The sequence below is a fragment of the Parasteatoda tepidariorum genome, chromosome 3, assembly GCF_982258835.1.
Source record: "Parasteatoda tepidariorum strain Cologne lab strain chromosome 3, Ptep-v5.0, whole genome shotgun sequence".
Classification (NCBI taxonomy): domain Eukaryota; kingdom Metazoa; phylum Arthropoda; class Arachnida; order Araneae; family Theridiidae; genus Parasteatoda; species Parasteatoda tepidariorum.
In genome coordinates, this window is record NC_141757.1 from 22,505,475 (window position 1) to 23,361,802 (window position 856,328).

General features: G+C 29.3%; 8 protein-coding genes and 1 long non-coding RNA gene across 23 annotated transcripts; 4 read left to right on the forward strand and 5 right to left on the reverse strand.

The window, feature by feature from the left end:
• Positions 1–205,847: 205,847 nt before the first annotated feature.
• LOC107437287 (tyrosine-protein phosphatase Lar) lies at positions 205,848–709,668 on the forward strand. 11 transcript variants are annotated; one of them, XM_071177243.2, is made up of 39 exons: positions 205,848–205,984; positions 278,925–278,955; positions 364,639–364,710; positions 410,238–410,350; positions 480,269–480,390; positions 580,704–580,742; positions 607,202–607,486; positions 620,811–620,993; positions 630,633–630,743; positions 632,080–632,358; positions 636,498–636,785; positions 639,105–639,125; positions 641,065–641,165; positions 642,186–642,381; positions 643,966–644,247; positions 647,048–647,356; positions 648,514–648,825; positions 651,500–651,697; positions 657,718–657,810; positions 658,732–658,918; positions 660,468–660,675; positions 662,410–662,596; positions 669,053–669,147; positions 670,199–670,415; positions 676,741–676,910; positions 679,964–680,146; positions 684,405–684,634; positions 686,426–686,654; positions 689,943–690,248; positions 694,816–694,929; positions 695,995–696,149; positions 697,826–698,111; positions 699,539–699,632; positions 701,313–701,389; positions 702,201–702,335; positions 703,534–703,659; positions 706,189–706,343; positions 707,328–707,463; positions 708,910–709,668. In XM_071177243.2, the coding sequence occupies exons 5-39, from the start codon at positions 480,318–480,320 to the stop codon at positions 708,976–708,978; spliced, it is 6,129 nt and encodes a 2,042-aa protein (XP_071033344.1). In that variant the 5' UTR covers positions 205,848–205,984; positions 278,925–278,955; positions 364,639–364,710; positions 410,238–410,350; positions 480,269–480,317; the 3' UTR covers positions 708,979–709,668. The 11 variants fall into 11 exon arrangements, with proteins under 11 accessions (XP_071033344.1, XP_071033349.1, XP_071033367.1 ...); XM_071177248.2 differs by having other exon boundaries at positions 632,080–632,352; XM_071177266.2 differs by lacking the exon at positions 647,048–647,356.
• LOC139425043 (uncharacterized) lies at positions 256,980–264,303 on the forward strand. Its single transcript, XM_087158951.1, has 2 exons — positions 256,980–259,476; positions 259,907–264,303. The coding sequence occupies exons 1-2, from the start codon at positions 257,746–257,748 to the stop codon at positions 261,344–261,346; spliced, it is 3,171 nt and encodes a 1,056-aa protein (XP_087015077.1). The 5' UTR covers positions 256,980–257,745; the 3' UTR covers positions 261,347–264,303.
• Positions 267,838–268,356, reverse strand: LOC147813467 (uncharacterized). The gene has a single exon (XM_087160041.1). It carries the CDS (start codon positions 268,354–268,356, stop codon positions 267,838–267,840), a length of 519 nt encoding a protein of 172 aa, XP_087016167.1.
• LOC147813468 (uncharacterized) lies at positions 267,932–270,078 on the reverse strand. The gene is made up of 2 exons (XM_087158952.1): positions 270,021–270,078; positions 267,932–269,926 (listed from the first exon to the last, which is right to left on the reverse strand). The coding sequence occupies exons 1-2, from the start codon at positions 270,054–270,056 to the stop codon at positions 269,021–269,023; spliced, it is 942 nt and encodes a 313-aa protein (XP_087015078.1). The 5' UTR covers positions 270,057–270,078; the 3' UTR covers positions 267,932–269,020.
• An 804-nt stretch (positions 709,669–710,472) lies between the features above and the next one.
• On the reverse strand, positions 710,473–727,682 carry LOC107437290 (GPN-loop GTPase 2). 2 transcript variants are annotated; one of them, XM_016049227.4, is made up of 6 exons: positions 727,561–727,682; positions 723,345–723,664; positions 719,695–719,857; positions 718,592–718,716; positions 714,877–714,975; positions 710,473–710,757 (listed from the first exon to the last, which is right to left on the reverse strand). In XM_016049227.4, coding segments are annotated over exons 1-6 (903 nt in total). In that variant the 5' UTR covers positions 727,562–727,682; the 3' UTR covers positions 710,473–710,562. The 2 variants fall into 2 exon arrangements, with proteins under 2 accessions (XP_015904713.2, XP_015904714.2); XM_016049228.4 differs by lacking the exon at positions 727,561–727,682 and adding an exon at positions 726,106–726,221.
• Positions 727,683–732,618: 4,936 nt separating this feature from the next.
• Positions 732,619–736,629, reverse strand: LOC147813469 (uncharacterized). Its single transcript, XR_015432455.1, has 3 exons — positions 736,310–736,629; positions 735,836–736,041; positions 732,619–733,550 (listed from the first exon to the last, which is right to left on the reverse strand). It is a non-coding gene; the product is annotated as an uncharacterized LOC147813469 (long non-coding RNA).
• A 6,556-nt stretch (positions 736,630–743,185) lies between these two features.
• On the forward strand, positions 743,186–747,413 carry RpL32 (Ribosomal protein L32). Of its 2 annotated transcripts, none has more exons than XM_043049693.3 (4): positions 743,186–743,397; positions 745,467–745,564; positions 746,994–747,146; positions 747,235–747,413. In XM_043049693.3, exons 2-4 carry the CDS (start codon positions 745,472–745,474, stop codon positions 747,391–747,393), a joined length of 405 nt encoding a protein of 134 aa, XP_042905627.1. In that variant the 5' UTR covers positions 743,186–743,397; positions 745,467–745,471; the 3' UTR covers positions 747,394–747,413. The 2 variants fall into 2 exon arrangements, with proteins under 2 accessions (XP_042905627.1, XP_015904712.1); XM_016049226.4 differs by having other exon boundaries at positions 743,186–743,264.
• A 2,776-nt stretch (positions 747,414–750,189) lies between these two features.
• Positions 750,190–776,669, reverse strand: Las (lipoyl synthase, mitochondrial). Its single transcript, XM_087158955.1, has 11 exons — positions 776,464–776,669; positions 770,337–770,509; positions 770,105–770,201; positions 762,942–763,022; positions 762,066–762,222; positions 761,411–761,468; positions 759,707–759,835; positions 757,530–757,675; positions 755,424–755,494; positions 752,746–752,857; positions 750,190–750,573 (listed from the first exon to the last, which is right to left on the reverse strand). The coding sequence occupies exons 1-11, from the start codon at positions 776,611–776,613 to the stop codon at positions 750,506–750,508; spliced, it is 1,242 nt and encodes a 413-aa protein (XP_087015081.1). The 5' UTR covers positions 776,614–776,669; the 3' UTR covers positions 750,190–750,505.
• LOC107438276 (uncharacterized) lies at positions 776,618–855,701 on the forward strand. Of its 3 annotated transcripts, XM_043049694.3 has the most exons (10): positions 776,618–776,776; positions 802,398–802,528; positions 816,270–816,476; positions 823,984–824,279; positions 827,372–827,429; positions 830,131–830,561; positions 833,072–833,935; positions 840,935–842,970; positions 846,492–847,697; positions 852,842–855,701. In XM_043049694.3, the coding sequence occupies exons 3-10, from the start codon at positions 816,299–816,301 to the stop codon at positions 853,449–853,451; spliced, it is 5,679 nt and encodes a 1,892-aa protein (XP_042905628.2). In that variant the 5' UTR covers positions 776,618–776,776; positions 802,398–802,528; positions 816,270–816,298; the 3' UTR covers positions 853,452–855,701. The 3 variants fall into 3 exon arrangements, with proteins under 3 accessions (XP_042905628.2, XP_087015079.1, XP_087015080.1); XM_087158953.1 differs by lacking the exons at positions 776,618–776,776; positions 802,398–802,528 and adding an exon at positions 812,263–812,368; XM_087158954.1 differs by lacking the exons at positions 776,618–776,776; positions 802,398–802,528; positions 816,270–816,476; positions 823,984–824,279; positions 827,372–827,429 and adding an exon at positions 827,851–827,899.
• The last annotated feature ends 627 nt before the right edge of the window (positions 855,702–856,328 follow it).

Below are 856,328 nucleotides of genomic sequence, written 5' to 3' on the forward strand. Positions count from 1 at the left end.
TCAACAATTACGGCTGCCAATTACGGAGAGTCCTAGCTATAGAAGACCTCTTGTAATGGATCTATGAGTAGAATAGGTTATTGGGTAAAATTTATATTTTTTGACGCAGCTAAGTTAACTGTTAACCGAGGTTAAAACTAAAAGGTAAATATTTTTCTCATAAAATGTCTCATTTTTACCCTGAATATAAACAAAATCTGGTTCTGAAGCGCGAGAAGTGTTTTTCACTTTTCTGAAAAGTGCATAAAGCAGAATTTGTTACGCAATAGAGCCTGCTAAACCTACTTTCTTCGGTATGAAGATTACCTTACTTACGAGGCAAACCGAAACAGTTTAGAGGCTCCGCCTTGTGTATTATATCTAGCTTTAGTACTCTTGAGTTGAAACTGAGCACTTGAAGGGCATTTAAAGATATGTTTTGATGTGAGCGATTGGATTTCAGAGCAGTTTTTGCACTGCAAGATCTTGCTTCATCAGGATGGATCTTTATGCACATATAATGGTGAGTTTATAGTGGATCTTGCTATTGTGGGTCTTTTGATTCTGGAGCAGCCGAAGTCTTTGAGTTATATTTAAAAAAAATTGAGCAAATGTCTATATCGGGCTACTGCATTTGCATCAACAAGTTGGATGGTCGTACAGGTTAACTATGGACTCTTGCTTCTATGGTTGAAGAATCAGCACATCCCAAATTCGATATTTACATGTGCATACAAGATTATCATACAAGGTTTGTCATATATCTAGAACAATCGAACGAAGAACAAGAACTCTGACTGTTTTAGAGCGCTATGAAACTAAAGTATGAGGATTTGTTAAAACTAAAATCTGGGTTTTATATATATGTTGGTTTAAATTGTAGTTTAAATATCATGTTTCAAAAGTGAACTGGTTGAAACAAATAATTTTGAGATCATCAAACCTGCTTCTGTTCTTATAAAAAAAATTGAGAAGTACATTTCCTTTCAACAAAATGAATTTCTGAAAATTATTTATGAACAAAGATAAAGTATAATACTTACATCATTAAATTATGGAATGGTAAAATATTTATATTTAAGATCATTGTAAAATAAATATAAGTTTTCTAATGATTGGGCAAAAAATATCACAGCATCAGAAGCAATAAACTCAAAAAAGTATTCTCTAAGTTCTGGAACCGTATATAAATATTTATATTTAAGATCATTGTAAAAAAATTACTAGATTTCTAATGATTGTGAAAAAAATTGTTCTCTAAGTTATTTAATGGTATCAAAATGTTTATATTTAAGATCATTGTAAAAGAATTACTAGTTTTCTAATGAATGTGATAAAAATATCACAGTATAACAAACAGTAAACTCAAAAAAGTATTCTTTAAGTTCTGCAACGGCATCTAAATGTTTATATTAAAGATCATTGTAAAAGAATTACTAGATTTCTAATGATAGTGAGAAAAAATATCACAGCTTCACAAGCAGTAAACATAGCTTCACTCAAAAAGTATTCTCTCCAGAGAATAATAATACATAAAATTTCTATTCAATCTCCTTATTTTTTTTTCAATTCTGAAAGAAAAAGCTCATAATCTTTACAGGAAAATTCACTTTTTTCCTCCAAATAAAAAAAAAGAAGAATCTGCTGTGGAAGAAAGTGTAAAAATTCTCTTTCTTACAAAGGGAGACAAATGTTCAAACGTCGAAAGAAAGAAGTGGTACAAGAGTTACAACTCCGGGAGCCATTCCGCTGATTCGAGGAAAGGATTCCTTTTTTTCCTGTTTTTATCTTTTTTCTCTCGAGTCTAGATCACTTTTTTCTCGACTCTAACACACTCCCCAGAACATTCTGGAAACCCTACTCATTGGTATCATAGAATTTCCAAACAGATCAGCAGTTTGGCTCTTAGAAAGATTAGATGTGTTTTTATATTGAGTTGGACTTCAGATAGTTCATCTTAGTAACCTCAAAAAAAAGTTTTGCAATTAGTTTCTGAGTTTAAAAATAGTTTCCTGAAAGTTGGCTGCTTGAAAATATGTTCCGAAACTACAGTATATAGTATATAATATATAATATATAGCATATAGTATTTACTTCTTAAAATTTTTAATACATATAGATCCTTTTTATCCATTAGAAGTTAAGAATTAAGCTTTTATGAGAAAACGTAGGGTAAACTAACCAGTGAAGGAACACTTTAGCTTCGATTGCCTTTTAAAAAAATCATATTAATTTCAAAATTCGTAATTTTAGTTAAATGACAGTGTCAACATATTTGCTACTAATTGCAAATTATGTAAAAATATTGTGGAGAACTTACGTAATATTGCTTCAAAGTTTTGGAGGTTCAAATAACAAGTAGTAAGAATACCAAGTGAAGGAACAGCTCTTACCAGGAACACAAAATTTCCCAGTAAAGGATTACTTAATTTTAGTGCTCTTTATGAATTTATATGCCATAAAGATATCTAAAAACAAGCCTATTCTTGAAATTATAACATACAAATACTTGGAAAATGTTAACTTTTTTTTGTAATCATGAATTGAAAAGTAAAGTGTCAACATATTAACACATACTGTTCATTCACTGGGAAATCCAGGCCCAGTAAAGAAGCATGCCTGTTCCTTCACTGGTTAGAAGATGTTTTTTGTATTTTTAATATACTTTTGATGCAAAACATCACTAAAGGTACAAGAAAATTAAAGTTTATCTTTTATTTTCATTAACATAGAAAAAACCCAGTAGAGGAACATTTGTTCCTTCACTGGTTTTTTATCGTTTGGTGATTCAGTGAATAAACACCCCCTTATCTCAGTACTTGATTATGCTATGATGCTTAAAAAGTAAAACGTAACTTCAATAACTATATTTTGAATTCTTATTTTCACAGGAAGAAAAATAAAACTATTACATGCACTTAATTCCACTTCAAACATATAAATACAAACACTCACTTTATATTTTTTTCAAAGAAACAAGGTGTTGCAGAGATAATAACAAATTTTAAAAATTTTCCAGAGACGTCTATGTTACCAGGTAATCCAAAACATTGCTATATGATTTCCTATTGTTTGGCACTTAGCTAATGTTACCAATCAATCTAAAGAAAAAGTTTCAAATTCTTATTTTTAATCAATATATATGAAATGTTCCTTCACTGGTTGGTTTACCCTACGTCAGAATAGATAACTTTAGGTTCAAAAAACAGTAAATAAATTCTATGGGGAAATTTTATTTTGTCATTTGCGTAGATGTCTAAGCATTTTAGTAAGAAAGAAGAAAAAATATCTTTTTAAGCCTAATTCTCAATTGTATTTTTCAGACATATATTTAAAGAAATTGAATTTTATAAGTATGTGTTTAAAATGAAATTTTTAAAAATTAATAATAAATTCTAATGCACATTGGGTTTAATCTTTTCCTTAGAAAACCTTAGGAAATGTTTCAAACTTTTCAGAAAAACAGGATTTTGTATCCAGATGATTATTTGAACGATCATTTTCATCAGACACTCACAAAAACATGTTCAACAGCCTTTTGTGTTATGTCCCCATAGCACAAAAGGCCAAAGGCAACGGGAACAAGTACTCCGTGAGAGTCCTAGATGTGGGCGCTTATATTATATTTCTTACTATGTATAAAAATTTATTTCGCAGTTCTTCATTGTTGTCTGTGTATTTTTATTGGCTGAAAAATCACATAGTAGGATCCAGTTTTCCCACATTAATTTTCTTATTGATTTGGTTGTCATCAGTATAAAATTGGTATAAGTCGCAACAGTATTGTTTTCCTATAAATATTTTTGCATTCCTAATTTATAGGTATTTATCTGTACTGTTATTATTATGCTTCTGATTTTGTTTCTAAATTAAGAGTTTAGAGGATTTTTTTCATTATTATTGTTACAATAATGTAACTCTACCTGACATTTTAAGATGAAGTTATTTTAATCAGTGTCTGATCTATTTTTTTTTTAAATTTTTTATTCACAATCAGTCTTCCCGATGAGCAGACGTAGTGCGTTCTCCAGAAGTGGTATCCCCTCTTTCAGGACCACCACAATGGGAGAGATACCGTTGGCTATGTTAATTTGGACGTCTAGTTTCTGCCACACTAGATGGCAGCACCGAGACTCTATTTGGATGCTAAAGTGCATTAGGAATTTAATTTTACCGGTAATGCCAAGAGCCAATAAGGCACTCCAGGGATCTTTTACATGCCGCATAATCATACGACATGGCCGCTGAGGATTTTCTGCATCCCGAAAATCCAGTGTCTGGGTAGGGGATCGAACCCGCAGACTTGAGCTCAGAAGACCGACGACAAACCAATCTCGGTCTGATCTAATTAACCGTTTTACAATTATTATGCTTTATCAGCAACAGCAGTTTTGTAGCATCAGTAATCTATCTAATACCTTCGCTAATCGTATAGGCATATTTAATTGTATATAGCTACATTTATTGCTATATCTTTTCGGCTCTTTAATGTACGTTGTTATGGAAAACTGCAGGTGTTTATTTTAAATCTTTAAAACTGTGAAACTTCTTCATACCTTAGACAAAGAGAGCTAGAGAGTTCGATTCCTATAATTCGTATAAACTGAGCGACAACAACTGGTTTAGTCTCATCTCAGGGAGTAGTCAAATCAGGGTAACTTTTTTTTAAAGAAACTATTTATTATTTAGAAATTAGATGCGATCCTTTTCTGGTCATAATCATTGTTGAGAACTTGATGAAAACTTCCTTCATCTAACAAATAGAGTTGTAAAATCAGTTCTGAAATTGATAGAGAGGCTGCCGTTTGTAAAATATCATTATACTATTATGCACTTTTAGATAATACAATTTAACAGGATTATTGAAATATTAGTTTAAATTTAATTAAATGTTGAAATTTTGTGTTGTTGTAATAAAAAATGTTGAAATTAAAAGTTGAAATTTTTTTAAAAAAAATTTATAGTTGCCTGTAATTTTAAATATCAGGAAATCAAAATTCCAGACATAACAAAATTTATTTGACAGTCTACAAGATATTTGAATAAAATCATAATTAATTAAGAATTCCAAGGCGTTCAACATAATTAAGATGGTTGGGATTGCATAAATTTATTTAAAATATGGAACAAAGACTTACAGCAAAAAGTTTCACTTACAATAAATGGTTAAATAGCTAAAACAAACCTGCTCTTAAAAAATTTAAAACAATTACATTGTTTTAAAAGCACAAGGCCTTTTACAAAAAGCACAAGCTCTTTTTAATGGCCTAAATGAAAACCTTTATTTTCGCTTAGGTTTCCTCCTTTGAATTACTAAGTAAACCAATTTATAAAATAAAAGTGTTAAAAAATACAATTTTATTCAGAAAAGAAGCCTCCTTTTCAATTTAGAATTTATCTAAGTAACTTTCAAAATGGCGATCAGTTAGAAGGAAAAGATTCTAATATGTTTGAGAACGTTAATTCGACCGATATCCTATCATAATAACTTATACTAGCCCGCCTGCAATGTCAAGATATCGTTTTAAATGATGGCCCCAAATCTGATACTTTACCTTCGGAAGGCTCGTAATTAACTGCCTTTCTAGTTTTCCACCCCCTCCACGAATCACAATCCCCCTTCCCCCCTAATTCTTCTTCCTTTCCTGGAATCCCTGATTGGGGAATTCGTATAATTAGTCATTCCTTTGAGCAGTTTCGGCTGCAATAAGTGAAAATTCCATCGCCAACTTGTGAGTCTTAACTTAGGGAGTAAGTAACAGAGTTAAGTGCTCGTTTTCTTAAAGAAAGGGGTGTTTTCTTCGATATTAATGAAAATTCGGGGCAAACCCCCCTCCTAAGCCTTAAAATATTGTCGAGTAATGTTAATGCCCTTTTGCTTGACGAATGGGATTCTCATGCAGATTTGAATGTTCGAGGCGGGAAAATAAACGTTAGGTCTGGGAATGTTCGGGGCAAATCGTTTTATGCTACATTAAGGTAATTTCTTTGGGTTTTTAGTTGTGATAAATTCCGTCTTTACGCTTTAACCTGGACGGACAGGTGACTGAGTGGTGGAAATTTATTGAGAAACCTAGATTTTGGAAAGAACAAATTGAAAGAAAATTGAGAATTTATTCCTAGAACGAAAAAATTTGTGGTTTTTGCTATTTGTCAATACTTAAATCAGACATAGTATATAATGAGTATTATTTTTCTAAGGAAACGACATAATTACAATTTAAATTTTGTTATTATTATAGAATTTTTTATATTTGTTGTCTTATGTAACGGATTTTATTACGATAATAATCTGTCTCTATGATAGATGCATATCCTGTGCAGTTATAATAGATAGTTTAAATTAGTTATTCGTCCTTATTAAAGTGACTGATTTTCCTTAAAAATTATCCTTACACAATTGTCCTTTTAAAAAGCGATTGTAGTATTAAATGACAATTATATTAAATGATAAAATTGTATCAAACACAATTGATAAAGTAATCTTTACTAATTTATCCATGGTAATAAGATAATACATCATAGTTTGTGTAATTTTAATAGATATCTTTCCATTAAGTTACTTCTGTATCATTTTGGTCGCACTTCAATTTTGAGAATAACATCATGCCTTGCATTTATTGTAATAAAGTTTCAACTAGTCTGTCTCGTTCACGCCTCAAATTTTAGAAGATCTTAATGCTTGTATTCTTTCTCAAATTATTATTTTTTCATTCTGTTTACACTTCAATCATAAATAGAGAGAACTTTGTATAGTCGTTGCAATAGGTATACGTTTTTTTAGTTATTCTTCACAAATTTTTCTCACATTTCAGTCAAAAAAAAAGGCTATCCTGCTTATAATGATTTTAAAAAAAATTTCAAGAAGATTCAATCGGTTTATTTCCTCACTGCAATAATGTTATAACACACCATAAGAAGAAAACATGTTGTATTGTATTTGGGTTAGTATTTATCTCTGATGCTGCTTATAAAAATGACAAGAGTAAGTTAATTAATGGACCATGGTTACTTAATTTTTAAACTTCGTATGGCTTTAGAAAAACGACAAGATTAAGGAACAGAAGGAGCCACGGAGATTTAACATGAATATCTTATCTAGTCAAATACTGCTGTCCATAATATGAGATACACATGATAAGTATCTTTTATGTTCTGAAAGGCTTGTCCTCTACATTAAAACGCTTTAATAGTGCAGTCAGTTAAGAAGTCGCTAAAACCACTGGTAGAGAGCAGGAAGTAGTGAGTTCGATCCTGAGCCTACGAAACAACCGGCGCGTATATGCAGCAAGGTCATGGCTGAAAGTTTCTCATTGACTATAATGTGGAAGTTTTGGGAGAGGGGTATCAGTTGAAGCGCTGTTCTGGCTCTAGCTCTGTTCTGACCAGGTTCAAAACTACGTGAAGTTCTTACCATGGTCTCAAAATATCGAGCCCTGAAAAACAGAGCTAGCCTCTACATTAGTAGTTTAGCGAAAGAAAAGATGAACCTGATCCTTCATTTCATGAATAACTTGGAAAAATTTTTGGACCAATGATGACTTTAAAAACCAACGTAACAGCTTCATTTAACATCATTGGTAAATACGTGAAATGCATTTTCTGGATTCCTGTTGAATTCCCGTAAATAAAAGAACTTCAAGACCAGACCAATAAACTGCTTTAAAGTCTAAATGTTCGTGGTGGCTCAGGAGATAGAGCATTCTCTTTCCAATAAGATGAACAGGGTTCGAATCCCAGAGATGGCTGGTCGATACGAATTCCGTACCCTGCTCGCACGCTGATCTAAAATATCTTTAGTGGTAGACAGATCATGGATTTGAGTCCCTTTACCGCCAGGCTAACCATGGGATGTTTTCGTGGTTTACCTCTCTATGTTATGTAAAGGCGAATTAGTTCCATCAAAAAGTCCTCTATGAAGGCAAATTTCTCCGAATACTTGATCCAGGAGTTCGCTTGTCTTTTGGATTGGGTTCAAAATTACAAGGCTGCGGAATTGAACAATAGTAGTCGTAAACCCAAAAATTGGGGGTCGACTATTCAACAACGGTTATAAAATTATAAAATAGCAATTATAATTTTATGCATCCATTCGTAAATACATTTCGGCCTTTACTCCTGATTTATCTATTTATCTAAGGTTTTTGCTGTATTTTTATCTCTTAGAATTAAAGATAAACGGGGCTATTTCTCAACATTATTGTCGGGAAGATTCTAGCATTTTGTAAATGGCCTATCGAATCCGCTTTTCGATAAATGTTGATACCGATGACGTGAGATGGATTTGATAGGATTTGAGACTACTTAATGGGCCTAAATGCCTTCACTTTCAGGTCAAAGCTATTGGGATTTAACCTGTTTTTATCTTGAACAGTGATTTTTCCATAGCGTTAAAGGTATTTGTAAAATTGCGTCGCTTTGTTGATCAAAATAGTATTATCACAAGTATATTTTACCGGCATTTCTGGCTATACTACTTAGACAAATCACTTAAACAACAAGGTGCTGCTATAGTTAACGATAAAAAAGAAGGAAATACTACTTGAAATATCTACATTTAAACACATATTTAATTAATTACGTACGCATTTATGATTTGTACTTTTGTCATATATCTATCTCATATACACATAATTCAAAATTGGTAGTATTCTTCTAGCTACAGATTTTAACTATCGTTAAATTTAAATTTTAAAGATTTAGTTAATTAGGTTTCATTCATTATACCATCTTACAGTTCATTAACTCTTTTGAGATGTGATATTATTTTAAAACATGAAAAAAACGTACATCTAATGTAAATGTAATGTAAAATGTAAAAAGTGTATTCTTGTATATCCCGAGTATTGTTTCCTCAATTTCTTTTTGCATCACTGGCTGTGGTCAGTGTGCGGGTGGGTGACCATTTGGATCTGTCTGCGTAGGCACCGAGGGTGTGCGGAATTGGTCCTCGTTAAACTGATCTACCGTAAAGTGCTCGACTTCGCGTGCAGGTCGTCGGGCTACCGAAGCGGGTGCGCCATCCCCACTGCAGAGGATCAAAATTGAGATGGCATATCTTCGGATCATCCTCAGGGATGTTTCCCAGACCGTCGCCAATAGCCCATTGTGCAGCTCTAGTGCGACGTAAATGAACTACAACAACAACAATTTCTTTTTCTTCCATTTCTGTCAAAAACTGATGATAGGACACTCTTCCTAGTTATTCAAGCATCCCTGGATGCAGTCAATGTGCCGGTGGGTGACCACTTTGATCCGTTTGAGAAGGAATTGAGCGCGTGCGGTATCCGTCCTCGTTAAACTACTCTGCCGTAAAGTGCTCGGCTACCAAACGGAATATCTCGTTGGGGTACCAAATATCGGGGAGACTTACCTTTGACATAATAGGACCGAAATTGTGATGGTATATCTTTGGATCATCCCAGGGTTGTTTCCCAGACCATCGCCAATAGCTCATTGTGTAGCTCTAGTACGTCTAAATAAAACAACTACAACACTTCCATTTCTGAATACTTCTCGAGTACTTCTTTTTGCCAGTTACTCGTTTCTTCCTGTAGTGTATTTTGTGGGGTCTTTTTATTCTTTTATTTATACTGATAACATGATACATTCTGAACCGTTTTCAAGAATAACTAAATTAATTTATATGTTAATTTCTTTGTCCTGAAAGCGGTAAATTAAAAACAATGAATTTTTCAATGTCAGCTCATATTCCACATATAAATTTTGATAAATTAAATTTTTATTTTTTATTTTTTTAATTTTTCTTGGTGCTTCAATTGTTATAAATCATTTATAAAATTTCCAAAACTATTTCCCTTGAAACCTTTTAAACATCGCAATAAAAACATTTGAGGTTAAACAATCAGTGATTTCAAAACAAAAAAAATAACAAAAAAACTTTCCAATTCTCCTTAAAATGAGATATATGAAACGAAAAGACATTAAAAAGCGTTTTATTTCAACCCCACAGAGAATACTCAGTAAATATTAAAGAAGTAAAAAACACAATAAACTGAAACAATGCAATAACGCTTTTACGTTTTAATGGATAAGAACAATAACTACTTCGTTATTCTTAAAAAACCGAAACTGAGAAAATATTTAAGACCCGCAAAACCTGATGTATTCGAGTAACAGATCGACCTCAAAGTACATAACTTCTATTTACAGGTGATATAGGTTCGAAGAGTCTCGGTGGATTCATCTTCTTTTCACTGAAAAGCATTTACTTTTTTTTTCCTATTCAACCATGAGCTACTTTAATATTTATTTTACAGAGCTCACCACTTTAACCGAAACATCGGGCGATAGTGATAAAACATTAAAGAAAAAAGATCACATCCAAACCAAACGATATTTTATTCGCAGACGATATGAAGAGGAAGCTTTCGTTGGCAAGCCGCCATCTTGGCTCATCGCCAATGCCACAAATTTATGGTAATTTTCGTTTTTATCCACCGTTTTGAATGCGAAAGGGATTTGACAATTAAGATTTCTAGTCAAAATAAAATTAATTCACTTTATGTCGAATTTTAAATTCGCAAAAGCGTGGGATGAATAATATACCAATTCTTAAGTTTGGGACAAAATAATTTGTAACATTTTTTACAGTTTATAAGAACTTTTAAAGATAATAAATTCCTATATTTTTGCATATAAATTGCTCATGAATAACAGCTTTATCTAATTTTAAGGAAGAAAAAACATGTTTTGATTATTCGAAACATAGAACTTTACAATTATGTATGTGGTTGTTTATATTACCTATGCTATGCATTGTAAAATCTACAATGTGTCAAAGTGTTGTTTAAAAAAAATAAAGAACATTAAAAGTACATATTAAGATTAAAAAATTTTAAGAGGTCATAAATAAATTAAACACATCTGAAATAATTAAATATAATAATACAGAAATTAAAGAGAAATTAGAAGTCGCAAATTTTTAGCTTTAACTTAAGTTGCTTATATTCAAACTAATAAAAATAATGAGATTTTTTTTTTAACAAGAATTAAATAGAAAGTTAAAGGAACTTTTTTGCAAAAAATATAAACGAAAAGTGAATAAAATGACATTATTGAGTCTTAATTATGTTCGAAATAAAAACAAAAAGTTAATAAAATTACAAACTGTTATTTTTTTTTGAAATTTCAGTTATAAAGGCAAAAAGTTATTTTCTATCATGTATAATTTAATTAACAGAAATTTATTTTTAAAGCATTACTTTATGCATTAATTCTAAGGTTTATCAATGTGCATCATATATGCAGCATCATATAAAACTGATTTTGTTTTTTTTTTCTTTTCAAATTAATTTTCTAATATCTTACATAAAATTTCCTTGGACTTGTTTCAACCAAGTTCCCTTGTTTACATTTTTCGCATGCTTCAAGCTGTCAAATTTAGTTTCGTATTTTGCTGATTTTTTTTCTTCAAGTTATTAAGTTTTTGAGTTTATTATTATCGTAATTATCTCATAACATTCTATATAGCGACTTATCTTTAAAATCAGAAACATTTGTGAAAAAGTAAAATTTGAATAAATAAAACCCATTCTACCAAAACCAAAATAAAACTATTTTAATGAAGTTCCTTCTATTCATTATTTTGAGCTAAAATTGCTGATGCATTTTTTTTGTTGTTTTTTTTCCGTATTTATAAAGAAATATTATACTTTTTATGTGTGATATTTTATGTTAATGACGACTTTTCTCAAAAATATTGTTTAATAATTTTATTAATTAATGTTTGTTTTTACCTTAAAAATCGAATAAATACTCCCACACAGGATCTTTGATGTATGATATATATTAAGAATTTTGTCATTTTATTAAACGCTTAATTGGGGATATATTATTAAAGACCATTTTGAAACAAAAGATGTAATTGCGCAACGGTGTTAGTTGTATTTCGCTAAAGTTTTTATACTTTTTTTTGTATTTATAAAGAAATATTATATTTTTTATGCGCAACATTTCATGTTAATATGATTACTTCTTTTCGAAAAAATATTGTTTTATAGTAGTTTTATTAATTAGTGTTTGGTTTTACAGTAAAAATAGAATAAATACACCCAAAATATGATTTTTGATGTAAGATAAACCGTTAGAATTTTGTCATTCTAATAAAAACTCATCTGGAAGTATATTATTAAAGAACATTGTGAAACAAAAAATTTAAATTTCTAAATTTTAGAACCTTTTCCTAGAATCTTGCATATTAATTATTATTACCAATGTAGAACTATGCAGAATAATTTAAACCATTCCTTTGATAGTCTTTGAAATAGTATTAGAATTCTTTTGTTGCCTTAATATTTACAGCTGTACGTATAGCACTCAAGAAAATAAACGGAGCACTAATAATTGGATTTTCTCGTACTAGGTCTCAATCGTAATAGTCAAGAAGGGGACCTCAAATATGCTAATTAATTAGTGCAGTCGATATTTTAAATTGCGAAAGTGGGCACAAACACGTACTCCCGTTGAATAAATATACCTCTTTTTCAACTAATTCGAATTTTTGTCCTCCATAATATAGGGGATTTTAAAATCACGAATTTTTTAAAATTCGATTGCTCAGGAATTATTCGACTGATATCGCTTAAATTTTGTATTTTGCCATAGAAAATAAAAAAGAAATGATGTCAAAAATTGTATACCTTACAATTCAAAATTTTTTCGATTATTATTATTGTTAAAATAAAAAATACTAAATACTTCACTGGAAGTTATTTTTTGCTTGAATAAATGAATTTTTTGGAATTTCACAATTATGTACAAAAATATTTCAACTCACTTCAAAATTTAAATTCTCAAAAAATAAAAGTAGCATAAAGGGGTCTAAATTTTGGACCGCTCTTTTGGTCAAACTATTGGGACCATATTTCCCAGATTGCGTTTATTCCCTATTTTTTGGGGATCAAAAATCTGAATCCGGAGAAAAAAGATATGCTTTTTTTTGAGAAAGTACGTTTTTGTATTTGATTTTGTTACTAAAAATATCGTATGCAGTATTTAATTAGCATATTTGAGGTCACCCTCTCGAACTATTAAGATTGATTTCTAGTATGTAAAAATCCGATGATCAGATCAAAAGTTATTCTGTGTGGTTCTTTTTTCGCGCACTAAACGTTTAATCTTCATATATTTGGCAGTTATTAAAACATAATGTATTTTGTGAGGTATGTGTTCCATAATTGGAAATGTCTATCACAGGATTAGGGTACATGGGGGATCAGGATTTATAGTGGATTAGAATATGGACGCATTTCCCACTTTTAAAGTACATAAGACTCACCATTTCAAAATTTTTAAATATGAATCTTCCTGAACAAAATCAACTTTCACTTGAAAAAAATTTAACCAAAATAAGTTAATTTGAAAGGAAAAACATTATCCTATCCTATGTTACAACGTAAAAATTTACGGTTAAGTTAGGAATAATTGATTAAATCATTATTAACTGATTTAATACCAGAAAGCAGTTTGGAATCTGACAATAAAGCCTCACTTAGCTAATTCTTGCTCCCGAAGTTTAGGAAGAAAAAAAACTAGAATATATATTGTTTAATTATAATTTTAATTAAGTCCAACTGCGTTTTCTTTCGCTTTTAAACATAGTTTAGTAAGTGACAAAATGAGGCTGAATAAAAGATAGATTTTCCACGTTAGTTAATTTTCATTATTTTATGGAGAAAAAAAAAGCACAAGAGATATTTTCCTTATAAAATTAAGAAAAAATAAAGTTTTATACAATTTTGTTTATTTGGCGTGATAGCATAAAATATTTTAACATTTTTTTCGTGGTATTTCTCTTTATAAGCATTCCACTTATGAATTTATTTACTTGAATAAACTTCAGTTTTTGGAGGAACGGAATAAATGTTGAAGGCTAGTAAATTAAATATTTGTCGCTGATTGTATTTGTTTATTTATATTTTTTTAAATACTTATTCGAATGTTGTTGAACTTGCTTAAACATTAAAAATTTTGTTTTTGTTCTTTTTTTATTTCATTTCAATTGCTTTTTCGCTTTAGCTTCATTTATCTCTTTCATTTTCTTAATAGCAGAAAGTTGTCTAAATTTTAATTGAAAAAGAAAACAATGAAAACAGATTTTGTTTGCTTGACTGTTTCAGAAGCAATTCTAACTTGTATTTACCACAGGTATATAACTCCAATTAAAATGTCAACAATCTCGAGTTATTTGGAAAGTGGTCGAAATTTCAACAAACAATATTGGTGATAAAATGGCGATCAAGAAACGATTTCAACTTGTTTTGATATCGAAAATTCAGGTTTTGAGGCAGCTAGAAAAATATGCTCTTTATAGTTGTTTCTATTTGGTAATGAAATGACGATCAGGAAACGAAGGCAACTTGTTTTGATATCGAAAATTCGGATTTTGATGCAGCTAGAAAAATATGTTCTTTGTAGTTGTTTCTATTTGGTAATGAAATGACGATCAGGAAACGAATGCAACTCGTTTTGATATCGAAAATTCGGATTTTGAAGTTATGAGGAAGCTAGAAAGCTATGTTCTTTATAGTTTCTATTTGGCAATAAAATGACGATCAGGAAACGATTGCAACTTGTTTTGATATCAAAAGTTCGAATTTTGAGGGAGCTAGAAAGCTATGTTCTTGATGGTTTCTATTTGGTAATAAAATGACGATCAGGAAACGATTGCAACTTGTTTTGATATCGAAAATTCGGATTTTGATGCAGCTAGAAAAATATGTTCTTTGTAGTTGTTTCTATTTGGTAATGAAATGACGATCAGGAAACGAATGCAACTCGTTTTGATATCGAAAATTCGGATTTTGAAGTTATGAGGAAGCTAGAAAGCTATGTTCTTGATAGTTTCTATTTGGCAATAAAATGACGATCAGGAAACGATTGCAACTTGTTTTGATATCAAATGTTCGAATTTTGAGGGAGCTAGAAAGCTATGTTCTTGATGGTTTCTATTTGGCAATAAAATGACGATCAGGAAACGATTGCAACTTGTTTTGATATCGAAAATTCGGATTTTGATGCAGCTAGAAAAATATGTTCTTTGTAGTTGTTTCTATTTGGTAATGAAATGACGATCAGGAAACGAATGCAACTCCTTTTGATATCGAAAATTCGGATTTTGAAGTTATGAGGAAGCTAGAAAGCTATGTTCTTGATAGTTTTTATTTGGCAACAAAATGACGATCAGGAAACGATTGCAACTTGTTTTGATATCAAAAGTTCGAATTTTGAGGGAGCTAGAAAGCTATGTTCTTGATGGTTTCTATTTGGTAATAAAATGACGATCAGGAAACGATTGCAACTTGTTTTGATATCGAAAATTCGGATTTTGATGCAGCTAGAAAAATATGTTCTTTGTAGTTGTTTCTATTTGGTAATGAAATGACGATCAGGAAACGAATGCAACTCGTTTTGATATCGAAAATTCGGATTTTGAAGTTATGAGGAAGCTAGAAAGCTATGTTCTTGATAGTTTCTATTTGGCAATAAAATGACGATCAGGAAACGATTGCAACTTGTTTTGATATCAAAAGTTCGAATTTTGAGGAAGCTAGAAAGCTATGTTCTTGATAGTTTCGATTTGGTAATAAAATGACGATCAGGAAACGATTGCAACTTGTTTTGATATCGAAAATTCGGATTTTGATGCAGCTAGAAAAATATGTTCTTTGTAGTTGTTTCTATTTGGTAATGAAATGACGATCAGGAAACGAATGCAACTCGTTTTGATATCGAAAATTCGGATTTTGAAGTTATGAGGAAGCTAGAAAGCTATATTCTTGATAGTTTCTATTTGGCAATAAAATGACGATCAGGAAACGATTGCAACTTGTTTTGATATCAAAAGTTCGAATTTTGAGGGAGCTAGAAAGCTATGTTCTTGATGGTTTCTATTTGGTAATAAATAACGAGCAAGAAACGATTTCAACTTGTTTTGTTATTGAGAATTAGGTATCTTACGAAACTAGAAATCTATGTCTCCGACAGTAAGATGAATGTTTACATAAATGAAAGTAACAACAATTTTTTAAAACGATACTTACATAGAATTTAAATATTTCATTCAAATTATCGCTAAAGTTTTAAATATTTTTACAAAATGAGTGAAGGGAGAGTAAAGAAATGAATAAAAACCTGTTCAATAGTGTTATAGATGTATACCGATGTAGTAAGGTCATTTTTCCCTTTGCTGGTGTTAAAGATACTCCAGAAAATTATACATTACAGAAAGATAACTTGGAAGGGTACATTTTGCAGCCTCTTTTTATAACCATAAATTATCATATATTTTAAAATTGATGCTGATAATTGGTGTGGGCAATGGCACAATCACGCCTTGGGCATAACAGTTAGCAAGAATATAGCCAGACACGAATTTCACAAAAAATATAGCTGTGTCGCATTTTCCGGGTTTTCATATTTGAAGTGACATAAATATCAAAGCTTTTATATTGATTATTGATTTAATATATTTGATTTTAAATGATTTTTAAAGTTGTTACACTGAAATAAACTTACCATTCAAAAAAGCCTAATATTCATTTGATGAAATTTTTAACTGCTGCTAAAATACACTGCTGGACAATTGCTAAGGACGGATAACACTATCATCCATAGCAACCACAAAATGAAAGGAAGCAAAATGTGGAAAATTAGAATAAGTGCGGGATATAGTAAGAAGAGGTATGTGTATGCAAATTTTTTTCCACGTCTGTTCATCACGTGATAGCGCTGATAAGAGCTTTAAAGGTTTTGACGCGTGTGGAGAGTTGTTGTTTCAAGTCAAAGTTTTACAGGAAGGATTTAGTTGACGAACTTGAAATTTTTGGCATGTCTTCCCGATATCACTTAGATGATTTTGAGCGTGGCCGAATCATTGGAAAGATCGAAGAAGGGCGAAAAATAACAGATGTTGCCTGGGAGTTCGACATCGCTCACAGCGTTGTTCCACGGCTGTGGAAATCATTTAAAACTACTGGAATGTGTAGTAGGCGGTACGGGGGAGGTCGTGTTAGAAGTACGACGGCTGCAGAAGACAGATACATCGTCCTATCTGCAAAAAGGAACAGACGCACCACAGCTCAGAAGGTGGCAAATCAGTTTCTGGCTGCCACAGGAAAGCAGATCTCCCAAAAACTGTTGCCAGACGTTTGAGGGGAGGAGGACTATACGCCCGCAGACCTGTTGTGTGTGTCCCATTGACCAGACAGCACCGTACTGCCCGTTTGCAGTGGTGTCGTGAGCGTCACAATTGGACTGAACAGGGCTGGGCATGCGTACTATTCTCAGATGAGAGTAGGTTCAGTCTGTCATCGGATTGTAGACGCCAACTGATCTGGCGCGAGAATGGTACTGGTTATCGTCCAGAAAATATCCAGGAAAGGGACCGATATCCGACATGCAGTGTCATGGTGTGGGCCGGTATCATGATCAATGGCCGCACGCGCCTACATATGGTTGCTAATGGGACTGCGACGGGCCAACGATACATTGATGAAGTTTTACTTCCTCATGCTCGTCTTTTCCGTGGTGTTGTCGGTGATAAATTTGTTTCTATGGACAACAACGCAACATGTCACCGAACACTCGCTGTTTAGGATTGTCTGGACAGCGAGGGTATTCAACGCCCCGTATGGCCATCACGTTCTCCAGATCTAAACCCCATTGAAAATGTTTGGGATACTTTGGGGAGGCAACTTGCTGGTCGAAACTATCCTCCGACAACCAAGAACACCCTCATCCGTGCACTGACTGAAGAATGGGATAAATTGCCTCAACAGCTGCTGGATAATGTTGTGCAAAGTATGATACGACGTGTAGAATGTTGCATCACACTCCACGGTGGACATATCCCGTACTGATACCTTTCCTCAAGTTGCCTGCTGACATTTAGACGCATTGTTCCATTTTTCCGTACGCAGTATCAAATGAACATTTTTTTTCTTTCAGATGTTTCATAGCTTTTGTACTTTCCAGAACAATGAATATTCTTTATTCTAATGTCTGAACAGAGTGGCAACTATATTTTATCCTACTAGGCCTCATGTCGCGCTTAATGTTATGCTACATTGCAATTTGTGATCCGTCCTTAGCAATTGTCCAGCAGTGTATATAATTGAAAAAAGAAAGGAAGAAGGAAGACTGAGAAGTAAAAATTTTTAGTTTAGTTTCAATTTAATATTAAAGAGAAGAAAAAATATCTTAGTGAGCGTAAAAGTAGGCAACTTTTGGAATGTCTTTATAAAAAGTTTACCGGGGTCAAATATGTCTAGTTTTCAGAAAAATGAGTCATCAATATTTTCATTATAAATAAAGTCGAAAACGGGTAATAAAAAACACTGAAATTGATCAATGCTTTAAAAATATGTTTAAAAAATACTGCTTGTAATTTTATGTATAAGTGCTTGTTTGTTTTTATCATAGTAACTTCATTAAGAACATATTTAGATAACATGATTACACTCTAATAAAATTGACTGTTAGATTATGGTCAGTAACAGAGAAGTGTTACTTACAGTCCCAGACAGTAAAAATAAATTTATGCCCATAAAGCCAACATGCCCATTAACATACATGCCTTCCCTTAAATTTTTTTTGTAAAATAAATGGCCATTAATCTCAAATTAATGCTATGTTCGCAAAAGTTATCTTCAATTCAGGAGTTGACATTGAGACTCAGGTGATGTGTTTTTGGAATGAAAGCGAACTAGGCGAAATAGTGTACCAGGTAAAATAGCGTAGTGCTGCCATCTGTCGCGGAGTGAGAGAGTTACGAGCCCGTTTTCAATGTAGAGAGAGTGCGAGTGAGATGTTCTTTGGTGCTATCTGGCATCGAATCCAAGATCTTTGTGTCCGTTGTGTGATTCTGCAACCTCATGGAGAGAGGTCTATCGCATACTGAATTGAGTTGAGAAGCCTTATATAACAGTCATATAAATTGACGGTGAACTCGATTAATTTTACTGAATTTCGTCACAATTACGGGCACTGACTGATCGTATAAATTAACGGCAAACTCTCTTAACTTTACGAAAATTTCATAGAGTGTTTGATATTAATTTTCGTTGTAAGATTGCATTGTATTGTTGAGATATCATTTGCTGTAGTTGTAAAATAATAACTAAATTTTTATTATTTTAGGTACTTAAATACGAATTGGATTAAGAAGTTTGTCTGAAAATTTGGACCTAAATCAGTGTTAGCAATAGGTAAGCAATTATTGAAATTTCTTAAAAGAATAAAGTAGGTTAATTTTTCCAGCTCTATCTAAATATTGGTTTCATTTATTGGTTACATACCTGGGTGCTTCTTTACAAAAAAATAATTTTAAAAATTTAGCATTTACAGTTAAAATTTGTGTGTATATAGAACTGTATTGGAACAGTGAAATCATTTAATAATTAATAAAAATAATTTTACTTTCTTAAGACTAAAAACAGTTTTAATACTAATTAAGGTTGTGTATCATGAATTTCATTCGCATGTTACGAAGAAAAGTTACAATTTACGAATCAGCTACTGACAAAATTTGAGAATTTTTAATTCATAAAATATCACAGTTTTTTTTTAGAATTTTTGATTCATAAAATATCACAATAATTTTTTTATTACTTATAAAATTATTAATATATTCTCAGAAATTGAAAAAAATTAGAGATTTTTTGTCCATAACATCAATGATGATTTTTAATTAATTTCAAGTCATCAATAATCAACAATGGTAAACTTTCCTCGATATTTTTTTTAAAATTATTAAGTTTGAAATTCCTAATCAACCTGCAAATGCAATCCGTAGAAAGAGTTCCTTAAAGTAATAAATTTATAAAAATAAATTTTAATTTAGATTTCAGATATAAATAATATCTTTTCTTTTGATTAATTCTTTTCATTTTTCCCGTTAAAATGTGGTTCAAAAAATACTTATAATTACATCTTTAATAGTTTTTAACTACAACAATTACTCTATTTGAGTATTAATAATTGCATCTTTCTTCATTCCAACAACAATAACAATTCTATTTAACACCATAAAATGGATATACGGGTTGAAAAAAAAATCTTTTAGTTAGTTTATAGTTAAAAAGGATCCAAACTATGCGAAACATAGAAATAATTTTCAATTTAGATGTCTGATATAAATAATTCTTTTCCTCTTTATTATTTCTTTTCCTTTTCCGTCTAAATATGTTTGCAGAAAACACTAATAATTGCATCTTTGCCCATTTCAAACTACAGCAATTACTCACTTTGACGAAAGAAAGCCACTCGTAAAGAGCTTTCTGAATTATTTCTCTTTTTCCTTTTCATTTTATTCACCGAAAACTTTAAACTGCCTTTTCCTTTCTAAACCGAAAGCGACGAGAAGTAATAAAGTACGTTCCATTTTAGCAGTTGTTGATGGTCATTTTGAAGTTAAAAGTATAATAATTAATGACCTTCTTTCCAAATGAATTATTCACAGGTTGGGTTGTGCTAGGAAATATTTTAATTCCAAAGTTAAGAACGAAGTTAGAGGTTCAGAGCTACTTAAAAAGATGTATTCGTTTGTGAATTTTTAATTAATTTAAGTACTGTTTCTCAACAAATATTTTATTATACAAGTCAAAACTAATGACTCTTTTTTTAGATTTCAGTATTTCAAGTAACTGTTTATTTTGAACAATTATGCACTTTTAAAGTTTAAAAATATTTTAAACATGGAATAACCGATTTAAGTCCGAAAGTAATGACACATTTTAAAGTACGTTCCTGTTACTTATAGTCATTTAGAATTTATTAACGAAAATTTTTGAAAGTTTAAAAATATTTAAACAAGTAATAATTGACGTATGTCCGATTTTAGCTGTCACATTGAATATTTGAAGAGTTAAGTGGATGAAAATTCTTCAAAACGTTAAGCATCAACATGAACCGAAAGCGTTGTCACGTACTAATTAAAATACGTTCCCGTTATTTATAGTCATTTTGAAGTTGCAAGTACAATAATCGATGACGTTCTTTCCGAATGAATTATTCATAGATTCGGTTGAAATGAAAAAAAAATTCAAATTAAGAACGGATTTGAAATTTTCAGAGCTACTTAAGAGACGATTTCATTTTAAAATTTTAAAGGATTTAAATACAGAAGTATTGTTTATCTAAAAATATTAGAAGGCACAGGTGTAAAAATGGGCAGACCTCACCATGTGGCTATGAAAGGTGCTACAAACTAGCGACTAGGACTGCTGACGATTTCAGCATTTTCTTACCTTAAGATGATTAATTTAAAAAAAAAAAAGTTTTGAAAAACTCAATCCCCTCTACCCGTTTGATTTCAATTTTTCAAATTCTCGTTTAGTGTTTTAAATTAAAAGTTTTGAAGCCTATTATTAGTTGTCGCCACCCACGTACAATGACTAGAACTACAAACTACTAATTTATATCATTTGCTTACAGAAAAAATTTGCTTACAGTAAAAGTTAGAGCAAGAAACATATCTGTTCAAAACTTTTGCTACCTATTATATATAATTACGCCTTTAGTTAACAGCCATGTTCATCATCAGTTAGGTTTAGATGGTAACCAAATAGCATTTTTTTGGGATTATACACGTAGTAATTGACTCGTATAAATAGACCTCTATATTATCTCCTGCCTTTACTTTGATTTTCAGCTCACTAATATTTTTTAAAAGAAAAGAATACGGGCTTATAATCATTTATCGTCATACTCAGAACCAACATCTACTCAGATATACAGTGGGCACTGCATACATTCGACAGAAAGATCCTCAAAGTCATCTTTGGAACAATTCAAGAAAGGGGATGCTAACTAACCAGATACAACTTCGAGCTCTACCAACTCTATAAGCAGCCCCAAATTGCACAAATAGTCCACCATAATAGGCTGAGATGGCTAAGCCATCTATGGAGAAACCCTGAAAATAGCGCCATGAGAATCGTCACTTTTAAGAACTCCGATTGTCCATATCCCAGAGGCAGACACTCTACTAGATGGCTCAACGACATCGAAAATGACCTGAAAACCCTAAAGATTGAAAATTGGAAGGGGAAAAATTGTCATGGATAGGAGGCGCTGTCATTTGTCAGCTGTTGAGGAAACCAAGGCCTGCAAGGGGCTGTTGCGCTGACAAAGAACACCTACAACAAACAAACAACCATTTTGATCCTTAACATTTGAAGGAGGCAATTTTCCAGAATACTTTTGAAAAAGAAGTGTCTCAAAAAGTATTCGAAAGTAATGTTTTAAACTCGAAAAAAAACATTACATTTCAATTGATAGGGTAATATTTTGAGTATTGTTGAATCTTTACTTGGTTATGAAATTTTCTGTATTGATAACCCGGATTGGCTTCTCAGATGATACAATTAATGTCGTAGAACCTTTTACTTTCCTTACCAATAGATCCATAACCCTCTAGAACTTGAAAGAGGAAACTGAACATTAAATCCACGAACTATAATCACATTTAGTTAAACTTGCTACGAAAACTTTGACAAAGGAGTATGTATGTGCAAGCAGAACCACAGAAATCATTTATCCGATTTTCAATTGTTATACATAATCCTATACTGTATGCTTCATTTATTAATAAAAATTTATAATTTAAATTAAAACTAGTTTTTTGACCAGAATTACTTTTGTGAATTTTGAAACAGCATATAATTTTCTTTTTAAACTGCCTATAATTTTTATTGAAGTATCATTGACTTATTACTGATCTTTTCTCTATCTTGTAAACATCACTTTGTTTTTGAAACATATCAGAATTCGATAACGATTAAAAATTAATTATACAACAATTTACATTTAGTGAATGTTTACCTTAATACACGCATTAAAAGTCCACCTAAATGCTCCCGATAAAAACATTTCACGAAATGCCAAAGCAATTTATAATCTAACTCTTGTTGCATGTTGTTCAGCTGCAGTTCCCACATGAAGTTTTATGCACTAATAATCTTTATTTGATGACCACATAAACTTCAATCCATGTCGCCAAGAAAACATTCCCTAAACTGCCCCATAACAAAACATAAATATTCCAAGAGCTTCAGAGTTGCTTCTCTTTTTAGATTAACTGAAATTGAAGTGCCTTTACTCTAGGACTTAATGCAGAAAGACAACTGCCATTCACTCCGACCCTTATTGTGACCTAGAACAAGGTAGCTATGGGTCTATTCTAGAATGTTTTAGATGCTCCCTGGGGCGAGATTAAGACAAGATCTCGGTGGAATGTAAGTTCGTAAAATTCCACGCTCCGTCACTTTTATTCTTCCCTTCCTCAGTCCAAAGAATAGTTAAAGTCTTGTTGGAACAAAAACTAGGATCGTTATGGTCCTCAACTATATCTTAGTTAATGTACCTGGTTAGTTTTAGATAAGGTTTTGCTTATTCTCAAAAAGATATATTGGGTTGAGAGAATAAATATTTTCTGTAAGTTTTGTGTAAGGAGGAGAAGTTTAGGTGCATCTGTGTTAAAGTTGGAGATTTAAAAGACATTTTTTTGAGTTGCATGTTTGATATAAAATTGATTAAATTAGTAGTCTAAATACCTAAAACCTGACAATACTTTAACAAAAATACTACCTAATACTTTTTAACAAATATCTAATTATGTATGTATAAACATTTTATGATGGCGTTGCAGGATCCAATAAAATTAATTTGAAAATCTTATTCTCCAATTGCATCAACTAACCAATTAGAAGTGGGAACGTTATTAAACCAGAAAATATTGACAGTTGAACCTTTCAGATAAGGTCTAAAAATCTCTACATGACTTAAAAGCAGAATGGTCTGATACATTTTTCCCTCGCTGTCGGTATCAAATTTTTAGTAGCTGGAAAATCACATGTTAGAATCCAGTTTTCCCATATTAATTTCTATATACTTTTGGTTGTATATAAAATAATTTCGTAAAATATTTTTTATATAATATCCTATTAAATATTTTTGTATCCTTGATTGAAAGGTATTTATCAGTAGTATTTATTCTTCTCATTTTACTCTTCGATTATTACGTTTTTGATTCTAATTGTTTTCTAAATTAAGTTAATTGGTGTCTTATTTTAATTAGTTAAATTAGTGACTAAATTTATTAACAACTATTATTTTTACAGCTATTTTTTTCGGTAAAAATTCCATTAATGTAGTACACAGGTGGACAAAATTAAAAGATGGAAGACATTTTTCCAAATATCTAAAAAAATACTGAATATAAATAAATGAAATTTGGTATGGATATAGCTTATTCCATGATAATAAAGTATGGAAAACAAAAATGAAAGTGCCATTCACTGGCAAGACCTATTGCCAATAAATCCAATGTAGTCTGAACTTTAGAATAAAAGATGACAATAAAAGTGAGGCTTGTACAGTGTGTGTTGCCTCTAGTATGGTGTATGGTCACCCCTGACAGATAGACAGCATGCACAACGAGTATGCATGCTGTTAATAAGGGAGTTAAGGAAGACTTGTGGAAGACCCTCCCATTCTTCCAGCAGAGAAATTTTTAACTCCAGAATGGTTCTGGGGGGAGGTAGGCGCATCGCAATAGCTCTCCCAAAAGCATCCCAAGCATGATCAATAGGATTCAGGTCAGGGGATTTGGCTGACCAATCCATTTGTTGAATATCCTTGCTCTTTCCAGATACTCATCATCCATGAGAGCCCTATGTGGTCACGCATTGTCGTCCATAACAATGAACACAGGGCAAACAGCGCCCCTGAAAAGACGCACATAGGGCTCTAGGACCTTCTGCCTGTACCTCTGGGCATTCACGGAACCATTGTTAAACACATGGAGCGGTGTGCGGGTATCTTGCATGTGCGAAAATTCTTTCCATCTCTTAATTTTGTCCACCAGTGTATTATAAATTACAGTTAAAGAAAATCCTCTTATGATTAAGAGATTCGATAAGATAATTGCACAATGTGATGAAATGCACGAATCGCATTTAATATATCAGCCAGTTTGGTAAGCGAAAATATTAAACTATGGTACGAAAATATTAAGCGAAATAGTTAACTATGGTAAGCACTCATTAAGTCTTCAACATTAAATTTTTTTAAAAATTGACTGCTAAGCAAAATTATTTTATGTTCATTAATAGATCTGAATAGAATCACCAAGCAAGTGTTATTTCATGGTAAGCGGGGGAAAGAGCGTAAGCAAAGCAGAATTATTTTTAGTACATATATTAATCCTAGTATAATAGTCTAGTATACGCCACGCAGTGGATTTGACGATGTTTGGGAAGTTGATGAAGTTTGCAATCTGTAGTGGTAGATTTGGCGAGAATTGTCATTTATGTTCATCTTTCCAAGTTATGTTTATTCATTTATGGTATATTTGCATTTTTTTTCACGACACGTCTATGTATTTGCCTTTTCAGGCCTACGCCAATTCGTTGTTGGCAACTATTTGAAGACAAGTATAAACACATCATTTCGGTGTTGCCACCATTTTTCAAAATCGTGCCAAGCGTAAACTATGATTTTGCCCATATATATTTTAAGTCAATAATTTTAACTTTCGTAGAAAAAACTATTTATTCCAAGAAACATACAGAATAGAAAATAAAATTATCATCGGGGTTGGTGTCTAGTAGTTCCCCTAGTCATGTAAAAAATATAGATATCCAAAAATATTTTTATTTCAGCTCTTGTTAAGAACGACTGTTCAAGTCGCATCGTAAGCAATAACTCCAATGGAATCCATATTAAAGAGCTCCTTAAATATTGACAATGATTCGAATGTCTAAAAAAGTACAATGCGCATTGTTTTCGACAAATCTTAAATAAAATAATAAAAAATAATAAATATTTAATAAAGTTAATTTTTGCATGGAATTTTCTTCGAATAAACGAAATTCATAATAGATCAAAAGTTATTTATTTTAGTCTGTTTTTTTGCGCACTGTACACACATACATTGCTCTGTACAAATTCAAAGATTTGTGTTATCCGTTAACAATGCCTTTAATATTAATCCTTTTTAATTAACATATGAACATAACATAAGAGCATAGCATATGAACATAACAAACATATGAACAATCTACAACCAAATTAGTTCTAGTATTGAATACAAGTAAAAAGTAAATCAAATTACCTTTCCTCATTATAACTTGAACAGTTATCCTTATTGACCATATTATTAATCAATTTATCAGTAATATGATGTATTTACGATACCACTCATTAACTTCAATGACCTGATTGATTTTTGATTTTTCAAAAAATACTTTTCAAGAAATATAACCCTTTAATAATTAAATGCAGGAATTTATTGCATTACACAATTTGACATACAGAACATATTTTTGTCTTAAAGTCTTACTTTATCCAAAATAACTACCTTTAGAAGCGTCAACTGCATGCTCTCGGACCATTTCCTAAATAAAATTCGCATTCAATGTTATTCCTATTGCGCTAAACATAGCTCCTATTGATATATTGTTTGCTTGTTTGAAACTCCAGTCTATGAGCTGCGATGGCTCAGGGGATAGAGCGTTCGCGTTCCAATGAGCCGAACCGGGTTCGAATCCCAGTCGATACGAATTCCGCATCCGGATTGCACCGACCACAGTGCTGACGTGAAATATCCTCAGTGGTAGACGGATCTTGGGTTAGAGTCCCCTTGTCGCTAGGCTAACCGTGGGAGGTTCTCGTGACCTTCCTCTTAATGTAACGTAAATGCGGGTTAGCTCCATCAAAAAAAGTCCTCCACGAAGGCAAATTTCTCCCAATACTTGATCCAGGAGCTCCCTTGTCTTCTGGATTGGGTTCAAAATTACAAGGCTACGTAGTTGAACTTTAGTAGTCGTAAACCCATAAAATTGGGTCGGCTGGTTATAAAATAAAATATTAAGTAAAACTCCAGTCCATATGATCTGATAGTAGTTTGAGAGGATGTCAGTCGCACTCTGCAAGGTCCAAATCATACATTACCCTCCCATGTATTTAGTTTTGATAAAATGCACAATGCTCTAAAGAATTTTTGTAGGAAAAGTAATTCAAAAAATACCCTTTAGAATTATTATTATTCTTTTTACCAAAGTTTGATAGAATAATGGCTTTTTTCTTACCTCAAATTCTTTTGAAATAATTTTTCTTTTCTGCATTCTCTTCAAAGTTTTGAACTTAATTGAAATATTTTTTGTTTAATTTTTAACAAACATTAAAAGTTCTGGCGTGTGTATAACGTTTAGAAAACGAGTGACAGCTTCATGTTCGTGGGGGAGCAACATCACCATTTAGAAAGAATTTCTCCTACATTCCAACTAGATGCTGAAAACTGGCTAAAAAAGATGAGAAGTTGTGTTGTTTTTCTCCTGCAAAACGACAGGGAGAGAGGGAAAAAAATAAACAAACAAAAAAGGAGTTAGGGGATGGCTTTGTTGGCAGCGCGATCAACATTCTTCTCTGTTTATCAATGTCATTCTCTTCTGAGAAACGGAATTCCAAGAAGAATTCCCGGAGCATTTTCGGGACAATCGAGACAATCAAGAGACAAAATAAAATGTAATTGAAAATTCAATTTCTTAAATTTATTTGAATTTCGAAGTTGAATGACGTAATAGTTTGTTCGGTTTTTATTCACATGCTAATGAATATTTGATTCGGCAAAATCATTGTTTGTGTTCATTATTTCCTTGATAAATACTGACAGTTTTTACTCTTTTAAATACATAGATAGTTCTAAAATCAGTAAAATGAAACATTTTTAATTTGTATATCATAAAATATTCTAATATTTTAAAAAATTTACGTTATTGTAAACTATTTTCTTTTAAAAAACGTATAAAGTTTTTATATTTATATGAAATAAAAAAAATATATTAATCGCGTACGATTTTATTAACTGCAATGAACAAATAAAAATACACGTTATGTCATGTTAAGGGCGCAAAATAGAAAACAAAACGCTTTAAGTTCTTTTTACTTAATGATTAAATTATTTTCATACTATAAATTATAAAAACTCATTTTCCAAAGATAATTTTATAAGCCTTATAAGCATGCATAAAATGTTTTAAGTAATATTACAGACAGATCAAAAATCTGGAGACAAAATAAATTATATTGTGATTAGGATTAAACTTTCAACCGCTATTTTAATTAGACTATAACAATTTTAGCAGAATGATGCTTGTTCTAGTTGATATTTTAAATGAAATTTTTTATAGAGTAAAAATTGAAAACAGCAAGATTTGAGCTCAACGTTTAATAAAATCTAAATAAAATACATTCAAAGCATAGATAAAGAGTTCCATCCGTCATTAAAATTAGGAAGAAAACGATCTTAATGGATTATATATATGTTACTGTGAATGCCAGAAATTGGTGGCTGTTGACTTCCACAGGTGCATGTTGACAATCACATAGTCGCTTTGGTAAATGTCTGAAATACTAGGTCTAGTAAAGTGCTACTGCCAAGTATACATTTAACCGGTACTCCGAACACTGATGTTTCTCCTAATCTATCCTCAGCAAATATTAAAATATCGAATACATATAACAATATAAACATTTAATGTAATTAATGATAGTATACATTTAACCGGTACTCCGGACACTGATGTTTCTCCTAATCTATCCTCAGCAAATATTTAAATATCGAATACGTATAATAATATTAACATTTAATATAATTAATAATAGTATACATTTAACCGGTACTCCGGACACTGATGTTTCTCCTAATCTATCCTCCGCAAATATTAAAATATCGAATACATATAATAATACTATTAACATTTAATGTAATTAATGATAGTACACATTTAACCGGTACTCCGGACACTGATGTTTCTCCTAATCTATCCTCAGCAAATATTAAAATATCGAATACATATAACAATATAAACATTTAATGTAATTAATGATAGTATACATTTAACCGGTACTCCGGACACTGATGTTTCTCCTAATCTATCCTCCGCAAATATTAAAATATCGAATACATATAATAATACTATTAACATTTAATGTAATTAATGATAGTACACATTTAACCGGTACTCCGGACACTGATGTTTCTCCTAATCTATCCTCAGCAAATATTAAAATATCGAATAAGTATAATAATATCAACGAATAAATTAATGTCAAATCGGATATAACAAATATTTCGGACATACACCAAAGCGACTATGTGATTGTTGACATTCACCGGTAAAAGTCGACATTCTCTTGATTTCGATCATTCACGGTAACATATACATTTTCATGTAGCTGAATTCAGTTCTGTTTTGGTAACAATTCGAATTCAGCACTAAAGATTACAAGTTCGACTTACCTCGTTCCTACCAATGCGGAACTCAGGAAAGAAGTACTTGAGGTTCTCAGTAAGGCGCCATCCAAACTGCAATGATTGACTTAGACATGTGTATGACCATATATGGCAGTACTTTTACTTTCGTTACTTGTACCGCCGGTACAAGTAAAAAGTACGTACTTTTACTTGTACTTCGTTACTTTTTAAATTTAGTACTTTTACTTGTACTTTCGTTACTTTTTTAGGGAAAAAGTAAAAGTATTTGTAACGGAAATATCGAATGAAATCGTTACTTTTTTCTAAAACTCGGAAAGCTCGGAAACTTTAAAAAAAAAAAAATATTAAATTTAAAAAAAAATAATTGTTTTTTTTTTAATTTATAAAATTAATGTGCAATATATATGCATTCACAGCTAACTTCGTGTTTAAATACCTTCTGTTTCAACTTATACTGCACATTCAATTATTTTTTACTAGCTCAAAGATCACAAAGCTATCTGAAACCCCGTGTTTGCTTTGTTTACGTTTGTGTTTTTAAAACGCGTTTCTAAAGAGTAAAACAATTTTAAATCAATGGTAATTTAAATAAATAAAAATAATAAACTTAAAATTAAAATTAATAGATGAAATTTCTTTCTCTTGCAAATCCATAAAAAGTATGATATTAAAATTATATTTGATTTTAAAATTATATTATACGATTATATTATAAAATTATATTATAATATTCTACCGAATTTAAAAATAAATTAATATCCATAACTTTCAAAATTAAAAATAATTAAATAAATAACAACAATTTTGCAAAAACATTAAAGAACATAAGAATATTTTTCAATAAAATTTAGGTTACTTTGAATTTTCGATTTCCTAGAAATGTACTTTTAAATCGTTACTTTTTTTGTTCAGTACTTGTACTTTTACTTGTACTTTTCACTCGTTACTTTTTTAAATAAGAACTTTTTACTTTTTACTCGTTACTTTTTTTTAATATACTTGTACTTCTACTCGTTACTTTTTAAAAGTAACGTTGCCATATATGTGTATGACTATTCCGCATGCGCGAATCGCATTGACGTGTGATCACTTAAGCGAAACGCAAGCAAACGAGAATGCTCCATAAGACTCACCAAGAAACCTCCAGAGGTTCAAGGATTCTTTCTGTTATTCGAAAGCAAGGAATATCCATAGGAAGAAGGCTAGCGGCCATTCACATAATGTAAACCTAAAGTTTGGTATGGTTCCTGTGTATAAAGGAGAAAAGAACATTTAGAGGCACGGCAGCTGAGGTTCTTATAGAGCGGGTTCCTTTCCCGCCAATCACTACTCGTGTTAGGAAGAAGAAAAGTTTTCACCATTTATAGTTGGTTTGTTCTGCATTTTTAAACTAATGATAAACAATACTGTACTATAATTTAAGATTAAGATTAATTGATACATTTATATCATCTGTGTTGATAACATTTGCTAACACATTTTGATATAGAAAGAAGGAATAAAATGGCGGTTGACAGCACAATAGAGTAGTCCAATAAAAGTTTCATAGGGGACATATATCCCGACTGTCACTTCCTATGCGCATGCGCTGGATCTATATACATTTGATGCTCTGCTAAATCTGAGTATGATGCCCACAATGTAAGTTTTTTTTTCTGTTATAGCATACAGTTCCCAGCTTCAGTTAAGTATTCGAAAAACTGGACTTCTTTCTATAATTTTTGTTCGATTCGTTGGTTGTAACAGTCCTTCGATATCCAAACTTAGTTTATCGATTAGTTCCATCACAGGATCATATATTCCAGATGACAGGAACCCTCATATTTTGGGGTTCCGGGGGAAAAATTATACAGAGAAAGTATTTAATTATTCCTATTTTAGTGGTACGCATACATATGCATTCGAGTGTGTTGATTGTAAACACTGCTTATAAGTTCTTGTCTACTTTAACATAAAGCCATAAGACTTTTAAATTATAAATTATATCGTCTCAAACTTGGTCTCTTTCGATTCAGACAGAAAACTAAATTGTAAACAAAACTCATTTGTCTATATTTAAATCCTTTTATTTCCCCCAGCCTATACAAGACCCAGACATGTGACGTAGTGCATCTTTATGACACTTACAAACAGGAGGTTACTGCGGAGGATATAAACTATTTGCAACTAGGAAGAAGACATTTTTGGAGGGGCAGCCTGGTTATTTATCTGTTATTACTTCTTCGTCAAAGGAAATTTCTTAACAATTACTTATGAAATTCAGACGATTTATCAAATTTGACATAAATAAAAATGAATTTGACGCTGAGTGCAATAATCTAATATATATAATTCTCTTACGTGGATCCCAAATTTGGGCTGTATTTCTTTTCCACCGGTGGCAACGTTTGCTTTGTTTTGTTTACGTTACTATTTCTCTTACACGGCGAATCGACCAATGATTGCAGCTAAAAATGTTACATGCCAAATCTAGCTGAGGTGAATCAACATATAGCGCTTTTAAAAACGGAAACTGAAATAACCAGCTGCGGCAATCTCATACTATTAAGCTAGGCAGAAGTGAGTAGTCTTTGTTGATAGATCTCTATTTTAGTATTTTGTCGAAAGTCTTTTTTTTTTCACGAATTTATGTATTACGAATTTATTTGACGATTTTTGATTTATATCACGAATTATACTATAGCACATTTCTAATAGGTTTAACGAATTATATGTTATTTATTCGAATTCAAATTTACTTTAATGACTTATTATTTACTAAAAAGATGTAATTTTTTTTTTAAAAAAATAGTTTTTATATGGATTTGAATGATTGTTTTGAATTCTTACAATTTTGTGTTTTTGCAATATTCCTAAGTTAGTAGCGAGCGAATCGTGCTCGATTTGCGAAGCGAAGCATATAAGATTGCGTAGCAATTTTGGGGGGTTGGCGAGCGTTAACGAGCAGGGGGCACAGCCCACTAGTTTTAAATAATTTTCTACAGTTACGTATCTTATTCATTGAATATAAAATTTTCTACTCATTAGTTTATAAAAACGTTTCCTTTGAAAGTTCAACAGATAATAATAATTATATCAATTGAAAAGCAGTGCAAAAAAAATTTCTATATTTTTAAAGACTATTTTATAATGCCACATAACCTTTTTTTTTTCAATAAAAGTTTTAAGAAAAAGAAAGATGCATTATTAAAGAAGAAAGCTCAACCACTTTGGTGATAAGGCTTGTAAAGGAAAGTATATTAATTTCAGAGACGGCGATTCTCGTTGAGTTAGAAAAGCATTTTAAATTACATGAGTGACATTTTCTTAGTTAATCTTTTGTTGAGCTGTCGTTGTCGTGAAAAGCTCTTATCAAACTATGCCCAAAGCCCCTCCAAGGGATCGGTTATAAATTACAGTTATGACTTACTGCATTTTTTCGGAACATTTTCTGACAGTTTCTTAAGTTCTTCATTCACCCAGCCCCCCTATTTTGTACGTTTTATGAGTTTTTATCCAATAATGTTTGATCGTCTTTGCTTTCCGTATAATACAAACCAGACAAATTTATTACACAATGCTTTCTTTAAAACATAATTTTGTATTTAACACTATAATAAAAAATATTCATAAATAATATTTTTCAATGCTTTTATTTAGTTAGTATACGTGAGCATTTTAATGGAAGTATAATTGAAAATCACACGACTTAAAATAAGCCGAATTTATATCCTCGATTCCCAAACTGAATTAACACACTTTTTCAAAATTCAAATAAAGCTTCCCTAACCTAACTTATCTAGGGTGAATACACCAGTTTATTGATTAGCCTGAGCAGAAGATTTTTTTTCTCTATCGCATGGATCAGCCTAATAATTTTCAGTTTTGCATTTATTTCCTAACTACCCCTTACTGCCTCGATAATTACAAAATATCGAAATTGAACTTTTTTTTAATTTTTCTTCATATCTGATTGGAAAATACATGGTCAGAATTCTATGGTTTTTACGTGGTAGAAACGTGTTATTCAGCATTACTGTCAATTAAGTTTAATACTCCTTATTTACCCCGATTGTAGCAAAGTATGGGAATGAAAATTTCTTTTCTTTTCATTTATTTATCTTATACGAGATATATGGTCCGAATTTTAGCTTTCTAACTGGGAAAGTAAATGAATTTGCCTTTTGTATATACAAATAAGGCTTTTTTATAATTGACTTAGTATCCCATAAGTTTGATAAAAAAAGCTATTAACTGTATTTTTGCTGTCTTGATTTTTATTGTGATGTTGGATCCATAAAACGGTTCGAAACTCAAATATCCTTACAAAAAATAGGGTGTTTTTGAGTTTGACAGATGTAAAAAATGCGCTGGAGGTACAAAATTAGGTTATGTTTTGCACCAAAAATAACCTCATTAATAAACCTCAACTTCAGCCTCATTTACACCTTACAAAATCAACCTCTTCTATAAATGAGAAAAAAAAAATTTAGTTTAGATCGGGTGAAATTATTCACACCTCAAATATACGTATTTGCTTGAAGTGTAGAAAAAATAATGCGTTCACCTCAAAAATAACCTCCCTAAGCTGGGTTGTTTAAAAGTAGATTTCCATCAAACTCAAAACAACCTCGAGTGTGAACAAAACAACTTCATACACCTTGATTACACACCTTGGGAGGTTGTTTTTGAAATCAACTTCGAATAAACCTCAAGTCCACCTTGACCTCGAATAAACCTCAAAAATACATTCAATTTCTATAAGGGATTCTTCTCCCATTGTGCACGCGTGAGTTGTTACTGGTCATATATTTCGATGCTGAAGTTTCTGTTGTTTCAGTGACACTATATAGAAAAGATCAACTGTTTCTGGAAAGCAATCATCTTGGTTAAGTCCATAGCTGTTTTTCGGGGTAAAACTGATAATAATTGCACAAAAAAGGAAACCATCACGAAATTTAAGGAGGAAAATTCATTAACATTAGAACCTCCGTCAGCGTCAATTGGACCTAGCCTATTTAATTTGTTTTCCTTTTCGCATTTTTACATGGATTTTAAAAATTCTTTGTGACACTTAATTATTTTTCATGGTGATTATACAGAAAAAGTTTTTGTGGTTCTTGGTTAATTAAGAGAAATTTTACGCTGTTTAACTAGAACGTCGGCTGGTGCTGTTTCGACACCAAGACAATTTACCATTATAATTAGCTGCCGTTCAACAGAAGATAGTTCACTAAGTAGATACCATTAGTAAAACAAACTTCCCCGAGTACAATCGCACATTTGTTTGAACTTGAATGCAGTGTTATTGGGTTCAGCTGAAATAAATCAACTATGCTAAAATTGTTGTGTCTAAGTGTTTTGTCGCATAGTATTAGCTTATCTGATCATACAGTAAATTTCCTTCGATTTTTGAACCAGTGCAGACACCCTGAAACGAAAAGCTCTAAGAAGCGCCGAAATTAAAGAGTGTAATGGAAATGCAACTAGAAAAATTTGTCCCTTGCATGAAAATGGTGTACGGAAAATGTACAGAATAAATAGAATATCACTGTACCCATTGCAAATGAGGTACGTACAAAACATTATGTATAAAAAAACGATTGACAACTTGAAAAACTTGCCTTCTCACAAAAATTATGATTTATTTTGTTATACTAATATTTATGAATTGTTTCATTGTTCATGTATTGCTTTATTTCATTTGAAAAGATTAAGTCATTTGTTTCGTTGTTTTCGTTTTATGATATAAAGGGTCATAATATATGATAATTACATGGAATAATATTAAAAAGTCTTAAAAACTAAACCCTGCTGAGCAGTAGTCTTGCAATTATTTAATTATTATAATTATTTTACATATTTTCTAACGACATCGGGGACGTTGAAGGAAAATCAAAATCCCGGATGTTCTAGCGTTAAACTGCCTGAGGAATTACCGCAAAACTCTTGTTTTTCAATGGATTCTTTCCTGCGTAGGAATCGTAAGAAACAAAAATGACTGAGAATTTAGCTAAATGAGGAAGGAACATTGACTCAACAAAACAATAAATCTGTTTCTCTTGAATAATTTAAAAGACAAGTTTTGGGCAAGAATTGTATGGATAACTTCAAATCTGAACAAGCAGTTTAATTGACAGATAAATTTATAATATCCTAGACAGTTGGAACATATTTTGTTGCAAATACCGTGAGGAAGCTGAGGCGAATTAGCGACAGACTGGTCACGACTGCGTGATAGAATATCTAAACAACATAGGTATCCTCTCATCAAATGTATGACAGATCTGTAATGTGGGTGTTATAAATTCTGAGCCTCTTCTTACGTGCTCATGTTTAGATAAAGCGTCTTGGAGATTTGATGAAATAGACTATACTGAAATTGCCAGAACTTATATGAACTCCTGAAGATCAAACTCTGTTCTGATATTTCATATCTATTACTGGCATTTCATAAACTATTACTTGAGATTGCATCTTTTGAACACAGATTTAGACCCCTCCTAAATAATGAAAAATAACTAAAAATATCAACAGGGAAATTATTAATTTTTTTTTATTTTCTAATGATCTGAGTGAAATTAGAATTTAAATGTTATAATATGTTTTGAATAATAAGAAGGATATTAAACTTATTAAATGAATGAAAGCATAGAGAGAATAAGTTTTTAAAAATAAAGCGCGAAAATGCTAATAGCGATTGCTGTTTTTAAAATAGCGTGAATACAAATCGCGATATTGAATTTCAAAAGCACCTAAATACGAATCGCTAAAGGGAATTTTTAAATAGCGTGAACATGAATCACAATATGTAACTTTTACATCATTTTAGTTCAAAATCAATATTTGATATTAAATCACTTGAATGTGCATTACGATATTGAATTTCAAAATCGAGTTTATAGAAACCGCGATATTAAATTTTTAAAGCAAGTGAATAGTAATAGCGAAGTGCTAATTATAAATCGCGCGAATACAAATCACGACTTATGTAATTTTTAAACAACGTGAACTAGAAACATGACGCGTAATTTTCAAATCACCGGGATACGAATTGCGATACTCTATATCTTAAATCGTGTGGGTATGAATCGCGATACTTCATTTCTAAAATCGACTAGAAAAGAATCGCAAAATGTAATTTCGATATCGCGTGAATACGAATCGTAATGTGCTACTTGTTTAAATGCGATCAGTGTGAGAACTCTGCAATCACATATGTGACTTGCATACAAGAATAATGATATCCTGTAACAACCGTCGATACTCGAAGCGTGTGACGACATATTCGTAACATCAGCGTGTGACGTCAGAATGAGCGGAGCGTGTGACGTCATACTCGCACGGCCAGAACTTGAACCACAGCAGTAAAAGTGTTTTTAATGTTAGACGTCAGAAATAACGATTAGGTGTAACTTTCTAGGTGTTTTATATTTATACATAGACATACAAATGTAGATCATATGCATAGGAAAACTTTTTGTTCATAAAGCATTAATTCGACCATCTAAAAAATTCATTACCAATTGATAAAAAAGCCATCTATTCTTTTTTTATTCTATTCATATGGGAATTATACATCTCACTGTATTAAAAAATTGATACTTATAAGAATTTCGTAACATAATACCTAATACCTGTCCGACAAACAAAGCTAAAGGCATCTTTTTCATATATTTTTTTACAAAATACCACAATTAATACAGAGTAATGTTATTCTTAAATAATAAAAATAAAACTTATTATGATTCGAAGTACAGAATCAATATAGATTCTGAATTTTAATAAAAAATAGAATATCCTATCTTCATATAAAATTAATAATAATAAAATAAAAAGGAAATAAGCTTCAACCTTCTTTTGCGGAAACAAATTCTTACATTACAACGAAAATAACATAGATTAACTGAGTTTTAGAAGGAAATAGGTTTTTCACCAAATCTCCAAGGAAATTTATCATAAATGAATAATTTAAAATTTAGAAGAAAAAGAATATCTTGAATTTTTTGTACCTCGCTTTTTATCTTACAAATCCTTAGGTAGGTTACATAAATGAATGTCTAACTCCTTGTAATTACACTGAGATGAAACATTGTTTCATTTCAGCTTAGTCTCGGCACATTATGATTTTAACACTAAGTAAACTATTTTAAGGGAACGTATAAAAGTTGAGAATCTAAAGAATAGGTAAAAGTTGTACTAAGTAATTAGAGTGACCTTCAAGCTGGAAAGTACTAGATTTAGAAAACAAAAGCGATTTATAAAGTAAGAAAATTAAAATATATATATTTTTAATTTTACTTAATTAAATTGAGTTGTTTTAAATTTCTTTCGAATGGTTATTTATGTAGAGTGCACAAAAAATAAACAGGCCACCATAACTTATGATCTATTGATCGGATCTTCTCTCGTTTTAGGACTCAATTTAATGGTTAAATGGTTCAATTTAATGGCTTCAAATATGCTAATTAATTCGTAAAGACAATATTTTAAGATTAAAAATCAGACACAAAAACGTATAAAATGAACGAACAAAAATGAATAAATAGACGTTTTTTAACGGATTTGGATTTATGACTTCAAAATACACAGGGTAACTTCAATTTAGGAGAAATAATAACAATAGTTTGGTCAGGAGAACAGTCTAAAGTTTGGACCCCTTAATGTCAATTTTACTTTTAGGGTATTTCGCTATCCCTTGAAAAATTTTGAAATTGAAATGCTTTTAAACGCAAGTATAAAATTTGTTTATCCAGAGACAATTCCATACAGAAAATAATTTTCAGTGAATATTTATTATTTTTTATTATTTTATTTAATGTGAATAAATGGGAATTGCAAGGTATACATTAATTGTACATAAATGTGAATTGTAAGGTCAAAAAATATGTGAATTGTAAGGTATACAATTTTTTACGTCATTAATATGAGCTATTGCTTAGCTTTTAAATATATAATGATATATTTTTCAGAAGCAATTGCCATAGATCAAAATTAAACGTCTGACAGTCCTACAACTTAAGTCTTGGTCTTTCAAAATGTATAATTCTCCGTGGAGCAAACTGATTTACGCTCTATATCACTACAAGAAAAAAGCAAATACAAAAGAATTATTCTCAGATATTCTCAAAAGTACAAAATGTCATACTTATTAAATATTTAATTTTTTTTTAAATAAACACTTTTGTCGGACATAAGCCACCAGGGATGGTTGAGAAACATGTTTTTACACATTTTCCCAAAACCGTGACTAAAGTAACATGTAAAGAGGATTAGCAAATATATCAAAATTCATCACGCATGATTCAGACTAAATAAATCATTTTTTGAAGAGTTTTTTATTCTATATTCCAACTCCTAAATATTTTAAAATTCATAATGCATTCTCGGTTCAGTGAGAATATGCACAATATATTCTTTATGTGCCGGGAGTACATTATGAATTTGAAAACATTTAGTTACTGGAATATATTTAGCTTTAAATCGATATCTTCATTCTTGTTTTGAGGTTCAAATGCATCAAATATACCATCAAACTGTTCTAAAAAACTTTTATTGCGCATCCTCACCCAATTTTTAGTGTAATTCTACTTAAGTTAATTAGGTCGATTAATTTTAAAAGTAATTCTGCAATATTTCTCTAAAGCTTCGTAGACTTAGAATTTAATATGTAAATGTTAATATACCGTCTCTTTCTCAGGCAGTGACATACAAAATAATCCACTCTTATTTGACATTACAGTTGATCTCTAAAAATTTGGAGAAATTTTTTTTTAGAAAAACTCTGTTTTTAATCTATCACTTTAAATTTTGAAGGAAAAAAAACTGTAATATAGTTTCAATTCGGCTAAATAATTCTTATGGTTCTTTTTATCTAAAATTTTGTTTCAAATGTTTTTGCCTCGCAGAGGATTAAAATACTCAAACCATTTGTTTTCAAACTTATCAACTGAATATTTACGAAAAAAATTGCTTCATTAAATACGTATTTAACAGTAACAAAAGCCATTTTCAACTTAATAAAGTGAAAACACTTTTCCCAACCTTTATATAGCAATATGGGGACTACCCCTACATTCTAATAGAGAATTGGGAAATGCTATAGCAACCGCCATGCCACGAGCAATATAGTTCACTTGTCAAGAGCGAAGCTCTTAGCAATATGTTTTAGCCCTCCTTTCTCAAACAGTCTGGAAGTTCTCAAATGCCTTGTTTTACAATAATTGCCTGCAAAACAGACATAGCCTATATCAAGGCTCAACTTTCCCTCTCAGGCTACGGCTCTAGATGACCATCCAATTGATGTGGAAGATGTAAAAGGAAGATGCACTACATAAATTGAATTCTCTGGCCAGGGGAAAAAGTTCGACTCCATTCTCATGCCGGAAACGATTAATCGTTCCTGTGAAGCGTGTTTGAATCGATATGCACTTCCTTTCTTTTTCATTCAAGGATCATTAGTAACGCAAAAGAGAAGCGAATCATATTTCAAACTGGTCACTCTATTTGAGTTTTCGTTTTAGATTAAGAGTTATGGTTGCATATGGGTTGTTATTTTGTGATTTATATCCAACATTTTTAAAATATGAAATTTGCTTTTGTACATTTTTTGCACGAATTGAACAACTATTCCAATAATGATGTATGGGTCCATGTATATGATTTTATAATTGTCTTTTATTTCTGTTGTTCGTTTCCTGTGCTTTTGATAAAGTAGACAGAAAGCTGAATGTTATTTAAAAGAAAACGTTTTACTTTTAATGCAAAAAAAATTTGTTTGTAACCATATTTTCCAACAATGGAAACTTTTGAATCACCAGTATTGTGTGGCATTATATTCTGAATTAAATTGTAAATTAATGTAGGAGTTATTATTATTATTATTATTTTATTTTCTTAATATGGTAGGAAGTCACAAATTCTATGCAACAGATTTATTCTCTAATTTAATTCGTTGCCTATTTTTGCTGAAAATATGTTTGAGTAACTTTTCTGCATTGGTATGTCTTTAAATTTCTAAATTTCCTAAATTATTTTAAATTAGTAGTGAATTCACCTTTATGAATTACAATCTCATTTAAAGTAATTAAATGCTTGTGAATTAGATGGATATCATTTGTTATATCCGATCAAATAGACTAGTAAAGCTGGTTTAAATTGGGTACCTGCAAGTGATGTCATCATAGGCAAATCGTGACATTTGTCGATTCAGAAACCAATCAAGTTCGACACACACACGTGTGACGTCGCTTACAGTTAATCCAATTAAATCTGATTTAAATAACATAGTTAGGCTTAATCACTTCACTTTTTCTCCAGCTGCAAATACCAAATTTAAAAAAAAAAAAGATTTCAGACTTAGTCATGTGATGTTGTATTAATTACCTTCGTCTGCATTAGAGGATGCATTTCAAAATTTATGATACTAAACGAATGTTCGACAAAATTTATAAAGCTTATAAATTCTAAAATTGTTTATCAGAGCCATTAGAAATAAAAAATGGTGTGCGACAGGGAGATTCTTTAGCCTGTCTCCTCTTTAATCTAGCATTAGAAAAGGTAATAAGAGATTCAAAAATCAATAACAGAGGAACTATATTTAATAAGTCAATACAATTGTTGGCTTTTGCTGACGATATAGGAATTATTGCTCGAACACCAAGAGCACTTGAAGAGGCCTTTATTTCTTTAGAGAAAGAGGCCCTGAAGATGGGTCTAAAAATAAATGAAAATAAAACTAAATATATGCCTTGTACTAAAACAGCCCACAGGAGTACCCATCTAAAAATTGGGGGACATTCATTCGAGGTAGTGGACAGCTTCACGTATTTAGGCTCTGAAATAAATAACAGGAACGATGTAACTGCAGAAATACGAAAGAGAATCACAGCAGCAAATAGGTGCCTTTATGGATTAAGAAAGTTTTTAAGATCAAATGTAATCAAGAGAAAAACAAAGCTGTTATTATTTAAAGGCCTCATTAGGTCAGTTTTAACATATGCTTGTGAAACATGGACATTGACTCGTGCAGATGAAGAAATGCTGAGCATATTTGAGAGAAAGATATTACGGTGCATTTTTGGAGGAATTAATAAAAACGGTCAGTGGTTAAGAAGATCAAATTTAGAACTCTATCGATCATATAATGAACCAGACATCATAAGATTCATTAAGGTCCAAAAGATAAAATGGGCAGGCCACTTAGTAAGAATGGAAGAAGACCGTATTGTGAAAAAGATTTTTGATGCCCGGCCGACAGGAACACGTAGAAGGGGCAGGCCAAATCTCAGATGGCTAGATACCCTGGAGAAAGATTTATCTATATTAAAAATAAAGAATTGGAAGTCCATTGCCAAAAGAAGGACAGCTTGGAAAAAACTACTGGAGAAGGCCAAGGCCCATCCTGGGCTGTCGAGCCAGTGAGGAAGGAAGGATAAATTCTAAATTTAGATTAAAACACAGAAATCAACATTACAACTATCAGATAGGATTGAAAAAGTTCCCTAAATTCTATAAAGTGATTTTAGTAAACTTCTAGATAAAAAACTTAAGCAAACAAAAACTTTTATCATTCGTTTACAATTATTTAGATTGAGGATTAAAACAGGAGATAAAAGGCATTCGAATCTCCTTCCTGTAAATAATTATTAAAAAAATGTTTTAGATGTTAAATTACGTTTATAAATTTCAGCATTAATACGATAGGAATTTTGTCAGAATACAATTTAGTTTACAGTTTTTCCCCTCTATATATTTTCTGACTTTTAAATATTTTGGATCCAAGCTGAGCTAAAATAAAGTTAACAACGATTAGTTGCATGCGAATTTCGTGATTAAAGATTATTATGCTAGGATTCCACTATTTCCCATAATCAATAATTAGAATCAAAAAACGTCATTAATAAAAGAACAATGGCGTGTTAATGACAGGAAGAGAAAATTTTATCTCAGCTTCTAGTAGTGAATGTACAGAGTAATTATGAACTGGTAGGAGGGAAAAGTTTTACCAAAATTTAAATAAAGAGCCACTCGATACTCAAGTGCTATTGGCTTTCTATTGTGAAGTTTCTAAACATCTCGCCAACTTAGAAATAAAATCTTTTATGCAATACAATGTCGAGAGTGCAATTAAGTTCCTTCTGTACTAACAAAAGGGAGGAAAAAAGAAATATATTAGGATTCTAGAATGTTTTTATAGGCTTCTGATTGGATGGTGGAAAATGTGCATTGTTGTTTGGCAATAATGTATTTGTTTTGGCGGTTAATATTGGCTAAGTACTAATTAACAATGAATTCATGACTTGGATTTAAGTGTGAAAATGTGAAATTAATTAAGCGTGGTATTTTGTATTGTCTTTCTTTACTGAATAAAACATTTCGTTAAAAATATATATTTTTGATATTGATATTTGCTGAGGCTATTAATGAGAAAATTGAACTAACTCAGTATAACAGTATTAATGACGAAATAAATAAATAAATAAGTAAAATAAAATAAAGAAATTAAATGAATAAATAAAATAAAAAATATTAAATAAAATAAATGAATCAAGAAAATAGAATAAATTAAATATATAAATAAAATAAATAAATAAAATAAATAAATAAAATAAATAAATAAAATAAATAAATAAAATAAATAAATAAAATAAATAAATAAAATAAATAAATAAAATAAATAAATAAAATAAATAAATAAATAAAATAAATAAATAAATAAATAAAATAAATAAATAAACTTCAATTGGGGAAATGCTGATAGAGATCTTACAAATTCACGTAAAGAAAAAGGATTACTTAAGCAAAAGATAGTAGTAGGGAACCGATTATCCGGAACTATCGGGACCATCGCTATTCCGGATAACTGATTTTTCCGGTTTTCTGAATCGCTACAAAAAGCCGTTTTTTTTATTGTCAAACTCAACTAAAAAAAATATATTTGGAAATAATCTTAAAAAGAAGAAAAAACGATGAAGTAATACACTAATGATTGTTTCCAAAATGAAAGTAAGGTAAACATCTTTCAAAAAAGAAAGAAAAATCTTGAAATCTTATGAAGAAAAAAACATTTTTTTTAAAAAAATGGCGGGAAGATTTATCGAATTTCGTTCCGGTTTTTTGGTTTTCCGGTTTTCTGATTTCCGGATAACAGGTTCTGTACTGTAGAATAAAACAGAAAATTGAGGTAAATGTTATTATTGTCAAAATTATAATGATATAAATTTTAAAATCGTCTTTGTAATCATAACTGTCGAATATTCCGGGTAAAACTATAATTTACCAGCACCTATGTGCATCATCCATAAAATCCATTTTACCGTAAAATATTGCACCTCAATTTTTACAGTATGATTTAATTATTAAAGTGATCCTTTGACTTTAAGGTGATTATTACTGTAAAAATGACGGTGTAATAGATTTCTTGTTCCGTAACATGTTCCGGTAAGAATGAATTTTACGGTAAATTTCATGCGGAATATTTTACACATGGTAATGCTTCCACTTGTCTTTCCTATTTAATAACAGTAGTCGATAGAGGTTCAAGCGATTATGTGTTTTCATAATTTAGCTTTTATTCTAATCGGTCAAATGTTATTTTAGTTATACAATTTTACAAAAGTCATGTATTTAAAGTTTAATTTCTCAAAAACTATTCGACCAATTTCGTTTTAATTTCGTAATTAGTCATTTAAAATTACATTCCTTAAAATGATGTATGAATCTGCGTACTTTACAAATAAACAAATTTCGAGTATTATTAAACAAAATTGTGAAAGATATTACATAAGTTTTAAAAGAATTATACTTTATATGGTATGAAAAATTCTATATTTGCGGACACAAATTTTTAGATTCACTTGAAAATCTTTCAAAATATAATGAAATATTCAAAAAGTAAAATTGACAATAAGGGGTTCGACCATTTTCTTGGTTGAAATATTGGGACAATATTTGACAAATTGCAGTTACTCACCACGTTTTCGGGGTCAAAATTCTGTATCTTTCTGAGAAATACTGTTTCATGTCTAATTCCATAACTTAAAATATCACGTGCACTAATTAATTTGCATATTTAAGGTTAAACCCCCGAACCATTAAGATTGAGTTCTTGTACATGAAGATCCGATCATTCGATCAAAAGTTATTCAGTTATTTTTCTGTTTTGCGCACAGTACATATAAGAGAGTGTTTGCTCATGTTTAAAAGTTATCATTTAAATTCCAGGAATGAATCTATCATTTTTTAATTTAAAAATTGTTGTTTATAACCAAACCAATGTATTTTCCATTGCTGTTTAAAACTAACATTTTTCAAGTTACAATCTTTTTCATGAATTTATTAATTTTTATCAAAGTAAACTACATAATTAACAATATGCTCATATTTTTTTTTAAAAAAAATACCTTCTTACAACTGTTTAATAATTGAATTTCTCTATAATTACATTAGTTTAATAATTATTTATTGCTCAAACTTACGAATTAAAAGATGTTTAATAAATAAATTATTGGCGCTGTACTAGTTCAATGTATTCGTATTTTTCTACTTATACAAGCTTTTCCATATTTGTTAGTAAGCTTTTCAATATATTCAAACTAATGAATTAAATATTTATGATATAGTTAATCTTAACCAATGAATGAAATATATATTTTTCCTTAATCTTCTTAATTATTATAGTTCTTTTTATAATATTAAACTGCTAAACTAAAATGCGAAATATTAATGCTAGAATTTTAAATATTAGTTTAATGAGCCTACAGTTTTTTATTTATGAAACTTTTAAATAGTTAAAATCGTTTGATCTTCTTTTTTCGAAATATGGTTTTCTACATCTATTTATTCTGTCTATTAGTAGTTTAATTTAAAATTAGAAAATTTCAATTTTTGTAGTTTACTTATGAGTAAGTTTCTAATTCATCAGATTTCAATTCATATAAATATATATCCATTAGTGAACTATATACAGGAGCGATAACTTATTCGGAAAAAATTAAAGCCCGGTAATAAGAACGTTTCAATTTTTTTCAATTTCAATTAAATTTTTCCTTTCCTTCTGTAAAAACCTGTTATTTTACAATCATTTTAAAATGAAAATTCGAACAGTGCAGTGGTTTGCAACATTTGTCGAATAATGTTGCCAGATACTATACTGGAAAGTGTTAAGTATATTATTTGCGACAATACATTTCAAATTTTATGTAATTTACTTATATGTAAATTCAATTAATTATAACTAAATAAGTTTCTTATTTTCCACATTAAGCGATTACAGTTTCAAAAAATTTCATTTTTCATAATTTTCCAGAAAATTTCGCATTCTCTCGTAAAACTGCAGAAAGATGATTTTTTTTCTTAATTTCCTTTCTTCCCCGTTAATATTCCCAGCTTCCTCTTTCCACATTTTTGAATTTTGAATACGCATTTTTCTAAGAAGGAAAATTTAATGAATCTAGATTGTGCTAGGGTTTTATTAAAAAAGAAACCCAGCATGCAATGAATAAGCTTCACTAAAACTTTCTTAACTGTTATTGTATCTTAAAATTTTTATTTCTTTCAAATGTTTTTTTTTTCAATTTAAATTGTCTCGTGATTCACAACATTTTAATTTTGTTTGCAGCACTCAAGGTTTTTTTTATTATTATTATTTATGTAAGTTCCAACTAATCTGCATTAAGATCTCTCTCTAGAATCCTAGAATAAAATGAATTAAATGAATTCAGAAAACTAACGGCGTGCTTTTTTACAGTTTTTGTTTTTTAAGTCTTGAACTACACGCCACAATATATTAGTTTTAGAACTAAGAAAAAGCAATATTGTTTACACAGTCTAACTAGCATTAGAAATGCAGAAAGCGCACTAAAATGTAGACATTTTTAGACTTCATGGCATTTGCAAAATTAATTTTTAATGCAGGTCTCCAATTTTTTCTAGCAGTAAACAAGGAGACAGTCGTATTTTTTCACTCCATTTTATTTAAACAAGTTTATTTTATTTTTATAGTAAAAGTGAAGTTTTGTAAAAATGTGTTAATTTTCAGGTGCTCAGCAATATTTCAACATATTTAGTATTGGAATCAAAACTGAAAGTTTTATTAATATAAAAATACCTATTCGAAGAATTAAACACAAATTTGAATCACATTTAAGATAGGAGGGGTATATATATATATATATATATATATATATATATACACTGGTTATCATAAATTAAGGAAAATTCACAAAAATCGCGATAACTCAAGAAATTACACATGGAATTTTATGAAACTTACCCACAATATACAACACATAGTAAGGTATTAAACAACATAAAAAGAAATTATCAGACATTAATAGTAGTATAGAAATTAGCACATGTATAAAATAAACAAATTGGAAGTATCGGTTTGCAATAGAAAAAGTACCTTTAATATGGAATATGATTGCCTCTAGAAGCAATACAGCACAAACAGCGATGTGTGATGCTTTCAATTATGCGGTCTATCAGTTCAATAGGAAGTGAGAGCCATTGCTCTTGTAAAGCAGTTGCAAGCGTGGCAAGGGTCTGAGGGGGCGGATTGATGGCAGATACACGCCTCCCTAGAGCATCCCAAACGTGCTCGATAGGATTCAAGTCCGGGGATCGAGCTGGCCACTCCATGCGAGTAATTGTTTCCTGTTGAAGATAATCATCAACAATGCGAGCTCTGTGTGGTCTTGCATTATCGTCCTGTAACAGGAAGCAATCACCAATTGCCCCGGCATATGGGCGCACATAAGCATCAAGGATGTTGTCTCGATAAACCTGAGCATTCACGGTTCCCCTTGGAAAGACATGGAGGTATGTGCGCCCTCCTAAGGATATGCCTCCCCAAACACAGACACTGCCTCTTCCGTATGCATCTCTTTCACGGATGTTTGATGGATGATAACGGGTCCCAGGTTCTCTCCATATCAAATAACGTCTACTGTCACTTTCTAGACTAAACCTGGACTCATCCGTAAAGAGAACAGGCCTCCATTGATCTGACGTCCAGTGGACACGTTGTCGGGCCCACTGCAAACGGTCTCTCCTATGGCGTGATGTGAGCGGCACGCAAATGGCTGGTCGTCTCGCATACAGACCACCTTCGTGGAGCCTTCTGCGCACAGTTGACGTTGACACCAACCTTCCGGTGGCTGCAGCAAGAGAGGATCTAAGATGTGTCGGAGTAGCGGTTCTATTCCTGCGTGCACTTAATGTCAAATATCGGTCATCGGCACTGGTCGTAACAGTTGGCCGTCCTTGACTGAACCTCCTAGATGCCGAATCTGTGGTTTGAAATTGCCTCCAAAGTCTATGAACCACAGATGGACTCACATTTAGCCATCTGGCCACTTCTGATTGACTCTGCCCTGCCTCTAGTCTCCCGATGGCTCTCCATCGTAGTTCTTCAGGCAAATGATGCCTAGAGGTCATTATTACGAATTGGCTATCTCAGATTTTCAATGTCGCAATCACAGTAAAATTTGTGTGCTTTCTCTCAAACTTGGACTTTTATGCTCCAGGCAGATGACGTAAGCCGAGTGCAGCGCCACTAATTTGCATATTGCAATTTTACTCAGCTACTCTTAGTGGACAACATATGCAAATTTTGCACGGTTTGGCTTACTTTTGAAAGAGTTATCGCTATTTTTGTGATTTTTCCTTAATTTATGATAACCAGTGTATATATATATATATATATATATATATATATATATATATATATATATATATATATATATATATATATATATATATATATATATATATATATGTATGTATATATATGTATATATATATATATGTATATATGTATATATATATATATATATATATATATATATATATATATATATATATATATATATATATATATATATATATATATATATATATATATATATATATATATTTCAACTATAAGTTTTTTGCGATATCGACACATATAAGGAATAATTTTTATCTTAGGATAATTATTCTTTATTCAGAAATATCGCATTTATAGCAATAGATGTGTCTTGATAACGACTATTGCTTTTACCATTCTTGTTTCCCTACAATTTAGTCTTTTTATTTTATTCATGTTTTTCATGTTAATTTCTGTTTATATATATATATATATATATATATATATATATATATATATATATATATATATATATGTATGTATATATACTTCATGAATTCTTCTACATATCACTGTTACTAAAGTGTGACTTATCATGCAACACGAAACTATACTGAGCGACAGTTATTTCTTTTGTATCTTAAAGTCTAAAATTGATGCCATAAAAGTTAAAAGTTATATTTAAATATATAGTCTTTAGGATATAAATATATATTCAATATCAATACGTATCCAGCATTTCTTATAACAGAATTAACTATTCTCATATTTCCTCTACTGTTCAACTTATCGCTTTTACTGAAGTGCAACTTATCACTTTTACTGAAGTGCAACTTATCACGCAACACTATAAGAAAATACTACTCCTGGTTTATTTTCCTTACAACAACTCACGTCAATTTTAAATGAAAGAAAAAAAAATACATCACCAAATAAAAAGACACTCCATGTCACCTATACAATGATCAAATTCCCAAACTACCTATTGGACCTCTGCTTTACTCTTAGATATTCTTTTACACGCTCAGAGGAATTTAAATGAGATCTTCAAGACCTTCTTCACAGTTTAAAATCGATTTAGAAAACAAACAGCCGCCTTATTCTCTGATCTGCGTGTTTCGATCTCTTTTAGTTTTTCTTTTGATCTCTTCAAAAATTTAATTTCAAAACTTCAATTCCGCCAACATTTTTTTTTTTTTACATTTTTTTTTATCTTTAGCAGAAAAATGATGTTCATTGATTTTGCATAACGGAATGAAATATTGTTTGTCTTTCTATGTTTTGTTTGGGAAATCTCGAGAAAAATTGTTACATTTATCAAAATGCTTTAAAGAAGCGTGTTTCTTTAGATGCATGGAATGTAAACGAGTCTGATTCGTAATTGAGATTTTTTTTAAACTTTAGTTTGAAGGATTGTGATGTGATTATTCTTAACTTAACGCACTGGTTTAATTTCAAAAATTACTGGTTGATTTTACCAAATTATTATCTATTATACTTGTATTTTAAGTTTTCACAAATCGAAGAAACAAAGACAATGTTTCGGACAAATTAGTATTTTTCTTATCTTTTTTTGTCTGAAATTCCATATATAGAAACTTATATGCTACTTATATACAAAGTTACATATAAAAAAACTTATATACAAAAAAACTTATATACAAAAAAACTTATATACAAAAAAACTTATATACAAAGATAATGGATTTAAAGCCACAACGTTTTGTACTATTATAATTAACAGAGCATACTGATAACTAACTTCATTCGCTGTTTTTATTTTGCGTGACTTAAACCTAGTTACCTATATTTGTATTTTAAGTTTTCGCACATCAATACAATAATGCTAAGTGTCGGTCGTGATAATTTTTAAGTTTATCTGTTATTGACAAATATTTAAGCAAAATGGATTTGATGCCACAATGTTTCGTACTATTATAATTAACAGAGTATACTGATTGAATCTGAACTGTTATTTATTGATTGTGCAGTTAATTAGCTAAGAATAATTTTAGTTTAGTTAAATTATTTTCCAACTAAATCATTGAAATAAGAATGAAACCACTAACTTAATAACATACTCAAAATCTTTTTTTTTCAACTCTTCACTAATTTAAACCATTTACTAAACCTCCTGCCAAATAAATCACGAAGAATCTAAACGTTTTAGTAAATCAATAAGTAATTATATCTCTAACTGAAGAATTTAATCATAAACTAAATTTCTAACTTGCATGACGAAACATTTTATTTAATCCCCAAGTCACGAAATCTTTAAATGGAACCTCTGAGGTCTTAATAATTAGCAAAATCTCTATTTAACACACACACACAAGCTAAACCACTAAATAAATCACGAACGGAATCATGAAGCCCCTAACTAAATCGTTAACCTGAATCAGCAAATCCCCAACTAAATATTTTACTAAAACATAAAATCCCTAACAAAGTTAATCTTTAACTTAACTAAGCTAACTAAACCTTTATTTGAATCATTAAATCACCAATAAACTTAATCTCTCGCATGAACATTAAAGCAGTACCAGTTATAAATCCTTTTCTCTTTTTCTTAAATTTCTATCGAACTATTCACTAATTTAAACCATTTAATAAATCATCGGCGAAATAAGTCACGAAAAAATTAAACGTTTTAATAAATCATATAGAAACTTAATTTCCAACTGAAAAATTTAATCATTAACTAAACTTCTAGCATAGTAACAGCAATATAAAATTTGATTGCTGTCTGAACAGTAATTTAATGTCACGATAGTTAATTAGTTAACAACAGCTTCAGTATAACTAAAACATTCGCAAGTTAAATCAATAAACTTAGAACTAACCTAATGGTCTCCTAACGCATTATGAGATTGAACCTCTATCTCAAAACCTGACCATCTAAACTACTAACTGAATCTTTAACTTAATCAATTACGAAACAATTTATTTAATCACCAATTCAGAAAATCTTTAACAGAGCAGTTAGAAGAATCTCTAATTAGAAATGATAAACCCCTAAATAAATCTCAAAAGGAATCATTAAATCAATCACTCAATCTTTAACTTGAATCATTCAATCCTCAACTAAATCGTTCACTGAATCATGAAATCGCAAACGAAATAAATCTTTGACTGAATCATTAATTCACCTAAACTAACTAAATCTTTATCTCTTTCATCAAATCACCAACTAACTAAATCTCTAATATAAACTTTAAATCACTAGAAGTTAAAAATCCTTTTCTTTTAATGCTATCCACCGTTTTTTTTAAAAAAAAAGAAAAAACTAAAAATACCACTAGTGTAATTTAATTAACTTCTTAAAATATTAGAGAAAAATTTATTAGCATTAAAATTTATTTTTAGTCACGTAAGTCTATCAATGCTAATCTCTTGTTTATTTTGCACTTTACCATTCTTTCATTAGTCGGGCTAATTATAAAATCCTTCTTTAACAAGGTCGGATGACTTAAAAAGATCTCATTCCCTTGACAAGCGTGAACTAGAATAAGCCAAGTCAGTAAATGGTGATTAAGATTTACCGCAAGAATGTAAATTAGGGGGAAAGACGTTGGTTCGTGTCACGACTTATGGCATGAAATTAACTCGAATTAATCCTCGATTGGAGAAGAGGAATGTTATTAATTTCCATAATCTGCCTGCCGAATATGTCTCGTTACTCAAAGGAATGTTTAAGCGTTCTCTCCTGATAAAGCCAGGGATTAGGGATATGATTAGTGAAGTGTCTGGATATAACAGGATTTGGAAGATGTAAACATGGATACCGTCTTTGGTTGGCGACACATTCGGCGAAGTGTCACCGTATTCGGTAAATCAAGAGTTGGAATTGTAGTTGTCTCCCTAAGAGGTAGAGGTAGCCATTTAAATATCAGAGAACTAATTGAATTCGAACTATTATTTCAAAGGAATTAATGTGTCGGCTTAACTTGATTGTAATTTTGCTCACATTTATTTATGTGATTTGTCATTTGCCTTCATGTTATTTGGACTTGTTTTCTATGATAGAAAATAATGACGAAATAGGGGACAAGCGTAATTTTTGCAACTCTTCTCTTTTGACAGTTCAGCAATCCTTGAACTGTGTTTCTTTAAGATCGACAATAATTTTGTCACACTTAGCTTTTGACGAAATGTAAACTATTAAATATTTGATGAAACTATTTAATCACTCGTATCAGATGTCACATGCTGAGAGTACAGCATGTTTGCTTCTGTTGTGTTCGTCAAATATTATAGAAAAATTTAATAAAGTTTTATAAAAGAAATAATAATTCATTTAGATTTATGCACATGAACAAATTTTAACGAACGTTTGCAACACTTTTTTATTTGATTTAAAACACGTTTACATTGCATGAATGATATACTGCATGCCTAACCAAAAAAACGCCACGCGTCACAGAGTCAGAGACGATTGCAGCTATGGGAATAAGAGACGCACTTTTCATATTTTATACTTCTTTGGCGAGATATTTTATCGAGATTTTGGCGAGATATTTGGCATGTACTTAATCCAGCATTTTAAATAGATCAATCGTTAAAGATAAAAAAGGAGAAGTACCAAATTTAACATAACTTTAATAACATTTTAACAACAGAATCAAAAGCATCCAGGATTGTAATCAAAAACGTAGGACATAAAAAAAAGTGCAAAACAAAGAGCCAAAAGACATAAAAACAAACTACTTTGCAATGGTATATATACGTTTCATCGGTTTGATGTCAGTTCAGTTAGTAACATTTGAGGCCTTGCAGTTTGTACACATAGAAGTTTACAGGCTCGTGTAACTTTAGTACTTGAACATAGTATGCTGATTACACAACACTTCTCTTACTGCCTCTAGCCAAAATATGACCAAAATGTTTACCATCATTCAAGATATTTTGGCTCAATCGCTGCGTAATATTATGATTAAACTGTGCCAAAATCTCTAAAAATAAAGCCAATTTACAAAGTTTCAAATGTCTAACAGTAAGATCTTAGATGTATTATAACAATATAAAATCACAGTATAATTTATATTATCTGAGAAAGCATCTACTTATTTATTAATATTTTGTTTCTAACATAAAATAGTTTTTTTTTCGTAAGTAGTATTAGTGCAGAAAAAAAACTGAACTTTTCGAATAAGTTTTAGAATTTTTTAACTTTAAAAAAAAATGGCGCAATCACAGTCTCTAATCCATGTCCAGAATAATAACATAAATCAAATCTCGGTGAATGGAACTTTTACGATGCCAAATCTCATGATGATAAAACCAACAAAAACACTGAAAAGTAATTTACGATGCCAACAACCAAGAAGAAGATTTCTACATTCATAAAAGACAAATACACTTTCGAAAAATCATCTCCTGCTTCGTGATAAAAATTTCTTTTTCCTCTGGGATAGTTTGGAATATATCAGAATACTTCGATGAAATACATTTCTCATTCCCATCAAAAACAACAGCAAAAAAAAAATCGGGAAAATATCAGACCACGTTTATCAGTTTCAGGATTATTGTTATCAGTTTCCATGACTACGGATCCAGGAAACTATAAGATGGGATAGAATGCAATTTTGGTTTTGGTTTTAGATTTCTTCAATTTCTTAATTCCCTTAACACCATATGTCGTTCTTGTAATGAAATTTTTTTATAAAAAAATTTTTATTCAATTTTAAAAGTTTTTTGAGTTAAATCAATCTATTCAGATCTTTAGAGATCGAAATTTTGTTTTGTGAAACATTTAGTGAATTCTGATGCAAAGAATTACTCAGATAATTGGTTATTTAACCTAGAATGATTTCATTATTTCAAAATATTTATTTATTATTGTCATATGGCTATAATATACCATTACGTGAATTTATAAGATGGGATAGAATAAAGCTTTTCTTTTGGTTTTATATTTCTCCATGTTCTTAATTCTCAGAACATCAATGTCGTTCTTGTTATAAAATTTAAAAGTAGGTAGGTATATTCAGTTTTATAAGTTTTTTTTATGAAAATCTATTTATTCAGATTTCAATAGAGAGATCAAAATTTTGTTTTGAGAAACATTTAGTGAATTCTGATGCAAATGAAATGAATGATATTCAGATAATTGGTTATTTAACCTAGAATGATTCATTATTTTAAAATATTTATTTATAACTGTCATATGGTTATAATATACCATTCCGTGGATTTATAAGATGAAATAGAATAAAGCTTTGCGTTTGGTTTTATATTTTTTCATGTTCTTAATTCTCAAAACACCAATGTCGTTCTTGTCATAAGATTTAAAAGTAGGTAGGTATATTCAGTTTTATAAGTTTTTTTTTATGAAAATCAATTTATTCAGATTTTGATAGAGAGATCGAAATTTTGTTTTGAGAAACATTTAGTGAGTTATGCAATAAAAACGTTTAGGTAATTGGTTATTTAACCTAGTATACATATGATATTTTAAAGTATTTAATTATAAAAGCTAAAAAACGCCTTATAGTAATGATAAACTAATCCGTGAAACTATGGGATTTGTGGGAATATAATTTTGCTCTTGGTTTTACATTTCTTCACGTTCTAAATTCCCTTCATACCAATGTTGTTCTTGTAATGTAAGAAAAAATTATAATTAGTTTTAAAAGTTTTTATAGTTTAGTCAATTTCCGCAGATCCTTAAAAAATATCGAAATTTTTTTTGGAGAAACTTTCAGTAAAGTTCTAATGTAATGAAAATGTTCAGATTATTGGTTATTTAACCTGGAATACATTTATTATTTCAAAAGATATAATTATAAATACCATATGGTAATGATAAACCGATCTGTAAAAGTATAAGAGGGGAACGAATTTGCACACTTTGCGAATTTGCAATTAAAAAAAAATAATAGAAATTTTAAATACTTTTTTAAAAAATTTTTTCTTTTTCTCTTTTCTTAATCTTTATTATTTTCCATGTTTTGTCAATATTTTAAACTTGTTTTATGAGTTAAATATATATATATATATATATATATATATATCCTCATCCTCAGTGTTTATGAGCGTAAAGTAAAATATCCATAAACAATTTTTTCTGTATGGTTTATTTAATAAATTGTTTTAGTATATTCTATGAAATGTGAATTCTCTTTCCGTTTGTAGTTCTGTAAAGTAGTAATGTTAATGTAATAATTAAAAATTTAGAAATTATAAAAATGCAAGAAGTTTTCATTCTGGAGATGATCAAATTTTTAGTCAAAATAACCAGTTTTTAGACTATTTATTTCAAATTAATTTTAAATAAAGTTGTTCACATAAAAAAGACTCAACTGCTTTACTTTAATACCCAGGTAATTTCAATTTAACTTCTCTATCAGATGAAACGTAGAACTTGATAAAGTTTAAGAACGGTAACTAAAAAAAGATCTCTAAAACTCAATATTTGCTTTTAATTAACCGTTTTAAAAAGAATTCTTTATCGTATTAAAGCTCTAACAATTAAACAAAAAATTATAATTTAACTTTTTCATCAATTCCTCAAAGTTTGTTCATATGATAAATCTGGCGAGTTAATTTATTTTTCAGCTAGCTCAAAAGTCATTAACGGATTTCAGTTTTTTTTAAAAACTCTTATCTCGCGTGACTTTGAGCGATTTAGAAGTCAGCCATTGATTCAAACCAAGTGAATGCTTTTCAGAAGTTTCCTATTTTAAACTTTTTGCTTTTGCTAAAAAAATTGCTAGTAAACTTTAGTTTTTAGAGGAATCTCTGAAGAATTTTTTTTCCTGAGATTTATGCTCTATATTTATTTCAAAATATAGCTGTGATATTTTTAAAACATACTCTGAACACAATTTTATTAATGGTTTCCGATGGAACAAAATATATCGTTAAAGTACAATTTGCTTGAATTCGTTAGCATTCTTTATTCTGCTGCTTGATGTTTTGCTTAATTAACATTTAGCCAATAAATGCTATTACCATTAATTATGCCATAGATAAAATTCTTACTTTCATTTATCACACAAGCATCACAATTTACTAACGAGACTAAGGTTGGAAATTATTTACCTTTAAGCATAGATCAGAACACGGGTTTTGAAAAAATATGAGTATGGTGGGTGAAAAAATCAGCATATCTCAAGATACGAGATTAAGGCAATTAGCGCTCTTTAATGCAAACTATGAAATGTAAGAATTATTATAGACTTTACCCAGGCTTTTACAAAATACAAAATAGCGAAAAAGCTCTAAACAAAGTAGAAATTTTGAGATATATATATATATATATATATATATATATATATATATATATATATATATATATATATATATATATATATATATATATATATATATATATATATATATATATATATATATATATATATATATATATATAATTTTTTTTTATTTCCAATGGCAGGGAATACAAACAATGACACAGAGGAACAATAAAAATAGAAAATAACAAAAGACCGAACTCATCTTCCCAAAAGCTCTCTCGCATGCCAATATCTTGCGATCTCCGATTCAAGTCCGTGGAGCCTCCTACAGCAATGGACGTGCTCTCTATTCATTGGTGCTCCAGAACCACACAGTTGACACTGAGGGTGGTCATATATATATATATATATATATATACAAGGAGTAATTTTAACACAAGATAATTATTCTTTATTTCAAATAGGGTATAAAACCTTGAGTACAAAACTAGACGGTTTTTTACCATTTACAACTAGCATGGTTTCAAACCCGTAAAAAAAAGGAAATTTAACTTGGCATTGGAGCTTAGTGTTCCGTTAGGTAATGAGCATTGGAGAGTGCAGGACACAAATTAGAAAGTGCAAAACTATGTGAACTTTTTATGTGTTAAAAGGAATAGAGGAAATATTGTAGTCTCAACGCTGGGACTCGAACCCCGTTCTGTTGGCCATGAGACTGACAGATTAGCCCTTTCGGCTATAAAATGTATAAGATTATACGTAACTTAGTTGCTTCATTAGGAGGGTTTAGTTGGTGCGGGCGAATAAACAGTTTTTCTCACAGTTATCAATATGAATGCTATGTTATTTATGGTTATTGGACTGTTTTGTTTGAATATGGTTATTTAACAATTTTTACCGGTTAATTATACAACTGTTATTTAACAATTTCTAATAGTATGTTTACTGAACTGATGTATTTTATCGAATATCAAAAAGGCTTTTTTAATACTATTCTAAACTCTTAAAATTATTTTTATGTGTATTCCTTTTAACTTATAACGTTAAACGGTACTCACAACAGGAAAATGCTATTTTAAGAAATTCAGAAAAAATTTGTTTTCCTTGAGAAATTGATGTGTTGTGCTAACCATGGGCTTACAGTCAAACCACCGGCTTTGTATCCTTTGATTTAAACGGAAATATAATACAAATCGCAACTGCTAAATTTTAAACGCGATTCATTCAAAAATTTATAATCTACATAGTGATCCTTGAAAAAAATTAATTTTTTTTTTTAATTGTAATAATTTTTTTTTTAATCTCAGAAAATCTAAACAACTTATGTAGAGAATCACAACTCCCAACTTTTTTTCCTTTTTTTTTTACTTTAACGTTGAATTATGCTATAGTTATCCAATTTTAAGATTAAATTGGAATAAAATATTTTACTTTGACTTAAACAAAAATTTAAAATTTGCTTTAATTCATTTTATAAAATTCCAGCGAAGAATATTTTTTGGATCATTTTATGTTTTACTTCTGTCGTTTAAACTCTTGATTTTTATACTTCCTTAAAAAAAAAAATCAAACTTTTTCTTCCCTCAAATTTGCAATAATCTTTTCGAGTATTTAAAATTTAAAAATTTTCCAAGCGTAATTTTTTCTAATTTTTTGTGTAGTTAAAAAAGAATTTAAAATAAGTTGACTTCAATGCCTTATCTAAGCGTCGCTCAAAACCCTCGCCTCTTCTGTGAAATAAGCAAACCCCAATCCCTTTTCCCCCTTTCAAAACTTGTGTAATATTTGAATGAATTTTTCAAAGTTCAAACATGAATAAACCAAATTTAAATAATTATATATTTCCTTATACCTTACATAAAATCAAGTTTTTAACAAGATTTATTTTAACTTTGTAATCTATGTTTGTTTTTTAATTTTAAAGCAAATTTCTTTTTTCAAAAGATATTTGACTTCATTTTTCGATTTTAATGAAAGTAATTTAAATAATAATGCATAGTTTGCGAGTCAATATAAATTTGTTGTAGTATTATATAGAAATATAAATCTATATTATATAATAGTCGTAATATTATATTGAACTATGTTGAATAATAATTTTTACATATGTTCTTGTTAAATTGTTTTAACTATATTTTTATTTTTATAGCTTTTTTTTTCCTCGAAACAGTTTACAAAAAGTAAATGTTATTCATAATTATTTAAAAAAAAGTTTTATCTAATGCATCAAAAATTATTAATTTTAATTTCATATTTTCATTTCACATAAACATCAAAATAAATGCAACTAATATAAATAATATTTTCTTACAGCTAATAATTTGAAAAATCCAGATATAAGAGAGGAATAATAATAATTAACAGTATGGAGAAAAACTAATTACACTCGCCTAAACGTTTCATGGTTTTTTATTAATAAAATTTAAAAACTGTAAATAGAGAAAAAAATGCAGGAAATATAAATAAAAAAAATTAAATAAAAAAAGAGCATTGAAAATTGAAAAATAAATTACTGTACAAACAGATAAAAAATAGCGTACATATTTTGTCTGCAACGCTTTTTGGAGCGATAAAATAGATCTTAAATCAAAATTAAAGATCAAAACGATGATTTTATATCCTTATTTATCGTCTGTATAAAAATAAATAATCATTTCGTTCAGATTTTACTATCGATTTTCTTTGATATATCAAAGCAAACAATATTTATCGATAAACCTTTTTTTTTTTGAATTAGCAAAATCTCGCACCTAAATCTGAATATGTATGGCAACCCTTTAGCTAGCAATTTAAACTTAAGAAAATAAGCTAAAATTTAAGAAAAGCTACTAAATAATAGCCTTTTAGTTTAATCAATGCTTCATGCTTCAAAGGATGAAATTTCTATTCAATATTTTAAAATAATGCAAATTATTTCTAATACCCGCCTCAAAATAAAAAGATTTTTCGTGTTTTAAATATGAAAAAAAAGAATAAATAAAAATAATGTAAGAAAAGTAAAAAAGGAAAAAAAAAGTCGCCAATTTAATGGATTTTAATGCCATTAAGAAAAAAGGATGAAAAAAGAACAAAAAAGATTTAAATAAATAAAAAACAGCAGAAAAGATTTAAATAAAAAAGAAAAACAGAATTATAGAAATAGTTTAATGGATTTGAGGGAATGTTCTAAACAATCCCCTTAAAAGGAAAATTCAAAAACATGTTATTTTAAGATTTAAAATAAAATCGTAAGTAAACACATTCGGGAATTTTGGTTACTTAAATCCTCTGAAATTCACAAAATGATCAAAATTGAGCACAATATATTTTTCCACTAGTCATAATAAAACTGAATCCCAACTCCATACAAATTTATTTTTGAATAGAGATGTAGTTACAATACACAATCATAATGAGGCTAATATTTCTTTTTTATTTTCCTGAAAGAAAGATGCAATCCAAAATGATGTTGTTGTCATAGTGAGGCAAGAGTGCGATTGTTCTTGTTTCCCAGTTGCGCCATCTATGGCCAAGAATTCAACTTCTGCCACGCTCTTACGTCACACCCGTTTACAGGGTCGACCCATTCATGCTTCCATTCATTCCTCCACAGACCGCAATTTGTTATAGGAATATGGAGGATTTAGTGAACCGACAAATTTTACGTGCTCCAGTCATTATTTATTACACGGGGAGTCTTCCACCGCCTGGGTTCGAACCCCCGTTCTCACGAACATGAGTCCAGTTCCCAACCAACCCGAGCACCGGAAATGATTAACACAAAAATGCAGGAACTAAAACAAAGAAAAAAAATCTTTATGAACTCAAGTATTTAAAAAAACTCCTTATTCTAATTCGTCCTGATGCTTTATGTTTCTTAGAAAATATTGATAATTGTAGAATATAAGCAATCCCAAAATAGTTCGCTTATAAACATGTAAAAGGGAGACAGATTTGTATGAAAATTCCTTATATGATTTTATTTGACATGAATTTTGGTTTAATTATATTTAAAATTTAATAGATGACAACAAAACTCAATTTAACACACTTTAGTGAACTTACTTTTTGAATTACTTTATTCATACGTTAGAAAAAAAGGACCAAACTCTACCTAACAAACATTAGTTAACTTACTTTTTTGAAAATAAGCCTAATGAATTGCCTTCATGGCTGCAAAAAAATCAACATCCAAAAAATTCACAAAATGATTGACACTAAGTCTAGTTTAATAAATGCCCAGTGCTTCAAAAGATGATATTGTTTTTTAATATTTGAAAATAAGGCAAATGATTTTTTAATACCCGTCTCAAAATGAAAAGAATTTTCGTGATTTAAAAAGAAAAGATAGAAAAAAAGACGCCATCTTAATGGATTTTGATGTCTTAAGAATAAAGGATACAAAAGATGTAGGGGAAAAAAAGACTGAATTATAGAAAAACTTTAATGGATTTGAGATAATGTTCTAAACAATCCCCATCGGCAAAAAAGCAAAAACATGTTATTTTAAGATTTGAAAAAAAAAACTAAGCATAAGTAAATATATTCAGGTTCAATACACTAAGCATTTTGGTTGTTCAAATCTATTCCAAATATGCAAAAAACATCAAACTAGGGCTAGTATCTTAATTTTTTTAACTCTTCTGTTATAAAAAAATTAAATCGAAACACTATCCAGATTTATCCTTGACTAATGATTTAGTAAATGTACGCGTTCCCTGTGGAGGTTAATATTTTCCCCGTTAATTGTTCGCGAAAAAGCAGCAATCCGAAAAGATGAAAAACGCTATGTATTGTGAATATTTTTTTACAGACGGAAAAAAAATTAATTGAAAGAATCCAGAAACAAAAATTAAAAACGTTAATAAGTTACTTTTTTTTTTAACTCGTTTATTTCGTTCTTCGCCTAAATCGGCAGTTGCTTATTAAAGTAATGAATACAAATTATAAAAAGTACATATATTATAGTCTCATTTATAATAAAGAAATACATTGTTTAGGAAGATGAGAATTTTACAAATGTATGATTTAGATTTCTGAGTAAATTATCAGTAATTGTGACAAAAAAACTTTTCTCATAATCTAACTATGCTCAATAAATTTGTTTAGATGTTTGTTTTTATCTTTTATTCGTATCGACGAGATTAAAACATAGTTTGGCATTGTTTTAATAATTGTTTACTTTTTGCTTTTGTAGATTTTTTTTATTTTTGTAGATTTAATAATAATATAATTTGTTAATTAAAATGAGAAATAATTACGTGATTTCAATTGTTTTCACATTTTTTTAATTTTTGTCTTAGAAATTTCGTTGACAAGTTATAATTTAATTTTTGTGTTTTTTTAATGAAAGTCTTTTGCTGTTTGATTACTTAATTTACAATCAAAGATAAAAATGTATTAGTTAATATGCAAAATTAAAGAAGAATATTGCGTCTTTAGTGTGAAATGAAAAAGAAATAAAATTTCTTGTATGTATGACAACAATAAATTAAGTTATAACTTCGAATATAAAAATGTTAAAAAAAAGAAGAAAAACTGCGTGGAAATACATGAAAACTATTAAAAACGAGAAAATTTTGAATCCGGGAATTATATTTGCCTAGATGAACTAGGGTAGTGTTCCTTAAAAAATAAAGTGGATATACTTGATTGCTTCCATCATTCTTTAGTCCCATGAAATATGATTTCTTAGGTATGAAGCTGTGATTTGTAACCGAAAACTAACATCAATTTTGAAGGATATATAACTATATCTTTACGAAAAGCATATTTTTTATGTCTATTTTCAGAGGAAATTAATAGCTAACTCGAGCAACAAAAAAAATATTTGTGACATTTGTACAATATACCGTAATTTGATCCGATTTTTTTTACAATGTAAGCTCTACGATTTCGTAACTAACTACACGAAATTAAGAATAATTCACAAGAGCAATGTCGTCAGCATTGCAAACAGGCCACCTTTACTTCCCAGACAGGCTGGGTAGCTATTGATCTGAAGCTGCGATGTCTTTAAGTCGCAACCGAGGATCGAGTCGCAGCCTTTTGCATTGACATCTCAGTGAACTGATATTAACTAATTTTCGAACAAAACTTTTTTGCATCACTTTTTTACAATTACCGGAACTAGAGTGCAAACTCGGGCCATCTTTATGGAAGAAAAGGAAAAAAACTTAAGCATAAAAATAAATTTATATTTTGAAAATCTATGAAATTTCAAGATCCTTGAACTTTTTTTTTACCTTTTTACTGTAATTTGATTCTTAAACTTTTTTTCCTTTTTCACCGTAATTTGATCCTGATTTTTTTGACAGTGTAGACTCCACGATTTCTTAACCAACCACACGAAATCGAAAATAATTCACAATTGCAATGTAGTCAGCATTGCTAACCGGCCACCTTAACTTCCCAGACAAGCTGATGCCGATTAACGTGAAGCTGTAGGGACTTCATGCCGTTCCCGAGGATCGAACCACAGATCTTCGCATTGACATCTCAGTAACATCACATCTCAGTAACATCACTCAGTGACATCACTTCCTGCTGTAAACTAATTTTCAAACAAAAACCTTTGAATCACATAGATACAATTACTGGAGAACTCTGCACATCTTAATTGAAGAAGAACGAGGAGTAGTTTCCACAAAATCAACTTATGCAAAATCATAAAAAAATATTTCAATGTTTTGGAATTCCTATGCAGTTTTAAGATCCTCGAATCAAACGAATCACCGTTTTAATAAATAGTTTCCAAAAAGTTTAAATCGCTACTGCCCTCCAAGCCGAAAAAAGTTCTTAAATCTTAAAGTATTTCATATCTTTATAAAGAGATTTGTGTGGAGGAAAGGATAATAAACTCCGTAAATGAAGAACCGTTATTGGCAGTGTGCAGCGATTATGTTTAATTACAGCCCTTCCACTATACCAGGGTATCGCAATTTAGTTCAGCAACAGTCCTCTTTAGCGTTATTAAAGAGGGAATTGCGAAAGGTTTTAATATACAGCCGTCATTATGCACATCAAACATATCATTAAAGGATCCAGGGACTTCCTCCGGTCTCGGCTTTCGCTGGTTCCGGTAAATAGTTTCACCCTATGCTTCTAAAAGCTTTCAACGCCCGTTCCTTGTTGACGAGAAAATAGAGGGACCATATCCATATATTAAGAATATTAAAGTTCTGTGAGGCTCTCTTTTTGGTCTATTCAGGTTTCGTTCTACTTATTCTGTAGATGGCACGAATTGTAGATTTTTTTTAAAAAAGATATTTAATATGGATTATCTTTATGGCAGCATTACACTGCAAAAAAAAAAGAAAGAAAACTCGGAAAATCGTTAACTAGTATTTGGTGCAAACTCGTTAACTAGTATTTGCACCAAAATTTGGTAAAGGACACACTTTGACGGTGATTGTAAACTGAACGATATTTGTTTACGACGCCATGTTTTCTTTACAACTCGGTCCCGGTGTATCGGGAAGATAAATGCAGGTTGATTCACGTTTCCACTTATTTAGGTTGGTAAATGTGTTTTCTTTATAACTCGGTCTCGGTGTATCGGGACGATAAATGTAGGTTGATTCACGTTTCCACTTACTTAGGTTGGTAAATGTGTTTTCTTTGTAACTCGGTCTCGGTGTATCGGGACGATAAATGCAGGTTGATTCACATTTCCACTTATTTAGGTTGGTGAATGTTTTATTTCCATTAAATAAAGTTAATTTCTTTTATGCCGCTTTTTTAATTTGGTTGGCGGTATAAAATGGTTTATATTTAGATTTTATTTTTACCTTTCCGTTATCATAAAGGTAATTATAAAGCAATTTCTTAAAACTTCTGTTTTCTTCAAATATTTCTGTACATTTAAATTAATTTAAAGAAAATCATTTGAAATAAAACTGTTATTTAAGTTGCACTCAAAATTTTTAACTTTTCAAAACATGATGTTCCTCTTTTTTCATAACTTTTACATATTCTCCTGTAAATGAATATTTCTTATTCCATCTTAGTTTCATAAAGGACACATAAGATGTTAAGACTTGCAAAATATTAACTTTTTAATGAACATAGTTTTTATATGAGCTGTAGATGAATAATTTTAAAAAAATAAAATTGATTCTACTTTATACATAAGTGGGAAAATGTTTAAATTTGAGTGTAAAAGGAGTGAAAATTAAAATATGCCATTTAGAGATAAAGAAAATTTACAAAACAACTGAATGCAGGAAATAAAGGAATCAAGGAAAAATATAATATATCTATATATCTTAATAGTCAAATATTAGTTACGACAGATGTCATGAGCCAAAACATACATTATTTTATGTTTCAAATGTAATATTCCAAAGTATTTCCTTAAGTTGACTTTCGCTGACGTCTTATATTGCTTTCTTTTCAAAATCTCTTGAAGTACTTGTGTTACATATACCTTACCTAATAAACTTTAAACATTCATTAAGTATTGGGAAAAAAAGTTATTTCCCTCTTAACTATCGTGAGGATGACTATTAAAAGATAAGTTTACTATCATTACGGTGATTGATTGATCAAAATCGAACTTTGTAAAACATTCTAAAGCTTGATAAACGAGTTTTCAGATGTTTTGGGTCACGAAATAGTTCCTGTTTTTAAAATTTATCCGAAGTTTTATCGGAAATATTTTTACAATTTATTTGAATAATTCATTTATAGTAAGCAAAATTCTTCGGGATGTCCAAGAAGTATAGAAGATGACTCAAAATCTCCAGGATTCTCAAAGTATATCGCAAGACTCGTCTCCGAGGAATCGTAGAAAATGTCTTCAACCATGTCAGACAATTGTCTGTTTGTCTTCGGCTTGCGCCTTTGGCGCTAGCCAATAAGATGGCACTCATAAAGCCTTTTTAGAGTGCTGGGGTTCGATATAAATTCTGACTGGCGACTAATCAATCCAGTGTGTATATTAAGTAAAGTGGATGTAAAATCTATCATAGCTTTAAGTGCTTTCTTTGCTTTGTTTCGGCGTGGAATTTTGGCGAAAAGGGTATCAGCGCAGGTGTTCATTTTTTTACCATGGCCACTGACCAAGGTAACTGATCTCTGAAAAAAAGATGATAGGAAATTGGGAAGGTGAAGCTCGTTTGCCATGCATGGTGCATGCATGGCCTTATGGTGCAAACCTTTAACCTAAAATAGAAGCCCTTTTAAGGGCACATGAGTGGGTCCTGCGCTGGTGTTCGAGCATCTGTTGTGAAAAAAATTATTGTTTTTACCTAGCACGTTATTTTACACATGATTTTTAATAAATGTGTTCAATTAATATTTGTCAAGTGACCTTTGCACACCTGCTACAAATTTCTGTTTTACCAACAGAGGGCTCTGTAATCAGTCTTAAATATTATGAAAATGAATCTCTTGTGTGGCAGGCAATGGATCGGAATGGAAGGCTTAAAAAGCTTAACAAACTCACATCCTACTGTTTTTTTATTTCAATTAAATTTGATTAATTATTATATTTGAGAGTTATTAATATTTTATTTTAATTTGGCCATTTTCTTATTGCACCATTTCTACACCGCAACAAGATATCTTCTACCTCTGCTTCAACTTTTCTTGATTTTTCTGGCAGCGAGTTGTAACTCTTAATCCTTACAATGTATTATAACTACTCCAAAAGTTTGTCCCAACATTTACGGCAAAAATTATACTTTGTATCTCCCAATTTGGCAAAATTATGATTCTTATGATTTAGACATTTTTTACTGTTTGTTATTAGATTATTTAAACGTTGGTAAAATCAATGAAAACTGATGTTTTCGTTAAAATTAAGGAATCTCCATCTCTTCTTGCCGAAACTGATTTTATCATGTGAGAGGGTACTTAAAGAAAAGCAAAAAAGAAAAAAAATACAGTTTATTCCCCTGTAAAGATTACAAACGTACGTGAACTCTTAAATGTAATTTTTTTTACAAGCTGCTGATACAAATACGAGATTTCCTCATCTCAGAATAAAACAACTCATTTCTCACTGACTAAAACGAAAATTTTATAGCTCATACGCGAATTTCAATTCCACAGTCTATCGAAATCGAAGATAATGCAGACCAAAATTGGACATTAACTATATGTTACGTACAGCCATCTATATGATATAGATTTTGAGAAGATATCCAATATCGTTTTATATTTACATAGTTTTTTTATAGATATTATATACATATCCAAAAAAAAACTGTTACATACAAGGAAACATGTAATATTATTTTTTAAAAAAACTTATTTTTGTGAGAAACTAGACGTATACCCTCCGCTTAGAAATGAAGCTTCAGGCAGTATATATTTATGACTTTTTATTCTTTATATTGTTCGGAATAAAATATTTCAAAGAATTGAAATTCTGCTGATACAGTTGGAACTTAATATTTCTGTTTCCACACGACACCCCTTCCCCTTGTTTTGTTCGCCGGGATTGTTTCATATATTTCCAAAGAAAGCCAAAAAATAATGCCCTTTTATCCCATTGTTGGTCAAGTAAAGAAATTTCTTTTGTGGAATAACAAATTGAATCGCCAATGAGTTGTACTCATGAAATATACAACGAAGTCTTAGCGGGATATTGGCGGTACTTACGGCTTTTTTCCTGCTGAAAATATACAGCTATTTATTGATAGACAAATAGTCGGGTTGTTTCGGCTATCACGTAACAGTTTAAAATCGTTTCTCGGTATCAATTGCAACCAGAAATAATTTTAAGTTTAGTTTCTTGTCGAATGAGTCGAATTTTTTCTCTTTTTTTCTTACTGTTTTGCTTCGAAAAAATTTTTTTTAATTGATCATCAATTAAAACTTATAACTTATCAAAAATATATTGATATGAATTATTCCGTTCGGTCACGGTATCAATTGCATCCAGGGGAAAAATTAAGTTTAGTTTTTTTATCGAATTCAACTTGTTTTTTTATTGTTTTGCTGTGAAAAAAATAAAAAAGTATATGGATTATAAGTTTAAATTGATCATTGATTATCTATATATATTGATTATTGATTATCAATTACTGATTATCAATTATTGATTATAAATAATTGATTATCAATGTTAGTTAACTATGAACCAAAATTTATTACTTATCAAAAAAGTATTCGTATGAACTGCTTTGTCTATTCTCTTTATCAATTGAATCAAAAATAGTTTTAAGTTTAGCTTCCTGTTGAAAGTAATATATTTTTCGTAATTTAAAAAAAAATGTTAAACGATTATAAATTAAAACTTATAACTTATCAAAAATGCATTAGTATGAATTTCTCCGCTCGTTCTGGGTATCAATTGCATCTGGAAAGCAAATTTTTAAGTTTAGATTTTTAGTTGAATCCAACATATTTGTTTTTTTTTTAAATTCAATTATTGAATGAATAATTCATACCAAGTTGCTTTCATAACGAATTGATATTCAATTGAATATTAATATGAGTATTCATATCAACTGAATATTCATATTCAATATGAATATCCATATTCAACATGAATATTCATATTCAACATGAATATTCATATTCAATGTGAATATCAATTTGATATGAAAGCAACTAGGTATGAATTATTCATTCTAGGTATGAACTTGGTATGAACTATTTTGCTCGTCATCAGAATCAGTTGCATCCAAATATGATTTTAAGTTTAGTTTTACGGTGAATAAAACACGTCGTTTATCGCTATATTTATTTTTTCGTTTGACACTAAAGAACTATGCTTTTGAAACAAAATTTATAACCTATGTAAAAATATGAACAAAATTATTAAACTATTTTAAGTATCTTCGTTTTGCTATAAAATTGGTGCGCATTATAATAGACATTATAGTACATTATGTTAAATATTTTAATTTTATTGCACAATTATGAAACTTCTCATTTAAAGAACACAAACGGAAACACCTTTTAAAACTTCTATCCCTTATATCACAACTTAAATTATAAGAAAACCTTGAATCAAACTTAACACATCATTTCCGAGTAGAGACAAATGCTAATTTAGAGATTATTATCGTTGATGACCATAAATTAACTTCTAATGAGCAAACTCTAAACCACCTATCAATTAAAAGATCATCATCTTAATGTATTAAATGATCTAAACTTTTCTCAGAAAAAAATGATTGATTTTAAACTGTGACACAAAAATAATCCAATAACCTTATTTTTGTTGATTATACGGGGAGAAAATGTTCCGGTCAAATTACTGTACTATAGAATAAAAACATTTCTAGTTTAAAAATAACATAATTCTGATAATAAAACAAAAATATACGGTATTTAAACCATTCATTTGGTAATTTATTCGTTTATGTGGTAACGGTTACCTGAAATTCTGATTTTCAGAATTATAGTTTTCATAACTACACATTAAGTAAAAAATACAAAACTGATCTTTATCAAATAAACCGTTTTTATACCATGTTCTAAGGTATCATGATGAAGCCATCACATTTACTATCGAAAAGTGTGGTTATAAAACCATATTTTATTGCTTAATTTACCAAATTACTTCAGTAAAAATTACCGAGCTTTTTGGCGTTCCCATTGAACCGGAAACACAGTAAATTTTACCATAAAATGAATATAAATTATTTTATATTTATTTTATGCTTTTAATAAAATGTATGAATACTACCAGAAGGTAGTAGGGGAGAGTGGGGTCAATTGTAACATTTTTTACTTAACTATTTTTAGCTAACAAAAAATCCAATATATAATTAGTATTAATTGACAGACGAGTAAAGTAGACTATCCTCTACTAGAAAAAAATACCTTATTTTAAATGTTATTATATTAGTTATTAACAATTTTTGACAGTCGTGCACTTGTTACAACAGTTCACAAATTCAACTAAAACATAGTTAATTATACTTATTATCATAGTTGTGATATATTTTTTTATTGATCAAAATAGTAGTGATATTTTAGGAGTAAAAATAATAATCAGCAGAGACCTAAAGGGTAAAACTTTTAACTTTAAGGGGTTAAAAATTTTAATTTATGCTGTAAAAGGTGACAAATAAAATAATGCACATGCAACATAATTTAAATGATATAGGAAACTGTTGGCGGTTCTTAAAGAGTTAAGTAATGGTTTGTAAACATAAGATTATTTATTTTCAGCTGTTACAATCGTCCATTTACTTATTGTTACAATCGTCCCCAAGACGCCATTTCAGCTTCATTTGTTAAAAGTTATGCTAGTTAATTAACAAAACTAATTTTTTTTTGAAATGTTAATTAAGGTGTCCACTTTCATATTCGGTTAATAATTTTTATTTGCTCAAACAAAATTACTTTGTTGCAATATAATATTCTAATACCAAAAAAAGTACTTACGTAGCGTGAAAATATCTTTTGTGACGTAACTCTTTCAAAAGTACATAAAAATGATTGCCACTAGGGGTGTACGTGTAGATTTATTTAATACGCCTTGTGCGCCACCTAGGAACCAAATCTAGAACCCGACACTCGAAATTTTTGCTCTGTTACAATCCCTGTTACAATTGACCCCATTACCTGTTACAATTGACCCCACTCTCCCCTATTGATATTTTTTTTATATCTTTATTGATGGTTTGATATCGTCGATAGAAAAGAATATTTTAAATTTTGAAATTCTAATAAATAATAATAAAAATTTTAAAAATATTGCAAAATATTAAATTTCAAATTTTTAATATTTGTCAAAAGTTGAGGAGGACAATTAGTTTAGGAATTCTTAACAACACAAATAATGCCAGAAATGCAAAAATCACTATAAAAGTTTTTTTTTTGAAAAAAAGAACTTATCTTTCCGAATTAAACATGCTATAAGACCCGATAAAATTTCATAAGCTTCGCTACTTGCATTACACTTTATCAATGAAAAGAAAATTTTATTTTGTGCCTTAAAAATACTCGTTTTCCAAAAATTACTTCATTTTTTTTGCACACTAATTGTTTACTAATTTTGAGATTCTTCAGCGTGTCTGGTCAAAAATTAACGACCTTCTCTGTTGCAGACTGTGAAAATAAAAGAATTGGTGCTATGAGAATTGATGAAGAATAGAATTATTTCCTGAAAAAAATTTGACTGTATCACTAGAATATTTTAAGCGTGAATAACATAAAATATTAAAAACGTTATATTTTTTAGCTGTTGTCCTATTTACAAGCAAAAATAATATGGCTATATTATAGATTCTGAATAGGGGAATTATTTACAGGCAATAAAAAATAGACACTTTTTCGATGATTGTTGAATTAGTTACAAAAAATAATACTAGACTACGTAATAGATTCTGTGCTGTTGGATTATTTGAAAGCAACAAAATATAGATAGTTTACGGATTTTGTGTTGTTGAAACATTCTCAACAAACAGATCTAATAGAAAATCCGCTGTTAAAAAAGAAATTTTTTAAAAAAAAACCATTAATAATTATAACATATAATTTAACTCGATGATTTTATATAGAATTTAATTACATTAGTTAGATATCCATTGTTTTAATCAGATTTTCGAAGAGTTTGTCCATTTGTTTTTATGAATAAATAAACATTACTGCAAAATTCCTTTAATTCTATTTACCTGATTAAAAGGTTTATTTACATAAATATTTTTAGAAGCATTAGAAATCCATGTAATTAATTTACTTATATTAAGCTTAAAATAATTTCTTTTGTTATATAAATCAACAACGCAGCTATTTTCTTTTTTTTCAATACCTAAATTCAAAAAAATCAAAATTAATATTATCGTCATGATTACAAAGCGAGATTAATTCCTCGGGGTAAATATTATTTAACATAAGTGTATAAATTTAAAGTTAAAGATAATTATATCGTCAATATATATTTAAAAAAATTTAATATTAAGAATAAATTTTTTTCCTAATAATGCAGAAATAAGTTAGTTATGAGAGATGAAAAATTAGATCCTTGTGGTATTCCATCAATTTGAATAAATATATGTTATCCATTGTAAAGATAATTATTTAAAACGCAAATATTAATTAGAATTTCTCAATAATCCAAATTGCAATTAAGGATATTTTTATAATCATAGTAAAGAAAATCTTTTAGCTTAGAAAGGGGAATGCCATTAAGGAGAACCTTAAAATCAGAAGTCGTAATAAAATTAAATTTATTTTGTTTAATAAATTATGAAACAGGTTGATTATTAATGCTGATAATACAAGAAAAACATTCTTTAATAATATTGTTAATTATTATTTTTAAGTAGTTAGAGAAAATGGTGCCTGGTTTAGCTAGATAAGTATTAAACTCCCTAGTGATTGTTCTAATAAGAATTTCATGAATTTTGGACTGATAATTAAGTATGGAAATTGCATATTATTAATTTTAGTTTTTAACCTCGCATATGTAGCTAAAATTTTTAATCATAACATTAATATTTAATTTACTAAGCTTAAACGTTTTACTATTTTTAACTCCTTATTTAGGAGCTCAACATAGAATATTTTACAAAAGATGGATTAATAATTGTTAGCTTTGTCTATGGGACTAATTACAAAATTTTTTTGAAGTTGCTTAATTGATAGATCAAATTTTTTGCATTGTTGCTGTTATTTATATTTTCCTTATCATTAAAAATAAAGTTTTTAAAGTAATAATAAGCAGCCCACGTCCTTCCGTCAACATACCTAAAAATAATTCATACCTAAAAGTTAACTTATATAATATATATATATATATAAATCAAGAAATGTTTATATTTCCATACTTTATCTCAAAATATAATCGACATTTCAATATAATGTAAGGGCTATTGTTATTTAATCAAAAAAAAATTTAAGTAGGGAAAATAAAATGTTTTATCTTTACTATTATATCTAAAATAATTTTTCTGTCTTAGAAACAGAAACGAGTAGAAACAGGAAAAAAATGCATTTTTCCAAATCAAAAGTGCATTCTATATGTAATAATATATTGTTTTTTTTTTTCATTTACATATCAAAGTATTATTTGTATGTTTATATTAATATAGTATTTAGGTATGTATATATAGTATGTTTATATTAATATAGTATTATTCAATTTCAAACGTTTATAAATATTTAAAAAAATATGAAACAATTCCAATGATGCAGCAAATATTTCTCTCTAATACTTTCATTAACATATTTTGTCTGTCCCAATCATTTTTATTCTTAAAGAAGAAAACAAAAATAGGCATCTTTACGTAACGCTTTCCGAAAACTTTATGGTGCAATCGATTTCGAATCATTATGTCTCATAATCCTGAAATCCATCACACCGCCGTTCCAGACTCCCTAGGGGAAAACCACTTCAAGCCTTTGTTTGGACATGAGGTAATAGCTATTTTCAGTTAACTAGTACTAACATTTATTACTAAAGTACACACTACAAAAAAAATACTCAAACCATAGAGTGTCGCCTGGACGCATGCGCAAAGACAACTTCAAAACAATAGCTTAAGATTCTCAATTTTATTGTTTTCTTTTGTCTGCTATTACTAGTCATAATTATTATATGCAAAATGTGATAATTAAATATATGTGATTGTTGACTGACGAATTTCAGTATATGATCTTTTTATTGATTTAGAAACTGAGTTACTCATGAACTAAATGGCTAATTCACTAATTTGTTTTTTCGACTTTTCATGGATTCACTGATTTGTTTTGACCTTCCTTTTACTAATTTATCGATTCACTATTTCTCCGTTTCGTTGGTGAGTCAATGTACTCGTTATCTAAATTACTGTTTTCTGATTAAGATACTGTTTGCTGATAGTGTTTACAGGATGATTTTCTAATTTACTTATCGGCTGATGGATTGATTTCCTGATTCGCTAGTTCTTTTATTTTAATTTATTGTTTCTGTAATTTTCTATACTTAACCTCATTTAAATTTTCCTTTATATCAGCGCTATAGCCAAAAATATTCATAAAATGTTTTTCCGAAAAAAGTCAATGATAATATGATTTTAAAATTAAGGTCTTAATTATAACCGTGTGTAACGCATTCATTTATTTGTTAATTCTCTTTTATATCTTCAGATATTCGTCAAATTGATTTACCTAGTTTCTGATTCACTGATTCAATTGTTTTCCCCTGTTTGATCGAATCACTATATGTCAATTCTCTAATTTGACTGCTGACTGACTCTCGATTCACTTACGCGTATTCATAGATTTATTAATTCCCTGACTTACTGACTATTAAACTCATTGAAAGACTTATTTACTTACCTTACCTTTATTACTTTCCTTATTATTATTTTTTCAAAATATTATGAATCAGTTGAGACAACGATTTCTGACGCGACCTTATGAATTTTTAAAATCACACCTAAAATAAAAGTAAATAAACATATACATGTGTGAAAGTTATATTACTCGATAAACATTAAAAGAAATGGTCGTCATAGTAAAATAAACAAAAATGAATAACTCAAGTTAGTAAATAAAGCTGGAAAAGTAGAGATATTTTTTTCTCAGATTAATATTGATTTAATCTAGAAAAGTTTAAGGATTAGAATAGGTCCAATATATATATATATATATATATATATATATATATATATATATATATATATATATATATATATATATATATATATATATATATATATATATATATATATATATATATATATATATATATATATATATATATATATATATATATATATATATATATATATATATATATATATATATATATATATATATATATATATGTAACATAAAGGGCTTCAATTAATCTTTTTATGTTAGTTTCTTTGCTATAAAACTTCATCCTAATTATTATTCTAATCGAAATACTTTCTCACAGTTTTAAAAGCCACATTCTGTTCTTAAATCTATTTTTGGCTCAAGTATGCATTTAATTAAAAGCAGGACATTTTCCCCTTTGCTCTGTGTGGGAAACGCTCGATCTATTTTATAAACCAATAGCACCTACTAAGAATCCCCTCTTTCCCTAAATTAAGACATTTTACGGATTTTACTTTGCAAGATTTTCCCTAACATATAACCAAGGAGCGCAACTTTTCATGCACTTTTTACACTTTTCTCATGACTGCACTGTCCAATAATTAATTAATAAATTTTGTACCCTCCTTCCCGACCTATGACCTGTTTTAATCCTTCCTCTCGGCAACGACGTTATATATATATATATATATATATATATATATATATATATATATATATATATATATATATATATATATATATATATATATATATATATATATATATATATATATATATATATATATATATATATATATATATATATATATATATATATATATATATATATATATATATACAGGGTGTCTCAGTTAAGCGTTTCAGAACTTCTAAGAGGGGTAGGGGGCATCCTGACGACTCGAAATCATATAGCAATGTGGGGTCGGAAATGCTTTCCTGAAGCAGTGACGTACACAGAAACACCATAAAGAAAAGAGACCGTAAGTGAAAAATCGTTTTAATAATACATTGAAAAAAGCATAAGGCACATGGGTCGAAGTAAGTGTTCGAAGTTTCTGCCACCGGCGACAATGCACACCTCACATCTCCGGTGCATGGACATCCGAACATTCTGCAATACTCCAGGCATATCTCGAATTTCCCCGGCAGCTACTGAGATTCTTGCAACCAGCTCCTCAGCATTGTCAACAGGGGTGTCATAAACCAGTGTTTTCATATGACCCCAGAAATAAATATCAAGACATGATAGGTCGGGTGACTGAGGAGGCCAACGCACTGGAAAGCTCGGTTGGAACTTTCGAACAACGCCATCTACCGCGTCAGGAAAGCATTTCCGACCCCGCATTGCTATATGATTTCGAGTCGTCAGGATGCCCCCTACCCCTCCTTGAAGTTCTGAAACGCTTAACTGAGACACCCTGTATATGTACATATGTATATATATAATGTCTCAAAAGAGTCTTCCTACATTAATTCTTAGCTTAAAATGGATTTATCTTATTAATTTCAAGACGTAAGGTAACGCTTTTTCACAAATAGTCATAAAAAAGAAGGTATATTTTAATTAAAATATTGTTTTCAGAAGATAATCTGGAATTATTCTTAGAAATATACTCACTAAGAAAATTCCCCAAAACTTCCTGCAGTCTTTTATGGTGTCATCTGTTATAACGAATCAAGATGGTCTAAATTTCCCTTTTGAATTCCTTTCGATTAAGTTAAGGAAAATCTTCCAATCAATTCCCTTTTCAGAATCCCTAAATAAAATGCAGGACTACCCAAATTTGCGAGGCTTTTTCATATATTCATTTCATTAATACTCTGTGCTCGATTCTCACATTTCTGCTGTGAAAAATCCCAACATGAACTTTGGAAACCATCAAAGTATGAAATAAACGCCATCTAAAGCCCTAATATATGCCTGTTTATTTGAAATAACTTTTTATCTTATAATTGATAGCCATATAATGACATTTTACAATCTATATCAAATAAACTGTTATTTTGTAATACATTCATTGAGGTGAAACTTTAAATAACTCGATACCGATCATTAAATTACTGATTACTTTTCCTTGAAAGCATTACATTTAAAATGGAGTAAAAATAGAAAATACATAGTTTTTGATAAAGAGCGATTAATATATTTAAGCACAAAGAAAAACGATACTGTAATAGGAATGTTTTATGTTTCAGAAATAAATATATCAAAATGTACAAAAGACAGCACTTAGATTATTATGCTGTTTAATTTAATAATAAAAAACAGTATCGAAAATTGCGAATAAAAGACATTTTAATTTAATATTCAAGGTAAAGAAACTTTTCATCTGAAATATTTTAAATTTAAAATAGTGGCATAGGGTTTTAATAATTTTGCAATAGTAGAATTTATCACCCCGCAACGGTACATTTCTTAGCGAAGTGATATTTTTTCGATCATTTATCAGTACTAAAAAAAAAAGCAAGCTGCAGCTAAGATAAAAATAAAAAAAAATGCATATAGCTATATAAATATACACATTCGCCATAGGCTCTACTACAGTGAATCAGAAAAAAATATATTACTATGAAAATGCAGATGATATATCAAAATATCGGGCGATAAAATAGAAAAGCGAGAGGGCTCGAAAATGAAGGGAAAAAAAAGGGTTTTCGGCGTATTTCTTTCGAAAATTCTATCTACTTCATACACCAACTGGAAGATGCTTTTTTGATGCTTCGCAGGGAAAAAATATTCGAAGCTAGAAGGGAAATTGGATGTGCCGTTAGAAATGTAGAAACTCACTGATAGTGAGACTTTACATTCAGAAAAATGTAGAGTTCGCTGGTGAAGGGAAATTTTTTTCCTACTGTATCAGGATATGGAAAACTCTTTAATAAAGTTGGACTACCTTTCATTTTTTACTCTTTCTTATAAAAATATTCAATCGTCTTGCTGAGTTTGTCAGGTACAAACACGGATAGATGTCCACAGAGCTTTGGTGACACCGAGCCTTGACATAAATCGATGAAAAGGCGAGAGATTGTATGCATTTTTAAATATTTTTGCTTTTCTTATGCATCAGAACGTAGAAAGAAAACGAACTACTCAGAATATCTCTTCTTCTAATGATCGGATCTTCACGATTTCACTCTAAATAATGCAAGACGGTGACTCCAAATAAGATAAAATATTAACTGTAAACGCATCAGATCAGAAAACCTTTAACCCGAAATTGCACTTTTTTCTAAATAAGCCTGTTATTTGTTTTAAAGTGTGCTTTTCAAGTACTTTTGTTTCTAATTATTTGACTTCTTAAAATGTGATTATTTATAAAATTAAAGGCTTGAGTTAGTTTCATGTATGAAGTTGTTACCGTGAATAAAGAGAATGTCGACTTTCACCGGCGAATGTCAGCAATCACATAGTCACTTCGGTATATGTCTGAAATATTTGTTATATTCATTTTGATATTAATTTATTCGTTGATATTATTATATTTATTCGATATTTTAATATCTGCTGCGGGTAGATTAGGGGGAACATCAGTGTTCGGAGTACCGGTTATATGCATACCGGGCAGTGGCACCTAACTTTAAAAAAATATACCGGGCGGTGCCACTGAACCTTAAAAAAGCGTTGATGTAGGGCATATCGGGCAAATGTGTACCTGACAGTGGCACTTCACTAGATCTAGTACGTATTTCGGACATACCAAAGCGACTATGTGATTGTCAACATTCACCAGTGGAAGTCAACAACCACCAATTTCGGTCATTCACAGTAACATAGTCACACTTCTAAATTTTCAAATTCCCTAAAATGCACCTGCAACTTAAAATACATTCGTTGTGTACTTAGTACTTTTACTTGTTGAATTCCAAAATTTTGGTACTTTTTACATGTACCTCATTTTTTTAAAGCTTATATTCAAGGCTGCATTAAATGCAAAAAGTGTTCAAATTAAAAATTGGGTAATAAAGTCATAATAAAGGCTTCCCTCGTTATCTTAGAGATATTTTAAGGATATCTTCTTGCGCTATCTTAGAAATATATGCTAGAAAATAATTTGCTATCAATTTTATTGCATACGATTATAGGATGCATAAGATTATATGATGAACTATGATAGCAAGTCATATTACAACTGTTTTATTTCTCAACCAGTTCTAATACAGTTAATTTTGCAATTCGTACCGTAATTTATTTACTAATCTGCCTTAGAATTTAAGTAATTAAAAGTGAACATGCGTACAACTTTTCTAAAATCTACAGTAAGTTAGTTTCATGCATGTAGTTACACTTTTATAAATTTTCAAAATCCCTAAAATGCCTGTGCAATTTAAAGTAACTTCGTTGCGTACTTAGTACTTTGACTTAACAAATTTTGAAAAATTTTGTACTCTTACATGCACCTCATTATTTTTAAAACTTATATTCAAGGCTGTATTAAACGCAAAAATTGCTCAAATTAAAAATTGAGAGAACTATCATAATAAAGACTTCACACGCTATCTTAGAGATATCTTAGAAATATCTCAGAGATATCGTCGTGCGTTATGTTAGAAATATATGCTAGAAAATTATTTGCTATCATTTTTATTGCATGTGATTATATGATGCATAAGATTATATGCTGAACTATGATTATAACACATCTATATAATACATCTGTGTTATAATATATCTGTGCAAATTCTTTTTATTTCTAACCTGTTCTAATACAATTGATTTCACAGTCCATACCATAATTTCGTTACTAATCTGCCTTAGAAATTAAGTAATTAAAAGTGAATATGCGCACAACTTTTCTAAAAGCTTAGAATTAGTTAGTAGTCACACTTTTATAAATTTTTAAATTCCCAAAAATGCATTTGCAATTTAAAGTAACTTCGTTGCGCACTTAGTACTTTTACTTAATAAAGTTTAAAAAATGTTTTTACTCTTACATGTACCTCATTATTTTTAAAACTTTTATTCAAGGCTGTATTAAACGAAAAAAGTGCTCAAATTAAAAATTGAGAGCGCTGTCATAATAAAGGTTTCACGCAATGCTTTATCTCAGAGATATATGTTTACTATAATTTTTATGGCATGTATGATATTCATAACTATGATATTGATAACTGCTAGTAAAATTGCATCTATGCAAATTCCTTTTATTTCACAACCCGTTCTAATACAGTTGATTTTGCAATCCATGCCATAATTTCTTTTCTAATCTCCCTTAAAATTTAGGTAATTAAAAGTGAATATGCATACAACTTTTCTAAACCAATTCTTTCGAAATTTAATCTCAAAACTTAAACTGAAAAGATTCTTTCAGCCCTGAGTAAATGTCTGAAATAGAAAATTTTCCAGCGCTTTCAATATAATTTAAGCCTTCATCTGTTCTTTCTGGAAAGCGTATTTACTGCGATAGTAAAAGAGCGTTATTTGCGTAGAAAATTCCAGAAATTACGCTCGGAAGCCATTAGCAAAAACATCATCTTCCTATTTTTTATTCTTCATTATACATTTTTACATCATCAAGAATATTCTAGAATGTTTTAAGCCATCTTGCTTATTTCTCCGAGATTTTGACCCCCGTTGTTAAAAGCTTTTCTGAAAGGTGGACCAAATAATATATTTTAATGGAAAAGGAACTCTTCAGCAAACATGTTCTTCTTTGTAGATATATAAGTAAGAATAGATTTTAATATAGTTAGCATTTTTTTTCGTCTAAAGACAATAGGTAAAGTTTTGTAATTTTGCTCATGCATTTAAGATTTCAGTAAATATTTGTCTTTAATTGATTTGCATCTGAATTTAAAACTTAATTTCAAGAAAAGTAGATTTTTTTTAAAAAAATAAAATAATGAATTTTATTAAAGCGTAGTGTTTTGATTTCTACACTAAGAAAAAAGTATATTCAGAACTACTGGAATATGGTATAAAATGTACAGTTTTTCTGGGTCTGAGAACACCAAAAAGCTATGTAATTTTTATTAAAGCTCCTTATTAATGATTATGGTACATACAATTGACAACAATATACGATACATACAATTAACAACAATAATATTTATATCTATTTCACATGCTGTTCATAAATAACATTGGTCAAACGTTCCTTTTTTGGAAATTTTAACATTTTGTATACCATTAAGTGTTTTTAGCTGGAAGTTTTAGAAGAACTTGAAGGAGGGTTGTTTTGTTCTATCGGAATTTATGTTTTGTATTTTCTTGTTCTGGTTAATTTATGTTGATGATCAGATCATAAAAACGAAAGTCAAGTTAAGAAAAATAAGTATGTTTTACACATCCTTCCTGTTCTTTTAATTAAAGTTCAATGGCCAAAAAAGCTACTCGTGACATATGTGTATGAGGAATGTTTCATAGCTTAAAGAACCGTTTTATGATTGATATGCCAAGTTTAAAAATGTGGAAATTTTGATCTCAAAGATGCACATTGTCCTGGCTGTTAGTAAAGTTCGATGAAGAGTGATTAAATTGACTTTTGCGTAGAAATATTCATCAAACGACGTGAGAACTGGTATTTATTTGGGCTGCTGAAAAATGGCTCGAGCTTAATTTTTAATCTGATTTTGTCTTATGCATATTCACTTTTAAATTAATCATTGGTACGATATGTAATTTTTTAAAAAAAGAAAAAAGAGATAGACTGTTTAATATAATTTTGGAGAAAAAATTTAAAGAAAAAGTATGTAGTTTTGATATAAAAACATGATTAAGCAAAAATTCTATTCTTTGTGTTCAAATCTCAACTCCTGCAATCTTTGTCTCAGCTTTCTTTATTCCTTCTTTTTAAACGCTCTACGTATAACTAACTCATACGGCTATATTCGGTTTCTTCCATTAAGAATAATAAAATATTACAGCCTTATAATTGCAACCTTTTTTATTAAAGCCTTTTTTATTGTATTGTTTACTCTTACGAAAATAATATTATAAAAACTTTTTAAAATCTTTCCAAATAATAGAAGGAACGTACCCCGCAAATACATATTATAGAACAAAAGAAAGCAAATAAATAAAATAACAAAGAAATAAAAAAAAATTTTAATTAAATATTACTCATGATATCTCTACATGCAAAACATACCTATTTATTTCATAGCACAATTATTTTCAACTAATAGAAAATTCCTCCGTGACATCTTAATTATTTTAAATGAAACCTTACTTCATTAAATGAAATCTTATTTGTTAGTTATTAATTGTGATTTAAATCTTTCACGATTTTTGATTATCAATTTTCTTTTTTTCGTTAAAGAAATAATATTAATGCCTTTTTAAAATGATAACAAATTAAAAGAAAGCAAAGAAAACGTTTCAATAGATTCAACAGAACAAAGATTTTGCAAAATAAAAAAAATAAAACAGAACAAAGAAAATATCTTAAAGGAAACGTATCACAAAGAAAACAACTAAAAAAATATTTAAAAAAAACACAAAATATTGCTTGATGAAAATGAATAGAACAACGAACGAAAGGAGTAAAATATAAAAGAACTAACAAAAGTAACACTAAGAGAAATAAAACAAAATAGCTGGATAGAGAAACAAAACAGAACACAGAAAATAGCTTACTTAAAAAATGGAACAAAGAAACGAACTTAAAAAGTAAACAAAATCCAGGAAATCGTTTGACGGAAAAATTGAACTGAACAAAGAACGAAAGTAGTAAAATATGAAAGAACAAACAAAAGTAACACAGACCAAGAAAATATCTCGATGGAAAATTAAAACAGAACACAGAAAACAGCTTAATAGAAAAAAGAACAAAGAAAAGGACTTAAAAATAAAAACCAAATAAAAGAAATCGTTTAATGGAAAAATTGAACAGAACAAGGAACGAAAGAAGTACAGTATAAAAGAACAAACAAAAGTAACACAGATCAAGAAAATAGCAAGATAGAAAAATAAAACAGAACAAAGAAAACAGCTCAATAGAAATAAAAAGATCAATGAAAAGAACTTAAAAAGTAAAATGAAATAAAGGAAATCGTTGAATGGAAAAATTGAACCGAACAAAGAACGAAAGAAGTAAAGTATAAAAGAACAAACAACTGTAACACAGGTCAAGAAAATAGCAAGATACACAAATAAAACAGAACAAAGAAAACAACTTAATAGAAAAAAAAGACAAAGGAAAGAAAGAAAATCGTTTAATGGAAAATGAAATAAATTAAAAAAAATTCTTAATGGAAAAGTTTTAAAAAAAATATTTATATATTTTATCGTTAAAATATTTTTAATATTTCCCACGAATAAATTGAAGTATTTCCAAAACCATATACTTGATGAATATTAAAATTAAACAGCTGGCGAATGTTTTTAAAAATTATATAAAAGAAATTGATATATTTATTAAAATGCTATAACAATAAAAGTTCTTTAAAACTTTTTATACTATTCCGAATAGAATTATTTCCAACAATTAATAACGAACTCAATATAAATAGAAGAGATTTTTTTTTAACTTTCTTTTCAACTATATTAATATGAATTCTAAAACTATTTACTACTTCAAACGACTTTTTAATTAAATAATTAGAAGGAAAAATTATATTTGTACAAAAAAGTATTAAACTCACAGTTGGTTTTGTTTAACATAATTAAATGAAGAAAAAAAACATAAATTTTTTGATTAATATAGTTTGAATTTTTTTTTTATTTTTCGTATTCTATGCCAAAAAAGAAAACTAGATAAATAAATAGGAATAAACATTTAATTTTTTATGAATAAGCTCATTTATTTTAAAACAAATTTTTGAACTCGTATTAGTAGCGATTATTTAAACCAAAATTGTTTTCTAAATTATTTTTATTTTCAAAAAATATAATTCTTACGAGCATTAAAATTAAATATTTATCCTTTTTATTCAACATAAACTTTTATCCTGTTTATTGAACTAATTTATAATTTCGTCTCTTGTTTTTTTTTTATAAAGTTTGTTTTGCAAACGTGGTTTGCCTTTTTTTTATTTGTCTTTTTAAATAAACAGTGGGTAGTACTTCTGGGTTACGTTTTCGTTGCATAAAAATATTTCAGAAATCTTTCAGGCATTTTCTTTTAATTTTTTTTTAATTGTTATCCACTTAAAATATAGATTAGTTGTGTTGTATATTTTGAAAGGCAGTACTGTGTATTGGTTTGTACCAATAAAATTATGATAATTCAATTCAGTTACAGAGATTAGAATTAGTATTAATTTGTAATAAATAGAGCCAAAAAATTGAGAGAAATTACAATTTAAGTTTACTATGTTTAAAAAAATATAGTAGGGCTCATTTTTTGTGTTCACCCTGATGTTGTCACAAAAACTATACGACCTAAAACTTGGAATTACTACTGAGTATAAGAAAAGTTTCTAAGGATTAAGATGAAATAACAAAATGAAAACTCATTAATTAGTTCGAGAATTAATATCTATCAAACTTGTTGTGAAAAATATATTACAAACCACAAGAATGCATGCAAATACAGTGTTAAATTTGGTGTGCTGAGCTGAAAGGGCCATATTCGTTTTTGAACTTAACACAGGTTTTGTTTGGTTTTTCGAAAATCTTATTCGTTTGAAAGTTAAAGCAATTTCAAGTGGGATTTTTTTTTTAAATTTTTCCTCAATTATTTTTGTTTTACGATACATCTTGATTTGCAGCTCATATCTATAACTCTCAGAACAATATTCTTTTATTTAATTTTGATGTATGCTTTAACGTGTATTGTTTTCAACCGGTAGCTGAAAGTGGAAGTAAAAATAAAACAGGTGAGTGTATAGAAAACGGCTCTGGGTTTTGTATATAAAAAAGTCAAGTACATATAACAGCGAGTGAAAACTGAATTCAAGATCAGCTGGTCCTTTTCTCAGTACAATCGTACTTAACCGGAAGTCAAATTCTATAAATAGTGATTATTTTTTTAACCCCTGTCAGGAATTTTAAGAATAAAATTTAGCGATGCTGACAAAACTAAGAAATAATTATGAAATAGTAAAATATGCGACGCTGATATCAAAATCATCACGTGTGATTTTTTTTTCACTTCTCACGGGAATTGCATAGCGGTCTGGATCTAAACTAGCAGAATTATCAATCAATTAGTTAGAAATTTTATTTAATGGAATTGGAAATCACTAAAGACAAATTAAATCATATTCATTTATAAATCCGCATTTAAAGTACGTCTACAACAAATTACAACCTCTTCAACCTAAAATCAGTCTCGTTCTGTTCTAAAAATTAAATCTATAAATTAAAGTTAAAATTTAAAAAAAAATCTTGCGGCATGTTTTTGATATCGGTGTTGTATGTTTCATTATTTCATAATTTTTCTTGCTTTTTTCAGCTTCATTAAATTCTATTCTTAAAAATCCTGTCAACCCTTTTGTTGTTACTAATTCCCATTTGGTCTGACTCAGTCAGACCAGATCAATAAATCCGTTGGCATTTAGGAAGTCCGAAACTAAAAGGGGAGAGGAATGAATGTCGTTCCAGTCCAGCCCTAAACAGTTCAAGATATGCTCAGGTGATGCCTGGTTTTGTTGGCATTTAGGGCAAAGAGGAAAGATCTTTTGATTGGCAGAAAATGTGAGACTTTTCAGGTGTCTACTGGCCAGTCGAGATTAGCAAGTGTTGCTCTGCCTGTCACCAGGAAGAGATAGAGAGAGTCCTGGTCTTTTTGCTTCATACCAGTAGTGAATAGGAGGAAGCAGCCATTTTTGTTTGTTCTGGGCCTTTTGCCTTGCGAAAAGTTCAAGGTATGTAAGCTCTGATGTGGAGGGGACTGGATGGTCTAGTCCCTTCTTTGCAAGAGTGTCAACCAACTCGCTTCCGTGGATATCGGCGTGGGACGGGATCCATTGAAAGTGGACTTCATGCTGCTGGGAAATGAGCTTTACTTTTTGCAAGATTCGAAAAACTGGTTTTATCTCCAAAGAGGGCCGAATTTTGGAGGTGTTGAATTGAACTACGGCTGTCGGATAGTATCCAAGCATTTCCAAAGTGCTCTTCACTCAAGTTTTTCTCTAGTCCCCTGTCGATTGCAATTAGTTCACTTCGAAAGATGGAACAAAATCGCCCGTCAACCCTTTTACATAATGAGTCTGTCCAAATTTTTAGACGCACTGGATGACCCTATGTAAAATCTTATTTATCAGGTGATACCGTACAGCTTTATTGTTTTTACATGACTTAAACCGATTTGCACTTATTTACGTTCGTGTATCAATTGGTAATTGGTATAGGTAATTGATATATAATGTAAATTTGACGATAGGACAAATTAGACGATATATTATATAAATACAGGATATTTATTATATCGGGTATTATATTAGCATATTATAACAATTAGACCAAATTATTAGACGCACTGTAGTTTCCTGAATAAAAACTCATTACATACATGTAATGAATTTTTATTCAGGAGACTTTTTATATACTTCCTATTTGTGTTTATCTTTTAACGTATTGCATTGCAATGTTAACCAATTGATACTCGAACGTATATAAATACAAATCGGTTTCAGCCGCGTAAGAACAATGTTAATCAGGTCATACTATATAGCTTTATTAAGATTTTACATGGAATCTTATAGAGCGTCTTATATTTTGGCCTAGGGACTGTAAATATTCTAAACTATTTAAGCCATAAAGTATTATTTAAAACTAGATGACTAAGTTTGCCTGAACGTTTCAAATTATGCTTTCTAGGTAGTTAATATATCATTAGCGATTTATAACTTTCTAAAACAAAATGCGGATAACAAAATAATGCGAAATATAATACTAAAATAATGTTTTTAAAAGTTCGCCCGCTCTACCTCCCTTTCCCCATTGCACTGATTTCATCCAAACAAACTCAAACCATACTTTCTCTTGTACGTTTCAAATTACCATTAAACCGAAAATTCGAACTTCCTGTATAGAATCGATTGCAACACATCCAACTGTAAACTGATATTCGTCTCTGTCATATGAAGGAGGGTGGGCGACCTGTATCAGCTGGTGAATAGCGCAATTTTACACACTCAGGGCACAACCCTTTGAGAACATTTCGTAGCAGCGCGTTCCATTAATCAGGAGTCATTCCCTTGTCCTCTACCCTTTCCTAACTATTTGTTCTGCATTAAGGAAATCCGAACTGTAGTTTGGTGATTGCAGTTTCTGGACAATTGCTTCCGTTTGCTATTTGAGATGGATGGATAGATTATTTTCTCTCTCTGCTTAGTCAGTCGGTCGTGTGTCAAAGTCAGTCCATTTGTACGAGGTTTTAATTTATGTCATTTTCGGTAAATGAGAGTTACTCCACTGTCTCGATGCTCCCTTGTGCCACTTTATTAGGAGGTGGCATTATCTGAAATTAAATTCGGTTTCTGTTACGTTATTGTATGGTTTATTTGTGATAATTGCTGAATATAATACAAAGAAAGAGTTTTAGTTTTGCATAAAACAAGTTTGTACTGCATCTTCCTTTGTACTATCCGATTTCTTGTGATTATTATTCTTAAAAATGAAAATTTATCATAATTTGGTGCATACATACATATTTTAAACAAGCTGCAACAAGCAGTATTATTTTTTTATCAAATATTGAATTATTTAATAGCTCATTAACGCTTAAAGAAGAAAAAATGCCTGATTTAATTTGCTGAAATATCCGAAAGCAAAAAATTTTCATTCATGGAAATTGAGGTTATTTTTTCTTTGCTTTTTTTTTCGTTCTTTAATATGAATATTTTTGGTGTTTTAGATATCGAAAAAAAATGATAATAATTTGCATACAATTTTTATTTTACTAATAATTTGCTAATTTTTCACAAATATCGAGATATTTCAGATATGTATTGTAGAAAATAAATACAAGCAAAAAAGTTTTATAGACATATACTTAACAAAACATTAGAAACTAATGAATATAGATAAAATTTGCTAATTAATGTATAAAAGTTTTCATTTATATATATTTATTAAAATATAAAAATAACTGAAAAATAGACTTATTGTGCTAAGAAAATTAGGAATATAGGCCGAATAGTCAAAAGAAAAACACCTTATTATTATTTTATCAATAATCTAAACATGTACTTACTTCTCTTATGTGGTATCATAAACTCCGGAATTTCTCTATCTGTTGGCAATACTATAGTTATCATTAATTATGTTAGGTTGTCTTAAGTAATAATTTAATTAATGTTGAATAGTTCTATACTTTAAGTATTTGTTTAGAAAAATTTTGTAGTTTTCTAGGAGAAAAACATAGCTACGAAGTAATCAATTAATACTGAACTAATTAATATATATATATATATATATATATATATATATATATATATATATATATATATATATATATATATATATATATATATATATATATATATATATATATATATATATATATATATATATATATATATATATATATATATATATATATATATATATATATATATATATATATATATATATATATGGTGTCTCAGTTAAACGTTTCAGAACTTCTAAGAGGGGTAGAGTGCATCCTGACGACTCGAAATCATATAGCAATGCGGGGTTGGAAATGCTTTCCAGAGGCGGTAGATGGCGTTGTACGAAAGTTCCAAGCTTTCCAGTGCGTTGGCCTCTTCGGTCACCCGACCTATCATATTTTGCTTTTTATTTCTGGGGTCACATGAAAACGCTGACTTATGGCACCCCTGTTGACAATGCTGAGGAGCTGGTTGTAAGAATTGCAGTAGCTGCCGGAGAAATTCGAGATATGCTTGGAGTATTGCTGAATGTTCGGATGTCCATGCACCGGAGATGTGAGGTGTGCATTGTAGCCGGTGGCTGAAACTTCGAACACTTACTTTGACCCATGTACCTTATACTTATTTCAATGTATTATTAAAACGATTTTTCACTTACGGTCTCTTTTCTTTATGGTGCTTCTGTGTATATCACCGCTTCGGGAAAGCATTTCCGACCCCTCGTTGCTTTATGATTTCGAGTCGTCAGGATGCACTCTACCACTCTTAGGAATTCTGAAACGCTTAACTGAGACACCCTATATATATATATATATAATAAATAAATACAAGAAAACACGAAGAGAGTTAAGAAAAACAATAAGTTTCATTTATTGCGCTTAAGCTGCAAGTTAAATAAATAAATAAACAAATAAAATTTCATCCTCTTTTTTTTTTCTTTTTTATATATATACATATATATATATAAAAAAATTTCATATGTCTGTAATTTTTCTTTGTTTTATTCTTCATTTTGAATATATATATATATATATATATATATATATATATATATATATATATATATATATATATATATATATATATATATATATATATATATATATATATATATATATATATATATATATATATATATATATATATATATATATAATACTCAAGTTACGGCTGTAGAGCTGCGGGAGAAAGTTGTACAGCACGTAATGGAGCATTAGAATGAATATATTTTTTTTTTATCTAATCTCATGGGAGAGATGGAAATAATTTTAATAATTTTTGCTTCCTACTTACTATGCTGAAATGTTACCAACTCATACTTATGGGAGATTGTGTGATTTAATGATTTCCAAATAGGTCTTTAGTAATCACTAAAACTCGGTACATTACGAACTTTGACAATATTAATTTTTTTGAAAATACTTAAAATTGAAATCTAAGTCACTTGCAATAGCTCAGGGATGAGAGAATTTGGTTGACATTTGTATATAACTAATTGAGGTGTTGGGATTGGAGGACTTGAAAGATTAGAATGATTAAATATGGAGTATTGCTGTACATTCGGCTTGATTACCATTCAAGTTTGTATATTGTGCAAGATTACTTTGAAAGGTGAGCAAGCTGGCTCATTAAAAAGACTCTTTCTGTATTAGCTATGGTGCATGTTAATGCAATCCAATTATTAGCATTGTTGACGAAATGATATATGTATTGCATGCAAGGCTGTTATGTGATTCATTTCTGTAACTCTGTACAGTGAAAATCAGGAGTAACTCTTACTGATCGCTTGATGATAATAGGTTAACTTATTACCAGTCAATCATTAAGAGAGCTTAATTGTTTGTGCAGCTTGAAATTCCAATAATCGAACTTGAGATACCAGATGCGAGTGTTTCGTATTTTTACTCAATATGTTTCTCGTTAATATCGACTAATATAGTATACAACTATAGACATTGTAAATAGCCTTTTTAATCATATTGAAATTAGGTAAATGTAGAACAGTTTTTGTCATAAATCCTTCAGAGGTATACACCTCACTGAGCCTGAAAATAACCCGAGGAACTTCTTTTTTGCTCTCATTCCCGTTGTTATTGTGTCTAGGTCTCACATTCTCGTTTGATTTTGTTTTTAACATTTAGCTTTGCACAGTTTAGCCGCATCCAGCTAGTGTGCCTTAAAACGATGAACTATGTTAATTAAAGTTAACAAGTTGTTGTTTTTTCCCTTCATGCGGCATGTAAAAGATCCTTGGAGTGCCTTATTAGCTCCTGGCATTTCCGGCAAAATTAAATTCCTAGTGCACTTTAGCATCCAAATAGAGTCTCGGATCTGCCATCTAGTGTGGCAGAAACTAGACGTCCAAATTAACATGGCCAACGGTATCTCACCCATTGTGGTGGTCTCTGAAAGAGTGGATACCACTTCTGGACAACGCACTTGGTCTGTTCATCGGAAAGACTGATTGTGCAGCTCATGGGAAATAAAATAAAAATGTTTTTTTCCAACAAACAATTGTGTTTTGGAATTATTAATGAGTAAAAATTATGAGCTCATAGAGAAAAAACATGCAAAAATTCTTTTTTCAATTTTCAAACTCCCATTTCAATTTTAATGTTAAAAGTAGCAATTATTTAGTACTTACAAATAATGTATGCAAAGACAGAATGACTGAAACACACAAATTTTGTTTAAATAATGTTTATTTTTTTCTTTAAAACACAACAAAAGCAGAAATGAAACACATAATCTATTTATAAAAATTTTGAATCAACCAGCTCTTTTAAGTGATTTTGATTTTGTACCTACGCAACAAATTGACTTTTGTAACTAATTAGTACAAATATTTATATCTTAACTTGCTCCTCTTTGATCAAATCTCAAGCAAACAATTTTTTTAAAATAAAAATTTCAAATCCTGACAACACTCATTAGGAATAAAAAATAAACACTCTCTAATTAATGTCTTTGTAAACAATCATAATCTCACTCCTTTTCCAAATTATTTCCCCGATTTCTCTCCAAAAAGTAACATCTTTTCCGAGAGACAAATGAATACATTAACAAATAATTAAGTCTTTTATCCCAAAACTCCATTGTTTACAACATTCAATTTAAAAGTGAATAGGAATCCGACCTCACTCTCATTAACCCTGATCAAACATTTTCCCATCCTGAAAATACATCCTAAGATCTTAATGATACCGCAATTTAAGTATTATCTCGCATTTATCTGCGTGGGAGAAATTAGCATATATCTTACAGTCGCATACAAAACAAAAATACATATTTTTTCCTGTAATTTTAGTTTCTTTTTCCCCGTTCGTCATTATTCCCGTTTTTCCGGAACATTTCCCAGATTTTTCCCTCAAAGGCAATTATTTTCCTGCTAATTGCATCATAAAAGAACGATTAAATATGCACCTCGTAATGAACTCATTTGCCCCTCCCCCCTTAACTGAAAAGAATGGGTAAAAACTTATGGGTTGGGGGTGGGGTAATGTTTATTGATGAGGATTGTTCAAGCGGAGTGAAATGCAGTTTACTATCTAGTTTGCCAGAATATTTCAGATATTTATGTAACAAAGCTCTTTTCATCTCAGAACGTCCTACATTTTAATTATGTAGTTTCCTACCAAAGCTAATGATCTGAAATTGCGGGTTTTAAAATTGGCGAGTAAAAGTTTGCAAAGTTTCGCGAGCGATTGAATAATTTTTAGGGAAGCGTTTATCAAAAATTATACTGGTCTGTTACGACACGAATTTATTGTTTGGAATAACTTTGGAATTAAAATTGTAAAGAGTTGGAATTTAGTAAGATTAGAATAATATTTGCTATACATTTCTATAGTTTTAAGTTGTCAGAAAACGCATCGATAAAAGCCAGTACCAGTTGTTCTATATACACCACAGTTTTTGTATTTTCAGTATTATTTAATCATCCTTATCGTAGTAAATATCAGACTATTCAATGGCGTAAAAAATAACTGTTCGTGACAGTTAAAATGCGCCAACAAATTGTAACATGTAAGCAATTACAGTCCACTGACCGTAATAACTGAAATGAGATTTTCCATCCGTATTTAAAGTTTTATGCAGTAAAAAAATACACGAATAAAAGCACGTTTTTCTTTTCGAGTTTAATTAATTCTAATGGGTTATGAAATACACCGAATATTTATCTAAACTATTAGTGAATTTATCATTTTTCTCGTTTTCTTGAGAAACAGGAAAACTACTCAATAATTACAAAGGGGTAAGTGACAACAAAATATATTATAACATGAGATATGCAGGACAAAAGGCTACTACAGCTACAACTACAACTACTTCAAAAAGCGTAAATGTCTCTTTTTTTAAACAAGATTTTTTACAGTTACGGTTACAATTTAATTGACAATAAACGCTGCCATCTATCGGTAGTTCAACAAGTATTTCCTTCCACAGCACGTACCCGTCGGTTATTTAAATTACTTTGAATCTTGTTGCATAAAACCTTTTTCTTCAACGTAATACATGGAATTTAATGTCGGAGTCAAAAATAAAATCACAGAAATTGTTTAATTTCGACTGTAGTGTGCAACAATAATGGTTAGAGCCTCCTACTACGAAGCCTGAGGTGCTTGGTTCGAATCCGGCCGGCAACCAATGATCATCTCTCTCACACATTTCCTTTTGAATATGTACATTTTGCTCAAAAATGAGTACATGCTGTTTCAATTTTTAATATATGGGTTTTTCAAATTCGACTATTTTTTTTTTATTTTGGAGCTATTGTGACACATTTTTGTTAAATTTTGAGAAGTCCCATTTTTACAGTGTAGCAATAAAAGCAGTTTGAATTAATTTGTTGTTAAATTTTTAGTTGTTAACTACGAAATGCAAACTAAGAGTAAGCTGTGCATAAAAAATTTCACTTAAAGTAGACCCATGGAATATCTGTATGAATATTGTGTAATCCAATAGCATAACACTTAGACAAACAGTAAAACTAAGAACAAAATCTAAGGCAAAGTAAATAGTAATAATATTTAGGCAAAGTAAATAATATTTTTTTAAGTACTTAGGCAAAGTAAATAAATTTTTTAAATTAGCAAAAAATCACATTTTTAAAAATGTGCTTTCATCATTCATTGCTATTTGCTTCCGTCATACTCTTAAATCACACCTGCCTGTAACAATTAACGAGCCTTAAATGAGTAATAATTCATTACTATGCAAGATAGGAGGTCCCTCACTCCAAAAATATCTAAAAAATATGTCTTTAATAAATTAGTTACGTGAATAACTCAGATGCAGTAAATAAAATTAAAGTAAAACCTTTTAAAAAAACAAGATTGCCGAAGAAATTATAGTAATAAACCAGGTAAAAGCACAGTAAAAAATTTCAAACTGCATGCAGTCCGAGTATGATTGTTTGGCAGAACAATTATTCAGAAAAAACATATTTCCTATCAATCAGATAACAAGCAAAACAATCAGATAACAGGCAAAACAGATATCATGTAAAAAATAGATACCATGCGAAAAATATATGAATTTAAATCTCTTAACTAGCAACGGATTCGACAGAAAGTTCCAAAACAAGAGACATTTGCAATATTGAGAAGCAAGGACCATTACAAACTCACAAATGGCTCAGCTTCAAATTAAATTATTTTCCTGTTTTTACGCGAGTTTCTCTTTCTCTTTTATTTGTTTTGTTTAGTTTCTTGATCCTACACTGAGAAAAAGAGTATCGTTAAAACTAACAAAATGTGATAAACTTTACTGTGTTTCTGGCTCTATGGGAACACCAAATATCTCGGCAATTTCTTAGTGGTAAAATTAACAATAAAAAATGGTTTTATCATGTGTAGTAAAGTTTGGTATAGATAGTAAAATTTGATAATTTCATAATGATACCCTTAAAAATCCTTTATTCTGTAAAATTTACTTTTCAGTTTTGTATTTTTCGCTAAATATGTGGTAATAAAAACTACAATTTTGAAAAATTACCAAATGAATGGTTTAAATATCGCATATTTTGGATTTATTAGCCAAAATTATGTTTTTTTTTCTCTCCAGAAATGACATTACTATATAGTACGGAAATTTTATCAAAAGAATTTTCACCGTGCATGTAGCGCTATGGTTTCTTTAAATTGTACACATTGATTTTCTAAGAAACCCTAATGATATCATTTATTTATAAAAAAGTTATCATCACAAAATGGATCAATTAAGTTATTTAAAATCACTAAAAATGTGCAAATACTTTTAAGTAGCTCATTTGTTTTTAAATTTATTTGATGAGAGTCTAAGTTTATTTATCTGAATGAACTAAAAAATAAGAAATGACTGATTTTTTTTTCATATTTACGACGTTTCCCGTAAAACTAAATGAAATATTATTAATTCAAAGACTATGAGAAGCATCACAGCTGAAAAAGGAATAAAATCACATCTTATCCAGCAAACGACATCTCCCGACAGCTGATTGGGTTATTAAAAGACGTCAGGCTAGACGTAACAAATACCGCTGCGTCTAAAAGGGTCCAATTATTTTGGTCTTATGACCAAACATGTCACTTTTTTAACACAAGCATCACCTATTTTTGAGATGACAAAATTGAGAGAATGAATCGTAAACAAACAAGAATTTTTAACAACGCGCATAAAAACGAATCAAAAGAAATTTAGTTTTTTTTTTTTTCAGTTGAATAATTGTTCCAATTAGAAACTTTATTTTTTTAAGTATTAATCTATTCATTTTCTATGCATCTTTGAAGAAATTATTTTCTTATGAAAAAAAGAAGAGCTAATGAGAAATTGTCATAGCATAGTAAGAACACCACATAAAACATAGGAATTGTTCCAATTCGAAATTTTATTTTTTTAACGTCATAATTATTTATTCATTTTCCATGCATTTTTTAAGATACTATTTTCTTATAAAATAAGGGCCAATAAGAACATGGCATAACATAGTAAGAGCATAGAAATTGTTCCAATTAGAAATTTTTTTTTTTTAAGTGTTTATTATTTATTTATTTTCCATGTCTCTTTTAAGAAATTATTTTCTTCTAAAAAGAGGGCTAGAAAGAACATGGCATAACATAGAAAGAACATGGCAGAGAACATAGGAATTGTTTCAAATAGAAATTTTATATTTTAAAGTATGAATTATTGATTCATTTTCCATGCATTTTTTAAAGAATTATTTTCTTGTAAAAAAGGGAAGGGTTGGTAAGAACATGAAGCTAGGTTGGGGAAATGGAATATTTCTGTCTTTCATCAATCAAAATTTCTAGGTAAAGTTTGTCGTATCAGCAAACTTTTTTAAGCTTTCATACACTACAAAAAATTCCTGATCAAATTACAGTAAAAAGTACCAGCACTCAGGATGCCGGTTTTTTTTACTACAAAATTCATTTTTACTGGTGCGTGTTATGAAACAAATAATCTGATATACTGTAATTTTTACAGTAATAATTACCTTGAAATCACTGAATCGCTCTAATTAAATAACTATTACTGTAAAAATCAAGATACAATATCATACGGTAAAACTGGATTTTACGGAAAATAGAATTTTACGGAAGATACACCCAAAGTGCCGATAATGGTTGAATGGGAATTCTTGTGGGTTCTTAGGAATATACCATCAGAACAATTTGAGTTTTTGCATGTTAGACCATCATAATCATAATCATAATCATCCATCATAAATCAGTCCGAATTCCTACATTGGGGCGGTGTTCATGATTGTTCTAATATTTGATTTCTAGGATACCATGTTGGAAATTCGTGTTGGTCCAACAAGAACAAACCATCAAAACAAGTTGATATTTAAACCATCAGTCAGAATTCCTACATTGAGGTGATGGTTATTTATGTTGGCTACCATCAAAAATGATTCATGATGGAATTATTGATGGCTACTATCATGATTTTGTTGGTCCATAAATGGAAAACCATAAAAAAAAATTGACTTGGGTACACTGAACTTTCAGAACGTGGCGAATTTTTAACACCAAAATTTCCATATCGAAATTTTCTACATCATATTTGGCAATGATGTATTGTCAATATATCTTCTCCTTGCACATAATTTTTTTTCTTGCCTGAATAGCATTTTTACCTTTTCGATAGTAAAAAAGAAAATATTCCGGAATTGTTGCTTCCCACTTTCCATATATGAAAGGACTCTAACTAAAAACTACTAGTTAGAATCAATCGAACTTTCCCTTAAGCAAGCTGGGCTGTATTAACTGTCAAAATACATAATGATTATGCAATTGAAAGTAACAAGTTGACTCTGAAAAACTACAATTATGCACTCTTTTGGGAAAAAAACAAAATTGTTTTCCAAAAAACTCAATGTATTATATAAATATAAGATGTGACTATTGTGTGGTGGTGTGCAGGAAAATATCCAACATTCATTATGTAACACATTTAATTAGAAAGAAACACAATTATCATGCATTCTTAGATAAAAACATTTAACATTTAACGTCTTTTTCTACCGAGGTTGGGTACAGAAGTAAAGATTAAGAAGATATATCTTCTCTGAGCACTTTCCAAAAACTGAAATATGAAAACATAAACCATTAGTAAAATAATAATTAGCTTCATAATAGAAAGGTATTATTAGAATTTAAATGGAAAATTATCAGAAGCCTTAAATTACAGTCAAAAATGTTATTTTGTATATATTCTCCTCGATATTTCAAAATAATAAACGTCCTTATTAAAATATCATGTACAAACCTTTGTAAGTTTATTAAATACCCGGTCATTCTTTTTTTAACCTGATAAATAACTGTATATCACATTTATATGAGGAAGATACTAATAGAAAAGAAAACATATTAGAAAATTTTTAAAAAAATTGAAAAGAATGCAGAAATATCAAATTAACAAACTGTGTTCACTGATTAAATTAATATTTAAATAACCACAACCACGCAGCGAGATAACTTTGATCTTAACCATCACGGTTACATCCGTAAAAACCACAGCAATATATATATATATATATATATATATATATATATATATATAAAATTATTACCATATACAATAGGAATTTTTGATTTAAAAAATCAGATTCCTTAAATTAAGTAATGTGCAAAAATCAGTCATTGATAAATACTGAACGTATTCATGTAAAGTTAACTCGTATTAAACAATGCATTTTTAGACTTATCAGCAACAAAAAAGAAGAAAACAAATTTGCAAACACTTTTATTTTATGTCTTGGTACGCCAGCATGAGGAGCAGTTTATCAACAAAGCTTTTCAATGAGCGGCATAAATTAAACCGGGAGAAAGATATTAAAACTTTACTCTCCATGTTGCAAATAGCATCTGGGAATAAAAAAAGTTGACACAGTCGTAAAATACAAAATATTTACCACACATTTATTTTAGAGCGGATTAATTTCTTCCTTTTTCCTCCGGTATTAAAATAAAATATATCTTCTCGCAAAGCCCCAACCATCCCATTTTATATGAAATATTACTTTTTCGGTCAATATGGTGGTTGTAAGAACATTTACTCATAAATAAATGCTTGTGTCTTCACAATCTTGTAGCCTTCCACCATTCAAGGCTGTCATTAGGTTTGAGGAGGAATTTCAGCATCTTTCCGAAGAAGCTCAAGAGAAGGATGCTTGAGAGGAGGGCTGGAGGAAATATTATTTCAATAAGCAGGCATCCTACACCCCCACGCTGCCTGTCTATTCATGTTACAATTTTCGTCTTTGGTTCTGAAATTACTTCTCTGAAGGGGTTGAAATCCTTGGGTGAATGGTTTTAGAAATCGTTTCTGGCAGAAAGCCAATTTGGTTGTTTGCCAGTTAATAGGTAACGAACGGATTAAGTCAAAACAGAAATGATGGGGGGTGGAACGGGGTGTGCAGTGGCAAATTTGAAAAGAGAGCTGTGATTTTCACTCGGATTAAGTAATATTTTATATTAATTGTAAAAGTCGCATGAGATTGAAAATTTGAAAAATGGGAATATTTTAACTGTTTTTCAGTTCACTTGATCGATATGCTTATTAGTGAGTGAAGTAGGAGTAGGTTTCTTAATAGTCAAAATTATTCGTCCTTTCAAATTTCGTCAAGATAATTTCGAATATTTTGACTACCCTTATGAGAAAAATAAAAAAAATGCATAAATAATTAAAGGCGCAGACCCTTTAACGTAGAATTTTTAATAAGCATATTTTTCATAATTTTGTATTAAGTTAGGTCAAAATAAATGAAAAAAATTATATTTAAAATTTAAATATTTTATAATTATGAAACACAACATAAAACACCGGCGTCTTTTTCTGCGCTAAAGATTAATTTCTTCAAGCACTGTTCACGTCCAAGCCGTAATTTTCAAAATTTGCACTTATTTAAAAGTTATTTAGATGCAAGAGAAACAATTCTTCATCGTTGAATTTTTTTTAATTTTCAAAATCAGTTATCGATAAATTTTTGAATATAAATGAAAAAAAATCAAACTACTTTTTTTTCGGATATTATATTTTAGCGCAAATATAAGTCCGATAACATAATAGATTTTTTAGTAATTATTTGACTCCTTTTTTTATAACTAAAAATACCTAAATGTATTTTCGCTTGCAATTAGAGCATCAAACCAAAATGTATAAAAGGGACACCGGCGTCCTATCTGTGTCCTATCTAGTTAAAAACAGCCTTACTGGTCAAAGAATATACTTTGTATTTTATGCACTCAAATTATTATATTGTTTGCAAATTGCCTCAACCAATAATTTTTCTGTTTAAAGAATACATGTCAGAAATTCAGGCTGATTAAATCTAAGTACTAATACATATTACATAGTCAAAATAATACTTTGTCATTTCTAAACATCTGTCTAATAGGAAGATGAATACATAGTAAATTTGCTTTAGACCTAAAACCATATTCCTCTTCACTAAACTGCAGATTATATAAATACGGGGAATTTACCATAGTTTGTATATATGCCGCAATGAGTTGAAGTGCACGTTAAATATGTAAACATTTGAATGCATACATAGATACAAATAGTTGATCTTACCTAATTCAGGGGAGTGGATTTAGTTTTGCTCTTATAAAGCTACAGTTTTTTAAATGACATTTTTGATTTATTTTTTGTCGAGTTTACAAACTTAAAGAGGTTATATGCAACAGGAGGTTACATAAATGATGCGACATATTTCTAGGCAGAATTTAGGACTCATCACCAGGATTAAAATTGGAGAGGACCCCATAGGGACACTTAACTATCAATACATGTTAAGAAACACACGAAAAAGTAGTTTGAAATGCGGAAGAACCCCTAGCTGCGCATGACGACATTTATGGGTATGAGATTAGTGGTGATGTGTCCTAACTCCTCAAGAAGTCCGTTACAACATTTATGCGACTCCCAGTTATAAATACAGTTTTTAAACTTCGTCATTTCGGAAAAAAATAGAATAAAAATAAAATAAAAATGTCATCAAAAAACTGTAGTTTGTAGAGAGAAATCGATCCCAAATTTAAAATCTGTAGTATGAAAGATTTGATAAAAAAAATCTCACGCAGCAGTAGAAAAAATGATGATTGGTTATCTTCTTTAAGTTAACTGAGGGCTCTTAGATTCACACGCGTCCAGGAGATTCTCATAACTTTTTATTTACTTATTTTTCATTTTAATTTTTTTTCATGCATGTTTATGAATTTATTTATTTTGTTTCCTAAGGTACGTAATGTCGTAAGTTTGGTTGTGATTATCGGCTAATGCATTTATGCCAAAAACCAAAAACACGTCAAAATGTTACTAAATGGTGTAAAATTACGTTCACTATCGAACATAAAATATTCAGTTCAAAATTATTTTTATACACTGAAAACTCGTGTGTGAAAGCTTTTCTACTTCCTTCCCATTTTCTTTTCAAATTGCAAAAAATTGCTAAGCGATTGCACAAAAGTTTAAAATCAATGAAAAGTCAATTTACACATTATTTTTAACATGATTATCAAACTTCTTATTTACATGTGTATTTTTATTCCATTCTTATTTACATGTTATGTTACTTACTTACTCTTATTTACATGTGTATTTCTTTATAATTTATTTGCCATCTTTGAAAATATGTCTCATTTAATTCCAAGAGCTGTAATGTAAAAAGTAATGTGCTGCCATCTACTTATTAGACAGAGAATTATTCTATTTAAGAAAATATGAAATTAAGCTAAACTTTTGACCACTGTGACTATATGATTTCTTTTACCACCATAATTTAATTATTTAAAAATTATTTTGTCCTGTTATATAAAATTGGCGATTATAAAATCTGATAAATTCCGCAAATTAGATAAAAAATGCTATATGATTACTGAGTTGAAATATTTAATAAGAATTTTTTTTCCAGGTATAATAGTTATTTGTAGAAAAGTGCAATGGATAAAAAATAACTTACGAGGTATGTTTATTTTTATTTATATAAATATTTATCTTGATGAAGTATGGCATTTCTCTGCTTAAAAACTATGATGTAGAGTTTCATGGAAATGGGTTAGTTACATCAAAGACTCTTGAAATATTCGGCTGTAGCAATACCACAAAAACAATACGAAATCCCATCCAAGCTTACAGATAGCATTTCAGGTTATATTCCAGCATTCTCTACTTTCAACGATTTAAAGAATGATTTCGTGATTCAAAATGATAGCAAAAAAATTGGAAAGCATCAAATTGAACATGCATTGTGAGAAGGTTATCATTATTTGCGGGGATGGGTGCATTAGATTTTGTTATTGCGTCTATAAAGCTTGATACTCAATCTAGTGATGGTTTTTAGAACAAAATACTTTTAAGCTACATAAAGGTCCCATTATTTTATATATACATATGATACTCCATCTAGTGATTTCTTTTGGAACTAAATACTTTTATCCTTGATAAAATATCATTATTTTATGATGCCCTTACCCCTTTTTTTTAATGAAACTCAATCTATGCTGTAGAGTTTCATGGAAATCGGTTAGTTACATCAAAGACTCTTGAAGTCTCTTAGTTTTTGATACAGGTTGCAATCAAAAATCAAATGTGATTATCGACTTTTGATTTTACTCTAGCAAAGGCAATAGATGAGTCCCTGCGTAATTTTACTTCTCTAACAGTTTCCACCAAAGACTCTTAAAAGCAACTGAGAATCTGTGAAACTACTTTTTTGAAATATCCTAATAGTTTTGTTAATTTTTACGAGTTATAAAATTCTTCTTCATTGCACTCATAATCTCAGATGTTACATTAATTTTTTAATATTTTCAGCTCATAAAAGCGTATCAAGAGGTTCCAGAAATATTCCATTTTGCTCCCAAAAAAGTAAAAATGTTCAAAGTTTTGTAAAAAGTAAAAATGTTCAAAGTTCAACAACCTTGAAAATACGTCTCATTTAATTCTGAGAGCTATAATTGAAAAAGTAATGTGCTGCCATCTACTTATTAGAGAGAGAACTAATCTATTTAAGAAAATATCAAATTAAGGTAAACTTTTGACCACTGCTACTTTATGATTCCTTTTACCACCATAATTCGATTATTTAAAAATTTTTATGCCCGGTAATATCAAATTGGCGAGTATATAATCTTTAAAAAGAAGAGCATAAAGTTTTCTTGAAAGTTAGTGATGCTCCGCAAATGTGATAAGAGATGCGATATGATTACATGGGTTTCGATCTAAGGTTTCTGAATTATGTTTCAGGACTGGTTCGGAAAAAAATATTCAATGTGGCTATTTCTTCTAGCGTTTATTTTACCTCCGATACAGTGGAAAAATTTCATTATTTATTATTAAAACGTAATTTTTTATGCCCTTTAATCAATAGCAAAATTGCTCTTGAAACCAAATTGAAAATCCTCCAAAAGCATAGTCTCAAAAATACGCCATGTATTTCAAATATGATATGTTTCTAAGAATACAAATTTAAAAACCTGTATATTAAAGAACATATAAAAATTGTAATTAACTTTTAGGGGATTAAAATTATTACTGGAGTATAAATCAAAATTATTCTACTATGTGTTACAATCGATTTTTTTTAAAACTTTTTCATCATTTCACGATATATTATTTCGTTGGAAATGAGCAACAAAAAAAAGTTGGTACTTATTTTAATGCAATAATTAAATGAAAATATACTATCTAATCCTATCTTTTTTTCCCCCTTCAAACAATGTCCCATCTTTCGGCGATTCTTATTGTTTCTCTTTATAAGGTGGTTGAAAGACAAACGCTGTTTTTTTTTCACTTTAATTCATTTTACTACTTAGCAAGTTTTTTAAATGGAAAAACTTCAATACAATACGGTTTTTGAAAGGAACATTATTATATTTTATTAAAAAAAATGTAAAATTACTACCTTTTTATTTTCCATTTCATTCAATCCCCCCTCCGTCTGCGTTCTTTTTACATCAATAACTTTTGTTTCGGTAAAAAGCAATTAAATTGGTTTTGCAAAGATTGATCGGTACGTAGATAATATATCAAAGAAAATATCTAAAGATTCGTTTTAATTTTCTTATTGCCTTTGTTTTTCATTTTTTACTTATTTTTTTATTTTTTATTTTTTTTTTCAATAAGAATCTAATATCTCCATAAATATTTCGCTGGAGTAAAATAAAAGGATTTAAAAGAATTTCTAATTAGAATTATTTTTATGGAATTTTATCCTTTTTTTCCCTTTGGTCCAGTACCCCGTACGGCTATTAAAAGGTAAGAAAAATCTGAGTAAGAATTGAATTCCGAAATAATTAGTTTTCTTCTATTGACATTTGCTAGAAGACATTTTTCTTTTATAATTTTTTTTTTTTTGAAAAATATATAAATATAATAAATTCTAGAACACATAATTTATTTTTTAGCACCTATAAATCTACACAGAACACTTTTTTTTTTAATTGCATCGCTTTAATCTTTTATTTTAATTTAATAAAGGATCTTAATTTTTTACGTCATGGTTTAAAAAAAAACAGTTTACACTTTTTAAATTCAAATAAACTTCTTTCTGTTGGATTAAACTTCTGTTGGATACAAACTTCTTTCTGTAAGAGTTTTTAAATTTTAAATATGCAATTTATTTGAAGAAACAAGCGTAAAAATAGCATAATCGGAAAAAAAGAACGCTACTCACTAGTCGAAAAATTGTCCAGTTTTCAGAAGAAAAAAGTATTTAATGCTTGGTTATTTTTTTCTAGGGCAACGCGTTTTCTTTTGTGAGAAAATTAAATTTTAAATCCTGCGAATTTTTGATTACTAAAATAAATCTTTGCCCAAAGTAGAAATTAAACATTGAATGGAATGCAAGGGAAAAAGCGTTTATGAACTCAAACAAATCGTTTCAATGTTGAATCCTGATGCGTGCATTTCTAACCACAAAATGATCCAAAATTGCTGCAATTTAAATAAAATGCTAAATTAAACCACGTTTGGAACATAACTGAACCTAAACATATTTGAGTGTAAATATAATTTGAAATTCTTTCAAATATCTTAACACTGTGATACGTTAAACTATATTATCCGGTAACTTTATTCTCTTTCAATTTTATTTTATGAGAACGTGGTTTAATTTGAATTAAAACAAGGCTTACTTAAAACCTTATTGAGATAGCAAAACATATGCACAATATTATGTTTCAAAGTTAAAATATTATGGTTAAAGACACTTATAAACAGAATGGTTCAAGGTACGGATATTATGGTTTAATTCTATTTTGGTTTATACGGATATTATGGTTTATAGTTCTCGAATGGTTATGGGGGGTTTATGGTATTCGAAAATCGAATGCTTTATTTTTTCTTTAAAGCTTAAGGACAATGCAGTTAGGGGGCAATGGATTTTTCAACTTTATCTGTCTTATAGAAATTAACAACCAAAAAATAGCGTCAATAAATAACCTAAATAATTTATACTGACATCGAAAAGAAATACTTTTATTGAATATAGAAAGCGAATTTTTTTACCATTTATTTTCTATCTATAACAAAATAGTTTAGATTATTTATTAAAGTCAGTAGAACTTAATAATAGAGCTGCTGCTGCTTTATTGATACTTTTCCTTCTACATTTGTCAATCATTACTGTCAAATGGTATTTGAGCAGAAGGAAGAATTAATGTTACTTAGTCCAATGATTAGAAGTCGGTACTTCCAAATATCCCTTTTTTCCGGAATCCTCTTTCTGCCCAGGGGGTCATCCTACTACTTAAGGAGCCTTGCTGACGAGCGGTCCTGCCAATTTCTTTACCTCGTTATGTCCCCTCAAGCTTTCCCGGGAGATTTGGCATTATTCCGCATCTAACGACTTCCAGCTCACTTTATCCAATTTGGATAGAAATCTATTTCTTACTTTTATTTCCGATCCTATGTTGTTTCATTTGTTTCCTGAAGAGGTTGCATTTGCTGAATCTCACCTTATACCGCTCTTCTTCTAACATAAGCTCTGCTACACTTATGATTAAGATTTAGAGCTAAATGCAGAAAAACGAAACAGAAGCATGTTTTTTTGCTATAATTTACATAAAAAATTTCTACTTTTGTTCACTTTTACGTATTTTATTGTTACACTATATTATCGGCTTTAAATGACTAATAATATAAGGAGACAAGAAATAGCTACACCGAGAAAAATGTATAATCAAATGTACCAGGATATGATAAAATTTGCTGTGTCTCTAGCCCTATGGGAGTACCAAAAAGCTCAGTGGTTTTCGCAGATGCACTTTGATAATGAGTTTGATAAAATTGATTATAAATCGTGTATTTTATAATTTCATTATAAACCGACCAGGTGGTCGAGTGGTTAGCGTTCCTGACTGCGGAGCCGACGGTTGCTGGTTCGAATCCTGATCAGGACATGAATGTTTCTTTCTCTCTGTGTTCTCTGTCCTTTCTCCTTTGCGTGTGATTGTGTGAATGTGACCCACCCTATAAACGGGTTTGTGGTTGTGAGACGTGGGTGACGCTGCTCCACCGCCGTGGCTTTGCCACAGGTGCCCACTGGGTAACGAGAAGAGAGTAGCAGTTCTGGCACTGTTGGCCAATGGGACAATACATCCCAGGTGCTCGCCATTTAAAAAAATAATAATAATAATAATTTCATTATATTCTTGGCCTTGAACGACTAATATTACAAGGAGATAAGAAATAGCTATCCTAGGAAAAAAAGTATCATCAAAGCTACCAAAATATGGTAAAATTTAGTACATATCCGGCTTTTTGGGAAGACTAAGAAGCTCGGTAGTTTTTGCCGAATCGTTGTGATAATGATTGATTAATGACTAATTATTAATGACTAATAATAATTAATGACTAATAATAATAAATGACTAATTATTATTAATAATTATTGACTAATAATAATTAATAACTAATAATAATTAATGACTAATAATATAAAGAGATAAGAAATAGCTACACTGAGAAAGTATGAACAAAGCTACAAACAGTCTACATGCTTATAGCTCTCCAAGAAGAAAAAAATCCCTCTGAAACGTTCTATTTATTTTTTTGCTTCATATTTGTATATTTTTGAAGAAAATGAAGTTTTCAATCAAGTATTATCTTACCACTTTAGTTTCTTGGGATTATTTATTTAATTGCATGTTATGCTAAAATATTTTGAACACTAATAATTTCAATTCAATTAATTTAAAGTTTCACTATAATCTTGCCAATCAACACAAACTTGCTGGATAATATTGCTGGTCAGAAATTCCCACAATTAATTTATTTTGATGAATTAAACAATGACGTTGCGTACGTAGAAATATTGTAGCATAAGTTTAGGCTGGGTGTTTCAGCTCTCCTAAACCTTGACAGGATATTTACGTGATTGAAACCAGATGGCTAAGTATTTCCCTGCTAATTAGAAATTATGTGGCTAAGTTAATAAATTTGTTACGTAAATTTATTGTAAGTAGTGTCATGTAACTATATGGTCTTATTTAAAAAAATGTTGCACACCATTTATTAAATGTAACAAAATTTTCGGGATTCTATTTAAGTAACGTGAACTTTTATATACTATAAACTATAACAACGTTACAGTTTATTGTTATAACATTTGTTAGTTTTGAAATTTACAAGTTTTAAATTTACTAAAATTCCAAATATTTCCCTTATTTAAAAAGAAGTATAAGAGAACAGAGTATTAAAATAATTTCATTATAATGATTTTTTTTAAAAAAAATTCTAATAGCAGGGACTGAACTTTTACGTTCTTCACATAGGAAGATGCCGGAAATGTTACTCATTTAAAGTTACCCAGTGGGCACCTGTGAACCTAAGTCACGGGGGCGAGCATTTTTTTAAAAAATAAAAATAGGAAAGCTTTGGATTTCATCTTTAATTTTTGAAATTAACTAAAAGAAAAACAAATTAAGGTTGTATTATTAAATAAATAGTTTCAAGAAACTGAAGCTGTAAGAAATTATCTGATTAAAAACTTCATTCCGTTCAAAAATATATATATAATAGAAATAACAGTCGACATGTATGGTGCTGGTTATCATAAATTAAGGAAAATTCACAAAAATCGCGATAACTCAAGAAATTACACATGGAATTTTATGAAACTTACCCACAATATACAACACATAGTAAGGTATTAAACAACATAAAAAGAAATTATCAGACATTAATAGTAGTATAGAAATTAGCACATGTATAAAATAAACAAATTGGAAGTATCGGTTTGCAATAGAAAAAGTACCTTTAATATGGAATATGATTGCCTCTAGAAGCAATACAGCACAAACAGCGATGTGTGATGCTTTCAATTATGCGGTCTATCAGTTCAATAGGAAGTGAGAGCCATTGCTCTTGTAAAGCAGTTGCAAGCGTGGCAAGGGTCTGAGGGGGCGGATTGATGGCAGATACACGCCTCCCTAGAGCATCCCAAACGTGCTCGATAGGATTCAAGTCCGGGGATCGAGCTGGCCACTCCATGCGAGTAATTGTTTCCTGTTGAAGATAATCATCAACAATGCGAGCTCTGTGTGGTCTTGCATTATCGTCCTGTAACAGGAAGCAATCACCAATTGCCCCGGCATATGGGCGCACATAAGCATCAAGGATGTTGTCTCGATAAACCTGAGCATTCACGGTTCCCCTTGGAAAGACATGGAGGTATGTGCGCCCTCCTAAGGATATGCCTCCCCAAACACAGACACTGCCTCTTCCGTATGCATCTCTTTCACGGATGTTTGATGGATGATAACGGGTCCCAGGTTCTCTCCATATCAAATAACGTCTACTGTCACTTTCTAGACTAAACCTGGACTCATCCGTAAAGAGAACAGGCCTCCATTGATCTGACGTCCAGTGGACATGTTGTCGGGCCCACTGCAAACGGTCTCTCCTATGGCGTGATGTGAGCGGCACGCAAATGGCTGGTCGTCTCGCATACAGACCACCTTCGTGGAGCCTTCTGCGCACAGTTGACGTTGACACCAACCTTCCGGTGGCTGCAGCAAGAGAGGATCTAAGATGTGTCGGAGTAGCGGTTCTATTCCTGCGTGCACTTAATGTCAAATATCGGTCATCGGCACTGGTCGTAACAGTTGGCCGTCCTTGACTGAACCTCCTAGATGCCGAATCTGTGGTTTGAAATTGCCTCCAAAGTCTATGAACCACAGATGGACTCACATTTAGCCATCTGGCCACTTCTGATTGACTCTGCCCTGCCTCTAGTCTCCCGATGGCTCTCCATCGTAGTTCTTCAGGCAAATGATGCCTAGAGGTCATTATTACGAATTGGCTATCTCAGATTTTCAATGTCGCAATCACAGTAAAATTTGTGTGCTTTCTCTCAAACTTGGACTTTTATGCTCCAGGCAGATGACGTAAGCCGAGTGCAGCGCCACTAATTTGCATATTGCAATTTTACTCAGCTACTCTTAGTGGACAACATATGCAAATTTTGCACGGTTTGGCTTACTTTTGAAAGAGTTATCGCTATTTTTGTGATTTTTCCTTAATTTATGATAACCAGTGTACTTCAAAAATAGGCGTCCATTTTCAAGAGTTGCCAGACATGAATTAGAAGAAACAAAAGTAATTTGGAATCAAAAACGTAAAGTAGACAAAGAAAAATGGAAAAATATAGAGGAAAAAAAAACTAGAAAACCCACAGCATCCGAAAGATAAGAAAAAGATGAGAAACAGATTAAGAAAAGATACAGTGGTTGAAAGGAGCTAATCATAATATTTTCCACCAAATATTTTGCTCTAAATATTTTTCACCAAATATTTTGCTCTAAATATTTTACACCACTTATTTTTCACCAAAAAAAGGAAACAATTCATAGGAAACCTTTTAAAAAATCTTCTATATAAAAGCCAAATTAAAAAATAATAATTAAATAAATTTTAACGCAAAACAAAGTATTTAAAAAATTCATGATAAAAATATTTTACATGTTATTATCAAAATATATAATGTTTTCTTATTTTATATATATGTTTAATAAGAGAAAAAATATAAAAGCAAGCAAATTTTTTTTTTTTTGGTTAAAAGAAAAATATGAATTTGGATGTGAAATTGCTCTTGAAATAAAATTCTACGAAGAAACGTCATAAAAATATTTTATATATGAGCCAGTTGATTCTTCTTCTTCTCATTGGCACGACAGCCCAGGATGGGCCTTGGCCTTCTCACCAAGCCTATGCCAAGACATTCTTCCCTTAGCCAGTTGATTACAAGAAAAATATTGGTTACAAGAAAAATATGAATTTGGTGCAAAATTGGACCTGAAATAAAATTCTTCTAAGCCAACTGAATAATTTAAAAAATCATGCCTATTTCCCTTTGCATCCGAAGTAAAATAATTTAAAAGGAACTTCATATTTGTTTTTACATATCATTAAAGTATACTTATAGAATCAAAATTATGATGCGTTTTTGGCAAATTTATATTCATACTGTGTTGTAATTCCAATAGATCAAAATAGTTTTAAAAAAATTAAAGCTTTCTCATCATCTGATTATAAGGTATTAAAATATTCATAAAAAGTAATAAAAGTCTTTAAATTAGAAATTCAATTCAATTCTTTAGCATCATTAGGGAATTTAATATGCATAATTCGTATATTAAAATATAAAACGATTTCTTTTTCTTCGTCGAAATAAATAAAGCAATTATATAATTTTTTCTATTTTCTGTTGAAATCTCATTTAGACAATTATTGCGAAAAGAGTCATCTTCAGAAACTTATGAACTATTTTCTTTTCTAATTTTTTTGGGCGCAAAAGTTCGCCAATTATTTTGAGGTACTTACTCCAAAATGAATGCATTCTCAAATTACTTTTTGTGAAGTAAACAACATAATTTACGCTGGTTTAAAAATGTATTTGTTTCTTATTCTTTAAATGGAATCCATTAAAATAGGTCATTTAAGTATTCATGAAAATAGTTCCTTTACAGATTTTGCGAGATTGTTTTGGTGGATGAATTATATTTCGTCTTTTATTTTGGAAATTTAAAGCTTATATTAAAGCATTTGCTATTAAAAATATTTCCACTAGTATTTTAAAGTCTAATATAAAAAACACATTACTTTTACATAAAGAAATAATTCGGATGATTATCATAATTTAAATAGTATAAAGGCATAATAGTATTAAAGCAGAAAGAATTTAGAATTATGAATAAAACTATTTCCGATTTTCACCCAATACAAAATGATAACGAATTATTAAAATAAATTGTTTGTAATGTCTTATCTAAATTAAAATAGTATAATAATTAAAATAGTATAAGGGTGGATTTTTAAAACAGAAGGTGTTTTTAATTATGAATGAAACTACTTCTGATTCTTGCCAAATACAAAATGATAACGAATAGTTAAAATAGGTTGTTTAAATCTTAGACAATGCGATTTCTTAAATTTAATTATTGAAAATTATATTTTAACATTGTTGTTGAATTGAAGTTCTTGCTCTATTGGTGTTTAAATCATATCTAATAGTAGTAGAATATACTCACATTAAAATGAAGGGTAATTTATTTTCTTATAACTACGATTTAGTTTTATTAATATTCATTTTCTTGATATCAGAATTAGGTAAACATTGAATTATTTCTGTACGCATTTTTAATACGTTTATAAAAAAGTCATTGTATTTTGTAACAGTACTTCTTAGTTTAATGCATTTAAATATAATAATTAACACCCAAGAAACTGAAATATGAAGACATACTTTTTAATGTAAAAACTCCATTTGCTTTTAAAGATTTAGGGGAAAAAGCCGATATGTTTGAGGCACGCGATCTTAAGAATAGCCAAAAGGGAATATAAAATAAATAAATAAATAAATATTTTAAAAAAATATGAAAATTACGATTTGAAAAGTTACCAACAATAAATGGAAAATAATACTAAGGGGAAAAAAACAAAACTGGAAAAAACGTGGTTACCGAGAGAAGCAAATCGAGACAGAATGCATTTCTGAGTTCTATGATGAGCAAGGGAAGAAATCATGTCGTTAACTTGGTGATCGAAATGGATTTTTGTTGTATCAAAATTATATTTATGCTCATGGTTTTGCACATTTTTTTTAGAATTTTGCCAAGTTCATAGTGATAATGATTTATCTGAAGATGTTCTGATTTTTTTTGAAGATTTGAAGATTTATTTGAAGATGATAATGATTTATTTGAAGATTTATTTGAAGATGATAATGATTTATTTGAATATTTGAAGATTTATTTGAAGATGATAATGATTTATTTGAAGACTTATTTGAAGATGATAATAATTTATTTGAAGTGCACAAAAACATTTCGTAGATTAAACTACGTTTTTTTTTAAAGAATATATACCAATTGTAAATTTTCGGAGATCCTTCATTGAAATATTTATTATTGCCTTGTTTATTTTTCACACCACTTACTTAAATTTCATCAACAGTTTCCATTCTATTAAATATTCACAGGCCCCAAAGTTCTTCCTCAAGTTGCCGGAACATAAAGAAATAAAGCACTCTCACGTAATGGAATAGAGTCTAGACAGAGTAGAACCGTGACCTTCGAGAATGAGAAGGCCTTACAACTCTTTCGTGACGTCACTGTACTTCGATCATTCCTCTCCGCTTGTCGCGAGCTTTTAACATGGGGAAAGATTTCCTAATATAATTATTTCTACTTTGTCTCTTCATATAATATTAGACACTCATTAAAATGCCGCAAAAATAGTTGGAAACAAGGACTGAAACCTTTTTTTTTTTCTCTTTAAATTTAATTAATAAAACTGTTAATAGAAAAATTTGAAAACTAAAAAATTCGTGATAATCAAAAAATATGTTATCCGTACAAATATATGAATCACAGTCCTTAAAAAAAAGGGATTTTTGGAGCTTAGATATCATTTTTGAATATTTTATTTGTGAACAGAATAAAAATTTCATATCAAATACTAAATAAAAAAAGAAACATGGTAAATCACAAAAAAGGAATATTTTATTACACAAAAAAGTAACAACAAACTTTTAATGCTTATTTTGACATTAGCGTAACAAATCAAGCATTAGCGTAACAAACTATCACAACAAATGAAAAAAAAATTAGATTCCATTTCTTACCTACTTAAAAATAAACATTGAAATATATTGTATATCATTATAAAAATCATTAGACAATGAGTGTTAAAAATTGCAATAAATGCTTAGAAAAATATATAAGAATTTCAATAATACAATTATTGAAGTACAATTAGGTTTTAAACTAAGAGTGATTAAAATTTTAATACAATTGTTGAAATATAATATGGATTTTAACATAACAATATTACTGAAGTGTATTTATAACAAATTTGATATTGCAGAGAAACAGTGATCAAACATTACAAAATAATTATTTTGTTTCATTATTTAATTATTTTAATTTTGTAGAGAGTTTAACGTTTTGTAGAAGTGTTTAATTTATTTTAGTTTATTTTTTATTTAATAAATTAAAGTAAAAATAAAAAAAAACTAATAAAAATGTATTTAATGATCTAAAATAATTTTCTTCTGGATAATAAAAATAAAAACCTAACAACTCAAAAGTTATGCATAATAATGTTTTAACTAAAAATTGACATGCAAAAAGTTGCTTATTGAAAATTTAGTGTTTATTATGTCTGAGGATTAACTAATGCTTAGTATTATTTATTCTTGCTTAATGTTTAAATTTTTCTCTTATTTCTCTTTACTTCAGCTAATAAAGCTGCGTTTTTTTTTTCTCCTTCAGTAAAGCATCATTTTTTGTTTTCGTGTAGTTGTTTAAAAATACATTAGTGGAAGACCAAACAACCATATCCAAAAATTTTTCCATATAATGTCCAGAGGGGCAAAATCCCTCATTTCCAAGCAAATCCTTTTCTACAAGATAATTTTTAGTTAAATTTTCAACAACATTTCGCTGATTAATTTGTTTGTTAAATTCGGCCTCATATTCAAAACATAACTTCTTTACAATAATATAATTTAACAAAACCGCATTTACCACATGTTTTTTTGGAAGTAAGAGGCTCCCTCTGTCAAGAGCTTGAGTGTAATTGTATTCTTTAGATATAGGTAGCTCTTTGTCAAATAAATGAATTTCTCTACAATCTAAACAGTTGGTTTTTTTTAAAGCACTAAAGGCACAATAACCTGCAACATACACAATAACAGGCAATTGAGTTTTTGCAGAGGATAGATCAGGTGGCATAATTTTTAAAGAGGAGAATATCTTATCATTTTGAAACTCTTCTGCAAAATGTTCATTGTGTAGCAACTCTGTGACTTGGACAAGACCAAATTATTTTGTGGGGATGTTTAAATACAAAAGGGACTTTAATCTAAGCTTTGCCTCACATTCAAATAACTGCCTAGTTGAGATATTGTATTGGCATCCAGCTAATTGTCGATAACAACTAAATCTACTTTCCAAATCATCGGTTTGAAATTTCCCAGGCATAATATATTTAAAATTCAATTCATTGACACAATAATCCATAAGTTGCAGAATACCTTCAGTACTTAATTTTAGAGCTCCATGCGTTTCTCTACTAAACATTCCTGTATCACATTTCATTGATTCCCAGGCGTCCAACCAGTCTAAAAATTTGTTTAAAAAGTTTATGCTTCTTTCGTTCTTATAGGAAAGGGGATATTGAAATTCATTTTTTAAGTGAAAACCTTTAGTTGGAGTTTTTACATTTACTATATTCCACCAGTTATTAATAATTTTTGTAAAATTGGCAGTATTTTCATAATGAACAATATTATGGTTTTTACCTAATTCAAGCAATCCTTGAGGGACAAATTCATTAAAAATCTGCAAAACTAACTTAACATTTTGTCTTTCAAAACTTGAAGGATTAAGAGATTTTATACTTAATTTAAAACCAAATTTTGCAAGGCTATTGAGTTCAATATCATAAAGCGTTTTTAATGCTGAAAATGATGCAGTGTAAAAATTGTGCCCTACGTCATTACCTGATTTTTCACTAAACATAGGATTAAAAAAAAACATTTATCGGGATTTTTTTGGTTAAGCCAATTATTGCGTATACATTTTAGCCGGTGCACAAAATCAATTAAGAAAAAAAGAGGTCTATTATTGTCAATGGGGTGAGGATAAACAAATTGCAGTTTAGGAGGATTAAAAAATAGGGACATAGCTTTTCTGTTTATGGAATTATTATCTGTTGTTACAGAAATAACAAAGAATCCTAACTCTTCTAATCCCAGTATTACTTTATTTAGAAATTCGTGGAGTATTTCCCCAGTTATTTTTTTTACGGGTAAGAACATGGATGAGGCATACCTTGTTTAAATTTTGTAATAATTAATTACATAAGAATGAGTTTCGATTACAAATATCCAAGTCAAAAGACTAGTACGCCTGACTAAAACAAACGAAGTAGAAAGTGTCACATGTCGCGGGGAATGATCGAAGTATGGTGACGTCACGAGGGGTTGATGACGCAGTTGGAAGGCCTTCTCATCTCGTAGGTCACGGTAGAACAGAGCCTTATAAAATCTTCCATAAACAAATGAATTCAAGCCACAAATTGTGTCTTAAGGGAAGATGGAACAAAAGATTGCCTTTAACGCAAATATTTAATGTCTGCAGTTTCCATTATTTTAGTACAATAGTCGTATATATTAAAATATGAAATATCTGCGGCTTGGGACTAACTATATTTTTCATTCTGGTAAAAAGTTTTTGACGTCGCTGGAAGTGTATCGCTGACTTTTTGCAGATGTTAAGACTTTTATACTGATTCATGGCACTCCCAAGAAATGTATCATAAGTTTCGTAAATAAAAACACTCCTTTTAGACTATTTAATAAAAGTACAAATAAATAAATTTGGTGGTTAGGAGTTTTAGGAAATTTTTGTAAATGTTTGTTAATTTATAAGAATAAAGAGATCACTGATAAATTTCAATTTTTTTTCATTTTTAGTTTTTAAGAGCATATATATATATATATATATATATATATATATATATATATATATATATATATATATATATATATTCGTGAACTGTATAAGACGTTTAAATGTATAGCATAAGCTAAGAATATCTACCATTGCACGTTGTGAACACGTTTTGTTCAATAAACGATGGAAAATACTTCTATTTGTAACGTTGATGTTCAAAAACCATGTGAAATATTTAGAATACATGATACATATAACTGTTAATTATTATAAATAGTTTTAGGGGTTAGTTCCCACAAAATGTCTACCGCGAAGGCAAATTTCTCCTAATACTTTATCCAGGAGTTCCCTTGTCTTCTGGATTGGGTTGAAAATTACAAGGCTACGGAGTAGAACTAATTGTCTTATGTCAACTTTTTTTTTAATTCATGATACTTTGTGCACATTTTTCTACCTCTACGCATTTTTCCAGTTTTGTTTTCTAAGTTCAATTGCAATTTTCTTATTTTATAAGCTTACTGAGCAAAACAAAATGCAACGAAAACCAAAACAGCGGTCGTGCCGCTTGCTAGTTTTCTTTTATTACCGAGAGAAAAAATATATAAAAAGACTGTATAATTTACTTAAATTTTAATTGAAATTTCACTATAGAATTGCATTATTATTTTACCAGTCTTATTTAAACTATTCTTGTAGGAAATAGGCAATTATCCTAATTAGTATTTGCTATTTAACTGTAACTCAATTAATAAAAAAAATAATAACTCATCTTTTCAGCAAGCACCTTAATTATCTTTCCGTTCTAAATTACTTGACGTTTACTTTGAAACCAGAAATTCAATTTAAACAGAATAGTTTTATCTATTCATATGTGAGACGGAAAACAGCATTCCGATCTAATACGAAATCCACCTTTGATTCGAGAAAAACGAATTATTCGTAACAGATATGCTGCCAGTGTTTAACTGCAACTGAGAAATATTAATTATATCTCAGATTCGAATAGGGTTTGTGGGCAGGGGTGTGAAACTAAAGCTCCAAAGTGACACCAGATAGATAGCCGCTGCCGAATGTCCAAATCTCGTCTGCGTTATCAGACGAATATACGCCCCAACCCCATCCTGCATTTATGCTCCTTCCTTTTCGACGTTTCCGCCCACCTCCAACCGGAAGTTAATTTCACGGGGATCGTTAAAGAACGGGAGACAAATTTCCTTTTATGATTTTAACACCTTTCCAATTTTGTATTCATTTCATCTATTGTGGAAAAATGAAAAAAATTAATATTTTTTTTTAAAAAAAAGAGCGAATTTAATTTTAATCACACAGCAATAAAATTGTTTCAATTGTATTTTTTAAAATATGTCTCAACGTTTGATGAAAAGAAGAAGAAAAATTCGGAATGACGTTTTTTTTGTTGTGAACATAATGGTGGTAAAGTAAATTTTTTTTTCTCCAATGCTCACCTGGAGAATGACCTAGGTCATACAGGTATCTGACGGGCAGATTTGCTGGCCACTCTTTCAGGGGCACCGTATTAGGTGGGCCAACGTTGCTCCCCCAGTAAGGACAGATAATACAGAGAAGAAAAGAACATCCATGCCTTGCCCGGGATTCGAACCCAGAACCTTTCTGATGCAAGGGCAGTTCCCCAACCCCTACACATTCCGGTCGGCTAGTAAAGTAAAGTAAAGTAAACCAGCTATATCCCGTTGTGGGTCAGGGGGTTCACAGCTTTACGATTTCATAACAAGCGGAATGATTCTAGTAAAGTAATCAGAAAATGCGGACAAGCCGCCTTTATGACACCCTAACTGAACTCCAGTTTTTCACACTGAGAGTTCAGTGATGTCATTAAGCCATTTCGGCTCATACAAAGGTGGTATAACTTAAAAAATAACATAGGTCGAATCGGTGTAATATAGGCATAGGGGCAAACACCGTAATGGGCAATGAAATGGGCAAACACCGTAATTATACTTGACATATTATTGATAAAAAATATTGAAAATATGCTACATATGCGCATATTAAAATAGGAAATCAGTAGAATGCAACAGATCGTTAAACTTTGTTAAAAAAAATAAAACTCCATTTATTTTATGAAATTTTATTAAACTTAGGTAAGGTATAGTTGATAGAGCAACTAAATGCTGAAAGTTTTTTTTTTTTTTTTGTGGAGATCAATGTCTAATTTTGATAGTAATTAAGGGTTTGTAGATTGTTAAGTAAGACGTAATATGTTCAAAAGTTTTTTTTAATTTCTAATGACAGATTAGAACGCAACTCTAGCCAGAAAAACAAATAATGAAATTAGAACAAGAAGCAAAAATAATAAGTAACAAAACTGAAACTACAGTAAATCTATAAATCATTCATCTTGTGCCGAGCTCTCCAGTCTTTCTCCCACAAGTGTCCCGAGTCCAGTGCAGGGCAATGACTCAAATGGTTCGCGTCCATTTCTTCACGAATGTTGCACAATTGGCAGAGAGGACTTGATACGATTTTTATACGATATAAATGCTTGGAGAGGCAAACGTGGCCAGGAGCGAGGCGAAAAGTAACAACAGATTTGTCCTTTTGCTATAACGGAATATTTGTGATTTCCTCGATCCATTTTTTGTCCTTATTTGCCTGCCTTTTATTACACAAAAAGTTCTCTCTAATGGATTTTTTTAATTAATCGCTTGGCTGTATAGAAAAAAATTGGTTTATTCGTTATTTAAGCAATTTTGGTTGCTTTCTTGCCAGGGAATCAGCTGTTTCATATTTCTGAAGTCCACGGCGTGCTGGAACCTACCTCCACCTCTTTGTGATTTTCAATTAAGGGTTCTGACGAATATTTAAAACATCTGTTGACACTGAATCCTTAGATGAAGCTATGGTCAGGAAGGAAGCTCTATTTATATTTTCAAAAGAACCGTTTAGAAGAAGGGCAGCTTTTGATATATTCAAAAGTACCGTTTCGAACACGCTGCAATCGGAGTGAGATAAGCAGTGCCTGTCTCGCCAAAAGGTGTTTCCATATCACTGTAACACACATTGCAGTGTGCTATTCACAAAAGCGAAAAAATATAAGCTCTCTCGACTCACTTGAAGTCGTTGGTGATCTCAAGAAATATCTTAAATAGAAGATCTAGAAATATTTTTCATAATAAAGAATTGAAAATATTAAATTCGCTTTTACGAAGTTAGATTCGTAAAATTGCTTTAATTTTGACCCAAATCTAATAAAACATCAACAGGTACAACAAATATATAAACACAATTAGCTGGTTATGACTGGTTGTTGTTTCTTTGCCGTCATTTTCGACTTACTGTAGGAAAAAAAAGAAGAAAGACTGATTCTAGATAGTCTAGATTCCAGTTTTTGTCATGGATAGGCAGCTTCTATAGAATGTGTGCTTTGATTTCCTGAAACAATCCTTGAAACATAAAAATTTAAAAGGACAGACTTCTCATTACTACATTATGAAAGAAATTGAAGCGCTCCTTAATATTCAACTTTCATTTTTATATTTCATGACTTCCAAATAAATTTTTATATCGTTCAAACTAGCATAATAAATTAAATAAATAATCACAAGAAACTGAAGCGGTATCATATTATTTGATTAAAATCCTCATTCAATTCAAAAATATATAAAATGGAGAAGAAAAAAACAGTCGACATGTTTCAAGCTCTCAAAAATAGGCGCCCATTTTCAAAACTTGCCTGACGGAAATAAAATGAAACAAAAGTCATTTGAAATAGAAAAAGTAAAGTTGCCAATGAAAAAAATAAAGGTGAGAAACAAAACTAAAAAACCCTCCGTAGCCGAGAAAGAAAAAAACTTAACGCATATTATTTTTATCTTTGCATAACTTTTTTTAAACTATTTTAGGCTTATATAATACATATTTTTATCCTTACTAAAAGAAATCAAATTTTTATACGTTTCCAATTATAAATTATGTTAGTTTTTTAATTACAAAAATGCACTTTTAAATTACATAATGTGTATTTTTGCTCTTACATATATTATACATTGATCTTTTTTTATTTTTAAATAATACATAGATTTTTTTAATATCTTTTTACTGCATTAGATGCCATACTTTAAAAATATACAAATATTAAAACAAGTAAATGACCCCTTTGGTTAATAAATGTAAGGTAAAGAAGTTAAATATCAAAAGAAAAAACGTTAGTTTTTAATAGCATTAACTACTTCATTTTATCCTCGTTTATTGTGTTTTCTAAATTACAATTTTTTTTTATTTTTTCGAACAGGCGGCTGGAATAATTTAGGGTTATATATTATTCTTTAAGGAGTTAAAATTAATAGCGTTTTAACTAGAATTCAGTTTCTTAGCTCGAAATTTATTTGCTTTATCGTAGCTTTTTAAAAATTAACTATACTTACTTGGAATTCCTGAGGTAGAATTTTTTTTTCTCTCAAAACTGAATCAAGTATTAATTATGATTCATATTTCTTTTCGGACTATCATCCATTTTCTATGAAGTGTTTTTTTTTCAGTTATTGTTCTCAAAATAAATAAAGAAAAATGTAAGCTGCTTCTTATGAAAGAAGCACTTTTCTTCTCATTGTTCTAAAAACAATTTATTGTTATTTAAAAGATTTACTATTTATTGATAAATTCATTATATGATAAATTTATGTACACTGAAATGCATGAAACAGCATTAATTTTTTTTAATGGTACTTTGTTTATATTTTCATTAATAAAAACTGCAGTTATAGAAGAAAATAAGGGTAGACTATACCTGAGGGTGCCCCCGCCAAGTTATGATCGCGATTGATCGCCAAGCTGGGTGATGTTGAAAACCAATCGTGATTCTGATTGGTTTAGATTTTAATCGTGATTCTGATTAGTTTAGAATTTAGCGTTGTTTTTAAATGAATTTTTAAATGTAATTTCAGAGATCCGTTAGTTTTACTTTGGATACCGGCTAGAAAGGTTATTTTTGCTTCTGGTACTAAAAATGAATACTGTCAATAAGATAAATCTTAAGTTTCTGTACGATTTTAATAGCAATGAAAAAAAAAAACAGTGATTGACTGGTGTATGAATGAAGGTTTAATTAGTAATAGATGTAAATGTCCTGTTTGTGGGTTACCACGGCGTGCCGGGCAAACAAGTATGGCGCCAGCATAAGTCGCCAATTTCGCCAAGAGGCACCCTCAAGTATATTTTTCCCGAAAATAAACATATTTCAGATTAATATATAAAGTTTTATTGGTTTACAGTTAACTAAAGTTCTAGTTGATTCATAAAATTATTCAAATTCACTTCAGTTCTTAATATTTCTCGGTAATGGATAAATAATTGTTTAAACTCATATTACTGGCAACGTTTGAAACCGAAATTCAAAATGTTTCTAACATAAGAAAATAATTTTTTTGAGTGTATTTAAGAATCAGCATCTAAGACTTTTAAATAGCTTCAACAATATTGCTAATTTTAAATTTTTTGAATAAAACAATTATTTAAATATAAGCCGTAAAATAAAACAACTGCTTGAAAAAAAATATCGATTTAACTTCATCGTGAAATAAATTCTGAGAACACTTCCATGCTTGTATTGTAATAAAACTTCTGGTTTGAAAAAAAAAACATAATCCTGGTATTAAAATTAAAAGTATCGGTTTTTAAACCATTTATTTGGTAATTTTTTTGTTCGTTATGGTAAATGTTACCAGAAAATCTGTTCTTTTTTCAAATTATAGTTCTTATTTCCACTCATTTAGGTACGAAACTAAACTAAAAAGTTAATTTAACAGGATAAATGATTTTTATGACATGATCCATGGTATTGTGATACAAATACCAAAAAGTTTTTCAGAACTGTCATTTATCATCGTACCATTCATTTGGTAATTTTAACCATTTGATGTCTGTGCCTATTACCAAGCAGAATAGTAATAGACTGTTACACTTCTATAGTTTATTTAAAATTGCAGTTTATTTAAATGAATAATGCGAGTTTCGTTGACGGTTAATTATTTATTTTCTTAAAATATTTATCAATCAGGAATTTGGTTGATGGTTCATTATTTATTTTCCTGATATATTTATCAATCAGGAGTTTGGTTGACGGTTCATTATTTATTTTCCTAATATATTAATCAATCAGGATTTTGGTTGACGGTTCATTATTTATTTTCCTAATATATTTATCAATCAGGAGTTTGGTTGACGGTTCATTATTTATTTTCCTGATATATTTATCAATCAGGAGTTTGGTTGACGGTTCATTATTTATTTTCCTAATATATTTTTTTCAATCAGGAGTTTGGTTGACGGTTCATTATTTATTTTCCTAATATATTTATCAATCAGGAGTTTGGTTGACGGATCATTATTTATTTTCCTGACATATTTATCAATCAGGAGTTTGGTTGACGGTTCATTATTTATTTTCCTAATATTTTTTTCAATCAGGAGTTTGGTTGACTGTTCATTATTTATTTTCCTAATATATTTATATATCAGGAGTTTGGTTGACGGTTCATTATTTATTTTCCTAATATATTTATCAATCAGGAGTTTTGTTAACGGTTCATTATTTATTTTCCTAATATATTTTTTTCAATCAGGAGTTTGGTTGACGGTTCATTATTTATTTTCCTAATACATTTATCAATCAGGAGTTTGGTTGACGGTTCATTATTTATTTTCCTAATATATTTATCTATCAGGAGTTTGGTTGACGGTTCATTATTTATTTTCCTGATATATTTATCAATCAGGAGTTTGGTTGACGGTTCATTATTTATTTTACTAACAAATATATCAATCAGGAGTTTGGTTGACGGTTCATTATTTATTTTCCTAATATATATTTTCCAGAAGACTAAGGAACTCCTCGATTAAGTTTTGGGAGATATTAACCTTCGTGGTGGACTTTTTGATAGAACTAACCTGTATTTGCTCTAAACGGAAAGGAAAAACCATGAAAACCTCCCACGGTTAGCTTGACGGCAAGGGGACTCTAAATCCGTATACCACTTAGAATATTTTACGTCACCACTGTTGGTCGTTGCGATCCATGTGAGGAATTGGTTCGAACCAGCCATTGCTGAGATTCAAACCCTGTTCTATGTCATTGGAAGACAAGCGCTTTAGGAATATTTTATCTGTGCAATTCGCCACCAAGCACAAGCTGATACTAAAAAATCTTCCTATATTACAGCAAAAATACCTAAACTGCTCACTGAAAACAGGAAATAGCACATTCTTTTTTAAACTATAGTAGTTTACAGACTTGCAGATTTTGTTTCAACTTATTTTTACAAATTTTTGTCTTTAAATCAGTTATTCTCAATTCAAATTATTTCAACTGGTACGTAAGATTATTAGACTTGTAATTAACCTTTTAAGCTAAAGCTTTGTTACGGGTTTGAGTATAGCATGCTACTTGAATTCATACCAGCATTTTAATGTTGGCAAACATTTCGTTTTGGTCCAAAAAAAATTTAATTAAAATAGACGATATATTATTATTTCATTTTTTAAAAAATGGATTTTATATTTCACTTTCTTTTAGCTAACAAAATTTTAAAAATTACATATTTGACTGCCTATTAAAAGTTATTTCGAGTCATTAACATGACTTTTATGACTTTTATTGGGTTCACATATCAAAATTTAGCTTAAAAGAAAAATAATATTATGAAATCATTTAGTATTGTTTCACAAAAGAGTTTAGATTTTTATCATGTTTGTGCTTATTTTAAATTATTGTACAGAATCAGAATCCTAACTTAAATTTTAGTTAAGTTACGAAAATTTGAAGAAAACTGTATCTAATATACTATTAAAATCTCATCTAAAAACGCAAAATTCTGATTATTAGTTTTAAAAAATTGCTCATGGTGTTTTTTTTAATATTTTGTGCGCTGTATGCATTCCTATTATAAATATAACCTAAAACCCAAAAAATCATATTTCATATTTTTATAAAATTCAGAATTTTTATCGAAGTCATAGTGCATTAAGATAAAAAGTATGAATTCGTTTACCGAACATTCATCAAATACTGTTTTTTTTTCTGCTATTCTTTAAAAAGAAACAAAATGGTGACTACAAAAACATATTTCCTCTTCTGTTCATCTTTTACTTTCAGATATGCTTTTACCTAATGCACTATCAGAATTCTAGCTATCTTCGAAAAAAAAGTGTTTTTGGAAGGAAAAATCTTTAAAAAGTAAGAGTAGCTTTTTTTGCGAAACCACAGGTCATTTATTCAACTTGTCTTAGTCACTTATTCCTTTTTTTTAAACAGTATGCTTATCTTTTCTAAAATTCTTAAAAAATGAACATTCTAAATTTAACTGAGCACTTCTTTTGTTTCAAAATACAACATTCTCTTTATTGCAAAAAAGCATTTGGTTTTCTTTAAATATTTTGAAACGACTTTTGATGAAGAATGGTAGTTTCATTATTGTGTAGAATTCACTTTAAAAATAATTTTGAAAGTGTTGAATAGGATGGACAAGAAAATGCAATGTTTGAAACATATATCTCTAATAGTCCATAAGTAGTATAAATCAATAAAACTTACAAATTTATGCGGAAGTTTCATTGAAATATTGATTGAAAAATTGCTGGGTGAATTTATATTTATAAATTTAGAAATAATAGTTCCTTTAATATTGCCAGACTATGAATTTCAAAGAACAAGGTTCGAGTAAGAAGAACGGTGAGTCAGAGATCATGAGTTCGAAAAACCACTGAAAGAGGGAGTTCGAACATTTAAAAATAATTTAAATACTGAATTTGCATAGTATTCGTTTTGAGTGTTACGTTTTCTATCCTGATTATGCAAATATTATTTTTTGATTGGATGATAAATATGCTTGAATATATATGACAAATCAAGATTAGATTTGGAGATTTTCATGGTTGTATAGATTGAATTTAATTACCTCATGTTATGGAGAGTAGAATACTCTCGAGGATTGTTTTCTTTTATGATGTTTAAGTTTAGTTATAATTTTTCTTGCTTAATAAAAATTCTTGTTAGTTCAAAGATGACTTTTTCATTATGCTTGCTAAGCATTTACCACAACGCACTAAACTCTGCCAGCAAATATTTCCATTACACCCTAAGAAATTTCAGTAAAATTAGGAGAAAGGGTTGTTAACCCTATTCAAAATTTGTGATGGTTTTCCATTGATGGACCAACAAAGTCTTGATGGTATCCATCAATAATTCTATCATGAACCATAATAGTTTTTGATGGTAACCAACATAAATAATCATCACCCTAATATAGGAATTCGGACTGATTTATAATCGTCCAACATTAAAAAAAAGAAAATTGTTTTCTTGTTATATTCCTGCTGAACCAACTGTAATTTCTATTAAACCATCATAAAAATGTATTGTTGTGCCATTATGAACCATCACTAATTTTCATCATAGTATCTTAGAAATCAAATGTTGGAACGATCATGAATAACCATCATCCCAATGTAGGAATTCGGACTGATTTATGATGGTCCAGCACAAAAATAAACCAAATTTGTATATTCTTAGAACCAACAAGAATTCCCATTGAACCGTCATGGAAATGTATTGTTGGAACCATCATGGATTGTTGATCCATGAGAATCAAACTTCTCTTGGTGGTTAACCATCATAGCACTAAAATAGCATTCTCCTTCATGGAATGATGGAAAGTTTATTGGCATATCGAAACCCATGAACGCTTAATGGAAAATGTTGAATGATGGTGACCATAAAATGATGTTGGGCACTCATGAATCGCAGTCAAACCAACATAAACCATCGACTTTTTTTGACGGAACCATCAAAAATTTTGACTTGGGAATTCATACGGCCAGCTCCTTTCTTTGTAAAAATGCCCAGTCTCTGTAATTACAAGAACTCCAGCGAAATTTTAGGAATAAAGTGTTAATTTATACGGTTATACTATAAGACTCTTATGCACAAATCGATAACATTCCACGCATAGTACAACTTTTTCATGGCAGCTACAACTTCAGACTACTGTCGCAATCGTTAAAACTTCAATCCCAGTTTAAGCCAAAGCGCATCTCGCTTCCATTTCCTCTACATTGTTGACTATAAACGGTGAACTTGTAACTCTCTGACTCCTCGATAGATGGCAGCACTAAATTACTATAACATATTCCATCGGTTATCTTGAATGATCACTCAAATTATTAAGGTCACAAATTACGTGAAAGCCCAAACTAGTGCCACTGTTTTCCAGCTAATCGTTAATGAACTGTTAGTTGATATATTTAGTAGAAGAAAAAATTGACGAGTAAACCTATATTTCCATGATCTTGGACAGTTTTAACAGATATGAAATTTATTTTTACGGTTAATGAATGGAATATTTTTATGATGATCATTGACTATCTATCTCTAATTTTTTTAAGAATATATTTTATTTATGGAATCATGAATTTATTTGGAATCATGAATTTATTTTTTACAGGTCAGGTTTCCCTATAAAATTTTTCTAGTGAAATGTATGGCCATTGACTGAAAATAATGTTATGCTTGATAAAGTTGTCTTTAACTCTGACGTTTCAGTTCAGTTCTTGACGTTACCTGAGCATCAGAAATTTTTTTTGTGAAATTAAAGCGAACCGTGGAATGAGGTGAAATTGTGTAGTGCTACCATTTATTAAGGAGTGAGAGAGTTGATGTTCGTTGTTACCTATTTAAAGAGAGTGTGAAAGAGTGCGAGTTGTTTGATGTTCACCATAGAAAAAGGCATACTCCTTCAAATTCAGTTTGGAAGTTACATGTAGACGACCTCGTAGATAAACGACCAATTCTACTAATTTTGAAATTCGTTACAATTGAGTACGTATAATTTAACGGACAACTGTTCGAATTTTACGAAAGGCTTTTAGAGTGCACCATAATAAAAGTTGGGTAATGCTCAGAGGTTTACAGTAGCTTTAATGGAACAATTATTTCCAACACTATTAATTGATTGCTTCAATCCAATAAATAAGCTTTTTAATAATAAAATGACCTACTAGCGTACGTAAGAAGCGTTTAATTTCCTTTCATTCTTGTGAGGATTCAAACTAGAAAGAAAAAAAGCTTTATTCTTTTCAATACTGCTCTTACTTTTCTTTTTTTTAAAGAAAGAAAAAAGAATTAGGAACACCCAATAGAAACTTTCGAATAATTTCTTGGGGCTCCCAGATGAAGGTTTTCTTCATCCCTGGGTATTCGACCAATATCGGTAATCGATGGAAACTAGTTGTCACACTCTCCCCTTAGCGTGGCTTTATTACATCTGAAGAACCCCCTCGAATAGGTAAGAGTCTATTCATAGACATCTTTCCTATTGAAGGAATAGTTTGTCCTCAAAATGTCCCTAAGATGGGATTCTTTTCCTTCTAAACCTAAAATTCAATCGTAGTAATGCTTTATAATTTTGTAAATGTTCGAAAGTTTGGAAAGATCGTGATAGTTTTAGATTGATAGCAGACCAGCAAACCATAGCACATTGAGAAAAAAAAGTGCTGTTAAAACTATCATATAAACTTTGTTAATTTTAAACGCTGGTTCATCAACAGAAACAAAAATTTGCAGTTACATCTTTATGCTTTCAGTTGCGTAATAAGGACAATTTTATTTAAATTTTGAAATCTCTGAGAATTGTATTAATTTATTTTATAATATATGTTTTCTATTCGCTTATTCTGTTAAGCCTAATTCGAATTCCTCGAATTCCTGCTCTACGCGTATATTTGATTTACAAACACTTCTGATTTACAGATTCTTTTCCTTCTACATCTAAACTTCAATCGTAGTAATGCTTTATAATTTTGAAAATGTTCGAAAGTTTGGAAAGATAGTGATAGTTTTAGATTGGTAGTAAATCATAGCACTTTGAGAAGAAAAGTGCTGTTAAAACTATCATATAATCTTTGTTAATTTTAAACGCTGTTCATCAACAGAAACAAAAATTTGCAGTTACATCTTTACGCTTTTAGTTGCGTAATAAGGACAATTTTACTTAAATTTTGAAATCTCTGAGAATTGTATTAATTGATTTTATAATATATGATTTCTATTCGCTTATTCTGTTAAGCCTAATTCGAATTCCTCGAATTTCTGCTCTACGCGTATATTTGATTTACAAACACTTCTGATTTACTGATTCTTTTCCTTCTACTTCTAAAATTCAATCGTGGTAATGCTTTATAATTTTGTAAATGTTCGAAAGTTTGGAAAAATCGTGATAGTTTTAGATTGATAGCAGACCAACAAACCATAGCACATTGAGAAAAAAAGTGCTGTTAAAACTATCATATAAACTTTGTTAATTTTAAACGCTGTTCATCAACAGAAACAAAAATTTGCAGTTACATCTTTATGCTTTTAGTTGCGTAATAAGGACACTTTTATTTAAATTTTGAAATATCTGAGAACTGTATTAATTGATTTTATAATATATTATTTCTTTTCGCTTATTCTGTTAAGCCTAATTAGAATTCCTCTAAAAATTCTCTCTGCTCTACGCGTATATTTGATTTACAATCACTTCTGATTTACAGATTCCTTTCCTTCTATACCTCAAATTCAATTGTAGTAAAGGTTTTATAATTATGTAAATGCTCGAAAGTTTGAAAAGATCGTGATAGTTTTAGATTGATAGCAAATCATAGCACACTGGGAAAGAAAGTGCTGTTGAAACTAACATAATCTTTGGTAATTTAAAATGCCGTTCATCATCAGAAACAAAAATTTGCAGTACACACGTGTATGAGTTTAGTTGCGCAATAAGGACACTCATATTTAAATTTTGAAATATCTGAGAACTGTGTTAATTAATTTTATAATATATGATTTCTATTTGCTTCCGTTCTGATAAGCCTAGCTCGAATTCTTTTAAAAATTCTCTCTGTCTGCGCGTATATATTATTTACAAACACTGATTTACTTATTCTTTTCCTTCTATACCTAAAATTCAATTGTAGTAATGTTTTATAATTATGTAAATGTTCGAAAGTTTGAAAAGATCGTGATAGTTTTAGATTGATAGCAAATCATAGCACATTGAAAAAAAAAGTGTTGTTAAAACTATCATATAAACTTTGTTAATTTTAAACGCCGCGTTCATCATCAGAAACCAAAATTTGCAGTCACGTGTGTATGTTTTTAGTTGCGTAATAAGGACACTTATATTCAAATTTTGGAATTTCTGAGAGCTGCATTAATTGATTTTATAACATATAATTTCGATTCGTTTCCGTTCTGTCAAGCCTAGTTCGAATTCCTCGGACGATTCTCTCTGTTCTGCGCTTATATTTGATTTACAAATTTATTTTATTTTAAGAATTAGTGTGTGTATTCATTTTAAATTTTCTAGTTCATTCTAAATCTTAGATACTATTTTTGGCAAGATAACTACAGTTTTGTACTTAAAAATTTATTTAATAAACCTTAACTCCAAAAATAGTCACAATCATGCATCAAATTTCTTACAGCGTATGAAATGAGTGAATTTTGGAGGTATATATTGACTTTAAAACCGTCGTTGAACAGCAGACTAAATTTGAATTTACGACTACCAATGTTCAACTCCGTAGCCACGTAATGTTGCACGCAATCCAGAAGCTTACAGAACTCCTGGATCAGTACCCTCAGAGATATAGATTTGTTATGGGAACTTGCAGAACTTTGTCACCCCGACAGATTTAACGTGCATCAGTCACCATTTAATACACAGGGATTCTTCTGCCGGCTGGGTTCAAACTCCCGTTCTCACGGACACGAGTCCAGCACCCCACCAACCAGACTATCCCTGCCAACATGTATAGATTGTATTAAATTGGAATATATTCGGAATTAGAATATATTTTAATATATAAAATTGAATATTTGGAACAAATTTATTATGTTCGTAGAGGACTGATCGTTCAGACACGGTTCCCAGCAGGTCATCGAAGTCAAGCATTACTATCCGTGGTCAACTTGTGTAGATGGTTGACCATTTTTATTAGCCTCTGATGTGACCGAGGGTGTTGATATTCGACTTCTCACACAGGTCATCGAGCTACCGAACCTCTGTAGAGGATCAAAATTGTGATGGCATGACTTCGAATCAACCTCAGGGATGCTTCCCAGACCACCGCTAATAGACCATTGTGCGAGCCGCGGTGGCTCAGAGAAGAGAACGTTCGCCTTCCAATGAGGTAAAGTGGGTTCGTATCCCTGCAATAGCTGGTCGATACGAATTCCACACCTGACTCGCATCGACCACAGTGCTGATGTAAAATATCCTCAGTGGGTGACGGATCATGGTTTAGAGACCCTTGCCGTCAGGTTATCCGTTGGTAGTTTTCGTGGTTCTCCTCCCCATGTAACGTAAAAGCGGGTTAGTTCCATCAAAAAGCCCTCCACGAAGGCAAATTTCTCCTAATACTCGATGCATAAGTTCCCTTGTCTTCTGGATTAGTTCAAAATTACAAGGCTCCGGGAGTGAACATTAGCTGTAGTAAACCCTAAATATGGTTGACTGTTCAACGATGGTTATAGAATAAAAATAGTCCATTGTCCTTTTCTAGTGCGGCGTAAAAAGATTACAAAAAACTGGTTATTTTTTAATAATATCTGCTATTACTTTTTTAAGAAAGGCATTTTTTTCAAGTTATCAGAAGATAAAAGATCAGAACAGTAATAGCTACCATAGTTACCTTACAAAAATACTGGAAAATAAGTAGTTATTTTCTTTTTTAATTTTTATAAATATAAAAACTTTAAAAATACAACTGATACTTCGATAATCAAATTCAAAGTTATCAAGTAATTCAAATCATCAAGATTATTACAAATTATTTCTATTGAAAATAAGCTAGTAATAGTGTGTTTTATAAATAGTTAAAGTTGTTTTCATAATCATAAAAATTATTTTCCACTTAGTTTTTAAAAGATAAGTAAAGTTATGATACATGAAAACATAAGATAAATGCGCCTTAGTTTGAATACAATTTTATAAGTATCTTAACAGCAATAGAAATTATTAAACTTTCTTATAGTACTTGCAAAATACCCGTCTTAAATTTATTTCCATTTTTCATCGGAACTCTGTATACTAAAAATACTGCAATCGATTTTAGAAATTTTAATGCAAGATGTTTTGATCAGATTACACGGGGAAATTTGCTGAACATAATATTAATGAAAACTTTCCATCTCCGTAAATTGTAAGAATTGTAATAATTTTAGACATAACCAAGTTTTCAAGAAGATATTATCGGATACGGTTTCCGGTACCAATTATTTATAATGAGATCTTGAAATGTAAGAGAATGGGACACAATTCGGCTGAAAATTGTCTCTTTCGGTGCTAGTTTATTCAAATAGCTTTGTCAAAAATCTTTAAATTATGAATTTTGAAAAGATATATACTTGTATTTAAATTGCGCACCGCATTTTTAAATTTTAATTTATGTACTTTTAAATTTCAAATGCATGTGAGCATTTATTGTGTTTATAAATAAATTGTTAAACCTAATACAGTCAAATCGCTATAACTCGAAGTACGATAACTCGAATATTCCTATAACTCGATTTTTTTATGAGGTCCCGACCCGTTTATCTTCAATTTCATGTTAATTATTCTCGATTACTCGAATTTTACTCCCTTTAACTCGATTTTTTTTAGATCTTTTAAAGCAAGAAAAAAAACTTACGAGCTGATATCTTGCCCCTTCCTTTGCAACACACACACACACAATGTCATTCGCACTCTTCATGGAGAAGCTAAAGCTGTCCCTCTTGAAGTATGTGAACAGTGGTTAAATGAAACGCTACCAAATTTACTTCAAGGATACAGTAAAAATGATGTTTTCAATATTGATGAAATCGGTTTATTTTTTAAATGTCTTCCAAATAAGACTATGATGTTTAACCCTTTCGCGCCGACTGTCACAAATACGTGACAGCATGAAACCGTATCAATCAGGGTAAAAAGATAAAACTGGTAATCAAAGTATTTCTTTAGCAGTTCATTTGTGGGCGGAGTTATAATTGTTTGATTTTTTTAATTCACCATTACTTTGTTCAAAATAAAACTATTTAGTTATACTTTGAATTAACATTGATTATATGTATGATTAAACTAACAATAATTAAAGTAAAAGCAAAGTAAGTCTGTTAAATTAGCAACGACTACATTTAAGTTACCGTTTTTTATTTAATTACAACTTGATTCTGATTTTGTACGAATGCTTTTCTGAATCACCCGTCCCCAAGGGGTTAAGGATGAAAACTGCTCAGGGGGTAAAATGAGCAAGGAACGTTTGACTGCCCTAGTTGGAGGAAATGCGTCTGGGACAGAAAAATTTCCCTTACTTGTTATCGGAAAATACCGAAATCCCCGATGTTTCAAGAATGTAAAAACGTATCCCTTGGATTACAAGTCTAACAAAAAGTTTTGAATGACATCAGTTTTATTTGAAGACTATGTAAGAAAATTGGATCGGAAATTCTTCGCTAAGAGAAGAAAAGTGATACTCTTTATGGATAAATGCACAGCGCATAGTGATCTACCTAATTTGAAAGCAGTAAATTCGCAGTTTCTCCCGCCAAACACAACAGCAAAGTTGCAGCCGATGGACCAGGGTATCATAAAGTGCTTCAAGCAGTCTTATCGTAAATGGCTTGTCAGAAAAATGATCTTAAATATTGTAAGAATTTAGAAAGTTTGTAATTAATAAGCATTAATTAAATAATCCGACGATATTTTGAAAGACCAAAACCGAAACTAACGGTAAGTTGAACTTCCGATATGTCGAAGTTTTTCGTCAGTCCTATCAGATTCGAGTTATCGCGAATTCACTGTATTTGTAATTCATTTTATAAAATTATTTTCACACAAAGTGAGAAATGACGAGATAAAGTAAAATAAGAAGGTAAAAGTAAATAAAAGAGGTATAGATTAGTTTTATTTTTCATGCAATGTGTTTGCTGTGCAAAATGATTAATGCTCGTGCAATAATTTTCCATGTAAAACAGCAAATTTTATGTCGAATACAGAATTTATGATAATTAAATAATCAAAAAATGTTTTTAAAAACTATAATATTTTTAAAATTGTCTTTGAAATACCAGAGTGGGGTCAATTTGAGGAATTACAAACAACCTTAACTACAGTATTCTTATAAAATGTTATTATTTTTGTCTTTCCTCGGTGCAGTTTCGGTGCTGATTTAAATGGTCGTATTATCGTATAAATAGGCCAGGATAACCTGGTTGGTGAAGCATTGGACCGATGAGTTCGATCTCCGCCGCTGGAAAACTCACATGTGTCAGGTGCACGTCAAATCTGTTGGGTTATTAAGTCTTCCATGTTCCCATAATAAATCATGCATCTGTGGGTACTGATTTGGAGATTAATCGTTCTCTGGGTTCAGGTCACAATTTAAATCTGTGGATTAATGAAAGGCTGCATGAATCGGTCCACTTTTTAAACGGGCTGTTACGGGAGTGTGGTTGAAGTCTTATTCTTGGCCATAGATGGCGCTACTAAAAAACAAGAAACGCACCCTCTGCCTTCAATTCGCTTGGTTTCACCAAGAAAGCTTGCTAGTAATATCTTGTACTAAGTGTTCCATTGGCTAACATTTAAACACATAAAAAATACTTTTGCAGGGCTTCTTGAGCTTTCTTATTGCATTAAGAAATATCAATTCATGAATATATGAATTGATATATGAATATATCAATTCATGTATCTCTACAAAGTTGCTTCCGTCAATAGTTAAAATTGTGATGCACCAGTCCAGGATATACTATTTTCCGTTTAAATATGATAAGGTATATGACATATAATGCAAAATATATTAAAATAAATTTGTTTTTATAACACTAAGCATAAAATGTATGTATTGTTTTTTTATTGACGTTTCTATTAGCAGAGGAAGTTTAATTCTGTCACTTTTCATAACAAGACATAATTTTGTTGATGTTTCGTTTTAAAGTTTTTAAGTAATTATGTTTTGTTCTAGTATTTTTTTACAATAACGTTTTGCTTGTTTACCTGTAATTTTCTTACTTTAATTAGATTGTATTCCTTATTTTCATTATTTTTCTTCAGTTACGTTACATTTTATTTTATTCATTTTCTTTAATGTTAATCTTTAGCTACAAAAATTTTCCATTCTACGTTTACGAGCTATTTTTGAGTAATATAACTATAGAACAATATCTTCTAATCTTTATTGCAGCACTTATTTATCGTTTACGGCATAACTAGTTCAATGAAATGTTTTCCCCACCGCAAACAATAATCAGATGAAAATAAACACATTATTAAAGAATGAACAATAACAAAGAGTCGATAATAAAGTAATTTAAATGCTGTTTTTCCAATTTTCTTTCTGGTGCATTTCAATTTCAAAAAGAACTGTGTTCATAATCAATGGAAAATATAATTAGAATAATTCCTTTTTTCGAACAAATTCTGCGTGTAAAGTTCCTAATGATGAAGTTGAACCCTAATTGATATTCGCAAATTTCAAGGAATAGTGAATTAAGTTGACTCTTGTATCTTTTTAATATGAGTTACAATGGAGGAAATCTCATTAAAAGACGCTGTAATAAATTAAAATTTTTGCTGCTCTCATTATTTTGTGACTAAACAGAAAAGTGTGAATTTTCAACTTTTTAATTAAATGAAAATGGTGTAGAAAAATGAACTTTAATAAAATAAGGAATTCAGACAGACAGTGCTTCTTCGTGTAGAAAGTCAAAGAATTAAATGAAAGTAAAAAAGAAAGATTCCGAATTCAATTAGGTTTTGGTGCATTGGGGTTAAGTTTATTACTTAAATGCTGCTAAAATTTGTAGACGTATTTGCTCGGCTAAAACGCAGATTAAATATTCAAAACGTTTTGTAACATATATGTAAAAAACATTAAAAAATAACATTACATGAAAGCGTTTGTTAGTTATTTTATGTTATTTTATAACCGTCGTTGAACAGCAAATCTAATCATGAGTTTACGACTACCAATGTTCAAGTTCGTAACATTGTAATTTTGAACCCAATCCTAAAGAAAAGGGAACTTCTGAATCAAGTATTGTCAGAAATTTTTCTTCATGGAGGTTTTTTTTATTGAACTTACCCGCATTCGCGTTACATAAGGAGAAAACCGACAAAAAACTCCCACGGTTATCTTGACTGCAAGGAGACTTTTTTTTTCTTTCCTCCAAGCCCTGAGCATGTACCTAGGTTATGAAAAACCCTTAACCATATAGCCCAGGACTAGTCCCACAAGTCCAGCTCCACTCCAGCCCAGGAACGGGTCCAGTCAGCGATATTAATTACTGCAAGGGGACTCCAACCCATGATCCGTGTACCACTGAGGATATTTTACATCAGCACTGTGGTCGGTGCGAGCTGGGTACGAAATTCGAATCAACCAGCCAATGCTGGGATTCCAACCCGGGTCACGTCATTTTGAGGTGAGCGCTGCATCCCCGATCCACCACGACTCAAAGAGTTTGGAGTTTTAAAAAAATTGAATCTTAAAACTTTCTGAGTTGAACAATCTAAGAATATCTTTCTAAGTTGAACTAAGTTTTAAGAAATTGCCCTTTTTTTATTTTATAATAAGCCCTTTTTTTAAAAAAAAAGTGCGCTTATTTTTATATTATAATACGCTTATTTTCGCTTAATAATACGATTTTATTTTATAACTACTTTATTTTGTAACCAAAAGAATTATTAAATTTGGTCCCCCATTCGTAAAATATTTTTAATTATGAAAAATTGAGTTTATACTTGTAAGATCTATTTAAAATCGAGAATATAATGGAATAATATTGGATAAAAAACCATTTTATTTTATTTTAATTTGCATTCACTTTTAAGTTTTCCATAAAAACAAACTCTTCTACAGTGCACTTTAACTGATGAAGGAACCGACTTTTAAAGTTAGATTTTATCAGCAGTGAATTTTTCACCAATTATTTTGTGAATTATTAGCTGAATACCCATTACTAATTTCTTTATTTGCTCAACGCTGAATATCCATAGCTGAATACCATTCATTAGCTGAATACCCACTTTTTTTTCAATTTGCATTCTCTTTTAAGTTTTCCATAAAAGCAAACTCTTCTATAATGCACTTTAACTGATGAAGGAACCGACTTTTGAACCTACATTTTGTCAGCATCGAATTCTTTACCGATAATTATTTTGAGAATTATTAGCTGAATAACAATTCTTTGTCTGGTGTGAAATAAATGTAAATAATCAATAAACTCACATTAATTAACAATTCGCAATCATGCAGGAAACCGAAAAACATATACTGAAACATTTGAAAAACTCCTAATTTTTATTCTTACTTTTTTATCTCTTACATGTAATATATAAAATTATGTATTAGTTTTAAAAAAAGAAAAACTAGAGCACTTTTGAATCTCAGCTGATAAGAATAAAGATTAATTAAACTTAGAGTCTTAATCGGAATCGAAAATATTCATGCAAATTTGTTATTGTTAAAATATACTATAAATACCCTTCTTAATTTTGTACTTTACTATTATTTTGTACCTTACTATTACTTTACTATTATTACAGTTGCCATTGGTTTCATATCATTTAGCTTTACACAAATATGTCTTGAAAGCATAGGTAGAATAAACACTAAGTTCCATACAGCTTTCAAAATACTAATTCAGAAATGAGGTCCTCATTTGGCATTTAAGTTGATTTTGCTTATGTGTACCAAACATAAATTATCAAAGATGAGTAATTATTAAACACTACGTAATAAATTCTCAGCGAAACTATTTTTTCATTAAATAGAGCATTACACATTTAAATTTTTAAATAATTTATAACAAACTAACTGTTTGCAGTTAATTTGAAACATTGCGTAGTGCTAACGCTAATTGCCCATTGCAATCAATCTTTCTACACTCAAGCACATACGATTGAGTTTTTGCTCCAAAAATGGATAATAAGTCGGCCTGCCTAATTCAGGGGCTCTAATAAGAAAGACATAAATGCAAGAACTCATTAACTCTTTTTCTTATTATTGTATAGATTGTGCAGGGAGCCATCGGAAGTCGGTGCGTACCCCCTTAACTGTCGAGTGCCGCAGTAGACTGATCGTAAAGACACGGTTCCCAGTGGAGCACCAAAGTCAAGCATCACTGGCTGCAGTCAGTAAGCGGGTGGGTAACCACTTTGATCAGTCTGTGTAGAGACCGAGGGAGGGTGCGAGGTATCGGTCCTCGTTAAACTGTTCTACCGTAAAGTGCTCGACTTCGCACGCAGGTCGTTTGGCTACCAAAGCAGGGGATCCATTACCCTCTGCAGAGAATCAAAATTGCTGTAGCATGTCTTCTTATCTTCAAAGATTTTTCCCAGACCGTCACCAATTGCCCACGGTGCAGCTCTAATGCGACGTAAATAAAGTACCTGACTACCTGTCTTAACTTTCAAATGACGGAACAGACTCACTGTCTCATAACTGAAAGATGAAAATAAATGCATTTTTGAAGTGGTCATATTCATTTGGAATTATAAACTAGTCATTTTGATTGCCACGCATAACTCAAATTTATGATCATACCATGAGATCCTGAAACCAAAACCTAATCACAATTATATCACTAAGTAAGAAAAACTGAAATATTTAGCTGACGAAAGCTCTAATGCAATTTACCACAACAAACAAAAGCAAATTGAAGTAAGTTGTTTGAGGGTAAATTAAACATTCCTCCTTGTGTATTTACTGAGAAATACCTTTTACCCAAAGAAAGTAATAAGAGTAATTCAGTGGAATCTTTAAGAAAAATCTGTTCTTTCTTCGCTTATCAGTCCCCCCACATTGATTTGAAGCAAAAAGAACAACCGAAAATCAGGATAGATATCGGAAAAGCAGGTTTTGCTTTCCCGAACTGGAGGATAATTAATGCAAGCCTGATTAAATTAAGCTTAATAAATAAGACCACGCATCAAAGAACAGAAGTCTCGATGCTGTCAATTTCTATTGTTTTGTTCTTACTGTGAGCCACAGAAACGACCGTTGCCATCCCAGTTAATGAAATAAAATCTGCCCCTCTTTTAGAAATCAGTGGGGTGTTTAATTGCGCCACTAAAAAAAAGATCAGCAACTGTTGCAGATAGAATATTGAGGATTAGTTTTTGTTTAATTAATTACTCATCTTGTATTATTGTTCGCTGGTGTAATTACTTGAATATTTTTGATGTGCATATTTTAAGTTCACTTTATGCTTAGTTTTAGTTTATTCAGCAATTGACTTACGGTTTGGTTTATGAAGTTCAGCAATTTATTCAACTCTTACGCAAAAACAAATATATAATAATTCAATTGCTAATTATTAAAATTGAGTGAGCATGTTTCGGTAAATACAATAGATATACAAAAATACTTTAAATAATATCAGCGAATATAACAACATTAATTATCAGGTAATTTTAACATTTCAAAATGGAATTAATTTCAGAAGCCAAACTGTTATTTGGAAAATTTATTGACGTATAACACCACACAAGTGAATATTAACACCTATAGACCAGTTGAGTGAAACTTGTAACGGGAATATATACTGGCAACTATTAATTCAAGTGGCGTATATGAAATTATAAGAACTTAGAAGATGCGAAAGGTGTTCATTATAGTTATAATAATGTTTGTATTTAATAACCGTCGTTGAAAAGCCGATTCAATTTTGAGTGTACGACGACCTATGTTCAAGTCCCTAGCCTTGTCATTGTGAACTCAATCAAGAAGACAAGGGAATTCCCGGGTCAAATATAGAAAGAAATTTGCCATCGTGGGAACTTTTAATGGAATTAACCCGCTTTTGCGTTACATTAAGAGGAAAACCATGAAAATCTCCCACAGTTAGCCTGATGGCATGGATACTCTAACGCATGATCCGTCTACCACTAAGGATATTTTACGTCAGCATTGTTGTAGGTGCGAGCTGGTTGCAGAATTCGTATCGACCGGTCCCCGCTGCGATTTGAGCCTGGGTTACCGCATTAGGATGCGAGTGCTCTATCACCACTTCGGATCCCTTATGATGATATGGAGTCCAAACTGGTTTTAATGTTGTAAATCAGGTTATCTCAAAAGTGATATAGTAAAAAGATAGAACCACCATGGCTCATGAGATAGAACGTTCGACTTCCAAAGCGGCGAACCGGGTTCAAATCCTAGTCGATACGAATTCCGCATTCGGCTTGCACCGACCACAGTGCTGACGTGAAATATCCTCAGTGGTAGACGGATCATGGGTTAGAGTCCCCTTGCCGTCAGACTAACTGTGGGAGGTTTTCGTGGATTTTCCTCTCCATGCAACGCAAATGCGGGTTAGTTCCATCATAAAGTTCTACACGAAGACGAACTTCTCCCAATACACGATCCAGGAGTTCCCTTGTCTTCTGCATTGCGTTCAAAATTACAAGGCTATGGACTTGAACGTTAGTTCGGTGGTTCAACGACGGTTATAAAATAAAATAAAATTGTAAAAAGTTAACATTTTTATATTTTTTCTCACTTAATACACTTAATGTCTATTTATTTAACATTTTTTTCGATAAACATTTCTGAAAATATATTTTAAGCGTTCTGATAACGGAGAATTTTTAAAATTTAACAGCAAAATCTCGTTGAAGTTAGGTTAAAATTTAATGGCAAGTAGGTGTTAATATTTTTTTTTGTCATTAATAAATGTTAGGAATGCAAACTGATAATGAAAATATATTTAATAACATTCAATAGTGAAGAAAAAAAGAAAAATAAGTGAAGAGCGATTATTGGAAATACATTTAAGCTTTTTTCAGCAATTAAACTGGTTTTGACGTATTCCTCAATAATGGTTTAACAGATTTTGATAGGGTTTTCCTTTTTTTCTTACTTGAGTGAAAGTGATGCTGACTACAAATGTGTTGATTTTTACTTATTTTTTGTCAACAATTCAAAATATAAATTTCACGAGTGTTCATTTCAGAACACCATCTCGATAGAATAACATTGATAATTAATGTTTAGTTAGTGGTAATATACTTCGTGGTAATACTAGAAAAAAATTGTATTTTTAAAATTCGATTTCTCAGGAACCATTCAAGCAATTTTACTCAAATTTTGAATTTTGATAAGTAAAATTGCATTTGCTATAAAATTGCATATCTTTCAATTCATTTTTTCTGACTATTAATAAATAAAATAATTAAAAAAAATAATAATTCATTAAAAGTTATATTTTGCATGGAATAATCTTTGGATAAGTGAATTTTATAATAGTGTGCAATAATTGTTCAATTAGATCAAAAAGTTCTCGAGATATGGGGAAATAACCAAAAGGTAAAATTAATATTCAGGGGTTCAAACTTTGGACCGCTTTCCTGCTCCTGATAGTTTTAAGAGTAGAATTTTTTTGAACTAACAGTCTTTGAGTCTTGGTTGCTCAGGGATGTGGCACTCACCTCCAACTGAGATGGCCCGGGTTAGAATCCCAGCAATGACTTGTCGGTTCAAATTTCGCCCCCGGCTGGCGCCAACCACAGTGCTGACGTAAAATATCCTAACTGGTGGATGGATCATGGGTTGGAGTCCCTATGCCGTAAAGATGACCGTGGCAGATTTTTGTGGGTTTCCTCCCCATGTAACGCAAATGCCGTCAAAAAACCGAATCCGTCAAAATCAAAAAGATATGTTTAATCAGAGAGAGTACGTTTTTGTATCTGATTTCGTAACTTAAAATATAATCTGCAGTAATTATCATATTTGAAGCCTCACCCTTGAACCATTGAGTCCTAAAACTTGAAAACAATGATCATTAGATAAAAAGATATTCGGGGTGGTTTATTTGTTTATTTGAGCTCCCTACAATATAGAATGCAAAAACAACGAGCTTTAGAGATGAGTTGTTTACTAGAGAATAAACTATAGATTTGATGTTGATTGAGTTGTTTATTTTTCAAGACAAAGACACACAAAACTCGATTTACGAATTTTGTTTTATTTCCATTGTACATTTTTAATTTTTTATTGTGGAAGAGGACAAATAATATGTAACTTAAAACGCTCAGTTAAGTTTCTCTGCCTTTCCGTATTACATATATTAAAATAAGTAACACTTATAGCATCTTTTCTAAATCTAAATATAGGAAATAATGCTTACGAAATTGCAATTATAAATACCCAAATCAAGTTGGAAGTGCGTTTGAAGCTCGGTTACCAAGGCTGTGATGTGATATTGCCCAGGAAACGGGAATAATTACAGCTCCAAAAGCAGCTATAGAACAACTCAGCTTAACTCCTCTGTGTGTGTCTACCAATTACTAAAGGGCACCATTTAATCTCCTGGATCGCAAGCGACAATTTGTTCAAAATGCTCTCTTTAGTGGAATTGAAATAAACGGAATTCGAATTATTAGTTGCTATGGAATAAGACTTTGCCTTTACTAAGTTTTGTTACGATATATTTAGTTACTGAAAGAATTCGAACGCAATAAAAGTAATTTTTAAATCTTTTCTTTCGAGAACAGTCAGTTTCCGTATTTTTTCGTTAGTGTTATACCAATAAAATCCAAAACCAATAATAGTTTTAAAGATTTACCGTTTTTCTGTAAAGTGTGAGTGTTTTAAATTGTAATGATTTGATTTTGATGGAGTGAAATATAGAGTTATTTAATAATATTTCAATTAAAAAAGTTATTTTTTGCTTAATTTTTTTTAAATAAAAATGTGCAAAAATTAGCACACGTGATTATATTTTAATATCGTTTGTGCATTTGGTGAGTGGTAACGCTTCAGTTCCTCCGTTCAGTTCTCATACTACAGTTCCATGGTTCGATACTCGAGCCGGGCAAGGTTGACTCAGCCTTTCATCCCTTAAGTAAGTCGATAAAATGATTATCAAGCATGCTTGGGGACTAAACACTGGCGGTTTCACGTTAGGCTGACCTCCCACCCGGAACAGCTGCTATTGCACCCCAGAGCCCAAGGTCAAGAAAACTGAGTTTGGAACAGTAGGCCTTGGCCCTTTATGGGCTGTCGTGCCACTGAGTTAAGTTTAGTTTGAGTATTTGATAGTAGTATCAATATCATTTTAATTTTTAACATTTTTTTGAAAATTAAAAAAAAGAAAATGCGTACAGCAATGTTTAGCTTAAAAATAATAACACAACTGCCTAAATTACGAGTGTTTCATTTTTTTATGTAATATTGGCTAATTTCTGAAGTTTTTTTTTTTTTGGAAAGTATCTTTGCAGGAAATAGATAAATAGAAAATAGAGAAGATTCATTCGAAGAATGAATCCTCTCTATTTTATTTGAATTTTTTTTTCACTATACTATTTTTAATCGTATTTCTTTTTAATATAATGGATCTGAGCCCAGGCTTTTTGTCTGCTCATTGGGTATATAAATGATTGAGTCCCAGAAACAACTTTCTCGTTCTGACTGTCTGTTTTCCTTGCCAGAATATAGACAAAACGAGTGAAAAGCTCAACCACTCAGGTACCAACCAAATATAATACTGGAGTATATTTTAGAAATATATTAAGCTATATTTTATTTACAGTAAAAAAATAAAATTTACATAAAAAGCATCGAAGTGTTTTTAAAATAGAATAATTGGGTGGATGAATTTAAACAATTTTGAAATATCATTTAAGTTTTCAATTATAAAATTTCAGAGCAAAATTTTTATAAAATATAGAAAACTAGATAATATAATATATTTTTGAACCTTAGAAACTCATGTTTCATTAAAAAATGAATAATTTGAATTAAAATTGTTTTGAAAATTATGTTCAGGAAAAATTATTTAGTTCTGTTTGTTTACATTATCTACATTTCCCTAATACTATCTTACCAACAAAATGTAATACAGGAGCTAATTTTTGAAATTTAAAAGTCAATCCAATAAAACTGTTGTTCACAGGCAATTTTATAAGTGGTGCGAATTTCACGATTTTGAAATCGTTTTTCACTTTTAAACTTTAGATGAAAATATAACTGAAATATTGTGCCAGTGTTAATATACTATCACAGATATTTATTTATAATTTTTATAGAATTAAACTTTTTTAACTCGATTCTGCACAAAATAATGAATCCTTTTCTCGACGCTAATCTTTACTCATCTGGTTATCGGGCAACTTAGATAATTGTGTCCCAGGAACAATTATCTGGCTCTGCTTGTCTGTTTCCATTATCTAGATCTCTGTCTTATTATCTTACCAACAAAATACAATGCTGGCTACTTATCTCCTCTATTCTGGCCCCTGCCTGAGTTTCTGACAACCTGTTTTAGCCATTACACTCTTCGAAGGATTAATAGAGTAAACTTGCGAAGGGAGTAAACAGAATTTCCAAGAAACTTTTGATCCCTGGGCGAATTAGGAAACTCTGAATAGGAGAGAATGTTCCATGGTATCTGCGATAAATTTAGTTAATATGATCTGATGTCAACAAATGGATGATGGTTTAAATGGTTGAGTTCAAGATAAAAAAATAAGTAATCATAATAAAATAAGTAATCATGATAAAACATTTGTTCTTATCAGATTTAACGAAAGTAATGAAACTTGGGAAAATTGATTTTTTATTGTATGTAAAATGAATAGTAGAATTGTAAACGTGAAAAAATTGATTTTTTTATGTAAAACTAACAGTAGAGTTATAAACGCTATATATATTAATTATAGATTATATATTAATTTTTTATAATATTAACAGTAAAATTGCAAATAAATAATCAAAACGCATGTTATATACGATTTAGTAAACACGAGAAAAGCACCCGTCCACACTGATAGCTCATTTCATGATTGCTAGGCAGTATATGTGGATAATTTTCATTAATAATTATTGTTTGTTATTTAATAATACTGCATTTTTGAAATCAAATTGCAGAAAAATAATCAAAAAGCATGTTACATACGGTCTAGAAAACACAAGAAAAGCACCCGTCCACACTGAGAGCTCATTTCATGATTGCCAGGCAGTATTGTGGATAATTTTCACTAATAATTATTGTTAATTATTTAATAATGCTGCATTTTTGAAATCATGCTTAATATAACAAATGTATTTGTAGTAACTTATTTTTGAAAAATGGAAATAAAAACCATGCATTGGTCATAAATCATTTCTCATTACATATACGATACTAATTGGAAGCATTCAATACGCTAAATAAAGTATAAAAAAAGAGATAAAACATATATACATGGTGATTTCGAACACCTGGGGTTACAAAATAAAAGAAGGCAAAAGGGGATTGAAAGTTGCGCAGAATACCATGGTCGAAAATATCAATATACGCAGTTAGTGGCAGTTTCATATTCTGATTACCTTTAACTAGCACTTTTATATATCTAAATTAACTTTTGAATAATGTGTTTTAATAATTATTATCGATAATTGTGTTTAAATAGCTGTTTTATTGCAACCTGATAATTTGACAAGTAACACCACTAGTTATCCAAGTTGAATGTCAGATCATTAAACTATAATAAAATAGCTACTTTTTAGTCTAAGGCAATTTTTAAAATTATTATTCAAGAACATAAAATTATGATAATTTAAATAAATGAAAGAACTATTTCAAAGATTCACGGTATAGAAGGTCATCATAAAGATATATTCTGGCCGTTGATTGCAGCGCAAATCTTAATCTTTATGGTTGCTTGCCGCTGACCAAGTCTTAATCCAGACAGAGAATGGTTGCTGATTTTATAATTTCCACTTCCTATTACTGTGTCTTGAAACAATTCCACCGTGTCCGCAAAGTTTCAAGTCTAATATGCAGTCTCTGTGATGGGTTTTGGATGATGACCATCTCTTCCTTTAAGGAACTTTAACCAAACGTTCTTTTGTTTACAGCTACTAGGAGGCCAGGGGTCTTTTGGATTCATAGACTAAGTTCTTCCTTCATATTTTCCCCAATGCTTGTTCTTTTTATGCTACATTGTAATTATTACTGTAGGTGTCTTTCAATCTTGTCATTAGAAATAATAAAATAGATGGTATGTAATGATGATAGATAAATAAAATAGTGATAATACATATATAAAAAATTTTAATAGACCTCCACTCAAAAAAAAACCAAAGATGAAATCGTCCAAGTTTTTAATATCAGTTCTCCATCATCTCATCAGTATTTCATTTTTAGCTTGTTGATGGTATTGCAATTATCAAAAGTAACCCAAACTAACTAGATGAAATTATCAATGACCTGTAAGAAGTTAAATTATAAGTGGAGCATAAAATGAAATTTTGAAAACAAAATTCACGTTTACTGCTCATTTAACAAAGATGAAAACAGAAATCAAAGGAGCATAAATTGAAGTCCTGATTTCTGTGTCAGTAGCAGATTCGTGCAGAACTCCAGAACTTACTTACTTCTTACTTTTCTTCTTCTTCTTACATCTTACTTTTTTGGAGCAGAACTGTACAAAAAAGGAAGAAAAGATATTTTCTCCGTTTAAGGAGAAAGAACTGAAAGCAACAGAAAAGATTTTGAAGTGTTTGAGGGAATTAGAAGAATTAGAAGTTTTAAATAACTGACAATGGATAGGTTTATTCCAAGGTTTAGTTTCTAATATATTTGACAACACTCGGTGCAATTTTATGATTTAAAAAAAATAATGCTTCAAGATTTTTTTCATTCGTATGCGTTTTTGAAGGGATTATCTACAACTGATTTTACAAACGAATTCAGAGTTTTTAATTGTAATGAAAAATTTTAAGAAAAGGTTGAAATTCTATTCAACAAACCTATTAGACAGTTTTATAATATAAAAATATCTTATTTTTCGATACCAATGAATTTTGTTTCCTGATCAAATTATAAAAACACACACTATAAAAATATTTTGCAAAAAAAAGCTTAACGTTTAAAAAAAATCCATTTTTTGAAGTAATTAAAAATAACTTAAGGAGTTTTTTAAATCAATTTAATAAACAATTTTTTACAGCATTAAGGACTTTACTGTTTTTAACTTTTTTTTTCTATTTCGAGGAAAAAATAACATGATTGTCATTATTTGAAACTAAGCTACATGATGATTATAAAGCCATAAACTTATACAAAAAAAGAAGAAAAAAATTAGAGACGATCAAAAAAGCGACCGTAAGCAATCCAGTACAATGAAACTGGAAAAGCTGTAGAAGAAAATCGGTAGTCAAGTCAGCAGATTATCATTTTTAAAATCTTCATCCTTCATCCTTATCCATCAACCAACCTTCCTTCAAATTCTTTCATCCAATCCTTCATCCAACAGATTGATAAAGGTTCAATATAGTAATCATGATATAATATTCGGGTATAAAGACATATATTTGAGTATCCTTTTGTTTTATTTTAATATTGACCTATTTATGTGAGCTACTTAAAAAATCCTAAAATAATATGCATAAATGATAGTTATATATATATATATATATATATATATATATATATATATATATATATATATATATATATATATATATATATAGGGTTATCCATAATTCCCTCTGTTTACTACAACTGGCTTCAGTGGTACATGTTACTGCCATCTACCGGCAACTGCTTAAATTAAAACTTGAATACTTTCGGAATAATTTCATATGTTCTTTTTTGCCATATTCGTATTCGTTTTATTACTATACCGCTTCGAAACCCCGGAGGGAATTATGAATAACCCTGTGTGTAAATATATATATATATATATATATATATATATATATATATATATATATATATATATATATTAACAAAATTTTTGCATGTTGTTATATTAAGAAAAATTAGCGTCATTAACTAAAGAGGACAGATGTTTTTTTATCATCATACATTACCTAGAAGTTTGAATCTTGGTATTTTTTGAAACTCCTCTCCCACTCTTTATATTTTCAATTATTTCAATTAAGGAGATAATAATCATCTTGAAAATTAACGCCACTTTTCGCCACGTACTTTCATTTCGCCCACGTAAAAGAGCCATTGAAGAATTATTAATTTCGAGTATTAGAAACTCGATTATAATAGTAAGTAAATTATTAACTATGATAATATGATTGTATTTTAAAATTTAATTGTTTTTCTGGGTATATGTATATAGTTGATTCTTAAATTCGGAAAAACTAATATTTTTGAGTTAAGCAACATTTTCGACAAAAGTTCTCTAAAGTATAATACTAATATAATTAAAATTGGAAGGATAATCTTTCAATTTACTTTAAATGCACAAAACTTATCTGTAAAATAATTTTATTTAGGTGAAGAATCGAATTATTTACGCATAAATCCATTACTAAAACCATTTTTACATTGTTAGAATTTTCATTCTAAAATTACGGAAAAATAACCAGCAGCAGTATATCCCTCCTATTAACCACAAAGTTTACGGGGGAGAAACTCTTTTTTTTCTTTTACGTTTTTTAACCATTTACAACTAGTATGGTTTCACAGCCCTAAAAAAGAAATTTAACTGGACACTGGAGCTAGGCTTTTCGTTAGGCAATGGGCAATGGAAAGTGCAGGTTTTAAATTGGGGAGTATGGGACAACTGAAACTCTTCACGCGTTGAAGGGAATGGGGGAAATATTGTGGTGTCAAAGCTGGGATTCGAACCCCAGTTCTGTCAGTCTGCGTATGCTATTCGGTCGGTGGGAAAAAATTCTGGTTGTTTAACCGTATTAGGTGAAAGCAGTTAATAAGCGATTTTCTCAAAGTTAACAGTTTGATTTTTATCTTATTTATAGTTATTTGTCTGTTTTGTTTGAATATGGTTAAATGACAGTTAAATCAATTGTCATTTAACCGTTTTCAGAAAGAAATTTCTAACAGTGCAGAGTTCTTGTGATTTTTCACCGATTGAACTTTCTGAAGTGTAAATTTTGCTTCTTCTCCTTTTTTGGTTAGTTACGTTAGATATTAGAGTTGCTCGGATATCCGCTATTTTTTCTCCACCTATTTTATCCAAAGTAACTGTTTATAAAATGTGCTGAAATCTACAAAAATAGCTTCAAGTTTATGTTTACAGCTTTATTGAAAATCTGATACAGCTTTAATTCCGCATCAATGTTATTAAAATATGATAAAAACTATACATTTTTTTCAAAAAAAAAACAACGAAGATTTTTAATAACTAATAAAAATTCAAATCAAAACCCGCTTTTTGCCCCGATTAACGAGAGAAGGTAAATTGGTTCAAGCTTGTTTCCTTGCGCGGATTGTTCTAAGAGGGTGAAGCAACTTTTACAGAAGAATTGCAAAGATTATTTCCAAAATCAATTCTTCTTCTTTTTGTGCTTATCACAACCACAAGAATGGGAACTTGACTCCCACAAAATATTAAGGAATACAAGTCAAATTTTATAATTGTGTTATTGCGTTGGAATATTTCTGAAATCAGTTGTATGAATCTTAATGCAGATTATTTTTCAAACAGAAGACGATATCTACAAACATTTTATTAAGAAGACGCTCTGTCTGCGAATTAGGATTTATTTCAAAGTACAAAGTACTTCCAAACGACGTTTTATAATTAGAAAAAAAACAGGAAAATAAAGTTTATTCCACACATATAAATATTTTAATATTACAAAAAGAACTTTGAAAAAACGCTCAACATCTACTCGGAAATAGTTTTAAATAACTTTAAGAAAAGCACTTTTAAATAACACTTCCATAATAATTAATTGTAACTAATATTTTATTTTAAATTGAAGTACTTCCAAAAAATGTCTAAAAAGAAACTACAAAATAACGCTTCATTTCAAAATAATTTATCCGAAAACAGCGTTGTATTTCTATAATAAACTACGTGAAATAACCTTTCATTTTCCAATAATAATAAAGAGTATTGCATTTTTAAGATATGCAATTCTATTTATTATTTTTGGAAATGACTTCATTAGGTCAATTTATAACACTTTTAAATAACACTTCCATAATAATTGTAAATAATATTTTATTTTAAATTGAAGTACTTCCAAAAAATGTCTAAAAGGAAACTATAAAGTAGCGCATCATTTCAAAATAATTTATCCGAAAACAGCGTTGTATTTCTATAATAAACTACATGAAATAACCTTTCATTTTATAATAATAATAAATAGAATTGCATTTTTAGGATATGCAATTCTATTTATTATTAGTATTGGAAATGACTTCATTAGGTCATTTTATAACAAAGTGTTCCTTTGAGGAACACTTTGTTTTGATGTAAAGTATCAGTGAATAAAATTAAATATTTATAATTGAAGTCTTCAAATGACATTTTATGATTAAGTACCAACAAATAACATTTTTGTGATAAAAAACCTTTCTAAACATTTACTTTTTTAACAATGTAACAACAAATAATATTTAATTTCTATATTCCACTCGCTTTCAATGAAATCTTTATTTTAGCACAAAATACCTGCAAATAAAATACTTTTTATTTTCAGCATTGTTTTATTCCACAGTAAGATACCTTCAAATATTGATTTATAGCTAGGTAAAATACCTGCAAACAACATCAAACAGACATTTTATAATTAAGTACCAACAAATAACATTTTTGTGATAAAAAAAACCTTTCTAAACATTTACTTTTTTAACAATGTAACAACAAATAATATTTAATTTCTATATTCCACTCGCTTTCAATTGAAACTTTATTTTAGCACAAAATACCTGCAAATAAAATACTTTTTATTTTCAACACTGTTTTACTTCACAGTAAGATACCTTCAAATATTGATTTATAGCTAAGTAAAATACCTGCAAACAACATCAACCCTCATATACGGTAGTTTAAATATTCAAGTATATCATTTTGCTTATTTTTAGGTAAACTATTTTCAGAAAAAAATAAAACTTTAAATGTCATTTCATTTTAAATAAATTACTTGAAACTTAAACAATATTTTTTTAGATATAATTTTTTGATTAATCGGTGGTGCACAGAAGGAAACGTGTTGCAGTTTTAAGTTGATTAAACAAAAGGTTTGTACTGAATTAAAATAGTACGTTAGAATATTTTATTTATTTAAGTCAACTTTAAAAAAATACTTCAAATTCGTATTAAGAGTGCGATTTTTTCTGAATTTCTACGGTTACATGAACATAACTTAATTGCAGTATTGAATTTATTGTAGCAGAAAACACAAATGTATAATTAAGTTTTGCATCTTTAAATGCAATTAAATGGGAGGTTTTTTTTTAAACAAAATTGTATGTAATTGAATCTGAATTCATTTGAAAAAGTTAATAATCATTCTAGTGATGATTGTGAAAATTAATGGACATTTAAAGAATAAATTTACTAATTACTACTTTTAAATAGATAGAAAGTAATCATTCAAATATAATTAAGCTCTTTTATAAAATAGCTAATTAAAGTTCTGAACGATTTTCGTGTCTTAGCTTTAAGAAAAAAAGTATTTTTCAAATCAAATTACACTCTGTATTTAGTGTTTATGCCTTTTCCTTTAGTTATACTATTTTAAATGGGAAATAAATATACGACACTTTCTAATTGTCACCTAATGATCAACTTACTAATCTGAAATGTGCAGAAATGTAATTAAATAAAAACTGAAACTGGTTTAGGTTTCAGAAGTAATTAAGCATAAACTATAAGTTCTCGTCTTTAAATGATACAAGGAAAAAAAGTATTATTCGCACTTTATTAATTTTCCAAAAAAAATGTTTCTTGCTTTTAATGTACAAAAATACTTTGAGAATAGTTTATAAACATATCTTTATTTTATAATATTTATGCATTCTTTTTACTAAAATATATTTATAAAAATTATTATCTTAGATCTATTTATATCTTAGATATATATATATGTCTTTGTATAAATATCTTCATCTCTTATATATTTATATAAATATCTTTATTTTTCATATCTTTATATAACTATCTTAATCCTTAAATATTTATGCAATCTAGTTACTAAAATATTTTTCTAAAGTTCTTTATCCTAATATCTTTATATCTTATATCTTTAAATAAATATCTATCTTTAAATATTTATGCATTCTCTTAACTAAAATATCTTCTTAAAATTTCTTATCTTCAATATCTTTATATCTTATATCTTTATGTCTTATATCTTTATGTCTTATATCTTTATATCTTATATCTTTATATCTTATATCTTTATATCTTATATCTTTATATCTTATATCTTTATATCTTATATCTTTATATCTTATATCTTATATCTTTATATCTTTATATCTTATATCTTTATATCTTATATCTTTATATCTTTATATCTTATATCTTTATATCTTATATCTTATATCTTATATCTTATATCTTTATATCTTATATCTTTATATCTTATATCTTTATATCTTATATCTTTATATCTTATATCTTTATATCTTATATCTTTATATCTTATATCTTTATATAAACATCTTAATCATTAAATATTTATGCAATCTATTTACTGAAATATCTGTATAAAAATTCCTTTATATATTTAATGTTATAGTCGTCGTTTAGATAACTACTTTAAACAATTTTTGCAAAAATTTTCCTTTCAGTTTTATATTTTGTATAATTTTTAACAGTTGTCTATACCTTTATTTTGAGTGAGAGACATAAAATTTTATCTTTATACATTTCGAATGATATTTGAAAATTAAAGCACTTAAAGTATTAATATTTAAAGGAATGTAGTATGATTTATATAAAAATATTTAAGTTTGATTAAATTAAACCTCAAATTTTCGTTTGATGCCACATTGTTAAAATGCTCTAAAATTAACATCATTATCATGTCTAGACATATAATCGAAATCGTGTGTTTTTTCTTTAAATTTGATGTTTGAAGAGGAAGCAAAGTGTCTTGTGAAATCAACTTAACTAATTAAATAATGTGACAAATGTTATTCAAAATGTAAATAATAGAAATTTAATGCTAATTTGATATTATTTCGAGTTTTTAAAAATCATTTTGGAATTTAAAATTAAGTATATCAAAATAAGCTTTATAGACTGAACACAATCGAGATAATAACGTAGAAGGAAACTATAAATTGGTAGGGATTAAAAAATTTAAATGTCTAAATAGTACTTTAAACAACATGCAAAATTGACTCCTCATTAGAAACACAAAGCAAGTAAAACAAAACTTAATATTCCATAATAAACACCCTTGATACATATTAAAATCCATGCATTTAAGTTTATGCGTTAGCGTTTAAATGAATATAAAACTAAAGCTCTACCGTAAATATTACAAATCACGACATAGAAGGTGGGACTGAAAACATCATAACTTGCTAGAATGCCGAGGAACTTTTCTTTGATATTAATTACAATTCAATAAATATTAACTGAATTTTAAGATTTACTTTCAAATTTGACTTTTATGTTTAGTTATATTCTTACTTCAGTTACGATTCTTCCTTCAAGGCACTACAGCCTGTTACAGGCCAAGGCTGTCCCAAGTAATATTTGGCATATGGTCCTATCAGCAGCAAGGCTCTCCCAGTTTCCCTTATTTACTAATGAAAGTCCTTCTGGCCCTAGTCAAGCCACCCGATTGGTGGTCTTCCTCGTTTTATGTTTTCCATGGGATTTGTAAAAGTGAGCTTTTGTATTAAATTTGTATTATCAGATCGAAATAGTGGTCCGAGCAATCGTAGTCTATTGCATTTTATGACTTTAACAACATCAGGTTTCTTGTACTTATAGGTAAGTTTCAAAATGAAACAAAAATCTCCATTTATTATTTTGATTGCCTGCACCAAATAGTTTTAAGATTTTTTCCGTTCAAAAGTCAATAATTCATTTCTATGTAACTTCGTAATTGCTCACCATTCCCTTCCATAAAGAAAAATGGGTTTTATGAATGTTAATTTTTGTTTTTGAACTTAAAAGTAGAAATTTCAGCTATGTATTAATCAATTTCAACACTTTAGTTGCCTAATTATTTAAAAGATATAGATAGAAAACTCTTATTTTTCTATTATATTAACTATGATATATTAATATGAGATCCGTTTTAATGTTCTTTATAAACTTTGATGTTCTTAAAAGATTTTTTTTCTTTTTTAACTTTTAACATCCAGTTATTAAAAATATTATTAATTAAAGATAAAGTATTCTATTGGTATCGTTGTATTAAAAGTTATCGTTCGATAAAATTTCGTCGTAGACTAGTTCATTCACAACTTATGTATGCATTGAAAACCTTCTGATTTTTCTTTTAAATTAACTATGATGTAACAACATTAAATCAGCTTTTAAGTTCCCTTATAAGCTTTTATGTTCTTAAAAGAATTTAATTTCTGTTTTAACTTTCAACATTCAGTAATTTATTAATCAAAAATGAAATATTCCATACATATCGTCATATTAAAAGTTATCTTTCGATAAAACCTTGTCGTGAATGAATTGGAATCTATGTTTGATTATAGACTAGTACTTCACAACTTTTATGTATGTATTGAAAACCTTCTGATTTTTCTCTCAAATTAACTATGTAGCACTATTAAATCCGCTTTGAAGTTCCCCTATAAGCTTTTATGTTCTTAAAAGAATTTCTTTTCTGTTTTAACTTTGAACATTCAGTGAACTGTTTATCAAAGATAAATTATTCCATACGCATTGTTATATTAAAAGTTATGTTTCGATAAAACCTTGTCGTGACTGAAGTAGTCTATGCGAGTTTATAGACTAGTTCATTCACGAATATGCATGCATTGAAAACCATCTGATTTTTCTTTTAAATTACCTATGTATCACTAATAAATCCACTTTGAAGTTCCCCTATAAGCTTTTATGTTCTTAAAAGAATTTCTTTTCTGTTTTAACTTTCAACGTTAAGTGAACTATTAACCAAAAGTAAAATATTCCATCCGTATCATCGTATTAAAAGTTATGTTTCGATAAAACCTTGTCGTGAATGAACTAGTCTATATGTGATTATAAACTACTTCATTCACGGCATATGTATGTATTGAAAACCTGATTTTTCTTTTAAATTAACTATGTATCAATTTTAAATCCGCTTTAAAGAGTTGCCCTTTATCCACCCTTATAAACTTTGATGTTCTTAAAAGAATACTTTTTTTGTTTTAACTTTCAACGTAAACTATTAATCAAAAATAAAATATTCCATCCGTATCGTCGTATTGAAAGTTATCTTTCGATAAAACCTTGTCGTAAACGAACTAGACTAGATGGACTTTGTGAGCAACAAAACACAAAACCATTCCACTTAAGGGATCGTATCTCCATAATCTCTTTTATATGAATCTTTCTCTCTCTTTTGGCGGATTTCGTGCAGGAAAAGGAGACATGTCAAAACTGAGCCAAAATATTGTTCTTTCGAGTAACAAGCACTTTACGAAATATGGACGAGCCAACCGAGCATTATTTCTATCTTGCGCTAAACCCCCTTGTCCCTTTTTTTTTTCATTATTGATTCTTTGTTCAGATCCCATATGTATCTCTCTACCCCTCGCGTGTTTAGATTCGCTTTCTTCCCGGGCAGAATCTTCGAAGTTTTGTAATAGTTTGTGTTCTTTTTCTTCCCTGGTTCCTCACGGAAGAATAAATATATGTCCATTTGGTGTGATTGCAACATATTTTAACTTTTCTTAACTGCAAGAGGGTGATGTTGGAACTTTTGCATTGTTTTGAAGACAAATAGGGTGGAGAGAATTTATTATTCTGAGATTAAACTACCCGGAGTGTAGTTTTAGTCATGTTGAGACGACATCTAAGAAATATGAGGTACATTTTCTTATTATGGATGAGAGACAGATTGCTTCATTGAGTTTGGAATTTTCATAGTTTTAAGGTTATAGCAGAAATTTATGGATATTAATAAACAACTTTTAATTAAGTTGGACTTTATCATTTTTTAAACAGTGAAGCATTTTTTAATAATAATTTGGACGTTTCCTTGCATTCTGGTTTATAATTGCAATTATTAAGTTGATATATATTTTTTTCGCAATATTGTTTTTAATTTTTTAAAACGAAACAACTTTTTTAACGAAAACAACTTTTCAGTTATTTTTGTTCACACTTGATCCATTTATTATTATTGGGGCAAGTGTGGAAAAGCTTATATGAAGTAGTTCTGAGTTAATTTAAAGTGTGAAATATGTGAGACTAGTGTGAAACAGCTTAAAAGCTTAATAAATAACCCATTTATTGCACATCAAAAGTTGTGACTGAAACATGAAGTAAGTTAATGATGCATCATTATTTTTTGGTAAAATCCGAAAATAAAATAGATTATTGTAAAAATCGAAAACAAAATACAAACTTATTTTTGTTATCATAAAAAAAACTTCGTTTTCAAATTGTTACTGAAGTATTCATAGAGTTATCATGCAACTACTCTCGGGATTTTGTACATTAGTATTTCCAAATCTGCAAATTCTCACTGAGAAAGTTGATCATAAAATTATGACGTTTTTCCCTCAATATATATTTCCACACAAGTCCTTGAAAACCCTATAGTGGAACCCAATCGTCGAAAAGTTACGACAATAGGTTTAGAACCAATGTGACGTAAGGTTATATCCATAGGCTCGGCAGCCACTTATCGTAAGGCTGAGACCATAGGTTTGGAACTCATGGGAAATAAGTTTTAAACAATGAGCTAGAGAGAAAAATGAAACTGTGCCACACACTCAGAAATAAAGTTCTCACTTTTAATAATCCCGCAATCATTAAGCAGTATTTCGTTCATTTTTGAGAATCGTTTTGTCACGAAATCATGTGGTTTGTAACGAAAGGCTAACTCTCAAATACATACCAAAAATATTTTCTCATCTCGAAACTTACCAAAGTGCATTGTGGGAGATTGTTAACTAGAATGACGAAACTAGAATGCAGACTAGACAATCGAAAATGAAGTGACGAATTAAGACACCCGGACTGTATGGTGATCAAAAAGATGATCTCGTACAAGGAAGATCCCGGGTTTGAATCCCGCTTCGGGCATGGGTGTAGTTTATCTCTCTCTTCTATCTGTTATTGTTGTGTTGTGTCACCTAAGTAGTACCCACGTTAAAGCCTATTGAAGAAGTTAAGTTACATTAGGCACTAAGACTTTTTTTTCCGAAAATTAAATAAAATAACGAAACAGACTTGACGAAATTCGTTTCCTCGAAGAAGTGACGATATTTATTTCGTCACTCCGATGAAATTTTAACTCGGAACATTCATTATACCAGGAAACGGTTTCGTCAAAAACGAAGATAGTTTTGTGATGTTTGAGTATTAAATTTTTACAGTGCATGTGCTGACAGGTTATATATGCATTTAAGGTTCTTAACGAAGCATTCTATTGTATTTTTCACTTAAGCTGGGGAATAAATTTTGTATGGATTATTTAAATTTCAACCAACCAGAAAATTTATACCCCATAAAAATACTAAGCTGAGCATGTGATCATATATTAAAGATGTTCACTTATTTTTCCAACCCTAAACTTTTTTTTTCTTTTCAAAAACTGTATTTCTTCTTTAGAATGTATTTCAAATGGGATGAAAAACTGAAGCAAATTGAGATATCAGAAAAAATGAAGCTATAAAAACGGAAAGGGACTATACATCATCAGATAGTATAATCATTCAGATTTAGGGAGGAATCAATTTTCACCCCTTGAATAAAATGGACTTTTTAAGGAAAGCGGTTGGACACTTGCCAAATTTTTTGTTATGTCTATTAAGAATCTTTTTCACTATTTTTATTAAATAATTTCCTTTTTTCCCTACTAAATAATTTCCGAACGTGGAATTGTTGAACAATATTTAAAACATTTTATCTAAGACTTTATTTAGAAACACAAAATAATCCTTTAATAGGTTTAAGTAATTAACATTCCAAAACTATATTATTTGCTAAAGATTTTACGATTTAAATAAAAACACGTTGGCTTAATGAGATTTCAAAAGCCAAGCTATTAAAATAATAGAATTAACTACATATTTGCTACACTTTGTTATTTTTTCAAAAACATATTATTAATAATGCATTATTTATGAACTTTGTGATTCATTATAAAACAAATGATACGTAACATATGTTTTCAAGCATATTTATACATATTTTACATTTTTTATGCATGTAATTATTTATCATGAATTAGTTACGAAACGCATTATAGGAATGAAAACATATTTTGCTACACATTGTTATTTTTTCAGAAACATATTATTAATAATGCATTAATGAACTTTGTTATTCATTATGAAACAAACGATACGTAACCTATGTTTTCATGCATATTTATACATATCTTCACATTTTTTATACGTATATTTATTTATCATGTATTAGTTGCGAAACTTTCAATTTATCTTTGAAAGTTTATGGAGATAAATAATGATCAAGTAGTAAGGTAATTCTGTTTTATCACTTACATTTCTTGATACGAGAGGTAAGACGGCTAGTTACACGAACTTTTAAATAATGATTCATTTATAAGAAAATATACATCCGTTATTCACAATAATTACTACGAGATCTAAGACATGAATAATTAGGTGGATTTTTAAATTATGATCAATAGCTGTAATGGAATTCGGTTTCATTGCTTTCATAATCTGTTACGCGAGGAAAAGCGTGACTAATTACGCACATTTTTAAATAATGATCAACCGCTGAGAGAATTCTGCTTCATTATTACATTACTTGCTACGAGATCTAAGACATGAATAATTAGGTGGATTTTTAAATTATGATCAATAGCTGTAATAGAATACGGCTTCATTGCTTTCATAATCTGTTACGCGAGGAAAAGCGTGACTAATTACGCACATTTTTAAATAATGATCAACAGCTAAGAGAATTCTGCTTTATTATTACATTACTTGCTACGAGATCTAAGACATGAATAATTAGGTGGATTTTTAAATTATGATCAATAGCTGTAGTAGAATACGGCTTCATTGCTTTCATAATCTGTTACGCGGGGAAAAGCGTGACTAATTACGCACATTTTTAAATAATGATCAACCGCTAAGAGAATTCTGTTTCATTATTACATTACTTGCTACGAGATCTAAGGCATGAATAATTAGGTGGATTTTTAAATTATGATCAATAGCTGAAAAGGAATTCTGTTTCATTGCTTACATTACTTGCTACGAGAGGTAAGACGTGACTAATCACACTAATTTTTGTTAAATAATGATCAACCACTAAGAAAATTCTGTTTCATTGCTTGCTACGAGAAGTAAGACGCTACTAATAATACGACTTTTTTAAATATTTTTTTTTAATTTTAAAATGTTTAATATTAGTCATATTTTCTTTCAATGTGTAATCGTCATATGCATTCTTTATGTTTCTGGAAAAAATTGGAAATTTAGAACAAAATTTCATTATTTCAGTTTCTAGTAAAATGAAAGAACAAAATACATATTATCTGAAATATCAATTTAGGTTTAATATTTTCCTGAGATGAATTTTTAAAATTTAAGCTTAAATCACTTTGTTAAGCTTAAAAAGAAAAGCTGAAACAAGACATTAACCACCAAACTAAAGTAATTATGCAGTATTTTTTTAAAAACTTCTCAGCTTCTTATTGGTTTCTTGAATTATAAGAGGTAAAAATATGATGACACTAAAAAATTTAAAAAAATAATTTTGCAGTTACTAACTCTTAATTTATCACTCTGATAGCACACCTAAAAATTCATTTAAAATACCTTAAGTTTTTTTAATGAAATAAAAAAGAATCATTGAATAAGTCCCAGCTCTTTTTTATTTTTTTCTGAGGATGTTAACAAATTTGAAAAAAAAATATTTTGAAAAATGTTCAGAACTCAAGAGATTCTATCATCAAATAAATACAATTTAAACCTGAAAGATTCCCAAAATAGAAACATCTTAAAAGCATTTCACGATAATCCTTCAACAAATATCGCAAACATTCCAAAAATCGCCGTGAGCCTCCATCGATATATCCCATCAAGATCATATTTTTAATTTCACGCCATCTCACGGTGAACGATCTCGCCAAACTCATCCTTGCTTATTGCTAATGCCCGTTGGGCGGACGGTGTCAATGTCTGGAGAGGAAATTGTCACCATTTTGATGAATGGCCCGTCCATCTTTCGCCAACCTCTACCTTTCCAGCCGCCAAGTTGTCAAAAACATTCACGACACCCAAGCGTGAATCTCTCTGCTGTAACCTCCCTCGATGCCCAATCCCCATGACAGATCGGGTTTCTAATTTTAGATACCTCCAAGGGTGACATTTCTTCCTAGTTTTCACGTGCCATCCTTTTCTGTTGACTTGTTGATGGAGGTATTTTTGACTGATGGATGGAATGTTCATTTAAGCAGAAATAAAAACATTTTTTTATTCCCTTAAGAAATAAATATCCGGAATTCAAGGGTTGGAGTAAATATATTTTTGGTGTCTTTTCGTGAGAATGAATCATTTTGCAACAAAGGACAATCAAAATTGGTTTAAAGTTGGTTTTTTTAAAATGCTTTTTAAGGAAAAATGCATGTCGAATACAGTAGACGATGTTAACACTAGAAAAACGGAAAATTAGCATATACCTATATTGCCCAAAAGCAGTCAAAATGACTGCATTGTGAATGCGTAAATAAATTTGTTTAAAATTAATTTTTAACATTTTTTGTATTATTTACAGTTTTACAATAGATTATTAGTAAATATTAACAATAAAAAAAAATTATATGTTGTACAAAAAGTCACAAAATTCTAAGAAATTTTGTCATTATATACATCATTGTTTTTTTAATTGAAATTAAAATCAGTCAAAATGACTTCCTTAGGCAATCTAGTGTTAAGTGTTAGTTTTAAAAACAATCGATTTTGCAATATTTTTGAGAAATATATATGGAGAACTTAGCGGAAAGAACAAGTTAAGTGTTATAAAAGTACGAGACTAATTATTTGTAATGAAATTATTTTTTAATAAAAGCAATGGCTGAAATCACGAACGGCAAATAAAATGGTTAATAAAATTTTATCATTTGTGTATATTCGAAATGAAGTTTTGGATCTTAGTGAACTTCAGCAACCTCAGTTTTACCCGGTGTCATCTTTGAATTTTTATCCTCTTAAGAGAAACTTTGATATACCTTAGAACATTTTTAATCCTAGGGGCACTTAGCATTGAAAAAGGGACATTTGAACTTTTAGTTGACTTTTTTAATTATTCTACTGATCTTATTTTAGTCTTATATGTTTTTAATGTAATTTTTCGAATTTTCACCATTTGATGTTTTACCTAACCTTACTCTTTATACGTTTTTACCTGTATTTTTGACACTTTTATTTTTGATTCATTTTACTCACTTAGGTGTTTTAAGCGCTTTTGACTTTTTTTTGTGAATTCTGGTTCATTTTGATCTCTTTGATCTTTTCGATATTGTGATTTTTTCTTACGTGTACTAATATTTTTTGGTTTTAATTTTACTTTACTGTAATTTTGTAGTGTTTAGTTCGCGTGACAACGGATCCAAACCCTTATCCGAAAACTCCTCCGGGGGTAGGTCGGTAACTATTAGTCTTATCATTTGTGGTTTTAAGCGTTGTTTTATTAAAATATATTTTTACAAACTTTTCGAAAAATAAATTATGTGAAGAACTTAGCGGAAAAACACATTATGTATCATTTATAAAAAATATATTTTGCACGTATTTCAATAAATAGTCACGTTATTTCAGGTAACGCGGACAGGGAGATTTGTGTTGACATCTGGCTAAAGTGAACATCTTAAATAACTTCTTTATTTATTGATCAAGTCTCCTCTGCGAGATATCATAAATTGGCAGCACTGGTGTGCACTTCCATGGGCAGTTAAATAAACACACTTTAGTAGAAATTTATAAAAATAGGATTCTTAGAGCGCTACATTAACTTTCAAATTTTTTCTCTACTTTTTATTTTGCCCATTTTATTTTCAGAATTACAACTGATGGAGCTAATATATTATGCATGATACTGCTTTTTACAAATTTCAAAATTAACTTTTGATCTGTATAGCTTCTAGTAATCAGCATTAGGCATAAACAAACATATATCCTCGTGTAGCTAATGCAGATACATAATGGTGGGGCTAGTGGATACTTTCATTCACAAGTCTTTTTTCATTCACAAGTTAGCAACTTTATTTTTCTCATTTTTAAATCGCATTGATATCAGATAGATTTAAATAAATTGAAACTTCTTGACAATACTGGTTCAATAAGAGTTGACGACGTTGTGCTAGACTATTTTTTTTATGTGAAAAACAGTTGCACTGTGGTGGTATTAAGCGAGGTGCACTGAATACAAGTGTACAATTTCTTTTCATTAATTACGATTTCAACGAAAGACAAATATATTGAGTGCTAATGAGTGCAGCTTTTATTACTTTCTCAGTAGCAATAACATCTGTCATAACCACTCTACTATTAGCCACCAACAAACTCATGTTTCATAGTCAAATGAAGTTGAACCTAATACCTCTCCATATTCCTTCCCTTTTTCTATTCGAACATCATTATTTATCTTAAATCAATACTCTATTGCCACTTGTATGAAATGCTAACTACATAGCTCAAGGTATTCCTTACTTGAAATATAAAAATAGAGCTCTTGAAGCGCCACGGTTCCAAAAATGGAACATTTGATTTGAAAACTAAGTTTTAGACCAAGCAATTTTAATATAAAATTTCGAATTTGATGCTTAACAGAGGTTCTTATTACCTCTTTAAAAACTTGAAAATATTGTAGTCGTGTCACAAAAATTGGAATTTTGGTAAATTATATTACAAGCGAAAGAAAAATTTGCAAATTATATCAAATTTCTAAAATTCATTAAAAATTAAATAACCATGCAAACAGAACCAAACTAAATACAAAAAAATACATCATGATATAATTTTTAAATGTATATGAAGTAATATTAATCCAAATTTAATCGATCATTAAATTCAAACTCAAAGTCCATGTTCTACTCGTATTAGCAGGTGAACGGTTAAATCCGTTCCCGTTTTTGGGAAGAATGTAGAGTACACTATAGGATTAAAACAATTTGATAAAAGAATAAAACCATCATTCTATTAATACCAATCAATCGATAAAAGCATTCAGGCCTCTATTCTATGTACTTTTTTCTAGGAAAGCAATGTTCGTTGAACATAAGGTCCACATTGAGAGCCCCCCGAATGCATATACCATGAATAATCACACCTAAAGTTATTAATTACATAGGACATAGTCGGTATGAGATTATCCGGAAGTGTTAGTTGTCAGGATATCATTTCACGTGGGCATCCATTCAGGGGATTTACAGCTCCTGTGACCGTATCCGAGTGTTATGTCGCAACCATTAATCAGCCGTTCAGTTTCCTCCGTGCCCATTCAGCAATATGTTCCAACGGCTTTTCAAGACTCTTCATTCATTTTGGCTTAATACTCCTCTGTTGGATATCCATTAGGTATCCTTTTTAAAGCATATTCACTTAAAGCTTTCATGGATGGAATGAAATTCATTTTTAATGTCGATTGCTTAATAAATCAACAGCGGATGAAAAATGGATTTATTTAAACTGATGGATGGAGGCTAGAGCTGGCACAAGGGTATAGTTGAATAGTTAGTTTCAAAAATGCTATTGACTGTTAGTGAAATATATTGATTTTTAGGCTTTGTTTATGAATGATATTCTTCAGTGTGTTTGAAAACTTAACTCCAGGAGGGAAAAAAAGTTAACGTATTTTGGGAGTCTTCTTTTTTACTGATTAAGAATCTTTTTCAGACGGTAAAGGGATATTATTTCTTTCAAACTGACCAACAGAGAATTATATGAATGCAATTCGTTTACCCATTCAGTTACTAACTGTAACTGATTGCTTTTTGTTTCATTTTATTAAACATGGTTTCCAAGTATTAAAATTCCAGGTAGTAAGCGGTTTTAAAGCTTTTTCAAAACAACTATAGTAACTTTGAAAAAATTTTAAAAATAATTGAAACCTTACAAATTCATAAGAACTAATAAAAAAAGATGCATTTATATGAATAAAATGAAATAAATATTATTCAAAGATCTTAATTAGTTACTTAAAACAAGGAAAAAAATTATGTTCATCAAATTTCCACATGAAGGGAGTAGAATTTTATTATTGTCGGAATGAGGGTCCTTGATTAAATTGCACAAAACTTTTCCAATTAAATTATTTAATTTATGGTTTGAGTTCTGTCATAAAAATCCCTTTATAATCTACTGAAGACTGATAATTGTATAAATAGTTGCAGTGACTGTTAAAGTTTGAAGCATGCTCTATAAATCTTTCAAACAATAAAATCTCTCTCCGTCAAGTTTATTCTTTAATAGATTATCATGGCTATTGATGCTAACATGATACATAGGTTGACATGGTGGAATTGAAATTCCATTTCTGTCTTATGAAGAGCATGCAAGCAGAAGTGGATTTGTTACATGATGCATAAGTTTACATGGAAGAATTAGAATCCTATATCTATTTGATGAAGACCATTCAGTCTGAAATGGATTTGTCCCATAATACATAAGTCAACATGGGGCAAGTAGAATTCCCATTTCTGTGTGATGAAGACCATTTACGCAGAAATGGATTTGTTACATGATACATAAGTTAACATGGTTGAAACAAAATCCCATTTCTGTGAAGACCATGCAGGCAGAAATGGATTTACCTGATTCATAAGTTTACATGAAAGAATCAGAATCCTATTTCTGTCTGATGAAGACAATGCACGCAGAAATAGATTTGTCACATGATACATAGGTTTTACATAAAAGAGTAAGAATCCCATTTCTGTCTCTTGAAAACCATTTACACAGGCATGGATTTGTCCCATGATACTTAAGTCAACATGGGCAAGTAGAATCCCATTTCTGTGTGATGAAGACCATTCACGCAGAAATGGATTTGCCCATGATACATAAGTTAACATGAAAAAATCAGAATCCCATTTATGAGTGATGAAGACCATTCAAACAGAAATGGATTTGTCCCTTGATACGTAGGTTAACATGGATAAAGTAGAATACCATTTCTGTTTGAAGAAGATCCTTAAGAAATGGTTGTGTCACGGGATAAATAAGTTACCATGAATTCTGCGTTCCATTTTCAATGAATAGGACTCTTCAGGCAGAAATAGGTGTGTTGCGTGATGCATAAGTTAACATGGATGTTAACTTATGCGACTTGGATATAATAACGTAACATGGATGAATGTCGAAATTTTGAAATAGCGATGTACAGACTCAAAATATCAATATTCTGCGATAGGCGGTGGTATTTTGTCTAACTCAGTTACTTTAATGTTGCTTAATTTTCTTAGCAAAAGAAAATTTACTTAAAAAGAATTACTTTATTATTAATAAGCAATTTTTAATTCGAAAAATTATCATTACCTATAATATAATTAAAATTACGTTATTACATTATAGTTTACGTTATTACATTACACGTTATAATTTTCAATACAATTTTCTATACTATCGTACTCTCGAATTTTAATGGTAGACATGGTAATCACTATATATCATGAATATACCTTTAAAATATTGTTCTAGCAATTTTTAAAAATATCGATATTTCTCGATATATTGCGCAGTCTTATTGGGCTCTAAAATACAATGGATGTACCATTTACTTGTACGAAGAACACAAAAGCACAGCTTCACAGAAAGCAAATTAAATAAATTGTTTAATTTTTCCCTTAAAAAATAAAAGTTACATTAAAAATTAATAGTTATTTCTATATTTACGACAATATTTATGAAACAATTTTGTAAATTCTTTGTATTAGATTTAAAGATGGGCCATTCTTTGCAATGAGCACACAAGCCTGTATATGTATATGTAAATATAAATAAAATAGAAATAAATAAGCTAAAAGTAAAATGCATACTTTACAATAAACTATTAAATTTCAACAGTATCGAGCAGTACTTACTCTAATTGTTCTCTAGAAAATAAAGAAAATTACAGAATTTACCAATCACCATTGTTTATATAATAATTATAATATTTGTTAACAAATTTTAGCTTTAAGAACCTTTTTTATAATAGACAGGCTACAGTAAAAAACGAAACAGCACAACTTGAACTATTATTTAAATTTCGAAGAGAAAAGCGAAACACCACAAAATTTAATTATCTACACAAATTTTCACTTAAAGAATAAATTTCATTTTAAATCATGCAACAACTTCAACGGCTAACTTACGATAAAATTTACATAACAATCTTTTATATTCATTCCATTTGATCCGAAGAAATAAATAACATTCATTACAATTAACTATTATGCTTCCAGAGTGTTAAATGTTAACTACTCACTCCTAATGCATCGAACATTTCCAGTCCAAAGCCTGGCTTACTTCTGCTTAACTGAAAATTCCACCAAAATTAATGCACTGGATATGCAAACAATGTAAATTGTAATCACATCTCTCATGTCGCTGGGATTCTTTCAACAAGTTTAATTAAATTTCATGTAAAATATTTCCCAGTGGAATATATCGCTCTAATTACATTAAACTACAATTTATACAAGTCCAAATAAAACCGGTAGAAATTTATAACCTTGTTAAGAGACATTATTTGTTGAACTTAGCTAATAAATCTACCAGCGTGAAAACACGATAATCAATTTATCAGATTCTTGCAGATGATCGATTGATTCCGAAAGGGTTCCTGTAGGGTATGGATACGTCTGAATTTCTATTGGTGGAGAGAGTAAAAATCAACACCATTTTCTATTCATTCGAAATGATCCATTGATGTTTGACACCAATGATTAAATTATAAAAGAAACTCAATATATTATTAGGAATGGAAACTAGTTAGCTTGTTAGAATAAAATTGATAGGTAGTGTTCTGTCTTGTGTCCGTGGTTAATTAAAATTGAACAATTTTATTATGATTCTGTTTTGTATAGATCTTATTTCGTATACAAATGAGTTAATTTAAATAATTAATTTATATTTTTCATTTTAAATCTATGTGATTGTAAATTTGAAGTTAAATTATTGGGAGATTTAATTTTAAAAGGAACAATGTTCTGAAAAAGGACATTTTTAATCAATAATTTTGTAAAATATTTGGTTTAATTATTTAAGAATATAGTGTAAATTTAATTCCTTAAAAATAAAGAATTTACTCAAATTACATTTATTCATGAATTATGTTTTCAAGAAAATAGTAAATTCATATCTATACCGCCTATGATAGCCAAACTTAGAACTTTCCCCTTGCACTTTAGCTCAAAAAAGGTTGCTCTTTATCTATGAAACTGTTCAAAAAACGTATCTATAAAGCCTTAAACCCTATGATTGTCAATTTTAGAACTTTCCTATTTTCACTTCTGTTTATAAAAAGCTGGTCTTTCTCTATGAAACTGTTTAAAAAACGTATCTATAAAGCCTTAAACCCTATGATCGTCAATTTTAGAACTTTCCTATTTTCACCTCTGTTTATAAAAAGCTGGTCTTTCTCTATGAAACTGTTTAAAAAACGTATCTATAAGGCCTTAAACCCTATGATTGCCAATTTTAGAACTTTTCCATTTTCACTTCTGTTTATAAAAAACTGGTCTTTCTCTATGAAACTGTTAAAAAAAGATGTATCGAATTCTGCAAAACTGTTTACAAGCCTATATTTTCCTATAAAAAAAACTATTAAAACCTGTTATTTTCTGTAAAATTGTTTAACCTTTTCGGGATGGACGAGTCTGAAATTTAGTCTTACGGTATCAGAATCAGGATAGTAAAAAATAAGAAGCGGTAGCTTAAGTTTGGGCATAGCTAATTTGGCAGACTTATTTTAACTTAAACTTCAAATCTAACGCATCCAATCCTTGTGTGTTAAAATTGTAACTGTGTAATTTTTAATTCGAACTAAGTAATTGTGAATTAAATAAAGTAAACGATTATTACCCCGCCCACAATTACACTGCGATAAAAATGGTTTGGTTACCAGTTTTATCTTTTTTTACCCTGAATATCGATACCCTGAGAATGCATATATCACTCGCCCGTCTGGCAGAGGTTAAGAAAAACTGGAATTTTTTATGTACTATTAGAAGGTTTCCTTTTAATGTAAAGAGATATCGCACAGTTTTTTTAAGGAAATATGACGCTTAAAGAAATATTCTGTTAGATTCATGAAGGTTATGTCTATGCCTAATGTCAGCTATAAGACAATATTAACTTTTACCGTCTAATTACCGTTCACTACACGTTGAAACGATTGGAAATAAACTTCATTGCAACACAGATGCAACAGATGATATTGTTGTATTCATTAGTTTGAATTCGATGAAATAAATCGAGATAATCTAAACATAAGATTAAGCTTATGTTTAGTGCATGCAGCTTAAATTTACTCATGTTGTCCCAAACATACTAATCTGTAATGTAAGCTTATGCTTAGTATTGTACTGACACAGTATTGTTTGAAGAAATTGATGTTTGATAAAGCTTACACTAAGTCAGATGCCAATTCATGGTTGGATATAGGCCAAAAGAGGTGTTGTTGCCGTTTTTAAATGGTTCGGAAATTTTTAAAATTAAGCTGTAAATCATGATTTTCTTTGTGTTAGATGTGATATAATCGGCGAAAGAAGCTTCTGGCTGTACACAATGAGTGGATTTACTTAATTATTAACATTATTTCTGAAGATATGAGCATTTCTTAATTTTAGATCCATGATGGAGGACATCGAAACCAAATTAGGCTTAGTTATTGATTTTACTAACTAGCTTAACAAGATTATAGTCGATTATTTGCCAAGTAATATTAATCTTTTTGCCAGATTGATTTGCGAAACTGGTCATAGCTTATTTAATACCAAGTAAGTTTCTATCATCTTCACTGATTGAACGAGAATATTGATCGTGGTCAATTATTTGCCAAGTAATTTCGATTTCCTTGACGGATTAATTTAATAAACTGATCATAGCCATAGCCAAGTAAGTTTCAATATTGATTGAACGAGAATGTTGATTGTGGTCAATTATTCACCAAGTAAATATCAATCATCTTATCAGATTGATTTGACAAACTGATCATGTAAACTGTTATGAAAGTCATATATGTTCTTACCTAAATGATACGTTCTTAGTAGTTATAATTTTTTTTTATGTTTCCATAAGAAGATTTACATAATCTGTCAATTGCATAAGGTAGATTTATAATATTTAACATCTATTCATATTGGTTTTGTTACACCTAGTTCGAATTCATATTAATATCTTGTCTGTGCTATGCGTATGTTTGATTGACAAACTAAGTTTATTTCAAGAAATATTGTATGCAAGCATCCTAAATTTTTCTTTCTTTGCATTGTATCGTAAAAGTAACATTAATGATTCCTATGCATGTCATATCTTATGGTAATTATAAATTTTAGTGTTACTGAATTGCAAAGATGGTGGCGGCTTCTTTACACCAAGTACTATAAAAGAAAATTCTAGGTGTTTATTATGCTAGGAACTATCCTTATTTTTGGTGTAGTGGAACACTTATCTGTTGTAAAGTCTGGTGTAAAGTATTTGCCACCATTTTTGGTGTTCAGATAGACGAAAATTTTTTACAGCGTAAAAAAATGCGCAGCTACTTTGCATTCTACATTTCTTTTTACTTTTAATTGCGCAACATTTTGGAATATAACGTAAATCTTAAAAGCTATTTTGTCACACCCTTAATAAAGAATAATTAGGACTATTGAAAAAATATTACATATATGGTTCGATTATTGTATGTATTAGATATTAGAGATTAAATGTTATTATTTTTATTCCATTACACAGCTACTGTACGACCCTTGTACTGTTCGAGAATAGGTCCCAAAAATGTCACAATCACTAAAATTCAAAATAATAGTTATTGTTTAGCCACTAGTGTTTATGACAACAGTGGAGATAGTGCATGGCTAGTTGTCTGGTAGTGGTTGCATGAATAGTTAATGTCAGTTCAAAAATGCTTCCGACCAATTTAAGGGGAGTCGGTAGGACATGCAACAGTTATGCTAAAACTGACCTCTTTCGATGCACCTTCTTTTCAGCTTCTAAACAAGATATTATTTTAGTTTCTTTCACAGAATATTTATGCATACATGTTTACACTGTAATAACTGTTAATACATATGTTTCGCAGAATTTTTTTTTTTAAAAAATTATGAACAAAAAACTTTTGATTTTCAAAAAGTTACATCATTTTTGAGCAAAAATCTTTTGTAACTCGAAAAGTATTCCTGTTAACGCTAAAACCATATCACAGCATACAACAGATATAATCTCAAATATCTCCAAAAATTTCAAAGCGATATCATAAGTAGGTTCTTAGAAAAGATGCATTGAAAAAAGTCCGTTTTAGCATAGTTGATTTATGCCTTAACGACTCCCCTTAAATGTCAAGATGCCGAAAAAGACTTTTCTCGTGACAATACATGTTGTAATTGGATTCTTATGGTCAAAGAATGTGCACAATGCAAACAAACACAGCATACAATCTGACGTAAATACCCTGGCACGTTGAATGTGGATATTGTCTGCTTACATGCAATGTCAGGCCCTATAGGGCACGCAGTACTCAAAGGCTATTGCAAAACTTCAGATGGAAGTCTGGAGTTTCCCCCATATAGCCCAAACTCGGCATCTAATGACTATTTCCTAGTACCATAATTGAAAGAAATTTTATTTAAAGCAAAACTTATATGAAAAGCTTACCCGGAGTTTTTCGTGTGACAGTTCTTTGCTCACTGAGCTATTAAGAACTATATATATGGGCAAAGACATAATTTCTAATGATATCAATTGACCAAACTGGTCCTAAGCTCCGATAAATTGCCTAAATTGATTAGGTAATTATGTAGAAAAGTAATTGACAATCAGCCTCTTATTTCTATTTTATGTTTTTTTTGTTCCGATAATAAATAGCCCTAATAATAAATAGCCCTAATAATTTTTTACCCTAATAAACTTTTCTTTCGAAATCACCCTTGTATATTGCAATTACCTTGTACATATATATAGCCTTATGTTATTTAATAAAATTCTTAAATCTAACAGTGAAAGAATATCTTTTTTCGCAATAAAAAACTATTTCCAGAGCTAAAATTACATATTGGTATTTAATTCCGCAACAAGATAATTATCCAGCAAAATATTTTTAAGAAAAACTACAGTATAATAGCAACATATAAATACTGTATTTCATATCTAACAGATCTGTTAACAGCGTGGTTATGTCCAATGTTAAACTAGTTATTGCGACCTTTAACCCTGTAAAATTTTAAAAATTGCCCATAAAGCCTTAAAACCAGTAAAAAGAAAGAGAATTTATGCCTGTTAAAAAACTTTGACGATTAAGAAAAAAAAATTAGATTTGATCAAAATCTTTGATTATTAATTGCAGCAAAAGTGACTGCAGGGCCCTTGCTAAGCATTCGCCACTTCCACAAAAGCGATAAAATCGTAAATTTGGCGAATAAAATTGTGTCTTGGTGAAAGTATTGGCGAATGATTTGTTTCATTGGAAAGAAAAATACACGTTTAACTCGATCCTCAAAATTACGTCAAAATGATTTTTTCTAAACAAATTAGTATTTTTTATTCGATTACAGTGATTTTCGTTAGATTCGCCGCATAACCGATTAAAATCGGGTCCAAATAATATAAACCTGAAAAAAACTACCGTAAAATAGTTTTCTATGTAAAAAAAATAGTCTTAAAAATTTTTTAAGATTTGAATTAGGCGAGGACTTTTGAAAATTGGTGAATAGTTTTGATATTTGATTAATAATTTCACATCCTTAGCCCGGGCCTTGTGAATGCATTTCCTGAAAAGATGGAAAGATACAAAAATTAACCATAGGTTACGATAATGCTTACAGATTATGTGTTTCTACAAAGACTGTAGTTATTTTTAATTGGCGCATTTAAAATGTGAACAGTTTTAGTTTAGATTTAGAAATTTGTTTTGTGTAAGGAAGTAAAGTTTTAAAATTAATTAAGTTTGCGGGTTTCAAATTTATAATTCTCTTTAGACTTGAGTAGTTTCTTTGTCTGAGTGTGTTAAATCAATTTATTTGTAACAATGCCAGAACAATATTCAATTGTAATGTATATTGAAATATTTTTTTAAAAAGTATTTTGGATTTTAGATAATTAAGTGCAGTTACGAATTTCCATAAAAACTTACACTGAATAATAAGTTTAAAAATGTTTAACTAGTAAGTTAGTTTACGGACAGAAAAAGAATACAGACTAAACCATATGATTCTGTACCTATACACTAGAACAGGGGTGGCGAACCTTTATACACCAACGTGCCATTTTTTTCTAAAAAATTGTTTAATGAGGTCACAGACGTGCCGTCAAATAATTTTGACTTCGTGATTATTGGGAAAATAATAATACTAAATACTATCAAATCAAAACTCTTTATTTAAAAAAAAATATACATTTTGCAATGTCGCAGTTATACGCGCGATTCTACTTAAAGTAGCATCAGTGTGACTTCTGTTGTTGTAGATTAGATGACAAATGACTTATATTAGGTTGTAAGATGTTAGTTTAAGCAGGACTGCTAATTGTTTTGCTAGTTATTTATAGTTAGCTTGTTTTTTTATTATTAATTGTTTTTTAGCATTAATTGCTAATTTTTTATTAATAATTGCTTATTATTTTGTTTGTTTTTGTGAATTTTAATTTAATGGTTAGATATGCTTCATAGTGTAATATCATTTGTGCTATAACAATTCATAGTGCAATAACAATTGTGATCGGTGGAGTGCCCAAAATATTGTGTCGCGTGCCATAAATGGCACGCGTGCCATTGGTTCGCCATCCCTGCACTAGAACAATGAACGATGCTAAATCTAATTATATTTGAAAATTACGAATGCATAAATAATGTTACTATTAAAGCTTTGAAATGAATAATGTTTCACTCATTAAAAAAAAAGCAAGGCAATGTATCCTTTTTAAATACGGCTGACGCTTTTTTACGAAAAATGAGGCACTGTTATTGTCTATTTAATCCCCGCAAAGAATAATTAAAAACTCCATACAAAATGCCATTTTTTATAGAAGATAGCTACGTTAAGAAGAAGAAAAAAAATCCCACGATTAATTTTCATAATCAGCATATTTTTTCGAATAATTAATGACAGTAACGTAATAAAACTGTAACATTCTCGTTAATCACCTTTTTGTCTTTTTATTCATCGTGTCTTCCAATCAGGGGAGTCGAGTTAGCTTGCTTAGAAAGCAGCCTCCAATCAGTCAACAGGAGCCATGTCTTTCCCTAGCCGTTAAAATGTATTGTTAAGAAAAGACGAAGTACGTTACGCGTTGGCGTCATTTATTAGTCGCCATTAAAACTATTCTTTTATAACTCCTGCGCGTCAGCGGGCACAAGAAAAGTCATTCATCAACTTTGATGAATTACTGGAGAGAGTTTATGACTCCAGAAGTAGGAGGAGAGGAATAGGAGTAAGTATTCTCCGCTCTCCCGAATTCGGGAGCAGTATATCTTACAGATGAGCCGGAAAACGAGTCGCCAGGTCCTTAAACTCCAGTTTATAATTTTCTGTGGCGAAACATTTTCATTTGGCACCCGAGGGAGATCCATAGGATCTTGGTTTAGAGTTTAAAGAGTTTCTGTCACATTATAAGAGTTTAATTTACTTTTTATGAACATAAAATGAGTGATAATGACTATATAAACGAGCTGAAAAAGGCAGTTTTTCGACGGTATTAATTTATTTTAATAATTTAGATTTAAGAATTTTTGGAGCATGTTGTTTTAATTAGTATTTCAGACGCACACATGGTCTTTTAACACAGCAAGCTAGTTTTTTTTAAAAGAAATCAGCAATATTAATACAACTTTTTACTTTGTCCAAATAACAGAATAGAAAGTTAAATGTTTATAGGATTAATGATGTTTATGAACCAGAAATGGAAATGCCAAATATATCAGTATTCCTTGATTTAGAGCTTACATAGTAAAAAAGTGACTTATAAAATATAAAAAGCACGTATTTAAATGGTTAAATATTGCAGTTAAAGATTAAGAAATATAAATTTTTGCAAAAACGCTGAATACACTACATTATTATTTTTAATCTATGTTATTATTTTCAAACTACATTATTATTTTTAGAATACTTGTGAGAGAGAATTAATTCTTCAGACACACACGTGATTTCATACTATAGCAGACTATTTATTTATTTTTTAAATCTATGAAAATATTCCAATTTCTTACTTTGTCAGAATAAAAGAAATAGAATGTTAAGTGTTTATAGATTTAATGATGTTAATGAACCAGAAATGAAAAAAAAAATGCCAAATATATCAGTATTCTTTGATTCAGAGTTTACATTGTAAAAAGTGACTTATAAAAGATAAAAAGCATCTTATTTAATTGGTTAAATAATGCAGTTAAAGTCTGAGAAATATAAATTTTTGAAAACACTTTGAATACATTGCATTATTATTTTTAATCTATATTGTTTTTTTTTTCAAACTACATTATTATTTATAGAATACTTGTATGAGAGAATTAAATGATGTGTGTAGCAAAAATTATGAAATGCTCGTTAATTTGCATAAAAATGCCGGAGCTGACCACCTGTCTAGGTGAAATCCATCAATCATCAATTAATTATATAGTAATCAATAGGAATTCGTTTCGATTGGAATTAGAATATGTATCGTCCAATAGGAATAGTTCAAACAACGAGTTGCCACCCACAGCAACAAAATTACGACATTTGATTTATTTATTAAAATCAAGGATGTAGCTCAGATTCTTGCTTGGACATCTCAATTTATGTGATTTATTATTTGAAAAACGCTATTAATGAAGTACTATTAAAACAAAAGTCATATATCCTAATATTATTTTAAGAAATATTTTAAAGCTGCTTTAAATATTAAACTACAGTTAACATATTTTTCTTATATGAGGTGAATAATATTTACCATTTTAAATTTTTTCCTATTATATGCATTTTATTTGCCACCTTTCTTAAAGGCTTAGAATTAAAAAGACATTCTAAACTAAACTATAATTACAAAAATAAAATAAAATACAATTTATATTTTAAAAACAGAACTTAGAAATAGGAAGCGATTTAACTCTAAATTAAATTTACAGATTTAGTTACAATACGAAGAAAGCTTAAAAATAAACTTCAACAAGAGAATATGACAAAGCCATGATTAATTTTTTCTTATTTTGTGTTTTTTATATGTCCTCCAACTTCACGACTACATCATTAAATGGAGACAGAATCATGTTTCCACCATTAAAAACCTCAATTTTTTTTTTTTTTTTAGAAATTTAATAATTTGATAAAGTAAGGCATCTATTCTTAATAAAATCTATTATAATTAACTTTATTTAATGATATAAAGTTTGAGAAAAAAAGTTTTAAAACTTACTTTAAATTATTAAAATTAATTAAATATTAAATTACTTTTTAAAAGACAACTTATAAGAAAACGAAAAATTCTTCTTCTTTCTTCCATAACTTTCTTTGTTATCTAATTACAAAATTTTCTTGTTGCAGCGAAATATTATTACAAGAATTTGTTATCATAGTGTTACAATTTATGAGAATGTATTTATGCATCAATATGTATAATTATTATGTAAAACCGTATATACGTAACAAATTACAGGGTGTTTAAAAAAATCATGGCCATAAGAAGAAGTCAAATCTGACTCATAAAAATAATCAAAAAATCAAATAGAAATCTGAAGCTGCTAGAAGTGATTGAAAATTATACATGCAAGGACAATAAACGAAAATAATTTTAATAATAATTATTGGTGTACTGAAAGTGCGGTATTGTATTCAAGTATTTTTATGCTAAATCAAACTAAATGAAATGGAAGTTTATGGACTAATTAATTTTGAATTTATGAGCGATTAGTTAGTCTATCTTTAATCGGATATTAAGATGGTCTAAGAACCAACTAGTAAAACTATCCCACTTTCCCCCGATCCCACTTTCCCACTTGGACCGGTTAGTATTAATTTACAAATGTAGGTTGTTGTTTTTTTTTTTTTTTTTTAACGGAAACTAACTTTCATGCATGTTTTTTGTGTTATTAAAACCATCAGTGCAAGCTTAGTACTTTCCAACTTCATCTGATGTTTCGTAAAAACCTGGTCAAGTAAGAATTAATGTCATCACATTATTTGACAACCTTAAGGCCTGGTTTCTTAGGACAGGACGCCGTCAGCTGGAAATCAGCGCTAGCCTCTGATTGGTCCATTTGTGAGTTTGATAGTATACGTCATCGAACGCTCATCTTGAACTACAATTGCCGTCCAACTCAACTGCAGTTGGATTACAACGTGACGCTAACCACAGAAGCAATGGCGGACAACATCCAACAGCACATTGAAATCAGCCAAGATTTTAATTTTGACATTAAACATAGCTTCTTCATTAAACATAGCACTCTTCATTTATCTCAGCTATAATTTGTTTTTATGGGACAAAGTCATTATTTGTTCTCTAAAACACTAGTCTACAATAACAAAGTCAATACAAATTCAAAATAAATATTTGTTTATGTTATTAACGCATGCGCATTGAGAGATAATGTCTGCGTTGGACCGATTGCTCACGCTGAGCTAACAAAAAAGTATTTTTTTGGCGTCAGCTCTTCGTCAACTTTCCGCTGACGCCCAGATAAGGCGCTTGTCCTAAGAAACCAGACCTTTAGTGAGAATATACGCGCTCTTGCCAATGATATTTAATTGCCAAACATAATCATTTACGCTTTTAGACAGGTTAAATGTTTTCCACCTAAAATATCATTTATTTTTTTAAAAAAAACAGCAAGTACACTTAAAGTAGCATTAATTCTTTCATTTATAACATAATGCTAACGTTTTGAAAAAAAGAAAGTATTTATCATCGCGAAAATCGGTTTTTGTGACACTGTGCGCCATTTAACAAAAGTCTTTTAAGCCATTACACAACTAAGTCTGGTTTTTATGCTTTTAATCACGAGCTAACTATGATCAGGTGGTTATGACATTTTTGTTTACTTTTTTTCCCACTAAGATTAATACGGGTCCCTATCAGTGCGCAGCAGTTTCGCGGTGAAATATATATATATATGTAATAACAGGGCTACAACCCTGTTATCAGTGTTGTCTTTAACTTGAAATAATTGCAGTCTTAAGCCATCAGACATTCTAAACAGGTTTATTTAAATGTAGGCTGGTATTGCTAACAGTTCACGTAATAACAGGGCTGTAAAAATCCTGTCGCTTGTAATAACAGGGATCCAACCCTGTTATCAGTGTTGTCTTTAGCTTGAAATAATTGCAGTCTTAAGCCATCAGACGTTCTAAACAGGTTTATTTAAATGTAGACTGGTATTGCTAACAGTTCACGTCCCCACTCCTGCAAAGGAGGGGGAGTGGACAAGACTCCGGGCAATCCCGGAACAGCTTATCCGGATCACATCATGATGAAAGGACACGCAAAACTATGCGTTCTTACGTTTTATACCAACATAGATTTGAGGTAAAAAGGCACATTTCGTACATTCCTTGTAACCTTACGCATTAAGGAAAATCATTTCTGCTTCCTTATATGGAATTGAAAAAGGGAACGATTCTAAAAATAACTCTTCCCTTGAAATATAAATCTATTTATATTTCAATGGTATGTTTTCAGCCTTGAATTCCCAAAATAGAATCTCTCTACGCTTATTCTTTAACAAAGACATTTTATGAAAACGAAAGAGTTTTAATTCTTTTATTAATACAAAAGTATTTAATTTTTGTATTACATATATATACGGTTAAAGTAATAAATCCGGTTATGATTAATAATGGGCAATGAAGTTTGGTCAATGTGATTAAACTGTTTATATAGCATTGGGATATGGGCTTCTTTGTAAATGTGTTACGGTTAAAGTGATAAAGTTGGTTATTATTAGTACTAATCGGTCCAAATTAATATTAACTGCTTCTTTTGGTCAAAGGGAGGAATAAAAATGGAAGATTTCCGTATCGTGATCTGGGGCTGAATAATCGCCTAGTTTTAGCAATTTCCGGGCAGCGGCCCACGAGAAATTAAAAAAAAGCATTATAGAAATGGACGAACTCGAAGGGTTATGCAATTTTTCTGGATCATTCGTAGCCATTCCCGGGGGGAAAAACCGGGGTTTTTTTCCCTTCATTTTAAATTTTTACAGTTTAAAAACTATTTGGCGCCTTTGCGATTGTAAGTAGCGTGGCAGATCACGATACGGAAATATCCTCCAATAAGAACGCGAAAGAATATTCACCAAACTTCACTGGTTATTATTAATAATATATTATTAATAATAACTGATTATTATTAATAATAACCGGTTAGTGTAAAAAATTCGCTTAAATTAATCCCTTTAACCAGCTTATTTGGTTATTATTAGTATTGAGCCGGTTAGTATTAATAATAACCGACTATTCACATCGACCGTGACATATGTACAATAAATATAATACACTCTTTTGTATTTATTTTGACTACATGTTTCTTATGTTGCATAAATGTTCGTAAACACGGAATATTTTGGTGATATCTAGTAAATAAGGTAAACATTAATCATCTGAATAAATTTCCTCATTAATTATTTACTTGAATTCAATTTTTCACGTTTATTGTAACTATATTCCAATTTTAAGACACCATTTCAAATTGAAAATAAATGGTTCAACAACTTTCCATTAAAGTTTATTCCCTATTAGAAATAACTTATTTATAAAACACCTTCGAAACAAGCAAGAATTATATGCAAAAAATAGCGCTTTGCACCTTTTTCTCCAAAAGTAGAAAAAAGAAGAATTCCGTACATTTTTCTTATTATTTCTTGGTTGCGTTTCGGAGTTGTTTTGTTTTTCTTGTTAACCGCTAAAAATATCCCCAAAATTCTCTACGTAAAAACATTTTCCCGTCATTTAGCCCTTAGGGACTGACACGTTGCTTGTTTTAACTCAGTAATGTCATGTATGCGGTTCTATATGTCCCTTGTCACGATTCCCTGAGGGGAAACTTATAAAGCAGCCACGTGGCTAACATTTTTTGCCCTTAAAAATTCCCCATTACTTACATAAACGGAAATTATTTTAATTAAATGTATTTCGATTTTTTTTATTAAGCGAAATTATCCTTTATAGTATTCTTTCTTTTTTTCTCCAGATAATTACATCTAAAGATTGCAATTAAGCTTTGATTTATACTTTATTTAATGCTTTACAAAATTAACTTCGCCCTACTTAAAATCTGATATCGGTTATCAATTTTAAATTTTTATTACTTAATTAATAACACTGGGCAGCAAATTTTTTGTTGCATTTATTCAAATACTTGATCTTGTCTAATTTGGATGGGGGAAAATTGTTTTCTTACTCAAGCTGCTGATTTTTTTCAATAGTATTTTTAGTCTTTCTATATTTTGCTGACATGCGTAACAGTTATGTGTAAAAGTCAGTCACATAAATGTTACTTTTTTATCTATGGGAGTTTACTTTTTTACTTTTTACTTACTTACTTTTTTATCTTTTTTATCTATACTTTTTTATCACATCATTAGGATCAAAATTTAATAAAAGTGTCGTCATACGCCTCTAGGGGTGCTTCCATGTTATGAACTGTTTCTTCGTGTGCTTCTGAACAGGTCATAATAGAGAAGGGCCCCTATCCGCGTACGACAAGAGATATCGATTGCGGGCTTGCAATCAGCATTGCAAAATTACCTAATATCTGTGGAAAAAATCTCACGCAGCAGAAAAATAAATCGTTCCTTAATATAATCATCAAAACCATAAGCCTATTACTTTATTTATTGGTCTAAATCATTATTATTGTCCTTTAAACTATATTTTTTCATTCTCCGATTACATTCTCTTAACATTGAATTTAGAGGACAAATGTTTTTTATAATTAGTTTTCATATCATTTGTTTTCCTGATCAATTTTGGTAAGTGATGTAGTGAATTTTTTTTTGTTTGGTTATGCTGAATAAAATGATTATAAATAATTTGTTCTTGAAATTTTTTCAAGATTTCTGAATTTCGCATGAAATGGGATTACACAGAAACACTATTTTTTAATTATGAATATTCAGATTTAAATCTGAAAATAACCATCCGCCACTTGCACGGTAAAGTCAGCATGTTTAACGAAATCATCATATTAGAAATAATCTATGGTTATAGAAAGTTAATTCAACAATAAAAATTATATGAATAAATTTTGTAATATATTTATATTATTTTTATTGTTGAATTAACTTTTTATAACCGTAGTTTATTTCTAATATGATTTTGTTTTCAAAAAATATAACCTAATACAAGAAAAAATTAAAAAGCAAAAATTGGATATTAAATAAATAGGACCTATCTGTATTGGTCGCCGACCTATTAGGTTTGAGGAAAAAGTGGTTACTAAGAGTCTATCGGCTACTGGCTACTAACTGAAAATTTAAATTTTCATGTCTATTGAGAGTCCTCTGAGTTCAATAATAATAAAACGAATAATAATAAAACATATCAGCACTATTCAAATTTAAAATTCGTCAAGTCAATGATCCTAATAATAAAATCAAAATCAAAATGGTAATGGTTAAAAATCTTAATGATAATGCGTTTTAATCTTTGAAATATGATAGATAATCATGTGTGTAATGGATTTAATTTCGTTTATTGCTTGATATTTTGATACATAAAGGAATAATACTAATAATATCTACAAAAAACTTTATATTAATCTTATAACCTATCTTTCTTTTTTAAAAAAAAAAATACGGTGACTTATGTTTAAGACTTTGAATTTTTTTTCAAGAATAAATACTAATCAAACGATGACTAATTTTCACACAAAAGTTTGATGTATAATAATTTTTTCAGTTCAGTATTAATACATTCGAATATTCTTAAAGGTTTTTCAAATCTCCAATAATTGGTGTGTTAAAGTCAAATTTTGAATTTAAAATCTTGTTTTCCTAAAATGTAAACTTGACTTTAAAATCTTACAATTTACGAGGACAGAGATTTTCGCGAGATTTAACTTTCAAATGTGTATTTACCTATTTAACAATTGAATTTTTTTTTAAATTCTGAAACTATTTCATGTGTAGGAAACTGGGCTAAATGCACTAACAATGTCGACTTTTAAAAATATTCCATAACGAATATTTTGTCTGTATCTGGAATGTAGGTAATAACAATCGTCATTTTTAGAAGAAGTCGCCATTTTTTATGCCAAAATGGAGCCTGAAAAAAAAATAGACATTCCTTTTAACGAAGCTTCAAAAAGTAAAGAGCAGGTCAGAAGGAAAAAAATATCTTAACTTCTCATTTTTCTCTCATTTTCCATTCTTTCTGCTTATAATCATCGACAACAGTCAAGCAGACGATAGTTTAAAATAAAATAAAATAAGAATAATGGCATCTTCACTTCAATTCCTTTTTCAAAAGATAACGTTTCTTGAATTATTCATGAATAAAAAAAAAGTTTTTAGTTTTGCTGTTGTTCTTTAAACTTTTCTTTTGGTTTTCTTCCCTTTTTATCCTTTTTATTCTGATTTTGAGATAAAAAGAAAGAAGATAGTAGGAAGATGAAAATTATTCTTTTGATCTCTCGCCCGTTGCCCTCGTTTATTGTTCATTACGTAATAAAATCGCGATTTTGAAAAAGGAGTAAAACGGCACACCAGGGAAATTAATCACTTTAATGAAGCAAATCTGCGCAAAATAAGGAAAGGCTGGAAGAATCTCCAGTTTTAGAAAGTAAACAATTTAAAGAAAGATAAACCGAGAAAATATTTTTTTTTTATTTCTTCATAAACCATCCGAAGTTTAGGAAGTTGGGAAAGTACTTTGAATTTTAATAAATTTTAGTAGAACTTCCCGAAGATTTCGTCACGAATGCGCATGAGTTTCGCGAATAGAAAATTACATGAAGTTTGTTTTTTTTTCTTAATGCCAATCAGCTGTATTTTTATGCGAACTCCGAGCAGAGTACTACTGATTTTGCAGATAAAATTAAAAAATATATATATTAAAAGTTCTTTTTTAAATTTAAGATAATGTGCTTTTAGAAGATAATGTTTTTCATTAATTATTATGAAATATTTTAATTATTTCATTGACGTACGCATAAAATTTTTGTTTTTGTTTCTGTACTTTTTATCCATTTTATTCTGATTTTGAGATAAAAAGAAAGAAGACAGTAAGAAGACGAATATTATTCTTTTGATACATCGTTCTATACTTGCTTATTGTTCATTATGAATTAAAATCGCGATTAAAAAAAAAAGAGTAAAACAGCGCACCAGGGAAATTAATCACTTTAATGAAGCAAATCTGCAAAAATGGGGAAAGGTTGAAAGAATCTCCGATTTTAGAAAGTAAACAATTTGAGGAAAGATAAACCGCGAGAATTTTTAATTTTTTCTTAAACCATTTACAGTTTAGAAAATTAGGAAAGCACTTTAAAATTAAGTTGAAATTTCCGTCTAGATTTGGTCACGAATGCTCAGTGTTAGTTGAACAGAAAATTGCAGGGAGTTTTAGGAGCTTTTTAAATGTTACATTGATATTTTCCTAAATGTAGATCAAAAATAAATCAAAACTGTAGTTTTCTTATACAAAAAATTCCTAAATAACAAAAAAAATTGGTTATTATTAAAATTTATAATATCGATAGAACAAATTTTCGTGTGAGTACAGATTATTTCGGTCCCTTGGAATTTACTAAAACGGGATTCGACGGTACATTACTTAAGATAATCTTGATTAAACAAGCTGACTACTTATCAGCTTATTACTTGTATTACTTTAACTTCTGTTAATAAACATTTGCCTTTTAAATTCATTCAATTCAGATCTGAACATTTAATTCTTGAAAAGAAAACGATTTTTAAAAAGAAACCGATTTTTAAAAAGAAAACGATTTTTAAAAAAGGAAAAGGATTTTTAAAAAGAAAACGATTTTTAAAAGGAAAACGATTTTTAAATAGGACATCAACAATTGGGACTCAAACCGATGCATTTGTTATCCGTGTACTTTGCCTCTAGTTTTATGATTAAAAAGTATTACAAAATATTGGGATACGTAGAACAAGACTTTATTTTCTTACTTTTACGCTTTATTTTCTCAATATATCCATTATATTCATTATTTCTTAAAATGATTTTTTAAACTTATATCTTACAGAAATTATAATACAACATCTGTAATTTCGGATGTCCTATTTACTCTTGAGGATATTGTTATGTGCTCAAGTTGAACTGAAATCAAATCAGAGCAGCCCATAACGATAACATAGGTATACTCATTATAGTATCCTTCCAATAAACACGGCATGTCTGAATACTCATCATTCCTCTAGATTGTTGTATACAGTAAATTGAATATTCAACCAAATCAAAATCTGAATTCAGTTTCAGCTTGCTCCATTATTAATCTCTCAGAGTGAATGGTTTAACTAAATGCTGATTAAACCGCCCTAATTTTATTCTTAAATATTCCTTAAAAAATTCAATTCAATAAGAATTGTGAATGCATAACACTAAGTTAACATAATCTTGAATTTAATTCTTCTCTTTTTCTACTATTTTAAATATGTTATTCTATATTTTACACTATTTTTCATGCTTTTTAATACTTTTAGATTTAATTCTATTCTATATTCTTCATTTTTAATATTTTATTCTATACTTTGCGCAATTTTTTATGTTTTTTTTCTCCATTTTATATATGAATTTTATTCTAAGTACTTCGATTCAATAAGAAGTGTTTATGAACAACATAAAGTAACCATAATCTTAAATTTTATTCTACTCTATATTCTACTAATTTAAGTATCTTACTTAAGATTATACACTATTTTTAATGCTTTTTATTAACTTTATATTTAAGTCTATTCTGTATTACTAAATTTTAAATATTTTATTCTATATTTTACCCACATTCCCATGAGTTTTTTTTTTATTTTACAGATGGGTTTTATTTTTTAGGTTTTATTTGTTAAGTTTTCTAACTTTTCCTTAAAATGTCTTACAAAAAATTTTCTGAAAGCGAACTAAAGAATAATATTTGTATCAAAAATATTTCAAAAATAAATATCTCTGTATTAAATTCTCAAAAATCTCATAAATATAAATTATTATTATAATAAGTATAAAAATAGGATACATTTTGCCATAGTTAAAACTAGTATTTCTTATCTTCGAAGTCAAATAGGGTAAAAAATGTCAGCCTCTAAGAAATAATGGGAATTTGATTACTCATCAATTTTCATTTTGCGTTCGAAAAGAAACAGAGAAAAGCTGTTCTATTTTCGATTTTTATTTCTAAATAAATTCTTCTTATACAATTCCTCGATAACTTTAAAAAAAATGTTCAAAAACATGTTACCCCCAAAACAAAATTAGTTAATCATTTTTATATTGTATATTATTTAGTGGTCTTTTTTTTATATTTTTCATTCATGTACTAAATCATTAAAAAATATTTTATACTGCTATTACCTTTTTTTTCTAAACCTTTAACATAATTTTTTTTGCATGCCCCCATACTTAATAATATCGTAGGTAAATATCTTTACATAGAAAATTATTTTAGATAAAATAGATTCTAGCGTATATATCTTAAAATACCATATTCTGTTATTTATTCAAGAGAATTAGAAGTCCAATCACAGTTAAGAGGAAACGAAAAGACGGTAAATGGAAGTGCAAAGAAATCATTAGAAAAGCGTTTTATTATAATAATCAGATTAAATTTTTGAAAAAGAATACGGAATGTGTCACTTATGAGAATTGATGAGTGGTGGGCTTGGCTTACTGGAAATATGATGGAAAGAACAGTTGCTAACATAAACTAATGCAACGTTTCAACAACCAATCAGGATAGAAATACCTTCTCTACGTCACTTGCCCATTGATACGTAACGTAACATTTTTAAATTATTAAGATAAACTTTTTTTTTGTGTGTGTGTGTGTGAAAATAGGATTTCTGTATAGGCAATAATGTGTTTCTGCGTATTATACTATCATCTAAGGAAGATCTTTAGAAAACCTGTTAAGAATTAAGAATCTCAGATAATATCAATATTATTGATATATATATATATATATATATATATATATATATATATATATATATATATATATATATATTTGCATTTTTTCGCATTTTCTGCATTTTTGGACATTTTTTGTCTTTTGGAGCATTTTTTTTAGATTTATAGGGCATTTTTCTTTAAATTTTGGGGCGTATTTTGCATTTTAATGCATTTTTTAAAGTTTTTTGTTAATTTTTTCCAATTTTTATTATCAATTTTCATTATTACACTGGCTTCCAAACAATGAAGAAAATCTATAGAATATTAACAGGTGAAGCAAAATCTTTTCAAATTGAAGAAGAATTTTCAGTAAGTGAGACCGTCTTTTTCAAGTGCGCACCTATAACATCAGTAGACGTTGAAAAAAGCTTCTGCAGGAATGAAAATTTACTTTCAGACAAGAGACTCTCGTTTACATTTCAAATTATCAAAAAACACTTAATAATCCAATGTAATTCTGATATTTAGTAATATTATGAGATGGAAGTTGTTATATCCATTAAAGTTTCTATACAAAATAAAAATATTTTGGTGTCAATATATTTTCCTTTTTTTGTTATTTTAGGATATAAAACAAATGTTTCAAACTTTAATGAACGCAGAACAAGTATTGCATTGCTTTATATTTTTTAAATGACTCATAATAGTTTTAAAGAGCAAAACATTTTTTAATTCAATATTTTTACTTTATTTAAGGCATTTTTTGAGCAATTTTTGGATTTTTAAGGGCATTTTTTGTCCTTTTTAAGGGCATTTTTTGCACTTTTTAAGGGCATTAGTTGAGATTTTTTAGGTCATCAAAATCCGGGCTCTAATAATAATATTTCAAAAATAATTTCAACAAAATTTTTTAGCAATAAATCAAATGTTCTAGCATGTATTTTGCTATTATTCAAAAGAAACAAATGTAAAACAGATCAATAAATAATGTATAAAACAGCTAGAAATTAAAATAAATTATTAACAGTTAAGAACTGGATAACAACAGCACCGAGGGTTTCCCATCTGGTCAATGCTTCAGAAGTTGAGCCCCTTAGACTGAGACTCAAACCCCACTGAAAAACCGATGAACGGCAAAGAAGTATGGGTTTCAAAACAAACTTTTATCTTAATTTTTTCACATCTTATTAATTTCCAACATATATTTATTAAGTATTTTCTTATTTAATCGTTAGTTCGCTTTCTATTCAATAGAGGGAAGCACAATATCATAGAATTTGAAATTATTTGTTATAACATTATGACGAATAAAAAAATGTGTTCAAGTGTTTTAATGCTCGTTCCAGAAAAAATGGACATTTCTAAATTTTCAGAAGTAGTTCAAAACATTTATGAATTTTATAACAAAAATATTTTGTACATTTCAAATGCTTTGAATGATACCTATTTTTTTTAAAGTTTTTTTTATAATTTGTGCCATGTAAGTCTGTGTTAGTTTAATCAATCTTTAACCAGTAAAACAATGTGTGTAGACAATCCTTAACTTTATGCTAATGTCGTGCTAAAGGAAATGACTTAAGTAAATCGTTCTTTTTAATTCGTTAGTTCTCTTTTTATTAAATAGATGGTAGCACAATACCATGGACGTCATAATAATTGAATTTATTTGTTATAACATTAGGAGTAAAAAAATTTATCAAGGGTTTTAATGCTCGTTCCAGAAAAAACGGACATTTCTAAATTTTCAGAAGTAATTCAAAACATTTATGAATTTTATGACAAAAATATTTTGTACTTTGCAAATGATTTGAATGATATCTATTGTTTTTAGTTATTGAATTAATGTGTACTGTGTAAGTTTGTGTTAGTTTAATCAATCTTTAAGTAAAACAATGTAGTTTGACAATGCTTTACTAAATGCTAATGCCGTACAAAAGGAAATTCGAACCTAATTTTTCCAGAAATATGTTGCTATCACAATAAAAGTTTTAAACTATAAATAGTGTCACATAAATAACAATAAATACCAAAAGTCCTAAGGTTCAATGAATGATTATTATTCGCTTTTCAAATATGCCTTTGTTCAATATCTTTTAAGCGGCATTGTGTTTCTTAAATTTATTTATCCAATTTCATTTGCAACCGTTGCCGTTCAATAAAATCTGCCAACCTTCATTAAAGTAGAAAAATAAAGAACTAAACAGTATCCAATGACAATGTGTTTCTGTTCGCTTTATACTTTGCTAAAAACCAATACTTTGTCTTCGGTCGCGAATATTTTGGAAAATAAAAGCTATTAACAATCCTTTGAAAGGGAAATTGGACGAAAAAAATGGCGACAACGAAAACCAAATTTAAAGAAAGAATGGAATTTTTTCTTGTGGTGTAAGCTTTTTTTTATTTTTTTCACTACCTCAGACCGAACACAGCTGCTACAAGAACCATTAAGACACGTTTTGGGACCAAACATCGTTCCCTTTATTTTTACGTGATTTATTGTGTTTTGGAATTGTTTGTTGTCGACGTTCAACTGTTTATTGTATCTTTTGCGCCAACGATATCTTGGCGCTGTTTTTCTATTATGCTACCATTTCCCAGTCATTAATTCAAAACTGCGTTGTAACCGAAGTTGTGATGCTTTTATAATGCAGATCCTTTTCTCCAACATGTGGAATTGTTTGTCTGAGGAAATAAATGTTTCATCAAAGAAAATTCGATTAGAGTTGATATGATAAGTTCTTTTCTCGCCAAAATTCATGAGCTTTTGTTGGGTTGGCAGAATAAAATATGCCAGATGTTTGCTGAAAGAAGGATTGGGAATTAATATAAAATAGAATAATATCGTGTTGGATATTGGGTATTATGTGTATTAAATAAAAGATAACTCGAAGGAAATAGAAATAGTTATGTTTTATTTTGGCACGATAGTAGTTTCGGTTAAACATTAGTAAAAAATAGTTTCAATTATTTTTTTTATCGATTATCAATTATTTTTTAGTAATTTTTTAACCAATTTTAACAATGAGATTTTTCTTTAATTATTTAAGTTTCAATTTTTTCCCCTTCAGTTTTTCAACGTACTCGTGATTTCGAAGCATTTTACGTGCTTTCTCTACATTGTTAATCGGAATCAACTTTTCGAATTTAACCGCCATCAACCGATGTTGATTTATTCATCCAATCAAGCATTTGTTTATTCATTTCTTCCTTTTATTTAATTTCTTTTTTTATTTCATTCCTTCACTTTATATATAGCCATCCATTTATTTCTTCTTCATTTTATTCATTCATTTTAATCATCTAATTCATATTAATTCATTTATTTCATTTCATACACTAAATTATTTTCTTACTCAGAAATGATGATTGTAGAAGAGTAGAATTAGCATGCTCCAAAAATTAGATTGCTCTCACATCGTAGAAAATTTTTTTTGCAAAAAAAAAAAAAAAAAAAAAAAAAAAAAAAAAAAAATTGAATAAAATTTCAGAAATCAATTAATTTCATTCTTTCTATTGTTCTATTTCATTCATTTTTTCTATTTCATTTCTTCTTTTATTTCATTCCTTCACTTTATCTATAGCAATCCATTTATTTCTTCTTTATTTTATTCATTCATTTTAATCATCTAATTCATATTATTTCATTCATTTCATTTCATACGCTAAACTATTTTCTTACTCAGAAGTGATGATTACAGAAGAGCAGAATTAGCATGCTCCAAAAATTAGATTGCTCTCACATCGTAGAAATATTTTTCGTAAGAAAAAAAATGCAATAAAATTTCAGAAAACAATTAATTTCATTCTTTCTACTGTTCTATTTCATTCATTCATTCTTTCTATTTCATTAATCTTATATCTCATTCCTTCATTTTATATTTAGCCATCTATTTATTTCTTCTTCATTTTATTCATTCATTTTAATCATCAAATTCATATTATTTTCCTTATTTCCTTCATTTCATTTCATACACTAAATTATTTTCTTACTCAGAAGTGATGATTACAGAAGAGCAGAATTAACATGCTCCAAAAATTAGATTGCTCTCACATCGTAGAAACTTTTTTTGTAAAAAAAAAAAAAAAAAAAAAAATGCAATAAAGTTTCAGAAAACAATTAATTTTATGCTTTCTATTGTTCTATTTCATTCATTCTTTCTATTTCATTTCTTCTTTTATTTCATTCCTTCATTTTATATATAGCCATCTATTTATTTCTTCTTCATTTTATTCATTCATTTTAATCATCAAATTCATATTATTTTCCTTATTTCCTTCATTTCATTTCATACACTAAATTATTTTCTTACTCAGAAGTGATGATTACAGAAGAGCAGAATTAACATGCGTCAAAAATTAGATTGCTCTCACATCGTAGAAACTTTTTTTGTAAAAAAAAAAAAAAAGAAAAAAGAAAAGAAATGCAATAAATTTTCAGAAAACAATTAATTTTATGCTTTCTATTGTTCTATTTCATTCATTCTTTCTATTTCATTTCTTCTTTTATTTCATTCCTTCATTTTATATATAGCCATCTATTTATTTCTTCTTCATTTTATTCATTCATTTTAATCATCAAATTCATATTATTTTCCTTATTTCCTTCATTTCATTTCATACACTAAATTATTTTCTTACTCAGAAGTGATGATTTCAGAAGAGCAGAATTAACATGCTCCAAAAATTAGATTGCTCTCACATCGTAGAAAATTTTTTTGTAAAAAAAAAAAGAAATGCAATAAAATTTCAGAAAGCAATTAATTTTATTCTTTCTATTGTTCTATTTCATTCATTCTTTCTATTTCATTTCTTCTTTTATTTCATTCCTTCATTTTATACATAGCCATCCATTTATTTCTTCTTCATTTTAATCATCTAATTCATATTATTTCATTCATTTCATTTCATAGGCTAAATTATTTTCTTTCTCAGAAGTGATGATTACAGGAGAGCAGAATTAGCATGGTTTAAAAATTAGATTGCTCTCACATCGTAGAAAAATTTTTCGTAAAAAAAAATGCTATAAAATTTCAGAAAACAATTAACAAGATGTAAATGCAAATCTCATTAAGCTCCCTCTTCCCCTTAGTTTTTCCCACGCAAAGCGCAAGGTTTCCTCGAATTACCTAGCCAGATTATAATCAAATTTTTCAAATAAAATTCCCCATTTCGAACAAGTACCCTAACACCTTTGATTCTCCTTACCTCTAAAATCATCACTCTGATGAATGTATTTAAAAACAATATCAATGTGAAGAAAACTCTGTAAGAAAACTCTGATTTTGTAACTTTTACTTTGTTGTTCAAATTGCATTTACCAAAGCAATGAATGGATTAAAGACTTCGGGAATAAAATGGTGCGAACTCACAATTCAGATTTTAGTGATAAACATAGTTTATTTGCATACATACCCCAGAAATGTGTGACTTCTTATGAAATTGAAACAGTATTGTGCTGTCGTTTCTCGGCAGAAATTATAGTGCCTCTGTTACCCTGAATGACTGAAATCAAGACAATGTCGACTTTCACCGGTGAATGTCAACAATCACATAGTCGCTTCGGTGAATGTCGGAAATATTTGCTATATCCGATTTGATATCAGCTTATCCGTAGATATTGTTATATTTATTTGATATTTTAAAATCTTCTGAAGATAGATTAGGAGAAACATTAGTATTCCGAGTAGTACCGGGAAAATGTATACCGGGCTGCGGCACTGAACCTTAAGAAAAATGCATCAGTGTAGGGTATACCTGGCAAATGCATACCGGACTTTGGCACTTATTTACACCTAGTATATATTTCGAACATTTACCAAATATTTATAGGTTAGAGTCCAACCTAAGATATAATTAAATCAATGATGATAACTTTGAACTCGGAAGATACTTTTGAAGAATCAATTGAACGCCTTTTGTATATCAACTACCATTAAAACTGTCTAAATAGAGATTTAGTATTTAGAAATAATTGTATAAAATATCAGAACTGTCTCGGAAATGAAAATTCTACTAAATCACCTAACAATATTTGATGATTAAACTCAAACCAAGATGTTAACTTATGAGCCAAATGATCCTTGAAATAATAATAAATCAATTACTTTTAAATCGTCCAAACGCCTTCCTTTTGGACCGCCTTCAAAACTTCCTAGATACTTACCATAGAAACAATGGTATAAATACATAGGTATATCTCTAAGTTGAAAGACCTAATAAACAACTTGACATCAGTTAAACGCAAAATTATATCCTAAGAAATAATTAAATTGATGATAATAACTTATAATTCATTTAATTAAGTTATAATAACTTATAATTCCTTTAATTAACTTATAATAACTTATAATTCCTTTAATTAACTTATAATAACTTATAATTCCTTTAATTAACTTATAATAACTTATAATTCCTTTAATTAACTTATAATAACTTATAATTCCTTTAATGATAATAACTTATAATGATATTGATAACTTTTAATAATAACTTATAACGATAATTTTTAAAGATAATAACTTGTAATTCCTTTAATTAACTTAATCACTAATAATTCTTTCACATTAAATATACCTTTAGAGAATCAATTCTTTTACAAGCCTCTAAAAATCTTTCGTATCGACCTTCATCAAAACTTCCTAGATACTTGCCATTTAGAAACAATGGTATAAATACATAGATATATATCTAAGTTGAAATATCTAATATATCACTTGACATCAGTCAAAAGCAAAATTCCGTCTTAAGAAATGAATAAATCCGTGATAATAGTTTATGATTCCTTAATTAACTAATAATAACTCATAATTCTTTTAATGATAATAACTTATAATGATAGTGATAACTTTTAATAATAACTTATAATGATAGTGATAACTTTTAATAATAACTTATAATGATAGTGATAACTTTTAATAATAACTTATAATGCTAACTTTTAATGATAATAACTTATATTTCCTTTAATTAACTTAATAACTTATAATTCTTTTAAATTAAATATACCTTTAGAGAATCAATTCCTTTACAAGCCTCTAGAAATCTTTCGTATCGACCGCCATCAAAACTTCCTAGATACTTGCCATTTAGAAACAATGGTATAAATACATAGATATATATGTCTATGTTGAAATATCTAATATAACACTTGGCATCAGTTAAACGCAAAATTCCGTCCTAAGAAATAAATAAATCCATGATAATAACTTATGATTAATTAATTAACTTATAATAACTTATAATTCTTTTAATGATAATAACTTATAATGATATTGATAACTTTTAATAATAACTTATAATGATATTGATAACTTTTAATAATAACTTATAATTATAACCTTTAATGATAATAACTTATGTTTCTTTTAATTAACTTAATAACTAATAATTCTTTTACATCAAATATACCTTTAGAGAATCAATTCCTTTACAATCCTCTAAAAATCTTTTTTATCGACCGCCATCAAAACTCTCTAAGTAGAGACTTAATGTTTAAAAATAATGGCATAAATACATAGAAACATCTCTAAGTTAAAATTTCTAACCAACTGCTCGACCTCAATTAAACGCTTACATTTACCAAAAGAAATAAAATCGATGATGATAACTTAGAGCGCAAAAGACTCTTTTAGAGAATCAATTTAATGCCTTTTCATATAGACAACCATCAAAACTCTCTAAATAGAGATTCACTTGAAATGAATTTCCTTTTGATACAAATATAAAAGTTGGAAATGGAATGAAAAATCGGTTCTTTAGACCGGACTTTGCTCTTCGGTTACTAGGCGTATAACATCTTGCTCCCGGACCTAGAGCCGATCCGGCAACCTTTTGCATGAGTAATGGAGTTATCCGCTATCGTCCCGAAACAGGCGCCCGGGATTTGCTCCTAAAATATCCTGAAATATTTCAGGATGTGATAAAGGAAGAGTAAACAGGATGTGCTTGATTGCTGGGTTATGTAGATGATGCCTTTCCTATATTCCTGCCTTTAAATGTTTAAGTCATGGCACATGAGTGGCACATGTGTCATGGGTGTGGAATGATGGATGAGAATATTAGGGATGGAGGGTGGAAAAGAAGGTGCACCTTTCCCTTCGATTAGGTGGAAGAAAATCTATTAAGTGCTTTCTTAAAGTTTTGAGGGAGATAACAAGAATTTTTACTCTTCTCAGAAGGTTGTTGAATAGATATCAATTTAGATCTTTGTGGCTTCAAAATTGAAATTGAAGTTTTAGGGAAATTGATTATTCATAGGAAGGTTTTGAGCATTTTTTTAGATGAAGATTTTTAGTATCCTGCTTATCTTATAACATAGGGGGTAAAAAATAAAGCAGATATTTTCATCCAGATATTAAATAAAAATATCTTGAACAGTTTACAATATTTTATATTCGGTAAATATCTAAATAAGGATTATTAAAAATAAAAGTTAGTATTATATAAGAATACAAAGTTTGTATTCTCTAAGATTATAAACTTTGACATAAATAGTTCTTTCACATGAATAGTTTAAATTTGATTTTGAAGAATTTGAGCAATATTTCATGAATTATTTCATATCATGTAAAATGTTTGGGATATCGATGCAAAAATAAGGCATAGATTTTGATATTGAATAATAATAACTTCTAAAAACTGCAATACTCTAGAATCTGTAAATAATAAAATCAGAAAGTTTATATTCTCTAAGAGCATTAATAGATTAAATCTAATTTTGAAGAGTTTAATCAATCCGTCATAAATTATGTCGTATCATGACAAAAAGCTTGATAAATTGATAGAAAAATAAAGCTCCATAATCAATATTGATATTGCGTATTAATTATAACTTCTAAAAACTGTGACCCTCTAGAATGGGTAAATAATTAAATCAGAAAGTTTATATTCTCTAAGAGCATCAATAGATTAAATCTGATTTCGTAGAATTAAATCCATCCTCCACTAATTATGTCATATCCAAAATGTTTGGGAAATCTATACTAAAATACAGCTTAAGCTTTAATAGGGAATAATAGTAATACGTAACTTCTTGAAACTGTACTACTCTAGATTTTGTAAATAATTCAATTAAAAAGTTTATATTCTCTAAGAGCAAGAATAGATTAAATCTGATTTTTAAAAGTCTGATCAAGCCTTCATGAATTCTGTCGTATCATGTCAAAATGTTTGGGAAATTGATTAAAAAATAAAGCGTAAGTTTTGATATTGCATAATAATAATAATTTCTAGTAGCTGTAATATTCTAGATTCTGTTAATAATTAAATCAGAAAGTTTATATTCTCTAAAAGCATGAGCAGATTAAATCTGATTTCCTAAAGTTTAAATATATTTTTCATTAATTCATATATTATGTTAAATATTATTTCATATATTATGTCAAAATGTGGGATTTATGTTAAATCGAATGAAAAAAAAATTCTTTAAGAAAATGGAATAAATATTCCAGCAATATATAAATCTGATTGAATAATAAAGGACTTCTTAAGAAAGGAAGGGATTTTTAAGAAAATGAACAATTTACTTCTTACTATGATTAGTTTGATTTTGAACCAAATAAGAACTTTCTTCATAAATTAAAGCATAGCATATAGAATTTAAAAAGGAATAAGGTCATATATTTTTAAAAGTATAAATAATATTTTTTAAAAAAACTGAAAAGGCCCAAGAATGATATTGTATTTTTGAAAATGTCAGTAAATATAATAAATAGTTAGCAAGTTTCAATTTTTAGATTGTTTTTACGAACTAAAATAATTTGATCTTTATTAATTAAACTCTAATTCTGAACAAAACTAAGAGTTCAAACGTTCCTTCACGTATGGCAAATATTAAAATTAAATCAAAAGAATGAAATTTATTTTAAGAAAGTTCACTCAAAGTTTAAAAGCAGTGAAATTTTGGAATTTTTGGAATATTCCGTAAATGCATAAATAAAGATAAATAATAAATGAGTACAGAGTTTACAAGTATGAATAGTGTCATTTTTAATATTTTAACTCCCATTTTGGAATTTATAAGAGTTTGAACGTTTTTTCATAAGAAAAATATCAAAATTAAACGAAAAGTGTGAAATGTAATTTAAGAAAGTTTTGTCAAAGTTAAAGATATATTCCGTAATTATTCCGTAAATGTATGTACAGGAAAAAATAATAAATGAATGCAGATTTTAGAAACCTGAATAGTTTGAGTTTTGTGAAGCTTACTCTCATTTTGAACTTTTATAAGAGTTTAAATGTTTCTTCATATGACAAATATAAAACTTTAAATTTAATTTTAACAAAAGATTAGAAGAAAGAGAAGAAAGAAAGAGAAATTTAATTTTAAAAAAAAGATTTCACTAAAAATTTTATCCAGTTTTTTAATAAAATTATTCGCAAATATATAAATTAAAATTTTAAATAGAAGATTTTTTTTTGGGCATTATCGATTTGATTTGTAATATGATATAATTCTGATTTTAACCAAATAGAAGTTTTAACATCGCTTTACTCTGCATAACAAATTATGTAAAAAAAAACTAATAAAATGCATGAAATTTATTACAAAATTACAAAACTAACTAAATTTTCATATAGGCATTTTATAATGGTTTCGAAATTTCACTTTAGACTTTTTTTGAAAAATTTAGTAAGCGCTTTTTAAAACTATTAGTAAAAATTTTAAAATTTGTTCTTTAAACTGTTAATTTTAAAACTGTTCACCTTTTTGGAATAAATCTACCAAAACAACGATTTTCTTAAAAAGACCCTCTTAAAATCTTAGATAAAGAAGTTAAAACAATTTGAAGTTAAGAGAATTTTATCTGTGTTACAAAACCTTTTTTTTAAACTTTATATATTATCTTATTTCGATAAACCCATACCTGATGAATGTTGTTTTTAGCAAAACAATAAAAAAAAACTTCAGAAAAGCTAAGAAAAACATTCGAAAGCAACAATGTTTTTCTTGTTTAACAAAATACTAAAACTCGAAAGAACAAATTTCGATATTCCATTGTTACAAACTTTTTTTTTATTGTCATATCGAGTTTCATTCTTTCCCTAAAAAAAGGGAAATAAGAATTGTACTAGTAATTTGAAAATAACTTAAAGCGTATTATTTCATTCTTAAATAATGTGGAATTTCAAAACAAAAGCTAAATATTTTTAAATATTTTAGTATGCTGAATATAAATATGTTAGTTTCAGATCATTCAATGCTTTCTCAATTACACATTCCAGAAAAAAAAAATTTGTTTAAAGCAGAAAACGAAAGTAAGGAAAAAATATTGCAGTAAAGTGTTTGTGGATAATAAAGACTTAAATAACAATGTAAGTAATTCAAATTACTGTATAAAGTACTAAAGCCCTTTGGGTGAATCATCCGTATAATCCATTTTACCGTAAAGTATTATGTTCTTAGCACAATATCCTTAATATGATATCCCTAATTATTTAATTAGAATGATTCAGTGATTTTAAGGTAATTATTACTGTAAAAATTGCTGTATATCGGATTTTGTGTTCCATGACATATTCCATTAAACCGTAAAATATTATACCGTAATTTTTACCGTAATATTTATTCAATGAAAGTGATTTCATGGTAATTATTACTGTAAAAACTACAGTATATCAGATTTTCTGTTAAACATATTTCAGTTAAAAGGGATTTTGTCGTGAAAAAATGCCGATAATTTTAACCATATTTTCAGCTGGAATTTTTTACAGTGTAACTATGAGGCAGCAGGTACAAAAACCCACTCTAAACTCATAACTCACTTTTTTTCGTCTTAGATAATTTTATCATTTAAACCGATTCATCAAATGTATTTCTAATTGAACGATCTTGCATAGATAACTTTATATAATAAACAAATCTTATAAAAACAATTTCAAAGAATAATTTTCACATAGCTTCTAATAATAATATTCTGTAGTACATCATTATTAGATTAGATATCACAATATTGAGTTGATACTAAAATTCTTTAATACTCGGAGCGATCGTTGGAATTCTTAGCTTCCAGTAAAATTGATGGAATCAATAGAATCAATATTGAACTAGCTGATTTCATAATATTTGTTTATTTTAAATGATACAGGATTCTCTGAAATTCACGTGAGTTCTAATTTTAATACAGAAAACGAGGTTTGCAAGTATAAATTGTTGATTTTTAATAGCTTGTGAAGTAAATTGAGCCGTACATAAGATTAAAAGAAGAGCTATGACTTTGTTTTCCCGTCCTCACAATTTGTTAAAATTTTCCATGATCTTTCTGGATAAATTTTGGAGATGGCTCAAGAGATAGAGTGATTGTCTTCCAGTGAGGTGAATCGGGTTCGAATCCCAGTGATGACTTGTCGATATGAATACGTAACGACGTAATATATCCTTACTGATAGAGGGATCAGGCCTCTTGCCTCCAGACTAACCATGGGAGGTTTTCGTAGTTTTCCTTTCCATGTCACTCAAATGCGGATTAGTTCCAACAAAAAGTCGTTCCACGAAGGCAATTTCTCCCAATTCTTGATCCAGGAGTTCCCATGTCTTCTGCGGTGGCTTCAAAATTGCAAGGCTACGCAGTTGAACATTAGAAGTCGTAAACCCAAAATTGGGTCTGCTGTTCAACGACGGTTATAAAATCCTTTGCAAAAAGCTGCGGTGACTCATGAGATAGAGAGTGCGCCTCCCAATGCGGTGACCCAGTTCCAATCCCAGTGGTGGATGGTTCGTACGACTTCTTTTCTGGTACGCACCGGCCATAGAGCTGAGACAAAATATCCTCGGTAGTAGACGGATCATGGGTTAGAGTCCCCTTGCCGCCAGACTATCCATGGGAGGTTTTCGTCTCCATATAACACAAATGCGGGTTAGTTTCATCAAAAATTCTCCCACGAAGATAAATCTGTCCCCATATTTGACCCAGGAATTAACCCTTGTCTTCTGGATTGGTTTCAAAATTACATGACTATAGAGCTGAACTTTGGTTGTCGTAAACTCAAATTTCTACTGGCTGTTCAACAATGGTTAAAAAATAAAAAATATAAAATAGTTTGCATGAATTTTAATACACCATTTCAGTAAGATATGCTTTCATCAATTGCAATTGCCAATTGTCATAAAATAAACAAACAGAACATACAGCAGTTCTCTAATCACCGCAATTGCTCATATACTTTTATGCAAATTTATTTTTCTCTTTTAATATTTTACCATACTATTGGATACAGAATAAATAGTTTTGTCACCAAAATCGTAAAGAAACTTCCTAATCAACTTGTATTTCGTTTAATATGTCTAGATTAATTCAATCGTTTGTAAAGAATCAGAATCTTATTTCGTATTTTTAATCCATTCCAGAAAGTGATTTGTCCGGCCTATGTAATTTCCTCATCAACCATTCTACAATGAATAGCCCTTCCTCATATATGTAATTATCTTTAATATTTCACTCACAAAAGGATGATTAAAATTTCAACTCCAGCGTTAGAAGCCATCATTTCAAGATCCATCTGACAAGGGCGCCATTTTCAAAAACACCTTTAGGGCTATTGTCCAAAACATTCCTTAATTTTGGTTTAAAGCTCTATCCTAAACGTTCTGGAATTAATTCCAGCTAGAACTTTTCCGCTCTGTGAGAAGTCGTTTTGGTAGCGGGTGTGGGGGTGAGTAGGGATTCATCATCATGCAAATAAGGCCTGTCGTGCTCCCCCTCCTCCTCCTCCTTTCCCATTTCATGTCACGTGTCACGTCAAGTTACGCCAGTTGAGGGGAAATTAAATTTAATGTATTTTGACAGCGAAAAGGGAAACAATTGAGAAAGATATAAATCTTCCCATTTTTTGACGCGAGTTGGTGGAGGGAAAAACTGGATTACGTTTCTCCAGTTTTGAGTAATTATGGTAAATAACCTTTTTAATGTTACAAATGTTTAACTGACTTATAAAATTGTTCGGAATGTATCTGAAAAGTTAGAATGTAGGGAAATTTGAAATGAGCTTGTTTTTGGTTTCCAAAAGCAGCTACTTTGGATTTGTTACATTTAGTTAGTTAAAGAGAGATTTTCGATTCCGTTTTGAAAAACAAAATTAAAAATAAAAATGTAACACAATATGTGTCTATAACTCTATGTTTTAAAATATTTTAAATGTTTTAGAATTAGAAAAAAATGTTTTAAAATTAGAAAAAAATGTTTTAAATCTTAAAAAAAACATGATTTTAAAAGAAACCACTGATTTGGCGAGATATTTCAAAGTTGTTAAAATTTCGTCTTTGCACATTTCTTATTTTTGCGGAAACAATTTAATGATGCTATAAATTTTCAAGCATTGAAAAAATTAGATTAAGTATTTTTTTTAGTAATTTTCACATTTTGTAGATTTTTTTTAAAACTGTTTTTCATGAATGTTGAATATTTTTTTTAAAAATTTTAAAGCACATTTTTTAAATATATTTACTATCTTAAGAAGTCGACCGGACTAAGCTACAAACCTAAAAGGAAACTACAAAATAACGCTTCATTTCAAACAATTTATCCGAAAATAGCGTTGTATTTCTATAATAAACTACATAAAATAAGTCTGTATATGGGGCAGGGAACTAGTCTTGCATCAGAAAGGTTCTCGGTTCAAATCCCGGGCAAGGCATGGATCTTCTTTCTTTCTCTGGACTATTTGTCCTTGGTGTGGGAGCAACGTTGGCCCACCTAATATGGTGCCAATGACAGAATGGCCAACAAATCTGACCTATAAATGCCTAGATTCACGAAATAATAACACAGGTTTGCATTGAAATTAAATAAAATTATCTAAAGAAGAATTTATAAGCCTTTTAAAACGTAAAAAATGTCTTAAATCTTAAAAAAAAAAATATTAGTGAGAAAAAAAACCCCACTGATTTGGCGGGATATTTCAAAACTGATAAAATTCATGCACATTTCAAGCTTTGCAGAAACAATTCAATGCAGCTAAAAAAATTTCTAGTAAAATTAGATTTCGCCATTTTCGTTATTTTTTAGTCATTTTCACACTTTGTAGATTTTTATTAAACCATTTTATTATGAGTGTTGAATAATTTTTCATTTTAAAGCCCATTTTGCATGTGAATTAATTTATTTCCTAATAAATTAATATAAATTTTGCATGGTATCTTGTTATTTAAAATATCTCTCATTAACAAGTGTTGGTGTTGAATAGAGATTTTCAAAATCTAAATAATTTGCGTTTGAATAGAAGGGTAACTTTAAATTTGGAGAATATTAAAAAAAACATTGTATATTTTAATTCAATTTTACAGATTGCATCAAAAACTTAACTAATTCCTATTTATCCTTTTCAGACATTTATTTACATTTCCTTTCATTCGTGAGTACATAACTATTCTAATTATTATCTAAATTTTTAATACATTTATAAAAGCATTCTACGATTTATTTATTTGTAAAAAAAATTAATTTAAAGCATGTTTTGAAAATTTTTAAGAACATTATTTATTTATTTATTTTTACTTGATAAAAAGTTTTTTTATACACTTTTGAAGGTGGTTTTTAAGGAATTATTAGGATACTAACATCTTCGCCCTGTAAAGTGGAAGCCATACCAGGGGAGAAACTTTTCATCGCAGATTCTCTTTCATCTTCATTGCTAATTTAATATTTAAAAGAAAGAAAGAAAAGCGTTCCGACAAACCTAAAGTAAGCCAAGAAGCTTCAATTGCAGAAAATTAAGAAAAATTGCTGAAAATTGAATAAAAATGGAAACAAATTATTCGAAAAGAACTTCTCCATTGCGTAATTTGAAGTATCGCCATTTGGATATTTAAAAAATTTATTTTCAGTATTTGAAACTTCATAGCTTAGTATAAGTTTGATAGGCTCACACATGGGATAGAGCGTTCGTTTTCCAATGAGGTGCAGCGGGTTCGAATCCCTGCAATGGCTGTTCGGTACGAATTCCACATCCGACTTGCACCGACCACAGTGCTGACGTGACATATTCTCCGTGGTAGACGGATCATGGGTTAGAGTCCCCTTGCCGTCACGCTAACCGTGGGAGGTTTTCCTCTCCACGTAACGCAAATCAGGGTTAGTTCCCTCAAAAAGTCCAACAAGAAGACAAATTTCTTCCAATACTTGATCTAGGAGTTCCCTTGTCTTCTGGATTGGGTTCAAAATTACAAGCCTACGGAATTGAACATTAGTAGTCGTAAACCCAACAAACTGGGTCGTCTGTTCACACACTCACACACACACAACGACGGTTATAAAAAACAAAATGAAATATACGAACCCACTTTTCCTATGGTTTAAATTTTAAATTAGTTATGAAGGGGAAAAGAAAATTAGCAATAAAGCATTTCTCCCGTAGTATGGCTCTTAACAATAATACAAAGTCCCTTTTGAACTGAATTGACAAAATGTTTGCATTTTATACAACTTAAGTGTGTGCCAATACTAGAAAATATCAAATTAATCAAAGAATGGATGCTTTTTTAGTTGTTTTTTACATCACTGCGAAATACTGAGTTTTTGCATCAGTAATCTGGCATGGGTTAAAAAAGAATGTATAAATAATGAAATGTCATAAATATGTTCACGCTGGTTTAATTTCCATAAAAAATCAACTTTCTTTTTATAAGATAAAAATACAAATGTACACGTTATCTCAATCATCATAGCTAAGATCTTATTGGAAAAGACGATTATATTTCTTTTATTCACAAACAAAAACCGGAAATAAATATTGTTTTTCGAAAAACCAATACTGGAAAAACTCATTCAAAACTTGTCAAATGCACTTTAATCAGATACAAATGCATTTTAGCTGAAAACTTCAATATTCATACGCTTTAAAAGGTGTTTTATTTTCCGTTTCAACCCGGGAGTGAGAAGAAAAATATCGATCGAACGTTCGAACGGAAATTTTACTCGTCCTTTTACTAAAAATGATAATGACAGCAACTCTCTGCATTAACTGTCAACAACAAATGTTTACACTATAAAAATTTTTCACAAAAGTCATAACTGTCACATATTTTCTATTTACAGACCCTTTGCTGTCGCAATATTCAAGCGAAAAAGAGAAAGAAAATAAGAGATATCTCTTTTAATATTTCCGAAAAAAAAATATAAAAGGAATATCTCTGTTTCTTCTTTCTATCCCTACTTTCCAGGAGCAGAAAATCTCCCTGAAATATGATGGAATTATTTTTTAAAAACTTACCATAATTTTTGCCAGATAACTGTCGTGGGAGACCGAAGCATGCTTTAACAAAATCGTTTGGTTCTTAAGACTGATAGGTAAATTTTATCATCATTATTATTACGATATAATTTAAAGTATGGTTAGAACATTGGTGTTCTGAACAGAACCTTTATCACTTTTACCACTACGGATTTTTTTTAAGCTCTTTGAAAAAAAAAGATATAGTTTGCGTACTTTAAAAACCGACGGAAAGGATTAAACTTTAGATTATGGGTTATTTTTAAAAATTTCGGTATCTTTTGGAGATTTTGAAAAGAAGAAGAAGTTTGCCTTATGTTACATATTATTTTTAAAAATGGCTAAAAAAATTCAGACTTTACGATGTAAAAAACTCCGGATACAATCATGGTAAAAAGTATTAGCATGCAGAGTGCCGGTACTTTTTAACATTTTTAGCGGAATATGATATAGACAAAAAGTCCGATATACCGCAATTTTTACAGTAATAATTACCGTAAAATCACTAAATCATTCTAATTAAATAATTAAGAATATTTTATTAAGGGTATAATTTTTTACGGTAAAAGGGATTTTACGTATGATGCGTCCCAACGTGCCGTTATTTTTTCCGGAATTTTTGTCAGAGTACTAGACTTTTTAAAAGTTTTTAATGCAGCTTTATTTATTTATTTTAACTATTGTTTTACTTTTTTATTTGATACGTTTTTATCCGAAAACGATGAAAATTATCACAAGTGATAACATAATTCTAATTATTTCTACTTATTCTAAACCGAGATAATAGTCCACCCACTTAAAATCTTCATTCTGAAATCACAGCAAATTAACCGGCATCAGTCGGTCTATCAAATTAACTATAAAATTTATGATAAGGCACATTTTTACCTTTACGGTTTTGAAACCGTTCACAACTAATACGGTTAAGAAACCATGAATATGAAACTATATGGTTTTGTAACCATTTAAGACTATCATAGTTTCTAAACCAAAAACGGACATTGGAGTTCTATGGTTGATCCGCCATTTATGCTTGATTGATAGCTTCCTATTTTTTTAGTGCAGAGTCATTGATTGAAGAACATTCGAAACTCTTCCTGTATTGAAGAGATGAAAGAAATATTGTAGTATCGACATGGGATTCGAACACCTATCCAGTCGGCTATGGGATTGACCGATTAGCCCTCTCAGATATAGTATGTACCCAGCTGCATGGAACAAAATGAATTTATAAGGTGGGACTAGTTTGCCGGCAAAGAATTCTAGGTGTTTAATCACATTAGGACAAAACAATCAATGAAAGTTTATTCTCACATTCAACAGTTTGGATATCATCTATTTATGGTTATTTGATTATTTTGGTAGAATATGGTAAAAGAACAATTAAATAAATTGCTATTTAACCATTTTTTACCAAAAACTTTCTATCAGTGTATAACTGTAATATTGTTAATTGTAAGTAAATTAAAACTATAATATTAATACTATAATTTTTAATAATTGAAATTATAATTTTAATATTATAATTAAAAGTATATATACATTTTATTTTTGGTTTGGTTTTTCACATTTATTGTATTTTCCATTTCTTCATTAGTAACTTTGCTTTTTCTCTTTTTTAATATGTGTTTTGCTTTCTTCGATCACGGGGGGGGGGGGGGGGACGCTTACTCTTGTGTGCGCTCGTCGAAACATATCGACTTTTGCACATTTTTAATTCATTAAGTAAATGATGTGTTTACATTATCAAGTATATGGCATTAATATTATACTACACATTACGTATTAGTGTAAATAAGTGTAAAGTACTGTTGAAAAGCTTTCCTTTCAGACGTTTGTGTACAAATGCCTCCTAATAGAGCCGGATAGCCTGGTTGGTAGGGCACTGGACCCATGTCCAAGAGGTCACGGATTCAATCTAAGTCGGCCAAAGACTAGTTAAATCTGTCGAAGAGGGATGCACGTTAAATCTGTCGAGTCACAAAGTCCTCCATGTTTCCATAACAAATCATACCTCTGGGGTGCTGATCTAGGAGTTTCCGTGTCTTCTAGAATGTTTCAAAATTATAAGACTTCGGAGTTGAACATTACTGGTCGTAAACCTAAAATTATGTCGGCTGTTCAACGACGGTTATAAAAAAAATGCCTTCTAATAATATGCGTGATGAATAATTATTATTGTAGTGATTTATTTCGCAAAAATTATTTCTAATACGAAAAAATATACCTCATTTGATGTTGTCATGTTATTAAAAGTTCGTTTTTCTTTCTATTTTTTAATGCGGAAAGAAAACAATAAAGTAGAAAAAAATACTTTTAAAACAATGAAGCAAAACGAAAATAATTAAAAACAAATAAATCGTTTCTTTTGAAGTTTCTAATTCAGAGCGTATAATTAAATAGGAAAGAAATAACGCCTGACATAGAAGTTTATTATTGAGATTATTATAAAATAAAGAAGAATGTTAATGTATAACTTTGAAATTTTAACATTTCTGCAAAAATAAATTTTCAATTTATGTGAGAGGAAGTATAATACTTTAAGTCGAAAATTTCATTAAATTTTAATCTCCGCAAACAGTTAGAAGAGAAAAATAACGCATTATTAATGTTCTGGTGGGACTTTTTATAAAAAGTTAGCAATTTTCGCTCAACACTTCGCTCTATTTTTCTTTCAGCGCGCACAGCAAAAATATTCATTAAAAAATAATTATTTTCATAGCTTTACTTTGAAATTTATTTGTATGAAATAGTCAGAATTTTTTAACTTTTATGAAAGCATTTAAATCACGAAGATATTTACGTTTTGAGAGTAACTCATTTGAATTTTAAATTTCTGCACGAGGTTTGGTTGTAAAAATAAGGGGGAAATAAGAATACTTATTAAACTGTGTAAATATACAGCTATAATATTTTTCTGGAAATTTTGCACTTCAGGTAATTTAATGGGACCTCTTCATGCGTGTCAAAAAGTGAGAAAAAATATTAAAAATGAAATTTCTTTAAAACTTATACCAGGTGGGTATTAAAAAAAAGAAAAAAAGATTTTTTTTTAAAAAAATCTAATGAAATATTTTAAATATTGATCTCTGAAGTGGATTAATAAACAACAAGATTTTGTTTATCAGCTATTTTTATTGTTCAGTTTAGAAATGATTAAATTATGACCCGACATATATTAAAAATATGTCACATTTATATAATTATATAATGATTAACTTAGATTGTTAATAAGGAATTTCATAAACTTAGATATCAGTCTAACTAAGATACAGATATCATACAGAAACTACGATACAGTATCACACCCAGAATATCGACGCTATAATTGACAGATCTAATAAATGAGAAAAATTGTTTTCTACTATGAAATTTTGCGAGTAATAATACTGTATCTGAATTTTTCCCAGTTATTCCGAAAATCATTTAAAAAATTTGAAAAAACAATTTTAAAAAAACTGAAAGGTATTGAAATGTATGATTCGCAGCGTAATGTTTAGGAAACTAAATATTCTTATGTTAAATTACAGAATCAGTCACTGAGTTTGCCTAGAGTGATGATTAAAAAAAAAAAGAAACTATGAAAATACGGGTTTTTTTACAAGTCGACTATTCCAAAAAATTATTGACGCGATTCACTATTAATTTGAATCTCAGATTGCATCACATTATTGCTGAAAAAAAAGTGGCTATTCTGAAACCATGCACTTAAATTTTTCACAGTTAACAGCGCCATCTGTACCTGTTTGTCGTTTTAGTTATCTAGATAGAAGGAAAAATATGTTTCTCCCAATTAAAAAAAGGAAAACGTTTAAATGTTAATTAATGCATACTTTAATTGAAATAGACAAAATTGAAAATTAAAATAGATATGAATATTAAAGTGTGAAAAAGCGTATAGTTTTGAATAATAAATTAAGAAACAGATTTAGATAAAGGAATACGTTTTCGACGTTGACAATGCCATCTACTGACGAACTTTGTAACTAAATCTAAAATTTAGAGAGGATAATACTATTGTTTCTGAAGCAAAACACATCCTCTGTCATTCTTCAGATACTTTATATCATCAAACGTATTATCATTTTTCAAACATAGAACAACGCAATTAGATCATAAATTTTATACATTTTAAATATAGTTTTAATAAAATCAATTATTAGATTTTTATTAAATTTGTAAAGCTTCCGAAATTTTTAAAGAAACTGTATTATTTAACCAACTACATATGTTAGCATAGAAACTTAAGAGCTGATTAAATTATTTGCTAGTTCACGAGTTCACCAACTTGCGCACTACATGATTCCTTCATAAACGAATAAGCAAATTCACTTACTCTCAGGATCTCAGTTACATTGAATTATTTACTTTGTTCCTAATTATTTTCTAAGTGATCCGATTCAATCTTCCATGGATCAAAGTTTCATTAAAAAAAATCAGTCATTTTAATGTTTGTAACTGGAAAATGTGGTCCCGATAATTAGGCCTAGACGGTTGAAGTTAGGACGCCTTCATGTTGTTTTTACTTCCTGCGTGTTTCACAATGTATCAAATAAATATACCACTATAAAGTAATTTAAAAGAAGATAATTGATAAAATAATTTTTAATAATTATTTATTATTTTCTAATATTTCATTTATAATTCGAAAAGTTTTTAAATTCTGATTATTGTAAGAAGATTCTGATTATTGTAAATTCTGATTATTGTAGAAGATTAATGTAAGAAGAATGTAATTTTGAATGGCAAAATGTAAAATTTGTAGGAAATCAGTCGAATAGTTCTCTGGAAGTCACATTTAAACTACACGATTCTTTAAAAGTTTGATATCTCAGGGACTATCGGACCGATTGCACTCAAATTTTGTATATAGCCATCAAATTCACTTTCTTGAAAATGATGTGAAACATTGTTTACCTTAAAATGAAATTATTTTTTTACTGTAATCAAATTATTAAAAAAATATTAAATTCTAATTAAAAACAACATTAAATAGTAATAAAAAATTATTTTTCGCATGGAATTATCTTCGGATAAACGATTTTTATAATTATGTGGGAAACGTTTTTGTTTAGCTTTATAAATCCTTGAAATATGGCGAAGTGCGCAAAAAGTAAAACTAACATTAAGCGGTACAAGCTTTCTACTGTTCTCCTTACCAAACTATTAGAACTATTATTTAGATTGTAGCTACCACTCCCTTATTTTGAGGGTTAAAAGTCCGAACCCGTGTAAAGAAAAAGTATGTTTATTCATAGAAATTACGTTTTTTTTTCCTTTCCCTTTTTTTTTAAAATTTTGCAACTAAAATATCGTTAGCTTTAGAGCTAATTAATTGACATATTTGAGGCCAGGCTTTCGAATCATGGAGATTTGAGTCTCGAAAATCCGAATTTCGTACGCGAAAATCCGAATTTTTAGATCAGAAATTATTTAGGTTTCTCCTTTTTTTTCCTTTCTTTTTTTTTTTAAATTTTCGCACTGTATACCTAAAACTATAGAGCACGATATGTTTCGAACATGGAGCTCGCGAAGATTTACATCAATCAGATTCGGGAAGTTATTCTGGGGAATATATTTTTTATTTTTGTTTTCTGTTGCAAGAGATTTTTTTTTACAAATTTCAAGTATTTTAACGTCATTGATTTCAAATCTACAAACGGTTTTTCTTTCCTAGCTATTTTTTTTCTTTCCAAACGATATTTTTAGTCAATTTTTGTCGAATTGTTAAAAACGGTAGAACAGATTAAAAACGTTAGATATAACAGAGGGTGGTACGATTAAATGGGAGAAAAGGCAAATGACCCTGAATAAAATTGCATAAGAACCCATCTCGGGAAATGTCACCATATGCTGCTAGGGGCGCTTTCCTATTATGTAATTTTTTTTTCTGTTTATCAACCGGTCATAGTAGGGGAGTGCGTCTTGCCACATACGATAACAATTTCGGCCAGGGATTCGTATGCCATTTTAATCCTGAATGATGTGGTCTAACCATCCTAGCAGTTTATTGCAACATTGATGCGAACCATTGATGCATTGATAATGTTTTTAAACTTGTATTATACGACGAAAAATAAATTGAAAATGTCATTTTTTTTTTTAAAAAAATGTAGTTTTAAGAGCGAAACTAGTTTTAAATCCCCCACTGAAAAAAATAATTAAAAAAAATAGTGCATAAGTTACAAAAAAATAACGATTACAGTTAATTCGTTACATGTAGCGCGACAATTCCGACCACTGAAATAATCTAAATTTTCACGAATATTTTGCGTTAAAAAATACCGCATTGAAGTTGGTTTTGTAACAGTCTAGGCTTAACCTACATGTTCACGAATATTTTGTGTTGAAAAATATCGCTTTAAAGTTGGTTTTGTAACAGTTTAGGCTAACCTAAACTGTTACAAAATCAACATTAAACCGTTATTTTTCAACACAAAATATTCGCGAACATTTAGGTTAGGTTGTTTGGTTTAGGTTAGGTTAATGTTATACCAACACAGCAAAACTAATTTTGCTATGTTGGGACAACACAGCTCTAAAAATGTGTATAAAAAGCGGTCATTAGAAAACACATGACTTATTATGTGTGTGTTTGATTTCTTGTTGTGAATTCCTAAGCAATGAATTTCCTGTAGGATATAAATCCTGAAAAATTAATAATTCCTGAATGATGAACTATTATGTTTCTTAACAATGTATTTTATTAAACAAAAACTTATACAATGTTATAAATATACTGAAATAGAAATAATAATTCTTTTTCGTTCATTATAGGTTATAACGTCTTTCCTGATGACATATCGATTGTTTCTAACTCAAAGAAAAATGTAGGTATGTTTTTATTATGACTTAAGTTTTGATACTTCACTCCTAAATGTCTTCCTCGAAATTCAGTTTATTTCTCACTTTATGTTTAATTATTCTCTTATTTTTATTTATTTATTTAAATCTGAATGCACTGCATCCATTCCCAAATAAAAGGAAAATTGTAAATATACCTCATATTAAAAATTAAATTATAAATAACCGCACAAAAGCTTCGAAAATTCCATCTGCAGTTTTCCATTCTTATTTTCCGTTCCCAACTTTTTCAATTGCCTCTATCAATCCTTCCAACCTTTATATAGTTCTTATATTGCTCACTAGAGGGCAGCAGAAACATAATTTTTTCTCTTTCTTGTTCATCGCAAGTGAGGCAGTGGTTGCAGACGAAAAGCGCCAAGTCTCAGTTCCTTATTTCAAACAAATCTTCGAATGAAACGAAACTCGGTTTCGAAAATCGAAACAGTGCGAGTTGTGATTTATCGTGCGTGAATCAATTTACAAAGTTTTTGAATATTTACATTTATTAACTGTGCTTTAGTGTTCCATACCGATTGGATTAAACTACTGGGATATACTTGGCCGATTAAATGGGGAAATAAAGGTAAACAAAACTTGTTTTTTATTCTTGCGCAAGCAGATTTCGCCGATATCGGTTTGAGGAAAGCCCGTCTTCTGACCGCACTTTGATCGGCTCACGGAATTTCACCTCTACCGTCAACTCAAAGGCATGTGTGATTGAGAAACAATCGGTTATCATTTAAAAATAAGTTTACTTTTGTTTACTCCCATTTCTTTATTTCGTTAAATTGTTATTTTGTTTTGCATGCCAACTGAAAGGAAAAAAATGAATTATAAAATATAATTGATTATTGAAAAACTAATAAAGATTAATGTAATGTTTTTTTTTTAAACTAGCAAAGTAAAAGCCAATTTATAAAAATTGATCCGTACATTTCATTCAAAAATATAAATATTAGTATAATATTAAGTTAATATAATATAAGTTGGAATTTTTAGTTTTATTTTAAAAATTAAGATAAAATAATAGTTATATTTTCTGCAATAAAGGCATGCATTTTTTTTGAATATGCAGGGGTCTGTCCAGGCCGAATTTACTACCTTTTAGCGGTACCTTCACAAATTCAACTTTAGGAAAAACGGTAGTTTACAAATTCAATTTTGGGATAAACGGTAGTTTCACAAAATACTTTTTCTTAAAATTTTATTTTTGTATCCCTTAAGAAGCAATAAATCCATATTTTTGTGTTGATTTTTTTAATATAATTTTTAATTTTTCACAAATTATGTCTAAATTTTCACAAAATAGGTACTTCTCAGAAAAACCTAGACAGACCCCCTGATATGTGTGCATAACATATATACCTAACATATATACATGTGCATATATACATAACACATTTGCAAAAAGCAGCACAGTTTTATTTTTTACTAAACCGAATTTTTAAGATAAGTATTTGATATTAAATTTTAAGTTCAATTTTTTCAAAATATATCAAAATGTTTTGTAAATTTTTAAATTAATAACTTTTCAACTTTAAACTAAATATCAAATGGGGCAATGTCTTTTACTTATTTGTTTAATCGTTAGTTTTATTTGTGCCAAAACAGGATTTGAAAAAAAAAAAAAAATCCGGGTATTTCGGGTTTTCAATCACTTTTGTTAATAAAAAAAAATTATCTAATATATTTAAAGTTTCTTTAGATAAATTAGAATACATTAATTAATTAAAATACATTGATAAATAACATTAAACAAAATTAATTTGACAAAAGTAACTGCTGTATAATTTTGATGTAATAATAATGTGATTCCTAGTCTTTTTGCTAGATTTTTAACAATAAAATAGCTTGTATATATTATGCGTGGATTAGTTTTAATCCGTGTTCTAGTTTCAAGTAATAAATTGAATAAATAATCCTAGGAAACATAAATAAAAGAAATGTGGAAATAGTGCTGAAGCTCGTAAACTTTTATCAAAAAGAATTCGTTTGTCATTAAAAGTATTTTTTATCCATTTGAATTAAAAATAATACCATAAAATTATAAATATTTTTTAATGACGTATTTTAGTTGCAAATTTTCGAAAAACAATTTATTTACGTAGTATACTAATCTGATTTTATAAAAGACATAAGAACTACTATTTATTAGTACTTTTAATACAGAACTACTGTTTATTAAAATACACGCATATTCTCGTTTTTAAAGAATGAGATATTTGCTTTTATAAAACACGTTTATTATCACGAGTGATTTTTTTTTAAATATTTTGTTTTAAGGAAAGCTGATTAAATATCATAAATCGGTTTTTATGAGTGACGTAAAAACGATTAGATGTAAGGAATTAATGTGAAAACGAAAGTTCAATTTTTTACTGTAATTTTCTGCAAAACTGAAGTATGTAACATCAGTAAACATACTTTGAATTTTAAAATAAAATTTTATCGCACGTATCATGTTTCATAAAAAAAAAATTTAATTTTAGGAAATTTTAAAAAATTGCAAATTTTTTTGGAAAAAAGTATTTGTATGAAATACTTAACGCAATATAATAGTAAACCAAATTTTCAAATATTTCGGCAGAGTTTTTTTGCGTCATGATATCCGTGTAGGCAACAAGATATATCTGTCCCTTCTGTTATATTGTGGAATTTTGTAAAACACCTATCAGGAAACTATACTAATAAACGATTTGTTGTATAATTGCTTCCTCTGTATATGTGTAATTTAATGTCAAACGTTTTAAGCATACGCATAGCATAGTAATAAACTAATTTCAATATAAGGATTTATTCTAACCAGAATTGTGTTTTTGCCGTCAAAAACTGGTTTTTGACAAGACAGTGGTAAAAACCGTGTTTTTACCGGTAAAAACCGTTAAAAACCTATTGTTTTCTATAATTTATGGCATATAGCGGACAATGTATTAGTTTCACTTAATTGCCTTTATAAATGAATGTTGTAAATGATTGCTATTGATTTTGCAACTATATACATGTATTCTTGTAGAAGGATATACATTCATACAGAAATATTGTAATATACTTATTGAAAATAGTGATACTTAACTTTTATCATTATAGCTTGATTTGCAAAGGATTAAAAATTTTGCACTTCTTAATTGTTAGAAATAAACAAACAAAACTTGGAACTATTAATAAATTCAAGAACTAAAAGGAAGGATTTAAAATTTGGCGTTTCTTAAATATTGGAAATAGGCTAAACAAAACTTTCAAAACTTGTAACTACTAACAAACTCTAAGTCAGGAATGACTTGACATTCTTCAGTAATGTAATATGCCAAACAAAATGATGCTTGGAAATGTTGAAAATTTTGTTTAGTATCCTAATATTTTACTTCAAATAGTATGATTTGATATAATCATGTTGGGAAAATGCAAAAATATGTTCTTAAATATCTTTCCACAACTTTTTTTCTAATTTTATTGCCCAAAAATGAATTAATTTTAATTCATAAGCAGTTAAACTCAATTTAAAATACAGCTTTTTCAAAACTATGGGTTTTTGACCGAGGGGTTTTTGACATGACGGTAAAAACCATGGTATAAACCGGTAAAAATCGTCATGTGTCAAAAACTTGCCAACCCTGATTCTAACAAATAAATGCTCAAATTATCAATATAACTAGCTAAAACTGTTCACTAATTGGCCGATCCTGTTCCACATAATTAGTTACGATAATAGTGTAAAAAGTCAAAAAGTTATCCTTTTGTAAGTAATAAGTCGGAGGCGTTGTTGATGTAAGTCTCACTCTGTCTCTTGTAAAAAATGTTTAAAAAAAAGAAAAAAAAAGAAAAGAAAACTTTGTTTTTACTTATGTTAAGCGATAGACAAAAGAAAGTAATTCATTTTTAAAAATTATTTCAAACTATTTACATAAGTTTGATGTCACAAGTTAAGACACATGAACACTGACTTGATGACTCGGATTCCCTAATTCAATCACCGGAATTAGTTCCCTGTTTGAAAAGTCACCCTTCACGAACTCTGTTTAAACACCGGTTCCACGATCCCGAACCATACAAATCATTAGTTTTATTTTGTTGCCACTTCTCCTTTAATCTTTGCATAAGTCTAATAAACACTGTTTGATTTTTTGTTGTTGTTTTAAATACTTGAGACGTTAATATTTGGCTTTGTAAAGTCGCTTTTGTCTCTTGCATCATTGAAATTTGCTTCCAATCTAATCTAATTGACATCAAGATTCATCATAGAAATCAGAATTAATCATATTGTTCAATCTGAAAATCTTTAACTGTTGGCAATACCGTCGATTTAAAATTTGAATTTTTTTTCTCCATATCATTTTGTTATAAAGTTGTTGAACTTAATAACGATTTCTTAAGCCGATCAAATAATCGGTTTATCGACTCTTATCGGTTATAGAGACCATGTGTTTACGATTGTTTTTTCGAATTGTCGTGAACACAAACATCGATCCCTATACCCGAAGTACGAATTTTAAGATAATAATGTGTTGGCAGAAAGTTCCAATACCTAACATTATATCGTGATAATTTTCCGATTTAACTAATTTATATTATTTTTTACTATCATCAATATTTTCATTATCCAAATAAAATTAGTCGTGATATTATAGAATTCGGTAATTTTAATCATTAATAATGATCGTGATATTATCGTATTCATTATTTGTTATTATAATTGATTGGGTTATCTTATTAGAACCCCAGCCCTACTACTTAGCAATTTATTTATCCACTGACTCATCTCATTTTGAAAACATTTCTTGGCAGATTTTAAAATGGAATTCTTGAACCCATGAGTTTAACTCTAACTTTATTATATAGATAATACAGCGCTAGTACTTAACAATTTACAAATAAAAGTTTTCTTACTTAGAAACTCAGATTTTTGTTTACATTTTAAGGAATGCTAGGGGCGCCCTCAGCTTGCCAACCTTGCAAAACGGCTCTCGCATTTCCTTTCTGATTGTTTTGCAATCAGAGTTCCAATTCGCCCGCTCCTTTGATACTTCTCTATTTTAAATTAGCTTTATATGAATGGTTGAACTCTTTTTAAAATGCAGTTCTTAAAATGAGCGACATTTATGTCTTGTGAAATCTTCAATTTATAAGTATTTCATTCAATTTGCTACTTAGAAATAACATTTAAAAAATTATGAATTTCTTGCAATTATGAAAATTGTAACCCATGCAATATGTTATGTCAGCGTTTAGAATCACAATAGTTTGAAAGTCTTTTATTCCAACAAAAACTAGTAAAATGTATTAATGGAAGAAAAATGGAAGAAATTTCTTTTTAAAAAAAGGGACAGCAGGCTGATATAATATATGCAGTAGTGTTTTATGTAAAAAAATATTTAATTATTTTTTTTTACTTCAATTGCCGGATAGGCTGCCCAAGTGGCAGAATCATGGCGACATTGTCTCAGAACTTTACAGAGTTTTTGATTTTTCGTTTGGGAAGAAAAAAATATTGGTTTACTGTTCCGCAGAAATTTACACGTAAAATTGGAATCGCACCTATAAATAATCACTTTTAAAAGCACTCAATTTATGCCGATATCATTAATCCATTTTGATTGTATTTTCGGCAGTTATTAAGATTGATTTTCACTTGGCGTTTAGATTTCCCGATATATTTCCAGGGGTCTGTTTAGAAGAAATTTGGGTCCGTTAACGGACCCTTCACAAAATATCTTTTCATAAAAACGAACCCTTCACAAAATGATTTTTCTTTTAATCGGACCCTTCACAAATTTGTTTATCTTCATTATTGTTTTGTTAATCGAATGAACCCTTCCCAGGGCAGAAAGATGGATGTAAACGAATTAAGTTTTGTCTTCGGCAGACGCTTCTTCCATAATTCGTACGAAATGAATATTCTGCGTTCAGCAGTATAGGCTAAATACCAAATATTTGTATGTTGCATCTCTAATTTAGAAGCAGCAATTGCTGTTTATTTTTGAAAATTTAATTTTTTTAATTATAATTTTACAGTGCCGAGCATAATCTTGTGCCTATTTACGATTTAAAAACTCCTTGAAAAAGTTTTTTGCAATTACCGAACCCTATTTGCACGAATTCATAAAAGCGGACCCTGGTTGAAAGAATGTGAGTAAGTTTTTCACAATTTCACGAAAACTGGACATTTCACAAAATGTCTGGACAGAACCCTAATTTCAGGCGATATGGGAAATTTGAATTCGCATTTAGTCATTTACTTTTCAAGGCAATGATACTATCCATTTTTTTTAGAAGTTTTTGCTTTTGATTTCTACGTAGTTTCTAAAACCCGACGACAAACCCGACAATTTATTACAACAATCAAATCTTGAAACGAAACGTGCATTTGAGTAACCCCTTTCTGAAGAGTCCGATTCGCGAGATTTCGTCGTCGAGCTGTTTTTCGATAATTACTGCTTCAGATTTCATAATATTTAATTATTTTTGTAATGTGATGATAATTTGCGAAATGCGATAGAGGAAATAATTAGTGCCCCCCCCCCCCCCCCGGAGAAAAAAAAAACGAACTGCTTGAATATCGCCCATAATATTAGAATAAAAAAATATTACATGATCAATTTTAAAAATGTATATATTGTTTTTTTTTTTCTTCTTGTTTCTGTTAACTCAGCGTTTTTGTTACCTTAAATTAGTAATATACATTTTTGTTGTTATTGGAAGTATATTGCAGTAAAGATATTATTGCTAGAGAGTTTGGGCGCAGGAAGTCCGAAAAAATTCTACAACAGAACTGGCCGTTTATTTTGGGTTGTAGTTCAACTGTTGAGGACCCTAATCCAAACTGTTAACTTAATTTGTGCTTTGCTTAATCAGCTAATGATCAATCACCGATGATAAACGCTGAATCTCCAAACGCTAAACCTGGAACACTGAAAACAAAACGGAACTTTTAACTAAAACAAGTAAATCTGCAACAAACTAGATAATGTTACAGTATTTTTTTACCAACTTTTTTCTCTCTTTACCTAGATTAGTGGAATAAGTATTGAAAGTGCTAAGAGAGTTGGAGAAAATATGAATGATATAGATTTTTTAGGCGATGAACTACTTTATTTGTATTTGTCTTTTAAACAGTTCCTTGGCGATTGTCCAATCTATCCATTTAGATAATTGCATAAAGTTTATTCTCTCTGATATAGAACTTTTTTTTCTCTTCTCTTTACTCTTTTGTAATGAAAACTATTGATTTTTGACTATAATTATGCAAACATTGGTCAAATTCTCAGGCTAAGGCTTTGATTGTGTCATGCAAGTGTTCTGAATTGGACATTGTGTTATTTTTTAAAATGTCACGGAGTCATATAATTCTTTTTATTCGACTTTCTAAGAATGCGATTTGAATGTGTCATAGATAGATATCATTATCTAAACGCGATGATATAAATATTTTTTGAATGAATTAATTTTTAATAAAAAAATACTCCATTTTTTTAAAAAGAAAACAAATTCCTCTAAAAACTTCGTAGAAATCGTAAAATGAATTTATTAATAGGCATTGCGCAAGTAGTGGAGATTTAGTACAAATCTAAACTTCAAGCTCTGCACAGTAAATATTTTTTTAACTAACTTATTATTATTTCTGGTGACGGGAATTGGCATAAATTATTACAGATGTATTCTATTTTTCTAAACTCACCTTATTAAAATATTCTTTTTTCCAATCAAAAGAGCCAAGTATGAGATTCCGTCATTGAATAAATATATTTCTAAAATAATCTGAAACCACTTGTTTATTTTGCTAAAAGTTGCGCTTTTTGAACTTATTTCTATAAAAGTAAACAATTTAGTTTATTTTGCTAATAGTTGCGCTTTTTAAACTTATTTCTGTAAAAGTAAATAATTTAATATCAACCGTAATTTAAATTTTAAAAAAAATTTATGTATTAAAAAGAAAATTTAATGTAGAAAACATACTTATTCTTTTAGGAGCCCGCAAAAAAACGACACATTATTATAAAAAAAACGCCAATGATGCATAATTAATTTGGGTAATTGGTACTACTGAAATTGTGTAAATAGATGCTGTTATATGTGGTACCAAGTATACAAATATAGGCATATAAGTACTGAATTAATACTTTTAAACGTACCTCTTTGAGGGTAAGTACCGGAGAAAATTGTTTGATTGTGGTAAATTTTGAATATAACTGGTAGCACTAGCGTCATGCCAAATGACAGTCAATGCAGATTATCTTCGTCGTTGTAACGAAATTTTTAAAATGTATTTTACTTAATCTAATAACGCAAAGTCACTGAAAGTACAACAAAAAATAATGAAGAAAAAAATAATTTGGAGTTATTTTTTTTTACCCTGTACTAGGGGTGTACAACCTATGGCCCGCAAGCGATATTATCGTGTTCAATGATTACCATTATTATAATACTCATGACATTATTGTATTAAGCAATTATCGTTGTTGATAATCATCACGAATTTATGGCTGTTAATAATGTTCATAATTATACAAATACCGTTATTGTATATTCCTATCCTGAAAATACTTGTTAAACTACCGTTATCGTAATATTTGAATAATATTGTTGATTTCTTCACGCATTGGCACCTCGCACAAAGCTGTCAGATTTATTATTGGTTTTAACTTCCGTATCTCTTTATGTACGACGACATAAAAAAACGCTAGTTCCTACTAATTTTCAGTAGCAAAAAGGAAAAGAAAAAAAGTTTCTAATAGAAATGTTGCGTGGGCACATTTAAACCTTGTCAAATCAAGGATTAAATCTTTCTATCTATTCAAAACTTCGCTACGGTCGCTAATCGCTTACTTTAAAGAAAAAAAAAGATTTAAAAAAAAAAAAACATGTTTGAAGTTTGGAAAAAAAATTTCTATAATCTGTAAAAAGAGGGAAAACAAGTCGGAAGCGTTAGTTGTAAGAAAGTGTTCTGTGACTTAAGTTCAAGAGTTCAAAATATTAACATTTTTCATCAAATTGGGTCGCTTCCAAAAAGTGGACGAACGATTTTTTCCACATTTTTTTTTTAGTTCGTGTTAGAAAAAAAAAAATAATTATCGGTGGTTTATCTAACCAGGATGCTCTGGTCCCTGCTCGCTCCGCTTGTCGCCACCCGTAATTGCTTATGATTCATCACTGTCTTTTCCCCCTCTCACATCAATATTTTCCTCAAAACACAGAATATTTTGATTTCAAAATATACATTGTAGTTTTATTTAGGGGCCTTTCAAAAAGTACGTACACAAAAATGGAGAAATCTCAGCTCACTCTCCCCCTTCGTACATTACCGTACATAAGGTCTTACTCTCCCCCCTTAGAGTACGTACATTTTATTAGTCTACCCCCCTTTTTCATAAAAATTGAAATAATTATGTTTTAAATAAAATTAAATATTTATTTAAGGAGTGTGTAGGAAAAAGTAAAATTTAAATTGGGTGTACGCTTATAATGTACGTACTTTGTATAATACCTCTCCCCCCTCCCCATCGTACAAAACCGTACAAAATAGCAAATCCCCTCCCCCCTTCGGGATGATGTACGTACTTTTTGAACGGTCCCTAAGATCATTTTATTTACACGTTAATCACAACGAAATAAAGGGCTACCCCTGGATTTGAAAAATAATTTTCTAAATTTTTGAATAATACTCTGCAATTTTTTTTTACTTCCAAGAACACAGAATGTGTAAATTCAATAAAAAGAAATAAATTGTTGAAAAATAATTATACTCTTATACTTACTTGTTAGTGAAACTTCATGTAACAATTCAAATAAGGAACGGTTCTTATCGCTCTTATAGTTTTCTTCTTTTTATTAAAGTGTACAGTAAATGTTAAGATTTGTATTTGGCAACATGTAATCTCTCTATCTTCTGCTAATTATTTTTGATTGACATCTACTCGTGTGCGAGTTTATAAAAGAAAAAAAATAAGTAAATATCTCATGAGGAAAAAATATTTTACAATAAATAATAAATCAATATTTAAAGTAAAATAACTAATACAAAACCACGAAAAAAAATTCAATTTAGAATAACCTTCGAACAAATTGGAATTTTATAAACAAAATTTGCACAAAGTTCACAAATAAAAAGAGCACTTTCAATACGTCAAATTTTAACTCAATAGTTGCATTTCAGCGGGTTACAACAAGTTTAACAAACCAAACAAGTTTAACAGTTAATAAATTCTCGAACTGACTGTCGAATCTTAAGTTTTTTATTCCCCTGTATTTCCTGTACTCTTCTCGATACATCTGCGTCTCGTAGATTTTGTGCAGCAAATCAAAGTGTAGCGTAAAGCAAAAAATAAAGCAATAGAAAGTTCGAAAAAAATCCTTAAAATTATACAACTTTGGAACAAATTAGAACTTTTCTAGAAAAAAAAAACACTGTCAGGGATATAATATTTATAATACGAAACTCTGCTTTTAGCTCTATCTCATTTCTTTTAGTTACGAAACGTTGCATTAATCTTCACAAACATGTGATTTCTTCTATCAAGTGTCTGTCCAGACATTTTGTAAAAGGTCCGTTTTTCGTGAAATTGTGAAAAAGTTACTCACATTCTTTCAACCAGGGTCCACTTTTATGAATTTGTCCAAATAGGGTCTGTTATTGAAAAAAAAAATTTCAAGGAGTTTTTAAATTGTAAAGACATACAAGTTTATGCTCAACACTGTAAAATCATAATTAAAAAAATTAAATTTAAAAAAAAAAAACAACAATTGCTGCTTCTAAATTAGAGATGCAACATACAAATATTTGGTATTTAGCCTATACTGCTGAACGCAGAATATTAATTTTGGACGAATAATGGAAGAATCGTCTGCCGAAGACAAAACTTAATTCGTTTACATCCATCTTTCTTGTTTTCTGCCCTGAAAAGGGTTTATTCGATTAACAAAATAATAATGAAGACAAACAAATTTGGGAAGGGTCCGATTAAAAGAAAAATCATTTTGTGAAGGGTCCGTTTTTAAGTTAAAATATTTTGTGAAGGGTCCGTTTTTATGAAAAGATATTTCGTGAAGGATCCGTTAACGGACCCAAATTTCTTCTAAACAGACCCCTGTACCAGATGTAACGTTCTTGCAATCTGCAATAAGTTAAAATGGGATATTTTTGTCCATTTTGGACATATATTCCCTACATGGGACATATGTCTCGTAAAGCTCGAAGGGGTTGAAGTGGTGTAACAGATTGTTTTTTTTTTTTCTTCGCTAATTTAGAATGCGTGAAGTAGTGATGGAAATTTTCAGCATAGTTAACCGGACTTGAAAAGTCTGATTCGCTATGAGAAATCCATACGAATTTAAATAATGTCAAGATAGCACTTTCTTCAAGTTCTGTATAAGATTTTCACTCTGAAGACTAAATTGTTGTGACTGACTTCTATTTAAATGTGTCTCTGGTTCAAAAATTAATTCAATTTCGAGAAATTTGAAGCTAACATTTCGTTAGAAGAGATTAAAAAAAAAACATAATTCTGGAATTAAAAATCAAAATATATGGTATTTGATCCATTCATTTCGTAATTTTTCGGTTCATATTCAGGAGTCTGTCCGGGCCAAATTTACTACCGTTTAGCGGTACCTTCACAAATTCAACTTTTAGAAAAATGGTAGTTTCACAAAATACTTTTTCTAAAAATTTAATTTTTGTATCCCGTAAGAAACGATAAATTCGTTCTTTTACAATATTTTTGTGTTGATTATTTAAAATATAATTTTTAGTTTTCACAAACTATGTCTAAATTTTTACAAAAAAAAGTTCCTCTCAGAAAAACCTAGACAGACCCCTGATATTGTAATAATTTATCGGAAAATTTGTTTTTTAAAATTATAGTTCTTATAACCATTTTAGAAAAAAATACAAAACCTAAAAATAAATTTAACTCAATAAATTTTTTTTATGCTATACTCTAAGGTATGATTAAATTACCACATTTTATCGCATATTATCAAACCATATTTTATTGCGAATTTAACTAAAATTATTACCAAAGTGCTTCGAGAAAAATTACCGAGATATTTGGTGTTAGAGCCAGGAGCATTATAAGTTTTACCAAATTCTAGTAGTTTTGACCATATTTTTTTCTCAGTTTAATTTTAAAATTTGGGTAGAATCAGGTTTGTTTTGTGATATCTTGGTTTTGGGATTGTGCGAAAATATTGTGCATTTTTTTTTCTAAAAAAATAAATAAAGAAACATATATTTCAAGGAGTTGAATTTTCCTAACTACGTGGTGTGTCTATTATTAAAACTAATTCTTGAATTCATGGTCCTCTTTTACTATAAAAAAATTTGTGAAAAATCCGTTTTTGTAATTAAGTAATTTGTGAAGGGCTCGTTAACGTTGCAATTATTCCCCAAATTTTCTCGTTAAAAACTATCTTTTCAAGAGAGGTAATTTTTTAACTTTAGCTAATGTCACTTGCATGGGCTAAAAAACAGACATTAAATTTGAAAATGTTTTAAAAAATGACCCAATAATTAAATCGTTAAAAAAAATATCGTATGACAGGGGTCTGTTTAGAAGAAATTTGGGTCCGTTAACGGACCCTTCACAAAATATCTGTTCATAAAAACGGACCCTTCACAAAATATTTTAACTTAAAAACGGACCCTTCACAAAATGATTTTTCTTTTAATCGGACCCTTCACAAATTTCTTATCTTCATTACTGTTTTGTTAATCGAATAAATCCTTTCCAGGAAGGGGGGGGGGAGAAAGACAGATGTAAACGAACTAAAGTTTGTCTTGGTAGACGCTTCTTCCTTTATTCGTCCGAAATGAATATTCTGCGTCCATCAGTATAGGCTAAATACCAAATATTTATATGTTGCATGGCTAATTTAGTAGCTGCAGTTGCTGTTTATTTTTTAAAATTTAATTTTTTTAATTATAATTTTACAGTTTTTAAGCATAATCCTGTATGTCTGTACAATTTAAAAAAATCCTTGAAAAAGTTTTCTTGCAATAACGGACCCTATTTGCACAAATTCACAGAAGCGGACCCTGGTTGAAAGAATATGACTTATTAACTAAGTTTATTTTATGTTCACAAATTACGAGTAATTTTTTCAAAATTTTACAAAAACGGACCTTTCACAAAATGTCTGTACAGACCCCTGTATGAATAATAGCTGTTTGTTCAACCAAGTAAAAAACGGCTTAAAATAACTGAAGGTATTTTAATGCGTTCGACTAACTATATTCTCATGAACTAATCTCTATATATTATAGGCCATTGACATTGTTGAATAAACTATCAATCATCTATTTGATATTAAACTTTCAACACGTTTGTCAGTCAGCAGCTGAAGTTCTTTTTTAAAAATAAGTAAAGAAATACGTGACAAAATAAGCAAGGCAGTATGGATCGATGCATTAAAATGAATCAATCTTTCTGAATCCAGTCCAATGTCCACTTAGTAAGCTTCGGCCTTTTGTTTGGATTCGATTCAAAATGAATCAATGTTTATCGACAACTCCCAAATCGTGACAGAGGAAGCCGTTGAAGTTGAAACCTGTCTCATTTTATCTGATTATTTCTGCTTCGTTCGGTTTCTATGATGCTATTGAATTATTGCAGCTATTATCTGAACTGCAACAAGTTGAAACTAACTTATTTGATATTCGTGACAGAATGGTAGTTTGAGTTTATTGAAAATCCAATTAAATTTATTCTCTTAACAGAATTATTTATGCATAATTCAGGCATCATATGTCAGTATTTTTTATTTAAATTTAGTAAACATCTTTAAATTTCTTAAAATCTTTTCATCATTCGTATAATTTATTGTACCTCAATTGCAACAAGTTGAAACTAACTTTTTTGTTATTCGTATTACAAATATACACTGAGTTTATTGAAAATGAAATTAAACTTGTTTTTAATTAACTTATTTATTTATACTTACTTATTTATTAAAGTTATTTACTTAAATTGTTTACTTTTATACTTATTATTTAAATTTATTTATTAAAACTTATTTATTTATAGAGAATTCATGGAAATCTTAGCATTTTTAAGAGCATAGTTCTGGCGTATATTTGCATTCTTTATTTTAATTTAATAATCATTTTTAGATTCTTAACATCTTTTCAATATTTGTATAAGTTATTGTACTACGATTGCAACAAGTTGAAACTAACTTTTTTGTTATTCGTTATGAGATCATGAAGTTATGAGCCATTTTTTTTATATTTAGATGGAATAATTAAAGAAAATGTTAAAGGAAAAAACAACCTGAATAAGTGAATCAGTGAATCAATGTGTTAGTGAATATATGAATCAGTAAATCAGTGAGTTGGTGAATATGTAATTTAGATGATGGGCGAATCAGTTGACCGAAGTATTAGGGAATCAGCAAGTCATAGAAATAAATAAATCTGCATGCTAATGAATCATTAATTCAGAAGGGAGGGGATTTTTTTAAATCAGCATATTAATGAATCATATAATCAAGGAGTAAGCGAATCAATAAAACTGTCAGATTATTAAATAAATTCGGTGACTGGGGGAATCAATAAATCGACGTATTGGTGAATCAGCAATTCAAAAAATAAGTGAATCAATTTATAAATAATAAAATTTTTCAGTTTCCAATTTTCTCGTACAGCAATCAACTACCACAACATATTCTTTATTTTTTAATTCCATATTTTTTCTTTTTTTTAAACTTTGGTCTGAAAAAGTAATTTATTTCACTTTTATAAATGCTGAAAAAATATCAATTCAAAAGAAAAAATAATAAACTCATCAATAGTTAAAAGAGAAGAAAATGTAAATATGTCTTACTATTTTTTTCTATCTAGCTAAATTATACACATACTTACATGGCGAACTAATTTAATTTTAAGATTCAAAATAAAAATTTTCTGACATTCGAAGCAATTGTAAAACATAAAATAAAAGTATTATCTACCCAACTAATTAAATGGAACCAGCTTGAAAATTAAGTAATATAAAAATAATCTTACAAAATTGTTGTTTAAAAAGATACTAAATTAAATTTATTAACAAAATATGAAATAAATTGAAAGTGAATTTATTTTTAGTTTCGTTTAAACAGAAAGTCAGTGTAAAACTAGTGGATAGTTTATTTTTATTGCAATAAATGCAATTTAGAGCGTCTTTTTTTAATTATAATTTGTATTTTTAGCACGATTTTAAAAATAATTTGCAAGGAAGGGGAAAATTGGAATATTTTTTCATAAGCAATACAACCAAAAAATATAATAAAAACTTAATTTTTCAAGAATATTAAAAATTAGAAAATAATTGTATTTTTGACATGCAAAAACAGAAAATCATTGGATCTATCACGATTTTGTAAGGCATGTTGGAATTTCTTGTTGAGAATAGAAACTAAACTGAATCACACTCCATTTTTCGTTCTAGGTTTGATTAAAATAATTTTTGTTTCTCCTTTTTAATTTACTCGAATTCTTGACGTAGTTTTCAAATTATAATTTTATTATTTTCTTTTCAGTTTTGTATCTGTAAGGTTCTGTCAAAGAGTAGTTGAAATAATGCATCTTGCGTTTTTATTTAGAGGTGCTGATAAAAAATAACTTTTATTTCGCTTTTAATTTGCAAAAGAACAAAAAAAATAGTTTTAAAATTATTTTCTTATTCTCTCTTTGATTTTGTGACTTAGTTTACATCAGATGCAATCGAAATGTTTCATTTTAATTTATGTAATTTATTCTTCCTTAAAATTTATTTGAAAACTGCAGTTTTAAATTTTTTAATTTATTGTTCTTTTGTTTTCGGTTTTGTGTCCATTAGTTTATGTCACAGAATAGTCGAAAGAATTCACTTTACGTTTTCCGTAGTAACTCTGATAAAAAATAATTTTTGTTTCGCCATTTTATTCAACTAAAAAAACGTAATTCTAAAATTATTTCATTATTCACAGCTTTTTAGTTTTACGACTATTAGTTTATGTAAAAATGAATCGAAATTATTCATTTTGCGTGTTTCGTTGCAGTTCTAATAAAAATAACTTGTTTTTCCCTATAAATTTATTTGAATGTCGTAGTTTTGACATTTTTATTTTATTATTCTCCTTTTAGGTTTGTGTCTATTAGTTTGTTTATACCAGAGAATAATCGAAATGATTCATCTTACTTTTTCCATAGTAGCTCTGATATGATATAAGTTTTGTTTCTCATTTTGCATTTACTTAAAACTATTTTTAAAAATATTCCATTATTCTCATCTTTTTAGTTTAGTGACTGTTAGTTTAGTGACTGTTAGTTTATGATGTAAACGAAATTGTTAATTTTACATTTTTCGTAGTAGCTCTGATATAAATAATTTCTGTCCCTCTTATATAAATATATTTGAAAAACGTAGTTTTGAAATTTTTATTTTAATAATATCTTTTTTTTAAAGTTTTGCGTCTATTAGTTTATGTGAGATGGTAGTCGAAATTATTAATCTTACGTTTTTTATAGGAGCTCTAATGTAAAAAAAATTCTGTTTCTCCTTTTTAATTTACTTAAAAAAAACCTAGCTTTAAAATATTTTTTGTTATCAAGTTATACCAATATGCTTTCAAAACAATATAAAAGCTTGTAAATTTAAACACGTTAGGCAGAAATTTAATTCGTGCTATTTTTTGTGCGATATATATTATAAAATTGTTAATAAAGAAGGTGATAGTTTCGTAGTCTTACTGGAATCCTAGACTTAACGACATGTTTCGATAAATAAGGATATTATTTGTTCTTGAAAAAGAAACTATATGACGTTGCAAGAGTATTGGATTTGATTGGACCACTAAAAATGACTCGTCTTATTCTGACAGGCCCTTAACAAATCAACTGCGAAATAAAGATTTTTTACTTTTGTTCCACTGTAGAAGAAAAACGTTTGCAAGAAACAATATTTTATTATTCTTTCATCAGTTTCGTTAAATGCGAACTAAAAGTCCCATATTTGTTACGATGTTTAAATATAATTTTTTATTCTTATTGCTTGTTAATTGATTTAGTTTTCCTCATTTCACACAATTTAAGAAAACAAGCAAAAAGAAAGCTGTGGGGCGTCGTTTCAAGACTTGACGATGTTGACTCCATAGGGTTAATGGTTTTTTCTTAACTTACAACAGTTTATACTCAGTTGAATAGGGTCAAAATATTTAATCACGATAATTGATATTTATCGAAAAAAATAACTATACATTATCTTTGCAATGGTCAGGAAAAATTCGAAATTAGCGTCTTTAGTTAGCACGGAGCTTTAGAAGAGATTTTATAGCTTTAAATGTTGAAAAAAGTTTTGATTGCAACATTTTTCTTTCATAGAAACGAAAAGGAATTAATAAAATAATATTAATATCACTCTTAAATTGATTATACATATAATTTTTCAGTTCTAAAATATTGAAATAATTTGATGTTAGTAATTAATAATTGAAATAATTTGTAGCAAAGAAATTAGATTTTCTTTCATATTTTTCAAAAATGCGTCAAAGTTAAAACTAGATTTTTGAAAAATATTTTGCCATGTTGCTGAAATATTTATTTAATTTACCCTGTTAATATAGTTCTAAATAAATCACACATTGGTGTTATAATTTCACTCGATTAGTAAATATGGAATTAAGAAAAGAAATAAAATTGCGTTGATAAACAATAGAGGATTAGTGTAGAACTTATTGAAACGTTATTAAGGATCAATAATCCAATTCCCTCTTATTTCCACGGTGTAGCCACTGCTGGCATATGGATCATATTTCCTTTCTAGAACATATTAAAGTATCAATATGAAACTTGTATATACTAAACGTAAAATAATATTAGCGCGCCATACATACTATTAAATTTACAACGTATTTAAAATATTAAATCTTCAAAATATTTAAGTATAGAATTATAGATACATTTAATCTATTGTATAAAATTAATATCATAAAATAAATTAACTTTGTTTTAAAAGGTACAAAATATTAAAGTTATCGTTCCACTAAAATAACGGAAATATTGTAATATTTGGAAACGTAAGCTTTTACGTACTACAAAATGTTATTTTTAGTGTACACAAAACAGTTATCTTTAGTTTTTATTTTAAAAATTCTTTTTATTCCAGAGGGTATCTTTAAACCGTGATAAATCTTACCTTTTCATCAACTACCGTTTAATTATACTTCTTCATTTTTCACACAACTTCACTTTAAACCATCGCCAACATCCATTATTTTTTATATTTTTCCTTTCCTCCCATTAAAAACCACTGATGCGTTCTAGTAGAATGACCCTCATATATATTTCAGTTTTTTGTTCAACCTATATATCAAAAAACTTTTTTTTATTGAAGAAAAACTGTTTTCATTTATTATTGCGTTCGAAAAATGCCACCAACACTTAGTTTCCTGAAGCAATAAAATTCATGACGCGTTAAAACCGTATTTTTTGTTCATTTCGTTTTATTTCTTCGCTAAAAATGTGAACAGACTTAAAATCACTTTGTATAAGTTTTAAGTAAGAAGCAATATTTTGATGTTAATGAGCTGTATTACTGCAGAATTTTCTCACTTGTTTAAACACCCTTTTCATTCTCGCTGTTTTAATGCGGTTTATCGCTACAAGCCTACATTGTATGGTTAAAAATAGCATTATTAGTTTTAGTTTTTCCTCCGAAACTGCTGGATCATGTTTAGTTATATGGTTTGGGATTTAATGTAACGTTTGTTGCAATTGGTAATAAAGTTTTGCTTAACGTTTATTAGAAATATTAAGGCAGAATTAATCGTTCGTAAATAATACTAATTTGTAAGGAAATGTTTTTCGTTATAAACTATATAATTATTTAAACAAATCTGAATGTTTCAAGAAAAGCATAAATTTTAAATATTAAAATAATAATTATTCTGGGTGATTTAGCAAATCGTTTAGAAACTGTGAGGGGAGGTGGGACCGAATCGTAAGAATTGAACATTGCAGGGCAACACATGGGCGGAAATATCATCGTACGCCGCTAGGGGTGACTTCTCCTAATGGACTGGCTGTTACTACACGTTTGAATCCGAGCCATTTTTTTTAAACAAAATCTATTTTATCCTTGACACAAGGGATAGAGCTTTTGCCTTCCAATGAGGTGAACCGAGTTCGAATCCCAGCGATGGCTGGTCAATACGAATTCCGCTCACGGCTCGTACCAACCACAGTGCAGACATTAAAATATCCTCAGTGGGAAACAGATCACGGGTTAGAGTTCCCTTGCCGTCACACTAACCGTGGGAGATTTTCGTGGTTTTTCTCTACATGTAACGCAAAAACGGGTTAGTTCCTTCAAATAGTCTTCCACGAAGACAAAATTTCTCCCAATAGTTCATTCAGGAGTTTCCTTGTCTTCTGGGTTGGGTTTAAAATTGCCTACGGAGTTGAACATAAGTAATCGTAAACCCAAATCTTCTGTAAATTTCAAAGCTACTAGGAGTTCAATATTGAACCTAGAATTGGGTCGGCTGTACAATGACAGTTATATTTTAATGTATCGTAATTTCATGTATTTGATTGATTACTGTTCAAAATTGCATTCAAAATCGTTGCATTCAAAATCGTAAATTAATTACTTGAACAAAGTTGTCAAGCTCGCCAATTTGCTATAACATTTATTAAACAAAAATAGAATTGAGAGAATCTCTGTTATCTAATGTATATAATTCTCCTACGGGGCTCCCAAATTTTGGCTGTATTTCTTTTCCGCTGGTGGCAACGTTTGCTTTGTTTTGTTTACGTTACTATTTCTCTTACATGGCGAATCGACCAATGATTGCCGCTAAAAATGTCACATGTCAAATCTAGCTGAGGTGGCTCAACATATAGCGCTTTTAGAACGAAAACTGAAATAACCAGAGAGCATCAGCTGTGGCAATCTCATACTATTAGACTAGGCAGAAGTGAGTAGTCTTTGTCGATAGATCTCTATTTTAGTATTTTGTCGAGAGCGCTTTTTTTCACGAATTTATATATTGCGAATTTATTTGACGATTTTTGATTTATGTCACGAATTATACTATAGCACCAGGGGTCTGTTTAGAAGAAATTTGGGTCCGTTAACGGACCCTTCACAAAATATTTTTTCATAAAAACGGACCCTTCACAAAATATTTTAACTTAAAAACGGACCCTTCACAAAATGATTTTTCTTTTAATCGGACCCTTCACAAATTTGTTTATCTTCATTATCATTTTGTTAATCGAATAAACCCTTTCCAGGGCAGAAAACAAGAAAGATGGATGTAAACGAAATTAAGTTTTGTCTTCGGCAGACGATTCTTCCATTATTCGTCCGAAATTAATATTCTGCGTTCAGCAGTATAGGCTAAATACCAAATATTTGTATGTTGCATCTCTAATTTAGAAGGAGCAATTGTTGTTTATTTTTTAAAATTTAATTTCTTTACAATTTAAAAACTCCTTGAAAATTTTTTTTTGCAATAACGGACCCTATTTGCACAAATTTATAAAAGCGGACCCTGGTTGAAAGAATGTGAGTAATTTTTTCACAATTTCTCGAAAAACGGACCTTTCACAAAATGTCTGGACAGACCCCTGAGCACATTTCTAATAGTTTTAACGAATTACATGTCGTTTATTTGAATTCAAATTTATTTTAATGTCTTAGTATTTACTAAAAAGATGTAATTTTTTTTTTAAAAAAAAGAAGTTTTTATATGGATTTGAATGATTGTTTTGAATTCTTAGAATTTTGTGCATTTGCAATGTACCCAAGTTAGTAGCGAGCGAAGCAAACCATATAAGATTGGGTAGCTATTTTCGGGGGTTGGCGAGCGTCAGCGAGCAGGGGGCGCAGCCCACTAGTTGTTTTTAATTTTTTTTCATCTAGTGCATTGGTATTGAAGCATAAAATTTTCTAATCAGCCCCATATTTTTGATCATAGATTTTAGTTCGACTATTTGTGTTCCTGCCTTATTTTTATTTACTCCTATTTATTTCATTCTGTCATATGATGAATGCTGCCATTTACAGCGAAAAGAAAAAATCTGCATAACTCCTTCATTGCGCCTCCTTTGCATATCTGCAAAGCTAAGTTTCAATTGGAAATTCTCTGCTGAATTAAACATTGAAAACTGCTGAAGAACTACTTTTCTTAGTAAGGGAGAAGAATTGACCACCAGTATGTGCTAGTTTCCAAGTTGAAGAAGCCGTTGTTTCCGTTAGTTTTGCGCCTATTGCCATTTCGTTAATAATGATAATTGCTGGTTCGTGATTTGTTGTTTAGTATTGCAAATTTAAGTTTCAATCATTTGTGCTACTTTTCAAGTTGAAGAACGCGTTGTTTCCCCGCGTTTAGCTTCGTTAGCTTAGCGCCTGTTACTATTTCGTTTAGAATCATAATTGCTGGTTGATGATTTGGTGTTCATTGTTGCAAAATTTGAAGTTTCAGTCATTTTATTCTTTTTATTCTAGGTTTCATTTAATTTTTGATGATTTTGTGTTCATTATTGCAAATATTCTATTCTTTACATTTATGCTGGATAGCCGTGAATTTATAACATTTTTTAATTTTTTTTATTTTATTTCCAATGAGCTGCACAATCGGTCTTGCCGATAAGCAGACCTAGTGCGTTCTCCAGAGGTGGTATCCACTCTTTCAGGACCACCACAATGGGTGAGATACCGTTGGTCATGTTAATTTGGACATCTAGTTTCTGCCACACTAGATGGCAGCACCGAGACTCTATTTGGATGCTAAAGTGCACTAGGAATTTAATTTTGCCGGAAATGCCAATAAGGCACTCCAGGGATCTTTTACATGCCGCATAATCATACGACATTGCCACTGAGGATTTTCTGCATCCCGAAAATCCGGTGTCTGCACCGGGGATCGAACCCGCAAACTTGGGCTCAGAAGGCCGACATTGTTTACGCATTTTGCAGAAATGCAAAGTAACAAAAAATGCCTCAAATTTTTTTAACTGATTTCCTCCCTTTTTTTCTTTGACAAATCCTGCAAATAAAAATAATTCTTATTTTCCACTTTTAAAAAGTGTGGATTTAAGGGTTAATAATGATTTTTCGTATTTATTGTTCTATTAGTTTAAATTTACTATTAATGAGTGTAATTCATATAAATATTCATTTTATTTAGCATCAAGATTTATTCAAATATAAAAAAATGGTGTAATATTTTTTTTTATTTCCAATGAGCTGCACAAAGTGCGCACACATGAGCAGACCTAGTGCTTTCTCCAGAAGTGGTATCCACTCTTTCAGTACCACCACAATGGGTGAGATACCGTAATATTAACCTATTTAAATTAAATGGACATTTATTTTACCGACACATGTCTCTATTTACACATGACGATTTTAAAGAATTAGCATCGAAGCATTTTATAAAACGAAAATAAAAACAATAACCAAACAATTAAAGTAAACTCCATAAGTTCTATTAAAAATTGTAAGCGAAAACGATAAATTCATCAATTTAACTAGCATTTAAGGTTTTTATCGTAACTGGCGCTGTTAACTGTAACCACTTGAGCGAGAGTGATGCTGTTCATCCGTTCGCGCTTTGAACTAAAAACATTGCTTCGTTTTTCGCTGTTCTTCAGCATTTGAGTGGATACTCTCTATATATTTCGCTATGATTAAAATTTAATCATCATCAACAAATCACTTATTAAGAAAAACAAAACTTGACTTAGTTACAGTCTTTTTCTCTTTGTAACTAGCAATGCCCTTATCAGATCCACAAATGAATAATTTTTAAAAGAGATTTACTGTGGCGTCATCACAACGCAATTCATAAAACAGTGTTTCTAGACCTGCTAGCACCAGAGCCCTCTAACTATAAATACTAAATAAAGGAAACAGGCAGCTGATACTGTAGATTTGACACTCTACAGTTTATAATTTAGTGTCTTCTTTTAGTGTCTTTTTGTTTGCCTCTATATATGGAAAAGCATTTATAGTGTAATTACTAGCAATAACACTTGTCCATATTTATTTTTCTAATTGTTTTCTTAAAGAAAAAAATATTCAAGCATTTTATGGAATTGAAATGAAACAAATATCCAAACGATTAAAAATAATTTCAATAACAAATTCATTTAAAAATAATAAAAAAAAAGAAAAGAAAACGATAATTGTCATCGCCTAACTAGTAGTTAAGTTTATTTTCGCTACGCGGCGCTGAACTCATTTGGTCTAAAAGTGTTTTCACCATCGCCTCTCTACCCTGCCACCATTATCTCACCATTTCCAGCTCTAGCATTAGACATTTAAATTATTTTGTAGGATCATATCTCATTTCTTAACTTAAGAGATTTCCCGGATCTGAAGACGTAACAAACGTAACAAAATTTCAATAAAAAAGTGAAAATTATTAGTTTTGTATAATAGTTCTGTAAAACTAATGAATAATTACAAAATATTTAAATAATTCTAAAAACATTTTAATATTTTTGAAACGTATCAAATACCCCATAATTTGAAAGAAAGTAAAAAAATTTTTCATCCGAATTACTGAGAATTGACTTAATATGATGCATACCTTAAACAATTATTTTATAAGTTATTGGATTTTTGATAACTTGTTATTCATAATTTAATACTGCCTTTAAATGAATAAAATATATTGGCAGTAATTACATATTCTTAAATACAATGCTACATCTTAACAAAATTCAATTATTTTAATATCTATCCACGACTAACTTCATCAATCTATAATGATTTTAATCAAATAACCGGTTTTGTTCAGATAAGAAAGGAATAAAGAATATTTTACATTTCAAATTCAATTACTGAAAACCGAAGTCTTTCTTTTTTTTTTTACAGAAAAAAAAACTAATCACGAAAAATATTCTTATTTTTCTTATGAAATAAAATAAAATGAGAAAGAAATCGTCTGCATTAAAGAAAAAAAATATCTCAATTTAATGCCGTCAAATAATTAAAACCCATTCGTAAAGTCGTTTTTGGTGTCTTTTTCCCTTAAAAGCATTTGGAGAGGGGATTATAAAAGTTATTTTTCCGAACCTTGAGTGAAAAGACATCAAAAAGACGTTTCCATTCAATTAAAATTAATGTTCGCTTTTCACAAACTTATGAAACGTCTGGAGAATCAGGCCTGTCTTTGCTTTACCAAAACCATTAGTGACTATATTCAATAAAGCAGAAATTAGAAAAGCCTGAAGCTATTTGGAAATCCTGCATTTTTGTGTAATCCTCGTCGAGAAGTTAGAATAAATCTTCCATTTATTAAGGGTTCTTTACTATTAGTCGAATCGTAACTGAAAGTCGAAGTTGAAGTGTGTGGCATTTTTGTTTCATTAATTTTCGAAATGCTTATGAACTCCATTTGGAATGTTTTCCATGCAGTGTTTTAAATTCGGAAATGTATTCATCTGTTCCGAGTTAAGATACTTTTTAGTAAACGTAGAATAAATAATAGCTTTGGAAGCAATTTTCCATTTATGCTAGTGTGTCTTTATTTTTCCATTAAATGGCTTTTGATGTATTTAAATTGATTTCGAATTTATTTTGAGCAAAAATTTAAAAAGTCAAAATATATTATTTAGAAATGAAATTGAAATTATGCACTAAAGATTTAGTAAGAGTCGGGTATATTTTCAAAACTATTATAAACTTCGATGCTGTAAAGTATAGACTTTATTTTTTAATTTTATTTTATTATATATATTTATTTGCCAGAAATAATAATTTAACTTTAATAATGAGCAGATCAATCCTACTCAAATTACTTATTATTATTATAAGTTTAAAATAAGTTTATACTAAATAAGTTTAAAATTGAAACGTCAATTGACACAGTGTTCTTTAAGTTCTAATATAACACTGTCTTAAACTGCTACAATAGTGTTGAGTTCTAATTTAACATTGTTGTCAATTAGTGCAGTTTTTTTCTAGTTTTAAGTTGATACTGTGTTTAATTAATGTATTCATGTTCGCTGTGTAAATTAACACTGTTGCCAATTGATATAATTCTTATGAAATTCTAAATTGGCGCTATTAATTTTATAATTTAAGAAGAAATACTGATTATGATTTAAACGGCGTTTTATTATCATTCAAAAACAAATGTTGAGAATATACAATAGGCATTTTACTACGACATGAAGAGAGATGAAAAGTTAATTTTAATTTTGAAGAGCTCTTGTAACTTCAAGCAGAAAAATTATTAAACCAATTCCTATTGCTGTAGTTTGAAATCATTTTGTTTATTTATGTACACGTTTTTTCTCTTTTTTATTTTGTTCATTACAAAGTTGCAATTTTACCTGGGTCTATTGGAAAATAAATGTGCTCACACAATGTTGTCGTACATTTTAAGTAAATGTTAAATGTTGTACAGTGCGCAAAATAAAAAATGAACCACCCTGAATAACTTTTGGTGTAACGATTCACGTTCTGGGACTCAATCTTATAGGTTTTCGGGGGTGACCTCTAATATGCTAATTAATTAATGCTGACGATATTTTAAGTTACGAAATCAGACAACAAAACATTCTTTCTCTGAATAATCTACTTTTTTTTTTGACGGATTCAGATTCCAGACCCTTAAAATATAAGGGGTAGCCGCTGGGAAATATGGTCCCCATAGTTCGATCACGATAGCGATCCAAAGTTTGGACTCTTTAATATTAGTTTTACTTTTTGCGTATTACACTACATCTCGATCTAATTGAAAATTTTTTACTTAAAATTATAGAATTCGTCCATCAAAAGATAATTCCATGTAAAATATAACTTTGAGTATATATTTATTATTTTATTTAAAAATAGTCTAAAAATTTTTGAAATGTAAAGTATATAATTTTTTACATCATTTGAAATGTTAAAATTCATATATGAGAGCAATCATTCGAAAAAACAAGTGTTGAAAAAAAAATCGCATTTTTAAAATTCGATTTCTCGAGAACAATTCAACCGATTTTGCTTAGATTTTGTAATTTGCCATTAATTTTGTTATTTTGCCAGTCTTTAGAATGATTGAATTATATGCCTTAAATTTTAATATATTTCCGACTATTATTAAATAAAATAATAAAAAATAGTAAATTCTCACTAAAAGGGGAATAATCTTTGGCTAAACGAATTTTATTATTGCATGCAAAAAAAAATTTTAAATCGCTAAAAATTTCCAGAGATATGGCGAATTGAACAAAAAATAAAATTAACAATAAGGAATCTAATTTTTGAACTGCTCTCCAGACCCAGCCCTGCTCCAGACCAACCTATTGGTACCATATTCCTAGATTGCGACTCACCCCCCTTGGGGGTCAGAAATCAAAATCCGTCTAAAAAAAGAGTAATAGAGAGAGTACGTTCTTGTGTCTGATTTCGTAAATTAAAATATCGTCTGCACTTATTAATTAGCATATTTGAGGTCACCCTCTCGAACCATTATGATTGAGTCCTGGAACGTAAAGATCTGATCATTAGATCAAAAGTTATTCAGAATGGTCCGTTTTTTTTCTTTTTTTGCGCAGTGTACACTCAAATAAATAAAATATAAATCGTCGTAACATTTTTTTGCGTTTTTTTAAAGGAATATAAACATTTTAATTGAAAAATATATTTAATTTTTGTTTTGAAAATAAAGTGATCCACGATTGTTACCTAAGTTTTCAGTTTTCGACGTCTGAACTCTGAATACTAAGTATAACAAACAATGAATATTCTGTGTTACCGATCAATGCTAGTTTATGGCATTGCTAAGAAAGGACATGCAATACTAGAACTCATGCATTATTATATCTGTATTTGTTTTAAATTGCCTCAGTAATTTTATACACTGTTGTCGCCCGAGCTACAAGATATGTGATAAAACTTAAATAACAACCATTTTGCTCAAATTTGGAATTGAAAACCTTCAGATTACATGTTTTAATTTAACTTTGATAGAACGATATATCAGTGTTGTATAACTTGGATATGAACTATTTTAGCTTAAATAGACTAATATTTTAGATTTGGGCACCATGTTTTAACCTTCAGATGGACTGGACCTACGTAGATATAAACCGCATTGTGTTTGATCTTGAATATGATCCAACATGTTGTAACTTTCATTTACATGTTAGGGTGTTACAGCTTTATGCTTGTTAAGGTGTTGTAACTTTAATTTGCATGTTCATTTTAACTGCTTAACTTTAAAGATTGTTGAAAATAAGATCTCGTTATGGTGTTTTTTGTTTTATTTTATAACCGTCGTAGTGAACAGCAGACAAAATCAATATTCAACCTCTTAGCCTTGTAATTTTGAACCTAATCCGGAAGGTAAGGGAATTCCTGGATCAAGTATTAAGAGAAATTTGCCTTCGTGGAGAACGTTTTGATAAAACTAAACCTCATTTGCTTTACATGGTAAGTAAAACCACGTAAACTTCCTATGGTTAGCCTGACGGCAAGGGGACTCTAACCCATGATCCGCCTACCAATGAAGATATTTTGCGTCCGCACAGTAATCAGTGTGAATCGGGTGCGGAATTTGTATGGAACAACCATCGCTGGGAATTGAACTCGGAACACCTCATGTGGAGGCGAGTGCTCTATCTTCTGAACCACCATGGCTCACATTATGGTGTAACTGTGATTTATATTGTAAAGTGTTATAAATTTGAGATACACATTAAGGTGTTTCAACCTTGAAATACAAATCAACTTAATGCCCAGCGAACTCACTAAATTATACACCTCGTTTCTTCTTTTTATCTTTAAATGTACGTAAATTGCTATACTTTACCTAAAAAGTGAATTCATTACATAAACTTTTGAAAGTGAAAAAAAGTAACATTTACTAGTGGTTGAAAATCTAATTAAGCTAAGGAATGTGCAAAACCTTATGGGGAGCAATTTATGGGTGCATTTTTTTTCCTACCAAGCAATTGCTCTTAAGATCACTGAACCCAATTAACTGTCTTTTTAAAAACAACACGTAATCTATTTAACTTTATATTTTTACCTTTTACTTTAGCCAGGAATGGCAACATTAAGTGTAGGTTGATTCTCTTCCATCTCTCAAACAAAGCCATCAAACTAATGGAACTCTTTCGACTTTTTCTACGGAATAAATGCCGACATTATTGCCCTTAATCTAAAAGCCGTTTTTATTCTATTAAGAGATAGAAAAACCCCTGTAGAGAGACGAATGAGTTATTGATTGTAGTGTTTCGCAAATGAGATTAGAGAAAGTAAATTTGGCATTCCGAACGGTTGCAAAAATGGCGGCTGACTGTCACACATCTCCGCCATTTGTTTGTTTTGTCAGGATATATAACAAGTCCGCTCGATTGAACGCTGACGGTTGAACTATTGTTATGTTTATTGAAAGTAAATATCATTTTTTTTTATTCAAGGTGTTTAATGATTTGGAAATTATGCGCGTCTAAAATGCAATCTTTTTCTTAATTCTGTCGACTTGAAAGAATTTTTTAACAATGATCGTCTGATGAAAATGAAATTTCCTACGGAATAAAGAAGGGAAAAAAAGTGCAATTTAAATTTGTTCTTTTTGTTTCACAGATGAGTATTTAGTTTAAATATCTCAGCAAATTTGACATGCATTTGAGTCTAAAGCATTTTGCTTATTGTAATTTTTTTGTGGTATCTTTTGTGCTAGATGCTTTTTCGACATTATTAGTAAATCATCCAACAGGCTAGATAGATGACAAGCCTTGAAAAATCTCAATTTTTGGCATGACATGCCGAGCGTATTAATCTGCATAATGCATGCCAAAACATTTATTTTGATTGTATATCAATGAAAACATATGAATATTCCTATTAATTGTCTGTCAAAAAGAAAGAGATTAACAACGTTACATCACAACTATTATTTGTATGCATGAAACAAAAGTGTTTTTTTTCTTAAACAAAGAAAAAAAATTTTATTAACAAGAATGTACTAAGCATTGTTGGAGTAAATGCAAATAATTGTTATTAAAAAACGAGTAATATTATCAAAATATTAAGAACCGTCAACAACACTTTAAAATTAAATTTTTTTCTTAATTTATGTATATATATTTATATGTATATATATAATTTGTGATAGATTAGTTAATGATTACATTTAAAAGAATGACATTTAAAAGAACTTTAAAGTAAATTGATTTCACCAAACACTTCAAAGTTTTCACCAAACCATAATTAAATATCAATATTAGTATAATGCGAAAACATAAACGTTATTAGATACGCTGTTTTCCCGAATAACAAGTATCCTTACCCTCTTATAATTCTAAGCATACTTAGAGCTCTGTTAGCCCTGAAACGGCAGACGATCAAATAGGAGGTTTAGCAGGCAGCGCTATTCATCTAGAGTGGTTCTATTTTTAACTACTTTGAGTACATTAAGTGGCTTCTTTACCTAATGTTCGAACTAAAAGAAACTGTTCTCAGCTGCATTTTCAAGCATTTTCTGTGCTTTCGCAAACCCGGCAGAGCTAATGACGCTTTTCTCTTTGTTCAATTAACGTGACCCCTACCCCTTTTCTCATTTTCTACGTTCTTGTGGAAACAATGATTTCTTGGAATGAAATTATATCAACAAGAGGCTTTAATGATTCTAATTTATTCTCAGCTTTAAAAACAAAAGAATTTTCTTCATTTTACTAGCTTTTGAGAAATTTATAGTTATCTTGGATGCTATATTTTGGAATTAAGAAATCTCAGAAAATTTCCTAAAACAAGAATTTATAGTTGAATTTAGAATGCAATTTTTAATAAAAATATTTTTATTATTTTTTATTTCAGTCAATTTGTGTTTTATTAAACTCACACAAACAGATAATTAGTAGTGAGGAACAAGTAACTTAATTTTTCTAAGTTTTAAGTTTAACTTTCATAACTTTTTTTAATAATTGGTCCTGATATTTTTATAAATTTAGATAGTTATGTTGGCAACAGTGATTGGCAAACGATTTTTTAAAATTTTATTTGCTTACTCATTTTCTCTGCCGTCATAGTAAATTATTTTTTTAAATTAAATTATATTAACATGAGTAAATTATTAGAATTTGTTGTACTATTCTTCTTGTATTTGTTTTAACAGAACGGGGTTATTTTATCAAAAAAATGAATATATTTCTTATGGTAAATGTTTAGTTTTGGGAAAGGATTCGAAGATTTCCTAAATTTAAATTTGCTGGGTTGTTTTAAAAAGTTATTTTTTGTCAACTAATTAGTATTTAAAATTTTTTAGTTTACGATTTTTAATTATCACTTTATAAATTTTCTTTATAATTTTTTAATAAACCATATCTTTTATTCTAATAAGTTTTAGAGTAAAAAATATTAAATTTAAGTTTAAATCGATTAATCGAAAACTTCAATTTCAGAATACGTCATCGAAAAATGGTATCTTATTCATTCCGTTTTTCATATCAGCATTTGATGTCACAGACACAGGAAGAATTTTTCAAAGAAAAACCAAATGTAAACAAACTTATGATTGTTCGCAACAGGTGTTCCATCAGTTCCTCAAAAAATAATCAGGAGATCAACTACAACCGACATTAACTTTTTCTTCTAATAATACCGAATGCAGTATAACTTTGCTCAGAAAGTTCATCGTCCTATCTTAACAACTGTTTTATTTTCTTTCTACTGCGTAGCACCCCACTGTTTAACTCTTAAACATCATAATTGCATTTTGAGACAGAAGGGGGTTACTCATCTGTTCTTTACTCTAGTTTTGTACTTTTTAAAGAGATTTATTCTTTTTTTCCATTTAAGATTGTTTGTCCTTTAATATTGAGGCGAAGGAAAAACTTTGTCTTTATTTTTACTGCAATAAATATGCAAAAACATAGCTACATTGCATATTTGTTTAGTGCTCAAAATAGATGAAAAATATAAATAAAACTAAGTAACTCCTCTTTAAAAATTAGTTCACACTATATACAAAAATTTGATTTCACAAGTCTAATACTATTTCACCTCATATTTATCCCACAGTGGACTGATTGTAAAGACACTGGTGGCCAGTAAGCGGGTGGGTGACCACTTTGATCAGCCTGCTTAGGAACCGAAGGTGCGCGGTATCTGTCCTTGTTAAACTGTTCTGTAGTAAAGTGTCATTTCCTCCTACATCAGAAGGCCTCCACATGGTATTTTATAAGTAGTTTGCGCAGATTATTTAAAGAGCAAACCAGTTGTGGGCATGAACTCATTTTCTGTTTTAAAAATAATTGAGAAAAATGCATCCTATATATTTGAGAATTGAATCTGTAGTTGTTGACAGGTAAATAAGACATAGCAATCATATTCATAAGTTTAAAAAAAATTTAGACATATATTTGCTACCATTTTTTAATTTTTAATTGATTTTCTATTAAATGGCTCTTTCGTAAACTGGTTTACCTTCATAGTGGTCTGGTCGGACTATTTATAAAAAACCGTGTGGAGGCTTTCAGTTAAAGGAGGCGTTGAAAGTGCTCAGCCTCACACGCAAGTCGCCAAGCTACCAAAGCTGGGGAGCCATTCCCACTGCAGATCATCAAAATCGCGACAGCATGTCTTCGGATCATCCTCATGGATATTTCCTAGCACGTCGCCAATAGCCAATTGTGCAGCTCTAGTGCAACGTAAATAAAGTACCTACCTACCTCTCTTCAAAAACCTTTTTTTTTTCAAAGGTGCCCCATGGTGGATTCAGATTCATCTCTTTGTAAATGCGTCTATATGTGTGTTTCATATCTTAATGATATTAAGTCCTCCAGTACAATTTTATGCTGCAGTCTTCATATCATCTGTAATTTCGGGTGATCAGCTTTTTTTTCCATGAAGTCTTTTGCTTTCCTGCAAAGAGAAAGAAAATAAATACTTTTAAAAAACTAGTTTCAGACATACATTTAAAAAGAACTTCTTCTATGTTTTTTTCTTCTTCATATTTATGCCTGTTCTGTTTAAAACGTATAATATCGGTTTTTAATTTTTAAACAAAATAGTTCATTAATAAAATAAGGTAATTAAAAATGAGGTATTTAAAATTTTTTTTAACTTGTTTTAACTCTATTGACTAAATGTATTAAATTTAAACATTTTTAATTGATTACACTAAAAGATTTGCTTTTTAATTAATTACATTACATTTCACTGTTGAGTAAAAAATTAGTATAACAGCAGGAATATAGTCTAGTTAAAGAATTAGTGAAGCATTATAGTTACATTAATGTTTTTAGAAGCTGGCTTTGTGTAATTTGAGTAACAGTGAAATAATAAATTAACAATGTTGAAGTTTAATTACACTTGTAAAAATGTCTACATGTAATTAGTTTAAAATGTGTTCAAAACAAGTTTTAAACATTTCTTAAAATTATATTTTTGCGCATTAAACTATCCATGTTTAATAAATATAATAAATGCTTTGTGTCAAAAACAGTTACATACAAAATCTCGCAGTTTGCAATGATCTTATAAAAATCAATTCAAAGATTTTTTCAAGTCGCGTAGTGTTAAATATTATCTCATTTTATCCTTTACTTCACTAAACAAGCCAAAACTCATTTTAAACAACCATTCCAAAGCCTCTGTTTATCATAATTCATCTGTATCTTTCTCTCAATCACCACATTTTCATCACGCAACAACTCAACTTCACTCAACGTCGGATTTAATCTCCGACCCAGAGGTTTGCTAAGTGCTCGTTCGGTGAGCACTAATTGTCGCTCTTTTCGCATCCAAACTAGAACGCATCTCAAATATTCATGGCGCATGAATTTTAAAGCAAGAGCAACTTTTCGATTCCCATTAAAAACGGTGTTTTAAGCAGAAATTGAGATTCGATACAAAGTTTATTGAAAATTGTTCGTTTGGAAACACCGAAAAGAACAGTTACCGCGGAACACGTAATAGCTACTCATTTGGCTGCCCTGATTAAGTTCCGAGGCATAGTGCTGATAAAGTTTGAGATGAAAAGTTGCATCCGATATTTTAGACATGCATATTTTATGCTTTCGGGGTTATATTATTGCTTTAAAAATTCTCCTGTTACTTTTCATCTGTTTTCGTTTTCTGAAAGTGTAATTTTGCTGATAATTCTTTAATTTAAAAATCGATAAACGTCGCGAATATTTAATCGATTTAAGAAAAGCTTTTCGTGGTTCGATCGGGTGCGAAGATATATTAGAATATTGCTTTTTCATTTATTTAGTCGCTTTTAAGGAAATTAGACATTGGTATTAAAGAAAATTATTTAAACGCTTGTTGCTTTATTCTATTTTATTATCGAAATGCGTCTTAATGTCAGACTTGTGTAAATTTTTTTGTAATTCTACCAAATTAAGTAAAGTAAAAATTAACGTAACAGACAATTATAAAATATTTCAAATAAATGATGTATTAATGTATTTTATATTCTTGCATTGCTAATGGCTCTAAAGAATTGCTTACATCGTTCTACGATTGTTATTGTTATGTATGGCACTAACACACATTATCAGGCTACAATATTTTGTGTAAGATTTCTATTTTTTTTTTAAATTTGTTTAACTAATTAAAAAATTTAAATTTATTTTCCTTTGATACATAAAATATTTTTTTATATTTCAAAAATCGATTGATATATCAATTTTATGTATCTAGGATATATAACTTCAATTTTTCAAATGTAGTTCTGTAAAAAAACTATCGAAATTCTACTGTAGTGTTTCGCAACTATTTTGTATTTGCCACCCGAATTTTAATCCCTCCATATACGATAATTTTCACATAAATCTTACTTAAATCGTAATATTATTTTCCATTTAATTCAATTTAATTTTACTAAGAGGCTAAGGCTAAACTATGACCATGATAACAAATCCTGAAATGTACTCAAAACTTTGTTTTGTACTGAAATTTATTGCAATTAATTTTAGCATTAATTTTTTTTTCCTTCAATTATAACCCGAGTTTTTTTTTGCAAACAGCTGAACCTAACAACGCATAATGTATATGTTACTGTAAATCAGTGTTTCCCAAAGTGTGGTACGCGTACCCCCAGGGGTACGGGAACAGTTTAGCGGGGGTACACGTTCTTATGCGACTTGCAATAAACGAAAATTTCAAAAACTTTCATTTAAAAACTTTCATTTAAAAACTTTCATTTAAAAACAAAGTTAGCCATGAAAATTTACGATTATGTATTTTTCTATAGGTTATTTTTTGCACAGTTGACAGTTAATAATTAGTGGTGTCAACAGCCAGTGTGTTTTTTAACTTTTGATGAACGTGTGATTTTTAACTTTTGTGCAATTTTTTTATAGTAAAAGTTTGTAATAAATTCTACTTATTTTAATTATTTTTATAAAATATAATTTTTATTCCTAACATAGAATATGGTTGGTATCTAAAAAACTTTGTACCAAAAAAAAAAGAAACTTATTTTAAAAAAATACATTTATTATTTTTTTTTTTAGTGGTACAAAGCGTCGCGAAAAATGTAGTAAGGGTACACCAAAATCATAAGTTTGGGAAACACTGCTGTAAATGATCGAAATAGGTGGTTGTTGACTTTCTCCGGTGAATGATGAGAATCACGTAGCCGCTTTGGTTAATGCCCGAAATATATACTAGATCTAGTTAAGTTTTACTGCCCGGTATATCATACACTAATGTTTTCTTTGTAGATAAAATGCCATTGCCCGGTATGCCCTACATAATGTTTTGATAATGGCAACTGCCCCGTATGCATTTAACCGGTACTCCGAACACTGATGTTTCTCCTTATCTATCCTCAGCAGATATTAAAATATCAACGAATAAATTAACACGTTGAATGCCATGGGGGTCACCGGTGACCGGCACTGAGTTTGTTTGTTGCGCTACGGGTGTCAGCGGTGACCAGCGAAGCCAAGATTATTAGAAACACATAATTCGAGTAAATTTTTAATGCTTTTTATTTTTTTATATTATCGTTACTAAAACGATTTGAAAAAATTAATATAATACATACTGAGAAAATCAATTTGGCCAGACGGACAAGCCATGTAAAATTAACGTGGCATTCAACGTGTTAATATCAAATCGGATATGACAAGTATTTTGGACATTCATTCACCGGTGAAAGTCGAGATTCACTTGATTTCCGTCATTCACGCGAACATAATGATCTACGTATGCATTTCTAATATGAATATCTAATTATGAATTTCTAATATCATATGAATTTCTAATATTAAATATATGAATTTCTAATATTAAATATATGAATTTCTAATATTAAATATATGAATTTCTAATATTAAATATATGAATTTCTAATATTAAATATATGAATTTCTAATATTAAATATATGAATTTCTAATATTAAACCTTGTTTCGGAAAAAAAACTTAGCTTTGCAAAAATATTCCAAGGAAGTCACTAATAAGTATTAATCTTAGTTTTATCAAAATATTCATAAGTTAGTTATTCAGTACAGTGTGTAGTACTGATAAAATTGTATTTATAAGTGTGTTATATAAATTTAAACGTGTACTTTAAGTCGGAATGTATTATATAACTCTTCTTCTATCAAATTAAATTATTTTTCGTAATATTTTTTCTAACTGATCTTCAGTTTTTCTTGATCTTCTCATCCCCTCGGCATTTAGTTTTTTTCACGCACTTTTTTTTAGCGCGCCCCACACGTTGAAAATCGCTGTTCAACTGTCAGCCTAGATGAAATATGTACTCTTCTCTAAAGTCAAAAAGAACTCGAATTTTATATGACTTACATGCCTTAAATGACTGCAGAAAGATTATAACTGTTCTTTACAGCCATTAGCAACGCAAGAGACATACATTAACGCATTTCTCCCCATTATGTAGTTTTATTAGTTAAAAGAAGATGTATTTTTAGATGTGAAAACAGCATAACTTAGGAAGAGTCAGATGTTCTCTCCCTTATATAGAATAGACAACTTTGATTTAGTTTTTCTGAGAAAAAAAAATGAATTGATTTTTTAGTTCGTTCATTTTGTTCTGTTGCACATTTTAACGTAGAATTGTTAGAGAATTTTTACACTTCATTTTTTATGCATAACATGAGATTTTAACTTTTAATAACAATGCTATAACAGCATGAAAATATTTTTGTTTTATTGTCAGTAGGTTCAGTCAGGCTATGTTTTTAAAAATGGTTAACTTGAAAATGTGTCATTTGAAGCTAATATTAAACAATAAAGAATCAATTAATGCTGCTTTTGGTTTTTCCTTTTCTCTTAGACATTTATATTTTAATTTACTCTTGAAATTGCTAAACAATTAGTGTTTCTGGTATATAGTGAAAGTAATTTTTCTATATTGCTTATTTTTTTATAAGATTTACAGCAATAATATTTTTTATATAGTTGCAAGTAAATGTATTTTTTATAAGATTTTAATCAATAGTTTTTTTTTATAGGGTTTCAAATAATAATATTTTTTATAAGGTTTAAAGATATAGTTTTCTTAAGGTGCATCCAAATTCTAGTTAGGGTTCGAGAAAATAGTTGGATGTCTTGCAAAGGATAAGTGTTAAAGAAATTGTAGTAATGACAAGCTGCAAAACGTGAAATTAAAAAAAAAAGTATAATAACTAATGAATAAATGGAAATATACGATTCAGTTTATTAGTTTAGAAAATTTTTTAATACTGATTAAAAACAAGAAGATTCTACCATTACAATTTTATTTTTTCAAGGATCATGAAAAAAATTTAAAATATATCTTGTCATTGTTCCTAATAAGTCCTTCAAATACATCTATATTTCTTTTTCAACTTTTATTTTATGTTTGCCAAAGTTAATGCATTTCTATTTCGTATAGATTATTTTAAATAATTTTTTTGAAAGAAATATCAACAATGGCTTATCCTATTTAACATAGATGATTTTTAAAGATTAAGTTACACCAGAGATTTGCGTTTCCAGTCTACTATCTTTGTGGCTTTTCTGATTTATGGCGTAACATTAAGTGAGGCCAAGACTTACTAGCTGAATACCTTCTCTTTTCGATGTAAAAAAAAGTGTAAAGAAACAATACGTAATTTTAAATAATCCTTATTCAATCTTGCAGAAACTGAAAAATTAAATAATTCATCTTTTCCCTATATAATACTTAATATTAATACTTTCCTGATATTAGTTGGAAATTTTTGTTGAGTATATAATGGAGTCTAGCTCTCAAAAATGACCTGAATCGCTGTCGAACATTTCAACTATGTGACTCCACAGTTCTAATAGCTCTGGTGAAAGCTCTGTCTAAACCCGCTGTCTAAAAATAAGTGTTCACTAGATCTCTTCAGTTTTCCGTTTAAAGTGTCACCTACTAACGAGGACGGAACTGCCCCAGATGGTTTGAGGACTTTAACAGAAATATGTAACTGGGAAATAAAAAGGGAAGAGAGAGGGGGTTGGGGGAGATAGAGGGTGGTTAAATATTGACACGCTTCATCCAAAATTTGCTTTGCTAAGTTCATTTTCTCACTATCTTATCATCACTTTCACTTCATATGCTGATAAGACTAACGGAATAGAATTCTGGGGTCGTTTCAGCCTTTTTAGGAAAGTGTTGTGGTTTGTATTACCATGGTAAATAAAAGGAAGAAGTTAAGAGCATTTTTTTTTTTTTTTGTAAAATTAAAGATATCTATTTTTTAGCTGTTAATGTAATATGTAATCTATTGAAAATATTATAATAATGTATTCTATTAAAAATATTAAATGTTTATCTATAACTGAAGTAGAAAACCCACATTTTTGCTTGCTTTACCGGACATGTGCCGGACGTTGCTGCTGAACTCTAATAAAATAGATGCAGGAATGAAATTTAAAAGACCTTATCCTAGATTGCATATTAGTTAAGACATATGTATGAATCTATAATTAATCCGTCAAAAAAAGCAACATAACACTACACGTTTTTTTTAAAGATACATCTGAAGTACAAATTTAAGTATTTTTTGACAAAAAAGCTATATGAAGTATTATAAACAATTTTGTCTGTTTTCTTAAATTCAAAAAAATGAGATATGAATAGGAATGCATTTTAAACTAAGTTAAGATGAAGGAAAAACCTCAAGCGTTTGAATTTGCTTCAACATTACAATTTCAAGTTATAAATTTTCTAATAATGGTAGGGTAATAAGATTGTAATTTCCTAATAAGGTTCGGATAAAATTCAATTTTGCAACTAGGTAAATAAAAAAGGTAGCTTAGTTTTATAAATTCTTTTTTATATGATTCAGTAGCATTTAAATTTTACCAAATGTAGTAAATTTTTTCTCCATCTTTGGCAACGTTATTCATTCTATGTGGTACCTTCGGTGAAAATTTGTAAAAATCTTTTGTATCTTTTGTAAAAATTTGCAAGGAGGGAGCGCATTATTATATACTTATTTTTTAAGAAAAGGGTAATTGAGTTATAAATCATTAGCGATATGCTAATGTAATACTTGGACTAAAATGGTGCATTAAAAAAAACTGAACAATCTACAAGAAAATGATGAAGTAAAAAATAAAAGTATAGTAAAACGAATAAGGTATTGAATGATTATAAAAAAATAAATAAAAACTGTAGGTTAGAATTTCTGATTTTTAATTAGAACAATAAAAACAAAAATATCGTTCAAATGATGAAATTCTCTTTTATTCGCAACTCAAGAAGTATTTATGGGATCTCTCTGGTCCCATATCTCAAAAATAAATTCACCCACTAATGCATAACAAAATTAAAAATTAAAAAAGGAATTCTAAAATTATTATCTAACAGCAGCGGTCGCCACAGCAACACATGTAATAACGACGCATGCGCGATGTTTAAAAATACTTTTAAACATAGTTGAAAAGTGTGACGAGGTTCAAATAAGTTGCGCATGCCATCAAACCCAAAACAAGATCCATTTTTCAATGGGTAATAAAACAATTATTGTGAAAAAATATTAAATTAAAATGGTTAGTTAAAAGAATGAAGTATCTACAAGAAAAATCATAAAAAGAAAAAACATTTTGTAAAAAAAATTAACTAAAATAGTTAAGCAAAAAAATTAAATATCATCAAAAAATTTGATATTACTAGTGAAGAGAATTTCTCAAGTATATTTTTGTTTCTTTCAAAAATGCACCTTTAAAACTACTTCCTGTTTTCATGTTTTATTTACAGCAAATAATTTAAATGATTTCACAAACAAATTTTGACATTAAATGAATTAAATATTTCAAAATATATGCAGAGCAAACATTAACTATAAATTTATTTACAATTAATATAAAGTAACATTTTCTTCATTAATCTTTGAGAATAAAAACTGATAAACGTTCATTTCCATGGCATCATTTACTCGAGGATCAGATAAGTTTTTTTATTTGTGGATTTTTATTCTACCTCAAGTCTCGAGAATACAAATAACAGCTTTTCTCACATTATCTAAAAACAAGAGAAACACTCAAAATGGCGCTGTTTTATCTCACGAAAATAAACGTTCTATCAGATCGAAAAATACAGCTTAGGCGTTGCTTACAGCTTTCATGCGTGATAACGCACTTTCCCTGTTGCATGGGTTTTATCTTATCGTTGTTACGGTTGCAGTTTGAAAGAAGGTTTTATACTGAACTCAAAAAGATTTTTTTTTATCCGGAGATACTGTGGAATATTCAAATGTAATTGGATATCTGGTTATATGAGGTTTTGATTTCAATTGTTTGCATTGTTAAGTATAGTGTTTTTTTAAAAAATAGAATGAATTTAAGAAAAATGTTTTGTATTTTTCGAACTACATTTACTCATTCTAGCATTTTATATTCTTAGTTGAAAGATGTTTAATAGACCAATTGAGAAATTTTGCTATTTACAAATGTCACCAGCATTTTGCATTGCGTCATGTCGATTGGAAAAATCAGCATTGATCTGCCTGACATTTTTAATCCTTTTGGAATTTTGACTTATTCAAAAATCTTCAAAAAAGACTAAATCACTTAGGCTAATCACAATAGATATTTAATAAAGATGTTTAAAATAAGTTTTCACTACTCTGGGCTTATAACAGACGGTCTGAAATAAATTAGCTTAATAAAACATTGACTGATAAATTGTCTAATAAGCCTAAAAGTATGTGGACTCATTGCAATACGCCTTAAAGTGTTAGACCTAGAGACTTTTCCAATTAGTCTGATGCAATGACATATGATAATGGTAGTTGTAGTTTTGAAAGAGCCGGCTAAGATACAAGTGAAAGCAACAGTAAAGCATTTGAAATCCAATAGAATATACTGCTATTATTGTAAGAAATTAGAATAAGTTATTACAAACACATACTTTTTTACCATTTTCAAGATAAACAAGTGTACAAAAACTCGCTAGTTATGAGTTGTCTTATAAGTTCTTTGTTTTAAAAATTATATTACAGTAATAAAAATTTCTTATATATCTTTATGTTCTAATTAGTATATAAACGCAAAACTATATGTGTTGTCTCCCTTTTTAATTCACCTATTTACCATATTTTAGCTCTTTTAAGCATTATCATATCTTATCTTACTTCTATGTTTTAATTAGTATATACATAACGCAGGACTATATGGGTTGTCACCCTTTTATGTTCACCTATTTACCATATTTTGGTTCTTTCAAACATTTTAATGAATACCAGTGTTGTGATGGCGATAACCATTGAGGTAGTTGGGCTCTTCAAAATGCTTAAGATATTAAGATATATTCTGTAAAAATTGAATTTTGATAAAGTTGTATAAAATTGATTTTTGATGCTCTTTTTTATATTCCATTTCGAGACAATTATAATCCATTGAAGTGTAGTTTTATCTATTGGAAATAAGCTTACAAATATGGAAGAAGAAAGTTAATATTTTATTTTGGAAGATTAATGTTAGAAAACTTAGCAAATAAATTATACTCGTGTTGAGAATTCTCACATGCTGACAAAAAATAACGCAATCTATAAAAAAAAATATTGTGTACCATTTTTTTCTGAAAGAGAAAAACTAAATATTAAAATTGCCTTTTAAGGAATGGACTAACGTTTTTTTGCAAATTACCTGCATAACATTATGTTAAAGAATTATGAGACAAACAAAAATATGCTTTAATAGATTTAACAGACAAAATTAATTTGCGAATTATATATTATAGTAAATGGCGAAAAAGTTCCATTTAGACAATTATATAGTTAGTGTAATTTTTAGTTATTTTTAATAGTATATATGGTAAGGTTATATATAGGGATTAAAAATAGAATTAAAAATAGAGTTATTTTACTTCGACTGGGCAAATCTAAGTTTTTGTTCTTACCATTCAAAATAAAGAAAAAAAGAAAGAAAGTAAGAAAGAAAAAGATATGTAAAAAATTAGGAGCATCATACTTTGTACTACATGCATTACATTTTAAATAACGTATTTTACTATATTTATACATACAAAAACAAATATATATAATTAACCTATTAAATGTAACTAAAAACCAAGAAGTGTTTAGATAGTTTTATCTATTATTTTTATACTATGTAAAAATATTCAGTTGTATATAACTGTAAAAAGCTGTAACATAATCGAATATTTTAAACTCATAAATATTAACTAAACAATCATGATATATCCGTTTCGTTGAGCCGTATTTATGTATTTATGCATAATTACTTCACATATCATTATTTTAGATACACAAACGACGAAAGGAAACCGGATACCTCATTTTCAACGTCCAAAACGACACGCGCGGATTATTTAAATAACATTCCATTAACTGTTGTGCAAATTCTGCCTCCAGTTATAACTGAACTTCAGTCTTAAAATAACCCATTACGTGTTTGAATCGTATCATTTGGCGAAAAAAACGAAAATTTTCATTTTGACTTACACCACACCCCGTTTGGGAAGCCATAGAGGGCACGGAATCCATTAGCATGAATTACATTGAAAGAGACTCGCGAATACAATTTTCGCCAAATAAATAAATAATAGAAATGTTCTCGTTTTTTGCCATTTTCACTTCTTTTTATGGACGTGTTAATCCATCCTCGCCAAAGCATTAACTTCTGGCAAATGAAAGGTATCAGAAATCTGTTGCCATCGAAAAGAACATATTCTGCCTTTCACCTGCCCAATAAAAATACGAAAAACGAGGAGGTTTTCGAGAAATTCGATACAGAGAAACGTTCGATAAACCTATCGGATGAACCTGTCATGTCATGGCATATTGTGTAAAACTGCTCTATTTTACTCCTGGAGCATTGTTACTTTCAGTTCGAATTCTGACAGAAAGCGGGAAAAGCCATTTTAATGTGTGGAACGTATTGAATTTTTTAATTTTTTTTCTTGTTCAGGAGGCTGATTTTTTCAGTATTAAACAGATGTTTATTTCTTGTATCGCATGCAAAAATGCAAACACTCTGAATGACTTATGATTTAATGATCGGATTTTCACATACTAAGACTTAAACTGAATAATTCTCTACCTAACCTGAAATATGTCATTTAATTACTGCAGACGATATTTTGTGATTCAAAATCAGACATAAGAACGTTTTTTCTTGAATTAATATTTTTTTAACAGTCAAATTTCAGTTTTTGACACTCAAAATAATTTTCAACTGCAATTTGCAAAAGAGCTCTCGAAAGTTTGGACCTAGTTAATGTTAATTTGTGGGTATTCCGCTAGTTCTCGAACTTAATAAGCGAAACGTTTATTCTTTACATATGATACAATTATAAGACCTACAGTCCATGTCCAAATTATTAGACGCACTATAAGACTCTATGTAAAATCTTAATTATCAGGTGATACTATACAGTTTTATTGTTTTTACGCGACAGAAACCGGTTTGCACTTGTTTACGTTTGTGCATCAATTGGTTAAATAAGTCGATATAAAACATAAATTTGACGATTGTATAATTTGGCCAGAGACTGTACATATCCAAAACAAATTCCATGCGAAAAATATTTGCTTAATAATTGTTTACAGTTAATAATATATTTAATTATCTAAAATTTATTTACTATTTTAAAACATTTTATATAATAACAATCGATACAATTTTGAGTTGAAATCTATGCAAAATTTTACTGGATTGTAGTGAATTTCATGTTTAATAAATAATTCCAATTATAGAATTACCTGCGTTGGCTGTTTTGTTGTCTTAGAAAAACAATCTTTTAAAACAAATCTAGTCCAAGAAATTTATATTAATGTGATATCAAAATATAATGCGAAATCCAAATATTTTATAATAATTTATGTATTTTAGGGCTCTTTTGGCAGTCTTTTTGGCGCCATTTTAAAAATGCGAGAAGAGAATTAATAACTAAGTCAGGCTTAATGTGTTTTCTGGATACAAATCAACGAATGCAGTTGTGACCCGATGGTAATTCTAGCTGATAATTGATTTTTGTTATCTGTAATCGAACTTGGCGCATAACTCTCAGTTCACCTTTCTGACATCGATACAGCAAAAACAAATTTTATTTCCAATACGTTTTATTCCAACAGACTGCTTTATCATATTGTCTTTCGTAAAACAATAACTAACACAATTCTTTGTTCCTGTTTTAACAAAGCAATTATTTTTGACATGAAAGGTTTTCAGCGATTTTTGGAAACTTGCCATTTCATTTGAATGGAACTGTAAATAAGTTTAAAATTTTAAATACGGAATTAAAGTTAATCACTATTCTTGAAAATATTAAATTAATCTATGTTAACTTAGGTAAATATCTCACATGATCAGATGGTCTTTTCTGTCGGTTAGCTGGTCTACCGAAATCAAAATTCATGATGGTCCCCTCAAATTATATTAATGGTTTATGTTGGTTTCAGTGCGATTCATGATGGTCCAACATTATTCGATGGTAACCATCATCCAACATTTTCCATTATGCTTTCATGGTTTTTGCCAGCAAACTTCCATCAGTCCATGATGGAAAATGCTACTTTAATGCTATGATGATTAACCATCAAGCGAAGTTTGATTCTCATGGACCAACAATCCATTATGAATCGTGATTGTCCATGATGGTTCCAACTATTCATTTCCATGATGGTATTTTTTTATGTTGCCCCATCATAAATCTGTTCGAATTCCTCCATTGGGATGATGGTTGTTCATGATCTTCCAACATTTGATTTCTAAAAAACTATGAGGGAAATTTCTGATGGTTTAACATGTACAAACCATCAAAATAAGTTGATATTCTTATGTCGAACCATCATATTTCAGTCCGAACTCCTACATTGGGGTGATGGTTACTTATGTTGGTTACTATCAAAAATATAATGGTTCATGATGGAATTATTGATGGTTGCCATCAATATTATGTTGGGCCATTAATGGAAAACCATGAAAAATTTTGACTTGGGTTGTAATAGCAAACATTGGAACATTTTTGAACTTCTTCACTTTATTAAATCGTCGATTGATGTATCATAAATTCCTAACTTTTTTTAGCTACCTTTTAAATGCAGGGTAAGACAAATAGAATGCACCAATTTCATTGATGTACTGTAATAAATGTATTCATAGCACATACATTCATTGCTAATCTACACAAGTTTTAAATAGTCGCCGTCCAATCACCGCAAAAGCAAAACTGGCAGAAAAACAACGCCACCTCAATATCACGTTACCAAAACCATGGATAATTTCCGCAGATAATATTCTCCTGTCTTGGCTACCATGGTCCCCACATCTCATCCCATGAAATTATTTCCAGCCCAATCGCGCGTATATTATTCCAGTTTCAACTGCACGATTGATTTGAAAAACTGTATCACAGCTGTGATCGCCTGCAGCGATTAAAACTTGAGACTTTATGTAGGCCATTTACCAAAAGGAACGGTTATTTAATATTTGCGAGGACTGAATTCGATACTTTCTTATATAACCTCTGCATGCATATATATTTTTAATGAATACTTTTATTAAACTTTAAGCAATAAACACATGAAATTTGGACATTCATTTTGACAACTTTTGTGCAAGACTTCCATTTGAAGTCTGGACACAAAACTCTTAATTTTGTAATTTTTTTAATTTAAAAAACCCCATTTATTTCTATTTCATAAACATTTTTTATACATATGCAAGCAGCATAACTTACATTTTTAATACATATTTTTTAGCAATATGTATAATTATGTCAAAAGCTAAAATTACGTTTGCTAATTATATGTCCTAAAAATATGGTACAACTGTCTAAAACATTAAAAAATTTTCAAACGTATTAAATCACTACTATGAATGAAAAAAAGAAACCTAGTACTGTGATAGGATTCCAAAAAACTAATTTATTATTGATTATAACTGTTTCAAAATAGCTACGAAATTTTTAAATATTTTTGAGAAGTAATAGTACCGAAAATGGAATTATTTATAGGAATTTTTTTTGTTGTTGCAAATGCACGCTTGCTTGTTGTATTAAAAAATGTCTCATTTAATGCATCAATCAATAATCGGTATCTATTTATAATGATCCAAATTATCGGAGATTATTGATTATCTTTACTCATTAATTATGAATACGTTTAGAACAATCGTATATCGACTTTTATCTGAAAGCCTTTAGATGTAAAAAAAACTGACTCAAAAATGCTAGAAAAGAGAAGGAAATTGAATGAAAAAAGCATTAAAAAAATAGAATAATGCAATTTGTGAAATCTAAGTGATGCGAACAGTAGTTTCAGATGGAACCTAATATCTAAAATCCACTTAAAAATAAAAAAAAAGGAAATATTTGATGCCATCTAAAAAAAAGAAACTATACTGCATTAACGAAATATGATAGAAAAATGGATGGAAAAAAACCTTCTAGAATTCATTGCGTGATGTTTCTAGATTCTAGAATAAATAAAGAAAAAAAATCTATTGCGGGTTCTTTTTAAAGATTGGATTGAATAATTTCGAATTTATAGATGCTAATATTACTGTCAAGTATTGTAAATGTAATGATGTTATTTTCGTTCATATGTATTTCCTTTATTGATTTGATTTAAGAAAAAAAAGTTATTAATGTTAAAAATTAGGATCAATTACATCTAAAGATTGCATTATGCAAAACGATTATCCTTAATTACAATGCTGTTTTTTATTGATGTTTTGTAATATCATCCTGCTAGACAGAATTGGTTCGTGACTTTTAAATTGTGTACTTGTAACTGATAAGGATACAATTAGACTAAAAAACCAGAAAAAAAGTAATTTAATTGGAAGTATTTATACAATGTATTAAATTTTATCTGCATTTAAAGTTTAGCAAAAGTTTTTCAAATATTTTATTTTAGTTTTATGTTTTTTTTAACTGCAACTTTATTTCCATACACAATCATTAAAAAAAATCATCAAATTTTGCACATCTGGCTAAAAACTACAGCTTTCTTTATTTCTCCCTGGTATTGAAATAAGACAGAGATTTTTTTTAAAAGTCACTAGTATTTTTTTTTCTTCAAAATTTAGCTGGAATTTAATGTCCCAACCAATCTGACCTTTTATCTTACATTTTTAAATATTTATTTGTACTGGTGTTTGAAGTATATTTAAGTCAAGTTTAGTAAGTTAAACTTCGATGCGAAAATTCTAACATATCTTTCGCGATCATGAGAAAAATCTACCGTATCAAATTCAATAAATTTTACTGTCATAGAGAAAAATCTTCTGTATCCATTTACCAAATTCAAACAATGTTGCGATTATATCATGGAGAAAAATCTTCCGCATCCGCGTACCAAAATTTAATAAATGTTGCGATCATAGAGAAAAATCTTCCGTATCCACGTACCAAAATTTAAAAAAAAGTAGCGATCATAGAGACAAATCTTCCGTATCCACGTACCAAAATTCAAAAAAATTAGCGATCATAGAGAAAAATCTTCCGTATCCACGTACCAAAATTTTAAAAAAAGTAGCGATCATAGAGACAAATCTTCCGTATCCACTTACCAAAATTCAAAAAAATTAGCGATCATAGAGAAAAATCTTCCGTATCCGCGTACCAAAATGCAAAAAAAATAGCGATCACAGAGAAAAATCTTCTGTATCCTCGTACCAAAATTCAATAAGTTTTGCTGTCATAGAGAAAAATCTTCCGTATCCACGTACCAAAATTCAATAAATGTTGCGATCATGGACAAAAATCTTCTGTATCCACGTACCATATTCAAAAAATGTTGCGATCATATAGAGAAAAATCTACCGTATCCACGTACCAAAATTCAATAAATGTTGCGAACAATAATAATTATTATTATTTAATAATTATTATAATAATTATTATTTACACTTATTTTAGTGAAGAAGAGGAAAAAAGTATGAAAATTAATAAAGTAAAAATAATTAACCAGCTGATTTTAAATGTTTTTATTTTAACCTAAATGTTTAATGCCTCACTTCTTCTAAAACACTCCGTGTTTTATGTATTGAACGATTTATGAAAAATGTATTGAAACTGTTATTAATTCAGAAAACCCACTCCTCTCCTCTGAGCATGACATCATCTGTGGAACTTTGACAACTTAAATAAATCAATAGAAAATCGATGCCATCATACATTATGCTTATAGACGGTAATAATATATAAACTTGATTATAACTGTCACTATAATCCGAATATTTATTATGTTCCCAAAAAATCTTTTTTAAAAGAAATAATATTAAAAAAAATAGTGCGTGGAGTCCCTCCACGCGGAAGAAGTTAAACTTCGCAACCTGCGACGTTAATTGTAGAAGAATCAGCAGTCGTAGAAGGATCACTAGTTCTATTCAACGACTCTTTTTCCTGCTCCGCTCTCTTCCGTGCTCTGTAATCACGGCAATATTGCGTGCAATTTTCCCTCGTGGACCTCTTGAACCAGTGGAAGTGCTTGTGGTTGCCTCACCTGGAAAATGTATTTGTATTAATAATGTATGTGAATGCGTCATAATGCAATTTCAAAAGAGAAAACCTAACAATCAATTGATATTCACAAGAGACGTACCTTGACATAACCTTAAATCCGTCGCATTGTCCGTGGGATTGTTTTCACTCATTTTTTACAATTGTTATCCACTAAATTTGAAAATAAAAAATACTACCCTATTAAATTATATGTGTATCAAAACAAACTAAAAAAATATTTATAGAAAAACAATACTTTTATTATTTTTATGCTAGTGAGAACCAAAACAATATGGAAATGAATGAGGAAAAACTGGATCCTACCACGTGATTTCCCGGCCAATAAAAATGTTGCGTTAAACGTTTAACGCAACCTTGTTGGAAGTCGCATAAGAAGTATAGCTTCAATAACTAATAGAGCATATAATGCATAATTTAAAAAAAAATAGACAATCCTCTTTTGAAGTTTACAAGAACGATTATGGACCTAGTGAGTTGAACAATCATCTGCTTTTCCTATATAAATTTTATTTTATAACCGGCTGTGAACAGCTGACCCGATTCTGAGTTTACGACTTTCAATGTTCAACTCCGTAGGGTTGTAATTTTGAACCCAAACCAGAAGACAAGGGAACTCCGGGATCAAGCATTGGGAATAATAGCCTAACATTTTGATGGACCTAACACGTAATTGCGTTACATGGTAAGGAATACCACGAAAAAACTCCACGGTTAGTCCGACGGTAAGGAGATTCTAACACGTGATCCGTCTACCACTGAGGATATTTTACATCAGCAGTGTGGTCGGTGCAAACCGGGAGCGGAATTCGTATCAACCAGCCACTGCTGGCGTTCGAACCTGAGTGACCTCATTGAAGACGAACGCTTTATCCCCTGAGCCCCCACGGCTCTTAAATAAATAAAAAAAATGTAGTATACAGTGCGAGCATGCCAAAGTTTCATCTTTAGGCCGGGATAGCCGCCTGGTTGGTAGGGCACTGGGCCCATGTCCAACAGTTCATGGGTTCGATCCTCTCCGGCCGAAGACTCCCCGTGACTGATGCACGTTAAATCTGTCGAGTCGCAAAGTCCTCCATGTTCCCATAACAAATCAATACCTCTGGGGGTACTGATCCTGGAGTTTCCTTGTCTTCTGGGTTGGTTGAAAATTACAAGGCTACGGAGTTGAACATTAGTAGTCGTAAACCCAAAAATTGGGTCGGCTGTTCAACGACGGATATAATATAAAATAGAAATAGTTTTATTATGTAGCCTTACTTAAAGAATCGTAACGCATCGCAATAGCCTATTAGTGTAGCTCCTGTAAGTTGTAAGAATTACTAAATTAATCAAAATAAAGCGATTGAAGTTTAGTAAAATTAAACTTTTGTATGCTTAAAATTAATGGTTAAAGTAATTAAAATGGATAAAATGAAGGTTTTTTATCAATAATTTTAATTAAAAAAAGCTTTTTAATAAAAGTTAATGGTTTTCTCACACACGCATTGCAAACTTTGAACAGTAAATTTTAGACATTACTCAAATAAATGAAGAAAAAAAAACTCTTAGAAAGATTTATCATCACATTCCATTTATTTGAACTTCGAATTATTTGTCTTCTTTCTTTTGTGTTCGAAGACACAAAAATCAAAATTAAAAGGTTTCTTCCTTTTATTTCTCTGATCGTTGTTTCATTTTCTTTATGATCCCCGATCTCTTGCTTTCACCCTAAAGAAGAACCTACTATCTCTTTGTTTCGGTTCTTCTTTTCACTGTAACTTTGACTGTCTTCTGAAGAGAACAATAAGTTATCGAGAACCGAGATTGGCGATCCTGTTTCAGATATACCTATTATTACGTACTGATTCCTGTGATAGATGGTTTGTTGTACTTACGATGCGTTGTACAAAATGGTTATCAATTTTCGCCAACGATTCGCCAACTTTCTACTGTTTAGTAGAATCATTTAAAAAACTGCAAGAAAAGATTGAAAAATGTTACGGAATTTATTTTAATGGAATTTCACTTAAGGTTTTTAGTTTGACGGGTTGGAGATTATATTCAGTACATATAATAAGAATATTTTTACGATTTTCTTTGTATTGTTTTTAGTTGTAGTGTTTGTATTGTCCAGACATTTTGTGAAAGGTTCGTTTTTGTAAAATTGTGAAAAAATTACTCGTAATTTGTGAATATAAAACAAACGTAAAGTCACATTCTTTCAACCAGGGTCCTGCTTTTGTGAATTTGTGGAAATAGGGTCCGGTTATTGCAAAAATACTTTTTCAAGGAGTTTTTAAATTGTACAGAGATACAAGATTATGCTCAGCACTGTAAAGTTATAATAAAAAAACTTAATTTTCAAAAATAAACAGCTATTGCTGCTACTAAATTAGAGATGCAACATACAAACATTTTTCATTTAGCCTATACTGTTCAATACAGAATATTCATTTTGGACGAATAAAGGAAGAAGCATCTGCCGAAGACAAAACTTAGTTCGTTTACATCTGTCTTTCTCTCCCCCCCCTGGGAAGGGTTAATTCAATTAACAAAACAATAATGAAGATGAACAAATTTGTGAAGGGTCTGATTAAAAGATAAATTATTTTGTGAAGGGTCTGTTTTTATGCAAAGATATTTTGTGAAGGATCCGTTAACGGACCCAAATTTCTTCTAAACAGACCCCTGTAGTTGTAATAATATTTTCTAGTTGTTAAAAATAATTTATCATTAATTGATTTATTAGAATTTGTTTGTTAATGTCGCACTAGCGCTGCGTTAATGAGCTTTAGATGTCACACAATGAGACATAATTAATTTTGCCGGGGGAAAAAACAAAAACAAAAAAGTCGATTAAACTCTTCCGTTGAAAGATGTATTTATAGTAAACCAGCTGAGAAATCTGAGAATTAACTTAATTTTGCGTTAACTAATGTTGAAGAGTTATACTTGGTGGTGTAAATGAAAACAATAACTGGAGAAAGAGATTTAACTTTGAACTGTACAAGATTTATAAACAATCTGGTATTATTAAATACATAAAAATGAATAGAATGAATTACATGGCCCACGTGATTCGAATGGTTGATGACAATTTATTTTAAATGATAAAGATGACATTGCCACATCTACTCTGACAATTTTTGAAAGCAAGTTTTAAAAAATATTAAAAAGAACGCTTATTGAAAAATTCCAAAGCTTGTTTTGCGAAAACTCCGTAAATTATATACAGTTTGACAGGCATTTTGTTTTTCTATTCTTAAAATTATTTTTTTTAAAAATCTAATTTTTTTGATTAATTATTAGCTGTTTACAATCATAATAAAAAAAGGAAACCAAACCTTTCCTCAAAGATTTAAGAATTGTTGATGAAATAAGTCAAATTATATGAACAGAAATTGATAAATGTTTACGATACTAAGTAGTAGGGTTTTAGGGCTTCTGCGCCAGGGGTCCGGGGGTCCCGCGGATGTACTCTTGAAGGGGGTTGGGGGGATCCATGTAGGGGGGCGTGGTCGAATGTGGGATCCGGGGGATTTTCGGGGATCCCGCGGGTGCACTCTTGAAGGGGGTTGGGGTGATCCATCAAATGTGACAGCTACTATAGTTGATGGTGTTTATTTTTGTAATTATTTTTTTTTAATCTTTATTTTTTAATTAATTTTTTTAATTAATTTTTTTTAATTATTGTTTTTAATCTTTATTTTTTAATTACTGTTTTCTGAGTTAATATTTTTTTTCTAATACGAGTGATATTTGAAAAATGACATAAAATGAAACCCGATGTCATACTATCAGGATTGAACATGAATCAGGTAATAATCAGTCTGTAAGATAAAACTTGAAAGCAAGATAAGACATGTTTCCGTAGGGTGATGTCATTTCTTCGATTCAATCAAAACAGGAATGCGTGACGTCATACAACCAGGATTCAACATGAATATGAAGTACGCGTCTTCAAGATAAGGCATGCATCACTTCTGTGTAGTCTAGAAAGATGAAGTATATTGAAATGCTTCGCTCACTTCTTGTTCGGTCTTGTTTCATTAGATCATTCTAGAATGTTCCATGGGGGGTGGAGTCAGAAAATCATGCCGTCATTTTCTGCCTATCAGAATAAATTTTACAGAACTAAAATAATGATATCATTTTTAACCAATCAGAACAAGCATTACATAGCCGTTCGCAATGCATTCTGGGTAGTCGACTACAGTTTAAAATCAGATGCGTTTGCCCAGAGACCTTATTCTGATTGTAGGATTACCTCTCTCAGGGCGCTTTTCTAAACTTAGTTTGTTCTCTCTTTGTTATTACGTTAGATATTTTGTTAATTTTTTATTTGTCATCGTTGTTAAAGTTTTGTTAGTTGTTTAACTTTTTATTTAAAAGTTTTGCTAGTTGTTACGGAGAAGTTTTTAGTTTAACTTTTTATTTAAAAGTTTCGTTAGTAGTTTTTTATTTTTTATTATTACTTGTAAATTTATCAAGTTTTAAGATGAGTCAAGAATTTAGTGCTTCTTTGCCTGTGAACGATGAAGTGCTTGCTATGTGTGATTTTGGACACCTTACCGGTAAAGATTTGGATAACATGTTGAGACAAGATCAAGCGGATGAAGGTAAAGTTCCATGCCCTGAATGTACGAAAAGCTTTACCACACGACGAAATATGCTGCGACATCAACGTTTCATACATGGGGATAAACCCCTCCAATGCCCGGACTGCTCAAAGACCTTCGCCAGAACGGATAAACTAAAATGTCATCTCAGTGTGCATAAACGGAGAGCTGTTGTTTCCACGTTCACTACTTCCAAGCAGCCTCGTCTAGATATTCTTACTGCAAATCAGAATACTGTTTCCAATAGGGTTCCTGCTCATTCATCAACGTCCCATGCTACTTCTCCAGATCCCGATCCTTCCACATCTGCCTTTAATGGGAGAGTGAAAAATATTCGTCTTCCCAATAATGACCGCATTAAAGACATGCGGACATTTCTAGAACTCAAGCGAGAAGATTTTGTAAGAATAGTATCTTCTCACCTCGTTAACTATGAACTGAAAGTGAATCTAAAATTTTTGTGTCGTTACCAAAAAGTAACTCAAAATGGTATTATCAGCGAAGTGAAAAATTTCAAAACAAAAAATGCAGTCATTACATCTTCCGCCGATCTAAATGAAGTCTATGGTGCAAAGGTGGAAAAAATTCTGGCAGAAGCTGATGATTTTGAAGGGAAAGAATCTGGATGGGCCCTTGAGGAAATCATCAATTTAGAGGTATGGTTAAATAAGTACAATCCACTTCGCGGTTCTTCTTACATTGATTTACCACCAGTAATAAAGCAAAAGCACGCTATCATCAACGTGCATAACACCGACAACCGATGCTTTATGTGGGCAGTACTCTCTGCTCTCTACCCCATACCAGATCGTTGTCTACATGCTTCGCGATGTCAGAAATATGAGCCTTATATCTCTACTCTGGACTTTACAGGAATAGAGTTTCCTGTGAAATTAAAAGATGTACCTAAATTCGAGAAGCTAAATGAACTTTCCATCAACGTGTACGGATTGACAGAAAATAATAATGTGTATCCTCTGGTCATCACGAAAGAAGAGAAGTCTCGTCACATTGACCTAATGTACCTCACCAATGCTTCATCCTCTCATTATGCCTGGATCAAGCACTTGTCTCGGCTGCTCTCTAGACAATACTCAAAGTACAAGGGAAAACATCTTATTTGCCGAAGGTGCTTACAATTTTTTACGACAGATGAAATTCTTCAGCGGCATAAACTAAGTTGTAATCAACATGAAGCTGTACGAGTTAAAATGCCTACGGATAAATGGCTTAGCTTCAAAAACGTCAAACATACTCAGTTGGTACCTTTCGTTATTTATGCGGACTTTGAATGTTTGACAAAACCTATTGACTCTTGTGAACCCAATCCAGATGTATCATACACAGAAATGTACCAGAAACACGAGCCCATTAGTTTCTGTTATTATGTTTGTTATATGGATGGACTTTACAAACCGCCTTTTGTTTACAGTGGTAGTGATGCAGCGAAAATTTTCATGGAAAAAATACGAGGTGAAGCTGAAGAAATTCAAAATTTGTACAAGAATCCAAAGCCAATGCTACCATTAACCATGGAACAACTCCAGCATTTTGATTCAGCATCCAATTGTTACTTGTGTGGAAAAGAATTTACTACGGAGAATTATAAGGTAAGTTATTGTATTTATTACTTTTAGACTATAAATTTTAAATCTCAGAGTTGAATTATCTCATTTATTACAAACGATAATTTTGTATTATTGGTACTCAAAAATCAGTGTCCGCAATTTACCTTTCTAACGATTTTTTTTTCTCCTAAGAATTCTTCATATTCATGTGATGATTAAAAAAGAAAATAGTACGAGTTTTCAAATTATTAAAACTAACTGTAAAAACTGATCTTTGTGAAAGAAATTTTCAGAATATCTCAGGAGTTTAAATTAGCTTCTTTTTAATTGATAGCTGCAAGAAATAAGATTTCACTAATCAATCAAAAAGAGGAAAGGAAATCACGTATTTCTTAAGATTGTGAAAAATGTAAAATTTAATGTTATGGATTAAAATTAGTATGCATATTAAAAATAGTTTTTATTGTTATAGGTTAAGGACCACTGTCATCTAACGCAGAAATTACGTGGAATAAGTTGTAATACATGCAATTTACAAGCTAGACTACCAAATTTCATTCCCGTCATTTTTCACAACTTATCCGGCTATGACAGTCATCTTTTTATCAAGGAACTAGGAAAAGATGAAGAAAATATTACCGTGATTCCAGAAAATACTGAAAAATTTATTTCTTTCTCTGAATGTGTATCAGGAAAAATCTACCTTCGGTTCATCGACTCATTTCGTTTCATGGCAAGCAGTTTGGACCAGCTGGCAAAAAACTTATCTCTTGATCAGTTTCATCATATTTATAAATTTTTCTCGTCCTCACAAGTACCTGTGTTACTCCGTAAAGGGGTATACCCATATGATTACATCAACCACCCAGACAAGTTTGAAGAAACCACCCTACCTCCCCGGGAAGCGTTCTACAATCGCCTGAACGAGGCCAACATTACTCTGGCGGACTATGAGCATGCTCAAAGCGTTTGGAAGGCTTTTAAAATGTCTTCTTTGGGAGAATATTCAGACCTCTATGTGAAGACTGATGTTTTACTTCTCGCGGACATATTTGAAAATTTCAGAGGAGTATGTATGGACCATTATAATTTAGATCCTGCTTGGTACTTTACGGCTCCAGGGCTCTCCTTTGATGCTATGCTTAAGAAAACTAACATTTCTATTGAGCTTCTTACTGACTATGACATGCATCTTTTTATAGAAAACGGAATCCGTGGAGGGATATCCCAATGTTCGCATCGATATGGAGTTGCAAATAACAAATATATGAAAACGTATGATTCATCATATCCCTCTAATTACTTACTCTACCTCGATGCAAATAACTTATATGGTTGGGCAATGTCCCAACCCTTACCTCTTCAGGATTTCAAATGGGTGGATCCAACTATGGATATTTTATCTGCTCCTGATGATGGTCCAGTTGGTTTCATCGTAGAGGCTGACTTACAGTACCCTAATCATATTCATGATAAACATTCTGACCTTCCTCTTGTACCGGAAACTAGGATACCACCTGGTTGCAAGGATAAAAGACTGCTGACAACACTTTATAATAAAGAAAAATATGTCCTTCATTATCGCAATTTAAAATTATATATCCAACAAGGCCTTATTTTGAAAAAGATTCACAGGGTTGTTCAATTCACGCAGTCTCCGTGGTTAAAAGAATATATTGATTTGAACACTAACCTTCGGAAAGCTGCCAAAAACGAATTTGAAAAATCGTTTTTTAAATTGATGAACAATGCCGTATTCGGCAAAACGATGGAAAATATACGAAAACGTGTAGATGTCAAGCTCTGCAGCTCTGAAAAAAAGGCAGAAAAACTAATTTTCGATGTAATTTTCAAGACCGGACCATTCTTACAGAACGCCTTATTGCCATACACATGGGACGGACTGAAATGATTTTTAATAAGCCCATTAGCATTGGAATGGCCATACTGGATATTTCAAAAATACTTATGTATAAGTTTCATTACATCAAAATGAAGCCCAAATATGGAGATCAAATTAAATTGTTGTACACAGACACTGACAGTTTCATTTATAACATCACCACTGAAGATGTATATGCAGATATGAAAGAGGATATAAATAGTTATGATACGAGTGATTATGCAGCAGATAATATTTACGGTCTTCCTTTAGTAAATAAAAAGATTTTAGGGGTTATGAAAGACGAAAATAAAGGACATATTATGACAGACTTCATCGGATTAAGATCTAAAATGTATGCTTTTAAAATAAATGAAAATGTTACTAAAAAGTTGAAAGGAGTTAAAAAGGCTACTATAGATAAAAAAATTGAGTTTGAGGACTATAAGAAATGTCTCTTTGAACATCAACAACTCCATACTACCATGAACACAATTCGCTCCAAGGACCATAATATTGCATCAATAACAGTAAACAAGTTAGCTTTATCACCTTATGATCAGAAACGTTATATTTTAGAGGACAGGATCAGCACCCTCCCATTCGGACACTATTCCTTGGAAGAGGAAACTTAGTAAATAAAAAGAAAAAAAAATCTGCATAGGAAGAAAAAAAAAAATGGAAAATGAAGAAAAATTGGCATAAACGAATGGACTTAAAAGTTTTAAGAAAGATTGAATGTAGATTTTAACGGCACATCTATGCTTTGCAATGAAGAGTGATTGAACTATTCAAGGAAATAGTGTTATAAACTATGACTGACAGGACTATAAATAGAAGTGAAAAAATTATATTATTTCATTCATCATGGATCTTTTGAAATTGAAGCATCCCTTTACAGCCGTCCTGGCAGGTCCAACTGGTAGTGGCAAAAGCTATTTCATCAAGAAAGTGATCGAAAACAAAATGTTGCAGCCTTTCCCAAAATCTATAGTGTGGTGTTATGGTGTTTATCAAAAACTGTACGATGAGATGCCTAATGTTATTTTTCATGAAGGACTTCCATCTGATTTGAATCAATATTCAAATGCATTAATTGTGATTGATGATCTCATGAGTGAATTGGGAAATGATCCTCAATTAACAAAACTATTTACAAAGTTTTCTCATCATAAATCTTTGAGTATCATCTTTGTGGTCCAGAACATTTTTCATAAAGGAAAGGAAATGAGAGAAATATCTCTAAATGCCCATTATCTTGTATTATTCAAGAATCGAAGAGATCAATCGCAAATTACACATTTAGGATGTCAATTGTACCCTCGAAAAGTTAAATTTTTTCAAGAATGTTATGCAGATGCCACATCAAAACCTTATGGTTATTTACTCATTGATTTAAAGTGTGATACCGAAGAATCCTTACGCATGCGTACTGGTATGTTTCCTGGAGATACTTATTATGTGTACCAACCTCGATAACTTCATTTTGACTACGAATTCTTAGCCAATAAGATGTCTGCCGTGGTAATTGACTTTGAAGGTTTTCCACTCCCATCAGGAAGCTACATCATCAAAGAACTCGCATTTCAAGCCGTAGAAGGTAGTTCTATCTCGGGATTATGCACCTTCAAACCACCGTACCCTTTCGAAGAACTATCAGCCCGTAAGAAAATGCAATACAATTGGATAACAAGAAATATTCATCGAATCGACTGGAATCAAGGACTGGAGCCTTACGCCAAACTTCGTACCATTCTAACATTTTTGTTTGATATGTTTTCACACATTTATGTGAAAGGACTCGAGAAAAAAAAGTTTTTGGAATTTCTATCTGGAAGAGTGTGCTATGATTTAAAAGATCTTGGCTGCCCTAAAATAGATGATTTAATGCCATCCTTTTCTTCCTGCCCCGCACATTCACCTGACTTTAAACATTGTGCCGTCGTCAAAGCAAAAGCATTTGCTCGTTTTCTCAAAGAAGAGTTATAAAAAGCTTCCACATCTGAGAAAAGAAATCATTTGAAAGCGAGATGTCTGCGTGTGATGTACGAACTTTAGAGCTCATAAAACTGATCTCGAAATCTAAACATTGCAAATCACTTATAAAAAAGTGTTCAAAGCGTGAGATTAAAACCCTGTGCGAGTGTGTTTTGAATGCTCTTTGTGGTAATATACCACTTACAAAAACTCAAAAAAGTCGTTTATCTCCTCACAAAGAAAGTTTAAGAAAACTTGTGAACAAGAAAACACCATTATACAAGAAGAAAAAAATTCTTATTCAAAAAGGAGAGGGATTCCTATCCATTTTACTGCCTGCAGCTATTTCTGTCATTAGTTCTTTAATTCATGGAGTATAGTAAGAAATTTGTGCTAGTTCCGGAAGATAGAATACAAGTAGCAGAACATCTATCCGAACTGGATCAACTAATGAAAAAAATTCTTCAGAACAAAAAGTTATCAGATGAAGAAAAAGTGACTTTGTATTTACAAGTGTTGCAAAAATATACACATTTTTCAATTCAGAAGCCTAATATAGAAGAATTTGAGTCACGTCAAACAGAAATTCCAACAACAGAACCAGCGAAAGAAGAACCCATACAAATAAAAAATGAAATAGAAGATCTGGGAGAAAGAATCCTTAGTGTAGTTCCAGCTCGATGGCAGGATAAAGCAACAGAAATGTTAAAGTTTTTGAAAGATCAAAAATCTCTCCTTTGGAATAATAAAGGTGAAATCATTTATAAAGATGTAACTGTTCCTGGAAGTAACATTGTAAATCTCCTCAATGACTTTTTAAGAAATCGGAAATCAGCCCCAGAAGGAAGACATGTATTTTTAAGTGCTTTGAGTGATGTTAAATTACCAAAACATTTGGATGTAAATAAAAAATTGTATAAAGAAAATAAAATTGTAAAAAAACGTGTAATGTATGCTCGCAGAAATGCATGGTTAAAACTTTGAAATAAATGCTATTTTATGTATTCAAATTTTCGTCTTTATTGATACTTTTTTCTTTCAGGTGTAAATATTTTAACTTACTAAAATTTACGGAAAAAGTTAAAAATAATAAATGTTTTTTTTTTTTTTTTTTTAAAGTAATAAATGTTTGGAAGAAAAAAAAAGTGTTAGAAATTTTTTTTTCTCTAATGCATTAAAAAATTTGGAAAAGAAACGAAAAAGTTTTTTCTTGCGTAGAAAAATAATTTTTCGCCAATAAAAAAAAATTTAAAAATAAACTTTACAAAATATTTTTATTCTAGAGTAAAAAAATTTTAAAAAATAACATTTGTAAAAAATATTTCTTCCTAAGCAGAAAATTTTTTAAAACAGTAATTTCTAAAAATAAAATAGTTTGGAAAGGAAAATTTCTGAAAAAAAAATTTTATGTAAAAAATAAATTTAGAAAATTAAATTTATAAAAAAAAATTGTGCAGAAACATTTTAAAAATTATTTTTTTCTCATTTAAATAATAATTTAAGCTATAAAAGTTTCAAGAAATTTTGTATAAATTTTCATAATAGAAACAAGAAAGACACAAATTATTTAGTTTAATTTCTTTTTATTTTTTAAAAACAAATCTTAAACCATATCGTTTCTTTACAAATTGAAACATCAGAAAATCATTGATATACAATCGATTTAAAATATAATACATAGAATAATCTTGACATCGCTTGAATAAAAAGTAAATACAATATTGTCCGCATACATTGGACGTAGGTGATTGAAAAACTTTGGAATTCCATCGTACATTTGAATAGGAAGAGGTATTCATATTATAAAATTCGGGAGGTCTTCCATACGAGTCATAAAATTCTAATTCCTTTTTATCATTCACGAATAATGCAAGCCAGTGAGATCCTGGTCGGGATGAGTCATCTGCATTCATGATAGCACATGTATTTTCTTGTAGATTAGGAATCTTATCTCTTGAATATACTCCTTGAAAGTAAGGCGATGTTATCTTCTCTCGAGATAAAATGTGAAATAATTGTAATCCATCCATTCTTTAATTTCCGAAATCGTACAAAATATTTCTTGACTTGTTAATTTCTATTAAATTTTCAAATTCGGCAAAAATGATTACACACACAGTCTGCTCTAATGATTTGCTGAATTTTAGTTCTAATCGTAAGTTGCTGTGTTTGATTAGATTTAAATGCTCTCCAGAACATAAATCGGGGGAGAGATCAAATCCGAACAAAGTATTTCCTTTCACGTATTCTTCTCTCGAAATAAATATTCCTTTATCTTGGCCCATTCGTTCCGTACCCACAAATAGAGTTTGATAGGCAAGAATGTATTGATTTTTGGCAAAATCTAGTTCCAATGGATTATGAGGTACAGGTTGTCCATCTACATACACTCCAATAAAATTTAAATCAAAGTGTTTAAAATCATAGGGAGATTTCGAAAATGTTCCATGAAAAGCTTCATTATCTACACAACCAATAATAACTTTTTTCGGCATAGGACCTGAAAATACGTTATCTTGGATAAAAGACATACTTCCCTTAGGAATCGAATACACTTTGCATTGCACTCGATTAATGGGGTATTTTGCACTTGTTTTCTCGAGTGCTTTAGCATGACCAAGTAACACTCCTGGATTCACACGAACTTTTCGGATAAACAAAGACACATGATCTAATACTACTTTAAATCCTTCAGATCCTTGTAAACAAAATTCTGGCTTACTTCGTATCAATTTTATTTTCACATCCACCAAATTGAGTAACAGACGCTCTTGGTGAAATAAATCGGAATGTATACATCCAATCATATCCACTGTAGCACTTTCTTTGATAAAAGCAGTTCTTTTCTTTAAGCCATCATCAGAATCTTTGTAAAATAATTCAGCTGTTAATTGAGAAGTTTTGCTATCGTATCCATGGTTGAGGAGAGTTTCTATGTAGGCTCGATAAGGATAAGTATTACTTGAATTGGATACAATACGATCATTCAATGAAATATCAACTTGAGAAAATAACGAATGAAGAAATAAATTCACAGGTCCAATAGTATCATCTTTAGTGATGAGAGTATTATCACTTTTTACAATTTTCGCTTTCACATACAATTGAGTTTGGCTGAGATCTATGTAATCTTCAGCACTTCCTGAAACGTGAAACTCTACAGGTGCATTATCAAACACATTAGAAAGAGGATGAAACTGTATCCACTGACCATCTTGAATAACAGTTTGAGTACTAGGTAAGTTAAACAACTCCAATTCAGATTTCACACATTCGGGAGAATCTTTCAATAAAAATGCCATTATGGATCAAAAATATCACGTCCACTCACTTTGCGAGCTTTTGATGAAATGATTCTTTTCTGCTTCTTACGCTTCCTTTTATACTGTCCTTTTCCCACCATCGATTGTACTTTATCAATAGCTTTTCGAGCTAAATTTTTTCCACTCTCTTTCGCTCTTGTTTTTACAGCTTCTTCCAAATTTTCGCCAGATAATACATCAGATGCAACACGGGTTCCAGTTTTTAAAACTTCTTTTCCAATAGTTTTACCACCTTTTACTAAAAAGGGTAGTGCTGCTCGAAATAATCGACGAAATATACCGCCAAGTCCATAGCCTTTTTGGAAATTAATACCTTTATAATAGGACAAACCCGAGCCAATTTGACTCGCATAATGTTCTTCGAATTTTTTAGTACAACAAACGTACGGTACACTCATCTTGACGTCTTCTCTTCAAATGAATGTTTCAAAAACGCATCGTACTATTTATAGTATTTGCTTCATGCGGAAATGTAAAACTATGATCACTTTACCACTTTCAAAAGGTACGAAATTACCTGAATTCAATCTAAGCTCCATTTGAATAGTTTGAAAGGAGTGCCTCATCAAAGGTAAGTATTGAGGTCTATCATAATACTGACTGATTGTTTCACCGTCATGTCCTTTTATTCGAACCATCCGCAGTAGAGGAGCTTGTGTATCTCCGACAATTTGGGGTGAAATAAGATCTGTGTACACATAGAAAACTGAAAAATTAGACCACGCGTCAGCCACAAATTCGCTTTTCTGGTTACCCGTAATCACTGCATCGCGTCGAAATCCTAACAATTCACCTAGCTTTTCTAAATAAAGACTGCAACCTTGAACGACGTTAATTTTTACTCGTTTCGTAGCTTTATTGTAACTTATTGTAAACCGGCTAGGATTTTTAGGTAAAGCAAGTTGTATAGCTGATACAATATCGAACATTGATTCATAACACCCCACATCAATTGTTTGCTTTACAGTCGATACGATATTACCATTACTTATCTTGTATTGAAAATAATTGTTACTTTCATTTACGTTCAGCCAAGAATGGGGATAGATGATTTCAGATAGGCCTACTTCCCATTCACCGTTTAGATTAACTGGTATCGGTAACTGCGTCTTAAAATGAGAGATTTTGTTGTTAGGAAAAAACTGCATGGAGCTATCAGAAGGTAACGTCACGTAGAAAGACATTTTCGAGAATGAGCCTTCAGAGGTTAAGTTTCACTATTTATACTTTTTGAATATCACTCACCCAGGCATTAAACTTTTCAGGATAGCCTAAAAATTTCACGAAATATTCTGTGCTTCCTCCCTTCCTTCTCTTTTTGATCACTTTTTCTACCGGATAGAAGCCAGAGTCTACTACCTTTTGCAATTCTTCTTTATAAAAAGTACCTTTGATCTCTTCACCTTGTAAGTCTTTTAATCTATAAACAACAGGAATTCGAGGAATAATTTCATGAATAGTGAATATTTCCCGACTCCAGTTGTGTTCGTATCCTTTTTCAAAATGACCTTTCAGTCTGCTGATTCGTACTGTATCTCCTAATTTAAAAACAGGTGGATTGCGTTTTAATGTCTTCAAATCTCCATACAAATTTTCCAAGACCTCACTGGTATTGCTTTTATTAACGGAAGCTGGTTCCATTTTAATACTGCTATGTCGAGTGTGATTGTAACTCCATATTAATTGATCAATCACATCGATGTAATTTTTAGTATTGAATTCTGTGAAATATTTCCACATTTTTGTTTTCAATGTTCTATTAAATCTTTCCACAATACTTGATTTCGTAGAATTATTTGTTGTAAAAAATTTAATCTGCATGCTTTTCAAATAATGTTGAACTGTTTTATTTTTGAACTCTGTTCCATCATCCGATTGAAGTAATTCAGGCTTTCGTTCCTTAAAAATAGATTCTAAGGCTACTTTTACATTTTTTCCCGTTTTATCTTTTAGCGGTATGGCCCAAGCATACTTTGCGAAAACGTCAATGCACGTTAATAAGTATTTATACCCTTTATTGAATTTAGAAAGAGATTGCATGTCGACTAAATCGACTTGAAATTGCCTGTTCATATCACTCATCAAAACACGATTCCGTTGAAATTTGCGTCTAACAGGTTTATGCAGTGTATAAGAATCTTTAAAAGAGAGCCACTTCTTAACGGTATTTGCATTCTCTTTTCCTTTGAGCGCACCATGTATTGCATCCGCACCCCCAAAACTAGCTGGATGTTTGGGATCTTTATAAAAGGATTCCATGTTAACAGTATGAAATGCAAAGTATAAATGAAGAATATTATTAGGGTTGGTTCCATTTATAGTGAAAAATAGTGAATGAATATTTATTTAATCTGGAAAATAATAACATATTGTTATATAATTTGGAAAATAATAACATATTTATTTAATCTGAACTAGTACAAAAATCATTTCTGGCTGTTTGAAGTATTTCAACAAGATCAATTGATTCTAGGAAATGAGCAGTTACAAAGTTTAATAAATTATTTTGTGTGACAGGATGAAGCGTTTTGTTTTTAACAGTATTATAAAATTTTTTAACAATTTCATTAGGTTTAAAGTTCATGGCAGCTTCAGAAAACATTGCTCGCGTGTTGGTTGAAAGTTCTAAATGACTTACTTCCATAGGATTCATTAAGTCTTTGTGTTGAGCGAGTAACATGTATATTTCAGTCCGTAAGAGGTGTCTTAAAGTTTCAACGATAGTTCCATCGTCTTCTGGTGCTGTCACTGGTACAGGGTGCTTTAAAATTTCTTCAAACATCTTTTTAAAGTCCAAATTACTGTATTTTAAATAATATAAATTGTCCATCAAAAATTCCCGAATTGAGAATATTTTTTCCCATTGCTCATCATTCAGGGTTATGCTAGTTGTGTAGGTGTTACCCTTTCGACAAGTAGAGACTTTTTTGAGCAGGATGGTTTCACCAAATTCAATGCATACAATATTTTGAAATTTATCTTTGTCTTGAATGCCAACACTTGTATTAGAATAGACAGTCACTGGATCGATGAGGTATGGTAAGTTGATGAAATATTCATAAAGGGGGTGGTCTTTTTTCTTTTCAGTTGACTTTTCTCTCAAAAATGAACTGTTCACCAAATGGATGAACTGGTAAGGCGTTAGAGTAATTCCTTCTTTCGATGGATAGTACTTTTCTCCATGTTTCTTATATCGTCTCACATTAACCAGAATTCGATCACGGTAAATAGTAGTGGAAATAAAGACATCTTCTACTAAAATAAACATATTGGAAGGAATACTGCTTTCGTGGAAAGATCCTTGATTGTTCTAAAAAAAAAAATCAAAAACATTTATTAGATTATAAAATACTACAGAAATATATGCATATTATAAAAAAAAAATAAAAATAAAAGATACTTACTTCGCTATGATCAGCTTTTCGCTTCATGTTAGCCATTCCTTCGTTACGAATATTTAAAAGGCACTAAACCAAATTATAAATGACGATTTGGGTAAGAACATATACTTTTATACTATTTTCTCTCATTTCTGATTGGTTCTTGAAATTCATGCGCTCATTGGTTGAAAAAGTAGTGATGTCATTGAAATACTCCTTTCTGATTGGTTGATCACAGAGCCTCTAGCGGTAAATTTTGAAACTAAATAAAAATGCAGCGCCTCTTGCGGAGAAAAACATTGCTGAATAATGCAAGATTATTCTTGATTTATCTTGAATCTACCTGTTATAACATGCATGTATGACGAAGAGGCTTGTAAAGCAACAAAACAACTAATTAAAAACAAGAATTAAAAATAAAGATTAAAAACAATAATTGAAATAAAAAATAATTTAAAAAGTAATTATTAAAAATTAAATTAAGAAATAATAATTAAAAATATTTCGTTACAAAATAAAGATTAAAAAATTAAATAAAAAAAATAAAAAACACCCTCAACTATAGTAGCTGTCACATTTGATGGATCCCCCCAACCCCCTTCAAGAGTACACCCGCGGGATCCCCGAAAATCCCCCGGATCCCGCATTTGACCACGCCCCCTACATGGATCCCCCCAACCCCCTTCAAGAGTACATCCGCGGGACCCCCGGACCCCTGGCGCAGAAGCCCTAAAACCCTACTACTATACTAGCAACAAACAGATTTACATTAAACTTGGAAACACCTATTTTGTAAGAAAGGAATAATTTAAATAATTCTTTAAGGGATGACGATCTCTTTTCGAAACATTCCCCTTATCTTAAATTAGAACATAAAATATACAATGTTCTGGAAGTTTCAGTTATCTTTTCTTCTGATCTTTAAAATCTTCCTTTTCCCAATCTTTAATATATTCAACAAGCGACGCACATCTTGAATGACAACTCATTACGACCGAAGATTCCGGTAGTTAATTTGTAGAGAGGGAATAGCAGCAGCAGGGAATGGGCTGTTATAACAAACTTGCCGCTAGCGTCGCTCGCAACGATAAGAGGCCCACTATAGCTGCATTTTCTACGAAGAATGAACGGATGGTGGACAATATGCAAAGCAAATCAGGAAATGGTTATTCGATATCTTGAGTTTTCGAGAAGATAGCAAGTCGTGCTCGTGAATACGACACTTTCAGGGTCGTTTGGGGATTGGCGGGAGGTCTGTTTAGAACATTCTGTTTCGTAACTGTATGTTTACTAAAGAAATGATATAGATACAGTAATTAATTTTAGAGTTCTTTTTTTTCCTGGATGAAAATGTAGGGCAGTAAGACATCTGTTCTAAAGTTTTAAAAAAGTTTTGGAAAAAACCCTGAAATAACAACTGTATAGAAATAGATTCTACTTATATATATGATGAAATTATTCTTATAAGAAGCTACCTTGTGTGTTATAGTTGATTCGGATTATTTTCGAAAATAATTGATTCGAAGTATTCAATATAATTTATTCGAATTATTCAATGTAATTGATTCGCATTATTCTCTGGATTTGAATAAATTGTTACTGATTCGATTAAATAGTTTCAAATACTTTCGTTTTGTATTATTGATTTGAATATGTTAAATCAAATGCTTTGATTTTGTACATCAATTTCAATTGGTTTGTTCAAATACATTGGTTCAATTATTGTAATGAGATGGTTTGAATACGTTAAAATTTTTTATTCATTATGAGGCTCAAACCGGTTAGTTTAAATACATTGGTTCTAATTACTGGCTCCGAAATTCGAATCATAGACTGTTGATTCTATTAATTGATTCAAATGTTTAAATTGACAGCTTAAATGCGTTTACTCATTCGATTTTTATTTGAGTTAGTCATAAATTATACTTCATATTGTAAAAGTACAGTATTTCTAACTAAGTTCGAGTTAAAAATAAAAAAAAACGTGAGAGCGATCCTAATCATTTTTAAGACAGTTTCTGGCACACCAATATAGTGTGAGTCGTAGTCTAGAAGGGGCCTGCGGCGACGAGGATGGACTAAGTACGCGAGTTCTCTAAAATTACAGAGTGGGCAAAACACTATTTCGTTGAATGTGCTCGTCAAGACAATCAGGGCCTTTTAATAGTCGAAAAGAAAACTAGAATAAATTAACAAAACCCATGAAACAAAAATAAACTACATCATAAGTAGTTTATTTTGTTTATTATCATCTCCAATTTCAGTATAAAAATCAGTCCATTTCTTGTACAGAAATGTCGGAATTCGTTTAACAAAGTTCCTCGTTAAATGTTTAAATGAAGAATTTACATTTATATTAATAATGGGAAACAATAACCTAAAATTAATGTTCACTGTGACATAACAAGAATAAAAAAAAGCTAAATGAATATATCTTATAAATTTATCATTCTTGTTGTCAAAATAAACCACCGGGTTGATGAACCAGTACAAGAATAACGTCTTTTGGAGAGAAATAAAAGAAACTAACTCGGAGTTGGTGATAAACGATGTAAAATTGAAACACAATTTATTCGCTTGATTTCGCCGACTTCCCTTTTATCAAATATTTATCACCCATTTTGACAACGGCAGTAATCCCTAAAGAATTCGATTTGTACATTCTAAACATTGCTTTGTTAATTGGGCTTTAAACGCCATTTTAGATCCGTTGGAATCCTGTCTAAGTGGTTTTGGAGGGAAAAATTGGCTTCTTTTCGCCAAAAGCGCTTGAAGAGCTTTTGGTAATTAACTTTTCTTTTGATACCGTTACGTACGTCACTTTCCCCCGATTGGGAATAAGGGATTCGGAAACATTTGTGTTTTTCCCTCTGGAGACGTACGATGGAACAAAAATTCCCTATGCAACTTCGGGATAGAAAAAAAAAAAGGAAAAACGGAGAACCAAATCGTCTCTTGATCGCTCCGTTGACCTAATTACTTTTGCCGGTCTTGGTTATTAGGATAATTGGAAAACTAGAGTTTCCGCAAAGCGGAGATGGTTTGGGGAATTTTCCCGGAAAACAGAGCTTTTGCATAATTTACCGGATTTGTAGACAGTGTAAATCAGGCTATCAACAACTGGTATGTCTGGGGGAAACTTATTTAGTCTAGTGTGGTTTTCATTAAGTAAGTTTTCAGGAAAATCATGAATTTTTAGTGTAGCTTTGGGAATAAAGAATGCCTTATTTGGGCTTTTAAAAACCGGTGGTATGGTGGTTTCTCTATGCGATGGTGGTCTATGGTTTGAATGTATGCTAGTTTTTCTGAATCATTAAATGTTATAATATAAATCATTTAGTTACCCATGAAGAAAATTAGCGTTATGATTTTTTATTTAAGTATTAACCAATATTTAATTAAGTTGCTGATTTCAAACTCTTAGTATAGATTAAAGAAATAATTCCCTAGTAAGTGAAGCCGAAATGTATACTTGATTAAAAGCGTTCCGTGAATCCGACAGGTCTGGCAAGTCCTGAGAATTTCCCCTTGTCTTCTGAATCGGATTCAAATTTAAAAAGTTACGGTGTTGAACTGTGATAGTCATAAACTCAGAATTGGGTCGACTGTTCAGAACTGGTTATAAAATAAAATAAAATATAAAGTATAACTCATGTTTGATATAAAGTAACTGAATTGTAATAAATGATAAACAATAATTTAAGTTCTTAGATAAGTAATTTTCAGAAAGATTTAATACCGTAAACCGGGGCGAGTCTAACCATCCAGGGGCGAGTCTACCCATTTTAGTTTTATTTAATTTTCACTACTTTAAATTGCAAATAAATTTTTTTTTACCGACTGAGGACTTAGTTCAGACTCTAAGGATGATGGCGCTGTAGTTGTTTGATCCGTTTTTATTTATTTGGTGTCTTTTTAACCGACCTGTTCAAACGTCTTTTGAGAGATTCGTATTGAAAATCAGCAAACTTTTAGCTGGTGCTCCGTAAGTATATTATTATTATTACTATTTTCACTTTGGTTAAGTGATAAACTTATCTAAGACTAAGATTACATTAATTTTATATGAAAAAAAACAAAAGGAATGTAAGTTTTGCTGTTGTGAACAAAAAGCCAGAATTCGCGGGGCGAGTCTACCCATTCGTATTTAGCTTTAATAAAGCATAATAATATAATTTAGAACTTTGTTTATATTAAAATTAAGTCATTTTAAATGAATTTGAGTATATTATTTTAATTCTGCATTGATAAATTTATCATTAATAAGAAAATTTATAGGTTAAATATAAATGTAAATATAAATTCATTTTACCTAATTTTTCAATTTTTATATTACAAAATTAACTTTTTTTATTTAATGCAAGTTAAATAAATTATTATTTATAAATTATTACCTCCCAAAAGAATGGGAAAAGGATTTTTCATGATTCCCAATGTTTGAATTTCGATTTTGTTAATAATCCTTAATTATTATTATTTATTAATTATTTAATTGTAAATTTATATTAATTTTAATTTATTTTTATCAACAATAATCAGAAAAAAAATTTATTTTATAATGTTAATGATTATAAAAACAAAACTTTGATCAAAATGTGATAATCGATCAAATACTCAATTTGTGTTATTTTATGAATAAAAAAATGGAATATATAATTAAGTTATGAATTTTTACTTCATAAATATCCTATATAGTAACTAAAATAACAATTTAATAGTAAAATTTGATTATTTACAATGTTAACATTCATTTTAGTAGAATGGGTAGACTCGCCCCATACGAGAGATTTGTCAGCAGTTCTATAAAAATATACAGTAACAGCGTAACTGTTAATATTTTCTAAAATCGATTTCACAACTTTAAAGAGGGATAAATAGCAATTCTGAAACACCTATTAAAAGCCTTTTTTCTTTATTATTTACAAAAGTTTGACCACTTGAAAGTTGACAAATTGAAAAAATGGGTAGACTCGCCCCGGTTTACGGTATCTAATGTATTTTATGTATTTATTGAGAAATGAAGTAACTGACAATGTTTAGTTTACAACATAAGTAAGCTTGTAAATTTGATATCCTGTAATGTTCTGTAATTTATTTACTTCATTAGTTATATGACTCGTGGCTCAGGCTAACCTGGCCTAGACTTACCGTGGCCTAGCCTAGACTGACAGTGGATCAGGCTACAGTTCACAGAATATTTAATTTACAACAAAAGTTAGCTTGTAAATTTGACATCCTATGAACTGTAATGTTTTGTTATTTCTTATTACAGAACATTATTACTAATATCGCTTGTTCTATATTCATTTCTTATTATGGCTTGTAGTTCTGGCTAACCAATATTAATGCTCATTTGATTTTCTGGCCGAAATATATACGTTGTAAGAATATTAAATTCAGTATGACTCAGTTTCGGAGAAATTATCAGATTTTATCTCGCAGAAACCACAGATTTCCTTTTGCCCCACATTTACAGACATTTTTTTATCTATATTTGTCATCTGTGGTTTTAAACACTTGTTTGAAGCTTCTGACATAAGGCTTTTAGGACGAAAGAAATACTCTTTTTTAATTCATAGTTTATTTTTCGCAAAAGGTTTTTTGAATTATAACTGAAAATTACAACGTTATCATTATTATTTATCATTTAATTTTTGCCATCAGTAATAGTGTCTATCTTTCCTCAAACTGAAAATTAAGTACTAACTCTGTTGAAAGATAACTTTTAGTACGACGTAGTAGTGATATTAACATTTCTAGAAAGGTTTGAAACAAGAGTTTTCAGCAAGTAAATACCCACTATGAGCTGTAACGACAAAGAATCTTTTCATTTCTTATTTAATAAAAGAAATAAATCTTTTTCACTTTTTTTGTTCTACGTTTTTGCTTGTAGATTACGTAGTAGTAAACTACGTAACGTTCATCTTAAATTTTATAAACTACATTTATTTGCTCTCTCCTAGTATGTAGAATATTATACTCTAATAGACTGAATATAATATATGGCAAAAACATAGCATTAATATAAGTTATTTTCTTATTTCTTTATTATCGGGTTCTGTTTTTAATTTTGAATCTTTTTTCGATTAGATAGTCCTTGTGTGTAGAATAATATGCCTACATATAATTTAATAACCTGAATATAATTATCATGCAAATATCATGCATAAAATTGATAATGTAAAAACTTCATTTGCCCAAAAATTACAAAAAGCGAAAAAGTCTGCATGTTTCTCCCATTCTCAAGATTGGACAGACAAAAACAAATCAGATTTGAAACCAAACAAACAAAAATACATACAACGTATTTTGCACTGCAATTTTGGCTACATTGGACAAGACATTTGCTCTTTAAAATTTAAATTGAAGAAACACTTATAGGTTCGTCATCAATGATTCTATAAATCATCTAGTGCTACTCATTTTTTGGAAACCTTGGGCATAAATTTAATTTCTGTAATGTCAGAAATCTTTCCACCCTTGTCATATTAGCTCATCTGGATACTCTGGAATATTTTGGTTTTCTTACGAATTCCGATTCTCTAGTTAACGACACTAGTTCCTCACCAAGTCTTCAAGGCGCTTTGGTATGCAGTCTGCTCTGATATGCCTGTCTCGGCTCCGGTGATTTTTCTAGTTTTGTATTTCGATTTTATTGATTTTCCATTTCTCTTTGGCAACCTGTAAGTTTTCCGTTTCAAATCCGTTTAGTTTCCCCATTCACATCTGACGAGTATTGAGAACGTCGCCAATTTTTGCGCGCTTGAAGCGTGTCGACTTTTACCACTTTTATAATTTTTAACTACCCATTGCTAACACTTTCCTTTGCGGAAAACGAACTGTTTTACTTCACCTTCTTTTATAATGTCATGCAGGCTGAAAGTGTTCGATGCAGCTTAGACCATTGCTGCCATTTACCTTTACTTTAAGCCAATTTACTTCATTCCCCAAAATCATCAGCCATTTCCTGCCCACGCCGATCTCTTTGATAATACCAACAACTTATCGTCTTTTGGATATGACGAAAACAAAAACATAGCATATGATAAACATGTCTGCAATATTATCCTACTCCAGATTTATGTAAGATCAAAATTTATGACTGAATCTACACTTTTCAATATACGGCGCAATTGCACGCAACTTTTTTTTGTAGTTTTATCTTTTTGGAACAATAGAAATAGACAATTGATTGACTGTACATTTTTACGACCAAATAATGATGAGCAAATGGACCCTAAAATACCAGAAAAGGTCTTTATTAGGTTTCTAAAGAAATATCGCCAAATAAGAGGCGTCTTTTTTTCAGCGCCATGGTCGATTTCATCTGTACTTAACGTCAAAAGTGTGGGAGATGGAACAAGGAATGTTGAGGATTTCTGAATAATAAATTGCTGAGGTCAAAGTGCCATGAAAAAGTAATTGTGCCACATAAAAATCTTCGAACCGCAGTTATTTTTTTGGGTTGTGAGTTATTTTATACTTTCTGGAAGTCGGTTGGTTTGTTTAAAATATTCTATTGTTGTCCTCAAGTGTTGTTCGTTTCCCTACTATATTTACTTCAAAGATTGACCGTCAAGAAGACGTTGACGTTACTTGTAGTATCGTTTGAATATTATTCGCACTAATATTGCTTGGCATTCTTTTTTTCATTCAGAAATATCTAAGAACGGAATTGTTATCTTTTCATCACATTTTGATGGTTAAGAAAAAAAAGTCTTTTCTGAAAAAAAGTTTTTTCCGAAGGATAATAGTCCCGTTTCTTTTCATGAAAGTTTCTGATCTTTTTAAGGAGGAATTTTTTTTTCTTTTATTTTCTTCTCTTTTTTGCCCCCCAAAAAAGTTTACGGTGAAGAGAAATTCCAGAAAGCTAAACCTTATACTTTAAAGAGAAATATGAGAATGATATAATATACCGCTAGAACTATTTTCAAACGAATGTTATATTTATAATGTTTTAATTCTTTGAGAGAGATAGTGGAATAAAGGCTGCCCATTCCTCTTTGACAATAAAATAAAGCATTAAACATTTAATAGTTTTACTAAAAAAGTAAGCTGTTCCACTTATTTTTTTACAATAACGTGAACCGGAACCCTGATGGCTAAGAGGATAGAGCTTTTTTTTTTTAATATTTGAATATTTATGAAGTAAATGAAGTTTTCATGGCTCAGGAGATAGAGCATTAGCCTTCCAATGAGGTAAACCGGGTTCGAATCTCAGCGATGGCTGGACGATACAAATCCGTATCCGGCTTACACCGACTGCAGTTTTGACGTGAAGTATCCTCAGTGGTAGACTGATCGTGGGTTAGAGTCCCCTTGCCGTCAGGCTAACCGTGGGAGGTTCTCGCGGTCTTCCTCTCCATGTAACGTAAATGCTGGTTAGTTCCCTGGGTTAGTTCCATAAAAAAAAGTCCTCCGCGAAGGCAAATATTTCCCAATACTTGATCCAGGAGTTCCCTTGTCTTCTGGATTGGGTTCAAAATTACAAGGCTACGGCGTTGAGCATTAGTAGTCGTATACCCAAAAATTGGGTTTGTTGATCAACGACGGTTATAAAATAAAATAAAATGTGATAAAACAATACAATCAATATCTAGTCTCTGTAATGCTGATAATTCCCTTAGTAAACTGATAGATTGATAGTTAGAGTAATAATTAATTGATAATAAATTGAAAGATCGGGCATGTTTCTAAAGAATCTGCAATAACAACAAATCAATAATAAATTTAATACTGAGTTGTTTGTATCAAGAAATTATTTTGACATGGATGCCTTGGTTAATATTAGGATATTGATTTTTGAAGAAATATCCTATTGAAATAAATATTTTGCCCATTTTTGATATATTTAAAAAAAAACATTTATTATATGTTTATAATTGAAATACTAAATAAATACTAATAGTGTATTCTTTTTTCTTTTAGGTTATAAATTACCTTTAACTCCTTCACAATGGTAAGTAGGTTTGAAAATTTCTAACACTTTTAGGGAGAATTCGTATTTTATTTTTATTTGAGATGTTTTTTTTCTTTGGTTGAAAAATCACAGTAAAAAAAACTTAGTGGAAAATATCTAAGTTTGTTACAGTAAAAAGTATTGGTACCCTGTCCACTGTATCCGTAAAATTCATTTTACAGTAAAACCTATTTTTACCGCAAAATTATGGACTATAATTTTTACAATAGTATACATTTAATTACAATGAAAAAGGTAATGTTACTGTGTAAAAATAACGGCGTATTTTTTGTTCCGTAAAATTTTACGGTAAAAATACCTCAGCACTCAGGGGACCAGTACTTTTTACCGTAATTTCATGCTGAAATTTTTGCAGCGAGGAATAATTTGTAAAAAAGGTTAAGAAGTTTCCAAACACTTTTTTAAATTAAGTTTTTTTTAAAAATTCATGGTATTTTTTCGCGATTTGTGTTTATTTCAAAAATATACGTATGAAAATAACACTCAATATAAAAAAATTAATTTTCTGTACAAGTTTTTATCTACACAACTTTCATATTAAAACATAAAATTACATATCCTTAAAAATTATCTTTTATAATTTTGTTGCTCTTAAGAATACTTGATAAAGAATTTGAGCATAAGTTAGAATAATATTAGTGAGACACTAAAACTTTGTAAGGCGATAATTACTTGACATTGTCTTGTTCTTTTTTTGTGATTTTGTTAAGTTCAAATACTTGTTGTTGCCATCGAATATCGACTGGAGTAGTTATACTTATTTAATATTTACTAAGCAATATAAATTCATGAAAGAAAAAACTTTGTTGTTCAATTTTAACCTTTTTACAGCGACACTAATTGGTTAATTTCGTTCTACAAAGCTCAGTTTTTTCACTAAATAATATGTAATTGAAATCGGTTTAACCGATGTTAAGTTTATTAAATTATTTCAAGTTTGAGTTTTCTCAATTCTTTTTCTATTTATTTTATTAAAAACAAGACCATTATTAACATATTTCAGAAACAAATTTATTCACTTTACAATTTTCTGGGTACGACTAAAGTTTTTGATCAATAAATTTTGAAAAATCAGTTGCTAATTAAAATTTTGAGCAGACGCTCACCCCTTTTTCATAGAATCATTAGCCAAGTCTTTAAACTCAATTTTTCTTAGATGCATCGATAAATTTAACCATTTACAAAACTCAGTTTGTAGTCAGAAAAATTGTAATTTTTACGTCGATGCGGAACTGCTTCATTAAGCATATTCGAAATTGAAGCGCATTTGAACTTATATCCAGAACTCATCTCGATTAAAACGCCCCGTCCAATTAAATTTGAATGCGTATTCTCCGCCTTTATTTTCAACTCCATCAACTTCACTTCACTTCTTCTGCTTTCATTGAATTACTGTTCAAGGCGTCCATTTAGAGAAAAGATTCTCACAAGAAGAAAGTGTGTAATGAGCTCTGTTTGGCAGATGATGACGTCATTAAGAGACATAGCGCCACCAAGCGTCTTCCTCTGCAAATTAGTTCCAATTATCTACATGAGATTTCGAATTCGGCGATGGCAGCAGCAGTTCTGAGTTAGTTTCCCCGTTTATTAACAGAAAACTTAATTCAGAAACCGACGAAGACTTGTAATTAGCTAGAGTTTCTCTAGTTGGCGTTGATGCTCACCGGGCCAGAGGAATTTGCGCCAGTATTTAGCGCCACTGGAATTCCTCATTTTGAACATCAGGGACTAAAGCAAAGGCTCATAACGAGCCAAGTGTTCGACAGGGGGTGTTGATTTCGAAACAGATGCCTGGTGATTCATGGTCTGGTGGGATTCAATATTTTAATTACTATCCTGAAATCTGAGCCGACAGTAGACGTAATTAATCACTATTTGAAGCCGTCCAGAGCATTGGTGGCTGTATCAAACACGGTTAGCTAAATTACTGGACTGTAATAAAATATTTATTGGTTGGGTTTAAAATTATGAAAAATTATTATGGTTGTATAGATCTTTAGAGAAGTGCGACCGAGATATACTTACTATGAACGAGCAATTTAAAAAATTATTCATACTTAAACAAAACTGCATTAGCTTTACTTTTCACACGTGCTCGATTTTATTTTCTCGGTTATAAAATAAATTCGGATAATTAAGGCAATAAATGGTATTCGGTATTGACGAAGGAAATGGGTTGTAAAAGATGTATATTAGAATTTCAGAAAAATTGGTTTAACTATAATATCGGTAAATTGAACATGGAGGTACTGAATTGATGCGAATTAACTGAGGTTTTAATAAGATGTTGAATTGACTCATGTTTCTGTCCAAGTTTAAGTATAATATTAGTAAAAAAAAGTACCATAATATGGTTCAATTTTGCACCATATTAGTATTGCAAAAAAAATCGAATGATTTTATGGTTCTACACCCTTTAAAATTAATTTTAAAAAGATTACTTCTAAGTTAATTAATGTTCTAAAAGTAATTTAAGCACCAGAAAAGTAAACAGTAATACAATCAAGTAATATAGGAATCACAGGGAAAAGTATTTATTTTTCAATTTAAATAAAATTTTCTCCCACCTAAATTCTTGTTAATTTTGATTCCATTTGTTGAGGCTGCTCGGATTTTTCATCTCATCCCAATTCAAACCAAATTTCAGGAAGTAATTTTATTCGAATAGACAATATGATTTATTGTACTCCGTTTCGATTTACGTCAAAGTACTTAACCGGCCTAAAGTAGACTGGATGTTTTTAAAAATTTATGACGTCAAAATCACGTGAGAGGCCATGCATTTTTCTCTCTCAAAATTCGGGATTTCATTTCAATTATTTTTCAGCATATAGCACTGCAGACACTAATAAATAAAAACTATCATTAACAAATAAATAAAAACTTGAATAATACAAACCGGAATCTTTTAATATGAAAATTACATTAGAATTTGTTTTTAATGTTAGGGTGTCGGGCTTAAAACAAATAACGGAACTGAAGAATAGAGACTTATACAAATGCTCGAATCGATTATCATTTAATCAGTGCTCGAACCTACAATTATAATCATTCTTATTACATGAGAACGACTGAATATAAATGCATCAAAATATAACGGAAAGAACGATTCAAATGAGATGTGCAGCGCCATCAGTTGGGAAATTTTAAAACTAAAACGAACATATGCTGCTACATAAATTTTTCTAGTTATAAATGTTTGAAAATCATCCGTCTAATTTTGGACAACCTGTATAAATACATAATACATAGCACTGAATATAATGGTTTGAATGATCTTTAATCAGAACTGATTTAAAGTGAAACCTGACTTAAACTATCGTCGCTTATTAAATAGATTTTTAAGACATTTTTAAGAATAGAATTTATTTAACAAAAAATATTTTTATATGCTTAAAACCATTCAAGATTTTCAAATAGACGTAATATTCTAAATATAATTTTGTATTCATAAACTGTTATTAAAAACAGCAATCATTAATTTGTTTATAATTTTTGCTAACAGTTTGTTAAATTGATGTTTTTGGAATAACTTTTATTTAAACAACTACAAGTGATTTTATTCATTGGAAAGAATTTGTAAAAATAATGATGTTGTAATTATTTCCTTCATTTTCCATCACTTATGGTAACGACTCAAAACTTAATTCCTGTCTTAAATAAATTACCAGTAGCAGACCAGACCAGACCATCGTACCACCCCCGTTAATACTTGACATTATAATATTTTTCGTTGTAAGCTCTATAATTGGAATTTATAATATATGTAAATATCTTTTGTAGTTGTATAAATAAAACAAAACATTTCAATCTTCAGTTAAAATATACTAAATCGTTTCCATAAAACATTAACAATAAATTCATAGATATTTATATTTTACACATTTCCTTGGCTATGTCATTAAACAATTAAATAATTTACTTTTGCTTGCTGAGAAATCGTTTTCATCAAAGGTACGCTGAGAAATAGTTTTCATAAAATATTAACAATAAATTTATAGATATTTATATTTTACACATTTCCTTTGCTATGTCATTAAACAATTAAATAATTTACTTTCGCTTGCTGAGAAATCGTTTTCATTAAAGGTACGCTGAGAAATCGTTTTCATAAAATATTAACAATAAATTTATATTTTACACATTTCCTTTGCTATGTCATTAAACAATTAAATAACTTACTTTCGCTTGCTGAGAAATCGTTTTCATAAAAGGTAGGTTGAGAAATCGTTTTCATAAAAGGTACGCTGAGAAATCGTTTTCTTAAAATATTAACAGTAAATTAATAGATATTTATATTTTACACATTTCCTTTGCTATATCATTAAACAATTAAATAATTTACTTTCGCTTGCTGAGAAATCGTTTTCTTAAAAGGTACACTGAGAAATAGTTTTCATAAAATATGAACAATAAATTTATAGATGTTTATATTTTACACATTTCCTTTGCTATGTCATTAAACAATTAAATAATTTACTTTCGCTTGCTGAGAAATCGTTTTCATAAAAGGTACGCTGAGAAATAGTTTTCATAAAATATGAACAATAAATTTATAGATGTTTATATTTTACACATTTCCTTTGCTATATCATTAAACAATTAAATAATTTACTTTCGCTTGTAAATCTAATTCAGTTTAAATCGTTAGGCTATTTTTATAAAACGTTTTCTCATTAGACCACACACTGAAATTAAACCCTGGGGCAAATTAACCCACCATCAGTCTGCACTAGATTCTATCAGAGCATTTCTTCATAACCTAGACAGCATAACCTTTAATAAAGAGCATCTAAATTGAATGTGATCCTAATTTCGATGGATGGGGTTGCAAAAAAAAAAAAAGTTCGTTCATAAAACCAGTCATACCCTTGCTGCTTAATTCTGGTATGCTGAGAATTACAGATTAAATTTCGGAACCTTGTCAATTGCATGGGTAGATTCAACCAACTGTTAAGATTACCCATTGCTTTTGAATAATGAAACCATTTTTTTTTCTCGTTGAAAAATGGGTGGTGGTAATGGCTCATGACGGTTGATTATATTATATTACTTACATGTTCTTCTTTAGATGTAATGTTTTCTTTTCGTTTTCTTTATTCTTTTTTATGAAGATTCGAAAATTAAACTTGTTAATATTTTGATTATTTTATTACGTCATATGCAGGACATGTTTCGTAAAGTGTTTCAAGCTTTGTGTTACGCTGTGTGCAATTTAATTGTAATCATTGGAATTTTAAGGTGGCTCATTTTAATATTCCACAGGTGATAATTATAAAATATTTTTTGCAAGATTAATTTTTTAAATAATAATTAATTTTAAAATAATACATTTAAAAATTAATTTCAATGATTCCTTCATTTAAAGTCACTTTTAAAAATCTATTTAGTACGTTTAGTGCAGTTGAGTTTAGTTCTTTAATATGACTGAGAGAATAAAAGATTTCCGAGAATTTAAGCATAATTAAATTTCGTGTCCTGGGTAAAAAATTACTTTCGTTAATGCAACAACTGCAGTAAGTTTGTGTGCAAGCATTGTCATATTTAAAGTTTTATTTTTCGCCTTGATCGCCAGGACTATAAATTGCGGAACTGACAATGCAATACCAGTATTATTTTACAAAACTTTATTGTTTTTGCACTTTTTACCTCTTGAATTTTGATGTTAATTTAAATATCTATGTTGTTCAATTCGGAGTCGGACTTTAAAGTGGTTTGAGTGAAGCACTGACAGACCAGGTCTAGAAAAAGTAGTCCAGGCGAAGTCTTCAACCTAAGGCAGAAGGCCTCGGCCCGCCCTGGGCCGTCGTTACAAATAAATCGCTCTTTCGAACACATGCTTATGAGTATTATATCAATTATTTGTCTTTTTATCAGTTTTCTGGCTTTAATATTATAGATATCTATGACCAATTTGATTCCTATTGTTCAGTTGGAAAAAAAAACGTAAGTTTTTTAAAGGCAAGATGTTGGTCGTATGCTTTCTTTCTATTGCTAATATTGTCAATGTTAAAATAATATTCCCAAAAACTGATTAAAAAAATTGATTTTTCGAAATATATTTTAATTTATATACCTAATTTATATATATAATATTATAATATATATAATATTATAATATATATAAATTTAAAGGGCTAATACTAAGTGTCGAAATTAATTGCTTTCATAATACCCTGAAAGTTTTTAAATACCCTGTATGCAGAATTTCATGTACCATAGTATAATATCATAGTATCCTTACCATAATGTTACTATACCGTATATTGCAGTACTATAATGTACGTGTACGATAAATATGTATTTGCGCAATTACAAATACCCTGTTTTTTTATTTAATTATATCATTTATACTTTTAAACTGGGACGAGAACAGCATACCTTGCTTATAACTTATTGTATTGGATTTTATAATCTGTTTATCAAAATTTCTGTTTTTTAAATCTTTGAACTAAATTATTCTATATTCCATTTACATATTTAGAAGCTTTATTTGGTGTAAAACCAAGTACTTATCCACCTAATGACACCAAAAGTAACATACCCGACCACAAATTGAATTTAAAGGGTCAGTTTAGTCACTTTATCTTTCCTATGGCTTGTGCGAACAATTAGTAAAATACATAAGAATAAAACATTCCATTACTTAAAAGCATTTTACTTGGAGCATAAAAAAACGCTATTGCGTGCTCAGACGAAAAAATTCCCAGCCTTTTTAATGTCCATTCAATGTTTTTCAGTTCCATGGTCACCTTTTTTTTATTTTATTTTCTTGGGTTCCTTTCGAATTTTCCCAAAGGTGTACCTGGATCTTGTCCAAGGGTCATAATTAATTCAATTCGTTGTCCACAGTTGAGGGTGGCACAAGGGGTGTGTAGAATCGGTAGGGGAGAAAAACTTTGATCATCGATCTGTTTTTGTCTTGAAGAGTAGTATTTTATTTTATTGTCTGTTGTTTGCCCTATAAAGAAGACAAATAGATTGTATGAATACAACAGCTTTTGTTTATTCTCGGAAGAGAGTCTGAAAATTATTCCTTTTATCAAATAATGCCTAACTTTTAGATTTATTATTATTATTTTTTTAATATCTAACACCCAAAAGGCTGTGCTATAAAGGCATCACATTTATGCTGTTTTTCTTAGATTTAAAAATTAAAATGTTTTGAAATAAAAAAATCGCTGTTCGTAATTTCGGGATGTATTGAGGCATAATACTGAGCAAATTTTCTGAGATCTTTACCTTTTCGCAGACTGAACTATATGATCGTTAAAAGTGATATTTTTATAATCGATTATGCTACATTGTGGCTGATTTTTATCAGAACACGGTTCAATTTAACACTTTCTTAAAGTTGCAGCAAGTTTGAACGATATTATGATTGAAATTACTGAATGTATGCTTCACCGTTGAACCATTTTTTCTTAGATTGTAGTAAGAAAAATTCTCAAGTTTCGAGTTATTTGTATAGTGTGCCGGAAAAAAAACCGGCCCTTCCTGAATAAATGTCGAGCTCGCTATATCACATGCTAGGACTCAAACTTGAAGTGTTTTGAAATATGCTAATTAATTAATACTGACGATATTTTAAGTTACGAAATCAGACACAAAAACGTACTTGAACAAACATACTTTTTTTCGACGTTTTCGGATTTCTTACACCCCTAAAGTATAGAGGGTAGCCGCATTCTTGGAATAGTCTTAATAATTTGGAAAGAAGAACGGCCCAAAGTTAACCCTTTAATGGTAATTTAAATTTTTGCGTATTTCGCCATCTCTCGAGAATTTTTTAAACAAATTATTTATTCTTTTCAGGCATCTGATTTAACTTATGGGACTATATTTCCTAAATAGCAGCTATCCCATATGCTTTGGGAATAAGAAATCCGTATTCGTCGATAAAAAAAATGCATATTTAATCAGATACTGTACTTTTTTGTGTCTGATTCTGTAACCTAAAAGTCTGCTCTGATTAGTTAGCATATTTGAAGTCAACCCCTCTAGCCATTAAGATTGCGTCCTAGAACGTGAAGATCCGATCATTAGATCAAAAGTTACTCAAGGTGGTAAGTTTTTTGCTCTCTGTATGGTGAAAATAGTATATAGTCAGAGATGCCAACTTGCTCCGGACAGGAAATTAATATTTTAAAGTGATAGTTTATCAAATGGTTATTCTTGGGTTAATAAATTCAACTTAGTAGATTTTTATCCACCACTATTTCCAAATAATTCGTAGGCTTATATAATTCACCACTTCATAGTAGTTATGTCATGCTATACCTGTTAAAAAGCAAGCAAAAATAGTCAAATATTTGCGAAATTTAGTTTGTAGTTATTTACCGTTTTTTCAATAATGTTGGCGTGTCCGGAGCAGTTGGCATCTCTGTATAGTTACAAAGATTTTTTTAATTTTTTTAAGATTTTCCAACACTTTTAGTTAGTGAATGATAATTTAAAAAGTAATTTATTTTCTAAACTCAAAAGTATTTTTTTCATGTTAACTATAATCAAACCTTATCAGTTTCTAAAATGTTTTCGCTCACTTTGATAACAGTCTTTCAAAATTATACGTTCACGCAGCTTCTCTTCGATAAAAATGTGAGCGATTTGATGTAGGAAAGGAAAAAAAAAGCGGAAATTTGGTAATTAAAAGTTTCCGCTTAACCGAATCGTAAAATGGTTGATTTACTGAAAACTTTTTTTTTCCCCACATCACTTTGGCAACAAATGCTCAGATATAATTCAAGGTAGCACCGTTTTTTTACTACCCCTTCCCTTATCAGATAATGGACACAACCAATTTTTTTTCTTCTTCTTCAATCATTACTTTGTTATCATCAGTAAGCTAATGTACCTATTTTAGAACAGAAAAAAAATCTCCGAAAAAGGTACGTCTGCATTAAATGAACTAGCAATATCTCTATATGTAATTCGGTGATAAATTGAGAATTGCAGCTTATATTCGGCCAGTTCGGAACAAAAAAATTAATCGCTATCGGCTGTTTTATACCTTAAAAGTAGTATATTCAGTGAACCACTTAGCTAGGAGATTTTTAAAAGTAGAAAAGTAACTGTTTTTTAGTGCTGCTCTATATCTGTGATACGAGATTTTATAGTTTCGGAAAGATAAAGGAAAAAAAAACTTATTTCTGATTCGTTTTTCAGGTTTTATTTTGGAAAGATTGGTAATAAAAGATTAGGAAATATTATCTTTATTTTAGAGATGGAATTAAAGCGAGTTTTTATTATCTGTTTTGAACTCTATATTCTGCTTGCTATATATTTTCGGAATAATTTACTAAATGAAATCGACTTATGTTTTTTTCCTCCTTACTGTAGTGTATGCGATGGATTTATTATCTGACTCTGTTGTTCAGATGGACGTTGTTTAACATTATATATGATATGGTGAAAGCAATATATAATTAAAAATAGGAAAGAAAAGAAATATCCGATTTTTATACGTTTACCGTTTATTCTTCTGTATTTTGTGATCAAATTTCTTCCATTTGATTTGGTAAGTTACGTTCCAAATCAAATGGAAGAATTGATTTGATATTTAATTTAGACGCAGTTCAGAATACACGTTTTAAAAATATGGACATATCTCGAAAAACGAGTTTATCGAAAATTAGTGCAACTTAGTATTAAAAAATAGACGTTTGAAATGGTACATTAAGAAAATGGCACATTTAGAAAATGGCACATTTAGAAAATGGCACATTTAAGAAAATGGGCATAGGAAATGTCCGTTTGAAAGGATAGTAATTTATGGTATACATGAATATTTAATTTTATTTTATCACTGTCTTTGAACAGCCAACCCATTTTTAAGTTTACGATTACTGATGTTCAACTCCGTAGCCTTGTAATTTTGAACCCAATCCAAAAGACGAGGGAACTTTTGGATCAAGTATAGGGAGAAATTTCCCTTCGTGGAGGACTTTTTGGTGGAACTAACTCGCATTTGCGTTACATAGAGAGGAAAACCAAGAAGACTTCCCACGGTTAGCCTGACAGAAAGGGGACTCTATCCCGTGATCCGTCTACTGGGGTATTTTACGTCATAACTGTAGTAGGTGTGAGACGGGTGAGAAGTAGTATACAGAAATAGTAAAAAATGGGAGATCAAAATGCGTTTTTACAAAATGGACATAGATTGAAATACGCATTTGAAAAAAAAATATTTCAAACTACGCCCGCTTAAAAAAAAAAAAAAAACACGTGACCTGAAGTGGAATGATCGTAAAATATGTTTGTGAGCGTAAAATATGGCAGTGAGCTGGTAGGAGACCACATTGATTAGCTTGCGAAAGGATTAAGGGTGTGCGGTATTGGCCTCTACTTAGTTATTAAAGTTAAGTTTTTTTCAAAAAATTAATCCCTTTAAAAAATAAAAGAATTTTTGATGTTATTGAAGTAGAAACGATAAAACTTTTCCCATAAAATAGTTTCGATCTAAATTTATATAAAAAGCAATTTGAAGCATAAATTTAGATTTATGTAAATATAAATCATTTCTCTGATTTTTTCCCTTTTTAAAAAAATGACGTTTTTTTAATACTTCAAATGATTACATAAATTACATTCCTATTTTCAGGAATTTTCTCTGAGCATTCACAACGCCTCTTTCGCTATTAAGCAAAAGTTTACAAGCCTAATCAATGATTTAAACACCCTAAAACAGTATTATGTTAAAGTAAGGATACACGATGAAGTACGATAACATTATGAATAAAAACCAACTTTCTTTCGTCCAACACTAAAATGGAATTTAACGTCTAATTAACCTCCTCAACGCCATCCTTTGGCGAGTTTACTAAGCCAACAAAAGTTCTGTAGCCAAGTCATTAGTTGTTCTCATAATAATAGCTTAATCAATGGTTTAAAAACCTAAAAAAAAGTATTTTTTTTAAGTTAGAATGCACGATGAAGTACGTTAACATGAATAAAAACCAGCTTTCCTTCTTCCAACACTAAAATTTAATTTAACGTCTAGCACACACTGAATTTAACGTTTAACTAACCTCAACATCATCCTTTGGCGAGCTTAATAAGCCAACAAAAGCTCTGTAGCCAAGTCATTAGTTGTTCTCATTATAATAGCCTAATCAATGGTTTAAAAACCTAAAAAAGAGCATTTTGTTTGAGTAGGGATACACGATGAAGTACGATAACATTATGAATAAAAACCAACTTTCTTTCTTCCAATTCTAAAATTGAATTTAACGTCTAGCACACACTGAATTTAATGTCTAACTAACCTCCTCAACATCATCCTTTGGCGAGCTTAATAAGCCAACAAAAGCTCTGTAGCCAAGTCATTAGTTGTTCTCATTATAATAGCCTGATCAATGGTTTGAAAACCTAAAAAAGAGCATTTTTTTAAAGTTACGATACACGATGAAGTACGATAACATTATGAATAAAAGCCAACTTTCTTTCGTCCATCACTAAAATTGAATTTAACGTCTAGCACACACTGAATTTAATGTCTAACTAACCTCCTCAACATCATCCTTTGGCGAGCTTAATAAGCCAACAAAAGCTCTGTAGCCAAGTCATTAGTTGTTCTCATTATAATAGCCTGATCAATGGTTTGAAAACCTAAAAAAGAGCATTTTTTTAAAGTTACAATACACGATGAAGTACGATAACATTATGAATAAAAGCCAACTTTCTTTCGTCCATCACTAAAATTGAATTTAACGTCTAGCACACACTGAATTTAATGTCTAACTAACCTCCTCAACATCATCCTTTGGCGAGCTTAATAAGCCAACAAAAGCTCTGTAGCCAAGTCATTAGTTGTTCTCATTATAATAGCCTGATCAATGGTTTGAAAACCTAAAAAAGAGCATTTTTTTAAAGTTACAATACACGATGAAGTACGATAACATTATGAATAAAAGCCAACTTTCTTTCGTCCATCACTAAAATTGAATTTAACGTCTAGCACACACTGAATTTAATGTCTAACTAACCTCCTCAACATCATCCTTTGGCGAGCTTAATAAGCCAACAAAAGCTCTGTAGCCAAGTCATTAGTTGTTCTCTTAATAATAGAACCGGCTTCCCATCTAATGAATCACAAATGATAGGCTTTTTGTTTTCAAATTAATTTATTACTTGCGCCGTAGGGCAGAAACCAGTTGGAATCAAGCGTACATTTCGGAACAAACGTAATAAAACGTTGCTCAATGGATTGATTGTACCTGGGCTATAGAAATTAAAATGAATGCACAAGGAAGCTCTTTATCTAGAAATATGAAGTTAGCGTAAAATATTAAAGTTTGAAAAAAAAGTAATTAATTGGCAATAAATTCGAAGAATGACTTGAAAAAAAAAAATGTTTTACTTTGACTTGAAAGAAATGTAAGCAGGTTTTGATGTTTAAGTATATCTGGCGGGCATGCTTACTGAAAAGAAGACTGCGAATTAGCTAAATAATTGATAGATTTCAATGCGTGGCGTATTGTTACTTTTTCTTTAGAAAAGATTTATGAATAATTGTTTCATATTTGCTTTTTGTTTTTTTTTTGAAAATTTTTATTGGGAAATATAAATAATAATAAAAAAAATTTATGACTTTAGAAACAATTAAGTGACAAAAATAATTGAAAGAGTTACTGTGAAAAAAGGGTAGCCCATAATTTCTTTCTTTCAGTTCTTTAAGGACATCGATAATGAGATACAGTTTCGAAAAAAAATTGTAAAAAGTATAATTTTTATTATTTTTTTTATTTCTAAATGAAAAAGATATTTTTTAGATAGTTTTATTTGCCTAGATATTTTTTTAATAGGTGACTTATAATAGTTCTCAGGGATAAGGCACATGTTTGTTGTTCCTTATGTAACATGAAAAAAGGTAACCTAATTTGTTCTAGTCCCAAGGAAAAGTACCACATCGTTTATGTGCATAGTTGATATTACATATTTCTAGAACAGCAATTAGTAATTTTTCGCTAATTGGGTACCAGGCGAAATTCCTTGCGTCAAATGTTTAATAGTTTCAACCGCGGCCTTCCCCGCTTTCTTGTTCCAGTGGGTCTAAAAAGCAGTATCTTTTTTATTGTTTATTCATCACTCATTCGAATCACGTGGACCATCCAATTCATTCTATTTATTTTTATGTATTTAATAATATCAGGTTGTTTATAAATCTCGTACAGTTCAAAGTTAAATCTCCTTCTCCAGTTATTGTTTTCATTTACACCACCAAGTATACTCTCCGCAAAATCTATCTCTCAAATATTGTGCTGCACTTTTCCTCCAGTTTTGTCATTGTCCAATCTTCAGAAGCGTATGTCAAGACTGGCCTGACAAGAGTTTTGTAGATTAAGAACTTTGTTCTTATCGAAAGAAACCTAGATTCAATAAAACTTCTCAGCCCATAGAGAGCCCTATTTGCCAGATAGAGCCGGTTTTTTTATTTCAGGAGCCCCATTCTGTTGTCAATAGTAATAATTGATCCTAAGTCAGTAAAACTACTTACTCCCTTTTTACGTATTTAGGAGATTATTATGAAGTATTTTTAAGTATGACCAAGAAGAATTTTTTTCAATATTTATTTATTTTATTATTCATTTTACTTGTGTGAATTAGCTTTAAAGAATATAAGCCCATCAGAATCAAACAAACACTTTACTGACGTATTTCTGGTGCATTAATGACGAAGCTAGCTTAATAATGGAACGATCGTTGAGTTTTCTTCCTAATCATTGCTAAACAAAGGAATTTTCAGAGTTGAAATTTGCTCTTAACACCACAGATGGTTCCTTTGTAAGAATTGTTTGAAAAAAAAGAGCAGTGCGATCAAAAACTAATCATACTTTTCCAGAGAGAATATCAAAACCTCACTGAAAGCCGTTGGATATAAAGGTGCATTCCGCTAAAAGCGGACTTTTTAGAATTGGATATTTAAGTTTTTTTGAAAATTGCAGTTGGGAGTCGATATTGAAATTTTAGACACTGCTTATTTTTACAAACGTAATACATAAATAGTATATTTTTAAAGAAAAATGAAATAAATTTTTGTTTTAATTTTTAAAAAAATTTAGCTTTAATTTAAATTAAAAATCTGTCATATAAACCTAGCTGTAATGTATTAATAACTAATGTACAGTTTGCAAACAATTTAATTAAAAAAAAAACGAATTACCTATAATAACTTTTGATCTAAAATGATCGGATTTTCCCGTTCTAGGGTCTCATAGTACTTGGTCGAATACTTCTTGAAAAATCGAATTTAAGGAAGTCAGCTGTTTAAAATTCGACTACTCGGGAACTATTCAACCGATTTCGTTCTAATATTGTATTTTGTCAAAGAAAATTACATTCTTTAAATAATTTATGTAAAATTCGTATGATTTATAATTCAAAATGTTTTCGATTATTATTAAGCTATAAAAAAATTATAAATAATTAATAAAATTATTTTTTGAGTGAATGCATATTGTTTTTGCATCTTTAGATAAGCGAATTTTATAATGGTGCAGAAAATTTATTCGATTTGTTTGAAAAAAATTTCGAGATTGGGGAAATAAGTAAAAAGTAAAATTAACATTAAGGGGTCAAAACTTTCACCCGCTCTACTGACCAAATTATTGGGACCATATTTCCCAGATTGCGACTACCCCCTATATTTTGGGGATCAGAAATCATAAGCCATCAAGAAAAGAAAGTATGTAAGTTGGAGAAAAAAGTATTTAAAAAAAATTTATAATATGTTTTCGTTTGCGATTTCTCAACTAGAAATATCATTTCACTAAATATTTGTAAATAAATAGAATATTTGAGGTCACTCTCTCATTAAAATTTATTTAGGGTGATTATTTTGTTTTCTTCCTTTTTTTTTTTTGCTTACTATACAATAAAAGAAGATTAATTCGCCTTCGAAATATGCTGTTTGTAATATTTGAGCAGTTTAAAGGTACAGTTTTTATTTTGAATAAAGATCATATAAAATATTTTGTTGCTTTAGAATTATATGGAAAGAATTTAATTTTCTTCGTGTTAATGAAGTGGTTTAATAAAAAAAATGCAAATTCCAATAAAAATTAGCTGTAAAACTTCTATGGATTTCAAAAAAGGAAAATTCCATTCAAAATTAACTGTAAAAGCTCCATGGATTTCAAAAAAGGAAAATTCCAATAAAAATTAACTGTAAAACTACTATGGATTTCAAAAAAGGAAAATTCCATTCAAAATTAGCTGCAAAAGTTCCATGGATTTCAAAAAAGGAAAATTCCATTCAAAATTAACTCTAAAAGTTCCATGCATTTCAAAAAAGGAAAATTCCATTAAAAATAAACTGTAAAAGTTCCTTGGATTTCAAAAAAAGAAAATTCCATTAAAAATTAACTGTAAAAGATCCATGGATTTCAAAAAAGCAAAATTCCATTAAAAATTAACTGTAAAACTACTATGGATTTCAAAAAAGGAAAATTCCATTCAAAATTAACTGTAAAACTACTATGGATTTCAAAAAAGGAAAATTCCATTCAAAATTAGCTGCAAAAGTTCCATGGATTTCAAAAAAGGAAATTTCCATTAAAAATTAACTGTAAAACTACTATGGATTTCAAAAAAGGAAAATTCCATTCAAAATTAACTGTAAAAGTTCCATGGATTTCAAAAAAGGAAAATTCCATTCAAAATTAACTGTAAAACTACTATGGATTTCAAAAAAGGAAAATTCCATTCAAAATTAACTGTAAAACTTCTATGGATTTCAAAAAAGGAAAATTCCATTCAGAATCAGCTGCAAAAGTTCCTTGGATTTCAAAAAAGGAAAATTCCATTAAAAATTAACTGTAAAACTACTATGGATTTTAAAAAAGGAAAATTCCATTCAAAATTAACTGTAAAAGTTCCATGGATTTCAAAAAAGTAAAATTCCATTAAAAATAAACTGTAAAACTACTATGGATTTCAAATACTGTATTCAGCTTTTGTAATTATAAAAAGAAAATTATATTTTAATTAAATTCATCTTTATGCATCTAACATCAGTAAAACTAAAAGGAAATATCGTGTATCGTCACAAATTAAACTCAAATTCTCTTAGATGTAGACTATTTTTATGAAATAAGAATATATATTTTTTGGTAAGGAAACTTAAGTAAAACTTTTTTTAATCGCATGTATTTAAATTGAAAAAAAAAACCTAAAATACTACTTTGAGTTTAAAATCATAAATAGCTTCTGAATTTTACAATAAAATTAATTTTCATATAACTATTTATTATCTGAAAGAGATAAAAGTTTTATCAGTCTGTTGAAATGCGTGTAATTTCAGCGAATCTATGTAAAAATACTTGAAACTTCAAACATTCTACTTCAAAAACAACAAATTCACAGCTTAAAAGCACTAACTATTTTAACCACATTTCTTAAATAATAAGAATTCTGTATACTAATAATTTTATACGATTGTTTTATTAATAACAAATACCAAAAATTAAAAGCAATGCAATGCAATCTGATAAATTTTAATGGGTTTCTTATTTAATAAGATTAGATGCAATTCGTAACTACTTAAAGAAAGTTCTTCTATTGTGATAATATTGTATCTTATAAATTGCATTTGAAGTTATATTTGATCAAAGAATGTATATTTTAGATTTTTGATGTCATGCATTTAAACAATAATCGGCTTAAATATTAATTTGTTCGAAACATAAACAGATTATAATTTAGAGTATTTCGACTAATTTTATATTTCAAAATTAATTTTATTTGTCCTTTTATTTATTTTGGAAATCTATATGAAAGCTAAGAATTCTATTTATGAAACAACGTTGTAAAATGCTAGGTTTAGAAAAAAAAGATAATTAAATTTCAAATGTAACAAAATTAAAATATATTATTTCAAGCTTAATTTGACATTTAAACTTGATATGATTCAATTAAAATAATAGGTTCTAAATGTAACAAAATAATTAAAGAGTATATTATGTCCCATCTTGATATATCTTTCTTGATATTTCTGCACTTGGAAGCACATCGCATTCAAACAAAACATCCTAGAATTTTAGTTCTTTTTCCATCGTAAAGTATAAGTAGTATTTTTTAGAAAACATTTTGAGAAACTCACTTTTTCGTCATCTTTTTGCCCCCATCTTATTCCACTCGCCAATACTAACAAAGCCTATTTTTAGGCAGATATGTGAGCTTCTTGTTCTCAAATAGCGCCATCTATGGCCAAGAACTAGACTTTTGCCACACACGTACGTCGCAGCCTTTTTTACAGGCAAGACACATTCACACACCATCCATCCGCCGTCCCCTAGAGGCATTTATTTGTTATGGGAACTTGGAGAACTTTGTGATCCCGACATATTTAGCATGCACCAGTCACCATTTTGTACACGAGTCTTCGGCCGGTGGGGTTCAAACTCACGGCCATGGGCCCAACGCCCTACCAACCAGGCTATTCCGGCCACAAATTTTTAAGGGCTCAGAATTACTGAAATATTATAAATTTCAAAACGAAAAAAATTTTGAATAAAATATTTAAAAAAAAAATTTAATTCAGAATATTTTTGTTAGCTTTAATTGCACTAAACAATATGAAATAAAATGATACAAACCTACAATATCTGATAACCTAATCGTAAAAATTTGGAAAATTGATTGTTGGTGCTATTTCCAGAATTTATTATAAAATTGTTTGATGTATATGAGTTAACTTTTTTTATGGAGTTTTAGAATTCTTTTTTCTGTTGCGTGCCATTGTTAGAACCTCTCTGTGCTAGAATATGGTACAGTTTGACCGCCTATGTTTTGAGCCAGTAGTTCCCAATGTTTATTAACTATGAAAAATTGATTGTTAGTACTAATCATTTAAATTCTATGTAATTTGTATCGTTAGGAGTGTATGAGTAGATTTTCTACGAATTTTCACCAAAATTTCTTTTTTTTTTTAATTAGTTCTCGCGTGGTTTAATTAGACTCCTCCTTGATAGACTGTGGCACTGACATTTGTGGCTTTTATTCAGAGATGAATGTGAAGCGTTTGAAAATGTTTAAAGCAAATATTGTTCCTTTAGAAATTTCTGTAAATGAGCTGCTATGGTTGATATTTACTGTATTTAATCATTTCCTACGTTTTTCATTAAATTATGTTGATAAATATGAAAAAGTTTCTATGAAAAAAAAAGACGTAGTCTTTTTTTTTTTTTTTGAACTGAAAAAAATAACTTACGTTTGAAAAAAAAACTGAAATTTGAGCTCACAGCATATATAAAAAAAAATATGTCATACATTATTGAAACTACAAGAACCACCAATGGAGTAACCCGCTGTTTCTTGGGTCAAAGGTTACGTCACTCAAAACGATCACGCTTTAAAGTTTCTTGGAGCAAGCTTTGACTCAATTTTATCGCCGTTTTCGCAGAAAATATTGTTACATTAGGCCATTATTTTAACACGGGCAGTCCTTTAAAAAGTTCCTTTTCTTTTCGCTTCGATGCCTAAATTCTACGTGAGGTATGTTTTGCTGAAATTTCGAGCAATAAATATATAGTCTGGGGCAAAATATAAATTTCTATCGGTGACAAAGTTACATCGAAAATTCCAAAAAGAACTCGCGTGTACAAGATTTAGATTGTTTCAGTGTAATATATATTTGAGGGAAAGAACATAAACGTGTTTGGTTTAAGTAAATCCAAAAAACATTGTTTTTTTTTTAGCTTTTATTTTATGGTTGAGTAACGAACAAGATATTGTTGAAATACGAGCAAAAAAATAAACTAAGTAAAACTTATACAGTTCGCAAGAAAATGGACCACCCGGAATAACTTTTGATCTAATGATCGAATCTTTATGTTCAAGTACGCAATCTTAATAGTTTGAGAGGGGGGTGACGTCAAATATGCTAATTAATTAGCGCAGACGATATTTCAAGTTACGAAATCAGAAAAAAAACGTACTTTCTCTGAATAAATTTCTCTCAGAAATTTTTATTCAGAGAAATTTCTATTTCTTTGAATATCTTTTTTTCGAACGATTCGGATTTTTTTTTTACTCTTGAAATATAGGAGGTAGCAGCAATCTGATCACAATTGTCTGATCAAGTGGTTTGGACCCCTTAATGTTAATTTTACTTTTAGTCTATTTCACCATATCTCGAGAACTTTTTAAGTGATTTGAAAATTTTTTGCATACAATTATAAAATTTGTTAATCGAAAGATAATTCCATGCAAAAAAATAACTTTTAGTAAATATTTGTTATTTTTTATTATTTTATTTAATAATAGTCGAAAAAATTTTGAACTTTAAGGTATTCAAATTTTAAATCATTTTAAAGTATGCAATTTTACATATTAAAAAAACAAAATGAAAAAATAAAACGAAAATAATTCTTTTATCCAGAAAATAATATTTTTTGAAAGAATCTAAAAGTCATATTTGTTTAAAATGAAACAAATAAAAAATCGAAATTGATTTTTATTTTTAGCGATTTACATGCCCTTGCAAAACAGTTGATAGATACGAAATTAAAACATTTTCCAAATATTTTTAAGTAGTCAACCTTAAACCAAATCTATCTTTTACAATGATTATTTTGTTTCTCAAGAAATTTTAACTTGGAAATATTCTGATTAAATTTTTCTATGTAATTCCTTTGCTCTTTGATTTCATTTCTAGTAAATTAGTTTCCCAAAACCCAAGTTTCGGTTATTAAAATGAATACTCGTATTACGTGGGAATGCATATTGAATTTTCATCGTATTTTGTATCATTATGAAGTAATATGTCTGAAAATAATTGATTTTTGAAATATGATGCCTGGTGTTAAATTAGAGAAGCAAATATTTCTTAAACCCACACACGTTATATTTCTAAAATAGTCCAATAAAAGAAATTTCATGTTATAAAAATAACTTTTGTGTAACTTCAAAGGAATGTAATATATTTAAAACTTGATACGTTTTATCTGAGAAAGAATTGAAAAACTCGCATGAAAAAAAGAATCGGACGTTCTTTCATGTTAAAAAACTAATGAATTTGTCTTTCTAAGAAAATACTAAACCGATTTTCAAAACGATTTGTTCCATTTTTTAATCATCGACTTTCTTCAAATTTTATATTACGATTTTTCTTTTGAAACGTTCGGTCTGTCACTTGTCGGCCAAGCATCTTCATCTCAGGCTGTATCACATTCAAGTCCGGTCAAAATACTATCCATTATGTAGAAGTGATATCCGCAAATTGAAGGCATTCTCTTTCGATGTTTGCTTGATGAGGACGGGTATTGTCAGCCATCAAAAACATGCTACGCCTGTAGCACCTTTAAACAAACGTGCATATTGTTCTAGAATGATGTCGATAAATTTGACCTGTCATGGTTCCGATTTGAAGATGCAGATAGATCTTTTCTAGTGCCCAGTATAATTTCAACCTGAAAGAGCAATCCTGTAACGTTATGGTGTCGTTCAATGATGGATCGGATACCTTGGTAATAACGTGTACTTTGGTGGAAACGGGTACCTGGTGTTCTTTATCTGAAAATCTGACGTGCATCAGACTGCAAGCTAAATATGTAATAGTGGGAAAACATCACACAGGCCGAATGAGGCAATGTCTACATTGCATGTTCTCTACTCCAGGCTAATTGCTGGCGAAAGTGAGTTGCTGTGAACGGAACACATCTGACAGGCTTGCGAGCTTATAGGCCAACATATGTCCATGAATGCAGCATATGTCTGAAGAGACAGATTGGATGCTGTGCTGCGTCTACTTCTTTTGGCAGTTGCTACTTCATTCGGTGTTGTAACTCGGGGTGACCTGTAGTGAAACGCCGACTGGCATTTCCATCTTCTTGGAATCTTTGGAAAAGCCTATAATGCGTTTCCGTTAACAGAACGTATCTGACAAGCTTGCGAGCATAGAGGCCAATATTTCCTTCGTTGTATGTGGCTGAAGAGACAGATTCAATGCTGCGTCTACTTCTTTTGGCAGTTGCTACTTCATTCGGTGTTGTAACTAGGGGCGACCTGTAGTGAAACGCCGACTGGCATTTCCATCTTCTTGGAATCTTTGGAAGAGCCTATAATGCGTTTCCGTTAACAGAACCTATCTGACAAGCTTGCGAGCATAGAGGCCAATAATTCCTTCGTTGTATGTGGCTGAAGAGACAGATTCAATGCTGCGTCTACTTCTTTTGGCAGTTGCTACTTCATTCGGTGTTGTAACTAGGGGCGACCTGTAGTGAAACGCCGACTGGCATTTCCATCTTCTTGGAATCTTTGGAAGAGCCTATAATGCGTTTCCGTTAACAGAACGTATCTGACAAGCTTGCGAGCATAGAGGCCAATATTTCCTTGGTTGTATGTGGCTGAAGAGACAGATTCAATGCTGCGTCTACTTCTTTTGGCAGTTGCTACTTCATTCGGTGTTGTAACTCAGGGCGACCTGTACTGTAAAAGCGACTCGGGACTACATGTACTGACATTTCCATCTTCTTGGAATCATTGGAAAAGCCGAAACGCCTAGAGATAGCACTTTGGACAATTCCAAACTATTATACGTAATCCTAATCATTTGCAAATGTAAATCAATATTACTTGCAATCGTAGATCATAATTACTTGCAATCGTAGATCATAATTATTTGCAATCGTAGATCATAATTACTTACAATCGCATTTCCTTAGCAGCCATATTTACAATTGCATTCACAAATGAGGATCCTTAATATTTCCTATTAAAACTGTTACTGACAAATTTGATTATTTACGTATTGTATCAAAGTTATAAGCAATTGATTGATTTATTTAATTGCAGTGATTTTACTGTTATTATTACTGTAAAAAATAAGCTCTACCTCATTTTTTGTTCCGTAACATGCTCCGGTAAAAATGAATTTTAGGGTAAAAATTATCGGCACTCTGCTAGTACTTTTCACCGTAATTTGATCAGGAATTTTTTACAGTATAATCGATTACATACTCTCCAACTCTGCAAGAGATCTCTTTAAACGCTTAGCCAATTAAACTAAAATAAGGGAATAATTTTATTAGATAATTAAGTAAAAAAAAATTCGTTTTTATCCAATATTATTTCTTTAAAAAAAATAAATCAGAAAAACTTCTACACAACCCCATGGAAGTAAGTATTTATTGAACAACTACTTTGTCAGACAGTTGGTTCGGAACAAAAGAAACTGCAACCGTGGAAGAAGCGGTCCTGGCACTTTGGTGAAAGAAACATGTTCCATAAATCCACATCAGGCCAGGAACAAATGTTTCTGATGACACAAATGTCATATCTGTCGTCATCACACATGCAGAGCGTCACCCTCTTTGTCATATCTACTCTTCATAAACTCTTTTTTCCCTATAAGGGAAAATAAAAAAGGAAAGGAGAAAGGATGAAAAATATTTGAGGGAATATTATTGGGAAATACTTGTTGATGATGGGTTTAAAAAATTTTTTTGAAGTTATTTTCTCTCGCCAGGTTATATTGAAATTTCCCCACAGCTTTTTTTTTTACTACTTATTTGGTTAATAAATAATTTTTTGGAAGTGAGTAAGAGTCAGATTAAGTGTTAAGTATTTTTCTCGTTGAAATTATACTCGAAGAAATGTACCGGGACATGTAAACTAATTTCAATAAATAACATACTGGTAATTCAACTTAATCCGACGACCGGCCTGTGTAGGGGGCAAGGAACTGTCCTTGCATCAGAAAGGTCCTGGGTTCGAATCCCGGGCAAGGCATGGATGTCTTTTCTCCTTTGTGTGTGAATGTGTGTAAATGTGACACGCCCTATAAACGGATTGTGGTTGTGTGAATGGCGTGGCAGAAGCTGAATTCCTGGCCATCGATGGCGCCACTGAAAAACAGGAACAATCGCACCCCCACTGCCTAAACAGGCATACGACCAAAAAAAACTTAATGTTTACTATAGCTAACAAATTAATGTTTACTTTATTAAAAGACTTCATTGGCTTCAAAATATAAGAAGATTGAACTGAAGGTTGACATGTTTAAAACATGTCGTTTAAAAAAAGGTGCCGAATCACAAGCCCTTGTGATTTTAAAGATAAAATAATAAATTGAATACAAAAAGTACAAAATAAATGTGAAAAACAAACCAAGAAAAGCTAGCCGATTTTTTTTTCATCTTTATTTATTTTTCTGTTTCTCTCTTGGCTATCACGGTGTTTCTTGTTTTGTTTTTCACTTTTATTTTCCATTTTTCGTTGGCAACTTTGATTTTCATATTTAAAATCATTTTAGTTTTTCCTCATTCACGCCTGGCGAGTCTTAAGAATGGGTGCCTGTTTTTTGAGCGCTTGAAACATGTCTACTTTTATTTCTATTTTCATATTTTTTAAGGCCAAAGACGTTTCTTAATCAATTATATCTTACCTTTACAGTTTCGTAGTTATATATTTAACATCATATTTAGCTTTCATATATTTATCTAATCTATACAATCCATTTATCCTGATCGCGTACAACTACATTTCTGGGTATGGATAAAATACCCTTTTATCCATTTAAATCCATTACTTTTATCCATTTAAATAAGTAAGTACTTAAAAGTCAGTATGGTTAAGATTACCTTGTACCAGAACATGTAAACTAAGTTGATTTAACAACACAATAATTATCGTAAAGTATGATAATATATTTGAAACAAATTATCTTGAAAAATAGAAGAAAAACAATAATTTTTTAACTTTTAAGAAGTAAAATTCGTCGGGGGATTCATGCAAGTCAATCTTTCAAACTGTTCAGGACAGCGAATTCATTTTCATGTAGGCAATAAGTCTTGTTTTTATTCATTGAGCTTTTATTCAAATAGAAATTCTGACCAATCAACACTAAAGATTAGTTTGATGTAAAAAAAATTCCCTTTGGGGATAAAAGTGAGAATTATCCCTCTATATTATCCCTAACCATTTAATTAATTTTTAATTCAATTTAATTTATGCTTTCAGTTTAAAAATATTTCCCCAAACCATACTAAGAGCGGCGAAAAGTACTGGAAGTTATTGATGAACTAATATAATGAAAGAATTAATGGAAGGTAAATAATTAAATTTTAAGCAAGTATGGAAACGCGTACATGGTTCATTAAGTAAGTGAACGCGTGCTAAGTAGGTTTTAAGTAATTAAGTGTTGAATAAATATGTATTAATATATTTTTTTATAAATTTGTAAAAATAGTCCTTTTTATAAAATATTGATAGATTTTTCTTAATATATTTGACTTTACTTCGGAATATAAGATACTTTGCTTTTGCATGCTATTATGGGTAAATAAATATTATAACGGCCACTGAGATATGCTTAATTCAATGTTTCTAAATATGTTAGTATTGCCCAATTTGCAATCACCATTATTACGTAATAATAAACAATTTTCGACAAAGCTGTGCTGTTATCGTTAAAGTATTTTCTGCTTAGTTTAATTTAGTTTTTATTTTAATTTAATTATATTTTGACGCTAAATATGCTTTACGACTTTGATAAGATACTTTAATTAATAACTACTTAAAAATTTGTGTTCTGTTATTTAATTATTAAATACATTGCGAAAATCTAATAAAATCCTAATAATTAGTGTATTTTTCATCAATGAAAACATGTATTTTATTTTATAATATGTCAGATTTCTTCTTACTGCTCTTAATTAGAAGAATTTGTTACTAACACTGGGAAACAAATTTTTATTGCAATTTTTGGTCTTGCCTAATTCAGGTGTGGGGATTTTAAATTTGAAGTTAGTTTTTTTCATAAAGCTACAGATTCTTTTTTAAAAAATAAAATTTTTAGTCTGTTTTTTGTAGAAATGTACAAGTTTAAAAATGTTGCAACTAACTTCTACGAAAATTAGAGCACATCATCAGGAATAAAATTGCATAGGAACTCATCCCTAGAAATGTTATTGTACATGATTAGGAGCACTTCCTTATTATGATCTGCAGAAGCACTCAAAGAAACCGTTCATAATATTGAAGCTCCACTAGCGGCGTATAACGACATTTCTAGACATGAGTTCTTGATGATGTGCTCAAACTTCCCCCAAAGTTTGTCGAAACATTTATGCGACCCCTGTTATATATAACGTTTTTAAACTTGTCCATTTCGACAAAAAGATAGAGCAAAAATGTCATTTAAAAAATGTAGCTTGAATTGATAAACAGATTGTAGATTTGAAATCGGTGACATAAAGCTATCCAATATCCGTTAAAAATTCTCACGCCGCTGAAAACAAAAAAAAAATTGTTCTCCATAGCAATTAATAACAATTGCATTCGTTATTAATTTGTTGACGACATTCCACTGTAAGAATAACGCAAAATTCGAATTTTACGCAAATTTTAAGACATCCTTTATTTTGATTGCTTAATATTTTTTTATAAATGTACGAGGCAATTTATTTTTATTTTGTATTGAATCCAATAAACTTTTATATAAAATAATAACTGAATTAACACTATCAAATTTAAAATCAATCGAGATATTTAATGTGTCGAATTCTCACCTGCTCTAAAATAACGCTAGACTTACAATTATGCAGCGAATTCCGTTCTATATACTTATCATAAGAACAATTAAAAGAGCACCACATCCACTGTTAGCACAACGGGTAATCCTATTTACATATATATTGGATAATTAAAGTAACATCACTATGTCCGGATTCTTTAGAAAATGACCGCCAAACTAAGCCAATTGGCTCCCATTCAGCTTTACTTTGCGTGTTCCAGATTTAATTGAGATAGAGTTCTCGGAATAACATTTGAATGGTACCAACACAGATTTCTGTGTATTCGTCTATGAAACTGCTGTATAAACGCAGAAACGGATTCCGTAATATCTATTTAATGAAGATATCATTCACCTTCCGGTTTAAAATCTATTGTGTCATCTGATATAATAACTTTTGAATTAATGAACTGGTTTACGGTAACAAATTTGAGTTTGCTGATTAAAATTTTAGTTTTAATATTAAATATATGGTTTTTTAAATGTAATTTAGATAATTTTATCGCACTTTTAAAACAGTCTTTGATTTCAAGTTTTAAATTAAAAATCTCTTAACTTTTTGTTCTTTTTTTTAATTTTTGGAGTTGTGAATTAACTATGCACTTGTAACTAATTAATGCATGTTAATTCATTCTTTAAAACGAAATTAGCGTTTTACCCTTTTTATCGTTTGTAAAATGTATGTAGTGTTTTTCTTATTTTTCTCGTTTTTTAAAAAGAAAATACTTATTCATTCCAGATTTTCTTGTTTTTTTCTTTCATTCTATGTTCTAAAAAATGACTCAGGTATTAGATACACTCAGGAAAAATGATACCGCAATAAAACATGCTCTACTATAAAAATGATAATAGATTTCAAAAGCAGCGAAACAGTTGTTTTTGTTTAACATCATTACTACTGAAATAGCGTATGTACTGATAAAACTGTTTTATTTGAATTCAATTTATAATGACTGTATTCGAATTCTTGCATAGTATTTCTTCCAATTTGAGAATACTTAAACTATTTTTAGTTTTAATTTACTAATTCCGTAGGTGAAACTGGGAAACAAGTGTAAAATCTCTATCCAAATTATGATTTATATTGTTTTTAACCCTTTGACGAAGAATTTTAATGAAGCATATTTTTCCTACTTTTTTTCAATATTTTGTATAAATTTAGGTCGAAATAATTGAAAAATATTATATTTAGAATTTTAATCATTTATGGTCATGAAATAATGATATACACATGCGTTCTTCGGCAAGTATGAACTTGCCGACTCACTTCGAATCAAAAATGTTTCAAATGTGCATTTATTTAGATCTAAGAGAAACAATAATTCTTCACTGAAATTTCTTTAATTTACAAAATCAATTATTGATAAATTTTTGCATATGTATGAAAAAGTAAATTATTCTAACTACTTTTTGGGGAATTTTTACATTTTAGAACAATAATAATTCCGATAATCTTACTGATTGTTTACTAACTATTAGACTGTTTTATATAATTACCAAAGTCGGCCAGTTGACTGAGTTGGTTAGCGTGCCTGACAGCTAAGCCAATGGCTGCGGGTTCGAATCCCGCACTGGGCATGGATGCTTCTCTCTATGTGTTGTCATTTGTTATGTGAATGTGGCCTTCCCTATGAACGGATATCAGTGGCAGTGTGGCTAATGTTGCTCGCCTCCGTGACTTAGGTTCACAGGCGCCCACTGGGTAACGTTAAACAAGCAACACTTCCGACATCTTCCCAGGTGAAAAACGTAAGAGTTCAGTACCTGCCATTAGAATATACACCAAAGAGCCATTACATTATGACCACCCTTCTAATAACATGCAGGACCACCTTTAGTCCTCAAAACTGCTAGTACCCGCCGTGGCATTGATTCCACAAGGTGCTGATAGGTAGTCTGAGGTATCTGGTACCAAGCCCTCCCAACTGGTCTTGCAATTCCCTCACATTGCGAAGGGGTAGCGTGGCAGCACGAATTTGGTTTTCCAAGTAGGACCACAAATGTTCTATTGGATTAAGGTCAGGTGAATTTGGGGGCCAAGACATGACTTGAAAGTCACTGGAATGTTCCTTGACGACTCGACCCTTATGACATGGTGCATTATCCTGTTGGTAAACACCATCCCCCGCAGGATAAACTGTTGCCATGAATGGGTGAACCTGGTGTGCAACTATGTTCAAGTAGCTTACAGACGTCCGGGATTGTTCTATGAGGATTATGGGTCCTAATGTGCCCCATGAAAACTTTGTTCCTGGGCGAGAAACCATGAAAACCTGGGCAAGCCCATTGATATAGATGGAGGGTGGTCATAATGTAATGGCTCTTCGGTGTATGTATATATATATATAATTACAAAATGCCAAAATATAGGTTTACTTGTAATATGAGCGTCAGAAAAAAATATGTGAAAGATATACATGTGTCTCACCTGCGCCAAAGGGTTAAATATAACAAAACAAATTTTTCTTACTCTTCGAATGTCAGTGTACCAAGTAGAAGCTATTAAAAAAATAATTATGTACTTACTGAAGTGGTATATTATATATATATATATTTTTCTCTTTTTCTGTTATATATTAAAGCGAAAATTTGAAGTTTGCATATTTTAAATTTCTTAATAACATGATGGATTCTCAATTATATTATGTAAATAAAAAAAATAAGACATTTTGTGAAGTAATCTATGAATATATAATAATAATACATCATGTAAGATAGTTTACAAATATTGAATAATATATAATGTAATATAGTTTATAAATATATAATGTAATATAGTTTATAAATATAGAATAATATATTATGTTAAACAAGCTGTAAATGTTGAATAATATATGCTGTAACATAATCTTAAAAAAATAATACATTCTTTAATTAACTCTATAAACGGTAAATTGTGTACTTTGTGATTTTATTTTGCTGTTACAAAAGCGTGCATATGCTTAGAAAATTGTAGCTCTAACTTTATTAATTAATTATTACCTTCCGAATTTTGTTTAGCAACAAAATTATCTAGTTAAGTACGTAAAAATCTATTATAATGTAATTAAAATTAAGCCTCCACAGTCTAGTAATAAATTGCTTATTTAGAGATAATTGAAAATGAACGATAATACCTCTTTGTGTTTGTTCTAAAATCAATCACCCTCATTTTGCAAACAAACCTTTCAAATGCATGCTCTACAATCTCATGAATATAGTAACAATAATATTTAACATGTCTTTGAGAATGATTTATATATCGCAATGGCAACAGCAGCGCTTTCGTTTCGATGCTAATCTGTTCATAGTTTTGCTTCTGAAAGGGACAGAACGGATTGCAAATCAGTTGCAATTCGTGTCGCAGGTCCTTTTAATTTCTTCCTTTACAACCTATTTCGGAATTTAATTATTTTGAGTTAGGTACTGCTTCAGCGCATTTTCTCAAACAAAATTGCTGATCTCTGCAGCATTTTAGATGAAGGCTGTGGAAATTAGCATCTCTGAATATTTATGGATCGCGAACGGAGTTGGAAATGCTGAGTCTCCGTTTAGGTTTTCGTCAACCCCCTTCAAAAACCATCTTCATTTTTTTCTTCTTCGTTCTGGAACATTTTTTATGTGTATTAATTTTAGTTTCTTTCAACGAAAGCAATTTTTCTTTTAAATATGTTCAATTTTTTCCAATTTTAATTTGGATGTTTTCAGAAGTATATAGAACATATTTCAAAACTTTGAAAATTGAATTAATTTCGTTTTTGGTCCGCCTAGAACCGCAGAAGCTTCAGCAGTATTTCTTGAGGCACAAAGCAGTACAAAGAATAATATTTTGGAGTTTAGGAGACTACATTTTGTGAGAAACGATAGTTTTATCTTCAAAAAAAATTTTTGTTTTTGCAGTGCTCTAATATACAAGGTGTCCAGTAATGACCACCTTTAATATAAATTTTTAGAGTCATTGAGGTAAAACACATGAGGTAAAAAAGTACGCACATCGGGTATTGCCTATTAGTATTTAAGACAAAATAATAAATGAAAAACGCTATTGAAATTCTGCGAATTATTACTGAAAATGTGAGATTGAAAACGTCAAAACCTGTTTGACTGCCGAAAAAAATTAAAAGATAAAAAAAAACACCTTCAAGTTTGACCCATTTAAGGCCAAGCATAAAAATGTGATATTTTCATTTAAATATTCTTAAATTACATACACTAAGTGGCAAAAAAGGTTCCGCTCATGAAGAATAATATTTTATTTAAGAAATATTATGGTGTGTATACGCACCAATTGTCAAATCACTGGACAAACCATACAGTTGAACACTGTTTTTTTGTGAAATTTGTCTTTTATTTTAATAACGCTTGCAAATTAAATTTGCAACTTTAATCCATCGAAATAATCAAAAAAAATATGATTAAACTTAAATGGAATAACTATACATTTTCAAAAACCATTTCCAAGGTAACAAGCTAGCTTAATTTAAAAATTTCTTCACAGAAAATGTACTAATATCTTATAGATGTCTCCAGAACCCTTAGCAATAGCAGAAAAATAAAATTAGTGAAATGTATACTTAGTAGTGTTAAAAAAATATATATATTTATTGAAATGGGGCGTTAACACACCTTTGGCCGAAAATTGGTTAATTGTTTCGATGTTTTGAAGCTACAGATTTCGAAAAAATTTATCTCACCTAAATATAAATTAACGTGACATTCTAAGGGACAACGAATAAAATTTATAGCTAATTAAATCACCCTAAGTAAAATGTCACTTAGAATATTTTTCACTCAGGTCTTTATTTTTTAAAAAAATGTTTGTATGAATGCAGATGAAAAACATACTACTTCTAATGCAAAGCAAAATATTAATTATTCATAGGAATTGTAAATGCCGGCTAATTAGGAAATCGACAGTTTGTCTTTATAATCATTTTATATCCACTTTCAAAGGATTTAGCGTTTTAAATTTTTATGCATTTCTATTAGCACTTAAATTGTTTGTTTTTTTAATTAGCTTTAAGCTGTATTTTACTAACGCTTTAATGTATTTTTAGTCACGAAAAAGAACTTTTGAAATTTGCAGATTGAAATGTAGATATGAAAATTTTAAAATTTCTGAAAAATAATCAAACATTTAAAAGAAAAACTAATCTTAGATCGTTTTTAAAATATAACATAGCTATAAATTTTTTAATTCGTTTTGTAACTGAAATCTATAGAAAATAAAAAAAAGATTGAAATGAATTTATCTGTTACACAGATTCCAACGTTTTTTGCATTTACTGGAAAATAAACTCAAGAAATTTTTTTTCAAATTGCTAGGAATCTAAAAAAAAAACTTTTTTTTAGCACTTTTAGGATAATTTCAATTGATCTCTCTAGAGCAATCTACCAATGAGCAGAGATCTACCAATTAATTGCTCCTGAAAATTTAAATATTACCAATTGATTTATTCTCCACTTTTGAATATTACCAATTGATTTGATCAGTATTTTTGGATATTATCAATTGATTTCTCTTGCACTTTATGGACATTGCAAGCTGATTTCTTTTGCGCTTTTGGACATTGCGAATTGATTTCTATTGACAGTTTCGGATATTACCAATTAAATTCTCTTGCACTTTTTGATATTACTAATTGAATTCTCTTGCACTTTTAGAAATTACCAATTGAAACGTTCTTTATTAAAAGTTCTAAGAAGCGCATTAAACCTTGAATTTTCTGCAACATTAATACTATGGCAAGTCGAACTAATCTTAAACTTGATTACACGGTACTATGTTTGAACTATGTTGGAAATATTATTCATTTAAACATCTTAATATGGTTGCAGAGAATTTGAATGATATTATGCTATATAACGTGACTGTGGACAAGGTAACGATATTACTAATCGGCATTGAACGATGTTGATAAGATTCGTGTTCAAAATTATTTTTAATCAAAATTATCAAACTAAGAATTAACTAAATCATTCGTTATAGCCACTATGATGGAAATTTTTTTTAACAGCTGCTATGGAAATTCAATAGCTTTTAGGAGCAGGTTACCACTAATTTCGAAACATCATTTCCAAAGAAAGTAATAAAGAAAGAACGAACAATTATTACTCGAATGTTATTTTCTATTAAAATATTTGCATTTTTTAAACTGGTTCTTAAATTATTCAGATTTTTTTTAAAAGTTACAACTTATGAAATAACAAAAATTGTTTAATTAAAAATAATAACTTTTGTTTTAAGGTTTTAAAATAAATTAAATTAATGAAAGATTTAAGAGAATTTAATTTTAAATTTAATAAATGAAATTTTACAGAAAAATTTAAACATAGTTAAAAGGAATTTCTGTATGAACAATTTGGGAAAAAAAATCTTTTTTAAACTGACTGCATTAAATTAGATGTGAAAAAATGGAACTATTTTGCGAAACACGAATAAGAATATTTTGAGAAAACTAATTTATCTTTTTATTTTGTATGAATCTTTATAAAAAACACGCTTTTCATAAGATTTTATCTTAAAACACGGAAAGCAATTTCTCTAAGAAAATATCATAAAAAATGTATAAAAAGCTAAGTAAAACTACAACTAGAACCAAAAAGGTTATATCTAAACAAGCAACATAAATGCTTTGCATTTAATCATTCCAAGAAAAGTTCTTTTTTATAATCTTAGAGGAAACTAGAGTTAATTACTGTTAATTTTTAATTGCAAAGCTGCTGAGTTGTTGAAAAAACAAGTTAATTAAACTGTTAGAAAGAATGAACTTCACCTTGTTGTGAAAAAAACGAATTGGATAAAGTTTATTCAAAATTTGAATATGTATTTTTGTGTTCGGTCATATCATTTAATATTTTTCGATTAAGTAAATGATTTTTCGAAAAATGATAATTTACGAGTAAATAAATTATAGTTATAGAAAAAAGGAAATGTAGAGAATCTATGATTGCATTTATACATTAAAAAAAATAAATCACACCTAGTCAGCTACACCATTTTTTAAATTCAGTCTTTTCAGCAAAAACACATTATTTAATTTTATTGATTTATTTATTTATTAAACTTTTTAAATGCTATAAGCATTTATTAATTGCTCATGCTTTTGTGACTAAAGGTATAGTTGGCATGTTTTAGCAATGCCTCAATAAGCAACGGAAAATATTCTTTATATCTTGTATAACATACATGAGTGTAATTACATTTTAGGTTTGAAAATTTCAATACTGATTTTAATTGGCTCTAGCTAATTCATCATTGTGACTAATTATACATTACGTCTTCTTTTCCTTTGACTCGTAAAGCTTGTCTTTTATTGCAAGGATTTTAACTAATTCACCATTGTAACTAATTCTACATTGGCGTCTTCTTTTCCTTTGGCTCGTAAAGCTTCTCTTATTGCAAGGATTTTAACTAATTCACCATTTTAACTGATTCTACATTACGTCTTCTTTTCCTTTGGCTCGTAAAGCTTCTCTTTTATTGCAAGGATTTTAACTAATTCACCATTTTAACTGATTCTACATCACGTCTTCTTCTCCTTTGGCTCGTAAAGCTTCTCTTTTATTGCAAGGATTTTAACTAATTCACCATTTTAACTGATTCTGCATTACGTCTTCTTTTCATTTGGCTCGTAAAGCTTGTCTTTTATTGCAAGGATTTTAACTAATTCACCATTTTAACTGATTCTACATCACGTCTTCTTCTCCTTTGGCTCGTAAAGCTTCTCTTATTGCAAGGATTTTAACTAATTCACCATTTTAACTGATTCTACATCACGTCTTCTTTTCCTTTGACTCGTAAAGCTTGTCTTTTATTGCAAGGATTTTAACTAATTCACCATTTTAACTGATTCTACATCACGTCTTCTTCTCCTTTGGCTCGTAAAGCTTCTCTTATTGCAAGGATTTTAACTAATTCACCATTTTAACTGATTCTACATTACGTCTTCTTTTCCTTTGGCTCGTAAAGCTTCTCTTTTATTGCAAGGATTTTAACTAATTCACCATTTTAACTGATTCTGCATTACGTCTTCTTTTCCTTTGACTCGTAAAGCTTGTCTTTTATTGCAAGGATTTTAACTAATTCACCATTGTAACTAATTCTACATTGGCGTCTTCTTTTCCTTTGGCTCGTAAAGCTTCTCTTATTGCAAGGATTTTAACTGATTCTACATTACGTCTTCTTTTCCTTTGGCTCGTAAAGCTTGTCTTTTATTGTAAGGATTTTAACTAATTCACCATTTTAACTGATTCTACATCACGTCTTCTTCTCCTTTGGCTCGTAAAGCTTCTCTTATTGCAAGGATTTTAACTAATTCACCATTTTAACTGATTCTACATTACGTCTTCTTTTCCTTTGGCTCGTAAAGCTTCTCTTTTATTGCAAGGATTTTAACTAATTCACCATTTTAACTGATTCTGCATTACGTCTTCTTTTCCTTTGACTCGTAAAGCTTGTCTTTTATTGCAAGGATTTTAACTAATTCACCATTGTAACTGATTCTACATTACGTCTTCTTTTCCTTTGGCTCATAAAGCTTCTCTTTTATTGCAAGGATTTTAATTGGATTTAACTAATCCATCATTGTAACTAATTCTTACATTACGTCTTCTTTTCCTCTAGTTCATAAAGCTTCTCTTTTGTTACAAGGTTTGAAAAAAATGTTTGAGGCGGTGTTTATAATATGTTTAGATAAATGAAGGGTACACCAGGTTTTTACTTAGATTCGCTAACCTCTTGTTTGACTTAACATTTTTAGTGTTAAGTAGCCATTAAATTTATGTTGGACAGGTTTTCGTTAAATGAATGAGTGTGTGATGAAATGAATGCCATCTGGCTAATAAAACCAGATTCCTAATTTTAGAATGGGCGATAAACCTTAAAGTTCAAAAATAAACACGAAGCAGCATCTCTTGTTATGTCCCAGTTTCTTGTTCACATGAAGTATGTTTTAGAACAGATCAATCTAAAGCAACAACTTTTTTTGCTGTTTTTTTCAGCTGGCATTCATAAATAAACAATGCATTTATCACTTTTTATTTCCTTTACAATCATTAGTGCCAATATTTTGAGGTTCAAAAGGTTCTAAGCAAGCTAAGACTCTATACATGGATTAATATAAGAGTCCTTTTTTACCTGAATTATTTTCGTGATGAATAAAATATTTATGCTAGATAAAAAAAAAAATTTATTTTCTTTTTACGAATTTTTTTATTGTTTCAAATTCCGCTTTTATAAATAAGTGAATTTAATTGTCATTAAAAATATTTTCGATTTTTTTTTCTTTACTAAATTATTCCCTAGACATAAAAAAAGTTAAATACAGTTTGCTTACATCACTAATGAACCTCTGAATGGTAATTTCTCTTAAAAAATTGTCTGTTAGTAAATGAGCAACTAAATGGCAATTTCTCTTGAGAAGATTGTCTGTTAGAAAATTAACCTCTGATTGTCAATTTCTCTTAAGATTGTCTATTAGTGAAAGATTCTCTGACTGGCAGTTTCTCTTAACAAGATTGTCTGTTAGCTAATGAGCTTCTGAATAGCAATGTTTCTTAAGAAAATTGTAAATTAGTGAAAGATCCTCTGAATAGCAATTTCTTTAAAGAAGATCTATTAGCACTTGAATCTCTGGATGATAATTTCTCTTAAGAACATTGTCTATCAGGAACCAGGGTGAGTTGCGAAGGCATAGGATTGATATTTTTTTTAATTTTATAACTGTCGTTGAATAGCCGACCTGATTTTTTGGATTTACGAGTACCAATGTTCAACTCCTTAGCCTTGCAAATTTTAAACCCAATCCAGAAGACAAGGGAACTATAGGATCAAGTATAGAGAGAAATTTGCCTTCGTGGAGGACTTTTGATGGAATTAATCTGTTACAGGGAAAGGAAAGACACGAAAATTTCCCACGTTTAACCTGACGTCTTGGGGACTCTAACCCATGATCCATCTACCACTGAAGATATTTTACGTCAGCACTGTGGTGCAATGCAAGCCGGATGTGGAATGTATCGATCCTGTTCACCTCATTGGGAGTCGAACGCGCTATCCCCTGAGCCATCGCGGCTCACTGGGCTGAGATTGTGTAGAAGTGGTGTTCTGACTCCAGTGATATCTTAGAGCCCGCCCAGTGTCAGAACGATGATCGGAGCAGTGAAGGCCGCCGTTGAGAAATATTAATCACATTTTTACCATTATGCTTTCGATTTGAAAATTATGCAATCTTTTCCTCAGTGATTCTGTTGGCTAACAGCGGAAGTATAGGCTGCAGTGGCAGTTATATTACTTATGTGAACTGAGTTTAACCATGTTATCGTACTTCATTAACTTGATCAGGGGTCTGTTTAGAAAAAATTTGGGTCCGTTAACGGACCCTTCATAAAATATCTTTTCATAAAAACAGACCCTTCACAAAATAATTTATCTTTTAATCGGACCTTTCACAAAGTTGTTTATCTTTATTGTTTTGTAAATGGAAAAAAAACCTTCCTAGGGGGCGGTAAAAAAGAAAGACAGATGTAAACGAACTAAGCTTTGTCTTCAGCAGACGCTTCTTCCTTTATTCGTCCGAAATTAATATTCTTCGTTCAGCAGTATAGGCTAAATACCAAATTTTTGTGTGTTGCATTTTTTATTATAATTTATACAAATTTTTTTTATTATAATTTTACAGTGTTTAGCATTATCTTGTGTCTATTTACAATTTAAAAACTCCTTGAAAAAGTTTTTTTGCAATTAACAAAACCCTATTTGCACAAATTAACAAAAGCAGGATCCTGGTTGAAAGAATGCGACTTAACGTTTATTTTATATTCTGAAATTACGAGTAATTTTTTCACAATTTTACGAAAACCGACTTTTCACAAAATGTCTGGATAGACCCCTGATGATAATCAAGTTTATGATGTTTATGAGCACCTCTCAACTTGAACTGCAGTATAGTTTAATTTAGAAACATATTAAGGATACTTCAAATTTGCACCCTATTATGATTTAAAGATGAACCGATTTTTCTGAAGTTGTAGATAAAATTAAAACTCCATAAAGTTAATGTAACCAACGCCACTACAATTTAATTAACATTCCCTCATGCGTTTATTATGTAGAACACTATAATATAAAGTATATTTAAATCATTAATAAACTAACCTACAGTCTTAACTAATTAAACTATTATATTGTTCTTAACTATGAGTGTGAAGAAACCTATTTTAAATATGTTTAAATTATGCTCTCAAAAAACACCCAATTTAATTTACAAAAGCACCATTATTTGCTTCATTTAATAGATATAGGTATTAAAAAAATATTAATTAATTAAACTAGATTCTAAGTTCAATATAGACTTTAATTATCAATTTTCTAAAGTGATTGCAAGACTTGTGTCCACATAGTTACATGGAAACGCTTAATTAGTAATTTCTAAGCAAAACTATTTCCTATCCTTTAGTTCAGAAGCATTCAATTATATTTTTAAAGCTGCCGAAATTAAATTAAAACACCTGATACCGTTACTTGTTATATTACCGTGAAAGTAAAGTATATATAATTAAGAAATCTCTTTCAGTTTTATACAGTCTGAAACAAAAATTCTAAAATTGCATTCAAGTGCTCAATTAAAGTAATTGTTTATTATTATATTTAATTAAATACCTCATCCCTATGCAAATGATATATAAAATTCCCTTTAAGAACTATGATTAATTTAACACTTTACTCGCTTTCAATATTAAATCTTCCACGAAATTTGTGAAACAATGAAACCTTGTGAAAAGAACGGCTAATCTTGGGTTTGGTGAAATGAAAGAATAAACAATATATTTTGAGTAACTGGATATAACGCCATTTTAATCAAATTATGACTGAAATATTCGAAGAAAGTTTACTCGCTTAGTTTACTCTTCCTTTTAAAACAATTATACGAACTGAAAACTGAAATAAAAAAATATTCTAACATACTTCATGAAAGGTAATACAAAATTCTTTTTCTGGAAAATGTAACTAATGCATTGGATTAAGTTGCCAGTCTTCCCCCGTTAGGAAAAGGCTATAATTTTATTAAGGTTTGCTTTTAAATCTTGTTTAATCTGGCAGTTAACATTATTAATCATTCAAAAGGTACTGGTTTTCTTTTAAAGTTAAAACCGGAAAGGTTTGTTTGGTTTTTATTTTGTTTGGGTTTGATTTATAAGGCTCTTTTATCTATTGATGAAGTTAATTTATTTAAAGCTAGTTTTGCTGTCTAGTTTGTAACGAAATTTTACCTCATATTATTTCGGCTTTGTGTGTTTCAAATTATATTATTGGTATTATTTTGCAATGAATTCTTGTAACATGAATTCAGAAATAGTTTGTTTAATTAGTTTAAAATCGCTATTTTGTAATTTTGAATTGCAGCTTGAATCGAAAACGTTGTTAGTTTTTGAGATTTTTAATTACTTTAAAACTACAATAATACCAATTTTTAAAGTTTTGAGAATACATTATTTTAAAATATTTTAAGACTACTTTAACATTGCGATTTGTCTACTTAAATATTATATTATTAAGTATGCTTTTTGACTACTTATATATTAATTTTAAAAACTTTTTGACTTCTTAGATATTATTTTAAAATGTGTTTAGAGAACTAATTTCAATATCTTTTTTAATACTTTTAGACCATTCTATCATCCTTTTTTTAAATGCTTGCAATTTAATTTAATATGATTATTTAATTCTTTTAGGGCACTTATTTCAATATAGTTTAATACATTTTTAAGCTACTTTAATATTATTTTTAAATGCTTCAAGACTACAGACTGTAGTATTTTTTAATAGTATTTTTAATTAACGTAATTTAATATTATTTTAATATTACGCATTTTGATATTATTCTTTAGTATTTTAGATCGGCAAATATTAAAAACATTCTTATAAACATAAATTTGTGTCAGAACAGTCTTACATACAATAAAAAGTTTTTGAAAATAACTAAAATAATATGTAATTTTAGCTCCGCACTCAAACATTACTACATTTTTCTTAACAGAAAATAGTTTCTTTCATCTACGTAACGGTTTTATATTGTTACACTACATTAAAATTTTGTTCTAAATTTTCTCTAGAATCAACTTTTCTTATGATACTGATAAATAGCATAGTTTCATATAATTAGAGCGATTACTTTTTCTCAAATAATTTCGGGTGATCTCATAGGTGTAACTAATAATGAATAAGTTAGATAGATAATGAGGTAAAGTAGTCATTGTGTAAGGCTTAACATATTTGAAATCACCCCTGACTTTAAACAAAAAAAAAAAAAAAAAAAAGAATAGCACTATTGCATTTCACAGTAATTCTGCTGTCTAAAATTTAATTCAAGTTCGAAAAATACTTCTATGAAATATTAAGTACTTTTTTAACACAGGTAATTCATACTGAAAAATAGTTTTTTTATTGTTTTATATATACAGGGTTATTCATAATTTCCTCCGGGGTTTCGAAGCGTTATAGTAAAAAAACGAAGACAAATATGGCAAAAAAGAACATATGAAATAATTCCGAAAGTATTCAAGTTTTAATTTAAGCAGTTGCCGGTAGATGGCAGTAACATGTACCACTGAAGCCAGTTGTAGTAAGCATAAGGTTGTAGTAAACAGAGGGAATTATGAATAACCCTATATAAATTGCGGAGATGGTAGTTACCGGCATTGTCAACCTTCATCTATGAAAAGGTACCTGCATCTGTGAATGTCTTATATACTAGTGAATTGGAATTATATTTTTGTAGTGGTAGATATGATGCATTATTTATTCATTTTAATTTTATTTCTTTTAGAAAATAGTGAAAAACTTATCTACTAGTTTCACAAGATAACTTCCTTTTAATTCGAGTCTTTTTATATCTTCTATATCGAAAGCCTTGTTTCATTGCATGCCTCAAAGCTTTAAGCATTATTAGTTTCCACGCAATATACATTTATTCATCGGTAATGAACTATTGTAAGAAATCAAATTCGATGTACGATATCGCAAGCCGCCTACAAATTGAGTTAATTCAGTTTTCGTTCTTTAAGAGTTCGTGCAGCGGATATTCGTGACTGTAAACGATATTGTTGGTCGCGCGTTGATGCATTGAATGATGCCTATAACGGAATAAAAACATGAGAACCCGTCCGTAAACCGGATATAGTATAGGGTGGGTTTAGTTTAATTTCAAATGAAGAAGAGTTCGCACATGATACCGGGGCTGCTTTGTTTGAGTTAAAAGACCACCTGTATGCTATAATTCAAAAAATACATTTTTTTATGTTCATTTCATAATAAAATCAAATAATTATATGGTGATGAATTGTGGGTATATTTTCATAGAATTGCATGGATGGGTGCATGTGAGACGATAGCCTGAAAACTTCCGAGTTTTTTTTTTTTTTTTTTGCTCTTACTCTACAAGGATCAGACCGAAACAGATCTATGTTTTTTTGCGTTAAACTTATAATTATTAAAAGTGAATATATATTCTTCTTAATGTATTCAGACTTAGTCAATTTGTGCGTGTAGTTTAAAAGATTTGGTCACAGCAAAAAGCAAGCATATTTTTGGAAATTGTTTTTCAAAGAATTAGTAAAATAAATAGTAATTCTGAAAAATGTCCTTTATTACATAGCAGATAAAATGTTAAAAAAAGATGTTTTTCTTAAGTGATGCAACATTAAATCGTTGTTGAAAATAATTTTTTCCGACGATGCTTTACTTTTTTAAAGGTATATGACCAACTGAACAGTACCTTTTAATTTTTTGGTAAAGATGAAAAACAAAATAGCTTTAATTATTGCATATATTTACAGAAATACGTGGGACTTTGTTATTCTGATTTTTTTAAAGTAAAGTCGCTCGTTTTTTTTTATTTTTTAATGAAATATTTTTTTAATAAACATTTTGTTTGGATTACTGCGATTATCTTAGGGTTTTTAATAAACCAATTTTTATTAAAATCGCCTTTTTTTTCTTCAAACGAAAACTATCTATGCATAAAAATACAATAGTACTTTGTACTTCTGCAAGTAATGTGATTTAAAATAAACCTTTTTAAATTTGAAATCAATTAACGCAAATTTCTTGGAATTATAAAGTTGATCATCCTGAAAAATGTGCTGCATAAAAATTCAAAATTTGAATTCTTAATTATTTCTTCCTGCTTAATAAAATTTAAAAAATTCAGTTTAAGGCATTTATGCACTTTTTAAACAAACAAAAAATCAAAATCTTCCTGAGCTTAGCCTTTAAACTAAGAATTATGATGTTTTAATATATTCAGACTTGAGTTATAGTTTATAAACAGTTTACAGTTAGTTTAAAAACCGCTCTAAATTGTGAGGCTTATGCCTCGTGTTTCTGGCGGAGAAAGTTTCTTTTTTTTTTTTTAAAGTGAAAAGTCTATCTAAAAGCTTCAATTTTTTTAGCAAAATAAATAAGTAGTTTTAAATCTAAGCATACATATTAACTCACAAACTTTCGCATGAAAATATTCCGTGAAAAATTTTATAACTCTGCAACTTCCGCTTAAAATATATAGTTTTTTTTTTTAACTACACAGCCGGGTAAAAGTGTAATAGCTTTCTAACTTAATATATTTTTTTCTAAAAAAAAAAATTAATAGTTTCCCAACTCTGGATCGTTTGTATAAAACCAGTATGTCTCTAACTATAAATTTTGCTTGAGGAAAAAAAAATGAAAAAAACTTAAATAAATCCTTTTTTCTTCGGTTTCAATGGTAGGAGTGGCTCTTTACGAACGCTATCATTTCTCTTTGGTCGAATTCCGTCACAAATCACCTATCGAAGCAGGTATACATTCGACCACAGCTCTAAATAAATAAATAAAAAATACGGGACTGTTCCGGAAATATTTTCTTATTTGTGTGTTGAAGGGGTGCCTGGTCATAAATTCAATTAGGAGAACTCATCACCATAAATCTTAAAAAGAATTATCGACTTTCCCGGAAATCGTCTTTTAACAAATTGGACGTGAAGATGGTGACGAAGAAGAGAAAGGCTTGTAATAAGTTAAATTAAACAATGTTACAGCTCCTGCTGATGCTTATTTATTCTTTTTCCCTGAGATAGAACGTGGGAAGTACGAGATAAATAGATTTTCTTTGGTGGTGTTTTTGTGTGTGGAACAGGGATTATTAGTTTTATGGTAGACGAAAGTAGTAACACTAAGATCAACATGCTATAAATGATTTTTCTAAAAATGTGGTGGTCTAATTTTAGTGTCATATTTTTATGTAGTCGTTTGTTCCTTTTTTATACATGGAAAAAAATTATTTAATTTTTTTCCCTACAATTTGCGGATCTATCTAGTGGTTGTGTCCGACATAAAACCGGGTTATTTAGTTGTGATTCGAAATTAGTTTTTTTTATGATTTGTTTTGGTTTTAGGTAAAGTGTACTATTTTCGTTTTAAAAATTATTGTGTCAGGAGGGAACTCATTGTTTTTAAACTGTGAACCTCAAAAGGTTTGAACCTAGAGCACTAGAATCACGAAAATTACAAGACCAAGTAAGAGTTACAAATTTAAAGCTTACTTAAAAAGTTGCGCTAAAATTGATACGTTATTTAAAAATATTTATGAACCATCTTATTTTTTATTTATTGATTGATATATTTTATTTTTTTATTTTATTTTTCTTATTATTTTTTATTTAATTTTTTTTTATTTTGTATATTTTATTTTATTTTTTTAAAAAATTTTATTATTTTTTTTATTTTTATTTTTTTAAACAATTTTTACTTTTTAAAAAAAATATTTTTAATTTTTTTAAAATTTTTATTTTATTTATTTATTTATTTGCATATCGTCTGTATAAGATGTATTATATAAACTAGGGTTTGTGATGAATGGTACCGATATTGTATATATTTTGATTTAGATGATATGCAAAAAAAAAAAAGATTAATAAATAAATAAAAAAATAACGAATTTTTATTTTTATTTAACCTATCAATTTTAGTGCACCTTTCAACTAAAGTACTAAATTTGTAACATTTAATTGATTTCGTAATTTCCGTGATATTAAAGTGTTTTACGTTAAAACCTTTGAGGTTTATAATTTGAAAGAATGAATTCTCTCTTGGTCCAATTATTTTTAAAACGTAAAAAGTACACTTTACCTATAAAGATATTGAAGAGCAGAATAAGTCCTATATTAAAAATAACCCTAGATGTAGAAGAAAAATGGCATAATAGAGACATTTAGCATCCGACAAGTTTATGTACTTACGTCCTGTGTGAGATCTGTTGAGAACTGAGATTGTGCTGTAACAACCAAGCTCGCGGAGACTTCAGACTCTGTGATATTACCAAACGGAACTATCACCCAGGAAGCATTTGGTTCATATTTAGAGAGATTCAGCACTTCCGCTTGGCGCATTCTGTTCGTTCATATATGTGTATTCTGCGCATTTTCTGTAGAGTCGCTCCGAAATGCTCTTGCTTGCTGCGCATATTTGGAGATGGTTTTGTAGGAACAACGCAGCTTATTTACTACATAACATTTAAGAATATTTACAATTTAATAGTTTGTTCATCATTGATGTAAATAAGCATGTATAGAATTTTTAGTAATTTTTTTTTATTGAATTGATTTTAAATTTTAACAGCAATGATCATTGTTATTGTTTCGACTGTAGCCCCAGTTATATTAAAAAATTAAATCTTACATTTAAAGGAAAGTCAAACTTTAAAATGATAAGTTATTTTTTCTTTCCTCGCGTAGTTACGTTCATTAACCTATTTAAAAAAAATTATAAATGATATAAAACAAATTTACTTTCTTCATGTACGCTGAAATATTTTTTTTTTCGGAAATAAAATATTAAACTTTATTTTTAAAGAAAAGATACCGTATGACTAAATCAAAGATTTTTTTGGATAATATATTTTTATTTTCCTACCTTACTATTTTATTGAATTTTTCTTATATTTTCCTTATTATTGTTTAATTAAACATATATATTTATTTTATTTATATAAGCTGGAATATTTACCTTCATCTGAAGTAATCTTATCAGTTTGAAGAAAGTTTTGTCCTTCAAAATTATTTATTTGAGGAAGGCGTTTACTTTATTACACTTAACAAAGAAAAGTGGATAAAGGCCACTTGAGCTTGTGTAAATGTCAGTTATAGAATTGTTGATTGCTAAAAATTTGAGACTGACTATCAAAGTAGTCGATGATTATCAGACAAAAACCAAAATATAAATCATAAATATTTATTTAGCTGTTCAAAACTATATATCTTAACTTTCTGAGTATGTCAAATGTAGAGAGGTTCATTTCCCATTGTTTTTTTTTCTTTCCTAAAAACATTTTAGGGATTGCTTTAAAAATAAAACGTACATTTTTATGTTTTCATTTTTCTAGATTTTTTGAACTAAACTATTAAAAATAATTAAATAAATTCAGAGGTCTGTCCAAACATTTTGCGAAAGGTCTGTTTTTCGTGAAATTGTGAAAAAATTACTCACATTCTTTCAACCAGGGTCCGCTTTTATGAATTTGTGCAAATAGGGTCTGGTTATTGCAAAAACTTTTTCAAGGAGTTTTTAAATTGTAAATAGATGCAAGATTATGCTCGGCACTGTAAAATTATAATTAAAAAAATTAAATTTTCGAAAATAACAGCGATTGCTGCTTCTAAATTAGAGATGCAACATACAAATATTTGGTATTTAGCCTATACTGCTGAACGCAGAATATTCATTTCGGACGAATAAAGGAAGAAGCGTCTGCCGAAGACAAAACTTAATTCGTTTACATCCATCTTTCTTGTTTTCTGCCCTGGGAAGGGTTTATTCGATTAATAAAATAATAATGAAAATAAACAAATTTGTGAAGGGTCCGATTAAAAGAAAAATCATTTTGTGAAGGGTTCGTTTTTAAGTTAAAATATTTTGTGAAGGGTCTGTTTTTACGAAAAGATATTTTGTGAAGGTCCGTTAACGGACCCAAATTTCTTCTAAACAGACCCCTGAAATTATTTTAAAGTAAACTCATGGTTGATTTACTTTAACTGGAGAAATAACTTATTCCATTTTTATTCAAATCTCTTAACCTTACTTTTATAACTGATGCTTAATAACCGATATACTTAACAGTTTAACGACTTGCATATCACTACCCTATATTTCGTTACTTGAGTTCTTAGTGAGTCTTTTATCTGGTTTATTTTACAATTTTACGGCTTGCACTTCATTTATTTGGTTTCTTTTAGGATTGGTTTCTTTTGGAATTTTAAGAAGAGTAAGAAATTGTTAGAAATATTTTACATTTTATCTGATTTTTTTAAAACAATTTTTCGGCTTGTATATTAACTTCCGTAGCAAGGATGGAAATTTTCTATTTTTTTAAAAAATTATATATTTAAATGCCATATCCAATTAAATAGTCAACACAATTAAATATTTCTAAATCCCGCAGAAGACACGGTTCCCACCAGATCACCGAAGTCAAGCATCACTGGCGGGGTGGTTGACATCAGTGAGGGGGTGGTTGACCACTTGGATCAATCTGCTTAGGGACCGAGGGTGTGCGCCTTATTGGTCCTCTTTAAATTGTTCTACCATAAATTGCCCGACTTCACGTGCCGAACGTCAGGCTACCGAAACGGGGATGCCATCTCCTCTACAGTGGATCAAAATTGTGATGGCATGTCTTCGGATTCTCAGGGATGTTTCCCAAACCGTCGCCAATAGGCCATTGTGCAGCTCTAGCGCGACGTAAATGAACTACTACTACTACAACAACTACAACAATAATTAATATTTCTAACGTTCATCAAAAACTAGGTTTGTTGTGAACATTGTGTCAAAATTTAAAGTCAATGGGTTGAAAATGGTACTAGTTACAGATACAACTATAGAGAAACATACTTTGCGTTTAAAGTTTTGTGATCAATAGTCGATAAAAATACGTAAAAGTTTGCAACTATAATGCATCCATACCAAGTCCAATAGATGCTTCTTCTTCATCATTTTCATCAGTCAGAAGTGCTGCTAGTCTAACCCTTTTTTCTTGTCTCCTCATAATGACGCCTCATATGTTTTTAGAGTAGTAGCCAAAATTCTGCGGTCACCTTTAATTTGAGCATTTTCTTTGATTGCTGGACGTACATTTATTTCTAATTGTTACAAAACTATCAATAGCACTTGCAACTTTCATTAAAAATTATTACAACTAAATAAGCTTCAATTTTCAACTATTAATAATGAAAGTGCTATTAATTATCAATTTAGAGTCTTGGTGCTGCCATCTAGTGTGGCAGAAACTAGATGTCCAAATTAACATGGCCTACGGTATCTCACTCTTTGTGGTGGTCCTGAAAGAGTGTATACCACTTCTGGAGAACGCACTAGGTCTGCTCATCGGGAAGACTGATTGTGCAGCTCATAGGAAATAAATAAGAACAAAATCTTTCTTACATATTTTTACAAAAACATACTTTTACAAAAACATATTTATAAAACATATTTACATATTTTTACATTTTACAAAAACATATTGATAGGAGTGAGAAAATCCATTAATCAACTGAGCACCCAAGTTCACTTTCTTAGACATGTTACAAATCGCCTTGCTTCGCATATTATGCTGCAATTTTTACATATTCACGTAAATAAATTCAATATTTATATTTTAAATTTTTTAGAAGATTAATTCAATATTTTATCTCATATAAGCTTATGAGGATAAACTACCAAAAAATGCAATTTTTTTCACTATTTTTTTATTTTTAATTTTGCTGCGTTGTTCCTCCTTAAGACATTACGTGAAAGTATTACACAACAAAAACACTATGGTAATATGTTTATCACATAATATCTATTTTAAACCAAAAAGTACTTAAAAAGAACCAAGTGTGTCTACAATGAACTTTGTAATTTACATGCTATGCAATCTATTACTTCCTATAACACTGAGACACGACACGAATATTACGGAAAAAAATCTATTCCTTATCATTTTATCCTCAAATTATAATTCCAACACAGTTCCATTTTTTTTTTCAAGTATCTCACCTTAACACAACCCTAACAGGCGTGTTTTTCGGTGGACAATCCACGGCATTTTAGATGCATCAAACGACAAATTTTATCTGCAAAAAAAACAAGAAAACGTGTCACATTCTCACGCTTGATACGCAAAAAAACTCATTAATGAGTCTTCTCATGCTTTTAGGGTAGTTGAATCGATTAAAGAGTTGGTGTGTGGTTGGTAAATTCTAACGCAGTAGCGAAATTTTTTATCATTGTTTTTATAAGATCGATGTGATAAGAGAGATATTAAAAGAAAAAACATAAATTTCCTTCATAGTAAGTTGTCAAGAACTGCTATAAAGAGAGAAATTTTTGCTAAAAGAAAATCTCTGGAAGATTTTGGTATGATACAGATGTTTGATGATATCTGCTATTATGTGGAGTCTGATATTATCTCGTGTACTTATATTAGAGTCGTCTATATTTATCGTTAGATAAGGTCAACCTCGATTAAGAAATTTTTTTATTATGATTTTTTATGATATATCTTGGTGTTTATTTAGTAACTTCTATAGGAACCATCTACAGTGTAAATGGTTCCTGTAGAAATTTTTTACTGAAGCGTTCCGATGTTCTGAAAACAGTTAGATGATTAAATGCGAATTTATTATGATTTTTGATCATATACCTTAGTGTTTATTTAGTAACTTCTATAGGAACCATCGACAGTGTAAATAGTTTCTGTCAAAGTTTTTTACTGACGCGTTCCGATGTTCTGCAAGCAGTTGGATTATTAAATGCGAATTTATTATGATTTTTGATGATATATCTTGGTGTTTGTAGATGGTTCCTGTAGAAGTTACTAAATAATGTAGATGGTTCCTGTAGAAGTTACTAAATAATGTAGATGGTTCCTATAGAAGTTACTAAATAATGTAGATGGTTCCTGTAGAAGTTTTTTATTGACGCATTCCGATGTTCTGCAAACAGTTGGATGATTAAATGCGAATTTATTATGATTCTTGATGATATATCTTGGTGTTTATTTAGTAACTTCTACAGGAACCATCTACAGTGTAAATGGTTTCTGTGGAAATTTTTTACTGACTCGTTCCGATGTTCTGAAAACAGTTGGATGATTAAATGCGAATTTATTATGATTTTTGATGATATATCTTGGTGTTTATTTACTATCTTCTATAGGAACCATCTACCGTGTAGATGGTTCCTATAGAAGTTTTTTGCTGACGCGTTTCCGATATTCTGAAAACAGTTGAATGAATAGGTGCGAACGAAGACATTCTACACCCACAAACAACTACTTTAAGAAATTTTGATTTGATAAAAGTTTGGTTTTATGTCGAGTAACTTCTATGGAAGCATTCTAAATAGATATTGATTGATAAAGATGTCTAAAGATTTAATAGATATTTTATGATTTATCCGGTAATATGTCGAGTAACTTCCGTAGGGGTATCCCATATTTATCATTAGGTATGAAAAACCCCGTAGAAGACATTAGTTTGATAAAAGAAATTGTGATTATGCATTTGGTATTAGATCGAATAACTTCTATAGTGGATATCCAATCAAAGTATGAAATTGATTTAAATAAATGTTAAGATAAAAAAAAAAATTATAAAAAAATTAGTCAAAATGGAAGAGCGCTAAACGCAGCTAAAACCTAACTTGTCTTATATAAACAATTGAAATAAAAAGTTAAAAACCAAAAAAATGCAAAACGAAATTTTAAAAATATGTCTGTATAGGCAGTGAAGGGCTGTTTTTGCTAACATACATATCTTTAAAATTTTGTTTTGCTTATTTTTGGTTTCTAACTCTTTATTTAAATTTTTTTTTAATGGTGGATACCAATATTTATCATTAGATTGAAATTTATAACACTATTTTTTGATAAAGGTATTTGATTATATATCGTGTTATATCGATTGACTTCTGTTAAGAGGCTGTCCTAATTCATGATCATGACTTTATTTTAATTGATTAATTTCTTGGGCTGTGATTTTGGATAAAGACTAAATAATATTTCTAACTAAAATAATTTTTAAAAAATGACAAACCCTAAAACTACTAATCCCGTAACGTATTGGTCTCTAGTTGATATTTCCCATCTTTATTAGATATCTATTAACTGTAACACCGCCCACTAAAGTGTTAGTGTAAGGCCTTAGTCACGGAAGTAATTTACCCACAATTGATAAATCAAAACCCATCTAGCAATTATGTTTTCAGTCAAATGCTTATCTTCGACTATGTCTTGGAGCCATTTCTGACTTACAGTGCGTGAATCGTAAGTAGAAATAGATTGCGTGAATCGTAAGTAGAAATAGATTGCGTGAATCTATGTGCTATGATTATGATGACCATCAGTTGTTGATTTGTAATTAAACGCCCCGTATTTCATTGTTCGTTGGGGAATAAACAAAATAATTGCGAGAATGTATCTTCAAAAAATTGTTTGTGCTCTTGCCAAATTCAGCTACATCTTAATTAAGAGTATGGTATTACTTCGCATTGTTTTCGTTTAACAGATTCGTTCGCCTTCCAATGAAATGAACCGGGTTCGAATCCCAGCGATGGCTGGTCGATGCGAATTCCCCAATCGGCTCGCACCAACGACAGTACTGACGTAAAATATACTCAGTGGTAGACAAATCATGGGTTAAAGTCATCTTCTCATCAGGCTAACCGTGGGAGGGTTTCGAGGTTTTCCTCTCCGTGTAAAGCAAATTCAGGTTACTCCTCAACGAAGGAAAATGTCTCCCTATATTTGATCCAGGAGTTTCCTTGTCTTCTGGATTGGGTTCAAATTTATAAGGATATGGAGTTTAACATTAGTAGTCGTAAACCAAAAAAAATTGGGTCGACTTCAACGACGGTTATAAAAATATATATTAAGAAGAAATCTATTAATATTGGTGTCACTTAATATAGTCACATAAAAATAATAGATTTACATTTTTAGTGAGTCATCATTTAAATAGGGACTCTATATATGATATAGAGTCAATCACTTATAGTTTTTCTACCCTAAGTTTTTCTTAAGTCTTTGATGGAAAGGTTAAAAAAAATATATGCAAATATTTTTTCGCCTAAAGTTAGTGCATTTATATGTATATCAATATTTGAATGGATTTATTTTTCATTGTAACAGAAATAGACTAAGAAAACAGTCGACTGATAAAATCCATTTAAGAGAATTTTATTTGTTAGCGTCCTATTATTTTACTGCATCAATAAAATATCGATTTGACTTAATTAACAATGTAATTATACTCTCAGTTCCAATAGGCGAATAAGTCGGTAACAGAAAAAAAAATTTTGTAACTTTATTTTTACCAAAATGTTATGTGTAACGATATTTCTAACAAAATATTCTGACAACTATTTTTTCAACATAACAATTGTGTGTTTTTTTGAGATGTTCGTGTCCAATAGAAGATAAGCCACGCGTTGTGCAACTTATGAATAAAACAGAACAATCTTAATAAAGCACAAAAATGAATATACTATAGTCTCGGTAATATAATCAAGAGCCACCCTAAGTGTAAGTAATTTTTTCGCATATTTTTTTTTTGTGCTTTGACTTTCAAAAAAGTTCTTGTTTATGAATCGTAAGTATAGTATGTCCATTTCTGTACCTTTTATTGTGCTTTATTCCCATTTCGTTGCCTTTTTTTCAATATATTTATGCTACTGTTTGATTTAACAACATAAGTAAAAGTATAGCCTACCTTAGACTCGATAGATTAATAAGATTTATTTGTATATCTGATATAAGATGAGATTAAGTAGTATCAGAATTAGAACCAGAATAATTTCCGATGGTTATTCTACCTTGAGATTCCCTCGCAGCGCTTCAATGGAAAAGTAAACGGAAAAAATATTCACGATTCTTTTTTTTTTCTCTCGTCAAATTGTAAAGTTGAAGTTTATCGATATGGATTTAATTTTAACGCATTGCAACACAAATGTTTCACCACGTCGTCTAACTAATTCCACTTAAGAGAATGTTTTCTTTCGCGTCCAATTATCCAATCACTTTTGGAACATTGGAATGCATCGGCAAAAATTGGAAGTACCTAATGAACAACGTAATTACTCGCTCTGTTTCAAAAAGCAGTAGGCCGATTCGAGAAAATCTGTTATTTTAACAAATTCTTTTCTGTAACTTTTTTCGTCTTCAAAATGTTCTGTGTGATTGGCATTTTTCATCAATATAGTCTGAGAAACTATTTTTCTAAACAGAATATTTTGTGTAATTGTAGTTTACTTGAAAATAATCTGTGTAACTTTTTTTTCAACAAAGCATTTTTTTAAACTATTTTTTTAGCAAAATATTTAGGCAACTGCCAAATTTAGATACATACTGAATGCAAATATAGCATAGCTTCGACTCGTTTTCACTGACTAATAAATAAAATTCTTACAATGTTACTGTGAATAACCGAAACAATATGGAAATGAATGAGGGAAAACTGGATCCTACCACGTGATTTCCCGGCCAATAAAAATGTAGCGTAAAAAAACGTTTAACGCAAACTTGTTGGAAGTCGCATAAGAAGTATCACTTCAAAAAAAAAATAATAATAAAAAAATTCAAAATAAAAAGTAATATTTTTAAAAACCACGTTTTAGTAGTGGAGAATAATAATTAAGAAAAAAATTGAAAAACGAAAAACGTGGGGAGCATGAAATACATAACAGTAATGTTATATTAGTGTGTGTATGTGTGCTCTTGAGAATATGTGTATGTATATCAGTAATTGTAATTGTATCTGAATGTGGATGTGGAATATGCTTTTGTATATGCATATGTATGTGGATGTATATGTGGCTGTGCATGTGTATGAGTAAGAAAATGTGTATATGTATGTGTATATGTTCTGTTATGTATTTCATGCGCCCCACGTTTTTCGTTTTTCAATTTTTTTCTTAATTATTATTCTCCACTACTAAAACGTGGTTTTTAAAAATATTACTTTATATTTTGAATTTTTTTATTTTGAACTTTTTTATTTTGAATTTTTTTATTTTAAACTATGATTTTTTTAATTTTTAATTTTTATTTTATATTTTTAAAAAATTATTATTTTTTAATTATTATTCTTCACTACAAAAAACGTGGTTTTTAAAAATATATATTTTTATTTAGATTATTTTTCTTAGTCAAGAGTAGTCAAGACTACTACAAGACCACTACTAAAGTAATAGAACTTTTATTTTAAATTAGGGATACAAAAATCTTTATAGAAAAACAATACCTTTACGACTTTCAATAGTTTTATGCTGATGACAACCAAAACAATCTGGAAATGAATGAGGAAAAACTGGATCCTACCACGTGATTTTTCAGCCAATAAAAATACTCCGACAATAAAAATCTTTTCACCTGACACGTAATAATTTGAAATAATGGAATCGACAACAAAAGACAATCTCGAAAATAATTTTTTTTTTAAATTTTAATTTTATTTTACTTTGCATGGCTTTTTTCTCTTCATTTTCATGCATTGTCATCCAATTCTGAACTGTGTGCTAAATTTGAAGTTTGTAGCTAGTCGGGAAGTTAGTTTAAAATCGATTACAAAATTCCACCCGGACAGACATACACGAAGGCAAGTTTATATAAACGTGGTAAAAAAGTGCTCATTACTCTTTTCTTTTACGAAAAATTGTAAAGTTGAATTTGAAAGTATATCTTTTATATTGATTCCATTTTAGCACATTGTAATACAAAACTTTTGCCTCCAACTAAATCCTTTAACGAGTATGTCTTCTCTCGCATCCAATCATTCAACTGCTTTCAAAACATCCGATTGCGTCAGCAAAAAAAATTTTTTTTTTTTTTTTTAGCTAAATATTTTGTATAACTTTACTTCAACAAAATATTTATGCAACAGCTAAATTTAGCTACTTTTTAAGTAAACATATAGCTCTGATAGCATTTTTTTTTGTCAGATAAAAAAAGTTTATTAAATTGTTTTGCAATGTTTAATATAAATTTATTGCTATTGGATTATATTTAACGCGCATTGTCACATCATAGTTTTATTTTAATTACCTACTAAACTAATTTTTGTTATTGAGTAGTTGAGTGTTTTGGTTGTTAGGTAGATTAACTTTTTATTTATTTGATTTCTATATCTGGTCTAGAGTAATTTCTATTTCATTCTGTATCTTCTGCGGTCTTCAATGGAAAAATCAACGAGAAAAAAAACTATCTGCAACTTGTACAGCTGAATTAATAAAATATATATATGTGTGTATGGATTCAATCTTAACGCATGAAATCGGTTTGCGAAAATATCCAATTATTCAACCACGTTTAGAACAATTGAATACATAAGTTAAAAATTGACGTACCTAATGAAAAACAAAATTATTTGCTTTGTTCCAAAGAGCAATAGGCTGATAATAGAAAACGTTTGTTTTTTTAATAAAATATTGAGTAACTTTTTTATCATAACGTTTTTATGCAACTGTTTTTTCAGCAAAACACTTAACCTGTTGACAAATTTAGTGACATAATAAGTACAAGTATGATACAGCTTGTACTTGTTTACGCAAATCTGATAAATAAAGTGGTTTAATAATGATTTACTATGTAAATAATGTTATAGTATATAAATAATGTTTTACTATAATAAATCTATTGATATTGGTGTTCAACATGCTAATAAATCATAATAAAACTGTTGATATTTTTGTTCAGTATGCGTTGTCGAATGAAAATAATAAATTTACGTTAGATAAAGCCCGCACCGATTTTGGTTGTTGCGTGGCCGTATCATATTTAGGTAGTTAAGTAACTTAACCATTTATTTATTAATTCTTTATAGGGTGCAGAATAATTACTGATGGCTTTCCTATATTGAGTTTCTATTGCAGTCTTTAATAGAAAAGTAATAAAAAAATTCCCAGCTATTTTTTTCTCGACAAATAGTGAAGTTGAATTTATAAGTACATCGATGTGTGCGTGTATTTCATTTGTAATACATTGTAACACAAACCTTTCACAATGAAATACGTTTACGAGAATGTCTTCTTTCGTCTATTTGTTCAACCACTTTTAAAACATCAAAACGCTTCAACGAAAAATTGACTTACCGGTTTGGAACTTGCTCCGCGCCAAAAAGAAGCCAGCCGATAAAATAAAATCGTTTTTTTTTTACTAGTATGTTGGTAACTTTAGTTTCAATACAATATATGTAATTGTAGTTCTCATTAAAATATCCTAACTATTAAAAAAAATATTTGTGTAAATATTTGTAAAAAAATATTTAGGCAACTGTCAAATTTCGATATATCTTGAATATGGCACAGCTTGGACTCGTTTTTGATACTGTAATAAGATAGCAATAATATTTTGCTGTACTATAAGCAAATCTGTTTGATATTGGTGTTCAACATGCATAGTAACGTGAAAAACGTAGATTTACTTTACGCCAATTTTGGCCGTTGGGTAGACTTTAGACTTATCTTGTTTAAGTAGTTACGTTGACTCGTCACTTATTTTTAGAGTCCATATTGAGCCCAGATTAGTTTCTGATAAATTTAGAGATGATTGTGATCCGGAATTCCGGATTTTTCAATCCAAGGTCCATAAGTTTCAAGAAATCGTCATTCACATTCATGTATAAAAACTCTTGTATATTTTATTTAAGAATATTAGAACTAGAATTTATACTTGGCATATCTTTCATTTGTAAATATTTTTTCTGGCAGAACAATAAATATGATTAGAGATAAAAATAAACTTATACATAATTATTCATTTAAATTATGCTGAATATAATTTATTTAGAATGTCATGTTGTGAAAATAACAATGATTTAACTTTACATGGCTGATTGTGCTCCGGAAAAAATCGCTAACAGGGATCCGGAAGTTTCCGGAGATCGAAGGTCCAGACGTTTCAAAAATTCATTGATCACATAAGTTTCCGGAAATCAAATTTTCAAAGGTTGAACTTAAAAACACAGTTTATTTTATTTGTTTGTAAGGGAGAGCCAGAGAGATACTTTAAAGGCTTATATTCATGATTAATATTAATTGTTTTTATCAGTAAATAGTTGTTATAATCATAAACTCAAGAAAGAAAGACATATTTGTAAATTTTAATTATTTCTCCAGGTTATCATGGGTATGTGTAAATGGTTTAGGTATGTGTAAAATTTTAAATATATTTTAAGTAAACTAAAAAATATTGAGAAAAAGGAAAAAAAGTCTAGTTTAAATTTTTTTCTGATTTCTCAATTTAAACCGTTTTTTTTGTTGTTTTTCTTTTTAACTCAAGAAATTTTCCGGAATTTTGACTTGGGCTCACAATCACTCCTGTAAAATTTCCTACTTTGAGTTCACATTGTTCAGTGCAGCATTCTTCAGTGAAAAATCTAAAAATAATAAAATAATAATCAATTTTTTTCTTTTCAAATTATCAATGTATAACTTATAAATATATCGATATTTTCTAAGGATTCCATTTTATTACATTGTAACACAAATCTTTCGCAATCCATTCTCGAGAAATATCTTCGTTCGCATCCAATTATTCAGCCACTTTCAGGACATCGGAATGTATCAGCGAAAAATCGACGTACCTAATGAACAATGTAATTATTCGCTCTGTTCCAAAAAGCAATGAGCCGATAAAAGAAAATCGGCTTTTTTTTTCCAATTTTCTTTCTGCTCAACTGACTGGTAATCAATATTGTTAAACCTTTTCATTTATTTATTTTATCGCAAGGGACAGAACACGGCTGAAGCAGTCGGGCTTGCGCTCTCTAGCTGAATAAATTAACGATCAGCATTCTGGAAACGTTTAAGCAAGTTCGAAGCTGCTAAAAATATTTTACCACTCATAAATCGTGACGGGCACAGTTAAGAACCTAAATATCTAATTTCCCTAAAGGCATGACGGGAAAGGAGGGAATTTTTTATTGAAAAAAAAAAATGGCGAGACAACTTGAACGAATCTTCGACCTCTGAACTGTGTTTAATTCTTGAAGAGCCGGTTTATTCTAACTAAATTTAACGCTTTTTTATTTTAAAAACCAAACATAGTTGTTGTACATAGCTAAAAAAAAAAGATATAACTCTTGTAAAGTCATGTTTTACCCCTGTTTATAAGTTATTTTCTAGCAAATATTTGAAGTTCTTTTTTATTCTTCAAAAATTTTACGCACTTATTCATTTTTTTTTCTCTTTATTTTTTTAAACTAAAAAAAAACTTAATCTACATGCTGCCAGTAACTTTCACAAAGTTATATTTTTAAAATCTTAATAAGTGGCAAAAGTTAGCAATTTCCATTCACTTTTCTGCATTTATTTATTTATTGTTTGTTTTGTTTTAGAATGCAGAGGTATCAATTTTAAGCCTTCTCTTTAACATAAAAGAATGCAAATGCTGCTTATGTTTCAAAATAAATAAACAATGTTACTATATGTTTAAAATATGACATAAATTACTAATTTCCTTTCAAAAATAAAAAGTATCTCTTATGGTATTTAATTTCATTAAAAAACAAATGTTTTTATTTTATTTTCTTAAAACCATTTTTATAATTTGCATGAAACTTTAAATAATTAAAAAAATTAATAGAAAATATTAATTAACTATTTAATTTATAATATAACAAAAAGTACATTTTTAGTGCAACATGCTAATTAAAAAATTAGCAAATTGACATTTATTAGTTAATGAGATATCGTGTAGCCTTAGGTGTTCAAAAAAGATGGTTTCAGTGTATTCGAATTTCAAGCATAGTGGTTTTTCCAGCCCATGTTATTTATTATATATTGATTCTGTCATCTAATGACTATTATCGGAGATGTAATTTTTGCTGATTTCAAAATTTTAACTACTTATTTCTGAGTCTGTATTTATTGAACTTATGGATATTAAATCGGGTTTTTTTCCCTAATTTCTTATTGAAAAGAACTTTTCAAGTAATAGTTAAAAATTTTTAAAAATTACTCTTTTAGGCAAACTACTTCATTAGTTTTTCTAAAAAACTTAATATTTAAAAACACTTCTTGCAGCATACCGTAAAGTATAGCACCCCGACAAGGCCCTGATAATGGTATACTGAAAAATCTGATAGTCGGCAGAATAGGCCCCTCAGGAGAGAAAGCCGCACTGGTACTGCCGGGCCGAGCTCCCGGCGAAGCCCCGACCATGGCATTTATTAATATCCAAAATACAAAAATATTACATTTAAACAACGGCATTATTACATTTAAATTACAACAGTTAGCATAAACAAAATACAGCAACACATTTATATCTAGCCGTGGTTTCTCAAATGATAGAGCGTTCGAGTTCCAGTGAGTTGTACCAGTTTCGAATCCCAGCGATGGCTGGTCGATACAAATTCCGCACCCGGCTCGCACCGATCACAATGCTGACTTGACTTAAAATATCCTCAGTGGTAAACGGATCATGGGTTACAGTCCCCTTGCTGTCAGGATGACCTTGGAAGGTTTTCGTGGTTTTCCACTTCATATAACGCAAATGCGGGTTAGTTCCATTAAAAAGTCCTCCACGAAGGCAAATTTCTCCCAATACTTGATCTAAGATTTCCCTTTTCTTCTGGATTGGGTTCAAAATTACAAGGCTACGTAGTTGAATATTAACAGTCGCAAACCCAAAAAATGGGTCTGCTGTTCAACGGCGCTTAAATTTTATAAAATTTTATAATATAAAATTTTATGCTTTTATAATATAAATATAAATTTTTATAATATAAAATTTTATAAAAAGGAAAAAAAAACTTTAAATTCATTGAACGTGAAAACAATCAAGGTTACATTAGTTTTAAGTGTCTGGAGTCTTAAAGTTTCTACAGTCTTTGTAAATTTCAAGCTCTAGTTCCTTCCCCTCCCCCCCCCCTTTTTTTTTTCTTTTTATGCATCACACCGTTAAATCCAATTCCGGCACCCTGAGTACAACATCTGTAAATTACATCCCCCCCCCTGATTACAGCATTTTTACTGTAATTTTTGCAGTAATATTTATTTAATGACAGTCATTAAATGATTTTACAGTAAATATTACTGTATAAAAATTACGGTATATCAGATTTTTTTTGTTCCTTAAAATGCCGCGGTAAAAAGTACCGGCACCTTGAGTGCTGGTACTTTTTACCTTTAGATGATTATTCTTTAGTCCTTTAAATGATTCAAAATCGTAAAACTTAATTTTTAAATAATTCGTTTAAGTACCGGCATCTTAAGTACTGGTACTTTTTACCCCTAAATTAAACCCGAATTTTTTACAGTTCAGCAACGATTATATAGTAATGGATTACTTACAGATTTTATATACTATTACGTACGGGACATTAAAGTGAAAAACTTGGTAATAAAATAAAAAAGCATAAAAAAAAGCAGTGTTTATATCCTGTAAACAATTTTATTTAGTTATATGCTTTATTAATGGCTATTTATTTTAAATTTATTTCTCTTAAAGAGTTTTTTGCGAAAAGTAAGGACATCTTCAAATAGTGATAAAGAAAATCAAATAAGCAACTATAAAATTTATTTCTACTCTTATGTTTATTTAAATGATTTATCTTTGAAGTTATACTTTTTAAAAAAAAATTTAATACCAAATAAACCCCTTTTTGTCAATCTATTGTTATTATATGATGTTGAAAAGTTCTTTTTTTTTTACATGATATTTCTTTGTATAAATATCCGACTAACATTTTTTAAGTTTCGACTTAAAAATTATTCGAGTGACTAATTCTCCAAAGCCTGCAAACTTTCTAAAATGCACTCAATTTTATTCGGCTTTTAATTTACAAAGCGATTCTTTAAACATTAAATAAATTTTATTCTTAATTTAAATAATCTGCAATTTAGATTAAAATGAAGTTTTTCTCAAATAAATTTATTGCATTTCTGTAGTTAGATATTAAAAGAATCTCTAAATGTTAAAGAGTGACGAGTTGAAAGACTCAGTATTCGAGTGCAAGTTAATTATGAAATTTTACAAAATATTTTTATACTGAATTTGTAAACAACCTAATGAATTTAAATATAACTTTATCGTCTTGAATCCCACGAGTTATTAAAATTCGTCAATTAATTTAAACAAAGTAAATTCAAAATTTACCCTATTATATAAAAATAGTAAATAGCTTCATCGTACTGTGAAATATTTACTGTTTTCATAAATATTAAAATATTAAAGTAACTGTGTGATTAAAATAATTTCTATTTGATGCGTGTATTTTATAGTGGCATTTCATTTATTTTTATGCCGTATTAGTTTAAAGTTATTAAAATATCGTTGCAATTTTGTCTCACAGGATTATTAAATTTCATGCCATTTCATGATTACCATACAAACAAAGCTAGTAAAATCTAGAAAATGTTAGTAACAGTTTTGAAACAATGTAACAAAGTTAGTGAACTTTTTTTTGCGAAAATAGTAAAAAATTTCATCGCAGTGTAGAGTGTTTCCGTTTTATATTAATAAAATATTGAAGCAATTTAGTAATAAATGATTAATTATAACTGATGCATGTGTCTTTTTTTTTGCATTGAATATATCTTTATTGAATTTATCTGACTGAATATATATTTATATTTTATTGATAAACGTTATCAAAATATCATTAAAAGCAAATTGTAATTTCATCTTAACAGATTACTTAATTTCATCGTATTGATAGTAATATTCGAACAAACACAGTAATTGTTAGCAATAAAATTAGCAACTTTTATACAAAAAAAAGTATAACGTTTCATTGCGGTTTAATGTATTTTTTTTATAAACAATAGAATATTAAAGTCTCTTTATGTTTAAAAATTAATTCTATTTGTAGTGAGAACTTTATTTTAATTTTTAATTTAACTTTATGTTTCATACCTTCATGTTGTTTCTTAAGATACTTGGACAAGCCAAGAACGCCAGCCGTTTGATTTTCCGAATTAAATCAAGAAGGTGTGCCTTTTTTTTTTTTTTTTTTTGACAAGAGAGCACCACAAGGGAGAAAGTACGTCTTAGCTCCAAATCTCCCGGATTACCTCCCGGGCCGGAAACCATTCGTGTGGCCAAGTCCATAATTTTGATATAGATCTGAAATGGAAGGAAATTTTCTCCAGATTTCTGTTCCCATGATACTGTTCTGCAACCGATCACAGAAATGTCTATTCCACAGCATTTTACGAGCACGACGTATAACGCCATGCATTCGGTTTTTTAGCGTAGTTGAGGATTGATCCCTGGCCCTCCGAAATAAAATGTCAGATTCTCGATCCACCAGGCTACTACGGCAGTATTCATTTATGTAATAAATTCCATTTAACTGTCACTAAAGACGCATTCCAATATGTTCGTAAGAAATTATTATTTTTTATCCCACTGTTTGTTATATACAAATGGTATTACTAAATTCGAATATAAAATTAGCAACGAATAAATTGAAATTATTTTACTTATAAAGCTTTAATTCTGTATTTTTATTTTCTAATATTGTATCCAGTGTTGAACACCTTATCCATTTTCGGGTTTACCACTAGTAGTGGCCAACTCCGTAGTCTTTAATTTTTTTCCCTACCCAGAGAACAAGGAAACACCTGGATCAAATATTTGGTCAAACTTTTTTATTTTGGTTAACTTAATATTTTTTTGGATCAGGAATTCGCAATCTTATTTTTTTATCAATCCGAAAAAAAATTTTGTCGTGTTTTTTAACTTAGTAAGCGTAGTCCGTCATTAATTATCGATATCCCTTGATTAGGTCAAAAGTTATTCAGAGTGAACATTGTTTGTTACATTAAGAAGAATTCATATTGTCCATTTCGACAAAAACGTGACTTGCTATTGTTTTGTCTCTACCCACTGATAGTCTGGTGGTACTGTCTAGTTACCACTAAAAAATCAGACAAAAAAATCTGATAAAACTGTCAAGATTCTTCAATTTGAATGAAAATATTTATTTGCTGACTACCACAAAGCAAACGATTTCGAAAATAATTGCGTTCTATTTTTTCACTTTTGCAAACAAAATCAATCAAAGTTAAAACTAGTTAATTCAAACTATTGGGTATCCAATTACATGTCATAAGATATTGAATTTAACCAAAACAAATCAAAAATATTTCCTGTCGTTTGCAAAAAAAGAACATCCAAAACGAACAAAAAGAAAAGGAGCCTTATTCGCGAAATAGAAGAGTCGCTGACATCAATCAAAGAAGTAGGGAGGTAACAAAAAATTCCATTTTATTTTTTCTCTTCTTTTTCCCCCTTTTCTGAAAGAAACTTGGCGAAAATTTCTACGATCATCTAGGGCTTCTTTTTATGGACGTGCTGAACAAAAACCCATCTCTAGATGTACAGAAAAAAACGCAGAAGACTGCCGAAGAAAAAAAAAATTTGGAGTATCACCAGGGGAATTGAAAGTTGTGTCCTCCCTCGCATGGATTAGCTAAGAGGCACCCCTCTTGTACTTTTTGGAGTGGGCCACGTGGTCTTTGTCCAGTTCGGAAGATAAGGGAGGGAGAAGATATCCATTTGACTAGCCCCACCCCAGCACCTATGTTCTTCTATTGTTAACTGTATCCATGAAAAGTAGATGGTTCCTGGCCCTGTCGTTGGAGTCGCCACTGTAGAAATGCTGGCGGTTTTATCGTCTTGCAAGCTTTAATCTATTTTGATCCGCCAAGTGCTGCAAGCTTTTTTCTTCTTATTATTTTTGTTATTATTAGCATGCATCTTAAGTCTTTGCGGCCCTTTTTATTGTAGAGCCCTGTTTACTTTCTTTGTTGTAAGTCCGATCAGATTGCGGGATTATTTCGGGGGCTTTATCCAAAATTTATTTGAGGAAAAAGATATTGCATTCCAAAATTCTGTTATTGATATTGTTTTTTTTTTGTTTTTTTTTTGTTTTTAAAGCAATTCTATAGCAGTTAATTATTAAATCTGCCTTAAAAAATATTAATGTTAAAGATTTGTTTTAACTGGTAGGAATATAAAAAAAAACCAGCAGGCTTTTAAACAAGCATTTATTTCAGTGTGATATAAATAATATTTTTAACAGAAAATTTATGGAATTAAACTTCTATGGAAATAAAATATAACGTATGTATATTATTGCGCATCAAGTGAAAGATAATTATAATTTCTTAATTAAACTAAAAATATCTTTTTCTAAAAATACATACCTTATTGTTGATATTATTTTTTTATCATTATTATATATAGAGAACTCATTGCTTTGTTATTTTATCATCATTTTAAATCTCGGAGATACTTGCATTTTTCCAACATATTGATATCCTTTTAATGATTAATAGTCTTATTTTTATATAAGTCTTATTAATAATAATATTTATATCTCTTCAATAGTATTGCTGATATTATTTTGTCTTATTTCTTTGTAAGGCTTATTGATCATTCTTCTTTATAATTAAGATATTTGTTTCTTTTGAACCGTATTATTGATATCCTTATAATAACATTTAACATAATAACATAAGAGGCTTTGATCTTTTTATTCAAATTCTAGACACATTTTTTCAACACTATTAAGTGACGTAATCTTAATAGTCATATTTAAAGTAGTCTGAATATTTGTATTTTTCCAATTGTATTGTTGATATCATTTTGTCGTATTTCTTTGTAAGACTTGTTGATTCTTCTTTATAATTAAGATATTTGTATATTTTCTAAAATATTTTTGATATCCTTATAATAACATTTTTCTTAATAACAACCTTATAATAAAGCTTTATTGTTCCCGTTGATCTTTTTATTCGAATTCTAGATACATTTTTAAACACTATATTGATATTCGTGTATTTTATTAGTTTTATTGATATTATTACAGTTACCTTTTTATAATATATATGTTATTGATCATATTTATAGGCCTAATAGGTGTGCAGTTTTATCTATATTAGAAACACCCTCTACTTTTAATTTATGCTCTACCTTCTCCTACGCCTTCAAAACTCCTCTCTTTTTCCACACTATTTCACAAGGGCATTTGACCATAGTTTTCTGGAAATTGGTCACCATCATCATCATTGTTGAAAACAATGGGAAACAACCAAAGCGAACTCTTCTTCTAGGAGGGTCAGTGGCCTTAAGATTCTAGCCATCATCTCACCCATCTTTTTTTTTTTTTTTGTTAGCTTTCAGCTTCTTTTTGCCAAGGACAGTAGGGTGATGATGTAAAATGTGAACATTTCGGAACCTGTTATTGACAGGAGCGGCTTTTTACTAACGAGAATAATTTTATTCTTTGTTTGCACGGGTAACGCGTTGATTGTTCTTTTGTATGTGACGCAATTACTGTGGTATATGAAGTGTGTACGCGGATTGACTTGTATTTTTCTTTGAGGATCATGAAATATTTTAAAGAAAAATCACTCTCGAATATAATTAGCTTGGGATCATACGCCGTGAAAAAACTAGAGTTTGTTAAATCTAATTGAAATTTCAGATGGATGAAAAGAGAAATTCAATTGTATTCCAACTTCTTATCGTGACTGTTGTATGTTGTAAGAAAATAATAAATAAAAGAACAAAGATACCTAGACTAAGGAATTTTATTAAAAAAATTTATCTCAAGATCAAATTTCCTATAATTATCAAAAATTACAAGAATATTAAATAATTTCTAAAGATTATTTTATGCGAATTAATTTTATAATGAACTAGTTTTTTTATTTTTTTTTAATTACGTACAAGAATAGAAATAAGTGTATATCGTCAAACGAACAAATGTGAAAAAAGGGAAATTGTGTGAAATTTCTTCATTACCTATGTCTGAAAGCACAACTAGCTATAATTTTTAGCGTAATTTAATTCGAAGTTTTTTTCACTGAGGAACACCTTGGTATCAAATTAACAGAAAGATCATAGCATCGGTAAAAGTTAATATTTCAAATCAGGGGTCTGTTTAGAAGAAATTTGGGTCCATTAACGGATCCTTCACAAAATAATTTATCTTTCAATCGGACCCTTCTCAAATTTGTTTATCTTCATTATTGTTTCGTTAATCGAATAAACCGTGCCCTCAGCCTTAAGCCAGGGAAAGGGGGGGGGAGAGAAAGACAGATGTAAACGAACTAGATTTTGTCTTCCGCAGACACTTCTTCCTTTATACGTCCGAAATGAATATTGTGCTTTCAACAGTATAGGCTAAACACCAAATATTTGTATGTTGCATCTCTAATTTAGTAGCAGCAATTGCTGTTTATTTTTTAAAATTTAATTTTTTTAATTATAATTTTACAGTGTTGAGCATAATCTTGTATGTCTTTACAATTTAAGAACTCCTTGAAAAAGTTTTTTTGCAAAAACGGACCCTATTTGCACACATTCACAAAAGCAGGACCCTGATTGAAAGAATGTGACTTAACGTTTATTTTATATTCACAAATTACAAATTATTAATTTTTTCACAATTTTACAAAAACGGTCCTTTCACGAAGTGTCTGGACTGACCCCTGGAAATTGATTCTTACAGCATTTTTCTCCCTTCGTTAATAACTTAACTGTTTTAAGAACACATATTCACATTAAGAACACATATTGCTTGCTTATTTAAAAATTAAAGTAATTATTCAATAAAAAAAGTTGAGTACTCAATACTAATTTCAAATTATATTTAACTAACCACCGTCTAGATTCTAGAAATTACTTACAGACCCATATTCTTGGTATCGCCCCCTAAAAGCCTTTAACGCCCACTGAGGGGATGGAGGTAGGTCTGATGCTGAGAAGTTAGGCTCTAAACGAAAGAGCTTAGATTCACTGTAAAACTTCCGTACAGAATTACGGTAAAAAATACCGGCACACCGAGAGCCGGTACTCTTACCGTAAAATCCATTTTCGCCCGAACAATCGCCGGAAAAAGATCTGATGTACCGTAATTTTCACTGTAATAATTACTTTAAAATCATTGAATCACTCTAATTAAATTAATATTGCTGTAAAAATTACGGTATAATATTTTAAGGTAAAAATGGAATTTACAGTACGGATGATGCACCCAAAGTGTCTGTACTTAATACCATCATTTGGTCCGGAATCATTTACAGTGTTCTTACCTAATTTTGATTAAGTGTGGCAGAAAAATCTGCCTTCCTCTAAAATTTGATTTATTCATTTAGATATGACCAATTTCTCAATAAGATGACGCAGCTATTATACATGCCACTGTGTATTATCGAAATTTGTGGTTGTTTACTTCCACCGGTGAATGTTTACAATTACATAGTCGCTTTGGTAAATGCCCGAAATACATACTAGGTGTAAATAAGTGCAGGGGTCTGTCCAGACATTTTGTGAAAGGTCCGTTTTTCGTGAAATTGTGAAAAAATTATTCACGTTCTTTCAACCAGGATGGTCCGGTTCTTGCAAAACACTTTTTCAAGGAGTTTCTAAATTGTAAATAGATACAAGATTATGCTCGGCACTGTAAGATTATAATAAAAAAATTAAATTTTCAAAAATGAACAGCAATTGCTGCTTCTAAATTAGAGATGCAACATACAAATATTTGGTATTTAGCCTATACTGCTGAACACCGAATATTCATTTCGGACGAATTATGGAAGAATCGTCTGCCGAAGACAAAACTTAATTCGTTTACATCCATCTTTCTTGTTTTCTGCCCTGGGAAGGGTTTATTCGATTAACAAAACAATAATAAAGATAAACAAATTTGTAAAGGGTCCGATTAAAAGAAAAATGATTTTGTGAAGGGTCCGTTTTTATGAAAAGATATTTTGTGAAGGGTCCGTTAACGGGCCCAAATTTCTTCTAAACAGACCCCTGAAGTGCCACTGCCTGGTATACATTTGTCCTGCATGCCCTACATCAATGTTTTATTAAGGTTCAGTGCCACTGCCTGGTATACATTTGTCCTGCATGTCCTACATCAATGTTTTATTAAGATTCAATGCCACTGCCTGGTATACATTTGTCCTGCATGCCCTACATCAATGTTTTATTAAGGTTCAGTGCCACTGCCCGGTATGTCCTACAGCAATGTTTTTCTAAGGTAAAGTACCACTGCCTCGTATGCATGTAACTGGTACTCCGAACACTAATGATTCTACTAATCTATCCTCAGCATATAATAAAATATCGAATAAATATAATAATATCAACGAATAAATTAATATCAAATCGGCACATAACAGATATTTCAAACATTCATCAAAGCGATGAGATTGTTGACATTCACCAGTGAATGTCGACATTCTTTTGATTTCGGTCATTCACGGTATCATATATATTAGAATCTAGAAATTAAATCTAGAATAGAATTTTCCCATTTTTCTCTGTTATAAAAGAAAATTATTCAACCGATTCTATACTTGACTTATTCTTGGAACACCCAACTAAGTGGGCGAGGCTACGCACGCTCTTCCTCTTTTTTATCGGAACATTTTTTTGAGGCACCCCCTTCAAATTATCCGTCCTTAGTTCTCAACCCTTCTTTTCTTCTTAAATGTCTTCTTTTCTTTTTTTACATCATCTTCAAATTGACAGCTATGGCTTTTCTTTTACAGCCACTGTTTAGTTTTCAGGTTTGCCTTAATTCCCAGTTGATCAGCTTATTCTTTTTTTGGCTACCTATCACTCTTTTTTTTTTTCATTCCAAAAATAATAGTAAGGCATTTGAGGCAACTAATTGGCATAATAAATGCCAAACATTCCTTTTTTTCCCCTCAACTATTATAGATTTGTCAAAACACTGACACGAATTAACTTTTTATTGATGGTCATAATTATAAATACGAAAAACGAACCTCTAATTTGCTGGTTAAACACTACCGTTTCAGCTCTTGTAGTATTTTTTTTAAGGATTTATGTAAATAAGCGGCTTACACTACGTATTTAAAATTATAAAAAAAAATTCTCTTTTTAAACTTAATTTTCTATATAATTTACCAGGTTTTTTTTTTTTCAAAATTGGTTTATAAAAACTTTGATTTCAATGGATCAAACGTAATTGACTAGAATTAATAATTAAAAAAATGATGAATGATGAAAGTCAACGTTAGGGAATTTAATATTTTTTTACGATGAGAAACTCTTAAGTGCGAAACTATTTTGAACTTTTTTAAAAGATTGATTTATACTGGTATTTAAACAATTGTAAACTTAAAAAACAAAACTATCACAAGCAACAATTTAGTTTTCAATATTATTTTTATTTCTTATCGTTATTATTGTTTTATTTCTTGTTGCTTATCAAATATTTTTCGTAATTATACACAGAGAAAGAAAAATATTGTCAAAATTACTAATTACTAAAATTACTAAAATTACTAATTAAGCTAAAATTTACCACATTTCTGGCTCTATGGGAACATCAATAAGTTTAATATTTTTTTTTTACCAAAACGCTTCGTAAAATTAACGATTTTGGTAAAATTAACAGCAAAATATGGCTTTATAATATGTGATCAAATTTGATAACTTGGATAAAATTTCTTAATTTTATCATGATACTTTAGAACAGTGTTTCCCAAAGTGTGGTACGCGTACCCCCAGGGGTACGGGTACAGGTAAACTGGGGTACTCGTTCTTATGCGAAATATCTTGCAACAAACGAAAATTTCAAAACATTTTATTTAAAAGCAAAGCTAGCCATGAAAATTTACGATTACGTATTTTACTATTGGCTTTTTTTTTGCAGAGTTAACAGTTAATAATTAGTGGAAACAACAGCCAGTTGTGATTTTTAACTTTTGCGCAATTTTTTTTTTTTATCACAGCAAAAACAATATCATCCATCTCACTGATGCAAATAAACTTATTAACAAAACTTTATACCAAAAAAAGAAAAATAAACATATTTTAAAAAATGCATTCATTTTTTTATTAGTGGTACACAGCGTTACGAAAAATTTAGAAAGGGTACATAAAAGTCATAAGTTTGGGAAACACTGCCTTAGCACATGGCATAAAAACCATTCATCGAGTTAAATTTACTCTTCAGTTTTATATTTTTTACTAAATGTATGGTTATAAAATCTATAATTTTGTTATTTTGCATTCTAAACTTAACGTTTTTAATCATAAAACCAAAATTTGTTTCATATTTATGTTTTTAAAAATAATTTAATTTCATTAATTGCGTTTCTGGTGGCTTCGCACTCTCGTGCCGCAGGTTCTGGGTTCAATCCTCGGTCCGGGCAAGGTTTACTCATATTTTTTATCCCTTATGTGGGTAGATAAAATGCGTACCAGGTATGCTTAGGGACTTAACACTGTGGACTCCGTGTTCAGCTGACCACCCAACCGAAATATCTGCAACACTGGTCAAGAAAACTTTGATGGGCACAGCAGGCCCTCTATGGGTTGTCGCGCCACTAAGTTTAGTTTAATTACGTTTTTAATTCAGAAATGAAACTTATTAGTAATGATTTTTTGATAAATTATAATAATTATTAGTTATGATAAATTTTAGGAAATCAAATCTAATTTTTTATTCAATTCCACAAAAAAAATAAATTTGGTAACAACTTTATACACTTTTGAAGTAAAAAAGAAAATCTTTCATGATACAAACTAATGAACAACATTCGAACCAAAAGCATCGTCTAATAATGTTTAATGCACGAAACAAAGATAGTTTTAATGTTATTAGAAAAATAAATCTAATAAAAATGAATGATGAGATATAATTTGCAATTATAAAAATCTTAGTAGCCAAACTTGGCGCAAATTAATCAAAATACGCAAAGTTGTGCAATCTAAGATAGCCTATCTACTTCATAGGTCAAAAGTGAGATTCCATAACAAAAAGACAACGCCCTGTTGCGAGTAAGATTTTTTTCTTCATCTTCTTCTTTAAGGCGGTCATCTATTTTAAGTTAGAACATCTTCATGTTTTGACAGAGAATAAAGGCTTAGCTGAACTGAAAGAAATATAATCCCAGTTTTTTTTTGGCGCGTGAGATCTAAATGAGAATAGTTAGAAGTGCCAGTTTATAAACGAGTTATTCGCTTGTCTTAATTATTGATGGTTCATCTATTTTAAGAAATAAATTGATTAAGTAAGTTGAAGTTCAACTTGATCAAGGTTGATAAAAACTTAATATATTAGAAATGTTACATTCGGATCTGTAAGAAGCTAAAATTAAACATAGTCCCATCTTTTTTGGAATGTAAGATCTATATGAGAATAGAAGTTCCAGTTTATAAACGAGTTTTTACAAATCCGCTTGTCTTAAATATTGACGATTTATCATTTTAAGAAATAAATTAAAAAAGAAAGTTTGGGTTCAAATTGTACACAATCAAAAAAGAATTTATATTAGGAATGTTAAATTCGCTTCTTTTAGAAGGCAAACTTAAGCATAGTCCCAGCTTTTTTGGCATGTAACATCTGAATGAGAACAGAAGTGCCAGTTTATAAACGATTTATTACAAATCCACTTGTCTTAAATATTAACAATTCATCTATTTTAAGAAATAAAGTAGGTTGAAGTTCAAATTGAACACAGTCAATAAAGGCAGGAATGTTAAATTCGATTCTTTAAGAAGACAAACTTAAGCTTAGTCCCAGCTTTTTTGGCATGTAACATCTGAATGAGAACAGAAGTGCCAGTTTATAAACGATTTATTACAAATCCACTTGTCTTAAATATTAACAATTCATCTATTTTAAGAAATAAAGTAAGTTGAAGTTCAAATTGAACACAGTCAATAAAGGCAGGAATGATAAATTCGATTATTTAAGATGGCAAAATTAAGTATTAATCATTGAACTTCACTCTTAGTTACAAAATAAATTAAACATAAATTATTAATATTATTCAAATATTGAAATGTAGTCCTAATTTTTTTGCTCCTATAAGATCTAAGTGAATATAATAGTGAAATCAAACTACTAGTTTGTTAATCAGTTTTTATATATCCGATTGTCTTAAATACTGATTAGTGAACAATCTTTAAGAAATAAGATCTTAATTAGAAACCAAATATGAATTAGAATAGTTAAAAGTGCCAGTTTATGAACGAGTTATTACTAATCTGTTCGTCATAGCCATTAATGATTCAATGCTTTTAAGAATAAAATTAAGCGAAGTTAAAATTCAACTTGAGCACAATCGATGAAGATTTTACATTAAGAAAGTTAAATTCGATTCCAAGTGGTTTGAAATCAAGCATTAACAACTTAACTGTAGGCTTAGTCGCAAAAGAATCGAATAAAATAGTTTGAATTATTTAGAATTGTATTACCTTAGAATTGTAATTCGAATTTAAATCGTTCTCAGAATATCTATTTTATAAGTTGAATGCTTAAAATAAGCACATCATTTGCTAAACCGATTAAATTCTCAAAACAAGTATCAATTTCAATGCGGATTAAGAAATTATATTTCAGAAAGGATCCTTTATTACGATATCATTAAAAATTTATTTACTGATGTTAATGCTTATTATTAAAGAACGTTTGTTTTTAATTTTTACAGATCAGAGTCAATATAAAATGTTTTTTAATTGAAATTTTAAAATATTTAAGGAATTAAGTTAATTCGATTAATGAAACATTTATAAAATGATCCTAGGCAATTTTTAATAAATATTAACTATGAAAAGCCTAATAACAGAAGTGACTTATATGTATTCACATCTTATATATATGTAAGAAATAAACATGTAAGACATTGAATATGTGTTTTTTTTTATCTTCCTAAGAAAAACTAAAAAATATATTTAACATGTTTTATATTTATCGGTCATTTTGCATTTAAGACAGGAAAACAATTCGTCGTTTTAATAAAATTTAATTTTATAAAACAATTATCTTTTATTTTTGTTCAGTGATCTATAAAAATATTTTTAATTCGAATTTCATGACATTTCCTTATTCTCAGTAAATTAAAGAAATCGAATAAAAAATGTGAGGTTCGGCTGTGTTTGTAACTTAAGTATATTTTAATTATTATTTATAAATTAATAGTTCTAAAAAGAAATCAATTTTGTAATATTTCGAAAAATAATTAATTCTGTTGATATATTTCTAAGACAAAAAAGGGAAACCTTAAATTGTTAACATGCATTACTAAAAGCAAAACTCAAGGAACGCCAATTCCTAATATTTTATCATTTTAAAATAAAAAGAAATATTGAAACTTGATAAACTTATAATTGATCTTTTATATTTTCAAAACATGTAATATTATACATGAAATGCATTCTTAACTGTACATTTTTTTTACGAACAGTAACGACATTGATAAAACAAAAAGTTTATTTTAGCACTGATGGAACGAGAATTCAATATTAACTTAAACAATATTAATAAAACACAAAAACTAGTTATATTATCGAAGATAGCATAGGCCGCTGGAATTTGACATATTTTGTCTTTTTGTATTATTTTGAAAAAAAAATTCTCCCGATTTTTTTATTAAATTATTACAGAAAAAATTCCTGTTATTTTGCTATATGAGGATTTAATCACCTTTTTATTCAAGCGTTAACTAAATATATTTATCCAAGAATTTAATGAATAAAAACGTTATCACATATTTGCTTTGGGTTGTTTTGTTTGTTTTTATTCTTGGCATACCTTATCAAAGATGTCAAAAATTAGACGATAAAAACGAAACCACACCTGTATTTTTGCTGCAATAAAAATAAACTGAATTTTTCATAAGCATAACCCCTCTTCCATCATTATTTATAATATTCCTTTCATTCATGTCATTTCACTTCAATTCATCTAACATTTCAGACGATAATGAAAAAAAAAAATCGTTTTTATAAAAACTTCTCTTGACGAGATGAGTTTAAGTTGCATAATTGGCTGTTCTTGGGATTGTACGTGTTGTTGTTATCGAGTTCATTTAACAGGTATATCATTAAGGAAGTATAAATAACAGGTATCTGGTTTTCCTTCTTTCATCTTAATTGATGAGATTTCAGGTAGGCAAACCTTTGGGTGCAACGCCCATGTGTATATAATTTAATTTATTTTTTATTATTTTCCTTTTGACTCAATTTGACGAGCCATTTTTGCTTGCGCTAATTTTTAAAACTACAAAAAAATCAGTTATTATAAAGGCAAATAACTATCTAGTATTATTGATTAGTTCTCTAATTTTGAATAATACTGCTTACTGATTGGTTGTTGAGTATAAGTATAAAAATTTTAATACTATTACGCGTAGTTATTCAAAATTATTACCTGAGAAAAAGATAGCTCTGAAATGAAAGTTCGAAAAAAAAAATTCGAAGAGGTTTCTCTTAGAGACGCATCTGTAATGTGTTCAGAATTTTTTAAGTATTGAAATCTTGATGTTTATAATATTTCAAAATTCGAAGATTCTCTTACTTTAAGTTTTAATTAGTTACAACTTGCTTAAGAATTGTACACATAAACATTTTTTGCTGCTTTTTCTTTAAAAAAACTTTTTTTTAAATCATATTTTGAATTTTTTGCGTTCTTATATTAAATAAAAGGCTTACAAAATTTTACAAATCTACTAAAATGGCATTTAAAAAATATTTTGCTTTTAAAAATTTTTAAGATTTATATTCGATATTTAAGATTTACATTCCATATTATTATTGATATTCCATGTTTCAAGCATAACTGAACATAATATTCTGTTAAATGAAAATTTTTTTAACATCATTTTTGTTAAAATAAACTTATTGATACTTATTGATAACCTTATAAACTGCTAGTTCAATTTGTTTCCTTCAACAAAAAAAATTTTAAAATTTCAAAAATAGACCTCCTATCCTCTACCCAGTTGTTATTAAACTCTGCTGCAAATTTATTGATACACTGTCCGCTGTTGCCAAGTTAAATTATGAACACCCTGTTGTTATCTTTGATAGGGAAAATGAGCAAAGACAAGGAAAATAAAAAATTTCAACTCAACAGAAGTAGTACACGATACAAAATAAAATTTTATTTCTAAATATTATTTTTAAATTATCTAATTATATCTAAATGATTTAATTGATCTTACATTATTTGTAAAAACCTAGAAAAATAATTTTTGTTATTATTATTTATCTGAAACTTTTATATGCTTTTTCATTCCCAGAGTTCAATTAAAATTGACCAATGTATATAAATTTGACAATACTCCATCATGACAAACGGATCATTTTCAAAGAATAGATATTGTTCCCCTTAATCTTCTTTTTGATAGGTAATTTTTAAAATATATTATTAGATGAATTCGATGAAAGCCTTTGTCTAAATATTCATTCAAACATATTCATTTATATAATTGTGATATGAATTGCAGAATTTTTTATATGTGTCAGTTTTTGACAGATAAAACCATTACGTTCAAACCTTTATTAAAAACCATAAGAATAACAGAATAAAGAATTATAATCATTCTAATAATTTTGTATGCCAGCATTCGCTTATTTAAAAAGACAAATATGAAACAAAGCAATTAAATTCTATTTTTTTCTATTTTACTATATTCAAATTTGCGTTTTTTTAAACAATTATTAGACAATTCTATGAACAAATTACTCACTTTTGTTTTTGACTTTATAAAAATGTCAAAGTATAAAAATGTAAAATTTAAAAAAAAAGTAATTGATTAAGTAATTATCAAAATTAAGTAATCATTGTACTTAAATTTTGATTTCATTCAGGTTTTGATTGAATAAAATACTTCAATGATCAAAGTTTTTAAATAAAATAAATCCTCTGAAGAATATTAAAGCAAGTATAGCTTTTTTTTTCTTCTGCTCAGAACTACAATATCTTTTATAATATAATAATTGTTTTTTATATATTTAAATTTTGGTGCACATTCGATTATTTGATTTATAGATTGAAAATTTAATAAATATTGCAAAAACTGCATGCCTTATAACCTCATTTTTGGCTTTTGAGCAATTTTTGACGGTTTTAACCAGTTTTTGACACTTGTCATGTCAAGAACTAGTTTAGTTCCAAAAACTCAAACCTGATATTGTGATTAGTTCTGAGCAAAAGAAAAAAATCTCTATTTACATAAATAATTTTATTTAGTCGATTTATTTTATTTGAAAACTTTCCTATTCTGAAGCAATTTATTCAATAGACTCAAAAATTTAGTAAATGATTACTTAATTTTCATTTTATTTAAATGGAAATATTTTTTGTTATAGTTAGTTACGGTTTTTTTTTTTTCCAGAAACCATCGTGCATACCAAAAAAACAATTTTTCTAAGAAAAAATAAATAAGTAAAATTAACTCTTATAATGATAAATTAAAACAGAGAAATATATACTAATTGCTCGCCAAAATATAATACTTGTGTGCAAATGTTTATAAAACGTTTTTTTTTAAAGGACGATTTTTATGAAATTTCGTCTACAAGAGTGCAGCTGCGTGAAGTGACCTCTTTTACAAAGCAAACATTTTTTTTTAAACTTTATTTATTTATTCGAAAGGGGAATTCAAATAACTTAAATAATGTTTCTCCTGTGAACATTTATATTGAAAAGCAAACAAAATTATTCAACAAATCTTTCCACTATCGTCTGACAAGGGAATAAATTTAAGGGAAAAATCCAATATTTAAGTGAATTTCGCGGAAACTAAATCTTTAAATTTATGGTCGATCGTTGTGATAAAAATCTAAACTCGGGGTTCCAAGTGCCCGCTTTGGATAAATCTTCCACTACGTTAAACAGATGCTGAAATTTGTTTTGTGCCCAAAACGTTCCATCCAGTTTCTCTTCATTTAACGGGTGGTGTTGGGTTCGACCTAACGGATTGGAAAAGAATACTTAATATTATTTGTATATACATTTCTGTTTTTTTAAAAATTCTACAAAACATTATGTTTATTCTACAAAAATATATATAAAGGCTCTAATTGATCGACTCTTAGAAAATGGAAGAAGCCCGCCTTTAATATGTATTCAGGGATCTGTCCAGACATTTTGTGAAAGGTCCTGTTTTTGTGAATTTGTGCAAATATGGTCCTATTATTGCAAAAATTGCTAAATACTTTCTCAAGTTTTTAAATTGTAAATAGATACAAGATTATGCTCAACAATTGCAACTGAATTAGAGATGCAACAAACAATTATTTGGTATTTAGCCTATACTGCTCAACGCAGAATATTCATTTTGGATGAATAATGAAACAAAATCTCTCGCATTTTTAATAATTTCAATTGACATATTTTAAATAACACAACTTAGTTTTGTATCACTTTTAATGTGTTACGCATTAAGTAAACTTAAATTTTCTTAATTTATAATATTTTATTTAAAAAATTGCCAGAAATTAATTTTTATTTACATAATATTCTATTAATTAATTTTATGAATAAATATAAATTGATCAATTATTTATTTACAAAAAAAATTATTATTTAATATCAATAAGAATGTGCACACGATGTTTTGTGAAAGTAGAAATATTTTCTTAGAATACTATATTTGGAATTTAAACTTAGGGAAACTTAGTTTGTCTCGAACCGTCTTCCCCCTCCCCCCCGGGAAGGGTTGAACTCCCCCTTTTTTTTAAAAAAAAAAAAGTGGGGGAGGGTAATATTTTGCCAGAAGCTGAGCTATGAAGTTAGTTGAAAATCTGGAAGAATAAATAAAATGAATTCTAAAAATAATTGAAGGAAACTAAAAAAAGTATAAGTATAAAAGAAATGAAATAAACAATACAGTAATTTGTTTTGTTATTATTTTAAGACTTCGTTTCAAAAACATATTTTAAATCTTTTAAAAAATTAAAAGTGAAAAAAGATGTAAACGCATTTGTTGTCTACGCTCGGTTTTGGTAATTATTACTGCTGCGGTTTTTGAAAAGAAATTCGATAGCTTGACAGCCATCTGTTATTAATTCCGCCGCAAATACCTACAACAAATTGATAAACTGGTATCCGTTTAGGAAAATTCTTTTTTTCTTCTTATTTATTTCTTTGGAACATCCAAAGGAAAAATCAGATTCAGCCAAATTATTATTCGTTATTTATATAATTATATTTTATTTTCTTGTTTTCTTTTTTTTCTTTCTCGAAACATGTTAGAACTTTTCGGCATTTCTAAGAGAATGTTTGAATCGATCAGTTTCAGCGGTTTTTTAAAAATATATTCGCATACCGTAATTAAAGGGAATGTTTTAAATTGTAAAAGTAAATGTTTTGAAAACTGTAATTATACTGTAAAAAATATAATTCTTTTTAGAAAAAGATTTCCTCAAAGTTTAGTTTTATGATGTTTTTATTTTTCTCTCTCTCTTTTTTTTCGACATTGTAAGCAAACGATAAAAGAAAATTAAGATTCAATTTTAAGATGGCTTTGCAGAATTTTAAAGGAACATTACTAAAATCATTGACTGATAAACCTGTTTTTTTATTAATAATTCTTTATGAAATAACAAAAGGGCTTATTTTTTTTATTAATAATGAATTGTATGCAGGTTAGCTATTTATGATCTAACCGATTTTGTTCTTCGACTGACTTTGAAAAAATATAATTTTCGTTTTTTTTCATACCATTTTATATCTTTTTGTCGAAAGGAAATCCAATTTTCACACACGATTTACGCTTACATTGGAACTATTACGTCAACTGCTTTGTATTTAGAGTAAACATTACGTTATTTTAACATCACGATAGTTATTTTGTAACATCATGTAATGGCTTTCGACTTTTAAAAGGAAGCGAAGAAAATAAGTCTTTTTTGATTTGAAATTAGACGATCCGTGGCTGATTGTTCGAATGTTCCGTATTGTGAGTTTTGAGAAGCATTTGACAGTTTCCACTTTTACATTGATATAAGAATTAAAGTATTGTTCAGTGAATCAATAAAAACTTTTAATGAAAATTTTCTTTTTTTTTTATAAAAACTTCTTAATGGTAGATGTTAGTTACAAAATAATAAAATACAGTGTACAAAAAAAAAGGACCTGACCTCTTAGAATAACTTCTGATTTAATGATCGGGTTCTTCATGTTAGAACCGAAGGACTCTATTCATAATGGGTCATGGGGTGACTTCAACAATATTTTAAGTTATGTGCACACGATATTTTAAGTTGCCAAATCAGACGCACTTTCTCAAGAAAATATACCTTTTTTTAAAGAATTCGGATTTCGACCCCAAATTATGGGGGATAGCCGCAATCTGGGAAATATGATTCAAATAGCATGGTCAGGAGGGCGTAGCAAAATTTTAACCCCTTAATGTCATTTTTTTAAGCGAATTGAAAATTTGTGCACATAATTATAAAATTTGTTTATCAAAAAGATTATTCCCTTCAAAAAATAACTTTTACTAAATATTTAGTATTTTTTTATTTTATTCAATAATAGTCGAAAAAATTTTGAATTGTAAGGTATATATTTTTTTTTTCTACATTTTTTGCGTCATTTCAAAGAATGTAATTTTACATGACGATATACAAAATTTGAGCGAAATCAGTTGAATATTTCTACAGAAATCGAATTTTAAATACACGACTTATTTTACCAAATAGAATTATTTTCTTTAAAATGATGTAAAAATTGTATATCTTGCAGTTCCAAATTTTTTCGTCCATTATTAAATAAAAGTTTGAGAAAAATAAATATTAACTAAAAGGTGTTTCTCGAATAGAATTATCTTTAGAAAAATGATTGTTTTAATTGTGTGTAGAAAAAATTCAATTCGCTTAAAAAGGTTCTCAAGTTATGGCGAAATACGCAAAAAATAAATTTAACATTCAGGGATCCAAACTGTTGACCAATTTCCTGACCAAACTATTGGAACCATATTTCCCAAATTGCGGCTATCCCCTATATTATAGGGATCATGAATCTCGTTTGTTTCTTCAAAGAACGTACGCATTTGTGTCTGATATCGTAACGTAAAATATCGTCTAAACTAATTAACATTTGCTCACTGTTTATTAATTTAAAATCTTTAGATTCTGTTGCATACTTTTAATTTTTATTTAAAACGTCAACGATAATTTTAAAAAGTTACTTGAGATTTTTAACTGTTATTTTATAACTTTTTGAAAATAATGTTATTTGTGGATATTAGCAGTTATTTAGTAACTAATAAGGATTATGATTCAAAATTTTACTTTCATTTTGTAGCATATTTTATGAAAAAAAATTAAATATACTCTATAAAATAACCAATTTACTCTGTAAAACAGCAATTTATAACTGAAGTAACTATATATATTTTCTTTTAAATCAAAATAAAACTGAAACATATGTAAATACTAGTTAGCAGTTTGTGATAACAGATAAAAATCGCTTTACTTTAAATGCAATTCAAGGAAATTATCAGATTTCTTCTTTGTTTGTAAAATGGCTTCGACCTCTTTTTATTGATACTTAATTTTTACAAAAACTATTTTTTTTATTACTTAAAAAAAAATAAATTACATTTTATGTAAAAATAGAAATATTTACAACCGGTTTATTTCAAAATATCATTTGCTGTACCAATACCTCCTAGAAAGGAATCAAGCCTCACGACGGGTTACTATAGGCGATGATGACGTAGTAGAGTTAGGCCCAGAGGGAAACCAGTCAGGGTAGCTATTTTTACGAAAAACTCCGAATCTGATCAAACGAGCCATTGGCGATATTCTCAAGTATTATAACCTGTGTCGGCATTCAGCCAATTGGCGAATATTTTTGATTTGAATTTGTAAACAACCGTGTGTGTTCTGGTGTCAACGTTCTTCGTAAAATTTATATTTATTCAACAAATGTTGTAAATGTCAGCATTAATTTAATTCTTAGTGTTATGGATAATTGCCAATGAGTGCTGTGTACCAAACTGCAGAGGATTTTACAAAGTTGATGGTACAAAAGCATTAAATTTTGGATTTCCCAATACGTAAGAAATGGCTTGCCGCCATGCCAAGAGATTTTGAAGTTGCAAAGAATTCTAAAGTGAGTAATATTTGTTCTTATTTTTAAAAATTTAATTATGCTTCTTTATTATATTTTTACTAAGAGTAAATTATTTTAAATTGTGGATAAATTATTTATAATAATTAAGTTGTTCTTATCAATCATATCGCAAACTATTGTAATATATAGTTATTTTTATAGAGTTTTATTTTATAAAAATATTAATAATTTTAGTATTTTATTAAATTTTTGCTCAAACTTTAAACATTTTTGTTTGACCATAATATATTGTAATTTATTTGATTATGAAATTTAAATCTATTAATTTTTCTACAAAAATCTATTAATTTTTCATACATGAATATAGTATGTACTATTTATTTTAAATGCACATTTAAATATTGTATTCATTTTGTTATAGGTATGTGAGATGCATTTCAAGGAAAATGACATTAGAAAAGAGATATTAAATGACATTAGAATTATTTTTAAATGCTACTGAAAGTTAAACATATATCAGTAAAATTTATGTTTACATTTTATTTATCATTTTTTGAATTTGCTATTTAATAAAATATTTATTATCTAAGGTTGCTTACTTTATTTTAGTTTATCAGTGTGACGGGTAAAAATTATACTTTTTTAAATGTTACTGAAAGTTTAACATATTTCAGTAAAATTTGTGTTTACATTTTATTTATCGTTTTTTGAATTTGCTATTTAATAAAATATTTGTTATCTAAGGTTGCTTACTTTATTTTAGTTTATCAGTGTGATGGTAAAAATTATACTTTTTTAAATGTTACTGAAAGTTTTAACATATTTCAGTAAAATTTGTGTTTACATTTTATTTATCGTTTTTTGAATTTGCTATTTAATAAAATATTTGTTATCTACGGTTGCTTACTTTATTTTAGTTTATCAGTGTGATGGTAAAAATTATACTTTTTTAAATGTTACTGAAAGTTTTAACATATTTCAGTAAAATTTGTGTTTACATTTTATTTATCGTTTTTTGAATTTGCTATTTAATAAAATATTTGTTATCTACGGTTGCTTACTTTATTTTAGTTTATCAGTGTGATGGTAAAAATTATACTTTTTTAAATGTTACTGAAAGTTTTAACATATTTCAGTAAAATTTGTGTTTACATTTTATTTATCGTTTTTTGAATTTGCTATTTAATAAAATATTTGTTATCTAAGGTTGCTTACTTTAATTTTAGTTTATCACTTCTAACAATCACACTTCCACAGGAAAAAAATACAAATTATAATCATGCTTTTGATATGTTTTTTTTTACTAGCTAAACCTTGTTTGAAGACTGCATTTGATTTTCTAAATTTTTTTAAGCTCATTTTATGTCATTGTTTATAAACAATTTCTATTTTATTTCGTATGCTCTAGTTCTAATAACATGCAAAACATAATCATTAAAATCCAAAATAATCATCTACTAAAAATGTAAGTATCATATTATAAAAATTAGACCCCTTTCTTAGTTTTATGTCAAAACTATAATAATAATAAATGTGTAAAATCCCTTTAAAAATATATTTCTTTGTTTTTAATCCATACATTTTATAACAAAAAGTTAGATAAAATTTTCCAATTTATAAAATAAAACTGATATTTAATGCTTAAAAATATATTTTTTTTCATTCACACAACAGTTATTTTTGTTAGAATTGATTTATTGTTAATCATTTCTGAAAACAAATAAATATATTAAGCATTTTTACACAATTTAAGAACATTTAATCTAGACAAAAAAAAAATAATAATAATTTGTAGAAAGTAAAAAATTAGTAGAAGAGTAACGAAAAAGTGTCGAGAAACAGAAGGGAAAAAGAGAAGCTTCGTCAGAAGTGATCAGCAAATCTGGGCCTAACTGTATGAGTCATCGTTTTCCGTCCTTCGGCTTTCTTCAATCTAGGAGGTATTGGCTGTACACGATCTTATCAGATTTTATCTTTTTTTTTTCTTCAGGAAATTTCAGACGATATTGTGAAAATGATCATCAAAGAAAAATTCATAGAGCATTTCCTGATAACTGTTTTCCTGCATATTGAAACCAGCTTTTGATTTTATAATTGTACTTTCCTTATCAAAGTAACATCAAAAATATTTTTTTGCAAGTTTAGTTCATTAATCGCATTATGTATGAATACTAGTTTTTCCAAAAGTGACATAAAAAACGAAGCCAGAACAATGCCTTGTTTATCTAAAAACAATGGGGAAATTATTTTATCTGGTAAAGTTATCACCTGTTTAGTTATGAGAGCATTGTTTGAAAGTTAAATTTCAAAAAAATATTTAAATATTTCAAATTTTGTCACGATAATACTTTTTCTAAATATTTTTCAACATGTAAGAATATGATTAATGATTTAAAACATGCTTTGTTAAATTTGAAATTGAATTTTATATAAGGAAAAAATATTAATTTTATTCTATAGGTTTTAAACAATCAAATCATTACCGTTTCCAATTTTGATAACATCTTTCTCTTTATTCCTGTGGAATTTTTTCTTTCAATTTAATTAATTTTTGTCTGTAATATTTGCCTTTTACATAATTGTGTTCTCTTGAATTATTTTAAATTATATGTACATATGCTTACTTTATTTACTTAGAATTATTTTTTATTTACTTATTTTGCCTATAACATTCCTTCATTTCGTTAAAGATCTTTTTTTATATTTAATATTTTGTGTGATCGCCCCACATAGCAATATTTAAAATTTTTCGAAAACAGTTAAGGTCATAGAAGTTGTAATTTTCCCTAAAATAATTCTTGAAATTTGCAAATATTATTTCAGTAAAAATATTAATAAATAAACATTTCATTTAACACAAAATTTAAGAAAATTAACGCAATTCAAAAAGTTGCAGATGTTTAGAACATATGAGCCACCTTCCCTAGCTACGCCATTTTGTTAAAATGAGTGATATTTCAAAATGAACCTTAAACATAAAATTGGTTAAAAATTTGGAAAATAAAAATATTCTAGTGGTTTTTCATCATGTTGTTTTCATTATTGTTTTTAAACGTCACAAAAATTCTTATAATAATAAGCTATGGAGACAGCGGATTATTTTTTTTATTTAGATATATTTAAAATAGAATTAGGCAAATTTAAATTTTAATGACTGAGCATCATTCGTTAAAAATTCAAAATATTTAGGGGGAAAATATTTAAAAATATATAACTTATGGCTGTTTTTCGATCAACATGCTATTTTTAAAACTGCTGTGAATTTGCAACTGTCAACAGCTACAATTTTGCGAAAATGAAAAGCGTTCGTGATTTAAATTTTTAATGTTTAAAAACTTACTCCCATGTTGCATTAGCTGGGATCATAAAAATTTGCAAAAACTGAGAATAAAGCAACGATTTTGATATTTCTCATCTAGGTGACAAAATGTGGCCCCACTGCCGATTTTTAAAAGAGGTTGAATAACTTTTAAAATGTTTAAGTTATTTGTTTATTTTAAACCCAGTTAATTCTTCACGGCAAGATTATTTACAAAGTTTAAAATCATTGCATTGCTTCAATTGACAGAGCTTCAAGACACGGCGTAATAAAATACGAATCAAAAGAGTATGTCAGTATTTCACGCATTAAAACCTAACATGTTAAGCATGCTAAAATAAATTAATATTTTGTTAAACTCTTAAAATTCGTGTTAAAAAAAGCTTTACCGTTGTGGTAAAATCACCATTATTAATGAGTAAGCATTCTATAGATATATTGCCAGATTGTTTAAAATCCCGGTTGTTCGTTCCGATCGAACGCTTACGAACATTACGTAGGAGGTGACTATCTGAGACGCCATCTCGTCTGCCTCTTTCAGAACAGAACACTTTTACTTTTCTTTACACCTGTCAATCATTTAACCTGCATTCTAGCAGACAGTGTGTCGCTTTGCATAGTGACCTTCACAGCGTCTGTCGCTTAAATGGCAACGAGGAAAATCCTTCGATTTGTTTATTCTGTTTCTGATGGATGCATTAGGCGAGATCGTTTGAGATGTCGTAATGATTCTAATTGGCGAGGAAAATTATGTTTATTATCGGCGATGAGTCAATGATACTGATAAAATCATGCCAGCCCAACTCATCGTCGATCGAAAGGAAACTTTATCAAGTTAACATTTCAGAAATATTACTGTACTTTCTGTCTTATTTTTAACTTATCCGGCATGTAATTGCAACGTTTTTGTGGTGTTTGATATCAAGATATTTTTTGGTGAGAAGTAATGTTACAGAAATGTGTTATTAGAGTTTGTAAATAAATTCATTTGAAGTCGATTTTGATACAATAGAAATGGTGTTAGAATCTGAATGAAATGATGAACTTGTCATAAGTGTAAAATTGTTGTACATAAGTATATAAAATTGTGAAACATAAGTATAAAATTTTCAATTTTTTTTCCTTTTTATTTGATGAAAAAGTGATTTGTGAACGAACCTTAATAATTTTATGGTATTTAATATTATAATAGATTGTTAAATTAATATAAGAGTTAATAATATAAGAGTTATAAAGAGTTAATATATTAATAGAGAGATAATATTTTGCGGATGGAATAGAAGTCATATATCATCATCATAGTTGGCCAGACCGCCCAATGTGAGCCAGTGCCTTCCTCTGAAGATTTCTCCATGACGAATAAAATAAAATAATGTTATGTGAATTTCATTTTAAAGAATATTGCGTAAATGAAATTAATGTTGCGTGGATAAAATGAAGAAAATTATTCATGTGAATGAAATGAAAGAATGTGTGTGTATATATTGAAATAATATATGTAAGTTCAATAAAAACTTTGTCACGTTAATGAAATAAAAGAAAATCATAGATTAAAATGTAACAGAATTATGTTGTCCAAAGAAAATCATTATCCGTAAATCATTATCCATAAAATGAAATAATATCTGTATCAAATGAACCATTGTTACGTAAATCAAGTTAACGATTTACATATGAATAAAATTTTAAAATAGAGTGCAGATAAGAGTAAAAAACTGTGATTTGAATGAAGTAAAATAGTATTATAAAAGATACTCAAAATAATATTTTATGAAGGAAATGAAGTAATTGGTAACAAGCAATACTAACAACAAGCTGACTAATATAACAAGCAAAACATAGTACGTAAATAAAATGAATGATTGTAATTTTTTATTTTCTATAGTTAATTAACCAATTTGAAAAGATATTTGTTGATATAAAATTCGAAATATGATAACATTTCGAAGCTCGCATATACAATCAAATTCTATTTAAAAATAAGTTTTAAAAAAAATATCACAACTTAGTAGTACGTAAATAAAATGAAAGATTGTAATGTTTTATTTTGTATAGTTAATTAACCAATTTGGAAAGATGTTTGTTGATATAAAAATATGAGAGCATTTCGAAGCTCGCATATACAATCATATTCTATTTAAAAATAAGTTTTAAAAAAATAATTAAGTATCATTTAATTTAATTCATGTTTTGTAAAATTAGTTTTGCAAGGAATGAAAAAATCTTGTAAAAATTGTTAGAAAAATCTTGTTTATTATTACTATCTCTTAATTACATTAGACAAACTTAGCTTTGTGTTACTTAGTTTCGATTGTTATTTGTTTGATTATTTTCTGATTTAGTGAAAGTTACAATTAAAACAGTTATTGTATTGAAAATCCAATATTAGCCATCCCAGTAGCTTTTTGTCCCATACGTTTATAACATTTGCATATTTAAAACAATTTTTTATTTATTTGAAAAACATGTTTTTATTATTCGTAAATATTATTGTTGTTTCCTAAATATTGCATCATAAATTCAATTAAAAATGAAAATTTAGCTATCTAATGAATTAATAAAAAATAAAATCTTTTAATAAAAAGTGGTAGCTTTTTGTCCCATACGTTTATTACAATGGCATATTTAAAACAATTTTTATTTATTTGAAAAACATGTTTTTATTATTCGTAAATATTATTGTTGTTTCTTAAATATTGCATCATAAATTCAATTAAAAATGAAAATTTAGCTATCTAATGAATTAATAAAAAATAAAATCTTTTAATAAAAAGTAGTAGCTTTTTGTCCCATACGCTTATTACAATGGCATATTTAAAACAATTTTTATTTATTTGAAAAACATGTTTTTATTATTCGTAAAAATTATTGTTGTTTCCTAAATATTGCATCATAAATTCAATTAAAAATGAAAATTTAGCTATCTAATGAATTAATAAAAAATAAATCTTTCAATAAAAAATAGTAGCTTTTTGTCCCATACGCTTATTACATTGGCATATTTAGAACTATTTTTTATGTATTTGAAAAACATGTTTTTATTATTCGTAAAAATTATTGTTGTTTCCTAAATATTGCATCATAAATTCAATTAAAAATGAAAATTTAGCTATCTAATGAATTAATAAAAAATAAAATCTTTCAATAAAAAATAGTAGCTTTTTGTCCCATACACTTATTACATTGGCATATTTAAAACAATTTTTTATTTATTTGAAAAACATGTTTTTATTATTCGTAAATATTATTGTTGTTTCGCAAATATTGCATCATAAATTCAATTAAAAATGAAAATTTAGCTATCTAATAAATTAATAAAAAATAAAAATGCCTCTTATAAATTTTTTTATGCAATTCTTTCGAAAGAGGATAGTTAGTTAAGCCATAATATAGCCTCCGAAGACTATATAATTATAGAAACAAATTGAGTAAACTCATTATTATTTCACCGCAGGTGTTTTCATTTAAGAAATTGTTAGGATAGGGAAAAGATAAACTTAGAAATATACCAAAACGTCGAAAATCTCTTATTTTTGCTATGATACGATGTCAAGGTAACTTTCACGTGACGCGACTCACATACTAAACATTCGACCTCACTTAGTGAAATCAGCTGAGCAGGTGATATTGATCTTACGAGTGACTTAGACGTATGTAGCGCCATCTAGAATCGAAAATGATAAACAAATAGTAGCGTTTGTCTTGAATTACCTAATTTTTCTTTAGTAATTTGATTAAAATATTTTGGTTCACATATAAAAATTGTATGATTTCTGATTTTGATGTTTGCATCGAATTTTTACTCAAAGATACAAAATTACTTGAGTGGTGCATTTTAAAACTAGTATTTATGTGAGGTAAAATTATTTATTGAATTTTTTGCCTCTGTATACCAGATTAATAATTTTTGTATTACTCAAAATTTTGTTGAAGTTTTAATTTGCAATTTTTTTTACAGGTTTGGAAATTCTAAGAAATTGTACATATCGATTTATTGAATACTCCACACATATCTATGTATTATGTACAGGTATGTATTTTTGAAATTTATTTTAAGTAAAATTATTAAAATAATTATTATTCAAAGTAATTAATTAAATAACAATATTTGCATCTTGACATTCTTTATTAATAGTAAAAAAAATGAAAAGATGAAGGTTGTAAGTGACATATCAGTGAATTATTTTTAATTAATTAGCAATGAAGTGAATTCGGAGAATCGGTAAGTTTTAAAGTTCTTAGTTTTGCAACAGGTAATGAAGATCATGCATTGCCTTTATTACTTAGCCGCACCTTTCCTTGGCAAAATTTACATATCTCTTAAAGCTCGTTTTTGTTTTGCTATTCGCATCATAGCGTTGACTCTTGACGCTTTAATTTTCTGGAGAAAGAGAGGCTTTCTAAAATTACTCTTCAATTTTTTTATGTGAAATGCAATTGGAACTTACTTTTGCTGCAAAAACACATCAAAGAAGTTAGTGCTCACATTCACAGGGATCTGCAAAATGCTCGAAATGAATTTTTCAATTAAGCTCTTTAATTTTAAAAGAAATTTTTCAGTTTAAAATATCGTCTGCATCAATTAATTAGCATATTTTAGGTCACCCTCTCAAACCATTCAGATTGAGTCCTAGAACGTGAAGATCCGATTATTAGATCAAAAGTTATTGAAGGTGGTCCGTTTCCCCCCCCCCTCCTCACTGTCCATTTAATTTTAAGTATTCAAGCTTAAAATTGAAAAAGAAACCGTATACTTGATAATATAACAGTACAATCATTTAATTTTTTTTATTTTCCCATTATAAAACTAAATAATAAAAAAAGAGTATTTGATAGTTTTTTAAATTGTTTTAAGCCTGAACTTTTATCAGGGTAATTGAAATTCTCGCAATTATTTAGAGCGATAGGAGAAGTTATTCTGTTACAATACAACAACATACTTCAATAACAGATCGAAAATTAATTTGTTATAATATTTTAATACTGAAATACTTTGTAATAATAATTATTCTAGAGGTAATCTGTTACTGAACTTTTACAATTGTAATAATTCGTTTTTACAGAAATGTGCTATAATAACTGTTAGGGAGTTAATTTTGTAATATTTTATAATGAACTACTTTCTTATAATAACTGTTGCTGTACTAATTAGAATAAACTGTTATTTAAGTATTTCAACGTGATACAATAATAGTTGGATAGTAATTTTCAATAAAATACTTTGTTATAACAATTATTCGAAAGTTAATTTTGTGCTATACTTACATAATTAAAGTAAATTGTTATATATATTAGTTTTAGATTTTAGTTGTTATAATAGTTTTATTAAAAAATATATTATTATAATAGTGATATAGCATTTTATCACACTCTTAAAAATTATTGTATCACTATTGTATATAGTTATTAACTTAAATGTGTTATAAGTCAATTTTTACATTTATTAAGTATACAACTAGATGATAATAATAGTATATAACTAAATTATTATACACTACTATATGTAACTAGCATATAATATTCTAGTATAGCATATAACTAGCATATTCTAGTTACAGATAATTTAGTTACATAACTATAATTATAGAGTAACAAGCAGGTTACTATCCTAAAAAATCATTATAAAAGTGCACTGGTTTCTATAAAATTCTTGTAAAAGGTGAATTTGTTACTATATTTGTCTAAACTCGTCATCAACTTAAAACAAAATTTAATTTCTAGAAAGTATGATAAAATTAAAAATATCATATATTTTATGAAAACTTTCAAATACACATCTTTCTGCGATTATAACGATGTCAAACGGAACAACATTAAAACTTGAAGCAGAAAATTTTTCCTGATATTAAAATGTAACATCATCTAAATTTCAAACCAATATCCCTTTATATTTCCTGAAACCGTCGTCTGCTAGCTTTCAACTCTCTTCATTCTCTTTACACCGATGATCCGAATAATCAACCGCGAATTCTGCTGGAGTATGTTCTCGAATCCTCAAACAGCCACCGAGACGTAAATAAAACACTTCGAACGAACAATTCTCTCTCTTCTTGAACGACAGGGGAGGTGGGGAGGGCAAGAATATAACAGATTTGCATCCCAAATCATTTCAAATATGTTCTAGTTTTGAATATCACTTTAGATGGGTATATTACGCGAGTATCTTAAGCTTGTTTCTGTTTTGCAATATTATCGTCTGCCTGAATAAAACTACTGGCAGACGATTTCTCATTCTCATGCAGTTTTAATAAATATTTTTATCGTGAGAAAACTTATTCTGTTGTTTAAAATTCCATTTTGTTTTTTAATGTACGGAGAAAATGTTCTTCGGAAATTTTTTATGGACATAAAAAAAAACGATTCATATTTCTCTAGTCAAAATATAATTTATTGTTTATTTATGAAATTACGATACATTTGAAAGAATTCATTTTTTGTTGTTCTATTATTTTGTAAATAATTTTCCTTTCGGATTGTATTGATAAAACTTCTTTTATTATTTCCTGGCTTTATTGTCGATTTAATAAATCATATTTTTATCATGAACTTTAACGAAGAATATTTTGGAATTTTCAAATTTGTTAGTCACTAAATGGCATTAAAAAAATAGAATATTCTGGCTAATGTATATGATATTCTAATGCAGTTGATATTCTAAAGTTATGCTACGCAGATCACTTAGTTCATAGAAGAAAAAAAATCTCAGTCTTTCGCGAAAGGGTAGGACAAGCGGAAAATATTTTTATTAAACACACTTTCAATTTTGAAATTAAAAAATTAAGAATTCATTTTTATATAAGTAATTGAAACTTGATGTGAATTTTTTTCTTCAAACCATTTCTGATTATAACAAGCGGAACTGCAATGTTTGAAACAGATACCCCCTATGCAATATATGATTTGCAATATACCTCGTACGCGAATGTAATTTAAATAATGAGACTTACGTTGAAGAAAATTTTCTCAATCGTACCACTTTTCACATTTAATTTTTAATCAGTCACAAATCCCTGACAATTACATTCGAAATATTTTAATAATTAAAATACAGTTATTCAGCTACTTGTGTTATTTTTTGGTAGTAGTATTTGTACAATAAGTACTGAAAATTATTTTCTTGGGGTCTGCAAGTGGTACAATTTAAGAAAACAATAGCCTTACCACCTGCTCCCTAAATCGTTCCAACCTTAAAAGTATTCAGAATTCAGAAAAGTATTCAGAAAGTTAATAAGTTGACTATGTGTGACCCAACAATAGTTTCATAGCATAATAAGAAATTCGATATTAAATTTTTTAACTGTTACATAAGTGTTAGAAAATTTAACTGTTGTAACGGTTAAATTATGTTAGTTAAAAAAAGTTAGTAATTAGTTAGTTATAAAAGTTAGATGTTTTAACATTTAACTTTTTGTAGAAATTGCCTCTTTTTTTTAAATCTAGTACAAATTTCGTTCATAGTTTTTAGAATTGGCGAAATTGGTTTGATTGAAGCATCGTAGAAGGTACTGGGACAGATCGGTTTATTAAATCACATTACACTATGACATCATAAATAAAATGAAAAAAAAAAACAAAAAACAAATATTTACTAAAATATATATTTTGCATAAAATTTTCTTTAGATAAACACGTTTTAAAATTTTGTGCACAAAATTTTTAAATTCGCTTAAAAACTTCTTGAGATATGGGGAAATACGCAAAAAGGAAAATTAATAGCAAGGAGTCCAAGCTTTGGACTTTTCTCCTAGCCAAATTGTTAGGGCTTTATTTCCCAAATTGGGAGTGCCCGCTACATTTTGGGAGTCAGAAATCCTAATCCATCGAAAAAATATATATTTTTATTAAGAGAAAGTATGTTTTTATGGCTGATTTTGTAACTTAAAATATCGTCTGCACTAATTATTTAGTATTTTTGTGGTCACCCCCTCGAACCATTAAGATTGCGTCTAGGACATGAAGATATTTAAGGTTGTTCTGTTTTATTCCTTCTATTACTTATATTTGCAGTTCGATATTACACCTCGTGTGCGAAAGTAGAAATACTTTTTTCAAGTAAATGGAAAATAAAGATTCGTGAAGTTCTTTAGACGTTATAGCTTTACCAATAAGATTTCTTTATATCAGCTATTCGATGTACCACCTTGTGTGAGAATGCAGTTTAAGCAGAAAGGCTTCTTCCATGTAAAGAAAAAAAAAGATTCTTAAAGTTCTTTAGAGTTTATATCTTTACCATTAAAACTTCTTTATAATAACTATTTGATATACCACCTCGTATGAGAAAGTAGTATAAACTTAGACTTCTTTCATGCAAATGGAAAATAAAGAATCGTGAAATATTTTAGAGTTTTACACAAGACTTTTTTTATCGTTTGACTACATAATAAGCCATGGCAGATTAAAATCTAGTTTTGCCTCAATTGTTTTTCACTAATTGTAACATTACATTAAAGTCAGTGGAAAAAAACAGTTTTACCAAGAAAACTTCTTTCAGTTAATTACGAGATATATCAAGTCATATCAGTTAATTGTTTTACCATAAAATACGTTTACCAGTTAACTGAACCGAACTATACATTTATTGAAGTCTTAGGGACTGTATTGTAAAGCCTTGAGGAGAACTCCTCCAGACTAAAAATATGGGGCTGATTTCTGCTATGGTAACAAACGAGAGCACATTTCTAATAGGGGTGCAATAGGGAAATGAAGGTGTCCATTGTTTAACTCACGCTGACCTATGTCAAGATCAAAACAAAACTCTTCACTTCACACCCCTCCTAACCCGCAAATACGCGAGACTGATGTCTGGAGGAGTTCTCCTGAAAGCCGCACTATACAGTTCCAACAAAACAACTTTGTCTAAGTACATATGAGCCACATTTGACTACACATGAACCAAGCCACATGATTGTGTTCACAAAATGCTTCTTTCTGTTCAGTAAATGAAATCTTTAACACAGAAAAAAAAGGTAAATAGTTTTAACGGGAAAGCTTATTACATCATCTTGCAATTACTAGTTTTGCCAAAATGTAACTAAATCATTACAATATCTCGTCCCTGTTAGTTAAAATTGTTCATTTACATGTTGTTACAAAATAATATGCAACTTGACCTGAACTTCTTGAAGTTTCACAGTCTTTGAAACTTGCATTTGTGAAATAAAGGCAAAGATTCGATGAATAAAACTGAAATCCCGTATGTCAAATACATTTCATGTTGCCCTCTTTTACTTATAAATAATTGCTAGTCTGTCCATAACCATTCTGTATAATTTCCGATTGTGTGCTAAAGAATGGAGGCTAGTCCGCCCATAAAATTTTTCTATTTATGGTAACAAGGATCTGACTTCAAGGACGTTTTAGGACTTCACGTGTTTGACCATTTTCAAGGTTTATACTGCCTATTCTTTTAACGTCATTGTGTGTCTTAACGCTCACAAATTTGTGCTTTTTTCTTCAAATAAAAGAGTAAGTGCACACCTGTATGTTTCGAACGTTTCGCGGACATTGAAGGTCGTTCTGTTTTGGAATATACGTGACAGCGAACGAGTTTTTTCTGCATCATAATCAAAACGAAAGAAGAAAAAAATTGACGAAAGAACAATTGCCGGAAAACTTAAAGATATGGGAATAAAAAGGGTTTCCACTCTCGATTCCACGTCATTCGATTGTTCTCAAAAAATGAGCGGGAAAAAAAATTTCAAACTGGAATGGGTTCAAACGATCTTTTGTTGATTACTGTAGTAGAAGTTCCTTTCGAATTTTTTAAACTCACATAAAGGGAAACATTCCGTTCAATAATCAAAACAAATAATGATAATATTTAAACGAATGTAGCTATTGTTATGGGAAATCCTGCGTGCATAAGCGAAGAATTGTTTTTTTGTTTTATTTTGTAGCCGAAATTGCTTGATTTAATAGTCTGTAATTTACCGTGATCTGTTAATTATAAAGCAACGTAGTCCGTCAAATTCCATTCTGCAAAAGAGACATACAAATTTGAATTACAGTTTTCCTCACTCTTAACGGCTTTTCAAATCTTCTATTGTTCATAAGCTTCTTTGTTTTCTGCCCTCTATATTTAAGCAAGAGTATCATCTGTGCAAGTTATAATTTTAACCAATAACTAGAGGAAAAGTAGCCATTTGAAAAAAAAAGATAAAACAACTAAGTCTGAAACAAATTAAACATTTAATTTAAAAAATATTTCCTCTCCTTTGTTTTTATTTTTATTATTATTATTTCTTGCTTAGATATTATTTTAGTGACTGATTTTTTTTAAATACCCGACAGCAGTCATTTGGGGGGGGGGCGAGTACTGCAGCTCCAGTCAAAGTAAACAAAGCTTTACAAAGTAGCCAACAAAATTAAAAAGCATCACGGACAGGGTTTTGAAGTCACAAATTAGATTTGAGCAGGACACGTAGGATTTAACCCAAAAATTGTCCCAAATAGTTAAAATACATTAAATTTTAGGTGTAACCAATATGCATGTCTCAGATATAAAAAATTAATAACCAACTTTTTTTGTTAGTAATATTTAATTTTGAATGATTATAAGAACAAAATATTTCTAATGAAAAATATTAATACTGATTGAAATCTCAACATGAATTATATTTTTTTAAGATTATAAGAAGTTATAAAATATACAATTTTAGCTCAATCGATATATCACATAAACTTTAATAAAAATTATAATTAAAATTTGTATTGAAAGTTTATAAGTTTTGAGTAATTAAATGAAAACCAGTTGTTTCGTTTTTTTTTTATTAATATATGTCGAAAATGAAATAACCAATTAATAATAACAATTCAACTAGTTTTCTTTTACTTTTTGCAAGTTATAGCATATTGTATAGTATTAATATACTTTAAAGTCTACATCACCATTTGATAAATATCTTATTTCGCATTAGAGTTTATTTCTAAATTCTGACGATTTTGTTTAAATGATTCTTTCACAAAATTTCGCTATGAATAGAAAAATTTTGTACTTCGTGGTAAAAATCATGATTTCAACGGTAGATTTTACAATTTTTTTCAAAATCTTGCTAAAGCTATACGTACTAAGAAAACTTATAAACGTATACTATGGATACCAGGGCTCGAAAAAACTCAGAAATTTTACCCGTCCCCGAGGACGGCTTGTCAAACAATGTACCCGTCCTCCTTTGAAACTAACCCGTCGCTTCTAAATAGATAAGAATATAATTTTCTCTTATTTATTACAAACATTTATATAAATTGCACAATGAATTAGTAGTTACTAGGATTGCATTATACAGTAATAAAAGAAATACTAGGTTACTAATAGTAAAACCTAGTATTTCTATTATGAAATAATTTATTTCTTTGATGAAGTAATTTAAATAACAAAGGTTAAGTTATCTGTCAATTATCATGTCAATTTATCCGATGGTGCTGCGTTTTTTAAATGAATCAAATATGACGTTGGCCAGTTCCACAATCAAGCCAATGATTTACAGAGGTTTCTGCACAGAAATCTGAAAGAGGTTTTCCATTTAGGTAGATATTCATAAAAGCGTTTAACGCTTCTTGTTTAAGACCAGTAAGTAATGCGTTTTTTTTTTTTTTTGCAAGTTCATTGCTGAAAAGCTCCTTTCAACCGCTGCAGTACTCCCAGACAGAGAAAACATCAAATCAGTATGCTGCTGTATTTCTAGATTAGAGGGTCATTTTAGAAGTGAGGCCCTAACTCTTGTGAGATAACAAAAATTGAAAATGTATCACGAACATTAACGGGAAAATGGCTGTCCGCGCGGACGCTGGATTCGAGAAATTTGTTGTCCACGGGGAATTTTTGACCGCCGAGGACGGGCGGTTTTTTGAGCCCTGATGGATACCCAGCTTACGGACCTAGGAAAGTCCGTCTCCTGCCTTCCAATCTTGGGATAGAACTACAATACATGCATATGAAATAAAACTTACTTTATTCCAGCTTCCTCAAGAAGCATTACGTTGTGGCTCTTTATTTAGTTCTTTATTTATTTTTTAAAAATTTTAAATAGAACTTTTAGATAAAATATGCATTTTTATTCTTATTTTATAACCATCGTTGAACAGCCGACCCAATTTTTGGGTTCGCGACTTCGAATGTTCAACTCCATAGTATTGTATTTTTGAACCCAATCCAGAAGACCAGGGAACTCCTGAATCAAGAATTGGGAGAAATTTGCCTTCATGGAGGACTTTTTGATGGAACTAATTAGCATTTGCGTTATATGGAGAGGAAGACCACGAGAACCTTCCGTGATTAGAACATATATTAATATTGAGCAATAAAAGAAAAACCTTTTTTTTTTTTTGAGTGGGATATTCGAAAAAAAATCCGACAGTTAATGGTAGAAACTGCAATAACTTTCGAACAAATTGGAAGTTCGAAAATGAAAATAAAATAAATGAATGAAGTAAAAACTATCTCAGTGTTAAATTCACGAACAAAATTACCCCTTTTAGTGTTTCAAATTTCAACTATATGTCGATGCATTTTTCTTGGTATCGGAGCGGAATGTTTTGTACTTTTGATCAGAGTAACATTTAATAATTCTTGTTAAAAATTAAATTCTTGTAATAGTTAGAATAAATAATTCTTATTCGAATAGTTGAAAAAATAATATTTCATCACGCTTTCTGTACACTTTTCTGTATACCTTTATATTTTTAAGTATCTACGACGTAAAGATTTCGCAGAATAAAACAAAATGTAACGCTAAGTTGAACACTCAAATCAGTGGATCTTCTGTTTCTTTTTTATTTTATTTTTTATATAGAGAGGAAAACATTATTTCACCAAAACATGTTCAACTCAAATGTATAATTCAATGATTTATTTAGAAATTAATAATGCAGATTAATAATGTTGTAAGAAACTATGAATTTTTTACAGAAAAAGTTAAAATCCCGCTATAATTTAAATGAAACAAAATATGCAAACTTTTATTTTTTTTTAAATTCTAGAATTTTATTAATTAAATTAATAAAAATTTAGTTTTTTGAAATAAAAACTGAAATCATTTTAGCCCTGAAAACAATTTTTCCTTTTTTGTAGCTTTTTTCCAAAAATGTATTTAATATAACGCTTTTACAAGCTTAACGTATCATAACCAGTGTCATAAACTAAGTATGATGCGAAAAATAAAAGTAAAAAAAAGATCACTTAGTTTTTCGAAGTCGTAGGTCGTGAAGTTAAAATGTCTATAAGAGATAAGAGAGAACTGTCTATAATGAAGATTACGATGGATTTGGCAATATTTGATTTTATATTTTCTCGCCAAGTTTGTACGAAAAAAGCAGTTTTAGTAGGTATCTGATCTTGTGATGATAAAAATTAATGTAAAAACATTGCCTGTTGTGCCAGTTTGTTTAATGTTCCGAACGAAGTTTAAAATAACCGGATAAATAATTGTTAGTAATGAAAGAATAATTAATATAAAGTATTTTACGTTATGACAATTTTTTTCAAGTTTCAAACGAAATAAAAAGTTTTAGATATCTGAATTTATAATGTAAAACATTTTATGTGAAAGTATTTTGTGTTATCGTTCCAAACGAAATATATGGTAATCAAACAGAAAGTTATTAGTCGCTAAATTAGTAATAAAAAATAGTTAATGTAAAAGCATTTAATTTTATGCCTTTTTTTTTTTCAATGTTCCAAAGGTTCCATTTCATAATGTGCTTGTTTAATGCTCCAAACGAAAAATAAAGTAAAAAAAGAAAAAGTTAAATTAAATTTTTTTCCTCCAAAATATCAGACCATTTTGTAAATCGGCAGATGCATGCAAATCAATTACCCAAAACTAAATCTTTGAAGAATTAGCGAAGCGTGAATTGTGCGGGCATAAGGGCTGACATTTGGTTTTCTCATTGTAAAACTGAAGAAGTGGCATCTGTCATTACGCTCTGACGCGCTTTCACCTAAACTCTTATCTATATGTATTGTGACAGCAGCGACATCTGTCTTTGAAAATGAAAAGAAAATGTCTCTGAAGAGATATTTTGCTGTCACTCATTTTAGCTTTTTAAATTTTATAGTTATTCAATGGAAATGTTAGTAAAAAGGGGAAAATAATTCTAGCGTGAAGATTGGCATTTTACTTTTGTAAATTGTCGGTGCTTTTCAACGAACATTGATTATGTTCTCACTAGTTTTAACGTTCATTTAAAATTCATACATCTTTAAGCATTGCTGGTATTTTAGAATATTATAAATTCAACTTAATTTGGGATTATCGTCTGATGTTTATTATTATAGTGTCTAAGGGTATGTTTTAACTTTCATTAAACTTCTTCTTTATGATTTAATTCTTATTTACTTCGTATAATGTATTTATTACCTTGATATAAATTTTATTAATGAACTAAATTTTATGTTTCATTTAATATTTTGTTTTTGTTTCTTCAGTGTTATAAAAATATTCAATACAATTAATTTTATTCTTTATTCTATAGTCATAATTTATTCTTATATTTATTTCATAAATTTATTCTCTTCACGCATTCTATCTCAGAAATATTGTAATCATTTGTAATTATCTCCTGTATATTGCAATTAAGAAGAATATCAACTTTAAATTAAATTAATCTGTTTTATCTTGGTTACACTTTCACAAATATGTTCATTAAAATCATTTTAAGACATAAATAATTGTATATGTTTTTTTTTTTTTTTTTAAAGAGTTTCAAATGAATGAGATTGAAATAAATTCTGATAGGAAGGAAAAAAAATATATTAAAATAAAGAACACAAATTTGTGTGGAATTTATTAGTCAATTTTATTCTTCGTTAAAAGAGAAATCAATTACTAAGTATAACTTAAATGTTTTAGAGGTTTAAAATATACGTGTTCTTTTATTGGCTCGAAACTGGTAATAAAATATTAATTTTAAATTTTCATATATTAACAAACTGATTTGTTGATTCACTGATTCGGTGATTGACTGACTCGCTCATTTATAAATTCACCAATACATCAAATCTCTGATACAGTTCAGTTCCTCTCATTTCTAATTTTTTTTTCATTCGTTATATTAAAATTCATATATTACAAACTGATTTGTATATTCACTAAATCACCGATTCAGTGACATGCTCTCTCACTTGATTCATTCATACGCCTCTTGATTGACCATGTAGGAATCATGTATTAGTTTCTTTTCTTCCTTAATTCACTGGCTATATCAAAAACCGTTTATTCGGATGCCATACAGCGGCAGGCAACTTAGAAAAAATACAAAATGTCACTAGCCTATGTCCTTTCTTTCTTTCTTTCTTTCTTTTTTTTTTTCTTTTTTTTTTTTTTTTTTTTTGTCCGATATGATTTTATAAACCAATAGAGTCTATAGGACTATAGATTCGTGAAGTATAATTCGAAACTAATAATTTTATTTCAAGCAATAATCTAGCTCAAATAACGTTGCTGAGGGAAGTCAGTACTAATTCTATAATCGTGCACAAAAGAAAGAAAAATAAAAGGTACAGCGCGTTTTATGAAATTTTTTGAATTAAATACTAATTAGAATTCACAGTATTTCATTAGTTACTATATAACTAAAGAATAATTATAAATCCGCAGTGGCTCACGGCATAGAGCGCTCGCCTTCCAATGAGGTGAACCGGGTTCGACTCCCAGCGATGACTGGTCGATTTGAATTCCGCTCCCGACTTGCACTGAAAACAGTGCTGACGTAAAATATACTCAGTGGTAGACGGATCATGGGTTACAGTCTCCTTGCCGTCAGGCTAATTGTGGGAGGTTCTCGTGGTTTTATTCTCCATGTAACGTAAATACCGTTTACTTTGGATTCAAAATTACAAGGCTGCGGAGTTGAACATCGCTGGTTGTAAACCTAAAATTAGATCGGCTGTTCAACGACAGTTATAAAATATAACATAATATTTATAAAAATAAGCATCAATTACATGACTTGAAATTTATGCAAGTAAAAACATTTTAACTTCTCTAAATTTAGGTTGATGAAGCAGATAAAATATTTTGTATTAGAAAGAATAGTGATCAAAATCTGTTATTTTGACATGAGGACCTGGACATGAATTAGCATTCTCAGTTGAAAACGCAGCATAATTTTTTTCGGTATACACGCAATGTAGTAGCTCCCTGTATTGTCTATTCAATTGTTATGAGCCATGTTTATGTAATTTATTTGTAGAATTTTTGTATAAAATAAAGAAAAAAAACTTAACCACTAGCTACGCTATAAAAATCTGTTGCAACACTCATGAGGAAGGTGGGACGAAAAAAAGCCTTTTAAGTCTTCTCTGTTGCTCTGATAATCTAAAAGGTTTTGATGATTTTAATCCTTCTTCAGTAGCTTTGATGGTGTTTTTGTTTTGATTGGAGTTTATGGTGACTTTCAACCAGACACTCTCTGTTAAACTATTAGAAAATATAACTGATAAATTTTTGCTTTAAAACAAAAACTACTAACATTAATATTGAATTCATGGGGTTTCACTTAAAAAGGGCTGTTAATTATTAATATTTAGAACCTCCCACAAATATATAGTTGCTTGCTAAAATTATAAAAATAAGAATAGAGGAAAAAATTCTTTTTTTTCAGATGATTCTTTCCCTGTAGTTAAAAAACATTTCAGAGTAACATAGATCTTTTGTGTTTTTAATGTATTTGAAGTAATTTAGTATCGTATGGATAAATATCATTATATTGAAATTTATTACAGCAATAATAAATTACCAATGCAATTTATTATTGCTTACTTTCTTAACTCTTAGAAAATTTGATAAACTTTTAGTTTTAATTCTCTTCTGAAGAATCCGAATAGAATCCGAATCCGAAGACATTCCGAAGATGTAAATTATCGAGCAGTAGGTAACAACTAGGTCTTTTATTTCTTTTCAAAATATATAAAAAATTAATTTAAAAAAATCAAGTAATCAAAAAAAGTAAGATTAGGCTCAAAAATGCAAAGAGTTAGATTTAAAAAAATTTCATCTTAGGATCGAATTAAAAAAACTACGTATTTCGTTGAAAATAAAGCTGGATTTACAGATTTTATGTTTTTGAAAAATATTCCTTATTTCAGGAAATATTTCTGGTTTTAGAAGAATTATTTTATATATTGCTTCAAGTCCAACAGATGGCAGCACCAAAGACATCAAAATCCTCTTTGCATAAATATATTTTGTTATAATTTTTAATATTTTCATCTTTGGAAATTATTCCAAACTCGGAATAGTGACTAAATCAAAATTGATTTTCTAGTGGTACTAAACTTGAAAAAAATAATTTTTTCTTGAAATTATATGAATACCGTATTCATGCTTAGTATTTTATTGTTGCTTAAAGAACTTTTAATTGTAAAGAATAAGCTTATAAAGTATTGTAGAAAGTTAAATTTTTAATATAAAGCAGAATTCATTTATTTCTTATCATCTAAAATTATTTTTTGTCTTAGTAATGGGGGGGGGGATTTTTAATTTTATTAACTTATGGTTATAAAAAATAAAAAAAAAGGCTTCAAGATTAGTTAATAACGAGTTCTACAGATGGCAGCACCACAAACATTCTATATCTTGTTATGAATAAATTCTATTACAATTTGGAATTGGAATATTAGTTTCTAAAATATATGTTAGAATAATTTATTGTGTAAATAACTAATTTGCAATAAGTAAGTTTTAATCAAATTTAATTGAAAATAAAAAGTATTGGTTCATTCGAAATGTATATGGGTCATTCTCACAAAAACAGTCATTTTCATGTCCCCAGTATATTTTATGTTTGTTTTACAGCTTAAGAAGAAAAAAAATTCAGGGAAAGTGTCCTTCGGAATGCAAGCTAACAAAAGAATAAAAATAAAATTATCAATTTTTATTTTTTATTTATTTCAGGTAATTAAAATATACCAATATGTCATTCCCTCACTTGTCCCCACTACTGATTTAAAAAAAGAGAAAAATTGTTTCTGAAATAAATTTTTTTTTTTTTACAAATTCGTGTTTTTTTATTTCAGAATACTGAAATATAGAATTCAGAAAATCAATTTTATATTTAATTTCTGATAAAAATATTAACACAGCACTATTTTAAACTTTGTCCCCATTGTTTCGCGTCATTCCCTCACAACAATGTTCTTATCACCTGCAATCTTCTTAGAATAAAAATATTTTAATAAAAACTTCAGAAGTTAACAACTGGCATCATAGAACAAAATTGCAGTATGTTTCCATCTTCAACTTAAAGAAGCTTTGCTGTGGAATAAATTTGAATGAATCAAACCAGGTAAAATTTTTTACATTTGTCATTCCCTCATGTCATTTTTTAGAGTAAAATAAAATACAACTTATATCGAGACAATACAACAATACAACGATATACAATACAAAATAACTGACAAACTACAAAATAACTAACAACAATATACAAAATACAACAATATCGAGAAAGTGGATAATTATATGTGTCTTTCTTGTATGAATATAATTGTATGTGATTGACTTCAGAAATAAATTAGGCCTAACTGTTATTTTTAAATTTTATTAAATTCGTCATTCCCTCACTAGTGTATAAAGTGAGGGAATGATTCAAGATGAGTATATTATCAAATTTTTTTTTGTTCAAGCGTGCCTGCCAATTTTATTTCCCAAACCTGTAAAAACTATTAAATATATAAGACTAAATTATAATAAATATTAGATATACTTAGTATGTTATCATTTTCAAACTTTAGGTAGATGTAACTTAGATAAAAACATGTATTAAAATAAAATATCATTCCCTCACTATTAGTGCCATTCCCTCACTTTTTAAATAGTGAAAATAATTAATTTACTTATTAATTAATTTGAAAAATATATTAAAAAATTAATAAATTAATTTATTAAATTAATTAATTTATTTATTAAATTAATTTATTAATTATTATAAATTAATTAATTATAAATTAATTATTTAAAAATTAATTAATTTAAATATTAAGTATAATTTATAGAATATATACTTTCTTTATAATGCCATTACATACTTCTATTAATATAAAAAGTTTCAGAGCTTTTTATTCACTTTACTTTTTTGGGATTTTATGAACTGAAAAATGACAGTTTTCGTGAGAATGACCCATATATATATTTATAGATTTCAAATAAAGAAATTTGGATGCTAAGCGTTGTTTGTAATAGAATTTAAATGACAATAAAAACAAAAATGTTCATACGATTAAAAATGTCTTCCTCAAATCAAAGAATTTTTATTATTAGCGTCTCTCTTATAACATATACTTACATCCCTTCTTATTGTAATTTAATAATGTGTTTATATTATGTTTCGTATAGTTGTTTTCGCTTTTAATAAGTTTATAGTCCTTTTCTTGAAGAATTACAGCTATTAACATAAAATTTTGGGCTTGAAAAAAAGCAATGAAAATATTTTTAGAATTATGACTGTATTTTTCATACAAACGCCTTTCTCGACGGTGTTACCTCGATTTTAAAAAATCTTCTTCAATGCTAAGGGTGATTGAGAGCTTGTTGGCATGGAATTTTAGCTTCCTAAACCCCTTAGAAAAAAAAGTTATAAAGCGTTTAATTGCATGATAGAAACCAACATTTTTCTATGATATTTCCCAACTCTTTTCCGCTTACCCCCACCCTACCTGAATGCGAAGAAATCTAATACTCTAAGTTAACTGACACAATTCAAATTAGCACCATTAAGTTGTTGACATTGCTGAAGTCAATTACAGACAAGGTATCTGTTATATAATCCTCATTAGTAAGTCATCGTCCTTTGTAAGTAACGACACTGTGAAACATATTCAAATGACGCCTAATGTGTTCCTGCAAGTCTTGGAGATTTTCGCCCTACCCTCAAAGGAAAGGCATTTAATTATTTTTAATGCACAATAACATAAAATACCTAATAAAATGCATTATATTCCATTAATCTCCATTTCACTCATTTTCAGTTATTTTTAGTTAAGTTTTGCATCGCAGAAACTTACATACTCGGTAATAGAATTGAATAATATACTAATTTAGAATTATTCTTTTCCTTTACCGAACAGTACTTTTGTCACATCTTGTGCAAAAGTGCCACAGCAGGGTATTTCACTACCCGTAAACTAAACCCAAACCGTGACGAACGGAACTTGTTCGGTCATAATCAATAAATCGGTGCTTGTTAGCATCTTTTTTTTTTTTTTTTATTTCTAATGGAAGATTATGAACAGTTACAGCAGCAAACAATAAAAAGAAAGAACACAGAGTACAACAAAAATTGCTGAAACAGAATTCATTAATCTAACATATCTCTAGCCTCCCAATAACGCTCGGCGAGAAAAGTCTTGCCCAGAGCGGGACAGTGGAGTAGATGTGCGGAATCCATGGCCTCTCCAGAACAGCACAGAGTGCATATCAGGGAAGGAACAATTTTGAGTCTATGAAGGCCGTCATGTCCGGTAGCTAGGCGGAATTCAGCCACTGCTCTACCCCTTGGGCCATTACTCTAATTTGGGATGGCATTCTTCCAGGACTTTTGGGAAACACCGTTCTTTTATTGATGGTTTGTTTACGAGATGCTAACAAACAAGATTATAGTTAGCATCTTGTTCGAAAAATTTTTAATTCATTTTGTGAAAGCAAGCGCAATGCTGAATCAGTTTAACCCCTTGATCAGTTTAACCCCTATACGAAGAAGTCTGGGAGACGTCATTTGTTTCTTATGTCAAAACAATAATTGACGTGTCTCAGACGTCTTCAACACAGAGATGTCAACTTGCTCCGGACAGCAAATAAATATTTTAAAGTGATAGTTTATCAATTGTGATTCTTGGTTTAATAAATTAAATTTAGTAGATTTTTATCCACCACTATTTCTAAACAATTCGTAGCCTTATATAATTCATCACTTTATAGTTGTTATGTCATGCTATACCTCTTAATAAAGCAAGCAGAAATAGTCAAATATTTTCAAAATTTAGTTTGAAGTTATTTACCGTTTCTTTTAATTATTTCGGCGTGTCCGGAGCAGTTGACATCTCTGCCAACATTCCGTTGCGAGTTGTTGCTTACAGTGCAATCGAAGATCATTTCTATATCAAGAAATAATATGTCAATAGGTTATAAAGGCAAAACTTAACCTTTTGAACCTTTTTCAAAAGAAGTACCCGCCACAGTAAATTTAAAACTAGGACACTCTCTGAACTAGGAATTGATTAAAAACAACATTATGGTAATAAAATTGAAAAGAAGTTCCGAAGAATCACTCTATTTCTACCTACCTAACGTTAATTTTTATTTATCAATGCCTGTACCACTATATCTGTGTATCCTATAAGGTACACGGAATATTTCCCTTATTTCTTGGGATAAGCGTACCACATATTTGAGATTTCGCAATAAGGAAAAGAGACACCTTTTTGCACTTTGACACATATATCAGTTGAGTACCTAATTGTTTCTTATATGATTGAATAAAAATTTCAGTGATAAAACAAATGTGTTTAATTTTTTTAAATTTTTTTGCTCAAAATTTTAAACTTGCGTAAAGACATCCTCTATTATTGTCCTAAAATGATATGATGATGTCAATAATATCAATTAATTAGACATTCAATAATTACATTGAGAATTATTGATTGCATTCAATAATTCTCTAAAACGTAAAATGCACAATGATTCAGCGAAGATAAATTCGCTTTATATTAAAGTTTTTATTATTTAATGTGAAACTGTTTGATTTTGTTTAAATAATCTGGTTATCTTTTGGTTAAAAGATTTTCTGAATTCAAATGTCTTCTGAACAATTAAAAAAAGTGTGTCTAGGTTAAAGATTTAGTATCAGTGTAATATAGATTCACTATAAAAGTTATTCCTTTTCATTTTTGTTAATTAGTACTATATTAAGTTTCAAATTGGACGAAAAAACCGTAGATCAACCTATGCCTTATTATTATCTACCTAATGCCTTATTATTATCAACCTAATGCCTTATGATATTGTTATCAACTTTGCGCCTTAAAATATTGTTAATATCAACTTAGCGCCTTGCAGCAAATTAGTATCCTAGTAACGAGGTTTAAAAGTGCCAACATTATAGTTAAAACTTTAATGCTATAGTTATAGTTAAAACTAAAAATGCGCCGTCAGAATGTTTCCAACAATTTATTATCTATAATAGCATATTACTCTATTATGACCATTTCATTTAGTAATTGCCATGTTAACGTCGTTTCGTTTTTATAGTTTGCGAAGACACGTAGTTACTGACACGCAGTAACAGTTTAATTTATAATATTATTGTTATCAACTTAATGCATTATTATATTGTTGTCAACTTAGCGCCTTTCAGAAAACTAGTATCCTAACAAGGTTTAAAAGTACCAACATTATGGTTGAAACTTGAATCTGTGTTCCTAAGAATGCGCATTTAGGATGTTTCCAACACTTTATTATCTGTAATAGTATAATACTAAATTATAACTGTTTCATTTAGTAATTGCCATGTTAATGTCGTTTCTATAGTTTGCGAAGACCTGTGGTAACAAAGTACCTAATTATTATCAACTTATTACCTTATAGTATTATTGTTATCAATTTAGCGCCTTATAATATTGTTGTTGTTATCTAACTTGCTCTAGTTTGAAAACTTTTAATCCTAACAAGATTTAAAAGTACCAATATTATGACTGAAACTTGAATCTATGTTTCTAAAGAATACACAATTTATTATCTGTAACATTATATTACTCAATTATGACCGTTTCATTTAGTAAATTGCCATGTTAATGTCGTTTCTATAGTTTGCGAAGACCTGCGGTAACAAAGTACCTAATTATTATCAACTTAATGCTTTATAATATTATTGTATTCAACTTAGCCTATTGTTGTTATCTACTTGCAGCAAACTGGTTTAACTACCTGACCGAGTTTAAAATATTTAATCGTAACAAGGTTCAAAAGTACCAACATTATGGCTGAAATTTGAATCTATGTTCCTAAGAATACACAATTTATTATCTGTAACAGTATATTACTCAATTATGACCGTTTCATTTAGTAAATTGCCATGTTAATGTCGTTTCATTTCTATAGTTTGCTACTACACGCGGTTACAAAGTACCTTACAAATTCCAATTGCACATACTAGCAACGCACCAATTCTATTCTCTCCATTCAAACACAGTACTTATTCAGAATAACAGAGAAATGTATCAAACTCAGAATAAAACCTCTTGTCGAGATCTGTAATATGTTGTTAATGGGACATTACTACATTAAACTAATTGCGAACGCGAGTAGGGGAAAACCGTTTTCTCCGCTTCGTTTTCAAATACCACGTGATTCGGTACATTATCTTATTACTTTAACCATTCATATGGTATTCGCTTTGATGTCCAAAATTATTACGGTTGATGAGGCATGTGAATGTGGAGAGGGGGGGTGCGGACGTGAGAGGATTTTTAAGTTGTCTTAGCATTTATGATGTCCCTATAGATGGCTTTATTGCGTGATGAGTAATATTGAAATGGCCGAAAAGATACATTGTAAGTTATGTTATGAAATTTTTTTATTGCTAAATTGGCGATCATTTATTAAATGCCCCTTGCTATATGGGTACACAGGATGATATGAATTTTTATTGCTTCATTTCGTGGTTATGTCGTATCGTATAGTTAGAACGGTAAAAATTAGTTTTCATTATTCCATTCATAAATATTAAATGAAGTTTGAGTAAAAAAAATCTTAATACGTTTGAATGCTAGTTGTATAAGATTTATGATCTTTACAATAATTTTAAATTATTAATTTTAAATTTATCTATGTTTGCTTTTTAAAAAATTGAAGAGGGAAAAAAATGTTTGATTACACAATAAATTAACATTGTTTGGATTTGTTTCAACTTCAGAAACAAGTCTTATTTTGTTTTGTAACCGACATTGAACTGCCGGCCGAATTCTGAGTTTGTTCAACTCCTTAACATTGTATTTTAGAACCCAACCTAGAAGACAAGAGAACTCCTGAATAATGCATTGGAACAAACTAGCCTTCTTAAAGGACTTTTTGATAGAACTAACTCGATTTTGCCTTACCACAGACGGTTAGTCCAACGGCAAGGGGATTCTAACCCATAATCCGTATACTACTGAGAATATTTTACATCAGCACAGCGGTCAGTGCGAGCCCGGAGCAGAATTCGCATCAACCATCCAGTGCTGGGATTCGAACCTGGGTAACCTCAATGTGAGGCGAACGCTATCCATCCCTTGTGAAATCACGGCTCAGTGAAACATGTTTATCTAAATTTAATAATTGTGAATTTGTAATCGAAAAACTATTATACGTAATAAATTCGTTTCTCGTTTTCGAGCTCTTAATTCTACTTCATGCTTTAGTCTTTTCAACAACACTTTTTTATTTGAGTTAATTGTTTCCAACCATATGGTATCTACAATTAACTGAAATAAATGTTCTTGTACATCAATGTCATCCACTTCTTGAAATTGAGAATGGCAAGAGCTTGGTGCAATTGCACTGGTTGATAGATGGATCATAAATCATGTGCTAGGCCACGTGATGTTCGAGACGAATCAAAAACAAGCATTTCATAGCTCATCAGTAAGTAAGTGGCCCTTCTATAGAATGCTTAAGCAATGTTTAAAATATTAATCATTTCATAGTTTGCCAACCGATTCTAAAACTTTTACGTACTGTCTAGTTATTCTTTGTTTGACTTGCCATCGAAGTTTTGACATTCTTTACATTAACTATATATTCTTTCAATGATTTGTCATGCAGTTTTAGTCTATATAATGCCTAATAAGTGTTCTTTCAGTTCTTTGCTACACAATTTTAGGCATTATCTGATCTTTGCTTATCTATACTTCGCTTGTAACCGAGCGTTTTCTGAGAATAGCTCAATATGTGTGATAATTATTGTAAAGTATTTGGAATTGAAACAGATTTCATGTAAATTAGTCTCTTGGAAACATTCTAACACGCTACTGAAGTTCAAAGGACCGTTTTTCTTCAACTTTGATCAGAAATTTCTTATAGCTATATCCTTTAGCCGATGGCTATATCAATATTAACTATAGCTATATTTGTTAGCTATATCTATATTATATTTATATTATTAGCTATAGCTATAAAGGTTAGCTATAGCATAACCTATAGCTATATCTATATCCTAGAGCTATATCTATATTATTAACTTTAGCTATATCCGTAACTATAGTTATAGCCTATAGCTATATCCATTTGCTATAGATATATCTATCAGCTATAGCTATATCCATTAGCTATAGATATATCTATTAGCTATAGCTATATCCATTAGCTATATATATATATATTAGCTATAGCTATATCCATTAGCTATAGCTATATCCCTTCCTTTTCACACTTTGATGTGTTGGATGTTATACTGCAGGTTATGATGGTTTATAATTGAAATACGGTATGAGGTTAAAAAAAACTTGAGGTTTTTTTCATTCAATTTCTCTATAGACACCATAATTTAATTACTATTATAAGGTTTAATGCAGGTTCATTGACGTAATTTCGTGAAGTTTAAAGAGTAATGTCTTAAAAAACTGCATAACAATGTCTAATTAGGATTTATTTTTTAAAAAATTTTTTAGATCAGGAAAATAATTGCTTGAGATCAAACACGATGCAATACTTTAACCATTAATGAAAGAATTGCCGGTAACAAATACAAAGCGTAATTGGATCTTTCCCAAACCAAATGGCAGTCACGTGTACAAAACACACCAATCATCTTCTCGCAGCAATCAACAATGGACAAATAAAAAGCGAGAGCCGATACGCTTCCTAATTTTAATCAAGTCATCCCCCCTCTACCCTTTCTCTCTGTCTTCTCGTGTATGGAGATTCGTCGTAATTAAAGAAGCATTAAACAGATTAGCGTGAAGTTTAGCATGATCCTTTACCTCACGTCGTTCACAGCGACCCCTGGTGACGAAGAACGGAAATACAAGTTTAGAAGTGTTCGGAAATCCTTAATAGGGTGGGGAGGAAATGTTTTGTGTTGAGTTTGGGTAGGGGGTCAACGGAAATTTTATCGAGTTGTCCATGGTTGGAGTTTGGGTAGGGGTGACGATCAATCCTTCATCAAGGCTAATCAAAGCCAGCAGACGAAATTAAATTGAGTCCTGAGCGTGCCGGCCTTTCAAGGGGATAGGAAGAGAATGAATTGGAACAAAAGATATAGGAAGGGGTTGTTGAGAGGGTGAGGAGTGAAATGACTAAATCGAATGAATTGCATTCAAAGACCGCTCGGCAAGTTGACGAATTCTCAGTCTCGTGGGAATTGCAGGACGTATGATTGTATTGTACTGTTCAGGTACTGCAATATACATTTTGTGAACCATGTATATTAATTACCCATCTTAATTTTTGATTGTTAGTGAACAAATATTTCGTTTCAGCTATAAATTTGATTCCCATTTATTACAATCTATTCTTTCATTGTAATATTCAAAACAAAAAGTAATAATAATAATATAGTTAGATTCGATAATATAAAAACTTACATTGCTTTAAGATTTAAAAAGGAAAAGAAGAAAAAGCTGGCATTATTTCGAGGGCTCAAAAATAGGCACTCATTCTCAAACTTTTTCTTTTGCTTTAAATTTGAAATCAGAGCCATTTGGGATTAGAGATTGGATCACTCCTGTAGGCTTAAAATTTGCTCGAACATCCAGTGTTGTTTTGCAGAAATTTACGTTCATGAGATTATTATTCTTTTGTAACGAGAGTGTGATCAGTAGTGTTCGTCACAAAACGGTTTTAAGCTTAAGGTTTTGTAGTGTCTTATTTAAATCCTATCAGATATCATTTTGTATTATCTACTACTACTAAGGCCTTACGGAACTCTCAATCTTTATTTACGGTGCTGAATATTTTTCTTGATTTTCACATAGTTTTACGAGATCGACTGCAAGTAGAGAGCTGCCCCTATTGATTTTACTTCCAAAGTATATTAATTTTAACACATCCTATGGCATGTTTTCCCCCAAAGGTTTTTTTTCCAGGGTTTTGCACAAGAGAAAAATGTGAAAATCCAATTAGATACCTTATTTATATATAAGGTTGTTTATTATTTAAGGACTTTGTTTATTTTATCGTGATTATTAAATGTTTCCTCAAAACAAATTTTGGTTTTTTTAATGTTTTTTAAATTTTTTTTCCATTGATGTATTGTTTTTGTTAGCAATATAATTGGAAAAGGTCTGGAAAGTTAAGGCTTAAAAATATCCTTAAGAATATCCTTAAGAAAAATTAAGAATACTCTAACTTGAGATAATTTGACTTCATTTTTTTACCTTTAATAATTTGACTTCTTTTTTTATGCCTTTAAAAATTTGACTTGATTCTTTATGGTTTTAAAAATTTTATTTTATAATTACATGTATGACAAAATGACTTTAGGTTAATGTGTGATTCAGGTCGTTCTTTTCAACAAACAAAATCATCTAAACTTATAAATCCTGCTTATATCTAAGAAAATATTTATTGAAAGCGAGTTGCATATGATAGATAAAGATTTTTTCAAAGATATTTGGAATAAAATTATGTTTCACTTGGTACCAATTAAGTAAATAAATGTTATTTTTTTTAATTTACAACAAACAATATGCGTTAAAAATACCTTTGGATTCTCATAGAAACTCTTGAGGTTGTAATATGAAGCTTCAAGTTTTAAATCCAGTTAGACTAACTATATTTTATTTTATCAAACATCCGAAGTAATAGAAATATACCATAACTTTTTATTTATAACATAAAAATGAAATAAAAAGTTATTGAAAAATCAATTTTCTTTTAAAATTAAATTTTAGTTTAAATAAATGATAAGATAAAATGTATAAATTTAACCATAGAATATTATACACTTATTGAATTCTTATTTTAACATACATTAGAAACATTTGTTCTGATCTTTTTTCACATATATACACGAAAAATATTTTGAATAACTTCGTATTAGGCGTCGTGCAATAAACCTTCAAAAATAAAGCAATTTTAAACTAAATAAATATCTCAAGTTACGATACCTTAATTTAAAAAATTAGATCTTTTTAATTACTTAACTAATTAAATTTTTTAATTCACCTGAAAGTTGTTAAAAATAAATCAAACATGTATTTTCAATTGTCAGCTTCATCCAGACCAAACCTTTAAAAGTGATTGTTGGCAGTATAAGTGTTAAATTAATTAAACACAATCATATTATAATGTATAAAAATAATTACTTGTAATGGGAGTAATACTATATAGATATATTTAAACGCAATGATGTAATACTACAATAAATACTGTCAGTTATAATGGCACTAATTTTGTTTAGAGTAGGAAATAACTTTTTCATAAAGTAATTTAACGAAATCAAACATTTTAAATTCCATTGGAACGTTTTTTTGAAAAATAGAATCATAACCAATTTAATTGTCTATGCGTCTCACAATCTACCTATAATTATTAATTGATTTAGTTTTAGAAGCAGAATCAGTTTAGTTACACGCTTTACAAGTCTAAATAAATTGTCTATGTGTTTTACAATCTATTTGTAACTTTTAATTGATTGAGTATTGAAGCAGAATTGGTCTAGTTACAACCTTTACAAGTCTCACTAAATTCTCTATGCGTCTCACAATCTACTTTTAACTATTAATTGATTGAGTATGGAAGCAGAATTGGTCTAGTTACAACCTTTACAAGTCTAACTAAATTGTCTAAGCATCTCACAATCTACTTGTAATTATTAATTGATTGACTTTTGGAAGCAGAATTGATTTAGTTACAACCCTTACAAGTCTTAACTAAATAGGCAACCTGTTTGTAATTCATTAAATTATTCGAACCCTGATGAACGTTATTTAGAATCAATAAGAATTTTTAAAAAAAATTCTAATTCGGAAATAATAAATTTATGGTAGCTGTTTGTAGGTATCTATTATCAATGATAAGAAAGTAACAATCAGCTGTGGCATCAGTTTTTGAAGCTATAAAATCTGTCAAAAATGTTTTAAAATCATTATTTTCTTGTCCCATGATATATCTTTTCACAACAGAATTTAAAAGATGAAAAATTCATTTCTCCACTAAATGTATTTGTAAAAAGCTGCAAAATACAATTAACGGAATTACATTGTAATTAATTTTATCTTTGAAGTAAAGAGGGCTCATTTTAATCGGTCCATTTTTCATTCCGATTCACCTGACAATTTTGACTCCCGTAAACACATGAGTTCAAATAAGTTATGACTTTAATGGAAATACCTCATTTTAAAATCAATTAAGTTTGTTTCGGTTATTTCAGTTTTTTTCGATTAACAAACCGAACAAGCTGACTTTGTTGCTGGATGCCATTTCATTTGGATGGAGCCCAAAAATTGTGAAACAGGGGAGGAATTATTCTAATTTATGAACCCTGACAGATATATTATCCCTAATTAGGAATCATTATCCACTGAGGCACGTTTTATTTTACGTAAAATTCGTGTTTAACCATAGTTATTTTTTTTTCTTTCTGAAATATATGAACGAACCATTTACCTGAAAATCTTTCTAATACACATCTTAAATTGTTATGACTAGCTTTGTATGTAAAGATAGAAAGGTCAATGTGTAACACGGAAAGGTTTAATTGGGAGACTTGGAACAACATATATGTAAGCTATACTATTACCAATGTTGGTATTTATAACTGTATTGCTCCAAGATGGAATAATCTCTGTGTTACACATAAAGATTTTATTGTTGATTTAAAACAATATAGTGAGTGATAAACCACTTTTTTTCTTAAGGTGACATCTTTTATCAATATATTACTCCAAGATAGAATAGTTTCTGTGTTACACATAAAGATTTTATTGTTGCCTTAGGACAATATAGTGAGTGATAAGCCAGTCTTTTTTCGATAGGTGACATTTTTTATCAACATATTGCTCCAAGATAGAATAATCTCTGTGTTACACATAAAGATTTTGTTTCCTTAGAACAACTTAGTGAGTGATAACCCACTCTTTTTCCTAAGTTGACATCTTTTATCAATATATTGATCGAAGATTGAATAGTCTCTGTGTTGCACATAAAGATTTTATTGATGATTTAAGACAATATGGTGAGTGATAAGCTACCTCTTTTTCCAAAGGGGACATCTTTTATCAATATATTGCTTCAAGATTGAATAGTCTCTGTGTTGCACATAAAGATTTTATTGATGGCTGAGGATAATGTAGTGAGTGATAACCCACTCTTTTTCGAAAGGTGAAATTTTTTAATCAACATATTGCTCCAAGATGGAATAGTCTCTGTGTTACACTCCTTTACATGGAGCGATTTTTGTGTAAGTCTTGGGGGCATCATGGTGATAAGCCACACTTTTTCCTAAGTGGCGAATCTTTAGCACTACACTGCTCCAAGCCGGAATAATCTCTGTGTTACACGGAAAGGTGTAATTGAAGGGTAGGGGAACTATAGTAATAAGCTCCACTTTTTCCAAATGTGACATTGTTACTGTTTTTCTCTAAAAAAATCTTTCATGGACAACTTGAAAATGTGGTTTATCACAAATATTGCTTCAAGCTCTTCAATTTTTTACTCTGTCGTATTGCAGGGCTCCCAACTGTTAGCCAAAATTTTTAAAGTGGTAGCAAAATTTGAACTATAAAATATATTTCTTGTTTTCAAAAATTGATCATTAAACTTTCTTGATCACTGCAAAGATTTAGAAACTTAATGCATAAATAGAAGTCTGATGTATGGCCGATGAATATTACCTAAATTGAAATGGTTGCGAAATTAGAAAAACTTGCAGTGTGCTACCGCTAGAATGTTTTTAGTGGACCTTGGAAAACCCTGATCGAAATTCTTAAATATATCGTAATGAAATGTGAAAATTTTTGTTTGAACGTTGTGATATAAATTTTGGCTGGTTTTACAGAAATTTATTTCAATATTTTGAAGAAAACTTTGGTATATTTTGAACAGTAACCCCGACGAACATTGACTAACTTACACGACTTTCAAATGCAGTAAATTTCTAAATCTTAGTCCATCGTAAGAGCAAACCTGCTAAATTTTTCACCTCTTAATTTTTTTTTTTTAAATATTTAAGTGTCACCTTAGTAAGTTGACCACGTTTGCGGTAACAATTGTATGATCTACTTAGGACAAAAATTCTATAAAGGGATCATGTAATTGTTTTGTCTAGTTTAGTACTAATTAACAACTCAAACTTGACCAGTTTTCAGAAGTTCTCAACTTTGGCTTTACAGTAGTAGCAAAATTTATGCTCAAACGTTTCATTACAAGTTTTGTAAATTTTATTTAAAAGTATTTTGTTTGACCTGCAAGGTTTATAATTAATTTAAAGATACATATAAAAGCTTTTTATTTTAATGTTGCGTTGTATATAGCTAATTATTTTTTTAATAAAACTATTATTTATTGTTTTACTACCGCATTTTTTACTACCACTTTTTTATTTTATTTTATAACCGTCATTGAACAGCCGATCCAATTTTTGGGTTTACAACTACTAATGTTCCTCTCCGTAGCCTTGAAATTTTGAACCCAATTCAGAAGACAAGGGAACTTCTGGATCAAGTTTTGGGAGAAATTTGCTTTCAAAGAGGACTTTTTTTTATGGAACTTAACCGCCTTTCCGCTACATGAAGAGGAAATCCATGAAAACCTCCCATGGTTATCCTGACGACAAGGGGACTCTAGCCCACGATCCGTCTACTGCTGAAGATATTTCACGTCTGCACTGTGGTCGTTGCAAGCCGGATGTGGAATTCGTATCGACTAGCCATGGCTGGGATTCGAACCCCTTCCGAAAATTCAAATTAAAAAAAAAATTTTTTTAAACGCCTTATAATGCTTGGAACTTTTCCTAAAATCGTCATTTGTTTACAAGGTGTGCAGTTTTTATCTATTTTATTTATTATTATTTTTTTTAAAAGGCGTGACCAATTTGTCTAACTTGGAAATAAGAACTAAAAGCATGATACTATCTTATGTATTTCAACATAGTATATTTCAAAAAATATCTAACCAGATGATCAAATTAAAAGAAAGTACTAAACGTAAATTTTATAAACTATACGTAAATTTTATAAACTGTAAAGAACTATAATGTTCGGTTATATTTTTTTAAATGCGTCATTTAATCATCTATAGCTTTAAGATTGGAATAATTTGATTTACCTATTCATTAGGGGAGAGTGGGGTCGATTGTAACATTTTTTACTTAACTATTTTTAACGAACAAAAAATCCAATATATTATTAGTATTAATTGACAGACGAGTAAAGTAGACTATCCTCTAATAGAAAAAAAAACAACCTAATTTTAAATGTTATTATATTAGTTATTAACAATTTTTGACAGTCGAGCACTTGTTACAATTGTCCCCACTTACGGGGTCAATTGTAACAGTTCATAAATTCAACTAAAACATAGTTAATTATACATATTATCATAGTTGTGATATATTTCTTTATTGATCAAAATAGTAGTGATATTTTAGGAGTAAAAATAATAATGAGCAGAGACCTAAAGGGTTAAGCTTTTAACTTTAAGGGGTTAAAAATTTTAATTTATGCTGCGAAAGGTGACAAATAAAATAATGCACATGCAACATAATATAAATGATATAGGAAACTATTGGTGGTTCTTAAAGAGTTAAGTAATGGTTTGTAAACATAAGATTATTTATTTTCAGCTGTTACAATCGTCCCTTTACTTATTGTTACAATTGTCCCCAAGACGCCATTTCAGCTTCATTTGTTAAAAACAATGCTAGTTAATTAGCAAAACTAATCTTTTTTTTTATTGAAATGTTAATTAAGGTGTCCACTTACATATTCGGTTGCTAATTTTTATTTGTTTAAACAAAATTACTTTGTTACAATATAATATTCTAATACCAAAAAAAGTACTTGCGTGGCGTGAAAATATCTTTTGTGATCTAACTCTTTCAAAAGTACATAAAAATGATTGCCATCAGGGGTGTACATGTAGATTTATTAAATACACCTTGTGCGCCACCTAGGAACCAAATCTAGAACCCGACACTCGAAATTTTTGCTCTGTTACAATCGTACCCTGTTACAATTGACCCCACTCTCCCCTATAATTTTCGATTAATGTGTCTTCACAGCACCAAAAATTACATAATACGTATTTTCAACTTTTTTTCTAAGCGTGTAATTAACAAATTCGGCAAGCAATGCAAGATTCGACGCAGTTAACAAACTGTTTTTAATTAAATCAATTTGTTGTTTGATTAAAAATAGTTATTTATCATATTAACAGAAAAATTTTGCATATAAATTACGTTTAGAAAATATTACTTATAATTTACAACTAATTTTCGAAGCGATTTAAAACAACTTGATCACTTTCATAAACTTATTCAAGCAACTTTCTTGTATGCATTTTAAGTTAATCCCTCAAGTTTTCAACTCTTGATTCAGCATTTTTGAATCTCTGAATTCACTTGAAAATTTAAATATTCTCCTCTAAAATCTGAAAGTTAAAAAACAAAAATATTCTTTAGTTCGATTTACGAACAAAACAAATTTATGCCGATTATCATTAAACAGGGGATTAAAGTTGGAATATTTCAACCCACTCAGGTAAGTTAAATGACAACTCCATCCGACCCCCATTCATCCGCAAAAGCCAAAAATGGCAAATAAAAAAAAAAGTCCCCCGAATCTCATAATATTTAATCTCTTTTTTGTTATATACCTCGTGACCAAGAGCTTTTACATTTTCTCCCCTCTCTTACATTAAGGCGCCCCCGAAAGCGAATCACCATGTCATGGCTTGTTAAGCATCGAAAGAGAAGACCTCCGCCTACATCCTGCCATCTAGCGGTCGTTTGATGAAGTCATAAATAATGCAATTAATTTAATATTCATGCACTTGGCGGTGGTGCCGCCGCCTAGGGGATTGCGTTCAAAGTACACCTTGCCGGTTATTAATATAGTCTTTTGTTACATACAATATGCTTTTCTAGTTAACTTTTTCCCCAATTTCTGTGAAAATGATAGCGATGAAGTTAAGCATTATGGAGATAAAAGCAGACGAAAATAGGACACCGCTGAAAATTCTGGCTAGATATAAATGTCTTCTCGCTTAATTAGATTTCCCTGAAAATGTGTTACTAAATTTACGCAATACCTGTTATTTTCGTCAAATTTGTATTGTCTCCGTAAGTAATCAGAATGCTATATTAATGATCAATGGAGAACACTATCTCCATATTTTCTGTAATGGATATATTTAATTAGCTTTTTGATATTATGGAACTTATAAGCAATAGATGAATCAGCTGTACGAAAAATGTCTTAATTTGCCTAATTTTTTCTAAAAACAGGTTAGATTGTTAAAGGATTTAATTATTAATAATCTAAAATGACGTCAATCTTTCGGCCAAGTAAATGTGTAGGTGTAGAAAAATCTCAGATTTACAAATAAATGGCTTCCCTTGATTTACTATAGCTGTACAGAACAATCTGTAATATGTAAATAAATGTACTGCTTTGCCTTATACAGTGTGTTCAATACAAATATGTATAGTAAAACAAGGTGTGCTCAATACAAATATGCATCGTAAAACAAGGTGTGTTCAATACAAATATGCATCGTAAAACAAGGTGTGTTCAATACAAATATGTATAGTAAATGCTATAGTCAAACAAGGGAAGCCAAATAAATGGCTTCCCTTGTTTTACTATAGTTGTACAGAACAATCTGTAATATATAAATAAATGTACTGCTTTGCCTTATACTTGTATGTAACAGTGTGTTCAATACAAATTACGCTAATACAGAAATTATAAGGCGAATCAAAATGAGAGTCTTAATTTGCCTTATAGGTGCTTTAATTATATATAATCTACTATACACAAATGTCTTTCTTTATCTTAATATCGCTGTATAGAACAAGCTATTATACAGAAGTGAGAGTCTTGATTTGTCCTTATGGAGGCCTTATGCACTTGATTTATGTTTGATTTCTGGCATTCTTATTTCTTTCCGTACAATAACCAATGATATTTTTGAAATTATTTCTTCCCTTTTGCACATTTCACTAATAAATTGTCATGAATAATTGTCCACGAAGCAAATGAAACGCCTTATTGGAATACAAGGTATGCATGTAAATAATATCTTTCGCTTCTCACTTGTAATCTCTAAGATAGAAGAGATATTTCTCACTTTAAATTAGAATACTTTCTAATTTCAGAAATTTTAATTACGATGTTTCCAAATAAATTTTGAATCCAAAAATATTTTACCAATCAAATGTAACATAATTCATTAAAATTTTCGGGTCAAAAACGCTTTTCACTTCATTTCTATAAAGAGCTCTACTTCGAGTTATTTCTAAACTCGAGGGAATGCAAACGATAACTTAAACTTTCTGAAGCCTGTGGAATTCTTGAGCTATAACACCTGTTGGAAAGACAAATCGGGCGCGTAATGTGGCTGAGAAGCCAACATATGTCACCCCCATTTGTCACCAGGTGTTGCAATTCTCATTTCATCCCCGTATTCTACACACCATTTCACACTTATTTTTTTTAAAGCCAAACGATTTCAGAGTATAGGGAGAAGCGCCATCTGTGAAGTTCGCAGTTCTCTGGCTTTCTTAGCTTTTAATGGTTTACGGTTTGGAATCGTTTTAGTTTGAATTATTTATTTATTTATGTATTATTTAGGAAGAAGGAGCTATGTTATGTAGTGATCCTACCTAACATTTATACATTGCATATTTTAAAATGTATTTTTTCGGTTTCGTATGTTTTGATAAAAGATATTCAAATGCAGTATTAAACATTTTTAAGTTGCAAACTTATCTTTTATAGCTTTTTTTTTTCAAATGAAATGTATGTTCAATTGAAATGTTCATACAACAAAAATGTAGCTTATTCTAGTTTTTTTTTCAAGCGAAAGAAAGATCATTTGAACATATTGTCCCTAGTATCATCCAAATCGTTTAAGCAGTATTTTTATTTATCCAATTAGTCATAATATCATCTAATAAGTTTGAGAATAATAAATAAAATAATCCAAGTATTTCTTAGTTCAATCAACCAATCTTTGCCAATTAATATAAACACGGTTTTTAGTACTAACTTTCCTAACTGAGTTACGTAAACTAGTTTAATAATTTTGTAAATACCATTTAAATCCAAACTTATCACATTCTTTAAATTAGTGATAAAAATTACTGATTTAATATTTTTGCTTTTTTTTTTTTATCTTCAGCACAAAGAGGTGTCAAATACATATTGTTAGTGGGATAATTTAATTTGTTGCAACAATGTGGCTTCATTGAAGTTTTATTGTTCTTTTTTTCAACCCATTATGTTTGAAGAAGTTTTAGTTTTATTTTTTAAACCCATTATGTTTGAGCAGAGTTCATGAAATCAACCAATTATTTCATAGAATCTATTAATCAAACATAAAAAATCAGTAATAGTTTACCAATTATCAATGATTTTGAAAATTGAGTTGCTTATCTTCAACTATGTCTTGGAGCCATTTCTGACTTTCAGTGCATGAATCGTTATTAGAAATAGAATGTATGAATCTATGTACTTATAATTATGATGACCATCAGTTATTGATCTGTAATTAAAAGGCCCCTATTTCGTTCTTCTTTGGGGAATAAACAAAACAATGTTTGTGATATTGCCAAATTTAGCTACATCTTAATTAAAAATATGGTTTTACATCGCATCGTTTTCCTTTAACTGATTTGTTCACCATTCAATGAGGTGAACCGGGTTCGAATACCAGCTATGGTTGATTGATACGAATTCTGCTCCCGGCTCGCAGCGATCGCGGTTCTGACATAAAATATCTCAATAGTAGACGGATAATGTGTTAGAATCCTTTTGCCGTTGGACTAACCAAGGGAGGTTTCCGTGGTTTTCTTCTCCATGTGACGCAAATGCGTGTTAGTTTAATCAAAATGTCCTCCGAGAAGGCTAGTTTGTCTTTACGCTTGATCCTGGATTGCCCTTGTCTTCTGGGTTGGGTTCAAAATTAAAGGTCTACTGAGTGGAACACTGATAGTCGTAAACTCAGAATTTGGTCTGCTATTCAACGCTGGTTATAAAGTAAAATAAAATAGGCATGTCGCGAATTAGGGATTAATCACATATTTAAATTTTTGCTTCCCGCTAAATATTGAAACTTTAAGCACTTTATCATGCCAGATTTTAATTTTTTAAATAGTCTTTATCCGTGTCAAATAATAACATTCTCAAACGCTTTGCACCAAACTCATCACGAAGATAAGATGATAGATATTAACTATTGCTTAACAAATATCTATATAAACATCGTGTATCGTTATCAATGTCCTAAATTGTAAAGTTACTCAAAGGTTAGAGTTAATCTGCTTCTCAATTTTAAAAAAAAGTAACACAAAGGAGAGTTTTTAACGTACGGGACCTGCTTCCTCTTGCAAACACTTCATCAAACGAAATTTTAATTTTTAAACCGTTTTTATTTCTGCCAAATAATATTTCTAAAACGCTTTATACTAAGCTCATCAAGAAAATAAGATGACAGATATTAACTATTGCTTAACAAATATCTATATAAACATCGTATATCGTTATCAATGTCCTAAATTGTAAAGTTACTCAAAGGTTAGAGTTAATCTGCTTCTCAATTTTAAAAAAAAGTAACACAAAGGAGAGTTTTTAACGTACGGGACCTGCTTCCTCTTGCAAACACTTCATCAAACGAAATTTTAATTTTTAAACCGTTTTTATTTCTGCCAAATAATATTTCTAAAACGCTTTATACTAAGCTCATCAAGAAAATAAGATGACAGATATTAACTATTGCTTAACAAATATCTATATAAACATCGTATATCGTTATCAATGTCCTAAATTGTAAAGTTACTCAAAGGTTAGAGTTAATCTGCATCTCAATTTTAAAAAAAAGTAACACAAAGGAGAGTTTTTAACGTACGGGACCTGCTTCCTCTTGCAAACACTTCATCAAACGAAATTTTAATTTTTAAACCGTTTTTATTTCTGCCAAATAATATTTCTAAAACGCTTTATACTAAGCTCATCAAGAAAATAAGATGACAGATATTAACTATTGCTTAACAAATATCTATATAAACATCGTATATCGTTATCAATGTCCTAAATTGTAAAGTTACTCAAAGGTTAGAGTAAATCTGCATCTCAATTTTAAAAAAAAGTAACACAAAGGAGAGTTTTTAACGTACGGGATATGTTTTCTACTGTAAACACTTCATCAAACGAAATTTTAATTTTTAAACCGTTTTTATTTCTGCCAAATAATATTTCTAAAACGCTTTATACTAAGCTCATCAAGAAAATAAGATGACAGATATTAACTATTGCTTAACAAATATCTATATAAACATCGTATATTGTTATCAATGTCCTAAAATGCAAAGTTACTCAAAGTTTAGAGTTAATCTGCTTCTCAATAAATAAAAAAAGTAACACAAAAGTGAGTTTTTAAAGTACGGGATATGTTTTCTACTGTAAACACTTCATCAAACGAAATTTTAATTTTTGAACCGTTTTTATTTCTGCCAAATAATAACATTTTAAAAACGCTTTATACCAAACTCATCAATAAGATTGGATGACAGGTATTAACTCTTGCATATCTAACCGACAAGAGATAAATAATCTAACGACGTTGGCTTGTTAATTATCATTATGTCAAGGTAGATAAGCAAAGACAAACCGCCCCGATTTGCAGACTCTTCAAAACGACGAAGAATGGACGACAGTTTTAAAAATTTTTAAAAGAGAACACTTAAACGAGAGTTTCTTTTCGGTCTGTGTCACGTGATTTCTTCCTATCCAATGTCATTAGCTCTCTTTTAAATTAATTAAGTCCTTCCTTTTTCCCCGAAGAAGTCTAGGGTCCTCCAGGATTTGAAGGACCACTTAACGTAAGCGAAGGGTTTGTGGTCTTTCGTGGAGGAACTTTCGAACAAAAGTGCTCTTTCGAAAGTTCTATTTTGAGTAGCCGTGATTAGGTTATTTTGTGTATGTCCGCTGGGTAAGTGTTTTGATGGAGGAGATTTTGGCGAGATTAAATGAAATTGCGATGGAATTTTTTCCCCTGGGGTATTAGTTAAATATACGATTAGAATATTTGTGGCTTATTCATATTTAGTTTAGAATCGTATAATAGAACAACATTAAAAGGAACAAGGTGTGAATAAATGGGGAAAAAAAAAACGACACTAGGGGAAATGGAAGGTATGCAGGCCTTTTCGTCAATCAAGTCTTGTTCTCCCGCCTGGGGAGAAAAAAAACTCTTTTCTTGACAGTGTGTTACTGTGAAAAACTCAAATTGACGATTGTCGGCATTCACTAGTAAATGTCAATAATCATATAGTTGCTTCGAAGAATGGGGGAGATTTCCGTATCGTGATCTGTGGCAGAATAATCGCCAAGTCTTCCGGGCAGTGGCCCGCGAGAAACTAAAAAAAAAAAAAGAAAAACATCACTGAAAGGGACCAACTTGAAAGGTATAACTCGTAGCCACCCCTGGGCAAACATCTACACGTTTTTTTTTAAAAAAAATTTGACAAGTTTAAAATCTATTTGGGACCTTGGCGATTGTAGTTGGCGCGACAGATCACGATGCGGAAATATCCTCGAAGAATGCTCGAAAATTTTGTTACATCTGATCTGATGTTAATTTATTCGAGGTTTTAATATTTATTTGAAAACAACAATATTTGTTTAAGATTGATTGGGCTGTACTATTAAACCTTAAAAAATTATCATCATAGAGAATTCTGAACAAGATTCTGCCGGGTTACTGTCCTTAAGTGTAGATAAATTTCAAAATAATCAATACCGGACAATGGCCTGCACATCTTTGGTGGTTTAATATTCCGGTTAATTTTATTATTAATAATTAATATTGGTGATAATTAATTCTAACTATGTCTTTTGATAAATGTGATAAAACGCACCGTCACATTGCATTTACCAGTATTCCCACATTTGATTTTTTTGAAGTTTAAAACCATTCCTCGGTGTCTAAAAAACTAATAAATTATATTTAGCAAATGTTTCTAACATTCACCCAAGAGTCTGTCTGATTTTCGACAATCTCCGTTGATTGTCGACTATCTTATTTTGTAATTCTCAATTCTCAAAAATTTTGACATTGGTTATTCTTACACCAAACCCCGAAATTGTATTCTCTGTAAATTTGAAATCTTTTGCATGCAGTTTTTTTACATGTATCTTAACTTTATATAAATTAAAAAAAATTATAGTCAGAAATGCGTTTGCTAAAATTATCAAATTAAATGAAAATTATAATAAAATTATTGTTATAATAATAATTATAATAATAATGATAATAACTCAATTAAATAATTGTATTAATAAAAAAATTTTTTTTGCAATTTTAGAGCATTTTAATATTTACTTAATTAGACTGTAATAGGAAATAACTTTAATACATTTTTTAATTCGTTTTTTTTTTCTTTAATAACTTTTTAGAACATTTTAAATTCGATTTGTTTAATACATATCATGTCAATGTATAAACTTTAGAACTAAACTCTTCGTTTATATATATATAAAAAAATATCTATCCTCTTTGTACTCTCAATTTTAAAATGAGAAGGGGAAAAAAATTGAATCAATTTTTCGTCCGTAAGAGAGAAGCCACATACACCCAACAATCTTTTGAATACAAAACAACTACACCAAATGGAAAGAAAAAAAAAGATGAAACCGTACAAACTTCGGCCGCAAGTGAATAAGTTTTGGCACGTTCGCCAATCAGATATGGACAGAGAGTTTTGGCGAGAAGAATAAAAATAAACAACTTTAGAAGAAATAAGAAAGAGGGGCTTAAGATCTCACTGTCTGTGGGGGGAGTCTATTGAGGTTAGGGATAAAAAAGCGCCTTGAAAGACTGGAGCAATCAAGTTTTTTTAGAAGTGAGTTATAAAAAAAAAATTCGAAAGAAAACGATAGAAGAAAATATCGTGTGATATTTATGGCTTTACTACAAGATTATCCGGATTAGAGTGTTTTTTTTCTTATCATTTGGAAATTTTTCTTCTTAGTTTATGAATTTTTATTGAAAATATTTATTTTGTTTTAAAATAAAATAAGAAAATGTATCTCATTTAATTACGATATATATGTTTGTATTTCGAATATTTATTATTTACCTGTTTTTTTTAAAATTTCTCATAAAATGTGGAAATAAAGTTATGGGTTGCAAAATACAGAGTATTTTCGGAACTAATGAGACTACTGTATTTTATTTCAGATATGGTACCCGCATTACATTTCTGGCTGTATTTTATTTTAGATATGTACCCGTATTACATTCCGAGTCTGTATCTTGAATATGCTGCTGTAGATTTAGCAATTTCACGTGCGCAATTTTATAGATAACCGAGATTGCTTTAGAAAAACAGCACGGTGCGTTCGTCATTATTTAACATAAAAGTGCCAAATAATGCTGATGTTCTAATCCGTATCTTTTTCATTTTGAACTCAATCCAGAAAACAGGAGAACTTCTACAGAACGTGCTAAACCTGTCTAATGTTCTAGTCCATTGCTTTCTAATTTTGCATGAGATTCAGGAAACAAGAGAATATCTGTAGAACGTGCTAAATCTATCTAATGTTCTATTCCGTATCTTTTTAATTTTGAACTCAATTCAGAAACCTATAGAACGTGCTAAACCTGTCTAATGTTCTAGTCCATTGCTTTCTAATTTTGCATGAGATTCAGGAAACAAGAGAATATCTGTAGAACGTGCTAAATCTATCTAATGTTCTATTCTGTATCTTTTTAATTTTGAACTCAATTCAGAAAACTATAGAACGTGCTAAACCTGTCCAATGTTCTAGTCCATTGCTTTCTAATTTTGCATAAGATTTAGGAAACAAGAGAATATCTGTAGAACGTGCTAAATCTATCTAATGTTCTATTCCGTAGCTTTTTAATTTTGAACTCAATTCAGGAAACAAGAAAACTTCTAGGTCAAGCAATGGGAGGTCAAGCTTTTGCAATGAAACTTCTTTTAGTGAAACTCGCACTTCTTTGCTTTAAAAGGAAATAGAAAACTATTATAAGCTTCATACTTGGACCAATGACTTAAGGGAATCACACCCATGATCATTTGCACTTGGATAATTTTAAACAGCAATATTGTCAGAGCAAACCGAGAGATGAATATGAATACACCATTTATTTGTGAGTTACAAAGCTGTATTTCTGCAAATGACTTAAGAAAGGAGAAGTCCAGCTCTCAGAATACGTAACTAACGCGGGGAACTGCTCGGTTTCGTATGAGATACCAGAAAAACAACTTACAGGTACTCAGATTTAACAGAGCATCATATGTACTAAAATCCAGTTCATGCGCATAAGAAGCAAAGTGACTGTCAGGAGGTACGTTACCTGTGAGCCGGTTGTATGGTTCACAGTATACCTGGACCAGGAGTATTTAACTTTACACTTATGGTTAGGTATCACTCGCACCGCCATTTTATTCTTTCCTTGTCAGAATGTGTCAGCAGATTTAATCAATATGAATAATATTATTAATGTATTCTCAAAGGAATATCTATATTAACAGTAAAGTACCGTTTATCAATAGTGTAAAATGCAGAACAAACCAATTATAAATAAGAAGAGAAAACATTTTTTCTCCCCAACCCCAGTAGTGGTTGGGAGGGGAGGAGGGTGGAAACCCGTTTCAGGAACTTCAACTGCGTGCCCCTAAATGGTGTTTTTACCTTTATACTCGTGGACCACACCAAACCTTGGAGGACTGGTTTACATTATGCCGACGGGAGCTAGCTTTCTTCCCCTATATATATTCTTTGTTTCTACTCTAGGAATGATTTGCGCATTAACTGTATTCCGCAGAACATGCACTTGTTCACGTGCAGAATTCTACGCCAAATCTGTCTAATGTACGCTTATTCCGTAAGTTTTCAATTTTGAACCACGTCCGTAATACAAGAGAGCTCCTTCTTTAAGTTAATGAATGGGACAAAGTAATTTCTTTGGAATACTCAAGCAAAGGTAGGGTAGCGATACTGATGAAAAAAAACCTATACTAAACCTGATGTTATGCAGACTATAACCCAGGATGCCTTTGCCACTTCAGTATTTTGATGCCTGCTCTGCTAGTCGAAAAAAAAATATACTAATGAACTACTCAGCTGCGAGATTCGAACTTGGGCCGTTTCTATGGGAACCGCCGATTAACTCCCCGAGGCTCTGGTCAGTAGGCTCAATGAGCATAAAGGCTCACCGTCATTCACTTTTATTCGACGCCACTTTGTTGCCAGGTGGCCTAGCGGTTGGTATGCTTGATTGCGAAACCAACGGCTGCGGGGGGTTCGAATCCCTCTCTGAGCATGGATGTTTCTCTCTGTTGCGTGTGATGTATGAATGTGGCTGTGATTTCTGTTGATCTAAGAATGGATCGTGGATGTAAAAACAAACATAAATATTACAAGCGAAAAAAAAAACCTATTACTCAGAATTGCTGCTTTTGTGTTGGTAATTTATTACAAAAAATTCAAACGAATTCTGCAAATACAAAATTTATAACCAATCTCAAAATTTTAACCGTAACCCTTACCTACTATTATTCATAAATATACAGAAAACAATTCTATGTAAAGCAGGCACTTTATAAAAATCTAAGAAAATGATATTCCTCCGGTATATAGAATGTTATTACATCACAACATCCCCTTCCATCGAATATTTTTCGAACCAAAAAAGAATAAACAAAATGAAGCGAAATAGAAAAACTTATTTTCACCTCACTAAAAACAAGATACAAAGACGAAGTCAGAAATTGAGGAAAAACATTAGCTTCCTAGACGGCGTGACCAAAAAACTCAATTTTGGAGAACCCCTACACCCCCTCACCTTGTCAACCCCTCTTGGAAAAGAGAATACCTGGGGGTTGACAAGAAAGGGGGCATTTGTCCCACTGGTAGGGGACAGGTCAGCAGAATATATACTCTGGCATGCATAGAGATTACACATTACCGCACAGGGCTTCATCGGCACGGAAAATGGGATCCAGACGAGAAGGGGGGGTTAGGTATGAGTCAGGGGGGGATGTCGTGATGACGTCACAGAGAATAAATTAGATTAAAGATGACTCTATCGATCATTTTCGGTTCGGCGATAGTAATGTATTTACGCCGGTTTCTCTTGAAGCAGGATCTCGTTATCTATTCAAAATGGATTTGCAAGATTTTTTGACTAAAAAAGGAAATTCTCTTCGTTTTGCTCCTCCTCCCTATTCCAGGATACGGAAAAAGGAATCAGGATTAGTATGTTTTCGTACTTTTTGATGTTCCGGAAGTAGGGAAAGGGGTTTTATTGCCGACAACTCAACTTTCTTTTTTTTTTCTTCGATGGTACGATTGGTCATTAGTAGAAAAGGAAGGGAAATCGAAAATCAAAAGATTTTTTTCCTTTGTCAATTTATTCTTTTTTTTATCTAAATGTATCAATTTAAGTTTTCAATATTATTATTAATAACTCTTAATTTTTTATTACAATTTTAACTAATAATTTATTGGTCGGTATAACCTCGGTGCCAGAACGCTGGACTGACTTTCCTGAAAACGCGTGTTCGAATTCAGCCGGCCAAAGACTCTCCGTGTAGTAAATAAAGACTGGTGCTCGTTAAATCTGTCGGGTTACAAAGTCCTCCATGTTCCCACCACAAATTATAACTCTGGGGGTATTGAATTGGAGATTGATCGTTTTCTAGTTCTGGTCAAAATTACGATGTGTGGATGAATGAATGGATGCTTGAATGGGTTCGTCCTATAAACAGGAGTCGCAGAGTCAAATTCTTATCCATAGATGGCGCCACTGGAAAACAAGAACAATCGTACCCCTTGTCTTAATGGCCACGACAACAACTGCTAATAATTTATTAAAAACTTTGGATATATGAAGGGCATATGTTCTCAAATTGCTCAAGAGAGCAATTTTAGTTCAAAACTTTAAAATTTTCATTTACGTTATTTCGTATACGTTATTTTGTATAAAAATCACGTGCTTATGAGTTAAAAATTGAAAGGAAAAATTCGAAATAAATCTTAAAGACCTTCAATAAAAACTCGTTTATATTTCTGGTTTCGTTTGCTGATACACACTGCTAATTTTCCGTTTCCAGTAAAGCTCTAGCTTAGTCTTGGTAGAGAGTTTAAGTAGTAGTTTAACAATGTTCGAGAGTTAGTAGTTAAACAATGTTAATGTCATTCTTTTAGCAAGTTAGTTTGGAAAACTAGTTGCAGTGCTCCAAAAATAAATGGAATAAAATTAAAATAAACGAACCACCCTAATAACTTTTGATCTAATGATCGGATCTTTACGTTCTAGGACTCAATCTTAATAGCTCGAGATGGTAACCTCAAACCAGCTAACTGATAATTGCAGACGATATTTTAAGTTAAAAAATCAGACACAAAAACGCTCTTTGTCTTTTGTCTTTTTTTCCCCGACAAACTCAATCCCCAAAATATATAGAGATTAGCCATCTGGTAGATGTGGTTCTTCCTATAGCTTTGTCAGGAGAAAGCTCCACATTTTGGACTCCTTAATATTTATTTTAATTTTTGTAAAGTTTGCTATATCTCGAGAACTTTTGAAGCGAATTGAAAAATTTGTGCACACAATTATAAAATTCGTTTATCCAAGTATAATGCAATGGAAAAAAAACCTTTTAGTAAATATTTATTATTTTATTATTATTTAATTTAATATTTAAGAATGGTCGAAAAAATTTTGAAGTGTAAGGTATAAATTTTTTGCATCATTTTAAAAAACATAAATTTACATGGCAAAATACAAAATTTGAGCAAAATCGGTTGTATAGTTCCTGATAAATTAAATTTCAAAAAAGTCAGATATTTAAAATTCGATTTCTCACGATTTATTCAACCGCTTTAGTTAAACAGTGGAACAAATCTTTTTCTTAATTTCAAGACAATAAATCTGGGTTTAGAAGTTGTTCGAAAAAAAACAATTTTTCCGGGTTCACTGGAAGAAACTGGGGAACCTGGAAAAACTGGACAAAGTAGAAGAAACTGTAAATGAGCAGTACAATTTTTTAGCAATAATTATTATAAAAATAGTTTAAATTTAAAGAAATTAAATTTGATATAGTTCCTGTATTAAAAACATTTATGGTAATTTGTTTTTTTCTTTAAAAAAGAAATCTTAACTATTTTCATATTATTTAGTTTAGTTTTACATAGAATTTATATATATATAACTTTAACTATTCTATTAGAATTTCATTATGAAATTTTAATAGTTTCATATATAATTTTAAAATTAGGTTTCATTGTGCGAAAAATATTGAAAGAAACCATAGTTGATTTAATTTCTTGAGAAATTCGTTATTTTTTCTCTCCCAATTGTTGGTTTTGAGTTTTAAATTTTTTAGAACAGATGCATTTAATAGCTTGGAAATTATTACTAGTACTTAAATTAGTTAGCAATTATAAACTGCTAAAAACTATTTTTATGTTTGACATTTCTTTTTAAAAGATATCTTAGTAAATGTTTTTCAGTTGATTGGAAGATAATTCTATGAAATTTCATTTCTACACGGTGTTTTTTTTTTTTTTTTTTTTTTCTTTTCTTCTTTTTTCCTCCAAAGTTTGTCTGCTGGCAAAGCAATTTTCCTGTGATGATTATTGTAATTTATTTTTAAAACACACGTCTTTTTATGTATGAAGAAAAAAGCACACCTTTGATTGTTCTTTGATAATTAAGAGCGACAAAATTAGACTAAAACCTTTGGTACCCACATTACAAAATTATGATGTTGTCATCTAGGCCATTATAAACCTTCTTTTTTCTTTCAGGAAGCTGTGTATTAACAATGTCAAGTATTTCGGACGGGTTAGTTCGATTAGCTTCTTATTAAAGTTAATTTATCTTTACATAATTACAACTCAGTTCTAAACTTGGAAGACGTTTTAGGTCAAAATAATAAATCAGTTTCAGACATGCAATAACTTAAATCAAAGTAATAATCGGTTCTAAACTTGCAGTAAGTTCTTAATCATAATAATGCTCTATTTTAAACTTGTAATAAGTACTAAATCAAAAGAATAATCGGTTCTAAACTTGCAATAAGTTCTAAATTATAGCTATAATCTATTCTAAACTAGTAATAAGCTCTGAATCAAAATAATAATCGGTTCTAAACTTGCAATAAATTCTAAATCATAATAATAATAATCTATTCTAAACTTGTAATAAGTTCTAAATTAAAATAATAATCAGTTCTAAACTTGTAATAAATTCAATAGATGGCACTGCTAAATACTACTTATTTAGTCATAACTGAGGGGATAAAAAGAAGAATGCTTCAAAATAACCACCATTTGCAACGTGACGTAATTTGAGTACAAAATTAACTATTTTTTATGCAAATGCTTTAGTTGTAATTGTCTGAAGTACAGCAAAAAGCTTTGTCTCGAAGTTCTTCCGATCAGCATCGCCATCTGTTGACCATCTTTATAACTAAATTTTGATTACTTTTTAGAATAATATTTTTTTTCTTTAGCAGAACGCTGCAAACTGATAATTTAATTTCCGTTTTTATAAGTATTTTTCGAATATTTCGGTCATTTTTAAAACATTTTAGCTCTTTATTTATAAGGATGTGCAGCTTTTGTGGTAGCTGATGAAATTCGAACGATTTTATATCATTATCAATTATCAAACACTCATGCAATGACTGCTATAAATTTTATCAGTTTAATTCAGTAAAAAGAAAACTTTTATTTTAAACTAAAAAAAAAAGATGTTTTAATATATAATAATAACATTATTCATCAATTTAGAAATAAATTATTTCGTAAATTTAATTTATTATTCAATCAGTACGTACGTCTACATAAAACTCCGTATCTGGTGCTCTAAACCAAATCAAAGCGTTTCCAAAAAAGAAATCATCGTTCCGTACATAACAGGATTTTTGTGGGGATAAAAAGGGAAAAAAACTAGCATTAAAGGCATAGAATAGGGAATAAAAGAACGAATCGAATTTCAATGTTCTTGAGATTTGTAATAAAATAATCGGCGGAAGTTATCCTTGTTGTGGAAAAATCGGAATGGAATATTCCTGGAAACATTCGGATATATATATTCGAAGGGTATTTTTTTTATCTGGTTTTGAAGGAAAACATATGAAGGAGAAATAAAAAAAAAAAGAATTCCTTACAAATCTTATTTCCCCTCGCTTAAACGCATATTCCAATTTGATGGTCATAAGTAGATATTTTACCTTAAGTGATATATGTAATTTTTATTTTTTGAAAATGAAATTTAAATCAATTTAGCGACATGCTGATAGTTACTAAACCTAATTTATTAATCTTGATTGAATAGTTTCTAGTGTAAGTTTTTATGGAAAATTTGAAAAAAAGTTTATATTTATCTTTATATTAGTATTAAGTTTATGTAAATGTACTTTGATTTGGTAAGTATTTGATACTGATTGGTTTAAGAAAAGTTAGTTATTTCGAATTCAATAGTGAATATTGTATATTTATATGTATATATTGAAAGAATCAGTTTTAATCCATACTTACTGTAGTAGAAGTCTTTCAGTTTTTAAAGGTTTGATATTAAACTTATAAAGAATCTAAATTATCTGTTGTTACTGAAGGTAAACAATTGAAGAGCTTTTTAAAAGATTGTTTAAAGGGACTTTTTTTAAAGCAATAAAGATTGCTCAGTAAAAGAAATATTTCAAGGCCCTTTAACAATATAATATTCATTTATTTATTTTGCAAAATAAATAAGTTTTAGGAGACTGTAGAGAATGAAGATACTAAGTGGCAGCCTATTTTATTTTGTTTTATAACCTGCTTTGAACAGCTGAGCCATTTTTATATTTACGGTTATCAATGTTCAATCTTGTAAGTTCAAACTTAACCAAAAAGACAAAGAAACTATTGTTTCAAGCATTGGAACGAATTAGCCTTCTTGGAGAACTTTTTTGATGGAACTATCCTGTATTTGCGTTACATGGAGTGGAAAATCACGAAAATTCCCACGATTATACCGACGGAAAAAGTATTTTAACCTGGAGATAAAAAATAAAAAAATATTTGCTGCTATTTGGATGCTAGAAAACACCAAAAGATTACTTCAATTTGAATTTCTATTGCTTTCCTAACTAATTTAATTGAAGATTATGGACAACCTTTAAAGGATGAATTTTTCTTATTTGTACAATAAAGAATTAAAATATGTTTAATAGTGTGTTGGTTGTCAAAACCTGCACACTATTAAACAATCGCTCAATTTGTTGTATCTATAAATTTCTCTAACTATAGCTAATCAAACTGCAATTTAAAAGTAAAAGACTTAATATTTTAGTTATCATCTTATACTGATTAATTTACATGCATTTTTCTTTAATCGACAGGTGTTAATATATCATATTTTTGAAAGAGTGGCTAACATGATATTAGTCAGCGAACAATGTGATTACTAGCACCTTTTCAACTTTGGTGTTTATGATAGACTTTTTGAATAAAGGTAAGTTTTTTTTATTTATTATTTTAACATTAACTAGTCTGACACCTTTTAAACTATTTATGATTTTAAACGTAAGTTAATTTTCTTTGTTTCCGTGACAAATAGTCGTTGACACAATTCGACGCGGGTAGAATTTGTCATAAGCGCAACTCGTCGCAGTGGCAATTTGTCATGGACGCATTTCGTAGCTGTGAAAATTAACCATAGGTGCAATTCATCTCGGCAACGATTCGTCATGGGAGCATTTCATTGTGGTAACAATTCGTCGTGGGCACAGTTCTTCGAGAGCACAATTCGTCATGGGAGCATTTCATTGTGGTAACAATTCGTCGTGGGCACAGTTCTTCGAGAGCACAATTCGTCATGGGAGCATTTCATTGTGGTAACAATTCGTCGTGGGCACAGTTCTTCGAGAGCACAATTCGTCATGGGAGCATTTCATTGTGGTAACAATTCGTCGTGGGCACAGTTCTTCGAGAGCACAATTCGTCATGGGAGCATTTCATTGTGGTAACAATTCGTCGTGGGCACAGTTCTTCGAGAGCATAATTCGTCATGGAAGCATTTCATTGTGGTAAGAATTCGTCGTGAGTACAGTTCTTCGAGAGCACAATTCGTCATGGAAGCATTTCATTGTGGTAAGAATTCGTCGTGAGTACAGTTCTTCGAGAGCACAATTCGTCATGGAAACATTTCATTGTGGCAAGAATTCGTCGTGGGCACAGTTCTTCGAGAGCACAATTCGTCATGGAAACATTTCATTGTGGTAAGAATTCGTCGTGGGCACAGTTCTTCGAGAGCACAATTCGTCATGGAAGCATTTCATTGTGGTAAGAATTCGTCGTGGGCACAATTCTTCGAGTGCACGATTCGTCATGGGCCCTACTCGTCGCGGGCACAATTTCTTGCGGTTTCGATTTAATGCATTAATATACGAAGAGAAAACTCTTGCTTTGTTTACAAAAGCTGACTAAGTATTTAATTTGTTGCTGTTCAAATATTACGAAAGTGCCGGAAAACCTGGTTGGTAGAGCACTAGGCCCATGTCTAAGAGGTCGTGGGTTCGAACCCCGCCGGCCAAAGACTCCTCGTGTAGTAAATGGTGACTGATGCACGTTAAATCTGTCGGGTCACAAAGTCCTCTATATTCCCGTAACAAATTATACCTCTGGGGGTACTGGATTGGAGATTAATTGTTTTCTAGTTCAGTACAAAATTACGTTCTGGGGATGAATGAATGGATGTATGAATGTCCGCCCTATAAATGGGTGTGGCAGAAGTCGAATTCTTGGCCATAGATGACGCCACTGGAAAACAAGAACAGTCTATATTCCCAGTACCTTAATAGCCTACGACAGCAACAACAGCAAAATGTATAGATTCGCTTCATTTTCTCTTAAAAATGTGCCTCCGACCATGTCAACCAAATCCAATAAAATATACTCATTTTCAAAAGCGTCCAACGTTTTTAATATACTCTATACTTAATTTGGATCTAATAGTTGTAATTGATGTTTCAGTAAAAGATTGTCTAATATTATTTTAATCTTCTCATTGAAATAATTAGACAATTTCTCATTTTACACGAAATTTATAACGTTCATTAAAAAGCTCACCATTATCATGAATTTCAGAGATATATTTTGACCATAATAAATTTTAAAAAAATATTTGTCTTGTGAACATCAATCAGTAAAGCGAAGAAATAAAAAAGATAAAGTAGGTCCTTTTTAAACTAACGGTTAATTTCGGCTGCTAATAAATCAATACCCATAATCGTCTATCAAAAAAAAAATTATTGCTCTCTTTCTAACGTAATATTTCAATCAAAAGTTGTACTTTAAATGACAATCTATATTCTTTAGTAATTGAAATAATACATTCAAGTATTTTAGATACTTAGTTTTTTCTTCTATTTTCACCCAATTTTGAATCTAATTTTAACCAGATATGTTGCACTTATTAAATTAGTTTATGGAAAGATATTTTAAGCTCAAAAAATCGACATTTTACTTCCTTATCTTTGCAAAATCATGTTTCGGTAAATGTGCCTTTAAAAAAAAAGTTGATACTTCATATGGTGTGGTTGTTTATTGACTGCAATAGAATCGACCATGCTTTTCTATCAAGTCCAGGGAGACTATTTATTTGTTAATGACAAAATAGAAAAATAGTCTGTAATGTCAAAAACCAGCGGAAAAAGTAAGAAATTAAAATAGTCTCACATTGCCCTGATATAGTGAATGACCAACCAGCAAATTTGGAAATTTAAATCTTTCACATTTTTAATTAGCGTGATCATGATTTAATTGTATTAATTGAAAACTTGTCTGTTCTTGTGCTGTTAGAGTGATATTATGGTGTCCACGATAAAGTGATTATTAGAAACGTTAGTACATTAAGCATTTTTTTTCTTGTAAAAAATATAATGACGAAATATATTTTTAATTTTGATGAAATTGTTTCTTCAAAGAAGTGTTTGCTCGGAGCATATACCAAGAAACAGTTTCGTCAAAAACGAAGAAAGTTTCGTGATAATTGAGTATTCAATTTTTATAGTGTAACGAGAACTACATTTTTACGTTAAGTTTTTAAGTAACTCTTGAAATGCTGAAAGCGAGAAAATCTATGTTAATAACGGATTAAAGATCCCGCTATTGCAACAAGTCCACAGGAAGCATTAAATAAATATTGTTATTGTTGACCACTCATCTACTATACACGCTCATTGACTTTCTATTAGAATCTTTGTTCATTTTAATCAATGACGTTAAAAGCTGTTGCATTTTGTTTGTTTTTTCCTTGTATCTTGCAAAAAATTTCTGTCATGTTTTACAATCTATGCACAAAAGTAGTCTTTTGTAGACATGTGTTTAAATTCAAAACATGCACTCAAAATGGCAAGGTTTTTTTTATTGCTAATTTGATATTGAAAGTTCGACAAGCTTGCTAAACGCCAGTTTCATCTGCTATTTCGAATTATCGCTATTACGAACTTTTAGTTTTATTATTCGCCTAAAAGTAGTCTTTTGTAGACATGTGTTTAAATTCAAAACATTTACTCAAAATAACAGGGTTTTTTTTTTATTGCTAATTTGATATTGAAATTTCGACAAGCTTGCTAAACGCCAGTTTCATCTGCTATTTCAAATTATCCCTATTACGAACTTTTAGTTTTATTATTCGCCTAAAAGTAGTCTTTTGTAGACATGCGTTTAAATTCAAAGCGTTTACTCAAAATAACAGGGTTTTTTTTTATAGCTAATTTGATATTGAAAGTTCGACAAGCTTGCTTAACGCCAGTTTCATTTGCTATTTCGAATTATCGCTATTACGAACTTTTAGTTTTATTATTCCCTGAAAAACATCAAGAGAATTGTTAACTACCGAGTCTTTAAAAAACAGCGTTAATCATTTATCTGAAAATAAAACTTTAAGAATAAAAAATATATAAAATTTTCAGTTTTCTTCATTTTGAAAGTTTTAGTTCTACCTAAATTTAAATGATTTGCTTTAAAAAATCCCTCGAATACGTAACGTTTTAAAAGAATTTAAAAATTCTTCTCCGTTCGAAAAGTAGCTTTTCCACTTCAAATATTCGCTGACCAACCAAAAAGTAAAAGAGCAGACGATCGTAAGCATTCTGTAGAAGTAAAGCGTCACGCAAACTCACAGATGGTGGGAAGGAGGGATGCTATGAAGTAGAAAGTCATCTTTGGGTCATCTTCTCAGTCCTATTCCATTCATCCCTCTTAGGAACTAGAATAAAATGCGGATGCGCGTTCCGCCAAAAGAGTGCGTTTTTAGTCGAAGAGGCGAAAATGTCTTCGTAATCGCCGTAACGATCCCCTGGGGATGGGGGGAGATGGGGTGTTGATGGAAAGATGCTGAGTGCAGAAACGTGTAACCTGGACTACGGGAAAAGTTCTTTCTATCCGCCTTTTCGCACTATCTGGGGTAAATTTTTCCCGATATGACGAATAGAACCACGCTATCTAGAAAAGATGGATTTCAGAATTTACATGCAAAATGTAACTTAATAGGTATTGTTTTATAGGTATATTTTATTAGAGGAAAACTCGTTTCGTAATGTTATTTATAGGTATATTTTACCTTTATATTTCCTAATAAAAATATTTAAAAGTAAGTCTACTTCCATAATGTAGATCTTTCTGACTGTAAAAATATCGTTTGCTGTCAGATGTATTCACGTTATATGTTAGTTAATAGTTATAATGTAATTTATACCGTAATACGTATCGTTTTATTTATTGTTTCATTTATTTATTTTTTTATTTCGTTTTTTTATATTTATTTCGTTTTTTGTATCATTCCTTATTAAACGCCATCATTATTATTGCGATAATATAATGCATGGTGCTTAGCGTTTTTAAGAAGTACTTAAAGGTGCTTATTTTCTATTTTGGTTTTTTAAAAGCCCTTAAAGGTGCTTTTTTCATGGGATGATTTTAAAAAGTGCTTAATTTTTCCTTTTCAAAAATGAGAGATTTTCTTTACCATGTCGATTTTCGGCACGTATTATGCAAAAGTGTGCTTTTCACATTGTTCTATTTAACATTTTCACAAATCATTCTACCACAATCTATTTCGGCTTACCGTTGGTCCATAGCGTATGAAAGCGTTGATAATTTTACATGTTTGATAAAATACTTGGGAGACAGCATGTGCGTCTACTGACTTGGGTTCTATGAATTGCTCTCTCATGTGCAACTCTGCTGCATTTTGCAAGATATTCCCAATTTCAGTCTTCATTTTCCAGCCTCTGATATCGATCCGAAAATTTTCTCTTGCTTTTTAAATGACTAATTTAATCAAGAAAAGAGTTCTTTGTCAGGAACTAGTTATTTATTCATGATCACGTGAAGTCTTTGTAAATTATTTTGCATTTTGTTAATGTATAGAGTGCTTAAAAATATTTTTTGAAATATTCAAACGATTAAATATGTCGAAGCTGTTCAGCTAAATACACTGGTATAAGAAATTAACAGAATTTGTAAGAACACTGTAAATTTATACGCTAAATTTATATGGTTATTTATGCGGTAAATTTACAAACAATTAAAACAATTGTAAATTTTACCATATTTTGGTAGTTTTGACCATACTTTTTTCTCTCTGTAATAATAAAAATTACTCAAATTTCAAAAGAATTTATAAAATTACTAAACTATTAAAAAAAAATAAAAGAGTGTTTAATTAAAACAGTTTTTGGTGTAATTTTTTTCACTCTCTTTAAATTAAATAAATGCCGACCAGTCTGTGTAGGGGGCAGGGAACTGTCCTTGCATCAGAAAGGTTCTGGGTTCGAATCCCGGGCAAGGCATGGATGTTTCTTTCCCTCTATCTGTGTTCTATGTCCTTTCTCCTTTGTGTGTGAATGTGACCCGCCCTATAAACGGGTTGTGGTAGTGTGACGTGGGCGACGCTGTTCCACCGCCGTGGCTTAGCCACAGGTGCCCACTGGGTAACGAAAAGAGAATTAGCAGCTCTGGCACTTTCTGTGGCCAATGGACAATAGCTCCAAGTGCCCGCCATTAAAAGAAAAAAAAATTAAATAAATTATTTTAGAACAACTTTTTAATTAAGATTTTTTTTTATTCGTCAAAATTTTTTAAACTCCTAGATCTTAGTTTGTCAGGAATCTCTAATGATGATTACTGCGAAACCAATTATTTGCGTAATACCTTATATTATTTCTAGTAAATGTATTCTCCAAACAAATTTGTTTTTTAAAATGTTTTATGAAAATGAAATAACTTTAGTGAAACTTATGTGCTTTGTCAAATTCAGCATATGAAAGTTAAGGGCAGAGTTTTATACAAATCCGATTATCTCTTCCCATTAAAAAAAAGTTTAACGAAAGTTTTAATAAAAGTTTTTGAAGTTTAACTACTACCAAGAGTTATCCTGAAATCCGTTTAACGTTTTGAGTTAGTTATGGATTGAAAAATAATTTTAATTAAATACCTAGAGATTTGAAAACTTATGATTTTTTTTACCTTTACATTTTTTTTACCTTTTTTTAGTTTTATAACATATTAGCAATAATAATCATAAAAAAAATTTAAAAATAATTATTCACTTTTTAAACAATAGTAATCAAAGTTTGAAATCTAAAATTATATTTATATTCATTCTTAATTTTGTACTGTTGACTAAAAACACTTTTTCCTAACAATTATTTATCACTTAGTAATTATTAAAGTAGCTTTAAATTAAAAAGCAGTAATCTTTAGCTTTAAAACTTAATCTTGGTGTTTTTGATAATTTTGTTTTTAAATAATACATTTTGAATAATATTTAATTTAGTTTGAGACAAGAACTAATTGAATTCTGTGTTTTATTTTTGAATTCTGTGTTTTATTTTTCTGTATTTTAAAAAAAGTTAGAATTAAATTCAATAATTAGATTTACTGATAATTCAGTACGTTCAATTAAAAAAGTCACATATTAAAATAGTTTTAAATTAAAAAGATGATTATAATTTTCATTTATTTTAAAAATTATCCTTGATGGTTTTAGTAGTTGTATTTTTTTGATTAATCGCATTAAATATTTTATTCAGTTTGAGACAAGACCCACTTAAATTTTGTCTTACATTTCTTTAAAAAAAAAATAGTCTAAGCTAAACGTGTTTCATCAAATTCATTGTGAACATAATAAACGAATTTTTGATCGAAGAACTAAATTTTAAATTAATTATAACTATTCATAAAATAACTCAACTTTAAAGTAACATTTTTCTTAAGTTTAAAGAACTCATTTTTTAAACGTTAAATCAAACTAATGCATGTAATGTTTGAAAGATTAAAGCTTTATTCAGTTTTTTTTAAATGTTAAAAGAAAAAAAATTGAAAAAGAACAAATAAATGGAATTCAAATGTGTCTAGGTTATTAAAATAGCGTTTGAAAATGTTCGTCATATACGAGTACTTCTCTTCATTTTAGTAAGATTCTTTCCAAGCGATTTCTTCTTTGCATTGAATATAATCGTCTGAATTTATTTTTTAAAATTTATTTGTCTTTTTTTTAACGATAAACTCTTTCAAAATGAGATGTTTTACTTTTTTTGTAATGTAGATTTTGATTAAATACAAAATAAGTGCAATGGGTAGAAAATGTTTTTGTATTTGAAAAATATTTTTTCAAAATATTACATTTCTAAGTCAAAAACATTTAATTAGAAGTTTACTGTTGCAATTATTCTGTTCGGCGTACGTGTTTATGTAGTTTCTAAACGCTCTACATTGTGTTTAATATTATTTTTTCGTTAAAAAAATTAAATAACATGTTAAGGTTTTATTTTTACTCAGAAAAGGTACTAAATAATAACTTAGGTTACCAAATTTATAATTTTTCCCATTCATTTCATTTTAAAAACCTTGATAGTTAATAAATTTTGTAAGTCGGTTTTAAGAGATGTTTATATATTCATTTATGGAAAAATATCTTTTATTCTTAAGTCATCAAACAATGGCAATAACAAGCACATTTAATTGTTTTGAGTCATTGAAATAATTGTACAGTGCGCGAAATGAAAAAGAAAAAAAAGAAAATGTTTTAATAACTTTAGTTTGAATGATTGGATTTTCACATTCTAATGTCAATCTTAATGAATTGATAGACTTAAACTTGTTTGTACTAACTAATTTGAACTGATATATATCAGTTATAAAATCAGACTCAAAACAGTATGCTTTTTCTGAATAAACGTATCTTTTTTACGACATATTTGAACTTTTGGTCCTGAAAGTATTGTTAGCAATTTGGAGAAATATAGAGCAGATAATTTAAATAAGCGAGTGGTTAAGAATTTGGATATATTAATCTTGTTGTTATTGTTTCTAATGTCATTTGCCTTACAGCAACAAGCCTGCTTGGTGAAATCAAACGAATTTAAAGCTGAGGGTGAGTTTCTTGTTGTTCTGTGGTGCCATCTATGGCCAAGAATACGACTTCAGTCGCACACACGTCACAGCCCATAGAGTGGACACATTCATACATCCATTTATTCATCCACAGATAGTAATTTTGACCTGAACCAGAGAACTGTCAATCTACAATTCAGTACCTCCAGAGGTATAATTTGTTGTGGTAACATGGAGAAATTTGTGACCCTACAAATTTAGCGGGGATCGAACTCACCTCTTGAACATGAGTCTGACGCCCTAGCAATCTGGCTAACCGGTCCTCCCCATTAATCTTAATTTCACTATTTGCGTATTTTACGATTGCCCTGGTACTGTTTAAGAGTATATATTAATTGTAATACAATTACGAAACTTATTTAGTCTACAACTTAAAAAAGTAATAAATTTTGAAAATTATTAATTTTATTTATTATTTAATAATTTTACTTCAATACTTTGTTATTTCTCCAAATATTTTTTTAATGAAATCCTACATTAAATCTTTTAGCAGAATAAAAAATAAGTTTAAATCAATGATTGGTATGTTTTCATGAAAATTGGAGGAAAAAAAAGTTTTTTTTCCATGGGATCCAATTGATATAAAATAATTTAACATCCATACTTTTTTAAATATTTCAAGATTATATATATTTTTTAAATTTCATATCTAGACTTTCTTTAAATTAATAGTTTATTAATTAGTATTAATAAATAATCATTTTCCTTAATGCATAATTTTGAAGCAAGTTCCTAAATGTTTTGTTTTCTTTAAACTTATCTTTCAGTACTATCTTAGGGTAAAATATTTTTGAAATGTTTTTATTTTTATTAAAAATGAATATTTTTTTAATTTTTAATATTAAATTAAATCACATTTCTTAGCAAAGTACAATACCTATGTATATAGATTTATTTCAATTAATTAGTTATTCAAGTATTTATTCAATATTATTAATAACTAATTATTAATTTATATAAATGATTAATTGGCGTAGCAATAATGTCTTGTTCTAGAATATAGCACTAAAAAAATTCTAATTTAAATGTTTCTATTAAAGATTACTTTCTAACAACTTTTATTTCCACCAAAATATGTTCTACCAAATTTTGAAACTCATAACGCAGATTCAAACAAAAGGAAACAAATATAAAAATAAGCGAGTATAATTATCTACAAAAATCAAGCATTTGCGACAGCATCTTTCTCAAAGAAATTTGATTGAATTGCAAAATCTACTCGAGCAATTGAAAGTGATTGAAAATTTCGAAATTGAAAGAAATCCTTTTATGATCAAAGGATATTGCAAAAAGAACAAGAAATCAAATCTCGATTTCGAAAGAATTTATTCTAAAAAGGCATTTGGGAATTTTCATATTAATTTTATAGGAGATCAGTATGAATTTTGTACGAGACATTTTTTTTTTTATTAAATTACGTTTTGAAAGTTCTTGCCTCTAAGTGTTAAAATATTGACAAACTTTGAATTCTTGGATTTTCATTATTTTTTATTAGAAATATGCTTGAATTGTTTATACTCAACTTAAATGAAATTCGTATTTCTTTTTTTTTTCATAACTGACAATACAAAATCACTTAGCTTCCAAAATAAGTTAATTTCATAGTAACTTTGAACAATATTTTTAAATTAACAATTAGACTATGATTTCAATAATGTTCAATTTCTCAAGCTATTTCCTCAGATAAGATTGAATTTTTTTTTAAATTAAAATTAGCTAGAAAAGACAAAAGTTAACTTAGTCCCAACCCTTTCACGCAAAATTTTTGTTAAACACGTTTTTCATTTTTTAAAAAAAATTGTGTTAATTTAGGTAAAAAAAATTAAAAATGTATTTAGCATTTTAATAATTTATAGTTATGAAATACAGCATGAAACACTGGTGTCTTTTTCTGAGTTAGATGTAACTTTCCAACAATAAATTTTCAAAATTGCTCTTTTTTGCAGTCATTTAGATATAAGAGAAACAGTTATTCAACAGTGAAATATCTTTAAGTTGAAAAATCAGTTATGAATACAGTTTTTTTAAAAATAAAGGAAAAATTATTTTCGAACTACTTTTTTGGATTTTATAATTTGGTACAAATATAATTCCGATAATCAAACAGATTTTTTCGTAACCATTAGACTGTTTTTACAGTTAAAAAATTCTAAAATATATTTTTGCTAGTAATAAGAGCACCAGAAAGAAGTATGTATGTATAAAAGTGGCATCGATGTCCCATGTGCGTCAAAGGGTTAAAATGAATTTTAAGAAACAATTACATTTTAATGCTTGTTAAAACAAAATTAGATTTTGATAATTAACAGTCTTAGTAAAAATAATAATAAGATAAGATAATTTTATAATAATATAAATACTGTGTTTGGATATCATGACCTGGATATGGAAAAATCATATAAAATGTTCTTGGTAAATAATAGATAAAAATGTTTGTGATTAATCAATCGATTCTTCAATTATTTAATAATTCATCCAATACAATAGCAGTCATTTTCTGTGATTTAATACACTTTTAGCTTCTTCATTAACTGTTATTTCTTTCATTTACTCCCACATGCATTTATTATTAATTTATGTTCTTATTTCTTCACTTAATATTTTTTTTCTGAATCTATTTTTCTCTACTTATTCAATTTTTCATTTTTTCCCCATTATTCTTTCGATTTAATTTTTCATCCACTCATTCCTTATTTTATTTTTTAACTCCATTTTTCATCTATTTACCCAATTTGTCTATTTTTGCTTGTTTATTCCAGAATACTTTATTTTTTTTGCTTCATATTTTTCTTTTATTTAAACATTTTAAATGCAAATGTTAATTCGGTTATTCATTTTTTCAATTATATTTCTTAATCATACATTCAATCTTTATCCATTTTTTTAATTTCTTCATTTATATTTTACACTCAATTATTCATCTTTTATTCCTTTTTAACTCTTTTATTTATTTTTAATCCAGTGTTTACATTCTTTAATTCATTTTTCATTAATTAATTCTTTCGCTCTGTTATTCATTAATTCTTCCATTCATACTTAACTGTGCCTCATTTTTTATTCATTGATACATTTATTATTATTTGCTCATTTTTTCATTTATTTTATTTTTTATTCCTCCAAGGTAACATTTAAACATAGGAACTCCAAATTGGCCAATTTATTTATCGTTTGAATAGCATATTTCAACGCTCTTTTTTAAATGAACAATTTTAAAATTTTGCTATGTGAGCAACTTTTATACATGGTGCGTAGCGTTTTTAAAAAGTGCTTAAAGGTGCTTATTTTCAATTTTCGTTTTTTAAGAGCCTTTAAAGGTGCTTTTTTCATTGGGTGTTTTTAAAAAAAAGTACTTAATTTTTTTCCGAAAAGGAGATTTTCTTTCTTTACCATGTCTATTTTCGCCATATTTTATGCAAAAGCGTGCTTTTCACATTGTTCTATTCAGCGTTTTCACAATTCATTCAACCACAATCCATTTCGGCGTACTGTCGGTGAATAGCGTATGAAAGCGCTAATCATTCTACAGTTTTGAAGAAATATTTGCGAGTTCGTATGTACGTCTACTGAGCTGGGTTCGTTGAGATTCTTGCTCTCTCATGTGCAATTCTGTCGCATTTTGCAAGATTTTCTCAATTACAGGCTTCATTTTCCACCCTCTGATATCAAACCGAAAAATCTCTTGATCATTTTACAATAGCTAATATAATCAAGAAAATAGTTCTTTGTCAGAAACTAGTTATTTTATCATGATCATGTATAAGTCTTTGAAAATTATTTTGCATTTTGTAAGCGTGTACAGTGCTTAAAAATATATTTTGAGTGCTTAAAAAGTACTTAAAAGGTGCTTATTTTTTGTTGAATGACTTGGCTAAACAGTTAACAATAGTTATTATTTTTTTTAAACGAAGCTAGGCACCGACGCACGAGCTAATTTTCATAATAAAACTTAAAAACTATTTTTACTTACAAAACATAAATTAAATAAACAATAATATTCCTTTTCTTATACCGTATTTTGTAAATGATTCTATAACACAAAACAAATATATTTTTTACTCAAACTTAAAAAGAAAAGCTCTCTTTCCAAAACAAATCTTCGTTTAGAATAAAAAGAACAGAGTCATTATTACTTCTAATGCAGTTAATAGCGTTAAATGCTTTGACCCCATCTAGCCAAGAAATGATGGATTACATATATAAATTTTCTTTTTTCTCTCCCCATTATTGCTTCTATTTGGCGTGCTATTCCTCACTGACCTTTGGCTAGTCTTGGAGGCCAATGTTTTGTTACAATCCGGAATAGCGCCAGTTGCCATGCCAACGTAGCGTGGGTCAACAGTTAAGCTCGAATTGGGGGCATTATGTGACGATGAAAGCAATACTAAAGAAGGGCATGGGGAGAATTTTAAGGATTTATTGGCGTATTTTTTTCCCTCCCCCTTTCAAATCTCTCGTCTGTTTAAGCTCTTCATTTCTTCCATCCCCCCTTCCTTTCTAATACAATATCTCTGAGTCTATTTGCTGTCCACCCTTCCCTCCACCCCGTATGCAATCCCTAATTCGATGTTTTATGAGAAATATAGTGCTTTTGACAATGTTCCGCGGTTACAGTTACTCGTAGGGGTGTAAATAAAGGTGTGGTGTCTCTGGGATAGCTTCTCCATAGCCAATAGAACTTTTCGAAGAAGAAAAAAGTTGCAATGAAAGTAATGTTTTGGCGCCTTTTATTTAATAGAATGTTTACACAGTGTTATAGTTTTGTTCTGAAAGGGAATTGTCTTTCGTTATTATCAGCAAAAAAAAATTTTTTTTGTTCATGAAACATTTACTACTCATTAACTTAGACCATGCAATATTTGAAGTTGTTTACAGTTGAGGGTAATTGTATGATGGGATCTAAATTATGTTTTTAATTTTAAAGAATATGTAAGTTAATAAGTAATAATTAAAATAAATAAGTAAATTTTTGTGAAATTTTGACTATTTTCTGACTGACGGATGCTCTAAATATTACATATTCTTCTTCAATATTTTTATTTCTCCTTCAACATTGCTTACATTATCATTGAAATGAGTGAACTAAGAAAAAATAGTACGTTTTATGCACCGATGAGCCATTACATTATGACCACCCTCCATCTATAACAATGTGCTCGCCCAGGTTTTCATGGTTTCTCGCACAGGAACAGTGTTTTCATGGGGCACATTAGGACCCATAATCCTCATAGAACAATCCCTGACGTCTGTAAGCTACTTGAACATAGTTGCAGACCAGGTTCACCCATTCATGGCAACAGTTTTTCCTGCGGGGGATGGTGTTTACCAACAGGATAATGCACCATGTCGTAAGGGTCGAATCGTCATGGATTGGTTGGAGGAACATTCCGGTGACTTACTTTGAGGTCATGTCTTGGCCCCCAAATTCACCTGACCTTTATCCAATAGAGCATTTGTGGTCCTACTTGGTAAACCAAATTCATGCTGCCACGCTACCCCCTCGCAATGTGAGGGAATTGCAGGACCAGTTGGTGAGCGCTTGGTACCAGATACCTAAGACTACCTTTCAGCACCTTGTGGAATCAATGCCACGGCGGGTGCTAGCAGTTTTGAGGGCTAAAGGTGGTCCTACATGTTATTAGCAGGGTGGTCATAATGTAATGACTCTACGGTGTATATACCTAATTATTCGTTGCACATTGTCTCATTATTATTACAACCCATATTATTCACACACATCGTATTATTTACTACATGCCACTTGGTTCGTTGTACTTCATTACATAATTCATCACATTATACAGCATCACATTATTCATTACGCATCACTTAATACATTATTGCATGATTCACAGTATTCACATCCATTATAGCTGTGTAACATCTCATTTTTCATCAATTACATCATAGCCTTATTCATTGTACCATATTACATTATTTTCTTTTTATGCATACATTTGTTTAATTCAGAACTTTATCACACCAACTAACCCACATAATGAAGCAACTTAGTTCCTTGCAGCTGAGTACATATTAAAGCCAAGAGCGCTAACATGTTAGTCGTCTAATCTGTCACTCTCACGACTGATAGGACAGGGGTTCAAGTCTCAGCGTTGACACCACACTATTTCCTTCAACACATGAAGAGTTTCTTGTGTCCTTCACTCTCCAATGTCCATTACCTAACGAAAAGCCTAGCTCCAATATCCAATTAAATTTCTTTTTTATGGTTTTAAACCGTGTAGCTCCATATTTATGGTTTTATAACCGTACTAGTTGTTAACGGTTTCAAAACCGTAAAAGTAAAAAATATTTATTTACCGTAAACTTTACGGTTAATTGAATGAACAGACTGCTGTCGGTTATTACACCGTAATTTTAGAATGGAAATTCTGACAGTGTAAAGAAAATTAAATCATAAATATTCTTCGCATTGTTTCAATAAATATTTGTATTTAAAAAATAATTATCTTTACGTTAAACGTCTGTAAAAAAATTCAGAATTTTGAATTAAATTTTAGATAAGTGGAAAGAGAAAAAAAATAGTACATGGATGTTTTCTAGATGAAATCAAAACTACCTAGATCCTTTAAACCTTTGACGCAGAAAAGACAACCGATGTTCCTTTTATATATTTTTTTCTGGCGCTCCATGTACAAGCAAATATATATTTTGGTATTTTCAATTATGAAAAACAATCTAAGAAAAGTCTAATTCGAAGAATAGTGAACGAAGAACTAAAAAATGACTGAACTGAACTAAAAATCACTGAAAATGACTGCTATGAGAAATTTCTAACAGTGTAGTAATTAATTGTTTGATTATATTTGGTTAGAATGTTCTAACTATTTAGTAAAATACGTAGCTTAAAACCAAATTTTTACAAATTCTGGAATAAATTTTTTTAAAACTAAATATTGTCGTTTTAGACACCGAATAATTATCAGATAAAAGCAAAATGCAGTTTAAAAAAAAGATTATTTAGTTGTATATATTTATTTTAAATTTTAACTAAAAAAAATTTTTTTTTTAATTTTTTCTAGACTTTTTAATGTGATTAAATTTGTTATTTTAAAAAAAAAATCGAACTAAGTAAAAATAAAATTTTTTGTAATGAACTGTAATGAATTCCGAATCACTTAAAACATTTTTAACATGCTTGCAAATTTCGAAGTATACTCCAATTTTTATTTTGTTTTGCTGAAAATTTTATTTCTTCCCCAGGCGAAAGTTTTTAGTGTTTTGTTGAGGGAAGAGTTTTTAATTTGGAAAGGAGTATCAGAAGTAATTACTGTATTATATATTGCGTTCTCCTGAAAGTTTCATGAAAAACAATTTCCTTAGAAAATTTCTTTTCACAAATATTTGTTCTTTTTAATATAATGTTCGAAGAAAAAAAGTTTTAATTAAAATGTTTTTTTTTGACGTACAATAATTTCATATTTCTTGTTATTCTGATAATTTCAAGGGAGTTTTTTTAAATATATTTTGATTGTAATCTAATGTTCGTTTGGTATAAAACTTTCCTACAGTGTTAAACTATTTTGGGTCAGTTAGTAAAAAAATTTTAGTAATTTTTTTGTAACAAATTGTTGGAAATATATGCTTTGTATTTCAGGTGCTAAAAGTTCTAAATCATTTATTTATCCACATTATTTTTAATTTTGCTATCTATAATTTGACAGACTATCTTAAATTTTGCTTGTTTTTGAATTGAAAAAATAACTATAGTAAAATAAAAATAGAAATAAAATAATAAGTGAAAAATAAAATTTAATTTTAAAACAAAAAGTTTGAGTTTTTAATAACATTTTTATAAATTTTATATTATTCAATATCCTGCTTTTTACGCTATTTTCATATTGTGACTCAAAATAAAGAATCCAATAATTCATAAGCATTTTTGTTTGTATTTGTTGAATTACAATTATGAAACTTTTATTTATTTTTAAAAATCTCTCTAAGAAATATAACAAACGATGAACTTTGAGATATTTTCGAGATTTATAAATCCGAATAAGTTCTTAAAATTTATGCATCCGAACAAGTACTTAAGATTGTTACATACGAATAAGTTCTTAAAATTGATACATCCGAATAAGTTCTTAAAATTGTTACATCCGAATAAGTTCTTAAAATTGTTACATCCGAATAAGTTCTTAAAATTTATACATCCGAATAAGTTCTTAAAATTGATACATCCGAATAAGTTCTTAAAATTGTCACATCCGAATAAGTTCTTAAAATTGATACATCCGTATAAGTTCTTAAAATTGTTACATCCGAATAAGTTCTTAAAATTGCTACATCCGAATAAGTTCTTAAAATTTATACATCCGAATAAGTTCTTAAAATTGTCACATCCGAATAAGTTTTTAAAATTGTTGCATCCGAATAAGTTCTTAAAATTTATACATCCGAATAAGTTCTTAAAATTGTCACATCCGAATAAGTTCTTAAAATTTATACATCCGAATAAGTTCTTAACATTGTCACATCCGAATAAGTTTTTAAAATTGTTACATCCGAATAAGTTCTTAAAATTGTTGTATCCGAATAAGTTCTTAAAATTGTTGTATCCGAATAAGTTCTTAAAATTGATGCATCCGAATAAGTTCTTAAAATTGTTAAATCCGAATAAGTTCACAAAATTACTAAATCAAAATATATAAGTATTTCGCAATAATAAGCTTGTATAGAATTAGTAGTAAATGGAATTAGTAATTAATCAAAAAAGTAATTAAATACCGCATGAGTTGAAACTAAAATTATACACTGAAATATATGTGCAATATCCTCTATTCAAAGAATTTTCGCACAGTAAAAAAAGAGCTTTCCAAAGAATTTTTTTTTTCGATTTTAAACATCATTACTTCACTCAAAAATTAAGACTTTATTTTTATTCCTGTCCTGTCCCAACCTATTTTACCCGATTAACCCTCTCCTTTTTTACCCCTAAATATCAAGATACGAGAAAGAACAGGAAATACCCTTACTCACTCCGGCAAAAAAGTTCTTTTTTCTTCTTTTTTATGAAAGTATCACATTGCGTGCTGTTGCGAACTTAGTAATTGCATAATTCTTCCTATTGCTCTGCATAAAATAATAATAAAAAAAAGAAGTTTAGCCAAATCAATAAATGAAGAGAAAATGAGAGCCAAATTTACAGTTATTTCTGCTGGACAAACCTCTGGCGATATCGCGATTTCGTGCTTTTCGCTTTTCCTCTGTAACTGACTTACAGTTATTATTACAATTTTTTTTCTTTGTATTTTTGTCTTCTTAACGTGCGGTGATCGTTTTTGGTGGCACTTATGCCCGGACGAAATTATTTCTTGCCCTAAGTGCCCGGGTGGACTTTGACGAAGTGCTTTGATCACGCGATTCTCAAACGTACTGATAAAATAAGGAAAAAAAAGTTTTTTTTTTCTTCCACAAAATATTGTCGTTTTTGACATTAATATGGTCGTACTACAATTGTCGTATTACTTTTACTCGCCAAGTATGCGTAAAGTCAGTATAGTTTAGTAAAAACTATACATGATCAGGGGTGTGCTTAGAAGAAATTTGGGTCCGTTAGCGGACTCTTCACAAAATACCTTTTCATAAAAACGGACCCTTCACAAAATATTTTAACTTAAAAAAGGACCCTTCACAAAATGATTTTTCTTTTAAACGAACCCTTCACAAATTTGTTTATCTTCATTATTGTTTTGTTAATCGAATAAATCCTTCCCAGGAAGGGGGGGGGGAGAAAGACAGTTGTAAACGAACTAAATTTTGTCTTCGGCAGACGTTTTTTCCTGTATTCGTCCGAAATGAATATTCTGCGTTCAGCAGTGTAGACTAAATACCAAATATTTGTATGTTGCATTGCTAATTTTGTAGCTGCAATTGCTGTTAATTTTTTAAAATTTAATTTTTTTAATTATAATTTTACAGTATTGAGCATAATCTTGTATGTCTTTGCAATTTAAAAACTCCTAGAAAAAGTTTTTTTGAATTAACGGACCCTATTTGCACAAATTCACAAAAGCGGACCCTGGTTGAAAGAATGTGACTTAGCGTTTATTTTATATTCACAAATTACAAGTAATTTTTTTACAATTTTACAAAAACGGACCTTTCACAAAATTTCTGGACAGACCCCTGATGATGAAATATTTAAGAAGGGGTGCGAAAAAAATTCCACTTAAAATGTAAGGTGCACAAAAAAAGGTCCACCCTGAATAACTATATAACTTTAATAACCTGAATAACTTTAATAGCTTTTGACCTAATGATTGGATCTTCACTTTTAAGAACTCAATCTTGTTCGAGTGGGTGACCTCAAATATACTAAATAGTTAATATCGACGTTGTTTTAAGTTACGAAATTAGACACAAAAACGTCCTTACTCTGAATAAACATACCTTTTTCTCTATGGCTTCGGATTTCTGTCAAAAAGTATAACTTCTCTCAAATATTTATTATTTTTTATTTAATAATAGTCGAAAAAATTCGAATTGTGAGGTATACAATTTTTATATCATTTTAACGAATGTAACGCTATCCCAAAACGCATGGATGTAACGCATGGAAGGATATAAAATTTGAGCGAAATCGGTCAAATAGTTCCTGAGAAATCAAAATTTCAAAATACGACTTTCTTAAGGTACATTTATTCAGAGAATGAATTTTTTTTGTCTGATTTCGTAACTTAAAATATTGTCTGTACTGATTAATTGGAATATTTGAAGTCACACTTGATGAACCATTAAAATTAAGTACTAGAACGTGAAGATTCTGATAATTAGATCACAAGTTATTCAGAGTGGTTCATTTATTTTTTGCGCATTGTAAACTAAAATAAAATCCAATAAAATTAGCAAATGACGTCGATTAAACGGTCTAACTTCTAAAATGTCTTGTAACAAAACGCACCACAGAACTATATATCTGATTTAATTTAGGTGATCGAATGCAAATTTTATTTGGTGAGGTACGACGATACAAAAATTCGGTTCCTTGGGGTATTCATCCACTTTTCCTTCGAGGTTAATATCTTCCTTACCTGTACTATGCATGATTCTTTATCGCCTTACGAGATCATCGCCAACAAAACCAATTATTTTTATTTTTTGAAATGCCGGATGCTATTTAGGCAAAGTATGAAATAATCGTCCTGATGAGGTTATTATGTAAATGATGTGCATGTTACTGTGAATGACCGAAATCGGTGGTTGTTGACTTTCACCGATGACTGTTGACAATCAAATTAGTCGCTTTGGTGAATGTCTGAAATATTTATTACATCCGATTTGAGATTAATTTATTCATGGATATAAATACATTTATTCGATATTTTAATACTTACTGACGATAGATTAGAACAAACATCAGTGTTTGGAGTATCGGGCAAATATATACCGGGCAATGGCACTTGACCTTAAAAAAACATCAGTGTAGGGTATACCCCGCAAATGTATACCGGGCAGTGGCACTTGACCTTAAAAAAACATCAGTGTAGGGTATACCAGGCAAATGTATACCGCGCAGTGGCACTGAACCTTAAAAAAACATCAGTGTAGGGTATAACGGGCAAATGTATACCGGGCAATGGCACTGAACCTTAAAAAAACATCAGTGTAGGATATACCGGACAAATGTATACCGGGCAATGGCACTTAACCAGACCTAGTATGACTAGACCTTTGGTAAATGTCCGAAATATATACTAGGTCTAGTGCCACTTTTGCTATAGCTTAAATATTTAAAAAAAAAATTAAACAAAGCGTTTGAAGCAATTTTAAACTGATAACGAAATTATTGCTTTAAGATTAAAAAAATAATTTTAAAAAAACTGCCCCAGCTAAGAGTAATTGAAGTAGTTGCTTTATACACCTCATGTGTGGAAATTTTTTTTTTTAAAAATTATCCAGGTGCATCTAAAAGTGGATGAATATCCGAAGACACCTAAAAACTCGCATTGTTACGTTTCTTAAGTAAATAAATTATACAGCAGATTATAACAGATTAATACATTTTTAAAGAACGTAGCAAGTGGAATATTTCGAGAGGATTCAGATGTTCTTTTTTTTATGTAAAAATGCATGTCGTTCTTTTTAAAAACTGTTAATCGATTTAAAGAAACTTTTTCCTTTATTTTAAATTAATTTTATTTTTTATATGTAAAAAAGATTGTAAGACTTTAAACCTTTATAAGAATATTGTTTTATCTATGTTTAAAATCTTTTTTAAATCACTCAGTTTTATATATTTTTTTTAAAAAATGTACTGAATTCTATTTATCTTGATATGATGTACATTTTAACGAAATGTTTTTTTACTGGTTTTTAGTTGTTAATTTATCTACGTTTAAAGTTTATTTTAGTGGCACTTTTCAGTATTTTTGTTTGAAATCTTCGAAATTAATTTTTTTCAATTTTTTAATGCTGTGCATTTTATTAAACGAATTTTTTTTCTCCAGAAAAGCTTTTCAGTCGATGATTTCTTATTCATGCATTAAGTTTTTTTTTTAACTGGTGAATTGGCTTTCAAAAACTTTTCGTTTTTGAAAGCCAACTCATTCATAAAAATAATAATAAAAAAGTATTTTTCTTTTAATTATTATTCACTTTTAAATTCTCTTCCAATATTAACTTTCAATATGTTTCTAAAATACTATTAAATCGACTTTCATAAAACTTTTTTCGCTCCTTCTGTTTCAATAAAAATTTAAACTTGATATTTTTAAAATGTTCAGCAATTTGTTTCCTTTGCAATTTATCTTAACTTTCTTGAGAAATTTCAAATTTCAACTAAAAGATAGAATTTTCGAAATTTCAAAAATCTCCCAAGTTAAAATATAATCGAAAGTTAAATATTAAATAAACAGGTTTAGAAAATTTGTTCAGTATTTTTTTTTTCAGTAGTTCAGTATTTTTTATCAGTATAGTCTTAACTATAATTGAACACTTGACTCGGCCTAACAATCATGAATATAAATATTGTATAAGGAATGAGGTAGTTTTCTATCAATAACGGAGTTTAATTTTAAAAAAAAGATTTGTGATAACATATCAATTTCCAAAAATTCAGACCAATGTAGAACGATAATATTTATCTACTTGGAAACATAATACGATACTTTGATATACCTAATACTTTGATAGTAATACTTTGATATACACTAATGAAAATGATAATACGAATACTTTGAAGCATAATACAATAATTTGATATATGTAGTTCCTTCACCAGGAGTTGGCACTTTGTTCCACCTCCTCGGACGAAGAGCTGGAGTAGAGGAAAAAAGTTTCCGCTTTAGAAATTGAGACAATCCTTAATGCGCGCCAAATGAAAACAGTGAATTATTTTTTAATCATTTACTTCGCTTTATCATCTGCTTTTATACCTTTCGTTACTCTAGCTAATTAAATATATTGCGGCAAAATGTCTCAAAAATGACAAACTATTCACTCATAAGAGAGAAATATCAAATTTATGAAACATTTAATGTTGAAAAACAGCACATAAAGATTGCGAAATAAATATTTTTATCACACGATCGCCAAATAGCAACCTTGTTCAGGCTTGTTCACATCCTTCTCCCAAAAATAGCGAAATAGTATCGTCGGATACCACGTGATGAAGGCGGAGCCAAGTGCCAACTCTTGGTGAACGAACTATACTATATCTTTGATACCAATACCTTGATAGTAATACTTTTAAGTACACTAATAAAAAAGATAATACGAATACTTTGAAGCATAATACGATACTTTGATCTATACATAATCTTTGATACCAATGCTTTGGTAATAATACTTTGATATGCATTAATAAAAATGATAATACGAATACTTTGAACCATAATACGATACAAATTTATTGCATCCTTAATAAGGTACTGCATTGCGCGACGTTTAACTTCCATTTGAGACATAGCATCGTGCAATTAAAAAGCACTATAATATGATTCAAATTAGCTTCTCATTAAGGTTGAGACAAATTTAAATGATATTAGCGTTCAAGACACTCCAAACTGTGTAACAGTGTATCTAAATTAATGAAAACATTCCAATTTACTTTGTTAAATTATTCCAATTGTGTAATTCAAATAAAGTAATTTAGTTTATTGAATTTTATTATCATAAACTGCTACAAAATATCGTTTTCCCGTAGAATTGTCATTCCATTCACAAGCTTCGGTAGGAATTTATTCAAAATATAAACTCCTTTCAACTACGCTCCGATTGGTGTGAAGGATGCTTCGGAGTCTGACAGCCCCTTATCATGAACGGAAAGCGGCATTTCCACGCACCTAATTGTCGGGCAAAACACATATTTACATAACGTCTCTTATCTCCCGGCCATCCTTCAAGTACGGCCCGATCTCGGGCCCGATTGCGGTTATATATCTTAATGTAAATGCTTCGCGTCCCTTTCCCAATCGATTTTCCCTATTCTGTTAGCGATAACGGTTGAGGCCGAAGCGTTTGTTTTCTCTCTTTTCACGTGATCACGTGACTTCTCGATCATTTGTTACAATAGAGGTATGATTTTGGATGGTTTTGGGGATGAGATGACTGATTCATCGCGGATAGTTCCTCCTCCTATTCAGTGGGACATAAAGAAGAAAAATGAAGAACGGTACCGTAAATACCGAATGGCATTCATCATCTCATCTTACTGGCTTAATCAAGACTGAAAAAAAGGCCTTTTTATTCCAGAAAGTTTTCTTAATAGTAATATTTCCATTAGTTATGATATCCCTAGTTAGTTGCGAAACTTGGTTTAATTAGCGTGTCAAATATTTTTGTAACTATCTTCCTTTTATCGTAAAACAATCCGTAATAAATTGTTTTTATATGTGAAGATCTGAGAACATAAAATTCTAAGTGTGTAGTGATTTTCAACTGATTGCATTTCATTGACAAGAGGAAGGAAATACATTCATTTATTTTTGGCCTCAAGCTTCCAATTGGTTAAATATATTAATTCCTAATTTCTCCCTAAATTGTTCGTGGATATCGTATAGTTAGATTTTTCTGCCTGAAGAAAGACTTTCTATTATAACTTGTCTACGATCCGCGATGACTCAGGGGATAGAGCGTTCGCCTTCCAAGGAGGCGAACCAGGTTCGAATCCCAGTCGATACGAATTCCGCATCCGGCTTCCACCGACCACAGTGCTGACGTGAAGTATCCTCAGTGGTAGACGGATCATGGGTTAGAGTACCCTCGCAGCAGACTAACCCTCAGAGGTTCTCGTGGTCTTCCTCTCCATGTAACGCAAATGCGGGTTAGCTCCATCGAAAAGTCCTCGACGAAGGCAAATTTCTCCCAATACTCGATTCAAGAGTTCTCTTGTCTTCTGGATTGGGTTCAAAATTACAAGGCTACGGAGTTGAACATTAGTAGTCGTAAACCCATAAAATTGGGTCGGCTGTTCAACGACGGTTATAAAGTGAAATATAACTTGTCTACTGGGCCGGGATAGCCTGGTTGGTAGGGCACTGGGCCCATATCCAAGAGATCGCGGGTTTGATCCCCACCAGTTGAAGGCTCCCCTTGTAGTAAACGGTGACTGATACACGTTAAATCTGTCAAGTCACAAAGTCCTCCATGTTCGCATAACAAATCATACCTCTGGGGGTACTTATCCAGGAGTTTCCTTGTCTTCTGGATTAGTTCAAAATTACGAGGCTACGGAGTTGATCATTAGTAGTCGTAAACCCAAAATTGGGTAGGCGGTTCAACGACGGTTATAAAATAAAAATATAACCTGTCTACTGTGTGCTTCCTACTGAGAGCTGTCAAAGTTTTAAAATTTAGAATAAAATATTTTCAGATATAGAAGGATAGGGTATACTTTTTTCTGTGTAGACTAAAGAGGAAAAAAAGGAATAAAGCAGAAATGCAAGAACAGAAAAGGACTATAGTTGTGTTTTCTAAACAAGAACCTTCCTCTGAGTCTAAACACAAAATGTAAGTAGAGAAGTAAAAAGACAAACACGTGCAAAGAAGTTTAACATTTAGGTTCTCGGGCACATCCAAATAAAGCAATCAATCTGTTAAAGTTCAAATTAAAAAGTTTGGTTTATTTCGAGATTAATTTCATCTTCAATTAATCCTCTTCAGAGGTAAACCGCATTCTAAATGTTTACATAACCTCACAATTTTAAGTACTTTTCGACCCATGAGAAACGAATTGCATTCATAATTTTCATTTTTACCATCATTAAAATTTTGAGCACTTTTTGACCTACGCGAAACAAATTGGATTCATATTAATTGCATTCGTATTTTCACTTTTTCGCCAAAAATTGTCATACAATATTTATATTTGCACAAAATCACAGCTGAGTACTTTTTAACCTATGACAAACAAAATTGTAGACTCATACAAACTGGCATTTTTACCAACATTTTTCATACAAAATTTATATTTACATTATACATAGCATAAAAATTCTAAGCACTTTTTGACCTATGAGAAACAAATTGCATTCATATTTTTTATTTTTACCATCATTTTACACATATTTCTATTTACGTAAGATAACAAATCTCAGCACCTTTTGACCCATTAGAAACAAATTGGATTCATACAAATATCATTCATAATTTTATTCTTACCATCATTTTTCATGCAATATTTATCTTTGTATAACATTACAATTTTAAGCACCTTTTAACCCATGAGAAATAAATTGGATTCATATAAATTGCATTCATATTTTAAATTTTTCACCAAACAATTTTATACAATATTTATATTTACATACAATCACAATTCTCAGCACGTTTAAAATCGAACAAAATTTTAAAATCAACAGAAACAAATCAAACTCATAATTGCAATAAACTTACCATCATTCTTCATTATGGATATTTACATTACAATTCTTAGCACCTTTCGACCTCTGAGCGACAAATTAGATTCACGCAAACTAGATTAATATTTTACATTTTTTTAACATTTTTCATACAAAATTTATATTTACATTACACATAAAGTAGCAATTCTAAGCACTTTTCGACCTCTGTGAAACAAATTGGATTCCTCTTGCTTTGCTCACAATAAATTTAATGTCATTAAGAATTCTCATCCCATATGACATTAAGCTCTCTCAAGCGCTCCGTTGAATTATATGATTCACATAAAATAAATGCTTTTAAGATGATGCCCTTTGTAAGTAAACAGATATAGATTTCAGTGCTCCTCGTTAGTAATGTATGCAAATATAAACAACTCTGGTACCCCAAGGGTTGTTAATTCTCCGTTACGCAAGCAAGTTTAAAATCTATTACGAGCTCTGATTGAAAATTCTTGTATGGAAAATATGCTTGATTATGAGTTAAATAAAGATCTTTGTAGAAACCAATTAAACCTCTATGCGAATGAATTTTTGGGATGGGTATCGTTTCGTTGGATTTAGCTTTGAATTATGGGAATGCGTTCGTTAAATATAGATTAGGGTATAATGTAATTAATTTAGTTTATTTTGTAAATAATTCGTGATATTTATTTACATGGGAGATTCAGTTTTGGAAAATGAATTTCTCAAAATTGAATTTCGAATTAAACTTACTTTGGTTATATTGTATTGGTTGTTATTTAATATTAAATGCGCACTAAACTTAGGCCACGTTTATTCATATAGGAAATTTTATGATTAAATTTTATGTGCGGTTTTAACGTTAAAACAATCTTCAGGATATAGCAATGTACATATTACATTAATATTTACATACATTTGTTTGCTTATATTTATTGTATTAGTATAAGGTTTTAATCAGATAGGTTTAATATGGTTTTGCTTAAATGAAATTAGTGAAAATTAACTTGGCCTTTAAAAATATATTACACTGTTAGAAATTTCTCGGACAAAATGGTTAAATAGTAATTTATTTAATTTTTATTTTACCGTATTAAGCAAACCAGTAAAATAACCACGAATAAAATGGTATTCAAACTGTTAACTGTGTGAAATCGTTTATTAACTGCTTTCCCAAATGTGGTTAAACAACCAGAATATTATAAAGCACCAACTAAGCCCAACTAATGAAGTCGCTTAGTTCCGTCCTGCTGGGTACATATTAAAGCCGAGAGGGCTAATCTGTAAATCTCAGGAGCAAGAGAGCGGAGGTTATAGTCCCAGCTTCGACACCACAATTTTACCTCCATTCCTTCCAACACCATTTCCTTCAACTTCATTCCCTTTCCAGTGTCCTACACTCCCAATTGTCCAATTTGTGACCCTGGACTATTAGAATACGATAGTCTTCACGCATAAATGGCAGCACCATAAAGCTTCTGAACACAAAAGAGTCTAGTATTTCCCGACTCTTACGATAGATGAAGCGACCAGATAAACTAAATAAACCACGTTTCCCATTTCATTTGATAAAACACAACTCTACTACAACCTAACTCCAAAGCACACTAACGAAAAGCTTATCTCTAATGTCCAGTTAAATTTATTTTTTGCGGTTTTGAAAGTATACTAGCTGTAAACGTTTTCAACTGTTTAATTGTTCTGTATCGTAAACGTTACGATTTATTGGATAGACAGACTGCTGCTGATTATTTTACCGTAATTTTAGAATGAACATTTCAACAGTGTAAATTGTCTAAATTTTATGGCTATATATACATAACTGAATAACATTTATAGAAATTTATAAGATTGGATTTTTATTGCATGCATAAATTAAGTTTATAAAGATCTTAAAAACTAGTTAAAGGTAATGAAAATTCATATAAGTTTAAGTCTATTAGAATTTAAAAGTTTTAATTATGTTTTCTTTTTATTTCAAAACTATAATGTGGTAGATTATTAATTCTTAATTTATTCTTTTATTATTATAGATAAATATTTCTTAATTATTAATCTTAACCGTTTAATTATTATTTCTCTGATTAAGAAATTTTAAAAATTTGATTGTGTTCCATTAAACTCACGTAATTGGAAATCTTATTGGGAAGAAATATTGAGTGACATTTTGAAAATAGTTAAAAACCCTTTTCAGTGGACGTGAACATGAATTGAAATCTTCATCTGTAGAACATACATTTATTTTCATAAGTTTAATTTTAGAACTTGCTTTTTCTAAGTTTCTGTTTTAAACAACAATCCATTTTGATAAGTTCAATATCACAAGATGTTTTCTTAAAAATAATGTAAATATTTTTTCCATGCTAAAAATAACTATTTTGAGATTATTAAAATGTCAACAAAGTGATATTTTAATTAATTTTAGTTTTTAAAGCTCTTTGATTGACTTCTTTAACTTAATTCTCTCCATTTCTCTTCGACAGAATTTTAATTATCATATGTTTGAATATTAAAAAACCCCCTTGCCATCTGCTTCATGATTAGTGTGGAAAATTGCTTTTTAAAATAAATATTTGTCTCTGATGTAGTTCTCACTTTGCAAGTTGTGTCTGCACAAGATTCCTATTTTCTTTTTAAATTTATGCTTTTTTTTTTATTTAGAAATCATCCAAGTTAAAATATCTTTATATTTTTATTTATGAACAACCGAAAAAAAAAAAGAAAGAACGCAATCAAGGTTCCTAAATGGCATTTAAATAATTCACTTTTGATTTACTTTGCTTATTGCGTTTACGCAAGATTCTGTATTTTTAAATTTATACATTTTTAATTTTAGAAATCTTTTAAATTAATATGTCTTCACATTTTTATTTATGAAATATCGTTTAAAAAAGAATTAAACGCAATCAAAATACCTAAATGACATTCAAATAATTCATATTTAAATGACTTGGTTTATTGCGTTTACGCAAGATTGCATATAAATTTTTTAAACAATATTTTTTTTTAATTTAGAAATTATTTAAGTTACCATACCTATATTCATATTTTTTATTTATTAACTATCAATAAAAAATGGAAAAACAAATGCAATTAAAGCTCCAATACGGAATTTAAATAATTCATATTTTATTCACTATGCTTATTGCGCATATGTAAGATTCCTAATTTTTTTAATTGATTTCTTTTTTTTTTAAATTTAGAATTAATTTAAGTTTATATATCTTCATAATTATTATTTATAAACTATCGATGAAAAAAGGAAAAAACACAATAAAGGCTCATAAATGACATTCAAATAATACATGTTTTATTTATTTTGATTATTGGTTTTACGCAATACTCCTTTTTTTTTTAATCTGATACTTCTTTTAAAAATTTATAAATTATATAAATTAATATATCTTCATATTTTTTCTATGTCTATGATTTTATATTTTCTACATGTACATATTTTTTATATTCTCAATGCTTATATTTTTTATGTGCCATAATATATCTCATAATTTACAAATCATTTCAGGTATAATATACCTTCATATTTTTATTTATGAAATATCAATATAAAAGAAAATAAAACGCAATCAAGGTACCTAAATGACATTCAAATTATTCATATTAAATTTACTTTGCTTATTGATTTTACCCAAGATTCCTTATTTTTTTTAAATTTATACTTTATTTTTAAATGTAGAAATCATTTTAGTAAGTAAGTCTTTATAGTTTAAGTTATTAACTATCGTAAACTTCATTCATTAACTTTAAATAAACTCATTTATTTAATTTCATGAACTAAATATATAACTTTAGTAACCAAAATAAATTATAGCGTCTAAATGAGACTCGAGTAATTTATATTTAATTTATTCTAAATGACGAAATATAATTCTTTTGGTGAAATTGAATTTTTATTAATATATTGCAATTTAATTTCGCATCAAAACGACAAACATCGTTTCAAATTACCTGCATGAATTATCTTTTTAAATATCGATACTTTTTTTCCTTTCATACTGTTTTATGATTTTTAATATTTCCGCTGTACATGCATTTTTTAAAATGATAAATGTGTAAAGTGTAATAAATTATCATAATTCAAAAGTTTACATTGTGGCTGATTTGAGCATTTAAATTAATTAGTTTGTCTTAAATCTACATTTTCAGAGATATCAGCAACAAGCAAAAGGTAGAAACTAAATTAGGAAGATTGTTTTTTGGCTTTTTCTACGTCACAAATGACACTAATTTAATACAAGTTAAACAACTCCAGATTTGAACAGTCATTACTCTTCTTACTGTTTTAGCGCGATAAAAATGGAATTCATTTATTTTCTGTCTAGTGTCAGTTTAGATTCACGTCCCGTAAAATGAAATCTTGTTTTGAACGCAAATTTACATTTCAGAGAGTTAGGTACAATGTTGCAGAGGTGAATTATAATGAACAAATTAGAGCAAAGAAAACCTTTTTTAAAACTATATTTTGAAGAATATTTTACAGAAACGTAGTTCATACAATGTTTAAAGTCTTTTATTTGTTAACTGTGATGTAAATTCATCTTATGAATACTTATCCTCGTATCTCAAAAAAAAAAGTTTTGAATAAGCATAAAGAATGTCTCTTATTTTTCCCATACTAACAAAGAGACAGTGAAGAATTTTTTAAACTAATTTTTGAATAAAATTAAGAGCAGCATAGTAAATGTTCAGAGTCTTTAGTTAGTTAACTGCATTGTAAATTAATCTTATAAATACTTAGTTTAAAAATTAAAGTTTTGCATGATACGAAATTTCGAAGATTATTAGATCTAATAATTTTTATTAGAATAACAACAATTCAGTATAAGTTTCTTTTTAACAACTCCACTAAGCCCTCCACTCCCTGATTGCCATAAAAACGCATTATTTCTAAAAAGACATTTTAAAATTTAGTAATTCAGAATTTGTAAAAATTAGAACTTTTGAGCTTTTTTTTAACTATTTTGATACCAAAATTTCGAAACAAAAATCTACGTTCTAATCAAAAGACTAATGAGTTTTTAAAAATTCATTTCATCATATCTCATAATTTGTGTTTTTAATCATATGTGTATATCTCATATGTGTCTAGTATCATATCTCATATGTGTTTTTAAAAATTCATTTTCATTTATATCTCATTATATTTTCATTTATATTTCATTTTTCATTTATATTACTTTTAGTTTTTCATTTATATCAGTTATGAATATCGACATAAGATTACAAGGTTGCAAAAAAGTAATTGTTCTGTTCTAAATATTTCTCGCCAATATAAATAACGCTGCGCAGTTAGAAAAATAAAATTTCTCAGAAAATATCAATCATCTCAATGAAATTTTGAAATCAAAATGCTAATTTGATGCATTTTAGAAATGGGCAAAATTTCATTTTGTTCCATTTAATAGTTTTGGAATTGTGAGAGAAATATGCTTGGCGTAGAATATCTGAAAACAGCGGAGACGGCGGCATTTGCTTTTTTTTTTAGCATATAAGCATTTTTTTTGAATATTTAAGGTCAGCAAAGTTTTAAAGTCTCTTTTTTGATCATTATGTTGCAATTTTTTTACAAATTTTTTCTAAAAAACATTTAGTTTGAGCATTTTAAGAATTTTTTTTTCACTGATAGACTAATTGTATAGCAGTTCTTAACAATAACAAAGCATCAAAATTAGAAACCGATATAATTATGACCACTATTGTTTTTGGCCTAATAAAAAATATAATGAGTTTAGTTAAAAAATTTATGTTCAATTTGTTTCAATTCAATAAGGTATAAAATTTTTTACATCATTTTAAAATATGTAATTTTACGTAACAAAATAAAATATTTTAGCCAAATTGGTCGAATAGTTCCTGAGAAATCGACTTTTAAAAAATTCATATATTTGAAACTCGATTGCTTAGAACTATTCGACCGATTTTGTTCGAAATCTGTATTTTGCCATTTAAATTTATGTACTTTAAAATGTTTTAAAAATTGTATTCTTAACAAATCAAAATTTTTTGATTATTATTTTTAAAAAATAATAAATATATTTTATTTTTTACATGGAATTGTCTTCGGACAAACGAATTTTATAACTGTGCGTCAAAATTTTTCAATTCACTTTACAAGTTCCCTAGACATAGCGACATATGTAAAAAATTAAATTGACATTAAAAGGTCCAAAGTTTGAACCCCTCTCCTGACCAAACTATTGGAACCATATTCCCCATACTGTGACTACCCCCTATATTTTGTGAGTCAGAAATCCGAATCCGTTGAAATTTTTTTTTGTTTATTTAGATAACGTACGTTTTTGTGTCTGATTTCGTAACTTAAAGCATCGTCTGCACTAAATTACCATATTTGAGATCACCTTCTGGAGCCATTAAGATTAAATTCTAGAACGTGAAAATCCAGTCATTAGATCAAAAGTTATCCAGGGTGGTTCGTCTTTTATTTTACTTAGAGTACCTTATACAAATCCCCACTCAGAACCGGTCCGCGCCAAATTCGGTGTCATACGTAATTCGGTGTAATTCGGCGAACCGAACTCTCTCCGAACACAGTTAGCGTGCAACTTTCCAAACAAGTAAATTTCCGTAGGATTTACAAAACGCAATTTTATTTCTGATTTGTACATCATTTATTAACTAAAACAGAGTATAATCGAATAAAAACGAATATATAATCGAAGTTGAAAGTAAATATAAATTGAAAACTAACGAAATAAACTTTAACTATGCCATTCATTATCAATTGTGCTTATAATTAAATTAAATGGCACTTAGAATAAAACTCTAATAAGAAATGAATTAACGAATTTACAAATTTATATATTAGAAAATTTATAGATATAATATACTTAATATTTTTATAATTTATTAGATATAAAACTTGAATTGAGCCGTGATTCGATTCTAACTAATATCCAATGACATTATAACTGTTTGTTAGGGTAACAATATAAAATTAAAGACCATTATAAGCTAACGATTATAGATTCAATTTATATTAATGATTTGTAAAACGCACTCATGAAATTTGATTTCCTAATAACACAGAATTCGATTATGATTTTGTAGTGTTATAGCACAACTACTATTAAATATTCTCTCGTGAAACTGTTTGTATACACTCCGTCATTATGTATTTATCGGATTTCCATAATACAGTTTCATTATATTTTTGAACAATTTGCTCTCGTCTGAAATTACATTTTATAATTTATTTAGAAAATGAATATCGGATACTGTTTTCATTCTGTTTCAAATATTATGCGATATTGAGATATATTAACGATTTAACATTTCATGCATTCAGTCATTTTACGTTTTCGGACATTGTACGTTATTTAGATAATTAGGTGTGTTATAGATTCTGTTATATACTAATGTTTATTTATATTAATTTAGAATAAAATAAGCTATTCAGCTTATAAGGAAGATTCCAAATCCCGATGCAATAATGAAAGCGTTATTTTTAAGAACCTTTTCTATAAATTTAAGTATACACAAATTTGATTTTTTTCTAGCTATAAGATTACTATGAATTTATTTGTTGAGCGCTTTTTTTTCACTTTAAAATTTGTTTAGAATAAATTTCTTAAATAACTGTTTGGCATAGTACAAGAATTTTCGAATAAAAAAGATAGTATCACATTTATATTCATGAAATATTATCTGAGCGAACATTTCGTTAAGTGACAAAATAACACTCGTCACTTTTTCGAGGAAATGAATTGCGTCAAAAGAAAATAAACATTTCGTCATCCTAGTTTCGGTCGTCTAGTTTTCATTCAAGTTAACAATTACCCATAATGTAGGGTGATGAGGTTCCGACTTAGAGGACGTTTTTGTCATATGTTTGAGAGTTCGTCATATGTCTGAGAGTTTTTTCGTCACAAATCACTTGATTTCATGACGAAATGGTTCATAAAATTAACGACATGCAGCTCAAGAATTGCTAAATCGTCAAAAGTGAGCGTTTTATTTATGAGAGTGCTAGACTAAGACTGCAGTAAGACTAAAAAATGAAACTTTGTTGAAATTGCAAATCCTGCAGTCTGCAAATTACCGGATTTTATATTTAACGTTTGACGTATATATAAAATTGCAATAGTTTTAAAGAAAGCATTTCTATTGTGCTGACACAGTTTTAGGATGAAATCGCCAAAAGAAACATTGTGAATAACAGAAAATAAAGATATTTGCAATGCATCTTAGAATAAAAATGAAAAATGTTTTGGAATTCCTGTTATATGTACTTTATTTAAAACTAAACGGGACAGTTTAAAAACGTGAAGGTAATTAACAAGGCCTTCGTGGAGGACTTCTTGATGGAACTAATCCGCATTTGCTTTATATGGAAATGAAAACCACTAAAACCTTCCGCGATTAACCCATGATCCGTTTACCACGGAGGATATTTTTCACGTTAGCACTGTGGTCGGTGCGAGCCGAGTGCGGAATTGAATTCCACCAGCTATCGCCGGAATCGAACCCAGGTCATATCACAGGGAGGCGAGCTCTCTATCCCCTGAGCCCCCCATGGATGGATCTGGATCAAGTATTAGGAGAAATGTTGCCTTCGTGGAGGATTTCTTTGATGGAACAAACCTGCCTCTACATGAAGAGGAAGACCTCCAATGGTTAGCCCGACGGCAAGGGAAGTCTAACCCATGATCCGTCTATCCCTAAAAATATTTTACGTCAGCACTGTGATCAGTGCGAGCCGGAGGTGGAATTCGTATCACACCTGCTCACCTCATTGGAAGGAGAATACTCTATCCCCTGAGCCACCATGACTCATTATATTATAAAATATTTATCTAATATCATGGAAAATTCATTCTCAGCATGCGAATCGTTGATCGGAAATGTTTTAAAAATTAACAGTTAAATCCGCTGTGTCTTAGAACATATTAACACACAGTTTTGTGCAGGACTGTTCAGAATTACGAATTATTATTCTTATCATGCATATAAGTATTCTGCTTTACTTAAATAGATTTTATTTCATTTATGTTATTTAGTTATTATACCCAACCTAAATAATACAATTAATACGCATAGTTCCAGGTTATTGTACCCAATATATATTGCTCGGTCATATTATCCATTATTTACTTACTAAATTAATATTCTCATACTTTATTTATCAACCGATAAAAAGAAAACTATATAACGAAATACTTCGAATATAAAAGCTCCTAGAGTATCTTACATAAGTTATCTTATTTAATGTAAGTAATGGTAAAAGGTTATAGACTATAAGAGAGTAAATAGCACTCTTCCTTGCTGACACTTCTGATGTAGTAAGGCTATAGACGAGAAGAAACCACTAATTCATCGCCATCTATCTCTCTTCCTTTAATAAATCTCGCCAAATCCCGCGAGATGTCATTAAAATACGAAGAGTGAGGCATCTTTCGTGCATCATCGATCACAATATTTGGGAAGCAGCACTCTACTTTTCTCGCCAATATCAAACAAGAATCTTTCTATTTTTTTTACAAGTCTTTTCTACACCAGTTTTATTTAATTCTTTTCTCGTCGTTTCCTTTTTTGGAACATTTCTTTTTTTTGCCTTTTTGCTCCTGCATTTCCTCGACTCTCAGTTACGGTTGTAAGTTCTGGAAGGGGAGTGAAGACGTGAAATGTCGCTTGGGGAAACCTGTTGACAAGGAGCGTGGCAAACGCATTAGTATGCGCCGAATAATCCACTTGTTTTGGTGGAAGTGTTGCCATTTTCATCTTGGGGAGTGTCGTACGCGGGTGCATATATCCACGTGAATGGGGGGATGCTATTCCTGGTTGGGGATGCAGGGATGTATGTTGTTGGCAACGAATCTGTCTTCCATTTTCTTCATACATAATACAGGTCTTATCGATCGTCAGGATACAATTGTGACATTTGTAGAAAGAACAATCTATGTTGCCAGTCAAGACAATGAGGGGAAAAAAGACCGGTGGAATATTTTCTATTTTCTTCATATTTCAAAAAATTGGGAAAGTTGTACCAGAAAATAAACATGGTATGCTCCAAAATAAAAAACTACATTGTAATTGTACAGCCTTTATGAAATATAACATTAAGGATACCAATTATTTTACTACGGTTCTATTTTCTTTATAGTCCTCAGATTTAAAGGTCACGTTTTCTCAATATCAAGAACTAGTTGCAATTTTCACCCTAGAATCATCATTTTGATAGAACGTAATTACTTTTCATAATTAATTGTGCTTTGTACTAAGCTTAGAATTCGGTTAGAAAAATCATATTTAGCTTAGAACTGCTAAGCTTAGAAAAATCATGATTATAAGCTGTGATTTTCAAAAAATGCGTACGCGGGTGCATATATCCACGTGAATGGGGGGATGCTATTCCTGGTTGGGGATGCAGGGATGTATGTTGTTGGCAACGAATCTGTCTTCCATTTTCTTCATACATAATACAGGTCTTATCGATCGTCAGGATACAATTGTGACATTTGTAGAAAGAACAATCTATGTTGCCAGTCAAGACAATGAGGGGAAAAAAGACCGGTGGAATATTTTCTATTTTCTTCATATTTCAAAAAATTGGGAAAGTTGTACCAGAAAATAAACATGGTATGCTCCAAAATAAAAAACTACATTGTAATTGTACAGCCTTTATGAAATATAACATTAAGGATACCAATTATTTTACTACGGTTCTATTTTCTTTATAGTCCTCAGATTTAAAGGTCACGTTTTCTCAATATCAAGAACTAGTTGCAATTTTCACCCTAGAATCATCATTTTGATAGAACGTAATTACTTTTCATAATTAATTGTGCTTTGTACTAAGCTTAGAATTCGGTTAGAAAAATCATATTTAGCTTAGAACTGCTAAGCTTAGAAAAATCATGATTATAAGCTGTGATTTTCAAAAATTTTGCATACTAAAGACTCAATTCGATTATTCGGAAGTATATAAATTGCACTAAAAATACAACTAAATCTAATGAATAACAATTACATAACAATAATGAATAACAATTAAATGTAATAAATTAAATTATTTATTTATTATTTTCGTTTCATTTAGTTATTGAAAGTTTTTAGATTGCTATATATGTACACATTTTGCTCAATGCATTTTTTATACCGGTGTCTGAAATTTTTAAGAATTCTATAGAAAAATTTTGTGAATTTTAAGGAAGTCGCGTGTGTATTTATTAATCTATAGCAAAACTTTAAGTCTTCTTTGAAACTATTAATTTTATTTACTATAATTCAATTAGAATTATATTATACTCTCTCAGAAAATTCAGTTCAATGTTGAACCATAATATCAAAACCTTAAACATGTTATGGCTCAGATTTGCTTCAATCTGAAGAAAATGTTGAACTTTTGTACAGGAATAAACTGTTTTCCTGTTTAATTTTAATTATAGCTCAGTGTAAACCAATTTAAGAAGGCTTAATTTATAGTATAATGTGTTTTAACGTGTCTACCCTTACAAAAATTTAAGGTATTTTTGAGGTTGTTTTGAGGTGCCAAGGTTAATTTGAGGTTTATTCGAAATTGATTTCAAAAGCAATCTTAAAAGATCCACCTCTCAAGATGTATAATCGAAGTGTATGAAATTGTTTTATTCAAACTTGAGGTTGATTGAAATCTACTTAAGAGCAACCTGCTTGGAGAGGTTGTTTTTGAGGTTATTTCCCCCGATCTTAACTGAAACTATTTCTGAGTTATATATAAGGTGTTTTTGTGAGATGTATATGAGGTTGTAATTGAGGTCTATTAATCAGGTTTATTCATCAGGTTTATTAATAGGGTTATTTTTGGTGCAAAACATAACCTAATTTTCTACCTCAGGTGTATTTTTTATATTGGTCAATTTCGAAACAACCTCAGAAATACCTTATTTTTTGTAAAGGTGCTTATCAAATTTAGAGCAAATTTAAATGATTTAAGGATAGAATGCACTCCAAAATTAATATCAGCGTATCATTTTTCTAAGAAAACATCATTGAAGTTTAATTTGAAATTGTATTACTAGTTCAAACGCTTTTCCTGTTTAGAGGGCTTTTTAACATCTTCCCATGATGCTCGTTATAAGAGAATAATTGAACTCGAACTTTTTTCTGGATTGTATGCATGTTTGTCAGATTTCTGGTTGGTTAAACTACTAAATATTATCCTTAAACATTAAAAGAAAATAAAGAGTTTTTTAGATACAATGTGCAATGTTTTTTTCGTTTAAAAAGATTTTTTTTTATTTAACAAAAACTAAAGCAATTTTTTTCGAATCTGTTTTTTAATTTGTGGAGCATAAATTTGCATTTTCCTGATGTAAAGTAAATTAAGAAAATTCCAAAAAATTTAATGTTTCTAAACCACTCTAATTTACTTGGGGAAGAAAAATCAATTTTATGAATTTTGAAAATATCTGAGAAATTTTTCTCACGGAAAGGTATATGAAGAAACAATTTTTAGTAAAATTACTGTACTGTATAGTTATGGCATTTCTGGTAAAATAAAAACATAATCCTGATAATAAAACCAAAATATGTAATATAATTTAGAAATTCTGTTTTTCAAGATTATTGTTCTTTTTACCAAAAACATTTAGTAAAGAAATACGAAACTAAACAGTAAATTAAACCGAATAAATTGTTTTTATGCCACACTCCAAGGAATCATTATGAAATTATCAAATTTTGTCATATTTAGCAACTTTTATCACTCATTATAACAATATAACTTATGGTTAATTTATTAAAAATCATTACCAGAGTGATTCGGTAAAAATTGTCGAGCTTTTCGGTGTTCCCATAGACTGAGAAACACAGTACTTTTAATCATACTCTGGCAGTTTTAACCATAAATGTTTTTCTCAATGTATTAAATTCATTCTATTTATTAACTTTAACTATTGCTTAGTTGATTATAAAATAAAGTGCAGCAATGTTTTTTTAAATTTTTTTTCATAAGTGTTTACTTATGGCAGATGTTTTGAATTTCTTGCCCCAAAACATAGTTTATTAACAACGCTTTCTACTTAAATATTTTTGTGGAATATAAAAACACTGAACCCTTTTCTCTTAAAAGAAGACAGATACTATCATAATACAATAAAAAATTCATGATTTTACCAAAACTCTATGGCTCTCTCATGATCATAGGTCATGTGTATACAAGCATGTTAAATCACATGTCACGTATTTTGATATGAAAAAAAATTGACAGGACACGTTCTATCCTTTAAAAGATACGAAAGATAAAAAATACGATTTCTGACATTTTATAAAATGTGAATTGCTCTCAGAAGTTTTATGTTACAAAAATTTTTAAGGAATATTTTATAACTATTAAGCGATCATTCATATACTTTTGGCTATTGAATTGATTAAATTGATGTGTTATTATAAGAATTTATAGGGGTGATTTTATTCCAACCCGGTACAATTATTAGATGTAATTATATTAAATATAGAATGTGTATGATATTTCTATCTTGTCATAAAAACAATATTTCAAATTTACATATGAAGAACATTTTGCATTGTCCTTCTTAACATATATTTTTAGAATCCTTGACAGAAAGAAACGAAAAAGTATGCGCATTAGGAATTTCAAATTAATATGGGAGTCGGAAAAAATTAAATGCGCTAGCAATATATAGCAAAACACTACTGAGGAAGGCAAGATTAAAAACATCAAAATATATTTGATAGCTGCGAAAATAGAGAGGAGTTGAAAGTTTAGTATCGAAAACATCTCTATTTTTCATCATTTAATATTAATATGTGATTCCTGATCTTAAAAAATATACTTCATTTGTAAAAGTATTCTAAAATTGTAAATAAAAGTCGATCATAACAGAAAACCCTGCATAAAATTTCTATATTTATTAACTTACAAAACCCTGCAATGATTTTGAGAACATTTGAGAAATTTTCCAGTACAGCTGCATATTAATGCAACTTCTGCAGAATATCTATACATTCAGAAAATAAGTTAATATCATAATTGTATTTCATTTAAACTTATATCAACTCCTGTGTTTCAACTCATGCACATTTTTCTCATATTTTCAACGATCCAGTTTGGTTAATTTTAGGCAATAACGTCCATTACCTGGTAATTCGAGTTAACCCAAACCAACCCATGAAATCCCAACTTAAATGACTGAGGAACTCTTGGTTATGGTATCAGGATAAATTTTCCATCTTTAAGCTAACCCACATTTTTTTTTAAATTCAGAGTAAGAAAGCTATAAACCTCCTATGGTTAGCTTAACAGAGCCATAACTATTATGCGTTTATCATTGTGGGTTGTTATTAAATAACAATTTGATTGGTGCAGACAGAAGCAGAATTGTTGAATAATATTATAGTCTACGGGATATGAACCCGGATTGCTTGAGTCGGAATTATAATTATATTTATAAATATAAGAAATAATTAAATGCTTGGGAATAACCATCAAATTACGGTGAAATTACCGTAAAATCCATTTTTACCAAAATATGTAACGGAGCACAAAATTGATGTACCGTAGTTTTTGCAGTAATATTTACCGTAAAACTACTTAATAATTTTAATTAAATAATATTACTGTTTTTAATTAAATAAATATTACTGTTAAATTAAATAAAAATTACGGTTTATTTACTTCGTTAAAAATGTATTTTGTGGACGAGAGCCCCCAAAATACCGGCACTTTATACTGTAATTTGATCCGAAATTTTTTACCGTGTATAGCTTAATTCTTTTACTGAAATAAAAATGCATAAAAACAAACACACATTAATAGACTAACCTATGAATTTAAGTAACTTAGTCATTCATTGATTAATTTAAATATGCATAGGGACGCGAGTAAAACACATTTCAAAATGCAATAAATGAAAGTAGGTAGTAAAATTAAAAAAAAAGTCTGATTGCATTGCAGCTTTTATGTGTAAATAAAGAGTTTAATTTAATTGTTTACTTATTTAATAGTAATGCATTATTTATTTTATGTATCTTATTCATTCAGTAAAGTGTAACTTTTGTGAAAGATTAGTTACTTTTGAACCACTTTCGAAAATTCATTGAAAGTTATTTTAAAACCCTTAACTGCTCTGTTTTATGCATTTAAGATTTATATTTATTCTTTATTTTTACTGCTGTTGACTTTTAAATTAGAAAAGTGCTGGTAATTGTCAATTTGGTATTTATTAGCGGTTGAGCAATTGTCAACTCTAATTTCGAAGAAGTGTGTGTATAATTCAGTTTTAATTACAGCATAACAAATTTTCACCGATTCAGCTGGTTTGAGATTATACATACTGTAAAGAGGTTCATCTAATATTAACATTCAAATTTGGATCACTGTGTAGTGAGTATTTGATTATGGTTTTGTAAATCGAGATTTGATTTTAACCCAAAAGCCTTGTTTCGTTCTCATCTATGTTTAACTCTCACATTGAATTATTTCCTACACAAATATAATATGCGTCAATTGTATAAAGATCTTTAAATTCCAATAGATGTTTGCAAGGCTTACGCTGTAGATATGCACTGAAAAAATATGAGGGCTAAAATTAAGTTATTGAGTTATTAAGTAATTGCAAGAGGAGTATCATTTGAATGGGAAATTTTGTCCTAGTTTTTTAAATTCTCTCTCTCCATATATATATATATATATATATATATATATATATATATATATATATATATATATATATATATATATATATATATATATATATATATATATATATATATATATATATATATATATATATATATATTCTGCTGAACACTAAATTAAAAATTAAACCGAATAAAAGGTTTATATGCCATGGTCTAAAGCAATGTTTCCCAAACTTATGACTTTTGAGTACCCTTTCTAAATTTTTCCACTACCACTAATAAAAAATGAATGCATTTTTTAATGTAAAAAATTGTACAGAAATTAGAAATCACAACTAGCTGCTGACACCACTAATTATTAACTGTTAACTCTGCAAAATATAGCCAATAGAAAAATACGTAATCGTAGAATTTTATGACTAGCTTTGTTTTTAAATAAAATTTTTGAAATTTTCGTTTGTTGCAAGATATTTCGCATAAGAACACGTACCCCCTCTAAAAGATTCCCGTACCCCTGGGGGTACGCGTACCACACTTTGGGAAACACTGGTCTAAAGTATGGTGATAAAATTACCTATTTTACCATATTTACCAAATTTTATCACATATTGTAAAACCTTATTTGATTGTAAAATTTACTAAAATCATTACCAAAACGCTTCGGTTAAAATTATAGAACTTTTTGGTATTCATAAGAGTAAATTTTACCATACTCTGGTAAAATTACTCTTATGAATACCTCGCTTCGGTTAAAATTATAGAACTTTTTGGTATTCATAAGAGTAAATTTTACCATACTCTGGTAGTTTTGATCGTACTTTTTCTCGCTATATAAATCATACTTTTCAAATGATGATACTTTTTTTCTCAGCATGAATCATGATTTTCAAACTTTTTTCTCAGAATACTTTTTTATCAGTATTTTTTCCACACTGCCAAATAAAACTTGCATTTATAAGTTAAACAAAAATAAAGTTTACTATGTATTACAATTAAAAATTGCCTATTTATGATCAGGAAAGAATGTATTAAAATCTGATGAAACAGCATAATTTCCATACATCTAAAAAAATTATTAGAAATTTATTTTTCTTGTTTAAAAATTCATCACGTTAGTTACCGAATCTTGTCACATAATTCATGCAGTAATCATTACTAAATTACCATTGTAGTTTACGAAAAGCAGAAACTTCGATAATTGCAGTTGTAAACATAAATTATTCCATTTCTATTTTGTCAACAAACTTTCAGATAATGCATTCCAAAATTTTTCGAAACTTATTCTAAATGAATTTCTATAAAAAAAAACAACTCCGAGTTACAATAAGCTTCACGTCTCTCTTAATATCCATCAACTCGTGATCTTTCATTTTCCAGTGCATATAAGCGAAAGCACTTTAGATTAGGGAAAAAGGGGGGATGCCCAGGGTATAAAAGAACCTGGGTTATCGTTTTAAAAGTGGAAGAAGGGTCGAACTCTTTTAATCCCCTAGAGATCGAAGCACTTCCGGCATATCCGGGGGAAAAAGAGATTCTTTTAGGTTCTTTGAAAACGTTGCTCAACCTTCTATTTGATAGATGACATTCTCTACTCCAAACTGCTAGTTGCGTGTCATCCAGTATAATTGATCATGAAAAGGACCATTTTGTTGCTTTTAGAAACATGTGTAAGAGTTTTAAATATATTTTTCAGTTTTAATTTGTAAAGTTTATTCATCATTTATATGAATAGAGTTTATTTAAGTTTGTTAAGTGTTTGCAAATGTGTTTGTGCATCGTACTTGGTTTAAACTAAAATTAAATAAATAGCTTGTCTTTTTTTTTTTAATAAATTTTCTCTTGTTTTATAATTCTTTTAAGATACAGTAAAACAAAATAATTGAGATCATTAATAAATAGTAGTACTTTGTCGCACTAGAGCTGAAAAATGAACTATTTTAACTTCGTTTTCATAACCGTCGTTGAACTGCCGACCCAACTTAGGGTTTACAACTACTAATGTTGAACTCTGTAACTTTGTAATTTTAAACTCAATTCAGAAGACAAGGGAACTTCTGGATCAAGTATTGGGGGAAATTTTTGCCCTCGTGGAGGACTTTGTGATCGAAGTGACACACATTTGCGTTGCATGGTGTGAAAAACCACGAAAACCTTCCACGGTTAGCCTGACGACAATGGGACTCTAACCCATGATCCGCCTATCACTGAGGTATTTTACGACAGCACTGTGGTCGGTGCGAGCCGGATGCGGAATTCGCATCGACCAGCCATCGTATGGATTCAAACCCGGTTCTTCTCAATGGAAGGCAAACTCTCTATCTCCTGAGCCACCACTTTCGCACAATGTGCTATTGGCGACTGTCTGGAAAACATGCCTGACGATAATCCGAAGACATGCCATTACAATTTTGATCCTTTGCGAAGGGACTGGCTCCCCGCTTTGGTAGTCCAGTGACCTGCGCGTGAAGTCGTGCACTTCACGGTAGAATAGTTTGTCGAGGACCAATACCTCACACCCTCGGTCCCTTCGCAGACTGATCAAAGTTGTTACCCACCCTTGCACTGACCACTACCAGTAATGCTTGACTTCGGTGATGTTCTACTGTAAACCGTGTTCTAGCGATCAGTCCACTGCGGGACTCGATTAATATAGTGTGGAATACTATAGAAAATTATAGAATAATAAAACATTAAAATTAATTCTATATCTATTTGAAAGATAAATATTTATTTTACTGTAAAATCCTTGGAACTGTTGCTATTGAGACCCTTGTATGAAATTGCAATATCTGCAAAAAAAGATCGGCTTACAACAAACCCCAAATAGTTTTATGTTTGTTTCAGCAAAATGATAAATTTTACCATTTCATTCCATAAGTTATTCCTTGTTGCCGTACATTATTCGAACCTATGTTTCAATATGAGCCTCTTAAGAAGATGCTATACCACGGAATAGACTTTTCATAACAAATTCCCTTTCGCTCTTTTAAGTCTTTAAACATTTAATGTATAGAAAAGATGATTTCAGGTTGAATTAGAATAATGTTTCAAATGCTGAAAAAAATTTTTTTTTCAAAATATCAAAATAAATTTAAATTATTGCGTTATAGCTTCTGTACTTCCTAATCCTGAGTAATATTGCACCATAATTTTTTTTGCATTTTTATATTTTTAAAATTTTTTTGTCAGCATTTGAAACTTTTCTGTTTACTCTAAGATTCTGTTTACTCTAAGATTAAGATAAGTAGTTTTAATACTTTAAATTATTTATGTAGGTTAAAGAGAATACGTAATGAATGCTGTTTCTTGCTGTATAGCGTATTCTAAACGCTTCATTATTTTAAGTGCATCTAAAAACGAGACAAATAGGTCTTTTATTCTAGCGCTTATTGATGAGCAGACATTGTACGTGATTTATGGTTTAAATTACCAACATTGTGGTTTTACCTTCGACCTATTTTTAATAGGCAATTCTTCTTGCTTACGGTGATACGCCATACTGAGTTTTAGAAATTCCTATGAAATCTTATTTCCGTTTAATCTCTGTGGAATCTCTTTCCTTTAAATATACTGTCTGCAATCGCAATGCTTGCTTAACTATACCAATACCTCTCTGATATAAATTCTGCTTTCCTTGTTTTTTTTTAATAACAATTTATTTTTAATTGATTTTTGAGCAATTTATTTTTAATTTTAATTACGCTTGATCTCAGCTTTATTCTATTTGTGTATAGTAAATTTCAAAATTCACCCTCAGAATTAAAACTCCCTTAACGATTCAGCACTCCTCGAGCTGTGTTTCGTTAGTTTCGAGAATCCTTTCGTCACAAATCACGTGATTTGTGATCAAATGCGAACTTTCAAATGTATGACGAAAATGTTTCCTCAACTCGAAACCTCATCGCAGTGCATTGTGAGAGAATGCTAACTGGAATGAAGACTAGGCGATCGAAACAAGAATAACGAAATAAGCCGACCTATGTGTATGATGATCAAGAAGCTGGCCTCATTCCAGGAAGATCCCGGGTTCAAATCCCGCTACAATCTGTTGGTGATCCACCGACATGGTGTCAACAAAGAAATAATCACCAATAGATGATTACACCCGTTAAACACCACGAGGTGTAAAAGTAATAGATTGACGAAATATGTCTTTACTTTTGAGGAAATTCATTTCCTTGAAGCACTTTGATGTAATGGTCACTTGGAGCATATACCAGGAAGCGGTTTCGTCAAAAACGAAGAAAGTTTCGAAGAAATTTGGGAAGAAGAAAACGACGAAATTTGAGTATCCATTTTTTACAAGAAAATAATAGAATTCGATTATAATATTTGAAGCAAAAATTTGATTTTATCAAGTTAAAAATAATTTTGAGTTTAAGAAATACATCATCACAGTCTAAACTTTTGTAAAAACCAAACAAAATCTTTCTCTTCTATTCTTAAAAATTTTCTAAGTATTTAATTTTATTTTATCATCATTGCTACACAGAAAATAGTTGTAAATTTAAGATATTATGTTGTTTTCTGTATCATCTTGTAATTGTGAACTTAAATAATAAAAAAAGTAAGATTCATGTTTAATAATCCGAGTTTTTTTAGTAGCTTAATTTTTAAATGAAATAAATTCACACTTGCCTTACGTTAGAAAAGTGAGATTTACTCTTTAGCCGTTTTTTGAACTTTGCCGTTTTTTGAAGCCGTTTTTTGAACGTGAACTTTCCAAACTTGCTAAAAGAATGATTTAATGTCGTGGTTCCTGTATTTAAAATGAAAAAGAAGAAAAAATTGTGTGCCTCGTATAACTCAAAAACTGTTTGGTTGGTTTATTTAGCACCATCAATCTGTTTAGCATTACGCATAGTTACTAGTTATGTAATATTAGTAATTAAATCAATAATCCTAAGAATCTGTGGCTTTAAGATATTACCTAATTAAAAACTTAATCCGCTTAAGAAATATATAAATGAGAAATTACAGTCGACATGCTTTAAGTGCTCAAAAACAGGCTCCAATTTTCAAGACTTGGCAGATGTGAATGAGAAGAAACAAAAATGATTGTAATGAAAACTTGATTTTATTTCTTCTCATTCACGTCTAACAAGTCTTGAAAATTGGAGCCTGTTTTTGAGCGCTTGAAACATGCAGAGTTTAATTTCCTGTTTATATATTTTTAAAGCGAATTAAGTTTTTAATCAGGTAGCATGTTTATTATATTACAGACAGATTGAACCAAAAAAGACTTTAACTGGGAAATGCACATTCTTTATCAGGCAAAATTAACTTGGTGACGTCACCAAAGTTATAGTTTGGAGACTTTATGACACCACGTGCTTATTTTGCTAATAATATCACTTTTAGAAGCGTGTTTTGATCAACCTAAATCACGTAAAATTAACGGTAATAAATTATCAAAAAATATGTTATTTAAAGTAGAAATTCATTGAAAAAAATTCTCGATTGTAGATGATTTAGACTAGAGTTTTTTAAATTGTGGATCGCAATCCCAACTTAGGTCACAGGACTTACAACAGTGGTAGCCAAAGATTTAGAAATTTTGATATTTTTTTAACTTATTGTAATAATTTTTAATAAATATTTTTACGCAATATATCTGGAAAATAAATAAAGATATTTGTGTGAGAAGATGTTTCTATCTGCTAACCACCATAAAATCTAAGTTCCGTTCAACTCTAAAAAGTATTGAAGAAATGCGTTTTCCTCTGTGCAATAATGTAATTTTAAATAAATAAAAAAAATACTAAAAACGAATATTTAAAAATACTATTGCATTAAATCGACTGAATTCCTTAATTTGCATAAAAAAAATCTATACCACCAAACGACGAACAAATTTTTAACATAATGATTATTATAACTCTCTAAATCATTTAGTAAAATAAGAAGATGCAATATCCTGTTTCCATTTGTCAAACGATGCTTAACTTTACATTAAATGAAGCAGAAATAAATATACTAAAACCACCTCTCATTTAAATATTAATATCATTTCGTCTCCACAATCAATCATGTTTAGAGCACAGTGACATTTTGTTTATGCAACTCTATTACTATTTTCTGCATAATATATTATTTAATTGTTTATGCATATCATTTTATCTTTATTTGGATATGTGTTTAAGCCTAATTGTTTTGCTTACGTGCGTTAAGAAATATTTTCGTAATATTTGTAAATATTATAATTATTTTTAATTTAAATTGAATTGAGCAAACAATGCTTCTTTATATGTAACTCAATGCTTGGTTTAATTATTTAAACATATTTTTTGGGAAATTATTTATTTTAATTTTTCTACTTTTATTAATAAATACCTTAAAGAATGTTTTTGAGATATTCAATAACTGTTAAGATAAATTGATAAAAAATAGAATTTATGATAAAATTTTTATAATAGTAATTGCTATAAAAAATTTGATATTTTTTGTATTATATATAGGTTACCATTAATATATAAAATGCCTCCATTCCATAAATACCTGGTATTTTAAGAAATATATTGAATATGAAAATGATTATATACTAACGGGTTCCATCCCCTGATAGCTGACGCCCCCTAAACCCCTAAAGATTGCTATCCAATCTTATAGAAGAAGCGAGCATAGAGGAGCGCTGCAAACCATGCTCGCTTCTCTGGCTACTAAGTTAAACCATTTGAAATACATTCTTGTGCGTAAAATCTTAAGAATTTGAATCAATTATTAAAATCTTAAAAACAAAATCCTACTTAAAAAATTAAAAATTTCAGTGAATAATAAGTTTTTAAAGTAAAAAATTTAAATTTAAATAAAATTTTTTAAATTGAAATAACAACGCTTTTTCTTTGTTTACACTTAAAAAACGTAAAAGTGTGACGAGTACTCATTTTTCAATGAATATCAATAAACAATGAATAAACTTATTATTCAACCTGCATAAGTATAAAAAAAGCATAATGTAGAACACTTAGTTTCATGTGAATTATTCATTTATAAACTCTTTAATCCTGTCCAAAATATAGCTTTTTTTTACAATTTTTTTAAATTGTTAATTTAAAATTTATATTTATTCTAGCTCATTATTCTGTATGATAATGACATTTCTGGTCAAAAAAGTTTTAATTCTGGTTAATAAAACCAAAATATACGGTATTTAAATGAGTATTTTGATAATTTCGCCGTTTATAGTGTAACGGTTTATTGAAAATTCTGGATTTTAAAGTGTTTTTTATTACTATTACAAATTTAGTAAAAAATACAGAACTGAAATGTCAACTTAAACAAATAACAAATTTTTATATCATGCTCTAAGGTATCATGATTAAATTACTACATTTACCAAATTTGATCACATAGTATATAACAAAAATTTGTTGCTAAATTTATCAAAATCATTAAATTAGCACTTCGCTAAAAATTACTGAGCTTTTGGGTATTCCCATACATCTAGATGATTTGGTAATTTGACCATACTTTTTTCAGTGTATCTTAGAATGTAGGATTAATACATTTTATTGTTTATTATTCTAACGTTTGCATAATGACTTTTTCTGAGCAATAAATTAAGTAGGTGTTAAATACTGTTAAAAAATATTGCCAGGCAGCTGTTATGAAATAATCACAAAATTCAATTAAAAATCTGCTTAAAACAGTTTTAACTATCATGATTATAGTATTTATTTTCGATCGTAAATTTTTGTTATAATATAAAAAAATTTTTTTTAGTCTTCAAGCTCTTTATTTGTCCAAAACTTACAGAATCAATTTAAATTCATGGCGGTACAATTTAGAAAGCTCGTGTTTTCTAAATAAAATTTTCCTTCATTTAAATAAATAAATAAACAAATCCCTAAACTGATAGAAAAATCAACAAAAAGAAAATATCACCTATTTCATTACATATTAATACTGAAGTAATAAAGCGTGTTAGCGGTATATTTGTTTAGAATAATTGCTGCTTCGTGTATCATTATAAATAATTCATATAAATTTAGATGGATAGCTTTATATGTTGATCACCGTTTTAAATAATGCAACTATCGGTATCGGATAGAAACGTTTTAGAATCTATTGCTTTTAATATCACCCTATTTAAAAGATTCCAATTATGCCATTAGTATAGTAAATTACATGACCGCTGACGTTTTCGATCTGTATTAATCAGTCAGTAATATTCGTCTGATATAAAAGTTCTATAATTTGATTTTAAAATATTTTAGGACCATTGACTAAACTGGGTGATATTAAATACTACCCAGTTTAAAAAAATAACAGGATTTTAGTTGCATAGATTTATATTTGTAGAGATTTATATATTAGCATAATTTTTACAATTGATACCAATAAATCTCGTGATAAAATCCAATAATAATCGTGATAAATCCGTGATAAAATCCAATAAATGTACCAATAAATCGGTAACATTCATCTCGCATTAACGTATTAGAATATGTTTATTTTACTATCACCTTATTTAAAGGAATTAAATGATATTATATACCCATACGCAAGCGCACGGTAAGAGAAAGATTTTATTAACTATCTAATAACTCTCGGAGAGTACCGCTTTTTCGCTTTATTGATTCGTCAAAACTTAGTAATCCCAAAAATGCAACAGATGGCTATCCAATGGTCGTCATTTCGGCATACACTGTTCTGGTCCTCATGTCATTTGTCATCAAGAAAAAGTATAAAAATCTCAAAATATTGATGATTGGTTATTATACGAAAATTTCTTATTTAACACTGATACTATGCCAGCTAAAAGTTATATTTTTTCATCAGTAAATTTATGATCTCATCTTTATAATTGATAATAAATATATAGTAATCTATTGCGATAATGTCCCAGTCAGCATTAGAAAAAAAAATTAACCTATTTCCACAGCCTTTTTAGCATAATTTGGCGTATCATTACAAATAAATTGTATAACGAGTTTTGTTAATATTATACTAAAAGAAAACAAAATTTTTTTAAAATTCTAAATAGATAAAACTTCTTCGAAAAAAACGCCCTAAGAAGCAGCAGAAAATTTTAAAAAAAGTAGCAATAAAGGAAACGAAGGAAATAAAAATAAAAATATGACCACCGAAGCCGACGTCTTCTGGGGGTACCGGCCCCTGTAGCCATTTAATATCCTTTTTGTTAATATTACTTATCTGTAAATTTTAATATTGTTTAATGTTAATATTAATCGTCATGATCAAAATTTGGCTTTATTTTTAAATATCTGGCATTATTTTAAATGTATGCATCCTTATTAATATATCATGTTTACTTAACGTTTTTACGATTTGTATTAAATTGACTGAAAATATATTAAATACCAATTAGACATCATTAGTTTTATTTCTGTTGAAATTAAATTAATTTGACCAATAATTAAATAAATTAAATCGAAAATCTAACTCAATAGGAACAAAAATAGAAAGAAAAAAAAAAGGTTTTACTTTAACATACGTTTTTGAAGTAAACTACATCATTTTGAAATTGAATTGATACGAATCCATTTTGCGTATTAATTGGAATAACTGCAGTGCAGACACTTGTTCATTCATTATTTACCTTATAGAAGTAATGAAAATTGTAATTAACTTTTTTTTTCGAGCTCAATAATAAAAATAAATTATAAATACGAACGACTAAGATTTTGTCATTTGAAATGGAATTAAGACTTCTTATAATTGAAATGAAATAACTCAATAACCGCGTTTCCTTCATAAAAATTCAGATGAATCTCAACTAAATAGACTTTTTCCTTCAAATGACGCAAAAACTAAAAAAACTGAGAAAACATATCAATTAGCGTTAACAAGACTAGGAGAAACCTCGAAATATCGACGATTTTCACCGTAAATTTCTTAATTAAGATCGGCGCTATGCCACCGACAAGACCTCAGTTTTCATAATTAAATGCCGGATCGATCTTCAGATATAATATATTGCGCTAAAGCCCTAGTTTGCATCAGAACAAAAAAAAATTCCACCCACTAAAGGTGCAAAGCTAAAAGACAAGTGTATAAATTATGCGATGTAGAAAATGGATATTATTTATTTATATTTTTCTTTTTCTGCCAATGGAAATGCCTTCTGACTTACTAAGAGGGCTCTTTTAATTATTGGGAAAGGTAAAAAGGGTGCTTACAGCTCTTTTTATCCAAGAGAGATAGGCTTAATAGTAAAATCGATTCTTTCCGATTTTTGTATAAGAAGAACAATGGTTTATTATGAATCAAACACTGTTTCGCCTGTAATTCCGTGTCGAATGGGATATTTTTTATGAAACATCCAAATTTCATTTAAGTCATTTCTGTACGTTTTTATTTTGGTAAATTTTAGGTTATCAGTTATATGTATGTTATATGATTTTCATCTAGAAATATGCAATTTTTACTCTCTTTGCATTTAAACATGCAATAACAATTTAATAAAGTTTATTTCATTATTAATTAAATAAATTATTTCAATATAATTTTATAGCTTTTTTTACACCCTTTTCTGTATAATATTTTAATTTAATGCATCATTTAATATTAAATATCGGGTGTGTATTGTAAATTATACATATTACAAATTTTAATTATAAGAAATGTTAATAATCATAATAAATCAAAAGTCCTCCAAGCCTTATAAATATTAATCCAAACTCAAAATACTATGGAACTTTATAGTCAAGACCTGTATCTTACAAGAATTATAGGCGAAACTAATTAGGCTTGAATATTTTAAAAATAAACTAACCAACATTTGATATGAAATTAAATTTGATAGAATCATTTTATTCATGGAAGTAAATTCATAGATAAATGAATTAAATAAATCGAATTAAAAAAATAATGTTACCAAACAATAAAGAATTAAATAAAAAAAATAAAGTTAAATAATAATAGAATTAAATAATAGGTTCTTAATTTATGTTTCACTAGACTCACACAATGGGCTATTGGCGATGATCTGGGTAATCCATAAGGATGATCCGAAGTCATGCCTTCACAATTTTGATCCTCTGCAGAGGGGATGGCTCCCACCACTTTGGTAGCCCTACGGCCTGCACGCGAGGTCTTGCTCTATACGGTAGAACAGTTTAACGAGGACCCATGCCGCTCACCCTCGGTTCCAACGCAGGTTGATCAAATTGGTCACCTACCCGCTTACGAATTAAATAATAATAGAATTAAATAAAAACAGAATTACGTTCCTTTCATTGCTTAAAAATGAAATAGGTGTGATTCATTAAAATTATTGAGATAAAATTTTAATTGATAAATCAACAGTTATTGTTTACAGTACAACAACAGTATTCATTAGTTATTAACTACTGTTCTTGAAAAGCGTTGTTGCACTTAATGGAAAAAAACATCGAAATTAATTTTTTCGTAGTTAAAACTATTTAGATTATTTTTTGGATTAAATTAGTTTATAATTTTTTGTTAAACGCATCAAGACCTTTCTAAATGAAAACTTGATCTCGAGAGTTACATGAACATGTTACACTGAGAGAGTTACATGTTACACTGTGAAGATGGATTGTGCTGAGGAAAAATTCTTCCTTTTTGTGCAAAAAATTGTTTTTTTTTTCTCCAGATCAGCTTTTATGGACATGAAATGTTCTTCTTTCCCCAGTGGTTTTCAAATGTGAGACACGCATCGCAAGTAGAAAAAAAAATATAGAAAAGTCCTAAATTAAAAATTTTGCCACTGGAAGGTAAAAACGTTATTGCAAATCTGATTATATTATTTATTATTCCTTACCGTTTGCTTTACATAATTCTTTCGCTGTTAGTCGACATAAAGATGTGTTTTTTTTTAATATTTCCCCCCTTCCAACCGCAAGTTAATCAATTTTTGAATTGAAATAGAATATTTAATTGACTAAAAGGTAAACAAAATTATTTTTAATAATTGCGTGCGATTCCTTTTTTCTTTTTGCAAAACCTCAACATCCGATTCTAATTTTTAGTAAAGAAAGACAAGCGTAAATATAAAATCAGTACTAAAAATACAAATAAGTTAAAACGACGAGTTTGTGATAAAAAAAAAAATTATTTCAAACATTTATTTCAGACAGAAAAATCAGTCAATCCTCCATATTTTTAAATTTTTTATTTTACTGAGAAAAAAAAAGCGCTTCAGAAATCTCATTACCTAATTAACTGGCGGCTCGCTTTTGTTTGCATAGAGTGCTCTCTGGTTCTCTTTTTCTTTACTCTCTGGAATCGAGAGTAGACTGTCTTCTCTTCACTTCACTTCGATTGAACCTCCGACTCAATTATTAATATTGAATTTTGTTAGATAGGCAGACGACCCTTTTTCTCGTCATTTTCTCTTTTCGCGGTGCAATAGAGAACAAACCAGCAGCATCGTCTGCGGAAACATTAATTATTGAAAGCGGTCAGGAAAAAGATCTTGAAGTATCTTCCCGGGGGGTTAAATGAGAAGAAAAAAAATGAGTTAGAGAGGACAAAAATTTTCCATTGCCCTATTCGTTTTCATTATCTGTTAGAAAACAGTGAAACGAAAGCATTTTAAGATATTTTTTAAGGGTTGAAAAATTTCTTTTGAAGCACAATTGTCAATGTCTTGTCTTTTTCCGCAGTAAAGTCTCAAGAGATTAGGGGTAGTGTTCTTACTAAAACTACATCAAGTTCAAATATTGAAGTTTGATAAACTATTTAGCTATGAATTTATAGATGTACATTCTACTACATCAGTCTGGAAATAATTGTTTTTTTATTTTATAACTTTTTAAAAAAAATATCCAAGTCATTAATGTTCATAAGTTTAAAACTTAAATATTATAATTGTATATATCAATATAATTGCCTAGATAAATCTCCAAAAAAGGGCTATGATTGTTTCTCCTTATTACCAACGGCAATTACTCAATTCCCTTGAAAAAAATAAATCATATAATAAATATAACATATTATTCCACAATGGCTCAAAGAATTAAGTACCAATATCATGTCCTGAGTTGGATGTAATACAGTTTTTGTCGTTTTTTCTTTCTATTTACAAAGAATGTAAGGTCGAATATTTCGATAAAATAAAACATAAATATATGTAGAATTGTAAACTGCTTGCGAAGCAATCCGAACGTAGTACCGGGGGTTGGCAAGCGATAGCGAACAGTGGGTTGTAAATTATCATATACTGGCTGACAGACCAATCATTGTTGCAATACTTTTAATATCTTAGCCTAATATGCCTGGCTTTCTGTTTGTCCAATTATAAATCAGACAGTTTTATAGAAATGGATACACTACAATCATCTTTTTATTTAGTTACAATATATATGCAATGATTTTTCTGGTCATTAGACTAACTCAAACATCAGACGAAGTTATATCATGTTATTCGTCAGTTATTGAAAATTCTCATCCTAAAAATAAATATTTGAGAAAAGTATTTTTCCATTCATAATTCTATTCTACTGCTTTTAAAACCGATATAGTTAAAGAATTTAATTTTTCTTCGATTTTTTCAAAACAAAAAGAAAAGTTGAAAAATAATTGGAATAAAAAAATACCAGCCGCATTTTCTTTCTTCTTCATTTGATTATTTTTAAAAGCTTTGAATTTAACATTTGTTCTAAATATTGTTTCGTATTTGCAACAATGTTTCATATTGATCGTTAATTGTTAAGACTTTAAAAAATCGTAAATCTTTCCAGATTTACAATAAACGAAGGAGATAAAAGAAAAAGCAGTTAAGCGAAAACAATGTTTTATTATTTCTTATTGTAATAATGTTCACAAATCATTAAAAAGTAAGTTAGAAATGTATTTCTCTCAAAGAGCTTCAGTTTAGAAATAAAAATTACTCTTTGTTACTCGAGTAGTATTTATGTTTGTCGAACAACCTATTAACTATATTTTATATGGTTATTTCTGATGATTTATGGTCGTAAGCAAGAATAAAAACTACCCAACTCGACAAAATGTATTATAAGGGCAATATTTCATGCAATTTTGATTCTGTAATTTCGAGTTTAAATCATCCGTCCAGAACATTGTCGAAATAAAATATGCTCATGGCTCTTTCTTTTGTTTTCGAAGCTCCCATGTGGCTTCCTGGTTATTCTTAACAGGATTTTTTTCCCTACAAAAGGAGTGTTCGTAGCCCCACCCCGCGCATTCTAACTCAACATAATAGCTAAAGCCTTCTATTTTCATGGTTCGCACGTCCCTAAATCGGAACTATCGCATTCATATTTCTCTAATGGACCAACGCCCGAATTCGAACTTCTGTTTCGTAGAATTCTCCCCACGTGAGCCTGCTTACTGTCAACACTGTGTAGAGTATTGTTTTGTAAAAGTGTGTAGGTTAATTACGTAAAACTTTTGAATAAAATATGTGTATTACGTTATATAATATTTATTTTCCTCTTCGGAATAAAATACTGCCGGAAATATTACGTTGTACAAAAAAAAGTAAGAACTACATTTATAAATATTTACAACAAATTTTATGATTCACGGCTTTACTAAGTGTTGTATGTAATTACTAATCATTTTTTCTGAAAAACGTTTAAACAAAATAAAGAGAGTAATTCTGTCTGATAAAATTAAAATTGATTGAAAAATCACAAATAGTAAAATTTTATTAAATTTTAAACGCGTTTCGGTGTCACGTACGTACGTTTTTATCAGCATTACAAATGAATACATTATATAATATTTATTTTCCTGTGTGAAATAAAGTAATGCCGGTAATATTACGTTGTACAAAAAAAAACTAAGAAATATATTTATAAATATTTATAACAAATGTTATGATTCACTGATTTATTAGGTTTTATTACTAATCATTTTTCTGAAAAATGTTTAAATAAAATAACGAGAGTAATTCTGCGAGATAAAATTGAAATTTATTAAAGAATCACAAAAGTAAATTTTAATTAAAAACTGAAACGCTTTTTTGGTGTCACGTAGGTACGTTTTTATCAGCAGTACAAATGGCTACAATATTTGTTTCGTTTTAAAGGGAAATATAGGTTGATTCGTTACCTTATTTAGGTACAGAAAACTTGCTCGTGATTATGGTTCAATTTATCCATCTTGTAGTTCAATGTTGAACTGGATTTTCTGAAAGATTTAGCGAACCATCGTTTTGTACACATAATCGAAACCAATAAGATTTTTTCGATTTTGTTATGTTTCGGTAAAATTTCGTAGTACAATACGTAGAAATTTCATACAATACATTTTTTAAGTATCCGTGAAATACGCGTAATACATATATTTTTCTTCTTTTTTTTGGTCTCCAGCTTTCTTCAAATACTCGTGGTTGATTAATGCTTAGGATCTTGGTAAAATCACGGCGATTTACTAGCTAAAGTTACTTGATTTTTGACAAAATATATATTACCTTTTTTTATAACTGGTTGTTAACTACGAAAAGCGTTTTGATTATAGAAACAAATTATTATCCTTGTTTTTACCATGCCGAAATTATCCCCTATATGTGACCCTTTAAGTTACGTTTGGTGTGCAATCTTTTTTACATGGTACAATTCATGAACAGCATCTTTTAAATGTATTCCAAGAATCTCGATTCTGAAGAAATTATTTAACTGCTTAAATTATTAACTACTTTAAGCATCATGAAATATATCTAATTTCAGGATCAGGCAAAGCTACATTCATAAAAAAAAAAAAACTTTTAAGCTGTTTTCAACCCCTCATATCTTCTTTTCTTCCTTCCATCCAAATATTCAGTAAATCAGTTAAAACAACTTATATGATCAGCTGAACTTTTGAGTTAAATGTTCTGAAAGTTTAAGATTTTTAAGAGAATAATATTAATCAAAATTACTCAACAGAAAAAATTTAAGATGTAATTTGTAAAACAATTTTTATCCCCACTTTCTCACAACTTTATAAACTCTTTGGAATTTCAAAACGCAACAGATTTAAGTTTGCTTTCCCATAGAGTAACTACTTTTTCTTCCTAGGGTAATAAATTAACCAAAATAATGAATTAACCCCGTTAGAATGATCATTTTGAAGGAGTTTAAATCATTGGAAAATCTACATTAACGATAGGTTGCAAAAGATAACTTCGTTTGAAGAAGAGGGGGGGGGGGACTATGAATGAATCCATCGGAAATTGCATATTTATTATGTGTTTGAGGGGATTCGTCAAAGTATGCATTGCAGGTCATTAAAAGCCAATGTTGTCACACGACGATCAATGTTTTGAGCACCTAATTCAAGGTTGCTTGTTTTAAGAGTCCCCTTCTTCTCTGGATCCACCCATAAAACCTATCTGTTTCTATGACAACGGATTGCCATCCTGATTGGACTAGGTTACGGCCCACACCCCTCGCAAGAACTCTGCTCTTTTCCTTTTGGCAAAATCTTCGCCAAAAGGAATGCCAATACTGAATCTTCCTTCGAATTTTTTTCTTTTTTAAATCCTCAAAATATGAAGAATATACAACTATTTTATATAATATTCAACGGTAAATGATACCCGAGACTCAGAAACATTTCGCAACAATTTATTTTCGATATATTTAAGACGATTTATTAATTTTCTAATGTATTAAGGACAAATTATGTAGTTTCTCGGTGACAGGGTCAACATTTTGTAAAACTTCATTCAACTTCAAATTAGCAGGAATTACAAGATGATACCAAATTACGATATGAATTATTTGCTGTGTACAATCTATCCCAAAAGACTCACTCATTTTCACCAACTTCAAGAATGTAAATGGGGTAAGTCCTAAGTTCCGAAATCATCAAAGAATATCCAATAGATGTCCCGTTATGAGACAGAACAATTAGCAATATTTGCAACTGAACGTAAAAGTCAACTCCTTTAAGGTGGCGATGATGTATGAGTTAACGTTCAATGATGAATGAGTTAACATTCAAACTGACTCTAAAATAATCCTAATTTAAAGTTACCCTTTATAGTTTCCATTGTAAACAACTATATAAACTCACAATAAAAACAACTCAATAATAAAATTTATAGGGAACAACTATTATGACACGCTATAAAGGCCGCTCTTCTATCTCCATTGAAAAATTTCTCTAAACATTCATATCTAGCATATCTCTATAATATCTCCATCTTAAAATTACTTTATTATAATATTCTGTAAAAATGGCTCAATAATAATCCATGCAGAATATCGCTCTAAATTAATATTCATTGATTAAGTATGTATTAGTATTGAAAGCGCCAGTGCAACAATATTATAGTTCGATATTATTTTAGTTAAGGGAAATATATCTGTGATGTTATTTATTTCCAGTTCTTGGATCCTACGGTAACAGTAACAAAATTTAACCGTCTGTGCAAAGAAAATTTTTTTAACAAAAATGCCTCGTAGTATGATCTAATCACAAGAGATTTATTTTTGCAAAAGTTGCTTCAAATATTTTGAAAGCTCGAGCGGTAAGTTTTATCTCATTTACAGTATGCAACTAAAACGGCCTAATCTCTGCCACTATACCAATGGTATTTTGTATTTATACCAACAGTATGGTATTCATATAAATTATAATTTATATTATTATTTGCATAATAACATCGGGAAATTAAGAACAAGAACGGTGCAGTTTAGATAGTTCGGTTCGTCCGGTGCTGTAGAAAATTTCTGAAAAGTTTTTTTTTTCTCCACGAACAACTCCTTCACTAATTATTTTTGTTATATTTACTCTAATTAAGGAAACATATCTTTCTCAGGTGTACAGACCCTGTTGAAAACTGTGCTTGAATTTCCTAGCTACGCTTTATTTTTTTAATTGCGTAACTTAAGAAGAACCAGTTTTTTATTCAGGAAAGCAACCGGCTGAGTATTAATCTCTATTCGGGAGAATAGAGATTAATACTCAGAGGGTTAGATATGTGTAAAGAAAAAAACAAAAAATGATTTTCTGATGTGCATTCACTTTCCATCGATAATATGTTTTTAAACAAGCCAATTGAGTGTCTGTTATATTTCTTGTAATATATACTTCTATTATACAATTCAAGTAACTTTTATCACCATAAAAAAAATATGCATAGCAGCACTAGGCAGTAAAATTATTACTGAAAAAGAAAATGAAGAATGTATGCATGTATGCTGCACTCATCTGTGTACATTTTTAGCTTTTAATATCGCCCGTTTGGTATGAAAGTTTAAACGGTTTTTAACTCTTCTAATTTTAATTTTTCGGAAGGAGTATGTTTTATTGTTTTTAAAAAATTTGATCTGCAAAACCTCTGATTTCCTCCATTATTATCTACATCACAATTTGTCAAATACGTTTTTAAATTAATATTGTGAAATCGATTGAAAAAACTGATAAAATTAATTTAATAAAATTAACTGGTAAATTAATTTATTACATATTTTTTTTCTTTTTAAATTGAGGAACTTTAGGACATAATGCAAAATACTAAAATCCTATTAATCTTTAGTTATCAATAAAATTTTTCTAACAGTTAAAATATTTTTTAAACATAATAATATATATAAGTATATATAATATGTAAGTATATGTAACTTATGTCTAAGAATGTATAAAAGTTAATGTTAATTTTTTCTTGACTTTATAAAATACTACTTTTAGACTTGCTTTAAAAGTAAAGGTCTGCATTTGTAATATGTGCTGTCATTGTTTGAAATTAGAGAGAATGAGAACTTAATAATTTTTGTTAAATTAATTTTGTAAACATACATTTTTAGATCCATGCTAAAGAGAAATAGTGAGGCACTAATTGTTGATATAATGTTTTTATATTTTTCAAAAGCTTTTTTTTATCGTTGTTGATGAGGAAGTAATTAAAATAATCATATCGGAAGCGGAATAGATTAAAAAAATAAGCACTTGCTTCCCCTGGCGTATTCATTTTATTCGACCTATTCATTTATATTTTATTTCTATGATATTTATCTTTTAATTCTCTTGTGTATATTTTTTAACTTATTTTGTTCTTTAAAAATATATAAAAGCAATATAAATATAATAAAATTTTTAGTGAAATAATACATTTATTTATTAATAACTAGCTGAATATCCGTTCTTCGTACGGGGCAAAAATTAAAGAAAGTAAATAAATATTTAATTGGCTTTCATCACCACTGCGAAATTAAGCGCAAAACTGAAAGTCATGTACCGACACAAGTAATAAAACTCATATAATTCCAAATTGATTTTTATTTATTCAGTGCACTTTCAGGGTCTTTTTGGTATTAGATTAACCAAAACACGTTTTTTGAAGTTCATTCTATAAAAATAAAAACTAACTGTTTTCCGTTTCATTTGTCATGATGCTATTGCACAAAATTTCGCACAATGAAGCAATTCTTCCCGATACTTTTCGCTTTTGGGGAACTGTAAGAAAATTTATAACTACAGAACAAATTCCGAGCCATGTTACACGAAAAATTCATATTCATTTGCTGGTTACTTAAAATGGGGCTCAATTTTACCATATTTTGGCACTTTCACTGGCGCCAAATATGAGTAGAAGGTTGCACCAAAAGTAGGTGTTTTGAAGAAACACCTATTTTCATTCTTTTTTTTTTTTTTATAAAAGCAGAAAAAGGTTGCACCATTATTAGGTGTTCTTAAAGTGCTCAAATGCTGGCCAAGGTTGCTGTTTACTGTAACAAATTAATTTACCGTAAGTTGGTTATTTTATGACATATCTCTAACCATTTTATACCGCCAACCAAATTTATAAAGTCGACACAAATGAAATGAACTTAAATTAAAGCACATGTAAGACATTCACCTGCCTAAATAAGTTGATACTTGAAACAACATTCATTAGTCGTCCCAATGCCCAGAGACCGAGTTTTAAAGAAAACATGGCATCGTAAACAACTATCGTTCAGTTAACTGCCAGTGTCAAATCATGGAAGTATTTTTCGATCTTACTTCACAATGCCCCGAGACCGAGTTTTAAAGAAAAACATGGCACAAATATCGTTCAGTTAACTGCCAGTGTCAAATCATGGAAGTATTTCTCGATCTTACTTCACAATGCCCTGAGACCGAGTTTTAAAGAAAGCATGGCATCGTAAACAAATATCGTTCAGTTAACTGCCAGTGTCAAATCATGGAAGTATTTTTCGATCTTACTTCACAATACCCCGAGACCGAGTTTTAAAGAAAACATGGTATCGTAAACAAATATCGTTCAGTTAACTGCCAGTGTTAAATCATGGAAGTATTTTTTGATCTTACTTCACAATACCCCGAGACCGAGTTTTAAAGAAAACATGGCATCGTAAACAAATATCGTTCTGTTAACTGCCAGTGTCAAATCATGGAAGTATTTCTCAATCTTGCTTCACAATGTACGGTGTAATTAAAATAAAATGATTTTTCATTTAGCTAAGCTTTAAGATAATGAGAAACTTTGCACCAAATGCTGGTTAAAGTTATACCGATTTTTTTTTTACAGTGTACTTTTTTGTACAGTGTATATTTGTTACCTATTTAAACATCATATATTACCACAATGCGCTTAATATATGTTCACAAAATTAATTATGCATGTTTGACGTCAATATTGTCAAATTCTCTCTAAAATTTGCTCTCTAGTGCATGAATAATTTCTTTTTTACGTTTCTACTATTAATTTTAAATTTTTTAATGGTCATAGAAAATGTCATTTTTTTAAAGTGTTTCGAAAGTGTATTCTTTTTTTAAAAAATAAACACTTAGTTTCAGATTATTGTCTAATAGAATTTATGATATTAAAATGAGTATAGTTAAAATAATTAGAATGGGCTTTTAACAGTTCTAAATACTACTTTTTTTTAATCTCATAGTTATTTCAAAGTAACCGTATACCATTTTGAAAATATAAATAAATATACATATTTATAAGCTGTCAGTAAAACTATATTTTAACATAATTATGATGACTTTTCTTTCAACAACTTTCAACATTTTTTCTTCAGTTTAGATGGGGAAAAATTCTATATCCGATTTGATGATGACAACGATGATTTTTTTTCTTAACAAGGGATGCCCCTCCTTTGTTCGATTCGCTCACTAACCCCCCCCCCTCTGATTGCGTGATATAATTATATAATTAAAAGGTATAATATCTAGACAAATTAATTAAAATTTTTCCTCATTAAAGTTATTTATAATTATGATTTGAATTACTGTGTGGACCCAAATCTTTTTGCTTGTTGCCCTTTTAAAAATATATATATATTGCTGAATTAATTATGGGCATTTAGATAATTAAAAAAAGTGTTTGTTTAAAAAATTACTTACGTGTCCAAAGCTTGCGATTCATAGTTATTTAAGAAAAGTACCGTTAAGTTATTTTAAATATGTTTTATTTTATTGAATGATGTAAATAAGATTAAATAGTTAAGCATACAATTCAAGGGCGTAGTAGGAAAAGGTAATAATCGATATTCGTAAAATGCTAAAAGATTAAAAAACATTTTATTTTCAGCTGTGAATGTGCAGCATTTGTTTCTAAAAAGTATTTAAATAAAGCTACATTTTCAAGGAAAAAATACATTTCTACGTTGTTAGGTTTTAAAGTAATGCTCAATATTCAACAAAATAATATATATCTCCGGTATTTATTTAACTCTCAATTAAATTCATCTGATTTTTTATTTAATTTCTTAGTATAAATTTAATATAATGTACTTTTAGAACTTTCTTTGGGCATAGCATTTAAAATATGCTTTTACGAAATATTCTCCTTAACAATTTGAATATCTGGCTTATTGTAAATTTTCTCTCTGCCATTAATTTCTTAAATATAAATTTTAAAAAATTATGCTACGCAAGTATCATAAATAGTACTAATATAAATAAATTCAAACTTTAGGGTAAACAAAGTGATAAAATCTGTTTCATAAATTACATAATAAATTTGAAAAAGATTTTTATTTCAATTTTCTAGGTATTTTGTACTAAACTAAAAGGAGTTTAAAAAATAAAATAATTCTTTTTTTATCCTAATTTAGGTAATAAATTCCATTATTATCTAAATTCGACATTGTTATGAAGGAATCATACTTTGTTAATATTATATTGTTGCCTACAACAGTTAATTTTTTATAATTACTAAAAATTATTCTCTTTACAGTTGTGTGCTTGCTATTAAATTTTAAGCATGCTGTTAATTACTACAGGTATAAATATTTTTGTAAGCATTACTGAAATAGTTATTGTAGCTAGAAAAAAGTCTTTTTGATTTAATTTTTTTAAATTTTAATTTTTGATAAAGCATAATTTACTGTCATCCTTATTATCCCTAAATTTTTTTTTGCGAAAGTGATTCTACACTGCGTAAAGAATGAAAAAATTGCGTTTTATTTTTTTTAAAATTCTTAAAATATATCGTTTTAATTTTAAATAATAGGTTGAAGAACTTTTCCAAATATCGACTATTGTTTTGGAGAATGTATATTTTGTCAACAGAAAAATATCATTCGAATATTGTTCTTCAAAATGATGATAACAAATATTAAGTAAATATTCAATTTTTTAGGTATAATAAAAAGGCTATTTTTTAGAAAACTCTTATGATTAATTTAGCCTAAATACTTCGATATAACAATGTACCAAATCTAGTCCACAATTATTCCTTTTAACTTTCTTCCACAATAAACTTTAAGTATATAATGCTGAATTAATTTAAACTCAAATAACTAATTTTTCCCTTTCTTAAGTAAGGAGTTTTGGTAAATGTTTCTTTTCTAGCAATTTTCTTTCAAAATGATAGCTTATGATTAACTAATGAATTCTTTTTATAATTAATTCTGAGCAAGCTGCCTTTGTATTTCCTCATTCAATTATGTATAACCTAATTAAAAACTAAAAATCTTCTCTAATTATTAATGTTTTATTTTCATAAAAATTTAGATTTTCGTCTTTAAAATAAGTAAATAGATTTTTTTAATTAATTTTAAGATTTTAAAACTGCATTTTCTTTATTCTTTGTATTCACATTTGTTGTTTTTGAAAATCACATTCTTTTGTAATAAACAAAATAATTTTAATGTTAATTTTTGTAAGCTGATGCATTGAATTAAGATATTATATTTTAATGTAATGTTATTACTCAAAAACTAAAAACAAAACAGGGACTTAAAAAAACATCCTATGCTAAATTATTTAAATTTTTCAATTGCATTTGCATTTTAAAAAATATTAGTTTCAAAGGTTAAATGAAAGTCATGTTTAAAGTGAATAAGTATCTTAAAAGGTCACCTCTAAAATATTTACAGCTAAATTTTTGGGAAATCTATTATTTTTTTATTCGAAGTACAAAATGTATATAGTATAAGCGTATAGTATAAGTGTATAAGTAAATAGCATCAGTATATACCATAAGTATATATTATAAGTATATATTATAAGTATATATTATAAGTATATATTATAAGTATATATTATAAGTATATACTATAAATATATATTATAAGCATATAGTGTTACTGATATTCACTCCAAAATAATTTTTAAGATTTCCTTTTTACAAATTAAATTTGTTATGTAAGCATTTACTTTTGTTTTTCAGATTAGTTTTGTCTATTTAAATATTATTAATATACTACTTTTTTATATGAATTTTGTAATATAAACATAGTATATTAATAATATTTTATCCATTTTATATTAATATCCACCTTGGAAAAGTAGAATTAGTTTGAGCTTTAGCGAGCTGAGTATACTTTTAGAAACAAATATCAAAAAAATTGATTATTTGTATTAAATATATCTATAAATTTTACGTGACAAATCTCAGATCTCTATTAATTTTAGATTTATTAATTGTTTTAAAAGATTTTAGAAAAAAAAACTATAAAATATTATGTTTACTTTCTTATACAATGTTTACTTTCTTTGTTTTAAATATTTACTGTGTACGTTTTTCACACAATGTATGTTTCACTAAGTTGTATCGATTTTACATGCCTTTTTCAATCAAAAATTTATAAAATTGAGAATATCTTTTAATACGCACGTCTATTTTGTACATAATACTTTAATATTATCCTTCCATTTTTATAACAATACCATATTTTTAGCTTCATAAATAATACAAATATTTTCCCTTCAGATCATAATTAATATCCCTTAAATCTGCAGATCATATTTTATATCGTTATAATTTACTCAAGTAATAACTAAGTAGAATAATCTTTCCTTTATTACCATGATAATAATAGTCAACTAAACTAAACTTGACTAACTGTAGTCATGAATAAATCATTAGTCTAGTCATGGTTAAACCATTTATTTCGGAATATACTGCAATTTATTTCCAGTCCATAAGTTTAAATGTTATTTTCAGTAAACGGAAGAATTAATAAATTATTAAAAATGCATTCTTTCATTATATTTTAGAATATTTATAAGTATTTATGAAACATTAATATATTATTTTATATAAAATATAACCATTTTGAAAGGAAAAGATTATTGATTTACTTTATTCGTGAAAAAGAAGCTACACATTTTTAATTATTATAAATATTTTTAGGCTTAACAAAGTAATTTAGACCTTTCTCTCAATATAAATCAATAATTGACATCAGTAATGATTTTAATTTTTATATAAAAATTATACAAATTAGTAAAGTTTTTAGATAAATTATCAGTTTTACAAAATGTTTACTTAGGAATAAAGGAATGTTTATTGTTCAAATGTTTAAGACAAATATTGGAACAAATTTACAATGTAATTACTAACTGTTTTACTCAATTGTCTATTCTAATCATGAATACAGTTTAATATTTGTTATGAATTTATTATTTGTTTATTCCTAGGTGTTAAAAATCAACTTTTTTTTTTTACAAATTCAAATTGCTATTTTTTAATTTTATGCGTTTTAATTTAATCTTGTACTAAAATTCAAACATATCATTTCAATAAGCAGATTTTTTAAAATTGTTCATTTTTAACTTCGTTTTTTTTTTTTTTTTTCTCAGTTTAACTTCATTCCTTTTTACATTTTTATAAATCTTTAGCTAAATATAATTTTTGTTGGCTAGGATATAATTTTGTAATTTTTATTTTTAAAAAATTTCTTTAATGCTGTAAATAATTTATGAAAAACATCAAGACACTGATCTTGAATTGTTTTTCTACTATATTAAAACAACTACCCATACCGTATTTTAATCATGATGTATAACAGTTACTCTTATAAGAAATCTATGTTTGTGGAAAATAAGAAGAGAGTCCTTCACGTATGTAAATATAAAAAATGCTGAAAATTTTATTTTGTTATACGTATATTAACTCAAAACTATAAAATTGAATATAATTAAGAAACTTATATATCATAGATAGTAGAATCGCTGCTAGAAGGGCAGAACGTTGTACGCTTAACAAAATGTAAAATTTTCTCTGTAGATTTTTTACCAGAAATTTCCCTAATACTTGTTTAATATTAAAAAAAAAATATGTATTAATTCTTTGAAATTAAGTAAAGTAAAAATAAAATAAAGCGAAAATAATCAGATTGTTTTATTTAAGAGAGAAAAATACCTTGCAAACAACAACTTCTATTTAAAAAAAAAAAGATGAACTAAATTTTTGGGATGAGTGAGCTATTTTGATTTCTCAAAAGATAATTACTAAATTGAGTATATAAAAATCATTATCTTAAATTTTACACTGATGGTAAATTTTATTTTGCCGGCCAGGTGGCCGAACGGTTAGCGTACCCGACTACAGCCAATGCTTACGAGTTCGAATCCCGCTCGGGGCATGGCTGTTTCTCTCTGTGTGTTGTCTTCTGTTGTGTGATGTGTGAATATGGCCCACCCTATGAAAGGGTGCCTTCGGCAGTGTGGCGTGAGTAATGTTGTTCGCCTTCGCGACTAATAAAAAATATATATAAATAACAAAATTTTTTATTTTTAAAACAAATCTCATTTATTACCATAACTTTTTGTTTTAATATACATAAATTATCTTAGAAATATTTTTAAACAAAAAGAAATATTTAAAAAATGTGTGGTGAAGAGTATTCACATTACCATTGTGATGGTGTGGTCTCTAAAAATAGTGCTTGGTGGCTTAATTATAGAGTATAATTAAATTACTTTTGAATATGCATAAATGCATAAACATTTGACGTATATATTTGAAAATAATTTTTAAAATGAAGTAAGGTAACATTCTAAGACATGCTTAGCAAGCTCTTAGAATGTTAATTTCTCTACCAAGTCTTTAAAAAAGGGATTATGAATGGAAAAGTTTATTTTTTAAATTGTTGCCTGTTTTCTGAAACTTTTTATGTTCCTAATTGATGAAAGTAAACAAAGTAACATTGTTTTTCTAAGCGTTTTGAAATCATATTTGAACATTTAAGAACTCATTTAGCGAGAAATTTGCAGAGATAAAGGTTATTTTAAGAATATAATCGAGTTAATAAGTAAATTAATTTTCTGAAAATACTTAGCTACAAACTTTTAAAAATCTAAATATGCTGTTATACTTTATATCTTTCTTTATCTGCTACTTGATTTTTGAAAAGAATAAAGAACATTTGCTTGATGTGAAAACAATCCTTTCAGGAGAATACTCACAATTCATGTGAAGGATATCTATGCCACGTTAGGTCAAAATGGGTTTCATAAATAAATTCAAATTCGCCCCAAAAAGCGTATGTTTCTTTCAGAAAAAGTAGATTTTTATGCCTAATTCCGTACTTTATTCCGTACTATCTAATAAAGTTTAATTCCGTTTTTAACGCTCGATAATTCGTATTTTTGTTCTTCGATATAGTTGCTGAAGGTATCTTTTGTAAATAATTAAAGTAAATATGTATGATTAAAGTTATATTAAACTTTATACGCACTCCATTCAACGGTCAGTGTTTTTAGAATTTACGTAGATTAGTTTAATTTGAAAGTGTGATGAAGTTCTTTTTTGTTCATGTTATGTGCTAATATTTGCAGACAGTTGAAAAATGAAAAGAGAATCAAATGAACGTACAATTAAATATGCAATACAACCTTATGCTTTTTAAATGCAAATCATCAAACTATAAATTGCTATACTTTTTTAAGTCATTCATTGTGTAAAGCTAAATCAGTTTCAACACAAAAGAAAAGCTAAATCAGTTACTGATTAGCTTTTTAAAGCTAAATCAGTTTCTACACTGATCAAATTATGGTAAAATGTACCGGAACCCAGGGAACTGGTACTTTTTACCATAAAGTTTCGTTTTACTTTAAATTGCAAAAAAATCTGATATACAGAAATTTTTACAGTTACATTTATTGTAAAATCACTTAATCACTGTAGTTAAATAATTATTGGTGTAAAATATACGGTATAAAATTTCACAGTAGAAATGGTTTAGTGTAATTTGGTATTATGAATTCGTATTGTCTTTAACCACATTATTTTTTGTATTGTTAATTTCATACACGAGGCTATTAGTACAAAAATAACTAAACGTTGTGTATGTTTACAGTGTTGAGTTTCAAGTAGCCACATTCCTAAGTGCAGATTATCTAACTCTAAACATCTTCCTTTTATATGTTTACGGTGTTGAGTTTTGAGTAGCTACATTCTTGCTTAATGCAGATTTTCTCGCTTTTAATATCTATATTTTATATGTTTACAGTGTTGAGTTTTGAGTAGCCCAATTCCTGCTTAATATTCTAGCTCTAAACATCTATATTTATTATCTTAAATTATTCATTGTATTCTTAAATTGATAAAATATTTTTTAATCTTCTAAAGTACTAACTAAAATTGTTGCATTAGCTTTTTCTTTCATTTATAATTAATTTATTATTCCATATTTTATGAATATATGTACTTTTATGAAGAAGTACAATAAAAATATGAATGTAAAACACATAAATATGAATAAATCCGCCAAATTTTCGAAAAAGGAGTAAATATTTGAGTTTATTATCAAACTGATGTTTTATATATCTTTTAACATTCTTTTCTTTTCGACTGAAACCTAAATGACATATGTATAATTTCATTCTTAATCAAACAGTTCAACTTTATTAAAACTCCAATGTGTTAGAGCTAAGTTTTCGATTGTGTTAGAGCAAAGCACTGACTGTGCACCTGACTATGAATTTCGGATTCACAAATGATTGTGAAAAACATAGTAAACGACGATTGCGTGTAAGAAAAAACCTATACAAGAATCTCAACCTATTCACAATAGTGAAAAAGTATCAAATAGTAGTTATTAGAAACATGAAATACCTAACGATAACTTTTATCCGTACTTAAATCCAAACGAGGTAATTTAAATTAGAATTAGTTTAGAATTTCTTATTTTATGAATAATTTACTATTTAAAAGAAAAAAACTTATCATACATACACTTAAATAAATATAAATATGAAAAATAATTGCACAAAATTTTCGGGAAAGAAGTAAATATTTAAGTTTATTATCAGGTAAATATTTTACTTCTCTTTTAATACTTTTCGCCCGAGACCTACATAACACACTTATAACTTCATTCTTAATCAAACAGTTCAGCTTTATTAAATCGCCAAACTCAGCAACGTGTTAGAGCGAAGCACCGGCTGTACACCTTACTACGAATTTCCTCCAATTCGAGGGGGTGGGCCGGCTGATCGCCTGCGCCAGAGCAAGCGCAGACGATTTTCTCAACGGGCCCGACCCCCGCGACACTCCAGCGCGAACTCGTCGCAGTGCTGCCGCCGATTAGGGGAACCGCGGCTGCCTTCGTTCTGGGTAGTCGCCCTTATACTCCCTACCCCCTTCTCAACTCATAGGATTAATACCAACTACTAGAAAAATATGTGGGGAATATATACGAAGAATATATCAGTTTTAAATCATTATAATTCGATTTTTATTCTGTGTGTGTCTGTTTTTTCGCACGATTTTGATGTGTAAAATCCACGTGATTTCCAAGAATTAAAGTCATATCCATTCCTACTAAACTGCTAAAATTTAGAAGCATATCTATCTGGAATGAAAAATAGAGTAGTTCTTGTTAAATTTTTAAACAGTTATTGTGTAAAAAAACATATCAAATGATAATTTTTAGAGGAAAAAATACAAGTGGAATTCGCAAACGATTGTGAGAAACATATCAAACGATTATTTTGTGAAAGAAAAATTCCATATAGAATTCTCAAACGATTCACGATGTGAAAGAAATATCAAAAGATAATTATCATGTAAATCAAACGATAGTTTTTATCCGGAACGAATATCAAACGAATGCATATTTTTCAACGGTTTTAAATAACCGGAATTAGAGTTTTCCTAAAAATATTTCTAAATATTCTACTCAAAGTTTTATGATGATAAGATTATATTTTGTTTCAAATGAATATGTTGTTCATTGTAAAGATAAATTAGTGTTAGCGGAATTTCTATCGAAATTAGTGCATTGTGCAACGAAAACGGAAGCTTTTGAATCTGTGATAAAGCGCTCAAACCAATTAAATGTGATCAAACGATACTTGAGAGAAATTATTACGATCATCATCACACAGATTGGAATATTTGTCCACGAATCATCACCAAACTGTATCCTTTGAATATAATTTTTTTATTTCAGGTTCTTCGTGTTATTCTTCTAGCTGTTTTACTCATCTAGTCGTTTGGAAATGCCTGTTTATCACCTGAAAATTCTTCTTTTCTTAATCATCTATGGATGTTTAAATGTGTGTCGAGCTGATGGTGAGTACATTTCGTTTTTGTTCATAAACTGTTTAATTTTTACTTCATATTAATATGGAAATTGCAGATTTGATTGTTAAAGTTATTTATATCAAAAAACATTACACTCACTCGACGCACTCAATAGTTGATATTAAGTTTGCAGCAAATTTATTTTTTAATGAACCTGAAAAGATCTTCACGAATGAAAATAAAATGTAATGAATTTTTTAAACTTTTAATTAGATTGATTTTCTTATTTCAACGTGGTTTAAAAAATATAAGAATTACATGCATTGAATTACAATACAAGAAGAGAGGTTGCTCTTAAAGAGGTTGTTGATTTTGTTAACATTACAATTTTTAAATTAAACCATCGTAAAAATTTTCAAGATTGAATTTACATTAAATGTAAAAAATCAGTAATATTTTTTCATTTATTAGCAATAAATTTTTTAAAAAGAGAAGCATTAAAGTAAGATAATTGTTCAGAAAAATTTACTTTTTACTAAAACATTTGAACATTACCTTTTGATTAAGATATTGTTAAATCGAAAATCAATTCAGAAACAAACGGCGTGTGAACGATTTGTGAAATAAAATTGATTTTAAAAAATGATGCTTGTTATATTACTTTTTATAAAAGTATTGAATAAGTGCAAAAAAATATTACATTTGTGGAAAAAAAACATTAACTTTTGAAAATATTACAATTTAGAAACTTTTAGTGGTTTTGTAAAAGCGTTATTTTTTGTTATGTTCAGTTTAAACAATTATAGTAATTTTTTATAAAGTGAAGTAAACGCAAAACATATTTAGTTTTGAGACATTCTATCACTTTATTATACTAATCCAAACCCAAAAATATCTGAACAGGAAATACATATTGTTATAAAATAGATTAAAAAGGAAATTGACTAGTTACAATTGCGATTTTTAAAATACTGTAACTTACAGATTTACTATTATTTTAATATGTTTACTTAGAATATTGTAATTTATAAAAAAAATATTTATTATGCTATTTGAAAGTGTGTCAACACTTCTTATAAAATGCGATTGATAATTAGTAATATCTACAATAGTAAAACAAATAATTTATTTTAATCCATTCATAATGAAACCTCAAAAATATCTTTTAAATAATATTGCTGAGAAAAAAAACTAAATTATAATTTAAACAAACTTAATTAAATAATTAATTAGTTCACACCTGCAGACTAATGTCTAAATCATACTTGAACTTCATCGAAGTGAATAAAGTCCAGTCTGTGTAATTTATTTCATACATTTAGAATGCTTTTTCTTATATATACAGTTAAATTAACCATTAATAAATCATCTTTAATAAATTATTGTAATTTATGAAAGTTAAAAACCTTCATTTCACGCTTTCAAGGACATGACATGATATAGCGGGAAAATAATCCTTGAATTCATGTTTCCCAGAAAGTTATATGATGTAGCGAGAATAAAAAAACATCAATTCATATGTTTCCCATAATATTACTTTTCTTGAATATACAGTTAAATTAACCTTTAATTAATCATCTTTCATAAATTATTGTATTGTATGAAAGTTAAAAGCTGAACACCTTCATTTCATGCTAGAACATAGCATGATGTAGCAGGAAAATAATCCTTGAATTCATGTTTCCCAGAAAATATATGATGTTGCGAGAATTTAAAAAAAAAACACCAATCCATGCTTCCCAGTATGTCTTGTAATAAAGCAGAATTGAAAAACTTCAATTCATATGTTTCCCATAATATTGCATGATATAGCAAGAATTGAATATTTTTAATTAATTCTCTTCCCAGTCACATTACAAGATATAATCAATAATAAATTCTCTCAATTCACGTTTCCCAGGATATGCATGATGAAGCGAGAATGCAGAACATTCAATTCATGCTTCCCAGATTATTATATATAGTTTCATAATTTAAAAATCCTCAATTTATTTGCTTCCCAGAATAATGCTAGAATTAAAAAATAATAGCTGGAATTAAAAATATCTCAAATAATAGTTTACAGCATATTACATGATCTAGACAGAACTGAGCATCTTCAATTCATATGCTTCCCAAGATATATGCTTATTCATATGCAATAATGCAGAGATCATATTCTTTCCAAGATCAGTATATATACTTCCCATTGAATAGCTAGAATTGAAAGTTTGTAAGTGGTGCTTTCAAATATATTGCTTTATATAGCAACTGTAAAGGATTAATTTAACACTAGATAGCCTAAGGAAGTCATTTTGACTGCTTTTAATTTCAATTTGAAAGCCATTGATGTATATAATGACACAATTTCTTAGCATTTTGTACAACATATAATTTTTTTACTGTTATTATTTACTAATAACTTGATATATAACTGTAAATAATATGAAAAATATTAAAAAATAATTTTAAACAAAATTCTTTACACGTTATTTATTCTTTTACAAGCCAGCCGTTTTGACTGCTTTTGCGCAATATAGGTATATGGGTGATTCTTTGGAAACATGAAAATTCGGAACAAAAAATTTCTTCAAATTCAAAGTCTTCAAAATATTCTAAAATTTTTTTTTGTGTATTTATTTAGTTACATTTATTAATATCTTACAGACAGCAGTGTAGTTTTTGACATTTTCTCAAGAAAAAAAAAATAAAATTGAAATTCACTAAATTTTGAATACCAGGAAAATGATATTATTAGCTTAGAAGTTTGAAATATAGTGATTTTAAGCTAATAGTAAGTGACTCAACTTAAACCTTTATGTTAGATTGACCATAAATTACTTAAATTAATTCTTTCATCCACTGTAGAAAGAATCAAAAAATCTTTTGTTGCTGATACGTACAGAATAAAATTGTGTATAATAATCAATCATTAAATAAATAAATAACTTTGATTACACCCAAGCACATTACAATCTTGTATAAACTTAGTATTAGGTTAATATTTGCTTTCCCTCTTTACAGTATACTGTTTATGAAATTTTATGGTAACACGTTAATGCCCTGTGATTCATAAGCCAGGAAAATGACAGCCAGGACAATGACAAATTTGCCATTTTCTGACATATAACTTAACTTCAATTTAACATTTTGACCTAAGACGTTTACATTCGGCAGAAAACAACAGGATTTCTTGAAATAACTCAAATAAATCTATGTAGTTCATGCTATTAATGATTTTAAGAAGACAGGAAAATGACAACATAAAAACCTACTCACCTTGAAAAATTGTTTGAAATAGATTTTGCACCAGAAAGTTGCTTCTTTATTCATGCAGTAAGACACGTTCAAATAGGATGGTATTCTAACCTATCTATCTCATCAAAAGTTATTTAACTTACAACCCTTATTTCATGCCACAAATATATTATACTAATCAAATTTATACTGCAATCGTATAATATCTTAAAATAGAGCAAACTCATACTCTTTTTATTAATTAGCCACTTAAAAATACATGGTTTTTTAATGATTTATATAGTCTTTTTCTAATTATGCTCCTTAATTTAAAATAATAGGGAAAAGAAAGTTAAATACAGTTGCTAGATAAAATTTTCTGAAAGTCTCGGAAAAACTCTTCATCTTGTTATGTATTTTTACTGATGGAAGCTCACCTATCCTAAAGCTTCTTCTATTAAGTGAAGTTCGTAAATTGTGTAATTTTCTGAAAACTGGTTGAATTATACTCGGAAGTGCTCGAAATTTTACAAAATCTGAAAATACTTTTATCTACAAATAACTGAAATGAGTTATTCGAAACACTTGATGTTTGGTGAATAGGATATCTTGTATGTGAAAGAGATATCTCTAATGTAAAAGAGATATCTCTAATGTAAAACCAATGAATTCAAATTGTAAATATATAACTATTTTTCCATAGTTGCTTATACTTAAAACAACTAGTAATTTGGTTTTTCTTTTTCTAGAAAGCATTTAAAGTAAAAATTAATCTGCGCACTACCATTCTTTGATCTAAATGCAAAAAGCAAATAAATTTTCTAAGCAAAATAAGCAATTTTCAAACTAAAACTTAATTGAAAAATAATGTTTTGGAAAAAAATGTTCCCTTTTAGATATATATTTTTCTTTTTTCATAAATGTAAAAGAAACTTGAATTATTAGTATTTCAAAATAAATAAATTATGTTTTTAAATCCTATTTGTTTTAAAACAAAATGAGAAATAAATCGCGAAAAATACGAACCCCCCCCCCCCCCAATTTTTTTTCTTTCAAAATAAAAAATAAAACTGGGATGATAAGAAAATAGTCAAGGAAAAAATTTTTAAAATATTTTTACGCATTTTGCATATTAATGTGTAAAATATGTTAACATTTATAAATTTGCCAAAGTAGTTTTTGAAACAAATTAGGATTCTATGAAATATAATTAAATATTGTAATTTATTTTAATTTCGTAAAATTAATCTGATAACAAAATTACTTTATTGCTGAAATTTAGTTTTAAAATCTTTTTATATTTAGTTTCTTTTTATTTAGATTCTTTAGATTATGGTAAAAAGAACTAGATTTTTTCCATGCATAGATTTTAGTTCCACATATTGTTTTTGTTAAGTTAATTCTTAATTTTGTTAAGTTCTTAATAAATTTTATTTTGTTAGGTTTCGTTAATGAATAATTAACTTTCGTTAATTATTCACTAACGAAAGCAGTTTTTTCACTAAAAAGAAATTTCGATTTAAAATGCGAGTAAAAGAACGCTATAATTTCAATCTTCAAATTGCATTTAAATAATATACCATGCAGTTTAAATTGTGAAAATTTAGTAAGACTCAATCATGTGTATATATATATTTAAACTGTTGAAATGAATTCATAAAATCTTTTTTAACGTTTTACATTCCAAATAAGATATAAATAATTCTTATAATTGATATTGGAATACATTTTCGTCCCAAGATTTTAATTAAATTTGCAGTTGCTGTAAATTTTAAATTACCTTAGTGCTTTAAAACTATATACACAACTTAAAAAGTTTTATTATACAATTGACAATGCAATTTTACTATTCAAAGCTCAGATATAGACTTTGAGAATTGGGTCGAAATGTAATTAAACGGCTTGTAGTCCAAAATAACTTATATTATACTACAGTTAATCATAGTTTATTTTAAATATACTGAAAATCTTGTTTGCACAAATTTTGATTGAATAGAAGGATTAGATCTGAATCTTTTAATGACGCTATCTGAAAGAATGCTTTATTATGCATTATGTTCTTAGGAATATAGCCAGAAATTTGTATACAGTAAAATTTGAAAGTGATTCTATAAGTTATGTTAATTTTACTTTTAATAGAAGAGTTATGTAAGAACTAATTAACTATTTTTTTAAAAATATTTAGCTAAAGAAGTTAATATTAAGTAAATTTTCATATTAAGCATGCCAAAAGATTTTTTCCACATTTTTTTAAATCTACATTAAAAAATTTACATTAATTTTAAAAAATCTATTAAATTTAAAAATTTTCATTTTTTTAAGGGTTTTTCAAAAAACTATTTTTGGAAGGAGGATAAAAAAGCAGTTTATGTGCCAAAATTTCAAACTTTAAGCTTTCTTAAATTTGTTATTTTGTATCACTTTAGATGCGCTGTTGGGTAATAATAATAAATATTTCTTTTAAAAATTCTTCTCTACATGAAGGAAAAAAGTCTGGTGAAATTACCGTACAGTTTGGTATGGACATTTTAGGGGAAAAAAGCCTTAGTTCTGGTTAATAAAATAAAAATGTACGAAATTTGAATCATTCATTTGACAATTTTTTTCCGTTCAAATGGCGAAATTTTTTCCGGAAATTCTAGTTTTTAAAATTATAGTTCTCGTTAACACACGTTCAGTAAAATAAAGAAAACTGAAGTGTAAACTTAACCGAATAACAAGTTCTTATGTCCTGCTCTAAAGAATCATGATAAAATTGCCAAACTTTACCACATTTACCGAATTTGATCATATATTAAATTAACCAAAATGTATTGTTAATTTTATCAAAATGATTTTTAAAAAAAAGCTCGTCAGTAAAAATAACTGAGCTTTTTGGTGTTCCCATAGAGCCAGAAGCCATTAATTGTTACCATATTCTGGTAGTTTCGACTATATTTTTTTTTCTAAGTGTTGTATTTAAATACTCAAAAATCAAATACACGTGGAAAAGTTTTATACCTTAGACTTCTTGTACTTAAGGTTAATGTAATTATTTGCATCACTTAGTAGTTTTGAATTCTGTAGAAGCTTTTATTAATAGTTGTGTAGGTGAAGATAGAAGCTTATTATAATAGTCAATTTTTCTTCTTCTAAAAACTACCAAGAGTCGTCTGCTGTGAAATGTTAATGAAACTATCATAATAGCTATGAATACCTATAATTGTGTATATGGTATACTTTATGCAATCTATTCAGGAACGTATTCAGAAAAAATTTGGGTCCGTTAACGGACCCTTCACAAAATAATTTATCTTTTAATTGGATCCTTCACAAATTTGTTTATCTTCATTATTGTTTTGTTAATCGAATAAACTCTTCCCGGGGGCGGGGGGAAGAAAGACGGTTCGAGACAAACTAAGTTTCTCTAAGTTTAAATTCCAAATGTAGTATTCTAAGAAAATATTTCTAATTTTGTAAACATCGTGCTCGCATTCTTATTAATATTCAATCTTACATATTTTTATGTAAATAAGTAATTGATCGATTTATATTTATTCATGAAATTAATTAATAGAATATTATGCAAATAAAAATTAATTTCTGGCAATTTTTTAAATAAAATATTATAAATTTAAGAATTGTTTAAGTTTACTGAATGCGTAACACATTAAAAGTGATACATTATTAAGTTGTGTTATTTAAAATTTGTTAGTTGAAATTATCAAAAATGTGAGTGATTTTGTTTTAATTATTCGTCCGAAATTAATATTCTGTGTTGAACAGTTTAGGCTAAATACCAAATATTTGATTGTTGCATATCTAATTTAGTCGAAGCAATTGTTGAACAGAATCTTGTATCTATTTACAATTTAAAAACTTCTTGAAAAGATTTTTAGCAATTTTTGCAGTAACAGGACCCTATTTGCACAAATTTAAAAAAGCAGGACCCTGGTTGAAAAGATGTGACTTAACGCTTATTTTATATTCACAAATTGTGAATAGTTTTTTCACAATTTTACAAAAACAGGACTTTTTACAAAATGTCTGAACAGACCAGACCCCTGGTTTTAATACAGTAGAACAGCTTAAATAATATAAAAGAAAGCAGAAATAAACGTACTTTAGCTTCGATTCTATCAACAAAGGCCTTAATTGGTATGTAAACACAAAATGACAGTAGAAAAGCAATCCAACAAACACGTTGCGATAAGAAAAAGTGGTTTAATCAGAAGGGGACTAGAAGCAAGCTTGGACAGGATGAGTAATAAGGGAGCTAAAAAAACAGGTGCAAGGATTGAAATCTTTTAAATTCTCACAATAATCCTAGTTTATAAATGAAATTAAAATATGTTTCCCAAACCTGGGAATAAATACGATACTCGAAAGATAGTTAACTAAATTACTAGAATTTCTCAAATTATGGAATGATTCTCATAAGTCTAAGTTGCAGTGTTGAATGATTTTAGCTGATGAAAACTTAAACCTAACATCAAAACCACTTTTCATGTTGGTCAATGAAAAAGCATTTAAAATATCCTAAATTTTGGGCTTATACTTAAAACCATATATTCTGGTAATGAAAAAATACGATATTTAAACTATTAAGTTGGTAATTTTTCTGTTCATATGGGTAATGAATTACTGGAAATTCTGATATTCAAAATTATCGCTCTCTTTACCGGAAATTTAGTGAATTGAAACAAACAAAGTTGAAAATCAAATTTAACTGAATTAATGGCTTTTTATGCCATGCTTAAGGTATTATGATAAAATTACGAAATTTTATTACATATTCAGGGGTCCGTCCAGACATTTTGTGAAAAGTCCTGTTTTTTTATAATTATGAAAAAACTACTCATAATTTGTGAATATAAAGTAAGCGTTAAGTCACATTCTTTCAACCAGGGTCCTGCTTTTGTGAATTTGTGCAAATAGGGTCCTGTTATTGCAAAAATTGCTAAAAACCTTTTCAAGAAGTTTTTAAATTATAAATAGATACAAGATTATGCTCAACAATTGCTGCCACTAAATTAGAAATTTAACATACAAATATTTGGTATTTAGCCTATACTGCTCAATGCAGAATATTCATTTCGGACGAATAATGGAAACAAAATCACTCACATTTTTAATAATTTCAATTGACATATTTTAAAAAGCACAACTTAGTTATGTATCCCCTTTAATGTGTTGGGTATTAAGTAAATTTTAACAATTCTTAAATTTATAATATTTTATTTAAAAATTGCCAGAAATGAATTTTTATTTACATAATACTCTATTAATTAATTTTATGAATGAATATAAATTGATCAATTATTTATTTACCAAAAAACAATATCATTTAATATCAATAAGAATGTGCACACGATGTTTGTAAAGGTAGAAATATTTTCTTAGAATACTACATTTGGAATTTAAAACTTAGGGAAACTTGGAAACATCTTTCTTCCCCCCCCCCCAGGAAGGGTTTATTCGATTGACAAAACAATAATGAAGATAAACAATTTTGTGAAGGGTCCGATTAAAGGATAAATTATTTTGTGAAGGGACCGTTTTTATGAAAAGATATTTTGTGAAGGATCCGTTAACGGATCCAAATTTCTTCGAAGCAGACCCCTGATATTATAAAACCCATATTTTATTGCTAATTTTACCAAAATCATTTCGAAAGCCCCTTTGATAAAAATTACCGAACTTTTTGTTGTAGTACTCTTAAAGCCAGAAGCATGGTAAATTTTATCATATTCTGGTAGTTTTTACCATATTTTTTTACTTGATGTACTTTTGCTAAACATATTTGCAATAGGGTCTTTAAGCTAGAGGTAATCGTTTTTTAAGGAATTGTATATAATTTATTATTCTGTTAACCAACTTCATACTCTATTTATATTTCTTTTGTTTATTACTCTCATTCCATCAACCTATTCCATGTAAACGAACTCTTAGAAATCATTATTCTTTTCATTATTATTATTATCATTAGAAATCATTATTCTAATTTGTTATTCTATTTACCAACATCGTGCTTTATTTATATTTTTTTGTTTATTACTCTCATTCCATCAACCTATTCCATGTAAGCGAATTCTTAGAAATCATTATTCTTTTCATTATTATTACTATTAGAAATCATTATTCTAATTTATTATTCTGTTTACCAACTTCGTGCTTTATTTATATTTTTTTGTTTATTACTCTCATTCCATCAACCTATTCCATGTAAACGAATTCTTAGAAATCATTTTTCTTTTCATTATTATTATTATTAGAAATCATTATTCTAATTTATTATTCTGTTTACCAACTTCGTGCTTTATTTATATTTTTTTGTTTATTACTCTCATTCCATCAACCTATTCTTTGTAAACGAATTCTTAGAAATCATTATTCTTTGTTTTGCTATAATTTTTTTACATTAAAACATTTATTAAATTTGGAAAAAATAAGCATGATGACTATTCACTAACTTATTTTATTCTTACCTTTTCATTTTATGCGCAATTGCGGAAAGAATAAACTAGAGCTCAGGAAAAACATAAATTTTCTGTGAAAATGAACAAAAAAATAAGATTTAAAAGGCAATGTAATTATCTTTTTTATAAACTAATCATTAAATGTGCTTCTAATTTAAGAAAAAAAGTCAGTTGCATTTGATATGTGAGAGAAGCAACATAATAGTTCGTTATAGTTTTTTAAATATTTGGATTCAAATTCAGTTTCTCGTTAATTTTTAAACTTAAAATCCAAGAACAATTTTTTGAACATTTCATTTTTTTAAATTTACTTTTGCCTTTATGCAAGGTATTTTTATAATTCAAAGCGCTTTTCTCTAAAACAAAATACTTTTTTATGCTATCTACGGTTAACATTAAAAATAACTGAAACTAAAATCAAAGCATTTCTCTTATATGAGTTCAATAAATTTACAAAATTGCAATATTTCTAAAAGTTTCAAATTTATTGCTTTTTCTTACATAATAGCTTATAAATTCATTTTAAAGAAGAATTTTTGTTTGTTTAACATGTTTTATTTTTAACATTATTTGCAAATTACCAAATGTAATATTGTTTCTAATTTAGAGAATTCCTTTTGTTAATTTTTTTTAAAGGAAAGTAATAATAAAAAAACTTCTTAATTAGTAACAAGCAGCTAATCTATTTCCACGAAATATTATTTAATAAATATTTCTACACTATTTAATTATTTTTTTTCTTATTCGTCTGTTGCTAATCCATGCACTTTCCATTCGAATTAAATATAGTTAGTTGATTAAAGTATTTTTATTTTATAGTTATTTTTTTTTTGTAATCTTTACTAATTTATTTCATATTCTAATTTGTTTCTTCCATCTCATCTTGCGTAAAATTATAATTTCGAAGCATCTCTTATTCAAATTTTACTTTTTTCTTATGTTTTTATTAGACTTAAACTAAAATGAGACACGTTGTTAATTTTTTTTTCTTTTAATACATAAACTTTTTCTTTTTTTGTGAGAAGTAACTTAAGTAAAAATTTATATTTTAGACTTTATTATTTATTCTGAGAATTAGTTTTAAGGGATTTATAATATTGTTTTTAATTCTCGAAAAATTTTTCAGAAATATTGTTTTATACTTTTTAAAGATTCAGAAAACTGTTTTGTTTCAATAAACTATTTGTACAAAACTTGTTTTTTTTCTTTAAAAATTTTTTTACACTATTTTCAGGAACACATTTTTATAAATATATTTGTCAAAAATATGTTTTTGAAAATATTGTCATAACTGTATTGTATAACAATACTGATTTAATTATAAAAATTTCCACTTAAATTGATTTTAAAATTTCTAGTTTTTTTCCAAAATTAAAGACTTGAATTAAAGACTTAAATTATATATGAAACTTTTTAATAAACCAAAAACATAACTATTGTTATTGCTTGCGTAACATAAATTCCTTCAAAAATATTTTTTTTTAAGAGTTTTGAAAAAGTTTTAAAAACATCATTTGTTCTACAAAACCTTAGGACTTTTAGGACATCTTTAATTAAAATAATGTAATGTTAGCTTTTGAAACATTTATTTACAATTTTCAAAACAATCATGACATAAATGTTTTATAAAATTTACTTTCTATAAAGCGTTTTTAATACGTTCTAAATGTAACAATTATCTAATGCCTTTTTTACATAAACACATTAATAAAATAAAATTTTCAGTGATATTGAAAAAATAGGGAAAATAAGCGTTAATATGAAACACTAGAAAGCTATCTACAAAACATTTATACTCGAAAGCTAGGAATATACTGGATAGCTATCTACATGGCAGATTTTTATTAAATTCTGCTAAGAGTTTGTAAAACAAATAAGTGTTGCGAACTTACAATTCTCTCTTACAAAAGCTTTAAATCCTAAAAGTTAAACTTTTAACAAACATTAAATTGCATCTAAACCACAGGAAGCTATTTACAAAATAAAAACCATCCAAGTTAAAAACTTTTTCAAACAGTTAAGTGTTGCCGACTTGCAATAGACTAAAAAATGTTTCTAAATGTAACAAATTAAGCATTCCTCTAGCTTTATGAATGTTCATAAAATGTTTCTAAATCTAAACATTTGAGCTTTTTATCGACCTACAAAACAAATATTTTTATTTAAACCAGTCATATTTAAAACCTTTGTAAAATAAATTAACTTTACTTATTTAAATTTGACACGAAGTGTCTCTAAATCTGAAACGTTTTACTCAAAAACATTTTAAACGTTCTTCAAACAGCATTAAACAGGCAAACGCTAGTTATCATATTTCTAAACCTGAAAATTTTAGCTTTCTACAAATTGCATTAAATTGCAACCAAACTGTGCCAAACTATTAACAAAACAAATAGATTTATTAAAACCAGCCCTGTTCAAAACTTTTGCAAAAACAATTAGCGTTGCTTACATACAATCGATCCTGAAATGTTTCCAAATATGAAGAGTTTAGCATTCCTCAAACTGCATCAAGTCGTACCAAACACTAGTTATCATAAAATGTTTCTAAATTTAAAATGTTTAACTTTCTACTGGCCTCCTTAAAATAGATAGAAATATAGGATATTTACAAAACAAACTAAAACCCGCCATGTTTAAAACATTTGTGAAATAAATTGATGTCTCTTACTTAAAGTCGACAGTAATATATTTTTATATCTTAAGATCTGTAATTTTTTTCAAACAGTATTCGTTACATATAAACAAACATCAGAAACCTTTCACAAAAAATACTCTTTTATTATAACTAAACCTACGGTACTTAAAAAAAAATTTAAAATAATCCAAAATTCCTTACTTCAGGAGGCTATGAAATATCCAAATCTGAAGAAATACATCGTTCAACAAATGTCATTTTAACCCACATTTCCAATAACCTCTTGATATATATTGGATACTATGATTCTTTCTTCTGGTGCAAAATATGAATTTCTGAGACCTTTATAGAACTCTTCATTGTTGTTCGTATAAAAGGGGGATATCTCATTTTAAAGAGTAAATAAAAACGGTTTTTAGCCTTTTTTTGAACTTTTTAAACGTTTCAAAATGCAGCAGATAAATATATTTGCAATGCATTTGAATCCACGCTGGATTTTGTTTGATGTTACCAAGTAGTTAACTTCTACAAGAATCGAAATCACATAAAAACTTGAGGCTTTCAAAAAAATATAAATTTAAAAAAATATTTAATAGAAAGAAATCAATACACATCAATAAAAAACAGCATTAGTTAGATAATAGTTATATTAATAATAATAATGCCTATTGTTTGATCATTTTATTCACTATTTCGTAATAAAATTTATTGTAAGAAATAATTAAAATACGCAAATAAAATTTATTCAGTGCGCAAGAAAAATAAACGAACTACCCTGAATAACTTTTGATGTAATGATCGGATCTTCACGTAAGGACTACTCCATCTTAATGGTTCGAATGCTAATTAATTAGTGCAGAGGATATTCTAGGTTACGAAATCAGTACTTTCTCAGAATAAACATACTTTTTGTCGACGGATTAAGATTTCTGAGCCTTAAAATATAGATAGCCGCAATCTCAAAAATATGGTCTCAATAATGGTATTTTTAATTCTGAAATTGTATCATTTAGTAATAAGATATGCTTTCAAATATTTTGCAGAAAGCATATTTGTTTGCTATATTCATGAATTTTACAAAGATCCAAAAAATAATTATTTTACCTTTGAATTTCAACAAAAATAAATTGTTTCTTTTCTTTAATTTAAATTTACTCTTACTGAAAAATATTTGCTAACATTTCTACAACCTGATTTTTATTTTTTTGATTTAAAAAGTATTTATGTATTCATCATATCCCTTACAAAAAATAATTTAGTTTAAAAATATTTGCTTAAAGTATGAGATCTTAAATCAGATTCACGAGATTTTTTAAAACTTTTTTGTATCAATTAATCGAAAAATTGAAATTTTTTTTTTTAATTTTGAACACATTTCTTGTTTTTTTTTAAAAATAAAAGCAAACTTAAGAACTCAGTAGAAAACTATCGTGAACAAAAGCTAAATATACTATGTTTTTAAATTCTGATTTTTATTTCTTAATTCTTATTTTCTTTTATTCTGCCTGAATAATTCGATATAAATAAATAAATAAATAAAAGTCCAGGTTTAAATTGCAAAAGTAAAAAATTCTTAAAAATGCTTATTTTAATAACATTTGACTTACCTCAGTTGTACTCAATTTTAAATTTTTAATTGAACCAGCCTACGCAATTTCGTATTGTATCAATTTTTTGTTAAGGTTTAAAAACACCGCCTACACTTTTTATATTTACAAACTAAACAACATACCACATTTGAGCACTAAAAATAGATTAAGTTTACGTTTTTAAAATTAGTTATTTTTGAAGGCAACTTGACATTTCTATAAGCAATGGTCAGTTTTTATATTTTTCTTCGTGTTGCATTACTGAACATTTTAATCTTTTGATTATTTACCTGCGTTTTTAAATTGTTTTAAAAACAAACCATTAATTTGTAGAATTATAAAAAATAATGTTAACCATGTAAAATATTTAAAACTTGTTTTTGAAAAAAATAATGAAAACAAATAATGAAAATGAAAACAAATTACAGAGCAAGTGACGTATACACACGTGATGTAAAAATATATAATAAATAAATATATTGCAAGCTAGTAGATGTTTTACTAACTTATATTTTTTTTTAAAAAAAAGCTTTTAATTTTACTCTCTTTAATGCAGTTTATTATTATTAACTAATTATGATGAAAAATAATCAAATTTTTATTCCTACGAACATTAAAAAATAGCATACGATTCGTATATTTTTATGATGAAAATTAAGCTATATATTTTTTTAAAAAACTAAGTAAAAAAAGTAACTAAAATAAAGTGTATTACGATTTTTTAATTATTGTTTTTTTTTTGTTTAATTTTTTTTTAAATCTTAATTCAAATTTTAGAAAAAATTAATCGTGTATTTTTTAAAACTCCTTTGTTCGTTTTTTTAAGTGAAATTCCTTCATTTTTAAAAGAAATCATTAATCTTAATAAAATTATCTTTTAATTTTGATAAAATACAAAATAACGATATTTCGCTTAACTTTATTTTGATTTGCTGAATAGTAAATTAAATTATAATCTTAAAAAAAATTTTTTTGTTAGAATGGGTTAAAAAAGTTTAATTTTGGAACGATTTAGTGCTTATAAGTTAACTATTAAAGTGAAATTAAAAACGGCATAATTACTTTAAATAAATTGGTGTCTTCCGCTCCTGCATCGTATTTAAAATTAATTAAAACGTGTAAATAGTTTAATGAAAGCTGTCGAGTAGTTCTAGAGAAATCAAAATTTCAATCATCCAAAACCTTTCAGCTAATTTCGTACAAATTCCGAAATTTGACAGTTAAAATTGTAAAAATAAACTTTTTATGCTTATAATTTGTGTAAAATTTGTATACCATAAAATTTTAATTTTCTCAACTATTAACTTATACTAATTTTCTAAACTTTAGTGAAACTATTGATTTACTTAAAAAGTTCGCGACATCTAGCTAAATATGCGAAAATTGAAATAACATTAAGGGGGCAAACTTTCGATTATTCTCTTAAATTTAAAACCTAACATTTTGGAATCATTTTTTCTAGATTAGGGTTATCCGCCATATTTTGAGGGTCGATTATCTTAATCCGTCGAGAAAAACATATTTATTCAATGTTTTTAAGTATGAATTTGCAGCTTGAAATATTGTCTGAAGTAATTGATTAGCATATTTAAAGTTCCTATCAAACCATCTTAGACATCTTATAAATCATTAACATTAGATTAAAATATATTCTGGCTGTTTATGTTTTTTTAACCCAGCAGAACAGCTAGTATTTAAAGAAAGTCTTTTTAGAATTTATCAAGAATATTAAAAGTTTATTCTCGTATACTTTTTTGAATAGGATTTTTACTAAGAAAATTTTTGCATTAGTTAATTTAGAAATTCTTAGTGAAATTTCATTTTTCGAAAATATTTGTTAAGTACCCGTATTATTCATTAGTATGTTTTGATTGCCCCGGACCAAACAACGAAACTTAAAACATAAGAAATGGTAGAAACTGCTTTTAAAAAATTTTAAGATTTTATCTTTATTATATTCGATGCGGAAAAGGTAATTTATGTACTGACTTTTTAAAAGAAAATATCTAGTTGGTTCGTTATATTTAAATAAATTTACTTTCATTAGTTTAACAAAAACGCTTAAACTTTCTATATATAAGTTTATATTGGTAAATTAAACATTAATTCTTATTCTTCAAATTTTACCTTAAGGTATGAATATTTCAAAAAGAGTTCATTTCAAACATATTCAACAAACGCTTCTGAACATTTCTTTACATATATTCATTATTCATTGTACAGGATATTATACTTGTATATTTCCTTTTCAAAAGCGTCTTGAAACTTTTCAAGTTCATTCAATAGTTAAATTCGAAATTTGTATTTTAATGATTTTATATATTTTTCGTATTGTGAGATACTTTTGAAATTATTTACGCAGAAATAAATTCTTTGCATTTCCTTACTTTTATGCCTTTGAAATTTATCTGAAATATATTGCAAAATATATTTCATGACACAATTTTCTACATCTTTGTGCGACTACAATTACAACAGGAGTGAAATTAAATTAAACGTCTTGGTGTAAGCTAAAAATTTCGAAATGAAAACATTTACTGACTATAATATAAGAAAAAGATATGCAATTAAATTTTTTTTTATTGTGAATTATTTTCAAACACCGACACTTAAACTATTCTATTTCTTTATTTTATATTCTTTCAACAATTCGAGTCCTATTCGTAGTTTTTTTTTTTTTAACTATTTTAAATGAGGGCGAAAAACGTTATAAATATTTATCATTTGAATGTGTTACTGATTATGTTTTATTACATTTTTACGTAACAGCTATTATTATTATTTTCGTCTTTAATGCTGTTTTAGTAAAATAAATTGTAATAAGAATATTTACGCGTTGTGACAAAGATGTTTCTGTTAACAAGTGCTAAAACTCTGTCAAAAGTTGCAGAAACATTCGTTTGATACAAATTCTTAATATACAGGGTTATACTAATCATGTGCATGTAATCAATGTTTAAAATATAAACAAAAATTGTTGGCATTGTGGGAAAAATCACGAAATGTTTTATTTAAAATATTTGATTATATTTTAAGAAACTTTTAACAAAATTATTTATGTTATCGCACTCAAAAATTAAATATATTGACAAGATGCTGATGAAATTTCAAATTAACAGAATCATTTTTAAGTCAGGTTAAAGAGCGGAGTGTTATAACAATCGTATTTAGAATATCAATTGTTTATCAAGTAGAAGTTGATAGTGGTTGGAATTAGTCAATTATTTTATTTCCGTTTCCTCACTCGAGAAATAATCGGAAATACAATACTCTAATTATAAAGAAATATTTGACAATATGTTTCTAAATTAAGACACTTTAATTATACGGACGTTTCATTTATTTATATATATATATATATATATAAATAAATGAAACGTCCGAACAATATATATATATATATATATATATGGGTCATTCTCACAAAAACAGTCATTTTCATGTCCCCAGTATATTTTATGTTTGTTTTACAGCTTACGAAGAAAAGAAATTCAGGGAAAGTGTCCTTCAGAATGCAAGCTAACAAAAGAATAAAAATAAAATTATCAATTTTTATTTTTTACTTATTTTAGGTAATTAAAATATACCAATATGTCATTCCCTCACTTGTCCCCACTGCTGATTTAAAAAAAGAAAAAAATTGTTTCTGAAATAAAATTTTATTTTTTACAAATTCGTGTTTTTTATTTCAGAATACTGAAATATAGAATTCAGAAAATCAATTTTAAATTTATTTTCTGATAAAAATATTAACACAGCACTATTTTAAACTTTGTCCCCAGTGTTTCGCGTCATTCCCTCACAACATTGTTCTTATCACCTGCAATCTTCTTAGAATAAAAATATTTTAATAAAAACTTCAGAAGTTAACAACTGGCATCATAGAACAAAATTGCAGTATGTTTACATCTTCAACTTAAAGAAGCTTTGCTGTGGAATAAACTTGAATGAATCAAACCAGGTAAAATTTTTTGCATTCGTCATTCCCTCATGTCATTTTTTAGAGTAAAATAAAATACAACTTCATCGAGAAAGTGGATAATTATATGTTGCTTTCTTGTATGAATATAATTGTATGCGATTGACTTCAGAAATTAATTAGGCCTAACTGTTATTTTTAAATTTTATTGAATTCGTCATTCCCTCACTAGTGTATAAAGTGAGGGAATGATTCAAGATGAGTATATTATCAAATTTTTTTTTGTTCAATCGTGCCAGCCAATTTTATTTCCAAAACCTGTAAAAACTATTAAATATATAAGACTAAATTATAATAAATATTAGATATACTCAGTATGTTATAATTTTCAAACTTTAGGTTGATGTAACTTAGATAAAAACATGCATTAAAATAAAATATCATTCCCTCACTATTAGTGTCATTTCCTCACTTTTTAAATAATGAAAATAATTAATTTACTTATTAATTAATTTGAAAAATAAATTAAAAAATTAATAAATTAATTTATTAAATTAATTAATTTATTTATTTAATTTATTTATTTATTAAATTAATTAATTATTAATTTTTATAAATTAATTAATTATAAATTAATTATTTAAAAAATTAATTAATTTAAATATTAAGCATAATTTATAGGATATATACATTCTTTATAATGCCATTGCATATTTCTATTAATATAAAAAGTTTCAGAGCTTTTTATTCACTTTACTTTTTTGGGATTTTATGAACTGAAAAATGACAGTTTTCGTGAGAATGACCCATATATATAATGTTTTCGTTAAATAGTATTTTTAAACAATTGTTTTCTTTAAGATATATTATCGTTTTATTTATCTAATCGTTGTCTTTAAACTGCCATTTACTTTTAATAACTTTCTTTGGAATAATCGTCTTAGCAAATCACTCTTAACTGATGTAAATAAAAAAATCCTTTAAATATATTTTTGAAAAAAAATTTCAACTTTTTTTTAAAAAAATTTCAACTTTTTTAAAAAAAATTTTCGTGCTGATTAAATTTTGTAATTATTATGAATGTTAGTGAATACATTTCGAAATATGATGTACGGGATGTAAAAAAATATTTTAAAACAAATATTCTCTATAGATATACACAATATGCTTTTAAACTTAATCTAGTTTTGTCAGTTTTTTTTTCCTATTATTGCTACTCCCAAACAAAATAGTTTCGGTTGTCAAAAATGGTGAATTTCAAAACGCAGTGTATTATCGCGAAATAAACAAATCTATGCATTCTTGAAAGAGGAGAAAGAAAACAAAACATGGAAAAGAGAGAATCGGATTTGATGAAAAATGACACAGAAAAGGATACAGATTTTTATCTTTTTCTTCATCTCCATCCTTTCTTCAAATTTCTCTCATGAAAATGCACTCGAAAAGAAAGACAAGAATATAAACTCACTTCAACTCCGAAAAATGTCACGGAAAACAGAAAAGGAGCCAAAAATGTTCGCCAAGCACAACTCTTGTGCTGATTAGCAAAGCGAACTAATGACTCTCTGATAATGATGTTAGAAAACAAGGGTTTTCTGATAACGGCTAATTAGCATTGTGCAGTCCGGTGATTTTTTTTATGTATTGTTATCTCCTTTTAAGACTATTATTTTTAGCTAATAATGCCTTCCGAGCCAATAAGCAAAATAAAATGAAAAGCTAAAAGAGTAAAAAATGGCGATATCGAGTTGACGTTGCCTCTTTTTTTAGTTCTTGTCACAGGCGGAGGGGGAAAAATTCCTTTTTTTTTTGTATCTGTTAGGTAATTCAACTTCATTTTTTAGTGAGAGACATGTTTATGAAAAAAGATTAGATTTAATGTGTACTTAATTCATGTTCTTTTAAATAAATGTAAAAAATTGTGTTCAAAGATAAAATTTTTAAAAAAGAAAATCGGAACGCATTTAAATTGTAATTTTTTTAGTGTTATTAAATTTCTTTTAAATCATGATCTCACAGAAGATAAATTGTAGATTAAATAGAATTTTCATGGCGTCTACAAAATTTTGATGCTACCTGCAAGAAAGTAATTAAGAATAATGTTTCAAAATTAAAAAATAAAAAAATAAAATAAATTGTTAGATTAGAGAAAAATTTAAAGAATTTTAAAAAAAATTGTCACTGAATTAATTGATAGATCACGTCACTACGTAGATACATTACTACATACAATTGATAGTTCACGTCACTACATTAATTGATAGATAAAAATAGATTCTCTTATTAATTAAGACGTAGAAATCTTTTATTCACAAAGAACCATAAAAAGTCAAGATACTAATTAAGAGATTATTTTCTGAAGTTTATGTGTAATAACTCTTAGAAAAGTACTTATTAAGAAAATCCCCAAAACTCCCTATCTTCTGAATGGTGTCATGTTTTTGAACAAATAAAAATCTCTAAATTTTCCCGTTTGAATGACGTTTGAATAAGTTGAGGATATTCTTACAACCAATTCCTATTTAGAATCCTACCTGGTTAAATAATGGGAGCCTTCGAAAATGCATAGCTTTTTCATATTTTCATGGCTAGATAAATCTGTGCCAAATCCCAACAAATCCTGCTATGGGGAACCATCATTATATAGCAAGGAAAAATATGAGTAACTGTAAGCTGCTAAATAAAATAAATTTGATATAAATTAACAAGATGCTTATTTATTTGAAATAGTCAGTCTTATCCTTTAAAGACATTTAATTATATATATATATATACATATATATATATATATATATATATATATATATATATATATATACACTGGTTATCATAAATTAAGGAAAATTCACAAAAATCGCGATAACTCAAGAAATTACACATGGAATTTTATGAAACTTACCCACAATATACAACACATAGTAAGGTATTAAACAACATAAAAAGAAATTATCAGACATTAATAGTAGTATAGAAATTAGCACATGTATAAAATAAACAAATTGGAAGTATCGGTTTGCAATAGAAAAAGTACCTTTAATATGGAATATGATTGCCTCTAGAAGCAATACAGCACAAACAGCGATGTGTGATGCTTTCAATTATGCGGTCTATCAGTTCAATAGGAAGTGAGAGCCATTGCTCTTGTAAAGCAGTTGCAAGCGTGGCAAGGGTCTGAGGGGGCGGATTGATGGCAGATACACGCCTCCCTAGAGCATCCCAAACGTGCTCGATAGGATTCAAGTCCGGGGATCGAGCTGGCCACTCCATGCGAGTAATTGTTTCCTGTTGAAGATAATCATCAACAATGCGAGCTCTGTGTGGTCTTGCATTATCGTCCTGTAACAGGAAGCAATCACCAATTGCCCCGGCATATGGGCGCACATAAGCATCAAGGATGTTGTCTCGATAAACCTGAGCATTCACGGTTCCCCTTGGAAAGACATGGAGGTATGTGCGCCCTCCTAAGGATATGCCTCCCCAAACACAGACACTGCCTCTTCCGTATGCATCTCTTTCACGGATGTTTGATGGATGATAACGGGTCCCAGGTTCTCTCCATATCAAATAACGTCTACTGTCACTTTCTAGACTAAACCTGGACTCATCCGTAAAGAGAACAGGCCTCCATTGATCTGACGTCCAGTGGACATGTTGTCGGGCCCACTGCAAACGGTCTCTCCTATGGCGTGATGTGAGCGGCACGCAAATGGCTGGTCGTCTCGCATACAGACCACCTTCGTGGAGCCTTCTGCGCACAGTTGACGTTGACACCAACCTTCCGGTGGCTGCAGCAAGAGAGGATCTAAGATGTGTCGGAGTAGCGGTTCTATTCCTGCGTGCACTTAATGTCAAATATCGGTCATCGGCACTGGTCGTAACAGTTGGCCGTCCTTGACTGAACCTCCTAGATGCCGAATCTGTGGTTTGAAATTGCCTCCAAAGTCTATGAACCACAGATGGACTCACATTTAGCCATCTGGCCACTTCTGATTGACTCTGCCCTGCCTCTAGTCTCCCGATGGCTCTCCATCGTAGTTCTTCAGGCAAATGATGCCTAGAGGTCATTATTACGAATTGGCTATCTCAGATTTTCAATGTCGCAATCACAGTAAAATTTGTGTGCTTTCTCTCAAACTTGGACTTTTATGCTCCAGGCAGATGACGTAAGCCGAGTGCAGCGCCACTAATTTGCATATTGCAATTTTACTCAGCTACTCTTAGTGGACAACATATGCAAATTTTGCACGGTTTGGCTTACTTTTGAAAGAGTTATCGCTATTTTTGTGATTTTTCCTTAATTTATGATAACCAGTGTATATATATATATATATATATATATATATATATATATATATATATATATATATATATATATATATATATACACTACGTAAGAGAAATAATGAATAAATGATAATTTTACAACAACAACAAAACTAAATCATTTAAATAACTGAAATCTTTTATTTATTTTAGTTCCTTAAAATACTTAACTGCTTTAAGAGAAATTCGAAATAACCGCATACATAAATTACTCAAGTTAAATATTTGAGCAACTAGTACTCAAAATTAAATAGTTAAATGAGCAGAATTTTTTAAATATTTCGATAAGGAAACGAAGTTTGTAGCTCAACACAAGGTTATAACCACTGGGTTGTCATTTATTGATTTTAGATTAAATGTTAATCTATTAAACATATTTAAACGGGTAACTGGAAACCATTTTTAATTTCATCTAATTTTTAAAAAAAATTAAATCTAAAATATATATATTTTTTTAAATTCGAAACAAATTTCCGTAAAATGGACCTTGTTCTATAGCTTTCCATTAAAAGCGGAATTTATTAGAAGATTATATTTTATGGAGTTTATATATGTTGCTCAAGTTAAATATTTGAGCAACTAGTACTCTTACTTAAATAGTTAAATGAGCAGAATTTTTTAAATATTTCGATAAGGAAACGAAGTTTGTAGCTCAACACAAGGTTATAACCACTGGGTTGTCATTTATTGATTTTAGATTAAATGTTAATCTATTAAACATATTTAAACGGGTAACTTGAAACCATTTTTAATTTCATCTAATTTTTTAAAAAAATTAAATCTAAAATATATATTTTTTTTAAAATTCGAAACAATTTTCCGTAAAATGGACCTTGTTCTATAGCTTTCCATTAAAAGCGGAATTTATTAGAAGATTATATTTTATAGAGTTTATATATGTTGCTCAAGTTAAATATTTGAGCAACTAGTACTCAAAATTAAATAGTTAAATGAGCAGAATTTTTTAAATATTTCGATAAGGAAACGAAGTTTGTAGCTCAACACAAGGTTATAACCACTGGGTTGTCATTTATTGATTTTAGATTAAATGTTAATCTATTAAACATATTTAATCGGGTAACTGGAAACCATTTTTAATTTCATCTAATTTTTAAAAAAAATTAAATCTAAAATATATATTTTTTTTAAAATTCGAAACAATTTTCCGTAAAATGGACCTTGTTCTATAGCTTTCCATTAAAAGCGGAATTTATTAGAAGATTATATTTTATAGAGTTTATATATGTTGCTCAAGTTAAATATTTGAGCAACTAGTACTCAAAATTAAATAGTTAAATGAGCAGAATTTTTTAAATATTTCGATAAGGAAACGAAGTTTGTAGCTCAACACAAGGTTATAACCACTGGGTTGTCATTTATTGATTTTAGATTAAATGTTAATCTATTAAACATATTTAAACGGGTAACTGGAAACCATTTTTAATTTCATCTAATTTTTTAAAAAAATTAAATCTAAAATATATATATTTTTTTAAATTCGAAACAAATTTCCGTAAAATGGACCTTGTTCTATAGCTTTCCATTAAAAGCGGAATTTATTAGAAGATTATATTTTATAGAGTTTATATATGTTGCTCAAGTTAAATATTTGAGCAACTAGTACTCAAAATTAAATAGTTAAATGAGCAGAATTTTTTAAATATTTCGATAAGGAAACGAAGTTTGTAGCTCAACACAAGGTTATAACCACTGGGTTGTCATTTATTGATTTTAGATTAAATGTTAATCTATTAAACATATTTAATCGGGTAACTGGAAACCATTTTTAATTTCATCTAATTTTTAAAAAAAATTAAATCTAAAATATATATTTTTTTTAAAATTCGAAACAATTTTCCGTAAAATGGACCTTGTTCTATAGCTTTCCATTAAAAGCGGAATTTATTAGAAGATTATATTTTATAGAGTTTATATATGTTGCTCAAGTTAAATATTTGAGCAACTAGTACTCAAAATTAAATAGTTAAATGAGCAGAATTTTTTAAATATTTCGATAAGGAAACGAAGTTTGTAGCTCAACACAAGGTTATAACCACTGGGTTGTCATTTATTGATTTTAGATTAAATGTTAATCTATTAAACATATTTAATCGGGTAACTGGAAACCATTTTTAATTTCATCTAATTTTTAAAAAAAATTAAATCTAAAATATATATTTTTTTTAAAATTCGAAACAATTTTCCGTAAAATGGACCTTGTTCTATAGCTTTCCATTAAAAGCGGAATTTATTAGAAGATTATATTTTATAGAGTTTATATATGTTGCTCAAGTTAAATATTTGAGCAACTAGTACTCAAAATTAAATAGTTAAATGAGCAGAATTTTTTAAATATTTCGATAAGGAAACGAAGTTTGTAGCTCAACACAAGGTTATAACCACTGGGTTGTCATTTATTGATTTTAGATTAAATGTTAATCTATTAAACATATTTAAACGGGTAACTGGAAACCATTTTTAATTTCATCTAATTTTTAAAAAAAATTAAATCTAAAATATATATATTTTTTTAAATTCGAAACAAATTTCCGTAAAATGGACCTTGTTCTATAGCTTTCCATTAAAAGCGGAATTTATTAGAAGATTATATTTTATGGAGTTTATATATGTTGCTCAAGTTAAATATTTGAGCAACTAGTACTCAAAATTAAATAGTTAAATGAGCAGAATTTTTTAAATATTTCGATAAGGAAACGAAGTTTGTAGCTCAACACAAGGTCATAACCACTGGGTTGTCATTGATTGATTTTAGATTAAATGTTAATCTATTAAACATATTTAAACGGGTAACTTGAAACCATTTTTAATTTCATCTAATTTTTAAAAAAAATTAATTCTAAAATATATATTTTTTTTAAAATTCGAAACAATTTTCCGTAAAATGGACCTTGTTCTATAGCTTTCCATTAAAAGCGGAATTTATTAGAAGATTATATTTTATAGAGTTTATATATGTTGCTCAAGTTAAATATTTGAGCAACTAGTACTCAAAATTAAATAGTTAAATGAGCAGAATTTTTTAAATATTTCGATAAGGAAACGAAGTTTGTAGCTCAACACAAGGTTATAACCACTGGGTTGTCATTTATTGATTTTAGATTAAATGTTAATCTATTAAACATATTTAAACGGGTAACTGGAAACCATTTTTAATTTCATCTAATTTTTAAAAAAAATTAAATCTAAAATATATATATTTTTTTAAATTCGAAACAAATTTCCGTAAAATGGACCTTGTTCTATAGCTTTCCATTAAAAGCGGAATTTATTAGAAGATTATATTTTATGGAGTTTATATATGTTGCTCAAGTTAAATATTTGAGCAACTAGTACTCTTACTTAAACAGTTAAATGAGCAGAATTTTTTAAATATTTCGATAAGGAAACGAAGTTTGTAGCTCAACACAAGGTCATAACCACTGGGTTGTCATTGATTGATTTTAGATTAAATGTTAATCTATTAAACATATTTAAACGGGTAACTTGAAACCATTTTTAATTTCATCTAATTTTTAAAAAAAATTAAATCTAAAATATATATTTTTTTTAAAATTCGAAACAATTTTCCGTAAAATGGACCTTGTTCTATAGCTTTCCATTAAAAGCGGAATTTATTAGAAGATTATATTTTATAGAGTTTATATATGTTGCTCAAGTTAAATATTTGAGCAACTAGTACTCAAAATTAAATAGTTAAATGAGCAGAATTTTTTAAATATTTCGATAAGGAAACGAAGTTTGTAGCTCAACACAAGGTTATAACCACTGGGTTGTCATTTATTGATTTTAGATTAAATGTTAATCTATTAAACATATTTAAACGGGTAACTGGAAACCATTTTTAATTTCATCTAATTTTTAAAAAAAATTAAATCTAAAATATATATTTTTTTTAAAATTCGAAACAATTTTCCGTAAAATGGACCTTGTTCTATAGCTTTCCATTAAAAGCGGAATTTATTAGAAGATTATATTTTATAGAGTTTATATATGTTGCTCAAGTTAAATATTTGAGCAACTAGTACTCAAAATTAAATAGTTAAATGAGCAGAATTTTTTAAATATTTCGATAAGGAAACGAAGTTTGTAGCTCAACACAAGGTTATAACCACTGGGTTGTCATTTATTGATTTTAGATTAAATGTTAATCTATTAAATGTTAATCTATTAAACATATTTAAACGGGTAACTGGAAACCATTTTTAATTTCATCTAATTTTTAAAAAAAATTAAATCTAAAATATATATATTTTTTTAAATTCGAAACAAATTTCCGTAAAATGGACCTTGTTCTATAGCTTTCCATTAAAAGCGGAATTTATTAGAAGATTATATTTTATAGAGTTTATATATGTTGCTCAAGTTAAATATTTGAGCAACTAGTACTCAAAATTAAATAGTTAAATGAGCAGAATTTTTTAAATATTTCGATAAGGAAACGAAGTTTGTAGCTCAACACAAGGTTATAACCACTGGGTTGTCATTTATTGATTTTAGATTAAATGTTAATCTATTAAACATATTTAAACGGGTAACTGGAAACCATTTTTAATTTCATCTAATTTTTAAAAAAAATTAAATCTAAAATATATATATTTTTTTAAATTCGAAACAAATTTCCGTAAAATGGACCTTGTTCTATAGCTTTCCATTAAAAGCGGAATTTATTAGAAGATTATATTTTATGGAGTTTATATATGTTGCTCAAGTTAAATATTTGAGCAACTAGTACTCTTACTTAAATAGTTAAATGAGCAGAATTTTTTAAATATTTCGATAAGGAAACGAAGTTTGTAGCTCAACACAAGGTCATAACCACTGGGTTGTCATTGATTGATTTTAGATTAAATGTTAATCTATTAAACATATTTAAACGGGTAACTTGAAACCATTTTTAATTTCATCTAATTTTTAAAAAAAATTAATTCTAAAATATATATTTTTTTTAAAATTCGAAACAATTTTCCGTAAAATGGACCTTGTTCTATAGCTTTCCATTAAAAGCGGAATTTATTAGAAGATTATATTTTATAGAGTTTATATATGTTGCTCAAGTTAAATATTTGAGCAACTAGTACTCAAAATTAAATAGTTAAATGAGCAGAATTTTTTAAATATTTCGATAAGGAAACGAAGTTTGTAGCTCAACACAAGGTTATAACCACTGGGTTGTCATTTATTGATTTTAGATTAAATGTTAATCTATTAAACATATTTAAACGGGTAACTGGAAACCATTTTTAATTTCATCTAATTTTTAAAAAAAATTAAATCTAAAATATATATATTTTTTTAAATTCGAAACAAATTTCCGTAAAATGGACCTTGTTCTATAGCTTTCCATTAAAAGCGGAATTTATTAGAAGATTATATTTTATGGAGTTTATATATGTTGCTCAAGTTAAATATTTGAGCAACTAGTACTCTTACTTAAATAGTTAAATGAGCAGAATTTTTTAAATATTTCGATAAGGAAACGAAGTTTGTAGCTCAACACAAGGTCATAACCACTGGGTTGTCATTGATTGATTTTAGATTAAATGTTAATCTATTAAACATATTTAAACGGGTAACTTGAAACCATTTTTAATTTCATCTAATTTTTAAAAAAAATTAAATCTAAAATATATATTTTTTTTAAAATTCGAAACAATTTTCCGTAAAATGGACCTTGTTCTATAGCTTTCCATTAAAAGCGGAATTTATTAGAAGATTATATTTTATAGAGTTTATATATGTTGCTCAAGTTAAATATTTGAGCAACTAGTACTCAAAATTAAATAGTTAAATGAGCAGAATTTTTTAAATATTTCGATAAGGAAACGAAGTTTGTAGCTCAACACAAGGTTATAACCACTGGGTTGTCATTTATTGATTTTAGATTAAATGTTAATCTATTAAACATATTTAAACGGGTAACTGGAAACCATTTTTAATTTCATCTAATTTTTAAAAAAAATTAAATCTAAAATATATATATTTTTTTAAATTCGAAACAAATTTCCGTAAAATGGACCTTGTTCTATAGCTTTCCATTAAAAGCGGAATTTATTAGAAGATTATATTTTATAGAGTTTATATATGTTGCTCAAGTTAAATATTTGAGCAACTAGTACTCAAAATTAAATAGTTAAATGAGCAGAATTTTTTAAATATTTCGATAAGGAAACGAAGTTTGTAGCTCAACACAAGGTTATAACCACTGGGTTGTCATTTATTGATTTTAGATTAAATGTTAATCTATTAAACATATTTAAACGGGTAACTGGAAACCATTTTTAATTTCATCTAATTTTTAAAAAAAATTAAATCTAAAATATATATATTTTTTTAAATTCGAAACAAATTTCCGTAAAATGGACCTTGTTCTATAGCTTTCCATTAAAAGCGGAATTTATTAGAAGATTATATTTTATGGAGTTTATATATGTTGCTCAAGTTAAATATTTGAGCAACTAGTACTCTTACTTAAATAGTTAAATGAGCAGAATTTTTTAAATATTTCGATAAGGAAACGAAGTTTGTAGCTCAACACAAGGTCATAACCACTGGGTTGTCATTGATTGATTTTATATTAAATGTTAATCTATTAAACATATTTAAACGGGTAACTTGAAACCATTTTTAATTTCATCTAATTTTTAAAAAAAATTAAATCTAAAATATATATTTTTTTTAAAATTCGAAACAATTTTCCGTAAAATGGACCTTGTTCTATAGCTTTCCATTAAAAGCGGAATTTATTAGAAGATTATATTTTATAGAGTTTATATATGTTGCTCAAGTTAAATATTTGAGCAACTAGTACTCAAAATTAAATAGTTAAATGAGCAGAATTTTTTAAATATTTCGATAAGGAAACAAAGTTTGTAGCTCAACACAAGGTTATAACCACTGGGTTGTCATTTATTGATTTTAGATTAAATGTTAATCTATTTAAACGGATAACTTGAAACCATTTTTAATTTCATCTAATTTTTAAAAAAAATTTAATCTAAAATATATTTTTTTTTAAATTCGAAACAAAGCAAAATAGACCTTGTGCTATAGCTTTCCATTAAAAGCGGAATTTATTAGAAGATAATATTTTATGGAGTTTAAAGATATTAAAATGCACGTCGCAACCCATTCGCTATGTCGAATTGTGACCTTTTCTCACAATTAGGGGAGAACTGTAAATCCGTTTCACTGCAACAGCATTCAGTCTGCCGTAAAAGAGATTTACAGTCCGTCTGCATCGATTCGAATTAACGAAAATTGTATTTCGATTCCTGTTAAAAGTTATTTGCTACGTTTTAGAATTGTAGCAAAATTTAAGTGAATTTTGAAGTGCATTTGTGGAAATTTAATTTTACGCCTTCTTTTTGAAGCTCTTTCCTCTACTGAATTAACGACTTTTCGAGAAAAATATGCTATTTTTTCACGATTGTAAGTTAGTAAAACTGTTTAGATGTTAGAACTATATGTTTGTTTTATCTATAATGAACTCTATCTAGTTTTGTAACGAAAGTTTAGAAACCTTTCAATTAATTGCGCTGATGCTGTTTTTAAAAATAAAAAGACTTTTGTTATAAATATGAATAATTGAAAAAATACTATACCACTGTATTGTTGGAATTCATAAAAATAGGCAAAAATCAAAAACTATTTATTGATTTCTCTCGCCAAAAGTTTAAAAAATCTCGCCAAATTAGCTTAATTTTTTTTTAAAAATCTTTTAATAATTATTTTTAGATCCATTTCATTCTTCTTTTTTCGGATAGTTCATTTATTCTGAAAAATAACAGCTTTACTTATAGTTTAAAGAATAGTTAAACAAGGGATAGTTTTAAAGGTATTGTTTCTGAAAAATTACAGATTTACTTATAGTTATGAATAGTATTACCTCTAGTTAAACTGTGGCATTTTAATTTTCATCACGAAAAGAAATTAAAAATCAAACTGAAATAATAAAATAAGTTAATTTTCAATTCTAGACTGAAAAATATTTTTTTGGTTGTAATTTAATTTTATTAAGAAGTTATCAAATTATTTTCATTTTTTCACGGTTTATTGCAAGTAGAACTATTCTGAATATATCTTGATTTAAATGAGTTTTAAGGAAATCTTACTCTTTTTCTCAAGAAATTGCTTTAATTATTTATCTACTCAATTATTGGTAATTCTCATCTTTCTTTTTGTTCTTTCATTGTTCATTCATTTACTTATTTTCATGTTTTTTAGCTATATTTATTTTTTTTAATGTCATTTCAACTATGTCATGACCATTTAATCCTTAAAGTTTTAATTAAACTTGGTTATCAGTTGCTTAAATTATTCAATTGGTTTTCTGTAAAACCTCCCACAAAAAATAAGTTCCGAACTATATTATAACTCGGATTATTAATCTATAAGAACCACATGATACTGAACTTTTTGCTTTACAAAACTTAGTTTCATAAATCTAGGAAACAATGGATCAACAGGATCTTTCAAATAGAATAATGAAACGGTTCTAAAACTTAATCCCCTTGGCATTAAGTACCATAATTTTATCTTGATTTATTCTTTCTATCATTTTATGCATTCATCCTACTAAAACCATTCATAGAAAAGAATAAAATTAGGAAAGAAATATGTATATATGTATTTATATATTTTCTCATTAATTTATTTGTTTCTGCTTGCAATTAATCGTTGAATTAATATAGAAATGAGAATAACAGTTATATCTTTGTTCATGCGTATAAATATCTCTTCATATTTCATACATTCGTTTATTTTACCTCTTCCTTCATTCATTTCTTTCTGTATCCAATTGTTTATTCCTTCATTGCCGTATGTAATAATTCATTTATTATCTAAATGCTAAAGTTATCTTTATGCTTATATCAAATCAAAGTAAACACAAATTAATAGGTTCATGAACGAGATGATCATTTTCATGCTTCTTGATTAACGTTTTTTGAAAGATTTTTGGTTGTTTTGATTGTTATACAGAACTGATTTTGTCACCATAAAAACAAGGAATTATCTTTATTTTATTCATTTTATTATAATTTATCTCTTATTTCATTTATTTTATTTTATCTGTTAATTTATTTTTCATTTTGTTCACCGTTTAACCAGCAAAATAGTTATTATTTTTATGTGGAATCATTTCTTTCATCTTATTGTTATTCAGAAGTGTTTTCGTAAGCAATGAATTGTCTTTTATTTATTCATTGTCTTGATAACTGTTCTCTTTCATGTGTTAATTTATTTTTTTATTTCGTTCATCGTTTAACGAACAAAACAATTTTTATATAAGTTTCGTTCATCTTATTGTTATTCATAAGGGCTAAAGCAATAAATTTTCTTTTATTTATTCATTGATTTGATAATTGTTCACTTCTATCAGCCAATCTTTTATTTTCATTCTTTCTCTCTTATCTGTTAATTTATTTTTCATTTCGTTCATCGTTTAACGAACAAAACAGCTTTTATTTTTATTTAGAATCATTTTGTTCATCTCATTATTAATCAGAAGTGCTCTCATAAGCAATGAATTGTCCTTTATTCATTCATTATTTTAATACATAATTGTTCATTTCTTTCAGCCATTCTTTCATTCTCTTAAATTAATTAATTTATTTCTCATTCGTTTAACGAACAAACAGTTTTTATTTTTATTAAGAATCATTTTGTTCATCTTATTATTAATTAGAAGTGCTCTCATAAGCAATGAATTGTCCGTCCTTTATTCATTCATTGTTTTGATAATTGTTCATTTCTTTCAGCCATTCTTTCATTCTCTTAAATTAATTAATTTATTTCTCATTCGTTTAACGAACAAAACAGTTTTTATTTTTTATTAAGAATCATTTTGTTCATCTTATTATTAATCAGAAGTGCTCTCATAAGCAATGAATTGTCCTTTATTCATTCATTGTTTTGATAATTGTTCATTTCTTTCAGCCATTCTTTCATTTTCTTAAATTAATTAATTTATTTCTCATTCGTTTAACTTATTGTGTATCACAATTTCTAGTTAAATTTCACAATTTTACTAAGCGGAATATTAATTAATTAGATTGAATGCTAAAAACTTTATAAGAAATTGCTAACTAAAATATAAGTGTAAAAATATATTTAACGAAAAGTACATAAAAAAGTACCATCAATTCCCGAGAATGAAAAAAAAATCAGCGAATCAAATACCCAGACATCATTAATCCACGCTCCATTCTGAAAATTTTTAGCGTCATTCAAGTATTGCTCCTCTACCCATTCTACTAGGGAATGACCTAAACAAGATATTGGATTTGCATCTGTGATTCTTTCCCCCCTACCCTTTCCGAACAACTATATCTCTTCCCCTCCCCGCATTCGCCTCCCAGATTGCGAAAGAATGCGACTACGATAAGATGACTTGTGCAGCACTCAATTCACTTCGTCTCATCACAAAATCGAACACCGACCCCTTTTCACACTCTCTCTGTTTTTGTTGAACCCCCGTTTTGCCTCTTCTTCATTATTATTTGTTCTTTCCGCATCAAGCTTGGTAAAGATAAGCACATGGAAATGAGTGCGAGGTGGCGGAGGAACCATAATGGTGTGGGGCGGGGATGTTGAATAATAAAAAGGGATTTTTTGGCGTGATCTTGCTGAACACAAAACCTGATGTTGTATTGTTCGACCTTTCAATAACACCCTGATCGTATTTCTATTCACCATGTTTATATGGAGTTCCCTTGTGGAAGACCTTTAACTGCTTGTTTCTGCATCTCGCACTCTCCTGCTTTTTATTCTTCTCTCACTTTTCTCTTAAGGAATAATTCTATTTGTTTATTATCTTCCTAATAATTCGGTTCATAAGATTTCAATGAAATCCCTGAGGTTTTAAGGAAAATGAAATGCTTTTTTTCTTTTTATAATATGCAAAGCTATGTTTTTATCAAAACTTATTTAAATTTGTGAATAAATTTTTTAAGATTTTGTTTTGTAGACTATTATCATTATTTAAATAGAAAATTAGCCATTTTTATATTTTTTATTTGCGACGAAATGAAATTGATAAAACCTTTTTTTTTTTGTGTTGTTTTATTTATTTGCGTACATAGAAAAGCACTTTTTGATTTTAAATATGGAATATTTTATATTACATATTTAAGTCTTATAAAATTAGCTGTATTTAGTATGTTTAAAGTTCCGTTGTCTGAAAAAGTTACGCGTTTGACTTAGTTTTGATTTATATTATCAGTATCGTAATTTTTTTTTCTCAATTTTATTTGTTTAAATCACTTATACATTGGTGTATTCTGATTCAACGGAATTTAAATATAACTTACAGTTTTTAATTACAGTAGATGCTAACTATATTTAATAATTATAGAAAATATTATCATATAAAACATACTAAAATAATTTATTGATTTATTTTATTTTTTTATTTATTTTATATATTTATTTACTTATTTTATTTTATTTTTTATCACATTTTCTGCTGCCATCTTATTTTTATTTTATTGCTATTATTTTATCTGCCTAATTAATAATTTGTGTTTATGATTATTGAGAATTCACGGTAAAACAAAATATTATGTTTTTATGAGGTAAAATTGTTAAAAAGAAGTGAAACGATTACTAATGGCAATTACCAATTCTATACTAGTCTCACCTGAACAAAAAATTTTATCATTTAACCATTATAAATTTCTGCTTAATAGCCAGACCAAGTTTTTTTTTTACCCAAAAATAATGTAAATTATTAAAAGTTTTTAAAGAATTGCCTTAAATGTTTCGTTTGAAAAGTTATGACATAAAAGAAGAAGAAAACAATATTTAAGACTAATTTGTGACACCTATGCTGTACCGTAATCTGCTCCTTGACACAACGTTATAACTTCAAAAATTATTTACTTTATTTTATAATATTTTTTATTTGATCTTTTGAAATCAATAGAAAGTTCACAGATTTTATTCAAAAAACGTAGTGAATGTGTTTCTGTAAAATTGTTTTACAGCTTATTAGATTACTTGATTTAATATGTAGAAATCGCTGTTAAACTGCCCTCCTTTAGTTTCATTAGTTTCTAAACAACATTTTTATTTGTTTGTTTCAACAACATTATTTTTTATTTGTTATGGTAAAAAATGAAAATGTCTGCTCTAAAATGATAGCCAAGTTTTAAAAAAGAAATTAAAAAAAAACTTTTTCTGTATCCTAATACGTATTTGTTTTCAGCAGTTTTAAAAGAAATTAACAATTTATTATCTGCTTGATTGATACAGATGCAAGTGGTTTTTTTATCATATTTTTTCTGTATGTTTGATTTGTATGAGTCATTTGTCATAAAAATAAAGGATCCACCAGGATCAAATAAATTACTACCTGACGGCAATTTTCGCCGAGTCTCTAGTACCCACGAATAAGTATCATTTCCCTCTCTAAAACTGGTTTGTACTTAATACCGAAGTTACCTGATATTTTAGCGATAAATATTTTTGGTGATAAACATATCTTATTTGGCAATACTAGACGTGCGTGTACAAAAAAATACTTAAACACTACTGCTTAAAAGTGTTTGCTTACTCTTAAATGCATTATCGCTCATAATTGTATTGTAAACTCAATATTTAAATAAATCTTAGTTTGCACATCCTACTTTAACTAGGAATAATTTAGAAGTAAATATAATAAAGCTTTATTGGCTGGCTGATAATTTATGGATATGGGTGATTCTCACGAAACATGACAATTCACTGTCCCTTGCTCCAAGATCAAATACTATAATACTAAAAGAACTTTTTTTTTTAAAAACTAATAAGTAGCATTGCTGTTTGCATTTTTGAATGACTTTGCACTAGCATTGACTGTTTTGTACACTTAAAAATTTTTATTGAATATCAAAATGTCATTTTCCTGGCATGTCCCAAACAATATTTCCAATAATAACTAGCTTCAAAACTTCCCATACATTTTTCAAAATCTAATTTTTTTTAATCTTATCCTATGTAAGCATTTCTAGAATATACGCAGAGGGTATTGTTTACTAAAACTCACCCATAAACGTGTTTATCAATTAACGCTTTCCTTGCTTGAGTTTATAACTTATAAACTTATTATCAAATCTAAATTCATTCTAATATTAATTTACCAAATGCTTATTAGTTAAAGTCAAAAAGCTCTTTTGAAGATTCCAGAAATTAGCTCGTGTAATCACTTTGAAAGGTTTCCCAGGGTTGAAGGCTTCAGAATCAATTGTTGGAATCCTTTTGTGTTCGGAGAAGAGCCCCCTCATCGGTGGCATTGTTCATTCGATAATGACATTCCATTTTACTCTTCTTTTTTTTTTTATCTTTGCACATCGAACTTCTCTTAACCCCCTCTTCCTTTTGCGACTTCAGGTCAAAATAGCTTCCCCTAAAGAAAATAGAACGATGGAAGCCTTATTATTCAATATTCCATTCTATCTATCTCTTTTCAAAATGAAACTAATGGGCACTCGCTTGGTGAGCATTAGCTAAGTCGTTCATTACAGTTCCCACCACCCCATCTCGCCAAAACTTCGATAAATAAACCGTAGTAGTCATTACTTTTCATTTGCACTCGCGCGTCTAGAGTGGTCTAACTAGAACAATAAGAATCTACGATCTGGACGTCAATCGACGCCAAATATGCTCGCCAACATGCAGAGGTAATTGTTATTTATATCATGTGTAACGGTTGTACCACCTCCCAAATCTCTTTTGCTGAGAATAGGTGTTGTAAAAGACCGCCAACTTTTCGAAAAGAGCCTTTCCGGCTTGACACTTTCATTAACTATGCCAAAGGGAGAAAATTGTGGCTTCTTCTTTATTGCATAATTTCTTTCATATTTTTTATGGTCTTATTCTTATGCATTATATTGAACTTTAGATTAACGATTTGAAAAAGAACTGTTTTTTAACTTTTTTAAGCATAGCATGATAATGTATTTCGCGAATTATTTTAAAGTGTCATTCTCTTAGCTTGTAAACCGGTTTTTAGAATGAATTCCCTTTCCCTAAATTTCGAATCAATTTTTAAATTGCAAAATTTAATGTTCTTAAAAGAGAAAAAAATTATTTATTTGCTTTTAATGATGTGTTTTTATATGTATTTGGATGTGAAGCATTTGAAGATGGAGTCATTTTTCATTAAAAACATTTTACAAGAGGACTGTATAAAGACTAGTCATTTATCGAAAATTCGAAAGCTAATGAATGTAATATTATTTTCTTAAGTGAAATTATTCGCATAATATTGAAAAATTGAAAAGAAAATTTTGCTTATAAATATTTTTTCACGTTATATATATATATATATATATATATATATATATATATATATATATATATATTACTATTCATGTAATAAAAGTTGATTAAGTAAAGCATTTTGTGCTTATTTTTAACATGTTTAAATTAAATAGATTATTAGTTACATTACCCCACCTGCCTACTTTTATAATTTTTCGATGGATGAAATAAAAAAAGATAAATTAATTAAACCACATTCTTTTAATTATTTGATAAAACACAACTCCACCACAACCTCACTCCATTGTCCTTCAACTAACGAAGAGCTTAGCTCCAATGACCAGTTAAATTTCTTTTTTAAGGTTTTGAAATCATACTAGTTGTAAAATATAAAAAATATAAAGGTAAAATATATTCTTTACTTTAAATGTAGCAGTTAATTAGATGGACAGGCTGCTGAGTATCATTTTACCGTAATTTTAGAATGAAAATTCTAACAGTGTAATTATATATACATGTTTAATTTATTTTTAAACAAGTCTTCAAAATTATGTGCAGTAGCGGTTAAAATTATTTTCAATTAAATTTTCCAGGAAATATATAGGCATAAATTTTAATACCACAAATTGAAGTAAGTTAATGACGAAGTAGGTAAGTTAATTAGTGTAGTAAATTAATGAAATGGATTAATTGGTCCTGAACATAATAGATTTTGTAGCACTTTTTAAAGATTTGTCATTTTATTATTTATGTTAAGAAAGAAACAATAATTTCCCTTGATTTCAAAAAATTATTGGTTTAAATTTAAAAGACTAAAATTAGATTCAATGACATGGAAAAATCCTATATGAAATAACCCTTAAACAAAATTGTTAATTTAAAAATAAATCATATTTCATTAATTATGTTTAAACAGTTATGTTTGAATTCTAATTTTGGATAAACCATTATTTTCTCAAATGTTCCTATTCGAGCCACATTTGTCTTTTAATCCATTTATTCTAAAATATCTCTGTAACATTAAGTATTTTTTACCCTATTTTTATCCATTCCATTTTCCTTAGATCACAATCTTAAAAACAAAACAAAATTACAAATGATCATAAATACATCAATGAAGTCAGACTGCAAAGATGACGGAACCAATGGTCAGGTCTCCACTGAATTTACTAACCATTAGACTTCTATGAGAAATGATCAAAAAAAAAAAATATTCCTTTTTTTCCCTTCCTTCTATTGCCGTATCATCACCATAAAAATAACTCCTAATGGCTACAAATGACGAAAAAGGAAAAACAGAACCTGTACTAGAAACGGCGGAACATGTCGATGTGCTCTGTACCCCTTTCTCTCCCCCTGTATCGCCGTAACCGTAACTGCCATAGCTCACGCAACGGAGTCCTCCCCCGCCATCCCCTGTCGTCGAATACGCGTCATTGCTTTTATGCGCTTTCAGGTTCACTCAGTGCGGGGTCTATTTAGAACTCGTTACCATATTCATTGATGAATCGACATTTGATTGATTATGGACCACTGAGAGGGGGGATTCCTCCCCAGCCCCCTTTTTATCTTTACCCTCCCCCCTCTGATGATATTTCATGGAAAGATGAACTTCCTTCTTTCATTGGGTATTTTTATGCCGTGTTATATTGTTTATTATATAATATTTAACTAGTGGGTTCCGCACCCACTACTTTTTCGCTGGCGTTCCCTGTCACCCAAAGATTGCTATGGAATCTTATATGGTGCGTAGCGTTTTTAAAAGGTGCTTAAAGATGCTTTTGTCATTGGGTGTTCATTAATAGTGCTTGATATTCCCTTTTCGAAAAAGAGATTTTTATTTTTACCATGTTAATTTTCGGCTCGTTTTCACATTGGTTTTCACATTGTTCTATTTATGTTTTCACAATTCATTCAACCACAATCCATTTTGGCCTATTGTCGATCCATAGCGTATGAAAGCGGCAATCCTTTTACACGTTTTATGAAATACTTGCGAGTCCGCATGTGTTTCTGCTGAGCTGAGTTCGATGAGATTCTAGCTCTGTCATGTGTGCTGCATTTTGCTAGATATTCTCAATTTCAGGCTTCATTTTCCACCCTCCTTTTTTCGAACCGAAAAGTCTCTCGATCTTTTTTTTTATGGTGGTTAATATAGTCAAGAAAAGAGTTCTTTGCCAGAAACTAGTTATTTTATCATGATCACATGAAGTCTTTGAAAATTATTTTGCTTTTTGTTAATGTATACAGAGCTTAAATATATTTTTAAGTGCTTGAGAAGTACTTAAAAGGTGCTTATTTTTTGTTCAAAGATTTGGCTACTGTATATGATTTGCTTTTCCAACCATGCTCGCTTCGCTAGCTAATAAATTAAATCCATCCCAGGCTACATGGCAAGAAAACCGTTAAAGAATTGATTGCTTTAGGAGACTTAGGGATTTTAACCATTTTATGATTAAGTTGTTGGGCCATGCGGGGCTACAGCATAGAAATCTATCAGCCATCGTCGGGATTTGAACTTGACTGGGTCCTCTCATTAGAAGAAAGTTCTACAATTCACTTAACCTTCTAGGCTCAAGTTATCCGTTATGAAAAAGTTACTAAATTATTCATTGTTATAAAAAAAATTTAATTAGAACGAACCATTTTATTTTTAAAATTTTATTCTAAAAAAAACTTGCTATTACGTTCTTCGACAAGTTTAATCCAATATCTACGAAATTTTGCCAGAGTTCATAATACGTTTCTACAAAAAACGCATTTTATTAAGTAAATAATTTACGTTCCAAGTTATAAATTAACTAATAACTTAAATACTTTGAATAAATAACTTACCCACAGTCCCTGGCCAACTTATTCGACGCACTATAAGATTCTATGTAAAATCTTAATCACCAGGTGATACTATGCAACTTTATTATTTTTACGCGGCTGAAACCGGTTTGCACTTGTTTATGTTCTTGCATCAATTGGTTAACATTGTAATGCAATACGTTAAAAATAAATACAATTTGGAAGTATATAAAGAATCTCCTGAATTAAAACCCATTTCATGTATGTCTAAGTATTAAAAAGTATTGGGTATAAACTCGTGCAAAACATGCAATTATTAAACCACTACAGTGCGTCTAATAACTTGGTCTATTTATTATAATATACTAATATAATACCTGATATAGTAAATATTCTATATTTATATAATATATCGTCTAATTTATCCAATCGTTGAATTTATGTTATATATCTAATTCAACCAATTGATATAAGAACGTAAACCAGTGCAAACCTGTCGTGTAAAAACAACTAAGCTGTATAGTATTGCCTGATAATTAAGATTTTACATAGAAACTTATAGTGTGTCGAATAATTTGGCCAGAGACTGTGTACAATTGTTTATTTCTTTGTCTTATTTATCACTTTTAAGGATACAAATAACTTATTTTGCGGAAAATATGTTGCCAATTTGCAACATCTGCTCTCGATTACAAAATCATTTTGAAAATACGCATTGTTGTAGCTTCAGCGCAACTCCAGATTCTATCGGGTAAAAGGACCCTATACCTTAAATAAAAAGAAATTTAGTCGGGCACCAAAACAATCCAGTCATCATTTTCACAGCCATATTCTAAAAAAAGAAAAGATTCTGATTAAAGAAAAATCGAAATGCATAAACTAGAGGTTATACATCGAAAGGTAGGCAAAGAGCCCTCGCTTTTTGAAGCAGAAAATTCGTTGGCCACTAATGAATGTATTCAATTACATGCATAGCCCCCCTGAATGTTGTGTTTGTGGGGCTGCCGGATAATTAGTAAGAGGATCCGGCTACGCTCGGGGAAACACTCTACAGTTCTTGCTGTTTATTATCGCATTATGCCCCCGCAGTTCACGTGAGCGATGAAAGGAGATCTGCCCTAATTGCATTTATGCAAAATGCTTCTGAATTACTCCGCGTGGTGCCTATAGGACTTCGGACAGTCCCGGACGCCGCAGGATCTTTTCATTGCCCTCCGCTTTTGAAAGATTTTCGCTTTCGTTCGCTTAAAGCTCGCTCTGGCTCTTTATTTAATTTAATTGTTTTCTATACGTTGATGCGATGTATTAGTTACTTTGCAATTACAACGAAACTAAAACACTTTACTTCAATTTATTACTTAGTATTTTAGTTCATACTCTTTGCAGGATCTGTAAATACCAGATTTTGTTAGTAATGTATTTACAGGAACTCTGGTTTGTTGAGGAATATTGGATTTGTGTGTCTTTTATTATTTATGGTGCTCTGGTTATATGAAGATTAAATGTTGGAGTTATCTTATTAAATTTGATAAAAAGAGGAGGCTGTTAATATGTGTATAACCGTTCTTCATAAAGATTTATATATTTCTCGCTGCTTTTACATTTTATATTAATTCATTTAAAATATTTTTCTTTCACTAAAACAATTCGAACATCTAATAAAGTGTTTTTTTTCCCTTTTACGCTAACGATACCAACATTTTTCTATACAATAAAACATGCGATTATGATATGTTTATTGTTAAATTGCTTTCATTTTAATAGATCAAAATTTAGTTTTTTCTCTTTTTTTGTTGTTAAGATTACATATTTTTATTTTATTTTTTAGTGTTTATTGATTTTAGTAGTATAAAATAAAATAACTTTTCTACTTTTAAATTAACTTTTAAAAATAAATTTTGCTATGCATTTGCGGATGTTTATTAATGAATTTCAATTCTTTATCATTCTAGACTCACAATACATTAAAATATGTTTACACTTGGATAACAGAATACTGGTTAAATTACCGTGCTTTGTGGTAATGACATTTCTGGTAACAAAAAAGGGCGATTATTCTGGTTAATAAAACCAAAATGTATTATATTTAAATCATTGATTTAATTATTTTTCCGTTCATGTGGTAACGGTTTACTGAAAATTCTGGTTTTCTAAATTATAGTTCTTATTGCCGCACATTTAGAGAAAAATACAAAACTGAAAAGTAAATTTAATTGAATAAATAGCCTTTTTATGCCATGTTCTATGGTATCGTGATTAAATTACCAAATTTTATTATATATTATAAAACTATATATTATTGTCAATTTTCCCAAACCCTTAGCAAAGCACTTTGGTAAAAGTTACCAAGTTTACTGGTGTTCATATAGAGCCTGAAATGCGGTAAATGTTGCAATATTCCATTAGTTTTACTTATTACTATTAGTTTTATTTTTTCAATTACTATTAGTTTTATTTTTTTCCAGTGTCTCAGAGGATTTTTTTTTGTCAGTTTTTCTTTTGCAGTTTTTTTTTTACTTGAAATAGGCTTAAAACTTAGGACTCATAGCACTGTATTTAAGTATGTTTGTAGCTCGTACTCATTTACATGGAAAATATTTAAGAGTTGTAACTGATTATATTGAACTATGTTTTTAGTATCTTTGTTGCATAACACTTATTTATTTTTAAATATTTTATAGTTTGCACGACATTGAAATGTATAAGCATGTTTCTAAAGAATACATAATATTTTTTCTCTTTTCTTACTTTAAATATTGAGATGATTATCTATTTTGGTGATAGCCCATAAATGCAGCAATCGGAAAAACTAAAACTAGTTACTAATTTTCTTAATAATGTAGGAAAATAGTAACTAGTTACTATCCCCCCCCTTCAGGAACGAAAAAGAATTATTTTTTCTTAATATTTTTCGTGTTTTTTTATATTAATTTAATATTTCTTTTATAATTATAGCGATTTTACTTTGAAACATATTTTCAAAATGATTGAAAAAATACTTATTTTGGAGTACAATTTGAAGTGGAACTTAAATGATTGAAAAACATTAAATATGTTTAAAATCATATGGAAACTATATAATAAGAATATGGAATTAATTTAACATCTAACATAGTAACGAAATTAACTGTACAAAAACAACTTCTTTTAATCCTCCTTCCATAAAAAATTTTTTTTCTAAAAATATCCAATATTTCATAATATCTTTGCTTAAATAAAACAAAGATACTATTTATTCTCCAGACTATTTTAATAAAATTTGCGAAAATGCTTTTTTTTTTTTCTTCTCTACAGAATTCACATTTCCGTTTTTTTTTAAAAAAAGTACATAAACCCATCAACTAAACAAAAATAAGTAAAAACGTGACTAAAGTTTGAAGAGAGAAGAAAAAAAAGTACTTTCGTACTTGTGTCTTTTCAGCCAGCTAATGACGTTTAAATGCTAAAATCCATAATGAGCTTGGACGTCAGAAAACTTCAATTAAAAACCTTGGCGAAAAAGCGAGTGTAAATAAGGGTGCAAAAATTGATTTAGCTTTTTCTCTATTTTTCTTTTCTTTTTGGCTCTTATTTGCATCGCCAGGCTCCGTTCCTCAGTGTGATAGCTTGGCATGCTATTAAGGGATCTTGGAATGATGGAAATTGCACCTAAGATAAGTTTCTTGGCAACTTTCGGTGACATTAGAGGCCTCCTAAAAGCTGATTAGGAAAAGGAAGACGAATTAAGTCTATTTGGGAAAAAGGACAATATTAAGATGAAAATGCTAACATTATGTGTAGGCGCTGTTCTCAATGAAATTGTGTCCTCTTCCAGCAAAGAAGGGAAAAAAATCATTAATTTTATTTTACTCTGGAGGAGAAATGTAAACATGTGTTAGTTGAAAAGAAAGTCTAAATGTAATTTATTTCTTTGTCAGAATAATGAAAGTGCTTTTAGATTTTCTGAAAGGATTTATTTATTATTATTATTATTTTTTTTTTTTTTTGCTTTTAAATATCTCGTCAATTTCAGAATAAGTTAAATTTTACTAGTTTGTAAACAAAATTCGTTTTTAAACTATTTCTTTACATTTCTTATTATTTATTCTTTTGAGAGATTGATAAAAGTAATACTATATTCCCAATGTTTGAAAATTTAAATAAGAATACGAATAGCTTCATATTTTGATTTAATCAGCAATTCGTATTGTTTAAATTTCTGTATTATCCACAACTTGAAATAGATTTTTGAAGTCTTCGTATCTTACGAGAAAAAATTGTTCACACCTTAGAATTGTTCCAACCTTCTAATAAATTTTGGTACAGTTTTTACATTTGAATCAATTCTGGAACTGGTCGTTGCCTCAAATGAAAAGTTTGGATAAAGTGTCCATACCATAATCCAAATCTTGGAAGTGTTCCTATCTGAAAATCATTTTTTTTACCTTTGAATCAATTTCAGAACTGGTCATTGCCTTAAATGAAAAGTTTAGATGAAGTGTTCATACCATGATCAAAATCTTCGTAATGTCCCTTTCTGAAAATCAATTGTTTACCTTTGAATCAATTCAGAAACTGGTCGTTGCCTCATTTGAAAAGTTTGGATGAAGTGTTCATACCTTGATCAAATTCTTGGAAATGTCCCGCTCTGAAAATCAGTTTTTTACCAATTCAGGAACTATTGATGTTTCTGAATCGATTTTAAACCTGTTCATTCCTTTTTTATCAATTTTGGAACTATTTGTACCATGAAACTACTCGTTCCTTAGTGTCATAACTTGACTTACTTTTACGCTATCTGTGCGCAATATAAATTGTACTTAATGTAGGGCTCTTAATAAATTCTAGTTATGTTTGATAGAGACCACATAAAGGCTGAAAATTAAAAAGCTAGTTATGAATTTCCAAAACGTAACTTTTTCATCCATTACTAGAATGACTTCTTATGATCGTGTTGTCAACACATTATCTGCAATTATCCACATTCGTTTTTATGTAACTTAAAGTTTTCATTCTTCAAAATCAAATTTTGAATCTGTACAAATTCGGAATCAAACTTTGAAACATTTAATACCTGTGAACCAATTTTTGAAATTATTATGGCGAGTCGGTAAGGTATATATCAGATCGAAAATGATAAAACCTTCTAAAAAGTTCATTTTTTTTTAAATTTCTGCCAAATATATGTATTAACAGTTATCACAGTGTAAACATGCACATTTAAATATTCTGTGGAGAAAAAAAAAACTGAGGCAAATTCATGTGTAGATGCTGTGAAAAGGTACATCGAAAAAAATCTGTTTTAGCATTATTAACATATGGCCTACCGACACCCCTTAATGTATATATTTGTATCAAATTTTAAAACTTCTCAATAAAATTATTATGAATATTAATAGCTTTGATTTGAAATCCAAAAGTTTTTATGTCAGAATCACGTTTTAGAACTTTTCAGATCTTAAATTCCAACTTTAAAGCTATTTCTATATTCCACACAAGCTCCATGTTTGTTTGTTTTTTCTACAAATATGTTTCAATAATTTTTTTCTTCAAATTAAGTTGCATAGTGTCTAAATTTTGCTGATTTGTCCAATTTGATTTTGCTTTAAATGATTAATCGAAACTTAAAACTTTTAAGAAAGCAGATACATTTTTAAATGAATCGTATCATTTAAAAAAATATTCTTAACAATCGTTAAAAAATTAATGATTCTATATAATGTAAGTTTAACATTAAAACTGAAAATTACATAAAATTTGAAACTAAAAAAGGTTAATACGAGTTCTTAAAATAATTAAATTTTTCAAAATAAGTGTATTAATGTCAAAATAATGATAGTTTTATTTTTGTATCATCGAAAGTTAATTTCCTAAAATATTAAATGCATTTTTCCAAGCTTTATTCCATTAAATAAGTGCCCCATTTTCTAAAATTAATTTCCCTTCCCACGACCTTAGACAAGCGGCCAATTCTAAAAACCGATAGATTCAATATAGGCGCTAATTATTTTCATGCAAAGCTCTTCGTAAGTGAAAGCTAAGCTCTTGTAACATTGGCAGTATTAAAAGCCTATGTGCCTTGAGCGCAGATTCTTGTCGTTCGTTAAAATTTTGAAAGATACTTGATTACTGAACAGCACAGGAACGAACATTTTCCGAGATAAGCCAGCATTTATTAGTTGGCGACGCTTTTGGCTTCGAGTAATCTTTAGTATTCCATTAATGAGTATTGATTGATGACAAAATGCTCTAAAGAGTTTAAAATATTGTTTTGTAATCGGATCTGTCGTTTTTAAATTTTCCACCACACGTTTCTTGGAGTATGTTTAATAAATTGTAAGCGTGTTATGGTAATTTTGTCAGCTCCTATTTGCTCGTTTATTTAAATATTTTGAATTTCATTTTGATATTGTATTACAGAGTCTCTTGGTAGATATAGAATAACTATTTTAAATATTTTATTCACCTGGTTTATATTAGGTTGTTAATTTCCATTATTAATCTTTTCTAACAATTTTCTACGAACTGATCTGGATTTTCATACTAAACTATTTCGTTGTAATATGATTTTATAATTATTAATTAATATTTTGATTTTCATCATTTTAATAATTTACAGTCTCTTCGAAGATATAGATTAAAAATTTTAAGTAATTAATTCACGTGGTTTATATTAAGTTGTTAATCAACATTTTGAATCTTTTCAAACAATGTTATGCGTACTGATCTGAACTTTTACAGTAAACTATTTCGTTGTAATATGATTATTTAACTTTTATTTATTTTGTATTTAATTTTCGTTTATATTTTAATTGTTAAAAGAATTGAAAATTCGAAGTTCTCTGCCAGTAGTATTTAAAAACGGTTTAGAAGATTAATACCTCAAAATAATTAGTATAATGTTTTCAAGTATTGTAGAAAAATTCAACATTCTTTAAAATAATCGATAGTTTTACAAAATCTAACTTCTTTCTTGTAAATAAATTCCATACAAAAAATTAAACATTATAAATATTCATTGTATTATATTCGTTGTAATTATAATTAATAGAAAAAATAAAAAATTAAATTTATGTAATATATTTAGAATAAAATAAAATTAATTTCATAATATTCAAATGCAAATTAAAAATTTTATAAATTTTAAAAGTAAATTGAAAAAATAAATTTTTATTTCTTTTGAAAAAAGAATGCTTTATTTATCATGCTTAAACTGTAATTCTTAAATTTGGCAACAAAAAAAAAAAGAAATATGTCTTTGCAGTACTTTCAGCACTTTTCAGTCCTTCGTAGTTAAATTGTTGTTAAAATATGGCGACAAAATTTTTACGAAGTTATTGACCAATTTTCATTTAACTTTAATTTCATTTTAAACAAATTATTCAAAAGGTATGTCCGTAAAAGTTAAAATGTGTCTATTCCTTTTAACTTAATAATCAGGCAGTAATTCATCTTGTTTTTTTTTTTTTTTTTTTTTTTTTTTTTTTTTTTTTTTTTATACTATTAATTTTTTGAGAAAGAGTCAAAAAATTTAAAATGGTATATGACAAAAAGAGCACATCTTTTAACAAATAGAAACGCCTTTAAACACTACGGTATCTTACAATAATGGGGGAGCACTTTTAGTTTTTGAAATTTTCTTGTATTCCTCAAGAAATACTTTAAGGATTATTTTGTTACTTTAGATGTAATTAGCTCATGCGAATTTTTATACTTAGCAATAACGTTTAAAACTTTTAGATGTTTCAAGAACCAATAATAAATTACGACAGAAAGCAATTATTTTTGATCACCCGATGCAAAACTTGAAGCAATAAGCTTTTAACTTAAACCGATTTTTTTGGTTGTTGTTTTCAATAACTGCATAAAACTTCATAAACCTACCTTGAATATTTATGGACATATAGACAAGTCAACAACCACCGATTTAGGTCATTCACAGTAACATATATGCTTATGAGTACCAAAATCAGATATCTCAATATTTATTTCGCGCTATATAAAGATTAACAAAAACCCAGAGTAGTTTTAACCTCCTGCTTTAAACATCTTTTAAGTATTAGAATATTTTTACAAAGGTTATTGGGGGAGGGGGGAGAACTGTTGTAGAAATGCATCAAAAGGGTGACAGTTATAAATATATCATGAGCCGCAATGGCTCAGGGGATAGAGCGTTCGCCTTCCAATGAGGAACTGGGGTTCGATCCCGGCGATGGCTGGCTGATACGAATTCCGCATCCGACTTGCAGCGACCACAGTGCTAACGTCAAATATCCTCAGTGGTAGACGGATCATGGGTTAGAGTCCCCTTGCCGTCTGGCTAACCGTGGGAGGTTCTCGTGGTCTCCCTCTCTATGTAACGCAAATGCGGGTTAGTTCCATCGGAAAGTCCTCCACGAAGGCAAGTTTCTCCCAATACTTGATCCAGGAGTTTCCTTGTCTTCTGGATTGGGTTCAAAATTACATGGCTGCGGAGTTGAACATTAGTAGTCGTAAACCCAAAAATTGGTTAGGCTGTTCAACGACGGTTATAAAAGAAGAAAAAAATATGACATCATTACATGTAAAGTGAGAAAATGCTACCCTTTACTTAATTTGTACATATTCAGTTATCAGTTCTTAAATGTAAATAATATTTAGTCTAAATGTTTGTTTAAATATTAAAATACGCTTTATAAAGATTTAAAAAAAAGTCGCATATGAAATCATATTTGCACATCGAATAACTTAGTTCCAATTTTCTTATGATTAAATTCGACGCAAGTTTACACTACTCCCGTAATCCTTTCCCCCAACAGAGAGTTACCAGCTTTATAAAATCGTTCTTTTCAGCCACCACCCCCTACACCTATACACCCGTAAAGAAACCTCTCTCAAACGGAAAAAAAAAATTATTCTGTTTGTTGTATCGTGAGTTGCTTCGTATGCCGTCTGTTTTTTACCCGCTGAGGGGTTCCCTAGGCCACCCAATTTAATCGGGATGATGGGTTTTTGAGGCCATCCCCGAACTTCCATTTGATGATGGAAATTCCCTCGAGGGAGGGGGTGACAGAGGGTATTCTCGCCTATTCTGGAACCACCTCCCTTCTCCCACATCTCTTTCAGCTCTGTCACACACGCAACAGTAATGAATAGACCAGGGAAGGATCTATCTCTTCTAAGGGAGTCATCTTTGCTTTCTGTTCTGTTTTTCCCTTAGATCTAGCTTGCAAGGCCCCCAGAGGAGTTTTTGTTCCAGATTTATTTTTTATTCGCTATTGTAGGAATGAGAAGTCAAACTGAAAGCTACAGTGATTTAAAAAAAGCATGAAGCATCGTAGTTATTTTGATACAAAGTTTCTATACGATTGCTGTGTCGAAATAGTGTATTTTTGTGGTAGTTTTATGTCCACATGTATGGAGCTGTGCTGTGTTCTGTCTGGCAAGAGAATTTGAAAATCGAAAACAGTATTTTTTTTTATAAAATTTAAAGCTTACGTTACCGTTAAATTAAGTTTTTTTTTTATTTCCAACTAGCCGCCTAAGGCGGCCAGCTGTCCGCCACGCTAAAGGTTTTCACAAATAAAGTTTTTAAAACATAGCAGGAAATCTGAAGATTAGTGGACAATTAAAGTGTTCCTGTCCTGCAATTTTGTCTTCATATCCAGTTCTGCTACAGACAAAAGTTAAACTTTTCTCCACTTTGATAAATGTAAACTAATGCGAACCTCATGGGTGAAAGCCCTTATATAGCAAGACGGAAAAGAGAAAAACCTGGGACGTAAAACATTTCATTCCAGCATTTTTTTCGAATAAAATGAAATATCTGTAACTATCAAGATTTCTTTTATAATTCTGGTATATATATAAAACTGCTTCTTTTCCAAGACAAAGTAGATATTGTTGAAAAATTTTAAAAAAGATTAAGTAAACTCCTCCCCAAAACTAGCTATAACTGAAATGGTTTCACTACCAGCCTTTCCTCTTTTCCGTCTCGCTTTCACCCCTGGCGAACCTTACAATTAAATTATTAATTCCTTCGTATATTATTGGTTTAAGTTGTCGAAAATTAATATTTCAATCGTAAGGTTCGCATTAGCATACATTTATAAGAGTGGAGAAAAGTATATGCATTTTTTAATAGTTTTTTAAATATGGCTCTTTGAAGACGAAAAAGCATAGCTTTTCTTACAAAATGACTGATAACTAAAAAACTAATCCAAATTTTTGAAAAAGAAAAAAAAAATACTTCTTTATTATGTCAAAACACAATTATGTGCCGAGTTTCGTGCCTGGGCGAGGCTTCTGGGGCGATATATTGTGATTACAGGCAGACAGACAAACAGACACACACACAGCCTCGTTTATTATTATGTATAGATGCCACATTTAAAGACAATTGAACATCAAAAAGATAACAATAAATCTAAAAATAAGAACGAGAAATCCAGTAGCTTTCCCAGATAGATTTCCGAGGGAGAGCAAGGCACCTAGACAGGTGAGACAAGTCCATTACCTCGTGGAAGTCACTCAATGTACAAAAGGGATCATGAGCCATATTGATGTGACATAGATGTTTTTTCAGGCAATCGTGGTCAGTTATCAGACGAAACATGGCGACAGATTGCATTCTAGGCCACTGAGGGACATTGATAATCTGTTTAAGCCATGGTTTATTGGAATTACGAAAATTAAAGTATAACAGTTGTTGACTACTACTATACTTCATACAGTGCCATTAGTTATTTAAACATTAAAAACTGAAACAAACCCATAGTCATTGTGTCCGTTTTTTTAACCAGAATTTTTCTCTATCTCCGTCGAAAAGGTTTTTATAACAAAGTTTGAAAATGTTGACACTTTAAGAAATTAAATTTTTAAAGAACAGTTGGTAATTTGCGTAACACATAAAATATTTCCAACAGTTCCATATTGAATGGGAGAAAGAGACATTTACCAACATTTACCAACAGGATAATGCACCATGTCATAAGGGTAGAATCGTTATGGATTGGTTCGAGGAACATTCTAGTGACTTTCAAGTCATGTCTTGGCTCCCAAATTCACCTGACCTTAATCCAATAGAGCATTTGTGGTCCTACTTGGAAAAACAAATTCGTGCTGCCACGATACCCCCTCGCAATGTGAGGGAATTGCAGGACCAGTTGGTGAGCGCTTGGTACCAAATACCTCAGATTACCTATCAGCACCTTGCTGAATCAATGCCACGGCGGATGTTAGCAGTTTTGAGGGCTAAAGGTGGTCCTACATGTTATTAGCAGGGTGGTCATAATGTAATGGCTCTTCGGTGTATAATTATTTTAAGCAATGAAATTTTCTTTCTCTCACCAAGACATAAATTCAACGCTTCAATTTCTACGTTTTGCTGTGATATCTAAGTTTTATGTATATTAGTAAAGGTGATAATTAGAAATAAAAATAATTCTTATGTTGCCATTAATTTCTTAGAAATTGCCATTGCCCCAAACTAATAAGTTTTAAATCCAGTTTATTATGTTTTACAGTACAATGTCCAGCGTTAAACCGTAAACCATAGCTGAGAATAAGCTCTATTCTCCTCTAATAGAACATTCGAATCATCAGTATAACAACTTTAGTTTTACCTGATAAGTCCATCACCCCTTTTTAACTATATCGGAGAGGCTCCCTGATAGCTGAAAAAGGGGAAGAAATAAATAAACTATAAAAAGGAAAGAAATTCCCTCCGAATAATTCGCGCCACTGAAGCGAGATGAACAAAAGGGGTTGTGGCGGGGGTTGATACGAAGGGTTGGGGGTGGACCAGGCCACAAGGAGATGATTAAGCCGATTACCGCAACAATCTTCTCCAGAAAATGATGAGGATCGTACATCCCTTTCCCCCCCCCCACCGTAAAAGGATCTAGGATCCATGGTTCGAATTCGATTTAGGAAGCGAGCTTCGGTGATTTCTGCGGAGTTGTGTTTCTGCGTTCGCACCCCCTTTTTGGCGAGTTCTTAATTGAGATAGGAGGAATGTAACATTAAATGGATTGTCTGGTCTATTACTCGGAGGTATGTGTGAGATTTGGGGTTTGTTGGCGCAAGAGTTCAGAAATAAAATACCGATTGGCGCTTTTATTGGCAAAAAAATTATTAAATGGGGTTGTTTTCGGTTTGCTGAAAATATTGCGTAAATAATAGGAATCTATGACCCTGTAATTTTTATTGTCCTTTCGTCTGTCATTCTTATTTATTTCCAGAGTTAGTTTTAACCTTATCATTACAGCTTCTTTATGTTTTTTTTTTTTTTTTTTTTTTTTTTTTTTTTTTTTTTTTTTTTTTTTTTTTTACTACAGGGTATGAAAAATGATCGCTATAAAATTTAACAAGCATTCAGTTTGTTTGATAATTATAACTTCAGTTTGCAAACTTGGTATCGCTATGAATAAAATTTAAACAAAAAGCGAGAAAAAATACAAATAAACGGACATACTATAGTTTCGGTCTCTGCAATGAAACACCTTTTGTGTCCGAACACAAAATGAAAGAGAAGAACGCGGAGATGTATAAGAAAACACAAACAAGATACAACAACAGGGGTCTGTTCAGAAGAAATTTGGGTTCGTTAACGGACCCTTCACAAAATATCTTTTCATAAAAACGGACCCTTCACAAAATGATTTTTCTTTTAATCGGACCCTTCACAACTTTGTTCATCTTCATTATTGTTTTGTTAATTGAAGTTGTCAGGGCAGAAAACGAAAAAGATGGATGTAAACGTATTAAATTTTGTCTTCGGCAGACGATTCTTCCATTATTCGTCCGAAATGAATATTCTGCGTTCAGCAGTATAGGCTAAATACCAAATATTTGTCTGTTGCATCTCTAAATTAGAAGCAGCAATTGCTGTTTATTTTTAAAAACTTAATTTTTTTTTAATTGTAATTTTACAGTGCTGAGCATAATCTTGTATCTATTTACAATTTAGAAACTCTTTGAAAAAGTTTTGTGCAATAACCGGACCGTATTTGCACAAATTCATAAAAACAGGACCCTGGTTGAAAGAATGTGAGTAATTTTTTCACAATTTTACGAAAACCGGACCTTTCACAAAATGTCTAGACAGACACCTGAGCAAGGAAAATCAAGATATGACTAACAGGATTGGAGAACTAAATAGAACTTTACAGTCAACAAGAATTTAGAAATAAGAGATAGAAGTTTATAGAGGAAGAACTTGAACAAGATTGTAACTTGTTTGTAATTTCTCTCTCACCTCCGTGTTTCTCTTTCATTGTAAGCTTTGACACTGAAAAAGGCTTTTCATAATGGTCCTGAAATACAATCGTATATATGCATTTGTGACATTATTCAAACTCTTTTTTTTCTGGTTGTCTTTTTCTTATCTCTTTCGTTGCGGCAGTCCGCTACAGAAAGATTTTATATTTTCTTAAGTGCCGTGTTTTATTTCAAAATATTCATAAAAATGGTGAATATTTAAACGAATTATAAAATGAATTTCTTATTTTGCCTTACTAATTATAAAATCTTTTATTTGAAATAATTGAAAAGATTTTTTTTCTTCAGAACTACACTGTAAAAATTCCGTATCAAGTTAACGGTAAAAAGTGCTGGCACCCTGAGTGCGGCATCGGTAAAATCCATTTTACCGTACAATTTCATACCATAATCTTTACAGTAATATTTATTCAGTTACAACGGTTCAATAAATATTATTGTAAAAATTACGGTAAGTCAGAATTTTTCCATAAAATTTTACAATAAAAATACCGACTCTCGGTCTGCCAGTACTTTTTTACAATAATTTTATCCAAAATTTTTACCATGCAATTTCTATTTATTTTGACAAATTTTTGCCATTTATCAGCAGATATGTTTGATAAATAGTATTTCTTAGATAAATATATTAATTATAATGTTTGAGATAAATATTTTAAAATTTAATACAGCCTTTTAGTGTTTTCTAAATTTTCATCCACTTAATTAATTAATTTTTAAGAAAATCCATTAGCCTTTTTTAATGTGGTTGAACGCCATTTGCTAATTATATACTTAATCATTAAAATTATTTGTATTTATTACATTTTTACGTTTATTAATGTCCCACGCATTGTATTAGTCTTTATTTTATGAGTAAGTTTAATTTTATTAATATCTTTTGATTTTATTCTAAGCTTTTTGGAATTTCTTAAAATTTTTAAGTTTTGTGAAGTCTTAAATTTTTTATCTTGAAATTAATAAATAAATCTTGAGACCATTTTAATTATATGTTGTAATTTAGTTTAAAATAATATCGTTATTAGTTTAAAAAAATATCTCCTCTAAATTAGCAAAATGGAATTTTAATAATTTAGAAAAGAAACAAAAAGAAAAACATGCATTTTCGTTCGGAAAATATAAATTATTCAGCATTTCATGCATAATTCATTAATGAAACTAAAGTTTTTTTTTAACAACATTGTGCGTATATAAAATTAGCGCATATTTCTTTAGCTTTTGGTTTAAAAAAAAATAATAAATTTGAATTTCTTAATTTTTCTTAACAAATTTTTGTGTTCCAATGATTTAGTTTATGATTTTAACTAAGATTACTTATGAATAACTATATAGCATTGTATTTAACTACTAAAAGCTTTTTTCGTTTTTAGCTAATAAAAAGTGTAAAATACGCCTCCGTTAAATTTTTAATATTGTTGATTTTATTTATGTATATATATATTTATTTATTTTTGAGTATTTTCATCTTCAAGCATTTTGGCACATGGACAAGCAATTGGATATTTTTAAGCAACGTCACGCGCGGGTCAGCCAATAAGGTTTGCAGGTATGCAATTAAATCTAATCCGAAGATTGGTTTAGCGTGATAATAAACCTAAGCCTTAAAACTGTAACCACAGTCAATCACGTGATTCGACACAACCATGTGATTAGTTACAAGTACCTGATTATCTGTACAAACCTGATTTATATGCAACTTTGAAGCCTAACTTGATGCCCCGACTTTTTTTTATGTTTTTTTATTTATTTTTTTTAAAGATTTTTTGTTATTGTACCAATCGTTTCTTGTCTAAGAGTGCGTTGTTACCCTTAATAAAGTTTTATTTTGAGATTTTCTCTGCTTAGATGGTGTTTTTGCCTTGAAACACTTTAACAAATGAGTGATATTTAGTTTTCTGATCTTGCGAACAATAATTATATTTTATTGACATCTGATTTTCATAATTTTTGGTGAATACAGAGCAGTTTTAATTTTTAGTTCTTTAATGCTAAAAGAGGATTGTTGCCATAAAACTTATTTACAGATGAGTAACAATTAGTTTTTTAAAGATAACAATAAATAATTATGCCGTTTCTGTTTCGAAATCTGTTTTCAAAATTTTCACGTTTTTATTTCTATGAAAATACAAAATTATTATAAATCAATACTTAACGTATGACTAACTGTTCAGCACAACTTAAACTATCACTTAAGACTACCTAACAAAATGAATATAAATAAATACTTAACGTATAACTAATTATTTAGCACTACTATAACTATTACTCAAGACTACCTGACAAAATGAATTATTATCGATGACTATAGTGTTGCCAATTTAGTTGGAGAAATACCCGCGTAGTTCGGTGCCACATAAAAATATATATACATATAGATTCTTATTAAATACGAAGCTAGAATAATAGATCAATAACCTTTTCAATTATTTTCTAGACAATTGATATTTAACTTTGTTATTAAATTGCTCGAAATCTATAACTTAGAGATAGAGTTTCCTAATTGGTTTCCACGGAATCCTAGGGTTCAAGCGAAACATATTAGAGGTTTCGCGAAAAATCGAAATGTCTCGGTACAATAGTTAATAATACAGTATAAAAGTACATTAGTTAATAGTTAATAATTTGTTTAAGAGATCATAAAAAATGGTCAAACTATTATTGACGTCAATGATGATTAATTAATTTCGGTTAATAGGTACTAATTTTATAAGCGTCGTTGAACAGCCGACCCAATTTTTGAGTTAACTACTTCAAATGTTGAACTCCGTAGCCTTGTAATTTTGAACTTAATCCAGAAGGGAACTCCTAGCTCCAGTATTGGGAGAAATTTGCCTTCGTGGAAGACTTTTTTTGATGGAACTTACCCGCATTTGCGTTACATGGTGAGGAAAATCATGAAAGCCTCCCAGGGTTTGCCTGAGGGCAAGGGGTCTCTAACCCACTATCCGTCTACCACTAAAGATATTTTACCTCAACACTGTGGTCGGTGTGAGTCGGGTGCGGAATTCCTATCGACTAGCCATCACTGAGATTCGAACCCGAGCACTCTATCCACTGAACTACCACGGCTCTAATAGGTACTAATTGAAATAAAAGAATATCTATGAACTAAACACAAAATTTATACAGTAAATGTACTTCTTCGTTGCTAGTGACCGTAAAATATCGCCTTACTATTATTAACACAAGTGATGCTTAATTTTGGTAATAGGCACACTAGCATCATGGTAATTGGTACAGTTTTAATTATACTCTTATTTAAATACAAAGTATTCTATAATTGTTTTGTGCTTACTCATTTTAAATTGTTTGAATGAATGACTTAGCTAATATTACAGTTATAATATTACATAAATATTAAAGAATGAATCAACAAAATTTCATTTCGTATAAATTTATATTATGTAAAAGATTATACAACTTCAGAAAAATACCATAAAAGATAATCAATTTTAGAAATAAACCTAAAAGAAATTGATGCTTAACATATTAATAAATAAAGAATGCATGAACATGTTTGGTTTCTTGCCTTCTTAGAATTTAATATTGCAAGGTAATCATAAAATTTTTTTAAAAAAATTGCAGCAGATCTGAATTGACTTACAATTAATTTATTTCTTTGGAGAGGGTTTAACCATAAAAAACACAAATCATTTTGAATTCTTTCAATTTAATTTGAGAAATATTTTTATATATTGATTCAGGTAGCGTACAATGACACTCCTTTATAAAAAAAATGCGATTAGAAACTTTTTGATTAAATTTTTATTCTTTATCGTGCAATAAGAAGTCTTCATCAAATAAAACCAATAAAAAAAAATTCTTAGTTTTTTTTAAATAAAATTTAAACAAATTGTAGCTCCGAAAACAAAATAACGTATATTAAACTGAAAGTTCGGAAATACAAAATTTTGGAAATTTGAAACAATTATTTAAACTGAAAGTTTTGAATCTCACTACAAATTTATAAATTAGTAGAAAATAGTGCACTCATGAAACATTAACTAAAATTAAATTTAAGAAGGGCCTCTATTATTAAGACTCGTTTTTTTTTTGTTGCTAATAATATATTATTTTTATAACTGCTGTGAGTTTGCAACTGTTACTCATGACTGTTTGGTCAAGTTTAGCCTATATCTATAGCCAGCACTGTCTACGATTATCTTGAAAATTGCACAAAACGTAAATTGGGAGAAAAGCCACAGTCTTGTGAAAATGAAAAACGTTTGTGGTGTAATTTTTTAATATTTAAAAACTTACTCCAATGCTGCATTACCTGGGGCTCATAAGAATTTGCAAAAACTAAGAATACGGAAGTGATTTTGATAATTTTCATGTAAGTGGAAAAATGTCGCCAATGTGGCGATTTTTGAAAACGTCTAATAACTTTTAAAGCATTTAAGTGATTTGTCTCTTCCAAAGCATAATTCTTCACTGCAAGATTATATTTATAGTTTAAAATCATCTCATTGTTTCAAATGTATGGCACTTTAACTATTGCTTTTTTTATTTTCCTTTGCGACAGCGCTTCGAAGAACAGTGTTGTAAAAATTTGCAAATAAAAGAAGTCTCCATCAAATAAAATCAACAAAAAATGTTCTTCATTTTTTAAAACAAAATTCGAACAAATTCTAGCTCCAAAGACAAAATAATGTATGTTTAATGGTTCTTTAAACTGAAAATTTTGGACCTCACTACAAATTCATAAATTAATAGAAAACTGTGCTCTCATAAAACATTAATTAGAATTAAATTCTAGAAGAGCCTCTATTGTTAGAAGAGGCGGCCTATTTGCTGCGACTCTTTCACAGCCGCGGAATAAATTCTAGATCAAAGAATAGACTAGCAAAAATGAAATGTTCCATCATGATTTTGCTATTCTATCAAATAATCTCCCTTTCCCCCACATCTATCTTGAGTTATATTGTCCGTAGCCAATTTCTATGTAACTTATCAGCTATTTGGGATAAATATCTCTTTGCCCTTTGTCATTGAAATTCTGTATTCGTTCGATGGGGTCACTTTCCATTTCTCATCAGGCGAAATGTCCTCTTCGATGCTCACCCCCCTACTTCCGGAAGTTTGGAAAAGAGGAAGCGGAGGCTTTGATTTCCTCTCCTGCTTCTATACCAAATTGATCCCGATCTCAAGTGGTTCGGGAAAATCTGGATCACCCCCTCTCCTTATTTTTTTTCTTTTCCTACATGCATTTCTGTCCGATTCCCTGAAGACGTTATTCGAATGTACCTATTCTATTTGTTCTCGATATCTGCAACCCCAGTCAAAAATATTTCTTTTTCTCTTTAAGAACGAAAAAACATTATATTGGCTTGGAGAGTTATATTTATTTTTAAGCTGCTTCTAATGTGTTTGATTTTTCGTACTTATTTTTTCCTTAGGCGAATTTTGTTTTAAAAATCAATATTTCATTTCTTTTGTTGTCATGGTTTAATTTTTCTTCAAAGGGAAAAAAAAACATTGACGCAAACAGTTTTCTTTATAAAATTACTTTTATAAACAAACAGTTAGTACCTAAAATAGCTGCTGTTAAAATAACTATTTAATACTTGCATTAACATTATAAATTATTATATAGTATTAACAAAAATATTACGTAATATAATATTATTATATAATATTAACAATATTATTAACATTATATTATAAATATGTTTAGTTAATATAAATAACTAAACATAAATAAATTAGACTAAATCAGAATATCAGGGCATTTAGATTAATAAACCATTTTTTTAAAAAGTGTTTCTCAATTAAAACATTTATTAATTTATTACTTAAATTCATACACTATCACTTTAAGATTTGCTATAAATGATAATCGGAACAAAATTTTTGGAGAAAAATGTGTACAAAGGAATTTTTCATCGAATTTGTCGCAGAAATTTATATACCTTCAAAAACTAACGTGATTTTCAATTGAAAAAAAGAACACTTTTTACGGAACTGTTCCTTTTCAGAGAGAAATTTACAACACAAATTGTGGAAACGTAACAGCAGTGTATTTTAGTTAAGAAAATGTCCACCTCTTATTACAATTGTTTGATATCAACCAATTTCTATGTCACCAATTCCATATCAGACAAACCAAAACGAAAAGCGAAGACCATAAGCCTGTTGTTTCTTATCCCACTTGGTTGAACGTATCATCTAAATCAAGTTCATGAACCCGTGCGATTTTAAATTAAGAAGAACTACTTCAGAACAGGAAAAGCAGTTGGCCTCTATCAACCCTTGTAACCCTTTTTCCAGCTTATGTAACAGCAGTGGAAGACAACTCAGATTACTGGACTGCTAAGGTGGTCGCAAGTATTCTCCATTGGATTCTTGTCTGCAAATCTGGCTTACCCATTAATCCAGTGAAGATCGTCATGATCCAGAAAATCGTCCATAAATTAGAAGCAACGGAATCCCTTAAAAAGCGAAGACAGAACTTAAGATATCTTCAGACCAGTATTAGCAGCTCTTTCAAAGACATTGGAGGTTGGGTGACAATCCAACATGATGCCATCCAAGACAACCAAATTTTCACTTCTGTAAGGGCTGATGTATCGAATATTAGTAAGCTGAAAGCGTGTACCTGGTTAATATCGTTACTTGGAAAGAATCAGGGAACCTGTACCTAATCTGTCTGAGAAATCGGCTATTATGTAAGGGGGAAATAAATGGTCTGGCATAGTATCATGTTGGATTGCCATCCCTCACTTGCTTTTGAGAGAGAACCAAACTTTCACTTCCATAAGGGCTGATGTATCGAATATTAGTAAGCTGAAAGCGTGTACCTGGTTAATATCGTTACTTGGAAAGAATCAGGGAACCTGTACCTAATCTGTCTGAGAAATCGGCTATTATGTAAGGAGGAAATAGATGGCCTGGCATAGTATCATGTTGGATTACCATCCCTCACTTGCTTTTGAGAGAGACACTGTTGGTTTTGATTTTATTTTAATGTACTGCAATTGGGAGTAAAATCATTTGTGTATGTAATACTTTTTTTTTTAATATTCACATGACAATTTTACTCATGAAACTGCGATGTGTGTTTTCTCTAAGAAAGGTTTGTTCTGCCAAATTAGAGGGGTTTTTTTCGTGAAATATGTTTGTTGTTTGGATTTATGTATCCTTTCTTGCATTCAGTAATGGACAAAATGAACTTTGTGATTTTCAGCAATATTTTGTTTCATTTATACTCAGATAGCAGGTTATACCTTAAATGTCGGTGACCAGTATAAGATGACTAACTGATGATTTATATGTGCCATATGTAAAAATACTATCTACAATTTATTAGTCTTTATCATAAACAAGTGCTTCTTATTAAATAATAACTTACGAATTTCAGAAAGACGTTGAATTCATATTAAATACCAATTAGCAACCTGACACGATAAAATATAATTATGCAAGATAAATAATAAAGAAATTCAATTTATTATTTACAATTTCGAGAAATTTATTGTTTCTGTAATTAAAATTATTAACAACTTCATTATTTAATATATTCTGTGGTTTGTTAGCTTTTATAGGGAATTAAAGAACTACCCTAAACTCAAAGTGTATACATGTAACAAAGTTATATTTATAGGTTTCTATCCCGTTTAAAATTAACTAAAATTCAATCTTTCCAGTTATATCATTAATCTAAGTTCTTACTCAAATGACTCTCCCGAATTTTCAATTGGGAATATCAAACTTGCCTCTTTAAAATTATACAGAACACGGATTTAATTTAACTATTTAGGGTGCAGTAATTGCTTTATTGTTCATTTGAAATTAATGCCTGTAAAGTTCAGCTTGCTTCGAAACTGCAAACCTTCTCTTACGTCTTGTTAATAGTAATTTAGACCGTTAGCAAGAGACGATGCAAGTAGTGAAAAAGAACTTAAGAATTTCGAGTCCTTAGTTAGCCGCTTGGGAATGACTTGGTTTCTGAAGTCGACTTTTCGTCGGAACAATCTCTTGCTTGGCGACAAAATTACCGACACTTGATTCCTGAAGTGTTTCTTGGGCTTAATTTGTTTGAGGAAAAAGTTAATTTCGCGAGCATCGTGGACAATCTAATTATTCGTCCGCTTCCTGGATTCTTCCTGGTTCCATCTACCTCCGGAGGAAGGTGGGAAATAGCTTAAAAATAGATTTCCTGGATGTCCTCTTCCCTATCTTTGATGTGGAGATAGATCGTTCTACGTAGGAGGATTAATAGAATTTTTTTTTCCCTTGATTATTCTTTGATGGATAAAGGTAAACTGCTGGAAGAGTTTTTATCTTGAGTAATTTAATAAAAAATAAAATAGGAAATCTTTATATTTGCAGAAAAAATTTCGCATAAGGTAGCGAAAATTTTGATTTTTATATTCTGAAGGAATATTTTCTACAATTTAAGCTTATGACAGAACCAGAATGGTGCAAAGAGTTGAGTTCCCGTCGTCTTCTAATGAATCAACCCAGATTTGTATTCGTATACTGCTCCCAGTTTTATTTTATTTTATTTCGTAACCAACGTTGAACAGCCCACCTTATTCTAAGTCTACAACTATCAAAGTTTATAACCGTAGCCTTATTCTTTTAAACCCAATCTAGAAGACAAGAGAACTCCTGGATTAAGCATTGGGACAAACTGGCCTTCGTGGAGGACTTTTTGATGGAACTACTCCACATTTTCATCGCAATAAAACCACGTAAGCCTCCCACGGTTTGCCCGACGGCAAGGGGATTTAAACCCATGATTCGTCTACCAATGAGGATATTTTACATTAGCACTGTGATCGGTGCCTGCCAGGAGCAGAATTCGTATCAACCAGCCACCACTGAGAACCTGGGTCATCACTGAGATTAAAATCTGGGTCATCGCTGAGATCCGAACCTGGTTTACAAGATGTACGCTCTATCCCTGAGCCGGCTCTCGATAAAGTAATGAAAAAAACTCATCTTAATAAAAAAAATTTAGTAAAACTAGTCCTCATTTAACATGTAAGATGGCTAGGAAAACCACAGTTAGCCCATCGTCAAGGAGATTATAATCCATAATCACTAGTGATATTTTACGTCAGCAACCAGTAGATAGCACTTTTGCAACCACTAGTAATTCTTTACGTCAGCACACTGATTGAAAGGGGTGAGCCGGAAGCAGTATACGAACCTACAATGCATCATTGGAATTCGAATCTGCGTCGTGCTATTGGGAGGCGATTGCCTCTATTCCCAGAGCAACTAGGAAACTGCTAGAAACATTTTATTTTTTTACGTTGAAAGATGATCCTTATCGGGTTTATGGTAATCAATGTTAAATTCTGTCATCCTCTAAGTTTGAAACCAGTTCAGAAGACAAAGAAACTCCTAGATCTTGAAGCGAACTCGCTTTATCTAGATTTCTATTTTTAAGTGAAACTAACTCATATTCGCGAACATGGAATAAAAATTTCATCTGTCACGTGATTAGCTCGAAGGCTAGAAAATTGTACACCCATTACTTGAGATATTTTAATTTTGAGCCGTGAGCCGTGGTAGCTCAAGGGAATAGAGATTTCGACTTCCAATGAGTTGACCCAGATAAAAATAAGAATTACTTTATCTTGGAATTTCCTTGTCTTTTAAGTTGAATTCTGGGAAAAACTACAGAACAGCGGAGATGAGCATTGATTGCTGAAAACTTAAATGCCTGTGAAAGAATTAAATATTTTTGACTAAATCATATTTATGGCAAGTCAAAGCAATAGCTAAAACAAATAGGCGTCTAATATAAACATTTCTGCCCCGCAAAATAGTTTGTTAATACATCCATTCTTTCAATTAAATAATAAATGCAAAGAGTAAAAGCGAAGTAAATTTTTGAATGAAAATTTTTATACAGTGTTTTAATCAAAAAATTGAAGAAAAAGACAAAAAGTTAAGCACAAGAAAATTAAAAAGGAAGAAAAAATGAAGTCATGAATAAATTAAAAACATGAAACTAAAATTGATGAAATTTTATGCTTAATTTTAATCGAATCTTTTCAATATTTTATTTATTTTTAGGGCACTGAGTCAGTTGAGTATATTCACATTCATTGTATTCTAAGCCTTTCGAATCACAACAGCAATAGAATAATAAATTAGAAAAATCGAATAAGCTGATTCTTCTCTCCAATACAAGTTGTTCCAATAGAACAAGTTCCGGTATCCCCCCCCACTTCATTAAAAATTAAATTGAATAAGGGAGCATCCCCTGTATCAGTGAAATAAAGCCTCCGAGAAATGACCGTTTTGAAGCGGACATTGAAGCTGTCGAACATCAGGGGGAGGGTGGAAGGAACATCGATTATGAAAACGATTTTTCTATTCGTTCCGCCTAGTGAGTAAACGTATTGGGTGCGGTCACGAGTTAAGCCTCGCCTTTGGCCAGAGGCCAATCTCCGAATTTCATTTTTAGAAACTGATATTTTTTTTCTCTCCGACAAGTTTTCAATGACCTGAACACCAATGATTAGCAATATGGTGTGACATTTCGGATTTGAATTAAAATTTGTTCTTTCTCTTGTTCTTTTCTTCTTTTCGTTTCTCAATGGTTGAATTTTCTAAAGCGTTTGGTAGTTCAGAATTTCTTTATAAACGCATATTTAATATTGTTTAGCTTCGTTTAATGCATTTTGCATTTATGTATCTCCTATCTAAGATTAAAGAGAAGGCTTAAAATAACTTTTGATTTAATGGTCAGAATGTAGCATGAGTAAAAAGAAACCAGATTTTCGGTTACTATCTTCTTGTTTAGTGCTACCAAAATTAAATTCGTGACTTAAGTGCTTATTTTAATTGTTATAAATAACTCGAATTCATACAAAAGGAAAAAAATTGTAGAACTAATTTGTCCTGAAAATCCAATTCCACGTCCTAAATGAAGAGAAAAGGTTCCTTACACTTGAAGCAATGCGATGATTTTAAACTATATATATTATCTTGCCGTGAAGAATTGTCTGAACTTTAGAACAGACAAATAACTTAAATATTTTAAAAGTTATTAAACTTTTTTCAAAATCGCCACTTTAGTGGCATTTTTTCACCTAAAGAAAAATTATCAAAAGCACTGCCTTATTCTCAGTTTTTGTAAATTTTTATGAGCCCCAGGTAATGCAGCATTGGAGTAATTTTATAAATATTTAAAAATTAAATTACTAACGCTTTTCATTTTCTCAAAACTGACTTTTCTCCCTATTGATGTTTTGTGCTATTTTCAAAATAAGCTTAAACAGCGCTGTCTTTAGATAGGCTAAAGTTGATCTAACAGTCCTGAGTAACAGTTGCAAAAGCACAGCAGTTATAAAAATACCATATTATTCGCAAAAAAAGCGTCAATTCTTATTACGACGGAGCCTTCGAATAACCACCTTAGGGTATCTGGTGAATCGCTGAGATATTAAATTTATCGAATTAAACCGTTCATGATTATTTAAAAAGCCTAAGGTTTAACCTCAAAACTCATCAAACCTCATTAACATCAAAATTAAAAAATCATCCATTTTAGAACAGTGCCACCACTCGAGGCGGGAAATGAATTGTCTGCAACAACGGTTAACGAAATTACTTCAGACAAAGAGGTAAAAAAATCCACCTGAATCAGATTTTTGCCTGCAAAGAACAAAACTTTCATGCGCGTGGGATCATGCTACTGCCAGGAAGATGACAAAAGGTATTAGACTAGAATAAATAATATATAATGCAAAAAGACATTTAATCACTATAAGAAAATTGCCTTTAATTTTCATGAAGGAAAAAAAAATAGTAGGAAATAGTATATTCTAAACTATAACATACAACCCCTGGCAAAATAATTAGACGCACTGTAAGACTAGAATCTTAATCTTGTGTAGAATCTTAATTATCTGGTGATACTATACAGATTTACGAAACTGAAACCAGTTTGCACTTGCTTACGTTCGTGTATCAATGGATTAAATTAGATGATATATTATATAAATTCGACGATTGGATAAATTATACGATATATAATATAAATTCGACGATTGGATAAATTATGCGATATATAATATAAATTCGACGATTGGATAAATTATACGATATAAATTCGACGATTGGATAAATTATACGATATAAATTCGACGATTGGATAAATTATACGATATAAATTCGACGATTGGATAAATTATACGATATAAATTCGACGATTGGATAAATTATACGATATAAATTCGACGATTGGATAAATTATACGATATAAATTCGACGATTGGATAAATTATACGATATAAATTCGACGATTGGATAAATTATACGATATAAATTCGATGATTGGATAAATTATACGATATATAATATAAATTCGACGATTGGATAAATTATACGATATAAATTCGACGATTGGATAAATTATACGATATATATTATATCGAGTATTATATTAGTATATTATAAAAATTAGACGAAATTATTCGAAGCAATGTAATTTTTTAATAATTACATGTTTTGCACGAGCTTATATGCAATACTTTAATATTTAAACATACATGTAATGGGTTTTTATTCAGGAGATTTTTCATATACCTCCTATTTGTATTTATTGTTAACGAATTACATTACAATGTTAACCAATTGATGCAGGAACGTAAGCAAGTGCAAACCGGTTTCGGTCGTATAAAAACAATAAAGCTGTATCAGGGTGCGTAGCGTTTTTAGAAAGTGCTTAAAGGTGCTTATTTTTTATTTACGTTTTTTAAAAACCCTTAAAGGTGCTTATTTTATTCGGGGTTTGTAAAAAGTGCTTAATTTTTTATCTTTTTAAAAAGGGATATTTTTTTTTTTGCCTTATCGATTGTCGTTTTAAATTACAAAAAAAGCATGATTTTCACAATTTTCTCTGCAATGTTTATCAGAAACTAGTTATTTCATCATGATTATCTAAAGTTTTTGAAAATGTTTTTGAATTTTATTAATTTAATGTTTATAAATTGAGAACTTTAAGCGATAGAGGAAAAAAAAATTATTATTGTACAGATCCTAATTATGAATTTTTCTCTCTTTTTTTGGGGAAAGTGATTAAAAATATTATTTGAGTGCTTAAAAGGTGCTTATTTTTTGCTTATTTCATCTGATAATTAAGATTTTACATAGAATCTTATAGTGCGTCTAATAATTTGGCCAATAAACTGAAAATCATAATTTTCTTTCATAAAAAAAATTTAAAGCAAGCAGCAAATTAAAAAATGTTTTGAATAATAATTTTATAAGCCACTTATAATTCTTTATGATAATAATAAAAAAAAAACACCTGTTACTGTAGAAGAAAAAAAAAATTACGTCCAATGGGGATATCGTAGAACGTGATGTGTTTGCGAAGTAAAAGAAATTGATTAGGTTGAGATGAATCAAATCTGTTCGCCTTCTCTCCTCCCACCTTATGATCAAATAATAGTATCCTCTGTGGGTAGAGTGGGGATTAAGAGGATTGAATAGAGATGGGGATCAGAGGAAGGATTTAGATACTTTGTCACTCCAAAGCCTCTAATGCTATGCCAATCCCCATCCCAAATACTCGTTACTGCTACCCGTTATTTCTTCCCCCTTTTTGATTGTTACGTTTTTCAGAAAACATTAGATGTATATCTGCCTTGCAATTCAAAAAACGACGTAAGTACTTCACGATTGATTCCGAGAAAAGTGGCTTGATTACCTTTGACCTTCTATTGCTAATTGCTATAAACGCTAAAATAAAATTTCAAAAAACTGATAAAACAAAATTTATTTTTGAAAAAAATTTTTTTGCTACTTATATGTAGCTTACTATACAAAGACACCAAATATATAAAATCTCACTTTTTGCCACTTACATAGCTTTTTTTTTTTTTTTTTTTTTTGACGGCAGTATTATGATGGTAACTTTTGCTCACGTGATTATGGCGTGATGTATATAGTATTAATACTTGAATTATATAAAGAAAACATCGTTTTTTATTTTATAGACTACAAATCTTACAATTATAATTTTGTCATTTTAAGAAGAATAAAAAAGTAATTTTCAAATTTGTAATAGTTTGATTAAATTTTATTTACTGATGTATATACCTTATAAATTATATAAATAAAATATTGAAATTATAAAGTAAAATATTTATTCTTTAAGTATATATTTAATAAATGAAATATTGAAATAATGTAATCAATTATGTAACTATTTTTAAAAATCGGTTATTGTTATTTTTGAATGATAAACATAACCCCTTTAAAAATAAATAGGGGAGAGTGGGGTCAATTGTAACATTTTCTACTTAACTATTTTTAACTAACAAAAAGTCCAATATGTTATTAGTATTAATTGACAGACGAGTAAAGTAAACTATCCTCTACTAGAAAAAAAAATCTTATTTTAAATGTTATTATATTAGTTATTAACAATTTTTGACAGTCGTGCACTTGTTGCAATTGTCCCCACTTACGGGGTCAATTGTAACAGTTCATAAATTCAACTAAAACATAGTTACTCTTTCAAAAGTACATAAAAATGGTTGCCAGCAGGGGTGTACTTGTAGATTTATTAAATACACTTTGTGCGCCACCAAGGAACCAAATCTAGAACCCGACACTCGAAATTTTTGCTCTGTTACAATCGTACCCTGTTACAATTGACCCCACTTTTCCTACTTAAATAAGTTCTTTATTAACAAAATAAATGTTAAGTAATTATGTTTCACTATTATAAGCATGTTTGGCTCATTTTATTGACCCACTGAAGAGATGAAAGGCTGAGTCAAACTTGCATGTTCGCGATTTTCCAATCCAGCGGCTTTTAACGACCCACTCTTCTGTTTGGCATTTTCTTAAATAAAAAATAAATAAAAACTTGATTATTTAAATCTTTTTAGTTTAGGTAACAAATCGTAAAAGAAAAAAAAATCTTCCATTATAATTGGACCAACTGCAGCCAGAAATTGAGTCGTTCAAGGTCACTGGATTGTAAATTAGCTGCCCAGTTCGAAGATAGTTTGTTTTTCTTTCGCATTCCTTTTTTTTAAATTATCTCACTTAAAAATAGTATAACTGTCTCTCATGTTTTTCTATAGTAATATTGATGATAAAAGTAGCATTACTGTCTCACTAAGTTTTTATAGTAGTAGTATAGTAGATGGAAGTAGTAATTCCGCCCCGCTAGCTTTTTATACCAATCGTGTTATTGTCTCTCAGCTTATTTATATAAATAGTAACTGTCTTTCTAGCTTTTTAGAGTTAATATGATAGTAGTATTACTGTCTCTCTGGCTATCTATAGTAAAAGTGATATTAGTATGACTGTCTCTCTTGGTTTTTCAGAGTAAAATTCATAGTAGCATTAATGCCTCTGTTTCTTTTTAGAGTAAATATGATAGTAGTAATACTATCTATTTTGCTTTTTAGAGTAAATATGATAGTAATGTTACTGTCTGTCTGCTTTTTTAGAGTAAATGTGATAATAGTAATACTGTCTCTCTTGTCTTTTTAGAGTAAATGTGATAGTAGTAATACTGTCTCTCTTACTTTTTAGAGTAAATGTGATAGTAATATTACTGTCTCTTTGCCTTTTTAGAGTAAATGTAATAGTAGTATTACTGTCTCTTTGCCTTTTTAGAGTAATAGTGACAGAAATAGTAATACTGTCTCCTTGCCTTTTTAGAATAAATGGTAGTGATATGGCTCTCTGCCTTTTTGAGAGTAAATGTGATAGTAGTCATTCTCGTGCATTTTAGAGTAAATGTGATAGTAGTATTACTGTCTCCCTGCCTTCTTAGAGTAAAAGCGATAGTAGCATATTACTATCTATCAGGCTTTTTATAGTAATAGTGTCAGAAATAGCATTACTATATTTTTGTCTTTTTTAATATTGTAGCAATAAAAGTTGCATTGCAGTTTCTTTAATTTTTGTAGTTATAGAGAGAGAGAGTTACTGCCTTGATGTTTTTTATTTTTTTAGTAGTAGTAGTACTGTCTCTATGGTTTCTTTTCTTATGCAACCAAGATAACAGTGAGATGAGTAATAATAGTGCCCCTCTGTCTTTTCACAAATAGGCAAATTTGGAAGATTATTCCGGATAAAAACTGGTTTTTTATGCAAAAAGTCATCCACCCTCGTGGCATGCGAGCAATCTAAACATTTTTGTTAGCTGATTAGGCTAACTTGGCGAGTATGTTTTAACGCTAAAAAATCGGTTTAATTTAAACAAAACAGTTTTAAATACACCATTTAATCTATATAACGTTGATAGTCTTTATATAACAGTTGTTTTTCTATAAAAAGCGTAATTAAAATTTATATATAGCTATATAAATTTCAACGCTAAAAATCGATTCAATTTAAATAAAACAGTTTTAAATGCACTATTTATTCTATATAATGTTGGTAGTCTTTTTATAGCAGTTGTTTTTCTTGTTAACGAAGTTAAATACTTTTGCAACATTAAAATTCAAATATTTACCTCGTACCCTAACATGTTAAACTGGCGTGATTTCAGACTCACGTGATTTTGGAACATTAATCGGTAAGCCAGTCAGCAGAGAACAAATTCTTATTCTAAACATATCCCTCCCTTACATTGGGATACTAGACAAACGAATGAATGTTACAATTGTATCTTTCTTAATTTTTAAGATAATATGAATAGTTTGCTATAATTTATTTTTTTAATTGACTACAAATACAAAACTACAAAACTGTCCAAAACATTTTCCCTCAAATCTCATTTTTCTAAACAGAAAAGCACTCGTTCATTTTGAATATAAATAAGCCTTGTTTATTTAATGTTGCATGATTTTAACCTTCCGCCTCGAACAATTGATTCGACAAGCAAGACATGTTTTTGTACTCTTATATAGCCCCAGGTTATGATTCATCGCCAACTTACCTTTATTTTTCTTCAACAAAAAAGTACCTGACGAATAAACAGCGCCAATAACAAAGCAAATGCAAATCAATCGCATTGTAAAACGCGTTGCATGACTTTTAAGAAACTTGTGTAAATCTGGTTGAAGAGTAGAGAGGGGGTGGGAACTAATACATCTGATTCTTTTATTCGATGTGGTAACACCACAACCTTCTGGCAGTTTATATTTTTATTGAATGCTTTTTGCGTTTTCTAACACTCCTTATCAAGATTTATTGTTATGAGTTTTATGTATTTTTTTTATTTTGGAAGTGCTGAAAACGGAAATTCGTGAATATCTTAACTCAGAATAGGGATTTACATGAATGAACATGTTTGTTCGACTGCGATTTCATTGGATTAGTTTATGGCATTGGATATTATGTATTTTTTCTTTTTTAAATTTATTACTAAATATTTGCATTTTAGTTTTAAAATTTTAAGATTATCAAGGAACTTATTGTTATGTTTATCAACTTGTGTTTTTATTGTCTGATTTAAAAAGAAAACTTTACGATGATATATCTGTTTGTTTTTTGTGTTTACTTTTACTTGCTAAAATCTTTTTGTAAATGCAAATTAGTGAATTAGTGACTCTAACGAACTTTTAGAATGGTGTATAATTGTTTATTTTATTTTTTAAAATTTCATTACTTTGTATCACCCCTTAGGAAAATTTGCCATAGAAAAGCCTATGGTAATCTATGGCAACCTATGGCTACCATAGAAATTTGTATGGCAAGATGCCATACGCCTATGGTTACCATAGAGATTTGTATGGCACAACCCCATAAGCCTATGGCTACCATAGAAATTTATATGGCAAGATACCATACGCCTATGGTTACCATAGAGATTTGTATGGCAAAACCCCAAAAGCCTATGTCTACAATAAAGATTTGTATGGCAGTATATCATAGACCAATGGTAACCATAAGGATTTGTATGGCACGTCACCATTGGCCTATGGCAACCACAGAAATTCGTATGGCAGTGTACCATAGGCCAATGGTAACCTTAAAGATTTGTATGGCAGTATACCATAGAGAAAAGCTGATTTAGATCTCCACCAACGAAACAACAACTTCTATGGAGTCCTCGAAAACATGTTCTAAAAGAAATAAATATCCATTATTTCACCCCGAAGTTAATTAAATTCAACATGTAGTCCCTCAAAGGATTCCTGGTGAGTCTTTTCCGGCCACTGGGTGGCCAATTTTCCAATTTTTGAGTGTTTGAAATCCGATGTTCTATTCTTTTAGGCTTAGCGTATCAGACCGCCATATTAACGTGTCATCCACTACAAATGGAATCTTTCTCTAACTTTGGCGACTTATTTTAATATTTTTTCGATCTCATTCTTGGTCAAAAACACTTTAATGCAAACGCTTATGCGATTATCTATCTGAATTTATTAAGTTTTTAATTTTCGGCTGTCTGGTACTTTTATTATCTGTATCTTTTTAAAATGTGTCGCAATGGGGTATAGGTTTTCGCTGTGTTAAATTTTGCTATTTGTTAGCGCTGACATAGTACATTTTAATTAATATCTTGCTGTTTATATTTTTATCTAAAATTTTTATATTTCTTTCTCCCAACTGTTTCTGATTAAACGACATCTTCCTTTTTATTTTATCCCCTCCTTCTGATTTTATATAAATTTTTAAAGTCACAACACTTTTCCATTATTAATGGTGTTCTATTCCCCATAGCAATTTGTAAACAATCTTCATGATGAAAAACGCAGTTAAGTGCTTATGATCAAGCCAGATCATCATTTCTTTAATAATTAATTTTTTTTAATTCTTTTAACTTGTTCGGTGATAATTAAATTTTATTGCTGTCATATATCAATATCAAAGTCAGCGTTTACATTCTCATTAGTTTTTTATTTTAATTCCACTTAGGTTCTTGCAATGCTTTTTTACATTATCTTACATACGTTAGGGTTTTATATTTCTATTTTGGGTTTAATTTTTGTTTGCCATTAAATTGTTTTTATCATGTCTCTGTGTTTTACAATCTTACAATTAATATTTCTTAACTATCCACATATATTTGTACAATGTTCTGTTTCATATTTATACATAGCTTAGGGTCATCACTTAACTAGATTTGCAGGATTACTGGTTGACAATTATTTTCTTCAATATTATCAACGGAACAGTCCCAGGCCAAATCATCTACTGCTGTTACCAAAAATGCTTTTAACAATTTAATCTCTCCTTAAGTTTACAACTTTTTCGTCATAGCGATGCCCTATACCCAATTAATTTTTATTTACTATCCCTGACCAAGTGTAAATAGCAATTATTAATTTTACCAATTTTAATCATGTCTTAAACATGTTTTGTACTTACCAATGTTTCGATATTGCGTTCTCTTTTCTAACTGTGCTTAACACAACTCAACATAAATTTTCTGAGTTTTATATCCCTCACTAGTAGGGGATCAACTAATTTAGCCTGTTTTCTATTCTTAGCTTTTCATAGTCCAATACCATCTTTTTTATCGATAAAATTTTGTTCAAATGCCACCACTGGCAGCACCGTTACATATTCGGCTTTTGTCCAGTTTGGTCTATTTTAAACTAATTTCGCTTCGACCACCGGCCCCACTCTTTATCTTTTGAGTTTTCATAGTATTTTATTGTTTTAGTAGACTGTTTAATTTTTAGCTTAGTATCACATATCAAAATTTAAAAAAATTTCATACTCGCTCCGACCATCGGACCATTATTTAAATTTGCTTTCTTTTAGGTTCCTCTAATATCTGACGCTCATCTAACTAATTATGATACCAATCAATCAAATTAACGTTTTTTATACTCGCTCCGACCTCCAGACTCACTTTCTATTTTCTTGTTTTTTACAGTTTTAACAAATATTGGTTGCCTGTACTCAATATATTTTGTTCCTAATCAACATAACCAATACTTTCCCCACTCGCTCCGGCGGCCGGACCCATTTTCTAATGGTTAGTACTAACCATATAAAATTTATTTGAATGAGAACAGCATTCAGAAAGGATTCTGCAAGTGATACAGGAGAAGTTTATCAAAGAATTTTTTCTTAAAAAAAGCTTTCTGGATATATATTCATTCTACAATTATTAAGTTTTGCATTTTTAATATACATTGCGAACGATTATTGTAAGTAACTATTTTTTGATGTATGATAAAATATCAACGAGAAATGTTGCTATAGCTGTATGGCAAAAGTGTACCATAGCCTATGGAAAAATATTTCGTCATAAGCTGTAGCAAATCTTAGTTTAATGGCAAAAATTTACCAGATAAAACAAAGCCATAGGATATTTCTATGGGGTTTTGCCTATGGTAAAATTTTGCCATACACTTTTGCCATATACGTATGGCAAAATTTTGCCACATAAAAAAATGCCATAGGATATTCCTATGGGGTTTTGCCTATGGCAAAATTTTGCCATACATGTATGGCAGAAATTTGCCATAGGATATTCCTATGGGGTTTTGCCTATGGTAAAATTTTGCCATAGGCAAAACCCCATAGGAATATCCTATGGCATTTTTTATGGCAAACCTATGGCAAATTTTCCTAAGGGACGTTGTCTAAGAATATAAGAGAAACACTTTTGAAGCTTTTCTTGAAAACTCATTTAGAGATAGATGTACCTAACGAAAAGCATTGAAAAAAACTCAGAAATTTTCTATAAATCATTTGAGTTGAGATTTTTTTTATTTAGTATTATGATTCTATAATAAGTAAATTTGGTTTATTTTTAACTAGCTGAATGTCTGTTCTTCGTGCAGATCGAAAAATAAAGTGATCAGTTAATCAGTGCTGACCAACACTACGAAATCATTAACAAAACCTAACGACAAAATGCTAACAAAATTAATACAATTAAAATAATTTATATTAATTACGGTATTTTGTCCTTACTGGTTGCTTTACGTTGTTAGATAACGAAAAACACGTTTAAAAAAATTAAATAATATTTAGTATGATTTAGCATTATGCATCTGCAAAAGTTCAGGGTTTTTTTTCAGTACTTATCCCGTTTGAAGGGCCGGGCTGTAAATAACGCATTTCTACTGTATCTATATTAAAACTGTACAGTATTGGTATAGTTTTGATAAGTACCAAATATGCTATTATAATACATTATACCTATTAAAACTACATCAATTACTATAGTACCAGTAACGCCTATTGCCAAAATTAATTATGCATCATTGGCGTATGGATATTTTTTAACGTTTTTTCTAAATGAATTAGCACCATTTCTCCAATTATTTCACTTTTTAGTAAACAGCTTTTTTTATTTCATTTACCACGCATTACCAAAATTAAATGAGCACTAGTTGCGTCAAAAATGATATAGCGATTTTTTACTTTTCTCTTAAATGAATAAATACCGTTTCTCCATAAGTTTTGCTCTTTAGTGCATAGCTTGTTTTTTTTTTTCTTTTTTTCTTTTTTTTTTTTAAATGTGGTTGATTTTAAATTATTTAGTTGTATAAATATAGATATAAATAACTTTAGAAATACTAATTTGGTGATGCAGTCTATCTGCTGTAATGAATAAAAAAATACTAAATATTTTAAAACGTGCAAAAGACTCTTTTTATTATTACTGAAAACATATACGCTACAAACATCACTGATGCTATCTCTTAAATATTTGAACAAACAGAATCCTCTGCAGTTTGATTTTAACCGATGCCTAGTTCTGAACTAGAGAAGAAATTATATTTTTCTAATATCTCTCCCAAACGATCGAATTAAAAAATTTTAGCAAATTTTAGGATTGGGAGCTAAAATTGACCATTTGGCCGACTGTCGAATTTTCAAAACGTCAGCATAAACGGTTATGGAGTTGTAAGACACACACAGACAAACGGACAATTCATTTTATTATAAATCACCTTTATAAAAAAAATTCATTATTCGCAAAAATTCAGCTATCAGCACCTTTATTATAAAAATTAATTTTATTAAAAAGGCGATAATTTAAATCACCTTTATATACTGTGAATTTTAAAAATATTTCACAAATTTCTAAAAAAAAATAGTTTTATATGTTTCCTTTTTATTACCTATTTGAAATTTCATTTATTTAGTTCTATATGTCTTAAAATGTATCGTTTTAAAATTGGAAGAAAAATGTAGAAAAAAAAGGATTATGGAGAAATAAAAGGCCTTTAAAGTTTAATTTGAGGAAAAAATAAAAATTCCCTTTCCCTTTGAGATAAAAACAATTTTTTTCATCATTTGAAAGAAAATGAATTAAATTGCTTTTCATAAAAAAATATTCGAAGAAACTAGTAATTATTTTTAGATTTCTGTGTCGTTAACTACGTCAAATTCACTACAAATCAATATCAAATCTTTTAAATCATTAGTTATAAAAGTCGAAACATTCTACAGAGCTAGTGTGCGAGCTTAGAAACAAATATTTTAATTATTCTTTAATTTTTTACAAATACTAAAATTGTCTGGGTATACAAAGCTATTTTAATAAATATTTTAAACTTTTTTTTTAATTTGATTTCTAAGGAAATCCTCTGGGATTTTTTTAAATTCCTAGAATAATTATTAAATCTTGTTTTTCAGTGTCATCTAATGGAACTCGTTTGAGGTTATCTAAATGTCTAAAATAGTTTTCGTACCTTTTTTTTGCCATTGTTTTTTCCCTTGCTTTAATCGTTTCGGGTATTCAAAATTTCTAAAATAGTTTTTACCAAAAAAAAAATTTTCGTTGTAAAGATATTGTTTGAAATCATATAATCTTTTTAAATAATTGCTGCATCTTATTTTCCATTGTTTTCATTGTTGTAATTTAACAGAAATAGTTTGGTATCACGGAAATGTCTAAACTGATTATTGAATTTTTCCATTCTTTTCATTGTTGTATGTAACTTTACAAAAATGGTTTGGTATCACGGAAATATCTAAAATAATTATTGAATGTTTCCATTGTTGTAATTTTACAGAAATAGTTTGGATCTACGTAATTGTCAAAGATAATTGTTGCTTCTTGTGTTCTATTATTTTAACTTCACAAACATAGTTTGATGCCATGTAAATGTCAAAATTAGCTTTTGTATCTGTTTTTTTACCATGCATATTTCTTTTCAGATATTGTTTGGGGTCATCTTAATTTCTAAAACAAATGTTTTAATTTTCCAAAAATCGCTTGGAATCATCGAAATATTTAAGAAGCTGTATCCAGTTTCTATTTTATTATCACTATGCAAAAACTGTTTTGATTAATCGAAGTGTCTAAAGTACTAAAAAATATGTAATTTGTTGTATCTTCTTTTTTTTTTTACAGAAATCATTTGCATGCACAATTTATGTAGAAGTAATAAATAATATATACATGTATAAAAACTATCGTTAGTTTTAAACGAAATCGCATAGAAAAAGGAATTTCTCGAATGAAATCAAAATTTGTTTATCTAAATTTCACCATTTCATTACGCTAATAGTCCCGCAGTGGACTGATCGTTAAGACACGGTTCCCAGCAGATCACCGAAGTCAAGCATCACTGGCTGCGGTCAGTGTGCGGGTGGGTGACCACTTGGATCAGTCTGCGTAGGGACCGAGGATGTGCGGTATTGGTCCTCGTTAAACTGTTCTACCGTAAAGTGCTAGACTTCGCGTGTAGGTCGTCGGGCTACCGAAGCGGGGGTGCCATCCCCTCTGCTGAGGATCTAAATTGTGATGGCATGTCTTCGGATCATCCTCAGGGATGTTTCCCAGACCGTCGCCAATAGCCCATTGTGCAGCTCTAGTGCGACGTAAATGAACAAATCAATCAATCTATCGTTACGCTAATATTTCATTTAATGTATAACGAACCGTGAAACCATGATAGCCATGAAAAAATTTTCTCGGAGGGAACAGAGAAAATTGCAATACCTTTCAAACAAATTAGATTTTCAAAAAAAAAATAAATAAAGGGAAAAACTCGTAAGTTTATAAACGAAAAATATCCACTAAGCATGTTAAATTTCAACTTTGTAATTGCATTCTTTCGAACTGTAGGGCTGCTCGCGTGGCATTTTTTGCTACAAGTTTAAAAATAATTATTCTCGAACTATCGATTGTTAAATTTTTTTTATTCTATTGTACTCCCTGTACGTCGCACTTTTAAAATTTCAAGATTTTAAATTTTGTTGTTTTTTTAACAGAGCGAAGTTGAAAACTCAAAAAAGCGGCGTTTGAGATTTTTTAACATACAGTTCCTGGCTAATTTATTCGACGCACTCTATGTAAAATCTTAATTATCAGGTGACTCTATGCAGCCTTATTGTTTTTACGCAGTTGAAACCGGTTTACACTTTTTTACGTTCGTGTATGACTTGATTAACATTATAATGCAATACGTTAAAAATAAATACAAATGGAAAGTATGCAAAAATTTTCTGAATAAAAACCTATTCCATGTATGTTTAAATATACAAGTATTGCATATAAACTCGTGCAAAACATGTAATTATTAAAACACTACAGTGCTTCTAATAATTTGGTCTAATTATTATAATATACTAATATAATACCTGATGTTATAAATATTCTATATTTAAGTAATATATCGTCTAATTCAGTGGTTACCAACTGGCGATCCACGGACCACGTCTGGCCCACGAAGCCTTTTTGTGGCCCGCGAACTAAAATATATTAGTTGTTATTTTTGCGGACAATTTTTTTAAAAAATCTTCATGGGTTTAAAATATTTTTCTTACGTTAAAAAAAGCCTAATTTCTTCGTTTCTGTGAAATTTAACTTACCAACGGTGCAAAAAAAATTTATTTCTCAGTTAAAAATCTTCGTATTTTGATTTGTAATTTAGTACTTTTGTTTTGTACAACTTGACAAAAATCTGACAGTAATATTTAATGTTCCTTCAAACATAAAAGAGTCTTACATAAAATTTTGATAAAGTTGCGGCCCGCCAATTGACTGATGCTTTTAAAAGCGACCCCCGGCCTCATGTAAGTTGATGTTGTTAATTTGCGTCGCACTAGAGCTGCACAATGGGCTATTGGCGACGATCTGAGAAACATCCCGGAGGATGATCCGAAGACATGCCATCACAATTTTGATCCTCTGCGGAGGGGATGGCACCCCCGCTTCGGTAGCCCGACGACCTGCGCTCGAAGTCGAGCACTTTACGGTAGCACAGTTTAACGAGGACCAATACCGCACTCCCTCGGTCCCTACGCAGACTGATCCAAGTGGTCACTCACCAGCACACTGACCGCAGCCAGTGATGCTTGACTTCGGTGATCTGCTGGGAACCTGTCTTAACGATCAGTCCACTGCGGGACTCATGTAAGTTGGAAACCCCTGGTCTAATTTATCCAATTGTCGAATTTATATTATCTATCATCTAATTTAACCAATTGATACACGAGCGTAAATAAGTGCAAAAGCAACAAGCGCGTAAAAACAATAAAGCTGTATAGTATCACCTGATAACTAAGATTTTACATAGAATCTTATAGTTCGTCTAATAATTTGACCACGGACTGTAGAAATATGTTAGATAAATTACTTTTTAATAAATCTCTTCTACATTACTCTTTATATTGCTGTATCTATTTCATTTTATTTCTAAACGTTAAAAAAATATATTTTATCTATCTTTCATAGCAAGTGCAAAGTAATTTCTTGAACTCTATGATACAAACAACACATAATATTTACTTTGACTTCAAATTTTTTTACCAAATTCGTATCAATTTATTTCGAAGGTTATATTAAAATACGCCCCTTGCGCCCTATCATCTAAATGCATTTACTTTTATATAGCTTTAAGCACGCAATACCCAGACAGGAAAAATTCTTCTTTAGACAAAAATACAATGTCTCTATTTGTACCTTCAATATCTATTTCATCTAAATGTAATTTGCTAAATATTTTACTTCGCTCTTCTATATAATAAAAAGCATCCTCGTTTAATACAAACTGCAAATAGTTTTTCATAGTCCATATTTTCTAATATAAACGATTTTTGACTTTATTATTATTGATCATATAAACAATCCGTTGCCTTGGGAACCAGATATAAATTGCTTTTTTCGGTTTCAAATGCATTTTTGGTGTTTAAAAGCTTTGTAATATAGGGTGCATTAAGAAATCAATCACTTTTTTAACATCCTCTGTTTACTTTCTTTAAGAGTGTCTTTGTCAATCAATTTGTCCAACCCAAAAACAGATCGAGGGACATTTCATAGACATCAAAGAATTTTAGAATTACGGCGAAATTTGTACATTAAAAAGTGTTATTGATGTTGGTGACAAATTAAAAGGCAATAATAGCTGCTGTCAAAATCATTAACGATTTCTATGGTAACTGTATATATTACAAAGAATAATATAGTAAACGCCTGTTGTGACGTTTCTAGCTTCAATATAATTAAATTCATGCTTATTATCTTCATTTTAAATTGCAGTTATCTATTGACGTATATTAAAGAACATTACGCATGAATTGATAATATATATATATATATATATATATATATATGAATATTATACATATTATACATATAAATATTATATATATATATATATATATATATATATATATATATATATATATATATATATATATATATATATATATATATATGAAACGAGGGCATATTTAACATATTTTTCTGCTTTAAAATTTTAACTCTTTTGAGAATTTCATGTAGGTTAAAAAAAATGTACCTTTTTAAGAAAAAAAAACTTAACAGTGCCGTATAAACGTTTTCCCAGTGTATCAACCCAAACGTTTGAACTGTGTATTAGTTTTTTTAAGAATGGTAGTCCATAAGTATCTAACATATTTGAAAACAATGATTCTATCTTAATTTACTTACATCTTAACCATTCTGTTTTATCTCAATCCAGTTAGTGGAAAACTGAAATTAGTTTTCTTTACTCAGGGAGTTCTATAATCACCGCTCTTAAGAAAATTTGAAATCTTTGCGGAAAATAAAATGAGTCGCCATCTTATATTTAGCTTAGCAATCTTATATTTAGTCTGTTTTAATTTGTCTTTTTTTTTTAATTTTCTTCATTATAAACTATGAATTTTATTTACATACTTTTTTGCTAGAATTATTTCCTCATACAATAAACCATCATATTTTAAGTGGGAAATGTGCGTCACGTGACTGATACGAATATTATAATACATATCTAATCGAAAGCATAGTGTGTCAGTATATGCATGGGAATATATGTTTGATTTAAAAAGTTCTCAGAAATCTAATAATAAATATTGTGTGTTTCTATTATAAAAAATTAATTAAAATCTTCCACTGTGCTTTTGAATAATTAACGTTTACCAGATCCTAGTTCAAACATTTTTACAGTAATTTATTTGAAAGAAAAAACACTATTTTAATAAAAGTAAAACGTTATAAAATATAAAATATATTATTAAATACAAAATCAGATAATACATAGAATTAGGTTGAACAGCTAAAGCGAGATAGTCATGAGTCACTAAAATTCACAATTGAAAAAAATAATAATTAAAAGATAGAAACTATGCGATTAAGCTTAGGAAAAGTTTTCTTGTTTTACATACCACATCAATTTAAGAACGTCAAAGCAGGAAAATATCAAAGCTACGTTAATTATTTTTCCACCATAATTATTTTGAGTTTCTTATATCCCGTGAGACTGGTTTCAAACGAAAGCATTTTGCAATCACTTTTTTTCATATTTGAAAGGTATAAAATATTATAAAAATTGTTATTATGGTCTTGTAATATACCCTTCAATTGAAGGACTTGAGGCAATGTAATGAAACTTTAAATTTCTCAGGAGAGAATTTTTATTAGAAAAAAAAAACTGCTTTCATTGAAATAATCTGTTGCTATGCTGCTATTTGATAAAAAAAATCTTTAAATTTAAATACCTATCTGGAAAATATACTAATGAACGATTTAATATGAAAAATGTCACCATTAGAAAATGTGCAACTTTTTCAATTCTCAGGAATAACACCAATAACTCAAGCAACAACTAATAGAATCAAGCTTATATCGATTATGATTTGTGTTATTTGTATATCTTATAAAAAAAATTATAATTGCTAAATGTTATATTTATGTTATTAATTTTTTTAATTAAACTTTAATTTAACCCTTAAAATATTGCATTTAAATTTCTTGAAGATTAAACAAGCTTATTTGTAGGTATTTAGGCAAGAATAAATTATTTGTTAGCATTTAAATATTAATGAATTTAGGAATTCTAAATAATTATCATCACTCGAAATCAATTCATTCCATTACATAATTTGTAATGAATAACGCTAAGTTTTCAATTTGAATAATTTTTCATTTAGATTTTTGTTCAATTATTCAAATGTAATAATAATTGTATTATGCAATATCATTTCGTTAAATTACAATTTGATGAAATTTAATATATTGCCTTTCAGAAGGAAGAATATTTTTTAACTTACAATTAATTTTTAACTTAATCAAAGGTTTGTGTTGTATGCATCGTTGATGATTATTTTATTATAAAAATATTTCATTCATACTCTGTATCTCTTTTACATGTAATAAGTATAATAAAGTATACAACAAAAACAAATTTTCGTCGAAACTAAAGTAAAATTTTATTGTTTCTAACTTTATAATTTACATATTATTATTTTATATAATTAGTGTTATATATTTATATTCCTTTCACCAATTTTCATTCTAATTTACTTCTCGATTCGAAATTTGCATTTTCGGATAGTGAACAGGTATTGTATGTTAATATAACACATTTATTTTAAACTAAATCATTTTAATCTGAGTTTGAAAGAAAAACTGATTTAGTAGCTCAGCCCACCTGGGTTTTTTTCCGAAATATTTTATATTATTCCCAAGTCTTTAATAAAATATAGCAGGATTCGCTTCGAACAATAGAATTAAATTTTAGTTAATTATTTATAACTTGTTTAGTTACAAAATTGTCATTCTCTAGGAGACTTTAAATTGCTACTCTTTTGTTTTTATTTCTGAACGAGAAACAGATAGTTACATAAAAAGATAAATCCACTTAATTAAAATATCTCAATTTTTTTTTATTGTGTTAACGCAGGCTTAGCTCCAGAATATATTGAAATAAAATTTAAAAAAATATATATTGAAATTAATTTCATTTTGTTTGGGGAAATAGCAGCTTACAATAAAAATTTTTTCACTGTTCAATTACTTTAAAATTCGTTAAATGTTTAGCCAGATTGTCTGATAATATTGTATAAAGTTAATTCCCAATAAGTGTTTTGGATGGAAAAACGTTTATGTAAAGCTCCATTATAAAAGTAAATACAATGTATTTGCTGTTTAATAATAATTTCAAAATGGATTAGTTATGTACCATTTTCAAAATGTTTTTCATAAAATTTTTTATTATGCTTATTTGTAAACTGTTACGTTATAAGATATTACAGGGTTACTTTGCAATAAAAGAATACCACTTTTAGTTTAAAGCCTTTGATTTGGAATAAAAATTAAAAATCTATTTATAATAATAGAAAACAATAATAATCAGAAAGAATGACTAATAAATATCACAAATTAATACCTTTAAATGCTAAAAAAAAAATATTTAACAAGTATTTGTTAAAAGCAATCTTACTAATTTTCCGACCTGTAGGAAAACAAAACATTGAGAGACAAAACATTTTTGGTATATACTGCATCGTTAAATTGCTAACATTTGCAATATATCGATTCAAAAATTATAAATTTTCTCAAGCATAATTGCATTTTAACCTGTTCAAATATTTGTGCAAATTTAGATAGTATCCTAGCGTAAAAAGGGGGAAATATCTATTAAGGTGTCTGGATATTTGTAGGGCCCGCATTTACCTGAGATTTGAGTTAACAATGCATGCATGACATAGTTAAGAAAAATCTCATGAATAATTCTAATTCAACTTTATATATCATTAATTCTTTTAGTATATACCCTTATAAATAAGCCACTTTATTAATAGAAAAAAAAGAATTTTTTTTTGCCTAACCGAATATTTAGCATGAATTTTAAGCTACGTATCGTAACATGCGTTTCAAGCTTCAAATCGTAGCATGCAGTTCAATCTACGTATCGTAGCATACATTTCAAGCTACGTATCAAGTTAAACCTGTCTTCAATCAGTTAATCTTCAATTCTTTGGAAGACTTGTCCAAAAGACAATAGTTTACAAATGTTATGCTTTTAAAGTGAAACGTATCTATCTAATACAATAAATGTTGAAAAAACCCACCTTGGAAAAAAGTGGGTTTAATCAAGCTGGTCTAGTTTGGTAAACCCTGATTTTTAAGGTTTAAATTTTGTAATTTTGTATCAAAGTTTAAAATTAAGTGAGATACTTTTTTAAATTAAACAATTTAGGGTAAAGCATCTATTAATTTTAGATCTTATAAAGAAAGTTGAAAGTTCTGATTGACTTAATCTTAAACATAGATTATTGCACAAAACTTTATTATTACTTTGAGTATGCTGATCCTATATTGAATTTTGATTGTTTAAATTTATCGGATGCAGTTTTATTGTTAAAAAAATTAAAATAGATAAGCTTGGACGGTGTATTGTTTCTAAATTTTTAAAGCAGTTGACTTGATGGCATTCAATTAGATTGTCAAAAATTGGAATAACTCGCAATTTATTATTTGATTTTGTGGAACACAATGGCAATTGTACTGCTCTTACAAATAAAAATAGAATTTGTTTTAATAATTTACGTACATTCATGAACTTTTCGTTTATTTTTTAGATTTAATTTCTCTTTCTTTTTTTATTTTATTTTTATTTTTTCAATAAAACATATTTATGAATTTTTGAAAGTGTTTTGAATTGAGTTTGAAATTTGCTTGAAACTATTTATGGGCTTGTATTGAGTTAAATTCTGTTTAATTAAATGTAACGCGTTAATACAATGTTCAATGTTTATTTAAGTATATTCTATGCTAAATATTTAAATTGTATTATATTAATTGCATAAATAATTCAAAGTATTGTTTAAATATTTTGTTTATGACTTTTTATTTAGGGATGTATATTTATGATTTTTATTTAAAAGAAGAAAAAAAAACGTTTCCATATTTTGCTCAGCGCGTATAACTTGTCTTTCGATGCCTTTAAATATAAAAGAAAAATTATCTTTTTTGTTTAGAAATATTTTTTTAATTTTATTTATTATCATTCTACAAAGCTTTTATGTTTTTCAAAACACTCAAATCTTCCAAAATCTATAAATCGAATCATTAAATAAATTTAATTTTTCTTTAAGAAATGCTGTTTTTTTGTCATTTTTCTATTATAAAAATATGTATTGCTTTATTTCATCCCTATGAAATGCAATTTATAGTGTTTAATTTTATAGCGTTTTTATTTTTATATTCTATGTATAACTTTTCCTAATTCCCTTTTTCAATTTCTTTAGATTGAAAAATAATCTTTCATATTCTAGAAAATAAATTTTTTTAACCAACCTATTTTCTTATTTTTATTTATTCTTCACAAAATAAGATTTAACGTGTTTAATATCTCGTATAATTTATTTATCTTCCAGAAATATTTGATAAATCCAACTTTTCTGAAAACATCCCGGCGAGCTGCTAATAACTACCGGAGGAAAATTTAATATTTTCCATCTTACGTCATTTACTCTGATAACATCTCTAATGCTGGTTTTCAATTTTTCAACAGAATTGTTTCGGTTAAAATTAAAGTGCGTTCGTTAAGTATGTTCTTTTGTTATCAATAACTTTATCGAAACTAATGAATCTAAACATAAATTCCTAATAAGATTTATTTTTGCGTATACCTTGGGTTGTCTGTTTTCTCAGTTTTGTCATATAATTGAGTTTAAATCGAGTTAAGTTGCATTTTTTTTCCTTCAAAAAAGAGCAATGTGTGGTTCGATTATTCTATTTTGTTAAATTAATATAGTTTTATTTTTTCTTTAAATTTTTTTATTCTATTATATCATAAAGTATTTTTTAACGAATATAAAAAGAATGTATAAATCATTAAGTACAGACAATATTAAAATTAAATTTGAATTCTCTTTTACGAACCGAATATTTTAAATTACTGAGATTTAATCTATAAGAAGACCTTATATTCAAATTTTGAATTTAGAAAGCTATAAATTTTAAACATATATTTATTTAAAAGTATTAAACGCATTGTTTCATCTTTGCGACATAAAAGTTTTTTTTCATTACAGTATGACGTCATTAACTATTTTTATTAACCCTTTCTAGTTTAAATAAAAACGGAAAATAAAATTCTGGTAAAATTACCGTATACTATGGTAAAAAAAACTAATTATGATAATAAAACCAAAATATACTGTATTAAAACGATTCATTTAGAAATTTTTCCGTTCAAATGATAACGTTTACCTAAAAGAACTATATATATTTTATTACCAATATTTAGCAGATAAAATACAAAACCGAAAAATAAATTTAACCGAATAAATAGTTTTTATGCCATGCTGTAAGATATCATGAAAAAATTACCAAATTTTATCCCATATTGTAAAACCATATTTTATTCTTAATTTTATCAAAATCATTACCAAAGCGCTTCAGTAAAAATTACCGAGAGTTTCGGTTTTCCCATAGAACCAGAAGTACTATAAATTTTAGCATATTCTGTTAGTTTTGACCACACTTTTTTCTCAGTGTGTATTTAACTTATTTGAAGATATTTTACTTTTTTAAAGATATTTTTCTGTGGGATAAAATATGACATATTTAATAGATTATAAAATTTTTAAAGGTGATCTATTGTTTAAATTCTAAATGTATAAGGTTAACACTCGCTTAAGTTCCATGATATTTTAATATTAAACGATTTTCTTTTTTTAAACAATATTTATTTTCATTAGAAATTGCATCATCTTAGATCTCAGTTGCAATATTCATCTACCGCAAACCATTTCATCATTCGCAATATAGTGTCAAATGTCGTCTAGTACGGAAGTCTTATTGTTTGGACTGAAAATAAAAAAAAAATCTTAAATAATTTGTTTTAACACTTAAGTAAGTTTTTTAATGACATGGAGAATTTCATTATTTATTTGTTAGTTTATTTTTTTAAAATTTAATTTAGATTTACTTCATCTTGAACACTGATGCACTCTTAAATTCTAATTACTCTGTCCATCTCTGTAATATTCTTATTACTCTTTGATTACTCTCTTTATCACGCTTATTACTCTCTTTAACACTCTTATCATTCTCTTTAACATTATTACTCTCTTTAACTCTCGTATTACTCTCTGATTATTTTCTTTAACACTCTTGTTACTCTCTTTAACACTCTTATTACTCTCTTTAACACTCTTATTACTCTTCGATTACTCTCTTTATCACGCTTATTACTTTCAGAAATGATATAGTAAATGACAGGGAATTATCTTTCTTCATTATATTTTATGTCATCGTCAGTTTTAGTTTCTAGCATTTTTTGATCTTTTCTTCAGTATTGTTTAAATTTGACGCAGTGAAACTGTTTCCGACTCTTGTACCATTGAACCCTACATTTCGTTAACCAACCAACAGATTCTTATTTAGAAGATTTTTTATCAAAAACGAATCTGGTAGATTTTATATTAAAACACGTTTTTATTCGAACCGCTCCTGATGAAATGTTTCCAAAAAGTTTTCGAAAGTCATTAAGGTTTCGACGTGCAAGTTTTTATTTATCTTTTTTTCATTTTGAAATTTAATTAAAGTATTAATCATAAAAACCCCTTACCCTTACAGATAGTTCTGAAAGGGGCAAACTTTCATGATAAATATTTTTTCCTGCAATATAAACCACTTAAATGATCTTAAGTTTATAATAAACTAAAGATTACTTATTAATACTCATATGTTCTAACTGTTAATAAGCTCAAATTATTGTAATTATTAACCTTTAATTATTAATTAGCTTGTGATTTTTCTTTTCAAATACTGATGACGCGTTATATGCTCATATTTTTATGTTAAATATTTTTACTGTTAATTTAATTTTTAATCGCTAATAATAACCTTATAGTAAGCTATGTTAGTAATATTAAAATATAATTGCTTTTACGCTAAAAATTTAATTATTTATAAGCTTAGTATCCTCTTCAAATGTCGATATATATGGCTGGTGATATTGACGTTGAATGTAGTACGACTTTGTATACTTTAGTTTAATGATAAATATTTTTCTTCTAATTGAAACTTTTAATCATTAATAATAACCTTCTAGTAAGCTATGTTAATAAGATTAAGCTATAATAGCTTACACCCTTAAGCTTTAAATATTTATAAGTTTAGTATCTTCTTCAAATGCCGATAGATATTAATGATAACATTGACATTGAATGAAATAGTATGACATTGTATGTTGCTATTTTTATGATAAATAACTTTTTTCCTAGTAGCAGAAACTCCTTAATCATTTTTAGGAAGTTTATGAGGAGTGTTATTCTCTAATAAGCTTATGCCATAACTGATAATAAGCCTATATTCTATAATTATTAATAAGCTTAAGTTACCGTTTTTTAAATTAGCAGATATGACTGACTAAGTTGACGTTACACATCTTTTTTTTAGATAAAGATATTTCCTTCAAATAATCATTATTTATTTGCTACACTAATTTAAATGTTAATTTTGTTTATAAAACAATTGTTAAAAGAACTGCAGAAGTTTCGAATTTCTTCTTCTTTATATATATATATAATTCTATCAAAAATATTTGCCAACTTTCCTACCAGAAAATATGAACTCTTACTTACAAATTTTGGATTCCAAATCTACTAAGAAATTGATCTGTTTGTTTTGATTTTTGAAAAAGGTCAAATTTTTTTAAAAAGAACTTTGATAAATGAGATAAATATTGGAAAGTGTGTTTTTTTCCCTTGACTTCTTATCGAACGCAATCTTTCGCTCCCTAAACGAGTTTAAAAGTATAAGGGGGGGGTGTAGGGAGTAAGTTTACCCACTCAGCCAATAACCAGTTGCAAGCCTCCCCCTTCATTTCCCTTAATGGCTTTTAAATCCGATTAAAAGTATGTTCCAGGAAAGGAATTAATGAATTTTTGTTCGACATTCTGGAATGAAGTTATCGAAGTATCGAGGAAGGAGTTTGATGATTCTGTTGCTGAAATTCCTTTGCGATTTCTTACCCTCTTTGATTTCGTCTTTTGAGTCCGAAGTTTGAAAGTATTCTATAAAGTTTACTTAACTCATTTTAAACAATTACATTGTTTCGAATATAACGTATTGGTTACCTTTGTTTTCGAAATTTTTCACTCATTATTTAAAATCTTAAATCAATGGTCCCAAGATTATCACATGTAACAAGTGGAAGTAATGCATTTTTATGCATTAATTAAATAGGAAATACGAATTGTCGTTAATACTATCAATGATGAGCTTGAGAAATAATGGATTGCTCGAAATTTATAAATAATTTGCAGGTCTTTAAATATACACGAGTCCCGCAGTGAACTGATCGTTAAGACACGGTTCCCAGCAGATCACCGAAGTCAAGCATCACTGGCTGCGGTCAGTGTGCGGGTGGGTGACCACTTGGATCAGTCTGCGTAGGGACCGAGGGTGTGCGGTATTGGTCCTCGCTAAACTGTGCTACCGTAAAGTGCTCGACTTCGCGCGCAGGTCGTCGGGCTACCGAAGCGAGGGTGCCATCCCCTCTGCAGAGGATCAAAATTGTGATGGCATGTCTTCGGATCATCCTCCGGGATGTTCCCCAGACTGTCGCCAATAGCCCATTGTGCAGCTCTAGTGCGACGTAAATTAACAACAACAACAATAAATATACACGAAGTTTCGTGTCTATCACCCTTGGAATATATTTTCAACTATAAATGTTTTGTGTTGGAAATTGATATTTGGGATAGGAAAAATCAAATTCGATATAAAAATGTAACAAATCACTAGCGAGGAAGGCGGGACTGAAAACCTGTTCGAATTGCCAGAAGAAACAGAGTAAGTTTTAAATTGGGTTTTAAGAAGCACTTTCAAGCTTTTATAAGGCAAACAATGTTTTAAATGTCACTATGCATATGTTATTTGTCAGATTTCGATTTTGTTTCTATAACTTGTGACCCTTACTTTATATATATATATATATATATATATATATATATATATATATATATATATATATATATATATATATATATATATATATATATATATATATATATATATATTAGGTTAGTTTTAAGATTACCTCGTGCTATAACATTTTCAGGGAAAGAAAAATTCGCATTAAACATTCTTGATTGCTCTCGTGTGAGATTCTTCAATCTTGATTGACTAAGAGCAATATAATAATAAGCCACATTTTAAAAATATTCAACAGAGCGTTATTGATTAATGGTGCCAGAAGATTTCCGTATCGATAGGTTTTGGCGACATCTCAATTGGCAGATAGCGCGAAAAACTTTTTTTTAAAATGTCACAGAACTTGAAAGGTTAACTTTTGAGTTTAAGTACAAAAAAACTTTGATGCCTTGAAAATATCTGACGGAAACGGGTTTCGATATGGAAGCATCTTTCAAAAATATCTCTATCTCCATGTAGAAAGCAAGATGTTTATGCTAATTGTGCTGTTATTTTAATGAAAATCTAGAAACTTATAAATACTTACCTGAAAACAATACTAAGAAATAGTTTGATGTAAAAATATCACCTTTAGAAAAAGTAGGGCTTAATACTATATTGATAAAAGCTCTTCCATTGTAATGGAAAAGAAAATGTCATTTTTTTTAACAGAAATTTTTTGTGTGAAGGAAAAAATGTTTTTACGGAATACTGCCTCTTTAAAGAAGTTAATAACTAAATATTCAAATTTTTAATTAATTAAAACTCATAATTGTCCATTGAAAAAAAAAGTTTCTTATTTACCTCAAGTGCCGTAAGGAACAGATTTAATTTTAATCCTTAACCTTCATCAATATTTAATTAGCTTCATCATTAGTTTTTACCTAAAATAGAGAAGAAAGCCCAGGGCCTGAAAAAACAAGTCCCGTAACAAATTTACTATCCAAGCGTTAATATGAAATGTTGCTGACTACCAGAGGAAGAGCCAAATGTCGCGCCATTTCCGCCCAATCCCACGCACTGAATTGATATTTAGCGGTCTTAAAAAGCATTATTTCATTTCGAAGGCAGAATATATGCGATGTTCCTTTGGCGTTTATTAAACTGGGGAAAGACATTCGGCAATATGTTTCCCTTCTGTCTTGAAAGGAGGCGCTAAAATAGCCTCAGGCAAAACATGAAAAACGGAAATGAAAACCCCTTCATCAAAGCAAATCCTGAAACTTTGTCTTTTTCTGAATCTTACGCCTCTTACTTTTTCCTTTGTTTGGAATGTATTGGCTACTATTTCAAATACTGCATTTTAGAATGTTTTCTGCAAACACAAGCTAAATTTGTTGTTTGAAATTTTATCAAGTATTTTGAAGAAAAAAAATTCTTAATTAATTTAAATAATTTCCCTTAACTTAAAACTTATGCATATACTGTAAAACTATTAATCTGATCATTATATCCTTAATGTATAATTTTATTTAATTTTTTTTTCATTTTATTTTTTTTTATATATACCGTTCCAAAATAAAGGAAAAAAAAATTCGAAAATATCATGTTACTAGATCATGTAAACTAATTCAGTAAATTACTCCCATTTTTCTTTGGATAGAAGCAAAAAGGGGCGTAAGTGGAGAATTAGCATAGTAATGACAATAATATCTCTTCATGTAATGGTGGATCAGGGAATAGGGCAATCGCCTCCTAATGACCCAGGTTCGAATCCCAGAACTGACTAGGCGATTTAAATTCTGTACCTGGCTCGCCCCAACTACCGCACTAACGTAAAATATTTTCATTGGTAGATGGATCTTGGGTTAGAGCATCTTGCCGTCAGATTAACCGTGGGAGGCTTCCGTGGTTTTTATCTCAATGTAACTCAAATACGGGTTAGTTCCATCAGCAGGGCTGATTGTGCTCCGGAAAAAATCCGGATTTCCGGATTTTTCGCTAACAGTGATCCGGCAGTTTTCGGAGATTGAAGGTCCCGACGCTTCAAAAAATCATTGATCACAGAAGTTTCCGGAAATCAAATTTTCAAAGGTGGAACTTAAAAACACAGATTATTTTATTTGTTTGTAAGGAAGAGCCAGAGGGATACTTTATAAGCTTATAATCATGATTAATATTTATTTTTTATCTGTAAATAGTTGTTATAATCGTAAACTCAAGAAAAAAAGACATATTTGTAAATTTTAATTACTTCTTCAGGTCATCATAGGTATGTGTAAATGGTATAGGTATGTGTAAAATTGTAAATATATTTTAAGTAAACTAAAAAATATTGAGAAAAAGGAAAAATAAACTTGTTTAAATTTTTTTCAATTTAAACTTTTTTTTAACTCAAGAAATTGTCCGGAATTTTGGCTTGGGCTCACAATTACCCCTGCATTAGTAAGTCTTCCACGCATTCAAATTGTATTGGAACGGCTGTTCCATGCCGTTTGTAAAATAAAATAAAATTGTATCTCTTTAATCGTTGATTCTATAAACACCTGTTAGTTCTCTAACTTGCTAACGTTTGTTCAAATAGTGTGAACGTATAATAAGTTTAGCATTAAAGAAGGAAGATTAAACAGTGACGAATGTAAATTTTGAATCTAATTTTCTGAAATTGAGTATTTACACAATATTACTTACTTTCTTTCTAACATGTTCTTTCAGAAAGGGAATCGAAAGTTTTGTGAAATACTTGCTTTTGAGGTATTGTTATATGCCATTACGAATTTTTTAGTTACCTGAAATTAAAAATTTTTTAACAATTTTTATTTTTAACAATTTAAAGTCATGGATAAAGATAGATTTGTCAAACAGGGCTGATTGTGCTCCGGAAAAAAACCGGATTTCAGGATTTTTCGCTAATTACGATCCGGAAGTTTCCGGAGATTGAAGGTTCAGACGCTTCAAAAAATCATTGATCACAAAAGTTTCCGGAAATCAAATTTTCAAAGGTGGAACTTAAAAATACAGTTTATTTTATTTGTTTGTAAGGGTGAGCCTACTTATAAAGCTTATATTCAAGATTAGTATTAATTTTTTATCAGTAAATAGTTATTATAATCATAAACTCAAGAAAGACATATTTGTAAATTTCAATTACTTCTCCAAGTCTTTTATAGGTATGTGTAAAATTTTAAATATATTTTAAGTAAACTAAGAAATATTGAGAAAAAGGAAAAAACCTTGTTTAAATTTTTTTTTTTAATTATTCGATTTAAACTTCTTTTTTTGCTTAAGAAATTTTCCGGAATTTTGACTTGGACTCACAATTACCCCTGGTCAAATGATTATTAAAAAAATTATCACAGCATCAGTCAGCGTTTTTAAACCTTTATCTTTGCAAATTGAATCAAATTTTTTAAATAACTACTATACAAAATAAATAAATACTGCTTTAAACTTAATCAGTGTCTTATTACACTTTTTCAGAGGATAAAAATTTAATTTTTAAAACCCGGAATAGCTATAAGTTGTATATTTAACTAGAATAGCAAACAAATAATTCATCATATTGAAATAATATCGAGTTTAAAAGAGTAAGTTTTGTAACATTAAAGCATCATATTTAACAAATATCTCCAATCGCAAATTTTAAAAACAATATATTTTAAACATAATAGCACTCTTTCTCTTCTTTTAATTATCAAAGATAATTTAGATTCATGAATTTGATTTGTAAGTATTTTAAAAACATTTAAAAAATGAAGTATTTTTTCTTGTTGAAAGAAATTTTTAAGTGATCGTTATCCCAGGGATGCCAACTTGCTCCGGTCAGCAAATATATATTTTAAAGTGGTAGTTTATCAATTGTGATTCTTTATTTAATAAATTCAATTTAGTAGATTTTTATCCACCACTATTTCTAAATAATTCGTAGGCTTATATAATTCACTGTATAGTTATTATGTCGTGCTATACCTTTTAAAAAGCAAACAAAAATAGTCAAATATTTGCAAAATTTACTTTGTAGTTATTTACCGTTTTTTTTAATTATTTTAGCGTGACCGGAGCAGTTGGCATCCATTCGTACTTTTGATTAAAATTGTAAAAATTAATCCTTATTAAAATAATCAAAATTTCATAGATATCCTTATCCTATTATATTGGGTTGGAGGGAAAGTTCTGTCGTCAATCAATAGTGATGTTTTGCAATCCATGTTGGAAAATAATCCACATTTAACAAGTCGACAAATTGCAGAAAAGTTTGGCATTCATCATACAACTGCTGGAGATCACATTAAATCTCTTGGGTTAGTGATAAAGCTAAGTGTTTGGGTTCCACATGAAATAACGGAAAAGAATTTATCTGATCGTGTAAGAATGTGTTCATCATATCTGATTAGAGACAATGTGGAGCCGTTTTTGGACAGGCTGGTTGCTGGAGATGAAAAGTGGAATCTTTACGAGAATATTAAGAGAAAAAAATCCTACTGCAAACCAGGAACATCATCAGCAACAGTTCCAAAACCAAGTATCCATCAGCGAAAAGTACTGCTTTGTTTGTGGTGGGACAGGGAAGGTCCAGTGTACTACGAGTTGCAGAAACGGGGAAAAACCATCAACGCGGTTCTGTACTGCAATCAGCTAAATAAATTAAAAGCAGCTATCAAAGAAAAAAGGCCAACATTAGCGTCCAGAAAAGAAATAGTGTTCCACCGCGATAATGCTCGCCCGCATACTGCAATGGTGACACTTCAAAAACTGAATGCGTTAGGATAGGAAATCCTTAGTTACCCACCGTATTCACCTGACATTGCACCATCAGATTGTTATCTGTTCAGATCTCTGCAAAATTTTCTAACGGGTAAAAAATTCAAGTCTTTTGTAAGTGTTTCTAAGGCAGTTGCTGACTATTTCAATTCTAAGGACGAGAACTTCTACAAAACAGGAATTCACAGGTTACGTGAAAGATGGCAACAGGTTGTAACAAATAACGAAGCATATAAAATTGATTAATATTAAACGCATATTTTTATAAATGAATTCGCATATTTTCTTTAAAATACGACAGAACTTTCCCTCCAACCCGATACTTAGGTATAAATTATACGCCTTATTGAAATAATACATTTCATAGATATCCTTAAAAGTTATACATCAGAAGTTACGCCTTATGGAAAAAATAGAGAATTTCATAGATATTCTTATTATTTAAGGTTTATGCATCAAAGATTGTACATCGTATTGAAATAATGCTGTATTTCATAGGTATCCTTGTCCAATAAAATTTATACATTCTATTTATTGGATAGTTTGATTTCTTTATTTCTAATAGTAATAATGATAAATCTTTTCTTTTATTATTTAATAAAAATAAATTGATATTTTTTCGATAAATATTTCCAACACATTATGTTTTCGTCTTTTAACAATATCTTCCCTGACTATTTCTATTGTAGCTTCAAAAACTAAATATCCTCCGATCTAAGAATCCGTTTTCTTTACGATCAAAATATGTTTGAGGAAGGGGGTATCACTTCAACAAAGAATAAACTCAACTAAAATAAGAATTTTATTCCAGTCTTATCCCAACGTGACTGTTGTACCTTTTTCTTCGACCACACGAATATCAAATAGCTTCCCTTTTATATTATTCCAAACAAAACTGCAGGGGTGGGTTATGTGGCCATTCTCATCCTTTTAAGCCACGTGTCATCTGACACCCAAACCACTTTTTTTTTTTACTTGGCGTGCCTATATCGGCCCGATTTCGAATCGATATCGGTTTCCCACGCTATGTGTGTTATAGAACTTCGGGGGGTGGGCCTAACCGACATTAGCGCTAAACGCTCAGCCGAGCTCGAAAGGCGTATTTGTTCCACTGGAGTTGAGATGAATTCAATATGTATGTTATTATCGAGGTCTTTCCGCTATATATCGAGCTGCTGAGGTTGGGATTTGGGATCATTGTGAAGGGATCATCGTGGTAGAATTCTAAACGTTGACTGACGTTCTATTTTCGATTTTTGTGTCATTTCGTTCGGGGAAGTTTTCGATACAAGTTTTTTTTTTTCTTCTTTAAGGTGATTGTGTCAACAACAAAGATTAGCCATTTTCTTAAATGATTTCATAAAAAAAATCTACGACTGCTTTGATGTTTGTGTTAAGAGGAATCTTTATTTATTTTTGATAAGTAGGCTTAAAGCTTTGACAGTTTAAATTATGAATTTAGATATAAGTTTAAATTTTAAAAATGGCAATGCAGTTAGTCTCTATAATATGTAAGGCTAGAAAGATGAATTATACTTGGTACATGAAGCAATAAAGAAAACGAAGGAAATAAAAATAGAAATATGACCACCGAAGCCGACGTCTTCTGGGGGTACCGGCCTCGGAAGCTATAGAACAAAGCTTTTTCTGTTGAGAGAGAGGACAAATGTCAAAATTAGTTCTCTCAGTACCCCGAAGGTTTTGTAGAAGTCCAGGAAAAAATACATGAAATACATAAAACCAAATCAGAAAAGAAATTCAAACAAAATCTTGAGAAAATAAAAATTCACATTAATATGATGATTAATATGATTTTTGGTTATTAGAGCTTAATTTATAAAAGGCTCAACATGGTTTGACTGTACCAAAGTTGCGATAACATAAGCCTTTGAATTATTTAGAAATAGTGGTAAGTAAAAACCCTATAAATGGAATTAACTAAACCAAGAATCAAGCATTAAAAGACTACCACTCAAAAATATTTATCCTCTGTCCGGAACAAGTTGGCAGCTCTGTTGCATACCTCTGTCAACTATGTTATTGTAATACGTTTTACTTTTACTTTATTTTGTAATTATTACTTAGCAGCAGGTTATCAATATAAAGGTTAAGAAAATTAAAAATCAAAATTCTGGAATTCTATAACTGAACAATAAACGTTTCATGTTTATAGCCTGTATGATATTATTGATAATATTTGGTTCAATTTAAATGATAATACCAGATAAGAAGGCTATCATTTAAAAAATATGAATGTATGTTATGAATAATCTAAGGTTAGAGTAAAGCATTACATTTGGTACAATTAGACCGATAATGTAAGATATGAGATATGTGTTAACATTTTAAAACAGTTCAAAGAATTAAGGGTATTATTATGGTGCAGCACGGAATAATAGAACGCTTTAGGCAGACCTCACACTAGGGAGGCCGGCCTTAAGATGCATACAGGTGCGAATTTCTATACTTTTACGTTAGGATGCGCAGAAGTGATGTGCGCATGCTAATGCAAAAGTATGGGAATCTGCCTCTTGTATATCATCTCAGCTTATCTCCTCAGTTTGTGGCCAGCCTAAGAGCAAAAACAATGTAGTTAACAACGAAAACTAGATTTTAAATTATCAGAATCTGCTAACTACATCATCAGTGCTCTAATGTTTTGCTGTTTTTTATTTTATATATTAATTTAGTACATCTATTAATCTTTTTATAAAAAAAAGGTATCAACATACAAGTTAAAAGCAAAAAGCCAAATGTTGAAATAAGTTTTTTTAAACAGTAAAAGCTGATCACTTTTGACCTCTAAAAAAGTTACTTAGCAATCTACCGATATTTTCAACGAAAGCAAAACAAAAATATTTCAAAAAATGAACTATGCATTTAACGGGCATTTTCTCTCATCCATGAGTGTGTAACATTTATTAGATGTGTGTTTCTCATTTCATAAGTTTCATTCTAGGAAAAAAGTGATAATATTAGCTAAAAAAGTACCAACAAGAGAATTAAAAAAAGAAAGTAGTAACTCAAAGCTTATTTTCAATTGTCTCATGTATAAGGTTGATTTGTAATAGTGTTTCAATCTAACATCCATTTGTATGCATAGAAAGCTACAAAAGAAACTTAAGTTCTTTTGTAGCTTTCTATGCATACAAATGGATGCATAGAAAGCTATGTGTGCATTATATGTTAAGTAAAACATAAAAAATTTGACGTTTTGAAGAGCATTTTACTTTTTCTGGTGCAAAACTGTTAAATTTATGCCAATAATTTATTTAGTTCTTAGTATATTCTAATTAAATATGACAATAAATGTTTATGACAAGTTATACTTTTTAAATTTCAGTTAGGAGGAATTTTTCTTCATATTTTTTATAATTGAAATCAATTATTTTATTTATTATATTTTTGTAATATCAAGCTTTCCGTTTTTCGTAATCATAAACATAAACGAAAAATTATTATCTCAATTAAAATACTTTTTTTATCTAGTGTATGTAAGTACATTTCATACGTAGAGTAGAAGTTATTTATGTAAAACCATCTACCAATATTATCATTTAAACCTCTCAAAGTAATATGATTATGTATATTATATGATGCTTTGCGCAATAAACAATGCGAAGAATATAAATAAGTATACATTATCTGTATACATTAACTGTGATCAAATCATATTGATATAAAAGCTATCTACAAAATATACAACTTAAAATATTCCAATGTTAAATTAATATAATTATAATTTACAATTTATAAAATTAAATATATAAATTAAACCATATAAAATAAATTTCACTAAATTAAATTAATATAAAATAAACAATATAAATTGAGTTAATATAAAATAAACCGTAAGAATTAAATTAATATAAATATACAAGATTAAATTTTTATCTAATTAATTGAAACAAAAGTAATATTTTTAATTTTAGTAAAAAAATATAATTTGAAAGTAATGAAAATTAAAAATGCTATTTATCTATATTCCTAGTTTATGAAACGAACTAATTTATTGTTTATTAAAAACGAAAGCACGAGTTAAAATATGATACTAATATATCTTTTTTATTCTATTTCATGTAACTATTGAACGAAAACAATGAAAATTAGTTTAACCACTTTTTTTCAATTGATAACCTTTCCTATCACCCCTTTAAAAAGTAAAAATTTTACTTACAAAATCATACAAATAAAAACGAAGTCTTTTTGGTAAAGCCATGTTTCGAAAAACTCTTTGCTACTTTGAAGATTATTCTTGATGTAACGAAATTCTTCACAAAAAATTATTTATTATTTAATCTACATACTACAATTTTCACACTTTTATGTGTTTTATTCAAATAAAATTATAACGTAAAATAAAAGTTTACTTTATTCATTATTTTAATATTTTTTTACTCTATTTATTTTAATAATCGTGTCTTTTTTCATAAAACTACTAAACTAATTTTTTTTTATTTCGTATATATTAACTCAAAAGTTATCGATGTTTATATTTATCAATTTTAAATCTGCAATTTTCATAACATTTTCTTTATTAGCATAATCTATTTATCCACTGTTATTAAATATTGTGTGCTTTTTTATTTCAGCTGCTATTTTCCTTAATTATAAATTTTCTGTTATAAATGCAGTAAATCATTATCATTTAAGAATTATATTTTTAAGGATTATTTATTTTGTCATATTCTTCTTTTATTATTTATGAAGGTAGACAATTGTACAAAAATACTATTTTCATTTTTTGTATCAAAAATATAAAAACAAAAGTGTATGTTGTTTCGATACATAATTTTTAATGTATTACTTTCAAATGAATATTTGTTCCATTGATGTATGTATAACTAAGAGTAAAGCCAATTGTATTAATAATAATTAAGTTAATGATTTTAGTTTTAAATTAGTATTTTTTTACTTATATTTTCATATTAGGTATTTTGTTGTTATATGCAATTTTGTTCTCAAATGGTTGAAACAGTTGTTTAAAGTTATTTTAATCCAAAGCTATGGGGATTCAAGCACAAATATTTTTTTTCTGTCATAACTTCTATAAAAATAATTTATTTAAGAAACGATAAAATAAGGATTTATAACACGATTTTTATTTAAAAAAGCGATTAAAGCTTTTAACTTAGTTATTTCTATGCACAATTTTAAAAAAAATATCTTTATCCATTATTCAAAATATATTATTTTTGAAAAAGATAATAATTTGATCTAGAACAAATTATTTCTGCATATATTTTAATTAATTACACAATTCCATAGCTTAAACTTTTTGTAAGCAAACGTGATATAAAACAAAATTAATCTTTCATTCGCGTTTAACTCAGAAAAATAAATAATATTGACTTACAGCTTTGGAATTAATTTTGAAAAAAATTAACTGATTCTGATCAGTTATTCAGTTACTGCAATTATAAAATTGTTGGAAACTTGTATTGAAACTCCGAATTATATCCATTAAAAATCAAAATATATTTGCATTTTATTACATTAAAGTCTATCTTGACAAATTTTAGCTTATATATCATATTTCCCTTTTCTCTATATTCTGAAAGTAATAATCAAAATAATGTTTAAAAAAGCGTAGTACTAAACTAAATATTCTACCTAACTGCATTAATACGAAACACGCTCTAATTAGCAAAAGTAATTAATACTAATTTAGCTGCGCTTATCATCTTGAATTAAATTAACACTTTGAAGTCGTATATTTTTATTTTATTTTTGTTTCCCTATTTTACATGTAATTTTTCTCGACTGCAATTTCTTTTCTTCATATTCCTTTTTTTTCTTTCTTTTTTTTTCATTTAAGCATTTTTTTCGTCACACATCTATCATTTCTTTTTTCCTCTTTTTTTACTTATTTTAATCAGTGAAAACGAAAAAATATAGTGCCAAACAACTAAGTGAAGGTTTAGTTCAGAAACTGTGAGTTTTTTGTATATAAAAAAATTAACTAATTAACAATAGTTCTTCGCTTTTAGTTAAAATGTAAGCAAAAATTTAGCTTGAAACTCCCAATATCGCAATATAATCAAGACAAATTAATCAAGTAAATAACGTATTTTTCTTCGTAAAAAAAGTATAAGGTCTACTTTAATTTTTTTACTAATTGGGATATATATGATAGAATATAGATAATATTGTCCAATAAAGAGAAACGGAAATAAAGAATAAATCATAAATGTGTAGATTTATTTCAATGCTGAATAGATGAAGTTTCCTTTCTCTGAAAGTAAAATGAAAAAAAGTATATTAACACTCTTTGCACTATTCGAAATTTCGTAATTTGGGCTTTCAAAATTTATGTTATTTGACTGACCAAATTTATAGCAGCAATTCGTTTATCTTGAAAAAAGACTTTATTAAGTTCTTACATTATTTTATTTTATAACTGGCGTTGTGAATAGCCGATTTCAATATGAGTTTAAGACTTTCAATATTAAACTCCATAGCCTTGTAATTTTAAACCCAATCCAGAAGACAAGGGAACTCCTGGATCAAGTATTAGGTAAAGTTTGCCTTAGTGGAAGACTTTTTTTTTAACCCGCATGGAGAGAAAAACCACAAAAGCCTTCCACGATTTGCCTGAGGGCAAGGGAACTCTAACCCATGATCCATCCTTCACTGAGGATATTTCAAGTCAGCACTTTGGTTGGTGCAAGCCAGGTGCAAAAGTCGTATCGACCGACCATCGCTGGAATTCGAACACGAGCAACCTCATTGAGAGGCAAGCACTCTGTCCCCTGAGCCACCAAAGAATTTTCATTTATCTTAATTAAAAATTTAATATTCAGTCCAATTTTAAGTCTAAATATGATTTTTTTTAATTGGTACTTATGAGTTTCAATGTTTCTAAAATAGCATTGTAATATATATATATCCTATATTATGTTTCTGGACGTTATGAAACGAGAAAAAATTTTGTATCATCATAACATATCATTAAAAGTTTGGTTTCCACAATATTTAAATGATATTTTCTGATTAAAAGAATATTTTTTTTCATTAATTAGTAATTTACGGTTTATAGTATCTCTGTTAAAGTCTCTGAAAAGAGTATTACCATTAAATATTACTGCAATTGGCTTTTCTCTTACTTGAAGTGTTTGAAATATTATAAACTACCCACTGTTACCACTGAGGTAAACACTCAAATAGATCTGTTCTCATCATTGCTGATGTGCTCTTACAGGGGACTACTCTCAGCGAGAATACGTCAAATTCCTGACCAGTAAGTAATCACGGTGATCACAATGTTAAATTTCCATTGATTTTGCTCCGGGAGAACGAGTATTTGTCCCAAGTAAACAACCGATACCTGTTATTCCAACCGAATAACGTTAGGACAAATATTGGGAGAACCTGCTACCTTGAATCTATTACCTAGAACGTAACGTTTTAATCCCGACTGGATTTGGTATTATACCGAATTGATTGCGTTGATTAAAACGGGATTGGCGACCTAGTTTGGGCGGAGGTTTTAATTTCGAGAACGTGGAAGGTTTCGTAATTATACTTCTTGAATCTACTTACTTGCTGCCGAATAAATCTTTCGGTATTCTTTGGTTTTCTGTAACAATACATTGTTCTAGGTGCCGACGCAGTTAATTGCTTTTCGGTGAGATGGAAAAGTTGAAAGTTCTAACTCATTTAATAGAGATTTTATAGGTTTTTGAATGTTAAACATTTATCTATAGATTAAAGTTGACACGTTAACTGCTTATAACTCAAAAAGTAGATAGTGGCTTTAACTAAACTAAACACGCGTTGTTCAATATGTGAAATGGTGAATGTGAATTGTGATATAGACACTGTGTTGAAGAGATAGCTGTGTAATTAGTTTGACAATTGGATTGGTGGATGAACATCTTGCTGTGATGGATGCGTGGGAATTAAGTTAATCCACTAAACAAATAACACATTTAATTAGATCAAAAATAAAATAAAGAAAAGTTACATCTTGCAGATTAATTTATTAGGCAGAGAAGTTATTAAAAAGAATAAGGTAGTAAAATTTGGCGAGCAAGCTAGAATGCTGATTTTGATTATTCGATCATGGTGTTGCCAGATCTGATTGTACAAATAACATGTTGCCAGTTCTGATCATAATATAGAAAAGTTAATTTAAAGTCCTGTACTGCCATCTGGCGACCAGATTCTATCGCCATCTGGTGAGATGTTGGTCCTCTACAGATAACTGGATAAGATATATTTGTGCGGGAAATATGTCGTTGAGGGAATTGTTACTCCAATGCTGTAGGACAACAGGCATTTATTTATCAAATTAGACCTATGTCTATTAGTGATTGAAATCTGATGCTTTTAGTTATTTTTAGAAATTATTATGAACCATTTTTATTTTTCCAAGAGTTTTTTTTAATCTACATTTTAATTCTGGCTGCTTGCACGGAAAATAAAAATAGAGCTCCATGTTCAAAGCGTTATTTTTTGTGTATTTTAAAACAAAATGAGATTGCTCAATTTAACTACGTTTGGTAAACTTTTTCGGTTTGATTCGAAACATTTTATGACTTTAAAGCCTTAATTATTTCATAATTTTTACTTATTGACCACACAATGTTACTATACCAAATTTCTAAAAACAATGCTTGATTATTTATCATCATAGATGGAGGATTTTTTATGTTAATGACTGAGGTATTAAATTTGTCAAACAAATAATTCCTATGAATAGCAATGAATCTGTTTACGAAATATGCCACATTTAAAATATTTAATAAACATTGGTGGATTAAAAACACATCTTTGCGTCTCAAAGCTGACAATAAAATGATGTGTTTTACCATTGACTTAATGATTTTGTGTCCGGATAAAAATGTGTTTAAAATGCCATCAAGTAAATTTTGTTAAAATGTAACTGAACATCGTACTTCATTTTTAAAAGTTCTTAATGACTGCTCTTTATGTGTTAAAAGAAGTTTTCAATGACCGCTTTTCAACTGTTAAAGAAAACCATAAACACCCTGATTCAACTGTTCTGGTAAGTCATTGACTGCGTGCTTAAACTGTTAAGCGAAATTAGTTATTACCACGTTTGAACCGTTAAACGAAGTTAGTTATTAATACGCTTGATTTGTTAAACGAAGTTAGTTATTACCATTCTTGAACTGTTATACGAAGTTCGTTTAACTATTCAAGCGTAGCAATAACTAACTTCGTTTAACAGTTCAAGAATGGTAATAACTAACTTCGTTTAACTATTCAAGCGTAGCAATAACTAAGTTAGTTATTACCATGCTTCAACTGTGAGACAAAGTCGTTAACTAAAGTTAAACAACTGTTCAAGGAAGTCATTAACAATCACACTTCAATTGTGAAAGCAAAGTCGTTAACTACCTTGAATCTACTCTTCAAGGAAATCATTAACTGCCACGCTGCAACAGTTAAACGCAGTCTGTAATCACTACACTTAACTGTGTAACGAACTCATTAACTACCATGAATCTACTGTTCAAAGAAGTTATCAACCATCCGCTGCAACTGTTAAACGCAGTCAGTAATCACCACGCTTCAATTATGAAACGAAATATTAATTACCATGAATTTACTGTTCAAGAAAGTCGTTAACCGTCACCCTGCAACTGTTAAACGCAGTCAGTAGTAATCACCCCACTTCAACTGTTAAACGAAATCATAGCTACCGCGAATCAACTGTTCAAGGAACTCACTGACCACCGCGCTTCAACAGTTGAAAACATAAAACTTCGCGCTTCCACTAATAAATTATTTATGTCTCTTATAGTTTCCATAAAGCTTTACAAAATTCTGATGCTTCTAAAAATATTTTTTTTTAATTTTAGCTTTAAGGATTTTCATAAGTTTCAATACTCTGAAATCAATCGATTATAATTTTTAATTTCTAAATTAATATGTGACATAATTCGTTTCGCAAATATAAAACCTTCGACTTTGAAAGAAAAAAAAAACATTTAATTAAACACAAGTACCGACTTTTCCACTTTTCACACACAGTTAAAGAGAATTAAACAAAGCGGACAATTAATTTTGCTTTCCCAAATAATTACAAGCACTCAAGTCACGCTGCAAATAAACCGATTATTTCAACAACATGCTTAAGAATTATAATGCGAGCCTATATGTCAACAGTCAAAAGAGACATTTTATTTAACCTAAGCTCTTTTCCACCGAAATCGAAATAGCTCAAGTTAAATCTTTGCATTGCCAAGAAGTTTCAACTGTCTAAACATCATTTTGAGACAAGTCAATTCTATTTTGAGAATTAATCATAACTGCAAGCGCTTGGTTCATTCTTGGAAATACAAACTTCAGTAGGTCGGGAGGGGAAAAGGAAAAATGTAACTCTTTTCCATAATGCCGCCCTGGTTAAATATTCAAAGAGAAAATCACCTCTCAGAAAATTCTCTTATTTAATATTATTTAATCTATTAATAGACGGAAAATTGAAATTTAATTATTTGTTTATCTCTAAGTTGGTTTGTTTTAGTCTTTTTAACCGATTGGAAAGTTTACCTAAGAATCGTTTCAATTCATTTTATGAAACGTAAGGGAAAATATTTTCAGTTAAGTACTCATTTATTAATTTAATTCAAGTTTCTTTTCTGTTAATTCTGTATCTGTTAAAGTTTCTGTATCTGTTAAATGTAACCAATTTAGTTTCATTACTATTTTTATTTTTTATCATTAATGCAGTTTGATTCTATTTTTCTGACGCTATAAATTTCTGTTTGGGTTTAAAAAAATTTCAATTATGCAGTTTAAATATGAATTCAGAACACTATAATTTTTTCTTTAAATTTATAATTGGGGTACACAATTTTCATCTGATAGAATTAAAACCTTTTTCTGACATCAAAGTTTTTTAAACAGTACAGATTATCATAAAAAAAATTCAGTAACACGGGACAAAAAATTACATGCTTTTAAAAAAAATTTTAAAAATCATTCATTTAATTAACTTTTGCTTTGAATTAATTTCTAAAATCTATTGAAAGTCATAAAAAGTGTAAATATACTTCCAAATATGATATGTAATAAAATGGTTAAAATTTCAAAGTTCATTTTTTAGGAAGAAAAAACGCACTTGTGAAAATAAAGCAAGTTAAAAGTCTTGATGTGCATATTAAAATCATCAACTATTAGATTTTGTGAAATACTGATATTGCTTTGTCAGAAGAAAAGGGTTATTTTATATTGATAAACTTTAAAAAAAAATTATAATATTGAAAAATTTTATTATAAAGAAATTATTTAATCCATGATTCATAGTTTTAATTTCATCATTCAGAAACGAATTTGCTTATAGTATTAAAATCTAAAAAGTTCTAATGTTCCGATTTTTCATGAACTTTTTTTCATAAAATTTAACGCTTCTAGGTTACCACTGAAACTTAATTCACTAAGCATATAGCGTGTTAGCTATAAAACTGTTTATAGCAATTTCCGTATTACTCATTTATAACACAAATTAAAGCTTATCTTTATCGTTGACACATTAAACAGTTCTTGGCTAATTAGACAATAAAATCATGATTAAAAAACGCGATTGTTTGTAGAGCTTAGTAGTGATTTTAAAACTTCTAATCACTTTTAGTATATTTTTAAATTTATTAATTTTAATTTTAATTATTATAGCGTGACTTTTCTGTGCAAAATTTTTTACATTTTTGAAAAGGAAAATTGAAGTTTATTTAGATGTTTTTTACTGTGTTAGGTATTTTTTGTAACAAAATCTTACATGCAGTCTTACACATTATTTTCTTACACTTTTTATACCAAAAAAAAAAAACGCGAAAGATGTATTATTCCTTATTTTTTACTGCAACCTAAAGCGACGCATATAAATGCTATCCAAATCTCTAGTAGAAACGAAGAAAATAACGAATTACATATTTTAGAATAACATGTTTTCCTTTATTAACTTCTGTAAGTTAAACATTATCTTTAGAAGGTCTCTAATTAATTCACTACGAAACAATATTTAGATTGATTATAGTACATGCAAACAAAAGTAAATTAAAAACGAAACAAAAAAAAATATATCGTCTTTAGATAGTGTTAAAAACTTTTAGGCAACTGAAAAGAAACCTACACCTACACTATTTTTTTTTCTCGTTTTACACTCATTTTTTCCCCTTCAGATCTTCAGTAGACAGGGTGCGTAGCGTTTGTAAAAAGTACTTAAAGGTGCTTTTGGGGGGATTTCGTTTTTAAAAGCTTTTAAAGGTGCTTTTTTCAGCTGGCGTTTTTAAAAAGTGCTTTTTTTCTGAATAATTTTTTTTCTTCCCTTCAGTGATATCTGGTGGATCCCATGCATTTCACGAAAAATGGGGAGTTAGCTGCGCTATCATTTACGCGGACTTCATGTCGTACCCACGTTATGACTTGCGCATGTGCGCACACTTGAAACCGAAACCCGAGTGCTCCAATTCGGATAGAGAATATCAGATCCTTATGAAATGTTTTTCTTTTTAATTTATTTTAATTTTATTCTTGTTTATTTTATTTTACTTCTAACACTTTTTTTGACGTAGGGGGTAAGGGTACTTTTGTTCTGAGTTCAGGGTCAAGTTTAAGTCACTCGGTGATGTGGGAAAGTACTGATTGTTTCGATTTACGCCCGTTTCTTTTTGGGTTTTTTTTAACGCTAAAACTGTTTATAAAAAGTTTTTGTTTTTCAATAATATCATTGATTGAATATGAATTTTTTGAGTGCTTGAAAATTTTTGTAAAGTGCTTGAAAAGTTTTTAAAAAGTGCTTATTTTTTATTCAAAGATTTGGCTACGCACCCTGAGTAGAGACTTAATTTACATTTCATGCTCCTATCCACTTCTAAAATAATATTTTCTCGAGAATTTCAGGCATTAAACATTTTCTCCATTCTCCAGAAAATAAAAATGCACTGTCTCAATATAAGAGGGGCAGATTGGAATCACAGCATCTTGCTCCAAAAGGAAACGTATAAAGCGGATTGCTCTTTTTACCCTACTGCAACCTAAATCGAGTCCTATAAATGTTTTTCGAATGTAATCAATATTCGATATCTATTAAATTCAGTCTTACTAATGCATCCAATAACAAATAGTAACGTAACAGCATAAATGTGTTTGAATAGCATTTTTGCCTTTGGACAATTCCATGAAAGTGTCAACTTTAAAGCGAAATTTTTTTTTTATGAATTGCATATTTTGATTTTAAAAATATGTTCAGAAATAACCTAAGTCTACTTATTCATGTTTCAGTTTTGATAATTTTAAGTTTTTTGAATCTAGCAGTATTCTAAAGTAATCACATGGCTAGCAAGTGAATTGTTCACATTTGTGATGAAATTGTTTTCTTGAAAAACACTTATAAAATAAAATAAATGTATCTTTCTTTTGCAATATTTTGATAAAATTATGCATATAGTATAAAATTTAAACATTTAAAACATAGTCTTTAAGTCATTTTAAGTTTAATATATAAAATAAAGGTAACTTTTTTTGTGTCATTCCATCACATGTTTTAGTATTTTTTTTTAAACTGCAACTAAATTTCAAAATGAAAATGTGTATATTTTGGAATATAAAGCAGATATGGCATAAGAATCAATGAGAGATTATAAAATTTTATGCATTTGATTATTAACTTCCAATAATTAATGTGACGGAATGACACATCCTCGGCGATAGAATGACAAAACGAGTCCTTGAAAAGCCTATTCAAAAATTAGAGAATTATTTATTTTTCAATTAATCTAATGGCTAAAACAACTGTTGAAAGACAGATAGAATATTGAAAAGGAACAAGATCCCCATAATACGATGGGAAAAAAAAGCCAGAGACAGAAAAGCAGATAAGAAGGCTTCCGCCACAAAAGCTGAACTTAAAAGCTTAGATGTTGTGCAGAGATTGTGTAAACAAAGAAAAAATCTAATTCTACCAACCTCTTCACATACAAATAATTTAAATTCCCCCTACAAATCTTGGTAAAGCCGTAAAAAAAGTTGTACACTTACTTCCGAAATCAACAATAAAGTTAAAAAAATTAATTCAGTCTTAATGTGAGAAGTATTTAACATTCAACTCAAAAGAAACTAAATTAAGCGAATGTCGATAAGCTGTTTATTTTGGTTAAGAAATTTAACTTTCAAGATGATGTTAGTTACAAGCCCCCAGGTGGTATGAAGGATTCAGTCATAATACAAACTCTGACAGAGTAACAAAGAGTGCACTAAAAGAGGCTTTTCATTTGTTTAAAGAAGCAGATAATGATGTAAAGTGTGTTTAAATTTTGTTAAGTGTATTTCATTAATACCTCACAACACATGCACCTATAAATACCACGTAAATGTGAGGTTGTTTTAAAAAGCCAAACAAGGCGTTGGATGCTTTAAAACGGCACCTAATATGCAAAAGAATTTTATGATTTCATAAAGTCGAAGCAACAAATTGTTGAAGTTTTGTTTTTATCCAGCTATTCTATTTAACCCTTTCGTGCCGACTGTCACAAATACGTGCCAGCATAAAACCGTATCAATCAGGGTAAAAAGATAAAACTGGTAATCAAAGTAATTCTTTAGCAGTTTATTTGTGGGCGGAGTTATAATTGTTTGATTTATTTAATTCACCATTACTTTGTTCAAAATAAAACTATTTAATTATACCTTGAATTAACATTGATTATATGTGTTATTAAACTAACAATAATTAAAGTAAAAGCAAAGCAAATCTGTCAAATTAGAAACGACTACATTTAAGTTGCCGTTTTTTATTTAATTACATCCTGATTCTGATTTTGTACGAATGCTTTTCTGAATCACCCGTCCCCAAGGGGTTAAGAGAGGGCAAAAGAGAATGACTTCAGCTGGTCACTTGTTACAGCAGCATTGCCAGAGACAAGAGACGTGCGCACTAGACGTTCATGTAGTTGAGAAGTGAATCATCAAAATTAGAATGTTTTCTAATTTTAACCAAAACCAAGTATATGATTTGAAAGAAGGCCACTGTTTTGAAGAGGAAAACATAACTGAGGAGACTCTTTAATCACTGTCCCATATTTCAGAAAAGGAACATTTATATGTGGCTCAAATTACTTTGATAGACCATTTAGATGTTAAAGTACTAAAAAGAAGACAGGACAAAAATTGATTTATGCATAAATTTCCTGAGAAAGAAGATAAGATGTGTAATTGGCAAGTTAGATATAAAACTCTTCAGACACAAGCTAATTTTCAAATTGTTGAAATTTTTACTAAATCTGTTTATCGGTTACATACACATTAATCCTGTTTATCTGTTACATTCTTTTTATCATTTACATATTAATAAAACATTTTTTAAATGAAAACTTTCTTCCACTAAACTTTTTGTCATTCTGTCACGGTCATTCCGTCACAACAAATAGATGCTAATAACTGCTAGCCAACCTGAGGTTAATTTTCCAAATTCAGATTTTACATTGCTTACACATTATACTAAAAGTAAAAAACAGTTCAGAAAAATAATAGCTGCAAAATTCACAGAAACTACCAGTTTTAAGCTGCATACCAAAAGCTTGGTTGCCAAAATGTCATTCCGTCACACAAATAAAAAGTTCGTAAAATTAAAAATAAAAAAGATAGAAAATCCTTTTTTTTTTAGTTTATGAATCGCATTATGCCAATAATAATGATATGCATGAGAAAAAACAATGTTTACTTGAAATTAGATGCATAGAAACTTAAATGAAATGGTATTTTTCAAGTCAAAATGTCATTCCGTCACATATGGAATTGCCCCTTTATTAACTTAGGTTAAGTTAAACAACATAAACAAAACTATTTTAAATCACTATAAAAAATATTTAGGTTGATTTTAGTGCATGCAAACAAAAAGCCTTAAATTATTTGATATCTCTGAAGTTAATAGTTCGAGACGATTAAGAAGAAATAGCAATCCTATAGCTATACTATTTCTTGTTTTACTCTTATTTTCTTCCTTTAGGTCTTTTGCCGAGATTAAATTTTTAATTAATCTAAAATAAAATTTTCACGAGAATTTCAGTCATTAAAAATAAAAGAGTAATGTCTGAAGTACTGTCTTGTTTTAAGGCGAGCAAATTTTTTTTCCTAGCATCTTTCACTAAATAAATGTATAAAGCGGAGGCGAAAATGCATAAATTCTCGAGTTCTGTATCTATAAATTTGAATCCTATAAATACCCATAATTATTTACATGAAGAAAATATACGAAATAAATATTTTTAGATTTTTGTTTTACTTTATTAAGTTACATCAGTTCAGCATTACCTTTAAAACACCTGTAGTTAAGCCATTACAAAAATTTCAAGTTTCGGAAAATGCATGTAAACAAAGTTCTTCCCTTTCTTAGATATCTTTGAGTAGCTCTAAAGGCTTTAAAACAACCTTTGCGAAGAAATACAGCCTCGACTATTTCTTGTTTTACTCGTTATTTTCTTCCCTTAGATCTTTAGCTGAGATTTAATTTTCATTTCCTATCCCTACACGCTTCCAAAGCAAGATTTCCACGAGAGTTTTGGGCATTAAAAATTTTCATCATTCTCCAGAAAATAAAAATAAAAGTAGTGTCTCAAGATAAGAGGAGCAGATTAGACGCACAGCATCTTGCACCAAAAAGAAAGGCGGATTGCCCCTTCTACCCTAGTGCAACCTAAATCGAGTCCTATAAATGCTTTTCCGTCGTAATTTCCGGACTAGTGGCAGGCGAATGCAGGTGTGGGGAGGGATTGATATGTAGGAATAGAGCCCTGTTTCTTTTGTGGACTCAGAGCCTACATCAGCAATGTACTGACCTTATCCACTCTAATAGGCAAGGTCTTATCGAATAGGCTTCCTCTTTTTCTTGTCACTGTAACCCTTTTTATCAGCAAAGTATGCCCATGTCACGAAGAATAACTTTATTTGTGAACCTTATTGGAGTCTTTTTCGATGAGGAAAGATAAGTTTAAATGGTGGCCTTTGTTCGAATTTCCTTTATGGAAGTGTTCTATAGCGATCCGCAATTTGTCTTACCGCATGCAGGATTGAAAGATGGGAAATTAATGAAGAGTGAATTAGAACGAAATTCAATGATTTTTTTTTCTCCCTTAAAGTGCCTAAGTTATGTTAATGCTACTGCTTTTAGAGTTTTGGTTATAATTATTTGGTTTTTATATGAAAACAAAAGCGTGGCTTATGGTTAGAAGGGAGTTTGGATGTTGTTAAGGGGAAATTTGAAATAACAAGTAAGTTGATTGTGTGCTTGCATGCACGTAGTTTTAATTGTAAAAAAATACCTTGTAAGATTTATTGTTAAAAGTTTCTAAGAAAAATGGTTAAATATCAATTTATTTAGTTGTTATTTTGCCATATTCAAACAAAACAGTCGAATAACCGTAAATAAAATGGTATTAAAACTGTTAACTGTAAGAAAAAAACGTTCATTAACTCCTTTCACCTAATACAGTTAAATAACCAGAATTTTATCGCAGCGATTAGGCCCACCTAATGTTCATGCTTACTTTCTTACAGCTGGGTGTATATTATAGCCAAGAGGGCTAATCTGTCAATCTCATAGCCGACAGAACGGGGGTTCAAGTCTCAGCGTTGACACCACAATATTCCCTTTCAGTATATGAAGAGTTTCCAGTGTCCTTCACTCTCCAATTTGTGACCCGTTAACTGACGAAAAAATCTAGCTCCAATGATCTGTCAAAGTTCTTTTTTTTTGGGGGGGGGGCTTAATCTTTTAAGAAGAACTTAAATATATGTCTTTTAATAAAGTATTATTAAAACATTTTAGGAGAACCATCTTATATTCTTGTAACCCAAATTGATTCCCTTTTAGTCTTAATTTATTTCCTTCTAACCATAAGTTATTTCCTTTTAATCCTAATTTTTTCCCTTATAATCCTGGTATTCTTCCTTATTATCCTAATAGTTTTTTTTTCTTTCAATCCTAATTTATTTCTATATAACCCTAATTTATTTCTGGATAATCATAATTTATTTCCTTATAATCCTAAAATATTTCCTTATAATCCTAATTTATTTCGTAAACTCTATAAGATTATGCTTTTCGTTCATTATGGACAAGAGTATCTTTCTAAGCATGTTCATTGCAGTATTTTTCGATTAGTTGGTTTTAATTGAGCATCGGATTGCAGAATAAAAATATCAAGTTTCATAAGAGCTACATGGAGAAAAAGATTCTGTTAAAACTACCGTACGGTATTGCAATGGCATTTCTAATAAATAAATAAAAAGAAATTTTAAAAAAAAATTTAATTAATTTTGGTTAACAAAACCAAAATATATGGTACTTAAACCATTAATTTGGTTTCCGTTCATATTGTAGTGGTTTACCAGAAATTCTGCTTTTCAATATTATAGTTCTTACTACCACACATTTAATAAACAAAAAAAAAACTTAAAAGTAAATTTAACCATTTAAATAGATTTTATGCCATCCTCTAAGGTGTCACAATAAAGCTACTAAATTTTACAGTATTCACCAAATTTTATCAAAAGTAAAATAAAACAAATTTTATTGTTAATTTTACCAAAATCAGTACCATAGTGCTTCGGTAACAATTACGGAGCGTTTTGGTGTTCCCATAAAGCCGGAAACACAATAAATTTTACCATATTCTGGCAGTTTGGACTACTTTTTCTCAGTGCATATAGTCAATTTGACATCTTATATCCTTCTTTTGTCATCATAAGGTTTATAAAAGCGTAGTAGTCGACATCGCTGAGATGATCTATTCAGTTTTGAATTATATTTCCTCCTAAGTTTTTTCCTCTAAAAAAAAGTTTTTAATTTCTTTTGACATTTAGTGTCCATTATTTTTCGGAAATTAAAATGTTTAGGAAAAACTATTAATACCATCTGAATATGACTATTTTAATTTTGTTAATACGTAGAAGTACTTTAATATTACGTAAAACTATTTTTTTTAAAAATATTTTTTAGGATTTTTCTTTAAAATAAATACAATAAACCCAATGCATTTATAATCCTCTTCTTTTGATCATTGAGAAGTATTTACTACATTGTGTAATTAACTTTTTTCACGGTAAACATCCCGTCTAGAACCACTAACTGATTAAAATGTTAATCATGTAAAATGAAAAAAGTATTCATTTTAAGAAAAAATCACACTGATATTTACTTTTTATTTTCCTCACCGCTTCACTATGCAATTTCGAATACAGCTTACCATATACTACACCAAATCGAGTTACATCTAATACCTAATCAATACTACATCACATGAAATGGGTTATCAGAATTAATCCTGGCGGCTTATGACACATCCCTCACAACGCGATTAGTATCATCACAATAGCATTCTGTTAATCACTTTGTCGAAATTTCGAACTAATGCTTTCGAGGGAGAGACATAACATTCATTAAAGATCCTTTATTAAAGTTCATTTTCATTACTTATTAGAATACTGTCAGCCATTTTGAATTACTCTTGACCAAGGAAGATATTACGTAATAACGTGGATTTGTATTCGGAATAGCGTGGAAAAGCTTCGTCTTAGTTGACATAAATCACACGAAAATGGGCCTTGTATTTGATACATCCTCTGCTTGTAGACTATTTAGTTTAGAGGTATTATAGCATGTACAGTAAAATCTAGCTTATCTGAAGTAATTTCTACCAAATCTGCTTCGGAAAATCGGAATTCTTGAATAATTACGGTTTATTGGCATAATCACCAAAATCCATATTTTAAATTTTTTCATACTTAAAAATTATGCTTTTGGTTATCGCATTTAATAAATATTAAAATTGTTATGGGTATTTAGTTGGGAAAAAATCACACGTGTACAAAATACTGCAGTAGTTACTACTTATATCCATGTATTATTTGTCTGTGCAAAGGTTTGTCCGAAATATTAAGTCCAAAAGATATTTCTTCCAGATTAACATGGTTTCCCGAAGTTCTGTCGCCAAGGAAAGTAAAAAATTTACAGTTTAAGTGCCTGACACCTGAAGCAAAATGAGAGTTTTAAATTTTATACATATTCTCATACTGTGACGAATTATCAGGGCTTTTAAACGGATGTATAATTTAAATAAGTTTAAAAGTTAATTAACTTTTTTAAAAATCGACACTTAGGCGATATTTTTCCTCCTAGAAGAAAATTATCAAAATCGCTGTCTTATTCTCAGTTTTTGCAAATTTTTATATCCCTAGATAATGCAGCATGAGAATAAGTTTTTAAATATTAAAAAATTAGACCACAAACACTTTTCATTTCCACAAAACTGTGACTTTCCTCCACATTGACATTTTGCGCCATTTTTGGAATAGGCTTTAGATAGGCTAAACTTGTCCTAACAGTCTTGAGTAACTGTTGCAAACTCACAACAGCAGTTATTAAAATAACATATTATCTGCAAAAAAAACATCATTTCATATGACGACGTAGCTTTCGAAAAACAACCTTAAGTCTATGCATTGATTTTGTTCCTTAGTGATTATGTTCACTGGAGATTTTTCCGCTTTGGATTATATCCTTGGGAAATTTCAACCTGTCTTGATTGTATTTGATATTTTCTAGATTATGTCCAAGGAAGACACTGTAGATTATATACATGCAAAATTTTGTCCCTTATTAATAACCTTTGCACGAGAATTCGTTGTCTTTTAGATTATATTTTCAGGAGATTTTGTTCCTTCTAGATTATGTCCACGTGATATTATGACTTTCTAAATTACGTAGACACGCGATTTCATCTTTTCTGGAATATGTTTACTAGAGTTTTCCTTTGTCTAACTTCCAGATAAGATCCTTCGAGATTTTCCACTTTGGATTATGTCCTTGCGAGATTTCAACCTGTCTTGATTATATTTGATATTTTCTAGATTATGTCCAAGGAAGACACTGTAGATTATATCCATGCAAAATTTTGTCCCTTATTAATAACCTTTGCACGAGAATTCGTTGTCTTTTAGATTATATTTTCAGGAGATTTTGTTCCTTCTAGATTATGTCCACGTGATATTATGACTTTCTAAATTACGTAGACACGCGATTTCATCTTTTCTGGAATATGTTTACTAGAGTTTTCCTTTGTCTAACTTCCAGATAAGATCCTTCGAGATTTTCCACTTTGGATTATGTCCTTGCGAGATTTCAACCTGTCTTGATTATATTTGATATTTTCTAGATTATGTCCAAGGAAGACACTGTAGATTATATACAAGCAAGATTTTATCCCTTACTAATAATCTCAGCTCAAAAATTCCTTGTCTTTTAGATTTTATTTTCAGGAGATTTTGTTCCTTCTAGATTATGTTCCCTCGCGATTTTTACCTTTTGGATTATGCCCATGCGAAATTTCGTCCTTTCCATATTATGTCCACATGATATTATGGTTTCCTGAATTATGAAGACGCGCGATTTTATCTCTTCTGGAATATGTCTACCAGAGTTTTTCTATGTCTACCTTCCAGTTAATGTTCCATTTTAGATTATTTCAGCGTGATACGTTGATTTTTATGCTTTATTTCTACGCGATATTTGAGTACCAGAAACTCTTGCTTAAAACTGTATAATAATTACCATTCTTTTCAATTCCTCCAAAGGTATAAAAATGATTTTAAATGTTTAAATACCTGAATAAAATGAGTTCATTTTATCATATGTAATTTAACTTGATTTCTGAAGAAAAAATCCAATTTTTTTTCTTCGTTTTACGTAATTCACCCATAGGGATTATTTTGATTTCATTCATCATTTAAAATACATTTTATCGAGAATCAGCTTTCAAAGTTTGTTCATAAATTAAGACATAAAGATTGAAAAGGAATTTTATTATAGTTGGTCACAGATAGAAATATTTTTCATTATTTACTAAAGAAAAATACAAAACAACTAATATAGCTGCTTTTATCTCTACACCTTTCAAAACAGGAAAAAAATATATTTTAAAGCAAATGGGTTTTCAAAGTTTTGTTCTCAAAAAAAAAATCTGGAGAAGCTAGCTTTAGATCTTGTAACTTCATTTATTTCACTCTTTTGGTGTACTTTAGACCATTGAAAATAAATAAACTTCGTATTTCCTGTACTCTCTCCTCCCCTGATTGAAAAAAAAGAATGATTTTATTTTCCTTTTTTTTTATTTGTATTTTTTTTCTCTTTCTTCAATTGAATTTCTTTGAAGGGTAGGGTTTTTAGGCAACATTTACATTGGAGTCAGTAAGAGAAGTTTCAGGACAAAAACGTGTAACTTCCCACACAACTTGAAAAAGATATTTTTACAAGAGTTTGTGTTCTAAAAATAAATCTATCTATACACAGACATTTACAGGATATAAAATGCATTCGAATGTAAGAACTGGTGTACTTATCTTCTTTTTTTTGCCTCTTATAAACATCTATAGTATCCTACAGTAACACGAGTAGTAATAGTGTGTGTGATTATTTTATTATAAAATTTTAACAAAAGTATACAAGTAAGTAGCGGTACCAATTACAAAATAGAAAAAAAAATGCGAAATAAAAAGTAAATTTTTAGTGACTGAAGATGGGGAAGATTAAAGAAAAAAAAAGGCGACTGTAAACGAAGATAAGTACACGAAAAGTAAAAAAAGAAGAGGTTAACGTTAAGAGGCTTCTACTCTCGCCATCTTGGATTTTAAGTTAAATTTTTAATTTGTGTTTTCTTGATATTATTTTGAAGTTAACTTTTGATGATATTATATTATTAGACTGCATAATACTTTTCAAAAAAGGTAGAAAATAAAAAAAGTCAATTTATTAGATTAGAAGAAATGGAGCTTGATGATTTTTTAGAACTTTTATGAAGTTTTTCTCAAAATTTAAAGCAGTAAAATTATGCGATATGTGTTTTGAGTAAGTATTTTAAAACTGCGTGTTTCTCAGTTTTCAGATTTTTTAAAATCTAATTTTATTACAGTTAAAACTGATGAAAGCCAATTTGGATGATGACGCTAAAAAAATATTTAAACTGTAATTGCATAAAAAGGAGATGTTTATCCAAAATATAAAAACAGTCAGCTGCATAAGGTTTAACTACCTATCAAAAACTGTTAATTGCCGGAATTGTATTGGCATAATTTTGTCAGAAAAATTAATAGAATATCTGAAATACTACACACTTTACTTTTCAAATTGTGATTGAATGGCAAACTTGTATTTTGCATGTACCGAAAGATATTGTTAAATAGAGTAAATATCCATCATCAGTTTAGTTCTAAAAATTAAATAAGGAGGGTTAAAAGCATATTTAGAATCCTCGTCTCAGACCCTTCGGCAGTTAAGTTCTATCGAAGGAGAGCAAGGGCCTCTTAAAGTTTATAATTGTTTAACAGAAACTTATAAGAATTTAACAGCGTCCAAAGTGAAATTTAAATTTTGTAGTATAATCTCGATCGTATTTGGCAGGCTTTAACGTATCCAGGATTTTGACGATTTGTTTAAACCGTTTGATCAAACCCTGATGCCAAAATTATGCATCAAATTTCTCGAATATGTATTTAATTTTTGTTATAAATTGTTGGTATGAAAAATTGGTTTTATTTTTGTATGCAAACAATTAATAAAACATTTGATATAATTTTGCTTGAGAACAAGTTGTCCTGAAAGCTTTTCTTTTTCAGTTTTTTTTTTTTTTTTTTAATATAATATGAACATAAAATTTGCTATAAATTTGCTTTCGACGCAGCTTACTAAACCTTTTGTTTTGTTTAGCATTGACCCGCATTCTAAGCGTAAAAAAACAGTTCTTGTTCTCGAAAAAGCCAATTCTGGTCACGATTTCTATATGTATCCTGCATAAAGTAATCCATGATTTTAGCACTAGCCCCAAACTCTATACTTTGAAGATGTATTATGCTAAGATATATATTGATATATTTGACTTCTGATTCTGATGAAATTTCAAATTTTATTTGTTGTTTTAATACATATATTCCTTTGCTTCAAACAAATACCTCTCATGAAAAATTCATGGGGGAAAGATTGGCTATGGTAGATGCATATGCATTTCTGAATTTGAAATGGGATTGAATCAGGCAGCAAGGAAAACGTGTCTAATCTCCACTTGGCTATGGTTTTCAATACTCATAAGATTTTCTTTTCTTGAAGCTTCTTACTCTAAGCACAAATGCTCTGACAAGAAAGCAGTAATGGAAATGCTGCCTTCGAAGAAAAAAAAACAGAATCTGCTGTAAAAAAAGTCTTCATTTTTATCTTTATATCCTATCAACTGCCTGCGGGCGAGAAAGAGAATCTAAATCCTTTCCAAAAAGCTGCCGTGAATTCTCTTTTGCTATCCTGATTGTAAAATCCTGTAAAACATCCATCCGCCATTTTGTAACGAAAATACGGAAGCTGTGAACTTCTCAACACCACCTCTGGGAAGAGAGCAGACGATAAATTTCCATTATGTTCAATGAAGACGAATGTTGCTTTTGAGGCGATTGAAAACGATGTCGAATTCTTTTACCAAACTCAGTCTACCATCCTACCCTAGATCATGATAAGAAAACCTATCCTAAAACCTCTTTTATCGCACTGTTCTTTCAATTTCGAACATTGCGCTACATTTAATTCTGTTGTTCGAGAGGGTTGTGGCCATTATTCATAATGAACTCATTTCGAAGTGAAATTAAATTTACGACATAGTGAGTTTATCTGTTTTATCGTCTGCGATTTTTTTTAAGGAAGAAAACTTTTTTAAACTGAAAAGCGGGAACAAACAAGTTAAAACTTAACTGCAAAGTTTTTACTGATGAACAATGAAGAAAATTGCTTTTTTGAAATTATTTTCATGTGTCTTTATTAAAAAAAAATACGCTGTCTGAACTGATGAAATAAATTACTCTACCCAAATTTATAACTTTGTGTAATAGAAAATATCGGTTTTAAGAATTGAAGACTACAAAATTGAAATTTAACGGCAAAAAAGTATGATTTTTTTTTATTCAAAGAATTTAATTATGACTTGTTCTATTTTTTTAAATTATATGTTTTTGAAATATTACTAATTACAGCAATAAATATCGACTTGAAAATACAGTTCATTTCTTTTAATTCTCAGTTTTGGTTTCTTTCTTTTAATTCTGTATAAACATAAAACTTACTGTATTTTTATTTCGCTAATTTTATTTTTTTTTATTTTTTTATATTTATTCTTTTATTATTATTAAATATATTGTTATAATTTATTTAAAACATGACCTAATGCCATTGACAATTAATTAAAAATTTAATTCGCTTCTGATTACACAAATTTGAAATAACCACCTATTTATAGCTTGTGAAAATGCACTTTACCCTGATTTGCCCCTCTCGACCATTGTGGTTTTTCTTGTTCTATTTTTTTTTCTCTCTTGGCTACTGTGGTTTTTCTTGTCTTGTTTCTGGCCTTTATTTTTCCATTTTTCGTTCTTATTTTAAGCATTATATTTCAAATCATTTTCGTTTCTTATCATTCACCTCTGGCTAGTCTTGAAAATGAGCTCTTATTTTCGAGCGCTTGTAAACGTGTCGACTGTTATTTTCAATTTGTGTATTCAAGAAGCGAATGAAGTTTTTAATTAAGTAATATGCTATGTTCTATTTGATTCTCCGAAATAATTAAATTGAAGAGACCGATATTCATTTAAATACCGATTAATAGATTAATTAAAACCCTATAGACAATTGAAACCCGGATATATATTCATCATCTTGAAAATGAAATTGATTAATTTTGGTAAAACTTTTGGCATTTCAAAACTCTTTAAGGTTGTGCATTGTTCTAAAACAATATAAAATGCAATTTAACATATTATTTATGTAAAATACGAATGCAGAATCCTTATAATGTGTATTTTTAGGTTTATATTCGTTCTAAACAAAACATTACAATAAATAAATAACACTCTAATCTTATTTAAACAAACTTAATAAGATATTCTTCGATTTTTCTAAGAAAATACTTGTATTACTTTAAAAATATATGCAAAATATTTACATAGATTTGAGTATTTTAACTTAAAATATCGTGTATTAAATTAATGCATAAACTCATTTATAAAAAATTTGTCACACACATTCAAATTTTCTGCTCTTTACAAAATTAAATTTACCGATACATAAAATACAAAACTGTACTGCATGTAATCATTTTAAAAGTTGCTGCATAAATATTTTTAAAACATTCAACTCCGTATCAAGCTAAATTCCGTATTAAGTCACTTAACTACATACATTTCCAAACATCTTTTTTTTATCGTAAACAACAAAATATTTATGTTAAAGCTACTTTTAAAAGCATGGAATTTAGCGAAATTAGTTATTCAAATTTCTCTCAATGTCATAAGATTTTTCCTCTTTTAATCTTAAAACACACAAAAAGAAATTCCGCATTCTTTTTCTTTGTATAATGCATCCAATCATGCCGCTCCCATCCAAATAACTTCGAAAAATTACCTGTTAAATATTATTCTCTCACTTTTATGAGAAATGGGTATTTTTTAATCTGGCAATGGAAGTAAAGTTCGTCATTAATAACTTCCTCGGATTGAGCGGTGAAAAAATTAACGTGTTCCTTTTATCCCTTCCATCGTCGCTGCTAAAAGCATATCTTATCCACTGGAGTATTCTTTTCCCATTATTTCCCCTTAACTTTCCATTTTAGTCGCTAGTAGAGATGAAGGTTCAGACACTTGGTTTCCCTGTTCGAAGTAAAATGGCGCAAATAAAAATGTTTCATTACTGTTGCCAACTAAGCTTTTATAATATTTGGAAACAAAAATATATATCGTTTTATAAAAACTATCGTTTTCTGAACTTGATTAGTTTCGTTTTGAAATTGTTTGACGATTTTAATTAGCTTCCTAATTAATTAAAATGCATAATTGATGAAATACTTTTTTTGTGTTGGTGGTTGAAGCTATTGATTTAAATTCGTTTCTACAAATCCTTTGAAAAAGTAATAAAGAGGTGTCAAAACATTCCATAGGTATTGCCAAATTATCTTTTAGTGTTTGGAAACAAAAGTTTAATATCGTTTTGAAAGAAAAAACTAACGTACGTTTTCGCGACTGGATATGGAAAAATTATCGTTTTAAAATCATCCGTTTACGTAACTTAAATCCATAGTTGATTTTAAAAAATATTTCGTTTACGAAACATTTTTCTATTTTAGAAGTTAGTAATACATAGTGACTTAAATTCGTCGATGCTTTGAGAATTTAAATATATTTGGAACCAACTATTTAAACTAAATTTGTTTTGTCAAAAGTGCATAGTTCGTACAGTTTGATATTTAAAAGTATGTTTTTGGAATAGTTTATAATTTATCTTAATCTTTTTTAAGTTATTTTTCGAAAAATATTGTGAAATATTGGTTTGTAATAAAAACAAAAAAGGATGTTTAGTTGTTGAAAAGTCTGTAAAATTGTTGAATACTAAATTTAATATGCATTTAACTTGCCAATGTTGTAAAAATTAGAATATGAAATTCTATTCAATAACTTCCTCGGATTGAGAAATGAAAAAATTAGCATGTGTTTTTTATCCCTACCATCGGCTGCTAAAAACGTATTTTATCTACTTAAGTATTCCTTTTAATTTAATTTCCTTTAATTTTCCGTTTTTGTTACTAGCAAAAATGTAGAATTAGAATATCTCGAATGTAGAAAAGTAGAATAGCACAAAGAATCAAAGCAGAAAAGCACGAAGAAATTTTTTTAATTTTTTTTTTTTTAACTAATCAACTTTTAATGATGGAAACTAAATGTTAAAATAGTTTTAAAAAAATCGTTTTATCAACATTATAGCCAAAAGTTTCGTTTTAAAATCGTCTGCTGATATAAATTAGTTTCTTAATTAATTAAAAATTATTTCAGGAATGGAATATTTTTCTCTTTAAAGGTGTTTTGATTATTGATTTAAATTCCTTCCGTAATTAGGATGATATTTAAAATCAAATAAATTAAATAAATTGTTTTCTCAAAAGTGAATAGTTTGTACAATTTGAAAAATAAAGTTATTTTTTTAAATTTTTCCTAATGTTACTTTGTCTTTTTTTTTATTTATTATTCGAAAAAATGTTTTGTTAAAGCATTTGCATGTAGCAAAGATTAAAATAATTATGTTGGATTCTTTGAATACCTGTAAAAGTATTAAATTCTGGAATCTACTTAATTTGGCAATGTTCTACAACATTGCCAAATTAGCTAGAATTTTGCTAAGAAGAGCATTCATGATTTCTAGCCTTTTTGGTTGGAAATATTCATCGCTATTTAAAATTATTGATGGAATTCAAAAAGTAGTGAGCTTTTATTTAAGTTAATAAATTTTGATTCACTACTTGTAGCAATTTATCGACCTGTAATCTATTGGTCCTGCAGCTTTGAGCCCTGAATCAAGCCTAATATATTAAAACTAATTTAAAATGTCTGCCATTTGGACAAATAAGTCAACTTAAAAAGAATTGAAGGGATTAAAAAATGTTAAGCTACACAAGAAACAACACGTTTTTATTGTTAAGAAAATTTGTAAGCATTTTTAAGTCATTCTCTGCTCGTGCAATTTCTTTTTTTTTTTCCTTCTTTTTTTGTGTGTGTGTTTAGAAATGGCCGCCCAGATAATGCAATGTAATGTCTTAGGACCTTTTGCTCTTTGTTTTTAATACTATAAAGCTTAGACCCATAACCAACCAAGGCTTAAAAATATGATATTGAGCTCCCTATTGTCCAAATTCAGCCACAAATTCACAAATTGATGCTTATGTGTCAACAAAATTGCAAAAGCTATTTACCCATTAGGATATTCCATTCATAACCCTATACAATACATAATAAATCAATAAAAAATATTCAAAATTTTTAATAAAAATAATTATGTATATTCCCACAAAATTACGTCTTGCGTGAATTTTCAGACACCCTTTACTTGTCGAGTTAATAATAGTCAAATATTAAAGATAATTTTAGAAATTTTTAGAAGTATAAATATTGAGTTTTAACAACCAAATGAGGGATAAACAACTTCAAGTTCTAGAAAACAAACGTCAAATTTGAAAACAAACTTCACCTAGAAACTAACTTTCAAATAAAATTGTTCTGACTTGTGGAAATGTTAGACATAAACTCAAAATTATTATTTACGATCATTTTAAATCATCCTAATAATACTAAATACATTATGTATAGACATAAAAATGATAATAACACTAGAAAATTACAAAGCGATCTTGCTATTTTTCTCAACAAAGAAAAAAAAGTTGTCGTGAAATTGCCTTCGAATTAATGCGATCTTAACATGCAAAACGATCGTGAGAGGTTAAGAACGGTGTTTTTTTTTTCATCCAATAAATCTTGAGAAATTTTCTGAATTATTTACTCATTTGCGTGAAGCGAATAATCATGTAATTATGTATAATTGCTGGTTATTATGAATAATTACTAATTGTGTCTAAGCAACTTTGACGAGTCATTTTATCAAGAACACTTTTTATGGTTTTAATGAAACCTGAATATATTTGCTGCAGTAAGTACAAAAAATAAAATATCTGTTACAGAACTATTATTTAAGCAATCACGTACAACCACCTTATAATGAGTATGCACAATTTCTGGTAAATGATTAATATACTTAATTCGGTATAGTGAAAAAAAAATACTTTTTTAATCCTTTCTGACGTCTCGTCCTAAAGTCTCGTTACACTTGTTCCAAAATAAAAATCCTCTAGAATTAAATCAATCCACTAGAAATGAATCAATAACTTCCTCTTAACATCCACCCTTTCATGGAAAGCCACTATTCTTTAAATAGTATAAAGCTAAAATACTTAATGAGGAAGTGCTGTCTACGGTCGTTGCTAAAATTTATTGTGATGCTAAACTTTTCATCTGAATTTTGTTGTATTAGAAATGGGTAAATTATATATTTTAATATGATTTGTTAGGCTTTATTTAAAACTTATTCAAGAAACTATTCTAGTGCGTAAATTTATAAAAAAAAAACTATTTAACGAACATTGTTATAAAGCTATACTGAATTAACTTATTTACTAAACGTTTTTAAAACTATTGTTATACATAAGTATCAGAGGCTTTGTATATTGCTGTAAATGCATATTAGTAGAATAAGTTGTGGAAGAGAATGTTGAAACCTTGCTTAAAAATTTTGTCAATGTCTGTATAGTTTTGAAGTTTATTAGAAACACAATTATACTAATTACAGTTTTGTGCTCTTCATTCATAGAAGAATAATTCCTCCTTTATGTTCTTTTTTTTATAATTAATTCTTTTAAATAGCATCAATAATAAAGTTTCTAGAGATATTCGCGTATAGGCTCTTCTATTAAAAATAACTTTCAAATCAGCACAAAATGTGCCACTTAAGTGTGTAATAGTACCATTAAAATTCTTTCAGGTTGCATTTAAGAATGTAAAAGTCACATTAAGCCAGCGACATGGTTCAGCGGGTATCCAGGCGTATAAGCTTTCTCTTGAAAAACTACCACCAAATCTCTAAAAAAAAGCCAATTAAGTGTGTGAAAATGGCTTTTTCCAAAATATATGCCTTCGAATAGAATCTGTGATGCTGTAATTGTTAATAGTTAATTCAATTCACTATTTAAAAAAATGGAAACACTACAGAGCAGTTGACGATATGTTTTCATAAAAATAAAAATAATTCTTAACCATTAACTGTAATCTGCCCGTAAAATAAGACTGTTAAAAAGTCAATTATTTTCTTCCTTCAGCTGCAAAATTTTAAAAAATGGTTTAAAACAATTTAAAAATAAAGTTATTGGAAAAATGACAAAAAACTAGTATAACGTAAAAAAAATCATCTTTTTTTAAGCTTTAAAATCATGGTTGCCCTTTTACAGATCGCCGCATATAATTATTTATTTGCCTTTAAATTTTATTTGAAAACCATTCTTAACTCATATAAACCACTTTGCACTAACTAAATACACCGATTAACTTTTTATTATAGTGTTTCCCAAATGGAACGTATTCCAAAAAGTAGAAAAGGATGAAAGTATATTAAATATTTATTTTAAAGTATACTTAGTTTAACCATATATCATTTGTCGAAGATGGATGAAGTTTTTCAAAAACTGTATTATTTTTATAATGCATTTGGAGATACAAGTATATAAGAAGTATAGATATTTAACATACTATGACATACTTTACTGTCAAAGTTTATTTAAAGAGAGAAAAATGAACCGTTAGTTAAAAATGAGTTTATGCTAAACACGAATTTTTCATGCAATATAAAGTTGCTTAACTATATATTCAAACTATATGTAAATGATGCGATTTATGGTTCATAGAAATTTTTCTGCTAGTTTCCGATTAATGACTTCGTTTCGCTGCTTGACTCGCACCACTGTTGCCATATTCCCAAAGCTCTATACCCAAACTTCCGACTCTCATTTTTATACCGGCTAAACTCACATGCATTAGACAAATCATGAATATTTGATGGTGCCGGGAAAAGATCTCTCCTCTCGAGTAAAGTTGAGATGTTTTTCGTGGTGCCTTTATGAAATGTCTCCTCCTCTTTTAATGGAAGTTGATTTTAAACATCCTTCAAAAATGTGAAAGAGAGCACTTCCCGTGTACTTTTGTTTGAATCATTTTTATCTCCGACTTATTTATCTTTTCCGTCCTTTCTGCCTTGTTAATGTGGCTCTCTATTGCCGAAAACTACTGTCGTTCTTTTTGAAAAGGTTTTTACAAGGTTGGAAAAAGGTTTTTCGGCCCTCGTTAAGTTATTTATCCGCTACCGCAAATATTTTCCATGCTCAAAATACAGCAAACGAGGAGCTTTTGAATTTAATATTGCACCATAAATTGACGAACAGCTGAAATAATTCAAAACTCTGTCCGAGTTATTTATAAGAATTTCACAACTTAAAAGTAAAACTACATTTTACAAGATTGCAAACAATCAAATATGGTTTAGGAAATTATGTATCATACATACTTGTTTGTTTTACTTTGCTTGAGACATTTTAAAAGAAGTGTATTACATAAGTTTATTTTTATATAATTATAATTTGTAAGTATAATTTTTAAATATCCTACTAAAATAACAAATATTGATGCGCTTTGAACTTTTATGGTATTTTTTATATTGAGCTGCTAGTATACTTTTAAATTCTGGAACTTTAAAAATTTTGAACTTTTCTTGCGTCCGAAAAATTCTTCCGACTGTCCGAATATTCTTTGCAAAATTTGTAATTTGATATTTTGTAATTCAATCCAACTTAATTTTCCTAAAATGTTCCTTTTTCATTTGATGCTCTCACCTTTTAATTCTATAAAAGACTCAAAGCTTATAACTTTATTTTTAAGCATTGAAATAAATACTAACAGTTTTTTATGCTTTATTGTTTGCAATAAAACTATGGTAAACAAATCTGATATTTTTATGTCCTTATTCTTGATGGTATAATCTTTATTTCGAGGCAGAATTCATTAAACATATATCATACATATAGCATGTTCCTTCATACCTTAATTTCCTCGGCTGCTTTTTTAATTTACTCATTCAAAAATGAAATTTTGTTAAATTATTATAAGAAGTCTAGTAATTTAGATAATTATTATTTTATATTACTTAAGTTTTATGTTAGAAAATATTTTCTAATTCAGTTAAATATTAATATACGTGAAGTAAAGTTTAATTTATTACCGACGTTGAACAGCTGATCCGTAGCGTATTAGTGGCTATAAGTGTTCGACTTCGAAGTCTTGTAATTTTGAATCCGATTCAGAAGACAAGGGAGCACCTGAATTATCCATTGAGAAAAATACAAAGCTCTTTTATGAAACCAAACTACTTCTGCATTGCATAGCGAGTAAAATTAAAAACTCTTCAATGGTTTATCTGACAAAAGGGGATTCTATACCATGACCCGTCAAATGCAAGACTAAAGCTGTATGCTAAACAATTAGCCTTTGCCGGGATATCAACCTGGGAGGCGAGCTCTGAGTCATCTCAACTCGCGTGACCTACATAACACTAAATTCGCATTCAGCAGTGAAAATTACAGATTACGTAATAGTGCATGTTCACATCTGTACAACATCTCTTTCTACGTATCTTAGAAACTATCCATGTATATTTTTTTTTAATATTATTTGAATTGCATTTAAATCTGAGTTAGAGCTGATCATAATGATCAGCTCTAACTCAGCTGATCATTACACCACATGAGGTGATCATTACACCACATGAGGTGATCATTACACCACATATGATCCAAGTTCACCAAAAAGACTACTATTTCTGGAAGTGAGGCGTTAAAAAAATCATGTGCATACGGTATGAAAGTTCGAACGCTAGTGCAATGAAATAAGACTCGCTGTCCCTTCCAATTGATCCTAAAAGATGTAAATTAAATTTTCGTGGAACTTACGATTCGCCGTTGTAATAAACAAATTTTGAGGGGGTTTTTGTTTCAATTTTTAGTTTTTTCTCGTTTACGAACCTAACTTTGAAACGCATTGTGTTATTTGTGCTGGTGGTGCAGCGTTATTAGATTATGTTTAGCACTTCCAGGGGGGTGAAGACTTCAATGGCTAATTAATGAATGATCTAAAGTCACCATTTGAAGCTTCATTTTTTGTTCTAGGTTTGGTGTTATTCATAATAATACCTCATTGTTTTTCAAAATATTTAAACAACTTTTACTTTGACAGACCCTCCGAGAATCGAGACGGCTCCCCAGAACCAGACTGTGCTCAACAACGGCGTGGCAAGCTTCGTCTGTGCGGCAGTTGGCAACCCCAAACCACAAATCGAATGGAGGAAGAATGGAAAGAGGGTCACCACCCAGAGGTACACAGTTCAAGAAATGCCCAATGGATCGGTGCTCAGGATAGACCCCGTCAAAGCTGGCAGAGACGATGCCACCTACGAATGTGTGGCAGAAAATGGAGTAGGAGAGCCAGAAAGGGCTCTTGCCACTCTAACTGTTTTGTCTGGTAAGTAGTGTCCTTGTAGCGAAAAAAAAACTGTTAAATTCCATTTTTTTTTTAAATTTTATTAATTCATGAATCATATGCAATAATTACTTAATTAGTCTTCTGTTTGCTTTAAGTTTCTATAATAAAGATTTCAACATCGCTTTAAATTCTAAGAACTTGTGATTCCAGTCAGCCGAATTGAAAATGGCTAGGATTTCCAAGTGCTTTGCCGAACTTGGAAATGTCCTCTTTTCAAAGCCTCAGCTTTTCTTTATTCACCTTATGTGGCTGCAGTTGCAACTTTTAGATTCCAGACAAGGCACGATTTTCTTCATGCCCATACATAAACCATTTTTTTTATAAATTCCGTACACTCCCGTACGTAAGATTTCAAGTAATTGCGTGCTTCTAGTGCGCATGCGTCAGTTCTGGTGAAGTGCCCATGCGCCCGTGAAAAAAATATACTTACGTAAGTGTTAAGTATAGTTAAATTAGATATAATTTTAAAATAGCGAAAATATATTTAGTTTCTTATGAAACTAGGGCAATTAGACAACAATAATGTTAAACAAAAACCAATAAATTTATTTTCCTATTGAATGAACTAATTGTAAGATCACATGATTAATTTCAATTTATTCATATATTTCTTCAAATTCGCATTCCACGTCCGTGTTTTTTGTTCGAAGGCAAGCTTATACAAAAAACAACATGTAACAGCTATAAACAGCTTGCTTGTAGCTTAAATCATGCCAGCGTAACGTAAAGATACGTGACATCTAAAATTAACGCGAGCATGCGCAGTTGCCTCACTCTTACGTACGGGAGTGCACGGCAGGTAACGTGAAAGTGCGAAATCTCCCTAATATCATGATTTAGCAACCAAATTAGGTTCGAAAAATACGCTTGACGTTGCTTTGCAGGTATTCAATTAAATCCGATCCGAAAATTTACTCAGAATGATAAAAATAAAATAAAAACTATTAGCTCTAACGCTAACACGTCATGCCCAACAACGTGATTTGGACCAACCATGTGATTTCAGCAGTATTCTTTTCAAGTTGCAAGTACTCGATTCTTGAATGAAACGATTTTAATTCCAGATATTTACGCAATCAAAAATGTCAGATACGATTGGGTATTAATTTGAAAACAACATTTTTGTAGAGTTTTTTTAAAAAAAGCCTTGTCTGTCTTATTATTCATTCATTTTACTCTAAAAAATAAAAATATATGTTTTAAAACACATTGTATGTAAGTTGTTGGACATTTGTTCGCTTATTTAAACAATTATTCCAAAATTCCCTTTCAAATATCGCTTTCAAGCATATCATTATATCACAACAAATATCTTTTCTATACATTTTATTATTGAAAGTCGTTTTAAAAAATAGCCTTTTATATTTCTTAATCGTCTCATTCATCTGAAACAAAATTAATCGTCTGCTATTTCACGAACAATATATACATAATACAACATATTATAAAAGTTAACGATGTGCAAACATTATAAATCCCTTTTATTTTTTTTTCTAATATGATAATGTCGTCGCCTTTAAAAAAATTAAAATACCTGCCTTTAAAAAAATCTTTATAAAACTGAAAGGAAACGACAAGGAGTGGAGACAAAAGAATTTTTTTTTTTACTTCTTATGCTACAGAAGACAGGATTATTCTCCGATTTAAAAGCATGTGATAGGCTGACTACGCGTCTCTCTTTAACACCAGCTCCAAGCACTCTGTTTACTTAGGTAATCCCAAATGGCAACCTTTAGCTCTGACTTTCGTAACCATAGAAACGCACGATCAATAATCCAGGTGCAAATTTGTATTGTAGAGACTTTTAGCTTAAACGCGTTCTTCCTCAATAGAATTGTTGAGAGCGTACGAAATATATATATAAAGCGAATATTTTATTTAGTTTTTTCAGTTTCCGATTTGTAAGACGAACAGGAAACGGGCGATTTCTAAAGCTTCTAAGCGTTGGCGTTTTAGTCCGTTTTAATGGGAGAAAAACCACGTTTAGCGAACGAGGACTAAATGCTTTTTGTTGCATTCTGTGTTATAATGATTGTTTATGCAAAACAGTGGAACATTTAGTAGTTCCACTTTGTGACGCCAAGTGAGCCGTTATAGTAACGTTGTTCATTCGTTAAAAAAACAGTTTGAGATGTATTTCTACAAATATTTAGTTGCTAATGGACAGGAATCTGCCTGTAGCTACATGTTAAATCTTTGAATGTACATGTGCATGCAAAAAGAATATGACATAATGAAATTAATTTATTTTATTTTTAAACAAACAAACATTTAAATTTTTGTTGCTGTTTGCAATACATGTCTATAAATAAAATTAAAATAATTAAAAAAATACATAATTAATAAGAAGAAGTTTAACGTGAAGTATTGAATTTAAAATAAAATTTAATAAAACTGTTGCCAGGTATTGGCTGTTTGGCTGTATTAGGGGCTTCGAAAAAGATACTTGCTCAAATTGTATCGGTTGTTTTTTCAAATTCAGTTACTGGTAATTTTTTGCTATGGAATCATTCTGAGTTTCGTAACAAAGGTTTTGCACCTTGTATTTCTCATGGTTTATTTTTTAATGAAAGAAACTTTATTTTCAATTAATATTTTCGAATCAATTATAGAATTCAATAGAATTCTAATTACATTGAAAAATTAGCGTTGTAATTTTCTTTACATGATAATTCAATAATATCCAGTGCTTTAAAACGCCTCATAAAAATGAATAAACATCGTAATAGTTCAAGAAAGAAAAACTTTTTTTTAATTATCAAAAAAAATTTAAGGAACACAATTCCATAAAAAATGGAATAAGTGGCGTATTGCAAAAATATTAATCCTCCCTACAGAAGAATACGAATCCAGAAAATGCCCCGTTTATACTTCAATTTCTCTAAGCTTTCAAAGATAGTCTAAATTACAGCATATGATAAGCAAATCAAAGATTAGTAATGCATTGCCGTTCAGCTAACTGTACATGATTTTTATAAATCTTTTCACCGCGTATAACGCAACCTTAATCTCAGAAAATCCTCACAAATCCTGTGCAAAACAAAATATGTACTGATACTTTAATCAAGAGTTCTGTTTCACTATACGTTAACAGTTATGTGATGTAACAAACTCAGAAAAATTGAAGTATAATTAAATATTACTATTGAAACAGAATTCATGAATCATAAAATAATATCCGCTGAGAATCAATCTCTTTACAATAAAAAGAAGATATGCCTTTTGCATCCTTTATCGAAATGGTTCACCATACCCAATGTCAGAAATTTAAAAAATTAAAACGTAACTCACACAAATACACAACTCTTACACAATTAGACACAGAACTCTAATAATAATAAATAATACTTGGACACTTAGACACAATAATCATATATTAAGGAAAAACTCTCATATAATTTTTTAAAAAATCAAATCGTAGGATTCGGAATTAAGATAATAATGCAAAATCGATGCCAGGACCAAATACTTAAATATTCAAGGAATAAGCCACAATATTCGTATTGACAACATTCAGTCAATAGGTCACAATATTGAGATTCACAATACACAGATTCTAAAGCACAACTCTCAGATAGTAAGACACAATATAGATAATAAAACACTATATTTAATACGTTGGACACAAGACATAGATAATAAGACATAATTTGCAGTTGATAAGATCTCAAGATAATGTAACACTTTTACATGTAGCACCTTTGCAACATTGTTATCAATTTATGGAACGAAATTCTTTCCGGATTTCTCAGCCAAAAACTTCTTTAAATTAAATTTTCGAGTATCATTAATCATTCATTTTTCAAATATGATTTCCAGAATTTTCAAAATAGTAATGCAGTTTGAACACATTTTACTACTTGCAAATTATAAAATTCAAATACGAAATATAAACAAATGCAATCAGTAATCAATAAATCAAATGCAAAATATAAAATTCAAATATAAAATCAAAAATTCAAATATAAGTTGTTGATATACCATATGTAAATTTTAATTCGGTGATTAAAATAAACTTTAAAAGAAGTGTGTGTTCGTCTTCTTCTACCGATCTTCCTTCCATGATTTAAGATAAAATCCTTTATGACAAAAAATGGATTGATTCTTAACAAATGGCAGGTACGAAAAAAGCTGTAACAGATACATTGGAACTATAAAGTGAAGTGACGATTAAAATTAAGATAACTAAGATATCAGGACAACATACTCAGATTACAAGACATGATACGTATTTAATACGACAAAATTCTCGGATAGTACGACGCAAAAAGTAGAACTAGATCAATTTCCAAATTATTTTTAAACTCAAGAGTATGGCGAAAATTAAACATTATTCAAATACAATATGAAGGATAGTAATGCAGTTTGAGCATATTTATTGTTCACACGTAATAAAACTTAATAAGTAGAAAGGAATAAAAATGCTGATTAGTAATAATAATATTTTTATCGCAATACCTACAGACCTTCCGTTTTAACTTCCAAAAATTAATGCAGATTTTTAAAAAAAAATTTTAACAGTATACAGAATGAAACGATAACGTGAAACGATGAAAAAAGGACATTGCTGAGATAACACAGGATACTCAGATTGTATGACCCAATGCTCTATTAATAAGACACAAAACAAATATAATAAAATTATGTACTGTATTAATAAGACACATGATATAGATAATAAAATTATGTACTCAATTAATAAGACACAAAACAAATATAATAAAATTATATACTATATTAATAAGACGCATGATATAGATAATAAAATTATATACTCAATTAATAAGACACAAGACATAGATAAAAAATTATATACTCAATTAATAAGACATAGATAATAAAATTATATAGATAATATACTCAATTGATAAGACATAATGCTAAGATAACAAGAAGCAGTACTCAGATAGAAAGACTGAACTAGATCCACTTTCAGATTATTTTTAAAACTCCTCTGCTGCCTTTTTATTAATGTAAAAAAATCATTCTGGACTTCGTTGAACAAATATAGAAATATGGCAAAAATTATAAATTTTTCCAAATACAATTTCAAGGTTAGTAATGCAGTTTGAACATGTTTTATTGCTCGTGCTTTATAAAAATCCATAAGTAAATGTATCATTTAAATCTCAACAACATCCTGATTCTATATTATACCCACAATAATATAAAATTCAATTCAGTGGTAAAAAAAGCATCCAAAAGTACATATTTATCCTACTGCCCACCTTCATTCTTAACTTCCAAAAACAAATAAAAGATTTTAAAAAAATAATTAAATAATAGACAAAAGCGAAACGGCAAAAAAAGAAGATTAAGAGATGTAGGACACAATATGCAATTGATAAGACACAATAACGCAATTCAATATGCAATATATAAGACACAATACGTAATTAGTGACACACAATACGCAATTTATAAAACAATACTCAAATAATAAGAAACAATACACAATTTAAAAGACACAATACATAAATGATAACACAGTACTTAATTTATAAGACATAATACGCAATTTATAAGACACACAATACGCAATTAATTTTACACAATACTCGGATGAAAAAAGTACAACATCTGATCAACTTCCAAAGAGTAATTTTTATCTCCTCTGCAACTTTGAACCAAATATAATTTAAATTTTTTTGAACCAAATCTAATTTCAATTTCTTTGAACCCAAAATATGAGCATAGTAAAAAGCATACATTTCTTAGTAATGGTATTCTGGATTTTTGAGAAGTGCAATATGGTTTGAGCATATCTTATTGCTCACACATAATAAAATTCCTTGGAACATATCATATACTATATATATATACCTAAGCCGTAGATATACCATAAAAATATCAGCGTCGCAATAAATCGGTATTACACCCGCAATAATATAAAATTCAATCCCGTGATAAATATAAGTTTCAAGAATATCCTCTACTACCAGATTTTTATTCTTAACTTCCAGAAACAAATAACAGATAAAAAAAAACAAAAAAAGAAATTTAACACTAGACAGAGTGGAACGATAAATTGAAGCGACGATAAAAGAAAATTCCTTCTTTCAGTAAATGAAAAAGACATATCAAAAATAAAAAAAAGGAAAGAGGAGCATCTATAAGCATCATGAAGAAAAATAGATGAAACAAATATGATCTCATATTCTCTCGAATATTTTTCATTCCGTATCTTTTTTTAAAAAAAATAACTCCATATTGCACTTGTTGCCATCTTAGATTCACAAATAACGCTCAGAAGAACACATAGAACAAATTCTTTCTACTTCAACCCCCTTAATGTTTCATTCTAACTGCCCCCCCCCCTCACATTGAGAGAGAAAAAGCAGAATCCCGGCATTTACATAACACCTCAGGAACAAAGTTTATTGAATTTCCAGTTTGCCCCTTTTTACGGTAAGTCGTTGCCGGGGTATCTCCACCCCTCACCCCCTTTATTCTAGATTGGTTTCCAAAACTTCACATCTCCAGGCGATTTTTGGAGTGATTCGAGTTTAATAAGGCGCAATTTGGTAGCGCCACTCCCTTGTTTAGCCCCGCTCCCTGCTACCAACTCCCCTAATTTTTTTTTTCACTGCAATACTCGCACTGAGTTTAATTGCTCCGTTAAAATATCTAGAAATGCTGTTTAGTTTACGAACAAATTCCCTGACGTTTATATTCCCCCATTCCCTGTTTTCATCACCTTTTCTCTAATTTAAGCTTTTCGAACAACATCGAAAAATTAAGCTTTTCGGAATAAAAGAAAATGCAAACAGATATTTTAAAATTAAGAATGGAAACGTGTCTGTTAATTAGAGCTGAACGATGTTGTGTGTGAATTAGATTTTACAGGTCGATTGATTAAAAGTAATTGCGAAAGGTGATTGCCTGACAACATTTAGTTAATCATCTGGGAGGTTTAAAGCGGTTCTAATTTCTTGTTCGATTAAATTTTTAAACGAAAAATGCTTTACTTCTATTGTTTGTGTTTCAAAGAGCTTAATTGAAATAACTTGTAACGTTGTTGAATTTATTAAAGAATTAAGCTATAAACATGCTGCTTGAATGACGAAACTTTCCTTTAAAATTTTTACCAAAAAATTTAAATCTAGTAATAAAGGATAAACACTATTTCAAAATTTCCAAAAAATCGTTTTTTTAAACTTTGTTTGACAGAAGACCGGAGCGATATATTGATGCATCACAAAATATCGATATTATTAAAACATCGTCCTTACAAAAGGTATTTTTACAATCGATTGTGAATATGTTTTCTTGCGATAAATGTTGAATATGCAATTATTATAGACAACCATAATACCATGATTGAGATAACGTCGCGAGTATTATTAATAACGATAATGCTAAATACGATGAATTTCTGACCCATTGTTGACAATATTAAATAACGAGTACTATAATGTAAATTTCCTCCCTCCCCCAAAATTCCTCAAAAACTAATAAAATATTTTAGGAATTTTGAATATATAGGAAAATATAGATATTTAATGATTGTTGTAAGGTAGCACCAAAATTCTAACGTAACTTATTTTGGCTAAGCTGCTAAAAATTATTTCAATTTTTATTTATAATTAAGCATCGGAAAATAAACATTAAAAATGAAGTGGTTGAAAAATTATATTTTCCAAATAATAAGTTAATAAACTTTTTTTTAATTATTTGTAAACTAGTTTTACCTTTTCAAAGATTTGCTTTATTTAACTCTCTGATTCTCACGATCATTGATTTACCTTTTTATTTCAATCTGATTCGTCCATTCACTGATTAGCCGATTCTTTAATCAGCGGGTTCACTAATATGCCTATTCACTGATTCATTCCTTAATTGATTTCACCTTTAATCCATTCCCACACTCAATCAATTACTCATTTATTTCTTCATTCATTCAATCGATTACACATTAAGTCTCATTTATTCATTCAGTCACTCATTTATTCATTCAGTCACTCATTTATTCATTTAGTCACTCATTTATTTATTCCGTCTCTCAATTAAATATTCAGTCACTCATTTAATTATTCAGTCACACATTTATTAATTAATGTACTCAATCTATTCATTCAATTAATTATTCATTCAATCAATAGTCCATTCAGTCACTCATTTAATCAGTCCTTCATTCAAAATATAACTAAATAAAACATAAAGTGTCATTGTAACGGGAAATTTTAGTTGATGCTCGCTAACTAAATAAAAATCGTTAAATATTAAAAGACTTCATATCAATAATCATTATATGGGAAAATATCATTTGGTAAACTAAAAAAAGGAACTGTCGTCATAGTAACGGAAAGTATTAACTAGTGCTCACTCTTTAAATAACATCTAAAATTAATATCCACTCTCCTCAGAGTGATACAGGTAAAATAACAAAAAATAAACATAAAATAAAATCATAGGAAAAGAATAAATTTCAGTTATGAAACTTAATAAGACTAAACATTTCAATAATAATTTTACGCCATTTGCATAAAAAAACATTTTGCCAAAACAATTGTAAGTTCCGAGTTGTAAAAATTACTAAGTATTAAAAATAATTCAAATATTTTTCTTAGGTACCTTTTTTGTATCACAAAATAAGTTTTTAAAAACGTATCTTTGTTCATTTGTATATATATTCATGAATTTTTAGAATACAATGTTCTGCAAGCGAATAAAAAAAAAATACCGTCTTTTATTCTAAAATACATTCTTAATTTTTTTTTATTTTTTGTTCTTAATTTACATCTTCCTTTGAATAAATTTTTTCACTCCTTTTTTTATACTTAAAAATAAAACTTGAGCTCCAAATCTGAAGCAACTCTTTGTTTTATTCTGAAACTTCAAACAAAGGTAATTAACTACATTATCACTGTTCGCTTAGTTTCTTAAATCTCGAACGCCTTATTTTATCTTTTGGCGTGTTTTCTTACTTCTTTTTTTATTCATTATTTTAAGTTCAATTTTATTACTTTATTTACTTTATTTTCTTTTTCTTTCTCGTCACCTGTAGTTTTATGCCATCCAAAATTAAGACCCTACTTAGAAAAGCACGCTATTAAATTCTCAGTTTAAAAGAGAACTATTTATTCGTAAAAAGTTTTTTTTTCCCACCGTCTTCACTTCGAATTTAACGACTAATGGGGTGCTTTTAAGCAATAAAAATTACATTTCAGCAAAGTTTTATATTTAAAGCTGTTTTAAAATTTTTACTATTTTACACCTATTCAATTTTCGTTTTTACCATTTTTTCTTCCCATTTTCAGATTAGAAAGTAATAATTATAGACTTTAAAATATTTTATAAAAATGTATAAAAAATTTCGATTAAGATTCTTTTTTTTATAATCTAGTGCACAAATAGTAAATTTTAATCAATGATATGCATACTCTAAGATCACAAGTTATTTTCGATAAATGTCAACATTTTAGCTTTAATTTTTAATTTACTTTAATTTTTAAAATCTAATTCGATAACTGTTGATCTCATGTTTTCAAAATCATTAGAAACCAATTTATTTTCTCTGAAGTTAGCATTATAGTTATGTTTTAGTATTTAAAAATTCATTCGTTTGAGTTTCTTGTACAAGAAGAGAAAACGTCTGATAAAATTACCATACTGTATCGTAAAGACTTTTCTGGTAAAAAGAAAAAAAACATAATTCTGACAGTTAAACCAATATATTTGGTATCTAAACCATACTTATGTTAACCGTTTTGTTCATATAGTAACGGTTTACCGGAACTTCTTGTTTTCAAAATTATAGTTCTTATTACCACGCATTTAGGCAAAAGATAAACCTGAGAAGTAAATTTAACCTAATAAATATGTTTCATGCCATGCTCTAAGGGAACATCATAAAATTACCACATTTACCAAATTATAACACATTTATAAAACAATATTTTATTATTAATTTTACCAAACTCTTATCCAAAACGCTTCGTTTAAAATTTAACGAAAGTATTCCCATAGATTCAGGAATACGGTGAATTTTACCATATTCCAGAAGCTTTGACCATACTTTTCTTCTCAGTGTATATTAACGTTATTTATACCTGTACGTTTTTATAAGTATTATAAACATTATTTAAAACGTTTCATTGAAAGTTGATAATTATTTTTCAACTATTTCGGCATTAACTTTTAACTTGCCAAAATTTTTTTAATCTGAATTTTGCTTAATCATTGCTTAATCTTTAGAAGCCAAATTATTTTACTGAAGTTAGCATTGTTTTTATTTTTAATGATTAAAATGCAAAAACAATTTATGATTAAAACTAAGGAAAAGCAAGTTATTAATAAAATATATTCTTAAATAAAATTAGTTTTTTAGACTTAAACATCTGCAAAAGATTAGTTTTTATGAAGAAAATTTAATGTTAATTACTTAGACTGGATTTAGACTAGATGAATAACATAGAAGGGCACTTTTCCAGCACGGTCTATGAAAAAAAGCTAATATTTTTCTTTTAAAGACTTAAAAACTGAAATAGAAAAATTTAAGACATGAATTGCATCCAGAATATATTAGAATATGGTTTTTTCAATGGAAATTCGTTCCTTTAAAGATAAAAGACGCAATGAGAAATAAGCTAATTTCTTTTTTTAATTATTTATTTGGAACATTTTTCTCCTTTTCTAATAACTAGTGTCTATATTGTAGAGTCTGAATATATAATTTATTCTGTAAAAAAAACTAAATATTTATTATTGAAGTACTACAAATTACCAGTGCTCTTTAATATAAAACATCATAAAATATTTATAATGAAATTATTTTTTTTAACTTGTGCCTATACTTTTAAGACAAAGTGTTGACATGATTACTATAAAATATTTTTTAAAAATTTATGAAAATATTTCATCAAATTTGTTTTATAAAATAATATATAGTTTTTTTTTAATAGAAAATTGCTTAAAATAGTTTAGAATAGATTCGATTAAAATAGTTTATAAAATCGATTAAAATGCAAAAATTGTGCACTTTAATCGATGAATTCCTGACTTCCAGAATATTAGCAATTTTTGGTAAGTTGAAGTATTTTTAAACTTATACGTTTTACTTAATTTTATAACCGTCGTTGAACAGCCGACCCAATTTTGAGTTTACGACTATCAATATTCAACTCCGTAACCTTGTATTTTCTAACCCAATCAAAAAGATAAGTAACTCCTGGATTAGAACAAATTAGCTTTCACGAAAAACTTTTTTGATGGAACTAATTCGTGACATGGGGAGGAAAACCACGAAAACCTCCAAAATTGTTAGAATGACGGTAAGGGGAAACTAACTTATGATCCGTCTACTACTTGAAATATTTTACTTCAGCACTGTGCCGAGTGCAGAATTCGTATCGACCATCCATCGTTGGGATACGAACCCGGGTTCTACTCATTCAAACGAAAACGAGCAATCTATCCCTTAAGCGAAACTTAGATATTGTAACAGTTAATAGCATGTTTTCGCATTTCTTGCAAGCTGATAAAGAATAGCGATATAAGACTCTTCTCTTACGTTCCGATGTCGACTCGCGGTGTGGAAGACGATGCTCGTTTCGTTATGTTGAAATGGCCTTGATTGGTGAGCTGTAGAATCAAGAGTTTTGCGAACACATATCCTTATATCGCATGTTCCTTTCCGCACCTCTTAGCTTTTTTTTTTCTTTGTCGCGACTTTTCTTGTAGATTATTTTCAGTGGGGCTAACTTCGTGATCGCCGATGTTTACTTGTTCTGAAGGCAATCTATTATTGAAAAGAATATATAAAGAAGAGTTTCTTCATTAATTAGATTAATTTTTTTTGTAAAAAATGTCTTCTTATTTTTAAATGTGAAAATTATCGGCAATCTAATTTAGGCGCCCATAAGGAATTGAATTTGTTAGGTTATTTTTTTATTTTATTTTAATTTATTAAAAACTTTTTGGATGAAACCTCTAATAATTTAATGAGTTTTTATTACTGATTTCAAATTTATTAATCTTGTTGATTTTATTTTTAGAAATAAAGTTAAAACAAAATTTATTTTTGTCATTTGGATTTGGACATAAGTCAATCAACTTTGTTTATACAAAAAAATTTGAAAGGTTTGCGTATTTTATTCATTTTTTAAAATCATTTAGCACTTCGTTTTATTAGAGAGTATAATAATTTTCTTTTAAAAATATTCTTTTCATATTATTTGTTAATTAGCTAAATATATTATCGAATATCAAAAATTTTTTTATTTTTAAGAAATTAAATCTTACTTTGTTTTTCGTTCATAATTCGGTCATTATTTAATTTAATTTAATTATTTATCTGAAATGATAAGGTCCCGCAGTGGACTGATCGTTAAGACACGGTTCCCTGCAGATCACCGAAGTCAAGCATCACTGGCTGCGGTCAGTGTGCGGGTGAGTGACCACTTGGATCAGTCTGCGTAGGGACCAAGGGTGTGCGGTATTGGTCCTCGTTAAAGTGTTCTACTGTAAAGTGCTCGACTTCGCGTGCAGGTCGTCGAGCTACCGAAGCGGGGGTGCCATCCCATCTGCAGAGGATCAAAATTGTGATGGCATGTCTTCGGATCATCCTCAGGGATGTTTCCCAGACCGTCGCCAATAGCCCATTGTGCAGCTCTAGTGTGACGTAAATGAACTATAATAACTGAAATGATAATAATAAAAAATAATGTTTTAAAAGCGTTTTTTTTTTCCTAAAATTTATTTAGCACTTTGTTTTAAACATACAAATAATTTTTAACGTTTTATTTAGAAATTGAACATTACGATCGAACTTAATAATTATGTAATTATTTATGCATAATAGTACAAAAAAATATTAATTTGTAAAAAACGCTTTAAAAAAATTTTTCAACACTTTGTTTTACGCGTATTATGAATTTCTAAACAAACATTTCAATAAATATTTTAAGTAAGATTTGTTCATTGTAGTCAATTTATTTAATATCTTTCTTAAGCAAAGCATATATATCTTCAAATTTATAAATTGATTTAAATCAATCTGAGTATGAAGTTTTGATAGAAATCTGACTTTCTTTGCCTTACAAGTAAATGAAATTCAAAAATACTATATCGCGATGCATCGCTATATCCTGATGCAAAACTGACGATGCATCACGATATATAATTTCTAATATCGCCCAGTCCTAGTTACTAATAATTTCCTGCTTGTTGCTTTTTAACGCTTTTTCGTCAATCCTTTTTTTTACTATATTTACTATTTAAATGGTATTTTGGAACTTATTGCTTATTGTTTGTATTCCCCTTTCAGTAATCACTAAAATTATTCTTAAAATTTTATTTGCAGAAGATCAAGTTCCGATCGGTTTCCCAAGATTCACCATACAACCTCAGATCCAGGGTGTAGAAAAAGGCCGCAATGCCCTTCTACCCTGCAGGGCTGAAGGCACCACCCCTATTACAATCAGGTGGTTAAAGAGTTACATCCCAGTGGATATGAGCGAACCTCGATACTCTCTTGTTCAAGGATGTAAGTAACATTTCAGACTCCTTTTAGTTATACAAAGTATAAATAAGTTTAGTAGTGTTAGATATACTGAAACCACTTGCTTAACTTTCAGACAGCTTCAACTATATTAAATAAATGCCAGTCGGATGGCCGAATGGTTAGCGAAGTCTGACTGCGAAGCCTGTGGCTGCTGGTTCGAATCCCGTTCAGATCATGGATGTTTCTCTCTGTGTGCTGTCTGGTGTTGTTGTGTGAATGTGGGTAATGTTGTTCACCTCCGTTCACACCATGTAACACTAAAGTAGCAACACCTTCGGCATCTTCCTATTCGAAGAAGTTCAGTGCTTGACGTTAAAAGAATATTAAACAAATAATCCCCAGAAACTGAAGCAGCAAGATATTACTTGCTTAAAAACTTCATTCGTTTCAAATATATACAAATTGGAAATAACGGTCGACATGTTTCAAGCGCTGAAAAATCATCAACTGTTTTCAAAATTTGCCAGATGTCAATTATAAGGGGACTCTAACCCATGATCCATCTGATAGGAAAAAGGTAGTGAATCTTACCTTGTGAAAGCGATGAGTACAATGAATGGCTGAAAATAAGTTCTTTGAAATTGATTAATTTGTGAATGAGTTAAACTAGCATCATTGAAGAATCATCTTTTTAAGCGATATAGAAATTTAATGATGCATTTTGACAAAACATTTTACTAGCAGTGAGGAAGGATAAGAATTCTCCCTCAGTTGACGATACACAAAGAGAAAGTGAAATCTGAAAAACGATGAGTTAATATACACATTATATATAACATTAGTATTCACTTAATATTCAGACCTTGAAAAGATACATGCGATGAGAGTCACATGACATAAAAGTTTCAGTTCTCAAAAACTACACTTCCTGGTTGCAAAATATAGCTTCAGAGATCATTTTATCTAACACCATCTACCACTGGGGATATTTTACGTCAGTACTACGGTCGGTGCGAGCCGGGTGCGGAAACTGAATCAACCAGCCATTGCCGGGATTCGAACCCGGTCTGCTCATTTGGAGGTGAGCGCTCTATCCCCAGAGCCACCACGACTCAAGTAGCATTTATTGTAATTTTTCTTCGCGATTTTCAGTTTATTGTCAATCGAAATTTCCATCATTTTGATTCTAGCTAGAGTACTTAAAATAGAAGAGAAGCTTGAATCTGGATAACTGAACAAGTTCCCGTAGTTTTTTATCTGCTACATGTGGAATTTAGCACGATATTATCGTGGATAGGAATTTATCATCAAACAAAACTATGACCGCTTTAAAATTTGCTGAAACTCTACAATTTTAATTGTAACTTAACGTTGAATGACTTTACAAACTTGAATCATTTTCTAATCACTTAAAACAGAATTTATCGTCATTTTAACAAAAAATTTAGTTTATCGGCAATTAAATTTCCGAACATTTTGGGCCTAGCTGGAGGACTTAAGATACACAGCAGTTACTCATGATTGATAGATCAACTTTAGCCTGCGTCCTTCAAGTTTATTCTAAAAATAGCTCAAAACGATAGTATGGAGAAAAGCCACAGTTTTGAGAAAATAAAAAACTTATATGGTCTAATTTTTTAATACTTTAAAATTTACTTTAATGCTGTATCATCTGGGCTCATAAAAATTTGCAAAAAAAGAGAAAAAAAAAGCATTGATTTTGATCTTTTTTATTTACGTGGAAAAATATCGCCAAATTGGCAATTTTTACAAAAGCTTAATAACTTTTAGAATATTTAATTTTTTAATCCGTTCTAAAACCCAGATAATTCTTCATGGCAAGATGCCATATATAGTTTAAAATTACATCTTTACTTCGAATTTAAGGCATTTAAACTGAGGGGATTTTTTGTTCTTGTTTTCCTTAGCGAAAGAACATCGAAAACCCATGTTAACAATGCTTGAAGCATAGGTTTGCCACAAATATAGCTGCGGCAAATATTGCCAATCAATTTTCGATTTTAAAACTTTTCTTAAGCTTTGTACATAAACTTGAATAGAAATATAGTTTAACCGAATTCCTCTATAAAAGTACTTCTACTAATTTACTTTATTTTTCCAACAATTAATATTTAATGACAGCGAAACATTACCAGAATCATGTTCATATTTTAAAACAAAATGAAAAGAACAAAATAAATTCAGAAAATTTATTTTCCTATAGTGAAAAGTAAAAAACTATTTATGCCCAAGTGATATGTTATTTGATTCATTAAATTAAATAATTCGTTAATAATTATTAATAGTTAATAATTAACATATGTTGATATAAAAATGTGTGTAAGTTAATTTAACAGTATCAATAAAAATCTCATAGAAATCTGCTTCAGGTTTATTAAATAGGATTAATCCGTAACAGGAATTTATGTTCGTAATACACTCAACTTCATTCTTCATTGCAGACTTAATGACTTTTCATTTTCGAACAAATCTCTCTATTTAATCCAACAACGAAATAAACGGGTTCAACTTTTAATCTATTCCGCATATTCTTGTTCATTAAAGTCTGCTTCTGTGAACAAGTAATTAACTTTTCTAAAAATTTCATATGAATACATAATCAACTTTCGTCGGGGATGGCGAATATTTGAAAATTTTTAGATAGACTGTAGGAATATTTTTCTAAAATGGCGACAGTGATAAAAATCGCCTTGACGGCCAAACTCCATTTAGAAAATTGTTACTTATGCGTCTTTTCCTGTCCAAAGTGAAAATGGCAGGTAACGGCCCGCTCCGGCTCCGCTCCGGTTTGATCCGCAATAAATCCACTTTATCCGGAAGACAACGTAGTGGGAGTAGGAGTTATTTAAAATTTATGCATTTGGCGGGAGATAAATTTACGGAGCTCGTTTTGGAACAGGTTGTGACGAACACAAAAGAGTACGCCAAAAGCATGGGTAAAATGGAATAATCTATTCAAGTTCACCACGTTAAATTCTTCATATTTCTCTTCGAGTTGCATCTTTATCAATTTCTTTTAAGAAATGAAACATTTTTCATTTTACGAACGACAAAAATGAAACAACTGTGTTTCGTATTTGTTCGTAATTTGAATATTGTTTACAACATGTCATTTCTCCTACTTTTTCCTGGAAAATATCGATTGTGTAATTATCTTTGCTTTTGAAAGCGGCATCTTGTGTCAATTGTCATTCTTTTGTGTTAGAGAATATTCTTTTTAGAAATGTAGAATGAGTTTTGTTTGTGAATATTTGATGTGTGTTTTATTTTGCATTCCCCAAGCTAAATATAGTGCCGCTGTATAAATTTGAGCATTTATTTTAAATAAATGTTTGTGGATATGTTTGGAAATATTTTGAATTTAAATTATTTTTATTGTTCAAGAAAATTTTTTGAAATATTAAAAATATTTCTATCGTAGGAATATTTTTTTCAAGCTTTGTCGCCACATAAAATAAAGTTTTTGAGCGAATACTATGCTACCTAAATTACAGCTGTTTTGATTATTTTACTGTTATTCACGACTACTGGATTAGGTTTTGTCTACCTTTAGTCAGCGCCCTCTATGAAAATAGTGTCAAAAAAAGCGTTAGTGGCCTAATCTTTTAATAGTTGAAGAGTTACCCGAGCACTTCCTTTTTGGGTCATAAAAATTAAAAATTATTGATTTAAATAATCTTTCTTTGATGAAAAATCTCCCTAATTGGTGCAATAAAAGAAGAAGAAGAAAATATTTTTTTAAATATTTAAGCTATTTACTTTAATGTTCTGACTATTCTTTTCAACCACATAGTTTATGTGGAGTCATGGTGGCTCATGTGATAGAGCATTTGCTTCCCTAGTAAGTTGACCCAGGTTCGAATCAAAGCGGTGGCTCGTAGATACGAATTCTCCTCTCGTCTCGCACCAACTACAGTGCTGACGTACATTTTCCTCAGTGGTAGACGGATCATGGGTTAGAATCCCCTTGCCATCAGGTTACCCGCAGGAGGTTTTCATTGTTTTCCTCTCTATGTAAGCAAATGCGGGTTAACTCCATCAAAAAAATCTCCCACGAAGGCTAGTTTGCCTCAATGCTTTGATCCAAGAGTTCCCTTGTCTTCTGGAATGGGCTAAAAATTACAAGTCTACGGAGTTGAACATTGTTAGTCTTAAACTCAGAATTGGGCCGGCTGTTCAACCCAGGGTTTCCGCTACGGTAGCTTTTTTCGCAAAATGCGAAAAGACCCCTCAAAAATGCCAAAATTCAACAAAGCATTTTCGCATTTTTGCTAAAGGATTTTACTAAATTCCATTAAAAAAAAAGCTTCCGCGAAAAACCATGACGCTAACATCCATGAAAAAAAACTTGATCAAACAAGAAGGAGAAAAAATCTAATTATCTTTCGCAAGAAGAACCATGACGCTAGCGTTCACGAAAAAAACGTGATCAAACGAGATGAAGCATAGCGATCAACAAAAATGGCTAGAATATACGAGTTTCACCGAGAAGAAAAGAAAAATAAACTAACCACAAGACTAACTAAACACATCTTAATGCAACGATGTAAAAACATGTCATTTAATGAATTACTTTTATTTTTATATACCAATGATGTGTCTGAACAGTACCCATTAATAACTTCTGTTATAGAGTATTGTGCAACAGTACCAATGCACACTGTTGACTGTGAAAGGGGCTTTAGCTGCCTTAATTTGATTAAAACTAATATTCGAAACAGGTTGTTAATCAACCATGTAAACAATTTGTTAATGATTAATATTGAGGGCCCTGAAAGTGCATTTAACTTTCAAGAAGCATTTGTAAAATGGGCAAACATGAAAGAAAGGAAGATTGTTAATTATTAACCAAAAAGTTTTGATAAATAATAAATGTGTGTTTTTTTTTTTTTTTTGTTATAGGTATTCTTTTTGATATTCTTGTACATTAAGCTATTCTTTGTCAGATAACTTACAGTACTTGTTTGATATAAAGTAATTCTATAAGCCTAATGGCATTTCAGCATTTTGCTAAAACTTTTTTTCAGATTTTAGCTTTTTTGCTAATGAATTTTTAGACTCAGCTTAAACCCTGGTTCAACCACGGTTATAAAATAATTATAAAAAAATTTGTAGTTTAAAAATAAAGCTTATCGAGTTTTAAGACACTAAAAGTAAGGCTTTTGCTTTGAATAAGCTGTGAAAATACCCTTAAATAGCTCTTACATATTTCTAAACTCGCTTTCTTTTTAAAATATATTACGTATAATCTGTCCCTTTTCTGGACCAAACGTTTGCACCAGTTAATATATTTTGACGTTATTCTAAGTTATTTTTAATTTTATTATTTATCGCTTGCGTTTTTCATTTAGTTAACATTATCCGCGCATGCGCAATATGGAAGGACTATTTTAAACGCCCACATCTTGCACCAGTTTTTACAATCTTTATTTCTAATTTTAAAAAGGACATTTCTGTTATTTATTAAAGCTTCGAAAATTATGTTTAATTTTATTAAATACTTTTTTAGATTTTTTTATATGGAGATTTTTTTTTTTTTTATTTCCAATGGCAAAAGAAAATGACAAACTCTTACAAAATCAGTGAACAACAAGTAAGAGAAAAAAGTCACTATCTCATTAATAGATGTCGAGCACTCCAGTAGCGCCTCACCTCAGAGTCCCCACGCAGAGCCGAGCATCTCAATAGATGGTTCCTGTCCATAAGTTCATTATTTGAGCATAACGGGCAATTTGGGTCAGCGAGAATGCCGATGTGGCAGAGGTGGTTCGCCAGGCAATCATGGCCCACCGCAAGTGTGAATTCTGCAACAGCTTTATTTCGGGGCTTATCGGCAATACCCTGTTCTAGGCTGTTCCCCCAACTTCTTGAAGAAATACGAGAAGTGAGCAGCGCTTTCCAGTTTTGTCTCATAAAATGTTTGACATAGAGTTTTGCCGAATGAAAGGATTTAAGAGTGCTTGGCTGTTGAATTATTTGAGTGCCTTTCTTAGCCAGCATATCGGCTGGTTCATTGCCGTAGATATCGCAATGTCCTGGGATCCATTGGAGTATTATTTATCGCCCTTCTATCCCCAAACTCTCCGGGAGAACCTGGCAATCCTGGATAGTCCTAGAGATAGGTATTTTACGAGATCTAATAGCTGTATTTCTAGAGATATAATAGGAAAACGAAAGGCAAAATAATTAGTTTTTATGAAAGTGTCTATATCTCCACGAATATTTAAATGTTTCCAAAACTTATCTATCTAGGTTTATAAAACTTTAAACAGTTATTGCATTTGCATATATTAACCAAATTAATCGAAGCAAATGACAAACTTATTGCTACATTTTCAGATATAATATGAAAAAACACTCTTTTTCTTCAGTAATTTATTGTCGATCTCTCAAACCTGTGAAAGCTTTGAACTTTCTTTATAACCATGAGAAATTGCATGATCCTAACACCTGTAAATTTATAAAATAATTCTCTAAGTATTTCTTAAAAAAATTTTAAAAAATGTCAAAAACTGAAAGTCTCCCATTGTTGTAGAGTAGTGTAACTATAGCTGTTATGCTAATCATTTCTTTTACCGTCATACATCCGTTTATAAACTGTCGATTCTGTTATTTTACAGTATTTAATATTTGGTATTCCAAAATATTTTTGTAAGTAGCTTATTCAAAAGTAAAACTTTTATTCTAAGCTAGGATAAAATTAGCTATTTTCGCTTATACAAATACATATTAAGATTTGAAGTTGATAACATTAAAATTTCCAACATTGCAGATTACGTTGTTTTATTCTAAAATCACATTTGACTACAAAATAAGTTATCGTCTGCGATTTTATTTGCAAATTGTATTCCTTTTCCGTCATTTTATCGTTTTAAGCTTTCAAGAACACAGCCGGGCTTAAGGATTTGCCTGCGGAGAAATTTTTCAAACAACTTCCATTTAACTCCCTCTGGCGGCCTCATTCGTACTTAAGAAACTCCATTAAATTTCTTTTGATGTATTTCTTCTTAACTTTGACAAATCGCCTCTTTCACTTTTTTGCACTCGCACTGTAAAAGGTGGGAAATGAAAAAAAAGGGTATAGGGGGTGGGGAATTCTGATTAGAGATGCGTTGTGTAGTGTGTGTTCTAGGGGGTGGTGTGGTGATGGCGTAGTTCCTCGTTTATCATCATTAGGGTCATTTCTAAAAGTGAAAAACCATCTTGCAAAAAGACTTTCGCGTGAAGAAAAAATTTTCAACGAGATAACACTTCTTTTACCCTCATCATTTCCTTGATTTTGTTATTCACGGCGCCATGTTTCATTTGAGACAGATGGATTTAAATTAGATTGGAAAATAAGAGTAAAAACTGAGCATTATTATATACATATCAAGGATATTTAAATCAATATAAAAATAAGCCAGTGGCGATTTTTATTGTGATCAAACGATAATGTAAAGAAGTAGCTTCCAAATTAATCTAATTTATACCCCATCGAAATATATAATGTGTAGCATTTATTAAGTATATAAATTTAAAAAGTAGCTTCCAAATTATCCAATTTATCATGTATTGAAATATTAATAAAAGTAATGTTTATCAAAATTGTGAAAATAAAGAATTGCTGTCCAATTTAGTTGTAATTATGTTCTATAAAAAAAATTCCAATATATGTAACGTTTATTAAAGTTTTAAAGTTATAAAATTTTAAGAAAAAGCTTCAAATTTGATCACTTTTTTAACAGGGTAATATTATCAACATGTAAAGTTTATCCAAGATGTGAAAGTAAAGAAATGGCGTTTATCTTATTTCAATTTATCACAAATCGAATTATAATTAATAAGTAAAGTTATTTGAAGTTGTGGATTGAATAAAATGTAACACTTTATTTATGTTTTAATGAGAAATGCATTTTATCTTATCGTAATTTGCAGAACTTGAAATATATCGTTGTAGAATAATTTTTTACCCAAAAACTGCCGTGATAGTGTTCTCTGAGAAATTTCTGTAATGTTCGAAAAGTTCGTCATTTATCTATACTGCCAGCTTCCTGCTTTAAAAAAAATAAATAAATAAATAATAAAATCCCGTAAATGTAATTGTAACGAACTCCGTGAAAAATAATAGAGTCGACCTTTAATTTATACGGTTATTATACACAACTTCTTAACTCTGTTCGGAGATATGCGCCCTTTTTCTTGGTGGTTAGAGCAACAGTCTACGGACTAAAAGGTCCCGAGTTCAAACTCAGTCTGCTCCAAAGAATCTCTCACTCTACATTGGTGACCACGAGCAACAAACACGCCTATCTCTCACTCCTCGACAGATGTCAGCACTACACTATTTCGTCTAGGTTCGTGGTTCGTCTTGATTTGGCAAGCAAATCGTCTTGAGTATCAAACAACGTCAACACTTAACTGAGATTAGCTTTTACAGCCGACCTGTCTTTTTACGGTCATGATAGTTTTACGGGAATGCATTTATTTTTTATTCATTGACTAGAATACTTATTGCTGGTTCCTGACCGTAATCTAACAATGAAATTTTATGAGAATGTATTAATACGATTCAGAAAACGATTTCAGAAATCTGCCATTTTAAGGATTATTTTCTAAGAAAAATGTGTTCTTTTCTTCACTTTATCATTTTTGAATGAAATTAAGCATTTTGCAGGATTCTGTTTGGATTCCAAGAAATAGAAATTCAATAAGAATAGAGATTCAATAAGAATAGAGATTCAATAGAAATAGATTTTAAGCTTTTCAATATATGAAGTAATTTTAATATGTTCCGTAATGTATTCAAAGAAGAAAAACGATGTTCAAGTTTTATTAACTACAACAAAAAGCCTCTTCTTTTTAATTTCTTCAGCTTGTATATTTAAAGAAATATTAATACGAACATTATGTTTTTCTCAATCTTTCTGTTATTTTGAAAATCAAAATGCTAGGGAAATAACAAAACAAATGATATAGTTGAACGATTAGAGAAATATTTTGTTTTTCTCCAATTTTTATACATCATATGACTGGAAAATAGTTCATATAAATATTTGAAGAAAAAAAAATGCTCAGATTGTTGGAGAAATAACTGTACTCATATTTTAATTATCTCAGTGTTTGTCTAGTTCTGATCTTTAAAGTTCGAATAGATAAAAAAAAATAACAAAATAAAAAAAATACAAAATAAAATTCGCCACTCAGTGTGTTGATACCCTAAGTACTTTTTACCGTAAAATCTGTTTTTACAATAAAATTTTACAGAACAGAAAATCTTATTTTCCATAATTTTAACAGTAATATTTACTTTAAAATCACTAAATCACTCTAATTGATTAAATATTACTGTAAAAATTGCGGTGTAAAATTTCTCGGTAAAAACGAATTTTATGGTAAAACTGATTTTAGGGATACCGCACACACTTTCTTACTGTAATTTGATTCGAAATGTTTGCATTGTACTTAAATTATCGCTTAAGGCAACCTAAAAAATGAATAATTTTTTAGACCTTAGTGTTGCCAATTTAAATGGAGAAATACCCGCGTTTTTGGTGTCACTTTCGAGAAATAAATATATAGATTACAAATCATATTTTTAACCAAAATTAATATAGTATGGAAAATAATTTGAACAAATGACAAATTATCTTTATAACTGTTTATTTGTGTGTTTTTCAGCCTCTCTACAGATCATAGAAGCCGAAGAAGATGATCAAGGTAGTTACGAATGTGTTGCTGACAATGCAAGAGGAACAGCCGTTTCAGGGCCTGCTACACTTTACGTAAGAGGTAATTGTCGTCGAGATTTAATAACAACATTTGTACTTTGATTTTAAAAAATTTAAACGGAATGCTTGGAATTTATTATTATTGAAATAATTTTCACCTTACATTTAATGTGAACAAGTTACTTTTGTTTTACCTGTAATGATGATACGTGGAGCTTAAAATGCGACAATTTGAAGTTAACTAATAACTTTTTTCAAATATCTTTATTTTTTTCTGATGTAATGATAATTAAATTCTAATAATCTAACATTATAATGTTCTCATTCGCACATTTAGCTTTAAGTAAAAAGCTTCCAAAAATCAATAAATTAAATTAATTATTAACTCAAATTCCTAAAGATATTAACTATATAGGATTGTGCTATTTACTTCATCATTTTTGTTTAAGATGTTGACAGCATATCTTTGTTTTTTCCTTGAGAAAATGGGATCATGCATGCACAAAGTGACTTAAACATAATTTTACCTAAAATAAAATTGAAAAAATAAAAGCTAAATTTTAAAAAAATTTGCCTTTGGAACTTCTTTCTCGCATTTAAAATGAAGAATTTTTGGCACAAAACACATCGAAACTTCATAAGCAAAAACGTGACTTAAGTCGTTTGCCGTTACTAATAGAAAGTCCTCCACGAAGGCAAATTTCTCCCAATGCTTGATCCAGGAGTTCCCTTGTCTTCTGGATTGGGTTCAAAATTACAAGGGTACGGAGTTGAACATTAGTAGTCGTAAACCCAAAAAAATTGGATTATAAAATACAAAACGGCGGTTATAAAATATATGAACTGGTGATATGATTTTTCAAATTTGCAGATATTTAGATCTAAGAGAAACAGCTATTCGTCATTAAAATTTCTTTAATTTACAAAATGAATCATTGATAAATTTTTGAATTTGAGTAAAATAAAATTCAAACTACATTTTTTGAATTTATTTTATTTTTTGCTACAAATATAATTCTGATAATCTAACATGTTTTTGAATTTGAGTAAAATAAAATTCAAGCTACATTTTTTGAATTTATTTTATTTTTTGCTACAAATATAATTCTGATAATCTAACATATTTTTGAATTTGAGTGAAATAAAATTCAAACTACATTTTTTGAATTTATTTTATTTTTTACTACAAATATAATTCTGATAATCTAACATATTTTTTTAGTAACTATTATACTGTTTTCTGTTTTGTTTTTTTGTAATTAAAAAACACCAAAATATATCTTTGCTTGTAATTAGAGCGTCAGAAAAATATATAAAATGGTCACCGGTGTCCCGTCTGCGTCAAAGAGTTAAAGAGATAAAAACTAATCTGCAATTTTTTTTGTTCTTTTTTATAGTTCGGAGAGTGCCTCCTTATTTTTCTATACCCCCTGAACCAGTATATGAGGTCATGCCGGGTTCGAACCTCAACATCACTTGTGTAGCTGTGGGGTCACCGATGCCCTATGTCAAGTGGAAAAAAGGAATGATGGATCTGACTTCTGAACATGATATACCAATTGGAAAAAACGTTCTACAATTGACTGATGTCCGAGACAGTGTTAACTACACATGTGTTGCGGTTTCTAAGTTAGGCAGTATAGATGCTGTCACCCAGGTCCTTGTACAAGGTACGGGTTAGTACACTATCATACTTTGAATGTGTGTATCAGTGGCTTTAGTATGCTTTCTATTTTGGCTGTAGTTTGGATAAATTAATTTTTGTGTATTTCGTTTGTGTTGATAAATATGTTAAAAATAACCTTCTTCTTTCAGATCTATTGCAGTAAAAAATTCCGACAGTTAAAACTGTTGCCCGGATTTTTCCCACTCGTCACATAATGTTCGCTTAAATAGTTGTTTAAAGTTTTATTCCACTATTTTAAGACCAAACACCTGATTCAGATGATTGCTAAATTGTCAAAAATGACGAAATACAGCTTGAGGATTGCTAAATTGTCAAAAATAACTATATTCAGCTAAAAGGTTGCTAAATTATCAAAATTAACGAAAAGAGCTCAAAGATTGCTAAATTGTGAAAAATAACGAAACACAGTTTAACGATTGCTAAATCGTCAAAAATAGCGAAATACAACTCGAGGAATGCTAAATTGCCAAAAATACCGAAGAACAGCGCTATGATTGCTATGTTGTCAAAAATAACGAAACAGGATTGCTAAATTGTCCAAAAACGACAAAATAAGTTTAAAGATAGCAAAATTATCAAAAATAATGAAATAAAACCTGAAGATAGTGAAAATGTCGAAAATAGGAGCTTCAATTCTGATAGTGATGTAACAAAATTTTTTAATAAAGATTATTTTTTTGTATAAGTATAATGGAAACTAACTGCAAAAACAAAGTCTATAATTTATTTCACTGAAATTGCAATACTTTCATCAATATTTCAATAATTACAACAACTAAAACACTGATACGCTTTTGCTCGCCAAAGTACCGTTATATTATATCTTTTTAGGTTGTTAACCACTAATCGTTTCCCGAATCAAATTCGATATACTATTTCTTTTAAATGAAACTGTTAGTAATGGAATAGTAAACTAGTTGGTCCTAAACTTTTTTTCGTAATTTTTGTGATTCGTTGCGTCCAGATTGATCGATTTTAATTCTCAATCTGATAATCAATATCTAATTATCGTATTTCTTTGTAGCATCATTAAGTGATGTAATAAGGCGTCTTATGCAATAATTTATTTATTAAAAATGTTTGTTTTAAATGCTAAATTAATTTATCTCCAAGAGTGATGCAACTTGTGTTTCGCCCTACAAATAATATACAAAATATATCATTGTTTGTTTTTTTCCTTAACAATGAAAGCATTAATTTTAATTGAATTCAGTAAATGTTTTCAACTAACTGTTATTACAAAATAACTTTTTTATGCATACTTAATTATTAACAATCATTTTAACACGAATTTATATCCAATTCAAAAAAGTAGAGTCAAGCATTTCGACAATACCCCATTGGGGGTTAGGAAAGTCATGGAGGTTAAAGTTCCATAACTTCGTGGCCAAAACACGATTGTGGTAATAATGTGAAGATCTCACATTATTGTATTGATATATTTTACTTTGACTATATTGATACAATATTAGAAAGCACTCCTTTTTGCGGATAGAATCGTGTGAGCTGATCAATAGATTACATCATTTTTTTCAGGGTTTTTATTGATATTTTTTTTAATTATATATTTTGTTATTTTATTTTGTTTTCATTATTCTGTAATTTGTTCCATGTTTTCTATATGTTTAGAACTATAGAATAGTGTGAGGAGCACTCACTTTTTTTTAGTGCTCCTCACACTATCGTATTAATATATTTTGCTTTGGCTATATTGATACAATAACAGAAAGCGCTTTTTTTTGTGGATATAATCGTGTGGGCTGATGAAAAGATTATATCTTTTTTTTCCGGTTTTTTTAAAAAATTTCATCCTTTTTTCTTTTTTTTTTTAAATCAGTTGTTTGTTGTTTTTTTTTTTCATTATTATCCCCCCTCCCCTTTTGCATATGTCTATGATTTTCCTTTGTTTTGTCTTCATTTTGAACTTATCTAATGAGTTCTGTTTATTTGCGGCTTATGCGCAATGAATGAAACTTATTGTTTTTCTTAACTTTCTTCGTGTTTTCTTGTATTTATTTATTTTGTTGTATATATATATATATATATATATATATATATATATATATATATATATATATCATGTCTAATCTATATGTTTTGAATTATTGAGCACTAAAATATAATATATTCTTATGCTTAACAATTTAAAAATCGTATAAAACTTTCATGACACACAAACCATATATAAAGATGACAAGTGAAAAAGTATTATTAGAATCTTTACGCTTCACTTAAGAACGACCAAATTGCACTCTGAAATTCGTAAAACTAAAATTAATTCCTAAATGTTCTGTTACTTATAATACAGTACCGCAGGAATATCCCTAGATATGCTTAATTTGCCATGCCTATTAAGTTTACATGCTATTTTCATATTTTTGCTAATGTCATGATTTCGGTCTATTAAACTTTGTTATATCACCCTAGCAACGCTGGTTAATCGTCACTATTACTATTGAACCGTGAAAGCATAATTAGTATCTGTTAAGCTTACCTATTAAATAATATTATTGTTAAAGTTTTTAGGGTTCTTAATCGAAAAATTAGTTTGGTAATTGTTATCAAAATGAGGATTTTTTTTATTATATTTTTTTTATTTTTTTATATTGTATCCAAAATACAAATATAACTGAATAGAAAAACGGTATTGGTGAACTATTACCTAAGATTAAATAGATTGCAGAAAAAAGATTAATTGATTTTGTATTTAAATAGGAATCTACTTGTTAGACCTTATAACAAAAATCCAACGTTTAGAGGAGAGAAAAAACTATCATGGTTTTAGAAAACTATCAACATTTAGAGAAGAAAAGCAATGTTTCAGTTGTTTTCAGTTCAGTACAGCAATGTTTCAGTTATTTTTCAACATAGCCACCACCAGAATTGAGACACTTGTCCTATCGTGGGATCAACTTTTGTATCCCTCTGTCATAGAACTCTGCTGCCTGTGAATGGAACTAGCGTGTGACAGACGTCTTCAGCTCTTTGTCGTTGCCAAAATGCTCATCGAAGGACACGAATTTCTTGAGGTGCAAGAAAACGTGAAAATCGCTGGGGGCAATATCAGGGCTGTAGGGTGGATGATCAAGCAACTCCGATCCAAATTCCGTCAAAACAGCTGCTGTGCGTCAGGCCGTATGTGGACAAGCATTGTCATGATGGAGCTCAACACCTGCATTTCACGACTCTTGTTTTGACTGGCACGTCACAATTTCCGCAGTGTTTCACAGTAACGGTGGACGTCTGTCACACGCTGGTTCCATTCACAGGCGGCAGAGTTCTACGACAGAGGGATACAAAAGTTGATCCCACGATACGACAAGTGTCTCAATTCTGGTGTTGGCTATGTTGAAAAATAGCTGAAACATTGCTGTACTTGACGCCAATAAATATGTTCCTGAAAGTGTGAGTTCTTTTTTTTAAAAAAATTCTGGAAACTTACTTTCTGGATGCGCTACAAGTTGACCTTTTTTCCGCTTTTATCTATGTAGAATTTTTTTTTAAACAAATTATTTGCTTTAATTTTCTTGGGATCATTCATTTCAGGTGCTAAATATATTTTTAAACAGCCTTTTGTATGATTAATAATAGTTAAAAGATTCAATTTATGTATTTAGCATTAAAATTATTTGTTCAACACCAAATTGTAAAAAAAAGAAGGCATATGTCTATAAAAAATGAAAGCTATAGTATATTGTCGTTTCCATATGACGGAGTGTAGTTCCTAGAACAGCTATTAATAATGATTTCCAATTCAAAACGTAGCATGTTACTTGAAAATAACTGGTACAAGAAATAGTTTCCATCCTTTTGTATGACTTATAAAAGTTAAGTTGAAAGTTAAGATTCAATGCATTTAGTATTAAAGCTATTTGTTCGACATAAAATTGTAAAGAAAAAAAAACATACATCAATAAAAAGTAGAGTTATGGCATACTATTGTTCAAATGTTCTGTTTTTTCAAATGTCCTGTCGTCACATACTTGCATTCCCATGTGACTTAGTGCAGTATTTGGAACAGTTATTGATAATGATTCTCAACTTAAACCGCAACATGTTACTTGAAAATAACAGGTATAAAAAATAGTTCCATTCTATTTTAATTGTTACTATCTATTTTAATTCCAGCTTTACCTCGACCACCGACAAGAGTACAGATCTCTGACGTAACAGCCACATCTGTACGCATATCATGGTCGTATGATATTGGCTCCGAGAATATCATCTACTACGTTATACAATATAAGCCAAAGCTAGCCAACCAAGACTACAGTGAGCTTAGTGGCATCAACACCATGTTCTATACAGTGCGAGACTTGACTCCGTATACAGAGTACGAATTTTACGTCATAGCCGTTAACGCCATTGGAAGAGGCAGTCCAAGTCAAGCTGCCGTTGTAACAACTGGAGAAACAGGTATGTGTTCATACTATCGTTTCTGTACACAATTTTTCTGAATTGGGAAATTGAAAAAATAGAAACCCATCAAGAGGATAAAAGAAAAACTCTACTTGGGGCTGTTTTTCGAATGCTCTGTCGTCGCAAAACGCGTTTTTGCGATTAATATGCTATTTTCATAACTATTTTCAGTTTACACTAGTCATTCATGACCGTTCGATCACGATTAGTCTTTCTTTAATCATCGCCCTCTATGCATATTCTACAAAATGTCAATATGAAGAAAGGCTGCAGCTATGTGAAAATGAAAAATTTTCGTAATATTTTTTATTCTTTTTAATGTTTAAAAAGTTTTTTTTAACCGATGAATTATCTAGATTCGTAAGAATTTTCAAAAATGGAGTATTATTCGTTGTTTTTTATAATTTTAATCTAAACTGATAAAAAATCGCCAAATCGGCAATTTTCGAAAAAATTTAATAACTTATAAAATATTCAAGTTATTTTTCCGTTTTACAAATAATTCTTTACCACATGACGTTAAATATTGTTTAAAAATATTGCTTCGTCTCAAGTGTTAATGTTAAACTATAACTTTTTTATTTATTTATCTATTTATTTATTTTATTTTGGTGAAAGAGCTTCGAAAAATAATGTTCATTAAGCAAGCGTTTATTTATTTATTGTTTGATTATTTATTTGTCGGTTAATAATGATCCTCCATAAAAAAAAATATTGCAGTTTCAAGATAAAATTAGTTTAATAGACAATACAGACGGTCATGGTTTAACATTATTTCTCATATTAATGGTGATCTAAAAAATTCGCGAAAAACAATGAGATAATCATTTGCTGATGTTCTACTTTAGTTTGATATATACAGGGTGTCTCGTAATAACCCACCTTTATACATACTTTTAGAATACTTGTTAAAAAATTAAAGAAGAAAACCTACACATATTAAGGTCCCCATTGAAACGAGGATATAACAAAAAGAATTTCGAAATCTAATGCATACTACTTAAGGCCTGGTTTCTTAGGACAGGACGCCGTCAGCTGGAAATCAGCGCTAACCTCTGATTTGTCCATTTGTGAGTTTGATAGTATGCGTTCGATGACGTATACTATCAAACTCACAAATGGACAAATCAGAGGTTAGCGCTGATTTCCAGCTGACGGCGTCCTGTCCTAAGAAACCAGGCCTTCGGTAAGAATAAGAATCAGGCATGGTCTGAAAATATCAAAACCTGTTATTTTGCCCAAATAAATAGAGAGAAGTTGAACATCGATTTATAGAAACATGTTTTAAGTCTCATTTGCTATCAAACTGCTATTTTTTCATCTCGTCTTTCCCATTAGTGTTTTGACAAATTCTTGCAGCCTTTTTTGCTTCATTTTTAACTATAATTCTAAAAATGTATATTATGAGAGTTGATAAAAGAATATTCCAATTTAAAAATAAATATCTATCATTTAAAAGTTTATTCTCTTCTTTAATATTTACATTAATATTTGTTTTCCAGGAAAATTGATGAAAATATTATAAATTTTCTAAAAAAAATTTTTAAAAAATAAGCTGGAGCTTATTTATAACTTGATTTATGTAAAAATATATATATATATATTTCTCTCTCTTAAAAATCTCAACACTATTTTTTCCCACTCACAAATAAATACTGCTTTGGGATTACTCAAAGTTAGTTTATTTGTATTTAGTAATAACTAAAAAATATTATTGTCTTAAACTCAATTTTTAAAAGCCTTCTCACAGTTAACTTTGTTAAGTTTTAAGTAGTGAAAAAAGTATGTTGCCCATTATTCGCATTATATTATCTTACAATAATATTTTAAAATTATAAAATTTTATTTTTAAAAAATTCTTACATCATTTAACTGCATTATTTTTTTCTTATAAAACGTGCGTCTGATATAAATTGTTACATAAAAAATATGTCCCGACTTTCTTATCCTTAACCGAAATATATTTTTTCAGCCATATATTTCGAATTATTCCTTTCTAAATCCTACATTCCTTTCATCTTTACCGCTTGAGAAAATTTAATTTTGTTTTTATTTGTATATGTTTACAACAAAGCTACCAATCTACAATTCACCAATGGTTGAATTGTTGCCACGTATCAATCTATAAAGTTTTCAATAGAATTTTTCTATCGATCAATAAAACTATCATAGATAAATCTCTTTTCACAAAAAAGATAATTCCTTTCTTTCATTTCTTGGTGGTATTCATTTATAATAGGGATTTTTCCTTTTTTTCCCCCTATCTTTCTTTCACTAAGCAATTGACGCAATTCCTTTTCTTCTTTCTTTCTCTAGTGGACTCCTCAGGATCTAACAGTAAGTGTTCTCTATTTAGTATGCTTTTTCCCTACTTTTCCCTATCACTTTTCCCTTTTTTTACTGTATTTGAAAATCACTAGAAATTAAAAAAAGAAAACTCAGTTATCATCAGAATTTTAAGATTGATTGTGTTTTTAAGTAGTAAAATTAATTCTAATACAAAAATTTTTATAATAGCTTTAGAGAAATTAATAAATATTTTTTACCATATAATTATTTAATACTTATGAGACTCGGTTGAACGGGTTAGCTAAAAATTGGGGGTGATTTAAGAAAAATCATTTAAAAAAAACTTAAGAAAGAATCTTACTGTGCTCTGGCAGACAGTTAATTTCTTTCAGAAAAGTTTTAAAATAAATCAACAGATGGCGCTGATGATTAGAAAAACTACAAAATAATTATTTCAAAGTAAAGCAACGACGTCTTGCAATCTGAGAACATAATTATCTAACACCTGTGGTAAAAATTACAGTTAGGATGATCCGACATGCAGCAGAAAACGTTGTTTTTTTTTTGGCAGCAGTGCCATCTGTGAATGAACTTCTTAACTAAATTTGAAACTTTTAAAGAATTAAAATCTGGTTTCTTAAATAGAAAATAGTAAAAGATTATTTCTCTAACGGTATAGTTATGGAAACTACATTTAATAATACAATATAGTTATAATATGTTATAAAACAATGAAATAACTATGTAGTTATAGCACAATATATGAATTTATTCATTTATCAATTTTCATGGTTTAAATCAAATTGAGTCCAAATCTTTAAACGCAGATTATTGGTCATTTTTTGAACAATCGGTACTTTTGTATAACCGAATCATGGTCACATTATATTCAGTGACATTCATTAAAATCTTACTAAAAAAAACAATAATTTTTATTTCTAATTTAATAAGTTTTAAGTAATAGTAAAGAAAAGTAAACCTTCAAATAACGAAACAGCGAAATAATAATTTTATTCATTTATGAAATCAAAAAATGTATTTGTTTACAGTTTACATACTTCGTTGTTAGAATCAAATTTAATCATCTGTAAAAGTCAAATGCAAAAATAAACAATTATATCTTAATGTGTATTTTGATTAGTTTAATAATAAATTTAAAGCAATTATATTATAAATACATTTTTTGTGCATTTCTGATTTATACTATTCATTTTCATAAACTTAATTTTTAGTAAAATTTCATGGTTAAAAAATGTGAAAATATCTCTAAAATAAATGTGTGCATCTTCTTGGCATGAAACATTTGTTTCTAACGAAAGTATATACGTTTTATTTTCATGAAAATAATTGTAGTAACTCTAAAAAATCGAGTGGTAACTCATAGATTGCGTTATTCACTTCATCTTCAGACATTGTAAGGGAAAGTTAGTGTTGCCATCTATTATCAGCAAAGGAAACTCATATTCTCTCTTACTGGAAAAAGAACTATCTGGTTTCAAATAATACAGACGTCATTTTATTGCTTACATAAAGATAACTATCTCAAAACACAGTGTAATCAAATGTCTTTAAGTGATTGTTATGAAATGGTATGGTCTTTTCCCCAAATTTGAAATTTATTTCTTTGTTGTTTTTTATCCCAAAATATGCTATGCAGTCATTAAAGTGCAGCTGTTTTAGATTCTAAAAGTAGTAAAAGTTAAGCTTGTTTTATATGTATCATAAGCTAAACTTCACTTTGTTTTAATCCCTTACATTAATTAGGGCTACTACAGTTGATTTAATTAGGTCTGCTAAATTAATTGAAATTATCAATAAAATAAACGCGTTTTAGAGTTGTCATGCTTTTCCACTAAGCTGTAGTTCTGCAGCATTTTGTAGTTTATTTTAACAACGGCGTTGAACTGCCGATCCATACCGAATTTGCACTTATATCTATTATCAACTCCATAGCCTTGTTGTTAATAATGTAATTTTTCTTCTACAGAACCAGGGAGTGCTCCCCGAAATGTTCAGGCGACTCCTCTTAGTTCAAGTACAGTCGTCATTCAATGGGATCCGCCAAAAGAACCAAATGGTCAAGTGACCGTAAGTCAACACAATTTTTTTTTTATTCAATAAAGGCAAACTATATGTTTCTTGTCTTTAAAAATTCTAATCAATAAAAATTCTAATCAATAAATAATTTAAATTGTTATGGCGAATGCACAATATTAATTTAATATTCAATAATGAATATATTTCAACATTTTTCACTACCGGCAAGGATTTCATTAATTGGTAAATTGCAATGTCTCATAATTTCGGCAAGAATTATAAATTAAGTTTTTTCATATTTCACTACTTGGACCAGAATGGGATACCTACTAGTGACGTAGTATGGATATATCGATTCTGATTGGTTGTTAAAACATGGCATTTGTTTACGTCAGTAACTTTTCTCTTCATTCTATTTCGAGTTAACCAAGCCCGTCAAGTATCAATTATCTTAAGTGACACATTCTATATTCTTTCACAAAGATTTCAATTCTTTCACAATATATTAGCACAAAGACAGACACGAAGTATTGTACAACATAAACTAAGTATGCTTCAATATTGCCCGGTACACAAAGCAAAAATATTTCACGATTACAATAAAATACGTAAACAAGTTATAAACCTAAGTTAAGTAAAAGACTTAGACAAGAAAAAATTATATTTTGACGAATTAGATGTGCGATACGGTTCTTTATTTAATTAATTCACGTTAATTAACATTCTAACTAATGTGCGGAAACTTAGCTCAACTTTAACACGCCATTTTGTTTACAAATGATCAGCTGACGTCATAGGTCGCATGTGTGGGTATCCATGATCTTCTTCTTGAAAGGCAATTACCCAATTATCAAAAAAAAATTATTTTATCTATTTTTAAATTGTATATCTTGCTTTTCTAATTTGAAACAAGTTTATTAAAATGTTTGGGGACAAAAATTATTTTCTACTTATTATTTTATTGTTAGTTTGTAATAAATCTTAAATATTTTTGCTACAAAAATATTAAATGAGTTCTAATAGTATTTAAGACTAAAACCAATTAAATGTTGTTGTTTTTTTCGATTTCAGGGTTATAAAGTTTACTATACCACCAACCCCCATGTTCCAGTTCAGGCATGGCAAAGTCAAATTGTAGATAACAACCAATTAACGACAATAAGCGATTTAATGACTGACGCAATCTATTCTATCCGAGTCCAGGCCTTCACCAGCAGAGGTCCCGGGCCACTATCGAATACGATACAAATGAAGACTCAGTTGGGTGGTAAGTAAAGTCTACAGCCTATGTGAAACTATTTTATACATCATAAAAATAGTGAACTCAAAAGCTCAAATTTACACACAATTTTTGAAAAATTACAGCTTTTCAAGCTTCGGGCAAATTTCTATATACTGAAAAACTTCGTTAAATATCAAGATCATACCTATTCATGAAATTTTATACACACTGTGTTAAAGTAAAAATATCTTACTTCTTGGCAAAGTTCCATATACAGTTAATTAAAGAACCAAAATCTTGGTTAAATTCTAAATACAGTCAATAAAATACCAAGATCTTACCTCTTGGTGAACATCTTTAAACAGTTCATTAAAATATATAAAGCTAGCTTTTTAATAAAATTTTATACACAGTGCGTTAAAGTATAACAAAATCTAACGTCGTGGTAGAGTACTATATGCATTTTGTTAAAGTACCAAGATCTAGTTAAAGTTTCATATATAGTTCAATAAAATACCAAGATCTTACCTCTTGGTAAAGGCCTACAAACAGTTCATTAAAGTAACAAAAACTTACTTTTTGATAAACTTTAACACATAGTGCCTTAAAACAACAAGTTCTTACGTCTTGGTAAAGTTCTATATACATTTTGTCAAAGTACCAAGATCTTGGTAAAGTTCCACATACTTTTGATCAAATTTTATACAGAATGCGTTAAAATAGCAAGATCTTACATCTTTGTAAAGTTCTATATACATTTTGAAGTACCAAAATCTTGGTAAAGTTCCATATAAAGTTCAATAAATTACCAAGATCTTGGTAAAAGCCTACGTACAGTTCATTAAAGTATCAAAATCTTACCTTTTGATAACAATCTATTCACATTCCCTCCAAATTCCGAGAACTTACCTGACAAAGTTCTAATCTATCGACTTGGTTCTGATACAGTTTGTTAGGATATCAAGGTCTTACTTTTCTAATAGAGCTCTTAATACACTAAGTATTAAAATCTTCACATTAGATTTATTCTATGAACAAGTTCGTAAAATCATGTGTTAACATTCGAAAAAGAAAAAAATAATTACAAGTCATGGGATTGTGTACCCTCGATTGAAAAGTGACTGATATATAAAATAATTTATAATATCTAGCCTATAAACTATACCGCTAATAAAGACTGTACAAAACGCTTGTGATTCTCATTTCTATTCTTTTCTTTTATTACTGAAAATTCAAAACTGATGGGCAAAGCAAGAGTAAATGCTAGCAATGGCAAATTTATGGATAAATTTAGTGAAAACTGCCTCAGTTTATGTTCTACTTCAGTTAAGGAAAAATTTTTGACCTATTGATACACTTTTTACCTAATTGATACGTTAAATATGTCTTAATTTTTATAAATAATTTAACATGAAATTGTTTAAGCGCAGTTTTTAAAAAAAAAATTTGCATGAATTAATACGGGTGTAAGGTATACAATTTCTTACATCATTTTAAAGTTTGAAAGTTCTCCTGTCATGTAAAATTTGAGCGAAATCGGTTGTAGAGTTCCTGAGAAATTTAAATATAAGACTTTTCTAAAATCACATACATCAGCGCCATGATAAAACCGATGTATTTCTTTTGCAGTACCTAGCCAACCAACCAATTTACGAGCTGTTCCAACATCAGCAACAACAGTACAGCTATCGTGGACAAGACCAACTCATACAGGCGAAAATATAATCGGGTATGAACTGTATTGGAACGATACTTTTAGCCAACATGAGTATCACAGGGAGATCGAATCAGAATCTTATACACTGGGAGAACTGTATCCTGATACTGAGTACTTCATATGGGTAGCGGCAAAATCGAAAAGAGGCGAAGGTGCTGCTACTCCACCTGTTAAAGTGCGTACAGAGCAGTATGGTACGTATGAATACCTAAAATGTTACTTTAAACTAAAATATTGGTTATCAGCTGGCGGTCCGTTGTGGCGTAACTTGCAGGGGGCAAGAGGGAACAGCTGCTCTCGAGCCTAAGAGCAAAGAATATACATAGGGGAAGAAGGCTAGCATCCATAACCCTAATGTAAACCGGTCCACCAATGCTAGGTGCGGTGACTGTGTAGGGGTACAGTAGCAGAAGTTTTGAAAACGGATTTTCACCCTCCTCTCTTCACAACCTCTACTCTAAGGAGCAGATACTCCCGTATCTACTCCCTAGAGTACTCCCTAATTCAAGGAGTACTCTCCTCTACTAGTAAGGGTGAAAAATTTCTCTTTTTATTTATTGTTGGTTTGTTCTGTATTTTTACACTCTATATAAACAATACCGTTCTATTAATATATTTGATAATATATCCATGTTGCAACATACGCAACCATACGTGTAGAGTTATCCAACAACCGTTTTACAGGTGAGGTACCTCTTGACTGTCACTTTGCATGCTATGCGCATGCGCTGGATCTTAATACATATGATGCTCTGCTAAATCTGAGTATTTTACTCTTCCTGTACAGTTGTTTTTCTGGTACAGCATACCGAACAGAGCAGTTTCCTGCGTTTGTTACGTATTCGAACAGCTGGATTTCTTTTCCTTTCTATGTTCTTTGCTTCGAGGGGTGCCAAATTCATGAAAAAATAATTATAAATGAGTTTAAATTTTTAGAATGAAATTTTTTTCTGTTTTAAATATCCTCAGTTTTCATTTTTCTAATTGCGGGTCTCCTAATTTTTTAATTAATTTAAATCGTCGCATTTTTTTTTTTTTTTTTTTTTTTTTTTTTTTGTTTATTTGCCGATCTGCGACTGGTTATTTTCAGATCAACTAAAAGTAAAATGTCTGGATAATGAAATAGTTGGAAACAATTCATCAGTATCTGGTACTCTTTTGTCCTCATTGGAGTTTAAAAAAAGGAATCATAATTGGAATATTAAATAATTTTTCCCAATTAACGTTTAAAAATCATACCATAGAACCTTTATTGTTGTCTTTTTCTCTAATTAGATAAAATCATTTGTGTCACGTGGGATTTACTGTCCTATTTTTAGAGATCTGAACCCAAACTCTGTACCGAATTCATGTATGTACACTAAATTAATAATCAATGAATCATAAATACAATTTACAATATATCAACTGAAAATCTTTTATTAGCTATACTTAGCTCAGTTATAGCCATACTAATTGCATGAAGAAAACCATCCAATCTAATCATTGTAAATATTCTCAATTAATAAGTCAATATTACAATGTTTTAAGATTGCGATGTTTTAATATTATTATACAGTTTGTTTTTAATAACATTTTGTTTGATGATATTAAAACAGTACATTCTTTAAATATCATTTTACAAAATGTTTTAATTATAATCTTACAATGAAGTATATTTTAGAGAATTTAGTTTATAATCGTAATATGATTATAAATTATGTCTTTTAAATTACTTTTTGTTTAATGATGTCAAAACAACGTAATGTTATAATATCATTATGCAAAATGTATAATGATATTACAAGCTTTAATATAATTATGCATATATTCAACTAAATGTAATCATTGACTTTCTAATTACTTTTATCAACGTTTCAAAGTAATCAAATTAAATTAATACAACTCTAATTTTAACCTTTTTTTAACTTAGATATTCTAAAAAAATAATAGCGCGTTTATTAATGTTAATTAAATGTATATTTGAGAACAAATAAATGAAACCTGAAACTACAAAGAATTTGTTTGTTTCAAATCATACATTTATTTATTAAATTTGTCGATAAAGCAAATCTTATTTGCATTAATAATGTCATCATGTTTTTATAAATCTTTTTAATGCCACTTTTAAAAGTAGAAGTTGGAGAAAAAAAAGTACTATTTTCGGTTTCTTTACACTTGAAGTATCAAAAGTAAAAAAATAACCTTTGTCGAATCAATTTTCTTAATTGCTTCAATTATTTCAAATTAATTCGAATTAAGAAAGAGAAGCGGTATCTTTTTATCTTGAACCAGCTTATTAGTTTCAAAAATAAAATCTTATTTACTCCTGTACTTATTTATAATTTATGCTTTTTATGTTAGAAAGCTTATTTTTCTTAGAATTATTATTTATTAAGTTTTTTGGGCACATTTTTATTGAGCTTTTAGTTTATACCATTTTATTTATTTGCTTTTTACTGTTATAATTTTATTAGTTTTATGGAACTATTGATTCATGAATCGAGTAAAAAAATTAACATTTTAAGTGTTCACTTTTTATTATAAAATTTTAGAAGGAGGTAAGATAAAAAAAAAATTTATGTGATAACAAAGCTTTATTTCCTAACAACCAAATGGTTGAAGAAACATTCAATGATCTGTACTTTGTGCTCAAAATTGAAAGTATTGTTTGATTAAATTTATTACATCCAAAGATCCAAAAGTCGGATGGACATGACGCCTAAAATCTGTCAATCTGAAACGAATAAAATAAACTACCTAAGCCAATTTATATTACGGAAATCGAAAAATAAAGATTATAAGAACGTACATTTCGTAATACGTTCGAAAATTAGTTTAGTAGACAACAATGTAACTTATACAGTTTTTTTCTCTTTTTCCGAGCAATTTCTGAATCGAAACCTTGTTCCTTTTCCAACAATGAATCAATAGTTCCATTAGGTGATTACTCCTATTAAATTTTTAGTTTATGATTTGCCTATTTTTGTTATGTTTATTCCTCTTACCTCTTAGCACCCACTGCCCCACCCCAAGAAGTGACCGGTGTCACGCTTAACTCACGCTCTCTGCGTATCTCTTGGGAACCCCCACCCGAAAGCCAACAAAATGGTCATTTGGCTTTCTATAAAGTCCTATACTTGGAGTCGAATAAGCCTCCGGATCCGGCCACTGCCGCTATCCGGCAAGTGGACGCCAAACAGACTTTTGTAGTTCTTGATAACCTGACAACGTGGACGGAATACAGAGTTTGGGTATTGGCGGCAACTGCAGCTGGTGAAGGACCTCTTTCTGAAGCCATTGTTTTAAAAACCGATGAAGCAGGTAAGTTATCTCTGAAGGGTTGGAAGAAAGTTAAATATAAATTTATTATAGTAAAACATATTATTTTGATTTATATGGAAAATAATAGAATTGATTGATTTATGGATCTAAAACTGAATTGTACAAAAAGCGTCAAATGACAATTACAAAAGTTTGTTTATATATAAAAAAATAGGTATATGATTTCACAATGGTATAGTTGTCACTACGCACAGTTAAAGTTCAAGTCCGCAAAGGTTCTTTACATTACATATAAATATATATACATATATATAATGTCGTTGTTGAGTGGAAGGATTAAAACAGGTCTTAGGCAGGGAAGGAGGGTACAAAGTTTATTTATTAATTATTAGACAGAGAACGCATATAAAAGTGGTCATGAAAAAGTTTTGCTCCTCGATATAAGTTAGGGAAAATCTTGCAAAGAAAATTCGTAAAATGTTTCATTTTAGGGAATAAGAGAAATCTTAGTAATTGTGATTGGTTTATTAAATAGGTCGCGCGATTCTCACAAAGAGCAAAGGGAAAAAATGTCTTACTTTTAATCAATGCATACTTGAGCCAAAAATAGATTAAGGGACAGGATGGGAATTTAAAAGTGTGAGAAAGTGTTTCGATTAGAATAATAAATTTAGAAAAGGATTTACAGAAAAGGAATAGCATAAAAAGATCATTTGAAGCTTTTTATGTTACATACATACATATATATATATATATATATATATATATATATATATATATATATATATATATATATATATATATATATATCCCAGGTAGCAGAGAACCATCAATTTTACTTCAAAAATACGTATATTTTACCTATCAATTTTACTGAGCATTCGTAATATTTAATATTTGCGTAAAACTGACACGTCGAATTATAGCAAAAAGTGGTTTTCCAAATCTGTAAAATTTTACGTAAACTAATTCGTTTCTTTTAAGAATATTTTACCAAGTACATTATGAGTACATTATTTTTACATTGCATCAAACTGTATGTAAGTTGAACTGTCAAATTACAGAAAAAAGTGGTTATCCAAAAACAAATTTGCGTAAATATATATTTATCAAAATTTACATGGTAAATTTAATTTTCGATAAATTTCAAAAATTAGAATACAAAATATAATATTACTTTTCCCTTATTATTTCAGTGCCAGGCATGCCGAGAGATGTTAAGGTTCGTGCCCTAAACAGTACAACAGTAGAGGTAAAATGGGAACCGCCTGCAAACAGAGACCGAAACGGACTTATCCGCGGCTATCAGATTCATGTTCAAGAAATGAATCGAGAGGGAGATCTTGTCAATGAACCCATGAGATTCGACGTTGCAGAAGAGGAGGCAGAAGGTTACAACATTACTGGTCTGCAACCTGCTACCAATTATTCCATTCAAGTAGCCGCTGTGACAAGAAAGGGAGACGGTACCAGAAGTAGAGCTACAACAGTTCAAACGCAAGGTGGAGGTAGGTCTTTCTCTTACTAAAAGTAGCGCAGCTCGGTCCTTGTTTTCTCAGACATCCCGGACATTTTCAGAATTGTGTTTCCGCTTTATCAATTTACGCTATCCCACTGTCCCTCTCACTCACCACTAGTATCAGAGTAATCACCCTGGTGGTTCCCTGTCCCTCCAGTGCACAGGGTGCGTAGCGTTTTTTAAAAGTCCATAAAGGTGCTTTTTTTCAGTGGGTGTGTTTAAAAAGTGTTTAATTTTCCCTTTTCTAAAGTAAGATTTTTCCTTTACCATGTTGATTTTCGCTACGAATTGTGCAGGAAGACACTTTTCACATTGTTCAATTCAACGTTTTCACAATTAATTCAACCCCAATCTATTTTGGCACATCGTCAGTCCGTAGCGTATGAAAACGCCATTCGATTTACATGATTCAAAAATTTTCACAATTGTCAAAAACAATGACAAAAGTTTTTTTTTTTTTACATGACGATTAAAACCAGATAAAACCGTCAATTGCCAAAAACTTTCCAACCCTACCTAATCAGGATATTTTTTAAAGCGCTTAAAAATATTATTTGAATGCTTGAAAAGTGCTTAAAAGGTGCTTATTTTTTGTTGAATAATTTGGCTACGCACCCTGAGTGCAGCAGACTATCATTTCTCGCTTTCGTAATGGTTATCTATGACATACAAAATGGTCAAATCTATGACATACAAAAACAAAGTAAAGGTTTTCCCTACATGTTCTAAGCCTGTCAAGCTACACCCTGCCGTATCGAAATAGATGTAGAAAATGTACCTCCCATGTCCAAATAGCTCTTAGATAGCAAATATTACGAGTGAGCATAAGTCATGTCAAAAATAGTATTTTATGCATTGAAACGCTGCAAATTTTGAACTACTCGATCTGTTGACTCGTATATAATTTAATTCAATTCAGTGTAACAATATATAGAAATCGATTTCTCACTTGTTTAGATCGATATATCAGATGATTAAATGTGTACAAATTTGTGCATAAAAACCTTATAGTTTCTAAACTTTTCGCCAAATCATCTTCGTGATTGATTTTATTAGATTTAAAACAAAAAAAAGAACACCCAGAAGCAATGCTTCACTTGAATGTTTAGAAGAAATTCAATATTCTCTCTCAAATCATCTCTGTTTCCCTCAACAACAAAAAACAGGGGAAGCTTACAGATGAGAGGAGTTTTCATGTTTCATTTATATGGACACAACAAAGCTTCCTGTAAAAAACATTGTGTGTGTTAATTTCTTCGAAGAAAAAGTCTTAATTTTATTGGACTAACAATGCTTTAAACAGTAAGAATTTGTTAGAAATTTTTTTTATGTTTGTGATGAAGTTGTAAGTTTAAGCAAACACTCTTCAGTCCTGAAGACTGCAATCAGTCTTGAGCAAAATTCAATGAACTGATTTTCCAGCCTCTAATAAATATTTATTTCCGACTTTTTTCCCGCATTAAATTATCATTTACATATTAACTTTTCCTTTAAAAACATAAAAAGATTATTTTATGTTAAAATAAATATTAATCTTCATGAAAACATAATTGTCTTTCATAATTATCGCAAAATGATTTTGTAATGGTGTCACATCACTAAAAAATAATAGGATTGACTGAATTTCAACATCTGCTTGAGTTTGTGTTTTTTCTGAAACGTTTTAAGATAGTGAACAAGGTTAAATTAAGATTATTTTTTAAAATATTAAATCGGTAGATTTTGGACAAAGTATTAATAATGAAGTGTAAAGTAAGTAGAAAAAAGAACTCCAAGAGAAAGTTTGTGGTGTAATTCAGCAAGTGGTGCAAAAAATTATACAAGGTTAGCTTTTTTTTTTTTTTTTGTAAAAAATAAAGACAAATTTATTTTTAGAAAAAATAATCAATCATAGGCATAATATGTGGACCATTCTCATAGAAAGTTAACAATAGTTTGCAGAAATGTTTTTAAAAGTAGCGCTAGACTCTGTAAAATGGTCAAAAAATAAGTTCAGTCTTAACATTTTTCTTGAGTGGCACCCATGGTTATAAAGCATAAAAATGCAAAAATAATTTTATATAAAAAACTAACTGGTATTAAAGCTCATTTTTCGAAAGTAAACTTTAATATATAGTATCGTGAATAAAACAACATAATTCTAAAAATGCACATTATTAAATTTAATTTATTCACGTGTCTTATGTATTGTGATTGCATTACAGAACATTTTAAACTTCTCTTATTAAAAATGAGCCTGATCATATGTTAAATCCTTTTAAAGCCTTATTTTTAATTTTAAGCTACTGGATGATTTTACCAGTTTTTGTGGAGTTTTAAACTTATCGAAATTTGAGCAAACATACAAGAAAGCTAAAGTACTTTAAAATTACCCTGGTCATTTTAAATAAGTAATACAAAGCAACAATAAGTTATCCAAAGCGCTAAAATGCAAAGCAATAATTTAAATAAAAAGGTTTTAATAATGTTTTTTAAAGTTGCCTTTTTACAAGCATAAAAATTAAGTAATCATTTTTCCCATAAAATCATCTTTTTTTTATTTTAGTTGTACAAAATAAAGTAATAAGTATAATAAAAGTAATAGTATGAGTTTTTCTAGTACAAAATGAAATTAAAATCGTTTTGCTTCTTTTTTTAAGAAAGAATTAACTGTTCTTTTTCAGTTCCAACAAAACCAGAGTTGACATTACAACTAATGAAAGAGGATCCTCAGCCTGTAGTCCAAGTACAATGGTCACGTCCAGCTCACACCTACGGTCAACTTTTGGGCTACAAATTGAAATACGGACGTACAGACGGAAAACATTATGAAGAAATGGATATTAACCCTTTGGAAGACCATACATCTGTTAGCAATTTAGGTATGATTTTGAGTCATTTAGTATAAATCAGGTGTATTGATCATGAAATCGGACTTTGCCGGGATTTTTTTCTAAATGCATTCGACGCTGACAAGCTTATGAACCAAACAATTGAGGAGGTTTATGATTTTGGTAAAATTAACAATAAAAAATAATTTTATAATGTGTGATTATATTTGGTAATTTTATAATATGTGATAAAATAACATAATGTGTATAATATCACCTATTATAGAAATAGTTTTATAATATGTTATAAGATAAATTTATAATATGTGTAATATTATCACATATTATAAAAATAATTTTATAATATGTGATAATATTTGGTAATTTTATCATGATACGTTTGAGCCTGGCATAAAAAATATTATTTCGGTTAAATTTACTTTTCAATTTTGTATTTATTACTAAATGCGTTGTAATAAGAACTGTGATTTTAAAAGCCTAAAATTTCCAGTAAACCGTTACCAAAAATTACCAAATGAATGATTTAAATATCGTATATTTTGGTTTTTATTACCAGAAGTGTGGTTTTTGTCACCAGAAACACTATTACCATGCCTAATTTTTCACCTGTATTTCTCTGGCATAAAACTTTATTATATTAATGAAGACAATAAATTAATTGTGTAACGATGTAATTGATTGTATAATAATAATTAATTTTAGATAAAAAGTCCATGCTTTTCAATTTGTTAAGTAGTGTTAAGAACGATTTTGAATGAATAAAAAAAAAAGGTGATAGATTGTCAATTTATGACTATTATAGGAAAAAAAGCTATGACTGATGATTTATCGGATGTCTGTTACGTCGTCATTAGAATCATCTTTAAAAAAATGTCTAAACTCGATTTTTGATGACGTTTGCAATTTTTACTCTTTTTTTTTTTAAAGCATTTTTGGAGATTTTAAGGACATTTTCTAAGATTTTAGGTTATGTCTCTTTTAGGGCATTTATTTTACATTTTGTGTCAGTATTTATTTTATAGAGTATATCCTTTTTTTAATTTTAGGATTTTTAATACTATTGGGTCATTTTTTATATGAAACTTTTTCTAACATTTTTGACTTTTACAATGTAACTCTCTATATCTGTTACTTCTTACTTTCTATGTCTTTATTTAACTTATAAATTAATCTTATGGGGAAATTACAACTCTATTTCCCTTATATACTGTATATTTTATACTATACTCTTTGTAAATATTATTGTCGTCATTTTCCACCTTCGTCGCCTTGGCAACGATGTGATAGACAGCATCATTGTAATTCCTTTGATCATTATAGTTTGTTCTCTTTCTTTCGTCTGTTCTACGCTATTTTAATCTGGGTTATAAGCTAATTCATTTTCACAAAATTTTACTAAATGGTTTGTACTTTAAGCTCTGCTACCATGAGTAACTCTGCTGTCAGGAGACAATAAAATATTGATTATCTACATTGTCTACAGCTACTTAAAAGAGTTGGTGCTAACTCAAACCGATTATTATTTTAAATGAACTGTTTTTAACTTCAAGCTTTTATGTTAAGATATTTAAAAGCTTTTATCATTAAATATCATGTCGTTTGTATATTTCTGTAACATAAGAGTATAAGCTTTTAAGCAGTAGCGTAGCCAAGTATCAACTTCTTGTTTCTTTTTCCAACTTCTTACTTAAACGTAATGGCATGGGAAAAAGCGAGCTTTACGGATAACTTGAAAGATTAGGAAATTTACATAACCTTGAAATATTGTATCACAAAGACTTATCCACTGATATGTAAATTTAGGAAAGTATTTTTTTCGAAAATGAACATCTCGATTTAATTAAAGAATTGTTTCTAACTAGAAGGCATTTTTTATGTTTTGAATATTAAATTTTTTCTCTTAGTTATGGCACATTTCTTAATTAATTGCATATTATCATCGTATACAGGGGTCTGTTTACAAGAACCCTTCACAAAATAACTTTTCATGAAAACGGACCATTCACAAAATATTTAGACTTAAAAACGGACCCTTCACAAAATAATGTATCTTTTAATCGGACCCTTCACAAATTTGTTTATCTTCATTATTGTTTTGTTAATCGAATAAACCCTTCCCAGGAAGGGGGGGAGAAAGACAGACCCCTGTATACGATGTAAACTGAAGACAGATGTAAACGAACTAAATTTTGTCTTCTGCAGACGCTTCTTCCTTTATTCGTCCGAAATGAATATTCTGCGTTCAGCAGTATAGGCTAAATACCAAATATTTATATGTTGCATCGCTAATTTAGTAGCTACAATTGCTGTTTATTTTTCAAAATTTAATTTTTTATTTATAATTTTGCAGTGTTGAGCATAATCTTGTATGTCTTTACAATTTAAAAACTCCTTGAAAACGTTTTTTTTTTTTTTGCAATAACGGACCCTATTTGCACAATTCACAAAAGCGGACCCTGGTTGAAAGAATGTGACTTAACGCTTATTTTATATTCACAAATTACGAGTAATTTTTTCACAATTTTACAAAAACGGACCCTTCCCAAAATGTCTGGACAGACCCCTGGTATAATAACTTTAGATGAAAATAATTCATGATACGGTGCTAATTTTAAATTTAAAAATACGATTAAATGCTTTAGCTTTATGTTAAAATATTTAATGCTTTCTCCTGTTCAATGATAGCTATCTTTATGCATGGAGAAGGAAAAAAAATTCTGGTAAAATTTCCGTACTGCATGGTAAAAACATTTCTGGTTTTAAAAAAACCTTAATTCTGGTTAATAAAACCAGAGTATACAGTATTTAAACCATTCGTTTTTGTAATTTTTCGGTTCATATGTAGTAGCGGTTTACTCGAAGTTTCAGTTCTTATTGTCACACATTTAAGTAAAAACTGAAAAGTAAATTTGACCAAATAAATTTTTTAAGCCATGATCTAAGAAACTAATGATAAAATGATCAAATTTACTGCATTTACGAAATTTTTTCACGTAATATAAAACCATATTTATAGTTAATTTTACTAGAATCATTACAAGGCAATACCGAGCTTATTCCTGAGGAAGTCAGATAAAACTCTTATTTTGAAAAAAAAATTGAATCAATTTAATTCCAAAAAAGGAACCGTGAAATTATTACTAAAAAAACTACAATTCGCGTATTTTTGCTAGTTTTTCATACTTTTTACCCTGAACAATGTTTAATGTCGCTAAATTTCTTTCATTGCAAAAAATAATAATTTATAAAATCTAAAAATGTTTAAACTTCATTAAAAAATAAGTTTTGTTAACAAAATGTTACGTAAGCATAGTAAACTGGTTGTAATATGCTTATTTATGCTGACATCTAAAATTACCAAATATATGCTTACTTATTATTTGACTTTACTTAAACCTCATCTTGTGCCTAGTGTTCACTTGTGTTCTTTATGTGTGCCTAGTATTCTTTTAAAAGAAAATATTGGAAAGAAATTCTTTATACTTTTCGGAGCTGAAGATTTTATACTTGGTTTCAATGTTCGTAGACTACCATATTTTTCATAATGTCACTTTTCAAATCATTGCAAAATGTATGGTCCCACATTAGTCTATTAAGTTAAATTTTATTAGAGAAACATATTGCAGTTATATTCCTTTTAAACTTTTGTTATCCGTAGAATTAAAGTAGGTATATTTAAAACTATTTTCTACTATCTTAAAGTACAGAAGTACTTAAGTTCAATAACTACTTTAATTCCTCGTTTTACAATCAATTTCAAATAACTATTTGTTAAAATATGAAACAATTGATAAAAAACATTTAAAAAAAACTATACGTATATATTAAAGTTACGAAGAAACAAATTACCAGAATAATTTCAACAAAATCTACTGAAAATATTTCGGGAAAACTCTGAATTTCTTTCGCTAAAAAAGGAAATTGAATAAATTAAGAAATCTGCAAAATATCAACAACAAAAAAGCAATATTTTCTCTGACATCAGTTTTTTTTTCTTAAAATATTTATTGTTTAAAGCATCATCTACAAATGACTATAATTTTTAAGCTTTCAAAAAAATCCGGTGTCTTATTGTTCAAATATGATTTGCATTTTTATTATTCGTTGTTTAATCCCATGAAAATCTTGCGATGATATTGTTCGGAGAATCTTTTGTTATGCTAATAAGATTATAAATCTCATCTTAATGTACAAAAAATCATTATTAGCATAATTAAATTTTTTTCTAGATAACTAAATAAAGCTGTGATGAATGAGTAAGAAGTTAATGGGTCTCACAAGTTCTTCTGTTTTATAATTAAATATTTTGTTTATACCTTCCATTTTCTTATTGTGATCGTCTATAATCTAAAACATTTTGCGGTTTTATAGAGAAAAAATTAGCAAATGTTGCTAATTTATAAAATTTTAATTACAGCGCTCAAATTTGTAAAGAATTTTGCTATAAAAAACTTTTTGTATATAAACTTCTATTTTATTGCCGCGAAAAACGAACTAAAACAACTGTGCAACGGCGTAAAGAGTTTATTCCTTTCTTAATTGTTAAAAATTATATCTAATCATATTCTTTCTAATCAGAAGAATAGCTTTTATTACAGCGCAATTCTGTAAAAATGCTGTAATAAATGAAAAAAAATTTATAAACTTCTATTTTACTGCCGCGAAAAACGTTTCTTTTGAAAACGAAAAATGAACGAAAACGACTGTGAAACGGAATAGAGAGTTTATTCCTTTCTTAATCAATATCTAATCATATTCTTTCTAATCGGATGAATAGCTTTTATTATAGCGCAATTCTGTGCAAATGTTGCAATAACTTTTTTTTTATATAAACTTCTATTTTATTGCCTCGAAAAACGTTTTATTTTAAAACAAAAACGACTGTGCCACGGAATAGAGAGTTTATTCCTTTCTTAATCAATATCTAATCATATTTTTTCTAATCCAAAGAATAGCTTTTATTATAGCGTAATTCTGTAAAAATGTTGAAATAAATATAATTATTTTATAAACTTCTATTTTATTGCCGCGAAAAACGTTTCTTTTGAAAACGAAAAATGAACGAAAGCGACAGTGCAACGGAATAGAGAGTTTATTCCTTTCTTAATCAATATCTAATCATATTCTTTCTAATCGGATGAATAGCTTTTATTACGAGTATAGCGCAATTCTGTAAAAATGTTGCAATAACTTTTTTTTTATAAACTTCTATTTTATTGCCTCGAAAAACGTTTTATTTGAAAACAAAAAACGAACAAAAACGACTGTGTGACGGAATAGAGCTTATTCCTTTCTTAATCAATATCTAATTATGTTCTTTCTAATCGAAAGAATAGCTTTTATTATAGCGTAATTCTGTAAAAATGTTGCAATAAATATAATTATTTTATAAACTTCTGTTTTATTGCCGCGAAAAACGTTTCTTTTGAAAACGAAAAAATTAGGATTAGAAATATGGCTTCGGTATTCTTTCATTAAGAAACATGACTTAAGAATTCTTTCAGATAGAAAATATGACTTATTCTTTTAAATCTAGTCGCTTTCTTTCAGATGGGAAATATGACTGATGTATTTATTCTTTCAGATAAGAAATATATCTTAAGTATATTCTTTGAAATATAAAACATTGCTTCGTATTCTTTCTGATGGAAAATATGACTTTTTCTGATTAAATCATATACTTTCAGATTAGAAATGTGGCTACAATAATCTTTCATACCTATTTGTTTTCTTTTTGATAGGAAGTGCGACTAAATAAGAAAAATTATTTGTCAGCTTTTATCATTTACTTAATTGAAATTTATAAACAAGACAAATTAAAGTTCTTACCTACAATTGAAAGTGTCTTTATACTATGCTGTCTAATTTTTAAATAAATCAAATGGAAGTTAAAAGAAGTTATCATGATAAAGATAATTTTTTTAACTTTCATAATAAAAAAAAAAGAAAAAAAAACAATGTTCCAAAATTTTTACGAAATTCCCCCTCGATTATCTAAATAGGTAAATGTTTTATTAATTGTATGTAATTTTTTTTTTCTTTCATTTTAGATCGGGGGACCAGATACGAATTCCGTTTATCTGGGAGAAATGCTCTAGGGTGGGGGCAAGAATTTGTTGCCTATTTTGACACCCCCGAAGGAGGTGAGTTGTTCAAATATACTTTCGTGCATTTATCTTCATTGTTCAAATCTGTTTTATCATTGAAATATCAATAATTTAATGTTTATTGCGAATAAATTATCAAAAAAATCTATTTTTCTTTAAAATAATATTATTGTCTGCAACAAACGGAGTACATTGTGCAAAAAAAAGCGAATCATCTTGAATAACTTTAGATCTAATGACATTTAATAATTTGATCTAATTTCGTGTATTTAAAATTCGATTTCTCAGGAATTATTCGACCATTTTGCTCAAATATTGTATTTTGAGATATAAAACGACATTCTTCAAAGATAATGTGAAAAATTGTACACCTTACAACTCGAAATTTTTTCGACTATTAAAATAATGATTTGAAATTAATTCGATTGAATTGCTGTAAAAATGCATATAGATTGCAATTCAAAAATTTAACAACCACTTAAAAATTAAGTAATAAACAACAGCTATCTTTTAATAATTGTATGCAAAAAATTTCTTGATTGTTTTATTACTTCTAGATGTATGCCAAATTATGCAAAATGTGAAATTAACATAAAAAGATCGATACTTTTGACCACTGTTATGTTTAAGCTATTGAGACTATATTTTTCAGGTGCTACCATCCTATTTTGAGGGTCTACAATATAAATCCATCCAAAAAAACGCGTATTTATAATAAAAAGATTAAAGACGTACAGATGTTTAATATTACACATCATAATAAATCTCGAACTAGAGTATAAAAAGAAAAATAACTGGAAATTTTTTTATATTTTTCTTTCATTTGATGATAATATAAATATCATCATAAAACTCATATCATAATAAAACTCATATCATAATACCCAACTCATATTTAAATTATTAGTTTCCTCCTTAAAATAATTAATTAATTCAAAAATATGTTTTATATTTCAGTCCCAACTGCTCCACCTCAGAATTTGAGCCATAATCTTCAGAGTCCAACTACAGTCGTCATAAGTTGGGATCCACCCTTAGCTCAATATAGAAATGGAAAAATTCTTTATTATGGTGTTGAGTTCCATAAAGCTCTGGAAATGAAAACACCGGAACGTAACACAACAGCTACACGACTCGTATATAGGTAAATATCGTTATTCCTTATTATTCTTTTTACCTATCCCCGAACAAGACAACATTTGATCGCAGAAAAGTGAAAATGGAAACATTTGAAAGAGTTAAAAATAAAAACTTTTTGAAGTGTCTCAGAAACTTATTTACAAATTTGTCTTCAAATAAAATAAAAAAATGCATCTAAAAAATGATTCAGAAACATTGCAGAAAAGTTAAGAGTTCCATTTGATTAAAAAAAAAGACTGTGCTGCCATCTATATTTTAGAGAAGATACTAATTGATTTAAGAGAAAAAGTTTCAATTATTATTGATTTAGGAGTAAGTTAAGCCTACATTAAACTTATGAATAAGCAGTTTAAAGGAACATTCCTTAGCGTAATTCACATCCACCAGAAGACAAACCCCTGTCTTCAAAATTTGACATCCTTTAAGCTACTTTTTTTTTATTCCAAATTTTAAGAAGTATGTATGATTGATAAAATAGAAATATATGACGCAAAACTATATTTGGTGATATAAATTCACTCAAAGCAGTCGAATATTTTAATTTTTGGCTTCAATTAAACTTTTTTGCTAAATTTTTACCGGTTACATATTTGTTTACAAAATATTCGATCGATTACAAAAATGCTTTTTTTTTTTTTTTTTAAGTTTTCTTATTGAAACCAAAATAATACATTGCATACATTCTTATTTTACTGTAAGCTCTTCTTATTTTTTAAATACTGCACATTGCTATTCATCTTTAAAAATTACCCTCGATAATTTAAGAAGAGCTAGCGGGAACAAAAAAATAATAAATGAAAACGATTAATAATAATATAAAAAACGAATTGCAAACTGCTAAATAATTTTTTCTTCTGTGAAAAATATTTTATCTGGTCATGAAATAAATAAATATTCCGATCTGCGAATTTAGTAATGGAAAAATTTGTGAATTTGCCTCAACATCTTATTCCTTAATTTACTTTATTTAGTTTTGCTTCTTTATTTTTGTGTCTGAAGTTTTCTCTAAATATTTAAGAAAACTATCCTTGAATTTTATTTTATTTTATGTATCTTAATATTCTCTATTTAACTTTCTTACTTATTCACTTAAAATTATATTGAATTAAAATATTTATGAATTCGATTCAACTTTTTATACCTTAAAATTCTCTATTAAATTTTTATCTTAATTTTTCAACAGTTGAATCTAATTAAAGAATATTTGTAATTCATTTCAACATTTTATGTCTTAATTTCCACTCTTGCGTTTTCGCTCTTAATTTTTCTCTTAAAACTGAATCTAATCCCAATCATTAATGAATTCGGTCCAACTTCTGTATACTTTAAATTTAGTTCGCCCTTTACAATGTTTAACTAAATGAGGAATCTGATTAAATCTATGGATCTATTATAGGAAGTAAGTTAAATAAAATTAATATTATTTGTAATTCAATTCAACTTAATGCCGTAATTTTCTATACTTCATTTCCTCTCTTAATTTTTATAGACTGAGTCAAATGACAAATATTTGTTAATTCGATTTCACTTGTTTTATAATTCCTTCAATTTAGTTCTTTAGATGAAAATACGGAGTATGCCTATCGTATTCGAGCCTACACTTCAAGAGGTCCTGGCCCGTACAGCAGAGAAGTACCCGTACATACACCGGGTGATGTTCCTACAGCTCCAACAAACGTACAGGCAATGGCCACATCTGAAACGACAGTAGAAGTGTGGTGGGATGAGGTGCCTTACTTTTTAGACATCCTAGGTTACAAGGTAAGTTTTAACAACAATCTATCAAGGATGCCTACTGCTCCGCTTTCTACGAAAGTTTTAATAAATTGGTAGCGAATTAAATTATAAAACTTTTAGAGTGAGGATAATTGCACTTCTTTTTCAGTGTCACCTCGAGAAAAATGCAATAAAGTTGCATTTCATACGATACTTCAAATCTTTTATATGTAGTGGTGGAAAATTACTTAAACGGAAAAATACTAAACTAAAAGTAACTTAAATTTCGTGACCACTAAAAAATATGTTTTTACAAAGTGAAGCAAGTTAGCATCTTTGCATTCTATTCAAAACCTTAGTTTGAAGTAAAATACATTGAGATTAAACAAAACAGTTATTGGATTCACACATTCTCATATGTCAGAAATTCTTTGGCTGTATTTCGTTAATTTTGAGAATAATTTCGTCACGTGATTTGTGACAAAACGCAAACTCTCAAATAAATGACGAAAATGTTTCCTCAGCTAGAAACGTCATCGTAGTGCATTGTGGGAGATTTTTTTTACTCGAATTACAAAACTAGAATGAAGACTAGACGATTGAAAATAAAGTGCGAAATATGCTGACCGGATTGTGTGATGGCCAAGGAGTTGGCCTCGTACCAGGAAGATTTCGGGTTCGAATCCCGCTTCGGGCATAGGTGCAATCTCTCTCTCTCTCTCTGTTTTATTTGTCTTTATTGTTGTTGCGGTGCGTTGATCCATATAACGTGATGCACACAATAATGTGATTATTAGAAAAATTAAAGTTAGCTTTAAAAGGTGAGAAGTTTGATTATTTGAGAGGCTTGTTTTTTTTTAAAATAATTCTAATTTAACTTTTAACTCTTAAAGTAAATCATTGATAGCGTAGTCTCTAGTGCACTCTGACTACAGCCTGAGGTTGTATCGTCAAAAACAGCTCTCTAAGTAAGAGCCTCACACAAAAAATTTGGAATACATTTTAATCTACTTATTTGTTTTGTTAAATTTTATTTATTGATATTTTTTCGTGTTTCCTTATTTGACCTTATCCGCATTTAGTGCAGATGTTTTCCCGGTCTCTGGGAGAGGTTTTTATGGTCTCTCCTAAAGGAAAAGGTTTTCTGCAACACAAAGCCTATGGAAAAAATTCCGTGCCTCCCAAAAGTGGTCGCAAGTAGAGATGGTTGTTACGTAGAGGTGGGCTCTACATAGAGGTGGTCTCTACATAGAGGTGGTCTCTACATAGAGGTAGTCTCTACATAGAGGTAGTCTCTACATAGAGGTGGTCTCTACATAGAGGTAGTCTCAACATAGAGGTGGTCGCTACATAGAGGTGGTCACTACATAGAGGTGGTCGTTACATAGAGGTGGTCTTTCCTGGAGGTTTTTCTGTAATTATATCAGTTAGAATAATTTAGAAAGACGCTAAATTTTATTCATCAATCCGTCTTTTCAAGGCGCCAACCGAAGTAACATTTCAACTTCAAGAAAATGACACTGACTAAAATTAAAATAATTTCCGAAAAATCATGCACCTTCGATAATCGTTTTGAAGTCAATGGAGGTAACCTCTAAGAACGACCAACCTCCATCAGCGGCCTTTTTTCTATGTAATTGAGAGTGGTCGCTCCCGATAAATTTCACTCTAATAATATTCAACTTTTTTGAAAGTTATTTCCTGTATAATCTTCATATCATATTTCATTCGACTATAGGATTATTTCAATTTATGTAAGTATATGTCATCCTTTCACAGGTCCTTTATAGTTTGACGACAATAGAGGATCTGGACAAATGGAATGAAAAGGAGGTTCCTCTGACTTGGTCAGCAGAGCTGACTGGGCTGGACACACACGCTATGTATGCTATCAGAGTGGCCGCTGCTACGAGACAAGGGCTTGGTCGACTGTCAGAACTCATCACTGTTCGAGTCACTCCTACAGGTGAGCCAAGATGATAGATTGTTTCTAAGTTTACAATATTTTTGTTCTCCATGTTCTTTATGTAACAAAACTCACATTTCTAAATTAATACTGCCGTAGTAACGGGATGGATTTCGTTAAGCTAGATTTTAAAACTATATTTTTGTACTGACAAAACCAAAAGCTTAAACGTATCTTTTAACCATAGAAAAATAACCATCTTAAATTCAAAATCATTTATTCTAAAATGCTAATTGGATTCGATAAATGTAAACTAAAAGTAGAAAATAATTTATAAATGCATGTTATACTTACAACTCTGAAATTTATGGATATGACTATACTAAAATATTAGATTCAAATAGAAAACCAAAAAACCGGAACGAAATTCGATAAATTTTCCCGCCATTTTTTAAAAATTTTTTTTTCTCCCTCATACAATTTTAGGATTTTTCTTTCTTTTTTGAAAGATGTTTACCTTACCATCATTTTGGAAATAATCATTAGTGTATTACTTCATCGTTTTTTCTTCTTTTTAAGATTATTTCCAACTATTTTTAATTTTTTTTAGTTGGGTTAAAACGGCTTTTTGTATCGATTCAGAAAACCGGAAAAATCAGTTATCCGGAATAGCGATGGTCCCGATCGTTCCGGATAATCGGTTCCCTACTGTACCTCATTTAGAAACGGTTTAAATTAAATTAACCTTTAGTTTCTTATATTATCTCTATGCAATTGTTCTTATTCCTGGATATTTTTATAATAATTATTATAACTTCCTAATCGATCTGCTGCCGTAATGAGTGTACATTTTAACTACATTTTTTTACGACAATTGTGAAAATGTAGATTAAAAGCGATAATTAGTAAACACTTTTTGTCTGCACTAGAAAAGAAGGAAACAAAATTTAAATTTTAATATTCAAAACCTGATTGGGTAGGTGTTAATTCACCCATTAACGATACACTTTAATTCTGTACTCGCTTTAAATACCTCCATATGTATTTAACCCTCAGAAAATTACAATATAAATGCAGCTGTTTAGAATAATCTCGGACGTAAAGTGTTGTCGCGTATTTATTTCCATCCAATCAGAAAACTAGACAGAGAACTAACTGTAAACATCTCTTTTCCAATTCACAGTCTGCTGAGCAAACGGCGTTGATTACATTGGCCCGGCGATTTCTTTTTTTATTTATTGCGAAACAGAACTTATTTTGATTTTCGCCAAGTTGCCACCTGCCGGCGATTGCAAAAGGAGAGAAGAACCTGAATCCAGCGATCAATAAATTGAATTTAATCTGTTTGAGTACATCTGTTAAAACATCGACCTTCTACAAATAGTCCTGGAAAAAATCCAGAAAATTCGTTTTAGGAAGTTGCTTTTACCATTTTTTTTCTTTTCTCTTATGGTAGTTTCATTCATATATCGACTTGGATATTCTAGAGTAATTGGATTTCTGACTAAAACGTGTTGTGTGAATCTCTTTCATATTTTCCTGACATATTGCAATGAGATAAAAGAGTCCAAAGAAATTGGCTGATAAATTTTGGTTATAGTTGGTTTAGTTTGTTTAGGTGGTATTTTTTTCCTTCATCTTTATATTTCATGTATTTAACTTTGATCTTTCAAAATCTTCATCGTTTATTTGAAAAAGTCGGCCAATGACATATACGAGGAACATTTATTTAAGGTAAAATGTATATTTTAACTGTCAAAAAGCAGGGCAATAAATGATCGCCAATAATTTAATTGATATACCTTTATTGAACTTGGCACTTATCAAGATGAAAAGAGCACTTATTCATGTGGGCTTGGTCATATAAAATAGGAGCAAATATGTTAAAATGTCAATGAAAGAGCAATAGGTCATAGAAATGTTATTAAAGATGAAGCAGGGTTTTAAAATATTGTAAGTGCTTGATGCTTTATACAGATTACTAAAAATAACATACATAACCGTAAAAGAGAAATTTAATAAAATAATACTGACTAGTTCATTAACTTGTATTTTTTTCCCATTTTGCAGGACATATAAATTATTATCAAAATAGATACTGGATGCTTCGATGTTTTGAAAAATATAACAGGAAACAGTCACAGTAATAAATAATCACGGAAAATAAGTCACATTATAATCGCAAAAAATCAAATAAATTTTCCTTCTTTTTTTTTTGCAACTTAGTAATGCGTTAAAATAGAATTTAATCTGTAAAAAAGGCTACAGTTCTTATCCATTGCCTCTTGACCTCCGAAAGATAGAATGCTTTTACTAAAATGTCAAAAGAATAGCAGTAGGTCTAAAAATATTATTAAAGAAGCGTAAACTAAACTCAGTGGCGCGACAGTCCATGGAGGGCCAGGGTCTACTGTACCCATCCCAGTTTTGTTGACCTTGGGCTCTGAGGTGAAAGAACAGATGTTCCGGTAGAGTGGTCAACCGAGCGCAGAATTCCCAGCATTTAGTCTCCAAGCATGCTTGGTGCTTATTTTATCGACCCACCGAAAGGCTGAGTCAACCTTGTCAGGACCGAGGATAGAGCCTCGGACCTATGAAACCGAGAGCGCGAATCACTAACACTCAGTCACTGGTCTCATACATAAAGATGATACCACCTTACCTCATGCATAAGGATGATACCATCTTACCTCATTCATAATCATGATACCACCTTACCTCATGCATAAGGATGATATCATCTTACCTCATCCATAAGTATGATGCCATCTTACCTCATGCATAAGGATGATACCACCTTACCTCATGCATAAGGATAAGCCACCGGGTCTCATATATAAGACATTAAAATTGCATTAGAACAATAAAATATCACAAAGTCTTGGGGATATTTGTTTAGATTTTTAGCAATACAACATAAAATACATTATAAAAAGATGAGAAGTACACATAACAGTATTTTTATATAATCTTCGGAAATGCTTTTGTCAAAATGAGTTCGGACCGAAATGTTATGGGGAAAAAATATAAATATTTAAATTGTTAGATAAAAAGAGTCTCTGATGCATATGACGTGCATATTCATTGTTTAAGTTTTTGCTTGTTATTTTTGATTAATTGTTTCATCCTCCTGTAATCAAACACAATTTGATGTTTTCAATTCCGCCTCTTCACTAGTGATTCGTAGACTTTTGATTGCGTTAGGTTTATATCGTAATTTGAGACCCTATCTATCATCGGGAGTATTTAGTTATTTAAAAATGTCCGAATTTATATTCCATTTACAGAGTTGAATCATTTTTTAGAATTATCCTCCATATTTGATAGACTACTAAACATACTTGCAATTTTTTTTTCATCAACCCGGGAACAGCTTTCCGGAGGGGGGGGACTTTTAGCACTACAACACTGCTCTTAGAAGAGTGATCTTTTTGTGTCGAACATATTATGAACATCTTTCGTAATTAAATATGTGTTTGCATTCCCCTTTTATGTCTGTGTCTTTTTATTAATCGTTTTAAACACTCATAATAAAATTACATTTGATGTCGCTTAACAATTAACACGTAATAGCAATAAATACCGATTAAAGCTAATTAAATTCCTAGAAAATAGCGTTATCAACGAAATAATATGCATGCATAACAAACACATAATACATTTGTTTTATTTTTTGTTTTTATTTAGATTAAATTCCTTAATAGCGTCAACTACTCGCCGTTTGCTTTTTTATCTTTATTTAATATATTTCAAAGGGATGTTTTTGAAGAAAAAAAGTTGCTAATTGAGTTCAGCTTCGAGATTCACATAAAACTCTATTATTCGATTAATATAGTCTAGACTAACTCTTTCAGAACTTTCGAAAGCGGAGGAGTTCGCGCTTTTTTAACATTAAATTATCCATTCTACCATTTTCAATCTATTATTTAAATGTCTCAAATGTGTTTCTAATCTGTATGTGTCTGTAATTCCAAAGCAAACAAATATTTTCAATGATCTATGTCGTTTATTCGAAACAATTTATCCAGATATATCTGTATCCGGTTATATATCTTAGTCTTTAAAATTACATTATTTATTCTAATATAAAACACTGTCGCCAGTTTAGAAAATGGGTTGACTAAGTTGAACATATTCAACTTTGAGTAAATCAAAGATCGACATCACTGTCTGCTAGAAAGCATTTTGAACTGTTTTGAAATAGCTATTGCACACTATTTCTTATTCTATTAGATTACACTGAAGAACGAATTTTTTGTTGCATCTTTACAAATACTTGATCTTGCTTAATTCGGGTGTAGGGATTTGAAAATTAGTTTTGCTCCTAAAGTTACAGATTTTTTAAATGACATTTTTAGTCTATTTTTTGACGAAATGTACAAGTTTAACAACGTTACATAGCTAGAAAGTCGCATAAATGTTAAAGGGTGTAGGGATAATGTTAAGGGGTGTAGGGATTTGAAAATTAGTTTTGCTCCTAAAGTTGCAGATTTTTTAAATGACATTTTTAGTCTATTTTTTGACGAAATGTACAAGTTTAACAACGTTACATAGCTAGAAGGTCGCATAAATGTTAAAGGGTGTAGGGATAATGTTAAGGGGTGTAGGGATTTGAAAATTAGTTTTGCTCCTAAAGTTACAGATTTTTTAAATGACATTTTTAGTCTATTTTTTGACGAAATGTACAAGTTTAACAACGTTACATAGCTAGAAGGTCGCATAAATGTTAAAGGGTGTAGGGATAATGTTAAGGGGTGTAGGGATTTGAAAATTAGTTTTGCTCCTAAAGCTACAGATTTTTAAATGACATTTTTAGTCTATTTTTTGACGAAATGTACAAGTTTAACAACGTTACATAGCTAGAAGGTCGCATAAATGTTAAAGGGTGTAGGGATAATGTTAAGGGGTGTAGGGATTTGAAAATTAGTTTTGCTCCTAAAGTTACAGATTTTTTAAATTACATTTTTAGTCTATTTTTTGACGAAATGTACAATTTTAACAACGTTACATAGCTAGAAGGTCGCATAAATGTTAAAGGGTGTAGGGATAATGTTAAGGGGTGTAGGGATTTGAAAATTAGTTTTGCTCCTAAAGCTACGGATTTTTTAAATGACATTTTTAGTCTATTTTTTGACGAAATGTACAAGTTTAACAACGTTACATAGCTAGAAGGTCGCATAAATGTTATGTATCCTCAGGGTTAAAATTGCATAGTTATCCATTCCCTCGGAAATGCGTCGCAAGTGGCTGCGGTCGCTTCTCTATTATGATCTCCTCAAAAGTACATGGAAAAACTGTACATAATAAGGAAGCACCCCTAGCGACGTATGACGACATTTTTAGGCGTAGGTTTCTATGCGGTTTTAATCTCGATGATATGCCTTAACTCCCCTTGATGTTTGTCGCTACATTTACCCAATCCTTGTTATATATAACGTTTTTAAACTTGTACATTTCGGCAAAAAGTAAAAATCTATTGCAGATTAGATAAAACGCTGGTGCCAATTTATTGAAACTGATTTACTAACGAATTCAACTTAAAGGAAATCAAAGATAGACATCACTGTCTGCAAGAAAACATTTAGAACAGTTTAAAAATAGCTGTTACTCATTGTATCCTATTCTTTTAGATTACACTGGGGTATAAATTTAAAGTTTTTGCGGCATTTATGCAAATGCTTGTACGTGCTTAATTCGGGTCTAGGGATTTCAAATTTTAAATTAGTTTTGCTAATAACACTACAGATTTTTTTAATGATACTTTTAGTCTTTTTTTTTGTCTAAATAAGATAAAAAACCGTTATCTATAACAAATGTAGGGTAAATATTGCGATAAACATCTAGGATAGTTACAACACATCATCAGAATTAAAATTGTGTAGTAACCCAATGCCCGAAAATTTCATCGCACGTGGCTAGCGGGTTCTGTTTTAAGATTTGTTGAGAAGCACATGGAGAAACAGATCTTAATATGGGAAGTGCCCCTAGCGACGTATGACGATATTTCCAGACATGGATTTCTATGCAGTTTAATCTTGATGTGCCCAAACATCCGTAGAAGTTTGTTGCAACATTTACGTGTTCCTCTGTTATATATAACGTTTTTAAACTTGTACATTTCACCAAAAATAGACTAAAAAGGTCGTTTAAAAAAACTGTCGCTTGGCGAGAAAAAGCGATTGCATATTCGAATCCCGAAATATTCTAGATTTGTTTTTAAAAAAATCTCGTGCAAGCAAAAAACATTGTTCCCCAGTGTTATTCTTTTTTTATTAAAATTTAAACCTTTTTCACAACGAAAAGGGTTTATGAAAGACTTTGCATATAGTTGTTTCATCAAAATTATATAGTAATAAAAAATAGTTTTTAGGAGTTGTACATTTAGTTTTTTAATAACTTTCGTTCAAAAATATTCTACGTAATTTCTCTATATAATATGTTTTATAGTGAAATTACATAATGTTTTATTTTTCATAATGTTTTATTTACTCATAATGTTTTATTTTTATTTCCTAGATGTTCCAATGCATCTTAGAGCTCAAGACGTAACAACGCATAGCATGTTACTGACATGGAAGCCACCAACTAAGCTTGATGCTGTTATGTATAAGGTAAGACTTTATTTATCATAGTTAAAAAAATTTAACAAAAATCCTAAAACTTAGTAGTACTTATACTTTTATCAAAAATGTAGACAAAACACAAAATTTTCTATATTTTTTACGCTGAACTTTCTATACCTCAATATTGCTATATGGAAGAATAATATGCGGGAACGAATATTTTGTAAAAACTTATGAAAAGCAAAATTCGAACAAAAAATTTGGATCTACCAGCCACCATTGAGATTCGAATGTGTATCATCTCATTGGGGAGCGAGGGCTCTAACACCTGATAGAGCAGCATCTTAATTTTTTATAACCGTCGTTTAACAGCCAACCCAAATTTTGAGTTACGACTACTAATGTTCAACTCCGTAGCCTTGTAATTTTGAACCCAATCCAGTTGACAAGGAACTCCAGGGTCAGGTGTTTTGCCTTCGTGTAGAACTTTTTGATGGAACTAACCGGCATTTGCGTTACATGAAAAGGAAAACTACGAAAACCTCCAACGATTATCCTAACGGCAATAGGACTTTAACCCATGATCCATCTACCATTGTGGTCTGTGCGAGCCGGGTGCAGTCATCGCTGGGATTCGAACCAGGGTTACCTCATTGGGAGGCGAGCGCTCTATCCCCAGCTACCACGACTCCTATTACCACCATTTTATTTCATTTTATAACTGTCGTTGAACAGACGACCCGATTTTTGGTTTACGACAACTAATTTTGTAATTTTGAACGCAATCCAGAAGACCTGAATCAAGTACTGAAAGGCATTTACCTTTGTAAAGGACTTTTTGGTGGAACTAACATTAGTTATACATGGAGAGGAAAACCTCCCACGGTTAGCCTGTCAACAAGGGGATTCTAACTCATGATCCGTCTACCGCTGTATATTTTACGTCATCAATGTGGTCGGTGCGAGCCGGTTTCGGAATTCAAATTGCCCAGTCATCGCTGGGATTCATACCCGGTTCCTGAGCCACCACATCTCTATGATCATCATTGATAACTTTACAGATATTATATATTAAATATATTTTATATATTTTTCGTAGATTTCGTATAGTGCTCATAAGGAATTCTATGACAGCCATGGCGTTCTTCAAGAACTCCCACTCCCAGCCAAGTCCGAACTCCAACCAGCTACCATTACAGAACTGAAAGTGGACAATCTCATGCCTTTCACCAGTTACCAAGTCAATATCACGGCCATTCCTCAAGATGAGAGCTTCCGACCACCTGCTAAGATCACTGTGACCACGGCCATGGCTGGTAAGTGACTCTACATTAGTCCATGAAAATTTTGTTAGCAACTGTTTTATTCTGAGCAAAAATTACTTAAACTCATTTGACCTTGGTTAGTATATCGATTTTCTTTTATTCCTCTTCATATTTTTCTAGTGTTCCATACCTTATTGTAAACAGAAAAGTAAATCTTGGTTTAAATTTTATTCTAAGAAAAAACACATTTAATACTTCCGTTTGAAACAGTGTAGTTTCAGTTTTAAAGTCTGTCTTAAATATGTTTTCGTCCAGATTCTCGACTTTGAAATTTCTTGCCATTAGTCTCGTAGTATAAATCCTGGTGTATCACCAAAACGTTTTCGAAGTCTTAAATAAACCTAGTCCATTTTTTTAAAAAAAAAAGCCTATTCTTTTCTTTATATATATACATGGGAAGATTTCATACTCATAAATCATCCCCTTCTCAAAGCGCTCATACAGAGAACCCAATATTTGCCTTTTTCCAAATCTATTGACAAACTGAGTAAATAAGAAAAATAACTCTTCTTTTCATGGATTTGGAGTTTTTCGTAATCCCTTTTTTTTATTAATTTTTTAAATAATACTGTGTGGATGTAATAAATTATTATCTTGTGCGTTTAAGTATTAGCAGGGGTCTGTCCAGACATTTTGTGAAATGTCCTGTTTTTATAAAATTGTGATAAACTGCTCATAGTTTGTGAATATAAAATAAGCGTTAAGTCGCATTCTTTCAACCAGGGTCCTCCTTTTGTGAATTTGTGCAAATGGGGTCCTGTTATTTCAAAAGTTGCTTAAACCCTTTTCAAGAAGTTTTTAAATTGTAAATAGATACAAGATTCTGCTCAACAGTTGCTTCTTCTAAATTAGAGATGCGATGCAACTTACAAATATTTGATATTTAGCCTGTACTGCTCAACGCAGAATATTCATTTCGGACAAATGATAGAAACAAAATCACTCACATTTTTAATAATTTCCATTGACATATTTTAAATAACACAACTTAGTTATGTATCACTTTTAATGTGTTTCGCATTAAGTAAACTTAAACAATTCTTAAATTTATAATATTTTATATAAAAAATTGCCAGAAATTAATTTTTATTCGCATAATATTCTATTAATTAATTTTGTGAATAAATATAAATTTATCAATTATGTATTTTAAAAAAATTATCATTTAATATCAATAAGAATGCGCACACGATATTTGTAAAAGTAGAAATATTTTCTTAGAATACTACATTTGGAATTTAAACTTAGAGAAACTTGGAAAACTCTCAAACCGTCTTTCTCCCCCCCCCCCCCGGGAAGGGTTTATTCCATTAACAAAACAATAATGAAGATAAAAAAATTTGTGAATGGTCCGTTTTTATGAAAAGATATTTTGTGAAGGGTCCGTTAACGGACCTAAATTTCTTCTAAACAGACCCCTGATTAGTTTTTTTAATTTTTGTTTTTCTAAGATGTTAAGCAGTGACACAGCTTTGTAGAAAGTGTTACGTTTAATATCTATGTCTTCAGAAAACTTTTTAGTTAATACAGTCTTGCTCATATCAACCCTTTGACATGAAATTTATAATAAGCATATTTTTCATACTTTTGTTCTCATTATCTTGCATTAATTTAGGTCAAAATAAATTTAAAATATAATATCCAGCATATTAATAGTCTGCGGTAATAAAATAAAGCATGAAATACAGATGCCATTTTCTGCATTAAGTGTAAAATCTCGCTTCTAAACAATAATTTTCGAATTTGCACTTTTTTACAATTATTTGGATCTAAGAGAAACAGTTATTCATCAGTGAAATTTCTTTAATTTACAAAATCAGTTATTGATATAGTTTTGTATATAAATGAAAAACAAATTCAAACAATTTTTTTTTTAATTTTTTATTTTAGTATAAATATAATCGGATAATCCAACAGATTTTGGTCAATAATACAAGACTGTTTTTTGTAATTAAGAAATGCAAAAATTTATTTCTACTTATAATTAGAGAGTTAAAAAAAATACATTAAAGGAACACCGGTGTCTCGGCCCATAAGATTAAGAAACGAATGTTTGAAGTTCATGGTGTTTCCGTAAAAATCATTTGAATCATTTTTTTTTTTAAATTTATCATTAAAATAATTTTGTAAAAATTCTCCGCTTTGGAATTTCGTGTTATCTCGACTGAGTTTGAAATCACAAAGCTCTTATTTTTCCGATCAAATCAAATTAGTTCGATCCATCAGAAAGTTATTTCTGTCCAAATTCTCGACTACGAATTTTCTTGTTATCTAAACAGAATTCAAATCTTCGAGGAAGTTTAAAATATACAACGCATGGATTTAAATATTTCTCAGTGTCAATGACATAAAACAAATCGACAAAAATAATCTGTCCCAAAGACATTTATTTGATTTTCAGATTATATAATGAACAGTTTGGTGTTTTGCTTAATAACGGAATTTAATTCCGACGCATTTCCAGACATCTAAAGGAATTTTTCTTGGATATGACACCTAAACAATTCCTTTAGTCTTTTTGTTCGTGTATATGACATTTAAGATCAAATTTATTATTCATGAAAGAATTCGTTATGAAATAAGTGTTTTATAAGACATATCTCTTTAGTCTGCACCATTTTTCTAAATTTGTGAGTACATGAAAAGAAAAATTGGTGGTTAACAAACTTGATTTCCTTAATATTCCAAGACAAACTTCAATCTAGAAGATAAAATACTGTACGTTAAAAACAACAGAAAAAGTCAGCTAGTTATAAAGGTAGAATAATACTAGTTATAAAGATAGATAGAATAATAGATAGAATATATTAATTTTATTTAGATACAATATATATTATTTAAAAAATATATATTATTTTTATTTTCGTTTTAGCTTAATAATCTTTGAACAATATTGGAATTTGAAAATAAGGAATTTTTATGTTGTTTATAGTAGCCACAACACTCAGGAAAAAAAATCTCTGACTTTTCCCTGATATTTCCAGAAAGATTTTATCGAATTTTCCTGATTTTTGTAATCGCGTGGCATAAATTTTATTACTAATTTTTCAGTAATGTCTTACTATTGTGCGAAAAATTTACATTGCAAAACACGTGTATCTGCTATTAGAATTGAAAATAAAAAAAAATTTTAATTAAAAATTATTAAAGACTCATTTCTCCGGCAAAAATATTGTACTTTTAGGTAACTCAAACTCTGAATCATTTTCTGTGATTTTTTTGGTTATTTTAAATAATTTTCCTGTTTTTTGTCTGATTTCCCTGCATCATCTGCCTGAGTTGGAAACATCTTCTTGACTTGTTTAGGGATTGGAAAGTGAGATAAAAGAAGCAAACAAGAAAAATGCTTATCGTTACATTCCCCTCTATAGATGGTTTTAAACATTGGTATATGTATTTATTTTGAAGTAGAAATTTCAAACTTATTACAAAAAGATGAATAAAAAAATCAGTCGAAGACAGAAAAAAGTTCATTATATCCAACTTCCTCACTTTTTTGGTTCACTATATCCACAAAAAATAACTTTATACGTGTATAGCAAGGCACGGGACCGAATATTTCGTTCACTATATCCGGGAGTTCATTATAAACCGTGTTCACTATAACGGGGTTTGACTGTATTTTAAACATATAAGAATTTTATGATATTGAATGCATAAATTTTATTCCTACTGTACTTGATCGATATGCCTTCTTTTTTTTGTTTTGTGTTTTTAAATTTTAATCGACTAAATAATCCCAAAATTAAACATGTATTTTATGTTATACATTTATATTTTGTTTACAAATTCAAAAACAAAGGAAAATTTATCTTAAAGCAAATCAAATAACTCATAAAAATAAACATGTAAAGCTAAATAAATACATTTTCACGAAATTATTTAAAATATATATATTTCTTTCAAAAAATTCTTTTACATATCTAAAAAATCATTGAAGTAAAATAATGTTGCATTAAAAGCAAAAAAAGAAATGAAAATAAAACTTTTCAATTCCTTGAATTTGTAACGTAACTCCTAAAAAAACTAATTAACTCAAATTTACTCTTTAGCAAATAATCCAAAAAATTGGAGCAAAAAAATTTAAAAACAATTACTTATGTTAACGAAATTTTTTTCATTATTAAATTTGCGGGATTAATTTTATATATCCACTAAAATAATTCTCTCTCTTATTAATTTATTTTCTCTTACTCTTTTAAGGGACAATTTTTTTGTTTTAAAAAATTTTATTTTTTGCAATCATTTGGGAATAGTGAAACAAAACTAAATTTTTATGTTTATAAGTGAAAAAATAAACGTGTTTTCACAGAATTGCAATAGCATTTTCTTTTTATTTAATTTATTATTTAAATATTTTAGCTCCCGAAAGAAATTGTTTAGCTAATTCGAATATATTTTTTTCATTTGGTTTTAACACCCACTTAATATTTATATTTACGTACGCTTATTTTACAATTTGTTCAAAAAACTTCATTTTTAGCATTTCTTCAATTTATTATAGAAAATATAAAGAAGTAATTCTCAAATTTCAGAATTACTTAAGACAATAATAATTTTCCTTTTAATTATAGTTTTATTTATAATAATTACTAAAACTGTAATTTTATTCCCTTTTAATTATAATTATAATTTTAATAACTATGATCTTTTAATTCAAAATATTTTAAAGATGTTCGATTAATTCATTCGATATTGAATCCCGCATAAGTAGAACTATGCGGGGAAGATTAGAATTATTTGTTCCTGATGAATATAGATGGCAGTACATAATTAAAATGTTTTTTTTTTATTCGGAAGTTAGTTTCATGTTTCATGTTAGTTTCATGTTTTTCGAACGATAACAGCAATAAGATTTAGGACATTTAAAAAGAAATAATTCTCTTGTAAAAGTAATAAAAATAACAGTTGATCTTGAGCAAACTCAACAGCACAATATGATGGGAATATTAAAGAAAGAAAAAAGTCCAATTGTAAAAGAAATAAAACTAACTTTTTTTGTTTAACAAACTTAATACAATAGGATTCGGACATATAAAAAAAATAGTTCTATTATAAAAGCAATAAAACTCACTTGATGTTTAATAAATTTAACAGTACAATAGGATACGAACATTTAAAAAGAAATAATTCGATTGTAAATGCAATAAAAATAACAGTTGGTCTTTAACAAACTCAACAGCACGATATGATGGGGGGTTTTTTTTAAAGCCCAATTGTAAAAGTAATATAACTAACGATTTATGTTTAACATACTTAATACAATAGGATGCGGACATTTAAAAAAAATAGTTACATTATAAAAGCAATAAAAATAACAATTGATGTTTAATAAACTTAACAATGCAATACGTTACGAATATTTAAAAAATAATAATCTATTGTAAATGCAATAAAAAAATTTATCTTAAACAAATTCAACACAATGAGATGGAAATAATTTTTTAAGAAAAAGGCCAATTGTAACAGCAATAAAACTAACAATTTATGTTTAACATGCTTAATACAATAGAATGCGGACATTTAAAAAAAAAAAATTCTATTATAAAAGCAATAAAACTAACAATTGATGTTTAATAAATTTAACAGTACAATAGGATACGGACATTTAAAAAGAAATAATTCTATTGTAAAAGCAATAAAAATTAACAGTCGGTCTTTAACAAACTCAACAACACAATATGATGGGTTTTTTTTTTAAAGTTCAATTGTAAAAGTAATATAACTAACTCTTTATACTTAAGAAACTTAATACAATGGGATGCGGGCATTTTTAAAAAAATAGTTAAAAGCAATAAAAATAACAGTTGATGTTTAATAAACTTAACAATACAATAGGTTACGGACATTTAAAAACAAACTCAACACAATATGATGGAAATGTTTTATAAAAAAAAGATCCAATTGTAAAAGCAATAAAGCTAACGACTTATGTTTAACATACTTAATACAATAGGATGCGGACATTTAAAAAAAAAAATAGTTACATTATAAAAGCAATAAAAATAACAGTTGATGTTTAGACTTAGCAATACAATAGGATGCGGACATTTAAAAAGAAGTAATTCTATTGTAAAAGCAATAAAAATAGCAGTCTGTCTTTAAAAAACTCAACAACACAATATGAGGTGAATATTTCAACAACAACAAAAAAGTCCAATTGTAAAAGCAATAGAAATAACGATTTACGTTTAACAAACTTAATACAATGGGAAGCGAACATTTAAAAAAAAATTTTATTGCAAAAGCAATAAAAGTAACAGTTGAAAAAAATCTTATTGTTTCTAATATGAGATTGAATTTCTTGAATGTTCAGCTCCCAAGCCAATGGTGAAGCCGGACTCTTACGGAGTACACAACAACATGGAGATCTCCGTTGTTCTACCTCAAGCATCTGAAGAGTACGGTCCCATCAGTCATTACTTCCTTGTCGTGGTTCCTGATCAATTTGCTTCAAAAGAACCTGATGACTTCTCCATAGAAGAGGTTCGTTTACTTTTAACTTCTTTTATGTTTCCAGAAGAACTCGTATAAAATAATGAGAAAAAGTTTACGTTCCATCGTGTAAACTCAGTAATTTATGTTTAAAACTAATTTTTCTTTTTAATAATAACGTTTCTCGATTTTACTTGAAGTTTCTCATTAATACAGGGTACCCCCCAAAGTCCGTATTCACCCTCTTAGCTTTAAAACGATTGTAGATATATTGTTGAAAGTGGTGCCTAGGTATAGTAAAGTGCCTACGAGATGCAGGCAGCGCTACCTGGTAGAAAACTGTGGTGTTAACGCTTCTATTTCTAAAACGATTCGCGTAATACGAGACGGAAAAAAGTTAACGAAAAAGTTGAACATCATCAATTAAGTACAAATAGACACCTTGTGGTCATTGATGCTAATAGAACGCTTTAAACGTGCCTTTTTTGTACTTTTTTACGGTGTGGCGTAATGAAACGATTCAGAAAAATCAACTATTTATCACAAAATACCTTTATTTTTTATATCAGAAATAAAGGTGTAGATAAGTAGAGGTCTAGGAGATAAAAAACGAACAATTGCTTCATTTAAGCATTTTTATTTTTAAAAACTTATGTTCACAAGGTGCTGTTGCTATTTATAATGCCACTCCCAACCCGCCAGCCCGCTTGGAGAAACCAAGCGAATTTAAGGCAATATGTGGGTTTCTTATTTTTCAGTGGCGCCATCTATGGCCATGAATACAACTTCAGAGACACACACGTCAGCCGGTTTATAGAGTGGACTCATTTATACATTCATTTATTCTTCCAGTGATCGTAATTTTGACCTGAACGATCAATTTCAAATTCAGTACCCTCAGAGGTTTTGATTTGTGTTTGAACATGGTGGACTTTGTGACCCGATAGATTTAATGTGCACCAGTCGCTATTTACTACACGGGGATTTTTCCGCCTGTGAGGATCGAACTAACTTCCTCTCTCACTTTACTCCCAAAGCCATGTACGTTTTTCTAGATAGAGAAGCAGAAAACGCAGTTTTCCTCCAGCTGGGAATGTAAGAGACCTTATCTTGTGGTGCATAACCATTTTACTATAGATGCAGTCACTCACCGTTTTCGTAACTTACTATAACTGCAGTTATTCATAAGTTGAAGAGAAATGATAAAGTTCTCACTGAGTGCCTGCTAGTCAATAATTTAAAATGCAATTGACAGTTGGTGTTTTTTTGTAGTTACAATTTTATTTAAAATATTTCCAAAGATGAGAATTGAAAATTACACTTTTTAAAACTGAACTTTTTTTTATAACCGTCGTTGAACAGCTGACCCAATTTTATGAGTTTACGACTACTAATGTTCAACTTCGTAGCCTTGTATCTCTGAACCCAATCCAGAAGACAAGGGAACTCCTGGATCGAGTATTGGGAGAAATTTGCCTACTTGGAGGACTTTTTGATGGAGCTAACCCGCATTTGCGTCCCATGGAGAGAAAGACCACGAGAACCTCCTACGGTTAGACTAACGGCAAGGGGACTCTAATCCATGATCCGCCTACTGCTGAGGATATTTCACTTCAGCACTGTGGTCTGTGCAAGCCGGATGCGGAATTCGTATCGACCAGCCATCACCGGAATCGAACCTCGGTTCACCTCATTGGAAGGCGAACGCTCTAACTCCTGAACCATCGCGGCAACTTTTAACATGATCTGATTAAAAAGATGAAATCTAAATATTTTAATAAATGTGAACTAGGTAGGTACTTTATTTAAGAGTCGCACAAGAGCTGCACAATGGGCTATTGGCGACAGTCTGGGAAACATCCCTGAGGATGATCCGAAGACATGCCTACATATTTTTTAACCCTCTGCAGGAGAGATCTCATTTTCGAAACCACTTCCTGTATTTAGTCATAGATCTGAAGGGGAGGGAAATTTTCTCCGGGTCCCTGCACCCATGGTACTGCTCATCGACCATCTTTAGGACTTCACTCGATTCCACAGATATTACGAGCAGTTATATCGCATCTGAACGGAGTCGTCGAAGATCGTAACTCCACCCCTCCGGACCGGAATTTAATTCTCTAACCGCAGCACTCATTCAGCCCTTAATAATTATGAAACTCTGAAGAAAAATTCCGCACTTCATTATAACTATAAATAAATGCACCAAAGCAACAAGGAAATGAATTTAAAAAAGCCCGTCGCAAGATTATATATACTTTTTCAAATAAAAATGAATTTAGGTCAGTTCAGGAAACAGTTCAGATTCAACACACAGGGTACGTAGCGTTTTTAAAAAGTGCTTAAAGGTGCTTATTTTCGATTTCCGTTTTTTAAAAGCCCTTAAAGGTGCTTTTTTCATTGGGTGTTTTTAAAAAGTGCTTAATTTTCCCTTTTTAAAAATGCGATTTTTCCTTTATGCTGATTTTCGCTTCGAATTATGCATAGAGACACGGTTCACATTGTTCTATTCAACGTTTTCACAATTAATAATTCAACCCCAATCTTTTTCGGCGTATTGTCAGTCCGTAGCGCATGAAAACGCCATTCCTTTTACATGATTCAAACTTTCATGATTTTTGACAATTGTCAAAAACAATGTAAAAAGGTTTCTTTTTTGACGTGACGGTTAAAACAAGATAAAACAGTCAATTGTCAAAAACTTTCCTACCCAGCCTAATTAATGATATTTTTTTAAATGCTTAAAAATATTTTTTGAGTGCTTAAAAGGTGCTTATTTTTTGTTGAATAATTTGGCTACACACCCTGTTGCAAGTTCGACTTATTCCACATTCTGACCAACACGGAACTTGGACTGAAGTTTCTCCGTAAGATTGACAGAAGAAAATACCACAAGGTTTGATGATTTCTTCTGTTTTTCATAAGGCCGTTGGTTGATTGTACTAATATCGTCTTGGGTACTCTAACCGAGTTCATTGATTCGTTCCACCACAACCGCAATTTGAGTAAATATTTAACTGTTTAAACATCGTATCACAGCTTTTTGAGCTCACACTTATGGTGACTGTTAGGCGTTGATTATTTCAAACTCATTGTATTTTCAGCTCACTGCCACCAGACCGGATGAGACAGGTCCATACGTAGCAGCGAAATTCTTACGGAGGAGCATGCCTGAAAAATTCAACCTTGGTGACGGTAAAATGCACTTGGGATTTGTGAATCGACACTTACTCCATGGAGTCAAGTACAGAGTTTTTGTTCGTGCTGTTGTCGATACACCGCACAAAGTATGTAACTAAAATCTTTCTTTCAAATTCGATTTCAATTCTTAACTAAAATAAAATTTGAATTCGTTCTCCGGAAAATTAGTTCCCTCAAGCACTGTTTACACTATTGCATTTACACGCGTCTCTTTAAATTTTACTTTATTATTAGAAAATCAATTTGTTTTAAAAAAAAGTGTTCGGAAAAAATAATTTTTAATATACATGAAATCTAGACTTAATATAATAATAGCATTTTTAATTCTCCAAGAAAAAGGTTGAATTCTTTGTGCTATATAGTCTAAAGCAAAACACAAACGTGAATAAAACGTGAGCACTTAAATTCACATACTATAGTTTAATCACGTCATTTTGACGTTTAAGACTGATGAAGGAACTGAAACTATAGTATGTCCATTTATGTATAATGCGTAAAAAAAAAAGAACACACTGAGTAATTTTTGATCTAATGATCGGATCTTCACGTTTTAGGTCTCTATCTTAATGGCTTGAGGGGGTGACCTCAGATATGCTAATTAATTAGTGCAGACGATATTTGAAGCAACGAAATCGGACACAAAAATGTACTTTCTCTCAATAAACATACTCTGTTTTCAACAGATTCGGATTTCTGCCCCCCGAAATATTAGGTTTAACCGCAATCTGGGAAATATGGTATCCATAGTTTGGTCAAGAGACCGATCTAAAGTTTGAATTCTTTAATGTTAATTTTACTTTTTGCGTATTTCACCATATCTCGAGACTTTTTTAAGCGAATTGAAAAATCCTTGTACACACTTATAAGATTCTTTTGTCCAAATATAATGCCATGCAGAAACTTAATTTTAGAAAATATTTATTATTTTATTAAATAATAGTCGAGCATATTTAGAATTGTGAGGTATGCAATTTTTTGCATCATTTTGAAGTATGTATTTTTACATGACAAAATAAAAATTTTGATGGAAATCGGTTGAATAGTTCCTGAAAAATCGAAGTTTCGAGAAGTCATATTTTTAAAATTCGATTTCTCAGGAACTATTCAACCAGTTTCGCTCAAATTTTGTATTTTGTTATGTAAAATTACATACTTATATACCTTACAATTCAAGATCGATTTTCTTATTAATTCATATGTTTTTCTTTTATAATACTCTTTAGACTATTGTGTGATACTGTTAATAGATTTATCATTTGTACTGTACGCAAAATGAAACAAAACGAGCACCATCAATAACTTTTAACTAATTATTGTTTTTTCAGGTTCTATGAATCAATTTAAAAAGTTTGAGATCCTAACCTTAAATATTTTGAGATCCTAACCTTAAATATTTTGAGATCCTAACCTTAAATATTTTGAGATCCTAACCTTATATATTTTGAGGTCCTAACCTTAAATATTTTGAGGTCCTAACCTTAAATATTTTGAGGTCCTAACCTTAAATATTTTGAGATCCTAACCTTAAATATTTTGAAATCCTAACCTTAAATATTTTGAGGTCCTAACCTTGAATATTTTGAAATCCTAACCTTATATATTTTGAGATCCTAACCTTATATATTTTGAGGTCCTAACCTTAAATATTTTGAGGTCCTAACCTTATATATTTTGAGGTCCTAACCTTAAATATTTTGAGATCCTAACCTTAAATATTTTGAAATCCTAACCTTGAATATTTTGAGGTCCTAACCTTGAATATTTTGAGGTCCTAACCTTATATATTTTGAGATCCTAACCTTATATATTTTGAGGTCCTAACCTTAAATATTTTGAGGTCCTAACCTTATATATTTTGAGGTCCTAACCTTAAATATTTTGAGATCCTAACCTTAAATATTTTGAAATCCTAACCTTAAATATTTTGTGGTCCTAACCTTAAATATTTTGAAATCCTAACCTTAAATATTTTGAGGTCCTAACCTTAAATATTTTGAGGTCCTAACCTTATATATTTTGAGGTCCTAACCTTATATATTTTGAGGTCCTAACCTTAAATATTTTGAGATCCTAACCTTAAATATTTTGTGGTCCTAACCTTAAATATTTTGAAATCCTAACCTTAAATATTTTGAGGTCCTAACCCTAAATATTTTGAGGTCCTAACCTTAAATATGCTAATTAATTTGTGTAGACGATATTTCAAGTCAGACACAAAAACATACTTTCTCTGAATAAACATACCTTTCCTCAACGGATTCCGATTTTTAATCCTCAAAATATGGGAGAATAGCCCCAATTTAGAAAATATGTCTCCAATTGTTTAAGCAGGAAAACGATCAAACGTTTTTATCCCTTTAATCTAAAATTTCCACTTTTGCGCATTTCGCCATATCTACAAAACTAATTAAATGAATCAAAACAATTTGTGCACTCGACTTTTAAACGATTATAATTCGAATGAAAATAAAATTATTTATATTCATTTTTTATATTATAATAAGCTAAAAAAAAGCTGAATTTTATAAGGTATAAAAATTTTTATACTAGATCGATCTTCATAGCTGTAAAGGACAAAATCCGAAATTTTTATTTTATTTTATGACAGTCGTTGAACAGCCGACCCAATTTTGGGTTTACGACTACTGATGTTCAACTCCGTAGCCTTATAATTTTGAACCAAACCAGAAGACAAGAAAATTCCTGGATCAGTACCCCAGAGGTATGGTGTGTGAGGGGAACATGGAGGACTTTGTGACTCGACAGATTTAACGTGCATTAGCCACCATTTACTACACGGGGAGTCTACAGGGTTTGAACCCACACCCTCTTGGACATGTGCCTATGGTCAATTAATTCTTCAATCAGTCAATTAATTCTTGAGTAAAAAAAATTTTAAATATGAACCATAATAACCAGAATTTACCAGAAAAGTGTTTCATGCTGTATTTCATAACCATAAATAATTAAAATGCTGATATAAAATATCGCCTGCACAAAACAATTAGCATATTTAAGATTAGGCAATCAAACCATTACTATCAGTAAAGTTAGATATGTGGAAAAACGGTCATTAAATCAAAAGTTTTCCATGGTGTTGGTTTTTTCGTACATGCAAGTAATCTTGATATCTGCTGTAAGATGTATGATAATTTTCGATAGTCAGGGGTCTGTTTAGAAGAAATTACGGACCCTTCACAAAATATCTTTTCAGAAAAACGGACCCTTCACAAAATATTTTAACTTAAAAACGGATCCTTCACAGAATTATTTTTCTTTTAATCGGACCCTTCACAAATTTGTTTATCTTCATTATTATGTTAATCGAATAAAACCTTCCCAGGGCCGAAAACAAGAAAGATGGATGTAAACTAATTAAGTTTTGTCTTCGGCAGACTTCTTCCATTATTCGTCCGAAATGAATATTCTGCGTTCAGCAGTATAGGCTAAATACCCAAATATTTGTATGTTGCATCTCTAATTTAGAAGCAGCAATTGCTGTTTATTTTTGAAAATTTAATTTTTTTATTATAATTTTACAGTGCCGAGCATAATCTATTTACAAATTAAAAGTCTATCTATTTACAAACTCCTTGAAAAAGTTTTTTGCAATAACCGGACCCTATTTGCACAAATTTATAAAAGCGGACCCTGGTCGAAAGAATGTGAGAAATTTTTTCACAATTTCACGAAAAACGGACCTTTCACGAAATATCTGGACAGACCCCTGATAGTGCTATCCTGATTAAGATGCTGTTTACGTACTATATGAAATAACGAAATTTTAAGAAAAACTGCAACAATTTTTTTACTTCATTAATATTTAGCTTCTCGTGGAAATTTATTGAAATTATCTTGAACTTAGTTAAAACTAGTTTATTGATTTAGTTGAGCTATCAGCAGAAAATTTGAAGAAAAATTCGGACTAGCGCTCAAATAATTAAATTTTAAATTGTTCATTTAATTAAAAGTCTAAATTTTATTTTATTTTAATATTTTTATTAAATTCAACTTTTTTTTAACTGAAATATATAAACAAAAACACTTATGTAAAGGGGAAAAAAACTTTTTTGTATATTTTGTAATCTTTTTCCTCAACACCCCTTTATACTCAACATGAGATCACCCACCCACTCGTCTTGGACGAATGCCCAAAAGAATCACCCCCTTTTAAAACCCTTGAATACCCTAGAAAAGCATTTGAGACAGAAGCATTTGTATTGTTGTATCGTTAATTCAATATCCTTATCCCAAAACACATTTTTCCCCCTTTCATCGATTTTTCACCATTTTTTTTCCCTACTCATATTATTACTCATATCCCTCGATATGTTTTCCTTTCAGAGTCTTTACACCAGCAGTCCATTCTCTGACAGTTTAAGTCTGGACATGGCTGCTGCGCCCGGACATCCGGTCGTGGTGGGCAGCGGTGGGATGTGGGACAAGACTGACCGACCGGACATTTCGGAGATAGACGGGAGTGCGGAGGAGGCCGGAGTGATCTGGATCGTGGCGCCTGTTCTGCTCCTCCTCATCATCATCACTTTCGTCGTCGTCTTAGTGCTCCTCAGGAGGTAACACGCTCCTCCTTTTATCTTGTAACTCCATCTCTGTGTTATCTTGTAACTCCATCACTGTTTTTATTGGTGTTATCTTGTAAAATTATTTTTTTTTCCCTGGTTAAAAAGTTACTAAATGAAAATGAATTTCAAGTCTGAAAATGTTTGGTGGATGTTGTTGTTTTATTTGATAGATCACGTACTTATTTTGGTGCTCATGATTTTTATCATCTTAACTATTATTTTTATGTGTCTTGTTGTGAAGGAAAGGTAATATATTTAAATAGCTTTTTTTATTTCTTCTTTTTGTTACATTTAAATATTAAAAGTGGATTTCGAAGTGTAAAGATTTTCAAAAGTTATTTTGTTAACATATGTTTCAAGCTTCAAAAAATTGTTTTGAATCTTAATATTCTTATGGATAATCCACTTAAATTTGATAAATCATGAACTTTTGCGATGCCAAATTATTGTTTCATACTTCGTGCTTATATAAAAGTTTTTTTAAAAAAAAATCTAGAATCATTTGTGTTGTAAAAATTCCATATTTTTAAATTGTTTAGTTTAAGTTAAGTCCCTTTGATGCAAATGAGATACAAGTGTCCCTTTTATATATTTTTTCCAGCAACTCAAGTTACAATTACAAGTATAAATATATTTTAGTATTTTTTAATTTTAAAAAACAGTCTAATAGTTACTAAAAAATATAATAGATTATCGGAATTATATTAGTATTAAGATATAAAATCCAAAAAAAGTAGTTTTATAATTTTTTTTATTCATATTCAAAGATTTATCAATAATTGATTTTGTAAATTAAAGAAATTTCAATAATGAATAATTGTTTTTCTTAGATCTAAATGACTGCAAACAAGTGCAAAAATTATTTGGAAGTTAGCCGTATTTAAAAGATTTTACATTTAATGCCGTTATTACATTTAATGCCGTTGTAATGCCATTTAACACTGTTGTTTCATGCTGTATTTTATAACCATAAATTATTAAAATGTTAAATGTTAATATTTTTTACTTATTTTGAGCTAAATTAATACGAAATAATGAAAATAATATGTTTAATAAAAATTCTGGGTCAAATTGATAACATATTTTTTATGTTCTTATTAATTTTTACCATCTTAACTATAATTTTTATGCATAGTTAGGAAAAAAAGATTATAATTTTGATAAATTATATTTTTTTCTTGCAAATTAGAAGAATTTAAAAACAGTAAAACAATTTTCAAAATCGCATTTATAATGCATGACTTAAATTTCAAATTGTTTTGTGTTGTCTTAATCATAATAAAAAGTATACTAATTAATATTAATTATTTTAATTATCTTTGCTTGATGAATCATGTATGATATTAAACTAAAGCTTGCAATTTATATTACTCTGTTATTATTGTCATATATCTCGCTTTTATGGGGGAAACAATTAACGTATGGAAATATGCGGAAAAAAAATTAGTTTATTGAACTTTTGAAAATTGATGAAAAAATTTTAACTATGTGGAGTTTTTTGGGAAACAAATTTAATTTTGTCTACATTTTTATTCAAGTGATTTTTCATTTTATTAATATGTCTATAAACATTGTTCAAAAACGAATAAAAAGAATTTATTTGGTAATCAATGGAAAACTTTGAGCTGAACTGAGATTTTACAAACTTTATCAGAAATAATTATTGCAATAACTTGATTTAATTTTTATTTGTCTGAAAAGTTTAGATACCCACTTATATCCATACCCGTTCCCTAAAACTTATAGAATATTCAAAGTTCCAATTTTCTTTCTCTCTGTCAGGCGGCGTCAACTTGCCAAACAACCTGCTGGTGAAACAACTATGAAACTGCTGATGAACGTTCAAGATCGAGAAATGGTTGCACATCCTACAGATCCCGTGGAAATTCGGCGAATGAATTATCAGACACCAGCCATGCTCAGTCATCCCCCTATACCTGTATCAGAATTAGCCAATCACATTGACCGATTGAAGACCAATGACAACATGCTCTTTTCTCAGGAATATGAAGTGAGAATACAAATTATTTAACTATCCCATACATATATGCTACAAATCCAGGGGTCTGTTTAGAAGAAATTTGGGTCCGTTAACAGACCCTTCACAAAATATCTTTCCATGAAAACGGACCCTTCACTAAATATTTTAACTTAAAAACAAACCCTTCACAAATTTGTTTATCTTAATTATTATTTTGTCAATCGAATAAACCCTTTCCAGGGCAGAAAACAAGAAAGATGGATGTAAACGAATTAAGTTTTGTCTTCGGCAGACGATTCTTCCATTATTCGTCCGAAATGAATATTCTGCGTTCAGCAGTATAGGCTAAATACCAAATATTTGTATGTTGCATCTCTAATTTAGAAGCAGCAATTGTTGTTTATTTTTTAAAATTTAATTTTTTTAATTATAATTTTACAGTGTTGAGCATTATCATGTATGTCTTTACAATTTAAAAACTCCTTGAAAAAGTTTTTTTTTTGCAATAACGGACCCTATTTGCACAAATTAATAAAAGCGGACCCTGATTGAAAAAATGTGAGTAATTTTTTCACAATTTCACGAAAAACGGACCTTTCACAAAATGTCTGGACAGACCCCTGAAATCTATATTAAATGTTATCCTATACATATCGATATCATGCTTATCAGCAACTATAATTTTATATTTATACCATGCATATATTATATTTATCCTATACAAATCGATATTATATTTATCCTATACATATCGATATTATATTTATCCTATGCATATCGATCCTAATGCATCGAAGGAAATGATCGCATATTAATTTATTATAATATGGGGAGATACCTGGAAAACGTAAAATCATTTAATGGTGAAATAGTAGTAGTATTTTATTTACACGCGCAAGAACTGCACTATGAGCTTTTGGCGACACTCTTAAGAAACATCGCGAAAGACATGTCATCACAATTTTGATTCTTTGTAGAGGGGATGGCTTCCCAGGTTTAATAGCCCCACGACCAACGCGTGAAGTCGATAACTTTACGGTAAAATTCTTTATCGAGGACGGATACCGTGCGCCCTTGGTCCCTCCGCAGTCTGATCAAAGTGGTCACCCATTCACTCATTGCTTGACTTCGACGATCTACTGTAAACCGTGCCTTACTGTGGAACTAATGATGAAATAGAATACTGACAGGATAGAGCGTTCGCCTTCCATTGAGGTGAACCGGGTTCGAATCCTAGCCATGGCTGGTCGATATGAATTCCGCACCAAACTCGCACCGACCACAGTGCTGACGTAAAATATCCCTCACCAGACTCACACCGACCACAATGCTGACGTAAAATATCCTCAGTGGTAGAGGGTTCATAGGTTAGAGTCCCCTATCCGTCAGGCTAACCGTGGAAGGTTTTCGTGGTTTTCCTCCCAGTGTAATGCAAATGCGGTTTAGTTCCATCGAAAAGTCCTCCACGGTGACAAAATTCGTCCAGTACTTGATCCAGCTGTTCCCTTGTCTTCTGGATTGGGTTAAAAATTACAAGGCTACAAAGTTGAACATTAATAGTCGTAAACCCAAAATTTGATCAGCTATTCAACTACCCTAATAATATAATAAAATAATGCTAATAATATAAAATGAAATAAAGTTGAAAAATAAAAAAGAACCGAACAGGTTTTACTTACAGATTTTTAGTGCACAATTGTTTGCAGTGTAACAAATAAAATCATTCCAAACTTTTAATATTATTTGAAAACATAGAAACTTTTTATAAAGCTATTTTATTGTTGATTTCCTTGCTTTATAAACCTTTTGGACAATTTTTCACATTCAAAAATAAAATGAATCAAAAAGGAGAAAATCTATATTAAAAAAAAGTTTTATTGGAAAACGCAATTGAAGTTCACATTTCTGAATGTGAATGTTCCCCACAGTAGAATTCTGTAGATTTTCCTATTACTTCCGAAACAGTCGGAACCTAATAAAGAAGATCTATGGTAGTTTGAGTGTGGTAATATTGATTGTTATGGCGAGGATTGCCGTGTCTTTCGTTGAATTAAGATCGTTATCGTCGGCCATAAATGTAAAGCATGGCATAGTTAAGCTTTATTTGCTGTTAGAAATGTAACAAGTTAACAGTGAGAATATTTTCGTTAGTTCGGGAAAAATAGCTCCGATTTCTTCACAGGTTATGTCTTGTTTGTGAAAATAGAAAGGTTTGTTAGAGATATTTTCAGAATAGATCATTTAATAAAAATCTTATTTTTAAGTTCAATAGTACTATTTATTTCACAAAAATTACTTTTCGAATTATAGTGTCGTAGCTGTAGTTTATTTACGTCGCGCTAGAGCTGCACGATGGGCTATTGGCGATGGTCTGGGAAACATCCCTGAGGTTGATCCGAAGACATGTCATTACAATTTTTATCTTCTACGGAGGGGATGACTCCCCGCTCTGGTAGCCCAACGACCTGCGCGCGAAGTCAAGCACTTTACTGTGAAACAGTATAACGAGGACCGATACGACACACCCTCGGTCACTTCACAGGCTGAATTAAATGGTCACCCACCTGCACACTAATAGCAGCCAGTAATACTATATTTCGGTGATCTACTGGGAACCGTACCTTAACGATCAGTCCTCTGCAAGACTGCATACCCTCCAACTGCTACGGAATTTCCGTAGTTTCAGAAATTTTCGTTCCAGACGGTAGCAAAATTAATGTCCTAATATTTAAAAAAAATTTATTTTAGCGTAACTTGTCCACTATTACTTATAAAAGTGCAGGCCATATGGCTAGATTCTTAAGTTCTGATAAAAGTTTTATGAGAGATCCATTTGCTTTAAAAATGTCTACTTTGGTTCGCTACCACTAGAAAGAATTATTTTCAAAATCCTCATAAGTTGGAGGGTATGAGACTGAATTATATTAACTGATAAAAACAAGCCAATAGAATAACAGTACATTTTTTTTTTACTTAATTAGTGATAAAATACACTGCTTAAAACGATTAAAGGATATTGCGGTTGTGGATTGATCATGAAGAATTGTTTGAATAATTGATACATTATCGACAGACGTAGTAGGCTATATGAGATCACCCTCAAGGATTTTTCCCAGACCGTCGCCAATAACCTATTGTGCAGCTCCAGTGTGACGAAAATAAACAACTACTCATTCATTCATCAGAGCTTTAATATGTGATATTTTGATTACTAGTTCAAAATTTGATACGTAGACTTTCAAGTGTACACGCGCTGTACAAATTCACTAATATTTTGCACATTATATAATATAACTATGTTTTGTTTTTTTTTTTCAGTCTATTGAGCCCGGACAGCAGTTTACATGGGAGAACTCCAATCTTGAGATCAACAAGCCAAAGAATCGTTACGCCAATGTCATTGCTTACGACCACAGTAGAGTCATACTGCAACCATTGGACGGAATACCTGGTTCAGACTACATTAACGCCAACTACTGCGATGGATATCGTAGACCGAAAGCTTACATTGCAACTCAGGGGCCTTTACCGGAAACATTTGGCGACTTCTGGCGAATGGTTTGGGAGCAAAGAAGTGCTACTATAGTCATGATGACTAAATTAGAAGAAAGAACTAGAATTAAAGTAAGACTTCCTAACTACTATTTATTGTAAAAGTTTACTTGAATGTTAACTTCCGTTTAAGTATTAACTATTGAATTTGGCTTTGAATTGCAAAGCGTATTCTTGTAATTAAGACGTCATTATTTTCATGACTCATACAGGTTGATTATGGAGATTCTAGACAATTATGCATATGCGATTACCAGCATTGTGGAATGTGTAACTACTGGAAACTCAAAGTCGATTATGAAACAAAAGGGAAAAAAATTTGAATAAAGACGTTAAACAACCTTCTCGAAAATGTTTATTTTCGAGTCACCGGAAGAGGCGTCATACTATCAAATTTTGCTAAGAATATTTAAAAAAAAAAATGGCCGGTGATTTTTAAGTAACACGGCAAATAAAAATGTACACTTCGTTGCTATGTTCCGGAAACTAGATACTTATTCACACTAAGTTTCACAATTCTTTCTAAAGTTTGTCAACAGATGGAGCGAGTAACATAGGATCTCTTTCTATTATAAAACGCTCTAAAAACCGCCAACACCAATGCCGTTTTAGATGTTAATGTTTTTTTTTTTTTTTTTTTTTTTTGTTACGCAAAAACTATGACTTAGAAACTTGAAACTACAAAGATGCGTAGAAAAATGCACAAGAAACACAAAAAAATAAACATTCGATTATTAGTTTAAAAATTATTAACCGTTAAACTTAAGCACCAGACGAGCCGCTCTACAGCCGCAAGTAGAAATGATTATATTTATTTAGGAACGATGAATAAATCTATTTATTTATGTATGATCATATTTATGTATCTCATAGTTTTTTTTTTTTTTTTTTTTCAAAATTCCAATTTGTTTCTGAAGTTGTTTTTATTTTAAGTGCTTTTTTTGCTTTAAGTTACATTTTGCTTTGCAGCACAAACCTATAAAACTTAAAATTACGGAGGTATGTGAAAAAAAAAAAGCAGTGGAAGTGCGATGAAATAAATAAAAAATTAAGATTCGACAATAAGTTTGGGAATTATTTATTGACTGTCTAACTTGAAAAGGGAAAAAAACATGTTTGGTCAATCTGTAGCCCGCTGAAATGCATCTACGGAGTCAAAATTTGACGTTCCGAAAGTGCATTTTTATTTGTAAACTTAACGCAAATTTTGTTTCGGAATTTCATTTTGTTCGAAAGTTATTGCAAATTTAAGTTATTTTTTGTTTTTTTCGAGATTTTTTTCTGCTTTTTTCCTTTAACTATTGACTATTAATCCATTGTTGAAGAAAAGTTTTCTCTCGCGATATCTTAATTTTATAAACATTCGCTCCTATATATGTCAATCAAAAGTAGTAAAAAGAAAGAGAGATTACGTATTGTCAGATGTAAATCTCAGCATTTGTAGTGAAAGTTTTAAAAGTAATAAAAACTTAATAAAGAGTGATATGAAACGTTTTCTATTTGAATTGTTATAAATTTCATCAACGTGTTAAATTACTTCTCGTTCATTTCGTATTAGGTTGCACATTTTGCGTTCTTTAAGTTAAACTTTTTTTTCGAGCTCAGATTATTAGTTTTCAAATACAGGTTCGTTATGATTAACACGTTAATAAAATGCTCTTACATTAAACTTCGAGCAACAATTGTGTATTTCTGAAACAAAATATTCTGTGCTTTTGTGGAAAATATTGACGTTTAACAGAAAAATAACAATGATGAATGAGAAACAATTACCGGGGTTGGTGAACTGAGCGAGTAGGGAAAAGAGCCTCCCAGTAATTATAAGCAATGTTTACAAAATGAAGACCATTTACGGCAACTACGTGGCACTGTCTAAAATCAAAACTGACAGAAACCTGCTTAAGTATTTCAGTTAATGGCCAACAGCAGATGATATTTTTTTATAGTTTTCAAGTCATTAACGCCATCTGTTGAGAAGCTTTGTATCTAATTTTGAAACTTGATAATAAAATCGCTGATCTCCTGAGCAGAAAGCAGTGAATCGTATATTTTAATCTCTTTCGATTACTTTACTAATTTTTCTCAAATTTTCAATGATTTTGGTGGCATCCCGTACTATACGTATTTTTTTTTTTAAAATCTATAAACCGCTTATCGTAATTCCTAATTTAGTTTTGATAACTTTTAGCACATATTTATTTTATCAACTATTGCTTCTTCAAGTAAAAATATTTTTAGTGTTGACACAGTTCAATTAGATAGCGTTTCTAAACTATATTTTTGCATAGAAAATATTTTTAAACCACCATAATATTAACGATAAATTCTTTTTTCGCCTTATATGTCATAGATATTCCATATTATTAACAATCTCTGTAAATTTAATAATAATAATAAAGAAGCAGGATTTCACTTTGTAAATTTTTGCTTGTTTATTTCGTCCCACAACTCTTAACTTTATTTAATGTATGAATGAAATAAAGTTTACTTTAGTTAAGGAAAAATCTGAATTTTAATTTAAAAGTTACTTAAAATTTAAATATGTAAACTTTATATGAATAGGGCACAACTCTCTACATAGAAATAAAATTGAATTAACCAAACTATCATGTTCATACAAGTCGTTTCTGTCTCATTTTAAAACTAGTACACATCCTATACTAACTAGTACCTAACTAGAAAAACACCTTGTTTTTAATGCAAAACAAAGAGATCCACAAATCAAAAACGATAAGGAAAAACAATATATCCATTTAAATCCAAGGCTCTGTTTCTCAACGCGAGCACTAAACCACTATTCGAATAAGTCTTTTACATGTTCTAAAATCTTAATTTCATGCACAATGAAATAAAACTTGCTTTCCAAAGGCTATTAATTCTTCGAGATAGAGGTTGGAATATTGATTTTCTCTAGTGATCTTCATGAATATTAATTTTCTATCGTGAACCTGCTTATGAATAAAATGTTTCTGATTTGGAGCAGACAAAAAACTTTTCCTAGATTTGTAAAACATATTTTTTTCTAAAAATACGTATTTATTTTGAAATATGTATACATTGTTATACGGAGGTAAAAACGAATGATTAAATGTTTGATTATTTATAAAATGAACAAGATTTTATGATTAATGTATTTATTGAATAGATCTCCTTGTAATTTAAATCTATAACTCATTTTCTTTTTAAATCTATAATAAATATGAATTTCAATATTATACAAAATATTTTAATTTTGTTTACAGATGGATTAATGTTATAAATTTTAACAATAATATAAACCTCGTAGATGCAAGTTATACTTCAAGACTACTTTCTAATTGTAATATTTTTTTTTTTGTGATTTTCTTATTTTGGTTGAGAAGGGGTAGAAATATGATTAATGCTTACGTAAAACACAAAATTCTTTTTTTTTTTTTTTTTTTTTTACATCCCATGGAGTTGTAAGAATGAATAAATTAAGAATAACAGTATTTAAATATTCTAATTCTTCAACCCCTCTTCCTAACATCTTAATTAGGTTTGTTGTTGTTGTTTCTAATGGTACTTGGTCACACGGGCAAGCCTGCTTGGTGAAACTGAGCAAATTTAAGGCAGAGTGAGCGTTTCTTGTTTTTCAGTGGCGCCATCTATGGCCAAGAATTCGACTTCTGCCACACCATACGTCGCACCCGTTTTATAGGCCGGACCCATTCATACATCCATTCATTCATCCACAGATCGTAATTTTGACCTGAATCAGAGAACGATCGATCTCCAATCCAGTACCCCCAGAGGTATTGATTTGTTATGGGAACATGGAGGACTTTTGCGACTCGACAGATTTAACGTGCATCAGTCACTTTACTACACGGGGAGTCTTCGACCGACGGGGTTCGAACCCACGAACTCTCGGACATGGGCCCAACGCCCTACCGACCAGGCTATCCCGGCACTTAATGAGGTTTAAACATTATTAACCAAATTTTTCAACCATCTAGCTGTTGCCCGTGCGAAAGCACTATGATTTCAATTTTAATTATATTCAAGAGATGTCCGAGATAAGGTCAAAGTTCTTTGTGTATTGAATATTAGTAATAATTTCAAATATGTCTGGCAGCTATTAAATCACACAAACCACCTTAAGGAAGAATTCGGGACATTTCAACATAGCAACAGCAGAATTATAATTATTTCCTGTTCTGTTGTGAAATAAAATAGAAAACTCATCCCAGTACTCCATCGCGTGTTTTACTACTGCCTTACGCACCTCTTTAACCATAACTTGAGTATTGTATAATGTATATAGATAATATGCTGTTGCTCGAAAACGGCAAGCTGGGTCATCAATAATCAGTGTAAACAAAGTTTTTATTTCTGTAAAAATACAAAATTATTCTAAATACTTAACGTATAACAAAGTATTCAACATTACTTTTCTTACAACCTAACAAATTGAATCTGAATAAACATTTAACGCACAACTGATTTTTTAACACTACTTAAATTATTACTTAAGACAAGCTAACAAAACAAATAACTATAGTTTTGTCAATTTATAAAGAAATACTCGAGTTTATGGCGGCTATATATTGAGATTATATGTAATTTTCAGTATTTTAAGTCTTTATTAATTAAGTCATAATTTTGGCTCTATTTTTAGTGCGATCAGTATTGGCCAAATCGAGGAACAGAAACTTATGGAGTGATGTATGTATCTTTTGCCGATATTGTCGAACTGGCAGGCTACTGCATCAGAACATTTTATCTACAGAGGGTAAGTTCGAACTTAAATTTTTATTGAAAATATACACAGCAACATAAAAATTGTCTTTATGAACAAGCGATCGTTCTCTATGATGCTCAAGAACATTTCTTCTCAGTCCATTTCTTAGCAATTGTTGCTAAGCAACGAATATTAATATTAGGCCATGGAAGATATCCAAAAATTATATTAAGAAATTCATGGTTCAGAGGAACATTTCGTGGTGCGTTGCCTTTGTATCTGTCATGCGGAGCTGTGTGTTGGTGTCCATGTCCATAAGAACAATTTTTCCAGCATAGCACTCGGAAGTAATGACGCATAGACGTTGTTAGCTGGTGTATATGGTGAATAAAAGTCCCATCAATAATTAAAATATATATTTTAGAGAATTAAAGAGAATTTTCATGAATTATCATCAAAGTTGAGAAAGGTAATATTAAGAGAGAGATTAATCTTTTGCAGATGCGTAACAAGTTAAAAAAATATTTTTTTATGGATGAAATTTAAAGAATTAGTGTGATTGCGTTTTTCAATACGGACCCCCTCAAAAGTTGAACGCCAGCGACTCTTATTCATTAACATTTTGATTTATTAGTGCAGCTTATCAGCTATGAATCTTAATTTCTTGCTACAGCCAACTATAGACAGTAAGAGACTACCTTGAGTCCTGCTTTGATTCTAGATAATCTTAGTCTTAAGTTCCTGCTGTAGCTAAGGACTATAGGCCAGGCTTACTTTCTTTCATTCCTGGTATAGCCTATTAATTCTATAGAGACTTATCTACTTGAATTCCTGCTTTATTAGGCAGTCTTACCTTTTTGAGTTCCTGCTGTAGCTAATTGATTCCAAAGAAGCTTATCTTCTTCAGTCCCTGTTGTAGCTTATAGACTATATGCAGTCTTATACCTTATTGAATTCCTGCTCTAGTAAATTAACTCTAGAGATATTTATCTCCTTCATTTCTTGCTGTAGATAATTGATTTGATTCTTAACATTTAATTGTATAATTTTTTTCTTCTTTCAAATTCCAGCTCTTGACCACTTGAGATAACTAAGTATTCTTTTTTGTTTCTTAAGGTTGGATTTCCTGAAAAACGAGAAGTCAGGCAGTTCCAGTTCACAGCCTGGCCGGATCACGGTGTTCCTGATCACCCCACCTCATTCCTTATGTTTCTGCGGAGAGTGCAAGCCATGAATCCCATGGATATGGGACCCATTATTGTTCACTGCAGGTAGGTGCAATCCCTATTTTTGTTTGATAAAAATTTAAATATTAAATGATCACAAAATTATTTTCTGGAAATATAATCCTGCAGAACTTCCTCTAAGATTATTCTGACGAAAGTTCTACTTCTTGTTAACTCTAACAACAATTTATTAGCTTTTATTACTGTTGGCCAGTCAATTTAGCCCCTTCAGGATCGGCGAAAGGAGACGGACACACTTCCCCATACTCGTACGCTCCGAGTTTATACGCACTAAAGAGTACGTGTACGTGGTAGTACGAAATGTAAGAGAACTATATTCAGGAATGAGAGTAGTCAGAAAGTAAAAGAGAGGAAATCCAAGAAAGAAAGAATATATATATATATCGATATTTGACGAAAAAAGTGCGATTTTAGCCATGTGATTATAAATCCCGATGATTAATTTTAAAATTGTATGAATATGAAACTCTATATCAAATTTTAAAAAATTCGAAAATACAAATCATGATGCGTAATTTTTAGATCACGTAAATACGAATCACAATGCATAATTTTTGAATCGCGTGAATACAAATCACAATGTCTAATTTTTAAAGCACGTATAATTACGAAAATCGACGTTTGATATTACAACCGCAATAGCGAATCACGACATTGGATTTTAAGCTCACATGAATACGAATCGCTACATAGAGTTTTAAAAGCGTATAAATACAAATCGCTATATTGGATTTTTAAATCTCGTAAATAAGAATCGCAATTTACGATATTTAAATCGGCTGAATAAGAATAGCAACGTTCAACTTTCAAATCCGGTAATTACGAAAATCGATGTTTGATAATAAAATCGCGATTTTAAAAATGCATAAATGCAAAACGCGATATTGGATTTTCAAATCTCGTAAATAAGAATCATAATGCACGATGTTTAAATAGCGTAAATAAGGATCGCAATGCGTAACTTTTAAATCAGGTAAACACGAAAATCGATGATTGATATTAAAATCGCGTGAATACCAATCGAGATATTTGCAGAGTCTGGACTTGGGATTTCTAAAAGGCTTGTTAGTATTGTTTTTGTTTAGACCTAATAAATAGAAATTTTCAAGATTCAACAACAGGGTCACGACGTCTGAATTGCGAAAATACGAGCTATCCGGCGGACGAATAAAAATACGGAAAATCTTATTTTCTGTGTGTAAAAGAGGAGAAAATAGCTAAAATAAGTAAAATTACGGAAGGGTTAGCAGCTAGGACATAGTTTGAATTTTCTGTTTATCTTCGAAAATCGTAAATAAATATAATTATTTTATTTCGAAGACTGAATTTTCAACAAAAAAAAATTCCTCATAAAATATTTTAACTAGTTCAAAAAACAATTTCCGCGGAAATAGCGGGAAAAATGGAAAAATCTGACAAAAAGCGGAAATCCGCGAATCCGCGGAAGAATCACATCCCTGTGTATTGAGATCACGTCTGTATGATCATAGGGTATTAGAGTTAGAAAGGCTCATTTTACATACACCGTTGGCCATGAAGAGAGAATTCCGCGGCCTTGAGGACCAAGCACAATTTTATAGACCCTGCACAATTTTATGAGTTTTTGCCAGTGGATATTATTTTAACTAAGCTATGGTATGAAATATGACCAAACTTTGTGTTATAAGTATTAATTCCGTTTAACCTCAATTTTGTTACAGTGCTGGCGTCGGCCGAACGGGTTGCTTCGTAGTGATAGACTCAATGCTGGAGAGGCTGAAGCACGAGACCACAGTGGACATCTACGGACACGTGACGTGTCTCAGAGCTCAGCGTAACTACATGGTTCAGACGGAGGACCAGTACGTCTTCACCCACGACTCCGTCCTGGAGGCTGTCATAGCGGGTGTCACAGAGGTCCCCGCTCGTAGCCTCTATACACATATACAACAGCTCCTGCAAGTCATCCACGGAGAAGGATGTACCGGTATGGAGCTTGAATTTAAAGTAAGTATGCGATAGAATTTATATTTTGAACTAGTTACGTCCATTACGATAGTGATAATTGGATGCTTGATGTTTTCATACTATAACATTATAAAACGCTGAAAGAGATATTACTTTTGCACATAAAATGTAGATACGTAACACTAATACGTAATACGCTAGTGGGGTAAGACCGGATAATTTGACTTTTTCTAGAAAAAAAATAATTTATTAAAAAATGTAGTAGATGTATTACTTTTCAGGGATGATATATTGTACACAATTAAACAATGAATATCTTGATTAAATCTGACAGTTTCTCAGCAGAACAGATTAGCTCCAATGGGACCTCGAATCTTGGCTACCTGGTCTTACCCTACTTCCCCCTATGTATAATCCCATTAAGTTGGCGCTGTCTCTTGCAAAGTTTACTTTTAAACCAATTAATTTAGCTCTCAACAACCAGAGTGCGTAGCGTTTTTAAAAAGTGCTTAAAGGTGCTTATTTTCGTTTTTTAAAAGCCCTTAAAAGTGCTTTTTTCATTGGGCGTTTTTAAAAAGTGCTTAGTTTTCCCTCTTTCAAAATGAGATTTTTCCTTTACGTGCTTTAGGTGCTTATTTTCATTATTTACGTGCTTTAGATGCTTATTTCGTTTCTTAAAAATGCTTTTTTTTATTGGGTTTTTTTAAAAAGTGCTTAGTTTTCCCTCTTTTAAAATGAGATTTTTCCTTTACCATGTTGATTTTCGCTACGAATTATGCAAAAAGACACAGTTCACATAGTTCTATTTAACGTTTTCACAATTAATTCAAACCCAATCAATCTATTTCGGCGTATTGTCAGTCCGTAGCGTATGAAAACGCAATTCGTTATACATGATTCAAAATTTCATGATTTTTGACAATTGTCAAAAACAATGTCAAAAAGCTTTTTTTTTTTTCTTTCGACATGACGGTTAAAACAAGATAATTGTCAAAAACTTTCCAACCTAGCCTAATTATATTTTTTTAAAGTGCTTAAAAATATTTTTTGAGTGCTTGAAAGGTGCTTATTTTTTGTTAAACAATTTGGCTACGCATCCTGACAACTTATTATATTCCTTTTTCAAGTTACTAAAATACAATACAAACATTTGCTCAAATAATCTTTTTAACAAAATCTTAACAAATCTTATGGAATCTTCTGTAGAAGTTATTAATGACATTCATTAATTTAATCATAATTTAATTCAATTTATTAATTTAATTCATTAATTTAATCATCATTAATTTTCTCACATAATTTAAATAAAAAAGTATACAGTTTCTAACATTTTCGCAAATAATTATCGATTACTATGCTGCTATTGCATATAAAACTCGTATTTTTAACCTTAGTGCTTATTAATAATGTTATATGTAATGTTGTTATTTTTTTACATGCTATTAACACTGTGTTAACTCTTACAGAAACTCAGCATAATTAATGGTAAATCTATAAAATTCGTGAGTGCCAATCTACCAGTTAACAAATTTAAAAACAGACTAATGAATATACTTCCATGTAAGTATCATTAATCACCTCTTTCTAAATGTTTAACTAATATTTTAATGTCGGCAAAATAACATAATCTATTAATATAATAATTCTGTATAAGTGGGCAAACAAGTTAAGCAGCATTTTAGTGAACTTGAAAAAAATCAGCAGTATAATCTTTATTTCATTAAATATGAAATTATTATTTTAAATAATTTGTTCGATATCAGCTGCTTCATTGAAAGAATAGACGAAATAAATTAATATCATATTCTTATAACCGACAATAACATGTTGTTGTTTTTTCAGAAGTCTCCTAAAAAAGTATATTTATATTAAATTAATAGCATCATCATAAGTAAAAGCATATTATAATAACATTATTCAACAAACTCTGAGCTGTATTTAAACCAGTTGAAAGAAGAAACTTTAAGAGAGTAAATGCAAGTAAGACCAGGGGACCTTATTAAGGAGGTCCTGATTAAAGACAATTGAGACAAACCATGGGGAAAGAACGGTTTATGTTCATAAAAGCTGATTCGAAGAAAAATTATTTGGCACGCGTAAAGGAAGAGTTTTTCCACAGTACCGGCCCATCTTTACAGTGTAATAACTCAAGGAAAACCGATTTTTCCTGTTATTGATTAGTCAAAATGCAACAATTGTCGACCCAATCGTCATTTCTGTGAAAAATAAAACTGTTCAACCGCCTTGGTCTTCAATTATTATCAGCAGTCCAGATAACTTGATTTGTATCGAAATTAGAAACAAAATTTAACAGCGTGCATACACTGAGTAGCCGCCTTATAATAACTAACTGACAGTCTTATGCAAATGATTTATTGCATCACAGAGATTCTGCTAAAAGGCTAAGTGTATGTTGAGCACGTTTATTTAGTGTGCATAATAGTCTGAATAAGGCATCATACTTAAACATCCCATACTGACCATCATCATCACCCAACCATGGCCAAGCACCTAGCCCCGTTTTTAGGGTTCTTATCTTTTATTGGGCATGGTAAGAATGCCACGCAATTTTGACTCAGACGACATGAACGGCGCATGAGCTGGTACCCTTCTCTCAGAATTGCCACACCACAACCAACTAGAGGACTTCTAGCAACAACAGATTTAGAGTGCACCTTGTTGCATATACTCGCCAGTTGTTTTATCAGCTATTGGAATCGAACTCACTACCTCCAGCTCTCCAACCAGCGGTGTGAGCGTTAACCGGCTGTGCCACAGGAGCGCTGACCAAGAACATCCTGTAATACTCATCATTTATTCCAATGGTGAAGGGTATATTCAGCAATATAATGCTTCTTGACATATTGTAAGGAACATGCTGGAGATTAATCCTACTGAGCATTTGTCGTACGAAGTTGAAAGAGTCGTCCCTCCAGAACTATCGAGTCTTTAAGTGCTTTTCCTCAAACATCGTCTCAGTAACAAAATCTATAAATCTAATCATACTAAACAAAATTTTAATCATTCAGGGAAATTTGTGCGAGTAAAAATTAAAAGATGTTAGCGGGCCCACGATTAGGAAAAACGCCGTTTTAAGTTTTTGATAGTTTAGTCCCTCCTATACAAGAACCAATGCGGCAGGATTTTTTATTTATAAAATCATTATTTTTCATTCATAAATTAATCTCGAATATCATGTCCATTGGATAAATAGACCTCTTTTTTTCATACTTGATGCAGATGAATCCACGCGAGTGTGCCTGCAGCCAATTAGAGGAGTAGATGGGTCAGACTATATCAATGCTAACTATATAGACGTAAGTATAAAAAATTAACCTACTATTTATTTCTATTTAATAACCGATTGAGCTTTTACGACACCTTAAAGACGTCCCTTCGCCTACTATTTTCCTCGCAGAAAAAAGACGAGAAAATGTATATTAAGGAGTAAATGTATATTAAGGAGTAATTGAATATTAAGGAAATTGTATATCAAGGAGTAACTTTTATACTAACTTTCCTAAATGCGAAACCCTCCATTTGAAAAATAGTATGTAATAATTTACTTTTCGTAAATTAGACTGATACGTTTTTCGTTTCGATTTATCCGATTTTTGTAAAAATTTCCTAATATTGAAACATTAATAAGTTTATTCTATGACTAGGTGGAAAAAATGTGACGAATGACGTAACATGCAGAAAATGCATGGGTGCATGACGTCATTCTGACGCAATTTATAAATCGAAGTTTTTATTGCCTGGTCTGAAAATATGTCAATATTTTTTAAGACAAAAAAAAATTTATCATTAAACAAACGTATACCCACGTGTTTCATAAATAAAAGAAGTGAAATTTATAAATAATCTTTCAATGCTAGAAAATTAAGTCATTGGAAGTTATTTATATGAATTAAAAAATTTTAATTCTCAAGCAAGCTGGGAAAATAGACACAATATTTGACTATACTGAATTCAATCTTGATAATTCACAGCGGTATATAACATATATTTTACTACAATGTGCATAAAGAAAAAAATATATGTTCTAGCCACTTAAAAAACTTTATTAAAATGTTTCAGTGATTAATACAGTTTTCAATGTGTAATGAAGTATTATTATTTTTGAAGGGATATCGTGATAAAAATGCTTATATAGCAACGCAGGGTCCCCTGGCGGAGACCACCGAAGACTTTTGGAGAATGCTGTGGGAACACAACTGCAACATTATAGTCATGCTAACCAAATTAAAAGAGCTTGGAAGGGTGAGTTTTTCTTTTTCAAATTCAATTTCGACTAAGAATAACAAGGATTTTTATCCCTAAGTTTTGAAGAAATATGAGGGGAAAAAAGCATTTTGTCACCCCCTTTCTTAATGGGAACCTTTCAAATTTTATGTATGAATTTTTGGAAGTTTTATACAATTTATTTCTTTTTTAGTTATCTAAAATTCCAATTCAAAAGGAATTTATTACACTTTTTTTTTTTCAAAATGGAGTAATTACACTGATTAATTTAAACAAGTGACATTTCAAGTAAAATCATAAATTTTTACATGATATGAATGAAGAACAGTCCCTGGGAGATAAATCTGCCCATGAAAAGTATTTTATCAACGCTTTGGAGTACAGGATAGATCCATTATAGGCGCGTTATCGGTAAAGGACACTGCTCTAACTAACACCAATTCAGTCCACCTCGTGATATCTCATGTCATGTTAATATTTAAAGATTATTAAATTTAAGGCCGCAAATTTGTTGAAATTTAAGGTAAATAACACTTAATGCTAATGTTTAATGTTGTTGAAGAAAAAAAGGTTGAAAATAGATTTTGATGCTATTTATTTTATTTTAAAAAAAGAATAAAACATGATTAAATTTATAAAATAAAGGGAGTTTAAAAGCTATGAATCATGTAATGCCCATAATGGCATCACAATTTTAAAATTCAGTAGTTACAGAAAGTTATAATCTTTTGGTTTATTTTTTTAAATAATACTTATTTTTCCTTACTTTTAAATAAAAAAAATAACCTAAAAACTACCAAAAACATAGACAAATTTAATTAATTTTGAGGAACAAAACACCACATTCACAAAAATGGGTTATGCCTAAAAAATAAATATGGCAAAGCACTTCAAAGTCTTATTTTAACTGCAATTTTTTTAAGCCTACTAGTAAATAAAAAACGCTATCATTAATTAGCAAAATAAAAAGTAACACAGAAACAAAAGTATAAACGTAATAAAACTTATTGCTTTCCTTTTTGTAAATCTACTACAAATGCTGTAAGAACACAAAATAAGAGAAGCACTGTTTCAAACAAATTACATCTTAAAATTCTGAAAATCTCAAATCCTTGAAAAACTTTTCTTTCCTGTAATAATGTAGAGGTAATGAGTATCCAATTTAAAACAGTACTTATTGACGTTTAGTTATAAAGAAAAGTACTTGTTTTTCCAGGAGAAGTGCCATCAGTACTGGCCAAATGAGAGATCTCAAAGGTACTTATACTATGTTGTAGATCCAATCACAGAATACAACATGCCTCAATACATACTGAGAGAATTTAAAGTAACAGATGCCAGGGTAAGTATATCCCTCATTTATTTATTCCTTGTTACTCAGTTAATCAACATTAATAGATCAATCTAGAAACTTTGAGGAAAAATATGTTAAGAAACATTTTAGTGAAGAATTTTAAAATATTACTAAATATTTTCTTCTGCAACGCTCTTTTATTAAAATGAACATAACCATTATAAAGCGAATAATTTCCATATTTAAATTTACCTAATTCAAACTTTCTTATCCAAAAATAGTTCAGTTTCAAAAATCAATGAACACCATCAACATTTTTTTTCTGTTTAAGTAATGACTTGCTATCATATATGGCAGTACTTTTACTTTCGATACTTGTACCGCCGGTACAAGTAAAAAGTACGTACTTTTACTTGTACTTCGTTACTTTTTAAATTTAGTACTTTTACTTGTACTTTCGTTACTTTTTTAGGAAAAAAGTACAAGTATTTGTAACGGAAATATCGAATGAAATCGTTACTTTTTTCTAAAACTCAATAAGCTTTCTAAAAAAAAAAATTTAAAAAAAAAATTTAAAAAATTTAAATTAGAAAAAAATGTTTACGTTTTCTTAATTTATAAAATTAATGTGCAATATATATGCATTCACACCTAACTTCGTGTTTAAATACCTTCTGTTTCAACTTATACTGCACATTCAATTATTTTTTACTAGCTCAAAGCTCACAAAGCTATCTGAAACCCCGTGTTTGCTTTGTTTAGGTTTGTGCTCTTAAAACGCTCTTCTAAAGAGTAAAACAATTTTAAATCAATGGTAATTTAAATAAATAAAAATAATAAACTAAAAATTAAAATCAATAGATAAAATTTCTTTTTCGTGCAAGTCCGTAAAAAGTTTGATATTAAAATTATATTTGATTTTAAAATTATATTATACGATTATATTATAAAATTACATTATAATATTCTTCCGAAATTAAAAATAAATTAAATTAATAATAAATTAAATTAAATATCCATAACTTTCAAAATTAAAAATAATTAAATAAATAACAATTTTGCAAAAACATTAAAGAGCATAAGAATATTATTCAATAAAATTTTTAAGTTACATTGAATTTTCGATTTCCTAGAAATGTACTTTTAAATCGTTACTTTTTTTGTTTAGTACTTGTACTTTTACTTGTACTTTTTACTCGTTACTTTTTAAAATAAGAACTTTTTACTCGTTACTTTTTTTAAAAATACTTGTACTTTTACTCGTTACTTTTTAAAAGTAACGTTGCCATATATGCTTGCTATAGATCAAGTGCAAACACAAATATCTATCGTCAATTTATAAAAAATTATTTATTTTGAAAAACAAAACTATTTACACTCAATACATTGTCTAAGCTCAAAGAGCTTAGCTAAAGCAATTATCAAATATTCAATAAAACTTAACAGCTTAGCAAATCGCTGCTACCATATTTTGAATTGATAATTAGAAATTGATTCGAACTGGTCAGAGCAACATACCAGTTATAAAAAAGAAACTAACAAAATATTAAAAGAGATAATAAAAAAAGTCCTTGATAAAATGCCATAAACTCACAGCATTGCCCTTTTGGCATGAACAATAGGACATTCAGACATTAAAGATAGAATAATAATTTACAGATAGAATAAAAAAAAAAAAGAATAATAGATGCTTGCAACAAAAATCATTACAGACACAATAGGAATTTTTACAAAAAATAAAAATTCCTGTTACAGTAGGGAACCGATTATCCGGAACGATCGGGACCATCGCTATTCCGGATAACTGATTTTTCCGGTTTTCTGAATCGCTACAAAGAGCCATTTTTTTTTATTGTTAAACCCAACTAAAAAAAAAATTTTAGAAATATTCTTAAAAAGAAAAAAAAATGATGAAGTAATACACTAATGATTATTTCCAAAATGATGGTAAGGTAAACATCTTTCAAAAAAGAAAGAAAAATCCTAAAATCTTATGAGGAAAAAAAAAATTTTTTATTTTAAATATTGCGGGAAAATTTATTGAATTTCGTTCCGGTTTTCTGATTTCCGGATAACGGGTTTTGTACTGTACAAGCAGAAATAACTTATGTTACTTATTTTTTACAGGAGGACAAAATAATTTTTGTAACAGTGATTATTTTCACTTAACTTACTTTTTATGTATGGAGCTTAACGAAATTTGTAACAGTTTTCACATTGTGTTGTGATTTAACAGTTGTGGTTCAAATTTAATCCTCATTAAGGCTATAGCAAAACTAATGGTGCAACTTCTTGTTTATTTACAATATTTTAAAGTGGATTAGTTTAGTATCAAAGCTAATAGTGAAAATGGAGAAATATACTTGACTATTAAAAACTTAACCTTAATGATGTTTTTGAATGAAATGTTTTGCCTTTAATCTGAGATTTACACTCTCGGTAACACTTTTCATTTCCATGTATGCTTCAAAATTCTTTCAATTATTTAAAATAAATCATTAAAAGTAAAATATCAGTTTGCCAATGCCACACTGTTTACAAAAATGTGTTTGGAAAAAAAACTTATTTCTCTTTCAGGATGGCCAATCTAGAACAATCAGACAATTTCATTTCACAGACTGGCCAGAACAAGGGGTGCCCAAATCTGGTGAAGGTTTCATAGAATTCATTGGTCAAGTACATAAAACAAAAGAACAGTTTGGTCAAGAAGGTCCCATCACAGTTCATTGCAGGTAAGAAGACAAATATGATATTTGGTATCTGTGTATTTTTTCACCCTGGTTTCAGAATTCTCATTAAGTGCTTAATTGAAAAAATTTATGTCTAAAATTTGTATAGTGTATCATCATAAAGAATCCACTTTATATTGATAATTTTCTCTTAAGTATTAAATAAAATCTCTAAATCATTTGGACTCAATCTATGGAAAAAAGCAGATCTCTTTATAAAAAAAGATAAATGATGGTAGCAACATTATTTAAGTTTTATAATATCAATCAAAATTTAAAAACTTTGAAATTGAATTGTTGTTATATAGATTTTTTTATGATCAAGTGGTAGCTGACAAAAGAAAAAGCTCTCTTAATTTAAGCCTAAATTTTCAACACTTAATTATTTCTAAACTGTTATCAGAAAAATTTTGAGGCCTTCTAATGTTTCAAACATGCTGAAAATAAATTATTTTTTGATTTTTCTGTCAGTGTGAAAATTTAAAAAAAAAAAAAAAAAAAAAGCTCATAGAATAACAATAGATAAATATAATCATTTTTTTAATATATATTGTATAGTCAGACTATAAACGAAAATAAATTTCATTTAAGTTTTCTGAGACTGAAGCCCTCTCTGCATATGGCAAAAGATAAATGCATTAAAATTTTACATATCAAAATCATTTTAGAACATTAAATACTAAATTGATATTGAAAATTATAGCAGCTTCTAAGTTAAGTCAAACAGCTGAGACAAGTTTTCCTACCAAAATAAGTTTAATACCATCTCTTGGTTATCACATAATATTGTATGCTATGCAACATTACAAAAGTTGCAAAATATCATAAAAATTATAATAAGCTATAACTAATTAGTATACTAACGCTGCTATAAATGAACTTAAATGTAAGAAACAGTAAAACTGCATCTTAGCTCGGTATCAGTTTATATAAACTGGATCCAACTTAAGTGCATCAATATGTATAATGTATAATGTTGTTTTTTAGCGCTGGCGTTGGTAGGAGTGGTGTCTTCATTACCCTCAGCATAGTCTTGGAGAGGATGCAGTTTGAAGGAGTAGTCGATATATTCCAATCTATCCGCATATTACGCACACAAAGGCCTGGCATGGTTCAGACAGAAGTAAGTTGAGCATTTTTAGTTTACTTATATCTAAAATCTAAAGAGAGTTGCAACAAGCAACTTTAATATTATTCGGAATAACATTTCAAAACAGAATGAAAGTAGAATGAGTAACTTACATTTGGCAAAGTCTTCTTCAAATCTCCTTTTTCTACTCAACGCCGAAATTACATAAGATGTATCGAGCTTAGTTTCAAAAACTAAAGCTTTATCAAAAAACTGTTTATCTGGCATAGATAAATTTAATTAAAGTGCCAAATATAGATTTATTTCGCAAAACATTCTGTTATTTAACAGAAACTTTCCTTATTATTGATACTCTGAATAGTTGTAAAGCAAGAAAAATTAATGCATACCAATAATTTTGAGATTCTGGTATATAAATATGTCAAAAACTCCATGTTAATTATCCTTTTTGGTTCCAGCCAGCCAATTCTATTCAACTAAACGGGTTATTCAATTAAAAGAGGAGTGCATTATTCAATTTTAAATACTGTTATTACAAAATTTTAATTTTAAATGGTATTTAATACATAGTATTATGTTTTAATATTAAACTCATTTTTACGATCCATAAACAATTATAATTTAAGTTATTAATATTAGTATAATAAATGATGAATGTCATTTAAAGTAATATAAATTTGAGTTAAAGGAGATTATACTATTAAAAAAAAATTTAATATAAATTGAAATCTCAGTCTAATTGATACAACATATAACTTTAAATTAATTAGTAAGCCACATCAAAAAATCCGAATTGGCAGCACCTGATTTTAATCTTTCTCATCCGATTTAAATTTGATTTTAATTTTTATACATTTTGAAAAGTTAAGGAGGGAAAATTTAAGACAGTGTGATTATTTTCTTATTAGAAGTATAATACAGAATACTCTCAATATCTCAAAAACATTTTCCACCTTGGCATTATATATCCACCTAATGTTAATTTGAATTCCTATGTCGTAGAGTTTCTTCTAAAACCTTGTTATGTCAAATTTGTTTCCAAATAGAAAATTAATTTTTTCGGAAAAATCACAATATACGTTAAATATGTTCTAAACCAATTATTTTCTATTTAATGCATAATTATCTTTGTCCTTACCTTTTAAAAATATCATTGTTGTATTTAGATTTATAGTCAACTAACATTACATACATATTTTATAGTAGTTATTCCTATATTTTATGACTCTACCTTTTAGAGTAAAATTTTAGAACATATTTAGCTCTGAACTAGTTATCTCGAAAACTCGCTCTCTCGAAAATCTCTAAGCGTCCCTTCAACTCTAAGATATTGAGAGTATACTGTAATAATAAACTAGAAAATTGTGGATTTGATGAAGAATCTTATCACTGTTATAAGCTAGAAAAGAAAAAAAAAAATTCTGTGAAAATTTCTTTCACTGTTATTAGTTAGTCATTAATTGCTTTTCTATTTTACAGGACCAATACCAGTTCTGTTACCGTGCTGCTCTGGAATACTTGGGTTCATTTGATAACTACGCCAATTGAAAATGAAGAAAAAAAATATGAACACTTGCCAAGGAACCGCACCCTTCCTCAATCTTCCATCTAATCACAAAACAGGGTAGCATGGTCACTCAAGTGGTCGCTGAAGAGGGGCAGCGTCGTGAAATTGCAATTTCTTCAGTTGGTCTCGGTGGCGATTCCAACGTGTTGCACAATCAGCTGTTCTTCTGAGTATATAATTCTTCGACCGAGGCTGCTTCTTCGTCAAAAAAGTCCCTCCAGAAAGACCGAAGCAGCGGCCTTTGCCAAGTTCCTTTTCGTTCGTTCGTCTCTAACATCAAAATATTCTAAAGCATGTGTTTTATTTTTCCTCTTCAGAACTTCGATACGATAAATTTGTGTAAAAAGTGCTATTGTTTTCACGACTTATAAATAAAAAAGAAAACTTCATAAATTATAAATCAATTTAGTGGTGCTCTTCTGATTCTGGGCCTTTTCCGGCCCACGCTGAAAAGAAACTATTATTAAGACTTACATATATCCGGTTGGTGATAAATATATATTGTTGTTTGAAGATATTTCTGTTCGTTTTATGAAGATTTAAATGTATGTGCATTTAAAGTGTTTGTTGGCACACAAAGAAATGTTTTCAGCTACTTTTTATTGATGTTTTTCAAAACACAGAGTGATTTTAAACTAGAGGACAATTCTAATTAAAGACTTTGCCATGTTTTTGTATTCAGTTTTATGTCTCTACACTCTGAACATAAGAAAAAAATGTTGATTTTGGAAATAAAATTTAAGATGACATTAAAGTCAATTGTAAAATAAAAAATGGTAAAATGGCTTTAAAGAATAATGAACCAGAATTGGCACCAATGGATAGGCAAATATCATTTGAACCATGCCAAAATCACAAGTCTTCGAACTTACACCTTTTTAATTTCATGGTTTTGGTGTGGTACTAATGATATGCCCAATCAATAGTGAAAACAGGTTTATCCCACCCACAGCATATTTTGACATTTTTAATCTTAAAAATAAACAAATTAGTACGATGAATGTTTTATGCATTTTAAAAAGAAATTTAAAGGCAGGTAAAAGGAACTCATAGAACTCAGAAAAAATTTATAAATTTGTTAGCTAAAATTTGGGGGGAAATGAAATCCAAAATAAGAAAAAATAAATATATGACAAGCATTGAAACACTAGAATAAAAAATCATAGCTTCCACCTTGTACAGCCATTGCAGAAATTTCTTAGTTGCAACATTTATACTTCAAAGTGTAAAACTTGGGCATTTTAAGTTTAAAAAAAATATTTTTCACAACAATATAAACTAATAATTCAAACACGTGTATATAAAATTAATTAATAAGACTGGTATAATTTTAATTGTAAGTAAAGTTGAATTTTTTTAAATTCCTCCTACTCTAAATATTACTTTACTACGATTTTGACAAATTTTTCCCAATGAAGGTACAAGTTGACAACTATGAAAATAGCACAGAAACAAAATTAGTTATTTCATACAAATACGAGTTATAAATAAACATTTATTCAAATTGATACTACAATATATTTACAAAATATTTGAATACACTACATAATATTTAAAAGAGCTCACTATCTTCCTTTAGACACAAAACCATCCATTGAAATGTATCGTTCTCTAATGTCTGCTACTTTGGCGTCCTCAAATTCTGCACTCATGGCACATGACAGCATGTTCTGAATATTTCTATCTTCTTCATTAATACCAAATAGGTAACCATTTGCCTTATCTGCGCCTTGAAGCACTTTGGACATGCATTCCTTCAGCTAATAATGGAAAAATTATATATTAATAAAAATGTCACAAAATTGTCAGTTAAGCATTGTTATTTAAGACGTTCTGTCAATTTATGATAACTCAAATCTAATAAGACTGATTAAAAAAAATTTGATCTATCAAAAATTCAACTTTTGTTAATTTCAGTTTTTTATTAGAAAATAATAGCAATAGTCTTATTGACAACAAATTCATAAACTCATATCACTAGATTTTTTTATTTTTGTCAGAATATTCAAGAGTTGACTTTTCAAACAACTAAAATTTAAAGAAAATACATATTGTCTTCTTATTCACATGAGAATAAAGACGAACATTCATTGATCATGAAATATCAACGCATTATAAATCATAACAGAGATATGAATAACTTTGTATCAATTTACCCCTTATAAAAGTATTTTTAATATGTTTTGCACAATTAATTTTGTATTTTCTTTCCTTGTATTTTCTCAACATATAATTAGTTCATTAAATTACATCCAGAAAGGAAAATTCAGAATATGAAAAGTTAAGATAATTTATTCTAGAGAGTATTTCAAAAAATATAACACAATGGAAAGTTTTAAAACATAGCATAAAGATACAAATTTAAAGATTCTAGAACATCACCTCTGTCGGATTCAATAGATATGGATCACACTTTGAAAAGGAATCTACTTCATCCTTATCTGCTGAGTCCCACAATAAAATCGTCTTCACCCCTACCCAAAGAATTTAAAATTCCACATTTATTAATACATCCTTTTTTAAGGGGGCACTTCATAACATCTATATTTGAGGACAAATGTTGTAACCCGGAAAGAACAACATCAAATATTTTTTATTTGTCTACTTAGACTTCATATTTTTATATCAGTTTTTTTTTTCAGCGGTCAACTTATACACACAACAAAACAAAAAATTTTGATCTCGTAATCAAAAAATAGGGAGTCTACCGTGATATACAGTTTATAGTTAAAGGTTATATCTTTCTTCTTCATTGCTGGATTTCTATCCACATCAATGATAAAATTAATTTTATCACAATTGTTAAGAGTTTTAAACTCATGCTAAGACATCTTTAGCCATTTACAATTTATCCATACTAATTCATATAGCAAAGGAAAAGAAACACAAGCTCATCCAGGACTTTAATGAGTTTCAAATGAATAAGATAAATTTGAATACATGCATCAACATTGAAACTTTTCATTTTCAATGCAGTATTGATGTAAACAAAATAGACAAAACACTAACACAAATAACAAGGACAAAAGAAAACAAGTTCACTTAATTCCCTCTGGTGTTATTCCTTTCTCCTAAGCTGTTACTCAACTTTTTTTAACTGCTTAAAACCATAGGGTGCCTCTTTTTTTTTTTAGAGTGAGAGATAGAGAAATGTAATACCCAACAAAAGTTGCCAATCTACGTAGACATTACAGATACAGTTTTTTCCAAATAAAATAATATCTTCTGTAAAAAGTATGGCCTTGAAATTTTGATTAACACAAAAAATTTCACAAATTTTGGTTTGGTTAGAATGGTCACATAATTTAGTTCGGAAATACTCCCTGCATTGAAAACTTATTTTTAATCCTTAAAATTCAAGTTAAATATATTTAAAGAGATATATGCCTCTTGTAAAAGTCTCCCAACTCGATTATATAATTCCTAACTCAATTATATAATCGTTAAAAAATTTTAACTAATTGTTTTAACTTAACTAATATTAGTGAAAATTTTGCTGTTTTTGATCAAAATTCTGAGACTATACTTCTCACAGAAGATATTTTTTGATTTGGAAAAAAATTTATATCAGTAACGTCCACGTTGATTGGTCACTTTTTCCGGGTATTTTGCTCTGAAAAAAAGTTGAATAACAAGGTACCCTAATGCTTAGTGAAAAATTACAGCATTGATTTGTTTTTTTGTTTTTTTTTAAACTTTCTTTCATCTTTAAAAGAGAAAGTAGTCTTTTAAAAGAAGTAAAAGACAAGTAATCAAGAATAGTTAACATAAAATTAAAAAATAAGAGGTTTGAAATCTCATACAAAATTAAGTTATTGTGTATCAAGTTACAGTAAATTGACTGTAATTTAATCAACATGAAGTGATAGTATTAAGCTTGCACACGGGTGTAAGACATGCATACCCGAACTTAAACTTTTCTATAATTAAAATAGGTAAATAAAACCATACAAATAAATATAAAACCAACAAACAATTAAACTGAGCTATTAACAGTAGTTATTATTTTGTGATAAGAAATACATGGTCAGAGTCTTATAACTCTTTCCCTCTCATTTAAAACGATTTCAGTATATTCTGATAAAGTTTGTGGACTTTGTATCTTGAATAGAATAAGGGTTTTAATATTTTTTCAAACAAATATCAGAATTGGCAGCTGTTTCAAAAGAAATTTGGGATGTCTAAATAAACTAAATAATTCAAAAGTAAATTGTTCCTACAGGGGAATTATATAACCAAGTGAATTAATCATTCGCATCAATGATAGGGAATGATTTAAATCAGTAGAGAGAAATTTTCTTATAAGGAATAATATTGGTAACTTTTAAAGCAAATGATTAAGAAAGTCATTAGTAATAGTTGAACTGCAGTAAAATAAATGCTAAGAAACTAAACTGTAAATGTTATTCTTTGACAAACGCACAATACTGAAAAACTTGAAAAAAATATTAAATGTAAATGTGATTTAAATAATTGGAAACTATGAAATAATTAACTTATAAAAAATTAATGACTTTTAAGAAAATAAAGTGGTCAAAAAAATTAGAGAAAAAGAAATGTAATTGAAATAAATAGTACAAACTTTCTATTATTAAGAACAATTTAACAATGATAGAACTTTAAAAATATATATATATAAGAAATATATTGTTCGTTCAAACTGAAAATTATGGAATAATTAATTTAAGAAAAGCATATAAGCAATTAAAATATTGATATTAATAAAAAAATGAATTTCATAAAAATTAGAAAAATTCAAAGAACAAGAAGTTTAAATTTGTATAAATAATTCTTTGATCAAATTCCATGATAGCATGCTGAATAAACTGAAGGAGATGAAATATAAATTCATTTAAAAGTATTTGTATTTATGAAATACGCATAAGAAATTCTCAATTTCAATTTGAATTCTCAATTTCAATTCTCAATTTCAATTTGAAATGGATAATGAAATTAAAGATGATAATAATAATGCTTTACATTGTACAACAACAGGGTAAAAAAATCAATGTGAATAAAGAAATACTGTAAATAAGAGCCCTGGTTATATGAATGAGTAAGCTTTTATCATTACAATTATATAAATTATATGCAAATCATTAAAAACAATGGTTCACTGAACCTTTTAGGACTTAAAAAAAAGAGGAAGGGTAAAAAGTCAGCATGATTTTATGATTACAATTATTAATTTCCAAATTCAAAAAATTTAATCAACAAGCTACACATTATACAAGAAATAGACTTATGACATATTTTCGTTAAACTAATAATAATATACATTTCAAAAAATTCTGTTAAACTGTTCTGTTAATTAAGTTTGTAAATTTCTGTTAAGTATACAAACAAAAAACTTTTAGACATAAAATTTTCTTTTACTGTCATAGTTTATTAATGTTTATACACACACATTTTAGCCATTTAAAATATTTCTTTAACACTATCTTAAGCTTGCAATAAAGTTCTTTTTCACAAGTTTAATGGGGGCTATGAATATGATCATTCAAATATTACATATTTTATTAAATAATATTAAGTTCAGCTGTGTCATCCCTGACTAATAATGATAAGATATTATAGCTGCTATAATCAAAAATAGTTTATTATGCCTGCATCTTTTTAATTCAAATCAAAACTATAAACAATATTAGCACGTGAGACTATTTTTTAATAAATTTATTTATTATTTTATTTTTAATTATTAATTTATTTTTATTTTGAAAGGAACAAAATCAAAAAATTCAGCAAATTGTATTTTCCATTTTTTCAAACAGAAAGTATAAAAATGATTAAATGATAGCACAAATAAAATTTTCAAAAATGCAGATAAAATTAACACTTACAAAAAAAAATTATAATCAGTAAATTTAAAATATACTCACTTTTATACTAAGAACATAAAAGGAAACTAGACTGTAATCTTCTACAAGTCCCATTAAAGCTTCATTCAATTTTTTATACCTTGCCAAAAATGGATCATCCTGTTCAAAATTTATAACTATTAAATATATATTAATAAAAATTCATTTTAAGTTATTTTTACAAGAAATCTGAAGTAAAGCTTTTCAAAAATAACAATTTATAATAAATTTATTTTGATACAAAATAAGATATTGTTGATATCTATTTAAATATCATATAATTACATAAACAGAAAAAGGGATCCATAATGCTGATATGCATCAATGATCACAACTTCAACAAATTATATTATTAGTTTTTAAAAAAAAATTAAATTATAAATCAAAGCAAGAAACTAAAAATCAAAATGATTTAATCAAAAATAACACAAAGCAATTTGGCTGCAATTCTTACAACAAATCTGATAAAGGAGACACATGCTAAATGAATTGTTTCAATATAACTTGTTGCATTATGATAAACTAAGATATAATGTAGACAACATAAATAAAATACAATGGACACAAAATTTTCTAAGTAATAAAATAACGAGAAACCATTTTTTTAAAATTGTTAGTGAGTTGGTTTTTGATGAATAACATATTTTCCTCTTAAGAAAAGAAAATGTTTTTGATGAATAGAATTTCCTCATAGGAAATACGATGTTTTTGGTGAATAACACTATGATTTCACTGATAGAAATAAAGTGTTTTTGGTGAAAAAAGCTGTGATTTACCCATAGCAAATAAGATGATTTTATTGAATAATACTGTAATTTTTTCATAGGAAATAAAATGTTTTTGGTGAATAGTATCCTCATTTCCCTTAGAAAATAAAATGTTTCAGTGCATTGTAATATTATAATATTTAAGTTCTGAAAACTGTTATAAAAACAATCACGAAATTATATTTAATAGTAGTTGGATCATAGCAAACGAAATCATTCCAAATATTAATTTTATTTATAGAGAATATAATATAATTCACAAACAGAAATTTTTAAAATAAAATTTCAAATTTAGCATAATAATCACATGAAAAAATGTAAAAGATATGACTGAAGATAGTTCACATGCCGAGAAATCAGACATTTTTATAGGGTTTAATTAGAGAATGGAGAGAAAAAATTAAGATAACTACACATTTAATAAATAAGTTCATCCAATTATGAAAATCCGCAATAAAAAAAATCCACAATAAAAAAAATCTGTAAAACAAAAATCTACAACTCTTGCTTAGAATTTAAACTAACACTTAGAAGTTAAATCTTCAAAAAATGCTCTAATGATTTAAAATTTAGTTTTACAACAAAAAATATAAAATTAGTTATTTTTAAAAATTATTTCTTTTAATAAATAATAAAAACTGGATTTATAATGCTTGCGTTCTTGCATTAAAAAAAATCACACATTATGACAGTGAAAAGGATAATTTCATTTATTTAACATTTATACATTTATTTTATAAGCATTTAATAATTACTTATAAAATTAATGCAGTTGCTTCATTTCATATGCATTATATTATTATGCCTTAAGGTAGTAAATTTTAAAAATTATTTATTTATTTTTTTAAAAAAGTGAAAATGTGATTAAATGAATTATTTAAAATTCACAAATTCTAAAATACGCAAAGATTCTGATCCTAAGCTGAGTGATGTTTCAGAAAATCTAACCAATTTGATTCAAAATTATTCTTAAATTTTAATTGTTAATTAATTTGTTATTTTTTATTTAATTTTTATTATTTATTTGCTTATTATAACGGGTAAATTTTATAAATTGATACTATTTTTAAAAAGTAAAAAGGGGAGTACAAATTGTCTTAAATTTATTAGAAAGTCAGCAGTACAAAATTTTTATGTATACTTCCTAAAATAGTGGTCACTATCTTTCGAAATATGCCAATAGTTTTGACACAAAATGTTTATGACATCTGCAAAGAAAAAGACTATTCTGTTACTCGAGATTAACCTTCTACAATTTTTTTTTTTAATATTATGGAGATGTAAGTTCAAAATCAAGTACATGAATGTTACTGAAAGGAACACTTATAACAGAAGAAAATAACACCAATTTAATGAATAATAATGGGTTTTGTTTCCTATATTACAAATTACAGGTTATTTAAGAAAAATAAAACTATTTCTTAAAAATTGTGTGGAACATTTGAAAAATAACACAAATCAACATTAAATATATATACACGAGGGTTGTAAATTAAATAGTGGCAACTTAACCTTGAAACTCACTGAAGGACGGGCATGCGCAAATAGGATATGGGAGCGGTGAAGTGGCGCTGTTGTCGATGTGTAGAGTGCAAAAAACAGTCGATCTGCTTAGAAGGGTAGTTGTTGTGCGGCATTAAAGCGAGGCGTTTCGTTTCCATCGCTCTAAAGCATGTTTTCAAAAGGTGATCATCGTTCGTGGCTTAAAATCGAGATTGCCCGTGCAAAAATGCAACAGAATGCTATCGAGGATTAGTGGAAGCCTGCGGCGCAAATGCTTTACCGCATAGGCAGGGGTGCCACTCTAAAAAAATTTCAAGACTGAACTTATTTTTTGACCAAATAATACTGTCTAGCGTTGTTTACTTTTAGAAATTTATAGCTCACTGACACCAAAATTTACCTTTCCTTCATAATAGCCTACATATTAAATCAATCATTTGATTATTTTTTCTAAAAATTTTTGTTCTTTATTTCATGTGTTTTTAGCAAACAACAAAAATAACAGCTTACCTTGTATATTTGGGACCTGAAGTCATTCATATCTCTATTTTTCACTCCACAGTTACTTATTTTTTGTTCTAGCACTATAATTTCTCTCTTTTTTTACAAAAATAATATTGATTTAACTTTGCCCGGCATCACAATAGGTTCGGGTGGGGGAAGCAAACTCGAGCCGATTTAGATTCAGCAATAGTGCAAATTTAATTACACAAGTAGATGAAGTTCAATCAACCCCATTTGTCAAGACTTTAAGAATAAGAATTAGTGAAGCTGACAAAAAGACAAATAAAATTCCTGACATCATTACCATATCATATGTTTTCATTAAGATATATTATTTTTTAATTTGATCAAAAAATTTTTTACACTTCTAATGAAAAAAGAAATAAAATTTTATTGAATTGATAGAATTTATTGGTACATTGATTTTTCTCAAGACTGATTTCAGTCCCCAGGACTGAAGAGTGGCACCCATGCGCATAGGACAGTAGCACGGTGGGTTCAAGCATCTCGTCTCTTTTCGTAATTAAGCCTTTTGAAAACATACTCTAGAGCGATGGAAAAGAAACTCCTCACTTTAACGCCGCACAACAACTACCCTTCTAAGCAGATCGACTGCTTTTTGCACTCTACACATCGACAACAGCGCCACTTCACCGCTCCCATATCCTATTTGCGCATGCCCGTCCTTCTGTGAGTTTCATGGTTAAGTTGCCACTATTTAATTTACAACCCTCGTGTATATATATATATATATATATATATATATATACTATTGATAATTCATTGCCTACATTTAAACATCCACCACATCTGAATAATAAATTAGATAAAAAAAATAATACACATCAAAATATTTGATATTGTAACTCCTATTATCATATAAAATAAGGAAATTATGAAGTAGCTTATTTAATATTCAGGCAAATTTTTTTACAGCAAAAAATAACAAAAAGAAATATTACCGATAATAAACTAACTATTTCTTGAAGGTCCAACACATCTGTATAATAACTAAGATCAAAATGTAACTTTCCATGCTTCTCAATTAAATCAGCTTTAGACAAGACATTAATATGAGGAGTTCCCACTGAAATACAATCAATCAAACATTAATAAAAGTATTACTGAAATAATTAATGAAAAATTTGCTATTTTAATAACCTTAAAATGTAAAAAGTTTGCGTGTGTTGTGCAACAAATATATATATAAAGCAAGAAACTAATTATTTTCCATTATTTCTGATATTGTCTCAGGTTTCCAAAAAAAAATTTTTTTTTAATTAGGAAAAAGTTAAATCCATTAGTTTTCATTATTCTGATATAACGAAAGGTTAACATTACATAAAAAATTTGTATGTTCTGTACTCCCAATTTATCAAACACCAGAAAGTCTTCAGTTTTCACTACATCTGATATTATTTCATGCTTTGCAAAATTATTTTGTTTGTTAAATTCAGAAAATAGTTAGATCTTTCAGTTTGCATTATTCTGATATTTTCTCATGCTTCTCAAATTACTTTGTTAAATTCAAGAAAAGGTCAAAACCTTTCATTTCTGTTATTCTGATATTATTTCGCGCGTCCCAAATTATTTTGTTAAATTCAGGAAAAGGTTGAATTCTTTAATTTCCATTATTGTGATATTATTTCATGATTTGAGAAATTATTTCCTTTATTAAATTCAGAAAAAAGTGAAATACTTTAGTTTCCATTATCATAATATTATTTCATCTTTGTGCTTTCCATATTATTTTGTTTAATTCTGAAAAAGGATGAAATAAAGGTCTTTAATTTCTATTATTGTGAAATTATTTCATGCTTTCAAAACTATTCCTTTTGCTACATTCAGCAAAAAATGAAAAAAATTGTTTGCTAATAGAGTACACTTTAAAGCATTATAAGAATTGTATCAAACAAAAGACTCTTACTACTTAAATCCAGACTCTTGGTCAATATGGGATCGTCATAAGTGAATCTTATATTTAAAACCAACATATTCAAAATAAATTTCCTTAAGAAATTCTAAATTCGATACACTTTTATATTAAAAATCTTGATGAACTTACTTTTCAACATTGTGGCAAGAGACGTCAACAAAATTGCAACAAATTTGGATGGATCACAGCAATAATGAGAATCAACTAAATGCACAGAACAAAGTTGGAAACCAGATTTTGTTAACGCAGATACAATATTTTGTACAGAATCATGATGAGTGTACAGCTCCACCTGTACAAAATGAAATTAATTATTGTCGAAGATTATGTTACAGCTAGTTTAACAATACAAGAAATTTAGCTTTCAATTGAAAAATGAACATAATATTTGACATTCAAGAATTTTAGCTTTCATAATAAATATATAGAAAAAATAATATTTTATTTAGTTATAATTTAATTAGGGGTTGATGTGGTAAGAATAAAGATACCGGCATTTTAATGTTAAGAACACTGCAAAACTTATATTTATAGTAGGGCAACATACAGCAAACAGGCTATCAATATTACTTAACCTTTCGAGGCGGACGAGTCATACATGCATAATGAGGGTAAAAAAGATATAACTGGTAGCCAAACTATTTTTATAGCAGTTTATTTGTGGGCAGGGAAATGATAGTTTGCTTTATTTAATTAACCACTACTTAGTTCGTAAGAAAAATTGTATAGTTACACTTTTAACACACAAGGATTGGATGTGTTAGATTTAAAGTGAAAGCAAAAATAAGTCTGTCAAATTAGCCATGCCCAAACTTAAGCTATCGTTTTTTACTTTTTAACATCTTGATACTGATTCCTTACTAATACATTTATGACTCGCACGTTCCGAAAGGGTTAAAACTGCATGTAGTGAGTACACTCTGCATAAATGATAAGATTATCTGGGTTGTGGATTATTTAAAAAGGCCCAAAATAAAAAGGAAATTTGAAATAGAGAAATGTGCAGGAAGACCATATTCTTCATCAAAGATTGTATGAAAACTGACTAGAATTGATTATTTTCCATCTACGTTAAAATTATTGTTCAATTATATAGTAACTTGACATATCTGTAAAATTTTTAAAATTTTTCATCAACATTTGCATATATTTAATTACCTGCGCTATTCACTCATATAAAGACATGCCTTTCCTGAGCATTCTTCTAAATCAAGAGTCAACTTCTTATTAATTGCAGGCAAGATCTTATTCGAGCCTAAAGATTAGTTTTGCGAGAACACGGTTGACTATGCATCATGGTAAAGCATTTGTTCAGCAGCTTTATGACAATTAATAATTTGATTGACATACAGATTACCGCTTAATTGACATACAGATGGTAAAAACAAAACGTATAACAATTTTAAGTTGGATAATTGCTTTATGCACAGACTATTACCTGACCAGATAATAGATAACTTATGTAATGTTCTGAAATGCAACATTAAATTCAAACAGTGAGAGAAATACAATTGAAAACTAGTATAGACAAATGAGTAATAGATAAGACAATGTTAGTTACATAAAAAATGGAGATTTTCATGATAATAATAAGCATGATATTGGCTGACGTTGCAATTTTTTATAGAAATGTGAAAATTTATCATGGAATTTACAGTTTATGCATTCTACACAGTGTAAAATAAAATCCAGTAAAACCCTCCAGGTAAGACGACCTCTACGTAACAACCTATTTACCACCACTTTTGGAAAGCATGGAACTTTTTCCTTAGACATTACGTTGACGAAAACCTTTAAGACAGACAATCAAAATCTCTATGAGTGACCAGGCAAAACCTCTGCACCAAATGCGGAATGGTCAAATGAGGAAAAACAAAAAAATATCAATTAGTTGCATTCAGTTTACAGCCTCATGTTGCAGTCGTTGTTTAACTATTTAAAACAGTTCTATCATTCATGATTCGGAAATTTGTTTTTACACGGAATTAAATCAGTAGGGAAAATTTCTTTTTTCGCTAAATTTTATTCATTGATTCGATTTTCACGAGGCCAAAACAATTGGCATTTCTGTATGAAGAAAATAACACTAACTAAAATTAAAATCACTTGCGAAAAATCATGTTTAGCCTTTAGCATTTTGAAGTAAATGGAGGTAACCTAAGAGCCATTAACGACCATTTTACTGTGAAACAGAAAATGGTTGCTCCCGAGAGATTTCACTGCGCTAAAAAAATCTGTTGAACATAAAATCTATTACGTAACTAAAAAAACTACAGGTTATCAACATAATTAAGTTCAAATCTTAAAAAATTATCTTATAATAAAGTGTAAAAAATATTTTACTTCTACCAAATACTTTTTTTAATTAATACTTTACAATAAGACATGCAATTTTAATTCTAAAAGTACAAGCCAGATAAAAATTATTGCTTACCACCATTTCTTAAAAAAATATATAAATATTTTTAAAAATTCTCCTAATTTGATTAAAAACGTTTTGGACACATTTATTACAATGTAATAAATAATATTATCTTAAAATAATGTTCCCGTAAGGTGTCAATAGTTTCAATATCATCCATATATTATAAAATGCAATTAAAGTAAGAAAAATATCAGAAAATTATAATTTCAGAAATACCATCTGACAATTGCAGTCCTAGTGCATTAGTATTTAGTAATAGCAGTTGCTAGGTCAAAGTATTCTTCAAAGAGTTTGACCTAGCACTAAACTCTCTATTATTCTTGAGTCAAACTCTGTTACTTATTTTATCTGTTACTTATTAAATATTTAGGCGTCAATAGAGTAGAAATTTTGTGCTCTGATGTACAATAATAAAACCAATGACATTTTATTATTTATAATGTATTCTAAATTTCAAGTAATATCACAACTCAAAATGATGTTTCACATTATTTCCCTAACACACAACATAAAAATAATATAAATTTTATTGGGCTCTTTTCCATTTTGCACACACAAGCGATACTTCATGCTTAGCAAGTAACCACATTCATTTTAAAAATAAATAAAAAATTCTTCCTTGATGATGGTTACTTAAAAAAAATTAAAATAAATGAAATAACTGAATTTACCAGAGCCAGCAATAGCAAAAAGTAGCTTCTATTTGTATACATTATAATTATGTGGTACAGTAGGTAACCGATTATCCGGAACGATCGGAACCATCGCTATTCCGGATAATTGATTTTTCCTGCTTTCTGAATCGCTACAAAAAGCCGTTTTTTTATTGTTAAACCCAACTAAAAAAAAATAATATTTGGAAATAATCTTAAAAAGAAGAAAAAACGAAGTAATACACTAATGATTATTTCCGAAATGATAGTAAGGTAAACATCTTTCCAAAAAGAAAGAAAAATCTTATGAGGAAAAAAAAATATTTAAAAATGGCGGGAAAATTTATCGAATTTCGTTCCGGTTTTTCGGTTTTCCGGATAACGGGTTCTGTACTGTACTAACATTCCAAAGTAGCTATCAGGTGTCAGAAGTAATGCTAACAAAATTCAAATTAGTGCAATTTCCAGTTGTTTTTGCTTAATTCTATATAGAAATGGATCTAATATTAATCATGAATAAAATAGTTATTAAATAAAAAAAAACTATTATAAAAAAGTAACACTTAAGCATTACTTTTTCCAAATATTCATTGCAAGCAACAAAATTGCATAACTCTTGGTAATTATGGAAATAAACTTATTTTCAACAAATCAGTAAGAAAATTTACCAAATAAATAAATCCAAAATATATTTTTCTTACCTGACCAGGGCAATCAATAAGAAAATAGCAATCACTGAACTTCTTGAGTTCTTCTAAGAGCCAATCTACTTTCTTTTCAAGATATTCCATACAAAATATCAATCCACCATTGGGACCCAGTTTACTAAGCTCCATCACATTATCAACAGTAATTAAATGAGATACATCAATACTTGCTTCATAGGGCAAAACATCATTTCCAGGATCCAGGTTTACAATTGCTACTCTCCTTCCAATTCCTTTCAAAAACTCACTCATAGCATGGCAATAGGTTGTTTTACCAGAACCAGGAGGCCCTATCACCAGTTGTCCATATAACACTGCAAAATTTTATTTTAAAAGTTGTCAGCACATTTCTATACAGTGTTTAATCATTCTACAATATTCTTAATAATACATGAAGTACATACAGTGTTTGTTCTCCCTTTGCATTTTTAGAAGGGCAGTCCACCCTGCCTGCCAATTTGTTGCGCCCTCTTTGACCTTTTCGTAAAAATAAGCCACCATCCCTTAAAAACACTGCCTTTTTATTTAGATTCCAATTTTTAAAAAATTAATTCATTTTTTAAATAATTTCACACTGGTAAAATTATCTGCATTCATGGAATTAATTCTGATTACTTTTGTCAGGATTATTCTCAACTGGTTAAATTTTTATACGTTCCTATTTTTTCAGGAGGTATATTGAGGAATTATTTAAGTGATTTTAAATTTTAAAATTATTTTTTAATACTTTTTTTTTAAAAAAAGGCATTCTTAAATAGTTATTTTCTCACAATTTTCAGTTTAAATTATAGAGAAAAGCTCTCAAGTTGTTCATCATTAATCATTTCTTCTTTAGTTTACTTTTAAAAAAATATTTAAAAAATTGAGCAATTTTTTTTTTTTTTTTTTAAGTATGCCTTTAATTTTTTTTTTTTTTTTTGTAAACTACAAATTTTTCTCTTATTTTAATAATGAGTGAAACTTTTTGAAATATACACATAAAATAGTAATTTAAAAATTGTTGAGGATCAAATTCAGAGTTATTATATAATACAGAAGGGAACCGATTATCCGGAACGGTCGGGACCATCGCTATTCCGGATAACTGATTTTTCCGGTTTTCTGAATCTCTACAAAAAGCCGTTTTTTTTATTGTTAAACCCAACTAAAAAAAAAAAATTTGGAAATAATCTTGAAAATAAGAAAAAAACGATGAAGTAATACACTAATGATTATTTCCAAAATGATGGTAAGGTAAACATCTTTAAAAAAAGAAAGAAAAATCGTGAAATCTTGAAGAGGAAAAAAAAAAAAAATTTTAAATGGCGAGAAAATTTATCGAATTTCGTTCCGGTTTTTTGGTTTTCCGGTTTTCTGATTTCCGGATAACGGGTTCTGTACTGTATTACACATCTTGACAAATTATTACGGTGTGAAGTGAATACCCTTTCAAAACTCAAAACCCCTTTTTTTTGTAAAAGTGCCCTGCCCTTTTTTATTCCTAGGGAGAACTTTGATACATGACAGATTATGAGAAGAATTCTTAATCAATGAATTTGCTGTAAAATAAATTGTTGAACTTTAAATCTAAATCTATAATTTAAAAAAAAAAATGATATAACAAAATAATCAAAATTCTCTATGCATTTTCAATATGGATAATAGAAAAAATCTCCTTCAGTCACAAATATTTCTTAATGATCCTGGATAATTTTTTTTAGTCACCAAAAAAAGATTTCCCAAAATTTTTGAAAAATTTGAAAATTTCTTCCTAAACTTAAATTTTTAAAGATTTTTCTTGAATAGTTTTATAAAATATTTTTAATAAAAGAAGTTCCCTGAAACATACATTTTAAAAAAAAAAGACATTTAGAGATGTATGTGTAGATAATAACACCTTGCAATAAGAGAAGAAACAATTTGCTAATTTAATGAATATAAAAGAAACTGATAATTATAAAGAAGTAGATTGACGTCAATAGTGTAATAGTATTAGATTATTGGGTAGATTTAGAATTATTAACAGATTACGAATACAACAAAAAAGGAAAATGACAAAAAAGAAGTATTTGAGTATTTGTAAAATCAAAAGAAAAAACAAAGATTTTAACATTTGAAGCATACATATATTATGCAACTTGTAAAATATCACTAGATTTATTCTGTCTAAATTTCTATAACACAAAATTTTTGACATCTCAAAATTTGCAGTGTTTCTTTTCGAGTTCATGATATTGAGGTTTGACTGTAGTATTTAGGACTAAACGATACATTGATGCATCGGAAAACAACGATTCTATGCAATCATTGCTGATTCAATGTTTAGATTGGCAATTTTTTTAATCATCGGAAATCGGTATTCACTGAGTTATGCACGATATTTCCTGATGTATCATTCGTATTGGTGTCTATACACGCGATGTTGAGCATTGTTTCCGATAGTTCATCGATGTCTGCAAGCTCCAGGAAAGAGCATTTTCCTCCGTAAGTTTGCAGTGATAGCTGTGGCAATAATCATTATCTTTCCTCGTCTTTTTTACATCGTGAATCATCGTTTTGCTGACATAATGAATCCGACTTTGCTTGAGAATCAAAGCTTAGTTGAATCTCTTAGCTATGGAAGGGTTTTCTTTTGATTGTGTGAGCGCAAATCCTGTTTATATTTTCACAATCAATCCAGCCGTTTAGTGCTTTTAACCGCTATTTTGCAGATTACTTTAAACATTGAGAAATAATTATAAAAAATGCAAGATTTATTTAAAAAATTGCAACTTACTGGTTGCAAATTTAAGCAGTATTAAATATAAAACATTAATGTATCGATGCATTGCGATGCCAAAATCTTAACATTGCCCATTCCTCGTAGTAATATTTATATCAGTGGTAAACCTAAAGAGAAAGAAGTGATAATATAAAAATTTTACTTCATTTGTAAATAGTTATGGATTGTTCATCATGTAAATCTAATAAAAGTTGAAAAAAATATATAGGCTTTTGAGTTACTTCCAATTTATTTTCATGCTTAAGACTAGAATTAATGTCAATGTCCTACTTTTCAAGAGTTGTTCAATTTATTTAGAAAGATTAGAATTCCTTTAAAGTTCATTTTTCAGATGATTTTCCTAATAGTTAGAAAAAAACGTAAAATATTCTCATGAAAAAATAACAATACAAAAGATAGAACTCTTCATTTCATTTATTGTCAATGCTTCCTAGATTAAACTAAAAAAATTTGTAAGTTTATTATTTGTTCATATATTTTAGTTAAGTTTATAATTTGATATTTTTAGTTCCTTATTTCAAAATCTAATTAAATATTTATATAAAACTTTTAAAAAATTATATCATTGGGCAAAAACTGCAGTTCTAAACTTAATTTCAAAATTTCTAGAAATATTGAAAATCTTTATGCTTCCCCATTAAAACAAAATCTACAGAAGAATGTTTCAGAAGTTTACAAAAAAATTTTTCTGCTTATGTTAGGTTTTTCTGCTTAGGCTGCATACTTAAGTCTGTTCATATATCTAGGAAGTGCTCAATCCCTCTCAAGTAATACAATTTACTATTATAGACAGCAACATACCAGATCACTTTCATACAATCTAGTTCAATGCAGTTCTTGCAAAATCGATTATATCTACAGTAAAAACCTGTGAATCTCTATCATGGGCGTGCCGGCACACAATTTTCGAGAGAGAAAAAATTAAAATACACAGTAAAAACAGGTTTAAAATTTCACATTTGAAAATTAAATTTTTAAAAAAAATTATTCTTTTACAAAATATTACTGATTTATGACTTTTTAATGATGATTTAAGTATTTATGATTAGGATGATTATTCCTAATCCACACTAATAATTAAATTCGGCTTAAAACTATATCACACTTAAAGCATTTTAGCCAAATTATGTTACGTACATAAATTTTTTGAAAAACTGTCATTGAAACGCACTTTATATTGCTTGCATACATCATGAAATAGTTTTAAAAAATACCAAACTATGAACAAACAGTAGCAAATTGTGTGAGTTGTAGTTTAATATTCCCTAACAGTGCAATTTTTAAGTAAAATTATTAATTTAGCTCTATAATTCGGTGACAATTTAATTTCCAAAAAAATAACATAAAAACTAACTTATTGCATGAATGCCAAAAGTTTTAAAGATATGGGAGAAAAATAAAGGCAAAAAAAGGTTTTTGAGATAAATATTTGCATAAAATGTTACATACTTTTAACGAATTACTTCAACATTAACTATGAAAATATAACTCTCTTTATTACATCAAAATCAACAAAATTGAGGGATACAAAAAAGGCAGTGTCTATTACACCGACTATCGGTAAGATAGCCTCAGAGCTATCGCGCCGACGTTGACAACAGCGCCACTTTACAGAAACTAATTCATCGGTACAATAGCTATAAGTTATGCTTTTCTACCTGTGTATGTGAAATTGGTAATGGGTTGTCATTGTTTGATGGGTTGTCATTGTTTCACCAACAACAAAAAATTTAAAAATAAAAGAACATTATTTCTTTTTTCCTTAAAGCGTATAAAATTTTTCATAGAATTTTTAAAAACTAAATTATTTATTAACATTATATTGGATTTATTTAAATATATTAATTGTTTCTTTCGACTAATTTATATTTTAATTAATAATTTAAATAAAGTTTTTACTAAAGTACAAATAAAGGTGTCTTTTCCTACTTTTTTTTCTGGTGAAGTATATCTATTTTTTATTTATCATTTATTTCAAAGGGTACCAAAATTTTCGAAATTATTATTTTTCTTTTAATTTATAAATTTTTTGAGACAGTTTTAGGGGCGATAGCTATTACGGTTATTTAAATAAATTATATTAAACTTAATTGTCTGGTTGAAAAATATTTTTTAATAATAATATTTCATAATTATAATTTAAATTCAACTGTTTTTATAATAATAATAATACACTACATAAAGTGACAGAGGAATTAATGGTATACCATTAAAATATATGAAAATATGTTTTGCGATACAGCTTTTTATAATACATCTAGCATTTGAACATAATATATTAATATTAATAGTTATTTATTTTCGTAGAGAATTGTTGGGACTGCGAGAGAAAACATTTTGCCTTATAAATTATTAATGTTATTAACTTCATATTGATCAAATATATTTTATGTAATTTATTTTCGGTGGTTGACTTATAAATTAAATAAAGATTAAATAACTTTTTTCAATAAATTATGTATCCAATAACGAGGATTTAATGGCAAAAAAATTTAATTTTTGTCTTATTTAACTATCAAAAGTAATTAATTTTGCTTAGTCATTTAATTCCAAAATTCTTAGTGAATGACGGATTCCAATGACAAAATCCAACCCATCGTCCAAGAAAACCTCTCACTTGGTTTTATAATGCAAAAATGCAGAGTGGGAGCTCCATCCAAAGACAGATACTTTGAAACCGTGTTTTAGGAATCTATATCTACACTCAACATTTTGTCTTCAGATTAATGTTTTTAAATTTAAAATGATGGGGAAATCATTGGCAATATTTAAAGTGTGCATTCACATTTATAATGCTTGGGCCCAACATTCTTACTTACTTGCGTTAAAAATAGCTATTTTAGGCTCGATATATCTGTAATGAGTAGAGCAGCGAACACTTCACGTTAATGAAATATTACCTTTACAATTGTCAAAAAATACACTTTAGGCAGCTCCAGAATAACTTGAAGTGTTAAAATGAAGCACCTAAGGTTGTTGAACAAATAGTTCCATAGCTAGGTGTAAAGAATTATATTTCAGGTTGATAAGTAATAACCTAAGGTTGAAAAAGAAACACCTTAAAGTAGTAAATATCTACCTCCTCAAATGTAAGATGAAACACCTCAGGTTGTTACATATACCTCTGGAGGTATATTTGAGGTAAATTTTGAGATATTCATTTGAACCCTTTTCAACCTAATGACATATTTAAATATTAATTTCATTTTTACCTTTGAAAAATACCTCAATTTATCCTTAAGGGCACTCTAAATAACTTTTGATCTAATGATCAGAGACCTTCACGCTTAGGGCTCAATCTTAATGGTTTAAGAGATGGGTGACCACAAATATGCTAATTAATAAGAGTCGACGATATTTTAAGTTACGAAGAAGTCAGACAAAAAAAAAAGTACTTTCTCTGAATAAACATATACCATTTTTGGAAGGCTACAGACAGATTTACGAACCCCCTAAATATAGGAGGAAGCGGCAACAATTTATAGCCAGGAGAAGTTAATGTAATAAATCTTACTATTTTGTGTATTTCGCTACATCTCGAGAACTTTTAAAGCAAATTAGATAATTCTATGCAAAAAATTAATTTTTAGTGAACTTTCATTATTTTATTCAATAATGGTTGAAAAACTTTTTAAAAGTAGGTATACAATTCTTTGCACCCATTTTAAAAATTATAATTTTACAAGACAAAATTTGAGCGAAATCGATCGAATAGTTCCTGAGAGATCGAAGTTTAAATATCTAGCCCTTTTGAAATTCAATTTCTAAGAGACTATTCGACTGATTTCGCTCAAATTTTGTATTTTGCCATGTAAAATTATATTATTTAAAAACTGATGCAAAAAAACTTGATAACTTTTCAAAAGTTTTTTTTACCAAAATTGAATAAAATAATAAAAAATAATGAAAGTTTACTAAAAATTATTTTTGGATAAATGAATTTTATAAGTGTGTGAAAATTTTCTTCGATTCGCTTAAAAAATTTTGATGTAACACAATGCGTAAAATAAAATTAACATTAAGAGGTCCAAACTTTGGAGCACTTTCTTGACCGCCATATTTCATGGACTGCTGCTATACCCGTATATTTTGGGGTCTAGAAATCCAAATCCGTCAAAAATGGTATGCTTATTGGAAGAAAGTGCGATTTCTATTTAATTTTGGCACTTAAAATATCGTCTGTACTAAAATTAGCACATTTGATGTCACCATGGTGACCTCAAATGTGCTAATTTTAGTACAGACTTGCAAGTCCTAGACATCTTATCATCAAATCAAAAGTTATTCAGGGTGGTCCAGTTCGTTGTTTTTTTTCCTTTTGTTGCGCATTGTACATTCCAGGCTGAAAAACGATTGGAATGTATGTTACGATACATTTCAGGCCAAACATCCCTTTCTGCCATTAAAGGATAGTCAATTCGTTTTTACTATGGCAAAATATTTTCAGTTTAAAATAGCTTTGCTTCTAATCTTGATGGTTGAAGGCATATCAGTTTCAGGGACAGGGGCAATGTTTTAAAAGCGTACTTGTTTGTACAGTTAGATCGGATCATGATCAATTTCCAAGAATTTCTCTTTTGTGTTAAACTAAAACTACATATGTAACTAATGGATGAAGGGTCATATTACTTCCTAATTCAGTCAGGATGCAAAAAAAAAAAAAAGGTATGTTTTTTTTTCTTCCATAATTTTAGTCTATTTCAGATTTTTCCTTTTTTTTCAATATTTCTTAGTTTACTTAGAATATATTTAAAATTTTATACATACCTATGATGACCAGGAGAAGTAATTAAAATTTACAAATACAGTAAATCCTGTCTCTGTGCGGTCCTTATTTATGCGATTTTGGTTTTGTGCGATTTATTTTTATGCGGTATATGAATCTTAGCGGCGTTGGCGCCAGTTTAATTTTTCCTATCAATGTACATATACATGTTGTGGACGAACTCTGATTACGTGGTCTCTCCTTGACAACGATGTATCTGGACTTCGCGATGCTCTGTTCATTTATTTTAAACAATCTCTTGATAAGGCAGAGTCAGTTACGTACATACGAGGGTCAACTCTGAAATTTTTGAGATACAATTTGGTGTTTAAAGTTATACTTCATGAGGTTTACAAGCAATTGACCAGTCGACCGTCGTCATAAAACTGATCACCGATTTTATGGTACTAAGAAACAAATCAATTGAAATCCTATCTTCAAGCTATTGTTAACCAGTTCAGAAGATGCGCGTTTTGCTTACGACGAGTAGCAGCAAACTATTTAACGCATAATTTGAAAACTTCTCCATGTACATGGACAATGAAGAATTAATTATTTTTAAAATTTCTTTAGGTCTAATTTAATTGAAAGCATTCTCTCATAAATCATTGATGTATTGTTTTTAAGTCCAACTTTTTCTATGCGGTCCCTAAGCACCGCATAAATTTTTTTTTATTAGGTACTATATCGTACGAAGTTGTTTGTTATACGTAATAACTTATAATTTTTTTTGTATCATTTCTTTTATGCGGCCCCTATCCAACGCACAAAAAAAGGTTTTACTGTATGTTTTTCTTGAGTTTATGATTATAATATCCATTTACTAATAAAAAATAAATATTTATCAGGAATATAAGCTTATAAAGTATCTGGCTCTCCCTTACAAACAAATAAAATAAACTGTGTTTTTAAGTTTCGCCTTTGAAAATTTGATTTCCAGAAACTTCTGTGATCAATGATTTTTTGAAACGTCTGAACCTTCGATCTTAGGATCACTGTTAGCGAAAAATTCGGGATTTTTCCAGAGCGTAATCAGTCCTGCCTATTGACAAAACAAGTTACGATTACTTTTGGACCACTGAAAGCTAAATTTGTCACTTTACCACTTAAAAGAATTATTGTAAATAAACTTAGAATTTTTCTGCCTTACGGGTAGAAGTCTCAAATTTCAACTGAATTGCTATAGATCTGTGTCTGATGCGCAAAAAACTAAACATCTTCAAAGTTACAAAATAATCCTTTAAGTGTTTCTTGAGAAATTTAAAGCACTTGTTTTTTGAACCTGGGACATAGTATAAAATGTCCTTTCACTAACCTGGAGTAGACACAAAAATAAGTTAAAAAATAAAATTGTGTGAAGATAAACTGCTGGAATCTTAAGTAACTCAGATTTATTTGTATTGTCATTTAAGATTTAAAATTAATTAAATACGATTTAATTTTTTCAGTGCCCGTATCAAAGTAATACCATGTTTGGTACTATATATGTTTGATATTATACATATGTTGTGGAGGTTAAAATTTTTTAAGTTCCACTTATTTAAATTAAGAATCAAATATAAAAGATAATTTTCAAAGTAAAATCTTCATAAAACAGAGGAAGTTGATAAATAGGAATTTTATAATCAATATTTAAAGATTAAGTGTAGGAAAGAAAGGAGTTGATTTTTTAAAAATTTATTCTCGAAACATTTCTATAAATACAAAACCTTGTATATTATCAAAATTTCATCAAACACAAATGCAGGAAGAAACTAAACTTTTATTGGACAAAAATGTAGCAGATTTAAAAAACTAAATATAAATTTATACAATTAGGATTAGAAGCAAGCAATCACAAAGTTGAAAGAAACATATACTACATAAATTACAGTTAAAAGGAACATACTGAATGCAAATTTATTGAAAGTAAAGTACTATTCTCTCAAAATAGGTAACACCTATACCTAGAAACTTAATTATTTAACAACTTGGTGGGAAAATTTATGTCATTGAAGTCCATCAGAAATTAATAATGAAAGGTAAATGATGAGTTTTTATGTGGACATTTACTTGAAATTTGACAATGGTTAAACAAATATTTTTTTTTAAAAAAAAAAGCAATAAAAATTACTAATTAAGAAATAAAGTTTGTTTCAGAATCAAAAAAAATATAAAGTTGGCTTACACATGACAAATATCTATTCAAAATATATCTCACAGGAAGAAAATCAAAATAAGCTAAAAAAAAAAGTCTAAAAAGTTTAGATTTTGAACAATACTTTTGCTCTGGAGGCTGCAGAGGACCGACACAGGAATAGTGATACCACTGCGAATAAGAGTCGCACAAAATAGTATCACCATACCGCAATCTTGTTTGCATGAATAACATTCCCATGTCATCATTCTCGATTTTGTAAAATCACATTTTTAACCAATAGCCACCCATCAGAAGTAAAGAACAGCTTCACTTCATTAATTTCAACACATTCCATACAAGAAGAAAGCTTCTCTATACCACATTCTATAGCAGCTTCTTCTTCAAAATGCCTTTATTTATGGTCTTCGATAATGTCTCTTCATCTACAAAGCAGTTCATAAGCATATTTTTTTCCCTCCAAAACTGCTTTTCTTGTAAAAGGAGTGGGCCTATTACCTTTCTTCCTCTTCAAACCAACAACTTTTGTCGTTAAACCTAAAAATATACAATATTTTAAGAAAAAAAAAAGCTAGATAAAAGAAATCATTGCAGAAGATAAAAATTGCTAAAATAAAAATAAAGTAGTTTTTAAGGACGATGGGAACCCGGCATAAATAATAGAATTAATTCTTGGGCTATTTAATGAGTGATTTTTTTTTAAATATGCAAAACAAAACAAAAAAAAAAGGAAATTTTTTTTTAATTTTAGAAAGAATTTCTAAATTGTGTATTGTAATCTCATTTGCTAAATTGTGCAGTTAGAAAAGCTAAGGAAGGGAAAATAATAAATCTGACCAAATTGAAATTGTTTTAATGCAAGATTAATATACTTGTTCCTTTCACATTATTGTTGCATTTATATTTTATAATGTTAGAGTTAAAAATTGTGTCTTTAACAATAAAAAAGATTCAAATACAGTGGTACCTTGAGATACGAATGCCCTTACATACGAGTTATTTGAGATACGAGGAATGGCCTTGCAAGCCCTTCTCGTCCTCGACAATGCTCCCGTTCACCCACCGAGCCTCGAAGTCTATAGCCGAAAATTGTGCTGTCGGCTAAGTTCGTAGCTTTGAAGGATTCGAACTCGAAGTGCCAGCGGAGGAGGAGATTGTGCCTCTGAGAAAATCCATGGACCTGGTGATGGGTGAGCATTCGGGCGTACTGCAAGAAATTGGATTCGAGGAAGAACCAGAGGTGGAGGAGGTTATCTCTACAAATGAGATAAAAGAATTCTTGGGAATGTGGAAGAGAATTTCACAGTTCGTGGAAAAGAAACACCCTGAAAAAGTTGAAACTGGTAGTACATCGGAGCTATTTAATGAGACTTTCCTAACTCATTTCTCCAGCATTCTGAAAAGGAAGAAACAAACCTCCTTGGACAGTTTTTAAATCTGGCTAAAAAAGCAAAGACCAGTGAAGAGAAAAGCAGTGACTAAAATTAAGCATATAGTAGCATTTAAGTTGTGTGTAAGTTGCATTTAAGTAACCAAAATACAAATATGCATGTACACTTTATAAAAGCAGTTTTTTCTGCTTTACATTCTCTTTTATTATGTTTTTATACAGTATTTGTCATTTATAAATACATTTTTCTTATTCAAAAACACACAACAAAAACAATTGAGGGTAGCATTTTTGGGGATGGAACGGATTAATGGCATTTCAATGGGCAAAATTGCTTTGAGATACGAGCAAGGTTAGGGAATGAATTAAACTCGTATCCCGAGGTATCACTGTATATGTATTAGTGAGTTGGTGATGATGCGGTATTTAAACTCCTTTTAATTTTGTTATATGCATTTTATATTAACTTTTTGGATTTATTTCTATTTTTAAGCTTTTACAATACTATTTAAATAAAAATATTTACACAGTAAAACTTATAAAAAAAAGATCATTATCATAAAAAATACTATGTCATAATTTAAAGTGAATAAAGATATTTAAAGAAAGATGAATTATATTAAATGTCAGCACAAAATCACTATTTATGATAATAACACTCCGAATATATTCTTCCTCAATCGGAAACAAATTGTTTACTAATATAATACTATTATAAGGATCATGCATTAAATTATTAAAATAATTATATTGTTATAACAGTTTGCATAACTAAAGTCAATGTACTTGCTTTACTTACAAGTATTTCATTGAATTTATTTTTAGAACACAAACATTAAATTTGCCTCAAAACTTATTTTACTTGGCCAAAAACAAATTCAGAATTTGAATTTTCTATGTGTCTTTGCTTCTAACCATATTTTATGGATACATAAAATTTAAAGCAAGGACTGCATATGAAAATTTACTATGCTCTTATATATAACTAAAATACATTTGACATTATGGCAAGGTAAAAAAACAGGGGATATGATCTGGCGAATTATGACCTGGCGAAGCAACTACAATTGCCAAGGTGCCAAACAGATTTTAAACTTGCAAATTTTTTAAAAATTATATGTAGATAATAGCCTAGGGTCAACTACAAGTTATACCCTATGAGTCAGTCCCTTTCTATGACATTGCTTTTAGTTTCTCGCGGGTCACTGCCCGGAAGTTTCCTGGACTTTGCGATTACTCTGCCGCAGATCACGATACAGAAATCTCCATTAACAACAGTTTGAGCAACAACAATAAGTTCAAATAGATATTATAATATTCACACGTAAGTCAGTGTAAATCACTCTGAGTAACAAAATAATTTCTTAACTATACAAACAATATTATGATAGAAAATGGAGATAATTAGAGTAAATGTAGGAAAATTTTTTACCTATATGAAATGGAACAGAAATATAGACACTTAGAGATTCACATATTTTTGAACTTTCTCTTGGTGCTCAACAGGTATCAGGCTTTCTTTAGGCGAAGAACGGAACAAAGATTCGGAGAGGACATGGTCATGATCCTCATTCATTGATTTTATCTGCAAAAATTGTTTATCTGGAGACAGCAGCTGGACAATTTTGAGTAAAGGTTCTGGAAAATAAAATTTTTTTTAAACAAACTACGTCTAAAAAATTTATAAACTAAACTCTATAAGGGCTTGCAGACACAATATAAAATAATAGATAGCAGGTCAGAGAACATATAAAACAAGAGTGTTAAATTGTTCTTTACAAGGTGTATAGTGACTATTGACATGGTGACATCAGGAACGATGTTGCTAATCAATTAACACATTTTAAATAATTCATTTTAAATAACACATTTTAAAAATTAATTAAACAATACAAAATTTACTTACTTGGATTGGCGACTGTTATCTGTACATTTTTTTTAATGAATTCTTCCACCATGTGTATTTCAATTCCAGGGGAGCCTTATCAAATTTTTTAAATTTCTTTGAAGCATTTTGTAAAGTTTTCGCTTCTCTCTTCCAGAAGATTGTCCTTTTTTCTTTTTCAAATTCATGAATGGCTATTTGTTATTCTTCATATGAAGAAAATCAAGATGCTACAAAAATTGTAGCTGCCTTGACTACGATAAACAGAGCTAAATTATTTTTGAAAAAAAAATCGGAGAGTCACGTGGACAGATACGCTCTATGATTGGTTAAAAATTTGATCCGTAAGATAGCAAAATGAATTTTACTGCGCCGATAATCGGTGCAATAGACACTCCGTACAAAAAAACGTCAACATCAAAAACAAAATTGAGGGATGAAACTCTACGCATTAACCTAACTCTCTAGAATTAAAAATAAATGATTCCAAAAAATAGTGTCTTAACAACCGTTGCTAAGATATTTGTGGTACTGGTCCATACCCTCCAACTGCTACGGAATTTCCGTAGTTTCAGAAATCTTCTTTTCAGACGGTAGCAAAATTAATGTCTTAATATTTAAGAAAAATTAATTTTAGCGTAACTTGTCCACTATTACTTATAAAAGTGCAGGCCATATGGCTAGATTCTTAAGTTCTGATAACAGTTTTATGAGAGATCCATTTGCTTTAAAAATTTCTACTTTGGTTCGCTACCACTAGAAAGAATTATTTTCAAAATCTTCCAAAGTTGGAGGGTATGCTGGTAACCCATAAAAAAATCACATCACGCGCCATAGCGAAAAGGAAATTGCCAAGTCTTTTTTCAGCAAAAAAGAGCTAATTCTCCTAGTAAAAATACTTTATATCTCATTATTAAAATGATTTTAACTAATGTACTTGAAAAGTTTAAAGCAAGCCAATTTTTTTTACATGTGGGTTACCAGTTCAAGAATCGTAGGAATGCTATTCTTCTCTAATCCAGGCCGAGGTGTAAGTCTGATAAACAGCTGCGTAGGGACTGGCTGCGTAGGGACTAAGGAGGTGCCGAAGCTTTAACAACATTAACAGCTTTTTCTCCCTTACTCGTTAGAAAAAAAAGTTAAAATGCATTTATTTTCCTAAAATAAATTGTTGAAATATGTCTGATATACTGCAAAAACATAACCCAGCAAACTGTGTAGCAATGAGGAATTCTTTAACTTCTCTCTTTTTATCAATACTCATGACATCCTGCCCTGATAACGGTCACTCGTAAATACAGTGACCTATTGACTTACTTTTAACGTACAATCTTCAAGAAAATCCTTTGGTAGCAGGAGAACGCCGACTTGCCTTTAGTAATTTCAGCTCCCACAATGCTCTAAAAAAATATTTCTTTTCTTGTTAAAGTTAGTGCTTTTTCTGCAAAAAGATGGAAAGTTGCAAATTTGTTTCAACATTGGCCTATTCACAAAAAAAAAACATTGATACAAAATTTCGGAAAAAAATAAATAAGCGAAAGGTGGCTTCTGATTTGTGAGAAATGTTAGAAGAAGGAAATAGCATACTCTCCTAGAATTTCGTGCGGCTTAGTGCTTTTAAGGAAAGTATATTCCTCTGAAAGTTTTATTAGTTTTTCAAATTCTAAAAGAATATCAGTTAATGCAGGTTCAAGTTACTCTTTGCTTTATACTAAAAGCTGGTTACAAAATTTCTTACTTTCCTTCAGTTGAATAATGATTCTATAAATTTTCTTTTTCAAAATGTAATATTAATTTAAATGTTTTATAATGATTTTGTTTTCTGTCAATTTTATGAATCTATGATTTGTCTAGAATGCTTCAATTTTAGTTTTAAAAAAATTTCAAAAACAGAAAAACTGTTTTCTCTTTAATTAATATAAAATAATGGGAATTTGCTTGATTAGTATTGATATTTTTTCTTTCTAAAATCAGTTATAAATCTTGGTTCTTTTTTTCCTCCATTCTATTGCGTTTTCTATTATTTATTTATTTATTTTGTTCATTTTATTAAGTTTATTTATTTATTTTAATTATTTACTTCATCTAATTTATTCGCGCTCGACTTCGCGTGAAAGGTCGTCGGGCTACCAAAGCGGGGGTGCCATCCCGTCTGCAGAAGATCAAAATTGTGATGGCATGTCTTCGGATCATCCTCAGGGATGTTTCCCAGACCGTCGCCAATAGCCCATTGTGCAGCTACAGTCACTCGAATTCGAGTGACTGTATAGTGCGACGTAAATGAACAACAACGACAACATTTAATTTATTCATTTATTTATTTATTTATATATTTAATTTATTTATTTATAATTTTTCTGGTGCTTTAAAATATTTCTTATTTAAATTAAAATCATTAGTAAGCTTTTCTTTAAGTTTATCCACGAGTTGAAGCAGACTTAAAATTTTTTTTATATTTTGCCATTTCATTGATTTAATTTCGATCAGATTTCGAAATTTTACGTGTTTCTACATTGTTGTCACTTAGTTTTCCTTATTTGCAATTTTCTCAATATTAAACTTTCAATTATGTTAAATTGGAACAAAACGGAAAATTATAACGTTGCTCCTAATCTCTCTTCTCGATAAATTATTACCCTAAATGCATGATAATTTTTTTTAAAAAAAATAAAAGTTCAAAATATTACTCTTTCATTTTTTTATATTTTAAATCTCCGGGTTATATTTATATTTTACTTAGTTTATTGCGCATTATTCCTCATTTTCTTCAAATAGCAATAATTTAAGAATGTCTTAAATATTAACAAATTAAGAATTGCATCACTGTATTAAGCTTTTTTTTCCTAATGTCTGATAAAAATTTTGAGAAGCGTTTATCTAAAAAAATCGCTATAAGAGCGTTAGCCAATTGTTTTTTAAGCAATAAATTTACGTACATGTTTAATTAAGAAGTTTTAATGACTAATTTTCCCTTCTTATTTTTTCTTCTTTTTTTTTGTTAAGATAATAATGTCGTTTTTGCTACATTAAATTGCAAAATATATTTTAACAAGTTTTTTGTTTTAATCAGTGAGGTAAATATCCTCGTTATCAGTAGCCTTTAGCTGTATAGCCTGCAAAGTTTTAGTGCCAGACTCATAAAAATCAATTGTATTATTGAGTAAAATATCATAAGCAGGCATTTTGGAAATGTCATAGTGATCAAAATATATGAATATATGATGGTGTAAGGACCGGCAATGATGATGGATCCTACCTTATTCCTTAAATTTTACATGACCACACTGTGCAAAACAATCCCTGGAAAATAAATAATAAACAGGGTTAGGGAAAAAAATCCAGGAGAATTATTCTAAGGTGAATGGAATAAGAAACGTATTAATATTAATATTTATAGTACAGATGATATTGTAATAGAATTAAATAGCCCACGAATTATTTCGGTTCACAAAATGAAACCTACATTTATTTTTAAAAATTCAAATTAACTGCATGCTATATCTATTTCTAACACAATTTTTTTTTTATGATTTTAACTGCTGCTGTGAAATGGGGAAATTTCTTAAAATCCCTGACTTGGAACTTACATTTTAAAAACCTCGGACTCAATCCCATCACTGAATTTAAATTATTATGTATTTCTCAATTGACAGATGAGTATGTTAATTCAGAGAAATTACGTTTTGTTGTCTAATTCTATATTTTAATTAACAGTTAGTCCTAATTTAATAGCATATCTAAAGTCACCCCTTTCATCCATTATGATCGGCACTTGGTTCCTGAAAATCCGTTCATTCGAACAATAGTTATACAGATTTTTATAATTTTTTTTTTTTTTTGCACACTATACGATTGTGCTCTTTGCACAACTCTGAAAATAAACATTAGGAAAGTAGTTGACATATTTAAATGCAATTCACTTGCAAATATCGGTACTCAAAAATCAAATTGACCAAGCCAAAGTGGAATGGGTAACAAAATGAACAAAATTCAAAAGTAGTAATTTGAAAATCGAGTTAGTTAAATTAATAGTGAAAGAGCAGATAATTTTTGAAAATTGTAAATCTGGTAGGGTAGACTAGTATCAGGTTATGAATCTAGATAGGTTATGCAAATAGTTTTTGAGGCACCATAAATTAAAATATAAGTTCTGATATATTCGCAATTTTATATCTGTTGCAATGAGTTAGATACATTTCCTAAGCTTGTCTCACTTACCTTAATCATTTTGCACTATTTTCTTTTCTTCCTCCGTATTATTATTTCAGTCCTTCCTTCCTTCCTCAATGGCACGACAGCCCCGGGTGGGCCCTGGCCTTCTCAATCAACTTCCTCCAGGCCTGCCTTCGCCTGGCAGTTGTCTTCCAGTTTGAGACTTTTACGACTGAAAAGTCTCTTTCCACGCAGTCGGCCCATCTCAGCTTTGGTCGACCTCTGGGCCTTGATCCGATGGGCTGAGCCAAAAAGATTATGTTTGTCGAACGCTCTCTGTTCATTCGAATGATGTGATCAGCCCATTTTATTTCAGTCCAGTTATTATTATTTTATACATAGTATTCATTCATCTTAAGTATGGCTTTTGAAAAGTATTAATTTTCATTCATTGTTTGCCCAGGTCCCTTTAATTAGGAAAAGTAGACTCCAAAGAAATCCGTGGAACACAATCCGGGAAGTCCGGTTCTAAATTATTAATTTTACAGAAAAATGTCACGTCTGCATTTGTAGGAAAGATAATTTCCTACAAATTTCATATAAATTAATTTATACGATGAAAATATTTTGTTGAAACTCGTGCGTTTTTGGTTTATTTCTATTTGTTTGTAAAAAAACTTATAAAAGCTATATAATTATTTTATTCATTTCCCTATACTTACCAAATTCAAAGCAACAATTTTATTTTCTAATTATTAGTACTTTTTGTCAGCATTTTTCGCTTAGAAAAAGGTCTTGATAAACTTTTATATAGGTATGCTCAGTGGCTGGAAAAACTAAATTTCATTTAAAGGTAACTACCTCAACTTCTTTACTAAAATTGTAGTTAACTACAATTGCAAATTACTTTTTTTTTAAATATACTAACTGTAAAATGCTTAAATGTAGTTATTACTCAACTACCTTAAAACGACAATTTTTTTCTAGAAGAAATACTCTTGCTCAAAATGGGTAAATTTTAATATTTTTAGAAAAAATTCGTTAAAATAAATAGGTATATTTAAAAGCGAAAAAGTGTTACGAAATATCTACTCTTTTTTATATGCGCTACTTTATTATATTAGGCTATTTTTTAATGATTGGAGTATCCTTTCCTGTTTAAACAGCTTATGTCTGTCCTCCCTTTAAAGTAGAGTTAAAATACGATTATCATTAATACGTGGAAAAAAAACTTTTGTCTTCGAGCACTCCACATGATAAAATTAAGTTCCATAAAAAGTTTTATTATAGCTGCAACTGCTGAAAAACGCAGGTGAGTGGAGCTTCTTTCGAATTGGAATGCGTGAGTGTTAGCCTCCCATTCCCCAAAAAATAGCAACAAAAAAATATGTTATGTATTGTAGAAATTTATTTAAAAGAGAAAGAGTATCTTCATTACAACTATTTACTAATGTAAATATAATTTTCCTTTATAGATTAATTATGGTAATCACATGCATACCTAAGTATATAGCTACAAACACAAATAAAGCATTTCTTGATTTGTATAAAAAAATACAATTAATCACGAAATCCTTTTTTCCAATAAAATTTAAATATTATCACCTCAGCAAAAAATTTTATTATTTAATATATTAATATTATCACACTTGTTTTTGCTTGTAAAATTCCCTTGCACGAGTAAACTCCGTAAAGCACGATTGTAATCATTAAATGTAAAAAAAAAAAAAAAAAAAGTAGATCAATGTTCCGCTCAGAAAAACAGGAGTATGTTGACGTTTTCATCAAATAACAATCAAACAATCAAGGCCTTAATAAAATGTCTTATTTAGCAATAGATAACATTCTATAAAACAAATAATCTAATCAATCATTTAATAACTATGACTTTTTCATTTTTCTTTGCAGAAAGCTAAGTCGTGTTCATCCAACTTTGTGTATTCAACCTCTCTGATATGAAGGTCATTAGATTAAAAAGAAAAAAAGATGCTTTTCACAAAATTTACCCTCTCTTCAGATAATTTTTCAATATAAAAAGAATTAAAATAATTTTTTTTAAAAATATGCTTTTTTAAAAAATATATTTTTTAAAATATTAAAAATAATAAAACAATTCTTTGTTTCCATTCAGTGAATGGTATGCACCTCTTATTTTCAAAACTCATATTAAAAAATTTACTCCATAAATGTTACTCGGCATCAATTGTTTAATTACAATAATTAAGTTCGTTATTAAATTAACGTTAAATTATACAATAATTTATTATAAAAATTATTATTACTGAGTAAAATAACAGATAACGTTGCATACATCCAGAAACAATAAATTAATAAATTTCCTCATGTCGTCTAATGAAATTTTTTAGTGTGAATTTCTTTTTTGTTATAATAAAAATATTCGAGGGTTACACAAAACAAATTTGATCCGGGAAATCTCGTTTCCAAGTGATATCTATCAAGCCAAATACAGTAACCCTGAAAGCTAATGAACGATGCTTACGATGACAAAAATATCCAATCAAACTCGTCCTTGCTGTTGTATAAGAAAGTAGTGAGAATAAATGTTTCGAAAAAGAATAAAATGCTGTAAAAACCAATTCCTTAATTTTTAAAAATTTTCTTTTTTGAAGTATAGTTCTAATTTTTGCTCTCTTTTACTAAATAAATTTCGACTCCTTTTTATTATTTTTCATTAAATTAATATGTCATAACCGCGGAAACATCTCAACTCATACTTTTTAGGAAAAAGCTTGCCTTCGTCTTCAACGCGTTTTGCGTGCCATTATACATCTATAATATATATTTCATCAAATTTAAATAAAAGGTAAGTTTTATTGGAATATTAAATGTGTAATTGTTTCATTTATAAAGTTTTTACTTCACGTCCTCAATTCTAATCTAAGTTTTTAACAGATTTATGAATTTTTGACACGTGTTCCCGCATCGCAAATTAAACAGTATATATCTTAATTTGCATGATTTAACAATTTTCTTTTGTATTTATCTATGTATTTTGATTCATTTCTTGGTTTTATGTTAATTACTTAGTCCTTGTTTTTATTTGGTAAGAAATATATTAATTCTAGTGTTGTCTATCCACCGTGCATTTTTGCTAATAACGTAGTAACTAGATAGATAACGCAAGTAACTAGATAGATTCATTTAACTTAATGATATATATTGTACTCTCAAGATTTATTAATATTTTTAAAGTTAATTTCAGAATTTAAAAATGCACTATTTGCACACTGTTAAGCCTGCCTTAACATGGTGTTTTATAGCTTAATGGTCATTCAACCATTTCGTAAAAAATCGCAGATTAATACTTGTTTTAAACTCAAGGGATTAAATACCAGATTTAGTTAAGTAGCATATAGATTTTAGTAGCTACTGAATGTACAAATTTATCAATTATCTACTGCAATAATGAAATATCAATTAATTTGTCATAGGATTTTAATGTTTTTTAAGATTAGTATATTTTTATTCTTAATATTAGGAAAATGTGGCCAGTTTAATGGTTTGCTTCATTGAGATCTAGTAATCATATACATACATATTACTCTATGCTCTAAATTCAAGCATTTCAGTGGTATATCATAGCTTTCCATGTCTATTGATTTGTGGCCGGATAATTTGTCTTGCTAATTGTTTTCAATTAATGTATTGTTATCCATTTTGATCATATTTATATTTCTTTCAAAGATGAACCTTGTCAAAAGTCTTAAAAATGTTATGTCCTGATATTTTGTTCCTTTGAAGTTCCAATTAATGATTTCATAAGTTAATGATGTTTCATGGTTAAAACTACTGGGTTTTTGTATAGAAAGATTTTAAACGTAATGTGTTCTTGATAATATTAAAATATAACCTTTGAAGAATTTTGCCTTGAAAAGAAAAACTGTGTAGAAATTGATTTAGATTGCCTTTTAATGCAATGCATATTTATTTGTTATGTATAAAATAAGTAAATTAGGAAGAAGATTTGACGAATTGCTTTATTTACAAATGTTTGTTTACTTAACATTACTTATATTGTCATTTCAAAAGTTTAACATTTTTTAAAAAATAATAATCTTTGATTTTTCCATAATAGCTTGTTTAACCTAGTTGCGGCATATATTTTGAACTTATCACAAGAATAGTTTTATTATGCCTCGATCAAAGTTGAAAAGCTTATAGTTATATTTCAATTCCTTTTATTAAAAAAAAAAATTTGTGAAACATTGTGCACCTATTATAATTTCAAAAGTAAACTGCTTTTTATCATGAAAAATTATCAACGTTAAGCTTAGCTTGTTTCCAATATATATGCATTATTTCTTATACAATTTAAAATATCTTGAACCCCTTCTGTCTTGTTTTTTTTTTTACTGCAGAAAATTAACATATGTTCTATCCTAAATTCGAAAGTGCAAATTATTTTTGTCAGCGAACACATTTTGCTTGATCTCCACTTTTGTCTGCAATTAACCTAAGTTTTTTCTTAAATAAAATATACTGTGATTACATTTATTAACTTAACTCTAATGCTTTAACATGTTTAAGTTCAATGTCTGCTTAAAATAATTATTAAAATTAGATAAAAAAACTATTTTCAAGTTCTAATGAGAAAATAATATTAATGAATTGAAATAATTATAATGTTAATGGATAATTTTAACACTAATAAAGCGAAGTTAAAAAGCACAAAATAATTCTGATTTAAATTCAAGGCAAAATCTCACTTCGAGGCTAGTTGCACTTTATTCAGAAATAATAATGAGATTTTAAGAGATGTGTAAAAGTAAGAAGAGTCTAGCTCAGCTTCAATGATGCAACTTTTCTTATCGTCTCATAGTATGTGACGTCTACTATGGGGCACAAAGATTTCAACCGACGTGATGTCAACGGAAAAAGCATTAAGGCAAAAGAAATTTCTTAATTGTTTTTTTTTTTTTTTTTCAAATCATCTGAGAATAAAAATTTACTCTTATTTGTTACGGGTACATTTTTGTTTTGTTTATAATTCAAATTTTTTTTCCAGATAAAATGGCACTAAGACCATTAGTTAAGCATAAATGTGTGAAGAAAAGGCTAAAGAAGTTTAAACGTCATCAATCTGATCGATATGGAAAACTTAAAGTAAGTTTCTATCTTAATTAGGTTCTTGGAATTTGAATAAGGAAAAGGTGAAAGATGGTTAAATTAGGTTTAATTATGTCTGCGACTCAGCAATCTGATTTAAATCAAGCCAGGCTGTAAACTTGTCTTCTCTCTTCGTTCACCAGCTTGATCATACAATTGTATCTATTTTGTTCATATTTTAATGTTTTTATGAATGAATCAAGTACTTCGCAAGTTAACAGTTAGTTTTAAAACAAGGAATTCTGAATATTTCACGAGCAAGGCTCTGCTTAGTTTTTTTTTCCTCCAGTTATTGAATTTACATACAATTTATTTTTAATTACTGAAATAGCATGTTTGGTCTGGCATTCTAACTAAAACTAGTCCTTAATGCTGCAGATTAACATATAAAATTAAATTTGTTCCTGCCTCTTGTTGGAAGAGGCAAGAATTTTTGAATTTTCTTAAGCAAGAATATCCTGTTAGGGTTTTAGAATTTAGAGTAATTAAGAACTTTCTTTTTTTTATTGTAGAAAAAAAAATCACATCATACTTGTATATTATATGTAGTTTATTTATTATCCACAAATTATGTTAAGGTATACTCACCATATAATATTGTTCCTAGTTTTTATTTTAAGTTTTCTTAGAACTGTGATTCTGACGTAAAGCAAAAACCTTCACAATTTTTTAAGATTAAAAGTTTCTAAGGTAATATTTAAGTTAGAGAAAACAATACCAAGCAATATAAACGAAATGTAAATTTAGTTTTCAAAAAAATGATAAAATCCTCTATAAAAGCAAAGCTTTAACATTTTCTATAAAAAATTATAATTTTCATTCTCTTAAAACAAAAATATTTTTTCTAATGCACTGTAATCTACATTTATTCTGATATTAGTCACTGAATTTGGTAGTGTAATTCTTAAGAATAGATAAAAATTTTAAATTAAATTTAGAGAGCTTCATTTATGATTAAATTTTTTAAGAACTATTTTTAAAACAGAATTAAACATTCAGAATCATTTTTGGGAGACAATTTTGATTATTTAAAGAATTAAGTTCAAAGAATGCTTGTTTCATTTTAATTATTGAACAATTGCTAATGTAGCAAATTTATTATTTAAATTTATTCCCAATACATTATTTGATCTAAGTTGATAGTAATAAATTTTTGATATTAATTTGTGTACAATAAGTATTTAATTTTAAAAGCCAAGTTATCAAACAGTCCTATAAAACGATGCAACCTGGGCAATTATATTCAGCCTCATCAAAAGGGGGAAAGACAAAAAATAGTTCTTGAAAATATTTTGCATTGTGTTTTTTTCCCCATCATTCTACAGTTGTCCTATATTTGTTGTTTATTCATATTATTTTTTATTAACTTCTAAATATTTTCTATGCATAGTTGTGTTAAATAAATAAGCGTTCTAAATTCATTTAGCCTAACTGGAGAAAACCAAGAGGTATTGACAACAGAGTCCGTAGACGTTTTAAGGGACAGTGCTTAATGCCCAACATTGGTTATGGTAGCAACAAAAAGACCAAGCATATTTTACCTAATGGTTTCAAGAAAGTAGTTATTAATAACGTAAAGGTGAGAATTAATATTTTGTTCTATTCTTCTGTATTGAACTCTGTCATTAATTTTCATTTTTAATAAATTGTTGCTTTTTCTTGTTCAGGAACTTGAAATGTTAATGATGATGAACAAGAGGTATTGTGCTGAAATCTCTCACGCTGTATCGTCCAAGAAACGAAAAACTATTGTTGAAAGAGCCCAACAGTTGGCTGTTCGTGTTACAAATGCTAACGCTAGATTACGTTCAGAGGAAAATGAATAAATGTTTATAATAAAAAGGAACATATTTGTTAGGTGCTTTCTTTTTCATTATTGTTATACTTTTTCTTAATACTGTAAATCGAACTTTTCTGAAGTTCCAATAATTTAAACAGGGGTGATTGTGAGCCCAACTAAAAAATATTGTAAAGTATAAGTTTGCTTTTACTCTTATCGCATTTATTATTCTACCAGAAAAAATATTTACAAATGAAAGAGATGCCAAGCATAAATTCTAATATTTTTAGATGAAATATACTAGAATTTTTATACATTAATGTGATCGATTTCTTGAAACTTCCGTATTGTGGTTCGCAAAAAATCCGAATTTTTTCCCGAAGCACAATCGTCTCTGTTAAAATCAATTTAATGGAATCTTTCTTTTTAAAGTTCTGCGTTATGTTGTATTGTTACTCACGCACCCTCTAGTGAAATACATACTCCTGTAGTGTTGAAAAGTAAAGACAATATTTCAGGAAAAAAATCAAAACATTTTTGGTGCATTGTATACATGACTATTTTTAAAAAGAGGAAACTTAAAGCTAAAAAAGAAAGTTGGTATATTGCTTTGAGAATTTTCCATCTTTTTTTAAAAGGAAAAAAAAGCAGCTCTTTATACTTTTGAATAGAAAATGAAGATCAAAAATGATTTAAGCAATTAGTGCAGTTTAATGCATGCATCGCCACTGGTGTCTCGGAGTCTGGATTTTCTTAATGTTAAATATTTTTTAGTTTCTTACTGGTTTAATAAAAAAAAATTCTTTTTTAATACATTTTAGAAATTTGAATAAAATGAAGATTGATCCTACAGAATAAATGTATTGCAAAAAAATAACAAATTGCAATGTATCATCTGGAAATAATAAAAAAAAACTAAGAAATAAATTTTACTTAAAAAATGGACTTAACAATAAATGAAATTAATAAGAAATGTAATCAATGCTTTCACTTCAATTAAGAACTAACACCCTCAATATGCTAAGTCATTTGGCATCTTTTTTTAACAAGCAATTTAGTCTTGACCAAAAATAAGATTTTAGGTCTGATGAGTAATTAGTGGACAGTCTTTAAATTAAGCAATTGAAGAATTCTGAAGGTTTTGCATTCTTATATCTAAGTCAATAATTTTTAAGGTTGGTTTATTTCAAAACTAAAAGTTAGAAGCGTATCAAAGGTATGCCACCATAAATACGTGAATAACCCCTCAAATTTATTTTCACAACCTATTAAAATAAAACAGTATATAGTACTGAAAGCAATCTGAGAATAGAATGTATTTCATATTTTTAAATTTATACAAAAGTTAAGGCATTGGGAAATTTTTTTTACCACCCTCACTAGCTGCTTCTCTTAGGATCTGAAAAGAAATCTTATAGTAACAAGAAAAAAACCTCTTTAAGTGCTTCAATAATCATAGATCATATTAGGTACATTTGTTTTATGCTGAACCAAGACTTAGCCAATCTTTAAATTCCATCCAGTTTTAGAGGTCTCATTATATTGCCATATGGTGAAATACTGAAATTTTGATAGAATTGAGATTATGGAAGATGATAAATGCATATAAGATTGTTTTATTTTTTAGTTAAAAAGAAGTAAAAAAATTATAGTTCAAATAAAAAATGAATTTGAAAATTTTTTATTTATATTTTAATGGGAGAAGATAACACTAGTCTTCAATAATAAACTCATTTTGTGTTGTTACTATTAAAGCATAGCATGTAATCATAGAAGGGTGGATTAAAAATAGACAAACATGCTTACATAATATTTGAATGGACCCTAAATTCAGGATACTTAAGCACCCACAACCCTGCCTCAATTACCATGGCTTGTGACAGTCCAGTTGCATGGGGAAGTCTTGAGGGGTTGAGTAGAGATTTTAAGAGATGTTTCCTGTTTCAATGTCATTGCTTTTTTTTCACATAGTATATCGTGATTATATAAGAATTTTTTTTTTTGTATAATATGAATTTATTAATATCACTTTGAAATTTTAAATAGTTTTTTTATTTTTATATAATTTCCTATTGAAGAAAAGAGTAACAGAAAATAGCTGAAATGATGGAATAAATTAAATATACATTGCGTAACTGCTATGTGGCCCACAGCGGACTGCCTCAAGAATATTTTAGTTTTATATGTAACATAATAATAGTTAAAAACAAATATGATAATTCAAAAATTGTATAATACTATCCTTATAAAATAAAATAAAAAAATAGAACAGGATAAAAAATACCCTTAAATAAAATTTAGATTTTCTAGTAAACATCAGAACTTATTAGTTTTAAAATAATATTAAGTAACTTAGAGAATGTATTTTATTATTTTACAGAAATACAATAAAATCCTTTACCAAAGTATTATAATCTCTCTTTCTCGTTCTAAATTGGTAAATATACTCAAAGTGCTTATTAATGCTCAGACAATTAACAAGCATGCAATAATTATAAAAAGAAAAAAAAAGGGTGAACAATTTTCAATCAATAAGAAAACTGATCATTTTAGAAGGACTAATACATTTATTTTGAAATAATAAATAACTTGCAAGTGAAAACCAAAACACTCTTAATACAAATTTTTAAAAAAAAAAAATTCAATTTTTACAAATCAATAGCATTTTAATTTTCAATGTTCCTAAAAATCACTCCCTGCCCGAGGAGTCTCCCAACCCACACGTAGGTGCACCACATTTTACATGCAGAAAGGTAGACCCCCTGCTCGTGTCGTGCGATAGTTCGCACCCTTATTTCTAATAAAAGTTTCAATAGATTCTATGTAACTATGAAATGAAGTATTTGTCATCTTATAAAAATTTTTATTAGATTTTTCTGTTTGTTGTAAAAATAAATGAAGCTGCCAAGAAAGACAATCAATAGAAAGGCATTCAATAAACATTGAACAAATTTAAATCTTTACTTACTATGATAATAAAATATTAAACTATAAATCTACATAACATTGTATTTAATCCACCATCATTAATTTCCTTTTCTGGATTTAAATTTGTTAGATATAATTCATCAGTCACATTGCAACATAATTTAATGCTATAACAATAAAATATTAGAATTTACACATAACATTTACATATAGAATTTACAATATTTATATCACATCTTATTTAGTTCACCAGCTGTTAAATTCCTTTGCTGGATTAAATTCTTTAGATAAAATTCTCCTGAAAAAGAATAAAATATGAATTGAGTTTTTAAAATATATAGTTGATAAAGAAAAATACACAATTGTAACTATGATACAGTAAGTATAAAAAAAAAAATTATATTATTCAAAGCATTGACCATTGAACCATCATACATTTAAATTAAATAATTATTTGCCCTGTTTAGTAAACCATTTTAATCAAATATTCATTAAAATGGTATACTTTGATAATTTAAACCAGTAGATCATATTGCATCAAATCAGATCTACTCTACGGCTCTCTATCAAGGAAAATCTTGCTAAAGCTATACTGTTTCTTAGAAATTACAAATGCCAGTTTTTCTGTTTAATATTAATGAGCATAAATAATCTGCTATACAATAAATTTTTTTCTTCTGTAGCATCAATTACTTTTATATTTAAAAAAAAAAAGCTGTAACACATGTGTATGTTTACATACATATGAAGGGGTCAGTCTTAATAATAAAAAGTTTAAAATTCCAAGAGTCTGTCATTTTCCCTTCAGACTCCACAGCCCTGATAGTAACCACTTTAAAGTAAAGCTTAACCCATTTAATTTAAATTCAGAATAATTTAATACAAGAATTAAATAAAAAGAAATAGTTAAGATGTTCTTTTGAATTTATGCTGTTATCTGGTATGTATAAATGGGATGATGATCCACTTATTAGTCATCCTTTAGGATGACTTAAGTTATTTTAAGTCTGGTATGTTAACAGCTACGGCAAGAAAAATACTATGTATAGAACTCTTACTTTTTATCCATCTTTAAAAGATCAAAAACAATTTACAGTTAGTCAAAAATATTTTTACTAGTCTTAATAGAAAGCGGGGGGGGGGGGGGGGTTCCAAAAAAAAAAAAACCCTAGTAAGTGCTGAAGTCACCTTTCACATATTAACAAAAAAATTGGATCACAAACAGTTTCCTTTTTCACAAAACTCTAGATTTCTTTACATATTGATGTTGTGTGCCATGCTTACAATTATTCTAAAACGTAGTGGTTAAAAATAAATAAAACTTAACCAGATACTCATGATTAATTGTTACAAAACAACAGTCATAAAAATAGCTTTATTCTAATTCTTTTATTACTGGTGAAACAAATTCATTACAGATAATGAATGAGCACTCAATAAAGTCAAATCAATTTTTGCATATATTTATGAGTTCAAACGATGTGTAACTAAGAAATTCTATGTGAGGGAAATGGTTCGCAACATTTAAAAAGAAATGTAGCAAATTTCAGCAATTAATGAAATTAAAATGATGTAATTAAAAAAAAATTCTTGTATTGAATGGTAATTCAAATAAATACAAATTAATGTGATAAAGATTCTCACGTGAAATTAAGTAGGTTATCTAATAATTCACAGATGCAATGAGTTAGTTAACTGTAAATATTTCAATTTAATGATGTAAGTAAACTTATTTTAATAATTTTTGTCAGGTGTGCAAATTGAAAAACAGAAAACTTTTTTTTTTCTCATTAATTTTGACCCTAAACATAAGGGCATAGCTGCAATCTGGAAAATATGGTCCAAAATAGTTTAATAAAGAGACCAGATGAAAGTTTGACCATTTTAGGTTAATTTTTTGTGGGAATATTTCACCATATCTCTGAAACTGTTAAAAAGAGTCAAGAATGTTTTACTAACACTTGTTTCTCCAAAGATAATTCCACATAAAAAATAATTGTTAATATATATATTAAAAAACTTATTTTTCATTTGGAAAAATAAGTTATGTAATAATAAGCTTTTTTTTCTTCTTTTTTGTTTCACTTAGGTAACATAAATATAGCAAAATAAAGAAAAAATAAAATTGCCATTCAGGGAATCAGACTTTTGTCCGATCTAGGGATTAAACTATTGAAACCTTTTTTGCCAAATTATAGCTAGTCCTCTTTCTTAATTTCAGGGACAAAAATCCAAAAGCAAACTGAAAATTCACCTTTTTTGATAACTTAAAATATCATCTACAGTCATAAATTAACTTATTTAAGGTCAAACCATTAGGATTGCTTTAAGTACATGAAAATCTGAGCACTAAATTAAAAGTTATAAAGATGTTTTTATTTTGCACATAGCAGATCCAAAATAAAAAAATTTAATCACATTTTATGCAAATTAAAAATTTATTAATTTTCAACAGTTTTTTAGATGTTACCTGCTTTATATGAAGACCTCACTAATGGACCACTGGCAGTGTACTGAAATCCTAACTGATTTCCATACTCTTCCCAATACTTGAATTTTTCTGGAGTTACATACTCTTTTACCTTTAACAAGAAATTGAATTGCAAGTTGAGTAAAAAGATAATTTAGTTATTTGATATTAATACATTTGTTTAATGCAATGCAAAACTCCTAAAACATCCATCTTTTTCAAGAGTCGTACACCAGGGTAACTTAAAATCATTTACTATTTTTGACAGACTATCAAGTTCTCAAATGAGATATTGAAGGCAACAAAGTGGTGGTTCAGGGGATAGAGCATTCACATTCCAATGAGGTGTACAGAGTCCGAATCCCAGAGATGGCTGATCGATATAAATTCTGCATGTGGCTTGCACCAACCACAGTGCTGACGTAAAGTATCATCAGTGGTAGGTGGATCATGGGTTCTAGTACCTTATCCGTCAAGCTAACCATGGGTGGTTTGCCTCTTCAATGCAAATGTGGGTGAGAAACATTAAGAAGTCCTCCATGAAGGCAAATTTTTCCCAATACTTGATCCAGGAAGTTCGTTCGTCTTCTGGATTAGTTTCAAAATTACAAAGCTACAGAGTTGAGCATTAGTGTTCATAAACCCAAAATTGGGTCGCTATTCAACGACTGTATGAAAAATAAAGGCAATAATCTTCTTTGTTTTTTAGTTTAGGACAAAAGTATAAACACTTTGAAACAAAAATTTCTCAACTACACTCATAACAAATTCTTAAATTTAACAATAAAAAAGGTACTCAGTTGTAACAGTCAATAACTTATTAACACAAAAATTTAATAATAAAGTAACAACATACTGAGAATACTTTTTAAAGTAGTAACTTTGTCAACTGTGTCTTTTACCCAGATTATTTTTGAAATAGTCCAAAAATTTAAGCATTTGTAGGAAGAATGGTCTATGTCAGGGGTGGCCAACCTGCCAGTCTTTGAAGGATTATTTGTGGCTCTCGATAAATGTACTCGAGTTCCCTTTTAATTTTTGTGCTATTATATTTAAAAAAATTGTATCGTTCAGTATGTGTTTCAAAATGTCTTTTGAATTACTGAGAACAAATATTAAAAACTAAGTGCAACGTTTTTCAATTCAAGGTGAGTTTTCCATTTCCAATATAATTATGACACAAAAAGCATCTTAAGAATTAGAATTAATAGAGATGCAAGAAGATCAAGCTCTACAATTAAAATATAGGTCGATGTCGGTTACTGAATTTTGGAAATTTGTATCAGAAGTATTCTGAATTAAAAAAGGCTGTTCGTCAAATTATTTCAATATTCGGAACAATGTACTTATGTGAATCATTTTATTCCACTTTAAAAGTCGCGAAATCCAAACACCGATCAGTATTAACTAACCAGCATCTCAAAGAATTACTGAGAAGTGCTGTCAATAATTATTCACCAAATTTTAAAGAATTATCAAGAAAAGTAAAATAAATGTGTTTAATTTTTAATATTTAAATTCAATACACATATTTTGTACTTTTACTTATATGTTTTCAATAAATATAATTTATGTAAAAAAATATTTTTAATACCTTTTAAATACGTATTTAATTGCGGCTCGCGAAAAATTTCAAATTTCGAAAAATGGCTCGACTATCAAGGAGCTTGGCCACCCCTGGTCTATGTATTTAAAGAGGTAAATGTTTGGTATGAAATGAAATCGCATTTGATTAACACATCTAACGCTTCAAAGAACTTTTGACAAAGTAAATTTATTTTTGGAAACAAGAAAGTTTTATTTTATTCTCACAACTATTACATAAAAATCAGCAGAATTTGAATTTACACTTCAATCTTTTAAGAATCATTCTAAAGTATGCTTGGTAAGCAGAAAATTTTTTGACGCTTCAGTTCTGATTCCAGATGATAAGTTAAAGCTGCAGCTTTGCTAAGGCTCTGTCATTTTTATTATATATTTATGAGCCCTGTTGAGCTTCAAATTCTTAATTTGTAATTCTTATTTAAAAAAAAACATTAATTATTATTTAAAGAAACATATTTTAGCTATAAAAAGGAAAATTAATATCATGATTAGTATGTCTAAATGAGATATTCAAATGAAAATTAATACTCTATAATCGAATTTTGAAATCAAAATAAAATAAAATACATCACTCACACACAAATTATCTGTATAAACATTAAAAAAATCAATTAAAAGCATTAAAAACTTTTAATTTGTTTGTTTTAAGCTTGAAAAAATTTTAAAGACTGAAAAAAAAAATATTATTAAAAAACTTAACAAGAAATGGAGCATGGGGAAGTTTAGAGAACCAGCTCCGGGAAAACATAATTCCTGGTTTCTGTTGAAAATGTTCCAGAAAATTTTTAAGCAACACTTTTAAGTTGAGCAAGATCAATTAAAAATCGAATCACTTTTTTAATGAAGCATAAATAATTTATCAGTGATATAAAAACTAAATTATTATTTTGAACTTTAAGCAACAAAAGCATGAATTTAGAGAACAAAAATGCTTGTAATTAAATTTGACAACATTTTTCAAATTGTTCAGTTCAGAATAGTTTAGAGAACTGAAGGAAGAATTATAGCAGAATCAGAGGACTTTTGTGAATCAGTATATGTAAAAAGAAATATAGAATAATTTGAGAATTTACCTTTAAATGTGTTTTTGTTGGCTGCATATACTGTCCAAGAGTTAGGCAATCTACATTAGCTTCTCTGAGATCTGAAAATATATTTTTGTACAAATGTAAATTTTTTTTTAAACGTGTTTGTCTCGATTTAAGTTTAAAAGTATTGAAGAAATATACACATGTAACTTCAGATGACTTAACTTTAATTACTGTCTTGGGATGGGACTTTTAAAAATTCATGCATTTAATTAGTTTTTATTAAGCTTTTTAGTGCACTAGCTGAATTATTAATTAAGAATAATATTAACTATTAAAAGAAATCTAAATTGTAAATTGAAACAAAAAGAAAAACTGAAATAAAATCTTATTACTAATAACACTTTAATCTTTGAGAGTTTTCAAGAAAGGAGAAAGTATCCAAGTACATTTCTTAAACAATCAAGTCTCTCTTAGTAGCAAATAAACACTATGATTTGAACAATTTAAATCAGTGTTAGGATTTTATAGACTTGGCGAATAGAAAACTTGCAGACAATAATAAATTAATTTTAAATTTTTGTTATGTGGCTGAATATTCCTGCTATTGACTTTAAACCATTCTTTATTGATCCCATCAAAATAACAAAACTTCTGTACTGAAATCTTTGTATTGTAAAGCACAAAACAGTTTCTAGAATATTAGGAAACTAGATTTATTTTTTTTTCTAAAACGTTTACAAACACAGTATAACTATCAACAAAACACTAGGTGTTAAAAAAAGAAACTGAATTATTCAAATCAGCTATTTCAGCATGGATTAAGATATCATACTTCAAGGAGAATTTATCTATTTAAGCTTTGTAAAGAGCAGTGTTGGGTCTCCCTTTGGTTTAACAGACATTTCAATATATTAAAATAAATCTTATAATAAAGAATTAATGATAAACTCAATACATTTGAACATTAAAATTGCAAATTTGAAGGCTGTACACAAACTATGCACAGGTCCTCTTATTCAAATAAAGAGCCTGAAAAAATATTTTAGTGGCCTGAGACCCTGGGATAGAATAGAAAAGCTAAAGTTGGCAGGTCTGTAAAAAGTTGAGATAAAGCACTATTTTCATTTCCTATTGTTAATATATAAAATTTAAAGATAATTTGCTTACATTTATTAAAATGTGACCACTTCATTGTATTTCAAATTTTTATTCTTGAACATTTTTCCACATTTTAAATTTAATAAAATAGCTATTTTTCATAAATTTGGTCAATTATTTAGATCAGATCTTCATTGTCTGATTTAAGTTTGTACCAAATTTAATTATATAATTGAATTAGATTTTATGCTTCTTCACAATTTTATTTTAGTATGGTAAATAAAAGAAAATGAAGTTGTTAATCGTAAATTCATGATATATCCATTGCAATTTTGGATTCAATAAACTTTTGTAACTCCAGTTCTAAAACGGGTTTGCTTCTTTATACCAGTTTATAGCATAATTTTTTTTTAAAACTGCCTTAAAATAGTTGCCTTTTAAGTGTTTTATATCCAAAAAATTATGTGACATACTATAATTAATTCACACGTACACTTATTATTTTATTTTTAATTTCCTATCTTTTCATTTTATATTTTTTTGACACACAGGAAACAAATAAACATGCACGACAGGACATACAATACTATGTGTTTCAGAATTAGCAATATAATAATGATATATTTGACGGTCACATTTATAATGATTCTAGCTTAAAACAATATGAAATAAGCAAAAAAAAAATTTTTTATTTTGAGAGGAAAAAGACAACTGAATTTCTAATCATTAATTTAGAAATGTTTGAATTAGCAATAAATAAAAATTAAAATGCTATTATTAAAAAAAGATAGTCAAATACAATTAAACTTCCTCAAAAAATTTTTATTTCACTAACATATTTACTTTCTAGTAATAATAAAATTACAGAATAGAGATCTTAAAGGAAAAATTGTTAATTATAAGGAAATGCATTTAAAAAAAATATAATTATTACATTTAGTTTAATGTTTGAATAATTTAAGAATTAAATAATTTTAAACAGAGCAGGCTTTATTTTGCACAAGAAAATATATATACACAAACTATAATGAAATACTTCAAAGTTCATACCATTCATTGTTGCTTTAATCATGTCATCTGTTTCCCCAAATCCAAGCATTATGGATGTCTTTGTGATAATTAAAGGTTTGACTTTTTTGGCATGTTTAAGTACTTCTATGGATTGTTTATAATTAGCTCTAAAATCTCTTATGTACCTGCGGTTGCAAAAAATAATTTTAATACAAAATACATAAAATCAGTGTAAAAAAATAAATATAAGTAGGGATTGTCAGAGTCATTAAAGAAAAGATTTAAAGAAAAATTATTTCATATTTTAAGATAAAGAAAATATTTAAAAAAAACTTATATCTGCTGAAAAATATTCTGAAAATTGCTAACAAAACAGCATAAAAACATAATTACTTAATTAATATTTTAAAAATAGAGATAAGACTAAATTTAACAAAAACAATAATAACAATAAATAATTTAGTTCCAGAATCTTATTTCGGAAAAAACAACTCTACTATTTAATAAACATTTACATCCAAGTGCTAAAAATAAATTAGAAAAAGAAATATCAATCAGAAAAGAAATATCATCAATTATATTTAAAAAAGTGTATTTAAAAAGGAAATGACTGAACAAATTAATCAATACTAAAATAGAGCTTACTATATTAAACAAATAAATCTATATAACAATCTATTTTCTGTATGTTTTATATCATATGCAATCCTTTTAGCAAGAATGAAATTTTGAATATATTATTAGAAAAAGCTATAAACTTGTTATATCAGGGGTCTGCAATGAATATTTTTCATAAACAAAAATATTGATGTGAAAATTGAGAATTTTATATCGGAAAAAAACATAGAAAACTTAAATTATATTTAATGGTAAATAAAACTAAATATGTAATGATTATAAAATTTAATGTAGGAAAATTTCAATCATTTTAAGAGAACAAAATAATATAGGAATGATTCAAAAATATATAAACAATATAAAAGTTTTTTTTTATTTAAGAAATTAAAAGTGTTAAAAAAACATTTTACATTAAAAAAATTTTTTTAAAATCCTAAAAAAAAAAAATTTTATGCTTTTATTTTACAAAAAAGCAAAAAAAAAAACAAACATATGGTTGAGATGAATAAATGATAAGCAAAATTTTGACAGATATTTGAAGAAAATCTGTTAACATAACATATAGTTTAATATTAGGCACTGAATAACAAAAAAAATTTTAATAAGAGAAAATGAAAAAAATAGCAAATGAAAATTCAATTCATAAAAAACAGACAAAAATTTTATATATCTGACTACTGAAAAGGGACAGGAAAATTTTCATATTTAAAAATAAAGAAAATAATTGAAGATGCTTTTAAAAAATGAATACCAATATCAGTTAATAAATCATAGATAATTAAAATGAGATTGTTAATTTTTAAAAACAGAAGTGCAAATACAATTAAGCTAACATTCAAATATAACATATTCAGATAATTAAATTTAAAATAAACATCGAACAAAACTATTTACAGCAAAACATAGAAATCTTTCTAATTTTCTGTAATTTAATATTAAATTTAAGAAGTTTATGAGAGAGAAAATTAATAAATAAGATTGGGGTTTAAATATATTTAACAAATTTAATTAAATCTAATGCCCCAATTATGATGACCAAAAAACTTTTTGAGATAAGACTAATAAAACAAATAATTAGTATATGACATTTGTCAAGGAGTAAATTAAGAATCTCATACATTATAGGTTAGTAATAATTTATAATGTTAAGCCCTACTCCCTTCAGCAAAGAGAGTTACGGAGGTTAAGGCTACATAATCTCAAGACTAACCACATAATATGGCAAATTGGAAAAGACAACAATACACCAATACACATTGCTCCCCTTTACTTCCCAGTCAAGTTCGCAGGATCTGAAGTTAAGTAGGTTTTGATTTATAGAAATGAAATAATAGGTCTATGACAGATTCAGCTTGATTTTAACCCATAGAAAATACCACATTTTCTCCAATACAAAACAAATACTATGCTTTGACATGAAATGATATTTTTGTGTTAATTCTGCTCTGTCTAAAGGAACAAAAATAGGATGTTAATATATGTTACATTCAGGAAATGAAAATATTATTTCAGTAATTAAGAAATAATAAAAATAATATATATGTTTTTTTTTAAAATTAATATTACAATAAACTAAAGTAGTTGCAAAGTATTTATACTTTTGATAACGTTCAACTGTTTCAAGATTATGAGCATAAACATCTAAACCACTGAGAGCAACAACTTCTACAGCAGATAAATCACCAGCAAAATCAGGTGTTAAGCATTCAACAAGTAATTTGGGTTTCCTATAAGTAAAATTAATTACATGATTACTCAACTAGGATCAATACAGTCAGCATTTTTAAAAACGTAATTTAGTATTACACATTTGCGTGCAGTTTGATTTTTGAAAAATATCCTTCTATTTATATAAATTACTCATTAAAGATTTTTTAATCATCATAACAATCAGTTTTTGTCAGTTCAAACAAACAAAGAAGTTAACTTAAAAAACTAGAACAAATAAATGTCAGTACTATATTTCTTTCTATAGTTATTAACAAAACAATACCTTTGCTATAAATTACTGTACAAGTTCTAAAATAAATTCTAGGGAAAAAAAATGGCGGTGAAGAAAATGGACTCTTTTTAAGTACAAAGCTTTATTAAGAATTAATTCCTAGCAATACACTATTAAGCTCAAAATAAAGTATTATTTATAATGCATATTAGTATGTCTAAAAATTTCTAACAACACAGTTGTTAGTGTGAATGAAAGAAAGAAAAATTTCTATAAAAATGATTATATTTTCAATGAGGTAAAATAACAATTATATTAAGATGGTATGAAATACTGTTAATAAGGTTACATATTCTTTGTCTATAGAAACAGTAAAAACCAACTGGTGAACTAAATATTTTGAAAATCATTGAATAAATGTAATGCAGTTTGATAATAAGTTTAAGTGGCACGGATATTGATCTACCAGTTAATATTGACATCTATATAGGACAAATATTGAACAATAATAATGAACACTTTGATTATTAGGAAAGATTGATTTTGATTCTCTGAATCGGATTTCAATAAGAATCATTTCGATGATTAATACAATATTTAAGTAGTAGTTCACACACAACTTTTTATTAAAAAAACCACTTAAATCATAAATAATATTAAAAAAATTAACAGTAGAAAACAAATTTAAAAGCATGAATTATTCATCTAGGTAGTAAAAAATTGCATTGTTATAAAAATCATTCCTATGCAAAAATAACTTTTAATAGAAATAAGTTTTCATATAATAGTAGAACTCTAATTTAACCTCAGGCTTGAATAAAAAATCTCTCTTTACAACTCAGTCTCCTTTCCTATATCAATAACATAAAAAATACCCCTCTAACACTATTCCCCCAAAATACTGATGTTTCAGAAAATATAATTTTACATTAGGTCTGACTCACAAAAATTCTGACAGCATTTCAGAACAGAATGCCAAGCTTGATACTGGCTTTGTGGATCACTCAAAATGTGATAACGCTCTAATAGCTTGTGAGTGGGATAAAATTTCAATGGCTGAAATTATGGAATCTTGTAGTGATAAAGAAGACTGAATCATCAGATCAACCACCATTGTTCCATAAATTTTACTTTTCTATTAAATAAATTACATTCATATTGTATTTAGTTATTTAATAAAATATAAATAAACTTGTGTGCATTTAAATATAGATATATAAAGACGTTTCACTATTTACGACCTTTTTGTCCCGTCCAACGAGTATCAATCGATGTTCTACTGTATTTATTTCAATTGAATATTTTAATATAATTTGCTAAAGAGTGATAAAGTATAAAATTCTATAAAAAAAATTTGCACCTTCTTTTTAACTCCACAACAGTTTCTGCTATATGATTTGCACCTCCATCCGGAAGATCTAAAAATAAAAATATATAAAATAAATATATAAATCAGAATTGCAATGAGACAAAATTTCTCAATGATCAGAGTTATTTTAACCCTCTAAATAAAACTAATGCATTAATTCTATCAACACTTAACATAGAGATGCATGGCCTATCTTTGAAAGCAGGTAAACATTTAGGAAAAAAGATGATTTTTAAAGGGCACAATAAGTTTAATCAATTGTTAATAACATGAAGTTTTCTTCCAAATTAAAAAAAAGAGCACAGGAAATTATTTATAATACTTGCAAAGTATACAATTTAAAAATACATGAAGTTTTGCACACATTGTCTTCTTTAACGATATTTAACAGCAAGTTTTCATCTTTCTTTATGAAAAAATTAGTTAGCTTCATTATTAAAAATGAACTAGAGTTCTGAACAAACCTCAAACCTTTCATACACCTTTTACCGGACATAAAATTATTACTTCCCAGATGTTTGAAAATTTTAGAAATATAGAAATTATTATTAAAATTAATTTTATGATTAATGACTTTATAATCAATGTACTTCATATTTTTAATTATATAAAATAATTTTAAGCAAGAACAATAAAACACACTAACCATCTCTATCAACAGATGTGAGAACAACGTAATCCAAGTTCCAATCAGCAATAGCCTGAGCTGTATTCTTTGGTTCATCAGGATCCGGAGGTGGGGGCCTCCGGCTAGTTTTCACAGAACAGAATCGGCAACCTCGAGTACAGGTATCACCTAATAACTTCAAAATTTTTTCAATAACAAAATTATGAATATAGAAACTACAAAAGCGAGTTTTAACAATTAACAAATAATAAGCATAACAAACAAAGATAATAATGCAAAAGAAAAGTAAAATGAAAAGAGGATAAAAAAATATGCACACGTAAAAATAATTACATTAAAATCAATTTATTTTTTGTAATTGGTAAAAAAACTTTTGGATTAAATTTTAAAAATAAATATCTAATTCTTTTTCTTTAATAATAAAGAAGTTCAATTGTAATTCAGATAAATATTATAGTCAGGTTTTGATATTTACATTAAAAAGGAATTACATAATTTGCTAATACATTAAAATCAATTTATTTTTCGTAATTGATAAAAAAAAAACTTTTAAATCAAACTTTAAATATAAATATCTATTTCTTTTTCTTTAATAATTAAGAAGTTCAATTGTAATTCAGGTAAAATAGTCAGATTTTATTATTTAAATTAAAAAGGAATTATAAAATTTGCTAATAAAGAATTGTTTAAATTAGAATGTGAAAACACTTTTTTCTTCATTAATTAAATTTTTTGAAAATTAAAACAAAGTAAAAGACAACTATTGCAAATTAAAATTATTAATGCAAATTAAAATATAAGATAACTTTACATTTAATATACATAATTATGATAATTAACAGATTAATTTACATGAGTAATAATAACTTATTACATTTTTAACAATAAACTCACCATTATTGTTGCAGTAGCAGTTCCATATTCTCCTCCACCCCAGCATTCCCCTATATTAGGACATCTTGCTTCTTCACAAACCTAAAAATTTACACACTCATTCTGAGAATCAATTAAAGTAACATAAAAACATGAATTAACATTAATGAATCGATTAACATAATTAAAGAAATAACTAAACTACTAACTCAGTGGCGCGACAGCCCATTAAGAGGGCCAAGGCCGACTGTGCCCATTTCAGTTTTCTTGACCTTGGGCTCTGGGGTGCAGGAGCATATGTTCCGGTCAGGTGGTCAGCCGAACGCGGAACCCCCAGTGTTAGTTCCCAAGCATGCTTGGTACTCATTTTATCGACCCACTGAAGGGATGAAAGGCTGAGTCGGCCTTGCCCGGCCCAAGGATCGAACCAAGGACCTGTGGCACGACAGCGCGAAGCGCTACCGCTCAGCCACCGGGCGTCAATTAAAGAAATAAATCCCTCTTAATAATGCAAATGAAAAGCAGAATGAATATGTACACATAAATACAATAACACTAAAATCTATTAATTTATTTTTGTAATTAATAAAAACAAACTGAAAAAAAATTATGAGCAAGTGACTTTTTAACTATAAAACCATCAGCAAATGACCCATAGTAATTCAGACATAAAGAACAAGAAACAGAAAATAATAAACTATTAAATTAATAAAATTATGTGTATTACTTGCAATTTTTCTAATATGCTAAAAAATATAAAAAGCTAAAAATAATAAATAAAAGTGAAATATAATAATTTTATTATGAAAATAATGTAATAAATAATGAAATAAAGGTAACAAAGCACAAACTTTGGTTTCATTGTAAATGTACATTTCAAAAGTTTCATTCAGTTAGGTTAAAAAACAACTTGAAGCATTTGATTTTAAATAATTATGAGATAATAATAATGTCGATTTTGAATTGATTTATTTTTATCAAAAAAATTTATCAACTCAAAATTTATGAGTAGATATTTATATATATGAGTAGAATACGTAGAGATTTTGTAGAGGATTTCGACAAAACTTATCAAGAAATTTTTATCAACTTTTATGTGAGTCTTTGCATGCCATAATTAAAAGTCCACCATGCCACTCTATGACATACAAGCCGTGAGATGGCCATCCATGATTTAAAAGAAAAAAGTTTATTTTGTCATAAAAAAATCTAATCGAATTCAAATATGTTCTAATACCCGACAAAAGCAAAGTATTCTTGTAATGCTTAAACAATTACCTAATTAAAATATAAACTATGTACAGTCAGCAAAAAAAAAAAAAGATATCACCCTGAATAACATTCGTTCTAATGATCGGATTTTCACGAACTATGTGTCAGTCTTAATGGTTCCTGAGGGTGATCTCAAATATGCTAATTAATTAGTGCTAATATTAATTAAGTTGCGAAATCAGACACAAAAACGTACTTTCTCTGAATAAACATAAATTTTTTTTTACATATTTGGATTTTTCATCTTCAAATTATAGGGGTTAGCCGCAATCTGGAAAATGTGGTTCCCATAGTTTGGTCAGGAGAGCGATTCAAAGTTTGGACCCATTAATGTTAATTTCGCTTTTTGCGTTTTCAGTCATATTTTAAAAACTAATGAAGCAATTCAAAAAAAAATTGCACCCACTCATAAAACTCATTTACCCAAAGATAATTTCATGAAAAAAATAATTTCTAATAATTATTTATTATTTAATTAAAGTGAGAATGAAAAAAAGTTGAATTATAAGGTATGAATTTTTTATACCATTTTAATCGACATATTTTTCAATTGAAAAATCTTAAGTTTCAGCTGGTTTTATTTATTAGAAGATGAGAAAAATTAAAATTAATTATTTAAAAAAAAATAATTTGGCGACAATGAAGAAATGATTAAATGGGGCGATTAATATTAAAATGTGATAATCTAACGAGGAACTTAACTTATCAGGCATAGCGAAAATTTCATTCATATTTTTTTCGCTAATTCGTTTGCAAATCTTTTTATTTTTATTTTTTTTAAACTATAAAATACAACGTTTTTTTTTAATCATCTAAAATTCTATTTGCAATTATCTTATTGAATAAAATACATCTTATTGAATAAAAAACATTTTATTCAACGAATGTCGAGTTTTATAAAAGCATGCTTCTGATAGAATATGATTATACGAGATTATACTCGTACACCAGATTGTGCTTATTTAATGTGATTATTTTTTAGTTTTTTCTTCTCAATAATACAATTTCAATAATATACATACGTATGAATAGATTTGAAATAAAATATTTATCAATTTCTTGAATATATTTTTTATAAATATTAATAAAAATACGTAGTAAACAAAATTAAGCATATCTCACATCATCGCAAATTTCTCAACATCTTATATATCGTCTTAATGTTAGATGTAATTTATTAATCACCTGTCCGGAAGCATTTCGCAAAACTATTTTACCAACTATTTAATTAAATTTTAACATTTTTAAAAATCTTATTCTTTACCCTCCTACGTTTATTATTTCTTCATTAATATACTAATAAATTTTTTAGTACTTTAATTTAGGTTTTCTTTAAAGTGAAGTTCCTTTTTAAATTATAGTCAAGTTTTTATTAAAAGAATTATTGTCTGCTAGCTAAGAATAAAACCTTATTAAGAAATTAAAAACATTCCGCTGTTTACAATTATTTAATGCAAAACAGCTGATTATTTACCAAGCATACTATTTCTTTTGAGAAAAAAAATATATAAATATCTGATAGTTTTTCTTTTGTTTTGTTTCTTGTGACTTCATAGATTATCTAAAATAGTGTTGATGCTTTAGAAGTCACTACAAAGAGTATAAAGATACCGAACATAAAAAGCTGTCGAATATGTAGCCAAAATTTTTAAGCGTCTTAAAATATCTCAGTATCTTAAATGTTGTCCTAACATCTTAGTTGTGAAATTAAATTTTTTATTATCTGACAACGCGTGATTCACTAATTATTTCATTATATCTTTTACTCTTTCTTTATGATTACATGTAGATTTTTTTCCGGATAATATGCTAAACTATTTTGTTTAATTTTTTTCTTTAGCACGATTCCCAAGATATTATTGTAGTATAATTTGTTATCAGGAGAAATGCCTTTTTTGTTAAGCAGGAAATACTAAAAATTGAAATTTGTAAGAAGAATCCGAAGCCGTGCCAATTTTAGAACCATCTGATTTTTAAAAAAAATGCAATAAAAAATATGCAATTTCCAAACTTATTTTGGTTTTAAAAAAAAAAATTTCAAAAAACGTGGCAAGGAGGTTGACATACTTTTTACAGAAACTGTGAAAACCAATTTTTCCTATATTTCGTCAAAAGAGGATAAGAATGATATTACTCCAAGGGACTTACTCAACAATTTGGCTATTTCCAGAATGAAATCTGTTTGATCGAAACATATTTCCTTGAAAATTAAAACAAGAAAACAATTAATTTTATTATTTATCTAAGCTTATTCCATTTATTTAATGATAGCGGTATCAAGATTAAGCAATGGAAGCCCCGTTTACTATTATACTATAAATGCATTAAATCAGGTAGTTTGAATATTTTATTTTAAGAAAATTATTTAATAATTTTAAGCAAATAAGGGTGTAAAAATAAACTCGATCAAAATACTCGAAAGTACACCCTAAAATATATGTAGAATAAACTTTGGAATCGATATATAAGAAGCACCTTTTCAAACAACTTCGAGTAGGACGCAAACGCAAACTTTTTTGAAATTGTTGTCCTTGTAACTATTTAATTTCGATTCCTGGTGCTAGAGGACATTCCATTTTCACATTCGACTTTTGAAATTTAAGGCTTGCAGGAAAAAAAAAATTTACTGCACTGATTTTCTTACAAAGTAGTGAATTATTATTTTTTTCAATCTAAGAACCTATGCCCATAACTTATGTAAAACTTATTTTAATATCGAGTGAAATAATTTAATATGTTGTGTAATAGATAATCCCAAGAAACTGAATCGAAAATATAAAAACTTCATTGATTTAAAAAATAATAGATGATAAAAAAAATAGACATGTTTTGAGCGTCCAATAATAAAAGTCACAAGTTATTCAAGCTTGACAAGTTTTGAGAATGGGTGATTATATTTGAACCTTCGAAACATGTCGACTTTTACTTCCCTCTTCATATTTTTTGAGGCCAGGTGAGTTTTTATCATCAATTATACTGTTTTACATTTGGGTCTTGATCATTATTTTGATAACGATTTTACACTCGTTAAAGTAAACATAAGCATTTCTATATTTTAACAGGATTTATGTGGCCTTTAAAAACGTAATAGCATCAATATTGTAGAAGTTATATTTCACTTAAAAATTAAAATTTTGAGACCAGATAGTTTGAGTTAATGAAATTAAATATTTTATCTTTTAAGTTTTTGAGCCCCCATTTCAGTATCTTAAGGATCTTACGAGCTCTGTTTAAAAAGAGAGTATCAGATATATACATAAGAAAACAAAAATGATCATAGTAGCAGTATTTGGGGGTAAATGTAGCTTATCAGAATTGAAGAATATGCTGTGCGACATTATATGGTGAATTTGCGAACTTAAGTTTCAGAATGTATCGAAACATGAGGATGCTACTTGCTAATCATCTTCATCCAAAGAAAACCATGTAACCTAAATATCTAGCAGAATGAAGCGATTTTTGAACAATGAATCATACAATATGCAACATATTATTTCAATATCTTATTCTTAAACATAACATATTTCAATGTTTTTAAAATGCCACTAAACATTCAGCAATTCCTTGAGTTATAGAAAAAAGAAATATCGTAAATTATAGAAAACCTTGTGAATGTGTATTAGAATTACTATACAATCTACATTTTATTTTTCAAGCACTTTTTGTTTCTTCAAACTTTCTTGCTTAGGAGACTCGATTATATCTGTAAAAATGATTATCCCTAAAATTTTGTATACAGCTATAATAAGTTACGTCAATTTGATTTTAGTATGAAATCCTTGAATAAATATAGCAAAAACAACATATCTAAATAATATCAGATAAAAAGTTCATGTATTTAAATTCTAAAAACTTAGAAAATCATGAATAATTTATAAATCAATTCAAATTTTCTTTTCAAAGGAGATTAAAATAAATTTTTTCTTGCTTTTTGGTTTAAGCTAATTCAAAAGCTTAATTTTACTAGGTTGCCTAGCAACCTAGTAAAATTAAGCATTAAGCTTTTGAATTAGTCAATGGGTTATCTTAAAATATTCATTTGCGCTGGCGACTTCTTTTGGCGATTTTCTGGACTATCGCCAAATATATAAACCTTTATTGCTACCCATTTTACGACCCAATTTTTTTAAAATTTTGTCTACCCCCCCCCCTAATTCAAGTGTCTAGATTCCAAATATGTAAAAAAAAAAAATATATGTTTTATCAGAGAAAGTACGTTTTTGTGTCTGATTTCGTAACAAAATTAATAGTTAGCACTAATTAATTTGCATATTTGAGGTCACCCCAGGAACAATTAAGATTGACTTTTAGTTCGTGAAAATCCGATCATTAGAACGGAAGTTATTCAGGGTGATATCTTTTTTTTTTGCGGACTGTACATCAAATTAATAACATTGAATTCAATATTATAGTATTGAATTTGAATCTTTTTAAGAGCACATTTATAAAAAACTGTAAAAGAATTAGGAAAAAAGAATAGTAAAAGAGTAAATTTAAATAATACAGGTTTCAAAATAGGCCAAAGCAATCAGGACAGTATAATTGCCTGTATTTAAGTGTAAAAAAGGGCAAATTTTATAGCAAAAGATTAATAAAATATATTAATTGTAACTTCAGAATTACTCTGTTTAAAACAAACAGTTTTAACAGTTTCCAGCACAATGTTATCAATGCCCAACACCGAATATAATTTCTAATCAATGCAAAGAAAATTTTTAAAGTAATTTTGCATTAAAAAAAAAAAACTAGCATTAATCATATAATATTCCCTCATACTATTAATATATACTTAAAGTTTGTAATTGAGTTCAAGATTTTTTGAATTAAATAATTAATTATATAATTAAATCAGAGATGCCAACTGCTCCGGACACGACTAAATAATTAAAAAAAACGGTAAATAACTATCAACTAAATTTTGCAAATACTTGACTATTTTTGCTTGCTTTATAAATCGTATAGCATGACCTAAGTAATATAAAGTGGAGGATTATATAAGATTACGAATGATTTAGAAATAGTGGTGGATAAAAATCTACTAAATTGAATTTATTAAACCAAGAATCACAATTGATAAACTACCACTTTAAAATATATATTTGCTGCCCGGAGCAAGTTGGCATCTCTGTTAAATCAAAGATTTCCTTCCAAAAATGTTTAAACAATGAATCCTGTGTAAAAGGTGTTGTGTCTGAACCTCTTAAACTTTTATATAATTAGTAGATTGTTCCTCAACAGGAACAAACAGTTTTGTTTGAAAATAATTTTAGTGGATAATCCTTCAATTTCTCATGCAGAAATTCTATATGAAATGATTACTGTATTGTTGATGGACTCGATTTTTAAAATCATATGAAAGAGACGAATCAATAATTATGAAACTGTTCAAATCTATTCTATAATATTAAAGATGTTGGGTCAAAAATAAAAAATTTTATCAATCAAATCTATTTTTAAAAAATTTTCATTTTTATTCTTAGAAAATGGGATATTTTGAAAACACTTTATAATCAGGAATTTTTTTTTTATCAGGAGTATCAGGTAAACTATAAACTCTGAATAGTATTCATACAAAAATATACATCAATAATTATTTATTCTTATAATAATTTTTATTAAAAAAAATTATAATTTTTATAATCAGAGTAACTTTAATGCAAATATAATTTAAAATATATATATATACTATATATAATATTATTCCACTTATTTTTCTATTTTGTTGGTAAAATTAGCATACGTTAAAATATTAGTAGATATCTTTTGATTTCCTCATGAGGAAATATACTCTAATTATAAATTATGGCACATAATAAATTAGAAATTCTTGATTAATATTACAAAAAATCTGAAGATTAAAGAAATATACTATGTATAGATTTTTAAAAAAATAAATGTTAATGGTGTCTTACAGTATGTAAATTCAAATTTCTCAAAGTTTCTTTTAAATGATGATAGTTCTTGCCAACTGGAATTTTGCTTTTCACCCATGGAGGCAGTCTTAAACGGCTGTAAAATTAAAGATCTTTTATCAGTACAAAAATAGATTATAGTCAGTTTATAAACAATTTACAATATTAGTAAACTAGAATCTGCAAATAATAATAATAATCAATATGAAATATGTAAATAATTAGCCAGGACCTTTTTCTGTCCTCTTTCTGTAGCTTCAGCTCTCCTTTGTAGTTATCAAATGTAGATCCACGGGGTACAACTCCTGCAATGAAGTCCTGTAGATCAGGTCCACTCTCAACATCTTTGCCAGATGAAGAATAGGAATTAACATTGGATGGGGTTTTAGTACAAATGACTTTATTCTAAATGTTAAAAAATTTAATGTTACAATTCAGAATTGATGTGAAAAAATTGCAAATAAAAATTTTAAAAACATTTTTTTCTAAAAAAATTTTCTTTAATGAGAAAATACTTTAAATTAAACATAAAAAATTGTTTATGATTGTGCGGAGTTCTTCCTAGGAATAAGAAACGACAGGATGCACTGCCTCTCAAAAAAGGACACTATAAGTTTTAAAAGGGCACTTATTCAACACTGTGAAAAATTATCAAAATGTGTAATAACTGAATTTGATCTTCAAAAAATTTTTAAATAACCCTCTTATACTATTTTATGTGTATATTTCAAAAAATGATTATCTATTATTATAAGAATAATAGAAAAATTTAAATAAAATAAAGAAAAAAAGTTACTTATTTAAACAACTTTAAAAACTAAAAACATAAAAAATTTATTAATACTTCCTCCCGTAAGAAAAGAGATACTTATAAAAATTTAAGGAATTGAGAATAATCCTAACAAAGTAAACATTTGTAATAGTTATCAGAATTAAACCACACAGATAATTTTACCAGTAGAAATTATTTTAAAAGTGAATTATTTCTCAAAAATGAAATATGAATATATAGGCAATGTTTTTAAGGGACAGGTGGCTTATTTTTACAAAAAGGACAAAGAAGGTGCATTTATAGAGATCAAAGGGCAGACAGGATGAACCCCCCTTCTAAAAACGCTTAGGGAGAACAGTAGATTGATTTGTTACCTTAGTAGGTTGACCACAAACACTTGGGAAAAAAATTCCTTAACTTTTTCAGAGAGACTTTATCAAATTTAACTGATTTCTTTAACTGGCTGCATAAATTTTATTATAGGTTTTTCAATTATGCCTCATACATAAAATATACTGTTTATTCTGATGTATAAGTACAAGACAGAAAATATTTGGTATGTCGGGTGTATAAGTCAACCACTGAAGAAAATCAAATACGAAAATTTATACAGTTAAAAAATAAAAAAAATATTATTAAGGGTAATAATACAAGGGGCTGTAGATTTTTTTGATAATGAACCAGAACTTACATTTATATTTTATGAGAAATAAGATTTTAATTTATGTATAATAAATAAACCTATTTAATATAGTGTTTGTAAGCCATTAATTATACCATTTAATTATCGCTAGCAAATAAACAGTTTTTTCAATTATAAATTACTACTGAATACCATATTTTTGAGGTTATTTTAGAACCAAAAGACTTATTTACACATTTAACAAGCAAGACTGATTTCATAGAGAAGCAAAACTATCATAATTAGGGCCCTATAAATTATGCGAAGATGCGGAGGATGCGGAAACCCGCATAATTTACAATTTTCCGCGTAATTGCAGCATATCTGTATAATTTTTACTGTATAAGTCAACCACTGAAGAAAATCAAATACGAAAATTTATACAGTTAAAAAATAAAAAAAATATTATTAAGGGTAATAATACAAGGGGCTGTAGATTTTTTTGATAATGAACCAGAACTTACATTTATATTTTATGAGAAATAAGATTTTAATTTATGTATAATAAATAAACCTATTTAATATAGTGTTTGTAAGCCATTAATTATACCATTTAATTATCGCTAGCAAATAAACAGTTTTTTCAATTATAAATTACTACTGAATACCATATTTTTGAGGTTATTTTAGAACCAAAAGACTTATTTACACATTTAACAAGCAAGACTGATTTCATAGAGAAGCAAAACTATCATAATTAGGGCCCTATAAATTATGCGAAGATGCGGAGGATGCGGAAACCCGCATAATTTACAATTTTCCGCGTAATTGCAGCATATCTGTATAATTTTTACTTTTCAGCAAAATGTATTCGTTTACCAGATAAATTTCTCCTTAAGGGTTTTTTTTTCAATTGAAATATATCTTCTTTTTCAATTCCAAGAATCTTTTTGGTCAGGTGGTCAGTTCTTTCCAAGAATCTCCCCCCCCCCCGGCACATAGCTTCTTATCAGTCGCCATTATCTTCAATAGGAAGCTGGTTGAACAGCTTTCGCGGTGTATAGACAATAGAGGTCACCTCTATGGTATAGACCACAGAGCTAAAAAGTTGGGGAAGAATGACCCTCCCCCAAACTCCAGTCCCACCTCTTTTCTTTGTAGTTCCTGGAACTCCACAAGATATTGCTTGAGGGCCATGCATTCCGCTTTATTCATTCTTCGAGTATGCGTGCGAATCTTTTCATTTATTGATTTGAAATTAGTTTAACTCATTTCCACACAAATAGTCACTGTAAACATGTCTCTATCTAAAATTAAAAAAAATGCCATCCATATTTCTGCACAGGATAGATGTAAGCAATATCAGAGTATTTTTCACGCTTCGGATGGAATAATGTTCTGTACCTCGTGTAATATTGCCGTGGATCACACAAGAAAGTGTGTTATCGATAAGCATTTGGATAGTAATCGTCACATAACAAATAAAAGAAAAAATGAACAAGAGGACAGCGAAGTGCAGAAAAAAAAACAAGCAACCGTGTCATCAATGCTCAAGAGAAAAACCGAATGTGCTGAAATGCGCAATCTTTTAAACTTTGAAATTGTTGACGCATTTACGAGTGCTAATATTCCGATTGAAAAACTGGATCACCCCAAAATGAGAGATTTTCTGACGAAAAATATTTCGGGTGCAGGTGCTTTACCTTGTGCTAATTCTCTTCGCCAAAATTATTTACCAAAAGTATTTGAAGTAAAGAAGAATGAATTGAAAGAAATTCTTCGTACTACTGATTCACTCTGCATCGGCTTCGATGAAGGCAGTGATGATAAAGACAATTATGTTTTACATATTTTAGCTGTCCCGCAATTTACAGATACTGCAATGATGCATCCTTATCTTCTTGATAGCATTCATCTTGAAGCTGTACAATCGACTACAGTTTCTCAAGCCGTAGTGCAGTGCTTGACAAATATGGAGATTGATTTCAACAAAGTTTCAGCAATCTTAACAGATAACGCAACTTACATGACTCGGGCATACAAGGAAGTGTTGCGTACTCTACTGCCCAATTCAGTGCACATGACCTGCAATGCTCACATTCTTAATTTAGCTTCTGATCAGTGGCGTGAACATTTTTCAGAGGTTGACAAATTCACAGGAAACTTTAAGAAATTGTTCAAGCATTGTCCTGCAAGAAAGCGCCGCTATTTAAAGTTTTTAACGGATAACAATAAGAAAGCTAAACTTTGTCCAGTACCAATAAAGACACGGTGGAATTCTTGGTTTAAATCAGTGCAATATCATGCTGAATATTGTAATGTTTACATAGAATTTTTTAGCAGTGAAATAAACCTTACTCCTGACACTGCTTGTCTCAATCAGTGCAAAGTTTTGGTGGAAAGCAAGTACGTTTGCAAAGATTTTCAATTCATTGCAGAACACGCTCAGTTATTAATGGATACTCTTCTCTTTTTCGAAACATGTGGTGTATCTATTCATAAAGCTTACAATAAGATTTTTGATCTGCGGTCTAAACTTCGATGTAATTCTCAGGCATCATACTCACGAAAAGATTCGCGCAACGTATTTCTTCAAGAAGTGTTTCACAAAACAATTGCAAAGTTGAATACTTACTACTCTCCAGAACTAGACGTATTCAAAAAACGCGGGCCCAAGTTTAGTCAACCTGCATTAAACTTCATGAAAACTGCTCGAGTTTTCGATCCAGAACAAATAGTCAACCTCAATATTGAAGACGACGATGTATTCAAGAATATTCCAGGAATGAGTGGTCAAGATATAAAACTCGAGTATGCTGCTTACAAAGAATATGTAAAAGAATGTTCAAACCAGGACATAATTAGATTCTGGAATTCAGAGGTAGTCTCAGAGAGATTTCCAGAACTTACAAAAAAGGCAAGACAAGTGCTCTCAGTGCTTCCTAATTCAGTAGATTGTGAAAGAGCAGTATCCTGCTACGGCCAAATTTTTACAAAACAAAGACAGAGTTTGAAAGAAAACGCAGCTTCTGGACTAACTTCTCTCCATTTTAATAAACTTTAATAATTGTTCTGATGTAGAAAATGGATGTACAATGCATAAGAAGGTAATTTAGTTGAAATATTTACTGTATTCATTGAAATTTTTTTATTTATTAAAACAGGAAAGAAAGTTGAACTTTTTTAAGAGATTTTTTTTTCAGTTTCAATTGTTTTCTGGGTCATTCGCAACCGATATGCATAATTTTTAAAAGACACCGCATCCTTGCCGCATAATTTTTAAAAATCGCCGCATCCTAGCCGCATAATTTTTAAAAAATTTCCGCATAATTTATAGGGCCCTAATCATAATTTAATAATAATCACCAAAATATATTTTTTTTTAAAAATTAAATTCGAGACAGTGTCCAATAAAATATTAAAAATCAAAATGAAGGAGGTTCTATTAAATTTTCAATTAGATAGAATATTTAAGATATTATTTATGATTTATACATATTTAACTGTAAACGTCAACAATTTTGCAACATTTGATTTACATGCTACAAAAGGAACAAAAAATATAACGAAGAAGAATGCACAACACAATCAGGACAGAGCCTCTTCGCTTAAATGTTTATGTTTGCCGCTTAAATAAGGTAATCTCTTGAATAAGAACTGGTTCTATTAAATTATAAGTTCTGCTTTATTTACGTAGTTACTTTATTCACTTATTATTAGAAAGAAAAAACTTCTTTTCAGAATTTAGAGCCGGTTTTTGTTTATATTCAGAGCAAAACTGAGGCCTATATGATGAAAATATTTAAGTTTTGGCATAGTATAAAAATATACGTAATATGACATCCTAATACAGCATATACATCATATAAGTTGAATAAAATTTTTAGTCATGTTGAAGATCAAAAATATACCATTTTCAATCATGTCAATATACCATTTTCATTTATCATCATTAAGGCAATAAAAGAACAATACATTCTCTTATTCATATGATATCCAACACTTGTCATCTGCATATTTTAATTATTCATCCTTACATTACTAAAAAAATAACAATAAAAAACAATGTAGTTTATTTTGTTTACTTTGAAGTAATGCATAGATGTTAAACTGTATACAGTTGAGAAAAACGCTACATTATTTTTAATTGATTTAAAAAGATAGTAGATATATTTTTTTGTCCATACAGAATTTTTAGAAGTAAAAAATGAAACATGGCAAATTGTTTTAATCATTGATTTTTACATTAGGTAATTATCAAAGCACTCTAAAAAAAAGTATTTAAAATCAAAACTTAAATTTCTAACCTTGACAATAGAAAAAAATTTGCAAAAATAAATTAAAAATTGATAAGTAGGTTCTGGAAACTGACTTTTTTCAATACTATGATAATTTGTTTTAATTTTTTTGTATTTCTCCAGAAAAATTAAACTGTATTTTGATACATATAGTAAATTGTTTTAGCATGATTATTAAACTTCTTTTCTAAACAATACTCGAAATTTTATTTAAAAACAAAAATTTAACAGTGCATAAAAAAAAAAACTTATTAAATTTACAGATATTTTCGGCTAATAAAATTTATAAGTAAATGAAATTAAAAAGAAACAATGGCCAATATTAAAGTAATAATTACAATAAAATAACAAATCTATGTGATATTGATTCTTTCAGATGTACGAACTGAGTCATTAAAATTTGATAACAAAAACAAACATTTTCAAACGTATCTGTTAATACAAAAAAGAACATATGTAATAAACTAATTAATAATTGATACTAAACATATTATTATTTAATATCGCTAGTGTATTCTTCGCAAAAATAAGGATATTTCGCAAATTATATAACTTTTTAGGAAAAACGTAAACAAACATGCATGAAGAAAACTCACGACAATTTACAACATTATCAGAATCAACATTCATATAAATGATTTATTCCTTGTTTCACTCCAAAAATTACCTTCCAACTATTTTTTAGAATAAAATACTTTCGGCCGATTTCAATATGTAATGGTTTGCATTTTCTAATAGTAAACAACTGCCTTCTATAAATACTACAAAAGCTGACGGACATCGCCATGATTGCTTCATACACCAATGGTTGCGCCATCTACAGGAGAGTTTCGATTTCAATCACAAATTACATCGGGTCATGAGAGAGCAGACGAAAATTTCCGCAGAGGATTAAATTTCAAATTTTTTAAGAAGAAAGCACGAAGATACCTAAATTGTGTTCAATAGATCCAGAATTGATTAATATTAGACGTAAGCAGGTGAGTTAAATAAGAATAATTCTGATTCATGCATTGAAAATAACCTTGAAATTTGGCTTTCCTGTTAAGCCTGATGCTAGGCAGGGAAAGCATCGTATGCATTATCTAAAACGCCTTATCTTTTGTGGACATGCTTCAGGCTGGTGAATTACGCATCCGTATTGATAATGGATAGTTATTTGATAATTAACTGAGAGTTATTAAGTTAAACAGATTTTAGTAATGGATAATTTAGCAAATCAATGTTGCATTAAATATAACCATTGCTGCCATTTTAATTTAATAAACACATGAAATTTTTTTTTTTAAATATTTCCCATTTGCTACCGTTTTTTTGTTGTTGCTTTTTTATTCTTTAATCATATTTTAAAGGGCACAATATTTTGTAACTTTTAAAGGTTAACGAGATAAAAGTTTTCTTTTTATAAAACTTTTCCATTTTTTCAAAAATATATAATTTTTTTTTTTTTTTTTTTTGATACTTAGTGATATTTTTTAAAGATTAGAACAAAAAGAATTAATTTTCAATAGAATGAGTGTCAAAACTTCAAAAAAGTAAATGTAAAAGGAATTTTAAAATAACTTACCATTTAAATGGTGGATTAAAACCTGAATTTTTTTAATTATTTTTTTTTTAATATACAAGTAACGATTTAGGAAAGAAAGTGATAATACATATGTGTTTAACCCATCAATTTCCTATCACTAATTTTGCGATAATGGACGAAGAGCCTTTACGAAAAAGTGGTAATACATAAATGTTGAAACCATCTAGATATTTTCTTCTGTTACCCACCACTCTGGGTTTATAAAGGAGTTATAAATCGATTTCAGATTCAAATATAAATACTTTTATTATTAATATATTATGGTAGATAAAATAATATAGTTATATTATGGTAGATAATACTATAATAGTTCCGCAAAATAAAATATAAATACTTATATTTTAATGCTGTTATGTATAAGATACTTATAATACAATCTATAAATACTTATATTTGGGTCTTCAGTCAACGCGCAGTCCTGTTTTTATAACTAAAGTGGTAAATAAAAGAATGAAATATCCCCTTTTCTGTTTAGGCGTTTTTCCTACATGGACTACTTTTTGTGTCATAGCATTAATGGTTTAAAATCTTGAATTTGCCTATAGTTATTTTTTATTTATATATGGTGGTGACGAAAACCATTTTGAAATAAATTTATACATCCAAGAAATAAAAAAGGAGCAAAAATTTGATTACCACTTTAAATATAAAAATAACATTTTAGAATTTTTGGTTACAGCTCTTTGCAGTGGTTGCAATATTATGAAATTTTTAACTATTTAAAATTTTTTTTATTTATTTCATTATTATCCGTATCTTTGTACCAGTATATAGCTAACCCATAGCTAAAGCCCATAGCTACAGTCCATAGCTAAAAATTTATGTATATGCATACCCTCCAACTGCTACGGAATTTCCGTAGTTTCAGAAATCTTCTTTTCAGACGGTAGCAAAATTAATGTCTTAATATTAAAAAAAAAATTAATTTTAGCGTAACTTGTCCACTATTACTTATAAAAGTGCAGACCATATGGCTAGATTCTTAAGTTCTGATAAAAGTTTTATGAGAGATCCATTTGCTTTAAAAATTTCTACTTTGGTTCGCTACCACTAGAAAGAATTATTTTCAAAATCCTCATAAGTTGGAGGGTATGTATATGTATCACAACGGAAAACTGCAAAAACAGATAAATCTTTTTATTTGATCTTGCTTTCGAATAGAGTAAAATTTCCATGAGTATCAATTTTTTTTTTACTAGATATAACATAGATATATGATTGTTTACACTGGAAAGAAAGCAGCTATAAAAAGTTTATAATTTAGAATAGCAAGAACTATTTTTACCCCTCCCGAAAATTAGAAGTAAATGAAATATATTTACTACCAGTTTTTCTTTCTTGAATTAATTCCTAAATCCGCTGCCGAAAGCCAATCTAGCATTCGAATCACAATTGCAAAGCTAAATTTCAGATTTTTTGAAAAAACCATAAATTGTGACACAGCAGGATTCAACGAAATTTTTACTTTTGAAAACTTAAAAGAAGACATAAACCTCAGGCCGATGGCAGCTTACTTTTGTAGTGACGTAATTTTATTTAAAATTCAAAATATTTAAATTCCTTTTACTTCAATTGCATTCCAATTACCAGAAAGAACCACCCTAAAGATCACAATTCAAGACGAATGGGAAAAAGGCTGCTAACGGCCCCAGGCGCCTAGATAAATATTGATGATGATGAATCTAGCATTCGATATTTAATTAATATTTAAATTACCGCCTTTATTATGTTGTTGGTGAAGGAGGTTGTTGCCGGTAAATTGGTTATTTTTAGTGTTTGTAGATGGTAAAGACCCATACCCTCCAGCTTATCAAGATTTTGAAAATAATTCTTTCTAGTGGTAGCGAACCAAAGTAGAAATTTTTAAAGCAAATGGATCTCTCATAAAACTTTTATCAGAACTTAAGAATCTAGCCATATGGTCTGCACTTTTATAAGTAATAGTGGACAAGTTACGCTAAAATTAATTTTTTTTTTAATATTAAGACATTAATTTTGCTACCGTCTGAAAAGAAGATTTCTGAAACTACGGAAATTCCGTAGCAGTTGGAGGGTATGAAGACCTGCGACACCCTGTATGGTGTCGAAATTAGCAGTGAATAGCTTTTTAAAACGGTGTATTTCGTTTTTTCAATGTGTTCCATATATTTATTTAAATTATATATAATTGTGGGCAAAATCAACTTTATTAAACAAAGATAAAAATATATTAACATTTGCATACTTTTGCAAGTTTAGAACTTTCGCTGCCGGTTCATGCGAAAACCAAATTAATTTTGTTCCTTGTATACGTTGCCGTGAACCACCGATATCAAGAGAATGTTGACATTTACCAATGAATGTCAACAGTCACTTAGGTGAATGTCCGAAATATTTGTTATATTCGATTTCGTATTAATTTATTCATTAGTATTATCATATTTATTCGATATATTAATATCTGCTGAGAATAGATTAGGAGAAACTGCTTTCGGAGTACCAGGCAAATGTATACCAGGCTGTGGCACTGAACCTTAAAAAAACACCAATGGAGGGTATACCGGGAAGTGGTGCTTAACTAGACCGAGTATATATTTCGGACATTTACCAAAGCGACTTTGTGAATGTCAACATTCACCGGTGGAAGTCAACAACCACCAATTTCGGTCATTCACAGTAACATATACAAGTCATATTTTGCTAATGAAATTTGTGTTTTAAGTCAAAAATGCATCTTTTAAATGGTTTAAAAGCGGGTAAATATTTCTATACGTTTTATGCCATATATATTTACAAGACAAATGCGTATAAGCTTTACACAAAACGCATCACCCAACCGTGACCAAATACCTAGCCCTGTTTCTGTCGGCTATATCTTTTAACAGCCATAATACATGGTAGGAATACCATCTAATTTTAAACTCCATCGATAGCATTTTCTCTAAACTTCTACAGCCCAACCAACGAGGGAACTTTCAGTTTCGACAGATTTAACATGCACTTTGCTGCAATAACCCGTCGGTTGGTCAGTCGCTTGCCAAGATCGTACTCACGACCTCCAGCTCACCAATAGTGGAATGAGGGACACCTTTATCGACAGTGCCATCGTTAGCTTTATATAACAAAGACGCCAGCTTTTCCAAAACGATTTATTTTTATGTTTAAAATAGTTTCAAATGTATGTTTTGGTATTTTATTCTTAACCATTTTTCTGCTGGACTCTTAAATTGCACAAATTGAAAAAGTGCCTTCGTGATATGGTACCTGCTACCATTCAAACGTGGTAGCAGGTTTGCATTTAAACTAAATGGAAATTTTCTTCACCTCGCTACTAATTTTGTTAAAAAAATGCACCAACTGTTTCAGAAAAGATAAATAATTCACAAGATAATAATTTTATATAATTGATAGATTTTTGTTGATAGGAATATTCAGTTTTTCCAATTGTAAGTGCTAAGAATAAAATATTTTAGTTACCAGTCTGTAACATTTTCATAGAGAGACATATCTCAAAAATGGATCATCAGCATATATACGCAGAGATGTCTACTTGCACCGATCAGCGGATAAATATTTTAGAGTGATAGTCTTTTAATGTATGATTCTTGGTTTAGTAAATTCCATTTATAGGATTTTTACTCACTTCTAAATAATTCTAAATCATCTATCATATGCCACTATGTTACAATAAACACGTTGAATGCCACGCTAATTTTACATGATTCTCCCGTCTGACCAAACGGTAAATAACTACAAACTAAATTTGCAAATATTAAACATATTTTGCTAGTTTTTTAAAAGGTATGCATGACATATCTGTAAAAAGTGGTGAATTATATAAGCCTACGAATTGTTTAGAAATTGTGTGGATAAGAATCTACTAAATTGATTTTATTAAACCAAGAATTAATAAACAACCACTTGAAAATATTTATTCGCTGTCCAGAGCAAGTTGGCATCTCTGTGTATGTAAATAAAACTATTTTTGTGAGTTCTATATTGCATTAATTTCTTCAAACCATTTAAGTAACGATAATAATATTTAAAAATTTACTCGAATTATGTGTTTCTAATAATCTTGGCTTCGCCGGTCACCGGTGACCCCCGTGGCACTACGACAAACTCAGTGCCGGTCACCGGTGACTCCCATGGCATTCAACTTGTTAAACCTTAAACTGTGTTGGGAATTTTAAAAAGTTGGCAAAATTAGCCGAAAATCTACAAATTTTAGTTTGTAGTTTTTCTACCGTTAAAAAAAAAAAAAAAAAAAAAAAAAAAAAAAAAAAAAAACATTTTGTCGAATCCGGAGCAGCTGGAATCTTTGTAAACACTTAATTTGGTAGATTTTGAATCATCATTATAATCTAACAAATGTAATTAAAAATCAAAACAATTGTATTAGAAGCTTGATGTTTTTAAGTGCTGATAAAATTTAAATAAATTCCTGATTGCTACCGGGATGCCAACTGCTCCGCTTTCGACAGCAATTTTTTTTAAAAAATGGCAAAATTTGTGGATTAACTCACTCACTCTTTTCGCTCACTTCAATTTTCAATTCGCTCACTCTTTTAAAGTGTCACAATCTGAAAACTACATTATTGAAATTTCATTTTATATCATACTTTGACTTTTCGATATGTAGTGGTAGAAAAATTGATTAGAAGAAAAAATATTAAACTAAAAATAACTTAAATTTTGATAACACTAGAAAATATTTTTTTACGAAACAAAATATTTTAATTATTAAGTTGGCATCATTAATTTCACTACTACTAGGAAACACATTTATCTTAAATGGTGAAGTAGTATGAGCAAATAAAGAAATAAAGTGTTAATTTATTTCTATGAATTCAAGTGTTATTTTTATTTTATTTTTTTATTTGTTAGCTTTTGGCAAAAATTGATTTGAGTCTCAATTTTTTAACATGCTGGAAATCTTCTGGCTTTTGGCCTAATACTTTGGAAGAACACCAAGATTAAACAATATGGAAAACATAACCTTTTTAATTATTCATTTTCTGAGCTAGTTTTTCTATTTTTATTCTTACGAAAGTTTGAAATCCCGCTACACACGTAAGTCATTATTGTAGCTCGTGATTTGAGTTTCAATCAATGTATTAAAAAAGTATTTTTCTGTGAATTTCAGATACCAGTATCTCTGATCTCAGTTGAAATTTTATTCCTTTTAAGTGACATATAAAAAAATTCTCTGAGCATATTAATTAGAATTACATGAACAAATCTTTTAAATTAATTTTAAATTTACGGAAATATGTCGGCCGAAAGTCAGAATTATCTCTCCAACTTTGACGCGATAAGCACTTAATAAAAATTAACGTGATCCATGTATTAAAAACGCCTATATGAAGAAAAAAAATGGTTTTACCAAAGAAGAAAAAAGAACGAACCACCAGGGTACGTACCAGGGTGACGACCTGGTGACCCGAAGGGTGACCTCAAGTAAACTAATTAATTAATAAACTCGAAGGGTGACATCAAATAAACTACCGTCGATATTTTAAGTTACGGAATCAGACACAAAAACGTACTTTCTCTGAATAAACATTCCTGTTTTTCAACTGATTTGAATTTCTGAAACAATGTGGAAAACGTCAACCCCTACATTTCGTTCAAAATATAGGGGGTAACCACAATCTGGGTCCCGATAGGAAAGCGATCCAAAGTTTGGAATCCTTAATGTTAATTTTACTTTTTTCGAATTTCACCATATCTTAGAAACTTTTTAAGCAAATTGAAAAATTTTTGCTCAGAATTATAAAATTATTCATTTATCCAATGATAATTCCATGTAAAAAGAATTTTTTTAAAAAAATTATTTGATATTTTTTCGATATTTTATTTAATAATGATCAAAACAATTTTGAAAAGTAAAGATTTGCAATTTTAATCATTTTGAAAAATATAATTTTATGTAGGCAAATTACGAAGTTTGAATTAAATCGGTCGAATAGTTCAAGAAAAATCGAATTTTAAATTACTAAGTTATCAAAAGTTGTTCTAATTTTTCTTTAAATTTATCATATTTATATCCAGACAATGAATCATTATTTATTAGTCATTTAGTTTGTTTTTTTTTTTCAAAATATAAAACTGAAAAAATAAAAATAAAAATTTCTTTCTATAGCATTATATTGAATAAATTATGAAAAGGATATGCATTAATAAAAAATAAAAATAAAAAAGCATTTTCTCATCGAACTTTTCAAATTTAAATGCACTGAATTCGAACCTTTCCGAATTTAAAATAAAATTACCGAATTCGAAAGCGAAGAATCATGTTTCTCTGAAAACCATTTCCAACGATTTGTTACAGATCTTTTTGGAAAACTATAATTCGGGTTACTTTTTTTTTATTTTCAGCTTTTGAAACTATCAAAATCAAATTTGGAACTGGACCAGATGCCACTCCAGGCTTGCGAATTTAATGATTTGTCATAAATCCGATAATTTTAAGACTATATATATCATAAATGGATGATCGAAAAGAATTCCTTCTTCACATTTTTATATTATAACCGTTCTTAAACAGCAGATTCAAATTTGAGTTTACGTCTACCAATGTTCAATTCCGTAGCCTTGTAATTTTGAACCTAATCCAGAAGACAAGGGAACTCCTGGATTAAGTATTGGGAGAAATTTGCATTCGTGGAGAACTTTTTTGAGGGAACTAACCCGAATTTGCGTTAAATGGAGAGGAAAAGCACGAAAACCACCCACGGTTGACGGCAAGGGGACTTTAACCCATGATCCGTCTACCACTCAGGATATCTTACGTCAGCATGTGGTCGTTGTGAGCCGGTTGTGGAATTCGTATCTATCAGCCATCGCTGTGATTTGAAACTGGTTCACCTGGTTTTGAGAAGCGAATGCTTTATCCCCAAAGCCACCATGTCTGCCTTCTTCAAATTAAATATTACCGAAATATTTAAAAGTCTTTCTTTCGTTAGTACTCATATATTTCAGCTATTAATAAATTTTATTTATTTATTTAGGGTTCCCCTAAAAGATGCTCGATCATTTAGGGTTCCATTACTGTAAAATATTAGGAACTGTTGATTTACGAGTCTCATATGGGTCGTTCTATCTTAATTCCTATTATATTAATAATTATTCTATGTTAATAACTATTCTATATTAATAATAAATTCTCTTATTAATTTTAAGATGTAGAAATCGTACTTTCAAAAAAGAGCCAATTTAGAACCCCCTACCCTCCCCTGAGGTATAATTTGTTATGGAAACATGGAGGACTTTGTGATCCGACAGATTTACATACCTGCCAACTTTTACGCATTTGGTGTAAAATTTTATTTCGATATTTAAAATCATAGTAAAATGTATGCTTTCTATATACTCCTTGCATTTATAAACTTAATATATTATCTTTTTAACCACCACTATTTTTAAAAATATTTATCATATATATAAATATGTAATATTGTAGAGGTAATCCGTCAAAGACTTTTCAAAATACGGCTTATGTTTTTGCCTAAAATTGTAATTCAAATTCTGTTTAACCCCTTGGGGACGGGTGATTCAGAAAAGCATTTGTACAAAATCAGAATCAAGTTGCAATTAAATAAAAAGCGGTAACTTAAATGTTGTCGCTGCTAATTTGAAAGACTTACTTTGCTTTTTCTTTAATTATTGTTAGTTTAATCATATATATAATCAATGTTAGTTCAAAGTATAACTAAATAGTTTTATTTTGAACAAAGTAATGGTGAATTAAATAAATCAAACAATTATAACTCCGCCCACAAATAAACTGCTAAAGAATTACTTTGATTACCAGTTTTATCTTTTTATCCTGATTGATACAGTTTCATGCTGTCACGTATTTGTGACAGTCGGCGCGAAAGGGTTAACTACCACTGGGGAAATTCATCATCGAAAGGATTAAAAGTTACGGCACGGGGAGTCTACGGCCGGCTGGATTCGAACTCCCCTTCTCACGAGCGAGAGTCCAGCGCCCTGCCAACCAGGCTATCCCGTCCCTTCCAATTTATGTTGGATAATTAATTAGTTGTTTCGGATCCTATTTCCAGGGATGCCACTGCTGATTATAAATGCAAAAATTGGTAGAAACGTAATTAATTTTTGTTTATTTATTATATATCTAATTGTTCAATCGCAACTACCACTATTACGTACATTTCAAATTATTTATACTTAAGGCAAAAGTTACTTTGTCAAACTTCATATCAAATCCTTGCTATCACTTTCAATAGTATTAAAATTCCATACAAACTTACTCATTTAAATATCTTTCGATTAAATATTTGTCACCAATTTTTGCATATTTAGTCACCCTTTGCTGTCCTGCATTACAGAGTTCCGATGGGCTGATTTTTTTTTTATAAAGTGGTAGTAAAAGGGAAATACACATCGATGTTTTAAGTAAGGATGTAAATTTTTAATTTAAATTAAATGTATGGTTGCGAAAAATATCTCGCGACCTTTTTAAATGTAAGCTGAACTTAGACATTTTTCAGAAATCTTGAGAAACCCTAGAATTCGTCTGAACCTATATTAATTTGCACCAACACAGTTGCCACGGACGACTATTAATAATTGAAACTAGCAAACATTTTTTTAGCCTATTTATTTTTATTTGATTACTTTAGTGGACCGTTTCTGAATAAGTTTCTATTTTAAATATGAATAATTTGAATTATAAGTCATAGTGGTAGTTATGATTGAATAATTAAGGAAATATTAAATAAATAAAAGTGAATCGTGCTTCGACAACTTTAAAATAGAACTATTATTTCGTGAAGATTAAATTTTTGTAACGCTCTTATTATCGTTTGCGTGCGAAGTAGTGTCTGTTATTTCATAGCTTTGGGCTTTCTAGATTTTATTATCCATTTCAGTACACAGAAAAGAGACTTTTATAGTTTCTTCTTAATCTATCTAAATGCAGTGGTCTTAAGTTGCAAGTAGTTGTATCTTCTTTTTTCGTAGTTTGTTGTGTAATGTTCTCCTTTTTTTTTAAAAAAAAAAGAAAGAAAAGGAATAGTTTGTAGTGATTTTTGGCAACTACTTTTAACGTTATTTTAGTAAAGAAACAAAGTAACAAAAGAAACAAAACAAAGTAAAACACAACTAATTTTTCGAATCTGATGGGTACAAATCTTTCCTATTCCGTTAATTTATGTAGTGGAAATATTTTTGTAGCTAAGCGTGAACAAGAAATTGCGTATTTAGAGTCACGCGTAACTAATATTTAAGTTAGCCATTACGAATAATAAATAATTTATCCCTTTGGTCTCACTTTCACACGCGAAAGTACATTGAAGTTATTTCAATGGAAGGGAAGATACTTTCGACGTACTTAATTTCTTATAGGAAATAAACGAGCATTAAATACTCAATAAAATTGTAAGTATCAGATAATTTACAAGCATTTCTTAAATTAAGTATTCGTTATAGAGAAAAGCATACAAAGTTAAAGGTTAAATGAACAAATTTGAATAAAAAAAAAATTTCGAATAACTAACTAACTCATGTAAAAATGAATAAATATTTTTCTAATAATTCCTGATTTTGAAAATAGGTTTAAATTAAATACTCCAGCAAAGTTCGTATCGTTACAGTAATGATACTTTAACGATGCAAACTTTGCTGGAGTATTTAATTAACAATTTAATCTACAATAATTCCTGATTTTGAACATAGGTGTGAATTAAATACTCCAGCAAAGTTCGTATCGTTAAAGTAATGATACTTTACGATACGAACTTTGCTGGAGTATTTAATTTACTCCTATGTTCGAAATCAGGATTTATTATAGATTAAACACTCCAGCAAAGTAGTGATACTTTAACGAGACGAACTTTGCTGGAGTATTTAATTTACAATTTAATCTACAATAATTCCTAATTTTGAACATGGGTGTAAATTAAATACTCCAGAAAAGTTCGTATCGTTAAAGTATCATTACTTTAACGATACGAACTTTGTTGGAGTGTTTAATCTACAATAATTATTTATTTTGAACGTGGGTGAAAATTACTCCATTAAATATTACTCCATAAAATGACTCCATACTCCAGCAAAGTTCGTGTCGTTAAAGTATCACTGCTGGAATGTTTAATCTACGAACTTCGCTGGAGTGCTTAATCTATAGTAAATCCTGATTTTAAACATAGGTGTAAATTAAATACTCCAGCAAAATTCGTATCGTTAAAGTATCATTACTTTAACAATACGAACTTTGCTGGAGCATTTAATTTACAATTTAATCTACAATTATTCATGATTTTGAACATAGGTGTATATTAATTACTCCATCTAAGTTCGTATCATTTAAGTAGTGATACTTTATAACGAGACAAATTTTGCTGGAGTATTTAATTTGCATCTATGTTCAAAATCAGAAATTATTAAGAAATATTTATTCATGTTTACATGAGCCAGTCTAGCTACCACTCAGTTACATAAGTGGTAACTACAACTTTAAACTTGTTTGTAATCACTATATTTTTTAAAAAAAGTAGTAGTAGTTAACTACATCTTAACAAAGAAGTTGATTTAAAGGGCCGTAATGGCCTCAGACGCTCAGTTTCACTACAACAAACGAACGAACAAAGAAGTCAATTTGTGTAAACTACAAAAATAATGTACCACTAGCTCTATGCAAAAAGGTAGCTGAATTCTCATATTTCGAATCTGGATATTTTGCAGAAGCGACCGATCAGCCTGATTTGAAGGACATAACCTCTTCCCTCATTATTATAATTTTAATGATGACAAAGAACGCGATCCGCTTTCCAGGGCAATTTATAACAGCCCTCATTATGATTTTCTAGAACCCTTATTCATTCTGTCTTTGTTCTCTTTTTGGAAAATGTTCTATGCTACCTAAATAAGAATATACCCATACCGTTTAAAATTAGAATATGATATTTTTAAAACTTAAAATATGCTCAATTTAATAAATATTTTTTTAAAAATAATTTCTTTGAAGGACAAGTACCTTTATTTGGGGTTACTTGAGCCACTAAAGACATCTATCAATTCAAAATCATTAACTTAAGAGATTAATTTATTGTTTTGATAATTTGGTCTGCAGTTACAGTTTAGCTCTACTTTCTGAAAGTTTTCTGAAACAGACATGTTAAAATCGAAAAAATAAATGTGTTTTTGTCAATACATAAGTTCTTAAACTAATCAAGACATAATTTATTTTTGTCAATATATATACATATATATATATATATATATATATATATATATATATATATATATATATATATATATATATATATATATATATATATATATATATATATATATATATATATATATATATATGTATATATATATATAAGAAAAAATGTTGAATCAAATAATGAATATGTTAAAAAAAAGAGGAAAATTTTGGACATAAAACAATAAGAATGTAAACAAAGTGAATTTAAAGAAATATGGAATAAAATATGGACTAAAAATAAAGATTTGAATGGGGAAAATTTGAAAATAATCTTGAATTTTCTAATGGGGTGCAACATTGTCAGGTTCATGTTGACAGATTTGTGCAAATCCAAGATAATGAAGAAGAAAAAAGTTCCCAACTTCTGGACATTTTTACAAAAATATTTTCGTTTCCAAATTTTTCGCTATTGTCCTATCAAATATAAAAAATGAATGATAAATAACGTGAAATGAAAACAATACTCATGTCTTAACTTCAGAATGAACTCTTTCCTATAACTTGTATTTTCATACCTCATGTTTTTGAATATTGCATATTTAAAGAGCCTGTGGAAATTTACAATTTTAAATGAAAGTTTTATTGAAGAAGAGCATTTATTACTGAAAGACTATCCTCAAGAAACATAATCAAATTTAGAACTAAACTGACAGAAAGTCTGAAAACAATAAATTTTTTTTCAAAAAAAAAATATTTAATTGCGAAGTAGGTCAACAAAATTTTTCTGCAGCAAATTGTGTGTTAAATTAGAAATATTGTGTTAAATTCTTAGCTTGTTTACTAAAATTTGTATACTGATTGTATGTTAAGATTGCAAATACATAATAATTTTTTTTTTAATTTTTAGATGGTAAATAAATTTTTCGGGGAGGGGAGATGCAACCTAAAAGCTTCAACACGTATTTTTATGTTATTCCTTTATCTAAATATTTTTCTTAATTTATTATTCTAGACTAAACGCTCTTTCTCACACTGTAATATTCACATCCGGCCTTCTAATCTGTTTTTGGCATCAAGTCATGTATTAATTAACATTTTATAGTTTTCCCTTTACTAACCGTGAGAAAGACTTTATTTTCCCTCGACCTACCTGATAGACCAATTATAATTATCAATATTTCCCTTATCCCCTATAACAAACATTTTACGGATTTATTTTGCAAGATTTTCCCGTGTAAAAAGAGTTAAGGAAATAGGAGGTTTACTTAAGGTCTGGTTTCTTAGGACAAGCGCCTTATCTGGGCGTCAGCGGGACGTCAACGTCCCGCTGACGCCAACAAAATACTGGTTTGTTAGCTCAAGGCCTGCTTTCTTAGAACTAGCGCCTTATCTGGGCGTCAGCGGAAAGTTGACGTAGAGCTGACGCCAAAAAAATACTTTTTTGTTAGCTCACCGTGAGCAGTCGGTCCAACGCAGACATTATCTCTCATTGCGCATGCGTTAATAACGTAAACAAATATTTATTTTGAATTTGTATTGATTTTGTTATTGTCGACCAGTGTTTTAGAGAATAAATAATGACTTTGTCCAAGAAAAAACAAATTATAGCTGAGCTAAATGAAGAGTGCTATGTTTAATGAAGAAGCTATGCTTAATGTCAAAATCTTGGCTGATTTCAATGTGCTGTAGGATGTTGTCCGCCATTGCTTATGTGGTTAACGTCACGTTGTAATCCAACTGCAGTTGAGTTGGACGGCAATTGTAGTTCAAGATGAGCATTCGATGACGTATACTATCAAACTCACAAATGGACCAATCAGAGGTTAGCGCTGATTTCCAGCTGACGGCGTCCTGTCCTAAGAAACCAGGCCTTTACACTAACTTCAAAAACATAATTAAAAATAAATTAATACTCAAAATTTCGGTGTAACGATTAGATAGCATACACTTTTAATTGGTTACAACTTGTGAAAAGAAATAAAAGCATTTTTTTAAAAACTTGTTTCAATTTATAAAATGATTATTTTAAGGGATTTTTTCAAATATTTATTTTTTTTAATAAAAAATACTATTTTTTCCTTTGTACTGTAACTAGTTATTTCATCAGGAAAGCATATGGCATGTCACAAACGTTTTTTCCTAAAATGTCAAGAAATATAAGGTATACACAAGAAAAAAATAATCCAATTCTTAGTCAAACCTTTCAAAAAATAATTCTTTTCTATCTTTATTTCTGTTTCATATTTTTTTTTAAATGCCAAACATTTTTTTTCGCACAAAATTCACTTTGTTCAACTACTGTTAGTGTGTTTTACTTTCCAATAATCTTTTATCGGAAAAGTTTATTAAATTACAAAGAGCTTTTCTTACAAAGATCAATTTATTAAAAGAGAAACCTTTCAAACATCGTTGTTATGTTTGTTCCTTACGTTTGTTAAAGGATAAGAAAATTCTACATTCATATATTTTTGTTAAAAAGTATGTAAAAATTAACTTTCGATTTTGCACTTTTTTCAAATTAATGTTCTGACTTATTAAATAAATTATATTAATCCTTATTAAAATAAAATGTATTTTTTTCGGCCTTAATATCTACAAAAAGCAGAAGTTCAAAATTAAAACTTCAGATATAGTTTTCAAAAATACGACCTTTAAAACATAGTTTATTCACTTAATTCCTTTCTTTGTTCTATTTTTAAGCATTATTTTCAAATTAAATGAGATTTGTGGTAATACTCTATGAGTTAATTTTCGTGGAATTTGTTTTAAATGAAATATATTTTGTTTTTTGAAAGCAAAAGTTCAAAATTAAAACTTCAAATATAGTTTTCAAAAATACGATCTTCAAAACATAGTTTATACACTTAATTCCTTTCTTTGTTCTATTTTTAAGCATTATTTTTAAAATTAAATGAGATTTGTGGTAATACTTTATGAGTTAATTTTAGTGGAATTTGTTTTAAATAAAATATATTTTGTTTTTTGTCTTCGAACAGCAGACCTTCATAATTCCCTCCACCTGTAAACGCCATTTTTCTTTACTACAACTGACTTCAGTGGTCCATGTTACTGCCATCTACCGGCAACTGCTTAAATTAAAACTTGAATACTTTCGGAATAATTAAATGTTCTTTTTTGCCATATTCGTCTTCGTTTTTTTACTATGACGCTTCGAAACCCCGCAGGGACCCAATATATATATATATATATATATATATATATATATATATAATATAGAGAGAGAATTTTAGAATTAATAAATGCAATTGGACAAAAACAGCAGATGGACGAAATGATCAGTACCTAAAATATAAAAACTCTTTAAAAGTATTAAAAAATTAATAATATCAGAAAATTGTATTATATTCTTCACAATAATGAGACAAAAGAAAAATATCGTTTCGTTAAATAAAGAACTTATTTTAAAACTTATAGTAACTAAAAATATCTTTAAAAAAATTTAAGTTTATAGTTATTGTATAGTTATTTTATAATCTATTACTTGTAATTAAATATAACTTTTACTTTAATACAAATACCAGTACAATTCTAGAAAGTACAATTTCCCAAAAAGTACTAATTCTCGATAATTTTTAGTTTGCAGCAGTAAAATTAGAATGATAAATATATGAATTATTCAAGCGTAACATGACAAAAGTCAAAAGTTCTAATTTTGTATAATTTATTGAAGTTTTTTTTCTCTTCAGTTTTTAGTATTTTTGTTATTTGAGCAAAAAATATGGTAAAGTAACTCCAGTAAAAAAAAATGTTTTTTTGATACATTTTTGAGTATGCATTCTAAGAGAATAAAATTAAAGATGCACTCTCAAAAGAAAGAATCTAAATGAACGAAAATTCGAATCTTCCGAAATCCAGTAAGTTCGTTTTGATTTTCTGTAAGAGTGACATATTCTAAGAGAAAAAAAGAACTTTGTCTTACCAGAAAGGCTTTTAATACTAGAAAGGCTTTTAACAGACATGGTACGCCACTGAATAAAATGCATAGGAATAAAATAAAATAAATCGTTCGTAAAATACTTTATTTTAAATTAATTGAAGAACTATTTAAAAGTCTTTCAGGAAATAGGATGGAAGAAACATCTGAATCAATTTCGTTTTCCCAGTATAGAAAGTGAAAAAAGTTTAACGTAAATGCACGTGATAAGTAAATCTTATTTTAAAGCTTCACGACATAGTTGTTTTTTTTTTTTTTTTTTTTTTTTTTTTTTTACTAAAAGTTAGCAGTAGTATGAAAAAAATGGATTTAAGTAAAAAAATAAAATGATTTTTGGAAGAAGAAAATAGCATACTTGCCAACTTTTACGCATTCGTCGTAAAATTTTATTTTCATATTTAAAGTGGTAGTAAATATATACTATTTTCTCTTTTATAAACTTAATTTTTAAATGATTTTGAGTACCACTATTCTTAAAAAAATTAAGCATCTATATATATATATATTTCTCTTGCACGTCGACAAAAAAAAAGCCTCATTACAACTCCCCGAATGGCAACGCTAGAAAATCGACCAATGATTGCCGCTAAAAATGTCACATGCCAAATCTAGCTAAGGTGGCTCAACATATAGCGCTTTTAAGAACGGAAACTGAAATAACTATTCAGCTGCGGTAATCTCATACTATTAAGCTAGGCAGAAGTGAGTAGTCTTTATCGATAGATCTCTATTTTAATATTTCGTCGAAAGCGCTTTTTTTCACGAATTTATATATTACGAATTTATTTGACGATTTTTGATTCATATCACGAATTTATTTGTTTTATTATTGTTATTAGTTATTCATTGAAAAATGAGTCTCAGTCAATGAGTCTTTATTTGAATTCAAATTCATTTTAATGACTTAGTATTTACTAAAAAGATGTAATTTTTTTTTTTAAAAAGTTGTTATATGGATTTGAATGATTGTTTTGAATTCTTAGAATTTTGTGCATTTGCAATGTACCTAAGTTAGTAGCGAGCGAAGAGAGCTTGGTTTGCAGAGCAAACCATATAAGATTGCGTAGCAATTTTCGGGGGTTGGCGAGCGTTAGCGAGCAGGGGGCGCAGCCCACTAGTATATATTAATATGCGTTACTATCATAGTTGTCAGCTTGAGCTTTTTTTAAATACAACGTATTTTTTTTGCTTAAAATTGAAATTTTAATTCCATTTTAATACCGCTAGGAAAAATCATAATGAAAGGGATTAAAAGTTGGCAGGTGTGAAAAGTGAAATATTAAGCAATTTTTTAAAAGCTTGACAAAGTTTTATGAAATTCTTAATAATTTTAATCATTACCATCATATGTAGAACGACAGCCCTGGATGGACCCAAGCCTTCTGCTAAAGATTTTTTCCAATGTAACCATTATTAGACCTGAGTCTTTTATCCCTATCACTTTAACTCTGATTTCTCTTGCTTAAATTTTAATTTGTAACACCTAATGCTTGTTATTTAAATTCATGCCCTTATCTAATTTGGATTTTTTTTAAATTGACCCTACAATTACTTTAATTATCCATATTTGAGTATAAGTTAATTTTTGATCTTTTATTTAGTTTTTCTTTTAAATTGAAATTAGATTTAATGGCACAATTTAAATAGTAAAATTTTTATGACACAAGTACCTTAAGTGGTTAAACTACGCCAAACTTAAACGATGTACTCACAATTACCAAATTAAGGTACCTTCTATGAGCTTCATGATAAGACGTTATGTCAAAATACTGCTATGAATTGAAGTTTTTACAAAGACTTATGATAAAACGTGAAAAGTAAGCTGATTTCTGTTTCATAAATGGTAAAAACATTTTAACATTCTATTTTGTAAGTAAAAAATTAGTTCAAGAGTTAAATTTTGTAGATAAATAAGCATAATTTTGATATTCCAGAAATTAATTCCGATATTTTTCTTAAACCTAAGAGATCAAGTTAAAAATAAAAAATACTGAAAAGTGAATTATTATTTTGTTTGTATTCGAAAAAATTATTTTAATTCTGTATGTTACTCAGCAAGCAATGAAATACAAGATCTTGAATTAATCTAAGAAGTATCTTTTAAACAATTAGTCGTTCAAATAAATATGAAATTTCATTGATTAATTAATTTCATTTTAAAGAAAAAAAACAACAAAACAAAAGTACCACTTTTAATAAAAAATCTAAAATTATATTTGTTTATCTTTTCCAAAAATTTTCGATTTCAACCTTTTCCAGATTCTAAGTTGAAATAAATGCCACTATTTATTGGCATGTATTTGAAAAATCACACTTAGACTTTAAAATTTACTGTGGTAGCCTGGCTAACGGTAAAAGACGAGATGGTAGGGCATGTAACTTAATTTAATTAGAATGAGACAATAATTGTTATTTTATCTCAAAGCTTAAGATTTTTTATTGCACCGTCTAATTTAGCTTTAAGAAAAGCTATTCTCAATTTGATTTTTTTTTGTAGTTACAACGTCTGATAATGAACAATATGCCATACTTAATTTAAATTTCGAATTTATTTTTCGTAACTAAATGGAGAGGTTGAGTTTTTGATCAAAGGATTCTATATCCACTCCAATATTTTAACTATGAGCCGTGGTGGTTCAGGGAATTGAGGGTTCGCCTTCCAATAAGTTGAATCGGGTTCGAAACCCAGAGATGGCTGATCGATGCAAATCCGCATCCGACTTGCATCGACCACAGCGCTGACGTGAAATATCCTCAGTGGTAAACAGATCAAAGGTTGGAGTCCCTTTTGGGTCAGGCTAACCATAGGAGGTTTTAGTGGTTTTCCTGTCCATGTAACGTAAATGGGAGTTAGTTCCATCAAAAAGTCCACAACGAAGGCTAATTTCTCCCAATACTTGATACAGGAGTTCCCTTGTCATCTGGATTGGGCTCAAAATTACAAGGCTACGGAGTTGAACATTATAAGTCTTAACCCTAAATATTGGGTCAGCAGCTCACAATGACGGTTTTAAAATGATATAAAATAGAATAATCTATTTTAACCCTTTGCACTTCACTCCAAGCACATTAGAGTGCTGTTTGAGTTAATAAAATCACAAATCCTAGTCCTAGTGTTTTGATTTCATTGGGCACCTGGGCCGCGAAGCGACCCCTATCCCATTCTTCTGGAATTTTAAAACTGTTTTGGTTGAGCATTGAGGTAAGCAGGTAGTGGAGTTGCTTTTATGAATGTTTCAAGCACTTTGCTTGAATCACTAAAAGGAATCAAAAAATAAAATGAGCAGCTTGCTCTAAACTGTATTTGTTTGACTTTGGAGTTGTTCAGAATTGTATCAGCATGAGGAAACGTTATTTTCAGAAAGGTTGATGAAATTATTTGTTTTGATAGTTATGATATGAGGCGTCGGAGGTGAAATGTGCAGCTATTGGTCTGTAGTTTTTATCTTTGATATAATTTTCAAATTTAAAGATTTCATTAAAATTTGCTGTTTTACATTCTATGACTTTATCGAAAAAAATCTGCGTTTAGCTTGTATATATGCTGTGATAGAGTTGGTATTTTGAGGTCTGCATGTATATTGGTATTCCGGATGAGCCATCTTATCTTGCACAGGTTATTTTTCTAAGGATCTTGTTTTGGCATTGGTTTAATTTCTTCAGTAGATGTTGAGGTATCGTTGTCCAGGCAGGTGAGGCATAGGTAAGTATTGGGCGGATCATTGCTGAAAATCACAAACGTGATTACAATATTTTTATATAATTTTTAGAATTCTTAAAGTTAAGTGGTTAACACATACATTTTTCTCATACACATATTAGAGTAGGGACTATTGATGAAGGACTATGAATCATGTATTGCTCTATCAGTAATTTTTTTTCCATAACAGTCTGGACAGATGGGAAAAAAACAAGGAAAGCGATTTGGAGAAAACTGAACAAGTAATTCCGAGTATTGGAGAACGATACGAGGTAGAAGGCGTTAATCTAATTTTTTTAAAAAAAAATGCCGAGCGGTCAACGTGCCTGACTGTGAAGTCAATGGTTGCGGGCTCGAATCCCGCTCCGTCATGGGTGTTACTCTCTGTGTATTGTTCTCTATTGTGTGATATGTGAATGTGGCCCACCCTATGAACGGGTATCTGTGGCCGTGTGTCGTGGGTAATGTTGCTCGCCTCCGTTACTTTAAGTTCACAGGTGCCCACTGGGTAACGTTAAATGAACAACACTTCCGGCACCTTCTGAGATGAAGAACGAAAGTTCAGTGCCTGTCGTAATATATATATATATATATATATATATATATATATATATATATATATATATATATATATATATATATATATATATATATATATATATATATATATATATATATATATACAACTAAAATAAAGAATTTTAAGTTATAAAATTGGGGTATGAAACATGAGACAAGACTTCAGAGAAAAGAATGAGTAAAACGAAAGAACTACGTTACCAGTTTCGAGGTTAGGCGGGTGATAGCGAGCAGGGGGTGGTTCCCTAGTCACTTAAAGTTAAAATTGTTTTGTTTGTTTATTTTTTATGTCTGTTACAAAATTAATTTTTGCTGTATTTTGTTTTTTTCTGCAAGACATAATAGACATTATAAATAAAATCCTTTCCAATTTATACGACACAAAATGCAATATTACTTTAAGCGTATTTTCTTGAATGGCTCAGTTCTAATCGAAAGAATTTTTGTAGCCGATTGTTATTTTAATGAGGCAAAATATATATTCATCCAAGAAAGAGATTTTAATGAGAATAAAGATTATTTTCCCATTCGACCATTTCACTATGGCATATTTTGTATCGATTTCTTTTACTCCAGAAAGTACTTTCTTATTTAAATCATTTTCTTTCTTTTTGTGTCAAATCTTTTCAAGATAAATTTCTTTGTTTATTCGTAGGCTTTTATTTTTAGCGCATTATTTTTAATTATGACGAAGTTGCATCTATTTTTATCGTCGTGAGTTCTGTTTGATTCATATCTCGAGTACATTTCAAAATTAAAGTTTCTTTGTTTGTATAAGTTATTTTGTATTGTTAATTTATTTACTTTATAAAGATTCAACAAAAGCTCGAATATATAGTTGCATACCTGCCAACTTTTATTATCTGCCAGGATAATTTTCACTAGTGGTAGTAATGTGAAAAGCAAATTATATATATATACAAATAATAAAATAATATGAAAATAAAATATTAATGGAAAAAAGCATAAGTCTTCCTTAGGACGCATATTTTGTTATAATTTATCTAGTGTATGTTTTGAACATTTACCAAAGCGACTATGTGATTGGGTGGTTTTCGTGATTTCGACTGTTATATAAAATAAGCAATATAGGTTATATTATAAGCAATACTTTCCACCTATAAAAATCCAGGCCTGCCAGCTACTACGCTATTTGCAAAATATTTTATGGAGTGGTAGTAATTTAAAAACCAAAGTTTTTAGACTTTTTTGGTAATTTTGCCAATGTTTTAAAAGCCTCTCTACGAAAGAATTGGTCTTGTCTTGTCTTGATAATGGAGCTGGGCCCCTATCCCATCTATGTCGTTAGCCCAGTTGGTAGCACTGTGAATGTTATATGTGAATGAGAAACTAAAATTTATTTTCAAAAATAAAATTTGTTGCTTATTTCTTATAATAAAGTGCTAAAATTTTAGTATCGTTTAAATGAAGCTAAAATACAATTTCAAACCATGTATAAAATCATGTTAAAAGAAATCTTCAATGTAAAATGTATTATTAACATCATTTTTGTTACAAATTTGCTCGTATTTTCGTTCCCGAATTGTGTTATTTTATTTGAAAGACCTAAGACCTTTTTATTCTGGTTGATGCAGCATTTTCCAAAGGATATATTACCTAACAATTGTTAGATTGATGGGAAGCTCCGAATTGCTTACCTAGAAGATCTTTGGAAATACCAATGTTATTTTTCGTTTCATATATTTCATTGATCCAGTTTAAAAAATTGGCGTACGTATATGTACGTGATTCTTCTTTATTTTATTACTCTTTGATTTATTTTGTTATTTCCCTTCAAACTGTATCATCTTTTTTTTAATTTCATTGTATTGATTTTTTTCCTGCATTAGGAAATTTCTATAAATAAACATTTCCTGGTTCTAACTAAATTTCTTTTAAAAGGAAATCGTTCGATAAAGCTTTCCTTTTCTAAAAAAACGTATTTTTAATGATGTTATTCCATTTTTTAAATTCCTTTGAGAAATTTGATTCCAAAAGAAAAGAGATTTGTTCGCAAACAGCAACGCAAGATGGATAAAAAAAATTGAAGGACTTATTAAAGAAAAAGATGGTGAATTTCTCCATTTTTTTTCTTCAATTTCTTTAAGAAATAAAAAAATGACACAATAGAGATTGCCACAAAATGTTATTTAAGAGAAAGTATTGTTTAGGTTTGAAACTTTGACTTTCATTGAAAAGAAGAAAAAGAAAGATAGCTAAAAATGCATAACGAAACAGGGTGGTTGCAGTTTGGAAAAATTTAAAAGATAAAGGAAACACGGATGTTTTAGAAGAAAACATCGTGTTTCCTTCTTGAGAACCCAAAAATTATTTGTAAATTAAATATTTATGTTAGTACAGTCCAAGAAATTTCTTGAAAATGAATTAAAATAAAAACCTCTAAAATTTTGAACAGTCTCATGAAACATTTGTCACCACTTTTTAAATTTTTCCTGTCTGTGCGGCCTCCCTACTAGCCACTATATGTTTTTGCATTAGTTCGATATGTAGCTCTCATTGTAGCTCTCATCGCTAATCATTGTAGCTCTTAAGCCAAGGCTGCCAACTACTGCACTTTTTGTAAAATATTTCACAGAGTGGTAGATAATTAAAGACTAAAGATTCCTAAATTTTCGATAATTTTGCCAACATTTTGAAAGCCTCACCACAAAAGAGCTGCCTTCCTGCAAAACTCTTCTGGATTTGTCAGAAGATTGCATTTTTGCAATTAACTACATTCCGCATTCATACTTGACTTTTGTTAGCCAAATTCATACTTGACTTTTGTTTTAATAATTTTGATATTAAATGATTATAACTATCGTTATAACTACGATATATTATAACTACGTTTAAATAATTTAAACATGCATGTTAAAGATTTACTACACATCGTTGGTTAATTCAAGTAGCCGACAAAAAATAAATTTAAAAAAAACAATTTATAGTGTAAATTCCAATTTTACTTTACCTTAAATAAAAGCTTCTTTGAAAAATCGTAGAAGTTGCCAGCTTCAGCAAAATGACAATTCATAAACTTATGAATCATATACATGAGGTGGTGTGTGGAAAATAATTTAAAATCAACTTTACAAAGAAAATATATTGTCTCAAAAGACAGTGAAAGTTGGTTGCCTCGTTAATCCATTAATGCCGGACCATAAATATTGCTATAATGTATCAAGTAGATAAACGAAAAAAGTTGAAGATGGAACTAATTGTCATTTATCTGAAATGAACTATCTCAAAAGTGCGAGAGAATTTATAATTATAATAACATTGTTAAGGACTCACAATAATTCTGTATCACTTGTGTTGCAAGCAATGGGGCAAGTTTTAGGGCTTATTGGAAAGCCCTAAAACTATCGTACCATCATATTGTTGTTTTATTGTTTACAATTATTAAATTTCTTTGTTATCAAATATGTTTTTTTTTTAATTTTATGCACCAATTCGCCACTGAATCAATCTGCAACATGTGGATCTGTCTATGTAAAAACTCTAATACTTATGTATATCGAAACATTTTATTTTTACATTTCTTTATCGTGTTGGGAACAAAGAACTGAAATATCAAATGAGTGAGCAGTTTTAAGCATGAACACTTAAATGTACATGTTTACAAATTTTCACAATGAAAATTAGTTTCTTGCGTGAACAACGAAACCTGGTACAAGCTGAACAAAGGTTGATCAAAATAGTGGAATCACTTCTATACTTAACACTATGTAAACGTTATTTCTTTTAGCAGCAATTGTTCTGGAAGGCTTTGCCACGACTGTTGACACGATTTGAAAGATCATACTTGAAACTTTTAGAAATGATGCCCTTTTTACCCAATCAAATTTGGGTCGACCAAAATGAACGTAGGAAGCTAAAAGCCAATTTCCTTTCTCTATTCCACTATAATAAAAAAAAGCATTCACATCTAAACTTCGCAATCCTATGGAATGGTTTCAAAATTGCTGGCATAAAAGCTAAAAAGAACTTATTAACTTCCATTGCTCATTTTGGTCAATCCGAACTTTGCATGGGAAAAAAGGGTATTTGCATGCATGCAAAATTAGATTAGAAAAGATAAGTAATTAACCCCTTAACGCACATATTTTTTGAGAAAAAAAACGGCCCAAAAAATCTTTTTTTTATGTAAAAAAACACATTTAAGAACATTGTCTTTTCTCTTGGTGGACAATTTTGATATACTGCGCTTTTGTTCCGTGGAAAAAGGTTATATTCAGAGATGCCAACTGCTCCAGACAAATCCAAAATAATTAAAAATAACGATAAATAACTAAAAAGTAAATTTTGCAAATATTTGACTATTTTTGCTTGCTTTTTAAAAAATATATCATGTAGCATGACATTAGCAGAGATGCCAACTTACTCCGGACAGCAAATATATATTTTAAAGTGATAGTTTATCAATTGTGATTCTTGGTTTAACAAATTCAATTTAGTAGATTTTTATCCACCACTATTTCTAAGTAATTCGTAGTCTTATATAATTCCCCACTGTATGGTACTTATGTCATGCTGTAACTTTTAAAAAGTAAGCAAAAATAATCAAATATTTGCAAAATATACTTTGTATTTATTTACCGTTTTTTTAATTATTTTGGCGTGTCCGGAGCAGTTGGCATCTCTGCATTAGTTCCGTGATGTGGTGAATTATAGATGCCTACGAATTATTTAGATATAGTGGTGGATAAAAATTTACTAAATTGAATTTATTAAACCAAGAATCACAATTGATAAACTACCACTTTAAAATATATAGTTGTTGGCAGGAGCAAGTTGGTATCTCTGTATATTTCATTCTTAAATAAATAAGTGTTATATAGCTTACAATCCTATGTAAATGATATATATCAATAAAACGATTTTTTTTTTCTTAGCTCTCACATTGTTATTTTCAATTCCCGATTATATTCTAGTGTGAAAAATTATAGCAGCATACAACGCCGCTCGAATTATCTCACTACTCGAGTGAGCACAGTTTGACCTGATTAGCGCGCTCGAATTAACTCGAGCGCACAAGTAAAGGGGTTAATGAGCGAGTGAAGCGAGCAATTTAAAAGGAGCTGCGAAAGTAGTTCTGAGGACTGGAGAACAGGGAGTTTAGCCATTTAGTTTGTTAATTTATTTATTTTTGTTTTTAGTTTTTTTTTGTGGGGGAGGTAAAGTTGGGAAGACACGCACTATTTATCAAGGACATCATATTTGTTTTCGTGTGTCTAGAAAAAAAGGGAAGAAAATTTAAATAATAGGGAATTTATCTGAAAAATTGTTTATTTAGTTAAAAAAATGTATTAAAGTATTTAGTTGTTCATTTAATCATCGATTATTTAAGATTGTTACTTTAATCAAAAATTATGTGAGATTGTTACTTTATTCAAAGTTTTTTAAAATGTTAACTTAATGTCATTTCTTTTGTATAATTGTTGATTTATTAAAGAAATTGCATTGTTAATTTAATAAAAAAAAACGTGTACAGATTTTAATTTAATAAAAAATTTATATCATTGTTGATTTATTCAAAAGTATAACTAAAATGTTTTGTTTCATTTGAAAACTGACGTAGGTTGTACAAACTTATTACTTACTTTATTATGTATTTGTAGTATATCTATGTGAACTCAAACACTGAAGAGAGTTGTCTGCGTGAGGCAAATGATGACTTTGGTAACAATTGAAGAAGGGAGAAATCAAGTGATTACTCCATGGCTCTTAAAAATACATGGATATAAGAAAGGTGAGTTTCACATTCAGTTTATATTAAAATTGAAGACTATGACGAACTGAAATTTTTCATCGTTTATTCGTGAGTTTTGATTGTAAACTTTTAGGCAATATCGTCAAAATAGATAACTTTTTAACTATTTCAGTTTACAAACTAAATTTTTTATTGAATAATTTCAAGGAAATTTTATTTTCAGGAGGAGAAAAGAAAGTTAATTTCGAGTTTATTGATGGTAACGAGCATTAGCAAAAGTTTCGTGACATTTTACATTTCCTCTTGCTCACAAACGTATGTTGTGCAGTCGTAGTAACATAAAAAGTTCTAAGTTAACGTAAACGTGAAAGAATAAGACATTTAGATTTTCAGGGAGCCTCCTGACCTTTCACGTAAGTACAAGTTACATAAAGCATTGGAGAGGTTAGCACAAAACAACCTCGGTCCTCTACAGAGGTTGCACAAAGCCTAGGTACGGGAGCGCACATTATACTTCTTGAAGTGCAAAATCTCTCTATTTTACACTTTTCCATAGCAAAACACACGTTCACGTACGAAGATTCTGAACTGCGCAGTAATAGCAAAATAACCTCGGCTGTGTACCTCAACGCTACAGAGTCTAGCTTTTTTTTCTTCTTTTTTTCTTTCTTGTCTATTTACCCTCATGCGACGCTCCACAAGATGCTTCTTCTCCATCTTTTTCAGCAGTCAAGTACAAGTCTAGCCTTTTTTCTTGTCTATTTACCCTCATACGACGGTCTGTAAGATGCTTCTTCACCATCTTTTTCAGCAGTCAAGTACAAGTCTAGCCTTTTTTTCTTGTCTATTTACCCTCATACGACGGTCTGTAAGATGCTTCTTCTCCATCTTTTTCAGCAGTCAAGTACAAATCTAGCCTTTTTTCTTGTCTATTTACCCTCATGCGACGCTCCATAAGATGCTTCTTCTCCATCTTTTTCAGCAGTCAAGTACAAGTCTAGCCTTTTTTCTTGTCTATTTACCCTAATGCCACGCTGCATAAGATGCTTCTTCTCCATCTTTTTCAGCAGTCAAGTACAAGTCTAGCCTTTTTTCTTGTCTATTTACCCTAATGCGACGCTCCATAAGATGCTTCTTCTCCATCTTTTTCAGCAGTCAAGTACTAGTCTAGCCTTTTTTCTTGTCTATTTACCCTCATGCGACTCTCCATAAGATGCTTCTTCTCCATCTTTTTCAGCAGTCAAGTACTAGTCTAGCCTTTTTTCTTGTCTATTTACCCTCATACGACGGTCTGTAAGATGCTTCTTCACCATCTTTTTCAGCAGTCAAGTACAAGTCTAGCCTTTTTTTCTTGTCTATTTACCCTCATACGACGGTCTGTAAGATGCTTCTTCTCCATCTTTTTCAGCAGTCAAGTACAAATCTAGCCTTTTTTCTTGTCTATTTACCCTCATGCGACGCTCCATAAGATGCTTCTTCTCCATCTTTTTCAGCAGTCAAGTACTAGTCTAGCCTTTTTTCTTGTCTATTTACCCTCATGCGACTCTCCATAAGATGCTTCTTCTCCATCTTTTTCAGCAGTCAAGTACTAGTCTAGCCTTTTTTCTTGTCTATTTACCCTCATACGACGGTCTGTAAGATGCTTCTTCACCATCTTTTTCAGCAGTCAAGTACAAGTCTAACCTTTTTTTCTTGTCTATTTACCCTCATACGACGGTCTGTAAGATGCTTCTTCTCCATCTTTTTCAGCAGTCAAGTACAAGTCTAGCCTTTTTTTCTTGTCTATTTACCCTCATACGACGGTCTGTAAGATGCTTCTTCACCATCTTTTTCAGCAGTCAAGTACAAGTCTAGCCTTTTTTTCTTGTCTATTTACCCTCATACGACGGTCTGTAAGATGCTTCTTCACCATCTTTTTCAGCAGTCAAGTACAAGTCTAGCCTTTTTTTCTTGTCTATTTACCCTCATACGACGGTCTGTAAGATGCTTCTTCTCCATCTTTTTCAGCAGTCAAGTACAAATCTAGCCTTTTTTCTTGTCTATTTACCCTCATGCGACGCTCCATAAGATGCTTCTTCTCCATCTTTTTCAGCAGTCAAGTACTAGTCTAGCCTTTTTTCTTGTCTATTTACCCTCATGCGACTCTCCATAAGATGCTTCTTCTCCATCTTTTTCAGCAGTCAAGTACTAGTCTAGCCTTTTTTCTTGTCTATTTACCCTCATACGACGGTCTGTAAGATGCTTCTTCACCATCTTTTTCAGCAGTCAAGTACAAGTCTAGCCTTTTTTTCTTGTCTATTTACCCTCATACGACGGTCTGTAAGATGCTTCTTCACCATCTTTTTCAGCAGTCAAGTACAAGTCTAGCCTTTTTTTCTTGTCTATTTACCCTCATACGACGGTCTGTAAGATGCTTCTTCTCCATCTTTTTCAGCAGTCAAGTACAAATCTAGCCTTTTTTCTTGTCTATTTACCCTCATGCGACGCTCCATAAGATGCTTCTTCTCCATCTTTTTCAGCAGTCAAGTACTAGTCTAGCCTTTTTTCTTGTCTATTTACCCTCATGCGACTCTCCATAAGATGCTTCTTCTCCATCTTTTTCAGCAGTCAAGTACTAGTCTAGCCTTTTTTCTTGTCTATTTACCCTCATACGACGGTCTGTAAGATGCTTCTTCACCATCTTTTTCAGCAGTCAAGTACAAGTCTAGCCTTTTTTTCTTGTCTATTTACCCTCATACGACGGTCTGTAAGATGCTTCTTCTCCATCTTTTTCAGCAGTCAAGTACAAGTCTAGCCTTTTTTTCTTGTCTATTTACCCTCATACGACGGTCTGTAAGATGCTTCTTCACCATCTTTTTCAGCAGTCAAGTACAAGTCTAGCCTTTTTTTCTTGTCTATTTACCCTCATACGACGGTCTGTAAGATGCTTCTTCACCATCTTTTTCAGCAGTCAAGTACAAGTCTAGCCTTTTTTTCTTGTCTATTTACCCTCATACGACGGTCTGTAAGATGCTTCTTCTCCATCTTTTTCAGCAGTCAAGTACAAATCTAGCCTTTTTTCTTGTCTATTTACCCTCATGCGACGCTCCATAAGATGCTTCTTCTCCATCTTTTTCAGCAGTCAAGTACTAGTCTAGCCTTTTTTCTTGTCTATTTACCCTCATGCGACTCTCCATAAGATGCTTCTTCTCCATCTTTTTCAGCAGTCAAGTACTAGTCTAGCCTTTTTTCTTGTCTATTTACCCTCATACGACGGTCTGTAAGATGCTTCTTCACCATCTTTTTCAGCAGTCAAGTACAAGTCTAGCCTTTTTTTCTTGTCTATTTACCCTCATACGACGGTCTGTAAGATGCTTCTTCTCCATCTTTTTCAGCAGTCAAGTACAAATCTAGCCTTTTTTCTTGTCTATTTACCCTCATGCGACGCTCCATAAGATGCTTCTTCTCCATCTTTTTCAGCAGTCAAGTACTAGTCTAGCCTTTTTTCTTGTCTATTTACCCTCATGCGACTCTCCATAAGATGCTTCTTCTCCATCTTTTTCAGCAGTCAAGTACTAGTCTAGCCTTTTTTCTTGTCTATTTACCCTCATACGACGGTCTGTAAGATGCTTCTTCACCATCTTTTTCAGCAGTCAAGTACAAGTCTAGCCTTTTTTTCTTGTCTATTTACCCTCATACGACGGTCTGTAAGATGCTTCTTCTCCATCTTTTTCAGCAGTCAAGTACAAGTCTAGCCTTTTTTTCTTGTCTATTTACCCTCATACGACGGTCTGTAAGATGCTTCTTCACCATCTTTTTCAGCAGTCAAGTACAAGTCTAGCCTTTTTTTCTTGTCTATTTACCCTCATACGACGGTCTGTAAGATGCTTCTTCACCATCTTTTTCAGCAGTCAAGTACAAGTCTAGCCTTTTTTTCTTGTCTATTTACCCTCATACGACGGTCTGTAAGATGCTTCTTCTCCATCTTTTTCAGCAGTCAAGTACAAATCTAGCCTTTTTTCTTGTCTATTTACCCTCATGCGACGCTCCATAAGATGCTTCTTCTCCATCTTTTTCAGCAGTCAAGTACTAGTCTAGCCTTTTTTCTTGTCTATTTACCCTCATGCGACTCTCCATAAGATGCTTCTTCTCCATCTTTTTCAGCAGTCAAGTACTAGTCTAGCCTTTTTTCTTGTCTATTTACCCTCATACGACGGTCTGTAAGATGCTTCTTCACCATCTTTTTCAGCAGTCAAGTACAAGTCTAGCCTTTTTTTCTTGTCTATTTACCCTCATACGACGGTCTGTAAGATGCTTCTTCACCATCTTTTTCAGCAGTCAAGTACAAGTCTAGCCTTTTTTTCTTGTCTATTTACCCTCATACGACGGTCTGTAAGATGCTTCTTCTCCATCTTTTTCAGCAGTCAAGTACAAATCTAGCCTTTTTTCTTGTCTATTTACCCTCATGCGACGCTCCATAAGATGCTTCTTCTCCATCTTTTTCAGCAGTCAAGTACTAGTCTAGCCTTTTTTCTTGTCTATTTACCCTCATGCGACTCTCCATAAGATGCTTCTTCTCCATCTTTTTCAGCAGTCAAGTACTAGTCTAGCCTTTTTTCTTGTCTATTTACCCTCATACGACGGTCTGTAAGATGCTTCTTCACCATCTTTTTCAGCAGTCAAGTACAAGTCTAGCCTTTTTTTCTTGTCTATTTACCCTCATACGACGGTCTGTAAGATGCTTCTTCTCCATCTTTTTCAGCAGTCAAGTACAAGTCTAGCCTTTTTTTCTTGTCTATTTACCCTCATACGACGGTCTGTAAGATGCTTCTTCACCATCTTTTTCAGCAGTCAAGTACAAGTCTAGCCTTTTTTTCTTGTCTATTTACCCTCATACGACGGTCTGTAAGATGCTTCTTCACCATCTTTTTCAGCAGTCAAGTACAAGTCTAGCCTTTTTTTCTTGTCTATTTACCCTCATACGACGGTCTGTAAGATGCTTCTTCTCCATCTTTTTCAGCAGTCAAGTACAAATCTAGCCTTTTTTCTTGTCTATTTACCCTCATGCGACGCTCCATAAGATGCTTCTTCTCCATCTTTTTCAGCAGTCAAGTACTAGTCTAGCCTTTTTTCTTGTCTATTTACCCTCATGCGACTCTCCATAAGATGCTTCTTCTCCATCTTTTTCAGCAGTCAAGTACTAGTCTAGCCTTTTTTCTTGTCTATTTACCCTCATACGACGGTCTGTAAGATGCTTCTTCACCATCTTTTTCAGCAGTCAAGTACAAGTCTAGCCTTTTTTTCTTGTCTATTTACCCTCATACGACGGTCTGTAAGATGCTTCTTCTCCATCTTTTTCAGCAGTCAAGTACAAATCTAGCCTTTTTTCTTGTCTATTTACCCTCATGCGACGCTCCATAAGATGCTTCTTCTCCATCTTTTTCAGCAGTCAAGTACTAGTCTAGCCTTTTTTCTTGTCTATTTACCCTCATGCGACTCTCCATAAGATGCTTCTTCTCCATCTTTTTCAGCAGTCAAGTACTAGTCTAGCCTTTTTTCTTGTCTATTTACCCTCATACGACGGTCTGTAAGATGCTTCTTCACCATCTTTTTCAGCAGTCAAGTACAAGTCTAGCCTTTTTTTCTTGTCTATTTACCCTCATACGACGGTCTGTAAGATGCTTCTTCTCCATCTTTTTCAGCAGTCAAGTACAAGTCTAGCCTTTTTTTCTTGTCTATTTACCCTCATACGACGGTCTGTAAGATGCTTCTTCACCATCTTTTTCAGCAGTCAAGTACAAGTCTAGCCTTTTTTTCTTGTCTATTTACCCTCATACGACGGTCTGTAAGATGCTTCTTCACCATCTTTTTCAGCAGTCAAATACAAGTCTAGCCTTTTTTCTTGTCTATTTACCCTCATACGACGGTCTGTAAGATGCTTCTTCACCATCTTTTTCAGCAGTCAAGTACAAGTCTAGCCTTTTTTTCTTGTCTATTTACCCTCATACGACGGTCTGTAAGATGCTTCTTCACCATCTTTTTCAGCAGTCAAGTACAAGTCTAGCCTTTTTTTCTTGTCTATTTACCCTCATACGACGGTCTGTAAGATGCTTCTTCTCCATCTTTTTCAGCAGTCAAGTACAAATCTAGCCTTTTTTCTTGTCTATTTACCCTCATGCGACGCTCCATAAGATGCTTCTTCTCCATCTTTTTCAGCAGTCAAGTACTAGTCTAGCCTTTTTTCTTGTCTATTTACCCTCATGCGACTCTCCATAAGATGCTTCTTCTCCATCTTTTTCAGCAGTCAAGTACTAGTCTAGCCTTTTTTCTTGTCTATTTACCCTCATACGACGGTCTGTAAGATGCTTCTTCACCATCTTTTTCAGCAGTCAAGTACAAGTCTAGCCTTTTTTTCTTGTCTATTTACCCTCATACGACGGTCTGTAAGATGCTTCTTCTCCATCTTTTTCAGCAGTCAAGTACAAATCTAGCCTTTTTTCTTGTCTATTTACCCTCATGCGACGCTCCATAAGATGCTTCTTCTCCATCTTTTTCAGCAGTCAAGTACAAGTCTAGCCTTTTTTCTTGTCTATTTACCCTAATGCCACGCTGCATAAGATGCTTCTTCTCCATCTTTTTCAGCAGTCAAGTACAAGTCTAGCCTTTTTTCTTGTCTATTTACCCTAATGCGACGCTCCATAAGATGCTTCTTCTCCATCTTTTTCAGCAGTCAAGTACTAGTCTAGCCTTTTTTCTTGTCTATTTACCCTCATGCGACTCTCCATAAGATGCTTCTTCTCCATCTTTTTCAGCAGTCAAGTACTAGTCTAGCCTTTTTTCTTGTCTATTTACCCTCATGCGACTCTCCACAAGATGCTTCTTCACCATCTTTTTCAGCAGTCAAGTACAAGTCTAGCCTTTTTTCTTGTCTATTTACCCTTATGCGACGCTCTATAAGATGCTTCTTCTCCATCTTTTTCAGCAGTCAAGTACAAGTCTAGCCTTTTTACTTGTCTATTTACCATCATGCGACGCCTCATATTTTTTTAGAGTTCCAGCCAAAATTCTGCGGTCATCTTTATTTTGAGCTTATTTTTTGGCTACTGGGCGTATTTTTTGGCTACTTATTACTAATTAATGTCTTAATTTTCCTAATCCAAATAATACAGTAACTGTCAATAACCCCTTGCAACCTTTTTTAAAAAAATTACAGCTAAATAAGTTGCGATTTTAACTATTTATCGTACATTGAAGGTACTGTTAATTATTTTTTTTTACATAACTTAGACAAATTATTTCAATAAAATAGTTAAAATGATAGTACTTAACTTAAATGTTTTGATGGGAGTGAGAAAATCCATTTACCAACTTAGCCGACAAAAAGTTCACGGGATCATACATGCAGGGATCATACATGCAACAATGCGGTCAGTTGTAACTTATACCCTTTTCCCATAAATCAATTCAATATTTTGATACAATAATCATAAAAGTATTAACTGACAAAAAACGCAATACATTTTTTTCTAATTTTTCTTTTAAATTTTACTGTGTTGTCCCCCCTTAAATTTAATATTCTATTCTATAATTCTTACAAATTCAATTTTATAGCATAAGTATAAGTTAGGTCTTTTCAAAAGAAAAAGAAATTAATAATGCCTGATGTAGATTCAACTTATTTTACGCTTTTTTATAAGATTTAAACTTTAAAAAAAATATAGAGTGCTTTGACACGTGACACGTATTAGACTTGACAGACTAGCTAAAATAATCCTTTTATTTGCGTTACGCTTTTTTATTTTAGACAAAATGTTTTTTAAGCTGTCTTTCTTCATTTACTGTCTACCTAAGTCTAGACAAATCTTTAAAAACACAACGACTTTTTCATGAAATATTTTTTTTAGCGTATAAAGAATGAATACATAGATATTTATCTTCCAAAACTAATTCCTCTTACTTCAATAACAAGCTTTTCCTTCTCTCAGGGGTATACTAAGAATGGAGGGCTTATTATATCTGACAGGTTAGTGCTACCTTTCAATATACACTCATTGTGTTTATAAATTTCAACTTTTATTTGAATGTAATTCAATACATTCAAAACTACAATCGTTCAATTTTGTAACTATTGCCGATGTTTACTATGAAAATCATAATCAGTGAATATAGATTCTCACATTGTCGATTTGGTGAATGTCTGTATTCGCTTTGTTGTTTTGGTGAATGTTGATATTCACATACTCGGTGAACGACATTCGCATAATTGTTTTGGTAAACGTTCGAAAATATTCATTTAGATTCATTATTTCTACTTTATATCATCAAATATAGGCATTCATCATGCATATTGTGAATGTTGAGTAAATTAATTTTGTTAAATATCATAATTTTCACTTATACCAGCAAGTTCAGAATACACTGATGCAATGCTTATTAAAAGGAAAATAATGTAACCTAACTTTTATATTAAACATGCAATGCTATATGTCGAAATTTCCAATGCAGGCGCGAAAAAATTATATTAATTAATGGGTTACAACAAAAATTCGGACGTTTACCCAAGTGGCAATTGAATGTCGACATTCACCCAGGTGGAATTTAATGTTGACATCCAAATACTAGCATTAACTGAGAAATTTGATGTTTACCAAATCTCGAACTCATGTTTACACGTACACCTTTCGCAGAAAAAAGAGAGCTAGTACTGAATGCAATGGAAAGGATGCTTACGTTTCTGAAAATGGTGAATAAAAAATAATTTTGTGAAATTTTTAATTAGTTCAGTTTGATTTTGCCTTGAACTATAGAATGTTGTTAACGAAACGAAAATACAACAGAACAGTTAAGGCTTTAGGGTAAAAAAGCCTTAGCCCTTTGTAGTATGCTTTATGAATTAAAATCAAATTCACAATTTTTAATTAAAAAATATGAGTTTTTTTTACCAAAATGTGAATCTTGTGTGAATTTCGGGATATCCTGGTGTTCACGCCCAATATTTAACTACACCTAATAACAAATTTGGTTAGTTATCAACTATAATTTAATATTTTTGCTTAATATCTCCTTAACTGTGATTCATAATGGTATATTAATGTAATTTGCCCAAAAAATAATAATTGTTAAACGGTTAATCAGATTATACACTGATTTAAATAACTTTATCTTAAAATGTAACGCAGAATTGCGTTATGATGATAATAATAATAAAAATCAATTCTCTTAAACTCTTAATTTTGAAAACAAACAAATAAAAAACTTAATAATAACAGTACAGATAATACCTTTAAATTAGGAATACAAAAATATTTACAGGAAAATAAATAATACCCTTATGACATGAACTTTATGCTGACCAATACTACTAATATAATTATATATAATTTTATGCTGATATTTTAACCAAACCAATATGAAAATTAATGTGAGAAAACTGAACCCAACCATGTAATTTTCTGGGCAATAAAAATGCGCCAACGACAATGGAAAACTGCAACACCCTCATTAGATTTAGATTTATATAGATAATGCATTGGTTCCATTTAAAATTATTTACTCAGACTTCGTGTAGTCTTCTAAATGTGCAGTCCTTTGCGAATTTAATTATGTTTCAAACGGGGATTTAGTTGAGCTCTATGCTTAGGTGAATAGTCAATTAGAATCTGGGTATTGTTCATTTGGTTTTATCACGTTTTGGCAGCTCTAGTTACCTTTTTCTTTTATTTATGTATTTTTCTCTCTTGTTGGCCATGACTCATAACATGCGTCGTTCATGTGATATTCGAGAATATTAGCTCATATACACGTGTTTATAACCCTGCTAACATGAAACAAGCAATAAGAATAGACATAATATTTTCCATGTGACAAAATCTAAACTTTCGTTTAAATACTTAAGCTCGAGTAAGTTTATATTTTAATACAACTTGTGCTTTATTTATTTATTTAATTTAATTTTTATTTTCTATTGCAAAACGGTTGTTTGTAAATTGTAATTGCAATGAAACGAATGTCATTGCATTACAATACCAAGGAAATAAATTAAAATAGCGTGCATTTTTTGTTTTTCCGTTATTAGCAGCTTAGCATTTTGCTATTCTTATTTAGAGGACACTATAACGAGGAGAAACTTTTCATTACAAATTCTGTTTCACCTCCATTGGCATTTAAAAAGTTTTGAAAAAAAAGCATGTAAACTTAAAGTAAACTACGAAGTCTTAGACGTTGATTTTTTTTTCTTCAAAATATTAAAATGCGAAGAAATTATGACAGGTTTACATCCCTAGCACGTAATCCTGTTATAATTTATTAGCATTTTGAAAGAAAAAAAAATCTGTGTTTGAAATTTCATGATTTACTCTTGATGTGCCTGAATTTACTTTTATTCATGCTTTAACCCTTTCGCGCCGACTGTCACAAATACGTGCCAGCATTAAACCGTATCAATCAGGGTTAAAAGATAAAACCGGTAACCAAAGTAGTTCTTTAGCAATTTTTTTGTGAACGGTTTTGTTGTGAACGGTTAATTGTTTGATTTATTTAATTCACCATTACTTTAGTTCGAAATAAAATTGTTTAGTTATACTTTGAGCTAACATTGATTATATATATATGATTAACCTAACAATAATTAAAGTAAAAGCAAAGTAAGTCTGTAAAATTAGCAACGACTACATTTTAGTTATCGTTTTTTATTTAATTACATCCTGAGTCTGATTTTGTGCAAATGCTTTTATGAATCACCCGTCCCCAAGGGGTTAATGCAGATAAAACAAGCTTTGACATGGACCACTTCTACGAAATAACGTTCTAGTATGATTAATTGCTTTTCAATCTGCAGACTCAATTTATTCTATGCCTTAGGCCAGTGTTTCCCAAACTTATGACTTTTGTGTACCCTTTCTAAATTTTTCATAACGCTGTGTACCACTAATAAAAAAATGAATGTATTTTTTACTATAAAAAAATTGCACAAAAGTTAAAAATTACAACTGGCTGTTGATACCACTAATAACGTAACTGTTAACTCTGCAAAAAATAGCCAATAGAAAAATACATAATCGTAAATTTTCATGGCTTTCATTTTTAAATAAAATTTTTTGAAATTTTTGTTTGTTGCAAGATATTTCGCATAAGAACGCGTACCCCCGCTAAACTGTTCCCGTACCCCTGGAGGTACGCGTACCACACTTTGAAAAAAACTCTGCCTTAGGCTGAATAGCTGCCAATTTTTCCACAAGATATTAATTTTACATTTTTAAATTGTTGGCAAATATATATATATATATATTTTATGTAGCGGGAGCAAACATTTCGTTCATTATATCCGGGAGTTCACTTTAAACCACGTTCACTATAACAGGGTCTGACTGTATATATATATATATATATATATATATATATATATATATATATATATATATATATATATATATATATATATATATATATATATATATCCAAAGTATTTTAACTCCAGGCATTTTAGCGTTTGATTCCTAGTGAGTGATTTTCTAGGGTTGTTTGGTGGCTATTTGTTGCCAACTTACTAACCTTGTTCTTCCACTGAGTATTTTCGGAAAAATAGATTTAGCAATGTAAATAAGAACTTTTTATGTATGTATTACATGTCTGCTATGCATGTATTACTTTTTATGTATGTATGTGAACAATGTATTAACACGAAAATAAGAACTTTTCCCAAAAAATCAGAATTTTTTTTTAAATGTCAGTGACCTGGTTCTTCCACTAAGCTCTTCATATATTAAGAGTGGTGACCCCATATAACATATTAATATGCAGTTACCCTAAATCTTTTCTCAGTATGCGACTCAAGGAAATAAAAAAAAAGAGTTGGTCTCTGCCTCTCAAAAAAATAATTCTACTTCTGATTACTAATGGGTATATATTATATATATTTGCTTTATAGCTGATATATCACTCGCATTGATTGAGACGTAACATGCAGCTATTTCAACTAGAGAACCACATCAATAAACTCGCAGAAGGATTTATTACTGGGGAAAGGGAAAAATGGAAAGAATCAATACACCGGTATATCCTTAGGGCCTTTTAAGAATATTTGATCCTCCTGCTTCTAGTTTCGACTTACTAGAAAACTAATTAAATAAAAGATATCCTTAGTAAGTCGGTTAATAAGGGAGATGGAGGTTTTTATGATATATATATATATATATATATATATATATATATATATATATATATATATATATATATATATATATATATATAATACAAAGATTCTAAATACTTTTGTATTAATCACAACAGTACATTAAAACTCTTTTGTTTTCATTAAATGTCTTTGGAAAAGAATAGGTGTAGAAATTCTATTTTGGGACTTCAAGGCTGAAAACATAACATTGAATTATAATTAGATTTATATTTCAAAGGAGGAGTTATTTTTAGAATCTTGGTCCTCTTTCCCTTCCATATTAGGAAGCATTAAATGATTTTCCATAATGCGTAAAGTTATAAGGTATGTACGACTGGAACCTAATTACATCATTCTCTGTTAGTATTTAATGCGAGACCGATGGTTTTCGCATGTCTCTTGCTGTTTAACGTGTTCCCTAAAACATCTGCCGGAGCCATCCGGAGTTTTGTCCTTGTCGAGTGGGGATGTGAACTGTTATAACCACCAACCTACCTTTAAATAAACCTTTTGATAACGTATTATGGCTTACGACTGAATTACTCAAGCTGAATACAACAATGATAGCAATGATGTAGCCCTGTTATTATATATATATATATATATATATAGACCAGAATGAGCTAATATCTTTTTTTTTCCTTTGTTAATACCACTATAATTTTAAAAGCATTCCTAGACAAATATCGCAATCCTATATTATGATTTCAAGATTGCTGGTATTAAAGCTTGAAATAAGTTAATATCTGTTCTTCTCATTTTGGCCGATCCAAATTTTGCATGGGTAAAAAAAGACACCATTTCTGAACATGACTTTTCAAATTTTGTCTATAGTTTTACCATGTAAAATCTTCCAAAATATTTTTTTTCCTGCTAAACGAAAGATTACTTACAAATAATTAGTATAGAAATACTTCCACGTTTTTTCTAACTTCTGTAAATAGGTTTTTAATATATTGTGTTCTGAAATTATTCATTTACAATATTTTTTTTTAAAACTAAAGTATTAGAAAAATCAACTGAGCTGAAGTGCTAATTTCTTTGCCTATCCATCTTGAAACTATACTTTAAATGGTCTGCCTAATGGTATACAATATATGGTTTTGTTTTTGAAAAAAAACAAAATATATCAAATGTAGATCAATACTCTAAAAAATTTTGTATACTAGTAAAATATCTGATTTATCTTTAATTAGTGTATTATTGGTAGGGATTATTAGTTTTCAAAGTAGTTATTCATTTTTTTAATAATTAAACTATTAATAATACATCGCTCAAGGGCTGCAATAGCGGCACAATTCAAAAAATTAAGTTTTGAGATAAGTGGGTTTGAAATTTTTATTGCTAAGGAAAATGCATAAGAAATGCTTTACTTTGCTTAAACGAAGATTACCTTCAAGTTGAATTATGACTTGTGCTAGTATTGCTGCTGAAAGAATGTGTATTTTCACATTTACACATGCTCTTAGTCCAAAACGCGTGTTTTTTGAGTTGTGTCACTATTGCAGCCCATGAGCGGCATAATTGAGGTTAACTACTTTGTTTTCGAAAGTGAAGTTGGTAGCCTACAATTCAAATAAGTTCCTCAACTGATGTTCTTGTAAACATAGTGACTCTTGTTGTTTATAGAATAGGTATGACGTGAGCAGGAGGTCGCCATGTCGGGGGACAATCAAGAAGAGAGGCAGGCTAGATCCCTGGCACTCGAGAAGGCATATGTCCACGATGTCTATGACCAGATTGCCTCCCACTTTACGGACACACGCTACAGACCATGGCCTAGGGTCAAACAATTTCTACTTGATCTCGAGCCTGGAAGTCTGGTGGCAGATGTTGGTATGTAACATTATTGTTTAATAAGCTTCCTCAACATCGAGTACGTATGAAAGGTGTTCCGTTGTAACCACCTTTAATATATAGGATATTGGATCACCACGGTACTTGAAATTAACTTTTAAAATCCTAGCTAAAAATTAAGTATTAAAAAAAGTACATTGAATATTAGGTGTCATAAATTAGAATTTATGCGATGGAAAAACTGGAAGTCTGGTGGCAGATGTTGGTATGTAACATTATTGTTTAATAAGCTTCCTCAACATCGAGTACGTATGAAAGGTGTTCCGTTGTAACCGCCTTTAATGTATAGGATATTGGATAACCACGGTCCTTGAAATTAACTTTTAAAATGCTAGCTAAAAATGAAGTATTAAAAAAAGTGCATTGAATATTAGGTGTCATAAATTAGAATTTATGCGATGGAAAAACTGGAAGTCTGGTGGCAGATGTTGGTATGTAGCATTATTGTTTAATAAGCTTCCTCAACATCGAGTAAGTATGAAAGGTGTTCCGTTGTAACCGCCTTTAATATATAGGATATTGGATAACCACGGTACTTGAAATTAACTTTTAAAATCCTAGCTAAAAATTAAGTATTAAAAAAAGTACATTGAATATTAGGTGTCACAAATTAGAATTTATGTGTTGAAAAAACAGAAAAAGTTCCTGAAAAACTAGAATTTAGAAAGGCCGGTAGAAAAAAATCAAAACCAGTTTGATTGCTTGAAGAAGTAGTTTCTAATAATCATCTTTTAGATTCTCTCTGTTCCCTAACAGGTTCACAGCCTTCCTCAGAAGTTCTTTGTTAATTTTCGAATATATTTTTTATTTTGTCATTGCTGAAGTATTAATTGGACATCCCTTATCTGTGCACATTTTTGACAAGGATTCTAAAAAATATATTTTAAGATTAGTCTGTTCCGAACTCTCCAATCTATTTTTAAAAAAATTAAGTTTAAACACAATTCATGTTAAGATTCTCAAATTAATATTTAAGTGCAAAAGAATTAAAGTGCATAATTAATTAAACTTCAATAAGTGATCAATCCAGATCAGGATTGATTACTATTGAGGTTCAAAAGAGCGAAGGAGAGATAAAAATCATCAAAATCAAGATGCATCTAAAGTAGCTGGATCTAAAGTAGCTCAATGTTTCGTTAAGTACCGCTTTGAAGCTTCAACATGGCATCACTATAGATTATTTTAGCATTAAATAGATTATTCTGGATTGCTAGATTATTTTACATTGTTTTTATCATTATTTTGTTCTTTTTGATCACAATAGTAATTGTTCAGAGATTGAAATCTTTTTTTTTAACCATTCTTAACCCCTTGGGGACGAGTGATTAAGAAAAGCATTCATACAAAATCAGAATCTGGATGCAATTAAATAAAAAACGGTAACTTAAATGCAGTCGTTGTTAATTTGACAGACTTACTTTGCTTTTACTTTAATTACTATTAGTTTAATCATATATATAATCAATGTTAATTCAAAGCATAACTAAATAGTTTTATTTTGAACAAAGTAATGGTGAATTAAATAAATCAAACAATTATAACTCCGCCCACAAATAAACTGCTAAAGAATTTCTTTGATTACCAGTTTTATCTTTTTACCCTGGTTGATACAGCTTTATGCTGGCACGTATTTGTGACAGTCGGCGCGAAAGGGTTAATAATTAATAACGTAATATATGCCTAATTTTTATAAGAATTTTATCATTTCTGAAATTTTTCATACGTGCAGAGATGCCAACTGCTCCGGACACGCCAAAATAATTTAAAAAACGGTAAATAACTACAAAGTAAATTTTGCAAATATTTGACTATTTTTTGCTTGCTTTTTAATAGGTATAGCTTGACATAAGTACTATAAAGTGGTGAATTATATAAACCTGCGAATTATTTAGAAATGGTGGTGGATAAAAATCTATTAAATTGAATTTATTGAACTAAGAATCACAACTGATAAACTACCACCTTAAAATATATATTTGCTGTCCGGAGCAAGTTGGCATCTCTGTACGTGTCTCAAAGTTGAAAACTACAAAATTAGGTAAATAAATAAAATATAAAAAACACTAAATTGTTTGTTACGTATTAAATACTACATATTTATTTGTAAACGGATAAAATCATAAATGTTCTAGAATCGCGAGCATTTAGTTATTTATATCTCAAATAGTGTATTGAAATTTTAGTCTATTTTATAATTAGCTTTGCAAGACATGAATGTAAACTTATTATTATATTTTTATTAGTAACTAATCGTGTATATTAGGTACAAGAGTGTGGTAGTAGATTGGCACTTTTTGTAATTATTTTATTTTATTAAGTTTTGGGAAATTAAATATATATTTCATGATTTTCATTTTCTGATATTTGTACTCGATGAAAAGAGACACTTTTTTTTTTACCTAGAGACTTTACTCAGTTTAGTAAAAGTTTATGATCTTCTGTTGTTGTTGTTGTCGTCTTCAGACATTTAATGCAGAATGGGTGCGATTGCTCTTGTTTTCCAGTGGCGCCCTCTATGGCCAAGAAGTCGATTTCTGCCACACACGTTTATAGGGCGAACCCATTCATACATCCATTCATTCATCCACAGATCGTAATTTTGACCTGAACCAGAGACCGATCAATCTCCAATTCTGCACCCCCAAAGGTATTAATTTGTAATGGGAACATAGAGCATTAGTGCTCCGACAGATTTAACGTGCACCAGTCACCATTTACTACACGGAGAGTTTTCAGCCGGCTGGATTCGAACCCCCGTTCACACAAACGTGAGTCCAGTGTCCTGCCAACCAGACTATAACGGCCCTTATGATCTTCTAATCGAAACATTTAATTTTATACTTTGAAAATATACGATATTAGGTAAAAATAGGAATTGATGTAGAAGAAATAGTATATTAGTGCCAACCTTTAGAACCGGTAGTAGAATTTACAGAGTCACTTTGTAGCTCTATCTTCATAAATTCAAATTTATCTGCACCATAATACAGTCAGACAGAGAATATTATTGTGAAAATTATCATTACGCTAGCCTGTGTAGCACAATAAAACCAGCACATATAAGGTAGATAAAAATTATACCCAAAACATTTTGTTAAACTTATGTTATTTCAATTAAAAATTTGTTGTATACTTTTAATTAAATGGAATAATCGAAACTTAATGAATGAAATAAATCCTTACACAGTCTATAACTATTAACACAAGTAAGTAGGCTTTCCAGAAGTTAAGAATTTTTTTTCTTGTCTTTAAAATTCTTTATTTGTTTAAAATTCCAGTTAATTAAAGAACATTGTTTCGAATTTTTGAAAGGCATTGCACGTTATTTTGCTAATATATCTGCCTCTTGGCAAAATTAACGCGTTCACGACGGGGTGACCCACCGGTGGGTCACGCTAGATTGTCTCATCAGGCGGCGCACCGGAGTAAAAACTGGTGACAAATAAATTTCATTTTTTAGTTTTTTTCCGGGAATAATAAAAATCCATAATTATCAATTGTTTTTAACGGATGCAATTTTCATATTGAATTGCTTCTTCGCCGTGATAAAAAAATTTCCTTACAGTGAATTGTTATTGTTGAGAATAGATTGACTCCTCCAGAATATTATCTAATATTGAAATAGTTCTTCTACCAGTATTTTCTCTTTTCCGTCCCGCTTTCAGGCGCAACTCCCGGCGTGAGCGTGCTAAGGACCTGAAGCAAATTTGCACTGTTCTGCAGTTAGTTAGATATAGAGCCCCTGAATTAGACAGGCCGACTTATCATTTATTTTGGAGCAAAGAGCTAACATAAGCACAGCGAATAAATATTTTCAAGTGGTAGTTTATTAGTACGCCCGGTGGCTGAGCGGTAGCGCTTCGCGCTGTCGTGCCACAGGTCCCTGGTTCGATCCTCGGGCCGGGCAAGGTTGACTCAGCCTTTCATAATGAGTACCAAGCATACTTGGGAACTAAACACTGGGTGTTCCGCGTTCGGCTGACCACCTGACCGGAACATCTGCTCCTGCACCCCAGAGCCCAAGGTCAAGAAAACTGAGATGGGCACAGTAGGCCTTGGCCCCCTATGGGCTGTCGCGCCACTGAGTTTAGTTTAGTTTAGTTTATTAATAGTACTTATTACCTTCTTTACATTATTATAAACAAGCAAAAATATTGTCAACAATTTGCAAAATTTACTTTGTAGTTATTTACCGCTTTTTAAATTATTTTGGCATGTCCGGCCTTCAGTTGGCATCTCTGTAATAACATAACTAATACTAACATAACGTTAACTTGCGAACTTGTTTGCTCCAATATTGCTTGATAGGTCAGCTCTGATAGTATAGGAGCCTTAGTTAAATCCAAGAATAACAGTTAATCATTGTCGAAATTTCTTAAATTTACAAAATCAATTATTGATAAATTTTAAGAGTATGAGTGAAATTTTTTTTTTTGTTTAAAGCAACTTGTTTTGGGATTTTATATTTTAGTACAAATATAATTCCGATAATCTAGCAGATTTTTTTTTTACTAACTATTAAATTGCTTTTTTATAATTTAAAAATACCGAAATATGTTTTTGCTTGTAATTAGAGGGTCAGAAAAAAATATGTAAAAGGGTCACCGGAGTCCCATCTGCGCCAAAGGGTTAAGCATCGAAAAGGCTTCATCGAGTGCTCGCTTACTCACCAACACTGGTAATTGCTTCTCATTTATTGTATTTTTGTTTTTCCCAAGAGTCAATATTTACCCAAAATTTTTATTTCCCCAAAGGAGCTTCAGAAACTTCTATTTTATAGTCTTAGAACTTTTCAGCATTAACCGCTTACCTGATTATCGCGAGTTAAATTCTCGAGTTAATGCTTCAAGGTTAGCTATCTGGCAAATGCAGAAATCGCCGCTTTTTTCAAATCACAAAATATTTGTGCATTTTTGTTCCCTCGCAGTAAAAAATCTATATATATATATTTCTCTTACACGGCGACAAAAAAAAGCCTCATTACAACTCCCCGAATGGCAACGCTAGAAAATCGACCAATGATTGCCGCTAAAAATGTCACATGCCAAATCTAGCTGACGTGGCTCAACATATAGCGCTTTTAAAAACGGAAACTAAAATAACCTGAGAAAGCATCAGCTGCGGCAATCTCATACTATTAAGCTAGGCACAAGTTAGTAGTCTTTGTTGATAGATCCCTATTTAGTATTTTGTCGAAAGCGCTTTTTTTCACGAATTTATATGTTACGAATTCATTTGACGATTTTTGATTTATATCACGAATTTATTTGTTTTATTATTGTTATTAGTTATTCATTGAAAAATGAGTCTCAGTCGTGCTGTTACGCTTTAAGATTTTATACTATAGCACATTTCTAATAGGTTTAACGAATTACATGTCATTTATTTGAATTCAAATTTATTTTAATAACTTAGTATTTACTAAAAAGATGTAATTTTTTTAAAAAAAGAAGTTGTTTTATGAATTTGAATGATTGTTTTGAATTCTTAGAATTTTGTGCATTTGCTATGTACCTAAATTAGTAGCGAGCGAATCGAGCTTGGTTTGCGAAGCAAACCATATAGGATTGCGTAGCAAGTTTCAGGGGTTGGCGAGCGTTAACGAGCAGGGGGCACAGCCCACTAGTAAAAAATACTACCCTATTAAATTATATGTGTATCACATCAAACTAAAAAATATTTATAGAAAAACAATACTTTTATTATTTTCATGCTAGTGAGCTTTCATGCTAGTTTCCATGCTAGTGCCAAAACAATATGGAAATGAATGAGGGGAAACTGGATCCTACCACGTTATTTCCCGGCCAATAAAAATGTAGCGTTAAACGTAACCTTGTTGGAAGTCGAATAAGAAGTATAACTTCAAAATTGCATCTGTTAAAAGCAATTGGTAGTTATGGATTTTTATTATTCCCGGAAAAAAAACTAAAAAATAAAATTTATTTGTTATCAGTTTTTACCCCGGCGTGAAAGTGTTAAAGAGAAATCAACATCATCTGAAATAGTTTGAAAGAAATGAGTCAGAGAAAAGTCGCACTAATTTTTTGCGTAGTACTGTGTCACAGTCAGACTTCTCCATTTAGTTAAGTCATAGCTACCACTGTTATTAGTTGGTCGCTAATTAAATAAACTCACCATCAGCTGCATCACCCTCCACAAATCTTAATTTAAATTAAAATTATATAAAAATATAATTAAAAAAATTTTATTGGTAGTTATATAACAACTAAAATTAATTATTTAATTTAAATTGAATAATAAAAAAAGCTCATCCTATATTTTCGCTCGAGACCAACAGTTGAGTCCAAGCGGTTATATGCAAGTTATAATACTAACGCCGCGTAGAAAAGCAAAAATGTGATGAGAAATTTTATAAAAACAAATCCTTCCGATATGAAACTGCTACCAAGTAGCGTAAAACGATATTTGTAAAAAAGTCTTGATACAATTTAAAACGTGGAGAATCGTTCAATGCACTTACTGAGAAAGATATAGACTGCTGAAATTTAGAGTTGAGAATTATATGGTGCATTTCTTTTTTTAAAAAAAGAGTACCAATATTCATACAAAGCTAGTTTATATTAGAGAAGTCAGTTCGGAATGTTAAATTATCTAAAAAAGAGCGAAAGAATTCTAGTTAAAAGAGGCATTTACCCGCGCCATCTTGGCTTTCAGTTTGGATTTGATAATTTTTCGTTTTTTTTTTTTTTTTTTTTTTTTTTAATTTAACAAACTTTTGATGATATTACAAACTTTTGATCTATCTTTCGGCAACACAATCAAAATCTTTTTTTTTTTTTTTAAAGTGGAAAATAAAAGTGTCGCTTTATTAGATTAAAAGATATAGAGCTTGATAAATTTTAGAACTTCTATGAAATTTTCCTCAAAACATTAAAGCAATAAGTATCTGCGATTTTAAACTAGTAATTTAAAATAACACATTTATCAGTTTTTGGATTTTTTACAATTTAAACCATTGAAAACCGATTTCGGTTATTCCTTTAACATAAACTTTAACGTCTACTGTAATATGTACTATAAAGTGGTGAATTATATAAGCCTACGCATTGTTTAGAAATAGTGGTGTATTAAAATTTACTGAATCGAACTTATTAAACCAAAAATTACAATTAATAAACTACCACTTGAAAGTATTTATTCGCTGTTAGGATTTATTTGCTGTCTTATGTTAGCTCTTTGCTCCAACGATAAATGATAAGTCCGCCTGTCTAATTCAGGGGCTCTACATCGGACATGTAAGAAACCGTGTTAACCTTTCAATTATAGGTTGAGTTTGGTGAAGCCACCTAACTTGCAGGAGGCGGAACATATTATGGAAAAACCTTCATAATATTTTTCTCCGTATTACTTATTGCGTACACAAAGCACGTATATAAAGTTATGTGGTGACTTTCAGATTTACTTGTTTATTATGTTTATTGTAAAAACTCTAGTAGTTTAACAAAATGTTTAATTTTCTTATCAGGGTGTGGCAACGGAAAGTACCTGGACATCAATCCCGAGGTGATGAAGATTGGTGTGGATCGCTGCGAAGCTCTGACAGCTGCTGCTCGGGCAAAAAATTATGAGGTGATGACATCGGACAACCTTCATTTGCCCTTCAGAGATGAAACCTTCGATGCTGTGCTGTCCATCGCTGTTATCCATCACTTTGCAACAACTGATCGCAGAGTGGCTGCCATCAAAGAAATCACAAGAGTGCTCAGAATAGGAGGGAAGGTGCTTATCACTGTATGGGCTATGGAACAACGACACAGAAAAGTGAGAACCAATGTTCGAACTCTTAATTTATTGAAACCATTATTTTCGTTCGTTTTATGACGATGTGCAATGGGAGACTATTTTAATTTAGGTACAAAGCGTTTTTGTACTTGAAGGTTTTAACTCTTTTTTTTTTAAAGTTATTTTCTCATTTTAATATAATGTACAATATTATGCAGGGTAATTCGAGGCTAAAAACATTAAGGCTGTATTGATACGTCATTTATAGAAAGATTTTTTTTTGCACTTAAAAGTTCTGAATCTTATATTCTGTATTAAGTTTCGGAAATAAAGTTGTTGTTGTCATAGACCTTTAAAGGAAGGGATATGATTGTTCTTGTTTTCCAGTGGCGCCATCTATGAAAAAGAATTCAACTTCTGCCACACCCGTTCACAGGGCGAACCTATCTATACATCCATTCATTCATCCACAGATCGTAATTTTCACCTGAACCAGAGTACGATCAAGCTACCATTCAGTACCTCCAGAGGTATAATTTGTTATGTGAACATGGTGGACTTTGCGACCCGACAGATTTGAAAGGCACCAGTCCTCATTTACTGCCCGGGGAGCCTTCGGCCGGATGGATTTGAACTCCCGTTCTTACGAACGTGAGTCCAGCACCCTGTCAACCAGGCTATCCCGGCTCGGAAATGAAGTACAAACAGTGAAAGATCAGCACTCAACAGATCAGTCAAGAAACGCCAAGTTAAAAGCTGAAGTCAGCATATTAAATACCGGAATTTTAAAATTTCAACAGTATTCAAAGCCTAAAAACCAGATCAGATTATTAAGTAAGGAAACGTAGAAACTTTTAACTAAAAATAGCATGAATAAAACTTTTTGGAAAAAAAAGTCAAGTTTGCATCTTTGTAACTTTAGATCAAAATACTACTTCTAATAATATGTTTGGTTGAACATAAATGCTTTTAGTTCGCCGGAATAAATAAGGAAAATAAAATAATCGAATCACATAAAAAAAGTACTAGGGAGAGAATCTGAGTTATGTATAAAAGATTATTGCATTTCCATACTCTCCAACATTTCAATGCCTCTGCGAAATATTTTCGTTCGACTAATGCTAGAATTTTTATTTAACTATTATCAAAGCTTAAAACAGTATGTCAGTTTAGATTTCTAAAATATTTGTTTAAATTGTTTATCGGTCGTCATGGGTGTGTATTTTTTAAATTCTTTTTTAATAAAATATTATTGCATAACTTTTGCTACCAATAGGAGAAATATTTTCTGAAATTATGGAAATTATAGTAGATAGAAATTACGCATTGCTTATAGAGGACTGCCAACTTTCTACGCTTTTAGTAAAAATTTATTTTAGTGGAAGTCAATGTTTAAATGTATTCGTTTTTATTCATTTAAATTTATTTTCCACACCACTACTCATAATTGATTTATACGTTCATATGATCGCCACTTTGTTCCAGCTTTTTCGTAAAGGGCCATTTTGACCTCAGATGCCCAGTTCTACAACAACGAACGAACAGCTTGTTCGTATTGAGGCTTTTAAAATGTTGGCAAATTGACCTAAAAATCTGAAAATTTTGGTTTTTAAATGTCTACTACTTTTTAAAACATTTTAAAACCGTAGTAGTTGGCAGACCTGCTACTACCTCCACTGCAGAATTATTTAGGATATGCAGAGAAGCCAACTTGCTCTGGACAGCTGGCAGATATTTTTGAGTGGTAGTCTTTTAATGTATGATTCTCGGTTTAGTAAATTCGATTTATGTGGTTTCTACTCACCACTACTTCTAAATAATCAAAACCTATTTGATACGCCACTTTGTTACAGTTTAGCTTTTTCAAAAGTAAACAAATTTAACCGAAAGACTATAAATTTTAGTTAGTAATTCTCTAAATTATTTTTTAAATTAATTTGTCGAAACCGGAACAGTTAGCATTTCTGGGGTGTGTGTATATAACTTGGTATTCTTTACAGTTTCGTACCTGCCAAATTTTGCTTATCAGAACTAACGTGTGTAAACGTACGGCACGCATGTTCTGCACAGTGTAGTTATTACCGAACAATCTCAGTTTTTTATAAAGCTTGTGGTTTTGCTAATTACCACTTCATTTTAAGAACTAATTCCTATTCCGCAAATTTGGATTCGATTGAGAAAGCTTTTCTTATACATTTGAACTATTTGATACCTAAACCTAATGTTAAGCTTCCCTTCCTCCAATTTTAATTCTACTGAGATGAAAGAGCAGATATCCTGAATTGGATAGGAGCTCTGTAGCATTTTGATTAGTTAGTTAGTTAAGAAAGCTTTTCTTAAAAAGTGGTCTGACTAAAATTCAACGAAAAGCGTCTAATATCTAATTAAGTTCACGAAAAGTTTTGAGACTGACAGACACTCATATCCTTAACTTCTCTTTTATTGGATAATGTTTGAGCAATTTTATTCGAATCAGTTTACTTGTGAATTTAAATATCGAATTGGGAATTTAATATATTGTGAATTTAATCGAATCAATTTACTTTTTGTTAGAAGGGTTGTCTTTTATTTTCAAAAAAAAGGGAGGGAGGTGCTATCACAAGCATTTATTAACATTTTTTTTATTTGTTTTTTTTTTTATGGAAACTAAAACCTTAATATTAGCATCATTATTTATATTTCTATATGAAATCAAACTCCCTTTCAAAGAGAAAGTGGTAACTAACAGAAAGAAATATTTGAAATTTTAAAAAATTAGAATATAAGTAGTATTTATCTGCGACTAACAACAGGGTACTCACGACCTGGAAAAAGTAAATGACTTTTAGCTAAGATGTTTCAAGACTACTGAAAAATACCTAAATGTATCTTTCATTTGTGAATTACGAAATTTACCCGAGTTATTTTTTTCACCCATATATATTTCCTACAAATTAAATATTTATTGATAGCTTAAAACATCTAGATATATATCACTTTTGCTACCACTTTAAAAAAAATTCCAGGCCGTCGGTACCCTGTAACTGGTAAAAATCCTATTTAAAAGATAAAAGTGTTAGCCGAACTATTTTGAATTTGTTTTCAGTTTGTTTATATACTCAATTTAAATTTATTAATTTTACAATTTTCAGTTTGACTCGCAGGATGTTTTGGTGCCCTGGCACGAGCCTGTTAAAAGCAGTAGCGAAGGTAATAACTTTGTAAGCTATGTCATTTGTTTGTATGTTAAAAAGAAAAAAGCCCTTGTTTCTTACTTTCACGTTCATCCATTTGTTGAACTGTATGATTCACGAGACTTTCATTTCATTGAACATTTACTATTACTAACATTACTTTAAGAGCATTAATCATTGTGTAAATATCTCAAGTGTTTACACTTCTTTTCCATTGTTGTATTTCAAATGTCTGAAAATTCTCGATTAAAAGATGACGGGAGATTTTCATCAGTTTATAATTTGAACACCTGTATTCGCCAGTTTCGTGTTTTTTTTTTTTCTGGAAAGACTTGCCGCGTGTAACATCTGATATTTTTGACCTTGTCTGCTATTTAAGTACTTATTTTCAACTATTGTTCAATCGTAGCAGTTGTCAAGAGATATTTTTGGGAAGAAATAATACTGGAATATTATATAAATACATAAATAAATGAATTAAACTACGTAAGTATGCAAATAAACATAAGGTTGCTAAGTATACAAAGTTAATTGATATGACGTAATTTTAAATTTTATAACTGTCAATTTTGAGAAGTTTTTTTAAAATTTTTGACGATTTGGATGCTAAGGTTAAGATGAAGATGCTGGAGTACAAGCTGATTGTAAGATGAGTTTGCAGGAGTGAAGGCTGATCTTAAGATGATGCAAACGTGAGATAGTGGGAGTAGTAATTGTGTCTTTGATAGGAGAAAATTTTCTACATAAATAGGAATAATTTGTTATGTGGGTCATTCTCACAAGAACAGTCATTTTCATGTCCCCAGTATATTTTATGTTTGTTTTACAGCTTACGAAAAAAAAATATTCAGGGAAAGTGTCCTTCAGAATGCAAGCTAACAAAAGAATAAAAATAAAATTATCAATTTTCATTTTTTATTTATTTTAGGTAATTAAAATATACCAATATGTCATTCCCTCACTTGTCCCCACTGCTGATTTAAAAAAAGAAAAAAATTGTTTCTGAAACAATTTTTTTTTTTTTTTTTTACAAATTCGTGTTTTTTATTTCAGAATACTGAAATATAGAATTCAGAAAATCAATTTTAAATTTAATTTCTGATAAAAATATTAACACAGCACTATTTTAAACTTTGTCCCCAGTGTTTCGCGCCATTCCCTCACAACAATGTTCTTATCACCTGCAATCTTCTTAGAATAAAAATATTTTAATAAAAACTTCAGAAGTTAACAACTGACATCATAGATCAAAATTGCAGTATGTTTCCATCTTCCACTTAAAGAAGCTTTGCTGTGGAATAAATTTGAATGAATCAAACCAGGTAAAATTTTTTACATTTGTCATTCCCTCATGTCATTTTTTAGAGTAAAATAAAATACAACTTCATCGAGAAAGTGGATAATTATATGTTGCTTTCTTGTATGAATATAATTGTATGTGATTGACTTCAGAAATTAATTAGGCCTAACTGTTATTTTCAAATTTTATTGAATTCGTCATTCCCTCACTAGTGTATAAAGTGAGGGAATGACGCTGAAGTGAGGGAATGATTCAAGATGAGTATATTATTAAATTGTTTTTTGTTCAATCGTGCCGGCCAATTTTATTTCCCAAACCTGTAAAAACTATTAAATATATAAGAGTAAATTATAATAAATACTAGATATACTTAGTATGTTATCATTTTCAAACTTTAGGTAGATGTAACTTAGATAAAAACATGTATTAAAATAAAATATCATTCCCTCACTATTAGTGTCATTCCCTCACTTTTTAAATAGTGAAAATAATTAATTTACTTATTAATTAATTTGAAAAATAAATTGAAAAATTAATAAATTAATTTATTAAATTAATTAATTTATTTATTAAATTAATTAATTAATTATTAATTATTATAAATTAATTTATTAATTATTATAAATTAATTAATTATAAATTAATTATTATAAATTAATTAATTATAAATTAATTATTTAAAAAATATTAAGTATAATTTATAGGATATATACTTTCTTTATAATGCCATTACATATTTCTATGAATATAAAAAGTTTCAGAGCTTTTTATTCACTTTACTTTTTTGGGATTTTATGAACTGAAAAATGACAGTTTTCGTGAGAATGACCCATGTAAATAATGGCAATAGTTTTAATTGAATAATTAAATAGATTACATAAATAAAAATAAATTGAGTTCCGACCACTTCTTACATTTTTAATCACCCGTGGGATACCTGGCCCTACTATAAATGTTAAAGAGGAATTTTTAAAAAATATATACATTCCAATTTTGTTTAACGTGAATTCACTACCGCTTTTAGATTTTTTAAGGCTCATGGGAACCTTTCATTAGAATCTATTTAAAAAATATATTTTGAAACATTTCGTTTCAAGTTTTTCATAAATAGGTGATCACAACATCCTGTGTAAAATAAAATAGTGGTGGGAAAATTATCATATTTCTCAATTATTTTTAGATGTAACAAAATATCTTACAACTACGACATGTTCGTTTATGTAACTATATTTTTTTTCTTCTAAAAATGATTTAATTGTTACTTTTTAAAATTGAAGTGAAAATTAAATATTTGGTGGGTTTTAAATTAAGTTATAACTTTTTTTTGTCAATTTAAAGTACCACATTAATTTTTTTTTTTATAAAACCACTGTTTATGCGTATAAATTTGTGATCATGACATTCAATTTTGTTTCAGACCGGGGTTCATCCGTCGAGCGAGAACTGACCAGCACCACCACTAGTGATGATGATATTTTGGTGTACCACGCATACTCCCACATATCGGACAACGAAGGTCGACAAGCGGCTGCGAACAAGAAGAGGCAAAAGTTCCGGAATGGCCCTCGTAAATACCGGAGTGCTGGATCCGCCGAACATTGCAGAGCCAACAGCAGCCAAAGTAGCTCTGAGCTGTCCAGTCCAAATGAAACTTGCTACAGTTTTGTTAGGAGAGCATTTCAGAGACTGTCTAATCCTGCCTACGATGATGTAAAGCACCCTCCCTCCTCCAATAAGCCTTATTTCTACAGATCTTGCAGAAAACCTTGTGTGTCCGAAAGTATGGATTTTGGAAAAAGCGGTAAAGAAAACGGAACGAAATCTCCTAAAAACGATGCGTTCCGTCAAGTAAGTTTTTCCTATTTTATAAATAAAAACTGTTAATAAGAGGTTCATAGTTTTATAACATTTTTAGATTACCTTAAGAAAAGTACCGTTAATTTTTATGATGTTTAAATGCATTTTAGCTACTATTAAATGCACTAGGAAACTTTCTTTTTTCTTGCATGAGATATTTGAACGGATATTAGATATTTCGCGTCTCTGGTTTCAAATCTGGAATCTATTTCCCTCTACAAGCTACAATTCTTAAACAATTCAATGATATATTCCTGAACCCGTTTTTTTAAAAATTCATTCGAGGGAATCCTAAGTGTTCCCACTTCTCAGCTACGTAGGAAGTAGTAAGAAAAAGGCGATAATACATTTAAGTTTAGCGGCCAGGTGGCCGAGTAGTTAGCGTGCCTGACTGCGAAGCCAATGGCTGCGGGTTCGAATCCCGCTCTGGACATGGATGTTTCTCTCTCTCTCTCTGTGAAGTGCTACTTTCAAGGAAGAAGACAAGTATGTACGTATGTATATAATGTAATACATTTTTTTTTATAATATTGCACATTCAGAGAAAAAATAACTAAACTAAATATATCATTTTGAAGAAGAAAAATTCTAACTTTTCGGACAAAATTAACTTTTGATTTGGAATACCCACACCGCATTAGGTAAGATCAAGTATTTTTATGTTTGCAACAAGAAATTTGTTCCAAAGTATCATTAATTCACGAAAACAAGATGAACGATATGTGGTACTCTGCAATTCTCAAAATTTTTATTTGTAATTCAATTGAAGTTTGCATCTGAAACCATTAGATTCCGTAAGGTGAATAAAACTTTTGGGTTATGTAATGTGTGTAATATTTAGCACTTTAACTTGGTCGAAACATGTAAGATTTCAAAAGCATTTATAAAAATCAATATGCTTAACCAGTGTCGTTTTACGAAATATAGGTTTATTAACTTTTTTTTCTATATAACCAATTCTACGAACCGAAACGTTGAATCACGAATCCTTAATTACCATTTCCTCTTATTTCTTTAATTTATTTGCTTACTCAATCACTATATTTATTCGTTCACTCGCCACAGCAAGAATCATTATAAGATCTTTTTATGTAATTCAAAATAAATCGACGAGGGTCTACGGGATCAGTAATTAACGAAAAATACGAAAGAAATTGGCAAAAAACCAGATGTAATTTTTTAAACAATTTATGACAAATTATGCTTGTGATGAACAGTTACTGTGAAGATTATGTGCTTATGTTACCGCATACCTGCCAACTTTTAATCCTTTCAAGGATGATTTTCCCCAGCGGTAGTATATTTAAATTTAAAATGCAATTTTAAGTAGTTACATTTTGAACAAGCTTGTGCGAATTAATACATTCATACTCATATGTGTTGGTTATCTTAGCATCAGCCCCGCTAGGGGCTCCAACTAATTCATCTGAGTGGAAATAAATAATAAATCGCCGAAGCGCAACTGAGAGGTGAAAGTTAGGGTTCAGTATCTTTTACTGAGAGAAAATTAAAATGAAGTAGTGAGATTGAACAAACAAGTTTGAGAGAGAGAGAAGAGGTTTGAATTAATACATTAATATTTTATATATTGATATATATGCTTAATTTTTTTAAAAATAGTGGTGGATTAAAAATATTATAAATTAATTTTATAAATGCAAGGAATATAAAAAAAAGCATATATTTTACTACCACTTTAAATATAGAAATAAAATTTTGCGTCAAATGCGTAAAAGTTGGCTGATATGTTACCGTGAATGACCAAAATCAAGAGAATGTCGATTTCACAGGTGAATGTCAACAATCGCATACCCGAATGCCCGAAATATTTGTTATATCCGATTTGATATTAATTTATACTTTGATATTATTATATTTATTCGATACTTTAATCTTTGATAAGGATAGATTAGGAGAAACATCAATGTTCGGAGTACCGGTTAAATGCGTACTGGGCAGTAGCACTTTAAAAAAACATTGATGTAAGGCATACCGGGAAAATGTATACCGGGCAGGGGCACTGAACCTTAAAAAAGCATTGATATAGGGCATACCGGACAAATGTATACTGGACAGTGGCATTTAACTAGACCTATTATATATTTCGGACATTTACCAAAGCGTCTATGTGATTGTCAACATTAACCAGTGGAAATCAACAACCGCAAATTTCGGTCATTCACAGTATATCATTTATACAAAATAATTCACCACGGACAGTGAGATTTTTTAAACTACATGAATTTCAATATGAGAAAATAATGGGAAAAAATTAAATGTATAATAACCTACGTGTTAATTTTTTTAAATGATCTTGTATAAAATACATAAAAAAACGAACCATAGTTATATTAGCCTAAAACAGTAAATATCGTTTGTAAAGCGAAATTCTCTCTCTTCTAACAGCATAGGTTTACAAACGCTTACTTATGATAGATACTTATGATAGAACTTAAATCATAAGCAAAAATAAATTTATGGACTTTTCTTTCTAATTTTAGGACAGTTTAGATTCTGATTACCCGGATCAACCAGACGATGACGACATACCAATTGAGATACGCCACTTAGAGGGTTACGATATGTGTAAAAAGTGTGGTACGCCTACAAGTACCAATTACGAGAAATTAGGTAGCTGTGAAGCCCATATGTGTACCTCTTGCCTTCCGGTTAGCGAGCCCGATTCCGGGAAAAAATCTCGATCTCTTATTGATTTCCTCAATATGATTCCTGGCTTCCTGAGGGTGAAAAAGTGCGAGAAAGAACCTCTGTCTGATCTCCACAAGCGAATATCCACTGCAAGTGATCCTAGGGAATACGTCATTAAAGCGAGAGGTGGTGACGTCAACGGTATTGTGCGTTCCAAATCAACTGTGTCTATGATGTCACGCTTAGAAGAACTGATGTCCTTAAGTCCTACATATGGGAAAGAAGAACTCGAGACTGAATCTAACCCAAACATCACCGCTGGACCTCGGGTCAAAGCCAAACCCTCAATGCTGCAAACCTTTGCAGCCAGCGTATTGGTGGATGGTATTAAGAACGCCAGTGATATTCCAGTGGTACCTTGTGAAACCAAGAGTTCTCGGCGGTACAACAGTCCGGCAGATGCCTTGCGTAAGTTGCGCCAGGATGTGTCTCTGGAGGAGGATAAAGTTTTATCTTCTAAATGTAACATTAAAGAAATCAACACAGCATTAACGGAGGAGAAATTACAAAATAGTGATTTTGTTGTGACTTCTGGTAGGAAGTCTTCGGTTAAAATTTCGAACGGCCCTTGTAAAGTGAAAAAAATAAAAGAGCCCCGGAATAATGATCTAGTTAAGCCACCTACGACGGAGCAAAGTGAATCTACAGAGTTAAAGGTAACATGTCGGTTTCATGTTGTTTATGTTCATAAACTACTATTATGCATGTAAATTATGCTGCTAATTGCTAATCGGCATCCTGATTATTAATGCTTGCTTCAAATTAAACCTTTTATTAAGCAGAATTAATTTGCTATTTTCAATTCCTCGACTTTAATAAAAGGATTTATTTGAAAAGGGCAAATCAAAATACTTTTTAAAGTGTTCGATAATTTTATTTACTAACTAAATTTACTTTATAAAAGCGATCTATTTAAAATGGTAAAACCAAATGTACTCTTAAACGGATTTTTACATTTTTATAAATTTCTGCCATATTTCTTCCTATTTTCTATTTCTATCATATTTTTTAAAAAGAATATCATATAGCTGCTGGCAAATTCGGAAAATATTAGAAAACTGAAGGATTTATTGAGAAATGGTGATAAGTCTAAAAATTATAAACTATTAAATCGAAATTGTATGAATAAAATAAATAAATGTAATGAATTTTTTCCTTTTTAAGTAACACTTAAGTTTTAAAATGTGATAAAGTTCTAAACGTTAATTATGTATATTTTTCTCATATATATTATGTCTACGGTGAGAAATTCCCCCGCCACAAAGCCTGAGGCCGTCTGCTGATATATATATATATATATATATATATATATATATATATATATATATATATATATATATATATATATATATATATATATATATATATATATATATATATATATATATATATGTGTGTGTGTGGGGACGGCATGAGTGGTCTTCTTTGAAAATAAGAGGCACTGTACTTTAACAAAACATATATTAAACGCTAAATTTACATAAAGATGGACGATAAACAAACACAGGAATAACACAAAATAAATGAGTTCGTCATCGTGAAGTTAAAAGAAAATCGTCATTGCTGCCCCTCTTTGGAATTTATCAGCGTCTCCTTTTTTGTTAGTTCCATTACGCGCTCCCGTGTCTCTCGTGTCTTTGGGAAATTCGCACGGGGTCTAACTTGCAGCTTACATAATCTGTCATAATCTGGTTAGATCTCTAGCTAGATCAGCTTACAGCACAGGAACTGGTACTATAGATTGGAACTGGCACTACAGAATCGGCCGTCCTGCATTTCGGCTGGTCCTCCAGCGACTCTAAAAAGAATAAAAAAGAAAAAGCAGAACAGACTGACAAATAAAATTAATAACTGAAAAATAAATGTTTTAGGTTAGTGTCTTTCATGAAAAAAAAAATCTTTCAGGTAAGAGTGTATCAGTTCAGGCACGTTCACTCTTCCATCTTTGCACGTCTTTTCTCTTCTTCAAAGGCTTCGTCTTCTTTTCTTTTCAACGTCTTTGGTCTTTTTTCTTTAGCGTCTTTCGTCTTTCTTTTTAATGTCTTTCGTCTTGAACTTCTTCGTCTTTAAATTCTTTCATCTTCTTTTACGTCTTTAAATTCTTTCGTCTTCTTTTACGTCTTTAAATTCTTTCGTCCTCTTTTACGTCTTTAAATTCTTTCGTCTTCTTTCAAGTCTTTCGTCTTTAAATTCTTTCGTCTTCTTTTACGTCTTTAAATTCTTTCGTCATCTATTACGTCTTTCGTCTTTAAATTCTTTCGTCTTTCTTTACGTCTTCTTCAAAAATCAAATTCTTTAGCAACTAATTTTTCATCTTCAAAAATTACAGTCTTTATTTTTTTTGTCTTGGCAAGTAGTAAAATTCTACTTGGCAACCGCTAAAATTCTTCTTGGCAACCGCTCCATGATTTAAGATACTCCGCACACGTTGTCGAGCAGTTGGGTCCTTCGTGATTCCCTTCTTTTACTACATCATAGGTATTTCCTCCTTTTACTCTTGTTATTTTGTAAGGGCCAAGGTACTTAGGTTTTAGCTTCAAATGAGGTCCAAATTAGGTTCTTTTGATGGCGACCAAATTTCCAATTTCGTAGGATTTTGGTTCCTTTCTTCTTAAATTATAGGTCTTTTTATTTTCTTGTTGAATTTTAAAAATTTGTTGCTTTGCGTTTTTTCTTAGTTCCTCTCTTTGGGTGTCAAACTGAGACTGAAATTCAATTTCGATCATTTCCTTTAGTTTTCCCAGTCCATTAGTGTTCATTTTTGTCCCAAAAAGCAATTCAAATGGAGTAGTGTCTATGCTTCTTTGATAGGTTGAATTTATCGCTTGTTGAACTTTATTTGTATGCTTGTACCATTCAGCTGGATTTTCTATGGATAATTTTGAAAGAATCGATATGATGGTTTGATTAATACGCTCTACTTGTCCGTTAGCTCTTGGTAAACCTGTTGTTATTAAATGATGTTTAATATTTTCTTTCGAGCAATAATCACCAAATTCACTGGAGGTAAATGTTGTACCCCTATCTGAAATTATCTGGGAAGGATTTCCAAATACAGTTTTTTGGATTTCTAATTTGGCTAAAGTTTCAGCTGACGTAGTAGTCTTCGTGGGATAAATCCATACAAACTTGGTAAAAGCATCTATTATCGCTAACACATATTTATAATTTTTATGGGTGCTCTCCAAAGGTCCGAGATGATCAATATGAAAAGTTTTCAAAGGCATATCTTCTTTATGCAATGGATGTAATAGTCCCTCTTTCTTTCCTCTTTTATGATTCATCAGTATGCAATGAACACAATTTGCTATGATGTTTTCTATTTTCTGTCTAAGTTTGGGTATGAAATAATATTCTTCGATTTCTTTTTCCGTATATTTAATTCCAGAGTGTCCTTTCTCATGAGCTGTTCTTATAATTTCGTTTTGCATATTTTCTGGCACAACCACCAATTCTTTGCCATCAACAAATTTATACAAAATTTCGTTTCTATTGCAATAATCTTCATAATTCGAAATTTTAAGTAGTTCTTTTATAGTCTTAATTCCAGTATCTTTATCTTGGGCTAACAAAGATTTTAATTGATTAAACGCTTTCTTTTCTTCAATGCTAAACTTAAACTTATGATCTTTTTTTAGCAGGTCACTCAGCGGTCTAGCTATTATAGAATAGTTCGGAATAAATTTTCTGAAGTATCCGGTCAATCCCAAAAAACTATGAATTTTTTTCAAATTTGTTGGCTCCGGAAAGTTAAGAACTGCTTTGGTTTTCAAGGTAGATGGGAATATTTTTCCATCCTCTATCACATGGCCTAAAAATTCAATGCGCTTCTTTAAGAAATGGGACTTCTTGAAATTAATATTAAGTCCATATTCACTAGCAATATTTAAAACCCGATTAAGTCGTTCAATACCTTCTTCAAGGGAGGAAGACAGAATTATAATGTCGTCTAAATATGGTAAAACTATACCTTCATTAATCAAAGTTCGGAAAATGGTGTTTATGTATCTTTGAAATACAGCGGGAGAGTTGCATAGTCCAAAAGGAACTTTAAGAAATTGATATTGTCCTTCATGTGTCACAAATGAAGTGTATTTTCTACTATCTTTATTTACATCGACATGTAGGAATCCGTTCTTAAGATCAATTGTACTGAAAATTTTCGAGTCTTGTAGTCTATCTAAAATGTCTTCAATTAATGGGAGAGGAAATCTATCTTTGACAATTATCTTATTTAATTTTCTATAATCTATGCAAATACGAGGAGATCCGTCTTTTTTCTTAACTATTACAACAAGACTACAATATTCGGAAGAACTAGGCTCCACTATTCCTTGTTTTAACCATTCAACGACTTGAGCTTCAACAGTCTTCTTTTCAGAAAACGGCAATCTACGTGGCTGGTGAAATATCGGTTCCTGACTTTTAACCAAAATGTTCATTTCCACATTAGTTGTCTTAAGTTTATCTGGCGCATAATCGAAAACTAATTGTTGTAATTTATTTTTTAAAACATTAGGAACACAAGGATCTATGTTAATTTCAACTTCATCAGATATAGTAAGATCGATTGGTAAAATAGACAAATAGTTTACTTCATCAAAACACGGAATTTTATTTTTAATTGTGATACCCTTTTCATTGATTATTGTTTCACCGTGCATTAAGACATTAAGGCCTATAATAGCTTCATACGGCATCATATCATTTTCTACAACACATATTTCAGCCAAACATTTGAAATCGTCAATTTTAATACTTTCTTTAAAATAACCTAACGGAGTCACTTTTGATTTACCAAATCCGTTTAGAGTACAATTAAATGGAAATAGTTCTTTGGAGTTTAAATTATTAAAAATTGATCTTTTGATTAAAGTGGCTTGACTTCCTGTATCAATCAAAGACTTCACAGTTAAGTTATCAACCGTTACCATTTTAAACAACTTTGGCTCTACACTAACATTTAAAGTAGCAACTTCCGTTTTTGCATTTGATTTTGGACATTGCGAAGCTTTGTGTCCAAACGCTTCACATTTAAAACACTTTAAACCCTTATCTTTATGTATGCAATATTTTGAAATATGATTTCTTGAACCACAATTGTAACACAATTTATTATTAAAAGTTTCAACATCAGTATTATACCTTATCTTTTCATTATTATTTTCATATTTATTTTTATTCCTGTTTGAAACATCTTTTCTCACATTATACCTATCATCATATTTTGCTTTTGTTCTATCATAATAATTATATTTACTATCAAAGTCATGTTTTGTTCCGATTTTATCGAAAGCATTTTTACTCTTTGCGGAATCACTTTTTATTATTTCATAAACTTTAACTTTCTCTTTAAATTCAGACAAATTTTTGCAGCCGTACAAAACAATTTTGTTTTCATGCTTATCGTTAATCCCCTTAATTACATAATGCATAAAAGCAGCATCGTCTATTTTTCCGAAATTACAGATCTCTTTCATCTTTAAATAATATTCTGGAGCCGATTCACAATCCTTCATTTTTCGTCTACTTAAAAGATCATGCAAATTAGCAGAATTAATTTCAAAAGAAAATTCGTCAATCAAAGCTTCTTTTAATTTTCGCCATGAATTTATTTCCGGTACAGTTCTGACAAATAAAGAGGCGTTACCACCAAGAGATCTTTTGGCAAAAATAAATTTTTGTAAATCTGACAAATTAAACAATTTTGAAATATTTTCGAAATTTTCGATCCAATGAACAATATTTTCATGCGATCCTGCATTATACTTAGAAATAGTACTTTCGATATCAGAATAATTAATAGCAACATTTTGAAATTCGAAATTTCTACAGGAATTATTTTTATCTTTTAAACACGAATTACTGTTTTTATTTTCATCATTTCTCTGCACTGGAAAATTGTGTTCCTTCTCTTTAATCAAAGGTTCAGTTTCACTTTGAGGATTGCTTATGTCGTCGTCCGACTCTGAACTAGACGCGTTGGCGAGCTCTGCCAGTTTATTCAAATCCATTAATAACGTCAACATGTTTATTGCAATTTCGGTTTCATTGCCTTCATACGAAATATTTAGAATATTGGAAAGAGTTATAAGTTGGTTAAGAGTGAATTCTTTTTCAATATTTTTTAATTTATTTTGAAATTCTTCGCTGTCTAAAGTAAAATTGAAACCAGTAAAATTTCTTAATCGTTTTCTGTTTGAACGATCGCCTTCCACATCGAAAATAAATTTATGTAAAAGTCTTATTTTGTCTTTTTTAAAATTTTTCAATGCTTTGCTTACTTGCTTAATATCGTTAAGAATTATTTTTGATTAATGAATAAAAGTCTAATAATAAATGTAGATGTCACAAATGTACGATACGTACCCCAATTGTAGTTGCAGAGATGAAATAAAAAAAATGAAAGTTTCATCACAACGCCATTCCGTTACTTACTTTCACAAGAATGAAACCATTCGGCATCCAATTTTCTTCGCCAATAATTTTCTTTTTACTAGCAATTTTTTCTCAATCTAATTTCTTCACCATCAATTTGTTCTTGAAACCACTTCTGATTTTGTGGGGACGGCATGAGTGGTCTTCTTTGAAAATAAGAGGCACTGTACTTTAACAAAACATATATTAAACGCTAAATTTACATAAAGATGGACGATAAACAAACACAGGAATAACACAAAATAAATGAGTTCGTCATCGTGAAGTTAAAAGAAAATCGTCATTGCTGCCCCTCTTTGGAATTTATCAGCGTCTCCTTTTTTGTTAGTTCCATTACGCGCTCCCGTGTCTCTCGTGTCTTTGGGAAATTCGCACGGGGTCTAACTTGCAGCTTACATAATCTGTCATAATCTGGTTAGATCTCTAGCTAGATCAGCTTACAGCACAGGAACTGGTACTATAGATTGGAACTGGCACTACAGATAGGAACTGGCACTAGATATATATATATTATATATATATATATATATATATATATATATATATATATATATATATATATATATATATATATATATATATATCATAGATGCCAACTGCTCCGGACACTTCAAAATAATGAAAAAAACGGTAGCTAACTACAAAGTAAATTTTGCAAATATTTGACTATTGTTGCTTGCTTTTTAAAAGGTATAGCATGACATAAGTATTGTATATAAGTATATAAGCCTATGAATTTTTTAGAAATAGTGGTGGATAAAAATCTACTAAATTGAATTTATTAAAGAGAGAATCACAATTGATAAACTACCACTTTAAAATATATATTTACTGTCCGGAGCAAGTTGGCATCTCTGTACGTGTCTCAAAGTTGAAAACTACAAAATTAGGTAAATAAATAAAATATAAAAAACACTAAATTGTTTGTTACGTATTAAATACTACATATTTATTTGTAAACGGATAAAATCATAAATGTTCTAGAATCGCGAGCATTTAGTTATTTAGTTAAGTTGGCAGCTCTGATATATATATATAATATATATCAGAAATGCGACATATCGCTGTCTTGCAACGAACTTCCCTCTGATATGGCATGATAATAATTGTTTTATTTTATTATTATTATTCAATGTTAGTTGAGTAAGTCGATTTTCGCATCAGTTTTTTTAAATTACCTTATTGCTCATTAAATGTAAATTATTCTAATTTTCCAGACTGAAAATGACTCTCTGGAGAGCCACTTATCTTCGTATTACTCAATGCCAGAACTCTATAAACTGATTGATGACATTCCTGAAGAAACAATGTTTAACTCTGACAAACAGAGGCATATAAGCTTCTACGAACAAGCCCAGAACATTCTTGCCGATACCTCCTCTGGTCCAAACGATCTTGCTTCCAGAGTTGGCAACTCTACGTTTGGTTATCAGACGCAAGAGAGAACAGTAGTCAATATACCCCAACGTGGACTTGTGAAGCGAAGCCTCAGTGTTGATACTGGAGACAATTCCTCCTCCTCACATCAAGTACCAAGACGATTCTCTGCTTCGGCAGCTCAAGGAGTACTGGCCTCAGCACTTCGGACGTACACTATGCCCCGCAGCTGCAGCAGAGGGAGTTCTGTTAAAAGTGACACTAGTGTAGATAGCGAGGAATCTATTGTGTCAGTCATACCTCGAAAAGGTAATAGTATCACAAGTGATACTAGTGTGGACAGCGAGGAAAGTGTTATATCTGTGATCCAGCGAAGCACTAGTGAATTTGAGACACTTGGTTCCCAGAATGAAGTACGACACAACATATCAAGATTCGGAAGCCGTTCAGCTCAAGCATCTCCAGTGACAGTACTCAGTAGCCAAACATCTTCCGCCGAATCGTCCCCACCTCAATCAGGAAAGAACGATGGTCGGTTTCCCGGGTCTTCTGGAGTAATTGATCAATTAATGCAACAGCAGCAACTTAATTATCCTAATGAAGGAAACCACGTGGTTCGGCAGGATGGTATCGATCACTCTATCAGGACGAGGAGGAGTCTTATTAGACCCATATCGGATCCCAAAATTGAGGACAAACTACATTCGCGGCATTCAGAAGATTCAAACGGAGTTCACTTGATAAAAAAAATTAGTTCTGATTCTTCAAAATCAAGTCAGGGTAGTTTGGAATCGGATGATGGCTTAAAGATGATTAGCGATAAAGATCTTCCAACCAATAAATCGATTACAGAGTCCAAAGTGAAACCCCCTTCAGAAGTGGATGCTACAAACGAAAGCGATAAAAAAGATGAAGATGAAGGGGAATTATCTCGCACGCCATCACCTATCGGTCCAATTTGTTACATAACTGATCCCTTAATTACTGGAATCGAACCATCTGAAGCAACGGATTTGTCAAATGAAAGTGAATCTAGGATCAGAAGCATACGTTTCAACTCGGAAGTAACCGATCTCGAGAAAACCAAGCCAAGAGTACAAAAATCACCCAATGAACCAATAGAATCTGTTCTTAAAAACTCTAAGAAGGGTAAACTGAGTGAAAGTGAACCTTCAGAAGATAGTGAAATCATAGCACTAGATAATAACTCAAAACAAAATCCATCTGAAATAGCTAACAATTCACCTACCTGTAGCACATCAGACCTTAGCTGCCGCGATCTGAAACAAAACATAGCAGATCATGCTCACTTGTCCAAAAATCGAGATAGCGAGGTGAGACGATCTTTGTTCAAACTCAAAGAGCGTTTGGAAAGTTTGACTTCAAGCCAGGGTTCCATACAAAGTTTCGATCTCTTTAAGAACGTAAGTCATACTTTTGGTTCCCTGAGGAACATCAAAGAGAAATTAGAATCCGAAGGATCTGGCGAAGCTTCTAAAGTATCGCCAACATCAAAAAGTCTAAACGACAGCAGGCAATCCTCTCTTGACGAATCAAGTCAGGTAACGCTGTCTGATGAATCAGTCATATCGATGGAAGGAACTTCATCTGTGTCTGATGAAACGAATGATTACAGGAGAACTGATGATGAGGAAGATAATCCGGACAGCAGTCAGGTGTTGACAGTGAAGAAAGTGAATGAATCTGTCGGAAATGCCTTGAGTGAAAAACCAGTTAACCAACTTGAGGTTGCCAAATGTGACGAGAAGTGTGTTTGTCCCATTCCCAGACCCCCCAAAACACCCTCTTTTAGTGACACTGAGTTGCATGCTGCAAAGAAAGGAGTTCGATGCGGACTTAGGAAACGTTTAAAAAGGTAAGTTTTTAAAAACTTTATTGGCAGACTGCAAAGAAATCCCTTATATAATATTAACACGTTGAATGCCATGTGGGTCACCGGTGTCCGGCGAAATTAAGAACACATAATTCGAGTAAATTTTTAATATTTTTATATTATTATCGTTACTAAAATGGTTTGAAGAAATTAATGTAATATCGAACACACAAAAACAGTTTTATTTATATACACAGAGATGATAACTTGCTCCGGCAAGTGAATAAATATTTTCAAGTGGTAGTTTATTAATTGAGATTCTTGGCTTATTAAATTCAATTTAGTAGATTTTTAACCACCTTTATTTCTAAACAATGGCTTATACAGTTTACCACTTTTTTCAGAAAGGTCATGTTAAACCTTTTAAAAAAACTAGCAAAATCTGTCAAATTAGCAAATTTAGTTTGTAGTTTTTTACCGTTTAACCAGATGGGCAAGCCATGTAAAATTAGCGTGGCATTCAACGTGTTAAAAATGCCTGAAAAATAATTTTACTGAAAGTTAATTTCCTATATTCCGTACGGTATCCTGACACAATAAATATTTTTGACGAGTTAAGTTTTCTGATAATAAAATGCCAAACTGAAAGTCTAAAAAGCTGCCTTCTTGCATCAGAAGTTTTTAAGGGAACACTAGACGTTCAGAGTGAGAAAAATCCTTCAAAAAACCATAATTTGGTTTTTGAGATATTAAAAAAAATTATACTTTACCAAGTAATTGGTAACAAACCGTGTTTAAATCAGAGCCGAACCAACCATATAAGAGTTTTTCTTACCGAATTATAAGATATGAATTCGTAAAGACCCGTAAATAAAAATGCAGTTCTCGTGGACAAAGTTGCTTTTTCTGGTAATGGAATTTTCATTGTTTTCACAACTTCAAAAATTTCCTGAAACACAAGTTTCTGTTTTATTGCTATTAAAAAAATTTCAGATACTCTTCGATGTGTCTTGTCTAATTCTAAATGCATTTGATTAACTCACTATCTTAATTTAATTTTTTAATAATTGATTACCATAACCACTTAAATTTATGTAAATGCCTATAAGCAACGTATTTAGGTAAGAATTTAATTTTAAAAAAATTAAAATTCGTTTGCAAGGAACTTTTTAATCTATACAATTAAAATCCATACTTTTAGCTATAACTAATTTTTTTTTCTGAAACTTTGTGCACAGACTTCTATTAATGTTACCAATATTCTTTTAAAACTTAAAAATGATCGAATGAAAATTGTACTTTTTATTTTGAATGTTCTGTGTCCCCTTAAAGGATTTTTTTTTTTTATAAATTCGACAGCGAACTTTTATTCTCTATCGGAGATTCTCTTTATTATTCTCTATCGGTAAATCTTTTTATGTGATGAGGTTATAACAACACAGTTGTTACAAACGAATCAACCAATGTTGACCAAAAATACTGATGACATTGAATTATGATTACTTTATGACATACTATTGCGGCGTAACTACCACTACGATTATTAAACAACAATTTATTAGTATATAAAACATGCTCACTAAGTTCTTTCTTGAGGAACGCTTCCATAAATAAAGGTTGGTCCAATGGCCTACCCACTAAGAAATTACAGTAAAAATTTACTTACTACGAGCCTTAATTCAACAAGAACTCGGATATAAGAAACAAATCGAAAATACTTGGTTGGTACAATGACAATGTTAAGTCTGATGGAACAGAGCTCGCCTTTTACTAGCAAGCCCTGATTTGAGCGAGCAAATTTTTTTGTGATTTATAAAATCTCGACGTACTTCCACCTCTTCAGGTTAGCTAATCCCTACGCGTAAAAAATTTTGTTTAACATTCTGAAGAAAATTGAAAGTTAGTATGAGTTATATGTTCAGCAAACGTGAGAAAGTTTTTCGAAAGCAGGGAAGGTTCTGTTTTTCAGGCCATGGGTCTTATCCGAAGAACAATAAGACAACCCATAGCCAAATATTTTTTCGATTTGTACGAAAATAACATAGAAATAAAGTAAATGTTTTATTTATAATTTAGTAAGTACGTAAGACTATTTGCAATTTTTTTTACGAGCTTCCAATTATAATGAAGAAATACTGCAGTTAATTCCTGATCGCTGTAAAAGAGCTCTACTGCAAATAAAAAAATGAAGTAAGTTCGAGTACATATAAAAAAGAAAAGTTCGAATACATATAAAAGAAATAATAGAATATGAAAGTGAAAAACACTTCTTAAGTTTCGGGGACAAAAATTAATCATTAATAACGTTAAGTAAACATTTAATAAATAATTAAGTAACGTTAGTAAGTGTAAAGTTACATTTGTAACTGTTAAGTAAACAGTTCTCTACCTTGTTCAAATACGATTAACAAGGAAAATGAACTTCCTATAGTGTTTGATGGTATTGATCAAAGAAGAAAATAATCAAACTTAAAGCTATATTTATCAAATGTTTATTATTTTTTCCTAATTTCAAGTTTTATGATTATGTCTTAATCTTTCTTGACAAAATGTCTTAATCTTTCTTGTTTAGATTGATCAGGTAATCTTGGCTTAAGGTTTTTAATTCAATAAAATTGCTGTAATAACAAAATATTTTGAATCTATTACCCATCTAATTAATTTTTATGCTGTTGACATTTAAAGAGTTGTAATTGATAATTTTTTTACTGTAAAAGTCCTGTTTGTAATTTCAATGTTATGGACATCCACTGTGACTTTGTATCTAACTCTATTTTCTCATAATCTTTATTCTATCATTATATTCCATTGTATTTTCACTATTCAATGTTATGGGCATTCACTGTCACTTTGAATTTAACTTTATTTTCTCATAATCTTTATTCTATCATTATGTTCCATTGTATTTTCACTATTCAATGTTATGGACATTCACTGTCACTTTGAATTTAACTTTATTTTCTCATAATCTTTATTCTATCATTATATTCCATTGTATTTTCACTGTTCAATGTTATGGACATTCACTGTCACTTTGAATTTAACTTTATTTTCTCATAATCTTTATTCTGTCATCATATTCCATTGTATTTTCACTAATCAATGTTATGGGCATTCACTGTCACTTTGAATTTAACTTTATTTTCTCATAATCTTTATTCTATCATTATATTTCATTGTATTTTCACTATTCAATGTTATGGGCATTCACTGTCACTTTGTACCTAACTTTATTTTCTCATAATCTTTATTTTATCATTATATTCCATTGTATTTTCACTATTCAATGTTACGGACATTCACTGTCACTTTAAATTTAACTTTATTTTCTCATAATCTTTATTCTATCATTATATTCCATTGTATTTTCACTATTCAATGTTATGGACATTCACTGTCACTTTGAATTTAACTTTATTTTCTCATAATCTTTATTCTATCATTATATTCCATTGTATTTTCAATGTTATGGACATCCACTGTCACTTTGTACCTAACTTTATTTTCTCATAATCTTTATTCTATTATTATGCTCCATATTGTCTTATTTCTATCTTATTTAGGTCCTGTGTAACAATCGATGAAGTGGAATGCCGCGAATTCGTATCATCTGAAGACACCTCTCCATCTTCTTCGGTTTCTTTGGAATGGAATGATTTCGACAAAGTTGATGCTTATTCCTCGGGAGCTGCAGCCTGTTGCAGTGGGGGTCACAACTGCAGGGGAGGAGAACCCTCTGTTTCCGTCACTTGCGATGACGTCAACGTTGCGGAACCAGAAACCAAATTCAACATCGTCATGGAGAAAGAAATGTGCGTCTTTTTCGAAACACCTCCGTCTTCCTCGATGGGAAAATCAGCTTCGTCTTCCTCAAACGCGACAGATTTTTCAACGACCTCTGACAGAATTCGAGGTGTGATGCAAAGGGAGAGATCCGACGATAGATCTTCAAAAGAGAGTGATAGTGATAATCTTAGCAAGCTCTCTGATATCGAGGCCAGGTCTGATTCAGCCTTCTCCGAGGACTTCGCAAGGAGGACTGACCTAGCCTCTTCATCTTCATCCGCTTCCTTGGATGTACTTGATTCGTTGAAGTCCAAACTGAGCAATGACTGTGAGTGCGATGCTGTTTCGTCCACCAAACAGACGACGAGTTGGGTGCTGGACAACATAGACGAAATACCCGATGATGACCAGTGCCATGGTGAAGTGAGCGTCCAGAACAAATCCTTGACGCCATCGTCATCGTCTTCTTGGAAGAGTGAAATGTCCGATGAACAAAGAAAAAAGAGCTTTTTAAACTGTGCGGCAGATTGCCGGGACATGTACAGAATTAGTTTCGATGAAAAAGGAAGGAAGGAAAGGCGTTTTAGTGTGCCTGACGCTGAACTTGAACGCCCGCATTTAGGTTTGATCATGCCAGACATAGCACCCAGTCCCTTCGAGTTGTTTCCAAATTTCAGGAGAAATGCTGAAGAAGCTGAGCAGCCTACAGACTTAATTGCAGCCATAGGAGAAGCCATATCAGACGTTAGATCTGCCTTTTGGGAAGTGTACCCAAGGCAAGAACCCAAAATTGAGGACTGCAGTTCCGACGAATCTGTCAGAATATCAACTTTTGAAAAGATTCTTACTGCAGTTGATCCTCCTAAGTGTCGGCAAAAGAATAAATCAAATAATTGCAGATCAACGGAACAGAAGTTGCAGAACAATAAATCTAACGACCGACCAGAAGAAAACACTAAGCAAGAAAATGGATCAGGTAAAAGGTATGGAATGAGTTACTTATATCCAATTAAAGTATTTATCACTCTGCTTATAGCTTACATAGCGTATAGATATTTCAAACAAGACGGTATCGAGAAATGAATTGAAGAAAAATACGTAAAAAATTTACTTCTTTAGGCCGCGCCTCTCTCTCAACTTAACTATTTTCATGTGTGCAGTTTACATTTTTTTTTCCATTCAGCTCTTTATACTTAAATTAGAATATTAATTAAAGAATTCAATTTATTTAAATTGGGATAGAGTATGTAGGAAATGCTATCTGGAATTGAAAAGTAAACCACGTTCTTATGCAACAGTAAACTGGAAAAGTCAACCTGTTAATTAAAAAGTTCAATTTATTTCAATTGAGATTCAATATGTAGAAAATGCTATCTAGTATTGAAAACTAATTCACTTGCGTATATTAAACTGGAACAACCAACCTATTAGTTAACCCTTTAGTGGGCCATTTACTTCTAGTAAAAATAAATTAAATAATTTTTGGAATTGAAATTCATATAAGAATAGTAATTGATTTAAGAAAAGAAAAACTCATATAGCTTATAAAAAATTAATTTAAATTTTAGTGTCTTTTTTTTTTTTGGTGGTAAGTATATTTACTACGACCTATTAGGAACTTATTGACTTTTATTTTTCTTTATTTATAAAATAAATTTTATAAATGCTACTAACTTCAGTAGGAATTATGCATTTTATAACTTTTATACGTTTTTTTACACTAAAAAATAGTTGCCAATTTTATTCAAACACACTGCTAGATTATGTATTTTGGCAAGGTACCTGCCCGCGCAAGCGGGCACTAGACCTCTGATCTGTGATATGCCCTAGGGCGACTGAGACTAATGACATAGGTATCAAACACACTGCAAGAAAGCTGAAGTAGTTAACAAGTGGAAACCTAAATTAAAAGTGGTAGATAAGTTAACATGGACTTTAAAAATTGGTGTTAAGTATACTTACCACGGCCTTAAAAAGGGTTAAAAAAATTGTTCATTTCAGTGGAGTTGAAGACTGTACAAAATGTACTCTAGCTTCGAAAACTAAACCACTTGTGTTCATATGCATACTTAAACTAAATCTATTCTAGTATCTCTATAATCGAGGTTCATACTTTAAATTTTATTAGTAAATAAAATTTTAATCCTTAACACATACCATAGCAAAGAATCGTACTGATCTTATTGTATTGATTAAACCATACAGTGAAATAAAGTTCGCTTAAGTCGACAGACTACAGTAACATAAAATTCAAAACAATATTTTTCAAATTATAGTAAGTGTAATAGCGATTATCTTTCGTTACATAATTTTCTTTCATTATCCAGCATATTTTGTTCGTCTGACAAAAATAATTTTGGCCATTGATTATTCATCTTAAATCTGCTTTATTGTCCAATTCTATACAGAAGCAAAAGTTATTAATAATAAGGTGCATAGTTAACAAGTGCATAGTTAATTTTATTCTTGATAAGAATGATTTGCTTCGACTAGTGGCTAAGAATTACTTTAAAATAATGAGCAAAACATTTAATGTGGTAGAAATCATTACGAAACGTAATAAATAGACTGTAAAAAAGTACATAATTTGCGAGAGTTACAATTTCATAATATTATAGCTACCACTGCTAAAAATTGGTTGCTATGTATTGAAAGCATAATATTTTTAGAAGATTAGAATGAGCTGTATAGTTACGAAAAAATTATATAAATTAAATTTTAAAAATATTACTGGTACGGATTTTAAATACCTTAATTTAATAATTTTAGATCATGAGTGAAAAATGTAGGAGTATAAAATTTAAACACCTTTTGTACAATTTGTGTTTAAATATTTGAAGGCCTTGGTAAGTATACTTACCACCACGTTTTACCACTTTTAATTTAGGTTTCCATTTTTCAATAACTTCAGCTTTCTTGAAGTGAGTTTGAATAAAAGTGGTAACCATTTGTCACTTTTAAAAAAACGTATAAAAGTTATAAAATACATAATTCCTTTTGAAGTTTGTAGCATTTAAGGAATTTATTTCATAAATAAAGAAAAATAAAAGTCAGTAAGTTCCTAATAGGTCATGTTAAATATATTTACTACCAAAAAAATGGCATTTTTATAAACTAAATGAGTTTTTTTTTTATATCAATGACTGTTCTTAAAACAATTTCAATTCCAAAAATACTTTAATTTACCTTTGCTAGAAATAAAGGGTCCATTAAAGGGTTAACGTGAACTTAGTGTTGTTTCGATGAGGTGGTGGAAAGCAAATGCAGTAGTTATACTCATATGTGGTAATGATCTTAGCGTCAGCCCCGCAAGGGGCTCAAACTAATTCGTCTGAGTAAAATTAAATTATAAATCGCCGAGGCGCAATTGTATGGGGAAAGTTGGGGTTCAGTAACATTTAATGAAATAGTACATAAAAATTAAATAGAATGATTAAGATTAAAATAAAAAGGAGAGAAGCGGTTATTGTGATTGACTGCCTCGCCTACCCCCGAGCTTCGCAGGTGAATAGCAGCCACATTGCCTCGATGAAAGCTAAAAGAGTTACTTACTTACTTTATTTCACAAATTTGGGTACCTGGGCCGAGCAGAATAAATACATACATCATGAAATTTGCAGAAAATTGTAATAAAAAGCATTTTCAGTTCAGCAGTCTGTGTGGTGGCTGACTAAAAGAGTTAACTAACAGATCATATCTACATAGTTTTTAATTATTCATTTATCGTGGAATGTTGAAAAACGAAAAAAAAAAAGAAATTTTGAAACTTGAAATTGAAGATTTATTTTCTAGAAGATATTTCCTTCTTCAAATGTTGTTTTACGACCACTTTGTAAAATCTTTTTCAGCTACCGTGCAAGTTGGCATGTATGTAAATGTAAAAAGTGGTAGAAATTCAAGTCACTTTTTTTTTATTTGTTATCTTTTTAATTATTCAATCGTAACTACCAATATGACTTACATTTCAAATTATGCGTGTTTAAAACAGAAACATAGTTAACAAATACTTTCAATAGTAAACTGGGAAAAAAAATGTACTTCCTTAAAGATTTCCTAATTTCAATTCGTTTTCATAAAAATCTTGAATTTTATTAGTGAGCGCTTCTAACATTTTTAGTCTCCTGTAGCAAACCTGCAACTCGATCCACAAGAAAGTGTTTTAATTTTGAGAATTCAATCGAATTAAAAAAAAATTTGGCGTGACAAACAGTATCCCGTGAAATTGGATTATCCAATTTGCAAATTAGCTCAATTAATAGTAAACTTAAGTGTTTTTTAAGTGTTCAATGCCTTTAATTCTGCCGTCGATAAAACTATTAAAGGATAATTTTGGAAAATCATTGTAATTGGCAATAAACCAGAACACCTGACCTGAATATGAAATAATGATGTCATTGTGTAAGGTGATTCGTATGATTTTATGAACTGAAAATATATTTTTGATTACCAATTAACGTATTGTGCATTCAGTTATACCAATGAACACACTCATAGGAAGATTTTACTTGTATGCATGAATTCAGTTTTGCCTGTTTCGTTTGAAATAATAACCTGTCTTATATATTCACATTCAAATTACTTTCAAGAAGAAATGTTGCAGAGGAATCCACTGTTTAGGAATTACTATTTTATCAAATTTCAAAAGTTATTCCAGTAGTATAAAAAATGATATTACAAGAGTTCTTACTTTGTTATCTAGAATTTTAGTTTAAATTTTGGATTCCTTTTTCCCATAGTATTTTAGCCTTTATCATTTTTTCAAAATATTTTTTAGAGCGAAATATCTTTGAAAAAAGAATAAAATTAAAAGTTTCATATTATTGGATTTGGAGATTGTATCATAATCCTTATCCTTTATATCAATCATATGCTACATATGATTTTTTTTCCTTCAAAAACTCAAAGCGATAAAACTGTTCAGTTAAAAGTTTTGGATATGCTATAATTTAATAGTTTGTGACCTCCTGTTTCTAGTTTTGTGAAGTTTATTTTTATTTTACCCAAAGCAAATGGATTAAGATGCTTAACACTAGATTGTCCAAGGAAGTCATTTTGACTGCTTTTCAATTTAAATTTAAAAAACAATGTATATAATGATACAATTTCCTAGAATTTTGTGACTTTTTGTACAACATATAATTTTTTTTTTGTTTTATTAGTATTTACTAATAACTTGTTATATAACTGTAAATAATATAAAAAAATATTAAAAATTAATTTTAAACAAATTTCTTTACACATTAGTTATTCTTTAACAATTTGACTGCTTTTGGGCAATATAGGCACATACTAAGTTTCAATCCTTCTAGTGTTAAAAATCATTTTTAATGTGAACTGTGTAAAATAAATACATTTTTTAAAATCTGAAATCATGTTGACACTTAATATTATCATATCACTATTAATGCTGCTACTACTACTACTTACTACTTCTGTTCCCGTAATTCATATGCTTGAAAGATAGGTCATGATATACATGTTTAATAATTTTTATTTCCCTTTCACAAATAAATCTTTTTGAGAAAAGGAAATAAATAAAAAACATATTAACCACTCCTACCTTCCTTCCATACCCCTTTAACGATTGAATCTCTTCCTGGAGAAAGCGGCCTCCCTGATTGGAGCAACTAGCATTAAATATTGGAGATTAGTGTAATCAAAGTTTTTCATATTTAATATATATTTTAATTAATTTGACATTTTATAATGAAATGTATACTGTACACATAAAATTATTTAAATCCATCTAACTGAAAAGCAAGCAATACTTTAATTTGAATATTTCGACGATTACAGATTGTTTATTTTAATTTAAATATCGAAATGAGATACATATTTAGTTCAATTTAATGACAATACAGTATATTGAGAACTTTATTATTCAACTAAACTTCAAACACCCTTCTGAAATAAATATAGACTTATTTTCAACGTGAATGAAAATAAAAAAAAGTCGAATAAAAATTAGATAATAATAAAATTTAAATAAAAATTATAAATTTTTTTCAGGTGTATCAGTAAATATAGTAGCTGCCTTAAATATAAAAAAAATCTTGTTAAAACTGTAATTTAAAAAAAATGTTTCTTACATTTATTACTGTAACCTAATATTGTTGTTTGTATTTAGATGTTCTGGTCAAAAATCTTGCAATGGAAGTGCCTGTGACTTGGAGAACAAAGAATCAAATAATCCTAAATCCAACTTAAACTGTTTGGGGCAAGCTTACGTTGAATTGCCACCTGAAACCATCACGAACTCGGATGACAAGGAGAACAAAACGGGTGAAGACCAGGACACAAAATGTTCCATTCCAAATTCTAACTCATCAGAAAAGAAAATACCAGAGAAACTTAAGATACTCAACCGCTCATCGCAAAGTGTGTGCCTGGATCGTCTTCGTCAGAGTTCGGTGGAGGAAGACATTCAATCCACGCAGTCGGCGCCATGCTCGCCAAGGATGAAGCCAAGGCAAAAATCCGTGGAAGAGGTCCTCTCCAGCAGCAAAAACGAACTTTCCAGAAACTCTTCCCTGTCTCAGTCCACTTCGCAGGAAAGTCTGCCAGAGAACGAGACGGGAGGTCTGATGGCATATCATAGATACTACCATGTCTTCCGAGAAGGCGAATTGGATAATTTGATTGAAACTCATGTCGACAATTTGCATATTATTTCTTCTTATTACGATCATGCGAATTGGTGCGTCGTTGCAGAAAAAGTTCAGGTTTGGACTATTTAAAAACGTTTACCAATGCACAACTTTCATTTATCGTAAAATTAAGAATGAGCTTATACACATACGAGAATTAAGGCAACTGTTTTCTGAACATAACAGGGTTAATGATGAACGATTACTTCATACATGAACAAAATAACTGCAACGTAAACAATGCGTAACTCCTTGAACAAACTTGACATAATTTCTCGCATAGCACGGTACGCTGCCAGATTTATTTAAAGCGAAAATCATTATATTTTGCAAATTTTCGCTGTAAACTTATAGTCAGATCGCGTAACCTTTAAATCCTAACTATGAATGCAGAGCTCTAGTATAAAGCATATGTATTAATTTTATTCAGAGGAATGCTATTCTTTTATTTTAATGATATAAATCACATTCATTTATCATTTGATACGTTTAGTGATATGTCACTATATTATTATAGAATATGTGCAATGATATAAAATATACTCATTTACCATTGAATGTTTAATAACACTAAAAGATATATATTCTATCATTTGAAATACTTATTGATATGGAATGTACTCATTTAACTTGTTTAATGTTATGAAGCATGTTAATTTACTATTGAATATGTCCAATGATATAAAACATATTCATATACCATTAGATGCTTAATAACACTAAAAGATATATATTCTATCATTGGAAATACTTAACGGTATGGAATGTACTCACTTAACATTGAACTTGTTTAATGTTATGAAACATGTTAATTTACCATTGAATATGTTTACTGATATGAAACATATTCATTCACTATTGGTTACTTAATAAACAAAGATGTTTATTTTATCATTGGATGTTTATTCTATCATATTAATTTACCACTGAATATGTTTAATGGTATTCTGATATAATTATGTTTAGTGTGAACATGAAAGAGTCAGTGGCACATAACAGTTGATTATTTGAATCGACAATTATTGTAGAGGAAGTTCATTACATATTAATTGTTTATTATTTCATTTTCAATCATTTCACTTTGAACTGAATAATTTTCGCTTGTTTCGATTTGGATACAGTGGTTTAACCAGAGACTCAGTTAAAAATGGAATAAATCGAGATATGATAAATTCAATGTTTGAGTGTGTAAATCAGGATATGGAGTAAATTAGAAATAAATGTTATGTTTTCTAAACAAAATGGAATAAATCAGGATGCTTGAAGTTCAGTATTTTAATTGGTAAATCAGGATATGGAATAAATTAGCAATGCGTGATATAGCTCCTAAGTGAAATAAAATAAATCGGTATATTCGAAATTCACTGTTTAACTATGTTAATCAGGATATAGAATAAATTGGAAATGAATGGTATATTTTCTAAGTAAAATGGGATAAATCAGGATGTTTGAAATTTAATATTTAAATTGGTAAATCAGGATACCTGAAATTTAAATTGATAAATCAGAATTCGGAATAAGTCTGGATACCTGAAATTTAATACTATTTAAATTGGTAAATCAGGATACGGAATAAGTCTGGATACCTGAAATTTAATATTTAAATTGGTAAATCAGGATGCGGAATAAATTAGGATACTTGAAATTGGTATATCAGGATACGGAATAAATCAGCAATGTATGATGTAGCTCCTGAACAAAATGGAATATTTGAAATTCAATGTTTTTTATAAAAAGTTATATATTAAGGTTGTGCTATGCGAGAAATTATAATCTCGAGAAAAATCAATTTTTTCTCGCGCTTACAAAACTTGCTCTGCTTCAGAATTTGTTTTGAATCGGTTACCGCTCAAGTAGAATCGTACAAAAGTTGCCAGTTTCGTCATAAATACAAATAGGAAATTAATACATCTATTTTACAACAACAATAAACCGAAGTTTTAATTATTTTCGAATAATATTTCATGAATGATTGCTGAAAATTCATTCACCTGTGATCCCTACATTTTCAGGGTAAGTGTGGTTTAGTGCCATTAGTTACAAAAGATGTCTACTTGTAAAGTGAAGTCATATGTTGCCAATTTACTAACTTGCCAAATGTAATTACTTTAACTGCAAAAGATAAATAATTATTTTATTTAATTGGACTTGCGAGAATCTGATACAATATGACAAAATTAATTTTTTATTAAGTTATTTACAATTGAAATAATTCAGAAATACCCTATGCTTAAGTAAAAGCAACAACATATTTTAATTTTTTCTATATCAGAAAACGGTTGTTTGAACAATGGCAAAACAAAATATCTAAAATTGCTAACCAAATATGTTAATAACTATTCCCAATTTATGCCAAATATGTTGATAACTATTCCAAATTCATAAGTGCTAGAATTGCTTAAATTTTAATTTATGTCTGTTTATTTGTATGCTTTTTTAAAATTATTTTTGATTAAGATTCGAAAACTTATGGGCAATCATTACAAAACAGATTATATGCATAAAAATTTTTTGTGGTGTATAAAATATAAACGAAATATGGTCATGTTTTGTACTCTATGCAGGGCTGCAGACTCTTTGCGCTTTTTGTAAAAATTTATTCTAGTGGTAGCTATGTTTATGTTTTAATGTAATATTTACTATTTATTCAAACTTATTTTCTACAACACCACATATAAATGATTTAAAAGTTCATATTCACTCCAAATCTCCGCTGGTGAAGCATAAAATGTTTGCAAAATTACCAAAAACTTTGAGAGTTTATGTTTTGAAAGGTCTACCACTCTATAAAATATTTTGCAAAAAGCGTTGCAGTTAGCAGGCCTGTCTATGGTCCAGTCTTATAAAACAGTTCTTATTAAACAGATTTTTATTTCAGTTTTACTGTCTCATAACCTATCTATTTTTCAAAATGTTTAAGACACTGCGTACTAAAAAGCATATTTAGAGCGTTGTTAATTTGTTATG

Coding starts and splice junctions, on each gene's coding strand:
- LOC139425043 (XM_087158951.1), top strand. CDS start 257,746: ATGAGTCAAGAATTTAGTGCTTCTTTGCCTGTGAACGATGAAGTGCTT. Junction 259,477..259,906: donor TTACTACGGAGAATTATAAG/GTAAGTTATTGT, acceptor TTATTGTTATAG/GTTAAGGACCACTGTCATCT.
- LOC147813467 (XM_087160041.1), bottom strand. CDS start 268,356: ATGTGGAAATATTTCACAGAATTCAATACTAAAAATTACATCGATGTG.
- LOC147813468 (XM_087158952.1), bottom strand. CDS start 270,056: ATGGCTAACATGAAGCGAAAAGCTGATCATAGCGAA. Junction 269,927..270,020: donor GAAAAGCTGATCATAGCGAA/GTAAGTATCTTT, acceptor TTTTTTTTTTAG/AACAATCAAGGATCTTTCCA.
- LOC107437287 (XM_071177243.2), top strand. CDS start 480,318: ATGCCTGTTTATCACCTGAAAATTCTTCTTTTCTTAATCATCTATGGA. Junction 642,382..643,965: donor AATGAAGACTCAGTTGGGTG/GTAAGTAAAGTC, acceptor TTTCTTTTGCAG/TACCTAGCCAACCAACCAAT. Junction 684,635..686,425: donor GTCTTAGTGCTCCTCAGGAG/GTAACACGCTCC, acceptor TCTCTCTGTCAG/GCGGCGTCAACTTGCCAAAC.
- LOC107437290 (XM_016049228.4), bottom strand. CDS start 726,157: ATGCATCGATACATTAATGTTTTATATTTAATACTGCTTAAATTTGCA. Junction 718,717..719,694: donor TCTTGCCACAATGTTGAAAA/GTAAGTTCATCA, acceptor ATTGTATTTCAG/TGGGAACTCCTCATATTAAT. Junction 710,758..714,876: donor TTTATGTTCTTAGTATAAAA/GTGAGTATATTT, acceptor TTCCATTATTAG/CTGAAGGAATGCATGTCCAA.
- RpL32 (XM_043049693.3), top strand. CDS start 745,472: ATGGCACTAAGACCATTAGTTAAGCATAAATGTGTGAAGAAAAGGCTA. Junction 745,565..746,993: donor ATCGATATGGAAAACTTAAA/GTAAGTTTCTAT, acceptor AAATTCATTTAG/CCTAACTGGAGAAAACCAAG. Junction 747,147..747,234: donor TAGTTATTAATAACGTAAAG/GTGAGAATTAAT, acceptor TTTCTTGTTCAG/GAACTTGAAATGTTAATGAT.
- Las (XM_087158955.1), bottom strand. CDS start 776,613: ATGGCGCAACCATTGGTGTATGAAGCAATCATGGCGATGTCCGTCAGC. Junction 770,202..770,336: donor CAGAAAGAGGACAGAAAAAG/GTCCTGGCTAAT, acceptor TTAATTTTACAG/CCGTTTAAGACTGCCTCCAT. Junction 757,676..759,706: donor ACAGTTGAACGTTATCAAAA/GTATAAATACTT, acceptor TTGCAACCGCAG/GTACATAAGAGATTTTAGAG.
- LOC107438276 (XM_043049694.3), top strand. CDS start 816,299: ATGTCGGGGGACAATCAAGAAGAGAGGCAGGCTAGATCCCTGGCACTC. Junction 824,280..827,371: donor TGGAACAACGACACAGAAAA/GTGAGAACCAAT, acceptor TACAATTTTCAG/TTTGACTCGCAGGATGTTTT. Junction 833,936..840,934: donor GTGAATCTACAGAGTTAAAG/GTAACATGTCGG, acceptor CTAATTTTCCAG/ACTGAAAATGACTCTCTGGA.